Source organism: Lissotriton vulgaris, chromosome 7 (genome assembly GCF_964263255.1).
Source record: "Lissotriton vulgaris chromosome 7, aLisVul1.2, whole genome shotgun sequence".
NCBI classification, from domain to species: domain Eukaryota; kingdom Metazoa; phylum Chordata; class Amphibia; order Caudata; family Salamandridae; genus Lissotriton; species Lissotriton vulgaris.
Genome location: NC_141695.1, coordinates 1,428,270,476 through 1,429,139,616, shown reverse-complemented (window position 1 = coordinate 1,429,139,616; position 869,141 = coordinate 1,428,270,476). Strand labels below are relative to the sequence as shown.

General features: G+C 45.2%; 3 protein-coding genes and 1 pseudogene across 13 annotated transcripts; 3 read left to right on the top strand and 1 right to left on the bottom strand.

The window, feature by feature from the left end:
• The first annotated feature begins 81,997 nt into the window (after nt 1-81,997).
• EMILIN3 (elastin microfibril interfacer 3) lies at nt 81,998-222,380 on the top strand. The gene is made up of 4 exons (XM_086932225.1): nt 81,998-82,620; nt 159,417-159,539; nt 188,427-188,689; nt 220,357-222,380. The coding sequence occupies exons 1-4, from the start codon at nt 82,430-82,432 to the stop codon at nt 222,258-222,260; spliced, it is 2,481 nt and encodes an 826-aa protein (XP_086788351.1). The 5' UTR covers nt 81,998-82,429; the 3' UTR covers nt 222,261-222,380.
• Nucleotides 222,381-354,838: 132,458 nt separating this feature from the next.
• On the bottom strand, nt 354,839-783,623 carry LPIN3 (lipin 3). 11 transcript variants are annotated; one of them, XM_086932218.1, is made up of 22 exons: nt 783,132-783,558; nt 766,287-766,354; nt 741,835-741,905; nt 597,949-598,149; nt 597,404-597,499; nt 583,057-583,346; nt 516,914-517,030; nt 484,492-484,615; nt 472,121-472,673; nt 470,613-470,712; nt 467,351-467,532; nt 466,753-466,846; nt 432,620-432,689; nt 432,404-432,496; nt 426,857-426,918; nt 406,735-406,879; nt 406,203-406,351; nt 405,105-405,191; nt 387,005-387,157; nt 379,270-379,384; nt 357,335-357,438; nt 354,839-356,825 (listed from the first exon to the last, which is right to left on the bottom strand). In XM_086932218.1, the coding sequence occupies exons 4-22, from the start codon at nt 598,138-598,140 to the stop codon at nt 356,663-356,665; spliced, it is 2,889 nt and encodes a 962-aa protein (XP_086788344.1). In that variant the 5' UTR covers nt 598,141-598,149; nt 741,835-741,905; nt 766,287-766,354; nt 783,132-783,558; the 3' UTR covers nt 354,839-356,662. The 11 variants fall into 11 exon arrangements, with proteins under 11 accessions (XP_086788344.1, XP_086788343.1, XP_086788342.1 ...); XM_086932217.1 differs by lacking the exon at nt 766,287-766,354 and having other exon boundaries at nt 783,132-783,617; XM_086932216.1 differs by lacking the exons at nt 766,287-766,354; nt 783,132-783,558 and adding an exon at nt 760,080-760,242.
• Nucleotides 529,809-541,091, top strand: LOC147705768 (transcription factor SOX-4-like; annotated as a pseudogene).
• On the top strand, nt 760,116-851,461 carry MYL9 (myosin light chain 9). The gene is made up of 4 exons (XM_086932223.1): nt 760,116-760,485; nt 828,041-828,243; nt 839,981-840,142; nt 849,020-851,461. Exons 2-4 carry the CDS (start codon nt 828,060-828,062, stop codon nt 849,190-849,192), a joined length of 519 nt encoding a protein of 172 aa, XP_086788349.1. The 5' UTR covers nt 760,116-760,485; nt 828,041-828,059; the 3' UTR covers nt 849,193-851,461.
• Nucleotides 851,462-869,141: the final 17,680 nt, after the last annotated feature.

Sequence of the window (869,141 nt, the reverse complement as noted above, 5' to 3'; positions counted from 1 at the left end):
AAGACCATATGAATAATTCTGAACTTAACCACCTCCGCATATCAATATAAATATATATATATATTCACTGAAAAAACCATAGGTTATAGACCATATATAGTTAGGGATTAGCATTTACAAAACCTTATTTTACTCGCATAAAACCATTGAAATTTCATATATAGTTAGTTGCGCTAACTATATATCGCGCACCCGCAATCCACTGCTGATGATGTCACATATTACATCATTCATGACATGGTCAGTGACATCACTGATGACATCACTGATGACATCTCAAATGACATCACTGATGACATCACTGAAGACATCTCAAATGACATCACTGATGACATCTCATTTGACATTACTTATCACATCACTGATGACATCATTCATATGATAATACAATGAACCTCTTCCGACTCTAATATAACCTTAGATACAATCAGTGTAAACAGACACTCACAGACTGTCACTCATCCATGGAGTTACACACACACCTAGTCAGTCATGCAAAGAATCAATCACACCTCCATTTCCTCAACTATACAGTTATACCCACCTTACATATTCAAACATATACTAACACATATTTACTCTCTTATACAATTCCTGATACAAGTTTACAATGATCCAAACAGCCACTCACACATTCACTGGCTCTTATGCACAGTTATTTATATATGTCAACTCTCACATGTACTGTGTTTTACATATGTACTTACTTTGACATGTAGCACTGAGATATCCATTCACTCACCAATACACTCATGCACACAGTTAACCGCCCATACAGCTGTTTCCACATGCACTTTTGAACCCATACATCTAGTGAATCAACTGCTCACACATCTATGCACAGAGTCACACACCTCCCAGTCACCCACACACACACACTCAGTCTCCCATACAAATACGTGGGCAACCAATCAATAACCCAAATAGTTACTTATATAGCTACTGATCAACACAAGCAGCAGTTTACAGAACAACAGACATAATGATGCACAAATTAAGACAGTTTAGTCACTAACCCATGCACTCAGTGAGACACATTTAATCACTCACTCATACAGTCAGTCATGCACCTACTAAATCCTTCATCCAGACACTTATACATCCACTCATTCTTCAATATGTAAGACATATTTTAACTTTACAGAAACATACAGTCACTGGGTGTTGTCATCAGTGATGTCATCAGTGATGTCATTTGAGATGTCATCAGTGATGTCATCAGTGATGTCACTGACCATGTCATGAATGATGTAATATGTGACATCATCAGCAGTGGATTGCGGGTGCGCGATATATAGTTAGTGCAACTAACTATATATGAAATTTCAATGGTTTTATGCGAGTAAAATAAGGTTTTGTAAATGCTAATCCCTAACTATATATGGTCTATAACCTATGGTTTTTTCAGTGAATTTTCAAGGTTTTGTAAATGCAAATTCCTAACTATATATGTTCTATAACCTATGGTTTTTTCTGTGAATTTCATTGGTTTTTTAAAAGCTAACATCTGTAGCTGTAAAATGTATTCTTCTTTAAATCCCAAAATATATTTGAGATGTTTATTGATAAATTTTTTTTTTATATTTTTTTTCTTCGCTTCCGGTAAGCGAACCGGGAAGCTTTCCGTTAGCTCATCTTGATGCCGTGACCTAGTCCGCGAACCGGTAAACGTTTCGTTAGCGCAACTGTGACGCGTCGCGGAAGCGCGACGTATCACGTTGTCGCGTAATGCGTCTTATGACGCGCCGCGTTAGCGCTCCCGGAAGTGCTCCGGACCGCGAACCGGAAACGATCCGGGACGCGGCGCGCACCGCGTAACGTAAGCGGAACAGGTCATGTGACTTGTTTATCAAACTTTTCATTGGTTCATTTCACTTTTGGTTTCCAAATGATGTATGACTAGGTCATGTGACCTAAAAATAACACTTTTCATTGGTTCAGAACTTTTGCTTTTCCCAAATCATGAAAACACATCCTTCTTTCCTCACTCTGACTTTCATCTTGGTGAGAGAAAGACCATTTTCCAGTAATTCAGCAATGGCTTCTATCCTTGCTTCAGCTGGTGGACCCCCACCACCACCTCAACCTCCTCATGAGAAGAGAGGACCACCAAGTCAATTCATCTCCAACAGAGAGGAGGAAGAGGAGGACCTAGAAGAAGAGGACACAGATGAACCTGAATTTATACAGGAGTTGCCCCGTGTTTCCCGAAGGAAAACAAGTTTTATATGGCAGTTTTTTTCCATCCCTCAAGGGGAGAAGAAGGTCAATGCGAAGTATGCCACCTGCCTCATCTGCAAATACCGATTATCTAGAGGCACTGATAAAAAGAATAGTATAGGCAACTATACTATGCATCGCCATATGGCCAGGTGGCATCCATTAAACTACAGCCGGGCAGAGTTAAGGGACCTGCAAGATAATCCCCCGACAACTCCTGTGGCCAGATCAACGTCAACTATTTCTTTGACAGGAAGAGAGGCACAGGAAACTGTGCCAAACATACAGCAAAACTTCAAACACATGAAGTTTACCTGCATATATTGTGGTGCTATGCTCTCATGTGGAAACATGAGCGTGAAATTAATCAACATTGCGTACGAAAACCACAAGTGCCCTAATCCACCCAAACAGTAATTTTTTTTTTGCTCCTGTTGAGCCCTTTTCAATGCCTGTTTTTTGTTGTTTCCCCTCCATGAAAAACACAAAAAAACATAAAACTGTTCTAAAAATACATAAAAAACAAAAAATGTTCAGAAAAAAAAAAAATAAATAAAACAACAAAAACATTAAAAAAAAGTTATTTTCAGAACTACCTCCCCTTTCAAATAAAATTGCTAGAATGTTTAGCACTCTGGCAAGCTCTGTTTCTTTTGGTTCGCTTTCCGGTTCGCTGCCCGGTTCGCGAACTTGAAGCGAACCAAAAAAATATTTTTTTAAAAAAAAGAAGAGTTAGTATAAGGGAAGTAAACAGAGAGTAATGTTAAAAGAAAGACAGCTATAGGGAGTAAACCAGAGATACTGTTTAATAGATCTATTTATTAATTCAGGATGACGATAAGGTGTGATCTCTCCTGAGGTTTGTTTAAGGTGAGACCTACTCAGGGTTACAGATCAATTTTACACTTGTTGAAGAATACAGAGCAGATAATGCATGTGAAGGCCTACCAATGAAGTAAGTCATGTCCTCTTATTACATCATTCATGACATGGTCAGTGACATCATCAGCAGTGCATTGCGGGTAAAAAGAGTAGAAAACATTTACCTTATAATTCTTGTTACCTTTTTAAAATATTTTTTCATACTTTCAATCTGTAAAAGAGAGAACAAACATTTCCAAAAATATTTAAACATGTATTTAAAAATTAAAAAAGAAAAGGGAAAAGGTTCAAGAAGAAACAGTTTTTCAACAACTTTGACATTTACAGAAGCCTCTGCTTCTCTACGTCCCCTACACAATCCTAAAGATATATATTTTAAACAAACAGTATCTTCATGCTGATGAACTGAGGCCTATTTTGGAACATGGTGCTTCTTTTGCACTGCTGATGTCTCACAATAGTGATGCAATAGCAGCGCAAAAAAGATGTAAAGCCATCATAAAATTGTGTCTAACATTTTAAATGATTGTTTCAGGATGCAAATAAGATGTGTGCTTTCAAGAGCTTTCTTTGATGTGAGGCCTATTCCTTTTTTAAAAAAAAAACAGTACCCTGAAGTACAGCACTGTAAGCATTAAAATTGACACTTACAGAAGACTCAGTTTCTCCATATCTACCTCACATTTCTAAATGTATATGATAAGTACAAAAAGCAGAACATTAATTATACATGTTAAATGGTTTATTTTTGCTGTTCTCAGAATGTATCAAATTTCACTTAAATCAGTGACTTGAAGGTATTCATCATGTAACAGCGGGGAAAAAAAACACAATCAAAATGATTGTGTTTAAAAAACCCATACAACCTAAGAAATCTGAATTCAAAAGTCCTTAAAATTAACTTACTTTCAATGACGTTGAAGGATGTCCTATGAACAGCGTCCACTCTGTTGTGCTATAAATATTTTTAGCCCGCCACTTTCTGAAAGAAAACCTCCATCGTTTTGAAAAATATGTTACATACAAGAAAAGACTTCTCACATTCTACCACATGTTTCCACTAGGCCAAATCATGTTGCAGCGATTCACAAGTCTTGTAATTCTTCCAATCAAATCCCGTCATTTTCTATTTTCGCAACTTTCAAAAAGAAAACATTTAAGATTATTTTCACAATCCTGGACTACTAATATCTTACCCTTCTTTGTCACTCATGTTTTCCTTTTCCTATGACACTGATACTGCTTACTATGAAGCAGACTTACTTGCATCAGGTTTATATAGTTGGATTTTTAAATTGACATTATAATTAAAAGTTTTGGACCAATAATCTATACAGCATTGCAGACTTACATTCCCTCTACTTGATGAACCTTTTGCAATTATTCACAGAACATCCCGAGATTCTTTCTTTATAATTGTGGTTTTAAAAACACCAGGTAAGAATTTTTAAGGTCAAACGGCAATTTTTTTTTGAAAGTTACAACGGAATCATTGCAGAATGACCAGCCGTTTCGAGACTTTAAATAAGCTGTATAATGTCCTGATGTTGTTGAAGGACCATCGTGATAGATAATTGCTACAGTTACAAAAGTCCTTCCTGATATTGACAGCTGAGAAGCCACAATTTTTTTTATTAAAGTTGACAATTTTGATCCATCAGGCCTACATCGTTGGATCATTAAAATGACATACTGGCCATATCTACGTATAAATAATGTTGACATCATTTCAGATTTACATTGGCTACACTCCATGTTGTGATCCGCTGCATTTACTAGCTTATTAAAGGAGACTGATTTACTGTCTGGCAAAGTTAAATATATAAATCTTTCTGAGTCTACACTAGTAGTACTTGATACCATACAGTTCTCGCAGTCATGCTGCCATTGATAAGAAAGCCCAAACAGGTGATCTACATCTACACCCTCATCTTGCAATACATCAAGCATATACATTAAAAACTCCTGACAATCTTGCTGATTATTTTCAGAGAAGTCTGTTTGACCTGAACATTCATCTAACAGATAACGAACTTCAGACACACTTTCTACTTTTGTTCGATCAGTGCTACATTTCTCGAAAACAGAATTCAACAAACAGCATAAAATTTGTTCTGAATTCAACAGAATCTGTTCTTTTAAACTCTCTAGTGAAAAGAGAACATTAACCACTACATTTGCATAGCAGTTGACACCAGAACTGTTTTCAAATTGAAAACCGACAACATCTTCAACAGAATCCACTTTCTTTCTGCTAACAATTTTCGGTTCATTGACTTTTGGTATTTTTGCTACAACCTCCCTACTATTACTGATATTTCTACGTTTCCGGCCTACCACACGTTTCTCAAACAAAGGATATTGAGGCAAATGTGGCGCATACTCTCTTCTTAACCTATTGTATTCCTTAACACAATCTAGATCCGCACAAATGTTTGTGACATCACAGTCAATCAAGTACAATCCCGATAAAGTTCTAACTCATGACAATGCCACATATGCCATACCCTCCTTGAACACAGAACAGCCAATATTCACCAATGCACTGTCTACACTTAAACCTTGCGATTTATGGATTGTCACCGCATATGCCAAGCAAACAGGAAACTGTTTACGGCGAACATATAAGTCTTTAACAAGCAAAAACCTAGCAGAACAACGACCAATTAGCTGTACTTCCTCAATGCCATCAAATTTAATTTTTTTAAAATTCTATTCCATCTCTATTTCTGTATTTCTCAAAATCAACAACATTACCCATTGATCCATTTACCAGACCTCTTTCAACATGTAAATTCCTTCTCAAAATGATTCGGCAATTTAAACACACATTCAAAGTCTTTTCAAAACCCGCTGTTTTAGATATAGTCTTTTCTAATGAATCCAATTTTGATTTCAAATTCTCTGACAAAATAATTGTTGATCCCATATGCTCTATTTTGTCAATAGCTTCAAGTTTCACAATCTCTTGCTTTTCTAAATTCAACATTTTGTTGTTGAAGATGGCACATTCTGCAAGAGTTGGCATCAAACATATTCCGGATTTCTTCTCAGTAATTTTCTGAAAAATATTCTCAGGCACAATCTCTTGTTCGGGATATAAATTTGAAAGTAATCGTGCATTTAAAGCTTCTTTTCCATGCTCGGTCACTTTTCCAATTCTAATATCTTGTAGAATATTCTTGTAATCTTCATCCTTCGCCTGACGCATATTTTTATGCAGTTCAGCATAATTGAAGTTTAGCCATATATTGACATTGCCAATGCTCCCTAGGCACTTCCGGGTATCTTCATGCGTGAGTATTTTGAACACAGGTTGACCTTTTACTGGTATCAGCTGCAGAAGATCTCCGAAAACAATGATGTGTTTGCCACCAAATAACACATCATATTCAGTTTTAAGTACTTCTTGCATTCTCAAATGCACAAAGGCAAGCATGACATTGGAAACCATGCTTACTTCGTCAATGATAAGTAGTTTCATTTTCCTCAAGACTCTTGAAACTTCACAGCAAGCATCCCCAGATAACTTGTGGTATTGTAATTTGTTGTCATGCTCCACTGGCAGCATCAGTAGACGATGCAAAGTAATACCTTTAATGTTATGTGCTGCCAGTCCAGTAGGAGCGGTGACAACACAAGACAGCGATGACTCAGTCCTTTCCTGCAAATAACAAGAAATTGCTTTAATGAGGAAACTTTTTCCAGTTCCCGCTTCTCCACTCACGTACAGTCGGACAGGCTTCAACGATGTACATGAGCACTCTTTCTTCTCATGACCTAATCCGTGCTCAATTTGCTTGGTAACTTCATCATATATTTTCCTCTGCTCAACGTTGAGTTGTTTTTCCAAGTCTTCTAAGTTAACTGAATCCTCCTGAGCATGTGCCATGGCTCTTTCCACTTCATTCATAGCAGTGGCAGCTTCATTTTCGATAATAGGTCCTCCAAGTGGATCTTGACTCAATGAAACAGAACTCTGACTGTCCTGAGAACTGTCTCTGGCAATCTCGGCTGCAATCGTTGCTTCCTGCTCAATTTCCAAAGTTAGCATTTCTTGATATTTGGGAAAAGCAGGACATTCTATGGTCTCCTTAGCAGCAGTGAAAGAGTCTTCGTAACAGAGGAAATCTCCAAGCAGTTCCTCTTCTGCACGCCAAGGCTTGAAAAGTTGCAAAAGTGCTAAATAGAAAAACTCCTTTTTTTCTGGAGATTCGCCACTCAATTTTCGATGGTTTACTAATTGGCATTTTCTTTGCTTGACCAGGCATCCCTCACTTCCAATTACAGCATACACTCCTTTCTCAATATCTTCTTTGATGTTCCTCTTGAATATATAATTTTGTAGAACCTCATATAGACAAACATTCTCAAGGTGACTGCTTCGATTTGGATAATATGTATCCAACATGTTGGTCTTCAAAATGTCGGTACTGTTTGGTTCCTTTTCTGCCAAATACTCAATTTCCCGGACAGGTTTTAGAACTCGATTTCGCGTTGCAGCAAGACCAAGACTCGCCCAAACGATACTCCTGGATTTGGCATAGAGACTTGCTGAAGACAATCGATCAGAACATTCGTAAGCTCCGATTTCTCGATGCGACAACATCTTCAGACTGAAACTGTACAACTTCTTGCTGAGGCTCTTTTCATGGGAAATGTCCTCCCACATATCCTTCAGTTCTGTCTTTTCTTTTTTGGTGATGTAAGATGTCACATACCGAGCCACAGCCATACAGTTGTCAGCCACAAACTGTATATCCATGTTAGCATTCCACATGGACAAAATCACTGGGTTGTAGTCGTTGATGTACTTGGACTCTTCGTTCCTTTTCAAATTGTATGTATTTTTGGGTGATTTCCTCGTCACATTATGTCGCAATGAAGACATCAAACTGTTCACTCTTCCTTTAGAAATCACCGGTCGTGGAAAGTTGAAACGACATTTGGTGTAGAACTTGTCCTTGTTTCTGAATTTACGACGACAGTACTTTCCACAACGATGGCTTTGGAAACGTAGAACTTGTTCTCTTAGGCTTTTCTTCTCCGTTGGGTTTGGAACAGCACACGTAGAATACTGTTCTATGAAATTCATCACTAAGTCATCCGGGTCTGTTCCAAATTTAGGTGCATCCTTGATCCACAACAACATATGTATATGAGGAGCACCTCTTGCTTGGTACTCCTTTCTCCAGAAGAAATCCAACACCTCTCCAAGAGGTGGATTCTTCTTATTTGTGATGAAAGACATCATAGCTTCAAATCTATGATTGAAGTACCTGCATACATTCACTGGATCCAAAGAACACAGTTCTCCAGGTGTCTTGAATTCAATGTTTTCAATATTTCCATTTGCCTCTCGTAGAAATTCAAGTAAGTCTTCCCAGCCATACTCGGCACAGCTCAGAGTGAGGAACCATGTCGGAGTTCCTAAGTTCCTCAGCATACATTTTAAATCACCATGACGACGGTACCAGTACTCATTAGTACCACGCTGACACGCCATGAGATTAATTAAGTGAGAATCCAAAATACTGTCTTGGACATTGACTTTATGCATAAAATCACTTGCCGAGATGTTTCGCATCTGTATACCACTTTTTAAGATGTGGTTCACTGCATATGACAGTCCAGACAGATCGCTTTCAAACAGGAGATGAAACAAATAGGGAATGCATTGACGAAACCTAGGATCTTCTGCATACAATCGTAAAGTCCGGTATTCAGATGCAGGAATTTGATGAGGTCGCTCATCATATCTTCCTCCTCGACCTGTGGGAAATAGCTGTGGGAAACACCGAGCTTCCAAACTTTCCTCCCAAACACTAATGGGACTCCCTTTGGCTTGTTTCATTTGAAACAACTCAATAGCATTCCCCATGACTTCCTTGGAATGCAAAGGATGAACACTATAATGTTCATATATTTCTTCACTTTTAGAGGCCTCTACTTTCTCAATTTGGCCAGCACACAAATCGCTATCCTCTTCATCACTTACTTCCTCTTCTGCAACATATACATTCTTATAGTACTTATTATTTTTCTTCAAATACAATGTTGCCTTTTTGACTTTCCTAACATCCACTAAATCTTGCCATATTTTCTTATTCTTTGTCGGAACCCCATTAACCAAGATAACGAGAGGTTCCTCTTCCACTTTTTCTACTCCAATTGTGTTAATGTTTTTGTTCAAATCTAGAGGCAAATAAACAACTCTTCCCTTAAATCCTCTCTGTAAATCTGCTGGAGGCAACTTCCCTGTCTTTGGCTCCATTCTTACAATAGCCTGAAAGGGATGGATACTTTGAATCAAAATAGATTCATAAGTATTTAAATCCTTCAATTCAGAAGGAATCTCAACCAATTCCAGATTATTATGAACTGCCCTAGCAGGCATCTGGTTTTGGTTTAATTTATTACAACAATAAGTACACACACGTTGATCCGATCCCAAATCAAAATAATTTTCTACCATCAAGTATGTGGCAAAATCCTTCCATTCACTATTATTTTCCCTTTCACTTTTTGCATATAAATCCACTAACTTAGTCTGATTCTTATAATAAGTGCGTCGACAACATACACAAGTGAAATTAGGCCTCTCACTTGATTTCATCTGAAACGTGGCAATTTCCTTCTGAAAATTATCTGTACTGGAAACCTGTACATTATCTTCAACATTACCCTCTACTTCTGGGTCAATTTGAACATTCTCATCTTTACTACCAAAGTAACAAAACTCAATTTCTTCACAAATATTCTTCACATCTATTTCAGAACCATGCAAAAGAGCAGCACATAATTGTTTAAGCATAATTGCTGGACTCTTAGCATAATACAACATTCTCACAAATTTTCTCTTTTTTTTATGATGCACTGCTAGCATCCTGAAATGATGAAAAACACTCTGGCATACTCTCCTGGAAAGACAAGCCAGTGAATGACCACGCAAACCTGTCATTTGTCTCACTCTGCAAGGATCTAAATTTTGCAACAACTTCATTTTCTGCTTCAAACTTTTCTTATTAAATGTCCGTATAAAATCACAAAGCAAATTGATGGAAACCTGTCGCACACTGCAAATAGAACTACACTTCCAAATGTACACAGGACCCTTAGGACGTCTTCCTAAAACCTCATCACTTAGCGCCTCTTCTGTCTCTGTTGTCACAAGTTTTTCTTTTTCAACTGGACAACCATCCTTCACTTCATAAGCTCGACCACTGGTGTCAACTGCAAACACCAAATCATTATCCTGAAAATAACTCTCCTCATTAAAAAATGCCTCACAACTTGAACTATGCATCCATTCTCCGGAAAACACTTCACAAAAGTTACTACGATTTACTACTCTCTTCCATCTACTTTTTGTTTTGAAATCAGAAATTACCTTGCTTAGTTTCCTAATTCTATTAATTACCAAAATAAACAACTTTCGCTTAATTTCAAAAGCATGATCAATAATTTTCTCTACATTTTTCTTCTTCTTATAAAATGCCACTTTCTGTTGGCCTTTCTTAATATTTTTTAATAAATTAACTATTATCCTGTTACGGAACATTCGTTTTCGAATGTCCCTAAACTGTTGTTTCCTTCTACTATAATGCACAGAGTTATCTCTTCCTCTACCAGTAACATTTTTGATGGGTCTTTCCTTTCCATTTAAATTGCTTTTCTTTTTCTGAACTGAAACATTTTTGGGATAAATTCTTTTTTTACTAAAAATATTTCTTAAGAATGATTTTGTGCTCTTACCCGGAGCTTTCTTGGTGTTTTGAAAAGTATTTGGGGAAGAGGACTGCTGCAATAAAAGATCATCCTGCTGTCTTTGACGTTTTCTAGCCTTTCTAATTCGATTTTTCGTTGGCATTTTTCAAATTAAGAAAAGATCTGCAGTTGAATCTGTGGAAAAATATAATAAAAAATGTTATTAACCACTATTACCAAACAGTAAATGAATAACAGTCATCAAAAACGTAATGCCCTACTTATTATTTAACATAGCAAATCTTTTGCACCAGCACTGCATCACAAAAATGACACACAGTGGTACAAAACAGGCATACAACAATCATAAATCTCTCCCTAATATTTTAAATGATTAATTCAGGATGACGATAAGGTGTGGCCTATCTAAAGGTTTGTTTAGGCCCAGATCTTTGGACTGGGGTGAATGTGTTTCATTGATCCACATTCGGTCCATCACCTGTTTTGTTTGTTTGAGGTGAGGCCAACACATGGTTCCAGATAAGATTTTCACTGAAGAAAACAAAGGAGATAATGGAAAGCGTACCTCATGGGGCAAGTTTCTTGTAAATACGCTCCCACCTGCGGTTGGCAAATTTAGATTTTGATTATGCCCTTACACCATTTTTGGGACATTATTAACATGGCTATGTAACTCCCATAATCAAAATCTAAATTTGCCAACCGCAAGTGGGAGCGTATTTACAAGAAACTTGCCCCATGAGGTACGCTTTCCATTTGAAAAGGGTAAAATAACATAATAGACACTCAAATGCCTTATAAATATGACCCAAAACAACCTATGAAGCTCTAGCAGGACATATCCAGAAATGTAATTGATTTCAAAAAATCGTTTTTAAACACAGCATATAAATCAATTGTATACCTGCATTCAAGAGGAAATGACTGAAAATGTCCTTGAGACACATGAAAGCGTTTTTTTGGAATGCCCTAACACCATTTTTTTAACATTATTAACATGGCTATGTAACTCCTATAATCAAAATCTAAATTTGCCAACCGCAAGTGGGAGCGTATTTACAAGAAACTTACCCCATGGAGAAAGCTCTTCAATTTAAATGGGAAAAATAACATCATAGACACTCAAATGCCTTATAAATATGACCCAAAACAACCTATGAAGCTCTAGCAGTACATATCCAGAAATGTAATTGATTTCAAAAAATCGTTTTTAAACACAGCATATAAATCAATTGTATACCTGCATTCAAGAGGAAATGACTGAAAATGTCCTTGAGACACATGAAAGCGTTTTCTGGAATGCCCTTGCACCATTTTTTGGACATTATTAACATGGCTATGTAACTCCCATAATCAAAATCTAAATTTGCCAAGCACAGGTGTGAGCGTATTTACAAGAAACTTGCCCCATGAAGAACGCTTTCCATTTAAAAAGGAAAAATAATATCATAGACACTCATATGCCTTATAAATATGACCCAAAACAACCTATGAAGCTCTAGCAGTACATATCCAGAAATGTAATTGATTTAAAAAAATCGTTTTTAAACACAGCATATAAATCAATTGTATACCTGCATTCAAGAGGAAATGACTGAAAATGTCCTTGAGACACATGAAAGCGTTTTCTGGAATGCCTTAGCACCATTTTTTTGACATTATTAACATGGCTATGTAACTCCCATAATCAAAATCTAAATTTGCCAAGCACAGGTGGGAGCGTATTTACAAGACACTTGCCCCATGGAGAAAGCTCTTCAATTTAAATGGGAAAAATAACATCATAGACACTCATATGCCTTATAAATATGACCCAAAACAACCTATGAAGCTCTAGCAGTACATATCCAGAAATGTAATTGATTTCAAAAAATCGTTTTTAAACACAGCATATAAATCAATTGTACACCTGCATTCAAGAGGAAATGACTGAAAATGTCCTTGAGACACATGAAAGCGTTTTCTGGAATGCCCTAGCACCATTTTTTGGACATTATTAACATGGCTATGTAACTCCCATAATCAAAATCTAAATTTGCCAAGCACAGGTGGGAGCGTATTTACAAGACACTTGCCCCATGAGGAATGCTTTCCATTTAAAAAGGAAAAAATAACATCAAAGACACTCAAATGCCTTATAAATATGACCCAAAACAACCTATGAAGCTCTAGCAGTACATATCCAGAAATGTAATTGATTTCAAAAATCGTTTTTAAAAACAACATATCTGTTTCAGCTTACATAAGAGACCATGGAATGGGCTCCACGTACAACAATAACTTGTGTTACTGCATGCCAGAATGCTACACCGAATATGCAATTACAATTTCTCAAAGAAACAAAATCTATTTGTATATCACTAGAGACAAAGCCACATTTTAAAAACACAGCTTTCTTCATCATTTTCTCCTTAAATCATACTATTCTCTATCTAAATTAAATAAATCTTTTCTCACCTTAGCAAATACTTTTTGAGTTTTGAAAACAGTCTCAGAAATACACCAAATTGTCTTCAGCAGAAGAAAAAGGATGCACTCCAGAGGCTGCAGCTATTGAAAGCACAGAAATACAGATATTCATTTCACATATCTCTCATATTAGCCAATCATAACTCTTCCCTCACTTTTTTCAAATCAAAACCCTTCCCCCCTCTGCCCTCTCTGCCTTTTTTCCATAGCAACCACCTCCTGGAAGACCTCTCATGTTTGCAAATTCACACAACAATGTTTCAATTGAACTCTGAACTCTCAGTGCACCTGCGTATCCAGTGCAATCTTTCATTAAATGTTTCTTCCTTGACCATTCAAATTACATCTTTCAAAGAACACATCCATGCACCCTAACTTTCTGTTTTCAGAAATGGAAATGCACCAATCACTGCTAATGAATCATTAGCATTGGAAATCCACAGTTTTTTTTCTTTACAAACTCCTACTGTTTCAACTGCCCTTTCATTACCACACTTCATCTGACTGCAGCACAGCCTTCTCCCACCATGTTTAATGTCTGGATTGTTGGACATAGTTACATCCACTGGGCTCAAAGGTATGCTGAGAACAGAAATTTACCTAACCTCAATTTACAAGATGTGGAAATTAAGTGGTTGGGCCAAAGAGGATTAAAATGTCACCAATTGATACCATTGGTGAAAACCTTTATGCATTTGCCAAAACCTGACCTGTTAATTGTGCACTGTGGAGGTAATGATTTGGGCACTTTGACTGGGGTAGGTCTGGAAATGCTTTTAAAGGACACCTTTGAGCAATTAATGGCACTTTTTCCTCAAACTGCCTTGGTATATTCCAATATATGCCAAAGACAGAAATGGAGGTGGTCCAACCAATTTTGTCCACAAATTGAGAAAGCGAGGAAGCATGTAAACAAATCTGTTTCAGCTTTCATGAGAGACCATGGAATGGGCTCCTTGTACAACAATAACTTGCGTTACTACATGCAAGATATCTACAGAGGAGATGGAGTTCACTTCTCAGATGAGGGCAACAGAATTTTCATTCTGAATTTAAGACTGTGCATTGGTACCTACTTATAAGTACCTAAATGTACCATAAACCCAAAAGCTCTTCTCAGAGCTACCCTTCATCTGATCACTCACAATTATTATTTTTTTCTAACTTTTTTCACTAATTTTCCACAAAATACGCTCCCCGGGCCGCTACCCGGTTCGCTAACCGAAAGCTAACCTCGCGGAATTTTTTTTAAAAATGTTTTTTTTCCGCACATATAAGCCTCCTCAGCCACCCTCAGAAAATCTAGGGGGTCAAGATAAGTCTACCATGACCCCTTCTACCCATTCTAAACATTATTTGCCCTCCATCTTGTATCTTAATGCGACCGAAACACAAAATGGTGGACTCCCGTGACACTTAAGGTTCGCGGACCGGACCGTTTCCCGGGAAGCGGTCCCAAAAAAAGGTGGGAAAGTAATTTACAGAAAAACGACTAGAGACACTCTCACCAAATATAGATTAGCTCATACTACATAACAATCCCTTTCATTTTCACAAATTTGATTGAAATTTCATTTAGCCATTTAGCCTGTAGACCTCTCTAAGTACCGTGAGGTAAATTACTTCACAAAACACATCTGAAGTGTTGGAATTGACAACCAATGAAAATGTTACTTTCATTTTCAACTTTTATTACCTGACATTTGATTGGTTATATACCTGAATATATATAAAGGAAGAGAAGGAAACACAGCCATTTTGACTGCTACTTCGTGAAGTGCACAACAAAAAATCAACTGATAACTTCAACTTATATTTAAAAGGTAAGATATTATTTATAAAACTTAAGTATGTTCTGTACTGAAACCTAATTAGAAAAACATTTTCTGAGAATTATATTCTATCACTCTGTAATACTTATAGAAAAAATAGACTACTCTGTTTTAGTTATGGCAGAGCCATTCCAAGAAATTTCCAAGACCATAGGCTAAAAAGGAACGTGCGCGAAGCCCCCTCCAATTTACATAAGTGGCCCCTTGCAAGGAGACCATTCACAGGCACTGAGGGGGCCCCATTGTCCAACATTTTGACGCCCCCACAGTTTTAACTTTAAATCCACACGCATATCTCACACCTTCATAGGTGTGAGAATTGATTGTGGTCTAAAAGTTAAAACTGTGGGGGCGCACAAATGCTGGACAATGGGCCCCCTCAGTGCCTGTGAATGGTCTCCTTGCAATTGAGGGAGCGTCTCCTTCTCCCTCCCCTATACCTCCTGACACCATCCATGGGAGGCCCAAGGAGGGGGCCCCCTGCAATAGACCTTAATTGCAGGCGACACCTTTCTTTGTGAAAAAAACACTATATAAATAACCAAACTGCCAATCTGTACTGAAACCCAACAATGCCCTTTCTGTACTGATATATTTTAAAAAAATTCATTTTTCAGAATTGAAAATGGAAGCACAACAAAAGAACATGAAAACTGAAACAGAAGAAAAAATTGAGACACAAGATGACATGGATTTCTACGACGACACAATAAATAATGAACTTGTGCAATGCGTAGATGCAGTAGATTTTCTACTAAAAAATGAAGAAAAAAATGATCACGATTTTTTAGATTTTCTTTTAAATTTTGAAAAACAAAATGAAAAATAAATTTGTATTTCTTAATTCAATAAATAAAAAAAAAATACTTTTAAAATAAAGAAAACAAAAAAAAAAAAACAAAAACAACAAACAATTAACATACAGTATTAGAAAAGTCTATCATTCTTTTATCCTTATAGTACGCTGCCCAGAACGCTTTCCGGTTCGCGAACCTGGCGCTCACCACGCAAAAAAAAAAATTTTTTTTTTGACCCTCCTGGGCCCTTTTAAAACCTCCACATAAAACCTAGGGGGTAAACGAGGATCTACTATGCCCCCTTATGGTATTTTCCCCCTTTGTTTTGGCCTCCTCTTGTCTCTCGATCCTACCGAGAGACAAGATGGCGGCCGCTCCGGACTGTTTAGAATGTTGACAGACACCGGAGAGCCAATCAGCTTCGCTTCGCAAAGTTCCGATACGCATAAAGTTCGCGAACCGGAGCGCTGCCCGGAGCGCTGTTACAGATATATATCTTGTTTTAAACGTTAATTTCTCAAAATCCACTGAAGCACATATATTGAGACCTAGCAAAGGCACATCGGGCTAACAGTCCCTACAATTTTCCCAAGTTTCGTGGAAATCCATTCAGCCGTTCGGGCTAAAAGTGAGGCCAACCGCCCTATGGAAATTAACATGGGAAAACGCGTTTTGGGACCCCCCTTTTATCTCAGCCCCCCCTTGCCGAAACCCCCCCAAATTTCCAGGAGCTGCTCAGAAACAAAATGTGCCATTTTCCAGAAAATTTCAGCCAATTCCGTCCACAAACGCCAAAGTTATTAGACATAGAATTTTCAGAAATCCCATAGGGAAAAAATCCTAACTATATATACCTACTGGCGACCGCCATTAGGTAATATATGTATATATATATATATATATATATATATATATATATATTACCTACTGGCGATAGCCAGTAGGTATATATAGTTAGGATTTTTTTCCTATGGGATTTTTGAAAATTCTATGTCGAATAACTTTGGCTTATGAGGACAGAATTGGCTGAAATTTTCAGGAAAATGGAACATTTTGTTTCTGAGCAGCCCCTGAAAATTTGGGGGGTTTTCGTCAAGGGGGGGCCGAGAAAAAAGGGGGGTCCCAAAACGTGTTTTTCCCATGCAATTTTCCATAGGGCGGTTGGCCTCACTTTTAGCCTGAACGGCTGAATGGATTTACACCAAACTTGGCAAAATTGTAGGGACTGGTAGCCCGATGTGCCTTTGCTATGTCTCAAGATATAGGCTCCAGTGGTTTTTACGAAAATTAACTTTGAAAAATATAAATTGGGCTACATTGGGCTATATATATGTTGGAGCCCAAATGTAGCCCAATGTAGCCCAATGTAGCCCAATGTAGCCCAAAGATGGCCACCAGAGACAAAAAACCAAATGTAGCCCAAATATCAGCCAGATGTAGCCCAACTATAGCCCAATGACAGATTGTCCCAGAGTGTTCTAAAGAACAACTAGAGTGCTAACAGTCCTACTTATTACAAAGGTATGGCACACCTGAAGCCATCTTGATTGGAATAAAGTGGTAACTCTTAAAACATTTAATTTAAAAAGGAACAAAATGAGGGGGTTCATTTTGCCATAGAAAGTATGATTAGCGAATATATGACGAAATCCCGCATACCATCAGTCCGCAAAAAAAATCCCGCATGTACTATTAGGCCGCAAATTAAAATAACGAAAACTTTTAGAACGAATATGCCTTTAGCATACACTAAACAACTAAACTACCCTAAACCCTAAAACACTACCCCCAGCATGACCCTACACTACACAAACAGTACAACACTACCCTAAACCCTAAAACACTACCCCCAGCATGACCCTACACTACACAAACACTACAACACTACCCTAAACCCTAAAACACTACCCCCAGCATGACCCTACACTACACAAACACTACAACACTACCCTAAACCCTAAAACACTACCCCCAGCATGACCCTACACTACGCAAACACTACAACACTACCCAAAACCCTAAAACACTACACCCCAGCATGACCCTACACTACGCAAACACTACAACACTACCCTAAACCCTAAAACACTACCCCCAGCATGACCCTACACTACGCAAACACTACAACACAACCCTAAACCCTAAAACACTACCCCCAGCATGACCCTACACTACGCAAACACTACAACACAACCCTAAACCCTAAAACACAACCCCCAGCATGACCCTACACTACGCAAACACTACAACACTAACCTAAATCCTAAAACACTACCCCCAGCATGACCCTACACTACGCAAACACTACAACACTACCATAAACCCTAAAACACTACCCCCAGCATGACCCTACACTACGCAAACACTACAACACTACCCAAAACCCTAAAACACTACACCCCAGCATGACCCTACACTACGCAAACACTACAACACTACCCTAAACCCTAAAACACTACCCCCAGCATGATCCTACACTACGCAAACACTACAACACTACCCTAAACCCTAAAACACTACCCCCAGCATGACCCTACACTACGCAAACACTACAACACTACCCTAAACCCTAAAACACTACCCCCAGCATGACCCTACACTACGCAAACACTACAACACTACCCTAAACCCTAAAACACTACCCCCAGCATGACCCTACACTACGCAAACACTACAACACTACCCTAAACCCTAAAACACTACCCTCAGCATGACCCTACACTACGCAAACACTACAACACTACCCAAAACCCTAAAACACTACCCCCCAGCATGACCCTACACTACGCAAACACTACAACACTACCCAAAACCCTAAAACACTACCCCCAGCATGACCCTACACTACGCAAACACTACAACACTACCCTAAATCCTAAAACACTACCCCCAGCATGACCCTACACTACGCAAAACTACAACACTACCCAAAACCCTAAAACACTACACCCCAGCATGACCCTACACTACGCAAACACTACAACACTACCCTAAACCCTAAAACACTACACGCCAGCATGACCCTACACTACGCAAACACTACAACACTACCCTAAACCCTAAAACACTACACCCCAGCATGACCCTACACTACGCAAACACTACAACACTACCCAAAACCCTAAAACACTACACCCCAGCATGACCCTACACTACGCAAACACTACAACACTACCCTAAACCCTAAAACACTACCCCCAGCATGACCCTACACTACGCAAACACTACAACACTACCCTAAACCCTAAAACACTACCCCCAGCATGACCCTACACTACACAAACACTACAACACTACCCTAAACCCTAAAACACTACCCTCAGCATGACCCTACACTACGCAACCACTACAACACTACCCAACACCCTAAAACACTACCCCCAGCATGACCCTACACTACGCAAACACTACAACACTACCCAAAACCCTAAAACACTACCCCCCAGCATGACCCTACACTACGCAAACACTACAACACTACCCAAAACCCTAAAACACTACCCCCAGCATGACCCTACACTACGCAAACACTACAACACTACCCAAAACCCTAAAACACTACCCCCAGCATGACCCTACACTACGCAAACACTACAACACTACCCAAAACCCTAAAACACTACACCCCAGCATGACCCTACACTACGCAAACACTACAACACTACCCAAAACCCTAAAACACTACACCCCAGCATGACCCTACACTACGCAAACACTACAACACTACCCAAAACCCTAAAACACTACCCCCAGCATGACCCTACACTACGCAAACACTACAACACTACCCAAAACCCTAAAACACTACACCCAGCATGACCCTACACTACGCAAACACTCCAACACTACCCTAAACCCTAAAATACTACACCCCAGCATGACCCTACACTACGCAAACACTACAACACTACCCAAAACCCTAAAACACTACCCCCAGCATGACCCTACACTACGCAAACACTACAACACTATCCTAAACCCTAAAACACTACGCCCAGCATGACCCTACACTACGCAAACACTACAACACTACCCTAAACCCTAAAACACTAGCCCCAGCATGACCCTACACTACGCAAACACTACAACACAACCCTAAACCCTAAAACACTACCCCCAGCATGACCCTACACTACGCAAACACTACAACACTACCCTGAACCCTAAAACACTACCCCCAGCATGACCCTACACTACGCAAACACTACAACACAACCCTAAACCCTAAAACACTACCCCCAGCATGACCCTACACTAAACAACCACCACAACTCTACACTACACTAACACAACACTACACTACACAACACTACACTACACTACACAATCACTAACCCACGAAAAAATGAACACAAACCCACTTACCTCTCTCGTCATCGTGGTTTTCACAACGCAAATGCATTTACCATACATGCCTTTAAAACGTAATTCTTTGTAAAGGCATGCGCGATAAATGCACATGCGTTTTGAAAAAATGCGGGATAATGGTATGCGAGCTCAATGACCTTGCGGGATAATGGGATGCGGACTGAAAGTCTGCGGGATAAAAAATGCGGGAAAATGGCTGCAAACCATGATTAGCAGCAGACTTCCCTGGTGAGCACTAGCTTTACTACAGTGATCTAATGAGCAACTAGAGTGCTAACATTCAGAATTTATGGCAAATGTGTGACACATCTGAATGCCTTCTTGATAGAACCAAAGTAAACAAGCATTGAAAATGCAATAGATCTCGCCCTCGTTTAAGTTAAAGCCATTCTGTTTGTAATGAGGTGGCTTTTTAGCTTTGCTTTTATTAGTGTTTTTAAAACTTTCATGTAAATAACATGCATATGTATGCATATATGTATATGTATGCATGCATTTATATTTATATAGATATGCAGATTACATATGTTTATATATGTATATTACCTACTGGCGATAGCCAGTGGGTATATATAGTTAGGATTTTTTCTCTATGGGATTTCTGAAAATTCTATGTCTAATAACTTTGGCGTTTGTGGACGGAATTGGCTGAAATTTTCAGGAAAATGGCACATTTTTTTCTGAGCAGCCCCTGAAAATTTGGTGGGGTTTCGTCAAGGGGGGGCCGAGAACAAAGGGGGGTCCCAAAACGCGTTTTTCCCATTCATTTTTCCATAGGGCGGTTGGACTCACTTTTAGCTCGAACGGCTGAATAGATTTACATGAAACTTGGCAAAATTGTAGATATGGTTTGCCCGACGTGCCTTTGCTATGTCTCAATATATGTGCTCCAGTGGATTTTGAGAAATTAACGTTTAAAAAAATATATATATCTGTGACAGCGCTCCGGTTAGCGCCCCGGTTCGCGTACCTGACGCGTAACGGAACTTCGCGAAGCGAATCTGATTGGCTCTCCGGTGTCTGTCAACATTCTAAACAAACCGGAGCGGCCGCCATCTTGTCTCTCGGTACGATCGAGAGACAAGATGTGGTGAAAAACGAAGGGGGAAATGAAGGAAAGGGGGCAAGGTAGACCACTCCTGACCCCCTAGGATTGATGAGGGGGATATTAAAGTGCCCCGCGGGGCAAAAAATTTTGCGATTTTACGCCGTAGAGGCGCGTCCCGGTACGCGAACCGGGCAGCTCACCGGGCAGCTAACCGGGCAGCTAACCGGCAGCGTAGCTGTCAACATTGTAAACAGTCCGGAGCGGCCGCCATCTTGTCTCTCGGTAGGTTCGAGAGACAAGATGTGGTGAAAAAAGAAGGCGGAAATGAAGGAAAGGGGGCAAGGTAAACCCCTCCTGACCCCCTAGGATTTATGAGGGGGATATTAAAGTCCCCCGCGATTTTTCGCGGTAGAGGCGCTTCCCAGGACGCGAACCGGGCAGCTAACCGGCAGCGTAACGGGAGTCCGCCATCTTGTGTTTTTGGAGCGTCCGGTTCGCGTACCGGGTAGCGTCCCGGTAAGCGTAACAAGGGGAAAACCAAGAGAAACAGTAAAAAAAAAATTAAGGGAATAGATTTCCAGCAAACTTGGCAAAATTGTAGGGACTGTTTGTTTGATGTGCCTTTGCAAGGCCTCAAGATATGTGCACGTGTGGATTTTGTCTAATTAAGGTTAAAAAAAATATATATATCTGTAAGCGTGCTCCGGCACGCTTACGTTACGGGTTTTGTTTGCGCTGCAGAACCGATACGTCACGGTTATGCGACGCGTCATGAGGCGTCTCACGTGGCTACGTGATACGTCACGTAATAAAGAATATATTTTACAGCTATAGATATTAGCTTTTAAAAAACCAATGAAATTCACTGAAAAAAACCATAGGTTATAGACCATATATAGTTAGGAATTTGCATTTACAAAACCTTGAAAATTCACTGAAAAAACCATAGGTTAGAGACCATATATAGTTAGCTGGACATTTTATTGACAAAAAACCAATGAAATTCCATATATAGTTAGTTGCACTAACTATATATCGCGCACCCGCAATCCACTGCTGATGATGTCACATATTACATCATTCATGACATGGTCAGTGACATCACTGATGACATCACTGATGACATCTCAAATGACATCACTGATGACATCACTGATGACATCTCAAATGACATCAGTGATGACATCATGACACACCAATACCAGTTACTACATACGCACTCACTGATTCCTACGTCTACACACACATTCACTCATTCACCCATACAATCACTCATACATACAGTCACTCATTATTACACTATCATATGCACTCATACACCTATGCAGACACTCACACACTGCCACTCATCCATGGAGTTACTCACACACCTAGTCAGTCCTGTAAAGAATCAATCACACTTCCATTTCCTCATCTATACAGTTAAACACAGAACACCATACTTCAGTGACATCACTGATGACATCACTGATGACATCTCAAATGACATCACTGATGACATCTCAAATGACATCACTGATGACATCATGACACACCAATACCAGTTACTACATACGCACTCACTGATTCCTACGTCTACACACACATTCACTCATTCACCCATACAATCACTCATACATACAGTCACTCATTATTACAACACTATCATATGCACTCATACACCTAGTCAGTCCTGTGAAGAATCAATCACACTTCGATTTCCTCATCTATACAGTTAAACACAGAACACCATACTTTTCACACATATACTAACACATACTTACTCTCTTATACAATCACTGATACAAGTACACATTGATATGCACAGAGTCACACACCTCCCAGCCAGCCACACACACACTCAGTCTTCCATACATCCACTCATTCTTCAATATGTAAAACATATTTAAACTTTACAAAAACACACAGACACTAGATGATGTCATCAGTGATGTCATTTGAGATGTCATCAGTGATGTCATCAGTGATGTCATTTGAGATGTCATCAGTGATGTCATCAGTGATGTCACTGACCATGTCATGAATGATGTAATATGTGACATCATCAGCAGTGGATTGCGGGTGCGCGATATATAGTTAGTGCAACTAACTATATATGGAATTTCATTGGTTTTTTGTCAATAAAATGTCCAGCTAACTATATATGGTCTCTAACCTATGGTTTTTTCAGTGAATATATATATATATATATATATATATATATATATATATTTCCACACTTGTGCTCCTGCTGCCACGCCAGCCCCTCAATCCTCAGCCAACACACGAGCAAGAACACGGAAGATCCAAAGTGCAGGTGAGTTTTTATTTTGCAGTACACCACGCCAGGATAACGTTTCGCCCTACACAGAGGGCTTGGTCACATGGCGCACTGAAAAAAGTTGCGTGAATTTAAAGTGCTAGTGCAGTAACAACGACATCACTGATTGGTTGTAGCTTAATCAGTGAAAATATACAACACCATTGTAACAGTAATTTCTTTACAAGTGATAAAAGGGCAAAAGCGGCAGTATTGGGCCAATGCATGGTAATACCTGTATGAATACAGTTTCATTATCCGGTAAAATCTATGAGAAGTTTGTAAACGAGGGACCATCTGGGTATTCCCACAATACATAGTAAGTTTGTACAGATTTATCAACACATTTCATATATTTACAATTTGTGCAAAAATGTAGCAGCATCACTGTGTGCAACCTGGCTATTGAGTAATCACTGCATAAATGCAATAGCCCCTTATGTACAATGCGAGAGTCCTCACGACTTCCTAATAAAATATATACAAAATTACATCTATATACATCTATATACAATAGGAATCTTACATACCATTATCAGTAATCACCTTTGGAGTATTGACTGGTAATGTAACACCGGATAACAAGAAAAGGGCCTAAAATAGTATATGCCCTACAACTTTTACAAGCGCCCTACTAAGATTACTAGTGCCAACTATGCCCATGACGTTAGTTACTAACACCCTAACAAACAAGTGAAGGTTAAAAAACATTGTTTTTTGATTCTTACTGAGTATAAGATTGTAAGTTACAGCTAACTCAGCTACGGAAGATCTAATACAGTGACTGATAGAACAACTCCCTAATATAGGATAAAGGCGCGCGGCCAGCAACATGCAGCACTAAGATGGGGGGTATTGACGAGGTACTGAGGAGATAGGCAGAACTATAGACATGTATAAAAGTCCTCCGTGGAATTAAGACCATTAGGGCTTTTGCTGTCCATCTCCAGGATGTATCTGGTCTCAAGAGCCCTCAAGATCCCTTCTCTGTTACCTCCCCTTCTGAGTGGACCTATAGCGTCAATCGCATAATATTTAAGGAGCCCACTGTTATTGTTATGGAACTCCCTAAAGTGCCTGGCTACTGGGTATGTGGCATCATTTGTGTTGATTGCTCGGATGTGCTGGAGCACCCTCTTGTGTACCTGCAATTTGGTACTACCAATATATTGCAGGCCACACGGGCACTCCAGCACATACACCACATACTCTGATTTACAGGTTAGTTGCTTGGTAATTTTACGGGGCACTGTAGAAAATGCTGTCAAGAACTCGGTTTTATTAAGTCCCTGAGAGCAAGCCTTGCAGCTAGAACACTTTCTAAACCCGCGGCTTGCTGCTAGCCAGTTTTTGGGAGGGATCACTTCCGGGCTGGATTTAACCAGGGCATCTCGCAACGAAAACGCCTTCCTGAAGGTGATCGCAGGTCTATTGGGCATGTGTTCTCCTATAACTGGATCTAGTTTAATTAGATTCCAGTGCTGATTTATGATTTTTCTAAGCGCCCCATGTTGACTGTTATAGGCCCAGATGAGTCTGACTGGTTGCTCATTGCTGGCTGCAATAGTTCTCTGAGATTTCCGATGGGTCAGTGCATCAGTACGGGATAGGGCATTGGCTTTCCTGATTGCTGTATCAATGAGATGTTCTTCATAGCCCCTAGCAAGAAACCTTTCTTTACTCGCCGCTTGTGCCACTCTGCAATGAGATTCTGTACTACAGACCCGCCGAATTCTAAGCATCTCCCCGTAGGGGATGCTACGAATTAAATGCGGGGGATGGTGGCTTTCAGCATGCAATATAGTATTGCCCGCAGTGGGCTTCCTATAAAGCTTGGTTTCTAGCTTGCCCTGACTGACCTCCAGAGTAACATCAAGGAAATGTGCTATGTCCTGACTGATATGCGATGTGAAAGACAGGTTATATGAATTGTTATTCAAAACATCAATGAAACTGGTAGCTTGCTCATGGGTTCCACGCCATATCATTAGGATATCATCGATGTATCTATACCATCGAATGATATGGCGGGTGCAGATGTCTTGGTGAATACCATTGAGGACCTGTCTCTCCCAGTACCCCATATATATATATATATATCCATATAACCTACTGGCGGTCGCCAGTAGGTATATATAGTTAGGACCTAGTTTCCATAGGAAATCAGCAACATTCTATTGGGAATAACTTTGGCGCCGGTTGGCGAATCTTCGCGAATTTCACAAAGAAGATGGCCCGCTCCTTCCCTGAAAGTCTTGGGGATAGTCGTCAAGTGGGGGCTGACAAAAAGGGGGGGACCCAAAACGTGTTTTCCCCATGTTATTTTCTATAAGACGATTTGACACGGCTACAGCCCGAACGGCTGAACGGAATTACACCAAATTTGGCAGAGAGGTAGAGTTCGGTTCGCAGATCGCCCTTTTGCTTAAATGGTGTAAATCCCTCCCGTAGTTCCTGAGAAAACAAAAAGGAAAAAAATGTATATACGCGTACGGTACGCGGACCTTCGCATGCGCGAGCTGCATGCTGATTGGCTGCTAATGTCTGTCAACACTCCAAAACAGAAATTGTTGGCAGCCATCTTGTGCCTCGGTAGACTGAGGCACAGGAAAGCAGAAAAACAAATGTGTAGAACTCAAAAAGGTGTCAGGGTAGAAGTACCCTGACCCCCTAGGGCTGCTCAGGGGGTCCTACAAGGACCCCCCAGGCCCAAAAAATATATATTTTTTTTTTTAATCGCGGGGGTGCACCGTGCGCGTACCTAAGCGGAAGTACGTGTACGGTGCGTGTACCCCGCGGTTTTTAAAAAATATATTTTTGGGGGGGGGGGCCTTGGGGGTCCTTGTGGGACCCCCTGAGCAGGCCTAGGGGGTCAATGTGCTTCTACCCTGTCCCCTATGCGTGTTTTCCACCTTTGTTTCACTGCTTTCTTGTGCCTTGGTTCTACTGATATTTACAACAAGGGGTGGTGAGGTCCCCGGTAGCTTGTCTCCTTTCTGGTAAAGAATTGGCTTGGTAGTTTAGTCTGCCCTGTTCCCATGATGCACTGGGCCAGGGACAGACTGATTTGCATATAGCCAGGTTCTGAGCTGGGATGGGGCAGTGGGATAAATAACGGTGATGGATCAAGCCCTGATCTTTGGACTGGGTAAGAGTGGTCTGCTCAATTCAGACACTCTGTTCATCACCACCCCCTTTTGTAAATCGATTTTGGCCACTATAGGTGTGGCAGGGTATACTCAGACATGAGTCCCTTTGTCACTGCTCCATCAGGATTCAAGCAAGCCGGGCCGAAGACGGCTGAAATGCCAGAAACCGGTCCCCGGTAGCTTGTCTCCTTTCTGGTAAAGAATTGGCTTGGTAGTTTAGTCTGCCCTGTTCCCATGATGCACTGGGCCAGGGACAGACTGATTTGCATATAGCCAGGTTCTGAGCTGGGATGGGGCAGTGAGATAAATAACCGTGATGGATCAAGCCCTGATCTTTGGACTGGGTAAGAGTGGTCTGCTCAATTCAGACACTCTGTTCATCACCACCCCCTTTTGTAAATCGATTTTGGCCACTATAGGTGTGGCAGGGTATACTCAGACCTGAGTCCCTTTCTCACTGCTCCATCAGGATTCAAGCAAGCCGGGCCGAAGACGGCTGAAATGCCAGAAACCGGTCCCCGGTAGCTTGTCTCCTTTCTGGTAAAGAATTGGCTTGGTAGTTTAGTCTGCCCTGTTCCCATGATGCACTGGGCCAGGGACAGACTGATTTGCATATAGCCAGGTTCTGAGCTGGGATGGGGCAGTGAGATAAATAACGGTGATGGATCAAGCCCTGATCTTTGGACTGGGTAAGAGTGGTCTGCTCAATTCAGACACTCTGTTCATCACCACCCCCTTTTGTAAATCGATTTTGGCCACTATAGGTGTGGCAGGGTATACTCAGACATGAGTCCCTTTCTCACTGCTCCATCAGGATTCAAGCAAGCCGGGCCGAAGATGGCTGAAATGCCAGAAACCGGTCCCCGGTAGCTTGTCTCCTTTCTGGTAAAGAATTGGCTTGGTAGTTTAGTCTGCCCTGTTCCCATGATGCACTGGGCCAGGGACAGACTGATTTGCATATAGCCAGGTTCTGAGCTGGGATGGGGCAGTGAGATAAATAACGGTGATGGATCAAGCCCTGATCTTTGGACTGGGTAAGAGTAGTCTGCTCAATTCAGACACTCTGTTCATCACCACCCCCTTTTGTAAATCGATTTTGGCCACTATAGGTGTGGCAGGGTATACTCAGACATGAGTCCCTTTCTCACTGCTCCATCAGGATTCAAGCAAGCCGGGCCGAAGACGGCTGAAATGCCAGAAACCGGTCCCCGGTAGCTTGTCTCCCTTCTGGTAAAGAATTGGCTTGGTAGTTTAGTCTGCCCTGTTCCCATGATGCACTGGGCCAGGGACAGACTGATTTGCATATAGCCAGGTTCTGAGCTGGGATGGGGCAGTGAGATAAATAACGGTGATGGATCAAGCCCTGATCTTTGGACTGGGTAAGAGTGGTCTGCTCAATTCAGACACTCTGTTCATCACCACCCCCTTTTGTAAATTGGTTCTACTGAGGCACAAGATGGCTGCCAACACTTCCTGGTTTGGAGTGTTGACAGACAGTGGCAGCCAATCAGCATGCCTTCCCGAGAAAGCAGCATGCTCATTGGCTGTCAACACTTCTAAACAGGAAGTGTTGGAATCCATCTTGTGCTAGGTAGACCGAGGCACAAGAAAGCAGAAAAACAAACGCGTAGAAAAAAAAGGGGCCAGGGTAAAAGCACCCTAACCCCCTAGGCCTGCTCAGGGGGGCCCACAAGGACCCCCAAGGCCAAAAATATATATTTTTTTAAAACCCGGTATGTTTATTTAAAAATTACCCCCTAGGGGAACCAAATCGCGGGGGCATATTGATAAAGAAGTGTGGGGGTTGCCCAATCCCCCCACACTGCCCCGGGGACAGGGGACAGCCGCCCCCCGGGGCAAAGCAAAGCAGCCCCCTGGTGCATACTGGAGGCTCCTGGGGGGCTAGTTGCCCCCCAGGGACCCCCAGTATGCAAGGGGAATTAGTTCCCCCTCTGCAAACACGCCCGGGGGCTGCGTTGCAGAGAGGTGTAAAAAAGGGTGTGGCCCCATTACACCTCTCTGCAATGCTGCCCACTGGCTTATACTGGAGGTTCCAGGTGGGCTAGTTGGCCCACAGGGACCCCCAGTATGCAAGGGGAATTAGTTCCTCCTCTGCAAACGCGCCAGGGGTTGCGTTGCATAAAGGTGTAATAAAGGGTGTGGCCTCATTACACTTCTCTGTGGCGTGTTTTAAGTTGGGGAATTAATTCTTCTTCAATCCAGAGGTCCCTTAGAGGGCAACTAGTCCAACAGGTATCTCCAGTAAGCGCCATGGAGCTGCGCTGCAGAGTGTTGTAAAAAGGGGGCGTGCCCTCTGAACACCTGCCTGCAAAAATGTAGTAAATCAGTATAAAAAAAATAACAATTAATACATTTAAAAATTGTCATTTAAAAAACCTTCAAAATTAAATGAAAAAACCATAGGTTTCAGGCCTGATATAGTTAGGAATTAGCATTTAAAAAAACATTGAAATTCACTAAAAAAACATAGGTTTCAGGCCTTATATAGTTAGGAATTAGCATTTAAAAAACCTTGCAAATTCACTGAAAAAACCATAGGTTTCAGGCCTTATATAGTTAGGAATTCGCATTTAAAAAACCTTGCAAATTCACTGAAAAAACCATAGGTTTCAGGCCTTATATAGTTAGGAATTAGCATTAAAAAAACCTTTGAAATTCACTGAAAAAAACATAGGTTTCCGGCCTTATATAGTTAGGAATTCGCATTTAAAAAACCTTTGAAATTCACTGAAAAAAACATAGGTTTCCGGCCTTATATAGTTAGGAATTCGCATTTAAAAAACCTTGCAAATTCACTGAAAAAACCATAGGTTTCAGGCCTTATATAGTTAGGAATTAGCATTAAAAAAACCTTTGAAATTCACTGAAAAAAACATAGGTTTCCGGCCTTATATAGTTAGGAATTAGCATTTAAAAAAACTTTGAAATTCACTCAAAGAACTATAGGTTTTAGGGGTGTTATAGTTAGCTGGACATTTCACTCATACAAAACCATTGAAATTGCTCCTATATAGTTAGTTGTACTAACTATATTTCGCGCACCCGCAATCCACTGCTGATGATGTCACATATTAGATCATTCATGACATGGTCAGTGACATCACTGATGCCATCTCAAATGACATCACTGATGACATCACTGATGACATCATCCACGTGACAATCACTTACACCTTTTCATATACTAGTAAAATCTTTCATCACTCTTTGTAAAATACAGAGTATCATATTTGAATCCATTGTCACAGCAATACAAGTATCTAAAAACCCACTTAGTGATTCATAGATGTATACACACATCTAATCACTTACCTGTAGATTCACTCATACATGCTGTCAATGAACAATAGAACACTATCAAAAATACTTATACACCTATATCGACATTACACACCAGCACACGTCCTATTCACATATGAAGTCATCCTACTCACTAATGCAAACAATGGATCATACTTACATATTTACTTAGCTACACAATTATACAAACACCACTTCATCTATTCATTTAGATAGTAAGTCATACTTAGTGAATTATAAAATCATTATTACAAGTATGCAGTTATCCATACAGTCACACACACAATCATTGAGTCTTATGTATACTTATTTATATACAACAATTGACACATACACTGCCTTTTATTTTTCTAGTTTGTTGGATATATACCATTGAGAAATATATTTGCTCATCACCACACCCATAAAGAGATTCACTCACCCAAACAACTGTTAGAACATGTAGTTTTAACTTCATATATCTACTGAATCAACTATTCACACATCTTTGGACAGTCACACACCCCCACCGAACCACACACTTTCACTCTCCCATACAAATACTCAGTTAACTAATCAATAACTAATATAGACTTTCACATAGCTAGTAACCAACTGTAGAACCAGTTTACACAACAACTGACAAAGTGATACAGATATTCACTACAGTTTAGTCACTATCCACTATATTTAGTGAGACACTATAAATTGGTCAAGTAAACAGTCAATTACACTGCTACTAAATCCTTCATCCAAATATTTATTTATATATATCCACTCATTCTTCAATGCAAATTGCTATATATAAATGCATGTTTAAATAACGAAGCAAACCACATTCACTGGATGATGTAATCAGTGATGTCACTGACCATGTCATGAATGATCTAATATGTGACATCATCAGCAGTGGATTGCGGGTGCGCGAAATATAGTTAGTACAACTAACTATATAGGAGCAATTTCAATGCGGAGGTACGTGTACGGTGCGAGTACCCCGCGATTTTTAAAAAAAATATTTTTTTTTTGGGGCCTTGTATGAGTGAATCTACAGGTAAGTGATTAGATGTGTGTATACATCTATGAATCACTGAGTGGGTTTTTAGATACTTGTATTGCTGTGACAATGGATTCAAATATGATACTCTGTATTTTACAAAGAGTGATGAAAGATTTTACTACTGTATGAAAAGGTGTATGTGATTATCATGTGGATGATGTCTTCAGTGATGTCATCAGTGATGTCATTTGAGATGTCATCAGTGATGTCACTGACCATGTCATGAATGATCTAATATGTGACATCATCAGCAGTGGATTGCGGGTGCGCGAAATATAGTTAGTACAACTAACTATATAGGAGCAATTTCAATGGTTTTGTATGAGTGAAATGTCCAGCTAACTATAACACCTCTAAAACTTACAGTTTTTTGATTGAATTTCAAAGGTTTTTGAAATGCTAATTCCTAACTATATAAGGCCTGAAACCTATGTTTTTTTCAGTGAATATATATGTATATATCAGTTATCCGTTTTACCCACACGGGCGTGACCATGTTGTTTCTGTATGGGAACAATAAAGTTTTTGTTTTAACTTACCATTTAAAAACCACACAAAATGCACAAATTAGCATTAATATGTTTATTTAAAATGATTCTGAAATGTTCATTTATTATTTGTTTAAAACTTACAAAGTTAGAAAAACAGTCTGTCTTTCTAGCTCCACTGATCATGAATTGCCGTGAAGTCTGTTGTTCATTTTCTCTAAAGAGATGTGGCATTCAAAATGTATTTACACTGTTATTTGCACTCGTTCTCATGACAAAGGAGTAGGTACTCCGAAACGCGTCGAGTGGCATGGCCAGAATGAAACTTAAATAAAACATACTTGGATAAGGAGAAGTGGCTGTGGCTTCGTTGTTTTCAAGGATCTTTTTCCAACGATTGATCTGGATATTTGGGGCTCGCGACCCCGTCACAGCCCACCGCTGTAACCGGCTCGGGGTTCTTATATATATATATATATATATATATATATATATATATATATATATATCTATATATCTATATATCTATATATCTATATATATATATATATATATATATATATATATATATATATATTACCTACTGGCGGTCGCCAGTAGGTATATATAGTTAGGATTTTTTCCCTATGGGATTTCTGAAAATTCTATGCCTAATAACTTTGGCGTTTGTGGACGGAATTGGCTGAAATTTTCAGGAAAATGGCACATTTTGTTTCTGAGCAGCCCTTGAAAATTAGGGGGGGTTTTGTCGAGGGGGGGCCGAGAAAAAAGGGGGGTCCCAAAACGCGTTTTTTCCATGTTAATTTCCATAGGGCGGTTGGACTCACTTTTAGCCCGAACGGCTGAATGGATTTGCACGAAACTTGGCAAAATTGTAGGGACTGTTAGCCCGATGTGCCTTTGCTAGGTCTCAATATATGTGCTTCAGTGGATTTTGAGAAATTAACGTTTAAATCAAGATATATATCTGTAACAGCGCTCCGGGCAGCGATCCGGTTAGCGAACCTTTCGCGTATCGGAACTTTGCGATGCGAAGCTGATTGGCCCTCCGGTGTCTGTCAACATTCTAAACAGTCCGGAGCGGCCGCCATCTTGTCTCTCGGTAGGATCGAGAGACAAGAGGAGGCCAAAACAAAGGGGGAAATTACCATAAGGGGGCATAGTAGATCCTCGTTGACCCCCTAGGTTTTATGTGGAGGTTTTAAAAGGGCCTAGGAGGGTCCAAAAAAAAAGCGTTAAGCGCCAAGTTCGCGAACCGGAAAGCGTTCTGGGCAGCGAACTTTAAGGATAAAAGAATGATAGACTTTTCTAATACTGTATGTTAATTATTTGTTGTTTTTGTTCGTTTTTTTTTGTTTTCTTTTTTTTAAAGTTTTTTTTTATTTTGATTGTTTTTCATAATTTATTAAACTTTCTAACATTTCAGTGTCTGAAATGTCATTATTTTCTTGAAATATTCTTTGCAATCTGTGAGGTTGTAAAATGTCCTCATTTGCAAGGAGGGCATCTACTGCTTGGACACATTGCAGCAGTTCATTATCCAAGCTTTCATCCATAAATTCCATGTCAATTTGTTCAATCAATTCCTGGCTGCTCTCTTGCAGGTCCATCTCAAAAGAAACTTGCTGCTCGCCTTCCATTTTGCCTGAAATTTGGATTAAAAAAATATATATTAGTAGAGATAGGGCAATGTTGGGATTAATTTTAGATAGTCAGTTTTTATCAGTGAATTTATCTTTTGGCAGTGTATAGTATCAGAGTGGAAATAGGACTATAAAAAAGTGTATGTGATGTAACCAAGACAAGCCTAACTCCATTCATAACTATAACAGAGAAGTCTATCTAAATACATTACTACTACAGAGGGATAGTGTATATCTAGCAGAAAAAGTCTACTATATTAAGTTATAGTGCACAATATATTTCATTTTTAGAAATTATAACTTACCTTCACAAAGAAGTTGAAGTTTTTGGAAGCTATTGAAATGTGAGGTACAACAAGAAGTAGTAGTCAAAATGGCTGTGTTTCCTTCTCTTCCTTTATATATATACAGGTATATAACCAATCAAATGTCAGGTAATAAAAGTAGAAAATGAAAGTAACATTTTCATTGGTTGTCAATTCCAACACTTCAGATGTGTTTTGTGAAGTAATTTACCTCACGGTACTTAGAGAGGTCTACAGGCTTAATGGCTAAATGGAATTTCAATCAAATTTGTGAAAATGAAAGGGATTGTTATGTAGTATGAGCTAATCTATATTTGGTGAGAGTGTCTCTAGTCGTTTTTCTGTAAATTACTTTCCCACCTTTTTTTTAGGACCGCTTTCCGGGAAGCGGCCCGGTTCGCGAACCTTAAGCGTCACGGGAGTCCTCCATTTTGTGTTTCGGTCGCATTAAGATACAAGATGGAGGGCAAATAATGTTTAGAATGGGTAGAAGGGGTCATGGTAGACTTATCTTGACCCTCTAGGTTTTCTGAGGGTGGCTGAGGAGGCTTATATGTGCGGAAAAAAACATTTTTTTTAAAAATTCCGCGAGGTTAGCTTTCGGTTCGCGAACCGGGTAGCGCCCCGGGGAGCGTATTTTGTGGAAAATTAGTGAAAAAAGTTAGAAAAAAATAATAATTGTGAGTGATCAGATGAAGGCTAGCTCTGAGAAGAGCTTTTGGGTTTATGGTACATTTAGGTACTTATAAGTAGGTACCAATGCACAGTCTTAAATTCAGAATGAAAATTCTGTTGCCCTCATCTGAGAAGTGAACTCCATCTCCTCTGTAGATATCTTGCATGTAGTAACGCAAGTTATTGTTGTACAGAGAGCCCATTCCATGGTCTCTCATGAAAGCTGAAACAGATTTGTTTACATGCTTCCTCGCTTTCTCAATTTGTGGACAAAATTGGTTGGACCACCTCCATTTCTGTCTTTGGCATATATTGGAATATACCAAGGCAGTTTGAGGAAAAAGTGCCATTAATTGCTCAAAGGTGTCCTTTAAAAGCATTTCCAGACCTACCCCTGTCAAAGTGCCCAAATCATTACCTCCACAGTGCACTATTAACAGGTCAGGTTTTGGCAAATGCATAAAGGTTTTCACCAATGGTATCAATTGGTGACATTTTAATCCTCTTTGGCCCAACCACTTAATTTCCACATCTTGTAAATTGAGGTTAGGTAAATTTCTGTTCTCAGCATACCTTTGAGCCCAGTGGATGTAACTATGTCCAACAATCCAGACCTTAAACATGGTGGGAGAAGGTTGTTCTGCAGTCAGATGAAGTGTGGTAATGAAAGGGCAGTTGAAACAGTAGGAGTTTCGAAAGAAAAAAAACTGTGGATTTCCAATGCTAATGATTCATTAGCAGTGATTGGTGCATTTCCATTTCTGAAAACAGAAAGTTAGGGTGCATGGATGTGTTCTTTGAAACATGTAATTTGAATGGTCAAGGAAGAAACATTAAATGAAAGATTGCACTGGATACGCAGGTGCACTGAGAGTTCAGAGTTCAATTGAAACATTGTTGTGTGAATTTGCAAACATGAGAGGTCTTCCAGGAGGTGGTTGCTATGGAAACAAGGCAGAGAGGGCAGAGGGGGGAAGGGTTTTGATTTGAAAAAAGTGAGGGAAGAGGTATGATTGGCTAATATGAGAGATATGTGAAATGAATATCTGTATTTCTGTGCTTTCAATAGCTGCAGCCTTTGGAGTGCATCCTTTTTCTTCTGCTGAAGACAATTTGGTGTATTTCTGAGACTGTTTTCAAAACTCAAAAAATATTTGCTAAGGTGAGAAAAGATGTATTTAATTTAGATAGAGAATAGTATGATTTAAGGAGAAAATGATGAAGAAAGCTGTGTTTTTAAAATGTGGTTTTGTCTCTAGTGATATACTAATAGAATTAGTTTCTTTGAGAAATTGTAATTGCATATTCGGTGTAGCATTCTGGCATGCAGTAACACAAGTTATTGTGGTACATGGAGCCCATTCCATGGTCTGTTATGTAAGCTGAAACAGATATGTTGTTTTTAAAAACGATTTAAGAAATCAATTACATTTCTGGATATGTACTGCTAGAGCTTCATAGGTTGTTTTGAGCCATATTTATAAGGCATTTGAGTGTCTTTGATGTTATGTTTTCCTTTTAAAATGTAAAGTGTTCCTCATGGGGCAAGTGTCTTGTAAATACGCTCCCACTTGTGCTTTGCAAATTTAGATTTTGATTATGGGAGTTACATAGCCATGTTAATAATGTCCAAACAATGGTGGTAGGGCATTCAAGAAAACGTTTTTCTGTGTCTCTAGGACATTTTCAGTCCTTTCCTCTTGAATGCAGGTATACAATTGATTTATATGCTGTGTTTAAAAACGAATTTTCAAATCAATTACATTTCTTGATATGTACTGTTAGAGCTTCATAGGTTGTTTGGGGTCATATTTAGAAGGCATTTTAGTGTCTTTGATGTTATGTTTACCTTTTTAAATGGAAAGTGTTCCTCATGGGGCCCTGAGCAGTTCTAAGCCATGTTATTTAATGGGAAGTGGATATCATGGCTAAGAGCATTTGCTGGAAAATGCATGAATATTGCTGACTTTTCTGCGATATTCATGCATTGTGGGCGTTTTTTTTTCCGCATTTGCGAGCAGTTCTTAGCCATGTTATCCAATGGGAGGTGGATAACATGGCTAAGAGCATTTGCTGGAAAATGCATGAATATCGCTGACTTTTCAGCGATATTCATGCATTGCGGCCGTTTTTTTTCTCGCATTTGCGAGTAGTTCTTAGCCATGTTATCCAATGGGAGGTGGATAACATGGCTAAGAGCATTTGCTGGATAATGCATGAATATCGTTGACTTTTCAGCGATATTCATGCATTGCGGCCGTTTTTAATCGCATTTGTGATAAACAATTACAATTCTTGATATGTACTGTTAGAGCTTCATAGGTTCTTTGGGGTCATATTTAGAAGGCATTTCAGTGTCTTTGATGTTATGTTTACCTTTTTAAATGGAAAGCGTTCCTCATGGGGCAAGTGTCTTGTAAATACGCTCCCACTTGCGCTTGGCAAATTTAGATTTTGATTATGGGAGTTACCTAGCCATGTTAATAGTGTCCCAAAAATGGTGCTAGGGCATTCCAGAAAACACTTTCATGTGTCTCAAGGACATTTTTAGTCATTTCTTCATGAATGCAGGTATACAATTGATTTATATGCTGTGTTTAAAAACGAATTTTGAAATCAATTAAATTTCTGGATATGTACTGTTAGAGCTTCATAGGTTGTTTGGGGTCATATTTAGAAGGCATTTTAGTGTCTTTGATGTTATTTTTCCCTTTTTAAATGGAAAGTGTTCCTCATGGGGCCCTGAGCAGTTTTTAGCCATGTTATTTAATAGGAAGTGGATAACATGGCTAAGAGCATTTGCTGGAAAATGCATGAATATCGCTGACTTTTCTGCGATATTCATGCATTGCGGCCGTTTTTTTTCGCATTTGCGAGCAGTTCTTAGCCATGTTATCCAATGGGAGGTGGATAACATGGCTAAGAGCATTTGCTGGAAAATGCATGAATATCGCTGACTTTTCTGCGATATTCATGCATTGCGGCCGTTTTTTTTCGCATTTGCGAGCAGTTCTTAGCCATGTTATCCAATGGGAGGTGGATAACATGGCTAAGAGCATTTGCTGGATAATGCATGAATATCGTTGACTTTTCAGCGATATTCATGCATTGCGGCCGTTTTTAATCGCATTTGTGATAAACAATTACATTTCTTGATATGTACTTTTAGAGCTTCATAGGTTGTTTGGGGTCATATTTAGAAGGTATTTTAGTGTCTTTGATGTTATGTTTACCTTTTTAAATGGAAAGCGTTCCTCTTGGGGCAAGTGTCTTGTAAATACGCTCCCACTTGCGCTTGGCAAATTTAGATTTTGATTATGGGAGTTACCTAGCCATGTTAATAGTGTCCCAAAAATGGTGCTAGGGCATTCCAGAAAACACTTTCATGTGTCTCAAGGACATTTTTAGTCATTTCTTCATGAATGCAGGTATACAATTGATTTATATGCTGTGTTTAAAAACGAATTTTGAAATCAATTAAATTTCAGGATATGTACTGTTAGAGCTTCATAGGTTGTTTTGGGGTCATATTTAGAAGGCATTTTAGTGTCTTTGATGTTATTTTTCCCTTTTTAAATGGAAAGCGTTCCTCATGGGGCCCTGAGCAGTTCTTAGCCATGTTATTTAATAGGAAGTGGATAACATGGCTAAGAGCATTTGCTGGAAAATGCATGAATATCGCTGACTTTTCTGCGATATTCATGCATTGCGGCCGTTTTTTTCCCATTTGCAAGCACTTCTTAGCCATGTTATCCAATGGGAGGTGGATAACATGGCTAAGAGCATTTGCTTCAAAGGTTGTTTGGGGTCATACACCATTTTTGGGAAATTATTAACATGCCTATGTAACTCCCATAATCAAAATCTAAATTTGCCAACCGCAGGTGGGAGCGTATTTACAATAAATTTGCACCATGAAGAACGTAAAATAGCATAATAGACACTCAAATGCCTTATAAATATGACCCAAAACATCTTATGAAGCACTAGCAGTGCATATTTCCAGAAATGTATTGGTTTTCATTTAATGATTTACTTCATTGGTAGGCCTTCACATGTTTTTTTACCTTGGTTTTTTTCAGTGAAAATCTTATCTGCAACCATGTGTTGGCCTCACCTCAAATAAACAAAACAGGTGATGGACTGAATGTGGATCAATGACACACATTCACCCCAGTCTAAAGATCTGGGCCTAAACAAATCTTTAGATAGGCTACATCTTATCGTCATCCTGAATTAATCATTTAAAATATTAGGGAGTGATTTATGATTGTTGTATGCCTGTTTTGTACCATTGAGTGTCATTTTTGTGATGCAGTGCTGGTGGAAAACATTTGCTATGTTAAATAATTAGTAGGGCATTAAGTTTTAGATGACTGTTATTTATTTACTGTTTGGTAATAGTGGTTAATAACATTTTATATTATATTTTTCCACAGATTCAACTGCAGATTCTTTCATAGTTTGGAAAATGCCTACAAAAAGTAGAATAAGAAAGGCTAGAAAACGTCAAAGACAGCAGGATGATGTTTTATTGCAGCAGTCCTCTTCCCCAAATACTTGTCAAAACACCAAGAAAGGTCCGGGTAAGAGCACGAAATCATTCTTAAGAAATATTTGTAGTAAAAAAAGTTTTGCTCAAAAAAATGTTTCAGTCCACAAAAAGAAAAGTAATTTAAATGGAAAGGAGAGACCCATCACAAATGTTACTGGTAGAGGAAGAGATAACTCTGTGCATGATAGTAGAAGGAAACAACAGTTTAGGGACATTCGAAATCGAATGTTCCGTAATAGGATATTAGTTAATTTATTGAAAAATATTAAAAAGAAAGGCCAACAGAAAGCGGCATTTTATAAGAAGAAGAAAAATGTAGAGAAAATTATTGATCATGCTTTTGAAATTAAGCAAAAGTTGTTTATTTTGGTAATCAATAGAATTAGGAAACTAAGCAAGGTAATTTCTGATTTCAAAACAAAAAGTAGATGGAAGAGAGTAGTAAATCGTACTAACTTTTGTGAAGTTTTTTCCGGAGAATGGATGCATAGTTCAAGTTGTGAGGCATTTTTTAATGAGGAGAGTTATTTTCAGGATAATGATTTGGTGTTTGCAGTTGACACCAGTGGTCGAGCTTATGAAGTGAAGGATGGTTGTCCAGTTGAAAAAGAACAACTTGTGACAACAGAGACAGAAGAAGCGCTAAGTGATGAGGTTTTAGGAAGACGTCCTAAGGGTCCTGTGTACATTTGGAAGTGTAGTTCTATTTGCAGTGTGCGACAGGTTTCCATCAATTTACTTTGTGATTTTATACGGACATTTAATAAGAAAAGTTTGAAGCAGAAAATGAAGTTGTTGCAAGATTTAGATCCTTGCAGAGTGAGACAAATGACAGGTTTGCGTGGTCATTCACTGGCTTGTCTTTCCAGGAGAGTATGCCAGAGTGTTTTTCATCATTTCAGGATGCTAGCAGTGCATCATAATAAAGTGAGAAAATTAGTGAGAATGTTGTATTATGCTAAGAGTCCTGCAATTATGCTTAAACAATTATGTGCTGCTCTTTTGCATGGTTCTGAAATAGATGTGAAGAATATTTGTGAAGAAATTGAGTTTTGTTACTTTGGTAGTAAAGATGAGAATGTTCAAATTGACCTTGAAGTAGAGGGTAATGTTGAAGATAATGTACAGGTTTCCAGTACAGATTATTTTCAGAAGGAAATTGCCACTTTTCAGATGAAATCAAGTGAGAGGCCTAATTTCACTTGTGTATGTTGTCGACGCACTTATTATAAGAATCAGACTAAGTTAGTGGATTTATATGCAAAAAGTGAAAGGGAAAATAATAGTGAATGGAAGGATTTTGCCACATACTTGATGGTAGAAAATTGTTTTGATTTGGGAGTGGACCAACGTGTGTGTACTTATTGTTGTAACAAATTAAACCAAAACCAGATGCCTGCTAGGGCGGTTCATAATAATCTTGAATTGGTTGAGATTCCTTCTGAATTGAAGGATTTAAATACTTATGAATCTATTTTGATTCAAAGTATCCATCCCTTTCAGGCTATTGTAAGAATGGAGCCAAAGACAGGGAAGTTGCCTCCAGCAGATTTACAGAGAGGATTAAAGGGAAGAGTTGTTTATTTGCCTCTAGATTTGAACAAAAACATTAACACAATTGGAGTTGAGAAAGTGGAAGAGGAACCTCTGGTTATCTTGGTTAATGGGGTTCCGACAAAGAATAAGAAAATATGGCAAGATTTAGTGGATGTTAGGAAAGTGAAAAATGCAACTTTGTATTTGAAGAAAAATAATAAGTACTATAAGAATGTATATGTTGCAGAAGAGGAAGTAAGTGATGAAGAGGATAGCGTTTTGTGTGCTGGCCAAATTGAGAAAGTAGAGGTGTCTAATAGTGAAGAAATATATGAACATTATAGTGTTCATCCTTTGCATTCCAAGGAAGTCATGGGGAATGCAATTGAGTTGTTTCAAATGAAACAAGCCAAAGGGAGTCCCATTAGTGTTTGGGAGGAAAGTTTGGAAGCTCGGTGTTTCCCACAGCTATTTCCCACAGGTCAAGGAGGAAGATATGATGAGCGACCTCATCAAATTCCTGCGTCTGAATACCGGACTTTACGATTGTATGCAGAAGATCCTAGGTTTCGGCAATGCATTCCCTATTTGTTTCATCTCTTGTTTGAAAGCGATCTGTCAGGACTATCATATGCAGTGAACCACATTTTAAAAAGTGGTATACAGATGCAAAACATCTCGGCAAGTGACTTTATGCATAAAGTCAATGTCCAAGACAGTATTTTGGATTCTCACTTAATTAATCTCATGGCGTGTCAGCGTGGTACTAATGAGTACTGGTACCGTCGTCATGGTGATTTAAAATGTATGCTGAGGAACTTAGGAACTCCAACATGGTTCCTCACTCTGAGCTCTGCCGAGTATGGCTGGGAAGACTTACTTGAATTTCTACGAGAGGCAAATGGAAATATTGAAAACATTGAATTCAAGACACCTGGAGAACTGTGTTCTTTGGATCCAGTGAATGTATGCAGGTACTTCAATCATCGATTTGAAGCTATGATGTCTTTCATCACAAATAAAAAGAATCCACCTCTTGGAGAGGTGTTGGATTTCTTCTGGAGAAAGGAGTACCAAGCAAGAGGTGCCCCTCATATACATATGTTGTTGTGGATCAAGGATGCACCTAAATTTGGAACAGATCCGGATGACTTAGTGATGAATTTCATAGAACAGTATTCTACGTGTGCTGTTCCAAACGCAACGGAGAAGAAAAGTCTAAGAGAACAAGTTCTACGTTTCCAAAGCCATCGTTGTGGAAAGTACTGTCGTCGTAAATTCAGAAACAAGGACAAGTTCTACACCAAATGTCGTTTCAACTTTCCACGACCGGTGATTTCTAAAGGAAGAGTGAACAGTTTGATGTCTTCGCTGCGACATAATGTGATGAGGAAATCACCCAAGAATACATACAATTTGAAAAGGAATGAAGAGTCCAAGTACATCAATGACTACAACCCAGTGATTTTGTCCATGTGGAATGCTAACATGGATATACAGTTTGTGGCTGACAACTGTATGGCTGTGGCTCGGTATGTGACATCTTACATCACCAAAAAAGAAAAGACCGAACTGAAGGATATGTGGGAGGACATTTCCCATGAAAAGAGCCTCAGCAAGAAGTTGTACAGTTTCAGTCTAAAGATGTTGTCGCATCGAGAAATCGGAGCTTACGAATGTTCTGATCGATTGTCTTCAGCAAGTCTCTATGCCAAATCCAGGAGTCTCGTTTGGGCGAGTCTTGGTCTTGCTGCAACGCGAAATCGAGTTCTAAAACCTGTCCGGGAAATTGAGTATTTGGCAGAAAAGGAACCAAACAGTACCGACATTTTGAAGACCAACATGTTGGATACATATTATCCAAATCGAAGCAGTCACCTTGAGAATGTTTGTCTATATGAGGTTCTCCAAAATTATATATTCAAGAGGAACATCAAAGAAGATATTGAGAAAGGAGTGTATGCTGTAATTGGAAGTGAGGGATGCCTGGTCAAGCAAAGAAAATGCCAATTAGTAAACCATCGAAAATTGAGTGGTGAATCTCCAGAAAAAAAGGAGTTTTTTTATTTAGCACTTTTGCAACTTTTCAAGCCTTGGCGTGCAGAAGAGGAACTGCTTGGAGATTTCCTCTGTTACGAAGACTCTTTCAATGCAGCCAAGGAGTCCATAGAATGTCCTGCTTTTTCTAAATATCAAGAAATGCTAACTTTGGAAATTGAGCAGGAAGCAACGATTGCAGCCGAGATTGCCAGAGACAGTTCTCAGGACAGTCAGAGTTCTGTTTCATTGAGTCAAGATCCACTTGGAGGACCTATTATCGAAAATGAAGCTGCCACTGCTATGAATGAAGTAGAAAGAGCCATGGCACATGCTCAGGAGGATTCAGTTAACTTAGAAGACTTGGAAAAACAACTCAACGTTGAGCAGAGGAAAATATATGATGAAGTTACCAAGGAAATTGAGCACGGATTAAGTCATGAGAAGAACAAGTGCTCATGTACATCGTTGAAGCCTGTTCAACTGTATGTGAGTGGAGAAGCGGGAACTGGAAAAAGTTTCCTCATTAAAGCAATCTCTTGTTATTTGCAGGAAAGGACTGAGTCATCGCTGTCTTGTGTTGTCACCGCTCCTACTGGACTGGCAGCACATAACATTAAAGGTATTACTTTGCATCGTCTACTGATGCTGCCGGTGGAGCATGACAACAAATTACAATACAACAAGTTATCTGGAGATGCTTGCTGTGAAGTTTCAAGAGTCTTGAGGAAAATGAAACTACTTATCATTGACGAAGTAAGCATGGTTTCCAATGTCATGCTTGCCTTTGTGCATTTGAGAATGCAAGAAGTACTTAAAACTGAATATGATGTGTTATTTGGTGGGAAACACATCATTGTTTTCGGAGATCTTCTGCAGCTGACACCAGTAAAAGGTCAACCTGTGTTCAAAATACTCACGCATGAAGATACCAGGAAGTGCCTAGGGAGCATTGGCAACGTCAATATATGGTTAAACTTCAATTATGCTGAACTGCATCAAAATATGCGTCAGGCAAAGGATGAAGATTACAAGAATATTCTACAAGATATTAGAATTGGAAAAGTGACCGAGCATGGGAAAGAAGCTTTAAATGCACGATTACTGTCAAATTTATATCCCAAACAAGAGATTGTGCCTGAGAATATTTTTCAGAAAATTACTGAGAAGAAATCCGGGATATGTCTCATGCCAACTCTTGCAGAATGTGCCATCTTCAACAACAAAATGTTGAATTTAGAAAAGCAAGAGATTGTGAAACTTGAAGCTATCGACAAATTAGAGCATATGGGATCAACAATTATTTTGTCAGACAATTTGAAATCAAAATTGGATTCATTAGAGAAGACTATATCTAAAACAGCGGGTTTTGAAAAGACTTTGAATGTGTGTTTAAATTGCCGAATCATTTTGAGAAGGAATTTACATGTAGAAAGAGGTCTGGTAAATGGATCAATGGGTAATGTTGTTGATTTTGAGAAATACAGAAATAGAGATGGAGTAGAATTTTTAAGAATTAAATTTGATGGCATTGAGGAAGTACAGCAAATTGGTCGTTGTTCTGCTAGGTTTTTGCTTGTTAAAGACTTATATGTTCGCCGTAAACAGTTTCCTGTTTGCTTGGCATATGCGGTGACAATCCATAAATCGCAAGGTTTAAGTGTTGACTGTGCATTGGTGAATATTGGCAGTTCTGTGTTCAAGGAGGGTATGGCATATGTGGCATTGTCACGAGTTAGAACTTTATCGGGATTGTACTTGATTGACTGTGATGTCACAAACATTTGTGCAGATCTAGATTGTGTTAAGGAATACAATAGGTTAAGAAGAGAGTATGCGCCACATTTGCCTCAATATCCTTTGTTTGAGAAACGTGTGGTAGGCCGGAAACGTAGAAATAGCAGTAATAGTAGGGAGGTTGTTGCAAAAAGACTAAAAGTCAATGAACCGAAAATTGTTAGCAGAAAGAAAGTGGATTCTGTTGAAGATGTTGTCGGTTTTCAATTTGAAAACAGTTCTGGTGTCAACTGCTATGCAAATGTAGTGGTTAATGTTCTCTTTTCACTAGAGAGTTTAAAAGAACAGATTCTGTTGAATTCAGAACAAATTTTATGCTGTTTGTTGAATTCTGTTTTCGAGAAATGTAGCACTGATCGAACAAAAGTAGAAAGTGTGTCTGAAGTTCGTTATCTGTTAGATGAATGTTCAGGTCAAACAGACTTCTCTGAAAATAATCAGAAAGATTGTCAGGAGTTTTTAATGTATATGCTTGATATATTGCAAGATGAGGGTGTAGATGTAGATCACCTGTTTGGGCTTTCTTATCAATGGCAGCATGACTGCGAGAATTGTAGGGTATCAAGTACTACTAGTGTAGACTCAGAAAGATTTATATATTTAACTTTGCCAGACAGTAAATCAGTCTCCTTTAATAAGCTAGTAAATGCAGCGGATCACAACATGGAGTGTAGCCAATGTAAATCTGAAATGATGTCAACATTACTTATACGTAGATATGGACAGTATGTCATTTTAATGATGCAACGATGTAGGCCTGATGGATCAAAATTGTCAACTTTAATAAAAAATTTTGTGGCTTCTCAGCTGTCAATATCAGGGAGGACTTTTGTAACTGTAGCAATTATCTATCACGATGGTCCTTCAACAACTTCAGGACATTATACAGCTTATTTAAAGTCTCGAAACGGCTGGTCATTCTGCAATGATTCCGTTGTAACTTTCAAAAAAAAATTGCCGTTTGACCTTAAAAATTCTTACCTGGTGTTTTTAAAACCAAAATTTTAAAGAAAGAATCTCGGGATTTCCTGTGAAGAATTGCAAAAGGTTCATGAAGTTGAGGGAATGTAAGTCTGCAATGCTGTCTAGATTATTGGTCCAAAACTTTTAATTATAATGTCATTTTGTAAAATCCGACTATATAAACCTGATGCAAGTAAGTCTGCTTCATAGTAAGCAGTATCAGTGTCATAGGAAAAGGAGAACATGAGTGACAAAGAAGGGTAAGATATTAGTAGTCCAGGATTGTGAAAATTATCTTAAATGTTTTCTTTTTGAAAGTTGCGAAAATAGAAAATGACGGGATTTGATTGGAAGAATTACAAGACTTGTGAATAGCTGCAACATGATTTGGCCAAGTGGAAACATGTGGTAGAATGTGAGAAGTCTTTTCTTGTATGTAACATATTTTTCGAATCGTTGGAGGTTTTCTTTCAGAAAGTGGCGGGCTGACAATATTTATAGCACAACACAGTGGACGCTGTTCATAGGACATCCTTCGACGTCATTGAAAGTAAGTTAATTTTAAGGAGTTTTGAATTCAGATTTCTTATGTTGAATGGGTTTTTTAAACACAATCATTTTGATTGTGTTTTTTTTTCCCCGCTGTTACATGATGAATACCTTCAAGTCACTGATTTAAGTGAAATTTGATACATTCTGAGAACAGCAAAAATAAACCATTTAACATGTATAATTAATGTTCTGCTTTTTGTACTTATGATATACATTTAGAAATGTGAGGTAGATATGGAGAAACTGAGTCTTCTGTAAGTGTCAATTTTAATGCTTACAGTGCTGTACTTCTGGGTACTGTTTTTTTTTTAAAAAAATGAATAGGCCTCACCTCAAAGAAAGCTCTTGAAAGCACACATCTTATTTGCATCCTGAAACAATCATTTAAAATGTTAGACACAATTTTATGATGGCTTTACATCTTTTTTGCGCTGCTATTGCATCACTATTGTGAGACATTAGCAGTGCAAAAGAAGCACCATGTTCCAAAATAGGCCTCAGTTCATCAACATCAAGATACAGTTTGTTTAAAATATATATGTTTAGGATTGTGTAGGGGACGTAGAGAAGCAGAGGCTTCTGTAAATGTCAAAGTTGTTGAAAAACTGTTTGTTCTTGAACCTTTTCCTTTGTCTTTTCTAATTTTTAAATACATGTTTTAATATTTTTGGAAATGTTTGTTCTCTCTTTTACAGATTGAAAGTATGAAAAAATATTTTAAAAAGGTAACAAGAATTATAAGGTAAATGTTTTCTACTCTTTTTACCCGCAATGCACTGCTGATGATGGCACTGACCATGTCATGAATGATATAATAAGAGGACATGACTTACTTCATTGGTAGGCCTTCACATGCATTATCTGCTCTGTATTCTTCAACAAGTGTAAAATTGATCTGTAACCCTGAGTAGGTCTCACCTTAAACAAACCTCAGGACAGATCACACCTTATCGTCATCCTGAATTAATAAATAGATCTATTAAACAGTATCTCTGGTTTACTCCCTATAGCTGTCTTTCTTTTAACATTACTCTCTGTTTACTTCCCTTATACTAACTCTTCTTTTTTTTTAAAAAATATTTTTTTGGTTCGCTTCAAGTTCGCGAACCGGGAAGCGAACGGGAAAGCGAACCAAAAGAAATAGAGCTTGCCAGAGTGATAAACATTCTAGCAATTTTATTTGAAAGGGGAGGTAGTTCTGAAAAGAACTTTTTTGTTTTTGTTTTTGTTGTTTTATTTTTATTTATTTTTTTTCTGAACATTTTTTGATTTTTTTGTATTTTTAGAACAGTTTTATGTTTTTTTTGTGTTTTTTATGGAGGGGTAACAACAAAAAAACAGGCATTGAAAAGGGCTCAACAGGAGCAAAAAAAAAATTACTGCTTGGGTGCGTTAGGGCACTTATGGTTTTCGTACACCATATTGATCAACTTGACGCTCATGTTCCCATATGAGAGCATTGCACCACAATATATACAGGTAAACTTCATATGTTTGAAATTTGGCTGAATGTTTGGCACAGTTTCCTGTGCCTCTCTTCCTGTCAAAGATATAGTTGACTTAGATCTGGCCACAGGAGTTGTCGGGGGATTATCTTCTAGGTCACGCAACTCTGCCCGGCTGTAGTTTAAGGGATGCCACCTGGCCATATGGCGATGCATAGTATAGTTGCCCATACTATATTTTTTCTCTGTGCCTCTAGACAATCTGTATTTACAGATGAGGCAGGTGGCATATTTAGCATTGACCTTCTTGTCCCCTGGAGGGATGGAAAAAAACTGCCATATGAAACTTGTTTTCCTTTTAGAAACACGGGGCAACTCCTGTATAAATTGTGGTTCATCTCTATCCTCTTCTTCTTGTTCCTCCTCTTCCTCCTCTCTGTTGGAGATGAATTGACTTGGTGGTCCTCTCTTCTTATGAGGAGGTGGAGGTGGTGGTGGGGGTGCACCAGCTGCAGCAAGTATAGAAGCCATTGCTAAACTCCAGGAAAATGGTCTTTCTCTCACCAAGATGAAAGTCAGAGTGAGGAAAGAAGGAGGGGTTTACATGATTTGGGAAAAGCAAAAGTTCTGAACCAATGAAAAGTGTTATTTTTAGGTCACATGACCTAGTCATACATCATTTGGAAACCAAAAGTGAAATGAACCAATGAAAACTTTGATAAACAAGTCACATGACCTGTTCCGCTTACGTTACGCGGTGCGCGCCGCGTCCCGGATCGCTTCCGGTTCGCGGTCCGGAGCACTTCCGGGAGCGCTAACGCGGCGCGTCAATATGCGCATTACGCGACAACGTGATACGTCGCGCTTCCGCGACGCGTCACAGTTGCGCTAACGTAACGTTTACCGGTTCGCGGACTAGGTCGCGGCATCAAGATGAGCTAACGGAAAGCTTCCCGGTTCGCGAACTGGAAGCGAAGAAAAAAAATATTTAAAAAAAAATTATTAATAAACATCTAAAATATATTTTAAGATTTAAAGAAGAATACATTTTACAGCTATAGATGTTAGCTTTTAAAAAACCAATGAAATTCACAGAAAAAACCATAGGTTATAGACCATATATAGTTAGGAATTTGCATTTACAAAACCTTGAAAATTCACTGAAAAAACCATAGGTTATAGACCATATATAGTTAGGGATTTGCATTTACAAAACCTTATTTTACTCGCATAAAACCATTGAAATTCCATATATAGTTAGTTGCGCTAACTATATATCGCGCACCCGCAATCCACTGCTGATGATGTCACTTATTACATCATTCATGACATGGTCAGTGACATCACTGATGACATCACTGATGACAACATCCAGTGACTGTATGTTTCTGTAAAGTGTAAATATGTCTTACATATTGAAGAATGAGTGGATGTATAAGTGTCTAGATGAAGGATTTAGTAGGTGCATGACTGACTGTATGAGTGAGTGATTAAATGTGTCTCACTGAGTGCATGGGTTAGTGACTAAACTGTCTTAATTTGTGCATCATTATGTCTGTTGTTCTGTAAACTGCTGCATGTGTTGATAAGTAGCTATATGAGTAACTATATGGGTTATTGATTGGTTGCCCAAGTATTTGTATGGGAGACTGAGTGTGTGTGTGGGTGGCTGGGAGGTGTATGACTCTGTGCATAGATGTGTGAGCAGTTGATTCACTAGATGTATGGTTTCAAAAGTGCATGTGGAAACAGCTGTATGGGCGGTTGACTGTGTGCATGAGTGTATTGGTGAGTGAATGGATATCTCAGTGCTACATGTCAAAGTAAGTACATATGTAAAACACAGTACATGTGAGAGTTGACATATATAAATAACTGTGCATAAGAGCCAGTGAATGTGTGAGTGGCTGTATGGATCATTGTGAACTTGTATCAGGGATTGTATAAGAGAGTAAATATGTGTTAGTATATGTTTGAATAAGTAAAGTTTGTATAACTGTATAGTTGAGGAAATGGAGGTGTGATTGATTCTTTGCATGACTGACTAGGTGTGTGAGTAACTCCATGGATGAGTGACAGTCTGTGAGTGTCTGTTTACACTGTTTGTATCTAAGGTTATATTAGAGTCTGAAGAGGTTCATCGTATTATCACATGAATGATATCATCAGTGATGTGATCAGTAATATCAAATGAGATGTCATCAGTGATGTCATTTGAGATGTCATCAGTGATGTCATTTGAGATGTCATCAGTGATGTCATCAGTGACGTCATTTGAGATGTCATCAGTGATGTCATCAGTGATGTCACTGACCATGTCATGAATGATGTAATATGTGACATCATCAGCAGTGGATTGCGGGTGCGCGATATATAGTTAGCGCAACTAACTATATATGGAATTTCAATGGTTTTATGCGAGTAAAATAAGGTTTTGTAAATGCAAATCCCTAACTATATATGGTCTATAACCTATGGTTTTTTCAGTGAATTTTCAAGGTTTTGTAAATGCAAATTCCTAACTATATATGGTCTATAACCTATGGTTTTTTCTGTGAATTTCATTGGTTTTTTAAAAGCTAACATCTGTAGCTGTAAAATGTATTCTTCTTTAAATCTTAAAATATATTTTAGATGTTTATTAATAATTTTTTTTTTAATATTTTTTTTCTTCGCTTCCAGTTCGCGAACCGGGAAGCTTTCCGTTAGCTCATCTTGATGCCGCGACCTAGTCCGCGAACCGGTAAACGTTACGTTAGCGCAACTGTGACGCGTCGCGGAAGCGCGACGTATCACGTTGTCGCGTAATGCGTCTTATGACGCGCCGCGTTAGCGCTCCCGGAAGTGCTCCGGACCGCGAACCGGAAGCGATCCGGGACGCGGCGCGCACCGCGTAACGTAAGCGGAACAGGTCATGTGACTTGTTTATCAAACTTTTCATTGGTTCATTTCACTTTTGGTTTCCAAATGATGTATGACTAGGTCATGTGACCTAAAAATAACACTTTTCATTGGTTCAGAACTTTTGCTTTTCCCAAATCATGTAAACCCCTCCTTCTTTCCTCACTCTGACTTTCATCTTGGTGAGAGAAAGACCATTTTCCTGGAGTTCAGCAATGGCTTCTATACTTGCTGCAGCTGGTGCACCCCCACCACCACCTCCACCTCCTCATAAGAAGAGAGGACCACCAAGTCAATTCATCTCCAACAGAGAGGAGGAAGAGGAGGAAGAAGAAGAAGAGGATAGAGATGAACCAGAATTTATACAGGAGTTGCCCCGTGTTTCTAGAAGGAAAACAAGTTTCATATGGCAGTTTTTTTCCATCCCTCCAGGGGAAAAGAAGGTCAATGCTAAATATGCCACCTGCCTCATCTGTAAATACAGATTGTCTAGAGGCACAGAGAAAAAGTATAGTATGGGCAACTATACTATGCATCGCCATATGGCCAGGTGGCATCCCTTAAACTACAGCCGGGCAGAGTTGAGGGACCTACAAGATAATCCCCCGACAACTCCTGTGGCCCGATCAACGTCAACTATATCTTTGACAGGAAGAGAGGCACAGGAAACTGTGCCAAACATTCAGCCAAACTTCAAACACATGAAGTTTACCTGTATATATTGTGGTGCTATGCTCTCATATGGGAACATGAGCGTGAACTTGATCAATATGGTGTACGAAAACCATAAGTGCCCTAACCCACCCAAGCAGTAATTTTTTTTTTGCTCCTGTTGAGCCCTTTTCAATGCCTGTTTTTTTGTTGTTTCCCCTCCATAAAAAACACAAAAAAAACATAAAACTGTTCTAAAAATACAAAAAAATCAAAAAATGTTCAGAAAAAAAAAAAAATAAATAAAACAACAAAAACAAAAAAAAAAGTTCTTTTCAGAACTACCTCCCCTTTCAAATAAAATTGCTAGAATGTTTATCACTCTGGCAAGCTCTATTTCTTTTGGTTCGCTTTCCCGTTCGCTGCCCGGTTCGCGAACTTGAAGCGAACCAAAAAAATATTTTTTTTAAAAAAAGAAGAGTTAGTATAAGGGAAGTAAACAGAGAGTAATGTTAAAAGAAAGACAGCTATAGGGAGTAAACCAGAGATACTGTTTAGTAGATCTATTTATTAATTCAGGATGACGATAAGGTGTGATCTGTCCTGAGGTTTGTTTAAGGTGAGACCTACTCAGGGTTACAGATCAATTTTACACTTGTTGAAGAATACAGAGCAGATAATGCATGTGAAGGCCTACCAATGAAGTAAGTCATGTCCTCTTATTACATCATTCATGACATGGTCAGTGCCATCATCAGCAGTGCATTGCGGGTAAAAAGAGTAGAAAACATTTACCTTATAATTCTTGTTACCTTTTTAAAATATTTTTTCATACTTTCAATCTGTAAAAGAGAGAACAAACATTTCCAAAAATATTAAAACATGTATTTAAAAATTAGAAAAGACAAGGGAAAAGGTTCAAGAACAAACAGTTTTTCAACAACTTTGACATTTACAGAAGCCTCTGCTTCTCTACGTCCCCTACACAATCCTAAACATATATATTTTAAACAAACTGTATCTTGATGTTGATGAACTGAGGCCTATTTTGGAACATGGTGCTTCTTTTGCACTGCTAATGTCTCACAATAGTGATGCAATAGCAGCGCAAAAAAGATGTAAAGCCATCATAAAATTGTGTCTAACATTTTAAATGATTGTTTTAGGATGCAAATAAGATGTGTGCTTTCATATGGCCGAGATACCCGCCACCCCCTCTCAACACAATCCCCAAAGGAGGGAAACCGGAAACAGTTCTTAAGTTTTTGGAAGTGGGATGGAGTGACCATCCCGGCCGTATTTATTAAAACAAAAATTAAAACATTAAACGTTTCATGTTATGTACAATTTCATTACCATATTGCGATGTTTGGCTAACCTTAACAGATTCTCTAATACAGAGGTTCTCCTAGCCGAACTTGCATCCTACAAACATTTCTTGACATATTGAAATTGTACAACCTAACGTTTAAGGGCCAACGGCAAGGTCATAACCGGTGTCAAGATCCCTAACCAGACTTACCCCTCCCACTTGGGCTGGGCGACAGCACGGAGGCGTACCTCAAGTGCAACTATTACCAATTTCCCTTGACTTGACGGGGGCACCTAAAGACTCGACGCCAGTTAAAGGTCGTTCGAATACTCGTGTGAGGTATCTAGAAGGTACCGTAGACCTTATCCCAACCCCACACAACTTACCGCATCTGCCGTCGCAGATGTCACTGGCCCCGGGAAATTCCCCAGGAGGGGGCTGTAACCCCTCCTACAAAGGAAGGGGCCTTGACCGCCTTTCCTTTACTTCCGGCGACCCATCCTTAGAAGGGACCGCCTCCCCATTGAGGGGCCAATGGCCACCTCTCCCGAGCGCTCCCATCCGTGTTGGGTGACGCCCACTCATAGGGATCTACTAATTAGTGCTCACCGATCATGACCTTACCGCCTACCAAATAAATACGACAGTGCTAACTAAAACTCAGAATACCTTGGCCACTATGACCGAAAGGGCATGCATAAAATTCAACACTAAATCTGAATCTCTTTAATGGTAAAAACGTACTCAAACAGACCATTCTTTATTAACTCAATATCAACATGATGCTCCAACCTGGAAACGAGAACACAAGCAGAATTAATCAACTTTATTACAAACAACTGGCTGTCTTCAGGGGCTGGTGGGTGGGTCAAAATTGGCTCTTCGTTCTGTCCCGAGCTCACGTGCAGCGAGGAGGTGCAGCTTCAGAGCACAAGAACAAGAGGCCGTCTTCTGGTCTTGCGTCCCTTTTTATCCGTCTTCAGGGCGGGCGTATACCCGCCCCTGCCTGCCCCGAGGGCGTGGCTGGCTGCGTCAGTGTCTAGGCCAGCCCACTCTAGGGCAGGAACAGGCGCGCCCCGGCTACGCCGCTTCGGGCATACCAGCCGAGTCGCGCCTCCCGCCCAAAAATGGCTTCCCGGGGGGATCGAGGCACTCAGCCATACGTTCGGGGGGACCAAGTTGGTCGCCCCTTTCCATATGGCCGAGATACCCGCCACCCCCTCTCAACACAATCCCCAAAGGAGGGAAACCGGAAACAGTTCTTAAGTTTTTGGAAGTGGGATGGAGTGACCATCCCAGCCGTATTTATTAAAACAAAAATTAAAACATTAAACGTTTCATGTTATGTACAATTTCATTACCATATTGCGATGTTTGGCTAACCTTAACAGATTCTCTAATACAGAGGTTCTCCTAGCCGAACTAGCATCCTACAAACATTTCTTGACATATTGAAATTGTACAACCTAACGTTTAAGGGCCAACGGCAAGGTCATAACCGGTGTCAAGATCCCTAACCAGACTTACCCCTCCCACTTGGGCTGGGCGACAGCACGGAGGCGTACCTCAAGTGCAACTATTACCAATTTCCCTTGACTTGACGGGGGCACCTAAAGACTCGACGCCAGTTAAAGGTCGTTCGAATACTCGTGTGAGGTATCTAGAAGGTACCGTAGACCTTATCCCAACCCCACACAACTTACCGCATCTGCCGTCGCAGATGTCACTGGCCCCGGGAAATTCCCCAGGAGGGGGCTGTAACCCCTCCTACAAAGGAAGGGGCCTTGACCGCCTTTCCTTTACTTCCGGCGACCCATCCTTAGAAGGGACCGCCTCCCCATTGAGGGGCCAATGGCCACCTCTCCCGAGCGCTCCCATCCGTGTTGGGTGACGCCCACTCATAGGGATCTACTAATTAGTGCTCACCGATCATGACCTTACCGCCACAGGCCCGGATAGTTGACCGGCTATCCGGGCCCCCCACAAAACTCCTAGCTAAAGGTCATGTTTCAACGTTTTTAACCATGCTAAGAAGTCTCCTATGAGTAACTCATTTCCCACCCGAGACAAATGCACACCATCCCCCAGATACATACTGTCATCATTAATACAACCGTGCGAGATAGAATGCAATGTCCTGGAACGAAACAACCTACTCACTTTGTTATTAAGTTTTCTAACAGAATGGTTCAAAGCAGGGATCGAAACAGCCCCCCGCCACACTTTTCGTGGGATCATATGAGACCACGCAATTATGCACCCCGGAACTTTCCTCGCCAACCAACTTACAGTGGAAAGCATGGCCTCCAGGAGAAGTCGTCTACCGGTGGTGACCAAATCATTGCCCCCTAAATGTACTATGACTATAGACGGCGGTGACCTCGTCCGCCCTAACAAACCCTCAAAGAATGCCTGAAACTGGTCAATACAGAGACCGCCCCTTCCGTAGAAGGACATTCTGTACCCGTATTCCCCAGCTACGTGAATCATGTCACCTGCTTCGAATACGTCTGCGGCACGCCTCACGTATGAGTGGCCCACGACCCACACCTTCTTTCTCACAGCCGGTGATGTCTGACCGCTGGCCTGGTGTTGGGTCGACTGCATAGTCCGCCCCGCCTCGAAGGCTTGCGTAACTGAAAACCAAACAAAAGACAAGAAGCGTGAGTACATTATTACAGCTTCACAACATGTGCAACCGCACATACCTCTTATAACAATTGGAGGACCAACGCCCCACTCGTTTTACTTGTTCCACATTAAGACCCCTGGCTGTAGCTTCAGTGGCAGCCCCTATCCGAAAGGAATGGGTCCCAAACTCACCCGGGTCCAAGCCCGCTGCAGTAATTGACATCGCGAGCACCCGCTGAAACTGAAACTTCGTCAGCGGGGTGGCGTCCGCGTGTCTCAACAATGTCCCTCCCCATGATGCCACCCTTCGTGCTAGGTAATCTTCTAAACACTTCACCGGACACATGGGGGACCCTGGAATCCTGCGAATGACTATGCAGTCTCCCACCCCACCTTGATCGGTTTTTGACTTAACAAAGGATACAGTCATCGTCTCACCCCTGATCTGAACGTGTTCCCGGCACAAACCCCCCACCACATCCTGTTTGTTCCTTGCCACCAGCTCACTTATCCTCATCGCCCCGTGAAATGCAAGCGTAAAAGCAGCTCGGAACAAGCAGGCCTCGAACTGAGACGAGCATGTGGCGGGGAGTGTGGCCAGCAACTGGGCCAACCTATCCAGACCTATCGGGCGCCTCTCATCTACTCTGCGACCCTCAAGGCGTTGCCACCCACGTAGCGCTTTCTGTACCACGAAAGACGCTGTCGGGTCCTGGATATTATGAGCCCTGGCAACAAAGGAAATGGCAGCACGATGCCTCTGGGCTGTAGCCACCGACTTCCCAGCCCTACGCAAGGACATCAGAAAATGTACTACCCAATCCTCGTGCCCCCAAAGCCCCCCTCTCTCAGTCCCCAAAAAGGCTAAATAGGCCCGAAACGCCCCTTCGTATGCCTTCCTCGTCCTTGGTGCTAGACTCTCTCCCACGAGGTAACGAAGTTCGGGGCACCGAGAGACCAGAGAGCTTCGGGAAAGGGTGCTGGCTCTGGGTCCGCTGAAGGAAGGAAACCCAAGAAAGCCTGTATTTGAAAACGAGACAGTGCATCAGCCGCCTGATTCATCACCCCCGGGACATGTTTTGCTCTGAATACCACGTTCAGTTGCATACACAGTAAGACAATTTCTTTAAGCAGCCTTAAAATCATTTTACAACGTGCTGCCTGACTATTGATGCATTCTACAACGGTCATATTATCAGACCAAAATATGACAGAGTGATTTTTGAATCCATCGGGCCAGGTTCTGAGGGCCACCAAGATGGGAAACAGTTCAAGGAAAGCAATATTACTCGTCAGCCCCCCTTCGTGCCACCATGTTGGCCACCTTTGTGCCGACCATTTTGTGCCGAAGATGGCGCCGAAACCCATGCTTCCCGCTGAATCCGTCCATAGACCAAGCTCTTCAGAGGACAAGGCCGGTTTGTTCCAGACGACTCGACCATTGAAATCCGCCAAAAATGCTAACCAAATACGCATGTCCTGGCGGACCTCGGCCGATAATCTCGTGCGATGGTGACCCTCTTTTAGGCCGACCATCGCCTGGGCAATTGAACGGGAGAAGGGGCGGGCCATCGGGATTACCCTCAGGGCAAAATTCAACTTCCCCACCAATTGCTGCAATTGATGCAGCGTAACTTTAGATGCAATAATACACATTTGCAGGGCTGCCCTGAATTTCGACACTTTGGCAGCTGGTAAACGAAAACAACCCTCACTAGAGTCCAACTCGATCCCGAGAAACTCGAGGCAAGTCGTGGGACCCACAGTTTTACCTGGTGCCAATGGCACGCCAAATTGATTCATCAAAACACAAAATTCAGTCAAGGCCCGGGCACATTCATCATCCCCAGCGGCCCCAAGGAACAGAAAGTCATCGAGGTAATGCATAACATTTCGAAAACCCGTTTTCTTCGTGTAAACCCATTGTAGAAAACTACTGAATTTCTCGAAATATGCACAAGATATAGAGCACCCCATCGGCATACACCTATCCATGTAATACGAACCTTGAAACATGAATCCCAAAAGCCGTTGGTCTTCCGGGTATACCGGGAGCAAACGGAACGCTGACTCGATATCTGATTTCGCCATCAGCGTCCCGGGGCCCAGGCGATTCAAAATGGCTACGGCCTCATCGAATGATGCGTACCGCACCGAACATATCTCTGGATCAATTGCGTCGTTTACAGAAAGGCCATGAGGCGCTGATAAATTGTGAATCAATCGAAACTCGCCTGGGTCCTTCTTGGGGACCACCCCTAAAGGCGAACAAACAAAATTCTGTACCGGGGGAACACTAAACGGGCCGGCAACCCGACCTCGGGTAACCTCTTTCCGGATCTTATCCTGTACTACAGTCGTATGCTGCAAGACGGAAAGTTGGTTTTTGCACGACCCGACACCCTGAAAGTTCCCCACCGGGATGCGGAAACCATATGAAAAACCGTTTCGCAGCACCCCAGCTGAAGTACGATCTGGGTATTCGCTGAGCCAGGGAATCATCGCCAGGGTATCAATCGGGGTTGGTAAAGGCGCCCCTCGGACTATATTAGACCTGTTTGGCGCCCCCTCTACCCCCATTTTCACCCGATTTGGCTCTGCACGAGGACTCAGGATGGGGTGCCCCACAACCACTACATTCGTGTTTGAATTTACAAGATCCCGGGGGCCTAGTACATTTACTTCTGTTGAAATTGAAACAGAAACCCCTCTTCCCTGTATTGCCGGCGGGTCTTGGGTAATCGTCTGTACCCGTACCCGACCGAAAGGGCGTCCCCCCATTTTGGCGGGAGGATTCACCAACAGTACTCCCCACCAACGGCACTTTCAACATCCCCGACTCTTTCATCTTATTCCATGTCAAAGAATCGTAACAGTCCCAGGTTAAACTTTTGTTATGCTCCCTCGCTTTCCTGAAAAGGTTGTCATAACAGAACCATTGGTTACCTTGGTGCGATGTCGAGTACCCCATAATTCGTGACTGATATACTGGAAATTCAGGGAGCAATTCAGGCCTACGTTCCCCCAAAATTGACGTAAAAATTCCCCAAGCATTACCCCAGTTGCCAATATTCTCATTCACTTTAAAGGCGGCCATTTTTGCGCGCCAAACACTTGGATGCATCAGATCCTTTTGGCCCTTAACAGTTTCAACCTCATAATGATCAACGAGCAAGGAGAAAATGTTTACGTATTCCCCCGCCCAAATCTTTTCCTTTATTGCCAAAGGAACATGTTGCCCCAACTTTTCTCTACGAGAGGGTGTTGACTCATCCCTTGCGATCGGCAATGGCCGCTTACCTGCACCGGACGCTGCCTCCGCCACTCGTGGCTTGTCTATCACCGCATCCGACGCGGGCACCTTGGCTGTATCACGTTTCTCGCGCAACTGTTTAATGAGTGCTTGCGCTTCGGCAGCCGTGGCGCCCTCGCTACTGTCCCCCAACCACGCCGCTAACTGTGCCGCCAACTCGGGAGGCATGTCTTCAGTGGATGTCGGGGTAACTACTACGGGAATCGGATTCCCCTCCTTCGGTACCGGGGCCGGTACCGGGGCTGGCGCCTCGAGCGGGGAACAGGGAACCGGGACGTCTCCCCCGACCGGCCCCCTTCTCGGCCTCTTTGGCTTCCCTCCGGCCGGTGGACGCCCCGATCCCTCCTCGCCGTCTCGCTCCGCCAACCGCTTCTTAATTTCGGACATGTCCTTCATGAGGGCCCGAACCAACTGGTCAGTCGACATTCTCTTCGCGCCTTTCTTGGGCATCTTTTCAGACGAAGTATCTAGAAGACAAAAAGAGAGATTAAAACGCTCAAAATTGGCTCTTCGTTCTGTCCCGAGCTCACGTGCAGCGAGGAGGTGCAGCTTCAGAGCACAAGAACAAGAGGCCGTCTTCTGGTCTTGCGTCCCTTTTTATCCGTCTTCAGGGCGGGCGTATACCCGCCCCTGCCTGCCCCGAGGGCGTGGCTGGCTGCGTCAGTGTCTAGGCCAGCCCACTCTAGGGCGGGAACAGGCGCGCCCCGGCTACGCCGCTTCGGGCATACCAGCCGAGTCGCGCCTCCCGCCCAAAAATGGCTTCCCGGGGGGATCAAGGCACTCAGCCATACGTTCGGGGGGACCAAGTTGGTCGCCCCTTTCCAAGAGCTTTCTTTGAGGTGAGGCCTATTCATTTTTTTTTTTAAAAAACAGTACCCAGAAGTACAGCACTGTAAGCATTAAAATTGACACTTACAGAAGACTCAGTTTCTCCATATCTACCTCACATTTCTAAATGTATATCATAAGTACAAAAAGCAGAACATTAATTATACATGTTAAATGGTTTATTTTTGCTGTTCTCAGAATGTATCAAATTTCACTTAAATCAGTGACTTGAAGGTATTCATCATGTAACAGCGGGGAAAAAAAACACAATCAAAATGATTGTGTTTAAAAAACCCATTCAACATAAGAAATCTGAATTCAAAACTCCTTAAAATTAACTTACTTTCAATGACGTCGAAGGATGTCCTATGAACAGCGTCCACTGTGTTATGCTATAAATATTGTCAGCCCGCCACTTTCTGAAAGAAAACCTCCAACGATTCGAAAAATATGTTACATACAAGAAAAGACTTCTCACATTCTACCACATGTTTCCACTTGGCCAAATCATGTTGCAGCTATTCACAAGTCTTGTAATTCTTCCAATCAAATCCCGTCATTTTCTATTTTCGCAACTTTCAAAAAGAAAACATTTAAGATAATTTTCACAATCCTGGACTACTAATATCTTACCCTTCTTTGTCACTCATGTTCTCCTTTTCCTATGACACTGATACTGCTTACTATGAAGCAGACTTACTTGCATCAGGTTTATATAGTCGGATTTTACAAAATGACATTATAATTAAAAGTTTTGGACCAATAATCTAGACAGCATTGCAGACTTACATTCCCTCAACTTCATGAACCTTTTGCAATTCTTCACAGGAAATCCCGAGATTCTTTCTTTCAAATTTTGGTTTTAAAAACACCAGGTAAGAATTTTTAAGGTCAAACGGCAATTTTTTTTTGAAAGTTACAACGGAATCATTGCAGAATGACCAGCCGTTTCGAGACTTTAAATAAGCTGTATAATGTCCTGAAGTTGTTGAAGGACCATCGTGATAGATAATTGCTACAGTTACAAAAGTCCTTCCTGATATTGAAAGCTGAGAAGCCACAAATTTTTTTATTAAAGTTGACAATTTTGATCCATCAGGCCTACATCGTTGCATCATTAAAATGACATACTGTCCATATCTACGTATAAGTAATGTTGACATCATTTCAGATTTACATTGGCTACACTCCATGTTGTGATCCGCTGCATTTACTAGCTTATTAAAGGAGACTGATTTACTGTCTGGCAAAGTTAAATATATAAATCTTTCTGAGTCTACACTAGTAGTACTTGATACCCTACAATTCTCGCAGTCATGCTGCCATTGATAAGAAAGCCCAAACAGGTGATCTACATCTACACCCTCATCTTGCAATATATCAAGCATATACATTAAAAACTCCTGACAATCTTGCTGATTATTTTCAGAGAAGTCTGTTTGACCTGAACATTCATCTAACAGATAACGAACTTCAGACACACTTTCTACTTTTGTTCGATCAGTGCTACATTTCTCGAAAACAGAATTCAACAAACAGCATAAAATTTGTTCTGAATTCAACAGAATCTGTTCTTTTAAACTCTCTAGTGAAAAGAGAACATTAACCACTACATTTGCATAGCAGTTGACACCAGAACTGTTTTCAAAATGAAAACCGACAACATCTTCAACAGAATCCACTTTCTTTCTGCTAACAATTTTCGGTTCATTGACTTTTAGTCTTTTTGCAACAACCTCCCTACTATTACTGCTATTTCTACGTTTCCGGCCTACCACACGTTTCTCAAACAAAGGATATTGAGGCAAATGTGGCGCATACTCTCTTCTTAACCTATTGTATTCCTTAACACAATCTAGATCCGCACAAATGTTTGTGACATCACAGTCAATCAAGTACAATCCCGATAAAGTTCTAACTCGTGACAATGCCACATATGCCATACCCTCCTTGAACACAGAACTGCCAATATTCACCAATGCACAGTCTACACTTAAACCTTGCGATTTATGGATTGTCACCGCATATGCCAAACAAACAGGAAACTGTTTACGGCGAACATATAAGTCTTTAACAAGCAAAAACCTAGCAGAACAACGACCAATTTGCTGTACTTCCTCAATGCCATCAAATTTAATTCTTAAAAATTCTATTCCATCTCTATTTCTGTATTTCTCAAAATCAACAACATTACCCATTGATCCATTTACCAGACCTCTTTCTACATGTAAATTCCTTCTCAAAATGATTCGGCAATTTAAACACACATTCAAAGTCTTTTCAAAACCCGCTGTTTTAGATATAGTCTTCTCTAATGAATCCAATTTTGATTTCAAATTGTCTGACAAAATAATTGTTGATCCCATATGCTCTAATTTGTCGATAGCTTCAAGTTTCACAATCTCTTGCTTTTCTAAATTCAACATTTTGTTGTTGAAGATGGCACATTCTGCAAGAGTTGGCATGAGACATATCCCGGATTTCTTCTCAGTAATTTTCTGAAAAATATTCTCAGGCACAATCTCTTGTTTGGGATATAAATTTGACAGTAATCGTGCATTTAAAGCTTCTTTCCCATGCTCGGTCACTTTTCCAATTCTAATATCTTGTAGAATATTCTTGTAATCTTCATCCTTTGCCTGACGCATATTTTGATGCAGTTCAGCATAATTGAAGTTTAACCATATATTGACGTTGCCAATGCTCCCTAGGCACTTCCTGGTATCTTCATGCGTGAGTATTTTGAACACGGGTTGACCTTTTACTGGTGTCAGCTGCAGAAGATCTCCGAAAACAATGATGTGTTTCCCACCAAATAACACATCATATTCAGTTTTAAGTACTTCTTGCATTCTCAAATGCACAAAGGCAAGCATGACATTGGAAACCATGCTTACTTCGTCAATGATAAGTAGTTTCATTTTCCTCAAGACTCTTGAAACTTCACAGCAAGCATCTCCAGATAACTTGTTGTATTGTAATTTGTTGTCATGCTCCACCGGCAGCATCAGTAGACGATGCAAAGTAATACCTTTAATGTTATGTGCTGCCAGTCCAGTAGGAGCGGTGACAACACAAGACAGGGATGACTCAGTCCTTTCCTGCAAATAACAAGAGATTGCTTTAATGAGGAAACTTTTTCCAGTTCCCGCTTCTCCACTCACGTACAGTCGGACAGGCTTCAACGATGTACATGAGCACTTGTTCTTCTCATGACTTAATCCGTGCTCTATTTCCTTGGTAACTTCATCATATATTTTCCTCTGCTCAACGTTGAGTTGTTTTTCCAAGTCTTCTAAGTTAACTGAATCCTCCTGAGCATGTGCCATGGCTCTTTCTACTTCATTCATAGCAGTGGCAGCTTCATTTTCGATAATAGGTCCTCCAAGTGGATCTTGACTCAATGAAACAGAACTCTGACTGTCCTGAGAACTGTCTCTGGCAATCTCGGCTGCAATCGTTGCTTCCTGCTCAATTTCCAAAGTTAGCATTTCTTGATATTTAGAAAAAGCAGGACATTCTATGGACTCCTTGGCTGCATTGAAAGAGTCTTCGTAACAGAGGAAATCTCCAAGCAGTTCCTCTTCTGCACGCCAAGGCTTGAAAAGTTGCAAAAGTGCTAAATAAAAAAACTCCTTTTTTTCTGGAGATTCACCACTCAATTTTCGATGGTTTACTAATTGGCATTTTCTTTGCTTGACCAGGCATCCCTCACTTCCAATTACAGCATACACTCCTTTCTCAATATCTTCTTTGATGTTCCTCTTGAATATATAATTTTGGAGAACCTCATATAGACAAACATTCTCAAGGTGACTGCTTCGATTTGGATAATATGTATCCAACATGTTGGTCTTCAAAATGTCGGTACTGTTTGGTTCCTTTTCTGCCAAATACTCAATTTCCCGGACAGGTTTTAGAACTCGATTTCGCGTTGCAGCAAGACCAAGACTCGCCCAAACGAGACTCCTGGATTTGGCATAGAGACTTGCTGAAGACAATCGATCAGAACATTCGTAAGCTCCGATTTCTCGATGCGACAACATCTTCAGACTGAAACTGTACAACTTCTTGCTGAGGCTCTTTTCATGGGAAATGTCCTCCCACATATCCTTCAGTTCGGTCTTTTCTTTTTTGGTGATGTAAGATGTCACATACCGAGCCACAGCCATACAGTTGTCAGCCACAAACTGTATATCCATGTTAGCATTCCACATGGACAAAATCACTGGGTTGTAGTCATTGATGTACTTGGACTCTTCGTTCCTTTTCAAATTGTATGTATTCTTGGGTGATTTCCTCGTCACATTATGTCGCAGCGAAGACATCAAACTGTTCACTCTTCCTTTAGAAATCACCGGTCGTGGAAAGTTGAAACGACATTTGGTGTAGAACTTGTCCTTGTTTCTGAATTTACGACGACAGTACTTTCCACAACGATGGCTTTGGAAACGTAGAACTTGTTCTCTTAGACTTTTCTTCTCCGTTGCGTTTGGAACAGCACACGTAGAATACTGTTCTATGAAATTCATCACTAAGTCATCCGGATCTGTTCCAAATTTAGGTGCATCCTTGATCCACAACAACATATGTATATGAGGGGCACCTCTTGCTTGGTACTCCTTTCTCCAGAAGAAATCCAACACCTCTCCAAGAGGTGGATTCTTTTTATTTGTGATGAAAGACATCATAGCTTCAAATCTATGATTGAAGTACCTGCATACATTCACTGGATCCAAAGAACACAGTTCTCCAGGTGTCTTGAATTCAATGTTTTCAATATTTCCATTTGCCTCTCGTAGAAATTCAAGTAAGTCTTCCCAGCCATACTCGGCACAGCTCAGAGTGAGGAACCATGTTGGAGTTCCTAAGTTCCTCAGCATACATTTTAAATCACCATGACGACGGTACCAGTACTCATTAGTACCACGCTGACACGCCATGAGATTAATTAAGTGAGAATCCAAAATACTGTCTTGGACATTGACTTTATGCATAAAGTCACTTGCCGAGATGTTTTGCATCTGTATACCACTTTTTAAAATGTGGTTCACTGCATATGACAGTCCTGACAGATCGCTTTCAAACAAGAGATGAAACAAATAGGGAATGCATTGCCGAAACCTAGGATCTTCTGCATACAATCGTAAAGTCCGGTATTCAGACGCAGGAATTTGATGAGGTCGCTCATCATATCTTCCTCCTTGACCTGTGGGAAATAGCTGTGGGAAACACCGAGCTTCCAAACTTTCCTCCCAAACACTAATGGGACTCCCTTTCGCTTGTTTCATTTGAAACAACTCAATTGCATTCCCCATGACTTCCTTGGAATGCAAAGGATGAACACTATAATGTTCATATATTTCTTCACTATTAGACACCTCTACTTTCTCAATTTGGCCAGCACACAAAACGCTATCCTCTTCATCACTTACTTCCTCTTCTGCAACATATACATTCTTATAGTACTTATTATTTTTCTTCAAATACAAAGTTGCATTTTTCACTTTCCTAACATCCACTAAATCTTGCCATATTTTCTTATTCTTTGTCGGAACCCCATTAACCAAGATAACCAGAGGTTCCTCTTCCACTTTCTCAACTCCAATTGTGTTAATGTTTTTGTTCAAATCTAGAGGCAAATAAACAACTCTTCCCTTTAATCCTCTCTGTAAATCTGCTGGAGGCAACTTCCCTGTCTTTGGCTCCATTCTTACAATAGCCTGAAAGGGATGGATACTTTGAATCAAAATAGATTCATAAGTATTTAAATCCTTCAATTCTGAAGGAATCTCAACCAATTCCAGATTATTATGAACCGCCCTAGCAGGCATCTGGTTTTGGTTTAATTTGTTACAACAATAAGTACACACACGTTGGTCCACTCCCAAATCAAAACAATTTTCTACCATCAAGTATGTGGCAAAATCCTTCCATTCACTATTATTTTCCCTTTCACTTTTTGCATATAAATCCACTAACTTAGTCTGATTCTTATAATAAGTGCGTCGACAACATACACAAGTGAAATTAGGCCTCTCACTTGATTTCATCTGAAACGTGGCAATTTCCTTCTGAAAATAATCTGTACTGGAAACCTGTACATTATCTTCAACATTACCCTCTACTTCAGGGTCAATTTGAACATTCTCATCTTTACTACCAAAGTAACAAAACTCAATTTCTTCACAAATATTCTTCACATCTATTTCAGAACCATGCAAAAGAGCAGCACATAATTGTTTAAGCATAATTGCTGGACTCTTAGCATAATACAACATTCTCACTAATTTTCTCACTTTATTATGATGCACTGCTAGCATCCTGAAATGATGAAAAACACTCTGGCATACTCTCCTGGAAAGACAAGCCAGTGAATGACCACGCAAACCTGTCATTTGTCTCACTCTGCAAGGATCTAAATCTTGCAACAACTTCATTTTCTGCTTCAAACTTTTCTTATTAAATGTCCGTATAAAATCACAAAGCAAATTGATGGAAACCTGTCGCACACTGCAAATAGAACTACACTTCCAAATGTACACAGGACCCTTAGGACGTCTTCCTAAAACCTCATCACTTAGCGCCTCTTCTGTCTCTGTTGTCACAAGTTGTTCTTTTTCAACTGGACAACCATCCTTCACTTCATAAGCTCGACCACTGGTGTCAACTGCAAACACCAAATCATTATCCTGAAAATAACTCTCCTCATTAAAAAATGCCTCACAACTTGAACTATGCATCCATTCTCCGGAAAAAACTTCACAAAAGTTAGTACGATTTACTACTCTCTTCCATCTACTTTTTGTTTTGAAATCAGAAATTACCTTGCTTAGTTTCCTAATTCTATTGATTACCAAAATAAACAACTTTCGCCTAATTTCAAAAGCATGATCAATAATTTTCTCTACATTTTTCTTCTTCTTATAAAATGCCGCTTTCTGTTGGCCTTTCTTTTTAATATTTTTCAATAAATTAACTAATATCCTATTACGGAACATTCGATTTCGAATGTCCCTAAACTGTTGTTTCCTTCTACTATCATGCACAGAGTTATCTCTTCCTCTACCAGTAACATTTGTGATGGGTCTCTCCTTTCCATTTAAATTACTTTTCTTTTTGTGGACTGAAACATTTTTTTGAGCAAAACTTTTTTTACTACAAATATTTCTTAAGAATGATTTCGTGGTCTTACCCGGACCTTTCTTGGTGTTTTGACAAGTATTTGGGGAAGAGGACTGCTGCAATAAAACATCATCCTGCTGTCTTTGACGTTTTCTAGCCTTTCTTATTCTACTTTTTGTAGGCATTTTCCAAACTATGAAAGAATCTGCAGTTGAATCTGTGGAAAAATATAATATAAAATGTTATTAACCACTATTACCAAACAGTAAATAAATAACAGTCATCTAAAACGTAATGCCCTACTAATTATTTAACATAGCAAATGTTTTCCACCAGCACTACATCACAAAAATGACACTCAATGGTACAAAACAGGCATACAACAATCATAAATCACTCCCTAATATTTTAAATGATTAATTCAGGATGACGATAAGATGTAGCCTATCTAAAGATTTGTTTAGGCCCAGATCTTTAGACTGGGGTGAATGTGTGTCATTGATCCACATTCAGTCCATCACCTGTTTTGTTTATTTGAGGTGAGGCCAACACATGGTTGCAGATAAGATTTTCACTGAAAAAAACCAAGGTAAAAAAACATGTGAAGGCCTACCAATGAAGTAAATCATTAAATGAAAACCAATACATTTCTTGAAATATGCACTGCTAGTGCTTCATAAGATGTTTTGGGTCATATTTATAAGGCATTTGAGTGTCTATTATGCTATTTTACGTTCTTCATGGTGCAAATTTCTTGTAAATACACTCCCACCTGCGGTTGGCAAATTTAGATTTTGATTATGGGAGTTACATAGGCATGTTAATAATTTCCCAAAAATGGTGTATGACCCCAAACAACCTTTGAAGCAAATGCTCTTAGCCATGTTATCCACCTCCCATTGGATAACATGGCTAAGAAGTGCTTGCAAATGGGAAAAAAAACGGCTGCAATGCATGAATATCGCAGAAAAGTCAGCGATATTCATGCATTTTCCAGCAAATGCTCTTAGCCATGTTATCCACTTCCTATTAAATAACATGGCTAAGAACTGCTCAGGGCCCCATGAGGAACGCTTTCCATTTAAAAAGGGAAAAATAACATCAAAGACAGTAAAATGCCTTCTAAATATGACCCCAAACAACCTATGAAGCTCTAACAGGACATATCCTGAAATTTAATTGATTTCAAAATTCGTTTTTAAACACAACATATAAATCAATTGTATACCTGCATTCATGAAGAAATGACTAAAAATGTCCTTGAGACACATGAAAGTGATTTCTGGAATGCCCTAGCACCATTTTTGGGACACTATTAACATGGCTAGGTAACTCCCATAATCAAAATCTAAATTTGCCAAGCGCAAGTGGGAGCGTATTTACAAGACACTTGCCCCAAGAGGAACGCTTTCCATTTAAAAAGGTAAACATAACATCAAAGACACTAAAATGCCTTCTAAATATGACCCCAAACAACCTATGAAGCTCTAACAGTACATATCAAGAAATGTAATTGTTTATCACAAATGCGATTAAAAACGGCCGCAATGCATGAATATCGCTGAAAAGTCAACGATATTCATGCATTATCCAGCAAATGCTCTTAGCCATGTTATCCACCTTCCATTGGATAACATGGCTAAGAACTGCTCGCAAATGCGAAAAAAAACGGCCGCAATGCATGAATATCGCAGAAAAGTCAGCGATATTCATGCATTTTCCAGCAAATGCTCTTAGCCATGTTATCCACCTCCCATTGGATAACATGGCTAAGAACTGCTCGCAAATGCGATTAAAAACGGCCGCAATGCATGAATATCGCAGAAAAGTCAGCGATATTCATGCATTTTCCAGCAAATGCTCTTAGCCATGTTATCCACTTCCTATTAAATAACATGGCTAAGAACTGCTCAGGGCCCCATGAGGAACGCTTTCCATTTAAAAAGGGAAAAATAACATCAAAGACACTAAAATGCCTTCTAAATATGACCCCAAACAACCTATGAAGCTCTAACAGTACATATCCAGAAATTTAATTCATTTCAAAATTCGTTTTTAAACACAGCATATAAATCAATTGTATACCTGCATTCATGAAGAAATGACTAAAAATGTCCTTGAGACACATGAAAGTGTTTTCTGGAATGCCCTAGCACCATTTTTGGGACACTATTAACATGGCTAGGTAACTCCCATAATCAAAATCTAAATTTGCCAAGCGCAAGTGGGAGCGTATTTACAAGACACTTGCCCCATGAGGAACGCTTTCCATTTAAAAAGGTAAACATAACATCAAAGACACTGAAATGCCTTCTAAATATGTCCCCAAACAACCTATGAAGCTCTAACAGTACATATCAAGAAATGTAATTGTTTATCACAAATGCGATTAAAAACGGCCGCAATGCATGAATATCGCTGAAAAGCCAACGATATTCATGCATTATCCAGCAAATGCTCTTAGCCATGTTATCCACCTCCCATTGGATAACATGGCTAAGAACTGCTCGCAAATGCGAAAAAAAACGGCCGCAATGCATGAATATCGCTGAAAAGTCAGCGATATTCATGCATTTTCCAGCAAATGCTCTTAGCCATGTTATCCACCTCCCATTGGATAACATGGCTAAGAACTGCTCGCAAATGCGAAAAAAAACGCCCGCAATGCATGAATATCGCAAAAAAGTCAGCGATATTCATGCATTTTCCAGCAAATGCTCTTAGCCATGTTATCCACTTCCCATTACATAACATGGCTAAGAACTGCTCAGGGCCCCATGAGGAACACTTTCCATTTAAAAAGGTAAACATAACATCAAAGACACTAAAATGCCTTCTAAATATGACCCCAAACAACCTATGAAGCTCTAACAGTACATATCAAGAAATGTAATTGATTTGAAAATTCGTTTTTAAACACAGCATATAAATCAATTGTATACCTGCATTCAAGAGGAAAGGACTGAAAATGTCCTAGAGACACAGAAAAACGTTTTCTTGAATGCCCTACCACCATTGTTTGGACATTATTAACATGGCTATGTAACTCCCATAATCAAAATCTAAATTTGCAAAGCACAAGTGGGAGCGTATTTACAAGACACTTGCCCCATGAGGAACACTTTACATTTTAAAAGGAAAACATAACATCAAAGACACTCAAATGCCTTATAAATATGGCTCAAAACAACCTATGAAGCTCTAGCAGTACATATCCAGAAATGTAATTGATTTCTTAAATCGTTTTTAAAAACAACATATCTGTTTCAGCTTACATAACAGACCATGGAATGGGCTCCATGTACCACAATAACTTGTGTTACTGCATGCCAGAATGCTACACCGAATATGCAATTACAATTTCTCAAAGAAACTAATTCTATTAGTATATCACTAGAGACAAAACCACATTTTAAAAACACAGCTTTCTTCATCATTTTCTCCTTAAATCATACTATTCTCTATCTAAATTAAATAAATCTTTTCTCACCTTAGCAAATATTTTTTGAGTTTTGAAAACAGTCTCAGAAATACACCAAATTGTCTTCAGCAGAAGAAAAAGGATGCACTCCAAAGGCTGCAGCTATTGAAAGCACAGAAATACAGATATTCATTTCACATATCTCTCATATTAGCCAATCATACCTCTTCCCTCACTTTTTTCAAATCAAAACCCTTCCCCCCTCTGCCCTCTCTGCCTTTTTTCCATAGCAACCACCTCCTGGAAGACCTCTCATGTTTGCAAATTCACACAACAATGTTTCAATTGAACTCTGAACTCTCAGTGCACCTGCGTATCCAGTGCAATCTTTCATTAAATGTTTCTTCCTTGACCATTCAAATTACATGTTTCAAAGAACACATCCATGCACCCTAACTTTCTGTTTTCAGAAATGGAAATGCACCAATCACTGCTAATGATTCATTAGCATTGCAAATCCACACTTTTTTTTCTTTAGAAACTCCTACTGTTTCAACTGCCCTTTCATTACCACACTTCATCTGACTGCAGAACAACCTTCTCCCACCATGTTTAAGGTCTGGATTGTTGGACATAGTTACATCCACTGGGCTCAAAGGTATGCTGAGAACAGAAATTTACCTAACCTCAATTTACAAGATGTGGAAATTAAGTGGTTGGGCCAAAGAGGATTAAAATGTCACCAATTGATACCATTGGTGAAAACCTTTATGCATTTGCCAAAACCTGACCTGTTAATAGTGCACTGTGGAGGTAATGATTTGGGCACTTTGACAGGGGTAGGTCTGGAAATGCTTTTAAAGGACACCTTTGAGCAATTAATGGCACTTTTTCCTCAAACTGCCTTGGTATATTCCAATATATGCCAAAGACAGAAATGGAGGTGGTCCAACCAATTTTGTCCACAAATTGAGAAAGCGAGGAAACATGTAAACAAATCTGTTTCAGCTTTCATGAGAGACCATGGAATGGGCTCTCTGTACAACAATAACTTGCGTTACTACATGCAAGATATCTACAGAGGAGATGGAGTTCACTTCTCAGATGAGGGCAACAGAATTTTCATTCTGAATTTAAGACTGTGCATTGGTACCTACTTATAAGTACCTAAATGTACCATAAACCCAAAAGCTCTTCTCAGAGCTACCCTTCATCTGATCACTCACAATTATTATTTTTTTCTAACTTTTTTCACTAATTTTCCACAAAATACGCTCCCCGGGGCGCTACCCGGTTCGCGAACCGAAAGCTAACCTCGCGGAATTTTTAAAAAAAATGTTTTTTTCCGCACATATAAGCCTCCTCAGCCACCCTCAGAAAACCTAGAGGGTCAAGATAAGTCTACCATGACCCCTTCTACCCATTCTAAACATTATTTGCCCTCCATCTTGTATCTTAATGCGACCGAAACACAAAATGGTGGACTCCCGTGACGCTTAAGGTTCGCGAACCGGGCCGCTTCCCGGAAAGCGGTCCTAAAAAAAGGTGGGAAAGTAATTTACAGAAAAACGACTAGAGACACTCTCACCAAATATAGATTAGCTCATACTACATAACAATCCCTTTCATTTTCACAAATTTGATTGAAATTCCATTTAGCCATTAAGCCTGTAGACCTCTCTAAGTACCGTGAGGTAAATTACTTCACAAAACACATCTGAAGTGTTGGAATTGACAACCAATGAAAATGTTACTTTCATTTTCAAATTTTTTTTTCCTGACATTTGATTGGTTATGTACCTGAATATATATAAAGGAAGAGAAGGAAACACAGCCATTTTGACTACTACTTCCTGAACTACATTTCAAGAGCCTGTTCACCTCCCTGTAAATTAAATTGATAATTTGTAAGTGGCACTTTAAATTAATTTGTAAAAACGTTTTTTGATAATTATTTACTGTCCCCCTGCTATAGTTATAGATACAGATAGACTCCTCTGTTATATTTATTGATTGACTTACACTTCTCTGCTATAATTATGAATTTACTTACTTTAACTTCACTGTTAAAAAAACAGAACTACCTGTCTGAACTTAAACCCAACAGTGCCCTAACTCTTCTAATATAATTATTTTTTTTATGCAATTTACAGCAAAAAAATGGAAGGGGAGCAAGAAAAAACTAATGTTTCCTTCGAGATTACATCCGAAGACATTGTAACTGAAGAAAATGTGGATGAAGATTTTATGGTTCAATCTTTTGACGAACAATTTATTCAAACCTTACAAGAGACAGAAACATCCATGTTTGACGAGATACCAGATGATATAATGCTGGAAGTTTTAATGAACTATGAAAATAATAAATAATTTTTTTTAAAATCAAAATAAATAAATAAATAAAAAAACGAACAAAAACAACAAATAATTAACATACAGTATTAGAAAAGTCTATCATTCTTTTATCCTTAAAGTTCGCTGCCCAGAACGCTTTCCGGTTCGCGAACTTGGCGCTTACCACGCAAAAAAAAAATTTTTTTTTTTTTGGGACCCTCCTAGGCCCTTTTAAAACCTCCACATAAAACCTAGGGGGTCAACGAGGATCTACTATGCCCCCTTATGGTAATTTCCCCCTTTGTTTTGGCCTCCTCTTGTCTCTCGATCCTACCGAGAGACAAGATGGCGGCCGCTCCGGACTGTTTAGAATGTTGACAGACACCGGAGAGCCAATCAGCTTCGCATCGCAAAGTTCCGATACGCGAAAAGTTCGCTAACCGGATCGCTGCCCGGAGCGCTGTTACAGATATATATCTTGATTAAACGTTAATTTCTCAAAATCCACTGAAGCACATATATTGAGACCTAGCAAAGGCACATCGGGCTAACAGTCCCTACAATTTTGCCAAGTTTCGTGCAAATCCATTCAGCCGTTCGGGCTAAAAGTGAGTCCAACCGCCCTATGGAAATTAACATGGAAAAAACGCGTTTTGGGACCCCCCTTTTTTCTCGGCCCCCCCTCCACAAAACCCCCCCAAATTTTCAAGGGCTGCTCAGAAACAAAATGTGCCATTTTCCTGAAAATTTCAGCCAATTCCGTCCACAAACGCCAAAGTTATTAGGCATAGAATTTTCAGAAATCCCATAGGGAAAAAATCCTAACTATATATACCTATATATATATATATATATATATATATATTCAGAATCCCTACAGCTCCTACTGGGAGATCCACCCGTAGTTTTATACTTTCTATCTAAGATATACAAAAACCCAGTGGTCACTCCCAGTAGACCAATTGTGTCATCCATGGGCAGTGTTGTTGAAAACATATCTAAGTATGTTAAACAATTTTTACAAAACTATGTGACAACACTTCCCTCCTACGTCCAGGACACTAAGTACTTTTTGTCTAAAATAGAGGGCATCCAATGGGAAAAAGAATATATGTTCATCACCATGGAAGTTTCTCTCTGTAGACGATCATTGATCATGACCAAGGTGTTTGTGCATGCACTCATTTTTTAAAAGAAAGAAGCATTGTTTATCTCGAACACACAAATATGATTATTGACATGATGTATCTGTATCTCCAAAATAATAGACAAGTACTAGGGTCCTCAATGGGCACATGCTTCACCCCTAGCTTTTCCAACCTGTCCCTTGGCCTGTGGGAGGAGGAGATACAGAAGTCCACACAATACACCTCCGATCTAGAAAAAGCTGTAGTCTGGTTACTATACATTGACTAACTCTTTCTTATATGGAAAGGTAGCGAGTAGGAAGCGAAGGTGTTCATTTGCAGACTCAATGTAAATTTCAATAACATCACACTCAAGTATACCCTGAACAGGGAAGAGATTTAACTTTTAGACGGTAAAGTAAAAGCTGCACTCAACTCAATAGAAACTAGTCTGTTCTGTAAAGAGATGGCAGGGAACAGTCTTCTCCATGCTCTTAGCAGCCACCCGGATACTATGAAGTGAAGTGTTCCGTACGGGGAGCTGTTGAGACCAAGAAGAAACTGCAGCACAGATGAAGGCTACTTTAAGGAAGAAAAAAATATGATTTCACGATTTAAAACACGAATCTAGCACCCAGATTGGGTGCTAGATAGTACAGTGTCTAAAATTAGGAACACTGAGAGACAAACTGCCCTACAAGTCAAAGAAAAGGGAAACAATGAATCCCCTGAGACTAGAGTGATCCTTACCTACAATAGGGACTCGCATAAAGTGTGCAAAGTCTTGACAGAAAACTGAAACATCTTGAAAAGCGACAAAGGAGTGGGACCCACCATCAGTGAAAGTCAGAAAATTACATATCACAAGGGCCTTAGCCATAGAGATATACTCATGCACAGTTACATTACCGAACAACATAACAGAGGCTCGTTTAACCTAAAGGGATTTTATCCCTGTGGCCACTGCAAGGCATGTCGTACGAGTAACATGGTGAAGGAGTTCTGTACACTGAACTCCGGTAAAAACAGGCAGATTATGCAATTTCTCACCTGCAGTACTACACATGTTATTTACATTTTGGAATGTCCATGCAAGATGCGATATGTAGGGAGCACCACACTCATGGCTAGAAAGAGGGTCATGGAACATATGAAAGCCATTATTAATGAAGACCCCCATTACCCGGTCGCAAGACATTTTGCTGGCTACCATCTTTCAAACAGTTCACTAATACGATACTATGCAATCAAACAGGTATTGTTAGGCCCGAGAGGAGGGAATAGAGAACTTAGATTACAGAAAAAAGAATACAAATTGATCCTCGACCTTGAGACCCTTCTCCAAGGGGACATTACTCTGATGAAGAATTGACTATACATTTTATTGAAGAATAGCTAGATAGGGTCTCATCGTGCTTTCTCTGTATTCCTTTGGCCATGTGCAGCCTTACATACCGTGTATCTAAACTTGCCTAGCAACCATGTTTTCCTCCATGCTGAAAGTAATTGTAATGTTTTTAAGTGTACACTGTTATATACACCTACTATCTTCATTGTAGCTATGTTTTATTCTTGAACGTAGTCTACCTTTTTCTTCTCTTTTTTTCTTTCCACAGGAAGAAAGGAAGGGGCCCACTGATTCACCACTGGCACTTCACGGGCCACCTACCCTTTTCTTCCGCGCTGTCGTGGAGTGCATCACCCACTGATAGATAAGGAAGTTTCCTTTATCTTTTTCACTCTGATTTCACTGCTATACTTTTTGTTTTGTGACCTTTTGGACTGGATGTACGGTCTTTTCTGCCACTTGGTGAGAGTATTGTTATATTTTGATACCTAGTCTTCTGCGGTATGCACAGTTGCTGGGAGTCAGTGAGGTACTCCATCTTGGACTATATGTGTACCCATCAGTTGTACATATATTATGCCGACTTTTCTGTCATGTAACTGTTGTGCCTACCTTGCCTCACTTGTAATTTTTACTTAACAATTTTTTCCGTTATTTTTTACGCCATCTATGATCGGCGCTTGCGTTTTATATGATAAAAATTATGTGGACATCGACTTCTGTTGAGCCCAAGGGAGGATTTCCTCTTCTATCACTGGGGATTTGATCTTCTATGGTTTATTTCGATCTACGATCTACAGTTAATGTCACACAGACACTAACCGATATTTGGTACCACATATACTGTCTCACGTTTTCATCTATTTATATACTTAGCACTTCGCTTTTTACACTTGTTGACTACATATAGAGATCAAATGTACAGTAAGAATGTGTACATTACCTGCAAATACATGTATATATATTTATTTTTTGCTATGAATTGCTACTACAAGATGGCCGCCAAACTTAATTTGTACAGTACCATGCATTTGAAACCTCAGTCTGTTTTCTACGGCAATGTCTTAAGTCACATGACTATGTATAGCACTGTTTTCATGGAGCTCATTGTGTGATCAAGAAAGTTTTGTCTTTCGAAACGTGTAACCATGAGCAATAAATCTTTCCTTTCAATCGGAATCTGAGAGCGGGAATTATTGAAGCTTTTCTGGAAAAAAATGTCATGTTTTACTTGTTCCAACAAAACTGAAGGCTATGTCAAGGCCATTGGTGACTAAGAAAGAACCCTTAAATACATGAGTAGCAGGAAAGAGCACTGCAGTAAAAAAAAATGGAAAGGGGAAAAAGGCACAAACTCCAACTATTAACATGAGTGTACCCAAGAGAAACCAAGACCAGAGTAATGGAGCAAAGCATAGTTGGGAATTATTACAAGTGGGACCCTTAGTGTGTGCAAAAAATGTTAAGCAAGATTTATCTGACTTACTATGTATTTATAGCTGGGAATCCTTTCCTTGGTTACATTCTTCTTGACCTGTCTCTTGAGCTTCACCCCTAGCCTGTGCCTCTGCCTGCAGAGTACCATTCTCTAATACTTCCGCTCTTCTGCTGCTCTTCTAAGCTTCCAACCACAGGGCTGTGATGGTAATTCCCTTCATTTATTTGTACTTGGAAGCCTTGGGCTCCGACATGACTGAGATTGAATCCCTTCACCAAGTGGATCATCTCACCTTTTGCTTGTGTAATGATGACTGCTGGATGGTTGAAGAAGGATATGTGGTGGCAGAGGGTAGACAATCAAATCATATGCTGCAGCCTAGATCATATTCTGAAGTATATGTACAAGAACTGCCGCCAACTAACATTTGCGTTAGTTAGCTGCAGTTTTCTTAACGCGGACTATCACCAAAAAGTATCGCACTGCTAGCGATGTATTTTCAATACGGCACTACATGGCGATAGTTCCATGTAGCCGCGGTGAAAACTGCCACTAACACTAGTGTGAATTCGATACAGATTCTGACGTTAGCAGATGAAAACTGACGAAAGCTATTTTGCAGGTAAAAAAACTCACGTTAGTCAGCAAAACTTAACCTGTTTGCCTCTAGAGGCAAAAATAGCCAATCAGTCCACCTCCAATGCAACAAGTAAAATAACAACAATGGAATGTAGAATGGAGCAGGCAGGGACAAGTGCACCACTGATCAACAACCTCCCCAAACCCCCCAAAAGCCAGGATGACCAGCCAGAGTCCCAGGGGAAGAGGAAATGCAGAATCAGGGCTTTATATATGTAAAGAGGTGCATCGCTGAAAAAAACCTGTGATGCTTCACTTTTCATAGTGCCCTCCTTGCAACACCATGGCAGCCAAAACCTTGAAAGCGCGGACAGTCCCCTTGGGCCCGGAGGCCTCGCTGTGCCTGCATCTGGGAACCGGAGTGGGATGCGGAGATGCTGTGGAGTTGCTAGACCATGGCGGTAGACATAGAGGCGCAGAGAGTGCCCTTGACATTGTGGTGAAGTCTGCCAGGTCACATGGAGACACGCTGCTGACCTGTGTGAGAAGACTGCCTGGTGCTCCTTGGAGCTGTGAACGGTAGAGGTGCTCCTGTGCACCAATGTAGGGAGGTCTGCATTGCATACCACACGCAACCACTACCCTGGGGTGCACAGAGGAGATTTTCCAATGGTCGCCTGTGCCTATCTGCATCACATGCCGGAGGATGTTGCACTGGGCGGACGCTGTGGAGGGTGAGGCCCCTGAAATGTGCCAAACTTGCGTGGTAGGAGTGCTGCAACTTCATGCATAAGTAGGCCCTGTTGCATATGGCCATGTCTGAACTGGGGTGGCTGAGTGAGCTAAAGAATGGTGATGGATTAAACCCAGATCAGTTGACTGGGGGTGAGTGTTTGATTGGCTCAAACGCTCCGTCCATCACCCCCTTTTGTATCGCTTTGTTCGCCCTAAGTTGGCAGGGTATGCTCAGACGTGAGTCCCTTGCTCACTTGTCCACTGGATTCAAGATAGCCTGGCTGATGAGGATTATGAATCCGAAACCGGTCCCAGGATGCTTGTTCCCAGTCCAGGGAAGACCTGGCTTGGCAGTTCGAGCTGGACTGTTCCCTTGAGGCACAGGGTCAGACTGATTTGCATATAGCCATGTCTGAACTGGGGTTGCTGAGTGAGCTAAAGAATGGGGATGGATTAAACCCAGATCAGTTGACTGGGCGTGAGTGTTTGATTGGCTCAAACGCTCCGTCCATCACCCCCTTTTGTATCGCCCTGTTGCATCACCTGCATCAGAAGATTCCTCAGCGGACTTGGTGGTGCCTGCTGTACCCAGGTTTGTGAAATCCCGCCTGGCTGACGCCCCTGCTGGCTGAGTCACAGATTTGGAGAGAGTGTAGCGGATTGTGTCACGGTGTCAATGTCCAGGTGAGGAGAAGGTGGGATGTGCAGCGGAGGAGGCCCGGGAGGCGAGTCAGGTCCAGGACTTGTGCTTGTGGGTGACGCCCCCCCCAGGGGTGGCTACTACACTATGGCAGAAGAGCGTCGCCCCACTGCAAGAGTAGGCAACATATCATGATGATAACTTTCTGATATTCTCATGCTATGTTCCCTTTGTGGGCGGGAGGGTGGGTTGGGCTGCTTTACACATGGAGCAGGGCTGGGGCGGAGTGGTATGTCCACTAAAGTGCACAATGACTGTTTGGTCGGCCCTCTCAGCCCGCCCAAAGCAGTCATGAGCACTTCCATGTTCGCAATGCAGGCTGCATTACAGCCTGAATGGAGCACATGTCCACCCCTCCAGCCCCTGGCTGAACGCCTGGTCACGGCTTAAGACCAATCACAACGCTGCATTGTAGTGTTGTAATTGGCTTAGGGGGTGGAGCCTGGCTGCCTGCTTCCTGTTCCTGGAAGAAGACTCAGGAGAGCAGGAGCACAAAGACGCGGGATCCAGCCTCTAGACAAGATTATTTGAAAAATATATTCACAATCCACGCTCCCCCCACATCCCCACCCCCTCCAGTGTCCTTTCCCATGTTTCCTGCCTCTCAGCTGTCCAGTCCCCCCACAGCACAACTTAATGGCGGCCGTTGTGCGGCCATGTGCAGCAGGCATACCACTGGTGCGCCAAAGGCAAGCATGTCTGCATCCGTCTGCCCCTGGACCGCGCCCAGCACCAGGGACCCTTCCTGTCGGACACTCCACTGCTACGATGCCAGCACCTTCCTCGCCATCAGCCCTCAGTTTCTCACAACTGCCCAAATATGGGTGTAAAAAATCCAATCAAGTTCTACCATGCAAGAGACTGTCTGCACCTGCAAATAGAGAAGACAGGTAAGGAGGAGGACTTCACCAATGAACTGGCCACTCTGGTCTAGACAATAAACAGAAGGTACACCGTGGGCGGTAAAGGGAACCTGTAGTTGTTGGAAAAGGATCAGTCTGGACTGAAAGTGATTTTTAACTGGTGAAATGCTCACAAAGAGTGGTAGGGGAAGAGGTAGAGGAGAGCGGATCCTAAGGACCTCTTTATGGATTCATTTTTTTTATCCCCAGTTCAGGTGCAAATAAGAGTTTGCACCCTAATAGGGGTTCTGAGTTTTGCAGTGAATACTGCCCCCCATTTGACTAGTATTTATTGGGCGTGGTATGATCGTACATAATGAGACCTAAGCAGACTTTGGAATGCTAAATTATGTAGAGAAATTGAAAGCTATTTGCGTCTCTTTCTGTGAATTCACCGTTCTCATTTCATCCTCAGACCTCTCTCTCTCTCTTCCTCTGGTTGCAATCTTGTGGATCCAAGGGGGGGTGGCTAGGGCCAGCTGGGTGGAGCAGAGGCATCTGGTGAGTATGTGGAATGGGAGGTGGTGGTTCAGGTATGCTGGTCCTGCGTCATGGAGGGCTTTGTAGGGATGCGTTAGACAGGAATGTTGAGAACCAGTCTGGCTGTGGCATTATGGACATTCTGTAGTTTCCTGGGGAGTTTCTTGGGGACGCCAGTGTAGAGTGCATTGCCATTGTTGAGTCTGCTGCTAATGAGTGCGTGGGTGACAGTTTTTCTGGACTCTGTGGAAATCCATCTGAATATCTTTCGAAGCAGGTGGAGCATGTTGAAGCATGATGAGGAGAGAGCGTTGATCTAACGGTTCATTGTGAGTGAGTAGTCCAGTATGATGCAGAGGTTTTGTACAAGGTCCGTGGATTGGGCGGGGTCCCCAGTGCGGACGGCCACCAAGAGCTGTCCCAAGCTGAAGGGGTGGGTCCTAGGATGAGGACTTTGTCTTGTCCCAGTTGAGTTTGAGGCAACTGTTTTTCATCCAGGTGGAAACGGCCTTCATCCTGCTGTGGAAGTTGTTTCTGGCGGTTGTAGGTTCGTTCATGAGGGAGAGGATCAGTTGGGTGTCGTCTGTGTAGGAGATGATGTTGAGTCTGTAGTCCTTGACGATTGCTGCGAGAAGGGCCATATAGAAGTTGAGGAGAGTGGGGCCCAGGGAGGAGCCCTGGGGTACTCCGTAGCTGATCTCTGTGGGTTTGGAGAGGAACTGAGGTAGACTGGCTTGCTCTGTTCGACCGGTGAGTAAGGAGTGGACCCAGTCCAGGGCCTTTTTGTGGATGTCTCGATGACCTTCACTGGGAAGGGCAGGAGGGAGATGGGTCTGAAGTTCTTGAGGTCTGTCGGGACTGCGGATGGTTTCTTTAGCAGAGGGTTGATCTTAGTGTGTTTTCAGTCATCGTGGAAGGTGGCGATCTCAATGGAGCAGTTCATGGTGCAGCGAAGCTAGGGGCGATGGCAGTGGTTGCTCTGTGGAAGATGTGGTGCAGGCATGGGTCCAAGGAGGCTTCGGAGTGGATGGTTTTCATAGTCTTGAGAGTGTCATTTGTGGTGAGCGGGTTCCACTTGAGCAGGATCTGTTGGGGTGTGGTGTGGTTGGGTACGGTGGTGTGGGGCTTGGTGAGAAGGTCTTGGGTGTCGAAGCTGTTATAGATCTGTCTGATCTTGCAGTGGAAGAAGGTGCTGAGTTTATTGCAAAGGTTTTGGGAGGGTGGGATGTCTGTGGTTTCGCTGTTGGGCCTGGCAAGCTCCTTTTCAATGGCAAAGAGTTCTTTGCTGTTGTGTGCGTTGGCGTTTATTCTGTCCTTGAGGGCTGTTTTGTTTGTAGTTTTGAGGAGGAGGTGGTGGGCGGTGATTGCAAATACGAATTGTGTGTGGATTACTGGGAATTTGTTGTTCCGCCATATCTTCTCCAGTCGTCTGCAGGTGTGTCTCAACTTGTTGAAGGCGGGAGTGAACCAGCTGTCTTACTTGGGGTGTTGCTTGCAGGATGCCTTCTTGAGGAGTGCCAGAGTGTCGGAGCAGTTGGATATCCAACGGTGGAGGTTGCATGCAGTGGTAATATCGTCGACGGATGTCAGCATTGTGGTAGTACTGAGGGAGGCAGTGAGCTGTTCTTCAGTGACCTTGTGCCAGATAAGGCTGGAGGGGTTGGTGAGGATGCTGGTGTTTGGTAGGTTTGCCGAAGGCTAAGTGCTCCTAGTGGTGCTCGTTCTAGAGGAGTTTGGTGGTGTGGCTGTTGGTGACGTTTCCGCTAGCGGAGAAGATGTGTTGAGCGTGTGTCCTGCTGCGTGGGTTGGAGGGGTGACTCGCTGCTTGAGACCTACATTGGTGTGGTTCTCCAGAAGGGATGCGGTGTTCTGGTCGTTGGGGTTGTCCAGGTGAACGTTGAGGTCGCAGAGTAGGATGTAATCAGTGGATGCGAGAGCCTGGGGGGTGATGAAGTCGACAATGGCTTCAGTGAAGGACATGCGGGCCAGGTGGTCTGGAGACGAGAGTGCCGCGGAGGGTTGTGTTGGGGTTGGTCTGGATCTGTAAGCGGAGGTGTTCTATTGTTGTCGTTGGGTCGTCCGAGTAGGTGGTCAGGTGGAAGGTGTTTTTGTGGATGATGGCGATGCCTTCTCCTGGTCGGTTGGCTCAGTCCTTGCAGGGGATTTTGTAGCCGACGTGGATGCCAGTGGCGATGTCCAGAGCTGGGTTTCTCCCAGGTTTCTGGGAGAAGCTCTTCTCTTCTCTCCTTTTCTGAGTCTTCCTACAACTCACCTGTCCTGTGTTCTGCAGTTTCCATCTTCTCCTTTTTGCTCTTCTACAGGAGGACCCTCCTTACGCGGCTCTCCTCTTTCCATTACTGTTCTTCCCACAGCTCATTTTCTTCTACTGACTCTCTTCTGTCTGTCCTTTCTTACTCTTCCCACAGCTCCCCTCCCCCCCCCCTCCAGTTTTTCGCACTGTCCTCTCTGTTTTTTCTGCAGCTCTCCTGTCCTTTCTTTTTTCTACAGCTCTCTTTCCTCTTTCTACACCTCTCACATTTTTTCTTCTCCCTGCACCATCCTCTCCCATTCTTTTTAGCTCTATATATTTTCTCCCCAACTCCCCCATCTCCGGAAACTTATTTCCCTCTAGCTCCCTCTTCATTACTCTTCGCCATCAGCTCCCCACCCCTCCAGCTCCCGTGAGTCTCCTTTTCTTCTCCCCCTCGCGCCCCTTCTTGGGTCCACCCCCACCCTCTTCATTTCTTCTCCCCCTTTCATCTGCTGGTTGCTCCATCTCTCTCTCTTTTGCCAGTGTATGCTTCTCCCTCCCTCTGTTTTCGTGCCCTCCGCCTTCCCCCGCCCTCCCCCACCGTACCGCATGTGCGCGCGTCCCCTACTTTCTTTAACCTCTTGTTTGATGTGATACAGTGGGGGTCTTGTTCCCGGTAGGGAGGGGGTGGGTGAGATATTATGCTAATGGCGCAGAGTCCGCCTCCCCTGCCCGGGGCAGCAGATGCACACAGGGCAGGCGGCAGGCAGCGAGGGGGACTGAGGTACATAAGGAGCCGGGGCCGGGCAGGCACAGAGCTCAGAGGCGCAGGGGGGGCACGGGGAGGACAAGGGGGGCCAGACAGACTCTGCCTGCACCGCTAATAGTAGAAACAGAGGACCAAGGATCCGCGTACCGGGCAGAGCTCCGCGGTTCACTCCAAGGCTCATTACACCAGACCCCCGACGCTCCACGGACTGCGCGTGATGTAACCTGGGGACGGCCGGGAAAGGGACACTGGACCTGAGGAAAGAAGACGTTGTGTGCACCGACTGCCTGCTTGTCATACCTTCTCCCGTCAGCCTGTCTCTACATTTGCCAAAACTAGAGGGGACTCTGGTATCTGAGGAGACCATAGCCAGAGGGGGCTGTTCCCGGACGCCCTCCGCCTCAGTGGGGTAAAAGACCCCTAGCTGGGCTGCCAGATGGAGCCCCGGAGCCCGCGCAGGTCCACCCTGCTGCTACTGGCCCTCGCCTGGCTGGGGGCGCTGCTGTCCATGGGAGACGCCAAGGGCACCTACTACCACCGCCCGCTGACCTACGGCAGCCGCTACAACCTGTACACATCGGGCAGCAGCCCGAAGCACTACCCGGGCAGACCCATGGGCAAGCACAAGTAAGGCGGCTCTTTACTCCTGCGCCTGCTACGCGTCCTTGCGCCGGTGCCTGCACCCCTGCGCGCGCACGGCTTCATGCCCAAAGAGCAGAGACACTGGAATTATGCGGCAGGGGGGAAATATCAAATTATGCGGCATGGCTGACTAAATTATGTAACAAGAAATAGCAAGTTATGGAGCCTAAGGAGATACATTTTGTGAACGAAGGTCTGCCTTGCGTAATTGTGTTTATACGTTAATACTGTCAGGGCAAATGTTTCAGTTCATTAGTACCATTTAGACACCAAAATACAGCAATAACCTACAGAAAGGGGGACAGTCAGCCATTGCAGATGAGCCTCCCCCGCTCAGCAACTCGCGTCTCGGGGTTTTGAGTAACTTTTCATCTGTTTGAGCTAGAAACATTTTTTATCTGCAGATTATGCAGGAGATTATCGACTATCCGGCAAATGGGGCGAATCCTTAAGTATGCGGAAAACGCCGTGGCCACAAAAACTCCAGCGGCCCTACTTAACAGTTAGGTTTAGTTCTGGGTAAAAATAGGTCTCTCAGGGGTGTTAAATCTTAACACGCATCGGGGGCAGTGGCACCGGGCCCCGGGGCTTCAGGGGCCCAATGATCCTCCATTGTATATCCCATACGTCCGGCAGCAGGGGCACACTATCCATGCTTGCATCAGGACCCCTGGCACCCTTGCGCTCTGCTGGGGTCCCTATGGACACCATTGCCCACCAGTAACAGCCACGAGGGACAGGATGGGGGCTGAAGCAGGCACGTGGAAAAGAGTGTGATGTACATTAAACACTCGCATTTTGTCTCAGCTGGTTTGAGTCTCGATTGAAGAACAGTGTTTTTGGAGGGCGACCCCATTGAAATCACTGAACAGGAATATGTTATATCGGGTGAGGAAGGATTTCACGGTTTGACCCCACTAAAGTTTAGGGAAGTGTCCCACTTATTTAAGAGAGTGAAGACGAGTATAGGATGAATGATACCTCTAAATCGAGGGATAGTTGAGAGGGGCATGGAGTTGTGTGAAAGGAACTGGACTGGAACAAGATTGTGCCCGGCGCATCTGTGTGGCGTGCAGCCTCGCCGTGTGGCCGCCGGTAGGAGTACGTGGAGCGTGGGAAGAGGATCGCTTGTAGCGTGCGCTGGCTTCGGCCATTTGGGTAGATAGCGCCGAGAGGTCCGAATATTTTTTGGTGTAGGCGCTGAATGGGCAGAATGGTCCCTAATGGTGCGCAGAACCCAGTCACAACACAAGTGATGTCTCGTGCGTCTTGTGCTGAGTTCTTGGAAGGCACATGTTCCCACTTCCAATCTGAGAGAATCGATTCATCAGCCTTCTAGGGTCGATGCAATAATTAGCAAGTCTTGCGGGTCAAAACTCTTGCTTCCGATGCAGCAAAGCACTTAGATGCCTCCGAAGGGATATAGTGGGCTATAATGTGCCTCTTTAAGAAGACGGAAAGGGGGGCGGTGTAAGTGAGGTACGAGGGGTGCGAATGCTCGGGTCAGGTAATTGAAAGACAGTGCGCGCAGAGAACAGAATACTGACTTCACTTCACTCTTATTCTATGTGAAGGTTAAATGCGCCGTGGTGTGCCGCAGGTCACACAGAGCGTCGGAAGCCTCGCGGAGGAGCATTACGGTGATCCCGACCCTGGGTTGTCAGAGGGGGATCGTGCAGGGGTCACCCTGGTCTCCAGGAACCTGAAAATAGTGAAGAGCGAGTGAGATTAAAAAAAACAAAACGTGTATCAGTTTCAGGATCGCACTCTTCGCCACTGTAAGAATTGCGATATACCAGCCCGCTACCCGACCAGAACTTTTAAGCCACCCCCCCCCCCATCCCCCCTCCCCACCACCGCCCAGACCGAACTCGGCGAGATAGCTCAGTGAGTTCAGCGCTAGCTGCGGGCACAGTGCCGGGCCATCAGACGCAACTTGAAATCCAGGCACGAGCGCTAGCTCAGCCTTACCTCGTTTACTGTGAGCTTAAACTGAGCACCATCGGACAGGTGCCTAATTATAGCGCTTCGACTTCGAATCGGTCGGCCTGTAGGAGCAAGCGCTATAAAGCCATTTATTATGATATGTACTAGTAGTATTTCTATTCTATGCCAGGACAAGTAAATCACTTTTATTTTGCTTCTAGCCAAGGGCGCTAACACTGCTGGGCGCGCACAGCTAGGCTCGCTTTTCACTTGTCTAGACACGGACTCTTTTATTTGTATCCTTCTGTTTGTGTAGGGGGTACGGCGTCACCTAATTGCTTCTAGGCGCTTGATGGAACTACTCCTGGCCTGGGGTCATGATTGTGAAGCTTGACTTGCTAGTGCCTCGCAGTAGTAAAGGAGTTGTATGTAGGGCCTGTAAAGACCGAGTCAGGGCCTGGGGCTTCAGGGCGCTGGAAGGAGCTCGGGTACCAGTCCCAGAAGCCCAACTAGAGGAACAGAGCCGAGAAGCACTTTCTAATGTTTATTAGACATCAGGGGTTACTTTTTAATGATAGTATATGTCAGGATGTAATTGTTATATGTTTTTAAGGATGTTGCTATTCATGTTTTATGGACACTTGTCCTAATTAACGTATTATCACTCCTACAACCAGAAAAGACTAAACTAAATAGGAAGCGTGTTTTTTATGGGTGCGTGAGGTCCTGCTGGCTGCTACCTCTTGAGGGATGGTTAACCGAAGATAGGCTTTTTTGTTAGCGCCCGCCCTCATACAGCGCAAAACTTGGAAGGTTGTATTGTACGTTATGTAGCGCTTCATACTTCTGACAAGGCCACTAAGCGCTCCGATGTGAATATGGTGGCGCTGGAGACTGTGTCCCGCCTCTTTGAGAGACCGCGCAAACGGCGGAGGGCTGGGATTTAGATTCAGGAGAAAGGAGTAGGGGTGGAGAGTACTGAAAGTAAAGAAGTTTGGGGAATAGAAGAGCGCGCGGAACGCAGACGTCTGTGTGACGAGGTTGTAGGACGAGTCCGGGGAGTGGAGGAAACGGGGGATTGGGAGAGTCGGAGGAGTGGAACATGGAAGAGGGTGGGGGAGTGTCTGGGAACTGGAAGAGGCTGATGGTGGAAGAGGCTGCAGAGTGGAAGAGTCTGGGCACTGGGAGAGTCTGTTGACTGGGAGAGGCTGCAAAGTGGAAGAGTCTGTGGACTGGGAGAGGCTGCAGAGTGGAAGAGTCTGGGGACTGGGAGTGTATGTGGACTGGGAGAGGCTGCAGAGTGGAAGAGTCTGGGGACTGGGAGAGGCTGCAGAGTGGAAGAGTCTGTGGACTGGGAGAGGCTGCAGAGTGGAAGAGTCCGGGGACTGGGAGAGTCTGTGGACTGGGAGAGGCTGCAGAGTGGAAGAGTCTGGCGCCTGGAACAGGCAGAGGAGTGGAAGAGTCTGGGGACAGGGAGAGTCTGTTGACTGGGAGAGGCTGCAGAGTGGAAGAGTTTGGGGACTGGGAGAGGCTGCAGAGTGGAAGAGTCTGGGGACTGGGAGAGGCCGCAGAGTGGAAGAGTCTGGGGACTGGGAGAGTCTGTTGACTGGGAGAGGCTGCAGAGTGGAATAGTCTGGGGACTGGGAGAGTCTGTGGACTGGGAGAGGCTGCAGAGTGGAAGAGTCTGGCTCCTGGAACAGGCCGAGGAGTGGAAGAGTCTGTGGAGTCTAAGAGTGTCTGGACTGGGAGAAGCTGAGCAGTGGCAGTTTCTGAGTAGGGGAAGAGTCTGGGGACTGGGAGAGGCTGCCGAGTGGAAGAGTCTGGGGACTGGGAGAGTCTGTGGACTGGGAGAGGCTGCCAAGTGGAAGAGTCTGTGGACTGGGAGAGGCTGCAGAGTGGAAGAGTCTGGGGACTGGGAGAGGCTGCAGAGTGGAAGTTTCTGAGTAGGGGAAGAGTCTGGGGACTGGGAGAGGCTACAGAGTGGAAGAGTCTGGGGACTGGGAGAGGCTGCAGAGTGGAAGAGACTGGGGACTGGGAGAGGCTGCAGAGTGGAAGAGGCCTTGGACTGGGAGAGGCTGCAGAGTGGAAGAGTCTGGGGACTGCGAGAGTCTGGGGACTGGGGGAGGCTGTGGACTAGGAGAGTCTGCAGAGTGGAAGAGTCTGGGGACTGAGAGAGTCTGTACACTGGGAGAGGCTGCAGAGAGGAAGAGTTTGGGGACTGGGAGAGTCTGTGGACTGGGGGAGGCTGCAGTGGAAGAGTCTGTGGACTGGGAGAGGCTGCTGAGTGGGAGAGTCTGTGGACTGGGAGAGGCTGCAGAGTGGAAGAGTCTGGGGACTGGGAGAGGCTGCAGAGTGGTAGAGACTGTGGACTGGGAGAGTCTGTTGACCGGGAGATGCTGCAGAGTGGAAGAGTCTGTGGAATGGGAGAGTCTGTGGACTGGGAGAGGCTGCAGAGTGGAAGAGTCTGGGGACTGGGAGAGTCTGTTGACTGGGAGAGGCTGCAGAGTGGAAGAGTCTGGGGACTGGGAGAGTCTGTTGACTGGGAGAGGCTGCAGAGTGGAAGAGTCTGGGGCCTGGGAGAGGCTGCCAAGTGGGAGAGTCTGTGGACTGGGAGAGGCTGCAGAGTGGAAGAGTCTGGGTACTGGGAGATACTGCAGAGTGGTAGAGTCTGTGGACTGGGAGAGTCTGTGGACTTGTAGAGGCTGCAGAGTGGAAGAGTCTGGGGACTGGGAGAGACTGCAGAGTGGTAGAGTCTGTGGACTGGGAGAGTCTGTGGACTGGTAGAGGCTGCAGAGTGGAAGAGTCTGTGGACTGGGAGAGTCTGTGGACTGAGAGAGGCTGCAGAGTGGAAGAGTCTGGGGACTGGGAACGTCTGTGGACTGGGAGAGGCTGCAGAGTGGAAGAGTCTGGGGACTGGGAGAGTCTGCAGAGTGGAAGAGTCTGGGGGCTGGGAGAGGCTGCAGAGTGGAAGAGTCTGGGGACTGGGAACGTCTGTGGACTGGGAGAGGCTGCAGAGTGGAAGAGACTGGGGACTGGTGGAGGCCGCAGAGTGGAAGGGTCTGGGGACTGGGAGAGTCTGTGGACTGGGAGAGGCTGCAGAGTGGAAGAGTCTGGGGACTCGGAGAGCCTGCAGAGTGGAAGAGTCTGGGGACTGGGAGAGTCTGTGGACTAGGAGAGGCTGTGGACTGGGAGAGGCTGTGGACTGGGAGAGGCTCCAGAGTGGACGAGCCTGGGGACTGGGAGAGGCTGCAGAGTGGAAGACTCTATGGACTGGGAGAGGCTGCAGGGTGGAAGAGTCTGGGGACTGGGAGAGGCTGCAGAGTGGAAGAGTCTGGGGACTGGAAGAGGCTGCAGATGGAAGTGTATGGGGAATGGGAGAGGCTGCAAAGTGAAAGAGTCTGGGGACTGGGAGAGTCTGCAGAGTGGAAGAGTCTGTGGACTGAGAGTGTCTGTGAACTGGGAGAGTCTGCAGAGTGGAAGAGTCTGGGGACTGGGAGAGGCTGCAGAGTGGAAGAGTCTGTGGACTGAGAGTGTCTGTGAACTGGGAGAGGCTGCAGAGTGGAAGAGTCTAAGGACTGGGAGAGACTGCAGAGTGGAAAAGTCTGGGGACTGGGAGAGGTTGCAGAGTGGGAGAGTCTGTGAGAGGCTGCAGAGTGGAAAAGTCTGTGGACTGGGGGAGGCTGCAGAGTAGACGAGTCTGGGGACTGGGAGAGGCTGCAGAATGGAAGAGTCTGGGGACTGGGAGAGTCTGTGGACTGGGAGAGTCTGCAGAGTGGAAGAGTCTGGGGACTGGGAGAGTCTGTGTACTGGGAGAGTCTGCAGAGTGGAAGAGTCTGTGGACTGGGAGAGTCTGTAGACTGGGAGAGGCTGCAGAGTGGAAGAGTCTGGGGACTGGGAGAAGCTGCAGAGTGGAACAGTCTGGGGACTGGGAGAGGCTGCAGAGTGGAAGAGTCTGTGAACTGAGAGAGTCTGTGGACTAGGAGAGGCTGCAGAATGGAAGAGTCTGGGGACTGGGAGAGTATGTGGACTGGAGAGGCTGCAGAGTGGAATAGTCTGGGGAGTGGGAGAGTCTGTGGACAGGGAGAGGCTGCAGAGTGGAAGAATCTGGATTATGGAACAGGTCGAGGAGTGGAAGAGTCTGTGGAGTCTAAGAGTGTCTGGACTGGGAGAAGCTGAGCAGTGGAAGTTTCTGAGGAGGGGAAGAGTCTGGGGACTGGGAAAGTCTGTGGACTGGGAGAGGCTGCAGAGTGGAAGAGTCTAAGGACTGGGAGAGGCTGCAGAGTGGAAGAGTCTGGGGACTGGGAGAGGCTGCAGAAAGGAAGAGTCTGGGGACTGGGGGAGGCTGCAGAGTGGAAGAGTCTGGGGACTGGGAGAGTCTGTGGACTGGGAGAGGCTGTGGACTGGGAGAGGCTGCAGAGTGGAAGAGTCTGGGGACTGGGAGAGGCTACAGAGTGGAAGAGTCTGGGGACTGGGAGAGTCTGTGGACTGGAAGAGGCTGTGGACTGGGAGAGGCTGCAGAGTGGAAGAGTATGGGGACTAGGAGAGTCAGTGGACTGGGAGAGGCTGCAGAGTGGAAGAGTCTGTGGACTGGGAGAGGCTGAGAGTGGAAGAGTCTGGGGACTGGGAGAGGCTGCAGTGGAGGAGTCTGGAGACTGGGAGAGTCTGTGGACTTGGAGAGGCTGCAGAGTGGAAGAGTCTGGGCACTGGGAGAGTCTGTAGACTGGGAGAGGCTGCAGAGTGGAAGAGTCTGGGGACTGGGAGAGTCTGTGGACTGGGAGAGTCTCTGGAGTGGAAGAGTCTGTGGACTGGGAGAGTCTGTAGACTGGGAGAGGCTGCAGAGTGGAAGAGTCTGGGGACTGGGAGAGGCTGCAGAGTGGAACAGTCTGGGGACTGGGAGAGGCTGCAGAGTGGAAGAGTCTGTGGACTGAGAGATTCTGTGGACTAGGAGAGGCTGCAGAATGGAAGAGTCTGGGGACTGGGAGAGTATGTGGACTGGAGAGGCTGCAGAGTGGAATAGTCTGGGGAGTGGGAGAGTCTGTGGACTGGGAGAGGCTGCAGAGTGAAAGAATCTGGATTATGGAACAGGCCGAGGAGTGGAAGAGTCTGTGGAGTCTAAGAGTGTCTGGACTGGGAGAAGCTGAGCAGTGGAAGTTTCTGACGAGGGGAAGAGTCTGGGGACTGGGAAAGTCTGTGGACTGGGAGAGGCTGCAGAGTGGAAGAGTCTAAGGACTGGGAGAGGCTGCAGAGTGGAAGAGTCTGGGGACTGGGGGAGGCTGCAGAGTGGAAGAGGTTGGGGCCTGGGGGAGGCTGCAGAATTGAAGAGTCTGGGGACTGGGAACGTCTGTGGACTGGGAGAGGCTGTGGACTGGGAGAGGCTGCAGAGTGGAAGAGTCTGGGGACTGGGAGAGTCTGGGGACTGGGAGAGGCTACAGAGTGGAAGAGTCTGGGGACTGGGAGAGTCTGTGGACTGGAAGAGGCTGTGGACTGGGAGAGGCTGCAGAGTGGAAGAGTCTGGGGACTAGGAGAGTCAGTGGACTGGGAGAGGCTGCAGAGTGGACGAGTCTGGGGACTGGGAGAGGCTGAGAGTGGAAGAGTCTGGGGACTGGGAGAGGCTGCAGTGGAAGAGTCTGGGGACTGGGAGAGTCTGTGGACTTGGAGAGGCTGCAGAGTGGAAGAGTCTGGGCACTGGGAGAGTCTGTGGACTGGGAGAGGCTGCAGAGTGGAAGAGTCTGGGGACTGGGAGAGTCTGTGGACTGGGAGAGTCTGTTGAGTGGAAGAGTCTGGGGTCTGGGAGAGGCTGCAGAGTGGAAGAGTCTGGGGTCTGGGAGAGTCTGTGGACTGGGAGAGACTGCAGAGTGGAAGAGTCTGGGGACTGGTGGAGGCCGCAGAGTGGAAGAGTCTTCAGAGTGGAAGAGTCTGAGGAGTGGAAGAGTCTGGGGACCGGGAGAGGCTGCAGAGTGGAAGAGTCTGGGGACTGGGAGAGTCTGTGGGCTGGGAGAGGCTGCAGAGTGAAAGAGTCTGGGGACTGGTGGAGGCCGCAGAGTGGAAGAGTCTGCAGAGTGGAAGAGTCTGCGGAGTGGAAGAGTCTGGGGACTGGGAGAGTCTGTGGACTTGGAGAGGCTGCAGAGTGGAAGAGTCTGGGGACTGGTGGAGTCCGCAGGGTGGAAGAGTCTGGGGACTGGGAGAGTCTGTGGACTGGGGGAGGCTGCAGAGTGGAAGAGTTTGGGGACTGGGGGAGGCTGCAGAGTGGAAGAGTCTGGGGACTGAGAGAGGCTGCAGAGTGGAAGAGTCTGGGGACTGGGAGAGGCTGCGGAGTGGAAGAGTCTGGGGAATGGGAGAGTCTGTGGACTGGGAGAGGCTGCAGAGTGGAAGAGTCTGGGGACTGGGAGAGTCTGTGGACTGGGGGAGGCTGCAGAGTGGAAGAGACTGGGGACTGGGGGAGGCTGCAGAGTGGAAGAGTCTGATGGCTGTAAGAGTCTGTGTATCGGAAGAGGCTGGGGAGTGGAATAGTCTGTGGACGGGGAGAGGCTGAGGAATGAGTGAACCTGGGGAGTGGGAGAGTAGGTGGAGTGAAAGAGTCTGGGGACTGGGAGAGTCTGTGGACTGGGGGAGGCTGCAGTGGAAGAGTCTGTGGACTGGGAGAGGCTGCCGAATGGGAGAGTCTGTGGACTGGGAGAGGCTGCAGAGTGGAAGAGTCTGAGGACTGGGAGAGGCTGCAGAGTGGTAGAGACTGTGGACTGGGAGAGTCTGTTGACTGGGAGATGCTGCAGAGTGGAAGAGTCTGTGGAATGGGAGAGTCTGTGGACTGGGAGAGGCTGCAGAGTGGAAGAGTCTGGGGACTGGGGGAGGCTGCAGAGTGGAAGAGTCTGGGGACTGGGAGAGTCTGTGGACTGGGAGAGGCTGTGGACTGGGAGAGGCTGCAGAGTGGAAGAGTCTGGGGACTGGGAGAGTCTGGGGACTGGGAGAGGCTACAGAGTGGAAGAGTCTGGGGACTGGGAGAGTCTGTGGACTGGAAGAGGCTGTGGACTGGGAGAGGCTGCAGAGTGGAAGAGTCTGGGGACTAGGAGAGTCAGTGGACTGGGAGAGGCTGCAGAGTGGAAGAGTCTGGGGACTGGGAGAGGCTGAGAGTGGAAGAGTCTGGGGACTGGGAGAGGCTGCAGTGGAAGAGTCTGGGGACTGGGAGAGTCTGTGGACTTGGAGAGGCTGCAGAGTGGAAGAGTCTGGGCACTGGGAGAGTCTGTGGACTGGGAGAGGCTGCAGAGTGGAAGAGTCTGGGGACTGGGAGAGTCTGTGGACTGGGAGAGTCTGTGGAGTGGAAGAGTCTATGGTCTGGGAGAGGCTGCAGAGTGGAAGAGTCTGGGGTCTGGGAGAGTCTGTGGACTGGGAGAGACTGCAGAGTGGAAGAGTCTGGGGACTGGTGGAGGCCGCAGAGTGGAAGAGTCTGAGGAGTGGAAGAGTCTGAGGAGTGGAAGAGTCTGGGGACTGGGAGAGGCTGCAGAGTGGAAGAGTCTGGGGACTGGGAGAGTCTGTGGGCTGGGAGAGGCTGCAGAGTGGAAGAGTCTGCAGAGTGGAAGAGTCTGCGGAGTGGAAGAGTCTGGGGACTGGGAGAGTCTGTGGACTTGGAGAGGCTGCAGAGTGGAAGAGTCTGGGGACTGGTGGAGGCCGCAGGGTGGAAGAGTCTGGAGACTGGGAGAGTCTGTGGACTGGGGGAGGCTGCAGAGTGGAAGAGTTTGGGGACTGGGGGAGGCTGCAGAGTGGAAGAGTCTGGGGACTGAGAGAGGCTGCAGAGTGGAAGAGTCTGGGGACTGGGAGAGGCTGCGGAGTAGAAGAGTCTGGGGAATGGGAGAGTCTGTGGACTGGGAGAGGCTACAGAGTGGAAGAGTCTGGGGACTGGGAGAGTCTGTGAACTGGGGGAGGCTGCAGAGTGGAAGAGACTGGGGACTGGGGGAGGCTGCAGAGTGGAAAAGTCTGATGGCTGTAAGAGTATGTGTATCGGAAGAGGCTGGGGAGTGGAATAGTCTGTGGACGGGGAGAGGCTAAGGAATGAGTGAACCTGGGGAGTGGGAGAGTAGGTGGAGTGAAAGAGTCTGGGGACTGGGAGAGTCTGTGGACTGGGGGAGGCTGCAGTGGAAGAGTCTGTGGACTGGGAGAGGCTGCCGAATGGGAGAGTCTGTGGACTGGGAGAGGCTGCAGAGTGGAAGAGTCTGGGGACTGGGAGAGGCTGCAGAGTGGTAGAGACTGTGGACTGGGAGAGGCTGTTGACTGGGAGAGGCTGCAGAGTGGAAGAGTCTGTGGAATGGGAGAGTCTGTGGACTGGGAGAGGCTGCAGAGTGGAAGAGTCTGGGGACTGGGAGAGTCTGTTGACTGGGAGAGGCTGCAGAGTGGAAGAGTCTGGGGACTGGGAGAGTCTGTGGACTGGGAGAGGCTGCAGAGTGGAAGAGTCTGGGTACTGGGAGAGGCTGCAGAGTGGTAGAGTCTGTGGACTGGGAGAGTCTGTGGACTTGTAGAGGCTGCAGAGTGGAAGAGTCTGGGGACCGGGAGAGGCTGCAGAGTGGTAGAGCCTGTGGACTGGGAGAGTCTGTGGACTGGTAGAGGCTGCAGAGTGGAAGAGTCTGTGGACTGGGAGAGTCTGTGGACTGGGAGAGGCTGCAGAGTGGAAGAGTCTGGGGACTGGGAACGTCTGTGGACTGGGAGAGGCTGCAGAGTGGAAGAGTCTGGGGACTGGGAGAGTCTGCAGAGTGGAAGAGTCTGTGGACTGGGAGAGGCTGCAGAGTGGAAGAGTCTGGGGACTGGTGGAGGCCGCAGAGTGGAAGAGTCTGGGGACTGGGAGAGTCTGTGGACTGGGAGAGGCTGCAGAGTGGAAGAGTCTGAGGACTGGGAGAGGCTGCAGAGTGGAAGAGTCTGGCGCCTGGAACAGGCAGAGGAGTGGAAGAGTCTGGGGACAGGGAGAGTCTGTTGACTGGGAGAGGCTGCAGAGTGGAAGAGTTTGGGGACTGGGAGAGGCTGCAGAGTGGAAGACTCTGGGGACTGGGAGAGGCCGCAGAGTGAAAGAGTCTGGGGACTGGGAGAGTCTGTTGACTGGGAGAGGCTGCAGAGTGGAATAGTCTGGGGACTGGGAGAGTCTGTGGACTGGGAGAGGCTGCAGAGTGGAAGAGTCTGGCTCCTGGAACAGGCCGAGGAGTGGAAGAGTCTGTGGAGTCTAAGAGTGTCTGGACTGGGAGAAGCTGAGCAGTGGCAGTTTCTGAGTAGGGGAAGAGTCTGGGGACTGGGAGAGGCTGCCGAGTGGAAGAGTCTGGGGACTGGGAGAGTCTGTGGACTGGGAGAGGCTGCCAAGTGGAAGAGTCTGTGGACTGGGAGAGGCTGCAGAGTGGAAGAGTCTGGGGACTGGGAGAGGCTGCAGAGTGGAAGTTTCTGAGTAGGGGAAGAGTCTGGGGACTGGGAGAGGCTACAGAGTGGAAGAGTCTGGGGACTGGGAGAGGCTGCAGAGTGGAAGAGACTGGGGACTGGGAGAGGCTGCAGAGTGGAAGAGGCCTTGGACTGGGAGAGGCTGCAGAGTGGAAGAGTCTGGGGACTGCGAGAGTCTGGGGACTGGGGGAGGCTGTGGACTAGGAGAGTCTGCAGAGTGGAAGAGTCTGGGGACTGAGAGAGTCTGTACACTGGGAGAGGCTGCAGAGAGGAAGAGTTTGGGGACTGGGAGAGTCTGTGGACTGGGGGAGGCTGCAGTGGAAGAGTCTGTGGACTGGGAGAGGCTGCTGAGTGGGAGAGTCTGTGGACTGGGAGAGGCTGCAGAGTGGAAGAGTCTGGGGACTGGGAGAGGCTGCAGAGTGGTAGAGACTGTGGACTGGGAGAGTCTGTTGACCGGGAGATGCTGCAGAGTGGGAGAGTCTGTGGAATGGGAGAGTCTGTGGACTGGGAGAGGCTGCAGAGTGGAAGAGTCTGGGGACTGGGAGAGTCTGTTGACTGGGAGAGGCTGCAGAGTGGAAGAGTCTGGGGACTGGGAGAGTCTGTTGACTGGGAGAGGCTGCAGAGTGGAAGAGTCTGGGGCCTGGGAGAGGCTGCCAAGTGGGAGAGTCTGTGGACTGGGAGAGGCTGCAGAGTGGAAGAGTCTGGGTACTGGGAGATACTGCAGAGTGGTAGAGTCTGTGGACTGGGAGAGTCTGTGGACTTGTAGAGGCTGCAGAGTGGAAGAGTCTGGGGACTGGGAGAGACTGCCGAGTGGTAGAGTCTGTGGACTGGGAGAGTCTGTGGACTGGTAGAGGCTGCAGAGTGGAAGAGTCTGTGGACTGGGAGAGTCTGTGGACTGAGAGAGGCTGCAGAGTGGAAGAGTCTGAGGACTGGGAACGTCTGTGGACTGGGAGAGGCTGCAGAGTGGAAGAGTCTGGGGACTGGGAGAGTCTGCAGAGTGGAAGAGTCTGGGGGCTGGGAGAGGCTGCAGAGTGGAAGAGTCTGGGGACTGGGAACGTCTGTGGACTGGGAGAGGCTGCAGAGTGGAAGAGACTGGGGGCTGGTGGAGGCCGCAGAGTGGAAGGGTCTGGGGACTGGGAGAGTCTGTGGACTGGGAGAGGCTGCAGAGTGGAAGAGTCTGGGGACTCGGAGAGCCTGCAGAGTGGAAGAGTCTGGGGACTGGGAGAGTCTGTGGACTAGGAGAGGCTGTGGACTGGGAGAGGCTGTGGACTGGGAGAGGCTCCAGAGTGGACGAGCCTGGGGACTGGGAGAGGCTGCAGAGTGGAAGACTCTATGGACTGGGAGAGGCTGCAGGGTGGAAGAGTCTGGGGACTGGGAGAGGCTGCAGAGTGGAAGAGTCTGGGGACTGGAAGAGGCTGCAGATGGAAGTGTATGGGGAATGGGAGAGGCTGCAAAGTGAAAGAGTCTGGGGACTGGGAGAGGCTGCAGAGTGGAAGAGTCTGTGGACTGAGAGTGTCTGTGAACTGGGAGAGTCTGCAGAGTGGAAGAGTCTGGGGACTGGGAGAGGCAGCAGAGTGGAAGAGTCTGTGGACTGAGAGTGTCTGTGAACTGGGAGAGGCTGCAGAGTGGAAGAGTCTAAGGACTGGGAGAGACTGCAGAGTGGAAAAGTCTGGGGACTGGGAGAGGTTGCAGAGTGGGAGAGTCTGTGAGAGGCTGCAGAGTGGAAAAGTCTGTGGACTGGGGGAGGCTGCAGAGTAGACGAGTCTGGGGACTGGGAGAGGCTGCAGAATGGAAGAGTCTGGGGACTGGGAGAGTCTGTGGACTGGGAGAGTCTGCAGAGTGGAAGAGTCTGGGGACTGGGAGAGTCTGTGTACTGGGAGAGTCTGCAGAGTGGAAGAGTCTGTGGACTGGGAGAGTCTGTAGACTGGGAGAGGCTGCAGAGTGGAAGAGTCTGGGGACTGGGAGAAGCTGCAGAGTGGAACAGTCTGGGGACTGGGAGAGGCTGCAGAGTGGAAGAGTCTGTGAACTGAGAGAGTCTGTGGACTAGGAGAGGCTGCAGAATGGAAGAGTCTGGCGACTGGGAGAGTATGTGGACTGGAGAGGCTGCAGAGTGGAATAGTCTGGGGAGTGGGAGAGTCTGTGGACAGGGAGAGGCTGCAGAGTGGAAGAATCTGGATTATGGAACAGGTCGAAGAGTGGAAGAGTCTGTGGAGTCTAAGAGTGTCTGGACTGGGAGAAGCTGAGCAGTGGAAGTTTCTGAGGAGGGGAAGAGTCTGGGGACTGGGAAAGTCTGTGGACTGGGAGAGGCTGCAGAGTGGAAGAGTCTAAGGACTGGGAGAGGCAGCAGAGTGGAAGAGTCTGGGGACTGGGAGAGGCTGCAGAAAGGAAGAGTCTGGGGACTGGGGGAGGCTGCAGAGTGGAAGAGTCTGGGGACTGGGAGAGTCTGTGGACTGGGAGAGGCTGTGGACTGGGAGAGGCTGCAGAGTGGAAGAGTCTGGGGACTGGGAGAGGCTACAGAGTGGAAGAGTCTGGGGACTGGGAGAGTCTGTGGACTGGAAGAGGCTGTGGACTGGGAGAGGCTGCAGAGTGGAAGAGTATGGGGACTAGGAGAGTCAGTGGACTGGGAGAGGCTGCAGAGTGGAAGAGTCTGTGGACTGGGAGAGGCTGAGAGTGGAAGAGTCTGGGGACTGGGAGAGGCTGCAGTGGAGGAGTCTGGAGACTGGGAGAGTCTGTGGACTTGGAGAGGCTGCAGAGTGGAAGAGTCTGGGCACTGGGAGAGTCTGTAGACTGGGAGAGGCTGCAGAGTGGAAGAGTCTGGGGACTGGGAGAGTCTGTGGACTGGGAGAGTCTCTGGAGTGGAAGAGTCTGTGGACTGGGAGAGTCTGTAGACTGGGAGAGGCTGCAGAGTGGAAGAGTCTGGGGACTGGGAGAGGCTGCAGAGTGGAACAGTCTGGGGACTGGGAGAGGCTGCAGAGTGGAAGAGTCTGTGGACTGAGAGATTCTGTGGACTAGGAGAGGCTGCAGAATGGAAGAGTCTGGGGACTGGGAGAGTATGTGGACTGGAGAGGCTGCAGAGTGGAATAGTCTGGGGAGTGGGAGAGTCTGTGGACTGGGAGAGGCTGCAGAGTGAAAGAATCTGGATTATGGAACAGGCCGAGGAGTGGAAGAGTCTGTGGAGTCTAAGAGTGTCTGGACTGGGAGAAGCTGAGCAGTGGAAGTTTCTGACGAGGGGAAGAGTCTGGGGACTGGGAAAGTCTGTGGACTGGGAGAGGCTGCAGAGTGGAAGAGTCTAAGGACTGGGAGAGGCTGCAGAGTGGAAGAGTCTGGGGACTGGGGGAGGCTGCAGAGTGGAAGAGTTTGGGGCCTGGGGGAGGCTGCAGAATTGAAGAGTCTGGGGACTGGGAACGTCTGTGGACTGGGAGAGGCTGTGGACTGGGAGAGGCTGCAGAGTGGAAGAGTCTGGGGACTGGGAGAGTCTGGGGACTGGGAGAGGCTACAGAGTGGAAGAGTCTGGGGACTGGGAGAGTCTGTGGACTGGAAGAGGCTGTGGACTGGGAGAGGCTGCAGAGTGGAAGAGTCTGGGGACTAGGAGAGTCAGTGGACTGGGAGAGGCTGCAGAGTGGACGAGTCTGGGGACTGGGAGAGGCTGAGAGTGGAAGAGTCTGGGGACTGGGAGAGGCTGCAGTGGAAGAGTCTGGGGACTGGGAGAGTCTGTGGACTTGGAGAGGCTGCAGAGTGGAAGAGTCTGGGCACTGGGAGAGTCTGTGGACTGGGAGAGGCTGCAGAGTGGAAGAGTCTGGGGACTGGGAGAGTCTGTGGACTGGGAGAGTCTGTTGAGTGGAAGAGTCTGGGGTCTGGGAGAGGCTGCAGAGTGGAAGAGTCTGGGGTCTGGGAGAGTCTGTGGACTGGGAGGGACTGCAGAGTGGAAGAGTCTGGGGACTGGTGGAGGCCGCAGAGTGGAAGAGTCTTCAGAGTGGAAGAGTCTGAGGAGTGGAAGAGTCTGGGGACCGGGAGAGGCTGCAGAGTGGAAGAGTCTGGGGACTGGGAGAGTCTGTGGGCTGGGAGAGGCTGCAGAGTGGAAGAGTCTGGGGACTGGTGGAGGCCGCAGAGTGGAAGAGTCTGCAGAGTGGAAGAGTCTGCGGAGTGGAAGAGTCTGGGGACTGGGAGAGTCTGTGGACTTGGAGAGGCTGCAGAGTGGAAGAGTCTGGGGACTGGTGGAGTCCGCAGGGTGGAAGAGTCTGGGGACTGGGAGAGTCTGTGGACTGGGGGAGGCTGCAGAGTGGAAGAGTTTGGGGACTGGGGGAGGCTGCAGAGTGGAAGAGTCTGGGGACTGAGAGAGGCTGCAGAGTGGAAGAGTCTGGGGACTGGGAGAGGCTGCGGAGTGGAAGAGTCTGGGGAATGGGAGAGTCTGTGGACTGGGAGAGGCTGCAGAGTGGAAGAGTCTGGGGACTGGGAGAGTCTGTGGACTGGGGGAGGCTGCAGAGTGGAAGAGACTGGGGACTGGGGGAGGCTGCAGAGTGGAAGAGTCTGATGGCTGTAAGAGTCTGTGTACCGGAAGAGGCTGGGGAGTGGAATAGTCTGTGGACGGGGAGAGGCTGAGGAATGAGTGAACCTGGGGAGTGGGAGAGTAGGTGGAGTGAAAGAGTCTGGGGACTGGGAGAGTCTGTGGACTGGGGGAGGCTGCAGTGGAAGAGTCTGTGGACTGGGAGAGGCTGCCGAATGGGAGAGTCTGTGGACTGGGAGAGGCTGCAGAGTGGAAGAGTCTGAGGACTGGGAGAGGCTGCAGAGTGGTAGAGACTGTGGACTGGGAGAGTCTGTTGACTGGGAGATGCTGCAGAGTGGAAGAGTCTGTGGAATGGGAGAGTCTGTGGACTGGGAGAGGCTGCAGAGTGGAAGAGTCTGGGGACTGGGAGAGTCTGTTGACTGGGAGAGGCTGCAGAGTGGAAGAGTCAAAGGACTGGGAGAGGCTGCAGAGTGGAAGAGTCTGGGGACTGGGGGAGGCTGCAGAGTGGAAGAGTCTGGGGACTGGGAGAGTCTGTGGACTGGGAGAGGCTGTGGACTGGGAGAGGCTGCAGAGTGGAAGAGTCTGGGGACTGGGAGAGTCTGGGGACTGGGAGAGGCTACAGAGTGGAAGAGTCTGGGGACTGGGAGAGTCTGTGGACTGGAAGAGGCTGTGGACTGGGAGAGGCTGCAGAGTGGAAGAGTCTGGGGACTAGGAGAGTCAGTGGACTGGGAGAGGCTGCAGAGTGGAAGAGTCTGGGGACTGGGAGAGGCTGAGAGTGGAAGAGTCTGGGGACTGGGAGAGGCTGCAGTGGAAGAGTCTGGGGACTGGGAGAGTCTGTGGACTTGGAGAGGCTGCAGAGTGGAAGAGTCTGGGCACTGGGAGAGTCTGTGGACTGGGAGAGGCTGCAGAGTGGAAGAGTCTGGGGACTGGGAGAGTCTGTGGACTGGGAGAGTCTGTGGAGTGGAAGAGTCTATGGTCTGGGAGAGGCTGCAGAGTGGAAGAGTCTGGGGTCTGGGAGAGTCTGTGGACTGGGAGAGACTGCAGAGTGGAAGAGTCTGGGGACTGGTGGAGGCCGCAGAGTGGAAGAGTCTGAGGAGTGGAAGAGTCTGAGGAGTGGAAGAGTCTGGGGACTGGGAGAGGCTGCAGAGTGGAAGAGTCTGGGGACTGGGAGAGTCTGTGGGCTGGGAGAGGCTGCAGAGTGGAAGAGTCTGCAGAGTGGAAGAGTCTGCGGAGTGGAAGAGTCTGGGGACTGGGAGAGTCTGTGGACTTGGAGAGGCTGCAGAGTGGAAGAGTCTGGGGACTGGTGGAGGCCGCAGGGTGGAAGAGTCTGGAGACTGGGAGAGTCTGTGGACTGGGGGAGGCTGCAGAGTGGAAGAGTTTGGGGACTGGGGGAGGCTGCAGAGTGGAAGAGTCTGGGGACTGAGAGAGGCTGCAGAGTGGAAGAGTCTGGGGACTGGGAGAGGCTGCGGAGTAGAAGAGTCTGGGGAATGGGAGAGTCTGTGGACTGGGAGAGGCTACAGAGTGGAAGAGTCTGGGGACTGGGAGAGTCTGTGGACTGGGGGAGGCTGCAGAGTGGAAGAGACTGGGGACTGGGGGAGGCTGCAGAGTGGAAGAGTCTGATGGCTGTAAGAGTATGTGTATCGGAAGAGGCTGGGGAGTGGAATAGTCTGTGGACGGGGAGAGGCTAAGGAATGAGTGAACCTGGGGAGTGGGAGAGTAGGTGGAGTGAAAGAGTCTGGGGACTGGGAGAGTCTGTGGACTGGGGGAGGCTGCAGTGGAAGAGTCTGTGGACTGGGAGAGGCTGCCAAATGGGAGAGTCTGTGGACTGGGAGAGGCTGCAGAGTGGAAGAGTCTGGGGACTGGGAGAGGCTGCAGAGTGGTAGAGACTGTGGACTGGGAGAGGCTGTTGACTGGGAGAGGCTGCAGAGTGGAAGAGTCTGTGGAATGGGAGAGTCTGTGGACTGGGAGAGGCTGCAGAGTGGAAGAGTCTGGGGACTGGGAGAGTCTGTTGACTGGGAGAGGCTGCAGAGTGGAAGAGTCTGGGGACTGGGAGAGTCTGTGGACTGGGAGAGGCTGCAGAGTGGAAGAGTCTGGGTACTGGGAGAGGCTGCAGAGTGGTAGAGTCTGTGGACTGGGAGAGTCTGTGGACTTGTAGAGGCTGCAGAGTGGAAGAGTCTGGGGACCGGAAGAGGCTGCAGAGTGGTAGAGCCTGTGGACTGGGAGAGTCTGTGGACTGGTAGAGGCTGCAGAGTGGAAGAGTCTGTGGACTGGGAGAGTCTGTGGACTGGGAGAGGCTGCAGAGTGGAAGAGTCTGGGGACTGGGAACGTCTGTGGACTGGGAGAGGCTGCAGAGTGGAAGAGTCTGGGGACTGGGAGAGTCTGCAGAGTGGAAGAGTCTGTGGACTGGGAGAGGCTGCAGAGTGGAAGAGTCTGGGGACTGGTGGAGGCCGCAGAGTGGAAGAGTCTGGGGACTGGGAGAGTCTGTGGACTGGGAGAGGCTGCAGAGTGGAAGAGTCTGAGGACTGGGAGAGGCTGCAGAGTGGAAGAGTCTGGGGACTGGGAGAGTATGTGGACTAGGAGAGGCTGTGGACTGGGAGAGGCTGCAGAGTGGACGAGTCTGGGGACTGGGAGAGGCTGAGAGTGGAAGAGTCTGGGGACTGGGAGAGGCTGCAGTGGAAGAGTCTGGGGACTGGGAGAGTCTGTGGACTTGGAGAGGCTGCAGAGTGGAAGAGTCTGGGCACTGGGAGAGTCTGTGGACTGGGAGAGGCTGCAGAGTGGAAGAGTCTGGGGACTGGGAGAGTCTGTGGACTGGGAGAGTCTGTGGAGTGGAAGAGTCTATGGTCTGGGAGAGGCTGCAGAGTGGAAGAGTCTGGGGTCTGGGAGAGTCTGTGGACTGGGAGAGACTGCAGAGTGGAAGAGTCTGGGGACTGGTGGAGGCCGCAGAGTGGAAGAGTCTGAGGAGTGGAAGAGTCTGAGGAGTGGAAGAGTCTGGGGACTGGGAGAGGCTGCAGAGTGGAAGAGTCTGGGGACTGGGAGAGTCTGTGGGCTGGGAGAGGCTGCAGAGTGGAAGAGTCTGCAGAGTGGAAGAGTCTGCGGAGTGGAAGAGTCTGGGGACTGGGAGAGTCTGTGGACTTGGAGAGGCTGCAGAGTGGAAGAGTCTGGGGACTGGTGAAGGCCGCAGGGTGGAAGAGTCTGGAGACTGGGAGAGTCTGTGGACTGGGGGAGGCTGCAGAGTGGAAGAGTTTGGGGACTGGGGGAGGCTGCAGAGTGGAAGAGTCTGGGGACTGAGAGAGGCTGCAGAGTGGAAGAGTCTGGGGACTGGGAGAGGCTGCGGAGTAGAAGAGTCTGGGGAATGGGAGAGTCTGTGGACTGGGAGAGGCTACAGAGTGGAAGAGTCTGGGGACTGGGAGAGTCTGTGGACTGGGGGAGGCTGCAGAGTGGAAGAGACTGGGGACTGGGGGAGGCTGCAGAGTGGAAGAGTCTGATGGCTGTAAGAGTATGTGTATCGGAAGAGGCTGGGGAGTGGAATAGTCTGTGGACGGGGAGAGGCTAAGGAATGAGTGAACCTGGGGAGTGGGAGAGTAGGTGGAGTGAAAGAGTCAGGGGACTGGGAGAGTCTGTGGACTGGGGGAGGCTGCAGTGGAAGAGTCTGTGGACTGGGAGAGGCTGCCGAATGGGAGAGTCTGTGGACTGGGAGAGGCTGCAGAGTAGAAGAGTCTGGGGACTGGGAGAGGCTGCAGAGTGGTAGAGACTGTGGACTGGAGAAGTCTGTTGACTGGGAGAGGCTGCAGAGTGGAAGAGTCTGTGGAATGGGAGAGTCTGTGGACTGGGAGAGGCTGCAGAGTGGAAGAGTCTGGGGACTGGGAGAGTCTGTTGACTGGGAGAGGCTGCAGAGTGGAAGAGTCTGGGGACTGGGAGAGTCTGTGGACTGGGAGAGGCTGCAGAGTGGAAGAGTCTGGGTACTGGGAGAGGCTGCAGAGTGGTAGAGTCTGTGGACTGGGAGAGTCTGTGGACTTGTAGAGGCTGCAGAGTGGAAGAGTCTGGGGACCGGGAGAGGCTGCAGAGTGGTAGAGCCTGTGGACTGGGAGAGTCTGTGGACTGGTAGAGGCTGCAGAGTGGAAGAGTCTGTGGAGTGGAAGAGTCTGTGGACTGGGAGAGTCTGTGGACTGGGAGAGGCTGCAGAGTGGAAGAGTCTGGGGACTGGGAACGTCTGTGGACTGGGAGAGGCTGCAGAGTGGAAGAGTCTGGGGACTGGGAGAGTCTGCAGAGTGGAAGAGTCTGTGGACTGGGAGAGGCTGCAGAGTGGAAGAGTCTGGGGACTGGTGGAGGCCGCAGAGTGGAAGAGTCTGGGGACTGGGAGAGTCTGTGGACTGGGAGAGGCTGCAGAGTGGAAGAGTCTGAGGACTGGGAGAGGCTGCAGAGTGGAAGAGTCTGGGGACTGGGAGAGTATGTGGACTAGGAGAGGCTGTGGACTGGGAGAGGCTGCAGAGTGGACGAGTCTGGGGACTGGGAGAGGCTGAGAGTGGAAGAGTCTGGGGACTGGGAGAGGCTGCAGTGGAAGAGTCTGGGGACTGGGAGAGTCTGTGGACTTGGAGAGGCTGCAGAGTGGAAGAGTCTGGGCACTGGGAGAGTCTGTGGACTGGGAGAGGCTGCAGAGTGGAAGAGTCTGGGGACTGGGAGAGTCTGTGGACTGGGAGAGTCTGTGGAGTGGAAGAGTCTATGGTCTGGGAGAGGCTGCAGAGTGGAAGAGTCTGGGGTCTGGGAGAGTCTGTAGACTGGGAGAGACTGCAGAGTGGAAGAGTCTGGGGACTGGTGGAGGCCGCAGAGTGGAAGAGTCTGAGGAGTGGAAGAGTCTGAGGAGTGGAAGAGTCTGGGGACTGGGAGAGGCTGCAGAGTGGAAGAGTCTGGGGACTGGGAGAGTCTGTGGGCTGGGAGAGGCCGCAGAGTGGAAGAGTCTGCAGAGTGGAAGAGTCTGCGGAGTGGAAGAGTCTGGGGACTGGGAGAGTCTGTGGACTTGGAGAGGCTGCAGAGTGGAAGAGTCTGGGGACTGGTGGAGGCCGCAGGGTGGAAGAGTCTGGAGACTGGGAGAGTCTGTGGACTGGGGGAGGCTGCAGAGTGGAAGAGTTTGGGGACTGGGGGAGGCTGCAGAGTGGAAGAGTCTGGGGACTGAGAGAGGCTGCAGAGTGGAAGAGTCTGGGGACTGGGAGAGGCTGCGGAGTAGAAGAGTCTGGGGAATGGGAGAGTCTGTGGACTGGGAGAGGCTACAGAGTGGAAGAGTCTGGGGACTGGGAGAGTCTGTGGACTGGGGGAGGCTGCAGAGTGGTAGAGACTGGGGACTGGGGGAGGCTGCAGAGTGGAAGAGTCTGATGGCTGTAAGAGTATGTGTATCGGAAGAGGCTGGGGAGTGGAATAGTCTGTGGACGGGGAGAGGCTAAGGAATGAGTGAACCTGGGGAGTGGGAGAGTAGGTGGAGTGAAAGAGTCTGGGGACTGGGAGAGTCTGTGGACTGGGGGAGGCTGCAGTGGAAGAGTCTGTCGACTGGGAGAGGCTGCCGAATGGGAGAGTCTGTGGACTGGGAGAGGCTGCAGAGTGGAAGAGTCTGGGGACTGGGAGAGGCTGCAGAGTGGTAGAGACTGTGGACTGGGAGAGTCTGTTGACTGGGAGAGGCTGCAGAGTGGAAGAGTCTGTGGAATGGGAGAGTCTGTGGACTGGGAGAGGCTGCAGAGTGGAAGAGTCTGGGGACTGGGAGAGTCTGTTGACTGGGAGAGGCTGCAGAGTGGAAGAGTCTGGGGACTGGGAGAGTCTGTGGACTGGGAGAGGCTGCAGAGTGGAAGAGTCTGGGTACTGGGAGAGGCTGCAGAGTGGTAGAGTCTGTGGACTGGGAGAGTCTGTGGACTTGTAGAGGCTGCAGAGTGGAAGAGTCTGGGGACCGGGAGAGGCTGCAGAGTGGTAGAGCCTGTGGACTGGGAGAGTCTGTGGACTGGTAGAGGCTGCAGAGTGGAAGAGTCTGTGGACTGGGAGAGTCTGTGGACTGGGAGAGGCTGCAGAGTGGAAGAGTCTGGGGACTGGGAACGTCTGTGGACTGGGAGAGGCTGCAGAGTGGAAGAGTCTGGGGACTGGGAGAGTCTGCAGAGTGGAAGAGTCTGTGGACTGGGAGAGGCTGCAGAGTGGAAGAGTCTGGGGACTGGTGGAGGCCGCAGAGTGGAAGAGTCTGGGGACTGGGAGAGTCTGTGGACTGGGAGAGGCTGCAGAGTGGAAGAGTCTGAGGACTGGGAGAGGCTGCAGAGTGGAAGAGTCTGGGGACTGGGAGAGTATGTGGACTAGGAGAGGCTGTGGACTGGGAGAGGCTGCAGAGTGGACGAGTCTGGGGACTGGGAGAGGCTGCAGAGTGGAAGACTCTAGAGACTGGGAGAGGCTGCAGGGTGGAAGAGTCTGGGGACTGGGAGAGGCTGCAGAGTGGAAGAGTCCGGGAACTGGGAGAGGCTGCAGATGGAAGAGTATGGGGAATGGGAGAGACTGTAGAGTGGAAGAGTCTGGGGACTGGGAGAGGCTGCAGAGTGGAAGATTCTGGGGACTGAGAGTGTCAGTGAACTGGGAGAGTCTGCAGAGTGGAAGAGTCTGGGGACTGGGAGAGGCTGCAGAGTGGAAGAGTATGGGAACTGGGAGAGTCTGTGGACTAGGAGAGGCTGTGGACAGGGAGAGACTGCAGAGTGGAAGAGTCTGGGGACTGGGAGAGGTTGCAGAGTGGGAGAGTCTGGGAGAGGCTGCAGAGTGGAAAAGTCTGGGGACTGGAAGAGTCTGTGGACTGGGAGAGGCTGCAGAGTGGATGAGTCTGGGGACTGGGAGAGGCTGCAGAATGGAAGAGTCTGGGGACTGGAAGAGTCTGTGGACTGGGAGAGTCTGCAGAGTGGAAGAGTCTGGGGACTGGGAGAGTCTGTGTACTGGGAGAGTCTGCAGAGTGGAAGAGTCTGTGGACTGGGAGAGTCTGTAGACTGGGAGAGGCTGCAGAGTGGAAGAGTCTGGGGACTGGGAGAGTCTGCAGAGTGGAAGAGTCTGGGGACTGGGAGAGGCTGCAGAGTGGAAGAGTCTGGGGACTGGGAGAGGCTGCAGAGTGGAAGAGTCTGTGGACTGAGAGTGTCTGTGGACTGGGAGAGGCTGCAGAGTGGAAGAGTCTGGGGACTGGGAGAGTATGTTTACTGGGAGAGTCTGCAGAGTGGAAGAGTCTGTGGACTGGGAGAGTCTGTAGACTGGGAGAGGCTGCAGAGTGGAAGAGTCTGGGGACTGGGAGAGTCTGCAGAGTGGAAGATTCTGGGGGCTGGGAGAGGCTGCAGAGTGGAAGAGTCTGGGGACTGGGAGAGGCTGTAGAGTGAAAGAGTCTGGGGACTGGGAGAGGCTGCAGAGTGGAAGAGTCTGTGGACTGAGAGAGTCTGTGGACTGGGAGAGGCTGCAGAGTGGAAGAGTCTGGGGACTGGGAGAGTATGTGGACTGGAGAGGCTGCAGAGTGGAAGAGTCTGGGGACTGGGAGAGTCTGTGGACTGGGAGAGGCTGCAGAGTGGAAAAGTCTGGGGACTGGGAGAGTATGTGGACTGGAGAGGCTGCATAGTGGAAGAGTCTGGGGACTGGGAGAGTCTGTGGACTGGGAGAGGCTGCAGAGTGGAAGAATCTGGATTATGGAACAGGCCGAGGAGTGGAAGAGTCTGTGGAGTCTAAGAGTGTCTGGACTGGGAGAAGCTGAGCATTGGAAGTTTCTGAGGAGGGTAAGAGTCTGGGGACTGGGAAAGTCTGTGGACTGGGAGAGGCTGCAGAGTGGAAGAGTCTAAGGACTGGGAGAGGCTGCAGAGTGGAAGAGTCTGGGGACTGGGAGAGGCTGCAGAGTGGAAGAGTCTGGGGACTGGGGGAGGCTGCAGAGTGGAAGAGTCTGGGGACTGGGAGAGTCTGTGGACTGGGAGAGGCTTTGGACTGGGAGAGGCTGCAGAGTGGAAGAGTCTGGGGACTGGGAGAGGCTACAGAGTGGAAGAGTCTGGGGACTGGAGAGTCTGTGGACTGGAAGAGGCTGTGGACTGGGAGAGGCTGTGGACTGGGAGAGGCTGCAGAGTGGAAGAGTCTGGGGACTGGGAGAGGCTGCAGAGTGGAAGAGTCTGGGGACTGGGAGAGGCTGCAGAGTGGAAGAGTCTGATGGCTGTAAGAGTATGTGTATCGGAAGAGGCTGGGGAGTGGAATAGTCTGTGGACGGGGAGAGGCTAAGGAATGAGTGAACCTGGGGAGTGGGAGAGTAGGTGGAGTGAAAGAGTCTGGGGACTGGGAGAGTCTGTGGACTGGGGGAGGCTGCAGTGGAAGAGTCTGTGGACTGGGAGAGGCTGCCGAATGGGAGAGTCTGTGGACTGGGAGAGGCTGCAGAGTGGAAGAGTCTGGGGACTGGGAGAGGCTGCAGAGTGGTAGAGACTGTGGACTGGGAGAGTCTGTTGACTGGGAGAGGCTGCAGAGTGGAAGAGTCTGTGGAATGGGAGAGTCTGTGGACTGGGAGAGGCTGCAGAGTGGAAGAGTCTGGGGACTGGGAGAGTCTGTTGACTGGGAGAGGCTGCAGAGTGGAAGAGTCTGGGGACTGGGAGAGTCTGTGGACTGGGAGAGGCTGCAGAGTGGAAGAGTCTGGGTACTGGGAGAGGCTGCAGAGTGGTAGAGTCTGTGGACTGGGAGAGTCTGTGGACTTGTAGAGGCTGCAGAGTGGAAGAGTCTGGGGACCGGGAGAGGCTGCAGAGTGGTAGAGCCTGTGGACTGGGAGAGTCTGTGGACTGGTAGAGGCTGCAGAGTGGAAGAGTCTGTGGACTGGGAGAGTCTGTGGACTGGGAGAGGCTGCAGAGTGGAAGAGTCTGGGGACTGGGAACGTCTGTGGACTGGGAGAGGCTGCAGAGTGGAAGAGTCTGGGGACTGGGAGAGTCTGCAGAGTGGAAGAGTCTGTGGACTGGGAGAGGCTGCAGAGTGGAAGAGTCTGGGGACTGGTGGAGGCCGCAGAGTGGAAGAGTCTGGGGACTGGGAGAGTCTGTGGACTGGGAGAGGCTGCAGAGTGGAAGAGTCTGAGGACTGGGAGAGGCTGCAGAGTGGAAGAGTCTGGGGACTGGGAGAGTATGTGGACTAGGAGAGGCTGTGGACTGGGAGAGGCTGCAGAGTGGACGAGTCTGGGGACTGGGAGAGGCTGAGAGTGGAAGAGTCTGGGGACTGGGAGAGGCTGCAGTGGAAGAGTCTGGGGACTGGGAGAGTCTGTGGACTTGGAGAGGCTGCAGAGTGGAAGAGTCTGGGCACTGGGAGAGTCTGTGGACTGGGAGAGGCTGCAGAGTGGAAGAGTTTGGGGACTGGGAGAGTCTGTGGACTGGGAGAGTCTGTGGAGTGGAAGAGTCTATGGTCTGGGAGAGGCTGCAGAGTGGAAGAGTCTGGGGTCTGGGAGAGTCTGTGGACTGGGAGAGACTGCAGAGTGGAAGAGTCTGGGGACTGGTGGAGGCCGCAGAGTGGAAGAGTCTGAGGAGTGGAAGAGTCTGAGGAGTGGAAGAGTCTGGGGACTGGGAGAGGCTGCAGAGTGGAAGAGTCTGGGGACTGGGAGAGTCTGTGGGCTGGGAGAGGCCGCAGAGTGGAAGAGTCTGCAGAGTGGAAGAGTCTGCGGAGTGGAAGAGTCTGGGGACTGGGAGAGTCTGTGGACTTGGAGAGGCTGCAGAGTGGAAGAGTCTGGGGACTGGTGGAGGCCGCAGGGTGGAAGAGTCTGGAGACTGGGAGAGTCTGTGGACTGGGGGAGGCTGCAGAGTGGAAGAGTTTGGGGACTGGGGGAGGCTGCAGAGTGGAAGAGTCTGGGGACTGAGAGAGGCTGCAGAGTGGAAGAGTCTGGGGACTGGGAGAGGCTGCGGAGTAGAAGAGTCTGGGGAATGGGAGAGTCTGTGGACTGGGAGAGGCTACAGAGTGGAAGAGTCTGGGGACTGGGAGAGTCTGTGGACTGGGGGAGGCTGCAGAGTGGTAGAGACTGGGGACTGGGGGAGGCTGCAGAGTGGAAGAGTCTGATGGCTGTAAGAGTATGTGTATCGGAAGAGGCTGGGGAGTGGAATAGTCTGTGGACGGGGAGAGGCTAAGGAATGAGTGAACCTGGGGAGTGGGAGAGTAGGTGGAGTGAAAGAGTCTGGGGACTGGGAGAGTCTGTGGACTGGGGGAGGCTGCAGTGGAAGAGTCTGTGGACTGGGAGAGGCTGCCGAATGGGAGAGTCTGTGGACTGGGAGAGGCTGCAGAGTGGAAGAGTCTGGGGACTGGGAGAGGCTGCAGAGTGGTAGAGACTGTGGACTGGGAGAGTCTGTTGACTGGGAGAGGCTGCAGAGTGGAAGAGTCTGTGGAATGGGAGAGTCTGTGGACTGGGAGAGGCTGCAGAGTGGAAGAGTCTGGGGACTGGGAGAGTCTGTTGACTGGGAGAGGCTGCAGAGTGGAAGAGTCTGGGGACTGGGAGAGTCTGTGGACTGGGAGAGGCTGCAGAGTGGAAGAGTCTGGGTACTGGGAGAGGCTGCAGAGTGGTAGAGTCTGTGGACTGGGAGAGTCTGTGGACTTGTAGAGGCTGCAGAGTGGAAGAGTCTGGGGACCGGGAGAGGCTGCAGAGTGGTAGAGCCTGTGGACTGGGAGAGTCTGTGGACTGGTAGAGGCTGCAGAGTGGAAGAGTCTGTGGACTGGGAGAGTCTGTGGACTGGGAGAGGCTGCAGAGTGGAAGAGTCTCGGGACTGGGAACGTCTGTGGACTGGGAGAGGCTGCAGAGTGGAAGAGTCTGGGCACTGGGAGAGTCTGCAGAGTGGAAGAGTCTGTGGACTGGGAGAGGCTGCAGAGTGGAAGAGTCTGGGGACTGGTGGAGGCCGCAGAGTGGAAGAGTCTGGGGACTGGGAGAGTCTGTGGACTGGGAGAGGCTGCAGAGTGGAAGAGTCTGAGGACTGGGAGAGGCTGCAGAGTGGAAGAGTCTGGGGACTGGGAGAGTATGTGGACTAGGAGAGGCTGTGGACTGGGAGAGGCTGCAGAGTGGACGAGTCTGGGGACTGGGAGAGGCTGCAGAGTGGAAGACTCTAGGGACTGGGAGAGGCTGCAGGGTGGAAGAGTCTGGGGACTGGGAGAGGCTGCAGAGTGGAAGAGTCCGGGAACTGGGAGAGGCTGCAGATGGAAGAGTATGGGGAATGGGAGAGACTGTAGAGTGGAAGAGTCTGGGGACTGGGAGAGGCTGCAGAGTGGAAGATTCTGGGGACTGAGAGTGTCAGTGAACTGGGAGAGTCTGCAGAGTGGAAGAGTCTGGGGACTGGGAGAGGCTGCAGAGTGGAAGAGTATGGGAACTGGGAGAGTCTGTGGACTAGGAGAGGCTGTGGACAGGGAGAGACTGCAGAGTGGAAGAGTCTGGGGACTGGGAGAGGTTGCAGAGTGGGAGAGTCTGGGAGAGGCTGCAGAGTGGAAAAGTCTGGGGACTGGAAGAGTCTGTGGACTGGGAGAGGCTGCAGAGTGGATGAGTCTGGGGACTGGGAGAGGCTGCAGAATGGAAGAGTCTGGGGACTGGAAGAGTCTGTGGACTGGGAGAGTCTGCAGAGTGGAAGAGTCTGGGGACTGGGAGAGTCTGTGTACTGGGAGAGTCTGCAGAGTGGAAGAGTCTGTGGACTGGGAGAGTCTGTAGACTGGGAGAGGCTGCAGAGTGGAAGAGTCTGGGGACTGGGAAAGTCTGCAGAGTGGAAGAGTCTGGGGACTGGGAGAGGCTGCAGAGTGGAAGAGTCTGGGGACTGGGAGAGGCTGCAGAGTGGAAGAGTCTGGGGACTGGGAGAGGCTGCAGAGTGGAAGAGTCTGTGGACTGAGAGTGTCTGTGGACTGGGAGAGGCTGCAGAGTGGAAGAGTCTGGGGACTGGGAGAGTATGTTTACTGGGAGAGTCTGCAGAGTGGAAGAGTCTGTGGACTGGGAGAGTCTGTAGACTGGGAGAGGCTGCAGAGTGGAAGAGTCTGGGGACTGGGAGAGTCTGCAGAGTGGAAGATTCTGGGGGCTGGGAGAGGCTGCAGAGTGGAAGAGTCTGGGGACTGGGAGAGGCTGTAGAGTGGAAGAGTCTGGGGACTGGGAGAGGCTGCAGAGTGGAAGAGTCTGTGGACTGAGAGAGTCTGTGGACTGGGAGAGGCTGCAGAGTGGAAGAGTCTGGGGACTGGGAGAGTATGTGGACTGGAGAGGCTGCAGAGTGGAAGAGTCTGGGGACTGGGAGAGTCTGTGGACTGGGAGAGGCTGCAGAGTGGAAGAGTCTGGGGACTGGGAGAGTATGTGGACTGGAGAGGCTGCATAGTGGAAGAGTCTGGGGACTGGGAGAGTCTGTGGACTGGGAGAGGCTGCAGAGTGGAAGAATCTGGATTATGGAACAGGCCGAGGAGTGGAAGAGTCTGTGGAGTCTAAGAGTGTCTGGACTGGGAGAAGCTGAGCATTGGAAGTTTCTGAGGAGGGTAAGAGTCTGGGGACTGGGAAAGTCTGTGGACTGGGAGAGGCTGCAGAGTGGAAGAGTCTAAGGACTGGGAGAGGCTGCAGAGTGGAAGAGTCTGGGGACTGGGAGAGGCTGCAGAGTGGAAGAGTCTGGGGACTGGGGGAGGCTGCAGAGTGGAAGAGTCTGGGGACTGGGAGAGTCTGTGGACTGGGAGAGGCTTTGGACTGGGAGAGGCTGCAGAGTGGAAGAGTCTGGGGACTGGGAGAGGCTACAGAGTGGAAGAGTCTGGGGACTGGAGAGTCTGTGGACTGGAAGAGGCTGTGGACTGGGAGACGCTGTGGACTGGGAGAGGCTGCAGAGTGGAAGAGTCTGGGGACTGGGAGAGGCTGCAGAGTGGAAGAGTCTGGGGACTGGGAGAGGCTGCAGAGTGGAAGAGTCTGGGGACTGGGAGAGTCTGTGGAGTTGGAGAGGCTGCAGAGTGGAAGAGTCTGGGCACTGGGAGAGTCTGTGGACTGGGTGAGGCTGCAGAGTGGAAGAGTCTGGGGACTGGATGAGGCTGCAGAGTGGAAGAGTCTGATGGCTGTAAGAGTCTGTGTATCGGAAGAGGCTGAGGAGTGGAATAGTCTGTGGACGGGGAGAGGCTGAGGAGTGAGTGAACCTGGGGAGTGGGAGAGTAGGTGGAGTGGAATAGTCTGAGGAGAGTTATAGTCTCCGGAGGAGAGTCTGGGAGTTGTGAGTGCCACCCCTCACTGGGGTGTAGAAGATTCTGGGAGGAGGAAGAGACAGTGAGGACGGGCAGGCCCTGAGCCCTGTCTGATGACTGATCCTTGCTGCCGGGCCGCGGCGAATGGTCTCGGATTTAGTCCTGTTTAGAGCGCATGAGAAATAATTCCGTCTGCTATCAGCTGAGTGCGACTCACCAGAAGGGGGCGCCGTGAGGCCGCTCGCTTCCAGTCGGTTATTTTTGTTGCTTGCAAAGCGCTAAAATATCAGCACGAGGCTTCTCGGAACCACTAGAAAGGTGTATGTGTGTGGTGTGTTTGTGTGTGTGTGTGTGTGGGGGGGGGGGTATGGGTTCACGGGGAAGGGAGGGAATTTCGTAGGGCGCGCTGCATCGCATTAGGGTGCACACATAGAAAAAGGAAAAAGCCTCTTGTGATTGTTTTTGTGCTGGAAGGTTTCCCTTCCTGCACAAAAAAAATCATCCCAGCAACACAGGCACCCTTGCACCATGGTGCAAAGATGCAGGGCCGGACTGGGAACCAGAACCAGCCCTGGCAAAGTGCTCGGCCGGCCGGGGAGGGGGGGAGAGGTGCGTCCGAGCACTTTGACAGGGCCGGTTTTCGGCCGTTTTTGTTACGGGCCGTTTTTGCAGCATAACGGCCCTGTAACAAAAACGGCCCCAGGGGCCCAAAACCAGCCCCCAACCATGCGGCCCACCGGGCAATTGCCCGGTGCCCTCAACGGCCAGTCCGGGCCTGCAAAGATGCCTGCGTTGGCATACGGCCGCCCATTGTGCCCCGATAGATGCAGCGCATACCGGCATACATGCCAACATTTCAGAAGAGCAAAGAGGGAGATTTAAAAAAGAAAAATGGGAGAATGGGGCTGTGAATCGGGTTACTAGCATGTATGGGCTTTGGAAGTGTGCTGCTGTAGGATCGGACATTTGAAACACAAATGCACGTTTTTTTCATACCTTTCAGAAGCATTGAGCATAATGGCAGGCAGAGAGGGTGATGCAAGTGTTGGGCACTGGCCTGGCAGGTTGCTGGCAGTGCATGCTCCCCCACCCCCCTGTGTGACAGCCCGGGCAAAACAGCTTCCTGTGCACACACACAACCCACATTCCACCCCCACCCAATCTTCACAGGTCTTTAAAATACAAGTCCCTTGTTAATGACACTTTGTTGGCTTTTCACCCCTTCTAGAGCCCCTGCATGGCCACTCTGACTATTGCTGGAAGAATTGGCACTTTAAACAATACCAAGCCCTGTCAGCTCAAACCCCGAGGAATCGGGTTTTTGCTTGCAGGAATCGGGAGGCGGGAGACTAGCCTTGAAATCGGTAGTCTCACGCCTGAATCGAGAGGGTTGGCATGTCTGCATACCGGCCCCTCTCTTTTGCCATAGGGCAGTGCAGCAGGAAGGCCTGCGGCGCTGCCGTGCAGTAAAACCTCATAAATGAGGCCCTGAGAGCCTGCGAGAGCTTATCTTTTTGGGTGACCAAGGTAGTGCCTGCCCCTGAGAGCCATGGGTTTACTTTTTGTGTTCCTGTGACCAGGGCAGTGCCTGGTCACTTACAGTCAGTGAGAGTGTTTCTTTTGTGCTTGAGTAACCTGGGAGAGCCAGGTCACTTGGAGCCAGTGACAGCCTATCTTTCTCCTCACGTGACCTGGGCAGTGCCTGTCCCTGACAGTCAGTGAGAACGTATGTTTTCTGTTCCTGTGACCTGGGCCCTGCCTGGTCACTGACGGTCACTCAGAGAGTATCTCTTCTCTTTCCGTGACCTGGGCAGCGCATGTCACTGACAGTCAGTGAGAGTGTATCCTTTGTGCTGGAGTAACCCGGGCAGTGCCAGGTCACTTGAAGCCAGTGACCTGGGCAGTGCCTGCTCACTGGCAGTCAGTAAGAGCATATCTTTTGTGTTCCTGTGACTTGGGCAGTGCCTTCTCACTGGCAGTCAGTGAGAGCGTATCTTTTGTGTTCCTGTGACCTGGGCAGTGCCTGGTCACTGACTCCATGAGAGCGTGTCTTTTGTGCTGGAGTAACATGGGAGAGCCAGGTCACTTGGTGCCAGTGACACCCTATCTTTTCTCTTCCCGTGACCTGGGCAGTGCCTGGTCACTGACGGTCACTCAGAGAGTATCTCTTCTCTTTCCGTGACCTGGGCAGCGCCTGTCACTGACAGTCAGTGAGAGCGTATCCTTTGTGCTGGAGTAACCCGGGCAGTGCCAGGTCACTTGAAGTCAGTGAGAGCGTATGTTTTCTCTTCCCGTGACCTGGGCAGTGCCTGCTCACTGGCAGTCAGTGAGAGCGTATCTTTTGTGTTCCTGTGGCCTGGGCAGTGCCTGGTCACTGACTCCATGAGAGCGTGTCTTTTGTGCTGGAGTAACATGGGAGAGCCTGGTCACTTGGTGCCAGTGACACCCTATCTTTTCTCTTCCCGTGACCTGGGCAGTGCCTGGTCACTGACAGTCAGTAAGAGCCTATGTTTTCTCTTCTCGTGACCTGGGCAGTGCCTGGTCACTGGCAGTCAGTGAGAGCGTATCTTTTGTGCTGGAGTAACCCGGCCAGTGCCAGGTCACTCGACGTCAGTGACAGCCTATCTCTTCTCCTCACGTGACCTGGGCAGCGCCTGGTCACTCCGAGGGCAGCCAGCGCGTGCTTCCTTCCCGCTCGTTTCGCAGGGCAGCGCTCCCGTTTCAGGCCCGTTCCAGCTGGCACCGCTTCCACGCTGTGATTTATCTCTAATTCAAGGCATAACAGGGCCGCTTGCTTCCGAGACTCCGAATCTGGAGACGACGGGGCTTTCGGAGTAACTTTATCTCGTGCATGAAATTATTTACATAGTTTACACCTGCTTCCCGGTATGTCTCCCCCATCCCCCCACCCCTGCGCGGAGGCGCTCCGGGGAAGGCATTGTCTGTGCTCTGGAGGTCACTGCCGGGTTCCTGCTCTGTGTTCTGCCCTTTTATGATGCGCTAAAGGGGCATAATCAGTACCGACCGGCTCTAGGGTTTTGTGCCACTATAATGGCCCGTGTGGCTGGCTGTCACTTAGGGTGCTGAACTGCTGGCCTAGTGATTTGGGGTTTCCTGTTAAAGAGTTAGATATGTGCCTTGGGTCAGTGCTACATGGACAGTACGCTAACATAGCGCTCTGAGGGTTCTAGCTTACTACTAGGTGCTAGATTGTCCTAGGATTATAGTTTAATGTAAAAGCACCTGAAGTCATGCAAATCCATTGTTTTGGGGATTTTGATCCTTGGTATGGTCCTAACCAGTGCCACGAGGTTCTAGAGTCCTGTCAAGGCACAAAATCGGTGCATTGGACACCTAGGGCCTCATTTATGAGGGTGTGCGTCACTTTTACGCCGCCGGTGCGTCACTTTTTGTGACGCACCAGCAGCGTAAAAAATGTGCCTTGTGGCACCATATTTACAAGGTGACACATCTAGGTAGATGCGTCGCTTGTAAACCCCTGCGCCACATTATACCTACGCCAGGTATAATGTATGCAAGGGGGGGTGTTTTGACGCAAGAAAGGGTCATGGAAGTGACGCAGTGAAATCTATGAGATTTTGCTGCGCCACTTCTAGGACTCAAATGCGTCAAAATCTTACGCCTGCCTCACAGCAGGCGTAAGACTGATGCAGACCCTTTCACATGGGGCTTACCCCATGTGAAAGGACACATTGCTGGAGTTGCGTCACTTTTGTGACACACTCCAGCAATGCGTCACTTTTGTGCCCACAGATACGTCAGAAATACTGACGTATCTGTATCTCCTTGCGACATGATGCGTCATACTGTAAATATGACGCATCATTGGTGTCGCAAAGAGGGCGCAATGAAAAGTGACGCATCGCTGTTTTCACGCAGCGATGCGTCGCTTTTCATAAATGAGGCCCCTAGATTCCTATTGAGGAAGGATGTGTGCGTAACTTGTAGTTTGCTTATATAGCGCTTTCCTCGGATTCCAGCTTCATAGGCTCAGTGCCTTGTGGTTCTAGCTTCCTGTTACAATGCGAGCCCAGAACACATGGGTCGTTGCTTCCATTTAGCTTTCAGCCTCATTCCCTTGCTCCTCTCACTACCTGCTGGAGTACCAGATTTTGTTTATCGGTTCTAGCTCCACTTTAGGGGCCCCTTTAAATTAGGGTTCTGAAGTGTGCTCTAAAGTTGTTGCTTCATGTTACACTGTGAGCTCAGCTACTCAGGTGTGGTGACTTCATTTAAAGGGGCAAGTTCAGTTAATTGTGGTTCGAGTTTTCGGCTACAATATCCTACACCTAAACTACACCTACACAATCTCAACTACACCTACAAAACCACCACACACCTGCACCGTGCAACAGCTGTACTACCTATGGCATACACTCTTCACTGTTCCTAAGTCATCCTACTCCACGACCTACCCCTATACGATCACCACCGACTTATTCTGCTGCATACACCGCCCACCACCAACTCCTCACATGAGCAGCACCAGGGGTTGCTAGTCCTGTGAATTGAAATGGCGCCTCCTATTCTTAGGCCATCTGGGTTCCCTGGTAGGCTGCATCCCTGTTTGCTAATGTATCATCGGGGAACAACCTTTATAACGCAACTTTTAGCACGCAGTGCTATTACAACGCAGACTTTAAAACGAAAACCATTACAACGTATTACACTGGGGGGCGCTCTAGGATAGGGAATAGTTTTAATTTACTATCCAACACCTTCCCTAGTGTCCACGGGGACTGGTGTTGGAATAGTAAATTAAAATATTCACTATCCAGCACCCCCCAGTGTAATGCGTTGTAATGGAATGCGTTTTAAAACTTGCGCTGTTACAGCATGCGTGGTAAAAGCATGCATTGTAACAACGTACATCCATATCATCTCACCCTCTTTTTGTTATTTAAAAAAAATAATTATTAATTGAATTTGTAAAGTGCTACTTTCACCTAAAAGGTATCCTGGCGCTAAGTCGACCTTCTCAAAAAAAGACGTTAAAAAACTTCCAGAGGGGAGGAGTCTGTTAAACACACCCTTTATTCTGTCTTCCTTAAACACAGCTATCTATTTGGGAAAGAGACATCTTTTTAGATCCCTTTTTAGGGCCAGCAGCTTATTCCATATCTGTGCTGCCCGTACTGAGAAAGCCCGATCTCCATGTCTCACTTTCTGAAACTTCGGAATGCATAATAGATTAGCTGTAGATTCCGTGCTGGAACATAGGGGCATACTTACAACAGCTGTTCGAAGCCGGAACGTCACTTTTTGTGACATTACGGTGGCACACAGGCCTTAGCCATATCTACAAGGCCACATAAAGCCACCCTGCGTGGCTTCTCATGGCCTTGTAAAAATGGAGTAACACGAACCAGCGCAAGTCACTGCCTTGCCTTACTCTGCGCCAAAGAGGCGTTCCATGGGTGTTGCAGTGGGTGTACCCATTCAACACCCATGGAATTTGATGCTGACCCAGATATACAACTTCAGGGATAACCGGGGCAGCTGCAAAACCTTGCGCAGCCCTAAAGCAGGCATAACAAGGAGAAATGTTTACATTTCTCATAGTTATTTCTTCTTGCCACATGCAGCACACATAGAAAGAGGAACATGCCTCTTGTGATTGTTTTTGTGCAGGAAGCTATCATGCCAACAACACAGACACCCTGCACCATGGTTCAAGGGAGCCTCCGTTGGTGCATGGATGCTAAATGTGTGCCAACACAGGCGGAATGGACGGGAATGCACCATATGTGGTAGATATGATTCATTCCTATCCTTTCGAATTGGCATAGGGCAGCGCATCAGGTTGATTTGCAATGCTGCCCTACGCCAATTCCTTGCAAATATGCCCCATAGTGTTTACATTTTCTTTGCAACAACCTAGGTCCTGTTTCCTTTATTGCCTTATACACAATGCACATTCATTTGAAAGTGATCGTCTCTTTCACTGGGAGCCAGTGTAGTTCCTTGAGAGTCCCGGAAGCAGAGGCAAGTCTAGGTTTATCTAGTGCAAGGTTTGCTGCTCCTGCCTGCACTCTATACAGCCTTTTAAGTAAATACCTTGGTGCTCCCAGCATTAAGGCATTGCACTAATCAATTCTACTTAGAACTGTACTTTGTACCACTAACTTTCTTGCAGGTTGTGGCAGTAGTGGTACAATTTTCCATAAGTTCCATAGTAGTTCAAAACAAGTAGCTGTTATCTTGTTATCTTGTTAACATGTGCGTGTCTCCATCGAGAGCTTGACATCAATATGTGCTCCTAAATTACACATTAACTTTGACATCTCTACATTGCCTCTGCAGGCCCAAGGCCAAAAGGAATAGGAGGGTTCTTTGAAGGCGAACAACACAGAAATTCTATTTTATCACCATTCATTTTAGTGAATTTCTATTCAACCACTCTGTTACATCTCTTAGACAATTATGAAATGCCTCAAATGCCCTATGTACATAGCTATCTAGCGAAAGAATCATGTTTGTATCAGCATAGTTCACAAAATGAATGAAGTATGATTGAATACGTTTCAGCAGGGGACGTAGATGTATATTAAAAAGGATAAGGCTAAGCGTGGATACCTCAGGCACCCCATGTTCCACTTTTTGAATTCTGATAGGTAGGGGGGTAGTAGGACTGCTAGTGTTCTGCCCAAAAGCTAGAATTGTAGCCATAGTAGCAAACACCCGTCCACAACTAGGGGGCAGATTTATGATGCCCTTGCGCCTCTTTGCGCCGCAATTGCGTCACTTTATTTGACGCAACGGCGGCGCAAACAATGCGCCCTATTTACAACGTGACGCATCTAGGAGATGCGTCACGTTGTACAGCCCTGCGCCATAAGGAGGCGTTCCTGCGCAGTGGGGGGCGTTCCTGCGCAGGAACGCCTCCTGAAAGTGGCTGAGTGAAATCTATGAGATTTCACTCAGTCACTTTCAGGCCAATGCTGCGTCAAAACCCTGCGCCTGCTTGAAGCAGGCGTAGGTCTTGACGCAGCATTGTGAAGATGGGGCACCCCCGAGCCTTGCTGGAGCTCCGTCGCGCTTGCGACGCAACTCCAGCAATGCGCCACCTTTCCGGCACAGATGCGTCACGCATCTGTGCCGTTTTTGCACCATGGTGCGCCGCATTGTAAATGCGGCGCACCATGGGTGGCGTAGCTGTGGCGCGCTGTGGCGCACATTAACTGGCGCATCCCTGGGGATGCGCCAGTTAACATAAATCTGCCCCTATGTCTCTTAATCTGTAGATAAGTGTTTAATGGCTGACAGTGTCAAACGCGGCTGATAAGTCAAGCAATATCAAAACTGCTGTTTGACTCCTATCATTCATCATCCGTAGCTCATCCATGGCCAAGATTAGTGCCGTCTCTGTGCTATGAGTGGGTCGAAAACCTGTTTGCTATTTTTCTAGAAGGTTTTGATCCTCCAAATAATTAGAAAGTTCTTCACTGATATATTTTTTTTTTCACAACTGCTTTTATTGAAAGTTTAGGCATAGCATAGGTACAGTTCTCCACAATCGGGAGGACACTGTCAACAGCAACACATAGCAGGATGAATATATGGCCTAAACTTTGGAATCACCCCCCTCCCAATCCCCCACACCCCGCCAACTACCCCGAAAAAACAACCCCCCCCCCTGCCACCCACCCCTTATCCCACCCTAACCCAGTGCACGTGTTCACGTTCCGCCAAAATATACAGGTAAAGCATAGTAGGCATCAGATACCATCCTAGGTCCCGGGGTCCCCATCAGGAGGTTGTACATCCTCCAAATCAACCGGGGGTTCCAAGGTCAACCCCCTGTAATCCGCCCACCGCTTCCAGATCTTGTAATGCTTCCGGGGGCATCCCCTGGCCTCAAACACAGGCAATTCAAGCCCCATAAGAAAGTCTAATCCTGCTTTCCAGGCGCTAATTGGGGGAGCACGATCGGTCTTCCAGGCTCTCGCCAGATCCCGTTTAGCCACAACCAGACCCAGCAACAGGAGGTGACGCTTGTAAATGTTGCCACCTACATTCTCTAGGACATGGAGGAGACCCAACCTGGGTGTACGAGGAAGGTCCCACCCCAGTACCTCCGACAAACAATTCCACACCCCATTCCAGAATCTGGTTAGACCCGCACAAGACCACACCGTATGCAGCAGCGTTCCTCTTTCAGTCCCACAGCGCAAGCATTCCGGGGTAGCAATGAGGCCCGCCCTCCACAGTCTCTCCCTAGTGTAGTAGGCCCTATGTAGGTATTTAAACTGTATGAACCTGAGTCTCACAGCAATGGCAGCCCCACGGGGGGACTCAAGGGCCTCCCTCCAGTCATCCTCATCCAACGGGCCAATATCCGTCTCCCAGGAGGCCTTCAACGACAGGAGAGAAGAGGAGCAGTGAGTAACAAGCGTTTGATATATTTTGGAGACTTTCTTATCCCCCAGGTCCCCCATGAAGAGCTTGGCCTCCACAGGGCTAAATTCGGGAAGCTGGTCCAGCCCCACCAGACGCGGTGCAAGTGCATGGCGGAATTGTAGATATTTGAAAAATTGGGTCTTGGACATGCTGAATTCGGAGCTGAGGTCCTGAAAGGATTTGAGGGTAGTCCCTGCGAGGACATGGCCTAGTGAGGAAATCCCGATGGCGTCCCAGCCACCAAACCCCGACAATGAGGCCAGTGCGGGAAGCTGTCCGTTATTCCACAGTGGAGTTTCCGCTGTCAGCCTACCCCACCAGCCCATGCGGCGCAACGCCTGCCTCCAGATCACAAAGACTACCTGGGTGACTCGCAGCAATTTCTTCCGCCGCCTGGCCGAGTACAACAGTGTATGTAGCGTGGCGTCGCCCATCAAAAAGTGTTCCAGTGCGTATGCCGGGTCGCTGTGATCGCCGTACCACCACTCATTCAGGACCAATAGATGAGAGGCCTGATAGTAGGACAGAAGGTCAGAGGTAGCCAGACCTCCACAGTATGTGGATAGGAAGCAAGTCCGCAGCGCCACCCTAGAGGCGCCCCCGGCCCACAGAAAGCGGCCCAGTACTGAATTCGCGCGACGGAACCACTGTGGGTCAATCCTGTATGGGTGGTTCTGCAATTGGTACAGGAGCCGTGGGAGGGCGACCATCTTGAAGATGGCAGATCTGCCATAGATATTAAGGGGCATGCGAGACCAGGTCTTGATGTCCGATTGGACTCACTGATATATTTTTACAAAATTTTCACCGGATAGCAGTGCTTAATTTGAGCCGGTGCTTTCCGGTGCTCAGCACGGGCACATAATCCTCAGGACCGGTGCTTATAGCATAAGTTAAGGACATGCTCATTCGGAGTCCATGTTATTTTCCCCCACAATCATAGGATTTTGAGCCAAGACTAGAACCCGATTCACCAGCTCCGAAATCGGCAGTTCCTGCCATTAGGCTAAGTCCTCTCCAGGTTAATAAGTGCTGGGGCTCTATTCAGGAGGCAGTTTGCACCACCACATTTCTCTTGTTAGCGCTGCCTCCTGAGAAGAGCCCCAGCACTTTTTATTTTAAAAATTAACCACTGCCGGGTAGGGGAGTTGCAGTATTGGGGGATAATTGCTGAGCACTGATGGATCTGCTGTAGATTTCTTCAGTAGGGGGGTATTAATGCTTTCTTCCACATCTGCGGGACCCTGCCTGTAATAAAGGACTGATAACAATCTTTTTGCAGCCTCAGGTATAAGCCGTCTGCCCATTTCTTCCAGATTTTGGGGGATATCCGGTCCAATTTAGACCCTAGGACATGGACATTGCTAAAGTTCTAAAAGCATCTTCATTCAATGGTTCCAATATTTATAGTTTGATGCCATCTTGATTTACTATCTCCTCTGGTATTTTCATCTCTTGACTTTGAACTATTCAGGATGAATTGGCATTTATGGCAGCAATAATGAGTTCAATTGTATTATAAAAGAAGCTAGATAAATCGTCACTAAGTTCTTATGAATGATTTATTGTTGGTTTGGTTGTTATATTCAGGGTTCGTTAATTCTCTTACAATGTACACTTGTTTTAGTATAATAACACTCTTTAGCTTTCCTTATCTCTGTTTTAGAATTATTTAAAGCTTTCTTAAAATTGCATTTGTTATCACTGTCTCGGGAGACCCTCTGCCATTGTCTTTTGTCTGCTTTAATGCACTTGGAGTAGGTGATGTGAGGGGGATAAATGTAATTTGGTGTTAGAGGAAAAGCCGAGGCGGGATCTTTCAGAGGAGTTGTAATGGGTAGAAAACGTCTTGAACTGGGTGTTACCATGAAGTTCAAAGGACAGCTCTGCATCAGCAGTGACTTCAGACTTGCAAACCGTAAGTAATAGAAACGGGGAAAGGCCAAGGAATATAGCCAATTGAATAAGAGAGATTTGGTCATGGACCCCCAGCATCAGCACTGTGAGAAGTTGGCCTGATATGTGATGTCCACTATTCTAGTGGGCACCCTGTATCAGTCCAAACAACCCTTATGGTGATGGTTGTAAAGTCAACCTTATAGACCAGCTATCCAAGTGGTAGCATGGACAAAGCAGTCTTAGGCTAATACTTCAGAGAGCATGTGAAGCCAATTGTTTTACCAATTATAATCCCTTGAATACCAAATGAAAGGACACCACACAAGGTATATATCAAATATATATGTATTTATCACTAACACAACCCCTCTGCACTCTTTATGAGGGCAGAGTTCGAGATACAGCACAAGTTACTCAATAAGCATACTATAAGTTGCACAAATACAATTCTGCCATAGGGGCCTCACGAACCATATACTAAGTAAGGGGTATAAGAACCACTTCAGGAAAGGTGAGTAGGCCTAGGGCCTAGAAAATCGCTGGGGCTACACTGAACAACCAAAGGTTAGGAAGTAGGAGTCCCACAGGATGCGTGTGCAGTGTCTAAACACACAAGCGGGTTACCATAGACTTTCAATGGGAACCTAAAAGTTACAAAGTAGTAGATTTCGGACACTTCCGGGTGGACTACGGGAAAACCCAGTTAAACTAGGACACTTGGATAGGTGTTACTCACAGGAGCACCGGAGTACTTGAGTTACCTCACCCAGTGAAGCCGGGTGCATAGGTGTTCTTTCGTGTCGGGTTTCGTCGATCAATCCTTTGGAGAGCTACAAGAAAATGCTGCAGACGACCAGGAGGAAGATGTCCGGATGGATCCAAGGGTGGATCGGAGCAGTGAAGAACCTGAAAGCAGAGGGGACAGAGTCTGGGTCACTAGCCAGTGACCAGGAAGGAACCAAGAAGGAACCAGGCAATGTTGAGATGCAATCAGGTGAAGAAGTGAAGCTTGTCTCTGCAGCCACGTGGACCAGGAGGCGTCGGCGACAACCAGGAGCTGGATACAGACTGTCCCACAAGGGATCTAGCTGTTGGCAGTGTCGGCTTCCGGATCAGAGTCAACAAGCCTTGGCAAAGGCAATCCACGCAGGAAGGGAAGATCAGCTTCTGTTCGGACCAGCAAGGTTTGGGGAGCTTCCCCTTTACAGGAAAGCAGGAGCAAGCCCAGAGCAACCAGGCAAGCAGCATTGTTTCAATAGGATGTCTTCAGGAGGGCCACTAGCCAACGGGCTAGCAACCGCAGACAGGTCAAGGAGAAATGCAGGCGCAGGGCCCACGTGGCACTCGTGGAGTGTGGAGGGCTAAGCTTCAGTGCACTTACTGCTCTGGGTTGGGGCTTCTCAAACCCCAATGCACAACTTCGAGGATGCCTCAGAAGCTGCACAGTTAGCAGAAAGCAGGTACTGCAGGTTGTCCGGTCCCACGTCTCTCGTGTCCGCCACGGGTCTCAGCTTTGCTGTGGATGTGGGTCGGAGTCAGAGAAGTCTGGAAGTCCAGAGGCTGAATCGCTAAGTCTTCGGGTTCCGGCGGGAGCATCGACAAAGCAAACCAGCAAGTTACTAGTGGTGCCTGTTTGCACAGGGTGGTCACTCCTTGACAACAAGGGAGATGTCTTCAGTCTTCCAGTTGAAATGGAACATCGAAAGTCCAAGAGTTTATTTCAGAGTTTCTTTCCAGGATAATCTAATGTCTCTAGACACAGTTCCTAACTTTATACTGATCTAAGGGGCTGGATTACCTGCTAGGTCCCTCCTATGGGTGGAACCTGTGACGGGGGTGGTTATACCCCTTTCCCTTTGTCCAGTTTCGTGCCAGAGCTGGGGCTGGAGTGCCCCAGCAACTGGTTTGAACCAGGCTATGCATGGAGCACCTTGTGTGCCCCAGACAGTGTCTCATTTCTTTCAAGCCACCCTGCCCCAATACACTATAGCCTGTCTGGGAAGGTGGTCGCACCTTCCAAGGCAGGAAACCTATTGTCCAGGCCTCCCCTGCCGGAGTTTCATTCAGCAGCAGGAGGTCAGACTCGTGTCTGTGGCAGCAGCATCCATTTTGTAATGCTGATGCTCTGTTTAACTTTAACCGGGTAAAGCTACAACTACATGTCTTCTCCCTCTAGAAGGGTGGAATGCTACCCCCGCCGCCAGGACTGGCGGCGGGGGTAGAAGATTATTGCATGATATTCCTATGTATAATGGTCCGTGTTTATCAATATTTCACTCAACGTAGCAAGCCACCTTGCAGCCCTGTGTGAAAGGGCAGGAATGCGCCATACTTAACATTGTATGGTGCACTCTTGCTCCCTGCCTGAGCTGGTGCACAAACTGCTGCCTAGTGCCAACGCAGGCATCCTTGCACGAAAGGGCAAGGATGCCTGCCTTTATTTATAGGCCTTTATTTATAGGCAGGATTGTTTTTGTGCAGGAAGGGACCCCTTCCTGCACAAAAACAATCCTCAGAGGCACGTCCCCTGAAGCAATTGTTACTTCTGGATAAAAAATTAAAACACCCATTGATTAAACACAATAGGGTGAAAAATCTGCCTTAAATAAATTAATTGGCAGAACCAAAAAGCGTCTGGGTCTCCTTTTTCTCCCCATCCTTCTAAATGTGCTGCGCAATGCAGCACACTTAGAAAGAGGAAACAGCATGGAGAAATAAATATATTTCTCCACGTTGTGCCTCTGGTACAGAGGCATACAATTCTGAAGCATTCCCAGTCTACCAATGTTGGTAAATCTGAGAATGTGTCAGAATCCATGGGTGGATTCATGTGAACACCCATGCTCCACCCATGGCTAACCTCCCTGCCGCAGAGTAACACAAGGCAGCGATTTTTGCTGCCTTGCCTTACTCTAGATTTATCAAGCCACGCAGGGCCATGCAAGGTGGCCTTGCATGGCTTGGTAAATCTCATTTAGGTTTTGTGTCATCCTTGCATCCCGTTGCTTGGCACAAGGGTGACGCAAAATCTTGTTAAATATGGGGCAATGTGTGCATTTCATTGATATTACACATCTTAGGTGGCTCACTCTTGGGCGCCTATAATTCTGTTGATATTTGTAATGGAGGATGTTCACCAAGTGCAAAATGTATTTGTGCCACTGTTGGCTTGCTTTGTGCGCTATAGTGCAATGCATAGTGTTTCGCGAAACCAACTTTTTAGAAATATGGTGCTGCCGAATACTTTGGTGGTTGCTCAATGCTGCATATTTTCTTGCAGGTTGGTGCTTTATCCAGTAGTGCCAAGTACCACGCATCACAGCACTGAAATGCATTGTCATGCATATGTATAGTGTCTCAGCTTCACTGAAGCACTACGTAAAACTGTAACATCATGGAGTACAGTGTGGCAGCTGGCAGTGTGCCGCCAATGGCGGGCGCCTGCTGTTCCCTTTCCACATGCTTGGACCTCACAGCTGAGTTAAGGCTGCTGGCCGGCTCACTGCAACAATGTTTCATTGTGATTATTTCCTACGGCATGGCTGTCACACAGCCGTCACAGTAGTGCCCAGTGTGATACATTAATCTGGCGCTGTGGAGGAGGGGGGCAGGTTCACGTCCTGCTGTCGAAGGCAGGGAGTTTTTTTGGGGATGGAAGCGGCTGGCTACTGGTTTGTGGGAGGCGCTCAGGGCCGGACTGAGAACCAAAACCGGCCCTGGCAAAGTGCTCGGCCGGCCCCCTGGGGTTGCAAACGAGCTCTTAGTCGGGCCGGTTTTCGGACGATTTTGTTACAGGGCCGCTTTTGCAGCTATGCTGCAAAAACGGCCCTGTAACAAAAACGGCCCCCTGGGCCCAAAACCGGCCCCCACCCTTGCGGCTCACCAAGAGATTGCCCGGAGCCCGCAACGGCCAGTCCGGGCCTGGAGGCGATGCCTGCTGCTCGGACCTGCCCAAGCCACCATCACATGCTGTCAAAAATCTTATGTGACCCAACGGCAAATTCAATTATTTATGGCGGGCTCTCATCACTGAGTCGGTGATCGGCTGTCCAGGGCAGTCCATCAGACTCACTGAGGACAGCCCTGGAATAAGGTGTCAGGCGTCAAACCTGAATTGCCGCAGTGGCTTGGGGTCTGCCTGCCTGCCTCACAGAGTTGCTGCCTGCAAAAGAGCCAAGTAGGTACCAGCCACCCGAGTGTGTATGCACTTTTTCGCCCCTACCAAAACAGCACGTGCTGAATGTATTAACAGATATTTAACTAAACCAACATTTGTTCAAAAACAAGCCACAATAAAAGTGTAATGCACAGCCTGGGTGTAGTACATGTACAAACTAGCAGTCTCCATCTGAGCGCCGAACCACGGTGCTCAGACCAATCACAAGCAGTGGCCGCTCCTGCGCTAAGGCGGATGAGCGTTGACCCACTGCTGCAGTTGCAAGCTGAACACAAAAATTAAAATGATAATAACGTTCATTATTTTCATTTCGTTTTTTGGAGTCAGCTTGCAGCTGAAGCCAGGTGGGTGGGGCTGAGCTCCCCGCACATCACAGGGTGAGGAGAGATTGTAGCACCTAAAGTGCGCCTTATGCTTTGGCCGTTCGTCTCTGGCCAGCCAGCGTCCTGCGCACTATTCATGTTCTGCACCCAAACTCCCCCTACAGCTTGGGTGGAGAACATGCACAGCCTGCCAGCCCCTATCTGAGCGCCGAAACATGGCGCTCAGACCAATCACAATGCTAAGGCAGCGTTGTGACTGGCCAGGGGGTTCTGGGAGGCTGTGTGCTTTCTGCTGTGCAGAAAGGAAGACAGAGGAAGAAGAGTCAGCGGCCGGCAATCAGGGTGAAAAGGTAAGAGCTTTAAAAAAATAATTATTAACCCCCTCCCTCCGTCCATTCCCCAGTCTCACCCCCCACCACCCCTGGTCGGTAGCAGCTGCTACTTATCACAAGGCTGCTGTCACCGTGACAGCAACATCGTGATTAGCTTAGGGAAGCCTGGGTGCTGCCAGGGGCTGGCAGAACATCGAGGACGAAGAAGAGACAGCGTCTCATTACCAGCAACAAGCAGGTAAGTCTTGTTTTTCTTTCTACCCCACCCACCACCGCTACCTACAAGCCTCCACTGGATCAAATGCGTGTCATTTCTGATATTGATTTATTTCCCTCGTCTTCTTTGATTTATTTTGCTCAAGAGAAAGTGTCACTCATAGTGGTTGAAATGTCACCCATAATTACACTGAAATTATGAAAATGCCACACATAGCAATCTGAAATCTTGGCAGCTATGTTTATCAAGTTGAGTGAATCTGGGTCTCAGTGTGCCTCGGTTCCATCGTTTATCGTGGTGGCACGCCAACTGCTAGGCTCCTTCTTCATACAGCTCAAAGGCTTACAGATGCCTTTTCCTCTATGGGCATCCGCTCACTGTATGGTGGTTCTAGCATCCTTATAGAGAGCAATCCATGTTCCTTAGGTTTCTAGCACCCAGGAAGGGCTAGCCTAGTGCCTTTTGGAGATAACTTTCTCTAATTAATGAATGCAATAAAACTCTGGAGAAGATCACTGCAAATCCGGCGCAAAGATGCTGAGGTGGCCTAATCCGTGCATCGATGCTTGTCTGCACTTTCGGCATCCCAGTCAGGAAAACCTCTCTCATGGTGAATGGTCTAGAGGCCAAGGGGATGGAATCATCACCTGACATTCCCACCCATAGAACAACATAGGAGCCCGGGCCACCTTTAAAGCCACACCTCCATAAACACTAACTCTGGGGAAGACCGACTTTGGTGGAACTTGGGGGGGGGGGGAGTCAAACTTTTTTTTTTCCCTTCTTTTTATCAAAACGTATTTTAAACCTCTGTTACAAATAATCGTTTTTAATTATTGTTCTAGCTGTAATATGATGAGCACTTTTTACTGTAATGATTTTAATTAATTGTACAGTTAATAAAAATATACTCTTTCTCTAATTATAATGGAGTTTTAACTTCATGTCTATGGGTCAGGTCAGTGCCCATGAGATGTAGCTAATTGTAGCTAATTGTTATTGTACTAGTAAAATGCCTAGGTATTCTAGCTTTGTATTAGAGGGTCAGATATATCCCCTGTTTTAGGCCATCACTGCTCCTTGGAGCTGGAGCTCATATGCAGTTCTAGGTTTTAGAAGACCAGCTTTGTTCCTGGGCATTCCAGCTCCCTCTAAAGAGTAGGAGAGTGTGCAATATCCTGGGTTTAGCACTTGTGACTTTAGGCTTGCATGCCATTTGTATGATGCCAGTTTTATATCTTGCACTTCTAACTCACATATGGGGTTTTTACTGAGTTCCTTAGAATCATAGCTTCCTCTTAGTGGAGGAGAAGGAAGTGGATGGCAGGCGAACGTGGCCTGTGCTGAGGGTTCTTGCCCCTTTCTTCATGCAGAATCAGTAGCCCTCTGTTTCTACTTTCTTGCTTTAAAAATGTCCCTGGACGCTAACCTTGCCACAGAAGTGTAATCAGTGTGTTCCTCCTTAGTTTATTTATCTGACGCCAAGGGGAGGTGTATAACAGTTACCCATAGAACCCCCTGCCACCTTTGAAGCATCAATAGTGTCCTCCTACCTGTTCAGTGCCTGGGGTGTTTTGCTTCTGGTTCTACAGTTCTAAATCAATCACACTTAAGTGTCCCTTCTACAGTGCCAAAATCACACTGTTCTTGCTCCAGGGTGGTAATTATATTACACTATTGTTTTTAGAGAACACTGGCATATGTGACAATGGCAGGCCAAACTTGTGGAAGGTGTATCTAAATTAAGAGGCAAGAAAAGGTAACATTAAGGAGCATATGATGTTATTAAAAGCACATTAAGCAGCACACCGTGTTCCATCATTATCTAGTTTTTTTTTTACATGTTAGCAAACATTTGAAGCCTAGTGGTCAGCTCACCAGCCTGCCATGTCGGCAAAGGCCCAGGTCTCCGCCCGCTGGAACGGGACTCCTTGCCACAAGTATAGATCCCTCCAGCCTAGCAGGGATCAATGCCATGAAACTGTGTCATCTGCACTGGCAGATGCACTTTCATCAAAGTTCATTGCCAAGCTGGCCACAATGTATTTTTTGGTCTACTTGGCACTTTGTTTTGCTTCGCATAAAAAATACTTTGGCAGAAGTTTATTAAAGGCGCATAGTTATTCATCTTCTTGTAAATTTACTGTGTATTTTATCTAAAAAAGTTTGTTGCCATCCTGGTTCTGACAGTTTGTATGGGTAAAGAATTAGGCGGTGGCCTGCATAATCACATACTCTTTTCTGTAACAATTTCATGCATGCATGCACTCATAAATTGTTTTAGATGTATAGCTTTGGAAACTGGAATTGAATAGAAGACCATTCTGTCTTTAGTACAAAATTGGGCAAAATGCTGCACTTCGAACACTAAATTGGGTGATAAATCTAAGAGATGCATTTATTTCCTGTATGATGTTGTGGAAATCAATGTCAAATTTCTACCAAACAATTTGACCATAACCAATGTTTTCTTAAAACTTAATACTAATACTGTGACAGTTTCTGAATCGAATTCCTGTGCTCTACTGCAACTGTATTATATCCTAATAAACTTCAATTTACACATATATGTGTTATAGGAGTTAGAATTGTCCACATGGAGAGTGATCGAAGCTTTCCATTATTCTCATAAAATTCGACATAAAAAATTATATTCTTGCTTCGCTTATTTTATAGAAAAAGTCTACATTGTTCCAACTATCATTTAATTGTCTGTGCTAACTAAGGCTAATGTATATATTTACTAGCGGCCTGTCCTGACGTTGTCCGTGTATGAAAAAGAATGTCTGCAATTTTTCAAATAGGTAGGAATATTGTATTTCAAAACCTCATGGTATACCACATTTCTTGTTTCATGAGATTGTAGATTTAGAATAAATTGTTTTTCGGCATTCCCGGACCTAGAGAGGGCGACATATAACTGGCCATGAGTGAAGCAGTCCTCTCGTAAGTCTATCCCAATGACTTTGTATGTCTGACCTTGGGATTTTCAGAAGTTCTCTGTCCTTGGCACTGAAGTTGAGCGTGAGTGCCCGCTCCCAAATAGTCTGGCCTCACAGTCTCCAAATGCGGCACAGCCGTCCTGCCGTGCACATTGTGCCTGGGTGTCTTCGTACTTTCACGAGCTTCAACAACACGGCGTAGTGCACTGAGACGCCACACGCCGTGTCAACATCATCCGACGGCGTACTCAGACGCCACACATTTTCTACGTGATAGAACGCTATTCTCTCTAGAACGCTTTTCTCTCTACGTGATAGAATGCTATTCTCCCGCTTTACAATGCTGAACGCACACGCCCACCACAATGCTGAACACACACGCCCACCTCAGAGCTAGTGCTACATCCAACGGACTACTTTGTCCCACAACGTGCTTTGTACCTTCCAAACTAAATTTTGCGCTGGTGTATAGCCTATGTCCATCTGCTTTGCCTCACCTTTCCAATGTTGTATGCGGTGTTCCGGTTGGCGCTGTGGTTCCGGAGCTTACCCGCCTCAACGGTTTGGTCTCTCTTTTATATTATTACTATGGATTAGCATAACTCCTACATTAGAATAATGTTGTTGGTGTATCTGCCTTAAAATGAAAGTTTTTCTGCAATACAATTTTAGCTCAGCATCAGCCTAGTTAATCCTTCTCTCATACTAAGCCATAAAGAGGTTGGCATGAAAAGAAGCGAAACTAGCACCCAGCATAGTACCTCATAGTTGTAAAAATATCTCAGAAATTAACATAAATATCTTTATGTCTGGTACAACTGATGTTATGTAGAACATTTCAAAATATTTCTATAACATGCTTATTGACTGCATTGAGCGATTAAGCTTTCTGCAGCTTTCGTCTTGCAGGAGTCATAAGGCCTTGTGGTATTTTGCTACAAGTGTTACCTAATTTCCACCCAACATGACAAGGCTCAGGAAAGCACAACTGCTGTATAAGGGGCCCTGTCCAATGAACAAGCAATGGGCAGGTTAGCAGATTGTGATTATGTATGTGTGTGTGAGTATGAGTGGGGTGTCTAGTTATGTGACGGCAAAAAAGAGTGCACATCATGAAATTACTGGCTCATGCAGGAAATGGGCACACAATTATATGGAAATGGATGTGTCGGAAGTGGCTGGCAATTGGGAAACCGTGGCAAAATATGTCGATAGATGGAGAAAATGGGCATATCTTGGCTTGGATAGCTGATGTCTGTGGGCACACTGAGTTGTGATAGTGTGCTTTACATGGGGAGAAACAGGCACATTGTGACATGTCTAGCTTAAAGTGGAACAAGGCACATCACAGTATGGCTAGTACATGAAGGAAATTAGCACCTCATATCTTGCGGCATGACAACATATGGAGAAAAGCACATCACATCATTTCTGGCATATGGTGGAAACGGGCTCATAACTGCAAGACTTGCATGTGAGAAAATGGGCTCATCACAGCATAGCTGGCACACAAAGAAAAAAGTGGCACATTACATTACGACCATCATAATGGGAACGGGATCCATCATGCTCTGGCTGGAACATAAGAGGAGAAGTTGATCATCATGTCATTGTTGGCATATGAGGAGGCAGAGAAACATCATGGCAGGGCAAACGTACTGGGAATAATTAAAGCATGTAATTTCAATGGCTGCAATATAATGTTGTAACTGAGCACATGATGGCACTGACTAACAAGAAACATGACAAGCAGATATTTTAGAATAAAATTAGTATTTTTTCAGAAAACGACTAGCTCACATTTTGGATAAAATACTAAAAAAAAAAAAAAAAATTGGGTCATTAATCAGGGTATTTTAAGAAAATGACATGCTGCTGTTCGCGGAACAAAATGAGATTGTTTCAATAAAAATGAAAGCTGCTTTTTGAGAATGCAACGGGTGTAGTTCAGAAAATGGCAAGCTGATATTTTAGAATAACGTAAGTGTACTTACAATACAAACATATTTTTGCAGTTTAGGCATAATTTGCTTAGTAGAGGGTTCTTGTCTGATGCTGTGGCAGTTATTTAAAGACTCATATGGAGTTATGCCTTGACTGTATGGTGGTAGCCTGGCAGGGTCCACCAAGGAATCCAGCCCACAGAGATAAACATTTCAGTAAGGATTCCTAGGTTAGAGATAGTCAGCTTCATCCTGTTATTCTTTTTTAAAACATCAGTTCATGGCGAGCAAAGCAATGAGTCACATGTAGGCAACTGCCTAATTTTGCACACTCAAGAGGCAACAAGAGGAGGGGTCATTTCTGAAAAATACCTCAACATGGTCTTTTTGCTACAGGAGGGGAGCACTCAAACAGCAAAATAATTTTTTTTCTGGGGCTGGTCTATTCGTTTTGAAATGTGCAGGCAATGAACATGATCTCATCCGCTATTAATTTCCGGGGTATCGACTTCGTTATATTTGAAATTTTGCCCAAATCTGAAGGCTAAATTAGGGTAGTAAAAGAGGTATAAAAAGGCGTGAAGTTCTGGAGTCGAAAAAAGAGGAATATTATTAGGCAGTGGAAGCTGGCTCAGGCGCACAATATTGCATGCCTCAAAGTATCAAAACTTAAATATGTAATTCATATGTGATTGCAGCTGACCTTGTGTTTGAGAAATGTGATCAACATCACAATAACAGTGTAATTATGTTTTTGATTACATTTACTGAAAAAAACAGAGTTCCTTTTCCTGAGTTCAATGAATCATAGGTGGTGTTAGAATCCCACAAGGGGACGTATACATCCCTGGAAGGGATTAAGATGTTACACCGGTTACCAAATTTACAACTTTGTGCTAGTAGGGCCCAAAGGTACCATAAAAAACATGAAACAATTTTTATAAAAACATTTTTCATTCATTTATTTGAAAAAAAAAAAAATTTGATCATAACATATTAATGCAATTAAAATCATATACACAAACGTTTTTCGTGAGGTTCAGACATTTAAAAAAAACACAATATTCTTTAAAAATTGCTATTCTCGCAATGTTTCAAACAGATATTACAACATCAAGTTTACTAGTCAAAGGATTTCTATAGGAACGAAATTGTCGACGCGGCGTTTCAGTGCCTCTTTATTATCTTGCACCTTCTTCAAGGACTCGTTCAAAGCTTTATTTTATCCAGGTTGGTTCTTCCCTGGTTTTGTTTTACAGGTCTCTCTGAGCACGTATACATCCGCTCATATTTCTTTTATCCTTGTGTGTAGATTTTATCCAAACTTCACTCAGGTTAGGGAAGAAAATGGACCAACTTCAATCCAGTCCTATATTCTTGTTGTCTTAAATGGTTGGGGGGACGCCTCTGGGAGCTACCTTGCGCTGTTCCATTCACCACTTTATCTTTGTGGTAAAAAGGAATTGCTTTGTATTTAATCCCTCTGTACTTTTCTTCATACAGTCAGTAGTCACTTTATTGGAGGTAATTTTGAAATTATCTGTCCACTTTGTAGCTAGTAGCTGAACTGCACGGCGTCCTCCTCTTACCCCGGGGTAGGAGGAGGACGCCGTGCAGTTCAGCTACCAGCTACAAAGTGGACAGCTAATTTCAAAATAAGCTCCAAGAAAGTGACTACTGACTGTATGAAGAAAAGTACAGAGGGATTAAATACAAAGCAATTTTTTTTTCAATTAAATGAATGAAAAATGTTTTTATAAAAATTGTTTCATGTTTTTTATGGTACCTTTGGGCCCTACTAGCACGAAGTTGTAAATTTGGTAACCAGTGTAACATCTTAATCCCTTCCAGTGATGTATACGTCCCCTTGTGGGATTCTAACACCACCTATGATTCATTGAACTCAGGAAAAGGAACTCTGTTTTTTTAAGATTGTTGACCCAATCCTTTTCCTGCCAGAAAGGGTAGCTCCCTATACATAATGTTTTGATTGCATTTACCACACTCTAGGCCCAAATTAATAGTTAAGATATATTTATCTGACTGAATACTGAGCTTGGCAACATCCCTGTCTCAATTCACTGCAGCCTCCAAGGTGATTGATACATGCTAAATTGTATGGATAATTCTTCCTGCTCTACAGTTTCATAACTGACCCCTAAGCAACAGGGCAATCTATGCTGCACCACTGTGAGGTTTTAGATGGGGCTAATGCCTATTATTTTGGGTGAGATTCAATGACAGCCTGGTGTCCTGACATAGCATGGAAGGAGGAGCGCCAGGGAGAAAAAGGCATGCCATACACACAGTATTTGCTGTTGAATATTATTTTGCATTGGCCTTTAGCCGAGATAAGCAAGCCAGGGTTTCAAATACAATTTAAAGCAGGAGGAACATGCCAAGGCAGGCAGATTTCTTCACAAGTTTCTATGATCAAAGATTTTACAACCTAATTATGTCTTTGTATAGATGTTGTATAAGGCACAGTGTTTAAGATGAGCCTGTCTCGCTGTTTGGCCTTGTAAACAAAGGCTAGCCTGATAGGTACTATGATGTCAATGTCCCCAGGATCTGAAGCTGCGTAATACTGCATTTTGCTGCCTTTCCTTTTCTGAGTTGATTTACAGTCATATTATAGAGAATATATTTAGGAACAGTGTGGCAAAAGAGAAGTTATTTGGAGGTATAGGTGACAAGAGGAGTGCTCTACTTAAATGCGCATAACAAAAGCCACAAGGTATTGTCTTTGGGACCAATTGATTTTGCCAATGGTTTTTAGCGATGCTGTTCAGCATGGCTAAAGAGGAATTGAAAAAAGCCTATGATATAGTGCACCACACGTGTAGACCATCAAAATTACGGTAGTGCCTTTTTTAGGTCTCGTCCTACGCAATGCGCATGCATTGCATAGGAGGGCACCTAATGCCATCGGCAGAGCTTAAACTGCAAAGAAGTGCACGTGTTACATTGCAATTCAACGCGTGCACATCTTGAAGATTTCCTTTCGGGAGCGCGAGGCGCCATATGGTGCACGCTCCTGAAAGGAAATCGCCCATGCCCCCTCCCCCTGCTGGCACTTTCACTGCCGAGCGGCTTGACTGCTGAGCGGCCAATGCTTGTTTCTTTTTCTTTACGATCCGAGTTGGGTGGGGGGGGAACACTATTGAGGGATACGGTGGGGGAAGCAACACAGAGGGCCATGGCTGAGTAAGTAACATAGAGAGCAGAGGTGGGGGTGGAGAAAAGCAAATATGCGAGAGAGAGAACAATGTCCAGTTTGGAGAGAGAAAAGCAAGTGGGCAAGAGAGAGAGCAACTTGGCGCTGCGGAAGAAGCACAAGTGTGAGAAAGCAATGTTGGCGAAGGGAGAAGCACACAAGAGCGACAGCATCATGGAGGGGTGGCATGGAGAAGCATGTGAGGGCATCATGGAGGGGTGTAGTGGAGAATCACAGAGGTGAGAGAGAGAAGCACGGTGGTAGCGGGGAAGCTGGAAAACATATACACACTCATGGAGTGCTAAAGACAAAAGAAAAAAGTAGTCATCTGAAAGTAAGCAATGGAAGGACAGAAAAAAATTGTCAATGCTCCAGGGTAGTGGAAGGCACAAGGTGAAGAAGACAAGCCATTGTATAAAAAGCAGGGAAATGAGAGTGACAGTAAAGCCAAGGAATGGGGAGCAATATGCGGACTGCAAGCCCCTCTGTGTGCTTGGTAAGCCCACAGTATAACTTTCATAACCAGACAGCAGTACTGTCTGGTAGGCTTGACCTAGAAATATAGGAAGCTGTGCCAAGTTGGAAAACTGCATATTCCTGTTATTTGATTTGACTTTTAGCCGATACCATTGGGATCACTGCTGTTAAACATACTATTTGCCACTGCCTTTGCTGGAATATTTTCCCCAGAGGAGGTGACAGTGAGATTACCTGAGGTATTCAAAAAGCTGAGGCATCCTGTGCTGATTTGTTGGGCCATGAGAAATTGGAATATGTATTGAGTAACCACTTAGAAATGCCTTCAAAACATGGCTTTTCATGCTTTCTTTGGATAATTGATGTGAAATGCGCCCTATAGCCTCACTTTTCCCACCACGTCTTTCTCCGGAGGAGACCTTCCTGGATCCCTCTGATATGGGTGGAACCCGCTCCCCACACCCGCTCGCTGTGTCAAATTTAAGCAGAGTATTCAGGCCACCATTTTGAGAAATCACCAGCTGCCAGAGCCTTTGCCTTCCTCTCAGACTCCAATATCAATTCTTTATTCCTCCAAATCCTATCAGATGCTCCTGTCACACCCGTCTCGTAGACCGACTCAACTCTGTCCAGTTCCTAATAAAGTGAATTTAATAGGTAGCATGAGCTTTCTGCAACTCTGTTTATTGTGGCTCCAATTTGTTATTATGAGCTCTTAGAACTGAAGTTCAAGACATAATACTCACACTAGAAGAACCATAATGTTCCTCTTCTAAGGGCTTTGAGGTGGCCCTGCAGTCTCCTACCTTTCTAACTTTCATGCTGTGTGTTGTCCTTCAGGACAAAACATTTCCTTCCCCATTAGAGATAGCTGGACAGTCTGTTCTGATTTGTTGCTTTTTAAACTGCTTGCAGCTGGTGTTTGTTCACAGCAGGTCTTTTTGATGTGCTGTGCAGTGCGAGTGACTTGCATATCCAGCTTAAGGCCGCTTTTGTTTTGGGGCAGCAATCCCGCTCCAATCTTTTAGGCACACCTCTGTAAACTCTTAGGTATTTATAATACATGGGAGCCTGCAATCCCTGTATTAAAGAATATCTTTAATTTCCTTATTACAGTCCATTTGTGCCCTTTCTGTTCAGGTGTCATAAGAAAATGACGTAGCTGCTCAGCTGTAATAAGTTAGTACAGTTAAGTGGTAGCTTACAATGCCTACTCCCAGAGCCAGCATACAAGGCGAAAGGCAGATCACAGCTGCAGTTTAAACAAGGAAAAAGACACCTGGCTTTTTCTTCTGATCTATTTCCTTGGAGTTCCGAGAATTTGTAAAGGAACTCGGCCTTCTTCCTCATTCCTATATTTGGTCAGAGAACTTATCAGTGATTTGCAAGTGTTCCTATAAATTATTTATGTATACATTTTCTATAGCGCATACATGACCTGTGAGGGTATCAGAGCGCTTTACATTAGGGGACGAACTGGATAAGTAGGAGGCAAGGGGAATAGTCAACAAATATGAAAAAGGTGCAAACAAAGGACTAAGAGGCATATGTATGAAGCCCATTTCCCGTTCGCAAATGGGCCGATTCTCAGAATCGGCCCGTTTGTGAACTGGAAAAAGCCTTTTGGGATGTATCATCCCAAAAGGCCCTAGCAAAACAAGGAATCGCAAAAGTTGCTGGGAATAGGCAAATAGCTGGCTGTGCCACTGCGGTATTTTGTCAATACCGCTGTGTCTCTGGTTAGGTGTGGTTGTACAGAAGCAGCTATATATTAACAATGCGAATATAGGTAGGGAAATCCTGTTCCCCCAACTGGAACCCACTTGAAGTGATCATTCACCATGGAACCACTTCCTGTAAATACACAAAACTGAAGGTTGTTGGCTGGGATCAGCTCTCGGCTCTGTACAGTTTGTAATCAACTGCGCATCACGCCAGAGATTATTTAAGGCATGGGCAAAGTAGGCAAATGCCCAGGGCTCCCACTTTCCAAGGACTCCACCAAGAAAGTGAACTTTCTTTCTAGCTCAATTCTGTGTATTTTTATATCTTAACATTTTGCATATAATTCAATACAGTTAGACAACATAGGGTTTGAATTAGCAGTAATTAAAATGAAATTCAAAGTTATTCCAAACAGTGCCCCCTGCCAAAATGTTTTAGGCTTTGCATCAGGAAAGAGTTCAAGAGTTCGGCTGCCTCTTGGCTTCTGTGCAACTGAACTTCTGAACTAGTGCTTCTTGTGAAACCATTTGCAAGATGTTAGGCCCATACCTGCCATTCTGCCGTTTCAGCTGCTGTCCTGGAATGGATCCTATCCTCAGCTGAGTCGTGTGCGCCTCAGTCTGTCACGCGCTAGCGCCTCAGTCGTCCCCCGACATCTCTGACTGGTCCCGAGCCCTGATAGCATCATTCATTGTCAGTGAGGTGAGTAACAAAATTCCATCACCCATACGTGCACAACAGAGACTGTTGCAATCCGAAAGAAGTCCAGAGGTAGCCATATTGTAGATTATAGGTAGATGGTTTATTAACCCCTTCCACGTGGGGCTAATTCCCCCACTGTGCGGGGTACTCATGACGAGTCCAGCTCGTCATGCTGCGCAGTGGAGCGGTGCTCATGACGAGCTGGACTCGTCATGACTCTGCCCACTGCAATAGCACCCCCGCACAGGAGGGGAATTAGCCACGCGTGGGAGTGCCGCAGCCGTTATGCCGAGCTCAGCTCGTCATGAGCACAGCTCCACTCATGACGAGCTGAGCTTGTCATAAGCATAGAAGGGGTTAAGCTTAGTTACAGATTATTAGGATGGTAAGTAAGATAGGAAGTTGAGCTCCACCAGGAGCAGCATCCTTGCTGCTCAGCCTACACGCTCCAGCTGTCTCTCTCTCTCTCAACCACACCAGGAGCTCCAGCATTCCACTACCTCATCAAGCATTCCAATATTCCACTCACATCACTTTCATACTGGCTGGCTGAGCAGCAGGGGACAGGTAACTAAGGGAAAGGATGCATAATGAGAATTCAAGTCACAACAGGGACTCACCAGAGCCCAAAAGCCAGCACTGATCACTGCAGAGTGTCCAGATCCAGAGACCAGGCCCAATTCTGCCTCCTGCAGACCTCCAGAAACAGAGACCAGCAAGGCCTAGCACTGCTCACTGTAGACCCTGGAACCGAAACCAGCCAGGCCCATTGTGATTTATTTATTTATTTAATGTGAATTTATATAGCGCGAACGGATGTACGTTGTTACCACGCGACGTATTACATCGCGGTACTTTACAACGCGTCTTTTACAACGCAAGTCGTTACCACGACTTGCGCTGTAGGGGTGCTGGACTTAGGAATAGTTACATTTACTATTCCAACACCAGCCAACGTACAGTAGGGAAGGTGTTGGAATAGTAAATCTAATATTCCTTAGCCTAGAGCGCCCTCCAGCGCAAGTCGTGGTTATGACTTGCGTTGTAAAAGACGCGTCATAACTGCACTGCGGGGTAACATCCGCGTTGTAAAGGATGTTCCCCAGCGCGAACGTTACCCGAAGGTGTCAGAGCGCTCTACAAAAGAACCAGTTACGTTACATAAGGACTTTGGATTACATGAGTTACATAAGGGATACAAACAGAACAAATAGCAAATGTACAAGATGTAAAGTCCCTCAAGGAAGAGATACAAATGGAAAAACTCTAAACTCATAGGAATGGTAGTAAGTACAAAGGTCTACTACATATACTAGTGGTTAGAGTTATATGAAAATATACATACAAATGGTAAATTTACTCATGATTACATTTTACCAGCAATTAGGCTTGGACAATTAAATATTACATATTTACAGTGAGAACAGAGAAATAAAACATCAAAAGGGGTAAAGAGAGGTGAGGGGGAGACAAGTCGGTGGCTGAGATGGGGAGAGGAGAGGTGGGGTTTGAGGGGGAGAAAGAGTTAAGGCAGTCCAGTGTAAGAGAAATGTCTGAAGTTCGGCAGGATGGAGTCCAACGGACTGTAAAACAGAACAAGAATCAACAAAATGGCGGATCCAAGTCATGGGCATGAAAGAAAACCATCACAAAAAGGCAAGATGCACCAAGTCAAGACCCAAAAAACCTGGAGAGCAGAGTTCCATTAAGTAGGGTCGGGGGGAGTGAAGGGGGACACAGCCACAGCACCAATGGAGGACGGAGGCAGTAGAATGACTGCTGTTCAGTTGCCAGGCACAGTACCGCGAGGGCATCAGGGTTGATGAACATCACATCATGGAGGGTTGAGAACTGGAGCGAACCTCTGAACAAATAGTTTGTACACTTCAGGCCCGAACCTCCTGGGAGACGATCGCCCCCTCGGCTCACATTACCGAGCTTATCCCCAACCTCCCGGACCCCGCACAGTGGTGCCATTTTGGGAACACGAAAGAAAACCTAACAACCAGCCCTCTTCACAGCAGACCATCCAGAAAAAAAACACTTTCAGTCCCTGTGCACTGCAGACCCAAACACAGCACACAGGTACCAGCTGTGCTGACTGCAGCCCTCCAGAAATAGAGACATGCCTGTCAGAGCACTACATCCTCAAGACTTTAGAACAGAGACCGCCAGGCCTACGTTGTTTACTGCAGACCTCAAGAAAACCACGAAAGGAACCAGCCCTGCTCACTGGAGACCCTCCTGAAACAGAGCACAGGAATCAGTCATACTCAGTGTAGACCCTCCCTCCTAAACAGAGACCAGACCCAACCCTGCCCACATCAGACCTTCAGATATAGAGACCAGACAGGCCTGGACCCTACTGACTGCAGGCTCGGGAACAGAAAACACCCAGCCCAGCCTGCTCATTGCAGACCCCAAGAAAATTACACCAGAAACCAGCGCTGCCCACTGCACACCGTCCAAACCCAGGCACCAGGACCACTGTGCTGATTGCAGACTCTAGAAATATAGACCAGCCAGGCCTACCCTCCTCAGTGTATACCTCCTGAAACAGAGACCAAGCCCACACCTATTCTCTGCAGAATCCCCAGAAATAGAGACACAGCCCAGCCCTATTCGCCGCAGACCCCTCAGAAACAGAGACCAGGCACAGTTTTAAGCACTGCAGACCCCCCAGAAATAAACCAGGCCCAGACCTGTTCTCCACAGACTCCCCCCAAAAACAGAGACGGGCCCAGCCTTACTCACTGCAGACCCTCCAGACGCAGACCAGACCCGGTCCTACTCACTGCAGACCCTCCAGACACAGACCAGACCCAGTCCTACTCACTGCAGACCCTCCAGAAACAGACCAGATCCGGTTCTACTCACTGCAGACCCTCCAGAAACAAACCAGGCCCAGCCCTACTCACTGCAGACCCTCCAGACACAGACCTGATCCGATCCTAGGCACTGCAGACCATCCAGAAACAGACCGCAGGTGGTCCTACTCACTGCAGACTCTCCAGAAACAGACCAGACCCAGTCCTACGCACTGCAGACCCTCCAGAAACAGACCAGACACGGTTCTACTCACTGCAGACCCTCCAAAAACAGACCAGATCCGGTCCTACGCACTCCAGACCCTTCAGAAACAGAGCAGACGCGATTCTACTCACTGCAGACCCTCCAGAAACAGACCAGATGCGGTTCTACTCACTGAAGCCCCTCCAGAAACTGAACAGATGCGATTCTACTCACTGCAGACCCTCCAGAAACAGACCAGATGCGATTCTACTCACTGCAGACCCTCCAGAAACAGACCAGATGCGGTTCTACTCACTGAAGCCCCTCCAAAAACAGAACAGATCCGGTCCTACGCACTGCAGACCCTCCAGAAACAGACCGCAGACGGTCCTACTCACTGCAGACCCTCCAGAAACAGACCAGACATGGTTCTACTCACTGCAGACCCTCCAAAAACAGACCAGATCTGGTCCTACGCACTCCATACCCTCCAGAAACAGAGCAGACACGATTCTACTCATGGCAGACCCTCCAGAAACTGACCAGATGCGATTCTACTCACTGCAGACCCTCCAGAAACAGACCAGATGCGATTCTACTCACTGCAGACCCTCCAGAAACAGACCAGATGCGGTTCTACTCACTGCAGACCCTCCAGAAACAGACCAGACATAGTCCTACTCACTGAAGACCCTCAAGAAACAGACCAGATGCGGGTCTACTCACTGCAGACCCTCCAGAAACAGAGCAGACATGGTTCTACTCACTGCAGACCATCCAGAAACAGAGCAGACGAGATTCTACTCACTGCATACCCTCCAGAAACAGACCAGATGCGATTCTACTCACTGCAGACCCTCCAGAAACAGACCAGATGAGGTTCTACTCACTGCCCACTCTCCAGAAACAAACCAGACGCGATTCTACTCACTGAAGCCCCTCCAGATACAGACCAGATGCGATTCTACTCACTGCAGACCCTCCAGATACAGACCAGATGCGAATCTACTCACTGCAGACCCTCCAGAAACAGACCAGATGTGGTTCTACTCACTGCAGTCCCTCCAGAAACAGACCAGACACAGTCCTACTTACTGCAGACCCTCCAGAAACAGACCAGACGCGATTCTACTCACTGCAAACCCTCCAGAAACAGACCAGATGCGGTTCTACTCACTGCCCACACTACAGAAACAAGCAGGGTGGCTGGGCCACACATGCACCGACATGCACATGCACTCACACTCACTCGCACACATACATTCAAAAGCATGCACATATACTCACCATTCACAGGCGCTTACACACGCAAATACCCAATCACAGCACGCCCGCACTAACACACAAACATTCATACACAAACACTCACCAAACATAAAAAGAAAAACATTGATTTGAGGTGGAGGGTGGGAAGCCTCTGATGTTTATGAAGGATTCCGACTGCTGCCTCCTCTCATTGGCTGATATTGGGTCATTGGGCCAGCCAATGAGATGAGGTGGCAGTCCCTTACTTGTCACAGAGCGGAATTGGTCACTGAGAGTTGCTGACCCCACCACACACTGTGACAAGCATCACTGATGGACACTTTGCCATGGGCACTATAGGCCTTAAAACTTGAAGTGACTAGGTCCAAGTCTATGAGTGACCCACCCCCTTATCACGAGCGGGGAGGAACTTGCAGCACTTTGCTGCGCTGAGGAGGTCACACCCTCAGGGTTATGAAATCCACAGTCAGGCAAAGTTCAGCTGCGGCAGACAGGCATTTTCACATTTAGCAAATGTACAGCACCTGACTGCCTTGCCTGAACATGAAGAGTGTCTGTCAGGCTGACCATTGCTCTGCCTGACAGACACTCTTCATGTTTCCAGAAAAGTTGGAAAGTGAGGCCGTTCCATCCTTAAGGATGGGTGTGCTTGTGCACTGTCCCTGTTGTCTGATCTGGTGACCAACAATGGCCCGTGTTGATGCCAGCTGTTTGAAGATGACTGTAGCCTCCAGAAGTGCAGCACAACTAGTACGTCAGGAGCAAGCACTGATGGCACTGATGGCTTGAAGAAACCTGGACCGCAGTCCAAAGTTCAGACCACAAACCATGAGACACTAACTGTGACCCATAAAACCTTTTCACAACCCTAGGCTTGTGTGACTTGGCTTGGCATAGCACACTTTATAGAGCACTAGCAGCCCGCCCCGGCCTTGCCCGAGGCAGAAAGGGGCTCGGGGCATCATCGCAGCAGGAGAGGCGCAGCAGAGCGGCCACTTCTGCCCACGCTTTGTTTCCCCCGACGTCCCGACTTTGAGTAAAATGCTTTTTTATCACTCTCTGTTCATGGCCCGTCCCTCGCTGCGCACCCGCGGCTGCTTGACTTACCTCATTTGCCGCCCCTCCCTGCGCTGCTGTGTTTGCCGCTCCACTGCTCCTCCGCTTCTCGCCGCTCCTGACCGCTTGTCCGCTACCTCATCCGCCGGTCCTACCCGCACTGCCACTTCTCCTCTGCTTCTCGCGGCTCCTTTACGCTTGTCCTCCGCAGCTCCTCCCCGCGCTCATGTCCTCCGCTCTTCCTGTTGCTCCTGAACGCCGCTCCTCCCCGCGCCCCCGATGTCATCATGCAGACGTCGCGGCCGGCGCTACTTTCTACGGACTACTTTAGTTTTATTCGTAAATGTTTTAAATAACGTATATTTTTTATTTTTATATCGCCTATGTCCTTCTGCTTGCCCTGAGGTTTTCATAGATGTCTTGGGTGTTTAGATTGGTGGTGTACTTTTCGAGTTTACCTGGCTCAAAGGACAGACTTCTCTCTTTATAATAATAGTATAGATGACCCACACATCACATTTCGAATGTTACTTTTTGTGATTTTCTTTTGACCATTATTAATAGAAAAGGTTAAACAAAATCTTGAAGTGTCCAGCAGTAATTTGGAGTTACCAATTCTAAGACTGGACACAAGTATCTTTGGCCAGTCTTAAGATGGAGGCTTATCCGTAGTTAAAGTCTCCCATTAACTTAAATTATATCCTGGAGCATAAATCCATTTTGCAGGAACTGGTCACAAATAATGACCCAAGGAGGTTCTACAGACTCACATCAGCTGAATAGGAAAGTGAACTGAAGACATCTTGAGGTACAGAAAAAGCAGAAGGCACAAGCAATTCCCAAACGCAAAGTACACTACTTTGCTTCCACATCTACATCATGGATCCTCAGAGGTTCAAGCAACTGTTCCTGAAATAGGTTCGCGCCTACAGGTGTGACTTGCAGGTGGTGCCCAGAGAGGTTTTCACAGCCTCAGATTGATTTGGTGGTAGTTTGAGATGAAGGGTTCCAGAGTTTAAGAACATGTTCTGGATTGAAGGAAGAACTGTCAGGGGTTGACACAGAATTCAAGATCCTCTGTTTGGTATTGCCACAGTCTTCACTTTATAAAATGAGGTAACTATATATTAAAAGAAGGTATTTTGAGCTTGAGCTCCAAGTGGCTCCAGGATACCTGGAATTTTGCACATACCAGAAGAAACTCAGCAACACATAAGTGCTAATACTTCTTTAAAGTGAAGTCTCATAAACCTGGGCCTTACGGCTGTGTCTTTAATTGCTGGTGGGTGCCTACAAACCTTCAAAGGAAGGAGGCTCTGTCGCATGCATTTTCCTAGAAAAAAAGATGCTATCGCGTCTATCATTTAAGAAAAAAAACATTGACAAGTATTAAGTCAATGGATGTTCTGGGCATTCACAGACAATTGAGTTCATCTCCCAAATCACAAACAGCAACAGAAAAGAGGTATATCGTTAAAGTGGCATTCTAGGCATTTAACCATCTGAGAACCATTGCCCCAGCTTCTCTGCTTCTTAACTTCCAGCTAAAACAGCCTATGCTTTGATTGAAAATGAAAATCCGCTAGGAGCAAATACATATCTTAATTTCCAGATGTGCAAAGTCCTATAAAAGTCAAATAAAATAGGGGAAGTATTGGCACTAGTTATTAAAACACTCGATGTGCTTCTAGTCACCGGTGTACCAGACAGGTCATCTTAAACACAAACTGAATTAAGGTTCTCCAAGACCTCGGCCTGTCATCTAATGATTTTGCCCTTGACAACATGCTCCTGCCTTTAATTTGCCACACTTTAGTTGACCAGATGAAAAAATCCATTTTATCCGGTGTGAACCACTTACACCCCCTATACACTTTACACCAACCATTTTCTTCTTTTGATTTCTGTCTGTATCTGTCACTTTTATCCTATAGAACAGAAAATGGGCAGTTTTAACCCTATAAATGTAGATCGTACCCTTCCAATGAGGGTCTCACGAGATTTATGACAGCTCCTCTTCCTCTTAGTCCCTTCCAACACTTGGTAGTCATGTTTACTCCTGTCCATACTGTTTACCGCTCTTTGAGCATATGAGGTATGTCCTATGGCAACTAGTTCCAACAAAGGCACAATAACCGCATTCAGCTCAGTATGTCTCGGACTGAGCTTACTCCATGTCAATGAGTTTACCTTCTTAATTTTTATTTTCGCACAACATTGTGCTATGCTCGCACTGTACCTAATATACCACAATAAAATGAAAATTCTATATATTTCCATATGAAGTACCATGCATGTCACCTCTAATATTCTCTGAGTTTGTGCACCTTTTTCCTAAAATATGTATCCGCTTCAGTATTTGTATTCACTCTCTACATACCAATTTCCTTATGCCAATAAAAATGAACGGGCACATTTAAAATACTTTTGGCAGTGAAGTCACCCTCTTTTCATTATTATTCCTGAACCCTAAAGCATCCATGTTGACAAAGCTGAATACACAAAACTCCTCAATACTAACTCCACCGAACAGCCCTCCACCTCCTACGAGGAAAGCCGCCCTCTCTCAATCTTCAGAGTTGTGGTCTATATCCTTGTCCCTGAAATATTTTTAAGACTGAGCCGTTTTTTCGCTACAACCTTCCGATAAACACATATTCAGTAGACAGACTGGGGAGGTGTCATTCTTGGTTCCCAAGAATAGGATTCTATGACATGTGCACAAATCACACTACATACAACTTGCCTGCTCTGTTTTTTGAATGGAGGAGACTCTGAAGGAGGAAAGTTTTATTAATTCATATTTCAATGCTTACTCATATGGCCTCATGATCTCCTCTGCTAAAAAGGGGCCCCCTTGGCCCACTCAATAGACCCTTATTTTTTATCCCTTTTGCCCCATACTATGGGTAGCCCAGATCAGCAATTTTCGACCGCACCTACCAGAAGTACTTTCCCAAGGTAGCTGTGTTGTACTAGAACAAGGTCTTCTTAAGTTGGTCCTGGATGGCCGGGTCTATGCCAGATTTTCAGCATATCCCCATTTAGTTAAATGTAGTTATCTTAATAATCTGGCATGGATCCGGCCCTCAAGGACTGACTTTGGGTAACCCTGTACTAGAAGAACACAGGCGAGGTCTTGCCACCGCCTTTCTCACTTCCTGCTTTTTGTAGCAACAAAGGACTCACCCATGATCCCACTGCCTCTTTCTTTTCGCCAACTGCCTTAGACACAGATTTTACGGGCATGGAAGACTGGCAGTCCATGTCACATCAATGCTGCTGTCACTCAACATGTGAAAGTTTACTGTTCCTACAAATATATACTTCCTATCTGGAATTGTGGCTACTTGCAGCTAATTGAAATGTAAAACATTGCAGCATTTAGTTAGAGATGGACAGTAAGAGGGCACGTAAAAAAGTTCACTGAATGCCATGGCCACCCTGCTTTTTCTGCTCCAACCTCGTTTTGAAGTTGGGAAACTAGTATCTGTCTATAGGCACAGTGTCAACATGGTGATACCAGAGAAGGCTGGTAAAGATGGGTTTGATAGAGAGCAGGTCCACTGGAAAAATATGACTGTACAGCTGCAGCGTTTTCTTCAAAATAATAGATAAACCACCTTTGCCAACTATTCCACCCTGTGCAGCATAATTTCTACACAAGTACTCGTTTCTAGCACAAATTGGTTAAAAAGTACTACATATCACTCCATAGGAGGTGCAGTGCAGTGGCAGACATTTTGAAAAGCTCACATCACATTTGTTGATTGTTGCAGTCAGGTATTAAATTGTTGTGAACAAGGTGAAACTTTGTCAAGATGGTATGTATCATTGTCCCCAGCTGATGGACTAGAGAAGGGCTTTTGTCTACAGTATGCTAGAAACCCCGCATATATGAATGTGTATTAAACAGGGTGGAAATAAGGATTCTATCTTTGTCATTTAAATATTTTGCTTCATTATTCGTGCAAAGCCATGTTACACCACACACAACGCTCTCAAAACAGCAATTAATCCAATATGGCACCCAGAGATATGATAACTGTTCCTATTGGAGCAGGAGCAAGACTGATTTGCATATGCCTGTTTCCTGTTTGAGGTTGCATGGTGGAAAAAAAAGATGAACTGCAATGCAGCCTAGGGTAATTACCAATGTCTGAGATCAATCCAATGATTCCACCCATTACTTTTTTTGTTTTTCTTCTTCGGTACGATTCAGGCATGCTAGGTTTCCTAGTAAGGGATGGTCAAGGTTTTCTAATGCGTTGAACATTGTTAAAGTGAGGGAGGGAGGGAGTGTTGCTGAGTATTTGCAATGTGTGGAAGTTAAGCAAACTCTCCACCATGCCTGGAACTAGAATATTTATGTCATGCTGAAAAATAATAAGACGTCTTCCTGATCCCTTATTATGTAATGGATGCACTGTCCCTGTTTGCGTCACGGAGCACCTTTAAGCAGGTTTGCCATCTAATTCAATCAATGAGCTGCCCGAGGCTGCAGCAAACTCACAGCAGCCCAGGGGGCAGTGCAATCAGTGAAATGAGGACTCCATGTTTCACAGTGCAAGCGGCAGCTGCCTGCACTTGAACCCCTTGCGCGCTAGCGGTTTTCCCGCTGTGTGCTGGGTTTTTCGAAAACCCGCGTTACATGACGAGCTGAGCTTGTCATCAGCATACGAGCGCCGTAGCTGATTACGAGCTGAGCTCGTCATCAGCATCGAAGGGGTTAAAGAGGTGACGGAGATCCCCCAGCAGTCGGTGCAGTGAGTGACTGCACCCATCTGCAAGGAGAATTTTCGGGTGGTCCATGGGACCCTCCCCCTTTACATCCTCCAGAGAGCTGCCCTCAGGGGGCACACTGACAATGCGCCACCTTTTTGTGGTGCTCTGGTAGAGCATCTCTTAAGGGCCTTCTGTTTAAAAGGTAGATTCTTTTAACAAATGCTTTTGTTAGAGGACTTAAGTTCATAGAGCCATACCACAGAGAAGAGAACTCAGGTGAAATCCGAGGTCAAGCACACATGGTTTAGCTTTGAATACATTTTTATTACAAGGCAGATGTTTATAAATCCAAATTGCCTTCACATTTTCTATATGGGTTAGAATTGTATCCTTTAAAGACAAGTAACAAGGTAGAATAAACGGAAAGTAAATATGGAGTTTTACCTTCAACTTTATCAAGACCCACCTTTGCAAGCTGTTTAGCTAAAACTAATTAGACAGACAGAGCTACAAAGTGCTTGGAATGATACCTTGCTCTACAAAGTTCGTCATTCCATGCTACTGAGAGAGCTCTCTCGTAGGAAGGATAACCTGAAAGGGTAGCAGGATAGTTTTCAATTCATACTGCTGATGATTAAAAGTTGTGCTATGTGATTTAACTTTACAATTACTTTAAAAAGAACAGATTATATTAACCCACCGCCTTCAATCACCACTGAAAGCCTTCACCATACTTGCCAGCTATAAAGGCGATGCACATTTTCAGTATTCAAAGCCAAATCCTATTCATGATAACAGCAAATATAAATGAAAGTCAAGAGTACCTAGTCAATTCTTTTGCAATGGCAGCCAGAATATTGTTCCTACATTTTAAACGTGTGTGATTGTCAGTTGTAGTTAGTGAGGGTGCTGGTAAAAGTATTGCAAAGGCCAAAAGAAAATGCGCCCACTGGCCTACTTCTTAGCAAGGCATTATTCACAATTCATGATTTTGTGTTGAAATGAGTGAGAACAGAAACCTAATATAAGCAATATTTAGAATGGTGAAGCATTGCCTCCCACTCCAACTAGAAATGATGACATTGAAACCTTTGTATCAAAAGATGAGGCTGATGTATCCAAAACTTATGTTTGAAAACATTCTGCATGAACATAAAGGATACAGTAATCTGCTGCTTCTTGGAAAAACAAAGAGACAATTTGTCAATCTAAAAACAGTGAACAAATTAACATCAGTAAAAAAAACACAGAGTAGGCCGTGTGCACCATCAACTTGCTGTCTCATTTCAGTTTTTCACTGCAATGTGCTGCACCGAAAAATCATTTAGCCGTGACCTGAAAGAAGATTGAATGGAAACAAATATATGGGTCACAATCTTCTTTTAGCTTTCACTTTCATGTCTAGCACTAATTAAGGAGTGATTGAGAGTGGTATTTGACATCCAATTCCTACACTGGCAGGCGGTTGTATGACACAACCAAACATGCCTAAACCATGGATGCCTTAACCACGCGGTCTTTACAACGACCTCATCTTTACGACAAATGCCTTCACCATGCATGCCTTACAATAAAGTTTGTTGTAAAGGCATGATTGGTAAAGGTTTATGTGTGGTAAATGTCCCACCCCAGCCCCCTGTCCTGAGCCCTAAAAACTTGTCCCAAACCCTGTAAATTGTCCCTTCCGCAACCTGCCCTGAGCCCTAAAACTATGTCCCTTTTTTAAAAAACTACCCTGAGCCCAGCCCCTCGCCTTGAGCCCTAAAACCAGCCCCAACCCTAAAACCTACCCCACTTCCCCTGGCCACAGCCCAACTTACCAAGCACCGTCCCGGTCCTTCCTGCCATGATCCTTCTGGTTCCTCTCTCCGCCCATCCGCTCAGACAGCTAGAACGCCGACTGCCTAACCCATGCATATGCATGGTTAAGGCATATGTGTGGTTATGGCAAGCGTTGTTCTGCTTGCGGGGAACGCCTTGCGTGCTTAAGTCCGCATAAAGGCCATTTCCCCTAGGAGGCAGCAGGGCATTGTTAGCTATTAGCTGGGGATTAGCATCTGTGTTTTCCAAAGTGGCCTTTACGGAGTCATTGAGGGCTCCTACCAGCCTACCATGCAAACTACCTTGGTGCTTAAGAACACCCGGAAACATAGAACCAATGGGAATCCCTTAGATGTTCAACATGCATGCAAAGTACAGCCAGGGGAGGGCCTGAGCTTCCTATATTTCCAGGGAGTGGCTGCACACTTTTGGGAAGGACAATTTGGGAGTACCAAAGTACCCTGAACCTGTGGATTCTTAGGTGTGTGACTTTCAGGAAGCCTGCAGAGATCCCTTCCTGCCAATTGCAGTACTTGGCTGGCTGAGGGAAACAATGATATCAGCATGGTCGTGTGTGGACCAACGAGCCCAGCCAGAGAGTTCATCTGAGCACTGTCAATGGCAGGTGACTTGTGGATTTAAACAGAACAGAAAATATGCTTCTACACCTGTTTAAATAGGAGTTTGAAGAAGCATCTTACCCTAATAATTCACTGACTGACTTGCTTGGCCAACGCATCCAACTAAGGGCCTTATTTATGAGAAGTGTTGCATCACTGCGACAAAGCAGCGATGCAACACTTCTCAGTACATCCTCCGTGCGACAACATAGAGGCGTCATATTTACTGTATGATGCATCATGTCTCACGGAATGACAGATACGTCAGTATTACTGACGTTTCTGTCGGCGTAAAACTGATGCATTGCTGGAGTTGTGGCAGAAGCGTGATGCGACTCCAGCAATGAACCTTTCACTTGGGGCAAGCCCCAAGTGAAAGGGACTGCACCAGTCTTATGCCTGCCATGAGGCAGGCGTAATGTTTTCACGCAATGGCGTCCTAGAAGTGGCGCAATCTTATAGATTTCAATGCACCACTTCTACAAGGCTTTGATGCGGGGTAAGGCCTACCCTGCATACATTAAACCTGATGCAGATATAATGTAGAGCAGGTGTTTACAAAGTGACACATCTGCCTAGATGCGTCACTTTGCAAATCGGGCAGAACATGGTGCATTTTTTATGCCGTTGTGTCACAAAAAGTGATGCACTGGCGGCACAAAAGTGTTGCAAGGGCTCATAAATAAGCCCCAAAGTGGATATCATTTACATCAAGTTAATCAATGTATTGCTATAGTTCAAAATACTCAAATCCAAATTCTTACACTGCTTACGTATAGTTAATCCATCTGTGCACAAGTATGTTATACATCTCTGTAAAACATGAGAAAGTGTACATAGGTCGTGCAGCCTGCACGTTTCGCACTGATAGTAAGCCTTTTTCAAGGCTGTGCATGATCAATAAGAGAATTAAATGGCGATCTTTTTTTTTATGTCTGCAGAGATCAGACAAAGGTAAGCACATTTTAAATACAAGACAGGAACATAGCATCATTTTACAGGATGGCTCCCCATACACTTTGATTTTCAGGAGTGGGTCGGTTCACACTCCATAATTCACACGTCACCTGGAATTTCCTATCACATGATGATCTGACTTTGAGAATTCACCTATTACAATGTGAAATAGAGAATGGGGGGTAACTTTCCTTCAGTACACAATTAATCCTATTCAAACTAGTCATCAAATGTACTCAGCCATCAACTTGCACTTGACAAGGTTAGTTTTGATGTAAAGAAATGAAGTCCCCCCAAAAGATCTGCTTTTCAATTCTTATATTTAAACCCCCTCTGTGTTCAACTTTAAAACTCATTTGCATTATTTTTTCCCATAAATAGCATAAAGTTACCTTCCCCTTTAAGAGATTAATAGGATGTATCCACCATTAATGGGACGCTTTTATGCGGATGATTTTCAGTGTAATATTGGCAGCTGGATACATTCAATATTTCCTTACAATGCTCCGAAGTCTTTTCTTGGAGATAGGGTGGGGGAGGCATATGATGCAAACACGTCTTCATAGACATACAGACAAGTAGTTAAATGGTGATTTTTGGGACACAGCTAATAAAATGAGGAATGTTATGCGTGTAGCCTATAATTTCTTTAGATGTATTTAACTCACCTTTGGACACCAAAGAGGCTACGAGGAGACATTTGTGAAATAGAGTATTTTACTGGCTTCTCATGCAAGGGATATAGTGAGGTGAGTTCAGCAGAGCAAACAAGAGTGCAAATTACGCCTGGTTATACTCAGAATTAGGGACTTTAATCAGACATCAGCCCCAGAACATGCTAATTTCAGCAATACATGGTTCTAGGTCACTTGATTGAAAGTTAAAAATGATGAAAAACACATGGGATAGTTTAACAGGACTGGCGTTTGCCATGTGCTTAAGAGTAACTGATTTTTCCAGTGTTGCCTTTTGTAACATAATCCCAAAATCAACAATTACATGTATGAAAGGGCACTAAATCCACTTAGAACAGGAAAGAAAGCATCGATGTGTAAGTGGTTTTAATATACCTAAATACAAGATCAGGGTAAAAGCAATCTTCAGACTGACAGCATTTAGAGAAATGTTCACACAAGCAGATGATAAAGTAACCGTATTTATGGAGGTGCTGGAGCAGACTAGATTCATTCACTTGTAATGAAGGAGGTGCAAAACTCAACTTTTGTTTTAAATTCATGTATACTTAAGCAGCACAAACACTATGCCTTATAAGTGATGCATAAATTGCTAAAAAGTAAGCCCCATATTTTGTTACTAAAGGGTCAATTTCATAATTTCCAGTTGGAGTGGGAAGCAATGCTTCACTATTCTAAATATTGCCTAAATTGGGCGTCCTATTCACATTCATTTCAACACAAATACATTAATAGTAAATAAGGCCTTACTAAGAAGTAGGCCAGCGGGCACATATTCTTTCGGCATATGCAATACCTTTTCCAGCTTCCTCTATAACTTCAATTGACAATTATGCAAATGTAAAATTTATGAACAATATTCTTGCTACCGTGGCATAAGGGTTGACTACGTACTCTTGACTTGCATTTCTGTTTGCTCTTGTAATGACCATTTGGCTTTGAATAGTGAAAAAGCCTGTATAGCTTGCACCTATGTTAATGGCTTTCAGTGGTGATTGAAGGTTGTATGTTATTATAATCTGTTCTTTTTAAAGTTATCAGTGGCGGCTCCTCTGTTATGGCGGAGGAGCGGCGCCCTGCATGCTGCAAGTCTAGCAGGCACAAACAATAACCAAATGATAATAAATACCATTTTATTATAATGTTTCCCAGGCTCGCACTGTTACAGCACGAGGGCAGGGGGCGGAGCTGATTAGTGCAATTGCACTATTACTTCAGCCCTGGCCAGTGCGCATGCCAGATTGGCCAGCTGTCTAAAGCCGGCCAATCTGACAGGACACCCTTTCCAGCACCTCCGCAATCTGCAAGCCATGAGGGGAACGTTTCGGATCTCAGAACTGCAAGGCGCAGCAACCACTCTGGGCCGACGACGACGCTCTTGTTCCCGCTCCCGGAGGCGCGCATAAAAACTCGTCAGGGCTCCCGCAGCGCGGAACGCCCTTTCCAGCACCACCGCAATCTGCAAGTCCTGAGGGGAACAGCTAGGATCTCAGGACTGCAAGGCCCAGCAACCACTCAGGGCCGGCGACGACAATCTTGTTCCCGCACCCGGAGGCGCGCATTAAAACTCATCAGGGCTCCCGCAGCAGTGTGGCACAAGGATATCTGTAACAAAAGGAGTATGCCACTGAGCTAAACACATAAAATGCTGTACTGTGATCTGCATTGTAGATGCTTTTTCCAGCAGGCATGTTAACCCTCTGCACTACCTTAGATGAGCCAAAACTGCCACTAAACTGCAGTCTCTCTCCAGGAGGTACATTAATCACCAAAGGTATCTTGGCACTTTTATTGTTCCCTGAAACATGAACCCTGCAGTGCTTTTAAAACTGCTGCACTGCTACAAAAACCGCCCCCCACCCTTCCAGCTTCCCAGGGAAATGCCAGATGCCCAGTACGGCCAGTTCAGCCTAGGGAGTAGAGTGGAGTCGCATGAAATGGAGTAACATGTCGGAGAGTGGAGTAAAGTGTCATATAGTGTCGAAGAGTGGAGTGCCATAGTGTGGAGGGGCATAGAGTGGCGTAGCATAGAGTGGAGTAAAGTGTCACAGGGTGGAGTAAAGTGTTGTACAGTGAAGTACAGTGGATTGCAGTGGAATGCCACAGAGTGGAGTAAAGTGACATACAATGGAGTGGCATAGAGTGAAGTGGTGTAGAGCATCATGGAATGTCGTAGAATGAAGTGTCATAGAGACATTGAGTAGACTGTCAAAGAGTGAAGTAGAGTGTAGTAGAGTGTTGTGGAGAGTTGTATAGTGGAGGGTCATAAAGTAGAGGGCTGTGAGAGTCAGAGAGTGGAGCAACATAGAATGGAGCAGAGCGGCCCAGAGTGAAGTGGTGTAGAGTGTTTTATAGGGGAGTGGAGTAGAGAGGAGAAGAGTGTCAAAGAGGGTGTAGAGTGGAATAGAGTACAGTGTCAGACAGTGAAGTGTCACAGAGTGGAGTAAAGTGGGCTAGAGTGAAATGGGAAAGAGTGGCACGGAGTATCCTAGAGTGGCACAGAGTAGAGTGGAGTACAGTGTCTTAGAGTGAATTAAAGTGTCCTCGAGTGGAGTATTGTAGAGTAGAGTGGTGTATCATGGAGTGTTGTAGAGCATAGTGGAGTGTTGTAGAGTGGAGCATTGTAGAGTGGAGTGGTGTAGAGGGGTGGGGAGTGGAGTGGGGTGCTGCACAGTGGAGTATTGCACAGAGGAGTAGCATAGAGTGAAGTGACGTATAGTGGAGTATGTTGGAGTGGAGTTGGGGTGGAAAGTGGCTCAGAGTGGAGTAAAGCACAGTGGCATGAAGTAGAGTAGAGAGACATAGAGTGGAGTAGAGTGGAGTACAGTGTCAGAGTGGATTAAAGTGTTGTAGAGTGGAGTCGCATGAAGTGGAGTGGAACAGAGTGAAATTACATATAGTGGAGTGGCATAGAGTGGAGTGGCGTAGTGTGGCATGGAGTAGAGTGTCACAGAGTGGAGGATTGTGGAGTGTTGTAGAGCATAGTGGAGTAGTGTGCCGCAGAGTGGAGTGGTGTAGAGTGGAGTGGGGTGGGGTGGAGTGGAGTGGAGTGGTGTTGAGTGGTGTAAAGTGAAGTAGAGTGGCATAGAGTGGAGTAAAGTAGAGAGGCGTAGAGAGAAGTAGAATGGAATAGAGTGCCAGTGAGGGAAGTGGCATAAAGTGTTGTAGAGTGGAGTGAAGTGGTGTAGAGTGGCACAGAGTGGAGTGGCATAGAGTTAAGTGTCAAACAGTGGAGAGGCGTAGCGTAGTGTAGAGAGGAGTAGAGTGTCATAGTGTGTTGTGGAGTAGAGTGTTGTAGAGTGGACTGGCACAGAGTGGAGTAACGGGTTGTATATTGGATTTGCGTAGAGTGGAGTATGCATGGTGTAATAGCGCAAGCACTTCCATTACAGACAACACATTTTCAATTGAATAAAATGTTATAACCCCATAGATATAGCTCTATCTAAGGGTAAATCCTACCCAGAATAAATATGGCCTTTCAACACAACAAGCTTGTTGTACATATTTGTGTGGGTGTAGTTGGCGCCAAGTCCCTGAACTAGTGCCATTCTTGGCCCACGCTACTGCTGTTGATAGTTATCTACTGGAAACAAGGTTGAGATCAGTGGCAGAATTTGGATCACTTACTGTCACACACACAGATCAGCTTTCCGTCAGTTGGGAGATCTGATGTTGTAAAATATATTCCTCCCTGTGTCTGATCTCTGAGCCAGTTTGTTTGAGCTCCACAGTTCTATTACTTGTTCCATTTGGAGACTACCACACTCAGAATGTGACCAGGCCCACAGAAGCACACGCAGCATGAAAGTAGGAGCTAAGCTAAAACCACTTCAGGCGGCCATGGTTCATGGGGCAGGTTTAGTGCCGCTTGGTTTCGTCGCTCTCTCCCTGACCCTTTATCACATAACCCAATAAATGAAGGCGCTTGGAAAGTCTAGCTCTATTATGTAAACCATCGTATCACGTGTGACTGCTAGAGTTCGGTTCATAGGTGGCTGAGCGCCAAACCAACAAGTGATTCATTGTATGTGATATCCCTGCTTCAATTAGTGAAGCATTTCCAGTTTGTTCATGTTTTCCATGAAAGATTGGAATAAGCCTCCTTTATTAAGTTCATAGCTTATCTTACTATGTCAAGGTAATAATATAGTGGTTAGGAGGTCAGTCTTTTTCAGCTCTAGCATCTACTCCTCAGTGCTTAATTTGAGCCGGTGGTTTCTGGTGCTCGGCACCAGCACTAAATTGCAAGAACATGCACTTATGACAGCTGCCGGAGGGTGGCGCTGTTTGCGCAATTTAAAGATAAGCAGTTGTTTGTTAATTCGATATACATTAAAAACAATGAATAACTGCCACTAATGCCATTCCTAAAGCTCTGGCAGCCTCTAACAATCTGGATTTTCACACTTATAGCAGTGTGATGGTTAAGTAGTTGTATAAGTACGGTGGTAATGTGTGGTGCAAACTAACATGGCCTCCTGTGGACAGCCCGGCACCTATGTTTTTTTTTTTACAAATTAAGCACTACTACTCTGGAAATTAGTGTTCCCTTTTGACATTCATTCTCGCTCACATCATTTCAGTTTCAGGAGGCAACACAATGTTCTCCAGGTATTTGTGATCACAATTTAACATTTAGGAACTCAGTTCATGGTCTTTTTGTGCTGATTAACCACCAAGCATATGCAAGGCTTTTTAAAGGATACACTATAGAAGATCAGCACCTGCTCTGTACCAAATCTGTCTCTTCTTAGGTCGAGCATACGAGACAGTGCATACCGTCCAGGTGCAAAAGGCCTATCATTTGAAAAAACTTGCAGTGCTTTTAATTCCCATGAATTGCAAACAGCACATGCTTTTTTGTCACTCTCGTTTGCTTGCTTCTTATTCCACCTATCATCTTGTCCATCTTGTGTTTGTCCCTCTCCTGGACCATAGACTCCTAACTTGTGCTCTTCCACTGGTCACTTTTAGGGAAATACTCATTTCAGTTTGTTTAAGCACTTCATGACAGTGCATGTGTTTTTTAGCTGTCTCCCTCATGTGCTTCCCTATTTCCGCTCGCCGTTGTTCTCCGCATGCTTCTTTACCTCATGCTCCATGTTACTCTCTCTCGCCTCTGTGTTTCTCTTTCCCATGCTCAGTGTTGCTCGCACACACGTGCGTCTCCCTATTGCCCCAGTGTTGTTCTCTTCCACGTGTACCTTTCCACCTCATTCCTTGCAACTCACTCCCTCGAGTGCTTCTTCCCCTCTCCTCTATTGCCCTCACGCCTGCTCCCCAAGGTCCTGTTATGTTTTTAATTTGAACATTTTTGAAGGGCCAGGCAGCAAATTGCTGCCGGACCTTCCACTTCATAAATAAAAATGCTTTAGCACTACTTCATTTTTATGTTTTATTTACTCACCCATTTGTCACGTATTCATCAGACGCAGGTGAGAGCCTACAAAATGATATGGCTGCATTATTGCATCTTTTTCTTCCTTTGTTCATGCTGTAAAGCATCGGCATGTATGCTGATGCTGCACAAAACGAACAAAAGGCATTGGCAGAGCCAGTAGGTCTGAAAGGTGCGACCTAATGGCTTTGCCAATGCTTGTTTGGGCATCACCTGGTATCAACTTCACAGGCGGTATAAGAATGAGTGACAGTAGGTTTTCCCTTAATAGATCATGATACACCTAATAAAACTGAAAGTGTCCCAGTGGCGATGTATCACATTGAGAGAGCTAATATCTAATAACGTTTCCTGCTATTTATTTTATTTTGTCGCTTTGTCTGCAGCGCAAGCGTAGTGTAGAAGGACGTTTGCGTGCTTTATTCATATAATAGTAAAGATTGACACATACAGATATTTTTGCATGAGAAGATGCACAGTATGGCATTTTGAGAGAACAATTGTGTAGGAGTTTTACAAAAAACTGTATTAACTGCACAGCAAGGTGGCTCATAAATAGTACAATAAAAGATTGCTTCATGCTGCCATTATCGGGACAATAGAAAGGCATTAAAGAGAAACAATGAGTATCAAAACTGACTTTTTCCATGGCGGATCAAGACAGTGTTGATTTATTGATTCCCAACTGTACACCTAGCTGTGGTAATTATTGTACAGGTGGGTACATCTACACAAATATATTTGTATAAATTTGTATAAATCTGTGAATCGGGGCCAAGGGGGTTAGGTTTATTTAAGGTGGCGAGGCAAAAAAAGCTTGTAGAACTGGGCATAGGATGTACATAATTGACAGTTATACTGCACATTGGTATAAGAGGTCAGTCAATCGGCTGTCCAACAGAGCTACTTTATGTACGTTCGCCAGCAGGGTGCTGTCGACTGAGTTATATTTAACAGAGAAGGTCTTTAGCAGAAGGCCGTTCATAAAGGAAAGTATTTTCATTTATGGATTCTCCAGTGATGACGCAGGTTTTTCCGATTTCATAACCTTCTCTCAAAGGGAAGCCCTGCTCGGTCTCTGGGAAACAATACCTCACTGATTCTAGCCAGCCTTGTGTTTCTCTTTAAGGCAAGTGTGGTTTTTGTGTTGTATTTTCTTTGCAGGTTGGTGGGAGTGTTCCATCATTTGCTATGTGTTTTTTTTCTCTTCCTCGTGACCCCAGTGTTTTCCTGGTACTTGTATCTTGTTCTGCTAATGTAGCATACAATGTATTAGCCTGGAGACTTGGTGTCTCCTCCTGTGTAGCAGTCTTTTGACTGGAGATGTCACCCAGCCAATGAGATGTGAGATATCCATACAGCTTCATGGCGGCTTATGCGCCTTTACTGGGTTTTTTTTTTAGTGAATTTATTAAACCGTTATGAGAGTGTTGGTGGTTGCTGGCAGTAGCACCGCCCCCACATGTGCAGATGACAGGGGTATCAGTGATACCAGGCAGTGGTATCACAAGTTGGTTCACTACATGCCAGCGTGGAATGTGGAATAACGGCTGGGATCTGTTTGCGCATTGATTGCTGCATGTTATTCCCCATTTGCAAGAAGATTTTCATCTTGACCCTTTGCATGCTTTCCTTAGGTGAAATGTCTACATCAAAATTTACAAGCTTCGGTATTCCCCCGGTTTTTACTGCGTCACAGGTAACTTCCGTTACTTGGCGCATAAGGAATACTAGAACTCTCCTGATAAGCGCCTTAGTCCACGATGCTGGTCGGCTGGCGTGATTGTTTGTGTATTTTATGGTGTTTTGTGTTGCATTCATGCTCATCGCTTATCCTTAGGTTTCACTGCTCCTTTTATTTCCTACTTGCAGGAATTATTGCGTGTATGTGGTGCAGCGCAACGTCACCTGCACCCAGCAGGATGGGACTGAGACCTACGTGAAGGCGGAGTACCACAAGTGCAACTGGGGACCCAAGTGTCCAGGAAAAGTCATGTGAGTACAGCTCTTCGTCCCCATAACCCGCCATGTCAACCTCTACCCTCCTCAACATCCCCTCGCATGCCCCATCAAAACTCTTGTCAAATGAAGATACGTTCCCATCTAACCGGGCCGTCGCATATAAAATATATCTTGAATGAACCTTTGTTTGAAAACTACTTAGTCATGAACAAATGATTCATATAGGTTGCTAGGACAGTTTATGGACATCTCATTAACTACTCCATTTGCATGGTTCAATTTACAGATGGCTAACATAATGGTACCCAAGATGTCCACTCAAAAGAGTATCCATTAAACCTGTTCTACACTCCAAATCTAAGGGTGTCGGTGGTTTGGGTACACTGTACGCTGGATAGACCATGCCACAGCTCCTTACAGAGTTATGTCACCCCGGATATCCTAAAGCTACCAGGTGAGAATCCTATCTGAGAACAGGAAGAGAGATGCCACTGCCTGTCTACTTTTATCTCATCCAATACCGCAATGTGTATGCTCCACCAGAGAAAGAGCTTCTGGAGATCTTTGGTCATTCTGCTTTTGGGCCCCATTGATAGTCTTACCTAAAGACGATGCGGTCGAACATACTCTTCCCAGACTACTAACCATTTGAAAAAAAAATGACATTTACACCTGTATTATGTGAACCCAAAAAAACCTCAATTTGAATCCCTTGCACCATCCAACAATAACGGCAGCGCCAGGAGGCTGAGCGTGGTGGATGAGGCCGACAATGTCCAAGATGAGGGCATTGGTAACCCTAAGAGGATGATAGATCACACAAGTAAGGCATTGGTTGTCTTGTATGGTCTTTAACCACCAATCGTGAATGCATCAGGTAGATACTGGTTTCTCAATGGGTGACTATCTCGAAAAGGCTGGTAAGGACAGGGCAGAGTCACGCAAATGTCAAGGACACTGGCCTGCCCAGAAATCTCCTGTTCCTCAGTGGGCCAGATCGCCTCTCGCTTTTTTCAAACTGGCAGCTATTCAGCAGCCATTATCCCTTCTTATTTAAGGCCCTGGATCCTGCCAACACTTTAGCCGGCAGGGGCACAGGACCCGCTGCCAAGACATCAGCGCCTCGCCCATGCCAAGGCTCTCAGTGACAGCAAGCCTTGCCCAGAGGATTGCACTGCCAGGCCCTGCCAGGAGTTCCAGCAGAGTCAATTCAGTCTATTAAAAGAGAAGTAATTAAGAGCTCGCATTGAGGCCTCTTGGCCAAAGGAGCACAACAAAGCAGCGTCTGTTATTCTTGCATGTACCACTGCTTGTTTGTAAGCCAGGGCTGTAACCTGATCTAGAAGCTCCCCGCACAGAAATTCCCTTAAACTCTGGCCTTGTTTAGTATGATATCAAGCTTGAGAAAGATGATATATATATATATATATATATATATACACTAAAAAAACCATAGGTTTCACAATTGTTATAGTCAGGAATTAGCATTTAAAAAACCTTTGAAATTCACTGAAAAAACCATAGGTTTCACACCAGTTATAGTTAGCTGAACAGTTTACTCATACAAAACCATTGAAATTTCCACGTTATAGTTAGTTGGACTCACTATAACTCGCGCGCCCGCAATCCACTGCTGATGATGTCACATATTACATCATTCATGACATAGTCAGTGACATCACTGATGACATCATTTTATCTGGAATTGTTTTTCTATACCTGACGGGCATAAAAAAGTAAATGCACCAAAAGTTGAATGCAAAATCTGCCAAACTGTACTTTCCCATGGAGACCCCCGAAAGAAGTACAGTTTTGGTAATTCAACTATGATTCGCCACGTAGAAAGGAGGCACCCCCAGAACTATGCCCGGGAGAGTGTTAGGGCTCTAGCACAAGAGGCTCCCAGGGATGGGGCCTCTACATCAACCGGAGGACCAACAACATCGGTAAGGGGGCGATCGCAAGAGCCGATTCCGAACATTCAGCCTGCTTTTAACAAAGGCGTTCTTAAATGCAGAGACTGTGATCAGCTACTTTGCTATGGGGAACAAAGTGTTCTGCTCATGGTTCGAGCATTGGAGAACCATCGCTGCCGTTCCCAGCCCTGAATTTGTTTTTTTTTTGTTTTTGCTCCTGTTGAGCAGTTTCCCATTCCCTGTTTTTGTTCCTGTTCTGAAAAAGGAAAAAAGAAGAAAAAAAAAAAGTTATTTTCAGAACTAACTCCAATTCTCATCAAAGAGCTGTTTTCTTAAAAAAATGAAAAAGCGTAAGTGAAGTGGAGTGCATTGATAAAGGAGAGGAAAATGATTAAGAAAGCACAGAAAGGGACGAGAGGAGAAGGGAAGTGAAGTAGGGGGACTGAAAGAAGGTGAGTGTGGGGAAGGAGAGTGAGGAGAAGGAGAGTGAACATGGGGAATGTGGATATGCGAAGAAAATGTAGTAAAGGAACGGGGGTGTGGAAGGGTAAGAAAATAGCAGTGATGTTTTGGAAAGAGTGGAGATACAGACTGGATAAAGACAAGTAAGTGTGAGACCAGGTAAGTAAGGCAGTGAAGAAACAGAGAAAGTGAAAGAAAAAATAAGAGTAGAAGACTGAAGGCCTCATTTTTGCACCTGCCTCACAGCAGGCGTAAGACTGATGCAGGCCCTTTCACATGGGACTGGCCCCATGTGAAAGGATGCATTGCTGGAGTTGCATCATTTTTGTGACACACTCCAGCAATGCATCACTTTTGCGCTTACAGATACGTCTGAAATACTGACGTATCTGTAAGTACTTGCGACATAATGCGTCATATATTTAATATGACGCATGAGTAGAAGACTGAAGGCCTCATTTATGAGGCCATGCGTCACTTTTACGCCACCGGTACGTCACTTTTTGTGACGCACCAGTGCTGTAAAAAATGCACCTTATTGAGTCATATTTACAAGTGACGCATCTAGGTAGATGCGTCACTTTGTAAACCCCTCCGCCACATTATACCTACGTCAGGTGTAATGTATAAAAAAGGGGTGTATTGATGCAAGAAAGGGTCGTAGAGGTGACGCAGTGAAATCTAAGAGATATCACTGCGTCACTTTTATGACGCTGTTGCGTCCAAATCTTGCGCCTGTATCACAGCAGGCGTAAGACTGATGCAGGCCCTTTCACATGGGCCTGGCCCCATGTGAAAGGATGCATTGCTGGAGTTGCATCATTTTTGTGACACACTCCAGCAATGCATCACTTTTGCGCTTACAGATACGTCTGAAATACTGACGTATCTGTAAGTACTTGCGACATAATGCGTCATATATTTAATATGACGCATGAGTAGAAGACTGAAGGCCTCATTTATGAGGCCATGCGTCACTTTTACGCCACCAGTACGTCACTTTTTGTGATGCACCAGTGCTGTAAAAAATGCACCTTATTGAGTCATATTTACAAAGTGGCGCATCTAGGTAGATGCGTCACTTTGTAAACCCCTGCGCCACATTATACCTACATCAGGTGTAATGTATACAAAAGGGGTGTATTGACGCAAGAAAGGGTCGTAGAGGTGACGCAGTGAAATCTAAGAGATATCACTGCGTCACTTTTATGACGCTGTTGCGTCCAAATCTTGCGCCTGCTTAACAGCAGCCGTAAGACTGATGCAGGCCCTTTCACATGGGACTGGCTCCATGTGAAAGAATGCATTGCTGGACATTCCAGCAATGCATCACTTTCCTCTAAACACTCAACATTTTTTTTTACTCTATTTTTTTACACTGTTTTTTCCCCATGGTGCATTCAGGGTGCGCGTACCGGAGAGCGTACCGGGGAGCGCCGCCAGCGCTTACCCCCCGAATTATTTTTTTTTTAAAAACGTTTTTTAGCCATTCAAGGTCCTTCTAGGCCCCCCTCAGAAAACCTAGGGGGTCAGGAGGTGTCTACTCTGCCCCCTTTTAATTATATCCCCCTTTCTTTTTTCACCTCTTGTGTCTCGATTCTACCGAGACACAAGATGGCGGACTCTCCGGACTGTTTAGAATGTTGACAGACACCCGACAGCCAATCAGCTTTCGCTCTCGCACTCCCGTAGCGCGCCGGGTGCGCTCCCCGGTACGCGCACCGGTGAGCACCCGCAGCGCGCCTATAGATATATATGTGTTTTTTAACTTAATTTTCATAAAAACGACTAGAGCAATTTTCACCAAACATAGCAAAGGCACATCTGCGTACCAGTCCCTACAATTTTGCCAAGTTTGGCGCAATTCCGTTCAGCGGTTCGGGCTGTAGACTTGTCAGACCGTCCTATGGAAATTTAACATGGAGAAAACACGTTTTGGGACCCCCCTTTTTTCTCAGCTCCCAATTCACGAATCCCCCGAAACTTTCAGGGAAGGAGCGGAGCGCAGCGAGACCATTTTAAGGAAAATTACAGGCAGATCCCTCAATCGGCGCCAAAGTTATTCCTATGATTGACAACTATTTGGTGCGAACGAACTCAGAACCGAACGGCAGACGGAAGGGAGCGGTCTCACACCTGCCGCGGAGGGACGACTCCAAGGTAAGAGTTTATGACCGTGAAGTACGCCGGCTGAATGAATCTGGGCGAAACTGTTGAATTCACTAACAGATCAAGCACAACATTGTGTAAACCGGTTAAGGTGGCAGAAAATCTTTTTTGAAACGGTGAATAGTACTTATATGAACACAAATTGAACTTGCAATAAACAAATCCGAACGGGGATCAGGCAAACCAAACGTTTTAGTACTACCGGTCTCAACAAAGAAATCACTACAGAATCGTTTCAAAACACCAAACAAGAAATCGACTAACATTAAAAATATCCAAAATAAGAGGAATCAATCAAAAGAGAGCTGCAACATGGATAAACGGGATGCAAAAAGGAAAGAACACATAGTCACAATGTTCGATAAAAGTGATGTCAACAAACCTACAGAAAGCAATAAAGAACAAAAAAATGACACGAAGGAAAAGCTCCGATCATGGGAAAAACTAAATAAAAAAGAAATAAACAAATCATGGGAATTAATCTCACTACAAAAATATTTAGAAGTAGAAAGAGTCCCGAGGGGTCTTCGTATACTTTTAATGCCCAGCCAACAAGATGCAACTAACGATCTGCTTCAAGAATGGGGAGAACACACTTTAAACTCCTCTTTAGGATTAATAAAGATACTTGTGAAACATATAGAGATTGCCCTTGAAAAAATAAAGGAACAATTACGAGCTTTGGAAAAAGAATTAGAAACTCTGAAACTCAATCTAGAAATGACAAAATTCAAAGACGATTTAAATAAACAAATTGAAAAACATGAAGAAGAAGTAAGGATAAGAAAACAAACAAAATTCGAGAGAGATGCCAATGATTATGCCCAAGGGCGAATATTCACTCTTGCTCGTAAATACGACCCCTTTAAACAGCAAAAAACAAACACAGTGAGCTCATCGTCTAGCATGACGTCCCTAACATCAGCAGAACAAAGCGAGGATGACTCTAATCTAGACCCAATGCAAAGAGCTTTTTTAGAGGACATGAGCCTAGTTCTCACACAACGACAATGGGAACAAAACCATGGGGCGCAAAGAAATACACGTGGAAGAGCAAGGGGAAGGGGGAGAGCATGGCAACCGAAATTCACAAAACCTCAACAAGTAGGAGCCGTAGGCGAAACCACTACAAACGTAAACGTGGGCGCAGAGACCAGATTAATGAAACAAAAGAAGGGGAGGGGGAAGTAAATGAGGAATTACAGATAATAAACCTCTCAGGAAAACCAATTACCCACGCTGAGACCTCACTCCTGAAGAAAGGAATACATTTTTGCCCGTCTCAACGAATGGATATGGCACAAACAAGAATATATATGTATCTATATATTCGAAAAATCAAGTTAGCCAAATTCTTCGCGGAAAGAGAACAGAAACCCAAAATACAGAAAATACAACCCAAACTAATATCCACTTTGCAAGCAAAGGAGTCAGAGGCATACCTGACCGTATTAAATCTAAATGTGGAAGAGGGTCAAGAAATCAGCATAAACAACGCAATACCCCAATTCGGGGCAGGAACGAGTAACTTAAAGGTCAAGTCCAAATTTTACCCCCAACTGATGCCAGGAAACAAAATTGATATGTTTCAAGAGGCAGTTATCCATGATTTGTATAAAATCACCAAAATGAATCAGAAAGACAATCTGTCAACAGAGGAAAGAAAAGCATTAACCTCCCTAAAAAATGATCAAAGCTTTGAAATAAAAACAGCAGATAAGGGTGGGAATATAGTGCTATGGGACAAAGACCTATACACTGCAGAGGCTATGGAACAACTAAACAATCGTCTATATTATGAAGGATTAAAAACAAACCCACTGGATAAAATAAAAAGAGAATTGGATCAAAAACTACACCTATGGGAAACTAAAGAACTAATTGACTCAGACGAAAAGAAATACTTAACAGTTGATTTTCCCAAAAAGGCAACACTATATTTTCTCCCAAAAATACACAAAAACCCCACGAAACCACCAGGGAGACCAATCGTGTCAACAAATGGATCTTTATTTGAACCTCTATCCAACTTCATTGATTTCTACTTAAGCCCCCAAGTAAAACTATTAAAATCTTACATAAAGGACACAACAGATTTTTTATGCATTCTGGAACAATTGACTTGGCAACCTAACTTCCTCCTGATCACCATGGACGTGATCTCCTTGTACACAAACATTGACAATGAAATGGGCCTTAACGCATGCAGATATTTCCTGAGGGAGCGAAACATTCATTTTCAAGATCATAATGACATGCTAATGGATATGATTATGAACTTACTGACTAACAACATCTTCATGTTTGGTGACTTACTATACCAACAAAAGAACGGTGCCGCAATGGGCTTTTCATTTAGCCCAAATTATGCTTGTACAGCAATGGGATGGTGGGAAGAGACAACAGCATGGGATGAAAAGTACCAGACCTACACTCAACACATCATAACCTGGAAAAGGTTAATTGATGACCTTTTTATAGTGTGGAATGGAGGCGAAGAAAAGTTCCTGGAATACTTCACAATATTAAACAACGTCACTCCATGTTTGAAATTTACCTACACTATAAATCCAACCAGAGCCATCTTCCTGGACACAGAGGTATACATAAACAACAACAACATAGAAACAAAAGCGCACAGCGACCAATGCGACCCTGGAAGCAACGAGCTTCCACCAACAGTCACTAATATCAAGCATCCCCTATGGGGAATTTCTTCGCTTAAGAAGAATCTGCAGCGAGGAGGTGGAGTGGAATAAACAAAGTAAGGACACAATCAAACGTTTCCAAAAAAGGAAATATAACAAACACATTGTACAAAGATGTTGGGAGAAGGCAAATCAGACAACAAGATCGGATTGTCTGAAAGGTAAACAAGAACAAATACCAACAGAAGAAGAACCAATCAGATTAATTCTGAATTATAGTCAAGAATCCAAACAAATAAATCAAATTTTGAGAAAAAAATTGGAAAATTTTGCAATTAGATCCAACTGTAGGTAAAAAAATGGGCAAACATCCAATAATCACCTACAGGAGAGCAAAAAACTTACAGGATCAATTGGTTCACAGTCATTTTCAAAAAACAAAAAAGAAACAATGGTTACAAACCAAAGGCTTCATAAAATGTTATAACTGTAAGGTATGTGACATTGCAAAACCAACAGCAGAAATAATTATGCCCAACAAAAAGACCTGGCAAATTAGAGAATGCATAACATGCAACAGCAAATACACAATATACATGATCGAATGCCCCTGCAAATTGAAATACATCGGCAGCACCATTTGCGAATTAAAAAAACGCATTCTCGAACATGTACGCGCGATGGTACACAAGGATAGAAGCAATGCCGTTGCGAAACACATGGAGGCCAACCATAATGGAGACTGGAAACAATTAAGATTCTGGGGTTTGGAAACAATGACTTTGTCGAACAGGGGAGGTCACAACGAAAAACTTCTACGACAAAAAGAGTCCAGGCACATACTAAACTTCAGAACAATGACTCCGTATGGCCTGAACCAGTCGGAAGAACTTTATATACACCTTTGAGAACTTATGTGACAATCTGTAAATAATACGAACATTGTGTCTTCGCTAGATAATCCCGTTTAATTTTTAAATCACACAACCATTTAATTTCATTTTTACTCCCAATTCACATTTCCCTCACTTTTGATACTTTGTGCTCACGGCCTTTACCCCAGGATCAGGGAAATCAGAGTTTAACATTCATTGCCCACCGGAGGGCGGCACTACCCCACGTACAATTTGAGCCCTTTGGGGAGTAGAACCAAATCATAGATTCTATTCCATACAAAACAATGTGTAAATGTACAAAACAAGTGGGATTCTGTATGTGTTTTTCTTTAACTAAATGAATTTTCGTCATTTACAATGCTTTTATGTAAAACTACATCACCCAGAATCCCTATCGCTCACATGATACACCTTGTGACTTTAGTTTTGTCTGGACCACACCCATTTGGGGGAGTAACCTTTTTGAAATGTTTCTTGGTTCTTTAAAAATTGTGAGCACACCTTCACAAACTGACCGTGATCAAGACAGCGGAGGCTGTCGAAACGCGTTGGTTAATTTGTTTTTGATACCCCATGGATTAAGAAATGAATTTAAATACTTCAACTGCATTGGATTAACGACTCTGTATGTTTGCGACTCCATGTTTCTCCCGGAGTGGGGAATTTTCGCTGGAAAAAAAAAAATATATGTATATGTATGTATATATAAATATTTGCAGGCAATGGTTGCTGTATGAGTATCCCATGGGCAGTATTCGTGCAATCCCCTAAGAGGCACCACCAACATGTAGGGGTGAAGTGTTTTCCAGCAGTTAGGGAGTGGCGCACATTACTTTGAAAAAAAAGCATTAGGAAAGTGCAAAACAATGGGCTAAGCCCAGTGCACTAAAATAAGTTGTGATGGGCCTGGTAGTGCAAGCTTCATTCATTCACAGAGAACAGGTACAGCAGGCAGTGTAGACAAGCTGCAGAGTGCATGGGCAGTATATGCTGCTAAACACATAGGGTAAGGCATTTTCAGGAGCAGAGCCACACAAGCACATATAGAAAAAAACGGACACTGTACAGACATCAACAATACAAATGTTATTTATAGATGACAACATGTGCTACACAGGCAATAGCAATGCGAGCTTTCCTCACACACAGAACAAGAAGAGCACACCCAGCAGTGGTGCATGTTTTCTCCAAACACAGATCTAACATAGGCTGTAACCATCATTTGACCACAGAGAAGAAGTAGAGAAGCACGGGGTGGAAAAGGCTTACTCCACACAGTGAACAGAACACCCCAAGCCTTGTGAGGTTCCCACACACACATGAGTTACCACAATTGGGAAAACATCCAGGACCCCTGAGGGCAGAGGGCAGGTCCCCTCAAGCCTACAAACCAGGCACAGCAGAGACAGTGTTAGCGTGCCCCAAATATAGAGAGCAGGTGAATAGGTACAATACATAGAGGAGCTTTCCGGGGTAACTCCCTTACACTAACAGATGTAAACAAAGGAGGCATAGCACTGACCTACCAATCAGGCATCTACCTACCTTAGTCACAAACCAAAACTACAGTGATGAAGGGAGTAGGAAAGGCTGAGCGCAGATGTATGTCAATATTTTGTCTGACATAGTGTCCTAAAAATCGTTTAGACAAATTTCTTCACATTCGCTGCAGATTTTCTACAAGTAAGACCTACGGCCTGATATTTTTGTAAACAAAATTTAGGATACCACATTTGTGTCAGACGATATTTCCGTTCAGTATATTCCAGTACCATACACTGGGTAAAATACAGAAATTAAATCACATTGGTATAATCCCCCAAACAAGAAACCAAACACTTGAATATAGCCTTATAGCTCGCTACCGAAGGCTATACCAATTGTTACAGGCACTGAACCCCAGTTATAGGCCTGTGCCACAGGTGGGAGCATTTATATTGAGGGATAGAGCTTTTAACAAACGGTAGCGCCTGAAGCAGAAGGGCTATAAGGCTATCCGACCATTCCACTCACTGAGGGTAGAATGTTCTAAATAAAAAAAGTGAGAAACTGAAAGATAAACATTGGAATGTTGGAGCAGAAGGCTTATACCAGTCATTATTGGCCCTGATCCCCTCCCTTGTCTTCAATGGAGCTCCCAAAATTCCAGTGTTCTAATGACCCTTGAACACCCACTGCACACTGAGCAAGGTGATTTAACATCTTAGTTGGGCATCCCAACTTGAATATTATAGAGTCATTCCAAAACTGTTCGTAGATTCAAGACACTGAGCAGGAATCAAACCACCGATATGATCTTCAGCAACAAATAAGTGCAGCTAATGTTTCCTCCAGTCCCACCAGTTGTGTGGACCACTGTTCCTTACCATTGTCCACTGAAATCCATTCCACTGCACCAAAACATCCTACACTCACCATTCATGAAGGTAATGACACTGCCATTAACACCTCACTGGAGCCTCACGCACAAAGATCTCTCAACCTGTCTGTAAATATGAGAATAACACATGCATGGGGTACATGCTTCAGGCCACCTTTACCAGCAGAAGAACTTCCATCTTTCTCAATGGTAATGCATGGGCAGATAGGTCACCCAGTTCTTGACCTGATAGAAGTGCCCTGTCCCCATTTTAAGATCGTATCATCAATTGGTGGAGGGAGAGAGAGTAGAGATCCTTTCAATCTCCTTTCAATAATTATAAATCAATGTGGAAAGGATCACTGGTCCTGCATAACCAAGGTCTGCAGGTGGATCGGTAGGTGTCTCCCAAATAAAAGACCCTCATACACGTGTTTTTTCAGAGTCGTGTAGTGGTATATGATGTGTCCCCGCTTCTTGTAACACGTGTCCGTGCGTAATCCTTGGGTCAGTTTTTGTTTGCACCCTCCGCCAGGAGGTTGTACCATTGGTTAAAACAGCAGTGATGGTGAATAATGAAATAGTGCTATAAAGGAGTTCTAAAATACCCGGACAGCCAGAGGTTCAACTTTAATATTTCTGGATTCGGGTAAAAGGTTAAGGCGTGTCGCTATGGAATTATTTAGGAATTCTAGCGCACTAATCTTGTGAGGTTAAAAGTGGTCGACATGTTTCAGCCTTATCTGCCTATTGGTCAGTCGGCTTTCCTCAGGACCATAAAGTGATTAAGTGAAAAAAAAGGGGAAAAGGTAAATTTGTAACCTGATTCGTTTTGTGGTAGTAGGTCACATTGTACCTGTAATGAAAGAAAAGGGAGATAGTGCAACCACATTTGTAGCGAATAAGTGGGAAAAGACACTTCAGCAATGTACAATGACATAGAGACACAGTTGAGAATTAAGAAGCATATTATTAAAAAACATATAATTAAAAACGAGTTGTGCAATACTAAACTCAGAGTCACATTCATATTAAGCGTCAACTTACTCATTCTCAAAATTCTATGCGGAATATTGTGATGTATAAATCCCAAAATTGTATTTAGGCGTCATGAGATCATTCCTTTACAGTGCCCTGATATTGAAAGCGCTATTTAATTTAATGTGCAATTCTATTGTTACATTGCCATGACGTCCAAGGCGCTAATCAATTTTACTGTGTCATCAGGATTATCTTAGACATTGGTATAACTATGTAATACCTGTTCGAGTATAGACTCTTACAATTATTTAAAAGTACATGCATTCGTTATTAGACGGTACCAAGCACTCGTTCTACATGTATTCTGAAAACTGAACATGTAAATACTGCCGCTATAGTCTCTTTAAATGCGCACTCTGGAAAGCCTATTCAGAAAAAGATTCTCTTCAAAAAGTAGGCCCTTCTAATAAAAGTCTAAAACTAAGCAAAACTCAGTACAGAGCAGGGTTTTCACATGTGCTTATGCGTAACTAGACCTTATAGAATGTACCTCTACATTATGTAAGACTTGTCTCCTCGGGAACCATGGCAGTTAGGGGGAGGCTTCACTGTTTTGGAGTGAGGAAAAAAAGGAAGTTTAGTAAAGGGGTTTTAATACTTGCAGTTTACTCCATAACGAAAAGGACAATGCTCCTTGATACCTCTAGCCTTCAAACACCTGTCTAGCAGCTTGTGCTGTCTCTGCCCTTGGTGACCCGGAATCAATCGCCAGTGTGTAACTTGTCTTCTTTTATTGCAAAGTAATGGAAACTGAAGAGTTACTCGAGTGTTTGTACTTATTAGTTGTGCTAAATTGTTATACCTAATTTTCAGAAGAGAATTGTAATAATTTCTAGCTTGAAAATAGACACATGGAGTTTATGAGAAGGTACTCTATAAGCACTCATTCGAAATTTTCTCATAATCAAAGAACGTTAGGAAATTCGTAATTCAGGCAAAATATCAATTATTTGTTAAGACTTAACCACGGAACGGCATCATTCAGGCCCCCACTGTCTGTCTTAAGTCTGTGCACCCAACGTTGCTCTTTTTCAAATAAAATTTTAGCTGCATTCCTGTCCACAGTTTCGAGGGTTTCCAGGATGACCCACTGTAGGTCATTCACAGAGTGCCCAGATTCTTTGTAGTGAGTTGACATTTTTGTGGTTGTTTTTTTACAGTTCACATTGCTGCGGTGTTCACAAAGTCTTTGTTTTGCTTTGCGACAGGTCATGCCAATATATCTCATTTGGCACGGGCAAGTTATCATGTAAATGACATGGCTTGTGTTACAGTTCATATGTTTTTTTAAATTCCAATTGAAGTTGGGAAGCAGCTGTAGTTCCTTTGTGGGTTTTGCAGTGTCACAGACTGTGCAGTTTCCACATGGGTAATGGCCTGTTACTGGACTGTTATTCCACAGTCCAGGTGTGTCTTTCTTTTTCTTGGGTGGAGGTCTCGTGTGCACCAGCAAGTCCTTGATGTTGCGACTTCTCTTGTTGGCAAACATCGGTTTAGGCCAATTCAGATTGTGAGATGTTACTCTTCTCCAGTTTCTGTTGATTATTTTCTTCACTAGGTTGGTGACTGGGCTATAAGTAGTTACGCATGTGATCCTATCTTTCTTCAATTTAGGACACGTCTCTAGGAGTGCTTCTCTTGGTTGGTTGCGGGCACATTTCTTGCATGTGTTGATCACCTTCTTTGGATATTGACGAACCAGTAGTTTGTCACATAGGTCATTCGCTTGACTTTTGTAGTCAGTAATTGAGCTGCAATTTCTCCTCAAACGAAGGAATTGGCTGTACGGGAGATTTTCCCGTAAGGGTCTTGGGTGAATGCTTTGAAAAGATAGCAGGCTATTCTTGGCCGTCGGTTTAAAGAAAGTACGGGTGTGCAAAGTATTGTCTTTAGAAAAGATGGTAATGTCTAAAAAATCTAAAGTACTTTCATTGGCAGTGTATGTAAATTTCAAGCATTCATCTTGAGTATTAAGCCAGCGATTAAAGTCCGTCAAGGTTTCCTTATCACCCTTCCAAATTAAAAAGATATCATCTATATATCTCTTCCAAAAGAGAATATGATGAAGAAAGGGATTGTTCTCATTCTGAATGAAGGTGCGTTCAAAGATGCTAACGTACAACCCCGCCACACTAGGGGCAAATGTACTGCCCATAGATACTCCATGGCGTTGAAGGAAGAGGGTGTCTTTGTACTGGAAGAAATTTTCCATTAGAGCTAATCTACAGCACCTCAAGACAAAATGTCTGGGGGTTTTGTTTGGCCAGTCAGTGTTAAAGAGAATTGTTTCAAGAGTGTCTAGTGTTTTTTGTTGTGGCAAACTAGTGTAGAGACTTTCTACATCTAAGCCCACTAAGAGCATTGTTCCTTCCGAGTACTCAAAGTTTTGTAACATGTTTAGGAGGTCTCTTGTGTCCTTCAGATAGGTGGGTGTCTTTTGGACCAGTGGTCTTAAATATTGGTCTGCAAATTCTGACAGTGATTCCAAAATCGAATTGATTCCGGACACAATTGGTCTCCCTGGTAGTGGCATTTTGCCTTTATGCGTTTTTGGTAAGGAGTAGAAGTATGGTGTTACTGGTGTTTTTACTTCCAGATATTCAGCCTCCATTTTAAGATCCCCATAACACTTTGCACCTAGCACTGAACCTAATTCACACTTAAATCACTGTATCACTCACACACACACACACACATATCTACAGTAAAAACACAGGTACAGACAAGCCCTCTTTTTCCACACATGGACCCACCATAAATGTCTTCAGATACAAAGAGACAAGAAGGCTGTATAAAGAAACACAGATTTCAGTTCACAGGTCACATGGACAGAGGGCTTGGGGACACAAGACTTGGGGACGCAGTCACATCCCTGATCAAAGTGTAAGGCAAGTGACAGAAACACAAGACGTTGGCACACCAAAGAACAACACTGGGGCAGAGAGGGAAGGACACTGTGCAGGGCCACACAAAGGACTTGGGGACACAAGCACAGAGTTATGGTAGACATGATGAAGGAAGAGAGGGAAAGACAGAACCGTAGGAGACACTTAACCCTCAGAGGCTACTTGAGGACAGGGACGCTGACTGCATGGTGGGTCAGAGCTGGGAGCTGGAAGAGGCCTACACAAAGCCATGAGCATACAAGCAGTGCTTGGCCAAAATATGAGTTACTTGTTATATTCAGACGAGAGCGTAAACCCCTGTTTACACTCGGGTCGTAATTACGACTTAAAAGGTATTTCAAGCATCTCATAATTATCAGATATGTTAAATTCCTCTAGCTTTGTTAAATTTCTGCATGTCAAACCGGCCAAAATTTAACAGGGGAAATGTGTATGGTATTTACCGTATTATGTGGATTTTGGTGAGTTAAAACTCCAAAATCCGTAAGTTATTCCCCAATAACTCGTAATAGGTGTAATTTATCGCACCTGATAAATAATGCGCCCCATGATATCATTATTTATCAGGTGTACTAAAAAAGACCTGTTCTTGTAAGCAGGTCCCTAAGAACGATAACCACCGGCTCTTAACAGTGGGAATAGTACATATGGGCTTGAAACCTGGCCCAGGAAGCCGCAGAACACTGGGACAGAAATGCAAGGGTCAAAACATCAGACGGAGAGACAAACATGCAGTGTGGTGGGACAGTAGGACCCAGCAGTGCTTAACTTGAGAAAAAAAAACTCAAACAGGCTCTTTTTCAACCCTTCTTTCTCCCTTTGTCGTTGTTTAACTATATTTCTGCTCTTTTATCCTTTTCAGCATTTCTAGCCCTCTTGCTCGGGGTCAAAGCCTGGTGATAAAACATCTGCCCATGTCCTCAACAATGTGTGTTGGAGCTCACCGCCTGCACCAATGAACATTGCTTGAGAGAGTGTGAACACCAGGACAGGGAGACCACAAACTGGGGTTAAACCCTTCATAACACCAGAGCCTCAAGACTTAAAACACTGGGAAACTGATTACACCCTCCTAGTCAGACTCTGGTCTGCAGGGAGCCCACAACCACGGATCCGGGCATTCTCCAACCTATCAGAATGCTAGGACGCGGAGGACACATAGAGTAATGACCCACCCTTGCTATTAATGCAAAATCCTTTCCCATCCTTATATTTACTCACTCTCCGCCTTCTCTATCCACCTCTTCATCTTTATGGCTAATCTGTCTCCTTCACTCTTCCTCCTGCACTTCTTCTCCCACACCACCTCTATTTCTCTGTCTGTCTTTCTCTCTCTCTGCTTATATCCCTCACTCTCTCTCTCTCTCACCCTCTCTCATTTTCCTGGAGCACAAGGTTAATTCTGTGAGTCAATATTTAGCTTGGGAATCTCACTTGAATCAAAAAGTCTCTGAAATGATCCAAATCCGGCTGAAATGGTTAATAGTGTTAAGTAAGACGAAGGGGGTTCTAAGGGTAGAATATCTTCAGATGCTCATATTAAAAAATATGAGGAAAACACGAAATTAAAATACAGAAAGATGTTTTTAAAATGCTAAGTTTTATCAGGTTAGCAGTCCAGTATAACGAAATAAAACTAAACAGTGTGAACTGAAATAAGTGACATTGTTATTAACATGAGGACGGTGAGGCTTCAGGGATGCGAGTACTGCTCTTTATCTGCCAAACCAGTTCACACAGAAAAAACAGAAGAAATTCCATACAAGTCTATTTTAGTTTTTGTTTCATCATTGATTTCTTCATTTAGATTTTTTCTCTTTGAACCATTTCAATCAAGTGACTGCTTTTTGCTGGAGCAAACATTTTGAATCTCCAAAGAGGTTGGCTTTGGAGGGGGGCACAACTGAAATAAATGCAGATAAAAATGTTTGTGAGGGTGGGGAAGTTTATCAAGGTAGGTGTGATCCCATGGAAGGCAGCTTTCTTGGTAGACGGATGGATAGGGCGCTAAAGAAAACTCTTGGGCCTGATTACGAGTTCCGAACCCGTGGTGGAGGTGCGGTAGTGGTCGGGGACCACTGCACCAGCGGTCCGACTGCCATATTACAACTACGGCGGTTGGACCGCAAGGGGACCGCCGCAACCACCAGGGCAAACCCTGGCGGTGGCATGGCGGTCAGAGGAACGCAATATGCTGGTTGTGCCTCTGCAGCACCGCCAAGCATATTACAAGTTTTCCTCAACCAATAGGATTTCATGACTGTGTGCACACCATGAAATTCTGGCGCTGAGGAAACAAATGGAGCCCTACAGGCCCCCTGTTGCCTCTGGGCCCGTAGGTGCATGCATTGGGGCAGATGGTGTGGCCCCCTGTGTGCGGGCACCCCCGTTCCTGCACAGCATGGACTTAACTGTCCATGCCGTGCAGGAGAGGGCTTTGGCGTTCCCACGGCGTTGCCTTTTCAAAGCACTGCCGTGGAAACGCTAAAGAACCACCCCCAGGTCCACAGGACAACAAGAAAACTCGTAATCTGGCGGGCGGCCTCCGGTCCAGTTTGGCTGTGGAAGTGGGGCAGTGACAAACTCAGAACCAGGCCCCACGTCAACAACCTCGAGTGAGGGTGAGCTGAGAGGTATGACTAAAGTTTCCCTTTAATCATGCTCATAAACTTTAGTGTGCTCTCAGTCTCGTCCTCCCCATCCCCACTCGCATTACCTTCCCTGCGTCACTAGCCTCCTCCCTTCGGCTCCATTAATGTCTGCTATATTCTCCCTTTCTCCTTCGTTTTCTGTTCCCCACCTTTCTTCTTTCTGAGCGCTCTCTAGTTTACTTGTTTCTGTTGTTTTCGCTCTACTACCATCTCTTCTTCTATCCCTTGGAGAAAAGAAGGCGCGGGAAAATTCCGTCTCTTTCACATCTCAGAAATGTCAAGAATGCGGTCGCCGGCACCTTGCACAGGCTCTTAACCCGGTCTCGCTGCGCCCTCTAGCGGCTGATATGTGTAAACGGTCAGACAGTCTCTGCAAGAACACTGTTTACCAAGTGCTTGGCCTAAATTCACAAAAGCTCACATTCTTTAAGCTTCTCCAGTGTCAGGAGCAAGTTTCTCGCCTAACCCGATCATTCTCTGGTTTCCGACACATGCAGGCACTGCCTTTACAATGCTGAAAGGCATCGCCTGGCAAGGTTCAGTTCCTACTCTTTTAGACCTCAATACTACCTTCTAAGAAAGGGCTAAGGAGCTCATTTAGAGAAAGGTGGGAGGGAGGATGGGGGCTTATCAGGAAATCAACCAAGTCTTAGTCAATGCACCATCCACCACCTAGTGGCAGGGGCGGCCTTAGGCATGTGCAAGCTGTGCACCTGCACTGGGCCACCAAACCCCAGGTGCCACCACGCCAATATATATCCTTAGTATAATAATCCTCTGAGGATAGATACATATTTGCGTGGCGGCCTCTGGCAGGGATTTGGTGACCTCGGGCTCTGTTCCACTTTCAAACACCCTGACCCTCCCCTCTTCACTGGCCTCCGTGCTCCGCCCTGCACGGACAGCCTCTTCTGGGGCCCCCTACCTACACTCCCTGCCCAGGGCCGCCATGAGCCTAGAGCCGCCCCTGCTAGTGGTTTCTCCCACCTGATTTGTCCGCGGGGCACCACTGGATTTTCATATCAGAGCCTCAGTTAACCCTCCCATCAGAAAGCCTTTAGCGGCAGCATGGCTGCCGGTATGGAGAGGGTTAACTGAATAGCATAGGAAGGCCCGTCTTATTTAAATCACAGGCTTTCGATACAGGACATTGTGGCCCAGTGTAAAGGGTTGGGGCCCTAGGCCCACAGACTGATTCATGCTGTCTGGAACTGGCGAGGTGCCAGGGCTCGAATTTGAACCACCAAAGCTTGTTTATTCAGCTGGTGTAGGCCTTCCTTTCAATGATTCAAGAAGGTATGCATTTGTCATATTTCAACATTTCAAAACATATTTACATTTTCATTCAATCCTCATAGGAAGAAACCTTCTTTAAGCTGTGGATACAGTTTAACCACTTTTTTTACACACATTACATACTTTCAATATATTCAAACAAAAAACAAATAAAAGAATTCACAAACGGTTACACTTTGACTTTTTCGTATGCGAAAAACAATCTGTGAATTATGTACACCTAAGCTTGTTCAGGTACATTTGTTCTTAAATACATTGCCCTATGCTATTATGCGTCTCTTTCCAACAGCCAGATAGCCGACGCGTTTCCAAACCCTTCTCTTAATCAATGGGGTTCTTCGTCAGGGCTGGGCTGTGTACCTGGTTAATGTTGGACGCTGTTTTCAGAACGGGGCATCAGATAAACTTGAGTTTTCACCACTACTTGTGTGTTTTTGCATCTAATTCTTCACTACCTCAGAGCGATCTTGTTTGGAAGACTACTGCGTATTCCGCGCTGATTGTTGTTTTGTGCGAGGTGCGGCGGGGGACCCAGGCGCTGCTACAATTATTTCGGCTGCTACAATTGTTTCCGATTGTGCGGGCGGGGATTCAAAGATGAGTTAGCATTCCTGCTCTGTTTCTTCAGAGGCCGTACTCGGGGGTCTGTCTGCCGCGTGACTCTCACTCCGTTTGTCAGTGTTCAAGGCGGGTTTCCTTCAGGCTTTGCTGCTTGGCTCTTTCTGCCATCAGTGGACTTCTTGGCAGCTCGTTGGGTGGCAGCCTTAAGCTTCCTGGGGTTCCCTGCATTGGGAACTATAGCCTCTCTCCCTTCTAATGAGAGCCAGCCCCTGGTGTCATGTGGTGCACTTTAAACACTACCTTGCTTCAGCATGTTAGCCCTCCACATGCTTCCTCCCACCCTTCAAACCACTAAGCAACGTCCCCTAGTCTATTTTCTGCTGTGATGCCTGCAGGCCATGTTCCCTTATTTTCCATTTTGAAATGGGACTACATAGCCCCGAAGCCAGTCGCATAGCTTCATGCCGGCTTCATTTGCATGCATGTTTCTTCCAAACTTTTATCCATTCTTTTAATATTCCACTTTTGACCATACTTTTTACTGATTCCTGGAAAATCCATACTCTATTTAATCCACAATCCACAACGCGGTATGTTGCCAATTTTCATTTTTCTGATATTCAAACTGTGCCGATCCGGGCCTGTTTGAAAGAATACGAATAGTGCAAAAAGTCTGTCACAAGCCATTTTATTTTCAGTAAAAATCCAATGCATTTCGGGCTGCCTCGTACCCTTCTTCGGGGGTCACTACAATTAATAACAATATAAAAAAAAAATTGTCATAATCTTTAATGAGTCCATGTGCTTGTTGTTGACGTGCTGTTTCCATGCTGCCTGCGACGAACTTGGAGGTTTTACGCCAGCCTTGTGGATCCCAAATATACTCTTCAAACTCATTAAAGATTATGACAATTTTAAAAAAAATAAGTACAAAATAGAAAAGGAATTACATTACACGCAGAAGGCACTCTGGGAAAGGTCGTTTTCTGAGAGAATAAGTTACGAAAAGGCGGGAAGCCCTGGGTGTTTTGAGCCAATCGGGAGGGAGAGTACAGGGGCGGAGGAAGTTAAGAGAGGGGGCGGGAATAGGTAACAGTTTACCATTGGAGAAATGAGGTGAAGATGGGATACTGTTAAATACAAGCAAGCCAGGTATGTAGAACAGTAGGAGGACACGATTGCTTTTAGAACAACAAGCGCGGGGGAGATAGGGTGAGATCTTGACCTTAAAGCCCGATAACGGCAACATAATATGAACTTTTAAGTCAAGGTAAAAAAAGCAATTTGCTTCAATTAAGGGGGATACTGTACAGAGTACAAAGGGTTCGAGTACGGATATGGTGAAGAGAGGGATAAACAACGTGACTATTTAGAATAGTTGACAGCTGGAATGGATAGGTGGGTGCATGTTGGTTAACATTCGCAGTAGATGGGATTGGCGCAGGACGAATGAGGAACACAGTGGGTGACAGGGTGAAATGAAGTACCATGAGGACATTTTTCTGATGAGATGTAATACCAATGTGACTATGCTGTAAATATATATTTATCTGTGATGAGGAGTGCTAATAATTAATTATAATTATATTGGTATTGATTGTAGTGACCCCCGAAGAAGGGCATGAGGCGGCCAGAAATGCATTGAGTTTTTACTGAAAATAAAATGGGTTGTGACGGACTTTTTGCACTATTCGTATTCTTTCAAAGAGGCCCGGATCGGCACAGTTTGAATATCAGAAAAATGAAAATTGGCAACATAACGCGTTGTGGATTGTGGATTAAATAGAGTGTGGATTTTTCAGGAATCAGTAAAAAGTATGGTTAAAAGTGGAATATTAAAAGAATGAATAAAAGTTTGGAAGAAACATGCACGCAAATGAAGCGGCATGAAGCTGTGCGACTGGCTTCGGGGCTATGTAGTCCAATTTCAAAATGACTTCTTGACTTTTGGCAGTGGGGCATGCCTATAACCAATCTTGCACCAAATGAACAAAGGAAAGATAAATATGGTGAATACAAAAATGAGGTTGAAGTAAAAGGTGTGCATCCCTTCATCTAGTACCCTTATTTTCCATGGCAGGTTGTGCCAGAGGGTACTGCCATTGCTGCAACTGGGGGCCCAGCAGTCTTCTAAGCTATGATGGCCTTTCCACTCAAAGGTGTCCTTGGCTTCTGATGTAACCACCATTGGCCAGTGGGTGGCACTGCAGACTATTCCCTCCTTCTAACGGCAGACCGTTTGGTGATGCTGCACCCCCACTCGCGGCACACCGCAAACACATGGCTTTTAACCTCAAAAGCACAGGAGCACAAGGAAGGTGTCCTTGTCTCCAGGAGGCATTCCATACGCACTATGTGAGCCTTTTATTGGGCAACACACCAGGTTTACACCCTGTTGGGCCCTCACCAATCATGGGGAGCTAGGCCCTCTGCTGCTGGCACATTGCAGCATGGCCTCAACAGGTTTCTCCCTTGCCCACTGCATCTCGACCACCAGCCGAGTGCTGGGCCCAATCCACTGCTGCCGGTCAAATGCTCCCCTCACCTGTGGGCAGAGCACTATCTCCAAACACTGCGTCCCAGACCAGGCACTCTGGCCTCACTGCAACACAGCAGATGAGGTTGCAGCGCCGCAGCCACTCCCTCTATTCTATGTAAGCCTCCTCTGACTCTGCAGGCATCATCGCTCCGGCAGAGCAAGGTGCAAAGTCCTCGCCAAAGGCTGCTATGGATGGCCTCCTTAACGCCCAGTAGCCATCTACGTCCGCCTGGCAGTCGGTGCGGGAGTGGGCCTTAGACTCTGCCCACATTTCCCTCATGACAAGCCGAGGTTGCTGCTAGCCTACATGCGGGGCAGTTCCCGCTCATTGCCAATGTAAAGGGTTGGGCCCTCGGCCCCATACACATATAAAAATGACACCGACTTCCATTCATGCTATTTGGAACTGGCCCAGGGTGCTGGCGCCAGGCCCCTTTTATTGGCAGGATCACATGTCCTGTGACATCTGTGATGGATGGGTGTGGGGTTATGGTGTAAGTCAGTCCTCTGGGGGAGGCTGGTATGAGGATACAGGTAGGAACACTAGAACAGTGGCCAGCCAGTCACTACAGCCCAGGACAAGAAAAAGTTAAGTATCCAGCGAGCAGTACACCACGCATCAGGGACACTGCTTTTGCTATTTCTCAAAACGTAACTTATATATCTACAACAGTGTGTTCAATGTTCTATCCCCCACAACAGATGCTCACAGTGACTTACCCAAGATTGCACAGAATTATCTTGCTCTAAAAAAGGCAGGATATGTAATACAATGTCTTCCTGAAATGTTATTTAAAGAACAAAACACATTGATAACTGCTGAAACATTTAATGGCGTACCTTTCTCAGAAATCCTTGAATCTCACATGATTTGGTAACTAGTCCAGGAGGTCCGCTTCCAAGCCTTATTGTCAAGATAATCAAAGATTATGTCAAATCCAGATAGTTGATAGGATGGAAATCGTACCATTCGGGAAAGAGCACTGATATCGTCCAGAGTGGACTATCCTATAAGGGTCTACTCCAGAACATTAATGGTAAACCGACAAACAAGGGAGAAGACAGAAAAATAATACCCCCAATGTGAACATTTCTCAAATTTTTCTAAGTAATGAGGAGAAACAAGCAAATCTGGTAGTCATTCAAGAAATAGCTCCCACTGATAAAATCTTGAAATTCTTACATTTCCTTTCCCCGTTTCTTCTCTCCAGCCTTCTTTCAGTGTTTCGTCTCTCTTTCTTTCTTTCTATTTGTCTTAATGTATTTTCCATCTAGTTTTCTTTATTTCTGTCCATCCTTTCTATATTGTTCAATCATCTGTATGTAATTTCATCAATTCATTCCGCTCTTTTTCATTCTTGCTTCCGTTCTCATCATCCATCCTTCCATCCATCTATCCATCCTTTCATCTGTCCATTCATTCATCCATCCATCCTTCTTTCTCCTGTCTTTGGCTTCCACACATCCTTCATTCTATCCATCCCTTCTTTTCCGTTTTCTTCCTTCCTTTTTACATCCATCCATCATTCCTCCTTCTTCAATCCATTCCGGCATCCATCCATCCATCCATGCTCTTCCCATCTTTCTTTTTATCTCTCCCCCTCTCTTCACCCCTCCATCCATTTTAGTACAAGAGGTCTTTTTAGTGAACTTCTTGGAGACCAGGGTCTTCAATCAAAGTTATAAGAGCCACAAATAACAAGTTAAATGGTTCATGTTACAAAGAATTGCCCCTTCACACCCACCCCGGTAAAGTTGATACATTTGGGGGTTTAATGCCGCCCCCACCTACAAAATACCCAGAAGTCTGCTGCAAAAACAATAAGAAAGTAGTCCAAGCAATGACACCTTTCAGCAACATACTGCTGTATTCAGTGCCTGTGTGTTTTTTCCATATTTTTATTAGGACCGAAAGTCTCAATGCATCCAAAAGGGACACAAAGACGCATTTTGTGCTAAAATATAGCGCCAAAAGCCGGTTTTGCATTTCACGTAATTTCAGATTTTTTGTGTGTAATTTTTCAGAAATTTGATGTAATTGCGCATAAGAAACTTACATGAATTTTGCGCACCCCTGGTTGAGACACCGAATGCTTTAGGCAGCACGCCCCAGGAGAGACTTCTGATAACAGTAGATCATTTACAGTGACGGAGAAAAGCTGTGGAATGCGTTTCTGCCGTCATAGCATTAAGAACAAAGCCTTCTGAGCTCTTTTCCACGTCCGCATGCAGAAAAGATTCACTTCTGTCAAGCTTGCAGAGCTCCAATGAATTGTAGTGCAACGCAAGTTAGAACTGGGGTCCCCTTGTAGCACAGGCATTAGGCTTTTGACGTATCCCTTGTGACCTTCCTGCTCTAGTTTCAACTGAAAATAGAACGATACAGAGTCGACACTTGGCATTGCTGTGGCTGTCCACCCCTTCACCTTTCATTGCTGTGGCTGCCCACTCTATCACCTTTCATTGCTGTGGCTGTCCACTCCTTCACCTTTCATTGCTGTGGCTGTCCACTCCATCACCTTTCATTGCTGTGGCTGTCCACTCCATCACCTTTCATTGATGTGGGTATCCACTCCTTCACCTTTCATTGCTGTGGCTGTCCACTCCTTCACTCTTCATTGCTGTGGATGTCCACTCCATCACCTTTCATTGATGTGGGTATCCACTCCTTCACCTTTCTTTGATGTGGGTATCCACTCCTTCACCTTTCATTGCTGTGGCTGTCCACTCCATCACCTTTCATTGCTGTGGCCGTCCATTCCTTCACTCTTCATTGCTGTGGCTGTCCACTCCATCACCTTTCATTGATGTGGGTATCCACTCCTTCACCTTTCATTGATGTGGGTATCCACTCCTTCACCTTTCATTGCTGTGGCTGTCCACTCCATCACCTTTCATTGCTGTGGCCGTCCATTCCTTCACGCTTCATTGCTGTGGCTGTCCACTCCATCACCTTTCATTGATGTGGGTATCCACTCCTTCACCTTTCATTGCTGTGGCTGTCCACTCCATCACCTTTCATTGCTGTGGCCGTCCATTCCTTCACTCTTCATTGCTGTGGCTCTCCACTCCTTCACCTTTCATTGATGTGGGTATCCACTCCTTCACCTTTCATTGCTGTGGCTGTCCACTCCTTCACCTTTCATTGATGTGGGTATCCACTCCTTCACCTTTCATTTCTGTGGCTGTCCACTACATCACCTTTCATTGCTGTGGCCGTCCATTCCTTCACTCTTCATTTCTGTGGCTGTCCACTCCTTCACCTTTCATTTCTGTGGCTGTCCACTCCATCACCTTTCATTGCTGTGGCCATCCATTCCTTCACCTCTTCATTGCTGTGGCTGTCCACTCCATCACCTTTCATTGATGTGGGTATCCACTCCATCACCTTTCATTGATGTGGGTATCCACTCCTTCACCTTTCATTGATGTGGGTATCCACTCCTTCACCTTTCATTGCTGTGGCTGTCCACTCCATCACCTTTCATTGCTGTGGCCGTCCATATCTTCACTCTTCATTGCTGTGGCTGTCCACTCCTTCACCTTTCATTGATGTGGGTATCCACTCCTTCACCTTTCATTGCTGTGGCTGTCCACTCCTTCACCTTTCATTTCTGTGGCTGTCCACTCCATCACTTTCATTTCTGTGGCTGTCCACCCCATCACCTTTCATTGCTGTGGCCGTCCATTCCTTCACTCTTCATTTCTGTGGCTGTCCACTCCTTCACCTTTCATTTCTGTGGCTGTCCACTCCAACACCCTTCATTGCTGTGGCAGCCCACTCCATCACCTTTCATTGCTGTGGCTGTCCACTCCATCACCTTTCATTGCTGTGGCCGTCCATTCCTTCACTCTTCATTGCTGTGGCTGTCCACTCCTTCACCTTTCATTTCTGTGGTTGTCCACTCCATCACCTTTCATTGCTGTGGCTGTCCACTCCATCACCTTTCATTGCTGTGGCTGTCCACTCCATCACCCTTCATTGCTGTGGCTGTCCACTCCATCACCCTTCATTGCTGTGGCTGTCCACCCTATCACCTTTCATTGCTGTGGCTGTCCACTCCTTCACTCTTCATTGCTGTGGCTCCCCACTCCATCACCTTTCATTGCTGTGGCTGTCCACTCCATCACCTTTCATTGCTGTGACCATTCACTCCTTCACTCTTCATTGCTGTGACTACCCACTCCTTCACCCTTCATTGTTGTGGCTGTCCACCCCTTCACCTTTCATTGCTGTGGCTGCCCACTCCATCACCTTTCATTGCTGTGGCTGTCCACTCCTTCACTCTTCATTGCTGTGGCTCCCCACTCCATCACCTTTCATTGCTGTGGCTGTCCACTCCATCACCTTTCATTGCTGTGGTTGTCCACTCCATCACCTTTCATTGCTGTGGCTGTCCACTCCATCACCTTTCATTGCTGTGGCTGTCCACTCCATCACCCTTCATTGCTGTGGCTGTCCACTCCATCACCCTTCATTGCTGTGGCTGTCCACCCTATCACCTTTCATTGCTGTGGCTGTCCACTCCTTCACTCTTCATTGCTGTGGCTCCCCACTCCATCACCTTTCATTGCTGTGGCTGTCCACTCCATCACCTTTCATTGCTGTGACCATTCACTCCTTCACTCTTCATTGCTGTGACTACCCACTCCTTCACCCTTCATTGTTGTGGCTGTCCACCCCTTCACCTTTCATTGCTGTGGCTGCCCACTCCATCACCTTTCATTGCTGTGGCTGTCCACTCCTTCACTCTTCATTGCTGTGGCTCCCCACTCCATCACCTTTCATTGCTGTGGCTGTCCACTCCATCACCTTTCATTGCTGTGACTGTCCACTCCTTCACTCTTCATCGCTGTGGCAGCCCACTCATTCACCCTTCATTGCAGTGACTGCCCACTCCTTCACCCTTTATTGCTGTGACTGCCCACTCCTTCACCCTTCTTTGTGGTCACACTGCCGTGGTCTATCATTGTGGTTGTCAATTGCTTTGGTTGTCCACCTCTGCAGCTACCCAACAAATCAGCTGTTCTCATCTGTCATCTCTCGCTTCACCACCCATGCCTCTGGCGGTCAACTCCTCAACTGTCCATGTGTGTCCATCTCTGTGGCTCTCAATCTCTGTGAATATCCATCTCTGCAGCTGTCCTTCTCTGCAGCTGTGCATGGCTGCAGCTACCTGTCTCTGTGCCGTCAAAGCAGCTGTCCATCTCTGTGGCTCTCCATTCCTGCGACTGCTGATTCCTGCAGCTGTACCCACTTGCAGCTGCCAATGTCGTTTACTGTTCACCCCAGCAGGCTATCCATGCATTTTACTGACCTGTGCTCCCTTGTGTCGGTCCATCCCATAAATTACTCATCCAGGTGCACGCCTCCGTGAGTGACTGTCCAAATGTGGGTCTCCCTGCCTTTGTGTATGTCCTTCCCAAACCTTTTCCCCACCTTTAGGTGTGCTCTCAATTCTCACATTAAACAACAGGTCGTCCCTGAGTTTCCTCATTCTAGCTCTTATCTCCCTACACTTCGTTTGTCCAGAACTTCTAAATTCGGAGATCCTTGCATACTTGACAGCTATTGTCTATGCCAGGGATGCATAACCATGTGTCTGGCATGAAATAAAGGGAGAATTACCGCTCTCTTCCGCATAGCTTATCTCTTAAATTCAGTATTCCAGTTTGCCAGGTGTTTGGAAGGAACACGCCCATCCACGCCAGAGGTACAAAAATGGCACCACGTCTGATGACTACGCTGATCACACCCAGCACCAGAACCATTCTTGCTATTTAAAACTAACCAGCAGAGCTCTGTTGGCTCTCCTTGAAAATAAGCCACAGGTTCGTTTACCTACCCGAACACTACAAGAGTCTATAGATACCTACTCTGGTCACTCATGTTGAAGCCTGCCCCATTCCTTCCCTTTTGCAGGCCAGTCTGGAGGATTGTGAGAGAGCGCAAACTGACCAAAATGTAGAAATGCATCACACTTACACGTAGTAAGCACAATTCATGAAGAGAAATGCCATGAGTGCTGATAGTAACTACATCTATATTCTGAAATTATGTAGTAAGATTTGGGACTTGGCTCCAAATGTCTGTCTGGAAGAGAAAAGGGGGTATTCAAGTATTAAAATAATGAATAGAAACTTGTTCTTGAAATGGACCAGACATGTAGGAGGGTTCCGGAATGTTTAAGGGGTATCAGCGGGCCGGAGAAGCGTCTGAGAAGCAAGGTCGACTCTAACCGCAGGGCCTCATCATGGAAACAGCCAGAAGCTACACCACGTGAGGGGCGTCTCACGAGGGGCGTCCGAAATGTTGATGTGTTTTTGTATTAGGGACAGCACCCCTGGGTGGAGTTGGAGCAGACGCCTGAGGACCCAAGAGAGAGCGGATGGGTAGGCAGAGAGGGGTCATGACTGGAGAACTATAGGTTTTCACCCAGAGTTCGAGAGTGGGTGACTTCCTTTGGGAGTCATTCACTGCTGACACCTTTTGATAGGTTGAGACTTGGTTAAGTAGGGATACCATCTAGTGCAGGGTAGGGAAAGCCTAACCTGTATTTTCCTTCCGCCTGTAATGAGCGATAGATTTCAATACGTGTCTATGCTAACGGCACTATTGTTTTTAGAACTGGTATTGATAGTTTCCGTTGTTCGTCTGAGGGCTTTCAGAGAACACGTGTATGTAGTTGGGCCCGTGTATTTGGTGAATCTCATCTTGAGATGCTTGTACTTACAACTTATAATAAACCTTTGAAAGCTAGAAGTTGTTTGTGATCCTTTGAAGCAGAGTCCTTTACTGGGGGAACTAACTTGGTAAAGATCCACTTTATTTCTCAATGACAGGCAATAAAGATTCAGTCGACCAGATCGGGGGTTTAGATCGATAGTGATAAGGTATTGATCAAAATCTCAGTCCCATCAATTGTCTGCACGTGGGATGAAGTTGACAGCAATGGGAATGTAAACCATGCTGAAGGAGAAGTAGGCATAGATTGATCTACATTAGAAGTAGAGAGAAAGGAATGTTGTATTTGTTAAAAATTTCCAGTTCAATAAAACACTGAGTGGGAGCAAGTAGGAGCTTTTTTTGGCAGTTGTAGAAAATACTGCTCTGAAATGACCACCATGAACACATATTTGCCATAGAAACAGATTTCACTTCCTCACACTTTGTTGTTTGCCATGGGTCGAGTGACTGGTCAGTGGTGTCACTTTGCCACCCAGTAGAATTTGTGGTGAACAGGAATCAACTGTGCATTCTGTTGCCTAGAATCCAAGTACACGCATTGGCAAACATCTCCTACCCTCACCATCTTGGGCCTAGTAGGCCTGCTAGTAGCAGCTCTTATGTTGCGTCAGGAGCCTGACATGTGAAGGTGCACAAGGCATTGCTGATGATTTAATGCTGCCTATGATTACAAGTACAATCGCTTTCTGTATTTTAAAGCATTAACTCTCCTTTTATCCTTCACACAGATATCGGACTCTTTTTCGACCAAAGTACAAGATTGGCTACAAGATAATCACCGAGTTGGAGTGGAGATGCTGTCCGGGGTTCTCAGGAGAAGGGTGTCATGACAATCCCACCCAACAACCAGGACTATTTCCCCACTTCCCTGGCCCCAAAGTACCACCAGGATCAAAGATGTTCCCAGGTGGCATGATACCTCCTGCGCACCCTAAGCCGCATCTTGACACATTCCCAGGAGGCCAAGTGCCATCAAAAAAGAGCAATTATGGTGAGCTACATCACTTTTAACTTTACCATCTCCCCCTGGATTCCCTACATGCTTCCTGCTTACCACTTTTCTCTCCACTTTATTCGCCCTCCACATTGGTTTTCCTCTAGAACTTTGTTCTTCCCATAGCATGTTTCACCTTCTTTTATATTTATTTCCTCTTCTTCTTCGTTTGCATCTTACCTCTTCCTTCCTTTTAACACCACCTTGCTCTCCTTCAGTCATTTCCTCCATCCCTCATTATTCTCACAGCTAATATAATGTGGCATGAACTGAAATTAGGAACTATACACAAAGTCTGAGTGAGTAACGTCTGTACTCAAAGGGGACTGACTGCCACCATCCCCCAAATATAATTTGTGTGACCCTCAAATGAAAAGTTGGTAAAAGTGGAGAGGTGCTGGTAAAGAGGACATTTTTCAATTTCCTTTCAAAAATGCCCACAACTGTCATATATGTGCCTGTCAAAGGGAGCTCCTTACAACCTGCTTTGGGTCCTCATGGCCAGTTCCCTTCATCAGTGAAATAAAAAGACAGACAGGGCCAGGTGCAGACCTCGAGGAACAGTCGCCCATTCTACTTCCATTTTGTTTCTCTGGTGTAGCATGGTAGCATACACTAGTCATGGTGAGTTTAAGTTTGCAATAAGAGCTTCACTACCCAGGAAACTTGGCTGTTGGACTGCCCGCTGAGTTCGCCTTGGACCTCACACTTCTGGTTCTCGTCCCAGGTCCTCTGGCATATTGATAACATATTTCTTAGAGGTCAGAGGCAGTGGTGTAAGATTTTGTTTAGGACGACATGCTTTTTCCCATCTAAGCATGGCCTGGGTTGTCATTGTCATACAAAAAGCCCCAACATTAAAACAATACACTAGCAAAAACTTAACCAACTAATCAGGAATACTGATTGCAACTAATGAATTTGAAACATATAGACTTGTCAATTTATCTCTGGGACTAGCAAAAAATGCAACTCACATTGCAAAGTGACAAAGACTTCAGTCTCCGAAAATAACAAGCATTGCAACCCTCGAGAGAGTGTCAATATACGCCCACAGTTGGTGGAAATTAGCCATTTTTCCCCCAGAACACTGTTTTCTGGGAGGTCTATATATTCAAAGCTATTTAGAGGTATACCCAAGATAACCCGGTCATGCTCCACCCCAAATTTCACTGATAGTCCTACTTTAAAAAGCTGCCCATCCTTCGATTAAGGATATGTTGTCCCGGGAACCCCAATGTAGAGTTTAGACAAGCAAGCAAGAGACCTTGGAGGTTCACATCTCAGGATAGCACAATTCTGGGAGCAGAAAAGCATATAAATTGTCAAGGTCCCTTCTCACATGAGTTCCTGTCAATGCCAGATCGTAAAGGACCATGCTCTTCTAATAACACAGTGGCAAATTCAATTAGGACTAATGCAGCAACGAGATAACATCTATTTATTCGTTAATCAAGCAAAGGAGCATTTTATCCTAACTTCACTTTTGAATATTTGTGAACTCAAATTGGAATATGTTGTACTCACTTGACAAACAACTAAACTAATCTGTCTAATGGATGTATAGCCTGGTCCATCGAAATATCATTAGTTAATCCCCAAATGTGTTTTCTAAATGTGGTTGCATTGGTTTACCCTAAAATTTCCAACATTACCACAAAGTGAGTTTAAAGTAAAACAACACAATACAAAGTTAACATCAAACACATGGCGGCTCTGGAAGCATAGAGTTTAGATTTCTACAGAGGAAAGCCGAAATTTCATAGCTAATTGCGAACAGATAGCATTTGACACACTTCTGGAAGAAGCCATTATCAATCAAAACTTCTCAATTTTATTGGAGATTAATTTAGGAAAGTTGACAGTGGGCCAATGTCACTTCTTCATTCTATTTGAGAATAATTTAGGAAAGTTGACAGTGGACCAATGGGAAATTGAATAACTCAATTGCTTAGAAGAGCAGTTGATTAACTAAAAATTCCATTGTTCCATACTGCGGATTATGCTGTCTTTGCAAGCTCAGACAAGGTTTCGCCTGCATTTTGCCATGGCCACATACATAAATATTTGGCAAGTTACTTAAATTTCCCTATTGATTTTTAGCATCGGACACTTGTTATTAATTGATATGTTAGTGGTAGCTTCCAAGTATGTGAACAATTCTTGCCTAGAATTGGCAAGTGCAGGGCAGTCATTAAATGTATGCGTTATGTTGCATTCTGTGATAGCCAGTTGGTAAAACTATATTCTTCATTTTTCGGGTCTGTTAATAGCCAGAGATTTGTCTAGAGCAGTAGCAAGGGTACATACTTAATTAACTAAATGAAATCTATAATGGCCTACTCCTAGCCAAGGTCTTGTTTCCACATGGTTTGCCTCCTCCCTCAGTCACTCAATATTTTTTCTAATGGTACGAAATACTTTGAGCTTTTGCTCATTTGATCAGGCTGTAACAGCCTCCTTATTACAGGATGGATATTCAATTTACAGTTCACAATATTGCTTTCCAAAAAGAAAATCACAGTAAGGTACTTACAGACACATTTTCAAGCTATCTGAAATAGGTCCTGTACTCCCCAAAAGGACAAAGTGCCCCATCAGTCATTGTCCCCTGCATTTTAATATCTATATATCTTGCTCTTTAAAGATATCAGGGGGTGATGGATAATGCCGTGTAGGTAACATTGAGACATTTCAAATAATATGTGTGTGGATGTCTCCTGAGGCACAGATATGTGCTGTAATACTACCGCGACAGTTCTTCCAAATAAAGTTTAAACCACTGTTGTATATATCTTCAAAGTATTTTATTCATACTTCACAGTGCGTCTCGCATTTAACTTTTATCTTCCATTCAATTCAATATATGGAAATATATCCTCATGGTCATTACTACATTCTTATCTTATTGTATGATTCCATAATTCCATCATTCCAATGCATTTCGGCATAAATGCCTTCATCAGGAAAATCTGCAATAATAAACGAAATTCCTGAAACTCTACCTCTAGGTTAAATAATATTCTTCACCTTACGCTTACCTTATTAGTTTGGTGGGCAATTGAGTAAATTAATATAGTACTGATATTCCAAAACTGTCTTCCATGTCTTGTTGCTCATTTATATATTAAATGTTGAGCAACCAAGATACATTCATAAGTGCAGGAAATTCAAATTTGTCATAAAGGTGTACTTCAAGACTATGCAAATTCTCATTTGTTGCTGCTTAGACAGTGTTATTATTTGAAATATATTCTATGATGTAACTGCGCACTGCAAATTCTTTAATATAAACTTGTATCCAATTAATTCCTGCTCCTCAGGATTACTCCCTGCGTTGGAGTAATATCTAAATACGAAAGAGTTGCACCAACACTATGTGTGTGGATGTCTCCTGGGGCACAGATATTTGCTGAAATACTACACCGGAAGTTCTTCCAAATAAAGTTTAAATGTCACCTTGAGGGGAACTCCGAGCTCGTGCTGTTACACTGTCGCTTTAATGAATTGTAGCGTGTAAGCCTATATCCTAAACCCCACCCCCAACACAGCGTCACACGCCGACTAATCCTAGCGAGGGAACCCATGGCGGTTTCTCTGTAGCTTTGTCCAGATTTCAGGATTTAACGCATCTAGCATCCAAAAGCGGTAAGCGTACAATCAAGCAATTTGAAGTTTGAGTTCAGCGCGGTCGCGCACCATGAATAACTGCCAGAGCGTAAAGAACACGTTAAAATAGACCCCAAATACGATACATGGTGCTCAAATATAGACCGTTATCCCACATAGACTAATTGCTTGTAGTTGCACGCGAGCTCCCGGTTAAGAACTCGGCAAATGAAGGTTTTCTCAGAAACACTTAGAATACCCGATGGTTGCATAATGCGACATTACCCCCCCCTCCATGGTGTGTTAAATCGTTAGATTGAAACATGCATTTAAGAAGCCAATATATACATTTTTATAAATTGCAGCGCTAGAATACACTAGAAACTAAGGTGCATGAACAGTTACATGAATAGATGGGAAGCATTTATGGGATTAATCCTACAGTGACAACATGTTTAAAACAAATTGTTATATTATTTAACCTAGAGGTAGAGTTTCAGGAATTTCGTTTATTATTTCAGATTTCCCTGATGAAGGCATTTATGTCGAAATGCATTGGAATGATGGAATTATGGAATGATACAATAAGATAAGAATGTAGTAACGACGATGAGTATATATTTCCATATATTGAATTGAATAGAAGATAAAAGTTAAATGCGAGACGCATTGTGAAGTATGAATACAATATTTTGAAGATAGTTACAACAGTGGTTTAAACTTTATTTGGAAGAACTTCCGGTGTAGTATTTCAGCAAATATCTGTGCCCCAGGAGACATCCACACACATAGTGTTGGTGCAACTCTTTCGTATTTAGATATTACTCCAACGCAGGGAGTAATCCTGAGGAGCAGGAATTAATTGGATACAAGTTTATATTAAAGAATTTGCAGTGCGCAGTTACATCATAGAATATATTTCAAATAATAACACTGTCTAAGCAGCAACAAATGAGAATTTGCATAGTCTTGAAGTACACCTTTATGACAAATTTGAATTTCCTGCACTTATGAATGTATCTTGGTTGCTCAACATTTAATATATAAATGAGCAACAAGACATGGAAGACAGTTTTGGAATATCAGTACTATATTAATTTACTCAATTGCCCACCAAACTAATAAGGTAAGCGTAAGGTGAAGAATAAATCCAGTTTTGATAGTTTGCCAGCTCTTCTAGCACTGAGAAATGCCTATGTGCACTAGTAATATTAGATTCTAACTTGTAAAAAAATTGATTCAGAGCGTACAGCTGTGGTGCCCAACTTAGAAATGAGTCAGAACATTTTGGCATTTTAATTAAATTGCATCTATTAATTCGTATCGGAGATCACTTTAAAAAAAAATCCACCAGATTTGATTAAATAACTTCTTAGTCCTGGCTGTAGATTCTGGAGTTGTCGAAAGTTAATATTGCACGAAGATTAGTTATCCTCTTGGAAGAATTGGGAGGCAAAGCAGTGTCACAAGCTTGGATAATTTTTGTTTTGGAAACTTTACTGTATAGTGTTAGTTGCCAAAATGTAATAGCAATCTTTCCGATTGCTGCCAGAGCATCTGCCAGGTTATGAGATCAGACTGTAACATTATCTACTTATTGATGCATTTTAACTTACCTGGACTGTGTGTGCACTGGCTCCTTATTCTTATGTTCCACTTTCTGAACACCAGCACCATCTAGCCCTGTAGTCTACTTTAGCAGGTCTGGACCGGCTCGCATAGAAACTGTGGAAGCGTGTTCAAAATATGCACTCAGCCAAGGTACTAAAGTACACTTAGATGACCCTGTACTGCTTGGCAGTATTATTTCGAGAGCTCTTCATCCAGCACCGCTAACACATCCTCTAAACGCTCAGACTAAATTCACCAAAGCCCCTGGATGATATGTGGTTTAGCGTTTTTAATCCTGCTCAACAAGTAACATAAATCTATTGCAACTAAATCTTTGCCTGCACAACCCACTCCACTTATAATCAATGGCCATACAATGCTAACTACAACTGAGGAGGGTAGTTAATTTTGAGTGTTGCCCTTGGAGCTGCCTGTCCCTTCTAAATGGACTATCTCTAAGGTTTCTGTTCCCTCCTATGCTCCTGCACAGGTTAGAGTATATTTCTGATTGGAACCCTGCATTCTATCAGTCTGCCTTCTTCATATCTTGACTAACACCTTACAGTGGAAATATGTAGGTCAGAAACAATTCAGTAGAGGTCTAAGCTCTATTCTCCTATTCGAAAAACGTACACCAAGCAACTACAAGGATAATGTCCCAACTTTTCTTTAAATGGAGCCCATGGGCATTGGTTCACCAGTTAAAACAAGTAATTTAGGGAAAAAACCTTCATAGTATTGAAGAACAAAAACTATCGTCATCCACTTGGTCATCTAAAAGAATAAAGGCAACTTACATTCTTTCACTCAGCAATTTTATTCTAGCATAGCAATGATATTACCCCAAACAACCATATAGAAACTAAGCCATAAACGCTGTACGTGAACACTAAATACAAACTTAGCAAAAGTCAAAACTCCTTAGGATTGCATATGAAGGAAAGCTCTGGGATAAAATTCCACTGTGCCCTTCAAAACTGTAAATCAGCTATTGCCCAGAATACCAAACAAGCATCTGCAATGCAATAGGTCTTGCATTAGGAAAGTTTGAGCTATTGGAATTGCAAATGACACATTTTTAGGTCTCGCCTGTCGATGCGCATGCGCATCGAGCTTGCGAGACTATGGGGGCTTATCCACTCTTGAACCAACTTGCAAGGAATCGTGGCGATTCCTTGCAGTGCCCGTGACTTTTAAGCTCAATGCGCATGCGCATTGAGCTTAAAAGCGCGTGCACATCAGTTCCCTCATCCGCACGTCGCATTTCTCCTCCCCAGCTCCCCTCCCCAGCTCCGCCCCCTCACTTCTTGATTGCACGGCCGCTAGGCCGTGCCTCCCCTACTCTCCTCCCCCCTCCTCCTCCTACTCTGCCTGCCGTGTCGCACCTCTCCCCTCTCCGCCCCCTGCACACTGGCTTGAATTGTACCGAAGACTGGACCTCCCAGATCTAGGCTACAGCGTTGTCTCGAATTGCACCACTCTTACTCTTAGAGCTTCCAAGCTCTTTCTTCTGTATGCCCTCAATCCATATTGTGGACGCTCTGCATGCACCTTTGGTCTGTCCATATATTTTTTCATTACACTCCCAACCCAAAATGGCCGACACTTTCTGCCGCGCGCCCATTGGTCATTTGCTTCCATGTGACCGCGAGCGGCTTTCTTATTATGACAACACATTGCTGAGGGCGTATCGTGAAGATCTCTCACGCCTACCAAGGACCCCCATTGCGGACCTGCAATTCTTCCTGTGGGGTAAGCCCTTATAGATGCGCGACATATTCGAGGCTCCAGACATGCTTTATTTATTTGAACCCGCCTTCAATTTTTATGTGTCAATTGTTTATGTGCACTTTCCCTTCCCGCACTTTATCCATCAAGGGCACTGTTCCCGCTGGTAAGCTCGTTTATTAGATCACCCTTTTTTCACTGCACACTCGGTAATTGATACCCCAGTTCACTCTCCCCTCTCTCCCCACAGACGTCTTCAATACTCCCCTTGGCCCCACCTCGTGGTAAGTTTTTTCCGCAATAATGGCAGCCCCTTTTTTGGGCAATATCACCGTAATTAACTGTCTAATTCCTTTCCCCTTAGACACTTGTTATACTTTGCATACAGCGCTGAACTCCTCTCAGCTTCATTCCACCGGTAAACCTCTCTCACGGTCCCTTACTCCTGCACTCCTTTAGAGTACTTCACTTATGGCTAGCAATGTTGCATTCCAAATGCTATAGGTGTCACATTCGCAAAAGTTATAACTATTGGCATTGTAAATGACAAAGCTATCAATTTAGCTATTTTAAAAACCAACAAATAAATAAAATATTTGTCATTTACAAGACCAATAGCTCCAACTTTTCTAATGCGAGACCTATTGCATTTCCAATGCTTGTTTAGTTAGGTTTTGTTTTTGAAAATAGCAAAATTAATAGTTTTGTCATTTACAATGCCAATAGTTATAATTTTCGCAAATGTGACACATAGCACTTGTAATGCAATATGTGTTGTATTTACATGACTTACATGTATTGATATTACAAATAACAATGGCTTTTAATTTTTTTTTACATAATTAATACTTAAATAAAAGGTATTGTAAATTATAATGGCAATAGCTTAACTTGTGAAGATTATGTTCTGTGTGTTTTATTGTTACAAAAGTCCTAAAACAGAAGTGAAATATTAACATGTTTTTGTTACATTTGTAATAAAGCTTGAAACATTGAGAGAACATATTTGAATTAGTTGTTGAATGGTTGCACAGATTGATGTTGTGGTGGCGAATGAGTGATGCGGGGTGAGGATGTGTTTGGGTGAGAGGGTGTGTGAGGGTGAGGGGGTGAGGGGGTGTGAGGGTGAGGGGGTGTGAGGGTGGGTGAGAGGTGTTGAGAGGGGGTGTGAGTGAGGGTGTGTGTGTGAGGGTGAGGGGGTGTGTGAGGGTGAAGGAGTGTGTGGGGGTGAGGGGGTGTGTGGGGGTGAGGGGGTGTGTGAGGGTGAGAGTGTGTGTGAGGGTGAGGGGATGTGTGAGGGGGTGTGTGAGGGTGAGTGAGGGAGGGTGAGGGGGTGTGAAGGTGAGTGAGGATGTGTGGGCGGGGAGGTGTGAGGGTGTGAGGATGAGTGAGGCTTTGATTGTGTGAGGGTGAGTGTGCGATGGTGTGACGGTGAGTGAGGGTTTGATGGTGTGAGGGTGAGTGTGTGATGGTGTGAGGGTGCGAGGATTTGAGAGGATGGGGGGATGTGAGGGTGAGAGGGTTGTGAGGGTGTGAGGGTGGGTGAGGGAGTGTGAGGCTGAGTGAGGGTGTGAAGGTGAGGAGGTGTGAGGGTGTGCGAGGGTGAGTGAGGGTGGGAGAGAGGGTGTGTGAGGGGAGGTGAGGGTGTGATGGTGTGTGAGGGTGTGTGGGGATGAGGGTGTGTGGGGATGAGGGTGTGGGGGTGAGGGTGTGGGGGTGAGGGTGAGTGGGGGTGAGGGTGAGTGAGGGTGTGTGAGGGTGTGTGAGGGCGTGTGAGGGGGTGTGAGGGTGAGGAGGTGTGAGGGTGAGTGAGGTGTAAGAGTGAGTGAGGGTGTGAGGATGAGGAGGGTGTGTGTTTTCTGCAGAAACGGTTGTACTTGGCCCAGTTTGTAGAGAGGCATAGTGAGATGGCCCCAGTGGCAAATGACCTTAACCACCACACTTGGGGTCGAGTAGCTACGGCCTGTCCTGTGCCCCTCCCCGACTGGGATCTGACAGTGCAAATAAACATCCTAAAAAATGTTTCAAAGTACCGACCATGCTTATTTTAATAACTTTATGTGTAGCGCTTTCTAATATGAAAGTAATCGCTGTCCCGTAACCAAAATAAAAACAACTCAAGAAAGATGAAGTGGTCGGCTATTACAAAGATGTGGAAAAAGTCAAGGAACTTTAGGGGATAATGATGGTTTTCAATATGAACAGTAAAGATAGAAGAAGAAAAAATGTCTCAAGCTGTAAAACTAGGTAAATAGTAAAGTGGAAAGGGCCGATGACTTTTTTACAGAAAGTTAATAAATGGCCATTTTTATTGTATAATACTTGCTGCTTCCTAGCGATGCAGCTCTACGTAATGTACCAATTACATTGTTCTTAAATCATTTACCTGGTAAGTAAGATGCTCAGAATCGGCCCTGAATTGATTTGGATGCAAGACATGTCCATCACACAAGATACCAGCCGCAAATGCTCAGTTGAGTGTTAGCTCATGGGCAACTGAAACCACTGAAGGAAGTAAGCCAACAACACGCAACTCCCACTCGCGTGCACATCTCCTGCCCTTGTAGTGATCGGGAGGGTGCCGCCGCGCTGCCCGCGGCAACCCGGAAGCTCTTGGTTGGCCGGCCAATCCGCTCGCGGCCGACCGGAAGTCCCGCCTCCCGAGGTCCGTGAGAAGGCATGCCGGCGCATGGAGCGCCCTGCCGGTCCGGGGTAGCCCGGGTCCCCAGGAGGGGGCCGGGGAGAAGGAGGAGTGTGGCGCCTGTTGCGGGGCTCCTCTGACCTGAGGGAGCCCCGATTCAGAAGAGGAGACGCGCCGCGCCGTGAGGAGCGGAGCGCGAGAGGAGTCCCGCCGGAAGAGCGCAGTCGGTGAGTGGGGCCCAGGGCTGATGTGAAGTCCGTGCGTGCCTGTGTGTATGCCTGGGGGGGGGGGGAGGGGAGGGGGGGAGTGTGTGTGTGCGCGAGGGAATGTGTGTGTGCATGCGTGACTGTGTGTGATTGAGAGAGAATGCGAGGCAGGGGATAGTGTGCCGTGTGCCTGTATGTGTGCAGTGTGCCTGCGTGTGCATGCGCGCGCCTGTGTGTGTGTGTGCGTGCGTGCATGCATGCAGAGGGGTGGGGGCTGCCTGTGTCTGTGTGTGAGCAAGGGCTTTGCTCCGCGCAAGCGCAGCTCAGACGCGCGCTCCTGAGGTGAAATCTGACATTGTCAAAGCGCGCGTCTGATAGCTGTCCACATTCCTAAATACGGGCCACAATAGGTCTGAAGCAGACACCTTCAATGCTCACGCATTGAGGGTAGGTCTGCTCGACCTAAAAAGCAGCTTACATTCATGATCATAATGTAGATTTTTTGGTGCTAAGTTTTCTGATACATTTCAGAGCACAGATAGTCTGAGTGCATGCCTTGAAAAAACAGGAAAATCTCTGTTTTTGAATCCTTCCAATTCTTGCAAATAGATGGTCATCAACAAAACATACTAGATTTGATATTATCTATCACTCGCCTGGAAATCAGCTCAGATTTGTTAATTAATGTGTGGAGTACATGTCAAATCAACTACTAAAATAATTGTAATATTTTTTCTGGGTGTTTTGAATCTTTTTTGTGAGACACACAAATATGATCAACCTCGAAATCTAGGCACTTTTCCTAAAAATAAATGAACCAAAACCCAACAAAGATAAGGGAATCTCCTTCCGCTAGCCTCAGCTCTGTATAGCCATATATGATTTGTCATTGTTTGTGTGAGGATCACCTTTGGATCACTTTGTGATTCCATTCGCTCTTGTGACCGCCAATCAAAAACCATATCTAGCCAAGCTAAGAAAGAACTGATCTGAGCCACGATGTTAGTGAGCTTTAATCCAGGCACAACACATGATCACAACTGAACATAAACTTGGTTTTGCAAACAAAGAATCCTCTACCCCTTCAACTATTAACCTTTTAGACCAAACTTATGTAGCTCTATTAAACTGTAATAAAATCACAGCTAAATGTGTTGACACCACAGCTCTCCTAACACTGAAGAGACAGAAAGTCAAAATAGCAGGAACGCCGTACTCCTGAAGAAAAATTCTGCTTTAAATAAATATCGCCTAAAATCTTGGATAGTAACCTATGAGAAAAATATTCTACAAGCCAAAGAAAACGACTTCTAAAGAAACCAGAATTCATTCCTCAAGCAAGACCATGTTGAAACCTTGACCCCCCCAAAAAAATCGATGATTCTTCCCACCTTATATGTTCTTTGACTGCACAGGCACACCATTTGTAACTAAACTCATGGAAAACTGTGTAGCTACAGAGCTAAGACAATATTTGAAAGCATGAAAAAGTGAATGATAACTCCATGAAAAGTGCTTCTTAATTGTATTAAATGTATCCTCAGCCTTAAACACAACAAACCACAATATCCTCCTTCTGACTCCAAAACAAAAACGCGGAATAGATAAGCTAGAAGTACAATTGTTCAAACCTAACCATATATAAAAAGGTGCAATATGTATAAATTGAAAAACTGTGTCTGGATCTGGACACAAGCCGGCTCACATTTTCCATCCTAACAGAGAAGGCAGAAAATCTGTTAAAGCTGTATAAAAATGATGTTCGCACTATGCTTGTGCAGCTAAAAAATAAAAGAGATAAAAATGCCTTTGCTGGAGGCTAAAATGCCACCAAAGCACTGTTAAGTTGTGCCAAACACACATTACAGTGTTACTTTAATCACTGCGAAGAAATCAGTTGTTATTAATTATTTCATCTTCGTAGACACATTTCCCCCATGGTACTCACTTCTTTCAAGAGAAACAAACATTTGCAATGCAATAGGTCTCGCATTTGCAAGAGTTTAAGCCATTAACATTGTAAATGACAATGCCTTTTATTTATGTTTTAAAAACCAAAACACACATAAAAGTCATTGTCATTTACAATGCCAATAACTCAAACTCACGTAAATGCGGGACCTATTGCACTGCAAATGCTTGTTTCCTGATGTGACTGGACAGCTCCTCACACAACAAGCACACAAACTACTGAGCACAACTTTAAGTTAGTGGTGAAGGCCTGAAGCGATCACACGCAACCCCACTGTGCTCTCAGGCTGTGAAATCGCCTATGCAAACAACAGGTAACTGTCCCGGCTGCTTGAAATGCATGGCGCGCTGAAGGTAAGGAAAGCATGTCCTGCCTACAGCAGGGCAAAACCCATTAAAGAAAATAGTGCTTACAGAATAAATGAAATATATTGTGTACCAACAGAAGTAAAAGGGCCAGTCAATGTGAGAGGTTTCAAATGAAGACAAGGCGGTACTAAGGAGGGACTAACAAGGCGATTAAGGATTCAGAAGCCAGCATTTACAAAGGAAAAGGACACAAGCCAATGAAAAATAAAGGCGTAGAGAGGGCGGAGCTTCAAATCCCTAACTCAATACAGTATGGGCCGCAGAGCAGCGCATGCTCTGCCAAGGCTCGACCTAAAAATGGAGGATTGTGCACTACTGAAGAAAATATCCTTTTGTCATTCTTTAACCCCTTCGGCACTGGTGACGGAACCGCTCCGTCACCAGCCTCGGTCGCGCTGTGCTGGTGACGGAACGGTTCCGTCACGGCCTGCTCAGCGCGCCTGCGCGGTGCGTCCTATTGGGCGGGCGGGGCCGTGACGGAACCACTCCGTCAAAAGCACAGGGCGCCCTAGGCTCGTGATGGAGCGGTTCCGTCACGAGTACGGGAGCGCCGCGTGGCCCCCCTCCCCATTAGCGCTGCAGCGGAATAGCCGCCGCAGCAAAGGGGTTAATTACGCTACTTCACTCCTTTTACTTTTCCAAGACCAAAAATACTTTTCTGAGTGGAAAGGTGATGGGCTGATTCTCCGCTGACTGGCACTGTGCTCTACTACACTATATGCTCGCTGTGGCAATGACTATCAAATGTTCTTTAACATTTCTAAACATATTGTTAGATCCATCTCGGTCAACAGTTAAGTACTGTAATGAATGATCAACTAATTGCAAAGGTTGTCAATGCAGACAAATAATGTATATTCATCTTCTAAGTAAACATTAAAGCCAGTACTAAGCAGGAAGGGGAAGCCCCGGAGCAAGATGGCGAATGAGTAGTCCTGTGGTGTCCCGGCTCCTCCCTGGGCTCCTAAACTTTATGTAGCAAAAGGTTGTAGGGACAGGGCAAACCAGGTGCTGTAGTCAGGATCAGCAGAACTTCTCTATTGCTAGTGGATGCAGTCCCCATGTCAGAACTCACATTAGTGCTGCAGCAGCAGGTGGGGTAAAGAGCATCCGTGGTGGAGGAATGGTGCCAAAGAATGTCAGCGCCGCCTGTGACAAGACAGAGAGCAACCACTCTAGTTCTCGTACAGCAGCTGGTTCAGCAGGAGTTTCCAGTTGGCCGAAGCAAAACCGATTCAGTGGCAGTGCTGGAGTGAGCTAAGAGGCTAGAGCTGCCAAATGGGCTGATGGAGCTGCAACTGCTAATGGGGTGGAGGTTAGTGCCTGACCACAATGGGTGAGCAAAAGCTACAAGGAATTCCACAACCAGCGATAACAGACTTTTTTTGTACGCCCTGGGTAATCTTGGTTCTTTTGCAGTGGCGGAGCAAGCAGGGTAAGTAGGGGGACGGACTCTTCCCCTCCGTGAGTGGATATGCATCCTCTCCAGATTATGCTGACGCTGGAAGTGTGCAGGAGGCTCAAGAGACGCAGGGCGCTGTGTATGGAGCAAGGGAACAGACTGTGCTGATGGCTACAGAGCTACTGGAGGTTGATCGAGACGGTGAGGCCTCTTAGATTTACCAACATGAACGTTGATGATGCAGAGAGGGCGAGGATTCGCAATAGCTGGGATTCAGAGGGGAATTTGGGACTAGCTGACTCAGGAATTGGCAACTGTACAGAGGAAGGAGGGACATATTGAGTCTGATGGGGCAGGGGACAACCAAAATCTCGATCTTTCCTGGGAGGGGTGGCTTTATTCCCTCATGGATGAGTATTAATCTACTGATATAAGTTTTGGAACAAGTGAGGATGAACTCTGTGATTCCCTGTTCGGTGAGAGTGGTGGCAGCTTTTGTATAATACAGAGGGCACTTGGAAACACAAGAAGCAACTAAAGTCACAAAAGGCTCAAGAGAAGCAAGAGAGGCCCCCCTCTAAGGATGGGAAAACAAAGGAAGTATACCAGCCAGCAGATGTACGGAAATGGGACTATTCTGAGTACTATTAAGGAACATCAAACAGAGACTAGACCTGAGAGCTGGAGAGCCAAATTAGCCACTAAACAACTTCAAGGTGTAATTAAAGAAAAGTGGCAAAATCCTTGGTCGGGATTTGAGATAAACTCAGTGCCACAGAAGAGAGAACAAAAGAGGCTGAAATAGAACTGGGGAGGTGCAAGGGTCAGGTTGAGATGCAGGATGGTCAACTTTCCGATATCCTATGGAAGACTGATGGTTTTAAGAATCGCCAAAGGCAAAATAATCTTCGGTTTCTTGGGGTAAGGAAAGGGTGGATGACAGTGATTTTAGATCTTTTTTGCTCGATTTGCTAAAGATTGCCTTCCCAGAACTCGGGTCTTGGAACTGGCGAGATGGAAGTACAAAGGGTGCATAGATATCCACTTATGCGTAGGAACCAGAATCCCACAGGAGGAGCAACAGAAAGCCAGCTCGAGTAGCATTGGTCTACTTTGGGAATTTTCCCCTCAAACAAGTCATTTTTGAGGAGGCGCGACCTGATGCGCAGGAGAACTATAAGGATTTCTTGTTCTTTGTACTCCCTGATTTTGGCCATGCCACAGTGGAAAGGAGATGGCAGTTAAGACAGCTAATAAAAGCTTTTCAGGAAGCTGGAGGGGAAAGGGGTTGCGCATTCCCCATCTTCACTTGTAACACCCTAGCTCCTAGCTGTTATAAATGCTCAAAATAAATACATTGGCTTGCGGTTTTCATGGCTGATTAATTTATTTATTTATTTTGGAATTTTGTAAAGCGCATGGTTACGCGCTCCGGCGTGTCCCGCGCTGAGAGAGAGCCTGTAAGAGGGATAGGAAGTTACAGTAGTGCTAGGCGGAAAAGGTGGGTTTTGAGGGCTTTACGAAATTTGGTCTCAGAGGGTTTGAGGCGCAATTCAGCTGGAAGCAGGTTCCAGTGCTTGGCTGCAAGGAGCCTGAAAGATCTGCCCCCCATCCGAGCTTTACGGATTCTGGGGACAACAGCCAGACCCATGCCAGAGGATCTGAGCATCCGCTCTGGTCTATAGGGGGTGATGAGGCTATTCAAAGAGCTCACGTTCATTGATTAATTGATGAATCTCCGATCTGTCCATCTGTAAAGTTCTCCCAGTATTCACAGAGGTCATCTAGCACATGTACACACAGAAACAAACGGGCATACATGGAGACCAACACACACATGCATAGAGGCAGCCGAACATAACAGTACCCTTGCACACACGTGCTCAGGTAAATAAACGACCACAATGAATGCAGGCATCCAGAAAAATAAACGCAGAAATACTCATGTACACAGTCTACATGCAGGTACCCATGAGAGACCAGGCACACAGATCAGTAGGCATACAGAAACACTTGCACACACACTACCATAGACACACACCCTTGAACATAGGCCTAGAGACACACACGTTCCAACCTACACACACTAACAGATAGACACCGATGCACGCGGATCGTGGTTGCCCAAAGGCCTCCCAGCGCTAGAACAGTCTATAATATCAACATTTCACCTGTTACACATACAGTCACCATGCCTAGAGAAGAAATGCGTTACTTACCTGTAACAGCAGTTATCCAGTATTGGTATCTTTCATAGATTCACATGCCTGAATCATTCCCCGTCGTCGGGGTAGGAGTCCCCGGTAAATAACAATAGTAATGTCACACAGACATATACTTAGTACTAGGCCAGAGGCCTCACATTAGTAGCCTATCTAGGTCCTTATGTAAAAAGGACCAAACTTTGGCCAGGAGCCAATCAGCTACCATCACCCTTCTCCCCTTCCTGGAAGGAGCCCTAGTCCCTCAGATTTTCGTAAGCACAGTGCTACTGAGAGGGAGAGGGTGAGCCCTTCCAGGGGAGGCGGGTGGGTTGCATGTGAATCTATGAAAGATACCAATACTGGATAACTGCTGTTACAGGTAAGTAACGCATTTCTTATCCAGTATTATGGGTATCTTTCATAGATTCACATGCCTGAATCAGAATAGCAAGCAATAATGAGCACATTTCGCATAATACATTCGTAAAGACATAGCAATCTTATCATAAGTTGTTACACAGTTTACATGATACTCACAACCTGATAAGAAATGTGCGATAAATTACCTGGAAGGTGGGATGATAGGAAGAAGGCTCACCACTAATGAAATAGATGACGTAAGACAGCCTGTCCCACTGCTGCATCCTTCATAAGTTCAGAGTCCAAGCAGTAGTGCTTCGTGAACGTATGTGGTGTCTTCCATGTCGCCGCCCTGCAAATGTCGACAATGGATACCCCAGCAAAGAGCGCCATGGAGGTGGAAACCGCTCTAGTGGAGTGTGCTCGTACTTTTGAAGGTAGAGGGTGGCCCGCCTGTTGGTGACAGAAGGCGATGGCCGCTGAAATCCATCTGGAAATGCTCTGTTTTGTTAAGGCTAAGCCTTTCCTGGGTCTGCTAAATGCAACAAACAATTGGTTGGACTTTCGAAATTGCTCCGTCCTGTGAAGGTAAAATTTGAGACATCGTTTGAGGTCCAATGAGTGAAGAGATCTTTCAGCCGCAGATGATGGATTCGGGAAGAAAGATCGTAGGACAATAGGTTCGTTGAGATGGAAAGAGGACGGAACCTTCGGTATAAACTTAGGGTTAGTCCGTAGAATGACCCTGTCGTTCTTGAACTGGATGAAGGGGTCTTGCACAGAAAAAGGCCTGCAGTTCACTCACTCTCCTTGCTGACGTGAGCGCCAGCAAAAGAGCTGTTTTCCATGACAAATATTTTAGATCTGCTCTGTGGATTGGCTCAAACGGGTGTCTCATTAGTTGAGCTAGAACCACATTTAGTTGCCATGTAGGTGGAGGCGCTCTAACTGGAGGGAAAGATCTGAATAATCCCTTCAGAAACTGTTTGATTAGTCTGTTGGTCCATAATGAAGCTCCACACGAAGATCGTCTGAATCTGGATATGGCCGCCAGGTGGACCTTTATTGAAGCATGTGCCAGTCCAGAATTGGCTAAGTGGAGCAAGTAGGGCAGAATTTGTGCTGGAGTAGAAGTGAATGGATGCAAATTCTGAGCTCTACACCACAAACAGAATCTTTTCCACTTGAGGGAATACGTCTTATTAGTACTTTCAGCCCGAGCCCGGGCTAAGACGGCCCTGCATTCCTGTGGAATATCTAAATCCTGGAACTCTCTGAACTCAGGAGCCAAGCTGATAATTTTAGAGATGTTGGATCCGGATGCTGGACTTGTCCCTGGTTCATTGTGAGGAGATGTGGGCATGTCCTGAATAGAATTGGAGGTTCCAGCGATAGAAGGTGTAGCTCCGTATACCAGTGTTGGCGCGGCCACGCTGGGGCTATCAGGATCATGGTACAACTCTCTGCTTTCAGTTTCCGGAGAACCCTGGGGATCAGGGGAAACGGTGGAAAAGCGTAAGCAAAGACGTTGCACCATGTCATCGAAAAGGCATTCCCTAGGGACCTTTTCTGGGGAAGCCAGCTTGCGTAATGTTGGCATTTCGCGTTCACTTGCGTCGCAAAGAGATCCAGGTGAGGTTTGCCCCAACGGGAGAACACCGAGTCGAGCATCTGCTGGTCGAGCTCCCACTCGTGGCAAAGTGAACGCTGCCTGCTTAGCGAATCTGCCAGGGTGTTGTCTACTCCTGGGACATACTCTGCCCGCAGAGAAATGTCGTGTTGTACTAGCCAGATCCAAATTTGCTGAGATTCTCGAGACAACGTCCTGGATCGAGTACCCCCCTGCTTGTTCAGGTAGTGCATTGTGGTGGTGTTGTCCGTCCTCACAAGCACTGGGGAGTTCCTGATTCGGGGCAGAAATGCTCGAAGTGCCAGGCGCACTGCTCTCAACTCTAGCAGATTGATGTGGAGTTGCTTTTCTGCCACTGACCATTGGCCGTGTACTTGCAGTTCCTGCAGGAACGCCCCCCATCCTTCCAGTGAAGCGTCTGTGGTAATCACATGAGGAGAGATTGGGAGAAGAAAAGGGAGACCCTTGTTTAAGTTGTCGCCCAGAAGCCACCATCTCAGAGCTTTCTTCATGACCTGAGTGATCTTGATCCAGTCGTCGAAAGACCCTGTAGATTGGATCCACTGATTTGTTAAGGCTTCCTGTAGAGGCCGCATGTGTAGGCGACAGTGAGGAATGAGAAAAATGTTGGAAGACATCATTCCTAGCAATGATTTGAATAGTCGAACTTTGACTCTCTGTTTGGCCTGAATGTGGACAGCCAGGGTCTTCAGCTTGACCTGACGTTCTCTGGAAGGGAAGGCTTTCTTTTGTTGTGTATCCAACGTTGCTCCCAGGAAATTGAGACGTTGTGACGGTTGGAGAGTTGACTTTTCCTGGTTGAGTGTTAGGCCCAGATTTTTGAATAGATGAAGGCAGGCCGAAGAGGACTTGGCTACGCCTGACCGAGTCGGAGCTTTGATGAGCCAGTCGTCTAGGTAGGGAAAGACTTGGTGATGATGCTGGCGAAGGTATGCCGCTACTGGTGACAGACACTTCGTGAAGATGCGTGGAGCTGACTTCAGGCCGAATGGTAAAACTCTGAACTGGTAGTGCCTGCCTGCCACTGCAAACCTCAGAAATTGTCGATGACTCTTGTGAATGAGGACATGAAAATAGGCATCCTGGAGGTCTAAGGATACCATATAGTCTTTTGGATTGAGTAGATGTAGTACCTCCTGGAGGGTAACCATACGGAAGGACTGCTTCTTGAGGTATACATTTAGGTTTCTCAGATCCAGAATTGGTCTCCATTGCTTCTTCTCCTTTTTTCTGACCAGGAAGAATCGGGAATAGAATCCTTTCCCCTTCTGACCTCGAGGAACTCTCTCCACTGCTCTTTTCTGGAGCATTAGAGAGAGCTCTTGTTGAAGTAGGCGTAGATTCTTGTGCTGCAGAGGACATGGTGGGTTCGGAGGAGGATGTTCCACAAACTCCAAAGTGTGTCCGAAGCGAACTAACTGCAGCACCCAACGATCTGTTGTAATTTGCTTCCAATTGTGAAGGAAGTTGGTAATTTTTCCTCCAACTGCGAATTGTGGAGAAGAGGTGGAGGCATGCTGGAGAAAGCAGTCATTGGCGTCTGTAATTATCCTTCTTTCCTCCTTTCCCTCGAAAGGACGACTTGTTGTAGGAAGCTCGTCCTTGTTGTTGTCGCTGCTGATATTGAGGCCTGTACTGCTGAGAAGAGTTATAAGCGGGCTTGTAACCTTGATAGCTGCCTCGATTCTGCTGCCCTCTACCTCTGGATCCTCGAAAGGAATTAGGTTTGTATTGTAGGGTGCCTAAGGCTTTCGCCGTGTCGGTATCCTTCTTAATACCTTGCAGCATATCATCGATATGTTCACCGAAGAGCAGTTCTCCATCAAATGGCATGTCTAGAACTTTGGCTTGCACATCAGGCCGGAATGCTGTGGCTTTGAGCCAGCCCTGGCGTCTCAAAACCGCTGCTCCTGCCAGTTGACGAAATCCTGTGGAAGCGATATCCAAGGCCACATCGATCATTTCTGAGGCAGAGCGTTCGCCCTCCAGTAAAATTTTCTTAACCTCTCCTTTCTGGTCTTCTGGGATTTCCTCTAGATATGGGGCTATATCTGCCCAAATCTGTCGATTGTAGCGACCTAGTAATGCTAGAGAATTTGCAGCCCTGACTGATAGGGCGGACATAGAAGAAAATCTTTTGCCGATGGCATCAAGTTTTCTTCCCTCTTTATCAGGAGGCGCTGTTATTGCCGCTGACGGGTTGCTAGACTTCTGCTGAGCGGCCTGTGATATGACTGAGTCCGGTTTAGTTTGGCCAGTTAAACATGCGGGAGCAGTGTCTGGGGCTTTGTACTTCCTTTCAAGTCTAGCTGGCACTGGAATGAGAGAGGAAGGATTTTTCATAATTTTAAGTCCTTGCTCCCATATATAATCGATTACTGGGATGGATCGAACAGATCTTTTGAAGGATTCCTTAAAGTCATGGAGGAAACAGTCCTGCGTTTCCGAAGCTATTTGGATGTTGAATCTTGCAGCCGCTCTCCCTACTATATTATGGAATCCCCCTAAATCTTCAGGGGGTGAATCATCCTGTACTTGCTCTGGGGATGCCGGATCCTGGTTGGCGTTATCATCAGAATCCTCATCATGTATTTCACCCTCCTCATCTTGGCCTTCGTCATGTCCCATTTCTTCCTCATATTCATCCTCATCAGAAGAAATTTGAGGAGGCAATTTCTCTTGCTCCTGATGCACAACCAGCGGAGGTGGTCGCTGGCGACGTTGAGGGATTGGAGCTTCCTGCTGCGCTGGCACACCTGAAGCAGGAGCAGAAGACGGAAATCTTTGCCTATAGTCTGAAATCAGAAACTGTAGGTCAGAGACAATTGACGCCGGAAGGCATACCATAGGCTGAACAGTGGTACGCTGTCGAACTTCTTCTTGAATTGTCACCTCTTCAAGATCTTCACAGTCTGAACTCTCATGAACCTTGATGTTAAGATGAGAGGGACTGGATGCTATGGGAAACATGTTCTCCACGTCAGGGTCTTCTGCTTCTAGAAACTGCGTTGGCAGCAGTTGCTGGACTTTGCTAGGTGAAGTCATCTCTGGTGTCACCATGCATGATGACATCTTAAAATGGGTATAGGAATACTTCAGTGATGGAGAGCCCTTTGAGTGTAGATTCATTGTAGCGTCTGATGTAGCGTCTACAATAGTTGACATTTTATCATACATTTTCATCGTCGACTGCATCGACGTCGATGATGTCCTCGTCGACGTCGACGACAATGCCCTCGTCGACGGCGGCGTCGACACTGCAGAAGTCGACGACGATGGCTTCGTCGACGGTGTCGTCGTCGACGGGCTCGTCGACGGTGCCCTCGTCGACGGTGTCGTCGTCGACGGTGTCGTCGTCGACGGTGTCGTCGTCGACGGTGTCGTCGTCGACGGTGTCCTCGTCGACGGTGTCCTCGTCGACGGTGTCGTCGTCGACGGTGTCGTCGTCGACGGTGTCCTCGTCGACGGTGCCGTCGTCGACGGTGTCCTCGTCGACGGTGCCGTCGTCGACGGTGTAGTCTTCGTCGACGAGGAAGTCTTCGTCGACAGTCTCGACGTCGACGGTGTCTTCGTCGACGGTGGCTTCGACGACGATGAAGTCTTCGTCGACGATGAACTCGACGTCGACGATGGGTTTTTCGTCGACGCTGGAAGCCTTGCCTTCGTCGACGATGAAGCAGACGTCGACGGGAGCGTCGTCGACGGTTTTGTGAGAGGAATAACAGAAGGTATTGACCTACCCATCGTCGACGACGTTGTGGCAGTGGAAGCCATGGAGAAAGTAGACGCCGTGGATGTCGAAATGGATACTGTCGACATCGTCACAGGCAGGCCAGAAGATACCACAGCAGGCTTTTTGAAGGTTGTCATCTGAAGAGAAGGCTTGACCTTAGGATGACCCTCCATAGATTTTGGCTTCTTGTGAGGAGGCACAGCAGACTGACCTGGAGATGTCTGTCGAGGCCTTTTAGGAGAGGAGTGGAAACTTCTGAAGGAACACTCACTCTCACCTGAGGAGACTTGGTCCTTGTCCTTCAGTCTCTGGAGCCACAGAAGCAGTCGCCCTTCCCTGTCTTTCAATGTCTTGACCGGGAGAGTGCGACAAATCTTACATTCCTTGGCAGAATGCTGAGGATAGAGGCAGTACAAACAGTCTTCATGCTTGTCCTCTATGTGTAACCTCATTTTACTACATGAGGCACATGGCCTAAAAAGACCTTTTTTAGGAGTAGTAGACATATTAAATACTAATACTCCTTTTCCAACTGACTCTGAAGAAATAGTAGGCAAAAAACCAAAGATATAGGAAAAAACCTGAGCAGAGCTCAGTGGAGACTCCTCTGCACGACGTGCGGTAGAAAATCTGAGGGACTAGGGCTCCTTCCAGGAAGGTGAGAAGGGTGATGGTAGCTGATTGGCTCCTGGCCAAAGTTTGGTCCTTTTTACATAAGGACCTAGATAGGCTACTAATGTGAGGCCTCTGGCCTAGTACTAAGTATATGTCTGTGTGACATTACTATTGTTATTTACCGGGGACTCCTACCCCGACGACGGGGAATGATTCAGGCATGTGAATCTATGAAAGATACCCATAATACTGGATAATAATAGACATACAAACTGCAATCCACCACACAGGTATACAAGCACAGAGAACAATATACACACAGGCTTCAATGCACACAGACAAACACACCGGCAGCCAAGCACAGATAACAATAGACATAGAGACACCACAGCACACAGACTAACACACAGGCATCCAGGCACAGAGAACAATAGACATAGAGACACCAATGCACACAGACTAACACACAGGCATCCAAGCACAGAGAACAATAGACATAGAGATTCCAATGTACACATCCTAACACACAGGCATCCAAGCACAGGGAACAATAGACATACAGACACCGATGCACACAGGCATTAAAGCACAGAGAACAATAGACATACAGACACCGATGCACACAGACCAACACACAGGCATCCAAGCAGAGAGAACAATAGACATACAGACACCTATGCACACAGGCATCCAAAAACAGAGAACAATAGACATACAGACACCGATGCACACAGGCACAGGCATCCAAGCCAGGAGAACAATAGACACACAGGTTTAAAATTCCCAGTAGCATAGTGATAGCAATAAAACAAATTGGTAAAACAATGAGGCCCTGGAGACCGCACAGGGCGTCCTTCCACATTACAGGCTAAGCTCGTAGATAAACATGCACATGTCTCATTTAAGGTGCTTTCTCAGTGTAGGAAATGTAGAAATAAACACAGGTTTTTGGACTAGAGTTAAGTACACTTTCCAGCTTGGCCTCTCAGGATGTAGGGATGGGAGAGATAAGAGGACACGGATGCCTGCATGGCTCTAATAGGCTCACCAGTAGCATGTGAGCTGTAGGCCTGGTGAGACACACTACTCTTCTATCTCTTATGATGAGTGGTTGTTGTGGTCATTAGGATGGACGGTCCACGCAGGCCTGGTGAGGCATGCTTCTCTTCGATCTCTTACGATAATCGGTTGTGACAGTTGGGATGGCTGGTCCAGGTAGGCCTGGTGGAGCATGCTTCTCTTTGATCTCATACGATAAGCGGTTGAAGTGGTCATTAGGATGGCTGGTCCAGGGAGGCCCGGTGGGGCACGATGCTCTCATTCATATTAGACCTTCTATAAATGTCCTTTTCATTTCTTCTCATTTTTTTCTCTTTCCTTGAGTGCGGCATTCTGCAGCTCACATTGAAAGAGGAAAACGCCTCTCAGGATTGTTTTTTTGAAAGAAGGTGCTCCTTCCTGTACAAAAACAATCCTGTCTATGTTGGGTCTAGGCAGCAATTTATGCGCCAACACAAAGGAAATGGACAGGAATGCACTGTGTTTCATAAATAATGTGCAGTCCTGCTCTTTCACATTGGCATAGGGCAGCGCAGCAAGAAGACTACACCCCCATGCTCACTGACCTTTGGTTTACTAAACGCTGTTTAATATTATTTGCCCACTATCCAAATTATTTGCTGTGGAATTAGGGGGTGTTTATGGTTGTTGATAGTTGTCTATGATGAGGAGTACCAGGTTCTAGAAATTTTCGTCAGAAGGGGGTCCTTACACCTAAAAACGTTTGACAAGGGGGTCTCTGCATCAAAAAGTTTGAAGACCTCTGGGTTAGTTGGTTGAGATTAAGACAAGTCAATGGCTAAGATCTGTATTGTGACTAACAATGGTTGCAAGAGACGGAGGGTAACAGATGATCTAAAAGTGCTTAGGGCGGATTTTTATTGTTTACAAGAAATTCATATAGAACGGTAAAATCGGAAGGTATTGGCGACATTGGGCATAAAATTAATTGCTGGCACTACACAGGACCAGAAAAACAGAGGGGGTTGCAATATTAGTACAAAGAAGGGTGGGAGAATGCATCCATAGTAAAGCAGATAGATATGGACTCTGGGCTATGTTGAGTGGCGCATGGTAAAGGGTCTTTTGCTTTATGCACAGTGTATGGAGCGGTCCTCGATGATCCTGGTATGTTGGATTTTTTAGCAGTAGAACTGCCAATCTGACCAGACCCCTACATCATTTGTGTGGATTTTAATTTTAATGGATGAGGATGTCAGCAATTGGATATATTGGGTAGTTATACATGTCAGAAACCACAGGTCTTTAAAGCTCTTAGAAGCTAGAAAAGAGGAATAGGCCTGTCAGACGCATGGGAGAAGTTAAGGGTGCCTGATTTAGGCTATACATATTTGTCGGCTCCCCATGGGACCTTTGCCCGGTTGGATTATTTTTTCCTGTCACCAGTGTTATTAAGGGATGCCCAGATCGAATTATATCTCAGAGTAATGTCGGATCACAATCCTCTAGTAATCAAATTAACTATGGACTGGCTCACTAGGAATTCCAGTAGTTGGACTTTTGAAAGAGGTCATTTGGCAGATCCTGGTTATATCGCCGTCATGAACATATGGATTCCCGAGTTTTTAGATTCAAATAGGGGAAGTGCCCCATTGGGAGTGGTCTGGGATGCATTCAAGGCAGGAATAAGAGGGGAATCCCGGAGGTATAATTTGAACCGGTAGAAGTAGGAGAAATTATTGCTAAAACAACTATATCAAGATCTTACGAAAGCAGAAACTTTGCTTATCAATGCAATATGGGGAGGAGGAATTAATGTTTAAGTGGCCCAGCAGCAAAAACCTAGAGCTAACGCTGAAATGAATGTAGTTACAACTAAAAAATGCCGAAAAGTACCTAGTCAGGAAATAGAAGTGCTATGAATACAATGAAATGTTGGAACATCAATTAGCGGTACGCTTTTGAAAGAAGGTGGCTTTAGGGTATATCATGGAAATAAGAGATATGGGTGGCAAAATGGTTTCGGATCCTGAAGGCATACAGGAAGAATTCTGAGCATATTATCCAAGACTGTATCGGGCTCAACCTCAAGTGGACAAACAGAGGATAAAGCAAGCAGTGGCCTATATGCCTCTGGAAAGATTAACTCAGGAGGAACATGATTTGCTAGGTGAAATATTTATGGTTGATGAATTCAGAGCATCCCTGAAAATGTTACCCTCAGGGAAAGCATGTGGAACTGATCAAATCCCTTTAGAGTTTTATAAAGTGTTCTGTTCAGCTTTTATGTTAGATATAATGGAACTCTTTTTTATTTTTTATTGTGGTTTTCCTAAATAAAGATAAAGAACTGTTGATCCAGAATCATATCACCCTATAACATTGATAAATAGCTCCATGAAGCTCTATTCTAAGATGCTGGCCACTCAGTTGAGCCAAGTTCTAGATAAGGTGGTATCGGTGAACCAGCATGGATTTATACCAGGCAGGAGCACCACATATCATATTCGTCGTAAGATTATGCTCTTTGATGTAACTGAGGTTGCATATGGCTGTGTCCTTGTTGGATGCCGAAAAGACATTCCACTGGGTCAGAACAATATTGGACTGATATTAGTTAAAGCGAAACAGGATTTTGAGAGATGGCACAATCTTCACATGTCTATTGTAGGTTGCTGCATTATAGTAAAGATATTGTTCCTGCCAAAAGATTTTATATCTTTTTAGGTCTATCACACCGAATTTTCAAAATATTTGGATACCTTGGTTTCTAGATTTATATGGTCCTATGGTAAAACAAGGAGGGCGGTTACATTTCTGACATTATTTAGGGAGGGGGTTGCGTCCTCCTATCTTTAATATATGAGGGTTCTGGTGAGTAATACAGAGGAAGTTCCTGAATCTATGCGGGGGTGTTTCGTCGATTTATGGGATAATAATCGAATCTAAAGCTAAAGGATGTTTATTAAGGCTGTTGGAACCCAGCTATTACAAGAAAGTTAGATTTAGGTGTTAGCGGTGGCTTATAAAAACTGGGTGGATTTCAGGTAGAAATTCGGAATTGGGAGATGGAATTGGTATACTTTAATAACAAGCATTGGAAATGCAATAGGTCTTGCATTAGGAAAGTTTGAGCTATTGGTATTGTAAATGACACTTTTTTTATTTATGTGTTGGTTTTGAAAGTAGCAAAATTAATAGCTTTGTCAGTTACAATGTCAATAGTTTTAACTTTTGCAAATGTGACACCTATAGCATTTGTAATGCAATGTGTGTTGATAAAACATCAGTTAATTGTGTGTTAAAATATCGATATTCTCATAGATATACATGAATTAAAAAACAAAAGTCAAACAACAATTCATTTTCAACAAGTTGAATAGAGACCAAGGTATTTAAAACAAGCAGATAAAGATACCACCCCTCCTGTGCAAGGTCTTCCAAATCCCACAGCTAAAGCCAGCAAGCATATTAACATCCTTACAGTAATTCATGAGCTGATGAAATCAGACTAGTAAAACTAAATCGAGAAAACAACTCCCCTCTCTGATGAACTTTTCCTGATTCGCAAAACTGAATAAAAAAATGGTGCGGTCATAAAACAGACGAAAGGGGTTTCCAATGTATTGATAACTTCAAGGGCTGCGGGCTGACAGGATAAACTCGGTTTTGTTAGCATTGGGAGAATGAAACTTTTCCTTTCCAGTTTATAAAAACAGCAGAAGAACAAAATGTGCGGCATGGTTTGTGTGGAACGATCATCACACGGGCCTAGCAATAAATGATTTAATGAATGTGATTGGGTTGGTTAGCCTACCATTAAGGGGAAAAGGTTGAATCTCATCCTTGTTAATAGATAACGATGCATGTTGTTGGCAACAAAGGAGAGATAGGAATCACGAACCATGGTCACGCTAGGCATAGTTTGATAAAATGAAACCGTGACTTTACTTTGGTTACAGGGCCATCTTTCTAATTCGCACTTTGTGGCGAAAGCCTCTCTTAGTTTGATTTCTGAAAAAGACAGGCATTTGGAGAATGTTGTATACAAGAAGGCAAGGCCCAGATCTGTAAAGGACTACTTAATATATACTAGTAATGGGATACTGTTGGCTCGGTCAAGATTTATTATATCTTTTAATACCACTTGGTTTATCTTGACCGAGTGCCTCTTCCAGGTTCTTATCCAGAATAGAAGAGGGGCCAATTTGATCGAGTTGGTGATAAAAGGAAGGCTTAGTTCATTATGAGCAATTAGATTCGAGCACGAAGGAGGTACTGAGAGCAGCTATTTAACAAATGTGTCCTCCACTGTCTGTTAACTACCCACTTGAGCAAAATATGCCTGACCTGCATGTATTAGACAAGAGAAAATAAAGCCGACTCAACCATTACTCACCTTGACACAGGCTAAGCAGGAGGTGGGTATGTCGAATGTCATTACCTGGCCATACATCATGGGGTATTTCTAGATCGCCACTATGAGGAAAAACCTGCCAGTGCACAAGGGCGAGTCAGTGGTGTAACAAAGGCCCCGCAGTTCAGGGGGCCCTCAGGACAGTATTCTGGCCTGAGGGGTCCTGAGTGAGTCTGGTGGGGGACCCTCTACGTACTTTGCAGGTCCCCTCAACTTTTGTTACGCCACTGGGCGAGTGAGTATAGAAATATGCCTTACTGACCATTTTTTGTGGGAATGGCCTTTTGCAGGTATATTGTGTTCTGTGATGAGAGGCGAATCCATTCCTCTGTTACAGGAAATAAACATAATGGTTTTCATTTTCCCGAGGCAAAATGAAATTATTTCCACTCTTTTGAGAGCATTTTTGGAAGTATGGTGTACAACACTCACGAAGAATACGAAGAATATGTTCGCACTTCCGATAGAATTATGTTTGAAATACTACAAGACTGCCTTTTTAAAGTGTGTCAGACTGCCTGCAGCAGAAAAGCTGTGTTGCAGATTTTGTCCAGCACTAAACCACCCACTCTACAGGAAGAAAACGAAGCCTGTGGCTGATTAAGCAGGCATTTTCTGGAACACAGAATACCCACTGGCGTCAGCACGCACCTCCTGTTTTGCAAGCAGATTAGTGTGCTTACAGTATCTGCCAAAAAAAATAGACTATGGTAGTCAGAGCGCCACATCACCAGAGGAATATCACTGCCCTTCTGGAGGGCTTCAGAGACGCTGCGGGCATCCTTGCAGGTGACGTCACTGCTGGCGCGTGGAGAGAGGCCTTACATTAAACATACTCGGGAGGTGCGGGATCTATGCGTGGATGTACAGCTTTCGAGCAGAAGATAATAAAGCGCCGAGGACGCTTCTTTACGCAGTCAGACCGGACGCATAGGCCCGGGGTGAAGTCCCTGTACTGGGACAGAACGATGCCCCCATCCCAGGGTGACACTGGAAGGTTACAATCCCCGTTGCCAGGAGGCCTGTCTGCGCTACAAAACATGTCTGGGACAGGGCGGCGATTTGCCGACAGGAGCCTGTGGTCCTCGGGAAGAGCGAGCCAGGTGGCCTGCAGGCTGGACACGCAACTCTGCGGCAGGTGCGACACCCACCAAGCTGCTGCATCCTTACAACACAAACTATGATGCGACATGCGAACCACGTAGCGGCGGCAGGGGGTACTGTAATGACCTCAAGAGAGGGATAACCCAGTACAAAGCACCGTGAGAAGGGGTATGAACCACCCGGGCGTATGCTACCAGTACAAGCAGCAGAGTGCTGTGAAGTGCGGGAGAGTACCGGAGGGAGGAAAGTACTGCGATGCGGCATGAGAGAGGAGTGTACAAGGACTGCCAAGGGCGACTGCATGGGCGCAGCTTCCGCTGGTGCAAGTGGTGGCGTGGCACCGGGGCCTACCAAACCAAGACCATTGCTGTATTTTATCATTCAAACAGCCACCAGGGGCCATCTCCTTCCTTGAACACAGACTACAACACTAGGGGCGTGCGGCGGGAGTCCTTGTGATGAAGGGATTAAACCGGGGGACGAAGCAGTCCTGAAAGGGCTTTGGAAGGGGGCAGGGTGGCCGAGGGCACTCACACAGGAGAGGGCAGATACACGTTCGAGAGCGGAGGAGGGCAGCAGGCAGAAAGATGCGGACAGGAGGGGTCAACAGCAGCGGCCCCGGGTAACGATATGGTAAAGGGCAGGGGAGGGGGCGGAGCGGGGAGAGGTGCGACACGGCAGGCAGGGGAGGAGAGTAGGAGGAGGAGGGGGGAGGAGAGTAGGAGGAGGAGGGGGGAGGAGAGTAGGGGAGGCACGGCCTAGCGGCCGTGCAACCAAGAAGTGAGGGGGCGGAGCTGGGGGAGGCTGCTGTGTTGCAGATTTTGTCCAGCCCTAAACCACCCACTCTACAGGAAGAAAACGAAGCCTGTGGCTGATTAAGCAGGCATTTTCTGGAACACAGAATACCCACTGGCGTCAGCACGCACCTCCTGTTTTGCAAGCAGATTAATGTGCTTACAGTATCTGCCAAAAAAATAGACTATGGTAGTCAGAGCGCCACATCACCAGAGGAATATCACTGCCCTTCTGGAGGGCTTCAGAGACGCTGCGGGCATCCTTGCAGGTGACGTCACTGCTGGCGCGTGGAGAGAGGCCTTACATTAAACATACTCGGGAGGTGCGGGATCTATGCGTGGATGTACAGCTTTCGAGCAGAAGATAATAAAGCGCCGAGGACGCTTCTTTACGCAGTCAGACCGGACGCATAGCCCCGGGGTGAAGTCCATGTACTGGGACAGAACGATGCTCCCATCCCAGGGTGACACTGGATGGTTACAATCCCCGTTGCCAGGAGGCCTGTCTGCGCTACAAAACATGTCTGGAACAGGGCGGCGATTTCCCGACAGGAGCCTGTGGTCCTCGGGAAGAGCGAGCCAGGTGTCTGACGTTCGAGAGCGGACGAGGGCAGCAGGCAGAAAGATGCGGACAGGAGGGGTCAACAGCAGCGGCCCCGGGTAACGATCTGGTAAAGGGCAGGGGAGGGGGCGTAGCGGGGAGAGGTGCGACACGGCAGGCAGGGGAGGAGAGTAGGAGGAGGAGGGGGGAGGAGAGTAGGAGGAGGAGGGGGGAGGAGAGTAGGGGAGGCACGGCCTAGCGGCCGTGCAACCAAGAAGTGAGGGGGCGGAGCTGGGGGAGGCTGTGAAAGAGAGAGTGGGCAAGGCAGGCGGCTGGGGGCATGTGCACGCGCTTTTAAGCTCAATGCGCATGCGCATTGAGCTTAAATTTCACGGGCACTGCAAGGAATCGCCACGATTCCTTGCAAGTTGGTTAAAGAGTGTTTAAGCCCCCATAGTCTCGCAAGCTCGATGCGCATGCGCATCGACAGGCGAGACCTAAAAAGGAATCCCTCACTTCCAGGAATATTTCATAATGCCTGTCTGGCTAGGTGGGAGATATAAGGTTCATGTAAACTGAGGGCTCTCTTCCAAGATCAGAGTTTTGCATCATTTAAGGAACTGAGGGTTACATTTAATCTAAATCATAGGGACATTTTAAAATTTGCAGTTTTTTGTATAAAAAACAGTAGGCCGATGGGTTTTCAGACTATACCATTTTGGAGCTTCTCCTTGGGGAAGAAAAACTCTCTATTAGTACTAGATATGGTAAATTATGTGGTTTGGTACCAGACAATCCTCAGAAGCACAACGCTAAATGGCAGCTAAAACTTGGAGTAGACGATTTTACTTTTTATGATTCTTTGGAGCTAAGTCATACAGTATTGTGCTTTATGGGGCTGCCAGCACAGCACTACAAGACAATTTTTGATTTATATTTCACTGCCTCGAAGACTGCAAAGTGGAGGAGGACTGAGAGTGTAAACTGTCCACACTGTCAGGCCCACGCGGTGGATCTGGTTAATTTCTTTGGCAAATGTCCTGTGTTAGATGTTCTGAGATTTCAGGTTCCCAAATTCTTAGGAGACATTTATAATATTAATGTGGATTTTGACACCTCGAGTGATGCTATTGGGTGTGGATACAGATTTGGATTTAATGGGAGGGGGCTCTGATGATTATTGTGATGGCTTTATTTCGAATCTGACCTGCAGGTACCATCCTTTCAACAATGGCGTGAAAGATTTTTTTCTACTTTCAATTTAAAGATGGCTTTATATAAACGTAAAGGGAAAAAATGATGGCAAAAGGGGAGGAAGATCTGTGGTCTCCTTGTGGAATGGTGTTGTTCCTGGGAAGAGAGATGAATATTAATAGGGAGTAAATAATAGTTATTGATGTTTTGTTCGAGGGGAAAAACTGATAATTTGTTGGAGGCAAATTATCTGGATTTTATTGTACTTGCACCTTTTCCAGTCGCTGTACTGTGTTTTAATATGAATTCCGTGTAATATTTGTTTTATATCTATTCTAAGGTTTTAATAGATGTCGATATATTATGGAGAGCAATATGTTTTGCATTCTCTTTTTACTGCTTCTTTAGATTATCTGATTATGAAATATGTAAAATCATTAAAGAAGGGAAAAAAGTAGTCCATACTAAGCACATTGTCTTCTTGTCTTTTACAGGTAAAAATTTACCAGGAATTTTTGGAGAAAGATTGGATCGCGTGGAAGATGATGTTAGACGTCTCTCCCAATCCTATGACAGCTTACATAGCATGGTGAACGGAATGGGTGACCACCTTCGGCTTGCCATACACGAAGATACCAACAAAATGATTGGCTCACTAATGAACAGCCCCAGTGTGCCAGATTCCAGTGTGGGCTTCGGAGTCATCCCCGATGGAATAGTTGATGGGCCAGAAAAAGTAGGCTTAACATACCCAGTAGTAGGGGACATCGCAGGAAAAGTCACAGAGGTAAGCGACCTCCTGAAAACCAAGATAGATCTACTAGATGAAGTTCATGGTATGGTACTGGACCATGATGGGAGAATCAAGCACCTGCTTGAAGTAGCCAAACCATCCCCATTGACCTCCATTGAAATGCTGGAGGAGTATATTGAGAGCAAGCTGGCCAGTGTAAGGGCAGAGATGCTGGATGGCTTTGAGAAGAAATTGCTTAACCTACAAAACACATGTGACTTCCGGATCAAAGAGGTGCAACAGCAGTGCGAAGAAGAGAAAGCTGCCAATCTAAGGCTCCAGCAGTCTCTGGATGGCAAAGAGCTTCAAATCAAGAAGGATATCAGCCACTTGGAGTCCCAGATTCAAGGTCTGACTGTGGTGGAGAGCTGCTGCAGCAATATCAACTATCTCAATGAGCGTCTAGACAATGTAGAAAAGAGCATCCATGGGATTGCTGACTCCCAGAAGAACCTGAACTCCAGGCTAGACAATGAACTATCACAGTTCTCTGCAGTGACGCTGGAAAACTTCTTCAACGGTCGATTTGAGGATATGGAGGCCAAGATCAATGCCACCGAACGGGAAGTGGATGGTCGCTGCCATGAAGTGGAAGACAACATTAGGGGTTTGGTGGGCTTGGAGGTGGATGGCATTAAGACATCCTTTGATGACAAAATGAGAACTTTGGAAGAGAGGTTTGTCACTATTTTCGGCGAGCTCAGCAATGTCACCATGCCCATGACAGTGGATGGCATGGTGATGCCCGTGATAGAGAATGAGCTTTCCACCATGAAGAAACATTCCAATGATGGCATAGAGATTCTCCAGAACAGGCTGACCGCACTGGAGACTCTCTGCTCTCAGCACTGCACAACCACTACCTCTACTGACCTCGACACTTTCAGGTCTGAAATTGAAGATTGCCAGAGCAAAACTCAGGATCTCCTCCTGAAACTGGACATCAACTCAGACCTTCTGAGAAGGCTCAACCTCACCATGCTGGCATTCCAGAGGCAAAGGGAGGAGGAGGAATCTAATGCCCTTCAGGGGGAAATCACCCTCTTGAAGATTAACCTCAGCACAGTCAGCAAATCTCTTACTGGCCTAAAGGACTCCGTCACGCAGTACTCGGACACCGTGCTACATGTCAATTCATCCTCAGAAGAGCGGGACCGCCAAATCTCTGATGAGGTTCACTCCATTCAGGAGAAAGTCCAGGATCATGGGTCTAGGCTGCAGTTCAGTAACCGGCGTGTATTAGATCTCCGTGGGGACCTTGAAAGGCTCAAAACTCGGATCCTGAATGATCTGGGAAACTGCAAGCATGTGGCGCATGAAATTCAGAAGGAGGTGGTTCGGTTTGATAAACGTGTGGGCCAGGTGGAAAGCACCTGTGGTCAACTTGGTGCAGTTACTGGAAGTTTAGACATCATCAAAGATGAACTGGAGAAACACACGGGGGGTCTGTGGGGCTATATGGACCACTTGAACGGGACCCTATCGGCCCATACACAGGAGATAGTTTCTCTAAAGGACAACCTGCTCGACTGCCAGGCCAAGGTGACAGAGCTAGCCGAGCATGTCAGCAGTTTTCCAGCCCCCAAGGATGGCAAGAAGCGCTGACTTGAGCCAAAGATCAAGAAGAACTAAAATTAACTTATATATAAATATATATATTAAAAAGACAGACTGCAATGTGACAACGTTTTTTAAAAAAAATATTAAATTAAAGCTGCTACATTTACAGGTTCTATTTTTATTTCCACGACTAGTTTGTTCAGGGGCAGAAACTGGCCCGTTTTGTTGACTTAACTTTAGAGTTGATGTTTTTGGTCCGGTAATTTCAAGCTGACTGTCCAAATAGTGAAGCTGCACCTTTGAATCAGTAACACTTACATACAAGTGATCAGATCCCTGTAGGTTTATGTTTATGTCTATGATTTGTAATTGTAAAGCACATGGCTGCCCGAGAGCTTCCCCACGCTGCTGAGTGCTGTCTTGAACTATGAACATGGGTAGACTAATGGGGAAACAGCCAAGTCTCTAGATTTATTCTAAAAGAGGTTTCATTCGCCAATGATCTGAGGTCGGGTGGGAGCGTGTTCCACAGCTTCGATACAAGATGGGTGAATGATCAACCTCCCCAACCTGCCCTTTTAGCTTTGGTCGTCCTGAGGAGCTGCATTTGGGAGGATCTTAGGTGTCTGGCCAGAGTGTACCTAGATATCAGTTGTCTGAGCTTTAGTGGGCCATCACTGTAGGTTGATGGCATTAAACAACACACCCCAACATTACAACAAAGGAGGGCTGCTGCAGGTCAATTTCTTTCAGAAGTTCAAATGTGGCTAGTAATTGCACAAGATCTCAGGTTTTGGAGAACACAAACACTATGCAATGCCAGCGAGATGGTGTGAGTCCACATTCCTATACAGGGCATCAAAATCCGAAGCGTAGAGCCCTACATTGTGCAGTTTGCCAGTGCTGCAAATTTGGGAGAGCAAGGGCTCTGTCTGCCTTTCATTTACATACTGTGAAATTGTACGATTGCAAGTAATAAGAATATTGTTTTGATTTTTTATCATCTGGTAGACCAACTCTCACTAATCTCCATGGAAGTTCCTATATCTATTAACAACCACGCCCCTTTGCACAATGCATGTAATCACTGTCCCCGAAAACTCCCTAAAGGGGTTACTTTCACCCTCAATTATTACCCTAAATGTCCATGAAATAAATACAATTACATCAAATATTCCTAAGAGGGTTGAAAATATGAAAAAAAGAAATGTACCCTTGTAAGAAATGTATTAAGACGTATTAGTTTCACTCTTATCTTTTTTGTTTGCTTTGTGCCACCAGCCCAGACCCATTCTCCCTGCCTTGACAGGATGAAGCAGTGTCTGTATCATCATCTTCATCTTAACTCACCACACTTGTGGTCATTCAGAAGACAGCCTGCTGCCAGTTTCTATTACATGAGATATTCTAACTGATTCAGAGGATTATTAAGAAATACCATTGAGATGTAGGGGTCATACATACAGATTTTATGGATAGATTTCCTAATTTTGATTCTCTGCGAATTGCAATTAGGAAATCGATACCCCAATTAGGAAATCGCTACCCCTAAGTTTCATTTAGTGACTCATAGTGGGTCACAAATCGACCTACCTCATGAATTTTAATGAGGTACGTCACACTTTTTGACCCATTAGGAATAGCAGCCATCACAGGGATGGTGGCCTGCTGAGGTCAGACTGCCATGTCTGTGATTGCTGTTTAATCAAGCGATATTTGTTTCAAAAATGCACCCCTTTTCCTTTAAAGGAAATTAGGATGCACTTAAAAAGAAAAAACTGAAACCTTGAAGTTTCATTTTTGAATAGTAGACAGTGGTTCGTGGGACCACTGCCTGCTCTTAAAATATTATTTATATTCTCAAAGAGCAAGTGGACCCTTTAGGACCCATTCCCTTTGAGAATCGGGTTACCATCAATTTTAAACTGGTGGTAAAGATTTAGGGCCAGATGCATCAAGCATCCATTTTGCGATTCCTTATTAGCGAAAAATAAGGAATCGCTAATAAGGAATAGCAAAATGGAATGCATCAAGCAATCACTATAAAAATAGCGATTCCTTAGAATTCCTTAATTGCGACTCGCAAATTGCGAGTCGCAATTAATGAATACCTCCCCATTAATTCCTATGGGCCTAGAGGCCCATAGGAATGAATGGGAAGACAATCTCAATTTCCGAATCGCAATTAGTGATTCGCAAATTGAGATTGCGAGTTCAAGGGTGCAGGGGTGTCCAAAGGACACCCTGTTACACCCCTGAATGTGATCTGTGCACATATGTTGCGCACACACATGCCCTTAGGGCATGTGTGTGCGCAACATGAAACTTTGAAAAATGCACAAAAGTGCATTTTTCAAAGTTATTGCAAATTACCATGAAGTTGTACTTCGTGGTAATTTGCGTGCCCTATTAGCGAATTCGCTATTTTTGATACTTTCATGCATTGCATTTAAGGAATCTCAATTTGAGATTCCTTAAATGCAAACAATCGCAATTTAGCGAATTCTCTATTTGCGATTTTTGCATTTGGGATGATGCATCCCAAATGCAAAAATTGCACTCGCAAAGGGCCAGATTCTGAGAATCTGGCCCTTTTGCGACCGCATTTCGCTTGATGCATCTGGCCCTTACTCTTTTGCAACCAGAAATGGGTCGCAAAACTAGTAATACATGCCATACTGATTCGGTATTTGGAAGGAACGCCCTAAACACACCCCTTCCAAATACTGAATCGCAAATGCATGAATGCTATTCGCTAACAAGTTACCCAATTGCATTTTGAATTTTGTAGATTTGTACATCTAGCCCTAGATTTGCAGTTGCCTTTTTATCCCTTCAATGCCTGTCCGTCCCTTGTAGCTCAACTCCTTTTTGATTCCTCCTTCACGTCACACTACTTTCTCTTGTTAGCTTTTTCGGTCACTCCTGCGATTGTTTACCCCTACTGGTTTACTGTTCCTAGTCTCTTTTCTCTCTTTGTGTCTCGTAGTCCTCTCCTGGGATCTGTTTCCATTCTTTGGTTTATCTTACCTTCGTAAGCTATCACCCCCCTCTGTGTCTCTTTATCCCCACCCTGCACTCTAAATTTCCTCCATGGGTCTTGTACTGCCAAGTTCTTGATCCCCTTGGCAAAGACTGTTTTACATTTAACATCTTCACCTTCCACTGGATCGTCTTCTTCCTCCTCTAAGTGTCTCTACTATACTTCTGTAGGTCTGTAGCAGCTCCAAAACTCTTCTGCTGCTCCTAGGTTCTTCCCATACTCTATGGACCTTCTCCTCCCAAGACTTCTTTCTCTACTTGAGTGTTCGCTTTCCATTTGATAATCTTTCTGTTGTTCCTTCTCATCACCTCTGTGTCTCTTCTATAATGCTGGGGTTCAACTACCTCTCCAAGACACCTCATCACCTCCTACGCTCTTTCCACGTTCTGTGTCTCTTATTTTACCCCTAAGCATATTTTCTTCTTTTCAGGCTCTTCTTTCCTTAGTTGAATGTTCTAGAGTTCACTGGATCTTCTTTCATTTATTGAATCTTGTCTTTGTTGCTACTCTTCCCCTTATTGCCTCATCCTCCTAGTCTCTATGTCCTCTCCTACTAATTTTTATAACCTGTGATTTGCCATGCCCTATCTGATTTGTGCCCCTATCGCTGTGTTTTCCCATTTATTGTCCCCTAGACTCTTCTTCTGCTCCTAGCTTTTTCTTTCTCTCTGTTAGACCCACAAAGTCCTAAGGCTAGCACCGAGATCAGCAGAAAACCAGGAAGGAGACAAGCAAGAACTCGAGGGAAAGAACCCTGGAAAGGGCCATTTCCAACACAAGCCTCTCCCAGTCGAAAGTCAGGGGAATTTAATCAATACCTTGATAAACTTCCCTGCACCGAGCGATAGATCCAGGTCAATGGCCTTCCTCCGCTAGTGGAACCCGCCAGTCCTAGTATGCACCCTAGAACCTCGTTCGATCTGTTCCACCTACTCCCAGGGCCCACTAAGCCTCCCTGAGAACCCCACCAAGCGCTCAACCCAGTGCCTTGTTATCCCCCAGGGTCTGACTCCTGTCCTCTTCCCGGGAAACCCTAAATCACATGTACCTAGACCAGCCAAGGGCACTGACAGCCGTCAGTGTCCAGAACCAGGTTCTCATCCACCCCAAGCCTTTCATCATGGGTGGTTTCCGAGAGTGGTGGGGGTTGATAGACCCGGGTTTATCGCATCCATTATCCACTTCCAATCAAACCAGATCAGGGATGGTTCCCGGAGCCTAGTCATCCAGCGGAGGGTACAGACCCTGTAGCTGAATAGGTGGTCAAGCTCCTTTGCCCCTGCTCCCTTTTCAAAAGTTCTGCATCCCCCATTGAGGAGGGGTAACCCCTGAATCCTGAACTGGGGAACAAATCTGTCTGCCAGCACCCCTCGTTCTTCCCCCACTAGGGAAGACCAAACAGTTGATGATGTCCTGGTACTGCCCTGGCTTCCCCCCTGGTGCTCCCACCGGAACTGAGTAGGATGCATCCTAGACCTCAGTCCACACCTACCCTCCCTCCTCCTTTCAGAAGAAATAGGAGAACCCCCCAACTCTAATGGGAATTACCCACGCGCATCCGTACCTCTCCCACCCTTGGTAAGGAACCACTTGAGTCACTCACGTTAGGTTCCTTCCCTAGTGCCTGTCCAGCCACTGCGCTGAACCCAGCTGACATGCTGCTACTACTTGGGCTACACCTAGCCCTCTTGGCTTGGGAATCCAATCCAGCCGCCCTCCACCCCAGAGCCAACATCCCTTTCCTTACCTTAATATCATGTATTTGCTCTGCCCTTGCCCTTCTTCATTCCCATTGGAATCTACTGGGTTCCATCTTGATCCCCATTTCTCCCCGCCAGCCCCCATCTCATTGGAGGACAGACACCAAGAGGAGACATTGCTTCCTGCACGGAGGGGCGCCACACTCCATCCCTGCAGCTACCGACTCTGGAAAGCCTAAAAAACAGACGCTTTCCCTCATTATCCACAACTTCACTCTGCTCTGAATCACCAGCAGCACTTCTGGCTCCCCGCCAGGTCTTCCATGACTTTTGTAGCTCCCCCTTTCTCAGGTGGCCATTAAAAGAACATGTCAGGTCTGCACGGAGTCTCCTGAGCTAGGTCACCTCCCCTGCTTCCATTCCTGCACAAAATCCCCTCCCCCGTCCCCCCCCCCCCCCCAACAGCAAGTACCCCTGCTGGCTCTCCAGACTCAGGCATGACTATTGCTAATATACAAAGGTTTACAAACTAGAATGGAAAACCTCAGAAACAAAACAAAAGGCAAGAAAACGATATTATACATCAGAGTAGTAGCGAACCACTGTGTTGCTAGGGCTTGTGCCAACACACATCCTACGCCACCACTGTCACCAAATGTTAGACCCATCAATCTCTGGCTGGCCGGGGCACATCGAAGTCAGTCGGAATCCCCTGGCATCGACAGGATGAGTACAATACACTTGTCCGATAACCTGTGCTCACCCTTGGGTAGCTGGACACAGATCAGTCAGGCATATCCTCAGGGTCAATGCGTAAAGTATTGGCACAACACCTCCCTTGCAACAAACTGAGTACGCTACAAAAAGACTCCACACCTTATGTATAAAACACTGGTCTTTATAGTACACACACACATCGAAATCAACATGATACATGCATTCAAATCAAAATGATCTGCACATTGAATATATACTTTACAGTTATATGCAGTCGTCAAATTTCCCCATTAGCAGCAGAACGGCATAACCATATATTCCCTATTCAGAGGTAATCAACAAACGCATTTGCAATATCGCATACCTCAACATTTACAATGTCAAGAAATCAAAGGTCTTGGACTACGCCTCATGACCCAGCCCCATAGTCACTCAAAGTCATCAGCCAACAATACACGTTGCCCCTTCTGGTGCCACGTTGGTTAGATTGACGGAACCAAGTAAAACAGAAAGAAACAGTTTCTTAGTTTTGTTCATCTGGACTATACCTCCAGGTGCCCTGGGCACCTGCACGAGTGTGCTATCCCTCCTGTAGACATAAAGTTGGGACCCAGGAAGCTGGCATGCTTTCAAGTCTGGAGAATTATTCCCCTCAGGCAGAGGAACAAGCTGCCATAGCTCCCAAAAGCCAGCTGTAGGTGCCCACAAGGCACAACAAAGCCACAGATCTGGAGGTCACAGACAGTCTCAGCTCCTAGCTCAGGTCCCCCAACACCCCTCGGACACCACATGCTCCAGAGTGCAAGCTAGCACAGGTCCCCTGGTTGCAAGCATGGGCCCCTCGGACTCTGCAAGCTTTCCCCACACCCCTCAACTCCTCACGTTCCAGCACCTCAGGTGGGCTGCTTATCGCTATGAGGTTAAACCTCCTTTAAGATGTAGCCGGAATCCCGCTGTGCCCTCCCAGCATAGGCAACAGAACAAATGCGTCTTTAACACACAATCGTTCTGCACGCAATGTCTTGCTTTAGGAGGGGAGTAATGGTGGAGTGCTGTTAGAGTAAAGTCCAATACCTTCCCTCCTGTTGCGCAGACTGGAGTTGGAATAGTAAATTAAACTATTTCAATATCCAGTGCCACCCTAAGGCAAGTCATTAAAACAACTTGCTTGCAGAACAGATGCATGTGAAAGACGCATTTGCTCAAATGACGGAGTTCTTAAGGCATGCGTGACAAGCACATGCAGATTTCCGTCATACATTCCTCTACGAGCACACTCCTCTGCACAGTGTGATGATGGTGTATGTCTGGACGGTCCTTGTCCCAAATGACAATCGCTTCCATCAGTTTCTGCCGCATGTCTGCATGGTCCTTCAATTCTTGTGAAAATGGGGAGATCCTTTTTGTCTCTGGTATCTCTTGAACAGGAGGCTAGCCAACCGGCCCTTAGAGAGAACTTAGGGACCTGGCCATGACAGTTGGCACTAGCTGCAGGCCAGCAACGTCCAAGCAAAATCCACAAAGTAATAGTCACCCTTCCTGGAGCAGGACAAGCCCCAGGCCGCGATAAGTCTTGGGACAATCCAGTTGCAGTCCCTCCTGCGCTAATGATGCCTCATGTTGATGTCCCAGCGACTTACTAGTGTAGGATGGTTCTAAATCCAAAAGTGTCTCTGACTTCTGAGGCCAGAGCCCCAGTAGTTATACCCACGATGACCTTTGAAGATGCAATCAGTTCAAAAGGCCACCTTTAAAATACACAGTCCCTCTTTAAATGTAGTCCTGCCTGCCATCTTACCCAGGGAGGTTAGATAACTATCTTTAGTGGGGCCAAGACCCTGCCCCTTGGAATGCAGGTCCAAACTCCACCCCCACATAACCATCCCAGAGTGACCCCTCAGAGCCCCTAGTTTATGGCCTTCTATCAGGAAAGCACAGATGTAGCTATCCCCCAGCACCCAGATGTGAAGTGAAGGCAGGCCAACTTTCCCAAAGTGACATTTCAACTCTTGTAATATTGAATACACTCAAACTTTTGGAGATGATTCACCATAACGAATTCATCTATACCAAACACTATGCTGTTACTATTCTGCACATAGGGAATCCTGCTCAATTGCCTTTCCCTACATTCCCCCATGCTAATCCAATGTGAGAAGCAGGCCCGTCCTACCGAAAACACCATCATTGTGCCATTTACGACCCTCTCATATAACGCACATGCACACATGCCCTACCTCTTCCCAACACTGCACCCTGTACCCAGGGAGAACTCCAAAGTAGCATTAGACATGCTATATTGCTCCCATGGAGGAGCATTTTAGGTACATGCCCTGGGTATTGACTGAAAGATAGACAAGAAATTACAGCTAACTTGAATCAGTCAATCATGTATTCACCAATAACCAGTATGTATATGACAATCACAGCACTGAATGGCAGTTTCAAACACACTCAAAACCTTAAGGCTCGCACCTAGATTAGCAGAAAACCAGGAAGGAGACAAGCTAAATGTTGAGGTAAAGAACCCTAGAAAGGGCCATTTTCAACACTCTCCTTGGCTCGCTCGCCCTCCAATGGCTTTTCACCTGCTGGTGTCCCTCCCAGTACCTTCATGGGGCTTCTTCCCCTCTTAGAAACCCTTTTGCACTGCACGTTTTTCTTTCTCTCCTTTAGTCTTCTCCCATCGTCTGATCTTCTACCCCTCATAGCTTCTTTCACTCATGTTACTTCCGTATCTCTGTGGCTCTTTTTCCCCTCATAGACGTTTCCTCCTGGCCTGGACTTTTTAAAAACCCTTTGGATCATCCTACCCTCTACAGCTGATGTGTAGTGGTGTGGGAATTTCACATAATTTGCTTTTACATGGTTACCTGAAATTTCAGAAGAATTACACAAAATTACATGAAATGCAAACCTGGCATTTGTGGCTATATTTTTGCATAATGCATCTATGGGTCCATTTTGGACACAATGATTCATTATGGAATAAAAAAGCTTAAAAAAACACAAGCACTGCAAACAGCAGCCACTTGCGTTCTGGTTGTTCGCGCTGCTCCTGAATGAATGAATGAATGAAAGGCAATTTATAGGGCGCAACTTAGCCCAAGGGCATCAAGGCGCCAGACAAAGCATGTATTAAAATGACAGTATCGGGTCACCGGGTCCATGGTTAGAGATAGGCCTCTCGAAAAAGCAGGTTTTTCAACTCCTTTCGGAAGAGTAGAAAGGATGATTGCCCTACCTGTGAGCTTGAACAAAGTGTCTGCTGCAATGGCATATAATTGAATGAAGTGATATGATAGCATCACTTTTGGAATTGTGCATAGCAAGCGAAATTCGAAATTGCATAAGATTATACCAACGTAATGGAAATTTTGCCCAGGCTTAATTATGTCCCTCTTGTTTACTGTCTATCCCATGTTACCTCTTCTATGCACATTTGACTCTTCTTGTCTCCTCTCTTTGCATTCTGTTCTTGTCTATCTCATTGGCTTTTCTTTTCTTCAACAGCTCTTATTTCTGCTGTATGGCTCTACTGGGTCTGCCAGGAATGAGCAACATATGTTCTAATGAAGTTACTTTTTGCTTCCCTTTTAGGCCTTCCTTTTTTATCTTGGCTGACTCTTCTCCCCTTTGCTATCTCGTGTGCCCCTAGCTGGCTGCAGTTTTCTTCACTCTTTCTTTCTCTGATGACTGTTTATGTTGTTGGCTTGTGTCCCACTCATTGACATGTTCCCCTAGTTGGTTTGTGTTTCTCATGGCTCATTTTCTCCTAGTTCACAATCTTTTCCCCTGATGGATGATTTTCACTCATTATCTCATGTCTCCTTGAAGACTCACATTCCACAGACAGAGTAAAAGCAGGAACTGCTTAGTGGAGAAAGGGAGCCCCATTAGGATAAACAGAGAAAACAATGAACTGTAGTAGTGGCAGAAAGAAAAAGGACAAACCCAGAAAACATTAGCACCTGGGATTGAGAAAGGAAAATGGATGCACAGAAAAAGAACTAAGCGCACTAGGACTAGAGGGAATGGTAGAAGGCCATGCAGAAGAGGCAGTGTAACTTGTTAGAGACAACAGAATCCTAATATTCCCCATACATACATTTTTGAGGGAAAATCATAGTGATCATTATCTTCAAACACTGCCACCGCGATACAGTGCACCCTCGAAGCCAGGGAGAGGCCTTCCCGAGAACAACTTGATACAGCCCCCCTGGAATATAACAACACTGCTCACCATGAACATTTCATCACTTAACTTCTAGAACGCTGCATCCCACATACCCTACTATATCACATCATTTTTCAAGCAAAATCACCCAAAACGCTTAACCTGGTGTGTCTCGTCTCTGCTACATGAGAACATCCCATCTCTGCTCCTCTAGAACATCTCATCACTGCTAACCTAGTGTGTCTCATAAGGGCTACATTAGAATACCAGATCACAGCTAACCTAGTGTGTCTCATCAGTGCTACATTAGATTATCCCATCACTGATACATTAGAATACCCCATCACAGCTAACCTAGTGTGTCTCCTCAGTGCTTCATTAGAATACCCCATCATTGCTACATTGGAATATCCCATCACTGGTACATTAACATATCTCATCACAGCTAACCTAGTGTGTCTCATCAGTGCTTCATTAGAATACCCCATCATTGCTACGTTAAAATATCCCATCACTGGTACATTAAAATATCCCATCACAGCTAACCTAGTGTCTCGTCAGTGCTTCATTAGAATATCCCATCATTGCTACATTAGAATACCCCATCATTGCTACATTAGAATACCCCATCACTGGTACATTAACATATCCCATCCCAGTTAACCTAGTGTGTCTCCTCAGTGCTTCATTAGAATACCCCATTATTGCTACATTAGAATATCCCATCACTGGTACATTAACATATCCCATCACAGCTAACCTAGTGTGTCTCATCAGTGCTTCATTAGAATATCCCATCATTGCTACATTAGAATATCCCATCACAGCTAACCTAGTGTGTCTCCTCAGTGCTTCATTAGAATACCCCATCATTGCTACGTTAGAATATCCCATCACTGGTACATTAAAATATCCCATCACAGCTAACCTAGTGTCTTGTCAGTGCTTCATTAGAATATCCCATCATTGCTACATTAGAATACCCCATCATTGCTACATTAGAATACCCCATCACCGCTAACCTAGTGTCTCATCAGTGCTTCATTAGAATACCCCATCATTGCTACATTAGAATACCCCATCACAGCTAACATAGTGTGTCTCATCAGTGCTTATTTAGAATACCCCTTCATTGCTACATTAGAATACCCCATCACAGCTAACATAGTGTGTCTCATCAGTGCTTCATTAGAATACCCCATCATTGCTACATTAGAATACCCCATCATTGCTACATTAGAATTCCCCATCATTGCTACATTAGAATACCCCATCACAGCTAACATAGTGTGTCTCATCAGTGCTTCATTAGAATATCCCGTCACTGGTACATTAACATATCCCATCCCAGCTAACCTAGTGTGTCTCATCAGTGCTTCATTAGAATACCCCATCATTGCTACATTAGAATACCCCATCACAGCTAACCTAGTGTGTCTCCTCAGTGCTTCATTAGAATACCCCATCATTGCTACATTAGAATATCCCATCACTGGTACATTAACATATCTCATCACAGCTAACCTAGTGTCTCATCAGTGCTTCATTAGAATATCCCATCATTGCTACATTAGAATATCCTATCACTGGTACATTAACATATCCCATCCCAGCTAACCTAGTGTGTCTCATCAGTGCTTCATTAGAATACCCCATTATTGCTACATTAGAATATCCCATCACTGGTACATTAACATATCCCATCCCAGCTAACCTAGTGTGTCTCCTCAGTGCTTCATTAGAATACCCCATTATTGCTACATTAGAATATCCCATCACTGGTACATTAACATATCTCATCCCAGCTAACCTAGTGTCTCATCAGTGCTTCATTAGAATATCCCATCATTGCTACATTAGAATATCCTATCACTGGTACATTAACATTTCCCATCACAGCTAACCTAGTGTGTCTCATCAGTGCTTCATTAGAATACCCCATCATTGCTACGTTAGAATATCCCATCACTGGTACATTCAAATATCCCATCACAGTTAACCTAGTGTATCTCATCAGTGCTTCATTTGAATATCCCATCATTGCTACATTAGAATACCCCATCACAGCTAACCTAGTGTGTTTCATCAGTGCTTCATTAGAATACCCCATCATTGCTACGTTAGAATATCCCATCACTGGTACATTAAAATATCCCATCACAGCTAACGTAGTGTATCTCATCAGTGCTTCATTAGAATACCCCATCATTGCTACATTAGAATATCCCATCACTGATACATTAACATATCCCATCCCAGCTAACCTAGTGTGTCTCATCAGTGCTTCATTAGAATACCCCATCATTGATACATTAGAATATCCCATCACCGCTAACCTAGTGTCTCCTCAGTGCTTCATTAGAATACCCCATCATTGCTACATTAGAATACCCCATCATTCCTACATTAGAATACCCCATCACAGCTAACATAGTGTGTCTCATCAGTGCTTCATTAGAATATCCCATCATTGCTACGTTAGAATATCCCATCACTGGTACATTAACATATCCCATCCCAGCTAACCTAGTGTGTCTCATTAGTGCTTCATTAGAATACCCCATCAGTGCTTCATTAGAATATCCCATCACTGGTACATTAACATATCCCATCCCAGCTAACCTAGTGTGTCTCATCAGTGCTTCATTAGAATACCCCATCATTGCTACATTAGAATATCCCATCACTGGTACATTAACATATCCCATCACAGCTAATCTAGTGTGTCTCCTCAGTGCTTCATTAGAATACCCCATCATTGCTACATTAGAATACCCCATCACAGCTAACCTAGTGTGTCTCCTCAGTGCTTCATTAGAACACCCCATCAGTGCTTCATTAGAATATCCCATCACTGGTACATTAACATATCCCATCCCAGCTAACCTAGTGTGTCTCATCAGTGCTTCATTAGAATACCCCATCATTGCTACATTAGAATATCCCATCACTGGTACAATAACATATCCCATCACAGCTAATCTAGTGTGTCTCCTCAGTACTTCATTAGAATACCCGATAATTGCTACATTAGAATATCCCATCACTGGTACATTAACACATCCCATCACAGCTAACCTAGTGTGTCTCCTCAGTGCTTCATTAGAATACCCCATCATTGCTACATTAGAATATCCCATCACTGGTACATTAACATATCTCATCCCAGCTAACCTAGTGTCTCATCAGTGCTTCATTAGAATATCCCATCATTGCTACCTTGGAATATCCCATCACTGGTACATTAACATATCCCATCACAGCTAACCTAGTGTCTCATCAGTGCTTCATTAGAATATCCCATCAGTGCTTCATTAGAATACCCCATCATTGCTACATTAGAATACCCCATCACAGCTAACCTATTGTGTCTCATCAGTGCTTCATTAGAATACCCCATCATTGCTACGTTAGAATATCCCATCACTGGTACATTAAAATATCCCATCACAGCTAACCTAGTGTCTCATCAGTGCTTCATTAGAATATCCCATCATTGCTACATTAGAATACCCCATCATTGCTACATTAGAATACCCCATTACCGCTAACCTAGTGTCTCATCAGTGCTTCATTAGAATACCCCATCATTGCTACATTAGAATACCCCATCACAGCTAACATAGTGTGTCTCATCAGTGCTTCATTAGAATACCCCATCATTGCTACATTAGAATACCCCATCTTTGCTACATTAGAATACCCCTTCACAGCTAGCATAGTGTGTCTCATCAGTGCTTCATTAGAATACCCCATCATTGCTACATTAGAATACCCCATCATTGCTACATTAGAATACCCCATCACAGCTAACATAGTGTGTCACATCAGTGCTTCATTAAAATATCCCATCACTGGTACATTAACATTTCTCATCCCAGCTAACCTAGTGTCTCATCAGTGCTTCATTAGAATAACCCATCATTGCTACATTAGAATATCCCATCTCTGGTACATTAACATATCCCATCACAGCTAACCTAGTGTGTCTCCTCAGTGCTTCATTAGAATACCCCATCATTGCTACATTAGAATACCCCATCACAGCTAACATAGTGTGTCTCATCAGTGCTTCATTAGAATACCCCATCATTGCTACATTAGAACATTCCATCACTGGTACATTAAAATACCCCATCACAGCTAACCTAGTGTGTTTCATCAGTGCTTCATTAGAAAACCCCATCATTGCTACATTAGAACATCCCATCACTGGTACATTAAGAAATACCCCATCACAGCTAACCTAGTGTGTTTCATCAGTGCTTCATTAGAATACCCCATCATTGCTACATTAGAATACCCCATCACAGCTAACCTAGTGTGTCTCCTCAGTGCTTCATTAGAATACCCCATCATTGCTACATTAGAATATCCCATCACTGGTAGATTAACATATCCCATCACAGCTAACCTAGTGTGTCTCCTCAGTGCTTCTTTAGAATACCCCATCATTGCTACATTAGAATATCCCATCACTGGTACATTAACATATCCCATCCCAGCTAACCTAGTGTATCTCATCAGTGCTTCATTAGAATACCCCATCATTGCTACATTAGAATATCCCATCACTGGTACATTAACATATCCCATCACAGCTAACCTAGTGTGTCTCATCAGTGCTTCATTAGAACACCCCATCATTGCTACATTAGAATACCCCATCACAGCTAACCTAATGTGTCTCATCAGTGCTTCATTAGAATACCCCATCATTGCTACATTAGAATACCCCATCACAGCTAACATAGTGTGTCTCATCAGTGCTTCATTAGAATACCCCATCATTGCTACATTAGAACATCCCATCACTGGTACATTAAAATACCTCATCACAGCTAACCTAGTGTGTCTCATCAGTGTTTCAATAGAATACCCCATCATTGCTACATTAGAATACCCCACCACAGCTAACCTAATGCGTCTCATCAGTGCTTCAATAGAATACCCCATCATTGCTACATTAGAATACCCCATCACAGCTAACCTAATGTGTCTCATCAGTGCTTCATTAGAATACCCCATCATTGCTACATTAGAATATCCCATCACTGGTACATTAACATATCCCATCCCAGCTAACCTATTGTGTCTCATCAGTGCTTCATTAGAAAACCCCATCATTGCTACATTAGAACATCCCATCACTGGTACATTAAAATACCCCATCACAGCTAACCTATGGTGTCTCATCAGTGCTTCATTAGAATACCCCATCATTGCTACATTAGAATACCCCATCATTGCTACATTAGAATACCCCATCACAGCTAACATAGTGTGTCTCATCGGTGCTTCATTAGAATACCCCATCATTGCTACATTAGAACATCCCATCACTGGTACATTAAAATATCCCATCACAGCTAACCTAGTGTGTCTCATCAGTGCTTCATTAGAAAACCCCATCATTGCTACATTAGAACATCCCATCACTAGTACATTAAAATACCTCATCATCGCTAACCTAGTGTGTCTCATCAGTGCTTCATTAGAATACCCCATCATTGCTACATTAGAATACCCCATCACAGCTAACATAGTGTGTCTCATCAGTGCTTCATTAGAATACCCCATCATTGCTACATTAGAACATCCCATCACTGGTACATTAAAATATCCCATCCCAGCTAACCTAGTGTGTCTCATCAGTGCTTCATTAGAATACCCCATCATTGCTACGTTCGAATATCCCATCACTGGTACGTTAGAATATCCCATCACTGGTACATTAGAATATCCCATCACTGGTACATTAAAATATCCCACCACAGCTAACCTAGTGTGTCTCATCAGTGCTTCATTAGAATACCCTATCATTGCTACGTTTGAATATCCCATCACTGGTACATTAGAATATCCCATCACTGGTACATTAACATATCTCATCACAGCTAACCTAGTGTGTCTCATCAGTGCTTCATTAGAATACCCCATCATTGCTACGTTAGAATATCCCATCACTGGTACGTTAGAATATCCCATCACTGGTACATTAAAATATCCCATCACAGCTAACCTAGTGTGTCTCATCAGTGCTTCATTAGAATACCCCATCATTGATACATTAGAATACCCGGGGCGTGGCTTGGACGCCGATCGGGATGGCGGCGTGAGCTTGCAGCTCCGCGCAGGGTCCCGCTATTTCTCCTGAAAACTGCACCCGGAGCGACCCCTGGTCGGTGTAACTGGCTTATGAAGAGTTGGGGAGCCACTGGAGAGCGGCGGAGAGCACTTTGGGGTTTGCTGGCCCCGAGGAGACCTAGTAAGACGACGGCCGAGGTGTTGCCCAGAGTGTGAAGAAAATGGCGACGGCACGGGTCGATGGCCTCTGAAACCGAAACTGAGTGGAATTGGCATCGGCTGGCGGGGTGGCCCGCCTCGGCGAGATCGGAGTAGTAGGAACTGTAGGTGCGGACCTGAGAGGCGGAGAGTTTGGTGACCAACATTGGATCGGGGTACTGGGGGCGAGCACTCGTCTCTACTTCTTCTCCCCCTCCCCCCGGATCTGGCGACAGTGGGGCGGACGGCGCTGGACCTTCTGATCCTTAGAGTTGCGGACATTGCGAAGGCACTCTGTCGCGATCATTGCTGATGCGCACGTCCCCCTGGGCGGAGGTTATCGGGACTTGGCGAGGCCCTATGCCGTGTAGAGGCGACGGAGACACCTAAGATGGCGGCTGCGGGGGGAGCGACCATCACGGAGCAGGGCCGGGAGGACGAGGCCGCACTGTCCCAGGTTGGCGAGGCCTCCCCGCCGATGATGGACCAAGAGCAGAGACTGCATCGGCGCCTGGATGCTATATTGGATGCCATCACCTCGACCAAGGAGGCATTGCAGCAGGCCATTGCCCAGGTCGCTACGGGGCTGGGGCTCCTGAGAGCGGATCATGCCAAGTTGGCGGATAAGGTAAAGGACCATGAGCAGCTCTTATTGGACCTGAAACCGGCGGTGGTGACCGCGGAACATAAGATAACGGACATCCTGACCCGGCTGGACATGCTGGAACGACGAGCGGAGGATGCCGAAAGCCGCAACAGGCGGAACAACGTGAGGGTCGTAGGCCTGCCGGAACGAATTGAAGGGGAGGATGCGGTGGCCTATATGGAGGAATGGTTCCGGACTGTGGTGGCACCGGAGGGACTCACTTCCTTCTTTACATTGGAGCGAGCACACAGGGTGCCGGCTCGCCCACCAGCGCTTGGCCGCCCCCCCAGACCGATGGTGGTGAAGCTCCTTCATTATAAGGACCGGGACCTCCTAATCCAGAAAGCTCGGGCCTCGAGCCCATATGAGGTGGAAAGCAGCAGAGTCACGATCTTCCCGGAATACACTCAGGCGGTCCAGAAGAATAGGGCATCCTTTCTGGCAGTAAAAAAGGAGCTGAGGGAGGAGGGCATCCTGTACTCCTTGCTCTTCCCGGCCAAGCTGCGGATAATCCTGGATGGGACCACGCACTTTTTTCAAACTCCGGATGATGCATGGATGTGGTTGGAATCATATCGAGCTGGCACGGACAGGAATAACAAAAGTCGGCGAGATAAGCCTAAACCGCCTCAGGTCCGGAAGTCTCAAAGGATTCGCTCCCGCACTAGGCTTCAGCGAGAGAAACGGGAGGCCTAAATGGCTGCAGACAAAAGAGAGGCGCTTGCAGCGACGGCGGCCATCACGAGATCGCAGCCGGAGAGTGAACTGGCGGCGACGGACCCTGGCGAAGACGGTGGCAGGACCGGAGAGGAACTTTCGGAAGCGGAGAGCTTGAAGGGGCCGGTGGTCACCCCCCAGACGTCTGATGAGATTTTTCATGGCTGACTCTTCAATGGGACTTGGACACTGTTTTTGGTAGGGTGGCATCCTGTTGGAACTAGTTGGGTCGCCAGGTCGGGTGCCGCATCGGCATTGCGGGATGGAAGGCGCGGGGCGCGGGCTCCGCTTGCCGGGGTCGGCGATAACTCACCCCCCCCCCAGGGCCCTTAAGGCCTTCTGTGGTGGCGACCACAGGTTAGTCGGATGTGTGTTTGGTTAAAGGTTTGGATCGGGGCTGACACCGGGTTTGTGGGCTCCGTCCTGGGGAGTGGGGTTTGGGGAGTTTCTTTTTCTATAGTTTGTTTTGGGGGGGGCAACTGCTATGGTGTGGGTGTTAACTGGCTGCACTTGAACTGGATCGTTCTATGCTGGTATGGGGACGTTACCTAACTTGAAATGCCTAACGTGGAATGTCCAAGGACTGCAAACTATGGTCAAGCGCCACAAAGTGCATGCTTATTTGGTGAGGCGGGGGGTTCAGGTTGCCATGCTACAGGAGACTCATTTAACGAAACAGGAATGCACCGCACTACAGAAGAGATGGCGGGGTCAGGTCTTTGGCACCACTTACTCAGCATTTGCTAGAGGGGTATTGATATGGGTGAGAGCAGGGATACCGTTTCAGGTACTGAATCAATTAGTGGATCCTGAGGGCAGATATGTGGCGGTAGAGGGGAGGTTGTATGGCCGGGATGTGGTTCTCAGCTGTGTATATGCTCCGAATGTTGATCAGGCCCGCTTCTTCGATGGCTTATCCGGATCCTTGGCTTCTTTCCTAGCGGGGCCTGTGATACTGGGGGGGGGGACTTTAATTCGATCACAGATGTGGCCTTAGACAGATCTCACCCTCCCCTTGTTGATTCCCCGGTACGTAAGCTGGCCATGCATAGGAGGGATTGGCAAGAAAGATGGGGACTGTTGGATGTGTGGCGGGAACAACACAGGGATGTTAGGGACTACTCCTTTTTCTCAGCACTCCATGCTCTACATGTTAGAATTGACTCGGTACTGTGCAGCGGATCCCTGGCCCCATTGGTCTCCCACACGGAGTATCTGGCCAGAACCATCTCGGATCACAATCCTCTGCTGGTGCATGTCCAATGGCAGCGGGCGCGTTCCGCGATTCCAACATGGCGGCTCCGGCCCGACACCCTGGAGGACTCGGTGTTCGGTGAAGCAGTCGAACGGGGCATTGATCAGTATTTTAGTGAGAATGAGGGTACAGCTACGTGTAGGTCCACTGAATGGGACGCGATGAAAGTGGTGGTGAGAGGAGTATGCTTGGGTAGGTTTTCGAATGCACGATTGTCGGTGTTGAATGCGCTTGCCAGTGCGGAAGAGAAACTGAGGGAACTGGAGCGGCGTAGGCCGGACCAACCAGAATTGCAGGCCCGGTTGCTGGAGGCCAAGGAGGTGGTGGCCACCGAAACGGAACGGTTACGGAGCTATGACTACAGACAATATGCCATTAGAGCGCATGCTGAAAGGGATAAGGTGGGTACGCTCCTGGCTAGGCTCGCTAATCCTGAACTCAGAGGCTGCCCGGTCTTGAGCATCAAAAATGCACTAGGGGAGACGGTATATTCCCAAACGGCGGTGCTGGATTGCTTTCGGGCCTACTATGCGGAGTTGTACGAGAGTCAGTTAGGAGTGGAGGCGTGCGAAATCGCGGCATATCTGGAGTCAATGCAGCTTCCGGTACTTGACGATGACGATGCAAAAGACTTAGGTGGTCCTATCACGCTGGCCGAGATCAGGGCGGCCATTAAGCATATGGCGAGGAATAAAACGCCCGGGGTAGATGGCCTACCCATAGAATTCTACCAGAAGTACGTTGATAGTTTGGCACCCAGACTACTGGTGGTGTATACGGAGGCTCACAGGTTGGGGGGTCTGCCCGGATCAATGAGGGAAGCACTGATAGTGCTGTTGCTAAAACCCGGTAGGGAAGCGCCTGATGTGAGGTCTTACAGGCCATTGTCCATGCTGACGGTGGACTACAAGATATTAAGCCGGATCTTGGCCACCAGGTTGGCCCCACATATGACCGGCCTGGTGCACAGGGACCAGGCGGGGTTTATCCCCACGAGGAGCACGGCGGTAAATATTCGTCGCCTGGTTGGGATACTGGATGGTGCAGTGGATACGGACGGTACCCAGGCGGTGTTATCTGTAGACATTGAGAAAGCTTTTGATAGTTTGGAATGGGTCTATCTGGATGAGGTACTAGCGAGGTTCGGTATTGGTGAAGGGTTCCGCAGATGGACGAAGGTGCTGTATTCCTCGGCAACGGCGCGAGTACGCCTGGGTAACCTGGTGTCTGCGGCTTATCCAGTTGGTAGGGGGACGAGACAGGGGTGCTCCCTTTCCCCTCTTCTGTTCGCACTGGCGATGGAACCCTTGGCGGTGCGTGCCAGGTCGGGAGACATGTATGCAGGGATTGCAAGCGGAGGGCAGCTGCACTACATTTCACTGTATGCGGACGATCTGTTACTGTATATGGAGGCCACGGAACGGGCTCTGGAAGGGGCGATGGAAATGCTGTCTGAGTTTGGCCGGTTGTCGGGCCTCAGGGTTAACTGGGCGAAGACCTGTGTCTTTCCGCTTCGAGCGGACGCGCCCTGCCCCGCCCATGATGTAGGGGTGGTCTGGGAGCCATCTTGCTTTACTTATCTGGGAGTCCGTATCTACCACGAGGCCGCGGACCTATTAGAGGGCAATGTTGGACGGTGTGTACGGGCGCTGAGAGGTTGTATGTCCTTCTGGGCATCCCTCCCCCTGACGGTGTTAGGTAGGATTGCTCTGTTGAAGATGGTGGCGCTTCCACGGCTCTTGTACTATTTTCGAACGCTGCCCATTTGGATTCCTCAGAGGATCTTTAGGGACTTATGGACGATGATCATTGACTTCCTTTGGGGGCACGGCCGCCGTAGAGTGGCGCTGAACACGTTGCTTCGCCCCAAGCTTGAGGGGGGGATGGCCGTCCCTGACTTTGAGTTGTATTATTTGGCAGCGCAGCTTCAGGTTCTTACGCAGCATGTGGCTAGGGTGTTCAGAGGGCCGGAGTGCGATCGAGAGCAGGGGATACAACGCCATGTCCTGTCCTATATCATTATGCAGCAGAAACTCGAGTTGCGAGGCCTCACTATGGAGGAGCGGACGCTCAGGTTATGCTGGCAGAGGAGTCTGAGGAGGGCGAAGGCGACCCGACCGTATGCCCCGGAGATACCGATAGGCATGCTGACGGCGCTGCGCATGGGGGCGACTGGTCCCCATTATTAGAGTGGGAGGAGTTGGGACTGCAAGTGGTAGGGGACCTGTATATTGATGGGACCTTGGTGCCCTTTAGGGAGCTACAGGAACAGTTTGGGCTGCCGGAGGGGAGCTTCCTCTTGCATGCGGCCGTGGTGGCGGCCATTCAAAAGCATTGGAGAGGGGGGCTCATCGAACCGGACACGACTATGGCTTGCCAGTATGTAGTGATGGCCGCCGGCACCTTTAAAGCGGTGACCTGCCTCCATAACAGGATGTTGCATGAGGGGCTGGAACCGCTCCTGGGTCTGAAAGCGAAATGGGAGGTGAGCATAGGCAGGCCCATTCCGGACACGGTGTGGGGCCATATTCTTAAGCGCACGTGGAAGGGCACGAGGAATGCGCGCTTCCAGCAGGTGCATTTTTTTGTGTTACATAGGGCCTACTTGACTCCGGAGAAGATCAAACGGTACTTCCAGGTACAGGAAGCACGGTGTCCGAGGTGCTTGGCGTTGGAGGCGGATATGGATCACCTGTTCTGGGGCTGCCCGGAACTAGAGGCTTACTGGGCGGAGGTAGGGGAACTCCTCAATGCAGTGACCGACAGGGAGGTGGAGTTTGACATGGCGGCGTGCTTGTTGCTCTGGTTCCCACACACAAAAAACACTAAGGTGACCAGTAAATGTATTGACCTAGGGCTGATACTGGCGCAGAGAGAGATTACCTGGCACTGGAAGTCTAGGGAGGGACCGTCTGTGAGGAGGTGGACGAATGACTTGCTGAGGTGGTCCGAATGCGAGAGTGTGCTCCGTATGAGGCAGGCTGTCAAGATCGACAACGAAAAGAGCCTGGAATCAGCGCGTGCTTGGGAATTGATAGTACAGGCTCTGCGTGACTCCTTGGTGGACGATGAGGACTGAATGGATAGGACATGAGGACACTGCGAGGCTTCCGAGTACGGAGGTATAAGCGGATCTGTAGCGGGACCCACGCAAGAGTCAGGAACATGGCACACACCATTAGCGGTTGCTGGGGGGGGGAGGTTCAGGGGTTGTTCTAGGGCTGTTGAGGGGTGGGTTGGGAGCCGGGATCCAGATCGGGTACGGTGGCAATTCCGGAACTGGGACTGTCTAATGGGTCTGTGGAGCGTGGGTAGATAGCGGAGCAGAGGCAGGGGCACATGGAACGGACACGATAAGGCCCTCGCAGGGACTGGGGGACGGGATTGCAGTATCGCCATGGCACCGGGATGTTAGACCATGATGGCTGGTGTTGAGGATGGGTTGGGGTTGGGGGGGGGTAAAATGCAGATACATAAAGAGATTTCGACCATTGTCCCTCAGGGACGCTCACCAAGATGTCTTGCTAACAACTGGGACACTGTGCCGCCCGGCCTCCGGGATGCGGGCTGAATGGCTGTGTATGACTTAAGCTCCTCCGATTGATGCGGGGGGACACCATGAGTGTGCTGGTTGAGCTATTGTATGCAAAAAAATTTGATACATTAGAATACCCCATCACAGCTAACCTAATGTGCCTCATCAGTGCTTCATTAGAATACCCCATCATTGCTACATTAGAATATCCCATCACTGGTACATTAGCATATCCCATCCCAGCTAACCTAATGTGTCTCATCAGTGCTTCATTAGAATACCCCATCATTGCTACATTAGAATATCCCATCACTGGTACATTAACATATCCCATCCCAGCTAACCTATTGTGTCTCATCAGTGCTTCATTAGAAAAACCCATCATTGCTACATTAGAACATCCCATCACTGGTACATTAAAATACCCCATCACAGCTAACCTATTGTGTCTCATCAGTGCTTCATTAGAATACCCCATCATTGCTACATTAGAATACCCCATCATTGCTACATTAGAATACCCCATCACAGCTAACATAGTGTGTCTCATCGGTGCTTCATTAGAATACCCCATCATTGCTACATTAGAACATCCCATCACTGGTACATTAAAATATCCCATCATAGCTAATCTAGTGTGTCTCATCAGTGCTTCATTAGAAAACCCCATCATTGCTACATTAGAACATCCCATCACTAGTACATTAAAATACCTCATCATCGCTAACCTAGTGTGTCTCATCAGTGCTTCAATAGAATACCCCATCATTGCTACATTAGAATACCCCATCACAGCTAACATAGTGTGTCTCATCAGTGCTTCATTAGAATACCCCATCATTGCTACATTAGAACATCCCATCACTGGTACATTAAAATATCCCATCCCAGCTAACCTAGTGTGTCTCATCAGTGCTTCATTAGAATACCCCATCATTGCTACGTTCGAATATCCCATCACTGGTACGTTAAAATATCCCATCACTGGTACATTAGAATATCCCATCACTGGTACATTAAAATATCCCACCACAGCTAACCTAGTGTGTCTCATCAGTGCTTCATTAGAATACCCCATTATTGCTACATTAGAATATCCCATCACTGGTACATTAACATATCTCATCACAGCTAACCTAGTGTGTCTCATCAGTGCTTCATTAGAATACCCCATCATTGCTACGTTAGAATATCCCATCACTGGTACGTTAGAATATCCCATCACTGGTACATTAAAATATCCCATCACAGCTAACCTAGTGTGTCTCATCAGTGCTTCATTAGAATACCCCATCATTGATACATTAGAATATCCCATCACCGCTAACCTAGTGTCTCCTCAGTGCTAAATAAAAGACGTGGACATCCCAGTCACTGTGACATATGATTTTATCTATACAGGTTGTGAAAAATCCCATCACAGCTAACCTAGTGTGTCTTAGCACTGCTACATTGAATCTCCCATTACTGTATATTTTAATATCCCATCACTGCTTTTCTAGGACATCTCATCACTGCTAACCTAATGTCTTGCCAGTTCTCAATCAGAATACCATATTTTTGCTACATTAGAACATGCCATGACTGCTAATCTAGTGTGTCTCATTACTGCTTCGTTAGAATAGCCCATTACTGATGCATTATAATATCCCATCACTGCTCCTCTAGAACAACTCATCACTGCTAACCTAGTGTGTCTCGTCAGTGAGACATTAGAACATCCCATCCGTGCTAACCTAGTGTGTCTCGTCGCTGTTATATTAGAATAGCCATGACTTCTCCTGAAAAACCTTTAATCACTGTGTATCTAAAACACTCCATCACTACTATGCAGTAAAATCTAATAGCCTACAGCTCCTCCAGAACATCTCATCAATGCCCTAGTACACTCATATCTTTCCATCTAAAACATCAACTCGTTATTCAATCAGAACAACACCTCTTTTCTTTCATAGAACAGCTAATCAATGCTCACAGAGGAAGTCTCATTGATGGTCACCTCTGCTATCTCATCACTGCTTCCTTAGAACATCTTCATTAATGTGCTCGATTACCATCTCACCAAGGCTTCCTTAGAACATCTTCATTAATGTGCTCCATTACTATCTCACCAATGCTTCCTTAGAACATTTTCATTAATGTGCTCCAATATTATCTCATCACTGCTACCTTGTACCATCTCATTGATGGACTTCTATACTATCCAATCACTGTTCTCCTAAACATTCACATCAGTGGTCTCATCACTGCTTCTGTAGAGCATCTAATTGATTAGCTCGTATACCATTTCATCACTGCTGTCTTAGAACATCTCACTGTCACTGATGTTCTCCTATAGTATCTCATTACTGCTCCTTAGAACATCTTGATTGGCTCATATACTATCTCATTACTGCTCCATAGGACATCTTGATTGGCTCATATACTATCTCATCACGGCTCCATAGATCACCTTGATTGGCTCCTATACTATTTCATCACTGCTCCATAGAACATCTTGATTGTCGCATATAATATATCATCACTGCTCCATAAAACATCTTGATTGGCTCATATACCATCTCATTACTGCTCCATAGAACATCTGAATTGGCTCATATACTATCTCATCACGGCTCCATAGATCACCTTGATTGGCTCCTATACTATCTCATCACTGCTCCATAGAACATCTTGATTGTCGCATATAGTATATCATCACTGCTCCATAGAACATCTTGATTGGCTCGTATACTATCTCATTACTGCTCCATAGGACATCTTGATTGGCTCATATACTATCTCATCACGGCTCCATAGATCACCTTGATTGGCTCCTATACTATCTCATCACTGCTCCATAGAACATCTTGATTGTCTCATATAGTATATCATCACTGCTCTATAGAACATCTTGATTGGCTCATATACTATCTCATCACTGCTCCATAGATCACTTTGATTGGCTCCTATACTATTTTATCACTGCTGTCTTAGATCAACTCATCTTTGGGCTCCTAGAACATCTCACATCAGCCCCACTAATATATATTGTCACTGCTTCCATTACATGCTATCTCTGCTTCAATAAATATTCCCAACACTGTGAAATAGAACACCTTGTCACTGCTCCCCTAAAACATTTTAACTAAGGCCAGAGATCATTCATATAAACACATTTGTAATCTAGGAGAAGGCTAAAATAAAAACGTTCACAAGAAACACAGCATAGGATTTATGTTAGGTTGTGAGAAATTGCTATTTTTTTCACTGAAATTATGGGAAATGTCGAGAAAATGTGGGGAAATTCTGCATAAATTACATGAAATGCACTTTTGGGGAATCTCACGTGAAAATTTAACATGGGGATATATCTTGTTTTAAAAAACTTCTCAAGACCGTGTTAAAGGGACGTTTTCTGAACGATCCGGTCTACCGCAAGACAATTTCTGCATGAACCAGTATTCTACTGAAAGACCTTGTTCGGAATTTTGTGGTGGTGAAATTGCGACATTTTATATAATTTGTATATTGTGAAATAGCACAAATTATGCAAATGAAAAAAAGTATAATTTTTTTTGCATGTTCCTACTTAGGAATGTCTACTCACACTCTCGGATGCTGATGATCCTCTGGACAAATTAATGTGTTCTACACTATTCTTATTGACTAAAATCAAAAGAAACATGAGGGGCCAGATGTATGAAATCCCGGGTTTGCAATTTCCAAACAGCACATTTTTATGATTTGCTACTAGTAAATCTCAAATTGCAATGTACTACAGTGTGTTTAACAAGGTTTGCGATTCCCAAATGGGTCTCAAGGTACCTGCCTCATCGATATTAATGAGGGAGGTTGCAATTTGCGAACGACTGGGTATGGCCTGGACGACCAGGGATGGTGGCCTGCTAGGGTCAGCAGACCACCATGACTGTGATTGCTTTTTAAATGAGCAAATTTTTCTTTTTTTTGTAATGCATCCCGTTTTCCTTACAGAAAAACAGGATGAATTTCAATAACAAAAAATGAAAAGCTATCTCTTCGTTCTCTAAGAGTAGGCAGTGCTCCGTGGGACCACTGGCTGCTCTTAAAAAATGCTGGCACTCACATTCACAAAGGGGAAGGGGTCCCTTGGAAACCCCTTTGTGTTTTCGAACGGGTTACCATCTTCTTCACAGATTCTGTAATATACGAATATTTTACAACTGCATCTTTTTGCAAAACATTCATACATGCCCCTGTGACTTGCTATCAGGAAGCGACGCCCTTGACACGCCTCTTCATAATACCAAGTTGCAAACGCTATTTGCGAGTCCGTAATAGGTTACAGGCTCGCAAAATAGGTTAGTACATGCGAAAAGCCGTTTTAGTGGTCTAAAATGGGCAGATTCTCTTTTTACGACTGCTAAAAACGGCCTTACTTCTGGACCGAGATATCTACATGGTGTTGAATCGGTCAACCTGAGACAGCTAGACGTGCAGCATGCAAAGCCTGGTATTGCCAGCTGTGCAGCATAAGTAAAAGAAGTAACTTGGGACCCCGACCTCAAATGTTCGAACAATATATTAAGTTGAAGAGGGTGTAAAAAAAGTTCCCCATGGCACTTCAGAAATCTTTGCTTTCTTTCTCTCTTTTTTTTAGCAATAGCATATGAATGTCTCAGTCCCATTCAGTCTGAACGTCAAGGGCATTATTGTAAAAGAAAAGCCCAGAACAGTGTTCCCCAGGGTTTGAAGTGGTAGTAAAATATGTTTTTGGAAGACACTTTTATATTCGCTGTTTTGTATTTTTGCTAATTACACTAATTACCTCATTGTACAAAACCTCTTGTTAGCTACTGCCTCATCGGGTTCCAAACCTAGCTCTTTGCCATGAGGGCATTAATAAATGCATGCCAGGAGTCTCCCCTGCCACCCTCATTACCGTACAATTACTACCTGTGCGAGTATTTATTGTGTTTTTTTCACCTGCACCAGTCTTTGGTGTTATACCGGTTTGCCGCTGATATCAAATAATGCCATGCTGTTAAGTGTTGTTGCTCATTAAGAAAGTTTACCAAAATAAAGAGGTCTTTCTTCCTTCCACACTCTTCAACGGATATATACCTGCCTAGTTCAAATCTTGGAGAAGACCGTGGGCCTCATTTATAGGTTTTTTGGTGTAGGGCAGCGCAGCAGACCTTCCCTCTGTGCTGTCCTACAGCAACAAAAAAAAAAGAGCAGAAATGCGCCGTATCTATTAGATACAGTATATTCCTGTCCTTTTCCTCTGCACCGGCACACAATGGGCTGCCATGGGCCAACAGAGGCCCCTTTGCACCTTGGTGCAAGGGTGCCCGCGTTGCGGGGATGATTATTTTTGTACAGGAAGGGACACCTTCCTGTACAAAAACAATCACAAGAGGCTTTCTGCAGCACACATAGAAAGGGGAAAAAAGAGGAGAAATAAAGATATTTCTCTTTGTTGTGCCTCCCTTACGCCTCCCTTGGGGAGGTATACATTTTTGGAGCTGCCTCAGACTTACAAATTCTCATAAATATGGGGCAGTGTCAAAATGCCATGGATGTTTCCGAGAACCCCCACAGCAACACCCATGGAACGACTCTTTCAAACCGTTTTCTGCATGAAAGGGGAACATATTTATGAGGCCATGAAAAGCCACGTAACGTGGCCTTATAAATATGCCAGTGGCACATTGCACTACCGGAACGTCAAAAAAGTGACGTTCCGGCAGCGCATTAGTGCCGGTAGGGCCTCATAAATGAGGCAGAGGACTGTTCGTGCATGACCTGGTCTTTTTGCTCAAGGACTAAATGGATGGGGTTCAGGGTTTCCAGCACGAGTATTGTACCCTCACATGCTGTGCAGCCCCCCCCCTTAAAGACCCTCATTACGAGTGGGCTGATGAAATTATAAACTCCTATTATTGTCCATTTTAGAATCATGAGTTTTGTGTTAAATATTGGCATGTCAATCCTGCCAATATTTATCACTTGAAATATGCCAGCTAAATACCAGAAAAGTGGGATTTGGGTGAGTTAGGCATTACAAATGTGCAGATTATTCCTCAAAACTAGTGATAGGGGATAATTGCCAACTAGTAATGAGGACCTTAAAGACTTATTGAGAGAAGGGTGGAATATAAAGTGGAAGATATTGAGGTTCAAATAAGCACCTGTGGCCAGTATTAGCACCTCTGAATTTGGCCATTATCAGTTAAAATCATCAGAATGTGGGGACAAATACAGGGCTTAGAATTACAAGGTCGTTTCCATGTTTCCTGACTTTGGCACAGTAGGAAAAAATAAGTACACTAGAGTGCAAAAATGCCCCAGATAAAACCAGACCCAGTATTCCTGCATCTGGTGATTAAAGGTGTGGAGGGAACAACGATCACAGAATCGACAAATGCATTCGATAAAACGAGACCCAGTATTCGTGTATCTGGTAATTAAAGGTGTGGAGGGAACACCAATCACAGAATCAACAAAATGCACCCGATAAAACCAGACCCAGTATTCCTGCATCTTGTCATTAAAGGTGAGGAGGGAAAAACAACCACAGAATCAACAAAATGCACCAGACTAAATCAGACCCAGTTTTCCTACATCTGGTAATTAAGGGTGCAGAGGTAACACAGATTACAGAATCGACAAAATGCACCCGATAAAACCAGACCCAGTATTCCTGCATCTGGCAATTAAAGGTGTGTAGGGAACACCGACCACCGAATCAAGAAAATGAACCCGATAAAATTAGACCCAGTATTTGGGCATCTGGTAATCAAGGGTGGGGATGGGACACCAACCACAGCATTGACAAAATGCACCCGATAAAACCAGACCCAGTATTCCTGCATCTGGTCATTAAAGGTGAGGAGGGAACAACAACCACAGAATCGACAAAATGCACCCGGTAAAACCAGATCCAGTATTCGTGCATCTGGTAATCAAGGGTGGGGATGGAACACCAACCACAGAATCGATAAAATGCGCCTGGTAAGAACAGATCCAGTATTCGTGCATCTGTTTATCAAGGGTGGTGATGGAACACCAACCACAGCATTGACAAAATGCACCCGATAAAACCAGACCCAGTATTCCTGCATCTGGTCATTAAAGGTGAGGAGGGAACAACAACCACAGAATCGACAAATTGCACCCGGTAAAACCAGATCCAGTATTCGTGCATTTGGTAGTCAAGAGTGGGGATGGAACACCAAATGCAGAATCGACAAAATGCACCTGGTTAAACCAGATCCAGTATTCGTGCATCTGGTAATCAAGGGTGGGGATGGAACACCAACTGCAGAATCGACAAAGTGCACCAAGTAAAACCAGACACAGTATTCCTGCACCTGGTCATTAAAGGTGCGGAGACAACACTGACCATAGAATCGCCTGGAGTTGTGTCTATATATTCCCCTCTGGGTTCAGGAACACTTAAGACAAATTCAATGGTGGATCACATAAAAAACTAAGAATGTGAGGAAGAACATATATTTTACATGCACTAGTTTAAGTCCTGGTAATTTTTTGTCAATAGAAATTCAAAAGTACAATGAAGGTAACACCACGCCAATTCTGTCTTGTGAGATTCTATTAGGCTACCACAAAATCAAGGTTCTTGCTCACTTTTTTTATTAATCTATTACAATGCTTTTAAAGAAACACTCGGTGATATGGAGTATATCTTTACCAAACCTGAGGTCCATCCATGTGATTAAAACAAATATCCAATTCCCTTTATTGGTATGGCCAAAATGCACAGTTCCTTCAGGAAAGGGACCACTGTAGGGAACTGGATCATTACTACAAAAGGATCAAATTTGTTGGGGTAGCAGCATCAAAAGGAACTAGGCGCATCACTTTACCCCAGCAGGTCCAACCATGTCTTACTCATAGGTAAATCTCTGATGAGGACATTTGAGATGAATTTCCTGAAGTATTCCCAGTCAACTTAAGTCAACGTAGGATTTTTTAACACAAAATAAGGTTGAAAGAAGGGGCCAATACTGTTACGCATAAGGTTGCAGAATTCCAAATTAATTTAGAAATCCACAGAAGTGGAATTAAGTTAGCTCGCCAGACGTACTTTTAAGCCTACTGAGGCATCAGAGTGGTTGGCTACCATTGTTTTGTGCTAAAAAGCTTGGGTTAGGTGTCTCCAGTTGATTTAAGAGATTTGAGTGCAGCTATTGGAATTGACCATAACCCCTTTCCCAATATTGGTGAGATTTTAAGTTTGATATACGGAGCCTCTAGTCACACATAGAGCTCCAACCTGACTCCAGGTATTTTACATCTTTTATTCCAACCTTGGGTGAGTTTGGATTCTGCATGTCCTTGGGCCTCGTCTCCAAAGTATCATGCAACAGATTCTGAAGGACATACAAGGTGTTACTTGATTCCAGGGCATCCTTATAGTCTATAGGGAATATTTCAATGACCACAACAGCATGTTAATGTAAGTCCTTTAGAATGGAATGGAATGGAATGAATGAATGAATGAGTACAGATTTGTATAGCGCTGGCTACCCGGGGGCATCCCAGCGCTTTAGACCCATCTCAGACAAATCACTCAGCAGAACAGGAAGGTCTGCAGCCGCTTTCTAAACTGTAAATGATTACGCTCAAGCCGCAGGTAATCGGGCAGCTGATTCCAACTTTTTGCTGTCTGTACTGCAAAGCGTCGGCCCCCTGTACGAGAACGCTTGATCCTCGGGACATTGAGCAAATTGCGGTGGTTGGATCTAAGAGCTCTGGGCCCTTGATGGTGCCTCAGGAGAGGGCACAGAATGGCAGGGCCCTTGTTGATTATTGATTTGTGGGCCATACACAAGGCCTTAAACTGGATCCTTTCCTGAACAGGTAACCAATGTAGAGCCCGGATGGCCGTCTTCGCCGAGCTGTATCTAGGGACATCCATAAGCATTCGGGCTGCGCAGTTCTGGACTGACTGGAGTATCTTAATGGTCCCTAATGGTGCCCCCAAGTAGACCGCGTTCGCATAGTCAAGCCGCGAGAGGATCAAGGACTGAACCAGGATCCGTCTTGCCTCGAACGGAAGAAGGGTCAGGACCTTCCGTAGGATCTTCAGAAGGCCGTAACAGGTAGCGGCGACCTTACGGGCTTGAACTTGAAAACTAAAGGTGGGATCAAGCCACACCCCCAGAATTTTAATTTGCTCCTTCGGGGGAGGGGGCGGACCCAAACATAAGGGCCACCAAGCGTCAAGATTGATGGGGGCCTTATATCCCAGCATCATAATCTCTGTTTTTGAACCGTTAAGTTTCAGAAAAGAGGCATCCATCCAATCGAGGAATGGAATGGAATGGAGCAGGTCTTATAATGCACAACTAAGCCCGGAGGCATCAAGGCGCCTAAAGAAAAAGAGATTCCAGCGGTTAAAAGATGCAGGTTTGACCATACAGTAGGATTAATGCAACATTGGGGTGGGGTCAGTCACATTCACGGGGCACAGGATATTAACCACATCGCTGCTGCACATTTTCCCCTCCGGTGCTGAAAACTTCAGATTTACATCGTTTCATGACGAGCTCAGCTCGTCATCAGCACAGCTCCACTGTGCCTCATGACGAGCTCAGCTCGTCATGAGCATGGAAAGGGTTAAAAGGATGGGGTGAAACCCAAGGTCAACTTCGTTGAAGCAGTAGAGAAAGCCCAAGCTCCTGAAAACAAAGAATGAATCGACATCTTGTTTATGGCTCTCAGGGTTTCATACTAAATGTATACAGTGGTTCTTCTAGTATCTTCACCAGTTAAGATCCCTTCTAAAAAAATGCCTAATATGTTTGGACAAGAGACTGTCCAAACACTTTCCTCAGTAACAAATTAATGGGGAGGTTTACTAACATTTGGTGCGGTGTTTGCTTCACAAAAGGGACGCGAAGTGGCGCAAAATCTTTTTTTCCTAATTTACTTTCCAGCACTAAACTTGTTTACTGCGGGAAATAAATGGAAACGTAATGCAAAGCTGCGCAGGACGCTGCTTTACATTACTTAGCGTCATGGGGGCATACCTTGGGTGATGCATGAGCGTACCCATGCAACCACCCATGGCTTCTCATGCTAAACCCAATTTCCTAAATAAAGTAGATTAGGTTCAGCGTTTTAAAGTAGGTGCAATGAAGGAGAAATGCTTTAATTTCGCCTTCCTTTTCCGACTTTGCACGTGTGCTGCACTGTGCAGCCCGCATACAAAGTGGGAAAAGCTTTGCAACTTGTGTAGGCATGGTATTTTGCACAGGAAGGCTACGCTTCCTGTACAAAACCTATGCTAGACTCACACACATGCCCTAGCGCTATGGCGCTAAGGTGTGTGTGTGTGTGGGAAGCAGCAGCAGAGGATGATGGAATATTTACAAATATTCAAACATGTTGGGGTAACACATGGGTGGTTTTAGGAATGATAGAATTCCCAATGTTAGACTAATGTTCTGATTTGTTACCTTTGCCTCAAATTGTAAAGCGCTCCCATATCCTTCGGGATCAGGTTCGCGCTATATAAAACTTTATAAATAAATAAATGGCGCTCTCCTTCTCCCTCCCTGTAGCGCAATGTAGAACAGTCTCGCTGGGGGCTGCACTGCGTTGAATGAGGTTTTGGTAAACCTCCCCCTATATTTCTAAAGCACCTACGTTAGTTTTGACTTCAGATGAAAGACCATCTTAACCGCAGACGCTAGAGGCAAAAGGTTGAGGGCTTCTTTTTCAAAGGCCATTGAGAAGAAAGAAGGGGTTGAAAACATCACTTCCCGATCACAAACGTATTCATAGTACGAATCCTTTAGTACAATAAGCTCTAGCTTGCTATAGGTCAATAATACATTTAAATATTTTCTTATAGAGTTTACCAATTGTGAATCGCCCCTTGGGGTCCTCCCCTGGTTTGCTCGGCCCTTAGATAATATATAGAATGTTAACACTTACAACAACTGGGCTCCAGCTGTCTTTATCTTCTTCAGGATGGTGAAAACATATTTGCTTCAATATAAGTGTTATGGTGAGGAAAAGGGGACAATGTCCTGGTTACAGGTTTTTAACATGTTAGCTGGGATGAGGTCAACGAAGTTTGTTTAGGCCATTATCGATGGAGTAATTGGTAGGATAGAGTCCATGTCAATTTCATTAAATGTTGACCGCTTTGGAATTATCCACCATTTCTACAGGGCACGTACAATGCCATGTTAGTAATTTTGATTTTGTTTGAATCATTAGTATCTTTCATGTGATGAATTTAGCGATGTAGTTTGCAATTTTAGCTGTATTTGGATTCTTGGGGCCATATGTACAAACACATATCCCCATAGACTCAGAATGGGTAAAACCCTTTGATACATCTGGCCCTTGGTTCCTTAGAAGGGTTTATGTATTCTTTGATGTTCTCAAACAACATCATAGGGTGGTTCAAAACCTCACTTGATTCCTACAAAATCTGGCCTTTGTCTGCACGACTAGGTCTCTGTATGTTTTTATTTACGTTTTTAGGGTTTGAAGAGCGTACTATGTTTGAGTTTCCTCCAGGCTTTCACCCAATCATCTAGCTGTTCTGCTGGGGTTCAGTTCTCGGTTGTACCAGAGCATTGTGGACATGGGCATGGCAGGCTGTGCTGATATATTTTGGAGTTCTTCTGAGAGGTGGCGGACAGACATTGCTAATGATGGTCGCAGGTATAGTGAAGGGAAATGGTAGAGCAAGGTGGCCCGACTAATCAATCTGTAGTGGGTCTTCTAGTGCAATGAGGTTCATTCTGAGGTGATATTATAAAGTGTGTCCCTTTTTATGATTGGCTATGAGCTCAAGTGAGATAGGTCGTGTAACAGATTTATTTCTATTAGCTTCTTATCAAGTGTGTTTCTGCTAATAATATCAGGGCATTTTAAGTCACTCAGAAAGCTATTGGTAGAGTATTGTGGCAGTAATGTAGTTGAAGTGTATAGACAAGGTGGTGTTATAACCAACGGTGGAGGGGATTATTGCCTGGATGTAAATAATTGTTTGTTTGGCCTATTGGTGATCGAGAGCAGTTAGATGAGGAGGCAGCTGTTGCACTGTTTCAACTATTCTTATGGATGATGACTGTGACACCTCCATTCCAGTTGGTCCCATCCTTTTGCAAGTAGGATGTCAAAGCTATAGGAGACAGTCACGTTTCATGGATGCATTGGCGCTCTAATCTATTAAGGTCTGCAATTTAATTTGGGTGCTTTTGTGGACCCTGCGTTCATTAACAACCATTTTGGGGTGGATTCTTTGTGGGTTGGCTGCACTGATCATTAGTGGCTTTGAGTTGAAATAGGTTCTGCGAGCGATGCCCTGCTTTTTTTCTAATTATTTCCTTACTGAGTTTTACAGAAGCTAAAAAGCATGAACAAATATAATGGTATTCCTTAATCAGGAGATTATTAACAATATCATAGACCTGAAATGACGCTGTAAAGATAATGCAAGCAGTGCTTAATTTGAGCCGGAGGTTTCGGGTGCTTGGTACCTGCACTAATGCCCACTTGCTACAAGGTGGCGCTGTTGGGCTAATTTAGAGATAAACATATCAGCAGCTAATTATTAAAGCAATATACTTTAAAAATGAATATAACCTGCTGCTCAAGCCATTCTTAGAGCGCTGGGGGCCTGAAATAGCCTGAATTGTTACACGTGAAGGAGTGTGATGGTTAGTAGATGTGAAGTTACTATCATTGTAGCATGGTTGGGGCAATGTACGGTGCAAGCTGCAGTGGTCTCCTGACGAGTACCATTACACATATTTTTTTTTCCAAATTAAGCACTGACTGCTAATATGAGCTGGTAGGTTACTGTTTTAAGATATTCAGGCTGTTAGTTTGGGCATATGAATCAGATAGCTGCATAGAAAAAGTTACTTACCTTCGGTAATGCCTTATAGGGTAGAGACTCTATCTAGCTAAAAATTACTTACCATAAACGATGCCCCAGGAGTCAGACTGGATCTGGAAACATTTGGTGAACAGTGCCCCTGTGTGCTGTTAAGTGGTGTCGCTCAGCTCTGCGTGGCATTGTCTGCATCACCAGCTTTGGAAGTGGCATGTGCTGGGCCTATACAGACCCTACTCCAGAGCGCTGACTTCAGTTTCTTTCATAACTTTCCAAGCCAGAAGGACAGAGTCACAAGGAATATTGACCACTAGTGTGGAAATCTATGGCCCTTATAGTAATAAATCGTTAGCTCTATAATCCGGTCGCAAAGCTGTCAGATGGATGGGTTGTTAAGACAACTAGCTACAAGTCTCTACCAGACATGGCGTTACCGAAGATAAGTAACCTCTTCATCCAATAGAGGCTTCTAGGTGCAGATTCCTTACCTTAGAATAGATACCCCAGAGGCGAGACTGCAATATGGATTATTCTAATTAGTCATGTAGGACTGAATGGGCAAAATGAATGTCTGACCTGAACAGTCTAGACAGTAAGCAAGATGTCCTAGTTAGAATAACCTTTCTGTCAGTGAAGAAAGTGAATTATGGAGGATGTGCAGACAGTTCCTGTAGCTCTCTGACCCTCTGGGCAGATGTCATCACCACTAGTAAGGTTGTTTTGAAGGTCAGAACTCTGAATGGGCAGTTGAGGAGCAGCCCATAAGGAGCACAGAAAAGGAAGTACTAGATTTAGGTTCACTGGGGGAAAATAAAACATGGGAGGCCTTTTATGGACCGTATGTACAATATGGCGATTTGAAAAAGAATGGCTGACTTGGCAACCGCAGATATTGAAGAAAGGTAACATTTTAACATGCCCAGAACAGAGCCCTGCTGAGCCAAAGAAATAATAAATTCGAGAACCTGAGAAAGGGGTGCAGTCACAGGGTCAACATTATTATCTACACACTGTGCCACAAACTTACTCCAATGGCAGGCATACACCATCTTGGTGGAGGGACACCAGGCTGCCAGGATAAGATTGTAGACTTCGGGAGCAAGGTCAAAAGCGGTCAACTATCACTGCTGAATCTCCACACATGAAAGAAGTGCTTTCTGATTTGGGTGCAGGACCTTGACCTTTTGCTGCGAGAGAAGATAATCCCAAAGAGGCAGCCTGATCGGAGGACCAATGCTCATGCTCAACAGCTCTGGATACCAGACTATCCATGCTGAATTTAGAGCCACAAGAATGACTGGGGCCCGATCTTCTTGAGAAATCTGGGTAAGAGTGGGATTGACGGAAAGGTGCAGCAGAGGCCAGAGCTCCACTCAAGACAAAAAGCTTTTGTAATGCAAGTTTGCATTTGTACAGCGCGGCATTCGCTCCATGGAGCATCTTGGCGCCTACACTGACCAAAAGGTCTAGATATTAGGTCAGGCTACTTTCACTAGTCCAGTTGGGATGGTTATACTAAAGCTCTTGCACAGGTGTCAGGAAGATTAAAAATCCAGGTCTTTAGTGCTTTGTGGGACTCAGATTCCCGTTCAATAGCACGAAGGCAAGCAAGAGAGCACCTTGAAAACTACAGTGTGCAAAATAGATCTAACCAAGGTTGTCTCCTTAAAAGCGACCTTATATCACCTCAGCGGGAGATGCCCTTTGCGAGTTTTAGACACTGACAGCTGAATTAGTTTGCTCTGGTGTTCAGAGAGCCCACCAGGTCTTAAACCGCTAGGGAAATGTACTGGTGTTCCAGCCATGTCCAAAGGAACAAGGCCTCTTGACCAATGGTCTACGACCCCACCCTACTTAGTTTGTTACAGTACCACATGGTGGTGGTGTTGTCCATGAACACCCTCACTAGCTTTCCCCTGATTGAAGGAAGTAAGGCATTCAAAGCCAAATGGATCGCCCAAAGATGTATTTGGATTCTGCAGGAGATCAGACGCCTCTGATCACTACCTCTCCCAGAAGGGCTTCCCAGCCCTGGAGTGACACATCTGTCACTACAGTCCGCTCTGGTTGGGAAAGAGAGAGGGGTTTGCCACTGACCTGATCGCGTTTCCTTAGTCACCACTGCAGATATTTTGGAGTTCCCTCCGAAATCCAGCCCATATCCGAGAGATTTCCTGATGCTGCACCCACTGGGACTTAAGGTCCCACTGCTAAGCAAGCATATGCCAGCAGGCATGTGTTACAAGCAGGATGCTGAAGGCCATGAAGCCCAATAATATCAGGGTTATTCTCACTGGAGGATGAAACATCAGTATCACAGCCTGAATTTTAGATCTTCGTTTTCTGGTTGTCAGATGATTCACCCTGTATACGCAAGAACCACCACTCTAGTCAGGGTAAGCTAGATACACACTAAAAGATAACCCGTGCTCACCCTCTAGTACCATGGCACAGAGCAGTCAGGTTTAGCCAAAGAGGCAATGTGTAAAGTATTTGTGCAACACACAAATAGTAACACAAAGAAAATGCCTCAAAAATACTCCACACAGGGGTAGAAACACAGATCATGTTTTTATGAGTAAAAAAAGATCAAAACAAAAAAAAATCCAATAAGTAGAACCGGAATTATGAATTTGTAAAGATTAAATAAAAAATGTAGGGTTACTTGAGGTCCTGCGGGGGGAGGGGTAAATCCAATATTTAGGCCGACTGCGATGGAGGGCAATCTGGTTAAAGGACTCACGCAGGTCCAGCTGAAAAAATACCTTGGATAGAGAAAGAATTGACGTTGAAGACTCGATGCGTCGATTACAATCTGCTCAGAAGATAAAGGCTTCATCGAGGAATTCCTTTTACAATGCAGGTACTGCATTTATGTCATGCCGCGCTGTCCGTCGTATTCGAGCCATGCAGTCCGTTATCTTTGAGCCGTGCAGTCTGTCGTCTTTGAGCCGTGCAGGCGAGGTCGTCAATTAGCTCCTGTGTCGGCGTCAAAGGTCAATGCATGGGATCCGATCACCGCAAAGTAGTCACTGCGTCGATATTGATAGTTCTCTAAAGCAGAAGTCACATTTCAAAGGCCCAGGACTAGATTGGCACCACTTGGCAGGGCGGGTCTCACAGATGGCAGAGCCTAGGAGCTGTTGCAGGGTTGAAGAACACGGGGCAAGCCTGTGAGGTTCCGTGACGATCGTAAGTGATGTTTTTGACTCGCACGAATATGGTCGAGTCTGGTATCTATGAACCGCAAATGACGAGTTTAGTGGGTGTACGCAGTTTCGCTGTGCTAACCTAAACCGTTCGTTTGTTTCGTGGGTTTCTTCATCCGAGCCCACGGGTTCCATCTTAGATGCGGCATCCATTTTGTTTCTTGCCCTCAAGTAGCCAGCGAACGGACGCTGTCCGCTTCGCGACCCTGGGATTCCCAAACTCTTGCGGAAGACACGTTTCCTTTGAAAGTGTCTTTATGATGAGGGGGACGATACTGTAAGGCAGATGGCCCCGCTCGAGGCTCATCTTGCCGTGTCGTTCTATTGTCTTAGTTGTGCATCTCATTAGGCACGTCCCTTTGATGCCTGCAGCTCGTGTTTCCTGATACCACCCTTTTACACCCTTTCCGATCTCCCCACTGTTTCTGCCTTCCTCTGCACCTGTTTCTGTTCCTTCTTCGATCTGTTTATTGCTGACTGGAATGTACTAATGGTGGGAAGATGGGTTTTTACAGTTGGGAACCACCAAATGTTTCTGTACTTATGTTCCGGACCTTGAATGTATCAAAGCAACCCCTCTTGGAGATAATGATGGGAACCAAGTTGTAAACCTTTGTGTACCATGTTAATCTATGAGAGAAATGTGTATAAAAGGAGCGACCCACAGTAGCAATTTGAAGCAGACTCCACGAACATACAGACGCTGTACTTCTTGTGACTTCTGTGTTTCCCTGCAGTAATAAACCTCGAATCTTTGACGCCGAAGGAAGTGTCCCGTGTCTCTGTCATTTGTACGCCGGAACAGGTTACCCACGAAGGTTTCAGGTGTTGTCCCCTGGCACCGCTGGGTCTTAGAATAACCCAGTCCTTCATTTGGCGCCCAACGTGAGGCTGCATCAGTGGTACCGGTCCAAGCCCGACGATCGTGAGGAACTTCGTGTGAAATCTCCGAGGGAAGGTGCACCCCGCTTCATCGATCCTGTTGTCGAAATAAGTGGCCCGACGACTTTTCCCACGAAGATTCCCGCCTCCTGACGGCTGCGACGGACTGCTGCCCTGACTGTAGACCTGTTTTGGCGCCTGGCGTAGACCTTGGTACAGCGAGACGATTGACGGGCCTTCCTGGTGACGCCATCGATCTTTGAGTTAAGTATTTGTGGGTCGCTCCCAGAGTCCTTAGTTGTGGTTGCTTAGTTGTTGCATGGTTCCATTGCATTTGTGGTTCTTAGTACTTGGTTCTTTGTTGTAATATTTGACACCTGCAGACGCCAAAAACCGAGGGTTTTTGCTCTTTGCTGGGACTTGGTAAATCCCGTAACCCTTGAAGTTTGTGAAACTCAGCTAGTGTGCAAGATGCCTGGCTGTAGTACTTTGTTCAGTTGTTTTCGTCGTTGTGGTACGGATTCCCGATTGGAGGACTCGTGTCCGATACCTCCGGTTGGAACTCCAACATATGAGCTCTACAGCAAACACGGACTAGGTCCGATTACTTTTAATGAATATTGGATCCGATATACTAAGAAAGACGGTGTCCTTAGTTGGCCACCCCATGGTAGTTTCGAAACACCGATTTTAGATAACCTCGAGGCTAAATTGTTTAAGAAAAAATCAAGGCCGGCCATGTTTGATGCTTTTCGGTTGTGGTGTAAAGAAGCCAGACAGAGCGAGATCAGACTGTTAAAACGTAATCAGAGAGATGGAGTTGCTACCATAGTAAAGAAAGCAGAGCAGTTTCAGCGAGATAAGGAGGAAAAGGAAAAGGAAGTCTTCGATAGATTGCAACGTATGTCTGTAGATAAGTGCTATCCCGCTTTACCGGCGGATACAGACAAAAGGGAGGAAGGTACCGAGGATCCCTTAATGTCTTATCTCATGAAGTCACCACCTCCGTATGTACAGGGTACCATCGTTCCTGTGGTTCCCCCTGCTCCTGCTCCCCAACCAGCTCCTGTCCCTGTACTTCCAGCTGTCCCCGCTCCTCTACCTGCTTCTGTCCCTACTGCTCCTCCACTTGTACTTCCTCATACTCCTGCTCCCGCTGCATCTACTGTTCTGGTTTCTCCTGCTGTTCCCTCTGTTTCTGGTACTTCTCTTGTTACCCCTTTGGGTTATTCTTTGTCTCCGTCTGTTCAACGTCGTACCCCCTCTGTAGCTGCTAACTTCTTTAATTCTCTTGGACCTATTCTTGAGTCCACTGGTTCGGACGGTCCTCAAAGACGAAGTCAGCTTCCTGGTGGTAGGGAACGTGACTCATTGTATAATATGGTTACGGGTTGGATGAAATGCCCCGTTAGGAATCCTCCCCGTTCGGTATTGAATACATTCGATCAATTCAATATACCGACACAAAGATATGTTTTTGAAGAAATGTGCAAGGTTTTACGTGACCTAATATCGGCTGACGCATCTGATGATGTAATGACTGCCTTGACTAATCTACAGCTTCAGTTCTCGAGTGGAATGATAGTAGGTAGCAGTGTTCGACGTGCAGTCGAGCAATTACTGTCCCTTCGTCCTTCTATAATGCCTCGAGCATTGTTTGTAGAAGATATTGAAGGACCGTTAGGAGCACTTGGTCAGTATCCCATGCGTGAGGTTCCTCCAGTATTGATGCCGGGTAATGCTGCAGCTCAACCTCCGATCTTGCCGCACTTTCAGAGAGTGTGGATCCATCTTCCATGGAAACGATCAGAAGTTTTACAGGTAAAGCAATCTTTGCCTGACCCTCGCAAAAATCCTGCAGGGTATTATAAAGAATTATCGCAGCTCGTAGATGCTACGATAATGAATCTTGCCGATATCGATATGCTATTTGGCAATGTCGTGCCGCAACCGGTATGGACAAAGATTCGTCAGGAGAATCATGCGAACGAATTAGGTGGTGATTGGGCTGCGCTTGTAGCAGCCGATGGTTTACAAGTTGGTGGTGCTAAACCTGAACAATTAATTGCTAATCTCCCTCAGAGAATAATTACCCTAATGAAAACGCTTATGCCAGCCATGAAGGTAAATTGGGACAAACTGTCCGCTTGCAAGCAAAAAAAGGATGAGAGCGTCTCTGATTTCTTTACGAGATTTGAGGAGGCTTTCATTGACCACAGTGGTCAAGATATGGGTACCGAAGGTGGTCAGAGGTTGTTTGTGGACAAATTTGTTTAAAATTTGCTGCCTGACTTAAGTAACAAGTTGAAAAATTCTGAAAGTGCATGGGCTGTTTCTACTCCCGCTCAAATATTGGCTACGGCTCAATATTATGAGAACAGAGAGAAAGAGGAGAACGATCGCGCTGATAAGAAGACGAAAGAACTCAAAACGAAAGTGTTGTTGCAACAGGCGTATCCTCCGCGTTCAAATCAAAATGATTCGCAACAACGTAATCGATCGCAGTCTCAGTCAAATAGGTCACAAACACGAAATGATTCCTCTTCACAAAGATCATCGTTAGGGTACAATCAGTGTGCCTATTGTAGACAGGAGGGTCATTTGAAATTTGATTGTCCAGTCCTCAATGAACGTAATAGTGGTAATTCGTCTAGAGGAGGTTGTGGTGGTTCTCAACAGACATCACGTGGTAGAGGTCGCGGTGCTCAGAATGATCGTTCCACTAACACTTCTGACTTCAATAATTGTTTTGATCAGCGTGGATCGTCGCAAGGGCGATCTGCTCAGTACAATGTAGATGATTATTACGTCGATCAGGATGCTGATGACGGTAATTACTAGGACAGCCATAGACAAGGAGAGGGAGTGGTATCAGTTCCGGTTGATCAGAGAGGGCCTTACGTCGCAGTTGCCACCTCGGGCGTCGTTGAGCCTTTTCTGTTGGACACTGGTGCAGCGAGAAGTTCTATTATGCATTCGAAACTCCCTGGCGCACCTTTGTCTGGCTTAACAAATGTTTCCGTTGGATTCTCTGGCGTCCCTGTTAGCAATCCGGTTTCAGGCCCTTTGCCTCTTACAATTGGGCCACGTGAGCTCGAAGCTCCGTTGATTTTGACCACTGGGTGTGGTGAAAATCTCTTGGGCCTGGATTTGCTAAAACGTTTACATGCGACTTTGTATTGTTCTCCTGCGGGAGTGAAGCTTACTTTGGGTGAGAGAGTTATCTCTCCAATGTACTTGTCTCTCGATAAGCTTCCACCGGAATTGAGTTCTCTTCCTGCATCTTTGTGGGCAACAGGTCCTAACGACGTGGGCCTGCTTGACATCTCCCCTTATGTTGTTCATTTGAAATCTAATGTACGGCTGCCACGTATTCCCCAGTATCGTATCTCCCTTGATGGTGAACGAGCATTGTTAGCCATTATCTATGACCTGATTGAGAAAGACGTTATTGAGGAGACTCGGGGAAACGTGTGCAACAGTCCTGTGTTGCCCATTCTGAAACGTACTGATCCTTCGAAACCACCTGTTTATCGTTTTGTTATCGATTTACGGGAGGTAAATAAAATTGTGATTCCTCAGTTCCCTGTTGTGCCCGACATCACGGCGCTACTGACTCTGATTCCAGCCTCGGCATCTTGGTTTTCAGTGATCGATCTGAAGAATGCGTTCTTCAGTATACCGATTGCTGAAGAGAGTAGGGATCTTTTCGGTTTCTCTCTTGGTGGCCGCAGCTTCCGGTTTAAACATGCTCCCCAGGGCTACTGTGAGAGTCCATCGATATACAGTCAAGCCTTGAAGGGCCAACTAGATGCGTTCGTGTTGCCGGCTGGTGCAGCCTTGATCCAATATGTTGACGACTTATTGGTGGCTGCAGATACTCAGGACATTTGCAAAATTGCCACGGTATCGTTGTTGCAACATCTCTGTGACTTACATCACAAGGTGTCTCCCTCTAAACTTCAATATTGTTGCCAAGAAGTAACCTATCTAGGTCACTTCTTGTCAAAGGAGGGAAGAAGGTTGACCCCAGAGAGAATTGCAGCGATTGCCCGAATGACTGTGCCAACAACTCAGAGAGATGTGCGTGCCTTTTTGGGCATCACGTCATACTGCAGACAATGGATCCCAAATTTTTCATTGTTAGCGAAACCATTGGTGGCTCTTACGTGCAAGGATGTTCCAACTCCTTTACCATGGACGGAAGAATGTCAGAAAAGTTTTTCTGAATTACGTGACGCGTTGTGTTCGGCTCCTGTGTTAGGTACCCCTGACTACAGTAAGCTGTTTACACTATACGTGCACGAGAGAGAAGGTTGTGCGTTGAGTGTTTTGACGCAACCTTTTGGTGGTAAGCAGCGTCCATGTGCATATTTTTCCTCGACCTTGGACCCAGTAGCTAGAGCATTGGCGAGTTGTTTGAGAGCAACAGCGGCAGCTGCGGTGTCCATCCGACAATCAGCAGGATTGGTCATGGATAATAAGCTTACGGTGATGGTCCCGCATGCAGTTGACACTCTCTTAAATCGTACGAAAACTCAGCACTTGACGAGTGGAAGGTTGTCTGGGTACGAGTTGACGCTCTTGGCAAGTCATATTCAGATAAAACGTTGTAATGTCCTGAACCCGGCGACTTTGTTACCTATTACTATGGAATCAGACGAAGTAACCCCTCACGACTGCTATTTGCGGACTGAGGAGGAAACAAAAGGTCGTGTGGACCTTAAAAACACTCCTTTGGATGATCCCGATGGGACTTTGTATGTGGATGGTTCGTGTTTTAAATTGCCAAATGGTGATGTCACGACTGCGTATGCTGTGGTAACTTTGAATACTGTTGTGGAAGCTGCGAGATTGAATCAGAACTCTGCCCAAGCTGCGGAACTGATCGCTTTGACTAGAGCGTGTGTGTTGTCGAAAGGAAAACGGGTGAATGTGTTTACTGATAGTCAATACGCTTTTGGCGTTGCGCATAGCTTTGGACGATTGTGGCGAGAGAGAGGTTTTATGACGTCGCATGGCACTAAGATTCAGCATGGACAACTTGTGAATGATCTTTTGGATGCACTCACTTTGCCTAAGCAGGTGGCGATTGTTAAATGTAGTGCGCATCGGAAGGTGACGGATGATGTTGGCCGTGGTAATGCGTTTGCGGATGAGACTGCTAAGGAGACTGCCCGGAACCTTAGCACGAGAATGTATGTGACGAGTTCGGTTAGGTGGCCTACAGAAACGAGTATGTGTGAGGATACCATCGAGAGTGTGAAAACGATACAGAATGAGGCCACCGAGACTGAAAAGACGAAATGGAAAGAAAGTACGGGAAAATTGGATGCGAATGGTTGTTGGATTGATTTGTCAGAGCACAAGAGGTGGATGTTGCCAGATGCGTATGTGTTAGCTGTTGTGACGATGGCACATGGGTTAGCACATATTAGCGCGAAAGGTATTTGTAAGTTGTTGTCTCCTGTGTGGAAGAATGATGGTATCACGAAGTGTGCTGAGAGATTGGTGAAGAATTGCATGATATGCATGATGTACAATCCTGGTAAGGGAACCCCTACGCCTGCTGGTCATTTTGCTCCCCCTTCATGTCCTTTTGAAGTGATCCAGCTAGACTTCATCCATATGGAGCGATGCAATAACCTGAAATACGTTCTAGTTGTGGTTTGCGCATTCTCCCGATGGATTGAAGCCTACCCTCTCAAAGACAATACTGCCCTGTCCACTGCGAAAATTCTACTGAAGGAATATTTTCCTCGGTATGGAATGCCACGGATTGTATGGTCTGATAACGGAAGTGAGTTTGTAGGGAGTGTAATGAAGAGTGTGTGTAAGGGCCTTGGAATTACTCAAAAATTCCATAGCGCCAATCATCCCCAGTCAGCAGGTTTGGTTGAAGGGTATAATGGCACCCTTAAACTCAAACTAGCGAAGATTCAGGCTACGACTGGTCTCTCGTGGCCTGACGCCTTGCCCTTAGCTCTGTTGTCAACAAGGGCGACCGTACACTCCCGAGTAGGGCTCAGTCCCTATGAAATAGTGTTCGGCCGTCCTGCGAATGTTTGGGGGGTCCCTAGACCAAGTGTGTTTTCTGATCTTGAGTACCCAATGTTGATTGATTATCTTCATGATCTGACTGCTAAACTGAGGTTAATTCACCAACAGGTCTATGAAGCACTGCCGACGCAGACGGAGGGTCCAGGCCACCAGCTCCAGCCCGGAGACTGGGTGGTAACGCGAAACTTCGCTCGCAAAAGAAATCTTGAGCCCCGTTTCATCGGACCCTTCAAAGTCCTCCTTGCCACGAGAACTGCTGTCCGTTTGGAAGGTCGTAAGAATTGGGTGCATGCCACCCATACGAAGAAGGTTCCTATACCTTTGCCGGCGGACTCGTGGGTGAGGAAGGGCATTGCTTCATCTGAAACTGAAAGATTGCAGACCTTCGTACCTTTTAGCGACGCCGAATGTGTTGGAGAATCCTCAGTGCAGCAGAAAGACATTGTTGAACATTTGTCATCACAAGACTCAAGATCTGAACATTTGACTGATCAACAGAACTCTGTTCCATCATCGGATCCCTTGTTTGAGGAACAGACACGTCCTGGAAAGAAACGATACTTTTTGCGATCCAATCCCAAAGACTAATACATTTTCGTTTCTGTCCCTCGACATCTACATTATCCCATTTGCCACGATCAGCTTAAATACCCGTATAACTGTGATTATTTTGTAAATATTGAGTTTTTTCCACATATGTGTTTTTGCTTCCACAGCTGAGAGACTTTTGTACATACTTGTATATAAAATACCTTACATCCAGGTGTACCGTAGGGCCGCGTGTGTACTTCCTTCTGGTTAGTAGGTCTTGACACTAGGTCAAAGACCGTCGGTTCCTGGGAACTCCTAGGGATTGACTACTGCTACACAGAACGAAGTGCGTCAAGAAACGTTAGCTTAGAAGCTCGTCTCCGATATGGATCGTACCCCACCTCGGTAATTTCTGTCTACTAGGTCGTGGCCGAAGATCGAGAGCTCGCCTTGGAGAGAGCGCTTGCTCCGAGACTTATATCTTACCGATGCTCTCTTCCCCTGTGTTTCTGGCTGCCAAGGGTACATACTTCGTCTGCCATGATCGTGCGTATACATGGCTGCCCTCTGACTTCGTGGGCTCATGTTATATCGCAAATCTGTTGCCTCCGACGTTCACTGTTGATGCAGACTATCACAAGACTAGAGTTGTGAGAGGCGTGATTAGCGAAGAGGACACTGCCGGTCAAGAGGCAGGAGACTTTTTCAAGGGTTTCCTTCCGTTTTGGGGGCCTATGGTCAATAGTAGGAACCTGAGACAGTTGACTCGAGTGGTGGAATCGACAGCTAATATCACTGCCAGTGCCCTTGGTAATATCACCACAGAACTTCAGGCGGATAGGCTCATGACGTTACAAAACCGTATGGTTTTAGACGTTGTTTTAGCAGATCGAGGTGGAGTATGTAAGGTGATCCATTCGAGCTGCTGTATTTTCATTCCAGATAACGCTCCGACTGTCTATCAAGCCATCTCAAAGTTGCATAAGATCTCTGAGTCCATACACGTGGACGTAGGAGATTGGACGCTACTTGGGTGGTTTTGGGGCCTGATGTCGACTTGGGGTTGGAAAATTCTGATGATCATCGGAGTTGTTGCGGCGTTTCTGTTCACGTGTTGCCTTTGTGTGCAGTGTGGTCCTGCCTTATGTGGCCTCTGTGCTGCGACGTGTATAAGACAGCCGCCTGTTACCAAAGCATATTTACAACAAGGGGTGGTGAGGGACAGAGTCTCTGAATTAAACAGAATACTCTCACCCAGTCAAGAGATCAGGGCTAGATCCAACACCGTTTTTTAGCTCACTGCACCATCCCAGTTTCAGAACCTGGCTGTATGCAAATTAGTCTGTTCCTGTCCCAGTGCATGATGGGAACAGGGCAAACCAAACTACAAAAGCCAATTCTTACACTGGGAAGGAAACAAGCTACCGGGGACCGGTTTCTGGCATTTCAGCCTCTTCGGCCCGGCTTGCTTGAATCCTGATGGTGCAATGAGCAAGGGACTCACATCTGAGTATACCCTTCCACGCTTAGGGTGGACAAAAATATTTACAACAAGGGGTGGTGAGGGACAGAGTCTCTGAATTAAACAGAATACTCTCACCCAGTCAAGAGATCAGGGCTAGATCCAACACCGTTTTTTAGCTCACTGCACCATCCCAGTTTCAGAACCTGGCTGTATGCAAATTAGTCTGTTCCTGTCCCAGTGCATGATGGGAACAGGGCAAACCAAACTACAAAAGCCAATTCTTACACTGGGAAGGAAACAAGCTACCGGGGACCGGTTTCTGGCATTTCAGCCTCTTCGGCCCGGCTTGCTTGAATCCTGATGGTGCAATGAGCAAGGGACTCACATCTGAGTATACCCTTCCACGCTTAGGGTGGACAAAAATATTTACAACAAGGGGTGGTGAGGGACAGAGTCTCTGAATTAAACAGAATACTCTCACCCAGTCAAGAGATCAGGGCTAGATCCAACACCGTTTTTTAGCTCACTGCACCATCCCAGTTTCAGAACCTGGCTGTATGCAAATTAGTCTGTTCCTGTCCCAGTGCATGATGGGAACAGGGCAAACCAAACTACAAAAGCCAATTCTTACACTGGGAAGGAAACAAGCTACCGGGGACCGGTTTCTGGCATTTCAGCCTCTTCGGCCCGGCTTGCTTGAATCCTGATGGTGCAATGAGCAAGGGACTCACATCTGAGTATACCCTTCCACGCTTAGGGTGGACAAAAATATTTACAACAAGGGGTGGTGAGGGACAGAGTCTCTGAATTAAACAGAATACTCTCACCCAGTCAAGAGATCAGGGCTAGATCCAACACCGTTTTTTAGCTCACTGCACCATCCCAGTTTCAGAACCTGGCTGTATGCAAATTAGTCTGTTCCTGTCCCAGTGCATGATGGGAACAGGGCAAACCAAACTACAAAAGCCAATTCTTACACTGGGAAGGAAACAAGCTACCGGGGACCGGTTTCTGGCATTTCAGCCTCTTCGGCCCGGCTTGCTTGAATCCTGATGGTGCAATGAGCAAGGGACTCACATCTGAGTATACCCTTCCACGCTTAGGGTGGACAAAAATATTTACAACAAGGGGTGGTGAGGGACAGAGTCTCTGAATTAAACAGAATACTCTCACCCAGTCAAGAGATCAGGGCTAGATCCAACACCGTTTTTTAGCTCACTGCACCATCCCAGTTTCAGAACCTGGCTGTATGCAAATTAGTCTGTTCCTGTCCCAGTGCATGATGGGAACAGGGCAAACCAAACTACAAAAGCCAATTCTTACACTGGGAAGGAAACAAGCTACCGGGGACCGGTTTCTGGCATTTCAGCCTCTTCGGCCCGGCTTGCTTGAATCCTGATGGTGCAATGAGCAAGGGACTCACATCTGAGTATACCCTTCCACGCTTAGGGTGGACAAAAATATTTACAACAAGGGGTGGTGAGGGACAGAGTCTCTGAATTAAACAGAATACTCTCACCCAGTCAAGAGATCAGGGCTAGATCCAACACCGTTTTTTAGCTCACTGCACCATCCCAGTTTCAGAACCTGGCTGTATGCAAATTAGTCTGTTCCTGTCCCAGTGCATGATGGGAACAGGGCAAACCAAACTACAAAAGCCAATTCTTACACTGGGAAGGAAACAAGCTACCGGGGACCGGTTTCTGGCATTTCAGCCTCTTCGGCCCGGCTTGCTTGAATCCTGATGGTGCAATGAGCCCCCCCCCCCCCCCTTTTCTGAATTGTTACCAAAGCAGCTCAGTTGGATAGAATTATGCTGCAGCAACATCTAGACGGTCTGATGAATATCGAATATGATTCTGACTAGTGCTTGCCTACATGAGGGCAAAAGGAGCGTCTGAGGTTCCGTGACGATCGTAAGTGATGTTTTTGACTCGCACGAATATGGTCGAGTCTGGTATCTATAAACCGCAAATGACGAGCTTAGTGGGTGTACGCAGTTTCGCTGTGCTAACCTAAACCGTTCGTTTGTTTCGTGGGTTTCTTCATCCGAGCCCACGGGTTCCATCTTAGATGCGGCATCCATTTTGTTTCTTGCCCTCAAGTAGCCAGCGAACGGACGCTGTCCGCTTCGCGACCCTGGGATTCCCAAACTCTTGCGGAAGACACGTTTCCTTTGAAAGTGTCTTTATGATGAGGGGGACGATACTGTAAGGCAGATGGCCCCGCTCGAGGCTCATCTTGCCGTGTCGTTCTATTGTCTTAGTTGTGCATCTCATTAGGCACGTCCCTTTGATGCCTGCAGCTCGTGTTTCCCGATACCACCCTTTTACACCCTTTCCGATCTCCCCACTGTTTCTGCCTTCCTCTGCACCTGTTTCTGTTCCTTCTTCGATCTGTTTATTGCTGACTGGAATGTACTAATGGTGGGACGATGGGTTTTTACAGTTGGGAACCACCAAATGTTTCTGTACTTATGTTCCGGACCTTGAATGTATCAAAGCAACCCCTCTTGGAGATAATGATGGGAACCAAGTTGTAAACCTTTGTGTACCATGTTAATCTATGAGAGAAATGTGTATAAAAGGAGCGACCCACAGTAGCAATTTGAAGCAGACTCCACGAACATACAGACGCTGTACTTCTTGTGACTTCTGTGTTTCCCTGCAGTAATAAACCTCGAATCTTTGACGCCGAAGGAAGTGTCCCGTGTCTCTGTCATTTGTACGCCGGAACAGGTTACCCACGAAGGTTTCAGGTGTTGTACCCTGGCACCGCTGGGTCTTAGAATAACCCAGTTCTTCAGCTGCAAGACCTTGGAGTCACTCTGGGTTCTAGTGGAATGGGTCCAGTCCTTGTCCTCATCGGGGCAGAGATCAGCAGAGCACAGCAGAAAAGCAGTTCTTTCAGGTCAGCAGCTAAGCAGCATGGTAATCCTTGTAGCACAACAGTCTTCACTCTTGGCAGAGTTCTTCACAAGTCCAGTAGTGTACTGTCTTGGTAGGGTCAGAGGCCCAGTACTTATACCCAGGTGTGCTTTTGAAGTAGGGGTGACTTAAAATGCTGCCCCTTAAAGTGCACATGTCTCCCTTTCTTCCCAGCCTTGGCCCCAGGCTATCAGTAGGGGGTAATCAGCCCTTTGTGTGTGAAACAGGGCACTGCCTCTTCAGGTGTGTCAGCTTCCCCTTTGTCTCCCTTCCCAGGAAGAGCTATCAGAATGCAGTTGAGTTTTCTGTCACTAACTCCCTTGTTTGTTTGTGGCTGTCTAGAGGAATGCAAAAAGTTTAACTGTTACCCACTTGAGATGTGTATAGGAGGCAGGCTGCAAGGCACACCGAGCAGTAAGAGCAGAGAAATGTCCACTTTCTGAAAGTGGCATTTCTAAAATAGTAATGTTAAATTCAACTTTACCAGTAAACAGGATTTATCATTAACATTTTTAAGATATGAAACACGATTCAGCTACTTCTTTCTAATCAGGAATCACAGCTTAAAAATGCATTTTGGAATTCCCAATGCGAGTCTATAAGAGGCATAGGCCTCACAAGAGTGAAAAACTAATTTAGGTGTTTGTTACTACCCGGACATGTGAAACTTATAAAGTACATGTCCTACCTTTTTCTTACACAGTACCCTGCTCTTAGAGCTACCTAGGGCCTACCTTAGGGGTGACTTATGCGTAATAAAAGGGACGTTTAGGGCTTGGCAAGTGGTTTTAAATGCCAAGTCGTAGTGGCAGCAAACTGTACAAAATAGTCCTAGCAATGGCAGGCCTAAGAAAGGATTGAAAGGCTACTCTTGTGGGTGGCACAATCAGTGCTGCAGGCCCACTAGTGGCATTTAGGTTACAGGCGCTGGGTATTTGGTACACCACTTTAAAAGGGACTTACAAATAAACTAAATATGTCAATTGGGTATACACCAATATCACCATGTTTAGGGAAGAAGCACATGAACTTTAGCACTGGGCAGCAGTGGTAAAGTGTTCAGAGTCCTAAGGCCAACAAAAAGATACAGCAAAAGAGAAGGTAAGCAGGCAAAATGTTTGAGGGAATACCACCGCAAGGATGACAGGTCTAACACATGTCCCCTCCAGCTGAAAGTGGGGAGATCTATATAACCTTTAGAGAGTTCCCATGACGTACGCAGAAGAACCTGGATAGACCATCAGATTTGGTATGGTCTACCCCTGAACTTTGTCCTACCCCGAAGTCCATTCGCTGTAGGGGAAAGGACTACCTCAACAGTTTTGTATTCTCAATCCTCATTTGCATGAGCCACCTAAGGGGCCTGTGATCATCTGAAAAAAGAAGTGAGTTCCAAACAGGTAGAGTCTGAACTTCTTCAGTGCCAGACCACAGCAAAACGTCTCTTTCTATAGCGCTCTACATTTTTCCCTGGGGAGTAACCTCCTGGAGGGGAAGGCTATTGGTTGGCCAAGGCCCCATTCATTGAGCGGTGATGAAACTGCCCCTTTGTCATGTTATCAGACATCTGTTTGCACAATAAACTCCAGGGCTGGGAGAAGTTAGCTGTGCACAAGGCCTGCTTCTGGGAGTCAAATGCTTTTTGGCATGTCTGTGCCCAAATCACATTTCTGGGCTGCTTCTTAGAAGACAGCTCTGTCAAGGGGGCAACAATGGTGCTGTATCTCTTAACAAACCTCGGTAGTACCCAATGAGGGCCAAGAATGCTCTGACCGCAGTTTGGATTTTGGGGGCTCCCAGGCAATGATAGTCTCTATCTTGGCCTGCAGGGGCTGCACCCTACCTCAGCCCACCAAGTGTCCCAAGTCAGTCATAGACCCATGCCATATCTGGCACTAATTCACCTTGATAGTCAGGCTTTCCTGTTGCAGAGCCTGAAGCCCTTAGTGGAGGTTAAAGAGGTGGTCCATCCAGCTGCCATTGTAGACATCTATGTCATCCAGATAGACGGCTGAGGACTCCATAGCAGCATGGACCTGGTTCCCCAACCCCGGTAAGGTAGCAGGGGCATTTTGCAATCCAAAGTGCATCACACAAAATGATAGTGGCCCCTCTCTAGTGGAGAAGGTGGACCTCTCTTTGGCACCTTCTGTTAGGGTGAGTTGCCAGTAACATGATGTAGGATCAAAGGTACTTAAGGAATGTCTGACAAAATATCGACGGACAGAAAATCGACCTGCCAAAATATCGACACAGAAATATTGAAGTAAAAAATATCGAAGTCCAATCTCGAGGTTAAAAATATTGTTTTTTAAAATGTTTTAATAATAATGTAAAATTAAGTAAAAAATACATATAATTAAAAGAAATATAGTTACAAATATTAAAACATTTAAAAATAATAACTAATACATATAATGTTAAAATAAATTAAACATCTATATATATATATATTAATATATCTACTTACTCCACATATTGCAACATTAGGGAAAGCGTTGGCTAACGTCAGGGTAAAAATGACTATTCTCACTCCAAAGAGTGCAACAGTAGGGAAAGAGCTGGATAGCGGAGGGGTAAAAATTACTATTTTCACTCCAGTGAGTGCAACAGTAGGGAAAGTGTTGGATAGCGTAGGGGTAAAAATTACTATTTCCACTCCAGTGAGTGCAACAGTAGGGAAAGTGTTGGATAGCATAGGGGTATAAATTACTATTCTCACTCCAGTGAGTACAACATTAGGGAAAGTGTTGGATAGCGTATGGGGTAACAATTACTATTCCCACTACAGTGAGTGAAACAGTAGGGAACGTGTTGGATAGCTTAGGAGTAAAAATTACTATTCCCACTCCAGTGAGTGCAACAGTAGGGAAAGTGTTGGATAGCGTAGGGGTAAAAATTACTATTCTCACTCCAGTGAGTACAACATTAGGGAAAGTGTTGGATAGCGTATGGGGTAACAATTACTATTCCCACTACAGTGAGTGAAACAGTAGGGAACGTGTTGGATAGCTTAGGAGTAAAAATTACTATTCCCACTCCAGTGAGTGCAACAGTAGGGAAAGTGTTGGATAGCGTTGGGGTAAAAATTACTATTCTCACTCCAGTGAGTACAACATTAGGGAAAGTGTTGGATAGCGTATGGGGTAACAATTACTATTTCCACAACAGTGAGTGAAACAGTAGGGAACGTGTTGGATAGCTTAGGAGTAAAAATTACTATTCCCACTCCATTGAGAGCAACAGTAGGGAAAGTGTTGGATAGCATAGGGGTTAAAATTACTATTCCAACTTCAGTGAGTGTAACGGTGTGGAAAATGTAGGATAGCGTGGGGGTTAAATTAACATACTTATCAATGAAATTTTTTTTTTTAAATAACATACTAATGATTAACAAAAACATTATTAATAAATCCTAATAAAAATAAATTAATATTTCCTAAAATAACATTAAATTACTTCACACTATTCCCCCTTCAACACACAACAAACTACACATAAAAAAGCTAAATTAATTCAATTATCAATTAATAGGGTAATAAAAATTAATACATTATAATTAATACAATTAAAAATTAGCCAATTAATAACAATTAATTACACATTAATAATTAATAAATTAATAATCAATAACAATAAATAAAAACATATTCATTAATTAATTTAATTTAATTACTTCCCACCCTATTCCCCTATAAACCCAAAACCCATTACACATAAATAATCACATAATTAATGTATCAATTAATCCCTGAATATCAATTAATTACCAATTAATAATTAATAAATAAATTAACAACAAATAAAAATTAATACATTCATTATAATTAATATAATTATAAATCCACCAATTAATACAAATTAATTACCAATAAATAATTAACAATTAATTAATAATTATTAATAAATAAAAACGTATTAGTTATAATTAATTTACTTTCCACCCTATCCCCCTATAAAACCAAAACCCACTCTGATACTAAAACGCAAAATTTACTTTAACAAAATTACTAATTTCTTAACATTCATTTAAAAATGTATGAAAATACATTTAAAAAATGCTAAACGTACAGTTAAAATAAATACTAAAATACATAACACAATTTTTTTTCTCGATAATATTGACAATGATATTTTTGCTAATGACTTACTTCGATATTTTAAAAAACTATATTACTTACCTTAAGGTTGATATTCTTGTAAACGATATTCTGTCCCTATGATATTAAAAAAACTCGATATTAAGATAGGTCGATATTTAAAAATCGATATTTTGACTGTGCACCGTACTTAAGTACTGGGCAGCACTCAACCTGTCAATAAACTCAACAGCCCAGGGGATGGGATGAGCATCTGTCTTTGTCACGGAGTTTAGCCCTCTATGTGTTAAGAATAAAGCACATGATGCAATAAAATACATTCAGGGGTGCAGCGCAAGAAGACACATGATGCCTAAAACATTCAGAGGTGCAGCGCATGGAAAGAAAGAAACATGATGCCTAAAAACATTCAGAGGTGCCAGAACAATACAATAGCGCAAGAACACACAGTAGGCAGTTACCATCCTAGACATATCAGATAACCACATTGCGCACAACTTACATAAGCCACCACCTGTGGCAGTCCCTAGGCCAACTGGCCTTGTTGGGGCTCAGACGCCCTGAGTCTCAATGTCAGAGCGCGCTGCCATGCAGCGCCAGTCCAAGAACAAGCCTAAACGTAGTAGCTGGCACTAAGTGCTGCGCAGCTGTGGAGGCCTGGCACCACTGTTCCCTCTCTGTCTCATACAGGGACTCTCATCTGAAATTGCGCCTAAACGGTGCAGCTGTCCACTAATTGCTGGGCCGCTGGTGATATGAAAAGAAACTGCGACAGGGTCCTCACTGACCCTTGGGCGCAAACTGTGCCACGCTGGAGCCACACAGGCTCTTACACCATTATAGGCCCCTGGAGCCCTTGAGGCTCTGAACACATCCCTCGCAGGCAGGAGGGGGCGGGCACCGGCAATGTGCCCGACGCCCCCTCTCACTAAAAATCGCCAAACGCTGGAGCCAACCAGGCTCTTAAACACAATATGGCCCCTCTGAGCCACACAGGCTCTCTAATAATTCTGCCCCCACGTTGGAGCCATCAGGGCTCGAAAACACGAATATGCCGCCTTGAGCCTTGCAGGCACGTAAATACCGATGCAGCATTGGAGCCTCTCAGGCTCTCCGCACGTTGGGGCGACCCACTGCCAACCGGGGCCGCCCTTGAAGCCCTTGTGGCTTCGCAATGGCAATAGGCGCAAGCTCGCGCCACTGGGGGGGGGGGGGGGGGGGGGCGGACACCGACAATGTGTCCCGGCGCCCCTCCCTTCTCCTCTGCAGCACCAAACAAGCGTCCCCTCTGCGCGTGGGAGTCCCGCTATAGCCAGGGACTCCTACGCTGTGCCTCGCTCTCGCGCCCCCCTCTCTACCTGGCAGCTCCACTCACCGGACTGCCCGTGGGGGACGCTGGACTGCGGGGACTCTCCCAAGCAGCGCGGGGCTCTCCTCTTCCACCGGAGCCCCGCCTGCACACTCAGCCGCTCTTCTATCCTCTTCGGCAGCTTCACCGGCGGCGGGGGCAGGCACCGACAATGTGCCCCGCGCCCCCTCCGCTCTCTCTCCTCTCGTTGCAGGGCTCCCTCGACACACGGGAGCCCTGTTCACCGGCCATCTTTCTTCCTCGCCGCCACTAGCATCTCCTTTCTTCCCCCCCGGGCTGCGGGGGCGGGCACTTCCGGCCGGCCGCGCTGGGATTGGCCGGCCGGCCAACCACTTCCGGGTCGCTGCGGGCAGCGCAGCGGCCCTTCTCCTTAGGCAGGCAGGCGGGGGCTGAGTTAACCGAGGAGTGGGCTCCCTCGAGTTAAAATATAAAAAGCGAATACGCGGCGTGGGCAGCCGCCGAAGGCCCTAACAGAGCTACCAGGCGCTTAAAAGAGTAAATGAAGCGCTCCCAGCACTTAGCAGCAAAAGTAAAGCGCTCCCAGCGCTAAAGGTACACAAAGTCCAGCCAAAAGTCTTTCAGGGGATACAGCAAAGTCCCTCCAGGGTAAAGCAAAGTCCCCCATCCTTCCAGGACAGGCAGAGGGGTCTCCCAGAAGTCCTCCAGGCATCCAGGGGCTGGGCAGCGCCCGCCCCTGGTAGATTCAAGTCAAAAACAAGAACATTTTGGAAGGGGACACAGCCCCTTCTTATACACAGAAAAGTCTTTGAAGTCCTTTGAAGTCTTTGTGCAAGGGGGCCCTGAGCTCGGTCTAAACCAGTTCTGGGGTTGCTGGAGCACTGGGGTGTTTCTGGTTTCCTTCAGCCTGTCAGTATCAGGGTCAGAGGTGACATTTGGCCAGCAGGAGGGGGAGCCAGCAGGGTCGTCAGGCAGGCACAGCCCTGCACTATCAGATGCGATCTCCTCCCACTTCCCTGGCAGCAGATGCTGCCTTTCATCCACGGGCTGACTCAGACAACCTCCGGGGCTCTGCAGCCCCTGTCACCCTCAAACCAGACAGTTAATCCACAGCAGGCCCAGGCATTCTGGGCCAGGCTCACCAGCCAATCACACGCCAGAACCAACTTACACAAATATGCCAACTTCTAAAAGTGGCGCTTCTAGACTAGACACAATCATGCCGCATATACTATTACGCAGCATTCACTCTCACGAGTTCGTACATATCAAACTCGACCCTGCACTCCCCACACATCAGGAACTACCATGGGCATACATATTCCCCATTCATTCCTATGGAAGGGCAGGTCACTCACCACACATACGCAGAGAGCTCAAGCACTGTACACTGTACCACAGTGAAAAAGTGCGCAGAGGCCTAAAATCACCAACACCAGGTTCCATAAACAGGCTAGGAAAAAGCAAAAAGTCTAGGGGTGAACCTGCCTAAAGGGCCGGGTCCAACAATGAGTATTCCCAGGAATAAGGGAGAACTGTCACAACACGTGGTGGCAGTCTCTGTGCTGTTCAGAAGCTAGACGGAGGAAAGGTTTACTCCCTACACAGACCAATCCTTCTGCTTGGAGTCTAAGAGGTCAGGAAGAGGTGCACTTTCCTCCTCTTCTTCTCCATCTGTCACCAACAGCATGCTGAGGTCAGACCTCTCAAAAAGGGGTTTGAGGCTATTGATTGCAGCACAGTGTGGGCTTGCCTCAGGGTCTTAAGGTCCACCTCGTAGGTGTCCTTACCTTTCCTCTCAATCACCTCATCGGGCTCAGTTTTATGGTCCTGGAGAGTCCTGGGCTCCACCGGTTCCATCACCCATACTTTCTGTCCAGGAGTCAATTCCACAGTGGTAGATGTTTGGTCATACCACTGCTTCATAACCTGGTGTCTGGCTTCAAAGGTGTCAGAAGCTTCCTTCCACAACTTAGCCATTTGGCTTCTGAAGGCCAGCATGTAGCTCACCACATCCTGGAGAATATTCCTGGGAGCCTGCTCTCACGCCTCCCTCACCAAACTCAGAGGTCCTCTAACAGGATGCCCATAAAGAAGCTCAAAGGGTCTCCTTTCTGTGGTACCTCCCTGTAGGCAAACCGGCATGGCAAGAAGATGTTTGACTTATTCCTCAGGACCTCAGCTAGGCCTTTAATCATGCCCTTCAGGGTCTTGTTGAATCTCTCAATAAGCCCATTTGTTTGTGTATGGTCAGGTGTGGAGAAATTGTAGGTTACCCCACACTCCTTCCACATTGACTGCATGTATACAGGCATGAAGTTTGTGCCCCTGTCAGACACAACTTCCTTGGGGAAACCAACTCGGGTAAAAAACCTCATCAGGGCATTTAACACTGCAGGTGCAGTCACAGTCCTCAGAGAGATTGCTTCTGGGTACCTAGTGACATGATCCACCAGAACCCTGATGTAGTCTGGGGACCCATAGGCCTAACAATGTTGATGCCCACCGCTCAAGGGGTATGCCAATGACATGCAAGGGATTAAGGGGGGCTTTAGGCCTCTGAGCGAACTTCCCGCTAGGCTGGCAGGTTTCACAAGTCCTATCGAATTCTTGATCCTAGGCCAATAAATGTGGAGGACAAGCATTGTGAAGGTCTTGTCTTGGCCCAGGTGTCCTGCCAGGTGAATTTCATGAGCCAGCTACAGCAGGAAGGCCATGTGGCATTAGGGGGACCACCAGTACCCTTGATGCCCCATGCACAGGATCCTTAGGCTCACTGTAATGGAGGCTGTCCTCTGAGTAAATATGATGACTCCCGGAGGCATCACGTGCTGCTTGGTCTTCAGTCTGTTGCCACATACCCTCAAGGGCTGACTCCTCCTTTGTGCACTACAGAACTCCTCCTTCACGAGTCATCCTTCTACATGCCATCCAGTTAGTGTTGGCAGGCCATCAAGGGAAGCAATGCCCTTCTCAGTGGACTCTGGGATGGGCACTGCAGGTACCCCATCCATCTCAATGAGAGTATATTCAGTGGCTGGTTTCTCATGCCCTCTGCCTCTCCCCTTCTTAGCAGCTCACTGGGCCATTGTTTCAGGCTCCAACCCTTTTTGACTCCCATCCTGGGAAGCCATGGCCCGTGTGGTAGCACAGATCTACTTAGATAATCCCAACATCTACACATGAGCCTTGGGCTTGACTTCCTTCCGGGTAGCGTGCTCCAGGTCATTACCAATCAAACTGTCCACAGGCATGGCAGGGCTCACAGCAGTCTTCAGAAGACGTGATACCCCTACACCGCCCCTCCCACTCAAATGGAACAAGGGCTAATGCGTAATGACCCTCTCTGTTGTCAAACACCGCAACCAGGTGGAATACATTGGGAATTACCTGCTCTGGGTGCACCAACTGACTCCTTAACATAGTCATGCTGGCACCTGTATTCCACAGAGCCTCAACACCTTGCCCATTGATTGTAACTCATTGCCTATATTTTGTAGTATTTGAGGACACATGGATCTTAGGAACAACTGTCATCCAGGGACACTAGGTTAAGCCCACTAAACTCCCCCATTAACGGAGACATATTCTGTGAGAAGTTGGCCCGGCATATGCTGTCCACTATTCTAGTGGGCACCTTGCACCAGTCCAAACGACCCTTATTGATGGTAAGTTTAAAGAGAACCTATATAGAAAGCTAACCTAGTGGTAGCTGTGGAGAGCAGCCTTCAGGCTAAGTCTTGAGGGAATGTAAAGCAGCTTGTTTTACTAGTCTATAATCTCGTGAATGTGAGGTAATAGAAATTTCCAGGTAGCCAATGTGTCCCCCACTTGCACCCTATCCATGCACCCATGTTCCTTGTATGTTGTGTAACTTCTTTCCTGTTCATGCTAGAAAGACGCAAATACATTTGCGTCCAACCTTAACATGTCAGCTATCCAGTCATGCATGAAAATCACGTTAATTAGGCTTCTAGGCCTATGATGCCAATGTCTTTACATGGTGCACTTTCATGTTTTCCTCCATGTTTTCTGGCCTAGACGAGCCAGACCCTTAATTGAGGCTCCAAGTTCTTTTCTGCCTCTGAAAGCTGCCGTTTAGGTATGCATCCCTGACCTCTGCCTTACTTCCTGCTCAGACGAGCGGTGCCCGACTCGGCCTGGTTCGCTTGCCAAGACGATGTTTTACCTACAAGTTATCTGCTCAGCCTCCTCGAAAACACATTCCAGTCTAGTGAAATAGGTAAACATATTCCCGGCTGCAGAGCAAAGGGCCCTGCCTTCCTGTCTCCATGCAAGTAATTTACTGTTCCCGTTACCATGGTAGGCCCATGGCCCCCGCACTCTACATGAAGATTCATATGCACGTACTAGCATTCAGTGATGAACGGCCCCTGCCCGAGAAACCTTTTACTCCAGACACTACATCCTCAAAACATACGATATCAGATATGCTATAGGTACAGGTCGTTTTGACACCCCAGACATTAGTCTCCTCTACTCGTGCAAAAGTCAAAGCCCCCAGCTCTCCCTAGTTACACGTCATGCTCAGTTGCGCGCGCATCCAGGTCATAGGTTTCTGCTGATCCTGCAAACTTTCTCTATGCATCCACCCACTTATGACCTTTCATGTGACGATTCTCTGACATGTCCAGTGCACGCCCATGTGTACGCCTTCTTACACGCCTCCTGTTACGCACATGTGTTCTTATCTCTCTCTTTTTCACCTGTTACGCCTACTGTATTCACTTCAAGTGTACTGTTTTACTATATATAATGTGTGATGTTAATAAAATGTTGAATGTCCCTTCCTGAACCTGAGTGGTGATGGAACCCGATGTCCCATGCTTCGAAGCATTTCAATAAAGCCCGTATGACTCAGATACCACGGACTCTGCCTCTCATTTGATTGAGCTATCCTTATGACTTTTAATTATATGGAAAAATGATACGGTAAAATTAATTTACCACAAATGACCAAATGAAAGGAGAACCACACCAGGTATATATATAAAATATATGTATTTATTCTAAACACATTGCTCTAGTCTCTTTATGAGGCTAGAGGCAAAAGTACATTCAGTAAACTTATTTAGCACACAGTAAATTAGCACAATATATGTTGAGCTCTAGGGGCGTACCAAACCATATATGAGGAAAGTGGTATAAGAACCAGGACTGACAGACACAAGGCCTAGAGCCTTTAGAACCACTGGGGCCACCAGGAAACACCCAAGGTAGTGACACAGGGGACCCACAGAGGACACGTGCAGTGTCTAAACACAGAGGCGAATCACCTTTAACTTCTATGGGGAAAGTCGCAGTTGGACTTTTAAAGATTAAGGACACTTATAAGAGGACTTGGAGCAAACCCCTTCAGATCTAGGCAGTTCTAGAGTCAATACCCACGGGAGCACCGGAGTACTCGAGTTACCTCACCCAGGGAAGCCGGGTGCATAGGAGTCTTTTGATGTCGGGTTTGGTCGCCATTTTCAATGGTGATCTGCTGCAAAGTGCTGCTGGTGACCAAGTCGAAAGAGCCTGGGTGGATCCAAGGGTGGATTGGAGATCTGAAGAACCTGAAAGCAGAGGGAACAGAGTCTGGGTCACTAGCCAATGACCAGGAAGGCGATGAGCAGATGGCCACCGATGTCGAGTGATTTCAGGTGAAGAAGGTGACGCTTGACTCAGCCACGAGGACCAGGAGGCATCAACGACAACCAGGAGCTGGATTCGAGCTGTCCTATGAAGGGTGTTGAGTGCTGCAGTGACAGTATACGGATTGGACCAAACAAGCCTTGGCAACAGCACCCCACGCAGAAAGCAAAGATTGGCTTTGGTGCAGACCAGCAAGGTCTGAGGGACTCACCACTTGGTGGGGAGTCAGGGCATGTCTGGAGCAACCAGGAAAGTCCAAGAAAAGGAAGAGTTACCTTTGTGGGGACCCACCAGTCGACAGACCAGGGATCGCGAAGGAGCCTTGTGCGGAAATGCTAGAAGCGGGGCCCACGGAATACTTGTGGAGTGTAGGCCCACAATCTTTGGTGCAAATGGTGCTCGGGGCATGGACTACAAGTAGCCCAATGCACAACTTTGGGAAAGCTTGGGAAGTTGATGCACTTGAAAATGTACATGGTGTCCAGGAGTTCCGGTTCCACGGCACTTGTGAGGGCTGCGGGTCTCAGCTTTGCTGGGATCTCGTGTCGGTCTCTGAGAAGTCTGGCAGTCCATGTCCTGAGTCACAAATCTGTCGGGATCCAGCGGGAGCCTTGGAAATGCAGACCGGCAAGACACTTCTTTGGTGCCTGTTTGAACAGGGGAGTCACTCCTTGAGCCCAAGGGAGAGTCTTCAGTTTTCTAGTTGTTTAGAATGTTGAAGTTCCAGGATATATGTTGCAGAATTTCGTCCAGGTGTAATCTGAAGTCCTAAGGACTGGGGTCCCAAACTTATACTAAGAAAGGGGGTTGGACATCAGGGCCGGACTGGGAACCAAAAACCGGCCCTGGAAAAGTGCTCGGCCGGCCCCAACTAAGCATGAGCGGATTTTGCGGATTGGCAATCCGCGAATTTTGCGGATTTGCGGATTCGCAATCCGCAAAATCCGCGAATTCCCGCGAATTTGCGGATTTTTTTTTTTTTTGTGTTCGCCCGTGTTTCTGCCAGTTCGCGAGGGTTTTTACAATTTCGCAATTTGCGAACTTACCTGTCGGGTCGCAAGTTTTGCGAACTTGTTGTTTCTACGTGTCCAGCCTGTTTGGGACACTCTTCTTCATCACTGCCACTCTCTGTCACCACTGCCACTCTCTGACTACTCATGCCACCCTCTGGCCCACCCATGCCACCCTCTGTTTCATCACTACACCCTCTGGTTGTCCAGTGTACATTATTTTCGGCAAAGCAAAGCACACCTTCCCTGCCTCAAGTGACCTGAATTAATTTGGGGCTGATTAATGTGTCACAGAATATTTTTTTAGCTGGCACCTGCTTCCTTAGTGCGCCCTGATTAGTGATCTTTTGCACTTGCTAAGTGCTTTCATTGTTGCAAAATTAGTTACAACACCTGCCCTGCCCCAACTGACAATAATGAATTAGGGGCTGATTAATGGATTTTAACTTCCAGCCTGGCTCCTGCTTGTCTCCCTTAGCTGTAATTCAGGACCTTTGTGGCATATGTGTAACTATTCTGAGGTTCAGAGCAGGGTCACATAATAGTTTCAACTGGCAACTGAACTCTGGAGGGGCCCCTCAGGAAGCACTACAGGAAATGGCTACTAATGATGTGCCTGAACTTTTGAACCTGGTAAGTAGTTACTTTCAGTTTTGCCAAGATCGTATTTCTGCAATTTTGCACTTATTCGCGGGGCGCGAACTCACGCGAACAGTGCGAGCAGTGCGAGCAAAATCCGCTGCTCGCGGATTTGCGGATTTTGCGGGAAATTCGCAAATCTCGCGGATTGCGGATTTCCCGAAAATCCGCAAAATCCGCGAGCGGAACGGATTTTCCGCCCACGCCTAGCCCCAACCCCACCTCCGGGGGTTGGAGGTGCCGCCGACCTCTTTGCCAGGGCCGGTTTTCGGCCGATTTTGTTACAGGGCCGATTTTGCAGCTATGCTGCAAAAACGGTTCTGTTACAAAATCGGCCCCCAGGGGCCCAAGACCGGCCCCAACCCCTGCGGCGCCCCGCGGGATTGCCCGGTGCCCGCTACGGCCAGTTCGGGCCTGTTGGACATATTCTGGGGACCCACCTATGGGTGGGTCGGGGAAGAGGGGTGGTTACACCCATTCCCATTGTCCAGTTTTGCGCCAGAGCATGGGTTGAGTGCCCCTGTGACCGGTTTGAACTGGGGTAGGCACAGGGACACCAAGAGTGTCCCCAGCACTGTCTGAAAAGCATTCTCTGAATGCTCCCACCCGGCCCCAATACACTAAAGCCTGTCTGGGAGGTGGTTACACCCCCCTGTGACAGGAAACCAATTGTCCAGACCTCCCCTGCCGGAGTTGCGTCCAGCAGCAGGAGGTCAGACCCATGTCTGTGGCATCCATTTTGTGATGCCAGGGTTGTTTTAAACTATTACTGGTTAGACTAGTGTGTACATGTCTCTCCCTCTAGAAGGGTGGAATTCTACCCTCACTGCTAGGACTGGCAGGGGTAGGATTCCAAAGTGTTTGACACCAAACACGACATGTTTCTATACAGCCATTCCAAAGTTAGCATATACCGTGAGGTTATAATGCACTTAAGAGTATATGGTCTGGCTGCATCACAGAGCAGCATCAGAGAATAGATTCTGAAAGCTGCAGAGGTGTCCTGCTCATGCATGGGCACCCTCTCACACAAAACCGAGCACTCTGCCTTCAGGATTGATAAGGCCTGCCATAGGAGTGACATATAGGTTTATATGTGTCAGTGATTAAAGGTAGATATAGTTAACCTATATCTTAGTAAGGGGTGCATGCACCACCTTACCCAGACTGCAGTAGCAGACATGTGGTGCAAATGTGGAAGGCTTCCCAGGGGTGGCATAATACACGCTTCAGTCACTCGTAGGCCTATGGGGAACTTATTCCCTTAGTACCTAAGGTACCATATTCTAGGGACTCACAAGGGTAACCCAGTAACCAATCTGGAGTGTACCTAAAGTACATGTAATCAATTTAGAGAGGAAAGCAGATAGGCTGGGGCCCTAATTAGCAGGCTCCCAGCCAAACTAAGTCAAAAACCATAAAAACACCAGAAAAAAGTGGGGGCAACCATGTAGTCAGATTCCACCTTCCTACATATTCCTCCCCAGCAATACACTAGCCACCCCTGGGATCTTTCATCCAGAGGTAGGTGGTGCTCTTTTCAGACACTTGGGATCCCATTTGCAGTGTCCATACTCAAAGCATTAAAATCACTTGAATGTCTTGAGCTGCTTTCTTTTGCCAGGGTAGTGTTTCTTCTGGTGCATAAGAATAGGAATGAGGATAAGACCCTTTCCCATGTGAGTTGGTTTGGAAGCCCTTAGAGAACCCTGCCTATTTATCCTCCCGCTCCTTATTCTGGTGTGAGCCCTGACTGCCCTTTTAGAAGTCCCCCTCAAATGCCTTCTTGGACACTCTGGTGCTGACCCAGATGTCTGTCTCCTCAGGAAACTTACTGGGGTTAGTAAGCTTGCTATCAACCAGGTGTTGCTGCAGATCTGCAAAACAAATATAAAGCATATGCTCCTTTAAAATTAAGCTGCATAGCCCTGAATGATCATCAACCCTGCTGCTCCTCACCCAGCCCTTCGGTGCCTTGCTGGCATAATTCAGGAAATTCAGCCATTTTTGTTATGAGAACTTGTAGTTGCCCCTGAATCTGAGACTATACCTCTCAAGGGCCAGTCCAAACTTTCTGACTAGGAAGGCCTTCCTAGCAGTGTAGCATGTCTGGTCCTCTACCTCTAGTGTAAAGGGTGTGGCCCTTCCTACTGCAGGCATACACCTCCATAAATTACCACCCCACAACTCCACTGGGACCTTCTGCACTCTTAGAGTCACTTCATCGGCTGCAAACTATTTGTCTAGGTCACCCCCCACCATATAGCTGGGGACCAAACCCTTAGGGATCCTGACTCTGGACTCACCAGTGGACACTGTAGGTATGCTGACACCATTGCTGTTGCTAGACTCCACTTGTATTGGTCTGATATCTAGCTCTTTGAGGTTTAGCTGCTGAGTTAGTTCTCGCTACTCTAGAATCAACCTCTTCTCCTCTAGAGCCTGTTACTGCTCAACTTCAGTTTGGCAAGTTCCTCTTCCTGCTCTAACTTCAGTTTCTTGAGCTCCAGCTTTAATTTCCTTTCCTCCCTGAAATCTGCCAGCTCATCTGGAGACAGGCTTACTAGAGGATACACTTCTCCCTGTTGAGGGAAATCAACACAGCTTCCAGCACATAGATGGCTTCTCCACAGACCGTTTCAGAGCCATATCAGACTCCAGAATTAGGTCAACCACCTCCTCAGGAGTTTCCTGCTCTTCGCCTTCTAGATTGCAATCCCCTGCAACCTGGGTCTCGGCCTAGGCTCTCAAGGCTTTCTGCAGTTCCACCTTCTTGGTAATGCCTCGTGTAGAAACTTGAAAATCCCTGCAGAAATCTCTCAGATGAGGAACATTGTAGGCCTCTAACCTTGCCAGCTCAAAATTAATTCCTGCAGGTACAGGACTGCTTCACCAGAGTGAGACATAATTGAGCAGAAACAAAATTAATAAGGCAATCAGGAAGAATTAAAAAACTATGAAATGGTCTTAGTAGAGTTGTAATGAACAACGAGTTACTATATGTTTTTGCACAAATACAAGTTCAATCCCTCTGCCGCACCCGCCAATGTTAGAACTGGTCAGCTACATACGCACTGAAAGATAACCTGTGATCACCCACAAAGGGTTAGACAAAAAGATTGTATTTTTATGAGTAGATCAAGACCACAACAACAAAAATCCAATAGGTAGATCAGGATTTGTAAATTTTTAAAGATTAAATAAGAAGTGTAATGCTTAGAAACAAGTAGCACTTAGGACTTACTGGAGGTCGCACTGAACGGAGGTAAATCCAAAGTACATGTGTGTATCATCAACCCAAGACAATGTAAATATGAGCTGCTAGGCTACTGCTGTACGATTCAGGTTAGTTTGAGTAATCAGATGGCTACATAACATGGGTATACTGTCAGATAGAATGTGTGTCATCAACTACAGGTGGTGGGGATTGGGGAAGGGAATGTGGAGGGGTCGATTGAGTAAAACAGTAAGACATAGTACTCAGGTGATCTATAGATCTGAGGTGGCTAGCAAGGTGGAACATTTTGCAGTATAAAGCAAAGTGTTGGATGACATGTTAAGCCACCAGGAGTGAGGTGGGAATGGAGAAGTAGTGGGAGATAAGGAAGCAGGAATTCAGGTTATGAGATGTGTGAATCAAATCTAATGAGGTGGGCACATTTCCCCTGGCACCAACCAGCACTATGATGGAAAAAATATAGTACCACCCACAACAGATAGACAATGTGTGAAATGCCTTACTAATGATAAAGATGCTATTTTTCTAATTTACATCTAACAATGAAAGCAAACCATTTTAAAAAATACATTGGAATGAGATGATGACAGATAGAAACAGGGCATAGCACATACAAAAATAAGATGAAAAATGTATGTGGACATCCCACTGAAGCAACGCCAAGTGGGCGAGAGTCACCATCAATTTAACCACTTGTGTTTTCATCATTGGTGTGCAAAGGAATGGTGATGCAAAGAATCACTCCTGGCTCATATCTCTGTGTAGCTATGCTTGCCTTGATATAAACCTCCTAAAGCTGTGCAGTGCTGCTGCCTTATACGTACAACCTTATTTCAGCTTGTAACTATCCTAAGTGAGGTGCACACTGGATACCCCTATACTAAGGAGTCTTCTCCATACCATACAAATGTCAGACTATTCCACAAAAATGTTATTATTGGCGAAGCTGCATTATATAGTAAAATTGTTTCTCTCAAGATTCATACACCAATTGTCATAAGATAGGGATTTCTGAAAGTTCCAAGAAAAAAATGGATATTATAGGAAACTTACATTTAGTAATTTGGTGAGTTTTTGAGGATTGAACAAAATGCATTAAATAGAAAATGGTCACATACCAAATGCAAAGATATGTCACGTGACAAGGTTGGATATGAAACTAAAGTAATCCGAACACAGAGAACTCCTTTGCTGGGGGGAGACTCTCAAGCATGCTAAAAATCAAGGATCAAACATTTGTATAATTATCGAGTGTGCTTATTTAAGGCTTGAAATATTATTTAAATACTCTTAAATGGCCGGAAAGGTTAATCACTCGCCTCCTCAGACTACATCCTCCTCAGGGACCTGAACTTCCAACTCGAGAACAACAACGACGCCGCCAACTCCGCCACCCTGATTGACAACCTCGCCAACCTCGGCCTCAGACAACTCGTCACCGCACCCACCCACCCACGCATGTCGTCGGCCACACGCTGGATCCAGTCTTCTCCACAGGCTCCCACGTCACCTTCGATCACACCACCGAACTCCACTGGACCGACCACCGCTGCATCAATTTCACCTTCAAGAAACCAACCACGCACCACCGCACCAAACAGATGCCTCGCCGCTGCTGGAGCAAAGTCACCGAAGACCAGCTGATCACCTCCCTCGCCAAGAACCCACCCACCGACCCCACCAACCCAGATGCTGCAGCCCGAAACCTCAGACGGTGGATCGACGACTGCGCCAACACCCTCACCCCGCTCAAGAAACCCTCCAGGAGCCACGCCAACAAGAGAGCCACCAGGTTCACCGACGAGCTCCAGACCTCTAAACGCGCATGCCGGAAACTGGAGAAAGCATGGCCCCACGAATGCACACCAGATAACCACGCAGCCCACAAGGACACCACACGCAGACACCACCACCTCATCGGATTACCCAAGGGATCCTCCTTCAAAGACCGCTTGGATAACAACGCACACGACAGCAAAGAGCTCTTCAGCATCGCAAAGGAACTCTCCAACCCCAGCACCAACGCCAACGACATCCCGCCCTCACAAGAACTGTGCGACTCACTACCCATCTTCTTCCACCGCAAGATCACTGACATCCACGACAGCTTCAACACCAAGACAGCCCCGACTTAGCCAGACTCCACCTCCCCTGTGAACACCACCAGCGCCAACCGCCTGACCTCCTGGTCCAACGTCAACGACGACGAGACATGCAAGGTCATGAACTCCATCCACTCAGGATCTCCGTCTGACCCGTGCCCACACAACATATTCAACAAAGCAGACACAGCCATCGCACCCCAACTAAGGAAGATCATCAACATCTCCTTTGAAACAGCGACATTCCCGGAAAGCTGGAAGCATGCTGAAATAAACGCCCTCCTCAAGAAGCCCAAAGTGGACCCCAAGGACCTCAAGAACTTCCGGCCCATCTACCTGCTCCCGTTCCCGGCAAAGCTCATTGAGAAAATCGTCAACATGCAACTGGCCCGCCACCTGGAAGACAACAACATCTCGGACCCGTCCCAGTCAGGATTCAGACAAAACCACAGCACCGAGACAGCCCTCATCGCCGCCACAGACGACATCAGGTGTCAACTAGACAACGGTGAAACATCAGCCCTCATCCTCCTGGACCTGTCAGCCACCTTAGACAAGGTCTGCCATTGCACTCTAAAGACACGCCTCATAGAAGCTGGAATCCAAGAGAAAGCTCTTGACTGGACCACGTCCTTCCCCTCTGGCAGAACCCAGAGCGTCTGCCTCCCACCCTTCCGATCCGAAGCCACTGACCTCATCTGCGGCGTCTCCCAGGGCTCATCCCTCAGCCAGACGCTGTTCAACGTCTACATGGCCCCCCTCGCACAAGTGGCCCACCATCACGACCTCAACATCATCTCCTACGCCGACGACACCCAGCACATCATCTCCCTTACCAAGGACCCACACACTGCCAAAACCAACCTCCACGAGGGAATGAAGGCTGTCGCCGACTGGATGAGGAGCAGCCGTCTGAAGCTGAACTCAGACAAGACGGAGGTCCTCATCCTCGGACCCACCCCCTCAGTCTGGGACGACTCCTGGTTGCTGACCACACTGGAAACAGCACCAACACCCACCGACCATGCACGCAATCTAGGATTCATCCTCGACTCCTCCCTCTCCATGGCTAAGCAGGTCAACGCCGTCTCCTGCTCCTGTTACAACACCCTCTGCATGCTCTGCAGGATCTACAAGTGGATCCTGAACGAAACAAGAAGAACGTGGTGACAGGCCCTCGTCAGCAGCAGACTGGACTATGGCAACGCACTCTACACAGGAATCCCAGCCAAACACCTATGAAGACTACAAGGCATCCAAAACGCCTCTGCCCGACTGATCGTCAACGTCCCCCACTGCAGCCACATCACCCACCACCTGAGAGACCTACACTGGTTCCCCGTCGACAAGAGGATCACCTTCAAGCTCCTCACCCATGCACACAAAGCACTCCACAATGCCGGACCAGTCTACGTGAACAGCAGACTCCGCTTCAACACCCCCACCGCCAGCTCCGCTCCGCCAGCCTCGCCCTCGCTGCTATCCCCCGCATCGAATGAATGACCTCCGGCGGCAGATCCTTCCCCTACCTCGCCGCCAAGACCTGGAACACCCTCCCTACCCACATACGGCAGGCCTAAGACCTACTCGCCTTCAGAAGGCTCCTCAAGACCTGGCTCTTTGAGCAGTAGCACCACCCCCTCCCCTCAGCGCCTTGGGACCCTCACAGGTAAGTAGCGCACTTTACAAGTACTCTGATTGATTGAATCACTTGTAGTTCACAAGAACTGCCAGATCTCCAACCAGTATGATTATTGCCGGGGCAGAACCGAAGTAAAAGTCACAGGTCACAGTACAGTGATCCAAAACTCCATCAAAGGTCTGTCAGGGATAACTTTGCCCTGTGAAGTTTGGCTGGCGACAATCATTACTCAACAGTGTTACAATGGGAAGCCCAGTCTGCAGGTGTGTAATTCAGTACATATAGTGGCAGTGGAATTGTACAGTGTATTAGGCTCAAATGTCTTTTGTTCTAGATCTCTTCTCTAGTTCGCCATTGTAGCCCTTACGCAAGGGCAAGCTGGTAGTAGTGTTCCCTGAGAGGGAAGAATCGAACATCAAAACATGAATACGCATGAGATAACAGACATTAAGAGCGCATTGAAGTAAAGATTGCTGTAAGTACAGCGGGGTGCTCTAGAAACCAGTGCCACTCACTACCATGAAGTGGTAATGGCAGATCGAGACGAACTGCTGTTGCAAATATCCAAAAGAGAACGTCAGCGAAGCACACCCCAATTCAAATTGTGCAAAGTCTTGGCAATCACAAGAATGTGAAATCAAATAAATCTAAGTTACACATATACAAAGTATAGTCAATGACATAAACTAATCCCGAATTTTATCAGGACAAGATAACCAAGTCACGATGTTTAGATGTGTGATTTTCTTTATTCCTTGTTCATATTCAAACGTGAAATGCAGCCAACGCGTGTTTCGTCTGTACCAAGTTGCTACTCTGACTTTCTCAAGGCACAGGTAGATACAAGAAGGGGATATGCGCTCCTCTATTATATGGAGCCTCATACAGTGCAATAATCCCCTCTGGATTCGAAGTGCAAATGCTCCAGGGTGAACCTCTTCATAGCCAGTTAGGTGGCCATGCAAGATCCGTTGAAATATGTGAAGTCAAAGTATTCTATAGTGCAACCTGGGCATCCTAGATTCATGCGTCCAGGTGAGAGTACGACTCTCGATCCGTTTTATTCTTAAAGAGTACGGTCAACAAACGCTTGATAATGAGGAGGCCATACTACAACGGATTCAGGGGGTGTATGGAAACAGGCTTTTTACAGGTATTCCACCACTTTTTGCTCACATTTGGACTACTAGCTGCTGGTCTTTCAACTGCACAGGGGTCTGCTACCTAGAACTCAGTGCCAGTGTTCTTACTGATTACAAAGTTCATGTCAAATTGACTAGCCTCAATTGGCATGTACTAACTGTTCTTATAAGTCCCTAGTATATGGTACCCAGGGTACCAAGGTCATGTAAGACAGAGTCCACCCAGGGCTGCAGAACTGAGTGTAGCACCCTGTGAATGACAAAGTGCTAAATGGCTCCCAGCCTGTCACTGCAGACTGGAAGGGCAGTTGTCACACTGCCAGTTCGATGTTGTCGTTACCATTAATTGCAAAGCCACAACCTCCCTTAACAATATATGTAAGTGTCTCTTAAGAAAAGCCTATAGAGCCCTGTATAATATTAAGGGGGACATGTATGGTTATATATATATATATATATATATATATATATATATATATATATATATATGCATATATATATATATGCATATATATATATATATATATATGCATATATATATATATATATATATATATATATATATATATATATATATATATCCTTGAATCAAAGCCCCTTAAATTATCATTGTGCTTTGGAAAAGTTAGTAGTCCCTTTGGCTAATGCAGGGTTACCGGCTGGTACCCCAGCCTGGCTAACTTCTGAACGGGACTACCTAAATGGGTACTGTAATGTATCAAATTAGTCGTGGCATTAAACCCAACCTGATGCCCGGTCGAATTTGATGTCACTATTAAAGTAAAGTAACTTTTAAAAAGTTGCCACTCTGTCACCCGGCTGGTCCAGTAGCCTTACTCGGGCATTGGTCCGCAGACTGCTTTCTGCGCGCCTGGGGAGTTGTGTGAATGACTCCCTGGCTTGACAACAATAGCAGTCCACTGCAGGTAGAACTGTCACCTCCCCCTTGCAGACAACACTGCCCTTTGTTTAGGTAGACATACTGGAGACAGGGCCAGAGAGGGAAGGCCAGTGCCCAACCTGGTCTACCCATGGGTGTGTAACCCCCTGGTAACCACACCTCAAGGTTGGGCTACCAAGCTCCTCACAATCAATGAGTGGTTCGAACATCTGGACAGTGGCCAAAATAGTGCACTCTGGGATAGCCAAACGTCACTCTTTTGCCAGAAAATTGTCACCAAGAGGGAGGGTATCTGTTAGCCCATTGGTTAGTGAGCACTCCTAGCACCCTGAACATCAGATCACGTCAGAATCAGAACAAGGACAGAAGGAAGACTGCACAAATAGAGGCCGCATCGTCTCCTGGAGTCCACCTGCAGCACTTTTGGGCTAGTGAAGTTAAGACTGTACCTGTGGGTCCTGGTTCAGGGAAAAGTCGCTCTCCAGACTGAAGCAGTGACTCCAAGGCTCAGTTGGCTGACCTCCTTGAACAGCAACAGGGACATTAAAGCTGAAGAAGCCCAGATCGGTGAGTTGGTAGCCACTTCGGAGGAATCACTGCTGACTGCTGCAAGACTGATCCTCAATGGACAAAAGCTGCACCCAAATCTGCCGGACCTCGGAGTGTCGTCAGAGCCCACGTTGGTCGCCCAAGAGGGTTACTAACCCCCACTTAAGGATTTTTCAAGAACCGTGGAATATGGAGACTGATCCAGTGGATCCCCACCGAGACCAGGAAGACGGTCACCCAGGCCCTCGTCACCAGCCGTCTGGACTACGGCCACTCCCTCTACGCCGGAACCACCGCCAAACTCCAGAAGAGACTCCAGCAGATCCAGAACGCCTCAGCACGACTCATCCTGGACATCCCCCGTTGCAGCCACATCTCCGGACACCTGAGAGATCTGCACTGGCTCCCGGTCAACAAGAGAATCACCTTCCGTCTCCTCACCCACGCACACAAAGCCATGCACAACTAAGGACCAGCATACCTCAACAGCCGCCTCAACTTCTACGCTCCCACACGCCATCTCCGATCGACCAGCCACGCCCTCGCCGCCGTCCCCCAGATCCGAAGAGCCACCACAGGAGGAAGGTCCTTCTCCTACCTGGCCGCCAAGACTTGGAACTCCCTCCCGACCCACTTCCACCTGACCCAGGACCACCTCGCCTTCAGGAAGCAGCTCAAGACCTGGCTGTTCGAGCAGTAGCAGACCCCCCCCTCCCCTAGCGCGTTGAGACCCTCCAGGTGAGTAGTGCGCTATATAAATGCTGTGATTGATTGATTGATTGATTGAGCTGCAGATGACCTCCCAGTGTCTCAGAAAACTGCGAAGGACCCAGACGTCTGTGGCCAAAGTTGGTTGATACGACCTGTGGACCGATGAATCCCCACCAAGGCACCACTGTCAACCGCACCGTAACCAGAGCATCTTTCCACCCTGTATAACTGTAGTTGGGAACTGGACTGGAAAACGCACTGGTGGCCAGGTTATTTATTTATTATTTTAATTATTTATAAAGTTTTATATAGCGCAAACTAGACCCCAAAGGATCTAACCTGTTGCCCCCCATAACTTCTTTCTGTCGGATTTGGTCACCAAAGCCGGGTCAGAGTAGCCAAACTAACTTTCACAAACTTTTGGAAAGTTTGTAAACTTTTGATAGACAATGCTTGTTTATGGTTAAATTAAAAAGTGATAACATCTTTAAAAATCTGAATCTACGGAATCCTCTGGTGAATTTTGCTCATCAAGAATTTATAAACATATCAACTATTGTTATAAATTGGCATTGTGTTTCTTTCATGTTGTGTGACTTTCTTCTTTTGTTGTTTGATACTGTCAAATGCTTTACACCAAGTTCCTTTGTTCAAGCCTTGCTTTTCGAAGCCATAGCCATGAGCTTAAGTTTGTTCTAACATCCTGACTGAACTCAAGACAGTTTTTGCGAGTTTTTGCGAGTGTATGCCATGATAAGGCTCCACAACCATACCACATAATACATCCATCCTGAATGATATTAGTAAAGAAAATCATTAGCACCTGTGTGTATACAGCATCGTGGGGAATGGCACAGCAGAAACAGTACTGCTTTGGAAACTGCCGGTGATGTAGAATGGACCAATGATCTTATCATCAGACTGTCCCATTGGGACTGGGTTACAGACAGGAGGGAGTGGTAGGCCATCCATATGCAGAATGACAGTTCAAGGAGAACTGCGAGTTGAACAGGCAACATTTTGCGAAAAGGTTAATCCATCCAATGAATGAAGAGTGGCTTGAAATAGAATTCTGGTAGCTCCTCATAAGCAATTCAAGGAGCGAATTTGCTGTGTCAATTACAGTGTGAACGGGAAAGAGTACATTAGGGTGTTCTCTGACAGAAGCAATCCAGTATTCATGGGTGGTCTGAAGTTGTTCCTTTCTTGGAAGACCCACCTGTCTCCATGTTCCATTCAGTCTGCTCATTTCCTTGTGAAGGAGTCCAGTCTTTCAAATTATAACATTGGCGATGGAGTGGTCTGGGGGAACAGAAATGATCTGGTAGGCTGTGCCTTCTGTAGCCTGCGCTGTTGTTCTATCAGAGGTATCTGCATCCGTTTGATTCCTTTGCAGGGATGGCTTGGAAATGTCCACAGCTGAGGATCCAAGTTCGTCTACAAACTGTTCCAGGTCCTCCATTTCTTAGAATTCCTTACACTTTCCGTCAATGGCCATTAGCATAATAAACGTCTCATTTGCAAGGGGATGGAGCTTGCCGGCAACCGCAATGGCTGCTTGAACCTGTAGCTCCACCGCGCCTCTAATCTAATCCTACAATATCCTGCACTGGAACGCATTGTAACCAGCACCCGAGCCCCCCACCGCACCTGTGAGCCAAAGACGCGAGCAGCTGAGTCCTTTTGCCCGTGGTCCTGAGACGCCTGGATCGGCAATCACGCAGTGCCGGTCAGCAGCCGAGAGGGCCCAGACGCCGCAACCTCAATTAGAACGGGAGGCAGGAGTGCGTCACGCAACGTGCGGGGTGAGTGCGTGACGTAGCGGGGGGAATGAAGGCGAAGTGGTGGAGCCCTCTGAGGACCCTGACAACGCTGAGGTGCCGGGAGCGGCGGGGGGATACTGCACGGGGTCTATAACAGCTTCGCCGGCCCCCCTTCTCTTGGACCCAGCGGCTGAGCGCCCTATAGCAGAGAGGTCGCCCCAGGGTGAGTCGATTGCGGAGCGGGGAAAGCCAAAGGAATCTGCCACTCTAAGCATGCAGACAGGCCCTGGGCCAAACAGCGAGTGCAACGGACGCACTGCAGAGGGGAGAGGAGGCTGCCTTACCCCTGCAACCTGGGCCCATTTGACTCCCACATTGGTGGCAATACGGGAAGAACAGAGCCTGGGGGGTGACGTGTGCAAGGGAGACAGGCTGCTGGAGAGTGATCACTGCCCCCCCCCCCCCGAATTTATGGAGCACAGTGCCTGACGGCTGCACAGACCCTTTGAGACGGCTAGAGCACAGTGAGGGGTGGTGGAGAGACGGTGAGACGCACGCAGGCAGTGGAGACGTGTGGGTCGTGTCCCCCCCCCCCCCCCCCCCCCCCCTCGACAGCAAAGAGTGCTGGCGACTACGTGGAGAGAAGAAACGCACAGACCAACAGGGGACACAGTAAGAAGCGCACACTAGCCGGGAGTCCTGGTGGTGGCTGGACGGCAGTAAGAGCCACGTGGCGGTCCCGGTAGTGGTGTGTGGGTTGCGCAGCCACAACGCAGCGGCTGGCATTGACAGTGCCCTGAGGAGGGAAGTGGAGGCACCTTGTGCACCCGACGTTGCTGGGCTGTAGACTGAGGAGCAGTGGTGACGGGCTGCCAGGTGTCACCGCTGGGTTGTGGCTAGTGGCGTAACCTCCCATTTGCGCTGAGTTCAGAAAGCCACCATGGTGAAAGGCGACAAAACGCAGAGCAAATTGCCTTTTGCGCAGAGACGCTCATTGCTGCGGGGGCCCACTGCGACTGACAGCGCGCAGGTGCATTCATAGGAAGACCAGACTGTAGGAATGGATATTAGGAACACGCACGTATCTATTGAAAAGGGCCTCCAAACTAGTATATCATCGCTGGGCTCAAAGATAGGTGCGTTGATGTACCGGATGGACCGAATGGTAGAACGCCTCGATAAGCACGCTGAGAGACTTGACATGTCGAAGAGGTGAATTACGGAGGTAGAGGAAGCACAGACGGAGCTTGACACGGGACATAAGAAGCTGGATAAGATCATGCAAGCCCTGCAGGACAAGACGGAGGATTTGGAAGCCCGCTCGCGACGCTGCAACCTTCGCATTAAGGGCCTGCTAGAAACTACGCAAACGGGCAAAATGGAAACGTTCGTGGAAAGGTTCCTCACCACACTGCTGGGTGAGGGGGTGTTCTCTACAATATTTGTTGTGGAACGGGCGCACCGCTCGCTGGGCCCGAGACCCCGCCCGGGGCTCCTCCTCGCCCGATAATCGTCAAACTACTTAATTATCATGACAGAGACACGGCCCTCAGACTAGCTAGGGCAAAAGAACCATTGCAATACGAAGGATCAGAGATCTCGCTCTACCCGGACTTCACAGCGAGGGTCCAGGAGGCGCGTAAGCACTTTGCTCCCTACAAGAAGCAACTCAGAGAGCTTGGCCTGGACTATGCGATGCTGTACCCGGCTAGACTGCGGGTGAATCGGCAGGGACACTCGCACCTCTTCACCGACCCAAGTGCGCTACAACAGGCGCTAAAAAACTGGTCTAGGGAACAAAAAGGCGGCGCCAACAGACCACTGGAAGAAGGCGGAGGAAGCATCCAACTAGATGAACAGGACTGATAATGTACGGCGGAGAGTATGGTAGGACTCGCCGATGGCGAAATGAACCATATAAATATATATTGAGTACCTAGAGGAAGGGTTTCTGACCGAAGCAAGTGGAGGTTTTCGTTATGATGTCAAATGATTTAGGAATAAAAGTTTAGTTCACTGTCTCATGGGAGTAGAGTGTGAGTCCGGCTGATGTGTGGGTCATATTTGCTACTTAGACAAATACTTGCTTGGCTCCATTTGGGCCCACGGGGGGAGGTGTGTCTAGGGGCGGGGGGGGGGAACGGAGAGGGGAATCTGTGAGAGTGATGTTTAGTGATATTTCAGAGTTCTAGTGATGCATACTGCAGGGCGGGGCGGCAGCAGGGGTGTGGCTTGACAAAAGCAATGACCGACAATAGAGTACACAGGCTGCTAGGCGACCTTGGCCCCAGCGCACAATGCACTCCGGAGCTATCTAGGGAAAGGTTGGGGATTGGGAAATCAGGGAGGGCTGGGCGGGCACGGGTCCGGCAATGCCAGGTTGGGGGAGGTCTGCGGTGGGTTGGAGGGGGGGGGGGGGGGGGGGAAGAGGTTTCATTGTTCATAGTTTTGCACAGAGAGAGGGGGGTACGTTTAGAATTCAGTCTGCACACGCTGCCTACACCGGACTTACACTGGGAACGGCCACGCCAGTGGGGCATACTTTGTAGCGATGGCGAACATCACTGAAGTAAATTCCAATGATAAGTCAGCTGCACTTCGGGCCCTCACATGGAATGTCAGGGGACTTAATGATTATCGGAAACTCAGGAAGGTACTGAGCTATTTACAGAGACAGAAGGTGGACTTGGCTTTCCTACAGGAGACGCACTTACCGCTAGCAAGTAGAATGCTACATAGCAAAGGGTTGGCGAACAATGTAGTAGTTGCTGGATTCACGACACATTCCAGGGGGGTGCTGACATGGGTAAACCCTAGATCAAAGTTGAATTTGACGCAATTGCAGCCAGACCGAGAGGGCCGCTATGTCATAGCACGATGCACAGGGCTGGGATTTTTACCTAATAGTCATTAATATTTATGGCCCGAATTAGGACTCCCCGGAATTTTATAGTAGACTAGCGCAAGTCGCCCACACATTCCCTACTTCACAGATGCTAGGGGGGGGACTTTAATCTGGTATTTGACCCGGCGCTTAACAGATCAGCTGGCCCGTCACGTAGACCCTCGGCTGCTGCGTAAACACTAAACACAGAGTTAGCCACCTTAGGGCTAGAGGATGTATGGAGATACAGAAACGCAGCACAGGGAGGCTACACGCACTATTCCGCCTACCACGACATTCACACCAGAATTGACTACTGGCTGGCATCTTCCACTATTCTGGGACGTATCAAGGCGTGCGCGGTCCTGGCTCGGACCCTTTCAGACCATTCACCTATCCTTTTGGTATTAGCTTCCCATACGAAGGTGATTCCGCCATATACATGGAGATTTCCCCCATACCCATTGTTGGATGAACAATTTCGAGGGGAGCTAGCAGAAGAAATTGATGGCTTTTTTGAGACCAATATAGGTTCAGTAGACAGTTTTCAAACTGTGTGGGAGGCCTTCAAAGTTTACATAAGAGGCGTCGCTATGGCTAAGCATTTCAGTGTGCTCAAAGCTATTCGACAGCGATTGTTTTTTTTTTTTTTTTTGCGTAAGACCTTTATTTAAAATAGTGCAGTTAACACAGCATGAGCCTACAACCCTGGGGCCGGCTCGCTACGTTTATTCCATTAACCAACATTGTGAGTGAATGTTACATATGTCGCAGAATATTGTAGTTTATCGTATGTATGGCTATTAGCTGGTAATAGAACTGAGTCTCACATTTTCTCTTTTAATAACAGGAACAATATAACAACATACCCCAATTCAGACCGTACCGTGTAACCTTAGCGTACTACCTGGCAGTTGTGGTGGCATTCATAGGTTCCCCCCCTTCCCGCCGTCATCCTGCACCCGTCCCGTGATTACTCATGCAGTCGTTCAACCCACTCAGTCCATGGGTTGAAGTTCCTCATCAACCTGTAGGGAGGCCAGATAATCCTCCAAATAAACCCACATATTTTTTGGTCTCGACTTAGCTGGTAACAACTCTTCATAAGTTTGTAGCTTGTCGCGACAGGTGGACATGACATGCAACCATGTTTTTAACTTCGGCACTTTACGACTGTGCCAGCATTGCGCCACTTGTCTCTTAGCCAATAATAATGCTACCGCACAGAACTTCCGCTTCAAAGCCCTGAACTGTGGTACTATCCCCAGTAAGCAGACTTTGGGTGTACAGTGTACCTCCTCCTCCAGCATAACAGACAAAGTGGTAGTTACCTCCACCCAGTAACTTTCCACCTTGGCGCAGCCCCACGCCAAATGTGCAAATCCCGCACCCTCCTGGTTACACCTTTTACATCTGTCCTCATCCTGAAACCCAAATTTTAGCAGTTTCGCTGGTGTGTAATAAACTTGATGGAGGAATTTAAAGTGAATTATCCTCAGATTACCGTTGGGTGTAAGTATCTGTGTCAAGGCGCAGGCGCTAGCCCATTCTTCATCAGACAATGGTGTGTCGAGTAGAGCATCCCACCGCCCCTTTGCCTTCAATTCCCGCCCTACTAGTTCCGATTGTGTAGCTGAATAAAGCCTAGACACCAGATGTGACAAATCATTAGTTGTGATCAACAGTTGCAGTGGTGCAAGGCATTCCGGCTCCGAAGGGAACGTAGGGTAGTGCTCCCTCAGGGCTCTAGTGAGTCTGAAATATGTGAAGCGAAACATGGATGTTTGGTTGTGAACATAACCCAGTTTGTCTAGGCCCACAAACTCGCCTCCCTGGAACACGTCCCCCATCCTATCAATACCGGCTCTGGTCAGTAGGGACATTCCAACACTTTCCCCAGTTACTGAGAGATCCTGATGGTGGTGTAGCATCATGGCCGGTGCATATAGTGGGATCTTGTGTGCTAGGTGCCCCAGTCTATGCCAGGCCTTGACCGTAGCGTCCACTGTGTTGATATCTCTAGCATGTAGCGGGTGTGTGAGATTATTGCTGTGAGTGGAATAGGGTGTGCGTCGCTCTCCTCTATAGCAGTGTGAGTGAGGTATGGAACTGCGTGATACCAATACGCCGCGTATTGAGCCTGCGCGCATAGGTAGTACAGGAGGAAATCAGGTACCCCGAAGCCGCCCGTGCAAGTGGAAGTGTAAGAGTCCGCAGATCCACACGGGCCTGCTTACCCGCCCAAATCAAGGTCCGCACCAGGGAGTTTATGTGACGGAATATAGCCTGCGGCGGTGTGATTGGAATGTTATTAAACAGGTATAATAGCTTGGGCAGTATGTTCATTTTAACAATCGCTATCCTGTCGGCCAGCGAAAGGGGCAGATGTATCCAACGTTTTATACTTTCCTCCAGCTTCGACAGTACCACACCGTAATTTGCCCTAAGCACCTCATCCGGATCTCTATGGTACATGACCCCTAGGTATCTGACAGGGTCCTGTTGCCACTCTAGCGGAAAGTCCACTACAAAGGGAGAAGTGGTGTCAGTGAGGGGTATTATAGAGGATTTGGGCCAATTTATGGCCAGACCCGAGTGCCCTCCGAACCTGATGTATTCCCGGAGTATTGCGTTCAAGTGAGTCTCCGGGTCTCGGACATACAGTAACATGTCGTCCGCATACAATGATATGTGAAGCGGCCTGGCTATGAAGTGCAGTGCCGAATCCTTGTAGTTCTGTCGTATCAGACACGCCAGAGGTTCCAGCGCTAACGCGAATAATAGAGGCGAGAGCGGGCAGCCTTGCCTCGTCCCTCGCTCAATTGCAAATTGATCCGAAACGTACCCATTGATTCTGACCCTGGCACGTGGTTGCGTGTAAAGCAGGGAGACCCATTGCACAAAACGCTTAGGGAACCCCATTCTATTGAGGACAGTGATCATATACCGCCATTCAATGGAGTCAAATGCTTTCGCCGCGTCTAACATGACCGCTACTGCTTTGACCGAAGGTTGCAGATAGTGTGAGAGTGCAAATAGAGTCCTGGTGTTATGTGTTGTTGATCTTGAGGGCACAAAGCCAGACTGGTCCGGCAGGACCAGACTGGTCATCAGTGGTGACAGCCGCTTGGCTATAAGCTTCGCAAGAATTTTCGAATCCACGTTTATTAATGATAGTGGTCGGTACGAGTCACACTCCTCCGGATCTTTCGATGGTTTCAGGAGAGCAATAATCATAGCTTCGCGCAACGTGGGGGGGAAGCACCTCTTTCTCAAAGGAGGTGCCATACATATCCACTAAGTGTGGCGCTAGGACGTCTGCATATTGTTTGTAAAATTCCGAGGTGAACCCATCCGGGCCAGGTGCCTTGCCATTCGGAAGTGAGCCTATGATCTCAGTAACCTCATCCGCCGTGATAGGCCTTGCTAAGTATTCCCTATGCGCATCTGACAGCCATCCGATCGCTACATCGTGCAGGTATTCATAGGTGTCAGCAGCCGGAGCAGTGGGCTGGGACTTGTAGAGGGACCCAAAAGAATTAACAAAGCATTTCAATATGTCTGCAGCATGGGTCTGTGTGTCTCCCTCCCCGTTCTTCACCCTAAGTATCGCAGTAGGGCCGCGACCCGTACATATCTTCCGAGCTAAAAAAGCCCCCGGTCTACCTCCTTCCCCAAAGGCTCTAGCTACATGTGTACGGTTCAAATATTTCATTTCGGAGTCGAGAAAGTCTGTGTGCTCTGTGTGTACTTCACGGAGTTTGGCTAGGTGTAGGACATCTTGAGTGGTCTCATATAGGGATTCCAGGTCTCTCATCTGCTGCTCGCATCTGCGTATCTGAGCTCTAATATCCTTCAGAACCCCCACTGTGGTGCTAATACAGACCCCTCTAATTGTGGCCTTGAATGCCTCCCAGAGGACGCCGGGGTCATCAGTCGATGGGGCATTAAGGTCAAAGTAATCCTTAATCGCCTTCTTGATCGTGTCTGCGTAAATTGCGTCACTTAGAGCACGCGAGTTAAAACGCCATTGGAAGGGGGGGGGTGTGTATCTTGGAATGTCTAATTGCAGGAGGACGGGATTGTGGTCTGACAGCGTGCGAGGGAGCACCTGCAGGTGCCGCACCCATAGCGCCAGGTCAGAGGAGCCCAGCCAGTAATCCAGCCTGGACCAGCTGTTGTGGGAAGCCGTAATGTGCGTGGCCCCAGTTGCGTCAGTGTTCCTCAACCTCCAAAGATCCTCCAAACCCAAGTCTTTCATCATGTGTCCCACCAGTATGCGTGATTGTTTGTGTTGTTCTACTGAGTTAGCTGAACGGTCCAATCCGTCACGTAGGGTCACGTTCCAATCACCCCCACATAAGATGTGCGTGCTATTGTGTTTCTGCAAGTGTCCCCACACCTCCCGGAAGAAATCCGGGGCGTCTGTGTTAGGACCATATACATTCAACAACGTCACTTTCTGTCCTCTCAATGTACCTGATACCAGTAAAAATCTACCTGATGGGTCCTGTGTTACAGTGCGAGTCTCGAATCCCACCCCCCGTTTCACCAAAATGATCACCCCTCTAGAGTAAGAAGAGTACGAGGCCCTGTAAACCTCTTCCGCCCACCTTGACCCCAGCTGTGCGTGTGAATGCGGGGCCAGGTGAGATTCCTGTAGGAATGCTATGTCCACATTCCACCTCGTCAGGCTGGCAAATATCTGCCGTATTTTACGTGGCTGTGAGAACCCTCTAATGTTCCATGTGAGAACGTTTAAACTGCGTCTACCCGCCTCCCTGGTCCCCATCAAAATCCAGTGACATAAGGCATGACCGCATACTTCCAATCAATTGCATAGGTATTGCCAGTTCCTCTCCTTTAGGAGTCCCATTTGGCACAGCAGTAGCCAGGACTAACGGGGAACCAGCACGAAAAGACATTACATACTCTGTCGGTCTAACAGTGCATTCAAACAACCCACCCCCCCTGAACCCACCCACTCCAGCAACCCCAACCTGCCGAAGCCATTCCCATCCAGTGCACCAATCTGTAACTTTCACAACCATAAATACAGTGCCCAGAACCAAACTTTTACTGGGTTATACCCTAATAGAGGTCCGCCAGGGGCACAACTCTCCACCCGGTGTACAGGTGTGGGCGATGCTAAAGAAGCTATATGAAACGCAGTTCAGGTGAATTCTCGCCGTACCCCCCCCCCCCCCCCCCCCACCCCCCGAAGAACCATCAACAGAGCCACTGGCTGAGCAACATGCCTGGAACAGTGCGACCCCAATGCAGTTACATCATTTAAACAGCAAGGAGCAGAACCCCTCGCACCCCACTGGTACTGCTCGCCACATAAATTGCATCGGGGACCGCTGACAGTCAGTGAGTGAGGCGTCCCATAGTCAGTGCATAGTGAGCAGAGTACATCACACAGAGGAGCAGCTGTCTGCAACACGTGAACTAGCCTGCATAGAGTAAACGCCATAAGGTATCAGTATCGCTTATCAGTGTTGGCCAATACTGTGCCATGTAGAGTGCATGGATCGTGGGGCATTCACAATTCAAAGTTAGCAGTATTCCGCACCATCGAACAGCAGTCTCTGAGCTCCAATGGGCCCTCTCCATCCAAACACGCTGTGCACGTCGTACCAACACCACAATCGTTCATACTGGAGAACAGTATCATGCAGGCCAGCCAAGTGCAGATAACAGTGTCCATGCTAAAACGCATGATTTTGAACAGCACGGTAAACTCACCAGTGGCAGACCAAGAAACAACCCCATACCTTTAGTCCGAGTCTCGTCGTTGTTCATTTTGCGAATTGTCTCTCATCTCACGTTGCACCCTCTTGACAAATTCTTGTGCTGCCTTCGGTGATGGCAGTACAGTCGCCTTCTCTTTCCATACCACCCTGAGGCGTGCCGGATACATCATGGAATACACAATGTTCAAATCACGCAGTTTGGCCATCACTGCAGTGTATTCTTTCCGGGCCTGCTGGACCGCGACTGTGTGGTCAGGATAAAATTCCAAGGAGTTCCCTTGATGCTGGATCTTCCCTTTCTCTCTTGCTAGCCGAAGGATCGTGTCCCTGTCGCGGTAGTTGAGGATTCGCGCCACAATTGGTCTCGGCGTGGCGCCGGGCGGTGGTTTCGGGGCCAATGACCTATGTGCACGCTCCACGATGAAGAGGGGCGATAGGGCCTCAGCCCCGAACAGGTCTTTGCAGAGGGTTTCCACGTAGGTCTCCATGCGACCTGTGTTGGTGGACTCCGGCAGGCCCGCGATCCGTACGTTGTTGCGCCTCGAGCGCGCCTCCAAATCCTCCTCCTTCGCCCTGATCACCTCCAGGAGCCGTTCCATATCTGCGCATTTTGAGGTGGAGGCTCGCGCCTCATCCTCGACCGCGGAGATGCGTGTTTCGGCCTCATCCAGTCGCTCTCCATGCTTTTCTTGCCGTGCCGCCATGGTGTCCATTCTGCAAGTTAAGCTGTCCAGCTTGCCATTAATGTCCTGTAGGTTCGATTGTATCGCCAGTAGGATCTTTTCTATGTTGCTATTGGGCGCTGGTCCTGCATCATCCTCCACCACCTCGTCAGTGGATTTCTGCGTTTTTTTCGCCTCAAAGGACAGCTTCTGTTGGTGTTTGTTCGGCTTGCCCATTTTGGCGGGCGGGGAGACTGTCTTCCTGCACGTGGGCCCCGATGCCCTCGTGAGCCTGGCCGCTGACGCCGTGGTGATCCCCACCCGTGGGATGTTCGCCGTCGAAAAGATCGTCACACCACTTTACGTAAAGGGTGAAGGTGACACTCTCCTGGGTGCGAGGTGATGTGTCCGAATGCTGGCTGTTCGCTGATTGCTCCGCTGTCCAGCAAACCCCCTCAACGCAGTAGGCCCGTGGCCGCTCAGCCGCGCGGAATATGCGATCCGGTGTGGTAGCTCTCTGTGGAGATGATTTCTCGGGCCTCACCGACCCTTCAGGTGGCGTGTTGTCGCGGTGTGTCCAGCACTCTCCCTCCACCTGTGGTACCTCTAGGCAGCCATCTCAGTAGGTGTGTTGTCCCCGCAGGCACAAACGCATGTCAGGCTGCAACCCTCCGCTCCAACCTCGGTGGACTAGCAATGCCGGGGTCTGTGTGCGCCGATCCGAGAGGGGCGGCCACGCACGTGGTCGCTAGTCAGCCCTCGCTACTCTTGTCAGGCGCCGACCTGGGCGCCACAGAAGGAAAGCACCGCGCTCTCATGGGCTGAAGGGGCAGGGCAGCGATGGTCGCAGGTTCCTGAAGTAAGGGCGAATCCCCGCAGTGCAGCAGGCAGCACCGACGAGCGCAGACTGTCCGCCACTCTCAACGCGCGTTGCCATCAGCCATCACCACCCAACCTGTAGGCTCGTGTACATGCCACCTCCCGTTCCCGCGCTCAGTACTGCCCTCCACGCTGGGTGCTTAGCAGCTTACTGTCACCTTCTCTGTTGCACCGGACCGCCGGCAGGGTCTTGGCACAGCCTCAGGATCCGGTGAGGGGTCGGCTATGCCCGCGTTTTTTGAGGTGCGGCCGCCATCTTGTCAGGCAGTCACTTCGGCACTATTACGGGGGTCCCTGGTGCTCTGCAGCGCTACAAAGGATAGTGCAGCGGCAGCGGAAGGGCCAGTCCTCAAGACCCTACCTTCGAAACGCTGTGGAGAGCACGGATGGTCGATCAATGACTGCCTGCTCCATCGACGCTGTGCCCATGTCCCATAGCGGCGGCCATCTTGTCAGGCACTCGGACATTCCGCTTTTTTCATCGGCAAATTGATGAGCAATCCATGTCCGCTGGGGGCCTTTCTTCACCGCATTTAGTGCTACAGCACTTCCCCCATCCGCTGCGGTGCTCGGGGAGCCGGCGGCCGGGGCGAAACCGGCGAGATTCACCAAAGTTGGCGATCGCCCGGCGGAGCTGCTGCTCAGGCAGCCATGTCGCTGTGCGCCCCCTAGCGCCTCCACCATTCGACAGCGATTGTTACTATTAGAACAGCAACTGGCAGCCCTTGAGAATCGGCAGCAGAGTAGTGACGACACGGCACTAGCGGAAGAAATAAATATGCTGATCACAGAGTACAAAGAGTAAGCGGATAGGGAAGTGCAGCACATGGGAAAATATGCGATTGCTCGGACATATGGTGAGGCGTCAGAGTTTGCTACTTGCCAAAGTGCTGAAAGGCACAAGAGGCAGAACGAATATCTCGGAGTTGAAAACAGCAGACGGCGGCGTGACCACTGATGAGGCTGAGATTGCGAATGAGTTTAGAAGCTACTACTCGGACCTGTACTCCTCAAAATGTGGCGATCTCTCAGACGATATAGTAGATTATCTGGAACACATTGACCTGCCCATGCTCACGAATATGCAACGCGAGTTTCTTATGATGCCAATCGACAAGGATGAGATATCGGAAGCGCTGGCAAGTATGCGCTCTGGTAGTGCTCCCGGGAATGATGGCTTTACGGTGGGCTTCTATAAAGCATTCCAAGTGGCGTTGCTTCCGCACTTATCCACTTTATACGAAGATATATGTGTAGAAGGTAGCATGCTGCACTCCATGAGGGAGGCGATGATAGTCACGATACTTAAGCCTGGCAAGCCTCACAATGAGTGCAGCTCATACAGACCATTGTCCCTACTGAACGTGGACGCTAAGATATATGCGTAGGTACTGGCGACGAGATTAGCACTGCTCGCTCCACAGTTAATTGCACCTGAACAAGCCGGATTTATCCCTAGTCGAAATCTCAACTATAACATCCGCACGGTGCTGGGCACTATGCAACACGTTAGACAGGATGCCAAGGCCATGGCAGTCTTCCTAGATATGGAGAAGGACTTCGACTCCGTAGAGTGGCCGTTCATGACCTGAGTGCTACGGCGATTTGGGTTGGGCGAGCCGTTTCTCCGAATGCTTGGTGCTTTGTATGATGGCCCAATGGCGAGGCTACGTATAGGGGACTTAGTATCGGCTGCTTTTCCAATTGGTAGAGGGACTAGGCAGGGCTGCCCATTATCGCCACTACTTTACGCGTTCGTGGCAGAGCCTCTAGCCTGCGCGCTGCGCTAATACCACAGAAATGAAGGTATCAATTTTCCAACATACAAAATTGTGGTGTCGACGTATGCGGACGACACACTCCTATATGTTCGCGATCCAGAGAATAACCGGTTGTCAATGCTCAGGGAAGTGGTGCGTTTTGGGGCACTTTCGGATTTAAGAGTGAACTGGTCGAAATCCGTGGCCTTCCCCTTGACCCCAGCGACCAGCAGGTTCGAAAGGGAATTCCCACTACATTGGACACAGGAGTCGATCAGATATTTGGGGGTACAACTTCACACAGACTCGGAAGTGCTCCTAAGGGAAAACTATGGCGTAGCATACAGCAAGCTGGAAGACGATGTGGAGAAATGGTGTAGGCTGCTGCTGTCCCTAATGGGGCGCATAGCCATCGTGAAAATGGTGGTGTTGCCCAGATTTCTGTTCCTGTTTAGCGCTATACCGATGGTCTTATCGAAAGTTTTCTTTAGATCTATGGCGCAGCTCATGATTAAGCTGGCGTGGGGCGGCAAACAACCCAGAGAGAAGTGGTCTCTCCTTACATTGCCGTATGATATGGGAGGACTGGGTGCTCCAGACCTGGAGCTGTACTACAGGGTTGCACAAGCAGCACATCTGCACACCTGGGTGCATGGAGACGAGCACATCCCCCATGTCCGCATGGAGCGAGTTTTCGCGGAACCCATCCTGCTGCTGACTACGGTATTCAGACCAATAGATCGCAGAGTGGGTATATTAGAGTCTATAACAGCCACGAATCACGCATGGCACTCTTTACTACTAGCGCAACATTGCACACTCCTATATTCCCCCATAATGCCGCTGAAGTGGGCCATATGGTTGGCACCGGTGGCAGAAAAAGAAGTGATACAAGCACTACGCACACTGGGAATTGACAAGGCGGGTGATTTATTCAAGGACGTGCAACCGAAGTCGTGGGATCAGGTGTCAGAGGAGCGTGGTGAAACATCGCCACTACTCCGATTCCAATATCATAGAATACGCAGTGCCCTGCGGGACCTTTTGGGCCCGGATCTGGCCGAACCGCCGGAAGTACCGGAACTCACGTATGTTGTCAAAACAGAAACCCCGCGAAGCCAGATTACGAACTTATATAAGATGGCAATAGGGCATAGAGAGCACCAGCTTGTGAAACCCAGAACAGCATGGCAGAGAGACCTCCAGGTCACAATAGATGACGGCATGTGGAGATACTGTTGTGCTAGCACTAAAAAGATCTCACTGAACGGGAGGCTTAGGTTAGTACATTTCAAGTTCCTCCACAGAGTATATTACACACCAGAGAGGCTGCACAGGTATGGACTTAGGCAGTCGGCTGAATGCGAGAGGTGTCACGAACCAACGGCGGACTTCATGCATCTGGCTTTGTGGTGCCCGAGGGTCCAGAAATACTGGGGCGACATATTTGAAGAGCTAAGCAAGATGCTAGAATTGGAGATGGCTCCGGATCCGGCACTGGCACTAATAGGCTACTCGAGAGGGTTGCCGGCTGCGGTCAGACGATTAGCTGACATGGGATTGCTACTAGCAAGGCGTGTAATAGCCCATTGCTGGATGAGAGGCCCACTACCTACGGCCAAGAGATGGGCACAAGACATACTGTACTGCTGCACGCAATCCGAACATTATAGCGAGCTGTTACCCCCCACAAGCCGGCCAAAGAATTTCTGGAGCTTATACCAAACACATCTAAGAACTAGGAACACAGATAACGCTGATAGAGAGGAGGTGGATCAGGATGCGCCCGGAGAGGGGAGTGCTATGGCGAAAAGGGCAAAGAGACAGCTTGATAGGTAGATAATAAGGCGAGCCAGGGGCTTCACTAGGGAGTAACAAACTAAGTACACTGAGTAAGGAAAAAGCAAACCGTAATAGGCAGTTGGCTCGGACTCTGGGAATCTCAGAAGAGGTAGGGGGTTCCAGCGAGCGTCAGTCATTACTTGGTGAGAGACTGGGTAGGATAGGTGTGCATAGAGACTGAAGGGGGGGCGGGTTGGGTTAGTTCTTGGTTTAGGTTTTTAGAAGTAGGAGAAAGAGGACACAGCTAGGAAGAGCATGGTAGCGCAGAGCCGTAGATTGAGCGCTAGGGTGGGGTGATGGGTCGCACTATGACCAGATCAAACAGGCTCAGAGGAATTAATGATTGTGAAAATACGCCGCCGGACCCAGGGTTGTAGGCCACAAGGTTGTGTAAATCATAAAATGTATATGATCCTGACTCGCAATTTCGCTGCTGCCGGCGCCCGGGTTGTAGGCTGCGAGCTGTGTGTGCTACCAGTAATGTACAATAAAGGTTTTTGAAACGTAAAAAAAAAAAAAACGTCTAATTTGCAAAGGTGGTAGCACACTGCCAACAGCTCTATTCATTTCGTGATTGTCTCTCTGTAGAGGAGGGGTTGCTCTGTTTCCTGGATAACTTGGAGCACCTTTTGATGCAACAAGAAATAGAATGTCATAGGCCTAGGTATCTTTTGAGATTTATGGCTCGCGGTGAGGCCACTGGGGGCTCTTAGAAACTCCAAAGGACAATGCAATTTTGATTGGTGAATTCTAGAAAGAAGGTCAAAGGAAAAGAAATCATATCTTCTCATTCAATCCCTCCCTGAATACCCAGGATGCCAACATTATTCTCACAGCTCTTGACTTACATGTTGGTCTTCTGTTTCAGGTTATCCGCACTCTGTGCTAACAGCAGCATTTTAAAGTTTGTGAAGTGAGTATACTAGTAACTTAATCGAAAAGTGTGCTGGCTGAGACGTTACAGTAAAGTGCAAAAGTGAATAGCTGCCAGGTTTCCAGATTGCTGATGTCTAACATTACAGAGATTTCAGTATACTTTATGCGTGACATTCAAATGGCAAATGTGTGCCAATTAGAGGGACACTTTCTCAAGGGTAAAATCAAGTAATGAAGCACATGGAAAGAAAAAATATAATTAAAAGAAAAAAGGTTTGCACTGTACACCCATATGATTTCATAATACATAAATATATCTTATGAAAACACTTGTTTTAATATTACACAATATCTGCCTATTTTATACTGTTTAATGCAAGTGTAAAATAATGACTTGCATGCTCACAGTGGTTCTAGTCGCAGGCTTGACCTCATAGCGTTATAAATACAAAAGTCACTATTCTCCACTGTGCCAACCAGGATTCAATTGTTTTCCCTCTAGTTTCATACGCAGACGTCTGCAGTGACTGCATTACCAACAGAGGCTTCATCGCATAACAGACTGAATTTTTTACCTATGCTATTTTATATGCAGTTACCTTTGTGTACTCCAATTACTAAAAATGCACATACTAAAGCCCCGGACTTTGATATGAAATAATAAATCTCTGCACATTTTGTGGCAACCTATCATATAATGTGTGTAATACAATTTTAAAATAAAGACTTGCATAGTCACATAGTGCGTTACGCAGTCTAAGACCTCATAGCACTATAAATAGACAGGACACCATTCTCGTCTGAGCCAACCAGGGTTCAATTTCTTTTCTCTCTGGTCATTGACTGACTGACTCACGCAGCTTGCATTAACCAATGAGCAGCCGCGGTGCGTCCATTGGGGCGTAGGGGCGTAGCCCCACCAGCCACATGGACCCGCATTGCGGCCGCCGCCGCAATCCTTACAATAAATTACTCTGTACTAGTACAGAGTAATTTATTGTAAGGATTGCGAGTCAGCCGCCAGGACAACCGGAGATTTCGGAATGCGCAAGGGGGGGGGGGTGGCCTGCTGCAGCTTGAGTGACAGTACACTCAGGCTGCAGCAGACAGACCGTAGTGCGCAAGTGCAAGTTGGGTTCCAACTTTCGCAAGCATGCGCACTACAGTACCCCAGTGGGACCCTGCGGGGACTTCTCTGCCTGCCGTAGCCCGGGTTTGCAAGGGGCGACAGGGCGAGCAGCAAATGTGCCCCCCTAGCCAATCCTGGTGCTGCATGCAGCGCCAGGATGGATTAGTTACTTACCTGTAATCCTAGTTCTCTTCCAGGGGTATCCTCATCAAAGTCATAAGCATTAGAATATTCCCGCCTACGTGCGGGACCCCGGAAACACTATATTATATGTGCCCCACATATAAATACACATATATATATAAACCATATATATATAAAAACAAGCAATAGCAGCCAAATCACACTTAGAGCTGAAATATGCTGTGAAGAATTTCCACCATACATGAATAATAAGCATTAGAAACAGGAGAAAACAACACCAAAGTTTGTTTAGGAATTGTTTTAATGCTCAAAAAGCAGCAGAAATTCTCAGAACTCACTGGAAGCATAGGAAGCTCCCAGGCTGCATTGCAAACACACAGTCTAACCAGACTGAAAAGCTAACCTGTAGCTAAATAACACAAAAAACTGACACTGTGCCTTTAAGGCACTCATGACCCCCTGAATCCCATCATGCCTCAGGAGTGGCAGTTAGGCAGTTGTTCTTTTCGGAGACTGAAAACCAAACCCAATAACACTTAGGTCAACAATATCTCCTTATGAACAAGCATCCTTTGCCCGGGGAGGCGGGAGGGTTGCTTATGACTTTGATGAGGATACCCCTGGAAGAGAACTAGGATTACAGGTAAGTAACTAATCCTTCTCTTCCAGGGGATCCTCATCAATAGTCATAAGCATTAGAATAGAATAGCGAGCCTCTCCTCATCTCTGCGGGCAAAGGAAAGATAAGACAGAAATCTCATCAACAAGCTTGAGTAGACAGAACCGACTACCCAAACAGATTCCTCAAGGAGGCTTGCCCTACTTGAGTGTCAGTCCTGGAATCAGAGTCGAGGCAGTAATGCCTCGTAAAGGTATGCACTGATTTCCAGGTCGCGGCCTTGCATATTTCTGACATGGGAACGTCATGCAAGAAAGCCACTGTAGCCGCCTTCCCTTTAGTGGAATGCGCTTTTGGAGACATCAACAAAGGTTTTCCTGCCAGTTGATAGGCCAGCTTAATGCAAGAAAAAATCCACCTGGAGATGGATCTCTTTGCCGCTGGAAAACCAGTTCTCATAGCACCATAGTTCACAAACAGTTGGTCTGTTTTCCTAATCCCTTTAGTCATTTCCAAATAAAACTTCAGCACTCTTTTAAGATCTAATGAGTGAAGTGACCGCTCAGCCGGGGTCGCCGGATTTGGAAAGAAAGAAGGGAGGGAGATAGACTGATTGATATGAAAATCAGATATGACTATAGGCAAGAAGGAAGGGTGAGCCCTCAGAACCACTCTGTTATGGTGGAATACCGTATAAGGTTCCTTTGCACAGAGCGCCTGTATCTCACTGACCCTGCGTGCAGAGGTAATTGCCACCAAAAAAGCTGCCTTCCAAGAGAGATGTTGTAAGGAAGCTTTGTGGATTGGCTCGAAAGGTGGAGACATCAACCTTGATAGAACTAGGTTTAATTCCCACGGAGGAGAAGGATTTCGTACAGGGGGATACACCTTCTTCAATCCCTGGAGGAAATCCTTGACCACTGGAACCTGAAAGAAAGACACCTGGTCAGGCGACTTCCTGTAAGCCACAATAGCTGACAAATGCACTCTAATGGAAGCGTACTTTAAACCAGCTGTTGCGAGTGAAAGGAGGTATGGTAATACGACGTCCTCCTGCCCCTTAATCGGATCCAAATGCTGATCCTTACACCACAAGTAAAACCGTTTCCACTTGAAGGCATAGGATGCTCTCGTGGACGGTCTCTTAGCCTCCTTTAAAATGCTCATACATTCAGGAGGCAGGTTCAAATGTCCGTATTGCAGGACCTCAGGAGCCATGCTGTTAGGTTCAATGACGGGAGGTTGGGATGCATTATCCTCCTGTTCATTTTGCTCAACAGGTCTGGTCTGCAAGGGAGTCGTTTGTGTGGACACACAGACAGATGCAGAAGGTCCGGATACCACCACTGCCGAGGCCAGTTCGGAGCAATGAGGATCATCTCCATGTTCGTCCTGAGGAGCTTGGACACCACTCTCGGGATCAGAGCCAGGGGAGGAAACGCGTACGCGAACATCCCTGCCCAATCCAACAGTAGAGCATTCCCCAGCGTCCCTGGTCTGTGGAACCTGGACGCGAAGGCGTGGCACTTGGAGTTTTCGTCGTCTGCGAACAAGTCTATGGACGGACGCCCCCAGCAACGAAAAAGTTCTTCTACTACTTCGTCGTGTAGCACCCAGTCTGGCTGATCTTCGAAGTGCCTGCTGAGTGCGTCTGCTTTGACGTTCAACTCGCCCGGAAGATGCACCGCCACCACTGTGAGACCTCGAGCGAGGAGCCAATGCCATATTGTTTGAGCCTCCCGAGACAGTGGGCGAGATCTCGTGCCTCCTTGCTTGTTCAGATAGAACATGGTTGTCGTATTGTCCGTCTGAACCAGGACTGAGTTGGCTGTGATCGCTGGCAGGAAAGCTTTGAGAGCCAGGAATACCGCTCTGAGTTCCAGCATGTTGATGTGGTATGTCTGCTCCTGCGCAGACCACCGGCCCTGAATCTGAAGCGGACCCATGTGTGCTCCCCAGCCGTGCAGGGAGGCATCTGTCACGATAGATAGGGATGGGATGGGTTGATGAAACGGCACCCCCACCATCACATTGTGTCTCCGAGTCCACCATCTGACGGACTCTTTTGTCGCTTGGGAAAGATGGATATGGTCCTCCCAGCGACCTGTTGCCTGGTCCCACTGATCCTCCAGGGCCTGTTGCAGAGGACGCATTCTCAGCCTGGCGTGTGGGATGAGAAAAATGCAGGACGCCATGGAACCCAGCAGAGACGCCACCTGTCGTGCTGTTGGAGGAAGAGACTCCAGCAGAATCCCGCACTTCCGGGTCATGGAAGAAAGTCTCTCCTCCGAAGGAAACGCTCTTCCCACGCTTGTGTCCAGAACGGAGCCTAGGTAGCGGATGGATTGCGTAGGCCTCAGGACTGACTTCTCCAGGTTCACATGGAGGCCGAGCCTGTGCAGCTGTTGCAGGCACAGATGCAGATCTTGTGTTACCCGTACCGGGGATGGACCCTTCAGGAGCCAGTCGTCCAGATATGGGTAAACGAAGAGACCCCTCTTGTGAAGAAAAGCCGCCACCACCGCCATGCATTTGGTGAAGACTCGTGGTGCGGACCGAAGGGTAACACCTTGTATTGGTAGTGTTTGTGCCCCACGACAAACCTCAGGTACTTTCGATGTTGCTGCGCAATCGGGATGTGAAAGTACGCATCTTGAAGATCCACCGAACACATCCAATCTCCGGCTTGTAGATGAGGACATATTTGGTGAAGCGCCAACATGCGGAACTTTTCCTTGACGATGACCTTGTTTAGGAATCGTAGGTCGAGTATGGGTCTGAACTTGTCCTCCTGATCTTTTTTGGGGACAAGGAAATATCTGGAGTAAACTCCTTTGCCTCTTAGAGCGCGAGGAACTTCTTCTATCGCTCTTTTTTGCAGCAGGATCGCCACCTCTCGACGGAGCAAGCTCAGTTGGTGAGGGCAAGAGCTCTTGGGAGGAATGCTCTTTGGAAGAGCACGGAAACGTATCCTGTAACCATTTCGCAGTATATTCAGCACCCACTGATCTCTTGTGATGCTTACCCACTCCTCCAGGTGTTGAGATGCACTTCCTCCCACCGGAGTGGGCAACGGTGTCAGAGGAAGCCATTGTTCAGGCCTTTCCTCCTCTCGGGGCGTTGGAGGACTGCTGGCGGCCCCCTCTGCCCCTGCTGGGTTTACCGTGAAACTGGGGTTTTCCCTGAGCTTTGTTCTGCGACCACTGAGGGGTTTGAACCCTCTGTTGGGCCCCTCTCCCCCTGCTGGACTTGAAGCGGCTCTTGAACTCCTTCTTCTTCTCCAAGCCCACCGCCTTCACCGTGTCCAGCTCAGTCTTCATTCGGGTCATTTCCTCGTCTGCGTGTTCCCCGAAGAGGGCAGAACCCGAAAAAGGGAGATTCAGAATCCGATGCTGGGCATCCGGCTTTAGCCCTGTAAGGCGCAACCAGGCCGATCTTCTGGCACAAACTCCATGGGCATAGGAATGAGCCGACAGCACCGCCCCATCCGCGGCCGTGCTGATCATCTGGTTAGCCACCAGACACCCCTCCGTAACAGTTTCCTCAAAGTCCTGCTGATCCTCTTTCGGCAGCTTCGCTTTGAATCTCTCCATCGAGTCCCATAAGGCCCTGTCATACCGACCCAGGAGCGCAGCTGCACTGGAGACCTTAAGAGTGGAAGCCGCAGAGTTGCAGACCTTCCTACCCCAGGAGTCTTGGGTCTTACTGTCCTTATCTGGCGGGACTAAAGACGAACCAGCAACCGCATGTGTCTTTCTTGCCGCTGCCACGATGACCGAGTCCGCCGGAGGGTCAGACCTCACAAACACCGGGTCAGAAGCCGCAGGTTTGTACTTCTTCGTAATGCGTGCTGGCACTGCTCTGATTGAAGCCGGGGTCAGGAAAACGTCCTTGACCGCATCCAAAATCCCTGGGACCAACGGCAGCAGAGGTCTGGAGATGGCCTTTTTGTGCAATGTTTCGAAAATGACCGTCGTCGTGACTTGAGGAACAGACATTTCAATGTTCAGTTTAAGCGCACCTCTCTGCAGAACGTCCAGGTACGTGCCAATATCATCCACAGGGGAGGACCTGGACGTTGGACTGTCTGTCAAAGTCGGAGAGTAGTCCCTCTTCGACGACCTGGTAGATGAAGTGGAAGAGGTAGACGGGGTACGTCTATGCCGATGGTGAGAACTGCGTCCCCGCTCCCTCGACTTCCTGGGACGCTCCTCCCGTCTAGGAGAGCGCGACCTGACCCGATCCCTCGCCCTGGGCGATCCGGCTGGAGACCGCACAGGAGATCTGCCCCGAGGGACATAGGCCTTTCGGCCATCCAGTCTAGGGTCTTTTGCAGGCGATCTAGATCCTCCTCGACCGTCCCGCATGGCTTCCCTTGTAGGCGAGCGGGACCTCCTTGGCGCCCTGGTGGATAGATCCACAGGCGTTGAGCGCCTGGGAGGGCTACGTTTGTCCATCTCCTCCACCAGGTCCTGGAGAGCCGACCTGTGGCGCGGGCTGGCATATTCCTGCATACGCCTGGTAGCCCCATCGTCTCTCCAATGGTCCAGGGACCGGTACCATCTTGGCGACAGCCTGATGCGTCCCGCAGAAGGGTCTGGCCGACGTTCAGGAGTCCTGTGCACCGGGCTTCTAGATCTGGAATGTGCAGTAGAGGAGCCCGAGGACCGATGAGAAGAATGGTGAGAAGCAGATTCTGTCACCATGATCGTGTCCGAGCGTCTCGAAGTCGAGCGTTCACTTCTCGCAGTCGACCGCTTCCGAGGGGTCGGGGGATCAAACAACCTCGACCCCGAATGGCCATGTGAATGTTCATAGTCTCTCGACGTCGAGCGGCGACGAGCAACCGCCGACGGAGCCTTCTGCCTCGACGTCGAGCGATGGTGTCTGGTCATCGACGGGGACCTCCGCCTCGACGTCGAACGTCGATGACCTGTCGCCGACGGAGGCTTCTCTCTTGACGCCGAATGGCCTGTCGTCGACGGAGCTATCTGCCTCGACGTCGAACGGCGATGGTCAGTCGCCGACGTAGAGCCATGCCTCGACGTCGGATGCTTGTGCGACGACGGCGGAGGGGTATTGGGCACCCTCGACGCCGAACGCTGCTGCCGCACCGACGGGGACCGCGTCCTCGACGCCGATCGACGAGCACCCGTCGACGGCGGAGGAGTCACCTTTCTCGACGCCGATCGTCGCCTGGTTGACGACGGCGAGGTGACGTCCCTCGACGCCGATCGTCGCCTGGTTGACGATGGCGGAGGGGTAATAGATCTCGACGCCGACCGTCGCCCGGTTGACGGCGGCGGAGTAGCCTTCCTCGACGCCGATCGCCGCCCGGTTGACGACGGCGGAGGCGATTTCGAAGATGCCGCCTTCGATGACGTACCTGGCCTCCCTCTCGACGGCGAGCCCGCCGTCGACGCCAGCTTCCCAGAGGAAAATCCTTCCTGTGGATCTGTTCTCAGCGCCGAGCCCGACGCTGAGGTAGAAGGACGTGAAGACTTCTTTTTTGAAGACGAATGGGCCTTCTTGGCGCCCTTCTTCACTGGAGATCTCCCCCTCGAAGCTCTGTGGGCCAGGCCATAAATCCGAATTCTCTCCCTGTCCTTGAGAGTCCTGCCTGATAGGTTCTCACAATGCGGACAGGTTTCAGGATCATGGTCATCAGGCAGGCAAACAATACAGACCTCGTGGCTGTCTGTCTTGGCCTTCTTGCTGTTGCAAGAGGGACATTTATCAAAAAGAGATGGCAGTTTCGAAGTAAAATGCCCTCCAAACTGCTCAAAAAAGGCAGTATCTTACTTGACTAGGTGGTAGACGTCGAAGTAAGAGCAAAAAGCTTGAAAAAGAAGCAATTTTCTGCAGAAAATCTGAAAATTAGTGGAGCTGGGTAACCAGGGTCCTTCACTGAAGGAGCCGGAAAGAACAACTGCCTAACTGCCACTCCTGAGGCATGATGGGATTCAGGAGGTCATGAGTGCCTTAAAGGCACAGTGTCAGTTTTTTGTGTTATTTAGCTACAGGTTAGCTTTTCAGTCTGGTTAGACTGTGTGTTTGCAATGCAGCCTGGGAGCTTCCTATGCTTCCAGTGAGTTCTGAGAATTTCTGCTGCTTTTTGAGCATTAAAACAATTCCTAAACAAACTTTGGTGTTGTTTTCTCCTGTTTCTAATGCTTATTATTTATGTATGGTGGAAATTCTTCACAGCATATTTCAGCTCTAAGTGTGATTTGGCTGCTATTGCTTGTTTTTATATATATATGGTTTATATATATATGTGTATTTATATGTGGGGCACATATAATATAGTGTTTCCGGGGTCCCGCACGTAGGCGGGAATATTCTAATGCTTATGACTTTGATGAGGATCCCCTGGAAGAGAATGGCTGGTCCACCGCGCAGCATCCATCATTGGATGCCACGCGTGGGGGTGGCACACCTGGCTCACGTCACGCCGCACCCGGATGCGACGCCTCCATTTCTCCTTGTGGGTCTGCTTTCTTCAGACTGGCATCAATCCCCAGCGAGGAGGCGGCAGGAGAGAGAAGCGGAGGTTAGTCAGAAAGAGGCATGGGTGGAGGGAAAGCTGCCACACACACCCCACTGGCAGCCCTCGAGCACGCCGGCCTCCACCACAAGGTAGGTTGGTAGAACTTGTACTTGTTTATGTCTTTGTTTTTATTGGGGATTGTGCTTGTTTTAGGTTTTTAGACCTGCTATACGGCAGAGGAGGGTGGAAGCACGGGCTGGGGTTGAGAGCGGAGGACAGGCAGGGTGTGTGAGCTGGAGAGTCCTCCATGAGAGCCTCTGCCACCGTCTGGGGAAAGCCATGACAGCCAGTTGGAACAGAGAGGGCAGGTGTGGGTGGAAAGCATGGCTGAGCGCTGACAGTGAGAGTCAGTGGTGCTGACATGTTATTACGTATAACAGTCATGCCTGAGCCACTGCCTGACATAGCCATCCCACACAGGCAGAGTTAACACCCTCCATGATATACAGATTTCTATTTCCCCTATTTTCTCTCCCAAACCAGCTTTTTTTCCCAGCAGTCACCTCATCTTGAATGTTTTCCTCGCTCCTTCATTACTTGTTTTCTACTCACGGCAATCCCTTAATCGCGAAATTCATAGGTGACATATCGCCCTGACCCATAAGCGTCCACTTGATTGGACACTCACAATCGTGTCACTTTGCATCTTCTTGTTCCCCACTACTATCACCATGCCTTAACACTTTTCATTCTTTGTCAACCTCTATTGGCTCATTTTAAGCATTGGGCCATGTAGTGGGTATGTAAAATTGTGCCACATTTAGAGGTGGCTCTTTGAAATACTCATCCAATAATCCATTAAGCAAAGTTCTGGCTTCTGAAAGTACTGTGTTTTTGATTCATTTCTTATAGTCGGTGAGTTAACGTATAAAATAATCTGTGATCTAACTAAGCATTAAAACGCAAAGTCCCGCCAATTGAAAAAGTTCTGTTGAGTGCAGCGGATGCAATTTAGAATTTTACAATAAAGCTACACGATGCAATATCAGGTTTTATAGTTGTTGTATCTGCTTATATATGACGCTCTGTATTCCAAAACTTTGGCCCTGACAGCCATTATGTCCTTGTGACAACAAGGTCATTATGTGATTACAAAACAATCCTCCCCTCCCCCTAAAACTGAGCCTCATGCAGTCAACTTTTTAATTTTGAAGAACCAATTATGTATACTTTCCAATTTAACAGAGCACGTTTGATACAGCGACATTTTAGTGACACCTTTATGGAATGTAGGATTATACTGATTTCCTAGAAGCTAAAATATTTGGCATTCAGAATAACAAAAAAATATATGAACATTTTTAACCACGGGTATTTATTTTATGTAACAAGATTTTATTTGTAGATTGAAATGAACTTTTCATCTTATGGTGTCTCTTCAGATTAGACCGCTAAACCGATAGAGCACATTATTGTGATAGTTAGTTGTTTGTCACTGATCTGGATTTGTTTTTCCAGAGCAGTATGGTTTGGAACTTTAGGAAGACTTCCGTGTTCACGGCTTCCTATTGTTCTTATCAGTGTTTGCCTGATTATGGAGAGCAAAACGAACCAGTACTGTTATACGCCTGATTTAGTCTTATTTGAATAACCACAATGTATTTGCTAATCTTAAAGTTCTTGTTTGTAGTATTGGTGAAAAATAGCAAGAATTTGACAGGTTTAGATGTATTCCCATACCTGGCAAGTCACGCAGTTGGGTGCTTGCTTTCCCTCCATGTTAAGGAACAGTAGATGTTACAGCACCAAGGCAGTGGCATAACAAAAGTTGAGGGGCCCCCTGCAAGGTACACAGAGGGGCCCCATCTCTGGATTTAATCTGAAGCTCCGTGGCCTGAGTACTGTGCTGAGGGATCCCCCTGCAGCTCGGGGTTCCCGACTCGCACCACGCACCCCTGGGGCTGAAGAGGCTTGTATTACGCCCCTGGCGTTCTACCTTGTGCTGAACTGCATTCCCTTGGTATTGTGCTGCCTCTGCTCTCTTAGCATTACAATTTACCTCCACCATTTTTGTAGCGATACTCTTACAAGTTAACTGCATCAAGGCGCTGTGTCAGTGAGATTTACTAAAACAGCGCATTTCCCCTTGACATTCCCGAGACTCGCATAGTCAGTAATAACTACTGTTTAGCCTAGTGTAGCACCCGCATCCACACACAACCCCGCCATAAACTTAGCTGAATTTAATTTAGCAAGTTTCAGTTACGCTAGGTGTCCTGCTCAAGCATATGTATAATAATCTTGCCAGCTCTTACTGTATCCAAAAAGGTCTATTGCACTGAGAAATATAGAACAAGTTACACAAAATATGTTTTTAGTGAGTAATATCCAGTGGTTAATTTGATTAAGCCTGATTCACTTCTGCATGTATTGTATTCATATTTAAATAGCACTTACCATACTCCTTCCAAGGCCTGAAACACTTTCTGGGTATACTATTTATTTACCACTTCATACCCTGGGCAAGGTCATGAGTGCCCTGATTTGGATCACTTTCCTGGAGGCCCTTTGGAGTAGTTGGAGGGGTGTTGTTTATAATTTGGCCTGTATAGAACGTGTTAGGTTGGATGTGTCTGGTTTGAACAATATGGTGGGATCATGAGGAGCCTCATTTTGCTGTGCACATTCCTGGGGTGTAGCAGAAAGTGTGAAAATAAATACCACCAGGCATGCAGGGGCTTACCAACTTTAGTATGAACAGTACCAAAGTAGGGAACTTGTCATTTGCTAAAAGTGTTGGTGCCCCGGAGTACATGGAGTCCACTCAGTTGCATCAAAAATCCTAACCAGTGGAGATACTTTGTTAAGCCACCACAGTATTATTAAATATAGCCCGGCCAGGAAGGACAGAGGTGCTGACATGTGAGACACAGATACGCTTAAAAAAGAGGTTAACATGTGGCCTCCCCCGCCCCATTGGAGGCTCAAGAGAAGCTAGTGAGGAGAGGAAGAGGAAGGCAGAGGTTTGGGGCAAAACTTCCCATGAATAACTAGAGACACCACAGTAGTAAATCTGTGGGGTAATTCAGGTGCTGTAATGGTACAACCCAGGGCACATTAGAGATACCGCAGAAGAGGGACTGTAGGTCCACCCAGAGGTGGCAGAGGCTGATTCCAAATGAGTGCCACATGCACCACAGTACTGGAACATTCAGCTCATCCAGGAATAAGCCATTTAAAATTGCTCTATAGTCTGTAAAATTTTTGTAATCTGAGGGACAGCTCTGCAGCCTGTACTTAGACTCTGCATAAACAGAATAGTAGTGGAATCTGAAGAATAGTCCGGCAGAGCTAGCCTATGTTTGTGGTCCTAGTAGTGAAATAGCAGCAGGCGGAAGCGCAGAAGGTTAATGTGCCAACTGCAAAAAACATGTACCTGATGCAGATCACAAAATGCATATGATGTAACTAGGTCAGTGAGTCACTGCTTTTGTCACAGAGATCCCAACTGCTGTGCAACTTCTTCTACTCTTAGAGCTGAGATTTTCATGAAAGTCTTATAGTCTGAATTCAGCACCTGAGAGTAATAGGACAGAATGTATGAAGCTCTGTGGTTATACTGAATATGCAGCTACCTATGTTATGCCATCTATTAATGTAATAACTGCACTTTCACAATTGCTTTATTAACCTTCCTGCTTTCTCAAATTTGCTTGAAAATGCACGATTTTTCTTCTTTTTTTCCAAAATTTTCTTGGGGTGGTAATCCCCCCAAACCCCCCTTTTGGGGTTCGGACTCGCTCCATGCACTCGCTCGCTATGGTGCTGTATGCAAATCACTTTGCGCCCCACCACTTTCAAATGTCACCCACCGCCCCTGCCAATGAGGTTTCAGATTACTGCCTACCAATTACTTTAACTTTAAAATGTATGAACAATTTTTCACATGGAGTTACCTGAAGGTGAAAGATCAACAAAATGACAGAATACGTATATTTTCTTTATCTTATTTAGCCACGTATTTCACCCCACACTCTGATACTCCTCTGATTGCACTCATGAGTTGGATTTCAACCCTGCTGGCCTCATATAAGGTAACTATAAGTAATTGCCAGGCTTCCTGGGCCAACAAAGTATCTTCAAATGGGATGTGCTAAGGTGGGGCCTCCGAGCTGCATAATGTGGTGCAGTGTTCTGTGCTGATATTGCAGGCAGGCTGAAGTGCATAACAGAGGTTTGAGACCAGCACTGGATGGTCTTGCAGCGCTGAAGCTCTCGGCTCCTCTCAGGCTAGCTCTGCTCTGCCTGTAGTTGAAAAGCACTTCTCGTAGTGCTGCTTGCTCCTGCTAGTGTTGTTGGCTTGCAGTCTCATTATGGCAGAGCTGTAGTCGTAGCCTTCATGCTTCCGCTATACTGAACAGGTTATGTGGGTTATTTAACCCATCGGGTCGTGCACTATTCACCTGGTGCTCCGCACCTTAAATACTTGACTCTATTAACAAATTATACCTTAGTTTGTCAACTTAAATATTTATTTGATTATTTTCCATTATTGCATCTCATTTTTTCTTGCTTACTCTGTTATTTGTTGACAATTTTTTACTTTCTCATTTGTGCTTAACGAAACATTATTACATCATGATTTGTTTTAGCATAACATTTTCATTGTCCATATACATTTCTACAACAGAGCCCAATGCATTTCGGCACCTCTGTGGTGCCTTCATCAGGGGCGAATCTGAAAATAAAAAAGATATACATCGTATAAGTGTCACTTATAGGATTGTGCATGGGGGTATAAACTAAACTATATCGATGTCGTACCTGTTTTCTATCTCAGTAGATGTGCCTATGCGCTCCTTTTTGGTGGTAATTCTCTGTTAATCAACGGTCGGTTTTTATGTGTTTATAAAACCTTATTATCTGACTATATGCTCATACTACTGCTATAAACGTACCTGGTGAAATCTCTGTATCACCTGAAACAATAAATTAACCCTGTCAATAATGTACTCATCCTGCAGGAAAAATATATAAAGAAATCTAGGTTGCTTAAAACCTTGTTTAACAAGTGCCCTACCTTATCTTGTGTGTTTTAGATTCCTGAAAATAAAAAAAAGTCGCTATGTAAATAGTATATACTTTTTTTAGTGGACTGAGTCATATTGTTAATCTCGGCGTCCCGTACCTGTTATGCTAAATCTCTTCTCTGTGTCCAAAATATCGCTGCCCTGCAACTGCTATTTCACTCGGTCCCCGGGAGTGCTCCGTTTAAGCTTCGCGTTCTCCGCGTTGTTGGGGAGTGATAGTAATGAAAAGAGGACTATAGTGTAGTGTATCACTCGAAGAGTGAGCGCCATCTTAGTCCGAGTAAATATTATGAAAATCGGCATGAAAAAACGGCATGTTTATTATAACTACGCTATGTTTAAGAGAAATATCGCGTGTAATGTGCTCAGAAAGAAAACTCTATTAGATCTCCATAAAGATCGGTAAATGACCAGCTCCGTAATAATACGGGTGGTGCTCTAGATATGCATGGGAATATGGGAGTCGTGTTGCTAAGCAACCATCATTGTTTGTGGTTTCAGGCGGCATTCGCCGTCCCTTAAAATTATTTCTGAAAGTCATGATGTCCTCTTGCTAATGTAATGCCCTTTATATACTGGCAATTAGGAAAATGAAACAACCTTCGGTTTTAGGAGGTTCCCGCCGTTTCATGTTCTCTGTGGGTGGGAATCATGATGTCCTGGTCTAACTTTCTCGGTTGTCCTGTTTGTGCTGAAGGAACCTCTGTGTATTAAATGATTTTTGTGTGTTGTTCCTGTATATTGTGATTCTTGTACATGCTAACAAAAAGCTTCCACCATATACAATTGTTATTCATAAGCAATAAATCCAATGTGTAAAAGTAATGGTTAATTTGAGTATACAGTTGAAACACCCAATGGTATCAGTTTCATATAAATTATGTGGACATATGTTCTAATACACATCTTGTCTTCTAAAGTAATACAATTTAATGACTCTTTTTAATTGGCAGGCTAGTTCCGAGTTTATGACCGTCAGTCTTATTAAAGGTCTAGATCTAGACGTCTAAATGATAATTATCAACTTTTGCCCAGTTCTTGCTTTTCCTCACTGTTAGTTCGGGTGTGACTTCACAGATAGCATGATAAATCATATTTGTCATTTAGACCCGTTGGTACTAGGGTTCTTAGATATTTAATCCAAAATAATTCACGTAGCATGAGTCTTTGATGATTATCTATCCCTTGCTGAATCTGTACGTGTTCAATGATGAAAAATCTTAATTGCGAAATAGTGTGTTTTTCTTCCCTCCAATGGAGTACGAGGGGCGAGGTAAGATTTTGACTCCGGATTCTACTTTTATGTTCTGTGATCCGTGTTTTCACCTTGCGTTCCGTCTTGCCGATGTACATTTTGCCACATGGGCATTTGATTGCGTATACGACATTTTGTGTGTTGCAGTCGCTGGTGTGTTTCAGGGATATCTGTTTACCAGAAGTTGGATGTGTACAAGTATTTCCAGTGATCACATTATTGCAATTGATGCAATTTAAGCATTTCATGGTGCCTTTGTACTCCGCTGGTAATATGGGTTGTGGTTTATGTTTCAGTCTTGTTCTTAAATTTGATCCTCTAATATACGCATGTACTGGAAGGTCCTTGAAAATGCCATGAAAGTCTGGTTCTACAGATAATAACTCCCATCTTTTGTTGATGATTTGTCTGATTTTCGCTGATAAAGTAGTGTATTTGGTAACGAATACCATCCGGTCTTGTTTTTTCTTTTTACTGGGTTTAAGTAAATCCTCTCTGCTCATCGTTTGTACTTTATTTAGTTGTTTTTCAAGTACATCTGCAGGATATCCTCTTTCTTTATACTTCTGCATCTGTGTAGATAATGTCATTTGACTTACTTGTTCGTCAGAGCATATACGTTTGATCCGTATGAATTGGGACACTGGTAGATTCTGAATAAGATTCTTAGGGTGAAAGCTAGTGTACAACAATGCACTGTTCCGATCTGTCGGTTTAGTATATAGTGCGGTCTCAAAGCCTTGCGGTGTTTTGGTAATTCTCACATCCAAAAAGTCAATAACTTTATCGCTAATCTTGTGGGTGAATTGAATTCTGGCATCCACTTGATTCAATGAAGTAATTAACTGTTCAAGGGTATCCTGTGTGTCATCCCAAATTAAGAACACGTCATCAATAAATCTACTGTACATCTTTACATGTGACCATTGACTTTTTGACATCAGATTGTTTGCCTCATATTGAGCCATAAAGGTATTCGCGTAGGCAGGGGCCCCTGCAAAGCCCATGGAAGTTCCATCTAATTGAGCGTAATATTAATTTTTCCAGGAGAAATAACTGTTATGGAGACAAAATTTCAATATTTGTAGCAAGAAGATTTTTTTGTTGGTAGGGAGATCTTCCATTTTTAGCAATGCCCATTCAATGGACTCCAGTCCCGCATGGTGAGGTATCGAGGTGTAAAGTGCCACCACGTCGATGGTGCACATAATCCAGTGGTGTTGAAATCCTTCCTCCAGCCATTTCAGCTTGTTTAAAAAATCTGTTGTGTCCTTTATATAAGACCCCCATTGTTGAACAAATTGTTGTAAATAATAATCAATGTATTTACCAAGGGGGTCAAAAATTGACCCGCACCCTGATACAATTGGTCTTAGTGGAGGATTCGTTGGGTGTTTATGAATCTTTGGGATCATATAAAGGGTTGGTCGTCTGGGATTCTTTTGGGTTAAGAATGCTGAAGTTTGAGCATCAATCCATTCATTGTCTGTTGCTGTTTTCAAGATTTCATGCAACATCTGTTGTAATGATACTGTTGGGTCCGAAGGTAATTTCAGGTAAGTGTCAGTGTCTGCAACATGTTCATTAACTTTGTGTTCATAAAAAACAGTATCCATTATTACAAGTGCTCCGCCTTTGTCAGCTGGTTGTATCGTCGTTAGTGCTGTATTCTGAGCCAAATTCTTTATGATGTTTTGCTCTGATTTAGTTAAATTGGTATGTCGCTTTTGTTTGTAATCTAGCTCTTGTAGATCCTTCCTGACCATTATTTCGAACGTATCCAACATCTTGTGTGATACTGGTGATTGGAATACACTCTTGGGTTTGAATTTCCTCGTGGTGTCATGTTCTATATTCTCAGTGGGTTCAACCACATTTTCAAAATAATGCCTGAGTTTTAATGTTTTTTAATGTCCTCATGAATCTGAAGAAAGCTCCCTCAGTCTCCATTTCATTTGTGGTTGTTGTCGGAACAAATGTAAGGCCTTTTTTCAATGTTATTCTCTGTTGTCTAGTTAATGTGATAGATGATATATTGATAATTAGCTCACTGTGCGCCCGCTCCTCAGTGCTTTTCCGGCCACTTCCTCTCCTTGTTTTGCGCTTGCTGTGGGTGTTTCCGTGGGTGCCGTCGGTGGTTGTCCTGAGCCCTGTTCCTGTAACAAAAAAGACGGTTCTCTGCTGGTGGATGCTTGGTTGTTGGTATCTTCTGTTAATAATGCTCAATCTTGTGTAACTTTGACCGGTCCCCTCCGTATGGACGTCTCCTTGTCAGTCACTAGGCTTTCCTCTGAGGAACGTGTAGATGTCGGTGTTTTCTTTGGTATGTATTGGCGTCGAGCATAAATGTCTGCCCAGGTATAAACCTCATTAAGTTTATAGCCTATTGTATCTCTTTTGTACTTTCGCAACTTGCCTTCCTGCAATTCCTTTTCGTATTTATCCAATTTAATGTTGATGCCCTCCAAGCTCATTTTCCACGTGTCCGTTTCCATCCTAGTTTCTAATTCAGTTTTGAGTACATAAATTTCTTCTTCAAGTTCTGATAGTTTTAGCAAGTTCCTCTATTACGAGTAGTATAAGGTCCAGAGAACATTTATTTAATATGCTAAACCATTTCTCCATAAATTTTGAATTTAAATTAAAACGAAATAACATGGGTTTGATTGATAAGCGTAACCCTCTGGGGATGCGCTTGGCTCGGTGATATTGTATGAGCGTGGATGCATGCATTCGTTGATTCAGTTGGCGACGTGTTAGGTACTCCAATTGTTTTAATTGTTGACCGATTGATCCCCCATGAACATCCATGTTTTTTACTTCTTTGATGAGTGAATAAATTTGATCCGCCTGTTCGTTGGTATAAGCCATTGTGTTTGCCCTGTTTTCCGTCATTCCTGTGATTGTATCGAACTGCATTTTGAGTTGGTGGGTGCCTCCTCCCTAAATGACTGGGTGATAGATCGGGTATATTAGGTTCGAGAGGAGCACTCCGTTGTTTTGTCCTGCTTGTATCCAGTTATTGACACTGGTGCTGCGACCAATCAGGATAGTCACTCCTGGGATAAATGATCAGGTTATGTGGGTTGTTTAACCCATCGGGTCGTGCACTATTCACCTGGTGCTCCCCACCTTAAATACTTGACTCTATTAACAAATTATACCTTAGTTTGTTAAATATTTATTTGATTATTTTCCATTATTGCATCTCATTTTTTCTTGCTTACTCTGTTATTTGTTGACAATTTTTTACTTTCTCATTTGTGCTTAACGAAACATTATTACATCATGATTTGTTTTAGCATAACATTTTCATTGTCCATATACATTTCTACAACAGAGCCCAATGCATTTCGGCACCTCTGTGGTGCCTTCATCAGGGGCGAATCTGAAAATAAAAAAGATATACATCGTGTAAGTGTCACTTATAGGATTGTGCATGGGGGTATAAACTAAACTATATCGATGTCGTACCTGTTTTCTATCTCAGTAGATGTGCCTATGCGCTCCTTTTTGGTGGTAATTCTCTGTTTAAATTACAAAAGTAATAATCAACGGTCGGTTTTTATGTGTTTATAAAACCTTATTATCTGACTATATGCTCATACTACTGCTATAAACGTACCTGGTGGAATCTCTGTATCACCTGAAACAATAAATGAACCCTGTCAATAATGTACTCATCCTGCAGGAAAAATATATAAAGAAATCTAGGTTGCTTAAAACCTTGTTTAACAAGTGCCCTACCTTATATTCTGTGTTTTAGATTCCTGAAAATCAAAAAAAGTTGCTATGTAAATAGTATATACTTTTTTTAGTGGACTGAGTCATATTGTTAATCTCGGCGTCCCGTACCTGTTATGCTAAATCTCTTCTCCGTGTCCAAAATACCACTGCCCTGCAACTGCTATTTCACTCGGTCCCCGGGAGTGCTCCGTTTAAGCTTCGCGTTCTCCGCGTTGTTGGGGAGTGATAGTAATGAAAAGAGGAATATGGTGTAGTGTATCACTCGAAGAGTGAGCGCCATCTTAGTCCGAGTAAATATTATGAAAATCGGCATGAAAAAACGGCATGTTTATTATAACTACGCTATGTTTAAGAGAAATATCGCGTGTAATGTGCTCAGAAAGAAAACTCTATTAGATCTCTATAAAGATCGGTAAATGACCAGCTCCGTAATAATACGGGTGGTGCTCTAGATATGCTTGGGAATATGGGAGTCGTGTTGCTAAGCAACCATCATTGTTTGTGGTTTCAGGCGGCATTCGCCGTCCCTTAAAATTATTTCTGAAAGTCATGATGTCCTCTTGCTAATGTAATGCCCTTTATATACTGGCAATTAGGAAAATGAAACAACCCTCGGTTTTAGGAGGCTCCCGCCGTTTCATGTTCTCTGTGGGTGGGAATCATGATGTCCTGGTCTAACTTTCTCGGTTGTCCTGTTTGTGCTGAAGGAACCTCTGTGTATTAAATGATTTTTGTGTGTTGTTCCTGTACATTGTGATTCTTGTACATGCTAACAAAAAGCTTCCACCATATACAATTGTTATTCATAAGCAATAAATCCAATGTGTCAAAGTAATGGTTAATTTGAGTATACAGTTGAAACACCCAATGGTATCAGTTTCATATAAATTATGTGGACATATGTTCTAATACACATCTTGTCTTCTAAAGTAATACAATTTAATGACTCTTTTTAATTGGCAGGCTAGTTCCGAGTTTATGACCGTCAGTCTTATTAAAGGTCTAGATCTAGACGTCTAAATGATAATTATCAACTTTTGCCCAGTTCTTGCTTTTCATCACTGTTAGTTCGGGTGTGACTTCACAGATACCATGATAAATCATATTTGTCATTTAGACCCGTTGGTACCAGGGTTCTTAGATATTTAATCCAAAATAATTCACGTAGCATGAGTCTTTGATGATTATCTATCCCTTGCTGAATCTGTACATGTTCAATGATGAAAAATCTTAATTGCGAAATAGTGTGTTATAATAAACATGCCGTTTTTTCATGCCGATTTTCATAATATTTACTCGGACTAAGATGGCGCTCACTCTTCGAGTGATACACTACACCATAGTCCTCTTTTCATTACTATCACTCCCCAACAACGCGGAGAACGCGAAGCTTAAACGGAGCACTCCCGGGGACCGAGTGAAATAGCAGTTGCAGGGCAGCGGTATTTTGGACACGGAGAAGAGATTTAGCATAACAGGTACGGGACGCCGAGATTAACAATATGACTCAGTCCACTAAAAAAAGTATATACTATTTACATAGCGACTTTTTTTGATTTTCAGGAATCTAAAACACAGAAGATAAGGTAGGGCACTTGTTAAACAAGGTTTTAAGCAACCTAGATTTCTTTATATATTTTTCCTGCAGGATGAGTACATTATTGACAGGGTTCATTTATTGTTTCAGGTGATACAGAGATTTCACCAGGTACGTTTATAGCAGTAGTATGAGCATATAGTCAGATAATAAGGTTTTATAAACACATAAAAACCGACCGTTGATTATTACTTTTGTAATTTAAACAGAGAATTACCACCAAAAAGGAGCGCATAGGCACATCTACTGAGATAGAAAACAGGTACGACATCGATAGAGTTTAGTTTATACCCCCATGCACAATCCTATAAGTGACACTTACACGATGTATATCTTTTTTATTTTCAGATTCTCCCCTGATGAAGGCACCACAGAGGTGCCGAAATGCATTGGGCTCTGTTGTAGAAATGTATATGGACAATGAAAATGTTATGCTAAAACAAATCATGATGTAATAATGTTTCGTTAAGCACAAATGAGAAGGTAAAAAATTGTCAACAAATAACAGAGTAAGCAAGAAAAAATGAGATGCAATAATGGAAAATAATCAAATAAATATTTAAGTTGACAAACTAAGGTATAATTTGTTAATAGAGTCAAGTATTTAAGGTGCGGAGCACCAGGTGAATAGTGCACGACCCGATGGGTTAAATAACCCACATAACCTGATCATTTATCCCAGGAGTGACTATCCTGATTGGTCGCAGCACCAGTGTCAATAACTGGATACAAGCAGGACAAAACAACGGAGTGCTCCTCTCGAACCTAATTTACCCGATCTATCACCCAGTCATTTAGGGAGGAGGCACCCACCAACTCAAAATGCAGTTCGATACAATCACAGGAATGATGGAAAACAGGGCAAACACAATGGCTTATACCAACGAACAGGCGGATCAAATTTATTCACTCATCAAAGAAGTAAAAACATGGATGTTCAGGGGGGATCAATCAGTCAACAATTAAAACAATTGGAGTACCTAACACGTCGCCAACTGAATCAACGAATGCATGCATCCACGCTCATACAATATCACCGAGCCAAGCGCATCCCCAGAGGGTTACGCTTATCAATCAAACCCATGTTATTTCGTTTTAATTTAAATTCAAAATTTATGGAGAAATGGTTTAGCATATTAAATAAATGTTCTCTGGACCTTATACTACTCATAATAGAGGAACTTGCTAAAACTATCAGAGAACTTGAAGAAGAAATTTATGTACTCAAAACTGAATTAGAAACTAGGATTGAAACGGACACGTGGAAAATGAGCTTGGAGGGCATCAACATTAAATTGGATAAATACGAAAAGGAATTGCAGGAAGGCAAGTTGCGAAAGTACAAAAGAGATACAATAGACTATAAACTTAATGAGGTTTATACCTGGGCAGACATTTATGCTCGACGCCAATACATACCAAAGAAAACACCGACATCTACACGTTCCTCAGAGGAAAGCCTAGTGACTGACAAGGAGACGTCCATACGAAGGTGACCGGTCAAAGTTACACAAGATGGAGCATTATTAACAGAAGATACCAACAACCAAGCATCCACCAGCAGAGAACCGTCTTTTTTGTTACAGGAACAGGACTCAGGACAACCACCGACGGCACCCACGGAAACACCCACAGCAAGCGCAAAACAAGGAGAGGAAGTGGCCGGAAAAGCACTGAGGAGCGGGCGCACAGTGAGCTAATTATCAATATATCATCTATCACATTAACTAGACAACAGAGAATAACATTGAACAAAGGCCTTACATTTGTTCCGACAACAACCACAAATGAAATGGAGACTGAGGGAGCTTTCTTCAGATTCATGAGGACATTAAAACTCAGGCATTATTTTGAAAATGTGGTTGAACCCACTGAGAATATAGAACATGACACCACGAGGAAATTCAAACCCAAGAGTGTATTTCAATCACCAGTATCACACAAGATGTTGGATACGTTCGAAATAATGGTCAGGAAGGATCTACAAGAGCTAGATTACAAACAAAAGCGACATACCAATTTAACTAAATCAGAGCAAAACATCATAAAGAATTTGGCTCAGAATACAGCACTAACGATACAACCAGCTGACAAAGGCTGAGCACTTGTAATAATGGATAATGTTTTTTATGAACACAAAGTTAATGAACATGTTGCAGACACTGACACTTACCTGAAATTACCTTCGGACCCAACAGTATCATTACAACAGATGTTGCATGAAATCTTGAAAACAGCAACAGACAATGAATGGATTGATGCTCAAACTTCAGCATTCTTAACCCAAAAGAATCCCAGACGACCAACCCTTTATATGATCCCAAAGATTCATAAACACCCAACGAATCCTCCACTAAGACCAATTGTATCAGGGTGCGGGTCAATTTTTGACCCCCTTGGTAAATACATTGATTATTATTTACAACAATTTGTTCAACAATGGGGGTCTTATATAAAGGACACAACAGATTTTTTAAACAAGCTGAAATGGCTGGAGGAAGGATTTCAACACCACTGGATTATGTGCACCATCGACGTGGTGGCACTTTACACCTCGATACCTCACCATGCGGGACTGGAGTCCATTGAATGGGCATTGCTAAAAATGGAAGATCTCCCTACCAACAAAAAAATCTTCTTGCTACAAATATTGAAATTTTGTCTCCATAACAGTTATTTCTCCTGGAAAAATTAATATTACGCTCAATTAGATGGAACTTCCATGGGCTTTGCAGGGGCCCCTGCCTACGCGAATACCTTTATGGCTCAATATGAGGCAAACAATCTGATGTCAAAAAGTCAATGGTCACATGTAAAGATGTACAGTAGATTTATTGATGACGTGTTCTTAATTTGGGATGACACACAGGATACCCTTGAACAGTTAATTACTTCATTGAATCAAGTGGATGCCAGAATTCAATTCACCCACAAGATTAGCGATAAAGTTATTGACTTTTTGGATGTGAGAATTACCAAAACACCGCAAGGCTTTGAGACCGCACTATATACTAAACCGACAGATCGGAACAGTGCATTGTTGTACACTAGCTTTCACCCTAAGAATCTTATTCAGAATCTACCAGTGTCCCAATTCATACGGATCAAACGTATATGCTCTGACGAACAAGTAAGTCAAATGACATTATCTACACAGATGCAGAAGTATAAAGAAAGAGGATATCCTGCAGATGTACTTGAAAAACAACTAAATAAAGTACAAACGATGAGCAGAGAGGATTTACTTAAACCCAGTAAAAAGAAAAAACAAGACCGGATGGTATTAGTTACCAAATACACTACTTTATCAGCGAAAATCAGACAAATCATCAACAAAAGATGGGAGTTATTATCTGTAGAACCAGACTTTCATGGCATTTTCAAGGACCTTCCAGTACATGCGTATATTAGAGGATCAAATTTAAGAACAAGACTGAAACATAAACCACAACCCATATTACCAGCGGAGTACAAAGGCACCATGAAATGCTTAAATTGCATCAATTGCAATAATGTGATCACTGGAAATACTTGTACACATCCAACTTCTGGTAAACAGATATCCCTGAAACACACCAGCGACTGCAACACACAAAATGTCGTATACGCAATCAAATGCCCATGTGGCAAAATGTACATCGGCAAGACGGAACGCAAGGTGAAAACACGGATCACAGAACATAAAAGTAGAATCCGGAGTCAAAATCTTACCTCACCCCTCGTACTCCATTGGAGGGAAGAAAAACACACTATTTCGCAATTAAGATTTTTCATCATTGAACACGTACAGATTCAGCAAGGGATAGATAATCATCAAAGACTCATGCTACGTGAATTATTTTGGATTAAATATCTAAGAACCCTAGTACCAACGGGTCTAAATGACAAATATGATTTATCATGCTATCTGTGAAGTCACACCCGAACTAACAGTGAGGAAAAGCAAGAACTGGGCAAAAGTTGATAATTATCATTAAGACGTCTAGATCTAGACCTTTAATAAGACTGACGGTCATAAACTCGGAACTAGCCTGCCAATTAAAAAGAGTCATTAAATTGTATTACTTTAGAAGACAAGATGTGTATTAGAACATATGTCCACATAATTTATATGAAACTGATACCATTGGGTGTTTCAACTGTATACTCAAATTAACCATTACTTTGACACATTGGATTTATTGCTTATGAATAACAATTGTATATGGTGGAAGCTTTTTGTTAGCATGTACAAGAATCACAATATACAGGAACAACACACAAAAATCATTTAATACACAGAGGTTCCTTCAGCACAAACAGGACAACCGAGAAAGTTAGACCAGGACATCATGATTCCCACCCACAGAGAACATGAAACGGCGGGAGCCTCCTAAAACCGAGGGTTGTTTCATTTTCCTAATTGCCAGTATATAAAGGGCATTACATTAGCAAGATGACATCATGACTTTCAGAAATAATTTTAAGGGACGGCGAATGCCGCCTGAAACTACAAACAATGATGGTTGCTTAGCAACACGACTCCCATATTCCCAAGCATATCTAGAGCACCACCCGTATTATTACGGAGCTGGTCATTTACCGATCTTTATGGAGATCTAATAGAGTTTTCTTTCTGAGCACATTACACGCGATATTTCTCTTAAACATAGCGTAGTTATAATAAACATGCCGTTTTTTCATGCCGATTTTCATAATATTTACTCGGACTAAGATGGCGCTCACTCTTCGAGTGATACACTACACCATAGTCCTCTTTTCATTACTATCACTCCCCAACAACGCGGAGAACGCGAAGCTTAAATGGAGCACTCCCGGGGACCGAGTGAAATAGCAGTTGCAGGGCAGCGGTATTTTGGACACGGAGAAGAGATTTAGCATAACAGGTACGGGACGCCGAGATTAACAATATGACTCAGTCCACTAAAAAAAGTATATACTATTTAAATAGCGACTTTTTTTGATTTTCAGGAATCTAAAACACAGAAGATAAGGTAGGGCACTTGTTAAACAAGGTTTTAAGCAACCTAGATTTCTTTATATATTTTTCCTGCAGGATGAGTACATTATTGACAGGGTTCATTTATTGTTTCAGGTGATACAGAGATTTCACCAGGTACGTTTATAGCAGTAGTATGAGCATATAGTCAGATAATAAAGTTTTATAAACACATAAAAACCGACCGTTGATTATTACTTTTGTAATTTAAACAGAGAATTACCACCAAAAAGGAGCGCATAGGCACATCTACTGAGATAGAAAACAGGTACAACATCGATATAGTTTAGTTTATACCCCCATGCACAATCCTATAAGTGACACTTACACGATGTATATCTTTTTTATTTTCAGATTTGCCCCTGATGAAGGCACCACAGAGGTGCCGAAATGCATTGGGCTCTGTTGTAGAAATGTATATGGACAATGAAAATGTTATGCTAAAACAAATCATGATGTAATAATGTTTCGTTAAGCACAAATGAGAAGGTAAAAAATTGTCAACAAATAACAGAGTAAGCAAGAAAAAATGAGATGCAATAATGGAAAATAATCAAATAAATATTTAAGTTGACAAACTAAGGTATAATTTGTTAATAGAGTCAAGTATTTAAGGTGCGGAGCACCAGGTGAATAGTGCACGACCCGATGGGTTAAATAACCCACATAACCTGATCATTTATCCCAGGAGTGACTATCCTGATTGGTCGCAGCACCAGTGTCAATAACTGGATACAAGCAGGACAAAACAACGGAGTGCTCCTCTCTAACCTAATTTACCCGATCCGCTATACTGAAGACAGACGTAAGTTGAGTCCTCTTGGCAAAATACTCAGGGCAGGCTGAGTGGAGATTTTAAAGTGTGCACTTGGCTATAGCTGACGACCACACCGGGACCTCCGCACCCACCCAACACGTATGACCTGAGGATGACAGGTGATGACAAAGTCCTCGACTTCCACTCAACAACAATATATAACCGGCCCATGGGGGTAAAATTATGTGTTTGGGGGAGCATGCTGAAGAGAGGGGCAACATCCTGCATGTCGTGCCCACTAGCAGAACCCCACCACTACAAAAAGCACTGAGGGTAGGGTATGGCAATTACAGAAAAAAAAAAATAAGAGCGGTCTATGTTTGTCCAATCACGGTCTAAGATATTGTCAGTGGTGCTGTTAAACAAAAGGCATATTTACAACAAGGGGTGGTGAGGGACAGAGTCTCTGAATTAAGCAGAAAGCTCTCACCCAGTCAAGAGATCAGGGCTAGATCCAACACCGTTTTTTAGCTCACTGCACCATCCCAGTTTCAGAACCTGGCTGTATGCAAATTAGTCTGTTCCTGTCCCAGTGCATGATGGGAACAGGGCAAACCAAACTACAAAAGCCAATTCTTACACTGGGAAGGAAACAAGCTCCCGGGGACCGGTTTCTGGCATTACAGCCGTCTTCGGCCCGGTTTGCTTGAATCCTGATGGTGCAATGAGCAAGGGTCTCACATCTGAGAATACCCTTCCACGCTTAGGGTGGACAAAAATATTTACAACAAGGGGTGGTGAGGGACAGAAACCGGTCCCCGGTAGCTTGTCTCCTTTCTGGTGAAGAATTGGCTTGGTAGTTTAGTCTGCCCTGTTCCCATGATGCACTGGGCCAGGGACAGACTGATTTGCATATAGCCAGGTTCTGAGCTGGGATGAGGCAGTGAGATAAATAACGGTGATGGATCAAGTCCTGATCTTTGGACTGGGTAAGAGTGGTCTGTTTAACTCAGACACTCTGTTCATCACCACCCCCTTTTCTAAATCGTTAAACAAAAGGCAACAGATCCATGTGAGACACCATCTGGATCTAGCTGTTGGCAATGCTTTTTACGTCTCTGCTCTAGACAGCACATGCGCTGTCCCAAAAAGACATGTTGTATATACTTTGTGGGCTTCAGACTGCCCCTAGGCTTCCCATTTGCTGGCTCCATTGTCACTTTCCTATTCTTTCTCCTTATTTGTCCATTTCATTCATGCGTCGCGCTTCTTCCTGTGTTTAGTACATTGGAACAGTGGTCCCAGTAAACAATTTTATGAACACACAAGAACCAAAAATTGCACCAAATTTCGAAATTTTAAATGAAAGAACGGTTGTATGCTTAATGTACAGTGTTGTTTAATAACACTGAACAGACAATAGTTCATAACATTTCTTAACACAGTTTAAAACGCCAGGTTATTCAAAATATATTAAAAGGTTGGATAGCCATGGTTTAAAACAGAAGCACAGTGATTAATCGCTGTTGGGTAAACTCGCTATAGATGTTGACGTTTCAACCCCTATTCTTCCTAGTCTTTTCCACAGGTCTCTTCGCTCAAAGTAGGGGTCTAAACCGGGGGCTGCCATCTGCTGATAGCAGCAGAGGGTGTAGGTCACTTAACAAAGGCGGCAGGCCTTTGAAGCTGTCCTCTCTAGCACTGTGCCCATCCTTGGGGAGGAGGTGTGAACTCTCCACCCAGTATGTGCTAGGTTTCTGGTCCCAGAGAGCGGAGGCTCTCCACCTAGGGGTCCAGAAACCTGCATGGTGGTGGCAGGCTGCCTAAAGCCAGTCAGAGACCACACCAGGGTTGGTAGGTTTTCAGGGAGCGCCTCTGAGGTACCCTCTGAGCACATGGAATAATACATGTAACAGTGGCATCAGTGTGGGTTTATTAAGTGGAGTTGTTTGGTACCAAACACTCCAGTTTTCAGGACGCCATCATGGTACTCAGGCCCCCGAGTTGTCGAGGTTTCAGCCCATGTACTCTCTATGGCTGCCCTGGCACTTACAATATCTAAGTACAGACTTATCTATTGTAGGAGCATATCTGCTCATGCAGATATGCCCATACCTGTGGTGTAGTGCACCCTGCCTGTTAATGCAGTGACTTACCTATACCTTAGGCAGTGCTAGTTGGCATGGCACACAGGCAGTGTACCATGTTGACTGTCATTTTGTCTGCACCAGGGCATGCATGCTGCAGTGACAGTCTGCATGGTCTAGGTGAGGGGTCCTTAGGGAACATCCTTCAGTCACAATGGCCTAGGTACAGAAGTACCACTTACAGGGGGCCTGAAGGGACAATTCTGGAACAGTTTGTGGCAAAGAACACTGGTGCTGGGGACCTGATTACCAGGGACCCAGCACATTTTCAGTCGAAGTTGCACAAGTTACCCAGAAAAAAGTGGGGAGTAATGCAACAGAACCCCATTTTCTCACACCCACTCTTAAACAACGCTTGGCTGAATATTGAGGGAAAAAAAACAAGGATGTCATACACCTCAATTACTTGACTATCACAGTACTGGTCCTCATTGACAACCACAGAGAAATCACCACCGCAGACCAGATGTAACTAATGCTCAATGTCAAATAACACTGGACATTCACACTAGACATTTGATGGCCTCTTGGCTCTACAAACTGCTTACTGCTCCCTCCAAATCACCATTTACAAGGCAATGTCCTGTTCCAAGACCATATGTTCTGTTGAGAATGAAATGAAGGGATTGTTTAATGTAGTCAAAGCCTGCATAAACTCATTCCTACAACTTGCCATCCATTACACCACTGACAAATGTACTAATATCAACCACTTGTTATCAACAAGATCTCTGTCATATGGCACAAAGGGGCCCACCGCATGAATTTTGCGAGTCATCACAACAATAACTTGATGCTTCTTGCTTTTCGGGATTCCATTGTAGACCTGTATCTGATTCACACTATGATTAGCAGATGTGTTGCTATACAACATGGCTAAAAGACATTCACATTGACCATGCGAATAGCGCGTGCATTGCCGAAACCTATTGGCTTTGCCAATGTTTGTTCACTTTTGTGACCACGGATGCACTGATGAATGAACACGTGGGACAGAGAGATCAGGCTTGGTGCAAATTGTGGAAGCAAAACATTGTAAAATGTAACACTTGTTTTAACACGATGTAGCTTAACCCCGTCCCTGCTGATGACGAGCTGGACTCGTCATGGCACACAGTGGACGTGTGCTGATGATGAGTTCAGCTCGTCATGGGCCCCACCCACGGGGGAAGCGCTGGCGATCCTCCCACTGGTGTCAAATATCACCCCCACAAAGGGGGATGGCAGCGGAAGAGCTTCCGCTGCAACCCGCGACCCCCCCCCATGGGAATCCCATGACGTCAGCACGCACAGCGCACGCCGACGTCATGAGGAAGTAACAGAAGCTCGGGAAGCCATTTTCTTCCTGAGCATCACGGAAACAGGTAAGAGTCCTCCGTCCTGGGGGGGTTTGGGGAATGCATCGAGGCATCAGGGGAGAGGAAAGAGATTTTCCTCTCCCCTGATGTCTCTTTGCAGGGCATTTCTGCCTCACGATCGCGCACAGTGTCGCTATCGTGCGGCAGAAATGCCCCCACTAGCACCAGGGATTTTAATTTTCAGCATTGAAGCGACCCCTTGGGCAAGGGTCACTTCCAAGTTGGGGGATATTATTTTTAATGATTTTCTGCCCCCCCCGGGGGCAAAGTGCCCGTTTTTTCAGCCGTTTTGCCTCCAGGGGGGACAGAAAATGCCACTAGGCACCAGGGAATGTTGTGGGGCACATACTTTGTAATGGAAGTGACCCCTTGGGCAAGGGTCGCTTCCTAGAGAGGGCATTTTTTTAGGAATGTTTTTCTGCCCCCCCCCCTGGCGGCAAATCTGCCAGTTTTTTTGAACGCTTTGCCTCGGCGGGGGTTCGGGGGCCACTAGGTACCAGGGAATTATTTGGGGTCATTTTCATTTGGATGGAAGCCACCCCTTGGGCAAGAGTCGCTTCCTAGAGGGGGCATAATGTATGAAAAGTTTTTCTGCCCCCGGGGGCAAATCGGCCCATTTTTTCAGCTGTTATGCCCCCAGTGGGAGCATAAAATGCCACTAGGCACCAGGGACTGTAGTTGGGGCATTTAAATTTGGATGTAAGGGGCCCCTTGGGCAAGGGTCGCTTCCTAGAGGAGGCATATTTTAAGTAATGTTTTTCTGCCGCCCCCCCCCGGGGCGAATCGGACTGTTTTTAGTCATTCTGCCCCCAGGGGGGGGGGGGGGGGTGCAGAAAACGCCCCTAGGCACCAGGGACTTATTTGGGGGCATTTAAATTTGGATGGAAGCGACCCCTTGGGTAATTGTCGCCTCCAAAGGGGAGTATTTCTTGTTTATGTTTGTGTGCCTCAGATCTGCCCGTTTTTTGGGCCTTTCTGGCCCACTAGGCCCTAGGGATTGTGTTTTGTAGTGTGTGGAAGCGAGCCCTTGGGCAAGGTTAGCTTCGACGGAGTCCGCCCTTCTGAGGGCTACTGAAGCCCTCCGGCAGGGTGCCGACGAGGGACAAACAATGGCGCTAATTCTACTAGATCTTAGCGCCGCGTTCGACACTGTGGCACATTCCATCTTGCTACAGTGTCTGGACAAGGTCGGGGTGAAAGGGGCAGCGTTGAAATGGATTTACTCATTTCTCACTGGCCGGGGTTTCCAAGTGAGGCAGGGTGACCACTACTCGGAGCGAATTCCTTTGGACCAAGGGGTGCCGCAGGGCTCGTCCCTGAGTCCAACACTTTTTAATCTTTATGTCGCTCCAATTGCCACCTTAGTAGAGAGTCACGGCCTCAGCTTGGTGTCGTATGCCGATGACACGCAGCTGGTTATCTCCCTATCGCGCGCACCCGATCTTTCGGCGGACATCTTCAGAGCATGCATGCAAGACCTAGCTGCCTGGATGTCCGCCAATTGCCTCAAGCTCAATGGAGGCAAGACCGAGGTGCTGGTCGTGGGGGGCTGCCAGTCTGCGTGGACGTCGGCATGGTGGCCATCTTCCCTGGGCCCAATGCCCACCCCTTGCCAAAAAGCAAGGAATTTGGGCATTTGGTTTGATGCCGCCCTCACCTTTGGCCCTCAGATCAATCAGGTGGTAGGGCAATGCTTTGGGACCCTCAAAAGCCTCAGAAAGACGCTGAAGTTCTTGCCTGTGAGAGCCCGACAGACCTTGGTACACGCACTGGTCACTTCGAAGATGGACTATGGCAATCTTCTTTATTTAGGTACCTTGGAGAAGAATCTCAGTCGCTTACAGGTCCTCCAGAACGCTGCTGCACGACTGGTGCTTAGATTACCCAGAAGAGCTGCTTCTGCAGCGGCTCTCCGGTCCCTGCACTGGCTCCCGGTCAGAAGCAGGGTAGAATTCAAAGCACTCTGCACGTGCCATCGGATCATTCATGGGAAATCCCCTCTCCCTCTACAAGGACTCTTGACACCTTATGAGCCCCCCGCTCTCTTAGATCTTCTGGCTCGGGACTCCTGGCTGTCCCTAAGGTATCCAGAGCTCGGATGGGGGGCAGATCTTTCAGATACCTTGCAGCCGCCAGATGGAATCAGCTGCCTATGGCGCTACGATTAGAGCCATCTGAGTCAATTTTCAGAGCTAAGCTCAAAACTGCTCTATTCGCCTAGTAAGTTTGCCGCTTTGTAGGGCTCAGGAATAAAGTAGCTCCTCAGCGCGGGGACACGCCGTTGTTGCGTCACCATGCGCTTTATAAAACCCCCAAATAGAAATAGAAATAGCTTCTAAAGGTGGTTATATTTTTGGGTTTTTGTTGTGCCCGCCCCCCTTGGTGGCTGTCGTTTTTTTTTTTTGTCCTTACTGTCCCCGGTTTAGGGAGGGGGGGGTACAGGAAGGACAAAAATAAAAGAGCAACTGCCACCAAGGGGGGCGGGCACAAAAAAACATCAAAAAATATAACCAGTGGCTTGGTGGAAATCCTCACCTAATCCCCATTGGTCTCAGCCCTATTTGAAGGCCCATCTGGCCGAATGTCCTTTTGGGTAGCGACATTGTGTGTTATAATCTTAATTGTCATATTGTTTGTGAAATGTAATAGTAATTTTTTTTGTCTATTTTATTCTAGTTCAAGGCTTTTGCTATTTGGATTGTTGTAGGTTGCGGTTTTGTAACTGCTGGTTTTGCAGCTTGTGCAGTTGCACGTGCTTGGTAAGTGAACTTATTTTGTACTATTTACTCTAAATTAGTTTAATTTCCCTACATGGATGTGTTTTTGTAAATGGTGTAGTAATAGCAGTTTGTTTGGCTTCTGTGTTTTGAGAGTCAAAATCGTTTTTGCATTAGTGCTTGATGTGTACTTTGTTGTCTTATGTGTAATTGTTTTTTTTTCCTTTCTAGTAGGATATCGCTGCTTTTTGCTGTGTCTCTGCAGAATAGGCGCTGGTGTGTGTAGCTATCTTTGGTAAGAGTTATATTGTTTTGGAGTGTATAGATCTTTGTGCTAATGCCTCACTTTATTGACTACTTACTTTGCACAGTGTTGGTTGTGGTTGACTTGCTTGTGCAATCTCCTTTCTTAGTAAGGATAATGGCTAGCGGCAGGATTACGGCTCAGCAGGTTGTTGGTATGCTTTTTGAGTCTTCCTCTGACCTTGGTTCAGAGACTGACTGATTCTGAGGCAGAGGTAGGAGGGGAAGATTCAGGCAGTGAGTTTTCTCTTCACATGGAATCATCGGATGATGAAGCTTCTTCTAGTGCTGATGAAGTGCCTGTGTTAGGAGGACATGGATATGCCTTTAGAGCGCCAAGAGGCATCTGGGCTGCAGGCTGGGGCTACAAGGCTTCAAGTTGCTGTGGTGTGGCAAGAGGCATCTGGGGCTGCTAGGCTTCCCGTTGGTGTAGTGCAGCAAGAGGCATCTGGGGCTGCTAGACTTCCCGTTGGTGTAGTGCGGCAAGAGGCATCTGGGGCTGCTAGGTTTCCCATTGGTGTAGTGCGGCAAGAAGCATCTTGGGCTGCTAGGCTTCCCGTTGGTGTAGTGCGGCAAGAGGCATCTGGGCTGCAGGCTGCGGCTGCAGTACTTCCCGTTGATAGTGTTGGCCTCTGGGTTGCCCCTGGCATGGTGCAGCGGACATTGTCAGACTTTACTGGTGTTCCAGGGTGTAGAATGAATACTGAACTTTTTGCCAATATTTTTTTTCAGTTGTTTATGGACGATGTATTTTTGGCAGAGATTGTTGAGCAGACTAATTTGTATGCCGAACAGTTTTTGAGGGACAACAGCGCTAGACTTAAGCTCCATTCTAGAGCTACCTGGTGGAGTCCTACAAATCTTGAAGAGATGAAGAAGCTCTTGGGATTAACTTTTTGATGGGCTTGCTAAGGAAGCCATCAATGTCTTCATATTGTTCTACTAGTCCCTTGATGGCAACGCTATATTTCTGGCAGTCATGAGTCGTGATAGGTCTGTGCTTCTGCTTCGGATGATCAATTTTGTCGATAATGGTTTAGCGTTGCCAAGAGATCACCCTGATTGTGACCGTCTTTTTAAGATTGGGCCTGTCCTTGATCACTTTGTTGATCATTTTTATGAGATCTATGCTCCAGGAAAAGAAATAGCAGTGGATGATTCTTTGGTATTGTTCAAGGGCCGCTTGGTTTTTAGGCAATGCATTCCTAGTAAGAGGGCACGCTATGGAATTAAGCTGTATATGCTGTGTTGCAGTGCAACTGGATAGGTCTCTAATTTCAGGGTGTACACCGGTAAGGAGTCCAGTATTAACCCCCCTGGTTGTCCGTCCACTTTTTGGAGTGACTGAGAAAATTGTGTGGGAACTAGGTAGAGGATTATTTAATAAAGGCCACCATTTATACGTAGATAACTTCTACACTGGTGTGCGGTTGTTCAAGGAATTGGCCAAAGTGGGCACTGTTGCTTGTGGCACAATGCACTGTAACCGTAAAGGTTTCCCAAAAGAACTTCTGTGCCAAAAGCTTGTGCGGGCACAGTACAGTGCGTTGCGATGTGAGGAGCTTCTAGAGCTGTGAAGTTTTCAGACAGTAGAGATGTGTACATGCGGACTACCATCCACGATGAAAGCACTGCACCTGTGCCTGTTTGGGGTCAGGCTGCTGAAGTGCGCAAACCTGTGTGCATTTTAGGCTATAATAGGCACATAGGTGGTGTTGACAGAGTAGATCAGAGGTTGGAAACTAACGCTGCTCTCCGTAAGGCTTACATTTGGTATAAGAAGTTGGCTATTCATCTTTTCCACTTGGCAACCTTTAATGCTTTTGTTGTGTTCCAGAATTCTGAGTCAAATATGCCTTTTGTTAAGTTTCAGGAGTCTGTAATAGGCAGCCTTGTTCTAGTGGAACAGGCAGGTGTTCCTAGAGTTGGAGTGGTGGAGGATGTGGCTAGACTGAAAGATTACCACTTTCCTGAATACATTCCTCCCACAACCTCAAAAGACTTTCCCACTAGGAGATGTAGAGTCTGTTGGCTAAGTGGCGTGCGGGGGGAGACTCGTATGTACTGCCCCGACTGTCCTTCTAAACCTGGATTGTGTGTGTCAGCTTGTTTGAAATCGTACCACACACATAAGAATTTTTGGGAGTATCCATGAGTGGTAAAGTTAACTGCCTGGCCTGTATTGTTTAATATTTTGTATTCTGTTTCAAGGTTGGCATTAGTGCAATGTACTTAGTTTAAGATTTTGTGTTAGAAGATTTGTATCTATTTGCAATTTGTTTCTGTTATTTTTTTGTTTTAAAAAATTCTAAATGTGATGGCGGTGTGTGAAGGCTGACGCTTGGATGGCGGTGTGCGTGGACTGGCGCTTGGCTGGTGGCGTGGGTGGATTGGGGCTTGGCTGGTGGTGTGCGTGGACTGGCGCTTGGCTGGCAGTGTGCATGGACTGGCGCTTGGCTGGCGGTGTGCGTGGATTTGCGCTTGGCTGGCGGTGTGCGTGGATTGGCGCTTGGCTGGCGGTGCGCGTGGATTGGTCCTTGGCTGGCGGTGCGCGTGGATTGGTCCTTGGCTGGCGGTGTACGTGGATTGGCGCTTGGCTGGCGGTGTGCGTGGAGTGGCGTTTGGCTGGCGGTGTGCGTGGAGTGGCGCTTGGCTGGCGGAGTGCATGAATTGGCGCTAGGCTGGCGGTGTGCATGGACTGGTGCTTGGATGGCTGTGTGGGTGGACTGGCGCTCGGCTGGCGGTATGGGAGTAGTTACTTTCTGTTGGTCACTACGCACACTGCTAGCTGAGCACCACTCCACGCAGTCCATCACTTTGTGTAGTTGCTGTGTCAGGAATGTGGGTGTGTGAAAGTGATGGGGCCTTGAATGGCGCCGTCTGCTGGTGTGAGTGTTGAATGTGATGGGCCTGCAGCTGGCGGTGTGAATGTTTTGTATGTGTCACACGTATGAAAGGTGTAGGAATGGCCTGTAAAGAGGTTGGTGCCTTGACGTGGCTTTACAGCTCACAAGCTGCGAGTCAATGGTTCAGTTTCTCGTCCTTTCAATTATTAACAGTGCTTTTAATTTTTGTGAAATGACTTGCTAATACAATTGTATATACACTGAATCATCACTCACCCTCCTGCCAAATCCTACCAGTATGTGTGTGTGCTTGAGGATAGATGGCTGTGCAGTAATATTTGTCTTTTTTCTCTTTCTGAAGCAGGGTGTACCTTGTCCCTTTTTGCGAATGTTGTAATGTGTTGGTATTGTGCCTGGTGGTGTGAATGGTCTTATGTGTATCAGGTATGAAAGGTGCGTGAATGGCCTGTAAAACGGTTGGTGCCTTGTCATGGCTTTACAGCTCACGAGTTGCGAGTCACTGGTTTGGTTTTTATGCATTTAATTATTGACAGTGCATTTCATTTTTGTGAAATCTCTTGTTAATAAAATGTTATGTACTGAACCATCACTCGCCCTCGTGCCAAATCCAACCAGTGTGTGTGTGTGTGTGTGTGTGTGTGTGTGTGTGTGTGTGTGTGTGTGTGTGTTGAGGAATAGATAGCTGTGCTGGAATCTTTGTCTTTTGAGTCTCTCTGTCAAGGTGTACTTTCCATCTAAGAATAACCGACCAAATGTAGATATTATTGTTAACCCATGGGAGTACATGGTGATGTCTCTTGTGAATTCCAACTTATTTTTTTATCCACAATGTCCTGAAAACTTAAAAATGTCTCTCACAATTTCCATGCAATATTGTGCCAAAAATCTCACGCTGCAGAAATGAACACATAATTATGTCAAAACAATTTGGTTTTGCAAGGTAGGTCACCTGAGTTTTTGGTCCTGTGCTCGGCGACCATCTAGGGAAACCTACCAAACCCACACACTTCTGAAAACTAGACACCCGGGGGCTTTCAAGGAGGTATGGCTTGCATGGACCCCCAACGTTCCCTTACCCAGAATCCCTTGCAAACCTCAATTTTAGCTGAAAAAACCTGTTTTTTCACACATTTTTGTATGAGAAAGTGTGGCATCACCTGCCCTGGTAGCAATTGTCCAACCTTTAACCCTATACAGATGACAGCGGACAATTCACAATTCTGGCGTTTCTCATGATCAGAATGCAAAAATCCTCTGAATCAGGGACTGGGAATTCCAACTGCTAATCCAACTTTTTCTGTCTAAATCAATTGGCTATCTAGAAATAAAAGCTACAAAAGATATATGCGGTGACAACAGCAAGCCATCCCTGTTGTCTGTACGGATTGCTCCAATTCAATTCATATCCGGACCATGTATAATCTATATATTTAATCAAAGTGCCTATTGTTTAACATCTAAAATCTGAATGGTCTAGTCCATAAGGGAGCAAAGCCGGTGACATACTACCCTAGATAAAAGCAGACTGCGAGCAACCAGCTCTAGTTCTGAAAGCAATTAAAAACACGGTTGTTAAACCAGGCAATCACCTACCTACTTACAGCTCTCAATATGTTCAATTCAATCTACCTTTATGACTCCTCTGCTCCAGCTGTAATCCTCCCATCCATCCTCTAGGCTTCCTAAGCATGCCCAAGTGGCGGGCGGGCAACATGTGGTGCGAAATAAATCACCTAAAATGCAACATGATCAACAATCATCACTAACAACACAATTATAGAACATTCTGACAAGGGCCATGGAACGCATATTGACAGACAACTGAAATCCACCAAAACCGCCCACAAAAAGGACTGTATAAAGGAATTTTAAGATCATGCCCGACCAACTTTTGTGAAATCAACAAAAGCGGATTAACTAAGGGAAGGAATACTACAACACTACCCCAAAAGGACCAGTCCCCATCATATTAGCTTTGCAATCAATAAAATTACTAGATATGACGTCCTAACGATTAACTCGCTTTCAATTCTACTTTAGACATCAACATAAAAAGCTACTCTTTTTGCAGATAAGTTGATACTGGTAAAACAGAAGGAAAAAATAATGAGAACCTAGGACTCACACAAGCATCAGCATTAGAGGTGTGAGGTTCAGAGGCAACACGGACAAGAGTGTGTGGGAGGGAGGGGTGTTAAAACAGAACTGAAATAAACGCATATTAAGTTGAAGTCAAACCACATTTTAAAAATAGAAACCAAGCAGAGGATGGACTACTCCATGCGTCTCAAAACTTCACACAAGTATTCAAACTGACAGCAAGAGCAGTAAAATGGTCTTTAATGAGCCACGTGAGGTTGACCAATTCTCTTTAAACCGGCTCTGCCACGTTATAATAGAAGTCATACCCCATCAAAAGGGGTGGTCCCGCCTTTCAACATGGCGGCACTCAAAATGCACTGCAGACCTACTTGGTTTAAGTTCTCTCTGAGGTTTATGTGGGGGTATCATTCGGAGACAAGTAACCTGAAGAAATCCAAACCCCCAACATTTTCAATGAATGACGTTCATCGAGTTGGCAGCACCAGAATAACGGATGCTTTTCATGTCGACATGGTTTCGTGAAGGGGAATTTTGGTTGGATTGTACAGATTCAACAAAACCAGAGCGCCCTGACCAGCCAGCCTGCTAAGAGTTACCGATTTTTCCCAACTCTTTCTGCAATTTCTAAAACAGTCTACCTACTCCTATCATTTTAGATCACTTTTTCTGGGGTGCAGTTACTTTACTCCCCCGTCCCCCTCCTTACAGGCTGTTTATATGATGCAATCACACTTGCCCCTCTACTGTCCGAGCATCACCGACCGTCATCTGTGACTGGACCCTTCAGAGACATGTTCTTTTCCTTCTCCTCTCATAGCACCTCTTTTTCCTACCCTGTCTTTAATCTGTGCTTTTGTTTTATTTTTAAAATACTGCCTACCTTCCTGGTCTTTTCCCTTGTTTCTCCACTCCTTCAACTCCCTTTAGCATGCCTCTACATTCTTCCCTGTTCTCACCTCTGCCACCCGCAACTAGTCCTGCTTTTTAGGTCTAGACTACTCTATCCCGCAGGGATAGATAGGTGAGAATATAGTAGGCAGTTAAAAAACCCTCCAACTCCACCCTCCAGCCTCACCCTCCAACGCCACCCTCCAACCCCACCCTCCAACGCCACCCTCCAACTTGAGTTACTGTGGGAGACCCTGTTCCTCTGACATGGTCGGACCATTTTGCAGTACCTTTTCATTTATGCAGTGGTCCATCCAGTAATGTTATTGTTTCAGAACACAAACATTGGGTGGAAAGGAGAGATTTTACCCGGTTAACGAATAAGGCCCTTTCTGGCCTGTTGGAGAACTACTCTTCCCAGGGGCATCAGGATGTCAATCAGGCTGCTACGGAGCTCTCGCTAAAATTGTCTGAGGCTTTGGACATTCTGGCTCCAGTTAGGAAGCATTATTCCGCTAGATTAAAACCTTCCGCTCCGTGGTTCTCGGAGAAACTTAGAAAACTGAGATTAACCTGCCATCGATTGGAAAGTATTTGACACTCTAATCTAGACTGTGCAGATAAAGAACTCCATAAGATTTCTTTGAAACATTATAAGGAAGCCATTATGGATGAAAAAAAGGCTTTTTATTCCAAGATGATGGTTGCGTCTAATTCCCAGAGGGAACTGTTTAAGGTTATCAGTTCCCTCACTGTGCCGATAACTTACACCGGGGATGTTTCACAGTCTTTCTGTGATAACATCTCTGATTTCTTTACTAGCAAGATCAAAGACATCTACCTGGCCCTTGAAGTTGCAAATGTAGGACACTCTACCTCCGCACTTACAGCAGTGGAGGAACCAGTGGTCTCTGGGTCTCTACCTGCGCTTCTGTCCTTTCCATTACTAGCGCTCGAAGACGCGGATAGACTGCTGGAAGGTGTTAAGTCTTGTTCACCTTTAGACGCCTGTCCTCTCAAGATAATAAAACGGTGTTGAGATGTCATCATACCACACCTCTCAGCGGTTCTTAATCGGGCTATCTTTGATGGAAGACGGCAGTGGTAAAGCCATTGCTGAAGAAGCCCTTTATTGACCCGACGGAGCTTAAGAATTATCGCCCGATATCACTGCATCCAGCTGCCGGCATAAGATCCTTGAACAGCACCTCAACTCTTGTCTTTCCTCCCATCTGAATGATCAGACTGCTAGAGGACTCTCCGCATGGCTTTAGAGCCCTACATACTACGGAGACCGCCCTTACGGTGGTTTTTAATAATATCCGTATGCAGGTGGATGCAGGCCATACCACCTTGCTCATCCTCCTTGATCTCACAGCAGCCTTCGATACCCTGTCCCCTGTGAGGCTAGTAGAGCGCCTCAGGGAGATAGGGATTGGGGGCTCAGCGCTGGAGCTTCTTTCCTCCTTTCTTTGCGACCGGATTCAGATGGTGAACCGTGGGATTTTCTTCTCTGCTCCCAAGACTATGGTTTGTGGCGTGCCTCAGGGCTCTTCCCTGAGCCCGACCCTTTTTAACATTTATGTATCCCCGCACGCCAAACTTGTAAGATCGTTTGGTTTGGAGGTACTATCTTATGCAGATGATACGCAAATTATGGTATCAATTACTCATAACATCAGAGATGCGTCCTCCAACTTTAGGCTCTGTATGGAAGCAGTTGCATCCTGGATGAGCTTAAACTTCCTTAAACTAAAAGGAGAGAAGACTGAGGTGCTGATTTTTGGCAGTAATCCGGATATCTGGTCTGGCGATTGGTGGCCTGACTCGTTGGGCGCCTGTCCTTTCCCTGTCCCAGTTGGAAAGAATCTTTGCATCATGGTGGACAACTCTCTCACCATGAGTCGACAGGTGAGCAGGACAGTCTCCACCTGTTTCGAGATTATTAGAACTTTAAAGAAAATGTCATCTTATCTTTCATTGGATTCCTGCAAACAGGCTGTGGCGGCACTTGTGACATCCAGATTGGATTACTGTAATGCCCTCTATTCGGGCATCAACAGAGGTCTGATTCAGCGGCTGCAACTGGTTCAGAATGCAGGAGCCAGGTTTGTGTTGAATCTACCTAAGTTTCACTCCATCTTTCCCTCCCTTGTGAGGCTGCATTGGCTTCCCATTGACGATAGGATTCGTTTTAAAAACTTATGTCTAGTACACAAGGCTCTTTTTGGGGCTGGTCCAGAGGTTATAAAGACTCTCTTACATCGCTATACTCCTTCTAGGAATCTTAGGTCAGCAGATAAGAACCTGCTTATAGTGCCAAGGTTCAGGAAGGTCAGATGGGGAGGTCGAGCTTTTTCTGTTGTTGGTCCCAAACGCTGGAACTCCCTTCCTCAGGATCTGACCTGCCTTTCTTCTCATTCACTCTGTCGTAAGGCTCTGAAGACGTGGCTCTTCACTCAGTCTGCAGCATAACTTTCTCTGTTTCCATCTCGCATAGTCTGCTCTAGCGCCTTGATGCCCTTGGGCTAAGTTCGCGCTTTATAAGACCCAATTTCATTCATTCAACTCCACCTCCACCCTCCAACTCCACCCTCCAACTCCACCCTCCAACTCCACCCTCCAACCACCAGCCTTCAGTGCATGCTTTCACCAGGTATACACACCACCAGATATAATTGCACGCTTCCACTAGGCACACCCACCAGCAGTGGTCAGTGACGCTTCCACCTGGCACACACCAAAAACCGTCCGTGCGCGCTTTTACTAGGCATACATACCACCAGCCATCAGTGCACGCTTTCACCAAGCACACACCACCAGCCGTCAGTGCATGCTTCCACCAGGCACACACATCACCATCCTTCAGTGCACACTTTCACCAGGCATACACACCACCAACCATCAGTGTACGTTTCCAACAGACCCACACACAACTAGCCATTACTGCACGCTTCCTCTGGACCCACACACCACAAGCTATCACCAGTTAGTGTATGCCTCCATAATGCACACACACCACTAACCGTTAGTGCACGCTTCCACCAGGCACACATACCACCAGCCGTCAGTGCATGCTTCAACCAGGCATACACACCACCATCAGTCAGTGCACGCTTCCATGATACACACACCACTAGCCATCAGTGCACACTTCCACCAGGCACACCCCACCAACTGTCAGTGCACGCTTCCACCAGGCATACACACCACCAGCCATCAGTGCACGTTTCCAACAGGCACACACACATCACCAGCCATCAGTGCACGCTTCTACCAGGCACACACACCACATGCCATCACCACCAGTTGTCAGTGCACGCTTCCGGCATGCACACACACCACTAGCCGTCTGTGCAGGCTTCCGCGAGGCACACACCACCATCCTTCAGTGCACACTTTCACCAGGCATACACACCACCAACCATCAGTGTACGTTTCCAACAGACCCACACACAACTAGCCATTACTGCACGCTTCCTCTGGACCCACACACCACAAGCTATCACCAGTTAGTGCATGCCTCCATAATGCACACACACCACTAACCGTTAGTGCACGCTTCCACCAGGCACACATACCACCAGCCGTCAGTGCATGCTTCAACCAGGCATACACACCACCATCAGTCAGTGCACGCTTCCATGATACACACACCACTAGCCATCAGTGCACACTTCCACCAGGCACACCCCACCAACTGTCAGTGCACGCTTCCACCAGGCATACACACCACCAGCCATCAGTGCACGTTTCCAACAGACACACACACCTCACCAGCCATCAGTGCACGCTTCTACCAGGCACACACACCACATGCCATCACCACCAGTTGTCAGTGCACGCTTCCGGCATGCACACACACCACTAGCCGTCTGTGCAGGCTTCCGCGAGGCACACACCACCAGCCGTCAGTGCACACTTTCATCAGACACACACACCACTAGCTGTCAGCCATCCTTCTGCTATCTTTCCATATCCAAATAACTGACTAACCTATCCACCACTTAAAATGTACTTGCATGTTTCACTATACTAATTCAACACTAATCCTCCATGGGTCCCGATGTAGCGTGCTACCCGCTAAAGCGCTTCGACGCCTCGTCAGGGGTAGTAAGCGCTATATAAATGCAATTACAATACAATACAATACAATTAATTTATATATTTTCAAAGCCAACACATTAAAAAAAATTGTCATTTACAATACCAATAGGACAAAAGACTTCACCTCCAGCACACCCTGTAAATTTCCTTGCTGGGAATTCTATCCAAAGTACAGAGTCGTTGCAAGGCTGCCAGGGCGTTTAGGCATCATCATCGCAGCGTCGCATCAAGGGCGCCATCTTCTCGCATCGCAACCGGATCATCGCATCGCATCAAGGCGCCATCTTGCTCATCACAACGGGCCCGCAGGCCGAGATTCTACGCATCACCTCCGTACCGGTAAGGATCACGATGCATCCCCCACTCTGCGCAAGCATTGAGGCAGGACACAACCGTTCCCCCGGATCACGGAACCGACACATCTCCCCTTTTGCAAGCCTTTTTTTCATTTTGCGTTACGCATCCAGGTACTTTAAGAACTTTGTCACATTTATCATCAACTTGAACTAAGCAACTTTAATCATCTTTAAGTCAACTTTAAGTATAGTATTGTGGATTTTTGTTGTTTGTGGTCTTGTGTTAAGTCTATGTAAAGAATACTTATTTTTATAAAACCTGTGTTGTGTCCATCTGTAGTGTTTTCACTGTATTATTGTGTATATTCACAAATGCTTGACACACTGCCTCTGAGATAAGCCTGTCTTCTCGTGCCAAGCTACCAAGGGGGTGAGCAGGGGTTATTTAGGAGTGTAATCCCCTTATCCTGACTTAGAAGTAAGGGTCCCTATTTGGACAAAGGTGAATACCATTGCCAACTAGAGACCCCCAGATCTAACAATAAAAAAAGAGAAAGCAAGCCCATCTTTTTAATAGTTCTTTATGATTTTAAAATACAAACAGACAGCAAACAAAAGTGCCTTCAGCACCAAACCCACAGGAAATTGAAACCCAAGAGTCTTCGGAATAAACAGTTAAGTATTCTGACTGAAGAAGGCGGCACAGTGGACGCTGTGGAAAGCACAGGGAATTGACTTGGTTTCCCCGATTTACCTTAAAAGATGTTCACAAGTACTTCCGGTGCACTATGCAGAATGGTGGCTGCTGGAGGATGGTGGAAGATGCACATCCTCACCGTCTAAGGTGGGGAGTTCATGTGGAAGGCTATTAAGATGAGAAAGTGATGGCAACCCAAGCACTGTGCTGTTTCTTAAGGGAAGGTCCAAAATACTGTACAGAGAGTTTTCTTGCAGGACAAGTCTCCGTATTGTCTTCCTCTGCCCTGTCTTGAGGTGGTCAACAGAGAAAGAATGACACCTGCACCAGATGGAGGCTCCATGGGGACTTTTTGTGGGCACGTTATCCTCTTTCTAAGAGATGAAAAAGGATATGAATGTGGTACAAGGGTTCAACAACCCGTACTTGGGACACAAAAAGACAAACGTATTGATTTTTGTACACATCAAGAAGGGACATGGTGAGAATGGATTAGGCCCCCATAAATGTGGACCAAGGTTAGGATCTCTGAGGACTTCAAAGCAGTGTTCAGTATTAAGCTGGAAGAATCCATCTGTACCTACCCTGATTAATACCTCTGTGGCGCCTCAGAAGGTGTCCAGTGGGACAATAATAGAGCACCTCTGTGTCAGCACTGTGGAGCTGATGCTAGAATCAAATGCATGACCATAGCTCCTCATTACCATTCTGGCCTCAATTTATTCTTTTGTGGCAGTGGTTCAATCTCTCATCACCTTCAGGCCGAAGCTCTTCCCAGCTCAGGTAACTAAGAAGCTTAACTAGGAAAGCTTCTCTTAAGCTTGGTTCTCTTGATTATCAAGTTTAAGACCACTGTTTTTCCCTGCACAATGTCATAACATTAGTTAAAGTGTGAATCATCTTCATGACTGCAACTGTTCCTTATTAACTCCATAAAGGTGTATTTTTCTCATCACCTTTATGACCTCTGTTCTTTACACCCTGGATCTTCACTAGTTGGGCCCCCTTTCTCCTCCATACATAAATTACTTTACTTTTTACATTCATATTCACCTTCATGAATTGGTTCTTTCCGTTTACAACCATCATGGTCCATCTCCTTATCATTCATGACCTCAGTCCTTCTTAGATACCTCTTTGACTTTGGCTACTGGCTCTGTCTTGGTCTTATGTAACTGTTTGGGGGCTGGTTCTCATAGCCCCATCTTTTTAGCTACTATTAACTACATAAATTGATTATCCGAGGTATGGTGGGGGCCGAAAGCAGTTCAACTTTGGTTAAAAGTTTATTGCAACCCTACAAGAGGTTGAAAAGTTATTTAAAATGTCCATTCACAATGGGATCTTTAATTTAACATTGATAACAATAAAAGTCCATGATAAGCCATTGTATTCCGTGACACAGCCAATGGCATTTAATAGACTACGCATGTTGCATCCAGCTGTAAAAGTTTCTGCCACGGCAAGGCACAGCGACTGTCACAGCAGCACTACAACATAGTTTCCTGCATCATAACATACAGTCAGCCTTGCACAGCTGGCAAAGATGTTAGTGCTCTCTCAAAGCTTTTGGTGCACTGATCAGCCACGCTCACACTGCTAAAGATGTGCAAGAAGGTGGTAAGGAGTAGTATTTGGCTTATGTGGCACATGGCATCAATCCATTCGTTTCCGGCTCACTATTATTCAGTTCCTCAGCTGTCCTTTGATAGGTCTTCTATATCCTCCAGGGTGATGACAGACACAGACTCCCTCCAATAGGCAAAGCTGCTAAATTCAGGGCAAAGCAGAGCGGACGTGGTCTCCTGGGAAATAGGTGGGAAGATAAGCTCCACAAGTTCACTAAGTCGGGCATACCTAATGAATGAAGTAAAGTTGAATTTAGTATTTACAATAAAGAATAGACAAACATATTAATATTAAAGTAAACATTTTTGAATATTCAAATGAACTAAGATTACATTTTTTAATAAAAGTGGTGTGCCTTAAATATACAGATGTGGGAAGTAAACCAATCACATTTTCATTATGTGTTGCATGTCTTGTGTTAGTACTGTCGTTCCCAAGCTCACAATTGACTTTTTGATTATGAGCAGGACACAGTGCAACTCTCTCTAGGCTGTTCAGGTCAGACTTAATATCACACAATGCAGGATATGCTTTCAACAAGGAGAAACGTTGGGGTGTGTTGGTGTATGTGAAATCCAGATACTTCGTGTTACTACTGGAGCAAAGCATGTGACAGACAGTCAGCAAAACCTTTTTATGGGAATTGCAGAAAAGTAGGCATAAAGTCCAATTGGACAGTTGGTAGTATAAGAGTAAGGGAACCAAGTAGTGTACAGCAACATCTGTTCAAGACTTACGAAGACTTAGTGCCTTTAGTGAGCTCCTGGATGAGTTCTCCTTTGGGATTAACCGTAAAAATGCGAGATTCTGGCAGTCCAACTTCTTTGTAGGCAAACACATCCTGTGGCCATAAAAACAAGAAATCCAATGAGTGAGAAACTGCTTACGACCAAGAGACAGATGAAAACATATGGCAGAATGAAGTCTGAAAGCTATTATGAAGAAACAAATAGGTTTAGGGAGGGAGATGGAAAAGGACCGAACTCTGTGTTGTCAGAAATACAACAGAGAGAAAGGGAGAATGAATTAGAAAAAAGGGACATAAAAAATGGTGGGTTAGCACATACAAGCATCATAGAAGAATGTATTGGGCGAGAAGCTTAGTGAGGAATAAAGAAGGAATCATATTATGTAAAGAGAGTAACAGTAGCAAGAAAGGTAAATCTTAGGAAATGTATGAGAGAAACAATGGAGAGAGGGACCGTGCAGGAATCTGTTCATAATCTTCATGCACAACTTTTCAGACTGATATCAAAGTGATCTACAGTCTTCTGAGCACTGTGATCACCAAGTGAGCTCGCACCAACATAGGACATTGCACTTAATGTGGAAAATAACAAAATTATTAGTTGTCAAGTGAGAATGGAGATCCTGACAGCATAAGGACAAATAATCTAAAATTATATTAAAACATACACACACCGTAACTCGTGCTATATCACAGAGGGGCAGCAACTTACTTAAGACTTAGACAATTGGAGTCAATTCAGGTCTTAATAAAGTTTCAACCTCATACACAAATCATATGCAAAACTGCCTGATAGTTGTAACGCCATTTAGATTTTATCTGCATAGTTATGGAAGTCAACACTTCCACGAAACACAAAGCAGGCAGCAGATGATGCAGTGGCTGAAGACAGACTTCAAATACAAGCGATATTAGGCAAAAGCTCTGTAGAACATGCGAGTCATATCAACCTTGCCAGGATAAGTTATCTTGTATTACTAATGAATACTTTATTGTTTCTCGGTGTGCACTGTTTGGAAATTTCTATTACTTGACAACTGTATTTGTGTCCACGCTTATTGATAAACTGGTAGACATACACAACAAGCCAAAGCAGGCTTAAGGTGTCTTTTCAGCTGAATTAACGCTTTGCTCTCAAAGAATCACCATCGTAAGAGTGTTTACTGATCACCCTTCCCCATGTATGGCTTTGTACTGGTAAGGGTAGTATCGAACAGCTCCTTTGAAGTCTTAGGTCTGACTAGACCTCTCTTCTAGAGAGGGAGGAGACATGGCAGGCTTCATTAATAAAGAAGTTTGGGATGACCTTCGGTATGGGTGAGCTCATCGGGTTTTCTAATAATGGTGAATCATTATAAGTTGGCAAGATGGCTCAGTGAGAAATGCTCTCCAGCGACAAATGCGATGATCTGCAGGTCATCATTTGGCAAGGCAGGCTCTGCTTTCCATTTACCAGGCCAATAATCTGAGTACCAGAAATTGAGTTTTTACTAACAACTGCTATTTTCTGAACTCCAAAATGCTGACCAGTGGCAGGTTAGGTTATCTCACAATTGCAGAGTGCACAACTGCCACTCGTACGGCAACTTGGCAATGAAACTGTACACTGTGATCACAGGAGGGCGTTCCTGTTTGGTTTCCAAAGTATGTGATTGCAGTGTGACCTGTGTGGAAGACATGTGCACTGGTCATGTCACCGTGAATGGGTTGCTGCTCGTACCGGTTTGGTTTCCAAAGTATGTGATTGCAGTGTGACCTGTGTGGAAGAGTTGACATGTGCACTGGTCATGTCACCGTGAATGGGTTGCTGCTCTTACACATGCTAATGTTTAACATGTTTATGCGACAAGCAGAATGCTCTTCATGAAGTTTTAATTTAGATGACTTATTGAGTTTCTTCCTGGACCATGCGCTATCCTGTTTTGCATTGTGGCTCACTATGTTCGAGGCTGATGAATACGTTTCTTACATTTGGTAATGCATTTTGTGGTGGATATCATATAACTCCATCTAACTCCAGTTTCATCACCTTAGAGTCCTCATCCTGAGTTAGACTGGTTCCAGAAACTTTTCTTCAGCAGTGCTCCTGAGCTCTGTTAGTTGGTACCGTGTTGACTCCTTATCACCCTGGAAGTGATAAACCAGAGCTGCATATAAAGCACTAACTTACCTTGCATGCTAACGTCAGTTTCTTATTTTTCCCTTTATGCGCCCTCAGACAAGGAAAAGAAAAATGTCGGCACCAGGGTGCTAAATTCTGACTTCTAACTTATTCAGATGCTACTTCAAAGAACGGAGAGTGGGAGGGGAGGACCGATTCTGAGATTAGGTACAGCACACACTAGAAAGATTTACTGTTGGTAAGTCACTTATTCTTATGATAGATACTTCTAAACAGAGATTTCTCACCTTTGAATAGGTGCCAAAGCAGGTGCTCCTCAGTTGAAAGGTCTGTGGAGCTTACTTGTAGAACTAGGTCATGCAGGACACCAATCGTGCTCTGACAGACCCACCTGCTCAGCTCAACCGCTCTCCTTTTCAGGGACTCTGAGAAGTAGTTCGTGATCAGGGAAATCCACTGGTGCTCCAATCGAACCCAGAGGCACAAAGTCTCCTGACACAGGATCCAAGACACCACTTTGCCCAGCTTGTTGCAATTTCACCAGGACAGCAGTGGTGTCCATGAGAACCTGCACCAGCCTTCCCTTGATGGAAAGCAGGAAGACCTTCAGGGCCAGACGACTGCTCTCTATGTCCCCCAAGATGAGATCCCCAGCTCAGAAAGGATGCATCTGTCGCCATCATCTGCTCTTAATGGGAAAGGAAGAAGGGCCTGAAGCAGGAACAATTCTGGTTGAACTACTATCAACACTGCAGATCATGAGCCGTATCCTCCAATATTTGGATGACATCTGTCAGATTCCTTGTTGCTGGGCCGATTGGTACTTCACAATTCCATTGCAGAGCCTGAGTGCCACCAGATGTAACTTACAAGGAGGATGCAGGAGGGTAAGGGACCAAAAAACTTCACAGATGCGCTGACCATGATTTAGGACCAAGGCTGAAACACTGGGATCAAAGCCCAGATATCCTAGACTCACTGTGACGGATTGAAGACCCGGAAATGCAATGCATCCAAGACAGCTCCATAGAATCAATGCTTCTGAGAAAGAATTAACCGCAACTTTGGCTTGCTGATGGTGAACGTCATTGATGTCATGGGGTTTGACGTTTTATGGAGGTGGTCAACAACTGACTATTGCATGCCCGCCTTCACCAGCTGGTTTTAGAAATAGGGGAAGACTGGTATCCCTAAACTACTAATGAACAAGTTACTTACCTTTGGTAACGATATATCTGTAAGAAACAGTAGTTCGTATTAGATTCCTTACCTTAGAATATCCCCAGGCGTCAGACTGGATCTGGATATTTTTGCGTAGCAGTACCCTCGCGTGTTGGTAGGTGTCGTCCGCGGCCGGCGTGATGACGTCTTCTGAGTACTAGACGCCGCCTCCGCGTGCTGACGTCAGTTCTCAGACACAGCTTTTCCGCGCCAGAACGAATATGCTACTTACCAGTATGCATCTGTTCTTGGCATGTAGGGCTGCTGACATTCATATCTGTGCATAGATCGCTGCCTAGTGTTGGGTCCGGATGATTGCACATTGTTGTCCTGGAAGAGTCTTCGAAGTATCACGAGATAGGTGGCTCCTCCCCTGGACTACAGTGCGCGTGGGCATCCTCTCCATCCTCAGATTGTTTTTCGCCATTGTGGCAGAGATGGAGTGCAATACAGTGAGCGATGTCCATGCTAGATAGTAATTCTGAATGCTACAGCTGCTACAGGCTCCGGGGAGGAGGGTGGGCGATATGAATGTCAGCAGCCCTACATGCCAAGAACAGATGCATACTGGAAAGTAGCATATTCGGTTGAGGCATGTGGGCTGCTGAATTCATATCTGTGCATAGATTACATAGCAGTCCCCCCTGTTAGCGGCGGCTGCCCGTGCCAGCTGCAGCAGTCTGAAAAAGAGTTTAGAGAACAGCCTGTCCTACAGCTGCCTGCTGTTTAGAATGCACATCTAGACAGTATTGTTTCGTAAATGTATGTGTGGTGGACCAAGTGGCTGCCTTACATATCTCTTCTAAAGGAATATTCCCCAGGAAAGCCATGGACGCTCCTAACTTACGTGTGGAGTGTGCTCGTGGTGGAATGGTTAGTGTGCGTTTAGCCTTGGCATAGCAAATCTGTATACATTTAACGATCCACCTGGCTATCCCGGCTTTGGAAATGGGGTTGCCTTTGTGTTGTGGAGAAAAGGCAACGAAAAGCTGTTTGGTTTTTCTGAAATCCTTCGTTCTGTCTATATAGTACATTAGAGCCCTTTTGACATCCAACGTGTGTAGGGATCTCTCTGCGACATTTTCCGGATTGGGAAAGAAAACTCGCAGTTCTATGGTCTGGTTAATGTGGAACTGCGAAATCACTTTAGGCATAAATGTAGGGTTGGTGCGCAATACCACCCTATTTGCGTGGACCTGGATGAATGGCTCTTGGATGGTGAGTGCCTGGAGTTCACTAACTCTCCTCAGTAAGGTAATGGCCACTAGGAAAGCAACTTTCCAAGTCAGAAATTGAAGCTCACAAGAGTGTAGAGGTTCAAAAGGTGGTACCATTAGCCTGGTGAGGACTACATTCAGGTTCCAGACTGGTGACGGTGGGTGTCTGAGAGGGATCACTCTTTTAAGTCCCTCCAGAAAAGCTTTAATGGCAGGCACTCTGAATAAGGAGAGGTGCTGCCTGTTCTGAAGATAGGCTGCTATGGCGGATAAATGTATGCGAATTGAACTGTACGCTAGATTACATCTGTATAAATGCAACAAATAACAGATGATGTTTTGAATAGATGCATCCAGTGGGTTAATGTCATTGTTGGTACAATATATGGCAAACCTTTTCCATTTAACAAACCTTTTCCATTTAGCCGCATAGCATGCTCTGGTTGTGGGCCGTCTTGCCTCCTTGATGATATTCATACATTCCGGCGGCAAGTTGAGGTAGCCAAATTCTAGGACTACAGGAGCCAGATCGCCAGGTTGAGCTGTTGCAGATCTGGATGCTGAATGTCTCCATGGCTCTGCGTCAAAAGCCTGGGTGTGAGGCGTAGCCGTTGATGCAGTACCACGGATAGTTCCAGAAATGTGGTGTACCATGGTTGGTGTGCCCACATTGGAGCAACCAGGATGAGGGTCATCGAGTGTTGCCGTAGTTTGCGTGCCACCAGCGGTATCAAAGGTGCTGGGGGAAAAGCGTACACAAATTTGCCTGACCAGTTCATCCATATCGCATTGCCTTGCGACTGTGGGTGTGGTAACCTGCTTGCGAAGCTTTGGCATTTTGCGTTTTCCCTTGTGGCGAACAGGTCTATCTGTGGATGACCCCATTGCTGGAAGTACGGTTGGAGTACCGATGGATGTATCTCCCACTCGTGCATCTGGTGGCTGTGCCTGCTGAGCAGGTCCGCCATCTGGTTGTCCTTGCCCGGGAAGTGTTCCACCATGAGGAACATGTTCCTCTGAATGGCCCACTTCCACATGCTCTGAGCCAGGTGAGACAACTGTGGAGAGTGTGTTCCTCCCTGCTTCTGTATGTAGTACATGGAAGTCATGTTGTCCGTCCGGATCAACACGACTTTGTTGCACAGATGTACATTGAAAGCTTTCATCGCCATGAAGATTGCCATCAGCTCTAGAAGGTTGATGTGCATCTTCTTCTGCTGTGTCGTCCATAGTCCCTGCACTGTGTAATGGAGTACATGAGCTCCCCATCCCTGGAGAGACGCGTCAGTTGTCAGTATTATCTGTGGTACAGGCTATTGGAACGGTCGGCCCTCGCAAAGGTTTTGTGGATTCCACCAATGCAGAGAGTTGTATGCCCGACCGCTCACCAACACTAGGTCTTTCAACTGCCCTTGAGCCTGGTTCCACTGACGTGCCAAGCACTCCTGAAGCGGGCGCATATGTAGTCTCGCGTGCGGGACTATGAAGATGCAGGAGGCCATCATGCCTATCAACTGCATGAACACTCGCGCCTGAAGCGAGTGTTGAGGTCTGAATTTTTGTATCAGCAATTGCATGCTGTTTATCCTCACTGAATTTGGCTGAGCTGTGGCTGCCAGAGTGTCTATTATCGCACCCAGGTACTGCCGTATGTGGGCGGGTTGAAGATGTGACTTTGGGTAATTCAGTGAGAATCCCAGATCGTGAAGGAGGTGAATGGTGTGGGACATGTGGCTGGCACACAGCTGGGCTGACTTTGCTTGAATAAGCCAGTCGTCCAGATAAGGGTAGACATGTATGTGCTGTCTCCTGAGGTGTGCTGCCACTGTCGCCAGACACTTGGTGAATACTCTGGGTGCCGTCGTCACTCCGAAGGGGAGGACTTTGAACTGGTAGTGTTGATCCTGAATGGTGAACCTGAGATACTTTCTGTGTGAAGGGTGTATGGGTATGTGGAAGTACGCATCTTTGAGATCCAGTGTTGCGAGGAAATCTCCCTGACTTAAAAGCGGTAGGACTTGCTGTAAGGTGAGCATGTGAAAATGCTCCGACAGAATGTATTGGTTCAGAGGTCTTAGGTCGAGTATGGGCCTGAGAGACCCGTCCTTTTTTGGAATTAAGAAGTACAGAGAGTACACCCCCGACCATTGTTCCGCTAGAGGCACGAGCTCTATGGCTCCTTTTTGCAGCATTCTGACGACCTCTTGCTGCAATAAGTGGAAGTGCTCTGCGGACATAGGACGGTGTCTTGGATGTATGTTGGGTGGAGTGGCTGTAAGCTCTAGACAATACCCGTACTGTACAATATCTCTTACCCACCTGTCTGTGGTGATGGATTTCCATACAGACAGGAACTGTTGTAGTCCCCCCCTACAGGTGTTAGATGGTCGGGGGGCAGTGGCAAGGCGTCACTGTTTGGTATTGGCAGAGGATCTGGAGTTGTTGTTTCCTCTTCCTCTGCCCTTGATGTTATTTCCTCTATATCCACCTCTGGGATTTTTATTGTAGGTGGATTGTGTACCTCCCTTGTTATACTGCGTTTGTTGGGTGTTTTGGCCCCTTGACGGTCCTCTGTTATTGGATCGACGAAAGGAACCACCCGAAACTGCAGTGACTGCAGAGCCCCCATGGATTTAGCAGTTTCCGTGTCCTTTTTTATCTTTTCTAGGGTGGCATCAACTTCTGGGCCAAACATGAAGTCAGTGTTAACTGGCTGATTAAGAATGGTGGTCTGTATTTCTGGTTTGAAACCAGATATTCTCAACCAAGCATGTCGCCTTAGCATGACGCTAGTGTTTATAGCCCTAGCTGCAGTGTCAGCTGTAGTGCACACTTGATGGAAGCGTTGGAGATCAGCTTCCCTTCCTGAACCAACAGCTCTGCTCCTTCCTTGAATTGTTCTGGGAGGTGCTGCAATAATGTCTCTAGAGTATTGTAGAGGGACCTATCATATCTGGCCAGAAGCGCCTGAGTATTAGCAATACGCCAGATTTTTGCAACCTGTGCTGCCACTCTTTTGCCAGATGTTTCCAGTATCTTTGATTCCTTATCAGGCGGAGGCGCATTTAAAGACTCTATATGCGGCCACGGACGCTGGAGGCTTAGCCGTCCCCAACCAGGAGCTGTATTACTTAGCAGCCCAGCTACAATGGGTCGCTTACTGGCTGAGCGGCAAGAACCTGATGGACACGGCCACGGCTGATACCACTCTGTCCCCCGTGCAGGTGCTCACACTCTGTTGCGTGTTTATCTAGGTTCCTGATCGATACTGTGACCTTATGCCCCTATTCGGCTATAAATCCATTTATTCCCTATATTGGCATAACCGTTCAAGTGCGATTTTCAGAAAAGTCATCTCTGGCCTCACACGAACAGAGCCACATTCCAGCATAGTTCTCTGCCACTTCCTTTGCGACCAATTAGTGCAATGACAGAGCAGAAGTCACTATCTGATATTCCTAGATTAACACTCCGAGTTCTTCAACAAGATAAAAACTCAGCAAACCTGGAAATCCCCGCTTGCTGTGTTTTGATTAGTAATGGAACTCTAATGAGCAACTGATAACTATCACTTCCTAGTGACATCTCTAATTGACGTCTTATGTCCAGCAAACTTGCGTCAAACCCGGCACCTGTTAGGTATAAATATTACCAACGATGCCTTAAGCAATGAGCTACTGTTGCTGTTGCTAGCTGTCTGCAAGACCCCGTGTTGGTGAAGCTAGCACCCTGTCGCTGCAGCCTGCTGTCCCTTGGTGGTGAAGCTACTGATACCATTATCGCTGCTAAAGCGCGAACGATGGTGCAGTACGCTTAGGAGCTGAACAGCCGTCAAGTCAAGTCAAGTCACAAAACTTATATAGCGCACTACATACCCAGAGGGTTTCAAGGCGCTTAGGAAGGGGAGGAGGATTACTTTTCAAATATCCACGTTTTAAGTTGCTTTCTGAATGCTAGGTGGTTCTGGGTGAGGCGAAGGGAAGCGGGGAGAGAGTTCCATGTTTTAGCAGCCGTCCCTCTGCGAAGACATCCAGCAGATTCCAGCTGCCCGCGGACGCTGTCCCCCCTCCTTCCTCGACGCGCTGAAGAGACCCGCTGCCTTTCTCCTGCAGAGAAATCCAGCTCCGGCGTTTCCGGTCTACCCTTGCGGGTAACTACGATATCGAGAGTGACCCCTGAAGGAGATACCAAACCTCCATCATTCTATTCAGAGGTATGGTGTTGACTAAACCCTTAGACGAGAATTCTTGAAGCAAACCTTGGCAAAACCAACTTAACTTAAAGCTACTTACTTACTCCCCTTCCACGTGTTAGGCTTAGGTCAGGCACACTGGGGTAGGCATAGTTAGAAGCACCAGTTGAGTATTTTAGCCTAATGTATATATGACTGTATATATGTTTTATTACTTTTAAACCATTGTATGGCTAAGAAACCATATCAATGCTTTTACAGTTCTATTTCGCAATCCTTATCTTACTGTACGTACTTTTTATAATAACAAGTCTTGCAATTGTGGCAATACATTTCTCTTGTACGAGAAGAAAGACTGTTCAATAAATGTTAACCCTTTATTGACAAACGCCCGTCTCTCTATTCTCTACATCTCGTGAAAGTAAACTGCACTAAACTGACTGAGTGAAATACATGTCTATTGTTTCACACGACCCTAGAGATTGACTCTTGATCTGAGGAGCAAAGTTGTCATGTTGCACGGTTGTTGGAAAGCTGAATCCCTTCTTGTCTGTGCCAAGGAAGCTGATCACTTCCTATGCAGAGAAGAAAGTTTCCAGTGACCTCTGAGCTAGTTGGTAACACAACCCAATTAAGTTTAGCATAGTCAGTGGAGGCCTGGAATATCCGCAGTTCCACGTCGATACTACTGTTTATGTTATTCCAATGCGCAGGGCCTAGTGGGAAACTAGGAACTACACCCCCTAACGCAGGGGTGACACCCCACACAAGTCCATGTGGCGATCGCGAAGCGATGCTTTGCGCGGGCCCTCAGACTTACCAGAGATACAGGGCCCTACGCTCCGAACCTACCACTACTGGGAACTCCCTTAGGTACTAGCATACTGTCCTCGACTGCGCTACGCAGCTGGACGGCGGCAGACCTGGACGACCTGAGCGGCCTATATAGCGACGGAGTGCTGCTGCCCTTCGAGACCCTGTCCACAGACACCGAGCTATCAGTGGGTCAATTCCCGGCACACGCCGGACTCCTACATGAACTGACGAAGGCATGGGGTGACATGAGCCAAGAACCGCCCACTCATCTTCTCATCCAGTACCTGCATGTGATGGGCAATGGGTCTCATATAGTGCACTGGCTAGCACAGGCACTACACACCCTTACTCAATTCTCCTCCCAAAGGCTGAGGGGGAAGTGGACGACCGACCGGGGCTCCGACTGGACGGACAAACAATGGACCGCAATATTAGCGGGCGCTAGAAATGTTCCCCGCAACGCGCTATTTAAAACCATCCAATATTATATCATTCATCGAGCATATTTGTCTCCTGACAAACTGAATCGCTATTTCGGACTCACTTCGTCGGCATGTCCCAGATGCGGCCTCCTAGACTCAGACTTCCTGCACGCACTCTGGAACTGCGCCCACCTCGCCTCGTACTGGTCAGCGGTCACTGACACGCTGACGGCGGCCTCGGGCGACACTCTCCCCAAGACGTGGGAAGTATGCCTACTGGGGCTCTACAGGAGAACCAAGCAGACCAAGCTGCGGGCACGCTTTTGGGACTTAGGCCTCATTACGGCTAAACGCCTCAATACGAAACGGTGGAAAAACGCCAACCCACCGCGCCCTGCAGACTGGCGTCGCTCTTTTGGCAACTGGGCCAGTGCGGAGAGTGTGTCACTACACAGAGAGGAGACCGCTGGCCTACGGAAATACCCGATCGCCCAAGACTGGTACGCTGCCCTGATCGCGTACCACAGGGCATGCACCCGGGCCGGTATAGAATGCCAACCTGTCCATATTGGGCACGGAATTTGCCCCCCCCCACCCCGCTGCCGCGTTCCCCCCCACTGCCGCACCCCCCTCCCCCCCTCCTTCCCCCCCCGCCGCCAGCCCAGACTACCGAGATCTTGCTCAACGAGCGATGTCCCCTGCCGCTCCCCGCCGCTGCCCTTCCCCCCCCCCCCACTGCCCCCTCCCCCCCCGCCTCCGCCCAGCGGCCGCGGCAACACCACATCCTCAATCACCCCCGCCCCTGCGCAGCCCATACAGGGTACACCACACACAGCTAGGATTCAAGACACACTACCACACGCACATACACTAGTCCAGTAGTTGTTGAAATGTTTCTCCCTCCCCCTCCTCTTTTAATTCCCAGTTATACCTTTTGGTTGACGCAGAGACTGTTGATTTTGTACACGCACTAATGCTCGACCCCCCCCTCCCTGTTTCCGTATCATACAATGGCAACTGGGTGTTTTCATGTACAGGCAGCGGAAGCCCAGCGATCCATGTGACGACGGGGGATATGATCCTGCTCCAGCTCGCTACTGTACTGAACAGGGAACATAACTTAATGCAATGACTGTCGGATTTCTTACAGCACCCTGGTCCTAGCGCAGTGCTATGAGCCGCCAGCGCTGCGGCACGAGACATTTCCTCGCACCGCTACTTGTGAACTAATGCATTACCACTGGCTACTGTTTATTTTCACTCGTATTTAATTGACATGTCATTATGTACTGATAGCCGAGTACCGCTTGTAGTAGTGGTTTATTGTTATGACGCTGTGTGACTGCTGTTTAACTCATCTGTGAAACCGAATAAAGTTTGGGACCATTGGTCTTAAAAAAAAAAAAAAAAAAAAAATCAGGCGGAGGCGCATCTCCTGTTGTTTGCGAGTTTGCCCTCTTTCTTGCATTGGCAACTACCATAGAGTCTAAAGGCAATTGTCCTTTAATATAGGCAGGATCCACGGGTGCCGGGCCTATACTTCTTTTCTATCCTTGGGTTAACTACCCTTGCTCTAGTATTTTCTTTGAAAATGTCCTTGGCGTGTTTAAGAACACCCATGAGCATAGGTAGTGTCTTTACACTTTTTTCGGAAGTTGAGAATGTGTCCACAAGGAAGTCCACTTCCACAGTATCACTATGGAGTTCAACGTCATGATTTAACGCAGCTCTATCAATCAGAGTGTTGAAAGCTGTAGTGTCTTCAGTCGGAGATGTTTTGACATTGTAGACCGCAGTATCAGGGTCATGTTGCGGGTCTCCTGCCTCAGCAGGGTCTGCCCATGTCTGGTTCAGATCATCACGATCAGTGTCCATCACATCGCCATCACCTTGATTATCAACGTCACCTGCCCCTGCATATGAGTATGTAGGGGAAAAGGATTAAGGCTCCTGCTCATATGTCTGCAAGTGTTCGACCATCACTGGTGACGCAGGTGATCCCCTCTTTTTCTTTAGAGGAATCCTGAAAGACTCCATGGGCTTTTCAGGGACTATTTTCCTTTTGTAGATAGACAGTCTCCCTGTTTCCGAGTCTATGAACTGTCTCGGTTCCCGTTCCTCGGTCTCATTTGTAGGCCTTTGGGTCAATGCAGGTCTTTTTATGATGCCGATGCACTGTTTCGGCTCGAACATCTTCGGCCGCACTGCCGGTAGTAAACCGTATTTTATTGGCGCCGACGTTGCGAGCGGGGTGACCAACTTGGTAGTCGTGGCTTTCTTCGGTCCACCCGTCGAAGCCTTGTCTCTGATTCTGTGAATCGACTCCGCGACGTGTAGGGCCATGACTTGGGCCTTATGCGCCGCATGCGCCGCGTCGGCATCTGACGTGGAACCGAAGTTCGTCTCCGGTCCCGTCATAGATGGAGGATTGGTGCTCAGTCTCGAATCGAGCTGTGTAGTGGCTCCCTTCGGCGCCGACGTCTTCGACTCGACGACCTTCACCTTGGCCTTCGGCGCCCCACTACTCGAGTCGAGGGCCTTCTGGAAGCTCCCCGCATCGAAGTCCCTCATCTGTTTCGTCAGCCCGAGGGCTTTGAGGCCTTGGCACCGACTAGAGCCAGTTGCACTTTCGGTTTCGATTTCGACTGTGTTGGTTTTGGTTTCGTTTTGCTGAGATCAACCAAAGTTGGTTTCGAAACCGATGGCTCAATTAAAATGTTCGAAGCCGGGCCTTTTTGCGGGGCTGTTGAACTTGAAGGTAGATCTTGGGTAAGGCCTCGTGGCGATCCCTCGACCTGAGCTGTATTGATATTATGCCCATCGGCCCCGTATCGACGGTTGGGCCTAGCTCCTCTGAGCTATCTTCCTCGACCCAAGGGCCTGAACGTCGTCGTCTCCTACCTCGTCGACGACTTCATAATTCTCCTCTTCTTCCAGATATTCCTCCTCATCGGCCTCATAGTCGGATCCATGTGCAGATCCCTGCTCCGATGGTTCATCTTGGTCCAGGATCTCGACGACGTCTTCGTCTCCGGTCCCGAAGATATTATCTGGTTCCGGCGCTGGCCTCTTCGATTCCAATCGAGCCGCGCGTCGGGTCTGAAGAGTCTTCTTTGATCTAAAAAGGGCACAGGCCATACATTGGTCTTCATTGTGGTCCGGTGACAAGCATTTGTTGCACACAGGGTGGACGTCGTTGGGTGCATATTTGGCGTTACAAAGCGGACACCTTTTGAAAAGGCCTCGACTCTCCATCGCCGATGAAACTCGATGCGAGAGGTGAAGGAAGCCGTCCGATAGTCGATGTCCTGTAGATAAAAAGTTATCGATATTGATCGAAACGATACAGACGCTCGCGAAAGCCTTTTGGCTTTGAGAAAAAGTTTCCTAACTTGAGCTAAGATTTGAACATCCGAACCCAATGGCGGAAAAAAACAATCTGAGGATGGAGAGGATGCCCATGCGCACTGTAGTCCAGGGGAGGAGCCACCTATCTCGTGATACTTCGAAGACTCTTCCAGGACAACAATGTGCAATCATCCGGATCCAACACTAGGGGGCAATCTATGCACAGATATGAATTCAGCAGCCCACATGCCTCGAACATGCAGAGCCATGTTAAAAACCAACACTGGTGCCATTGAAACTAGGGCCCTGAAAGGGGATGACCTTAACCCTAGATATCGGTTCGCAGAACGGGGAGGATGGGTGAGGCGGTAAGGAATCTAATACTAACTACTGTTTCTTACAGATATATCATTACCGAAGGTAAGTAACTTATTCATCTGAAAGAAACAGGTTAGTATTAGATTCCTTACCTTAGAATAGATACCCCAGCAATACCATCCCCGGTGGAGGGTCTGCGAACCAATAATCACACCAGAAAGTCCTGGAGGACGGAACGGCCAAAGAAGCCATCCCTCCGGACTTGGCTGTCCAGGCAGTAGTGTCTGGCAAACGTGTGCAGCGATGCCCACGTAGCCGCCTGACAGATGTCCTGCAAGGGGACTCCCCGGCCCTGGGCAGTGGTAGCCGCCGTGGCCAGAGTGGAATGGGCCCTCAGCCCAACAGGAGGCTCCTTCTTCGCCAAGGAGTAACAAGCCTTGATACACAAGACGACCCACCGAGAGATGGTCCGCTTGTGCATCGCCCGTCCCTTCTTAGCGCCCACGTAACCAACAAAGAGTTGGTCATCCACCCGGAACTGGCGTGTGCGATCTAGATAGAACGAAAGCGCACGTTTTGGGTCCAGACGGTGGAGCCGCTCTTCCTCCTTTGAGGGATGCGGAGGCGGAAAGAAGGTGGGCAAGGTGATAGACTGTCCGATGTGGAAGGCCGAGACAACCTTGGGCAGGAAAGAGGGTCTAGTCCTCAACACAACCTTGTCCGGATGGACAGAAAGGAAAGGAGGTTTGGATGAAAGAGCCTGGAGTTCACTCACTCTCCTGGCAGAGGTGATGGCAACCAGGAAAGCAGTCTTCAGAGTAAGAAGGCGGAGAGGACCGTTGTGAAGTGGCTCAAAGGGAGCGCACATCAGATGGGTAAGAACAAGGTTCAAGTCCCACTGAGGCATCACAAACGGAACAGGGGGAAACATGTGTGCGATGCCTTTCAGAAATGCGAGTTACAATAGGGGACTTGAACAAAGAGGGTTGATCAGGCAGCCTTAGAAAGGCTGAAAGGGCAGAAAGGTAGCCTTGATAGTGCCCAGAGCAGAGCCCTGCTGGGCAAGAGAACGAAGGAAGAGAAGAACCTCTGAAAGAGGGGCAGAGAGAAAATCCACAGCCTTTGCTGTGCACCATGCCACAAATCTGTTCCACCTGCAGGCGTATACCGACTTTGTGGAGGGACGCCTGGCTGCCAGAATGACATTACAGACTTCAGGAGGCAAGTCAAATGGCCTCAACTGTCGCCGCTCAATCTCCAAGCATGGAGGTTGAGACTGGACAGGTTCGGGTGGAGGACCGTCCCCTGCTGCTGTGACAGAAGGTCCTCCTGAAGAGGCAGACGAACCGGGGGATCGACTGACATACTGAGTAGCTCGGGATACCAGTACCTTCGTGCCCATTCCGGAGCCACAAGGATATCTTGGGCCCGGTCGCGTTTGATCTTCTTCAGCACTCTGGGCAGAAGTGGTATAGTCGGTTGCAGTCCTCACAGGGCTTAAAACCTGGCATCCCTACCAGCACAGTTTGGAGTCCAAGACTTCGAAATGGATCAAAAAGGATCGTAAAAAGTTTAGTCAAAAAATGACTAAGGTATCACTTTTTCCGGATCTGCGCTGCTGGCGCGGAAAAAAGAAGAACTGACTTCAGCGTGCGGAGGCGGCGTCTAAGTACTCCGACGAAGTCATCACGGCGCCCACGACACCGATGACTGACGCGGAGCCGCGGACGATGCCCACCGATGCGCGAGGGTACTACTACGCAAAAAATTCCGTATCCAGTCTGACGCCTGGGGATATTCTAAGGTAAGGAATCTAATACTAACCTGTTTTTTTCAGATATGGGTGACCACCACCATCATCACTTTCGTGAACACCTGACGGGCACTGGGGAGGCCGACTGAAAATGCCCCTGGCCTACCCTGATCCTCAGATAACATTTGTGGGACTGCAGAACGATTATATGAAAATATGAGTCCTGCAGGTCCAAAGACACTATCTTGTCGCCCGGGTGCATTGCAGACAGGATCTGGGCCAACATGAGCATTTTTAATTTGTCCTTTCACAGGAATGCATTTTGACAGACTGAAGGTCCAAAATTGGCCTGACATTCCTGTGCTTCTTCCGGACAAGGAAATAGTGAAACTAACTGCCCTCTCTCCTTTACGAGCTTCATAACCAACCTCCAACCTATAGCACTCTTGTTGAGTAAAGGAAAACATATGCTTGCCAAAACCTCAATCCTCTTGAGATTCTCTATATGGAAGAGTGGTAGCGAATGAGGTAGGATTCACCTTACTGGTTGAGGACTGAACCATGTGGATCTCTGGAGTAGCATGTTTGTTAGGAAAATCAGGGTCATCAGAAGCCAGTCAGTGATGTCTGTCCACTACCTATTGAAAGTTGGCAGTAAAATTACTTTGGTCAAGTGCCAATCAAGGGATCAGAGCAAGCCTTATCAGAGGGAGCAAAGGCTCAAAAGCAACTGGTTCAGAATGCCAAATTTCTAGTATAGATTTGTTTTGGTCTAAACTGAAGGCAGCTGTAAATCCAGAATCTCAGCTGCCCTCTGGGCTGCTACAGCAAAGGAGGCACTTTCTTTCACTGGTGGTCCAAGTAGTGAGTCAAGCCCTGTCTTAGGCTAGGTGTCAAGTCATCTGGCCTTTTGAAAATCTATAGAGAAGGTATGATCTGTTTAGTGAGGGAAGAGAAAGCCATTTCCCCCTTTGCCACCATCATGCACATCTTGAGAGTTCCTTGCTCTGAGTCAGAGCCAAAAAAAGATAACGGACACTGCTGGCATGAACACCCTAGTATATGCACAGGGTCAAAATCAGGATGCAGAACAATCAGTTAGGAATTTGTGATTTACTAGCATGGCATCAGCTGAGACTGAGCCAAAGTCAGTTCAGTGTCTTGCATCAATATCAGCAACAATGTTTTGTTAGGAAGGGAATAGGACAGTTCTTGGAGCCAGAATGTAAGTTTGTGCCAGAGTCCATATGAGGCCCATAATGGGTACCAAGGAGGTCAGACCGGCGATAAAGATGGATGAGCCAGCAGTTACCTGACTGGTGGCCCCTCTATTCCTTGGGGCCCAAAGTATTGTAGAGGGAACTGAAAGCACACCAAAAATCTGCTGCATGGCTTCCTTGAAGGCTTCAATTTGTAGCAGCATCACTGATGATCAGTTCAGGGGAACCCAGGGTGCAACATGGATGATTTGAGGAACCAGCTCCATGATCGGTGTCCTCTCTTTTGGTTCAGAGTGGTGAGATGGGGCTGGGAACAGCTTTGCTCTTTTATGTTTGTGTTTCAACTCATATTTTCTCTCACCAGAAGACTCTGAGAGCAAAGTTAAATTCTAGAGGCTCAGCCTTGGGATCGGATCTGAGTCTGCAACTCGGCGCAGGAGTGGGACTTGCTAGAAGGTAAAGAAAACTTTTTGTGTTTCACAACATATGACGTTGCCTTCCAGTCCCAAATGGCCTTTGGGTACATGAGCATACATTTACTGCATGACTGCGAATCGTTGTCTGGGTCCAGTGCTCATCGGCGCCTAGGTGTGGTCTGTATATGTAGTCCAGGGGTGAGAACACAGGTGAGTATGAGGCTTGAACTCAGTGAGAATGCATAAGAGATTTTACTACATCATCTATTTGCAAATACAGGGTAAATACTGCACTTAGGAGGACTCTTAGGCTTTTTGCTGTGTTTGTTCGAGGGGACACTTCACTTAGATCTTTCAGGCCAGGCCAGGATTTCCTGTGCGGGATTTTCTGCTTGAAGTAAAACAATGTCAGATATTTATGTCAGGAACTGTGTTCAGTGCCCCCTAACCAAAGGAAGCCCGTGCCTTCGAAAAAATGATCGCTCGCTACCTACCTGCTGATCAGTTTTCCATCTGGATACCAGTGTGATTCTTCTTCCACCCATCGCGGAGAACCATTGCCTCCCATGTCTACGACCTTCTAGAAAGGACCTATTCTTTTAGAGTCCTCGACCCTCATTTTCCCTCAGCCTGTGTGTTCCCCTCCCCACTCTCTTCTGCCAGCCCTGACGAAGGTGCCCCTCACCGAAACGCGCGTCGGCGTTATTACGGCGTTTGCCATCAGGAAAGGCAACAATATTCCATCTCCCTGCCTCTCCTAAAGTGTATCCACGTCCATGCAACCATAACTCCATCTCCTTTTTGTTGCAGGCTTTATGTTCATTATCTGTATGAAGTGATTGAATGTGTTAAAGTATGAATGAATTTTTAGACTAGAGTGCCTGTTGAGCCCCCTGTTTTATCTCCCGGAGTGAGTGGAACACTGTATACCTTGCTTATGTTTTCTTTATGTTTATCTTTTATGAATTTATCTTTAACAATGATGAACAGCACTGATGACTATGAATTTTTACATGTATAATCTCTGAACACCTTGTTAATATGACTAAATGCACTAAATCAAACAAAATAAAAAATATATATTTTCTATAAATGATCCTCTTTGTGGTCCATTCGTCCCCTTGGTCCTAGGTACTCTCTTGACATTCCCCCCCCCCCCCAATCAAAAGCGGATCCCATCTGGGACCACTACTCATCATTTTTGGCAGGGTGACTTTTTCTATTGGCTCTTGCAATTCCCCCCCGCCCCTCGTTCCTGCCTACATCATTTATTAGCCTTGGGGAACCCCCTTCTATTTCAGATTTATGTCAGGAACGACTTTAAATTCAGAAAGCCTAGCCTAAAGTCCAATATGTTTATGTGATACAACGGTATTCTGGTCAATCACTTTCTCTGCACAGGCAGTTACTGTAAGTGAGCACTCCTAAGTTGTAATGCCACATATGTCATAATTGATTAAGTTGATACATCCTTCTTCATGTTCCTCCCTTCTGGCACCCCTTAAAGGACTGAAAAAGTCTAACACATAGTGTTGCTTTTGGGCCAATAAATAAGCACGGTACAAAGGAGCGCACAAGTAAGACTGGTGCACTGTTGTATGAGAAAATGAAGAACATTTTGTTGTACAGAAAGAAATGTGTACTGTGCTTTAGCTTGTTTATAGGTCAATAAAGATATTAAGTGAAAAACAGTAATTTAAAAACAATTCACATATATACTGGCATTCCAAAGTTCAATGTATAGGAAGGCATTGGTGGAAAGATGAGAAGTAAGAGTTAAGCCTCCTCACCATCACCTTCATCATACATGCTAAAGATCTGGAAAGCATCAGAGTTCGACCCAAAAATGTTTCTCGAACATCTGACAACTCTGATACAGAGAAAAAAGACCCAGAGAAGAGTCTTACTCAAATGGAGATTGGGCTTCATTGATGGTTTATTGTAATGTAGGACACGTCTTTGCTGAAGATAGCTTAAAATATGAGCTCAGAGTAAGAACTGGTGTTGGAATCACTCGAACTGTGAGCGGAGTGGCAGGTGCTGCCTTCTGCAGTTGGGATAGAGCAGAGGCAGACTGAATTGATGTTACGTGGGGTCAGTCCGTGCCAAAGAAGGATCCACCAACAGATTTCTGACTGCAGGCCCGAAAGGTCTGTGGGACGGCAAATGCAGCAGAGGGATCAGGAACCACCTTAAATAGGTGCAGCATGGCCTCTTAGAAGACCACCATTTGCAGTAGAGTACACTATGCCCTATGGAATTAAAGTGCATTAGCTCCCGATTCGGCATCCATCAGTACTGGAAGTTGATGCAGGAGTCGGATTCTTTGAAACACAAACTACGTGACCTCTCCCTGGAAAGAAGGCATCTGAATGTTGAATAGCTTCATTTAGCTTTTCTTCTGTTTAATCTTCAACTTGTCCATTGACTTTAAATTGGACTAACCTGAAAAAGGCGAGTGAGAATGGAAGTTCCTGTGAGACTTCAAATAACAAGGGGCCAGATGTACGATTGTTTTTAGCAGTCGCAAACAGGAAATCGGACCATTTGCGACTGATAAAAAGGGTGTAGTATGTACAAACTCTAGTTTGCGAGTCGGTAACCTATTACTAACTTGCAATAGGGTTTGCTTTTCCCGATTAAGAAGGAGGAGCCAAGGGTGTTCCTTCCTAATACCCAGGCAGAGGGGAATGTTCAATTGTGTTGTGATCGCAAATGCGGTCGCAAAACAATTGCAATTTACCACCCACTTCAAGTAGGTGGTAAGCTGGTCTCACATGGGAAGGGGTCCCCAGAGACCCCTTTCTTTATGTGAATGTATGTAAAAATGTTTTATGGGCAGGCTGTGGTCCCACGGACCACTGCCTGCCCTTAAACAAATGAAAAGAAAGCTTTTCTTTTTTCTTTTAAACGCATCTCATTTTCCTTTAAGGAAAACGGGCTGCATGTGAGAAAACATTTGCTTTATTTAAAAAGAAAAGACAGACACAGTGGTCTGCAGACCCCAACAGGCCACCATCCATTTGATAGTAGCCCCTTCGCAATGGGTCGCAAATTGCACCCAGTCTCATAAATATTACTGATAAGGCAGGTCATTTGCGACCCCATTGGGAATTGATAAATGTGTCTAAGACACATTAGTACATTCCGTTTTGCGATTCGCAAAAAACGCAATTTGTGACCTGCAAAATGGGATGGTAATACATCTGGCCCATAGAGCTTCGCTTCAGAGTATCAGATGGCCTTTGGATACAACAGGCAGCATTTGTCGCAGAACAGTGAGTAACGCTTGGTGGAGTGGCACCAAAGACAGATGTCCTCCGAGTCCATAATTACACCGGTTTGTAACCCACACAACACACTTTAAATCCAGTTGCTTTAGGGAGTGACTTGCCTTAACACAGTCAAGACATTTGCCAAATACTGCAATTGTTAGGAGTGAAGCATAGGATCTGAATTCAAGGACGCAGAAAAAGAGGAACTAGACTGAGCATACATGGAGGTTCCTTTATGCGGCTCCGTGTTGACATGTCCAGTTTCAGGATGGAGTCACAGAGAAGCTAATGGACCTACCTGCTTCTAAATAGGATCTTTGGGCCACATTTTTTGTATGGAGTCCACCACCAGGGGAGATTCACAGAGTGGGGAAAATGCAAGTTAGGCATATCTATAAGAAAGAAGGTTTACGTACCAATGCCAAAAAAATCAATGAAAGGGAACAGATGTTAAAGATACAAACATCAATTCTATGATTCATCTTAGATTATAAGATCAGCAGTATGCATGTCTAATGCAAAATGCATTTTTTAGCTATTTTTAAGGGCTGGATCATTTAATCTTTCTAGAAAATATCATTTATGTATTTATTTTAGGTATCAAATATAATGCCATTTATGTATTTATTTTAGGTATCAAATATAATGCAGACATAATTAAAAGTAGCAATCGAGTGGTTTTAGCAGAAGCTCCTCTAAGGTGAGGTGTATAGAACAGCGAGGTGTGGAAAAGACTCATGAAGTGATAAGACCACATCACACAATATTTTTGCAATGTGGTACATTCTGTCACTAACCAAGCAGCAAGAAACATTTTGGCTAGTCCCAGAATTGATCCTTCAATATTTTGTTCACACAGGTAAAAAAGTTTAGCCAACACAATACTCTTCTTTGGATTTGACAATTACACATGAAAAATCAAATGGATTTTGGAAAGAAATCAAGAAGCATCACCTGCAGTCATATACAACCAAAACCAAAATAATAGATGTTGGTGTTAATGGAACCCTTTAAAGAAGGCTACAGTCCAAAGGCAATTTTGATAGGTTGAAAAGATAGCTCTAACTTTGGCTCAATGGCTAAACAAAATCATGTTACCTTAAAGTGTGGCTTTGATAAGTTATTTAAGAAAAGTACAGGGCATCACTCTTTTTAAATGGGGAGAAACAAAACCATTGCTGCAACATTTTGTTGAATACCACTTTCACACACACACACACATACATTCTAAGGTATTTATTAGCAAACTAAAATAGGAATAAAATATGTTTGTTATGAAACAGAACCTTCATCTGGGAAAGCTGAACCAGGAATTTGAGGGTCCTCACCCACTCTCCCCACCCCTCTCCAACATTTAATGAACACATATGATCGCTCTTTAGTGAAATCACCCTGGTGGTATGATCTGGAATATGCAGAGTGTACATTATACTAAATAAAATAATATTAATATTCAATTAAAACACATATCACAATTTTGAGCAAATTAGCACTCGGAGCCAATTCACTGATGGGCCTATTGCCCCAGCCAATCCCACTTTCTGACCTCTGATAAATGGCAGTCAGCGCAGCAGGGATTTGAAGAAACAAGACTTGTGACTTACATTGGTGCGGTTTCCAAAGGCAGCATAGAAAGGTTGACGTTGAGGGTTGAAGAGGTTTCGTATATCTGTAAGGCATGCAATTTTGAAGACCTCTGGCTTCTTCTCGATCACTTCCCTGTAGGGGAAAGCAGAGGAAAGCAGCTGATTTACATAACACATACCACAAAAATACCAGTTCTTTACTAACAGGTACTATTATCCATCTTGATGGCGATGTTAGGTTACAGAGACCTGCATGGTGAACAAACTGCCACTGGTGTGACCTTGTAGCACCTCTGGCAGCCCAGTGAATTTCCATGTGACTCAACGGTTATCCTCAGACACCATATCTTGGTTCAGGTTGTGATGATGCGTTCTGGTTCTACTTTGCTGTGGGTGTATGATTCTGGTGTTTAAGGTCTAGAACGGGGGGTTGAGGGTGTAGTTTATTGGCATCAAGAGAAAGCCTACTACAGGCTTCATTTCATCTTCATTGGAATTTGGCTCTATATTTCCCAAACTCCTGCACGTACCCCCTCAACAAATACCTTAAGAATTGATAGCTTTAAGTACTAGTCGTAAGACCCTTTGTGAATCGGGCACGGTGATGGGGCACTTTTTATTTCGAAGACCTAAAGTATTCTCTCTACAGTAAAAGAGGAATGGAATTCAGAGTTTTTTTTAGTACCATCAGAGATATTTGTGGCTATGCCTAAGATGTGTACCGGAAGAAATATTTCAGCCCCTAAGGTGATATCAGAAAGGTTTAACTAGAGGAAAGTGAAAGGAACATAACTAGAAAAGCATTTTCACTGCTTACTCTTAAGCCTTAAGGGGAGTGGAAGATCAGAAAAAAATGTGTTTCTTTTTATGTTTCTTCTAGCACAAATATTTTATCATGTTTACTTTCTCTTGATCGTATCTGTTGAACAATCCAAGCAGGATACTGGAAAACATTTTGATTTGCCTGTAAACGCCAATATTTAGCTAACTATTGTATAAATAGGTGGAACATTCTGTCTCTAATATGTCACTATTACTCTGCTTGTAATATATTACTCTAGCTAGTAAGTCACTGAAAAAGAGACATAAGTGTTTTGTTAAGTTATACACTTATACTGTGGCCAATCACACCTATAACAGTTATGTCTCAGGAGTTCAAATATTACTTTTTGGAAGGAAAAGACTTCTGGTAGAGTGGGAAATTTTTTGCTGCTTTTCTACTAAGTGGTTTTCAATAGTGGTTATATCTTGATCTCTACTAACTGCTGGAAGGATCATCATTACTTGAATGCATGTTTCCAACACACTTTACATGCCAAATGTACGGAGTAATACTAAAAACATCTTTGTGAACTAAACAATTTCAATGTCAAATCCCAAGAAATTCACATTTGGGGACACAATTTTGAATGCCGAATTAGAAGTGAAAATCATTTAGCAACAAATTAATTGAGGAATTTATGGTAAAGTTAGTCTACAGAGTAAATCAGTATTTAGCAGATTACAAGAGTGGTTTGAGTAAGAAGACAAATCCACAAGGAGGGAAATTCTGGATTTAGGAAAGGAAAATGCTACCTACCGGTATGCATATGTTCTTGGCATGTAGAGCTGCGGAGTTACACACTGTGCATAGATCACCACCTAGTGTTGGGCCTGGATGGTTGCAGTTGTTTTTCTCCTGAAAAGTCTTTGGAAGTCACGAGATAGGGGACTCCTCCTTTGGACAATAGTGCGCATGGGCATCGGCTCCATCCTTAGATTGTTTTTCGCCAGCAGGGAAATTATGGAGTTTTGTAAGAAACAGGAAGGATGCTCATGTAAGCTGTATCTAATTAAGATAATACTGGAACAGGTAAAGGTAGCTGGGGAGGCGGGAGGGCATGTGTAACTCTGCAGCTCTACATGCCAAGAACAGATGCATACTGGTAAGTTGCATTTTCCGTTCGAGGCATATGAGCTGCAGATTACAAACTGTGCATAGATTGTATAGCAGTACCCACTCTTAGCGGCGACCACCGATATCTTTTGCAGTAGTTTGAAACAGTGTTTTGAGTACAGCCTGGCCCACAGAAGCTTGTTGTTTAGTTTAGACATTTACACAACAGTGTTTTGTGAATGTGTGCGGTGTAGACCATGTAGCTGCTTTGCAGAGGTCATCTAAGGGAATGTACTCTAAAAATTCCATTGAAGCCCCTATCTTTCTAGTAGAATGAGCTTTAGGAGGAACAGATAACGTACGTTTAGATTTGTGGTAGCAAATCTGTATACATTTGACAATCCACCTAGGTATCCCAGATTTTGATATGGGGTTGCCTTTGTGTGTTGGTGAGAAAGACACAAAAAGTTTAGTTGTACGAAAGGGTTGTGCTCTTTCAATGTAGTAAAGCAATGCTCTTTTGACATCTAAGGTATAAAGAGCTCTTTCTGCGACTTTGTGGCTGTAAGAAGAATACGGGCAGCTCTACAGATTGATTGAGATGGAAGGGCGAAATTACTTTTGGAAGGAATTTAGGATTGGTACGGAGAACAACCTTATTATGATGCATTTGCAGAAAAGGTTCTTGAATGGTCAATGCTTGTAGCTCACCAACTCTTCTTAGAGAAGTAATAGCTACCAGGAAAGCGACTTTCCAAGTTAAGAATCGCAGTTCACATTTATGTAGAGGTTCAAAGGGAGGTCCCATTAACCGTGTGAGAATAATGTTTAAATTCCTCACAGGCGAAGGTGGTGCTCTGGGAGGAATTATTCTTTTGAGGCCCTCCATTAAAGCCTTTATGGCAGGTAGTGATAGATGTTGTCTATTTTGTAGGCATGCTGCAATGGCAGCAAGATGCAGTCTAATAGATGTGTACGCTAAGTTACATCTTTGGAGGTGTAGTAAGTATCCTATGATGTGTTGAATAGACCCATCTAGAGGATTGATGTTGTCGTTATGGCAGTATATTACAAAACGTTTCCACATGGCTGCATAACATGCCCTAGTGGTAGGACGTCTAGCCTCTTTCATAACGTTCATACAGTCAGGAGGAAGGTTAAGATAACCGAACTCTAGGACCTCAGGAGCCAGATCGCTAAGTTGAGCTGAGCTGGGTCCGGGTGTCTGATCTCTCCATGGTTCTGGGTTAGGAAGCCTGGAGACAGGTATAGTTTTTGATGCGGTACCACAGAAAGTTGCAGCAATGTGGTGTACCACGGTTGTCAGGCTCAAGTTGGAGCAACTAGAATGAGAGTGAGAATGTTGCTGAAGTTTGCGCACCACTAGTGAAAGCAGTGGGAGAGGTGGAAAAAGTATGCAAATCTGCCGGACCAGTTCATCCATATCGCATTGCCTTTGGACAGCGGATGTGCATATCTGGCGGTGAAGCTTGGGCATTTGGCGTTTTCGTGGGTGGCGAAGATGTCTATCTGAGGTTGTCCACACATCTGAAAGAACGGTTGAAGAACATCTGGATGAAGTTCCCACTCGTGGATCTGTTGTGTCTGACAACTTAACAGATCAGCTATGGTGTTTTGTACTCCTGGAACATGGGCTAACAGGAAGATGTTCAGAGGTATAGCCCATCTCCATATCTGCTGCGCTAACAGAGAGTTGCAGAGAGTGGGTCCCTCCTTGTTTGTTTATGTAGTACATGGCTGTCATGTTGTCTGTGCGGACTAAGACAGCTTTGCCCGATATGTGCTTTTGGAATGCTTTTAGAGCTAGAAAAATGGCTAGTAACTCCAGGTGGTTGATGTGAAGTAACTTTTGTTGTGGTGTCCACTTGCCCTGCATGGTGTGCTGCAGGAGGTGGGCTCCCCAGCCGGAGAGCGATGCGTCTGCTGTTAAGACTATTTGAGGAACTGGCTCTAAGAACGGTTGGCCCTTGGAAAGGTTTTTGGTGTCCCACCATTGCAGTGAGTTCGACCGTCTACCAACACTAGGTCTGTTAATTGACCTTGAGCCTGGTTCCATTGTTGTGCTAAGCACTCTTGAAGAGGACGCATCTGTAGTCTTGCATGAGGCACTATGAACATGCATGAGGCCTTCATTCCTAGGAGTTGCATGAACACTCGAGCTGGAAGAGAGTGTTGCAGTTGGAATTTGGTTAGAATAGCTTGCATATTTGTTATCCTGGCAGGAGAGGGATAAGCTAGCGCTGTTGAGGTGTTTATTGTGGCACCAAGATATTGTTGTATGTGGGATGGTTGCAGGTGGGACTTGGTGTGGTTTACTGTGAACCCCAAGTTGTGGAGTAATTGGATGGTGGTGTGAGTGTGTTGCCCACACTGACAGTATGAGCTGGCTGTAATGAGCCAGTCGTCGAGATACGGGAAGACATGAATGTGCTGTCTTCTTAAGTGTGATGCTACTACTGCTAGGCACTTGGTGAATACTCTTGGTGCTGTTGTGACTCCGAATGGGAGTAACTTGAATTGATAGTGCTGACCGTCCAGTACAAATCTGAGATACTTTCTGTGAGCTGTGTGAATGGGAATGTGGAAGTAGGCGTCCTTGAGATCTATAGTGGCAAGGAAGTCGTTTTGTAAAAGGAGAGGAAGGACCTGCTGGAATGTGACCATATAGAAGTGGTCTGATTGTATGCACAGGTTTAGTGGTCTAAGGTCTAGAATAGGCCTTAGAGAGACGTCCTTTTTGGGATAAGAAAGTACAGGGAGTAAACCCCCTTGTTTTGTTGATGCAGTGGAACGGGTTCTATTGCGCTTTTTTGTAGGAGGGATATTACCTCCTGCCTGAGCAGTAGCAAATGTTCTTGTGACATTGGAGGCTGTTTGGGTGGTATGTTTGGGGGAGTAGAGGTTAGTTCGAGACAGTAATCTGCTTGAATTATTTGTCGCACCCACCTGTCTGATGTGATGTTGGTCCAGACAGGAAGGAATTGTTGTAGTCTTCCCCCAACTGGAGTGGAATGTGGTGGGGAAGTGGAGGGAAGCCATTGGGCAGGGGTGGAGGCAGAGCGAGAGTTGTTAGTTTTGCCTCTGCCTTTATTGTTGTTACCCCTGTACCCCTTCTTTGGTAGCCCCTACTGTAGGTGGATTGGGTAGGGCTTTGTAAAAAGTAGAGGGACTATCCGAAGAGTAGCCTCTAGTGGTGCTTCTATAGGATGAGCGACAAAAAGAGGGTCTGGGAGATTGCGACTGCAAGGCTCCCATAAATTTAGCTGTGACCATATCCTTCTTCATTTTTTCAAGGGATACGTCCACATTAGGCCCAAATAAGTGTTGCTCATCAAATGGTTGATTAAGTATTGCACTTTGTACTTCAGGTTTGAAACCTGAAATGCGTAGCCAGGCATGCCTACGCAAAATGACACTGGTATTAATTGCCCTTGCCCTTGAAGCGGTATCTGCTGCATCTAGGGCACAACCAATAGAGATATTGGTGATGGTTTTACTCTCTTGTATAAGTTCATTGGCCCTATTCTTGTACATGCCAGGAAGATGCTGCATTATGGATACTAACTCGTCATAATGCGCCCTGTCATACCTTGCTAATAGTGCCTGAGTATTAGCAATAAGCCAAATGTTTGATGCCTGTAGCGCCGTTCGTTTGCCTGAGGAGTCTAGGAGTTTAGACTCTTTATCTGGTGGGGGAGCCTCGCCTGATGTTTGGGAATTGGCTCTTTTGCGTGCCTTGGAGACTACAAGGGAGTCTAGTGGTGCAGGCCCTTTAATGTAGGCTGGGTCTGAGGGGGCAGCCTTATACTTCTTTTCAATTCGGGGGTTGACAATTTGAGCCCGAACTGGATCTTTGAAGACCTTAATGACGCCTTTAAGCATGGGTAAAATGGAGGTGGACCTTTGTATGGTATCAAAGGTATCCATAAGGAAATCTTCCTCTACTGGGTCAGTATGTATGCCAACTCCATGATATTGGGCAGCTCTATGGACACGTTGGTTAAATCCCAAAGTGTCCTCTGGAGGGGAAGGCCTGGAGGGCTATATGTCATCTTTTGGGATGTTAGGGACATCTGGGGTACTATAATCATCCCAAGGGTCAGGTGAGCCAGGAGGACATAGATTATCTAGTGGCTTATTATCTGCACCACCCCCTGTGTCATCAGAGGCGTTATACCCATCATCATCATCTTCTAAAGGAGTAGGAGATGGTGTAGGGGAGTGATGTGGCAGGGGAGGAGGTAGTGGATGAGGAGGAGGAGAAGGTATTCTTAGAGAAGAGGTTGCAATGTCCTTCTTAGGATGAGGAGCTGGTGCAGGCATCTCTAATGGTCGTTTTTTAGAACTAAGAGTTAATCGACCAGTTTTGGGATCCTCAACAAGAGTTTTTTGTATAGGATCTGGATGGAATAGTTCCTCTGTGGGAGGTAGATCCTTTGATGCTGAGGTTTTTGGTTCCGTAGGCTTTTTCAGCACCAAACCGGTAGCATCTTTTGGCTTAGAAACCTGTTCTTTTGTAGTGTCTTTGTCCGGTGGACCGTGTGGTTTTTTGGCTCTGAAGCTTTTTTCGGCTCTGGTGTTTTTTCGGCTCCGAAGCATGTGAGTCGGGTGCTTTCGGTGGCAATTTCTTGCTCGGCTCCGAGGGTGGTTTTGGTGCTTAGGAGCCGGTGCCAGTCTTCGGCGCCGAGTGCTTAGATGTGGAAGCATCTTGCGTGGACATAGAAGAAGATGGCTTCTTTTTCGGTGCTGGTAGGTGTGTGCCAGCCCAGGGGTAGGCTGATTCGAGCCCGAGTCACCTAAAGGCTTATTAGACTTCTTTGCCGAGCCCGAAAGCGGGGCATGGGAAGCAGTCTCTCTGTGTGCACCCGGGCCGAAGGCGAAGGTGTGACCGAAGCCTTTTTGGAGGGTGTCAAGAAGGGTCGGGGTCGACGTGTGTACTTACGACCCTCTGTGCCGTCCTCGACGTCAGAGTCATCGGCCTCGGAGTCGCTGTCGACGCCATGTTCTTGCTCCTGCTCTGCACGTTGATGCCCTCTTGGAAAATGTCGTCCGGGATCGAAGATGATGAGCGAGCCATGGATTTTCGAGCTCGTCGTCGCGAATAGTCTTCTTGGAGCAGAAGGAGGCACAAGCGGAACAGTCTCTAGCCTCGTTATCCGGTGAGAGGCAAAGGTTGCACACCTCATGTAGATCAGTGTGGGGAAACTTCGACCCACATTGAGGACACTTCTTAAATGGCGTCCTTTCCATGAGCCCGAGAGTAAGGCCAAGGTAGGCCCAAAGGCCTTTGTCAACGACCGGAATCGAAGACTTCAAAGTCGCGAAGAATCGCGTTGATGGGAACTGCAATCAAAACAATATCGTCGACTGGGTGAGGATTGCGTGCCGGAGGAGAATCGGTTCCAAACCGTAGCGCAAAAAACACATCCGAACCAGATGGTGGAAAAAAACAATCTAAGGATGGAGCCGATGCTCATGCGCACTATTGTCCAAAGGAGGAGTCACCTATCTCGTGACTTCCAAAGACTTTTCAGGACAAAAACAACGGCAAACTTCCGGGCCCAAAACTAGGTGGCGATCTATGCACAGTATGTAATCTGCAGCTCATATGCCTCGAACATATCTTTATGAAGACTTTAAAAAGGGCATGGACGAAGCACGGTGAAAAGATGTTAATTTCAGTAGCATCACCATAAATGTGCATTACTTCTGTGAAAAGTTGAAATATAGAGTAAAGAACAGATACTTATTAGAAGAATGTTCTTAATCCATATTAAGTAACTCATCAGGACAGTGAACACCATCAAATAACTATTAACAATATTAGCAAGTCAAACTGATGGCCTGTATACTTACCTATGCAAAGCAGAAAAGAGGCTGCTTGGGGCCAAGAGGACAGGACCCATGGGCAGAGCACAGCCCCGGTCATTCACCCACTGTAAGTAACCTTTGGTGATGTTGGCCATGCCGATAGCCCTGGCAGAACAGTACAGAAACTTGTATCCATTCCTGAAAGAGAGGAAAGCATAGGGTAATCCAGTCGGTCATACTTTGGCAACTCAGCATCAATCATATACAGTGCCTCAAATAATTCAAAAGATAGTATAGTCGTGGTTGATAACTTCTTGGGAGTTGTTAAGCTCAGAGAACAGAAATCATCAGTACAGTGTAAGGGAAAGGGGAGTCTAGAGACCTAGTCAGGAGATGGTGAGATGATCCGGGTAGCCTCATAGCTACAGGGGTTACTGCTTATAGGTCTTAATAGTAAGGAAAAAAGTTATAGCAGCAAAAGGCCAGGAAATTATATATATATTTTTTTAAAGAGTGGCATTAAGCTCCAGGCATCAGTAGGTTGGCAAACAGGAGATTCTTGATGCATATTCCATGGAAGTGGCAGGGTGAAACAGATGCCACACTGCTGCTGGAGGGCATGGGAAAGAAAGATTGGGGCATTTCTTCATGAACTGGACCGTGAACATAAAGACTGTGCAATTTGTACATCTTGTGGTGGCAAGCAGATCTAGCTGTGGGGCTTCTCACGCACTAAAGAGGAATGCAAGATTGTGGTCAATGAGAAAACATTGCATCATTTCTAAATGATATCAGTTTAGTTAATCTGATTTTATGTTCTGCACACCTAGAATGTGAATCACCACTTTGTGAGGTTTGTGGCAGAAGCCACAACCAAATTGATTGTCTTTCTGATTTCTGTGCTTCTCTGTTTAGATAATATCCCACTTTACTGCTGTTTTGGAACCTGATGGGCTAGAGAGTGAGGTAGACATCTCTTGAATTTGACTTAGAATGGTTGCTCATATGCGGACTACTTTTTGTGAATATTCGATCACCCATGTGAGGGCAGCATCCCAGCATTGATGGGTCTGTGTGTTTTTAAGAAAGATCTCCTCATTTATACAAATTCTTCCTCAGATGCCACCATGTAAATAACTTAAAATGTGATGGAAAGGTGTCTTGATGTCTGCCACTCTGGTATCAACATTTACTAAGACCCACAGAGTTTTCTCATAGGGAGAAATAAACAAATGATGCGAAAAAATAATCTGCGAAACATCTACATTGTGTAGCTGTCCTACACATTTGCTCATCAATTCAAGATCTAAACAAGGTAGAACCTTCTTTTCTTTTAAAGGAAATTGGAGATCTATACAGAGGATATACATGGCCCAATTGACACAGAGGCTTGACAACCTGAAAAGCATTGAAGATGAAGATTTTGCTCTGACAGAAAGATTAATTTCAAACTACCTCTTCCTCCTCCTCTTCCTCCTCCTTTCACCTCAGAGTTTTATGGATGGATAAATCAAACACAAAAAATTAAACTTTCATACTACTTCTATACAAATTCATCCATAGATTATCATTCTATTAGATTTTCAAATTTGGTGACAAAGTTACAATAATTAATAAACAAGCAAGATCAGGGGAATGTAGTCTGCCGAGTTACTTAGGTAGTGGCATGTTCCCAGAAGCAGTTTATGGTTCTTAAACAAATGGTCTTAAATTTTAACATGATACACTAACACTGTGAATATTTTTGTTCTGAAATAGGTGTTCTTTTTTGTACTTCTCTTTTAATTGAACAAATTGTATGTGATCCTTTGGTGATGTTGACAAGTACTGCCCTGAAGAAGTAGTTGCATAGTACCACAGAACACGTGTTGGTTTATAAAAAAAAATTCTTAAGGTGAAAAGATAGGTTTTTGTAAAATTTAACAGCATTTCAAAACCTTGAATTTCTTTGTAACAAACATTTAAATCAGAGTTAGAATCCCAGAATTATTTATTAATAATATGTTTGATTTGATTGATTTGGACTTGTAAAGTGCACTGCAGCCCCAACTGGAGTGTCGTGGTATTTTAGAGATTTGGTATCAAAAAATTGGAAATATTGTTTTTAATGAGATACTCCCCACCAAAAAGTAAGTATCTTATAAAAATTGTTGTAAGCTCATGTATAGTTAACAGGTCCATCGTATGATTTCCGGCCTGGCTGGTTTGAGGATGTGCATATGCTTGTATGCACATAAATGTTATTCTTTAAATTAACCTATAAAAGATTTACTAGTTCTTGACCCTACCAGATATATGGAAGTGTGTATCTTTAGAAGTGTGTTTCCTATTCGACTGTGTATCCAAGGTTTCCCAGTCTCCATGATGAACTCTCCTTCCATGGAAGAGAGTTCTGATTTGGAACGGTGAAGATCAGTTATGTGCAGCAGTTTAAGGTGGTGGCTGGAGTTTCTGTCATGATCTGCCTTGATCCACATGAAGCGCCTACATGAATAACTTGTTCAGAATTGTGTAACATTGCCATAGCGCGTATTCGACTACATGTCCCATAATGCCTACCGACTGGGAGGAGTTGGGCAGTTATTTAGGTGGCCATTTCCGGGCTGCAAGTTGTACGTGATTTTGCTACCCGAACCTGAGACTGGTTCTAATCTTGTTTGTGAATTCCTGTTTTCCATTCAGCGGGTGCTGAACGTTCTTGTTTCCTGCTGGAAGCGTCGTGCCTCGGATGGGACACGAAAGGAGCTGTTGCCTTTTGGATTGTTTGCTGGAGTTAGGCGGCTGCCGAGCGCTTTCCCGAACTCGCCCGTGTTTCCTCCAGACACGGGAGAGACTGTTTGGATTTCTTGCTACGGAGACACGCGTTCAGGCGGCTGCCGAACGCATATCTCGGAACCGTTTCTTTTCTTCAGGCAAAAGAGGAATTAGCGAAAGGTTCTCGGCTGAGACCTTTTTCGTTGGAGAAAACGGAGTCCCAGCGTTTTGTCAATTCTGTGGAATGATTGATGGGATTTCTTCACTTCGTGAGTACTAGCGTTCTCGGCTGAGACGCTCTGTTAAGTACAGTTACATTATCCGGATAATCTATCCCACGATAAAGAGCCTGGCTATAGTAGTGATTGGAACTTTGAATGTGGAACTTGATTCGACTTAAAGAGGCAAAACTTACTTGTTCTTCCACGGATTGAATTAGTTGTGCAAGACTGTCTTTTAACTTTTGGATTCATATTGGAACTATTTTTTTCCCCTTTTATTATTTGGCTGAGTTAACAATGGGGATCTTTTTCGTTTAGAAGGGAAGGCTGGAAGGTATGCATGGTTCTCTATAGAGGTGAATGCTGATGCTTGTTGTGAGAACCTCAGGCGTGAACACTTCTTTTTGTTTATGTATTACAGAATTGGATGCTAGGGTATAGAGGCGTTTATCTGATACCTACCAAGAAAGAGGAGGAGAACAGTCCACAGTTAGTCGAAGTGGTAGGTGTTGTTCTAGCGAGAATTAACCGAGTGTAGTGATTTCTTGTACTTACCTTTGTGTGTTTCTTCTTTTCTCGTTTCAGCCTCCCTTTCCCGTTCCAGACCCTTCCTTACCTTTCCCTCGCCTGATTTCCTTTATGCTCTGTGTAATAAATACAGTCAGAGTAAAGGGCAATCTGGAGGTGGACCCCTTTTAAGCATCACCTGATCCTGAGGAAGCGTGGTCGTGACAGTTTCTTCCAGGGAATAAACACAAAATTATTATCACTCAGGAGCATTTTTCTTTTCTAACAACAACTTTGATCTCACACTGGTGACAAGGAGTGCCTCACAATGGGTTGTACCAGTGGGATTGCGTCCTAACCTTCTGGTGAGATTCGTCTGTGTGCACCTTCATCATCTTAATAGGGAGGTTACTGAAGACAAGTTTCCTCTACCAAATAAAATGGAGATGGTGACATTGATGGGCAGCGCTAAGTTTTTTTTACCAAGCTTGACTTAACATCTTCCTATTATCAGGTCAAATTCAGTAAGGATTGGCATGATTTACCTCCTTTTATTACACCTTTTGGTGCATTCCATTTCAACAAAATGAAGTTTGGACTTTGTTCCGTGGCTTCTGTTTATTAGAGACTTAAGACGTTTTTGTTGAAGGGAATTGCTGGAGTGAAATCCTTTAAAGAGAAGTGCTGATTTTTGTGACAATTAGATTGATCATGTGCCTAAAGTAAAAGAAGTACATGGAATAAGTTCTGATTCAAGGAACAACTCAGTACCCAGGAATAATCAACAAAACCAACAACAAAAACAACAATTTCACCTCCCAGACCTTCTCTCTCCCCTGTGGCGTTCCACAGGGCTCCTCGCTAAGTCCGACGCTTTTTAATATCTATGTATCGGACTTGGCGAGGGTGATAAAATCCTACGGCATTGCACTGACCACATACGCCGATGACACGCAATTAGTGCTATCGGTGTACAATAACGGAGCTAGCGTGGCAGCCAACTTCCAGGAGGGTATGAAGGCAATAAGCTCCTGGATGTCATCAAACTGCCTCAAGCTTAACTCTGATAAAACGGAGGTGATGACATTCGGGAGCTTGAAACCAGCATGGTCCCCACAATGGTGGCCACCGGAGCTGGGATCCCCCCCCCAACCGGTGACCAAGGTTCGCAACCTGGGAGTCACCTTCGACAACAAACTGACTTTCCACCACCACGCCAATGCCGTCGTATCATCTGCATTCTATACACTCAAAAAAATCAAGAAACTTCTTCCATATCTAGCACAGTCAGCCGGCAAAACACTTATCAGTACTTTAGTGTTTTCAAAAACGGACTATTGCAACTCTCTGCTTCTTAATGCGCAAGAAGGAGTCCTCAACAAATTCCAGACCGTTCAAAACGCGGCTGCAAGAATCTTACTTTCTATCCCCAAATTCACATCAGTATCCCATCGCATCAAAGAGCTCCACTGGCTCCCAATCAGGAGCCGAATAAAATTCAAGGCTCTTTGCATAGCCTACAAGACCCTTAACTACCCAGGGCCTAAGTTCCTAAAAATAGCTCTTCATCCATTGGAGCATCGCAGAACACTTCGATCCTCTACAACCTTTATGCTGTCTGTCCCTCGGACAAAAAAAAGCCACCTGGGGAGACAGGTGCTTCACTACAGCCACTGCTAAATTATGGAACACCCTCCCATTGCATATCAAAACTGCCCCCACCCTCATTAAATTCCGAAAGAGCCTCAAGACATGGCTTTTTTCCTCTGTTTAACCACCCTCAAAGAGTAAGGAGTTCTCTGATCACTAGCGCCGAGACACCTGTATGGGTATTTGCGCGCTTTAAAAATAGCAACAAAAAAAAAAACAACAACAAAATCCCCAGCCTTTTTTAGGCAGAGGCCAACAGCGGGGAAGAGGCCGCTCACGTCAAGGGAATCAACCATGGGAAATGAGGACCAGACGTCAGCATTACAGGAGCTAACAACGTCACCCTTGTTCAATCTATCAGATCGAGTGTTATCAACCCCTGAAATAGCAGTACTAGAAAAGGGTCTCTCCTTTGTGCCTGTTCGACCAACTGACTTTGTAAAAATGAAATTGGGTTCCTGAATTGCCTCTCTTAAGCAAGCGCATTCTACACGAATCTTAATTAGACATTAATGACTCCTACATTCTGTTTAGGTCCCAAAGTCAACACTGCACAAAGTGAAGGTGAGCTTTTTTCTGATTCAGTCCACACCCCATGAAAGTCACCAACCTTTTACAGAGTGTCATAAATGTTACTTTTTCGTTTTTTATGTGTTGTCCGTTTTGGATACCTCCACACCTGACTAGATTGTGACATCACATACAGGAGAATTAAGGTAGGCGTTGGCAAGCCGTTTGGTGGCTGATCTAATATGCAAGTTTGTTTTTGCAGATAGGCTAATTTGGTACAATCGTCTTTTGTCTTGTAGAATTCGTGGTTGGTCCTGAGGAGAACCTCGCAACTAGGGGGTTCGAAACGCGTCGACCTTTAGGTCCAGTGCCAATTGTAAATAATCTCAAGTACTGAGACAAGCACAATACGATTTGGTCTGATCAATTATTGTTGTTTTCAACATTACAAATGATATTATATACTGCATTATATGATTTAATGAAATGTTTATATTGACACAGACCTATACCTCAGAGGTATTTTGTTTTGTTTATAGGGATATGAATGGTATGTTTGTGGTGTGAAAGCTTCGGTGTGGATGTACTGTATAGTGGTTCATGATTTATATTGTAAATATTTGTATCTATTTGTATATTCTGTATATAGTTGTGATATGCACAATAAATTTTGCTTGAAAAAATAAGAAATCTAATTGAAAAAATATTGAAATAAATTAGTAACAAATGTTATGGCAGACTGATATGCTTTATTCATACCAGATCTTTGGCGATTAGCATCCAAGTTAGTCCAGTATTGGCAATCGTGTTGGTAGTTTAGTCAATGGTTAGAGCGGCAGACCCTGATGCAGAGTTCTGGCCCGGGACCAGGGTTCAATTCCCGCCTCGGCGGGTCTTGGGCTCAATTTCCTCGGACCTGACAATTGTCGCCTCGGTGCCTATTCTAATCATGGCCCCACGCTGCAACTCTGTGCAATAGCTTGCTTAACCTCCACACTGGCCCCAACAGCGCTAGGATGCCCGGCTTCACCCTGGGGGTGCCCAGGAGTGGACACTTCACAGGGAAAGCCAGGAAGGGTTCCACAGCGGTATGAGTAATAGTGCCAGGAAACCGCTTGGTGGCAGTGCGCTCTACAAATACCTTGACATTTACATTTATCCAGCCTCTTGGATTACCTATCCGGTGGAGTGATAGGGAACATGCCTGGGTGGATTCGGAATTTTTGGGGGGTTGGACCACCAAGCTCTCCAGAGGTGGATGCTGGTTGAGGAAACGGGGTCCCCATGATTGGGGCGATGAAGGCAGGCAATTGTCGTATGCACAGGAGCCAGTCTGTAGGGCTTGGACTAGGCCCAGAGTAGGATGCCTGTAAGGTCTTCATGAAGGAGAGTAGGAGTTAGAGGGGTTGTCTCCTTGCTGAAGCACTTCCTTTAAGAGATTCGTCTTGACAGCCACCATGGGAAACTGAAGGTCCAAGACCTCAGCTGCTTTAAGCACCAGCATTGCGAGAGAGGTTCACTACTCGAGAGCCACGGTAGGAGAAAAAACCAGACCAGTGTCATGTGAAAGCTTAACACACTGGCCTCTGCCAGTTCCTCATACTAGTTGTCATCTTCCTAATCGGGGGCCTGGTAATCATAAGGGTCCATAGACTCTCGCATTCTGTGTTTGAGCCAGGAATAATGAAGAGGATGGTGTTCCCATGGGGAGTCAGCGGTGCTGGGGGAGGCAGCACTGGAGCGGGCCTCCGAGGAAGGTCTCGGTCTCACCAACAGCTCCATCTAGATCCAGTACAGGATCCATGGGTCCCGACTGGCACCCAGGGCGAACCCGCCAGTGTGGACCCCTTCTGCGCCCATGCAGCCAGAAGGCATTCCAAAGGGACCAGGCCACCCAAATATGATGCGCATGGTGTGTGAAAGTGCCCTCTTTTTGCATGGTTGCCCCCACTTTTTGCTAAACTGCTGATGTGCTTTGACTGTGTTCCTGCCAAACAAGTACCCAAGGCCTATGTTCTTTCCTTAAAACTTCATTGAAAAAAAAACAATTGGCACTCTTTGACCACTTGTAAAGGGTAAAGGCACTGTGGCCAGGGAAGGCCTCTAAGGGCTGTAGTACTTTTTGTGCCACCCTTAGAGGCCCTGCACCTTTACACACACACACACACACACCCACACACACACACACACACACACACACACACACACACACGCACGCACACACACACACACACACACACACGCACACACACACACGCACACACGCACACACGCACGCACACACGCACACACACACTGCCTTAGCTGGATGCGTGTTTTGGTGCAGAACAAAGTGAAGAGTTGACATGGCACACATTCCTGTGTGCTATTCCTACAACCCACTGCCATGGCTTAGGTCAGCCACCCTCTAGCTGGGTGCACTATACCAGTGGTGAGGGTACAGATGCAGGAGTCCTGTTCCCCTACAGTTTCTAAGCCAATTCTTAGACATTGTAAGTGCTGTAATGCCATTAAGAGTATATGGTACTGGGAGTTTGTGATTACGAACTCCACAGCACCAAAATGGCTTTACTGAAAACTGGGAAGTTTGGTATCAAACTTCTTAGCACATAAACCCACACTGATGCCAGTGTGGGATTTAATGAAAAAAGCACACAGAGGGCATCTTAGAGATGCCCCCTGAAAATCAACCTACGTCTAGTGTCCAGGCTGAGTGGCTGCTCGCCAGCTGCCACCACCAGACATGTATTTGGACCCCAAGAGGGTCAAGAGCCTGCTGTACTCGGGGGTCTGAAACAAGGCACATCCTGGGACGAGGTGCAAAGCCTCCTCCCCCAGGATGGGCAGGGTCCACGCAGGGAAAGCTTCAAAGGATTGCCGCCTTTGTGAGCTTTCCCAGGCCTTTTGCTGCTTCCAGCAACTGGACCCAACTGGTTCTGACCCCCAATTTGGCCAGGAAAATCGGCGGGAAAACCACATCAGGAAGGGAGGTGTGCCCACCTTTGCCAACCCCACCCCTCAGGTTGGGTAGGTGAGGTGAAGCACAACTCTGTCCCTGCCATCTTGCAGATGAGGGGACCCAGCCAATCAGAGTGAGGCATATGCCCCCTTACCACTGGAGGGTGGCATAATAGGGGGTGTACCCATCCCAAGGATGGGACCCATTGTCCCAACCCTTACCTACCTGTAAGGCCCCTAAATCTAGTATTTAGGGACAGCCCCGAACTGGGCCTCCTCAGACAAGAACCGATGAAGAAGAAAGGAAGAAGAAGGCCTGAAGAAGCAGTGCCAAAGCTAAGAGGGAGAGGATGCCGACTGACTTTGCCCCAGCCCTCCCGGCCTGTCCCCACCTCCAACCTGCAGAAGCGAAATCCTGGGGTGTCCTGCAGCCAGCATCCTCAAGAACCCTGAGGACCTGCTCTGCCTTCCACAAGAAAGACTTTGTCTCCCGTGAGCACAGGATTTGCTCACCCACAGACTCCGGCTCAGACCAAATCCGCGTGTCTGCACCGCTATGCACCCGACACTCACGGCCCGAGTTCGAGTGGCCCAACACCCCAAGGAGGTCTCCCCGGCAATCCTGACCTGAGATCTGGTGATCTTTGACCTGCCTAGAATCTCCCAGCGAAGCTTGTAGCCTCTTTATGGAGGATCTCCCCGACCGCGACAGGAGCTGGTAAGTAAAACCCGATGCCTAAAGACACCCCTGCACCTGAAGTCCCATGGCCTTGGGTGGCTCAACCGATGGTGTTCCAGCATCCACAGGCATCCCAACTTACCTCTACAACCGGTGGTCACCTCCAGAAAATATTCGTTCCCGAGCCTGCAGTCTTTGTTGAAACAGGAGAATCCCAATTGAAACCAACAGGGCACCAGACAACAAAGCAGCAGCCTGCACCCAGCCGCCTCTGCGGTTGTTCCTTGGGTGCTAAATTGGATCCCTTCTAAGCTAAACCACAGGAGCTTTGCTCCGACAACCGCTGAGGGTGTTTTCAGAGTGCATCCTTGACCCTGGGGGAACCCTGGTTCTTACCCCAGAATACCAACTCCCACAACAAAGTACTTACCTGTTAACTGATAACTTCATTTCTCTCCATAGGAATACATTGACTGATTTTCCTTGAAAAGTGTTGTGTGGAGTTGGTTTTGTATGGAACTTTGACAAATTGCAACTAACTAAAAACTGCTTACTTTCCTTTTCTCTTGGAAATGTCTCAGTGTGATATCTAGGGACATCACACTGAGTAGAAAAAGTAATCCAGAAAGTAATCTGTAAAGCACTCCGGGCGCCATCTTGAGTAGGTCAAGGGACGCAGGAGGCGGACTTCCGCACTTGGTGTGCTTATTTAAGCCACCGTGTGCATTATCAGGTCAGAACTTTTGCCTACGCGCTTATCGCTGCTGCAACACTTTTAAATGTGCTCATTGCTTTTAAACTACCTGCGCTGCTGGTCATCGCGCTTAGAGCTTCTAGAGCTTGCTTTTATTGCGCTGTCTTCCTGGTGTCGGCTCCGTAGGCCGGGGAATTTTGACAGGCTTACCTGCACTCAAAAACGGCTTTTCACCCGTACTTGGCGGGATAGAGTGAGTTTACCGGGTCCGTCCGCCATCTTGGGTGGGGGTGAAGTTTGTGAGCACTCCGGGCGCCATCTTGAGTAGGTCAAGGGACGCAGGAGGCGGACTTCCACACTTGGTGTGCTTATTTAAGCCACCGTGTGCATTATCAGGTCAGAACTTTTGCCTACGCGCTTATCGCTGCTGCAACACTTTTAATTGCGCTCATTGCTTTTAAACTACCTGCGCTGCTGGTCATCACGCTTAGAGCTTCTAGAGCTTGCTTTTATTGCGCTGTCTTCCTGGTGTCGGCTCCGTAGGCCGGGGAATTTTGACAGGCTTACCTGCACTCAAAAACTGCTTTTCACCCCTACTTGGCGGGATAGAGTGAGTTTACCGGGTCCGTCCGCCATCTTGGGTGGGGGTGAAGTTTGTGAGCACTCCGGGCGCCATCTTGAGTAGGTCAAGGGACGCAGGAGGCGGACTTCCGCACTTGGTGTGCTTATTTAAGCCACCGTGTGCATTATCAGGTCAGAACTTTTGCCTACGCGCTTATCGCTGCTGCAACACTTTTAATTGCGCTCATTGCTTTTAAACTACCTGCGCTGCTGGTCATCACGCTCAGAGCTTCTAGAGCTCGCTTTTATTGCGCTGTCTTCCTGGTGTCGGCTCCGTAGGCCGGGGAATTTTGACAGGCTTACCTGCACTCAAAAACTGCTTTTCACCCCTACTTGGCGGGATAGAGTGAGTTTACCGGGTTCGTCCGCCATCTTGGGTGGGGGTGAAGTTTGTGAGCACTCCGGGCGCCATCTTGAGTAGGTCAAGGGACGCAGGAGGCGGACTTCCACACTTGGTGTGCTTATTTAAGCCACCGTGTGCATTATCAGGTCAGAACTTTTGCCTATACGCTTATCGCTGCTGCAACACTTTTAATTGCGCTCATTGCTTTTAAACTACCTGCGCTGCTGGTCATCGCGCTTAGAGCTTCTAGAGCTCGCTTTTATTGCGCTGTCTTCCTGGTGTCGGCTCCGTAGGACGGGGAATTTTGACAGGCTTACCTGCACTCAAAAACAGCTTTTCACCCGTACTTGGCGGGATAGAGTGAGTTTACCGGGTCCGTCCGCCATCTTGGGTGGGGGTGAAGTTTGTGAGCACTCCTGGCGCCATCTTGAGTAGGTCAAGAGACGCAGGAGGCGGACTTCCGCTCGGTCCAATACCATAAAGGAATGGTGGACCAAGCGTGCAGCGGGCGCGTCATAGGCGCGCCGGAGGTGCGCCAGAGGTAAGCCCGTTTGCGCCCATTCGTGCAACGGGCGCGCATAGGGCCGCTTCCTCTGGACTCTTGCATTCTCCTCGCCTAGTCTATTCCCGGGCTGCCCTTCTGGAACTTAGACCGACTTTGGCGTCTCAGTCTCAGAACACTACTGTTTCTCTCCCATCTCAATCTCTGTCCTGCGGTTTGCTTAACGTGCGGTCGCTCTGCAAGCACCATACAGAGATTGCCTTCCTGATTGAATCCTCAGGTCTGGACATGTTGTTTCTAACCGAAACTTGGACTCGGGAGGACTGCCTAGTTGAATTGGGACTTGCTTGCCCCCCAGGCTTTAAAATCATCCACACCCCTCGGCTGAAGAACAGAGGTGGTGGAATTGGTATCATCTACAGAGAAAAGTTGGGCCTTTTTCAGCTTAAAATTGGTGAGGTTTCGGGTTTTGAACTGATGGGGTTCTCCATTAGAGTTCTAGAGAGAACGCTGCTCTCAGGTGTGCTCTGCTATCGTCCACCGGGCTCGGCACCCTCCCTATCAGATTTTCTTGACCTAATATATGACTTATCCAACACTCACTCTAAGCTGCTGGTCCTGGGGGACTTCAACTTATGGCAGGGGGGTCCATTGGATGGGGCGTTTACGACACTTTGTCAGGCCTTTGGTGACATTCAGCTGCAGCAATTGGTTTGCTCAGCGACTCATAAGGGAGGTCATGTCTTGGACTTGATTTATGCTGATGCTCAATTAGCAGTGGTCACCGATATCTTACGCCAATGCTGGACGGACCACGCACTTGTGGCCTTCTCCCTTTGTATAGGTGATTACTCCTCTGAGACAGCCGGGGTAGGAGTGGCGAAACTGGGTAGACCTTGGTCTCGACTACTCAGCCTATCTCCTCTGCCTTCTTTACTACCAGACAATTATTGTCTGAGTAACTCAGTGGAGGAAAGCTACTTGACTTTGTGCCAGTCGATTACTAACACGCTGGACAAGGTTGCTCCCTTTCGTAAGTCTCGTGGGAGAGAGAACCGGGCTTCTCCCTGGTATACGGAAGAGCTTCGACAGCTGAAGTTGAGCTGTAAACGTGCTGAGAGGGCTTGGAGGAAGCAATATTTACCATCAGCAAAGGCCTCGTTCAGGCTCGCATTGCAGGGCTATAAAGCGCAGATTAAGCTTGCTAAGGCGGCTTTTTTGGAATCCACCTTGAATCAGGCGCCTAATAAATCGCAAGCACTGTTTAAAATCGTCAGGGACATGTCCCACCCTATATGTGTGGCTAATACGGTCCCCGCATCGCAGGCCCTGTGCGATTCCCTGGCGGGTGCTTTTGAAGAGAAGACTGCTAAGATCTTAGAGGGCTTAAAACACCCCCTGCCCGCTGCTCTCGGTCTGGGAGTTCCGGTTAGCCCGCTCAGTCGACCCCGACCAGTTGGCTCTAGTCCTGGCTTGGGAGCTCCGAACGGGTTATCCAGTCGACCCCAGCCGACCGAATCGCGTCTTCCAATAGTAGCTCCTGATCTGGGAGCTCCAGTTGACCTGTCCAGTCGACCCCAGACAGGTGCCTTCGTCCCTGGTCTGGGAGCTCCGGACGGCTCATCCAGTCGACCCCAGTTGAGTATCCCAGCTTTTAGCTTGGGAGCTCCGGACCTTCTCTCCAGTCGACGGCAACTAAAAAATTTTCCTCGTCCCTCTTTTGAGGAATTCTGCAGTTTGGCAAACACGGTGTCCTCTGGCTCTCCGCGTGATCCACTGCCTCCCAAATTTTGGAAGGCTTTTCAGGCGGAACTTTTTCAACCGTTGTATTCCATCTGCCTCCAGCCTCTGGAGTTGGCATCTGTCCCCGAGTGTTGGAAGCTAGCAGTAGTGTCACCTCTGCTCAAGAAACCAACGCTGGACCCGACCTGTCTTTCCAACTATCGGCCAATTTCCTTGCTCCCTTTTCCTATTAAGATCATGGAAAAATGGGTGACCCGCTCGCTCTCAGGTTTCCTGGAAAACATCGGGTGGTTCGATGAGGCACAGTTTGGCTTCCGCCCCGGGCACGAGACGGAGTCTGCGCTTGTAACCGTATTGGACAACCTTCGCTCGCGTGTCGACAGTGGTCGGGCAGCCTTTTTAGTGCTGCTCGACATGTCGGCCGCGTTCGATACGGTCTGCCACCGGACCCTTGTCAGGAGACTCGAAGAGTGTGGGGTCACAGAGGATGCAAGAGACTGGCTCATATCCTATCTTGATTAATCAAAAAGAGACTAGCTAAGAATGGGGTTGGTATGATGTTTATATTATAAAGATCATGGTGACTCAGTTTAGTTTTGTCAATTGGTGGTGGCACCAGTTCACCTGTGTATAAAACGGCTTGGCGGGGGTCCCAGTACCCAGTGACCGGTTCTGCGAAGGAGGCACAACAGGTCCAAAGACGGCGCTGGCCAGAAATCCTGGTCAACCCCTTGCCACTAAAATAACCTTGAAGAGAAAACAACTTAAAACTAGCGTGATCTTGAGAAGGGAATCCCCCCTCTCACAGTTAGATACACTTTAGGGCGTGTAGACACATAGCCTGCACTACACACCCACTAGTTTTAATTACACACCCCTTTTTATCAGTCCTGAAGAAAGCCAGCATATTGATAAGGCACTGGCTGAAACATGTTGACACTCTAAAGGACGTGGGAGGTCGTAACTCGCCTCTAACGTCCCACAGCCTTATTTTTAACCGCTGACGGAGGCCCAGATAATAAAGCTTCTTTACCCTCCGGGTACTGGGACCCCCGCCAAGCCGTTTTAAACTCACAATCTCATCACCCTTCATCGCACACACAGTGACATACCTGCTCCGCTGTAATCAGGCATCGTAGCACACCCGGGACACGCTAGGTGTCACTGGGTGGGCCCGATGATGAAGCATGCCACCAACTAGGTTGGTGGGTGAGGGCTTTCTAAAGACACCGAACAGGTGCCACCACCAATTGACAAAACTAAACTGAGTCACCATGATCTTTATAATATAAACATCATACCAACCCCATTCTTAGCTAGTCTCTTTTTGATTAATCGACATATAAACCGGGGATCTGGACTAGCTATCTGGTCCTCTCTCTCCCTCTTGATACACGCACTCATATCCTATCTTGGCAGTCGGCAACAGCTGGTCTCGCTCCCTCCATTTTGTTCTGAGCCAAGGAAAGTAGGGCAGGGGGTTCCACAGGGCTCGGCCATCAGCCCAATACTTTTTAATCTGCACCTCCGCCCCTTGGTCCAGCTTATAAAATCTTTTGGTGTCTCGGCTTTTAATTACGCCGACGACACCCAGCTGGTCTTTTCCTTGGAGGGCAACAATGCGGTCTCGCTGGAGACATTCCACCGCTGCATGGCAGCCACAGCGGACTGGTTACGGGCCAACTCCTTACAATTTAACAGCGCTAAGACGGAGGTCCTCTACTGTTCCACAGATTGGATCTCGCAGGCACTTCCTGAGAACTTTTGGCATGCCTCCTTCCCCGAGCCAGTATCGGCTGCGGTCTCTGCTCGCAACTTGGGGGTGATCTTCGGCCCAAATTTGCAGCTTGACATACACATCAATAAAACCACGTCTACGTGCATGATGCTGTTACGCATGTTGCGTAAAGTTCTGCCCCTTCTCCCCGCCCAAGCCAGGCCGGAAGTAGTTCGCGGTACCATACTAAGTCGCTTAGACTATTGTAATGCGCTACTTCTGGAGGCCCCAAAAAATCTGGTGGGGAAGCTACAACGAGTGCAGAACATGGCCGCCAAGTTGGCGCTCTCACGCCCTAGGTCCAGTTCTTCTACCCTAGCTTTGAGAGAGCTACACTGGCCCCCGGTACATCTGAGAGTGCTGTACAAAGCCACTTGTTTGGTGTTTAAAGCAGTACATCATCTGGGCCCGATACCTCTGCAGAACATGTTCACCTGGTACTCTGCCCCGCGACTTCTCCGCTCCTCTTCGGCGCATTTGTTGGTAGTCCCGAGGTTTCAGAGAGTCAGGATGGGTGACCGCTCATTCAGTGTTGCAGCGGCCAAACTTTGGAACTCCCTGCCACTCTCCTTGAGAAGCCACAGTGACTACCTTCCATTCAGGGAAGCGTTAAAAACGCATTGGTTTCCTAAAATTGCTGTGTAAGTGAATAGTGCCACCGCTCAAGTTCAAGCGCCAGGATGCCCTTTGGGTGACAGGACTGCGCTTTATAAATACACTAAATGAATAAATAAAGTAATCCAAAGTAATCTAACAGTAATTTCCACTGTATTGAAAGCATTTACAAACTTGTAACAAAGTCATTTTCATTCAGCTTGCTTGGATTGTTGAACCTGCCTTGAAAATGACCACATACACTTACTTGTGCCAGGTGTGCTAGGTTCTAGGAAATAAAATACAACTAAATAATATTTTTATACAAATCAAATTAGTTTAAGTTCAGTCTTTGAGTGTGTGACATCATTTGCCTATTGAGTGTGTCCAACAAGTGCTCAAAACTACTCTCTGATACAGCCTTACTACACGCCCACACTACCACAAATAGAGAGTAAGGTGCTATCTACTATTACCTCTGCCTACCTTCGGGAATCCACTGGTCTCTGTGCACACTATACCTCATTTTGGTGTAGTATATACAGAACCAGCTTCCTACACAAGGCCTCATAAAACTCCTATAACTAGGTGCTCTGGTAAAATAAGGGAAGCACAGAGCGGACTCAGGTTCAGGTTCCACAGACGTGCAGGGCCTGTAGTGATGATGCTCACATGTCTTGTTGGCAAGACTTTGACGGAAAAAGTCAGACATTTTCAACTTTGTAATGTTGGTAAAAATGTTTTACTGGTGATGCATCTCGCGGGCAGCGCGAGATGTATTAGAACCACATTGTTGTAATTCTTTGAATGTGGCTCACGCATGGAGGGGTCGCTGGTCAGAGTTCGAATGGCATCTTCCAGTTGCCGTTCGATCACCGTACTAGGATGCCGCTACATGTAGTGGGTGGAGTATTTGTGAAATAAACGCTTCATCTACAAGAAACGCTATCCCGCCTTTCATTTCATCTGGCGATGAGGGTGGGTTGCATTGAACTCTCCCACATCAAATGGACTAATGGAGAAAGAGAATACGGTTGTGAAAGAAGGGATTCAGGCAGCATTAGCATCTGGGTTGGATGCGAGTGACTTTATCGAGCAAAAAATATGGAATTACAATAAGTCTCCCCACTGTACTACTGGAATATCTCCTTTTACTTTGCTGAGGGGCAGGGAAGCACATACCCTTCTGTTCCCACAGTGGTTGAGACAGATGTCTGGTGATGACCAAATTAACTTGAAGGAAGTGTCGGACAGGGTGTTTACTAAACAGACCCATATGAAGGAAAATGTTGACAAGAAATGTCGGTTGTACGGTGAAGACGTTTGGGTTGGGGACTGGGTTCTTATTAAGAAACCAGTAAAAGTAAAGAAAGGAGAGTCAAACTTTTTGATGCCTTAACAGGTGTGTAAGGTCAGTAAAGGAGCTGCTTTCGAGGGAAATATGTGGTGGTGAAACAAAATACAACTTGTTAAAGTGTCCCCTGAACAAACTGAGATAATGCACCATAGAAGGAAAAGTATTGAGGACGATCTTGATTGGGGTCATTGGTTGGATTCGGTGAGATCCCCTGTTCGATCTGCCCCACCTCAAGACCCTTCTTCATCTCAGGTTGACACGAACACCCTACCGAAGGTTGACGCTAACACATGTATTAGTAGTTCATCCAGGGGACGTGTCATTAAGACACCAAAAAGGTTTGTGGATTTTATTAGATACTAGGACATTAATGTCCAGAGTTTTTATTCATATCATTTTGCTAGTTTAGTTAATACTTTTCTTTTGTAACATGACTTTCTTGTTTGATTTTTGTAAGGGGAAGGTGTTGTAATGTTGGTAACAATGTTTTAGTGGTGATGCATCTCGTGGGCAGCGCAAGATGCATTAGAACCACATTGATGTAATTCTTTGAATGTGGCTCACGCATGGAGTGGTCGCTGGTCGGGGTCAAATGGCATCTGCCAGTTGACGTTCGATCACCGTACTAGGCTGCCGCTCCGTGTAGTTGGTGGAGTATTTGTGAAATAAACACTTCATCTTCAAGAAACGCAATCCTGCCTTTCGTTTCAAACTTCTTGGATTTCTTATGCTTATGGGACTTCCCCGTCTAATTAAGTCGAACAACTGTGTCCCCTAACTAGGAACACACTTGAAAGCAATCCATACTTGGCACTGATTGATCTCTATTAATTAGGAGAAAACAGTGAAAGTGTTATTATTTTGTTCATCAGAGACATGAGATACTCCTACCATTAATGCCCGCCGGAACAGGAAGGCCTTTTGTTACAGATAAACATTTAATTTTTGATGCATTACTCTTTTGCTCAGCTTAAATTCCATGATGAAAGGAAGCATTATTGTGGTTTGGTTAAACCTTTACTATTTTGATCAAGCTCTGGAAGAGATGAAAGACTATCTAGACTTGAATTAATGAGAATCGCAACAGAATCAAATTACTTCTATCCTTTTTGCTGTTTTTATTTAGACTTGTTTTCTCTTCTTTCCTCTCTCTCTAGTAATCGCTCCTCCCTCTTACCTATTCTCCACAGTAATATCATTGACAAAACAGAGGTAACTTTTCCATTAGTACTTACAAATGGATTTTATTGTACAATTTTGCAATTCCCTGATGCGTCCAATCTTTTCCCAGCTGTGGAAGAATATGGCCCAAGGCATCAGACCTGTGTTTTCAAGAGAAAGAGAGGCTTGAGACCTACATGTAGTATTCTGAAAGGTCCAATTACAATACACGGTAAATGTTCCTGGTACAATGCAGGCACTTCAAACTAAATGTACCTGGCACTGTGCATGTATCGAACCCTGTACACTTGAAGTTTAATGTAATATATATATACATCTTTCACCACGAAAATAGAATGCTTGCACTCGCTTAGTATATATATTCCAGGGTTTATTAAGAGGCTATTGCCAGCACTACCACAGCTACGCATTTCGACAACAGGTCTTGGTCAAAGTATATATATATATATATATATATATATATATATATATATATATATATATATATCTCACAGCATTAAACCTCAACAAATAAGGAATTTATATAGGGTACTAGTCACTATTTGAAATGTAGATTCTTTTGGCTGTATTGAAATCCATCTACTATTGGCATGCTAAAATATTATATATTGTACAATGCCAATGATACCATAGATTTCAATACAACCAAAATAATCTGCATTTTAAATAGTGAGTAGTGCACTTGTATAAATCCCTTATAATTTAAGATCTTCATTCAATAGACTAGGTTACATAAAAACTTACCATTCTTTATGTACTTAATATGAGACACGCCATTATCAAAAAGTATGCCTCCAGGATCACAACATCATACCTTCACAGAATCCAATACATGCAATACAATGCCAGTCAAAATCTGCCTCACAGAGCAATAGGTCTGTGAGAGAATTCTGAGCACAGACAGACTGTCCTGAAGAGAAATAGGTAGACTTACTGTTAGGCACATGATTATCAAATGCTGGTAGGGCTGGATGACAACCATATCATGCTTATCTGATATGATTCACTTTGCCTTTTTGCTATTCATTTACAGAACCGTGGGCCAGTTGAGAAACCCTCCCAGATGCCCCAAGAGTGAAACCACCACTGCTCCCAGTCTGTAGAATCACCCGGGCACCACAGAGAAGGAATTAAAAGGAATCAGGTCTTACTTGGTGATAGTGCCATCAATGTCAGAAATGACAACCTTGTCATCCCAGTTCCACAGGTATATGGTGGCGCTGCAGCGGCAGGTGCCCTGGTACTGTGTAGTTACGCTGAACACAGCATCATTGGCACCATCCCTCAGGTTCAAGCAGCTCTGCAGTTAGAAAAAAACTGGAGTAAGGCATGGATACAGGGTACTGAGGTTAGTATTCAACATTATAGGACTTTGCCCTGACTTCCTTCTCAGTGATTAGTTACAACATTTATGCATGTTCCAAATACATCAGCAGTGAGATAGCACAAGTGCGCACACCACTTCCCAGTAATAACGGATTTTAAATAAAACCATTATCTGGATAAGGTTCAACAATGTTCTGTCATTCCCAACAACTAATATGTTCTCAATTGTGGGTAAATAAATGTATACATAAATCTTGAGCTAAGACTTCTGCCATGTTCCTCTAGTAAAACAGAGTGGGCATGCGCATTCCGTCCCACATTAGCCCACTCAGACACAGGACAAAAAATAAAGCTTACAATTTGATCAGAGGAGAGTCTGAGTGATTTTTTGTAGGTGAGAGGAAAGGTGGGCTCCACTTGTTTTTGAGATACAGGCAGTTCCTTCATTTTACCATCCAGGTGTGTAGATTCGTCTTCACTGGAGCTTCTGTTTTCCTTCTCTCTGAAATAGGCCAAGTTGCATATATATGTCAGTCGAAAATCTAGGACTAGATTACAATCAAAATCACTATTGTCATTATTGAAACTACTATCTGTCATGAATACTTCACAACAAGCTCTGTTGCAAATCCATACAGGTTTATTGTAGCAAAGTTCAAACAGAAGACATCGGTATAAATAGCCCAGCAGATACAGCCAGTCAGCAACTGCTTCTCTGGGCAACCTCTTATGGCATCTTTTCATTCTACAATTCCTATGACATGTTAAGGTTCCACATGACATTACTACATACACGGCACCCCCCCACACTCTTATAGAAACAAACGAAAACGAAAATTAACTTCATAATAATATGTGAACAAAAATAAATTCACTGATATAACCATAAATGGGAGTTAAAGATGATCCTTCGTACGTTATTAAGTAATACATGTACATTTCAAGATATTGAATCACAAATATTCATTGAGCGCATTAGGGCACTTTATAACTCTCCTTCATCTTGTCCCTGCATCTTGACGGAGAAATTTCTTCCCACTACTTTCTCAGAAACATTCTCAGGGCAGACCATTGACTCTCCTTCACTCCTCCCAACATCCATTCTTTCCCAACCTTCTTGTTCCCTAACTTATTTTAACTTTTGATCTAACATCAAACTTTTGTTTATTCCTTTGTTTTTTTTCCTGGTTCCACAACGCTACTCTTAAGATTCGAACATTTTCCATCCTCTTACCTCACAGATTCTTTATCACTGTACCAATATGTTGTGGTTAATAAAATCTATTTCCTTTGGGAATCTTTCTGGGTTATTTACTCCTCACCCACTGTCCAACTTTTACATCCATAAGTTTTGTGCTGTAATTTTCAATATAATATTTTTTATTTTTCTTGTATTGCAGTATTAGATTATGATGACCATCTCACAACTCCCAAAGTCAACCGTCCAGGGTTAAACTTCGATCTTGACTTCCTCCCCCTCATCAGTTCAAAAGGTGAGAATTTTGTAGCTCCTACTTTGACTCTGAATGACCATAACGATTTTAAAAATCTGTACTTCCTAAGGAAAAATATTCCTACGAAATATGATATTGCCCCTCTGGTTCTCTTAGCCTCTGGCCTGGCTTTGTCCGAGATTGCCGGTCTACAAAGAAAGTTGCCGAAGTATACTAAGAGGGCCCTAGGATATGCTCCAGGTTTCGGCATGTGTCTAATCGTGAGAGGAACTCTATGCACACGCTGCACCTCTAAATCCAAGTTCCAAGTGGACAGTTCTGGAAGTGTGTCACGAAATAGCTGAATCAGAATAGATCGCGCATCTCCCCCCTCCATTCCCTCTGGAACCCCTAAAACGCGAAGGTTGTTTCGGCGTAGCTGATTTTCCATGTCCTCAAGCTTCCACCTGACATCTGATAGCTCAGTCTCATGGAGGTTAATCTGTTCTTGATTCGTGGCGATCTCAGATTCATTTGTAACCACTCTGGCCTCGATCTCAGTCATTCGATCACCAAAGGACCCCACCTTTCTTGAGAGTTTGCGAACCACACCCTGGACCTTACAGAGCTCTGCTTGGGCCTTACGACAGTCATGAGATGTCTCTTCCCTATGTGCCGCTATGGCTAAGAGTACGGTCTCAATTGTAGGCGCCCCCAAGGTTTGTGATGCAGTGGGATCTTCTTGCGGGGCTGTAGCAGCTGATAACAAAAGGCTACTTGAGGGCGTATAGTCCCAAGTCAACTCTGCTGAATCCCTATGACTCCTTCTGTGTTTTAATACTATTTTCTGTGTTGTTCTGTTTTCTTTAGAACTGGTTTCGTTATCCCTAGAGTCACTAAATGGGGAGGCTGTATCATTGGACAAACCTAATTCATCCGAGAAAGAGTAGAAATCGCTAGGATCCTTATCGGGTGGAGCGGTCAGAGGTCCAGCCATCCCTGTTGGCTCCATTACCTCTGTTACAGGAAGGTTCGCCTGGGTTAACTTGGCAAGCGAGCTGCCAATTAGTTGAAGATTGTCATTATGGGTATTGGCTTAAAGAGTTAGAGAGACGGTGGAAGTGATACCCCCTAACAATATATTGCCTTCGGATTGTATTTGCAGTTCTTCTACCCCGACATCATTTTTGTTTTTATTAGTATTACTCCCAGCAGTTGGTATACCTAGAGTAGTTTGCAAGATGCTTACTGTGTTTGCTGTCACCTCCTGAGTCGCCCTGTCATCATAATTTGTGCAAACGGCATCTGCTCCGACAATCGCCACATTGCTGCTCGCCGCCCTGTTCCTCTCCAAACTTGCGTCCTCAGTATCCTCTGTGAGAGCCAGGACTGGTGCGTGAAGAACTGGCGGCAGTTGATTCCTCCCGCTCTGACCCGGAAGTAGTTTTGCCGGTTTTTGCCGAAGAAGTTCCACGACAGAGGGAGTAGTCTGGCTCCCCTTCCGAGCCACTCCTGCCTGTTTCGAGCTTTTGCCGGGGTCCTCTCAGTTACCAGGGGGAGTTCAGGATCCACATGTAGTCGAGTCGGCTGCATCCCACGCAGCCATTCTCGCTGCTCTTGCCTTTGCCTTCGCGGCCGCGACCGCCGCATTCTTCGGAGCCATGCTACACTCGTCACTGCAGTCACCGCAGCCTTCGTAGAGGACTGAAGCACCACTCTGCTCACGTAGTCCCAGAAGGTAAGCCAGGCAGGAGCTTCTATACTTATGGTTAGTAGTACATAGATATCGGATAATGGAGAGGTCGATTAGATAGCTCAGCAATACCAGCTGTTTTTTCACTTGATTTTGATGAGCCGCTATAGAGTCCAAAGAAACCTTGTACTCCATAATTTTTAGCCCCTATTTGGGTTGAGGTTTTCATAGGAGTCTCCCTCAATTATTCAGAATTTGCCATTGTGTATTCCGCATAATTTTTCAGTTTAAGACTAGTCAGTGCACACCGAGGTCTCAAGCGACCGCCATCTTGCCTCCTCGTCCTCTCGGTTCGGGATCGGTTTCAGTATATACAGGATAATTTTCTGGTTCGAGATACCGACTCGTTTAAATTCATCCAAATAAATACGATCCTTAATTTGAAAGTTCCCAATATTTCTTTAAGCAATAACCCTTTATTTGATGTTCTGGGAAAGGATTCAACCAGGATCGGTACTATTTATGGAATCCTAAGTGAAAATCAAGGGGATGATATGGAGACTACGGAAGTGGGTTGGGCAACGAAACTAAATAACCCTAATGTGGATATTGATATGTCTCCACACCTTCTAACTAAGCTGTTTGTTTCTTCTAATCTGAAAGCCCAGCTATATAAAACAATATACCTTTATTATACCCCCGCCAAATTACACGCATGGGGTAAAAGAACGAACTCAAAGTGTTCAAGATGCGGGATAAGTCCTGCACATTTGATCCACATGCTATATGAATGTGACAAACTAACACCTCTTAGAGGAATGATAGCTGTTTTTTGGCAAGAAGTATTCGGCAATATCCTACCTGAATCACCCACTTTATATATTCTGGGACATGATAATATGCGTATGCACACTAAGAAAGAGAGAACGTATCTCTTCCTAGGAACCGCTGTATATAGAATCATACTCACTGCCCGCTAAAAGGACGTGGACCCTCCTAACTTCCAAATCTGGCTGGCTCGGTTCTTAGGTATATTTAACCAAGAGAAAGCTATTTATGCATGTAAAGGAAAGAAGGGAAGAGCCCAGGGAATCAAAATTTGGGCGCCTATAGAAACTTGGAACAACATTAATAGATCTTGATTATGAATTGATACTTGTCGTGATCACTATTTGAAATTGCTAAATTTAAGTTGTTATATATTGCTTTAAAACTTAAAATGTATCTCTTAGTTGTATGTATTACCAAATTTCTACTATTTAGAATTATGTGAAAAATCTCTTTTTAAAGCCTACTATATGTAGATTTGATATTATCAATCTTTATGTGCTGCCAAATAAAGATATTTAAAAAAAAAAGGAAAAATATTCCAGAAAGCTGGTTGAAGAGCAGCTTTCAACACTCTTTTGTAGCGTACCACCATTCTGTTCCGACTGGGGTTAAACAATGAGGTTGTTCTGTGGATAATGCAATAGGTTATTGTGTTCCCATGTAACTTGGGAACATCCCTGTCTTCTGTGCACACCGCGGGTGCTTAAATAAGCCTCCAAGACATTAGGTGTGTTGAAATGTTTTTAATCATCATTTCTTGTCATTGTTTTCATGACAGGAGAGTTTCACGTAAGTTAAATGCTTTTGAAATGGCTCCAATGCATTTCGGGTTTTATACCCTTCATCTGGGAGCTTCTGAAAGTAAGTGAGACATAGCGGTGTGTGAAAATATATTCAGATAAGCTAGCAGTCGTAGCATGCGGGGTGGGTACGTGGTGTGGGGGATTTGCCAAGTTATACTGGTTCGGGTTGGTTTTATAAGTGTGTCTAGGGAAAATAACGAGGTGAAGAAGTGCATGCGTGTAAAATGCCAGGTTGGCGTGCTCGTTTATGGTCGGTGTGGCATGCAAATAGCGTGTGGTCTATAGGTTTTAAAAAACAGTGGTCTGTGCTAGATTGGGGACCTGAGAACTCACGTTTGACCGTTAACCATGCGGTTCCTGTAAAAGAAAGGTACGGGTTCGTTTTAGTAATTTATCGATTTGCGTCGGTCAAATGTGTGCATAAGGCACCTCTCAGTACGGGTCATGGCGCGGTACTTACAGGGTGTCGGCGTGCTCCGTTTCATGCGGATGATCTATTTCAGCGTCCCTGCTCCTCGCGGACCGGGAAGTGAGTGTGGGTTAGTTCGGGGATGTGTGGAAATAGAAGGTGGACTGCGGGTGGCGGCCATCTTAAGTGAGTGAATAACAAACGGGGGCGTGTGTTGGGAAAACTAAACGGACACGACGTGTGCAACAATGAGGAACATGTAAATAACATTAAAATAACATAAGTACATTTGTTAGAAGGTGTAGAAAAACAATAGTAATGGCAAAAAAATATAAGCGAAGTGTGGTGATTATATCATCACGTGCGTAACCAATCGTACTGCAGGCCAGTCAGTAAATGGCATCAGACACCAAGAGGTGTTCTATAGGTAACATGAATATTCTAAACGATCATTCAGTCCTGTTGGTTTCATTGATTGTAATCTATAAATCCATGCCATCTCTCGTTTGAGAAGTTCTTTGTGATTGTCTTTACCCTCTCGTTTTTCGATCACTTCAAGTATCAGGAACTTGAGTTGTGACACGTTGTGTCTAGACTCTGTGAAATGTACTGCTACGTTGGATCTTGTGCTGTTATTTCTTATGTTTGACTTGTGCTCATTGATACGAGTCTTTATTTTTCTCTCGGTTTTTCCAACGTATGTGCTGCCACATGGGCATTTGATTAGATAAATGACATTCTGTGTGTCACACGTGGCGTTGACCTTCAATTTAATTTTGTTTCCTTTCATTGGGTGGTTTATGGAAGGACCTCTGATTATGCAATTACAATTGCCGCAATTCATACATGGTTGGGTACCTTTGTATTGATGTTTGGTGGTTGCGTCGTTGTTGAGGATTTCTTTTATGTTTGCACTGCGGGTGTAGGCAAAGATGGGGGGATTCTTAAATGTGTCACCAAAGTCTTGTTCTGCTGCTAGAATTGGCCAGTGTCTTAAGATGGTCTTTTTGTAAGCTGTGCTGTGTGTGGAAAACCTTGATACAACGACCATCCTGTCTTCCTGCTTTTTGGTGGTTCGGACTAATAGGTTTTCTCTTGGGGTATTCCGGGCTTTTTGTATGGCTTCTTGTATGATTTTATCTGGGTAACCTCTGTCCTGGAATCTTTTACCCATCTCGTTCAGTCGCAACTCAGATACTGGGGGGTTAGAGATAATCCTTTTAACTCTTAACATCTGGGATGTTGGCAAGTGTCGCTTAAGGGATCCTTGGTGGAAACTGGTGTATAACAGTGTGTTGTTTCTGTCTGTAGGTTTACGGAATAAATCCGTGTCGAAGCCAGTTTCTGTCATTGTGATTCTTACATCCAAAAAGGTGATTGTTCTTTGGTTGGTTTCCCACGTGAATTGTATTCTATCATTCGTTAAATTGAGGGTTGTTAATGCTTGTGTTAGAGATTCCTCAGTGCTTTTCCAGATAATAAAAACGTCATCTATGTATCTAGCGTACATTTTAAGATGATTTGTCCAGTTGGGGTTGTTATAGATGTTTTCCTCTTCAAAGAGCTTCATATACACGTTCGCATAGGTCGGTGCGGCACAATTGCCCATCGAAGTCCCGGACCGTTGTAGGTACCAAGTGTCCTCTTGTCGGAAGTAGCTGTGATACAGCGTGAAGATTATTAGTTCCATTAGAAATGTTTGCATCTCTTTCTCTATGTTGCTCTCTAGAATGGCCTTCTCCATTGCTTCTATCCCCCCGTCATGGGGGATGGATGTGTATAGTGATCGTACATCCGCAGTACATAGAACAAAATGTTGGCCAGGGCCCACTTTTATTTGTGCCAGTTTCTTTAAGAAGTCTGTGGTATCTTGGATGTAGCTACTCATGTTTTTCACTATCGGTTGAAGGTATCGGTCGATAAATTTCCCTACCGGCTCGTGGAGGGAGCCTTTTGTTGAGACAATGGGTCTGCAAGGAGGATCCATCAGGTTCTTATGAATCTTAGGGGTCATTGTGATAGTCTGGCATTTTACACGCATGCACTTCTTCACCTCGTTATTTTCCCTAGACACACTTATAAAACCAACCCGAACCAGTATAACTCGGCAAATCCCCCACACCACGTACCCACCCCGCATGCTACGACTGCTAGCTTATCTGAATATATTTTCACACACCGCTATGTCTCACTTACTTTCAGAAGCTCCCAGATGAAGGGTATAAAACCCGAAATGCATTGGAGCCATTTCAAAAGCATTTAACTTACGTGAAACTCTCCTGTCATGAAAACAATGACAAGAAATGATGATTAAAAACATTTCAACACACCTAATGTCTTGGAGGCTTATTTAAGCACCCGCAGTGTGCACAGAAGACAGGGATGTTCCCAGGTTACATGGGAACACAATAACCTATTGCATCTACCAAACGCACGTTGGACGGACGTGCCACCTGCATGTAGCACCAAACCTCAACAAAATATACAAACCTCTTTGAAACTCCAAACAAAAAACAGCTGTGCGCTCCCAACCAACCCAAAAGCCCGTTCTGTGGATAATCCCATACTTATTCAAATAGTGTTTCATCTTGTCAGATGTAAATTGCACACCATTATTGCTAATGATTACAGGCCGGGGTACTTTCATTTAGAAAAATATCATCAGAAAATTTTAGTACAGTGTTGATATCGAACTTCTTAATGATTTTCACTATAGGCCACTTAGAAAACACACCTATGAGAGTAATAATGGACATCTCTGAACTACCTACGGGCTTCATGATGTCGAATGCTACACATTCCCAAGAGGATTCACAACGCACAAAATCACTCATGGAAGGCCGTAAAGTTTTTAGTGTTTATACACTGACACACATATGCCAATTCTCTTACCTCCCATTCCACGTCCATTCCAGTCCACCAGTAAACACTTTTCACCCTGGTTTTTGTCTTCGCAAATCACCTAAATGTCCTTTGTGACATAAAATAAAAATCCTTCTCTTTAAAGCTTCTGGCTGGACTAACATTTCTCCACTCAATACATTGGATTCACTGCAAGTTAATACACCCCTTACCTCCCACAATTGCCTTAATTCTTTCAATTCACTCATTGACAGTTATTAGTTATTTATATATTCAGTTACTTTTATAAGTGTCTAGTCCCTATTACACTCTTTCTCCCACTCTTCTTTTTTAAAAGCTTGCACCCCATTATCCCACACCAAGGCGACCCCCACTTCATCTAACAAATCATCTTGCTTTTCAGACATCTGAATAGGATACATGATACAATCTCATAGAAATCCGGCCCAATCCAGACGACACATGGTTCACACCCACATTAGTCAACACTTTAATTAGCTGCTTATGGTGACACTCAATGGTAACTTCCCTTCCCAAAATGAATGAACGAAAATTTTCTAGTGCCCATCCACATGCCAATGCTTCCCTCTCAATCATCGCATACTTTTCATCCGCTGGTGACAAAGATCTTAAAGCAAATGCAACAATTACTTCCTTTCCTTCTTTATTGTACTGTGACAATACTGCTCCAATACCTATGCTGCCAGCATCCATTGTAATCACACTCTTACCCATAGAGTGAAATCTATGCAGGGTAGGTGATGTACAAACCGCATTCTTCACATCTTCAAATTCCTGCTCCCAATTTTTAGACCGTGAAAACTTAACCTTGACTTTTAGTAATTGTCTAATGTGAAATGTTCTCATAGAAACATTCTTAACAGACTTAAAGAAAAATTCAAACAACCCAAGGAAGGATTTTACCTCTTCCTTAGTCCTTGGACACGGGCCAATATCTTCAACAATTTTGCTCTTGGATTGAATCCTCATTGCACTGATCTCATGCCCCAAGTATGTCACTTGGTGTTCTGAGAATTTGCACTTAGAATACTCCACGATAAGGCTATATTTGTCTAATAAAGAAAGGATCTGTTTAAGTTTAGAATCATGGTCATCACTGTCCTTATACATCACCACAATGTCTTCCTGAAATATTAGTACCTGATCCTACTATCCCAAAATATTAAACATTAGACGTTGAAATACAGCGGCAGCGGAGACTAGACTGAATGGCATTCTTGTAAATTGATAGCACCAAACATGTGAAATAAATGCAGTGTACTTCTTGATGTCATCACACTGAGGAATCTGATGGTATGCCTGTGATAGGTCTATAGTAGATCAAAACTCCACACCCCTTGTCTTGGTCAACATTTAATTTATTTTAGGTAAGGGAAATTGGTCAATTAAAATATTTGCCTTAAGGTGACATAGATCAATGCATAATCTAATCATGTTGTTAACTTTCCTTTCCATGACTAACGGAGCTATTCACTTGGATGACTCAACTGGTTCTAAATACCATCCTTTACTAAACGTTCCCAACTCAATTTCCATCTTCTCCCTTACAGACATGGGAATATTCCTGTGTTTGTGTATCTTGGGTATTACATTCTCCTTCAGCACTATCTTGTGTTCAAAACCTTCCATCCTTTCTATACGTCCTTTGAATACTTCGGGAAACTTCACACCTTTTTAAAACCTCCCCCTCATCAAGTCCCAGTACCTGTTCAACACCATTGGGGTCTAGCATAATGTTCAAATTTTTTGGATCATTTCATCCTAAAACCAAAGGACCTTTCTTAGAAACATATACTTGACCTAAAGGTTTCCTATTCTTGAACCTGAATACCAGGTTTCTATACCACAGCATTTCTATAGGTCCACCTGTATAACATTCTGAAGCTATGTCCGCTTCCACAAGATTAGAACCACATTTTTTCTCAAACTTTTCTTTTCATATCATTTCATAAAAAATGTTGAATGGTGAGCCAGAAGCAGCAGCGAACAGAATTCCTACTTGTCATAACCCACATAGGTTTACCCTTCTGATTCCAAATTTCAAAGTTCAGTACCACTTTCTCTCACATTCAGAATACCAGCATCTTCATCCCCATCACTTGAAAATTCAGCAACCTCTTTCTCAATACATTGGACTCTCATTTTTGCATATTTTTCATTTGCAGACATGTACTGCACTTTTGCTTTATAACACGATAATTCCTGTTCTTTGCAAGGTGTTTCTTACTATCACATCTAGAACACCTCAACTATTTCCTCATGAACTCTTTTTCTAATCCTTTTGATAGACTTTAACACCTTAGGTTTGTTCACCATAACTCTAACTACGATTTCACGATCCACATCTGTGATATCTTTCTTGAGTGCTTTAGCGCACCTACCGAGCAACTCAGCCTTTCTTACAACTGACAATACATCTTTCAGAAGACTATCGCCCATTGGTCCATAACCTTTCCGGAATTGAGGGATCATGGGCTGCATTACCACCTGATCCCTAATTAGCTCAGCCTGTACAACTCTAAACCGTCAATCCAGAGCCAGCTTTTTCAATGCAGGTACATACTCATCAATAAACTCATTTTTGTCTTGTTTCCTGTGGAATAACTTGTAATGTGTTATGCCAATGCACACTTTCGGGGGAAAATACATCTCCAATTGGTAGATCCTCCAAACCTCCGGACCTAAAGAGGGTATCAGCAACACTTTCTTCCTTTTCTGCTGATAATTGGCTTGCATGATTAATGGTAGAAAGATAGTTTATGAAATATTCCTTGTACTGGAACAAATGAACCGGTGGCTCTCCTGGCACGCACCAGAATTCTTTAGGTGTATTCACCGCAATGCTTTGTGCAGGAGTTGCCATTTTTTAAAGTGGACTAGTTCTAAGGATGGCCTTAGTCCAATCTTTACCACCCTATAATGTACCATAGGTAATAGCTGAGCACATTTTGCAGAAGGCACACTAGAAGTTACGTCAAACAGGTTTACAGAAGTACTACAAGACTGCTTGAGCAACCCAGTAAAACAAAAAAAGTTTACAGAAGTACTACAAGACTGCCTGAACAACCCAGTAAAACAAAACAGAACTCTGCCTATAAGAATACAAAAATATGCACTACTATAAATACATAAGGTGTTCTAGAAATCAGCACTGAAATCTAGAGTGCTGATGACTGTAGTAATACTAGCACTTCCTATACCAGAAGTTATGTTACGTTAGCCAGTTTTATAGAGCACAGAGCTGCCTCAGAAAAAAGGCGTCCCAGCGCTAAGGCAGAAACATGGAGGCTGATGACATAAAAAAAGACACTAAAGCAGAGGGCAGAAGTGAGTTTTGATGGCCTTACAGAAAGTCAAGTATTTATTCATGGCACGGATAAATAGTGGCAGAGCATTCCAAACTTTGACAGCCAATAAACGGAAAGAGCGCCCGCCCGATCGAGCCCTCCTTACCCGGGGCACAGCCACCAGGTGTTGTCCCATTGAGCGAAGTTGGCACGAGGGAGAATAGGATGAGAGCAGGTTCGACAGAATGCCAGGAGAGGAGGAGTTCAGAAATTTAAAAACGGTACAGAGGGCCTTGAATTCCACTTGGTTGGCAACAGGCAGCCAGTGTAGCTGACGAATAGCACTGGAGGTGGGGCACGTTCTAGGGAGAACAACAAAATAGAAGGGGGTTCCCAATGGGGGTTTTTTGGTTGAGGGCAGGCCAAAGGGGTAAAACAGTAAAAATATAATCCGACACAGAACCCTGCCCGTATAGTATATACAGTTCCTACAAGAGGATCCTAAGGTTCACAAGCGGGTGACAACAGGGAGTGTTAGAGCCAAATACACATAGGAACTTTTTAGATTTCTTTATTTATCAGCCATTCGGTCAGCGACATTTTTTCGAGAGAGTTCAGAATTTTTTTTGTTTAGATAAAAAAGACATTACATATATAACATCTATACAATTTAAATTAAAACAGGGGTCCCACACACACCGCACAATTCAAAACTCAGTCCACATTCATATCCTTTCCACTATCTCTCATTCAAAATTCCTTTCACACATCACATACAAGAAGGTACACGATGCCTATAAGTACAATCAAGATGGACAATGTTGCATTGACAAAAGCACAAGGTGGACAGAAAAAGAATGGATAAGGTCATCTAAATCAGATGAGGATCTGCCACCAACAGGAAATACGCCAACGCGCGTTTCGGTGTAAGGCCCAAATCGGGCCACACCTTTGCCAGGGCAAGGAGGTACCACGCGGTGGGGAGACACACAACAGAAAAAAGGTTAGTAATCACCTCCATCCGGAGGAGGATGGGAAGGGCTTAATAAGTGACTCCCGTTTCAAATTTGAATGAGGGGCCAGACCTCGGAACAGATAAATACAGACAACAAGTGGTAAATCTGTTATCTGGTACTCACATTCTAAAGTGAAATCCCTTGCTGGCATCTTTTTCAAGTGTTTAATTAACTGAGCTATGCTTCCATCAGTTTGTTAGACAGTTTCACAGGTGGGAGAAAGGCCACTTAGCCCATGTAAATAAATATCAGGTCATTACATTTCCAATTGCGTTTGTCAAGTGTGCTTAAAATACACCAGAGCTGCAGACTTATAACTGGGGAACTAGGTTCCAGTCTCTGTGTTGGCTCAACATCCTGTGATTCTGGGCAAATCACTTAACCGCCCTGTGCATAAAATAAACAAATGTGCCCTTGTGCTATGTAACTAGTGAGCAAGTAAAGCGTTCCAATACAGCCGGGTCAATCAATTTTATATATGTCAAAAAATTGTGAGTCACTCTGCAAGGTACCTGAAAAAGTTGAGAGGCAGCCATTTCTTAAGACACCAATCTATGGACTATAACTGGGCCTTTATTTGCGCCAAATGCTACGGTCACTTCCCACTTCTTGCAAGTCTTAAAACTGAAGGTGAAGTTCAATTTGCTGGAATGAGTGACAGGCTGTTGCCCACCTGATCATGAGTAAGTACCACATGGAAGAGTACTGCTGTTGGTGCAGCAGGTGCAGTGGCACCGGTGGTCAAAACCTTGAGGGGCCCATTGATCGTTCAAAACTGCTCTTTTGCACTAGCGCAGAAGCGGTCAAAGGGTCGCACTATGGCAAATTGATATACTACGCAGTACTGCCCTCAGTGGGAAGACTTGGGGATAAAGTAAGCAGTTAGCAGGTACAGACATTCTGCGCAAAGCACCTCTGTAAGACGGTCCTGCCAAAATTCTCCATTTACTGCATGCCTGATGCTGTCCCTGCCCTCCTTCCTTATAGTACCAATATTGGGCTACTTTTACGTTGGCTTTGGGCAAGAGAGTGCTCTAAACATCCGGCAACACTGACAGGGGTAAAAGAAGGATATCTACAACAGGAGGCACAAGGTAACAAAACGGAGTGTGAAATGCAGGTGCAAACAGCGTTCACTCTATATGGCACTCATTCACGAGCTGAAGTTGACAAGCATGGGCAGGACGTGTAAATGGACTTGTGAAGTGTAGAACTTGTCACAGTGCACACAGCACATGATAAAATTAATGTGCCAACAACAAACTCAGCCAAACAGTTGCCACATATTTTGAGGTCCTTTGAAAATCTTAAAACGCGGTAATACACCATTATCCAGAATCTCCAGTGCCTTTCTTCGTCCTTAATGATCTCCGCTGCTCATAGAAAAAACTGTTGCATTGCCTCCACACAGGGTTTTTGAATGCCAATAATCATCATCAATGTTGTAATGAATTCTTCACAACCAGCTCCTTTGCGAATCCATACAGGTTTATAGTAGTACAGCTCAAATATACCACATCGGTGGAAAGGGCCCAGGAGATACAGCCGGTCATCAACTGCTTCTCTGGCCAATATCTCATGGCACCTTTTCATTCTACAATTCCTATAACATGATAAGGTTCCACAATGATATCACTACATTCCACAACTACATACACTACACTAGGGACAAGCACAGTTCGCTGCATTGTTTTGGCTTGAACTTTCGATCCTGATCGATATAACCATGATCTATTTCCACTGTGCACATTGTTGCACAGTTAAGTCGCTGAGGTGCCATGGTTGATAAAAGGAGAGATGATGAAAAACGGACAAGACAACTTCTGAAAGGCTTTGCTTAATATAGTTGCATACTTACGCCCTCATTTACGGGGAACTGGCAAAGGACAGCACCGCAAGGCTTCATGCGGCACTGCCCTATGCCAATGTGAAAGGGCAAGAATGCACCGTATTTATGAAATACAGTGCATTCCTGTCCTTTCCCCATGCACTGGCGCACAATTGGCTGCCTAGCGCCAGTGCAGGTACCCTTGCACCTTTACGCTTGCACCAAGGTGCAAGGGTGTCTGTGTTGCATGCAGGAATAAATCCTGAGAGGCGTTTTCCTCTTGGCTTGTGGAAAAAACCAAGGATAAATACAAATATTTCTCCTCGTTACGCCTGCTCTGGGAAAGAGTAAGGTTTTGGCTCTGCCCCAGTTTGCGTGATTAAGTAAATCTGGGGGGCAGCATCAAAATGTATGGGTGTTATGTGGGAAAACTCACCACAATGCCTATGTTCCTACTGGAGCAGGGACATTGGTGGTTTGCATATTGATGGGTCTATTCTGGAGTGGTTCTGGACAAATAAAAGGATGTCTGAAATGCCACTCCAAGAGATTGCCAGTGACTGGACTATTTGCAAGCTTTCCTCCCATCACCTTTTTTTTGTTTTAGATGGGCTTGGTAGCAGGTCACCTGGCTAAAGAAAGTTAATATCCAATGTCAAAAGGATTTTAGCTGTCACTGCTCAAGCGCCCCATATGCAGCTGCAGGGACTAGGTTGGAGGCCATTTGCATCCTGGTGTGGGATCAGGTCTGTTTTTTACAGGATGGGAAGAGGTTGGTGATTACTGTTCCAGATCTTTTCTGGTCACTCTGGGGCAAGCACACGCAATAGTCTGGACAGGAGCATCAGCAGCCTCTGAGAATAGTTGAACTTAAAAGCATCCCTTAGGGAACCAACCAGCAGGAAGAGTATGGCACAAAATACTCCTGTAAACTACAGACCAATAGCAAATGGATATTACTAACTGAAAAAGCAACCAGCCACCAAATGCAAGAATTCCCTGAAAGAAAATAAACGCAGCATTTAAGATGTACAGGATGCTTTTCAGTCTCTACAAATGATGAGCTAAGAATGCAGGCAGATACTTTGATACGACTAGGCCTATGGGCCACTTATGACATAGCCCACCACTTAACACTACTGGACAGACTTGAGAATGCAGGCACCTAAGGAAAGATCTTGCATTAGATTGCATCCTTCCTATCAAATTAGAGTCACAGTATCGCAAAACCACCTCTGAGCCCTACCACTTGGATTCCGATATGTCCATGGGCTCAACCATCTCCGCCCTTCTCTTGATCATGCAATTCAGATCTCTGCCTGAATAGAATCACTCATTCTTGTTCAATGTCTTGTTGCAACATGGCTGATGCCACAGAAATCATACTCAAATCCAAACCTCAATGACACCATAACATCCAAATTGGTACCACAATTGACTGTGATGAAAGTCTGGATGACCACTAACCACCTTAGGCTCAACCTACACAAAGTCAAAATTCTTGGATGTACAAAATGGATACAGGCACAAAAGATCACAGCCTGGCTTGCAGACTTATGTTATTTTATGAGCAGTTGTAAAGCACACTATCACCTGGGAGGGTGTCCTGGTACTGTATGCAAAAACAAGTCTGGCCTGGCCAGACCTGGTGAGTAAGAGTGTTTGAAGAATCTAGTGATGATACACAAGACTGGGAAGCGGCCAGACAAATGTGTGTCATATAGACCAATTTCGCTGTTAAACGCGGAAGCGAAGATCTTAGCTAAAAATTTTGCAACACGCCCAGCTTTAATGCTGCACAAGCTAATTCATCCAGATCAATCCGGATTTATGCCAGGACGGAACACCTCTCTGAATCTCCGGCGCATCCATGCTGTATTAGGGAGGGCCAACACTGTTTGGGAAAAGGCAGTTATACGGTCTCTAGACACCAAAATGGTGTTCAATATGATTGAGTGCCTTTTTTTATTTGGGGTCTTGGAGAGGTTTGGATTTGGGGAGAAATTCTTGGCGTGGGTCCGGCTTCTATACTCAGAACCTTAGGCCCAGGTATTGGTCAATGGTGGCAGGTCAAGGCCTTTCAATTTACATAGAGGAACGAGACAGGGTTGTCCCCTTTCCCCATTGATTTTTGCCCTAGTTCTGGAACTGTTGGCGATTTGGATAAGAGGCGACCCGATGAGAAGAGGATTAAAAAGGACAGAAGATTGGGAGGATCGAATTTTGCTTTAAGCGGGTGATATCCTTCTTTACCTGGCTAGCCCCTACACCTTCCTACACAGAGTACTACATATTTTCACTTTATTTTCAAAAATATTCGGGTTATACTATAAATTGGGACAAGTCGGTTCTGTATGTCATCTATGGACCGTCTCCCCGACCTCCTAGATCCTGCCGGTTACTACGGAGGGATTCTGATATCTAGGGGTCAATGTGACCACAGACCCGAAGGTCTTTGATGACCACAATCTGGACCCCCCTCTCCGACAACTCAGAGAAGACGTGAAGCACTGGAGGTCTTTGCCCATGTCACTACTGGGCAGAGCGACCTTGTATAAAATTATGGCACTTCCAAGATGTTACAAAATACACCCTACTTAGTGCCCCCAAAATATTTTCAAGCCCTAGATGAGGAGGTATGGACACTTCTCTGGGACGGAGGAGTACCGCGAATAGTGCAAAATAAACTCATTAAGGGCTGGTATGATGGTGAGATTGCCCTCCTGGCACTGCAGTATTATTATTGGGCTTCACAGTTATCGGTGATAAACAAATAGGAACATAAAGAGAAGACTGAGCATGCGTACAGACTAGATAGGCACAACATGAGACCAGGAGGTTTCTGTAGAGCACTCTACGGTGGCAAACACTATACACCAACCTACACTCCAAAATCCACAACAGTCAGGATTTGGCATATAGCACCAGTGGCACTGTGATGAAAAACATGATCACTTTATCCACTCCAGTAAAGGATTCACTCCGATTAGGACTACTATTGCGTCAACCAGGGTTTGACAAATGGGACTGTATCGGCCTCTCAAGGGTGGGAGACCTGTGGAGGGGAGGGAAAATCAAGCCCTTTGCAGATCTCCAGAGAGAGTACGAGTTGTCACAGACTGAAGTTTTTCGTTACCTTCAGATAAGGCACGCCTCAACAAAAGCTATCCCCCGGGGCACAAATCTGCCCCTCTGGAGGACTGACCCCTCGATGATTACCTCAAAGATAAGGTAATATCCTTGACTTTTCAGAAATTGCTTAATAATTCACCCAATACTCTACAGAAAAATCGAGCAAAATGTTAGGAAATGTGGTAACATTTACTGATGAAGAGTGGCTTGAGGTACTTGCATCCCCCCAAGAGGTGGCCATCCGATCTAGATTTAAACTAGTCCGGCTGAAAATATTGCACAGCACATATTACATACCTACAATGGTCAAAATGGGTAAAATAGACTCACCTCACTGTCCCAGGCAATGTGGGCAGATAGGGACGTCTTTTACACTTGTGGTGTGGCTGCCCAAAATTACAAGAATACTGGGGAAAGATTACTGCATGTATGCTTAGTGTGTGCGGGAAACAGATGGAGAAATCTCCCGAGTGGAGTTTATTAAATGTTTGGGACAAGACAGACCTAATAGCGGGAGAGAGAATCTGGGTCACGCTGGGTTTTACAGTGGCAAAACTAAATATCGCAAGGATGTGAAGAGCAAATAAGGCACCAACACTAAAAGACTGGGAAGCAGATATGGACTGATGTATGTTGGTTGAGAGGGTGGTCTATGAGCAGACGATGTCCACATAATTGGACCAAGTTATGGGGGAAGCGGAATTCCGTGAGATGAGCTTTGTTCGTCGATCAGTACCAATGCCCAGACTACAAAGGAATAAGAACGACCATATTGTAACCATGTACATGATAAATGTGATGAGTGATCATTTTAAAGTAATGAAGCGATTGTTGACACTACTGCTGTATTACCCATGTGCTACCGATGAATATGTAACTTGATTTTGCATTTCACACTCAATTTAACTGTATTAATAAAAAAGATTTTTTTAGAAAAGAGTATTTGAAGAGCAGGTCTTCAGTTTCTTGGGGATTTTGAGAACTGAAGAGATGGCACTGATGTGTATCGGCAGGTCGTTCCATGCTGTAGGAGAATTCTCGACTGCTGGCTCTACACATGTGTGGGAATTGTGCTGGTAGGAGTCCAGCAGAGCAGAGTTGTGTGGTAGGTTTGTTCAATGAGATTCAGTTGTTGGGATAAACTGTGCCCATGTCTGTAGGGCTTTAAAGATATGCATGAAGAGTTTGCACCAGACACGTTTGAGTAATGGAAGCAGGTGGTGCTCCCTGTGGTGCAGTGTGATGTGGCTGTGACCTAGGGAAGAGCAAGCACCAACAGAAATAACTTAAACAGTGCTTCTCAACCTTTTTAGAACCACAACTCTGTAGCATGATATAAACTCATGACCCATCTAAGCTCAATGGACATGAAGCAGGCAATGTTTGATGTAACTAGTCAAATGGTAGCACACTGACATTTACAGACAGTACATTTGCCACTGAAATGGCCACTAAAATTGCACAGAGAAACAGTTTTACTGAAAAAACTATATCGCATAAACAAATAATGTATGGAATTCAGGTTTAAGTGAATAGTTATCATTTGCGCATCACCCAAAACAAAAGTGCTGTGGTTTGTTTTGATCATAATAAAATTAATCTTTGCTTAAATCAGACTTCAGAATTCCAAAAATTGTGCTTTAGTTTCACTTTCCGAATTGCTGAATGTGTACAGTTCAGTTCATTTATACATATTTACATTTTGTTATACGTTTCAAAAAGAACATCACACTGTCTTTCCTTACACACTCTGTCCACAGCAAGATTGCCACATAGTTCACTTTAGTTTTCTTTCCTTGCCCTGGCTTCCCTCTCTCCAACATACACTTCAAATATGAGAATGCTAATCTGTGCATTTTTTATTATAGAAAATACACTTGATTACCCCTATGTACGGCTAGCCTCTAAGTTACACAATTGAGCGCAGAGGGTGTAGAGGACAGACTGACACCTGGCCCACACTTTACAGTAATTAGTTGTGTTTTTGTGTGACCCATTTCAAGTCTCATTGAGGGGTACAGTAAATCAATCAAAGTTGGGCTCTCATCTGTGTCATTGTCCTTTGGCTCTTTAATACAATTGAAGTAGAATTTGTACATCGAAGGCTTGATTTGTCCCTCTTACGCGATGGCCAAATTTGCACTCCTTGTAGATGCAATTACCTGATGGATGCAGCTACTTCCTGTAACAGAGTAGGTTTAAATTACCACACCAAATGTTTAAGAGAATACATACAAGGTGGCCTGTGAAAGTAGATATGTTGGACTGTAAACTATTAAAGTGGTAGTGAAAAGCATTTGCTTGAATTAAGTGATGTCGAGTTGAAGTTAAACTATTCTCTTCAAGTCCAGAAGAGCAACTTTGCCTGGTGTGAATATAAAGATGAAGGTATATTGCCATGACCATATTCAGAACACTAGCAACCAGTGCTTTGAATGTCAGGTTGAAACATATTCGAGTTCATTGACAGTCAGAGACCAATGCCAGTGACACAATTCACCATATATGGCAGGTCAGTTTTCAAATCAGCTGACATTACTGAATGTAAAACCATAGTCATTTTGTCATTCCCAATGGAGAATGTCAATCCTAAACACGTTTGGTGATTTTTAATGGAGGAATCTCTTCCTATGATTATAGCTAATTATTTGCAGTCCCAACCTCTGCTACTTTCTGTCATTAGGTAATAAAGAACTTTTGGTTTTGTGGCCTTTTATACTATATCCCTTATTATATATGCCAGTTGGAATAGGGCAAAGAATTTGCTACACTTAGAAATTACCATTACCCTTGGGTAATCACATTTGGTAAATCCCGCCTATTCCCAGTTTACAACAAGAAATTGTGCCTCAAAATGCAATTAACCCTAGCAACAAAGTGAATTCTGCATGTTTTGCCTTTTATCTGGGCTCATGTTTGACCAGCTTGAATTTCTAAGGGGAAACTGTAAGGGTGTGACAATTATCACACAACTTGTATTCCGACGTTTAAACAGGGATCAGAATTTAGCCCTTAACTTTTAATTAGATAACTTGAGCGATATGGATTACTTAATATGATACAGAAAGAGAAACTTCCAATTTTACCTAGAGTTCCACAAAGACTGTCTAGTGCCTTTTGTTTTCCATTTTCCCCCATCAAAAGGCGGAATCTCATTCACTTACCTCTGTTCAGGGACTTCCATCTTGAAACCTGCAGCCTCACTCTTCTCTGTCATGGAGTGCCCCTACAAACAGGAAGTGATGCCCATTAGTAAATATAGATGATTGAGCAATTCTCCTTTCAAGATTAAAATGGTCTTTTGAACTCACCCCTGATTTGCAGATACCCTGTGCTACTAAACCATCCACAACGTATACTTCAAAGTACAGTATGGCATGGAATTTGCTTCATATAACTACTTCATACAGGGCTCTCCTAATGCGTTTAAAACTCGCATTGCATCACTTTCAGCCTTTGAAGGAATAATTAGGGCCTCGGTGAATCCTCATTATTTTGAACATAACTGCACACGTCCAACTCAGTGAAACCTTTGCCTTTTAAAACAAAATGTGCTAAAGAATAGCAGACTAGACCTTTACCAGCCGTTCACTACTCGTATCACTTTATAAAATTTCTCTTTTGCTCAACAACCACTGATATTTTAATGTTGAAACACAAAGCTGTGCTACTATATTTAAGGTACGCTCTGAAACCAACAGCCAACCAGTTACGTCAATCAAACTCTCCAATGTAATGTTGTTTAAGGTTTGGTATAAACGTGGACATAGAAAGGAAGCCATCTAGAAGAACCAGAGTACAGAGCATTAGATTTTAACCAGGAAATCAAGCATGCAATTACTTAGATACAGTTATTCCCATGACTGAGGATATTTTCTTAGGCCTAGCAGTAGTATATTAGGGAAGAGGATGTAGCCTTATGGCTAGAGCGGTCGACCTCTAAGCTGTAGAACTGGGTTCGAGTCTAGGCAACGACGCTCATCATCCTGTGATTCTGGGCAAATCACTTTATCTCCCCGTGCCTAACAAAAATGAATGTGTCCATACAGAGGAATGCTGGGGGAGGATTAGGATGCATAGGTTATGTTTTAAGATTAAAATGTAAGGGACTGTTGAACGGGGTATTTCACCTTTGACCTATTGATGCTGTTGGTGGTCAACCTGAGTCTTCAAACCTACTGTAGGCACACAAATCCCTGCCTATGCCTCATGTAGAGGCGATAATGTTAGAGCTGTACCAAGTAAGACTGTAAGTGATTGATGTAAAACATGGTCTTTCTTTTTTTGAGCAATGTTAATAAAAAAGACTTTAAAAAAAAATTGAATGTGTCCGTCTGTAACGAAACTGGTGCTCATGTAAAGTGATCTGATACCCGATGTATCGGGTCTAGTTTGCGCTATATAAAACTCAAAAAAAAAATTACAAAAAATTTTGAGGTCTAGGATGAGAGCCCAAATTCAAGGTTAGTTTTTATTTAAAAATCACATTTAGATGGGCGCCCAGCCCAGGAAGGCTGGTACTCTCTCCCATCCCCCAACCCCTGGCTACTCTGACACGCTCCTCCATGCCCTCAACTCAGGTCCACCTACACGCCCTGCCATTGCGCCTCATCACACAACACAGAAGGAGCCTTCAGCTGCTTCTCCTGCCAACACACCTGCACCACCTCACCTACAACCCAAACGAACACCAATCTCTGCAACCTTCCCACCACCAACCACTCTAACAGACCCACACATCTCAATCTCATGCCTGCTCCTCAACACTCGCTCACTTGGAAGACAGGCCAAAGCAGTCAGGGACCTGCTCAAGACCTTCGCACCAGACATCCTATTCCTAACGGAAACAAGGCTCACCCCAGGGTCAGCTTCAGACATCGTTGCCATCATCACCGGATCATACAAGACCAACGACACAGACCCAGAGGAGGTATATCAATTATTCACAAGGATTTTTATACGAAGCCTCCACAGATGCCAAAACTAACTAAGAAGCATCTCACCTTCTAACTTCAGGTCAATGCCAACTTCACCCTCCAAGGCATCCTGATCTACTACCCATTTGGACCATGTGCCAACTTCACCACAAACTTTGCCGCACCACTCCTGATCAAATCAAATGCTTTCATCATCCTAGAAGATCTTTAATATCACCTATAATACCACTTTGTGCCCAACTCATGACAGGGGGCACATCCTGTAGCCCATCTTCTCCAATGTTCCCACATCTAGATCGACACACCTACTACTCTCAACTGGTCAGATCATGCCTTCCTAAGTTTCAAGATCGACATCCCATGCCTCAGAAAACAAGTCACTGCAAGCCCAGCCCACCACACAAAAAAAAAATAATAACAGACAGGAACACCTACAAATTCTTAAATACCACTAGCACTAAGCAAAAGAACCTCACAGGCTGCATCAATACACGCTCTAACAGCAGCAAGGAAATATTCTCAATTATGAAGGAATTCTCCACACCTGCAACATCACTTACTCCCTGGAGCTCTACAACAACCTCTCCAAATTCTTCTACAACGAATTCAAGAATATCTACAGAAGCTTCAAGAGCCAGCCAAACTCCAGCCACCTCACTGCCAGTCTATCACTCACTGAGAGCAAACACACCCTGGCTACTTGGGACTACACCACTACTGAGGAAACAACTGAAATCATAAAGACCATTCACTCAGAAAGACATTCAAACTTTGCCTTCACCACAACTTTAACAAAGAATGCTTATACATAAGCAATGTCCTCACCCAGATTTACAACCTCTCTATCAGCACAGCCACTTTACCAGAGACCTGGAAGCCCATAGCCATCAACGACCTGCTAATCGCTCCTACTCTGCCCAATCAAGACCATGGGAAAACCCATCAAGAGACGCCTCATCCAACATCCAACACCAAGTCCTCTACATTACACAATCAGGATTCAGACCACAGCACCTCGCTGCCCTTTTGACGTTTACATGAAGCTACCATCCAATAAGATATCTTTAAGTGGCTCTGCACCTTCTTCTCCAGAAGAACCCAGAGAGCCAATTTGCAACCATACACCTTGAAGACCCGGTAACTCATCTGCATGGACCACAGGGCTCCTTCATCAGACCTAAGCTCATCAATGTATACATGATCCATTTTGCAATATCATCAGAGCCGAAAATATCAACATACTATCATACAAAGACGACTCAGGACTCATGCCATCCCTACCGCACAGGTATAGGGCACAAGGAACAGATTCACATCATGCATGACAATTGGCAAACTGGATGAGGAAAAACTGCCTGAAACTCAACACTGACAAAACTGAAGTGGTTGTCTCCGAAAGAAGAACTCACTATAGCAACTCCACATAGTGGCCCTCAGATCACGGAACCACTCCAACCCCCAGCTGTTAAGCAAACATATCATGTCAACCCTCAGAGAACTTCACTGTCTACCAATAAGTAAAAGAGTACTGTTCAAGCTTTTCAACCCGCTTCCACAAGGCAAGAAGCAAAGGTTGAGCCTTCTCAAAGATCTCAACCCCCCCCCCCCCCCCCCCCCAAAGCCTGCATGACCTACCTATACACATAAGAACCGTGGCATCTCTCCTCGACTTCGCAAGAAATAGAAGACCTTCCCTGTACTTTGACCAGACACCCATAAAGTTCAGTACCTCACCTCCCCAACACAGAGATGCCCTCATAGGTGACACAGTGGTCGGCAAATAGCATAGCATAACTACTGAAATACAAGCAAGGACCATAGAAAGGCAGGGTTTGAGCATTACACATGGTCAACAGAGTCTAACAAAAATGAATAGGTCTTAATTTGAACAATTTCAGAGCCTTCCCATTTGCACTTACTTTTAGTGAGGGTGCAAAGTTTTCTTGTGATGGATGAAGGTCACTTTATCCTATCTGTATTGCTACATGTTTAGCTATCAACTTGCAATGTTCCCTTATTTATGGTTGAATTTGCAGGATATACATTTGTAGGCAAGGTTGTGCTGTTAGAGTAAGGCAATTTTCTGTTTTTTCCTAAAGATATAAAGATTTCTTCCTTTTCATGATGAAAGTTTAATTATGCAAGATATTCAAGCTGATGTCTTTACTCAGAGAATTTATTTCAATGTTTTGTTTAGCGCTACCGGTCATTGTACAGCCACTAAAGAGTGATTGGTGAGAAGGTAGATGCTGTAAAGATGGAAGTCTAGATCTCCCTTTGATTAATCATGCTGATTATTCTATCAACTGACAGTTATAGTCTGAGGAACTAGAAGAAAAATCCATTAAATAAAAGCCGTCTGCTTAGTGAGGTCAGATACCTAATCAGAGGAAGGTGATCACAGCTTTCACAAGTATTAGATCAACATCTATGCACTTCAGCTTTCCTCTCTGAAACAAATGGATACTCTTAGAAATTATCTAAGCAGGAACCTCCAAACGTAGGAGGTTTAAAGCAAGATGAATGATGAAATAGGAATGACAGTTCGAAATGGTGGGCGTAGCGAGGCAGTGACAAAGCGCCTACCAGCACTGGTGACTATTCCTACCCCTTTCCCTTCTACCTAAACATCCTTGCAGAGAGACAATTTCTGGTTACCCTAGGTCATCCCGAATAATTTTATGAACACCAGAAAAATATAGGAAGGTGTACTAGAGTAAATCAATTATATTCATTCAGCCGAATCCTGATTTTTTAAATTCATTGGACATTGTAAAGCAGTATTTCAGGAGTTCAGGCATTGCTCATTTAAGAGCACGGCAATCAGCTTCAACAGGCAAACAACTGACCCAATTTGTCATAATTGCAAACAGAGAATTTTAGGTAATATAAAACATTCCCAACACAGAAAGGAGAACATAAGTGAAAACACGAAACAGGCAGAAAAACAATAATGAAAAATCAAAGAGAAAAAAATTTCTTGTGGGACATCCCTCAATCAGGAAAAGGCAAAAAAAAAAACCTATGTAGGAATTGTTCATGGTGAAGCTTTTCACCGATCAGGGATTCCACGGAGCCACCAGATTGCTGTGCAGCCATAATATTTACAAACCAGTAGAGAGCAGCATATAAGGGGTATATAGTACACAGCAACTGCTACCATGCCAACAAATGGTGATAAAGAAAAAATGTGTAGAAGAGCTAATATATAACCAATTATAATCAATTTTAGATAGAAAATGTTGGACCAATTATCACTGAATCATTAGCGGAGACAGTAAATAAAGGAGAGGGCATCACGGAGATCATTGCATTGTGGCATATTTTCGCAACAATTGACATGTTGAATTCTTGCGAAGAGAACCCAGAGACCAAAGTTAAGGATTGTTGTTTCAGAAGATATTAAATAATAAGAGAATACGATTGAACATGAAAAATGACCAGCACGGATAGAAGACTATGGTATCCAATTTCAACATCTGAAGTGATGCACTTGTACCCAACAGTCATTTGAGACCATGGAAAACATGCTTGGGCTTTACAACACAATCAAATGACCTTTTATTCTGAAGGTCGTAGACAAAGCTACGAGAACCAGTGCATCATCTGGGTTCTTTCAGCAGTACTGTCAGGGGTCCCAAACCAGACTAATTAGAGAGTGTAACCTTACTTTCTGAATCCTGCCCTATCAGGCACTCTATTCAGTTTGGACATTACACAACACTACCTACAATCTGCTCGCTTCTCTTCCCAAATCAATCAGCATATACCTACCTCCTCGACAGTGAAATCTTTCCTTCTCCACGAAAACCACCAGCGCCCTGTCTTCTTTGGCATCTTCTCCTTCATCAGCTTGTCAATGGTGATCTGAGAAGATTGGAAATGGTTGATGTAGATTATGAAAAACCTAAATGGGCTTAAATGTTACCCTCCCAAGTTGCATCCTTCATTGCTAGCAAAAAACACTCAAGAACAAACTTTGGTGGGTACCTTTGGGAGATTCATCTGGAAGGCCTGCAAGGAGAGGATCATCGGAGCAGCCACAGCCCAATTATAATAACTGCAAGAGGAAACAGTAAGAAGGTGGTATAAGGAAGCAAAGCATATAACATATCAGAAATATATGTTAAGGCTCCCTCTGAGAGATTGGTTATTTATCAATTACGTCATCAAAAAAGAGTGAGGGTTAAATGGAACACATCCTTTTCCCCTGGGTAAAAAGGGACGAGCCCTAATAAAGTCAACTGCATCCAAAATCAATCATACTCAGAAAACCATTAGGTTTTTTAGAAGAACCCTCATCCACCAACCTAGTCGGTGGCGTGCTTCATCATCGGGTTTCCACCTAGGGTGCCGAGAGCATCCTAGGTGTGCTTCTATGCCCGATTACAGCGGAGCAGGTATTGTTGTGAGAGGCAGTGAGAAAAGTGAATTTTAAAATTATCTCAAGAATCCCCTCTATTCCAGGAGAAATTTTAATAATGTGGTCCTGGGGCAAGGTTAACAACTGAACATGGATGTTATGGGATAGAATTAATCTTACACATCCTTAGGTTGGTCTACATGTTTCAGCCAATATCAAATAGATTACCAGGCTTTCTTCAGGACCAAAAGTGAAAATCAACAAAACAGAAATTGGTGTGCAGAGGAGATGGGAGCTGCTCCTGAGCACACAATGCCTTGGTTACAGATAGGTCCAATACACACTTACAGTGCTAATTTATGCAATCTTCTTAGTCTTCGCATTTCCCTGTAGGTTAAACTCTCTTTGAGATTTTTAGGATAAAAACTCATTGCCTGGAATGCAGTATTCATGTGAATAAATTTATAGGAAACACTTCGACAAGTGGACCAAATATATATAAAGCAAACAAGTACTGACCCAAATAAACACAAACATATCCATTCAAAATGTATTAATACAAATAAATATATTTTTTATCTCATTTTATTTTTTACATATATATATATATCTGAATATAGAAATGGGATACAGTGACACCAAATGAACATGACATATTTGTGATAAGTTATATGTTTTGTGTAAATTGATTGTATGAGGCATATTTTCTAGCCTCTTTTTTATAACCAAATGAATTTCTGAAAATGTGTTAGTGCACCATTATACATCTGGCGAACCATGAACCTAATGAATTAGGATGCTTAATAGAAACTGACGTAATAACTACGGTATTAACTGCAGTCTACTGAATGTACAGATTTATCTATGTTCATTTGGTGTCACTGTATCACATTTATATATATATATATATATATATATATATATATATATATATATATGTAAAAAAATAAAATATGAGATAAAAAAAATATTTATTTGTATTAATACATTTTGAATTGATATTTTTGTGTCTATTTGGGTCAGTACTTGTTTGCTTTTTATATTTTTGGTCCACTTGTCGAAGTGTTTCCTATAAATGTATTCACAAGTGTTCTGTTTACCCTGATATAGAAAACGCTATTAGGGGTACCTCTTTTTTTGTTGCAAACTGGAATGCAGTATTACCTGTTAAGGGTTTTTCATATTTTTTTATATTTAATGTATACAGTCAGGTCTAAAAAGTTAACTTTGGTATCACTAATACAGCTATAAAACTGTCGATTTAAGTTATTCACATTAACTGCTTCTCCAAATGCATTAGCACTCTCAATATTGTCATTCCATGATAATGCATGATTTTTCTGGAGCACCCGTCCTCCCACAAGCCCATATGCATACACTCATAGCTGGAGGCAAAGCAGGTGCCAGTCTCAGTATCCCTCAGTTGTACACCTCTTTGTTTAATAAGAAAAAATTATTCTCCAAACACCATTTGTTCACAGGCAAAATCATCTGTGTGTCTTTCGAACGCTTCAAGGGTCTCACCCTGAGAAATTTTTTATCACATTTAGACAATCCCTACGGCAAATGCTAGTGTACAAGGTGGCAACAACTAAAGACATGCAGAAGTAATCTTTAAGGTTGGGGATATCATAGATACATTTAAGAAAGTCATCTGGATCTCTAAAATATGAGAATTAGAGGTTACACACATATTCCAGTAAAAATGTGTCTATGTATATGTAGTCAAAGATGCTGGGATCCCCCTGGGGGTGGGGAGTGGATTTTTTGTGTACTTCTGGTATCAAATAGAATACCGGCAACTTGCGATGATAGTTTCTTTTCAAAAAACATACTTTCTTATCTTTACTTATTCACCCGACGCTACCGCAGAACCCAGGCCTTGGGATTATCAAATAGATCCGTGAGGGTCGAGCACAGACAGCAGCACTCACACAACCTAGACAATGGCTAGCAACATCACTGTCGCGCTGGCGAGCGACCCAAAAATAACCACACTGAACGTAAAGGGTCTAAATCACCCCATTAAGCGCAGGAAAATAATTGACTACTTAAACAAATCCAAGAGTGACATAGTCCTACTGCTGGAAACTAAGCTAGACGAAGACAGTTCTAAACTAGTCAGAGCAAAGTGGATTACCCAGGCGGTGTGCTCCCCAGCCACCAGAAAGAGAGGAGGAGTCAAAATGCTCATCTCCAAAAAATCCAAACTCACGATTAACTCACACTCACACGATAGCGAAGGCAGGCTACTGATAACAAGCATCTCAAGAGGGAATGACCAGATCCACGTTACAAACCTATATGGCCCAAACGCGGACGATCTCTCCTTCTGGAAAGGAGTGGCTGAACGCCCTTGCCAAAATACCACATAACGAGCTGCTGATTGTTGCAGGGGATATCAACATGCCCTTAGACCCACTGCTAGACAGACAATCCCACTGTCGCTACCACCCCAATAGCTCCCACAACGGACTCCTCAACATCTGCACGAAATTCAACCTTAAAGACTCATGGAGACTCTCACACCCAACCACGAGAGATTACACCTTGCACTCAAGCCCACACAAATCACACACGAGAATAGACTATATACTAATATCAGGGACCCACACGCACATGATAGAAGAGGCACTAATAGAACCAAGACTTGTATCAGACCATTCTGCAGTCAGCCTGAAACTAGCCAGCCAGCATAATGAGGTAAAGGCGCGCAGATGGACGTTCAGAAGCAGCACTATCAGAGACCCCACGCACAAAAAAGAAATCAGACGCCCTCACCGAATACATGATCACTAATGATAATGAAGAGGTCAGCGTAGACACGCTATGGGACGCTCTGAAAGCTACAATCAGGGGGAAGCTAATTGGCATAGCAGCTAGGATTAACAAAAAGACGAACGTAAGGCTAACTGAGCTAGAAGCAGAAATCAAAAAGCGAGAACTCGAATTTATAAAAGACAATTGAGGGGAAACCACCCTTCAGAGACTAACGAACACCAGATACGAATACAACAGAATCACAAGCGAAAGAGTAGGCCTCTGGTTCAACAGATGCAAGGCACTGAGCCTATGCAAATCCAACAAGGCAGGAAAACTCCTGGCCTCTTATCTGAAATATAAAAACAATCAGAGGGCAGTCACAGTGTTAACTGACACCAACAACAAAACACACACCAAACACAAAGATATTCTAACCGTCTTTAGGCAATTCTACTCAGACCTCTACAGAAACGACAAACAACAAAGATGCATGTCAAAAGTAATTAGAAAGGCTAAACCTACCCAAGCTAGACAACGAGGACAGACCAAAACTGGGGCAGATTTTACTACAGCAGAGAAAGAAACGGCTGCCCGGTCCCTAAAAAATAACAAAGCCCCCGGCCCAGACGGCTACACAGGAGACTTCTACAAATCTTTCCTACCACAGCTTGCACCACTCATGAAAAAAGTTTTTAATCACGCAGCACACAAAGGAAGAATGACAGCATTAATAACAGGAACCACCATAACTGTAATACCCAAAGAAGACAAAGACCCCCAACTACCAAAAAAACTTCAGACCAATCTCCCTCATCAATGTAGATTACAAAAACTATGCAATGATCTTGGCAGCAAGAATAAACAAGGTACTCCCAAAACTGATAAGCAACACCCAGGTTGGTTACATGAAAGGCAGAATGGCCAGTGACAACACGCGCCTTCTATGTCACGTCTTAGAACAAGCTCAAAAGAGCCCCTTCGAACCCATCGCCATAGCCCTTGAAGCAGAGAAGGCTTTCGATAAAGTCTCATGGCCCTTCCAATAGCAATGCATGGGAAACTTCGGACTAGGAGAAGATTGCATAAAAAAGATAATGGCCTTATATCAGACACCTACTGCATGCATCACAATAAACGGAGGCCTATCAAACCCACTGACCCTTCAACAAGGCACGCGACAGGGCTGCCCACTATCGCCCGCCCTCTTCCTTTAAGCCGTAGGGCCCCTCATCCAAAGCATTCAACTAAACGAGAAAATATGCACCACTCATGAAAAAAGTTTTTAATCACGCAGCACACAAAGGAAGAATAACAGCATCAATAACAGGAACAACCATAACTGTAATACCCAAAGAAGACAAAGACCCCCAACTACCAAAAAAACTTCAGACCAATCTCCCTCATCAATGTAGATTACAAAAACTATGCAATGATCTTGGCAGCAAGAATAAACAAGGTACTCCCAAAACTGATAAGCAACACCCAGGTTGGTTACATGAAAGGCAGAATGGCCAGTGACAACACGCGCCTTCTATGTCACGTCTTAGAACAAGCTCAAAAGAGCCCCTTCGAACCCATCGCCATAGCCCTTGAAGCAGAGAAGGCTTTCGATAAAGTCTCATGGCCCTTCCAATAGCAATGCATGGGAAACTTCGGACTAGGAGAAGATTGCATAAAAAAGATAATGGCCTTATATCAGACACCTACTGCATGCATCACAATAAACGGAGGCCTATCAAACCCACTGACCCTTCAACAAGGCACGCGACAGGGCTGCCCACTATCGCCCGCCCTCTTCCTTTAAGCCGTAGGGCCCCTCATCCAAAGCATTCAACTAAACGAGAAAATATGTGGGATACGCATCGGCGATACGACTACAAAAGTAGCTGCCTATGCCGACAATTTACTAATCATGACAGAGAAGCCAAGGGTTGCAATAGAAGCAGTCATGCCGCAAAAAGCAAATTCTCCATCCTCTCAGGATACAAACTCAATAATGATAAGTCAGAATGTATACTGCAACAAAGAGGTGCTGGGCACGTCGGGAATCAAGTGGCAGCCGGGTCACATGAGATATCTGGGTATCTACTTCAGCACTGACCTGCTCACCACGCTCAGACACAATGAGAAGCTGGTGTGCTAGACAAAATCCAAAAGCAACTTGAAGCTTGGTCTCGCATATTCATGTGCTGGTGGGGGAGAATAGAGACCATAAAAATGATGATTACCCCCCTGGTGAACTACTTCGCAAGCATGCTCCCAATATTCCTCTCAGAGGAATTCCACCAAAAACTAGACAAACTATGCTCCAGATTTCTGTGGCGAGATAAAAAGGCCAAAATAAGCATAAAAAACTAAGAAGACCCAAGAACCAAGGGGGGTGAATCTGGCAGACTTCAAGGCATTCCAACTAGCCTTCCTAGCCAAGCAGGGCGCACACTGGATAGAGCACACCTCAAATTACGTTCCAGCCTGGCTACAGCTAGAAATGGCATTACTCAAAAACCTCAACCCACTTGCCCTCCTCACAGCCAACACACACCCACTCGGGACTGACCCAATAATGAAAACACTAAGATAGCACTACTAAAACTAGACAGCAAACTGGAGGTGAGCATTAAAGGCTCTAAGGCTGAATCCCTATGGTCAAATAACGCTATGAAATACATGGGCAAAAAACGCCATAATGACAACTGGATAATGAAGGGTATCTCACACCCCTACAACTTGAAGTAAACTCAGCACCACTAACCTTTGCTAACCTAAAATTATCCCTCCAACTAGATGACTCAGACCTATATAGGTTTCTAATGATCAAAACAGCCCTGACAAAGTCCAAAATAACAAAGACAAACCCTCCATTTTCCAATATGTCGCTAACATATATAGACTAGGGCACCAGGTCTCACACATATAAAACTCTTACAGGGAAAAAGAATAGCCCCAATGTAAAGACAGAGAAATACTGGAACACTCGCATACACCCACCACTAGACGATCGAGAATGGAACAGTCTATGGTCATCAGCTACACAATTGGGAGTCTGTGGGCGATTCAGACGTCCTCTGGAGTCTGGGAGCACCGCTTGTTGCAATCAGGCTGAGATTACACAGCCCAGCCGCCTCATTGCGCGCTTACTCGCGCTGGACCTACGCGCCTGCATTTTTAACACTGCTTCATGCTGTACAACACTAACCCCTCTTTTGTTGTGCAGGTCCCCTGGAGCTGTCTTGTTTTAATTGCGCCGCCTGCTTTTAATTTTCCTTCGTCTTTGGAGTGCGCGCTGGGACCCGTCCGGTCGCGCTGCACTTCCACCAGCTGATTCCGCCTCCCGGCCCGCCCACTGCAGCCGAGCAAGGTGCTGCCTGGGTCGTGACCTGGTGAGCCGCCATCTTGGGTGAGGGAGTAGGCGAGCGGTGCAGCGCTCGGCCCCTCCCGCCCTCGGCCTTATAAAATGGTCCCTCCTCATAGGGAGCGCAGCGGACGGGCGCAGCGGGCGCGCCGTCATCGCGCCGAAGTCGCGCCTAAGTCCCGCCCGTCTGTGCCCGTCCGTGCCCAGACGGGCGCAGGGGCCAGAGACGCTGCCGCTCCCATTACTTACAGCGCAGAGGCACTTAAAGCCTTCCAGTTCCCCTCCTGCCCCCTCCACCCCATCACCTGGGCTCGTATTACTTCTCTGGAAATCATGGGAAGCTCACCCCCTCTACTAGGGGCTGTCACACCTGCCACCCACAAATCAAGCCTCCGCATTCTGTACCTTAACACTCGCTCTTTCATTAGGCACCAGATCGATATCTTCCTCTTACTGACCACCGAGAGTCCGGATATACTCCTACTCTCGGAGACATGGCTCTCGGAAGACTCGCTCCCAGACATTCTGGCAGCGTTACCTCCCGATTATTACATGCTGAATGCCAATCGATCTGGCGGCCGTCAGGGAGGAGGCGTTGCAGCAGTAATCCGCAAAAATTTGCAATTCGTCTCCACCTCCTCGCTCCTTCTCCCTGCAGTTGATAACCTTGTGGTCAACCTGGGCACGAAAGAAGGCGCTGTCACGCTCGTGGTGCTATACCGCCCCCCGTACCCTATGCCTCTATTTCCCCCCTCTTTTGTCGAACAAATAGCCAACCTCACCACCTCCTCCCCCCGTGTAGCCATTTTTGGGGACTTCAACTACTGGTATTCACATCAGGACGCTGGCCCTCAGGCCACTGGGCTCTTCGAGGCCCTCTCGTCCCTTACCCTAAAACAACACATTGACGCCCCCACACACACCGGAGGCCATATCCTCGACCACATCTGGACCCATGGGGTCACGCTTTCCCATCCGGTGATCACCCCCTGCATCTGGTCCGACCATTTCCTGGTAGACGCCACCCTCACTATTACTGGCCACATCAGAGCCCCTCCCTCTGAGGGCGGCATGGCACGAAAATGGAGGGCTGTAGACACGCAGGTCCTTCTTGACCTCCTCTCGAAATCCCGCCCTTCCCTCTCGTCTGACCTCAGCACTGACAAGCTAGCTCATGATATCTCTCACTGGCTTGTCTCGGCTAGCGACATCTTAGCCCCCCTCACCAGATTCCCTCGGTCACGGCACAATCACTCCCATAAGTGGTATAACCCCGATCTTAAAAAGCAACATCTTGAACTTCGCCAACTGGAGCGTAGGTGGAGAAGGGACTACCACACCTCTAGCAGGGAGTCTTACTTGGCTGCGCGCAACAAGTATAAGAAAGCCATCATTGCGGCCAAATCTACATATATCGCGGAAAGAATCCTCTCTGCACCCATTCAATCCAAAGAAATTTTCAAAGTGATTGGGGAACTCACTACTGACACCAGGACTCTCCCTACCCAGGCCCCCACCCAGGAATCTTGCAATGCCCTTAGCTCCTTTTTTGTTGAAAAAATTGTTATGATTAAGGACTCTATCACCACCCCCTTTCCTGACGCTGTTTCCACCCCGGTCCCCCATAACTCTTCCTCACTTCTACACTTCCCTACTCTTGACTCGACCGCCCTAGCAAAACTAGCTACCCGGGTCAAGTCTGGTTCCCCGGATGACTGTTGCCCCCCGTCTATACTGCGAGACATCTGTCTCTCTCTTCCCGAAAGCATTCTTCCATTGCTGAACTCGTCTCTTTCCTCGGGCACGGTGCCTGGCTCTTTTAAGGAGGCCGTTCTAGTTCCTCTCCTGAAGAAGCCAGGGGCCGACCCATCGGTCCCTGCCAATTACCGACCTATTTCCCTCCTTCCCTATTTCTCCAAAATCCTGGAAGCCCATGTTACGGCTAGCCTCTCACAGTTTGTCGAAAATTCGAACTTCCTGGAACCCAACCAAGCCGGTTTCCGACCCGGCCATTCCACGGAGGCAGTCATCCTAGCCGTGCTCGACACTCTGAGAGACAATGCTGACAAGGGCATCCCCCAGGCCCTGGTCTTGTTAGATCTGTTGGCCGCATTCGACACGGTGGATCATGACATCCTTATCCGCCGTGTCGAGCAGGCCGGCCTCCAGGGCCCGGCGCTGGCTTGGATCCACTCCTTCCTATCTGATAGGTCTCAGACGGTCAGTCTGGGGACCTTTCGTGGACCCAAAGTCTCCTCCACTTGCGGTGTCCCCCAGGGTTCTTCTCTGTCCCCTCTCCTTTTCAATCTCTACCTTCGCCCCCTTCTTCTTTCTCTGAGGCAGTGGGACGTCACCGTCTTTAACTACGCTGACGACCTACAACTCATCTTTCCTCTCTCCACCCCTTCTGATGTCTCTAATTTCCACTCTGTTATGTCCCATATTCTTTTCTGGATGAGCCAAAATCAGCTTAAGCTGAATCCCGGAAAGACAGAGCTCCTTCTTCCCGGCAGGAGCTCTATCCATTGGGGTCCACACTTCTGGCCTTCTGGACTTGGTCCTCCCCCTGTCCCTGTGACATCTGTGAAGAGCTTGGGTGTCATTATTGACTCCGAACTCTCCCTCATGGCCCAGGTGGGGGCAGTGGTCTCGTCCTGCATGTTTCAGATCCGCAGGATCAGGAAGGTTGCTTACCTCCTGTCCCCCGCTGTCCTACTCCAAGTCACTCTGGCCTTAGTCTTGTCCCGTTTGGACTTTTCCAATTCTCTTTATCATGGCCTGCCAAAAACCCTGCTTCACAGGCTACAGGTCGTGCAGAACCAAGCGGCGCGTCTTGTATTTAGGACCCCCAAATGGCAGTCGGCCAAGCCCCTCCTTGCTAAACTGCATTGGCTCCCTATCAATCTCAGGGCAGCCTTCAAGATCGGCTGCCTAGTATTCAAGTCCCTTACTGGTCCTTCACCTAGCTTTCTGAAATCTCTTACCACTCCCTACTGCCCCCCCCGCACTCTCAGATCTTCCCATCTTCACCTCCTGGTTATCCCACCCTTCAAGCTTACAAGGATGGGAGGCCGAAGCTTCTCATATCTTGCCCCTACATTCTGGAATTCTCTTCCTTTTTCTCTCAAATCTGTCACATCACTTATCCTTTTCCGTAAGTCCCTTAAAACCTGGCTCTTCCCCCAATCTGGATAAACTCTAATCTGCCCCTTTCAGTATCCCAATCAGCGCCAGGAAACCTACGGTGATAGTGCGCTTTACAAAAACCTCCTAACATAACATAACATAACACAAGCCAAGATCACCCCAACACTGGCGCAAACAAAACTGTGGCTCTAACATAGAACATTTTGGACACCAGAGCGTCTACACAAGCTACGACTCAGGGACAACAATACATGCCGGAACGGCTACAGCGCTAGGGGGGACCTAGAACACCTGGTCTTTCTGTGCCCGACTCTCAAGGGGTTCTGGGGAAGGGTCTTTGATTTCATAGACAAAGTGCTCAACTGTATAATGCCAAGAGAATTCCCCTCTATCGTCACAGCCTCTATCCGTACCGACCTCCCCACAGTAGGGGAGAGAGAGCTCCTGGACCTCCTCTTAATCGCTGCAGTCAAGCTAATCCTCGCAAACTGGAAAGACACAACCAAAGTGTCTTACAGCGGGTGGCTGTCATGGATCACATACTTTCGAGGAGATGACTTATTGGCGATAAAATACTCGCCCTGGAAAAACACCTATAGAGATTTATGGGAAACACTGGACAAGTCCTTACTAACTTTTGACTCACCGTAAGAAGCAACCAACCAGAATAAACCTCCTCCAGGAAGATACACTCCCCAATGCCTCAATTGTTACCAGTATTAAACTATTATCTTACTCTCTCTTTACTTATTCATATCTTTACTATTTCTTTCTCCCTACACTACTCCTACAAGCAAGAAAAGGGGGTCGGACATTAAACTTGTATTGTATGTCTCAACCTGCATGCACACCGACGGGTGTCCCAATGTGAAGCGATCCCTGTTTACTGTATGCATAAATACCATAAATAAAATAAAAATTAAAAAGAAAAAAAAAAGCATTAATCTAGAGTGAAAAGTACCATATTCCTTCATTCAAGTTGTTCAGCTTGGCCTGACTCACTAGATCACGGCTACTTATTGGGTAGCATGATGTACTGTTAAATTGTATGTATGCTTTATCTTGCACAATTTTGGCAGGCAAATCCCAATATTTTCCCCTTTATCGGAGTTCCCTATTTTATAGTCCGTTTTAGCCTGTAACTTTGCAATGAGGTTTCTGAACCATCTCTGTTGTCGATTGAACCTTTTGTGCTTTTTACATGTTGAAGCATACAGATTTTTAATGACCGTGACAATTTGTTGAATAGATCAAATTAGTCTCTAGGTACTGCTGGGGAAAAAATTGATGCTGGCTTGAATGGTGTGTCTGCCTCTCCATACACATCAAGGGGCATGGAGTCAATTATGTCCTGTTCTGATATAGGTTCGAAGATGCCAAAGTTTAATTCTCAAGTGTTTTTAAATCCACCATGATTTCAATGTCAGACATTTGCAGATTCTCCTGATCTGGGTTGCTGCTTAGTTCATGTGAAGTTTGGTATTTAGCTTTCAACTAATGAGATTTTATTAATTTGAGTTTCTGAATAAACTCAAAAATGTATACTATCGTTTGGCTGTAGTTTAATGAGCTTTCTGGCCAAAATGATAAACCTAACAACAATATCAGTTCCTCTGTATTAGTCAGCGTCATTGTTGAGAGGCTGATATTTGTATTCTTATTACTAGGTGTTACTTTTTCTTTCATTTGTTTTGTTACAATTGATTGTGTTACAGTAGTTCCTTCTTCTCTTATGCCTCCTATGTCACTTCTGTGCTTTTGCACCCTCTGTCTGAGTGTTTCTCTACAATCCAGCCTTAAAAAATGAAATGCAGTTTGTCAATCACCTATAACTTGTCTACAAGCGGCAGAACTTGTATGAAAAATAACCATTAGTATTACGTTTTTGTCTTTGAATCACATGAGCACTATAAAAATGCATTCAATATGGCACCGCAGGTATGTGAACAAGGCTGAGAGTATCGGCCAAAACCAGTCATGGTGGATCAGGAGTAATTTGCACTATAAACTCTTTGAGCACTGCACCGGAGACTGTGCCTGGTCTGTTTTGACCACAATTCTACAGGATCTGAATAAATTGTAAAGAGTGGACTGACTCAGTTTTGCAGACCCCTCCCTTGTGACAGCGAACGTCATATACAAAAATAAAATGAAGAAGCATTGATATGTACCCAATAAAATAGACTATGCAGACTATGTAGCGGGGTTGTAGAAAGATGGTCTCACAGCAGGAACTCAAAAAAAGACATGAAGAAGCTAGGCGCATTGCAAGGAGAAAATAATTTTATGTCTGGGGGCTCAGGGGTAGAAGGGAGAGAAGAGGACTGAGTGCATAGGGATGAAAAACCCCAAAGAAAAACTGAACGGCATTGCGACGGGTGCGAGCAAGAAAACAGAGTAAAAGCAGAGTATAGATGAGGTGGAGCCAAGCAGTCATACCTTTGAAATTGATACAAAATGAATTAAATAGCATACAAGTGGAAATAGGGAGGAAACCCAAGGAATCCCTTACCCTTCCGGAATGTTGATAAAAAAAATGTAAGACTAAGTAGTGGGTCATATGGATCACTGCCTACTCTTAAATGTTCGTAGTATATATGCTTTTAAAAAGCATCCCGTTTTCCTTTAAGGGAAATGGGCTGCATTTTAAACAAGCATTTGCAATGCAATAGGTCTCGCATTAGGAAAGTTTAAGCTATTGGTATTGTCATAACACATTTTTTATTTATGTGTTGGTTTTCAAAATAGCGAAATTAATAGCTTTGTCATTTACAATGCCAACAGTTTTAACTTTCCCAAATGTGACACCTATAGCATTTGTAATGCAAAATGTGTTGTATTTACGAGACTTAGATGTATTGATATTACAAATAACAATGGATTTTTATTTTTTTAAATAATTAATACTTAAATAAAAGCTATTGTAATTTATAATAGCAATAACTTAAACTTTTGTAAATAACATTTGTGAAGATTATGTTCAGTGCATTTTATTGTGATGAAAATCCAAGAACAGAAGTAAAATATCAACATCTTTTTGCGACATTTGTAATAAAGCTTGAAACATTGAGAGAACATATTTGAACCAGTTGTTGTTGAATGGTTGCACAGATTGATGCTGTGGTGGGGCGGAGTGATGTTGTGGTGGGGACGAGTGATGCTGTGGCATTCAGTGATGCTGTGGTAGCGCATAGTGATGTTGAGGTGCCCCTGAGTGATGCTGTGGTGGTGCTGAGTGATGCTGTGGTGATGCGATAGACAGATAGAGTGAGTGCGATAGAGAGATAGAGTGAGGGCGATAGAGAGATAGAGTGAGGGCGATAGAGAGATAGAGTGAGGGCGATAGATAGACAGATAGATAGAGTGAGGGCGATCGACAGATAGAGTGAGGGCGATCGATAGACAGATAGCGATAGATAGAGTGAGGGAGATAGATAGATAGATAGATAGATAGATAGATAGATAGATAGATAGATAGATAGATAGATAGATAGAGTGAAGGCGATAGATAGAGTGAGGGCAATAGATAGAGTGAGGGCGATAGATAGAGTGAGGGCGATAGATAGAGTGAGGGCGATAGATAGAGTGAGGGCGATAGATAGAGTGAGGGCGAGAGATGGATAGATAGAGTGAGGGCGATAGATGGATAGATCGATAGAGTGAGGGCGATAGATCGATAGAGTGAGGGCGATAGATAGATAGAGTGAGGGCGATAGATAGATAGAGTGAGGGCGATAGATAGATAGAGTGAGGGCGATAGATAGATAGAGTGAGGGCGATAGATAGATAGATAGAGTGAGGGCGATAGATAGATAGAGTGAGGGCGATAGATAGATAGATAGAGTGAGGGCGATAGATAGATAGATAGAGTGAGGGCGATAGATAGATAGATAGAGTGAGGGCGATAGATAGATAGATAGATAGATAGATAGATAGATAGATAGATAGATAGATAGATTGGTGGGTGTGGTGGTGGATGTGGTGGTGGACATGGTGGTGGTAGTGGTGGACACGGTGGTGGTGGACGTGCTGGTGGTGGGCGTGGTGGCGGTGGACTTGGTGGTAGTGGACGTGGTGTTGGTGAATGTGGTGGATGTAGTGGTGGTGGATGTGGTGGTGGTGGACATGGTGGCGGTGGATGTAGTGGTGGACTTGGTGGTGGACTTGGTGGTGTTAGTGGATGTGGTGGTGGTGGAGGTAGACGTGGTGGTGGTGGACGTTGTAGTGGCCTTGTGGTGGACGTGGACATGGTGGTGGTGGTGGTAGTAATGGTGGTGGACGTGGTGGTGGTGGTGGTGGTGGACGTGGTGGTGGTGGAGGTGGGTGTGGTGGTGGACATGGTGGTGGACATGGTGGTGGTGGACGTAGTGGTGGTGGAGTTGGTGGTGGACATGGTGTTGGACGCGGTGGTGGTGGACATGGTTTTGGACGTGGTAGTGGTGGACGTGGTGGTGGTGGACGTGGTGGTGGTGGACATGGTGGTGGTGGACATGGTGGTGGTGGACATGGTGGTGGTGGACATGGTGGTGGTGGACGTGAAGGTGGACATGGTGGTCGTGGACGTGGACGGATGTGAACCCTCACTGGCATCAGTGGAGTAGAAAATGTGTCATGAGAACTGTACATGGAAAGAAATTACCCTCCAGTCTGCTGTTTGAATGACAAAATACAGCAATAATAAGGCTTCATGGGCTTGGTACCCCTCAGGATTAGCGAGGAAAAGACCAAACGGGTCAGGAGTGAACCGTGCTGATGCTGTGCATTGCCTCAGAACTCTTCCATCTGCCATTCAAGGCCTTATCATCATGGTGAAATACCACTCGACAACCAGTTTCAAATGCTGGATCAAATTGACCAGACTGTAGCCAATGTAAACTCCCCATCACGTGGCTCTGTGAGAGTGCATACCTCAAAGTGGCATTATTAGAGTGGTGTCCGAGTCCACTGCAAACTTCTACTACACATTACAGAAAGAAAAAGCCAGGCATTTTTAGGAGCCCTTACTTAACTCTCGCAGAGTAACGCATGCGCGTTGGCTGACTGTGTGTTGGGTGACTTGAGGCCACTTATTTTCATTTTACATTTGGGACAGAGAGGAAAGACCATGGTATGTATTGTTCCATATTAATCCTCTGCCTTTGGGTAGCAGTTGAAAGCAGGGAATATGATTCCGAGGGCCACACATAACATAAAATTATACTTAGGTTAAAACTGTGGATATTTTTCACCATGGGGTTCTGAGTGACAATATAGACAACTCAAGAGACAGAACAGTTTGTGAAAAACATCTCTGTAATTCGTTCTCAATCCACAATTCTGTATATTAACAATGTAGTTGGAAATTGTACTCTCCTTTTGACAAAGAATAGTAATAAAAGTATGGATCGATGTAAAGTGCTATGGAAATATATACCTGCAAGCCCCGGTGTAGTAGATGAGTTGCCTGGCCTATAAGGTGTGGTAGTGGGTGGTTCAACGTAATGAGGAGGTTAATTTACTATTTCCCTGCACACACTCTGTGCACAGCACTTATGTAAGAAGTGGTCAGGTGCTTTAGGTATTGCACTTCTGCTTGCCTTGCAGAGAAATATGCGCATCCCAAATACATCAAATGAAATAAAGGCATTCTGCGCATGGTAAATATGATAACGCAACTTAATGCATATGTGGTAAAGCAACTTCATGCATATGTGGTAAAAAAAAGTTGACAATGCTTGAAATGGAAATATAAAAGTTCTGGTACTCGTATGTCAGAGTACCTAATGAGAAGTGCAAGTATTCGCTCATTAATAGAATTGCGTCACAGAAGTGTGACTAAGGGCATGGTCAAATTGAAGAAGTGCAGGAACTCACTACCAGACAATACCTAACCAGCCAATATAAAGCACTGACCTTTTACCACTGTTTATCTTAAAGGTGACAGACTACTAATAGAGAATGTTTTAAGTCGAATAATACTCACTGCATTTCGAATACTCTATGCAAAATAGTCTGAGACATTTATACCATATAAATAACCCAGTCCTAGCATCTACAAATACATGAATAGCACTGCTCAAAATAAACATTATACAGAAGTTTATCGCACCAGAGCAGTAACGGCGTCCATTTGTTACCATTAGCAGCACTTGCTAAAACTACCTATTTAACAGCAAAGCGATGTCCAACGCTGTGTGAATCCCAGGCGTCCTCTTGGGTGTGCAGCCCTCTCACCAGCCTGCAAATGTCTCATCCTCTGCGTTTTACGATGCAGCCCTTAGGCCCAGACAACGCTCCGCTTCAGTGTGGTGCATCTTCAGAGGCGTTCGCCCAGCGCCGGAAGCGGTTTACAGTCTGCAAACACGCACCAAGAAGCTTTGAAGCTCGTGCTGTGCGCCGAGGCGGGCCCTGCACAGAGGCCCTTTGTACAGAGGTCGCCAGGGGGGCTTTGAGGTGCCTGTGCGAGCTGTGTGGCTTCTCCCGGTAGTCCCTCAGGAGAAAACCTGAGCTGAGAAGTTCAGATAACAGCTCAGCACTAGAAAGTGAAAACACGGGGGATGCTGGCACTGGTCTCCGCCGCTCAGATAATGGCTCTTCTCAGAGTTACTTTGCCTGCCCAGAGAGCACATTCATGCAAAAATAGGATTTGCCCGTATAAAATCTGTTACTTTGTCTTTATACTGAAAGTTCAGATATAGGTGAAAAGAATGTAATGTATGCGCCTTGAAACGGGACGGAAAGCCGTTTTAAAAACAAGCTCTCTGCATTGCGTGGTGGGGTCGGAGGAGCAGCAACACAGAACAGAAACAGAAAGCAGCCCGGGCTGAGTGAGAGGGCAGGGGCTGCCCGCGCATGCGCGCTCCGAGCCCCAGGGCCAAAGCGGAGTGCGGCATCTGAAGTCCCGGGTCCCAGGAGGGGGCCCAGGTGAAGACCAGCGCTGCGGAGGAGACACGGAACACGCCGAAAGAGCCCGGTGAGTGGTGGGGGGTAGGGGGGTAGTGTACGTGCGTGTGTCCGTGTGTATTCGAGTATGTCTGTGCGTGTGTCTGTCTGTGTGCGCGTGGGTCTGTTTAAGGTGGGGTGTGTGTGTATGCAGTGTGTGTGTGTGTCTGTATGCGTGTGGCTGTGTATGTGCGCATGCGTGAGTGTGGCTGTGTGAGTGTTTGCGCACGGGAATATGAGGTACGAGAGGGGCACGGCGCCGTGCGTGCCCACGAGGTAAAATCTCCGGCAGGAGAAGCGCGTGTCAGTCTGCTGTCCACATTCCCCCCAGAGTGATAACATAAGTTGTCAAGCCCTAGACAGCAAAAGCTTCACTTTTGCTTTCGTCTAGGCTCGACCTAAAAAGACTGGCAACCATATTTGGATATGTCTTCATCCTGCATGTCATGCAGTGGACCCATAAACTACAGACATATTTGATGGTTGATCACCCTGTGGTGCACCTGTGATGCAGGAACATAGACCATGATCAGAGAAAGTATTGTGGGTGGAAATGTATAGAATTTTTTTTTAATGGAGATTCAAGGTGGGATAGGGAGGGAAATAGAGAACAAGGCAATGCATCACTTTAAACCAGATCGGATAAGTGCCAATGACACCTTCGTGCACGGATTAAAAAGAATAATTTTCTTCTAACTCCCCTACCACATGTGGTCCCTCGAGCAGGTCCACCACAGGATGCTAAAAAGTAACCAGTACTCATCTAGTCGTTCTAGAAGCTAAAACTAACCAATTATACTGTCTCCACACAGATTCCAGACTCAGCAGAAAAAGACCGGCAACCATCTGCAGCCCATTATGGCATGCTCTAGCAAATGAATTACTTGGTTGGTTGTAGGCAATTGCCAATGATTTCCCAAGATCATACTGCTACAACTTGCAACATTACCCAACATAGAAAGTGCAAATGAGCCCAGACAGGAATAAAAGCAGTTTGTACTTGGAAGAATTCTCTCCTCTAACCAGATATTATTTAATTACATCAAGATGGAACGGTGTTTCTCTCTACAGTCAGCTTGACAAGGTGTTTAACCCCTAGTTCATACATTTCTGGCCACACATTCAAAGGCTGGTTAAAGTTATTATACCCATGTTACAAATCTCAGTTTATTAAGTGTGTGCTGGCATTCTGTCTTCTCCCCATTTTGGAGACCAGCCCAACATATGGCAATACTACACTGCTTAATTCACAAATTACTATAGAAACTAATATTCCACCATTAGTTTATACTATTCGTAATCACTCAAGTTCATAAAGCACGATCTGCCCATAAGAAACTTAACACACCTTTAGACCTGTATTATTAAATCTACTGGCTTAAGAGTACCAATTCATCAGGTTGTCTGGCATTTCATGATAGTAGTTCATAGAGCATAAGAGTGATTTTCAGAGTTTCTAGGAAAAAAATGCTTCATTGGCCAACTCTGGACTCCATTAAAACACCTTGGCACATACCCTCAGAAGAGCCCAAAAGCTAAATAAATATAGAATATATGCACCTGTAGTTAGTTGGAGCACTTACACATTGAAATTCCAAGCATAAAAGATAAAAGAGCTTTTACCCAACAGAGAGGTCACATCTGTTATTCTCGGTTCACTAGCATACCAATGATCATGGGCACAGGGAAATTATCATAAAAGGATGCTCCAACACCAAGATAGACCAAGGTGATATAACTTATACAGAATGAACCCAGACAGTATTGTTTCTCCTTTACGACAGCCAAGACAGAACATGTCTCAGTTGGCTTCACTTTATTCTGCCACATAAAATGCTAACATGACAAGATCCCATGCAGATTTCTGTGAGAATCCCATTGATTGAATCAATAGGGAAGAAGCCGGTAGTCTCAAGGCCCGTTTCATGATGGGCCCTGGTGGCATATCAAAGTTGAGAATGCAGCTCAAAAAAACATGTTGGTGCCCCATTCATTAAACAGGTTATATCTGGCCAAATACGCTTTCTCAAACAAGAAAATCAACAAGCTGACATGACATATTGGATACTGAAAGTCACATGAGCTTCAGAAAAACTGTGGACAAACGACTTTTGGCATCCAACAGACAGTTTCATGAGAATTTGTAGTACATTTAAAGATCTACCTAGGTTTTCTCTAAATGTAAGGCAAGATTGTTGGCCAGAGCATGGGCTCCCAAATGATGTTACCACCACTAGCCAAATGCTGCATCTCGGACGAACATACGGTCTGCAAAAATGAGGGTATGTATTTAGTACCTAGCTAGGTGGAAATATGTCACTCCCCAACTTCAGTAGCAAAAATTGTTTATGAATATGTTAAAGAGTAGGGGCCAGGCACTTATTCTAGTTCAACTCTATAGTTGCTATTTATATACTTCGAAACTATGCCATTCCTGTGAAGTCTGATGTGCAATCAAACGTCACAATAACTCTTGCTAACAATAAGATATTAGCCAATTTGAGAGACTGCAACCCAACATTTTAATTCAGTTATGTTCTATCCACCTTATTAAAGCTTTTAATTAAAAATGGAGTGAGAAGAGTTTTGACAGCAGCACAGTATGGAGAATCATGCTGCATTCAAAGAGCCATGGTCCATTACATGATATCCTTCTCTTCAGTATTATATTAGCTTAGTGTACTTATTACAGTACAATATGGCAAGCTTGCGAGTCTTGCCATTGCTTTAACATATTCCCTTTGACTCTTCAGTGAGCAATTTTGATTTTAGAACATTTCACTACATTTCAGCCTGAAAATGTTAGTGAGGACATTCTCCAACACAGTGTCCTGAAGGATCCCACTGTTGTCTATTAACTCAATATGGTACTGATCCAGCCACCCAACACAAAACACTACTAAGAGAGATGTGGCAACATCCTAGATTCTGCCTATGTTGGGGCCTACCATGCACAGTTAGATGCTTGGAAGGCCAGCAGTCTACTTGGACCACTTATCCAGGTACAGTAAGAAAACGTCAAACAAAAAGGGCCAACAGGTTCAGGCCAGTGTATAGGACGTTAATATTTTAAAAGACAGAGAAGTACTGCCTAAACTAATGTGGGCTAAATATAGAGACTTATAAGGTGGATTCAGTGAAGAGGCAACAATTTTAACAGTACTCCGTTCTCCGTTCACATCCAGGTATGGTTTCAAATGGCCCTTTTCACAATTAACTGAACGAGTGGCCCAAAAAGTAGGGGAAAAAAATTGAATTGCACTTCATTGGCACACACGCATTTCTTAAGAAGCATAACATAGAACTTTACAAATTGTTGCAAAATAATATGACTTTATTTTTAACTAAAATGATTAAACAAATTTAGATGCTGGTTCACTAGGCCATAAAACTTATTAAAGGTCCAAAATGATGCCATACCTCTGACTACTATAATCAGAAGACAACGTGAGCACAAGTCAAAAATGCTACTCTCGTTAAACATAAAATGCACCCAGGAAAACAAATACATTTACCCTTCGAACATGCGCTTGGCTGATTTTTGTCTCTGCATATAAAGCCTCTATTTAAATAAAAATTAAGTCATCGAACTGCACGATAACATATTTCAAAGACAGAAGCTTCCAGAAATCAGCATTAAGGTGAAAACAAATAGTGGGTGGTGTGAAGGTTCTTAGTCAGTGCACTAGTGAGAGGGCTGACTATGTGAAGAATCTCAAAGGTTCAATCACACCCTCCTCCAGGATTCGAAGCTTACACATAACGAGCGGTGCGATTACCCAATAATTAACCATAGCCGGAGGGTAGGAAAATGCAGCAAACTAGGAACCACATCCAGCTAGCACAAGCTATTCTTCAGGCGAGAGAAAAAAAGGCGGAGAGGTGCCAAAAAGACGGATATGGGCAAAAGACGGATATGGGGAACAAGCGGGAGGCGGCTCGGGCGCAGCCTGTCTTCCGGAGACGTGCGCGCTCACAGAGCTGAATCGGCTCGTGCACAGGCCAGTAGCGGCTCGTGCACAGCTCTATCTCCCTTGCCAGTTAACACGGTAACTATAAAACTCGCTGGTGGGAGCGCTTCGCGCTCCAACGCTAGCTCGACCTAAAAAGAAAACGCTTTATGTAAAAGCAGACTGCAGTGGCTAATCTCAGCAGCACACCATCCCTTTGATAGCTGCAATTCCTATTTCCTACTTCATTAATACATTAACATTAAGGAGGTAGGCCGAATTACGACCCTCTAGGAAGCTGTATTTTGTGAACCAACCTATTAGTACATAGGTCAGTTTGCAAAATACCACACTGGTCACAAAAATACTGGTAGCAATTTGCTACATACATCTCTACAAATATGCTACATATTCTGGAGAGGTTCGAGTGTATGACTTTTCGGGTGACCTGGAGTGAACCAGAAATCTGTACTCTGTCAAGTGTATCCTCATTTGAAACTTCGGGGAATGGTTTGTCACCTTTGTTTTGTTCTTGGTAATGCTCATGGTGAAGTATGCAAGATATATGTATCATGTATATATTACAGAGAGACTCTGTAGTTCGGGTAGAGGAAGATAGGAATTCCTCTAATTTTTTCCCCATTAATAACTTTGCAGCAGGTTGACTAATGCCTGAAAAACTTTGCAGACCTATTGCACTAGTTAGATTGGTGGAGGATTGAAAGTTTTGCAGTGTTGGTTAAGGGGGTGCAAAGAAAAAAGGGGGGCAGGCCAAAAACACATGTGAAATCCAATGCTTTTTACATAGACTTTTGTGCTTCACGTAGAGTGAAAACGGTCAGTCAGATCAGGATGAAATTCGTCAAGACTGAAGTTTTGGAGTGAAGTAATTCTTTTTATGGGTGAATCTAAAAAGGGTAAGTATTTTTAGAGTTATTAGCATTTGAAACTAGAGATATCTGTTAACATGGTAGTTTCAAGGTAGTACTGTGGTACATAACGATGACAAGTCATTATCTATTTGGACAATGACTGTCTTTAAAACAACATGGCTGCTTGCAATTTTTATAATGTCAATTTCTGGTGTTCTAGCTTAGGGCCTTCAATATAGGTAAGTATTAGGTTTGATATGTTTTCGCTAGCTATTACCACCTAATTTAAGTGTTAAAAGGTAGGAAAAAGTCATTATAAGTTTCTGTATATTTTAAAAAAATATATATCTTATGGCGTACCGAGGTACTACAGAGGTACCTTAAAATAACAGAAAAAAATTGAAAAAATGCTTTAATACGGAATATTTCACAAACCATGTACAAAGTGTCTTTACAATTTGTTACGTATTTAATTATGTCAAAAGAAAGTGTGCGCATTAATGCAGTGATACCCAAAAATTACAGCATTTCTTACATAAAACATGTACATTTGGTAAACAAAAAAATGTGGTAGGTACTACCGTGGTACTGTGTAAACTGGTTAAATAAATATGCAGAAAATTATATAAAAAAAATTCCATACCTATTTCAACTTTAAGAAAATAGCAATGGGTTGGGAACAACTAAAAAACACTACTATTTACTTACTTATAAGGCCCTGAACCACAACAATCCAAAGTCTATTAAAAGGATTATGGCTATATTTCTAAAGACAGGCAATAGCCATTTATACACTGGCTTTTCATTTATTTTTTCCAGAGTTTTATATAGCGCAAACTTGACCCGAAGTTATCAGGTATCAGAGTGCATTACATGAGCACCAGTTACGTTACACAAGGACACATTCATTTTTTGGTAGGCATGGGGAGATTAGGTGATTTGTCCAGAATCACAGGATGTTGAGTATCATTGGTGGGACTTGAATCCGGTTCCCCAGATCTGAGATCAACCGCTCTAACCCCTTCAGCCATATCCTCTCACCTGGTTTGTTATCGCTGATTTGCGTATGGCCAGGTATAAACTGGGGTGACATGGTGAGAAAAAGAATGATGGATATAACCCATATCTCTTGACTGCGGGTGAATGTTTTGATTTGTTCTGCATTCCGTCCAATTGTGTTTCTTTTGCTTTCTCGCCCTAAGTGCACCAGGTATGCCCAGAGGTGGGTCCTGGGCTCACGGTGCCACTGGAATCAAGCTATCCTGGCTGAAGAGGGGTGAAACCCCGAAACCGGTCCTAGTATGCTTGTTTCCGGTCCAGGGAGGATCTGGCTTGCCAGTTCGGGCTGGACTGTTCCCATGAGGCACTGGGTCGAGACTAATTTGCATATGGCCAGGTCTAAACTGGGGTGGCATTGTGAGCAAAAGAATGATGCTATAACCCATATCTCTTGACTGGGGTGAATGTTTTGATTTGTTCTGCATTCTGTTCATCAATTGCGAGTCCTTGGTCATCGCTTTGTACCACGGTATACCACTAACTTATTGCGATATACCATGGCACAATACATCACTAGGGGACAAAATCGGCATTCTATTGCATTACCCTTGTGCTATGCATACTGTTGCAGGGGCAACGCAATACATGAGTAACATTTAGAGAACTATGCAAAGCCATCATACTTCGCCCTGCTTTGCTTGGTACATGTACAGAAATGCAATGCAACGCAAGTCACTGCCTTGCGTTACTCTGAAAACCATGATCCATAATCCTCCAAAATTTTAACTACATCTGTACCGCACTACACTGTACAGCACTACACTTTACACCACTCAAGTCTAAGCTGTTCCACTATTTTCTACTGCAGAGTTCACCTCTCCATTATAAGTGACTCCACTGTACGTTATTGCGCCATATGTCACTCCACTCTACAACACTCCACTCTACGCTATTTCACGGTTTAGCACTCCACTCTAAGCCACTACACTGTACGCCATTCCATTCTAAGCTACTCCCTTGGACGACGCTCCACTATGTACTATTCCACTATACCCCACTCCACTGTGCACCACCGCTGTATTTGACACTCCACTGTATCCACTATTTTGGGCACCAATCCAGTCTACGCCGCTCGACTGTACCCAACTCCATCATACGCTACTCAACAATAAGCTATTCCACTGTACTCTACAGCACTCTACGCTGTTCCACTGTATGGCACTCCACTGTATGCCACTCCAATGTATGCAAAACCACTCTACAACACTCCATTCTACACTATTCTATTGGACAACACTCCTTTGTACGTCTCTTCACTCTATGTTATTCCAGTTTACCAAACTGCACTGTACGCCACTCTATTCTACGCTACTCCACTGAGTGTGAATGCTATTCTAGAGTATGGCACACTCTAGGACACTCCAGTGTATGCTACTCCACTTTCTGCCAATTCACTCTTTTACACTCCACTGTACACCATTAGACTGTACGGTATTCCACTGTACACTATTCTACTATATGCCATACAATCATATGGTACTCAACTTCACATCACTACTTTGTAAGACACTGCACTCTACATGGCTCTACTGTACGACACTCTGCTCCCATCTCTAGAACTGCACTCTGTAAAACTATACCATACTTAATGGCACTCTACGAGAGACTACTTCACTCTATCCACATAAACTCAACTATCTAATTCAACAATCCAATCTATATCCATACACTCCACTGTACAACACTCTAATTGGCTAAACAACACTTTGATAGTGTACGATACAGTCCTTCACTCTACTGTACGAGACACCACTCCAATTTATAAGAGTTTACCCGGCTATATCCTACGCAATCGCACTATATTCCACTCCATGCCTTTGTACTCTAAGACATGCTAATACACTGTATTATACTTTACTCCACACTATGGATCTCATTAGGATGGCGGTCGGACCCCACTGACAGGCTGCCAGGTCTGAACGCCATCCAGCAGAGTGCTCCGACCGCCTCATTATGATGCAGTCGGTCGAATTGGTCGGAGGGACTGACAGTCACTTCTGACGGGCTCTGAGCAGTCCATTGCTCAGATAGTATTTCCTACAGTGCCTGCGCAGGCAGCGCCATAGGGATTACATTGTCCCTTTCCAATAGCCTTTCCATAGTGGTCTTACTGCCATGGAAACGCTGTTGGAAAGGGACTTTTGGGGTACCTAGCAGGGCCCCTGTGGCCCTCCGCTATGAGGCCCATGGGACACCTGTGGTGCCCCCCAAACATCCATTGCCCATATGCCAGGCACCACATGGTGCCTGGCAAACGGAGCATGGACGTTTAAAAACATCCCTTTTTCAATTGAAGCAGCAATGGAAAAAGCAATGATTTTGACCACCTACACAGCGGTCACATCATAATTTGGCAGCCGCACCACTGGCTACTTGTCGGTTGGTCCCAATCCCACTGCGATGGTGGTCAGATGCTTGTCCGACCGCCATCTTAATAAGGCCCTGTGTTACATAACTCTTCTCCGCTTCACCTCACTCTTCGCCACTGTCCAATCATCGACTCTAAGCAGCTCCATTGTACAACACACTACTGTACTCTATATAACTCCACTCTACTACACTTTTTCACACTCTACCCCAGTACATTCTACTACACTGCACTCAATACCACTATACAATACTGCACGACTCTCTCCTTCATTTTACTATACAACACTCCAATTAACAATATCTTAATGAATAATACTCAATAATACTGCATTAACTATAGCTTGTGCCTTCTCAATGCACTGATTATAGCCTTGGCGTTACATCATTTGTACCATGTGAAAGGATTGCTTTCAAAACGGTTATGACACAGTTAAGACATCTCAATTGAGATGATTTTTCCAAACACAGTGCATAGTAGAGTCACGAGTTATAGCTACTGTAGTATGGCGAGAGAGTTGAGAACACGGTGTACGAAGTTGCGTGGCATAGAAATTTAAAGGTGGTGTGGTAAGTGAAAATGGCAGTTATGAGGAACACTGTGTCTGTCGGTAGGCGACTTAAAGTAATGTGAAGGTGGTGTGTAAATTCTAAATTAAACTTATAACTGTAACTTTTGAATTTCTAATCTTTTTTCGGTAGTACGTAATTGCAGTGGCAGTTTATTCCAATAATGGAGGGCAAGAAAGGAGAATGGTCTGCAACCTGACCTGGTCTTTCTGAACCTCGGGACTTTGAGCAAGGCCTTGTCACATGATCTTAAGAATCTGAAAGTGGTATAGAGCTTTGAAGAACAATAAGTAGGCCCTCTACCATGTAGAGCCTTGTGAGTTAGACAGCAGATCTTTCAAATAATTCTGTTTCTCAAAGGTAACCAATTAAGGACAGCAGAAGAGGGGCAGACTCCTCACCAGAGTGGAGGTTACAGATAAGACGTGCAGCTGTGTTCTGTATTACCTGAAGCTTGGAAAACTTCTTATTTGTGGAGGGCAAAAGTGAATTGCCATAATCTAGAAGGCTGATAACCAGAGCCTGGACTAGAGTTTTCCTCGTGGAGAGTGGTAGTAAAGGAAAGACTCTTCTCAGCATATGCAACATGTAAAACCATGAACCTGTAATGGAAGAGATGTGTTCTTTCATAGTGAGGGATTGGTCGAGCCGGACTCCCAGATTTTCTACCACTAATTTGGGTGAAGGGGCCCTACCCAATTCTAATGGCCACCAATCAGGTGACCAAAGAAGTTGGTGCCTCCGGCTTTGATCTAAGCATCTATGAAGTATTTCGAAAATATTGATTTGAAATGTTTTATGCTTGAATATATCATAGTAGCTCTTTGTGTATGAAGTAAAACGCTAAATTATTATGTATATGTGACACTTAGATCGAGCCCATTCTAGATGCTAGGATGGCAAGTAGGAATGGAAGTGAATAGTTTTGAAGGCCTGTGAGTAATTGAGCCCTATGCTAAGAGGAGGGCTGGTGCCGTCAGAAATCAGAACAGCATCAATGACTCCCTAGATGGTGACTGTGTCCAAGTTGCCTTGTGGTCCAATAATGGTTCCGTTTCCCACAAATACCAGGTGTGTGATCACCTGTAATGTCATAGGTGTCTAGACAAAGTATCTGTTGAGTCTTGAAGACATCTGTGAAGGTGACTTCTGCAGTGAATGAACGCTTTGGCAGAAATCTACTTCACTAATGTATGAGGGAATGATGTCATCTTATTAAGATGTGGACTTGAGAGATATGAGGAGGCATACAGGTCAGCTATTATGGGGTTTGTAAAAACCTAATACTTAAATGTGTTGGGGTGGCGCTGTCCAGATGGGTGCTAGACTGGGCCGGGCTTTAATGAGTTTTTGAATTGTCAATTATAAGAAACCATTTGCAACATATTGCTGAAATGACATTTTCAGGCATGGATTAATCAAATGTTTCTAGGAAGAACACACATTTTTGTCAGCTCAAAAATAGTTTTTTTGCAGTGCTCCTGCAATGGCAGGTTTTTCATTCTGTAGCCGCTGAGACACCTAAGGGATTTGCGCGCTTTACAAGTTGCTCAAATAAAATAAAATAGCACTGCCATTTACAGGAATTACCATACTCAATTTAATAGGACTCCATTTATTAAACTCAGAAGGGCTGATACTTCCCAGCAAGGACTGAACCTGAAAAGAGGAAGTTGGAAAGACTTCGGGGCCATACGGCTATCTCCTTGTGGCACCTTGAACAATACCAGCAGCCACATAATGACACGTTTTCCTGGGTTGTTCAGGAAAGAGCTTGGGGTCCTACACTGATGCTTGGTAAAGTAGGAAACAGCGGCACAGTACTGTGACTTTGAGCAGAGAGAGGTAATGAATGTCCTCTGTTGATCTCTTTTCCACCTGCTACTTGTCTTCAGTAGCGGATCCAGTTGAAAGTCGCCATGTAAAAATGAGAATCTACAAGATCTGAGACTACACGCTGCCTTCTGACAATTATTACTTTGATGGCAGTTTATTGCTAAAAATCCAGAGGATTTAATTTCACGGTAGGAAAGTGGAGTTTTATGTGGTGTGGGAGTTAGACCTCGCCATGTAATACTATCACAATACCCAAAAGATGGTCCTTGGATTCGCACTAATAAATCCTTAGCTCTGTCCTGGTAGCGTGGTTAAGAGCAGTCAAGAGTCACTAGAGGAACACGTGCGAGCATTTCAGAGTACCAACATGGACGATAAGTAATTGACACTGCTCGAGAGAAAGCCGACGTACTTTATAAAAATAGTGTGTTTTTTAATCTTTATTTAGACACCAAAATGAATGGTATAGCATACATTTAACCGGAGTTATAGATTTTTTGAAGCAATATTAAATCAGTGCAGGATAATAAATGAAAAAGATAACATTGCGGTGAATTGGAAAAAACACTAGTGATAATCGATCACTTGAAGTTCGAGTTATGTGGATCCTTACAGGGTTATGGTCATGCAGGCTCCAGGATCAGGCCAAAACAGTCAGATCAATTTTACCTAGCCCGCGGAGTCTGGGTGCAAAAATTGTCCTGGCTGTCCTTGGTGCTGAACCGGAGACATGGGGATGCTGATTTTATTGCTTACACGGGCTGGATGAAACAGAATGCAAAGACACAACAGATACACATGTGCAGTCGTTGGATGAAGGTTGCACAGTGTTCTCTGTTGACGCAGCATCAAGTGGGGGTTGGGGGTTTATTGCTAGATTGGAGACCAACAAAACTTGGCTCTAAAAAATAAGGAGTAACCTGGGTAGGATAAGTTATAAAGACACATGTGGTCCCTATGGAGAAAGTCCTTGACTTCCATGGCAATAGTTTACAAAAAACCTTCACTAGTAAGGTTTAAAATGCAATATACCATTTGATTGTTACTTCACAATGATATTGTCTTGTTATAAACAAGAACTCTGTTTAATGAACCAATTTTTAGGTTAAGATGCTTCTAAGATTGTGATGGCGCAGTGGAAGTGATAAAGTGAATGATTTGTGCGAAAGGCTACACATACCAGCATATGCTGACCTTCTCGGCTGTTTGCTAGTCTCAGCTCTTTGAGCGAGTCATTCCTGCTATGCTGCGGCGCTGCGACCCCAACCCAGCTGCGAGCTTTACTCCTGACTGGAACTGGGCCTGTCTTTGTTCCAGCCCAGTGGTGATGGTCTGGCCTTGGGTTTTACACTAGTTGGTGCTGGTCTGCAGGATTTGTATTTTAATCTAATTGACCATCTGCCCAATCTCCTACCCCACTCTACTCTATCTTATGTCTATTTGGTGTGTGCCCATTGCTCCGTTGCTTCTCCTTACTTATTATACCTTGATATCTGTTTTTACTTATTTGTATCTTGTGCAACTTCCTCGCTCTCATCTATGTAAAGCGCTTTGATACCTCTGGGTCTAGCCAGCGCTATATAATACTCCAAAAATAAAAATAAATACATAGACATTATGCAAGTATTTACATGTGACTGATAAGGACATTTAGATGGAAAAGTAAAACACTCCAAATGGGAGTGTTCAGATCATAGATCAATTTAAAAACAGCCCACTGTAGTAGATGTCCGTCAACCTTTCGACCCCCAAAACACAGTAATTTAGAGAAGGGTCATCCTCAGGACGGAAAATATACAGAGGAGACACCATGGGATTGATTGTAGCATTGATCTCACAATCTAGGATGTATGTATCCATTTTTCTGGAAAAACCTCAAAGTAGCTCGCATAAGAATTGGCAAGCAAGTGACTGCATCAAGATAGCCCTCTATTAAGAAGGAATCTGTCAATCTAGTAATGAATGTGCAAATGTGTCTCACAACTAAATAGGCAAGCATCTCAGGTAAGGAGTACTGGTACTAGCTTGTACATTTCAATAGATATAGTGCCAATGTGATCTGGAAAATTATCCCCAGAATGCAAGTGGTCGTGGGTATTTAACTATGCGTGCTCCGCAAAGTTATCTTCCTAGCAATGGCCTCGGATGGAAATGCTGTCATGGAACTTGAACAGATATTTAGGCTTAATGTGAAGTAGTAAGAAATCCATGGGTGCAAATTTTGGGAGTATGATGAATCCGTAAATGAATGAGTACGCTCTTGTATAGCGCATGGCTACCCTGAGGCATAAAGAGGGCCTGATTAGTTGGGTGGTGCAGGAGCAGGAGCAGGACCGCCCCGCTCCCGCAGTGCCAAACCCGTGGTTTAACTGCAGCCAGATTAGGAGTGATCACCTGGTCTGGCAGGCGGCTCCCACGGTGGTGCCTATGAATTAGGCACCACAATGGGAACGTCAAAATCAGTACCTGCACGGCATGGGCTGCTGCAGTCCAGGCCATTCAGGTACTGGGGTGCATGCACATGAGGGCACGACATGTGCCCTCCTGGATGCACCCCATGGCCCAAGGCACAAGGGGACCCTGTAGGGCCCACTTTGTTTTCTCTCCGCCTTGGTGGAACCGCCATGAAAACTGCAGCAGAAAGGAAACTCGTAATATGCTTGATCCCGCCAAGCATAATGCAGCCTCAAGTCCGCCGTGCCTCACCAGGGATCTCTGATCCCTGGCAGTGGCGGCGGTCCCAGAGCAGCCTGACCACCCTCGTTGTAAAATGACAGCAGGAAGACTTCCGCTGCAGCCCATCGTTTCCAGTGTTCCATGGACAGCCAGACTCTTAATTAGCCCCAAAGTATCCACAAATGTTATTTAATGGGGTTCTATATGTGGGGCCCGCTGGCCTGGACTCTTCTCCTTCACAAGCCTTGGCAGTGGTAAGTATGGAAAAAGGTACTAAAACTTCACTTGGTCCTGGACAGTAAGGTCACAGACTGAAACTTTGTGGCACGCGAGACTACAACTCCCACAATGAACTGGACCACCTGTCTTTGGGTGATCCCACGGAAGGGCCCCATGGTTTGCAATTCTTGAGAACCGACAAGTCTTTTTACATGCAGTTTGCAGGAGACTAGTGACACTACTCCATGGAAGTCTGAGGGTGCTTCTGGCTTCCACAGGTGTACCTATCTTTGGGAGTGCCGAGTTTTAGATAGGAACCGGGTCCTTCACTCAGTTGCAAGTCTGTTGCCACAGGGACAAATTATCCATCTTTTGCTTTGGTGATAACAGTAAAGTCCTACTGTTGGCGACACAGGTTTCTTCTTAGTCCTTCCTTGATGCAAGTTGTTCCGATCAGAGGTTTTGGTGTCAGGGGGTCCCTCAAATCCTAGATTGTGGGGAGTTAGGGGTGTGGGAGCTAGTAGCCAATTGGCAGCTAGTCCCTGCAGCTAGTTTGCCCCTGAGGTGACCACATCCAGATGTGTAGGCCACCTTTTCTATCAGAACACTCTATTCTGTCATTCCTAAAGAAGGCAGAAATTAAATTGTGGTGTGCAGAACGGGCTGCTCACTCTGGAGGTGTGGCTAAGCCTCTGGGGGTGTACACCTCCCTACACAGATAATTCCCTGTCTGTCCAGGTACAAATATGCACTGGGCAAGGGAGGGCTGTTTCCTTTACTGGGAGTTAGCCCTGGTGCATATCGGAGGCAGAGCAGCCTTTAAACCTCACAGTTTTGATGTACCACTTCACTGGCCTGGTTGGGAGGAGGGGGGTGTGACCTTCTTCCTGCCAAAGTCTTAGTTCCTGACTCCTAGGAGTGATCACACTACCTAGCAGGAGGTCAGAATACGGTTTTGGCAGCAGCAAGCGCGGGAAAGCGTTGGTTGGTCAGCCAGAGCACACTGTAGCTGTGGAAACCAGGTGGGCAACTGTAAGGTACCATACACTAGTTACTTATAAGGGAGTAAAGTTTTAGCCAATTTGGGATTACCAAACCAAACCGAACCATTTTTAGCAAGAGCACAGGTACTAGGTCTGACCAGCAGATTCTCGTGCACTAGAAGAGTCATAACCATCAGCATTTGGAGAACAAGCATTTGCAATGCAATAGGTCTCGCATTAGGAAAGTTTGAGCTATTGGTATTGTAAATGACACATTTTTTATTTATGTGTTGGTTTTGAAAATAGCAAAATTAATAGCTTTGTCATTTACAATGCCAATAGTTATATCTTTTGCAAATGTGACACCTATAGCATTTGTAATGCAACATGTTTTGTATTTACGTGACTTAGATGTATTGATATTACAAATAACAATGGCTTTTATTTATTTTTTATAATCAATACTTAAATAAAAGTTATTGTAATTTTTAATGGCAATACCTTAAACTTTTGTAAATAACTTTTGTGAAGATTATGTTCAGTGTATGGGTTTGCGGTTGTTGATCTCTGTAGCTGGACTGAGACAGGAACACCCACAAACCCTCTCCTAGTTCTGAATGCATCATTACAGAGAGTCCTCCACACTGGCAGAATGTCCACACGTGCACTTTGAGTGTAAGGATGTCCGTCAAGCCTGATGCAGGTCAGGGTTGGGATTTTCATGCACAAAGTTCTTATTTAGCTGCACCCACACTGTGCTTCTCTGCAGAATCTGCCCCTGACCCTCTACCTTCCCTTCAGGTCCCAATCTGCTCCTGGCTGCCTCACATCCTCCAACACCCCAGAATACAAGCTACGGACCAGTCTCATGTTCTCCAACATGTACCAGCCCTTCTTGCGACCATACACGTGTAATTCAGACATAGATGTGGTCTTGCAAGGACATGGAGTGGTTGGTTGTGGGACCAAAAGACCTGTGAACTCATCTGTGCTTTGATGCTTTGACACTTTGCCATGTGTGTGTTTCCATGCAAACGTGTGTTATCTTTCGTCCGAACTTTCTATATTTACCACAATTTGTAGCGCTTAGAACCAGATTAAATGTGGGGTGTAAATGCTATGTGTGCTGTTATTTTATAATCATTTGTATAGTTAATGGCTGAGGTATGCATGACTTCACTGCAGACGTCCGCACGCGTTTGGGATTTCTTTGCGGCTGGAGTCGTGGGGGGCAGGTGGCATTGTGTCGGGTCAGTGTAAGGAGAGGCCTGGGGCATGTAGTGCTTAGCGTCAATCCCTGTTGCTTCAATGAGACCACCCTGCCCCCCACTGAGGTAGCTCACACTGTGCTCGCGTGTGCAGGTCTTTGTGTCTGGGTGAGCCAGACGTAAGGCTTAGCAGATGACCGCGTCAGAGAGGGATTGCTTAACTGTGTGCAGGCTCTTTGTGGCTACTTTTCTGCATCAAAAAAAATGTGATGTGTTGTTGATCTTAGGAAATCATCATCGGTTGGGTGGAGAGCAGAGATCAGTGCAAACATGGTTACTGTACCTTTGAGCTCAGCTGAACTCGCTTGGGAGCACACCTGAGGACTGACGTTGGGGCTAAGCTGAGGACTGACGTGGGGCTGGGCTGGTCCTTACCCTGCAGCGGGGAGGTCAAACACAGGAGCAGGCTCGTCTTTCGATAACTCCGAGCACCTTTGTGGAGCCGGGTTATAAAGTCAGGAGGAGATGAGAGCCAGTGGCAAAATTCGGGTCCCGGCTTCCGAGCTCGACTAAACATTGTGATCCTGCACAGTTCATTTCGGCTCCTTGTGTTGTAAAATCTCGGCTTTTGCCAAATGAACAGTGTGCTCCTGGCAACTCTAGAGCAAGTCCCGCGGCGACCCAGAAGCTATTGGCCGGCCGGCCAATCCGGTCGCGGCCGACCGGAAGTCCCGCCTCCCGAGCTGCCGGCGCATGGAGCGCCCTGCCTGTCCGAATCAGCCCGGGTCCCCAGGAGGGGGCCGGGAAGAAGGAGGAGTGTGGCGCCTGTTGCGGGGCTCCTCGGACCTGAGGGAGCCCCGATTGCGAAGAGGAGACGAGTCGCGCCGTGAGGCAGGCCGGCGCGACAACAGGAAACAGGAAGTAGGAGGGCGGGAGCCTACCCCGCCTCCCACGGAAGAGCCGCGATTGGATTGAGCCGTGAAGAAGAGTCCTGCTGCCGGGCCCTGCAGCTGAGGAGAGCCGCCGCACGAAGGAAGCCGGTGAGTGGGTTGCTCAGCGGGGGGGAAGCATGTGCGCGCGGGGGGGGGAGGAAAGCATGTGCGCGAGTGCGGGGGGGGGGGGCGGGTTTGTATGTGTGTGTGCGTGCGTGTGTGTGACTGTGGGGGAGGGGGGGGTGTGTGTGAGAGCGAGTGTCTGTGTGCCTGTATGTGTGTGCCTGCGCTTGCCTGTGTGTGCGTGCGTGCATGCAGAGGGGTGGGGGCTGCCTGCCTGCGTCTGTGTGAGCAAGGGCTGTGAGTTACTGTGCGCATGCGTGGGTACTCTGCGCATGCGCAGGTCAGACACGCGCTTCCGCAGTGAAAACTGCGAGGAAAAACGCTCGTAACAGATTGGTGTCCTCATTCCCTCTCATTCCCAAGAACGGGCGACAAAAGGTCTGAAGCAGACACTCTCAATGCTCACGCATTGAGAGTAAGGTCTGCTCGACCTAAAAAAAGGGTGGTGCGCCCATACAAAAAAGGACACTTTCCTACATTCACAATGTGATGAAATTGTTGAATTCAAGAGGCTGTTGTGTTCTGGAGATTAATAATGAACTTTTGGCTATTATTGACCCACGTGAGCCAATTAAAAAAGGTATTACAATTGCAAATCATGTATCTAAAACCCCTCTTTTGGAGGTTTGTTTTCAGTGGTTTGCAATGGGAGAGACTATTACAGCATATCTACACCACCTCACAACTATGCTGAAGATTGAAGCATTCAATGCATCGAGCCAATCAACATACTACAGTCAAACTTCGAGATCTGTGAAGTTATCACTCTACTTCACACTCACTTTTTGTGGATACGTATGACGAGATTCGGGTCTTCCAGGATTCCAGGGTTATCTGAGAAAGTGCTGAATGTCAGGGCATGCTGCATAAACTTTTCTGTAGAAGGAGAGCATAGAAAAGCAGTGTCAGCTTACAGAGTACAAACTTTGTATCTAGAGGCATTGCACATGTCGCACTCTCCAAACTGGTATGCCTTCTTGCTGCTCTGATCCCTATAGTTTGCCCTGTAGGTGTTACTGCCTTAGGTACAATAAATGTACTTATACGGTCCTAGTGTCAGTGCTGATACAACATATGGGGGTTGCCAAATGCCTCAAGATATCATTGCTGAGCACTCCATGGCATTGTTCACAAGACATGCAAGGCGTGCCTCTTATGTCCTCTCTAACAGTTAACATTCTGAGATATGTAGGCTGTTCATCAATTGCACTTCTATCAAAGACATACATATAATTTCACATCCATCAGTGTAAATCGATACTGCTGCATCACATCCTTCATAAGTCATACACGGTATTCCTTCCACAACCCCATTATCCCTCAAAACATTAATAGACCAACCAGAAAATGCCTGTTAATTAACCTGTGATATACACCTACCATGAGAGAGCTCCCTGTTGTCCCCCAAGCCTCCACAGAGCGAAAGGGCAATGCCATCCATTTGATCCCCAGATGGGTCAGAGAAATTTTCCGTCCCACTATCGTTCGGGCTGGTGCTGGTTAACTGGTCTTGGGTGACACAGCCCGTCTCAGTCCAAGGCTTGTTAGGAGGATCTCCATCACTAGTTAAGGATGAATAGATACTGTTAAATAACGTTTTGGGAACAAATTAACAAAGATCGGCCCCTCCTCTTTGCCCTGAGTAAGCACAAAGTCACTGCATACAATTATGCAGATGACTTACAGCTTATCTTTGTTCTCAATTCCCCTAACGCGGTGGTGGACTTCCAAGCCACTATGACCCTAATCCAGAGCTGGATGTCCTCAAATCACCTCAAATTAAACCCAGGGAAAACTGAGTTGATTCTGCCCGGCAAGAGCGAAATCAGTTGGAGCCCTAACTTCTGGCCGTCGGACATGGGCCTTCCCCCTAAGAAATCTTCCACTGTAAAAAGCCTGGGGATTACCATCAACGAGGACCTCTCGTTAAAATCCCAAATTGGAACCGTGGTCTCCTCTGGATTTTTCCAGCTGAGGAAAATCAGGAAAATCGCCCATTTCCTCACTCCCTCCGCCTTAATCCAGGTAGTCATGGCCCTAGTCCTCTCCCACATTGACTTTTCTAATAGCCTATACCTAGGCCTACCCGTAGGACAACTCAAAAGACTACAGTACCTGCAGAATCAGGCCGCTAGGCTGATATGCAAAGTACCCAAATGGGAACCTATCAAACCAGGCTTAGAGAGTTTGCATTGGCTACCCGTGGCTCAAAGAGCCGAATTCAAAGTCGGATGCATCATCTTTAAGGCTCTGCAACACAAGGGACCTCTATTTATCAGACAGCTGATTGGTAGATATGTCCCCTCACGGAATCTAAGATCTGCCTACAAAGACCTTTTAGAAGTTCCTCGTTTTAAGAAAAAACGACAAGGCGGCAGCAGCTTCCACTTCCTAGCAGCCACCCTATGGAACTCTTTGCCACTAGCCCTCAGACAGAGCAAAGACCTCCTTGCCTTCAGAAAGGCTTTTAAGACTCACCTCTTCACAAAGGCTTACCCGAAATAACTCCTCTGGCAGACTCACCTCTTGTTATGTTTTTTATCGTACCAGCGCCAAGAAGCCCTCGGGCGTACGCGCGCTCTATAAATTTTTATTAACATAACATAACATAACATCTCTAAATGCAATCTCAAGTTATTTGAACAGCAAATCATACCAGCAAGGCATCTTAAAATTAACAAATTAATACTGATTGCACATAGGCACCGTGAAAAAATGCATATTACTCAGACTGCTTGTGAAACCAGTAGGTGAAACTAGAACTTTAAGACTTTAAATAAGAGAAACACTTTCTAGAAATAGTAGGGCCAGGTTCCCTCTGAAGGCCTATCCCAAGATCTGCCTGCTGTATACAAGGACAAAACACAACCAACTGGAAGACTCTCTTGCTTGATAGGTCCAACTTATTCAGGAACTTATCAGCAGCCCCACACATGTGGCACGGACAAGTTAATGTCACAAACCACTCATCTTGCAATCCAAATGTGAGCAAATATCAGGTTGGCATGTGAGGGGCAACATAACAAGGGATTGGGTCCCAGTTTCCAACCTGTAGTGATCCTGGATCCCTCTACCACCTCTTGAGAATTTCTCACCTAAAAGCACTAGTCCCTGGATGATTCCAGTGTCAATTATTCCACTTTAGGCACAGTTCCCTTCATTTCAATCAGTACAGACAGGGATCTGCTACATCACACCACCACCTGAGCTCTAAATAACAACACCTAAGCTGCTGCTTTAGATTTGGATAGATCACTAAAACAGCAGTCCCTTACACAACAAAGCTAAGTCTCTTATTTAATGCACCAACTTACTTTACTGTAGGCATGTCTTTGACATATACTTCCTTGTTGTAGACACAGATCAATACTTATTCCGCATATATAGCTCAGTCTGACACATCAATATTTGTTTTCATGGATCTTATCCTATTGATCAGTGGTTTAGCACAAGCAAGGGTTTAATCTTAGGAGGAGGAGAAGCTGTTACTTGTAACTTACACCTCATTTCACTTTTCACCACTGCTATTCCCTTCCAACTTCTCAAAACCCACTTTACACACTCAGAATATTTAAATCTTTCTGAGCTGATGAATCTTACAATACTACACATTTTAGGTCATTGTGAACAAACTTGCAGAAGCACTATACTTATACAAATCCTCATGTATGATGAACTCATTATGGATTTACGGATCAGAGGTAATCTTTATCACTTCAAGGGTGATCTCCAAGCCCTTACAAGATCCTTCTTTTCCAGCTGCAACCACCTGACCTCTCTATACTGCCTTATACATCAAAGGCTAAACTAACACCTAGGGGAAAACTTGTGTACATATATTGAGAGTTCCTATGTACCATTCTGACTCTTCGGTATTAGAAATTAAGCATGACAAATGTTTAGCAAGATTATAAAAGCTTTCCTTTTTGAAGAAGATTCAGGCTCTTTATGTGTACCATGCAGTACATTGTCAAGAGATGATCAATATTTGCATGATACAATGATTTGTGGTGCATGCTTTGGGCATATAAAGATTGAAGAAATGCACTCCTGACCTCGGTCTAAACATACTAGTAAATAACCTGTATGGCTACCCTCTGACTGGTTAGGATTTTGGGGGCATGTGGCCACAATACAGAAGCACTTGTTTTCACCTTCATACGTATTTCATCCCTGGAAGTAAAACAATCTAAATCCACAAATCAGCCAAGTGGTGTATTTCATATGGAGAAACAGTAAAGTGCGAAACAACTAATGAAATGTAGGACAACCTCAAAAATAAACACAGAAGACCCACAGGTGATCTCTCTACAACACTTATCAGTTGCAGAAGAGCTGCAACACAATCCATTGATTGTGCTAACTGAACCCGTTTTGTATAATTGTTTATAGTCACTCACGATCCGGAGTCCAATTCCCCCCATATGCTTACTATCCTGGTAAGATCTTATCACTTGTATTAAAGACCATTACAAAAATTATCCCCCACGCCTTTTTTCTAATCAAGAGAAACCCAAGACAAACCTCAAGCTAGCTCTGAATTCTGTTCATACTTTTGAGTGATTTCAAGAAAGGAGTACCAAACTCCATTACCTCCTGTTTAGTTACCATGTGCACACACACTTACAGCCCCCCTACAGACCTCTTTGGGAAGTAAAGTGCAATCTCATCAGAGGTGAGCTTGGAGATGTCATCAAGGTAGATATCAGAGGGTCCAAGATGCGGATTTCTCTTCAGATAGCCTACATGGGAATCAGGAAAGAAAACAGTTAATGCTCATTAGCCAAGAAGAAACTGGCACGTGTACACTAGTAATTAAGACAGGCGAGAGTGGCAAGGTATGTGTTGCATGCTAGTTAATGAGTCCAACTGAAAGCAAAATGAGAGAAGCAAAGAAAGCACAAAAAATGTATGTCCAGGGCAAGATGTAAGAAAAGAGAGAAAAAGACCCCGGGTTGGAGAAAGGACCGAAAGTGCAGCGGGCTAAGTGGGTTGAAACAGAGAATGAAACACATTGGAATCATAGCGCTCTATACAACAACGGTTTCCAATTTGAGGCCTTAAATCCAGAGAGTCCACCTTCCTCCCTTCCGCTCAGAAGCCACCGAGATCATCTGCGGCGTACCCCAAGGATCCTCGCTCAGCCCAACCCTCTTCAATATCTACATGAGCCCCCTCGCCGCCATCGCATGCAAATACAACATCAACATAATCTCCTACGCCGACGACACCCAGCTGATACTCTCCCTCACCAAAGACCCAGCCACCGCCAAAACCAACCTACAGGAAGGGATGAAAGACGTCGCAGAATGGATGAAGCTCAGCCGCCTGAAGATGAACTCAGACAAGACGGAGGTCCTCATCCTCTGACAATCCCCTTCCGCTTGGGACGACTCCTGGTGGCCCTCAGCACTGGGCTCCGCGCCGACACCCTCGGACCACGCACGCAACCTGGGATTCATCCTGGACTCCTCCCTCACGATGACCAAGCAAGTCAACGCCGTCTCGTCATCATGCTTCAACACCCTGCGCGTGCTACAAAAGATCTTCCGGTGGATCCTCACAGAAACCAGAAAGACGGTCACCCAGGCCCTCGTCACCAGCCGACTGGACTACGGAAACGCCCTATACACAGGAACCACCGTCGAACTTCAGAAACGACTACAACACAAACAGAACGCCTCCGCACGACTCATCCTAGACATCCCTCAACACAGCCACATTTCCGCCCACCTGAGAAACCTGCACTGGCTTCCCGTCAACAAGAGGATCACATTCAGGCTCCTCACCCACGCACACAAAGCGCTCCACAACATGGGCCCCGAATACCTCAACAGCCGCCTCTCGTTCCTCACTCCCACCCGCCAGCTCCGCTCCGCCAGCCTCGCCACCATCCCAGGGATTTGCAGAACCACCGCCGGAAGATCATTCTCCTACCTGGCGGCCATAACATGGAACTCCCTCCCCGCACACCTACGAATGACCCATGACCATCTCTCCTTCAGGAAACACCTCAAGACCTGGCTGTTCAAGCAGTAGTAGCACCCCCCCCCCCCCCCCCCCTTCAGCACCTTGAGACCCTCACGGGTGAGTAGCACGCTCTATAAATGTTTTGATTGATTAAATGAGCGGCTTCATTCCGATACAGACCTTTTTTTCTCTGTTCGGGCTTCAGTCCAACAGAGGTGTTGTCCTGGGAAGGTTTGGAATCCTCTATTATTTCGGTCTGATTCCCAGGCTGCTCCTCCTGCTGGTGAGGCTCCTCTATGTGGAAGACTAGTTTTAAAGTGTCATCAACCTTCTCTTCTTGCCCCGTCGATGCTGTTGCTACTGCCCCCAGCGTTTCATCGCTCTGCTCTTCCTCAGGGGTTAGGCGGGACCCTTGTATGCTACCATCCACCTCATTAGAGGGGGGATTCTCCTCGTGCTGGAGGTGGGACCTGGCCCCGTCCATAAACACCGGCTCTGGCCGGCAGAGCAAGGGAGGACTTATAGATGCTGGGGAGTCAGTCTGGCTGTGGGGTTCAGAGGAGTCGTCAGTGATGGCACGGAAATGGGTGGATTCACAGGGCTGAATTGATGCGATTGCTGTTGTTGTTGTGGGGCTGCTCAGAATAGATGCAGAGGTGTTTAAGGCAGACGTTGTGATCAGCGGGCTGTTCCGGGCTGAGATCGGGGGTTCTAGCCTCTCAGACTTTGAAACCTTTAAAAATGAAAGGAGAAACAAATAAGGCATGCAAAATCAGTTCAATACAGCAAATACTATAGAATTTGAGTCGAGGGAAGAGGCTGAGTTTGCACCCAGTTTGTCAAACGTCATAAAATATAGTAAAAGTAGCTATATGGAGCGAATACTAAGTATATTTTCAGCTTGTAAGATATTTATGTGGTTGATGCCTAGATACTATTGATAGTTACAGACTAAGAATGTGGATCTTGACATTTTTCGAAAGAGCAACTGCTGGGGCAGTAGAAGTATCCGCTTCGCTTTCACATCTTAAAAAGTGTAAAAGTAGGCTGGATATCCTCTGATCTACCAAGGGACTACCTCCCAACAGTGCTCTTCCACTAATCTTTGCAAAGGTTTTCCTTTATCCTGCTTCTTGTGGTATCTTCTCTTTGCTGCAGACACTATAAAGGTGTCGAGCGGAGCGGACAGTGGGTGGATCTTTAGTCTTCAATAAGGCTGGGTGATGAGCTTGCTGCCAGTTTGAGATGGAGGAGGTGCTTCTCTTTTGTTTAGCAATTGCCCTGCTGTTTGAATTATGGCTACCTTCCATGCACACAGGCTAGGAAGCAAGACCAGGTTAGCAATTACTCATACCTGCACCACTGCCACCATTAACTCATGCCTCACCACAGGGCTCGTACTGAGGTTCTAGCAGCTCTCTAGTCAGGGTCTTCTCTGGTGGCTCTACAGCCCCTGCTGCAATTTAGTACAGTATGTTACATGCAATTTATATTAAGGATTTATGTATTGCTTATAAAATGTAAATAGAAAAAATCCATATCTATTTAATAGCTTGTTGGTCTGTCTTTGCTGTGTAGAATGTGCACCTATGCATAACTAATGTGATGTGACCATGAGATAAATTCTAGCCCATGTGTGTTTATGTATAGGATGTCTTATATTTGTTGCAGGTGATGTATTTTTATATATGTATATTTGTTGTAGGTGTTGTTCTTATATATGTATATTTATTTGTTTGTATTTAACAGCCCTGAAGAAGTCCTGCAATAGGACGAAACGCGTTAGCTGTACTGTGTGTTGAGTCTTTAGAACTGAACTCTGTTTTTATCTACGGAAAATGAAACTGGAATAAAAAGAAATCCTGAAGCTCTTTTCTCTCTGGATATGGACCTTATAACTGTCCTTATTGTTCAAATTCTATTGTGTGATGCACCTGTGCTGTTCTAAATTGTCTTGTGAACAATTTGTTCGGTATATGTAGTTTTAGTTTTATGGAAGATTTTTTTTTTGTTTAATCCACTTCCCTTTATCATGGGACACTTTATAGAAAGGATAGCTTTGTAGAATTATACAAAAAGGTAAATATGAACTTGAACAGAAAACATACAAAAGTGAGAAGATTTATTTATGCAGCCAACCAAAGCAGAAACTGAAATTAAGCTACAAGGGGTGCTGGTTGCTGTGAATTAGCAGGACAGCTAGAACCAAATAACGATTAACTAGATGGGTTCAACAGACCGGAAGAATCGTCCTGGGGGAAGCAGTAACTGGGCAGATTAGAATATAATCAATATTTACTATTGAGGGAAGAGGAGCTACGTCACCAACCAAGATGGCCGCATAGTCTCCCGGCTCCGCTGACCCCCGTCCTACGCTCGCTTATCCTGTCGAATAGCCTGACCTCCTGCCCCGGATTCGTGTGGGTGAATTAGTCGACACTCCGATGGTGTGATCACGGAATTTTTCTGATGTTCTGGGGTGAAGTAACATCGAAAATGTTTTGAGGCCTAACCCAGACTGGAAGCCGGGGTCTCGATTGCTGGTCTACCCGGGTCCAAAGTGAACAACAACGGACTGCTGAGGGTGGTTGGGTCCGGTCCTTGGAACTTTTGAAAATTTCTCCGGACTACTTTGCAACCATCTGCTGCCTGGTGCTGTACCCGAGGTGAGGCGACGGGTGGCGCGCGGTACGGCGTCGCGGGGGGCCCCGGCCCGGAGGCCCGGCACTAGCACCGCTGGTGCCCCGGGGTGGGGGTCCCGCCGCGCGTTGCTGCGTGCTGCTGGCCCATCCCTCACGGCTTGTTTCTGCTCCGGCGTATCCTGCCCCGGAGAAGGGGCCTCTGTGGGGATTGGTATGCCTGCGGCCGTATGGAACCTGGCGGAACGGACTCAATGTGGCCTTCCTTGCGGATGGTAATGGCGGAACTTGCGGCGCTTCGCGCGATGGTGAGGGCCCAGGTCAATTATTGGCTGTCGGCAACAGATGGGATCATGGGGCCGGGAGCAAGCCCTGACTTGATTTTTGAGACCCAGCAGCCGACTTGCCCCCTGTTGAAAGCCCCACTGGCGCGTTTGGACCCGGTGCTGGAAGCTGTGCCTGCCCCCGAAGAAATGGAACTCATCGTGTGTGCTGAGATTGGTGACTCTCTTACGTTCTTGGAAACATCGGTCCTACAGTTATCGGAGCATTTCACAGCTTCCCCCATCCTGGACACTGTTGGCCCACACTTTGATCTGTATCGGAGAGAGTCGCACCCCCTCCCCAATCGGTCTCCCAACATGGCGGATGGAATGATGCTTGGCTTCGGAGACGGGGAGGGGCATCGTTGGTGCAAGCCGTGTGCGTTGGGACCTGCTATTCCTCTCCCATTTGCTGACTCAAGCTTCGGCTGCTTCTGTGTGAATCTTGACTTTCCGGGGATGGGGCTTTTCCTATGCGAGGGACTCAGCAACTTTGTTAGACGGGGCCAAGGCTGAGATTGCGGGTTGAATTGTTTACGATGGATCTATTGGTAACGGGACTGCTTCATTAACGGACGGATTCCGGGGCGGGGGGTTTGTGGTTCCCCCCGGGGGTATTTTTGTATGGTGGACAACTTTATTCGTGTTGGCTTAGGGGGCCCCCTTTGTTAGGGGGGGGAAACCGGGAGCGCATGGACTATAGCCCTCTTCCATTTCCCCGTTGGGGGGGGGGGGTTTCCTTTCTTTCGCCTTTTTCTCTGTTTCTTCTATATTTCAGGTTTGGTTCTCGGGCGACAGGCACACTGCTGGGGGGGGCGTAGTCATCTGCAGGGGTGCAGGGTGGGGGGTTGGGGGAGGGGATTTTTTTGCTTTTATTTTGTTTCTATGGCCTTTTTTCTCTTCTCTTATCTTTCTTTGTCTTTTTCTTTTTCTAGGTCAGTGCAGTGGGTTTCCTTTGGTATCAATCACTGATTTTTATCTATGCCTCAATTTTCGTGGTGTTCTCTGGGCCTTAGGGCAGGTGACTGCAGGCGCGAATTGACCGTAATATCCCTTCACATCCTGAACCTCCTGTTTCAGCGCCATTGATTTGATCGATTACTGTTTACTGTTGCCACGTTTACTATTCTGCCTGCCATTTTTCGCTGCTGGGAAATTGTTTGGCACCTGATCCTTCCATCCTATATTATAAAATGAAAACCTTTTATATACTGTTTTCCTAATTGGGCTGTTCAGTGACCGAGAGTATGCTAGCATGGAGATTCTGCTCCCTGAGGTGCTGCATGTGATTAAAATTGCTCTCTGTTAATCTATCTCCTTAGCGGCCGGCCCCGGGGGTTGTAGGCCCATACTTGTATTTGGTTGAAATGTCAATAAAGGTTTTCAAAAAAATAAAAATAAATTACTATCGAGTACAAACCATGAGTCCAAACACAGGTCTGCAACCCGTGCGAGTATAGAAAAAAGTAAAGGAAGGTTGGCTGAAAAGCACTAACCAAATAAGGAATTAATTAACAAGTTGCTTACCTTCGATATTGTCTTATCTGGTAGAGGCTATCTAGCCGAATGTTCCTTACCTTAGAATATTCCCCGGTAATTAGGCTGGATCTTGAAATGTTTTGGTGAGCAGTACCCCTGTGCGGCAGTAGGTGGCGTAGTTTGGCTTCGCCTGACATTGTTCCCATAATCTGCGCAGGAAGTGGCGTGCACGATGCCTAGAGCGCCACTCATGCGCACTGATGTCAGTTTCTTTTTGAAAATTTCTATGACAGAAGCACTGAGCCACAAAGAACACTGAATACTGGTGCGTAAAGGGGAATAAACCTTTAACTTTGAAATACATTTGCAGACCGGGGAGGATAGGTGAGTCAGTAAGGAATCTGCAGCTAGATAGAATCTCTACCACATACATCGCTACTAAAGGATGAAACTGGTTCATCTGATAGAGACCTCTAGCTTCAGACTCCTTACGTTAGAATAAGTACCCAAGCAATACCTCCCTGGGGACGGCGATACAGATTAGACTCAGCAGTCCTGTAGGACCGAATAGGCAAAGTGAATGTCACATCGGACCGGACTGTCCATGCAGTAGTGCTTAGTAAACGTGGGCAAGGAAGCCTACGTTGCTGCCTGACATATACCCAGAACAGGAACTCCGCGAACTAACACAGTGGCTGCAGCCTTAGCTCTAGTAGAATGAGCCTCCAACCCTTCGGGAGGCTGCTTCTTGAACATAGTGTAGCAGATCTCAATGCAGAGCACTATCCATCATGATAAGGTCAGCTTCTGCACTGCTTTTCCTTTCTATGCTGTGCGTACCCGAGAAGAGTTGATCGTCCACCCGGAACTCTTTTGTGTGGTCAATGTAGAACAACAAAGCTCTTTTTGGGTCCAGTGGATGGAGGTTATCCTGTTTTTAGGGAGGAGAGGCGCAGCCTAAAAGGTAGCCAGAGTGACTGATTGGCTTATGTGAAAGGGAGTTACCACGTTTGGTGGTAACAGTTGTTCAAGTCAGAAGGACCAGCTTGTTTGGGTCGATGTTAAGGTACAGAGGATGTGCGGACAGTGCCTGTAAACTCACTGACCCTCCAGGCAGATGTTATCGCCACTAGGAAGGACATTTTTATTGTAAAAAGTCTTAGTGGACAGGTATGTAGGGGCTTGAAGGGAGCACAATCAAAAATGCAAGAACAAGGCTGAGGTCCCACTGCAGCATAATGAAAGGTGCCGGTGGGAACATATATTGAAGACCTTTGAGAAACCTATATACAATAGAGGATTTTAAAGGGATTGCTAATCTGGCAACCACAGAAATGCGCAGAGGGCAGAAAGATAACCCCCTTTTTTACCCTGCCGGGCTAAGAAAAGAAAAAACAAAAACATGGGAAAGGGGTGCCGAAAGAGGATCGTTCTTATCTGTAAACCATGCCATAACTTGCTCCGTTAGCAGGTGTATACCGTCTTGGTGGAGGGACACCTGGCTGCCAAGATAACATTGCAGACTTCAGGCGGAAGGTTGAAAACGGTCAGCCATCGCCACTCAATATCCACCAATGAAGATTAAGCATTTCCAGCTTCAGGTGCAGAACCCTGTCCTGCTGCCGACAGAAGCTCCTCCCAAAGAGGCAGCCTCATTGGAGGACCCATGCTGATGCTCAAAAGCTGGGGATACCAAACTCTCTGTGCCCAATCCGGAGCCACAAGGATAACTTGGGCCTAGTCATTCCTGAGCTTCATGAGGAATCTGGGCAGGAGTGGTATTGGCAAAAAGGTGCACAGGAGGCCAAAGCTCCAATCAAGATGAAAAACGTCTCAGAGGGAGCAGGCTTGAAAACTCTAGTGAGTAAAACTGTAGAAATTGCATGTTCTCGGCGGAGGAGAACAGACCTAACCAAGGCTCTCCCCACTCTTGGAAGAGACCTATCGCCATCGCCAGTCGGAGAAGCCATTTGTGATCCCCTAGGCATTGACGGATGATTTTGTCCGTTCTGGAGTTCAAATAGCCCACCAGGTGTTGAATCACGCGCGATATGTCCTGGTGTTCCAGCCAGATCTGGATGCACAGGGACTCTTGGCAACGGGTCAACAACCCCACCCCGCTCAGTTTGTTGCAATACCACATGGCTGGGATGTAGTCCGTGAAAACCTGTATCAGGCTTCCCCTGATTGAAGGAAGAAAGGTTTTCAATGCCAATTGGATTGCCTGAAGTGCACACAGATTTATGTGGAGCCCGGAATCTCCCAGAAACCAGAGTCCCCTGATTTCCACCTCTCCTTGATGGCCTGCTTAGTCCAGGACTGATGCATCTGTCACTACAACCAGCTCTGGCTTGGGAAGGGGAGGGGTCAGCCACTAACCAAATAGAGGTCTGTTAGCCACCACTGCAGGTCTTTTGCAGTTCCATCCGAGATTGGACCATGTCGGAGAGATTCCCCAGATGCTGCACCCACAGGAACTTCAGGTACCACAGCAGAGACCTCATATGGCAACAGGCATGTGTTATTAACAGGATGTAGGATGCCATGAGGCCATGCAACCTCGGTATCAGTCTCACCGAAATCCAGGATAGAGGTTGAAAATATCCTAAATATCCTGGACTCATTGCTCAGGGGGATAAGCTCAAAACTGCACCGCACCCAGAAAAGCTCAGATGAAAGGGAGCATTTGAGAGGGAGTCGGGTGTAACTTCAGCACATTGATAGTAAACCAAAGCCAATGCAGAATTTTTGCTGTAGTCTGAAGGTGGGAGGCAACTGCCTGGGGCGTGCAAGTCTTCAAAACCCAATCGTCGACAATGCGGACTGGCTGGACCAGGCCTCAGGTGTTTCCCAGGAGGATGGGGCTGCTTTTGTTACCGGGGGCCGGTTTTGTAGCAGTGCAGCAGTTGTAAAAGCACTGCAGAGTTCCTTGTATATCCAACCGTTTTCAGGCCACAATAAAAGTGCCAAGATAACTCTGGTGATTAATGTACCTGCTGAAGAAAATTCTGAGTTTTGTCTAGAGACAGATTTTATAAAATCAAGGTAGCACAGAAGGATAACATGCCTCCTGCAAATAGGGTGTACTATGCAGATCACAGAACAGTATTGCATGTGCATAGCTCAAGTGGTTACTGTTTTGTCAAATAGATCCTTTTGTGAATGAGCAGTTAATAAGTTACAATGATAATGTAATCTAGGTTAGAAAGTTATTTTTTGTACTATGGAGAGATGAGATGTACTGTTGGAGGGTGATAGTGAAGGAATTATTGAAGAGTCCCAGTAAAGATTGGCATATCCTGGTGCACTGTAAGGTCATCATTTACTATGCTCTAAAAACCAAACAATTGAATATACAAAGAAAAATGTGTTGTAGAAAGCATCATTTTTTCCATTTTTACCCACGTTTTCTTGGAGGGGGAAGAATCTCCCCAATGCTCCCTTGTAGTAGTATATAATACTAAATATATAAATACGCACACCTACTTAAAGAAGCTTTCAGGCAGCCCTCTTCTTCTATTGGCCTGCTGTTCTGTCAGTCACATTTTTGCTACAGAATACAGGCTGTTTGGCATGGGGTCGGCCCACTTAAGCCACCGGCTAACTTTCCTGTGAGTGACAGCATTCTGTGCTTTCACAAGGAACACATCCATGTACAAAGTAGTTCCCTTAATGCAAAAGGCTACTATAGAAATGTGTGCTTTCTGAGACAAATATTCAATTGTTTTTAGGCATCTTTGTCAATACTGGTGGGCCCAGCAGCTTTCGCAGCAATGAAGCTTTGAGGAAGCAATGACGAAACAAAACATGAATTTACAAAGCGAAAAGACAGGAAGCCAACACAGGACTGTTTGGCTTTGCCAATGCTTATTTGAGAAGTATGAGATCAGAGTGTTTAGGCTCTGGCCCTTTGCCTGTTTGAAGGGAGTTTAGATAATGGTCGATATCGGGGCAGTTAGGGGGCCGACCTATATAGCTGCAATGAAAATCAGTTGGCGTTGCAAGGCAGAAGGGATCCAGGTAAGGGAGAAATTGATGCTCCTGCACCTCGTCAGGAGCAGTAAGGGCTATATAAATCCAATCACAATTACACTACAGTTAGGCCATCTAGGGAAGTATAGGTACATATTGATGGATGTCCCACAACTCCGGGAAGCCGGTCCGTAATGTGTAAAATGTTGCATTTTGACGTTCAGCCTCTACATAGCAGTATAACACCATGATTATTATGTCCTGGATGGATCCCTGGATAGACCGCCCCCTAGACCCAACAGCAAACCGAACATACATGAGCGGAACACTCCGGTATTTGTTAAATGGAATAGACATGCAAGATATATGGAGAGTAAGGAATCCAACAAAAATATCCTCCTCCTGCCACACTCCAGGGACGAATAAATTTAGCAAACTTGATCAATGCTTTATATCACGTGACCTGACCCCTGATGTACTGGACATAACTTACTTACATAGGTATTTATCAGATCACTCACTAGAGTTGCTCGCAATGAGTGTTAAACGCCCTAGAACACCTATACCCAAGTGGAGAATACGGGTGGAAGTACTATCGGACCCCCCTTTTGTTAAGGCCATCAGTGAGGAGATCACTAACTATTTTGAGGATAATTGGGAGACAGCGAATACAAGAGCAACAGAATGGGAGGCAATGAAAGCAGTGATAAGAGGGGTGTGTGTATAAAAACCACATATGGGGTCGGCCAGCAGCTTGAGAGAGAATCAATCCCAAGAGAAGAGATTGCAAAAAGTAGAAACACAGCTACATACCCATCCTCAGTGTAAGACGGAATGGGGCAATATCCAAACATACTTATTGGAGGCCATACACCGTATGGAGAAATTTAACCACACATGGAGGATGACAGGTCGAGGCACTTTTAGCCAAATTAATAAGAAATGAAACACCAATATCGTCTGCAGTAGAAATTGAAACAGTAGACAGGAAGGTGGTTTACACCCAGGCTGCTATTCTGGGTATTCTAACCGAGCATAAGGCGAAGGTATATGCAAAGCAAATTTCCCCTCCAATAGAAGCGATAGGAGAGTTCCTGAATACATTAGGTCTGCCACAATTAGACCAAGAGACAAGTGAAGGACTAGATGCCCCAATCACTAAAGAAGAGATATCAGAAGCTATCAAGAGGCTAAAACCAGCTAAAAGCCCAGGTAATGTTGGGGTTCTGTCTGAATTTTAATAAGTGTTTGCACCACTACGGGTTCATCGACTACTGGAGGTGTATAATGAGGCATTACAGGTACAGACTCTTCAGCTTCAATGAGGGAGGCTATGGTGATTATGATCCCTAAGCCAGGTAGGAACCCAAGAAACACAACTTCATACAGGCCAATTTCTCTTTTAAGCCTAGAAAATTCTAAGTGGGGTATTGGCCAATAGACTCTTGCCCTGTATGTAGACTCTGATACATCAAGACCAATCTGGGTTCATTCCCAATCGTAGCAACACACACAACCTACGACGACTGGCACATGTGTGGCATTCTACATTTATATAAATTGAGGATTGTGCCCTGGCACTACTTGCCATTCCTATGGGCAACACAGGGTACTGGGAATGGGAGAGGGATATATTAAGTGGCTGTGGTTGCTTTATGATTCTCCCAGGCTCGCATACACATGGGAGGGCTAATATCACGAGTCTTCATATTGCAGAGAGGCACTCGACAGGGGTACCTGTCATCGCTACTTTTTGCGGCACCGCTGACAGAATCTTTGCGGTAACAGATGGATAACTGGGGAATAAAAATAGGCGACAAGAACCACGTGGTCTCCACGTAAGCAGATGATACTCTAATATTCCTTCGACAGTCCACTCAACCGCTTTCAAACTGTTGGAAATACTGAATAAGTTTGGCAAACTTTCTGGACTAAAAACAAATTCTAACAAATCAATATTATTGCTGATGGGCCGGCTGGCCGGAAGGCCAAGGGAATCATTGCCAATAACAGGATTACCAGGGGCAGAAACTGACCCCAAATATCTGGGAATAAGGCTGGCAAATACACCAGAGAGAAATTTGGAATTACACATAGGGAGAGTAGTGGACGGGGTGAAGGGTTCAGTGCACTTTTGGCAGGGGCTTCAGTTGTTGCTCATGGGTAAATTCGCAATTACAAAAATTAGCGTTCTGCCGAGATGTCTATATGTGATTCAAAATTCATTTTATGAGATTCCCAAGCACTTCTTTAAAACATTAGATAAAATACTGATAGAGCTGTTGTGGGGATCAAAACGCAAGAAAGTAAGCTTAAAGACTATGCAAAGAACAAGGCAAGATTGGGGCCTAGAAGTTCCTAATATTGAACTATATTACATGTCCGCACAGCTTCAACATGCAATTTACAGGCTAGATGATAATGAGGATTGGTAAAAGAGACTGTTGGCCGGAACATACGATGGCGGCTCAGTAGCGGGACACTTAATGAGGGGGGCAGGGGTATCGCGAGCCTGCCCATACATAATCCAACACGTGGCATGAGTATGGGAACGAGTAGTCAAGAAGGTGATAGGCTACGCCACTTATGCGCCCAGACATGCTGCTTTGGGTGATACAACCCTTTGCGAAAATAGCGGACAATATGTCCATCCATAAATGGAAAGAAGGCGGATGCCTGACAAGGGGAGACCTTCTTCCAAATAAACAATTCATCTTCCGCAAGGAGGCGGAGGAAGTATGCGAGCTAGGACAAGGGCAATTTTTGCAATACTGGAAGATATCACATGTTACGATCGAGCTGTGGGCGTAATTCCCGGAGGAACCACCAGTAACAAAAGTGCTCCAGGCAATGCTCTATATGGCACAGGGTGGCCGCCTAATCTCACATATGTATCAAGCACTTAGGGAAGACTTGAAAGCCCCGACCCAACTGGTCTAGGCACGCTGGGAGGAGGCCTTGGAAGGGCCTTATCAGAACAAGAATGGATTAAAGTGCATGAGGGAGCTAAGAAAGTGAACTCCAACCCGAGGTTTAAATTGGTTCAATATAATTATATACATCAAACATATCTCTCCCCCAAAACACTAAGTAAAATGTTCCCAACTCAGTCACTTGAATGCCCCTGACGTAATGAGGGAGAGGCGGATTTCCTGCATGTGATGTGGCAATGTCCGGTTATAGCCTCCTATTGGACTGAAGTCATAGATAAGCTTGAAAAGGCCACAGGATGGACAAAACCTAATGAAATGAAAACAGTATTGCTAGGACTACTACCAATCCCCAAAAATAAAAAGTTACGGATAAGATTAGTAATGTTGGGGCTTATACTGGCAAAAAGGCGAATTGTGATATCTTGGAAAAGCCCAAACCCACCCCGCATAAAAATGTGGCTGGAAGACATGTGCGAGTGGGCGACAGCAGAAGCGGTATGTATGAAAAAGGTCAGACCAGACGAAAAGTTGGAAGATGACTTGAGTGCATGGACGGCAATGCTGGCAGACATTAAGAATATGCAAGCAACAACATGAACACCTATCAAGAATTTCCCATAACAATACATAGATGTAGAAGGAAACTAAAAAACAGAATAAGATAGATACACTGGTGATAATATGAAGATTTAAACGAGACATTAGCAATAATAGGACGAGAGGTCTAAGGAGCGGCGGGGGTGGGGAAAAAGGGGAATATTGAGTTATAGAAATGGGAAAGTTTGAAGTGAACAATCATTGAGCTATAAGCTAACCCACGGAAGGTGGGGCAAAATGTTGAAATGATAAACACTCGGATACATAGATATGTATAGAATGATAATGTATCATAGAATTTTATGAGAACCAAACAATGATTCTAATAATTGTACAAAACGAATAAAAATATATTATAAAAAAAACCTCCATAATTAACAAAAATATTTATTTCTGAACAAAATTCTTTTACCTCTTCAGATATCCTGAGCCAACAATCTGCTCCAAGTCAACATGTTCATTTACTTTGTAATTGTGGACCTTTGTCGACACATTTGATAAACTCTTCTCGGCATGCACTCATCATTGTGAGCCGTAAATTTATCGACAAAAATCAAATACCGCCAGCCTACAAAAACTTTGTTACGAGCCCCGGTCCCCAGTCTCACCTGCGGAAGACGCCCCCAGTTCCACTGCATGTGCGACTCTGCTCCTCTAGGGGAGAGGTCTGGGCCTTTGATCTCCAGTTCAGAATCACTTTTCGGGGAAGATGGACGGTTGGGAGTAAGGCTGCTGCAAAAAAATAGGTGAAAAAATACTGTATCACAACCCAAGTTACAGGTTGACACCTCTCTCCCCCTTCACATCATTTTTCTTACATCTACACAACGCAGCCACAGCCACTAGGACAGTGGTCTTCAAACATTTCACTGCCACAGCCGCCGGGCCACCCCTTCAAAATGTTCCTAACATTCAATTAAACTAGCAATAGGTCTCGGCTTATTTAAACATTTCAGTTAAGTTCTGTTGCCATTTTAAAAATGCAATAAAATATAAGATTTCCAAACATATTATTCTGGTCAGGCAGGCCTTACAAACCTGTAAAAGTATCCATTACAGAGTAGCTCACTGGCGCTCATTTTTCTCTACTGAAAACAAGGCACTGCTATGGGTATAATGTCTATTTTAGCCAGAGCCTGCCCCCCCCCCCAGGATCACTTTAAACCCATGCGGGGGATAGCCCCCCAGTATGAAGACCCCTTCACATGGTCGATCCATGAACGCCCTTCCCATAGTTTCAGGTTCTCGTATCTTCGGTCCTCCATAGACCCTTTTAACTAAGTCACTCAGCACCTTCTCAAATCTCACGCACAGGTCCTCTCACCCTTTTTTCGGTTTCTTTTTCTCTCCCGCACCATTCCACACTCTCAACTCTCACTGCCTACATGCAGGTATACTGTGGTCTACCTTCACTGCCTGGTCAGAGAGCCCCCTCTTGTATCTCTTATCCACTTCTCCTTCTCTGCTCATCTTGTATTTCTTCTAGCCCGGCCCGCTGAACCTGCTCCCCTTTGACTTGACAATATTTCAAACCGTCTTGCTCACTCCCCCTATTCTTTGCCCTTATGTCGGCTTAATTCATTTTTCATGCTCGCAATATTTCATCTTCTCCTCTGCCGTAAAAATGTCTCCATGATCTACATTTTCGCATTCTCCTCACCCACTTCTCCATCATCTTCTTACCAGATCTCTTCCTCTCAGTCAGCCAGTGCTCCTCATCCTACTGCTCACCCTATACCTGCAGGAGACATGATTTACAATTCTTCTTCTACCACGACTACTCGCCCTTCTCCTCTGCTCGCTCACACACTTTGGTCCACATGTACAATGCATTTCTGACCGGAAAAATGCTTTTACATATGTACCAAGCAAAATCGCGGTTGTGTTTTGTGATGCAGGATTTGGAAGGGGCGTATTACGGGGTCTCTTCCAAATACTGAATCTGAATGAGGGGTATTAATTGTCTTAGGCAAACCTCCGGTCCCAAAACATTACTACTATATACCCTCCTTGAAGGAGGTGGTAAATCATTCCAATGGGACACCCTCCCCTTTGAAAATAGATAAAATATATTTTCTAAGATTAGGGAGTGGCCTACACTGCCTACACTGGAAAAAAAGAAACTTCAAAGTTTATTTTTTTTCTTTTTAAACCTATTCCGAGTTGCTTTAAGGCAAACGGCCTGCGTTAAAAAAATTATAATAATAAAATGCTTCATTAAAAAACAATCACAGAGCCTGCATTTAAAAAAATTATAATAATAAAATGCTTCATTAAAAAACAATCACAGAGCCTGCATTAAAAAAAATTATAATAATAAAATGCTTCATTAAAAAACAATCACAGAGCCTGCATTTAAAAAAATTATAATAATAAAATGCTTCATTAAAAAGCAATCACAGACATTGTGGTCTGCTCACCTCAGCAGCATCCCTGTGATGGCTGTGATTTCTAATGGGTCGCAAATTGCAACCTACCTCATTAATATTCATGAGGTAGGTCGATTTGCAAGGTACAGTGAATCGCTATTTATAAATAAATGTTTCTTTACGTTAGGAATACGGATTTCCAAATTGCGATTCGGATATAGTCCCTATTAGGAAATCAGTATTCCTAATGTTAGTACATCTGGCCCTTTGTCACCAGTTTGCCTCATGTGTGCTGTACCTCTTATTGACTTCCAACTCGAAGAGTATCATGTGCCTTTTATTCTAGTATTTACGCATACCGTGCACCTCTTAACAAAAGCAACTTTGCAAGATATTCATGCAATCTAATGGAAAGGTCAATGTTAACTACGTTTTATGTAATATTGTCATTTGGCACTTGTTCCCCTTGTACAGTGCACATCCTCCACTCTGCCTTTGACACAGGCTTCAGCTCTCCCCTGGTCCCCATCATACTTTGCATTATTTCAATCAATTTGTAAACCAACTTGCTGAAAAACTGTTTCATCTGTTGCTTACATGGCTGCATAAAACCACAAAAATGCTGTTTGCATGTGTCTGGAGGACGGTGGGAAGGACAGAATTAATCTAGGATGTCGTTTTTAGTGGTCAAGCGAGTTTTACAGCTTTATCAATAATCACTGAAAAATAAGCATCTATTGGTGGTTGTAGGAAGTGGTCTCTGCTGAGAATCAGAGGGATCGTCCAGGTCATTGGAGTCAGGGAAGAGGGGCTGCATTTTCAAGAGATGGGTAGGTGTTTCCTTGAGAGAAGATGCAGGAGTGAGAAATACAAACAGTAAAGCAGATTAGACCCAAGGAAGAAACAGAAAAAGGTACGATACAATAAGGGTACGCACTGGGGAGAACTATTATGAGGCGCAAACATTCAAACACCTCCTTAATTTTATCCAGAGAACAAAAAATGGAAGATTGTATACAAAGGGCTTACTTGCACGGCAAGATGTCGACCCGCACAGCAATGTCTGATCTGCATTAAATAAGCTTGCTTAAGACGCTTATTTGAGAAATCTGCTGAAACTACAAGCACTGAGTACAATAAATCACCCAACTTATGGTCTGCACAGCACAATGCCACCTGCATCATCTCTGTAGCAAGGAAAGCAAGCATCTGTATGTATTTGTTCGTAAGAGTCTAGATTAATCTGTTATTTCTATGCACTTTTTCATTGTGATGAATCTCTTCAAGCCTTCTGTAAATACTCTGTCAAGAACTAAAATTCAGCAGCTCCTTCTCACTAAGCAATACTGAACATTCTTCGAAATTATGACAGGGAAAAAATTCAACTTAATTTACATATTTTTTTATGTTATTTTGACTTCGAACAATTTTAGAAGGTAAAGTCTTAGATTTGGTAAACTCCGCGGGCAATTTTCTGATTTTCTGTGTCTGTAGAGGACATTTTCAGTACATTTTTCATGGTTTCATCCCTCATTTTAAGGAAAGGAGAACTACAGAAAATATTAAAACATTCTTTTAAGGCTGGCCTCGAGGCACATACATTTCCAAGGGGAGTCACCGTCTCGATCTTCCTCTTTGCCAAATGTTGAAACATTAACCATTTCCCAGATCTCGCTGACATACTAGACTCCCTCAGAGCCACTTCTTATGAAGACAGCATATTGCCATCGTCCTTAATCAAAGCTCTGTCTGGGAAAGCTCTCCTCCGACTTGGCAGTTCGGGCTGGACTGTTCCCATGAGGCACAGGGTCAAACTGATTTGCATATGGCCATGTCTGAACTGGGGTGGCAGAGTGAGCTAAAGAATGATGATGGGTTAAATCCAGATCAGTTGACTGCGAGTGCTGCAATGTTCAACAATCTGTCTATCCTCTCCTTTGGTTTTGCAAAGCTCTCCTACTGACACTTAACATTGTAGGGCCACCCTCACTCAAGGCATATTCCCAGAAGCTCTCAAGGCAGGCCAGATCTTCCCCCTCCTAAAGAAAACTACACTAGCCCATGATAACCTAGCTGACTACCAGCCAATTTCCCACCTTTCCTCATTGGCAAGATCATTAAAAAGCAGGGCATTTTCAAGTCGAAGATCACATCAGTCATATCCATCTCCAGTACGACTAGCAGTCTAGCTTTAAAATACACGCTGCAGCACAGAGACTCTTACCTTACATATCATAGACAATGCACTTTTGACCACAGAGGAAGATGACCCCAGCCTCCTGATAATGCAGTGCCTCTCAGCTGCCTTCAACACAGTCAATCACCCCTTCCTCATGCCTACCCTAAACTGTTGATTGGGATCCACCATAAGTGCCCTTCACTGGTTCTCCTATCTTTCCAACCGACACTAGTTTGTACACTGGGTACGTCCAGACCACAAATGATTCCTATAACATGTGGAGTCCCCCGGGGTTCCTTACGGTCTCCTATTGCCTTCAACAGTTACCTGGAGCCCATTGGTGTTCTACTCGCAGATAAAAGCATTGACATTCACAAATAAGCCAAAGACACACAACTGAACTTGAACGCCTCCTCTGCTTCAGACATCGAACATCTCAAACACTGCTTTCACATCTTCAGGACCTGTATGTCCAGTACCTACCTTAAGCTCAACCCAACACACCCAAATGCCAAGATACTTGGCTTCACCCAGGACACCAACCTCATCCTCAAGAAACACATTCTCAAAAAAGGAAGATGACCAGTTCTCTCCTCTAAAGAAAATCAAACTGTTTCATCCACAAAATTCCCTCAGAGCTGCAGTTAAAGCCCTTGAACTCTAGCATCTGAATGGTGGCAATATCATGCTCATGGCGTCTCAGACTCCAGATTGGCACTGCCTAGGAGGACACTACACACTACGATCAAATCACCCAAATTCTGATGGAACTACATGGGCTTCGCTTGCCGGCCTGCACCATCTTCAAAACTAGCTGGATCATTTACAAAGCCATCACAACTAGCACCCTGTTTATTTAGCACACAAGCCCCACTATCTGTGGTTGTTCTCGGCACACCAACAGTCAAGACACCATAAGACTGCAGTCTAAGATGAGTAAAAAAGAAAAAACAAGACAACAGGCCCTTTCCACCTTTACACTCAGGATCTGGAACAATATCCTTCATATTGACCACACTACCATAACGGTGCTCCAATTTAGGAGATAGTAAAACAACATAGCTTCCTCTCCTATTACACATTAACTGTACACTTCTCTTTGACCATGTTTAGTGCTCCACTGCTGTTTGGATAGGCTCACTCTATAGAAATACCATATACATACATACATTTTCTTTAATACTCAAGCTTTAGTTGTAATTGAACCACTCTACATTTAGACTGTTGAAATATCTTAATCCACACACTAAGACTTGCAAGGTGAAAAATATGTGCTTGATTAAGAAAAGGTGCTACTGGCAATTTCTCAAAAGTTTACCAGTGCAGGGTCACCTGCAAAAGGGCTCGGAAGGAAACGCAGATCCCACAATCGTCCTTTAGTGGAAGCATCCTACTGCACTTGAAAAATGCTCAGTTCCCTTCAAAGTAAGTTTTCCTAAGTTCAAGAAGATTTCAATTTTCGGTCCAGTTATAGAAACACATGTTCTTTGAAGTTTTGGGTGGAAATAACTGCCCTTTGTTTACAGCGCCATCTCACTAGATATGAACTGTGGTGGAGTACCACTGAAACAGAGGCAACGGTTCCATGAGAGTGCTAGATGGCAAGTGATCTCTATGAAGCCTTTATGTTTACGATTATCTATTGCTATAAAAGAACATATACATTTTCAAATTCATGTTAGCAGTCTTTTAATTAAAAAAATAATTTGTCCTTCCAGTAAGTGTCCCACACAGTTTTTATGGTAGATTTGATAGCTGACTCTACTTATATAAAAGTCATACTGAAGTCATGAAACTTTCAAATCATTTCCTATCTGCATGATAGGACAGACAACAGAAATTAGTATACACCAACAAGAACACTATTACGTCTGGGTGTTTATAGAAAAGAGTTTTCACCTCGCACCTCCTCAAGAGACTGCAAACAATTCAGAAAGCAGCAGCCAGGCTCGTCCTAGACCTCCCTAAAAGAACCCACATCACCCCCACCTCAAGAAGCTCCACTGGATACCAATACAGAAGAGATGCTAATTCAAGATATAGATCCACACCTTCAAAGCCCTCCACAATCAGGGACCAGCGTACATCAACCACCAGCTGAACTTCCACCTTCCCTCCAGAGACCTGCACTCTGCCTCCTCCACCTGCACTCCATCTCCCTCTGCCTCGCTCACACACCCCACATCTGCAACTGTGGAGGACGTTCCTTCTCCTACCTTGCTGCAAAGGCCTGAAACAACCTCCTGCGTCACGTACGGACCTCATCATCTCTGCTCGAAATCAGAAAAGGACTCAACACCTGGATGTTCAACTGAGCCCCCCGCAGCAGTACCCTCAGCGCCTGGATAATCTTGTGGGTCATTAGCCACGCTATATAATTCCAGATTGATTGATTGATTAATATTATATCATTCATCAATCCTACAGAGACTTGACAATGTTGCTCATAATGGTTACCTTTCAACTTTGCAGGAAATGTGTCCTCTTGGTACAGTACGTACCAACAAGACCTCTACTCTGACGATTATATTGGCACTTGATTTATCTGGCCTTAGGAAATACGAGATTTTATGCATGCAAATGGGTCTTAATAAGTTCAAAAGATGTCTCAGAAGCAACTTTCACCTACTGCTTTTTAACCCTTTTAAAAAAATATATTTTTATTTGAAAGAATGACAGACAAGTTCACTGTTTCTCATACAATTTCACAATGCAGGTTACATTTAGCTCCATATTAGAAATCAAGTTCAATTAAACATGCTTTTTAACCCTTTTAAATAAAGGTTCTATAAAAATATCCAGCAACAATGAGGGCAATCTTCAGCCTTGATATGTTTCCCTCTTTAGCACTAATCTCCTGATACTGCACACACTTAAAAGGAAAATAACGTTAACACTTTCATGCATAGATCTGATTATGTACTTAACTGGGGATGAAAATTCATCTGTCTCAAAACTAGAACATCGGATGATATTTTCAATGACCGTCAGCATCGTCTTGTACCTCAAATACTGTATGCTTGCAGCAAGATAACGTGCACAGGTGCACCCCTTCTGATCTTAATCTAAGTAACCATATTTTCTCAAACCAGATTCATCCGTGGATTTTAATTCACTGTATCCATTTGAAGCAGACTAAAGCTATTTCTCTATAACCCTATATAATATATTCCAGTATTCTAGTTTATTATTCTATGTGTTTTGCATCCACATGGCCTCTTTTGATCCCACAATCCTGGCAATTTGTAATTTGGACTCAGGACTATTTTTCTATCCTCTTGTACAACTGAACTCAATTCTTACAGCTTGAAGCTTTGAATTGTGTATTGCACTAGGGGTTATTTTTGTCTACTACCTTATTCCATCCGTCACTGGATCTTGTGAAGGGTTCAGCTGTCTCCATCCACTAATATGATTGAGACATCCAGTTATATCTTTTGATATCACCATTTATTTGTGGTGCAATTGTTCAATTTCAATCTTAAACTCAGTGTGATTAAGAAAGGGCATATCCATAGTGTGCATGCAAGTTCTTTTTCCTATTGAATAGTAATGTTCTAGTATTAAGTCTTCTGGCATCATTCCTGCCTAAAGCTTAAAAACTAAATTTTCCTTAAACAATTAGCACATTTGTTGAAATCATGCTCTATTAAAATTACACCTTTTAAAAAAAGAATTCTGAATTTCATTACAGTCTTCATTCTTTCATGGCTTCGTGGTGGTAAATTTCTTCTTTTGGAGCTTCCAGTCTCCAAACTTTGAATGAAGTTTAAACACAGCAGCTGGACAAAGAACAGGTTCTTTAAAAAATGGACATGTAACCACTCTTACTTTTTATGCGCCCTGACTTATTTTGTCTTAATTATTCGTTTAAGTCATGAAGAACCTTTAAGGAATTGGTTTACAAACAGCCTCCTTAAACATACGATAAACATCTACTGAAACTTACACATTTTCAGAAATCATTTTTAAATTAGGAGTAGGTTATAAGGCTGGATACTACTACATTTCGGTAATTAATGTTATCAATTCCAGATTTCTCTCGCTAATGTTTATCATTTTTGGAGAATTTAGACTTTTTTCTGATTAGTTAAGATTAAAAATGAGATTAAGATTACACAGTTGACTCCATTTACTAATTTGTACAATTAAACACCGACTTCCATTTACTTTATAAAGCTATGTTGCATAACAAATTTAGTGGGAGCAGGAACAAACTGAGCAGTTGCAAGTGGAACCACATGATAAGAGTGTGTCTCCTAAGTATATCAATCAGTCACTACCCCGATGAAGCATGTCCTCAGTTCACTGTCATTATAACAGTTCTGTCTGCAGGGGTTTTCTGAAATATAGGTAGAAAGGCAATGCACTCATGCTGAGGAATAGGTTAGTGATCAGTCTATGCCTCTGGACAAATATGAATCTGCCTCCATGTATGATTTTACGTCAAAGCACATACCTGGATCCAGTTTGAGAAGGCTGAAGCGAAGTTAAGCCTCCTGGAATGTTGTTTGGGTACTTGCTACAAAAATACAAGCTCCAGTTCTCTTAAGACTTAGGCATAGAGGAAAGTTTTGTGAATTTAGTCTGGCTCTGTTGGGAGCTTGCACATTGCTTTGGAGGCTAGTTTCACATGGTCACATTTGGTAAGTCTTGGTATAATTGGGTGGTTGGATACTTTTTTGGGAGCCCTCCACTGAAACAATGAAGTAGTATAAAGTTATTTGACACTCAATTATCAGTTTAGAGGATAACCAGAATTTCCTGAACTTAGATAACTACAAAAACACTCTAACTACTGTATTCAGTTACTGGGTGTTTTCTGTGATTTTGTTCAAAAGTTTGGTTTTTCCAGACATTTGGTTATTTTTACCTTGCAGCCTACTTTGCTCTTTGGCTGACTGAGGGTTCGGGTGTCATTGTTGAACTACAAGACCAGGCTCTGGTGCATATTCCATAGGGTGATTGGGAAAAAATGATATGTCACTGCAGTACTTCACCAGACATTCTTCGCATGGACAGTTTCTAATATCACTTACACAATAGCTGATAATGATTGAGAATGAAATGAAAATTCCACACGGAGGCTTCTCCATACACCCCCTACATTCTTTGGCTCTTTTCAAGAGGATAGCCTGCCACAATATAATAGGAAGAAAAGAGGTGGAGGAATAGCAAGGTAGTTTGCTTGTGTCCACATCTGGGGGGTCAAGAGATATTTGTTAACCCCTTAAGTGCTGCTGACGGCCAATGGTCGTCAGCAGCGCTACCTCCCCAGTGCTGCGCACGACCATTGGACGTCCATTCAGCACTGGTTCCAATGGACAGCGCAGCACTGGGGAGGGATGTTTACACGCAGCTAAGGTGTTAATGTGCGCAATATGACTCTGTTGTTCTTGTGAAACTAAAGCCAAACTGTGGGTGCCATGTATATTTGGAATCCACATGCCACATTTCTCCCAATTTTACTAGAATACAGTAAGTTAGGGACTGGTCGAAAGTTGGCAGGGCTTTGTTCGTTTGCCATTGTTTTTAGGGAGGTGTGTTAAGGATAATGTTATTTATTTATTTGAAAAGTTTTATAAAGCACGAACAAGAACCATACAGGTATCAGAGCGCTGTACAGAAATTGTAAAAACAAGAGTAACAAACTCAATGGGACAGTAAGTGAGGTTACAACAGAGCGGGAAACAGAGCCAGTTAAGAGTTGGGGGTACCAGATGTGTCCTAGAGCACAAGAACAGTTGAACATACCAGCATACAATAAAGTGCACCTGTGTATTACAATAAGAAACAGAATATTAACAAAACAAGAGCATGGGGGCAAGTTGATGCTGTTAAAGTTTGTTCAAGAGTAGCCGTTTCACAAGTTTCTTGAAAGATATTGTGGAAGGATTGGATCTGATCTCTGGAGGAAAGTAGGGAAAAATAATCTGGCGATGAAGTTCCCACTCATGGATTTGCTTTCTCTGTCTGCTGAGAAGTTCTGCAAACTGATGGTTTACTCCTGGAAGATGTTCTGCCAGGAGATACATTTTGTGATGTGTAGCCCATTTCAAAATGGCTTGTGCTAGGTGTGACAGTTGGAGATTGTGTCCCCCCCTGTTTCTGTATATAGTACATAGCTTTCATGTTGTCTGTGAGGACTAGGACAACTTTGCCTATAAGGTGAATTTGAAAAACTTTGAGCGCTAGAAACACTGCTAGTAACTCCAGGTGATTTATATGGAGACTCTTGTACTTCAGACTCCATAATCCTTGGATTGTGTGACTTTGTAGGTGAGCGTCCCAACCAGTGAGCAATGCGTCTGCTGTTAGCACCGGCTGTGGAACAGGGTTGAGAAAGGGCCACCCTTTGGATACATTTTGTGTGTTCCACCATTGCAGAGAGCGATGGGTGCACCCATCTACCAACACTACATCTGTCAATGGACCATGCGACTGGTTCCACTTACTTGCTAAGCATTCTTGAAGGGGAAACACGTGAAGTCTTGCATGGGGAACAATTACAATGCAATCATCCGTAGCAGTTGCATGAATACTCTTGCTGGTAATGATTGGTTGGGCTGAAACTGAGTGAGAAGGGACTGAATACTGTGAATCCTGGCTGTATTGGGAGAGGCTAGAGCTTTTTGAGCATCTATTATGGCTCACAGATAAATTTGTGTTTTGGAAGGCTATAGATGAGACTTCAATGCATTTACTGTAAACCCTAGTTGGTGAAGTAAGTGAATGGTGGTTTGAGTGTGTTGTAGACACATTTGGTAACTGCTGGCTTTGATGAGCCATTCGTGCAGGTATGGGAAGACATGGATGTGCTGTCTTCTCAGATGGGCTGCAACTAGTGCTAGGCATTTGGTAAATACCCTGGGAGCAGTGGTGACTCCAAACAGTAGTACTTTGATCTGGTAATGATGAACCGCTATCACGAATCTGAGGTATTTGCGATGAGCGGCATGAATTTGAATGTGGAAATATTCATCCATTAAGTCTAGAGTAGACATAAAATCACTATGCTGTAGAAGTCGGAGCACTTGTTAAAGATTGACCATGTGGAAATGATCTGATAGTATGTAGAGCAGCGGTCTTCAATCTGAGGGGCGCGACCCCCAGGGGGGTCGTGGAGTCCTGGGAAGGGGGTCGCAGATTCTGCAGAGTGCAGTTCCTGGCATTGGGCTGAGGGTGCTCACGGCGGAGGCCTAATTCACACCGATGTGTGAAAAACATCAACGCCTCATTAACAAGTAAAAGGTCTTTTAAAGACCTTTCAAGTACTTGGGTGTGACTGTGTGTGTGTCCCTGAAGTTGTTTCAGCCTGGCTCACATACACGAGCTGGGGGGAGCTGGGGGGGGGGGGGGCTGGGGGAGTGGCTGTAGTTTAGCCCTTTGAGTTCAATGGATGTTGCACACCTGGAGCTGTGGGTCCCATGACACGTCCCCTGCCCCCAGCAGGGAGGCACAGAGATGCCCTCCTGTGAGCGGAGAAGGACGACGACACAGAGAGATACTGATCCCCCCCCCCCCATGAGAGAGGCACAGAAAAGGTGGGTGGATGAATGATGGGTGGATGGATGGATGTAAGGTTGAAGGATGGATGGATGTGGATGGATGAAAGGCTGAAGGATGGATGGATGTGTGAAAAGGTGGGTGGATGAATGATGAGTGGATGGATGAATGAAAGTGTGGATGGATTAATGATGGATGTATGGATGGAAGGATGAAAGGGTGGATGGATGAATGATAGATTGGTGAAGGATAGATGTATGGATGGAAGAATGAAAGGGTGGACGAATGAAGGATGGATAGATGAAAGGATGGATGGATGAATGATGGATGGATGGATGGATGTGTAAAAAGATGGGTGGATGAATGAAGGGTGGATGGATGAAAGGGTGGATGGATGAATGATAGATGTATGGATGGAAGGATGAAAGGGTGGATGGATGAAGGATAGATTGGTGAAGGATAGATGTATGGATGGAAGAATGAAAGGGTGGACGGATGATGGATGGATGGATGAAAGGGTAGATGGATGAATGATGGATGGATGGATGTGTAAAAAGATGGGTGGATGAATGATGGGTGAATGGATGGATGAAAGGGTGGATGGATGAATGATGGATGTATGGATCGGAAGATGGAAGGGTGGATGGATGTATGAATGGATAAAAGGTTGCATGGATGAATGATGGATGGATATGTGAAAAGGTGGGTGGATGATAGATGGGTGGATGGAAGGAAGGGTGGATGGGTAAAGGATGGGTGAATGGATGGATGAAAGGGTGGATGGATGAATGATGGATGTATGTATGGATGGATGTGTGAAAAGGTGGGATGATGAGTGAAAAGGTGGGTGGATGAATGATGAGTGAATGGATGAATAAAGGGTGGATGGATGAATGATGGATGGAAGGATGAAAGGGTGGATGAATGAAGGATAGATTGATGAAGGATAGATGTATGGATGGAAGAATGAAAGGGTGGACGGATGAAGGATGGATGGATGAATGATGGATGGATGGATGGATGTGTAAAAAGATGGGTGGATGAATGATAGGTGAATGGATGGATGAAAGGGTGGATGGATGAATGATGGATGTATGGATGGAAGGATGAAAGTGTGGATGGGTGAAGGATAGATGTATGGATGAAAGGGTGGACGGATGAAGGATGTATGGATGGATGTGTGAAAAGGTGGGGGGATGAATGATGGGTAGATGGATGGACGAAAGGGCGGGTGGATGGATGTATGGATGAAAGGGTGGATGGATGATGGATGGGAGGATGAAAGAGTGGATGGATGAAGGATGGATGTATGGATGGGAAGATGAAAGGGTGGATGGATGTATGAATGGATAAAAGGTTGCATGGATGAATGATGGATGGATGTGTGAAAAGGTGGGTGGATGAATGATGGGTGGATAGAAGGAAGGGTGGATGAGTAAAGGATGGATGTATGGATGGAAGGGTGGATGGATGAAGGATGGATGTATGGATGGAAGGATGAAAGGGTGGATGGATGTGTGAAAGTGTGGGTGGATGAATGATGGAGGGATGTGATGAGGTCTAACAGGCGCATTTCAAAAGTTGATGATGAGGAGTATCAGTTTCTAGAAACTTTTGTCGGAAGGGGGTCCTTACGCCTAACTAGGTTTTACAAGGGGGTCTCAGCATCAAAAAGTTTGAAGACCTCTGATGTAGAGGTTTAGTTCTCGGAGGTCTAGAATAGGTCTCAAGGAGCCATCCTTTTTGGGAACTAGAAAATACAGGGAGTACATGCCTGTCCTTAATATTGTAACGGTACAGGTTCTATGGCCCCTTTGGACGAGATTGGACCTTTTGTTGGAGTAGGTATAAATGTTCTGGCAATTAATATGAGAGAACTCTCTTGGATCAACACACTATAGTTCTCAAATATCATTCAGCTGTAATCTATCACCATCAAACCATTCACATACCTTACAATAATCACATACAAGGGCCCAAAGAACAATTATAAACACATAGACAGAAACTATAACTGGTATTGCAAAATTGATTTTATTAAAAAAAAAAATCTTTTATAAAAAATTCCCAACACATGATGAAAATCTAGAGTACATGAGAAACAACAAATATGTGAAACATTAAAAACATAATAATATGGTTATTTCAAGAGAATCAATCAACTTGGAAAAAATCTGTTGATTAATTATTTGATTGGACATAGAGAGTTCCTTGAATATAACCCTAAAGAAAGAGGGAGTCGACACGTTTCCATGGGAACAAATTATTCAAACACCACCTTCATCAGGACAGAAGTGATAATTGTCTCTCATATTATAACAATTGAGGATATAATTTCATGTTACCTATTTAAAAACACAAATTAAAAAAATCACAACCATGTATTGTTACATCAAATGAAGTTACAATTGCATGTCGTCATAAAAACAGTGAGGGTCTGTAGCTACCATTTCTTTCATCCCACATCCATTCACTAGGTTGAGGAAACACCAATCTTTCCACCCAGCCACATTCTATTCAGTCTATTCAAATTCATTCGTTTATAAGGAATTACTACGTTTTTCACAAGTATAATGCTTGTGTCGCATATAACCTTTTTGGTATAGAGCAAGGGGAATGCCCTAATTATGCTCATTCAAATTGTAAGTGGGGTTCACCTCAAGTCCTTTCACTGTGCAATATTCATTAAGGCTGTGGAGCAGATTCTGTAGATCCCTAGGTGTTTGGGACAGTAAGATGGTATTGTCCGCAAATGTTAGGGTGCAGATGTGATTGCCTCCCAATTTTGGTGAGTCATGCATACAGCTTTGAAGATGTTTAACTAGGTAATTTACATATAAAAGAAATAGAGTCGGCGCCAGGACACAATCCCTGGTGCACTTCCCTCTTGACTGTGTTCTCGTCAGCTCACCTCCTTTGCCCCATCGCACGTTGGCGTAATTATCTTGGTGTAATCTGATCATTTGAACCAGAATCTCAGTAGGTACACCTAGTTGATGTAAGGATTCCCACAACTGGGCTCTTGGGAACGATTCAAAGGCTGCCTTTAGGTCAACAAAGGCTACATATAGGTGGCTGGCTCGTATTCTTGTATATTTCCAGCATATGATAATTAATCTAAAAACTTGGTCCAGTGTGCTAATTTGTTCTCCAAAATAAGCTTGACATGGTGAGATGACGTTTTCTTCTACCATCCAGTGAGTAAGACTATTATAAATTTGTTTAGCGAAGACCTTCTGTAAAAAATCTATCAGGCTTATAGGCATGTAGTTTGCCAAATCTTCTCTGCTACCCTTTTTATATATGGGGACTATCTCTGATCCTTTTCAGGATGGTGGCATCGGCTCCCCCCTGGCTCTTGCGTTTGTAAGTTCATTTATATATGGAACCCATACTTCCTGGCAGTGTTTGAATAAGTTCCCCGGGATTCTGTCGGGGCCTGGCGCCTTTGCTTCTTTAATTGCTGCTACGGCAAGAGCAGTTTCTTCCATACTGAAATACAGTAAATCAGGGTCTATCGCAATGTTATAAAGGTTTGTGAAATGTCTCTGCCACGTGATGGGATCTAAGTAATGGTCAGAAACCATCCTATCATATCTAGATCCATGGGTTATCAGTTTCCAAAACATGGCTTGGTCCCTATTCTTCACTGCAATTGTAAGTTCCTCCCTAATACCATCTTCCCACTGTCTTTGGGATTTCTTTTGTGTTTTCTTGTACTTAGTTCTTTCGATTCTGAGCTCAACTGCGTTTTTATTTTTAAGGGCATTGGTAAGCCTAGTTTTGGCTGATCTACAATCCTTATTGTACCAAGGATTAGATGCTTCGCCTCCTTTGTTTGAAGATTTATTTTCCGTTAATGGCTTAGTTAAGTTTATATGAATTTCCTTTACGAGTTTTTGGTGAATATCGGTTATCTTAAGACTTTCCTGGTCTTGCTCTAGGTAGGGCCCTACCAGGGCAATAAAGGTGTTATAAATATTAGTTAAGAGTTCGACTTGGTCCAATACATTGGGCCATTTAACTGTTCTTCTGTTATTGGTAACCCTGGGTTGTGTTATTTCAACTCTTGGGTCAGGTTCTAAAGTTTCATGAAATGAGAAGTATTCTCCTTTTAGATCTAGGCACAGAGGAAGATGGTCACTCTCGGATCTCTTATTGATCTTAAAGTCTTGCGCGTATGCTTAATGTGATGTATTAAGGATGATATAGTCTATTCTCGACTTCGAGTTGCCTCTTCTAAAAGCGTTTTCGCATGCAAGGTCTGAGAGAAAGCGGCCATTGCATGCTCTGAGGCCTCCTTCAATAGTAAAATGAAAAATTTGGATATTAGAGGTGGTACATCTTACTGTATTTTTTATCTGGAGAAGGGGGATGCTTCTAATTTGGTGTTCCTCTTCAGATACTGCTTCGAGGGCCACCATGGGTTTGTAACAGCAATTAAAATCACCACCTATGACGATAATATCTTTAGGATCCAAAGATCTTAGCACCTCACTAAACTGTTCTAATAAGGGAGCTTCTTTAGAGTATTCCCTGAGTCTTAGATCGATATTAAAAAGGCACAAATTAATGTTATTAGAGAACCTAAGTTTCAGTCCCAGGATATCCAGAGGCTGTATATATAGGATCTATAACAACATTTAGGCTGGTCTTTTCCCATATAACTAGTCCCCCCGATGCTCTATCCTTTGTTGATTGTATAGCGTCAGCGCTGAAGGTTCTGTACCCTATTTTATGCTCAGGGTCCCTGGCCTATGTCTCCTGCAAGAGACAGAGGCCAAAGCACTCTATATATTTCTGCCAATCAGGTTCCTTAAGGTTCTGTTTTAGCCCAGCTGTATTCCAAGAGAATATTTTTAACTGTTGGATGGTCAGATTACTATATGTGCTCAATGTTTCGCTTAGTGTAGGGAAGTTGTCGTCTATGTCTCGGTGGATAGAGTGGAGAAAAGGGCCGGGTCTTGGTTGTAGGTTAGTTGAAGGGTTGGAGGTAGCAGGATTCATGCCTTGTGCGGGGAGGCCTCCCTTAGCTATACTGTTCATTCTATCTTCCCTAGCCAGTCAATCTCTAGAGTCCAGATTCAATGATTCCTGCGTTAGTTGCTGGAAATTGGTGCTATTGGTACTAATGGTAGCCTCTGTGATGTTTCATTCAGTACTTACTGTTGGGACCGTGGAGTCTGGATTCACTGTCCTCTCGGTTATTTGTTGTGAAATGGTACTAATGGCTGTGTCAGAAGTATCATGTTCAGTGCTAGTCAGTGTGACAACAGGATCAGGTCTCATTATCTTCATTCGGTGCTGGTCAGGTCTGACAGTCGGGTCCGAAGTATTTAACCTAATTTTAATTTTTGGGTTAAAAAGATTGTATGACCGGAGGTTCAAGTCAATTAGTCTTTCTGTAATAAACTTTGAATGAAATGTTAGCTTAATATCGTCTAGGCTCCCCGCAATCTGTTGAAGCCTTTCCGCTCTAATACTATCTGATTTTATTACAGAAAGGCATTGACTCTTACTTCTGATCTAATGGATCGCTTTGTTTTTTAGTGAATCCTCGTTCTCTATGTTTCCCTGGTTTAATCTTGGAACATTTGTCAAGAAAACATTGTACATATTGACTTTGGGTGTGAGCATTTTCTGATTTGCTAATTGTATATTGTGTAAAGGATAGTGGTTCTCTCTTGCATGACCCTTGGGTAGATTTGGGCCTGTGTCATTACAACTAAAAGGAACTAGACTGGTCATGTTTTGTGGTACCTGTGCTGTTGTCATGCACCTGTCTTTATTAATGGAATTATGTGGCAGAATTGGACCATTCTGGCGGGTACCGTAAATATTTAGTTTTGGTGAATGAGGAGTAGTCCCAATTGAATGTATATGTTGCTGTACTGAATCCATTGGTGTATTTTTAGTAAGTGCACCATGTTGGTTGACCCTCACTGACTTTGCGCCTCTGGTCCTGTTTGACACTGGAGTGCAAAAGGGGTTTTGGCAGGTTGTTGCTGCCTTTATAAGACAGGGGCAAACTCTTTAGCAAATCCGAAACCATTCTCTTAAGCCCTTCAATTTCCTTGTGTGTAGAGTCCTCCTTTCGACAAAGATCCCGCAACACTTCAGTAGGGGCCTCCCAATTTGTTTGGGTCCCTATATCTCTGGACCCTGCAATAACCCCCGGTGTAGATTCAAGCTCCTCTACCAAGTCCTCAATTTGGTCACCTCCTAATTTTGCATATCTATTTAAACATTCAAAATAAATAAGATCTCTAGGTGGAATGCTAGACTCATCTAATATGCCAGTGAATCGTCTAGGGGAGTCTTATTGGTGAAGACTGACTTGTGAAGTTAGAGAGAGCACTGGTGCAGGATGCACAATTACTAAGTGTCTTTTTTGTTTTGACGATTGCTTGGTAGGGGGTACTTTGTTTTGCTTACTGAAGTATCAATTGATTTTGTTATGATTGTTTGGTATAACTATTTCCCCATGTCCAAGCATAATTTCCACATACTCAATGAGCTCGTCTATGGCCTTCAAGGTACAATTGTCGGCTGCAGAAGAGGCCATTTTGCTAGTTTTAGACATTTCTTTCCTACCCATTATGGGTTCTATTGCCTTTCTTTCCCCCATTTTCCCTCCCGCAAGCCGCTCAAACTTGCCGTTTAGAATTTAGATTCTGCTGGCAGTCTAGTAAAGGGAAGATCTGTCACACTTTTGGCTTATCCGCCGATCAAAAGTTATAAGTATTTAGAACATTTGGGGATTTTTAGTTATTCAGCTAGTATGCGTGCCATATGTTTCTTTCACAGCGTAACTTCCTTTCCCAAAAATGTACAGTTGAGGTGAACCCCACAAAAACAAAATACATGACTATTAAGCCGCATAGAAGTTTTAAAAACAAATTATACTTGAATGGGACAGAACTAGAATGTGAAAACAAATTTCACATATCTGGGGTGACATTGAACTCTAAACTCTCTTGGGCACCACAGAGAGAGAAGTCAAAAGCTATTTTAACACAAAATGCTATTCCCATTGTAAAAGAAACTATTTGCAACATCCTCCGAAGCCATCACTCCTGCTCTGGAAGTATAGAAGGCCAGCGCTCAAACTGCAGCCCCACATGGTGCAGAGATTTGGGGAATAGGCACTCTTAAATCTTTAATTACTGCAGAAAATAAAATTCTGAGAATGTTTGTTGCCCTCCCCCAACATACACCACTGACACCCCTGACCTACGATATGGATATTAAACGCATTGAGCCCTTAGCAATTTGGAGAACTCTTTCGTTTTGGATTCGAACTTGGTCAACACAAGAGCTAGTAGTTTATAGAGAGTCACTTGTTGAACTCCTAGCTCTTGAAACCCACGCCTCTTTCCCTTGGCTGATTCACATTAGATCTTGGCTTTCAGACCTGGGACTGAAAATATACTGGATGAACCCAGGTTTGTGGACTCCAGATTCTAAACGTGAAATACAAATTTTATTCTGGCAGTTTGTTGAGAATTGGGCAATTTTAACCAGTTTTCATGGCACTCTAACTGTACAATTTCTCCAAAGTAAACAGACTCCCCAGTTTGAAACGTTCCTAGACGAGATTGAACCATTATTGGCAAAGTGCCTATACCTAAATTATAGATATGGCATAATACATATAAACAGTTTTGTTGCCAAATGGTCAATCTCAAACCACAAGGAGGGGTAATCTCAGTGTACCTTATGTAGAATGGGGGTTGAGGAAGATATAGCACACGTTTTGTTCTTCTGCCCGGCTTATAAACCAGCCAGAAGAAAATGGATAAAACCAGTAGCAAAGTGTCTCAGTGTTAGGAGAATGGCTAACATGATGAGAATATTAAAAACTGATAACTCGCGCCTAATAGTTTTTGCTCTCAGCCGATTTCTATTGGCTGTTAATTTTACAAGGGAAAAGGGAGGGAGAAATGTATAATTCTTCAATCGCTTGTTAGACCAAAGCATTAATATGGAGGTAATGCTGCTGAATCTGGCAATAACACTCTCGACTAAAATATATAGATGTATATATATTCTAGCTAAAGAACAAATGCCACTGAAATACCTTTGTTCCTGCGTAAAATGTTAAGTATTTTCTTTTCCAATCCATTATGTATTAAATTGGCTAATATATTTTTATAAATGATTGAATGCTTTTAAGATTTGACAGATATTTCCCAATAATTGCACTTTACAAAAATTTCTTTTTGGACATTTTTAGCCTCCTTTTCTTTTTATTAATCATGATTCAAAACGAATTGAAATGTATGATTGAGTCCAATGGTAGATAACAAGATATTGTTCCATCAAGCATGCATTGCACATGTTTTTTTTAGGTATTGGATATCAATATATAACAAGCTGAATTTCTACCTTGATTACATTGCACATGCACCTTAGAAGTGGCTTGTCCCCAGATTGTTAATACTAATTGGTGGAAATTACCTAGACTGAAAATGACTTGTAATGAATCGTATGTATAAAGACCAGATGTAGAAATTGGAGGAATTGTTTTATTCTTATTTTTATTCTGTATGTAATGTATTTTATTGTCTTTTTACTTTTATGACCTTGCAGGCCGAAATAAAGGGCCCCATTAGGATGTCGGGCGGATCGCCACCGCCATGTAGGCGGTAGCGATCCGCCAGACATCCTTCCCCGCCCGCCACCCCTTTGTTTCCCCCCCGCCATATTACTATGACGGGGGGGACTGCAGCAAAAGGAAAGACTGTCCGCCGCTTTTCCGCAAGTTGACCGGGTGGAAAAGGGTTTCATATGGTGGCGGTGTCTGTCAGACACCACCATCCATATTAGGATGTGGGCGGGAACATGCTTTTCCATGGCGGCAACATGCGGGAATGTCTTGTGGGGGCCTGTTGCGGGCCCCCAGGGACTCGGGGCGGTGGGGGTGACATCGGGGAACCTGTGGTACCCCCCTGCACTTGTACATTTTGGCAGGCACTGCATGGTGCCTGTCACGTTGTTCATTGAAGTGCGCAATGTGCATATTTAGCATTGCGGCGGCTCCGCAATGTTAAAAATGCGGGATGCGCCCGCCAGTGAGGCGGGCGCATCCTAATGGCCCCCACGGGACTGCCGCCATTATGGAGGGCTGTCCCGTTTTACGTCGGGGTCCGCCATCCTAATGGGGCCCATAGTATTTGAAGAAGAAATATTGGTGTTTCCCCAAACTAGTGAATGGATGTGGGATGAAAGAAATGGTAGCTATGGATCCTCACAAACAATTATAAAATCACATTGATAATGTATTTCCAGTATTTGTGAGGTAATACGATGCATACATTGTTTTAATAGTTTTTAGTGAGTCAGTTTTTATGACTATATGCAATATTAAATTCATTTGATGTAACAATACATGGTTGTGATTTTTTTAATTTGTGTTTTCAAATAGGTAATATGAAATTATATCATCGTTATAATATGAGAGAAAATTATCACTGTTGTCCTGATGAAGGTGGTTTTCAAGGAACTCTCTATGTCCAATCAAGTAATTAATCAATGGGTCTCTCCAAGTTGACTGATTCTCTTGAAATAACCGTATTATGATGTTTTTAATGTTTCACATATTTGTTGTCTCTCGTGTACTCTAGATTTTTATCATTTGTTATATCAATTGCATTTGTGCCATTTTTCTGATTGTACTGGGAATTTTTTAATAAAAGGAAAAGTTTTTTAAAATAAAATCATTTTTGCAATACCAGCTATAGTTTCTATTTATTTGTTTAGAATTGTTCTTTGGCCTTGTGTATGTGATTATTGTAAGGTATCTGAATGGTTTGATGGTGGTGATAAGATTACAGCTTAAGTATTTTTGGGAAATATAGGGGCCCATTAGGATGGCGGGCGGATCGCCCCCGCCAGGCTGGCAGTAGCCACCACCGGCCTTACAGCACCGCCCGCCGCAATGGTAAAAATACAGGATGCGCCCGCCACACTGGCGGGCGCAGCCTAATTGCCAAGGCGGGACCGCCGCTCCTATGGCGGGTGGTCCCGTTTTGCACGGGGATGGTGGGCGGGCAAAGTCCGCCCGCCATCCTAATGGGGGCCATAGTGTGTAGGTCCAAGAGAGTTCCCTCATAATAATTACCTGTGGTACCCTGTCTCTTGGTCAGTGGGATCTCTCCCTTTTTCTTCACGTAAATGTTCTGGTGACATTTTGTAACAGAGTGGTGGAATGTTTGGAGGATTGTTGATAAGCTCCAGGCAATAACCATGTTGGATAATTCCTAACACCCATTTGTCTGTGGTAATAGATTGTTAAATGGGAAGGAATTGTAGAAGACTGCCCTCGACAGGTGTTAAATGATCGGGGGAAGTGTAGGAAAGTCACTGCTTGCTGGGGGGAAGGCGAATTACTTGGTGGGGAACGTTCGCCCTAATCTTTGCTGTTATTACCTCTGTATCCTCCTCTAAAGAAGCCTCTTGTAGAGGAAGATTGACTTTTGTCTTTGTACGAGGCGGAATATTATCTGAGGACATAGTTTTTGAGGATCACTGACAGAATATCGAGGAGCAAAATATCGACCTGGCAAAATATCGTTGACAAAATATAGAATGCCAGAATATCGAATTCCTATCTCCAAACAGGTAAGTACAAAAATATTGAATCCAAAATATTGTTATGAATAATATAGTTTGTAAAAATATCGAATTTTTTAAATGTCTAAAAAGTAATGTAAAATAATAAAATAATATAATTAAGTAAAACATACTTAAAACTGCTTAAATAACCTTAAAACAATAAATAACTCATGTAATTAAAAATTAAATAAACAGGCATTGTTAATACACACATATAATATATATATTATCTTAATATAAAAAATATTACATAATTTTAGCGTTGGATAGCGTGAAGGTAAAATCTACTATTCCCACTCCAAAGAATGCAGCAGTAGGGAAAACGTTGGATAGCGTAGGGGTTAAAATTACTATTCCCACTCCAGTGAGTGCAACAGTAGGGAAAGTGTTGGATAGCGTAGGGTAAAAATGTGTATTTCCACTCCAGAGAGTGCAACAGTAGGGAAAGTAATGTTTTTAATATTTAAATAAAAATAAAGTAATTATCAATACCAATAAAACAGTTATTAAAATTAATTACCAATTACAAAATATTTAATTATAAATACCAATAAATATGTATTACAAATTACCTATTAATGATTAACAAATTAATTTTCGATACCAAAAATTAATAAGTAATACACAAATTACCAAATAAATAGTAAATCATCAATACACAGAATTAATTGCAATAATTAATAAATTACAATTAAATTATTCCCCCCCTATTCCCCTATTAACCCACAACCCGCTCCGAATAAATAATTCAATTAATATAATGATCAATTAATCAATTAATAAAAATCAATCACAATTAAGTAATTAATAAAGTAATTATCAATACCAAGAAAGTAAAATAAATTATTACTTAACAACAATTACATTACTTCCCACCCTATTACCCTATAAACCCACAACCCGCTACAGAACATAAACGCAAAATTAAATTAAAAATAATTAATAATCCCTAAAAATGAATATTTCATTTACTATTATTAAATTACTTCCCACCCTATTCCCCTATAAACCCACAACCCGCTATGGTATCAACTTACGCAAAAATGACATGACATAAAATTCATTACTTTAAAAAAATTCAAACATACATTACAAAAATATTACATACTTTTAACGCGTAAACTAACACTTAAAACTCTATAAAAAAATCGATATTTTTAACAGCTATATTAGGACTATCGATATTACCAACTTCAATATTATGGAAATTGATATTTCTTACCTGAATTTCGATATTTGGCGCCACTATATCTTGGCAATTCGATATTCTGTCCATTCTATATAAAAAGCTCGATATTCTGTCAATTCGATATTTTTCTTCGATATTGTGACCAGTTTTTGACCCTCCACGGAAAAAGGAGCGACGAAAAGAGCCACGATTAAAAGGAGAATGCAGGGCTCCCATTGACATGGCTACTTCTGTATCTTTTTTCATTATTTCCAATGACTTATCTACTTCGGGCCTGAAGAGATGTTCCTTGTCAAATGGAGAATTAAAAATAGACTGCTGGACTTCAGGTCTGAAACCAGAAATCCTCAACCATGCACACCTCCTTAATAACACACTAGTGTTGATTTCTCAAGCTGCGGTATCTGCAGCATCTAAAGCGCATCTAATTGAGGAATTGGACACTATCTTCCCTTCCTGGACTAAATCTTACGCTTTTGCTTTGTGCTCATCTGGGAGATATTGGAGCAATTGCTCAATTTCGTCCCAGTGTGCCCTATCATACCTGGCTAATAGGGCCTGGGTGTTGGCAATGCACCAATGATTTGCTGTTTGGTGGCTACTCTTTAACCAGAGGCGTCTAATAGTTTTGACTCTGTCTGGAGGGGGAGCATCCCCTGTATTTGTGAATTGGCCCGTTTACGGGCATTAGAGACAACCAAGAAGTCTAGTGATAACTGTCCTTTAATAAAGACTGGATCAGAGGGAGCAGGTTATTTTTTTGTCAATTGTGGGGGGTGAGAATACGAGCACGCACAGGGTCTTTAAAAATATAATCGGCATGTCTCATCATACCTTTGAGCATAGGTACAGTCTGGATAGCCTTTTGCGTGCTACTGAGCGTTTCTAAAAAGAAATCTTCCTCTAGAGAGTCTATGAGTAACTACTCCATGAGATTCTGCAGCTCTAGCAAATAATGCTAGATATCCTCCATTGTCGTCAGGAGGGGAAGGCTTTGCTGCGTTAAGATCTGGGTCATTATCTGTGGGTGAATCATTGTTGCAATCTTTCCAGGGATCTATTGGTAAGATATTGTCCCCCCATTTCCATAATTATCAGGTGGTGGTGGAGAGTTAGTTGGTGTAACGAGTAAATGCCCCAAAGTTGGAGATGATGGTGCAGTGGAACGTGGTGGAGGGGGGAGGAGAGGGGTAAGTACCTACATTCCTCCTCTTCAAAGGAATCTGATAAAAGGTGTCCTGTGACTCAGGTTTGCGTTTGAGGCGATTCAGTAAAAACAAGTCCTGTATCTGGATTTGTCTAAAGTTTGTTTTGGGTCCGATTTGGGTGTTGGGGTGGTGAAAATCGGATCCTGCAGCGTTGGAGGAGCATTTATCGATTTCGGCACCGAGGATTTTAGTGGGGGGGTGTAAGGACTTTTTGATGTGGAAGGTTTCGGTTCCTCATGGAGTCTTTGATTTCGGTATCAATGATTTTGGCTCCAAAGCGGTTTTCGGTTTTGAGCTTGAAGGTTTTGACTCGGTACCAGACTTTGGCTGACTCGATCCAGAGTCGGAAGGCTTAGTGACATGTTTCGGTACCGAGTCGGAGGGCGGCCGCCAGAAACATCTCGGTGCCGACCGTGGGCCGAAGGCGGGGGCGGAACCGAAGCCTCTTGTTTGGGCTGATGTGGATTTTGGGGCAATGGGTGTTCGGTACTCACAAGACGTTGACCTTGTGGCAAGTCTCCTTCCATCTCGGAGTCCAATTCCGGTATAGATGCAAGTTCTTCTCCCTTGGACCCTGGTGCGTCGAATTCGTGCTCGGATCCGTCACCGAAGATGTTCGGAGTGTATTCGACATTTTGACTCTGCTTTTTTCGCGAGGTCGAGTCAGACAATCGCGGAGCGTTTTCTTCGATCGAAACGATCTGCACACGTCGCAGTCCTGTTTTTTGTGTTCCGGAGACCAGCACAAGTTGCACACATTGATACTTGGCGTGGCACAGAGGACAGAATTTGAATGAAGTCCGTTCCATCAACTTTGAGGTGGACCAACACGGTTGGCCGGACGGCCATCCCGAAGGTTTCTGATCAAAAATAGAGGTTTTCTGCAACGAATACACAACACAGAGAAGTGGGATATGTGTTCAAAACAATACTGACGTGGGTAGAGTGGATTGTGCACAGAGGGGAACCCAAAGAAATTGTTTAGAAACTGGAACGCAGCAATAAACGTTGAAACCCGATGGAGGAAAAAAACAATCTAACAATGGAGTCAATGCCCATGCGCACTATCAGTGAAAGGAGGAGTCACCTACCTCAAGACTTGAAAGACGTCTTTAAAGAAAAACAACTTGCAAACATCCGGATCCAACACTAGATGGCAGAAGTATGCAAAGCATGCGATCCACAGCTCACATGCCTCGAACATCATATATCTCAGAGGGCTGAGGCCAATGAGATGTATTTACCGTGCATGCGACATCAGCAAATCAAAAAAATTGCAATAAAAATACAGATCTCCGCCTTCCAAGCAATTTTTGTGAAACAAGGCGGTTGTGTGGTTATGTGAGGCTTTGCAATTCTAGGTTTCCGCACTGATCAGAGAAGGAGCTTATCAGAATACCACATGAAACCAACACCTAAGCCTGGGAGGGGGACAGAAATGTCTGACTTAAAAAAAAAGGAGTATTTTACTTACCTTATAAGCATCTATTTGTAGCGTGTAGTGCTGCAAATTCACATGCTAGGCACATTTCTGCCATCTAGTGTTGGGCTCAGACTTTTACAACTTGTTTTTCTCATCAAAGTCTTAGTCACTAACTTAACGTCAATACTCCTCCTCTTCAGGTGAATGCACATGCCGAAAGGCCTTATTGTTTCTGAATTCATTTTTTACTGCCATTATACAGAGAAGTGGAGATATAGAAAGGCTTAAGCATAATATGTGTGTACTGCTAATATGAAAAATAGCTACATATTGCTTACAGGGTAAGTAACACTCTATTTGTAGCATGTGTTGGCTCCAGAAACACATGCTATGCACAGACTTTCCTCTCGCGGTGGGTGTACTCATCAGATGGTGCAGATGTCTGGAATGAAGTCTTTAACACTTAGGCCAACAAGCGCCTGTTTTGCTTGGACAGGATGTTCACATAATAGTGCTTAATAAAGGTATGTGGATTGTTCCATGTAGGTTTGCAAATGTCAGCCCTAGGAATGTTCCCTAGAAAAGCCATAGAAGTAGATTTCTTTCAAGTAGAATGTGCTTGGGCACTGACAGCCGTCAAGGTTTGGCTTTCCTGTAACATATTGTATGCATTTTACAACTCATTGCACAATTCCTGCTTTGGAAAATGTTTTTCCTGTTCTAGAGTTGGAAAAAGCAATGAATAACTGTTGTGTTTTCCTTAAAGGGTTAGTCTCATCAATGTAATACATAAGAGCTTTTTTGACATCCAGCGTATGAAGTGCTCTTTCCACAACTGTCTTTGGTTCTGGAAAAACACAGGGAGGTCAGGTGTCTAATTTAAGTAAAAAGGGAAGATGACTTTTGGAAAAACTTGGGGTTTGCCTGTAATCATACCTTGTCTTGGAAAACTTGAAATTAAGGCTCTTCTATGGAAAGGGTACGTAACTCTCTAACCCTTCTTAGTGAGGTGATAGCCACTAGGAAAGCAACATTCCATGACATGAACTGAAGTAGGCAGAAATTTAATCGTTCGAAAGGTGTGGACATTAGTCTTTTAAGTACCACATTTAAATTCTATGATGGGACCGGTGGTGCTCGTGGAGGAATTATTCTTTTAGGACCATTCATGAAAGCATTAATGACCTGTATGTTGAAAAGGGACTGGTGCTTACAATTTTGCAGACCAGCTGTAATTGCAGCAAAGTGCAGTCATATCGAAGTATATGCTTGCCTTGACTTTTGTAGGTGCAGTAGATAACCTACTATTTGTTGTTCTGTGGGAGCACAAGGGTTAATGTGCTGATCCATACAGTAATGGATAAACAATTTCCATATAGCTGCATAGCAGGCTCTAGTTGTTGGGTCCCTTGCCTCTAAGAATGTCCATACACATTGGAAGTGGCTATAAGTATCCAAACTCTATGACTTCAGGAGCCAAATTGTGGGGTTGAGTTGTTTGGGATACCTGACTTTGCCGCTGCAATGAGTGAGAAGGTCTGGGGTGTTAGGAAGCCTCTCTGGAGGCACTAGGGATAGTTTCACAAGTGTTGTGTAACAGGGCTGTCATGCCCATGTGGAAGCTACTAGGATCATCTAAATAGAGGTTTATCTGAGTTTCCTGACAAGATAACGAATGAGAGGGAGAGGCAGAAAAGCTAAGGCAATTATCTGACCAATTCATCCACAGTGAATTACCTAGGGACTGTGGGTGGTAGTACCTGGAGGTGAAGCTTTGCCATTTTGAGTTTTCTGCTGTGGTAAACAGGTCCAAGTCTGGTGTCCCCCCAATGCTGAAACTAGCTTTATAGGACTAGTGGATGGAGTTCCCACTAGTGGACATGTTGCTGCATCCTGCTGAGCAGGTCTGCCACAGAATTGTCCACTTCTGGGAGATATTCTGCTAGACGGAGAATGTGATGGTGAAGAGAACAATGCCAAATCTCCGGAGCTAAGCAAGACAGTTGTATCGAATGGGTGCCCCCCCTCTTTTTGTATGTACGACATTGAATTGAATTGAAATGAGATTTATAATGCGCAGAACAGTAACCCGCAGGTATCAAGGCGCCTACAAAAATGATCAGAGAATGATCAGGAAGAAGACAAGAGACCTTACATATATGCTTGCCAAAAGAGGAGAGTTTTTAAAGCAGTACGGAAATTCTGTAAGGACGAGAGAGATCTCAGGTCCAGAGGAAGTTCATTCCACCACTTACGAGCAAGAGTGGAAAAGGTTCTGCCACCCCATTTGGCTCTTCGTACACGGGGGGCAGTCAGACGCAGTTTCCCAGAGGAACGCAGGTTCCTACGGGGGATGTAGTGGGAGATGATGGACCCTATTCCGGTATCGCTATTTTTGGCGATGGCTCTATAGGTCATGCAAAGAACCTTGAACCGGATTCGGTGTTCTACCGGCAGCCAATGCAGCGTTTTCCTGGCTGCAGTGGCCGAGGAGCATCTGGGAACATCCAGGACAAATCTGGCTATGGCGTTTTGGACCACTTGTAAGCGCTGAAGCTGGCCTTTATTAAGTCCAGCATACAGCGCATTACAGTAGTCCAAGCGCGAGCCAATGAGGGCAACGGCTATTTGTTTCCTTGCCTGGAAGGAGAGATATTTCCTGATCCTGCGTAGGGTGTGGATCAAGCCCCAACAGGTGGAGACTGTTCTGCTCACCTGGCTGCCTAGGTCAAGGGCATGATCTATCAGCACCCCGAGATTCTTAGCAGAAGTTGTAGGGGAAGGGCATGTTCCAAGTGAGTCAGGCCACCAATTGGCTGACCAGATGTTTTCTTTACCCCCAAACACCATCACCTCAGTCTTCTCATTGCTGTCATGTCTGTTCTGAGGAGGACAATCTTTCGAGTTACATTGGTCACAAAGGATTTGTAATGACTGAGTGGGCAGCAATCTGGTACTTTTTGGGGATCAAGAAGTATAGGGAAAGCACGCCTCTGCTGAGGTGTCCTTTTGGAACTGGTTCAATGGCATCTTTTGACAACACAGTTTTTCCCTCCTCTTTGCAAAAGTGAAGCTGTTGAGGGTCTGTCAGCGTAGTGGAATGTTTGGGGGGTGAGAACTGTGTTCTAAGCAGTAACCGTGCTGATCGATGGACAGCATCCATTGGTCAGATGTTATTTACGGCCACTGTTGGTGGAACTGTAGCAATCTTCCCTCAACAGGTGGCGTGTGATCGGGGGTAATTTGTGGGGAGCCATTGTTTAGAAGAAGAGGCTCCTTTTCCAGGAGTACCTTTACTGCTACCTTTTTTGGCTACCTCCTTTATATCCTCCTCTATAGTGGCCCCTAGCAATTTTCCGGTGGTGTACTTGTTGCTTTTGGCAACACCAAGTGTCAGCGGTGGAAGTTTTGGCTGCACTCCTGTTCTCCAACCTGCAAAAGAACTGCTGTCTAGGTATTGTAGACTGCAATGCCTCCATGGATTTTTCAGTTTCTGTATCTTTTTTTTCTAATTGAGTATCCACGTCAGGGCCAAGGAGGTGTTCCCCATTTGAAGGTAGTTTATGAGGTGTTGCTGAACCTTTGGTTTAAATCCCGAGATGTGCAGCCAAGTAGGTCTGCGTAGTATAACTGGGAAATTAATTCCTCGACCAGCGGTATACGCACTGTCCAGGGCGCACCTATTAGAGATTTTCTAATCCTCAGAAATTGATCTTCAGCTTTTTGTTGATATTTTTCAGGAAAATATTGTACCAGCTCCTCCATGTAATCCCAGGTAGCCCTGTTCTAAAGTGACAGCAGGCCTACTGAATTGGCATGCGCCAATGATTGGCATGTCCTACTGCCACACATTTCCCCTCCACATCTATATGCTTTCCCTCCCTGTCCGAAGGAGGAGTGTCACCTGTACTTTGGGAGGCTGTCCTTTTCCTAGCTGTTGTAAACACTAGGGGATCAGCTGTAGGGTGTCCCATAATGTAGAGCGGATCATTGGTAGAAGGATTGTACATGCGTTCTATTTGAGGTGTTAATGCCATTGACCTAACTGATTCTTTAAATATCTCAGATATTCTGAGTATTGACCCTATCCCCGGTAAATATCGAACAGAACGCTCAGTCTTGGAGAGCGTTTCTATTAAAATATCACCCTCTTCCTCTGTGGTGTGCGTTTGGACATTATGCGAGTCAGTGGCAAGCTGTAAAACTCTATGGTAAGAAGTGGTGTTAACTGGTGGTGATGCCTTGACTGGGACTGGCACATCGATGCCACAGTGTGGAGGAACAACATCATATGCATCCCAATGGTCTGTACTACCTGGGGGCACTCTCTGAAAGTCATTGTCATTAGTGTGATGTGTAGGGCTCCCTCTGTCTATGTCTATGTCGCCTGAGTGTGGGGACAACAGTGACACGGACTGTGGTAATGTGTGAAGAGGCATAGGGCTAGTGGGTTTGTGTTCCATTATCTTTTTCTTTGGAGGAGGCGGAGATTGAAGACTGTTCTAACTCGTCCGTTTGTTGCTTGCTTTTTCAGGTAAATGTCTATCTTTAAATGGCATTTTCTGTCCATTAGTCCTTGGAGGTTTTCTAAGACATTACCCTCTGCATCAGTGTTGACTGTCATGGGCTTTCTTATTTGGCAAGTCTTTATGGGTTCTCTTTGTTTGATACTCTGGTGGAGCTGATCCACTATCCAGCATCAACAGCCTTTTGGACGTCTGCACTGATGATGTGTGTGGGGTATGTTTGCGTGAATACAGAGATTTTTCCAGCACTGCAGTGAGTGATGCTGATGGGTTGACCAGTGTCAAGGGCTGCATAAGCGTCAATAGCTTTGCCGGCACAGAGTGTCGATTCGGCTTTGGGAGGTGTACGCCACCTTCCACTTTTCCCTGTTGGTCCTGAATCTGTTTAGGTTCATTCGCACGGTTGTCCTTTCTCGGTTCCAATGGGCTGTCTGTGGCACACAAAGCGGTGTTCCGTGGGCTTTGGAGCTAATGGTGTTGTGTATTTGTTGGTCTAATGACCCTGGGTACTCATGGCCTTTGGAGTTGTCTTCATCCTGGACCGAGTTCTCGTAATCGTGTGATCATCTAGGAATTCCAGAGGTGGAGGCTAGGATTTATCCTGTCACTCCTCCGTGCATTGATCATCACATGTGATTTAGTGTGGACTGCAGAAGATGGCGCCACCTTTGGCACCGTCTTCTTCCTTGCCACCTACGCTGATGTGTTCTTCCTCTACCGAGAATTATGCCTATGCCACCATCTCCATGGTGTGACCTAGACATCAGTTGCGTTGAGAGCAAAGAGTTTTCTTGTTTTTGAAGAGGTAGCAGGCTGTGCAATTTTGTTTGTTATGTTCCGGCGATAAGCAAAAGTTGCAGACACATCGTGCTGGTCTGAGTATGCATACTCGCCTGCACTGTTGTCACTTTTGAAAGGGTCTGTCTTTTTTACCTTCCATCAGCTGAGGTCGAGCATTCTCCGTGGTGCGGAGGAGGGAACACGCTTGAGACAGTCACCTTAGTGAGAAGCCAGTTGCCGGTTATGAAGTCGAAGAGCTGTGCTAAGTTTGGTCGTGCCGGTTCGTTTCCGTTCCGCGCAAGTCGTCAGGATGCTGGAATTGCACAGAGCTCCGGGGCTCTCCATCCGAACCCAATTGCGGAAAAAAATAATAAAACAATGGAGCTATTAAGCATGCGCTTTAACTCCAAGAGAATGAGTTTCGGCATCACTTCAGCAACATAAGACTTCGATGAGAAAAATAAGTTGCAAAGTCTAAGGCCAACACTAGACGGCAGGAGGGTGAATAGCATGTGCACCTGCAGCCAACACATGCTACAAATTTAATCCATTGTTACATGGAAAAATCTAATGGAGAAAAGCAGCACTGAGAGAAGGAAAAAGTCTGGAAAGTAGTATTTTTGCAAAGGCACTGAAAAAAAGACAGCGTATTGACGTGTAAAATGAGGGGATAACTGGATAATGCAGTCAATGAGGAAGAAAGCAACAGCATTACTGTGAAATTAATAAAGCAATAATACTGCAGAAAGAGTAGGAATGTGAAAAAAACAAAAAAAGTGGGTTATATGAGATTGAGGTATTTTTGGCTGGATTGGAGCAAGCGTAATGAATGTAGGTATAGCAGGATGTAGACAATTGGAATTCCAGCAAAACAACTTAGGACTGCTCCATCTTCTGCAAAGGGTAGTTCTTCTGTGTTGTCTGTAACACAACAGGCATAATAGGACAAACTTCTCCAGTTATGAGGAGAGAACTAGTCAGCACAATGCATGGGGCTGGGAAGTGGCAGTCAGAGGCAGGTGCAGAGTATGCCGGAAGTTCTGTCCTTCAATGCAACCCAAACTATGCCCCCTGTGATAGGTGGACTAACAGACTCCTTGCAACACCTTCTCTTTCCAACCACTCCCGTTCTTGGGTGAGCATCATATTCCCATGTAGCATTTCTTGTGTACCCTCTCCCCTTCCCTGTACTTGCTCTTTTGGTCTCCTCTCCACCACAACATATGCTCATACCTCTGTGGTAGGATCCACTCCTCTCTCGAGAACGTGTAGAAGTCTTTATCTTTTGATTGTGTGGGTGGTGTCTCCTCATCTGATGACACTTCAGCAAATGAATAGTAAATGGAATCCCTGAAAGGAGAGATGATAGAGAAAATTACAAGAATGTAGTGCCTTTGAAAAAATTCAGTCTACATAATTCCCAATAGTACACAAGGGCGCACATGACAATGTTCCTTCAGGCAAGCCACAATTACTGGATGACTTGGTATACAATAATGATATTGACAATAATAACAGCTGTAATTAAAATGAATGGCCGATGTGGGCCACAGGGAGCCTGCACATCTTTTTTTTCAATTTTGCTGCAGATCTACCCGTGAATTTACGGCAAAATTTAATTTATTTAAATGCTTTTAACCCCCGGCAGTGTCTCTTTGTGACCGCCCCACACCTCCATATCTGGGGGGTCAGGGTATTCCTACCCGGCCCCCTTTACTTTATTCCCCCACCAGCAGTGCGCCGAGAGGCGCGTTTGCAGGGTGGACGAGAAAGGGGGCATGGCCTCCGACCACCTCTCAACAATCCCACTATGTGGGGATTACTGGAGGTAACAGGAGGTCTTCCTGGCCCCTAAGCACCCTCAGCAGCCAAGGGGACTTCATCCCCCAACCAGGAGGTACGTTTGCAGAGTAGTGGAGAAAGGGGGCATGCCTCCAGCGAGTTGCTGGCATTTTTTGTTGTTGATTTTTTTCTTTTTTAGGAAGGGTGGCCAAGTGGTCCCCATTCACTGGACCTTTTTGGGCCCTGAACCACATTCCCCTGGACCTGACCTTTAAAAAATATATTTTACCAACATGAGAGGGCCACGCAGACCCCCTTCCAGCCCGATTTCGGCCACACGGACCCCATTCCCTGGCCTTTATTTATTTTTTCACAATTCAAAGGGAAGGGGCAGAGTGCCCCCCATCCCGGGCCGTTTTTGGACTTGGGGGCCCCTATCCCTCGATGCCAGACCTATATATATATATATATTTTTTTTTTTATAAAAAGGGAAGGGCAATTTTGGCCCAGGGACCCCACCCCTGGGGAGAGGCCTTTTTATTTTTTTATAATCCTTAATGGGAGGGGGACCGTGGGGGGAGCCTGAAGGCCCCTGCAGTCCCATCTGGCTCCCGCATCCTGTGGGAGCTGGATGTGACTTGGCTTGGGGATCAGGGTATTCCTACCTTTCCCCCTTTTCTTTATTTTCACTTTTTTGGGACTCAGTGAAGCAGAGCCCCAAGATTCGAGACCAAAGATATTATAATTTGCAAATTACATTTCTCATCAACTGCTGAATGGATTTACACCAAATAAGCAAAAGGCACTTCCTTGGACGAACATCTACCTCCCTGCCAAATTTGGTGAAAGTCTGTTCAGCGGTTCGGGCTGTAGCTGTGGCTAAATTTTCCTATGGGAATTAACATTATTTTGCTCCATAATTTCTCACTCCCCACTGTACGAATCACCTCTAAATTTTCCATGAAACACAGAGTTTACATTGACACTTTTTTGGGAAAATGTCATGAAGATTGGTGAAATGACGCCAAAGCAAAAAATGATTTTCCTATGGAAACTAGGTGCTAACTATAACTACCTAATGACAACCACCAGTAGGAAATATATAATATACATACACACACACACACACACACACACACACACACACAAACACTACTGGTGGTAGTTAAAGTTGGGATGTAGTATCCATAGGAAGAGTTTATTTAACAATAAATTTTCAAAACTAGTACCCCACTCACTTCAGCTGTTGCCTTAAAAATTCCTGGGCAATCCGTCAAGCAAGGGACGAGAAAAAGGGAGGGGTCCCGAAACGTTTTTTTCCCCCATGTTAATTTCCATAAGGACTTTAGACACGGCTACAGCACAAACTGCTGAACGGAACTACACCAAATTTGGCAGAAAGGTAGCTTTTGATCCAGAAGGTGACTTTTGTTAATTGGTGTAAATCAGTTCAGTAGTTGCGGAGTAATTTAAAGAAATTTTCAATTCTATATATAGGGATGCAAAGGATCCCCGACCCTTTCCGATCTCGTGCTGAGATCGGATTAGCTGCCAACACTTCAAACCAGAAAAGGTTTGCAGCCATCTTGAGATTCTGCATGAGCGGAATCCCAGAAAAAGATTTTCGGCGGGATTCGCGCATTCGGATGATAATATTCGGCCCCTAGGTGGGCCAGGTACATTTAAATAATAAAGGAGGGAAGGTGAATGGCCCCCCTTCCCCGGGTTTATTGATGGCCCAGGTACCACCATCTCCCCGGGGCTTGTTTGCAAATAAATGTGGGGGGAGGCTAGAGCTGGATCGAGAGGAATTTAACTGCTACATTCGACTGCGTAATACATAATAAATTATGGAGTATATTAAAAAACATGAAGATTGATCCGGTCATAATCCAGTTCCTAAAGCAACTATATTCTGGGGTCTCAGCTAAGGTGCGTTACGGTACAAATGTTGAATGCACCGCGCCATTTGACGTAGACAGGGGGTAAGACAGGGGTGTGTCCTTGCGCCTTTCTTTTTTACCCTATATACCTACACCTTAGAGCAGGAGCTTGAAGGAGCAGCGCAGGATCCCCCCTATGTCGGTAAATGCCCAATAGTTACGTTCGTTTATGCGGACGATGCAGTCCTGTTGGGACGCACGAAGCTGGGTTTGCAGAAAGCCCTTAAAACTCATTCCTGCTTCATGGATAACTTAGGACTGAAGTTAAATGCTAAAAAAAACATTTGTAATGACATGTGGGAAGGGGAGAAAGAAATGTAACAGCATTTCTCTGGAAGTTAATAGGGTAGACTCCACAACATTTTTTACATATCTGGGTGTTTTATTCGCAAATTCAGGCTTATGGGGCCCGGCGGTGAGGAGTAGGAGCCTGTTATTTATGAAGTCAACCGCTGCCGGCGCTAATTTCTCTAATCTTACTTCTTAAGATGTATATGGCCAAATGTATTAGCATTGCGATTTTTGGGTCGGGCGTGTGGGGCTACCATGATGTTTCTCTATTCCAACGAATGGAAAATTCTTTAAGATTTATATTAGCTGTTCCGGATAGTTTTCTGTTTTTTAACTGTCACAGCGAGCTGGGTATTTCGTATGTCTCTGACATTATAAAAATGCAACCTGTATTATTATGGCATCGTGTATGGACCACTAACAGCACAAGTTTAAATAGAAAAATATTCAGGGACGCAATGAATCTGGATCATGCTGGTAAAATTACGTGGATAAACTATGTTAAAAAATGTCTTCATGACATAGGACATCCTGACTACTATATTTCACCAGAGAAAATGTGTACCATCCCTAGAAAAGAGCTCAAAATAATTTGTCTATCCAACTTAAGAGTCTCTCAGAGCTGAAGATGAATAAAGGGTCGGTAATCCAACATCAAATGACCCTGATTACGTTAAACATTCAACCCTACCTTGTATGCTGTATCAAGGGATACGATAGATATCTCCTGACTCGATTCAGGTTTGATAGCTTTGACCGACTTGTCAGTTATCCAAAAGTTAACGATTGGTCCAGAGAACTTAGAAAAGAATAAAGAGGTGCACTCGAAGTCAACAACGCAAAAAGTTCATTGATTATGTGAGTCTTCTGTTCTTTCTTTAATGTGTTCTTTATTTTCTTTTAAAATACACAGGCACAGCCAACGCGTTTCATTCCCTTTCGTGCCTTGGGAATTTCGTCAGGGCATACAATGAATGGTCACTCAAATTCGACAGTCCTTGATAAGATCGCACCTATGAAACTGGTGCTAAGGGATTGATAATCGCAGTATGATCCCAATTATTCCTGGATCAAGTTGACGTGCAGTTCCAGGCAGAGTATTTGTTGTAGTGTCCCAAGTTTGCCGCAATGTTGAGTTGAGAAAGTCACCGAGTATGTATCCTGGCCCCCTTAATGAATCGGCGTAGAGGAAGGGGGGGGGACGGTGTGCGCTGGATGACGAGTGGCGTTCAGACAGATTACAGCAGTATTCGTAGGGTGCGGGACCTGTGATATGGTCTCTGCAGTCCCCTGCTCCTCCCCATGGATATTTGGAAGCGGACATCCTTGGCAGCGGATGGTGAGAGTGGTTGCACCACTAGTTATTTGGAAACAGAAAAAGTTGATGTGCTAAACCTTGGTCTGCTGCTGTGTGCTTCGGTTTATTGTCCAGAGAACTTAGCCCTTGCCATAAAGTGTCACCCCAATCTACCATTCATGTGATACTGTTCTGTTTTTTATGCAAGGGAAATAATTAAATGGATTCTTCCATTACTAAAACAAGCAGGTTTGAGAAAATGTAGACCAGCTGTTTAATATTGACTATTTTTGCTATGTCTGGTTTTCTGAAAAATATTTTCAGAGTTAGGAAAAGCGCAAATGAATTAAATGGATGTGATTAATTGCTCGGCCACTATTACTATGTAAGCTAACTGAATTCACATTATGCACTTTGCACTAGATAACGTATAAAGATCATATCAAATGTTTTAAAATGTTTTTTTTTGCTTGTGTATGCTTTTGTGATTTTAAACGCCTACAATCGAATAACACAATAACAAATTGTCCCCGTAAGAATTATTTATACAATATTCTTCAATATATATTAGTCACCGCAGTGATCTTATAATCATAAAGCAGCAAGGAGATTACAGAGTGATACTGTTATTTTATTTAGTTTTTATCTTATTTGTCTTATTTGTTTTTTGATGACGTCGAGCGTGACGGCATAACAGTTTGTGGCAATGTTTGGCAGCATCTCTTTTCCTTCAACTTTGGAGTAGATCTGTAGTGCAAATGGCACGTTTTAACACTCTGTTACGAATGAATGTGGCAAAATTAACCCTAACAACTTGTATTGTAAACATTGCCACAAACTGTTATGCCGGCACGCTCGACGTCATCACGTTACCGAGTTCAAGGGTTATGTAGACGGGAAGCCGGGACCGGCACTCGTATTACGATTGATCGAGAGAGGTTCACGGATGCTATTTTTCCGCTACCAGTAAGTGAATACTGTGTTCGTTAAGCACACGAAAATGTAGAGTTGGTTTTGTGAGATAATGGACTCGTTTCTGAATGGTTTATTTTAAAAAAGAATTACTTGTTCGCAGGTGATTAAGTCGCTGTTGCTGGATTGACTAGTACATTTGAGACGCCAACTTGGGATGTGATTGGAAGCTGTTTTTGTTAGTAGAGACTTGGGTTGTTAGTTATCACACACTGATCAACTCCTATACTCGCACATTTGGATTGATGATATTACTTTTTGGGTTTCTAGATTGAACAACATTGTCTATCTTGGTCTTCTTCACCTCCGGCTGGAGGTTGTTGGTAAGACATTTTTGACTTTTATCTGTATGTAGGTCTTAGCTTTGGATTTTTATAAGGTAGTCCTGCACTTTGATTAATGGTGATAGCGGTTTATAAACTGGCACTTGGTTTGTATGTTGGTTTTTTTGCTCTCCCCTTTGGGTGATTAGACGATACCTAGGAGGCAAGGATGATTGGTTTAATTTCTATATCTATTTTTAGATGTATATGTGCAACTGGTCCTGATGATGGTCCTATGGATTTGTCTTAACCAACGAGGGACCGAAACGTCGACGCATGACACCGTTTCATTTATATCATTGTTTGTAGTTTGTCACAATGAATGGATTATGTTGTAATTTCATCCTTTCACATGGTAGTGTGATTCCCCATGTAAAAAAACATAAGGTGTCTAATACTACAAGGAAACAAAGGGTATACATTGTGTAGTATTTCTGTTGCCATACAAAAACTTTTGATAAAAACAAAATAAAATAACAGTATCACACTGTAATCTCCTTGCAGCTTTATGATTATAAGATCACTGCGGTGACTAATATATATTGAAGAATATTGTATAAATAATTCCTACGGGGACAATTTGTTATTGTGTTATTGATCATACCCAGTCCTTGTGGGATTATTGGGTGGCTCTGTCCTGGTAGATAAAATCAAATAAAGCTAAATTTGAATTGAAGAGAGCTTTTTGTATTTTGGTGTAAATCTGTTCAGTAGTTCTTGACCAATTAATGCTCAAAAGCTTTTTATATCGAGGGATGCGGATCCTCCGCAGATCCTGACAGATCTCAAGCTGAGATCTAATTGACTGCAACAACCTCAACCATGAAGTGGTGACAGCCATCTTAGGAATCAAGACTTAGCCAGAGTCCTAAAAAAAGTTACAAAAATAAAATAAAACAGAAGGGAGCATGATAGGGACACCCTTACACTCCAGGCCTGGTGTTGGGGTCCCAGAAGGACCCATCCTGGGACAAAAAAATGTTTTTTTGTTTCAAATTTTGCCACAAATATTGCAGAAAATCCGTAGTAAAGTTTAAAAACAAAGTGGACTCCCAGCTGTTTCTATTCAAAGAGGTCCCCCAGTGTGGGCACCTGGGGGTGTGTGTGTGTGTGCGTTTATATTTATTTATTTATAAAGTTTTATATAGGGCGAACTTGATCCCGAAGGATATCAGAGCGCTTTACAATTTGAGGCAAAGGTAACAAATCAGAACATTAGTCTAACATTGGGAATTCTATAATTCCTAAAACCACCCATGTGTTACCCCAACATGTTTGAATATTTGTAAATATTCCATCATCCTCTGCTGCTACTTCCCACCCAAACACCATCACCCATACATGCAATCTTTAAAAAGTTGATATATATATATATTACACTGAAAGGAGGTCTGTCACTCTGTCACAAGGATGGTATCATCAGTGATGTCATGAGTGATGTCACTGACCATGTCATGAGTGATGTAATATGTGACGTCATCAGCAGTGCATTGCAGGCGCGCAAGTTATAGTGAGTCCAACTAACTATAACGTGGAATTTCATTGGTTTTATGTCAGTAAAATTTCCAGCTAACTATAACTGATGTGAAACCTATGGTTTTTTTAGTGAATATATATATATATATATATATATATATATATATATATATATATATATATATATATATATATATATCTATATCAGCTCCTGAACCCACATCACCCTCACCTCAAGTCTCTGCAATGACTCCTCTTAAGGAAATGGTGTCAATCAAACACGCCTACAAGGCCCTGCCCAACAAGGGACAGACTACCTGAATCACAGAGTGAATTTCCACCAACCCATCAAACAACTATGCTCCGCTTCCCTTTCCCTAGCCCACATGCCCCGCATCAATAAACGCAGAAGTGGTGACCACTCCTTCTCCCACCTGGCCGTAAAATTCTGGAACGGCCTCAGCAGCACCTTCCAAGCACCTGGCCTCACGGGTGATAAGTGGCACTATACAAATTTTGTTTGATTGATTGATTGATTGAGTTATAGTTATCTCAAGTAACTATAATTCATGCCCTAAGGTAAGTAACTCGTGGCCTCTCCATGCACTGCTACTTACCCCCATATTACATCTTTTATGACACCATTTGTAATATCACTGCAATATGTGCAATGAATTTATTGATGAGAAAACCCTGCATGGTGGGGTTGCGAGTTATAGTTACCTTAGGGCACAAGTTAAGTTGAGATAATTGACTTGCACAGAGTAGTTGACAAGGTTAAATCAGCAGAGCACTTGCTGGGAGAGTTACAGATGGAAGTGAAAACCCTCAGACCAGATATGAAGATGATGGCGACTATGAAGATGCTTGAGGACAGAGTGGAGGAGGCTGAAGGGCACTTACACAGTAAAAACTTGCAGTTGCTGAGCTTTCCAGTACTGATGGAACACACTGTGCCGGAGCCCTTCTTGGATCACTGGCTCCAACACACACTTCACGCCCAGGGTTTGTCACTAATGTTTGCGGTCGAGAGAGCGCACAGGGCCTTAGTGGTGAGGCAGCCTCCAAGGGCCACCCTGAGGGCGCTCATAGCTCAGATCTTCAATTAGAAATACAGTAACATCATCTTAACAACAGCCAGGGAGGTCAGATCTGTCCACTTTGATAACCAGAAAATAGTTGTTTACCCTTACTACACCAGAAAGGTGCAGACAAGGAGAAAGATGATCGGTGTGAAGCAGAAAATGTGTATTGCCTTAAATTTCCCCTACATGCTACTATATCCAGACAGGCTGCAGGTGGTGGCAGAAGATAAAATACATTTTTTGAGCAGCCAGAGGATGTATGGCCTTTTTGGAACTTTGGGATGGTGTTCGTGGGCGGAGCAAGAGACTCACTGAACCCACTCAAGTGAAATGAGACCAGGGCCCCACTTGAATCCCGAGACAAGAGCAACAGACCGACACCATGGGTACTGGTGCAGGGGGACAGCACTCTGGTAATGAAGTGGGAATCAGCAACTGTGGGGGATCAATCTGAAGACACGCACCTGGATAGGATGTGGATGCAGCAGGGACCCAGACAGGGTTACCTATATCCTGCAGAGGGTGGGTGGATTTCAAAATTCAGAATTACTTGTGACAAAACAGTACATGGTCTGCGGTCCCGGCCCCCTGGGAGTAGAGGAATGGTGGGGCAGACCAGCGGCTTTAATAGTGCTTTTGATGAACAATCTATTAGGAGCAATCTATAAGGACACAAAGAAAATAAACCTTCTGAAAAATGTGTCACTAGTGATGACCTAATCAAGGATCGCCGTTCAAGACCGCTGAAGGCAGAAGGGAAGTCAAATAGCTTTCAACTGTACCCGGTGCCAGCTACAGCTGCATAAGAGACAACAAAAATCACAAAATGCTGGACATGCATGGTTAAAAATGGTCTAGGCGCTCCAAAATGCACCACTGAAACAATTTGTTCCAGCGACTCAAATAAATTGATTTCTTAGCAGATTTCTTACCAGCCATGTTGAAGTCAAAAACTTCACCAGGCAGACAAAGTGACTCTAGCATTTAAGGATTAGGATGGAGGAACGGATAGTCTGCTACGAACGCAGATCCACTCTGTGTGGGGGAGGAGAAGTTGGGGCTGAGGGCCAACAGATTAGCATACCAGCTTCTTTTTGGCCATCGTGGGGGATTAGGATTCAATGTGCTCAATCCTTAGCACCATTTGCAGGACTACTGACACAAGCAGAATTGAAGGAAACACAACAGCGGATCCCAAGACACAATTGACCTGAATGCATCCCCAGAGAACCTTATAGAGGTAAGTGTATGGCACAAAATTGAAGAGACTATCCATATCAACTCTTGCCAAAGAGATTCAATTATCAAAACTCATACATGACAAAGAGCAGCTCACTTTGGGTGTAGTTTTCATTCATGGTCCTCCAGCGAGTGAAAAGGCTGAGAGATTCAACTCTCACCTCAAAAGAATCTGCAAGATGATCAATGCCCAGGAAAATCCCTCATTGCTGCAGGCCACCGACACAGGCGAATCTCCCCATCATCAATACTTGGATAACGACCCCACAACGCTTGCTCTGTTGATAAAATGAATGGTGGTGGTGGTGTTTTCTGGCAGATTCGGAATTGCACTTCATGAGATGGAAAGGAGTAATGGATTCATAGCAGCTCCAGCACATTTATGTACAGATGTTGTTCCACCACGGACTGATAGGCTCCCATTGCCATATTGTTCAAATGGGAACAGCAGCAATCTAAGAGGGTGTGCGAAATAACAGTAGCCTGGGGAAAACATGGCGGCCGGCTAGTTGCAGGCTGCGGGTGCTTTCGTGACGGGCGGCGTGTTAGGCTCTGATACAGTACTGTATGGCATTTTGAGGCAGGCGAGAGGCAGCCGAGAGCCGGATTGGATTCAAACGTAGTATTTCTTTGCTTAAAACCTTTTATCCGTCACGACCTTTGGTGTGTTCACTTTGGGAGTTCGGGAACCAGCCAGCTAACTTCCAGTGTATGGTGCATGGCGGGCTTAGCGGATCGCGGCTTGGCGTTACAGGAGGAGGCGGACCTGGAGCTGGATCCGGAGCCGGCAATACAAGCTGAGCTAAGTTGGAACAGAGCAGCTTTGGGGCTCGGTAAAAGTCGCCGGACGGCAGCTAGAAATTGTTTTTGAGGTAGAGGACGGGGGACTGACGGGCAGGCTGGTAGGCAAGACGCTAGACAGGTCGGAACAAATGATCAGTCTTCTCCGTCAGCAGTGTTAAAGGCACCTTTTCCGTATTCCTGCATAAAAAAAAAAACTCAAAACCTTTCTACTTCTGGATTTAAGGGGCCTCAGCTCTGTGATAAAACAGTTGTGGTGAACTGCGCTGGGGAGTCTAATGTGGGTTTGGAAATTGGGGTACCAAGAGGAGTAAGTGGGACTTCTAGGTACGCGTTAAGGAGCGCAGGTAGGGAGTCACAGAAGGCTTTATTAAATCAGATTAGTGCCCCCAAAAACAAAGAGCTGCCTGAGATCAAGGCGAAGAGCAGGCTCACTGTCAAGACAAGCTATAACATTAACAATAGTAAAATCAGTAAGAATTTGGGAAAGAAAGCGCCTTTAGAGCAAAGGATTAAGGTAACCCCCTCACTTAAGTCATTTTCAAGGTTCTACCAAAGACTTTGATTTTGAAGGGGGGAGCTATTACTAAATCAGAGGGCACATTGGCATCTCAAGAAACCAGACAGTATAACTTAGACGGGGAATCCACCTTGGTCGCTACTGGGAACGCTCTGGGAGAGGTTTCTGACATAGATAGATAGACCAATCAACTGAGTCTAAGTCCAAACCCTTTTCAAGTTCTATCATTGGAGATGGAGGATGTGGTCAAAGCTCCAAAGTCTCAGGATGGGGGGAACGTAACTATAACACAGCAGAAGTAAATGCTCCTGGGCTTAGTATTCTCTCCAGAGATAGTCCAAGCATACGGGATGCAGAGGGAATGCAATTAGTTCAGGGGGTCCCGCTGATAGCGACAGAAACGGAGCAAGAGGGTACTGATGGGTCTGTTATTTCTTTGCTTAAAAAATTAAACTCTGACATGCATAAAAGATTTGAGATTTCTGAGCTAAACCAGGAAAGTATTAGGGCGGCTTGCGGTTTGTTAGAGAAAAAGATGGAGGAGCTAAATAGCCGTACAGTGGCATTAGAGTTAGACTTTAAGGATCTCAGGCAGGAAGTGACGGATAACCGAAAGGAATTAGAGAAAGTCAAGATTAAAGAGAGGGATTATGAGAAAAGGGTGGAAAGGTTGGAAAACATGCAGAGAAGGAATAATTTGAAAATTTTGAAACTCCCGGAAGGCAAAGAAGGAACAGATATAAAGAATTATGTAGTGCAGCTACTAAAGACCGGGTTACAGTAAGAGGAGACAGAGGAGGACATAGCGAGGGATATTCAGCGAGTACATCGTGATCCCTTCAGGCTGAACCCGAATCGGGCTAAACCTAGGAGAATTTTGGTTAACTTTATGTCATATACTCTAAAAGAAAAGATCCTAGCTAGTGCCCTTAAGAAAAAGACAATTGAAGTAGCTGGTGTAAAGGTGGAGGTCAGGTCTGATCTATCGCCAGCAACTGCCAACAGACAATGGGAGCTTGGCAAAAGGATTGAGTCGTTGAGGAAATTGGGGGCTTCGGTCCAATTGAAATTCCCAGCGATGCTAAAAGTTATGTTGAATAATAAAATGCACTCTTTCCGATTCGTGGAGGAGGTTGATAACTTTTTGGAACAACGTCAACCTGGTGAGGTATAATTAGGTAATGCTTTTGCTTCCATATTTTGTTTAAAAAAATTCATACGTGTACATTAACTATTTGTGAAGGTGTACGTTTTTCTCAGCATTACCGCCCGTCTAAAAGCACCCATAGGGCTTAATAGCCATGGGTAATTCGGATGAGTTTTCCAGGGAGGGGGGTGGGGTTTAGGTCGCTCTTTGGGTGGGGGTGGGAATTGGCACGGGGTTAAAAAATTTGGAAAATTCCTCAAGAGCTTTTTTGTTGTTAGTGGATGGATGGGAGTGAGAAAAGTCGATTTTGATGTCTGGGATTAGTGGGGCTAGGTCTCAAGAGTTGAGAATACTATCTTGGAATGTAAATGGAATGCGTGTGAAAAGAAGAAGGGACTTGATTTTGAGTTATTTGAAGGATTCTAAGGCCCGGATAATAATATTACAAGAGACGCATTTAACAGGGGAAGAGAGTAAGAAGTTGTTTTTGGCTCAGAGATGGGTGGCCCATGCCATTTATTCGCCTCAGACAGATGTGACGAAAGGAGTCGCTGTGCTGATTAAGCATGGTTTAAATATTTCACTGGAAGGGAAAGCGGCCAGTGTAGGAGGTAGATGGTTGATTGTTAAATTAAAGGTTTGTGGCGGGGTTTTTATTCTGGCGGGTTATTATGGCCCGAATCAGGACGATATAGATTCTCTAGATGATGTGGCTAGAGAATTATTAAACTTTCCGGGACAGATCATCATGGCGGGTGATTTCAATACAGTATTGGATCATAGATTAGATCACCCTGAAGGAAGTAGAGCAGCGGTTAACCCTAAAATGTCCAATAGAGTCAGGTTACTCATCCCCCAGTTTGGTCTATGTAATATTTGTAGACATAGGTTCAGTCAGCAGTTAGGATTTACATCTCATAATAGAAAATATAATAATAAATGGGTTGTAGGAGCTAATTTGTCGGATCATTCAGCTAGAATACTCCATCTGACAACAGGGGAAGGCACTTCGGGTTCAGTCTGGAGATTAGATCGCACAATACTCGCAGACTCTGAAGCGGTGGAGGTTCTGAAGGAGGAGACTAAACTATTTTTTAAAAAGAATCCAGGATCAGCCAGGATAGAGATTGTTTGGGACACTTATAAAGCATTTTTACGGGGGAGATTGGGAGCTTTGACGGCAAAAAAAAGGAGATTCTATTATGGAAGGATAACAGCCCTCGAGGAGAGGATATGTAATTTAGAGGTGGCTATGACAAAAATTAGTAGTTGTAGCTCCATTGAGAAGTCCCTTCAAGATCTTACAGAATTAAAGGCAGAATTAGTGGGAATACTGAGGGATAGAGTTAAGGAGAAGTGGGAGTCGAGTCTGTTGGCCCATTTTGAATATGGAGAGGGATGTAGTAAACTATTGGCCTGGAAAACGAAGAATGATCAGGTTCGAAATCTAATTAAAGAGGTCAAGTCTGAGGAGACGGGTCTGATGATTACAGACAACAAAGGGATAGCTGATGCATTTTTTGATTATTTTGGTAAAGTTTATAAGGAGGACTTGGTAGTCGATGAAAAGGAGGTCCAAACTTGGGTGTCATTGTTAGACCCTATATCTGATGAACGGAATGAGGAGTTGAATCAGGAGATTACGGAGTCTGAGGTTGAGAGGGTCATTAGTGAGGGGAAGAGAGCTAAGGCGTCTGGACCGGATGGTCTTCCTGCCGAAGTTTATAAATTACTAGCCGGGATAATATCTCCATTTATTTGCCAACTATTTAACTGGATATTTTTGGGTGCTGCATCCCTGCCTCCTTCTTGGAATGAGGCTAACATCTCACTAATATTAAAGCCAGGAAAATCCCCCAAGTCTGTGGAATCATATAGGCCTATTTCATTGCTTAACACCGATTATACGTTTTTTTGCTAAAATAATGGCAAATAGGCTGAAAGTTGTTATTCCACAAATAGTCCATGAAGATCAGAAAGGATTCATCAGGGGGAGATATTTGAAAGAGCGAACCTTCTCCCTCATTGGTGCTATAGATATGGCACCTGCTCACGATTTTCCCTTGGCGGTTATCGCGTTAGATGCCACCAAGGCGTTTGATCGTGTAAATTGGGCCTACTTGCAGGCATTGGTAAAACATCTTAATTTGGGAGTACATTTTAGTAAAGCTCTTTCGACAATATATCAAACCCCTACCTCCAGGGTATTGGTGAACGGGACACTAACTCAGCCAGTGTTGATTACGCGAGGCACAAGACAAGGGTGTCCGCTGTCACCACTTTTATTTGATTTATATATAGAGCCTCTTGCGTGTAAGATAAGGTCCGATGAGGACATTTAACCTTTTGAGTTTGAAGGCTGGTCCAGAAAGATTAGTTTATATGCGGACGACAATCATATATACTCCTAATTTACAAAAATCTTTGATCTCTTTTAGTTTTAACTAAAAAGTTTGGGTCTGTTTCAGGATACGATATTAACAAAGACAAAATGTTATGTTATGTTATGTTAGTGCGGCTCTTTTATAGCGCACGGCTACTCCAAGGAGTGTCCCGGCGCTTTAGCAAAGACCAGAGAGAGAGAAATCCAGGGCAGATGCAGGGCAGCAGAAAATTACTGGGTAAAAAGCCAAGTCTTCAGCTCCTTCCTGAAAACCAGTAGATTGCTGATTTTCCTAAGGGAGACGGGCAGGGAGTTCCAACATCGAGGTGCCAAGTATCGAAAAGAGCGGCCAGTCTGATGGAAGGAACAGAAGCCAGGGCCAGGGACGACGATCTCAGAGATCTTGAGGGCTGATAAAAGGCTAAGCGCCTCCTGATGTATCTGGCCCCTGCGAGATGAAGCGCCTTAAAGGCAAGAGTCAGAGCTTTAAAAGTAATGAGTCTTGCGACAGGGAACCAGTGAAGCATTTTAAGTTCTGCACCAGCTGAAGGCGCACGGAAGGAATTTTGGCAATCCCAAGTAGAGTACATTCGCATAATCTAGGCGTGAGCCTATCAAGGCCTGTACAGTAGTCTTTCTATGCTCCAGGGACAGAATCGGGAGGAATTTCCTTACCATTTTCAAAACGCCAAAGCATTTCCCTGTGAGCTTGCGAATCTGAGGCCCGAAGGAAAGGCCATCATCAATCTGGAAACCGAGATTCTTCGCCTTGGAAGAGGCGTCTGCCGGAGGGTACATGTCGGGCGGCAACCAGGCCTTCCACCTCGGATCAGGAGAGCAACCAAACAAAAGCAATTCCGATTTATTGGAGTTGCATTTCAGACTATGCTGTTTAAACCAGTCAAAGACCGCTCCCAAACAGTCTCTGATCAGCATACCGTCAAAGTCAGAGCCCTTGGTGCAGGTAAAAAGGAGCTGGGTGTCATCAGCGTAGGATACGATCTGGGCACCAAACGACTCCGCCACTGCCGCCAGAGGGGCCATATAGATGTTAAAAAGGGTGGGGCTCAGGATGGAACCCTGAGGCACTCCCACCTCCAGTGGCGGCATGTCGGCGGGGAAAGGTGGCGCCCAGACCGTTTGTCGGCGGCCGGCCAAGAATGACTCAAACCACTTCAACACTGCTCCACGCAATCCGATCTCCCAGAGTTTTAAAAGGAGACCGTCATGGGTGACGGTGTCGAAGGCCGCCGACAAATCCAGCATAACTAATATGGCCTTTCCTCCAGTATCTAGAACTTCCCGGATGGCATCGGTAACTTCAAGAAGAGCGGTCTCCATACTCATGTTGGTGCGAAAACCTGACAGTGTCGTGAAGAATATCATTACTCTCAATGAAATTAGAGAGGGTGATGTGAACATGCTTCTCCACCACCTTTGCCAGAGCCGGAGATTGGAGATTGGCCTGTAGTTAGCATGGATTAAAGGGTCCAAATTGGGCTTCTTGACAAGCGGCAGGATCAAGGCATGCTTCCATGCCTGGGGACCCACTCCCGTGCTTAAGGACATGTTAAGCACCGGGTTGAGCAAGGAACTTAAGGCAGGTGCTACTCTTCCAAGGCATTTTGCGGCACAAGGATCCTGCAGGGAGCCAGACTTGAGCTGGGTGAGAAGGTCCAAAGAGGCAGGGAGGGACAGAGATGGAAACTCAGAAAGAGAGGGGCCGTCCACTACCAGGGATGGGGACCGAGAAGGCCTGACCTCAGTTGCAGATACTAAACTCGAAAGGGAAAAAGTATTTTGAATAGCTTTGATTTTTGAGGTGAAAAAGATTGCAAGTTGACGGACCCATGCTTCCGTATGGGAGTGGGATGGCAAGATCGAGGTGGGGGAAATGAAGTCTTTTACGATGCAGAATATTTCTTTGCTCTTATTCGCCGCATCCTCTATTCTTTTATCAAAGTAGGCTTTATTCCCAGCCATAATATGGCGGTGACAGAGCTTAGTAAGTTCCCTATATTTATTTTTATCACTGGGATCATACATGCGGTGCCAGGCCCTTTCGGCTTTTTTACACTCTCGGCGCAGCTCACCGAGAAAAGGAGTGAACCACGGGGCAGAGGCACGGCTGCAGGATTTTCTAGAGATAGCCATAGGAGCTAACTCCTCAAATCTGTCAACTAGCCACCTATGTAGCACGTCCAGATCCTCATCTAGACTGCCAGACAGTTGACAAGGGTATGTGGAAAGTGCAGATACCAACATTTCAGAGGACACCCGGTGGAAGGCCCTTGCAGTACCTCTAGAGTCTTCCAAAACAGAAATTATGTCCTGGAATATGAACACTGAGGGTACTATATGTAAGAAAGAGATGAGGTATCTAGGAGTAAGGATCACGCAGAATACTGCAGACCTCACTATTATTATTAAGATCAAAAATGAGATAATTGCCAGCTTACGAGGGTGTTTGCATTTGCCACTCACAATATTTGGTCGGACAAACTTGGTTAAAATGATGCTGTTGCCTAAGTTAACTTTTTTATTTGAAACAATTCTCCTGATGTTTAAGAGGGGTTGGTTTGCAAGGTTGCAAAGTGAGATTAGTACTTTTTTGTGGGCATCAAAGGGTCAGCGCCTATCCTGGAAGAAGCTTAGGTGAAGACTTGTTAAAGGAGGCTTAGCAGTTCCGGACTTACAATATTATTCATGGGCTTTCTTATTGAAAAACAGTAGGATGCTGTTGGAAATCCCGACTAATACGGTGATTGGTAAAATGTTTGAAGCCATGCTCAGGAAACAAAAATGTAATGAAAAAGGTTTTATGTACAAGTTCGCAGATCCGAAAATTTTTAAAGAGGCCAGGTTAAAGGTTTTAAGGGACATAGCAGAGACTTGGTTCAGAATTAGGAGACTTTTGAAGATTCCTTATTAAAATCAAATGGCCATCATTTGGGATTCGCCGGGATCTCCACTTTGGTCCAGGGATTGGTTGGCTCAACAACTAAAGGAGATGGGCCTGCAGAGGTGGAAGGATTTATTCCCGGATGGAAAGCTTATCTGTTGGGGGCAGTGTGAGGAGATATGGGGGCGTTGTTTCTCCAGATTTAAGTACTTACAGATTCAGAGCTGGTCGGCAGGATCAGGTAGTCAAATTGGTCTGTACAACGAGTTTGAGAATACATTGTTTTCTAATGTTGTGTTAGAAAGAAATATCACTTAGGTATTGGCTGATGTTGGAAATGGAGGACGGCCCATTCAAGTTACCCGAGACCTTGTGGAGGAACAGCTTGCCAAGGATCGCGACAGAAGACCAAATGCAAGTAACAATGACTATGCTTTATAAAATAGTTAAGCCTGTGAATTTAAGAAGGAATCATTTCTTCACGTTGCACAGGGCGTATTAGTCTCCACAAAGACTCTCAAAATGTGGTCCAGGGGGTATGGTGGCATGCCCCAAATGCAACAGTCTTAATGAAGATGATTACATATGTTCATGCGATGCCCGAAGATTCAACCGTTCTGGGAGGAAGTGAGTAGCTGTCTGTCGAAAGCTCTTGGGTTACAGATAAAGGGAAGCCTTGAGTCAGTAATATCTGGAATACTCGACTTACAAGGTAAGGACACGGACAACGCTGCCAAGCTTATTTTTTATTCTGTACTTTTGGCACGAAGAGAGATTTGTAAACTGTGGGTCTCTCCGGTTGCACCTATTTATTTATAAAGTTTTAATGGCAGATTGGCTGCATGCCATGAGATACTCAGCGCAACTTGATATTTCGGATCAGACGAAAAAGAGATATACATTTTGGACTCTTTTTTTTACTTGTTTTGGGTGAGAATGGGGCGGGGGGAGTGTTGTTTTTGGTCTTGTTTGGTGGTTTTGATAAAGCATAAATCCAATGATTAAGCCTTAGCTCGCCTCGGTTGGTAAGAGCCTTCTTGGTATCAAGGAGATGTAGGGTCGGGCCAGACGCGCTGTGGAAGTGGACCCCTTTAACTTTACCAGGCTTGTCCTGGATAGGAGTTTCTATGGATGGGAGCACTGTTGGACCCTCCCTTCTCTCTATCACCAGCAAATGAGGTGGAAAGCCCAGGGTGGTCAAGTTGAGTTATGGGCAGCAAAAAGGCAAATGAGGAGAAAAAAAATAAATAACAGTAGCCTGTTCCAGCGGAGAACTGACGGGTTGACATCACATATACAAGATGTTTCCATTCATCAGTGTAGATGGAACTCCTTAGAGATTCCGATGAACTGACAGAGATCGGCACTTGTGATCCGAGTTGCAAGTGTCTGTATACCTTTTTTACGGTTATACACAAAGGCCTCGTTGTATCCTAAAATGGTTTCTGTTCATGCAAAATTAGTGGTCATGTTTTGTACAAAACGAATACAGTGAGTGGTGCAAGTGCTGGGCCTAGAATCCACGCCAACTTGTTTCTCAGCAAATAATAAAATGTGTGCATGGGTTGCCATGCTTCTTTTTAACATTCACACTAACAAAGAAGAGCTGGAAAATGACACTGAAATAGGACTACAAAAGAGGATGGTCTTGTATATTTCACCTCGTAGAAAGGAAAAAGAAAATAATTAATGAGATTCCATGTACATTTTGAATAAGAAGCATTATTCAAATAACCACCAACCAATTCCCTGTATTCAGGGCCAGCTAGACTTGGCTCAGGGACATCATCTTGAACCTGTCCTGCAAAACCAACAATTCACAAAGTGGAGGTTCAGAATGGGTCCTAGACCTGTGTGCTTCTTGGGAAAGAAGAAATAAAGGGAGTTAAATTGTATGCACCTTTCTTTCAGAAGGACAGCCTCTAAGGCCCCTTTGCTCAGCAGGGTGAGGACTTCTGCATTAGAATCAAGGCGTAAGCCTGACATTATGTTCCGGTGGAAGGAGGGTGGTCTAGAAGAAAGGAAGGGAAGGGTATGATTCATAACCTTCAAACTGGTTTAAAAGTGGGAGACCATCCCAGCCATCACAACCTGAAGATGAATGTGTAAGGCAGGCATAGCAAGGAAGGTCATACAGGTTTAAGGCAGTGGAGTGGGCAGAGGATGGCAGAGAGTGGTTCTGCTGCTGGTGGTGGTGTTCTTCACATCCACAAAAGGAGCTGCATATTAGTAGGGACATCCAAATTGGCTGAGAAATTAACTCTGTCAGAGTTACATAACCCTGGAATAGCTATGAAATGTTTTGTACTTTTGGATGTACTATCTAACTTAGGAGCCAAGTGTGAGACATATTTGTATTGTTCTTGAAGTGCTGCTGGGAGGTGGAAGAGAAGGCCTAATACATAAATAGCTTCTCACCACTAAAGCATATTTCCATGAAGTTTGTGTTGATTTCTCCAGAGAAGCAGCAGAACACATCCAGTGACAGTTTAGAATTATAGCCAAGCAAATATGGTTTCTGTAGAGTCCAGTTGCAAATGAGGATCTGTTTTGAGGCGATTTATTAGGGTCAGAGGACTATAACATCCTTATCCCCAACCAAGATTTTTTTTAACTACACTCAAACAACCATTAATAAAGGAAAACGGAGGTTGGTTTAACCCCTTGGCAGTGGCGGTAATTCCGCCACAGCGCTGCGGGGGAAGGGGGGTAGCGCGCGCCGCCATGCTCGTGACGGAACCACGCCATCATGAGCCACGGGCGAGCTGTGCTCATGACGGCGTGGTTCTGTCACGATTCCGCCCACTCACTAATTTGCCCGCACAGGTGGAGAATCAGTGCCGCGTGGGCGGAGCGGCTGCAGCATGATGGAACCACACCGTCATGATCACACGCTACCCGTGGCTCATGACGGCGTGGTTCCGTCATGAGCAGGGAAGGGATTAAGGTACTTTTATATTTAGGTATCTCGGTCACGAAAATATCCTAAGTGCTCCTGGAATAGGGCGACCCCATCCTGTATTTTAGGGACCAGGATGAGAACCGGTGATGAAGCATGCTACTACTAGAGTGGGTGAGGGTCTAACAAAAGGACTGGAATACTTTCCTGATCTGTGATATCCGACAGGGTACTTGGTTGTAAAAGAAAGCCCTGTATTCAGGGCGGGAAATACCTTTTTGTTGTAAGTTTTGATTATAGTAGGGAAGTGTGTATCCCTTGGCCCGGTGGCTCAAGTTCTTCCCCTCCCTCTCCAGGAGTAGGGCCCTGGTGTGGTCCCTGCTTCATATTTATTGGTTTATGATCTGTTTGGGGAATCCAACTAGTTGTTCACCAATTTGATAAATGGCTTTTTCGTCTGGTCAGGTAGACTGATTACTGTACATTTTGCCAATTTCGACAGTGCATGGACATACTAATCCAGGAAACAGAAGGGACTTGCAGACTGGACAGCAAGCCTACTAGAGGTGAATACTTAATACCTTTCCAACTGTTTTTCGACTACCTGGAGGTGCCATGGGCAAGGCATTTGGTTTCCTTTGTAGGTCATTTCGGCAGTTCTAGGTAGTCTGGTTTTTAAAGAGCCTCATAAAGTGATAGCAATTGCTCCTCTGATGAGGACAGTTACAAGTTGTACAATATTAGACATTAACTTCATAATAGGCAGGGTTGATTTTAAAGCATTTACTACTAATTATACCTCAGTGGTGACTGAAGAGACTACAGTGAATGAGGGTTAGAGAGGTAAAGGAAGTTCCTTTCATGGGAAGTGTCCTGGCAAATTATTTCTGTAAATCAGGAAATACCCCATCATCTGTATTATAGGGGGGATAGAGGTTATTAGCCTCCTTGGTAAACTTCAGCAGGGCAATAATCATCTACAGGTACTTGATAGACACTGGAGTTGTCACGAAACAATTCTTCCAACCAGGCGAATATTTGAGCACTAGGGATGTGAATCACCAAGGGATTGGCATCAAAATGTTCCTTTACTTTGTAGTTTAAAGTGTTCAAGGGTAACACTGTATTTAGCTTAGAGAACAGGGTCTGTATCTGCGCCGGAGAACCTGGCAGGCTTCAACTTTTAGACTCTGGGCTGTAGCCAATGGAGATGCGACAATTAAAGGTTTTGAGGACCCAGAGGAAACAGGAGACGTCCTGAGCAAGCTTGGCATTCCAGCCAGAAGCCCCGAACCTCTGCAGGGTTGGGCGTTGGTGCATGGAGCTCTGCTCTCATCTTTTTCAATTTCCGAATTTTAAACTGATGACTAAGAACAGCTCTTCCTTAGGGAACAGCATGGAGACTGAGAACAATCCTGAGGTTTCTCCTTTCTGAGATGCTTTTTGTATTATAAATCAGCAGACCCCTACTCACTTGCCCGTACCCCAACTATTACCCACCAACAAACATAGTAAAAACTCTAGGAATCAGTCGACATGCAGATCTTACTCCGAGAGCCCCTAACAAATGTCATAATGAAATGCTCCACAAATCTGTCAGATTCCTAAAATGGATATTCCTTTACCTAGGTTTCCCCAGAGGGTCCAACTCACAGCCACACTTGTAGTCTCGTCGGGAATACACCAATGAAAGGGACCTAGACGCACAAGAATTCATCCTAAACAAAATTCAAGTGGGTGCAAACCTAAGTGGTTTTGCATCTTCAAAACTTTAAACTCTGGTAACACAATACTTGAGCCCATTGTTTAGTACTGTTTTCCAGTATCTCCAGTGGCAGTTCCTCATCTATGGTGGAGGACCAAAGCCCAACTGCTTTTTAGCAGTGAAATTAAGCAAAAATAAAATAATAATTTGCGCTATTTCTTTTTATTTTGTTCTACTTCTGGCAGCTGTTTCTGGGATGCTCTGCTCACACAACAAGGCAAGGGAGGAGTGGTAGCACTCTCCGAAGTGCACAATGAGTCATGAGCCCTTCACTTGTTCGCCAGAGAGGCTGCATTACAGTCTGCATGAAGAACAAGCCCAGGCTCCCAGTCTGTGCCGGAGGGCCAAACCGCAGTGCTCAGACCAATCACAACACTGCTAAGGCAGCGTTTTGATTGGCTGACTGGGAGCCAGTGTGTGCTTCCTGTTTCTGTTTGACTGACCCCGATGGAGGCAGAGACCCCCTTATTCTGCGGCCCAGGAAACCACTTAAGTCTCGCCCATGAAGAGTCTAAGATTTCCATAGTGTTGACCGAACCTGATTTCGGCATTGTGTATTCCACACCATTTTCCTACATATCCCTATGATCTTAGACTTACCTATTATCACGTCTGTGGAATTCTAAGGACTGCCCGTTGTTTATCCAGAAGCCATCTGTCTGGTTGCAACCCCGCTACATAGCGTCAATACCCCGGGACTGCGATGCTACTGACCGACAGATCTCTCTCCCCGACGGATGTTAACTAGACACCTAGACCATCTTGGCGATTGAGTACCTTATTGTTGCACCTATTTAATTGTGTATCTACACACAAATGTGATAGGATGCAAAGCTCCTTACACCACGCTGTATAAATTGCTCATTATCTACTAATGAAAATTTAACTACAAAGTGAATTGTATCAACTGTGCCCTGACGAAGGAACTGTTGGCAAAGGTTCCATTCTGAAACGCCCGTCTACGCTGTTTTCAGTCTTGAAACTAATTTTATGTAGGATAATGGTCTTCTCGTTAGTTAGTGTGTTATGTATAATGTAGGTCATGTACAGTTGGGTTATGTATGGTATGATTGAAGTTTGTGGTGGAATATTGTTTTTTGCTTTGGGGTTTCTTTAAATTGAACTTTGTACAGCACAAATATTTATATAAATGAATTTTACTTATACATTTTAAAAAATGAGACTTTCTGATACATTAAAAAAAATAAAACAGTTTGTTTGTGGGACAATGTTGTGGTGTCTTTTCTAGGACGTGTTGCCTATGTATGAACTAATGGTCAGGGAGAGGTTTTCGTTTTTGTTAACACAATACTTGAGCCCATTGTTTAGTACTGCTTTCCAGTATCTCCAGTGGCAGCTCCTCAGCTATGGCGGAGGAGCAAAGCCCCACTGCATTTTAGCAGTGAAATTAAGAGAAAATAAAATTATAATAACTTGCGCTATTATCATTTTATTTTGTCCTACTTCTAGCAGCTGTGTCTGGGCTGCTCTGCTCACAGAGCAAGGGAGGGGAGGAGAGGGGCGTCACTCCGTTGAAGACTGGATTCGGGGTGTGTTTTTTACTTTCTTTCTTTTTTACATTCCAGCCAATGGGAAGAGGAGAGAATGAAAACCACGCCCCCGAATCCGAAAATGACGGGGCTTTCTCCGAGGCATTTCTGCTTCGCCGCGGAGAAAGTTGGTTGGTGTTATGGCGGGGTCCACTTTCCTGCCGGAGCTACCGAGGGTAAGTCCCGGACATGCACAATGCCGAGATCTCCAAGCGGCGGGGCTCAAGGACGCCGACAAGATCCCCTTCATCCGTGAGGCCAAGCGGCTGCGTCTCAAGCACATGGCCAACTACCCATACTACAAGTACCGTCCACGGAAGAAGGTCAAGGCTGCCAACCTCGCCGCCAAGCCGGGGGAGAAGCTGTGCAGTGCTGGCGGGAGTAACAGCCTCAAGCCTGCCGTGAAGAAGAGCAGCAGCAACGGCTCTTTCAAGAGCGCCGGCAAGCCTCACCACGCCAAGCCGGGCAGGTCGTACCCCGAGCCGCTGTGCCTGGATCCCCATTCTCTGTACAAGTCTTGCACCTCCTCCAGGGGCTCTACGTCTTCAGCAGTGGGCTCACCTAGTCTTCGCCCATGGCCGTGCCGGCCGGCCCTTGCAGCCCCACCGATCCCGGTGACCCCCTCAGCCTCGAAGAGTACCCGCCGCCACTGCACGACGAGGATGGTGGATCCGCCTCGCCGGGTTTGCCGCACAGTTACACCAGCAGCAGCGGTGACAGCAGCCTCCACGCCCCGTCCCCGGCGCCTTCCACCTCCTTCTCCACAGCCTCCTGCTTGTCGACCGCCTCCTCGCACTACTAGTCATCCTCGTCTGACAAGGAGCTGGAAGACTAGCTGCTGGAGCTGAACCCGAGCCCGGGCTTCGAGAGCATGTGCCTGGGCTCCTCAGCGCTCGACCGGGACCTGGACTTTAGCCTGGAGGCGGGCGCCGGCTCGCACTTAGAGTTCCCCGACTACTGCATGCCCGAGGTGAGCGAGATGATCTCCGGGGACTGGCTGGAGTCTAGCATCTCCAACCTGGTGTTTACCTACTGAGCGGCCGGCGGGACAGGGCACAGCTGCGCGCACACCAGCCAGGAACCCACCCGGGGACAGGGGGCGACACTACACACCCGCACGACCCACCTTTGTGTTTCCAAAGGGACTTCGTTCTGCCTTCAACAGCGGGAATGGCGAGAAGAGCCAGCCGCCCGCCCTGCACCCCTGCCGGCTCCCTGACACGGGCTGGAGAGGGGGCGAGGGCGGCACTTTGCGGGCAGGTGTCTGGGGCCCACCAGAAAAGAAGCAGTGCTATGTTTCCTTTAGTACTTGCGTTTTTAAAAGACAATGTTTCCTTGAAGGAGTCCAGACCAAAACTTGGGAGAGTTCTAATGGCAAGGACTGCCCCGTGGAAGAAGGGAGCTGGGTCCACTCTCCCGAGAATGACTGCTCCTCCTAGAGCAGTGGCCAGAGGGCGTAGGAGGACTGGCAATCGCCCCTCTAAACCTGGAAACTAGGCAGGGAAATACAAAGTAATAATAAAGACTGAGATGGATTTGCACGTTAACCGAGAAGGCAGCGCGTATGTTTTTTCTTGCTCCATCTCTTCTTGGATCAATGACTTTTCTGGACACTAAGAAACAAACTTTGCAAAGGAGACTGTTTTTTTCCAGTTTGCCAATTTAACGTATTTATGTGGTACAGGAAAGGGGGCGCGATTCTTTTTCACACCTTTTCTTTCCCAGATTCTGAACCGCGCCAGATGATTTCGCTGGTGGGTTGTTTATTCTTAGCAGGTTATCCTGTCTGTCTTTCTAAGATTTTTTTCTGTCGAGACTGTTGAACAGTTTAAAAATAGTGTTAGGGTAACACGCAGATAGATGGCGCTATGTTCGATTCCTACAGACACAAATCACCAGCTTTTTTTTCCGCTCTTAATTCTTTAAAAGATTCAAACGCAACTCAAATCTGTACTGGACTTTAATTCCCTGTTCGTGCCTCTGTTCCCTGCTTGTGATCCAGGTTTCGTGCCTCTGTTCCCTGCTTGTGCCTCTGTTCCCTGCTTGTGATCCAGTTTTGTGTGCCTCTGTTCCCTGCTTGTGATCCGGTTTTTCGTGCCTCTGTTCCCTAGGGCGTTACTGGGCAGAGAGCTGTGTGTGTGTGTGGCTCTGTGTGTGTGGCTCTGTGCGTGGCTCTGTCTGTGTGTGTGGCTCTGTCTGTGTGTGTGTGTGGCTCTGTCTGTGTGTGTGGCTCTGTGTGTGCTCTGTCTGTGTGGCTGTGTGTGTGTGAGTCTGTGTGTGTGGCTCGGTCTGTGTGTGTGGGGGGCTGTGCGTGTGGGGGGGCTGTGTGTGTGTGTGTGGCTGTGTGTGTAGGTGTGTGTGTGTGGCTCTGTGTGTGTGGCTCTGTGTGTGTGTATGTGGCTCTGTGTCCGCTAATACTCTCTAATGCTCACCTATTGCCATTGTAAACACAATACCATTTATTTCTGTTTAAATAAAAAGAATGCCATTTGCGATGCCAATAGCTCTAACTTTAACAAAGCCGAGACCATTGTATTGTAAATGCTTGTTGTTATATTTTTTAATACTTGCTTCCTCCGGATCCTCAAACCCCGTTCCGCCCCTACCTCTGATCCATGCCGGCTGCTTCCGAGTATCTCCAATAATGCTGCCTCTGTCTAGATAAGGAATTTACAAAACCACCTTACCCCGGGATACTATAAAAACTTGTGTTTTAATACTTCAAACTCATGAGTGATCCTCCTTCAAGATAACATGAACAAACAGGTGAAACACACAATGATCTGTCCACTAAAGCCCTCCAAACAGCCATACCCTAATACACTCCTGATGTCCTGGCAAAGTTTCAATAAAAACCAATACTATCCTGGTCTCTGACTCAGATGATTGATCAATCCATGCATGCAGGATGGGCTGCCCAATCTCGCCCACTGAATAAATGCTGCATGCAGCGATATCACCTTGCATATACTCTATAACCACTGGCATGCTTACCAGCAGAGACACGTTACTAACAACATCACTAGACCATATTTCTGACCTCAAGCAACAATTTCCACTTTTCCCACATTGGTTATACACAAACATGATAGGCATGCCTGTAACTGCTCTGGACATTTTAAGTGCTACAATGAAACGAAAATGTGGCAGTAGCTCGCGAACAAAATGCAAAATAAAATGATATGTGGTGGTGAGGTACTTTGACAGGCAGACCACTGTGTTAGCTGAATACCTTTTTAGGTCGAGCTCGACCTGCATTCAATGCGAAGCATTGATTGCTGTCTGCTCGACAACTATTGTCAGCTGTTTTTGGGAATGAAGACACAAGAGTGGCACGAGCGCAGATTGCGCAGATTTGACCTCGTGGGTGTGCACGGCGCCGTGCCCATCTCCTGCCTCGGATGCTCCAACACCACACACGCATGCGCATACACAGAGACACACACACAAGCGCCTCCCAACATAAGAAAGTCTCATTGGTGCGAGCGGCGTGGGTCAAAGGACGCAGGAATGACGGTGGGGCAGTCAGTGTCCAGCCTCAGAGGCTGGGGGCAGAAGGCTGGTCTTCCAGCCATGACCACCCAAAAAACAGACGGCCTCAACTACACAAGCCCACCGACAAAGCCCCCTCGTGTGCACACTAACTGGTCATGGTGTGCAGGCCTCCCTGTCTCCATCCGCGCAGCTGTGGGAGGCGGAACTAACAAACAGGCGGCGGCAGCCGATAGGAAGCGACAGGATATTACGTATTCAAGTTCCAGGGCAGTAAGGGAAAAGGAGGAGCCAGAAAATAAGGTTGCACGCAACCTTTCGGAAAAGAAATGGCACAGTGGCGGCATGTTGAAGTCAGGCATAATATTTAGTGCATTGACCTTTAAACAGGATTGAGTTTTCTGCCTGTCCATAACGTGGTCATCCCTATGACGCATATAGTCATGTGCAGTGTGCCCATATCGGCAAATAGTAGCGCGCGCCTCGAACTTGACATCTGTGTTTTCGAGTTGATTGATCTTGCAACTTGCCTGAGGAAGACATGGCCCTCACTAGGAGCACTAGACGAGGGGGTAACCGACGCATCCTGATATCTGGGATGGTGCTTGAAGAGGAGAGCGGAGGAGGCTCTATGTTGCAACAGGTGCACCGAAGCTCGGATCCCAATGTGGTTTTTGCCACTCCCACGCCCTTTAGAGAGGACCAATTAGCCGCCAATGAGTTCCCCCAGCCTGCCGCCGCACCCGCCCATGGAAAGAGGTGGCCAGCGAGACTGCGGTCAGTGTTCTGTTGCTTGATACTTGTGGCTGGGCTGGCCTTCATTCTAGCGTTTTTCTTCGTTTTCCTGAAAGGTAATTTGCAATTGAGGCACTGGTTTCTTTTTGACTGTATCCTCGCTGTTTATTCCACCAAGAGGAGGAGGTGTAACGCAGAGTTATTGGTATATAGTATTCCCCTATGAAAAGGTGTGTTTTGAGGTTGGTCTGTGTGGGGGTACATTTGACATGGAAGTGAACGGGTAAATTTACCCTTTAGCCTCCCTTTGCTTAAAATGCAGGTAAAGGATACATGTCTCACTGTCACCTCTTCATTACTGACGAAGACTTGTGGAAGATAGCAACGCATCAACCTCACATTTCTAACACTCTAGAAGTTTAGAGCATTGTTAATAATTAGAAAATAATGTGTTCGAGTATGCTTAAGTACCATAACTAGGCCGCATATGTAATTTGCTAGGCTTTTGCTCGTTTTTATTGGCATCCATTTTAAAGTTGCTCAAGAAAACGTGGCTTTGAAAGTTGCACGAACAAGTTCCCTACGTGCATGTTTTTTTTTCTCTTCTGTGTTTTTTCTTTATCATAAAGTAGTCCAAATAGGATTAATTTAATGGGGTTGTTTTCTTGTACTGTAATTACGTGCTGTAGGAGGAAGCTATGTCAAGATGTTCTCATATGTTGCAGTAATTACGGTTGTTGGTTCCTTCACTATAATTGCATTTCCATACATTTTAAAATTATTTATTGCTTAGCTTACTTAAAGAGTGCAGTGTTATTTCCCTTATTTGAAGACTAAGGAGGATTAATATTTATTAATGATTTAGGCGTCTCTTAACCACATCAGCGCGGCGCAGATTCCTGCGCTGTGCTGAACGTTCTAATGAGCCAACGGGCTCATGACGGAACGGTTCCGTCATGAGCACAGGCCAACCGACGCTCATGACGGAACCGTTCCGTCATGAGCATCGAAGGGGTTAAAGAAACTGATTTTATGTAGCACACTTTGTACAATGTTGATTGGTCTATGTCATGAAATTTCCCCCCAAAATATCAAAGTAGGTTCTGTGTGTCATGGAAAGTTTGGGAGTGATCTGTGTAGTGAGGACCAAGAAGTAGAGGTACGAAATAAGGGTGCGTTTGTAATGGTAATTCCCATAGGAATGCGTTGTCAAATCTACAGCCCGAACTGCTGGAAGTAATTTCACCAATTTTGACAGAAAGGTAGATGATGTTGTGTGTGTGTGTGTATGTATGTGTGTATATGTGTGTGTGTATATGTATATGTATGTACAGGGGTCGCAAAATGTACTCGCCCGCTTCCAAATGCGAGTGAATTTCCTGAAGGGCGAGTCAGTTTCAAGGCCTACTTGACCGGCCTAGCGAGTGCTTATCTGGCACTGCAGTAGCAGGTGAAGGCTCTAGGGGGCAGCATTACAATGGCAGCAACAACGGCATTCTAGTATCAAGTGCACGCGGTGCGCGGTGAGGGCTCTAGGGGGCAGCATGCACGCACCACCTAACTTAGTGGTGGTGGTATGGTGCACTGCCTATTGTTTCTGTGGGTCCCAGGGCCGTCAATCTTGTAGCACGCGAAAGCGCTACCAATGACGGCCCTGGCCTGCCCCAGAAACTGTGCAGCTTAAAGTGAAGCAGTGACGCAGCACTCCTCCACCCACGCTCTCTTCGGTGGAGCCGGGATTCGGGACAGCGTGCAGGGCGATTTGGAGGTGAGTCGGTTTTTATACATTGTTTTGCTGCAGGCCTTATGTGCAGAAACCTCTTGTGGGCCGTTTAATTTGAATATCCAATTGCACATTTTCCAGGTCAGGTCAAGAGAAGGGAGTCTCCTAGCCTTCTATGAAACATGCTTATTTTTCAACTTCAGGTGTATCAAAATGCAGTAGTCACTGACGAGTTTTAGGACCTCGACCCGAATTGAGAATGCCCTAGTGCATTCTTTGACTATCACTTCGGGTGCCCAATGATACCATCCAGAAGCAGAGATCTGTAATTGCTCTGTCTGGTCTCTGACTGATAGCAGCCAGACTCCCGAGGATGGGGCTGGAGCAAGGGTGGTTAGAAAGGAGGCATTTCAAACTGTTAAACGGAAGATTCACCCCCTGGAGTAAGAAATAGAATATGAAATCCTCTCTATGCCTCTCCCCGCGAAGCAGAAACTAGAGGAGTTCTACAGAGAGGATTGAGGCATCTGACTTTTTCATTAAAGTGCACAAGCTTAGATTTTGGGTGAAAGTGCAAAGAATCTGGAATCCTCAGTAGCTTACTTGACTAATTACACCACACGAGTTAAACAGTTTCTGTCCCCCAAAAAACGTAGGTTCAGTAACATTTTGACTTACAATATCCTTCGATCTTCAAAAATGCAAAGCTCTTTAATTAATTTTGTGGCGCCATAGCTTCTTGCCAGATCACTGCCTCGGACTTTGACTAAGAAAGTGTCTGCACGTATAGTTGGCTGTGGCGTTTTTTCGACGGTGCTGGGTTGGGTGACACACAGGCATGATATCCGTTCGCTCCAGGACTCGCTGTTACTGCTCTTTTAATTTGTACCCATAATCAGTTTTTTTAATTCTCTTTTTGATGTGTTCAAACGCAGTGTTATGTATTAGGCTGCCCTTATTTGCATAGAATTTTACTGTGATTAGGCTTTGTATCAGCTTGTGCGTGGTCTTGCAGAGCTTATCATGCACAGTGTACCACGCACACACTTAATGTTGGCCTTATTTGCTCTTCTCGCATTGCCTGTTTAAATATTTTTCAGCGTCTCCCTTCCCTGCGTTGCTTATTCCTCTATCAGACACAGAGCTGTACAATTCCATTTAGTTACTCTTCAGGCCCCCTTTTAGGAGCAGAGTGACTGCCCCCCTATTGTAACAGTGGGGGCATGTGATGACTTAGTTAAGCACTTCTGTTGTGTGATTTGGAAGCCTAGACCCAGAATAAGTACTGCAACCACCCCAATATTAAAATGTTATTTCTAAGGGTGATTTTACCACCGTGATTTGCAGAAAAATCGTTCCAAGGCAGCTCCTCAGTTTCCTCTGTAAATCAGTTAGTATTTATTTTGGAGATTGTATAGAGAGGATTTTGTTCCTAGAAGCAACAATTCTCTTGTAGTAACGACAGACTGCATTGTGCTTTCTAGCCATTATGCTGTCACAACTGTAAAACTGATAATGTGGGAAGTACTTGCAAGTAGTGGGGAATAGGACAGGGGTAACCAAAGATGACAGGAAAAAAAGCAAGATTGCAGAGAAGACAGTCTCCAAAGGCAGTGTTCGAAATCTTATTAACATCGAGTATCTAATTTGCAACATTTGTCTGACTTTGTTTTGTATATCTGTTTTACCCACAAACCATCTAAACAGATATATGCAAGTTGCATTAGAACATTGTGTGGTGAATTTACTATGCTGTAATTTGTGAATATTTGTATGTTTCCTTCACCTTCATTGCTTGATTTTGCTTGCAAGTAAGTGTCACTCATCACCTCTAAGGTGTGGATTGTTCACTGATTGTGTGACCGCTAATTACCACAGCCCCAGTTTCGCCCCCAAAAAGTAAGTTTAGGCCCAGAGTTATTAGGTTGTGGGAGGGGGGGAGTGAGCTTCAGCGACATGATCGTAGATGTTGTTTCCGTAAAAAGATGGCGCAATTAATTGCAGGGAACACAGCCTCAGCTGTGCTGCTAGAATCCACAGGGTAGACCCCCAATGTCACATTAAAACTAGAGTATATTTATTTGTCAGTGCCTATTTCTGAATGCCAGGAGTACGTTTTGGGAATGATTACGGTTGTGTCCAGATCAGAGAGATCTGGTAGCTTTTATTTTTGCTGCATGCTGGTTATTAGGGAGCAGGATTTTCCATTATGTGACTGTGCCTGACCGGAGACTTTTTAACTGTTATATGCGTGCCTGCCTGGATTAGCAGTGTTGCAGCTGGCCCGCTGGTGATCCCATGTGTCTGTGGTGGGTAAGTTGACCTTGGTCCTTGCTGCCTTTTCTTTTGTTAATCTTGTTGGTGCATTGCTGTGATGTAAGTCCACCTTGATCCTGTCTTGGGAATTCGGAACAACTGGTTTGTTCTTAGTCCAGTGCCAAAATGAAAGCTGTCCCATATGAGAGAGCAAACTGTTAAAATGGCACACGTGCACCGAGGAGCAAATGCAGTATTATTTGTGCAAGTCAATTCTGAGGGCAGTCTGAGTGAGTTTTGTTGTGAGGGTTGGGAAATTTCCATGACTTAACTGATGAGTGAGCTTGCACAAAGCAACTTATGAGTAGCAGATGTTCCTAAATTAGTTCGTTTCGCTGACATAAAGGGCTGCAAATGCACAATTTTGCCCCATTATTTTACTGTTTTTCTTGCAGAGACCCCCGAATGGTTTGAGCTTGCTCACTGACTGCCCACTGGCCAACAAACCGTGCCTACAAGCATAGTCTTCCCTTTGGAACCTTATAAGTATTTATTGCAGCACAAATAAATATCCTTGGTGCAACAACATCAACTGTTGCATTTCGTTAAACACTTATAAGGTCCCAAAGGCGAGACCTATTGCCTATGCCAATGCTTAGACCATCTTAAAATTGTACTGAGAATTTTTGTGTTTGCTTAGGGTTTGCACCACCGCTTTGCATCCCCTCCTTTACCTCGGGTGCTCACTCCTTTACCTCGGGTGCTCACGAGGCTCCTCAACCTAACTCCCCCACACAAGTCCTCCAGTACAGAGATAAAACTCCCTCCCAGGAACAGAGCCGACTCAAATAGAAACTGAACTGTACTTCCCTGTTCTCAAACCACCACAACAGACAGAGGACTACCGTCTCCATCTTCCCTATTGGACGGCCATTTTAGACTGGTTCCTCTCTTTCTTTGGCGGCCATCATGGACTAGTCATTCTCACTATCTGGTCATTCCCTAAGACCTGGCCTTTCTAGACAGCGCACTTTACATAGCTCTTTTTTCAAACCGTCGTGTGATTAAATGCCTGCCTAATTTTGCAGTACTATGCCTCTACCTGTATACTGTACATTTTTACTTACATTGAGTATTTAAACACTCGTGTGATTAAGTGTTGACTGTCTATCCTGGGCGACCACCATGGACTAGTAATTCCTCAGGACTGAGTGTCTGCCTTTCTACAGTGGTATTATATGTTACTATACTATATGTTATGATATTATATGCTTACAGTGGTATTTTATTTACGACCATCATGGACTAGTCATTCCTCAGGACTGAGTGTCTGCCTTTCTACAGTGGTATTATATGTTACTATACTATGTTATTATATTATATGTTTACAGTGGTATTTTATCTACAGGGGCATTATATTCCTATCTGGATCCTGCACATCTCACTCCTTCCTCACCTGTAATGCACCGATGTAACCCCATATATTTACATCACATGTTTACAAGCCAGACGAAGATAGGGTGTCTGCCTTTTACAGTGGTCTTATATGTCTATATTCCTAATTGTTTCTTGCACATTCCACTTTTTCTTCACCTGTATGCACCGATTGCTACCTCATATATTTTGGCTGCTCATTAGGGGCACTTCTGGCCTCATAAAATTTTTGGTTGCAACTGTATTTTGGCTATTGACTCATGTACCTCATTTGTTATTGATTACTCACTATTTGACTACTATTTGACACTATTTGACTACTCAGTATTTTGGCTACGGACTCATGTACCTTATTTATTACTGACTACTCACTATGTTATACAACATATAACTTATGCTGCAGCTCTATCTTGTTACTGATCCATGTACCTCATCGATTTTTGACCACTCTTTTTTTGGACTAATTACTATTGTCACTTTTGATTCAGGTATTTCAGTGCTATAACTACATTATACTCTGTACACGTTTGCTACCGACACCGACTTCACTTTTTACACCTGTAATGCACCTACTAATTGCTCACATAGAACCCGTTACATTTATGTAACCTGCTCCCATTCCTAGTTTTATTCCTGTATGCACCCATTCTGACTGTCTATTTTTGGTTTGCACACAATGCTACCTCTATGTTTTGGTTATCTTGTCACTCACTAGTGTCTCACGGGTACCACGCAACCTACTGCCTGCATTTTGCTTTGCACAGATTGCTACCTTTATATGTTGGCTATTTTTGCTACTCACTATTGTCAAGTGTGTAAGTGTGTACCATGTAACTTACTGACTGCATTGTTCTTTGCACATTGCTACCTCTACATGTTGGCTATTTTTGCTACTCACTATTGTCAAGTGTGTACCATGTAACTTACTGACTGCATTGTTCTTTGCACATGTGTATCACTATTGTCCACCCCCCCACACCCACTTTTAACCCCACACCCACCTATACCGCCATCTCAACATGGAGCCCATCGGCAAGCACACATATAAAATCAACTACCCACCCGCACTCACCAAAAAAGCCGCTAAACGCTTTAAACACAACTTCCTGAGGTCCCACCCTGAAACCCCCTTTGTTGACACCTACTTCTCTCCGGTCAATGGATCCCTGAACATCGATATCATCTTCCACACCTCTCGCAGAGCTCAATGGAGAAAAACGTTCCTCACCCTACTCACTGTCTCCACCACCAGGAAATCCGCGCATGGCTTAACCCTCTCCATCACACCATCCCAACTCTTCCTAGGCAGAACCACCATTACGATCTACAATAACGGGATTGTCCTAATTCAATCCACAGACAGGAACTTGGAACTACTAGACAACCTGTTCCCCACTTTCAAAGAGAACCTCTCCAACCATCGGACTTCCACTCACATCCCCTCCAGTAACATCACCCCGGACTTCACAGCCCCCACCGACAACGCTTCTAACCTAGCTCAGCACCAGAACGACATGCACATCACCACTTCCCCCACCACACCAGTCGATCACCCACCAGCTGTAACCAACCCACACTCCGCGATCACAGACACAATTAGCTCCCCATCTTACACCAGCCGCCCCCACACCTCCGTCCCGGGGACCCCCATCCATAACACTCCCACTCCTCCTCTCCCCCCTGATATCACAGACCCTGCCCACAACCCCCCTAACCTAGCTCAACCCCAGAACGACACACATAGCGACAATTCCCACACTCTGTCCCCCCCCTTCTCTCAGCCCCCACTCCCACACGCTAACTAACCACGCAGACCACATCACCTCTACTATCTTAACTCCCCCTCCCAATGACAGGACCATCTCCAACCCTAGCTCCCCCCCACTCTCAGCCCTCACTACCCTTCAGGCTCCCCCATCACCACCATCATACACTCCACTTCCACCCCACTCTCTCCGCCTACCACGAATTTCCTCCTCTACGCCACCAACCTCCTCCGTACTCCATCCACTCTCATCGCCCCCTTACCCCCCCTCCTCCCTAACACCAACCCGTACGATGACATCACGGAGCCCTGCACGAACACCAACCCTCCACCCCATCCGCACGATAAGTCCCAGGTCAGCCACCCACCCATGACTTCCACCCCCAGCACAAACACTTATCCCACGCTGGACAAGATTATGGCCTCCCTCCTACAACTCAAAGAAGAAATTCACACCATCAAAGAAGACATGCACACCATAAAAGAGCTACTCACCACACCCCCTAGACTCTCCTCACTCACCACCACCCCCCCTCTCAACTTGCTCTCCTCCCGTCCTGACGACGAGCCTAAGCTACGTCCCTCACACAGGACCGCGATCCATGCCCACAATCGCAACAACCGCACCCGCCGTTCTCACTGGACCGCGATCCCTGCCCACAATCGCAACAACCGCCCCCGTCGCACATGCAACCCTCTTTCAGATCTCGACACTCTCTCCCTCCTCCGCTCCTACGACCCTGCACCCCTAAGCCTCACAACCACCTCGACCTCGCACCACCCCATTCCCACATTACTCTCAAATCCACATAGACCCTCCACTCTAAACAGAATATCCGTCCCGAATAACCTTAGAAAAGTCCCCCTCTCTCTAGTTCCCTCTTCCTCTCCCGACACACCCCGTCTCAAATGCACTCTCCTAAACTGCAGATCGGCTTCTAAACACTCCTCCGCCATCGCTGATCTCATCCTAAGATTGGACCTTGACCTAATCTTCCTAACTGAAACCTGGCTAACCGAATCTTCTACACCTATAATGGACATTCTGGTTCCCCCCCAACTACCACATTATTAGGCTTGACAGGTCTGGCAAGATAGGCGGCGGAATCGCATGCATATACAGGAACAACCTTTCTGTTCTGAAAGTCTCCGCGCCTTCCCTACCCTCTCCAACTTGCTATGAATACATCTGCCTCGATATCATCAGTGATGGCAAACCGATATGCTCTCTTCATGGCATTTACCACCCTCCCAGAGACCACCTCATCTTCGCCCAACAAATGATGGACTTGATTTCAACCAACGCAGGACGACAGCTCACCCAAATATACCTTGGTGACTTCAACCTCCATTGGAACGATCTCAATGATGCAGTGGTAAATAGTCTCAAAAGCTTCCTCAGCGCCCTGGATCTCACACAATTATGCAACAGCCCGACCCACGAGAAAGGTTCTATCCTCGACCTTATCATCGCCAAAGAGGACGCTGCTCAACTTGAGTCTATTCAACCCTGTGACTGGTCAGACCATCATATTGTCACATCCCACATCAATGAAAAAGTCAAACTCAACCCGGTTCAACCATCCAGACCTAAAGTCTGGAAAAGAGACCTGAAAAAACTCGACCCAGTCTCCTTACCCCCGAACAGACGCGACATCCTACTCCCGCCCACGGGGCTACAGATGTACAATCCCTGACTGACCACTATCTCAACGCCATGACCTCAATCATCAATGAGGCTGCTCCTATGCAGCTAAAAAGAGTCTCCGCTAAAATCTCCAATCCATGGTACGACGGGAGTCTCAATGAAGATAGACGAGCCATGCGAATGGCAGAGCGCACCTGGAGGGCAGCTCCCTCTGCACTGCACCTGAAAACCCTGAAGAAAAAGAGAAACGCCTACTTCAGGAAAATAAAGCGCTCAAAAGCAAACTTCTTCAGCCTCCAGCTCGACCAAGCAAAAAACCGCCCAAGAAAACTGTTTGAGTTAATCAGAACACAAACGAAGGAACAACCCCAACCTCTCAGTACCTTGCACGAAGCACCCTCCTGTGAAGAGTTCGCCGCTTTCTTTACCCAAAAAACTGACAACATAAAGAGTGATCTCCGCGCTGACTCAAGACTCCACACCACACTCAACTGTATAACACCCACTGGACCTAAAAACAATGCTACATGGTCAACCTTTGAAACCTACTCCGAAGAAGAAATAGGCAAACTGCTCAGCACCCTGAAACCTTCCAATCACCTCACGGATCCCCTCCCTGCTAACGCTGTCAAAGATTTCACCCCACTACTCCTTCCACTCTGGACTAAGATTATCAACAGCTCGCTCCAAGAAGGAACCATCCCTGACTCCCTTAAAGTTGGAAAAGTTACACCTCTGCTAAAGAAACCTACTGCCGACCCATCTGACCTAAACAACTACCGTCCCATTACCAATATTCCCACTCTCGCCAAATTATTGGAAAAATGCGCTCAACTACAACTGACTAAACACATTGATCTGTTTGATCTCCTCAACCTTCATCAATCAGGCTTCCGAGCAGGTCACAGCACCGAAACTGCTATGACTCACATAATCGACGACGCCCTTCAAATCCTAGATCAAGGGGATACCTGCCTCCTCATCCTTCTTGATCTCTCTTCAGCGTTCGACACTGTTAAACATGAGAAATTACTCGATCTGTTGAACACAAGAATGGGTCTTTCCGGGACTGTTCTCAAGTGGTTCACCTCCTTTCTACACAACAGGTCACAGAAATTCAAGAGTAACAACCTGCTATCCTCTCCAATACCTGTTTCGTTAGGTGTCCCCCAAGGATCCTCCCTTTCACCAACATTGTTCAACTTAGTTATGGAACCTCTCACCACCTTGCTTCAAGCATCCAATGTACTTTTTCACATGTACGCAGATGACACTCAACTATATCTCAAATTACAATCCCCCAATGACATCTTACTCCTGAACTCTACGATCAGAAGCACCCAATCCTGGCTTGCTGATAATCATCTCAAACTCAATGCTCTGAAAACAGAATTCCTGCTGATCTCACCTCCAGCGAAGATCTCTACCACTCAAACTTGGCTTAAACAGCTAACTGCACTCAATGTCCAACCCACCATAGTGGAGTCAGCGAAATCCCTAGGCATAACTCTCGACTCCAATCTCAACATGCAGCATCATATCAGCAAGGCTACTAAGGGAGCGAACTTCCAAATCAATACCCTAAGGAAACTTAAACCCTTCCTACCAGCCAAAGACTTCCAAACTGCAGTACAAGCACTAGTCATCCCGCAAATTGAATACGGCAGCACCGCCCTCTGCGGTCTCCCGTTAACCACTACTGCACCCCTAAGAGCCTCTCTAAACGCTGCAGCGAGACTCATCACTGGATCAAAAAAGCACTCACCTTTCTCCCCTGACCTGAAATCACTAGACTGGTTGCCTTTTGAAGCCAAAATACATCTGAAAATCGCCTGCATGACACACAAGGCTCTACACCTGAGCTCTCCCGGATACCTCACTCAGAAGCTGTCAATCTCTGGCGGCTCTAGAAACACCAGAGGCACAAACAATCTTCTGCTAAAACCTCGAAGATTCCAGAAGGAAAAAACGTATAAACGCTCTTTCTCAGGAATGGCACCCAGGATCTGGAACTCACTCCCTCCTGAAACTAGGCTCATCTCCTCCACTACACTTTTTAAGAAAGAAGTGAAAGCTATTTTTATGGCCAAATACACCTGACCTATGAGCATAGATCTAGAAAGACTCTACACCGACCTGTATTATTATGTTCGATCTCTATGACTCTGTATTTCACCTGTATTATTGATGCTACTGACTATCTATGCACACTTTTAACTGTTATATTTATATTATTGATTTGCTGTACTAATTTGCTCCCTCACGTACCTACCCTTCCCACTTATTATGTTTAAATTCACTCTCTTGTTGGTATTCCCGGCTTTGTAAAGCGCTCTGATATCTGCAAAGATCCTGTTCGCGCTATATAAAACTTTCAAAATAAAATAAATAAATTCAGAAGGGTAGTATTAGAAAAACTTTGATATCACTTTGATACATACATAGGGAGGTATATGTATATGTATGTGTGTATACATATGTATATGTATGTGTGTATATGTATACGTATGTGTATGTATATGTATATGTTTGTGTGTATGTGTGTGTGTGTGTGTGTGTGTATGTATGTGTGTGTGTGTGTATGTGTATGTATTTATATGTATGTATGTAATTATCTATCCATCTATCGCTGTCACTCTATCCATCTATCGTTGTCACTATCCATCTATCGCTGTCACTATCCATCTATCGCCCTCACTCTATCCATCTATCGCCCTCACTCTATCCATCTATCGCCCTCACTCTATCCATCTATCGCCCTCACTCTATCCATCTATCGCCCTCACTCTATCCATCTATCGCCCTCACTCTATCCATCTATCGCCGTCACTCTATCCATCTATCGCCCTCACTCTATCCATCTATCGCCCTCACTCTATCCATCTATCGCCCTCACTCTATCCATCTATCGCCCTCACTCTATCTCTCTATCGCCCTCACTCTATCTCTCTATCGCCCTCACTCTATCTCTCTATCGCCCTCACTCTATCTATCGCCCTCACTCTATCTATCGCACTCACTCTATCTATCGCACTCACTCTATCTATCGCACTCACTCTATCTATCGCATCACCACAGCATCACTCAGCACCACCACAGCATCACTCAGGGGTACCACAACATCACTGTTCGCTACCACAGCATCACTGAATGCCACAGCATCACTCGTCGCCACTACAACATCACTCAGTGCCACCACAGCATCAAACTGGTTCAAATATGTTCTCTCAATGTTTCAAGCTTTATTACAAATGTCACTAAAAGATGTTAATATTTCACTTCTGTTCTTGGATTTTCGTCACAATAAAATACACTGCACATAATCTTCACAAAAGTTATTTAACATTTTTTAATCTATTGCCATTATAAATTATAATAACTTTTATTTAAGTATTAATTATTTTAAAAAATTAAAAGCCATTGTTATTTGTAATATCAATACATCTAAGTCATGTAAATACAACACATATTGCATTACAAATGCTATAGGTGTCACATTTGCAAAAGTTAAAACTATTGGCATTGTAAATGACAAAGCTATTAATTTCGCTATTTTCAAAACCAACACAAATAAATAATTTGTCATTTACAATACCAATAGCTCAAACTTTGCTAATGCGAGACCTATTGCATTGCAAATTCTTGTTTTGTTAACTTAGTAATTTTCAGGAAAATGCCCATTTATTTTCACTTGAATACTCCAGTCTGTTTGCCTTTGCCAAAAAAGCTTATCGGGAAGCCCTACAGCTTTATGCAAGTTCAACTGAAACCGAGCACAGGACGTCCCTGCCATACATTTTCTGTCATAAGAATAAACAGATTTTTCTAAAGGACCTTAAAAACAGTCAACCAATCCAATACACTGCATGAGATGATTTAACTGACTGTAGGCCACAAACCTCTGAACTCTAACCAAATCAAGGAGGTGTATTTAGGAGAAAAAGAAGACGGACACTGATTAAGTTTTCACAAAAAAAACCTTCCTTCTCGTACATCACTGCCATTTCCCATGCCCTTTCCTTAAGTCTTTCCATCGCTGTCAAGTAAGTGAAACAACATTGCGCACTTTCCATCAAAAATTTCCTTTTTGCAACAAAATAGACCTTGAAAATTTTGAAAAGCAGAAGTCTCACGAGAAAAAGCAATAGCACTTGCAAGCGAATAAAAAAAATACATTGAGCCACTGGCGTTTCAGTGGAAACAAAGCAAATATACTATCACAAACACACCCTATTTCAGATCTCAAAATTAGAAAGGTTCCTATGAAAGACGGACAGCTGGAGGGAATGTGTTTTCAGTCAGTCAGTCTTACCTTTATTCAATCAACAAGGATCATAAAAGTATAGACATATACATATAAAACACTGTGGAATATCTATAAGGAATTACTCCATACATCTCAAAAAAAGTGCCAATACACTCTGGTTTAATATGATAACTAATAAAAAACGCATCAAAATCTATAGAATTGACTATATAAACAAACCCTTAGGTTCCAATTTAGCAGCATGGTGAAACTTTTCCATACCCTCCCACTTAACTTTACCAGCATTTACATTTCATACTTCGGATCGAAGAAAAGGGAAAATACTTCTGCTCCCTCATTTAATTTCTAGGTTTTCTAGACCCAAGAGAGAAGAGCACGACTAAAGGAAATTTGAACGAGGGGCGTGGCTTGCGCGCCGACCAGGAAGGATGCCTTTCCCGTGAGCTCCGTACCGGGACTGCTTTGTAGATGCCGTGAGAGCACTTTTCTCAATTCCAGGAACCCCTGTGAGGAATGCAAGGGCAGCGGAAGGCTTCGTGATCCTGGGGATGTGGTTGCCGGAGGAATTCAACCCGCGGGGAGACTCTTCAGTTTAACGGTATTTTCACTTTCTCCTGTGAGACGGGCGGCCGCCATTTTGACCGCTGAGCCCGTTTTGCGCTACTTCTTTACCGTTATGTCTCCCCGGCTGGGTCACGTACTACTGAATGCCTCATGGTAGCTATTCATTCTCCACTGGCGCTCTCATGTTCCTCTTGGCAATTTCGTGACCGTTATTTGCAATTTGCTCCTCGCAATGCTACGTCAGGCCAGGAGAGGGTGCCGCCATTTTAAGCTTGCCGAATTTTGACTTTTCTGTCATTCCTTGCTTTTGCATGCAGTGTCATCATCGTTCTGAGTGTCTTGGCTTTACTGCTCACTGCACTTCATAAATGCCCCTTACTATTTCTTGTGGTGGAGATGCCCTCATCGTCTTTTGCATCATAAGGTGATTTCCTGGTTAAGTCTCCTCATAGTTCTGTACCAACACATCAATTCTGCTGTATTTCATCGTCCATCAACCTCCAGCATTCAGCCTGTCCCTTCTAACTGCGGCCCATCCTATTTGCGGCGTATTGAGGGAGAGCTTGCTGCGAATACTATCAAAATTTTATTTTGTGCTGTGCTTGTACTGTTTTTCTGCCCTCACATCACTAACTCAACATGGCTAATGACTCTAAACTCTCTCTTACTGGTACTAAACAAAAAAGGCCCAAGAATGATCCACCCTCCCCCATTAAGTCTTCCTCAAATCCTGTTTTGGATTCCATCCTCGAGGAGGTTCGCGACCTTCAACCGTTCATGGTTGCCACTAATGAGAGGCTCAAACAAATTGAAGACCGCTGGGTCGTTATGGAGGGCAAAGTTTTAAATCTGGAGTAGAGGGTTAGTGACATACAGGATGCTTCCACTAAAATTCCACTACTGGAGCAGGAAATCCATAAACTCAAGCTACACACCGAGGATTTGGAAAATCGTAATCGAAGAACCAACCTACGCGTTTATGGTATTCCGGAAAATTTGGAAGGGCCTGACATGGTGTCTTTCATGCAAAAATTTCTAAGGGATCTTTTGGATCCCCAACCCACGTCACACCCTCTCAACATTCAAAGGGCTCACCGTCTTGGTCGCCTAAACTCTAATTCTACTAAACCTCGTGGCATCATCTTACTCTTTCTAGAATTGATGGAATTAATGTCTATTCTGAAAGCTGCCAGACTCAAGCGACGACTCCAGTGGTCAGGGCATAACATTTTTATCTCTCAGGACCTTTCAACTGCGACTAATGCCCGAAGAAAGCAATTCTTGAATCTTCGACCCCTCATGCGTCAACTCAACATACAATATGGCATTCTACATCCGTGCTTTTGCAAGATCACTCACAATGGTCGAACCAGCTCCTTTGATGATCCTCAGAAACTTCATGATTTTTTGCTGAGCATCTCTCCCTCATCGATGAACACTGCTATCTGAATGTTACTGATTGTTATTTTTCATGTTCTCCTTCTATATAGTGCTTTCTCTTTTAATGGTGGTTACTTTCCTCCTTTTGTGGCCTATCCTTGACTTTTCTATTTAATTTTCATTTATATCCTTCTGTTGTTCGCTCTCACAAAATTCTCTTTTCATCACTATGTTTGTCCTTTTCTTTCGGTAGCTCGTGGGGGTTGTCCCCTATCTGGCATGTCCATGCTCCAGATGTCTGTCTTGCTTCTCGCTTCTCAGATCAGGCTTCTTTGCCTTGCTCTGTTTATTTGTTTTTCTTTATTCTTACTTTGCCTTTTCTTTCTTCTTTTTTTCTCCTTCTTATTTCTTCTATATTTCTCTGTTCCTATGGGGTCTCTTCTTCAAATGTTTTCTTCAAAGACACCCTCTTTAAATCGCTGTCAACCATGTTTTTCTGTGGAGAGTTTTTCGAGAGTTCCCTCATCTTATGTTTTTTGTCTCTTATTTCCCTTTCCGTAGATGTTTCCTTACCATGTGTTCCATCCACGTGTCGCCCATATCCTTCTTCCCTCATGGTGTGTAAATTTGTCTCATGGAACGTGAGAGGTCTTGGTCATCCTGTCAAGCGTCAAAAGGTATTGTCTCACTTATCTAAACTTACTTCACAGGTTGCATTCCTTCAAGAAACGCACTGCTCTGATGTAGAATCCTTAAAACTAAAGAGACAGTGGGTGGGCCAAGTTGTGTTTTCTCCTGCTGTTCATAAAAAGGGGGGGGTTGCTATCCTATTTCATAAAGCTTTAAATGTACAGATTATCTCTACTCAAAATGATGATGAAGGACGCTGGGCAATGGCTAAAGTGATTATCCATAACAAGCCTCTGGTGTTGCTAAATATATACGGTCCGACACGTCCTGACCCTGGGTTCTGGAACAACATTAAAACTTTGATTTCGTCCATTGATTCCCCTGACTTTATTGTCGCAGGTGATTTTAACCAGTGGTTAGACCCTTTTTCTGATAGACTCTCTTCCAGTAAATTTCAACCAGATAAATCCCATAAGAGTTTTCAATCGGCCATTGCCTCGCGTCCTTTATTTGACTCATGGAAATTATGTAATCCTGATGTATTGGAATATACCTTCTTTTCTAATGTTCATCACACCCGTTCTAGGATTGACTATATTATGATTAGTAAATCGTTACTCCCCTCAATCCAACACTCTGAAATTGGCTCCATCTTTATTTCCGACCATGCCCCTGTTTTTACTTCTCTTGACCTCTCCCTTACATCTTCCAAATTTAGTCGTTGGAAATTTAACTCCTTTCTCCTCTCTGACCCGATTTTTATGAAGAAAAGTATGGAGTTTTTTGAAGAGCTCTTTTCCTTTAATATCCCCTCTGACACCTCCATACCGAACAACTGGGATGCTTTTAAAGCTGCCTTCAGGGCACTTACTATTTCATATGTTGCTAACAAAAAGAAACTCAATAGGAAAAAATATGAGGAGCAACTTCAAAAAATTAAATCCTTGGAACATATATATTTTTCTGCTAAATCTCCCTCCTCCCTTCAAGACTTAATTTCTGCCAAAACAGACTTGAACAAGATTATTACGAATGAAGCCTGTAATACACTGCTTAAAATAAAGTCCAAGTTTCATGGTGGCCAGAATAAAGCAGGAAAAATGTTAGCAAACTATTTGAAAGTAAAGTCAGAACGTAAAAATATTGGTCCGGTTTTTAATGATTCTCTAAACAAATTAGCTTATGCGGATGAGGAGGTTGCTGAAGTTTTTCATAACTATTATCAAGCCTTATACACTGATGATACGCATCCCTCCATTGTTAATTTAACGTCATTTTTTGCAGGCCTTCCACCTCCCCCGTCCATTCCAGACGAGTTTGCTCTATTGGAAAAAGAAATCACTCTCCAGGAAGTAACTCGGGCCATTAATTCGCTTAAGAAATCCAAGGCTCCTGTTCCTGACGGCCTTCCTGTAGAATTTTACTCCTCTTTCCATACTGTTTTTGCTCCCAAACTTTTACAACTGTTTAACTCGTTCATTTTGGAGGCGAAGGCTTCTGGATCCTTTTTGGATGCTCTAATTATTATCATCCCCAAACCTGACAAAGACCACTCACAATGTAAAAATTATCGCCCTATTTCTTTAATCAATTATGATTGCAAAATTTTTGCAAAAACTCTAGCTTTACGTCTTGACTCCCTTATCCCTTCTTTAATTAACACTGATCAGGTTGGATTTGTAAAAGGTAGACTTGCTGCTGATAACGCCCGCATGTTCTCGAATATCATTTCCAACAGTAAAAAATTAAAAATTCCTCTAGCAGCCCTTTCCTTAGACGCGGAAAAGGCGTTTGACCGCATTAATTGGAAATTCCTGTTTCATACCTTACAATGGTTTGGATTTGGTCCATCTTTTATCTCAATGGTCAAACTCCTTTACTCCTCACCACGTGCTAGCATTTTTGTTAACAATCAATTTTCAAAATGTTTTTCCCTATCAAGAGGTACTAGACAAGGATGCCCCTTATCCCCCTTACTTTTTATTTTGTGTCTCGAACCTTTCCTAGAAAGAATTCGTTCTAATCCTAAGATCTCTGGGTTTAAAGTGTCCTCCAATGTAATCAAATTGTCGGCTTATGCAGATGATGTATTAGTTTATATGTCAAACCCGGAATCCTCTCTTCCCCCTTTTTTGGAGGAGGTTTGTTTGTATTCCGCTATATAGGGTTATAAATTGAACCTGTCCAAAACTGAAGTGTTACCCCTCAATACGTTATGTTACCAATACATGTTTAATAATACTGACTTTGCGTGGTGTCCCACCAAAATTAAATACCTAGGTATCTGGTTTGCGCCTTCCCTGAAAGAAAATCTCAAAATTACATTTGCCTCTCTTATACAGAAACTCCAATCCCTTCTTCAAAGTTGGTCTCCCCTATTTCTCTCTTGGTGGGGTCGTTTAGACACGATTAAAATGATGATTGCTCCTCATGTCTTATATACTGTCTCTATGCTTCCATTTAAAATTCCCCTTTCCTATTTCGCCCGTATAAACTCCCTTTGCTCCAAATTCTTATGGAACAATAAACATCCTCGTATAGCCCTGCTTAAGCTGATGCGTCCCAAATCGGAAGGTGGAATCCGTTTTCCCAACTTTAAGACTTATCATTTAGCCTTCCTGATTAGACAAGCCTTTTCGTTGGCTTATAACTTTCAAGACACCCCTATACCTGCCTGGGTTCTTCTCGAACGCTCTCTCCTGAAGGATTTTTCCTTCCAGCATACTATTTTTATGTCAAATTGTTCTTTTCTAACTAAATTCCCTATTTTAAAGTACTCCCAAACTGTGATATCCAATGTATTCTCCTCTTCCCTTTCCCCTTTGCAATGTTTTTTAGCATCTGTTGTATGGTATAACAAATTCCTTCGTTACAAAGGTAAATCATTTTACTTCAAACACTGGAAGGAGAAGAATATTCTGTTTGTTTATCAGTTTTTTGTTGATGGCTCTCTCATTCCCTTTTTGGAATTGCAAACCCTTTTTGACTTGCCCTCTTCTTCTATTAATGAATACAACATTATTACGTCTGCCATTCTATCTCATTTATCCTCCCTTTCACCCCCAGCTACCTTTCCCTCTTTTATCCCTACCTCACCTCTCTATCCTTTATTCTCCAGCCATCAACCCAAAGCTGCACATGTGTATACAATTTTGAACTCTAATGTTGGCGATCGTCCCGAATCTTCTGTTGAGATTGCATGGGAAAATGACCTAGATACTAATTTCCCTGTTTTGTTGTGGGATCGTGTCTGGTCTAAACTGTTCAAGACATCTATTGCTGCTCGCATTACTCAATCCTTGTTTTTTATTTATAATAGAGTCGTTATCACTCCTATTACTGTTCATAAGTTTTCCCAAACTTCATCTACCCTTTGTTGGTCATGTTCTAATGAGACTGGAACACTTAAACACTTATTATATGAATGTCCCTTTGTTTCCTCTTTTTGGAAGGAAGTTTGGAAGACTTGTATGCATATATTCTCTTGTTCCGCTCCGTTAACCTTACAGAATGTTTTATTAGGTTCTTTATCCGATGATGTTGATATTATAAGCTCGTCTGCCAGATTGTTAGACCTGTTCATCGCTATTGCATTCAAAGTCATTCTCTCGTGTTGGAAAGATAACTCTAAGATTACTGTTCTTACTTGGTGGAATTTTATATGTGATGAACACAGGATCTCTATTGCTGCCTCTTCTTCTACTCTCCTAAAAATTAAATCTGATCTTCTTTGGCTTCCTTTCACATCCTATCTTTCCTCTAATTCTCCCTCTTGCATGCTTCCTACTTAATCCCACATACATTCATTTTTTTTTTCTCCTTCTCTCTTTCTTCTCTTCTCTTCTCTTTCCTCTCTTCTTTTGTTCTTGCTCTCTTTCTGCTTTTTTACCTTTTACCTATTCCCTTTTCTCCTCTTCATTTTTATCCTTCTCATCACCCTAATTCGTTTTTACTGCATATGTTATGTAGTCCTTATTTGCATGTGTACTTTACATATCTTCTGTACACGCATAACATATGTACTATTGTTATCTTTTAAAACTCAATAAAACTTCTTAAACTGAAAAAAAAGGAAATTTGAACAAGAATTTGGTCAAATAATATATAATTCACATACAAAAGTTTGACACATCACAAAATCAACAGATCACCAATTCCCTCCTATATAGTTATCATATCAGGTCCATATCCTATACTCCTATGTACTTAGATGGCCAGATCCAGGCAGCCAAAAGATACTTCGCAACCGCAAAGAGCAGCCTAGAGCTGTCAGTTCTTAATACTCTAAGTGCATCCAGATACTTCCTTACACCCAGGATCCTACACAGCTGCAATATCCATCTACTCAGAGACGGCATCAAACTCCACTGGTTTCGCACAGAACTTCTCCATCGCCAACATCCGGATGATAGACCTTATATGCCTAAACCATGGAATATCTTGGGTACTACATAAGGCCAGAAAATCCTTTAGGTTTTGCCTATTTGCTCCTAAAGCCGGTGAGTTCTATTTTATACAACAATAAAACAGGGGCCTTAACTCAGCCTTACAGGAAATGTTCCTAAAAGCCAAATCAAGATATAACTGGATCACGCGCCTGCTCTTGGGTAACTGATAAACCAGTTTTCTGTTGATGGTAAAATGTTACAGTTAACATGGCCCCAGATCGCAGCACCATACAAGACCGCTCCCAGTGCTTTCACATAATAGATCTCAATTGCCGGGGCAGCTTTCTTGGACACCGTTCTATTAAAAAAGTCTTGGTCACTTGCCGAATAGTGAGTCAGTGAGCAAACGGATTTTTTGACTGCATTGATCAATCCAAATTTGATGTCAATCTTATCCCTAAGTAATCAAAGTGAGAGATCTGCTCTATTTTGCTTCTTGTACGGGTGAATAACAAATGCTGTTTTGGAGCATCACAACCATCCTTGTCCAAGTGATTTACTATATTGTTTATATGAAGTGAGAATAGAGTGGCGGCCAGGACATAACTCTTCCTGACCCCCTGCCAAAAACTAATCGGCTAGGTGAGCTGCTCCATGTCCCCCCACCTAACTCTAGCATAGTTATTTTCATGCAACTGTACCAAAATCTCAAGTAGGTTCGGTGGGGTGTCCAACCTTTCCAACGTGGACCACAGCGTAGCCCTAGGGAATAAATCGAAGGCTGCCCATAGGTCAAAAAAGGCAACAAAAAGACAGCCCCCCATTAATCACCGAAGTCTTCCAAAAAAGTCAATTAAAGCAAAAGATCTGATCGACCATGCTAGTACCACTCCTAAATCCCACTCGGAGGTTAGATAGAATATTTTTTTCCTGGATCCAATCCAGGAGATGTACCAGAATCGTTGAAGTGTCTATCAAAAGGATTGGTAGATAGTTGCTTGGGACACTATGCTGGCCATTCTTGTGGATTGGAACGATCTCTGCAATACGCCAAGGTTTAGGAATCGGCATGCCCCTCAAATTGGCATCTGAAAGATGATTAATGTAGGGTCCCCAGATTTCCAAGTTAGATTTACGAAGCTCATTTGGAATCTGGCCAGGACCAGGTGCTTTTGCCAATAAGCTAGTTCTAATGGCGTCTTCAGCGCCACATAGTTCGAACACAAGACTATTATGTTTCTTTAAACTTAATGCCAACTCCGGTTTGAGAGGTCTACCCATGGAATTACGTTGATATAGGAGTATAGGTTACTAAAATGGGATACTCAGTCCTCGTGTAGGACATGGTACCCAACTAAATTCTTGCCACCATAATTCCTCAGTGCCAAGGACGACCAAAAGCTTGCATTATCTTTAGCATTCATGGCATGAGACAACTTGTCCCAGAGTGCATCTTCGTATGCTCTTTTAGCAATCTCCAGTTCTTTTTTAAAAAAGTGCCATACACACCACAAGCTGAGAAGTGTCCTTAAATTTGGCTGCTGCCAATATTTGAGCTTTAGCCAGCTTACAACCTTTGGAATACTAGGGCGCTTCTTTCTGGATTGTGTAATTTTCCTTGATGTCTTACACCAGGTGATCCCTTATACTAATAAAGAATACCTTATGGAATGTTGAGAGTAGCAGACCTCTATCCTCTGCCAAGGCTAAAGAGCTGGTAGTGATTTTGGATAAATTGGCCCCAGACACTTTCTCCAGGGCCTCAGGATGTTTTTCAACCCATCCCCATCTAATTGCCTTTCCATTTTTGGAGAGCTCCACACCACCGACTTGTGCAAAACCCTGGATTGGTGGAACGTTTGCAAGGCTACCCAGCAATGACAGGCTAAGAGCATTGTGATCACTGCCTACCTTATCAATGACCCCCATGTCCTGTACAAAAGCGCACCCCTTCAATACAATTAAAAAGTAGTCAATACAGCTAGCATTGTCTGGCCTATTAAAGTATGTTTTCCTTTAATAACAGATAGGGTTCTACCATTTGCTGCTCTACGATTAAAATGTATTTTTTATTTATTTATAAAGTTCTAAATAGCGCAAACGATCCAGAAGGATAACAGAGTGCTTTACAATTTGAGGCAAAGGTAACAAATCAGAACATTAGTCTAACATTGGGAATTCTATCCTCTTAAGTGCTGCGTCGGGGCGTTGGCCGACGGCAGCACTACCTCCCCAGTGCTGCGCACGACCATTGGACGTCCATTCAGCACTAGTTCCAATGGACAGCGCAGCACTGGGGAGGGATATTTGCGCCGCATCTAAGGTGTTATCATTCCTAAAACCACCCATGTGTTACCCCAACATGTTTGAATATTTGTAAATATTCCATCATCCTCTACTGCTGCTTCCCACCCAATCACCATCATCCATACATGCAATCTTTAAAAAGTTGTCATTTTCTTTTGACAAGGGTTGTCTTTTTTGCCCGCTCCTGCCATTGCAGGGATTCTCAGCCAGTAAGGATTCTGCTCCCCATTGTTTGGGGAGGCCAGTGTCCAGGCACTTACCCCTGTGCTCCAGCAGAGAGGTCTACACCAGCGTCTTGTCATGCTCCCTACTCTAAGAGTGCAGGATGCAGGCATCCATCGATCCACCCGCCTGCCATGGGATCATCTTCTCATCTAGACTTTAGAGTTACACTATCTCTGTCCTGGAGTCTTCTATTATAGCCTTATAGCCCACCATAGCGGGCCACACCGGCTATCAAAGGCCTGCTACTGCGTTAAAAGGCATGAGCCGAAGGCCAGGGACTTTAACAAGTGAGCTGTACCCTAAAAGCCGGTATAGCCCTGCTACAAAGGGCTATAAGGCTATCAGAACATTCTGCCAGTAGAGGGCAGAATGTCCTAACAAATAAAACAAAGGTCTCTCGGAGCTCAAGGGGAGGTCTTGTGGTCGCGGAACCTTTGGCTCCTCCTTCGGTGCGGGGTGCGCAAGGGCTTCAGCTCCATCGTCTGATTGTTGTTTTCCGCCATCGGGTTCGGATGAAACTTGCTGCGCTCCGGTTCGGAACAGTTTCCAGACCTCTTCGACGCGCAATTACATTCACCAGCATAAATTGTCAGCATAGACTCACAGATGGCAGAGTTCAGGTGTTGGGGTTGAGGCTATTAGAGCCTGCTGTCAGTAAGGCTCAAGTAAGGAGGACAACCAACTAGTCTTTGGAGTCCTCTTGGGACCTGGGTTCAACAGATGCAGGACCAGTCTTTCTCACCCTGGCAAGAGGCAGCAGGTCAACCATTAATATAAATGGGGTGACCCAGAAAAAGTCATTACGTAGCGTTGCAGCCATTGGGGACCATGTTACAGTAGGCAGGTGGGGAATTCTCCATTTTGCATCCTCTAACAAATCTTGATCAAATTACATAAGAGGTTCAAAAGGGGAGTTTATATCACATGCCACTATGACCTCACCTTTACGCTTGTAGCCAGAGGGAAATTCCTTGATAGTACTTATGACTTGGGTCTCTGCTTTCTGCCCATCCACCCGATTATACACATTAATCAGCACCATAGAGTTCCCACTACAGGGGTCTACCCTAGCCAGCACATCCTGGGAAGTAACAGTTTGGTCTCTTACTGAACACTGTAGGTCTCTCCTAACCCATGTCACCAAACCCCCCCCCCACCACCTACCCCAGGTTTTACCCTAGACGACCCTATTGAGTTCACACAGAATGAGGTATACCCATCCTAGCCACAGGTGAGACACTTCGTGTGTCCTGGAAGAGACATGTTAGTCTATGAACGGTCCACAATCTGTGTCCCTTCCAATTTAGCACTTATCCCAGCCACGTTTCTTTTTCATGTCAAAACAGTTCCCTGACAAACGCACAAGGCTGAGCCCTCTGAATAGGTCATGCAGCCTTTGGACCTCCAAACACATATTTGGGAGGATGATGAGAAGAATAAAAAAGAAGAAATCAATTTTAGAACAGGTGCAGATATTTATAATATTACACTAGATATTCACTGGCATAAAATAAGCTAGACGTAATCCTCTGTGAAAGAAGATGCAATCACTGAAATAAGCCTCTGTGCCTTTTGTGAAACACCGGTCTCTTCTTTCTTATGAAATGAGAACAAATAGAATATTACATTTTTCAATGTTAGAAGAAAAACATAAATAACCATTAAAATGAATGATGACACAAAACGAATTGCCTCTTCCATGGATCATCTTTATCAACTATGAAAAGACTACAATGGATTCAGAACTCTGGTGCCAGGCTGCTCCTGCATGTAAAGTCACAAGCCTACATCTACTTTGCCTTGGGGGCTCTACAAGGGCTACAGGTTGCCAGAAGATCCACTTTCAAAGCTGATTTGCACCACCCACTGAGCAATATATGGAACAGGACCACTTTTCATCAAGAATAAAATCACCGAATACATACAACAAAGGATTGGCAAACTCACCTCAAAACGCAGCCTACAAGAAAAAAACATGGGTTGTGTATCTTTCTCTCTTCAAACAGCTAAACTTTGGAATTCACCACCTCCAAACATAAGAGCCACAAATACCTATCTTATCTTCAGAATATTACTCAAGAGTTGGCGCTTTCCTACATGACCACCATACTCAAAACGTAAATATACAGCATATGCCTGTGTATGTAAACATGTATAATTTGATGACATATATATATTTAGATATGTGCATTGCTTTGCAAAAATACATACATCTATATATACACATACATATATATATATATATATATATATATACACACACACACATACACACACACACACACAGAAGGGTGAATGTACCCCAATTTTAAAGTAAAACGTGGAATCCGCCAAGGCTGCGTTCTAGCCCCGCTGCTTTTTACCTTATTTATTAATGAAGCTGACGCAGCACTTAAATCGATACAGGCGGATTCCCCACTAGTGGAAGGCAAGGAAGTCCCAGTCCTGCATTTTGCGGACGACACTGTGCTTTTATCTAGAACGCTGGTATGCATCCAGAGGTTAATCAATGGGTTTGCGGCTTTTATTAGTAAGGGGAAGTTGAGGATAAATAAGGCTAAAACTTTTACAATGGTATGCAGCCCGAAATACAAGAGTTTGAAACATTTTTTTATTGAAGGCAACAAAGTACAAAACGTGGATAATTTTTGTTATTTAGGAATTTATTTTTCTTCGGATGGGAAAGGGAAACACGAATTGTCTCATGTTCAGGCTAAAAAGGAGGAAAAGTATACATGGTGTTTTTAAATTTGCTTCTAACTTGGGGGATCGCCGCATGAAAGACATGGTTAATATTTATAAAGCAAGATGCACATCTGTTGCACTCTATGGGGCTGGGCTTTGGGGATACCAACCTTGCGGTGAATTACAAATGGAAGAGAATTGTTTTATAAAAAAGCTTTTATGTCTTCCCGCCTCAACCTTCTCTAAACTTATTCATTGTGAAGTTGGTCTTAATTATCTGATGGATTTAATAGCCCTGAGACCACTTCAGTTATGGAGATCAATATGGTAAAAGAGGAGACCTTTTTTACTAAGTCTAATATTAATGACTGCATGCAATTGGATAATTACCTAAAGATCCCCTGGCTTAATTATCTAGCAAATTCCTTTCGGGTCATATTCGATCGAACTACTTTGGAAAATCAAAATGAAGTATCTGGTTTGTCCAAACAGGAGTTAAAGAGTACCTTCCTGTCCTATAAGAATGAACGCAGGCTGAATATAGCAAGGAAGCAAACCACGTATCGGCTTTATCATAGATACGGAGGGCTTCCAAACATACCTCTCATTTGTCACGAGACCTTCTCACCGCTATGTTTTAACCAGAATGAGGTTAGGCCTTGTGAATCATTTAGTTGCGTTCCCTATGATGAAACAGCGCCCCGTTTCACTATACCTATGTGACGGGAACACAAAGCAGAGCACCTTGCACTTTTAACTCTTATGCGATTTGTACCTGTCTTTTAGAATTTTTTATCTTAAACCATTGTTTAAAAAGTATGATGCTAAAACCACTAATGCTGCTATGATCCTACTTTTTGCACTCAGAACCTGAGATTTGTTTTTATACTATTACATTTATTTTAAGTTCAATCAATGCCAGGAAGAGTATGTTGTTCTAACGTAATTCACCATCTCCACAATGGTTGGGGATGGTCTCATTAATTAACCCGTTCCGTGCTGCCGTCGACTACCTCCCTAGTGCTGCCGTCGGCTAACGGCTGACGCAGCCCTGCCCACCCTTTAAAACGCCCGCAAAGCGGCGGACAAAACGCTGCAGTTAAGGCGTTAAGCATCTTGCACTATCTGTAGCCTACGTGTCCTGGTTCCCCGTTATTAAAACCATGTAATGCTGCTATGAGTTTGCTGTTTACATTAGAACTGACGCAGTTTCTGCACTTTAAACTTTGCACTTTCAGAAGCCTACTTGTCCTGGATCTCTATTACTAAAATTATGTAATGCTGCTATGAGTCTATTGTTTACATTAGGAGAGTTGATACAGTTTATGATGTTTAATGGAATCAGTATTTGTATACCATTTTTATTATGGATGTCGACTTTTTTCATTTCTTTTATGTAATGTGATTATATTGTGATTTTATGGTTGTATGTTTCAACCGAATAACTCTTATTTGAATTGAATATATACACACACATACATATATACACAATATATTAAGAATTCTGGTTTAAAATCTATAGATATTCTTATAGTTCTACTTAACAAACGTATATATTACTTCAGGTTAAAATATACATCTCTGTATATATATTATGTTATGCTTAACATGCATATTTGTCACTGCATAGTTTACATACAAGGTATTTGAATATATGCTTATGGGTCTCAGCGTTATTTAATTTTGTATCCCTCACTATGGTGATGGAAGTTTGCTCGTGATAAGAAAGATTACAAGACTGGTAGAGTATTTACTTTCTCTAGAAAATTCGACACTGCAAAAAGACAGGCTTTAGTTTCTAACACACCTGACAGCAATGTACCAGTGTAAACAGGCAATGAGTCTTCTAATACTAAGGCCAGCTCTGGAAGTAGCAATTATGAGTCTGATGATAGCAGTACTAATAACCAACTTACTAAATTATCCACTGATTATACACCTTCTGAGGAACTTGGTTTTCGCATAGAGGACCGCCGTCAAACACTTTGTTCTCACAATCCTACTAAGAAAAACGGAGACGATGCAACAACCACAGAAAACAGAGGTGGAAAATTCAGAGGCAGAGGGGGCAGTGGCAAGAAGTGGCCCCAAAAGTGAATGGGATCAAAGATTCAGATAAAACAGTGATAAATCTACCTGATGTTCAACTATCAGTCGCTGAACTCCAACTGCTCTCTTTTGGTTTATCATTCTGTCCTGAAAACAGTTTCAAATATGCACAGGCTCGAGTTGACTTATTCAAATTTATTCGTAAATTGAAACTTTTAAAGCACTTCAAGTTGAATAAAAATCAATGAAACTGCCAAGACAAATAGACCTATAACCACATCAGGCAGCAACCTACAGGTAGAAGATATTCATCTATTAAGATCTATGCATGATTTAGCTCAAGATGATGATAACAGTGCTAGCTCTACTCAAGATGACCTTACTGAACTCTGATTACAGGGTAACCAAATAAGCTCAACCCCCTTTCGGTTTCCGTCTACATTTATACCATTGATGCCTAAAGATGCAATAGATATCTTTAGTGACTGTGTTGTTGAATATCTCAAACAATTGAATCGAAATGTACTGCGCAAGGACAAACAAAGGAAGTTTCAAGATAAGTAATATTCTACACTTATGCGCAAACTTCAAAGCAATGGTAATATCATCATAAATAAGTTGGTGAAAGAGGGTAATATTGTGCTCTGGTCCCGTGATCTGTATATGCAAGAAGTAGAAAGGCATCTAAGTGATAATGCATGTTATAGCAAAGCCACTTTTAAAGGACCTCAAACATGTTAAGGATTCCGTTTTTAAGGAACTAGCACAATGGAAAAGAATGGGACACTTAAGCAACAAGCATTTGCAATGCAATAGGTCTCGCATTAGAAAAGTTTGAGCTATTCGTATTGAAAATAACAAATTTTGTATTTGTTTTGGTTTTGAAAATAGCAAAAGTAATAGCTTTGTCATTTACAATGCCAATAGTTTTAACTTTCGCAAATGTGACACCTATAGCATTTGTAATACAATTTGTGTTGTATTTACGTGACTTAGATGTATTGATATTACAAATAACAATGGCTTACATTTTTTTCAAGAATTAATACTTAAATAATAGCTATTGTAATTTATATTGGCAATAGCTTAAACTTTTGTGAATAACTTTCGTGAAGATTATGTTTAGTGTATTTTATTGTGACGAAAATCCACAAACAGAAGTGAAATATTAACATCTTTTTGTTACATTTTTAATAAAGCTTGAAACATTGAGAGAACATATTTGAACAAGGTGTTGTTGAATGGTTGCACAGATTGATGCTGTGGTGGCGCTGAGTGATGTGATCGCGAACGAGTGATGTTGTGGCGTTCAGTGATGCTGTGGTAGCACATGGTGATACTGTGGTGCCCCTGAGTGATGCTGTGGTGGTGCGGAGTGATGCGCTATGCTATGTTTTGCTTTGGTATCCTATCTTTTGTTGTGTTATGCTATGTTTTGCTATGCTATGCTTTGTTATGCTATGCTTTGTTATGCTATGCTATGCTTTGTTTTGCTATGTTATGTTTTGTTATGCTATGTTATGTTATGCTATGCTATGCATTATTATGCTATGCTTTGTTATGCTATGCATTATTATGCTATGTTTTGTTATGCTAAGCTTTGTTTTGTTATGCTATGCTATGTTGTGTTTTGTTATGCTAAGTTTTGCTTTGCTATGTTTTGTTATGCTATGTTTTGTTATGCTATGTTTTGTTATGCTATGCTATGTTTTGTTGTACTATGGTTTGTTTTGCTATGCTTTATTTTGTTCTACTATGGTTTGTTTGGCTATGCTTTGTTATGTTATGCTATGCTTTGTTATGCTATGTTTTGTTATGCTATGCTATGTTTTGTTGTGTTTTGTTGTGCTATGTTTAGCTATCCTATCCTATGCTTTATTTTGTTATGATATTCTATGTTTTGTTGTGTTTTGTTATGCTATCCTTTGCTTTGTTTTGCTATACTATGTTTTGTTATGCTATACTGGTGAGGGTCTGTGAGGGTGTGTGAAGGTGAGGGGGTGTGAGAGTGAGGGGGGTGAGGGTGCGTAATGGTGAGAGGGTGTGTGAGGCTGAAAGGGTGTGAGAGTGAGGGTGTGTGAGGGTGAGGGGCTGTGAGGGTGAGGGGTTGAGGGTGAGTGAAGGTGTGTGAGGGGGTGTGAGGGTGAGGGGGTGTGAGGGTGAGGGGGTGCGAGGGTGAGTGAGGGGGTGTGAGAGTGAGGGGGTGTGGGGGTGTGAGAGTGACGGGGTGTGAGGGTGGGTGAGGGTGCGTGAGGGTGTGGGAGGGTGAAGGGGTGTGAGGGTGAGGGGGTGTGAGGGTGAGGGGGTGTGAGGGTGAGGGGGTGTGAGGGTGAGGGGGTGAGAGGGGGGCTGAGGGCGGGGGGTGAGAGGGGTGTGAGGGTGAGGGTGAGTGAGGGGGAGTGAGGGTGAGGGATTAACAGAGACAACAGAGATAAGGTGCAAAAGGAGTTTAACTACCGAGAAAGAAGTGAGAGAACGAGAAATGCAAGAAAGGAAAGAGAAGTGGAACTAAGAGTGAGCCGTGGGAGGGGGAAGAGGAGAATGTGTGAGGCAAACAGCAAGTACAAAAGAGAGGAGAGTGATGGTAGAAAGGAGAGAAGAGATAGTGAGAGCAGAAAGGAGAGAAGAGATAGTGAGAAGAAAATAAACGGAGCAAGAGAGAAGTGAAACCAGAGGATGGAAAAGAAACGTGAAGAGAGACACAGACGACATGGTGTGAAGAATAGAATAGAGAGAGAAAGAGAGGGAAGTGAGAGAATTGGAAAGTCGGGGCCGAGAGACGGCAGGCAGATAGAGAAACGACCAGTGGGTAGGTAATAGGGAAAGAGAGACAAGGAGAGGGTACAACAGCGATGAAGGAAGGGGAAGACAGTTCAAGAGAGGGCAGGACTTCGCTCAGGATTTATTTTTTGGTGTATGGAATATTCATTTTGCACATGCAAGTCACTTTGAAACTTTCCTACAATATATTACTTTAGCCATAAATTGTTCGCTTTGACAAAAAAATCCAAAATTGCTGGTTTTGGGCATTTTTGCTACCATCACATATCTTAATTGGCCCTTTGGACGAGTGATTTGACCTAGAAATGCCTCCTATTCAGGTTTCCAGTCACGATTACTGATTACCGGCATTAAAATAAAATTTGCAGAGTGCGGATAAACTAATTAGGGTGTTGTGCGCAAGGAAATTAAACCGACGCAGAGCAAATTCCTGGTGACCATTATTCATTGTGACTATTTGTCAGTAGTATGATCTCGAGTAATTGCCCAAACGAACATAGTGCAACTATCTTAGGAAGTAAAAAAGGGGGTGAATAAAGTTAGAAGGGTTACGTTTCAAAATGAAGCGGTATTGCAGCATGGGTCCTGGCAGGTGGGCGGTGACTGAAAGTCACTCGCTGGTGGGTGGGAAACAGATAAACGGGGGTCATTACAATTTCACCCATAGGGAGACATACCTTGTATTGACCGTGCGTCCTGCCCCACTTACTGCTTTTAAAGCCAGCCGCCCGCTTTGCCTAGGTCGTGCCCGTCTACAGGACCCAAAATCTGGAAATGCTCCTTCAGCTCGAAGTTATACACGGAAATGTGGTCTCTGTGGCAGGGCACAGGCTGAGGGAATGACCAACTACCCGCATGCGTGAGCGACAATCACGTCGGATGAGTGCACCGCTAACGCAGTGATAGGGTGGTCAGCGCTTCGGTAATTGGAGAGCGCATGCGTGCTAGAGGAGACTAAACCAAAAAGACCAGGCGGATAATACTCGGATTTAGGAGGTTAGAGCCCAAACAGATACGCGGTATGCAACCACTGAACCTTAATGAAATTACTGAAATCTGGTCAGTGCGTGCGAATCCCTTAATATTACTAACTTGGTTTCCTAATGTGCGTCTTTATGCTGGAGGGCGGGGGCTGCCTGCGCATGCGCGCCATTTGTAAGTTTCGTTTTCAGTAGCGAGCCCCGGAGCGAAAACGAAGTGGCAGCTGAAGTCCCGGGTCCCAGCGGAGCTCCCATGCCCAAGGGAAGAGCCCTGCTTCGTGCTTGCCTGGCAGAGGAGCTCGAGTGCTTTGCAGGGCTCCCATGAGAAGCCCGGTGTGTTCCAGATGGTGCGAGCCCGGTGAGGTAAGGGAGGTGGCGGGGTGTGTGCCTGCGTGTGTGTGTCTGCGTGTGTGTGCGTGCGCGCGCGTGTGTGTGTGTGTGTGCCTGCCTGCGTGTGCATGTGTTATGTGTGTGTTTGCGCACTTCAGGGAATGTGAGGCAGGGGATGTGCACGGCGCCGGCCTGGACGTGCGCGTCCACAGACACCAATCGCCGCATGTGCCCAACCCCTGTCTCAGATTCCCAGGAGACGGGCAACATTAGTTGTCGAGCTGGACGCAATGTTTTGCATTGCTTTCTCCAGCTCGACCTCAAAAGGAATTTTGTTTTTAAAAAATGATTACCCAACCACCCCAGTGTTGTACTTCATCCCTAAGGTGCATAAAACCACAATTCTTTTATCTGGCAGGCCGATTATATCTGCCCAAAAAGGATTACTAGAACCAATGTCCAAATATGTGGACTATTTTCTACATGAGTTTGTGGAAAATGTACCTTCATATATTCGAGATACAGGTCACTTTCTGTCTAAAATCCAAGGGTTTGAGTGGAAACAGGAGTATATTCTTATTGTTATGGATATATGTTCATTATATACCAGCATCCACCACACTGATGGGCTATCAGCAGTTAAACATTTTTTATCTAAACGCAATATTGAATGTTACCATCACAATGAAATGCTTTTCAGTATGATCAATATGTGCTTTACCAACAACTATTTCATTTTTGACAAAGAGGTTCATCAACAGCTACGTGGGGTGGCGATGGGGGCATGCTTTTCTCCCAGCTATGCGTGTCTTCACGTTGGCTGGTGGGAGGAGCACATCCTCAAAACCACCCACGGGGAGCTGAATGACATGCATGTCAAACAGTGGTGGCACTTTGTAGATGATGTGTGCATAATCTGGGAGGGATCTATTGAATATGCTTTTAATTTTGTTAATGAAATCAACAAGAATGATGTAAAATTGAATTTTTCAGCTCAGGTCAGCAATGAAAGTGTACAATTTCTGGACGTCGAGGTATATATTAAACATGAGAATATACATACTAAACTTCACAGAAAAAGTACTGCTGGAAATGCAGTACTGCATGCCAGCAGCTCTCACCTTAACCCCCTCATTAAAAGTATCCCCTACGGGGAATTTTTAAGAATAAGGCGAATCTGTGATTCAGATCAGGACCTTAAATTCTGTCAAAATTAGGCATTCCAGAGGTTTAAGGATCGAGGGTACAAGGATAGGGATCTTAATTCGGCTATGATTAAAGCTAACAGTCACACCAGAGATGAATGTTTATATAGTGCTAAAACTGACACCACATCCAAGAGTAGCAACAATGTAACTGACCAATCAGGACCTAAGGATACAGTGAAACTAATAACTTATAGTCGCTAGGAGAGGCAACTCAGGAAAATTATTTACAAAAATTGGTCCATTGTGAAAACAGTCTTAACAATGTCACAATTGGTGCCTAAGTTACCTGCGCTAACTTTTAGACATGCACCCTCTATGTAGGATGCACTGGTGAAAGCTAGTCCAAAAGGTCACAAATTCATCTAATTGGTTGTCTAAAAGAACGGGTTTTTATAAGTGCAGCTCGTGTCGAGCATGTAAATTCAGGAAAAATACTAGTGAATTCTCTACAGCATTTGGATCTAAACCTATGATAATCAAGTGTTTGTTAACTTGTCGTACAGACTTTGCAGTCTAGGTTTTAGAATGTTCATGCAAATTAAAATACGTGGGCAGCACTAAACTACAAGTTTATAACCGCATACTGAAACATTTGTGGGCTATAGCAAACTCTGACCCTAGTTACCCGTTAGCTCGACATTTTAAACGTGTGCACAACAAAGATCTTAAAAACCTGAGCTACTTTGTGATTGACTGTGCCTAGATCACTAGGAGGCAACATAGAGAAAACACTTAGACAGTTAGAGTCTCATTATATGTTACCCCTTGATACTAAGATGCCCAACGGTCTCAACACAGGGGAGGACCTACATACCTTTTTATAATCAATTAGACAAGACTCTACTGGAATGTATTGGATTTTCAGTTTTGGCCTATAAATAAATTGTCTCCTTTACAGGTTGTCCGTCATTATCCCTGGGTTTTAGCTATATTTTGCTCTGGTTTTACCTCTGGCTTTTACTTGGGTTTTTACCTGGTTTTACCTCTGGTTTGACTTGATTAATTGCGTAGCTTTGCCTGGATTTTTAATGGAAACGTGGGAAAATGTACATGTAATCTCTTTAAGCCATAGTGATTTTAGTTTTGTATATTTTTATCCCTATCAGGCTGCACTGTATGATGTTAAAATAATGCACTAGTACTTTATATGTACATTGATGTATACAGGTACAATGTTATGTTATGTTATGTTATGTTATGTTATGTTAAATGGGACTTTTATAGCGCAACGGCTACTCCAAAGGAGTGTCCCGGCGCTTTTGTGCTCCAGACCAAAGAAAGAGCTGGAAAACATAACAGTGAAAAGAGCAGGGGCCTAAAAGAGGGGGCAGATTATCCAGTGAACAGCCAGGTTTTTAAGTCTTTTCTGAAGGCAAGCAGGTTAGCGGAGTTTCGCAAGGACACCGGTAAGGAATTCCATAGCTGCGGAGCAAGAAAGCTAAAGGACCGGCCGCCTAGCTGAGCCCTTTTGATGCGTGGCACCAGAGCCAAAGCTTCTGACCTGAGGGATCGTACAGGTCGATAGAAGTCCAGCCTCCTCTGAAGATATTTGGCACCATTGCCATGCAAGGCCTTATGGGCGAGAGTCATGGCCTTGAAAAGTATCCTCTTCCGCACCGGAAGCCAGTGAAGGGATACAAGGAGATTGGAGGCACTGGTGCGGCGGTGCAGGCCAAAAATTGCACGAGCAGCAGCGTTCTGAGTAACCTGCAAACACTGGAGGAGGTATTCAGGCAGACCCAGATATAGGACATTTGCATAGTCCAATCTGGACCCTATGAGTGCCTGAACAGTGATCCTCCAATGTTCCTCCGAGAAAAGGGGAAAGAACTTGCGCAACATTCTGAGTATCCCAAAGCATGTTCCCGTAAGAGTGGAAACCTGGGATTTGAGCGAGAGCTCGTTGTCAATTTTAACCCCCAGGTTCTTAGCCCACTTAGAGGACTGAGTGGGAGGGAACATGTCAGCAGGCCACCATCCCTGCCAATCTGGTTCTGATGGGCATCCGAAGAATAGTATTTCGGATTTGTCCGAGTTGCATTTGAGGCTGTTGTGTGAAAACCAGCTAAAGACAGCCCCAAGGCACTCGCAGATCCTTTCTCCATCGAACTCTTCGCTCTTACGACAGGTGAATAGAAGCTGGGTGTCGTCAGCATAAGAGACAATCCGGGCCCCGTAGGACTCCGCCAGTGTCGCCAGAGGGGTCATAAGGATGTTAAATAGAGTGGGGCTCAGTACAGAGCCCTGAGGCACTCCGACTCCCAATGGCGGCATCTCGGCGGACCCGGGTGGGACCCAGACCGTCTGCCGGCGGTTGGCCAGAAAGGAACGAAACCAGTTGAGCACCGTCCCCCCTAGACCGATGTTATGAAGTCTAGTGAGGAGATCCTCGTGGGGGACGGTGTCAAACGCCGCCGACAGGTCTAACATGACTAACATCACCCTGCCTCCTGTGTCCAGCACCTCCTTCACGATCTCCGAGACTTCCAGGAGTGCCGTCTCGGTGCTTAAGTTGGAACAAAAGCCCAATTGGGATTCATGAAGTAACTCATTAGACTCCAGGAAGTTAGAAAGCACGCTGTGCACGTGTTTCTCCAGGATCTTGGTCAGTGCTGGAAGGAGCGAGATTGGCCTATAATTAGAAGGCGCCTCTGGATCAAGATTGGGCTTCTTGATCAGGGGGATGACCATGGCTTGCTTCCAGGCCTGGGGCAGAAAACCCTGACTCAGGGATAAATTGAGGATAGGATTAGCTATTGGATTAATGACATCTGCCATTTTCGCTAAGAATTTTGCTGGACACGGATCTAACGGTGAGCCTGATTTAAGGTTCCTCATCAAGGCTAAGGATGCGGCAACCGGAAGGGGAGGAAAGTCTAGCAAAGCTGGGCCAGGAGGAGACAGGAAGGCTGTCTCCGTCGGCATCGTAGATAAATCATCTAACGCTCTCGACGGGAAAGAATCCTGAATTAGCCTGATTTTGGTGGTGAAGAAATTGGCAATAGTGTTAGCCCAGGTCTCCACCGGGGCACCCTGAGTAGAGGTTGTCCGGGGGCTGGTGAATTCACGTACAATTGAAAAAATCTCCTTACAGGAGTTAGCTGCGTCTTCAATCCTTTTAGCGAAGTAACATTTCTTGCCCTGTAAGATAAGATCGTGGTAAGACTTCATCATGATTTTATAGCGTTGTTTGGCTTCAGGCTCATACTGGACTCTCCACGCCCACTCAGCTGCTTTACATTGCCTACGAGCGTGGGCTAAATCCTCCGTAAACCAGGGGGCAGAGACCCGCCGGGCAGCAGATCTGGGTGGCTGTGAGGGAGCGAGCTCATTTAGTCTGGCAAGAAGCCAGGATTGTAGGCTCTCCAGATCTTTCTCCAGGTCGCCAGTACAGGAAACAGGGTGATCTGCCAGAGCATGCGTTAGCATGTCAGGGGTCACCCGGTGGAATGCCCTATAGCTGCTGCCCTGCTGCCTCATGACACTGGCCGGAGAGGTCACAGTAGAAGGTATTTCAAAGTGGGCAAGATAATGATCAGACCAGACGACTGGCAGAAGAGTTACAGCCATGATAGGTGTGGTGGAAAACACCTGATCGAGTGTGTGGCCTTTGTTGTGGGTCGGACCAGAAAGATAGGGGGAAAGGCCTAAAGTGGATGCAATATCCAGCAATTTGATGGCGTCCTGGTCATTATGGTCGTCCATATGGAAATTAAAATCTCCCGCCAGTAGGCACAGCTCCGATCTAAGGACAAGGATCGACATGGCCTGCTGGAGATCATCAAGAAAGGATCCCACTGGGCCCGGAGGTCTGTAAACAATCAGACCCTTCAGCGCTTGTTGCGGCGATAGGGAGATGGTAAAGGCTAAAGAGTCCGCCCCTGCGATGGTGTGAGTATGCGTGACCGTGCACGGAAAAGATTTTTTAACAACCAAGGCAACTCCTCCTCCCCTACCCTTGTCTCTGTCCTGTCGATGGATGGTATAGTCCGTGGGGATGGCTGCCACAATGTGAATGTTTACAGGACTGAGCTCATTTTGCACATCTATATCTATTTAATATGCACTTGCAATGTATATTTATGATGAAATCAAGCATCTACTGGTTAGTCTCACATGATAATGGCAGTTATGATTATAATAACTGGTCTTTAGATGGTAATATTATTTTAAAATATTCATCACCATGTCATGCACGTAATTTTGCCTGCTGAAGCGATTATGTCTTCTAGTATTATGCTTAAGGAAAAGGGCGGGCATTTTTTTTTCACCACGTCATGTGATCAAGGCAGTGTTTCACTGTCTAAACACGTAATGCTGGGCACTTGCCATGATATAAGATGCTGATATCCTTGCAATAAGGCACTTTAAAGCAACCTTAAGGACAGTGTGGTCTGTACCTGATGTTTGCCGTGAGGGTGGCGATACAGGATTGAGATATATATATTCTATATATATGAGGTGGTGGGCTTCGGTAGCCCACCACCTCCTGAAAGAAAGGCGCGTCTGGGTTGAAGGACCTCCGAAACTGGGTCCTAGATGTGCTCACTCTTCCCAAAAACGGAAAGTCGACGCCGTGTAATTTCATTAATTCTTTGTCTGCTGTAAAGTGTAAAACGCGTTTCGCCTGCCCAGCAGGCTTGCTCACTAACAACTTTAATAAAGTTTTTCGTCAATTTAACTGTGTTGAGTTTTTTGGAAGAGTGAGCATATACATATATATATATATATATATATATATATTCTTATATGTCTACTTAACAAATGTATATATTACTTAAGATTAAAATATACATCTCTCTATATATATATATTATGTTATGCTTATCATGCATATTGGTCACTGCATAGTTTACATACAAGTTATTTGATTTTATACTTATGGGTCTTTGCTTTATTTAATTTTGAATCCCTCACAATGTGTAAATATGATCATAACAATTGTATCAATAAGTGATTCATTACTGAAATATCAGGGAAAATATCAAATAAATATAAATAAGTAAACACTTTTTTTAAAAATAGTTTTATGTACAGCAACACTTGAAAGACTGACTTTAACCCCTTGCATGCTCATGACGAGCTCAGCACGTCATGAACTACAGTGCTCCGGTGCTCATGACGAGCTCAGCTCGTCATGGCCATTAGAACGCTCGCACGCTGGGTTAATTCCCCAGCTGTGCTGAACGTTCTATTGAAACGGGTGTGGCTGTGACGCACTGTAGCTCATGACGAGCTGAGCTCATCATGAGCACCGGGGCACTGTGCGTGCCCCTCCGCCCAACAGCACAGCAGGAAAATTACCCCAGCAGCCAAAGGGTTAACTATTTAGCGATACAAGTATATACATATAGGACTTTATAAAATACAATTTTATATCTTTTTATAATTTTCCATATACATGTATTCCTTTCTATGTAGTTATGTATCTATATATTTATCACGTTACCTACTCCTAATGTAGAAGACAAAATATTTTAAAACCTTCAATTCTCTCCAATTCACTACTCTCTCATCCTATACCACTTTCAATATAGCCCTACCTGTACTCTGACTAAACCCAAACCTCATTGCACTACTATGATCTCCCGAACAACCCTTTCTACACTCTTCCCTCCTCTATCCCTCTTTTGATTCATCCCAAACCTTATTTCATTACTATGATCTCCCAAATAACACTTTCTACACTCTTCCCTGCTCTATCCCTCCCATGACTCATCTCAAACATATTTTTACTACTATGATCGCCCGAATAACTCTTTCTAGATGCTTTTAGACGCTTCCCTCCACTAACCCTCCTCTGACTCATCTAAAACCTCATTTGACTACAATGGTCTACCAAATAATACTTTCTAAACTCTTCCTTTCTCTATCCCTCCTTTATCTTATTCAATTCAACTAACAGACTCGCATGTCCACCGTTTGAAGGAACAACTCATATTTCCTTATGCTAACCTACCACTAATCCACTCTGGATTTCTGCGTAGAGTGCTACTAGCCAAAAAGCGCTTCAATGCCTTGTCAGTGGTAGCAAGCCCTATATAATTACAATGTATAAAATCACAAATGGCAAAGAAGTGTGAAACACTCGACTTGTGTATTAATGAAATATATTTCCTTTGCACAGACCACAGTATCACACGCAAATTCTTACCGGGTAGGCAGCATGCTCTGTCTTTCCTCTTCAGGGAGGTCATCATCCTTCCCCTCCTCAGTTGAAGACCACTCTGCCTCCTCACTCCGCATGCTCTCCATTTTGAGTTTCTTGCGTCTCCGTCTCCGCTTGCGCAGGGGTGTGTCCCTGTTCGCTAGCTCTGTATCTTGGCTGGGACTTATTTGAGGGGTAACAAATGCAGAAGTGGGATCTCCTGGAGTTGTGGGCTCCTCATCATCTTTAATCTCCAACGGTAGAGGGGATGTGCAAAGGTGGGAGGGAACACTTTCCTGACAGAGAGGAGAATCAGAAGATGAGCACATGTTCAACAGCACAGATTCAAGAGACAAGCTAACCACTGACCACAGATATGTAATCACTCCCACTACCAAAAAATGCTTGCCTAATTTTTTTAGGCGTACATCCGTGTTGGTGCGCTCATTCAAAATGACAGCTGCAACATAGCATTTTTTCACATGATTTTCAGCCATGACACACAGCAGCCACACTGCTGTATAGTATGGGTAAAACTCCTTGCCAAATTCAATAGGTCTAACAGGCGAAACCTACTGGCTTTGCCAATGCTGTTTCTGTGCCTAACCATTCTTTGCTTAAGAGGTAGGTTACAAAAGGTAGTAGCGCTCTCACAAATACTGAAGCAAACTAACTCTCTCTCGAACAATCACCTCCAAAGAATAATCTTTTAGAAAATCTCAAAACATATATTGTTTCTACTCAACTATGAGGGAAACAGTAGTTGTCTGTGCACCTAACTTTACTTAACCAGTGGTGAACAAATCTATGCAGATGCAGGTGTCTACAACTGCATTATTTTCCCTTTACAGGGCCAACAATGAACCAATAGACATTCCAGATTTCCTCCAAAAATTTAAAAGACAAATAGACTGTCTACCATATGACTCATCTGGATAGTAACAAATAGCTGCAAGTAAGCAACCACACCCATATTGATCACGGTCACAGTTTGAGGAGACAGGCGTAATGTAAGTGGCAAAATGCGTAATAGGAACCAATGGTCTTGAGTTCTCAAAAATGATCACCCCAATTTACCACAGGTTTCGGTTTCATCATTCTTTGCCTCTTTTGATGTTCAGCAGTCTGCAGCCAGCAACAGAAATTAAGGGCAGTTGGGTGAGAAATTCTATTATTGTTCAAGCCTAAATAAAAATTAGATTTGTCAGCATATGCAAAAAGGAGAACGAGAACTAGATAAGGCTGGCTTTTGGTGAGAATCAACAAAATCCTATTTATTTGTGGCATGACTCTACAGGTAGGTGGTTTATCCCTAGATAAAAAAAAGAAAGCAAATCAACTTGACTCATGCCCCATTACAAAAGTTGTAACCCTATTAAATATGAAGCACTATCAAACTGGAGATGCCGATTCATCAAGATGGCAACTTCAACTGTTTGGGCAACTGAAATATCCAAGAGAACAAGGGCTCCCTGGCACAACCACTATCCATGAACATAAACAGAGTAGAATGCTGACCTTGTTGATTTTAGGTGGTGAGCAAACGAGGCCTGGGTGGTGAACTCTGCTCCATTCATGGAGTTTTCCACTCTCCACGGAGCATGCAGAGTTCTGAAAACCTCTGCTCCGCGAAGAGAAGGTCTTTCCCCACTCGCGATTGCCAACGTTCAATTGGTGAGCAGGAGAAAGGAAAATCTAACACTAGATCAGCTCCAACTGAGAGTTCTCAATGCGGGCAGTTGCGACCGCTCTCGTTGAGAAACCATCCATTCGCGTTGAAGAAACTGCCACTCAAGTAGAAAATCTAATCAAGCACCAGAAAGAAGCAGTGGCCCTTTGCGCTGTGCATGGTGCCATCTGCACTGATTTTCCAGTGCAGGACAAACGCCCAGTACTAAAACTAATACACTCTGCTGCTTGCGGAACTCCACAGTGTGGAGGACTTTTTACTCCGTACAGGCCTAGAGCAAACCTAGTGGGCTTCTAAGAGCTTCTTTGTTTGTTATCCTTGGTCCTCTATGAGCGATTGAATAATGCCACCATTTGGGTGCAGAAGGGACTAGAGGACTGCCCTTTTACCAGCTCAACCAAAATGTAATGGATGTTAAAAAATGATACACATGAAGTGGAGACTCAAAATTTATAATGGTGCGACCAGAGAGATGATGAAAAAACTGACCATATTTTTTTTTTGTTGAAAGAAAACCTTTGGTTACAAGCCGATTTCAATTTTCAACTGCTTTCATCGTAACCTATTTAAGTGAGGAGTTCATATTGCATGCCACAAAGATGAGCACATCACGGTATTGCAGTTCATATGAATTTGCATTCTATTTTCAACTCATCTATGTTTTCTACCGCCTATACAAATCTTCGAAAATCTCAGTAATGAGGTATCTCTGGAATGAGTGTAAACATTTTACATTTATATCTCTTCATTTTCAAAATAATCCAGCAGTGATGTCTTGCTATGGTGACACGTCACTTTACTGGTATTGTTCACATTGGATATAACTCTTTCGTTTATAAATAAGAAACCGTTTATCGGTCAGTCCTAGCATCACAAAAGCACCTTCCTAATAAATTTGAGTGAAAGGTCATTAATGCACCAAAAGAACAAGTTACTTACCTTCGGTAACGTATTATCTGGTAGAGACAGTCTAGCTGCAGATTCTTAACATTTGAATTCTCCCTTGGTGTCAGACGGATCCGGAAAATTTTCAGCAGTCCATCTGCGTGCCAGGGGACGGCGCCTTAACTCCGTGAGGATGTTGACTCCGGTTGTGACGTTAGTGGAGTCATAGAAGTCCCCTCCGGTGCGCAGACGTCGGTTTTTTCTGTGAAACCTTCTGCGCCAAAACGCAGAGCCATTATAGAATCTGGCTGTGGAAACAATGTGCCAAAAAGATAGATTTACTCTTAAAAATATATTTAGAAAATGGAAATAAATAGTATGATAATACCCGGAGAAGGCCCATAAGGAAAGACCAAAGGGTGAGACGAAGCACCTTGAAATGAAGGGTATGTCAATACCAAGTCAAAATTTAAAAGACTAAATGGTCCGTTAAATCACACCAGTACGTGAAATAGTGATCATAGGTATATAAAATCAGTACTGAAAAGGGTATAACTCTTACACTAAAGAACGCTCATAGAGCGGGGAGGGTGGGCAGGCCTTTAAGGAATCTGTGGCTACTGTGTCTGTACCAGATAATTCGTTGCTGAATGTAAGTAACATGTTCATTTAACAGAGACATCTAACTGCAGATTCCTTAACTTTTTAATTAAATACCATAAATGTACCCAGCCATAGGAGGTCCTGCAAACTAATCCTACAAAACCTCTCAAAGAGAATCAGCTGGTCGAAATTCACCAGAGACCAGACATAGACAGGAATTAAATGAAAAAGAACATGGCTCTCTAAAACCATGGTACCAACCACAGCCAATGTAAATAAGCAACAAGCATTTACAATGCAATGGTTTCGCCTTTGGAAAATTTAGAGCTATTGGCATTGCTCACAACATTTTTTTTTTTTTTTACTTATAAATAAATGGCATTGTTATTTACATTGCCAACAGCTCTCACAGCCCTCACAGCTCTCACAGCCCACACAGCCCTCACAGCCCTCACAGCCCTCACAGCCCACACAGCCCTCACAGCCCACACAGCCCACACAGCCCTCACAGCCCACACAGCCCTCACAGCCCACACAGCCCACACAGCCCTCACAGCCCTCACAGCCCACACAGCCCACACAGCTCTCACAGCCCACACAGCTCACACAGCTCACAGCCCACACAGCTCACAGCCCACACAGCACACAGCCCACACAGCACACAGCCCACACAGCACACAGCCCACACAGCTCACAGCCCACACAGCTCACAGCCCACACAGCTCACAGCCCACACAGCTCACAGCCCACACAGCTCCCCCCCCCACCCTTCAAGGTCAGCACCAAGTGCAACCCCACTGGTAGCACCTCCCTAAAGCCGGCCCTGACCTAATTACATGTGCATAACATCCTAAATCATTCCTAAAATCTGCAATAATTGTGCCGAAGTACCCATCATACAAACTGTAAATCAGGAGCTTTGTCCCTCCCCAGCCTCCTCTGCTCCCTATGTTTTCCTTTGTCTGGTTCCCACTCACTGTTTCTTTCTATGTTCTTCCTCCACTCTCCATAACTTGTTTCCTGTTCAGAGCTTCTCTCGCTCATCTCGACTTGGCCACTACTATGCTACCAGACACCTTATCCCATGCCCCCCATGCTCCTGACATCCCTCCCCCTCCCACAAGATTGGGAGGCACATAGAACTAGGATCTGCTGATCAGTGAGGACACACACCCCCTACTTCCGCCTACCCTGACTGGACCACATACCATGCAGTTCTCAAATAGCACCACCACCACACCTTCAGGTTAAGAAGGCGGAGCAGGGCGCATGACATTGTGTGTATGTGTGTAAGTGTGCATGTATGAGTTGTCATGTATGTGCGTGTGAAGCATGGGTTTGTGTGTGCGAGTATGAGTTTCTGTGTGAAAGGAGCTGGAAAACATGTAGTGAATCCCAGGCATAATATTGGCCTTGACTTGCTTTGATCGTGATGATGATCGAAATGATGCCAGACACCCCTTGGCATGATGGGAGCCCGCCATGCTACAGAAATCCTTGACATTATAGTCGCCCAGCAAGAGTGATCCGGTCTGTAATAACTGCGGCGCATCTCCAGCATAATGTTACCCTTGGATCGTTTGCCTCTGCTTGACATTATTCAAATTAAAATTTCGTTTGTTTAGAAAAAATCTTCCACTTAAGGCAAGATCTTAGGCAGAGTGGAGATGGGGGGGGGGGGGGGGGGGGGAAGTGTGGAGGGGTAGTAGTGTGCACCCCTCCACAATAGAGTAAAGGATGGATTATCAAGAGGACTCCCTCAGCCTCGCCTTATTCAGCATAACTCAACACTAAAAGCACATGGTGACCTCAGGATATTGTGACCCTCATGTTTTATATGTAGGTAGAAGATCCGGGCAACTCCACAAGATTAGGGCGCAATGCTTAACAACCTTAAAGACACGAGAGCAGGCAGTGTGCGCACGGGAAGGGTAAACAGACAAAGAGGTGATGCAGAATATATGTAGTTTAACTTCCAGCCATTTGTACAAACACGTTCGGAACCACAAGAGCAGCAAACACCAATGTGGTGCAAATGGCTTTTGCAAATGGAGAAAATCATGCCCACCACTAGCAGAAATTGACTGCCTATATCATGACACGTGATCTGATTCCTTATGCCATCGAGATGCAAAATAATAAATAAATCAATGAATGCACAGTGCATGTGTGGATTATTTGAGCTCGCTTGTTTGCTTGTCTTTTTGAGCATGCCCTTAGCACCAGATACCCCCTGGGGGCATGTACGTGTTCACAGTACAGGAGAAGGCAATTTGTGCTCAGCCCCAAACAGGCACTATTGCTAAAACTGGAGCAAATGCTATTAAATCGTCCTGCAGATCTGTTAATGCCATCTACTACTAAAATATATACTTGTTTAGAGGACATTTCAGCCAATCCGGCGGTAAAGCAAACGTGTAAAGTTATAACTAAGCCTACAAATAAGGCATTTCCCAAAAACCAAGTACAGCTGAGAATATGCCAAGCAAACATGCCATCCTGCTCACCTGCCACGGCTCAAGTCTTAAGTGAGCAAGGTGTGCAACTGACTGGGGTGGGAAGACAACTGTAGTTGACTTAACATTTAACATCTAATCCTGGCTTTACCTAAATATGCTGGAAATAAGCTCTGAAGATTAAATCTGGTTAGGGCCCACAATACATTGACGTTTCCCAGTGAAGGTAGTCCCTTGGCCTTTCCATGATCAGAATCACTGCTGCGCCAGCTGTAGTCTAGTGGGCTAGTAGTCAAACTGTGGAATTAGGGATATAGTTTTCAGTCCCAGACTCCCTAGTCGGCTAAATTATGTGGTCTTGAGAAATCAACTTTTGGATTTATTCCTCTGTCCCCAGTTTTTCTCTAAGATTGCGTGTATTCAATGTAGCTGTTAGCAGATTTGTGGTAAAAAAAAGTAATCTGAATTAAAAATTACGTCGGGGGATGGTAGGCAGACAGGGCTTCTGTCCCCTTATCTGCCTATATGTGTGCACTTTAAAAGAGGCCTACAGGGAGAAATAAACATAAAGGGTATATTCCCAGGACTGCCCCGAGCATGGTTTTCATTCGCCCATTTAGGGAATGGCAGCTGTAGGTAAGCAACCTTATTAGTATCTCTAAAGATGACGTGTCATTAAAGCTGCATTGTGGGAATCCTCCTCTGCTACTGCTGCCCCCCTGTCCCCCCCCCCCCCCTCACCCACACCCCTTCTTCCCACGCAAAGTCACAGACCGTCACCTCTTTCACCCTTCATAGATGCTGACATAGTGGGATACGGACCCCCTGCCCGGTGGCTTGAGGTTTCTTTAGGCAGATAGCTGTGACCGGCAAAAATGCGTGACATTTGGGGTCCTTCGCTAGCAGAGCGTGGACGACGGGACAGACCACCCACATGGCTGGACAAAAAATAGGGAACGGTTCGCCACCCCAGCGGGGCATGGGCAGTGCACGGGGGCTCACCGTGATTCACAGTGCCACGGGGTTAGGGATTCCTGCCAGCCCATGACACAGGTTAATCCTGTAAGGTTAGAGAGCCGGCTTACACTGCATTTTAAGTGCAGACTTCCTATAACTGAATACTTTTTTTGTAATGCCCGTACAATACCTTTGTGCTTATGTAGCTCGAAGAGAAACTGGAATGCGTTCAAAGAACGAATCCTGCTTTTCCTAGTTGTACAAGGATGGATGGCATTGGATCGGGTCAGATTTCTGCGCTCCATAATAACATTTTGTCAAACAAAACGAAATGAATATTTAATTCCCCCAACGCTCGGGCTCCCCGCGTGCGCAGGCTTCCTGGAGGTTCATGTGGTGACGCGGCCTCAGTCATTAGTGCGGTGCCCCGTGTGATGCTGTCTTATCAGGGCACCACCTGTTTGCCCTCACCGCATGTCGAGGTTACCCGCGGGTGTCAGCTGTGGCCTCCTGTCAGACTTGCATGAGCATTAACATTTTAAATCCTTGACATTTACCCTCTTCTAAAAATACCTGTTGATTGCGCGTTGGAGTGACCTGGCAGCGGCAGTCTGCCTATTCTCGGTCCGCTCTTGTTTTTTAAACGCGAGGGATGCCAGCCTTAATTTCTCTTTTTCGTTTCTCTCACGTTTTCCTTTCTCCGATGAAGCTAGCGGCCTCGAGAGGGGCGCCTCGGATCTGACTGCTTTTTTTGAGCTAACCTTTTGTTGCGGTATCTCGCGCAGGACTGGTGCCGGCTTCTCTCTTCTCAGGCTGGCGGCGGGGACGGAGGCTGCGACGGCGGTCTTCTTCTGGAGCCTCCAAGGCTCCCTCGCACTCCGGTCCCGAGGACCCGCCTTCAACCAGGCGAGCCGCGGGCACTTCCGGGTCGCGCTGCTGAGGGCAGCCAGTAGCAGCGCGGCCGTGAGGACGGAGAGGCGGCACTTCCGGGTCGCACTAGGCAGCGGCCCGGCAACGAATTCAATGCCCCTGGGCTGCGGCGGTGATTTTCGAGGGGCAATGCCGGGTGGGCACCGGCTGATTTAAAATCACAATAAATCGAGGTGGGCACTCGATATTAGGGCGGCAATGTCCCCTGCAGGGTGGGCACCTGCTAGGGGACTTTCAGATCGGCACAAACGGGTCCAAGGGGTGCGGGGAGGCACACGGAGGAAGGCAGGACAGCAGCAAGCACGGCCCGGCCGGACCAGATTCGGGGGCGTTCCCGGCTTTTGGCTGACGTAGCATGACGTAGCCAAAAGCCAAAAATTCTCGGGAACGCCCCCGAATCTGGTCCGGCCATGACGGACGCCTCTCTGTTCCAATGGCTAGCCTCCATTTATGGAGCTAGCCAATGAAACAGAGGGGCGTATTCAAGGCACCCATACTAGAAACTACAGATTTCTCTGGAGGCGGAGCTTACGCTCCGTTCCCCAGCGAAACCTAAAAATCCTCTAGAAGAACAAGAAAATACCCTGCCTGAAGACATCGGTCAACAGACAGACAACAGTATTTAACCCCCCTAGGGTAAGTGAACCCTTAGACTAGGTGGGCTAAAAGAAACGCAAATGCCATTCAACCCGTATTCTCTACATTAGTAAAGAAATATCTGAAGGAAATCTGTCCTAATAACTCCAGAAAAGAAGGGCTTCCAAATCTCATTCCCATTAAAACCCAGATGAATAAACCCATTAATTGCAACGTCGGTAAGTCCAGACCAAATGTCTAGATGGATGAACATCTATCCTAAAAAAGTTTTTTTTTATTTATTTATGTTTTAGACAAAATGACCACCCGAAGGATTACACAATGCATACTGTCCATAGAGACAGAAAAATAGCAATTAAACAGATTTGAACCTACAATAAATATTGATCAATTACACTCACATCTATATTTATCGCAATCTGCACATACATATTGATCCAAACTTTAAAACAGGATGACATATCCTTCTTACTACATATAGCCAAACTATATCTCAGCATATGCAAACATATGCAACACACTTATGTAAACTCTGTATACACACACACACACGGATAAACAGAACTGAAAAAAACAGTCCTAAAATAACATACAATATAACATCAAAAAATATATCACACCCTTAATGAAAAGCGCTTGGGTGACTTAGCACTAAGATAATGGTGTCTATGAAAAGTATCCCAACAGGCTGGTACTACCTAAAGTAAACCCACATGAAAATGAGCCTTTGCTAGCAGTAAGCACTTACTACCACACTTGGCCCAGAAGGCCAAGACGAATAAAATAAACCAAACCAATAGAAAACACCCCCAAAAAACGTAAACCAGTTGTAGTACCTGTCCACAGGGCATATGAACCAAAATCACACCTGACCGCAAGGCAGACAAGGACTCTAATATACATATTCAGTTTTAGAAGAACACACGAAGCACCAGATTATACATCATTCTCTCAAAATCTTTTAGAGGGATTGGGGACCTTAGCACTGAAACAAATTGTGGAGGGAGCCACTCACTCTGCTGGCCATTTGATTGACCATTTCTACACCAATCTCACTGACATGCAGTGGAAGGAGTCGCAATTTATTCCATGGTCAGATCATGCACTACTCTCATTTGCATGGACGCCTGGTGATGTTTTCCAGCCTTCTATAACAAATAAAAAGATAGGTCGGATCTGGTCAAAACTGCCGGTGGCGGAGTTGGCATCCTCCTTAAAGGATTCTCTTCCGTTAATTAGGGAGGATAACCCGATTGAAGCCTACAGTTCCTTTAACAAGTGGCTAGAGTCCTCTCTTGATCTTACCCTTCTTAAACTCAAAATAGTGCACCGCGGAGGTTCCAATAAAATGCCTTGGTACACGGCAGAATTGAAATGTCTTAAACGGAACTGTAAGAGGCTAGAGAGGAAATGGAGAAAGAATTTCACCCTGGAGGATAAAATGGAACATAGAGCAACACTTAGGATATACAAGACCCAATTAAAATCAGCTCAAGCTTCATTTTACCAGCTGGAGATCTCTAAAGCCGCTAACTCCCCCAGGGAAATGTACAAGATCTTCAAGTCATTGGTTACTCCGCCTAGTCCCCTGAATGAAGTGGCTGATCCTCTAAAACGGTGCGAAGAGTTAGCCAATTTTTTTAGCTCAAAGGTTGCTACCATCTACTCCTCCTTCTGTGTGAAGGAAGCTACAAATGATCCTGGACACCCCATTGAGCTCACTCCTCGATTGGTCTCTTCACCAACTTTGGATGTTCTGCCCCTGATAGATCACTCCACAGTACAAAAACTTTTGGAGAATCTTAAGTCAGGCTCTCCATCGGATATGGCTCCGCCCTCTATCCTGAAACAAGTCTCCGAGGTGGTGGTACCAATCATGAGGGATGTGATTAACTCCTCCCTTTCCCCCGGAGTGGTCCCCCCACTGTGGAAACAGGCCAGAGTTAAAGCTCTATAAAAAAAGCTAATCTAGACCCTGAGGATTGGTCAAACTACCGCCCTAGCTCCCTGTTGCCAGGGATGAGTAAAATCACGGAGAAGCATGTAAATCTAGCCATATCCACCTTTATTGAAAATGAGGCAGCTCTTCACCCTACTCAAACTGGTTTTAGAACCAAACAGAGCACTGAGACTGCCCTGGTTATTGTAGTGGAGGAAGCGAGGAAGATTGTAGATGCAGGAGGCTGCGCTGCGGTGGTCCTTTTGGACCTCAGCGCAGCCTTCGACGCGGTTAATCACTCCTTGTTGATCCGCCGCCTCTGCGAGGCTGGTATCTCCGGGGTGGCCCTTAAATGGCTTCAATCTTTCCTAGCAGAAAGAACATTCTCTGTTTTTGAAGGGGAGTTTACATCAAGACAGCTCCCCCTTCATTACGGCGTTCCCCAGGGATCCTCATTAAGTCCCACCTTATTTAATATCTATATGAGGCCTCTGGCCGAGGTGGTGCTTCCCTGGGGAATTAAATTGGTCACATACGCCGATGACACTCAGTTGGTGGTCTCACTAACGAGGTCTGAGGATGGGACCTCTGGACCAAACAATCTGACCCCCTGTCTCACTAGGGTTTGTGACTGGATGGAAGCCTCATTTCTGAAACTGAATGGGACAAAAACCAAGATCATGATCATGGGGTACAAGGCCCCCATGAACCTCAATCCATGGTGGCCGAGCTGCCTGCCCCCCCCCCCCCCGACCCCCAAAAAACAAATCAAGAGTTTGGGAGTCTGGCTTGACCCCTCCCTCGGTTTTCAAGTGCAGGCAAGGAAGGTAGCCACAACATGTTTTGGCCTGATTAGGGTACTAAGGAAGGTTTTGAACCTCCTCCCACCGGATTCCAGACGGCTGCTGGTCCAGTCCTTGATCATCTCTTGATTGGACTATTCTAATGCACTCTATCTTGGCGCTCCGATGGGCACTATCAAAATTCTGCAGTCAGTCCAGAACTGCGCTGCTCGACTATTGGTCAAAGTACCCAGACACAGCTCGGTTAAGCCTGCTCTGCGTGCTCTACACTGGCTACCGATTCAGAACAGGATAGGTTTCAAGGCCATGTGCATGGTCCACAAATCCATCACAAATAACGGTCCTGATATTCTGTGCCCACTCTTTTGCCCATACCGACCCTCTAGAACCCTTAGGTCTAGTGAACTCAATCTTCTGACAGTCCCAAGGATCAAAAGATCCCGAATGGGGGAACGGCGGTTCTCTTTGCAAACTGCTAAATTCTGGAACAATCTTCCTGAGAGCATCCGACTTCAACCGAACCATCTCATGTTTCGGAAACAACTTAAGACCTTCCTTTTCCGATGAGGGATGGTGATGTGCCTTGGGTCAAAGCGCTGGGATGCCTTAGGGTAGCCATGCGCTATACCAAGTATATTATTCATTATTCATTCATTCATTCTCTTAAAGTGAAGAAAGATTAAAAAAAGCTTACCTTCTCTTATGAAAAAACAGAGATTTTCTCAACCATGTAAGACATGGCTGTCAACAGTCCTAAGGTACATGTTCAGCCACTGCATCTCATATAACATCAGAAGCAGAGCTCACAGGACAACCATGTTCCAACATTTAACATAAGAATAAATAACACCTCCAAAAACAGAGGAAACCAAGACTTTAAAGTATTCAAAAGAATACAATCAGACACCTCGAATTGCCAAATGTATTGTCTCCAGTAAAAAGGGAGTACACTTCATTGGAACACATTCCTATGTGCAGGTTTGGAACAGATTACATAATAAAGCTGACCTGACCCCTCACAGGGAAGTATAACCCAAACATTTGTCCAACGCAAAAGCTATCCATGCACCACTTGAATTCAATGAAAAGTGTGCTCTGCTAACTTGATGAAAAGGTCTGCGTTGGACAAACCAGAGATCGAAATTATTCTCAAGTGGAAATTCAGATTATATACAAAATACAAGTGTACACTCTGCATACAAGGTCTCATAATTGGCATAAGTACATGTTCTACATGAATTGCTGCAAGTCAACAGCAATACACACCAGCAAATCAAACTGCTTAGAAGCATGTTAAAAGGTAAACTCCCTAACTGGAAGACAATCCTGAAAATGACCTCTTGCACATGAAGCCCATTTTCAGATGTAAAAGAAAAAGTAAAACATACCTCAGGCAACCTTTACCACATTAGGACACCAATCTGATGAAACCAAAAAGTAGACATGCCAATGCCCTAACAAGGCTAGGTCGAAAAAATTAAAATCCTGTATCACCTACACAACCCAAGAAGAGGGACAGCTAAAGAACACAAACAGAGAAAGAGTGATTAAGACACTGTATCACTTCGCCTATCTCAAAAGCGCCTAAATGCTGAGACAGCCTGAGCCCCAAAAAGATGGGCGCAGTCAAAGTGCATATCGACCAAAGTCACCTGGACAGCCTCCGAAAAACCTGAAGTTCTTAACCATTTCATAGCCCCACCAAATATGCCATGGCCCGACCTACTGAAACAGTAGTATCCATGCCACATCTAATTATTTGTGTAGCTTCCTGATGGCCATTTCTAATCAGCTGCCTAATATCAGAACAGAGGTTATCCAGAAGTGATGGCACCATAGTCTGCAAACTATCCCACAAAGTGTGGGGAAAAAGTGCTTGCCACATGCATCTAGACTCCTAGACTCCTTATTCAAGGGAGTCTTAGGCGAAGAATTTATATCCTGTGAAGCCGTAGCAGTCTGAACTACCAGACTACGAGTGGTAGGATGCCGGAGAAGACTAAATGGTTCTCCAGGAGAAGGCATGTGCCTGAGAGATATAGCACAGTCCACCAAGACCCCTGTATCAGGTTTGGCCCAAGTTTCCAACAATATGTCGAACAGGGCCTCACTGTAAGGAAGAACAGCTTCTTACCCTCCCTCTGACCTTGATCTAGGACATCAATCATATGGTCAGTGGACTTCGCCACCCTAGGCAGTGACCACTCCAGAATAGCAGCCACTCGCCTCAACATATCAGCAAAGGAGGAACTTGCCTCAGTAGCGAGACTAGGAGGGGCAAGTAGCCCAGACGCTGGGTAGACTCCAGCCCACTAGCCTCTCCAAGTGCAGATAGCCAACTCTCCTTCACAGGAGGTGGAATAACCTCAGAAATGGTGTGAAATGGCCCAGACTCCATTGTATTCCCCACCACAAGGTGGCTCCCAGAAGTCTCACTATGAGAAGGAAGAGAAAATGCCAAATCCCCATCTCCTCCTTGGGACCAGAGGGCGCTTGAGAGGAAGGCAGGGGTACAAAGATGAGATGTTGTAGTGCTCTTTGATCTACGCCATCGATACGCTGGCTCCCGACTACCACAAAGACAGGGAGGCGCTGGGTAGACTCGTGTACAGTCTACTCAACCGGAAAGCGGGAGGAGCCGGGGGAGATGGAGTCTACACGTGGCTAAGTTGGGGGTTGTCAAGAACTGAAATGCCCGAGTTCACCTTTAGACATCCCTGGAGAGCGACGTCCCCAAGATCGGCTCCGGCTCCTGGAACGGCCCCGTAAATGGACCTCCATTTTGGAAGATGAAGACCGAGGCCTTGAAGTCTCTGAGGACCGCGACAGACACACCGCCAGTATCTTCATATGGCATTTTTTGAGCGCCTACAGCCTCTGGCAGTAGCCACAATCCTCAGAGCTGCGGTGTTCTCCCAAATACCACACACAAAAGGAATGCAGGTCTGTAGCTGACATGTGCCAAGTACAAGACCCAAAAGGTTTAAAGCCTGATGACATGGGGGGAAAAAATGCACACTGTTTCCCCGACAAAAATTGTGGAGATAGGCTATTAAAAACGGCCTGCGGAGCTTCTTTTCCGGATCCGTGTTGCAGCGCAGAAAAGAAGAAACTGAAGTTCGCTTGCCAGAGGAGACTTATATGACTCCGCTGACAACACAACCGAGTTGACGTCATCACCGAGCCGTAAGGTGCTGTCCTCAGGCTCCAGAGGGGCAGCTGAAAAATGTCCAGATCCAGTCTGATGCCTGGGGAGAATTCAAAAGTTAAGGAATCTGTGGCTAGATGTCTCGATCAGATCACTTTCATAATGTGTTTAGGAGAAGCCTCACTAGGTCCCCACACGGCTTCCAGTTTTATTTTTTTTAATATGCTGCACCCCACAAGGTGTTCTCTTCTTGCTTCCTCAATGGCATGATGTAGATGAATTAGCAGTGTAGATGGCCCATTCGTTTGTTACTGAACGCTCCTTACCTTCCTGAGATCCACTCACCTCATATGTTTCAGTTTCTTGGACAAAAAAGGCTTCCCCATTGTCCCCTAGTTTCATGTGCAAATCGACGGGCTCCCCATTAATCTCAATATCAACCTAAAGAGAAAATGGGAAGTAACAGTAAGAGAAGGAAGAACATCACCACAAGAATTTATTAATTTAAGATGTAGTAGGAGAGTGAGACAATCAACTGACTAAGGGTGTGTGAGAAACTGTTAAAACATGGATGGGTGAGACGAGTGCAAGACAGAAAGAAATACATTGAACAGAATGATTCCAGAGTCATCCATTCAGCGAGAAAAGATGACAGGGACAGGAATGATGACAAAGGACGAGAAAGGTACGAAATGGAAAGACTAGATGAGAGTAACAGAAAGGAAACAGAGGATGGAAAACTGATGGCGAACTTGAGAAGGGCATCAAGACAATGAGTGTAAGAAAGAGACAAGGAGGTAACATTTTGTCCTTTCGAATTAGTGAAATGAATGCACTAAAATATGAAAAGCCCAGAAATCCCTTACCACAGAAGAATACAACATGCTCACCACTTTCTCTTTGGAGCGTAGGACACCCAGCTTCCCAAAGCGCACATGGAACGGAGAACATTGAAAAGTGCCATCGGCCTGTCTCACCACGAGCACATCAATGCACCCAGATAGAGTTGCTGGGTTGAGGCCACGATACAGCTCTTTCACGGTCACAAACACAGTTTCTGCCAGCTGTCCAACGTAGTTCATGGTCTGTGACTGCAAAGAGAATGACGGTGATGAAAAGGGGATGGATCTGAAGCACGGAGACTAAAGGAAAGAGGGGGACACACTAAACCGAAAAGAGGGTGCGAAAGCAGGAAGACACCAACACACACAGGCTGATTATAGAAACTGCATTATATGTTTACCTATGATTCACAGTGTGGAGCAAATTATTTTCAGCAAATCAATTTTATTAATGATCTTCAGCAAATCAATTTCATTTATGGTTCCTGTCAATTTCATTAATGGTTCCAGTCACTTAACAGAGGCAAATTACTTCTATAGTGATAGAACTTTCCAAATTCCTGAGCCTAATGGTGGGAGTGTGTCTGTGTAGAGATGATTGTACTAAAAAAGGATTCCCAATACCAATGCACACAGCAGTGTGCCAACGCTTTAGCAAGGATTCTTTTTTATTACATAACTACACCCACCAGAAGCTAATGTGGAGGCACTTCACCCTACACTCGGTGTGAAGATTCACAACACGTATTTTGCCTTAAAGGCGTATTGATCACTGAAAATAAAAACAAAAGGAAAAACATTCACGCCCTATTGAGACTCGCGTTTTTTTGTGTACGGCTAATGCCGCATACCGGTGTAGATGTTCATTTGTTTTCCTAGCTGCGGATTCATGGGTGCGGCCACCATATTTCTGTATATATAACTAGGTCACTAAGAGAAGCATAGAGTACGCTCACTATAGGTTTGCCTACACGTATGTACAGTATGACGAGCTGCCAGACAAGCCGCAGAAGGTGGCCTCATCTCACCTGGCCTCATCTCACCTTTTGCTTCATTGCACAGCCCAGTGTAGGTAGGCTCATGGACTGCATTAGCGCATCAACACAGTTTTCAATGTTTACCCCTTTACTAAGTATGGAAATGGGAACAACGTTTAAGGGCAGTCATTGTAAATGAGCTTTCAATTACTTGGATAGGCAGAGAACAAAGGGGATGGTAAGTAAATGTGGGGCCTTTCCCACAAGAGGAAACTGAATCTTTGCTTAAAGTATCAGGACACGGCCAATGCGTTGCTGTTTGTGGTAGTGTGGGTCTGTGCAGCACTACCGCTGCACCCCCAGCCTACCTACAACAGGCAGGTCACGCACAGGTCATGCGTGTTGTGCGTGCTCGTCAGACGTCTGCACATCAATAAAGGAAGGAGGGAAGTTCTTTTTACGAACATTTACTAGGCAGCACAGTGTCCTTTGAATTGTGCACAGTGGGGCGTTTGTGCTTTGCTTATTTGCACAAAAAATAGTAATAGGCAAAACATTCTGAAATAAAAACAGGATTGATATAAAACAGAGGTTGCGTGGTTTAGATCGTCAAGTAATACTGAAGAATCCATTTGGAAAACAGATAAGATTAGAACTACATACGCATTTATTGATACACCGAGTTTGAGGGATATGGCACAGTGAACAGTAACAAAGACAGAAATATTAAAAGTTTGAATAAGACGTAAATACCAAGATGGCAGAATTGTACTGTGAAAATGGTTCTAGTAAGCAGCACAAGGCCACCCTCATCAATAACAACCTATCATTATCAGTGTAGCAAAAAGTTAAAATGGTGTCAAGCATGTTATATCCCTGTATTAGATCATTCCTAGAATGATCATAGGTCATGTAGAGTGTTTAGTATGTCACGTAGAATGTGAGTAAGCAGGAACGATCAGTTGGAGATTACCTGCCTACTGTGGATGTATAAGCTGTCTTATCTCTACAATAAATCTACTTGGAACTTCCTTATGTGTGGACTCACTGGTGTAACTACCACATAATTACTGGCGACGAGGATGGAAGAACCCTCACTGCTCGCCTTGCACGTCTTGCTGCTAAATTGCAAGAATATCGATGTGAGGTGGTTTATGTTCCTGGACGCTCTAACGTGCATGCAGATTGCATGTCACGTTTTCCCATTAGTAATTCTTCTGACAAGAATAGCTCTGATGAGTGTGATGTGGCATTCACCTTGTGTGATGTTAACTTAATAGCTGGGAAAGATCATGAAAACCTTATAACCGAGAGTAATTGGACTACCGCCATGGGTCAAGATTTGGCTCTTGTGAAAGTCAAAACTTTCTTGAAAAATGGTTGGCCTGAAGAGAAGAGAATGAGCGGTGATTTAGCTTCCTTTTATAAGGTAAAGGACGAATTAATGGAAATTGATGGTATGATATATAGAGAAGATAAAATTGTTCCTCCGAGTGGTATTAGAGACTCCATTTGTGGTCTGGCCCATGAGGGCCATATGGGGATGTCTACCACTAAGAGAAGGATCAGAGAATTTTACTGGTGGCCCAGTATGGATGCCATGATTGACAGATGGGTCAGAAACTGCTCTCCTTGTTCATTGAGTGATAAGTCTGTGAAACCCATCTCTGTTGGTATTTCTCCTATTGAATTTGCTCTTGGACCTTGGAGGAAGTTAGGAATTGACATTATCGGTCCTTTCAATTATCAGTCAGGGAAGGATATGTTTGGTGTTGTTCTTGTAGATTATTTCTCAAAATGGCCCGAATTAAAAATTGTTGAAAAGGTCAATTCTGAAATTATTGTGGAATTCTTGAATGAGGTTTTCTGTAGAGAGGGTTTGCCAGAAGAAGTTGTTTCTGATAATGGACCACAGTTTGTTAGTGAAGTTTTTGTTTCGTTTCTGAAAACTTGTGGTATCCAACATAAGAGGGTCTCCAATTATTCTCCACAATCCAATGGCCAGGTGGAACGTTTCAACCGAGTAATTAAAGAGTCTTGCCAATTAGCCTTGCGAAGTGGTCTGAAATGGAAAAGAGCTTTACAAGCCACTTTGTTTACTTATCGGATGTCTCCTAATTCTGTAACAGGATTATCTCCTTTTGAGATTTTGCGGTGTAGGAAGCCAGGCACTAAAGTTTTCCCTTGGTGGTTGAAGGCGAAGGATTCTGGGTATTCAGAATTAGATATGAAGGAAGTTAGAGATCGTGTTGGTAAATACCAAGAAAAGATGTTACAGAATTTTCCTCAGAAGAATGTTTCTTCCAAAATATCTGTAGGTGATCTAGTTAGGGTGAAGTTTGGTGGTATTATTCCAAAGGGGGTTTCCAGGTGGTCCTCTCCAGTTAAAGTCACTGAAGTTTTCACTAAAGCTGTTAGAGTGCAAGGTGGGAAAATCTGGAATTTTAGGCGCATATCGATTTGCAAATCTGATGTTTCAAAACAACAAAGGAATGGCTGCTCAGATGTGAAGTCTCAAGGAAGTAAACCATTGACTGAGATTGATTCAGGTTTTCCTGGGTCACATGCAGTTTTTGATGGTTTGCAGTCTTCCTATGCAACTGTTCCCCATATTAACAGCAATGTTTTTCCTCAGGCTGCTTCGTCAGTGGATGAAGTTGTTTCTGATGAATGTATTCTGGATTGTAATGCGGAACCTATTGTACGCAGCAGTTCTAGGGTGAAACATTTTCCTGAAAAATTCAAAGACTTTGTATGTTCTTAAAAAAAAAAAAAAAAGTTGGGAACAAAGCATTCTGGATATGTATTTGTTTTTTTTTGTTATTTCTTGTAGGCTTCTCTTTTTTTTTTTTTTTTTTGTTTTGTTGTTTTTTTTGTTTCTTTAAGGGGGGAGGTGTGTTATATCCATGTATTAGATCATTCCTAGAATGATCATAGGTCATGTAGAGTGTTTAGTATGTCACGTAGAATGTGAGTAAGCAGGAACGATCAGTTGGAGATTACCTGCCTACTGTGGATGTATAAGCTGTCTTATCTCTACAATAAATCTACTTGGAACTTCCTTATGTGTGGACTCACTGGTGTAACTACCACAAAGCAGAACGAGTAGACATTTGTCTTTCAGTTCTAAATATTGTAAGTTATTGAACAACTAAATAATTTGCAGTAATAATAACTGTTCAAAAGTAAAAACAAATCAAATATAATGCTGAAGTACCAATATCTTCCTGCTGACCAGCTGCTCCTGCTCTCTGTAGAGTGCCACACGGCCTCTATGATATAATGTACCCACTTGGCACTCGGAGCCGGGCTCGGTCCGGGGAGATGAATAAAGGGCAGATGGTCACTCGGACCATTACCGACACTATAATCAACGTGCTGTGTTGTTTGTGCATCTCGCTGTGCTTGCAGCCTGTGTGTGGTCCTGCCAACCAGTATGTCCGCCACACTGACGACAAGGTAGGCGTGACCCTGCCTGCATAACTGACCATCTGTAGAGGACTCTGTGTGTAGGAGACTACCTGCCTGCTAATGCGCACCCTCTGCATTGCCGGATGAACCCTGTGAGACGCTGCTGGCACAAGGGGTGAGTGTATGCCCTGGTGTCTGCAGCATGCTCCCGCTTGCTCCCGCTTCCCCATCTACAGCGACTAGTGCAGAGCCCCCTGGATCGACATGTTCCACGCTCAATGTTGCTGCCAGAAGAGGCCCACCTCCTTGTCTGGCCACAATACTCCATACAATACGATCAACTCCTGTTTGTGGCCTCCCAGAGCTGCGCACATGGTGCTCAGGCACCATTTTTTCGTGCGGAAGCTTGAGGTCCAACCATCTACTTCTGCTCTCGCTTCTGAGGGTGGGATATGAAGTTTGCGGATTGGTCATTGCCCGAATCGACCGCAGTATGTTTCTCCCAGGTCGGGCAGTGAAGAAAGCCAACGGCCCTAAACTCAACAGTGTGGCAGAAATACACGCCAACACTCCCAGAAGGCAACCTGAGCTGAGCATGGGTATCAAGGTAGCTGCAACTCATTGCCACCAGGAAGCAGACTAGAAAAAAAGAAAGTCATAATATATAAAAGAAAGTGAAAGGTGGAAAGTGAAAGGTGAAAAACAAAGACAAAATGGGAAATGAAAGTAAATGACGGGTCAGAAATCGAAGCACAACAGCAAAATAAGAAGCAGTACAAGAACATGCACACACCCGAAGAGACAAAGTAAAGTGGGCAACAGCACATTGCCCGGTCTCAGTCTACTGGCTCACTGCTGCACAGCATATCTCCGAGCACCTATGCCCCCCTCTCGTGTTGGGTTTTGAGGTGAGGTTGCCAATCCTTTGTTGTATGTATTCGGTGATTTTATTCTTGATGAAAAGTGGTCCTGTTCCATATATTGCTCAGTGGGTGGTGCAAAGCAGCTTTGAAGGTGGATCTTCTGGCAACCTGTAGCCCTTGTAGAGCCCCCAAGGCAAGGTAGATGTAGGCTTGTGACTTTACATGCAGGAGCAGCCTGGCACCAGAGTTCTGAATCCATTGTAGTATTTTCATAGTTGATAAAGATGATCCATGGAAGAGGCAATTCGTTTTGTGTCATCATTCATTTTAATGGTTATTTATGTTTTTCTTCTAACATTGAAAAATGTAATATTCTATTTCTTATCATTTCATAAGAAAGAAGAGACCGGTGTTTCACAAAAGGCACAGAGGCTGATTTCAGTGATTGCATCTTCTTTTACAGAGGATTACGTCTAGCTTATTGTATGCCAGTGAAGATTTGGTGTAATATTATAAATATCTGACTGCACCTGTTCTAAAATTGATTTCTTCTTTTTTTTTCTTCTCATCATCCTCCCAAATATGTGTTTGGAGGTCCAAAGACTGCATGACCTATTCAGAGGTCTCAGCCTTGTGCGTTTGTCAGGGAACTGTTTTGACAGGAAAATGAAACGTGGCTGGGATAGGTGCTAAATTCGAACGGACACAGATTAGGGGCCGTTCATAGACTAACACGTCTCCTCCACGACACATGCAGTGTCTCACCTGTGGCTAGGATGGGTGTACCTCATTCTGTGTGAACGCAATAGGGTCATCTAGAGTAAAACCTGGGGTAGGTGGCGGGGGGGGGTTTGGTGACATGGGTGAGGACAGACCTACAGTGTTCAGTAAGAGACCTAACTGTTACTTCCCAGGATGTGCTGGCTAGGGTAGACCCCTGTAGTGGGACCTCTATGGTGCTGATTAATGTGTATAATCGGGTGGATAGGCAGAAAGAGGAGACCCAAGTCATAAGTACTATCAAGGAATTTCCCTCTGGCTACAAGCGTAAAGGGGAGGTCATAGTGGCATGTGATATAAACTCCCCTTTTGAACCTCTTAGGTCATTTGATCAAGATAAGTTACTAGAGGAGGGTGCAAAATGGAGAATTCCCCACATATACCTGCCTACTGTAACAGGGTTCCCAATGGCTGCAACGCTACGTAATGACTTTTTCTGGGTCACCCCATTTATATTAATGATTGACCTGCTGCCTCTTACCAGGGTGAGAAAGACTGGACCTGCATCTGTTGAACCCAGGTCCCAAGAGGACTCCAAAGACTAGTTGGTTGTCCTCATTACTTGAGCCTTACTGACAGAAGGCTCTAATAGCCTCAACCCCAACACCTGGACTCTGCCATCTGTGGGTCCATGCTGACAATTTATGCTGGTGAATGTAATTGCGCGTCGAAGAGGTCTGGAAACGGTTCCGAACCGGAGCGCAGCAAGTTTCATCCGAACCCGATGGCGGAAAAAAACAATGTGACGATGGAGCCGAAGCCCATGCGCACCCCGCACCGAAGGAGGAGCCACCGGTCCCGCGACCACAATACCGCCCCTTGAGCTCCGAGAGGCCTTTGTTTTATTTGTTAGAACATTCTGCCCTCTACTGGCAGAATGTTCTAATAGCCCTATAGCTCTTTGTAGCAGGGCTATACCGGCTGTTATGGTTCCGCTCCCTTGTTAAAGTCCCTGGCCTTCGGCTCATGCCTTTAACGCGGTAGAAGGCCTTTGATAGCCGGTGTGGCCCGCTATGGTGGGCTATAAGGCTATAATAGAAGACTTCAGGACAGAGCTAGCGTAACTCTAAAGTCTAGATGAGAAGATGATCCCATGGCAGGCTGGTGGATCGATGGACGCCTGCATCCTGCACTCTTAGAGTAGGGAGCAAGTCCAGACGCTGGTGTAGACCTCTCTGTTGGAGCGCAGGGGTAAGTGCCTGGACACTGGCCTCAACAAACAATGGGGAGCAGAATCCTTACTGTCTGAGAATCCCTGCAAAGGCAGGAGCGGGCAAAAGAGACAACCCTTGTCAAAAGAAAATGACAACTTCTTTAAGATTGCATGTATGGGTGATGGTGGTTGGGTGGGAAGCAGCAGCAGAGGATGATGGAATATTTACAAATATTCAAACATGTTGGGGTAACACATGGGTAGTTTTAGGAATGATAGAATTCCCAATGTTAGACTAATGTTCTGATTGGGCCGAGTGGTCGCTCCCCAGCGTGGTATCGTTCTGCAGCGCTTTGCTTTGCTTTTAAAAGTGCCTCGTATTTATTGCCTACTGTTTGCCTTGGTTGCCGCTTTATTTGTATGCACTTTGGATTTGCCTGTGTCACTTTCACGCTGATTGCGCGTTTTCCCCCTAGCGCTCCGCTCTGCTCACCCCTCCGCCTCCATTTTGTTTGTTGTTGTGCTCCTCTGTAGCCCGCCCCGCCTCCCAGCTGAGACGCCCTCCCACTGACTACAAACAGCGCTCCACTCCCTGGAAACGCTGTGATTCACTCTTCGCTTTTGGGCTGAGTGGTCGCTCCCCAGCGTGGTATCGTTCTGCAGCGCTTTGCTTTGCTTTTAAAAGTGCCTCGTATTTATTGCCTACTGTTTGCCTTGGTTGCCGCTTTATTTGTATGCACTTTGGATTTGCCTGTGTCACTTTCACGCTGATTGCGCGTTTTCCCCCTAGCGCTCCGCTCTGCTCACCCCTCCGCCTCCACTTTGTTTGTTGTTGTGCTCCTCTGTAGCCCGCCCCGCCTCCCAGCTGAGACGCCCTCGCACCTCCCCCTCCACCATCCATATATGACAGGAGTTCCCGCGCGCAGCGTTCACGCGCAGCGACCGAGCCCCATTCGCGCCGAAGGTGCGCCAAAGGTAAGCCCGTCTACGCCCGTCCGCGCCTGGACCGCGCCCAGCGCCAGACCCCCTGCCCCTCGCGCTGCCCAGACCTCCCGCATTACCTACGATGCCGCCACCCTCCTAGCCCTTAACCCCGGTTGCGCCCCCAACTGCGTCCAAGCCGCTCCTGGACACACCCATGGACCTTTCTCTTGCTACTCCTGCAAATTCAGCGGCACCGACAACATCTCCGCTACGACCACACCACAGATTCCCGACCCCAACCACCTACAATGCATCCTGCTCAACACCCGATCGGTCCACAGGCACGCCATTGACCTATGGAATCTACTAGACACCATCTCTCCAGACGTCGCCTTCCTAACAGAAACATGGATGAACGCTTCCTCCTCCCCAAACATCACCATTGCCATCCCTGAAGATTATAAGATCACACGCAAGGACCGTACCGGCCACACAGGAGGAGGAATCGCTATCGTCCATAAAAAATCAATCCACATCTCAACCAGCTCTGACGTCAACCTCGCCAACTCTGAACACCTTCACTTCCAGATCCACATCGACCCCAAGACCACACTCAGAGGCACCCTCCTCTACAGACCACCAGGACCCCGCGCAAAATTCAGTGAGGACATCACGGACTTCATCACTCCACACGCGCTCCCCTCCAAAGATTACATCCTTCTGGGAGACCTCAACTTTCACCTTGAAAAGAACAACGACCGCAACACCACCACCCTCTTGGACAACCTCGCCAACCTCGGACTTAAACAACTGGTCACTTCCCCCACCCACATCGCAGGTCACACACTCGACCCCATCTTCACCTCCAGCAATCATGTCTCCTTCAGCCACACTACGGATCTCCTCTGGACTGACCACAGCTGCGTTCACTTCACCTACAACAAGCCGAAACCCACCAACCACCTCCAACCAACTCTGCAAAGAAACTGGAACAAAATCACCATCGACCAGATCTCCTCATCGCTCCTTCTAAACACCCCAGCCCACTCTTCTAACCCAGACCAAGCCGCCGCCAACTTCACCCTATGGTTATCCAACACCGCCGACATTCTAGCACCACTGAAAAAACGTCAAAGCAAACCTGGCAGCAAGAAGGCCTCATGGTTCAACGATGATCTTAAGAAGTCCAAGAAACTCTGCCGCTCCCTTGAAAAGGCCTGGAAAAAAGACCCAACCACTAGCACCAAGGACGCCTTCAAAAACGCCACCCGCACACACCACCAACTAATCCGAAAGGCCAAGAAAACAGCATTCAAGGATCGACTAGACAACAACGCCCACAACATCAAGGAACTTTTCAACATCGTCAAGGAATTTACCAACCCCTCGGCCAACTCCAACGACATCACCCCCTCTCAAGCCCTCTGCGACTCCCTGGCTTTATTCTTCCACAACAAAATTGCAGACATCCACAACAGCTTCGACAACCAACCCGGAGACCAACCCACCCAACCATATGCTGAACATTCTCCCCCCTTGAACACCCTCAACGACTGGAACCCAATCTCCACTGAGGACACCATCCGCCTGATGAACTCCATCCACTCAGGATCCCCCACAGACCCATGTCCTCACCACATCTTCAACAAAGCAGACTCCGTCATAGCACCGCACCTCCGAGACGTCATCAACTGCTCCTTCAACTCCCCCACCTTCCCGGAAAGCTGGAAACACGCTGAACTCACCGCCCTTCTGAAAAAAGCCACAGCGGACCCCACCGAATTCACAAATTACCGCCCCATATCGCTCCTTCCTTTCCCGGCCAAAGTCATCGAGAAAGCTGTCAACAACCAACTCGCCGCTTTCCTCGAAGCCAACAAATCCCTCGACTCCTCACAATCTGGCTTCCGAGTAAAACACAGCACTGAGACCGCCCTCATCGCAGCAACAGACGACATTCGAACTCTACTGGACAATGGAGACACAGTCGCCCTCATCCTCCTCGACCTCTCTGCAGCCTTCGACACAGTCTGCCACAGCACCCTTTTACAACGCCTCAGAAACATCGGAATACAAGGAAAAGCACTTGAATGGATCACCTCGTTCCTCACCGGAAGAACCCAGAGAGTCCGCCTTCCACCATTCAAGTCCGAGGCCACTGAAGTCATCTGCGGCGTACCACAAGGATCCTCACTTAGTCCCACCCTCTTCAACGTATACATGAGCCCCCTTGCGGCCATCGCTCGCCAACACAATCTCAACATCATCTCCTACGCGGATGACACTCAACTGATCCTTTCTCTCACCAATGACCCCAGCACCGCCAAAACCAACCTACACGAAGGAATGAAAGAAGTTGCCGAATGGATGAAACACAGCCGTCTGAAACTGAACTCAGATAAAACAGAAGTCCTCATCTTAGGTACATCCCCCTCTGCATGGGACGACTCTTGGTGGCCGGAAGACCTTGGAAAAGCACCCATCCCGACAGACCACGCACGGAACCTAGGCGTTATCCTGGATTCTTCACTTTCAATGAACAGACAAGTCAGCGCCGTATCCTCATCCTGCTTCAACATTCTTCGCATGCTCAAAAAAACATTTCGCTGGATCCCCACCGAAACCAGAAAAACAGTCACCCATGCTCTGGTCACGAGCCGACTGGACTACGGAAACACCCTCTACGCAGGTACTACCGCTAAAATCCAGAAGAAACTCCAACGAATCCAAAACGCCTCAGCCAGGATCATATTAGACATCCCGCGTAAAGAACACATCTCTGGCCACCTGAAAGACCTCCACTGGCTACCCGTCAATAAGAGGATCACTTTCCGACTGCTAACCCACGCACACAAATCACTCTACGACATCGGACCAGAATGCCTCAACTCACGACTGTCCTTCAACACCCCCTCCCGCCAACTACGTTCTTCTAGCCAAGCCCTCGCCACTGTACCCCGCATCAACAAGACCACCATGGGAGGAAGATCCTTCTCATACCTGGCAGCCAAAACATGGAACTCACTCCCCACTTACCTTCGCCTTACCCAGAACCACCTAGCATTCAGAAAGCAACTTAAAACGTGGATATTTGACAAGTAATCCTCCTACCCTCCCTAAGCGCCTTGAGACCCTCTGGGTATGTAGTGCGCTATATAAATTCTTTGACTTGACTTGACTTGACTTGCCTCAAATTGTAAAGCGCTCTGATATCCTTCGGGATCAAGTTCGAGCTATATAAAAACTTTATAAATAAATAAATCAAGGCTACAGACTGCACAAAGAAAAATAGGAACAGCTACATCCCAGCATGAGTGCGCCACAGCCACAACAAAACCAGGCTCGCCCTGAGCCAGCCCCATATGCATACACTTCAGTGACGCCTCTGCCATCCTTCCGGTAAACTGTCCGATCAAGCGTCTGCAGTGCCCATGTGGCATTTGTCGATTGGGCGACTACAGCATTACTTCTGCGCCACACGAGAAAAAGGATGGTGCTGTAAAGAGGTCGCTACTTATGAATTTTGGAGGCACAGAACTCTACGTACAATTTGAAACACTATTGAGCACTGGAGATGATGCTGATTAGGAAGCTGCCGTTAGGGCGTTAAACAGGCATTCTGACCCACAGCTCAACCCAGACTACAAATGTTTCAAGCTACGCTAAGCGAAACTAATGGACACTGGGTCAGTCAACATGTTCAATGCAAGGCTAAGGAAACTAGCAAGTGCCTGCATAAACATCATTCAGCAGGAGGACATACGAGCGCAGATAATGCAGGGCTGCAAGTAAGCAGTGCTATGAAGACTCATCCTGAGACAACCTGGTATCTTTCTGAATTACATCCTAGTCTTAGCCCGATCCCATGAATTGTTGAACAGCCAGGCACTTGATATAGCAGCGGCCCAGGTTAAGTCTGTGACTGCCCATGGCCCCAGAAGATTCCCAACATCAAGTAAGAACCGGTTGACGCCATACAGAGACGTCAAGGCTTAGCGCAACAACTTTCAAACCACAAACCAAGTGGGAGCTGCGGAAACTGCAGCCTACAGCACAAGACCCCCCAGAATGTGCCAAGCCAAAGAAAAGACGTGCTCGAAGTGCGGGAAAACCAACCACTTTGCAAAAGTATGCTGGAGCGGGAGACCATGGCCCATTGCTGAATTTCTAATAAGAGTGACCGTGGCCAGTCGGTTGTCGCTTGTAGACACAAGGGAAGATGTCACACCCAGTATCTGCGGGACCGGCATCCTCCCAGATGAGGAGGACGAAGACCTCTCTGTGGCATCCTTCGCCGGAAGAGTGGGCCACAAGAGGCGGCACCCCCAATGTGCGTGGTGGAAATAGAAGGCACTCCTGTAAAGGCACGCATCAACACAGGAACATTTGCAAATGTGATGGACTCTGATCAGTTCGAGAAGCTAATGCCACACTCCCCTAGCCAGGCAAGACTCTACACGTATGGTGGAAGAAAGTCACTGCCACTTGGAGGAACCATAGAGGTAGCTCTCACCCTCGAAGAACACCATGTCCAACTGAGAGCCATCCTCCATTGCCTGGCTGACAGAGGCCTGACACGGCATGACAAAAGTGCTCCTTGTACAGGGGCTCCATAGAGTTCTTTGGGTACATCTTTTCACAAGAGGGACTAAAGGTTGACCCAAGGAAAGCAACAGCTATCCAAAACTCCACAGCTTCCTGGGAATAGAGACACACTGCAGGAGATTTATCCCCAATCTTGCCATGGTCTCTGAGCCGCTACGACCCCTCACATGTACTGCTGCCCCGTAGGACTTGAGTCCCGAAAGCATTCCGTGCAACAAAAGTGGCCCTCCAGATATCTTTTCATCCTCAAAGAAGGACAGAATCTGTGGTTGATGCAAGCCCAATGGGAATGGTGGCTGTACTCATGCGAGAGGGAGCAGACAGAGTGTGGGTATCGGTAGCGTACGCCAGCTGTGCATTTTCTGACATGCAGACGTACTATTCTCTGATCGAACGAGAGGCTTTGGCCATTAGGTGAGCAGGTCACCACTACCACCTGTACCTCTGGGGCTACCAATTCAAAGTAATCACCGACCATAAGCCTCGTCTCCCTCTCTTCGCAGGCACCACTCATCTTGCCCCTCCAAGAATCGAGAGATGGCAGTACAACTGCAACCCTAAGCATTCAAAGTCATCTATTGTCCAGAGACCAACAACCCCACAGACAGTTTGTCATGGCATCCACCACTAAAGGCAAAACCTCCACCAGAAGATGAGGAAGGGACGGAGCAGTTCATACAGATGATCGTGCAAAAGGCCAGTCTTCGGGATCTACCTATGGTTGAAGACAACCTCCAAGGGATTCCAGTCCAGGGATCAGGGTTGCGTTAACACTTCTAAGAAAAGACCAATTGAGCTGTACACTGCGGTTTACGGCAAAACACCAGTTTACTGACACGTGTGGGAGCCATGGCTGCAAAACACTTGGGACACGTGGCAGCTCGACTGCCTAAGTCTCGAGCCACTAAAGTGAGCAGCTTGATACACACACCTATATCTGTAGGCAGAACCGCTGATCATCGAGACAAAGATTATGGAATAATAAGCCAATCTGATAGAATTAGCATTATTTTAACAAAGCCAGCGAAGGACAGAAAGAGAAGACAGATGCAAGAATGGCTTGAGATACCAGTTTCAAAAACATAACTTACAAAGACCTATGGGCATGTGTAGGACATGGTGTAAGCTCCAGATTGAGCAACAGAACATAGGTATAAAATTGAATTTTACAACGGAGAAACATGGGTATGATTTGCTCAGTGGTTGCAGGAATGCCCCATTAGTCCTAAAGGAGCATCTCAGCAGATGTCACTCAACGTAAAGGGTTGAGGCAACCAAAGTCCACTTGCAACTAAAGGGGTGAGGTAGGGCACCCCTAAAGGTAGACCCTAACAAGATGAGAAGAACAAGATCATACAGTGTTTGAAAAACAGAGAAGCTGAAACGGAGTATCTGGGAGAGATAGAAGGCCTGAAATGAATTTCAGCCTGGAATCATACAGAGAAAAAAATTGAAAATCTACAGTGATTAAGAGGAGTCACCACAGAAACAAGAAGAGGCTGGATCTTTAATCCGGACTTCTTTTACAAAACATTAGAAGGAAGACAGGCAGTTGCCTGCAGGCAAAACATAAGGAAGGACATGTTCCTGACGAGAATTATATGAACACATCGCCTGAGAATGTTTTTTATCGCTCCCATTACTTCACGCTGACCCACTCAACTGACAGTCACCTTAGACACCTGAATCATGCTGTTGAGCTTTCAAAGCCAACTCCTATAGAGAGATGGTTTCCTGCTAGAGGCCCATGAAATATTAGCAATTGGAAATCACTTTACCAAAATGAAGATCTCCATAGAACAGTTGCATTTAAAAAGAACGTACGGCACAGGAAGTTAGATGAGTTATTCCACCAGATATGTATCAGACAGAAATCTTACTAGTATCTATTTTGCCTGATCAATTTATTTAGTTTTGTTCACGGTTAATTTCAATGTTATCACTGACCAATGTCATACTTATGCACCTTTATCATGTTTAGCCTCAGAGTATAAGGCACTGATGGAAAAAGAAGCGGAATGTGAAATTATCAATATTCCTCAACATTCAACAATATTCAACCTGCCTTATATTCTAGCCCCACAGAGTTTTTGGTTTCATTTTGCAATCTAGAGCAATTGAATAACTTAGGTGTACATTTACTAGTACCATATAACAGTGTAATATAAACAAGAAAATAATAAAGCACTAAAGAAATCACACAGTACTGTTATTTATTTAGCATTTTCACCAAAGCGCTAAACCGTTAAAACAAAAAAAAGGGAGAATGGATCGCAGTAATGTAAAAAGTGCAAAATTTGGAAATACAAGCATTAGCAAAGATTACAAAATCATTTTAATGTGCCAACGCATGTAGTGTTAGCACATTAGAGTGAGACCAAGGAGGGAACTAGGAGGAGTGGGCAGCAAGGGTTATAAAGTAATACATCATACTTCAATGCAAGCACTTGAGTGGATGTGGATGAATACACCAAAACTAAAAATTGCATTTGGTGAGAGATGATTATTCCTCTCACCAAGTCTCACAGCAACAGCTGAAAGAGACTGACAGAAAAAAGCGAACTGGTGAAAGGGCAGAATCCAAAACCCGATTAAACTATAATATTAGCAGTAGGTCTGTTTCACAGCTTCATTTTCAAGATCTAGACCTAAAATAAGATCACTATGTATAAAAAGATGGTGTACATAATGAAAAACAAGCATTTGCAATGCAATAGGTCTCTCATTTGGAAAGTTTGAGCTATTGGTATTGTTAATGACACATTTTTTATTTATGTGTTGGTTTTGTAAATAGCGAAATTAATAGCTTTGTCATTTACAATGCCAATAGTTTTAACTTTAGCAAATGTGACACTTACAGCATTTGTAATGCAATATGTTTTGTATTTATGTGACAGATGTATTTAGTTTAATAATTAATACTTCAATAAAAGTTATTGAAATTTATAATGGCAATAGCTTAAACTTTTGTAAAATAACTTTTGTGAAGATTATGTTCAGTGTATTTTATAGTGACGAAAATCCAAGAACAGAAGTGAAATATTAACATCTTTTTGTGACATTTGTAATAAAGCTTGAAACATTGAGAGAACAGATTTTAACCAGTTGTTGTTGAGTGGTGGCGACAGAGTGATGCTGTGAGGGCGACAGAGTGAGGGCGACAGAGTGAGGGAGATAGAGTGAGGGCGATAGATAGAGTGAGGGAGATAGATGGATAGAGAGATAGAGTGGGGCTGAAGCCATTTGAGCCCAATGGGGGTTGCATGCCTGGTTACAGCAGATGTGGGGAGGGGCAAACAACGTGCTGGAGAAGCAGTCTTCCATAAACACAATTACTAGCTACATCTCTAAAATAAGAGAGAAGAGAAAAGAAAAGGGTCGGAGTGCAGAAGGAAAGAGGAAGACAGGAAGAAAGAAAGATGGTGAAAACCCCGGAGTAATAAAACTGGAACGAGAGAGGGAAATGGATGGAAGCTAAAAAGCCAAGAACTTGGGACAAGCGAAGCAGAGGGCCAAAGGAGGGTGAAAATGGCTAAAAGGAGGGAAGAAGTGACAAATGCACAAGAGATACATGAAGGAGTAATGAGGGGGAAGAACAAAGGTTGTGAGGGTTAAAGTGAAAGCTAAGAGTCAAAAGCGAAATACGTGTGTAGGAGTTGAGGCTGCTTTGCAGAGACGAACATAAGGAAAATGTGGAAGTGAAATGGCAAGGACTAAGGGTTTTAACAAGAGGAGTGGGTGTGCTTGAGGGTGCTGTTGTAATGGGCAGGCCAGGTAATGGAAGAGGTGTGCATCTGTATTAGTAAAAGCAGATATACTTATTAAACGCAGACTGTAGGATGTTCAGACGTATACTTGCAAAAAAAAAAATGCATGGTGAGCATTTTTCCCTCAGTAATGTGTGTAGACCAGCAAGGCTTTACTGGGCAGGCAGTTTAGTGAGCTCGTTTAGTGAGCACGTATAGGCTGCATCGACTTTGCTGTCTAACAACTACAACACACTTGGTATCATACTGGGTATTATTTTTGCATGGAAGGTTTTGTTTGCCTCTTGCATTTCGTTTTAAAAGTTTCATATTTGTGGTTGTTTGGTTGCAAGTTTTTTACTAGGGAAAACGAATACTTCGATGTTTCTGTTGCTTCAACGTGTTATGGTTATTTAAATGTGAAGCAATGATCCTGTGTCGAATACTTAATTTGCATATTTTTTGCCTTGAAGCCTGCACATTGAAAAGAAGCGTACCGTTTTTATTCATGTTTTTCTTTAGCATTTCACAAAGAATGTATCTGAATGCAAGTTAAACGTATAAACCAATTGACGATGGTTTTCTTTTACGTTTACTCTCGCTTACTTCCAAACTTTGACACAAACACATGCCCGAGCTCAAACGACCACTGGTTGCGGTGGGAACCCAGCGCCGCAACTGACAAATAGGTATACCGAAGAGCAGCTGCTGAGAAGTGGCATCAAAGGGGTGTATGTGACCTACTACCCATGCAGTCCACCTTCTTACATAACTGTTGGTGCACAGGGGTCTGTATAGTACATTGCGGCACAACAAGACTGCATGGACTTGCTTGAAGCACAGAATTGTGTAGCTGAGTCGTGTCTGCATTTGCCTGCATTTCCTTCAAGACATTAGAATTGAAAGTGAACCAAACGCGTGTGTAAATATAAGTATGACACAACGATTAAAAATTCAGGAACACACCATCAAAGTGCCCCTTCACCTGTTTTAACTAGTGTTCGTTCAGAGACTGAGCTTCAGAAAAATCTCAAGGTACATGAAGGGCATGAATGAGGGAGGGAGGAGGAACAATGGCGGAAGCGTCTGCAGATTGCTTTAATTAACAGAGCGCCCCTTCACTCTGAGTCCGAGCAACGGTGGAGGGGGGCGGAGCATATTTACCATATATAATGGCCTAGCATATTTACCATATATAATGGCCTATCAAATATTTTTTATCCACAATGTAAGGTTTTTTAAATATAAATAAAAGAAATACCTGATATGCACACAAGACTTCCATGTATGTAATTTTTAGTTTAACCGGCTTCTGACCCGGGCCTCGGTAGGTTAATAGATCCTTGCTCTCCCTCCTCCCCCTCATTCATGGCAGGCTGGCAGTCTGAAAGCCGTAAAGGCGGGTGTTGGTTGTGTAGCTGCGGGAGCACTGACTACAACTGGGAGAGAGGCAGCCACCCGTGTGTGCTGCGGAGGCAGAGCGACGAGGAAGGGAAGGTGAGGGTTGTCCCCATATGGAAAGGAAGAAAATCAAAACACACCATGAAGCGCGTCTGCTAAAAAAAAAAAATGCGTGGTGAAAACGAGGCCTGACACGCAAACAGGATTTCCGGCCGGTGGAAAGGAGAGGCCTGACACACAGGAAATGTCCTGAAGGGGGCGGAGTAAGGAGCGGGCTGCGGAGTCTGGACAGGACGAGAGGAGCCGGTGAGAGGGGGCGTCGGGGCACATTGACGGTGACCGCCCCCCCCGTGATGGAAGCCCTGCGTGTGCCCGGTGAGCGGGGTTGGGAGTGTGTGTGTGCGCGTGTGTGTGTGTATGTAGGGGGGGGGGGCGCTTGTATGTGCCTGCGTGTGTTGTACCTGTGTGTGTGCCTGCCTGCGTGTATGTGTGGGGGGGGGGCGGAAGCGTGTTTAGGTGTGCCTGTGTGGTGTGTGAGCAGGGGTGTGGGGGCTGGCTGTGCGCGCATGCGTGACTGTGTGTGATTGAGAGTGAATGGCAGGCAGGGGATGTGCACGACGCCGGCTGGGCGTGCGCGCCCACGAGGTGAAATCGCCGATGGGAAGCTCGTGCACATCCCCTGTCTCACATTCATCGGAACACGCCAACAAAAGATGTCTTCGCAGACAGCAGGCTTCGCCTGCTTTTACGTCTGCTCGACCTAACAAAGGGAGAGCTGTGCATGTCCTTTCTCTACCTCAATGCCACAATCTGTTTTGAATGATGCTTTATAAACACGCTTTGTTACATGAATTTCTAACACTGAGGAAAGCTTTGTGCTGAAACGTTTGTTTTTCCGTTGCAATAAATAAACGGTCTTTTGCTAAAAGCCTCCGTGAGTGCGGTATTTCTTCACGATCCAGAGGAACAGAGCAGAAATTATATATTTATATTTATTTATTTAAGCTTTGGCCTCTCTCTATATATATTGATAGAAACAAAGCGCCACACTGATTGAGAAAGGTTTCATCGGAGCCGAAACGGGTCTCTGGTGTCTCGGGGTCGTGGGTGACCTGATCAAATAAAAGAAGCCGTATACCAACTACCTGATGTCCGTGCCTTCTTCATGGGAGCTTCCTGTTGAAGTTTGGAGTTTGTTTTCATTTTGATTCATCGTCAGTGGTCTGGGCACTTTCACGGAACACTGGTCATTTGTGGCTCTCTCCTGTGACCACAAAAATGGAGGAGTACGTTGGTGTTAGAGGGTGAGCCCCCACTGTGGATGTCAGAAGAGGAACGAGGAGGGCGGCAGTGGGAGATTGCGATCCCAGAGCGGGCGGTTTTGCCAACTGCCAACATGGGTTCTACATTTCCCCGCAAGAAATGCCTCGCCCAGGAGTCTGACGCCCCTTGGTGACCGGGCACTGCTGTTGCCTACGCTGAAACGGTGAGGTGGTTTGGCACATCTGCAACTATTATGCATCGGTCACCCTCCACCCCGAGTTTGTGTCGGATTTGGAACATATTTTTTTCACGCTGTTTTTGCATTTCGGAAATTGAGACTGGTGTTTGCTTTTAAACTACAACTAAGGATCCAGATGGCATTGACTTACTTTGGGAGTGGGTTTGGGTCCCGGTAATGTGTCTTTAAAGGATTCTGACTTTGCAATGTGATATTTGCCTGTTAGTCCAGCTATTTTGCCACCACCCTGTTGCATTATGGGAGGCGTAGTCTTTTTACAGACTTGTGCACGCGCGGTGATAGGAACATTTAACTCCTACTTGGACACCAGGGTCGGATTGGGATTGAAAATCGGCCCGGGCACACACACAAAAAAAAAATTCAGCCCCCATTTGCATATTGCCTTTACTCAAATCACTGCTTCGGGGTAATTACATTAAAAAGGAGTGTGTGTGTGGGGGGGGGGGGGGGGGGGCTTAAAAAAATGCACGCATTAGTTTACACTAGTGAAACACACCTGAAAACAAGTGAGGCCACTTCTCCTGAGGCCCCCTGCTCCGCTCAGTATGTGCAAACATTAATGGGCTGGCCAGCGAGACAAAGGGAGTGATACCTCTGCCTGTTGCTAAACCGGAGGTGGGGGACCGGCGGTTTTGGTTGGGGGGTGTTAATAAGCGCCCATCTGCCTGCAGAAAGGCCACTCAGCCACCCACTGGGCCGCTGGCTGTTTTCTGAAAATAGAGACACTGCCCAAATCGGTCCGACTGCTCAAAAAAGCAGCCCACAGCAGGAACTCAGAGACCGGCCCCTCGGGCATTGCCCGAGTGCCCGCGTTACCAATCCGAGGCTGTTGGACACGAACTTGTTCATCTGGGTCCCATAGCACCGGAGTAATCAGCTTGCTTGAATATTCACTGCAATATAAAAGTTGGTTTGCTGCATTTTTTAGCTTGACTTCTCATTTCATGGCACTGAAAGTCAGTATCTAATTACCGGCAGGCCGCTTTTCATCCAAGTAGAATATTCCAGTCGGAGGGGGTCTGAGATGGAATTCACCATTACTTTCATCATTTATGACAGCACTACAGTGTGTTTTAAATTCTATTTTAAAGAATGTATTTGTCTTAATGTTTATGCACACTGCGATATTTAGGTGACACATTTAGAGTGTTTGGTGCTTTACCTATATTGTGTCAAGTTCTCCCACTCAGGCTGGCGATAACAAGATTTTTTTTATGCACTGACTCTTCTTTTGTACAGTATAACAAATTAATGTGATTATGAGGATTGAGTATGTGCTTTGTGCAGCTACTGTTTATTCAATCATATTTTACTTGTAATAGTGAGGGGTTTTGTTTATGCTTTAAAAGTATTTTTTAGGAGGCAAGATGGCGGCCGCTGAGTCGGCTGTGTGAGTTGCCGGCTCCTCCACTCCTGGTCGGAAAAAGGGAAAAGAAGTTGCCGCTCACTTCAAACGGATCTTCGCGATGTGGGCTGAATGATCTGCACGTTCTTTGTTTCTTGGCTCTTGGTTTGGAAAATTGAGGAATCAATTGAGGAATCGAGCGAGGAGCCAAGCGAGGTGCTCTCGCGGTGGCTGGCGGCTCGGCGTTCTGTCTCAGAGACTCTATGGTTTACTTGCTACTGCTTCTTCCTGACACGCTGCGTGTACCGGCTTGGCGCTTCTCTTCTTTATTGCTCAGACTCTCCTCAGGCAGTACTACAGGCATTAGATCGAATATGCTGCCTAATCCTCTGCTGAAACCTCCAGTTACTCGGAGCGTTAAAACAAAGACTTCAGCAATGGCAGACGCTGCAGGTCCCGAGCAGGATATTCAAGCGGCCGGTGAGTCGGGCGGGTCGGGTTCAGTGTTCTGCTCACCAAACCAAATGCAACAATTGCCGAGTCAAAAAAAAGGTGGCGAACGAGCTAACAAAATGAATATGGTATCGCAAACTGTACCTGCACTGTTTGAGAAGCAGACAATTAAAAACGCTCAGACCCAACGTACCAATACTCCAGCTCTGGGTCAAATGCGGATTTATTGATTAGTAGCAATCATGGCTCTACGACCATTATGATTCAGGAAGAGCCTCCCCAAGAGGTATTGATTAACTTACCTGAAGTACTGCAAATGTCTGATCCCGCAATTGAAAAAAGTAATGAACAAAGCTCATTAAAAGGCATTATGGGAACTGTAGTCTCTGAAGTAGTTATTGGGTGCTCGGGTAGTATGCCCAATGTATCGGATGCAATAATTGTTTCAGAAACAAGTGAGACTCTCTGTTGAGACTTTACCGGCTCCCAAGAAATTCCGGATACATTTTTTTCAATGTCTGACCATACATCGGATGAAAGTATTGATAAGGAATAGGCAGACTACCCAGGTGATAGTAGTATGGACGAAGAATCAAGATTCAGTGAGATCTCTCCAGGATCCGCTAGAACTGTGAAAAAGCATAAGGTTAGGAAAACACAGGGTGCCAAAAATAAATCTACAGATCCTTATGATATACCACCTGAAGCATCATCTCAGTCCGGTCCCCTGGGAGGGCATATACAATCCGAGGAGCCCTGTTCTGATCAGGAAGTGACACTAACTATGATATATCAAACAATGATGGCACATAGATCGGAAACAAAGATCGAGATTGCCCGTACTCAGGCTACATGCCGCAAGGTCCAGAACACGGTAAGGCGAGTTACGAAAATTTGAACCGATATTTCCACAAGGGTTTCTGAAGCCGAGACTAAAATATCTGCTCTGGAGGACGAAGTGGCCGCACAAAAATTTGAACTCCGCTCCATTAAAGCACAACGTGATGATATCAGCTTCAAGCTCACAGAGTTAGAAAATTAATCTCGGAGAAACAATTTACGTATTTTGGGGGTCCCTGAAAATCTTGGGGTCCAGATATACGAAAATTTGTGTGTGAGCTATTCTCCGAAGCATTCCCAGAATTAACATTATGGGACTGGGCTGTAGTAATTGAGCGAGTGCATCGTTTCCCATTTACAGTCAATAGAGCTAGACAGAGGTTGATCGCCCAAGAGCAATATTGGTCAGAATTAATAATTTTCTAGAAAGGGAAGCTGTCTTCGGTCTGGCAAGGCCCGATAGGAAGAGAATTGCTAAAGGCTGTGACTTTTTTGTCCGACCAGATTTCTGTCAGGCCACTGTATCCAAACGGTGGCACTTACGACTGCTAATACCCGAGTTTCAGGAAAAGGGAGCAGTGGTATATCTGCAAAATCCGGCAAAGCTAAAAGTCATCGCAAAGGGACAAACAAAATGTTTTCTTTCTGAAATTACGGCAAAAGAATATTTAACCTCATTATGATAAAAAAATGTGAAGATGATGTTTTCCTTGTATTACTTTTTCTATATGAAAGACGTTGTAGTATCATAATTTAATTATGGTTTGGTTAAAGATGGTCTATTTGGATGATGATATTCTCTTTTCCGACGAAGGAAAGGGGGGGGTGGCACTCTGTGTTCTCAGGGACTAAAAGACTTTGTGCCTCATATGGTGGGTTGGATGGGACGGGGGTCAGGGGGAGGGGTGGGAGGGGTGGGAGGGTGGTGAAGGGGGTTGGGTGGTGGTGGTGGTGGTAAGGGTGTAAATCAGCAACAGTTATTATTGAACATAAGTCAGGCTGGGTTTTCTCTAAACTATTTTCAAAGACGTAGCTTTTTCAGGTATGTTTTGAAATTTAAATTTGAAAAGATATGTTTGTTTATTTTTGATTTACCAAATGGATAGGAAACTGAAGGTTTACACGTTGAATATTAATGGTCTTAATGATTCCAAGAAAAAGAGAATCTTGTCTAAAACGATTCAATTATTACAAATAGATATTCTCTGTTTACCGGAGACGCATATCGCCTGGGAAAAAAGGGACTGGCTAAAAATGTAGGTTTAGAACTGTTAGTATGCTCGAAGCAGACAGGGATTAAAAGGGGAGTTGCTATTTTTATGAAACAAGGCTTAGGGGCATGCATCAAAACTCTAGCAGATAAATGGGGGAGATGGGGATTGGCAGAACTTAAGATTCATGAAAATAGATTCAGGATTTGTACACTTTATGGTCCAAATATAGATGATTGTGAGCTTCCTAAACTTAGAGCTAGCTTATTTGGAGCCAACCTATAATTTTTTGTGGGGATTTAAATATACATATCGATGCCGGATTTGATATTAGGCAAAGTGGGAAATACTGGGGTAAGAAACCTCGGGCTTATAGAGCTCTCCGTGATTTAGACTGAGATAATGGGCTTATAGATGTATGGAATACTCTCTGTTCCAAAGATCCTGGATATAGTTATTTCTCTGCCCCCCATCGGAAATTTGTTCATCTGGATTATTTTTTGGTGTTCCAATATTTTATTGATAAAGTTGAAATCGAAATCCTCCCAAAACTTATATCAGACCATATTCCGCTAATGTTAGAAATACAACTGTCTCCTATTGTAAAAAGCAGCAAAACTAATTGGTCATTTCAAAGGAATTTATTACTTGAGGATGATTATCTTCAATATATGACCAAAATTATCCAGGATTTTTTAAGACCAATAATAATACTGCTTCTTTTCCAATTGTTTGGGATACTTTTAAATTTACAATTAGGGGGGAAACCCTCAGCTACTCGAATTTCCAACAAAAAGCTGAACGAAATAAGTTTAGGAGGGAATGTGAAATGGTCATGAAGGCAGAGATAAAACTAGCAGAAAACATCAAACTTGGTCGGGGTATTGAAGAAGCTCAATTAGATTTGACTATTAAACGGAGTACAGCCTATTCTCACATAGCCGACCAGATTGCATGCAGGTATAGACAGTACAAGATGGAAAGCTACGAACTTAGCGAGCAAACAGGTAGAGTGTCAGCTCAAAGACTTAGGCAGAAGGCAGCATCTAATGATATTCAAAAAAATTGTGGTTTAAATGGGGTCATCCGGACTTCAAAAACGGATGTATTAAAAGCATTTCGTGCATTTTATCAGTTATTATATTATGAGTCTGCTGATGTTACGGCTATAGGCAGGAACGCTTCACAATATTTCAAAAGCTTAGATAGTGAAGGGTTATCATAAGAACAGAAAATTCTATTAGCCGCACCCATTGTATGGGAAGAAATTAAGACAGCTATTTTAGGCCAAGCAGCTGGGAAGGCAATGGGACCAGACAACATACCTTTAGAATTTTATTGTACATTTCGTAGGCTGCTTAAGTCTGAAATGCTCAAAGTGTTCCAACAAGCTTTTCTGGGTTAGCCTCCTGAATCGTTACTTTTTTTTAAAAAGGGAAGGTTGACATCGAGCTTGGGTCATATAGACCCATCTCTCTTATCATTGCTGATAGTAAGATTTTTTCCAAAATTTTGGCCAACAGGTTGAATGATTTTATACCAGCTCTGGTTTCAATAAGACAGCACAGATTTATCTCAAATCGAGACACAGTAGATCATGTAAAAAGGATTATATCACTTTTGGACTGGGCGCAGGCTATGGAGTCCCCGGTAGCGGTGGCCCTGTTGGATGCTGAAAAAGCATTCGACAGGGTCTCCTGGGGGTTTCTGTGGTCTGTGCTGGTCTGGAAGGGATTTCCCAAAAAATACATCAATGCAATACAAGCACTGTATTCTCATCCGAAGGCTACAATTCGAATAACAGACGCATTATCTGAAAACTTTGTGATAACAAGGGGGACAAGGCAAGGCTGTCCTTGTTCCCCCTTGTTGTTTGCATTGTATATTGAACCATATCTTTACAAGTTGGAAAAAGAGGCCTAAATTGTTCCGATTATCATCCAGCAGACCGAATTTAAAGTGTTTGCGTATGCCGACGACATTGCCATTACTACTTCAGATATTAAACGGGCTCTACCTAAAATAATGGATTTAGCTCAGGAATTTGGCGGGCTTTCGGGATACAAACTAAATGTCTCAAAAACGCAGTTGATCCATTTGGAAAAGGATCGTCCAAATGATCTGGTCTTTGTTCCAGATGCTCCTTATCTTGAATCACAATATCTCTCAAAATAGATGATATAGTACGCCTTATTATAGAGCCTGTATTAAACTCTGCAAATAGAACTTTGGAAAGACTAAATAATTTAAATTTTTCATCATATGGCCGTACTAATATACTTAAAATGTTGATCTTTCCAAAATTTTTGCATTTATTTCGAACAATACTACTTTTATTTTCATCTTTTTATTTTTCCAAGATCGAAAGAATGTCTTCCAGGTTTCTTTGGGGCTATCATCGAACTAGAAGAGCCTTGAAATGGTGTACTCTTCCAAGAATGAAGGGCGGCTGGGGGATTCCCAATTTTCAGTTATATTATTGGGCCATTCTACTGAGACATATGGGCATCCTAATTTTTCAAGATATTAGATTAGAAGAGTCTGCTAGCCCTTCGATATATGAAATGTTACTAGGGAAGGAAGCTAGGCAATGCTTAGTAAGAATAATCAAACCTAGCTACTAAAAAAAAAAAAAAATCAAAATCATTAAGAAAATTCTTCTTTGCACCGATTTAAATTATTATTCACCGGTTTTGAATAATCGTATTCTACCTGAGATCTTTAATGATCAAGTGATGATAAGATGGCACTTAGCTGGAATCTGTTTGTTAGGAGATCTTTATCAGGGTGATCGGATCTCTTCCTTCTCTTTCTTACAACATAAATATAATCTTACTAGAACGGATTTTTTCAAATACCTTCAAATAAGAAGCTTCTTGGAATCACATCACTCTTTGATTACTAAATTTGATGTATTGGAAATTAGCAGAAAGGAAGAGAAAATTGGTACAGTTTATCAAATGATGATAAATAAATTTGAAGGTGATTTATGTGTGTTTGAAAACAAATGGCAAGGGAAACTTGAAATAGACAATATAGGTATGTCTAGAGCAATCGAGTTATCAATTAAAATGCTATTTAATGGCTCATTACAAAGCCAACATTTTATGTCTATCTTTAATCTATATTACTCTCCAGCTACACTGGCAAAATGGAAAGTGAGAAATGGTGATAAATGTAATCGATGTGGTTATTTTGCTGCTGACTCTATTTACATGTTTTTTAATTGCCCAAGACTATCTCAATTTATCATGGATATTCAATTTTTTTTAAAATAATAGTCTGGGGATAGATGCACAATTGTCTGCTGAATTGGTTATTTTTGGACTTCAAACAAATCAAATTGGAAAAAGGCCAGCAGCTGAAGAAGGATTTTTATTTATTTGTATGTCAATTCATCGATTTTGTATCACTTCTCGCTGGCTAGATTCTGAGCCACCAGTCTTTAATCACTGGCAATTGAAATTATTATCTATATATCAATTGGAAATGGCGGTTTATAGATCGAAGGGGGTAAAAAGGAAAACATTTGGTCAAAATGTGTGGGCTTTTCTCTCTAAATGGATTTGATTTTGTATTGTTTCATTGATCGACTCCTGTTATACTAGCTTGTTTTCATGTTAATGTATATTATGATTACTCATCCGGACCCTTGTACAAACGAAATTTATTATTTTTCTTTATTTATATATAACTGATTGCTGAAATAAAATCAATAAAAAAAAAAACAAATAGTATTTTTTTCATTTTTACTTTGGCCTGAAGTGGGAGTGACTCTTTCTATGTATATTGATAGAAAAAAAGCGCCAAACTGATTGAGAATGGCTTCATCGAAGCCGAAACGCGCGCGTCTCTTGTGTCTCGGGGTCGTGGGTGACCTGATCAAATAAAAGAAGCCATATACAAACTACCTGATGTCCGTGCCTTCTTCATGGGAGCTTCCTGTTGAAGTTTGAGATTATATATATCTATATATATCTATCTATCTATCTATCTATCTATCTATCTATCTATCTATCTATCTATCTATATATATATATATATATATATATCTATATCTATACATACATATATACATATATACACACACACATAAATAAATTGTGAAGAAAGCACAGATTTACCTGGATGTATTTCGCTCTCCTGTCTCGGATACATATAATAAAGGCAGTTTCCTAAGAAACTGGGTCTCCCCTCTCTTCATGTTTATGGAATACTAAAATTGTGAAGCAGAGGTCAAACCCTTTCAAATACATCTCGCTCCTCTTGGGTTTATAAAGATTTTTCTGGAACTCCACTGGTGGTTCCAAATGCTGGAGTTTCTCGATAGATCTGACTTGTAGCGCATGCAGAAAAACACGATGTACAAATAGAGTGAACTGATTGATGTATGGTTAATAATTGTGAAATATGTCGAAGTGCAAGTTTGTGAAATGGATTGTTGTGCACTTTGCGAGAGGCTTTTATATGTAATGTTAACTGTGGGGTCAAAAAGCATATTCGTTGTTGTGTTAATGCACTATTCAAATTAGTGAATTCGTTTACTTATTAGTGGGTGGTTTGGTTATTAGAGTCATTGAAAACCAACATCTTGAAAAGCACTACACTCTACATTATGCAGATTTACTTGTCTGCAAAAGGTATAAAGTAGTGCATTTTTGCCACATGCACAAAGTTAGGGGGTTCCGAAACTGAGATTTATTTTCTAGGATTGTGTGCCTAATCTAAGTTGGTGCATATTTGCTCCTAAATGCACAGAAGCAAGAGCACTGACCAGGCTGGACTGTCCCTGAACGGGGGCTCTACGAGTGTGAACTGTGGTTTTAGAGCAGTGCTGTGAAGGGTGCAGTTTCGATTGTTCTTTTGATATTAATTGCAAGATTTAACTTATCTTACTTTAACTTGTTGACTTCTTTCCTATATTAGATTAAACAGACATGGGTTACCTTTGTTTAAATTCATTTAGAAAGGTTCTGCAATTGTTTTCCGTATTCACTGAGAAGTCACACTGTAATTGTTAGTCAGACAGGGTGCCACAGTGGGACTGTGAAGATGTCACCACAAAGCTGCACTGTCATTGGTTGGTTGAGGACATAAATGTGCTGCGATAGTTTGAACTTCGACAGAGCCACACTGGGATTGTTTTTTGTTCGCTAGTTCATTTATTGTGAATGTTTAGATCATATTAAGTGAAAACAATGGGGAATGTTTGAAAAAGCTTAAGATTTCTGTTGTACTTGCTACTGGGGGTCAGAAAATACCAGCCGAGTGAACGCCTGCATATGACATGAGGAATAATAAGTTTGTACTTGCACCTGGATTACTGAATGGCATGAATACACTGCCTCTAATAAAGACGTACAGTTCATTTTAAAATTGGAAGACTAGACTTCCTTAGACAAACCTTGAATTTCATGACGCCGATGTCCAGACCTACACAGTTTCAGGGATTAAATAAATGGGATAGAATGGCTACAAAGAAAGAGAGAAAGATAATGTCAAAGTAGAAAAAAGTGTTATTTCATTAATTCAATTTAAACAGTGGTTGCAAAGTAAGTGGGATTAACAAAACAAGCACTGGCGTTGCCAATAGGTCTCGCAGTAGGAAAGTTGGAGCTATTACAATTGCAAATAACAATGCCTTTTATTTTTGTATTCATTTTAAAAACATAAAGGGCTTTGTCATTTACAAAACCAATAGCTCCAACTTTCCTACTGCGAGACCTATTGTGCACTGCACAGTGTGGGTGAAAGTGGCACTGCGTGGGTGTGAGTGGCTTTGAGTGAGTGGCGTTGCGTGGGTGAGTGGCGTTGCGTGGGTGAGTGGCGTTGCATGGGTGAGTGGCGTTGCATGGGTGAGTGGCGTTGCATGGGTGAGTGGCGTTGCATGGGTGAGTGGCGTTGCGTGGGTGAGGGGCGTTGCGTGTGTGAGGGGCGTTGCGTGTGTGAGGGGCGTTGCGCGTGTGAGGGGCGTTGCGCGTGTGAGGGGCGTTGCGCGTGTGAGGGGCGTTGCGCGTGTGAGGGGCGTTGCGCGTGTGAGGGGCGTTGCGCGTGTGAGTGGCGTTGCGCGTGTGAGTGGCGTTGCGCGTGTGAGTGGCGTTGCGCGTGTGAGTGGCGTTGTGCGTGTGAGTGGCGTTGCGTGTGAGTGGCGTTGCGTGTGAGTGGCGTTGCGTGTGAGTGGCGTTGCGTGTGAGTGGCGTTGTGTGGGTGAGTTGTGTTGCATGATCTCTAAATATTTCACTAATGCGATATTGTTACATTGTTGTTGGTAGTAAGGTATTGTTACGTTCCTCACTCGTGTTCATGCTAGTATACATTTCAGAGCCACTAAAGAAAATAATTTTCTCAGTGATGCATGCGAAATTTGGACTTCTTCGTTTTTATTAGTTCATTGGTTTGCTGTCCGTTTTTAGTTATGTAAGGCTTCGTTTTGCCCGTGCTGTTGCATTAAATGCTCACAAAACCTTCAATTATTTTCAGTTAGCGCCATTGTGATATTTCTAGGTCTTTCAGGAGACTGCAGTCTTTGGGGAGGCATGAAGCCTTTGCTGCCGTGAAAGATATTTTATTTTTCAGCCCCTTGTGCTGTAGAAATGCTGCCGATGCGCGTGTCTCGCAGGGAACAGATGGACTGGCCGTGAAGCAGGGGGCGGGGCAGCGCTGGGGAAGCCTGTGGAGGGTGATTGCCGTTTTTTTTTTTTAGTTATGTAAGGCTTCGTTTTGCCCGTGCTGTTGCATTAAATGCTCACAAATCCTTCAATTATTTTCAGTTAGCGCCATTGTGATATAGCCTGTGGGAGGGTGATTGCCGTTTTTTTAGCTATGTAAGGCTTCGTTTTGCCCCTGCAGTTACATTAAATGCTCACAAAACCTTCAATTATTTTCAGTTAGCGCCATTGTGATATTTCTAGGTCTTTCAGGAGACTGCAGTCTTTGGGGAGGCGTTAAGCCTTTGCTGCCGTGAAAGAAATTTTATTTTTCAACCCCTTGTGCTGTAGAAATGCTGCAGATGCGCGTGTCTGGCAGGGAACAGATGGCCTGGCCGTGAAGCAGGGGGCGGGGCAGCGCTGGGGAAGCCTGTGGGAGGGTGATTGACATAGAAAGTCATGTAGAGAGAGGGGAGGTGCTGGTGTGGGAGGAGTGCTGCTACGGCAAGGCTGTGTTTGCGGGGAGAGAGAGGGGAGGTGCTGGTGTGGGAGGGGGAGGTGCTGGTGTGGGAGGAGTGCTGCTACGGCAAGGCTGTGTTTGCGGGGAGAGAGAGGGGAGGTGCTGGTGTGGGAGGGGGGAGGTGCTGGTGTGGGAGGAGTGCTGCTAGGAGAGGAGAAGCCCTGGCCGTGAATGCGCGTGCATGTTTGCTCACGTGATTCACGTGAACTGCAAGAAAACCGCGGGGCTGAAAGCCCTTGGTTTGAAGAGGATTTTGCCGACATGAATTCTCGCTCCGCTCAATGCACTTGCACGCATTGATAGGTCGCGAGACCTAAAAAAGGGTTACAGGCAGGATACGATAGAGGGGGTAAGAGCTTATTCTGTTATAGTCTAAGAAATGAATGATCAGAACAAGTCAAAAGAGGAAGAGAAGCAAAGCTATGATTCTGATGTGGGAGGAGGACAATTTCCTTAATGATGTCCTAAATTCTAGACCTCCTCCATACACAGCTAGTGCATCAGGAACATGTGGTTCTGGCTTGGGGCTGGACATGGGAGAAGGGGGAGATTGAACTATGGTGCAAGCTCCCAAAATGTGTAAGAAAGCCCCGCAAAAGAGACAGCAACATTAGCAATGCCTTGTACCAGTAGGGATGCTCAATCTAATGTCTAGGCTCAAATTGGAGCACCTTAAAGGACAGTAGGGATCGAGGAGCCTCCTAAAGCTATAAACCATGGCTTTTCAAAAACCAAATTTGGTGAAATGTTACAGTGAAACTGATTTGAACAGATTGTTGACATACAATGGCTGATGCAATGAGATGTGTTTAAAGAAACAACCTGTTATGCAAATGAAGCACATGACGAGCTAGAGGAAATAGCTGATGAGTGTGGAGTGGTGTCAATAAAATTAGATGTGAAACAAAATTATAAAATGGATTTGACTCATGATGAAAACGGAGAAATGGGTTTCATAACTCTGGGAACTCACATTAAGGATTTGATTGAAAAAACAAGGTAATGGCATGACCTGAAGAATTACAGGTAAAGATGGAAGAAAGGGAATCAGGTAAAACGAAAGCAAAGGGAGCACAAGGGAGAGAAAGGGGAGCAGCAAGCAAATCAGAGGTTGGGACAGGAATTAAGATGGAGTTTCCTTTAAGAGAAGAGCACGGAAGCATTGTTGTGCATGTGTCATGGACATGAGCCGATCTTTAGGCTTTCACTACCAATGTACCTTTATTGCCAGGGAACCAGAGAACAGGTACAAAGAAGTGCACAGGTAGATAAACATTGCAGGTGCTGTGAACTAATTTGAATATAATATTCGAGATTGTGGTCTCTAGCGAATTGTGGGTAGAGCATAAGGCAGTAGCTATCTGGCCAACTCAAGAGCCGGATAGTGTTGCTCCTAATAATGAACCTTGAGATGGAGCAGTCAATGAATATAAATAGGCGTTTGAGTATTTGAAGCAAAGAGGGCCTGAAAAGGATATACATTGGGAGAAAAATGGGAGAACCTCACAAGAACCAAGGGAGTCAGTGCATGCCTTTTATGAAAGGCTCATGCAGATTTTCAAGAAACATAAAGGAGTCAATGACATAGAGAAGACAGAGCTAGTGGTTTCCTTTCTCCTTTGGTCATTAGTTTGCAACAAGGGCTTAGTAATCATGCACAGCAGAGTGAATTGTGCAGGCAGACCAAAAGTATGAGTTTCCAAAGCGGACATCGTACAGTAGAGATGACTTTTATGCAAAGCAGAAAAAAAACAAAGAAGAGTTAATGATTGCTCAAACAAAGCAAATTGAGTAGGGTTATCAGAACCAAATGGGTTCAAACGTGAATTTTGCTCAATCTGAAATGTAGGCAATCAATCAAATGTAAGGTGTAGCAAAAGGAAATTATGCAATGCAAATTCCATGTGGTTGGAGAGGAATGAGGAACAACAAAGTGAACAGTTCCAAATAGAACATATGCTTTACCCGAATGAATATATCTAGCTATGGTGTCAGAAGAAGAACCAGAGTTAGAAAGTTACAAACCAGTGAATCAATGCCAGTTCTAATTTGAGAGTCAATCAAAGAAAGAAATAGAGACAGAAAAAAAGAACCACCTTGAAGTAAATAAAAAAAAAGTAGAGTGATACCAAGAAACAGTTGTAGAACAAGATAAAAGACAAAACAGAACTGAAATTAACTTCTGAGAAACAATAACCTTAATATTTTGAATTTTTATCTTGATCACTGCTTTAAAGAAATAAGAACAGAAAAAAATCTATTGTTTTAAAGAAAATGTTTGTTGCCTTTTGAATGTTTGAAGTATCACAATATTTGGTTGTCTAAACTAGAAGATGAAATACAACAAATACTGTAAACTTGTAGGGTTAGTAAAAATATTAACAATCTTATTAGTCTTAGTGGGATTATTGTGCTTACTGGCTCTGGTGGGATATGCATCTGAAAACGATAAATTAACTACTGTTAGAAATGAACTGAAACATGATATACTAGAACATAAAGAGAACTTAGTTGGTTTAAAGATAATATTTATTCTAAAATTATTAATAAGTAAATAAATATTATGAAGAATAAGGGTTGCTTTATCTGAACTTTCCTTGCTACTTTTGCTGGGGAGGGATCTATATGTGTAGAGCTTTCAATTTCATACGGTTTTTCTTGTAATGTGTATTTTGCTAGATTTACTCATGATTAATTTCTATCTCCTTATCTAACAGATTTCAACGTGACTTTAGAAGATTTTACCTACAAAAAATAGTAACAAAGCTAATAAATATGAAAAATTAATGAGTGTGATTGCACAAAACGAGCACAAAACTACGCTTCCTATACAGGGTCATGTAGGTGTTTAGAGCAGTAAAGAACATAATTTCATTAGGGAATATAATGAGAGCGGAGTAAAGATTGTGTGAAATTGTGAAGAAGAAATGGTTATAATGGAACAGATAAAAGAAGATGAAGAATTTATACTGTCAAATTTGTATCCTAGGTTGAGGATGGAGGAAGAACGAAGGGGTGGATTATGCATGGTATGGTGAAGTCCTTTGAAAGAAAGCTAAGCTGAATATGAAGGAGACAGCATGAGGGAAGAAGGTTACGAAGCAGGTGGAAAAAATCTGTTAAGTGGAGAACCAATCCTGAGAGAAATCTATTTTGCTTGTGGGGAGACTGCTTATTTCAGTCAATCATTTATTATTAAAGGTTTCAAATTTTGTTTGAGCACCTCCTGATGATACTGACATTGGAGATTCAGGATGTTTTCTTAGAATGGGATAGTGCTAGCATATAAAGTTGTTGACGTTATCATGTCATGGTGAATCTGTAGTTTTAGCTAATTTACAATGCAAAAATTGTGTACAAGAAGCCTTGATTATGGGGGTGAGCCAGATTTTCCGAGCTTCTTCCAGCAGGCTTTGTTGTTTATTTGGGATGCTGTCTGAAGCTGTTGAGTTGAGACTTTGAATAATTTCTGATTTTTTACTGTTCTTTAATATCTTTGCATTTTTGAGTCTTCATGGCAGTTATTCTGTATTGCTTGATTCAAGGTTTCTGTAATAAAACGCTATAAGTAATAAGTTATTGAGTGGTCCCAGTCACTTATTTTTGATACTTTGCTAAAATAATGTCTGGGAAGGTGTCTTTTTATGCAATTACTTTTCCACACAGATTTTCACAGCAAAGGGTTTGACAGAACCCCAAAAGTTTTTCTTCTTTTACTTAGTAGATGTTCTATTAGTGGAACCTTTTCTTCTTTGTTTTTTTGGGAGTGATTGATACTCTATCATCTTTCACAAAATCAGCTCCAAGGGAGACACAACATTAATTTCAAAAGGAGTAAGCAAAGGACCTCAAAGCTGAACCAAAGACATGATCTGATGAGTCATCAATATAAAATCACCAAGGATGTAATTCTTCACTGTGCATCGGCCTCTGCTTCCGACAGTCAGAGGTAAATAAGCAGCTGGAGTCTATACTTGACTGCCAATTACTGGAAGGGCAGAGATGCTCCAGGAATGTGGGGCACGGCGCACTGTAAGACTGTTCTCACATATTTTGAGGAGTCACTACTGAGGATATTTGTTGCACAGCAGGGACTGCCGTAAATTCTATAGATTCACCTCACATGGAGATTAGCTCTTTTATATAGGAGTGCACTCTTTAAAGATACAATGTTTAATACTAGCCTGATTGGCAACAAATTAGAATTTTGTATTGTAGAGAGGATCAGCAGTAGACATGCTGGGCTTGTTCAATCAGCCCAATCAAGGATATTGCTTACATTTGCAGGACAAAGTTTAAAATTACAAGAGTTGGGAAGGAAAGAGTTTTTTTAAAGAGTCTATTCGGAGAATATCAAAATCCAAGGAAAATATTCTGAAACGCCTGTTGTTGGTAACGGTTTGACCTGCAGGTCTGTGTAAAGAAATTGCTTATTTTCTAGACTGGATGGCCACATTAAAAAGTAAAGCAACGCACGGAATCTTCAATAAATCATGAAATAAATATCTGCAACCCTTGCTCTCAGTTTGGAAATGCATTCGCTTTTAGGGGGAGGCGTTTTTTAATGATCTCATACCTTGCTAAACATTCACGGAGCTGCGCATTGTGGGAGGCCATCATTTCTTCTTTTTAAAAAACGAAGAACTTTTATTTCAAGAGGCATACAATGAGATGAGATTAACTGGTGCCTGAACATTGTATCCTTTCATTGGTATAGAAGCGTATATGCAAACAACTCTTACCACCTTGGTACTCATATAGTGAAAACGCCCTGCCCTTATGCAAACAGAGTGTTATCTTTCACCTTGAGTCTACATGGCTAGAACACTAATCTCAAGAGACTTTAGATTCTGTTTGAAATTAAGGTATCTCAGAGGACTCCGACATCCTTTGTGGTTAAGCAGTAAAGGGAAGAAATGAGAATGGTGAAGTAATTACTCCAACATATGAGTAATTTTGTGAAATACGACCATTTTTTGAAACATGCAAAAAACACAAGAGCAGCATATATATATATATATATATATATATATATATATATATATATATATATATATATTTGTATGTTTTTGTGTACATCACCGAACAAAGAATTTATGGAAACAAATCGGATTATGTAATATTATGTTCTTTATAATTATTGACTTAACCAACATAAGATCACATAGACGGAAAATTGAACAGGTCTAAAAAATTAAAATGCTAGGTATTTTTGCTACTAGGAGAATAAGTGACACAATCACTTTGTAGGTGTAGGGTAGGGATTGTTTAGGTCCTTAAGAAATGCCAAGGATCCAGTTGAACTAATAGGCGCAAAACATATTGACCTTATATGCACACTAAGGTTATCTTTGTCCATTGAGATCTCAGGATAGCCCTTTTTCGTTGTTTTTAACTCTGACAAGAGAACCATCACATTAAAATTAATTTGGTATCCATTGTACAGTTTTAATATGGATTCTAATGACTCACACCTACTGCAAACCTCCACATCCCCCTCACAAATGCCTTTATGAATACAGCACAAATATAAAAAGAGCTCCAAAAAGAGCCCTCTCGCGGTTTCTGTAGTGCAGTGCAGCGCGGCCCTATGAGGAGCACATCCTATGATGAAGCATAACATGCATTTTGTTGTGTGAGGCCACCAAGGCATAATCACTAGGATTCCCTGGCACTATTCACTTCCAACCTAGTCTCCTTTTTTGTTTATAGGAACAGTACCTTCTTGATTTATCAAGGATTCCACTAGTCAACTATACATTTCCTTATTTGATTGCCGGACCAATTTATCTGAATCAAAGCTCTTCGAGACTACAGCCTGGATATGTGTAGCGCGTTCGAAAACCCCTTAAGAAATTTAGAAATGAAATTAAGAAATGAATGAAGGAGACTTGATAGGGGATATGTTGAGGTGTAGCGAAACTGTATTATTTTACATTAAGAAAAAAATAAAGACATTGTGAAAAATAGGCTTCAAAATTGCTAAGCAAACACTAGGTGAGATATATTTTTTATTAATAAGCATATTTTATTTGCATTTAAAGATTATACACATGCCATTTTGGAGCCTTGAAATTTAAATAGCAGCCCAATATTGATTTCCAAAACGATGTGTAAACAATATTCTATCACATTGTTATAATCGCATATATCAATGCATGTTGTTGCATTGGATCGTGTATGCGTGAATATTGGTCTGTGTATGTATGTTCAATAAGGAGGAAGAGGAGAAGGAGAAGAAGAAGGTACACAAATCGTCCAACATACAAACATTACAGTGATACCTGGACTCCCCCCTCACCCCCATACTGGCTGTTAGGCATGCAAGTCCGCTGAAGGTATCACTGGTACATCATGCTGTGGTGGGTCAGTTCCTGGTATGTTATACTGGCATGGTTTGGTTCTGCCCAAACCCATGCCCAGCCGGCCAGAGGCCTGACATGTGGCCAATGCTCCCAACCTCTACTACCCCATAGATCACCCTCCCCACACTTTCTCTAATTTTTTAGGGCACTCCCGTTCTTTGTATATTAATTTCTCCATAATATAGCATACATTCTGCTGTAACCTGAGTATAGTCTGTCACACTCATGGTTCCAGGAGCGTGGCCTTGAGTGCCATAATTCTAGAGCGTGGGTTGGGTTGCCTGGGAAGATTTTCTGAGTTTGTCGACTTAGCAGATCTGCCATGGTGTTTTGTACTTCTGGGACGTGTTGGGCTAATAGGAAGATCTTTAGTGGTATAGCCCATCTCCATATCTGCTGTGCTAACAGAGAGCTGGAGAGAGTGTGTCCCTCCCTCCCTGTTTGTTTATGTAGTACATAGCTGTCATATTGTCTGTGCGGACTAGGACAGTTTTGCTTGACACTTGAGTTTGAAAAGCTTTTAGGGCTAGAAACACAGCTAGTAACTCTAGGTGGTTGATGTGGAGTAGCTTTTGTTGTGGTATCCACCTGCCTTGCGTGGTGTGATGCAGGGAGTGAGCTCCCCAGCCGGAGAGCGATGCGTAAGCTGTTAAGACTACTTGAGGAACTGGCTCTAGAAACGGTCGCCCTTTGGAAAGAATTTTGGTGTTCCACCATTGCAGAGAACGAGGAGTCTGACCGTCTACCAACACTAGGTCTGTTAGTTGACCCTGAGCCTGGTTCCATTGACGTGCTAGGCACTCTTGAAGTGGACGCATTTGCAATCTTGCGTGAGGAACTATGAATATGCAAGATGCCATCATTCCTATGAGCTGCATGAACACTCGAGCTGGAAGTGAGTGTTGCGGCTTGAATTTTGTTAGAAGTGTCTGTACACTTGTTATCCTTGCTGGAGAGGGATACGCTAGTGTTAACTAGGTGTTTATTGTAGCGCCCAGATACTGTTGTATGTGTGAGGGTTGTAGATGCAACTTGGTGTGATTTACTGTGAATCCCAAGTTGTGAAGCAGTTGAACACACTGGCTGTATGAGCTGGCTTTTATGAGCCAGTCGTCCAGATATGGGAAGACATGAATGTGTTGTCTTCTTAAGTGTGCTGCTACCAGTGCTAGGCATTTGGTAAACACCTTTGGCGCTGTTGTGACTCCAAATGGGAGCACTTTGAACTGGTAGTGCTGCCCGTCTAGCACAAATCTGAGACATTTTCTGTGTGCTGCGTGGATGGGAATATGGAAGTAGGCGTCCTTGAGATCTAGAGTGGCAAGGAAGTCGTTTAGTCCCAGTAGTGGAAGGACCTGTTGGAGTGTGACCATATGGAAATGGTACGACTGAATGTAAATGTTTAGGGACCTGAGGTCTAGGATGGGTTTTAGAGATCCGTCCTTTTTTGGTATTAGGAAATACAGTGAGTATACTCCTTTGTTTTCCTGGTACTTTGGAACTAGCTCTATTGCGTTTTTCTGCAGGAGGGATATTACCTCTTGTCTGAGCAATGTTAAATGTTCCTGTGACATTGGACGCTGTCTGGGTGGTATGTTTGGGGGGGTAGATTGTAGTTCTAGACAGTAACCTGATTGAATAATTTGTAACACCCACTGGTCTGATGTGATGTTTTCCCAGGCTGGCAGGTACTGTTGGAGTCTTCCCCCGACCGGAGTGGAGTGTGGCGGCGGAAGGGGAAGGGAGTCATTGGGCAGGGTTGGAGGCAGAGCGGGAATTGTTATTTTTACCTCTGCCTTTGTTATTGTTACCCCTGTTCCCGCCCCTTTGGTAGCCCTTGCTGTATGTGGATTGAGTGGGGGCTTTGTATGAGGCAGAGGCGGTGTCCGAGGAGTAACCTCTGGTGGCACCTCTATAGGATGAGCAACAAAATGAACGTCTGGGAGCCTGCGACTGCAGGGCTCCCATAGATTTGGCGGTGTCTGTATATTTTTTCATTTTTTCGAGAGCTACATCCACGTTGGGTCCAAATAGGTGTTGCTCATCGAAAGGTTGATTTAGAATGGCATTTTGTGCCTCAGGTTTGAATCCTGATATACGTAGCCAGGCATGCCTGCGTAACAAGACGCTGGTGTTAACTGTTCTATACGCAGTATCAGCTGCGTCAAGTGCACATCTGATGGAGGTATTTGTAATGTTTTTACCCTCTTGGATGAGTTTATGTGCCCTATCCCTGTACTTATCAGGGAGGTGTCTCATTATTGACTCTAATTCGTCATAATTTGCTCTATCATATCTGGCTAGCAATGCTTGTGTGTTGGCGATACGCCACATGTTTGCTGCTTTAGCCGCAGTTCTCTTCCCTGATGCCACTAGTAACTTAGACTCCTTATCTGGTGGGGCAGGATCACCAGATGTTTGCGAGTTAGCTCTCTTGCGTGCGTTTGAAACTACAAGTGAGTCTAGTGGTACTGGTCCCTTAATGTATTCTGGGTCTGAAGGGGCGGCTTTATATTTTCTCTCTATACGAGGATTAATGATTCAAGTTCTGACTGGGTCCTTAAAGACTTCAGCAGCGTGTTTAATTACTTCTTTGAGCATTGGTAAGGTGGATGTTGACCTTTTTGCGTTATCAAAGGTATCCATCAGGAAGTCCTCGTCTTCAGGGTCTGTATACATGTCTACCCCGTAATATTGTGCAGCCCTGTGTATTAGTTCGTTAAACCCTATGGTGTCTTCATGTGGGGAATGCCGTGAGGGGTATAAGTCATCCTGAGGGACATTTGGGACATCTGGAGTAGTGTAATCAACCAATGGGTCAGGTGATCCTGTAGGTGTATCTGGATCAGGCATGTTACCCCCCCATAGCATCAGAAATACCATCTGTATGAGAGGGTGTAGGGGAATGCTGTGGTATGGGAGAGTGTGGTGAGATGGGGAAGGCAGCCTTACAGGCGAGGTGGCCATGTCCTTCTTCTTTGCAGGCGGAGCTGGAGCTGGCTTGTCCAGTGGTCGCTTCTTTGGGAACAAAATCAACTGTCCAGTTATTGGGTCCTTAGCCAGAGTCTTTTGGGCAGGGTCCGGAAAATATCATTCTTCCGGCCGGTCTTTTGGTGCTGTGGAAGGTTTCGGCACCAAAGCGGCTTGCTTTGGTTTTTTGACAATGTCCTTTGTTGGGGAAGCAGGACTCTTCGTTGGCTCTGAATGTTTTTTCGGCTCCGAAGGTTTTTTCGATTCCGAAGGTTTTTTCGGGTCTGTTAATGTCTTTGGATCCGGTTGTTTCTTTGGATCCGATGCTTTTTCGGTTCCGGCTGTTTTTTGGAATCCGAAGCTTTGCTCGGTTCCGACCTGGGTTTCGGTGCCGAAGGAGTTGTGAGTTTGGGCGCCGATGGTTTAGGCGTCGGCGTAGCCGGTGTCGATGACTTTTTTTGGTGCCAGTACGTTGGCGCCGGCACCATGCGAAGGCTGACTCAAGCCCGAGCCGCCTGAAGGCATAATTGGCTTCTTTGCCGGGCCCGAAGGTGGGCCAGTAGAAGCTGAGTGTCGGTGTGCACCCGAGCCAGAGGGCGAGGGTGTAACCTGGGCCTTCTTTGGGTGTGTCGAGGAAGGGTTGGGGTCGACTGTCTTACTTACGACCCGTTTTGCTGGAGTAACGTCCTCGACATCCAAATCTTCTTCCTGTTCGGAACCGCTGTCGACGTCCTGATGTTCTGGGATGTTGACACCTTCCTCAAAGATGTCGTGCGGAATGGAGGATGAAGATCGAGCCATTGATCTTCTCGCTCTTCTGTCCCGGATAGTCTTTTTCTAGCGGAAAGAGGCACAAGCTGAACAGTCCTTTGCCTCGTGCTCCGGAGAAAGGCAGAGGTTACACACCAAGTGAAGGTCGTGTGGGGAAACTTCGACCCACATCGAGGACACTTTTTGAATGGCGTCCTTTCCATGAGCTGGAGTGGAGGCCTAGTTAGGCCCAAAGGCAGTCGACGACGACCGGAATCGAAGTAGTCGACGTTGAAGAGTAGTGTCGAGTGGAGAAGCGGTCGAAACTAATTTTCAGAAGTTGGTGAGGATTGGGGATGGAGCCGATGACCATGCGCAGCATCATCCAAAAGGAGGAGTCACCTATCCCGTGACTTCCAAAGACTTTTCTACAAAACAAACTGCAAACATCCGGGCCCAACACTAGGTGGCAATCTATGCATAGTGTGCAATCTGTAGCTCATATGCCTCGAACATGTATTTCCAATTTTGCAAGTGTGATTTAGTCCATGGGGTTGCCTCTTAAGAAGGGGGCTGATTTTGACTGTGTAGTCAAGGAAAACTTAGCTAAAATGCCAACCTTAGGACATTTTGATACTTCTAAAAAGACTTCTCGCCACTGATACTAGTGTGAAAGGTTTGGGTGCTGTATTATCCCAAAGGGTTGATGGAGTGGAGAGGGTAGTCGCTTTTGCCTCTCAGTCTCTACGGGGTGCTGAGGAAAGGTACTCTGTAGTGGAACAGGAAGCGTTGGCTTGTGTTTGGGCTACACATTTCAAATATTTTCTATCGGGTTTGCCTTTCACTGTGAGGAAAGATCACAAACCCTTGGTCCAGTTACTGGGGTGCAGAAACATTGACACCACAACGTCCCGCATTAAGAGATGGGTGGAAAGTCTGATTGTGTGCAATACGCTGGGAGTGACAAATCTAGATCAGTGAGGATTGCTCTTTGATCTATAAAGATTCCAGTTGAACCCTGGAGCAAGTAATGTTTGGATATTGTTGGTCCATTTTATCTATTCACTACCTCTAAGAGATTTGTGTTGGTTCTAGTTGATTACACTTCAAAGTGGGTTACGGCTGGCTGTGTGAACTCGTTTAACAACAGTCATGTGACCGAGTTCCTACGAGAGGTGTTTGCTTGTGAAGGTGTGCCCAGAACTACAATTTTGAATAATGGTGTAGAAATTTTATCCCAAGTAATGAAGAAGTTCCTGGAGGATTTGGCCCTAAAGCACAACCGAACACTGCTATATTCTCCCCAGGCTAAAGGACTTGTCGAGAGCATGAACCGTTTGGTTACCGCTCGCGCTCGGTCAGCTGTTGATAATTGAGTTTCCTGGAAGGTGGTACTCCGAGAGAAACTTTGGGCACACCGGAATACTCCCAATCTGATCACTAAAATATCTTTATTTTTGTAATCAAATGGGAGGTTGGCTGGAAAAAATCATTCTTGGTTGGATTTCAATAAACAGGCGTAAAATGTTCACCCCCAGCCCATCAGACTCTACCAGCAGGGTTACAACTGGTGATTCTATGCTAAACATGGTACATGTACTTGTGAGTGGTGTGTGGGTGATGTGGTTTTCATCAAAGGTCAGTATGGTCTCCCTAAGGGAGGTCACATTTTCTGGGCCCGAAACACATAATTCAGGTTAAAACGAATGTTGTGGTAGTGGATGATGGCAGTGTGTGGAGTATGGCTAAGGGAAGTGTGAAGTATGTCATGATTGGCTAAGGGAAGTGTGAATAGTACATCGGGAGAGAGTGGAAGTGATGATGATGGTGGGGTTGATCTGAGTGGTAAGCTTAGTGAGGGATCAACCCAAAGTGGTGTCTGCCGTAGTGACCGTCCCATCAGGAGGCCTAAACACCTGAATGATTTTATTTAATTCTGGTTTCAGGTTTATGTTGTCGATTTATCATGCTTTTGTATCTGTTTTAAGATGTATTAGAGTCTCTGTTCCCTTATTTCCCATGCTTCCTAACCTCCTGTTTCTCTTGTATCAGCAGATTGCAACCATACTTGGTGGTGGTTTCATTGTGTTTGTTTCTTTCTCTGCATTAGTTCCTTGTTACTTCAGTTACACAATGTTATTTTTCTATGGATAAAAAGGGGGAGGTATAGTAACATGAGTGCAGTCTGTCACGCTTGTGGTTCCATGAGCGTGGCTTGATTGCCATAATTCTAGAGCGTGGGTTGGGTTGCCAAGGGAAGATGAGATTGTGGAGATGGCAGTTGGAGGAAGAAGTACAGTATGGCTTGCTGCCATGCTGGTGGAATAAAGAAGTATTGAACTCATGCTGACTATAGTGTACTTCTTAACACATTAATTTCCCAGTTCCAGTCACAGGTCCACCGCATACACCCATGTCTGTGCAAGTTCCCGTTTTGCCAACAGGAAGTCAAGATTACCCAATGCTTTTTTGGTAGGAGCTAAGATCGGTGTCACCCCTTATCCCCAATAACATCAGTGGGGTTTGACCTTTGATAGGCATCCCTATGGCGGTTTCGATTGTAGTTTCACCCCTCTCAGAATATAGGGATCATGGGGCAACTCAACAGTGTGTGAAGAAAGGAACCTAGTTGGCCGCAAGCACGTAGACATGCAGGCTGCAGACATTTTAAGCAAGAGTACCCCGGTGTAATATAATCTGGGTAGCACCTTCAGTTGAATCAGACGAAACCGCGTGTTTATAGCCACTTCCCTGTGGGATTGCTGTGCCTACCACTGGTAGTCGTCCTCCAGTTCCCCCTATGCCGGCCTGCCATTTTCCCTTTAAGTGTGTTAATTCTCCCTGCATATTGTTCATGAGCGACCAGTAAGTAAGGGAGATTGTCTTGACTGTCATTTGCCACCTAGTTGCCGCCTCTAGGGGGGATTCTTTAGTCTTCTTGTCCTGGGCAAATTTCTCCTGCAGTCCATGTCACAGCTGTAGCTATTTAAAGATGTGTGGGTGCCATGTCATATTTTTCCCTGAGGTAATCAAACTGGACTATACCATTAGCGCCCAATGTCCTCTGGAGTTGAGAGGCCAATAAGGTCCCATTTTCTAAACCCCTGCAGGGTTGTAACTGTGCCCTAAATTGTACCTAGCCATAGGGGAGTTCTCAGCTTCAATCTTTTCTCCCACCCCATTTCCCTCTGCGGGGTGTGGTAACCTGAATGCACGGTTTGGTTCGCCAACGGGGAATTCGGGCTCATCTTCCTGCCATATAGTACATGAAAGTAGACTTTGGCGCCCACTACATCACAATTATGCCGGTAAGCCAGGTCCTCTAATGTAGCATAGGCCAACTCATTTACAATACTGACCTGGGTGACTGCGTAATACTGGCAAATATTCAGCAGTGCTATTCTGAAGTCGTACATGGACCTTTGGAGGGTGCGGAGTGCTATATGCAGTGCACCATTCAGCCAGAGTAGGGATCTCACATGCCGGTTTATTTTGAGAAAGAACACTTCCGGTATAACATGCAGATTATTTTGCAATATATACATCAGTTTGGGAAGGGCAATCATCTTGAAGAGTGCTGTTCTTCCCATCAAGGACAGTGGCAGTGCCTTTCAGTGTTTTACAACCATCTCTAATCTGTGTCTGAGTGGGGCTAATTTGCCTAATAATGTGTATGCTTGTTTGAGATCCAGAGACCAGAGGTCCCCAAGTTAACACCCAATCCAGAGTATTGGCCATAGATTGCAAAATAATTTGCCACTCAGGACAGGGGCAATTCTGGCTCTGGAAAATATAAAAGGACATCATCCACATAGATGTATCCTCTCCTCCCAAGTGTCCCCCCTCCCACTGTCAGCCTCACATTTGGGCATCTACCCTAACCCACTCCGCCAGAGCCTCTATCGCCAGGTTGAACAGCATAGGTGACAGGGAACAGCCTGCCTGGTGACTTGGGCGAAGGGGAACTCCAGGGAAAGGATACTGTTCACTTTAGCACGAGCCTTCAGAGACTTATAGAGGATCCCATCTTAGAAATTTGAGTCCAAAGCCCATATTTCATAATTTCTAGAAGGAAGGTCCACTCCACTGAGTCAAATGCTATGTTTGCGTCCAACGACATCACCGCCAGTGGAAACTCCATCCTCCTAGCAGCTGCAATGTTGTTATGCAGCTGGTGGAGCCTAGTAGACATATGGGGCATGAATCTAGTTTGGTCCAGCTGTACCAGGTCCAGGATCACTCCCTTCAGGCAGTTTGCCAGCACTTTGGAGAGAACTTCGCATCGGAGTTAAACAGAAATATTGAATGGTATGTGCCTCGTGTGTTTACAGGTTCCGCCGCCTGGGCTATTAATGCTATTGTAGCCAAGTTAAGGTCTCTAAGGCAGACAGCCATGAATGTGACTAGAGACATTAGATGTGAAGAAACAGGGTTATACTTAAGCAGGCAGGTTGTCAAAAAGGCATTCCTCAAATTTTTCGGGGACTTTTATACAATGGGTTAAGCTATCACAGATGGTCAACAGATGGTTAGAGGGAAATTCACCAGTTAAACTCTCAGAAGTTAAGAAGGAGAGTGTAGATCAGATAATAATGCAGAATGAAGTTTGGCAGGTAGCAGCCACGTGCACGGGAGGGAAAAGTTCAGGCCTGGATGGTCTTCCTAACACATTTTATAAGGTTTTGGGAGATTCAATCATACCTTTTATGACTCAACTGTTTGCGGGGATTCTAGAAGAAGGGATTCCCTTACCACATTTATTGGGGGAGGCCACGGTCACTGTTAGACCCGTCAGCCCTAGGGTGGTCTTACACCGCATTTTTTTCCCTTTGCGCCTCATTTTTGCCGCCATCTTTTTGTTGGACCTAGGCCTCTGGGCGCCTTACCACTACCAAACAGTGCTGAGGTGAAGATGCTCTCTCCTAATAACATGGCTGCCACAAGCCCCTGCGGAGTGCCCATTGAACATACACGCACCAGTAGTTAGGAGCAGGCTGGGACATACTGAAACTGTATCTCAGCGGTCCCCGCCTTTTTGTCCTATAGAGAGACATATAGAAGCTCCTGGAACCTTCCAGCCCAGGGAGGAGTTATGCTTTGCCGCCTTTACAGGAGGGTCACCTGACCTAGGGGTATAAGAGGAAAGGAGGGAAACCTGACTAGACAGTTGGGGCACCACTGGACTTGGGGGAACCACTGCCGGAGTATAGGCGGTTGGGCTCACAAATCACGCCGCTGCCCCCTGCGCTGTGGAAGTCTTAAAGGCTGTGTGCTCACAAATCACCGACGCGGCCCCCTGCGCTGCTGGAGAAGAAGCGCTGAGTCAGATATTGCTGCTGCAGCCCCCAATGTGAAGGGAGGGCCGGGCGGGTGCCGAGGAGGCAGCGCCAGGCTTTTGGAGCAGCCGAGGAGCGTTGCGGGGCAATTCAGGCACCAGCGACGTCATATGCCGCGCCCCTCCGGTGAGCCGCGCTGCCATTGGTCGAGGCTGCCGCGCCCCCCTAGAGCCGCGCCCTCATTGGCTCCCGGGCCGCGTCGAGACCCGGAAGGCCGAGCCAAAACGCCAGCAAGGGGGCTCCAAGGAGAGCGGGAACCCCCAACCTCCCCCGGCCAGGACAGAGGTAGCCCGGGGAGGACTGCCGAGGCAGCGCGGGCCTACCAGTAGACGCCGCCCCGGAGGCAGTTTTAGACACTGATAGTGGGGCTGCCGAGGAGCCACGTAAGAATGAGCAGCAACGGCATGTTAACCCCTTTCTGGCCAGGCCTGTTGTGTGCCCCGGATGGAACGGCTAGTGGCTGGGCCTAACTTCGACCCTGAACTGCCTTAGCCCACCTGACTAAGAGTATGCAATAGATGCTATAGGGGATGCATATGTGTTAATAGGGCTATCCTGGTGCCTGAGAAGCGTCATTTGAACCATCCACCTATCTAGGAAATGTCCCTCAGGTTAAATACCTGCAGCCAAGGTGTGGCCCCTATTGAATGTGTGCACCCGAAATCTTATTGAAATTGTATTAATGATACTAATGTTACATCACCGTTACTGATACTATATACACATTGCTGATGCTGTATTCATGGCCCCAAAGTGTTGCCTTATTGCTGAAGTAAATGGGGGAGGTTACCGGTATTAATGTTGCATAAGAAATGTTGCCTATGATGTCCCTGAATATCAAAAGTGTTATTTTTATGAGATCGATGTTTAAGAGGTGGTTACTCCATCTGCCTAGTATCTACGAAGTGATACCTACCTGAACTAAAAGTAGATAAAGAGACTTGGGTTAAACAACAATCTGGTGTGGTTCATTCTATTGCGTGTGAGTTACTGTCTCAGTGTCAGTGTGTGCAGCACCACTGCTTTACACATTGCGTTTGGGTGCTTTCCTGCCTCGCGCCAAGCTACCGTGTCGGAATTGGTGATCCCAGTTCTAACAGTCACTAATTTTGAAACTCTATGAAGCCCCACCTCCTGCAAGTGCTATAGGCCCATTTCACTTTTAATTAGCGATTATAAAATCTTTGCAAGCATTTTAGCCAAAAGGATGAGCAGGGTAGATGGGGAGTTAGTTCATGACAAATCAAAAAGGCTTTCAGTGGAAGCCATTTACATGAACTAGCAAATGAACTGATAGGCACCACAGATTAGGTCACAATTGGCAAAGTCCCACTTGTTGTCCTAACCCTAGACGCTACCAAAGCATTTGATAGGGTCAATTGGTTATACATGAACATAGTTTTAAAACATTACGATTTGGGGACCAAGTTTCGAAGGGCGATCCCACTGCTTTATAAAAATCCCTTGGCCAGAATCCTTCTGAATGGCAGTTTAACCTCAGGATTTAAAATAACAAGGGCTGCCCATTATCCTCGTTATAAAATTTGTAGATAGAATCTTTGGCATGCAGGATTAGAAAAAGAGAGTGAAATATCTTCCTTGAGATATGAAACTTGGGGAAAAAAGTATCCTTTCATGCCGATGATTTATTAATCAAACCTACGATCTACGCTGCAGGTTATGGAGCAGAAAATGGACTTTGGCGAAATATCAGGCTGTGCGGCTAACCCTCTAAAGGCAGAGATAATGGTTTTGAACAGGGAGGGAGAAAAATTGCCCAATGAAAAAGGACTTGAAATGTCTTGGAATCAAAATAAACTCAATCAAGATGTGGATAAGATTGCAGAATCAAACTTTATTAGGGTGTTGGCAGAAACATGCAAATTACTAATGAGCTAGTCACACCTACCGGTAACAATATTTGGAAGGTTGTATTTTATAAAAATGACTATCCTGGGGACTTTGGGCCAACACTGACCTGGGAGGAATCATTCATCTGGGCTCCGGACCACCGGAGCCTCAGCGCTGCCCTGCTGCAACACCCACCAGGCTCCCTGCTGCGCAACAATCACGGCGAGGCGGCAGATCGGGGACTACATCCCCCAGCACCACTAGCGCCTAGGAAGGCGTGTTTCCTGTCCCGCCCCCGGAGGTGCGCTTAAGGACAGCGCGAGCCCCGGGGGAGCGGGGGACTTTGGGCCGACACTGACCTGGGAGGAATCATTCATCTGGGCTCCTGACCACCGCAGCCTCAGCGCTGCCCTGCTGCAACACCCACCAGGCTCCCTGCTGCGCAACAATCACGGCGAGGCGGCAGATCGGGGACTACATCCCCCAGCACCACTAGCGCCTAGGAAGGCGTGTTTCCTGTCCCGCCCCCGGAGGTGCGCTTAAGGACAGCGCAAGCCCCCCGCGTCACGGGATCGCACGCGGGTCGGCGCCCGGGGCTAAGCCCGGGCAAAGGGCGGGCCCTCTGAGGCCCTCAGAGGCACAAGGAGGCCGGGACGGGCCACCTCATTTGTTTCTACCACTGGAAGAGGTAATGTGATGCTCCTTTTCTATCGACTGCTTGGCAAAATCATTACCACCATAAAACATTATGTCCATTTGGGAAGAACTCAATGCCCTGTGTGGCACAAAGTACGTCCCTGATTTAATAACCTCCCCCACTGTGGGTACTTATTGTGTTACCTTAAATGGCTCCCCACGGGCCCTTGCTCCTCCAGTAAATAGAGACCATAGCCAAGTAAACACTTCGCCCCCGGGACCCAACATTAGAGGGAAGCACGACAGCGAAATTGACAATGGGAACTATGTAAGTACACAAAATTTGTGTACCGGCGCAATATTATCTCCCCCTAACCCAACAGCATTAATGGAGGACCCGGCTGTGGACAAATTAGATGACCCTGTCTTGTCTCCCCAATTGACTTTATTGGCCCAAATTGAGCAACTGTTGTTAGCTGTCATCTCACCTTTGGTTAAAAAAATCAACGATTTGGGGGAAAGGCTGACTAGCATCGAGGAAGTAATCAGAAAGCATCCTACTCCAACAAACACAATGGCTACATCCGTCTGCCCTAACCCCCCCATCGCCCCCGAAAAACATAAGTCTGGTCTTTGTCATGATGTAACTCAAATACAGCCTCCCTGTATACCTACCCCAACAGGCCACAAAGTAATCTTAAAACCAGTGTCAAAAACTCATAAAGTAGCTAGACCCGCTATGGTAAGAATGCCACGTATCAACCTACCTCCTGAAGCCGCCCCATATGTGTCTGTCCTCTCTGGGGTCCCTGCCCTCACCCAGGGAACACATGAATCCCAGCAGGACCTGCTAAATAAGGTCATTTTCTGGCTACAAAACAATAGACCCTTGCCACCTGAGTTAGATGGTGGTATCTTGAGTGTCAGGAGGGTGGGATGGTTAGGCACGCTGCCCAAAGACATCGCTGGGGATTTGGTACTAATTAAATTCAAAAACAGGAATGTCGTCCCCTATTTACGATTTTGTCCCCCCCAAAGCAAGACATGGCACTATTCGCATATGGGATTTGTACGATTTCTACCCGAGTTCTCCACAGATTACATAGAACCAATTTCCTAGCCTGTAAAGGTTTTGAACTTTTGTCCAAAAATTGTATTTTTAAGACCCCACTACTCAGAGGTCACCCATAAGTTTGAGCTAAACTGACAGGGTAGGATGTAACTGATAAGTATATTGTTTTAGAGTTGCTTCACTGAGCATGAAACCCTTGCATATTGATTAGCTGATTCGCTACACTTATTTAATCTTGTTTTATTAACTTTGTAATGATCTTTTATGATGTCTATGAATGGTTATGGTTTTTTTCATGTATTGTTGATGCTTTTATGATTTTTAAACTAAAACCGAATAAAGCTTATCTGATTCTGACTATCCTGGAAAAGATTCCCTTTTGTTTGTAATGCCATCACCCTATATGTTAAGAAAGAATGGCTAGAGAAGATGCAAAGGGAAGTCAACTTATTTATCTGGGCATCAAAAGGAGAAAGGAAATCCTGGAAGAAACTGCGCAAAAGACAAGATAAGGGAGGTATCTCTTTTCTGGATTTCCATCTTTATTATACATGAGATTTTAGGTTAAAAAAATAGCAGGTGTCTACTGTCAAACTCGGAGAGTTTGGGAGTTAGTTCCATGCTCAAGGCAATGTTGAAGGAGGTGAAAGGCGGAGATTCCAAGTTCCAGTATACATTTGGGAACATGAAATTTTACAAAAAGGTGAGGCTAAAGGTCCTGCAGGAGATGCCCTTTGTCTGGGCACAGATAAGGGGAGCAACAAAGCTTCCATATTATAGTAGATATACTCCAGTCTGGGACTCACCGGGCATTCTAGCATATCTGGAGGATATACTAGCAACTACGCTCAGGGAGATGGGTATGCTTGAATGGGGCCAGTGCTGCAGGAGGGAAAACATTGTGCCTAGGATGACTTACAGAAAATGACAGGGGGGTCCATTTCTAGATTCAAGTACCTTCAATTGAGTAGTTGTTCACGGACATTGGGGGTAAAGGATGACAATACTAATGAATTGGAACAACATTTGGCGGAATCACGCCTGTGGAGGAAATCGGTGTCACTATGGTACTGGCTGATACAGGATATTATGGATCATTTTTTTTATTAACCAGATTTCAGTTCGAACTTTTTCACTACCTTCTGGCACAACCACGCGGTGTCCACAGAGCCCAGCGTTTCACACCCTGTGGCTGCGACGGCAAGTCTTCACAGGATATGATGCACTTTTTTATGTTTTGTAGCTTTTAGGAGGTTGCTAGAAACTCCTTCATTATTCCAGTTCGTAAAAAAAGCACATTTTAGGAAAGTCAGACCTGCTTTTATCTTGTTACAACTTATTTTAAGCTACTGTATACGCTTAGCTTTTTAAGGGCCACCATCAGGCTCAGGTTCAGCTGCGATTAACAGTGATGGTGGGGCCCTTCCTTAAAACTCCAGAACTATCAGTCTGAAATGGTCGTATTGTTTAGCTCTTTGTATGCTGGTGGATTTGTATTGTTGTTTGATTTGATTTTAAACTTTTATGGTTTTCTATTGTAAAAACCGAACAAAGTAGAGTAAAGAACAAGGATGGAGATTTCAACTTACCTGGGGCGTTATGGGGGAGGAGGGGGGACACTTGCCTAGACTGACGAATAACGCGTATGGCAAGTATCAAGGTATACACTTAACAGCACGGTTAAAATTGCCTGAGAAGGACCAGTTTTTTTTCACCCTTCACAGAGTGTACTGGACCCCAAAAAAGAATATAAAATTGAAAATATATGCGCCATCCTGCTCAAATTGTGGACTAAGAACAGCAGATGGCATTCACATATTGAAGGACTGCCGGGAATCCAACAATACTGGGACGATGTGGGCAAGACCTTGAGTGATATACTTAGAGTAACCGTTAATGTAAGCTGTAAATGTATTATTTTTGGGCATACTCCCGGGTCTGTGAAACTGTGCAAGGATAAGTCCAAGTTGTTGTTTTAACTAATATTGCTGGTGAGAAGAGAAATTTGCAACAAATGGCTATCTACGGCACCCACCGCTAAAGCAGAGGGGTTGGATTCCATCATGTATACTTTAAAAACTGACACAAACACTACTTGTGTAAGAAGATCCAGGATATGAGCACTTTTGACCACATGAAAGGGGGGGAGAATATTACGGGGGAGCGAATATGAAGAACAAGGCTGTGCCAAAGTGAAGCAACAGCTTTTCCCACTGTCCTATGATTACAACCGACTTGGATTTTGAATACAAATGGAATACATCCATAAGAGTCGTAACAATCTTCCCCAGCTAGACAACCTTATGACTCTCCATAAAAGATAAAAGGCCTAGACCATGGAGATTTAAGGTGGGTAACCAGTACTGAGCGTGGTGAAGGAGGTAAAAAAAAAATGTTGAATACACTGCCAACACAACTCCTGCATACAGGCCCTCGAAAATCACATCTCCTGTAATGAAGGCTCGCCACTGGCTTCCAGCCACCAAATATCGTTATTTAAAAATTCTCTCCATAGCATATAAAACAGTCAAATGAAATTGGCCAGTTTTCCTGTTAACGACACTAAAGGGATACTCTCACAAAGAACACTACACTCAGAACAGCACCCCACCTTATCCGGCCACAATCTAGGGGAAATAAAACATTTTAGTTATTTCTTCTCAGCCCAAGCAGCCTGATAAAATAATTCACTTCTGGAAAAGATATGAGCCACAGAGAAACATTAAGAACCGAGGAGAATGGTGAGATCTTGGCTCTTTCCTACCTCATTATCCAAAGCCATCAGACTAATATCTCAAATACACTGAGGTGACAGATATCCCCAAAGGCACTTACTACCCCGTGAAGTTGATGATGACAGTCTAAATCAGAACCAAAAAAGTGAAATTAAATCAGGACTATGTTATTACTATTGCATAATATACCCCAGCATTGAAATTGTTAGAGACAAGATATAACCTACTATCTATACCTTTCATGGTTAATCAAGTAATCATAGCGCTGTGCTTAATGAAAACCTACTACAATGGTTATCAGCATATGGATTGAAGCCCAAGGGAATTTCACTGATTCGATAGATAAGGCGATGGAGCGCCTCACTCCTGAGATCCGGCTCAGGCGCCTTAGAGAACCATGGCTTAGAGAGGGAGTTCCTAACTCTCTAAGAGTGCAGAAACAGCAATGTAAAAGGTTGGAACGCAAATGGAGACAGGATTATTGCCCCACGGATAGAACAATTCTCAAAAAGTCACAAAAGATTTACTATGCCACCATTGCGCAAGCTAAAAGCCCCTCCTATGCGGAGAGAATAGCTCAATCAGGCAAGAATGCCAAATACATTTTCCACATTGTTCAAAGTTTCCTTTCCACTAAAGCAGAGACCAGCATCCACACCCCTTTGCTTCCTTGGTGGAAGGAACTTTCTAGTTTCTTCATTAATAAGGTCTGAGCTCTTCAAACTAACTTCGGCAAAGGGGTTAGCCACCATGTGGCTACGGTCCCCTCTTGGCTGTCGTCTTCCTCCACCTCTGCCGAACCCACAGCCTTGAACCTATACCGGTGTGGACTCACTTGCAGTTCCCAACACCGTTAAACCTGGCTCGCCTTCTGATCCATGTCCAGCTAAACTGCTGGCCGGTGTCTGAGGGGATGAATCCTGGGATGAACACACTGATTAACCTATCTTTAACATCAGTCACAGTCCTTTTACTTAAAAAAAAACTACATTTTACCCCAATCTTCCCTCCAGCTATTGCCCTATTTCACTTCTCCCAGCTGTGGCTAAGGTTTGTGAAAAACTGGTCAATAAACAGCTGTGGTATTTTGTGGAACAACATGGTTTTCTTCACTCGGCTGAATAAGGTTTCAAAGCTTCTTACAGCATGGAATCTGCAGTGGTCCGGGCCGGACTGGGAAACAAAACCGGCCCTGGCAAAGTGCTCGGTCGACCCCCCCCAGCGGGAGGTTGGGGTTGCCGCCGAGCACTTTGCTAGGGCCGGTTTTTGCCGATTTTGTTACAGGGACGCTTTTGCAGTTATGCTGCAAAAACAGCCCTGTAACAAAAACAGCCCACAGTGGCCCAAAACCGGACCCCACCCGTGCGGCACACCGGGGGATTTTCCGGTGCCCGCTACGGACGGTCCGACCCTGGCATTGGTGGAGGTTTCCGATGCCATCTGTGAAACTTTTGATGTGGGTGGCAGGGCGGCCCTGGTCCTCCTGGATTTGTCGGCAGCATTTGATACAGTGTTGCACGCCCTGCTCCTGTGCCGTCTTAAGGAAACTGGCATAATAGGGTCTGCATGGAAGTGGCTGAAATCCTTCCTTGAGGGAAGAACTCAGCAAATCTGGATTCCTCCATTTACAGCCACCCCCAGAATCTGATGACCCGTTTTCCGCAAGGTTCAGTATTGAGCCCTCTGTTTAACATCTATGTGTCTCCCCTCATTCAGATGGCAGAGGATTTAGGTGGTAAAGTCATCGCGCATGCCGATGACACTCAGCTCCTCTTCACATGGAATAAGTCTTCCACCTCCCATGTTAAAACATGCCTGGCAGCAGTTTTTCACTGGCTTACTTCGGCTCAGCGGAAATGTAGTGAGGATAAAACTTTCTTCCTCAGTTTGGGCACACTTTTTGGCCGGATGAGTCCCCTTTGCCTCTACCAAGGGGTCAACCCACAAAGAACTTACGTATTTGTTTTGATGAAAAGCTGAGCTTTGGCCCTCAGATTAACAAGCTGACTGGAATGTGCTTTGGTATCTTGAAAGCATTGAAAAAATGTCTTCCACTACTCGCATTTTACGCAAGGGAAACAGTTACCCGAGCACTGATTACTGTACGCATTGACTAAGTCAATGCATTGTACGTTGGTCTGCCCAGCGATTTATGGAACACGCTTCAGGTAGTTCGAAATGCTGTGGCTAGAACTCTTCTCAACCTCCCTAAGAGGGTCAGCATCAGGCAACACCTGCACTGGTTGCCGTTGAAAGAGAGGGTGAAATTTAAGTCCCTGGTAATGGCACATGCTGCCCTCCATAGGCTTGGTCGGCATGGTGTACTTGAAAAAGCGATTTTGGTTCTATGCCCCTTCCAGGCAGCTCCGCTCTTCTACATTGCTTATGGCCTGAACACCAAGGTTCCACCGGAAAAGGGTAGGTGGCAGCTCCCTTTCATATATGGCGACGGTGGCCTGGAACCAACTTCCACTGGACTTCAAGACCCAAAGATCTTTAGGAAGAGACTGAAGACCTTCCTTTTTAATTAGCCTATCTCCCTTTTCCTGTTCTCATCCCACTGGGCACGTGTCGGGACACTCATTGAGTAGCTGTGCGCAATACAAATATCTAGAACACAACATAACGCAAACTAACCCACAAATGTGTTAAGACTTTGCATGAATATGATTAATTCTCTTAGTAAAAATAGCTAAAGATGAATAAGATTCCATAATACTGTGCTTGAATGGGAGTTCAACAGTAAACGTGCATAACCTCACTCGATATAAACAAAAAAACTGCTGACTCGTTTGAGAATCTTGTTAAATTGCCCATCTCTTTATGTGACTAACATCCAACACCATGCAAATGTGTACAGTGCTACCTGCCCAGAAAGGGTTAACATGACAATGTTAACAGAGGATTTCACCTATCCGTACACACAGCCAACAAACAATATGCACATACAAAAAGGAATGTGGTATAAAACGATAACAAGTAGGGTTAATCCTTAAAACCTGCAGCTGGTCTTCCTTTAGCAGATGTTTAGGGTATGAACAATTGCGGTATGAATCCCAGCGCAAAAGTGCCCTCTCCCACATCAGGAGTAGGCCAAATCTTCCCTTTCCAAAGGCTGCATGGCTTCTGCTCATGTCCGCACGACAACCACCGACTTGGATGACGCCTCGCCCCCCATGGAGAACATCCACTTTCAGATCCAGAACAATGCTGTGTTGTACCCTCATCTACTGACTGCCCGGCCCCTGCACCCCATTCACCAACGCCATTGCCGACCTCATCGCACCCCACTCCCTCACCCCCACAGATTACATACTACTCGGGAGACCTAACTTCCACCTGGATAACCACCACAACCCTCACACCGCCCTCCTAGAGAACTGCATCAACATAGGACTGAAGCAACTTTACTCCACCCCCATCCACACAGGAGGACACACACCCAACCCAGTCTTCACAGGAGGAAACAGCATCTTCTTCAGCCACACCACAGAACAGCTCTGGACTGACCACCACTGGATCCATTTCTTTTAGAGAACCCACCGCACACAAGCATGCGCACTGCCCCTCATGCAGAATCTGGAACAAAGTATCTGAAGAACACCTCACCTCTGCCCTCACCTACACTCCACCCCCTACTATGACAGACACCAACACCGGGGCAAGCAACCTCCACCGATGGATCGCCAACTGTACCAACACACTCGCCCCCCTCCAGAAGACCACAAGACGACACAACAAGAATGCAACTGGTTAAGCACAGCACTCCAAAAATCCAAGCGCTCCTGCTGACGACTGGAAAAGACATGGAGAAACAACAAAACTCCAGAAACACGCACTGCCTACAAAAACAGCCACCATGGCACACCACCAACTCATCAAATCCACAAAGAAGAATTTCCTCCTAGAGAGAATCCTCTCTAACGCCCATAACACTAAGGAACTCTTAACCATCATACAGGGATTTGCCAAACCCAACAGCGGTCCCCACTGACACCACCCAACAGACCCTACTTACTTACGTGGGCCCTATTCATGACGGAAGACAGCCTAAAGACCATGAAGAGCATCCACTAAAGAGCGCCTTCAGACACTTGCCTGCCACACATCTTCCACAAAGCCACCACAGCCATCACAGGCAAACTACGCCGGACGATCAACTGCTCCCTCGAGGCCGCCACATTCGACAACTGGAAGCACACCGAGGTCAACACCCTCCTGAAGAAAGCCTCCGCAGACCCGGCAGACCTCAAGACTTTCAGGCCCATCCCGCTGCTTCCTTTCACAGCCAAGGTTACCAAAAAGGCTGTCAACACCCAGCTAGCACACTTCATCGAAACCAACAACATCCTAGACACCTCCCAATCGGATTTCCGCAGCAACCACAGCACCGAGACCGCCCTCCTTGTCGCCACAGATGACATCTGCGCTCTCCTCGACCAAGGCCAAACGGTAGCCCTCATCTTCCTGGACCTATCAACAGCCTTCGACACTGTCTCCCACCACACACTAGCACCCAAACTCCACGACAGCAGCATCCAAGGAAAGGCCCTAGACTGGATACAACCATTCCTCACCGGCATAACACAGAGGAGAATAAGACTCACGCCCTTCCTCTTGGAACCAACAGAGACCAGATGCGGAGTACCCCTAGGATCGTCCCTCAGCTCCACCCTCTTCAATGTCTACATGGTTCCCCCCGCAACCATCATCAGATACCATGGGCTCAACATCGACTCCTATGCCGATGATACTAAACTTATCCTCTCCCTCACCAAGGAACCCAACATCACCAGGCACAACTTCCAAGAGGTGATGAAAGCTGTTGCAACCTGGATGAAGAGCAACTGCCTGAAACTCAACTCAGAGAAATCGTAAGTCTTTATCATCGGCTCCACCCCTCTCTGCAGGGGAGGACACCTGGTGGCCCCCGCCGTCCGAACCCCACCCACCCAGACAGATAGACCACGCATGTAGCCTTGACATCACATTGTACTCATAGCTCACTTTGAATCGTCAGATCAATGCAGTCTCCTCCGCATGCTTCAACACCGTCCGCATACTACACAAAACATTCAAATGGATACCCTCAGGCTCCAGAAAAACAGTCACTCACGCCATTATCGCCAGCAGACTGGACTACAGCAACTCCCTCTACACCAGAATCAACAAAAAACTCCTCTGCAAACTCCAGACCATCCAGAACGCCGCAGCCAGATTAATCCTCGATATCCCAAGGTACAATCACATCACCAAACACCTCCACTACTTCCACTGGCTTCCCGTCGAAAGAAGAATAACTTTCAACTTGCTCAAGCACGCATACTAGGCCCTCCACAACTTTGGACCTCAATTCCTCAACAACCGCCTCTCCTTCCACACACCAAAGAGAAAGCTTTGCTCAGAAGACCTCTCCCTAGCCACCGTCCCACTCTTCTACAGGAAAAGAGCAGGTGGAAGGTCCTTCTCCTACCTCGCGGCCAAGACATGGAATGAACTCCCCCTCCACCTCCTGCAAAGCCCGATACTGCACCAATTTAGAAAAGACGTGTGGATTCGGTTTCCTGGCCCGGCCATCATGCCGCCCTTTTGATCTGATTTCGGACCATCCGAACGCGGAGCAGGTTCCCTCACGCTCCAGCCTCCCACTGACCCACTGCGGAGACGTGCTGCTCTTTACTTTGAGTGACAGCGCCCATCCTGCCACTCCTCCGAGTTTTTCTCGTATTACTCTAGCACGGAGCAGTATATTTGAGACCCCAGTTTCCTCCGTAACATATTAGCTGGGACTTATTGCCCCTCTTGTTCCTCACTCATATCCATCTAGGAATCTTTCTTTGGACATAGGGAACCAGCCGAATTTACAGCCAGCAGCTCTCTCCCTCATGAAGTATCTATTTTAACAAGTGCTGATGACTGTAGTTCTCATTAGCACTGCCACGCCTGTCACTCCACCGTATTGGCCCCCATTCAGGAGCTGATAACAGAAGTCTGTATTTCAACTCGTAGCAATTGTTTCCTCGGACCGGCCTCCCTTGTAACCCAGGGAGCATTTTGCTGCCATTAAGGCACATCCCAATGTTCTTTGTCTAGGTGATTCTTGTGCCCTGAAGAAGGTAACGCCCACATTGGGGTTCAAAACCGAAACGCGCGTCAGCGCTGGATTCCACTAGTTGGAATTTGAGGTAATAGTTAAAATCCCCCCATGTGTTATTCAACAACTACTTAGGAAAATTTGTCTGTATTTATCACTAGATTGTCATTGATTGGCACGGATTTGTTTAATTGGATTTGATTTTCAAATATTGAGGCACATTTATATTTTTTGGTTGGCCTCATGTACTACCTTGGAGCCCTATGGGGGGGTCTACATCAATGTATATTGTGACTGTTCTTGAATGAATGTCTGATTTGGTGAGGCGTGAGAGAACGCGAGTATATGAGATGGTTTGTTTGAGGTTTGAGTGAATGTGCCTATGGGATGTGCTTGGACAGATATATTGAAATATGTTTATGTGCATTTTTTATCTAATTTAAATAAAAGTCTTTTGATACTCGTATTCTTGCTGTGGTTGCCCTACTATGCTCTGGTTTTGTTATTAATACTTGTGACTTTATGCACATATAGAATTATATAAGTAGAGAATCCCCTCTTTTGAGTAAATTGCCTCCACAACAATGGACCGCAATACCTCAACAACTGCTTCTCCTTCCACGCACCAAAGAGAAAGCTCCGCTCAGCCGACCTCTCCCTAGCCACCGTCCTACTCTTCTACAGGAAAAGAGCAGGTGGAAGGTCCTTCTCCTACCTCACGACCAAGACATGGAACGAGCTCCCCCTCCACCTCTGGCAAAGACCGATACTGCACCAATTTAGAAAAGACCTCAAGACCTAGCGCTTCGAATGGCCCCAATGGAGCTGCCCCCCCACCCCCAAGAGTCTTGAGATCCTAACAGGAGAATAGTGCGCTTTACAAAACTCTGATTGATTGTTGATTACGGATACACCTGTTATCTTTATCACCCGATGTAAATGTACAGTAGGTGGCCTCATCTGGATGGCTGGGACAAATACAAGTACACTTTTTTGGTGTAAATACACACTGCGTCCATTTGCCTTTCGTTAGGTTTACACTATATAGATGCCTCATAACAAACAGGCCAGAAATAAAACACTAGCCAGCAAACTGTAATGAGTGCTATGGCATTATACCTGGGAAGATAAGTCTGCCCTTGTGTGTCAGAACTAAGGAGGACACTGCTAGGGGACATTCACATTGCTGGGTTGCACTACACTAAAACTTTACTTGTCACAAGAAGTACTCACATCCCCTTAGCAACCAAAGTGCTGAGGGACCCTGCTGTGAGAAGCTTACACCACAAGTGACCTATAAGGTCCCCCGTAAAAGGAGCGCACAGCTGTAGATTATACTACTGAGTGGGCGGGTCTGCCAATGGAAAGTTCCACTGACAAAATACTAAAGCACCTGCAGACCAGAGCTCAGAAAAAGCAAAGACAACACTTGAATCCCACAGCACTTAAGATACATTTTGTAGCAGTGATCAAAGTGCTTTAAGAAACACAATGGGAAATGTGATACTGCGCGCAATGGGGCAGGGTTAGTGAGTATAGGGGCATGGTCAAAGGAGTGACTTAAAAAAACAAAATATTATGTAACTTTTTTTCGGACTTTCAAGTACTACATGCAAATTAATGCAGAGCTTAAATGAAAATTGAATGCAAGGTATGTTAATCAGTGGGAAATACACTATTGCACATTATGAAACCTCTATTAGTAAATGCACTGCACCAAAAAGACACAGAATTGAATCCTGGTTGGTGTAGTTGAGAATACGGACTTGTATATGTTTAGTGCTACAAGGTCCTACTCTGTGACAGAATGCACTGTGAATATGTACATCATTATTTTAAACTTGCATTACACACAGTACAGGACGCTACAAAATGGCTTCAAAATATAGATTTTAGTAATACCCAGATTGTACGTAATGTAAACATTATTTTATAACGGTCTTTTAAAAGCACACACTTCCTAGCTTAGCAAGTAGCAGGTAGCTCCCTTACAATACTGTGTAGAAAGAATAAATCTGTTTCATCAGGAAACAATTTAAGTGTCTTAAAAGCACACACTTCACAGCTTCCAATACCACTCGAAAAGAATACATTTGTGTCATCAGGAAGCTTCAACCTTCCATTTGCAGATTAACCAATTGCGCACATTTACATTTGATTTAGGCAGCAGTACCCTGGCAGGAAGGCTTGTTTAGCGGTCTGTCTCGCCCTCGGTTTCACAGCACAGGAGACTCAGACCTCAGAGGATCAAGTATCCCTCCACTATCCTTCTCAATCCGATTAACAGACTAGTATCCACCACTCAAATCGCTTTTTTATTTCCGTATACTAATTCACCACTAATCCTTTATGGGTTCCGGAGTAGCATGCTACTCGACGAAAAGGCGTGTCACGCCTCATCAGGAGTTGTATGCACTATATAAATGCAATTACAATTACCAGACTAAGCACCACAAAAGTTCTCCAACAGGGCACTGCGGGGAGGGGGGGGGGGGTTTAGCACACTTTGCTGGAACCCACAGACCGGGGTCATCTCCAGAGAGATCTTGTGCATGGGCCTGAAAGGCCCAATTGGAGAGGGCGGACGATACCACCTGTGAAGACATCTCATTGCAGAGCCTTTAACTCCTCATTGCATGGCTGTGTGGAGAGCCACGTGCTTTGCTCCATCGTATCTTGTGGAAGTTGTATAACGTTTAATGTAATATGTACTAATGAAACGTGTTGACGTTAACGCTGCCGCCTGTGGGGAGCATTGGAGAGAAGCGTCATTGCTGGAGGGAATTAGGAAGGCTCTGGCAAGGAACGAAGGGGGAAAATGGCCTTACCCAGAAGGAGGGGGACAGGCGAACGCTGCTCGACCCTCTAGTATCACCACGGAAACGGGTCGTGCGACGGCCCTCCTTGCGGGTCACCTCTTTCCGGTCACGCACGACGATAGGGGTCTCCCCGACAGAAGCCTGCATCCCGGAGCTATCCATCCGTGACCCATGTTCTTGACAGCGACTACTCGGCCCCTCCAGCAGAGGAGAACTGACTAAATAAATGCAATGTAAATCCACAAATGCCGCTCAGTCCTCTCGCAGCGCCGCGACAGTGCACCAGCTATGAAAGCCCTGTGTCCAGAAGCTTCACTGACTCCGTCAGCTGGCGGCAGAGCACACACTGAGCCAACCTGCTGAGCCGGGAGTTCTCAAACAGGCCTGTGTTAGCAAAAAGTAACTGGTCATTGACAGACGCGCCTCCTACCCTTTCCGCCCCTCCCCTAAATACCCACACCTACTACTACGTTTATCCTTGCAAAGTTTGTCCTAACCTCCAGCCCCCCCCTTCTCAATCCTCTTTAATAATGTCACTCCAAACTTTCCTCTACGTAGTCGTCTGTCAGTCCCTTCTCTCCTACACAACTGTCTGTCTACCCAATAAAAAGTGCAGAATGTATCCCTTGGCCCATGGAAGAGGCACTGGCTGTACTCCTACCACATGATAGGACATTCCTGTGCCAGTGATGGCTTTCCTATCCCGTACTCCCTTGTACGGATCTGTGACAAAGGTTAAAGTAGCAGCTGCTGTGTGAAGGGGTGGATGGCAGCCTGTCAAGAAGCAGAGAGGGAGCTCGTAAACAAGAGCGCTTTGTAGACAATGAGCTAAACAAGCACTGGCAAAACCAATAAGTCTGGGTTTAATGCGCAAAACGTTTTTATGCATGCCTGTCTGGGCAAGTGGGAGCCAGAGCTATAGACTTTGCCAGTGCTTATTTAGCAGTGTAAATGAAATCCACGTAAGTCAAAATATTGAGTCCCTTCTACATTATCTAAAAATGTGAAAAGGGAGTGCATTCGGCATACTATATGAACGTTTGAGAAACAAAATAGTCGTTAATGCTTTGGAAATCAAAAACCCAGTCGGAATGATGCACCAAACTGCTAAGAAGATGTTACATGAAGTAAGAGAGATGCTTCACTGGGCTGAACCAAAGTCCACTCTATATTTTAAAGAACTGATAGTAATAGGTCAGAAGATAACTTCCCTGTCAGAACAGACCAAAACCAGACCTAAAACAAACGAGCAACTCCACACTAACAAACTTTGCATGGCAGTCAACATCTGACAGAGTCTTTGATGTGTACCTTACTAGATAAGCAAGTCAATTGCAAATGTCTTTGTGCAGTCTCAAGGACACTGATTTCCATCCTGGTGGACTGCCTCAGCATTTATAATTGCGGAAATAAAGACAATAGCAGCCATTTAGCTGGCCATCTTTCAATTGAAAGCTCTACAAACATATTCTGCCCTATGCAAAACTTGCATTATTCATTAGAGCCACAGGGTTTAACTAAAAATAGGACACGTTACTTCTGTAGTTTTCTAGTAAACGTGGACATTGAAGTCTCACCATTTACTCCCGAAGAACTTGGTTACCGGATGGTGGTATCAGAAACCAATTTTTAACTCATCCACTAATGAAGTGTTTCCGCCCTTCTCATCAGAACGGTTTTCAAAGGTACACGGTCTTTGGTCTCTTCGTGTACCCATACAAACTGTATGTTTTGCAACACACTCCTCCCCCCCCCCCCCCCCCCCCTTCGAATGAACAGACTATTTTGGAACAGTGGGTAGCTGTGGGATTTAGGACTAGCATAGCTGGCACCTAGGGAAACCTAGAAAACTTGCACATTTTTAAAAACTGGACACCTGGGGGAATCCAGGGTCAGGTGGCTTGTGTAGCTCACACCTGGGTTAAAAAAAACGGAATCCCTCGAAAACCTCCTTCCACCGCGACCAAAACACGGGTGACAGTTTCAACTTTGGGCTGTGGAAACAGGTATCCCTTTTGGAGGTCCCAAATTGAAAGGAGGACAGGGACAAGTAGAACCTGGTTTTAAAATCCAAAATTACTTTGAGGAGACTACGTATCATCCCAAATTAACCTTAAAGGGTATGGAAATATTCAGACGTTAAAAAGAACATTCAGGAAAGGAACTGTCCCAAGACTGGACATTTTTAAAGGAGATATCTAGTGACCAAGGGGTATTTTAATCGACCCTCTTGACATGACAGAACATTCCAAGTCTTGATAAAGATGGTTTAAAACAGTTGAATCCATCGAAACGCGTCAACGCTCTACTTTAGTACAATTCAAGATTCCGGCATTTGTATTGATATACGGATTTGTGGGTTGCATAATACACAGTGCAATTATAGGATACTGAATGTATACTCTGTATTGAACAAATTCAATGTTTTACTTTTTTTCCTGTCTGTTTTTCCAATTATGCAGGTCATAATTGTGTGTATTTTAATTCATGGTGAATATTTTATATGTTAGGAAACCTGTATCTGTTAGATAACTGATTAAATGCGTTGTGTATGATTTTATATGTGTAATAAATACCTCATACCGTTTTTATATATAGTTGTACAATGTTTTTAGGTTTCGCCTGGCCGAAGGCTGCCTTCTGCGCAGCTTTTCGGCGCAGGCGAAATCTTATGTTACAACAGAGTGGGCTTGGGATTACGCCCTCTGTTCCATTTGCTAGCTCCATAAATGGAGGCTAGCCATTGGAACAGAGATCTGTCCGTCATGGCCGGACCAAATTCGTGGGCGTTCCCGAGATTGTTTCCCTCTCCCCCTCTGCGATGTCGTCATCGTGGGCGGGGTTTATTTTTTTTGTGCGTCCATGTTTGTGTTAGTCATTCCGTGGCCGACCGCCGCCCGAGGAAGTCCAGGTGAGTGCCTTCCTTGCCCCCTCCCGCTGTCCGTTCCTTTCCCACCCCCCTCCCGCTGTCCGTGTCCTCGTAGGCCCCCCTCCCGGTGTCCGTGTGCCCGCCCCCCTCCAGCTGTCCGTGAGCAAATCTGCCTTACCGAAAACGTCCGTCATTTTTTATTATTTGGCTTGCACTGACTATAGTTGTCCTGAATTGAGCGCCATTTTAGATGAGGGGAGATTCTTGGTTTAGTCCGTCATTGTTGTTTAGTTACGTACGTGCAGCGTGTCGTATACACGCCGAAATGTTTGTAAAATTCATGGCGGCTGTTTTCCGTTCCGCCGCTTACATGATAGGAGACACGGACACCCGTTCTTGACGGTGCTTTTGTCCCAGGAGGTAAGGATGACCTCATTGCGGCTACGGCAACGTTTCACTATATTGGGCTTAGTGTATTATATTGATACTGAGCACTTTGCATGTTTATTTTAGATTGACATTGGACCACATACAGACAGAACACCGAGGGGGTGATCGTTTGTTCACCTTTAGGTAAGACGGAGACCCGGTCCCATTATTTTATCTTGAGCATTTGGCTCACTATATCAGCCGGATTTCACTGAATTACATAATTCTTATTTCTAGCAACTCACGAAGGTCCTCAGGATTTTGGCTACCTTCTGAACGTCACTCCTTGGAAACCGGGGTATGTTGTCTTAGCTAGAGAGTTCTTTTCAGTCGTTGGATGCATTAAGATTATTGCACATTTACACATTTTTTATTCACTTTCAGCATCCTTTTTGATTCACAACTTCATCTCGATAACACGCTAATTCAGCGTTTTGGGTCAGGTTGGACCACCAGAGGTACATATAGGTGTGGTGCAGGGTCATATTACTCACGAGGGATATTTTATATCTTATATTTTATAGTTTTCACGCCATTACTTGCTTTGGTTCTTCTTTCATTCTTGGATATTGCTACGGTGCTCAATGTTTTTGACTTTACTTTACTATTCTTTCTATGACTACTTTATTAAGAATCTTTTTGTTTTGGTGGTGTCGTTAGGTTTCGCCTGGCCTTAGCCAGCAGCACATGTCCCACTTTTCCTTTGTAGCCCTGTCGCTTCCCACTGCACATCTTCCTACCTCCTCCACTGCAGCTTACTACCGGCACTGCACCGCATCTTCTAGCACGCGTCCCACCTCCTCCACTGCAGCACACCTGCTACCAACACTGCACCACTTCCTGCAGCACGCGTTCCATCTCCATTGCTGCACACCTGCTACGAGCACTGCTGCACGCCTCCCACCTCCACTGCTGCGGCACGCCTGTCGCCTCCAATTCACCTGTTTCTGCAGCACGCGTCCCACCTTCATCACTTACACTGCACTGCTTCCTGCAGCACGCGTTCCACCTCCACTGCTGCACACCTGCTACCAGCACTGCATCACACCAACTACCAGCACTGCAGCACGCGTCCCACCTTCACTGCTGCACACCTGCTACCAGCACTGCAGCACACCAACTACCAGCACTGCTGGAGTTAAAGTGGAGAGAGTGGGGATAGTTTATGGCTAAGCAGTTTATTTTCACTGATATTTATCCCACTGATAACGGAGCGTGCTTGGCCTGTGTCTGCTAGGATGTTGTTAGCTTACCCGCCCCACCCCCCTCCCGCTGTCCGTGTCTCCGGCCCCGGCCCCACTTGTTCTTTATTTTGCCGTTGCATCTCACACGCCTGAGACATGGTGAGTTTATCCTGTCATTGTCTATTTCCTACTTATTCATTTAACACAGCCGCGAGGTCGCAGAACGTAGTCAAATAGCCAACATAGGCACACACAATGCATCTAATTAATCAGTCCCACCGCCATTGTGGCTCTCACGCACTCTTCCTTTTCACACTCTCTTCCTGTACTCTCTCTCCTACACTGTGTACACCCCTCATCCATCTGTCTAGCAGTCCATGCCCGCTTTGTTCCCCTTATGCTCCCTTCGGCACAATTCACTAGCCATGTTTTCGTAGAGAGTTATTAACTGAATGGGTAGAGTTCAGAGCGGACCCCTCCAGGGAAAGTGGAGAGAGCGGGGATAGTTTATGGCTAAGCAGTTTATTTTCACTGATATTTACCCCACTGATAACGGAGCGTGTTTGGCCTGTGTCTTTTAGGATGTTAGCTTACGTTAACAAAAGATGAAGCAGGTGAGAGGTTTACCTTTCCTAAATCCTTATCACAGTCTAAAAAAAAGCTTCTTTAATTTTACGAACTAGTCTTTCAAAACCAAACTCAAGCCTTAGTAACTACAACCGCCAACAATGACATTTTTTGCTGAAACATTTCCGTAGTTTACTTTCCATAACCTTTAAGACTTGACATGTGAAATCGTTGTCATAATAACATAAAACGGTTATGAGGGCACATTTACAAACATTCTCCTGCATAGAGCAATAGGCTAGGCATTTAATTGCCCTGATTTCAAGCACTTACTTGCTCGTACTCCCCAAGTACCTATGTGTTGTTGAATCATAATCTTTTTAAAGCGGTTGGAAAGGCTTCAGTGTCCGAATTTGTTTCTTTAACTTTGGCCACTCTATTCTGTCTGTTGAATGCAGTGTCAAATCCACTCTTACCACATAGTGAAGTGAGGGCAGGAGATTTGTGTGCTCAGTCCCGCGAGCTACAAAGAGTGTGTTTTGTAAATATTTCCACAGCAGTACCGAGGAGCCTAGTTTTGTGATCGCTGGGGAGGTTTTTTCGCACTGTCTTATACGCTGGTCTTGTTATACTGCCCTGCCAAGCATTTGGGACTTTAATCTTTTTTGTAGGCAGTTGAAAAGAGAGATGAATTTCTAGCCCATAAATTCGACTTTTTCTGCATTACGTAGGATGAAATGGTTTATCTGGTTTTCGGGCTGTATGATGAAGTGACAGGTTTTGATAGATTGTATCTAAAAGGTAGCTGAGCCGGAAGTCAACTCTCGCTTTTTGTTGATTAGTATTCATGCTGATATATACTATTGACCTATCCATTTAACCTGCACACACCACCGGCAGAGGGCCACTTGAAAACGGATTTCTCCTGGTGCTTTAAGAAGAGATTTGCTTTGAGTGCTCCTGTTAAGCTATTGGACATTGATTGACAGGTACCGTAAGGGCTGTGAGAGCTGTGTGGGCTGTGAGAGCTGTGTGGGCTGTGAGAGCTGTGTGGGCTGTGAGAGCTGTGTGGGCTGTGAGAGCTGTGTGGGCTGTGAGAGCTGTGTGGGCTGTGAGAGCTGTGTGGGCTGTGTGGGCTGTGTGGGCTGTGAGAGCTGTGTGGGCTGTGAGAGCTGTGTGGGCTGTGAGAGCTGTGTGGGCTGAGAGAGCTGTGAGGTCTGAGAGAGCTGTGAGGTCTGAGAGAGCTGTGAGGGCTGAGAGAGCTGTGAGGGCTGAGAGAGCTGTGAGAGCTGTGTGGGCTGTGTGGGCTGAGCGAGCTGTGTGGGCTGAGAGCTGTTGGCAATGTAAATAACAATCCCATTTATTTAGAAGTAAAAAAAAAAAAATGTCATGAGCAATGCCAATAGCTCCAACTTTTCCAAAGGCGAAACCATTGCATTATAAATGCTTGTTTGCTATTGTGACTGATTCAGAACTGTGATTTTTGTAGTTAAGGGGATACTATTGCTCTGGTGTTAAACCTCAAACTTACACACAAAAAAAAACCCAACACATTATCCTCACATTTACGTGATGGAAAGTTTTGGAATCTTTGTGAAACAGCCCAAAATGCAACATGGATGCATCACATTTTTCCACTCTAAACTGACCTTTTTTGCAAAGTGGGTAGCTGTGGATTTTGGGCCCTAGCTCAGTCGCACCTCAGGAAACCTAGCAAACCTGCACAATTCTGAAAACTAGACAGCTAGGGGAGTCCGGTGGTGAATGACTTGCATGGCTCTCACTGGGTAAGTTTACCCAGAAGCCCTTACAAACAGCAAAGTTTGGTAAACACATTTTCCTTACATTTCTGTGACGGAAATTTCTGGAATCTGCAGGGAGCCACAAATGTCCTACTACCCAGAACTGTACCCACTTGTGTAGGTGGGGCCAACGTGCTAGGTTGATAGATAAGCGATAGGGATAGCTGTGGTATTTGGAGCCATACTGTGATACCACCCCCCAGCAAACGTTCAAACCACAGACATTTTTGAAAACTAGACAACCAGGGGATTCCAGCGTGGTGTACCTTGTGTGGATACAGAAATCACACATTTTCCTTACATTGTCACGATGGAAACAGAATTCCCCAAAATTCCTACCACCCAGCATTATTCCCCTATGTGGCGAGAAAAATGCCGTGCCACTTGTGTGGCTGGGGCTAGTGCCTCCAACAGGAACAGAGCAAACCAAGGTCAATTGTAGCCCTTGATCTGGATATCTAGTTCTAAGAACGGTCAGGGTATTGTAGGTTGAATACCTTATTAGGCCTTAAAAAATCATAAACCTTTTACCAAACCTACAGGTCTAGTTACTTAAATAATCTACCTGAACTAACTCTTATGCAAAAACTGCTTTCAAATTACGTGATCCTGGGCCAAAAAAGATTACCTGAGCCGCCATGTTCTTCACTATCACATATGAGACCACCTGAAAATATGTGAGTTTAGCATATATGCTGTACAAAAACTCTTTTGTTTGATTCAAAAGAATAAACTTTTGTTCCATATAGAATGCAAGTCTAGCCACTTAAAGGATACATATGACCCCTGACTTGCCTCTTAGTTCATTAAAAGCATGGTCATCGGGGGAAGGTAGTAGGAACGTTTCTCAAAACATGCTTGAAAACGATCACTTTTAATAAATACATAACTAAAGCATGAAGTGGTAGCAAAGTGCCATTTGCAATCAGCACAATTTCCATTGAAATGGCCACAACATTTCCCAGTGACATATGGTTTAATTGATAAAACTGTACAAACAATGTTTGGAAATTGACTTTCTGCAAATATTTGTCATTTGCACATCAAGTATAGAGTTCCGATTTGTGTTGCTTCCATTTAAATCTTTGTTTGCATTACACTTCTGAAGTACAAAAAAAGTGCTTTCGTAATTCCTGATATTTTTTGATTTATACTATTCATTTAAAAGTTATTTAAATGTTGTGTATTTAAAAAAACGACATCCTACAGCCTTCACAATCATTATGTCAGCTCACTTTACAAAATTCTCTAACTGTAGTAAAGGAAAGAAAAGAAACAACATTTTCCAGGATAAGCAGCAATCAGTAAAGAAACCAGGGAGAGGAGTAGGCCTAGAGGCTAGGGCAGCCCACCTCGAATCTGGGGACCTGGGTTCAAGTCTCGGCAATGGCAGCTGAACTTCCTGTGATTCTGGGCAAATCACTTCATCTCCCCGTGCCTAAAAAAATAAATGAATGTGTCCTCATGTAAGGCAACTGGTGCTATGTAAAGCTCTCAGATACCCGATTCGGGTCAAGTTCACGCAAAACAAAACCAAAACAAACAAGCATTTGCAATGCAATAGGTCTCGCATCAGGAAAGTTTGAGCTATTGGTATTGTAAATGACTAATATTTTATTTATGTGTTGGTTTTGAAAATAGCGAAATTAATAGCTTTTGTCATTCACAATGCCAATAGTTTTAACTTTCGCAAATGTGACACCTATAGCATTTGTAATGCAATATGTGTTGTATTTACGTGACTTAAATGTATTGATATTACAAATAACAATGTCTTCATTTTTTTAGGCATATGGCTTCGCCATATGCATCGCAGGCGCGAGACCTACAAATCACAAGAATGGAAGTGGCGAAGAATGCTTCCTCTTCAATATATGCCAAAGACAAGGGTAAATGGCGTTTCGACCTAACTAATTTGATATGATCATTATCAGGACAGACAACACAAATATCTGAGCATCCAATGAAAAAAATTTGCACGTACTGAATCAAAAAAAGTAAGGCGACCTGCATTGATAATTTTTGGCAAAACTCAGGAGTTCAACATTAGGAGTGATGAGGGCCCATATGGATAAATGAAGGCCCTCACATGGGAACCGGTGCGAACTTAGGAACCAGCCCAATGGAAGTTGGGAAAATTCCGCTTTCACGCTGCCCGTTGTATCGAGCAAGCATATACTTCGCTATTCGTCAGTTCCTAAGGTAGCACCGGCTCTTATGTTGGGGCCTTGATTTATCCCTACGGTCCCTCATACTGCCACAAATGTCATCACAAACATATCACACTGCCATGTGACCCACACATGCATGACTCACCACAATGACAATATCATACACACATCACCATAAGGAAAGAAAATAGATTGCACTCCAATAACCCAGGCAAAGTAAATTGCAGTATTTTATTGGTTCTCAAAAGGGAAGTGGGAGTGGAGGAAATAGTGGGAGGGAGAGCGAGGAAAAGTGAAGGGGGCAGGCGTGGAGAGAGTGAAGGGGCAGGTAGACAGGAAAGAGATGAGTAAAAAAAAAAAACAGTCATAAAAGTTAAGTATCCTACAGCGTTTTTTGTTTAAAACAGCATGCATAATTTTAACATGACACTAACTAAAATAAAGAAAATGCATTGCACTGCAGTTACCCAAGCAAAGTAAAGCACAGCATTTTATGGGTTCTTATGAGGCATGGGGATTGTAGGAGGGAGAGAGAGGAAGAGTGAAGGGGGCGGGAGGGGAGGCAATGAAGGGGCAGGTAGACCGGAAAGAGAGAGTTAAGAAAGAGTAAAAAAAAAACGTAGAGAGGCATAACAAGTTAACTATTCTACAGCGTTGTCTTTTTAAACAGCATGGATGCCGGTATTGCATATTTTTAGCATGACACTAACTACAATGCACACGTTTACATAATCATGGTGTGCTCCTTTGCATACCTGCGGTACCTGAAAGGCCCATGCATCATGCAGCTTTCATCTGGTGCTGTGTAAGGCCAGGTGCTGCCAGTAATCACAGCAGAGCAGAGGGAGAGGCCGGTGTGCGATGAGAGACAGGCCAAGCTTTCCGAAACCTTTTCGGACTTTCCTGAAAAGAGCAGCGTCTCCGAGGTCGGCTGGTGTGCGCTGGCAAAACTGCCCCGTTCTCCCACGCACACCTCCCATGCCTGCCATCTGATGCCCAAGTAGTAACAAAATGAAGCATTGAAAAATATAGCGCGGTCATGTTGAAGCTGTGTTCATGGCACAGGACCACTTTAGTGAACAGAGAGACAGGAGATTGGGAATGTGCGCGCGCGCGCGCGCGCGCGGCGGGCTCCGATCGCTTTCCTGAGTGTGCGCGTGACAGTCTCCTGTCTCCTGGGAAGCAGAATCGGCAACTATAGAATCGCGCCTGCGCGATGGCATATGGCTTCGCCATATGCATCGCAGGCGCGAGACCTAAAAAGACATATGACCTCTCCTTGAACAGACAGCAAATGTGTCATTATAAAAATATTTAAACGGGATCTTTATTGTTCATTCACTTATGAATGAAAAGAACACCTGTTAAATTGCAGCTCAATTTAACAGACTAGTAGGACCCAAAAATAGCTCGACCTGATAAAATCCGACTTACCACCAAGAAGGGCATCAACTTTATTGGGATGCCGGGAGCGGAGGTGGATGGGCCCATGCCCAGGGGGGCTGCTTCCCCCTTAAAAATATTGCATAAATGCAGTCCCTAGTGGGCTTTCTGCCAATAGGTGGCAGTTTACGTGTAATCGCCCCCAGGGAGGCTTTAAGGCTGCGCGCTTTGTTTGTAGGGTGGGGGCATGGTAATGCCCATACTGGGCTGGTAGCCCCCACCCCTATAGTCACAACAACAAAAAAACACGGATGTTTAATGGGCTTTTTGCCCCTGGGGGTGGGGGGGGGGTGGGGGGTGGGGGTGATCACCCCCATATGACCTGAGGGGGGCAGAATGTGTCTGATCTGTTTAGGGCTGGCGTCATGCCCATGGTGGGCAGCCCTCATCCTAATATTTGTTTTGAAAAAAACTTCTCTGGCATCTAGTTGGCTTTCTGCTCCCCTCCCGGGGGTGGGGGCAGATCTGGGATACATGCCCCCTTCTGCCTCTCAGGGCAGAAAGACCGATTCCCCATTCAGGTGGAGTAGTGGGCGTGCACATGGATGGCAGGCCCCACCCCTAGGTAAAAAAATAATCCTGGCACTTAGTGGACTTTCTGGCCCCCTCCACGGGGGAATATTGGGGGTAAATTACCCGCATCCACCCCTCAATGGCAGAAAGACGGATGCCCCATTTGAATGGGGTGGGGGCATGACTATACACATGGAGGGGAACCCCCCCCACCCCTATATTCAATTTTAAAAAGAAACGCTTTCCCTGACGTCTAGTGGAATGTCTGCTGTCCTGGGGAGCAGATAAGGGTAATTACACCCATCCAACACACAGGAAGGGCAAAAAGACTGATGCCCCATTTAAATGGGGTTGGGTCATGGCCATGCCCTTGGTGAGCATCCACCAACTCTATAAAAAAAATATCCTTTCCCTGGTATCTGGTAGGCTTTCTGCCCTGTTTCTGGGGGCCGATAAGAAGTACTTACCCCTATCCAGCAAGACTGATGCCCCCATTTAAATGGGGTGGGGGCATAGCCCTGCCAATACTGGACAGCCCCCACCCCTAGATTAAAGAAAAAGTTTGCCTGGTATCTAGCTGGCGTTCTGCACTCCGGGGATGCAGATAGGGGGTAATTAACCCCATCCGCCTCCCATGGGGCAGAAAAACCAAAATACGTCAATATGCAGGGTGGAGCACAAGCCCTTGCCCCATCCCTAGTGCCTAATGGGTAGATCCCTGCTTGGGAATCGCCCTCCTGTGGCAATACCCCAAGCAGGGCTCCACTGGGCGGGGACTACCATTGGAAAGGGGAGCTTCTCCCCTTTCCAATGATACCTCTCCCAAAGCAATCAGTGTTTGGGGCGCTGAGATATGCCCTAGGCACTGATGCAGTGAAAGTAAAATGAGCCCATCAGCTCCTTTAACTTTCACTTTACTGGAATGACATCAGCGCGCCCTGTGCCCTGGATGCGAGCACCAGAGGGGCCTTTTTAATACTTCACCAATGTAGGTCAAAGGCAGACATATGCACTGGAGAGGTAGCGCAGGTGTCGGCAATTGGCCAACAAATGGACTTAAAGGGTTGATAGCCTATAATGTAGCTCCATCTATAAGAATGTAGGCCACATCCATAGAACACTTAACAAGTGACTTGCCTCTTATTACTTAAATAGTATTGTCAAGGAGACGTTCATGTTTATAAGCTCTCACTTTAATAAAATATTTTCAATCCAGAGATATAATCAGACAAACAAACGGGAAATGCTTCTGAATGCAAAGCATTACTTCAAATTTGTATACACCTTATCATATTTTAACAGGGAAACATCATTTACTACGAAGTCTTTACCACGCGTGACGTTTACTACGGTTCACTTACCACACAAACGTCTTTTCAACGCGGATGCATTCCACGACCGTCTTTACCACGCAACGTTCTTTCCTTCCAGTCTTTGTTCTTTCGTCCTGCGTGTTCATCATTAAGAAAAAGGAACTATAAAAAAAGGGGGCTTGGGGGGGTCTCCCCCCCCAAAAAAAAGTGTATTGAAAAAAAAAAAGAAGAAAACTGAGAAAAAAACGATATTAAGTGCCTCTGACGATCAAGAAAAGAGCCTCCCCAGCGACGTGGCGTGTACGTCATTATAGTAGTCCTATCTCTATTTTTCAAAACGTGTTTTGACGCTCGTTTCCGTGAAGGGCAGCTGGTAAAAGGCTGGAGAGGTGAGATAAGGATCCAATGTTTATACATAAAAAAATATAATTAGAGCGCATTGTAAATTAAAAAATTAAAAAAGAAAGGTAATCTGTAGTATTGGTTGGTTATAAACATCGATATTTTGCTTTGTTCGGCAGTTTGGAAATTATTATTTTTTTAGCCTATCAGTATCATTATGTACAGGACGGAAGAGGTTTGTAACGTAAATTTTGCGGTGTATAATCGTGCGTTGAAAAATGCTTCGTGGTAAAGACGCATGCGAAGTAAAATTCGCGTGGTAATGCCATGCGTGGAAAACGTTAGCGTTGTATTATCATATATTCATTTTAACATTATGTTTTTTGAACGATTTTCAAGCCAAATATCTTTATAGCTTGGCTCATGGTTGGGGTCTTGGAGTCAGCGCTGACCTTTGCATAGGGTCACAGGACTCGCTCTTAATTTTTTGGCTGACCTCCTCCAAACATTTGTGGCCTCGACTTAAAGCATCTGTATACCCTGGCAAAACAAGAGCATGCACTGGGAGCATAAAAGACAACATTATATATTAGAGTGTAGTAAACTACTTAGTCTTTTAAAAATAAAAACATTTTGAAAATCCTCAGCCTTCCCATAAAAGCTTAGAATTTTGCATATTTGTTTGTAAATTAAATACAATGTTTCATCATTTGTTTATTTTTGGATGTATACTTTCTTCTGTCATTCATGGTGGAAGCACAAGTTATAGCCGGCTCACTGAACTATAAATACATTTTCTGTGTATTTTTTGCTTTTTAAACATTAGTCTTCCACTCTTTTTAGCGCCATAGTATAACTTTACTTTAACTGTTTTCTCTGTGAATTTCTAGGGTTTGTATTAACGTAAGCAAAGATCACCATACCAAAGTAAAACATCACTTTCACCTTTGTTTTTTTCAGAGAAGGGAAGATTATATCAACAACACAATGTGTTTGAAATTGAGAGTTTACAGCGTAGTCTGTTGTGGGAGTGAAGGCCTCGCATTTCAGTGAAGGGAAGATTATATTAACAATACAATGTGTTTGAAATTGAGAGTTTACAGCATAGTCTGTTGTGGGAGGGAAGGCCTCGCATTGCATTACACAAATTAACTCTTTCTTAACGACGGAGGCATCGTCCTCCCTGACATCAAAAGGTATTACTGGACGGCCCACCTAGCGGCAATTAACCACTGCACGTATGGCAGAGTCGATGACCCTGGTTACACCATGGACAAATGGCTTCTTCCCAGTAACAACTAAAACAGAGCCCTATACTCTCGACCTAATAGGGTGACATTGACAGGTCCTACTAAGCACTCCGTACACGTCTGGCACATTGGGTTGGAGAAATAGGTTGACTATGGCTACCCCGCTCTGGGACTCCGGCTTGGCAAGCTGTGGAAGACTAAAGGCTTTGACAAGTGGGAACTCATAGGCATCTCCACGGTTAAGGAGGTTTGGGGGAAGGGAAAGATCAAATAATTTGAAGAAATGTAGATGGAGTATAAACTCGCTCACTCTGAATACTTTCGGTATGGACAGGTTAGGCCTTCCCTCTTATCATTTTTGCCCGGTGAGTCGGAACCCTCAGCAGCTTCCCCTTTAGAAGATAGAATACTAGACGGCCATCTACGTGACAAAACAATCTCTCTAATATACAAAAAACTGATTAATCACAGGACTGAATCTCTTGAGGTGTTTAGAGATAAGTGGTCACACGACGGAATAGAGCTAGATGAGGAAGACTGGCAGCCAGCTGTGTCCTCTCCTAAAGAAGTCGCAATCCCAGCTCGCCTTCGACTGGTACAACTCAAGATTTTACATAGGAATTACCTTACAGGACTCAGGTTGGTACATATGGGACTTTCAGACTCTGGGTTTTGTTAAAGGTAATGTGGTCTAGTTGGTACCTTTATGCATATTATTTGGGAGTGTGAGCAGGTCACCACATACGGGCGCAACATACATAACACTATTCACAGAGTACATGGAGTTTCCCTTTCTCCGGATGCAAGGATATGTTTACTCAACATATGGGAGCCTACTGATTTAAACAATTCGCAGACGCAATGGGTCACGCTGCGTTATATGATCGCCAAATGGAATATCGCCCAGTTATGGAGAGCGTAGCATCCCCCCACCTGGAAGGGTGGAAAAACAACTTAGATTGGTGTATGTTCAGGGAGAAAACTACGTATCTTGCGAGGGGACGCCCTCGGAAATGGTCATTGATTTGGGGGCCCTGGAATAGCGATAGAGGAGAAATTTGTACACCACCTATTGGCGCTGTCCCTGATGATTCCCCCTCTATGTGAAGTTCCGATATCATTTTGAATTTTGTTTATTCTGTTACCCCATGATGTATGCTTGGCTACCGTAGTTGACCCTCTGTAGTGTATATTTTTTGCTGATGTTTGTTTCAATAAAAAGAAATATTTAAAAAAAACAATACAATGTGTCTTGAACCTTTGACATTTTAAGTGAATTTCTGAGGTTTTCTGAACATATTCTGCCAACTCCCCCCATGCACACAGCCTTCGGGCATGTACACCAGGGGCTTGGCCTAGGCCATTGCCCATGCCCGGCCAATCGACAGCAGCCTGCCCTCCGTGGTCAGCTTGGTGCCCCCACCCGGTCGCATCTGTTCTTTGTCTGCATGAACCCCATCACTCTCACTTCTATTGTGTTGACACTGACCTCTGTTGCTGCACCTGCATCTCTCCTATCTCGGTTCATGCCCCAGCCACTCGATCACTGATCTGTTATCCTGCCACTACCACTGTCCCTGTGCTGTAGCTGCCCACTGTTGCTGCTTCTGCCTCTGCCGACCACCTCCCTGATTTTTCATGTGCGTGCCTCTGCACCCAACCTCGCTGGTCAGTTGAGTTGTCACCTGTCTGTTTTGCTGCTGCTGACCCTGTGCTGGCACTGCCCTCCATTGCAGCCTTTTCCCCACTCACTCCTCGTTCTTAGTGTGTGTTCCCCGGCTCCCACCTCGATCTGTGGGTCTGTGGCATTACCACTGGCCTCTCTTGCTGCCACTGTCCCCTTCTTTCTGTGTGTGTGTGGCACTGCCCCACCCTCCCCGGTCTGCTTTGCTCCTACTTCCTCTGTGCTGTAACTGCCATCTATTGCTGCAACTGTCCCGTCCCTCCATTCTCCTTGTGCGTGCGTATATCTACTGCCTCCCGGATCCTGGTCTGTTGTGCTGCCACTGCCCCAATACCGCTGCGTTCTCCATGTGTGTGCTCCGGCCCCTACCTCCCTGGTCTGTTGTGCCATCACTGCTCCTGGACTGCAACTGCCCGCTCCTCCTGCCCCTGCCTACTCCGTATGCTGTATGCAAGGCTCGACCCTCTCCCTCGTCCATAATACTGCCTCTGCCACCCATTGCTGCCCCTGGCAACCTTGTTTTCCGTATGCATGTTCCTAAACCCTCCCTTCCATGTCTTATGTGCTGACACTGTCTTGCGTTGTTGTCCTTGCCCCAGAAACCTCAATTTCAGTTAATTTTCCACATGAAATTTTAGACAGAACACACTTCCCTTTGCCTCAGTCAAGCATAAGGATGTAGAATCCTTTTGACATTACAGATGTGGAGCTTCAAGGGGGGCACCTTCAATATTCATGGTTGTAAGTACTTTCCTTACAGGTTCAATTTCTGTGAATTGAACATCTGTGTCACTTAGGAAAGTGCCATTTTTGTATGGTCACCCCCCCCTAACTACACACACACATTTTGCCCCAAAGCAGATGGTTATGACTCTGAAAGTGCACTGGAGTCTGCTGCCCAGGACCCAGACTCAATGCTCTCTCCCTAAAGCTGATATGTTTGAATTGGTATCCCCAATTGGCAGATGAGTATAACCTCCTTGAAAGTCCCTAGTATATGCCTCATGGCTGCCGCGCATCAGTTTAATCATGGCACTGGCATGCAAGCATTAATTTTAAACTATAAGTTGAACAGCATTGAAATTTTGGATAAGAATATAATTTCTCAATCTAAAAAAGAAGTGGGCGTGTGCAGTGTGAAGTCCTCTTCACTTGGAGTACAGTGTGCTTCCTGAGTCACTAAGCGGTACAAAAGGGGGTGGTGATGGACGGAGCATCCGAACCAATCAAATACTCACACCCAGTCAACAGATCTGGGTTTGATCCATCACCGTTCTTTAGCCCACTCTGCCACCCCAGTTCAGACATGGCCATATGCAAATTAGTCTGACCCTGTGCCTCATGGGAACAGTCCAGCCCGAACTGCCAAGCCATGCCTTCCCTGGACAGGAAACAAGCTTCTTTGAGCACAGGTTCTTTCCAGTTCCTTTTCAAGGTTTCTGTCCCTCAATTCCAAGCTCTCCTCCTCTTCTTGGCGTCTCTTATGCATACTTAGGAGCTCCCTCTTTATGCATCTGTAGCCTGCTCTCCCCCTCTTTCTCTTTCTCACAGATTCTTTCTGCACCTCGGTCGTGAGTTCATTCAGCACTTTGTGCACAAACTACCTATCCCTCTCTGTCTTCCTGTCCATCTATTCTCTGTGGCTGGAACAGTTTCTGAGGTTTTATGCAGACTTGTATAGGTCCTGCGGGAAGGTGCCCGAGGTGGATATTGACAATTATCTGGATGATGTGGCATGCGCCTGGTTATCCGACGTTCATAGAGAGTATCTGTGCCTGCCGATAGACGAACGGGATGTGACAACACCGATAGCGGCCTTGGCTAACGGGAAAGCGCCCGGTCCGGATGGACTGACAGTTGAATTTTATAAACAATATGCAGACATTTTGCCACCGTATCTCCTCGAAATGTATGCGGAGGCCAACGAAGTCGGGGAGCTACCCCCATCATTGCGTGAGGCGCTGATGATAACGTTACATAAAAGAGATAAGCCAACGGACAGGTGCGATTCCTATCGCCCACTGTCTTTGCTTAATATAGACACTAAAATTCTGACCAAAATCATCGCAACTCGCCTCCAGCCTTTGATGCAAAAACTGGTTCTCCCCGATCAGTCGGGATTCATTCCTGAACGGTCTACATCCTAAAATCTGCGAACGGTCTTTTCCATGTTCCATGTTCTAGAGCCGGATCTACAGGCAGCGGCTTTGTTCTTGGACGCGGCAGCTGTGTTCTTGGACGCAGCCAAGGCTTTTGACTCTATTGAATGGCACTATCTTCGATATGTAATGCTCCGCATGGGATTTCCGCCATTGTTCCTGCAGGGGATTGCAGTGTTGAATTACAGGCAGAGTGCATGGGTGCGGGTGGCGGGTCTCACGTCGGACTCTTTTCCCATTGCAAGAGGCACACGTCAGGGCTGTCCCCCTTCGCCCTTAATCTTTGCTTTGATATTAGAACCACTGGCGTGTGTGATCAGACAGCGACATAGAGAGGCAGCACTCAATTTTAAATTTAGACCGGTGGGTATTTCACTCTACGCCGATGACATGGTTCTTTTTGTTCGGGAGCCATCTAAAAATCTGGCACAACTGCTTAGAGAATATGTCCGGTTTGGCCGCCTGTCCGGGCTGGCTATAAACTGTGATAAGTCTTTTGTGGTACCGCTGACCACTTCTACTACGTGTCCAGATTTGGAGTTCCCATTAGTCTGCACTGCAGATCCGGTCAAATATTTTGGAGTCTGGATACATAGGGACCCCAAGATAGTGGTTACGGAGAATTATGGCAAAGCGTGTGCGACATTGGAAAGTCAGGTAGATGCCTGGATAGCGTTGCTGTGTCGCTGGCGGACCGCATTGCTTTGATAAAAATGGTGGTGCTGCCGCGGTTCCTTTACCTGTTCCTTAACATCCCTATAGTGCTCACACAGCAATTCTTCAAGACGTTAAGAAGTCAGCCGATTCGGCTGGCATGGGGCGGTAAACATGCTCGTGTACAGTGGTCGATATTAGTTAAAGGGTACGAGAGAGGCGTATTTGAGGCTCCAGACTTTTACGTGTACTATTTGAGTGCACAAGCTCACTATTTGTATTACTGGTACAGGCCGCACTGCTTCACACCACATGTTGCGGTGGAGGAAGGAGATGCAGCCCCGATTCCGCTGCATAGTGTGATAACTCACCGCAGGCGTGGCACCCCTAAGGCAGAAATCAACTTGGTTGACGCTCCTATAATCAGCCTGGTGGAATATTGGGCATATGGCACGGAAACTGCCGATCTATGCACCGGCTATATATCTGGAGTGTCATGCTGCGTTGTCTGTGACACAGGAGAAGCCGTCGCTCCGCTTGTTGACTGAGGCGGGACTCAGAACTATGGCAGACGTTTAGGTGGATGGCTCTGCTCTAGCGGAGGAGGATCTGGCTTATATTAACAACCAATCGTTGTTGTTTCGGATTGCAATACACCGTTTGAGGCACACTCAGGGTTCACTATCCGATATATCCTCAGGAGCCACCGGCACTGGCGTCATTGCAGTAGGCGCTCACCACCCCAAGCAATAAAAGTTTAGTCTCAAAACTATATAAGATGATAACGTTTGAAAGTGTGGAGGGCCAGGATTGCAGTTGGGAGCGTCTGTCTGCCTCAACCCGTTGCCGAGTCAGACTGGAAATATATCTGTGGCCTGACGGGAACACTGAGTATGAATGGAAATTTGAGGATAATCCATTTTAAGTATATACACACCAAGTATACTATACCCCACTAAGATTACATGGATACGGGATGCGTGCATCTGAAAGGTGTAAACACTGTGGTCGTGACAATGCGGATTTTATGCATTTGGCCTGGGACTGTAAAACAGTATGGGAATTCTGGGAAAAAGTGGTGAAGTGTTTGAATGATATGGGGAGTGTGGAGCTGCGCTGCGATCCGCTCGCCTGTTTATTATGTTGTGTGCCACACATCAAGGGAGTGACCGGGAAGTTTGTGCGCCTTGCATTACTGATGGCGGCTCGGAGAGTGGTTATGACTAGGATAGGGCTCCCGGTTTTATGGTACTTATTTCTTTTAACATTTCCGTCTGTATTTATCCATATTTATTTTTGGATCATTTGATCTGTATTTATCCATATTTATTTTGTGTTTTTCAGATAAATGAAGTTGTAAAACTGTACATTTCCATATTTATTTAACTGATAGACGTGCAGTCATAATTTGATGTCTGTTGTGTTTTAGCTACTTAAGCTACAAAATATTACATAACAGTATATACACTGGTAAATATGAGCATTTTACCACAAATGTATGTTGGCATATGCCGTTATTTAAAGAAATTTCACCCTGTTTTTAAATTTCCAATGTTTTCCATCTGCTCAACTGTTGGGCTATATTTCATGAAAGACAGCACGGAAAGTCACTTAAAAGAAGACCAATTTTCTGTATTTATCCACTTTTAAAAATAAATGCAGACAGAAAACACAATGATTTCTGTCTGTATTTATGTGTAAAAATCCGTAAAAACGGATTTCTGGTAGCCTTAGTTATGACGTGGGGGGGCAGAAACAGGCCAAAAGTGGATTTATGGATCAAGGATCTGGTCTATTGCAGGGACAATTTGGTGACCTATGCGGAGGAGTTGCCGGAGATCTCAAGGCCTAGGGACATATGGGAGCCACTGAGGATATAGCTGCTTAACCAAGAAGAGTCTGCAGAGGTTTAGCTTACAATGGAGGGGGATGTTTACTCGCTATGTTCGGTATGGCTACAGCTGCTATGAGATTACAGGGCTAGTGTGGAGGGCCAGGATTGCAGTTGGGAGCGTTGGTCTGCCTGTCTGCCTCAACCCATTGCCGAGTCAGACTGGAAATATATCTGTGGCCTGACGGGAACACTGAGTATGAATGGAAATTTGAGGATAATCCATTTTAAGTATATACACACCAAGTATACTATACCCCACTAAGATTACATGGATACGGGATGCGTGCATCTGAAAGGTGTAAACACTGTGGTCGTGACAATGCGGATTTTCTGCATTTGGCCTGGGACTGTAAAACAGTATGGGAATTCTGGGGAAAAGTGGTGAAGTGTTTGAATGATATGGGGAGTGTGGAGCTGCGCTGCGATCCGCTCGCCTGTTTAATATGTTGTGTGCCACACATCAAGGGATTGACCGGGAAGTTTGGGCGCCTTGCATTACTGATGGCGGCTCGGAGAGTGGTTATGACTAGGATAGGGCTCCCGGTTTTATGGTACTTATTTTTTTTAACATTTCCGTCTGTATTTATCCATATTTATTTTTGGATCATTTGACCTGTATTTATCCATATTTATTTTGTGTTTTTCAGATAAATGAAGTAAAACTGTACATTTCCATATTTATTTAACTGATAGACGTGTAGTCATAATTTGATGTCTGTTGTGTTTTAGCTACTTAAGCTACAAAATATTACATAACAGTATATACACTGGTAAATATGAGCATTTTACCACAAATGTATGTTGGCATATGCCGTTATTTATAGAAATTTCACCCTGTTTTTAAATTTCCAATGTTTTCCATCTGCTCAGCTGTTGGGCTATATTTCATGAAAGACAGCACGGAAAGTCACTTAAAAGAAGACCAATTTTCTGTATTTATCCACTTTTAAAAATAAATGCAGACAGAAAACACAATGATTTCTGTCTGTATTTATGTGTAAAAATCCGTAAAAACGGATTTCTGGTAGCCTTAGTTATGACGTGGGGGGGCAGAAACAGGCCGAAAGTGGATTTATGGATCAAGGATCTGGTCTATTGCAGGGACAATTTGGTGACCTATGCTGAGGAGTTGCCGGAGATCTCAAGGCCTAGGGACAAATCTATTCTCTGTGGCTCTCACCCCGATCTATCCACCATGTCACATAATTCCACTACACAAATCAACTCCACACCACACAATTCCACATCTAACAATTCTAATCCAACCCACATATTTCTGCTTCACTCCGCATACTCCCACTCTACTCCAAACCAAAACACATGGGTAAATGAGATGGCAAATTACAACGCTAATAGCTCTAACTCTCGCCACTGCCAGTTTTATGTTTCTGATGATGTTGCATAAATAATCTGCTACAGGCACTTCTAAAACTGGATATTTCATTGTGGCCATTGCTAGCAATTGGCCAAAATACATAGATGTTTGCACCTTGGCAAGAGAAATAAATTCGTCAGAAAGCCATAAAACCCCCTGTGAGGAAATCCGGACCCTAATGAAGCGGTTGTTGCAGGAGCAAGTCGGAGGACCCGAGCCAGGCAGACTGCGACAGGGCAAGACGGAAAATTAGTGGGTTGAATGATTGCTTCCACGCCACTATTCAAATAACAAAACTGTGGCGGTCAAAGTTTGTTACTACCAGTGCTTTAAAATGGGCCGGTACTGTCCGGTACGGAGTACCGGCACTTTTATATTTCGCGAGGAAGACGAGTACCGGCACTTCTGAAGAGAAATGCTATACTTTTCATTGGAGAATATAGGCACTTCCTACAAACGAGCAGGTACTCTGGTACAGAGTACCTGCACCTCTATTTTCCCATTTCAAGCCCTGGTTAGTACTAAAAGAAATGTCTGCTGAAGAGCTGCGCGAAAGGGAAGCCGCAGCTGATGAGCTATTTAACAATGTATTAAGCACTCGAAGGGACAGACCTCGCCGGGAGGGGAAACTGACATTAGAACAAAGCTAAGGCAATTGGAAAAATTGATGCTAAGTGAACAAGCGAAGTGGTGGGAGATGGGATCCGTCTCCAGATATTTGGAGATAGATCTCAAGAGGTCTTAGGATTCCCGTGGCACCCAGTTACAAAATCCCTAAATGTGGTTATGTTAAAAGAATGGGCTGGAAGTAACATGGATGTGTCAATGAGTTTGATGAAAATAATAGTATTGAGAAATTGACAGGAATGCGCTCCAGGCCGAAACTGAAATCCTAAATAAAGAATTAAAAGCAAGTGAACAACAGGAGTTGATTGGGAAGCTAAAAGGAGAAATTGTGATTGGACTAAGCAAAGCTATAGGATATAATCAAAGAGTGCAAAGCACACAAATTCCTAAAGGAAAAAATGGACTACGAACAAGGACAAATCTTCACATTTCCAAGAAGATTTAAGAATATGAAAAATGTCAGAAGCCAAGCGGGCGCCGCAAGAAAAGATGGCAGTAGAAACAGGCTCAGAGTACAGCTCGAAGTATGAAACAAACTCTGATGCAAGAAAGGGAGCAACAGGAGGGGTACAAGTAAGAAACACATTGTCCCTGGGTGTGAAAGGAGGCAGTTGTTAGGCCACACCATAGCCATGGAAGTGGCAAAAGGCAGACTGGGGTTTGCAGGGAGCCATGGATAGGCCCAAAGATCTGGCCGTATCCCTGCTGTCTTTAAAGTGCTCCAGAGCCAAGTCTGCCTATTTGCCAAAAAGGTGAGAGCCATCAAAGGACATGCCCATGAGGGAAGATTGGACATCCGCTGAAAAGATGGTAGTTCTCATCCAGGCATGGCATCAGTGCCCCCGACCACACAGTCACTCTGTCTAATGTGTCAGTCATGCCCAGCCTAAATCTTATGGTGAACTTTGCAGCATCTCACCAGTTAGCAATAGCATGGGTGTAAGGCTTGGGCCTCCTCCAGGACCATGGCCATTACTTGTCTACCGAATTCCACACAGTGTGAGTGTAACATTCCAGGACACACGTGGTATTTACCAAGAGCAGTGCTAGGCTGGCGGAAGAGAACATCCTCCTGTCAAAGGTATCCAGCCTTTTGGATTCTCTATCTGGTGGAGTGGACGGGAACGCACCAGGTTGATTCGGGAGGTGGAGGCTTGGGCCACCAAGCTCTCATGATTGGGGTGCTGGGGAGGAAACTGGGATCCCCAGCAGTTTCCCAGTGCAGGGCTTTCACCAGGCTCCGTGGTCGAGGTCAGAAAGGGAGTAGGAGTTCGGGGGGTGGGGGGGAAGCTTCCAGCTGAAGCACTTCTGTCAAGACGTTTGTCTGAGGCCAACTGATGGTACAGGACCTCAGTCACCCTCCACACAACCAATGCAAAATGATGCTCCTTACTCCTCAGCAATGTAGGTGAGGTGTCTAACCCACTGGTATACACTAGTTGCTCATACCAGTTGGACTCTGGTTCATCTATGGGGGTAATGGAAAGCATAAGGGTCTTCAGACTCTCTCCAATAGTCTCCCTCTACAGGCCTACCAAAAGAACAAGCATTGGAAATGCAATAGGGCTTGCATTAGGAAAGTTTAAGCTATTGGTCTTATAAATGATTTTTTTTTATTCATGTGTTCTTTTTTCAAATAGTTAAATTAATAGCTTTATCATTTTCAATGCCAATAGTTATAACTTTCGCAAATGTGACACCTATAGCATTTGTAATGCAACATGTTTTGTATTTATGTGACTTAGATGTATTGATATTACAAATAACAAAGCTTTTAATTTTTGTTAAATAATTAATACTTAAATAATGTATTTAATTTGTAATGGCAATAGCATACATTTTTGTAAATAACTTTTGTGAAGATTGTGTTCAGTGTTTTTTATTGTGACGAAAATCCAAGAACAGAAGTGAAATATTAACATCATTTTGTGATTTGTAATAAAGCATGAAAGCTTGAAAACAGCTTGAAACATTGAAAGAACACATTTGAACCAGTGATGCTGTGGTGGTGCTGAGTGATGATGTGGTTCCGCTGAGTGATGATGTGGTTGCGCTGAGTGATGATGTGGTTGCGCTGAGTGATGATGTGGTTGCGCTGAGTGATGATGTGGTTGCGCTGAGTGATGATGTGGTTGCGCTGAGTGATGCTGGGGTGGCACTGAGTGATGATGTGGTGATGGTGAGTGGTGCTGAGTGATGCTGTGGTGGTGCTGAGTGGGAGATGGTAAAGAGAGGGAGAGAGGAGAGAAAAGGGGAGAGAGGGGGAGAGAGGCGGATACGGGGAGAGAGGAGAGGGAAGAGAGGGAAAGGGAGAGAGGGAGAGGGAAGAGAGGGAAAGGGAGAGAGGGAAAGGGAGAGAGGGTAGAGAGAGAGGGAGGGTAAGAAGAGAGGGGGAGGACGAGAGCGAAGGACGGAGGGGGGAGAGAGAGAGGAGAGCAGGCAGAGGGGGAGATGGGGAGAGAGAGAGAGAGAAAAAGGAGAGCAGATGGAAGGTAAAGAGAGAGAAGAGAGAGGGGAGTGTGAGAGGGAAGTGAGGTAAAGGGAGAGAGGCAGACGGAGAGAGGGAAAGAGAGTGAGGGGAGATGGAGTGGAGTGGGAGAGAGAGAGAGAGAGGAGAGCAGGGAGAGGGATAGAGGAGGAGAGAGTGAGAACCATGTTATCGACTCCAGCACAATGAAATACCAGGAAGGCACATTTGGTTTAGGAGCTTGATGCATAATAAACAAGTACAGAAAGAAGAGAATTGAAGGCTACCACTGCTTGCTGGACAGATAGCAGCAAATCACTAGTCAGCCGGCTCGTGTACAGGAGATCGAACTAGTGCCAGGATTGTTAATTATACTGGTGCAGTCTCCAGTGCACAGGCCAAGAAGTGCTTCTATAGGTCAAAACTCACTGTGAAGAAAACCCGAAGGAAACGGACTACTTAAGCACCTCAGGTCAGTGCAACGATGTTGAAAAGATCTTTGAGGGGCGTCCAAGGTAAGAATTCTACAGCGGGAACAAAAAGCGTGTGCCTCCAATCAGAACACATTAATCCTGTTTAACAGGGCTAAGACATAATAAGCTTCTGTGAACGTACTCCTTTTTACGTTAACTAATAAATATTAACCCCAGAAATCCAGAAACCCAGCTGGTGGTTGGTGTTTCACACCTAGATGCACTCTGATTCGCAAACTGGGCACTTGTGGGACACCCCCGCGCCGCACGGCCACCAGCTGCTGCGTGTGCCCCTTGCCTGCCTTGCTGCCTTGCCGCCGGCCTCGCTGCCGCCTGGTCGCTCCCCATTGGTTTTCGCCATTGTTTTGCCCTCCATTTGTGCTTGTATTTTTCTGTGCCGTGTGATCGTTTCTCTCACTGTTTTTGCCATTGTTTTGCCCTCCATTTGTGCTTGTGTTTATTTGTGCCGTGACATCGTTTCTCTCACTGTTTTTGCCATTGTTTTGCCCTCCATTTGTGCTTGTGTTTATTTGTGCCGTGACATCGTTTCTCTCACTGTATTTGACATTTGTTCTGCCCTCCATTTGTGCCTGTTTCATTTGGTGTAGTCCCTGTGCCGTGTCTCAGTTTCCTTCCTGTTTGCCCGCCTACCTCGCCGCCCTCCGCTCTCCCTCCCCGCTTCCCGCCACCGCCATTTGCCCCGCCCCTTTTTTTCTTCTGTTCCCTCCCCGCTCCCGCCTCCCAGCTGCTCCGCCCACCCGCGCACTTCGCCTTAAATGGCGACCGTGCGAACGCGCAGCGGTCACGCGCAGCGGGCGCGCCGATTGTGCGCCGAAGGCGCGCCAAAGGTAAGCCCGTCTGCGCCCGTCCGCGACCGGACCGCGCCCAGCGCCAGGACCCCTGGCCCACGAAGACCCCGACCTACCCGCCTGACGTACTCCGCCGCCACCCTCATCGCACTCAACACCGGCCGACTTCCAGACTGCCACCAAGCCACACCACGACGCACCCACGGACCTTTCAGCTGCCACGCCTGCAAATTCTCCTGCATCCGGACCTGCCTCGCTCCAGCACCCGCCAAGTCAAACACCAGCAGCTCCCACCTCAAGTGCATCCTGCTCAACACCCGCTCCGTCCACAGACACGCCATCGAACTCTGGAACCTCCTAGACGCCACAGCCCCTGACGTTGCCTTCCTCACGGAGACCTGGATGAACGCCTCTTCAGCTCCCGCCATCGCCATCCCAGAGGGCTACAAGATCGTCCGGAGGGACCGCAACACCAACCAGATGGGAGGAGGCATCGCCATCATCCACAGGAACACCATCCGTCTCACGACCAGCACCGACAACACCCTGACCAGCGCCGAACACCTGCATTTCCAGATCCACACCAACCGGAACACCACCCTCAGAGGCACCCTGATCTACCGACCCCCGGGACCACGCACCCCATTCAGCGAGGACATCGCCGACTTCGTCAGCCCGCATGCCCTCCCCTCCGCTGACTACATCCTCCTGGGAGACCTCAACTTCCATCTGGAGAACAACAACGACCGCAGCACCAGCACCCTGCTCGACAACCTCGCCAATCTTGGACTCAAGCAGCTGGTGTCCACCCCCACCCACCTCGCCGGACACACACTCGACGCAGTCTTCTCCTCCAGCACAGACATCAACTTCAGCCACGCCACAGAGCTTCAATGGACGGACCACAGCTGCGTCCACTTCACCTTCAAGAGAACGACGACCCACCACCACCAGCAACAGGCCGCCCGCAGAAGCTGGAACAAGATCTCAGCAGACCAGCTCGCCACCTCCCTGAGCCAGCACCCTCCTGCCAGCTCAGCGAACCCCAGCCAGGCCGCCGTCAACCTCACGAAGTGGATCAGCAACTGCGCGGACGAGCTCGCCCCGCTGAGGACCCCGCCCAGCAGACCCAGTAGCAAGAGAGCCCCGTGGTTCACCGACGAACTCAAGAGCTCCAAGAAGAACTGCCGAGCCCTCGAGAAAGTCTGGAGAAGGGAACCTACACCTGACAACAGGACCACCCTCAAGCAGGCCACTCGGAAGCACCACCAGCTGATCCGCGCCGCCAAGAAAACTGCATTCAAGGACCGGCTGGACAACAACGCACACAACAGCAAGGAACTCTTCAACATCGTAAAAGAGCTATCCAACCCCAGCGCAGGAAACAACGACATCACCCCATCGCAAGACCTCTGCAACTCCCTCGCTTCATACTTCCACAACAAGATCGCGGACATACACAACAGCTTCAACAACCAACCAACGCACACCATGACCGAACAACCACCCCCCACCACCACCCTCCACGCCTGGACCCCGATCAGCACCGAAGACACCATCCGCACGATGAACTCCACCCACTCCGGATCACCAACCGACCCCTGCCCTCACCACGTCTTCAACAAGGCCGACGCTGTCATCGCACCCCACCTGCGAGACATCATCAACACATCCGTCAACACCGCCACCTTCCCTGAGAGCTGGAAGCACGCCGAACTCAGCGCTCTACTCAAAAATCCAACAGCGGACCCCACCGAACTCAAGAACTACCGCCCCATCTCGCTCCTCCCGTTTCCAGCCAAAGTCATCGAGAAGACCGTCAACAAGCAGATGGCCGCCTTCCTCGAGACGAATGGATCCCTCGACCCTTCACAGTCCGGCTTCCGAGCCAATCACAGCACCGAGACCGCCCTCATCGCCGCCACCGATGACATCCGAGCCCTGACGGACAACGGAGAAACAGCGGCCCTCATCCTCCTAGACCTCTCCACGGCATTCAACACTGTCTGCCACCGCACCCTAGTACAGCGCCTCAGCAACGTCAGAATCCAGGACAAGGCGCTGGAATGGATCATCTCCTTCCTCGACGGAAGAACTCAGAGAGTCCGCCTACCACCGTACAAGTCAGAGGCCTCCGAAGTCATCTGCGGCGTCCCTCAAGGATCCTCTCTGAGCCCCACCCTCTTCAACGTCTACATGAGCCCCCTCGCGGCCATCGCACGCCAACACAACCTCAGCATAATCTCCTACGCCGACGACACCCAGCTGATCCTCTCCCTGACCAACGACCCCGCCACCGCCAGAGCCAACCTACACGAAGGGATGAAAGAGGTAGCCGAGTGGATGACGACCAGCCGCCTGAAACTGAACTCAGACAAGACCGAGGTCCTCATCCTGGGCTCTTCACCCTCCGCCTGGGACGACTCCTGGTGGCCTCCCGCCCTGGGCACCGCACCCAAACCGACAGACCATGCACGCAACCTGGGCTTCATCCTGGACTCCTCCCTCTCCATGACCAGGCAAGTCAACAACGTCTCCTCGGCGTGCTTCAACATCCTACGCATGCTACGGAAGATCTTCTGGTGGATCCCCACCGAGACCAGGAAGACCGTCACCCAGGCCCTCGTCACCAGCCGACTGGACTACGGCAACGCCCTCTACGCCGGTACCACCGCCAAGCTCCAGAAGAGACTCCAGCGGATCCAGAACGCCTCAGCCAGACTCATCCTCGACATCCCACGAACCAGCCACATCTCCGGACATCTGAGAGACCTTCACTGGCTCCCCGTCAACAAAAGAATCACCTTCCGCCTCCTCACCCACGCACACAAAGCCCTACACGACCAAGGCCCGAGCTACCTCAACAGCCGCATCAACTTCTACGCTCCCAAACGCCACCTCCGATCAGCCAACCACGCCCTCGCCGCCGTCCCCCGCATCCGAAGAGCGACTACAGGAGGAAGATCCTTCTCCTACCTGGCCGCCAAGACCTGGAACTCCCTCCCGGCCGACCTGCGCCTGACCCAAGACCACCTCTCCTTCAGGAAGAAGCTGAAGACCTGGCTGTTCGAGCAGTAGCGGCACCCCCCCTCCCCCAGCGCCTTGAGACCCTACGGGTATGTAGCGCGCTCTATAAGTGTCATTGATTGATTGATTGTGCTCTTACATTTGCAAGTAGCGAGAAATTCCGGTCCAATAAGGTTACGAATCTGAAAAATATTTCAGAAACGATATCAACATTAGGGACATTTTTGTCCAAGGGTTTCCCCAATCAACGTTAATAAAAGAATCTCAATGCCTGGAGGCGATCGCAGTTCAAAGGCCAGGTACTGTGCGAGGTTAATTAGAGGAAGTGGGCACTTCCGTAGGTTCTTTTCGCATTAGCTGACTGGCCAGAGCCAATGATCACCAAATAAACAAGAATAACTCGGAAAGTTAAAAGAAAAGGAGACACGGCCTGGCGGCCGTGAAACTGAAAGCACGGCGAGGCGCTCTGGGAAAATAAGTAGGCACCTAGCAGAAAAGCTTCAGAACTGAATGAGCAGAGCGATTTTAATGAAGCCACAAAGAGGAAAAAGCACAGCAATAGAAAAATGCTTCAGAACTGAATGAGCAGAGCGATTTTAATGAAGCCACAAAGAGGAAAAAGCACAGCAATATAAGACAGCAGCACACAGCTCTAAAAATGTACAATGCCCGTAACAAGCAAAATCAAATCTCTCAGCGGAACAATTGCTATTTTCTTACAATAATGTACAGAGCTCAACTGACCTCAAATGCTAAAACCGCGACAGACACACCAACTAATTAAAGTCCAATTTTCCACAACAGGGAAAATACAATCTGCCTTTTTCGAGTGGCAAGAATAACTCGGAAAGTTAAAAGAAAAGGAGACACGGCCTGGCAGCCGTGAAACTGAAAGCACGGCCGGCCGGCCGGCCGTGAAAGCCTTTGATGCAGCAGGGGGCGGAGCGGGAAGAGCTGCTGGCGGCACCAAGCTGGGGAACAGATGGCTGGCTTTGATGTGCACGCGCTTTTTATGTCAATGCGCTTGCCCATTGACCTAAAAAGCGCACAGGTACAGCATCAAATCGCCAGTTTGGTAAGCTCTGGATAAGCCCCTATATGTCTCGACCTCTGAATACGCAAGCGCATTGCAGAGGTCGAGCCCTAAAAAGGAACTGGTTCTGACAATTTTTTTTTTATTCATTAAAGGTGAGGAAGCCTGAAGCAAGTGTGGTGGCTGGAATTTATTTTTTCTCTTCTGGTCCCACTCGGCACTGGTCTTATTGCCCTCCTCGCCCCGCACAACCTCACTCCCACAGAAGCTAAGGATATTTAAATCTGTTTCACCAATAAGCAAAGTACCTGTACAACTTTGGATTAACTTCGCAGGAAAACAATTATTGCATCTCCACTTCTAAAGGGATGCTGTGGCACAAAGAGCTCTTGGGAGCTGTAGAGTGTCGAAGCTAGGTCAGGCTATCTATATAGAGAAGTGATGACTCCACCCTCTGACATGTAATACCATCTGTGTTCCAGTCCTCTCAAGGACGCTGCAGAGGAGCAAAGTGGTCATTCCTTGTTTCAGTTCCACGTGTTTTAGATTTGACTTCAAGAATTTCACAGTAACATATTGCTAAAACTATTGGCAAGGCCAAAAGATCTCATAGGCAAGACCAATTAGCGTTATCAATACTGGTTTTGCTAATAACATTGGCGCCATTTGACAAATCTGCACAAAGGTTTCCAAATCAAAAGTCCATCCAATTTGGCTCCTTCATTTAAGCAACTCCAATAAGCCTGAGGCAAAAATAGGGGGCAGGAGAATACCTGCCAATGGTGCAGAAGGTGGAGGGGCACTGGGGCCCAAAACACTGAGGGGTCCATTAAACCCAGAAAAATTATTTATTTTACTAGCTCAACAACAGTCAAAGGCATTATTATCTAGTCTTGCACAAAGGCCCTTGGCATTCCTGCTATGCTACTTAAAGGGGGGTATATCAAAAGTGTGATTTCCCATTTTAAGTGTAATAGGACCTTTGCTCCCCGACAAAGAATAAATTGCAGAAATGAGTTACACCAAATTTGGCAAAAACCCTAGAACTTTACTTATTAAGTGTGCTTTTTGAGTTTCAATGCAATAATCAGAGAGGTACACTTTCGTCCAGACACAAGGGAGCACCAAGAAGAAGTCAAGAAAAAAACCCTTATAAATTTTGCAAAACGGGAAGCCATTTTTAGGTCTCGGCTAGCGTAGGCTGCGCACATGCGCATTCTCGCTGGTGAGATTTAATGACTGAGTAGCGAGGGTGAACCCCGCCCCTCTTCTCCATTGGCTGGCCTCCTAAACGGTGGCCAGCCATTGAGAGAGAAGTCTCAGTTACGTCATTCTCTCACTCCAAGACCAGTCTTTTTCGGATTGGGGGGCGTGTTTTTTAGGTTTGTTCTACCCTGTTCTCCATTGGCTGGAATGGTAAACAACATGTCAAAAACATGCCCGTTGTTTACATTCCAGCCAATGGAGAAGAAAGGAGAAAGAAAAACACGCCCCCCAGTCTGAAAAGGACGGAGCTTAGTTCCTTCGTGTTTACCTCATCCTCGTCGCCTCCTCTCCCCCCACCCCTCTTCTCACCTCTCTCCTCTCCTTTCTCCTGGGCTCTCCCCCCCCCGTCCTGGCCGGTGCGCTCCCTTGCTGCTGCTGGGCTCTGTGTGTGCCCGCCTTCCGCCGGCTCCTCCTCCCTCTTTCCCCGGCCGAGACAGAGAAGGCTTCCCCCGCTGCCTCGCGAAATGTGGCAATGGGAGGCGCGCAGCCCGCCCCATCGACGGCAGCAGCAGCAGCCTGAGGACCAGCAGCGCCAGCCCAGCCACCGCTGCCAGCCCAGCCCGATCCGCCTGCACGCCGCCCAGGCTCTGAAGCGCAGTCCTGCGCTCCCACCATGATGCTTCTTCTCGAGCTGCAGAGCAGCAGGGCCGCCTCCATTGCTGGTCGCGTGGTGACCGGGGTGTGGGGTTTTAATTAATTATGGAACAGAGCAATTTGTAGTCGACGGCGGTGCCCGCCCCGGGACCCTGGGTTGCCTGGGCCACGGGGGCTTCACCCACGTGGTGTCCGTGGAGTGGGGGTTTACATTGTAGGCAGGCCTTTGGCTAGTTGAAAGCGCCGGACGGGGGCCGTGGGTGGCCACGGCAGATGTTTGCGAGGGCTTTTACCTTAAGGGTGACCAGGGAGTGTGGTTTTCTTTTTTTATCAGGCCCATAAATAGTAGTAGGACTGACCCGACTCGGACCCCAGGGTCGCGGCTGTTGCTGGCGAGGGGGCTGATGCAGGCGTGGGGGCGAGAGTTAATTGCTAGTCTTGTGGCGCCTCCCTCTTCCCCCCCCATGAATCGCCGGACAGTAGCTACCTCCGGCTCCATGTCGGCGGGATGCGGCAATCACCAGTTGGCCACTATCTGGCTCGGACCCCAACGCCACGCCTAGATTAGCCTTTCTCTCGCAGGGGGGGGTAAAGGCACAGTGTTTCCACACGTTTGAGTGGATGAGCACGACCGAGGGACCAGCTCTGTACTTTTCTAAGTGCTCCTACCTTGTTGCTGTAACCCTCAGTAGGGCCAACCTCGCGGTTCCGCCCCGTGCAGACCGCGGATGCCTAGGGGAGGGGGACATCGCGAGATGCACTCCAGCCACTTGACCTACTCGGCTGGTCCTTGGTGTCTGCCCCAGGTGAATGCAGGCTCTGCCCATTGCTTGCGCCGGAGCATTACGGATGCGGGGGGATAACTATTCATGGGTCCTCGCGGGGGTAGAGCCGGACAGCTTGAGGGTGCCCCCAGAGTCATGCTTCACTCTATCTCCCCTGGCTGCATGCTGAAGATCGGTAGCGTGCAGTCTGCTGAGAGGGTGTAGAGCTGCCGCATGAAATCGTTTTCTGTAGAGGCGAAGGCTGTTTTCAGGGTTGCTCAAAATATGTATATATGAACCGTATTTAAGTCTGGTGTTGGTGGTATATAGCATTGCTGTTGGCAACATTATTATTAATGGCATTTGGATCCTGCCAAGGAACCAGCGCAGGCGTGTGATGGGCTGGGGTGGCAGGGCTGAAGGGGGCAGGCCACGCTCATTGAGCACAAGGACGCCTGCCATACTTGGGGCCTGAAGTGAAATTTCCGGTGATTACAGGGGCAACCCAAACACCTTTAGCAGCAGGTGAGACCGCCCACCAGGTTTGACCTTCCCTGTGCGGCGGCTGAAAGGGGACCAGGGCGAGAAGGGTCCGAAGTTAGAACAGTGGCCTAGCGGATGTGCCACCTCTCCCGCATGGCGTCCCAGGCCCCAATTTGAGTAGAATTTAGCCCAGAAAACATGAGGTGGCCCAGGAATCTTCTCTCATGAATTACCTCTTCCCCTGGAGCAAGCGGTCTTGACTCCCAAGATCCTGTGGCTGGATAGAATCACAGCATGGGTGAATTTACTACACCATATGTGTGGCTCTGTGTGTATGTGTGGCTCTGTGTGTGTGTGTGGCTCTGTGTGTGTGTGTGGCTCTGTGTGTGTGACTGTGTAAATGTGGCCCATTCCAATCTTGCACTTAGGCTCAAATCACCTGCTGGTTCCATTAAACCCCTCTCCCAGTAGTACTCTCTAAGCTCTTTTCTATTGATCTCCGGTCATATGACAGAAGCACTGTCCAGCCAGACCTAAAATGCATCTACATTACTGTAACTCTGTATATCCCACACTGCCCTCAAACACAAAACTACAACCTGAAGTCTAACTTTAATGATGGAAGGACATGGTGTTAAGAGTGCAGTTCATTTCTCAAGAATGCACTCCTCCCATCTGTGAAGCTGCAGAGAAATAAATACTGTAAGCTATTATGGTATCTAAGACACTTTAACAGCATGTTTGTGTCACCAAGGGGTCAAGCTATGTCAGGATACCGGTGTATGCTCAGGCAGCTGGTTAAAAAAACAAAATAATGACATCTGCCTGGCTGGAAAACACTTTTTTTGCATGAAAGCACACAACTTCTGACCAATTTAAGCCTGTACTTCTGGCTACCAACATGTGCTCGGTGCAAAATCCCATCTCTGTAGGACTTCTCAAAGCTGTACTTTAGGTTAATTGAATTACGCCAGTTGACAGCTGTGCCATGAAGCTAGACCTAAAAACGTAGCATCCATTTTTCAGTTGCTTTCATAGGCGCCTGGTCCCCAGGGCTACTACAGAACCTAAACTCCCTTCCTGAAGAATAAAAGTGGCAGCTCACAAATCGAAAAGCCAGTAAGTAGTTCAATGTCTTGCAGTACAACTCGTATTACCCCATTGTGCTTAGCCGTATGAACACCTCATGAACATAGAAAAAGTAATTTTAGTGGGGGATATATTAGTCGGATTATTTGGATTGAGAAGGGTAGTGGAAGGATAGATAGAGAAGGGAAAAAGGGTTTGCATTTATAGAACGGGTTGCGACCCCTGATGGGGGTAACAATCTCATTGACAGGAAAAGTTTTGAGGCTAGTCCTTTGTATATAAGAGTCAGACACTGCGCATGTCAATGGAGCTCTCATCAATATATCACACACCACGAATAGAAGCAGAAATGTGGCCTAGCGACAGCTTTAAGTGCCCCACCAGCTTCATGTAATCCAGCAGATACATTCATACCCAAGTAGATAAATAAATGTATTCATATAGGAAGGTTTTGGGTCAATCCTCATCATCCATGTTCGAGTGTCATTCACCTTTTGCTCCTGCTGCCCACAGCACTTGGCCACGGATCTGTCCCCTTCAGCCACTCACTCCTGTGAGCCATGACATTTTTCCTGATCACGTGTACATTCGCCTTAATAAGAGGTGCACCTCGTTGCTTGTGCTTGCTGTCTTGCCCCCTCGTTGCTTGAGCTTGCTGTCTTGCCCCCTCGTTGCTTGTGCTTGCTCTCCTGCCCCCCCCATTGCTTTTGCTTGCTCTCCTGCCCCCCCTCGTTGCTTGTGCTTGCTGTCCTGCTGCCTCGTTGCTTGTGCTTGCTGTCCTGCTGCCTCGTTGCTTGTGCTTGCTGTTCTGCCCCCTCGTTGCTTGTGCTTGCTCCCCTGCCCCCTCGTTGCTTGTGCTTGCTCCCCTGCCCCCTCGTTGCTTGTGCTTGCTCTCCTGCCCCCCCTCGCTGGTTGTGCTTGCTCTCCTTGCCCCCCCCTTGTTGCTTGTGCTTGCTGTCCTGCCCTATCGTTGCTTGTGCTTGCTCTCCTGCCCCCTCGTTGCTTGTGCTTGCTCTCCTGCCCCCTCGTTGCTTGTGCTTGCTCTCCTGCCCCCTCGTTGCTTGTGCTTGCTTCCCTGCCCCCTCGTTGCTTGTGCTTGCTTCCCTGCCCCCTCGCTGTTTGTGCTTGCTCTCCTGCACCCTCCTCGCTGGTTGTGCTTGCCCTCCTTGCCCCCCTCGTTGCTTGTGCTTGCTGTCTTGCCCCCTCGTTGATTGTGCTTGCTGTCCTCCCCTCTCATTGCTTGTGCTTGCTGTCCTGCCCCCCCCCTCGTTGCTTGTAATTGCTGTCCTGCCCCCTCGTTGCTTGTGCTTGCTGTACTGCCCCCTCGTTCGTTGTGCTTGCTCTCCTGCCCTCTTGTTGCTTGTGCTTGCTCCCCTGCCCCCTCGTTGCTTGTGCTTGCTCCCCTGCCCACTCGTTGTTTGTGCTTGCTCTCCTGCTCCCCCCCCCCCTCGCTGGTTGTGCTTGCTCTCCTTGCCCCCCCTCGTTGCTTGTGCTTGCTGTCTTGCCCCCTCGTTGATTGTGCTTGCTGTCCTCCCCTCTCATTGCTTGTGCTTGCTGTCCTGCCCCCCCCCTCGTTGCTTGTAATTGCTGTCCTGCCCCCTCGTTGCTTGTGCTTGCTGTACTACCCCCTCGTTCGTTGTGCTTGCTCTCCTGACCTGCTATTGGCATTGTAAATGACAATGCCATTTATTTATGTTTAAAAAAAAACAAATAAAAATAATGTCATGAGCAATGCCAATAGCTCTGACTTTAAGAATGCCGAGACCATTGCATTGTAAATGCTTGTTTTCTAAGGCTTGCTATTAAACGGTGCTATTTCAACTACCAACATCTGAGCACATCCTTAGATAAGAAAGCTGGAGCGTGTGTGTGTGTATGCTAGGGGTAGAAATATACAAACGTCGCATCTGAAATTTGGGGGTTAAAATGTATTCTCGATGTCTCTGAGAGAAGGGAACAGAGCAACTCAACGTCATTAGACGAGAGATCAGAGAGTCAGGCACTTAAGTATAGAAACGAAATATATAGCTTGGGCAGAGATAGACTATACCCCGGGCAGTGCAACAAGTCTATACACTCGACCGAAGAGAGAGAGAAACAAGTGTGCATATTTGTGCTTGTGCATGATGCGACATGGGCACCACGCAGGCAGGCAGCCAGTAGGCGTAGAAAACATTCGCCATGCCTCACACTGTGCCTACCAGTTCCAACTGGCATAGGTTCCGCTCTGGCACACCTCAGGACTAATACACATCGCCTGCCAATCCTGGCGGAGGGAGGTGGGCAAGGGTACAACTGTGTGTGACGGATGTCCTCTTACTGCACACGGCTAACACAAACCTAGACGGAAATATATATAAAAAATAAAATAAAATAAAAAAAGAGGCACAGGTATACTTGCATTCTGCCCCTCACCTGCGTGACATGAAACATCATGGGCAGACCACTGTTTGGGGACTCGTGAAGTCTGGTCTGCACACATCCTGCTGCCCCCGCCCCTTCTACCCTGATCCCAACCTTAGCGTTAGGAATCAAGAGCAAGGCAGGTGTGCCCATTCCACGTGAAAGCCCGAGGGCACGACACTGGCAGCTTGCGCCCGCAGATCCTCCCAGACAAGCATGTGCCTAATTCCAGAGCCCCTGGCAGCGCCAAAAGTCCGACACTCACCTGGGGTTTTCTTTGCCAGTTTATCTCATCAGCACTCCGTCCATGGACTTTGAATCAGGAACAAGCAACCCTTCCCTGCTACCTGGAAAACCCCCGGCGCCATGTTCCATCCTCCCACATCACAGCGACCAACCGGCGGCCTGGAGTCTTTCACTCACCTGGGCAGGGGGCGGGGCCAGGGGAGAAGACGCTCCTAGGCCACGCCCACCCCGGCTGGGTCCGTCCTGAGGAGGGTCAGGGTTGGCCCAGGTGTGTGCGCGCGTGACGGGCGCACTGGATGCAGCAAGACTCAGAGCTGACACTGTAAGGTGACAGAACAGGACGCAGGTGTGAGAGTTGATGCAGGAACCACTCGAGGTGACATCGATTACATCATCTACTACTGAGTAAGAAGCAACGTCCCTTATAGGCAGGGTCACAACTCACAAAACAATAATCCGGAAATGTGTCCAGCTTGAATAATAATAGGCACCCCTTCACCCGAGGCACTTCCGGGTTGGCACTGTTTGTATGTTTTGTACAAGGCGCTCAAAGTGCATAATAAGGAGAAACGCAGATGTACTATTCTGCGCACTCCATAATTCTCTAGAACATGGGGTCGGGGGTAGGGTTTGGTGGGGTATAGTCAACCAATGGAGGCGGGGCTAAAAGTTTAAACAATCGGTTGGAGCTATCCTTAGAGCTAATATAAGAAAACAGAATGATAAATTGTGCATTTTAAACATTCAAACATGTTTTAGTGGATTTCACAATGTTTATCAGCGGCTGACAGAGATATTTAAAAGGGGAATGCATGATTTGAAAACGAAAAAGCAGCTTCTACACACTTCAATACAAAGCACTTTAGAAGCAGTGTTTGCCAAGCTATTTGAAGTCAACAATTGTTTTTGACAATTACTCCTTTGAAAGTAAAGTGAGCTCATCATATATATATTCTTAATTCCATCTTCAGAAAAACTTTCCTGCCTCACTTTTGACCAAACGCACATTTTTAGTCTGCTCATTGGGATGTTGCAATGCAAGTTTGTTTGAGGCAGCACACATATACAGGTCTCGGAATGTTGAGCTTAGTGGGTCAACGCAACTAATTTTGGTAAATGTGACTGTTGTTGAAGCTATCTTTGATAATATGATTTCTAACAGATAAAGCGTCTTCGCAGAACCGGTGACAGTGTTATCCTCAAGAATAGATGTGGTTTTGTGCCTCTAAAAGAATCAAAACCACCCGGAAATATGCAACATTAAATAAGTGATGAGGCTTAAGAAAGTCCAGGATCATTAAAGTTAGAAACCATAACGGTTTATTAAAAATTGTAAAATGTGATACAGACAGCAAAAAGAATAGTAAAAATGCGTGGTAAATCTATATAGAGAATTCGTATAAGGCTCAATCAGACGCAAGGAAGAGTCTCACGTGAAGTCAAGGCTCAGAGCACACATATTTAGGTCCTAAGCAAGAGACAGAATGTTCCAGGTCCGCTTTCTAAAGTAGGGAAAACCAAACTTGGCTCACCTCCCAAATGGAACATTTTTTAAACAGAAAATGCACAGCCAATATCGCACGCTCAGCATAAATTGATCACATTCTCCACAGATTAGAAAGTCCAAACACAAAATGGAATACCAGTACAAATCTAGTTACATCCAAACAATAACAGTTACATATTATGAATAGGTTTACAGTTACCGTCAGGAAAAGCCTTGAATTGTATCAGAAAGGTTTCCTTTGGAGTATTTTGAGAACAGCATGTCAATACAGAACACTGTCGTAGTGTGCTCTTTGTTTCGTGCAATGTACTGAAAAATGAAAGCACACACACCATGACTGCTGTTGGACTTGGGTCTTTCTGCAGGGTCATCCCCAAATGTTTTACCTTACTCCTCCTACCTTTTTTTCTGTATTTGTTTTTGTTGGATTCGGGATTCTATGCATTTTACCATTACTAACTAGTGCTAAAGTGTTTGTGCTCTCTCCTTAAAACCTGATTGATTGGCTTATAAACAATTGGCACATTTAGTTTAGGCCCTAGTAAAGTGGCACTGCCTGTGCCAAGGGCCTGTAAGCCTGTAAATTAAATGCTACTAGTTAGTGGGCCCGCATCACAGATTATGTCACCCACTTAAGTAGCACTTCAAACAAGTCTCAGGCCTGCCACTGCAGCCTTTGTGTGCAGTTTTAAACTGCCATTTAAACATGACAAAGTAAACATTTTACGGGCCCAAACCTTCCATTTTAATACATAGAGGCCACCCCTAGGTTAGGCCCTTGACAGTCCAGGAGGAAAGGTGCAATGTATTAAAAAAGTAGGACATGTGCTTTTAAGTTTTACATGTCCTGGTAGTGAAAAACTCTTACATTCATTTTTCACTACTCCAAGGCCTCCCTCTCCCAATAGGACAATATTGGAGTTACATTATTACCTTTTATAAGTGTAATTTCCAAATGGGAACAGGTAACCCCTTCATGTTTGGTGTCTCTGGAATTGTAATTTCAAATCCTGACATGGCTAAGTCAGATTTCAAATATTTTGAAAATGCCTCTTTTTGAAAGCTTAATAAAGCAAGCAGGGGTTGGGCGCATGTCTGTTGGCAAAGCTAGCCCCCAGGGAATGGTGTCAGCGCTGATGATCATTAAACACTAACAAAGACTTTAAATTTTGTGAGTGCACAAATCAATTAACGCAGCCACCATTTACTTTTTACAATATTCAGAAAAAATGAACAGGTCATTTATGTATATCAAAATCATAGTTGACGGACACACATTAGAAAACAATCTGTCAATCCTTTCACAGAAATGTAAATCCCACAAAACATTTCACAGCACATCTCATGTAACAAGAAATATAATACAATACCATTTCACTTATATGTAAACATATACCAGTGTTTGCATCGTGGTTCCAAATTGACCTGTCAAAAAGGCGTTAGACCAATTACAACAGTTTCATAGCTCATGCCTGGAAGGCCTATACCAGAAGCAGAAAGAGCTAATTCAATCACTGGAACATAACAGTGATATTTTCTTTACAAAATGTACATAATTCGCCCTGTAAGCCAAGTAGACTTATTAAAAATGCTCTCTGGGTTGTACCTTTGTCAACATGTTTCGAACCCTGAAAAACTTGGGAATTCTATTCAGGACTCAGAACACATAAATACTCTAAATGTGTATATACAGTTGAACTTAAAATGGCTATTGGTTCAACTGTTTACCTTCAGCCAAGGAGGGGATTTGTGTTTTGGTCTTACAATTGGGCTGAGTCCGGAACTCGGGGGCCCCCTTCGTGGACTGTGCAGCTCGCCCCCTCAAGTTTCGTTACGCCACTGATGTTCCCTCTGTCGACTGCACACGCACCATCAAGGGCAATCTCATACATCTGCAACAACTGTGCTTAGGTGCTTGAAGCTTGCTTTCAAACGTCACACATGGCAAGCAATTTTCTCCAAAATAGGATAATCCACTACCACCACCCTGCCAATCATACCCTCAAACATTGTCCAGGAATCTCATGATTCCAGTGTCATTATTAGGGCTATGAAGAGCTAATTATACATACCAAGTAGCTACTCACTCAACAACAAAGCTTTAGGTCTCACTAGGGGTATAGAAAGTGCTATAAAAATACCAATACAATACATTACAAATGCTGCCTACTCAAATGTTGACTCCCTAACGTCTTGCATACTAATCTCCGTGCCAAGAGATTTCTGTCCATGGTGTGACCATGTGTTATCTATTTGCACTACATACTGCAGCCAAACAAACTGCGTACTTACTCCGCCCGTAGAGCTCCACCTGGCTCAGTAGAGAGGAACCTGTACACCCCCCTTTGGGTACCCGTTTAAAATATATTGTACCCGACTCCTGCTTACTCTCAGGGACTTGACCCTTGCACTTCGGAGCCAATCACCATACTAATGACCTATACTGCTCGGTATGTGACAAGTTCTCCTATACCACTACTGGGCATCCCTGGGACACCTTCGTACTGACCCAGCAAAGTTGTCACAGAAGCGATCTGACCTTTCCTACAAAATATACCTGAGTGCCCTCCCTCACAAAGTGTACCTGTGCCAGGTGCCCTACTGCGGGGAGAACAATTTTGCAAACCTTCATACAGAAGGCTGCATTTGTTCGTAAGCATGTGCTTTGCCTGGGTTGCTGCTCTCTTTATACATGGCGGATTAATCATACATAATTAAAGTGTTTTAGTCTGCAAACATGGTTTTAAACTGTGGATTAGATTTTCCATTACATTTACGGTTACATTTTGTTCAACTTTCAGGTTGCGTAGTTCTGTTACAACAAGCACACATTAGAACAGGGCACAGTTTTAATGACAAAAAAGAATATGTAGTTTCTGGTTTATTCAACGAGATTCCCCTCGCCTGTTCTGATTCTTTTTTTAAATTTTTCATAAAACATAATACATAGGCGCTAGAAATGAACGAAACAGTCGTACTTCAGAACTGAACCGTGACCTCCAGAATCCGGCACACGAGCCCTCCAGAGCAGAACGAAAAGACATCAATTGACATGGTTTTTAAAAAAAAAACTGATATTGTGTCTGCTTTATTCAAAGTCAACAAAAAGAGCCACCCTATTACGGCGAATAGGGACAAGGTAACTAAGGCAAAAAAACAACAAGTTCCTAAATAAATATGTGAATCAAATGTTGTGATCTAGATACATGTAACCTCAGTAGACATATCAGCTCAGCACTATTAACAAAATCCTGAAGACAGACTAGAAACTCACATCCAGGTTGTCACAATCACAATATAAATACGACGAAACAGTAATGCCATCACAGTATTATTAAATGTACGAAATCATTTTTTTATTAATGATTGTTTTTCCTAAAAGAGTGTCCAACACATATTAAAACCGTATTGTCAAAACATCATACAGCAAATTTAATCAAAAAATGGTTAAAACAAGAAAACTACATAAAAAGTTGACGGGGCGTTTCAGTGAAATTCGGATGTATCACCTTCTTCAGGACAGAGTTTTCTATTCAATGGATTTCAAAAGTGGTGGATCCCCTGTTTAATTCAGAGAGGAAACACTCTTCCAATTTAAAAGCAAGGAATGTCCTTTTTATGTGGTACAATTATTTTTCTCATACGTTCGTAGGAGCCACCGATAAGTAATATCGCTAATGAATAGTGCCCATTAAAAACTTGTAACTTGTCTGCTTTATTCAACATGACTAACCTCTGCTGGTCTGTATATTTTACAATTTTTGTGAAATTTAATATAATTGCAGAAAGGAACAGAGTAGAAGTACTCAAGAACTGAACCCTGGCCTCCAGAACTGCGTCCAGTATGCCTTCGGACCTACATAATCCGCCAGATTGAACAGACATAAAATGTGGTGAACAGGACTTCGCTCACAGGACTTCGCTCAATATTATGGATACAACATCCTACTGGTGGCTACCACAGATTGAATCAATACACCTGACAGGGTTACCAGAAATGATTACAAAGTACCAGGCGTGACCTCTAGAACAGGACAAAACAATCCTGATGCAACCTTCATTACAGAACAGAAAGCTGCACAGGTGGCCACCACAACCTGGCCTCTAAAGCAGTTGCTGTACTTTAGAAATGCACACAAATTTCCAGAAGGGGTTTGAGGCATTAACAACAAAACTTCAGCAGGATCCTCCAGAAAAGCACACAAAGCTCCTGACGTGGTCTCGGAAACCCAGTCAATACTGCAGAGAAGAGCCCAAAAATTTGGCACATCGCACAAGAAGTGACCTAAAAACTTAATGATACCGCAAGATTAGGCTTCCTTAACTGGGCACAATTAAGTCTGTTCATGGAGTCTGCAACCTTATTTGCATTTCGAGGAGTTCCGACAAACTCAGTTTTTTCCTCGCTCGCCAACAGTAAGTTGCCGAGTGCGAGCACGGAAAATCCAATGCTAGACCACTTCCCAGCAAGATGTCTCAATGCGGGCGGTCGCTGATAGTTGCTACCGCTCGCTTTGAGAAACCTTCCGTTTGCGTTGAGGAAACTGCTGCTCAAGTAGAACTGCTACTCGAGCGGTAGAAAGAAGCAGTGCCCTCTTGCACTGTGCGAGATGCCATTTGCGCTGAATTTACAGCATGGGACAAACACCTGCCACTAAAAATCAGTGCGAATGGCACGAGGTAACCCACTCTGCCGCTCGTGGAACTCCACGTAGAGTAGTGGAGTTTTTTTGTCACTTCACGGAGTTCCGCGTTGCAGAACCCCGCCCAGGCTTAGTCAAAATACTCAAAAGCAGTACTTGACATTAATGAGTGCACCGTACATGGGTAAGACAACCTCCTTTTATGCTGGTTATGTCTCTTCCTCAGCACTACGATGGTTCTCTTACTTTCGTCGCAGCCATGTGAGGATTCCTTTCACCGCTGCCTTAATTATTTATTATGGGGTTGCATAAAAAGATACACATCCCCGTACTAAAATTATTCAGTGGTGGGAAAGCCTCCCCAGCTGCTGCACAGAATGCAGTGAGTGAGTTTCACGCTGATGTCTTTGAAGCACTTGATCTCGGAGGGTCTGAATCTTACACTCCTGCCTGTCCAATGCTGTACCCCACCTGCGTCCTCTGTGGGCGGCAAGATTGCATGGTAGCGATGGATACCGAGCCTGCAGTAGTTCTAGTGTAAGAGAAGCTTGCACTACTGTTTCCCCATCGAGTTTTTCCTATATATTTTATTGGTTTTTGAAAAACAAGTTCACTAATTAAAAAATAATCTTATAACATTTGTTTTTTCTCGTTTATCTTTAATTATGGCTGCACCACTGGGGAATTACTGAGAGGTGGATCCCATCACCGTTTTGAAGGCAAGTTTTAAGCAAAACCTGGATCGAGCATAAAAAATATTGGCAAAGCCAATAGGTCTGGGTTTAATGTTGTAGCTCAATTTAAACACAGACATTCAGAAATGGAGTTTGCATGCATTGTATGCACAAATGTTTTTTATCACATTAAAACTGTCCTACCCCGCATATGAGAATTATTCTTTTGTATTGTATTTGTCTAATTCTTCTGTTTGCATATTGTTTCAATAAAATCATTCTGAGCATAAAAAAAACTGTCCTACCCACTTTGCGACTGCTGGGAAAAAGTAGTAAAACATATTGCTTTCTTGGCAGAATGGATATGGGAGAAAAAGAACTGAACGTGACAAACAGCATGGTTGAGTTTTTTGTTTTCATATTTAGAACAATTCCTCCTGCATGCTAATGGAAGCACTTTCCAGAAGGCAGAACAATACATCACCAGCTGGGAGCCTGAAGAAAAGAGAGTAACAATCCTCAGGTGGAGCTAAGCCAAAGCCTTGCATATTTTAAAATAGTGCTAAAAATAAGTCATCCGGATAGCTGCTGTGTTTAGATAGACCTAACAAGGATAGTTTTTCGCTTACCTAGAAAGGCCATTTTTTTTATAAAATGTAGAATAGTTCTACACTCATATTTTTGGTGTTTTTTGACATTCACTGGCATACTACTTCGGAGGTCATTTAGAATATGTTGGAAGCTGTAAATCAGTGAAATGTGTGGAAAGCGGGATGGAAAGAGTTTAAATCTATTTTTGCTTAACAAAAAAGTAATGCATTCCATCTCTATTAGCACCAGAGCACAAACAAAAAGCTGATGCTAATTTTACATCAATAACTATAGAAAAAGAGTTAGAAACAATATTTGCTCTAAATTTGTGGTAATACCATGATAACTGATTGTCGTAAAAGTATTACCAAATTGTGGTCTAACAGCAAAACGTCCAACATTCTGTAAAGGGCTCCATTAGTGTGGCAGTGCTCCTTTCTCAGAAATGACAATGCTCCACAGCTCCACTGTACATAATTAACATAATGTAGTTCTGAAAGGGTTTCCACTGAGGACCTAAAAATGTTCCTCAAACTTTTTAAACGGTAAGCCACTGAGGGGCGTGTTACGACGTTCCTGTCATCATCTCGTAGCTGCTCCTCAGAGTTCCCTAAACCTTTAACTGAGGAGAGGCAGGTGGCGATAGAAAGAACATGGATCACAAGAAGGACCCCGAGGGTTGCCTTAGAAATGAGAAATTAACAAGGGGAATCTGTAGTGTGATTCTTAGTCCTTTCCAATATTTCACCCTTGGGCTTCCTCGGCTTTCAACAGGATATCCCGCGATCGCAGGACGCGGCATCTAAATTCTGGATTAATAAAGAATTACATTCTGTGGACCTCTGGTTGCACACTTATACATCTGTAGTGAATGCATTAACCAATATAGGTTTCATGACATACAATATAACATTTTTTATTGTTTAGTTTAACTTTTATTTCTTTTATCAGTTACGATGCGCATTATTGTCCTTGTAGTTACCTGATGGTGAGAGTTTAACAAAATAGTCAGCAGTGGCCAGCATAGCTAAACGTAGTAGGGCGGGGGCAGGGCAGGGTGGGACCGGGGGGGGGTGTTGGGAGACATAATGTGCCACCTCAATGTAGCATACCTACAGGCAATCACATAAAGACCATAGTGAATAAATAGTAACATGTAGGAAATAGAAAATAAATGCATTGATAAGATAGGTGGTTAGGGGCTCTCCATTAATTTGTCTGTAAAACTGAACCTTTGTCCTGAGTTTTTGTCCTGAATTTTGACCCTTTGTCCTGAATTTGTGTCCTGAATTTTGACCCTTTGTCCTGAATTTTTTACAGTCCTGTCCAGAATTTGCCTCCATGTCAGTTGGTCACCCTACTTCAATCTAGTGCAAGGATATATGACCCCTAGCTACGTGAAATGAACGACTGGGTCATGTTAAAGATACAGTGCACAACCCTAGTTTGTGCCATGTCACACTTTTAACTGGGTGCGTCGGGAACGGACCAGGACCCTGTGCCCTATCACAAACAAACGCATGACCTCAGGCAATGCATTAGTTTCAGGTAGACCCGGTCTGCCTTTCAATAAGCTGGCATCAACGTTGCATACATTATATACGTGGACAGAGGTACAACTGCAAGTAGGGTCTGTAAGTGACTTCACCCACCAACAGGGGAAATGTGGACTTTATAGGAGCCCCACATTTCAAGGGACACTCTTGTGAAGACACAGAACTGTAGCGCCATCTTTAGATGGCACAGAGTAAATATGCCATCTGGCAGCATCTTTGATTCTGTGTTCTCTCCTATGATCTGGTTTGAATACCGTCAAAGTATTTCCTCATTTGAATGGGATCAATCCCCATGAAATTGAGGCAAAGTCAGCTTGAGATTGTGTCAGCGCTAAATTTGCGCTGTGGATCTGTAGTAAACAAGGGGACGTGAAAGCTTGTGTGGCCCCTTCAGTAATACCAAAGTGCCTCAGGTGCAGAAAGTCGTTGCCGTTGCTACCTCAATCCACTTTTGATCATAGGCTCCCAAAGTCTCTAGCTCCGACCACAAGACCTTAAAACAACCATTTGCAATGCAATAGGTCATGCATTAGGAAAGTTTGAGCTATTGGTCTTGTAAATGACAAATATTTTATTTATGTGTTGGTTTTGAAAATAGCAAAATTAATAGCTTTGTCATTTACAATGCCAATACTTTTAACTTTTGCAAATGTGACACCTATAGCATTTGTAATGCAACATGTTTTGTATTTACGTGACTTAGATTCATTGATATTACAAATAACAAAGGCTTTTTTTTTCAAATAATTAATACTTAAATAAAAGTTATTGTAATTTATAATGGTAATAGCTTAAACTTTAGTAAATAACTTTTGTGAAAATTATGTTCAGTGTATTTTATTGTGACGAAAATCCAAGAACAGAAGTGAAATATTAACATCTTTTAGTGACATTTGTAATAAAGCTCGAAACATTGAGAGAACACATTTGAACCAGTTGTAGTTGAATAGTTGCACAGATTGATGCTGTGGTGGCTCTGAGTGATATTGTGGTGGCAACGAGTGATATTGTGGTGGCGACGAGTGATGCTGTGGCGTTCAGTGATGCTGTAGTGGCGCATAGTGATGTTGTGGTGCCCCTGAGTGATGCTGTGGTGCCCTTGAGTGATGCTGTGGTGGTGCGATAGATAGATAGAATGAGGGAGATAGATAGCTAGAGGGAGGGCGAAAGATAGAGTGTAGGCGATAGATAGATATATAGATAGAGTGAGGGTGATAGATAGAATGATGGCGATAGAGTGAGGGAGATAAACAGATAGATAGAGTGAGGGCGATAGATAGATTGAGTGAGGGGCGATAGATAGATTGAGTGAGGGCGATAGAAAGAGTGAGGGCGATACAGTGAGGGACATAAACAGATAGATAGAGTGAGGGCGATAGAGTGAGGGCGATAGATAGATAGATAGATAGATAGATAGATAGATAGATAGAGGGCCATAGATGGATAGAGTGAGGGCCATAGATAGATGGATAGAGGGCCATAGATAGATGGATAGAGGGCCATAGATAGATGGATAGAGGGCCATAGATAGAGAGATAGAGGGCCATAGATAGATAGAGGGCCATAGATAGAGGGCCATAGATAGATAGAGGGCGATAGATAGATAGAGTGAGGGAGGGCGATAGATAGAGCGAGGGAGGGCGATAGATAGAGTGAGTGAGGGCGGTAGAGTGAGTGAGTGAGGGCGGTAGAGTGAGTGAGTGAGTGAGGGCGGTAGAGTGAGTGAGGGCGGTAGAGTGAGTGAGGGTGGTAGAGTGAGGCGGTAGAGTGAGGGCGTGAGGGCAGTAGAGTGAGGGCGGTAGAATGAGGGCGGTAGATTGAGTGCGTGAGGTGGTAGAGTGAAGGCGGTAGAGTGGTAGAGTGAGGGCGGTAGAGTGGTAGAGTGAGGGTGGTAGAGTGAGGGTATGAGGGCAGTAGAGTGAGGGCGGTAGAGTGGTAGAGTGAGGGCAGTAGAGTGGTAGAGTGAGGGCGGTAGAGTGAGGGCGTGAGGGCAGTAGAGTGGTATATTGAGGGCAGTAGAGTGAGGGCGGTAGAGTGGTAGAGTGAGGGTGGTAGAGTGAGAGTGGTAGAGTGAGGGCGGTAGAGTGAGGGCAGTAGAGTGGAAGAATGTGAGGGCGGTAGAGTGGGGGCGTGAGGGCGGTAGAGTGAGGGCGGTAGAGTGAGGGCGGTAGAGCGAGGGCGGTAGAGCGAGGGCGGTAGAGCGAGGGCGGTAGAGCGAGGGCGGTAGAGTGAGGGTGGTAGAGTGAGGGCTGTAGAGAGGTAGAGAGGGCGGTAGAATGAGGGCGGCAGAGAGGTAGAGTGAGGGCGGTAAAGAGGTAGCGTGAGGGCCGTAGAGAGGTAGAGTGATGGCGGTAGAGCAAGGGCGGTAGAGTGAGGACGGTAGAGTGGTAGAGTGAAGGTGGTAGAGTGAAGGTGGTAGAGTGAGTGCAGTAGAGTGAGTGCAGTAGAGTGAGTGCAGTAGAGTGAGTGCGGTAGAGTGAGTGCGGTAGAGTGAGTGCGGTAGAGTGAGGGCGGTAGAGTGAGGGCGGTAGAGTGAGGGGGGTAGAGTGAGGGCGGTAGAGTGAGGGCAGTAGAGTGGTAGAGTGAGGGCGGTAGAGTGGGGGCGTGAGGGCAGTAGAGTGGTAGAGTGAGGGCGGTAGAGTGAGGGCGGTAGAGTGAGGGCGGTAGAGTGAGGGCGGTAGAGTGAGGGCGGTAGAGTGGTAGAGAGGGCGGTAGAGTGAGGGCGGTAGAGAGGTAGAGTGAGGGCGGTAGAGAGGTAGCGTGAGGGCGGTAGAGTGGTAGAGTGAGGGCGGTAGAGTGAGGGCGGTAGAGTGAGGGCGGTAGAGTGAGGGCGGTAGAGTGAGGGCGGTAGAGTGAGGGCGGTAGAGTGAGGGCGGCTTCCTCGAGACGAATGGGTCCCTCGACCCATCGCAGTCCGGATTCCGTGCCAACCACAGCACCGAGACCGCCCTCATCGCCGCCACTGACGACATCCGAGCCCTGATGGACAACGGAGAAACAGCGGCCCTCATCCTCCTAGACCTCTCCGCGGCTTTCGACACAGTCTGCCACCGCACCCTAGTGCAGCGCCTCAGCAACATCGGAATCCAGGAGAAGGCACTGGAATGGATCGTCTCCTTCCTCGACGGAAGAACACAAAGAGTCCGCCTACCACCGTACAAGTCAGAGGCCACCGAAGTCATCTGCGGCGTCCCTCAAGGATCCTCGCTGAGCCCTACTCTCTTCAACGTCTACATGAGCCCCCTCGCGGCCATCGCACGCCAACACAACCTCAACATAATCTCCTACGCCGACGACACCCAGCTGATCCTCTCCCTGACCAACGACCCCGCCGCCGCCAGAGCCAACCTGCACGAAGGGATGAAAGAGGTTGCCGAGTGGATGACGACGAGCCGCCTGAAACTGAACTCAGAGAAGACGGAGGTCCTCATCCTGGGCTCCTCGCCCTCCGCCTGGGACGACTCCTGGTGGCCCCCCGCCCTGGGCACCGCACCCAAACCGACGGACCACGCACGCAACCTGGGTTTCATCCTGGACTCCTCCCTCTCCATGACCAGGCAAGTCAACGCCGTCTCCTCGTCGTGCTTCAACATCCTGCGCATGCTTCGGAAGATCTTCTGGTGGATCCCCACAGAGACCAGGAAGACCGTCACCCAGGCCCTCGTCACCAGCCGACTGGACTACGGCAACGCACTCTACGCCGGAACCACCGCCAAGATCCAGAAGAGACTCCAGCGCATCCAGAACGCCTCAGCCAGACTCATCCTCGACATCCCACGACACAGCCACATCTCCGGACACCTAAGAGACCTGCACTGGCTCCCAGTCAACAAGAGAATCACCTTCCGCCTCCTTACCCACGCACACAAAGCTCTCCACGATCAAGGCCCGAGCTACCTCAACAACCGCATCAACTTCTACGCTCCCAAACGCCACCTCCAATCTGCCAGCCACGCCCTCGCCGCCGTCCCACGCATCCGCAGAGCCACTACAGGAGGAAGGTGTAGTAATGAAAGCTACACATTGAGTAGGTTCAAGCAGGATTTATTCATAAGAAGGACAGCTTAAACAACCACAGCTGCAAAGAGGTGTCTTCATCATCCAAGCCCAGTAACAGATAACAGTCAAGTCCTAACACTCTACTGAGTGACATGGGGAGATTCCAGATAACATGAGGTAATGGAATACCACACACCTCCCCCCCTTTGGAAAAAAAAACCAAAAAAAAAACAAGAAAAATACAAAAAGAAATCAGGTTCTAATGTAATCTTTAAACTTTGAGGGAGCACATTTAATGCGCTCACTACGTCTCAGTGAAATGTCCCCATGCTCAACATTTGATTGATTATCCAAAGAGACACAAGGAACAGGGTGCGCCTCAGAATTAAGCATGGCATAAGAATCATTTACAGACACCTTTTCTAAATTGTCATAAACTTCATGCGCACCAGAGAAACCATCAGGATTATGGACTGAAACAGGTTTGTCTGAGCAAAGACTGTCAGAGACAAGTTTGTGTGGAACAAATTTCTCTGGAGAAGTGGAATTCTGTGAAGGGGTAGCAAGGGGTTTGCATAGAGAAATCCTTCTTAAATTCCATATTTTGCCCCCCTCAACTCTGACAGCTTTGCTAAAAACTTCAATGACTCTGATAGGGTCAGACCATCTGGACACATTTTTGTGGAACAAACCACCCATCTTTACACGCACTCGATCACCAACTCTTACGCGGCAGGTATTGTACTTCTTTTTGGCCGAATGCTGGATCATACTTTCCTGGTGCTTCTGAATTTTCTCCCTCAATACCTTAAAATCTACCTCGTAGGGAGAATCACCTTTTAACCACCAGGGAAAAAGTCGAGAACCTGGTTTTCTCCCACGCAATAGTTCAAAAGGAGATAGCCCAGTGCCTGAATTGGGAGACAACCGGTAAGTTAATAAAGTTGTCTGAAGCGCTTTTTTCCATTTTAAACCACTTTTAATAGCCAATTGGCAAGATTCTTTGATGACTCTGTTGAACCTCTCAACTTGGCCGTTGGCTTGCGGAAAATAATTAGAGGTTCTTTTGTGAACGATACCACAATTCTTGAGAAAACACTCGAACTCATTGCTAATGAATTGTGGGCCATTGTCAGAGACAAGTTCCTCCGGTAAACCTTCCCTAGCAAATATCTCATCAAGAAATTCAATAACATGCTCAGAGGAGGTTTTTTCAACAATTTTAAGTTCAGGCCACTTAGAGAAGTAGTCGATTAGGACTAGAGCAAACATATCCTTACCAGACTGATAACTAAAAGGTCCAATAATATCAATTGCCAACCTTCGCCAAGGACCATTGGCGTACTCAATGGGAGAAGTATCAACAGCCAAACTCTTCACAGATTTGTCACTCAACGAGCAAGGGGAACAATTCCTGACCCAATTATCTACCATGGAATCAATACCAGGCCACCAGTAGTGTTCCCTAATCCTTCTTTTGGTGGTGGACATTCCCATGTACCCCTCATGAGCTAAACTGCAAATTTTCTCTCTGAGACTTGTGGGAGGTATGATTTTATCTGATCTGAGAATGATGTCTCGAGATAGCATTAGGTCATCCTTAACTTTGTAAAACGACCCCAACTCACCAGAAAGCTTCCTTTCTTCAGGCCATCCCTTAACCAAATACTGCTTGACAAGATTCAAAACAGCATCGTTCTCCATGGCCTCTGACCAATTTTTTTCAGAAAGAATTAAACAACTTTCCTGATCTGAAATTATATTGACGTCTGCAAACGAATACGCAACATCACAATCAAAACTGTCACCAACTTCTACACTGGCTGGAAAACGCGACATGCAATCCGCATGAACATTTAGACGGCCAGGAATGTAAACAACCTCACAACGGTATTCCTGTAATTTTGCCGCTAGTCTCGCTAAGCGAGCAGTAAGAACTCTTCCGCCACCAGCAGACAACATGGAAATCAGGGGTTTGTGGTCAGTTCTTAAAGAAAATTTTGTCCCCCACAAAAACTGCCTGAAGTGCTGAGAGGCCCAAGTACAAGCAAGTAGTTCTCTCTCTATAGTTGAGTAATTCTTCTCAGCATCACGTAAAGCTCGAGAAGCATAAGAGACAACGAACTCCCCAAATTTATCTTTTTGCATCAGGACAGCCCCTAACCCGACATTACTAGCATCAACGTAGACAATACATTCCTTACCCACCGAGTAAGGTTTCAAAAATGGCGCTTCAACAATTTTGCGTTTCAATATAGCAAAGGAATTCTCTTGCTCTTTCCCCCAAACAAATTTTGCATTCTTTTTTAGAAGAATTCTCAAAGGATGCACAGTATCAGAATAGTTTTTAACAAATTTCCCATAGAATTCAGTAAGCCCCAGAAAAGAAAGTAATTGTTCCTTGGAATTGGGAGAAGGGGCATTGACGATATTTTGAACATGATTAAGTTTAGGTTTGATTCCATGACTTGATATTTCGTGTCCCAGGTACTCAACTTTGTCTTGTCTGAATTTGCACTTGTTAAATTTCAAAGTGAGACCCTTAGAGCGAACTTTCTCCAAGACACAAAATAAATTGGCATCATGTTCAATATGATTTTCCCCAAAAATCAAAATATCGTCTTGGAAAGCTATGGCTCCTTTGCAGTCTGTCAATAGTTCTTTCATAAGACGCTGGAAGACGGAGGCTGCACTAGCCAACCCGAAGGGCATGCGTAAATACTGAAACATGCCCTCAGGAGTGACAAAAGCAGTCAATTTCCTTGAGTCTTCATCTAATTCTACTTGGTGATAGGCGCTAGCCAAATCAATTGAAGAGAATACAGTAGCGCCTGACAAAGCGGAAATTAGCTCGTGAATATTTGGCAAAGGATGTTTATCAATCCAAATTTCCTTGTTGAGGCTGCGTAAATCCGCACATAAGCGAAGTTCGCCAGAACTCTTAAGAGAAATCACAATAGGCGAAACCCAAGGGGAAGATTCAATTGGTTCTATAATGTTCCTTTTTACCAAATCGTCTAGAATTTCCTTCAATTTAGATCTGTAAGCTAAAGGGACATTTCTTACCTTATGCCTGACGGGAACAGCATTATCATTAGGGACAATTTTGTGCTTGAAATCAATGTATTTCCCAAGTTTGTCGTTAAAAATCTCAGGAAATTTCTCAAGTACACTCTTGGTGAAATCAGGATTAATAGAAGTATTCAAAGTTAAATTGACTAACGAGTCAGTAATGTGTTTTTCATAACGGGGCTCTTCAACATAAACAGGTGGAACAGAATTTGGGTCCAACTTGATCCCTAAGACACGTTGATGGGGCCAACTAAGTATAGAAACACCCTTAGTAGCAACATAAACCTTAGCTGTGACATCCCAGTTTTTGAAAAACAATTTAGCCCAAAAGAAACCCTCCAATGCAATCCTACGTCCTGTGTACCCACCAGGATATATATCTGGACTTAAGAGTTCCCTATTGTGCCAAAATTGTTCAAAAATATTCTTTCCAATAATCGTGTACCAAGCACATGAATCGACAAAAATGTCAATAGGTTTGTCGTCCATGAGAATAGTACAAGAAGGAAAATTATTTTGAATGCATTCATCAACAGAAGGTATGCAATTTAGACTATTCAAAACTTCTTCTTCTTCAGGAGAAATATAGTTAATCCTTTGACCAGATCTGCACACGTTACCAAAGTGTCCTTTCTTTTTACATTTGATGCAGATTTTATCCCATGCAGGACAACCCTTGTAGTTACCAACATGGTTAGTACTACCACATCTATAGCAAACAATTGTACCTTTCTTGGTAAAACTCTTATTATCATTCACATTCTTAACATATTCTTTCTTAAATGCAGGCCTAGGATTGAAAGTATTAGAAGAGGATTTAACAATGGCAACTTCAACATCTGGAACATTAGTTTTTAAATTTTTTCCTCTTATCTCAGATACAAAATTTCAGAATGTTCTATACCCTTAGCTATGTTTACAACCGCAGCAAGGGTAGTTTCAGTACCTAACCAAAGCCTTTCTTGGATATTTTTACTTTTGGTTTTCATCATGATTTGGTCTCTGAGAACTTGCTCATATGATATGGTTTCGAAAGAGCAAGTGCAGGCAAGAGAGCGTAAAGCTGCCACGTAATCCTCAATTGTCTCATCCTGTTTTTGTTCACGAGAGTAGAATTTAAACCTTTCCATGACAGTATTTATCCGTCTACCAAAACGGATTTTCATTTGCTTTGAAGCTTTATTAAACACATCCATATCACCAGCATCTTCTAAAGGTGGTAGATTATCAAATTCTTTTATTCCTGCTCCACCAAGGCAATGTCTTAGAAGAGCAAGTTTTCTTTTTGCGGAACAATCCTCTTTTTCTAAAACATCCACATAGGCAATAAACATGGGAAACCAAAGATCCCATTCAATAGGAGGATCGCCCGCAACCTGAAGAAAATGAGGTGGAGCAGCAATGTTAGACATTTGTATATATAAATCAGAGCAAGAATATGAACAATAAAATGCAATAAACTGAACTTGAAAACTTAAAAGTAGAAAAATTAATGTAGATGGTGTGCAAATCACCGTAGTAAAAGATTTGCTAAAGTGGATGGTGTGCAAATCACCGTAGTAAAAGATTTGCTGAAGTGGATTTCTCAACTTTCACTATTGATGTCTTAAAAGTCGTTTTTCGTCTTTTAAAATGTTGTTGTTGAAAACCTTGACAGTCAGCGTTAATTTTAAATGTTGTTGTTGAAAAACTTGACAGTCAGCGTTAATTTGTTAAAGAAAGAACTGTTAAACGCTAAAGTTTCAACTGACACGAAGATAATGCTTCAAACTTAAGCAAGATGGCCGCCGAGAGCGTCGGCAATGCGCGATGACGTGCGCAGTGACGCGTCTGATGAGGTCCGCATACACAATGGCAGTAGAGAAGGATGCAGAACGCTCGAGAAGTACCTCGTGAGTTCGTAAAGTAAGCGAACTGCAAGGCGCTCGAGAGGCGGAGTGCTCGAGGTAAGACTTTTAAATGTAAATAATGAACTGCAAAACGCTCGAGCAGCGCTGCACAAGAAGCGCTCGAGAAAAGTCTTTTAATTGAAAAGACGCACTTCACGTAAAGTGAGCAGGACCTTTACTGTCAAAATTTCCATGACACCGCTCGATATTGCGGTCGAAAAGTAAAGGCACAGAGAGTAGAATCAAATATAAATAAAATGACTCACGTTTGATCTGGCTCACGTTTAAGGGACAAACAGATGATGGATAATGATGGTCCACGATCTGTCAGAATGACGGAGAATCCTCTCAGTAGAGAAACAGAAAAACGATGTTCTTCTTGGTAGGCAAAGTCCAATTTAGCCAAAAATAGGAAGAAGAGTAAGCGAGTGAACGCTGCCTTCGAGGAAATCACTGCTCCCGACGTCGCCAATAATTGTGTAGTAATGAAAGCTACACATTGAGTAGGTTCAAGCAGGATTTATTCATAAGAAGGACAGCTTAAACAACCACAGCTGCAAAGAGGTGTCTTCATCATCCAAGCCCAGTAACAGATAACAGTCAAGAGAAAACATTCTAAAGTCCTAACACTCTACTGAGTGACATGGGGAGATTCCAGATAACATGAGGTAATGGAATACCACAGAAGGTCCTTCTCCTACATGGCCGCCAAGACCTGGAACTCCCTCCCGGCCGACCTGCGCCTGACCCAAGACCACCTCTCCTTCAGGAAGAAGCTCAAGACCTGGCTGTTCGAGCAGTAGCGGCACCCCCCCCCCCCCCCCCAAGCGCCTTGAGACCCTAGGGGTAGGTAGTGCGCTCTATAAATGTCTTTGATTGATTGATTGATAGAGTGAGGGCGGTAGAGTGAGGGCGGTAGAGTGAGGGCGGTAGAGTGGTAGAGTGAGGGGGGTAGAGTGATGTAAACCTTGAACCACTCAGTCTCTTGCAATAAGCTAGTCATCCAGTTTGCCAAGTCATTCCTCTACACCCCAATGCATAAAATCATGTTCCTCCTCCCGACCACAAACTCCAATAGGTAACTTCATGATGGTGTACTTTGTACCAGAGGTTCTATTTGACATGAGTGCACATGTTGGGTAGCAACTGCTCTTTTTTCTATGCACCCTCCATTTTGTACATTAAACAGATCTGGATAACATTTCTACTCTAGTATGCGCAATATCTTTTAATAACAATAGACAGTTTGTAAAAAATAAAAAAGGCCACTTAAATGACAGACCCCCTGGCTACAGTTAGAAACACCTTTCTTGCAATCCTGGGTCGAGAAAAAACATTAACTGAGCATTGAACCACTAGTCAACATTATTGAAGGTCCAATAACATGACGCCGAGCAGACAATGTCTGTCTGGGTTAAATTTACAAGCAAGCATGAGGTGAGGTAAGAGAAAAACAACTGAAAGGGAAACCAATAAAACATGTCTTTTGTTTCAGAACATATTAGCAATAAATTGCCAAATTGATAGAACAGGTATGAAAACCTGTTTCGTCTGACAGCAATACAAAAAAACTCATTAAAATGGAGCTTGGTGTACAGCTGCCGGATAAAGACTTTCAGGTGGGGGTGTTAAATATTAGACTACAGAAAATGAACTCCAACTAAATGTTCGAGCCCTTATGAAGATGAAAGGCGTGGAAGCCCTTGAGACACTCTCCTAAGTGTTACGTTCAAATAATGAGCCGTTCCTCCTTATCTGCAACGTAACTGGAGAATGTGAAGTGACTCAATACCGTGAAACCCACCTCTGAGAATAAATGAGCATACGGGTGGTATTGAAAACAAGGTGAAAGGGAAAATAGTGCACGTATGAGGGACAGAGGTACAGGGGAGCGTGTTTGTGAGTAAGGGGTTTTCCAAGATAGTATAATTACTGCTGAATGTCCCTTCTTTCAGGACACTTCAGAGCGCAGCCTCTTTCTTCCACAGTTTGGTGCTTGACAATTTGGCTGGACTTCAAGATAAGCGACCTCCCTCGGTTCCGGCGTGCGGCGACGCCCTCTACAGCGAGATAAGTTGCAAATGATCATCCAGATGGATTGCTACAGGGGAGCTCTGACTGCTAGTGACGAGATAGGCACACTTGTGTATACCTTAATTGACTGAGCCCAAGAAGTCATCGGGATTCCCCGCCTGAATCTTGTCTATTGGCATGTATGCCTAGTGTGCTTCTGAAAACATCCTAACTAGGCTGCAAACCTTCCTCGGGCACGCTCATAGAGCAAAATCGTTGCTTCTGTTAGTTGATGTACAAACCCTTTTAAGTTGCAGAACCTCCGCCCCCATGCATTGTAGCAGGCAAAACAGACCATCGAGCTCTAAGAAGCAAATTGCAGAAGAGACAAGAAAAACAAGTACCAGGTAACAGTACACGCCTGTCCTCCCGCACCACGAACACAAATTATCGAGTAAAGCAGCTCTGTGACACGTCACGCTGCTCCCTGTGAGTGCTAGCCCGTGGGGTGCCACGAAGGAACTAATGTGGGAAGGGAGGGGAGTGCAGGGTTGATATGCTATTGTCCTGGAAGCCAAGCAGAGGACTGAGTGAAAATGTGGCGGGGGGGGGGTGAAAGACGAAGGAGAGTGGGAGACTGGTGGGAGAAAGGGGTGACATGTTAAAGCAACAGGCAGATGGGGTTAAAGGTGGACTCGGTCAGAAAGAGAAGGATATAGTGTGTGACAGGCTGATGGAGTGTGGGGGTTCACTTGAAGCGGGAATAAAGAATACAGGCAAGAAGGAGGGGGTACTATCTGAATTTAATGGGTGAATCCCTGCAAGCGGGTGAGATTATTTATATGACCAGAATGAGGGTACAAGGTGCGACAGGCTGAGAGCGGGGGAGAGATTACATGCTGGGAGTGCGGATGGCCCTGAGAAACGGCAATTAGAGCATGCCAGGCTGAGAAAGGGGTAGAGTTTACAACCTCTGAGAGGGACGAAGATGTGGGGTGAAAAATAGAGTGGGGCGTGAATAGCGGTATCAAGCTGAGAAGGAGGGGTGAGATGCTAACACATGGGCAGATAGGATGATCTACAAACAAAGGACACTGGGTGGGCATGCTGAACCCGAGAGAAGGAGGAAAGCGGTGACAGACCGAGAGGCGTTAAGAAAGAAGTTAAGAAACACAGAGAATGGCGAAGGGTGACAGGCAAAGAAGAGTAGAGGAAACTGGAATTGAAACAAGCATTGGCATGAAAGGCACACGGCCGCATGGCAGTAAATAAAACAAGCATTGGCGCATGCTGAACCCGAGAGAAGGAGGAAAGCAGTGACAGAACGAGAGGGGTTTAGAAAGAAGTTAAGAAACACCGAGAATGGCGAAGGGTGACAGGCAGAGAAGAGTAGAGGAAACTGGAATTGAAACAAGCATTGGCGTGAAATGCACACGGCCGCACAGCAGTAAATAAAACAAGCATTGGCGCCGCACAGCAATAAAACACAAGCTCTTGGCATTGCTGTGGGGGGCGGGGGAGAGCATTCCTTTAAAGTGTGAAGCAGGGGGCGGGGGAGCGGATCCCTTTGAAGCAGGTCCTCGCGGCCATGAAAGTGAAACAGCCTGAGGCCGAGCGCACGCTGGGGGAAGCTTCAGATGCCTGTGGGAGGGAGGCTGATGGCTTTGATGTGGACGCACTTTCCACTTCAGTAAGCCACACAAACTGTCCAAAATCCGCTGGTTTCAGAGCTTGGTTTGCCCACAATGCTCTTGTCTATTTATTCCTTGCGGAATATAATAGTCGAGACCTAAAGAGGCCCTTTTACAGAGATCAATCTATGCTGTGTGCCTTTATCCTTGAAAACGTAGGTATGAAAGCATTGTTTATAGTTAGAAGGCAGCCTTGGACCGGGAGTACTGCCAGAGCCGTGAAAGGAGAAGACAACCAGGAATCTTTGCCTTATGCCACACACAATTAAGGACAGCACTCTCCGGCTACAAACTTACTTTTATGTAATAAAACATTTTAAAAGCTAACCTGGTGTGCTCGTTATTGATGAGGCAATCAATACAGCCTTAACACTAGGTGGCGACAAATACCTTTAATTATTCCCCTGTGGAATTTTCCAATTTACAAGGAAAAAGCCCCACTGACACCCAAAAAAAACACTTTTACCCATGCCCCATAAAAAGATTCTGACAGGTCTGAGTACTGCAGGGGCGCTACTGCATGATCGGTAGCAGTAAGGAGCACTGAATAAGCATGAGCTTTAGATAGTACCAGCAAGGAATCCGAGTGATGGAGAGCAGTAAATACAGTGGGTACTCCATAACACTGAGGATATCGAGCATCTGCAAGGAACTGTGCATTGTCACCAAATTCATGGGTTATTGCTGGGTACTGTAGAAAAAGGTAGGGCTAGGACCTTTCTCAAGATTTGCCCGGCGCTAACCGCCCTTGTACCATTCAAATTTACCAAGCAATGAGGCAGGCGCCGGAGACCAGAAGGCAGGAAACAGAAGTTTTATTCCGACGGAGCAGAACACATCAGATCAGACAACAAGGTATCATCTCGAGGTGCTCTAACAGCCTCTCGGAGGCCTGGCCTCTTATACACTGGTTTATGGCATGTGACCTTTCTTTATTATAATCAGAACATTGTGAAGCCCGGAAAAAGACATCCCCGCAATCCTCGTGTCAATCCCACCCCCATATATCTTCACAATAGAGGCCCTCAACCTACTGATAAGAGGAGGGGGGTCATCACGCAGCTGAGTGTTCTGCCGAGTCTTAGGATGTGTGCGCCTGATCATATCACAGGGGGTGGGGAGGCCTTGGATCAATAGAGGGTCCTTTGAAGGAGAGCGACCTCATACAATAAGGGGCAGTAAATGATATCTCCCGGCTTAGGCGATGGCCTCGGACCTGTGTGGACAGCTGGACACGGGGTGAGGGGTCATCAAAGGAGTGGTATTCATGCCTCGTGGACAATCCAGTGCGGAGGGAAGGTTGATCAACAGAGGGGCATTCATCGGAGGAGAGGAGGTGTTGGTCAGGCGCTGGCGTGACTCCCAAGGACAGGGTCATGCAGAAGGGTTATGTTCATGAGGGGAGGGGGGGGAGCCAGGGTGCGCGGAGGATGCTTGCTGGGTCAGAGGGGTGCGCTGGCGATCGATCGTAGACAGGGAGACCATGATGCCTAAAATGGTGATCGTGCACGTTGTACGTGGGTGACAAGTTGGCGCAGATAATGTTTAGCTCACAAACTAGAATTCCACAGTCCTCCCTTTTATTATATCTCGCCAACTTGTCAGTTTGGATTTATCCCCATAAGGCTACGTATTTCTACTTCATAGAGGGGACTCATGTGCTCATTTCGGAAGTCCAAAGTCTTTGGGCACATACAGTTGGAAACAAGGCCGCACAAAGATGGTAGACATTGGATACCTAAGCAACACCCACATAAGATCACAACAGGTATCAGCACGAAGGAAAACAACCTCCAACCCCAGTTCCGCAAGGTGTCCCAAAACCAGCTCCCAAGCGACCATCCTTCCTGCTCCTGGTGAACCTCCGAGGAGAGTCTGTGGAGGTGTTCAATGGCTTTGTAGACTGAAGGCGAGTTGTCTGGCACGTAGGTGCAGCAGCTAGATCCGATGATGCGGCATGCTCCTCCTCGGTCGGCTAGGACCACATCCAGGACAAGGCGATTTTGAAGGGTCACAAGCGGACCGCCTGAAGCTCCGCAGTGTTGTTGGCGAGGATGCCAGCCGTGATGTTGATCGTTGTTTCTACTGCCTGGGTCAGGTGTCGGATAGCGCGGCTGTTTGCCATTGGGCCCCACAGAGGAACAAGTCCCTTTGCTGCATCTAGGAACTGTGCTCCGGTGGAGTCGGCTTGTCCAACGTCATCTGCACGCCTCTGTCGGTGATGGTTGGCAGGGGCTACATATGTGGGTGGAAGAACGAAGGCAATGTAACAGGCGCCCTTCCAACCTCTCGGGAGCCAGGTGTAAGCTTTGGTGCCACACACAAAGTACATATTCGGAGAAGCAACAAAGGAAGGGGGGTCAACTGAGTCCAATGTTCTGGTGATTCGGCAGGCACTGTGACCCACCAGCTGCGTTCCATGGCCTTCGAGACACACAAGACCTGTGACATTGATAACAGACAGGGCCACAGTCAGAGTAGCGGTAGTTTGTTTTTGCAGATGAGAGAAGGTGGTCCTGGCTGGATTGTGGAGCACCTGTACTTCGACTCGTTCTTTGACAGGAATGTCTTTAAGGAAGGTGGCGCCCGTGAGCGCAGGACACAGAGCAACAGAGGTCTTTTCGGTTTTGTTCAGCCAGAACCCAGAGTAGAAGTGCGACACTGTCCGGCTGGAGGTGGCGTTGTCCTTGTGGCTCTCTTGCATGAGGATCAGCCAGGCGAGGCAGGAGCCGTGAACTGAGAAAGGAGAAGGGATGAAGGGGATGGAGTGTCCTGTAGCATGCGGGAGCAACCCGCAGATCCAGCAGTTCGTAGCATTTGCAGCAAGGTTGTGCTGGTGCAACAGTTGCACGAAGGAATTGTTCCAAAATTCCCTGCGCCTTTCTCGGAGCTGAGGCGACAGAGAGATTAGGTGATGCTCTTTCAGGGGTGTTGGCTGTGCAGTAGGGAGCAATGCCTCATGAGCCGGTGTACTTTCCTCCAGAATCCAGAAGGAGGTCATGAGGAGGAGGCAGAAGAGGAAGACAATGAAGAGTGCAATTGTCTTTGATTTGTGCAGGTTGTCAGTCTTTGGATTTCTATACTGGGTATTTCCTGTTACTTCCATCATCTTCTTATCTGGCGCTTCCATCATCTTCTTATCTGGCGCTTCCATCACCTTCAAGGGGCTCGGTAGTGGGCAGAACCACAGACTTCGTTTAGCTTCTCTCCCGGTAACCCTTGATTGTGTTTAGGTCACCGTTCTGAGATTTTAACTTAGTCCGTGGCCTACTTAGCCGAAACTCCCTCCTTTCGACGCAGGAAATACCCTTCTCTGGATGGCACAGTGGGATCAGAGAATTTTGCAAGTTCGAGTGCCTCAGTATCGGGATAACAATCCAATATCGGTCTGTCTTTGCTCAGGAGCTCTTCTTGGGTGCTGACCTTTTCTGTCGTGGCCAGGTTCGCAGAGACCTTCCGACAATGATGCGCGTGCAGCCAGTGCTTCTTCCCCTCCACTCGGAGCGCCGTTCGGGTGGTGATCAGCACTTGCCAGGGGCCCGTCCACCGAGGTTCCAGACTCTTGGTTCGCTGGAAGTTTCGTATCAACACAAAATCTCCCGGTTGGATGTCATGGCCGGGGCCCCTAGAAGCATCGGGGATGGCTTGCTGCACCTGTTGATGAATGACAGACAACGTTTTGGTTAACTTGCACAAATAATCAGATAGCAGGACGTCTGGGACGTCATGAATGGAGGTCGGTTTGGGAGCAGTCCAGAGATTCATCGGTCGCCCAAACACGACCTCGTAGGGGGTCAAATGGTGCTTGGTGGGAGTGGAGCGCATCGATAACAAAGCCAGTGGGAGGGCATCCGGCCAGTTAAGTCCAGTGGTGGCCACTATTTTTGCCAGTTTCAGCTTCAGTGTGGCATTATGGCGTTCCACTAGACCGGCGGATTGGGGGTGGAAGACCGCATGAAACCGTTGCTTCACCCCCAACCCCTTTAGGATTAGTTGGATAACCTCAGCTATGAAGTGGGGGCCATTGTCGCTCCATAAAATTCGACAAAGGCCATAGCGAGGGAAGAATTCCTTCAGTAGTACTTTGGCAGTAGTCATGGCAGTGTTGTCACGGGTTGGATAGGCCTCCACCCATTTGCTGAAGGCACATACGATGACTAGTACATACTTCAGGTTTTGGCATCTCTCTAGTTGGATGTAGTCCATCTGAAGGACCTCAAAGGGGTGATTGGGGGTCCCAAACCCTCCCCGGGGTACTACAGTTCCTTTCCCGGGGTTGTGTTGCAGACAGATAAGGCACTGCTGAACTAGGCGTCTGGCTGAGTCGGGGATTTTGTCATTGTGCCAGACTTTGGAAAGGAGTTCGATCATGGGTGCAGATCCTATGTGTGCGGGGGAATGTGCCATTGTCAGTATGGGGATCAGATATGAGTCGGGCAGCAACCACTTGTTGGCATCCTTCGTTTGCCAGCAACCCTCTTCGTCCTTCAAACCCACCCTTGCCCACTTAGTCAGTTCGTGAGGGGTGCTGGCCGACTGTATGTCTCTGATCATTTCCCTTGTGTCACTCCATTTTTCTGCTTGTGACCTGGTCACATATATGCGTGTCACCGTCCTATTCTCAGCTGTGGTTCGTGCAGTGATGTCGGCCAATGCATTCCCTTGTCCGACTAAGTCTGTCACCCTTTTGTGTGCCTGACATTTGATCACCGCTAATCGTTTGGGGAGGAGAACTGCCTCAATCAGAGCGGACACTAAATCTCCGTGGAGGATAGGGGTGCCGTGGGACGTCAGGAATCCCCTCTCCCTCCACAGGAGCCCAAAATGGTGGACCACTCCGAAGGCATACTGGCTGTCCGTATATACGTTCGCGGTGGTCCCTGCGGCTATGATGCATGCTCGGGTGAGGGCTATCAGCTCTGCTGCCTGGGCAGATCGTTGTGTGATGCAGGCTGTCTCAACTACTGTTCGGGCTGTCGTTACTGCATAGGCAGCTGAAGTGATGCCATCTGGGAGTTTGATGCATGAGCCGTCTACCCATAGCTCTCCATCGGGGTCAGGAAAAGCAGTGTCTCGGAGGTCAACCCTACTCCTAGTCTGTTCGTCTGTGAGGGTCACACAGTCATGTATGGGAGGAACGTCGGGGTCGTTTTCAGGCAGGGGTAACAATGTAGCAGGATTCAAAGTCGTGCATCTCTTTAGTGTGATGTGGGGTGCAAGCAGAGTCAACTCGTACCCTGTCAGTCGTGCGCTAGTCAGGTGTTGGGTCTTTGTCTGGTTCAAAAGGGTGTCAACTGCATGGGGCACTAATACAGTGAGGGAGTTGGAAAGTACGATTCCCTCGCTCTGACGGATAGAGACAGCAGCGGCAGCTACTGCTCGAAGGCAGGCAGGTAAAGCTCTGGCTACAGGATCAAGAGTGGCGGAGAAGTAGGCACAAGGGCGCTGCTTAGGACCAATCGATTGAGTTAGGACAGACAATGCGCATCCCTCCCTTTCGTGGGTGAAGAGGGAGAAGGGTTTGGAGTAATCCGGCGTTCCGAGGACGGGTGCTGAGCAGAGTGCATCCCGTAATTCCTTAAAGGAGGCTTGACACTCAGTGGTCCAAGGAAGCGGGGAGGGGACATCTTTGGTCAGCAGGGCAAGTAATGGTTTCACAATGAGGCTGTAATTAGGCAACCACTGTCTGCAAAAAGAGGTTAGGCCAACCAAAGAGCGGACCTGTTTTTGTGTTTTTGGGATGGGGGTGTCTAGAATGGTTCGGATTCGGTCAGGGGTAAGTTTCCTCCCTTCTTTGGACAGAAGATGGCCTAGGTAAGTCACTTGTGGCTGGCAGAACTGTAACTTCTTTTTGGAGGCTTTATGGCCATTTTCTGCAAGAAAGTGTAGGAGTTGGACGGTGGCTGTCGTTGCAAGCGGGGTGGTGTCGGCCGCCAAAAGGATATCATCGACATATTGGATCAACACCACTCCCTCTGGTAGCTGGAAGGCATCCAGCTGTCTTTTGAGGGCCTGGCTGTAAATGCTGGGACTTTCAGTGTACCCCTGGGGAGCTCTACAAAATCGGTACGAGCGGGATTTTAAAGTGAAGCCGAAGAGATAACGGCTGTCTGGATGGATGGGGATAGAGAAAAACGCGTTCTTAAGGTCGATAACAGTGAAGGTGGTGGCGGTGGACGGGATGAGGGTCAAAATGGTGGTGATATCAGAGACTACGGGATATTGGGGTACAACCACTTTGTTAATCTCTCGTAAGTCGATGATGAAGCGGTACGCTTTCTCATCTCCTTCACCTTGCTTCTTAACAATAGGTAGGATTGGGCTGTTGCAGACGTTGCTAACCACCTCTTCAACCACTCCTGCATCTACCAGAGACTGAATGATCGCTACCAGTGCCTTCTCACCCTCTGGGGATATCCGATATTGCGGGAGTTTCGGGAGCATAGCGTCCTGTCGTACAGTTATGTGGATAGGATCAATCATCATTCGCCCCACATCAGAGTCGTTTTTGGCCCACAGGTACGGGGGCAGGGTGTCAAGCAAGGACATGTCAGCGTCAGTTATGGGGCACATGTGTCGTGGGGGACGGGATCTGGGCATGTCTGGGTTGTCGTATAGGATGACTCGTATTCCATCTGGGGAACACCTAATGGTAGCTCGAAAATGTTTCAGTAAGTCAATGCCCATAATGGCGTCAGGGGAGTTGGAGGAAAGCAGGAATGTCGCGTCAGTGGTGTTGTTTTCTAGATCAAAGGAAATAGGTACGGACAGGGGGTTAGTGGAGGGCGTTCCATCGAAACCTATCGACGTTATGTGTGAGCCAGACAAGGGTGCCCTTGGAATCAGTCGTTTTGATAACACACTACGTGTCGCCCCAGTGTCTACCAAGAATGGAGACTCTGTACCCAGGACCTTAGCGGTGACATAAGGACCTTGCTGGTCAACACAGAGCTCGACTGGATCCCTCCCTTGCCCCTGGCAGTCCTATGCAAAGTCGGGGCATGTTCACCTTCGGACAGCTGATATTGGTTCTGCCGGGGACGGTCAAATGTGTTCAGTTTCCCTGATCTGTCATTGTTGGTGCCGTTGGCGTGCCCTCGTCCTTGTACCCCATTTCTTGGACCACTTGCCATATCCCTGGAGTCCCTATTTCTATTCATCTCTAGCATAACCGGACACTGGTATTTCCAATGGCCGAACCCTTTGCAGAAGGCACATTGGTCGTTGCTAATGTCTCTACGTCCAGGGTGGGGTGTGGGAGTGTGATCTTTAGGAGGTAGATCTCTAGGGGCGGCTGGTTGGTAGTTCCCTCTTTGATGTTCCCGTCCTATCGTTATACCTTGTATCTGGGCTATCATTACCCTTTCCTTTAAATCTTTCTTCTTTTTCTCGGACGCCCTATCATTCTCATTCTTTTGGTGCTCGTAATACTGAGCCATCTGAAGGATAGCTGCAGGTTTGGAGGCCCCCCAACTACTCTCACTTGTCTGCAGCTTTTGGGAGACCTCTTGTGTTAGACCCTTTACGTAATTTTGTACAAACAGGTGCTGTCCGGTTGCGGTGGTCATGTCTTGGCCACTGTAGTCGGAGAACACTGTCTCGAATCGGGAGAAGTATTCTGACACATCTTCCTGCGGTTTCGGTCGACAGGCCGTGACTATCGACCAGTCTACCTTTCTTTCTGGGATCAGTGTCTTTAATTTCTGAACTATTTTGTCTGGGAGTTCTAGTATGTCTTTCACTGGTTTCCTTCCAGGTTCTCGTTGTCTATCTAATTTACCGAGTTGGTCCCAGGTATGTCCAAACAGATCCGTGTGGTCAGCCTTCCGGATTTGCTTCCACACGTCAGCTGGCAGGCATAACCCGAAGAACAAGTCAATGTCTGCTAAAGTCATTATCGTCGAACCCAAGGCTGTGCCTAATTCGGTATAAAATGCTGTCGGGTTCTTTCTTAAATCGGGCAGGGTTTGCTTAAAGGTTAGGATATCTTGTCGGTCCCATGGCTGGTAAACCCAATTGTACACAACCCTTCCCTTTGCATTTTCATTATTAATATCATCGCTCGTTCCCTGGCCCCGTGGCGGGATCCAGTAAGGGGCCGCTTCTCTGATAGGCATCATAGCATTGGCTACTTCTACCGAGGTCGTTTCAGGGACTGTAGCCTTGGCTTCTGGTTTCTGTTCCATGAGGTGGCGGAAGACCTCAAGCATCTGCATGAAGAGCTCCGTCGCCTCACGTTCAGTCCCATCTCCAACATCAATTTTCCTATACAGTGTTGTTAGTTTAGCGGGACCCTTACTTTGATACCTATCTTCATACGCGTTCAGGGTGTAGTAGCTGAATCGCAAGATGAAATGCCGTCTGTGGCTGTCGGCATGTGAATTATATACACTCATTATATAATCTTCGCTCTCCCTTCGTTCTACTAATGTCTTTGCTATTTTGTCGATCCCATCCCGCTCATCTTTGCTCAACCTATTTAGTCTGGCTGGTGATTGTTTGCTAGACTCGGGGTCGTCTGATGAGGTTGTTAATGTGGCTGGTGCAAAGGCCGCGAGGGCTGGTGCACTAGCACTGAGATCGCTTTCGCTCGCACTCGGAGCGTGAAAGCTTTGTCGGCAGGGGGCATATGGAGGGGGCATGTAGATGATTGGGGGACCTAGCAGTAACTCATCGTTCGCCCGTTGTTTGGGGGGCAATTCAGGGTAGAGTGCAGAGGGGGTCCTAACAGGACATTGGCCTGTCGACCCTGATTCTTGGTTTCGCATAGTATCTTTTCTTTCTTTTATTTCTTCTTCTAGTTGCTTTGCGGCTAGGTGGGCTGCCTTTCGTAATTCTTTCCCTATTTTTGCTTCCTCTCTTTTCTTTCGTTGCTCCGTTTCTTTGCGCCACATGCCGATACTGTCGAGCATAGTGGGCGTGGTCTTATTCTTCTGGAGCGCTATTTCTAATGTTTTTATTTTATTTTCGTCAAAGGAACCTATCAGTGGCCACTGACTTTCAGGGTTCTTTTTCGTATATTTATGCCATAGTTTAGTGTAAGCTATAGCGACTAGTCCATACTTAGTGAACATGTCCTTGTTAGGGGTGCCCTCCAGTGGAGCTGGATGGTTCATCTCTAATAAGCGGTCCGGGCTAAACAGGCTACCAACCAGTGGGGAGAAGACAGGCATGACGGATTACAACGGGGACAAAAGTCTGCACTACCTATCTTATCACGGCGGACAAAGACTAGACAGAATATTTCTATTCTACGTTGTTTGGAGGCCGTGAATACCTCAAAAGAACCAATATTGAATAATCGGTCAATCAAACAATCCAGTGGGGAGAATAAGTGGGCACGAAAAGTTATCGTTACGTTACAGTTTGCCGGAGCACTCTCATGTGAGTATACAGATTGTTCGGTAACAATTTACATAAATTTCAACACCAATTATGACAGAAGTACAAGAAATCCAAAAGATGAGTGAATCTTAGAGTCTTTAATGGAGATTACAGCCAGCCGACACGTGTTTCATCGCCTTCGCGATTCATCAGGGCTAGAAGGCCGTATCGACGTCACAAAAGGTCGCTTAGCTGGTGATAATTCCGACCCAGCCGGGCCCGTGACCTATGAAAGCTGGTTCGAGTGCGTCCAGCAACAGTCTAAAATCTTGTTTATGAATAATAAATCAGGGCGTATTATAATGTACTCGGAGGCGACCCCATATAGTTGTTTACGTATGTGTTTGCTTCATCAGACAAGTACTCTCTTTCTTCGAATTATGGCGGTAACAAAATCAGTAAATAATGTCCAGGTTTTACCTCTCCTTCTTAGGATTATGGCGGTATCACTTTCGTTTTAGATTATATCCTGCACGGAGCCGTGTGTTGGCTCTTGCAGCGCGTACGGCGGGTGTGCCCTCTCCGAGTTCAGTTCCTGTTAGAAAAGTTATCGTTACCCACTCTTTCTCTACCTGCAAAGAGAGACCTTGTTCTTCCCTGTTTGCAGACAAAGAATCTCCAGACAATAATCCACGAACGATAGTTCGGGAAACAGTGGGGGAGGAAGATAGGCACGACGGATTACAACGGGGACAAAAGTCTGCGTTACCTATCCTTCACTGCTTGCAAAGAGAGAGCCTGTTTGTTTTTCCCCGTTTGCAGACAGTGAATCTCCAGAGGGTTTCAACAAAGCGTAATACTAGTATTATCCAAACAAAACAATATTTTTTTCCAATTTGTCGTGTTTACACGACCTTACCCGGACCGCATGGACGGTTTCCTGTCCTCTGGATCCAGCGCCCAATCGTCCTCTCTCCTTCGTGATGCCCGTGGCACTCCTGATGGTTCCCAGTCAGGACCGTAGATCACTTGAGAGAGGTCTGTTCAGAACTAGTGAAGGTCGGATGATCGGCTGTCAGACGAGGGTCTATCGGACACGAGCTCTTCCCGATCGTTGCAGTCGTTCACTCTGTCATCGGGACCTCTCCCACTGGATCCACGTGTCGCTGATGGGCCCCACGCTTTGGGACGCCAATTGTAGAAAAAGGTAGGGCTAGGACCTTTCTCAAGATTTGCCCGGCGCTAACCGCCCTTGTACCATTCAAATTTACCAAGCAATGAGGCAGGCGCCGGAGACCAGAAGGCAGGAAACAGAAGTTTTATTCCGACGGAGCAGAACACATCAGATCAGACAACAAGGTATCATCTCGAGGTGCTCTAACAGCCTCTCGGAGGCCTGGCCTCTTATACACTGGTTTATGGCATGTGACCTTTCTTTATTATAATCAGAACATTGTGAAGCCCGGAAAAAGACATCCCCGCAATCCTCGTGTCAATCCCACCCCCATATATCTTCACAATAGAGGCCCTCAACCTACTGATAAGAGGAGGGGGGTCATCACGCAGCTGAGTGTTCTGCCGAGTCTTAGGATGTGTGCGCCTGATCATATCACAGGGGGTGGGGAGGCCTTGGATCAATAGAGGGTCCTTTGAAGGAGAGCGACCTCAAACAATAAGGGGCAGTAAATGATATCTCCCGGCTTAGGCGATGGCCTCGGACCTGTGTGGACAGCTGGACACGGGGTGAGGGGTCATCAAAGGAGTGGTATTCATGCCTCGTGGACAATCCAGTGCGGAGGGAAGGTTGATCAACAGAGGGGCATTCATCGGAGGAGAGGAGGTGTTGGTCAGGCGCTGGCGTGACTCCCAAGGACAGGGTCATGCAGAAGGGTTATGTTCATGAGGGGAGGGAGGGGGAGCCAGGGTGCGCGGAGGATGCTTGCTGGGTCAGAGGGGTGCGCTGGCGATCGATCGTGGACAGGGAGACCATGATGCCTAAAATGGTGATCGTGCACGTTGTACGTGGGTGACAAGTTGGCGCAGATAATGTTTAGCTCACAAACTAGAATTCCACAGTACATCAAGGATTGTAGGGGCATGGGCTGCAGATTGCACTGAAGGACCTCTAGCAGTAGAGTTCATGCAATCAATGCCACAAAATGTACAGCAGGAACACCTTGTGAGGGGCTCTTCAGAGCATGGCAGTGGTCATTTTCAACAGTACTAGGGAGGAGTTGGCTTTAAGGGGCAAATGCAGTGACTTTACTTGTGCATGTTCACCAGCTACACAGAGTACCTGCAGAAGCACCGCATGAAGAAAGTGCAGAAGGAGCACTGGCACATCGACTGGTACTGCAGAATCACAATGCGACTAAAGAGGAAAGAAAGCGGAATTTGCAGGTAAATTATGTCACAATGTTCATAAGTGTCCTGTGCCGGTCCTGGGGGGGTACACAGGCCTCTGCTGGGCTTACTGGGCTAGCGTGGGGGTGGGAGCGCGCTAGCAGGCACACAATAACCACACCGGTGGTATGGTCGGAAGTGGCGTGCCCAGAGCGGCCGCCTTCCATTTATTAACTCCCCACAGGCCACGCCTGGCCTGCGGATGTGGTGGACGAGAGGACAGCGACCACTAGACCGCCAACTATTACAATAAGCAACGGAAGTACTGCAGTAGCACTGCTGTCGGAAAGTGCTCAAAGATTAGTGAAACAGAGTTGGCTGTAAAAGGCACTTGAAGTGAATTTAATTCGGATACTTCACAAGCCACAGAGTGCTAAGGAGAAAAGGAAATGCGAGGAAATTGTGCTACCAAAGACATTAGTAGAGAGCAATGGAGAGTGATACATGGTTAAAGAACAATATATGCTTTGGTTTCATAAAGATGCAATGTAGGTTAAACTTCATGAGAAAGAAGAAGCACAAGTACAGTAGGTTTTCAATTAGATAGAAAAAGCCTTGAAGAGCTTTTAACAACAGCACACAAGCAGAGTCTATTCTCGTTAATTGAGACGTTGTTCCGAAAATGTTGGTCAAAGGTGACTTTATTCTAAAGCACACAGAATCAGATCAGTCATCTTGGGAACAGATAATAACAAGCATTGAACATGCAATAGGTCTCGCCTTTGATTAAGTTAAAGCCATTTGCTTTGCTAATGGTATAGTACAGCAAAGCAAATGGCTTTAAGTTAATAAAAGGCGAGACCTATAGCATTTTTAATGCATGTTTTTCCTTGCTTGCTCCAAGGCGCTGTTTGCAGTTTGGCTCAGGAACCCCTCTCTCTAGTATCAGAGACCCCATATCCTCCAAGGTCGATATACTGCGTGTACTATTAACACTCGCCTATCTAGGGGGGTGTGGTTGGGGCGGTTCGCGCGGCACTGGCCCGTTGCAGCGGACTTTATAATCTATTTGGGGACACTCACTGACACTACTGTCAATCAGTGTACCCAAATAAATTATAAAGGTGGCCGCAATGGGCCATTGCTGCGCGGCCGTCGTTTGACGTGCAAGCCCTATGCACGTGACGTGACTTGCTTGCAAAACGCTCCAGCGCGTGACATCTGAGCAGCCCACTACTTCCTGTGCAGCCAGGGAGAGGGCGTGCTGCCGTGGAGCGAATACAGGCATGGTGCCGAAGCACCACGCTATGCCACTGACATCGAGGTAATAACAGTCAGTTAAGTTGCAATCCCTGCACACACTCACACACCTGTTTCAGCAGGAATCGGAATGACAAACGATGCGCTGTTTATGGCCTTCTGTAATTATTATTATTATTATTATTATTGAGTCTTGTATAGCGCGTGGTTACCCTTGTCAGGTGCAATAAAGATTGTAAGCTTCGTAAATTTCGGCAGGTCAAACTTGTCAGAATTTAATAAGGGTGACACAGTGACACAGTGTTGACTGGAACATGCAGTTTATGGTGTGGTAAGCACCCAAGCCTTTTGTTTTTTCCCAAATTGTCAGAACTGGCAATAAATATTGCATTTAATAACTTCTGAACGCCTTGGTGTCGGATCTTTGCGGATGCGATAATCACAGTTTCCGAGACAGTCCACCAGGACTCGGGAACTGCATGGTGTGCTTTTCTTTACCCCCATTTTAGCCATCATCTGAGGGTTGGACCCCTGCATCTTCTGCCCACCACACATTCCTCGTTATTAAGCACCCCTCTTATCGCAAAGAAATGTTCTTGAGTTTAAAAACAAAGTGCAGCGTTTCCCAGCAGTAAAGCATCTTCCACGCCACAGGAGGGATCAATTGGGATCAAAAATTGGCCCGGGCACAACAAAACGAAGTGGCCCTTATTGCCTTTTCGCAAAATACTGCATCAGCTTCGTTTTATGACACGAATGGGGGTGGGGGGCATGTTTTATTAACTTCACTTAGATTTAAAAAAATTGCACAGATTAGTTCACACTTCTGAGCCACACATGTGTAAGTGAGACCACTTCTGCTCTGGCCCCCTGCCGGCCAAGCGAGAGAAAGGGAATGATACCACTGCCCATCTGCCTCTAGAAAGGCCACCCAGGCACCCACTGGGCCGCAGTGGGCATCGTAACAGCACAGAGAGCCCCCAGGCTGCCCAAAACAGCAGCCCAAAGCTGGAACTCGACTACCGGCCCTTCGGCTGTTTCTCGAATGCCCCCGTTACCAATCCGACACTGCACTACAGAGTAGCTTTTACTCCCATGCCAAGCTACACAAACAATTCTTTAACCGCTACAAAGTGTCTAAAAATGCTTTTCAAACATCTCCACAGGTCTAGGATGACAAATTACAAATAAACATTTTCTGAAATCCAAATATATCTGTGACCCTACCCGGAACACGGTACGAGGAACCGGTTACAGATGCACCCGTCTGTGATATCGAGATCTCCTGATAAGGATTTGTTTCTTTACCTCTATCGTTACCCTTAAAATACAGCTGTTTCATCAATAGTGAACTTACAAGATACATCCCGGAGTATCCATACCTCATCTTGGAGTGTCCTGGATACCCGTCCGGTACCCTTTCTCCAGCATCTTCGAATCCTGGGAGATTGAGAATTCCAGAACGACTTCCACTGCCTACCTTCAGTCCTGGGCCCTGTCGGGTCGGAATTATCACCGACCGAGCGACTCTCGCAACGACACTCTGTTTATTTCGAGCCCTGAGGAGTCGCGGCAGACTGTCCCTTGTGCGACGAAACACGTGTCGCTGGTTTCTATTGAACATTAAAGGCACCATTTTTGAAACGATCAACTCCAAGAACAAGAACTATTATTTTGAATTGTTTGATTGATAGGTTTTGTGTCCATTGCATCTTATGTCCACTTTGACAAAATTAATTTATATGCGAGAGTGTGCATAGGTGTTTGTCTTGTACTTTATACAGTGGCAGCTTAGGCTATCACTGAAATTGGGGGGTTATAGGGCTTATCCCCTCCACCTCGTGGCACCTCACATCTCACTAGAACTGGCTTTAACTTAGCGCTAACAATTAGCTGTGTGCCCTTTCTCTACCTGACTAAAAACCCTTCGTCTAGACCCTTATATCTGTTCCAAATTTAGAACGTTGATACAACTTTGCTAAACATTGCAATTCCATGTGGGATACTCTAAACGCTCCTAAACGCATGCTGACAAAGCTAAGAAGTTGCAGTTGCCAGCCTTCCAGTAACATTCGTGCCTTGGGCTCGTGCTGACAAATATTATTAGAAGTGGGCTCCGTCCTTGAAATTCTGCAAGCGCCCAGACTTTCATTATCATAGAGGTGGGAGTACTTACTCCTGCCTGGAGGAGGGGTGTGGGTGCATCCCCTTTGGTAGGACACTACTTCATCCTCTACATTCAATTAGGTCCAGAGCCACTGTTTGCTACCTCTCACATTTTGTTTGCTTTTGATACTTGCACAAGTGCCACCATTGCTTACGTAACGTTTGTTCTTGTGCCTCAGTGTCCAGCATATATTGCAGTATTATACAGCGAATTGTACTTTGTTTTCTCTTGTAACCTGCACACTTGTCACTTTTTCCTCCTGTAATGCACTGTTTGCTACCTCATGTATTTTGTTTGCTCACAATTGTCACTCTTACCTCATGTAACTTAACGTCTGCTTTTGTAATTTGTTCACTTGTAATTTTCTCCTCATGTATCATTACTGTTCCTATTGTGAAGCGTTCTGACGCCTTCGGGAAAGTCTGCGCTATATAAAGACGCATAAATAAATAAAGTCATATCCAGGTCAGTACAGGTTGAGTAGTTTGCTGCGTATTTACCATCCAAGATTGTAGGTTTGGCCGTATTTCTTCTGGGACAGCTGCATCACTCTGTCCCACAGTGCAAGCACGTACCTGCCCGGGAGGCAATTATTATTGCTGGACCTGAGGGCAAGGCTGTTGGTAGAAACCATACGCTTGCAAATATCTCCATGCACTTTGATGGTCTTTTGGAGGGGGGAGGGGTTGTGGGGAATGCGTTGGTGTTATGTCGACGAGAAGATGCCTGTGCCACAAAGCTCTCTGTAGTTGGGAGTTTGAACTGAAAGTCTGGTCTATGCCATTTTGCCATTAATCAATTTACCACAAGGAAAGATCCTGGCATGGGCCAGGTGCACACCAGCATGTGTGCAAGGGCTTCATTAAACAGAAGAGGAGGTTATTGACTTGTTTGGCCTGGATTGAGCACCTCGGTCAGGACATTTATTTTTACTTATGCAATGGGCAGGGTTAAGTCTAAAACTTCTGTCGCCCTCCTAATCACTGTGACAAAGAAGATGGACTCTTCTATACCATAGCCTGGTTGGGCGAAGAAAGGACAGTATCTCAAGAGTTGTCCAGGCCATTAGCATCAAATAAATCCAAAACAATGGTCTCTCCATCATAGGGTTCATCTTCATTGTCAGTATCAGCAGGAGGTTGGGAGGTTTCAGATTCCAAAAAAGAATAAAGGCGTGCTGTGTATGACCTTGTGGAGGGCTGTGGGGTGCGAATTGAGTTTCGGACTCCCAATAAAAGTGCTCTGCTTTTCGGTCCAGCGTTGAGGCCCAGGGTGGCGTCGTTGGTTTCAGCGTCTAAGGCAGAGTCAGGCTCAGTGATGTTTTACGTAACATGCTTTGGTTCATACTGGTTTAGTCACCCCTCATAGCCAGCTATGTATCTTTATGAGGGATGCTCACTGTAATGTACTTTATGTGTTGTCTTTTGTTGACAAGTATGACGTGATGTGATAGCCAGTTGTAAGGTATGTAGTTATGTGTCTGTCTCTGCACGCACTTGGTTGGCATGCTTCAGAATGTGATGAAAATGCATGTATTGTTGGCACCCCTACCACCACTTCCTGATGACGGTTGGTGAATCAGCTATGGTGCCTGACACCCCCGGATAGGACCAGTTTCCTTGAAGTGTCCTACTGTGCTGCAGGCGGGATGGTGGGTAGTGGGATGGGCACGTGGGATGGCTTCTACTGAGCTCTCATGGGGGGCTTGGGTGGAGTGAGAAGGCTTCCACTGCAGGGCTGGTACTGCCCCAACTGCAGAACTGAAGTTAGTCTAGTGATCAGGTGCATTGGACTCACCTGTAGTATCCTGAAGGTGCTGCCAGGGGAATCGTGGTCAAACCCAGTGTGTTGGACCGGTCTGCAGACATTGCTGAGGTCATGGAAGGGGCAGACAGGGGACAAGGGTCGTGCACAAGCTGTGATGTTATGACTGAGATGTCACAAACAGGTTAGGTAGAACTGATGTAAGTTTTGGATTTCCTTCTGCTTTTCCTTCAGTGGCGTAGCTAGGTGGGGGCGGTCTGCCCCAGGCAGCACTATTTTGGGGACGGGGCTGTCCCTGGACCGTGTCATGTATGTGCAAGTAACTTGCATGATCGAAGTAACTATTAGCAGCGATACTACGTGTCTCTCGGACCTCTTTCAGGTGCTTGCCATCCTTTTTCCCCCGCACCCCCCAAGGGGGGGCGGCAATCTGAAGGATAACCCCGGGCGCCACAAGCTCTAGCTACGCCTCAGACTATTAACACTTAGCCGTTATAGTGCAATATATTAGTTTATTATCTGCACTTTTTTCCCCAATAGAGCACGATCGACTCCGCATTTCTCCACGAGGATATACATATTTACAGTCTGACCTTTGCATTTTATAACACCTGCACCCTTCGGATGAAAGGCGGGTCGACGTTACACGCGATCAGACCCAGTAACTGCATTAAGGTGTAAAACAATCCGGCAACACCTCGACCACTGTTATTGCAACTTGAGAAAACCTGGACCATAAAATGTATGTAAGGTAGAGTGTAACAACGTTTTCACTTACTATTCCACAAGAGCCCAACGTGTTTTTCAGCATTACCTCTGAGTGAAATTGGTATTTAAATAATTGTTAAAACATCTTCTGGACACGCCCACAAAACATTAATGAGAAGATTCGAGTCTTTACTGTAAATGAACTAAACTTAAACGGGAGGAGCAGGCACATTTTTTTTTAAACGGCCATCACGCGGTTTCGTGATGCATTTAAAAGTATAAACCAGGGCCTAATTTATGTGCAGAAAAGCACAGGAAATGTACTCCAAATGTTTGTGGATACCGTCCATTTAAGATTTAGTGAGCTTGCACCACTTTTCTACATATTTTTCCTCGTCAACTCCCATAATATAACGCCGAGTAGGTTTAAAAGAGTAAATAACGGAATATGAAAGTACACCACAAAACCAACTTGAGATCTCTGTAAGACTAAGATAGGCAACGGGCCCCAGGCTGAATTAAGAGAGTCTGGGTTGTGGAATATCTTTTCAAGGACTGACCCAGAGCTGAAAACTTGGCCACGTTTTTGGTTTGTACCACACATAAGAAAAGTGCATAGGTACGAAAAATTGGAATTGGTTATCAAAACGGTCTACACCAGTGGCTGTTTTCATCTTTTTGGGTCTGTGTGCTCTGAAGATTGACATTCACCTGTGTGAGAGGTCCATTGAATATTAGATTTTCAATAAACACCAAACCCTTATAATTGTCCCATGTGTAATTAACTACTACAAACAGGGCCAGTCAGTGGCGAAAGAAATTCTGTGGGCGGATGAAATTGTGAGGCAAGTACATAAAGTATGCAACAATAACTGTAAAGTAGGGAATCATTATGGGTTAAAGCTAATCATGCAACATTCTCGTTATTGTCGAAGCATTTTAACACATTGAAAAAAGAATTACATTTCTATTAAAAAAATTGGATAAATTAAGAAAACTGCAGTTTCTATTCAAAATGCTACTCCACAATTATTTGGTCTTTGATAGGAGCACTGGATAACCACTCTATTAACACTGCCCTTTCCACATTCAAATAGATTGTGTAACACTTATGCAACCATGCGCTTACCACAAAACACGCCTTCTTACTATAATAAAAGGTGTGGCACACTTAATGTTGTCATCTCGCTACCGTTCTACAACCTGTGTTCCGAATATGCAAAGCAAGCAGGATGTGATGATTTATGGCATGAGAGTGGAACATTCACGCTTGCGTAAGACCGCCATGGTCAGACAAGCAGATGCTTTCATGCAACCTTCACAATAGTTTCCCATCCATCAGTCGCGTAGTGCCGTTCCCGTGAACTAAAGGCCTGAACGAGATGGCGGGTGAACGCGAGAACGGAGAAATAAAAAGTGCGTCAGCCACTGTTGAAGACAAACGCGTAATACAAAGAAAAAAAGTGCTTAGCAGCTAATTGAGAGACCCTGTCTCCCGCCGCAAGTAAAAGATCAAATCCCGGTGACGGGGCCAAAAGGGGACAGGGTGGCAACCCTGAGTGTAATGCTTGCCTCCTGTGCAATTATTACACTGTGTTTTGCCTAATCTATGAAGCAAAACGACGCTCACAAATAAAAATATGGAAGCGGAGCCACGACACAACTTCTGGAATCGTATCGATTCCAAGAAGCCCTCGTATGACGAGAGCAGCTCGTGCGCTGCTTTCGCCAGACCGAGACCTAAAAATGAACACACTCAGGTAACGGTTAATGTTTCATTAAAGCTTTGTTAGCGCCATGATAAAGAGAATGTAGAGAAAAGGTTGTGAGGTTAAAAGACACAGGTGATGTGATGTTAATGTGAAAGTATATTATTAACTTGTGTATTCCTTGACCTGTTATTGGCTTTTTTTAGACAATTGTGCCTAGGTCATCATTTTTTCAACTATATAAACAGCTGTCTATGAGCAGCAAATTGAGATAAGCTCTACGGACATGAATGGTCTCCTGGTCATTCTGTTTAAACTTACTTTTGCCTTGCCAGAGAAGGCTTGTCTCTTTATTCCAGTTCTCCTCCAACATTTGCCAGGAGTCCCCTTTGCCTTCGACCAGCGGATGTCACGGGAAACCACCTACCCCATGCTGGATAGAATACTGCGCCTTCATCACAAGGAAAGAAGACACTGTGCTACCTAAAAGTGCTGCCTATACATGGGAGCAGGGTAGGAACCATATAATGCGGTCTTCAAGGTGAGGACATCGCGAACTTCATTCTATGTTTGTATATTATGTCTTTTTTCTTTGGCAATGGTAAACGTGGATGAAATGTAAATAGGTTATTGTATGCAAGACTATGTACGAACATTGCACAATATTAGGTCACGGTGCTACATAGTCTGCAGAGATTTTTTTCCCGAGATAAAGTTGGAAGTGGTCAAGTGTGGGTGATTCGAAGTTTGGAATCCAAAATGTGTTCCAATATTTTGACATAGAGGGGCGGCTGAAAGGCTGATACCTCTAAACTTTACCCAACACTCAAATCGCTACCCAGATCTAATGTCTGTAAGTTACTCCCTGGCCTATGAGGCGCGTGGTTTGAGGGTTGTCCTCTATTGAGCGCTTAGAGAAGTAACCAATGGCTACTGACCTCGTATATGGTGTAGAGTAAAAAAACTATGATTACATTTAGAAATAGTTAAAGTGTTTATACTTTAAATATGTTGGTGATGAATGTGGGTATGTACAATATAAATAGAAATGTGGCTACAAGGTAACATTGTTTTACAATGTTATGATGCTTAATGTATAACAAATACATTGACAAATTCCCTATCTTGTGAAGGATAGTGTAAAACTTCAGGAAAGGAAGTTTTAAATAGGTAAAACATCAAGTGAAGAGATTAAAAGCTAGTAAATGGGTATTAAAAAGTTGCTAGAAACACAGGGACTATGGAGACTCCCCTAGAACATATGGAAAAAACCTTCCCTGGAGACCAGAAAAGGTTACAGAAATATTGTAAAGAGAGGTTTAAGGCTACCCAGAAACACACATACCCCTTGGCCAAAGGAAGGGACATTTGATAAAAAATATTAGAACATACTACTTCGTACCTTCAAAGTAAATATACAGGAGTTAAGTTACAGAAGCAAGAAGCTGCCTTAACCTGATTTTGAGTCTCTTGTCAGAAGCCTAAAAACTCTTTAAAGACTGACACATCTTGTACCATGTCCACTCCCCCACCCTAATATGACTCTAAAAGTAACTCTACCAAGGTACCCAGCATTTATCCATTAGTGCACTCACAGGAAGACTTGAGAATTCAGACGTTGTGACCCCTCTACTATCTCGGAAGGTACCCCATAGTATTGCCCTACAAGACATCAAGTTCAAGACATACAAGTACACTCAAACAACAAACAAGTGTGGGTTATTCTTAGTTCTCAGGACAATTGAAAGCACAGTTCACATTACACTTAGATCAGGTCTCTTCCCAAGAGATTAGAGACAAAGGGGGTCCAGGAGACTATGGCGATCGGTCACATACCAGCAGCATAGAGCAGGAACGCCTAGGTTTACTGGAGCGGTGAACCTTTTGATATAAGTGTGACTATAAAGGACACCACCCCCTGATTGAACAACGTATTGGTATCTCCTAAAGTGTAGGGTTTTCCACACAAACAATTTGAAAGGATACCAGGTAGGATTCACCTGATGTATTATGGCATGTGGTAAGATCCCCTTATTACCGTAAATGATTGAGTAAGCCAAGTGGCTCAAAAGATAGGGATCCTGTAGCCCTGATTAAAGCCCCAGATCAGATAGGCTTTTTTCCTTGCGGGCAGAAACATGTAGGCAACTAGCAGATGGGCTCCTCATGTCCGCCGAGCGTTGTGTTTTTAACTATATCCAAAGTCCTCACGAATAAACGTGACAACCAAGGAATTTTGAGGTATCTTTAGTTTGTCCGTATCCTGCTTGACCAGGAAGTTTTATGTATGAACTCCCTCCTACCATCGAGTCTTCGTGGAGGTTTGAGTCCGCCCTGGCAGTACTATCTTACCAGGGTGAGGAGAGGATGTCTATGATGAAGCATGACACTAATATGCATGTGAGACATCCTCTTTCATTAAGGGTGGCTTTCCCTGATGTAATTTGACCCTTTCCAAATATAACATTGACGGATGGGACTCCCCCTGGAAGTGTAGCACGGAGTATTTCTTAAAGATGTGTGCATCTCTTGCACAGGCACCCTGCTTTTTGTGATATTTAATCGGTCGTATAGCTCATCAGCAACGTCACATTTGTTACAAACAAGAGACATAATAGGAAGTGCTCTCAAACAGCAGGTGTCTACCCCACATTGGAGAGATGAAGATGATACAAAGTGGAACCATTATGTAGACAGGGCTGTTGGTATGGCCCAGAGGTCAGAACCACAATACAAAGATGAGGACTTTAAAAAGCCTGAGGATGATTTGCCACCTAACAAAACGAAAAAGGAAGTGTTATAATTACACCAGAGAACATTCAGACATGCTTTTCAAAAAGTTATGATAGAAAAGATGAGAAAGACGTAGGGAGAGAGTGGCATTGTAATAATATAAAAGTACGATTTCAGGGAAAATTTGGGAGGATGGCAGACACAATAGAATCAGTACATTGGTACGCAGATGACATAGGTAAAATACTTAAATCTCAGGAAGATAGATGCCCCATCTATAACATTGGTACCCAAGAAAGGTCTCTCATCAATCTTGATCATAGGGATAGATCAATGGGGTCGCCCAGTCACACTAATATGTGTATAAAGACAACTAGAGATGGAGAACAGGGTGCTTTCTCTAATAATAGAAAACACGGAACGGCAGAGCTCGAGCAGTTACAGTTTCAGGGAATGCATGGTTAGCCATATCCTGGAAAAGGATCTTGTGAAGTTACAGTGGGATTGATGCTACATGACAGACCAATAATACAGCTGAATGTTCAGTTTCAAGCGGCAGTGATCTCACACCTAATGAGATACATGCTCAAGGAGAAAACATCTGTTAAAATGTCATAACCTATACCTATAATTTAGCAGGGTAGGCTGAAGGAATAGCCCCGCAGATGAGCCCATGGCAAAGAGAAGAGTCCTTTGATCCACCTGACTTGGCAAATGCTGAGAATTGTATCCTCTGCGGTGATGGAGCTCCGGGTCTGGGATCATCCCTATATGCGACAGAGTCTACGTAAGTGGCAAAAGTATGGGACAGCATTGTCCCCAACGTCCCTTTATCCTCGTACACCAGATGCCTGTGATACATAAGGGACCTGGGGCACCTCATTTTTTTCCCTGGCCACAAATGGATAACGAAAACCACAAAAAGTTGTTATCACCACTTACAGAGCATTCAGGGGACTGGATTAGGACCTTTGAAAAACACACTGCAGGTGCCAACCTGGCAACAGGGGACATAAAGAGTCTACTTATCTACCTTATATTAGATGAGATGGACACTGTCTTCCACAAAGCTTGACAAAACAAATGATGGAAGGGAGGACCCGTAAATAAGTGGACCAACAGAGCTTTCAGTCCATTAGAAAAACCCTTGCTTTAGTCAGGATCCAAAATTGTAAAAATCCAATGATTAAAACACATCCAGCCAACACGTTTCATTTAAGTTCTCTTGAACTTTATCAGGGCTTGTATTTGTGTGTGGTTCTGTTATCTGTCAATTTTCTTATATTTTTTCACATTATATTACAATGGATTCCAGTCCTTATTGCTCAGTCAATAGTGAGGTATTTGCTCCCCTTTTACAATACATTCAAAACATTTTTGAATGTCCAGACGTGGACTAGCACTATGCAATACTGACCCAGGTATTGGACAAGGGGAGCAAATACCCCCATATCTACTGAGCAATCAGGACTGGAATCCATTGTAATACAACGTGAAAAATATAGGAACATTGAAAGATAACAGAGCTATTTAAATGTTTAACTACATACAAATACAAGCCCTGATGAAGTTCAAAAGAACTTGAGCGACATGCGATGGCTGGATGTGTTTTAATCATTGGATTTTTACAATTTTGGATACTGAATAAAGCAAGAATTTTTCTAACAGACTGAAAAATCTGTTGTTCCACTTATTTACGGGTGCACCAATCCATAATTTGTTTTGTCAAGATTATTTCTGCTTTGTAGTAATACCACTCAACGGCTGGTATTAGGAGAGAAGTGTACAGTGTTGTACTATTTGAACTACAAGTGCGGTGCAGCAGAGAGATCCGCCATTTACTCTTTTCCCCTTTTACTGTCTTCCACAAAGCTGGCATGAGAAATATCACCCTTACTGAAATCAGGTGCAATCCTCTGTACTCAGTCAGGACAATAGTCTGGGATCAGCTGAGGAAAATGTATCCTGATAGGCCCGACATTGGGTCCCTCATGACTCAATCAATGCAGCCAAATGAGTAACCGCCCAATTCCTCAGCAGGATGAGACAGAAATGGATTCAAGACATTAGCCATGGTTGGGAAGTAACAGGAGGAAAAGCTGTGTTGTTTTATAATTTGTAAAGAATGGTTTTCTCTCTAATGTGAAGGATAATTTAGACAACATAGTGGCATTGGAAGCCAACCCCTGGACTGAGATACAGACACACACAATACACTTTTGTAAATAGAAACAAGAGAGAGAGAAAGGAACAAGCAAGAGGTAACGTAGAAAGCAGCAATCAAGTTAGTACAGAAAAACTAGCAAATAAGGGAGCAATGATGATCTTGCTGTACCGTTATGTACTTGATCTTATGATGGCCATTGAAGGAAGAATATGTGCCAAGATATGGGCTGCTTGTAGTACCTGCAAACAAAACATACAATGGAACATTGTCAGAGGCCAAACAAACATTACACACTTTACAAAAGAAAATGGTGGTTGAAGGAGGTGCCCCGGATGATTGGTTTGAGGGTTGTACAATTAGCTACCATCCTGGATGTTGGGACTGTTTAAAGCTTTATTACCGCTTGTGTTATTGCTTTTGATATGTTGCCTTTTCCAATTAGTTATAGCTTGCTGTAAGAGGATGAGTACAAAGGCGGGAGAGATGTTCATGGTCAGGCCACCAACACAAGTAGTAGATGCTCAGGGTAATACATATAAGTTGATCCCAAGTAAGGATATAGAATTAGAGGAAGAGGTTGAAATATCAACCAGCGGGGGGAATGGTAAGGAGAAAATGAAATTTGAGGAAATAGCGCTACCATAGACACTAGCAGAGCGATATGTCATTAAAGAACAATATATGCATTGAATTCATAAAGATGCAATGTAGGTTATAGTTCACCAGAAAGCATAAACATGAGTTCAGCAGGTTTTCAGTTAAATAGAAAAACCTGTTTATAAACCCTGAAGAGATTATAATCATAGACCACAAGTAGAGTCCATTCTCATTGTTGACTGAGATGTGGCTCCGAAAATGTTAAACAAAGGCTACTTTAGTCTAAAGAACACAGAGTCAAATAAGAAGTCTTGGGAACAGAGTAATAAAAATGCACTCGGGTAAAGAAGGTTCATGTTTTATTAAAGTTTTGTTGAAGCCATGATACAGAGAATGTAGAGAAAAGCTTACAAGGCTAAAGGACACAGGTGATTTGATGTTTATGTAAAAGTATATTATTATCTAATGTATTTTTGATTTGTTATTGGCTTTTTTAAATAATTGTGTTTAGGTCATCACTTTTTCAACTATATAGGTAGCTGCCTGCGAGCCGCAAATTGAGATCAGCTTTTCAGCTCTGGTCTCCCAGCGTTTGTGATTAAACATGCTTTTGCCTTGCCAGAGAAGTATTTTCTCATTTTATTCTAGTTTTCCCCAAACTAGAGGTACGGCTGATGCACAAATGGCAGAAGTTCTGCAAGTGTGTTTGTGCAGAGATTAATGCTACAGATGCACTGAGCTCGCTCCAGGAGACACTTGCAGTTAATTTACTTATGAATGTTCACTAGCTGCAGGGAGAACCTTCAGTCATGCTGTCTGAAGTGAGTGCTGAAAGACTACTAGAGAAGGGCTCACTGTAAGAGCAGTGAATTCAATTCTGAATATTCACGAGCTCTAGGAGTACTACAATAGCAGTATTTGCAGGGAGTGCTGAAAGAACACTGGATGCAGGGAGTTATTCGAGCAATACTATGTGGTTGAGAGTCACTTTAACTTGATACAGAACACTGCATCGCGGTGTAAGTGCCCTTTAAAAAATGCTTCAAGAGCTGATGGTGCATTACATTTCTGCAGTGAATGCAGCCCTGTCTAGACATTCCATATTGGGATCATTGGAGAAAAACGCCTTACTGAGACCATGAGGCACAAGATTGTAGAACAATGCTAAACAGGTGGGCAACTCAAACAAGAGAACCAGGAAGCGGATATAAACCGAGAGGGAGCAAGGGAAGGATGGGGATGAGTACAGCAAGAGGTGGTTGTTGGCTAAACATAGAGAGCGTAATCAAGTGTTCGACGTAACAACTGTGTCATATTAAGTTTAAATATATGGGTAAAAGATTTGTACTATTCTGTGTATTTGGCAGATTGCCACCCAGATGTGAGTGCAATGAAGTGATGATGTTTTGACAGGTTACACACTGCACATGTTGCGAACTTGACAGTCTTAGAAAAGGGAGAAAACGCATGTCCTGAGTGGTAGGTTCCTGCCAACTGGCTGTTGCAATCTTCCAGCTTACTTCAGTGTGATGATCAGGGGCTTGGCAGCATTGAGTGTGAGATACTGGCAGATTATCCCGAAATTAAGGAGCTAAAATCTGGCCGGTTTCATGTGTTTGCATAGAATTATTCAACTCTCACACTGAAGTTAAATTATACCCAATGGTACCCTGCTGATTGGGTGGATATTAAGATGTTAGGATGAAATATGACAGATCAAAGTGTAGCTGTGGCCCATGAAGCTGCAAAGTAGAAAATGTCAGGCTTAGCTGAGCATTTGGAAACTGGATACGTGCCAGGGTTTAATAACCAGGGGATAGGTTAAGATTTTGGTCTGTAAAAGGGGTCAGTGACAATGGCGTAACGAAACTCGAAAGGGCCCCCCTGCAAGGTACATAGAGAGGGCCCCTGTTACGATTTAATCTGGAGCTTTCAGGCCAGAGTACTGTGCTGATGGGGCCCCCTGTAGCTCACCGCGGGGCTGCGTGGGCCTGTGTTACTCCACTGGTCAGTGATAGCGAATTAGTACAAGATATGGGTGTCATCCCTGCTTGGATGGTATGAGATCCAAAGCAAGCAGCAATATTTTGGGGAAAGTGAAGATGGTGTAACATGACGAAAGGAAAGTTCCAATAATGAGCCTGATGGGTTGCTGACATGAATCAGAAGCAACAGGAGACTTAAACAATCATCAGCAGAGCCATTCGGTTTTGGAATCTACAGCAATGAAGGCCTATTGGCTTTGCTAATGTGTTTTTTACCAATGCTGTTCAATATTGACAGAAAGAAAGAGAATGCTTGTTGGTGACGATAAACAGCATCAGCAACAAAAAAAACTCAATGTGTATCCACAAATGTATTATCACGCATGTGTGCACCGGGATCATTCTACTACGAAGAACAAACCCCGTCTAACCTTCAATTATATCACTGGCAATGCATCTAAAACAATCATTGGCCTAGCCAATAGGTCTCGCCTTTGGGACCTTATATGTGTTTGGTTATCCAGCACAGTATCCTTGGTGCAACAACATCAACTGTTGCATGGCTAAACACTTATAAGGTCCCAAGGCGAGACCTATTGGCTATGCCAATGCATGTTCCCCTTACCAGTACATACTTTACCCAGTAATTGTAAGAAAAAAATCTTTAAAATGTAATCTATTACTGACCTAATGCCCCCTCAGTGATAATTAAACAAATACAGAAAGGCCATGTTAAAAAAAAATGTATACAGATCATTCCATGTAAAACTTTTATTTAAGAACCATTTCCAGGCCTTCGCAGAACGTTAAAAGGTGAGCAGAATAGCCCTTCACAAGCTCACAAAGGGGTGGTATGATGGAGGCATCGCTCTTCCTGACATGCGCTTATACTACTGGGCATCTCAATTGGTCGCCACGAATCATTGGCTCTATGGATCCCCTTCGAATCCAGCCTTTCACTAAGAGAGATATCAAACGTGCCGTGAGGGGTACCTGGGAGCACTCTATAGTAAGATTAAACAGAAACGCTAATTGGGACCAATGGCACAGACGGTGGCCGTGTGGCACAGGGCTAATAACCGTCTGGGCTGGGCCAACAAGTTCACGAAAGCCACGCCACTGTGGTCCTCACAGAGGCTCGGCTCCCTCTGCTTCCAATTAGGATTCGATAAATGGGACACAATTGGCATATCAACACTGGGGGATCTGGTCCACAGGGGGAAACTTTTAACATTTTCAGACCTCCAACAGAAATATGCTCTCGCTCAAGGAGAGGTTTTTCGATACTTACAGATTTAACATGCTATTCTCACAAACATACCTGACCTCTCCTCCCTCCCTGACACTCCTCCCCTTGAGGACAGACTGCTTTCCCAACCTCGCCAGACGAAGACCACATCATGCACTTATCGTAAACTGAGCAATAACTTGCCAGACTCTTTTCAAACTCTGCGTGATAAATGGCAGGGCGACCTGGGTCACCTGGAGGATGAGGAATGGCAGACGGCACTGATGTCCCTCAGAGAAACGGCAATAAGCTATCGTTTCCATCTGATACAACTGAAAGTATTGCACAGAGCCTATATCTCCGGTCCCCTCCTGGCCAGGATAGGTAAGCGCCCTAACGATTTGTGCCTACGGGGATGTGGCCAAGCAGGTACTATTTACCACATTTTATGGGACTGTCCTGTGATTCAACCATTGTGGAAGGGGGCTACCCGCAAAATGACGGATACACTAGGTAAACCCATTCCATTGTCACCTCAGGGAGGGATCCTCAATATCTGGGGGGCCACGGATTTAACAGAGATTGAACATCTGTGGGTGGCACTGGGGTACCTGCTAGTGAAGCGTTCAATAGCGTTGCATTGGGGAGCCCATACACGACCATTGAAAATTGGATGGGTGGCAGAAATGGACAGATGTATGATTGCTGAGAAGGAAGTCTATAAACTCAGGGGCTGCCCCAAAAAGTGGGACAAGAAATGGGGACAATGAAACGCATACAGGGGAGGGATCTGTAGTTCCCCCACCACTGACATGGCCATGGACAGTGCTGGACCCTTACACCGCCGTACCCGCTGATATAATTTGTTTATTGTATAAAATGCCTGCTTTATTGATTCTTGTATACCATTGTGCCACTGCATTAATGACTCTGCTTTGTTTTACTTCAATAAAATGTTGTATAAAAAAAGGGCAGCAGATGCCTGTATTTTTCTTGGGCGGGGGAGGGTGTTGTGTTCTATTTGCATATAATTGGTTTCAGCTAGGGTAGTCCATCTTTTGTTTCCAATGCTAGTTTTGACTCTTTTTAGGTCTCGCAGACGTAAAAAGCAGGCGTAAGCCTGCTGTCTGCGAGACATCTTTTGTTGGCGTTTTAGAAGGAATCTGAGACGGAGCTCACGCACGAGCGTCGCCGTCTCAGATTCCTCCGCGAGGGCGCGCACGGCACCACACACACGCATGCGCATACACAGAGACACACAAGCGCCCATGCACGCACCCATACATACAGAGAACCCACCCCCGCCGTCGCATACACACACGCGCGCAGACACACACACACTGCATACACACACTGCATACACACACGCTCCCCCCCTCCCCCTCCCTTCACGGCGCTGTGCCCATCTCCTGCCTCGCAAGCACTCACCGGGTCGGCTGGTGCTCGGCGGCGGGCCGGTCTCTCCTTCTCCAGCGGGGGCTCCATCTTCTGCACGGCCCCCCCCGCCCCCGCCATGGCTGGCACGGCATCTCCGGTCACAACAGGCTGAGGCAAAGCTTCCGCGAGGCAGTGGGAGTGGACACACCTCTTTCCGGCCCCGCCCACAACCAGGCGGCGGGCCGGACATCTGCTTCCGGTGTTTTCCTCCGGGCTGCGGCGGTGATTGTTCTCTTGTCTCCTCCTGTAATGCACCGTTCGCTCCTCTTGTATTTTGTTGTCTCACGATGATCACTTTTGCCTCATGTAATGTAGCATTTGCTTTTGTAATTTGTTCACTTGTAATGTTCATAAGGGAGGGCTGTTTCTCGTTTACTTATAGAACAGAACAACTCTTTTAAAAATGGCGCCTTGACCCAGAAGCTGGTGTTTTTTATGCAGCATAATCGGTTTTGAAGATTGTTGTTTTGCAGGATGTGGTAATAAAATGTAAACTAGTTTCAGAAATGTGTGCTACATTATTCAAGCATGATTTTTATTAATGGCGAAAATAACCCTATTTTATTCTTTTGCCGAACAACCACAGTTGCCATGCCCTTGAGCAGACGGTTCATGTGACACAGTGACTTGACTGGCACTGTACTGGGTAAAAGAGCAGTCTCAGCTGTGACCCCACCCTTTTGTCACATGTTTGGTTAGTAACATAGGGCTGCCGGCATGGCTTTTCGCGGTCTCTGGAACATTTCAGTCAGTGCAGCGCATGTTAAGTGAGGCCTTCGGGAAGTCACGTGTTTGTCTTTACGATGATTGCGTTAAGTGCACATATGGGCTCTGGCGCCGCGTTGCCATTCTGGTTTCCCAAGTCTGCTGTGTCGGTTGTGTTGAATGGCGCTAGCCATTATGCCTTCGGCAGGTCAGTCTCCGCTTTTGGGCGCCACGGGGAGGTACTGCTGAGTCTGACACGAATCCACAGGACTTGTTGCTCTCTTACTGTATTTCCCGTTTCCACCGCATGTGCAGGACTATTTCTGCAATCAGCCTTCGTGAGTCGAGTCGCCCCCAAATTCACTTAACTAGTTCCGTCAATTTATTTTGCTTGCTAGACTAGTGTTCCTTTCTGAAGTGGCATTGTTTATGTGCTGTGCCTGTGCCCGAGGAAAAGGCGTGACCAGGAATGGGTTGGACAGAGAAATGCTATCACACGAGAGTAATTAAGCCTTCTTTTTGGAAGGAAGTGACCTTTGAAAACCTTAAAGTTTGTTTTCTTAAAAATATGAGTAGTCGAAGGCTGGGCGTGCTGCTGCATTCCTCGGCTTTGTCACCTCTGGAACAAGCAAACCCTTCTCGTGCAGCTTGAAGAAATGGAGCCGCACTTGTCACTCTTGGGTAATAAAAAAGCGCACACTGTTGAGTCTGTCCCGGATGTGGCGAACAGCCTGCAGATATCTCTGACCCCAGAACCGACTGCGGAGGAGCAGAGGCTCCGGGTCCCCGAAGTACCACCTTGTGAGCAGAACGTAACCGGGTAGGTATGAAGAGAGCTCCTGCACGTGTGGGGTGCATACAGGGTTGTTTTGAATGCACTTTCTCTTTTAGCAGCTGGCCACAACTGAGTGGGCTCTCGTGTTTTTTGACCTGTCTCAATCAAACATGCAGCCTTCATCTTTTGTGCCCATTATTTATCATGCATATTAAATCACTGTACTTAGAGTTAAGAAAAATATGTGATCTCAGACAAGTATGAGTTATGATAGACAGTTCAGATGCTGGCGCAGCTCTTTACATTTATTAACCCTTGTACAATCTAAGCCCTAATGGAGAGGCATTTTTTGTGTGCAGAATTTAAGCGTTGTGGGCCTCTACTTTTTAGGCAAGTTGGTGCATATATCTTTGGAAACTATTATTCGATGACACAACACAGCTATCTGTGATTATACGAAGTGTTCTTTGGCGACTAAACAAAGTGCTTGCTCTGCGCATTCAGTGTCCTGCAGGCACAATTGTTTGTGGGCACAGCTCCATGCGGCTGCATCCCCATGAAGACACAGTTCACTGCTCATATAACTCTATACAGGCTCAAGTTCTTGCCAATAGATTTCCACGTGAACACTTGAACACAAACTCCACGTGTAATCAAACCTATAGTTTGGCAAACATCCCTGCACAATCAACTCCCTTCAGACACACCTCCCTGCTAAACAAGCATTTGCAATGCAATAGGTCTCGCAGTTGTGAGAGTTTGAGCTATTGGCATTTTAAATGACAGTGCCTTTTATTTATGTATTGGTTTTTAAAACATAAATAAAAGGCATTGTCATTTACAAAGCCAATAACTTAAACTCTCTCAAATGCGAGACCTATTGCATTGCAAATGCTTGTTTTCACCATGCCTTCGCCTCCTCCCATTCCAAGCTGGCCGACCATAGGAAAACTCGTTTTGGGCCTTTGTAATTTGTTGTTTATGGTGGTCACGTGCACCAGTACGTCCTGAGCCTGATAGCACAGTGCTATTCAAACTGAAGCACATCACTCTCCCTTACCTGTCTAGAATATCGGAGCGTAAAGTGTGGAGGCGAGGGTTCGCGTTGGATTGTTACGGCGTGGCGCGTCAGCGGAGGAGGGCCTGAAGGGAGGAGGCAGGGCTGGAGGCGGAGCAGAAGATAGAGCGGCTGGGAGCTTGAACGGGGCAGGTGAGTGGACTTTGAGAATGAAAGCAGGTTGTGTTCTTCGTCTGTACGTAGCTGCTGGCGCAGGGGTGGGGAATTCCTATCTCCCGACGCCCGAGACAACTAGATTTCTTAGGAGGGCAAGAGGTTTTAATTTGTATTTTGTCCAAAGGACAAGTAGACAGTTTTATGGCAATCCGATACACAGCTGTTCAACCCTGTAGGTCACAGCCAGTTAATAGGTTGCTCTGAGCAGTTTATTGGCAGTGAAAGAGTGAATGCAAAAGTTGGGGTCGGCACTTTTATTTCCCCAAAACAGAATAGCAAAATGATAAAGCGGAGCTCAAAGTTGGAGTCAGCTCAATAAGCTCGTGTGGCTTCCAGGCCCCCCCCCGTTCCTTTTTTTTTTTTCTTCAAGCATGAGAAACAGCAATGGCATGTAAGAGGCTGCCTTATCTGCCTCTTGGCCCCTTGCTCTGACTTGAACTGCATGACCCCTGCCTTGTATTCTCTGCTCCACTCCTGGGCCTCATATGGCTCCAATATCCCTGCTCATCTTCAACTCACTTTGCTTTCCCTTCTCATGCACCCCCTCATTTGCACTTTGCCTTTCCTGTATACCTTGTTACACCTGGTGCCTGAACCTGCTAACCCCACCCCACCACCCTCTGACATCCCTGACCCGCTCCCCTTGGCCTCTCATATCTTACGTCATCGTGGGCTTACATTAAAGCTCATTAGTTTCCCCATGGGCTTTCATGCAGGCCTAAGGCCCCCCAATTTTGTCCTTGCACTAGGCCTCTCATCTCCCTTTGTGCCTGTACCAGGGACATTGTGAACACACCGCTGTAGGAACGACAGCAGTTGTGGAGTTTTTGATGGGCCTCTTCAGTCTGCAGGTCCGCAGACAAAGGCCCATAATGGGAGTGAAAGGGTGAATGGATAGATGCATGTATGAATAAGTGAAAGGGTGGATGTATAAATGCATGGATGAATACGTGCAAGAGTGGATGATAGATGCATAAATTAATGAGTAAAAGGGTGAATGGATAGATGCATGGATTAATGAATGAAAGGCTGGATGGATGAGTGTAAGGGTGGATGTTTAGATCCACAAATGAATGAATAAATGAGTGAAAAGGTGGATGGAAAGGTGCATGGATGAATGAGTGGATGGATAGGTGCATGTATGAATAAGTGAAAGGGTGAATGTATAGATGCATGGATGAATATGTGCAAGAGTGGATGATAGATGCATAAATTAATGAGTAAAAGGGTGAATGGATAGATGCATGGATGAATGAATGAAAGGCTGGATGGATGAGTGCAAGGGTGGATGTTTAGATCCACAAATGAATGAATAAATGAGTGAAAAGGTGGATGGAAAGGTGCATGGATGAATATGTGCAAGAGTGGATGATAGATGCATACATTAATGAGTGAAAGGATGAATCGATGGATGAATGGGTGAAAGGCTGATGGATAGATGGATGAGTGGATGGATGTGTGAAAGAATGGTAGGATAAGTGCAAGGGTGAATGAAGGGAAGGGTGAGCGGATGGATAGGTTGAAAGTGGATTGATGAGTGAAAGGATGGACAGCTCATTGAAAGGGTGGATTAATGGGTGAGAGTAGATGAATAGATTGCTGGGTGGGGGTGGATGAGTGGGTGGGTGGCTGGGTTGATGGATGGATGGGTGGGCGGAAAGTTGAGTGTAAAGGTGGATGGAGGGATTAGTGAAAGGGTGGATGGATATATGAGCGAAACGGAAGATGGAGGGATTAGTGAAAGGGTGGATAGATGAGCGAAAGCATAAGTGGAGGAAGTGAAAGGGTAGGTGGATAGATGAGTGAATAGGAGGATGGATGGGGTGGATGGCTGAGTGAAAGGGTGGATGAATAGGAGTGAAAAGAAGGATGGATGGGGTGAAAGGATGGATGAGCAAAAGGATGGATGAGTGAAAGGAAGGCGGGATGGATCAGTTGGATAGATAGGTTTGGAGATGGCAGGATAGGCTTTAGCAGCTACAGTAGAGGTGGAGCTCTTGATGGGCCTCTTCTGTCTGCAGCTCGGCAGACCAAGACTCGTAATTAATTTGAAAGGATGAATGGATGTGTGGGTGAAAGGATGCGTGAGTAGAAGTGTGGCTGGCTAGATGGATGGATGGATGAATGAGTGACCGCAATGGTTGAATGATGGGGATGTTGGATGGACAAAGGATGTTATAATGAAGGAAAGGGTGAATGAGTGGATGCGTTACAGGGCGTAAGGATTAGAGAGCAAAAGGATGGATGAGTGAAAGGATAAATGGATGGATGAGTGGACGGATGGATTCGTCGAAGGGTGGGTGGAAGGATGAGTGAAAGGGAGGGTGGATAGATTGAGTGAAAGGGAGGGTGGATAGATGGAGTGAAAGGGAGGGTGGATAGATGGAGTGAAAGGGAGGGTGGATAGATGGAGTGAAAGGGAGGGTGGATGGTTGAAATGGATAGGTTTGGAGATGGATGGGTAGGTTTAGATATTGATGTGCGGATGGACTGACGGATGAACAGATGGACGAACATATTGGTGAAAGGCTAATGGATAAAAGAATGAATTGGTGCCAATGTAAAGGTGAAATGCTAGATATCAGTGGGTGAAAGGATGAATGGATAGATGCTTAGATGGAAGAGACAAGAGCTATTCTGGAGAGGATTCCAATTACTTTTTTCACTTGCTTGGAGTCATAAGAACTTTGGATCAATGGGGGGTGGTATTACATTTTCGGGTTACTCCCTTTGCCTACACTAGGCTCCTTGCTCTACCATGGGATTATCAGGTAAGAGCGGTGCTGTTTGCCAGCGCGTTCTTACTAGACAGCTAGTATTTGGTCTCATAAAGGCCACATTGCCATAGAAATTCCTGGCACTGAACAAAACTACTTTAAGGAGCAGAATGCCGTCACACACAATGAAGCCCGCTCCCAGATAGGAAGAGATAGCATTTTAATAAAAACAAAAGGTCTTGGTTAACTAAAATTTAATTAGGGGCGCAAATGTTAAAGTCACGAAAGTGCACCCATGATATATGTCCTTGTATTCATGCATATTAACGTTTTTCATGAATGCACATTAATTTCTTTAAGTATGCCAGGAAACCGTAGTCCTATAAAATATTTGTGAATTGCATCTTAGCATGAGCAAATATGAATATGCTCCAGCGGAAATCTGGAGTGTGTACAAGTCCACTTTTTCTCCAACCACATTTTTCCCAGCCCTGGAAGAAACTTTATTTCTGCTGTTGTCTGGGGTAAGTTTCCGACCTTTCTAAGTATGGGAAAAGATTAGAAAAGAGCTGGTGAAAACCTCCAAAATTCAAATCCTTCTATAGTATTAGCCTGACATATCCAGAGGGAATTATCAGAGCTCTTCTATAAAGAGATTGTAGCCATTATTTGACGGCGCACTACATGGTACAAAAAGGGACAAGTGGATTTTGTTACAGGACAAGTAGATTTATGAAGCTACTTGTCCCATACACAAGTACATATTTCATTAAATTCCACACCCCTGTGGCGCTACCAGCTGTTAGGGGAGGAGAAGGGGGAGGTAAGTTAAAAACATTTTTGAGAGTTGGCGCAGGAGGCTGAAGATGGAACGGCTGGTAAGAGTAAAGGATGGGGACCAATTAGCAGGGACAGTCTCACAAGGCAGACACCCGTTTTCAAAGTTGAGAATGTTCGTTCAACTTTTTTTTTATTATTACTTTTTAGCTTATAAGTATCCTTCCCTCCGTCATATGTCAATTCAGTTTTAACATTACGTCTACATTTCTGCAGTGTCTCCCACTTTATTGTTCCCAAATGCTAGCATTTGTGCTGACGGGTCTTTGAAAGGTGTTGATTGCTGACTGCGATGCAGGCCTAAGTGATTGAGTGGATTTGACTCTAAAGGCATAGTGTAAATTAATGAGACTGGGGCATAGTGAAACTGTGAGAAAGCTGGGACTTACAAAACATAAATTGAGACAGGAGTAAGGTGAAAAGAAAAGTGAGGCCGAGAGCAGGGAAGCGCAGCGTTTGCCTTGCGGGAGCGAGCGCAATAATTGCTACCAGATGGCACTGATCGCTCCCGCAAGGGAATCGCCAAACGTGCACCTGTTGCCATTTAAAGCAATGCAACGCATGCACGTTTTTGCCTGAAAAAGGGAATCGATGGCTAAAGGTCTTTTTCCTATGCAAGGCATGCTCGCTGCGTATGCGAGACCTAAAAATATGTTTGTACATGGCTAAGATGCACTCCGTCTTAATTTAAATGCTTTACTTGTTCAATACATGATTCCAAAATAATTTTTTGATATCAAAATGTACATCTCTATGATTCAACAACCATTCACAAACACTTTGAGTACAAGTCTCTTAGATAACACAAATATTTCTTTATGAAAACCATACTGAGTCATCTCCTAACACACATACTCACTCATTTTCTATACAGTAACTCATTAACATACATATAAAAAGCTTCATAACTGAAGGGTTTTCATATTACATTAATACCACTATAGCTCTGTACATCCATATATATTGTAAATTGACATCTGTGTATGAATCCAATATTTCACTTCTCTTATAATATAATTGTCCTCAATTAAGAGATAATGAAAGTACATTTTTCATCAGATGGTTACATTCATTTACTAGTCTTTTTTTGGGGAATAATGCAGTTTTGTCCATCCAGTTCTTTTTTTTATTTATTGTGGATTTATATAACGCTATCAACGCACATTTTGGCATGAAATGCCTATATCAGAACCGACATACTCTCTCACCCCACTAAATCTAGGTGACCTGCAAAAACATAACGCAAGACCCTGCTGAGCCGCACAATAACAAATACAAGAGCATTTTATATCACCAATGAGATAAAAAAAGGGAAAGCCCCTTAAAAAAAGTACTCCACCAAAAAAGGATGTCTATTCAATGGAGTAAGTACAAAGAAATATAATGACTCCCCAGTGGTCATATCCAATAGAGTGACTTGTGTTTTCTACCAAAAAAAGAACCCGAAACCAAAGAAGTATACAGTGGTTGTAAGAAGATTCCTATGTTAGCCTACCAACGAGAAATGGAATTTGTTGCTGAAAGTTTTCGTTGTATAAAACACTTTAAGGACAATATAAGAGTTTTCAAAGAGTCCCAGGTGGGACCAAAGTAAACTGTAATCTGCAGAACATGCCAAAAGAAAAGAAATCAGTCGCTCTAAAATTGTTCAGTAGGGAAAAAACTAGGTGGAGATTTACAAAAAAACTCACACAGTACAGCAACCTGCGAGGCTGCACTGCGCTGCGTTGCACGACGGGGAGAGAGCAGGAGAGCGCCATATCTTCAAAGATATGACTCTCTCCTCCCCTTTACCTTGCACCTGCGCTGATTACCGCTGCTGTGCGCCACACACACAGCTTAGCGCCATAGCACTAGGGTGTGTGCATTAGTCTAGCATAGGTTTTGTACAGGAACTGTATCCTTCCTGCACAAAAAAAGATGCCCAGGTACATGCAAAGTTGTATCCACTTTGTATGCGTGTTGCACAGAGCAGCACGCAGGCAATGTCGGAAAAGGAAGGATAAATGAAAGCATTTCTCCTTCTGTATGCCTACTTGAAAGGGCGCAGTGGTCTAAACCCAATCTACTTTATTTAGTAAATTGGGTTTAGCGTGAGAAACTTTAGGTTGTTGCATGGGAATGTCCATGTTCGAGCCTTGGTATGCCTCATGGCACAAAGTAATGCGAAGCAGCGCAAAGCGCTGCCTCGCATTACCTTTCTGTTGTTTCTACCCTAAACAAGTTTAGCACTGGAAAGTAAATAGGGAAAAACACTGATTTGCGTCCACGGCGCAAAATCTTAGTTAGGGCTCCCGGTTTTATGGTATTTCTTTTTTGGCCATTTCCGTCTGTATTTATCCATATTTATTTTTGGGCCATTTTATCTGTATTCATCCATATTTATTTTGTGTTTGAGTACAAATAAAGTTGTAAAACTGTACATTTCCATATCTATTTAACTGACAGACGCGCACTCATACTTTGATGACTGTTGTGTTTTAGCTATTTAAGCTACCAAATATTGGACAATACATACACTGGTAGATATTAGCACTATACCATGAACATCAGTTAACATATTCCGTTATTTAAAGACATTTTATCCTATTTTTTTAATTTCCCATGCTGTCCATCTGCTCAGCTGCTGGCTGAAAGAATGCACAGAGAGTCACTTAAAAGAAGCACAATTTTCTGTATTTATCCACTTTTAAAGATAAATGCAGACAAAAAACAAATTATTTTCTGTCTGTATTTATCTGTAAAAATCCATAAAAACGGAAAACCGGGAGCCTTAATCTTAGTATATCTCCCCCTCAGTCTAAAAAGCTGAAAGCTGAAAGCTGCTGCAAAACTCTGTTTTCCTGTCGAATGCCCATAAAATAGAACACAGATAGTCACTCGCTCTAAAGAATAGTAAACCTCATCTTTAGGGGTTGCTATGTTAATCTCTGGAAATAAACAATGAAGCAGATTTAAGTATTGCTGAGTCTATTGCAGTTCATCTATATCTCAAAAACAATGATTGTAAATGTACCTGCTTCAGGTATGCCGGGAAGGGAGGAAATAAATCGCTGAACAGGATTATCTTTAAGTTTTTCACAATCATATTCAGAAATCGATCAGTGTTTTTCCCACTACGGTTAAGGACATTAATACAGAGCCTGAAAAAGACGTTTCAGCATCCTTGTGAATTACTACCATGTCTGAGACCTGGAGACTCCCGGCCCAGTTAAAGCTCTGGTGCCCACCAGTTAACCATGCCAGTGTCTCACCCGCTGCAACTGAGAGCGCACTCTAGTTAGATCCCTAAGAGCCTGTTATAAGAAAGCAACCAAGCTACGTTCAGATGAGATATAGAAAGAAATAATCTTGCTAGAGCGGCATCACTTAAGGATGTAACTGGATTTTGGAAAGCAGTTAAAGCCATGAGGTCTATGGGTTTGGATAGTACTCCCATAAGTTGTAATATAACGAGTGAATTATGGGAGGTGCACTGTGCCAAAATCTATACGGTACCTATAACGACCTCTAATATTAACACCTTGGCTGCTAAGGGTTTTCCCGCTGGGCGCTAGCACTCATTTTTTCCCATTGTTCATGACAAGGTCAGCTCGTCATGAGCGCAGCGCAGGTAACACCCATGACGAGCTGGCCTTGTCATTAGCATGGAAGGGGTTAACATCACCCCCAGCCTTAAAGGTTGCTATAACAGTAACCGAAGTTGAGGATGCCATACATCAAAGCATAGGGAATAAAGCCCCAGGCCCGGATGGGCTACGAATTGATCTTATAAAACATGAACCAGATTTTTGGGCTCCTCTTTCATGTAATGTTTTTAATAATCTGACAAATACAGCTATCCCGAGCACTTGGTCGACTAGCATCATTGTGCCCATTTTTTAAAAAGGGGACAGATCCAACCCCAGCGGTTATCGCCCAATTTCCTTGATAGACAACACTTTGAAGATCTTGGGCAGGGTTGTTTTTAATAAGATTGTGTCCTGGGCTGAAGACAGCCAAATTTTAAATTGCTGTCAGCTGGGTTTTAGAAGTAATGTTGGAACTGTTGAACAGTGTTTGAATTTAACCCGTTTACTGCTTCAAACGTTCAGTGCCAGTGCTGAACGTTCGAAGAAACGGGTGCGGCCGCGTCAGCCGTTAGACGTGCGCAGCACCAGGGAAGTAGCTCACGCAACGTCTAACGGCCGACGGCAGCAGCGATAGGGTTAAACCTCATCTTGGGCAAATACACGATCGCTCAAAAATCACCAGTTTATTTGGGTTTCATGGACCTCACATCAGCTTTTGATTTTGTTAATAGATCACGTTTGTGGGAGGTCCTTTTAAATTATGGGTTGGACGAGGCTTTGGTTTATTTTTTGGCACATATGCACAGGGATTTGAAGGCACGGGTGAGGATTAGTAATGATAGGGAGGTCTCCGGGGATATTGTCATTGGTAGAGGGGTCAGACAGGGTTGTGTTCTAGCCCCTCTACTTTTTATTCTTTATATAAATAAACTACACAATTCCCTGTCTAAATTGACTAATGATGTCCCCAAAATTAATGGTAAATTACTCCCCGCGCTCTTATATGCAGACAACGCGGTCCTCATGGGCCGCACGCCTAATGCACTTCGCACTTTAGTTACGGGGTTTGTGACTTTTATGGCTGACCTGGAGCTTTGCACTAATTTTAAAAAATCCTATATAATGACCTGCGGCCCGAAAAAACACTGCATCAATTTTATCACATCGGGAAGCAAATCCTTAACACGTACAAGTACTTTTCCCTATCTGGGCCTAGTTTTCTCAGAAACAGGATCCTGGCAAGCCCATGCGGACCATAGTAGAAGTAAATTCACTAAAGCGGTCAATTCCATCGTTGGCCTCCGGCAGGCAAAAGAAGCAGAAGTGGTGTTACCCCTAACCCAGATTTACAAATAGCAATGTGTCCCAATGGCCACCTATGGCGCGGAAGTTTGGGGATATATAAATTGCAGCGGGATCCAAATAGAAGAAAATAGATTTTGTAGAAAAGTTCTCATGGCCCAATTTTCATCTTCAACTTATATATGTCACAAGGAATTGAACCTGTGCTATGTAGAGGACTTTATCAGGTCCCGTCCAGTCATATTTTGGCTTAAAATATGACAGAATCCTGCTGCAATTTTAACGAGAGAGATAATCATAGATTGCCTTAAGTGCGACAAGGGCGGGAGTATACCTTGGCTCGCGTCAGTCAAAAAAAGTTTAGCCAGTGTTAAGTTGGAGCATATTTTTTCACAACCATTAGCACTAGAGGGCATAAGCATAAAATCACTTAGGGGGCACTGTACGATTTGTACTATAAAGAAAGATACAACATTGAGTGCCTTACATCATCGATTGTCAGGTATATGCCCCTTTTGGAGGCACTGGGCATTCAACATCATATGCCACATAAATATCTCAGGAAAAATATAGGGAGATGGAAAAGGAGTTTACTTTTCCGCCTTAGGGATGGCAGTATAAAATATCTACTCTGTTTCCCGATAGGATTTAACAGCAACCTTGAGCAGTTGTGCTGCCCTTGTGGCACTGGTAGCAAACAAAAGGTGTTACATTTCTTACTCTTTTGTAAATTCTATGCAAGATACACAAAACAGTATTTAATTCCGTACTTTAAGTCATGGGTTATTTTAGATTTTAAACTAGCATATTTGGAAATCTTACAGCTCGGGAGTGACAGTTTGATTTTTCGCGTAAGCGCGTTTCTACAAGCTGCGGTGCGCTCACGTGCTTCCATGAGCGAATCTTAACGCGACCAAAACCATGTAATACTGCTTGGTGAAATGCACTTATTATTGTTTCTTTTTTTTTTCATTTTCCTTGGTGGTCATTAATACTGCCCGTAAACAAAGTATTTAATTTACTTATGTTGTTGCGAGTATAGGTACAGTTAGGAATGGGTGATTCATTGCACGTTACAGCACTTTATCTGTAACTAGCTGCTGATTTTGCACATTGGCCTAAATTTTATATCTGCACTTTGTTACTAATGCTGCTAGATTTTGTATGCCCGTCCAACTTTTTTAATGTGATTTTATTATTTTACTGTGGTACTTACTGTTGCAATATTGCATTTATATTGGATCATAATGTGCATTTACGTGTTTTATACTTGTATTGTATTTTTTCTGTTGGTGGGGGATGAACTGTGCTTTTATGGATATTTTTATCCGAATAAAGATTATTTGAATTGAATTGAGAGCGCACTCATCGCCTTTGCTCACCTGCACCTATATTATTCAACTCAATTACGGCCAGGTCTGCGAACCGGAGGGACCCAGCACACTTAAAGCCCTGGGGTACACATGACAACCGACTTGCCTCTTAGTACACCAATAGCATTTTCATCACACGGGGGCAGGAATGTTTCTCAGCCTCTGTTTAAAAACGATCATTTTTAATACATACTTCTCAATAAAGAGATACAGTCATGTACTACGGTGAGACTCTTTCGCCTGTTTAAAAAAATATGATTTTTTAATTTTGCAGACACCTTACCATATGCATGATTTATATGCAAAATAGTTTCAGTGTTCGCCCCCCTTTAACGTCACTGAGTGCGCTCTCGCCTGACCTCCCGTTAGAAACCTGCCTCTTTATACGGTGTACAGGTGAGCCCTCACCCAGACGTAATACTATGTGCACTGGAATGTTTTTATCTCTTATCCTTTTATATATGTAGAATACTTTTATGCCTTCGACATGTCGGCGAAATAAAGTTATTCTGACTATGTGCACTGTTCACCCCGTAAGTCAGTGTGCGCTCATTCCTCCAAAGGTGAGCCCACTCCGTGGCTGAGTGGGTACTCACTCACCTAAAGCTATACGCCTCTACCTGTCCCGCCGTGTCACCGAGAACCACTCACCTCCCCTTATAAAGCGGTGCTCATCCCCCCCGTGTCACTGGCCCCAGATGAGAGCCTGCAGGCCCTGGGACACTGGGCCCTGGCTGGGTTTTCATCTATATATGGCAGAATTCGCCTGTCCCGGCAGCATTTCTTCCCCTCTTCCGCTGGCTCTTTCAGTACCAACAACACGGACTCCGGGGGCTGGGGAGCCGCCAAGGGCTCAGCGGCATTCCTTACCCTTGTATGGCCAAATCCCTGGGGTGGGCGGGGCTTCCTTCCGTAAACTCGCCCTGCCATTGGCCTGCCGGGTCAGATGATGTCCAGAAACTGACAGTCAGTGGGATTAAAACTGTTAGTTATTTTCTTCTATAGGTTGTGGGGTTTCTGCGCTCTCTGCTTCCACCACATCTTTCCAGTGACTCAGGTAAGAACATGCTGGGGGTTCACTTTATTTCACCGGGGAGTGGAGCACTATATTTCATCCAGGTAGCACTTTATTTCTTCCGGGACAAAACTCAATTTCATCTCAGCGAGCGCTATATTCCACAAAAAGCAAAGGCGATCGAGGGAGGGAGCGGTTCAAGTGTCTCACTATGGGAATAAACCGCAGACATTACTCAACCTGGGGCGCGCTCTATTTCATTTCTGCGAGCCATTTATCACGCCCAAATGTCTCTGTGTTTCACCCTTAGGGGCACTCTCGCTTCCATTCAGGTGAGACGCCAGCACCTGCAATCTAGGGGCAAAATCTATGTTCAAGGGAAGAACTTGTGTCTTTCATATTTGGTGACTACTTTTTCAGCTAAAGCAACAATTTGGGCAAACCCAAGAAAGCGCTACATTTTTTCTTCGTATAAACACTATTCCATCCAGGAAAATACTTTAGTCCAACCGATGGGCATTTCACTCAATCCAGGGCAGCACTCAGCCTTTCAATCCATCATGGACACCGCCTCATTCCATCCCTGGAGGCGCAATATATTACCTCCTTAGAAATACGTCAATCCTTAGATTAGCGCTTTATTCAGGGCAGGGGCTACTTTAGTCAGTCCACAGAAGCACTATAAGAGGCCATTCTAGTCCACCCTGGATTCCTCCTTATTCCATCCACCCTGGATACGTCCTTATTCCATCCCCGTAGCGCCGTATTCCCTCCATTGAAAGACGTCATTCCAGTGCAGGGATGCTCCAATCAGTCCACAGAAGGACTTTGAAGGGCCACTGTAGTCCATCCTGGAGACCCTTTATTCCATCTGTGGAACACGGTATTCCGTCCGTGGAAACACTTTTTTTTTGTACTGTAATTACATTGATGTAGCGCTTACTTACTAATCGAACGCTATTCCGGAATCCATAAACGAGTAGTGGCGAGTTAATATAGTGACATATAACATTAATTTCAGTGGTGGATCTGTTAGTCTGTTATTTGGATTGAGAAAGACAAAGGAGGGATAGAAGAGGGGAGAGTTTGCATTTATATAGCGCCTGCTACTACTGATTAGGTGTTGAAGCGCTTTTCGGCGAGTAGCACGCTACTCCGGAACCAAAAAAGGATTAGTGGTGAATTGGTCTGGAGAAATGTGAAATTAAGATGAGCGGTGGACAGGTTAGGCTGTTATTTGGATTGAAAAGGATTGTGGAGGTATGGAAGAGGGAAGGGGTTGTATTTATATAGTGCCTCGTACCCCTGGTGAGGTGAAAGTGCTTTTTTTGTTTGGTAGCACTCTATCTCCAGGTAAGTACTTTTTACATCGTCAAATGGAACACTCTGAGTTAATCCGGCAGATTAATGTACTCCATTTTAAGAAGCACTTAATTCTCTCCAGAGGAGCCCCTCGTAGGGGTGGGGACAACGCACGTCTGTGCGCCCGTGTCCGTTTGGGAGGGGTCGTCTGTGGTTACTCCTGCAGGAAGTGCAGATATTTTCCGTTTAAATCCCACTCGGAAGGGCGTTCAGAGATGTAAATATCAGCACAAGCAGGTTAAGGAGATTTAAAGTCACGGATTAGGGCAGAAGAAGGAGCCGCTCCCGCTGCCAGACAGTGAAAACCAATGAAGTGAAGGGCAGAGAGCGAAACGCCAGCCGGAGGGGCAGGGCGACTGTCCTGAAGCCACACGGACCAGACACCAGTTCAGCTCAGGCCTTGTGTAAGAAACGCGGATACACCCCGCGCTTCTCAGCACACCGGCGGGGATATTGCAAGCACCGGGTGAGGGATTACGGTGCATTCCCGGTCTGAATATAGCCAGCCGATAAATCATGTATTCATCTATCAAACAGCATCTTCTTCTAAGCCCTTGTGTAGAAAACGCGGTGCCAGTCAAGTGTAAAAAGACCCATCGGGAAGTGTGAAATGGTGGTAAAATCGTACAGAGGTGGGTGCTATCTCTGAAAAATACAGATATAACAAACGCTCAATATTACGCCTCATTCTCGTTTCTTTATATGGTGATTTGGGCAGTCCGGGATTTGTCGCATGACAACAAAACTCCTAGCATCAGAATATAAACAAGCACTGGCTAAGCCACTGTTCTTGCACTTTTTTTTTTTACAGAGTTTTATATAGCGCGAACTTGGCCCAAATCGGGTATCAGAGCGCTTTACATAGCACCAGTTGCATTACATGAGGACACATTCATTTTTGTTAGGCATGGGGAGATTAAGCGATTTTCCCAGAATCACAAGATGTTCAGCGACATTGCCGAGATTCAAACCCAGTCCCCCAGATTCGAGGTCTACCGCCCTAGCCTTTAGAGCAACTCCTCTCATCTCCTGTACCCTGACTGTGTCAGTAGATGGTTTTCAACTGCATCACAATTTCACTCTTCATCCATCATACACACTGCTACATCCTGCAGTCCATAACAGAGTAACCGCACCTCCGAGGTCACCATGCATAACAAGGAAGCACTTCCCACGTGGGTTCAAAACAAGGATAACACCCAATCAGCCACACAGTCTGCCAGGTGTACCTGCTAGCCTACGGGAAAGCGCTCAGCACCCCACCCACACAGAGTGTTGCGCAATACTCTCTTTGCGAGTTCTGCGCTCCGTGCAAGGTTTCTGAGCCGCAATGTATTCCCGTTTCACAGTTGGGCTGGGGAAGATAACATTGATTTGACCAATAACATTTTATGCTGATAAATAATAGTGAATTTCAGGTAAAATGGCACCAAAATACCACCAACCAGATAGATTTAAGATTAGACACAATGCGCTACGGATTTACAAGCAGACCCAATTTACAGTGCTAATGTTAGCACTACAGATCCCAGAATGCATTTATTGTTTATACCAATGCAGCTGGACTAGTTACCGTTGTTCCCCGGCGAGCCCACGTTTAAATATATTTGATTACAGGCTATTGCTAGGATCCCTAAGCAAGTGAGGGTGGCTCTGTGCAGGGGGAGAGTGCAGGTGTAAAAGAAGAGATATCTTTGCCCTCTGTTGTAGTGAGTGTGGCAAACCTCGAACGAGGTGCATTAGATAACCAGTGCATGTCCCAGGAGGGCTCATCTGACTTATGGTGGTTAAGCAGTGTAGAAGGGCCAAGGAGTTCCGGGTTATAGAGCAGGCTTGTCTAAATTATAAACCAAGAAAACAGAAATTATGCGGCATACCACAGTGCATCCTGTGATATCATTATCTTCTCATTTTGATATTTTAACACTAATTAATACTGCGTTTCACCTACTTAGTACCAATGTAATATCCGAATGCTGCAATCAGTAACTAAAGTTGGTTGGTTAAGCCTTCCAAAATGTCTAACACTTTGCGACACCACATGGGGCGCTCTCTCTTATGAATCTCACATCGGCTGGAGCCAGAAATAAAATTGTTTTGGGTCACATCTGTATATTACGCCAGAGGTGGTCAATTATTATGCAAGTGCAGCATATTCATAATTATGAGGGAAATCTCCACACCAGCACAATCACATACTTCGAGTAGGCAGCAATAATGAACTGGGTTGAGTATTAATGTAGTTGAGCTCGACATTATATCATGGGCAGGTTGAACTATGCAATTCTGTGGCTGAGCTTTTTCCACATAATTATGGTTTAGCCGCATTTGCCACATAATCCATAACATGCAGATTTGATCAAAAGGAAATTCTGTTTCTATCGGGAACGCATCACAATTTACTAAAAAAAAACGCGGCGACAGGGGGAGGCACTTCGCAAAAGTTGATTGGTCACCTTTTAATTGCCTATTTCTGTATTTGATTTCTACACTGTTAGGACGGATTAACATGCACTGAAAGACATAATAATGTAGTATCACTGCTGCCACATAATGTGCCACTTTGCACCGTTTAAAGTGCCTTTTCTTGCTGCATATTTGAGAAGTGTGGCTCAGTGGTTTGAGCGGCAGACCCTGATGCAGAAGTCTAGCCCGGGACCAGGGTTCAATTCCCCGCCTCGGCGGGTCTTGGGCTCAAAAATTCCACGGACCTGATGATTCTCGCCTCGGTGCCTATTCCAATCATGGAGTCCCACTCTGCAACTCTGGGCAATAGCTTGCTTAATCTCCACAACGGCCCCCACAACAATAAGGATGCCTGGCCTCCACCTTGGGGGTGCCCAGGAGTGGACGCCTCACAGGGAATGCCAGGATGGGTTCTACAGCGGTATTCGTACAAGCGCCTTGAGACCCTTGCGGGTGAGTAGTGCGCTATACAAGTTTCAATTTACATTTTAACCCAGTTGCATTATTTAGTCCTCCCTTGTCGCATAATTCCAGTGGGCCTGTCTATATCCCACGGTGAATGCACACAGCCCCCATATATAGATCTCTTTATATTTTCACCTGGTTTCTAATTAGCAGATAAACACCAGGGTTCAAGGCAATTTGACTACACACAAACTAATTTGGGGCCCAACAATCTATGGACACAAAGTAGCCGCGATCTGGGCCCAAGGCCAACTTTCGTGGGTGGCCTCGCATTGAGAGTAACCAGTGGTTTTGTCAGAAGAGCCTCTTCATCTCTCTGAGGGCGGTGGGGACATACGAAACCTCCTGTTGTGGCTGTCGTTTTCTAGGGTGACAGTGACAGCAGTGTGGGTTCCCAGGCTGCTGAGTGGGAGGAGGTGCCTTTGCTAAGCAGCTGTGGACCCCACGGTTGTGATACCGGATGGCGCTGATGACCAGGATGCAGGGGTTCTGGCACATTACTGTAAAGCGGCTTGCCTGGTACAGCAGGCACAGCTGCTGACCAGAACTGATGTGAATTAGATGTGTGTGAGGCAGTTACATTAACACAATCATGAGATGTTGCTGACAATGACTCAGAAGTTTTGGAAGGGCATAATAGATGGACAGGTGACTCATCAGTACTGACGTGCCTGGTAGGGTTTTGTGTGGTGCACTTTGGAACCAAAACTGTTTGTAATGTTAAGAGGGGTTAACACAGATAAATATGCAGAGCACAAGAGCTGGTTGTCCAGTGCTCTTCTGAACTTTATATGGTCAGGTTCGAGATAACAAGGAATCCGTAAGCGTTAAAGAGGACCGAAGCTTGGTAGGGTATAGATTTACACTAAAAACTTGTGTACTGAGGCTACCCGATGAAGGCAAGTTTTGGGAGGTTGGTTTTTGGTGTGTGTTCAGCTGATGAAGTGGAATTGCTCAGATGAGCTAGAGGGGGGTCTCCCTATGGTATTCTCTGTAGAACAAGCACAGGACCTTGACATCAATACATTGATTCATGAGCAGTCCTGCTAGAGTTACCGTTGACCTGGATATTTGGCCAGCTTCTTTGCACTGGGAAAGACAGCGCAGTTCTGTATCGTCAGAAGAATGTTTGGCGTCTCGTCAGAGAAGCCGACCTAAATACCTTGGTACAGGACCAGAGGAGCTATGTATGCATTTGTGAAGTTCGAAGACAAAGCTGATCATTGAGGCAACCACTGTATGATCTCAGGGATCGAGGACATGCAGGGACCCAAAATCACCTTCTGAGTGTAGTTCAGAGGTAAGAAGGCAAATCTCTGTAGAACAGTATCACTGATGCTCAAAGAGTACTTACAAATGCCTAAATGGATGCTCTAGTGGCTACAGAGAATGCTAGCATGATCAAGAGAAACGAGTAGCTCTGATCTTAAGCACAATGTTCCTAAATGTTCCATAGTTTGGATTGCAGGTGCTAAGATACAAATCTACACTTTTATTTAGAGGTGTAACTTGTGCAGCCCCATTTCTTTGGCCCTTATTCCAGTGCTTACCACTGCATCAACATGCTCAATTGAACGACTAAAGCCTTCACCTCGGCTTGGCTCCCATGGCCACGATTCTAAAAGTCAAGTAAGAATAATAAAATAAATTAGCGCTCCATCATGTAAGGATTAAGATCATGACAGCAATGAGCCACAGTCTGGCACTATTGAAGGCTGATGCAAACAAGGTACCTTTGATAGAGCCACTGTACTTTGAAATGCTAAAAACAAATTAAAAATATAGCGACATTAAGAAGATACGGTCAGTCACAGTAAAACGATTGATCATGTATGTGTCGGAGGGTGCACACGTGGTGCTGAGCAATAAGCTAGAGTCAGATTTGTTTTAATTTTCAAGAAATAAATTCTTACGGAAATATTGCACAGTACCTAATTCATTGACATAATACAATGACAAATATCATAAAATCTCCAAACAATATCTCTTAATTAAATCAATCCACCCAACACAAAAATCATAGGATGATGAGGTGCACAGATTGTTAGAAAGAAATGAATACATAAGATCTCTTGGACCCTCGACTCTGGCCTTTACCTACCCATATTAGTTACTAAAGGCCCCAATCTTCAGCCATAATATTACTATCGGCAAGGGGTTCTGCTCTTAAAATATGTTATACTGTTTGGAATTTTGCAGCCCGTCCTTTTAACATATTGTGTAGTCACACTGGAAATCCCCAAATGTTCAATGGCAAGTGAAGTCACATTACAAGTGCTTTTCCCACCATAAACCCTTTTCACCCTCGTAACAAGATTTCTCCAGATTCCTACAAAAGTAGGTCTGGTGAACCCAAGCTCGATTTCTATACAGCCAGTCCAGAAATCTTTTTATTTCAAGAAAGCTCTCAGTTTTCTAAAGGAAAGCATAATGCTTACAGGACATATTTTGGAGTTAATTTGATAGAGAATAATCTTTTAATACAAATGCTTTACATCGAGCAATACCATACTAAGCTGCAACTCACAGTGGCAAATGGGGGAAACAAAAACATAAAAGATACCAAAATAATCATGTTATACAAAAGCAACAACAAAAACCACCAGCGGATAAAATTTAAAAATCCATGTGGAGCGAATAGTAACATGATAGTATAAGTTAATCATTTCAAATAATGGGATATATTTTTTCCTCATTTTTATCTCAAATATCTACAATTTAAAAAACAGACAAGCCCGAGTAATGATGCATATATATTCAAAGGGCAATATATATATATATTGAAAAATGAAATACATAATAAAAGAACAAGCAAAAATGCAATGGTGATGTTATTTCATCATTTCTATTTGTGAACAGTACGTTACAGAGTTTTTGTAGTTCATCCACTAACATACATGGTTTGGCCTATAACAACCTGAAGTCCTTCGTCAATACATCAGGTACTACAAGAAAAAAAAAAAACTTTTATATGGCACAAACTTTGACAATGTTTTGCCCGGGACAACAATATGAAATTCTAAAAAAATGCATGTAATTAAATTCCCAATAAATCTGTAGTCAGCATGACTCAATCACATACCCAGTGGAATCACCAACATACCATATGCAAGAAAATGCCAGCGCCAAGCACTGTTAGTTGCAAACACTGAGATTTTCCCAAATTCACAATAGCAAGATATTTTCAATATTTTCTCTTAGTGCATCCAATAATTCCACATTTATATTTTTCATTAAGCACAATTGCTGACCTTTCTCAGAGCAATGTAATTTGGGTGCTATCAACCATTTTGTCAAATTGCCGAAGGAATGAAGATCTAAGATGTGATTTCTGTTGAGTGGACAATGGAGGCAAATCAAACATTACATATCATTGTTGCCAGTTGGGTTGCTATGCAAAGCGTTCCGGGCTGAAAGTGCATAATGGAAAAGAAGTGCGTAGCAGACTTTGGGAGGAGAGTTTGAGAGGTGACCGTGAAGTATCCCAGAGGAATAAAATCCATACACAAATGCCAATTCATTTTTATCTTTGATAACAAGAGAGTAACCGGAATTAAACCATCCTCTTCCCTTTGTCAACCAGACTTAGTTGATCCTAACTGCAGCAAGACAGATCACTTGACGATATAGGGGGCAGGCAGGAAAATCATAGACTACAACATTAATAGGATCCATGCAATGTTATGCATATGACTTAGTTGATCCTAACTGCAGCAAGACAGATCACTTGACGGAAGGATGGGCAGGCAGGAAAATAATGGACTGCAACGTTAATAGGATCCATGCAATGCTATGCATATGAACCTTTGAATAATGAACAATCAACCCAAAATGTCCGCAAAGGATTTCAGTGCCTGACCCATTTGCACGTGCTCACTTATTATTAGTCTGTCCACGCCTCTGTCAACCTTTCACATACAATGATGACTATTCTGATGGCCCTCTCGAGCTGAGCCGCTAGTTATTCATGCGAATTTAAACCGACAAAGCTATTGTTTTTTAATTGTTAAGCACACATAAAATGTTACTTAATTATCTTTATCAATGTACTTTTGCATATAATGCCAGCTCGCATAACTTTCCTCTGTATTTATATTCATATTTGCTGGTTTCCCTGATACAATGCAGGCCAGAGGGCCAACATGTGTTTTAACTGTATGTATCAGCTAGTTGGAGACATACAAACTAAGACATTATATACTTGGTGAGTGAGACGTAAACACGGGAAACATACCTTTAGAGCACAATTACATATTTACAGGTTGAGCCTGCTGATGCACAGTTTGGTAAGTGGGAAGAGAGGTATTCCCATACGTTATTAGTTGTCAGAAGGTGAGTTCTCAGGCTTGAAGAATGAAGTTAGAGGGATGACTGCCCACAAGTTGGCCAGGCGAGTGCTCCACCGAACGGGCTCAAGCAGGCTAGAAGGCCAAAATCAGTGGTTTTGGGGAACAAAGGACAACGTATTACATGCAATGGGAGAGAGACAGAGCGGTGCAACCCTGGGGCACCTTATTTGGGCATTATTACAAGCATCTACATGCTATAAGAAATACCTGGGAACACCCCTTATAAGGGAGGCCTGAACATATCTGCCAACGAGGGTAGTATTGTGGGCATATATTCCAAGTGTGGCATGAGGGGGCACAGTGCAAATATAGATGTAACTGGTAACAATGTGGCTGCTTATGTTATATGTCACTGATACAGCATTGTAGTGCTTTGGTGGCCCAGAAAGGACTTTCCAGACGGTCTGAGGTTTCCATTGCAGAACGCATCAGTTTCGGCTGGTAGAAATGTCAGCAGTATGAATGGCACTGTATTTCTATTCTGCACCTAGACCAACTTCAAAAAGTTATGGGTGAAAGTTCTATATATTCTCAATGGCAAAGATCTCGACGACTCCCTAATGTTGGGCCTGAGTCTAGATTGTATTCTTTCTTTCCTGGTATTGGTAACTAACTGCGCATTGTAGTTGGGGTGGAAGACAAAACTGCAAAAAAACAGAATGCAAAGTACACTACAAGACTGATTGACCTGCGCTCACCTGGCATGTCACCAATATCTTGTCAGTTGCTTCAATGATCGCATCAGCATTAACTGTGGTGTCACCAACAATGGAATACCTATTGTCATAGGTGTTTTGAGAGAGGATGTTATTTGGTTCTTTTAGAAACACACCCATTGTCCCCTTTGATCCTTTTCGGAGCATTTTGAGACATTAATTGCATTCAGAGGAGAAACTTATTGTGGCGTTGATATGTTATACTATAACCAATACTTAATTGGTGAGAGAATAAGTGCCCGGGTTCAACATTTTGTTCAGAAGCCTGCAGTGGGTGTATTTGAAGATGCTGACTGCCAGGGCAGCTTATTCGTGATTCAACCTGCCTCTTTGGTCCACCTTCAGACGCTCTCTGCCACTTTATATCATTCTTCTTTTTCACCCGTGTTCTCTCCCTTTTTCAGTTTTTCCTTTTTTTTCTTCCTTTATTTTAGCGTTTCTCTCTTTCTTGCTCTATGTCGAATATGTTGAGGAGGAAAAATAAGTGTCAGTCTTCAAAGATAAAAGCAAAAGGAACAATTGATGGACGGAATGCTGAACAATGCAAACATTCATCCCCAGTCACAAAGATCTGGGTTTAATCTATTTTTCTTTTGCTCACCACACCACCCCAGTTTGGATTCAGCCATATGCAAATTAGTCTTGAACCTGTTCCTCATGGAAACAGTCCAGCCGAACTGCCAAGCCAGGTCCTCCGGAAACAAGCATCCTGGGACCGGTTTCGGGGCATCACCCCTCATTAGCCAGGCACGCTTGAAAAGATAAGCGCCGGTGGGCCCCACCACTGGCTCATACTAAGAACTATATTAAACAGATTTGTATAGCATGAGTCCTGATGCCTGCTTGGCTTTGCAGCGCAGCTAGAGTTAGACTTCTTTCAGGCCCTAGTTTTGTGGATTCCTTCATAGAAGGGATTCCGATTTCTGGTTGTTTGAGATTCGTTCATCAGAAGGGCTGTTGTTGTTCATATACTGCTTTCGTATGACGTCTGGATTTAGGTCTGCTGTTTGGCGTCTGTAGTCAGAGGTCTTCTACCAGTTAAGCACGTTCCCCTGGGGGCCTGAATCATGAGCGCTATATCATTTAGTGATGGGTATTTTGTTAGGAGTCCAAAGTATACCTTTAACAGAATAGATTGTGGAGCGTTTGGAAATGATGGCATGAAAGACATGCAGAGCCTTAAAAAGAATATGCAATGTACAAGAAACAAGTAACTTTCACCATAAGATGCCACGACCGTCAGGAATAATGGAGAGTATAAGAAGCCAACATAGATGTCATTTTTGCGACGAGAATACTGAATGCATGAGTTCTCCTAAAATCAACAGTAGACGCAAAATATGTGAAATAATACTAAAAATCTTGGTACAGAGACACTAGCAGCCGAAGTGAAATGTGCAAAGCTGGAGACCTCGTAGGAACTAGGTGCTGTATAGAAAGGGGAGAGGAAGAAGTGGGCGGCCTGAGCACTCTCATCAGCCATAAGCGCCTGTTTCCAAATCTCAGTGTTAGAATAGCGCGAGTTTCCACTACTGAGGAAGGAGAGGGGAGCACTGACGCGGCTCTGTGACAAGAAGAGCTGAATTGGCATTGCAGTGTAGTATTACGTGTAGGATCCACTGATCAGGACTACGGTGCAGCAGGAGAGCGATGAGGATTGCAATGGATAGTGCAATTCCACACAAGTGTGTGCACTGGTGGAGCTGCAGAGTGCCTCAGTGATGAAGTAACAGGAGGATCTAAGAGGGGGCAGGGGTACATTTACAGAGTCGCAAGGACTTTGAATTTTGGACGATCATGATGCTTCACTAATCAGAAAAGAGGTGCACTAGTCGCAGGCGGTCAACTAGAGCCAAATTTAGGGGAGGGGGGGGGGGGGGGGGGGGGGTATGCTGAAAAATATTTTGCGGAGGGGCTAATTCTTCCAGCCATAGACACAGTGGCTGTAAGAAGGGATGAACACACAACAATAGCCTCATTTACAAGTATATGGTCTTTTAAAGACCTGTTAAGTACTCAGGTGCGGCTGCAATTAGATGCTCGCCAGCCCGCAAAGCTGTCTCCTCCCAGGCTGACACACACGATGGGGGGCGGGGCAGAAGCCCCGTGAGCCCAATGGGTGTTGCGCGCTTGACTAGCCGAGCTCTGTGGCATGTCAGTGTATGGACAGCAGAATGGGTTATTGGTAGGGTGACCAGGCGTCCCGTTTTGCCAGGACGGTCCCCGTTTTTAACCAGCTGTCTCAGCAAATTTTAGGAAATTTTGCTCATGTCCTGGTTTTTAGAGAGGGGCGACTGAAAACGGTGGGAGGTGTTTTTTATGTTTTACAAAGCAGGGAAAGTTACCAGTTATCTCAAGAAAGCAATTTAATTAACAGGTAAGCAACTGGGTTTAAAAATTGCATTTTATGTATGTTCTTACTGCCTGTTCTGTAATTCTCTGCTGAGGAGCACTCTCATCGCTTGAAGTAAAATTGTAGTCCTTCTTTTATTTTTGTGAAATGTCCCGGTTTTTGGCTTTAAAATTCTGGTCACCCTAGTTATTGGGCGAGACTTTGTTCTTGCTGCAGTTCAGGTTCAGGCGGAGATGTACTGGGCTATAAGGACATCAAGAGAATTCCTATCACAAGCAACAGATCTAGTGCACTAGGTCTCGGACGCTACATGAAGGGGATCGGAGGATCTGGACTCTTCAGAATAACATTGCTCCTGCATTTTATCATTTCGGAATTTTGTTTTGTGTCTTGATCTCCACAACAGAGATAGAGCCTAATTTACAAGGCTGACGGACAGTCGGTGGGACAGCAAGCCAATTTTCCAATCTACATGGCATTGAACTGGGACATTTTAACCGGGCACTACCTCATCCCCTGCTCTATGGGTGTCCCTGAAACCCCCAGTCCAGCCTCACTCAAGTTGTTATGTTGCCATAAATGGACTGCATTGTAGAAGTGGCATGTCAAAGTTACACTAAATTAAGTTGTGGTTCTCACCTGCCATACTACTCATGCCAGCTGGCTAGCTAATTAGTAAAGGTATAAATTTTGTTTCAGTTCTCAGAGGAAATGTGACAATTTCCCAAATTATATAAAGCGAGAAGATTTCCAAGAAGGGTGAACGTGCCAGAAAAAGCATATATTTCACACAAACCCCACCCAGTCAGGTGAATTTGTGGGATATTTCATGTTTATATGTAATGGAAATATCATGCCTAGATACTCGACAAAGAGGACAGTGTGACAATTTTGCAGGTTGTATACTGCCTAAAAAACCACAAGTTCGATTCACAGTACGGTCACTCAACTTTCCATCCATTTTTGCCCAATATAAAAAGCGCGATCAAGTTACCCTGCACCTTTCATTAAAGTGCCAAGAGGCAATTCAACTTTTGAGCAATTAGAATTACCACACAAGCCCAAAATAATATACATTTAAGTCAATGTTAAATAAGGACCTGGATATTTATTCGAGGCAAGGTTTGTGAACGGAGAGCACTGGAGCATTAAATGAAAAATAGCTTTAGAAAGCCTATGTGGCAAGGACCTCACTTTAAATACCTATGCCGTTTCTACAACTTTGTTCCTTACCCGGCTCACCCAGACCTAAGCTTTGCTTTATTTCTACCAACCACTTCAATCTGACTACTGTAAAATGTACTGCACTCAGGCAGCTCAATCTTATGTCTCATACTTTACCTCATATGTGGTCCACAACCACCCGCCGTCGTAATGCACATTGGCCTCTAGGCCGTCTTTGGCAGAACGGGCCACAACAAACATAAAACAACGTCCTGCCTGGGCAGCACCACTCAGATTCAGTTTTCACCTTGCTTACAGGTCCCACTCTAGCTTGGGCAGCCCATCCACTCTACTTGTGGAGCCCCCAAAGGTTTGTCTAGAGGCCTCGGCCCTTCCTATCTAATATCAGCCCTCTTCTTTGGCAAGATTATCCACTCACTCCAAGCTGGCACAACAAACTGCAGAGTAAGTATCCATTTCAGACTAGACATCTGAAGCCTAATTACCAATCAAGTCAATAGGAGTTCCATTACTTTTCCACAATATTGACCATAAAACCATCATCAATCAAGTGACTTGTAAAGCGCAACTAATCAAGGTGCGGGGGTAGGCTGGTGATGCGCCGGAGGCACTGTGGTTCAGTCCTTTCTGAATTGAGGAGGCAGCGATAGTGATAGCCTGAGAAGGAGTTGCATAGTGTTCCTGCAGCCATGGTCTTGTAGATTCATGTGACGGGAACCAAGACCAGATGGACGGAGCAGAAGTCTCTGGTGGGTGCGCGGAATGAGAGGCGATGGTTGAGGTACGCAGGTCCTGCGTCATGCAGAGCTTCGTAGGTGTGTGTGAGGAGCTTGAAGGTGATTCTGGAAGCCAGTGGAGGTCTCTCAGGTGGCTGGAGATATGGCTGCAGCAGGGGATATTGAGGATGAGTCTGCCGGAGGCGTTCTGATAGTTCTGCAGTTTCTTGAGGAGTTTCTGGGTGATGCTGGCGTACAGAGTGTTGCCGTAGTCGAGTCTGCTGCTGATAAGTGCGTGGCCGACCGTCTTTCTGGACTCGGTGGGGATCCACTTGAAGATCTTCCGCTCTCTTCCTCAGTATACCATTCTCACCTCTCCCTATACAGTTCAACTTCAACCACACTAATGTCAATCATCAGACTTTTTGTCACTTCCAAATTTTTGGTTATATATGCATTCAATAAAAAAAGTATAATTTTTTCTTTCATTTTTTTACAGGAATGGTTAGGTTTTTTTTTATTGTTTTGTCAGTGCCCGAATGGGAGCACGACCTTGTCACTGGCGCCCCATCGTGTTTTCTTTTTTTTGCACATAGAGATAGCCTGCCCCAGAATGGCCAACATCTCACAAGATGAACAAAAACATCCGAGATCTTGAGATCAGGCAATCACGTACACTGCATGGTCCATCTCTACCTACCTCCCGCTGTCTCTCACACACTTCATGTATTATGGTTAGCAAGTTTTAGGCCCTCTTCCTCTGGTAAGATTACCCATTATTCTTAGTATGACCATGAAATGCATTAACATACCGTTCATGCGACAATACTTCTTTCTCCCTGGTACCCTTAGCACACACTATTTTTGATAAACTTCCATATTCCTGCTACATGATGTCTTGTGAAGGCGTACAGGCAAACTGGGAATTAGCAATCATTAAACCTATATAAAAACATCAGAAGGACAAACGAGTCAATCAAGAGATTAACATACAAAAAAAAATAAAGGGTAAAATTATGGAGCATACCACCGCTTCTGAACCCTCTTCACAGTCCCGTTGCAGAAGCAACTCTACCATTATAGTTCTGGAAGGGAAAGAGGCACGCGCGGAAATAACAGACTCAAAAAAATTATAGACATAGAAGAAAGACAGTCAAGCAAAAACACTGACATCACTGGTCCCCCATTTGCCACAGAGATTCTGCCACAACCATCTTAAAACTTCAAATGAATGAAGTGGAAGTCACAAACGCAGGAGTGCTCCAGAGAAATGTACTCTACACTGATTCCTTTAAAGTAGTTTTCTCATTCTCACACGCCTCAAGTATTGAACATCCTATTCCCTCAGCAGCTGCCATTGCCTCTGGATTTCATGCATTCACTACAGAAACAGCAAACTAACTGAGTTTGCCCATGTTTGTAAAGCCTATAAATGACACAATACTTCATTGGATCAGGAAACGCATCGTTTTATATGTAAAAAAAACAATTCAAATCCTACATTTTATATTTATCAGGGTGAGTATTCCTAATGTTTCGTCCTACACATTTCCACTGCTTACAGTGTAACACGGAGTTGCCCATTCCACAGTTTAAGGGCGGTTATCATCTTATTTACACATTCAAAATACAGTCCGTTGATTTACTCTCTCATTATTTAGATACTTCCACAAAAGATCATGTCTGTTACATATGTTCCATTTTGTCTTCTGAATATGTTAAAAACAACTGTTAAGGTAGTTTGTAGTTTTACCAATAAAAGCACATCCATATTGGTATCTGTATTTAAGACTCTGTGGACACACTACCTAATTTCATTATCCGCCTAGTGTTAATGGTAGCGCAGTAACTTTCCTCAGGTTTCACTTATGTTATTATGAAGACTGTACAAACAAGCATTGGCAAAGCTAATTGATCACACCTATACGACAGCTATTGTCTTTGACAATGTCTTTTAGCCATGAACTACAGCAGCGTGGCTGTACAGCATGGCTAAATGTTTTATAAAACGCACTATGATGTAACCAGCACTGGCGTGTCATTGCTGCTTCTTTTCTTTCTTAACGATTCAAAAAGGGGGTGGTGATGAACAGAGTGTCTGAATTAAGCAGACCACTCTTACCCAGTCAAGAGATCAGGGCTTGATCCATCACCGTTATTTAGCTCACTGCATCACCCCAGTTCAGAACCTGGCTATATGCAAATTAGTCTGACCCAGTGCCTCATGGGAACTGGGCAGACCAAACTACCAAGCCAATTCTTCACCGGAAAGGAGACAAGCTTCCGGGGACCGGTTTCTGGCATTTCAGCCGTCGTCGGCCCGGCTTGCTTGAATCCTGGTGGTGCAGTGAGCAAGGGACTCATGTCTGAGTATACCCTGCCACACTTGTGGTGGCCAAAAACGATTCAAAAAGGGGGTGGTGATGAACAGAGTGTCTGAATTAAGCAGACCACTCTTACCCAGTCAAGAGATCAGGGCTTGATCCATCACCGTTATTTAGCTCACTGCATCACCCCAGTTCAGAACCTGGCTATATGCAAATTAGTCTGACCCAGTGCCTCATGGGAACTGGGCAGACCAAACTACCAAGCCAATTCTTCACCGGAAAGGAGACAAGCTTCCGGGGACCGGTTTCTGGCATTTCAGCCGTTGTCGGCCCAGCTTGCTTGAATCCTGGTGGTGCAGTGAGCAAGGGACTCATGTCTGAGTATACCCTGCCACACTTGTGGTGGCCAAAAACGATTCAAAAAGGGGGTGGTGATGAACAGAGTGTCTGAATTAAGCAGACCACTCTTACCCAGTCAAGGGAGGGCTTGATCCATCACCGTTATTTAGCTCACTGCATCATAACCCCCCCCCCTTTTCTGAATCATTTTTGTCCACCATAAGCGTGGAAGGGTATACTCAGATGTGAGTCCCTAGCTCATTGCACCATCAGGATTCAAGCAAGCCGGGCCGAAGACGGCTGAAATGCCAGAAACCGGTCCCCGGTAGCTTGTTTCCTTCCCAGTATAAGAATTGGCTTGGTAGTTTGGTCTGCCCTGTTCCCATGATGCACTGGGCCAGGGTCAGACTAATTTGCATTTAGCCAGGTTCTGAGCTGGGATGGTGCAGTGAGCTGAAAAACGGTGATGGATCAAGCCCTGATCTTTGGACTGGGTAAGAGTGGTCTGCTTAATTCAGCCACTCTGTTCATCACCACCCCCTTTTCTGAATCTTTTCTTTCTTAAGGCAGGTGGGGGGACAGCTGGATGGAGGGTGGAATGGAACAAACAACATGGAGAATAAAGAGGGTGAGAGGGTAGGAGGGAACAAGCAACACAGACAATGGGAGGGCAAAAAAGCACTATTATTACCCAGCAGTGGCTGCGTCGTAATGCTTTTTTATGATGGGTGGGGAGGACTAACGGAGAACAGGAGGGAGCAAGCAACACAGACAACTGGCGGGTGGGCAATATTCAAGAAGCAAGAACAATGGGGATGGTGGGAGGAATTAAGAAGCAATTCGGACAACGAGGTGGGAGGGATTAGGAAGGAACGCTGTCAACAAGTGGAAGAGAGGCATTAAGAAGCAGCATGGATAAAGGGGGGTTGGGAGATATTAAGAAGCAGCACAGACAACAATTAAGAAGCAACACAGACAGCGAGTGGGTGAGAGGGAGGGATTAAGAAGCAATATGGACAATTTAGGAAGCAACACAGACAACAGGTGGGTAGGAGTATTTAGAAGCAACACAGACAATGGAGGTGAGAGGAAAGAGGAAGACAGACACTGAGTGGAAGGGAAGAAGCAAGACTGACAACAGAGATTGGAGGGAAGAAGCACCAAGACCGTCCTCCTCCCCGCCACAGATGACGTCCGCAGCCTCCTTGACCTCAGTGAAACTGCAGCCCTCTTTCTTCTGGACCTCTCGGCCGCTTTTGACACTGTTTCGCACCACACCCTATGCACAAGACTCCACGACTCCGGCATCCATGACAAAGCCCTGGAATCGATCCATTCCTTCCTCGCCGGCAGAGCACAGAGAGCCAGATTACCACAGCTCCTCTCTGAAGCCCCAGAGATCAGCTGCGGAGTGCCTCAGGGCTCTTCCCTGAGCCCCACTCTCTTCAACGTCTATATGGCCCCTCTCGCAGCGATCCTCAGGAATGGCGGACTCAACATAGTCTCTACGCTGACGACACCTTGCTGATTCTCGCCCTCACCAGCGAACCCACAGTTACCAAGAACAACTTTGACGAATGGATGAAGGCTGTTACCACCTGGATTAAGAGCAGCTGCCTCAAGCCCAACTCTGAGAAGACCGAAGTCCTCATCATGGACTCCTGGTTGCCTACAGCACTTAAACCCCCCCACCCACAGACCACGCATGGAACCTCAGCCTAATCCTGGGCTCCTCACTCACCATGAGCCACCAGACTAATGCTGTCTCATCATTCTGTTTCCACACCCTAGGCCTGCTCTGAAAGATCTTCAAGAAGATCCCCATCGATTCCAGTATGACAGTCACCCATGCACTCATCATCAGCAGAATCGATTACAGCAATGCATTCTACGCCGGCATCACCCAAAAACTCCTCAAGAAACTGCAGAACATTTATAATGGCTCTGCCAGACTCATCCTCAACATCCCCAGCCATAGCTGCGTCGTCGGCCACCTGAGAGACCTCCACTGGCTCCGTCAACAAAAGGATCACCTTCAAGCTACTCACACATGCCTACAAAGCCCTATATGACGTGGGACCTGAGTGCCTCAACCACCGCCTCAAATTCAACGCAACCACCAGAGAGCTCGACTCCGCCCAACTGGCCCTGGCTACCATCCCATGTATCCACAAGACAACGGCTGGAGGAAGGTCCTTCTCCTACCTTGCAGCAAAGACCTGGAACACCCTGCCTCTCCACCTCAGGCAATCACAGTCACTGCCTCAATTCAGGAAGGAACTCAAGACCTGGCTCTTCGACTGAACCACAGCGCCTTCGCTGGACCAGCAGTCTCCCCCCCAACATCCCTGCCCAGTGCCTTCAGACCCTTACGGGTGAGTAGCTGCACTCTAAGTCAATGGATTGATTGATTGATTGAAACAACACAGACAATGACGACAGGGGAAGTGGAAAATAAAAAATAGTACCTTCATCACAGCGTGAGCATCAGAAGGACACTAATCAAAATGAAGCAATTAGTACTTGATCCATGCTCCAAAGGAGAGAAGAGAAAGTGAAACCCACACAAGCTGGCCACTTAGGAGGCAGCAAATTAGAATGACAATGAAGCCAATGATTGGTAAGCAATAGTCGGCCTCCAAGCCCCTTTTAGTAAACAAAATGTGTTGCACACAACAGCACATGCACGCTGCTTTAGGCGAGACCTAAAAACTTACATTGAAAAAGAGCATTACTGACAATGTGCAGATGGTAGAAAGAAGAAATGCCACAAAATAAACAATTGTACTCAAAGAACTGGCTCTTAATCACACCTGAGGACTTCCTTTGATATTGAGCTCATTTCCTCCAAATAAAACTGTTCGAAATAGTGCTAGGTTAAAGAGACCAGCAGCACTTCTTCCAATGAGCTAAGCAATATCAGCATCACATACTGGTTTTCTACTAACATCAACTTAATCTATCAAGAGATCTCCAACGGTGCAATGTCACTAACACATTTTTTTCACTAATGTACTACTCAGGTGTGCAAGTTCCCAGGGGCAGCTCCTCCGGTATGGCGGAGGAGCATCGCCCCACTGCTTCCTTGCAGTGCGAGAAGCAGGAACATAAAATAGAAATAACTTTTAGTTATTACCTTTTTATGTGTGCGTTGCGGGGGGTGGGGCTGCTCTGCTGTCCGAGCAGGTGAGGAGTGGTGTGCCCACTCCTGAGTGCACCAAGACTGTTTTGCCGGCCCTCTCAGGCGGCCCAAACCAGTCATTCACACTTTTCCCTTATCCATGCAGGCTGCAATGCAGCCTGCACGGAGAAGATGCCCACCGTATAAGCCCCTGGCTGGGCACCATCCCGACCAATCACGACGCTGCTTGCAGCGTCGTGATTGGCTTAAGGGAGGGAGCCTGGCTGTCGGTTTCCTGTTACTGTCGGAGGCAGGAGAGCAGGACCCGAGAAGACGCGGTGCCCGGCCTCAAGGTAAGTTTAATATATATAGATGTCAGTCTTGAGCATCTAAGGCACTCTGATAACTCTTCAACGTCGCTTGTCTCTGTCTTGTTTCAATTTACTCCACTTGGAGGTTCGGAGCTTTAACCTGCACCAATTCAGAGCTCAGTGGGTAATCTCACAAAGGTTTAGATCCTTCCAGACCCTTATTTTACTACATGACATCTTAGCAGACTGCAGATAGTTTTATCTTGACAAACTCTTATTAAAAATGGCAATCATTTTTTTTTTCAATTCAATCTTTATTTCGATCACTTGGAAGTAGTGTGGCTCACTGGTTAGAGGCGGCAGACCCGAGAGCAGAGGACGGCCCGGGACCAGGGTTCGATTCCCGGCGCGGCAGGTTTCTGGACCAGGGTCAGCGGACTCGATAATTCTCTCGCCTCGGTGCCCACTCTGATCAGCGATCACACTCGGCAACTCTGGGCATTAGCTTGCCTCATCTTCACTAACGGCCCCACCAGACCGCCGGGGATGCCTGGTCTCACCCTGGAGATACCCATTAAGGGACCATCTCTCAGGGAAACCAGGAAGGGTTTCGCAGCGGTCGAAGCGCCTTGGGACCCTACGGGTAAGTAGTGCGCTATATAAATGCCTATACATACATAAAAGATATACATCATAGATTTAAAACATTCATGATATGATACATATACATAAAAAAGAAGTTAAAAGGGATAATTACAATTGCCATCTTGTTGTACAGGTTTAAAAGTGCTAGTGCAGGGTGCAAATCCGACAGCTACATACAATGGCAATCAGTACAATGTTCTAAACTGGTTGCAATCTATTTTTGAAAGACATGCCATCATCAGCTACAATGGAGGCTTTTATCTACCGCCTCCAAACTTAAGCTTAAAGAGGCCAGAGTTGCACACTCCTTCATTCAATGTTTAACAGATTTCCTTGTTCCATTGTATTAAATCCTTTAGATTCAAATATTTCAACTATACTGATGACACACAAATTGTGTTTCAGCTTCTTAGCTCACACCAGTTCTATTAGAGTGACACTGTTAACTACTGGATGTGCCTGAATAAACTAACCCCAGTCTCTCTAAAATTAACATAGGTCATCAGCTCCCACTCTGACAAATGGTCATTGTTATCTAATGCCTTTTTTCAGGGCTTGGTCCATCCCAACAGTTAAAAAATGTATAATTTGTAACTGTTCGTGTGCTGCATGATCACAACTGGTATTAAAACTGGATTCTATCATCCATCCATTATGGCAGTACCTTCTCTGGGTGTACATTTCTATCAAAGTAATCAATTGACCTAAAAAAAGGTTCTAAAACAACCATAGTTGTACCAGACCTTAAACACATTCCAATTACAACTCCAATATATTTGCAAACCATTTCATTAGAAACTTGGTAGAAATTGGATGGCTGTTCCATCGATGAAGAAAATCTATTCATTGGAATATATGACTACCCCTATTGTGGGGATACAGGACATAAAGTTACCCATGAAAAAAAAGCATGTATCAGATTTGAATGCAGGAATTCAATAAATACTAAGGACAGTGCAGATAATCTGCTTCTTAGAAATCTGTTGACCATTTTTTAGCTTGATGGTGCTGTTTTTCTGACTAGTTTCCTTGAAGAAACGATGCACGTCGTGAAACGTGTTGGCTGTGTTTTTTGTTGTTCATTTCATGATTTATGTATGATACAGTTCCTTTCCTAACCAAATTAATACATGTAATGGTACTCAAAGAATAATGATAAATATGATTCAGGTATCTATTACATGGTGATGATGAGACAAACACTGATTTGGTAATGGTACAAAAAGAATAATGATAATTGTGATTCTAATATTTATTACGTATTGGTGATTACAAAAACATTGGTTTGCTATTAATGAGATTGATCTATTGTAACTAATTAAATTAATTTTGAGAATTTGGAATTGCATTCTCTAATTCCTTAGGTGCCGCTTGCAGGATTTTTTAATAGATACTACTTATTGCCTTTGAATGACATTGCATTGTATTGTATTGTAATTGCATTTATATAGCGCTTACTACCCCTGACGAGGCATCAAATCACTTTTAGGGTGAGTAGTACGCTACTCCGGAACCCATAAAGGATTAGTATAGTGAAATATGAAAGTAATTTGATTGGTGGATAGGTTGACAATCTATACAGTGCATTAAAGAAACATTTTCCTCTAGCACCTAAAAAGTAGCTCCTACTGTTACCCATGTCAATGTATGATACTCATTTTATGATCGGTGTATTAGCAGGAATAACTGAGTAACCCATGCCAGAACTCTAATTTGGTGCCTATGTAGTACACAGATGTCAGCAGCAGGAGCACAATCCAGATAGGTATATCACTGTCCTAAACTTTCACTTGTATAATTGCCGGGTATATTTCTGACTAAACAAGTTGGTATGCAAATAGGAAAAAACTAAACAGAAAAGGTGCAGCCTAACCTGTTCTCCAAGCCATGCAAGTGACCACATGTTGTTTATGAACCCATCGGCCACAGCTGCTATACAACAGAATTTTGGAAACTATAAGGACATAGTAGGCAGCTGACTTACACCAGCTCCAAAAATGACAGGAAGTGAGCACCACACTGGCCTAAAAAATACTTTGTTAGTAAGTGAAAGGAGCACTTTTAACAACAACAACAAATATGTCATCAGGGGCTCTACAATCCTTATGGGTTGAATTATGAGAACTGTACAACTATATCTAAGTGAAACAGAAAATTTAAAAAAATGTATAAACACGCAGCAGCGTGCAAACAAAGCAAGACCTGACACATTTACAGTGACTGTCTTGTTAATTTAAAGAAAAAGTGAGTCCTAGTAATGAGTATAAGTACATGTTAACAGTACAGTACATAGAGTGAACTGCCTTTCAACGCTGCTAAGCAGTCCGACATACCTGTCAACAAGTTGACTCTGGAACGAGGCTGGGACAGGCTAGATGTCTAAGAGGATGGTCCTGTTCTGGCACTTGCCGTTTCCTGCTGCTTTAAACGTATGCCTTTGAAGTGCCAGCAGGAAAGTGCTAGAACGGGATGCATTAATTATAGTCCTGCATATAAAGCCAGGTCCGCCTCAACCCGTCACACAAGACATGGGGCATCTTGCCAACTATGAATGGAGTTTGCTATCACGGAATAAGTTGCAGCACTCTGCAACTTTCATGCGCAGCTGGAGGCGGCCTGTGCACTCACAGTCCGGAGGGCACGGCAAGGGCACGGGGCTGCTTTGCCCGGTTGTTCTCCTGCGGCCTGGGGGCTCTCAGCCTTGATGAGGAAGATGCTCAAAGCCACAGACCAATCCTGGGCTCCGTTCCAGAGCAGCCTGGGCGACCACGACTACCCGGAAACTTCAGCGCGGTTTTAGGAGCACGTGACCCGCCCTCGGAGAGGATGCCGGGAAGGTCACGAGTCAGCAGGCAGTGGAGCGGAAAAGGATTTCGCACTCGAAGCGCATTAATGCCAACTTTGAGAGCAGGAGGGAAAAAACGCATTTGGCTTAGAAACAATGAACGTGTCATTTGATCATGGACGTGCATTGTGAAGCACAATATTTTAGGAATGTCAAGGGAAAAATAAGTTAAGGCATCAACATTTGTGCTTAAGGGATGAAAATATTTTGCTGCGTGGAGGTGTGACTTTTCCCGGCACAAAATCGGAGTCTTAAATAGAGATAAATTAGTAGTAAGCCAGGAGCACTCCAGGAGTAAGTTGCAGCAAACGCTTTGTGTGTCCACGGCCTTAGAGTTGATGATAGATGGTGTAGTCTTATCTAGCATAGTTTTGGTTATGCTATTTGTAAATGGCTTAAACATCCACAGACAAGGAAAGGGAGTGAGCGCTTTGTTGTGTGTGGATGGGACCTTTCAAAGTTCTGTAAGACACCCACAGTGAACACCTCGCTGGGGCCCTAGTTCACGGTAACTGAGTGTGGGAACCCTCATTTAGATACTCACTGTACTGCAGTGATTGAAATGGAAAAATAGAAGTACATGTACTCTGTAACAGAGTACCTGCTTGTTTACGAGAAGTGCCGGTATTTTCCAATTAAAAGTATAGCATTTCTCTTGAGAAGTGCCGGTACTCTCCCTATCAAAATATAAAAGTGCCGGCTCATTTAAAGCACTGCTATACTGAATTCCTTGTCTTTGGCGTGCGTATGCGCATGATGTTGCAGTCCTTAAAGGGCATGCAGGGTAATGGCATGCGTTATAATGCATTCATCGTAAAGGATGTTTACCCTGTCATAGTAGCAGCTTGTTTGATGCTGTGGTCCCTGGTATGGCTATAGCAGTGGTTATTGCTCTGTACCCTGCCATGGCAGCAGCTGTTGTCACTCCGGTTGTCCACACTCTCATTACAGCTGTGCCCGCTAATGAGGTTCCTGCTCTGCTTCCAGCTGTTGCAGATGCTGTTGTGATGGCTGTTGCTGAGCTGTTATTGCTGCTGTGATGACAGCTGACGGGGAGGATGTTCTTGCTGTATTGACTGCTTTTATCATTACTATGGTTCCTTCTATTTTTGTGACTGTTGTAGTGGTTGTCTACTGGTGTGGCTGTTGCTATCTCATTAGCTCCAACTACGCTTACACCTTGTGTCACTGCATACCCCCTTTGCTACTGTGATCCATGTCATGCTGGCAAATGTAGCCTCTGCCTCATACCTGCTGTAGCTATAGTAGTAGTTGTTGCTCTTATCCCTGCTGTTGCTGGTTCTTTCCCTGCATTGGTGGAAGCTGTGATCACTGCTGGGGTCATTGATGTTTCAGCAGCTGTGGTTACTGCTGCCATTTCTTCTTTGATCCCTGCTGTGTATAATTTCTCACATCAACTCTGAAACTCCTAAAACCAGACCTAAAAAAAGACTATTGACATATTTTCCTGAAGTAAGAGCAAGTTGCATCAGTCTGAATGTTATTGCATGTGAACTTTTGTGTAGATGGAGCATGCGCAGAGTCAATCTACCAGATGCTCTAGTGATGAGTTTATATTGTTGAAAAAGATGTCTGTTAGAAACAAGTAGATGAAGCACTGACATTGACAGGAAAGAGACTGCTGAGTAGAGTCGAAGAAGCAGACTTTGCTGTGTAAGGCAACTGCATAGATCAAGCAACTCTTAGATCTTCACTTTGTTACTGCAGTAGGGATTGTCAGGCACAATTCCTCAAGGCAGAGCAGGAGTATATCCTTCATGATAACTAAAATGGATGTGGTGTCCACCATAAATTATGAAATGAAACAACATAGATTTATAAGAGCGCAACGTCTGCCACAAGGCATCAAGGCACTAAAAGAAGAGCTCCGAAGCGGAAGACAGAAAAGAAAAATCCTCATAACATATAGGGAGAATTGCTAGCAATTAATTAAAGGGTGAAAAGCCAGATCTTGAAGGCTGTACAAAAAATATTGTGTTCCTGCAAATCACTGATAGATCGTGAGATAGAATTCCACAGTCTTGCTGCGGCCACAGAAAAGGCTCTGCCACCCCACCTGGTCTTCCAGAGTTTAGGAACGACTACAAGATTATAACTGGCAGACCGAAGCTGTCTAGAGGGGATATATTTCCTGAACATTGTTGTCAATCCTCTGGGTCTGGTATTTTGCAATGCACTATGAACAATTCATAAGACCTTAAAAAAGATGCGTTTGTTCACCAGTATCCAAAGCAGTTTGGAGATCCCTATTGAGACTGATTGACGTTTAGGAATTTCTAGTATCAGTCTCGCGGCTGCATTCTGTACAAGCTGTAGCGTAGCTATTGCTGATTCATTGATCCCCAAATAAAGTGGATTGCAACAGTCTAACCTAGAAGAAATCAAGGTAAAAACTAACTGTGTGTGTGCTTGCAGAGGGATAAAATGGGACATCTTTCTCAAGGTCCTAATAATCCAAAAAGAGCAGGATACAGTAAGATTGACCTGAAGGTCAAACAATAGCTTGGTATCTACCAACACTCCCAGATTTTCGGCAGAGTCTACAAGAGTGGGCAGTACCCCAAAAATGTCTGGACACCCGGAATCATTCCGGATGGAAGGTTGGTTACCAAAGATCAGGACCTTAGTCTTGTCCCCATTAAGTGGAAGGTAATTGCTACCCATTGAGGTGGCCAATGCCTACATACATTTCTTAAAATTGGTAGGAATGGCTTCCGTATCCTTAGTGATGGACACGATTATTTGCGAGTCATTGGCATAGGATAGGCCCTGTAGTCCAAAGGACCGTATCAGCTTGGCCAATGGAGAGACATAGTGATTAAAAAGTCTGGCTCAGGGAGGAGCCCTAAGGCATCCCACATGGCAAAACTAAATTGGTTCATAACAACCGTATGTGACTTATCCTTAAGAAAGGAGGTTAAAAGTTCTAGTGCTGAAACAGTGAGCCAAAGGGCCTGCTGGCGGTCGGCAAGCAGGGCAGAAGAAATGGTATCAAAGTTGTGGATAGATCCATAAGGATCAATGCCGCCACCTGCTCTGCATCAACCACAGGACGGATGTTATCAACAGCTGAAACCAAAGCAGTTTCTGTCCCATGATTGCTTCTGAAGTCAAATTGAGAGGGATCCAACAATTCATGTTCCAGCATGTATGCCACCAGATTTTAGACAGAGTAGGCTGTACTATGGATCATCTCCAAGCCGGATTGACAGATTTTGTGCATAATGCCTATATAGGTATTATGCAAGAATTACTTTTGGGACTGGACAGACTACTAGTTAAGAAAGGCCACTGTGTAAATGGAATGGATGCAAGAGGTTATACCCTTTGAGTTGCAAATGTCGAGAATGTTACGTAGAACATTGTTGTCATTATGGAAATAAAATCTGTCCATACTCCATGGTAGAGGAGGTACGTTCTCCTGGGATTGTCAAAATACAGAGGAACTGGTGAAGCAGGGCAGAGAGTATGTGTGTGTGCACTGTGGGTAAAGTTGAAGTGTTGTATTTTAGAGAAAATTAGTAAGTTGTCATTATGTGGGGGTTAGAGTAGCTACATAACTTTGCTTGGAAATCTGAATTAAAGAATCATATTTAACTGAAAATGCTTGATTAAGGGCTACCCTCATAAGGATGTAATGGTGGGAAGCATATTATTGTACTTAAAGAGTAAACATGTATTAGAAATCCCACTATTAGTGGATTGTAGGATTTTAATCATATGTATTATCCCTGGCTTCAGAATACAGGAAGGGGCATAAACTTAACTATGAAGAGTCTTGGACATAAACGTTACAACTGATATTTAAAATAGGAAAAAGGGTATTCCATTACCATTTGTAAATTTGCAGTTATAGTGAAGTGAGCAATGTATAGCATTAGAGTGAGATCACTGGAGTTTAAAGAGGAGAACGCTTTAAGAATCTGTACGTCTATTTATAACTTCGGAACTTAATTATGATTATTTGTTGTGTGGAAGAATGGATAGAACAATGTACAAGGGTCTTCTCCTGAACCAAGAAGTGTGGGTTATGTTTAAGAAGAGTGGAAGCGCCATTCTTTGATGCAGGAGACCTATTAAGCGAACAACGTTATCCTACTGATTGTAGACGTAAGGATCCAGGCCTCTTAAACTCACCAGAGAGTGAACTGGCCAGAATCATTCTTGTGCCCTGGAAGCACTTAAGAAAGATTGCCTTTGGTGGTCGACCTTTCTTGGATCTTCTCCCCAGGTGAAGGCCAGTGGGGGGAACCATGCAAGAGTGATGCTTCCATTCTGCATCCTTGACCTGTTTTCGTGAATGAGTTGACAAACTCTCCTGCAACTGCAATGGAGGTGCCCACAAGCACATGGCCCTGCTCTAGTTATTGATGTAAGTCAGAAAGAAATTCCCTTTGGGCGAATTTACAGTAGTACATAAGTACTCACAAACATACAAGAAACTACCAAACACCTCACATATCACAAGGAAGCAATGTAAACAGGTGAAACTTACAATATATGTGAAAACACTCTGGAAGTAATTAAAGTATTAAAACAATTTATTAAACATACATTACATCAATTAAAAACTAAAGATTGGGAAACATATAAAGGACGGTACAATAATCAATAAAAACAACATTCAAGTAAAAAGGAGTTTACAGGGAGAAAGGATTAAACTCAAACAAAAACCATTAATTTTGAATTTCTCCTTAATTTGTAATCCCAAATTAGCTCCTTGGGCGTCGACGCGTTTCGGCGGTACAATCAATTTAATCCGCCTTCATCAGGACAGTGTATACATAATGTTTCCCAAATATTTTCTGAAATTTAAATAAGATCAGTCTTAGGCATAGTTTATAGGCACAATAGATCTAGTTAAATGACAGAAATTCGAAACCAATATCCTTAAAAAACGTAATGTTTCCAGCTCACTATGCTAACACACATATATACATTGCTTCCAGTACATAAAAAACATACATCATAATCATACAAGTATACTACATTTGTAGCCTGAAGATATTAATTCATCACATTTGGTAAGTACCTCATGATTGTTGGTATTTGACCCATATATTGTTGCCCAAATTGGAATCCAGGAACATATGATTTTCCATTAATAATGATAAAAAGAGATACCAAAGCCTAACAAAACAGAGGTGGCAAGGACGGAGAACAATGATGTATCACCTACCTCAAGCAGGAGATTGATCTAACAATGTATCATAAGGGGTGTTCAGCCTCCTTATCATCAAGTGGAGATATTCGTCCAGCGAATAATTTTCTCTATGTGTTCAGAATACCTAGTCAAGAAAGGTGGATATCCTATTTAGTTTATATAAAGGTTAATGATCCCTGTTTGTATACCACTACAGTTGGTTTATCAATATACCACCATCGCATGTATCCAACTATTTATCATTGCACGTCCCCTTGCAAAATAGTTGAAACAGCGAGCAAGGGCCTCTCTTCTCTTCCTTATATTATGTTGCGCACGTTAAATAAATGAATGTGCCCTGCTTATGTTCGATCTGATACATATAATCGCGCAAAGTTAGGGCCAACTAATCAGTCATGACAGAATGGAAACCGCGCTAATATTGTTACCGATTGCCGAACAGATCAAGGCAAAACGGGAGGCGTCCCAATGCTATTACCAAAATGCATTTATATATAAAAAACGCTCCTAGTACTTACTATTTAAAAATCAGTGGCACGAAGCGTAAATACGTCTTTCATTGTCATAAAGATATCCAGCAAAATAACTGGAGGCTGAAAAAATATAGAGACAAGCCATTACTGGCTGAATGCTACACGATGAGAGGCTATTACTATTCACATGTCATTAGGTATACTTACAAAAAGTTAAAAGGCTAGTTCGAAAGCACGCGGTAATGATAGGTTCCGACTTCCGCTTCTCAATAAAGCATTTTCAGGAATCGGTCAAACTACAGGTTCAGGGTTTAGGATTCTGGACCAAGGATACTCGCTGCACGAGGTAATTTCCTCTTAGTCAGCCCTGCATGTTGTGACAAAAATGAAACAAACACCTTCGTCACAATCGTGCCCTTCTTGTAATGGCGCATTCCTAGCAAACACACCCATTTAGTTCAGTTACCTTCAGCGTGTCGACCACGGACGTCCTGCGTGCTTGTCTTCTCGTCTTCCCGGCTAGCAACCTATGCGGAAGACGCGCGGTTTTAAATACCGGCAAGTCGCGAGTGTTTGTAAGTGACGAAAGCGGAAATAATAGAGCGGGTGAAAAGACTACCCGTCCTGTTAACCGCATTATTGGATAGAAGTAGTAATACTACTGTAGTGAACCATTTATTTTACAGGTATGAGCCTGATAAAAATTATTATCGTGCCGATTTCCTAGTTATTGATGTCCTGGGTGAAAATGCTCAAGTATGCCTTATCACATATTCCCCTTCCCAGCGTGCAAGTATCAGGTACATACAACACACAGAAGTAAATCCAACGACATTTTCACCTGTTGTAAATCAAATGTTTCTGTGTCTTACTTAATGGAATAATAAAGCTTTGGATTCTTAGAGTGAAGAATTATTTTAAAAAAAGTCAAAGTTCCTTGGTTAGAGAATTTATAATAAGTATTTGTTTCCACTGCTGATCACTTTCACGTGCTCTTTGAGAGTTAGATAGCCTAACTATAAAACCAGGATGGGATTTTTTCCTTGGATCAGGGGTCTTCAAACTGGGGTCAAGCCTACCTTGGGGGGGGCCTCAAGTGATCCCAGGCTCTGTCCAAAAGAGGCATTTTGCTGATGAAACTGCTTTGTTTTAAGTGGAAAACTGAGCGGCTGCTGTGTAATGGGCCGTCACTAACATCTTTTGTCCTTTATGTCCTAGCTGGGAGTATGTGTAAGGGAAGTCACTCCAAATATTCTTCAAAACCCTCACCCTCATTTCTAAAAATCACCCTGTGGGGCCTTTAACACGTTAGTAAGGCTTGCCTGGCTAGAATAGTATGTTTGACATTCATGCATTTGATTGCATTTTAAAAAACGGTAACAGAAACTGTAATGTTTAAATACGTCTAGATATATTTAAACATTGTCAATTTAATAGGATAATTCGGAAAAATTCTGAGCGGGGCCGATGATTTACTTTTTCCCCTGGGGGGTTGGGGGGGCTGGGGCGGTATTAAAAAGTTTGAAGACCGCTGCCTCAGATCCAAAGATTATGCCACACTTTCGTTCCTACAACCTCGGCCAAATGTTTGGGTTTGCCAAGTTATGCAATTGGTCCTGCACTTGAGTCTGCGATTCATTTTTGTTATTTAATTTATGTACATTAGCAGGTAGACTGAGGTGAGGCTGCTTTTAGGTCAAAAACATTGACAGTCGAAACTTGACATTTCTGACAAGCAGTACAGCGATTGGGATGGGCAGCATCACACTGGATAGACTTGCCTTGGGCAGTGTCCATTTTGTATAAGATGTGTGAAATGGGGTATATCGAGTATCAAAAATGCAGAACCGTTGTGCTCTTCCATGTGCATGCTGACTGGGTGTATTTGGACAACGTCATTTAGTCTTTGCTTGTAAGCTATTGGGTGTCATTTGGGTCTTAATACTCATGGCTTGGATTTCTTTATAGTCCCATTCTAAATGTACTCATTGGAACGTTCCTATTTGTTAAGTTTGCTATAATGCTATGGGCCCAATGCACCAAAGATCATGGCGCCATGCAGTTGGTGATTGTGCACACAGACTGGGTTGTGGAACTGGCCATTATTTTTCGATGCGACTGCTGTACAATTATTTCCAAAAAAAGAGAGTTTCCCAGATAAACCAGAAAGGACTGGGTAATGTAAATAAAGAACAAAAGATTCCTTTCTGTGTTACTCAATTGGCTACTGATCAATCACCCCACAGTAAAATAATGACCATCTAACAATTATCATGACACAACTAAATATTATTTCAAAAGCACGTAGTTTTATATATTTCTCAAGATTTTTTTTATTTTTTATTTTGTTTGATAAACATCTAGCGAAACATAATACATTGATATGCTAAAACATCAACTTAAGTTGACAGTATTGTTTACAGTAAACAGAATTATTGTATCTAACATTTCATTGAAATACAGTACTGTAAGTACCTTCTAGGCATACAAAAATAAACAATAATCACATAATAAATTGGTACAAAAATTACACTAAAATTGGGTCCTTTTGTCGACGCGTTTCAGTGTCTTTTTTGATTGCATAAACACCTTCTTCAGGACAGAACTATTAAAAACATGGCATCTTGACTCTAAAAATGAATGCATACAGGTAGTATCATGGATACCTACATGAACTAAAAGATAAAGTGTCTATTTGTTAATGCTACTTCTCCCCTCAGATTTTTTAGATCGCTCTTCTTGTGATTACGCTCCGATTGTTGTTCGTGGGGTATTTAGAATGTTCACCCTCTAGCAATCTGGAGCCAGCCCTTTATATCCGTATATGGCTCATTTGGCACCTATGGAAATTTAAAGAATGTGTTGTGATATACCTATCAATTTACCCACTGCAGAGGTTAATCCTCGTTGAAAGTTTTTATATAACCACGGGATGTACTGCTTACTACTTTCCCCATCCTGTGTATTCGGCTGCTGATATATTAATGTTCTAAGCAATGAGTAGTCTAGTACGGATCTGACCCAATTAATGAGTGATTTTTTAGCTTACAAAGTGACATAACGGTACAATGATCATATTAGTCCCTTTTTTCAACACTTGTTTAAAGGACTCTTTCGATGTCCTTAGGTGTCCTTAGGTGTTTCTAGTCTAGCAGAAAAACCCCTAAACAATCGGGCTCAGCATCAAACTCCCGCTTTTAAACCGATCTCGGTTCCTCTTACCTACGGGTGTGTTAAAGTCTCAGTGTCTCCCTGCCTCGTCTGCCGTCTTCAGTGATGTGAGAGTACTCAGTTGGGCAGGCCTTTTTATACTGCAGCCCCTCTCTACTAATTGTATACTTGGCGTCTATTTACCTTGTTAATTGGGTCATGGTTCACTACGGACGCCATATTTGTAGTTTATATTCATAGTTCAGTTTTTTCTCTCCCGTAACGGGATCTCACTACAAAGACTCATGCGCTGTATTCTGCCTCCCATTTTTGTAGTTCAGCTATTTTGTTTCGGTGGCCCGAAGTTGAGCACGAGTAGACGCCATAATCGTAGTTTTAAAAATATATATAACAATACTGGTGTTCTGTTACTCTGTCTCCCTAACGAGACTTGAACGTTATTATTTCGCCCCCTATCTTAAAAAGTAGACATTTGAATAGTTTTTTCCTGGCAGTTATATCATTCATGAAACCCTTCTCTACTCTCGCGATATTCGCGAGCTATCTTTTGTGATTTGCCTTAATTGTACTTGGACTCTATGCATTCGGGCTCATAAATTGCAACCCTCATAGTGATGTTATAGCAATTTCGACTATGTCTGCATAGTGCTTACTAGTGCATTCCGTTACAGACATTTTTGGATAGATGGCAACGGAGCGTCTCCCACATCTCACGCCACTCGTATGCGGGAACCCGTTTTGGCCGCCATATAGGTAGTTTTTCTGAGATTTGATTAAAAATTACTCGGTGTGATGGTGATAACGGAACCGTAACAAGATTTACGGTTAAACTCATAATAATCCCTTGTTAATTCCAATGTCTGTCCTATGTGTGGTGGTATTATAATAAGGGACAAAAACCTGCGTGTATAGTATCGCAAAATGTGAGTTAAAAATGCGTATTTCAAGTGTGAGTCGCTCCATTGCCCTATCCCACATTCACCATATAGAGTAATATGATAGAGTCATACATTAGTAGCATTTACTGGATTCAATCTGTTCATATATCGTGTTGTCTAATCCGTCTTAACAGTATACATATTCAATACCATTGCAATAAATCCCCATAACAGCCTCATAGTAATCCATCATAGGGATGATCTCCTAATTCGGCACTCTGTGTCCACACGTCTTTTACATGTATACAGATTCTTGCACATGTACAGTCATTATCTATCTAATCATTCTTTCCCACTCTTCCCTGCTATTAAGTCCATGATAGTAAGTTTTAAATTAAAAATTTAAATTGTTCTCTTTGTTTTCGCTTTTTCTCCATGTCACCACCCCGCACAGATATTTTTATTTTTTCTAGGATGAACCATTTAAGGTCCTCCTCTTTGTGGTTTTCAGAAATCCAAGCTCCACTAGCGGGGCATTCTTTTTATGATTTTTCAAGGCTGACCGATGTTCTGTGAGGCTCAGGTGCATTTCACGTCCCCTCTCGCCCACATAGCCCTTCTGGCAAGGACAGATTATCAGATAGACTACATTTGTGGTCCTGCAATTTACATGTTCATTCGTCCAATGAGAGATCCCATTGATCTCTACTTTGTTTGATTTTACAATGTTTTTGCAATGAGTTTAGGTGCCACAGGGCAAATTACCTCTGATTGCAGTTGCACCCTTAATGTTCATCTGGTAACCATGTTTGGGCTCTCTGTAAGTTTGTACCAGATGATTTCGGATGGTCTTGTTCCGTCTATATGCATAGGTTGGGTTCTGCAGTGGGGTGGTTCCTGTCTTATTCAGTATAGACCAATTCTTATTAATCAAATTTTTTAATTTGTGGCTTATTCCATTAAAGTTGGATACCATCACTATTCCAGGTTTTAGATTATTTGTCTTATCTCTAGGTTCAAACAAACTATCTCGATTAAAATATTTAGCTCGTTTATAAGCTTCCTTTATGAGTCTTTTGGGGTAACCAAGCTGGGTCAGTTTCTGTTTCAAAGTTTCTGCTTGGATCTCAAAGGTATTTCTATCACTACAGTTTCATCTGATTCTTAAGAACTGACTAAATTGTATCCCATCTCTCTGACTTCTGGAGTGGTAACTCATGTGGTGAAGGAGTGTATTTCTGTCTGATGGTTTGACAAATAATTCCACACATAGTGTTCCCTCCTTTGCCTTGATTTTAATGTCCAAGAAGTCTACGGCTTCCTGACTCTTGTTGGCGGTGAATTTAAAATTCGAATCACCACAATTTAACCAATCCAAAAAACGATTGAGATCTTTTTCTATGCCCTCCCAAATTAAAAACACATTGTCTATGAATCTAGACCATTGTTTCACATTTTTAAAAAAAAGGGCTTATTTCGTTGTGGATGTGGCGTTCCTCAAATTTGCCAACATATAGTCACGCCAGACTGGGAGCGCATGTGGCTCCCATACTGGTGCACTTTGTTTGACAGTAGAAGTCCCTCTTGAAGAGGAAAATGTTGTTCTTAAGAATAATTTCTATACACTCTATGATGAACGTATCCAGGGCAGAGAGATCACCATCATCATTGCTCAAGATATCCATCATCATCATAACTGTGTCCTGCTGAGGTATGTTTGTATACAGTGATTCTATGTCCAAACATACCAACCACTGACAATTTTTAATGAAATCACTGCCCTCAATTTTTGAAATCATATGGGTAGTATCCTTAATATACTATGGTAATCTCGCAAATAATGGTTGAATAAAGTGATCCACGTATTTACTCAAAGGTTCCGTTATTGAGTCTATTCCTGAAACAATTGGACGCATAGGAGGATCCTCCATATTTTTGTGTACCTTTGGTAACCCTGGCACCTTAGGGTGTTCATTAATCAGGAATCTATATTCATCATCACAAATGATATCATCTTCTTTAGCTGAATTGACCAAATTCCTAACTTTCTTTTTAAGTTTCTCCCAATCCGTGGCACAAGATTTTTTATAATGTAATTTATTATCTAGTAGTGCCTGCATTCTCCTATCATAGTCATCGGTATTAAGGACCACTATGCTGCCACCCTTATCACCCGGCTTTATTGTGATTTCATCACAACTAGATAAGTTTTTAAGGGCTTCCCTTTCTTTTTTCGACAAGTTGTTCTGTGTCCATGTTTTTGCATCTAGTAGTTTCTCCAAACCACTAGTGACCACTTTCTCAAAGGTATCAACCTCCTGTCCAACCAAACCATTACCAGGTGTCCAGACGGATAGGGGTTTGAGTCCTGATTTATTGTTGGTCGGTCTAGTCTCTTTATCTTCAAATAATCTTTTTTTCCTAATTTTCCTAAACAAGTCCCTAACGTCCCTTTCTATGGAAAACCTGCATCCCTGAGTACTAGGAGCAAATCCGAGACCCTTCTCTAAGACCAGGATTTCCTCCTCCATTAATATTTTATCAGAGAGATTAATGATAGGTGCTTTGAAGTTTGGCTCATCTATTCCCAATCCTTGTGGCTGCGTGTTCTCATGTACGGTCTCCTCATAATTCCTTCCTTCTGTTGATTGCCAGGACGGCCCCTCCCCCTCGCCCTGAAGGCTCGGGGTTGCCGCCTCTGTTGTTGGCCTAAAAAAACAGTATAATCTCTGCTGTTCCCTGCTATTTCATCTCTGGATTCATTTCTGTTTCTACTCTCAGAGTTCCTTTCTCCTTCTGAATCTGTACTGTGGGGTGATTGATCAGTATCCAATTGAGTAACACAGAAAGGAATCTTTTGTTCTTTATTTGCTGTACAATTATTTACATCACAAAACGATTGATATACAGGAGGTAGAAAAACCTCCTACATGTTGAATATTAATGTATCCGGTGGCATTTCACACCCCTGTCAAATCCTATGAACACAGGAATTGAGCCGTGCAAAGGACAGCACTCTTCTATCCCTGTGTGGACGTCACTTGGTGACACGAGACTTTGACTTTCACCCCCACACCACCATCCATTTCCAGTCTCTAAGGATTTTAACCCAGCTGTTACTTTTCATTCATGCCATTCTTTTGACCCTAGATTAACAAACATTGGCATAGCCAATCAGTCTCAGCAATAAGAGTGTCTATTTACAGAAACTGCGAAATTCCCTGTTTCGGCAGGGAATTATCCAATTAGCATGTATGCTGCGGACAAAGGCTGGCAACTAAGTTATATTAATTTAAATAATTTTGCATGTCACAACGGATGCGTGCTGTTTTTTTATTGTTTTATTTGGGAAGCGTAAGTACAGGGAAGATGAACTACAAGGGAAGAGAAGGCATGTTAGCAAAGAGGAATTAGAAATACAGGAAGAGAGAAGTATAAAGGGGAAGAAAGCACAATAGAACAGCGCAGATACTTCATAATTATAGAAAATGCAAGCATGTTTATGTGAAAAAAACACAATGAGGAGAAACAAGGAACAAGCAAAGTGGAGAAAGCTCAATTATAGCACAAGAGAGCACTAATAAATGCAACACACCTGGGAGTAAAGTAATGCACATATGAATATGAATGGAAAAGACTACTTGGCCCACATGTGCACCTGGAAGGCCTATAAATGCAAGAGGAAGAGTGTGCTGTAGTTTACTGTATGAGTGGGTCGGAGTTTGGTAGGATCATTGTGCATTTGCATACCTTGTTTTATAGATATGCAAATGTTTTCTTTCTAGAAGTAAAATCATGGGTGTAAGAGGCGGGATCAAGGTAATATACATAATCAAGTGTTGGTAAAGCTAGCACAAATCCCACTTTAGCCGTTCAAGTATTCACCTACAAGCGAGTGTGTACATATCTTTGTGTGAAGCATGATAGTGAGGCATTCAAGATTGGCAAAGCCAATCCTAGGGACATAAGATGGAAAATCTTATAAACACACATACATTCTATGTACCAGTTCATAGAAGAATAGACTAGCATGGGACTAAACCAGTGATGCTTCTTTTTTTTTACCTCCAGCTATGGCCCACATCTTTTTTTCTATGCTTAAACACAGCTACATGCTCCTCATGTCTTGTGTGGAGCACACCTCCGAACCTCACACAGGACACCAAATGGCTTCCAACAAAGACCATTTTAAAACACAAACACTTCAGCAGCCGTGCACATCAAAGTGAATAGCTATGTACTCCACCACCAAGAAAGCACTTTGGTCGGGCACTGAAGCGGAAGCATGCTCTGCCATGTTGGTGTGTTGTTGAAAGTATGTTGTCTTTGCTTTGAGCCTATGAGGGCAGTGTTTCCATGTTGTGTATGATGACCACCGGGGTTATCTTATGTATTATTTCGTTATTTGAGAGTTTTATATAGCACAAGCTAGACCCGGAGGTAACAGAGTGTTCAACAACAGTAAATGTTCACATTAAAGAAAAAAAATCTATACAGGGGATCTGAGTCAGTGCGCTCCACAACAGTAAATACTTGTTTTGGGACATGGGTTTAGGGGTATGATGGATGAGGACAAGAGATATAAACATTCAATTTCTAAGATTTATGGCATGCTGGCAGCACGGATTACCTCTGCAGATCTTTTTATTGTGTTGTTCTTTTATAATTTCAATCTGACTTCCTAAGCTGGCTGTGGTAGGAGACTCTCCTCTCTGAGATCTTATAGATCTGGGTAGGTTACAGGTTAGGAGGAAAAGGAGGGTGGTCAGATATCTGCTACTATACTGTACACATTGATTTATCCAGAGTCACTCAAGTCATTGATGCAAGGGGAACACTATTTGCATCTTTTATGTTACTACAAATGTCATCATTCAAAATACTTTTACTTATGCTTTCCACTTTCCCTCAAACCCCACTCTCCTGCACTGCACTGGATGGATGACTGTGACCACAAATAAATGCAGAGCCTTTGCAAGAACTGAGGAACATCTGTGTAGGTCCATGCTAACCTATATTTTTATTGTCTGGCTTGACAGCACATCTGTCACCAGACAATTTTGTGAACAGCGCTAGTGAGGGGCTTTGGCTCCACCTACATGTTGGGAGCTAGGAGTACATGTTTTGGTTGGGCTGAAGTTGTGCGCTTCCACAAAAAATAATGCCTTGCTCTCCACACAGCTGTGATCATTTTGTTTATTAGTCCTGCTGCTCGTGCTTGAATTATCAGGGTCACGCACATGACATTGTAATGCTATTAAGGTGTCTTAGATACCTAGATAATGTATGTGTTTTTTCTCTGGCAGCGGCACAGATGGGAGGAGGGCAGTCCTTAACCTATAAGGATATTTAGGTCTGGCTTGAAAGTGCAACTGTCATGGGACCTTTTGACCTACACCAATATTATTCTACAGTTTTTTGCTTCCACACAAATATGTATCCATTCCCATTCTCTTTTGCTGTAATGCTTCACATTACCATGTAACATTCCTTTAAAGCCAGACCTGTTGGCATTGCCTAGGCTTGTAGTCACATGGGTACAGATGTACACAGATAATTTCAGGTTGCAAATGGCTCGTTATGCAGAATCAAGCCATTTGAGACCAAACAAATGCCTTTTTCTATGTACCAAACACTATTTTGCGATTCGGGAACCTATTACCGAATCGCAAAATGGGTTAGTGATTTGGTATTAGGAAGGTGCATGTTAAGTGCATCCCTTCATAACAGCAACTCGCAGTTACGTGTGAATGTTTTGTGACTGAAACGTGGTCACGAAACATTTGCATTTTACCACCTACTTCAAGTAGTTGGTAACCCATTTGCTAAAGGGAAGGGGTCGTGAATGGCTGCGAAAACTTTTTTAAGAGCAGGTAATGGTCCCACGGGCCACAGTCTACTCTGGAAAAAAAAGTAATGAAAACTTTTCATATCTTTTTTTTCTTAACGTATCCCGTTTTCCTTTAAGGAAAATGGGCTGCATTTAACAAAAAATGCTGCTTCATTTAAAAGCAATGACAGACGTGGTCACAATCCCTGTGATTTTAGTGATTCCCAATGGGCCGCAAACAGAGATCTCCCTCACGAATATTAATGAGGAAGGTCTGTTTGCGACCCACTGGGGGGGATCGCAAACAGGGTAAAACACACTGTTGTACATAGCTGTTTTTAATTTCCTAATATAAAATCGCAAAAATTCGTTATTTGGTAATCGCAAACCTGATTCTACATACTGGCCCTTGGTTTATTAGCACGATTGCACAGCACTAGTAGTCAGTTCATAATATATACACTGGAGGGCGCCCTTTGATAATATTTAAAGCTTGAGAATTTCCCATAATTTGAGCACCGCGAAGATGCTGTTTATGAGTGAGATTCGGAAAGTGCAAATTCAAACCCAAATATGTCGTAGGATAGAGGCATGGTAAGGATTACAATGTTTAAAGTTACATTTGAATACCAAATTAGTGTTTATATGACCGAAACAGAAACGTAGTCCTCTGCAAGGAGCACTTATCTGGTTTTGAACATTGCCTTCCTTTTGTTTCTTGTAGGTGGTAGGTGCTCCTTAATGTATTGCGACGCTCATTAGCTCTGCCTATATGTCAGCAAAAAAACAGGTTAAAGGCACCGTTTAGAGAACGCACATAGGGATCTCAAATGTTTGGCTGCCATTTTGAAGGGGGTTTGCCACTTTGCCCATGCACCCTGCTTGTGTACTTTCTTGGAGGAGTAGAGATATTAGCTCCCACTTCCTCCCTTCACCATTACATGAAAGGTAGCCCTGTAGCAGCGTCCACCCCTATGCAGCATGTCCCTGCCTGGGGTTGCAGGGCAGCCATCTTTGTTGCATTGACAGCACGAGCTTGACTAACCATTCAAAGAAGAAGCAAATGCATAGTTTAACGAGAAGAATAATAGCAAGTTTGTTTTTGAAAACAACTGTTTTACAGGCAATTCAATAAATAATCAGTGCAGAAATGGTAATTAAAAGCTGATTTGCGTTTTAATGGGCCGGTACTGTCCGGTACTGAGTACCAGCACTTTTTATTTTGTGAGAGTGAGAGTAACGGCACTTCTCAGGACAGACGTAATACTTTTAATTGGAGAGTACAGAGTACTTGCACTTCTATTGTCCCATTTCAAGCACCGGGTACAAGGTTCAATTTCTGAGCTACAAGTTCTTCTGAGGCATTGCCATTTTAAAACATATATCCTTATGGGTCAAAACAAACTTTTAAGGCCCTCATAGCCGAGGTACAGATCAGGGTCAGTGTTGTGCAGTGCGGTCACCTGTCCTATAGTGTTGAGCATTGTCACGTTCTTCATGATATCTTGGTGTGTTGGCTCTGCTGTGACCTGGGATGTCAAAGTGCAGCTGCCTTCCACTTCCTGTTGCAGCAGTTGCTTTTTATTCCATTGCACTTGCATTGTAACTCTGCCAAGCCTCTTGGGTGGCTTTCTACAGGCACCGATTGCCCACATTCATGCATGGATAGCGTTTCCAGTAGCGCCCATGGGCTTTCTAGAGGTTTAGGTGGGAACGGAACATTTCCATCCCACCTGAGATTGACCTGCTGGGCAGTCCATAGTAGCTAAATCAATTGGGTAGTGCTGAAGGTAGGCATAACCCTTCTGGGGTAGTGTATTTTTATATTGTGTCACCTCCCTCTCTACCTCGCACCTCGCCCTCTCTGGCCGACTTCAGGAAGAGGCTTAACACCAGGCTCTTCAAATGAGACCTACAGCAAGTGCCTGGATACCCTCTTGGGTGACAATCAGCGCTCTATAAATACTTTGTGATTGATTGACTAAGAGTGACACCTCTGTACTGTACCTTCCACCCATGAGCTGATGTGTCTGGGATTGTACCCAGTTGTTCTGACAACTACACTGGTTGTCAGAAGTGGTCCTGCTCTATAGCATTGTAGCTAGGCACAAGCCTTTTCAGAATTGGTTACAACAAGAAAAGTAGGCTGCAGAGGGTGTGTTTGGAGCTATTTAAGAGTAAAAAGTGAAAATGATGTCAATGTAATTTAAAGTAGTTTTTTAAAGCTCTTTGTCACCAAGAAAGTGTTCTAGCTCTAAGAGACTATGGTTAAAATCAGAGTGTGAACCTCCTCTAGCCTAGATGGAGTAAAGCCAGGTTTTCACACTGTGTCCAAAAGGCAAGAACTGGTTAAACAAACACAGATGTGCAGGCAACTGGTTCCTGCCTGCTGCTGCCCTAAAGGAAAACGCACAGCTGCCAACTCTGGAGCGGATAAATCAGGACTCTACCAAAAAGGTGCCAGCCAAAGAGGCATAATGTAGTCTCAAATGCAGCACAGGAGTCTATAGTACCCAACAACATTGTGAAGGAACCTCAAAATTAATTAACAGATTGCTTACTCTATAAGATGACTTTGAATGGGCATGATCCACCAAAACCTTTTCCAATTCTTATCTGTACCCTCAACCACCCGGTTATAGGAATATTCACTCAGAGCAAACCCATACTTTCAAAATGCTCATGCAACGGACTCGCTTGAAGCAATATCTTATACTGCTACCTTTCATGGCACGAGTGGCACCACGGTATTGCTGTAATGCAATGACACGCAACAAAGTATGGATAAGCTTTGCATGTGACAAATTAAGGAATTACCATGTAGGGCAATAATACAAAGATTTCCCAACAAGGGATAGGGCATACTTACCACCTACTTCAAATTCAGATAAAATGGCTGCCAGAATCCACTTTGCTACAGCAGATTACTGGATTATTTAAGAGTTGCCCGAGTTGTCTTCACGGTACAAACCTAAGGACATGGGTGAATGTATGGAATTATGACTTACCAAGACAGAACCAGTGATAGGTGGAAGGTACGATGTGAATGTGAGATGACGGTCCTGGCAAATTTCCGCAAATATATGACACTACATGTATTGCATTACAGGACTTACATATCACATGCTCTGGTTTTCAGAGTGGGTTGACTAACAGAAAAGTAGATAACTCTTCATGTGTGCCAGGACCAAATAGGAAAGCAACACCCTCAAGGAAGCAATTTAAGTGGCACAGTTGATTCTCTTCACCAAAGTAGCATTATTTTTTTTCTACGTTAGTAAGTGCTCTGAGTTACTGACGCGCCATCTCACACTGTGTATCACACAATATCTGATCTCTTCAAACAGTATCCCAGTGATGAGCCAATATCACATGGTGGCACAATGTGAGCTGTAAACCTCTGCAGAGAGCAGATTTCCAGTTTTTACCTGGAAACTATGGACAGATGCCATCCATTGGGGGTTTACAATCTCCCCAAGATATCGGGTATTGCCTTGGAAGCCTTTCTTATTTATTTTTACAGTGGAATGGCAGAGCCTCTTGAATCCTCTCTGTTATTTAAGATGAATTAAAAAATGAATAGACTACTTGTCCTATCTACAGTTAAGTAACTGATTAGTTTGTCAGAGCATTTGCTGGTGTTAGCCATTTTTTTCTCATTATATACAATTTCTGAGTTTAAGCACGGCATTGTTCCTTTGTAATTGGCACGTGTCTTTTGTTCAGAATCATATCATGCAGATTACAAAAAAAATGCTAGTAAACCTTATCATTCATTTAAATGTCATTCATTTATAAAACTGATATTTTTTTTTGCCATATGAATATTTATAAAATATACGATGTGACCCTCGTACTGCAAAGTTTGGAGATCCCTGTCCTACACTGTATTTCTGCATTTGGCGATGAATTTTGTGGTACTTTGATAAATTATGTATTGGGACTACTAGGCACACAGGAGAGTTATTCACCAAGGTTTTGAATATGGCACAGTGCAAAACAAAGCATTTTATTTATTTATTTTATTTTTGGAGTTTTCTATAGCGCTAGCCAGACCAGGAGGTATCGGAGCGCTTTACAACATTTGTTCATAACAGTTTAGTACACCAAGAGTGACCTGGTAAACAGTGAATCCAAGGAGGTTCATTAATCCGCAAAGGTCTAGTAGTAATCGTCACAGAGTTGAAAGTTTGATGTGCAAGTAGGGGGGAGTAGTGTTAAGAATAGGGGGAAGTGATGTCAGGAGTGACTTTAACGTAATTGCTTAGTCTTCTGTCTTGTGGTCGGAAATTAAAGCAGATCCGTTGTCACTTTGTGAGGACTCGATTGAGGAAGAGCGCTTTGAGCTGGCTCTTGAAAGCTTTGTAGGAAGAGTTCATCCTAATATGTATGGGGATGGCATTCCAGATTTTGGGTGCATTTCCGTTGAAAGATCTAGATAAGGTCTTTTGTTTGCAGGTTTTCGAAGGGATGAGTAGCAGAGAGTTGGTGCTTCTGAGGTTTCTTGTCTGTCCCGCTTTTTTGAGTTTGGCAGCTAGTTAGGTGTGTTTATTTACTTCCCATGATAATGCCTGCAGGTACAGTGCAAAATTGTGCAGCTCTGCGCAAGCACCATGGCTGTGCTTAGTAAATAACAGAGGGCGGCTAACTTGATTTAACATGCTCTTAAAAAAGATTTTCACTTCCAAACACAAATGGGAAGGGTCCCCTGAGGACCCCTTCCTGTTTGCGACTGGCTTACCATAAATTTGGAATTGGTGGTAACTGCAATTGTTTTGTGTCCGCAATGCGGTCGCAAAACAATTGTACATCCCCCTGCGACTGGCTATTAGGAAGGGACGTCCTTGGCACGCCCCTTCCTAATAGCAACTCGCAAACCCTTTTTAGTGTGTCAGTAATAGGTTACCGACTCGCAAAATAGGGTTTGTATGCTATAACCCTTTTTAGAAGTCACAAACGTGCTGATTTTTCATTTGCGACTACTAAAAACGGTTGTACATTTGGCCCTTAGTTCACTACTGACATAGGGGCTTATTTACAAGCCCCTCGCGCTGCTGTTGCATCACTTTTAATATGGGAAATGGTGGCATACCAGCGGCGCAAGGGGCTTGTTAATAAGCTGAAAAAACACAAAGAAACTACCGGTCTATTCACAGTGAGACAAAGATTGGCAGAGAAGCTATAGTGGTTTTTCTTTGACCCAGACACTCTAGCTTCTCTGCCAATCTTTGTCTCACTGTTCATAGACCGGTAGTTTCTTTGTGTTTTTTCAGTTTGCAGGATGGGGCTAGAACACTGCCTGGTCTTTAAATATTGATAATCCCTAGGACGCTCTATGTAAAGTATTTGTTTAGGCTTGTTAATAAGTCGTTAATAGGGCGGTGTGGCAGGCGGATGTGTCATGGCAGGACATTTCTACATTCATGTTTAGGAGCCAGAACTTCTAATAAACGCCCCTCAATCAGTACAATGAAGAATCTAATGCTCTAAAGTTAAAACACATCTGCGTGTTAAAGAAATGTATTGTCTTTGAATGTTAAAGTCTTTGTCATATTATCCCGATGTCAGGGGCGGCTCTAGGCTCATAGCGGCCCTGGGTAGGGAGCGTAGGTAGGGGGCCCTGGAAGAGGGGGTCCGGGCGGGGCTGAGTGCAGAGGCCAGTGATGGGGGGGGGGGGGGGGGGGGGGGGTGGTCAGGGTGTTTGGAAGTGGAACAGAGCCGGAGGCCGCCAAATCCCTGCTAGGGGCCGCCGCACAAATAGGTATCCATCCTCAGAGGATTATTATATTAAGGATATATATTGGCATGGTGGCCCCTGGGGTTTGGTGGCCCTGTGCAGGTGCACAGCTTGCACATGCCTAAGGCAGCCCGTGCCGACGTCTGTTGCACACATTACCTGGTGAAATACGTTCACGGTTCGGCTCTTGTTATGGGTTTTGGAGCAAAGCCAGACCATTGGCTCTGCTCTCCCCGTTAATTTTCTGGTTTCTAATAAATAGACCCGATAGTGTTTCGTTTACTCATAACTGTTATACGTTCGAGGGTTTTGGAGTGAAAATAACGCAGCAGCAACAAATAAATAAATACCTCGTTCTACTCGAACGCCTATTACGTGCCAACTAATGGAAAATGCACTAGAGGGCGCCAAATAATAATGTATTCATCTAGTGGGTTTCTGTGAGCAACTTATAGATATGGCACATATAGGAGTGGGGGAAGTACAAGGTCTGGTTTGTGGTGGAGGATGGTGCATGGAACAGTTTAAGGCAGTGCTTCTTAGCGTACGCTTATTACTTACTATACCACACCATTTGTCCTTTGCCGATCAGTCATCTGAGATGACAAAATCCTTACCCCCTTCAGTTTAGAGTAATACTGTGCTACACAATGTACATCCGTCTAGAAAGCTAAAATCTGATCATATTTCATTTGATAAAAATTGAACGGAGCAGAGTTATTTGTTACTTTTGCCCTTCACAGGCCATGCTAACTCTTTTTTTCATACTTTAGTGAAATGGGGTCCTTCTGTTTGTGTTCATGTCAACTATCAACTTGACCCGTGGAAAAAAAACGCCACTAGAGGGCCCTCGAGAACCGCAGTAGACATGCACACAGAAAGCCATAGTAACTTGGTGGCTTAAAGCAGTTTATAAGACTATGGTTTGTCTACAAAATAAGGATGTTTGACAGATCTCAGAACGGGGTGGAAGTGATGTCCGCCAGTGAAATAAGGTGTAGGAATCTTTTAAACTTTCAAGCAGTTTTTATCCTTTTTTTTGAGACCTTTTTAATATTGCACTGGCCAGCATCTACTTTCATTTTGTATATCAAAACTGTATGAAAAGTGTTGTACTTTTTTCGTGTACTTCTATGGCCAGATTGGCCGAAATAAAGATATTTTGACTTTTGACTTGACATTGCAGGATAGAAATACTTCTGTATTTGTTTTATTACAGTGGCGTATATACTCTAATGGTAGTTGAGGTTTGCCTGCAGGCAGGCTCAAGGGTGTGTGTGTGGTGGGGGGGAGGGGGGGCGGGGATAAGATGACTGAACTGTATCACTGACTGGTGTCTGTGGTGCACAGCGGATGATGCTGCGGTTTGGCCCCGGCTCTGCCTAGCGGCTCCGCGCGGGGGCGCTGCAGCCACAGAGATGCCTCCTCCGCGGTGGTCCGCTCCCAGGCACCAAGCGCCGCTGCTCTCCCCAGGATTATGCCCGTCGCAGCCCTCAGTGGCTCTGTACACAGAGAGCTCCGATTTCAAAGGGGTCCCTGGCTCTGTGTGCACTGCTCGTGAGGGGAGGGCCCGGGCAGACGGCGGGGGAGGGGCAGGAATGACAGGAATTCACAGGCCGCAGATAACTCCACTTCCTGCTCCTTTCAAACAAGGGAGCTGAGCCAGGAGGGCTCCTGAGGGATGGGGAGGGGGTCAAACAAGAAAGATGGCCTGGAGCCCCGAATAAAGAGGGCACCAGCAACTTTTCCATCTCATTCCAGTCAGTCAGGGTTGTAAAGAGTACGTCGCAAACTGCCACTCTTTCCCGACTAATACAAGTTTACTTCAAAGTTGGCTCAGGGCGGTAACTGGCTTTTGTGAGAAAGGGACCACAGTTAAGGTCAAAATAAAGTGTTTTAGGTCATTAGTTTTCCATAAGACCCCCCTAACTCCGTTGTAAGTCTCTCTGCTGTGTGAGACGCGTTCGAAAGCAGTGGGGGAGGGGAAATCATGCAAGTGAAGTGAAAGAAGGAATAATCGAACTTAAAAACAAAACCATGAAGAGAATAAACAATGTATTTTTTATTTTTACAGGTAAATACAAAAAAACTAAAGGCAACAACATTAAGGGGGAACAACAAAGAGCGGGGGGATGACATAAATAGAAGCTAGGAAGGCACGATAGGAAAAAAAGAAATTAAACGACAATGTGTGCTCTGACCTCATGGTTTACCCCCTTCAGAGTAGGAGAGATTAAAGGATAGAAATTGCAGTACACAATCGGTGCCATGATGGAACGCAGAGGTGAGGCAAGCAGGTACAATAGAGGAAAAGGACTATTATCGCGACAGGGGGTGATTTTTAAGTATTTTCATATGTATTCAGGAATGTGCTGCTTATAACCTTTTGGACACTTCTAAGCACTTCGGGATAGAGTACGCGTAAGAGAAAATAGACGTAATGACGAGATTCAGAAAATTAACCCATTCGCTTCAGCAAGCATAATGAGCTCAGAGCGGCTTTGATGTGAGCCCAGCATTGACTTTGTTTGAATTTGAAGCCTGCCAACTCACACGGCTGCCACAGTGTGCCACGCGATACCAGCCGTCTCCAGATGAAGGGCCGATATTACATTTATTTATGCGTTTTTATATAGCGCAGACTTTACCCGAAGGCGTCAGAGCACTTCACAATAGGAACAGTAATGATACATGAGGAGAAACTTACAAGTGCACACACTACAAAAGCAAACGTTAAGTTACATGAGGCAAAAGTGACAATTGTGAGCAAACAAAATACAAGAGGTAGCAAACGGTGCAAAACAGGAGGAAAAAGTGACACGTGTACAGGTTACAAGAGAAAACAAAGTAACAAAGTATAATTATAGGTATAATACTGCAATATATGGCAGACACTCAAGCACAAGAACAAACGTTACGTAGGCAATGGTGGCACTTGTGCCGAGCTGAAAGCCCTACAAGTAGTTTTCCAGCTTGCATGTAGAAACTATGCACAATTCATATCCATTACAGATTTTGCAGCTTCCATGGGGCACAGAATCGTAGCTTCAGAAGTCTTTTGTTTCTGTTTTTAGGACAGGGTAGGAGTGGCTTCTAAAGCAAAGAGATCCGACCCTTCTACAGGCCCGCCCACATCAAATGTCCCGCCATGGCTTCTCTTGGTCTGAGAACCTGCCCCACCCCATCCTCCATGCCCACCCCTATTGAGGCCCCGCCCACTGCTGGATAAAAGTATCATAATTATCCAGCCAAGGACTCGTGTTCAGTAGTAACTAGGGCTGAACTTAGAAGTAGAATCCTGTGGCAATTAATTCCTCTACTTTACTTCCCTCTGCCGTCTGACATAGCGCCGGCACACACCCATTGGCGGTAGCTGTGTGCTTTATAACCTCCTATAATAAATACATTTCAGTGCCTAGAGGCGAATGATAGGCAGCTCAAGCTCGTCCTATTTGGTTTAAAAGGACCTCAGGCTCCTCCTATTTGACAGACATCTGGGTTAATCACCCTCGACCATCACCAAGTACTCTACCCCGGAGACGAACTACCTTCATTCTGCCCCCACCATCTTAATCAATGCTTCAGCCGTGTACATTCCAGTACAATTGCCACTTTTGTCCTGGTCGGAGCTACCAATGCAATTTGTCTCAACTTAACTATTGTAACTGTAATTTGCTGTACCCTTGTATCATGATACTATTGTAAAGCGCTCAGATTCCTTCGGACCATGTCCATGCCATATAAAATTGCAAAAATGAAAAGAAAACATTCCTCTAGCTCAACCCTTCTGCTCTGTGGCATTTGCACTAAAACAGTAGTACTTGATTTGACGGGTGGCTCCAGATGGTAGGAGAGTGGACCATCTCAGAGGGAAAGAGCAAGCTATATAGTAAGCTGTGTGGATCAAACATACTGTCTTCAGCACAGTTCGCCTTCATATGGGCATCCGGTGTAATTGGGGTCTGATCAAATTTTCTAAGTGTGTTATCAAAAGAGACTAGCTTAAATGTGACCAATATTGTTAGGACTCTGATTAGATTTGTCATGGGCACCTCGTTGGTGAGTTCATGAAGCCCTCACCCACCAACCTGGTTGGTGGCATGCTTCATCATCGGGCCCACCCAGTGACACCTAATGTGTCCCGGGTGTGCTGCGACGCCTGATTACAGCGGAGCTGGTATTTTACTGAGAGTGCAGTGTGAGGTGTGAAGTGAAGTGTGAGTTAAAACGGCTTGGCGAGGGTCCCAGTACCCGAGGGTAAATTACATTTTAATAACTGGACCCCCGTCAGCGGTTAAAATAAGGCTTGGGGATGTTTAAGGGAGGCGAGTTACTACCTCCTACATCCATCAGTTGGTCGACATGTTTCAGCCAGTGCCTTAAACTAAATATGGCTTTCCTCAGGACCTTTTTAAAATAGAGCGTAGTGCAGGATAAAAAGGAGTGTAATCCAGGCTATGTGTTACACTCACTAAGGTGTTTCTCTAAGTGTGAGAGGGGATTCCCTTCTCATATATGCCTGTACCGACAACATTGAAGACATAGACAAAACATGTAAGAAGAGGAGAGTCAAATAGGCGTCTTCGCCACATAGTCATATACATAGAATGCCGAATCTACAGTGCTCAGTGGGTAGATTACAGTCGGCAAAAGTGTAATGGCACTGGTGGTACCATTATTGTGATTATCGCAAATAATTGGGGGTGGTGTTGCTAAAACACGGGTATCACACATATGCATGAGATACAAAGTGTGATGGGGCGTAAGTAAACACTCCTACGCTTAGATTTTGCAGCCAATGCTTCCAGGTGGGAAGCGATAAGGGGTTGACCCTGTAGGGAAATAATGTTGGCCACCAGGGCCGGACTGGCCCCAGCGGGCACCGGGCGTTTCCCCGGTGGGCCGCAAGGGTGGGGGCCGGTTTTGGGGCCCTGGGGGCCGTTTTCGTTACCGGGGGCCAGGAATATCTGCCGCCGGTAACAAAATCGTCCGAAACCGGCCCTAGAAAACAGCTCAGCCGCACCCCCTCCCCCCTGGAGGGGGAGCAGGCCGAGCAGTTTGCCAGGGCCGGTTTCAATTCCCAGTCCGGCCCTGTTGGCCACTGGGAGTTAGAGACCTGTAAGGAGGGAAAAGCGCATACCCAGAGATTGTTGCTTGGAGGTTGTCATATTCACAGCTTTTCTGGTCAGAGCCTGCCTTGTACCTGTTGCACCGTCCTCGTACTCCGGTAGAAAGAGCTGGAGTTTCTTGTTCGTTTTTATATGCTTGCTAATTGGATTAACTATCGACACCTGTAGCTGGGAGTAAGAGTAGAAAGACTAACCCGGGCATGTTCCTAGCTGTCTGCTCATGGGCGGTGGAAAGACACTAGTCTCTAGCACATGAGCGGTGCTGCTTGTGTCTATTGCGCATGAGCGGGGGTGAGACACTAGTTATTAGTGCAGGTGCGTCTGCGGGTCTAACACAGTAGAGTATGTGTTCTGTTGAAGTATGCAATCTGCCACTATCAATAGTGCGGGCATGGAGTTTCAAGGAGGTGCATTTAGCTCAGGCATAGTGAAATGAATCATCATAGGTTGCTGTTGGAGGGGGAGACTATGGCTGGGTATGGCAACTAGTCACAACCCGATATGGGTTGGGCACGATTAGGGGTGGTAGCCTCAGTTGAGTTGGAGTTCATAGGTCAACTGGGTTGAATGGGTACTAGTAAAGACCTCTGTATAGAGGTTTACGTCAGCATGTGACTGAGTTCCAAGGGATGGCATCGTTCAGGCCATTGATGTGTGAGGAAAGGCAATAGATCCAACGCTGTTCTTTGCTCATCAGTCTTCTTTCATTGTCTAATGCCTGCTCAGGGATTTGTTCGATGACTGTCCATGTGAGGTCATTGTGGGTATGGCCATGGGTGATGAAGTGGTTGGTTAATTTACTGATGTTTTTCTTACACCTAATGGTGCTTCTGTGCTCAGTGACCCTAGTGCGTATTTTGCGGGTGTTCATGCCGATATAGCGGAGACCACAGGAGCAGGTGAGAAGGTAAATCACATTACGTGAATTACAGTTGGTGTGGCTGCGTTGTGTCCACACCTTGTTAGGTTCTAGGGTTAGAGTTTTGGTGTGGGTGGTTAAGTGACACACACTGCAATCATTGCAGGGGTAGTGTCCAGTTACTTTTGGTAGGTCCCATGCATTCAGAATGGTGTTCCGTTCTTGTGTGTTATGCGTTTTAGGACGGGTGTTAACTAGTTGGTCCTTCAAGTTATTGCTTCTCTTGTAAGCAAAACGCGGTATGTCCCACTGCCTCTGGCCAGAATTCAAGATCTTCCAGTTCTTCTTAATGAGTTTGGCTACCTCATTGGAGGCTGTGTTGTAGGTAGTGACGCAGATGATAGGTTGTTCCTGCCCATCTTTAGCTGTGGTTTCAAGGAGGACCTCTCTATTCTGGTTCCTGGCCCTCTTCCTGGTTTTGGAGATGATGGCTGGTGGGTAGCCCCGGTCCTCCAGTTTCCGGGATAGTTCAGCGGACTGTTTTTTATAGTCTGCTATATCACTGCAATTTCTGTGTATATGTAAGAATTGTCCGAAGGGAAGGTTCTCCCTTAGCAGGCGTGGGTGGTAGCTTGTGAAGTGGAGTAAAGAGTTTCTGGCCGTCGGTTTATAGTAGGTTGTCGTGGTGAGTCTGCCATCTTTGACTGTTATATTTAGGTTCAGGAAAGCAAGTTGGTTAGCACTGATAGTGCTGGTGAACTTCAAGTATGGGTCCCTGCCGTTGAGCCAGATGAGGAATTGATTCAGGGTTGTTTGTGGACCCTCCCATATCACAAGGATGTCATCAATATAACGGCGCCATGTGAGGATGTGGTTGGCATAGGGGTTTGTGCTGTCAGCAATGTGCGTGCATTCGAATTGGTGGACGTAAAGACCTGCTACGCTTGGGGCGAAAATGCTGCCCATGGATGTTTCATCGGTCTGGAGGTAGAGGGTTCCCTCATATTCAAAGTAATTTTCCTTTAGTGTCAGTGTGGCGCATTGGAGGATGAATTCTCTGGGGGTGTGGTAGGGCCATGGCGACTCCCTGAGGATGTCCCTGAGTACTTTTATTGTGGCTTCTTGGGGTAGGCAGGTATAGAGGCTCTCAATATCCAGCCCTACAAGAAGTTGGGTCTCAGTGTTAAACTCCATGTTGTTGATCACTTGTAGTAAGTGTTTGGTGTCCTTGATATAGCTGGGCGTTTGTTGCACTAGCGGATTGAGAAAAAAGCCACTGAGCACTGTAGATTCGGCATTCTATGTATATGACTATGTGGCGAAGACGCCTATTTGACTCTCCTCTTCTTACATGTTTTGTCTATGTCTTCAATGTTGTCGGTACAGGCATATATGAGAAGGGAATCCCCTCCCACACTTAGAGAAACACCTTAGTGAGTGTAACACATAGCCTGGATTACACTCCTTTTTATCCTGCACTATACTCTATTTTAAAAAGGTCCTGAGGAAAGCCAGATTTAGTTTAAGGCACTGGCTGAAACATGTCTACCAACTGATGGATGTAGGAGGTAGTAACTCGCCTCCCTTAAACATCCCCAAGCCTTATTTTAACAGCTGACGGGGGCCAGTTATTAAAATGTAATTTACCCTTGGGTACTGGGACCCTCGCCAAGCCGTTTTAACTCACACTTCACTTTACACCTCACACTGCACTCTCAGTAAAATACCAGCTCCGCTGTAATCAGGCTTCGCAGCACACCCGGGACACATTAGGTGTCACTGGGTGGGCCTGATGATGAAGCATGCCACCAACCAGGTTGGTGGGTGAGGGCTTCATGAACTCACCAACGAGGTGCCCATGACAAATCTAATCAGAGTCCTAACAATATTGGTCATATTTAAGCTAGGCTCTTTTGATAACACATATAAACTACGGGGACTCGGACTAGCTTTCTAGTCCTCTCTCTCTCTCTTGATACGCGCACACATTTTCTAAGTCCCATCACATTTCTCACAGCCATATTCTGTAGGTGTTCAAACTTTGCAGTGGGTCTGTCTTGGGTTACAGGCACATATAAATGTCATTACAGTGGTCCAGGTAAGAGGAATCAGGCACGAACCACCTGGCCAAACTTTTCCACAGGGAGGCAAGGAAACATTTTTCTCAGAGCATTGAGGAGACACTATCATATTGACCAGACCGCCTGTATTTTAGGTGGGAAGGATCTTTTTTGGTCAAGCAATACTCCCATATTTTTTAAGAGCAATTCCTTTTGCCAGCTCCCCTTGCTCCAGTTCTCCAGTCCAGCCTGCCCGCAGTACGCTACCCTCTAAGCCTCCCCTGCTCACTTCTTGCTGTTTCGCCTTTTCTGCTAATTTTTCTGCCCTATGTTTTGCCTTTCTCAGCTTGTTTTCTGACCTCTGTTTTGCCTTTTCTGTATACCTGGGTGGAGTTTGTGGAATTTCAGGTAGTCCATAAAGTTACTCAAAAACTCGGCCGCGCTACACGGAGTTCCGTAATCAGTGGAGTGCATTTGGTCATGCCGTTCGTATCGATTTTCAGCACCGGGTGTTTGTCTCGTGCTTAAAAATCTGCGTGAATAGCACCATGCACAGCGCAAGAGGGTGCTCCTTTTTTTCTTGCCGCCAGAGTAGATTTTCTGCCATAGCGGCAGCTTTCTCAACGTGAACGGAAGGTTTCTCAACGCGAGTAGTCGCGACTGCCCACATTGAGAAATCAGACCGTCCTCATTGAGAAACCTCGCCAGGAGGTGGAATTTCCATGCTTGCCCTCACCAAATTGACGGTGGTGGTCGTGAGCGAGTGTTAGAACCGGCTGTCTCTAGTTGGCAGAGGTATACACTTCTGACAAATAGGGACACTCCTTTTCTAGTCAGGGCAAGGGGATCACACCCTTCGATAACCCCTGCTCACCCCCTTGGTAGCTTGGCAGAGCAGAACAGGCTTATCTCAGAGGCTGTGTGTTAAGCAATTATGACCACATACAGTAATACAGTGAATACACTACAAATGGACACGACACGGTAGTATTATAAAAATAAGTATTTTTATATAAGGCTTAGCACAAGACCAAATAACGACAAAACTGTACACAATCGGAATAAATACGTTGGGAAGGAAAAAGGATAGTTCAAAGGTAGGTTCTTCTTTAGCACAAAAGTCTTTAGTATCAAAGCAAATCTTCTTCTTGGCAATGCAGTTCTTAGCAACAGGGTAACCCACACGGGGGCTACACAACGTCAGGGCAAAGTTAATCCAAAGGTTCGGCGTCGACCGCGAGGAGCGCTACGTCGAGCCTGGAGTCACACGGACCCCCACCAACACAGTACCTTTAGGAAGATGAAGCACACGATGATCAGCGGCGTCGAGCAATCCGGCGTCGCGTCTTCGGTGTCGATCAGGCCTCAGCAGGCGTCGTCGATGATGTGGTTGCACAGGGTGAGCAGCGCTCACGGCGTCGAAGGGCACACAGTTGATGCGATCAGCAGCGGTGCAGACACGAGGTCCTCTGGAGCTAGAGCCGTACTCCCACTCACTGGCGTTGCTGCTGGCGTCGGTCGGGCCCGGCGTCCGGTCGTCGTGGTTGCTGGTTCTTTCAGAGGTGCTGGATTCACAGTTCCAGCCAATAGCACTTTAGCAGGTGAAGTCCTTTAGCCCTGTGACTTCGGCAGGAGACTGGCACTCTTCCAGTCCTTGGAGATTTTCTTAGCAAGCGTGAGAGTACACACACAGTTCCTCTCTCCTGGTTCCTTGGCAGAAATAAAGAAGCACTGCAGGATTCCCCCAACAACAGCACACTGGCAGAAGGGGTAGGCAGTCCTTAGATCAGCAGGCCTCTTGTCCTTGGTTACAGGGTTCCTTGTCAGAAGTGATCTAAATTCTTGGTTCAGGGGTCCTTCTCTTATACCCCTTCTCGTCTTTGATCCCTTTGTCCATGCCGGGGGTTTCCCAACATCCTGGGTCTGTTGTGGGTGGAGCCAGGCAGAAGCACCTGGCCTATTCACTGAGCAGGGCTGGGTCCTCAGACGCCCAGCAGGAGGTGGAGCCAGCATTGATACTGGCAGGAGCAAAGCTATCGGCCTCCTGGCAGGAGGTGGGGCTAGGATCGTCCAGGGCAGGCACAGAGCCATCAGCCGCTTGGCAGGAGGTGGAGCCGGCATTGTATCAGGCAAGGCAGGCTATCAACAACTACTCTCCCCCTACTCTCGACGTAACTGTCCCACTCATCCCACACTGACTTATCCAGACCTGTGGAGCCACCCAGCTCCTGTCACACACACGCAAGACCAGCAGAAACCAGATATGATTAGACAAGAAAATAGACACCTTCTAAAAGTGCTATTTTCAAACCCAGAGTCCAAAAACCATCCACACCAACGGATGCGTAATTAAACCCCGAGTTCAGGGATACCAAACTCGACATTGCACCATGCTCCCCGAGCCAGCTAGGATCATAGCATTAATAATCCCGGCGGCCCATTCTCATCAATGGAGAGCAGGCTACCTCGCAATAGTGAAGAACCAAGGTGGCGGTACTTCACTATCAGGACATGCCAACTTGGTCAGGCGTGTCCTACCTCAGACTTACAATGCACCCTGCCCGCGGGCCTACCATAGGGGTGACTAACATGGAGCCAAGGGAAGGTTTGGGGGGCTGGCAAGTAGGTATACTCGCGCAGCCGCGTGACAGCACTAGGCTGCACGTGGGTCTCGCAATGACCGACCCGTAGACATTCTTTTACGAGGCCGTTCCTGTGGGTGGCACAACACGGGCTGCAAGCCCACGAGCGGCATTTGCATTTACAAGCCCCGGCACTCCTGGTGCACTAGACGAGGGACTGACAGTAAACCAAATAAGCCAAACATGGATACAATGGTGACATCAATTTAACATAGGGAGCACTTGCGCTATGGCACTGATCAGCAGTGACACAGCGCTCAAAGCATATACCAGCAAAACATCGTAAAACAGTAGAGGCAAAACAGAACGAATGGAGGAGAGACTCAAGCCAATGGTGTCAGGTCTAACACGTGTCCCCTCCAGCTGAAATGTGGGGAGAACTACCCTTGACCTAGGGAGTCCTCAGCACTAAGGCAGAAAAATCTGGACAGACCATCAGCATTGGCGTGATCTGTACCAGGGCGGTGTTCCACCGTAAAGTCCATCCCCTGTAGGGAAATGGACCACCTCAACAGTTTTGGATTCTCACCCCTCATCTGCATCAACCATCTGAGGGGCCTGTGATCTGTCTGAACCCGGAAGTGAGTCCCAAACAGGTAGGGTCTTAGCTTCTTCAGCGCCCAGACCACAGCAAATGCTTCTCTCTCTATCGCACTCCACCTCGTTTCCCTGGGAAGTAACCTCCTACTGATAAAGGCTACAGGCAAGTCTCGGCCCTCTTCATTCACCTGAGCTAGAACAGCCCCCACGCCATGCTCTGAAGCGTCCGTCTGAACAATAAACTCTTTCGAAAAGTCGGGTGCCTGGAGAATGGGTGCTGTACACATTGCAGTTTTCAGGGTGTCAAAGGCCGTTTGACAGGCATCAGTCCAGATCACGTTTCGTGGCTGCTTCCTGGAAGTCAGCGAAGTCAAGGGGTGCACAATGTTACCGTAATCCTTGACAAACCTCCTGTAGTAACCCGTGAGTCCTAAGAAGGCTCTCACCTGAGTTTGGGTTTTGGGCGGCGCCCAAGCCAGGATGGTATCAATCTTGGGTTGCAGGGGGGCAACCTTGCCGCTCCCTACTTGGTGCCCCAAGTACACCACCGAACCCTGCCCAATCTGGCACTTACTGGCTTTGATTGTGAGGCCTGCTCCGCGCAGGGCCAACAACACTTCCTGGAGGTGGTGCAAGTGTTCCTCCCAGCTGGCGCTGAACACTGCGATGTCGTCCAGGTAGGCGGCACTGAAATCCTCCAGTCCAGCCAAGACCTGGTTGACCAACCTCTGGAAGGTGGCAGGGGCATTCTTCATCCCAAAGGGCATCACCCGGAACTGGTATAGCCCATCTGGTGTGGAGAATGCTGACCTCTCCTTTGCCCCATCAGTCAAGGCGATCTGCCAGTACCCAGACGTTAAATCAAACGTACTAAGGTACCGGGCAGCCCCCAACCGATCGATGAGCTCATCAGCTCTGGGGATGGGGTGCACGTCAGTCTTCGTGACTGAATTGAGTCCTCGGTAATCCACGCAGAACCGGAGTTCTGGTGAAGCACCAGGCGCTGCAGCCTTCGGGACCAAGACCACTGGGCTGGCCCAAGGACTGCTAGAGGACTCAATCACCCCTAACGCGAACATTTTGGAGACCTCCTCCTTAATGTACGCTCTGACCTTGTCAGTCACCCTGTAAGCCTTGCGCTTCACAGGAGGGCTGTCTCCGGTGTCAACGTCATGGACACACCAATGAGTTACACCCGGAACCAAGGAAAACAGATCCGGGAATTGTCCAAACAGTTGGCGACAATCCTGTTTCTGCTCAGGGGTCAGTGTGTCAGAGAGGACCACACCATCCACTGACCCGTCTTGCTCTTTAGCACACAGGAGGTCAGGAAGAGGCTCACTCTCCTCTTCCATTCCATCGTCTGTAGCTAGGAGCATGCCCACTTCGGACCTTTCTAAGTGGGGCTTCAAACGGTTGACATGCAGGACCCGCAAGGGGTTCCTGGGAGATTTCAAGTCCACCAGGTAGGTGACATCGCTCTTCTTCTCCACAACCCTAAACGGTCCAGTCCACCTGTCCTTGAGCGCACAAGGTTCCACAGGGGACATGACCCACACTTCTTGACCAGGCTGAAGCTCTACCAGAGTGGCATTCCGGTCGTACCAACGCTTCATCTCCTCCTGGCTGGCCTCCAGATTTGCCTGAGCAAGTTCTCTGAAGCGCCGAGTCTGGTTCCGAAAGGCCAGCATGTAGCTGTATACATCCTGGGGAGGTTTCCTGGGAGATTGCTCCCAGCCTTCCTTGACCAGACTCAAAGGTCCTCTTACCGGGTGACCGTATAAGAGCTCAAAGGGGCTGAACCCTAGAGACTTCTGCGGCACCTCACGGTAAGCAAACAACAGGCATGGCAAGAGGACGTCCCATTTCCGCCTCATTGGTTCTTCAAGACCCATAATCATGCCCTTCAGGGTCCGGTTGAATCTCTCAACCAGCCCATTTCCTTGAGGGTGGTAAGGAGTGGTGAACTTGTAGGTTACCCCACACTCCTTCCACAGAGACTTCATATAGTTCGAAATGAAGTTGGTGTCTCGGTCTGACACCACCTCTCTGGGGAACCCCATCCGGGAGAAAACACCCATCAGTGCCCGTCCCACCACGGGGGCCGTCACTGTTCTGAGAGGGATGGCTTCCGGGTACCTTGTGGCATGGTCCACCAAGACCAGGATGAACCTGTTGCCCAGGGCTGTCTTGGGGTCCAGGGGCCCAACAATGTCAATACCCACCCGGTCAAAGGGGGTACTGACCACTGGAAAAGGTTGGAGGGGAGCCTTCTGCTTCCTTCCGCTTTTCCCACTTGCCTGGCAAGTGTGACATGTCTTGCAGTGGATGTCTACATCCCTTCGCATCTGAGGCCAATAAAAATGGGTGACAAGCCTGTCATAGGTCTTGTCCTGCCCCAGATGTCCAGCTAACGGAACGTCATGAGCCAAACCCAGTAGGAAGGCTCTGAAGCGCTGGGGTACCACCAGCACACGGGCTGACCCAGGCTCAGCAGCCTTAGGCTCGCTATACAGGAGGTCGTTCTCCCAGTACACAAGATGTGATCCTGACTGATCACCTGAGGATTGGGCTGAGGCCTGCTGCCTCATGCCCACAAGAGAAGGGCACACTTTCTGTTCCGCACAGAATTCCTCCCTGGAGGGACCACCATCCTGCTGCCAATGGGTCAGCTCGGGCAGATCTCCCAGTTCGGCAATTTGTTCCCCTGTGGGCTCCAGGGCATCCCCCTCGGGGTCTACCTCCTCCTGGACCACGGGAACTACGGGGCCGGTTTCCCGCGCCTCCTGCCTCTTCTCTTCACAGCTGGGTCCTGGGCCATACTTTCAGGCTCCGGGACCCCATCAACACCCTTACTCGCTGTCATGGATCGAGTGGTTGCACACACCCACTCTGGCACGCCCAACATTTTCAAGTGCGCCTCCCTCTCCACCTTAGCCCAAGGGGAGTCTTCCAAATCATTGCCCAGGAGACAATCGACAGGCATGGCGGGCCTCACAGCAACCTGAAGAGTACCTGAAACTCCCCCCCATTCAAAGGAAACCTGAGCTACCTCACACTCTTTCTGGGAGTTGTCGGCAGCTATCACAGGGTAGAATGCGTGGGGAACCACCTGCTCTCTGGACACTAAGTGACACTTGACAGCTGTCACACTCGCTCCGGTGTCTCTGAGAGCTTCCACTCTATGGCCAATAATGGTCACCCACTGCCTATATTTACTAGTGTTACTAGGCAGAGGGGGTGGAGGGACCATTTGCATGTCTCCTAGCAAGACCAGGGACATCTCTGCGGGACCCCTCCCACCATGGACAACCATCTCCTCCCCTCCCAAGGCTACGCTTGCCAACTGACGAGGGGGTGCACGCGGCGGTGCATTCGAATCCTTTTTGGGACACTGGGGGTCATAAAACCGGTGTCCCACCTGCCCACAACCGTAGCAGGTTAGGGGGCCCCTATGAACAGGTTTACCCGTCGGGGCCCCTGGCTTCTTCTCAGGGGGAGGCTGGGAACCTTTCCCTTGGTTCCCTTGGGGATTACTTTGGGGCCCTTTCTGAGACTCCTTCTGTTTACCCTTGTCCCCCCCACTCTTCTGCTGGGGACCCTGCCCACCTTTGGCTGAGTCTCCCGCTGGACCCTTGTGGACCCTGGTACTGACCCAGCGGTCCGCCTCCTCAGCAAGTTTTCTAGGGTTAGATATCTTGCTATCAATCAGGTGCTGGCGCAGCTCTGGAAAACAGTTATTAGACAAGTGCTCCCAAGCAAACAAATCATAAAGAGCTTCATAACTTTCCACTTTGCTGCCCTTTACCCAACCATCCATGGCTCTGCAAAAATAGGACACATATTCAACCCATGTCGTACCAGGCAACTTCTTACATTCTCTAAAAGCTTGTCTGTACTTCTCGGGGGTTAAGCCATATCGCAACATTAAAGCATCTTTCATATGAGCATATGACATCCTATCCGCAACAGGCATGTCTAACAGGGTATCTCTTCCCTCATTCACAAAGCGACCCCACTACCCCGCTCCCCAATTCTTCTCAGGGACCTGGTGGGCCAACAATGCTAACTCATATGCTTTAAACCATTGACCAATATCTTCGTTCCTATTGTAATCTTTGATCACATCTTTCAGGAAGTAAAACTTACTTTCTGCAGGCTCGGGTGGAATGCTGCCACCAGAGGGATTCAACTCTAACTTTTTAGCTTGGATATCCAGCTCCCTCAACCTGGCTTCACGCTCCAAAGCTAACTTCTCTCGTTCAAACTCTAACTTTTTGATCTCCAAATCAGCTTCTCTTCTACCTCTTGCATTTTCTAACTCCAACTGCCCATTTATCTTTAGCCTTGCCATTTCCATGTTGTAAGCTCGCTCTTTCGCCCTTTCTTCTCTTTCTTCGGGGGAAAGACCTTTGGAGGAAACACTGCTACCGGGAGAGGCCACAGGTCCATTCACTGGCACCTCCTCATCCCCTTCCTCTGTGGGTACCACCACCACATCAGAGGGATTTCTGGACTCCCACCAGGCCTGTAATGCTTTACGAAAATCATCTTTTCTCGAGAGGCCGGTGGTAGGAACTTTAAACTGGTCGCAAAAGTGTTTCAGCTCATCTTTCTTGTATTTCTTTAGCTTATTCCTCTCAAACTCCCCCACAACAACAACAGGGGTAGTGACTCCGTTGTCACTCATGGTCAAAACTGGCAGTTTAAAAAAATCAAGTTTTCAGAAAAGCGGAGAACAAAAATAGGATCCTTCCCAAATCAGATTGTGACTGCGTTATGGTCTGCTTTCACTATGTAGCGTACACCAATCACTGTACATGGGTCATAAATGCAAGGTCCAAATCCTCACCGCGGCATCCAATGTTAGAACCGGCTGTCTCTAGTTGGCAGAGGTATACACTTCTGACAAATAGGGACACTCCGTTTCTAGTCAGGGCAAGGGGATCACACCCTTCGATAACCCCTGCTCACCCCCTTGGTAGCTTGGCAGAGCAGAACAGGCTTATCTCAGAGGCTGTGTGTTAGGCAATTATGACCACATACAGTAATACAGTGAATACACTACAAATGGACACGACACGGTAGTATTATAAAAATAAGTATTTTTATATAAGGCTTAGCACAAGACCGAATAACGACAAAACTGTACACAATCGGAATAAATACGTTGGGAAGGAAAAAGGATAGTTCAAAGGTAGGTTCTTCTTTAGCACAAAAGTCTTTAGTATCAAAGCAAATCTTCTTCTTGGCAATGCAGTTCTTAGCAACAGGGTAACCCACACGGGGGCTACACGACGTCAGGGCAAAGTTAATCCAAAGGTTCGGCGTCGACCGCGAGGAGCGCTACGTCGAGCCTGGAGTCACACGGACCCCCACCAACACAGTACCTTTAGGAAGATGAAGCACACGATGATCAGCGGCGTCGAGCAATCCGGCGTCGCGTCTTCGGTGTCGATCAGGCCTCAGCAGGCGTCGTCGATGATGTGGTTGCACAGGGTGAGCAGCGCTCACGGCGTCGAAGGGCACACAGTTGATGCGATCAGCAGCGGTGCAGACACGAGGTCCTCTGGAGCTAGAGCCGTACTCCCACTCACTGGCGTTGCTGCTGGCGTCGGTCGGGCCCGGCGTCCGGTCGTCGTGGTTGCTGGTTCTTTCAGAGGTGCTGGATTCACAGTTCCAGCCAATAGCACTTTAGCAGGTGAAGTCCTTTAGCCCTGTGACTTCGGCAGGAGACTGGCACTCTTCCAGTCCTTGGAGATTTTCTTAGCAAGCGTGAGAGTACACACACAGTTCCTCTCTCCTGGTTCCTTGGCAGAAATAAAGAAGCACTGCAGGATTCCCCCAACAACAGCACACTGGCAGAAGGGGTAGGCAGTCCTTAGATCATCAGGCCTCTTGTCCTTGGTTACAGGGTTCCTTGTCAGAAGTGATCTAAATTCTTGGTTCAGGGGTCCTTCTCTTATACCCCTTCTCGTCTTTGATCCCTTTGTCCATGCCGGGGGTTTCCCAACATCCTGGGTCTGTTGTGGGTGGAGCCAGGCAGAAGCACCTGGCCTATTCACTGAGCAGGGCTGGGTCCTCAGACGCCCAGCAGGAGGTGGAGCCAGCATTGATACTGGCAGGAGCAAAGCTATCGGCCTCCTGGCAGGAGGTGGGGCTAGGATCGTCCAGGGCAGGCACAGAGCCATCAGCCGCTTGGCAGGAGGTGGAGCCGGCATTGTATCAGGCAAGGCAGGCTATCAACAACTACTCTCCCCCTACTCTCGACGTAACTGTCCCACTCATCCCACACTGACTTATCCAGACCTGTGGAGCCACCCAGCTCCTATCACACACACGCAAGACCAGCAGAAACCAGATATGATTAGACAAGAAAATAGACACCTTCTAAAAGTGCTATTTTCAAATCCAGAGTCCAAAAACCATCCACACCAACGGATGCGTAATTAAACCCCGAGTTCAGGGATACCAAACTCGACATTGCACCATGCTCCCCGAGCCAGCTAGGATCATAGCATTAATAATCCCGGCGGCCCATTCTCATCAATGGAGAGCAGGCTACCTCGCAATAGTGAAGAACCAAGGTGGCGGTACTTCACTATCAGGACATGCCAACTTGGTCAGGCGTGTCCTACCTCAGACTTACAATGCACCCTGCCCGCGGGCCTACCATAGGGGTGACTAACATGGAGCCAAGGGAAGGTTTGGGGGGCTGGCAAGTAGGTATATTCGCGCAGCCGCGTGACAGCACTAGGCTGCACGTGGGTCTCGCAATGACCGACCCGTAGACATTCTTTCACGAGGCCGCTCCTGTGGGTGGCACAACACGGGCTGCAAGCCCACGAGCGGCATTTGCATTTACAAGCCCCGGCACTCCTGGTGCACTAGACGAGGGACTGACAGTAAACCAAATAAGCCAAACATGGATACAATGGTGACATCAATTTAACATAGGGAGCACTTGCGCTATGGCACTGATCAGCAGTGACACAGCGCTCAAAGCATATACCAGCAAAACATCGTAAAACAGTAGAGGCAAAACAGAACGAATGGAGGAGAGACTCAAGCCAATGGTGTCAGGTCTAACAGCGAGGAAAAATCTCAGCTCCACAGAGTCTTCAGAGCTCCACAGTGCAGAAAACTCATCGAACGGAGCAGAGTTCACCGGCCAGGCCTCATTTTCTGCTTTTTTTTTCTGCCCTAAGTTTTGACTATTCTGCTAATTTTTCTGCCCTCTGTTTTGCCTTTTCTGCCTGTTTTTCTGCCCTCTGTTTTGCCTTGCTGCTCGTTTATCTGCCCTCTGTTTTGCCTTTTCTTCTTTTTTTCTGCCCTCCATTTTTAATTTTCTGCTTGTTTTTCTTCCCTCTGCTACGGCCTCTACTGCTCAGTTTTGCCTGCTTCTGCTTGTTTTTCTGCCCTGTTTGGCCTTTTCTGCTCTTTTTTCAGCCCTCTGTTTTTCCTTTTCTGCTAGTTATTCTACCCTCTGTTTTGCCTTTTCTGCTTGCTCTTTTTCTGCCCTCTGTTTTGCTTTTTTTCTGCCCTTTTCCTGCCAATTCCTCAAGACCTGGCTTTTCAACAGAGACCTCGCACTCCAGTGCCGAGATACCCCCAGGGTCAGAGTGCTGCACTCTGCAAATGCTGATTGATTGATTGATGTAAAGTCGGTACAGGACAACAAGGCTTTCCCAGTTGGTGAAACGAGAAATCTGACAACCAATGTTCGGCTTATCCCCCAACCAGTAGCAATTTAGTCTTGTCGCTATTGAGCTTTATAACATTGGCAGTCATCCAATTTTGGATTATCAGAAGGCTGTTAATCAACATAGTGATGGAGTTTGCTGAAGACTTGAAAAATTTCACAATGAAGAAGTGACCCGGATTGGGCCACCAGGGTCACTCGCTACCACCTCTCAGCCTTCCACAAGAAATGAAGAGTCGGTGAAACAGTAGAGAGTACAAACCAAGTTATTTATTAGTATTGCGCTGCAGCGGAGTCCAGTCTGAACAACCTCACGAGATAGCTGCAGAGGGACTGACTTCAGAACACTTGGTAAAACATAATATGCATTTCCAACACCCCTAAAGACCCGACCAGACTGAAATTTTCCTGCTCGGGCACAGATGAACACAGGAGGTAAAGAAGGATGAGCTACCACCTGCAGAACAGGTACATGTAATCACATTTTCAAGGTTGTCTTGTTCAAGCTCAACGCTCTCTAATGTGGGAGCAGGGCTATGGTAAAGGAAAGGCATGCAAAGACAGAATAAGCTATTCATTAGTGCATTAGGATTCACAACCTTGAATACAATAAGAAGAAGTAACTCGAAGCAGCTTTTCACTGAGGCAGACAGTTAATGAGACAGAAGCTTACTTTCAATCAGAATACAAATGGCGGCTAAAGACAAAAGGGGAGAGGAGTTGGCCTAACGGCTAGGGCGCTCGACCTTGAATCTGGGGAACTGGGTTCGAGTCTCGGCAATGACGCTGAATATCCTGTGATTCTGGGCAAATCACTTAATCTCCCCGTGCCTAACAAAAATGATTGTGTCCTTATGTAATGTTGCTGGTGCTATGTAAAGCGCTGTGATACCTGATTCGGGTCAAGGTCATGCTACATAAAACTCTGTAACAAAAAAAACAGATGCAAATGCTTGCTTAACTGACACAATGCCAGAAGGAGTCGCCTTGACACATTTGCAGTCCAACAACAAGCAGCTGCGTTCTGCATATGAGATGGTGTGGAAGGCTAAGGAACGCATACGCCTATTAAGAAGCTGAATGCATAGATTAAAGAGGAGGATAGGGGGCCAAGCTGAGCCCTGAGGGACACCTTAAGGCAAAACAGTCTCTATAGAGGGGTGAAGACAACACCATGGATTGGGTTCTGTTGTTTAAAAAGGATCGTGTAAAACCTGTAAGTCCCACTGCTGTCAATGCTCTAATAGAAAATCATGGTTCACCTTGTCAGATACCGTGGACAGATCTAAAAGTAAGACCCTCTGCATTGACCCTCATCCTCTCAAGCCCTAAGTCAGTATAAAGCTGCCACTAGGGCAGCTTCTTTACAATATTTAGGCCAAAAGAGTGACTGACACTTGACAAGAAACTTCCCCCTAGCAAAAGGCTAGTAAGCCATGTGGCCAGGTGCTTCTCTATGACATTAGCTATCACTGGTGGCTGAGTGACTTGTCTGACGTTTCCACTCAGCCTAGCCTCAAAGATGCCTCAATGGCTACTAAGAGACAGTCTTTGATTGCTGGAAAGAGCCCTTTACAGACCTTGATTGGGCGCAGGTCATCTCGAGACTCTGACCTCAATGAGAAAGAATAGCCTTCAACCTTGCAAAGCTCATTAAAGGCAGCACTTGAATGGGCTGACTTCACAGCGATGGCTTGAAGGGGAAGACCACTGGTATTGTGAAGTTTTGGAAGAGGGTCTGAAGAGGACCCTATTGAATCACTTGTGGAATCTATCTTTTGTACCTTAAGTTCACCATAGATTTCAGAGATCTTGGCAGAGCAAAGCTCGGCCAGATTGTTGCGGTCACCCCGAAAAGCCAAGACCTTTTTCACCAAGCTAGAAGAGTGACAGAACAAGGTAATTATTCCAAGGGCTGTAGCCCTCGGTCAGAAGTTTGTAATGTTCCAAAATGAAGAATGATTTTGCAGCCTTCAGGAGGGCTTTATATTCCTTTAAAGGGCTTCTAAATTCAGACTGGAATAGATTAAGGCATGAAAGAAACTGTACATTGCATTGCACTAGAAAGGCTTGAAATGTATGGGATCATCAGTTAGTCAGGAGAAGCAAAAGAAGTGCTGCTACAACCAGTGGCGGCCGGCACAGATTGGGGTTGAGGGGAGGGCAGGGAGGAGATGTAAAAAAAAAACATAAAAGGAAAAAAACGTAACTTATCCCTGCCACGTCTCTCTTCTGTCAGGACTTGGGAACCAGAAGGCACCCAGGCTCCTCTGACTAATGACAATGCTGCAATGCAACGTTGTAATAGGTCTGATCCTTGTGGTACGACGCTCAGCCAGGAGCAGGGAACCTGGCAATGTTCTACACACTGGCAGTAATGCAGCCTGTGTGGAGAAAAGGGAAAGTGTGCACGACTCTTTGGCCAGCCAGAGAGGGCCAAATAGTCATGTGCACTCAGAAGTGGGCAAACCACTCCTCCCTTTCCCTGCCCTTTCATTGTAACAGCCCGCACGCCCCAGCCGCAGGAACAAATAAAGTGATAATAACGTTCAGTTATTATCATTTTATTTATCCCTTGTTACACTTCTTAAAAGCAGTAGGGCGACGCTCCTCCGCCTTAGCGGCGGAGCCACCACTGGCTACAATACATAGATTTTTTAAGCTTATGCAGCCAAGAAATTTCGGGCCCCTAGTAATGATCTCTAAAAATGTATCTAACAAAAAAGCTCATTCCTGGTGCACTGTTTCCAGCTTATTCTGCATTTTGTAGATACCCTGAGTAATAACTTACTGTGGATTCAGGTTCAGATTCATGGTAAGCCTGACAAACTGCCAGGTTTCTAGCTGCTGCGGAATCCAGTGTGAGTTCCTACCCTCCTTTCTTACTCATAGATGTTGCCAAATATACAGCAAATCACTATGGCATGTTGGGGGAAGAGGGAATAAGGAAGAATAAACACACTGCAGGCCCAGAATGATCTCCGGCAATAGCTGGTACCAGTAGCAGTCGGTGGTGTGAGTAGCTGCCGGGTGGTGACGTGGGTAGGGGGAGGGGCAGGGTGGGGGTAGTAATCTATGGATTACGGAGGATTACAGTTAAGTAAACATATAAATAAATAAAATGCATTTTGTTGCGTGCACTGCATCGCATTTGGGTATGCAGTGCGCGCAACAAAATTCATTTTATGAGAAGCACAAACTCAGGATTTAAAATGTAAAAAAAAAAGTACCACAATGATTGGTTTTTGCTTTACTAATTAAAATGTATTTCTACCCAAATGAACCCTTTTTAGCAACATATGTAATGAAAGACTAGGGATAAAAATATAATGTTTTAACCTATAACATGCAGTTTGCTTGCAGCTGTTTGATGACAGTTCATAGGTCACCGTGCTATATTTGGATTGCAACTTATGAACTGTATGTAACAAAAGTATCTCTGATGAAATTAATAACCCACTGAGCTATCCACATGAATACAGTTCTTAGATCTGCATGGTACAAGTTCTTTGCAGCAGGCAAATTCACCCTCTGTACTACTTTATAATAGGTCAAAATTGCCACTGGACAAATCTCTGCTCTCTCTCTAGCAGGAACAGTAATCACTAGAGTTATCTTGACATTTTTATTGTTGTCTGAAAACTGCTGGAAACACAGGGATCTCTGCAGCAGGGGTTTTTAAATCCATAAGTAGTTTCTAAACACAGTGCCCCCAACCTCAGCGCCACGTGCAACTGCACTGGTCGCACCACCCTAAAATAGGCCTTGCTCCCTACTTCCTTATACAAAATCTTTAAGATCTTTATATAAGTTTTAAGTTTTCGTTATCATCACACTGTGTGCGCTAGTAACAACAGGATCACACCTATTTACCAGGTGTGGCCCCAAAATCTTTGTTAGAATATCCTCTGACATAAATATTGTCTCCTAAACATAATCTTCCAAATATTTCCCATTTGGAGTTAACCTAGAAAACCTACATCCAATAGGACAATGTTTTTTTAAACAATATTCTGACTTTTTTTTACATTGCTTTCCACAGACAGCTTGTACGATACAGCCTGCGTCTTTACTCCATTACAAAAAAGCTCTACTAACCGCTGACACAAAGTACCTGGCCTTTTAATGTGGTCACTGCAGAACATAAGTCTTACAAAAACAATCTTCCTTGTGTTTTGTCTCTGATTTCAGGTGAACATCAACCGCCAAAATGTCCAGCAAGAAGACCAAAGCGAAGACCACCAAGAAGCGCCCTCAGCGCGCCACCTCCAATGTCTTCGCTATGTTTGACCAATCGCAGATCCAAGAATTCAAGGAAGCCTTCAATATGATCGACCAAAACCGGGACGGCTTCGTAGATAAGGAAGATCTGCATGACATGCTGGCATCCCTAGGTATGTTGGGCAGTGAGAGTGCACGCTTTGAGCAGACACGTACAGTGTGCTTACTATTAACCCTGAGAAATTCTTGCAATCCTAACCAGGCGGACACATACACATACAGCTACCCACAGCACAGCCACAGATAGAGAGTTAACCATCAACCATACTAGAGCTCCCATCAGTCAATCAATAAGGATTCTTGTAGAGCGTGGCAAATCATCCGTAAGGGTCTCAAGGCGCTAGGGGGCCGGGGGGGGGCTGGGGGGGGGGGAGGGGGGTCTGCAGTTCAGTCGAAGACCCATGTCTCGAGGTCCTTCCTGAATTGAGGCAGTGATTGTGATTGCCTGAGATGCAGAGGCAAGGAGTTTAAGGTCTTCACAGCGAGTTAGGAGAAGGAACTTCCTCCAGAAGAGGTCTTGTGGATCTGTGGGTTAGTGACCAGGGCCAGATGGGCGGAGAACACAGGGTCACATAAGCAGACCTACCAATGGAGAGCTACCCAACAAGTACAAATGTATAGCTGCCCTTAAATTCACGGTGTTGGCAAACACAGGCCACAGAGACACACACACCTCCCTACCAAACGCAGGCACACAGCTGCACAATAATAACTATCAATCAAACAAATAGAGATATAACCACTGGCACAACTTGAACACAGGACCGATGAGACAGTTCCGAAGTAGGGGATGTCGCCCGTGATGGATTTCACCTAATTGGAAGATTATACAATATGCATATATATATATATAGGTGGTGAGAAATGTATTGGCTGGTTTGAAAAACTGTGAACCACTAAATAACTGATTCACTTATGAATAGGGAGATTGTGATTCCACTAAAATTGAACACAATCTCTGACCTTGGATACATTTCACAAAGAATGTTCTCAACAGAGAAAATTGCATAGTACTACGTGAATACATTTCATGACGAATGTCAACAACCAGAACTGTACAACAAAACATGATGTAATTCATGCTTACTACCGAGTAGAAGTAAGGATAGGAAAGACATTTTAAGGAAAATGGCTTCATTTGTCCACTTAAAAAATGTACAATAAGAGATATATTACGCAACTGTACAGGATTATTGTCTGGTCGTGAACTCAAGTAGATACACTCAACATTAATTTATTCACTTGATAATTTAAAGGCGTGCAGTTGGCCGCAACCTCAAGAGTGTACTGCCTCCAGTTAAAGGGTAAGGAGTGTGGGGGCATAATTCCTTGTCTACAACCTGAACGAGGGACTGGTGAACAAGCAAGCACAGCCGCACCGTCACTCTACTAAACAAGATATAGAGCTAGCTATTAATTACACATCATGTCACACATCCACAGGTTTGCTGCCCAGAAAGCAGAGGCATAAAAAAGTATCCGTGAGTCATACAGACAACTAATGATCAAACTTGCCCTGTATAATCTCTAAGCAGACAGGTGCCAGGGTGACAGAGGGTGTGTGTCAGGGCTCGAGTTGGGGTACCACGCGGGTGGACGGCGTCCCCCCACTTTTTTTCACCAGGGGCTCATTTACTGGGGCAAATGGAGCCACACATTCACTCTTTGGCCTCTCTGGGGCGAGATCGGAGCTCATTCAGAACGCTGCTCATGCGCTGGCTTCTCTGATGCAATCGCATCTAAGGGGTGAGCGAGGGGAGAAAATGAGTCTGATGGTGCAAGCCACCTTTCGTGACGTCACTTCCTGTCGTGATGTCATCGTCCCCCACTTCTTTTTTTAGGACCTCTGCCCTGGTGTGCGTGCACACACACACACACAATCTGGCTCTCTCTCTTTCTACTTTTTCTCTCGCTCATCTATAACTCCCAGCTATGCATATGGCGCTCCCTAGCAATCATACATTGGCCAACTCACAGAAGTATTGACCTACCACAAATACAGTACTATCCAACAGCCACTGAAACCGAGCTAACCAATAACATCACAAAGCACAGGGCCATGCACCAAACATACACACACAAGCAAAGACACTCTAAGATACCCACCTGCTACACTAGCACAACGACCCACAGACACACAAACAGTTATCCAAAAACCACATGGAGCAAGCAGACTACACAACAACCACAAACATGAAAACATTTAACCAGCAGCCACTGGGGGCAGTCTACAAACAAGCAGGGCAACACAGAGCTATCAACTAAGCAAAGCAGGGCACTAGACATAGAAAATAATAAAAAATTGCAGCCTGCCCAAAGCAAACATATAGCTGCACACTAAGAATGGACAGAGACACTCAGACATAGCTACCAATCACATACACATACCAACATTGCCACACAAAGAGAGCTACCCATCAAACAGAAAGACATGTACCGCAGACAGCATCTTGCATTCACCTGCAGCATTAACAACACAAAAATCCATACTACAGTATCACACATAAACAGTCATATTCACCAGCCACTTTCTATCTCAAACCAACACATTAACCACTTATTGATACACAGACACAGGAACATACACACGTAACCACACATAAATATGCACATGAACCATAACTGCAGATGAACCAAAACAAATAAGTCAACATTCCTTATATTAGACATCATCTGGACGTACTTTCTCCCATTGCAAATACCTACAATCACTAATAGGCACATTATCCTATTACATAGATAAACATATTCATTCACAATCACTTTATTCTATTACACATACATTAGGGTAACACTGGAAGGATGTAAGTAGTGCAAGTTTAAAGTACTTCAAGGATTTGCTCAAGAAGCACATACTGTGTGACCACTCTCATTTGATAGTGTCATTATTCTGATCCAACCAGTGCTTGAAATGAAAAAATAGAAGTGCAGGTACCCTGTACCAGAGTACCTGCTTGTAAATGAGAGGTGCCTGTACTCACCAATTAAAAGTATTACGTCACTCTTGAGAAGTGCAGGTACACTCCCTCTCAAAATAAAAAAATCGACTGAACTCAGGACCGGACAGTACCGGCCCATTTAAAGCACTGATCCAACTAGTCAAGGTAAGATAATCGATACTGTTAAGGCAATATTGTATTGTATTGTACTGTAGTTGCATTTATATAGCGCTTACTACTACTGACGAGGTGCCAAAGCCCTTTTTCGGTGAGTAGCACGCTACTCCGGAACCCATAAAGGATTAGTGGTGAATGAGTGGTGGATATGTTAGTGAGTTAATTGGAATGAGAAGGATAGCGGAGGAATTGAATAGGGGAAAATGTCTGCATCCATATAGCGCTTGCTATCCCTGATGGGGTGTTGAAGCTTTTTTTCGGCGAGTAGCACGCTACAAGTACACCCAACTAGGGCTCTTTCGAGGAGTAATGCAGCAAGTCTTTGATATTGGAGCTCCGATGTAGCTCCTTTCCGTCCAGTGATGTCATGCTTCATTTCTGCAGAGCTTAATCCTGGCAATTTATTCTGTTTCGTGCACTCCCAGCTTTGCAGTTATATTACCTTAAGCCTCAGTCTTTGCTCCTGGCTGAATAAATCCGGCCAGCAACTTCTGGACACAGATCGTGTCCCACCAAGTAAAGAATACCGCCTGCTTGCACAGGAACTTATCGTAAGCTTAGTTGCCTATGGGGCTCCAAAGCAGCATGGAAGCATTCTATGAAATAACAAAATAAATAAATGTGCAATTACTCATGAATAAGGATGTGCAAAGTTGCCTATTTTTTCCTGCCAAGTAACTGAAATGCTTGCAAAAGGTAGGGACACCATCCAGAATACCTGTGATTTCTCGCCAGGGACGTTTTTTTTTTTTTAAATCAAGGCTATTGCAAACTTTTTTTTTTACATAAGCGTTATTTGTTTTGAGTCACTTTCGAGGAAAACATGAAGTAAACAGTCATAAAAAATGCTCCCAAGTTACCTGTGTAACACAGGGCCATATTATCATTCAAGGGCAAGACATTATCGCCGCTTTTATGGGCAGGAAACTGCAGCTAAAGTGGCGATAATGGGCTTGATAATATGCCCTTGTGAATTCCCATAGAAGCCCAGGTTCACACCAGAACCTGGGCTTCTATGGGAATTCACAAGGGCATATTACCAAGCCCATTATCGCCGCTTTAGCGGTAGTTTGCTGCTGATAAAAGCGGCGATAATTTATCACCCTTGCTTGATAATATGGCCCACAGTTTCAGAGTACTCAAGAGGAAAAGCCAAGTGAGACATGCAGTTGCATATGAAATACTTGCGAGTAATCAAGTCAAAATGTTTTAGGGTATTCACAAGAAAGAGCTAAGGATGGAACACACTTGCATAGACATGCTCACAAGTTACTGGCATCAACTAACACTTGCAAGAGAAGTCTCCGTACAGGTGGGGGACCCCTACCCCCCCAAACCCTCACGCAACACTGAGTCATGGAGGGAAGGCTCACGTGCCACCACGTTCTTGCCCCACAACTGCATCTTGCCCATCCCCCACTACTCGTTGGGTTTAAGAATAACAATGCTTGGGCCATATTTATTTGCAAAACATGAAAACACAATAAAAACAGCCTTCGTGTTCAGATAGTCATCACTAAATAGGGTCATTCAATTACACGTGAAAAACTAGGCATTGGTCTCCTGACCACAGTTCACTAGAGTCATGGTTGACCTAGATGCCTCTTCCAACATTAATGAATCAGCTTCGGGCCTCCTATGACTACTCCCAGGGCCCCTAGGTGTATCTTCACTCAGGATAAACTCATCCATTCCCCAATATCAAAGAAGACGGGACCCACCAGTAATCTAATAAAGCCATGCTACAGCCATCCCAACGGAGCCCAATTCTATGGCACTCTTTGGGAGATAGGCCTGGGCAACCAGGCACCTACTTGGTCCATTGTAACAAGCACCATCTCTCAACTTGCCCAGGGCAGTGCTATAAATTAACATCGAAGGGCTAGGGACAGTCGCAGCAGCACCCATCCAACCTCCTCCAATTAGAAAGAATAAGATGGAAATGTCAGTGTCTGACCCTGTGCTGTGATTTATTGCGAGGCCATGAGATGTGCTTATTTCATGGGCCCCTCATGTGATCAATGTCTTCTTTGACGTCGTCTTTTGGTGTTCTCCGGCCCGCAGTTGCTGGCTGCTTGGCGAGGGAGCACCACGTCGAGAGCCGTTATCATACTCTACCAATAAATATTCCACAGGAAAATCCTACCTGTGTAAGAAGTGAGTTTCTACAAATTTTTGGAGACGAGTTGCCAAGACAGCAGGATAGACGCAGTTCTCGATTGGCGTGGTGGCAGCGAATCCTCATCGCGTCAGACCCGAAGTGCAGCTCCAAGTACCAGGAAGTAGGTGCAGGTCAGTGGGTGTTCCCACTCGCAATGCAGGCAGTAGGGAAATCTTCTGGCTCCCGATCTTCTGTATAAGGCCTAAATCCTACCTGTATAAGGAGTATATTACTAAATCCAGCTTAAATGCTTGTCCTCTAGTGCACCTTGAACGCCTCCCCTACTCTAGCTCCTCAAGCTAATCACAGCAGAAGCCTAGTTCTGCAGACTTTAATCCTCGCCTTCAGCTCCTAGTGAACCCTTTTCAACCAATTACAAAGGCAGCGGCTGTTTAAAAAGGGGGGGGGGGTCAGTCCATATATGGTTGGGGTCGCATAGCAGTGGCCCCCTTCGTCCAAGTCAAAGGCACAGGAAAACACTGGAACACAGCAAGCTACAAGTAGGCTAACAATCAGGATCTCTAAGAGATTATGCTCACGTTTAAAAAACTTTGCTCAACTCTACTCATAAACGCACTATTGAACACGGACCTAAAAGTCACCTACAAAAGCCTACATCAAAACAATGACTCCTTTTCCAGAGAAAAATTCTGGTTATTTGTTCACATTTCATTATTCTGTATGGTCAGGATATGACATTTGAATAGAATTTTTGGGGAAATCGTGTGTATTTATTTCTAAGATGGTCTTTCTGTCTTTGTTTATATTAATGAACAGTCAGGGAACACTAGGGCAGCTGTGGACACATTTTCGAGTGCTTTCTTCTTATATTTTCCGTTTAAAGCGGTGCTCTAAGTGGACCAGTGTTCACAGGTACTCTCCCTCTCATTTGAGAGAGGGAGAGTACAGCACTTCTCAGTGAAGGTTCAATACTTTTAATGTGAGGGTGCTGCCATTACTCAATAGCCCTGTGGTGCTCTTGGTCAGTGAGTACCTAAGCTTCTATAATTCCATTTCAAGCGCTGATTTAAAGTATGTGTTGATAAGGAGAAAAATCCAGCCTCTGTGTGGGTATCCTAATTTCTGGACCTGGCAGGACAATAGTATACCAGTCATGCTTTTAGAAAACCAGCCAGGTGGCAACCTTACCCAATATAGGTAATCGTTTCAGAGCCTTGTTGACTACCTGCTACCCTAATGGTGGACAACCTAGTCCCTGATGCAAAATAGACTGGAGCGGTTCCCCGCATTGGCAGAGGAGCATTCCACCCCCCCCCCCCCCGCCCCCCCAAAAAAATGGCAGAAAAGGAAAAATAAAGCTGCACTTGTTTTATTCTTCCTTTCCTGCCAAGTCTTGGGGGCGTGGCCAGATGTTGACAGGCACTGAGGGGAGTGGTAGTGCACTCCCATCACTGCGCATGTTGGGTTGGGCAGCCGTCTCTGGCCGGCCAAACCAACATGCGCAGTGTAAGCTCTCTCCAACCTAGCAACGTAGCTGGGTTGGACAGAGCAGACACAGACTCTCAGTCTGTACTGGAGCGCAAATCGAGGGCGCTCACGCCAATCCTGAAGCTGCTCTCATGCACGAGAGCAGCTTCAGGATTGGCCACAGGGCATTCTAGGAGCCTGTACCTTCCAGAAGCCGTGAAAAGGAGCAGAAGAGCACGAGGGGACGGCTGCAGGTACGTTTTTTTTATTTCTTTATTTTGTTATCCCCCGTGAGACCAAGACTGACCCCCCCTCTCAGCCCATACCCCCCCCCCCCCCCCCTCCTCCTCCAGCATACAGGCTTCTCCTGAAAACAGACACCAAATGAACGGCCCTTGGTCAAATTCTTTTGTGTGTCTGGAACAGCAGCCTTTTGAGGCTGGCGTCTTGTACACGAGCCCAAGGACGTGTGTGGGGAGGCACCTCTGTATATCAGAACGACTTTGAACCCACACCTCCAGTGCGGTCCTCTGTCCTGATTTACAGCTGCAGCATTTGATGAACCTCACGGGGGTGAGGAGGGGCAGGAAGAGGGTTTCGAGGCCAGGCGAGCTAGGGAACATTTTGGTTTGCCTACACTCTGCCTTCTTCAAGCTGCTAGTCTGAAGACTGAAAACACAGGTTTAGCAAACTAACTATTGAGCTACGGGGGCTTGTCTTTAATTGTTTTTTAAATGTCTACTATGTTATGAAGGCACTCTTGTTTTAGTGTTTTTTTATCCTTAAATCTGTTCGGTGGTCCAGTGTGACTCTCAATTACCTTCAATTTTAGAGGACAGTTCCAAAACATCCCTTCTAGCCGCCTCACCATCTGTTTGAACATTATGAAGCTGCTAAGTGCTTAGAGGTGATTTTCTTCGTGTTGGGACCACAGGTTCCAAGTATGAAAATCGATTTTGCAACTTTAACCAAAGTATGAGGTCCTATGCTGATTCATTTTCCTGGCCTCTTAGTGTCTTTTTTGGAAATATTGGGAGTGCTTTTGTGAGCGCACTGTACCTTATGGATTATCTAAACGAGTCCTCCATGTTCTAATATATTTGTTGCAGTTTTATATGGAATGGAGAAAGCAACGGTCACTAGCTCAGCCCCCATTAACCTTACAAAACCACCTGACTACCCACAAAGATACATAGAACTCATGATCCTCCGTCCTTTCGTCAGCCCTAACCTTTTGCTCTAGATCTCAAATGGAGCTTTAAGAATGGGTGCTGAGCACATTGCTTCTTTCGGGGTGTCAAAACCCTTTTGACACCTCACTGTCCAGTTTATTTTTTTGGGCATCTTCTTGGAGGTGAGTTCTCTGAGGGGTGCCACAATGGTGCCACACTCACAGGGCCGGACTGGGAACTGAAACCGGCCCTGGCAAACTGATTGGCCAGCCCCCCATGGGGGATAGGGGTGTGTGCGGCCGAGCTGTTTTCTAGGGCCGGTTACGGACAATTTTGTTACAGGGGCCAATATAACAAAAACACCCCCCAGCGGCCCACCGTGGATATGCCCGGTGCCGGCTACACCCAGTCCAGCCCAGCATACCCATAACCAAACCTCCTGTAGTACCTATTGAAGACAAGGAATGCCTTCTCTTGGGTCTGGGTGGTTGGAGCTTCACAGTCCAGGATTGTCTGGATGTTGGGTTGTAAAGGTTGAACTTGGCCTCCACCTACAAGTTGGCCCCAGTAAATAACTGTGCACTGCCCTATCTGGCCCTTGCTTGCCTTGATAGTGAGGCCTGCAGATTGGAGAGCCTTCAGGATCTTCCCGAGGTGGATCAGGTGATCCTCTCTTAGGTGGGACTATAGAAAGCAATCATCTAGATATGCTGCACAAACATATTCCGACTCAGCAAGGACTATTCACCAACCTCTGGAAGGTGGCAGTGGCATTTTTCAATCCATACGAGTGAACTGATAATGCCCATCTCAAGTGGAGAATGCATATTTGTCTTTTACTCCAGGGGTCAGACTAATCTGCCAGTGCCCTGATTTCAAGTCAAAAGTACTGAGAAACTTGGCTGCGCCCAACCTATCAATTAGCTCATCAGCACTAGGAATTGGATGTGCATCTGTCTTACCTACTGCCTTGAGGCCTTATAGTCCACAAAAAACCTCAGCTCTGGTTTTTTCACCCTTGGAGTAAGGCTTTGGGACTAACACAACTTGGCTGGCACAGGGGCTCTCTGAGGGTTCAATTACCTAATTCCAGCATCTTGCTTACTTCAGCACTGATGCTCTCTATAACTTGAGTATACTGTCCGTAGCTCTTGTTTTTGACTGGTGTATTGTCTCCAGTGTCCACATCATAGGTACACCAAATAGTTTGACCAGGGGTTAGGGAGTGGAGCTCAGCATACTCCTACAGGACTTGCCTGCAGTCAGCTTGATGTTGGGCAGAGAGGGTGTCTGAAAAGACAACTCCATCTACTGACCCATCTTTTGGGCTGTAGGAGAGGAGGTCAGGGAGATGTTCTCTCTCTGCTTCGTGATCATCATCAGAGGCGATGCGCATAGCCACATCAGCCCTGTCAAAGAAGGGCTCTAGGCCGTTAACATGGATGACCCTGTTAGGGTTCCTTCTAGTGCCCGGCTCTACCAGATAGGTAACCTCACCATTCTTCTCAAGGATAGGGTAGGGACCACTCCACTTGTCCTGGATGGCACTAGGTGCCACAGGCTTCAAAACTCGTACCTTCTGCCCTGGTTGGAACTCTACCAGTGCAGCCTTTAGATCATACCAATGCTTCTGGAGCTCTTGGCTGGCCTCAAGGTTTTTGGATGCTTTCCCCATGTACTCTGCCATTCTGGAATATATGACTAGTACACAGTCCACACTGTGTTGTTTAGGCTCCTTTCAAAGTCTCTACCAGCCTTCCTTAACCAGACACAGTGTTCCCCTTACAGGATATCGGATCAGAATTTCAAAGAGGGAAAACCATACTCCCTTCTGAGGTACCTCTCTCTGAAGACAAAAAGCAGGAATGGCTAAAGGACATCCCATCTCATCCCGAGTTTTTCAGAGAGTCTCATGATCATACCTTCCATGCATGTTTTGAATCTCTCAACTAAACCATTTGTTTTTGTGTGATATGTGGTGGTGAATTTGTAAGTCACACCACATTCATTCCAGATGGCCTTCAGGTAGCCAGACATGACATTACTACCTCTGTCTGACACCACCTTCTTAGGGAACCCCACTGCTGTAAAAATAGTTAAGAGGGCTCTGGCAACTGGAGGAGGAGTGACAGTCCTGAGGGGTATAGCTTCAGGGTGACAGGCTGTGAATCTGTTCCCTGAATTTGTTCCCTGAAGCTCTTGTTGGGTCGATGGAGCCAACAACATCAACCTCTACCCTTTTAAAGGTACCCCCAACTACTGGAAGTAGAATTAAGGGGGGCTATAGGTGGTTACCTGCTTTGCCACTGGCTTGGCAGGTAACAAAGGAGTTACAAAACTCCTTCATCTTCTGGGACATGTTTGGCCAGTAGAAGTGGCTGACTTTCCTGCTCTAAGTCCTGCTGTGGCCAAGATGCCCAGCTAGGGGGATGTCATGGGCCAATGAGGCACTACCGCTCTCATAGTGGCACCAGGTTTGGGGTCTCTGGCCTCAGTGTACAGGAGTCCCTCCTCCCAATAGGTCCTGTGGGAGCCACTGACATTTCCCTTTTCCTGCACAGCAGCTTAATGTCTCAGGCTGTCCTACTTTTCAGCGCGTGGACACGCCGGTGTGCGTAATCGCAGCGCTTAATAAATGTCCCAATAATAATAATAATAATAAGAGTAGGACTGTCTTTGGTACAGCTCTTCCCTAGAAGGTCCCCGTGAACCCAGGAGCTATGCTGTTTACGGCCCAAGTTCCCTCTGGGGCCGACATTTCTTCTCTCCAAGAAGAGGGGACCTAAGCTTGTGGCTGATCAAAAGCAGGCTTACCTGACTTGCTACCTTTTTCTCTTGGAGGATTGGGACACTCTTTCAGACTCCAACACCTCTTTTTCAGCCTGGGCTTTGCTCTGTGCTTGGGATTTTATGCACACCCATTCAGGTGCCAGCATGGTTGCACAGGATCTTAGCTCTACCAGAGGCCCATGCTGAGGACTCCAGATCATTCCCTAGCAGACACTCAACAGTAATTACAGAGGACACGACCGCCTACTTTTGGCCAGTAAACCCTCTCAAATCCAAGGATACCATAGCCTTGGTTACATTATCAACACTGGTGATTGGATACGTCTGCTCAACCAAATACTGTCCTGGAGATACCAGTTTTTCAGCATCAACTCTAACTCCATTAATATATGGGTAATTTCTGCATTTCTCCAGGTTAATGTGCCAGACAACCAAGACAGCTACAACCACCCCAATATCAGAGACTAGAGTTGCCTAAGTGTGTTCTCTGACTTGGTCAGGACACACCAAGGATCCCAACTGGAAACTTTTCTGGGCCACAGCACAAGCTGCAGTAGAAAAAGGCAGTTTCCGACTGCCTACAGGGCAGTCTTATCAAAATATGGCGGGTGGGAGCGCCGACTCCTTGTTGAGTGGTCTTATTCCTGCTGCGATGGCGGTTGGAGGCTCGTCGGACCGCCATCATAATGAGGCCCTTAGTGCAGAAGTGGTCTTGTTCGAATGTAATGCAAAGAGAGAAGATTGTAACATGCAATTTAAAGTTGGCATTAGAACCTCCAGGTCTTTGACCTTGGTCAGCTTTGCTCAGAAGATGCCTCTGTGAGGAACCTGCAACACCAGCATTGTACCCCAGTGTGTGAGTAGCCTGCCGCTGTAGACTTAAATCCCTGTGTGAGAACCTCAGACTGATTCCATGTGTGTGAAGAGTCTATGGCTTGAATTACTGTGCTTGAGGTACCCGCACCTTCAGGCCTGGGGCACTGCTCTGGAATGCATGTGAGTGAAGTATCTTGTGCATGAATGTTTCTTCAGACACCGTCTTGAATGAATGAAGCGCCCTGGTCTCAGAGTCCCAATGTGTTAAAGCATACGGCCTAATTACTGTATATCAGTGGCATTGGGCCTGCTTGCATGAGGCATATGCTCTTACTTTGTATTTTCCTGTCCCTCTCTCCTCTCACAGGTAAGAACCCGGCAGACGACTACCTGGAGGCCATGATGAGCGAAGCCCCGGGACCCATCAACTTCACCATGTTCCTGACCATGTTTGGAGAGAAGCTGAATGGCACAGACCCCGAGGATGTGATTCGGAACGCATTTGCCTGCTTCGACGAAGAAGGGGCAGGTAGGGGCAGAATCATGAGTCAAACAGAGCAAGATTGCATGTTCTGAGTCATAAGGCAGCACAAACCAGAAAAGAGTCCTTCTAGTGTGTTATGTACACCAAATTGCTGGACTGTACCAGCCTAGCGTATCTCATACACTACCAACCTAGTGTCCCCTATGGAGCTGAGATAGCAATTGTGTATTTTATGTTATTAGCATGCTCACCAGTGTCAAGGATAATCTCCCCCAATGACTGAAAATATTTTTTTGCATAAGGAAAATCTGTGAATCACACTTTCGGTGGGCCAGAATTTCCCTTAGCGCGACCTGATGGAGTAAGCTCATAGAGCAGTGGCAAACACACATTTATACACCAGTTTAAAATATAGTTGTGTGATTGCTTCATTTATTAAATAAATACAAGCAGTTGCCTTGGCCAATGTCACAGGGACAAGTGAAGTGTCCCTCAAATTGTAAAGAAAATATGAAAATATTTTGAAAATATGAAAATATTTCATCTGAGCAAGCTAGTTTTGTTTTCTTGCCTCAAGAGTCAGGAGGTGGGCACAGCTCAATGACAGACACATACGATTTCTGTAGGCATTATTAGTGTGAGCAAACAAACATGGCTGAAGCAGGTTATGGATATGCTAAATCATGGTCAGCATAACTTGCATAATTCTGTGTAGTGTAAATTACCCACAAATTCTGTGAGATCATGCGAGAAGAGTAATTCTGCATTTAGGGCTAGTTTCTTATCTCAAAAATTCACCCCACTTCCAAAATGGACGCATGGGTGCAATTTGCACCAAGAAATAGCTAAATGCAACATAACACAAATTTAGCGCTTGCTAAATGTGCTCTTGCGGTAGGATTTCTTTCCCCAATATTACTCTTAATCACACAGGCTGGCGTAATCATGGTATTATGAGTAATTCCATGTCACGCAGTACCTCAGGATCACCAAAAGTACTCTGATTACCATTAGCGGCCTGTGGGGGAGTGCTGCCGAGTGGTGACGTGGGGTGGGGGATAGTAAGATCCGGAATATGGCTGAACAGAGGTAAGTAAACAAAGAAATAAATATAATTGCGCACACTGCATCGCCAAATGCGATGCAGCGCGCTCAACGAAATTCGTTTTATTTATTTATTTGTTTATTTACCTCTGTTCGGCTGTACTCCGGATTTTACTACCCCCCACCCTGCCCCGCCCCACGTCACCCGCCGGCAGCACTCCCACCACGGGCTGCTACTGCTGATTACTCTGGTGTAATTGAAGCTCTGCCCAGACATAAAGCTAATGCACAGATTTCTATGTCACACCAGCATGGATCAGACCATCTGCATAAGACCACATTAAAAATCAAGATAAAATGCTGGGTGCCACCGGCAAGCTTGACAAAAGTCAGCCTAAGTAGACATGTCAACTCCTTGCCTAATTTGCATATATGTCATTATTTTAATAATCAATGTATTGGTTTCACACTGATAAACCTGATCCAGGCTTGTAGGCTATAACTGATCTACAAAGTAGACTATAATTACATAGGGGCTGAGCTGAGCAGCACACTCAGGAAGACCTGGCTAATCTGCAGCATACACCGATCTAAAAATGAAACCCCAAAGTATTTAAGTACCCCAAACCTGAAATTTCTATCTAAAGCACTGACACAGGGACACACACTGCTTAAAGGCAGAAAAACAGCAATTAGAACTCAGACAGAAAGGAGCAGTGGTAAAGAAGGGGCTGAGCTTCTACTCGGAGTGACAAGAAGCCTGTCAAAAATTAGAAATGCATCGCAAGGACATGCGCCAAAAAACTCAAGGTTTCATCACATCGCAAGCCCCATTCCAGTGCTCCATTAAATGGAAATGATTCACTGTGGCAAAAACTCCTTTATTTAGATGCACCCCCACTTCCCCTATTGGGAGCACTTCTTTCTTTAAAAATTGTGATATTTTGCAGTTTAACTATTTTTCACTATTCCCAATGCCTACTAGAAAGTTGCTTCCAATGTCCTGCTTCATTGCCTGTGGTTGAACTCCTTCCACTTCATCAGTTAACCCATTAACATCTCCTCCATCGTGGGTGAATTAAACCAAAACCCCAAAATTAAAACTGAATTTTCTTGTGATGCCCATTCATTTAAATGGTGCTAATAGCGCGTAGTTACCCTGGAGCATCCCAGCGCTTGTTCCAGAAACAGAAAGTGGCAGTCACATGTACTCAAGGTCAGCAGTTAACAAAAAGATGTGTTTTCAGGAGTTTGCGGAAACGGAGAAGACAAGTCTCAGAACGCAAACTCAGGGGGAGTGAATTCCAGAGAACAGCAATATTCACTGAGAATCTTCTTCCCCCTGTACGTGCCTTTTTAACTTGAGGGGTCTGGAGCAAGTGTTTCTGGTCTGAGCGTAGGGTTCTATTGGCCTTATAGGGTATAAATAAATTCTTCAGGACCGGAGGACCTCTACCCTGCAGAATTTTGTGCGCAAGACAAAGGGACTTGAATTTGACCCTTTCATGCACCGGCAACCAGTGCAGTGCCCTCAATGCAGGTTTAGCCGACCGTGACATTGGAATGTTCTTAAGTAACTGTGCTGCAGCATTTTGAATTTGCTGTAATTTGTTGAACGTTGCTTCCGGGGCACCAAGATAGATAGCATTGCTATAATCCAGTCTTGATACAATCAGCCCCTAAATCAGCAACTTCCTAGATAGCGGTGAGAGGAGGGGCAGAACTTTACGCACGGACCGGAGAATACCGAAACAGACTCCTGCCGTTTTTTTTGCTTGAGTCCAGAAGGAGAGATCTTGCTCCAACCATACCCCGAGACTCTTAATCTCCTCCTTGGGGTTCGGGGGAGTGCCCAGACAACTGGGCCAGATAGTCGAGGGGAGTGAAGAACCTTATACCCTAAGAGCATTATATCAGTCTTTGAACCGTTCAGCTTTAATGCTGACTCACACATCCAGGTGTAGACTTTGGACATGCAAAAATGCAGCATGTCTGGGTTTTCGGCAGACTGGGAAAGAGCGACCACCAACTGGGTATCATCAGTGTAGCTCACGATTTTGATATTAAATGGAGCAACCACGTCCTCCAAGGGGGCCATATAAACATTGAACAATGTGGGGCTCAAGGAGGAGCCTTGTGGCACACCACATAGGAGAGGGATTGATGCTGATCGTTCGCTACCTTCCCATACCTGGTAGGTCCGGTCGCTAAGAAATGATTGAAGCCATTTCAATGCCGTCCCAGTCACCCCTACATCTGACAGCCGTTGAAGTAACACTTGATGATTAACAGTGTCAAAAGCTGCACTGAGGTCCAGGAGCATCACTGCCACTGATCCTCCCGAATCCAAAATGCTTCTGGCTTCTTCAACGACTGCCAGTAGGGCGGTGTCAGTGCCCTGTCCTGGCCGAAAGCCTGTTTGCGAATTTCTCAACAGGCCATTGGACTCAAGGAAGTGTGATAGATGGAGATTCACCAACCTTTCCGTGATTTTACTAAGCCCAGGAAGCAAAGAGATGGGCCTGTAATTCGCCATGTCAAGAGGATCTAAATTGGGCTTTTTCAAAAGGGCTTTTACTACTGCTCCCTTCCAGTTCGGAGGGACTAGGCCAGACGCCAGAGAAGCATTGATCAACTCGGTCACAGGATTAGCGATGGTGGATCCTACCTGTTTCAAAATCCTCATGGGGACTGGATCACAAGGTGAGCCACTCTTAATAGTGGCCAGAGCCTTGAGGACCTCATCCACAGATACTGGTCCAAAAGCTTCTAAACAAACAGGGGGTCCAACTAGTTCACTGCTAGACTCTGCTCTCTCGTTCATCTGGGGCAGGGCACTTAGGATGTTTGCTATTTTTGTGTGGAAATAGTCTGCTAGATCTTTGCATTTTTCTTCTAGATTATCAATGGCTGCGGGCGGCTCGGGAACCCTCAAAAGCTCCTTAACCACTAAAAAGGTTTCTCTAGAGGAGTTCGAAGCGTTCTCGATTCTCTCCTTAAAGAATTGAGCTTTAGTGCACTGAAGAGCAAGTTTGTACGCCCTTATCGCCGAGCGATATTCGGCCTTACTGGTCTCCTCCCAGTCCTTCCTCCAGGCACGTTCAAGCTTCTTGCAACCCTTTCTAAGGGTTCTTAGCTCAGACGTATACCAGGGAGCAGAGCTCATTCTCTTCTCTCTTTTTACAGCAGATCTTTTTGGGAGGACAGAGTCAAGTGAGCTGGTCAACCAGCTACTGAGATTCGCATCTGCCAGTACTGGGTCCGAGACAGGGGAGGGACGGGAACCTTCAAGTTTAAGAGTCCAATTTTCAACCGACAGCCTCGACCAAGGTCTTTCGGAGATACAGACACTAGGAGGAGATGTAATAGTGACCTCCATTTGCCAGGTGAAAGAAATTAACTGATGGTCCGACCACGGAAGTGGGAGAGGAGGTAAGACTTTCACAGCAACAACATTAGTAAAAATCGGATCGAGCAAATGGCCCTTATTATGAGTTTCCCCTGAGTTAATGAGGTCTACAAACAATCCAAGTAGGACAAGTGCACAACCTAAGGTTTAGTAAATAGAGTTGTTAGCGTACATTTGTATGTGTTTAGAAAGGTTTAAGGTTGCTCCCTTGGGTACGTTGTCCGTCCAATACAACGTAACAATAAATCTTAAATGAGTGTTTCCAAATGAAATTTGGTCACAAGCCCAACTGGGGCACTCCTTATAAGTGATCACGAATAGAGCTTCATATTTTCATCTTTTTATTTTTTCATTTTTTCAAAACGAAAAGAGTTCATTTAAATTTCATTAGTTTCCAATTAATTCAAAGGACCTCCTGAAATTATTTTCCAATCTCCAATGCATTTCGAGCGTACATTCCGCTCTTCATCAGGGAGTGCGTTCTAGAAAAAAACCGATACAGTACAACCAATAAATTCAATTTCTATAGGAAGAGACATTACATTTCAAAAATGCATGAGTGTAAACAAGCGTCTATTTCAAAATCACACTAGCGTAACTGATACAGTGTTCGTGTAGTGCCGGAAAAAGCCTTAAATGGTTTAAATGAACGAATTGAATTTGTTTGTTATCTGTAACATTACTGACACTTGTTTATATTGCTCTTTGATTTTCTGTAAATGTGATGCCTCTAAATATTACATGTGTGCTACGAGTTGTCTTTACTGTTATAATCTATCACGCTGGAACCTCACCATTTTAAGATGGCCGCCACCTTTTTACTATCGTTCACGTGACCACTCGTTTTAGTCCGCCTCACTGTTTCGATTGTTTTGAACGCCACTTGGTTTTTTCTAAACCCCGCGTTTTTGTAAACCTGTGCGTATATAATGAGCACACTAATGTTAGGATCACCGTACACGGTGTTATGGACGGTTCCCTGAACGCGCGTATCTAATCTCACCAGGTAAGCGGTCCTGAGAGGGCTACGTTTCCGTACCCTTTCCGCATCTTTTCTGAAGCGCTTTACTCTTTAAAGCGCGAGTCGAGTTTCTTCATTTACTTTGTCAGCCTACCTTTGTCTGACATACACCTTATTTTTCTCCTAGATTTTCCACGATTCGTTTAATGGGTACGTGAGTAATTTTTGCGTAACCTTGAGCACTTTAACACGTTTTTTTTCACTTGGGCTATAAGGCTTTTTCCGGCACTACACGAACACTGTATCAGTTACGCTAGTGTGATTTTGAAATAGACGCTTGTTTACACTCATGCATTTTTGAAATGTAATGTCTCTTCCTATAGAAATTGAATTTATTGGTTGTACTGTATCGGTTTTTTTCTAGAACGCACTCCCTGATGAAGAGCGGAATGTACGCTCGAAATGCATTGGAGATTGGAAAATAATTTCAGGAGGTCCTTTGAATTAATTGGAAACTAATGAAATTTAAATGAACTCTTTTCGTTTTGAAAAAATGAAAAAATAAAAAGATGAAAATATGAAGCTCTATTCGTGATCACTTATAAGGAGTGCCCCAGTTGGGCTTGTGACCAAATTTCATTTGGAAACACTCATTTAAGATTAATGAGGTCTACCTCATATACCTTTAGGTCGCATTGAAGGTCAGCCACCAAGCGATCCGCCGGGTCATTAAAATGAAGATTAAAGTCTCCCATCATCATAAAATTGGTGGTCGAGGAAGCCAAGAACGTGACGGTTTCCATCAAGGAACTAACAAAATTTCTGATGCATCCTGGAGGACGATACACCAATAACCCAGACACTGCCACCGTAGGTGAGATCTGGAAAGAGAACTTACAGCTCTCACAGTCCAACACCCCACTGTTCTGAGCCCTACACACCAAGGAAACCCTGTAAAGTATGGCAATACCACCTCCCCGACCTACCGGCCTATTGTGAGAGTAGATTAAAAAGCCTGGGGGGAGGGCTCTTACAATATCCACCTCTGAGCCTGATGTAAGCCATGTTTCCGTTAAGAACAAGATGTCTAGGTTGTGATCTTGTATGAGGAGATTAATCTCTAATGAATGCTTCGGAAGAGATCTACAATTCAACAAAGCCATTCGTAGGGGATTCCTTACTGTAGATTGCCAGGACGGGCAGCAAAGTCCGCAGTGTGAAAAAGGTTTGGCTCCTCTGTACATGTACGTGCAAGTAGATCTTTTGGGAGGCGTAATAATAAAAGATCTTCGCGGGTATAAGTGATGGCGGACCCTGAATAATTTAACATGGGGTCAGGCCCTAAGCCCGTCTGGGCCCAGACGGGCACAGACGGGCTGGACTCTGGCGTGACTCCGGCGGTAGTCCGGCGAGCCCGCTGCGCGTGACCGCTGCGCGTTAACATAACCGTATTAAATGCAGGTCTAGCGTCCTTCTGACGAATAGACCGTCAGTCAAAATGGCGCCGCCATCGTCCTTCAGTCCCTCAAGATGTCCGCCGAAATGTAGATGCTCGGCAAGGGGGCCCGCAAAAATGCGGTGAGTTTCCGATTAAAGTGCAGGCAAATGGGCCAACTATTAAAACCAGGGAAGAAGGCAAACACATACACTAAAGTAAATGGCAATACGGGATTGTTAAAAAATAACGCTACAAGCCTCGCAAATTTACGCTGTTAAGCGCTGCACGCTCTGGTTGCAAGCTCGTGTCACCAGTCAGTTCTAGAGACTGATCGACTCACACACTCGCCTTAAATGCAGGTCTAGCGTCCTTCTGACGACTAGACCGTCAGCCAAAATGGCGCCGCCAGGCGTCCTTCAGTTCCTCAAGATGTCTGCCGAAATGGAGATGCTCGGCAAGGGGGCCCGCAAAAATGCGGTGAGTTTCCGATTAAAGTGCAGGCAAGTGGGCCAAATATTAAAACCAGGGAAGAAGGCAAACACAAACACTAAAGTAAATGGCAAAACGGGATTGTTAAAAAATAACGCTACAAGCCTCGCAAATTTACGCTGTTAAGCGCTGCACGCTCTGGTTGCAAGCTCGTGTCACCAGTCAGTTCTAGAGGTAACAACATAGAACATTTATATATATAAAACCAGACCAAAGTGGCGTGTGGTCTCTTCCCAATTGTACATAGACACAATCTTCTAAGAAATCTTACGGCGTGGTACACTCCTAAATGGGAGAGCTCATTAAGTTAGCTAAACTATAGCCCGCTTTGAAGACCAACATGCCCCTTAGAAAGTCATCCTCAAGGTCCCCCCATCGCTATGGCTAAGCCTAGCAGCCTTCTTGGGATGCAGCCACTCATGTTCTCATGATATCGCTGGTTCCTTGTTGAGTACTGAATGGGCAGCAGGTGGTGTTTTTGTCTTTTCTTTTTTACTCTACTTGATCTGGTCACTCACCTTAATGTCACTCCCATGCAAATACTACAGCTGAAATAGCCGCTCCCGGTGCAGTGGTTTCAGTTCCCCATAACAGCATTATTTCTGTCTCAGCCTCTTTCTGTGACAGACAAAGATTGGGAAGTAAGAAACATTATACGTATTTATAATTTGCAAGTTTTGGATTCTATCTCTTCCTACTTTGTCTGAATCCTAGTATTACCCCTATCAAATATACGCTTGGCAATCGTTAACAATGCCTGAGATGTTGTGCCAGTCTCAGAGTCTTGAAACTGCCAATGAAGAATGCTGTGGGTGTTCAGAATGTTGAGTTTTCTCAGCTGGAGAGCCACCACTGGCAAATACGGTCGGTTCCTGGATGTTGCATGCATATTGAAGACCTGTGCAAATGTCTTGTAGTAGAATCCTGTGGTAACCGTTTATAGCCCGCTCCTGTGCAAGCCTTCTACACCCAAAGTACATGTTGCGAACAATCATTTCTCAGTCCTTGAACAGTGACACAATTAGGACAATGCAGCATTTTATAAAGCGAGAGACCAATCCTTTCCCAAAAATAGTTTTTCTTTTGTGATGAACCCTTGTTATGGTACCACTATATAAAGAATTGGGAAAGCTGTTTGATTGCCTTACTGCAGAGTATTCAATTTGATAGATCTTCAATTTGTGGATGATGAGACTTGATCTAATAAAAACTCTACAAAAATGTTAAACTGCACATGATATATTAATCTTGAATGAGCTTTCCACACTTCCTCTCAATCTCATGCATTTGTGCACTCTTTTCCTCTCTCTTATGTTAATTTCCTGCCTCCTAATTCCACACTGTTACGCTTCTCGTCCAGTTTTCTCTGACATCTCTAAATTTACCAGTGACTTCTCTCAAGTATCACTAGGCATCTTTTTTACCCACTCTCTCCTTCGAGCTTTAGGACAATTGCCCTGCGTGTCATGTCTTTGCTCCTCTCTCTTTTCTCTCTCCCCCTTCATTGGTCAAATTCTTTCTGGTTACTTGCTCTTTCTTACTCAATTTTGCTCCCTCATTGATGCACTGATTTGAATTTAGGTGTAATCCATGAAGACCACCTCCGTGAGCTGCTCACCACCATGGGCGACCGCTTCACAGACGAGGAGGTGGACGAGATGTACCGGGAGGCACCCATTGACAAGAAGGGCAACTTCAACTATGTGGAGTTCACACGCATCCTGAAGCATGGCGCTAAGGACAAGGATGACTAGAGGAAGCAAGATGCAGCTAAAGCTGAGAGGCAGAAGATGTGTGTCCCTCTCAATGCCCCATCCAATCTTTTTCCAAACCTTAGAGTGGGTATCTTGGAACACCAAGTGGAGCTCGACTGTTGACAAATCACACCCTATGCTGCTCCTTCTGTGCTGATCAATCACACACAGGCACCAGTCAGACTATATAAGAGACATCTGCTGACTAGTCACTCTCTTTGTGTCCCCCAGCACCAGCCAATCAGACCATGTAGAAGACCCTGTGCTCTGTTTAGTCAGCATCTCGAGAGATACTATATGTTCATGTATGTGTAAATTATTCTTACGTACTGGCTTGTCACTTCCTATGTTATCTATAATGTTTTTGCCATTACCCCTCTACTTTCCCCAGTCACCGACCAATCATATCATATGTAATGTCTCATGTATTGTCTATTAATGGTAACAAGCAAACTTTCATTCTTGCGCTGTCTAGTTGCACACTTGACCTCCCACATGCACTGACTGGTCACAACTTAGAGCTCTCCTCTTGCACTGGCTGATCACCCTTTTTGCTGCTATTCTCATACTGTAGGCTGCTTTGCTGGTCAGACACACCCTGTGTATCCTCTAAGGAACAGACTAGTCAAGGTGTGCATATCACCACAGACATTGGTTGAGAAGATCAAGGTGCCCCTGAATACTCTGCATTTCCATTCGGAATGCGGATACCAAGAGGTCTAATGAGTTATGAGTCACATCAGTTGCTATGGGGGAAAACATTAATCAAAGTTGGTATCATGGTGTCTAGTAGTCATTGTTTTGTGGGTGGTATGATCATCTCTGTGCTTTGACCAATGATGGCCAGTCTCTCAGCTATACCGATGACATCGACCCATCAAGCATCAGTGCTGGCCATAGCAAGAAGATTGACAGGTGAAGTCACATAAACAGTGGAGAATTCACTCAGAGCCAAGACAAGTATCACTAAGACATGACAGCTTGTGTCACCAGCCCGAATCTATGCCTCACCGTGCCGGTACCTACTCCCAGCCCCATCACCGCAACTGCAACTTTGCAAAGTGACTACTGCCCTGGTTATATTATCCAAACCACAACAGTACACCTATAAACTAAGGAACAGAAGGAAGAGTACCTCCTACTGGAGGACCTTGTCTGGCTTATTTACACTGAGCGCTTGTCAGAAGTGAACACTTCAGATAGCACCTATAAAGTAGAACCTGCTGTGGTTTCATCATTTCCGCCAACACCGTCCATCAGCATTCAACCACTTGTCTCATGTCCATGGGCTCCAGTACACTGACACCTTCATTCCACAACCTTGGAATTTCAGGGAGATGAAAAAAGCATGGTACTTTTTGGCCCGTCCATTTTTTGACCCATTCTTGCAGCACCTCAAGCCGGTCATTGTGTTAATGCACTCCAGAGATGAAATGGTCTTGGTTTCCATGTGATTTGTGTGCAGGATTAGGCCACTATTACTCCTTTACAACCATGCTAGGGTTGGAGAAGGGCCTTCACTCCTCTACATCTTTATGTCAAAGCATAGTCCTTTATACTCTGGCCTACCTTGTCCTGCGGGGTGAGAATTCCTCCCCTGAGCACACTCTGCTTGGTCTTTCCTGCCATGAGCATTTTTCTATTGTGTGGTTGGGTTCTGTTTTCCAAAGCACTGTCCTAGCCCAGGTTTTTTCCCACCTTTCCTAAACACTTACAAACAACTCCCTCCATCCTTGCATGGTCACCGCCTGATAGACAGTCTTCACTGGTCAAGAGTCTCATTCTCCTCTGACAACCCCCTCAATAAGGTGCACCGTCCTCACACCATTCTGAGCCTCTTCCTGAGTCCATTTGCTCCCCCCTTAAATAACAACTAATATGTTCAGGCTTTTTTTATCTTCTGACCAAAGAACCACCCTGGTTCAATCTCCCTGTTCTCTTTGTCTGACGCCTCTGCTTAGCTCCATCCTGGTTCATAAGCCTCTTTTTTCCGAGCACCTCATGGCATGGGGCCTAAACGCCTTCCTGGTTCCACTGAATCAGGGATTGTGTTTCCACCCATCATTAACATCTTTAGGATAGCTCAAACTTCACTGAACATGACTGCTGTGGATTTAAAATCTGGTTTTAATAACATTATGGATACCATCATTGATGTTGTTTTGGTGGAGCCTCTCCCCAGAGGTGACCTCGGCCTGTGAGCCACGTATCACAAAAGTGATATTGTTCGAACAGAATACTGTTTTAATAAAGAAAGAAATTTGTGGGATCTTCATCTCTAGCTTTCACTCTTTGTGTGACTGAGACTGAAGTGATGGGCTCAGAATGTTCAAACAGAAGAGTTTCCTTTAATGTCGGAAGAAGACAGACTGCCTGAATACCAGTTGCAGCTTTCCCTCTTGATGACGTCATGGTGTGTTCCTGGTCAAATCAAAATGGCCAATGCTTGGTGGTAAATTAATAACTAGGAATTTACCTGTGCACAAGAAAAGAAAGTGGTGGTGATGGAGGGTGTGCGGCCGGTTTACAAAGGACCCACATATTGACATTGTTGATCTGACACTTCCAAAATCTCTGTTCTTTCCTTTTTCTGGGGCCCAATGAGGATGCTAACTGACCCAATGCCTTGTTGGACAACTTATAAAAACATCCTTGCCAGGTTTTTATACAGTAACAATGAGCAGCTATATCTAAAACTCAATTTGAACCTCAATGACACAATATACATTGCACATAGTTCAGAAATGCCCACAGCACTAATCTATACAACAGAAGAACATAATGTACACGCTGTAAAACAAAAAGAACTCCACACTGCACATTACAACACTGCACTAAATATATACTAACATCTCAACAACTACATAAAACCTCTCCTCGACGCACATTGCTCCATTTCACAAAACAATCACCATGATATTCCTTTAACACTTTAAATGCTGCAAGCAGGAGTCATGGCTGCGCAGGCCAAGATAGTGGTTGCATCTTAGATGCCCTCTGGGACCTCTTCCACCATCCTTAATCATCTCAATGTTGGCAGTGCCCTTCATCTCACCTGGTGACGCTTCCAGCCTGTGAAGATGTGCCTCCTGTATTCTTCTGGGGGCCCTAAAACTGTTTAAATAGTGGCAGCGTTTGCGGTTCAGGCACCACCGGGGGCGGATCTCTGTCTGGGCCCCCCTCTACCCTCCTCTGTGACACCCATGGGCCAGGCCACCACCCTCCAAGCCATACAGGCCTCTAGGGAGTCAGAAGAGACCAAAACTGGAGAGGTGGGAGTGGATGTGACGTTGCTGTGCCAAGCCCCACGGAATGTGGCCGGCAGGGTTACTGAAGCTGAAGGTAGGGTCTCCAATCTAGAAGATGACATGGCTACACTTAAACACTCCATCACCACATTGACAACTATGATTGCCATCCTGGAGGCCCGAGCCTAAGAGGCAGAAAACCGGTTGTGCAGAAACAACCTGCGACTCGTGGCTTTCCCGAGGATATGGAGGGCATGGCGCCTGAGGAATTCCTAAAAGCCGGGCTCTGGAAATGGATATCCATGGGCAAACTGTTGCCATGGTGTGCGATCGAAAGAGCACACCAAAGGCCTCTGAGGAGCCCCCTACCCTTTGGACTTTCATAGCTCAGGTCCTTAACTATAGAGACAGGGATGCAATCCTGCAGGAGGCCTACTTGACGGGTACCCAGGCCCACGACTCATGCCACATCATGGTGTTCGCTGACTACACTCAGGCGGTCCAGCAATGGCAGAAATCCTACAAAGGCGTGAAACAGAAACTCAGAGCTATGGACATCAGTACATGCAAATATTCCCCCCAAGGCTTAAAGTCAACCATGACTCCAAGACCTGCTCCTTCGACTCCTTGGAGGAGGTGTGGGAGTGAGTGGCCAAATGCCCGACTCTGCATGGCCTCCCCCCCCCACCAGGGGCAGGCCACTGGCAGGTCCATCTGCCTCCCGCCAGGGGTCTAGAGCGCATCGGAGTGTGTGTTGTGGAGGGAGCGGCTGATAGCCCAGAGTCCTTCTGGAGCCTCTCGTGGGGGGCAGCCTCCAGCCTCGCAGTGGAGAGCAGCGCTCTGAGTTCGATAAAGCGGGCTCAGATCAACACCCCTTGGCTCCCCCCAGTTCACTTACATGCCAAGGGGCTTGCCCACCTGCGGAAGTCTGCCCTGAACACCTGGTGGTGTTGCTGTCCTAGCGCACTTTAATTCACAAACCTTTTACCCTGCACCAGTCCTGCTTCATCCTGCAACGGAGGAGGTCCCATGCTAATGTTATGCTCATGTTTCAGTTGGAGGGTTGGTTTTCAGATGGTTTGCAGGTGAGAGATGCTTCCAGGGAAGAAGTATAGGGTGGGGGGACTTGGGTGGCTGGGTTGTTTCACAATGTGTTGATTGTTTTTTTGATTTCCTCACTTTTCGACTGTCTCTGCTTGCATGCATTACACTAGAGGCCACGGTGGGGAAGACAATGTTCTTCCCTCTTATCCTGTGACACACGCCTGCCCTTGTGGGAGGAGTCTCTTACCATATACCATGCCCGACCCTGGGTCCAATATCAAACTTTAAAGTCAGATCATGGAATGGGAACGGTCTCATGGACCGCATTAACCACACTGCAGTCCTTCGGCATGCTCTGCGCTCCAAACAAGATATCCTGCTATAGCAGGAGACCCATCTCCTCAGTTCCCACTGCCCCTTCTTGAGGTGCCTCAGATTTGACAGGGTCTATAAAGTGGGCTTCACCAGGTGCTCCCTGGGAGGTAGCAATACTTCTCCACAAATACTTACCATTTGTGGTGACCTCCACGGTCGCGGACACCTGGGCTGCTACGTCGGAGTGGAGGGCTTTTTATCGAGGGATGGCTGTGAGCAGTCTTCAGCGTGTATGTCCCACCTCAGGCCCCCTCTCCTGTCTCTGGAATATACCCCTTGATGTTCCCTCAGGCTCCTTGATTGTAGTAGACAATTTTGTCTTGCCGGAACCAGTACTGGACTGTTCCAACCAGCCCAGTACACATAGAATCTCCTGAGACCGCCAACTGTCCTCATCGATGGACTTCCTGGGGCTGTGCAACATTTGGTGCACATGGCACCACGGTGACTGGCAATACACCCACACCTCAGCGACCCACTGAACTTTGTCCCATATTTCCTATTTTCCCCAATTTGGGCACCCGAACCACCCACAGCCCCAAGTGTGGCCCCTCATTGTGTGGTGCCTGTTAGAGACCTAATGTGCAGAATTTCTTCTGTCCACGTTACAGGACTATTTTGACTGCAACAAGGGACCGTCAAATCCTCTAGGATCCTGTGGGAGGAAGGTAAGGTCACTCTGAGGGGCATGGCACAGGCTTCCTTTGGTCTCAGACTCAGGAGAATCTGTCCAGGATCACTGCCCTGGATGCACGCATACTGGATGTGGGGGGATGCTCCAGCGGGATCCCTCTGAGAAGTTGGAGTGGTAGCTGCTGCTGGCCCAGGTCTCCCTCCGGGAAACCTCCCTTGTGGAGGCATGGCAGTGTTGGACATCCTTTTTTCAAACGGTATACAAGTGGGGTAACAAAAGTGGCAAGCTGCTCTACTGTCTGGCCACACAAAACCTGATGTCCAGAAATGTCCCTGAAATTATACACTTGGCTGGTCTATGTACGTGTACTGCTACAGTCATAGCAGCTGCATTCGCAGACAGTGGTGTCCGGCACGCGCAGGGAAGCACGACGGGTCGCAATGTAAAAAAGAAAAATGAACACTTACCTGCCACCGGGTCCTGTGTCTCTGCTTCTGCTCTCCTGCATCAGACTCCAGGAACAGGAAGCACAGCAAGGCTCCCCTGACCAATCACAATGCTGCAATGCAGCATTGTGATTGGTCTGAGCACTGCGATTCAATGCTCTGACAGGGACGGGGGCCTGGGCATGTTCTCCATGCAGGCTGTAATGCAGTCTGCATGGAGAACAGGGAAAGTGTGCATGACTGTCTTGGGAAACAACCTTTACAACACAACTTTTACAACGCACTACCATTACAACAAAACGTTTACAACGCAACATCCATTACAACGCATGCATTTACAACGCAACCAGTACAATGCATGGCACTACAACGCACACCACTACAACGCATGTTATTACAGCGCAATCATTACAACGCATACCATTACAACGCATAGCATTACAACACATAGTACCCCTACACTATCCAACACTTACCCTACTGTTGCACCCCCTGGAGTTAGAATAGTAATTTTAACCCCTACACTATCCAACACTTACCCTACTGTTGCACCCCCTGGAGTTAGAATAGTAATGTTTACCCCTACACTATCCAATACTTACCTTACATACAATGTAATGTTATGCGTTGTAATGGTATGCGTTGTAAATGTAGTATGCGTTGTAGTGGAATGCGTTGTAAAAGTAGTTTCAAAGAATTCGTTGTGATGGCATACGTTGTAATGGTATCCGTTGTAATGGATGTTGCGGTGTAAAAAATGCGTTGTAAAGGTAGGCGTTGTAAAAGTATGCGTTGTAACGTCATACATCCGACTGTCTTGGGCGGCCCAAGAGGCCGGCCAAACAGTCTTTATGCATTTAGGAGGGTTCTACCACTCCTCCCCTGCTCGGCAGCCCCGCCAGCCCACTCAAGGAAAGCTACCGCAGCAGGAGGACAAAATGAAATGATAATAACACTATGTTATTATCATTGAATTTTTTCCTTTATTTTACTGCTTCAAGGCAGTGGGGCGACGCTCCTCTGTCTTAGCAGAGGAGCCGCCCTGTTCGAGGAGTACAATTGCCATATCTTTACCCGGCGGCCCCTACAACTGGCAGAAAGAGACCATCCGATCCTCAGGAACATCCCCCTGCCACAGCTCTCCCCCACCCTTCATTCCGAATTGCTGGAGCCGCTGGGGCTGGAGAAAATCACCTATGTGTAGCTGTCATGAAATCCAAAAGGAACCCCAGCCCTGACGTATTCCCCGCTTGACTACTATTGAAAATAGGGAGAAATAATGAGTCCCTGTTTGCTAGAAATTTATTCTGAGGCACTCGCCAATGGGCGCGTCCCTCTGTCGGTGGACACTGCCACAATAGTGGTTCTTCCCACAGCAGGGCAGCAAGCAAGGCAAGGCTCTTCGTATTGGCAGTTTTCCCTCATTAACGCTGAACCCAAGATCTATGCTCGGATGCTCGGCGGATGAAAGCTCTACCCAGCCTGATACACCGGGTTCAATTTGGCTTTATGATGAGCCAAAGCAAAAGGCATTGTATATAGCGTGTCGAGATGGCCCTGGCCTGTGCCGCTGTACAGGGCAACCCAAGGGCTCTGCTTCTAATTGACTCTGTCAGTTGGTCTTTCGTCCGAGACGTCCTTGAAAAAATGGGGTTCAGCCCCAGGTTTCGGTCCTATGTGAAAGTGCTGTACGCCACACCCATGGTGGGGGTGAGTCAACTGAATCCGTTCAGAGGAGTTCCCGATCGGTAGGGGAACCCGACAGTGCTGCCCCCATGCCCAGCTACTTTTCACCCTAGCCATTGACCCTATGGCATTCCTTATTCGCATTGACGCGCGCATCAGAGGGCGGCGGTGGATAGAACAACTTGAGGACAAGATTGCTGTATGCACGGATGACATCCTTCTCTTTCTTGAACTCCCACACCTGTTGGGGCCCTGAGCATTAGAAATCCTCTGTTTTTATGAGATGGCCTCCGGCCTGAGAGTCAACCGAAGTAAATCCCTTCTTGCCCTGCTTCAGGGGGATCTACTTCTGTAGGACAGTCAGGAATCCATACCCATCCAAAGGTTGAGCTTACAATACCTTGGGTTTTCCATCTCCACAAACTCTGGTCTGGCACCTAAACCTGATGCCTCCAGTTTACGACATGAAATGTGATTTCTAGAAGTGGGACCACCTGCCACTTAATGTGCTGGGTAGAGTTGTCTTGTTCAAAATCCTGGTCCTTCCTCTGTTCCTCTATACTCTTCATCACTTTTCATTCACCATCCTCAACGGTTGGTTCTAGGCCCTCAATAATACCATTCACAATCGCATTGCATGGGGCCGAGCTCGTCAGGTGACATATGATGGTAGTTTGGGATCGACTGGTGTCTGGCTCTAATACTGGGCATTGCATCTGGTGGTCCTCAAAAGCTGGTTGACTTGGGGGTGGGATGACCACACATATCGACTGGAGCTTGCCCGTCTGGTACTGCACACTGTCATTGGTGTCCTCTATGGCAACCCAATACCATGAAACCTCCCTGGTCTAACCACGTTGGTATATAATATAGGGCGGGCAGCCCTGCAATTTACCAATCGGGACAAGACACTTGTGCATCTCACTCCTCTATGGACAGGATGCTGGCTGCACCACACTGGACACCTGGAGGGCTTTAAGGGCTAGGACAGAATTTGCATCTCAGCTCTTGGAGATGTCTGGCAGGGGCGGCACCCTCATTACTTTCAAGATCTACAAATGCGTTTCTCCCTGGAGCACTCCCAATTTCACAAATACTTACACCTTTGCCATGCTTTAGCATGCCACCTACAAGACATCACTGACCTCCCAGATTTCAGCCGACTCTAGGCCAAGGTAGACATGGGACACCTAGGGAACGGGGCAATCGCTCAGATTTATTAAACACTGGCTATCCACTCACCAGAAGACTTTCTCTCTTTTAGACAGAAGTGGAAGGAATGGGTGGGCCCCGTAGAGGTGGTGGACTGGAGAGACGTGCATGAAGCGTTCCAAGAGATGTCCATCTCTGCCAGGCTGCGCCTCATTCAACATTATCATTATTATTTTATTATTATGGAGTTTTGTAAAGCGCATGGTTACGCTCCCCGGTGTGTCCCCGCGCTGAAGCGAAGTGTGGAGTATTCAGATCAGGAAGTTACAGCAATGCTAGGCGGAAGAGTTAGGTTTTTAGGGCTCTGCGGAACTTGGCCTCAGAGGGTTCGAGGTGAAGTTCTGTTGGAAGCAGGTTCCAGCTCTTGGCTGCGAGAAGCCTGAAAGATCTGCCCCCCATGGGGGCTTTACGGATTTTGGGGACAGCTACCAGACCGGTGCCCGAAGATCTAAGCATCCGCTCTGGTCTGTAGGGGGTAATGAGGCTATTTAGGGGGCGGCTCCCTGCCTCCTATGATGCGATGACACGTGCATAGTGCTTTGAAGGTAATGCTTTCTCTGATCGGAAGCCAGTGAAGGGACTTCAGAGCAGCTTTAGAGGGCGTTCTCCTAGGGAGCCTCAGCACCAGCCGGGCTGTGGCATTTTGAAGTACCTGGAGACGGTTGAGGCTTCTAGCTGTTATGCCCAAATATAGAAGGTTAGCATAATCAAGCCTGAATGTGACCAAGGCATGAACAAGAGTCTGCCTGGCACCAGCAGGAAGTAGGTCCAGGACCTTACGTAAGCTCTTGAGCATACCGAAGCACATTCCGACCACCCGATTAACCTGGGGAGTAAATGACAGATCGGAGTCAAATAATACCCCGAAATTTTTGGCCTGTTGACAAGGCACAGGAGTAGAGCCAAGGCAGTCTGGCCACCATGCCGAGGACCACACAGTCGGACCACCTCCTACCAAGAGCAGTTCAGTTTTAGACCCATTCAGCTTCAGGCAGTTGTTAGACATCCAGGAAGCAAGCTCCTGCATGCAGGCACTGAAGCTGGATGCCGCAACTTCAGGTGCTCGTGACAGTGAGATGACCAGCTGTGTGTCATCGGCATATGACACTAGTTGAATACCATGACTTTCAACGATGGTGGCTACAGGGGAAGCGTAAAGGTTGAACAAGGTAGGGCTCAGGGCAGAGCCCTGAGGGACCCCTTGATCAAGATTGAATACGCGGGAGTAGTATTCTCCCTGTCTGACCTGAAAGCCCCTATCAGTCAGGAAATATTGAATCCATCTCAGCGCTGCCCCATTTACTCCGCCTTTGTTAAGACACTGTAGCAAGGTGAAGTGTGCTACAGTGTCAAAGGTGGCACTCAGGTCAAGTAGGATGAGAGCCAGTACTACCTACATATGTCATATCTCACACCCCGGTGGCTGTGGCAAGCAGGGGTACTCCTGCAACCCATCTGCTTTCGCTGCCCTGCTACCCACACTGACTTTATTCACATGGTGTGGTTGTGCCCTCATGTACGGGGATTTTGAGCAGGGGTGAACGCAACGCTAGCCCAGGATCTGGAACTAACCCCACAGAGAGGCCTTCTGGGTATTGTGGAGGATGTGGTGGTCCTCGGGCGGAGCACAGTCTGGTGGGAGTTGTACCCTGGCTGCCAAAAAGAGAATGCTTGCTTGTGGAAGTCGCCCCAGCAATCCGCTCTGACGGAACGGCAAAAAGGATTAGACTGGTGCGCCCTGATGGATGGGCCAGTGTACCAGGCAAGAGGGTGCCCGCAGAAACACACCAACAGTTGGCGGAAGTGGTAGACATACTTTGGTCTTGGAATCAATCGCAATGGATCGCACACCGCTAGCCCTTCCTCCGGATTGCCCCTAAGGATTCTGGTACATATAGTTCATAAGTGGTTCACCTCAGTAGGTGCAAGTAAGTACTTGTTGTTCTCAAGATCGCTAGACCCAAGACATGGCCCGGGTTTTGGGATATCTTCCCTAATCAGTAGAGAACGTAGTTGGGGTGGAAAAGAAGGCCGCCAAGCAACCGTCACAGACCGCGTCATCCAGAAGCTCGTCAGCTTAAAGGTTCAAGGGAGCCAATTTGTAGAATCAACCGCAATGGATCGCACACCGCTAGCCCCTCCTCCGGATCGCCCCGAAACCCGGGCCATGTCCCGGGTCTAGAGATCGGGGGAATAACAAGTATCTACTTGCACCTACATAGGTGAACCACTTACGAACTTTCAGTAATTCTTCGAACTCAGGCACTTCACATACCAGAGTGCTTAGGGGCGACCCGGAGGAGGGGCTAGCGGTGTGCGGTCCATTGCTGGTTTTTTTATACTTTGGTCTTGGGCTCAGTGCGGATTGACTGGGCCCCCTCCCATTTATAACGTTACTGGTATTGTTTGTATAATGCTGATGTTTACGAGCTGCATTGGAAACGGTCCATGTTGCTTACTTTCTGTTTTGTTCATAAAACACCAATAACATTGTGTTATCAAAAAATTCTGCAAGCAACACCTTCCCCCTTATCACGCAAACCTCCAGTATAACACCGCAAACAACACTGTAGCATTGTTATGCTAAATCATCAGGCCTCATTGTGCACAAGACCAAAATAGGAATTGATGCCGGAGGCAACTCATAAAATAGGACATAATACAACAGTTATTACAACGCTGCACAACACACCTGTACAGCCCAACGCGCCACAATAAACCAATCACAAACATGCACCTCACCACTCTGTTCACATTTAATCTGCCATAACTTTTATCATGTACCCCTATGTAGATCAATTACAACACAGCAAACAACTACATCAAACACTGGGACACACCATAGAAAACCAATAATCCACACCTTTACCATTTGGCCCTAATTAGCTCTTCACAGTTCTAACTCTCTGTAGGCCCAACTACCACCCCGGGCTACAACAAGTCGGGATAGCATCTATTGAGAACTACCCAGGGATAACTCACATCACCATTCAAATCCATATTCGCCACACAAAAGTACTACTCCTGCAATCTCAATAACATTCTTGTAAGGGTGAGGAAAGGAGCTTGCACCCTACCAATTTTTGTCATTTCAATACTAGGAGGAACACCAGACCACCCTCCCCTTATAATTTATCAAATATGTTCTACTACCGGATATAAACTTGCATATACTACCTAGACCACACAGTGATTCAGACAGAACTGTTAGTATGGCTACCTGATAATATATGACCCCCTGTGCACCAAGAAGCTAGACCATAATGCGCAAAAACTAGGGAATAAAAAACCTTAAAAGGGTATCAACATTAACAGGGACTGGGATACCAGAAATATTTTGGGTACAATTCTCAGGTCCAAATCACTCTCTGGGACTGACTTCCCATCATATCAACCCATTACTAGCTAATCCAGTACCTTATGTTCTGGCTCCCAAAATATGATTGATGTCCTCTTTTCTGAAGTCTGAATAGATTACGCCCTTCCAAAATGCCCAACATGCTTTGTAGTCACAGACCATTTGCCAAATTCCAGTTGTCTGATTTTGACTGGAGCAAATTAGACACTAATTGGTCTTCCAACTTGTGTAGTGGATGTTATCACTTGATACCCTCCGGCTTGTATATCACTATAACACAACATGTTGTTGAATTCTGTATTTGGAGAACCTTCTAATGGAAGATTAAAAGCTCTTTATCAGTGCACACCCATATATTGTGTATTGAAGAGTACCAGAGATTTGTTATAATACCAGTAGGAAAAGGTGTAACAAGCGTAATTCACTAAAATGGCAAAAGTAGATGGAGTGTGATCATACACTATATGACCATGAATTGTATCACTGGGTTACTCATAGGACCTCTACTATCACCTCAGCAACTACCTCTGAAGAAGGTCACAGAGTGAAGACTGCAAAAAATAAACATGGTTCCTCGAGCCTCTTTCTCTTCTGGCCATTGCTTTTATGGGCCCTGAACCTTACATAGTCTTTTTGGTCCCTAAAAAGCCCTATGCACAATAACATAGGTTCTCCGAGTGAGTGATAGCAACGCTATAGTTTTGATATTGCCACTCAAAACCTTACTCGCGTCAGTGTCCTCAGTATCCTCAGTCTTCAGTAACTTCAATTAGAAATGTGGTATCATTAAGCAACTTTATAACTTTTATGCTAGGGATTTCCCTTTGACATATTCGGTGTCAAGCTTCTTAGTGGTGTTGTGAGGTTCTCTCCTTATGGACTGAATAAGTGAGGTTACAGATGATTTAAATAGAACTGAGGAATTCTCCAAGTGGGAACCAAAGGTGGCATTGATGACAGGTGGCTCTCTCTCCATGTCTGAGAAATAATAAATACTTATACCCTTCCTGTGAGATAGTCCACGCACACCTCACTGTAATGTTTTTTGCAAGGAAAGTCTACTTCAGAAGATGGTCACAGACAACAGCCTCCAGTTATGCACAGCTGAGCTGCAGTATAATTTGTGAGATAGACACATTGCTCACAAATGCAACGCAAGGTAAAACCCAAAAGCAAATTGACTGGTGGAAAGAATGAACAGAATGGTAAAGCAATATCTGCAGTTAACCGAGGCCAGTCGTTTGCCATGGAGAAGGATGACCGAGGAGGTATTATAGTCAAATGGAACTGTGAGTCATTCCACCTCCTGAGTGAGTCCCTGTCCCTTGACCATGGCACAATATCTGACAAACAAATTAGAGAATGTGGAGAATAATGTGGAGAGTGAAAGATGAGGATTTGTAGGTTGTCGGTGAACCTGTTACATATAACGGTGCAGTGCCATGATTCGCAGAATATAGAACTGTGATTCAAAGTGGTTAAAGTGTTGAGCATGCATAACACAAATCTTGTGCACAAAGGTGAAACTAAACAGTGCTTTAGATGGGCAGGTGCTGCCAGGTACATAGTACCAAGCGATACAAAAGGGAATGATGGACGGAGCGTTTGAGCAAATCAAACACTCACCCCCAGTCAACTGATCTGGGTTTAATCCATCACCATTCTTTAGCTCACTCAGCCACCCCAGTTCGGACATGGCCATATGCAAATCAGTCTGACCCTGTGCCTCATGGGAACAGTCCAGCCCGAACTACCAAGCCATGTCTTCCCTGGACCGGAAACAAGCATCCTGGGACCGGTTCCGGATTCATAATCCTCATCAGCCAGGCTATCTTGAATCCAGTGGCCAAGTGAGCAAGGGACTTACGTCTGAGCATACCCTGCCAACTTAGGGCGAACAAAGCGATACAAAAGGGGATGATGGACGGAGCGTTTGAGCAAATCAAATACTCACCCCCAGTCAACTGATCTGGGTTTATTCCATCACCATTCTTGGCTATGTTATGTTTGGTTTATGGTGGATCCCACTGGAACAAGTGAAGCCTGCAGAGAGGAAATGTGCACAGTGCAGTGCAAATAAGTGATTAGAAGGACGGTAAGAAGGGGTAGGAGCTCATAAGTGTCAGAGGGGAGACAGTGAAAAATGCATTTAATTATATATTACGAGTTGACTTTTTTTGGCTATATGCCTTTAATTAAGGGGAATTTGTATTTTTTAACCCTCAAAGTTGTATTCTGTACATTCTTACATTTCGTGGTATGTCTTTGTCAGGCTACTGGAATGATGCAATTTTGCATTTGGTGCATTTTCTGCATAATTATGGATTTGACGCATTCGCCATATAATCCATCATCTGCTACATAATCTACAGATTTCACCAAATAAATTTGTTTCTAACTCAGATGAAAAAATGCCGGAATACGGGTTGGTGCGCAAACTTTGACTTGTCACGTATCTGTTGCTTCTTTCTGCATTTGGGTGTTAACGTAGTACTAATTCGGTGAAACCTTTGCTCAGAAAGTGGTAAAATGTCTATAAAAAAAGCAAACTAATGAGGTAATAGTAACACAAAATGTGCCACATTGTCCAGCATAATTTGCCTATTCTTGAAACATAATTCAGTCAACATACTTCAAGTTTCCCTGGTCTATGTATATAGTGTGTGTACAAAGGCAGTGGGAGATATTGCCATGCAATGTAGAGGTCTTTGCATAAGCTCCATGTCCTGTGATGTAATGAGGGGCGGTGTCCCCGGTGTTAGTCAAATTGGAGCTGTGGAGGGGGTTTTCGGCTGCCAGTGAAATAAATAGATTGACATTATTCAAAGTGGGTCGATTGAAGGGGTCCTAGCTCGTACTACCAGCCTGACATTACCATGTTGTAATCGATAATGTAAAGCTCCGGCTATGGCAATTCACATGTGCCACAGGATTTTCAAATACTGGCGCGAGCAACTGCGCTTGCGCAATAGTTACGCGTGTGTCTGTGTGATACAGTTATTTTCCCTCCTTTATGCACACTGTGAGTGTGAACAGACTTGCTAATGATCTAGGGATAGTGTGGAAATGTGCCCGTGAAATGTACTGAACTAGGAGCTCTTCATCTCGTATTTTATCCCAGAATTGCACCACAATGACGGGGGGAAAAAAATCTTTTAAAAACTAGGAAAGGATTGCGGAGATTGCTTCTGGTGAAGACGGCCCCGCCCTTTATGACTTGTTCGCCATCAGTCAATTGTCTCTGTCCAAGTTTAGTGTCCATGTGACTCTTTAAACGTCATTTTAGATCAAATGTGTTCATGGTGTTCCGGTAGCTTTTCGCGTCCTCGGTGTGTGGAAACCAGGAAATGCGAGAACAAGGGAGATGAAATGAATTATCCAGGCTCACACAAACGGCCTGGCGCGTGTGAAAATAAGTTTCTAGTCTGTTCTGATTCCAAGACAGACATCTTGTCTGCTTTATTGGTCTGATATCCGTCCAATCACTTTTAGCCATATCTGGTATTTTAAATAGAGTGGGGGCATTCTGCTTTTGAGTCACGGAGGGGCATATTATCAAGTCAGGCGATAAAATTGTCGCCGTTTTAGCGGCAGAAATCAGCCGCTAAAACGGCGATAATGGGCTCGATAATATGCTCTATGGAATTCCAATTGAAGCGCATGTTAAATGTGAAGGACATCTAACATGGGCTTCAATTGGAATGCCACATAGAGCATATTATCAAGCCCATTATCGCTGTTTTAGCGGCCGTTTTCTGCCGCTAAAACGGCGATAATTTCATCGCCTGTCTTAATATGCCCCGAAGTTCCTCGAATTTAGGGCTGAGGAGGCCAAGCGCTGAGAGTGAAAACGTCGAACGACTTTAATGGTTGTCCCCTGATCCCTCAAGGGAGTGGGTGTGGGCCTGTGACGCTCGTTGTGATGTGGGGCAGGTCATTACTACTCTCAATGACAGGAGCAATCAAGGTCTTCGGGCCGTCATTCATGCCTGGAGCTGCTGAAAACATCACACCTGCAGGGCTTTGTCCCTCGCAAACAGCAGGGCCAGAAGGTGAAAGGGGGGCGGTTTAGACCTGGCAGAGTCGAGCACCCGGGGTCTTTGTCATGGAGGAAGGCGCATCATCGCCCATTCACACCTGATCTTCTTCCGCGTGCATGCAGGGCAGGGGGCCTGCAGGCAAATCAGTGGCAGGAAGGGGGAGGAGGGTGCACGGCGGAAAGGGCACCCGAGGGCTTCCCTCTCCTTGACAGGTTGCTTCACACTTTTTGTTTAGGTAAGAGTTTACCAAGACGGTGCTCCTGTGGGGTGTGAAGGTCTCTCTCTACGGATGCAGCGAATTCAGTGAGACCGAATAAGTCTCGAGAAAATACAACCTAAGCCCCCTCCTCTTCAAGTTCGAATACACTGGCCTCTGACACATCCTGGCAATGCTTCGTAATTCTCCTGTGTGCAGTTTGATCATTTCAAGCGCCTAGCCTCACAAACTGCCTAGGAGCAAAGTGCCGAGGAGCTGTCTTTCCTCTTTATTAGTTTCAGTCGCATTATCTTAGATCTGCAGAGAAGTGCTGGTTGTATAAAAAAAATAGCAATTTTGGCCAGAAGTCCAAGCATCCGACCTCAAACCTCTTGAGAATTCGTTTAAAAAAAGAACTTGATGTCACAGCCTGACAGTGACTTACCATTACAGAAAGAGTATGAAAATCATATCAAAATACATTAAGCTGATAAACATCTGCAGCAGAGGACAGCAGGAATCAAACTACCCTGTCACCCGAGACCCATAGTTAAAGCAATTCTCACGGGCAGACAGATCTGCCTGTCACATCCACAAACTGGGACCACAATTCCCAAAATGCATATTCTTTTTTCCTGTCCAAAGCTGTTACATGTGTGGTTAGTTAGATAAAATGTATCCAAAAGATAGTCGTGATGTTGGTGAAAAAAACCTGGAGGCATGGGTCTAGCCTCAAATATAGTGAAATGATTTGCATCCCAGTGGCAAGCACCGCTGATGATAATGAGGACGGCGAAAGGATTTGCAGAGCGCGGGATCACCCAAAAGGGCAACTCAGTTCTAAGGGTGATGGCTTTCTTACTGAGAAAATTCAAAAAGTGTACAAAAGGGCATTTTGCACGTGCACTAGGTTCACACGGATGACGGAACTCAAAATATGTGGTCCCTCTCTTTGGCCAAAATTAGATTTGTGGTGATGGAGGCCCTGAGCACCATTTATTCTGAATTAATGGTAGGCTGGTGAGGTTCCTTCCTTGTCCAAAGCTTCAATATAGATGACATAGTGTAGGATAAACAGTTGCGAAATACGCAAAAGACCAAGAATATATGTTTACATTTTTATAGCCTACTGAAGATGAGGCACCCAGATAATGTTAGTACGAATGGGGTGTGCCCGTAAGACCTATGTATGGAACTGTTTCGTCTTAACGTCTAGGAGGCTCCAGAGAAGGCAAGAGCTCTTGAGCAGGCAGAAGGCACAGTTAAATGTTCACCCCAGGGCTGGAAGGCCACCAGTGTGGCTCAGCAAGGAAGAAGGGCAACCCAAAGGCAAGGACACAGTTAGTGTGAGTGCTACCAAATTACATCTTGCAACTTGAGAAGCCATCAGCATCTTTCATAGCTGGAACACCAGCATCCGACCTTGGAATGACCTTCAGAGTGAACCACAAGAAGAAAAGAAACCTGAAGGAAGCCTTTACCACAAAGGCACTGGCCCATAAAAGGATTGGTTTGCGGGCAGGGAAAGAAAATGTGGGCGGGAGGGCGGTGTTTACTATAACTAACCCAATCAGACAATAAATGTGCGGTTTGTGGTCCTCCAAAGAATTAACAGTCTCAGAAAATGAAGGTCGATACACAAGTTATGACCTCCACAGACAATATCATGAAACTACCCAGGACCCCTAGCTACAAATGTTGCTGAGGGGGTCACCAGCTTTTGGAATTTTAACTGAACACAAAAGATTGATCAGCTTACAAACCTCCTAACATTTAAATAGAATTAAAACTTTGCTGTCAGTCTTCCCTATTTAATTTTATAGCTAGTATCACTTCCTTGACAGTCCTGGTGGTATGAAAGTGTGGGGAAATTGGCCCAATCATCAACGCTTTGCGAGGCAGAAGTTGCCACCCAGTTGGCCAGGATGACAAAGTTGACTTCTGGCTGGGTGAGAAAAACGTAATTTCATGCACCATGGACACATGTGCAAAATAAAAGACGGTGCACAGCTAGATTTATAAAATCCACACAAGCATGAATCTAATGTGCACAAGTCTCACGTGCCTAATTTGCATGGAAATTGAAAAAACAGCATGTTTCCAAGTCTGAGTGGGAAATGTCTAGAACCTCTCAAATCTTGCTTGTCACATTCCTAACAAATTTGAGGCCCGTGTCTCTCTTTAGACTAGCATACTGTTTTCAACCGTATACTTTTTTTTTTTTAATTTTTCGGTTTTTGGGGAGTATCAAAGCATCAACTAATATGTTCCTCCTGTATCGTTACGGCCAGAAAGTCTTATCGCTCAGTTCAAATGACTAACACACACAGCGTGTAAGAGCGTTAAAATCGGTCGGAGAGTTGTTGCTCACATGGTTGCTTATATGGACAAATATTCACACTTTTATCTCAAGTGATTTTGGTGACTAAAACATATATAAATATATAAACTCTATAAAGGTGATTTCTGATAACCACATTATGCCACGAGGAATCACCTCTCTTTAGGTCAGGCCGGAGACATCTTTATATCTCTTGCTAACTTCCTGTAATCAAAAAAGTTGATTACTAACAAGGGTTCTTATACCTGTTCTATTTACACCTGCCTGCTAGGAAACAATGTTATTGCTCTATTAAAATGATATGCAATGGTATATTTCATATTTTTTAACATTTTAAATGTGCAATGCAAGCTTATTACTTACAATTTTTCGAGGCAGAATTCTTTTGCATTTTAGTTTTATCTTCTTTTGTTTTTGTGGTCCATAACTCAAATAACAGATAAAAAGGTAACCATCACACCAGCTTGTCAATCCCAGACCTATTGGCTATGCCAAAGCTTTTCTTGGTATATTCTTGAAATTTGAGCATTTTTCCAGTATCAGTGTTCTTCAACCCTTATCCAAAAAAATCCCAAAGCACACCACACAACCACCTAAATGTGCACAATAAACATGCCACCAACACCCCTAAACTATGCGATAATTAGCTTGTATCAGACATCCAATATTATATTCCACCCAGCAGTATCACTAAACAGCACCTTTCTTTCTAATACAAATTATAATACGTCTTGACAAACAAAACATGCTAGAAAGACCATCTGATGTCTTCATGCATACAACACAACATAAAAAAGTTACTGTTGACAAACCACGGCTAACTCAACAGCACTCACACATCACTTCACCAACATACACCTTAGAACCATTCATATGGAAGGAAGGGAGGGGGGGAGGGACAATCGGGGGGGAGGGGGCGGAAGAACGGGGGGGAGCGGGGAGCACATACATGGGTCTACTCACTATCATCTGTCCTCTCTATACTCTATCTTTCTATCTTTCTATCTTTCTCCTTACACTCACTCGAGGGAGAAGTACACGCAGGAGAAGGGGGATGGTCCCACACACAAGCCGAAGACCGAAAAGACGCAGAGAAAGGCCATTGCAAATGCGAAAACCAAAGCATTGTAAATGATAAACAGCAACAAGAGTAGCATTCCGTCTGACATTAAGATAGTGTCCCTAAACGTCAAGGGTCTGAATAGCCCGGTGAAAAGGAGGAAAGTACTCGAACACCTTAGGAAACTTAAGAGCGACATATACGTACTCCAAGAAACAAGATTGCAAGCAGAGGACATCAGCCGCATAGGGGCCAATTGGATAGGTGAGGTGCAGGGCTCACCAGCACAGAATAAGAAGAACGGTGTAG

Excerpts from the sequence above, each read along its gene's own strand:
- LPIN3 (XM_086932212.1), bottom strand. The coding sequence starts at position 659,088 with ATGGATAGCTCCGGGATGCAGGCTTCTGTCGGGGAGACCCCTATCGTC. Across the intron at positions 432,690-466,752 it reads GTCATACGTATCCACAAAAA|TTATTATAATTGGGCTGTGG; the intron begins GTGAGTGTGAAG and ends TTCCTCTTGCAG. Across the intron at positions 405,192-406,202 it reads ATTGATGGCACTATCACCAA|GTCTGATGCCTTGGGCCATA; the intron begins GTAAGACCTGAT and ends TTGAAAACACAG.
- EMILIN3 (XM_086932225.1), top strand. The coding sequence starts at position 82,430 with ATGGAGCCCCGGAGCCCGCGCAGGTCCACCCTGCTGCTACTGGCCCTC. Across the intron at positions 82,621-159,416 it reads AGACCCATGGGCAAGCACAA|GAATTATTGCGTGTATGTGG; the intron begins GTAAGGCGGCTC and ends TCCTACTTGCAG. Across the intron at positions 188,690-220,356 it reads ATCAAAAAAGAGCAATTATG|GTAAAAATTTACCAGGAATT; the intron begins GTGAGCTACATC and ends TGTCTTTTACAG.
- MYL9 (XM_086932223.1), top strand. The coding sequence starts at position 828,060 with ATGTCCAGCAAGAAGACCAAAGCGAAGACCACCAAGAAGCGCCCTCAG. Across the intron at positions 828,244-839,980 it reads TGACATGCTGGCATCCCTAG|GTAAGAACCCGGCAGACGAC; the intron begins GTATGTTGGGCA and ends CTCCTCTCACAG. Across the intron at positions 840,143-849,019 it reads CTTCGACGAAGAAGGGGCAG|GTGTAATCCATGAAGACCAC; the intron begins GTAGGGGCAGAA and ends ATTTGAATTTAG.